This window comes from Penicillium crustosum (genome assembly GCF_028827405.1).
Source record: "Penicillium crustosum strain IBT 35664 chromosome Unknown utg000002l_segment0_segment0, whole genome shotgun sequence".
Classification (NCBI taxonomy): Eukaryota; Fungi; Ascomycota; class Eurotiomycetes; order Eurotiales; family Aspergillaceae; genus Penicillium; species Penicillium crustosum.
In genome coordinates this window covers 4028535-5106211 of record NW_026623123.1, presented here as the reverse complement: position 1 = coordinate 5106211, position 1077677 = coordinate 4028535, and the positions used below count along the sequence as shown (strand labels likewise).

Sequence of the window (1077677 nt, the reverse complement as noted above, 5' to 3'; positions counted from 1 at the left end):
GCTGTGATCGCGCCCAGACAGCTTGCGGGGTATCAAAACCAACTAAACAGCAAAATCAGGAAAAAGGATCAAGACCAATGGGCGATAAAACAGACAAGGAGATCAAGCGAAACTGCAAAAATCAACCGAATCGATAAAAAAGCCCAAAAAACAGGAAAACTACGAGGCTCCCAACGGAACCAAAATACCAACAAGACAACATAAAATCATAGATATGGCCAAAGAAAAAGATGACCTGTTGAGACATGACAAGTAAACAGATATGGGTATAATCTCTCTCCGCCACTCGGAGTCGCGAACAAAGTAACCGGGGAGAAAGACACAGACCCAACAAGAAAGGCTATACACGGAACGCTGACAAAAAGAAGACATCAGAAAGTAAAGCACATCAGACTTGTCATTGCAGGTCATCAGAATCGTACAATCATATCGCCATAACAAACACATCATCATGGGGTTCGTGCCCGACCATTTTGCCCAAGCACACAAACATAAAAAGAAAATCGAGACAGCAGTTGCGAATGGAATCACATACAAAAATTCCTCCCATTTTAGCGAGCCTCTTGGGCAACAGGCAACTCTAGACCTCATGACAAAGTCCAGCATGTTCCCCAAGTCGCCCAAGAGGGTCTCGCTTTAGGTAATCACCATTGTTTTTTTGTTGCACAAGCACCCGGTCCCGAAGAAGAAAGAAAGAAAGAAAGAAAGAAAGAAAAAAAACCCCCGCAACATACCCGAGGCAATCGAAACTTTTGGCAAACAAACAAGGCCAGCCACAAACGGCTATGCAGACACAAAATGGAATCACAACAAAAATATACCTAACCATGAAAAACAGAAACACACAAAAAAAAGGTCAACATCTAACAGGGCGGATAACAAGGTCAGTGGTAGCGAGTAGTCCCGTAGGCTGACTGGCTGTCTCGACGACTAGATCGTTCAGACCGCCCACCATCCCGGGGACGCCGCACCACATCTTCAAGTTCCCGACGGCTGGAGCCGCCTGCGTAATCAGAGCTGGTACCGTTCACATGCTGCTTGGGTGGCCGTGGGCCGCCGATGTTCAACCGAACGGCCCCGGTATCCCCGGCACGAATGTTAATAGATTTTCCTGCAACTGCTTCAGATGTAAATCCAATTTGGAATCCGTTCAACGTGAGGGTCATGTTCTTGTCTTCCTCCTTCCGTGAGGGTGTGGCACTGCCGCGGCTCGACCGACTATTCTGGCTGCCGCTCTCGCTCCCGTTGCCGTTGCGGTGAGACGCTTTGGCAGGGAGCAAGGCCTCTGTGGAGAGAGGCAGCGCAGCTGTTGAGGTTCGGCCGGATCGGGCTGCTTGGTAGTTCTCAGCTTCGCGCTCACGGTCTTCGAGGTCGCCGCCGGCGCTGGATGGTTCTTCGTAGTAGTACTCGGTTGGCCTCCGCCGCCGAGAGCTCGCCACGGCCACCTGAGCAGACCGTCGATCATCCTGGTAGGATGTTGATCGTCGGTGATCTCGTAGGCTATGGGTTCTCTCTGGCAACGGGGCGTCCCTTGACATTCGACGATGGGAGCGATCCTGAATCACTGGCAAGGCAGCTGCAAGTTCCGGCATTTCCATGCGGTCTATATCTCGGTCTATGTCTCTACCTCCTCTGTCCATGCCTCTGGATGGGCGACGTTGAGAGGGGACCATACCGGCAGAGGGATGCATTTTCCGTGGTGGCTCTGACCGCTCTGGTCGCTTAGCCTGGTGGATTTGCGGCCTGGGCTTGGGCTTTGCTCCTGGGGGTGGCATCCGATAGTAGTCTTCATCCTGTTCCTGGTGTCTTGTAGGAGGACGTTCACGGACTTCACGGATTTCCCGGGAGGAATAGTGTTCCATAGGCTCTTCATCATACCATGGTGCATACGACCCAGAGTCCATGGGTGGGGGGTTGGGGGCAGTATAGATAGATGAGGACCGACGGCGTGATGGCTCCCGGGACCGAGACCGCTCTCGTGGATACTCCGATGGGGGATAGTCCGAGGCTGATGGGGCGTAGTAGGAGCTTTGTCCGTATGGAGATGACGAGTATTGGTGCATGTACGCTGAACTGGCTGGTGGAGGGCCATGATCGTATCCGTGCTGGGGGTACATTGGAGACGGCATTCCTGAACTCATTCCATGTGGCATACCGTGGAAACTCATGGGCCGTCCGTCTGGGTGGTAGGTGTGATATGAATTGGAGCGACTGGGTCGGCCAGGGTGACTGACGTGAATGTTCTCTATGACGGCCGGATATCGACCGTTGTGCGGGGAGGATGAGTATTCTGGGACTGGTGGACGTGGCTGGTAGTAGGAATATTCGCTTTGTCGATGCCCAACCGGGGCTGATTGATGGTATTGAGTACCGTAATCGTAGTAAACATCGTGGTGATATTGGCGGGCATGGGAGGATTCTCGACGGGACTTGGACGACGACCGGGGCACGTGAGTGTGATGGGCAGCGCCCGGATAGGCACCAACCATCTTCTCTTCGCGCGAGGGTCGTGTTCGTTCTTTGTCCTTGCGTTCTCTGGTTGAACTTTTCCTTGCGAGGTCGTTACGCTTGGGGGCGTCCAGCTTATGAGGGATCGGAGGACTTTTTCCGCCCGACGGCCCAGATTGGGTGCTATTAACCGTAGCGGCGGTGCGACTAGAATAACCTGAGTCACTGGCGGCGTCGATCAGCGGCTCCTGGAATCTTTCCAACCTGGAGGATATTTTGGCAGCTGTATTGGCAGCAATATTGGCAGAAAGCCTAGTGTCGGGTAGGATGGCGTGGTGTTCTTCGTCGTAATCTTCGACGCAGGCAGGCCGGGGGCCCTTACTGGCCATTATGTGGGCTGCAAGGCAATCGGGTGTCTGAAAAAAATTTAAAAAAACAGGGTTGGTCCCGTTTCCGACAAGGGCGACGTGGGTGGCTCCCACAGGGCTCCAGAGATATTCGACTTACAGCAAGCCACTGCTCCCCTTTCACGATGAGTCAGAATGGATATTATTCTTCCCCTCAACCCCGTAGATCTGACAAAATGGGCTTCCTTTTTTTTTTCTTTCTCTTCTCCCCAGTGCCCAACCCAAGCGGGCCACTCAAACAAGTAAGCGGACCTGCCGATCGCAGCGGGCGATGGCAGGCGACGGGCGATAGGTTCTGTCAAGCGGAGAGAGCGAGATGGTACTTTTCAGATCGCAATGTCTCCATCGAAGTGGGATGTTAGGCTAAGAGTCGGGCGGAAGCGTTGGGTCAAAGAAAGAGAGAAGAAAATAGAAAATGACCTCTCTGGCAGACGATGAGTGGTGGAGCGTACTGCAGCTGCAGAGGTTGGGTTGAGAATTTAGGATCCTCTGCCTGACGGTCTTAGAACCCAGTGGGGGGAGTGGAGTCGATGGGCAGCGATAAAAAAAAACGAAGTGAGGGGTGATCTTGATTGATATCTAAAGGGAAGAGAGAGAGACAGAGAGAGATCTAGAAAAAAAAAAGAGGAGAGGAGTATATGTTGTAGAATAAAAGGAAAGAGAAAAGAGAAAGGAAGAGTAAACACCCGAAGGAACAGGGCACAGGGTTAAGAAAAAAAAAAAAAAAAACGGAAAAGAAGGAAAAGAAAAATCCCAAAAAAGTTTCACGAAGAGGCTCTCGGTACCCAACACAAAAGGGAAAAAAAGAGAAGAAAGTGGGGGACAGCGTCATCAATATTTTTTTATCTATATATCTATATGTCTTTTTATCTATTTAGTTCGAATACCAGAGTTTTATCATATATATATTATTGTATTCCATACTCCGTATAGTATTTAGTATAATATAGTTCATTCGACTACTTCAATGTTCCAGTGTTGTTCCAGTGTTGTATGTATTGTTTTAGGTATGTATTTATTTACTTTTAAGCTCGGGACCCGCTGGAGGGGAAATCCTTGGTTTGACTCCTAGGTATCCATGGTTGTTGGCCTTGACTTTTTTTTACTCTTATCTTTATTTACTTATTTACTTCTTTTTTTACTTCCTTCCCTTATTATTCCCTTTGGATTTCCCGTGTGTGAATGGATTTTGCTAAATATGGAGATTGTACATTCCTATTTCTCCCTAAACTGCATCCCACCCATAACGCCCAACCGGCTTTGCGGCCCAATGATCGCCTCCGCCGTAAAGGGTCTTCCCTGTCAATTAAAAAGGAACAGGTTCCTCTGGCTAAAAATCGGTTATCGCTCGGTTGCCGGGAAACTCGGTTTATCCTTCGCTCCGATCGTTTGATCATTTCATTTCCATTTTCGTGGTCAACATAGGGCCTCAAAAACAATGACAATGTATCCAATACACGGGAAAAAGTCGGTGGGGATGACACCCTGCAATCTAGGCTGCAACTCAGAATTGCTAAGGTAACTCCTACCACACCTGCTACTCACTCATAGTATGTACGATGTAGGCAGATGCCTGTGTGTGTGTGTGTGTGTGTGTGTGTCGACCACCAAGCCTGGCAGAATCGCCACTGTGGAGCGAGTCAGGTTTACTTTTACCATAGAAAAAACCGATGTCAAACGGCACTAGACGTAGAAAAGGGACTGAGCACTGCATGGCATTCGTCGTCAGAGCCCCCCCCTCGTCCATGTGGCAGGATATCTTTGGACGTTGTCTCTTCTCCGCCTGCATACTTTTTCATTCGTGACTCACACTGGTGGGAAACCTGTGACGATCTTGGAATGTGCCATCGGTTCAAGGTCAACATGTACTTGTACAAGTTTTGAAGTACTCCATACAAGGAACCCTATATCGTACTAGTGAGGAACTAAATGGCCGAAACCTTCTCTCGGCAAGCAGAACTGGCTAGATCGGTATGACATGCAGCACGGACGGTCTATCATTGCCATTGTGGATTCCTTCACATCCCTTGCGTCCTTAGATGAAGTTCGTGCAATTCTCACTCCGCACGTGTGGGAATGACAACATTAGAACTAGAAATGACCCAACACAATCTATACAACGTAGCCGATAACATCCTAAATGCTATGGACCCTGGCTGTGTATTCCGAGCTGATCAAAATGTTATATCGGACCGGAGTGGATATCTTCAGGTCGAGGGGCTGAAAGATCTGAAAGATCGAATCAGGAAAAGGGCTCCGCTCCAAATATAACTAAGGATCTCCATGCGGCTCCAGTATTGTCTTTCCACTTCCCTCTACAGTGACACCTTTGATGGGGACAATTTTAGACCTTCGCATCGGCCCCGGGAGTACTAGGAAAATGCTGTGCGCACCGGGAAATGTCTGAATTTGGATCGCATGGCAAAACAGTCAATAAGCTTTCCTCGCATATCAAATTTGTAGTGCGATCACGTTGACATCTGTTGCCAGTGATTTATTAATTTATCTCGGGGAGCGACAAAGAGGTCAAGGGAACCACCCCCTTGCTTCGTTTTGCGAGATGGCATCAGCTCCTCGAGGTCGACGTCTTCACCGCTCTTTCATAATTACAGATAAACGGCGTTCCGACGATGGGTATGAGGGAAATGAGTTCAGCTCTATTCCTTTCTCGGTTCTAAGGGCTTCCACCAGGGTCTTAAGTGGAGGAAGAGAACATTCGGAAACATGATCGAAGGTTCGTGTACATCGTACATCGGTATACATGACTTGCATGTTGATCGCATTGCCCCATTTTTATTTCTAGATGACATGATTCGTTAGTTCCAGATAGCCTTTTTTTCATGACGGCGATGTATACCCTGGGAAGGGCTTCGATACGCGATGGGCAATTAGGATTGTCTGATGTCGTACGAAAGACAACATTCATGTAAGTCAAGTGTTCCCATAGCTATACTTCAAGACCAGCGTGCTACTAATGTTCCACGGAATCTACAGCAGCTTGCTCGATTGGGGATTGTGGCGTCTCTTCAGGGTAATGGGGCAGAGGCGGCTGCCCTTTCGGATTAAGCTCCCCGAACCTCGGCCAGGTGAAAGCAAGTGTGATTTTTTTTCAAAACGAAAAATTTTGTATCAATCATGTCTAACTAACTTGTTAAATATCCACAAAGATAAATCTAATGCAACACTCCAGTCCGTACCAATATTTCGAACCGATAGCCCAATGACACCGGGGGTATCCTTAAGGCAGGTCTAGGTCCTCGGCCTCCTAATTCCTGCGCAGATACAGAGCAATCCATCCAAGGACTCGATATCCCGCAATGATGCCCAGAAGAATTCCAACCCATTTCCCCGTCTGACCAGTGGAATACCCATACGATTCTAGCACTCCGGTGCCCCGAATGAGACATTGATCCTCCAGGTCAGTAGACCACATGCACCGGCAATCGGAACCACACGAGTAATTCCTTTCGGAAAACTCATTGACCATCATACCCTGAAAGACATAAGCCTATAACAAATGCCAAACCAGTTAGTGATCACTCTGACAAGAAATTAAACATCTGATAGCAGTGCATCGGCATACCTGGTAATCGATGTAGTGGAACACATATTTCCAAAACGGATTGAGAATCTTCTGCGTGACCATAAACCCTCCGACACTCATCCAAAGGCCATTTGCAAAGGCGACAAGCGCCAAGGAGATTACAAAATTCGGGAATATGGATGTCACGAGGACCACGAGGGATTCGGCCGCTACAAGGTCGAGGAATATCCACATCACCCAGGTGAAGAATGCTTCTGCCGTTGGTTGGAAATTAGACAGCCAGTATGAGACGATGGAGAAGAGGATGGATATCAAAACTGGACATGTTAGAGAGTAGGCATGTGGCAGGAAGTGATGAGTACATACACAGGTAGGGAAGCCCAATGAGAAAGTTTGAGACCATGAATGGTGTTACACCATATAGTCCGTTGGCTCGCTCTTTGGTGAAAGTTGCCCGGTCTTCCAGGAACGCGGGGACGTATGCCACCGCCATGAAAGACATGAACGCGGAGCCAAAGAACTATATCCCATGTCAGTATTGGTATGCTTTTAATTTTACCTATGTGTAAGACTCACAATGGCATTGATGAACGGCTGTATGTAGTCCTGGGATGGATGGAGACGTAGCCACACTGTGCCCATCATGATAGCCAATCCTATGCCACATTAGTCCCAGTAACCTTTAAAAGAAGCATGGTGATTCTTACCAAGATACATCGCGATCCGGATTCCATAAGCAATGACATCGCGGTAAGATTTGACAAATGAGCGATGTAGCAGAGCTATAGTAATTGAAAACGCTCCCGGTCGAGTGTTTTCTTCCACGGAGTCTTTGTTGGCAAGCTTCTCTGCCGAGTGTACTCGCTCAGATACATCTCTTGTTAGTGATTTTGCCTCATTTGAGTTTGCCCAAGCAGTTTGAATGAGCTCGACTCGGTCCTCTCCCGAGTCCTTCGAGCTGGCAAAATCAGAACTAACAGTATCCAAGATAAATTCAGCAGGGTTTGTTTGCGCTGGGATTGGATGGCCAATGCCACTGAAGTAGCTATCCACAGCTGAGATTGGCCCAAAATAGCATGTTCTTCCTGCCGAGAGAAGCAGCAGCTTATCAAAGAGCTTAAACGTCGTGGTGGATGGTTGGTGGATACTCGCAATGATGAGAAGCTATCATGACTAATGTTAGCAACAACAAAAAACCCATCTGATATGAACGTACATTATTGGCCCGCGCAAGCTCCTTTGCATATGACATAACCTCAAAACTGGCAGTCGAGTCTAGACCGCTTGTGGGCTCATCCAAGAACAAAATCCTTGGATTCGTGATGAGCTGGCTGGCCACACTCACGCGTCGCTTTTGACCACCACTAATACCTTTCCGGATCGGGGTGCCAACCAACGTGTTTGCCTGGTTCTGGATACCGAATGCATCCAAAAGCGTCCGGATCCGGTCCATTCGTTGGCGTTTCGACACAGAGCTTGTAGATAGAAGTGGTAAGTATTAGAATGTATATGAGATTAGACGGCTGTTATTCCAACCCGACATACCTGGGCAACGACAGATCCGCCGCAAACTTCAATGTCTCCTGTACCGTCAACGACCCGATCAACACATCTTCCTGCTCGACGTACGAGGTCACCCGCTGGAAATTCCTCGAGTCCATTTGTGCATCATTCACGTAGTTCTCCCCGCGAACCTTTGCACCAGCTGACGCAGCACGCCGAGCAAGCACGTTGAGTAGTGTTGTCTTGCCGCAGCCTGATGGGCCCATTAGGGCAACGAGCTCCCCTGTATAACGCGCATCAATATGAAAATCTTGATATAGATCATGGACAAGGATAACAAACCATGCTGCACATCACCGCTGATATCATTGATCAGATCGCGGGATTTTTTTGTTTCCTGATCCTTGACGGTAACCGTTAATCCTTGCCACGAGAAATTCCGAACGGTCTCGTTCATCAAGAAGTGCCCGCTGTCATTTCGCTCCAGGTCCGGGGACCTGGGTGCGTTCAAGGATGAGGGATTGCCCATGCTGCAAGATAATGTAGAAGGTTTACAGCAGATACGAGAGAATTGGAATGCAAGCCACGTCCAGGTTCGCAGGCTCAGGTTTTATAATTTCAAACACGCCTATATTACATGTACCCAGACCCACGGACTTACAAATCCCTGTCTAGCGTCGAGACCCGTGGACAAAGGCCTTCTTACGTGTCCGGGGTGGTCCCCGACTAAGGCTGAATATAGGGCTCATCTTTGAGACTTGAGCCCGAGCTGACATAAGATATCTGATGGTCCCCGATTCCCCGAGAGACGCCGTCCTTTACTGGATAACGGGCCGGGAGAAAAGTCATAAGCGTAGATAAAATTCCCCAGATAAAGATTCCACAAACAATAGTGCTTCTGGCATGTGGGGTGCAGCGTAAGGGTTGTAAGATATGTGGACGGGGTCCAAACACCGATCCCCGTCGGGGATCGGCCACTATTCTTTTTCTTAACAATTCCGGCGTTAAAAAAAGCAAATAAAAGAAAAGAAAAGAAAAGAAAAGAAAACATTAAAGGGGAGATCTAAGAAATATTTCGTTAAAAGAAGAAGCAGAATGCCATTTTTATTCGTCCCGCTCTTGGCGCCCAATGCAACTAAATTAAAATCAATGTATACCAAAGACACCAGTCTTTGAGGAATACCGAGTGAAAATACCACACAGAAAAGTAAGCAAAATCGAGCGTATAAGCCAGATTTACATACTAGATTGGATGAGTCAGCGATCGCTTTTTCAACAAGAGTGGGAAAGACTAACCGCTGAACAGGGCTGAGACCAAGAACGCGCATGCCGTTGTTCAGAACTTGGCGGGCCGAGGCATACAATGCCATACGCGCCTGCTTGACATCGGGCTCGCTACCGATCACCTTAAGAACATCGTAGCTAGAGCTCAACATGTGTGTCATACGGAACAGATAGCTGAGAACAGTGATGGGCTCAAGAGTCTTGGCAGTCTGCAGGAGTACGTCGGGCCATTGGGCCAGGAGGCGGACCAGGTCGACAGCGTGCTGCTCGGTCAAAAGATCGAAGTTGGCGTTGACCAACTCGTCAACGTCCAACTCGGACTTGCGGGTCATCGAGCACAGACGAGCGTGAGCGTACTGCAGGTATGGGCCGGTGTCACCCTCGAAGGATGTCATGGCATCCAGGTTGAAGTCATAGCCGTTAATGCTACAAAGGAACATACAGTTAGTAAACTAATAGACGGAAGTAGGAGGGGGAAACACTCTGTACATACCGCTTGCCAGTCATGTCTTGCACCATAACGGAGGTGATACCCAGAATATCAGCAGTCTTTTCAGGATCCTCGACCTGTGAGTACTTGACTTCGTTCTTCTTCATGACCTCGTGCATCTTGTCACCAACATCGTGCAGGATGTCATCCAAGAACTTGACGGTACCCTTACGAGTACTCATACCACGGACCATACCGAAGTTGATGTGCTGGCAACGAGAGGCCAGGTCCTTGTGGCCCATAAGTTCAGTGACCTTGAAGAGCTGAGCCAGGTGGAGATCCTGCTGAGCGGCGACAACGTAGATCATCTTGTCAAAGTGGTACTCGTTATCACGCTCGGTGATGGCACCGATATCGCGGGTCAGGTAGAGAGGAGTGCCATCCTTGCGGACAATGATAGCCTTGCCCAGCTTCTTGGCACCGTGCTTGGTGAAGTCGACGATAACAGCACCCTCAGACTTCTCGGAGACACCGGCCTTCTCCATAAGCTTGTAGGCCTCGCTCATGCTCTCGGACTTGATCTGAGATTCACCGGAGTAAACATCGAAGTCAATGTTGAGACGAGCGTAGGTCTGCTTGTACTTCTCAATACTGAGGTCACGGAACTTGCGCCAGAGAGCAAGAGCCTCCGGGTCACCGTCCTCCATACTCTTGAAGTAGCGACGGGCCTTTTCGTCCTCACTCACGTCCACAAGCTTGGCAAGCTGTGCCTCGAGCTCAGCAACGTCCTCGTTCTTCTCGTTCTTCGCCTTGATCTGCTCCTTCAGCTCCTTGATAGGTCCATCCTGTTCGCTGACATTACGGTTGATCTTGACGTAGACATCGAACAGGTGGTTGATAGGGTCTTTGATAAGAGCTTCCTCACTGCCGAATTCCTTGAAGCCGTTGGCGAGCAGACCATACTGCTTACCCCAGTCACCCAGGTAGTTCATTTTGATGACGTCCCATCCCATAACAGTGTAGATATTGGCGAGGAAACCACCGATGATAGTACTGCGCAGATGACCAGCGTGGAAAGGCTTGGCAATGTTGGGCGACGAGAACTCGATGATGATCTTTTTCTGGCCCTTAGAGGGGTCGGAGGGGTCCTTCTGACCCTGGTTACCATTTGTTCCATAGGCGGCCTTCTCCTTTAGGATACGGCCAAGAACATTGCTGGTCAATGGCTGAGGCTTGCAGAAGAACTGGATGTGAGGACCAAGCTGGGTTGGAGGGTGAATAAGGTCGGAGGCGGGGAACTTGGAGACAAGATCCTTGGCAAGCTCCACGGGGTTTTGCTTAATCTGAAGAGAAGCGACCTAATCATATGCAACAAGATATTGTTAGTCCAGGGACTCATAGTCATGCAGAACATGCGAATTGCGCAAGGCACATGCCGCCACATACCGGCAATGAAAGGTCACCCTTGTCCAAAGTACTGGTCCAGGCAATGCGCGGGTAGATCTTCTGAGCATCGATACCAGAGGATTTGCTCAACTCCTCTGCGATGTGCTGGCGGTAGATATCGATCGGGTTCAGTGTTGGGAAGCAGCCAGCGAACTGAGACTTCTGTGCTGTGGATTGGAGCGACAGAGCCTCAACAGAGGCGGGAAGGGAAGCTGCGGACATGATTGGGAATCCTCGTGTACCGAATGCACGTATCAAAGTCGGAAAAGTCGAAGATTTAGAGGGGCAACGCAACGGAGAAAAAATGGCTGTGAGTCGCCGAGCCCCGCTTAGACAATGACCCATAAAGAGGGGGAAATCTCTCGGGGGATCTTTTTTTTTTTTTTTTGCCTTTTTCTTTTTCTTTTTCCCTTCCCTTTTTGACTCAAGAGGTCTGACTCAAAGAGGGCGGTGAGTCACGTGGCTATTCGGCTCTTATCAATTCTTGTGACGTCACTTTTAAACGTGATCCACTGAAACCCTACTTGAACTATAGGTCTCAACAGGAGAGTTAGATCACTTTGACATGTCGAGATCGGTTACTTGATCCCTGGTGACTCTCAGAAACCAAATACACAGTTTCAACGACAAACTTGAACTTCGACATGCAGACTATCACGCATCTTGGCGAATGATCCAGGACGATCCTAATACAATCGATTACTTGACATTGATCATGTCAATGCCTACGTCTTCAAAGCCTCTCGTTATTGAGAGGACAATTGTGATGAGCCAAAGTGGGAGGATTGTGTGGCTATACTCGACTTCTCTTGGTCTCGACACAAGCTGCAAGTCCAATCACTCTTCGGCGTAGTACAAATTTTCAATGCTGTTTGGAGACAGAGTTCTATGGCTCTTACAATTACGAATTACGAGAGAATATCCACAGACCTTTTGAATATGACTGTGAATATTATTGAAGTGCATTGAATAAATGTCTACTCTAGCAGTTTCATCTCATCTCATAGCAGCGTCTCTATATTTCTTTAGCAAGACAAAGATATAGAGAACTCAGCAAGTGTTTAGATTCTAGAACTAAAATGCAACACAAGACGTACGGCTTTAGTCTTGTAAAATGCCGGGAATTACACAGGCACTTTGGACTTGTCAGAAGTGCGTTAGGGGTGGCGGTACAGAGAGGGTAGGAACACATGGAGTGAAATGTACTGGCGTGAAATCACCTCCAATCCAGATTCTCACTCCTACCTTGCGGCGCGACAACCCCCCACCCATCAATTTCCGTTGTCAGTAGTAATCTATCTTCTTTCTTCCTTCCTTTTACCAACGAAGTACTTACATTCACAGGGATCTAGCAGCCCCGTACAGGGTACGACTCCATGGATTCCCACGAGTGGCTGTTGGCCACAAGCATCGATCCCAATCTGGATCCTCAGCTTGCCCAGTTGATGGAAATTCCGTTGCAAATCAAAGCCGAGCCCGATGAGGCCCAGACTGGCATCGCGACTGCTGTCCCCGATGTGTCTTCGTGGCCGCATGGTGATTGCTGGCAAAGCTCTCGTCCCATCGAGCCTACATTCTGGGCGTAAGTACTCACCCTAACGTGTCAAACACGTCCCAAACATGTGTACCTCATATGTGTACTCCTGGCTAACATAATATCAGTCCCAACGCCAAGCTTTGCGACTGCCCCGAGCACTCTGAAACCACTTGGCCAGCCGAGCATGCTATTCTTGTAAAGCTCTCGAGCGTTTGAGATTTCCAATTTATGCTTATTTGACTGACACATTTACCACTCAGTTCATCCCGGACTGTGCAAAGCGATGCCCTTACTGCCCGTGGAAGACTGACAAGTCGGCAAAGGTTGGAAACCCGGCCCCGATGGTGCGTCGACACATACGCCAGTATCACCTGGTGAGTACTACACACACTGAACACAACATACTTCATGTTAATTCAGCTTAAAAGAAACATGGCAACTACTATCCCGGCATTAGCGTTGAATCGCTACGTGTGTACGTCTATCGGCATTTCCTCCATTCGTGATTCCATGCTAACTCCGATACTACTAGCTCTTTGTATCGGGAATAGTGAGTCTATTCGCGCTTTCTGTTTCTATGGGCTTTACTGACTGTTTATCTTTGTAGCGTCAGTTACGAACTCACCCAAGGCGGTCGTCCTACACTCGAGAATACCGAGCAGGCATAGAAAGTATCATGTGAGAGGCGAAGATGGGATACCTGTACCTAGCCCACTCCTTTGTCGATTCTTTCTTATGTATCTAAACGCCACCAGCTCTGGCCTCCAGTGCCACTTCAGAAAGAAGAGCATGATGTCCAGAGATCACGGGGCTTAGTCGAATTGCAACAAAGCAAAGAAAGCAATGAACACCACAAATGGACTTCAAATCTTTGTCTCCTGATTCACATTCATCAAAGACATCAAAGTTTTGATAATGTGATTGAAACATAATGCCTTTGTTCTCACCAAAAGATGCAAGGTACTATGTCATCGCGGAATAATGTTTTATAGCCGGCTAGTCCCATGCATCTGTTGGGCTTCAATCCCCAGTATCCAGCTCAACGACAAAGCAACATTATCTCGCGACTAAAGACCTCGACGAAGTCACTCTCCGCCGGTGTCGCCATCTTCAAAATATCAGCCCTTGAGCATCTAATAGGCTTCGAGGGCTGATCGGTATGTCATATTACATTACCATCCACCATGGCCATGGTGTGGATGAGAGCATTTTGAACAAATGGGTCAATATCACCTTCAGTAAAAGGGATCTGTTTTACCTTCGCACCGACGGAGCGTTGATTTGCTTCATCATTGAACGTATCCGGGAGAGGAAATGCACCATTACTCTTGAGCCCAAGGATCGAAAATCTCGGTGGTGCATCTCGATACCAGCTTCCAGAGCGCATAAAAGCACAAGAGGAGTTCTCGACGACGCTTTACAACTGGCGGAGTGGTACAAGGTCCAGATCCTGAACGGGAATGCAAGTATCAACCGCGAACTGCTATTTGATCGGAATCCTTATCATGAAGGTAAAGAATGTTGTAGAGAGAATGTGTGCGATCGGATGCTGCACCCGGAGTGGTGGGCTAAAGATACTTCTGGAAATACTGGGGATGCTACTGAAGGTGCTGGTGAAGATACGGGTGAAGGTGCTGGTGGGGATACTAGTAAAGACTCCTAGTGTTTTGGCGAAATGAATACATATACAATCTCCATGTCCTTAGTTTTGCTTCGTAATTCCAGTGATCGTTCAACGTTTGAGAGCTTTAGGAGCCCCCTAGATATTATAAGTAGCTAAGAGTCATTTTCAATGTAGCTGTTGTAGCGGGCAGCATGATATTGCCCCCGCTAGAAGTTATACCTTGTTAATTCGTGGAATCCTTAAACCCGGTATCCAGGTGGGCTAATTGCTAATGAAAATTGCTAAAAATGTTGGCTTCACTTGAGAACAGGTCTAGAAGTTCATCGAAACTCCGTACCGAACCGCGTGTCCATTCAACCCCAGGAAGAGTAACTATAGTGTTATGCTAGGTGAAGCTGTTGGACCGACGTCGAGTGTACACATATAGCGGAAATAAGGGCGGATGGTATAGAGATAAAATTATACAGTCATTAACGTCGATTAGGAATGTAGTATTTATTGATACCGAAATGTAGGGGGTATCCCACGCGTTCGAGCCCGGGGGACATCTTTTAATCCCTTGTAGGCTCGGGTCTATTCACACGTCTAACGACACACTAACCCTAGGTTATACATCAAAACAGAAATGCTGCTTCGCGGCCAGGCAAAGCTATTTTATGCCAAATTCAAATGTATATAAGGCAGAGTCAAGTTCGAAAACACTAACTTTTCGTTGATTCGCAGCGAATCCCTTAGAAGCAGAAGACCTGGTCCTCCAGCTTGCTGACGGGGCGGGCCTTGGTGTATCCAAGAGCCTCGGTGGACTTCTTCATGGCGCTGATCATGGGAGGGGGACCACAGAGGAAGATCTTAACATCGGCAGCGGGGGCAGGCAGGCGCTCCTATAAGAAAGTTTAATTAATACCGAGGTAGCACAATCGAGCACAGCATGCAACTTACCTTAATCATATCGGGAGTCACGAAGCCGACACCGCCGGTCCAGCCCTCGGGAGGGTTGTTGAGAACGTAATAGACGCGGAATCCATCGTCCTCCTTCTCCAACTCCTCGAGCTGGTCCTTGAGCAAGATGTCCTCGGGGTTGACGTTGGCGAAGATCAGGTCAACCTTGGTGGTGTCATTACCACCGTTGCGGGGACGGTTGCGGATGATAGCCTTGATAACCTGCAGCATGGGGGTGATACCAGTGCCACCGGAGATCATACCAATGTGGCGGCACATGTTGGGGGTGTAGACCATGGCGCCCTTGGGACCGCGGACCTTCATGTTGTCGCCAACCTTCAGCTCGGTAAGATACTTGGAGATGTTACCCTGGGGGTAAGCCTTGACGAGCAGATCGAAGTATCCGGCCTCATTGTCGGAGGAGATAGGGGTGTAAGAGCGAACAACCTCCTTGGGCTGGCCGGGGATAGTAGCGGCGAGAGAGATGTGCTGACCGATGGGGAGGCCGAGGATATCGGTGGAACGGGGGAGGGCGAAACGGTAGATGGCGACATTGTGAGAGATCTCGTTCTTCTCCTTAAGGACGAAGTTTTGGAACTCAGTGGGGTTCAAGACCTTGCGAGGTTCTGCGATCAATAGGGTCAGTTCAGCCCTTCAGCTCCTTCACCATGCCGATATTTGAATATAAGGGAATTCACGCACTGTTGCTGAATACCAAGTAACCAGCCAAAATTCCAGCCACGGCGATTGCGTAGGCGATAAACTCGGGCTTAATGGCGTAAACACCCGCGATGAGCAGGGCCGAGGGCGCGAGGGCCGTGCCGATGGTGGCGAGACTTGGGGGAATCAGCCATTGCTATGAAAAGGTGAAGAATAGTAACTCACCTCATTATGACAAAGCTCGGAGACTGTATCAAAAAGAAAAAAAAGAAACAGTTACGATAAAAAGCAGAAGGGAAAAAGAGAAGACCTCGGGAGACAGGGAAGATAAAAAGAGATGAGGGGGGCTAAGTCCGCCCAACGGAATTTCCCACCTTTTGGGGTTACCGTTTCCCCGACTTTTCCATTTACTCCTTCTCGAACTTGGCTTATCGGGGTTATTGGACTTATTGGACATAGTGGGGTTATTGAATTATTATTGACGCTGCTTCTTATCCCTTCTTTTCAAATCCATCAAAATGCGCGAAGTACCAGAAGTTGCAGCAGTCCCAGCAGTCCCAGCCTTTAATCTAACGGAATTGGACCACAAGCTCCTGGCCATGACCGATGAGGAGTTCGTATGCCACGACTGGGAAGACTTAAAAAGTATTATCGGTAAGTGTACCCTTATCTCCAAATCTACCCTAGAAACACTTCCCCTCATACCATATTAGCGCGAAATGATCTCGGCGCACTCAAGCGGAAACCTTCCGATCTCCGCCGATACCTAGCCTGGACACAAGAAACCAAAAGCCAGTATGGCACCATCATGAATTATATTTGCCAGCAGCGATTAAAGTGGCATTTACCGGTAAACACTGCCAGCGGCACTGGCTCCGCGGTTATTCAGCAAAGCGGGACCTTCAAGAACCCGCGTCCCTTTGCCGATCCCGAGGACTACAAGATCCTCCGCAATGACTGGCCCTATGGCCTCACCCCCGGAATTTCACATCTGGTTGTGTGGCTGCGTACTCCCATCCCTGTACAATCTAGTGAGGGCCATTTGACCGAGGAATCTCGTGCAATGATCAACAGTTTTGTTCAAAAGACTTTCGTGGACCGGTTGGCTAAGGACCCTCAGAATTTCTCGGACCCTGGCTCCCATGTGCTGTGGTTTAAGAATTGGGTCGGTTTACAGAGCGTGAGGGCATTGGAGCATGTCCATATCTTGGTCCGTGATGTCCCTGAGGATATATTATTCGAATGGGCAAACGAGTGAGGTTCCTGGGATGGTTCCTGGGATTGTTGATAGACTTTCTTGCCCAAATTGGTCAAGTTTATATTCGCATCTGAAGCATTTCGTTTCCAAATTCTTACATTTGACATTTCATAGCGTCATGGATCAAAAAGGACAAATTAAAATAATTAGAAGAGTTCTCGAAAGCTTAAATAAAACTTTTGGTCGGCCCGCAATGAACACAAGTAGGAGTAGCACACTCGTAGACAACCAATTCTACCATGAAGGTCGTGGTTCGTGGTCACCTTGTGGTCTTTCCCCATACTCGATCTTTACCTGATCCGTGCGATGAATCTTGCCGGCGTCCTTCCCGAGTCGATCCGAATTCAATATGCTTTCCTGGCTACCGCTCCTTGTAATCTCAATATTCGTTGTCATGAGGATATCATCGTCGCGATTGTTGCTTGCCGATTTCTTCGTGGGCCTATCCGTGTAAGACCGCAATTTGCCGCTGTCGTATCGCCCGTGAGAACTCCAGGAGCGTTTGCCTCGGATCATTTCATACATCGGACCCAAGGTTGGGATGCAGGAAGCCATGATGACGATGTTCGACTCGATACTGAGAGATGGGAGTCATATATTAGTCTTATACTTGTGTATAAAGGTTGGAGAAAAGCAGGACTGAAAACATACCTCGTCCAGATAACAAGATCTGCTGTTGCGTCTATTTATGCCGTGTCAGCGGGAGATATCTCACTATATGTACGGGAAAAATAACTTACATGTCGAGTCTGCCGTGTTATATAAACCTGGTAGCTGTAGACACTTGACAATAGCCATTGCACAGGCCCTGTATGGACGATTAGCTACTTTCTCCGGACAATAATATCAATCAACTTACACGGCACCCAACCCCAGAGCCGCGCACAGGGCCATTTTTTTCTTAAGCGACATTTGAAGTCGGAGCAATACCACAGTCGGATAAATCGCAAGATATAGATCGACTATCGCAGACAGAACTGAAAAAGGGTTAGTGGTACGTTTGCGAGAGACATCCAACCCACCAACATACCTCCAGTGAAGATTGCATAGCCCACCAGGATCGTGGTCGAACGACATGTCGCCCCTTCACTTATGAGATGAATCTTCCATAAAGCCTGGGGAGGATCACACATGGTAAAGAGAACAATGATGCAGATGGTCGATGCCGCGAACACGAAGCCTGTCAATATCCACAACCATATTCGGTGGAACCTGCTGGGATTCATGATGCGATTCAGGAGAGCAGCGATTGCGAGTTTCGGGGTGGTGAAAGACATGATTCCTAATGCGAAATTTGCGTAATTAAGGACTAGAATGCGTTCAACCAAGTCCATGCCACCTTTTTCCATTAACACAGAGGTATGGCTCCCGTATCCCATAACGACAACCACCGTGGTGAGAATTGTATAACTGGTGACCATAGCCTATTATAGAATCGGTATCTCGTGTGGATCATAGTCAATTGGAAGGTACGTACCATTGCTGCCACGATAATATAGTCATCGAGTCCAATGTTCTTCAACATCCGGGCTCGGATATAAAGTCGCAGGGATACCATCACTGCACTCACACTGTAGAAGGCCCAGAACACCCCTAGAATGCGCGGGCCCTTTTTCTGGTGTATGTATTCGGCGTCCATGGTTGCCATGATGCCGAGAGCAGTGGCTGCTCTGTTGCATATAATAGACTCGCGACAATATTCTCTATCTTCTGCGGCATCCAGAGGACTGAAAACTGCAGAACAGGTGGAGAATCATCATGAAACCTCAAAAGCCGTCAATAAATTATTTCTTAAAAAAATATACTAAAAAAAACACGTATGTACGTATGTACATACTATTATTACAGTACACGCCGAAGGTGATACAGTAGTTGGGGGGCTAACTTCAGTAGCCTGGCAGGGATCATGTTTAGGTGCGTCGACCAATTCCTTCAATAAGAAAGTACCGATCTTATCTCCTAAGATCGAGAGCGGCTTAACAACAAATATTACCTCACTTTTGGCTACTAGAGACTAGAGCGTTGGTGCGTTTCCGCTATACCCCGAATTTGTATGGAATCCATGGATGCCCTCATTTATATGTACAAAATATAGTACATATCAATCTAAAAGGCCCCAGTCTTGCCAAGTAGAACTCGCGTAATATCTTAGCTTTAGTCGAATTCCTAGGAACTAGTCAATGCGTAAGAATCCTTCGTGGGGCCGATTGTCTGGCACTATGTGGAGCTATCAAAGGCTCCAGAATTAACTCGGTTAGACACAATGGCTCTATGTACTTCGTATTTAATATAAACTTGCCGATTTACCCCGAAAATACCTTATTAAGTAATTAGATAGCCAATTGATATCCCTGTCACTTGGGAATAAATTACAACACTAAACGTGCAGGGATTGTAGTCCTCAGGGGTTTGGGAAATTTGGTGTTGCGTGTTGACACCTGGAATCTAATGTAGCACGAGTCCCTGTCATCGTGGGGATATTCTTTTTAATTTCACCTGTCCCCTGTCCCCTGTCCCCTGTTCTCCTGCATATGCATTGCAGCAAGCACAGTCGATCATGACGTCCTCCAATAGTAATGGAGATTTGAATGGCTCGGTCAATGGCAATGCCACAAATGTAGAGGGTCTTGCTCTCACCTCAAACCTGCCAGATATAGTGCCTGCTCTCCTTCAAACGGTTGCGGGTCATGGCAAAGATCTCCTCGCCCAGGATCCCGAAGCACGGCTTAAGCTACTAGAAGCGGCCCGATCATTGACCTATGCATTGGAAACTCCCCGAGAGGCCATTATTCGACACTGTTGGTCTGAGGTGTGTTATCACATATTATTCCGTGCTTCCGAAAACCAGTTAGGATTATTTGGACTGACAGATGTTGCTTTTTTTTTTTAGTCTACGAGTTACGCAGCCCTGGAGACCGCCGTTGATATAAACCTCTTCTCTGCTCTCGGCACAGATGACAAACCGAAGACTGTCGCAGAGCTTGCTAAGGCAACCAGCGTGGATCCAATCCTGCTCGGTCAGTAATATATTTACACACCACCAAGTACCAATATCTGACAAATTCGTGTAGGGCGATTGATGAAGCATCTCGCTGCAATGGGAACGATAACCGAGACCGGCTACAATGAGTACAGTCCCACTGGGTTCTCAAAGGTTCTCACAGTTGAGAGATATAGCGACGCATTCCCGCTCATGTAGGTTGATAATTGGTACTCCATACCCCGAATCACGACTAACAAGATTAGGACCCATCGCTTCACCAAAGGCATTATGGCTCTCCCAGCCTTCCTCAAGAAGAACAACTACCAAAACCCCACAAGTCCCACTGATACAGCATTCCAGATGGGTTATGACACAGACATGGGGTTCTTCGGACACGTGCAACAAGAACCGCTCACCGCAAAGCAGTTTAACAACCACATGTCAGTCTACGCACAAGGCCGAGTCCGCTGGATGGATCCCGGTTTCTACCCGGTCCAAGAGCAGCTTATAGATGGGATCACCATCGGCGAGGACGATGTCCTGCTCGTTGATATCGGAGGTAGCTTCGGTCATGATCTGTCTGATTTCCGTCGGAAATGGCCTGGCGCCCCCGGTCGTCTGGTGCTGCAGGATCTTCCTGAGGTGGTGGTTTCGGTTAAGGATTTGCATCCCTCTATTGATGTTACTGGTCATGATTTCTTTACCGAACAACCAGTCAAAGGTACGGAAATAGAAGAGTCCCCTATTTCCTTGTGGATTGCAATTTGATTGTCAGTTGCTGGAATATACTAACATTCTATCTGTACAGGAGCCCGCGCGTACTATATGCATTCTGTTCTCCACGACTGGCCCGATGACCTTTGTCGCAAGATTCTCGCTAACACTGTGGCTGCTATGAAGCCCGGCTATAGTAAGTTATTGGTGAATGAAAATGTCATTCCAGACACGGGGGCCTACTGGGAAACAACAAGTTTGGATTTGATCATGATGGAAATTGGATCTGGTGAGCGTACGGAACGACAATGGCATGCATTGCTGGAGTCTGCTGGACTGAAGATTGTCAAGATTTGGACTGCCCAGAGGGGTGTGGAGAGTTTGATTGAATGTGAGCTAGCTTGAACTACAAAAACATGTTGTACAAGTTGCCCAAGCAAATTATACAGTGTTGACAAAATGCCGCTCTGTCAAATATATATATATATATCATGGCACATAACAATGCCATTTATGTAGGTAAATAACTGCCGTCTATAATTAATTGAGGTGTACATATAACTACGCTGCAAGTATTGGAATGAAAATATGCTGTGTAATAAAAAAAAGGGTTCGGTATCAGAATACGCCAGCCAGCTAGTCCATCGAAGCAAATGTTGATTACAATATACAAAGAGCACACCTGGGAAATACGACGATCAGGTCTTCTGCTCCTCCACGAACTTCAAAGCCTCCTCGCGCGAGACAACATCAATAGTACTGGCCTTTTGCCTGAAGCTTACACCATAGCACTTCTCTGCCACGTGGAGCATTTCAGGTCGGAAGGTAGTGCAGATGAACTGCCCGTTGGTCGAATCCGAGATAGACTTGAGCATCTGTGCAACGGCTGTGCGGTACTGGGCATCCAGGTTGGCGTCAATCTCATCGAATAGGTAGAATGGTGCAGGGTCACAAGCCTGGATGGCGAAAACAAGTGCGAGAGCGCAAAGACCTATGGTAAGTTAGTTAGTAACTGCAAGACAAAATGCAGATTCGGACTGGAAATGCTTACTCTTCTGTCCACCACTCAGCTGCTGAATACGCTGCTGATCATCGTGCTTGCTATTGAAGCTCACACTGATGCCGACACCGACGTAGTTTTCGACGCTCTGCCGAGCTTCCTCGTCATCTGAGTCAACATCGTCATCGAGTCGTGTGGCACGGTCTGTCTTCCTTTGAATGATAAGACGACCACGACCGGCGGGAACGAGCTTCTCGAACACGTTGTGGAATTCGCGTGAGACTTGCTTGAAGGTCCGCTCAATAGCCTCATCCTTGCGCTGATCAAGAACAGAAATGAGATCATCGATGGACTTTTGGGACGCATCCAGCTCAGAACGACGTGTAGTAAGAGTCTCACGCTGCTTGGTGAAACTGTTATACTGTTCAAACGCCTTCTTATTAACGTGGGAATATTTCTTAAGGGCCTCATTGGTCTTGTGGAGCTTCTTGACCACAGTGTTGGAGTCAGTGTTTTGGTACTTGGTGAAAGCTTCATCCGGAAGAACACCGAGGGAACGGATGTTAGCAGCACACTCAGCAGCCTGCTTAGTGAGTGCTGCCTTCTTTTGCATGCTCTTCTCCATACGGCGCTGGTGCTTCTCGATAGATCGAGCGAGGTCCTCAATTTCCCGTCTGGTCTCTGAATTACGCTGTTGCAGATCCATCACGCGAGTATTGCCTTCTTCAATTGAGGCGTCAACCTCCTTCAATCGTGCATTGAGCTTCTCCAACTCCTGGCCAATGCGCTTCACTTCACGCTGTGTCTCTTTCAGATTACCCTGAACTTCCTCGTCAGCGATGTCAATGTCTCTGTTGAGTAACTGGTCAAGGCGAGGATTGAGATTCTCTCGAAGCTCAACTTCCAGCACAGATTTGCGTGCCTCGAGCTCGCTACGCTGACCGGAGAGCTCTTGGTATTGACGGCGCAGATCTTGGACTGTGCTGCTCAAAGTCTCTAGTCTAGCTTCCTCTTCACTGGTGAGAGCTTTCTGGAAAGGCGACGCTAGTTCGGTCTGGAACGCATTGACTTGGTCGTTCAGCGCGGCAAGGTTAGACTCAACATTTCGAAGAGCGCGTCGCTTGGCATCAAGAGTATCGTTCTTGTTTTGAAGAAGATCACGCTTGGCCCTCAACTCGTGTCGTAGAGGTCCACTGCTGTTCTGGACCTGATGTCTTTGTTGCTCGAGCTTTTGTAGTTCACCAACAGCCTTGGTGATCAGCTGGTCAAGTTTTTCCAACTCTTTCCGGATTTCGGTACCACGATTTCTCTTGGTCTCATACTCATCTCGCCACTTAGCTAGACTCTTGACAGCCTCCAGTCGCGACTGACGAGAGTCGTGGTATCCACCAGTCAAGGCACCGCGCTTGTCTGATCGATCACCCTCTGGAGTGATGGCATTGACACCATGGCTTCGTGCGTACTGTGACGCAACCTGCAGGTTGGGACAAATGATAGTCTTGCCGAACACGTGCTGGAAAGCTCTCTCATACGCCGGGTCGTACTGCAACTTGTCGATCATGGGTATTGTGTCGCTAGCACGAGGCATGTTCATTGGCCTAGAGCGAAGTCTGTTCAAAGGCATAAATGTTACACGGCCAGCCTTCTCCTTTTGTAGGATCTCAAGAACGGTCGTGGCAGTTTCATCTGTATCAACAACATAGTGGAATAAACTCTGGCCGGCAGTGACTTCGACGGCGGTGCGATATCTATCATTGACATCGAAAAGCTCAGCAAGAGTACCGTAGACTCCTTCGAGGTTGTGCTGGCGCTTGATTCGGCGCACTGCGGCGGTTCCGCGACTAGTGTTGTTATCCATCATTTGCGAGAGATTACGCTCAGCACGGTCAACCTCCTGGGATGCATTCGAAAGGACAGAGTCCAGCTTTGCTTCTTCTCTCCAGAGTTCTCTGCGGAAACATTAATATCTGGCTCTAGCCAATTAATGATTCGAGGGAACTTACTTTCTTTGGTCCATGAGACGGTCTCTTTCATCCTTGGCATCTTGTACTTGTTGGTCCACATTGTGCATTGTGTCGCCACGTCCATCGATTTGCTGCCGCAGGCGTTCAGTTTCCGGCTCTAAAGCAGCAATCTCGCGTTCTAGGTCTTGGATATCTTCTTGTGTCTGAGAGATAACACCCTGGACAGTGTTAATAGAATTATGGCTCTCGCGGACTTCCATATTAAGCCACTTGTCACGCTCAGATTTGTTCTTGAATCGCGAGTTTCGGCCCTGCTTTGCATACAAACGCTGACGCGATGTCTCCGCATCGGTCAACTGTGATTTGACCGCGTCTTCCTGGTCCTTCAAGGCATTGAACCTAGGGAGAATTTCCCGATGTTCAGCTTCACGCTCACTGATAGCGGTCTGAACAGAGTTGAGGTCGGAGTCGTAGCGTGATTTCAGTGCTTGTGCAGCAGCCTGGTTGTCAGAAAGAGACTTGGCCTGCAGTTCATTCTGAGCCAGAGTCTTAGATGCTTCACGTCGTTCGTCCTCCAGTTGAGCCTTGTCAACCTTCAGGAACTCAATCTGCTGCCGGCACTCAGCGATCTCAGCATCGATCTGAGCCATGGCCTTCTCGCCTTCGATGAATTGATCACGATTGTTGTCGGCATCCTCGACGCCGTTCTGTCGTCGCTCTTCGATCTCGTTGAGAACCTTACCGATCTCCTGTTGTTCGAGGGAGTAAATGGTGTACTCTAGACAGCGGCGCTCCTTGTCTTTCTCCTGATAGCTCCGAAGCTCGTCCTTTTCTTCTTCGAGTTCAGCAAGACGTTCGTTGATGTAGTCGAGGAGTTCATCGATTTTGGTGCGCTTGCTGTTGGTCTCATTCATGATTTTCAAAGACTCCGAACGACGAGCTTCGTAGACCTGGGTACCAGCCACCTCTTTAAGCAGAACCAGGCGCTCAGAGTCTTTCATGTTGGTCAACGCAGTCACTCGGCCCTGGGGGACAATGTAGTAAGGGTTCGAGCGGGAGAAACCAGCCGACTCGAGCAGGTTCATGACATCGTTCTTGGTGGCATTCTTGCGGTCGAGAGTGTATTCATCCTTCTTGATACCAATAGTACGACGTAGGACGACCTCGGGCTTGCCGGTGGGGAATCGATCGTCGGAGTTGTCGAAGATAATCTCGACATAGGCGGACATCACAGCCGAACCGGAACCTTCCTGCTTGGGGGTCAACCTATGTAGATTTAAGTGATACCAAGATACATACGTGTAAAAGAGCTTGGCGCTCCTCCCTGCCGAGATGAGTGTAGGCATCGCTGAGGACGAAGCGAATGGCCGCGAAGAAGTTACTCTTCCCGGAACCATTGCGGCCGACAATGACGTTGTGTTTGGGGGAGAATGGCTCGATGACCGTTTGGTCTTTGTAGCTAGATGCCGTGCGGAGTCAATTAAAGGTTCATAAAGTCCTAGGATATGGAGTGGAAATTACCTCTTGAAGCCTTGGATAATGATCTGCTTGACATACATCTTGAGAAGAAACGCGCGACGCGAGGATCAATCAGAGCACCCTCGGCCTAACGCGCCTGGCGCAAGAGTAAAAAGTGAGGATAGAATGCGCCACAAGGATCTCAGGCAGCAGATCTCTCTAGCAATAAACAGACAAACGCCGAGGGGTATCGTGATTGTGTTACAAAGCCTTCGAGATTGACTACGCGAGGAACGAAATTAGCGCGTCTCGTTGGGCGCGGGGTACGGGCGACTAGACGTGCCACCTAGACACAACTCTCTCATTGGATAATATTGCCAGGCAGTAATTTTCCAAGGTTGTATCCTCACTCTCTACATAATCATAAACATACCTAGGTAGTAAAGATACGTAAAGTCTGAGGGCATTCCATTGATATTTGATAAATATATACTCTACTGTAATTCTTATAGTATGAAACTACTTCATTTTTTATATTTAAACTCCACAAAATCATAGTATAAAAACCTAAACAAATCAGTGAAAAAAATCTATATAGGTTAAACTAGGGTCCTATATATATACTCTGAGCTGCCGCCATGCCTACCTCTGTACCCTTCGTAGGGGATTGATATATACATGCAATTAATTGATATTCCTAGTTAGTTATATATAGAAAATTTTGTTACATAAAGCACTAACATGCTTCTAATCGCCTTCCTATGTATCTAAAAGACCATTCAACACACATGACAAGGCCGTGTAAGCGACTGAATATTCTTACATAGTATATAAAAATAAACGTCCACAGGTAACTTGACATCAGTGTGCCAATTGAAAATGGCTTTGAACGGGCGGTGAAAAAGGCGGCCAGGTATTATCCAACGAGAGAGTTGTGTGCGGCTGGCACATTTACTCGCCCGTACGCGGGGTTCTGCCGGGCGGTGACTCTAATCTGAGCCACAGAAAAAAAAAAAACCTTGGGGACCCGACGGACGAATTCAAATTTCTACATTCTCAATTTTGAAGATCCAGAATGGCTTCAAATGAGAATACAGCCCAGGCAACTGGCATTGCAGATGGCCTCGCGCCGTCGCATACCTACGTGCCCAACCAAGGCTATGTGAACCCTGATACTGCAGACTCCGCCGAGGCGGGGCAAGATCTGCTCGATGAGCAGGAGGGGGAGGGGGAGTATGAGGATGACGAGTACTACGACGACATTTTCGACGAGGAATTGGACCGTGAAGATATTCTCTCTTCCGATAACTCCGATCTTACCAAAGCATACAACCGCCAACGCAGAATCAACGACCTCGCTAGCGACTCAAATGTGCCGAGATGGACATACCCCAAAACGAACACCCAGAAGCCCACCGTCAACACCTCCGCGTTTGTCGATGACCAGGTCAAGTCTCTCACTCGCCATGCAGCAAAGATCAAGCTGGACGACCAGCAGGCTGGCATTTCGGGGCGCACCGACAAGGGTGGAGATAAGGCAGACCGAGCCACATCAGAGCAAGTGTTGGATCCCCGTACGCGCATGCTTCTGCTGCAGATGATCAACCGAGGCCTCGTATCAGAAATCCACGGATGTCTGTCAACCGGAAAGGAAGCAAATGTCTACCATGCCATGTCCATTTCGCAGGAAGATGAGGATGCTGCCCCACTCCACCGTGCGATCAAGGTCTACAAGACAAGTATTTTGGTATTCAAGGATCGCGATAAGTACGTGACTGGAGAGTTCCGCTTCCGTCAAGGATACAACAAAAGCAACAACCGCGCAATGGTCAAACTTTGGGCCGAAAAGGAGATGCGAAACCTGCGAAGAATCTATGCCGCCGGTATTCCCTGCCCCGAGCCTATCTTCCTTCGTCTCCACGTCCTTGTTATGGGATTCATTGGTAGCTCAAAGGGTCTGGGCGCACCCCGCCTCAAGGATGTGGACTTCAATGTCCCTGAACCTGAGACTCGTTGGCGCTCATTGTATATCGAATTGTTGGGATATATGCGCGTTATGTATCAGACCTGTCGTTTGGTGCACGCTGATCTGAGCGAGTACAACATTCTGTACCATAAGGAACGCCTGTACATCATTGATGTCAGTCAGAGTGTTGAGCACGACCACCCGCGCAGTCTGGAATTCCTGCGCATGGATATCAAGAACGTCAGCGACTTCTTCCGCCGAAAGAACATTCTCATTCTTCCCGAGCGGACTGTATTCCAGTTCATCATCGCCCCAGAAGGACCCGTTGATGTCACCGCTGGCAATGAAGAGATGACCAGTGCCATCGAAAAGCTCCTCGTTGCCCGTGAAGAGGGTGACGATGAGCAGCAGGAGGCTGAGGATGTCGACACTGCTGTCTTCCGTCAACAATATATTCCCCAGACCCTAGAGCAGGTGTATGATGTCGAGCGTGACGCCGAACGCATTCGCGATGGCCAAGGTGCTGATCTGGTTTACGGAGACCTGTTGGCCGGCAGCAAGAAGGTCACTGCCACTGATGACGTCGAGGAAGATGCTGAGTCTGATGCAAGCGGCGGTGTCTCCGTCTCAGGGTCCGACTCCGACGAAGAAGAAATAGACCCGTTCGCGCCGAAGCCACCACGAGGCAAGCGTTTCGAAGACAAAGACTCCAAGCGCGACCACAAGGCAAAGGTGAAGGAGGAGAAGCGTGAGCAGCGGGCGAACAAGATGCCGAAGCACCTGAAGAAGAAACTTGTTTCTGGATCATCGAGAAAGAAGAAATAAGCTCTTGTAGCTTTCTGACCTTATCTTTCTTTGCATGTGCACGAGTTGCGATTGTTTGCACTCTGTGTCAATCTACCGCTTGGCATGATTTGATGATGAAATGCATATATGGATGGAGCATTGGGCATTTGATACCTTGGTCTATACTTGATAGAAATGGGAAAAAAATAAATAAATATTTGATGCAAGCTCCTCAAGACTCAACCCAAAAATCTCATTGGAGTACATTATCACTGGTCCCTGCCCATTATTTATATAGAAAAGTCACCTGCATAGTTTATATATCGAAATGTACATTGAGTCATCTTCGCTGTTTATCTCCAAGCTACAACACCAACAACCGGGTTAATATATAGCAAAAGACATCCAAAAAAGAGACGAAGCCGCATATACGGTCGACTACTTTCTGTTCATAGTATATGGGGTAAATATACCAGTGATCAAATAAAATCAAGGTAACAACTTATCAGAGCTCTCTTTGGACGTCACCCCAATCCGTCCTCTCGCCATAAATTCCCACAAGTGTCACCAAATAGTGCTTACATCCCGCGAAAAAGCGCAAGAGTATGCATCTAGAGAATGAGCATCGAGCAGAGAACATAAACGAACGAGCATGACGGAAGGTCAGACCTATTGTGTCTTCGTCATTTAAGTCACAATGATACCATAATCGTAATGTAGTAGTTAGAAGCGATCTCAAGATGCCAAGTATCCAATTTCCATCTTAGCTACACATGTAGCGGGAAATTTAGGGCGAGGCCAAGGATGGTAATGGGAATGTGCATTGGATGAGAGAGCAGCGAGAATCGGAGAAATCAAGCGGTGTGCATTTGGGCCACGACCTTGTTCCGTGCCTTGACCCTTGCATAAGCTTCCTCAATGAGGTCTCTCGGGAGGTCAGGGATTTGCTCTCCTTCGGCATTTCCGTCCGGTACCCCCGCCTTGGCACCTCCCGTATACTCATGTACACTATGTTCCTCGACTGCATTCTGCGCCTCAGGCTCATTATCTAGGTGGCCGCCCGAGATGCGCAAGAACTGCACCCGCATTGGTGCTAAGCCAACCCCAGGCCATATGTCAGAGGGGAGAAAATCACCCTGTTCAACGCGGAAAGTATCACGAGCAGCGGCATCTTCATCATGGAGCTGGTCCAGTTTGTGCCGGGTATCTCGGAGCACCTTTTCTACGCGTTGGCGAACATGACGCCGACGTGCTACTTCCAGCATCAGGCTATCGTAAGCATTGAGGAACCCGTCGTACAGGGAGTGCAGATCAGAGAGTTCAACGAGGCCAGAGTTAATGCGGTCGTTTTCCTCATGCCATACGCGCGTGAAATTGTGTGCCTGGGAAATATAACGGGGTAAGCGAGAGGAGGCGAGAGAGGATAGGTGGCTGTGAACTTCGATCGTTGCCTTGGAGATGGACAGCAGGGCATCTCGCTGAGCTTGTACTTGTTCAAATATGGATTCCATCTCATTAATGCGATCCTGGATCTCCATGACAACATCGTCCGCTTCAGGGGCATCTTTGATCAAAACAGCCACCATCTCCTGATACTCGGCGTCAGTCATTGGGTCAAGAGGTGCATTCAAATTGGCGTTGATCTCTGCCCCGATGTTCGGCATTCCGTCATTGCTGCCGTCAACACCAGTTGGCATATCCCCTGTGATGGACCGTGCAACTGCTCCCCCACCATCTGTGTGCTTCACGGCGGTGACACAAAGATCAAAATGTCTGACCAGAGCTTCCAAAAGAATGGCCATTTCTTGAGCATGGGCCTCCAGCGATTGGATCTGGCCCGGCATAGACGACAAAGTGAGAAGGCCGGAATCGGACGCAGACGAGGAGGAAGATGTGATTGATAGTCGGGATGACGCCAACTTAGTGGCTGTATGGTAGTGACGAAGCGACTGCCTGGTGGCTTGAAGTTCGTCATCAAATTCACGATTGGACGTGTCCAATTCGGCACGCGCTGTGTTAGTGCGGTCGATAGATGCTTTTAAGGAGGCATGTAGCTCTTCAACACCCCGCTCATCAACAAAATCATGAAGAGACTTCCGCTCTTCATCGCCAGGCCTGAATGAGGCGTGAACGATAGTTCCGCGGAGCACATCTAACGTGCTTCTGAGCCGAGCATCAGCAGCATCTAAATTTTTTAGTGCCACTGAAAACTCGTCACGGCCTCGGTATGATATTTGTTCGACCTCGGTACGAACATCGTATAAAAGCCGGAGTTGCCCATTAAGGCCTCGGCGTAAGAAGCCTGTCCGGGAGCACAAGACGACACTCTTCTCCAGCGCCGAGTGTGACGCAGTGACTATTTCATTGGCCCGCCAGACGTGAGTAATGGAGGAGAGCGAACGTTTGGCACCCAGCAGATACGATATCAGTGTGTCAACCTGGGGCAGGGACTGCTGGTCCCCTTCGTTCAGTCCAGCCTGCGGACGAATGGATGATGAAGATGACTGTAATGACGCCATTGTGAGAATTTGTGAGAACTTGTGAGAGAATCAATTAACCCTGCCAATGGCGCATTCGGAATAAGATATGACCAGGGTTGAGGACCAGGGTTGAGGAACAGATAAACCTCTCAGGGGCGAGATTGAAATTGACACAGCTACGAGGAAAGGGGGCTGATTGCACCACTTTCACTTCACTAAAACTCAGGGACACTTCAGTATATATGCCTGTATTTACCAAATCAGATTCTTGTAAACTTAAACAAGGCCAGAGGGGGAAATTGGTACTTTGTAGCCCATATACCAGGGAGTTGGGTGTAATGAGGACCCCGGAAGCTCGGTATAATGAGCCGGGGCTGTGCTTTACACGGTAGACCGAAAGTGAAGCACGAGCTCCAGCCCAGAAATGATTTGCAAATAAAGGGATAAAAAATAGCGTCTTACCAGTAGTTCTCGGTCGAGAGCTGATTCCTTGGGTAGCACGTAAATTGTAGACACGGCAAGCGGTTCATAGAAGGTTTAGATAGACCGGAGTAGGGTTTATGGTAGTAACCAACAAAGCTGGGGGCAGTGGGTCTCACAAAGGGTGAGTGTCGGTGTGAGATAGCTGCGGGACTAGTCTCAAAAATCATACAGAAGATAAGATGCCCCGTTTTAGTCCAGTTAAACCCAGTTAAACCCAGAAATAGCGAATCAGCCTGTCGGATGTGTAGGAAGTGATCGATTGAGGTGCGATGGCGTGGAGATGGCGCCATGCGGATCATAGTCACGTGCAGCCTCACCGCCCAGATCACGTATTTGCCGCTCTGCCGCTGTCACGCAATTCCCCGGACTCATCGATGGCGATATCCAAGACACATTCAGATTGTGCAATTTTCTCAGATCCTGAATAATTCTTTGATTTAAAAGCCTCTGTCGATCCCATTTCCTTTTTTTATTAAATTTTATACTTTCCTCTTTATTGTCCAAATTGATTTCAGTCGTCGAGTTCAATAACACTGTTATCTCAATCCTTCTCTCAGGGTACTCATATCGCCCCAATCGATAGCCCTTCACTCCCCTCCCTCTCGAGACTCTTTGTGATCTTGGGGAAATTTTCAAGGACACTCATCGTCACAACATTGATTGATATATTTCCTCTGTGTTTCTTGCTATAAACAATTTCGACTCAGGAAAATAGGAATATTTGCAAATCGACAAATTCTTATCTCGGTACATCAGGCGCGACCGTCACTCGCCCGAGCGGCCGTCCCCTTCCCCTCGCACCGCGCGAGACCGGATCAGTCACCATGGCCAATGCACCAGAACCCTCCTCCGCACAGCGAAGCCTGGTTATCGCGAATTCTGGGGTCAATGCGAACGCCGACTCTAACCGCTCTCTGCAGCACGGAGACACCGACAGCACCACACAAACCCTGGAGGAACTAGCGAGGCAAAATGTGGCTCCGTTCCTCGAAAAATATCAACCACGACAATATGCGCCTTTCCGCTCGCAAGTTTCAAATCGATCAGAGCAAAACCTTGTAAATGCCAGCTACTGCTATCGTCACCAACCGGACTCAAAATGTGGTAGACGCCAAGCTGATGAGCAGTCGATGACCCAGCTACAGTCCGAGCTGAACTTACTTCCTCAAAGTGACCAGCAGGGTATTGCCCATGTGTGGTCGTTGTTCTCCGCTGCTCCAGCGAAACAACGAACTCTCATGCTCCAGGGAATTCTAGCGCAGTCCTGCTTTCCCCAACTATCCTACATCTCTGCCAGTGTTCGCGAACTCATCCGAATCGATTTCCTCGGTGCCCTCCCTCCAGAGCTATCCTTCAAAATTCTCCGTTACCTCGATACGGCCTCGTTGTGCCGAGCTGCACAAGTTTCTCACCGCTGGAGAGCCCTGGCCGATGATGATGTGGTGTGGCACCGGATGTGCGAGCAGCATATCCGCCGAAAGTGTAACAAGTGTGGCTGGGGTCTTCCTCTTCTGGATCGCAAGCGTCTGCGCGAAGCCAAGCGTGAGATTGAATTGCGCGCCACCAACTGGGGCAACAACAAGCCTAAAGTTGGGTCCACTGAAGCCGCAATGGTCGAATCTTGCTCGACGGTGGAACCTGCAGTTAGTGGTAAACGTAAACTGCAATCTGATGATGAAGCCTCCGCCCTTGCAAAGCGCCATTGCGCATCGCCTCCCCAGTCTCCTGAAGAGGACGAGAGTTATTTCAAAACTCGTTACCGTCCGTGGAAGGAGGTTTACCGGGATCGATTTGTTGTCGGTATGAATTGGAAGCACAAGCGCTGCTCGGTCAAAGTTTTCAAGGGCCACAGAGACAGTGTCATGTGTCTGCAGTTCGAGGACAATATCCTGATGACTGGGTCCTACGATGCTACAGTTAAGATTTGGGACACAGATACTGGCGAAGAATTGAGAACTCTTAAAGGCCACGTTGCTGGAGTGCGATGCCTCCAGTTCGATGACACCAAATTGATCACTGGCAGTCTGGATCGCAGCATCAGAGTCTGGAACTGGCGCACAGGCGAATGTATTTCCAAGTACAACGGCCACGCCGAAGCGGTCATTGCCCTCCACTTTGATTCCACCCTTCTTGCATCTGCGTCTGTCGATCGCACTGTCAAAATTTGGAATTTCAAGGACAAGTCTACTTTCGTTCTTCCCCACCCACAGGGAGTTAACGCCGTCAAAATCGACTCGGTTTCGCGCACAGTTTTAACCGCCTGCGACGATGGTGCCGCGCGCCTTTGGGACCTGGACACCAAGACTTGCATCCGAGTCTTCCACAACCACATCGGCGCCGTTCAGCAAGTAATTGCTTTGCCCCGAGAAATTGAACTGGAGAACCACCTCGCCGACTGCGAGAACGACCACGTCAGCACATCTTCTCAAAATGGCGATAACATCATGAGCACGCTTTCTCCTCTTCTTGAGGCCAAGTCTTTGTCTCTCCAGAACTCACCATTCGGCTCCTCTTTTGACCAGGATCAAGGCCGCATCGAACCCCCGCGCTACATCCTCACCAGTGGTGTGGATACAACTATCAGACTGTGGGAAACTAGCACCGGAAGATGCCTTCGTACCTTCTTCGGACATTTGGAAGGTATTTGGGCTCTTTCTGCTGATACCCTGCGGATTGCCTCTGGTGGAATGGATCGCATGGTCAAGATCTGGGATCCTCGCGTTCCTACCGGCCAGGATACCTATGAAGGTCACAGTGCAGCTGTCAACTGCATTGGCCTGAGCGACAGCCGCTTCATCACTGGCGGCGATGACTATCAAGTTCGCATGTACGATTTCCGGGCCCAGAGTGGCTAATTTCTTTTCTTTTCCTTTGTCTATCAAAAGTACCCTTTTTGATTGGATCTTTTCTATTATCACAGGGTGGGGCGCATTATTGCGGCGCTGCCATCTTCTCTGTTTATTTTTATTACTGCATCTCCGGTGGATGGATGGATACCCTGGCGCATTGGAGCACAGTGGCTGTGGCTTAAACAAGGTGATTTAGCCTCACATATGGCCACTCACTGCATTATAGGCGCTACTTTTTGTTTCTACTACATGTTTTTCTGTTCATGTCTGCTTTCGTGTTAATAACATGTTCCCCTGTTTCCATAGGACAATGGATTTGAATGAACATCGAACATTTTCCCATATGATGTGATGGCCTTCTAGTTCCTGTATTGGACGGTGGAAGCCGACTGGACGGCCCACAGAGACGGAGCTGAATTCAACTTCGGCATCAACCTTGGAAGTATACAGTTGGTTGCTTCCATGGTTCAACTGATAATCTTGCAATCCTGGCTCCTATTTCTATCCCGGTTTCAAATTAATAGTCGGCCCCGGACTTTTGGCTTTTTAATATTTACTTATGATTTACGACATAGTATGTTTTCTTCCACCACGCTAACCAAAACTCATGGTAGCTTCTAGACGCTATGTCTTCTTTCGTCGAGCTAATATTGATCACATACAAATTTTGGACTTCTGAATTAGTGGGTAAGGGAGAGAATATCTACACAGAAGACTAAAATGACCACGAAAAAGACGCGACAAGGCCGCATATTCAGCCAACCATTCTTCTAGGACATCAAATTTACTAACAGGGAAACAAAAAACTAAAAAAAAGGATGGATAATCCTACGTAATCTTGTGGTCATTTTTGATGATCCGTGACTGAAGAAGATCCGGACCTGGTGCTACTATTCTCAATTTGGAGCCAATATATTGACTACGTACTATAGAGGACCAGTAGCATGTTCACTGGCCTAAACACGCATATATCTCACCTACAACCCTTTGTTACTCTATTTCCAACTATTGTCACCCTCTGTATCTTATTATAGAAGAAAATTCAACCCACTCGCTCCCTCCAAGCTAAGATAACTATAGTTATTATGACGGACGCTCCATCCGATATGTGATCTGACCGAGTGTGGTCTACTCAAATGGATGACATTTTAGCCGGTTAGTACATAACCTAACCATGCAGAGTAAGACCTCGTTGACACGTAAATCGCCTTAGACCACCCGGAAAAGCTAAATATGGATGCTGAATACACCTCGGCATCTAGCTCTTCCAAATCTAGCTTTGACCTCCCCTCCACACCTAAGACCCAGTCAGTTGCTGTGATTAAACAGCCTCGAAGCGGTTACAAACACTGTTGGGGATGTTGGGCTCATTGGAAGCGACTCCCGACAGGACTGAGATTGCTTCTAGTTATATTCAGCTTAGTCGTCATTTTAGTTGCTACGGGTTGGTTCGGCGGCTCGTATCTGGCAGCTAAGAACCGCATCGAAAAGAAAAGACTGGCAAAGCTTGATGCCGGGAATGCCTTGCACTGGCGTGCCTTGATAATGGCCCTGCCCAGCGAGTCTTCCGTGATCCCTCGGTCTACTGCCATACCGTCTCCTAGTGTTACCATTCCGATTTATGTCTTCACAGATCCTGCACGAAATACATTTTTGACTAAGGTCTGTGTCGTTACGTCCACGAACGGTGTCGTCTCCCTCGCTCCCTCTATGGGCGCGACAAGAAAGATTTGAATTCGAGTGCCACATTGAACCCTGTCTTGGGTCAATTGATGTGATGGATTTGGGGTGAGATTGTGCAGAATCTGAGGTCGGGGTATTCATATGAATGAATGGACGTTGCTATTGAGTGTCGTATTGTTATTGTATGGTCCAAAGCTATTATCTCCTGTTGCTGCAGTTCCACTTTGAGACATGAATGCAATTCCATTGTTCCTGCTATTGAGCCCCCGGTACTATCATCTACAACCCTAATTGACTTACCTTGCATTCATCTCCATATCCATGGACAACCGCTTAGCATTCAAATTGGTATCATCTTATCTTCACTTCTGATTTGGTTCTTGGGGTACAGTTTCAGCCATTCAATGCTTTGATATCGCCATTGCTTGTGCCATCACCACTCCAGCATTCAAAACCATCTTCATACTTCTTCTACGCGCGTCCCCAAGCATCGCAGATTGATACATGCAAGTCAACCCAAGCACAGGAGCGACATTCCGTTTTCGTACCCGGAGAACAAATACGTGGCTTTTAATGCCACACAATCCTCCGTCGATTTAATCTGGCCAGAGTTCGTAAGTATCAACCCCTTGAGACTGTTGCGATTTCGACACCTGTTAAACGAAAATGACCGCAGCTACTTCACAGCTTCTTCGCAGCTTGCAGCCGCGGAAATTCGGCCATTCACTATGGCATATTCTCCCGAGAGACTGGTGCAGGTTCACCAGGCCTTTCAACAAACTACGAGCAACTTCTACATACTTCCGCATCTCGATGGTCCATATCACATGAGAGAACGTGCCGCTACGCGTGCCGACCCAACTGCGGCCTGGCAAGACAGCGACGAAGATGACAGCTTCGCATTTTCAAACAAGCAAATGCTGAACAAGCGCAAGCTATCTCTTTTCTATGCGGGAGATCAAGAGCCTCGATCTGACAAAAGGGCCAGAAGTGAGTCTCCGGTTTCTATGTTCCGTTCCAGACTGAGCCCAGACACGGACGATGAAGACTATTTCTTTCCTTCGACACCATCCCATCATAGTGAGCCCGATAGCTGGGACAGATATTGGGCCGTCAAGCCCGAGACAGAAACACCAAATTCACGATACAGCCTTCGACGCCGCAAGAAGGAATCGTTGTCAGAACCATCACAAAAGAATGATACGACCAAGGCCGAGGCCGAGGCATCAAAGCCGACTGGGGACTTCCTGCCTGCTGGTAACGAACTTCCCTTGAGAGGCTGCGATGCCTGCAAAGAACTAGGCTTGGAATGCTCGCTTGCATATGATCCCGATCCGTTCGCCTATCCTTGCGTAACATGTGAAGTCGATGGTGTCTTTTGCATTGTGAGCCCACCCCCCAAATGGAAGCGATCATGCGAGAGTTGTAAAGGTCGGAGGAAAGAGTCTTGTTCATATCGCTACGCTGATTATGACCATTCCCAACCTTGTCTCCAATGCCTAAACCATGGGTTCGAATGCGTTGCTGGACCAGCCAGATACCCACCTTTTACACTCTTTTCCACAAGCGAACCAAGCGAGCGGAGCAGTTCTCCAAAGATTGATTCTCCAGCTACCTCGAACTCACCCCAAGGAACCCCCGACTCCGACGTTCTTGAGGCATCCAAGCCGAGTGCGCAAATCAGTTCCCCAAAGATCGATCCTCCAGCTACCTCGAGCTCACCACATGGCACCCAAGAGGTCGAGGTCCTCAGAGCACCCACGCCGAGTCAACAACCAAATTCCTCGGTCATCCAACCAAAGATCCAGACTCCAGAGACCAATCCCACAAAGCACAATCCTAGGGAGCTCCCTCCCCTCCATTCACCAACACACAGCCCTCCGTCGTTGAGGGACCGAAACCACACGAGGTGATTGTAATCCCTGATTCAGACGACGACACCCCACACACTCCGAAAAGACCGAGCTCCCCGATTTATATTTCTGATTCCGTTGAGTCACCCACTCACGCCACTGTCTCAAATAACATTGCCTCGCAGTCGGCGAATACCCAGCGAATCTGGACTGAACTTGCTCATCCCGTGGTGTTTCTCGCAAATGAGCAGGACGGATCTCCCACTTGCCACTGGTGCAACAACTTTGCGTATGGCATCAATGGCCTCGGTCCTCGTAACCCAGAGGTCTGGGTCTTTGACGACGGCACGATCGTTGAGCTCCAGGATGGTCATACTGGCGAAGGAAAGGAACAGAGCCGGATGTGTGCCTCCTGTGTATGGGATCGATGCAAAATCATACAATGTTCCCACAATACCCTCGATCTACTACCTTTGTCTTTGTCCTCTAAAAGCGAAGTACGAACTGATGCTTCAGCACTTCTACGCCAAGCAACTGACGCCCTGATTGACCCCAATACTGGAAAGGCTGGTCCCTTTTTCCCAAGTCCCATTTATGAATGGTGCAGTCTATGTCGAGAGCCCGCATTCGCATCTTGCCAGGTGGCTCAGCCAGTCAATGCCTACGCAGAGGTGGTGGACTGTGATGAAGAATGTTGTGGGTGTGGACTGATGCTCTGTGAGCATTGTCTTAACCTCACCAAGCAATTCCAAGGTAACCTCAACGCTGTCGTTGAATGGGGCCGCACCCAGTCTAACCCGGTGTCCTACCGAGCTGATATGGAGTACCTCCTCTCAGGAGCGGAGAATAACACCATGTACAAACTCTACATGGAGGAACGTTGAAGGTTGTTTTTTTTTCCTTTCTTTTATTGTATCTATCTCACCATAGCTAGCAAACAACAGCTAAGTGAAGTTGACATAATGCAACATGGCTTTAGTTTCAATTTAGTTTCTGCAGGGCATGCTAACAAACGGATGTGTTATCAAATCTACATGTATGATTGTTTGGATGGTCTTTGATGAGTCGTGCACGCGCGACAGTGAGGGTATTGTGCTTTATTGTTAACAGGTCAATAATACCACAATAGGATCGCAATAACACCATAATAGGAACAGATTTAATATTCTCACAAACAATTCCAAGTGTATAATAGTGTTATTGACAATTAATCCCATTCACGAGTCTCTCCCATTGTGCGAACTACTACTTACTCTAAATAACTAGTTAGTATAGTACCTTCAAGTATAAGTAAGACCTTCAAAGCTACAACTTTTTAATGTTTCTTCTCTTCCTAAACATCTTTCATATCTTTATTTCATATCTTTTGCTTGTACTCTTACATTCACCTTTTTTCTGTTCATTTTTAAACTTTTCATCTACAAGACGCTGGTCGTCTGTGGATAGCCCTGGGTTTCGTTTCCGCTCCGGAAAAAAAAAATTACCTTCTTTTCTGCCAAATTCGTTCACAACCCCAATCCCCTTGTACTTCCAACTAAACGGAGGTAAGGGTGCTGCTTTGATCCCGTCTTCTATTTTCCCCTGGTTGCCCCGAGCTGCGACACGAGGTGCGCAGCTCATCGCCACGACGTCTTCACCAAAGAGACGAAAAGTTTCCCCAGAGCCCACCAGTCCAGGCCTTCGGGCTCGACGTCACGGCCGCTCCGAACCTCCACACTCTCGCCACACGTCCTCCTCCTCTTCCCGCGGTCAGAGTTCGTCATTGTCTCCGCCTCGCTACGTGCCTGCGCATCTGCAGTTTCAGTCCGGAAGCCCGCCTGGCCGCTCGCTCACCCCCGCGACCGCGACCGCCGGACTCTCCCTCTCCAGCGACCATTCCGATATGCCCTCCGATACTCAAGAGGGTACACCTCCAACCCATGGGCGATCCCCTTCTCCCGGTGAGAAGCGCCCGGCATCTGAGATCACCGACTCCGACCCCGAAGGAGGCGTGAGCACTGTCTGCAACAACGCGCGCACATACATCATCCCCCGCACATGCGACAGCACAAACGATGAACCCACGGATCCCACCACTTCGAACAATGACAAGACCGGGTCAGCATCCTCCTCTAGCGAGGAGTCCAGACCAGCATCGCCCAAATTAGATGACATTCCCACGATCGATGAACAGGTGGCTGAGGTGAATGCGCTGATGACAGCGCCGTTGAAAGATGGACAAAAGGGCTTTGTTGTTTCAATGGCTTGGCTGAAGAAGGTGCTTGCACGCACTACAGCCCATGCTGATCACACTGACAAAGGACCATTGGAAGGTGATGTTGGTCCCGTCAATAATTTGAACATAATGCTTGACACCGACCCGGCCACGCCCAGCTTCAAAGACGAAACCGGTGAAACATTTGTCCCCATGCGTCCTGGCTTGCACGACTCTCTAGATTTCGCCATAATTCCGCAAAATGGCTGGGACCTGATCCAGAAGTGGTACGGCCTCGCCGACCAGTCACCTGTGATCATTCGCTACGCTCACAATACCAGTCAACCCGGTGATCCCGAAAAGATCGAATACGAGACTTATCCCCCGATTTTCACCATTTTCAGGTTGGCCAATCCCGCCGCGGGGACCACCCCAACCATCTTGAGACAAACCATCAAACCATCTGTCAAGATCCTGGCCAGTCGCCAGACGAATTACCAAAAATGGTTGAAGGATGCCAAAGAGCAGACTGGTATTGACATGTCGACCAAGGTTCGAGTTTGGAAAATCCTCCAGCTGCCTCGTAGCACCACTGCATCAGCTTCGGCAACCCCAGCTGCCTCCCGCAGCCAATCGCCAGCTCCTCCCTTGGCTCTGATCTCGAACCCCAACGACAAGCTCATGTTCGATTTGAATGCTTTCCTTGAACTTCAAGAGGGAAGCCACCGGGTGTTGCTTGATAATGTCAAGGATCAAACTCAAAATGCAAATTACAACGGTCGTATGACCTTGGATATGGCTGGTCTCAGCGTGACGAATTGTGTTGTTCTTGAAGAACAGGTCGGCAGCTCCAAAGGCGGAGAATGGGTGTCTGAAGCCTCTGCCAAAACCCTCAAGAGTCTGGGTATCCCTGTTGATCAACCGAAGAACAATGCTGTTGCCAAAGTATCTACCGCTAAAGACGCACCGAAGAGCACACCCAGCGGCAGGACCACCCCCTACCCCGGCACCTGATCCAATTAGGGGGCTCATCTCTCGAGGTCGGAAGGGTCGACAGCTTATCGTTGGATTACAAAACCTTGGCAACACTTGTTACATGAACTCAGCGTTGCAATGTGTGCGAAGTATTGAGGAGTTGTCGTATTACTTCCTTAGTGAGTATACTGATCTTACTGTTGGATACTGCGGATGAGACCTTTCGAAGCTAATCTTAATCTGCAGGTGGAATGTACAAACCAGAGCTGAATCCTGGCAACGTCCTTGGATGCGGCGGCACTATTGCCAAGCAATGGGCCAACTTGCTGCAGGAGCTTTACAAGTCGGACCCTCAGCCAAGGTCTGTTAACCCCTATAGGTTCCGTTCTGCCGCTGGTCGGCAACGTGAAGACTTTGCCGGCTACGAACAGCATGATAGTCAGGAATTTGTGATGTTCCTCCTTGATGCACTGTCGGAAGATCTAAGTCGCATCATTGGTAGCAAGCCAGCCACTGTCATCCCTGACTCCACTGATGAGATGATCCACAATCGCAAGGCTCTTGAGGATTTCGGCAAGAAGTGCTGGGACCTCTATGAGGCCCGCAACGCCTCCGTTATCACTGATCTGTTTGCTGGAATGTACAAGTCAACACTGATTTGCCACAATTGTGAAAAGACCAGCATCATCATGGACCCTTTCACAATGGTCACTGTGCCCATCCCAACGGGCCCAACGCTCATCAACCGAACAATTATCTTCTACCCTCTCGACGGCCCACCTGTGTCTCTGAAAGTCCGGCTCGATGAAAACGATACTTTGAAGACTTGGAAGGACTTTGTCGGCGAAAAGATGGGAATTGACGGGGAACGCATCTTTGCAGCAGAGACATTGCACAATTCCTTCTGGCAAACATTCTGCGACGATGACGATACTTTCGGCAGTCTGCGCATTACCCAAGAAGACACCATTGTGTTTTACGATCTTGGTCCTCTTCCAGCATCTACTGATTCTCCTGACGCTACCGATGATGATGATGCAGTCCTTGTACCCGTTTTCCACCGCAAACTTGTCCCGCGGAAGAACAAAGAGGGCACTCATGAACTTTTCGGAATCCCATCCTTCATACGCCTTTCTAGTGAAGAATCTCGGGACCTTGAGACGATTTACCGCAAGCTTCTGACTCAGGCTAATACTATGACTACACAAGACATCTTTGCTGCCGAAGAAAACAGCCACGACGATAATGCAGCTGACGACTCTGACACCGTGGTCACCAACGAGGATGATGCACGATCGGCAGATTCTCGAATCAAAACATCTTCTGTTGACGGCGAAGACAGCATGGTTGACATTTCCATGCAAGCTGAGCAAGGGCCCACGCCTGCCGAGGGCACTGATGAGTCGGATTCTGACTCTGACTCCGAATCTGTCAAGTCCCCCCAGCATCCTCTTGCTGGCAAGATTCCTGCCAGTTTATTGTCACTCTTCGATGCAACGGTCATGAGCACACCTAGCACTCTTCCTGATGGGCGCAATATTTCCACACTCAAAACCTACCCCTCCATTTCCTCTCGCATCCCACCTCCTCTCACTTCTACTAAGGTTTGTTTATTCCGTCTTGTCCATTCGTATTCAGCTCGCTAATGTTTGCCAGGGATCTGATGCTTCATCTAAAAGCTCCGCAGATGACAATCTCGATGATGACATCGATACAGATGAATCAGATTCGACACAAAACTCAGCATCAGCGCTCGTTCGCCAAGGTGATGCCATTCTGCTTGACTGGACTTCCGATGCCATTGATTCCCTTTTCAGCGGCAAGCCACGCGACCCTGAGGAGCTAAGAGGTCGCCCTACCTTCATGAACATCAAGAACGTCTTTGATCACACCATGGTGGTAAGCCAGAAAAAGCCTAAGCTATCAACTGTATCTCTGGACCAATGCCTGGACGAGTTCAGCAAGGAGGAGATTCTTTCTCGGGCAGACAGCTGGTTTTGTCCTCAGTGCAAGACCCACGTTTCGGCCACTAAGAAGTTCGAGCTGTGGAGAACCCCGGATATTATGGTCGTTCAGCTCAAGCGGTTTAGCCAATTCCGCGGCAGGAACGGACACAAGATCAGCACTCTCATCGACTTCCCCTTTGAGGGACTGGATTTGAGCAGCCGAGTTGAAGGCCCCATGGATGGAAAGAGTGCGGTGTACGATTTGATTGCTGTCGACAACCACATGGGTGGAATGGGTGGTGGCCACTACACTGCCTACATCAAGGACTTTGTGTCTGGTGCCTGGGTCTATTGCAACGGTTCGATACCCCTCCTTTATACACTAATTGGAAGATATCTTACTAATATGAGTTACAGATACCTCTGCGAAGACTGTCACAGACATCCGGTCGATCATCACTCCGGGTGCCTACCTCCTGTTCTACCGCCGTCGCTCCGATCGTGCGTTGGGCAACCAGGAACTGCGGGAGCTGGTTGAGGGCTACCGGAACAGCGAGGCGAGTGCATCCGGCACTTCCTCCCCCTCCCACAGTCCCGGTGGTTCCCAATCACCTTCGAGGGACAGCGGTCGTGTCCTTGGCGGCGCACCCCCCAAGGGGTCGTCTGCCTTGGCCGGAGCAGGAGTGGCACCCCGAGTGAGCCGGGGGCAAGACTCCCTCGGCAATGACCTGTACTCTTCTGCCGAGGAGAGTACTTCAGACTCAGAAGACGGTGGCAGCGAAGGTAAGAAAATCGACTTCGAGCACGAGAACGGGGGATCGCAGGTCGACTCCCTCAGCAAGCTCACGGAACCCTCTTGGTCGTTCGACGCCGCTCACGACATCTCACAGATTACGGGTGGTAACGCTGCCACAGAAGATGGTATCTTTGAGGGTCGATGTCCATGGAGTGATGGCATGGACATCGACCCTCAGTTTCAGCTTGGCCTCACTTCTGGGGGTGAGGGGGAGGATTCCTCCGATGATCTCCCAGTCGTGGAGCTGCGTGTGGGGTCCGAGGATGTCACAATGTCCTCGGACCCATGAATATTATGACTTAAAGAAATAAAAAAAAACCCCCAAATTGGTGGATGGGGGAATGGGGGGTGTTTTTCTACATAGAGGGGGGGGACGGGCAAGGTGGCCCATACAAAATAAAAATTCTGTTTTCTTGTTTTACTTTTTAATCACATTCTCAATGCAATGTAAGAGCGAGGCCAAACTCAAGTCAATGTAAAGATCCAGCGAACTCAAAAAGTAAGACTGCACTCTATCACTTCTTCGCTACTTAACTACCAGCTTTCTCGCCAAGATCTTGTATCTATAACAAACAGGCCGAAAGATCTCATCTCCTTCACAGCAAGTCACACCAAACATGTCTGGACTCTGACTCTACACTCAGTCTTCGTCGATAGCAGCGGCCAGCAATGTGTTTTCATACAAGGCAACCTCATTCTATGTAGCTATGTGGATTTGTTCTTTGTTCTCCGATTCTTGTCCATCTATATTCGTTCAGTTTACCACTAGAGACTGCCCCAAGAGCCATAGCTGTACATGTAGACATATTGTTGTTTCAGGGTTGTTACGACTTGCACACTTCACAAACATTGTTTCAGGTATTAGGCGATATCAGACACCTACTAATTTATCCAGCCATTGCTGTGATCTTCCAGCATAACACCCCACGGAGTGAAATACAATACGTTGTACAGGAGGGCGTGTGCAGCCAAATGAAAGATGAACAAGCACCTATGGCATCCTGAGGATTATTTTATATTGAATCATGTCAAATATCCATGTTTCTAAATGTTCTATATGAACTCTCCTATCAAAATACGTTGTATCCAATGTCACCTAGTAGTCTGGGCTGGGGAACTCTCTTTAATGACACCATATCGGAAGCACAATATAACCAGATGATGTATATGATGTTTATATGAAGATATCGAGGTATATTAGAGAATATGATGTTCTGTGAGGGCCACGTGAGGAAAGTGCCAACCTACAGAGTTCCTTCCATATTAGGGCTGGGTGCGTGCTAATGACTACCTCTGCGCAACTGACTCTCTAATTACCACGATCATCTACTCGACTCGCCCATTATCCATAAATCCACGCACTCATTTCAAGATGAAACGCACCACGCCTTCTCCGAAACGTCGGGGACTCTTCAGTCATGCCCCACGACAACTCAATCCCCAGGTATCTGACCTGTGTCCTGATTTTATCAATGTCAGCCCATCTGGTGCCAGGTCGATGATTGAAAAGATCAACTCCGAGCACGCTGGTAGACACTTGGCTTTCCAAAACACCGGCGATCAACTCGAGCTTTTGAGGCTCGAGACCTTGCGTCTCAAGTTATTGGAGTCTACGAGATCCAAGTCTAGCCCAGAAAGCGATATGGCTCCTCAACGTGTGACCTCCGTCTCAACTGAAGACTTGAGTTCCAATGGAGAACCCGGTCCCACGGTCCCAAACTCAACACGATCCTCGACGCGATCCTCGATGCGATCCCGTCCTGCAGTCTTGAGCGAGAGTGAGATCAGCGTTCTTGATCTTGGCCCCAGTCTACACTCTACCCATCTTTCAGCTCGACCCTCTCGCCGCAACTCATCCTCTTCAAATGCTCATACTGGAACCGGTCTCGCCCGCACCACTGCTCCCAGCTTTGTTCCAGGACCTAGCAGCGACACTTCGGACCAACAAGTTGAATATCATCTCCGAATAGACGAGCTTGAATCTGTTGCTCTCACTTCCGCTAGTGGCTCCGTTAACAACGAGTTCCCTCTCAACCTACGTCAGCGCCGCCAGAACCGAACCAACATCAACCTGCCCAGCCCTCAGGAGTTGCGCCTTAATCGCGCACACCGTGCATTTTCCCCTCAGTGGCCCTCACAGTGTGAGAGATGGATCTCCTAATTCCTTCTCGGACGAACCCATTCGCCGGATTTTCTCGCTCTCTGTTCCGCAATCTCCCCAGTCTCCAGCTCTGCCGCCCCATCCAACTCTACGACGTGCTCAGAGCTCTTTTAGTGGAATGGACCCGGCTTTTTCGGCTATGCGTAATGCAGAGCGGGTAAGACAAAACGCACGCGATGCTGCAGGCCCTCGGAGTGCCGATCGGAAGTGAGACACAGGGTGCGGAAGGATTGAGGTATGCGATATGACGGTGATTTCATGCCACGAGAAAGTTTTATGGACTTTGATTCTTGTTCAGGACACGGTGGAACCATATCTGAAGGATTGAGATACGGAAATCGGTTATGAGTCCTAGGGTGTTGCAAACGTTTGCATCCGAGACTCTCTGCTTCGACCCTCTTGTCATACATGCAACCTTCGGCACATCACCTGTTTATTAACGGATTACTCTCAAATGAAGTTGATTTTCAAGTCCATATTATGTGAAGTAACCTTTTAGTGGATACATTAAGCTTGGTTTGCTCCATATGATAAAAATATCTTAAGGTACTAGACTAGGGCTACCTCGATATATAGCCGTATTGACCGGACCAGTCTTAGATTATCGTTCGGTGACGTTGCGATTATGGGAAACCTGGGGTTCAAGCTGAAACCATCACAGCCATTCGAAATATTCTAATACAAAAATCATCTATCAGCCCGTTTCACAGTTTTCCTTAGTTGTCCTTTCTTTACAGCATCTTGCCCATACTCTATCTATGAATATCGAAGCTCAAGCCTCTTCATGACGTAATCGCCAACACCGCCCTGCACCAGCCACACCACGACTTCCCCCCGCAGATCCCCAGGAACAGCTTCTCCAACTCGGTTTCCGGTATTAGTCGGCCTTATCAAGCCTTCATACCTTCATAATGTGGAACGACGAAGATAACAATCCTTACGGGGCCTTTAACCAACATCAGTCTGGCCTATCTGACTCCCTACATTCAGCCGCACTCTCTCCCCGTAAGATCTCCGTTTGGTTCCTACCCTAACGCTTCTGCCTTTGGAACAGTATCTCACAGTAGCTAGCTCTCTACGAACATGATCCAACCCCACCATCTAGCCGAGACTCCAGCAGCGAGCCTCCCGATTACATCACGCATACCGACGACCTCAGCGATCCCGAAGATGAGGCCGAGTATGGTGCCGCCAGTGAACAATACCCTCGGAAGAGCGTCTATGACAGCCGGATCGAGCAGCTTCTTTATGAAAACCCCGAGATGCCAATCTTGATCACGGATGCCGGGAAAAACCATGAGGGCGGCGGGGGCTTTATTGTATATACAATTCGGACTGCGGTATGAGAATGGTGCCCGACGGAGGACTGTACAATGCTGAGTGTTGATAGGACCTGGAAGTGCGCCGTCGATATTCCGAGTTTGCATCATTGCGACAGACCCTTGTCAATTTGCATCCCACCTTGGTTGTTCCGCCGATCCCCGAGAAGCATAGCATGGCGGATTACGCAGCCAAACCCACCAGGGCCAAAGATGATATGGCCATTATCGATCTCCGAAAGCGCATGCTCAGTGTGTTCCTCAACCGCTGCAGGCGTATGAAGGAGATCCGCGAGGATGGAGTGTGGTGGAGATTCCTTGATCCTAACGTTAGCTGGGTGGGTTTGAATTGGATGTTTCTGATTACGGGGTTATTGGCTAACGTTTGTTCAGAGCGAGGTTTTGAGCTCTCATCCTGCTGCATCGGTCCCAAAGAATAACCTCAAAGCGCCACCTCTTGATCCTGCAAACCCCACACCAGCCCATGGCTGGCTCCCGATTCCGTCTACATCCGCAAAGCTCAAGCCCAGTGCAGGGGCTTCCACAGCTGGCGCAACCGCAGCATCGCCCACGTCGCCGACTGAGCCAGAGCCACCCTCGTTCCCAGGACCTGAGATCCTCGGGCGATTCCCTCCTGAGTCACGCAAGCTGAGCGAGCAAGACTTGGACCCTTACTTTATTAATTTTGAAGCGTCTACGCGGGAGCTAGAACTACTTTTGCAGGGAAGCATTGAGAAGGTTAATCGACGAACTCTCTCACATTTGTCTGGGCTCTCGGCCGACTTGATGGAGCTTGGAGCGCGTTACAATGGATTCTCTCTTTCAGAGCAGTCACCAACAGTGGCTGCCGCCATTGAGCGGATTGGCCAGGCAGCGGATACTTCTTATATTGAAACTGAAGAACTATCATCGGCTTTGAGCGCAAGTTTTGCGGAACCCATGCGGGAGAGTGCTCAGTTTGCTAGTGTGGTTCGCGGAGTTCTACGATACAGAGTGCTCAAGCGGGTACAACAGGAAATGACTCGCGATGAGTTGTCGAAGAAAAAGACCCTACTAGACTCCCTTGAGCGCAGTGAACTCGAAGCCAAGCGCATCGAGCAGTATCTCAACCGCACCGGCCCTCATTCTGGAGGGACGAAGCCTCGTTCTCAGTCAACCTCATCCGCTATCAGCAGCGAAGGGGGCAACGGTCCCGTTATGTCGGCTGACTCGGGATTCCCATCTACTCACGACGATTCCATGGGCTCTCTGCCTGGGTCACAGACCGGAGGACTTAAGAGATCTGACCCGTCAGTACCAGGCTCCCCCGCTCATCGGAAATCATCCAGCGGGACCTTTGTCGCGAACAAAATCTTCGGTCGCATCAGTCATGCTATCCACGGCTTTGCGGATGTAGATCCCGAACGAACCCGTCGGGACCAGATCGGCAAGACGAAAGAAAGTTTGATTCAGGTATGTGAACAATGGACTAGAATTTGTCGATAGTTCCTAAACTAATCCCTAATTCTAGTTGGAGCAAGCCTTGGAAGTGTCCGAAAAGGACGTCAAGGATGCGAGCTCAGGTGTGCTGAATGACCTCAAGCGCTTCCAGAAGGACAAAGAAGCCGACCTGCGACGATACATGGTATGGATTGCCCCCTACATGATTTAAGCCCAATACTAAACATGAGTTTCTAGGTCGCATATGCTCGTTGCCACTTGGACTGGGCTCGGAAGAACCTGGAGACATGGACCGAAGCCAAAGATGAGGTGGACAAGATCGTGGCTCGATAGAATGCCATACATACTTCATCTTCGGTCTGACGGAGCTCGGCGCTGGCGTTCGGCGGATATCTTCTACTTTTACTTTCTTTTTTTTTTTTAAACTTGTCACTACTCTGGAACTCGCTGGAAATGAAAATCTGGTATATCCAATTGTCTGAATCTAGACTATTCTGTATACAAAGTAGTAGCCCTGGAGTAACATGGCTTTGTCTTACACGTCCCTTCGTACCTGCAACCCTACAGGATTACATTGTTGGAAAAGTCTCAAAAAAGACAACAAAATGGCTAGCTCCTTCTATGTGCTTATGATCTGTTTTCATCAACCCTGTAGAAGTGATATGTTTGAAATGTAAATCGCACATTCCCAACGTATTGATCCATCATTTCCTGTGACTTGAAAAGTACGATCGACACTGCAACCGATCGATTTCCAAAACTACAGATATCCCTTGCATTGTGAGGTTCAATAATTTATGTACACAAAGTTACGGTGTGCGACTATTTCGCAGCCTAACATTGGCTGATATGTAGTTGTGTTTAACGGTGATCTATCTTTTGTGCCACGAATCCTTCCAATCCTGCCGCTTCCATCACGCCAAGCCCAAACTATCTGTATCTCTCCTACAGACACCTCGTTCTCTAGGCATTCCGAAAACCCTGCAGGCATGTCCGGTTGTGGGCCCTCTATTGAGTAACCAAGTGGACCTTGTCGCAGTTCCTTGAACCCCTCTGTGTCCATCATCACCAACTGCGCCCAACCAGGGTGGCACGCCGTGCGTCGACCGAAAACGATGTGTGCCTGGATCCATCAAGATGATCGCCAGGGCCGGTCACTTATCACGGTCGATGTCGCCGTCTGGCCATCGCGATGAATTTCGACATCGGTCTTTTTGGAAATTCCCTCGACGCTGGGTAAAGATGCTTTCCTTCCTCGCCTTACTGTGTTTCTTCTCCGTCGCTCTTGGTCTGAGCATCAAAAGAGACCAGAACTTTCAAAATGGTCAGAAACTACAAGATCTTGGAAATGATCAGGCTATAAGCCGCTTTCCTCCTCCTCGTCAGACACAGCAACATACACATGATCCTACTATTCTCCGTGTGGGCGATGAATATTATCATTACCATGTCGGCGAACACATCTTTATCGACACTGCACCTAGTATGGCCGGCCCGTGGAAGCGTGTCGGCAGTGTGCTGGATACCAAGAGTGTGATCCCGAAGGGTGACCGTGCCGCACCATGGGCCCCGACCGTTATCACCGTCGACGGCACATACTATTGCTATTACAGTGTTAGTAAGTCCGGTTGTCGCGACAGTGCTATTGGCGTGGCCACCTCGAACTCTCCCGGTCCGGGCAATTGGGTTGATCACGGCGCTGTTATTGAGACGGGCACAGGCAATGGTTCGGACATTTATCCCTACACCAAGTCAAATGCCATTGACCCTAGCACATTGGTCACTCCTGATGGAAATGCTTATTTGACATTTGGAAGCTACTGGAATGGAATTTTCCAAATTCCGCTGAGCAAGGACCTCCTCTCCCCAGCCAGTACCACCGAACCCGATGCGCGTCAGCTGGCGTGGGAGCCGGAATCCCTCGGCTTGCCGAATCGCTTGGCCAACAACATCTGCGGTGACCCGAGCGGTCCCCATCCCATTGAGGGTGCTTTCATCTCCTATAATGATGGGTGGTACTATCTCTGGGTTAGCCATGGTTTCTGCTGTAATCTAAAGGAAGATAACCTGCCGCCCGCTGGTCAAGAGTAAGTCTTGATGATCAAATGACTTGATGTTTCATACTAACATACATCAGATATTCCATCCGCGTTGGACGCTCTCAGAGTCCCCGTGGGCCATTCGCAGACAAGTCTGGTAAAGATCTTGTCGAAGGCGGCGGCGAACTTGTCTACGGCTCGAACGGAGAGACCTATGCCCCAGGCGGGCAAGCTGTCATCCGTGATGGCGACACTGATGTGCTCTACTACCACTACTGTGCGTTTGCCCCCTAAACCCAAGTACCATTTTCGAACTCCATACTGACCTCATCACAGTGAACACGACCGTTGGCATCGCATTCCAGGTGAGCTCACACTAAACCTATTGGCAGGCTTGTGGAACACGATTGTCGTGGTTCATGCACCCCTGTCGATCCTCCTTTGTTATCCCTTGCACCATACCCACGAACGTCATGAAGATCTAATCTAACACCTTTATCCACAGGATGCCTTCCTTGGATTTAATCCTCTCAAGTATGTTGACGGATGGCCTATCGCTCAGGCCTGAGTTGATGTCATATCCGCAATTCATGCATATCTCCATCTATCCTCGACTTTCCGCTTTTCCGCCCACTATAGATAATCTCGACCAAACCTTGCCGCATTTTGCATCCGCGTTCATCTCATCCCTTTTCTTTCGAGAATGGGTCTCGAATTCTGCAAATTTCTGCGTTCTTGCTTGTCGACATACTTGAAGCAGTCGCATCGTCATCTCTCTCGCATTGATAGACATTTTTTAATCCCTCGCGCGACTCCATTGCTTATACACATTGCCCGTTCCGTTTAAAGCTCGTCTGCATTTCGTGGCGTTCAGGTCTTGGGATATACAACTCTTTGCTCTTGGTATATCTACTCGTTGATGTGTGTGAATTGTAATTTACCTTGCCAATACATATGATTCTGCGAAAGCGAATATAATATCACTGGATTCAGTCATAAACTCGAAATAAACCCGCGCCATTCCAATCTAAGACCAAAGGACATATAGAAAAATAAAACTCATATACTCCAGCCCATACTCATCATCCTATTTCCATCTCACCATAAAGTGTTTCTTATCTTGCCACGCAAGACCCCCTAAGAGCTCCGGCGCCTCTTCCATGGCCTCCATCCATGATTCAACAACCCTCCTAGACGTGAACGGAATCTTTTCAGACTCCTAGGCTCTTTTTGCTGACTGCTTTCCGAGGATGTCGCTGCATCCTCGGTCGCCTTTATCTCTGACTGCTTGGAACTCTCGGGAATATATGACAGTTCAGGCTGCTGTTCTCTCTGATTCTCGGGTACATCTGGTGCCCCGTCCAATACATCCGGCCGATCTTGTTCAAGATTCGTTGGGATTATAACCGATGCTAGCTGATACTCGTTACGATGATACAGGCTCAATGCCCCTGTTTGCGCCTCTGACTGGGATTTCTCGGTACTTTGAGAAACTTCCGACACCTGTGGCTGCTGCGGTTCATGACTGACAAGCGGCTCGGATCTCCCTGGCGGGGTCTCTGGTTGTGCCTGGGGAGGACTCTGAGATAGGTCCGATAGATCTTGTGGTTGATCGTTATGTCGGTCGGGTGAATTTATTATCTCGTCTTGTGCCGATAGCTGCTGTTAATTATTTTCTGGCAACTCTAAAACGCCTTCCGGGGCCTTGTGTTGTGGTTGTTCAGGGACCTCCTGAATCTCATGTATCGCACGATGTGTTTGCTCGTCGAGCTCTTGTTCGCTCTCTGCTGCATCAAGGACGAGGGGAAAGTCAAATAACCACCTAGATAGCATCGGCCTTAACTCCGCTGGCACTGTATGGAGTGTCAAGCGATCGGATGGTCGAAATTGAAGCAGCCCGTCAAGTAGCTTTAGAAAGTGAGACAGCCTGTCATCATTGACTGCCATATCCTTCAGTCGTGGTACTACGGGCAATGTTAGAAGTGTACTTCACTGTATAGTAAGACTAATATGCCGACCTTTGCTTGATGTGCTGTCTTTTGTTGGGGATTTTTCCGCCTCTGAGCCATCTTTAGCTGATGCTATAATATCTGCTGGGTCTGGAGCTTCTGTTTGAGCTATATCTGTGGCTGTCGTCGGGTCCTTCTCCAGTGCAGAATTTTGTTCGGAAATCAATCGCAACTCCTCCAGCTTTGACTCCCATTGCTTTCATGGAATAATCTTCCATTCTGAGATAATCGGGGTTACCGAACCCAGTATTTCCAATTTCGAGAAAATGGCCGCAGCCATTGAAGTTGATATAAGAGTGTTCACTAAATTCGAAGAAGGGACCAATACCTCCAAGCACTAAGCAATGATGTGTCCCATTCGGACCTTCGATGAGAAAGTTGTTGAGTAAATGAATAATCCCGTATCTCCTCGGATCATTTTCCAATTTATAACTCAAATATTGAAGGTTTCGAATTTCCTTCGGCTCCTTGAAGTGCGCGGCTAATATCTTCAAAGCGACCCATCGAGCCATAAGCCCCAGATTGCTTGGAATGAGGATGTTAGTTGCTGTGTAGTATTTCTGAGGAGAAGGAGCACCATACTTGTTATCTGTTGCAAGCCATACTGTCGCAGATTCACCAAAGCCCAACTTATGCTGCACTGTGTACCAGCCATCGTGGAATTTATCCCCGATACTGACTGGGTGAAACCCACCAGGACAATACCTGTCGATGCCTTCCTCTGTTAAAAGAAGAGGATCATTTTTGAAATCGTGTAAGTCAAAGTTGAGGTCTGTGTTGAATTCCATTGAAGAGGTAAGATATATAGACCAGCAAGTCCGATGAAGAGCGAGTGGACGACACCGGAAATATACAGACGGGGTTCTTTCTTTGGTCTTCGACCGATAGCCCTAAGCGGTTCTCTTTGTTGACTTGAGACACCTTTAATTCGATTGAATTGGTCTAGCCATGGTTTTATTTCTATTTTATGTGCACGAAGAATCAAAATGCATAGAAATCTTTAAATCTTTTAAGATATAGATTGTTTGGGGTAAAATACAGGCCATAAAATAATCATCAACTGCACATGTATCATGTGTGGATGAACGCAAGTCCATAATACCTGCAAAACTCCCCCATCCTCAATCCAAAACAATTCCACTTCACCATTTTTGTGTCTCTTTCCAGCCGGAACCCTGACTGCGATTATCCCATCCTGCATCCGAGCGTTCGCGCGAACGGCTTCGACTACGACGCATCTTCTCATTCTCCTCTAATTCAATCTGCCAGCGCTCCTTCTTCTTCTTCTTCTTCTTTTTGTCCCGGTGCACATTTCTATCTTGACTCCAGGTTGGACTGCCACGGCCACGGCGTTCTTCTGCATGTCCCCAAGAGTTAGATCTGGACCTGTTGCGGCTGTTGGCCCGTTCCCTGTGGTTATTTTGCCCCCAGTCGCGGTTCGGACTTGATCGACCTCTTGACTTTCGCTCTGGAGACACATGGTGGTTACGTTTGTCTTTCTTGTGGTAACTTTTCGTAGTATCGTCTCCCCATCCATCGTAGCGATTGTTGTCTTCGTTAGAATGGTTGTTTCGTGAATGACTGTTTCGTTGTGCACCATTGTCACTCTGACCCCAACCACCACGAAGGAACTCCACGTCGTTTCCTGACGCTCGATCTGGAAATGCAGGGCGGCTGTTGTCCCATCGAGAGCTCCTTTCCCGTGGGCTATTGTGGTTTTCTTGGGAGCCTCGCCGTGGGGAACCCGATGCACTATTTCTCTGCTCTCCTTGGTCATTGTTGAAATTGTTGCCCCAGTCGCTGTTGTTGTTGTTCCGGCCAGTATTGTCTTGATTATCCTGTGGGGTTTCCTCATTTCCCCAGCCACTTCCACCATGGTTGCTAGTTTGGTCATTTTGTCCTTCTGTGTTTTTCCACAGATTGTACTGCTCGTCCTCGTGCTCCTGGACTTTGGGAGAGTGGGCATTGGGTGATTTCTGGTGATTCTGGCCTTGTTTCTTGTTTTTCTGCTTGTGCTGGTTTTGGTTCTGCTTGCCCCGTTGCTCATTCTGACTTTTCTGCTGCTCTCTTCCCCGTTGCTGCTTTTGTTTGTTTTGCAGCGCCCGTTGCTTCCTTTGCTGCCGTTTGGATAACGGATTCGGCTGCTGGTTCGCCGTGTGAGGAGGACTATGGGTGCTCACTCGGTTGGGTCCTTGGAAATGTTGGTCAGAATTTGGGTTGCCGGTAAACGTGGGCTGCCGGGGGTGAACATACTGTGGCGGACGCAGGTCATGGGATAATCCTCTGGTCTTTGGGCGAACCCACCCACTAGGGGTAAAGTATGGTCCAAATATAGGGCCTTGGGCTCCATTTGCGGGTTCATAGTTGGCTTGGGCGCGATCTTGGTTTCTTCTGTTGAAGATTTGGCCTTCTTGATGCATTCGGGCCACATGTGATCGATGCCAAATGTAGAACAACCATGCGAAGGCTGGGGTTACCAGCGCTACCGCCAGAAGAACTCCGACTAGGACATTGTCCTTCATGATGTAACGCAGTAGTGGAAGAGTGGCTCAAAACGACGGGTTTAGAGTGCGTGCAGCTGGAGTAAATGCAGCGGAAGATTTGCGTGGTGTCAAATAATGATAGAATAATGTAGAGTGCAAGAGAACGAGGAGAGTGGATGGAGCGAAGAGAAAGAAGAGAATAAAGGTGAGGAGTGATTCAAGGTCTTAAATAGGAGATATCAAGGAAGGTGATGAGAGAGACGAAAGAGGAAAGAGGTGCAGGCGAAGTGAGAAAAGGAAGGAGCAGACGAGATATGTATACTTATGTACTTGGATATATGTATTTATGTAGTTATCTTCTTTTCACTTTCAATCCACAAAAGTATACTCTTGTCATATCTGTTTGGTGGTCTTTTGGTATTCTTTCTAGATGTCTTTTCAGATGTCCTTGGTTTGAGACATGTTGTCCCCCCTCTCGAGATTTATAGGTAGATAGCAGAAGAAAATGAAAAAAATGCTTAACCTGTGAATGAGACTCTTCTATATATAACTTGATTTTGATTACAGCTCACATTTCCAATGCAGCCTGGATTCTCGACAACCAATCCCCATGAACTGATGACGATTTGCCTGCGCCTAAGAGAGATTCAAGTGTTCCCCGGAAGTCATTTGGCTGCACCCGCAGACTCTCTGCTGCCGGGAAGAGTTGCGAGCCTAGACCAGACGAGATGACGATAACACGGAGACCTAGGGTGAAGATCTCAGGCTTTGAGACCCAACCAAGAAGTCCATCTGGCTCCTTCTCAGAGCCAAGCAGAGAACAGAGATATGTTAGCCCGTCAAAGGCCCAGGTAGAAGTTTCATCCAACGAGAGCTTAGTGTATGCCGAGGGAGTCAACCGCAACAGAGCTCGCGACCAAACCTCAACTTCACGCACATCATCGATAAACAGGTTCTGTTTCTCTTCCACGAAAAGGACGGTACTCTCTTGGCGATGCTCTGCGATCTGGTCTGACACAGCGACCAAGTGACTACGTTCGTCAGATCCACTGATCCTGGGCTCTTGACCAGTCAAATATCGGAGAACTCGTTGCCCGAGGAGCGCGGAGTCTGAATAGTTATCGATAATGAAGTCGGCAAGCAGGGCGCTGGCGTTGAGAGGCGCCAGAGCCACATCCGCATCAGGTGAAACGGATGAGCGTGACAAAACCCAAGAGGCAGCTGATGCAGCCACATCACGGATTTCATCATCGTCGTCATTGAGCATATCATACAAGACTAGATAGACATCTAGTAGCATTGCATCCACGCGTGGCTGGGAACCAGGGGATCTAAGAGCCCGTGAAAAGCTGTCAACAGATACGGCTGCAGCAAAACGGGTTGTGAATTCCTAGGAAACGAAAAAAGATTAGATCGATGACTTGATTGTAAGACAAATGCCTCAATAAAACTCACTGTTTCCTCACTCAAGGCAGAGCGAAGCTTGATGGTCCAGCTGTGGACATCCTCTTCAAACGAGGATGAAGGTGACTGATTAACAGATCGCCGGATGGCTAATAGACAGCCTCGAAGTCGGAGCTCAGCGTCCGTTGCCTCTCGGTTCCAGGTTGTGATGTCTGTTTGGGGGCGGAAGCTATTCGCAATAGCATCCCATGGAAGACCGATGCTGGACACAGAATCAAACTCTGACGATAATAAGTTCTCCATAATGGAAGCCAAATTGGATGCGGCCATTGTTTTCACATCAGGTCGACTATCTCCCAAAATCACAGATGAATACAAGTCGGCCAGTGGCTGTCTGTACCTCTCGTCTTCGCCAACTGACTCGTGTAGCTGCTCCAAAATCCAACGAGCGACATCTGCATCGAATTGCGATACTCCACTGAAGAATGCGGGGAGCTGTTCCCACTGCTGGGAAATAAGCAGTTTTAATGTTGTGCACCAGGCAAGCGCTCTTCTAAGAAGGGAAGATGCTCGGCTACTGCTTGAGAGGTTCCATCCCGCCTGAGAGGCGTCAAAGACAAATCTCAAAATACCATCGAGGTCGTGGGCCTTGAACATCTCGTTGATGAAAAAAATAACTTGGCCTATAGATCGGTTAGCAAATATGCTTTCTGTGCCCAGATGAATGCGCACTTACTTTCGCTCTTTGCTTGGATCGCCCGCTCCATCGTGCCATTGAGAATTTCAACAAGCTCGCTTGCCACAGTGGGTGATTTTCCAACACGGAACAGGAATTCTAATACAGTGCGCAACGCCGTGAAAAGTATATCAAGGTTCGCTGCCAATTGATTAGCTCGAGTATTGTTAGGTGTTTTTCAATGCACTCACATATCCAGAAATCATCGGTTGTGAAGGAGTATCGACGAAGGGCATATCGTACACACAAAGCAACGCCATGAACATAGTTTTCAGTGATTTTTGAGGGCACCGTAATGAGAGTGCATAATTCTTCCGGGATTTGCTGTCGGGTGAGCAATGACGCATATACACGGGCTGCATGCTCTCTAACACCCCAGACAGGGCTGCTCAGGTGCTCGCGAACCAATCCGCGTAGCATCTCATCGGTAGGATCATCCAAGCTAGGGACTTTGTCACCAACGAGTTCCAGTGCAGGGAAAACCCGCTCGGTAATAATTTCAGTACCCTCTGCTGCTTCACCCTGCGTCGTTGTAAGAAGACCAGAGAGTAGTTCAAGCAGACCAGGGTACTTGGGGAATGTTATCCGAGATCCTGGCTCTGAGCCCGAGTTTCCTCCAAAGCCAGGCCCAGCACCAGGAATGACGCGGCACATTTTTGTGAGAAGCGCGCGGAAAAGCATCAGTCCTGAATTGCGAAGGGCCCAGATTGGGGACCCTAGGCGTTCGGCGGAGAGCGTCAGTGCTTTCATGATGAATGGCTCAGTATGAAGACCAAGCTTCGCGTTCGTGAAAATATCTTTCAGGCAATTCATTGCATGAACCTGGGGCAGTTCCAAGTACTGTCTCTCTTTGTCGTACTCCACGGAAAGGGATGAGATCTCGTGAAGTTCATTGATGGCCTCGGTGAAGAATGAAGTTCCAGGATCAGAGCCAACAATTCCTGTCACCAATGCAGGCAAGCCAGCGGACCGACGGGTAAGTTGAGATGCCGAGCCAAAGATAGTTGACTTAGCTTCCTGGTACCAGCTCCTAGGAAGTTCTCGGATTGATGGGTCCTTTGAGGAGCTGCATCGTTGACAGCATGTCGCAAATGTCTGTGAGACATTGGAAAATGCACCTCTATGGCGGAGTTCAGCCAGCTGTGTGAAGCTCACGCCTCCAATGTTTGAAAAATCCGCCAAATTGAGTCCGTCGTTGCCGCTTGGTCCGTAACTAGTGTTTAACATAGTAGCATGGAGTAAAAGGCTACTCCGAGTCAGCGATTATTCATAGTTAAGAAATGGGTTGAACTTACGTTGCTTCACGAAGAGACCTCCAGGAATAAGAAAGGGCGTCCTTGGGTCCCACATTCAAATCCTCGGTGGGCTCGTCCGAGTGACCTTCAGGTGAGTCGATACATAGCAAAGGCTTCGACTTGATCCAGATCTTATCGCAAATTGCAACAATGCGGTCATGGACAGATCGCCAAGCAGCGGATCCCGCCCCGTCAGATATCAGGGAGTGGAAGCTTGGCATAAGAACAATATACCTGAAATTTCAATTAGCGTATTACCTCTTGTACGGACCAACACAACATACCTAAGACCAGATGTATATCCATGAAGAGGGGCCTCCCGCATAGTAGAGTTGAAAAGAGTCTTTGAATTTAGGAGACGCTCCTCAAGCTTTTTCAAAATTGTGTCGACCACCGATGCCTTCGTTGTCCACCAACCAGAGATTGGTTGACCAGAGTTGGCTGGCAGGGCTGCGCAAAAGATGATGTGGTATAGACGGGCAACAGTATCCGCGTGATCAGCTCTGCTCGTGTTACTTGCCAGGCTTTCCGCTCGAGTAATTGCATCGGTCAACCGCATGCCGATAGCCGACTGCTGATCTGTCTCATTTTGCAAGCCGTTGAGCAGAATCTCTCGAGGACACAAACTCAAGATCGAAAGTGATGTTTGTCGAACCTCCTCAAATGGATCAAGCAGGAGATCGATCAACAACCGGAGTAGTTGAGCGTCAAACACTTCGACGTTGACCTTCCAAATATTTTCAATCTCTGATTTTTGGAGTTTGACCTCTATCCGTGGATCAAGACCGGAGTCCAACAGGAGTTTCAAAGCTTTGAGGGCAGTGATGTGGCGCGGATATGAGGCTGCCAGACGCAAATCATTGCCCAATAACTTAAGGTACGCCCTCAGGAACTCTGTGGTTTCAGTTTCATTTCTGACCTGGCCTTGAGCTGGCTTGTTGGCTGATTTCTCAATCTTTAAGGCAACGTCTTCATCTTTGACAATGCCACCCCTTAGACGAACAAAGAACTTGCGTGTCAGACTCAAAATTTCGCCTCGAGTATATGCGTCAGATTCAGCATGCATTGAGGGTAGTCCTCGAAGGATAGCCTTGGTTGCCCGGACCGTAAAGGGCTTTACTGTTGAAAATGCCGTGATCAACAACGAGAGAGCTGCTATACGGATATTGGCCTCGCGGTGCAGGAGAAAGTTGCCGATCACGTCGCTCTTCATGATCAATGCCTCATTTTCGTCAAGTTTCATTTTGCCGACATTAAAAATATCTGCGCATATTAGAGAATTGCCAATAAGTCCAGATTGACAACGCTACTCACAATCTTCATGAACCAAGTTGATTTTCTTGCCAATCTGCAGAGCAGCAAAAAGAACCATATACTCTTCCTCAGGCGCATCGGTCATATCACCTTTCAGAAGGCTTTCGACTGGGAGAGTTTTAAGGAAGACCTTAAATCCCTTGGGGTCAATGGCAAATAGAGGCTGCATCAGCCTATTGGACAGGTCTTCCAAAGTTTCTATGTTTTGCAAGACCATGCGTCTCACTGGCATTACCCACATCGCCGACAGTTTTTCTGGTGAGCTGTCGGGCTTCATCTTCTGGATCAAAATTGCTAGTAAGTTTCCAGCTGGCAAAGCCATTGTCTTGTTGTTGGTTTGGATCAGAAGTCCCAGAACAAAAATCCTTGCTGCTAGTTCATCGGACAGGTTGCCAGATGCAGTGTCAAAGGCGGGCCCCGATTCGCCCAGAGAAAGAGTGTCATGATCGTTGGCGAAGAGAGTTGCCCATTTATCTGTGTTCTTCAAAAGCCACTGGCGAATCAATGGGATAAACTCGCTGGGTAACAGGGCATCCTTTCTAATGAATGTCTCCAAAAACACCAAGCACCCCTTCAGTCGTGATTGAGGCTCCCCAAGCACAATGCTAGGAATTAAAGCATCAATAATTGAAGTTTGAAGGGCTGCTCTTGTCGTTCCTTGGTGACTTTTGGCTAAGATGGCAGTGATTGAAGCGAGAAGTTGCTTGACAGGCTTTGGTTTGGCATCTTCATATCGGGTCAAACAAATATCAAATATTGACAGCCATGCCTCTTGTGAGAAAATCAACCCTTGAGTCGCATCACATTGTGACTTTGTGGCAGCATCAATAAAAGCAGAGGCAGCATTGCATGCCTCTGAGAAATGAGGTGGCGAGATAGATGCTGTCGATAGCGTCTGTACCAACGACTGCCACACCCGGTTCACCTTTCTTTTGCGTAACAATATTAGAACAAATTGGTTCCTTTGAATTCGAACATATACTTCACTTACTCAGTGTCTTGGCATGTCCGTGTGAATTTCACCAATGGGCCTTTAGCGATATCTCGGAGAGTTTTCTCCGAGAACAATTGCACTTTCTGCGCAAGGTCCTCCATTTCGGTTGATACAACACGTTAGACCTGACGTGAATTCAACAGTCAGAGCCCCAATTATACAAGCCCCGGTATCTTGGATAACGGTTTCCGCGAAAGATCTCCCCGACGATTAATTTTTATGCTCCCCGCGATGCCTCAGGCTGCCAAGTGATAAAAGTGGGATTCCGTATCGGGTAAAGCGTATACCCATCGGCCAAACTCTTCTCCGTTAGATCGCCGGAGGTCACGGGACCGAAGTTTTTGCTGTTCCGATGCCAGTGGAGCTGCGAACACAGGGTCATCACTTCTTCTCCAGTCATCCGCCCCTGCCTTCCAAGGTTCTTCTTAGGTTCTTGTAATTTTATCTTCTATCCTCTATCTTCCTATACATCTCTTCACAATGTCCATCTGGGACTCCCTCAGCGGCCGCAAGCAAACCGGGCCTGATGCCTTCGACCCTTCAAGCGCGCCAGATGCTACATCCTTCCTCTCCGAGGTCGCTATTCCCGATCCCTCTCGCCTTCACCCCCTGGCTGGTCTGAACCAGGATACCCTCGACTACCTCTCCCTTGACGACTCTGCCCTTGACGAACTCCCCGGCTCCAGATCAGTGTTGCCATCCCGTGGATGGTCAGACGACCTTTGTTATGGTGCCGGCACTACCTATCTCGTTGCACTCGCTACTGGAGGCGCATGGGGACTTGCAGAAGGATTGAAAAAGACACCAGCTACAGCAGCACCGAAAATCCGTCTTAACGCTGTACTCAACTCAGTTACCCGTCGCGGTCCGTTCCTCGGAAACTCGGCTGGTGTTGTGGCTATGGTTTACAACGGATTCAACTCCGGTCTCGGATACGTGCGAGGCAAGCACGACGCGTCTAACAGCATTGTGGCCGGCGCATTGAGCGGCATGGTTTTCAAGAGCACACGCGGACTTAAGCCTATGATGATCTCTGGCGGCATTGTGGCTTCCATTGCCGGTGCCTGGGCTGTATGTATATTGTTGTGATGTGCTGGGTGACATTTTGCTAACTGCGACTCTACAGGTGACGCGAAAGGCCTTCTTCTAAATTGCTAGCATGGCCAGTATTATCCTCCTCCGCTTCTCGGTTATCCGATACTCCATACCCTCCACGCCACCCTTAAACGACATTGGCGGTTGACGATTAGCCGCCTCGCTTTGTCTTTCCACCTGCGATGTATTACAACTATTTTTTTTATTCCCCCTGCGGGTCTCTTCACTCCGGCGCTTCAAGCTTCATGTTTCGCATTTATGCGTGGGTTGGGAATGGGATGTGCAACTGGGTTTGTACTTTGTATTTCTTCTGTGTACATAGAAAAGTCTCTTGCATACCTGCGATTCATTGGCTATGGCGCTTGCAAGTGTCTGTCAGTAACGTATCTTAATGCTGCTAGTGACTTCCAATAGACAATTTCTCATACTTCCTGGCCCAGACTGATAAGTGAAGTTCACATTCGTACTGACATTCTAGCTGCGAAATGAACCAATATTCGGTGTGTTTTGAGAGTGGCCCCAATGCCGCAAACGAGCTGTGAGGATGGTTCTCGGGCTAACGGGTCTTCGACAGCTGCCCTACCTAGGTAAACATCCAGGCATGCGGTCTTCCTGTATCTGTCTGACTCCGTCATATATCGTCTGACCTGCACTTTTCAGATTCTATGCCGTCTATAGCTAAGCCCCAAGGAATAGACTTGCCACATAGTCTTCCATCAAAATGCCATGCTACAAGCCAGCTTCAATGAAACTAGCACTACGCATGGGCTAGAGAGCAAACAAAAAAGAGGAATAAAAAAGAGGAATAAAAAAGAGACCCTCCATTCTTGATATCCATCTGATCTCTTCACCAAGGCAGTGAAACTTGATAACAAAGTGGACATGGGAATAAGACAGACAGCAATGGAAGTTGAACCATGAACCATAAAATGGAAGGAAGAACCTTGGAGAAAAAAAAGCATCCTCGGAAAATCCATCAGGTACAGAGAGCTATCTCTGTTTTAAAGGTTCCGGAAATTGGGTTGGAGATGAGAACAGAGTTCCGGAAGGTCCATGTGGGTAACCCCAGGAAGGACAGTCCGTCTCCGCAGAGGTCAGAGTAGGAGTGTCCCAGCCCTGTTATCTCCCCCGACATGCTTCGTGCCATAACCTACCCTAAGACCTCACAGAGACCAACGAGTCAAAAAATGGGATCCAAAAGGGAAGGCACCTGTTTGGGAAGGTACATGGGTCATCACATCAAATGCCCTTTCCTGATTTACCTCCCAATCACCACATTCAACAAGCTCTGCCTAATTCAACAATAGTGAATTTGCACACCTGGGGGAATCATCAGCAGAAATCCATCAATGTTATACATTTGATACAGACTATAGTCTACCTGACACCCCCTGTCCATTCCCATCCGGAAACTATGGCCAAGTCCAGTGTGAGGGCGAGGTATTCGCTCCATCTGCTCGAAATAAGAAAAGTGCAATGGTATCTGGATTCTCTTTATGGCTGCTCTACATTTGGAAGTTTTGATTAGTTTTAACTACATAGTAAAAAGTTAATAAATCCTCAGAGGAGGAATGTATAGCATTTGTGTTGTAAACGTGTTGTAAATACTAAGCTTTAAATCCGTCCATCTCCCTATAAATACGCCCAAATTCAGGTGTATTTACTAGCATAAGAACACCATGCTCTTTTTTAATATATTTCTAAAATCGTTGCCGCCAAACTTTAGTGATCATGGGGCATCTATAGGGGTCGGGGATTGCCGACGCGCGGTCAACGGGGAATAAATTTTGTCCCCCGGGCCAGAGCTTTCACCCTCCTCCAGATCCTTGCCAATGCCAGATATATCGTCAACTAGGACAAAATTCCCAAAACCACACACCAAGACCTTCACTGGATGTTGGACTTGTCGAGAGCGTCGAGTCAAGTGCGACGAAAAGCACCCTCACTGTCGGCGGTGCCAGCGGAGTGGTTGGGAGTGCAAAGGGTATGATTTGCGCCTAGAATGGTCTCAAGTCCCCGGGAGTCGGCCTCATAGGCGTCAATTTCGACCCCTAGCACCGGATGTGGACCATGAGTTGTCATCTGCCGCTGTGACTGCGCTGCTGGTTGAGTTGGATGGGTATTCAGGGGACGGCTGTGCCGAAAAACGAGGGCCATTCTCGGTCTTCTCTGTTTCTTCCTGCCCTGAGACTCCAGATGCAGAATCTGTTGATCTACCCAACCTGAAAGATGCACTTTCAACCCAAAATGTGGAAGATACGCAGCATACCTCGTCGGACTTAAGTAGCCCACCGGTTGATGACAGAGATAGCGAGTTGGCTTCACCGAGACCAACATGGGATGGATTACCATATCTTACTTTACCCTCTGCGTCTGAATCCAACGAGAAATCATGCACAGCATTGCCAGAGCCTGATTATCGGGCTGATGTCATCTCTATTGACGAAACTACTCATGCCGTTAATCACAAAAATACCGAAAACAGGCTGTCCGAACTGAGTGATTACGGCAGACCAGTATCAAATATTCACAACAATGAGACCGAAATCTCCCTTTGGAATTCCATGAGTCCATTGATTCTCCCCAGGCCAGAAACAGAGCTAGTCCATCACTGGGTTGTTTTTCTCAGTGGAAACATGCTCCTAATCGACACCCCGGACAATCCCTGCCGGACAGTGTTCCTGCCTCTGGCTCTGAAAGGCCTCGATGCCTCTCCAACAGAGCCGAACATCCATCTCTCAATCTTCCACGCTATTTGTGCCTCCTCCGCCTTCAGTCTTGCTCACCTCCGCCACGATTCGCGGTACCACTCCATCGCCGTCCACCATGACCAGCAAGCTCTGCGTCATTTACGAGGAAGCCTGCAGCGGGCTCGCTGCCTAGATGAGCCTACATTGGTTGCAGTCCTCGCCTGCATTACCGCAGAAGCTATGTCTGGTCGCCGCAGCCGATGGAGAGCACACGTTTCTGGATGCCTTGGTCTCCTGCAAAACGAGGTCCATGGCGACTGGATCCGAAGTCCAACTGCTGCTAGATTGCTCCAAAGTTACTTGTCCCTTTCGTCACTATGCAGTCTTCTTATACCAGAACAGCTCATGTCGCTCCTGAATGGCCCCTCCGATTTCCTTCACTACCTAGAGCGATCGCATGGAGTCACAACACCACTGGTCCAATATCTCGCTCAAATTAGTACACTTGTTGAATCCAAGACACAGCTGTCTGTCGAAGAACTAGACCGACTTGAACTCGAACTCTACTTGAACTTTCCATCCCCGTCCAACCCAAACGCCCCGGGTTCGATCATCGTGCAACACGCTCTGAACTCATTCTACTACGCGACGATTGTATACTTCCGCCGCAGCTTACGTGGCGCAATGCTACATGATGTACAGGATCTGATTGAGAAAGCAATCCACGAGCTTGAATCTGTTGATGTGCTCACGCGTGACCGGGGTGGCTGTTCCTATAACTGGGCAAGTTTTGTAATTGCAGCTGACTGCGAGCGGCCTGATCTGCAAGGTCGCATGTTGGCATTATTTGACCGGAAAGGTCGGCACGGGATCCAAAACATCAACATATTATGTGAAATCGTTCAAGCCCTGTGGAACCGGCGGACAGCGGCTGGACCGCATGTCGATATACAGTGGCAGGATATTGCAAGGGAAGCTGATTTTGACTTCATGCTTGTTTGAATATATGGATAAAAACATACAGGAAACAACCTTCTATGGTATCTTTCACCGGGGCAACAGTTTTTCTTCGTTAAACCATTACTAATGCCCCATCGCACATATTAAGACGTTACACCGTCTATAAATACTCGGGGGCCCACAGAACAAGCCATGTGGAGTCCAAAGTGGGTACTCGAACCCTTTCCCCACAGAGCAGATGTCTAGTCTACGAGTATGAACTTCCATCGCTACTTCAAATTTTTACAGGTAAAAGTTACCAAAAAGATCATGTGAATTAACCCCCGCAGACTAACACTCATTGAGACCGGTATTACACCATAAACCATGTCCTCTTCAAAGAATAGCTAGTGCATTAGGAGGACTCGCAACAGCACCCGGAAAATTCAACGGCGACGAAGTAAGCAAGAAAGAATACTGCCTACTATCCCTACAAGCATAAGCCAACGCTTTCAAATCCCAAAGTTCCCCAAGCGGAATACCCAACAAACTAAGACACCACTGATGCAACACAAGCTCATGGGTAGGCTGTTCAACACCATCGATGACAGGCGGCATAGCCTCAATAGCCGTATTATCACTAGCAACAGCAGCAAAATGTCGATCCCAAAGCCACCGCGCCATTTCCTTACTCCCCTCCAATCCACACATCTTGCCACTGCTCATCGCAGCGCCCTGCTCAACACCGGTCATTTGACCCAACGTCTCTGTTACGCCGAATCGGATGAGCAGGATATCTCCTGGTCGGAAGGTTAGTCCCTGCCAAGCAGCTACTGCTTCTAGCTCGGTGGTCCCGATTCGGAAACCGGAGAATTCGCCGTAGTTTATTCCGTGGTTTTGCGCGTAACTTTTGAAGTCGATTAGTACGCCTCGGCCTGTCACACAGCCGCGTTGGTGCCAGTCTGGTTTTTCTCCGTTAGCCTTTTTCAGTGTTGGGTTTGAGTTTTATTGGATTTTTTCCTTACGGTCTAATGTTGGAAGGTGTTGGGTAGAGTTGGGGGTTTGAAATGCGTCGATTGTTGGTTTTGCTCCGTTGTAGGTGAGACCGGTTGGGAGGTGCATGAAGTGAGCTGAATTGAGTGTTATTCTTTTTTTCTTATTCCAGAAGCTAGAGAGTTATTGGACGCACCGGAACTATCCCATTGACTGCTAGCTTGAGTATTGAACTCAATCTGCAATTGATTAGCTCTGGTGGAACACAGAGCGACCAGGAAACCCCAATACCTCATCGTCAAACCCATAGTGGCTGCCAGACTCTGGGTCTTCCAGTTTGATGACATTGTGACAGAGGCTTTTTCGAAAGAACCCTGGGATTTTGATACTTCCGATGGGCCAACTAGTGGTATTAGGGATCATATTCTGGAGATGCATAGTGAAAGGCACTTCACTTTAGAGAAATAGACACGCCTTGGCGAACCTCTGCGACAGCATCCTTGACGACGTCTGGGGTAAGTAGATTCAAGGTACCCATGATATCTTTCTCATCGTCTTTGTCGAAGACGCCCCATGCACAGCCTTGTGGCATCCCCTTGACAGGAGGAAGGTCGTCAAAGCTCGGGAGAGATGTCATAGTATATAACATACTCTGGTTTAAATTGGGAAACCCTGTGCCAATCTGGGCCGTCAATTTCCCCCTATCCGGGAGGTTTCGTCCGAAAGAGATGAAACAAAATCTCGATTGTTTTGATTATATCTGTCAGATCCGGGTGGCCTTTGGTTTTGCTTTTAAGCGCCTAGCGTTCGGCGTTCGGCGTCAGCGTCCTACATGAGAGATTGAATGCAACATTTGCCCTGAAAGTGCTACGTAGCTCTTCATCTTATCATTCTAAAATGCAGATTCGAGGTTACAAATGAGGCTGTTCCTGTCTGACCACAAGTAGCGCAGGTCCCAAAGCCAGCCTTACACAATATTGGAACAAGACGCGCCCGGTGGCGATGATGACCGAGAACTTTAAGAGGAAGTGGAGCGCCGGGTTTGCCATGTTACTTACACTAGATGGACACAGCCCGTGGGAGGACGAGTTGGAACCAGCTTGTGCGAGGATAGGCCCATAATCAATATATGAGGTCTGCAATGTGAGTTATTGTGATCGATGTGCGGAGTTAAATTCTAGATTAATCTATCTACTGGTCTGGTGCAGCTATCTGCAGATACCCGACTTCGAGAAGCATCCATGGATGATCTACGCAAATGAACAATGTAAGTTCGCAGATATGGTGTAATCACCTGGCAAATGAGAAGGATGCCCCCCAAAGCCAGCTCTTAATAATGCCCGTTGATAATAATTCGAATCCTATCATTTTCGGTCTAAAACTCAGGATTCAGCATATAAAGCCCCACCACGGTCGGATCCTGGTCGGCGGGTTCATATGTGCCGATCCCTTCCCAGCCACTTTATTCAGCCAGCAAATGGGCATGGTACTAGGGTGCACGACGCGGCGCTGACCGACGAGTTTATTGGTAAGTCTTTGTTTCATAGTTTGCTCCTGATACCGTAATTGACCTTTGTCTCAATAGTGGAAAGGGTGGAGGGATTTCCAATCCCAATATCCCGAGAGAAAATAACCCCGCTAACCTTGGAACTGGCCATACAGCCCCTCCAATTAATTGAACGTATGCACATTATGCCCCTTGCCATTCGACGCCTCTCCCGCAGCAGCCGCAAAGATAGGCCTAGCGACAGTATGCGGCTGATTTTTCCGGGGAATGGGTTCTAACGGGATGGATTGGGGGCCACGTCAACTCTCAAGAATGGGGCATGAGTTGGCTTATCGGTTGGTATTGGACGAGTCGGGATTTGATGATCACTGTGCTCTACCGGAGGGAGTGTCGTCATACCGTCAGCAGCCATGCCAAGGCGGAGGAGCTTCGATTTTTGGGTTCGAGTGGCGAGCCACGGCGATAGCTAAAATTAGTTATTACCAGTGGCGCACAGGACGCGTTTGGCCCCTACATGACTGCAGGTAAAGCGATTCCGGGCCTAGCCGCCAAACTATCCCAAAAGCCGAGAGCAAGGGTTGAATATTGAGGTATGTGGGAAAAAGGATGGAGTGTACAGCGTACAATGTAGAAAAGCGTAGAAACGATACTCAGTTGGGCGAGATATTATAAGGTATAAATCTACAATATATATATATAAATATGTACCTGAGTCCTTGGGAGGCCCACAGAAAAGTGCAGATGATAGGCATACAACATTCCCCATTTGGAACTACACTCGGAGCAAACAACTACGGGGATCACAGTATTAACCTGGGATTAAATGATAAATGCCAATATCCGGTCACATTAATCACATCATTTTTCAAATTGTATAGAAGGCAAGAATGTGAGATAATATAAACATTCATCATCTAATCCATCCAATATATCCAAATCAGTAGGATAATATTTAAATTGCCAGTATAAACTCAAGTAAACACTGCGGGGAACACATGGTGGGCTAACCATATTAGGATCGTCAGCTGACTAGTTTGTCCGATTAATCTCGTCCTCATTTTCTTTTTTTTTTAATTTTTTTAATTTTACTTTTTCTTGTTTTTTTTTATTTCGCTGCATCGCCCAGCCATGGCGCTTTTCCTTCCTTTCTAATTGTATTTACTCGTCCTTCATTTCCCCCCTTTATCTTCTTTTCCCCCTTTATAACATATGCGGCTTTGAACTTTCCGCTATACCTAGAGAGGTGTGACCCTTAAACGGGTCTTCCCACGCTAAGGCCATTTAGGCCTGGAGGCTTAGTTTGGGGGTTCCCAAGTCTTATCTTTGGCCGTTAAATCTTGTGACTCCGACCCCCCCACCCCCCGGAGGAACTCAACGTTCCCGGCCTTCCAAGGTTCCGTTTGCGGCCGAGTCATCCTCTCCCCCCCAACACCTTTTCGATTCCAATGATACACGAGTCCGGTCTATCGACCATGTCAACAATGTTTCAAGATGCAAGCGACAATGAATATACAAAAAAAGAGGATGCAGAGAGCCGTCTTTCGGTAGACGAGCTCGTACCTTCCATACTTAATCCCGAGTCGCCACTGCCGTCTCTCCAGATTCGCACCGATCTACCCAGTATTCAACCATCCAGCTCGCGCGATTCCGATCCTTATGCTTCGACTAGTTTGTCCGGAAGTTATCCACGCCGTACCCCGAGTCTTCGTGCCCTCATCGCTCCACCTATATACAGTGCAGGTTCCTTATCACCAGCATCCATCATGTCCTCGCCTCAATTGAATGCGATGGGTGACATAACTCCATTGCCGTCGCCAATTGGAGGGGCCTCGCCGTGGCGGAAAGCCGACCTGCCGTCATTATCTCGTTCATCATCGGTGGCGTCGCGCAGCGGTTCCAGCCTTCGCCTGAGCGATTCATCACAGATGCTTGGGCCACCCGTCATGCCCCGTTCGCGCGCCAAACCATACACTGGGATTGATGGCCAAGGGGAAGAGTCATCCATGAGCAATTGGCGTCGTCGCGACTCGTCCTCAAAGCATTCTCATTCTCGGAACCGCAGTCTCAGTGACTATGCGCCACCCGGCCGCGTCTCTGTTGCTCCCCGTCCGATTGCTGTGTCAGGGAACACCGGGCTTGGCATTGCCTCGTCGTCGAGCATAGATTCAAAGTCCAATGGACTTCATCGCGAGCAGTATCTCGCTGTCCATCGAGGTATCGCATTGCCGACCGTTCGTCCTCCCAGCCCGCCTCGCAGCAGTGGCAGTGGATATAGTGACAATGAACCCGTCATCCGTCACCCTGCCCCGCTATCCACGCCCCAGGAGATATATTCTGTCCGGTCGGTCCGCACAGAGCAGGCCCGTATTTACCAGAAAGTCCGGACATTGGGCCAGGGCACGTTCAGTCAGGTCAGTCTGGCGGCACGTGTAGAACCTATCCCCGACATGCCTTTGTCGCCGGATGGGGATGGAGCTGGCGCGTTCCACGGTTTTGTCAACAACCAAAAGCTCGTCGCTGTCAAAATCATCGAGCATGGACCCGCCGGTGGTGCAGATGAGGGCCGGCTGGAGGTGTCGCTCAAGCGCGAAGTAGAAATCCTGAAGTCGGTGAACCATCCGTCTCTCGTCCAACTGAAAGCATTCGGCAGCGATGAAAAGCGTGCTCTGTTGGTTTTGGATTATTGTCCTGGTGGGGATTTGTTCGAGTTTGCAACGTCAGGAGCTCCTCGTATGTCTGCGGATTTGATCCGACGTATTTTTGCCGAATTGGTGGACGCTGTGCGTTATCTGCATGCTCATTACATCGTTCACCGGGACATCAAGTTAGAAAGTGAGCCAGCGTTGTTTGGCAAAATACTGCAGACCTTATACTGACCATGTCTAGATGTTCTGCTTACCATGCCCGCTCATGTTATGGACGACGTGCAAGACTGGCGTACCTACGACCGCGCCGTGGTCACCCTCAGCGATCTCGGACTGTCTCGGCGCATCCCTGAACCGCCCGAGAGCCCGCTCCTGCATACCCGATGTGGCAGCGAAGACTACGCAGCCCCCGAGATCCTGATGGGCCAGGCTTATGATGGCCGTGCCACCGATGCTTGGGCACTCGGTGTTTTACTCTATGCCATTATGGAGAATCGGTTACCCTTCGATGTTCTGCCTGGCACTCGAGGAGATCCCGCCAAACTTCGTGCCCGCACTCCGCATCGTATCGCACGTTGTGAATGGGCTTGGTATAGATATGCCGACGAAGAAGAGGAATGGGATCCCGAGAAAGGTAAAGGACTTGAAGGGGCCCGTGACTGTGTAGAAGGCCTTCTCAAGCGCAACACGAAGCGTAAAACCCTTGATGATATTGCCGCTATTGATTGGGTGCGTGATGCTATCGATGTGCCTGGTGGTCTGAAACGAGGCGACAAAGAAGTGCCATAGAGCCGGTCTCCGATGTGCCTTGTTGTCCCGTATATTGTCCTTCTTTTTCTTCCCTTTTTTTTCACCTGTCCGACGTTCATTCTCCTCTTCCCTTTCTTGACTCACATACCTTTTCTTCTACTCCTTTTTTTATTCATTCTTATTATTCACGAGACACGATGACTACATGAGTCATTATGTGGATTGAATGCTATGTTTTTATGGCTAGACCGGTTTTTATACCCTTTTTTATATACAACTACATATGTACCTCCAAGAGGTAAGACACGGAAATAAATACAAGATACAGTTCCCTTCTGTCCCCTGCTGCAGACATCCCAACTGGCGATGGTCACGATGTCATGACTCGTGACCGAATTAGTCAAAAAATATCCTCTTGGCCTCCGCATCCATGTTACACAGGGAGAGCTAGAAAGATAGATGTAGTCACACACCCTCCAACAATCACTTTGACTGGCATGGGAGCTGCGTGACCTTCTATCGGAACACACTGTTTCCGTACCTTAGGCGGGTCTTTTGCTTCTAAGTCAAGCATGTTCATACGTGTGACGAATGACAATAGCAATCAGATCACATAATTCATGGGTGACTCAGTATGAATAAGCCAGAGCTGTGGTTCGTGACTTGACCGCTATCAAGGGGCCTACTAAGCTATTGACAGGCCGGCATCTAGGCAACTTGATGCCTACCACATGGGGCTAACAGGGCATTGAACAAATGCACTAACAATGGGATTCAAGCCGATGTCATGTCTCAGTTTCAATGTAGACAGTTATATGGCGTCAAACGGAAATACAGCACTTTCCCAGTAGAGCATAACAAAACCCAAGGTTCCTGTTTAAGGCCTAGGGGGCCATACTCCTAGTTTGACAGTTTGCCAAGTCGGTCTCTGAATCAGTTTGTCCAAATAACATTTTCCTCCGACAGTGAATTAATACTCTCTCTTGTGATGCCCATTGACATGAAAGAATGGGGATTTCTTGAACCCACCTTGCAGACTTCCTAAAGTTGTTATGATCTTCGGCAACTTTGACCGATAAAAAAATAGCGCTACGGTTAGTTCCCCGGCACCCCATCAGGTCAAGATACCAGACCCCGCAGACGAATTTGCATACAGAGAAACACGCTCTTTGTTGCCTCTTCTGTCGCAGACTCTACTTGACTGGACTCGCGCCCTCGACACCTTCGAAATGAACAACATGCAATACCTCGATAACGATACCGTTCATCAATTATTGATAAACCTCACCAAGGACGAGGCTATCAGTTTCCGAAATACTATCGAGCAAACGTTAGCGGAATTCTCTACCGGTGGCGAGCGTCAGTACCAGCCCAATCCCAGTGCCGTAACCCGCCCCAATGGCTCACGGGCTCTCTTTCGGCCTTTTACTTCGAACCAATGTTTCGGCGCCAAGCTCGTGGTCACTCCTCCTCCTCGCCCCGATGGGAAGAAAGATTCTCTGCATGGTATCCTGATCCTGACGGATGGTCTGGGAAATCCTACTGGTGTGATAGGTGCAGAGGAAGTGACGGGCTACCGAACCTCCATGAACGCCATGGTGCCATTCTCTTGGAGGAAGAATGTCGACAATATTGTCATTTTCGGTGGTGGTATGCAGGCCTTGTGGCACACTCGTCTCATCCTCACTCTGAGAGGTTCTGAGGTCAAGAGCATTACCTTTGTGAATCCCTCCAAGGATCGGGTAGACGCACTCATTGCAACCGTGTCTAAGGAGAATGAGGCTCGCTGGAAGTCAAACTGCTCTTTCCATTTTATTCATACCTCTGCCCCGGATTTTCATCAACAAGTCGAAACTCGTCTAAGCGACATTGACTGCGTTTTCTGCACTACCCCATCTAAAATCCCACTTTTCCCTGCTAGTTATCTGACCAAGCGGGAGAGTAGCAGTCGTCAACCTTTCATTTCGGCCGTCGGATCCTGGCAATCCGACATGATTGAGCTGGATCCTGCATTGCTGCATCATGCTATCGCCGTAGATGGGGGGTATAATCCTGTCACTGGCGAGGCCCAGGGAGTGGTGCTAGTCGATGACCGGGATTACGCTCTTCTCGATTCCGGTGAGGTGGTTCAAAGCAAGTGCACAGCCGAGCAGATGGTCGAACTTGGACAGATTATTGCTCTGAGGAGCGCGAAGCTTCAAAGTGTCCACCCCAAACAAGTTGAGCAGACGAATCGGTTTATCTCGGAAGGGTTTGTTGTCTACAAAAGCGTCGGCGTCAGCCTTACAGATTTGACGGCGGCAAATGCCATATTGGCCCTGAGGGAGAAGAAGAATGATCACCATTTGTGAAGTAGCTAGAGCATTACAATCACGATAACCTAATCATCCCAATGGACTGCATTTTCCGAGGTTAAACTTTGAATGTCACTAGCAATAGGGGGAGGTCCTTTACATGTACCTCTGAAACAGCCAAATGACTTCTCTATGAATCTCTCGTACGATAGGAGAGCCCTTAGACCATACTCTTCGTCGGTGGTGATTGGGGTCAGTACCGTCTTGGATGTAACTCGAGTCAGCTGAATACCAGATATTATGGGTCATCATGGCATTGGAGACCCATTCCACATCATACATCTCAATGGAATCTGCTGTATTTTACCGAGTATCCCGGAACTGTTCAGGTGTTTTTTTGAGACTCCCCGACCTGGAACCTGGACTCAGCCCTGGAGGGAATATTAAATTATGTAAGCTACTGGGTCTCCCTGAAGGTGCCGGGCTGGGGGCCGCCCGGGATGGGGCTGTGCCTCGTACTCGGACTCCAGCCTATCAAAACCCAGCGGAGCTGAATTCGATGGAGAATCCGCGTGATAAGAGTGGTTGCTAAGCGTATTTGGCGTGAAGAACCTGCATAACTCCTGCATCCTTGCCTTTTGCTTTCTGCCTTACATCAAATGTACGAGGTGCAAGGATTGGGGCTCTTGAGTTTTAAGTATGGGATAGCCGTATTGGATCCAAGCACTCCATCCATTCCACAGACTGAGTTGGAATATACACCATGGCCTTTGGGCGTTCGAGTCGCTCAAGGAGACCATCATCTCCAACACCCCCGCCAAAACCACCACGGCCGAATCAGCGAGAGAGCGCAATAGGGGTACCGCAGAACTATGTCCACCCTCCGTATGCGGCGCCAGCGGGGGCATATTCAGTGAACACATTTCATACAGCTGCAGTCCCATATAATCAAAATCAAAATATGGCGATGTCCATGGTTCATCTACAACCTCAGCCAGCACCGCATCCAGTTCATCCTTTCCCAGGAACTGTTCTAAGCAGTCCGTCATGGATACCCCAGCCACCGAGACCCTCAAAATGGACCTCATGTACGAATCTGAACCAATCAATGACCAGTTTAGTATCGCATACAGTCGAAAAAACCAATGCCACGATTCTTGATCTTGAGCATTTGGTCCGCCAAAGTTTGGGTGGAGGTGCGAACGTTACGGAGGCCACATCGCGGTTATTAGATCAAGTCATAACCTCGATCGACCTGGGGTCATTTTGTGGGAGAGAAAATGAACTGAGTAAGTGCCATAGTTCCGATCATATATGAAAATATACTCATTAGAGATAATAGTTGCCGCTTGTACAATTCCTCCCCAGTCAGGTGAGAAGAAAGATCGCCGATCACAGCGAAAAGGGAAGAAACCAACCGGATCTGTGGATTACTTCTCCAAGGTGTATCTATATGCCAATTCCCGATTACCACCGCATTTACCAGCACTAAAATTGTAAGATCCTCCACACCCAGGTACTATTTGACCCAACTAGCTAATCTCCCATTAAGCTATCCTCCAACATATCCCCTCCTCCAACTCGCAGCCAAGTACTCACGCCGCGTCTACGACAAACCTTCAGGCCGTGAACGACATTCATACGTCGACTCAGATTGGATACATGGTACCAAAGCCATGGTAGTCAAATCACTACCGATCGATGACATGAACACGATCGTCTTCGCCATACGTGGCACGCAGAGTTTCATAGACTGGGCCGTGAATGTCCGGGCAGCACCAACCTCTCCAACGGGCTTTCTAGACGACCCGTCCAATTCCTGTCACTCAGGATTCTTATCCGTAGCCCGGAAAATGGTCTCTCCCGTTGCAGCCCGACTGCGTAATCTTCTCGAAGAAGATCCCACACGAATGTCCTATTCACTAGTCTTCACGGGCCATTCCGCAGGCGGTGCCGTCGCCAGCTTACTATATCTACATCTCCTATCCGAGTCTCCAGTCGTGCAATCCGAGCTCACCCATCTCCGCGGCTGCTTTAAGCACATCCACTGTGTTACATTCGGTGCTCCGCCTCTATCTCTTCGTCCGTTACAGCCCTCTCCTACTGCTCGGGGATCAAAATCCATGTTCTTCGCTTTTATCAACGAAGGTGACCCGGTCTCGCGTGCGGACAAGAACTATTTTCTCTCGTTGCTAGATCTGTATGTTTCACCCGCTCCGGGATCACTACTAGCCTTGTACGACAGGAAGAAGAAATCCGCTCCTATATACTGGAGGATTCCCTCATCTGATCTGTCGCTCGCTGGTCGGCTTGTTCTTCTTCGTCCGCGAGACCAGCCGAATAGCCGCCCTGTGTTTGTAGCGCCGCCGGTCCCTGGTGGACCGCCTGCACTGCCACCGAGGGAAAATGTGGATGCTTGTGGGATTACAGATACCGAGCTTCGAGGTGTGGTCTTTGGGGACCCTGTGATGCATTTTATGGACTTGTATTCCCGTCGTATTGATGCCTTGGCTAGAGGTGCCTTGAGCAGGCAATCATGATGGATCGTAATATGTATTAGGGCGTACTGTACGGAGACTTTGCATCCATTAGCGAGCTATTGAGATACCCAATACCCATTTACTGTTTTGATATTTGCGGAAGATCTCTTCGCTCGCTGTATTATTGGCAATTGCTATCCTTTGAGGCAATGCTCTGTGTATGCCTTTGTTGAACTGGTGTCTCGGTAATAATAGAGACCAGCTCAAAGCGACACGTTAAAAGAAACAAAGAAAGGGACTAAAGACTAAGATCTTCAAAGATCAATGGATTGTTGGTAGTCTCTACCTCCACAAATATATAACTATCTACTCAGCTCCTAAATATATATCGCCAAGATCGTAGGCCGACCTTAAAACCAACGCAACAGAATCCTCAAATTTACTACACAGTATCTATATCCATTCCATCTACTTAAACTAGTGAAAAGAACCCTCAACATGTGCGTGCAAAACTATGACATGTGGACAATGTGCAACTGCATCCATTTCGGACGAATTGAACGTTGTGGAGAGTTTGGCATGCCGTTTTCCCAACGAGAACGATGTACAGGACGTGTTCTACGAGCTCTTAATGTCGGCATTATTGGAATTCCCGAAGACCGACTTCATAAAAAGGCAGGAATGTGCTCGAGGTGCTCGGAGAAATTGAACCGAGAGATGTGGGCGCTTCGTTGGGAATGGACGTCTCGCCAGAGTGAAGAGTGGGCGGCGAAGGAGGCAAGCGGGATTGAATAGCGATACAAAATATGACAAATTGAAAGGTAAGATGTTGTCTTCTTGTTTAAGTCAAACTTCAATTACTACGTTTCTAAACGATTTTACAAAATGTGTTATGGCTGCTCAAAGTAGTGCTGAATGTGGAAGACCCAATGGTTTATCACAATGGTTCCTTCTTTGCAGGAGATGGGCTCTGTGGATTCCTAAACACATTGTTCGGATCAATTTGCTCTTTGATCTGCTGTAGTCGGGGGAGATTGGTACCCCAGTATGCCTCGGCGGCGTTGGGCATAAGAGGATCAACGTAACCCGGGTAGGCATTATAGGGAAGCACGTCATTGGTGACGATCTTGTTAAGTCCATCGAGAAAGTTGATCTGGGGCTGGGAGATATTTCCCACTAAATTGATTGTGTAGGACTGTAACCAGATGAGGACGTCACGGTGGGCGTAAGATGTAGCATTAGTTGAAATGTCATTGGTGTAACCTCCCTGGAAATCGAACAACAAGAACCAGCCCAAAGTACCCTTGTCGACAGTACCAATGTAGTCAAACATTTTGTCGATAGTCTCCGGGGCCATCAGGGTTTGGGGAGTCCAAGAAGTAGATTTTGCGTAGAAATTTGTTGGGATTCCAGCCGCCAGCCCCAAAATAGCATCTTGTGCCCAGTGGGCGACAAGACCTAACCAGTTATCAAAAACCAATGCACTGCCATTTGCACCGGGGAACTTGCTGCCAAGGTTTAACTTATCATACTCTTCCTTGGTGCCGAAGAAGGTACCACTGATTGCCATACTCTTCTCAAGCACAGTGAGCGTAGACGCCATCTTTCGAGTCAGCTTCGGATCTGACACGAAGGCCTGCCAGCTCTTAAAAAGGGCCGCCTGCTGCTTGAGATCGCCAAACTCTATGCTGTATTCATACTGCACCGCAGTACCAGGTTCAGGCTCAGTTCGGACCTTGAACTCTGTGACGATACCGTAGCCGGAGGCAGCACCTTTGATGGCCCAAAAGAGATCCTGGTTGTCCCTGTCTGAGGCTCTAACAATGCTCGAGTTCGCAAGAACCACCTCAACCTCCAGTACATGGTCAAGTGCGGCACCAAATTGACGCGAAGTCGGCCCAAGACCACCAATTGTGAAATGTCCCCCTGAACCGACCTGAGGGCAAATTCCGTGAGACATAGCCCGTCCTCCGGCGTGATACAGCCGCTGTGTCACGTCACTTAGCAAACTCCCCGCCCCAATTGTCGCTTGCCAGGATGCATTGTCCATGGAGAATTGTTGGAGATGCTTCAAGTCAATCGCAACAGCACCGTCTGTTCCTCCACGGCCTGCCACGAATCTCATGTTAGTCTTCAGGTTAAACTCCTTTGAGTTAGGGGTTATCTCAGAATCTCACCGTAATTGCCATAGCTGTGCCCTCCACTTTTGGCTTGGACTGGATATTCGTTCTCTGCGGCACATTGGACAATAGCAGCCACCTGCTGAGAAGAACTGTGGTCCATGAGCAACGGACATAATGAATCATTTTCTATAAAGACACTCACGTTGGAAAGGCCACTGCTGCTGGAGTAACGGGAATGTTCAGATTGTAGCGATTCACAATGTGGTCATAGAACAGATCACCGGCTAGGGCAAAACTCCCCCCCGCCTGTCAGGGCATTCTTGAAGCATGACCTCAATGCCTCATTGGGGCTAGCAAGAGCCACCGATCTGGTCCCCACTACCAAAAAAAGCAGGTTTAGAAACATGGTGAGTATCTGCAGAGTGTGCCTTCGGCCGCTTTGGATGTGGAAGGTAGATAAAAAAAGAAGAGAGGAAGGAGCTGAGAGGCAGATATCTAAACCAGGGGACCACGTCACGTAGTCCAAACAGAATTCATGCTTCAAGTGAGAATATCATGTCAGATATGACTGAGTGATTCGGTTTCAAGGCCGAAGAACTTTCGTTTGCCTTCATGAACTGAGCGGGTGATATTGAGATGTTTCGAGGTTCAACACATCTACAAACAAAGGTTCAGTAGGGGAGGGTACACAATATTCGTGACTTGTTGGTCTAATTAAAAACCAAGAGCTGCTCCAAGTCAAACCAAATATACAAGGGGCTTGGTCAGGTTTGTATCGAAAACCGCCTCGGCATAGACATCGTGGGCTCAATGATGAAGGCACCCTCCTTATACAGCAAGTTTCCCCTACCCTATACAATTTCATACCTGGATAGAAGCCAAACCCCAAAACCCAAGTCAAATATTAATCCTCGTCAAGCAAAATCCATCCTCTACCATTAATTTTGTGCCTAGCAACTTAGGTTTGACATGCGAACTGCATAACTATGTAAGGCATGTACCAGTCTACTCTACTACCAGCGATATTAGCGGGAATAGCCCGATCCCACACAATGTGTTTGGTTGAAGAATCTAAAATTATACCGAAAGAAATACTATTTATCAAGATCACCATGTCCGACGACTCTGACTCCAGGCCCTGGAAAACTCCTGCTTCTCTTTCACCCCCAAGCCAACCCGCTTAACCCGACCTAGACGAGCTAGCGACTCCCCCACACTATCAAGCAGCGCCTTCTCGCTGGGCGAGGCTTGTTCTTCTTGCCCGTTTTGGTCCAGTGTGTCGAGGTAATTCGTACTATAGGTCGACTTGCGAGTTGAATCAGTGGCATTTTGGCTATTTGTAATGCACTCCGCGATGCGCACTCTGATACAGTGGGTCGGTTTGCTAAGTAGCGTCCACAGCAAGCTCATATAACTACCGGGGAGCGGGGTCACGATATCCATAGGTGTATAGCGCAGACTGACGGGGAAGATCTTGGTCTTGGGGGGCACGCTGAGAAGGGAGTTGCTCAGGGTCAAGATGCCGCGACCATTGGTGGTGGTACACTCCGGGAACAAGACGATTGGCCTGCTGGGGTACTGCTCGACGAGGGTCGAGACATCCACCATCTGGGCACCAGGGGCCGGCTGCGTAGCGGGGGAAGCAAAGGCTCGCAGAATGGCTTGGAGCAGAGAGATGCGCTCGACCTGGCGCGTGTTGGGGTAAGACGCTGTGAAGATCGGGTCGAAGATAGCTGCCAGGTAGACGGCATCAATGGGCGATGTGAAGGACGAGGCGATGACCGAGCCGGGCTGTGGTAGACGCGCTTGCTGTTGCTTCAAAGACCTGTGTGGAAATTGTTAGTTGTCAGCGGAACAGGCTATAGTTCCAATAGTACTGCACGAACCCTTTGCGCACTCCATCGACTTGGAGATCAATCCACCAGATGCTAGGAACTCCAAGGATACACCATAGAGCAGCCTTCTTGCCCAGCGATCCAATGGGAAGCCATTGTAAGATCAAAAAATAGCTAAGAGTGACGAAGATGAAGAGTGGGAGGCGGAAGCAGAAGAGAAAAATACGGAGAGGAGCTTGGAGGCCGAGTCGTTCAACAGGGATTGGGAGGAAGGGCGCAATTCCCGAGCCTATGGCACGTCAGCATAAGTATCCTTGGAGGGGCTGGTCATCATAGCGGAAATTCACCTCGATCCCGGAACTGAGAGTATCTCTCCATCTCGTGTTATGACAGCTATAGACAGAATGAGCTGGGGTATGGGCTCAATCTTCAACAAGCCATGCGCTAAGGAAGTGTTAATTTGGGAATGTCTTGGCAGCACAAGTTGCGACTCGAACTTGGGGCCAATTCTGACAGTGAAATTCGGTTGACCACCTGGTGATCTTCACATGCGAAAGGAGCTGCCACGTGATATATGCCTAAGGCACCCAGGCACATTTTCCTGGGGTATTAGAGTTGCAGGCGACTGCGGTGCAGATCGATGGACGCTCGGATATTAAGTTCTGTATTATTGGGTTGATCGTTTTCAAGCATAGATCTATATAATATAAGAGATACGAAAAAAAAGACACGTTCTAAGTGCGCACAGAAGCTATGAGTAGTATACAAGATCTCTAAGATCACGCCCTGTCATCCCCATCATAATCTTCCACCACAAAGTCCGGTGTCGGAGGACTTGGAGGCAGATTAAAAGACCAGATTGCTACTCCTACCAAACAGAAGAGGGTACTGGTCATCATCCACGCGAGGCCAATCCAGAACCCACCGAGACGCAGTCCAATCTGGAAGACGGTGGTGATGGATAAACTCGCAACCACATTTCCCAATGACTGGATAATCTCAATTGCAGTAAACAAGCGAGCGGTCTCATCACGTTCAACCAAAGTGGTAACGATAGAACGACAAAGGAAAACAAAGCCTGATCCGGATGTCTGAATGATCATGCTGGGAATTAGGGTCGCAATCGTAGGGGAGAGACCGATTCCGAGGGTTCCAACTGTAAGACAGAATATACTGCGGCGCGCGAGCCAAAGGTCTTTTTCAGTCGATGAAAGTCGGGGGTTCAGGACTCGGCTTTTGAGGAAAGGTAGGCCGAAGAGGAACAATGGGATTGACACCGTCGGGCGAGCAGATACCAGGAAGTTGGCTTGTGCCAGTGTCCATGAATAACGTGTCGATATATATTGGGTCAAAAACCAGGACGAGCCTCGGCTCAGGCGGTAGACCAGGAATGCAGTGAGAAGAAGGAGCACTGGTTTTCGGTTGAGGATGAACCGGTAGGGTTTAAGGTAGAAGCGGTAGTTTGCGCGGAACTTTGCCAGGATAGATTGGTGGGAGTAGGATTGGATGCTCCAAGATGGCGGTTCGTTCTCATGGTCGCCATTCATGTCGGGTTCTGTGCGATATGGTTCGGGTCCATTGAGATTATGTAAAGAAGTCTTTCGTTCGGGGTCATCCGTTAGATCTGACATCTCAACATGAGTTGGTTCGGCTTTCCGGGGAGGCAGTGCATGCTTCGTTTCCGGTAGCGCCAAAATGAGCATCATGCCGGCCATTACAATTGCGAATCCAGTCACCAATGGTATCCAGGGATCCAAGGTCATCAGATAAGAACTAAGAGCGCTCGAAGCGAAATCGGCGCCCATCGAGACGATGGCAAATTGAAAGAAGATGCCCGCTCTGTGCCACTCGATTAGCATCTATAAGGCTCATGTCCGAATTGGAGGAGTAACATACCTCTCGGCCTCAGTGGTTACATCGGCCATCATAGTCCAGATAATCGCAAACGAGACGACTGGACCACCACCAAACACCCACGTCAAGGCAGTAAACCAAAGCGCACGCAGGGGGAAGATATCCGAGAACCATAAAATAACAATTGTAAGGATAGAATTCAACGCAAACCCGGGAAGGGACAAAGCGAGTGTAGATTTGCGGCCACGACGGTCTGCCAGCAGACCATAGGGAATCGCCAAAAGAGCGCCTGCGAAACAATCAGACAATGGACTAGCCCTGTACATTTAAACCAACTTACTCAGCGATCCATCAAAGAACATATGGTACCCCTTCACAGCCGCCAGTTCAGCCTGCACCTCGCCGATCTTACACATGGCCTCCGGCACTTGTCCATCCGCACCGATCTTCGTCGGATCCACACCTAGGAAATACTGGCGACAGGCGATCGACTCCATGATCCGGACCATGGGGCCCTCGAGGAAAGCGAAGCCGATCTCAACCGCGAGGACCATGGCGAATAGGGTCGCCTTGAGGCGAAAGCTAATGGCGCTAGCGGAAACATTGGCTTTTACTGGACGGCTGCCTATACTGGGCTTGCTATGAACATGACGGTGGGCTGGGCCAGGGTCGCTCAGAATTGGGGAGTCGAGGAACGGGGCATCCTCGCGGTCCTCGCGGTCGAGGGACTCATGACGTATCGGGGCCATCTTGGCCAGTCATACCGTCAAGGCAGGGTATATATATAAAAGAAGGTAGTCGGATCGAAATGTATAAATGAGGGTCGGTATCAGATCATTGTCAGAATTAAGTTAGAAAGAGTGTGAGAAATGCTGTCTTACGTGTCTGGAGGACAAGTTGCCAATCGTCGCAAGCCAATCCGGCACGATGTCTTGGCGACTGGTAGTTTGTCGTCCAGGGGCTTAGTGGCCAACTAGTGCGTGTCCACTTTACTATTCTTATTCATTACTTTGCATATCAAATCCTTAGTATGTTTTTGATAGATTATTCAGGAATAAAATAAAGTACAAGATACTGATGCCTACTCCGTAGGTATAACCCCTTTATATGCAAAAAAATAAACACCCCCTTTCTTAATTATCATATCCTGCCTCTTCAAATAAGCTTCCCCGAACTTGTACTACCGCCGACAGTTCCAGGAGGAATTCGTAAAGAATCACCACATTCGTCAGTACATGACCAAGAGTTGCGACTGGAGCATCCTTAATATCTTCTGAGCCCGAGGTTTCCTCGTCGGCAGATGGAGACTGTGGATCTGCGGGTGCGGGCGGGAACGGCATGGAAAGGCGCTGGCGAAGAGCCTCAGCGGCCACGGCTCGGGCGTTCGAGGATCCGCGCGAGTCCGGAGGAATAGAGGATTCATCACGATCCCGACTAGAGAGCATAGTCGGCGAATTGGCCGGGTACGGAGATCGGCCACGGGAAGCTAGGGTAGAGGCATCCGGAGAACCCGGGTATGACGGGCGCGAGCGATTTCTTGATGCTGGATGCTCTGAGGGCTCTCGTGATCGGTCTGGCGTCTGTGGACGATCGTCCTGGTGCAATAATTCCCGCCGGGCAGCGATAAGTACATTGAAGTCCGGGAGTTCTTGTTGCCACTGTCGGACCTGGTTCACGAGTTGTTGGAGCGCTAAAGTCAAAGTAGGAGCAGCTGTGGGGGGCCAAGTTGGTGCCTGGTAGGCCCGAAGAACGTCTTCAAATCCATCGTCGGTTTCTTCGGAGGATGGTGCCTCGTATTGGTTGGGATCAACCAACACCCACCCGTCCAAGGAAAAGAGATGCGAGGATGCCAGGCTCATGAACACTCCTGTTAATGCTAGATTGATGATGACACTGTTGGTAAAGAAAGATTCAAGACACCCGAAAAGGGCCTGCACTATGGGATCATCTTGCTGGAGCTGTAATGGTAGTGGTAGGGTCTCCTCGTCTTCGTCCATCGAAGAGACGGGCAGACACAGGCGGGATTCAAGGACACATGTCGCATCTGCAACATAGTTGTCATACGACTCATTCAGTGTAGGGTCGTCGACGAGGGACGTTCCCATGACCAGAAGTTGCTCTAGCTCGGCATTCAAAGCGCCAACGGGGCGTTGGTTTGCAGGCTGGGTAGGAATGGTATGGATCAGCGCCCGTGCAAATAGATGGTGTCTTTGAAGAACGGTGTTTAGAAGGCGTAGTGTAGCTAACACCGTCTGGCAATTCGATGACTGAAGTCCCAGTAGGGCCAAATCGCGGAGATTGAATAGCGACGGCGATGGTTGAGCCGCTTCAGAGGCCAACGCAGCTAGCACATTGAGGGACTTCCGTCGGCTTGCGGACATGTCCATTTGCTCCTCAGGTTGAGGGGAAGACGCTAGTAAGAAATGTAAGATCCGATGGACCAATTCCCCTTGATCTATCGAGTCGAGAATGCGGCACATGTAGGTCAGCACCGCTGCTGTCGAGCCACCAGCTACATCTGATGATTCTAACAACGAAGGATACCTGTAAGAGTCAGCGATGACTCCATTCCAGAGGGAGAAGAGGAACGAGTGTATACTCACAAAAGTTGCTCCAGAAACAGCACCTGGAAATGGTCTAATAAGGTGTCGTTCACTTCAGCCGATTTGCAGTGGTCGATTGTATCCTGCCAAAACAACAGATAGGACATGAATGCATCCATTGTTTGATCTAGGGTTGGCTGCAAAGCGGTCTCATGTTTGGCATGATCAGACAAAACAACAATGTGAGGGAGATTATCGTCCTCGGTGGTGGGAGCAAACGACAAGCTTTGTTCGATTAGTATGCTGTCTCACGGCGATCAAAGAACCAAACTTACTGTCCCAGCTGGCTGTACAGTGCACCTAGTCCGGTGGCCATGAGCGTAGCCAGATCACTCTCGATCAGCCACTTCTCTAGGTTTTTAGACCGCGATGCGGTTTCAATGAGGTAGAGCAATCCCGTTCGAGCAAAGTCACCAGCACGTCCTTCGTGATGAACATAGTCCACCAGCAGGTAGAACAGAGGGAACTCGTCCTTCCGTGTAGCTCCTGCAAATTCCGTCCCACTTGGGGCCTGGGAATCACTATCCTGGGCAACAGGTGTTACCCGAGGCACAAACCACGCGGGCAGGATACCAGGCTGCAGACGAATGTTGTTGGCAATCCCAAACAGCAATTCAACAAGTCGGCCCTCGATCTCATCCGAAGTCTTCTCGGCACGGCGGACGAGATCCACCATCGCACGGGCGAACAATCGGTTGTCGACAACCCCATCCACCTCGGCATCGATCAGCGTATCGAAGAATACCGTGGCTGATCGGACGACCCCTTCATCGTGAAAGGAGAGGGCAAGCTTGGTCACTGTCACAAAGACCTGGGAAGATGCTGCATAGACGACACAGGGGTGCGGTGCGGGCCCGCGGGCTTCCTCGCTCAGAATCGAATTGAGTCGTTCAACGTATGTCCGCGCATGCGCAACCGATTGTTCGCCAGAAGGAGTATTTGTGGAACGCCATATTTGCTATCAATTGGGTTAGTTGGTGGCCTCATAGTAACGGACGTAGTGGGCGGTACCTGGAGGGCATTGCAGGCGCGTTTAAAGGCAGTCAGCCGTTCCGTGGGTGAGGTGGCCTTGGAGGGTTTGTTGGACAGCGCGCGCGAGCCGCCGATAAGACGAGACCACTATATTCCATCAGTAGACATTCATAAAGAAGAAAGGGACACGTACAAAGTCCATTCTGTGAGGACAGCATGATCTCACAGGGTGAAAGTGACGGGGGGGGTCGAGGATGAGTGGAGACAGTGTTTATCGCGCTGATCGCCGCTTTACAACTACAGACCATCAGCTTCCAAGATTATTTATACTACATGCACATTCAATATTTATACAATTACAGTCATACACACTCAATTTCCAACAAAGAAAGATGCCAGTCCAGGTCCTGTTCGTTGAATAAAAAGACCGTGCGCATATGGGGGCTCGAGTCATTCGAGCCCAAAAACCCAAAGATATTCACAGATAAATGCGCTCCCAGATCTGCCTCCCACTATTTAAACGCCTAAAAGAAAACAAAAAAGAACCTCCATAAATTTATGCGCCTGATACCCATTCCATCTAGCCGTCGTCAAATCATTTACGGGTCAACCTCAATCACTCTCATCCTTTGGTCGCCGCCCGCCACGCTTACGGCGACCCTCATTTTGATCGCTGCCGTCGTCTTCGTGTTTCCGGCTAGCGGGTTGATCAGGAACCTTAGCGATGATGTCGGCCAAGAAGTCGAGCACTTCATCCTTGGCGACGGCCTGTTTGAGATGCGAGGCTGTGACGCGCTTTGAGTTGCGATCTTTGGCTTCTTGTGCCGCCTTAGTGACGAGAGAGATCATGAAGAGTTCGAGAGCCTTGGCTATAAGGAAAAGTCTGGTCAGTATCTTTTGCAAGGCATAGGGAATATGCGCGAAGGGAAGCGCAAAGACTGTACTTACACACAGCAATCGGTGTCACCTGAGCAACCTTGCCGACATCCTCATCGGCCTGCATGATGCGCTTAATGCGCGCCACGGGAAACTTGGTCTTTACTTCAATCCCCGCACTTGGAGGAGCCGGCGGCATCTCTTCCTCCATCTCCGGCGCAGCGGCGGGGACTGGTGCCATTGCGATCGGCTCTGGCATTGGTTGGATTATTTCGGGCATGGGTTGAATTGCTTCGGGCATAGGTTCAGGGATGGGGGCGTGGTCGGACTGAGCAAGACGGCTTGAACGACGGGCCATGTCCGAGTCTGGCTGATATGGTGGCACGTACTGCTGAGACACGCGACTTGGATTTGGGAGGTGGTATGGTTGGTATGGGTTGAAGAAAGACGATGGGTAAGATGTAATTGGACTTGCAATCGCGTGTTGTTGAGGAGGAGGAAGTGATAGATCAGGAGAGCGAGGCCGATAATTGTCCTCTGTCATGGTTTAAAAAGAAAAAAAAAATTAAAAAAAATTATAGTGGAATCGCGAAAAAAAGTAGGTGGCCCAAGCTCCCTGGAGAGGAGAATCCAACGACCGAGTCGGGCGCCGCTGTCCTTTTTAAATTCCGTCGTGGTTTTTTTGGTAATGTTTTTACCGAGTTGGTCTGTTTTGGTCTGTTTTTTTCGAATGAAAATCAACATTTTTGGCCCTTTTTCATCTTCTTCCCTTTGTTATATCTCACTTTCCCTCTTCATTTTTTCAAATTCTTGGTTTTTTAATTTTTAATTTCTATTTCATCGTTTTTTTATCCTCCCTTGTTCGAGTTACTTTGTACTCTCCACTTCTTCTCTTTGTCAGATTCACCTTCTCAAATATATTATTGCATTGTCCATATATCGTAGGTGACTCCTTTCTTTACCCCCCCTCCCTCTAGGCACCCGTAGAATAAATACCAAAATACCCGATGACGATAGAATCCAAAAACGTCGAGTTGAAACAGATGAAACCATCAGAGTATCGCTGTTCTTCTATGAACGCCAAAAATAACTTGATCTAATCTGAGGGTCTCATCACGTCTACAATGCACCTTGTTTGTGTGCTCCACGTCATCTCTTAGTTCCCGGCGTCTCTTACTTCGCTCTGACATGTAACTTCGGCGAAATAGTTTTTCCGACCAAATTCAAGCATCACCCTCTACACTTCTTACCAGGCATTGAAGTCATGTCACTGAAGCTATCTGTCTAGTCAGGGTCATTTAATATCTCCAGCCATCCCCAGTCATGGCGGTGGCGGATATACCCGGTCTCATGGACATTGCCAGGTATGCAGTACTGGCATGCCGATCAAAAATTCGCCATGATGCTAATGATTCTGCAGTACCCTGACCCAAGATGAGATCCCATTCAAACTACGATGTGCCATCTGCAATAAGCTGGCAGTGAGCGCATTTCGTCTCCCCTGTTGTGACCAGTCCATCTGTGAGACCTGTATGTTGAAATGTTTCGTACCTGTCGCAAATGGTAGCTAATCTGATCTCTGTTCTAGGCCAAGCTTCCCTTTCCGACACATGTCCTGTCTGCACACATACACCCGTCTCTCCTGATCTCTGCAAACCCAACAAGGCTCTGCGGACCACTCTCAAGGCTTTCCTGCGCACCGAAGAAAAGAAGCGGGAAAAAGACCGCCAATCTGCTGCGCCTCCAACACCATCCAATGTCACGCCTGCGGATACAAACATACCTGCCCAGGATGCAGCCCCTGATCAAAATGGGGCTGAGCTAGTAACAGCTGTGGAGACCAAGACCCCTGCATCTCCGCATCCTGCGGAGCCTACTGAGTCAAAGCCTCAAGAGCTGGGACTAGACACCTCGGCCCCAGACACGGTTGGAGAGAGCATTCCAGAGCCAAGTGCCCTAGATTCGGCCGATCAGCCAGCTCAGGTAATTTTCCACTGCTATTCCACACTCTACTTTTCTAAACTGACCCTATATGTATAGCCCGAGGCAACTGCTGATCAACTCAACGGCACCGAAGCGGCCCTTGAGTCCACGACTGAAGATGCCGCAGTCAACGAAACTCCCCTAAATGGAGAATCTGCTCCTCCTCTCGAGGAGGCTCCTGAAGAATCCGCTGCCAACTCGATGGCTCCAAACATGGCCGGAAACTTCCCTGCGATGGGCTGGAACGGAAACGCCATGAACCCCTTCATGGCTGGCATGTTCAATTACTCGAACACGATGGGTAAGTTCAACGTTACCAAAATGTGACATTTCAATCTGGCTAATCTCTTTCCACAGGTATGCCCATGGGGATGGACCCGATGGCAAATCAGGGGATGTACGGAATGAACATGACTGGCATGGGCATGAACACTGGGATGAACTACAACGGGGGCATGTATGGATCGTTAGGATGGGACGCATCCCAACAGAACAACAATATGTGGCAAGGCGGCCAAAATAAATTCAATCCAAATGCTTTCGCAAATGGCACGGGCCCTCCTTATGGAGGAGCATTTGGCGGGTCTAATATGTCTGCTTACCCTTCTCATTCAGACTATCAGTCCGGTTACTATGGTGGTTATGGTCGTGGTGGATACCGAGGTCGCGGCCGTGGCCAGTTTGGCTCCGGTCGAGGTGGCTTTGGACCCATGCAAGGCCATTACCGTCAGGGTGCTAACTCAGGCTATCCCAACCAGAATCCAAACATGGCTAATGGTCCCAACGGTACTCCAATGGATGCTCAAGGTAATATCCAAACAAATGAGGCTCAAGAATCCGGAGAAGCTGCACCGGATATGCCAGGTAATCCAGATGATATCCCAACAGGGGCCACAGACCAACCCCAGGGAATCCCCACCATTGACAGCCTTGATAATCCTGTACCAACTGGGCCCGGATACGGTCATATGAGTAATGGGTATGGCCAATACAGGTATGGCCGGTATGGACAAGAACGCGGGCCAGGCGTCGAAGGCGCTCCAGCTGCTCCACGTGCCATGCGGCAGGGGCTACCCAACACCAGTGTACTACGACAGCGTGGCTTCCAGGCTCAGGGCCAAGCCAGTATTTCTTGGTGAGACCTTCCTCTTTTGTCATTGTCTTGGCAATCTAAATTCTAACTGCCAGCAGTGAACCCACTGAGGACAATCGCACAAGAGCTACATCCGACGCGCCGTCCCAACGTGAGCAATCTCGATCTCGCTCTCGATCTCCCTCACAGAATCCAGCTTCTCGCCCCCGTTCACCATCTATTCATGGTACTGAAGATGACCGTGACAGTCGGCGTGGAACAGAAACTAAACGCCTAGATCGGGTTGATGAGCTACAATCTGGTGCTCGTCACTCTCGCTCTCCATCCCGCACATCCTCTCGTCCATCTTCACGACGCCGGCATCACGACAGTGATCGGGAGCGAGATAGAAGAACCAGCCATCGCTCACATCGCTCCCGTCGTCACCGCAGCCGTAGCCGCAGCTCAAGTCGAAACGGCGACGTCCGTCCGTCTAGTCGCCTAGAAAAGATCGCGGAGAAAGACGGGTCAAATGGCAGGACCAAAGCGTCCTCTGAAGCCCCAGAATCACGCGATCTAGCAAGCCGAATCAGCAGTACCTACCGCTCTACCAAGGACAGGGGCAGCCGCCGCGAAGACGACAGATCACGAGAACAAGACCGAGATCTTCGCCGCCGAGATCGTGACCGAGACCGCGACCGCCGTGGCAGAGACCGGGATTCCGATCGCGAACGTCGCCGCGATGGCGACCGCGATAAAGACAGGACTTCAGAGCGCGACCGAGATAGACCAAGGGAGCGTGATCGTGATCGTGATCGTGATCGTGAGCGTGATCGCAAACGCTCTCGCCGCGATCGATCCCCATCTGCTGCCACTGGCGACCATCCCCAAGCCCGTCGTGTGAAACGTGGTGATGAGGACCGTAGTCGGGACACGAACGGAGCCTCGACCAAAAGAGCCGAGCCTGATAAGGACCCTTACACTCTTGAGCGCGAGGCACGCAATAAGGAGCGCCTCGAGCGTGAACAGCAGCACCGCGAAAAGGCCAAGTCTGGCCGCCGCCGTGATAGCCGGCAGGACCGTGTGGTGGCGGGCCGTCGCATCAACTACAAGTATGAAGATGAACTCTGAGCTTGGAGTTTGCTTCTTTCCCTTCCGTACAAAATCATGGGAACATGGCGTCAGGGGTTTCTTTTTCACTTTTCTTGCATGTTGTTATTTCCCTTGAGTTGGGATCTGAGCCTGCTCAACAGTAGATATGGGATTTGTGTAGGCTATTTGAAATGGCTTTTTATGGATAGAGACAATGGACCTCCAAATGATGAAAATGACTTTTCTATTCTTATTTCAATGACTTGGTGCGATAGTTCCTTCAAGGATGAAAATGAATTTCTTTTTGCTAGTAATAATGTTGATAGTCATTCCCCCCCCCTAATGCCCTAAGCTGCTCAGTGAGCAACCTGATCGCTCACCCCGTTGCTCTCTCCTGGCCCCTCGGTCTTGCCTTCTAGCTTTCGTCTACTCCGATGGTAACCGCACTGCGTACTGGTGTTCCTGGGAGTTCCGGTCTGGAGATAACCTATGCCCACGTCGCTACAGTGACTTCCTATCCTCTTAGAACTTTCTATCGATTGACTCGATTACTTCAGCTTGCATAAGAAATTCAGCACTAATTCTGTCTCACCCGACTGTTCAGGTGACATGGCTGCCCGAAATGCGGAGCGTCAATCGAAGCACGGTCAAACAGACCGACGGACGGCTTTATCATCGACTCGAAGCTTTGAAGCACAGAGATTTTTAGTCTTCTATCCGTTGAGACTAGGATGGCCTGACCTGGCTGAGAGTGAGACCCGAATTCGAGGGGAACGATATTCAGCCAGCCACGGGTAGTTGCTGGCTGTTCATTAATTATACATGCAAATGGTAAAATAAGTACAAAATTGACCAAGCAGTACTGATAGTACGATGGTTCCTAGTGGACAACCTATAATGCAAGCAACAAGCCAGCTCCCAGGAGACCGGGGAGAAGATGGTTCGGGTTGCTGGTGGGCAACGCTGCCATTCCCTGAGATGAAGTGCTCGACGCGCTACCGCTATTAGCAGCTCCAGTCGCAGTACTAGTATCAGTGACATAGACTGTGGTTCCAGTGGGCTCGGATCCCGAAGAGCCCGACGACGCCACGGTTGCACTAGGATCAAGACCCGTCGCGGAGGTGACTGCAGAGGGCATCAGAGTCGCACCGGGCACCGCATCTGTTCCCGTGCCAATCTCGTGAATATCATCATCTCCCCCATCGTAATTGGTGTTTGCGAGAGAAATCTCGTTATTGGCGAGATCGTAGACCACATAAGCGCTACGCAAGAACGTGTCGCCCATAAGACTCACTCCGGGCTCGCCATAGACAATTCCGAAGAGACAGGTGTCTTTCGGGAAACCGTCGTAGGAGGTATTTTCCCAAACCAGGCGGCTGATGGGGATCGTGACTTTGGCACCCGAGAAGCTAAAGGTCACATTGTAATCTGCCGTGTACATATCGCAGGGAGCATAGGCGCCACCAACGGTCGATGAATAACCACCACCGATCTCCTTGTAAATAGGGTCCACTACTTCTTTGGGCAAAACAATGAAAGGGCTTCCGTTATCCAGGGTGACGGCCAAGGGAAGACCCGTTGCAAATTCCTTGCTGCCCTTCGTGGTCTTCACAGAGATATCTGTCAAGGCGATAGACAAAGAATAGTACTTCTCGTATATCGGTATAATGGGCACAGTTTGAAGCTCGCCTTGATATCTGGCTTTGTTGACACCTCCGAAAAGAAGGTTTCCAGTGCCATCGAATTTATTCAACCACAGGCTGTAGGCAGTCGACTTGATAGCACCACTTTTAACGAGCGCTTCCGGAAGGTTGGCGTATTCTTTGCCGAAATGAGTGGCGGCATCAGTATTTGCTGCATATCCGATTCCCAAAATGCCATCTGTACAGTCGCCGAAGGCCCCCGTTAGCTAGATGAAATCTTCTTTCCTTTTTGGGTGGATCAAAGGAATACATACGGGGATTGAGACTTTGTTCTGCCACTGCAAACTCCATATCTTTCACCTTGGCATCTCCGATCACCAGTGTGTCAGTGGCGTAATGACCTGCAGCCAAAAATCCACTAACGTAGGTAGCGTTCATCTCATAATCTAGCATTTTGAAGGTAGAGGAGTCTTTCAAATTGAACACGCCGGTCGAGGAACAGGGATCATCATCCCCCTCGCAGTAGGTAGAATTTGGGGTGTTAACCCAGATATCACTGCTGCCGGTATCGAGACTGAGCGAGACATTCTGGGGTGGAGTGCCGACGGTGATGTTCACCATATAATACATATTTTGCTGTTGGGAAAATATCAGTACATGACCCTAGTAATAATTCTGCATTGTGATTTTCATTCCCCCTCTCTTGTATCGTAGGTTGAGATGACAGAGATTGGATGGGAAAGAGAAACTCATACCACATTGTATAATGCCGTGCTAGCAACTTTGGAACTGCGCTTCTGTAACGGTTCAGGTCGATCACTGCGGGCGATCGGCAGCGAGAAGACCGCAGGATCATCCCGTTTGTGCAGAGTGATAGCATTGGCCCATGGCAAAGCCAAGGCGATCGACAGGATGGAGATCCCCCACATGGCCACAACGGATGTTGATCGTTGAATCCTCTGGATGCTGGTATAAATTGCAGCAAAGGAACACAGCAAAAGAAGAATATTGTAGGATGAAAGGTTTCTAATCTATAAAAGTGAAAAGGGGCGACCAGGCAGTCTTTCTACACTATTGCCTGAGCCCACTCTCGCTTGCATCTTTTACTACTCCGTAATGATCCTGATCTAACTCGGGAATCCTTTAGTGGCTTCTAGGCAGGTTACCGGCGTGGCGATAGCCAGTTACCGCACACCCCTCACGCTAGGGTCCGCCGAACAGCCTCTTGTTTTTCGCGCTAAGCTCGAAGTTCATCGGACATTGGTCCTGGATGGAGTTTGGTGGCACGCATGGAGTCGGCCACTTTAGCAAAATAGGGCTTAGGTACAGAACTGGAAATTAGCCAAGCAAATATGCACCTATCAATGACGGGCACTACGGACTAATGAAAAGAATATCGCTTTGTCGGGGGCCCCGGATGAAAGCCGGATGTAAAAAAAGTGTTTTGGCCCCAATAGACACGTTCTGCGGCTCGTTCCGCTTGACAGTTTGTTATTGTAATTTGCCGCAGAGTCCGGATTCTGCAAAAGATCAAGTGTACCAGTTTACCTTTACTTCTGTAGTTATTTTCTTTCTTATATATAATAGTACTCTGGTGGAGCAAAGTTATATTCGATCTGTGGAAGTATCTCGAGTGATATCCTGGCTAGACTTCGCCATAAACCGCAAAACCCATAAACCGCCCCACCCCAAACCGCAATTGGGGCGGGTTTTGGGGCGAGGTCTATAAACCGCAATGGTTTATGGGTTTTTACTTTCAAACCGCAATGGTTCTTGGGGCCCCAAGTGGTTTATTAATTATAGGCCTAGTAATTTTGGTAAATCTTATACATATGTAAGTCTAAATATATCATTATTTTGGTAGTAAATTAAGGTCATAGGTAATAAAAATATTATCAGTACTGGTGGATTACAATACGGTAATTAATTATAATGAATTTTATGCAAAATTATGCAAAAATGGGGTTTAAATGGTTTTTTTGGGGCCCCAATAGAACCCATCAAAAACCGCAGTGCGGTTGCGGTTTAGCTGATTCCAAACCGCACCCAACGCGGTTTGGGGGTTGGGGCGAGGGTTTGGCCCCAATTGCGGTTTATGGCGAAGTCTAATCCTGGCAGCTTTTTACGTACAGGGTACGCCCCACCGCTTGGCGATAGGGCCGACGACTCAGATATTGGGGAAAAGCCCTGGAGGGGGCCGTGGGCCTTAAACCAGCGTCCGTGACCATTTTCGGCAGCTGATTTACTCTCAATTAGCGTTGGGGGTGTAACATGGTCTATCATTACGATATATCTACTGTATATATATATCATGGTGTTCTGGACTGCCCAGGTGCTTAATTCTAATTACTAAAGTTTTAGTAGAACCGAAAACGATTGACAAAGAGTAGTTCAAACCACGTAACAACATATTATCAACCTTTATGCTAGTAGCTCACTGTTGGTGATTGAACCTAAGCCCAAAAGGCTACCATTAAGGGGAGAGGACAGTAGTATAAACGGCTATCAATGCCCAGGTGGATACAACTCTAGGATTGATGTACATAGTTTACTTGTTCGAATCTTTCAAAGCTACTAGTTATAGAGTTTGTGAATACATGTCTCGTTTAAGAATAACTACCGATGATTAAACGTAGCAAGCCGATTGCTATATGATTTTGTTAGCAAATATAGTGTACTAGTGATGTCTTATTGTATTCATTGGCACATAGCCTTTCTCGTCAAGGAGTTGTCGAGGAGTTTTATCAGGGCTTTTCTGTCTTTTCATTCTAATTCGTATGGAATGTCGGTTTCAGCCTACAAGATCCAATATGAGATGGTCCTATACACTACTATAGAGTAGCTTAGAGTACTAGCCATTCTCGCCATTCAATGAACACAATATCCTATTTTGATTTCAATGGACAAATGTATTGACAATTCCGCTAAAAAGAAACAAAAAAAAAAAAAACCTATCCACACACAGCACCGCCTCGTATACGTCAAACACCCGTATGATTCCAATCCGGAGCATAATCTCCCAACAATGAATGTACCTAGATAATATTTGACCAAGCAGTCTCCCAGAGACCGAAATTAGACCAAATTATTTAGTTCAGCTTGCTCTTCAATGCCTCAATCTCAGCAGTGAGTGTTTGCATTTGCTGTGCCTGAGTTGCAATCGTCCTCGTCTGTTCGGCAATCAGGTTCTTAATCTCTTCGATGTCGTTCTTAGGGATGGAAGTAGTGGGCGAAGGGGCCTCGCTAGCGGGTGATGGGACAGTAGAGGACTAGAATAATTAGTAGCTGATACAAATTGATAAATGTGAACAAGGATCGGGAAACTTACAACCAAGGTGGGTTGAGGCTTTGTCTCAACCTGCTTTGTCTCGGCCTGCTTTGTCTCGGCCTGCTTTGTCTCAACCTCCTTGGGCCTCAACGGGCTGCTGACACGGGGCGACGCAGACTCGGCAGCGGCAGGGCGAGTGGGACGCTCAACCGGCTTGGGAACTTCCTCGAAGCTGGAGTCATCGTCATCTGAGACGGTAGCCTCCTCTTCACCATCGGCAAACTTGTTCACCATGGCGGCCATTGAAGCGCCTTGTTCTTTCATAGACGGGGCGGGGCGCGCAGCGGGAGTAGGTTGAGAGACGGGCTCGGGGGCGGCTTTAGGGGAAGCAGGCTCAGGAGCCTTGGGGGTCTCGGCGGGCTTAGGCGCAGGGGCATCCATGGAGCCTGTAGGCTTTTCCTCCACTCCCGACACCTCCTTGATGCCTTCGCCATCGAACAGGCTGGCCATAGAGATCTTGGGAGGAAGCGCCTCCTTGCCACCCAGCCATTCGGACGAAGACATGGCAGGGGTCACTCCAACCGTGGGCGGGTAGATGTCGTCCTGGAAGGTCTCGGATCGGCGGGGGACGATGAATGAGACAGGTTCGATGTATTGATCGTTGACAGTCTTGTAGGCGCGAGCGACTTCGTTGTCATGCATGTTCACGCCACGCTTGGGCATGAAGGCAACTCCTCGCTGGGGGTCGGCAGACTTGTGCTCAGAGAGGAACTCGAACTTGTCGTTCTCAAGCTCGAAGTATCGGATGTTTCCGTCACTGTTGGTTATTAGAAAATTGCGAAGACGTAAGGGCTCAATCATGGACACTCACCCTCGTCCGGCCAAATACAGCATGTTAGTTCCATCATCCCAGAAAGGCATGCAAACGCCAGAAATGGAATCCAAGGTCTTGAAACCGTTGATGGGTTCCCGCACGGCACGGATATCCCAGAGCGCCAGCTGGCGGTCGCTCATCTTGGAGAAACCGGTAGTCGCAATGCGATCACGCTCTCCCAGCCACACAGCCCGGCTGTTCTTGGCACCGGTGTGGCCATTGGTCTCGTGAGCGGGACGTTCCTGTCGCACGTCCCAGATGCGGAGCTTCTTGTCACGCGAGGTGGTGACCAACAAGGAGCCGTTGGCACTCCACGACTGCGATTGCACAATATCGCCAATGTTCAGCGTGAGCTTCGGTGCACCGGCTTCAATATCCCAGATCTTCACGGTATAATCGCCCGAGGCCGTGGCCAGCACGTTTTCTGCCGCGGGGTTGAAGAGCACGTGGCCAATCTTCCTGCAGGGAGGGGTAAGCATGAGGCGATAACAGGTTTGATCAAAGATCCGTACTTAGGATGGCCACTCAATTTGCCAATAGGCGCGAGATCCTGGATGTCATCGGCATCGGCCTCAGGTCGAACGGTGAAGTTCTCCGGAACCCGCCAGAGGAAAACCTGGAATCAGTCAGTCGCAATGCTGATAGCTGTTGTTGGTCTCACTATACCTTGCCGTCATCGGATCCCGAGGCAATCAGGTCGTCATTGAAAGGATTCCTGCAGGGGTTCAGTTCGTTGCGGCGCGGGCGTTGTATATTTGAATTCCTTACCAGTCGGTGTCCAAAACGACTGCAGTGTGGCCTCGGCACAATGGGATGCGGTCAGGGAGCTTGCCCCGTTCCTCGAGAGGAATAATCGCAAAAGCGCCGCCACCACCCGCTTCCCAATTGACCGCAATGTGTTTCGGGTTGACCTAGATGCACCGTAAGACCGGGTTCGCCAGTGAAACATCAGGGGTGATGCGGAAGGCGAAACACACCTTAAGAAGGTTGGTATCCCAGGCGTTTCGGGAGACTCGAAGGTTATCGTAACATTGATCCTGTGGAAGTCAGAATAGGAGATCGGGGAATAATAGGAGGTAGCCTTTACCTTTCTCGTGGATCGCCCGAAGACGTGGCCTGTAACGGTCAGCGGGGAGGCGCATTTCGGATTCTAGAGGTAACTCACGATATTTGGAGGAACGAACAAAACGCCCGGACATGATTACCAAGTATTCAAACGAAAATGTTGAGCAAACAAAAAGTAGAGCAAGGGAAAAGGAGTAAGTGAAAGAGATGTTGGAGAAGCTCAAGCAACGGGGCTACTGGGGCTGCCGCTGTTTCGGGAATCCGAGTGGAGGCAAAAGGCGCCCCACGAATTGCCAACTAATTTTGGAACAGCTTCAAAAGGAGTTGACAAAGAACAGTAGTAGAGGTGTTTAGGGCAATGTACTATCTAATCTTTTGTGAGTTCTTGTTTCATTTTGAACATTGAAGCCTTTCATCTTTGGCTTTGGAACGATCACGTGTTATTTTGAATACCGTTTCTTTGGTAATACCAATACAACCCAGTTGATGGCGTTGCCGGATTTGGATTAGCGTAGCACCCCTGCCTGAGTCAGCAATTCTTTGTTTACTTTGCATTTCGTCCCTCCAGAAACCAGTTTGCGCTCATTTGATGCTCATACTTCCAAGGTTACTGCCCAGACCATCTATTGGTATGCCTTCTACCTTCTGATTTCATCTCAACCCGCTAATTCGAAGCCTCAGCGGCCAACACAGACAGTGGCTGGACGTGAGCTCCTCCTTCTCGCCCGGATACTCTATTCGCCGGTAACCTGGCGGTCAACAAATCCCAATATGGAGGGTGAAAACATAGTGAATACCCCACTTTGTGTTACACTAGAGGATATGGGCGCATAACTGACCATCTTCAGACCAGAACCAGGTCGTCTACTCGGACGCGCCTACCACAGGCCGGCCTACGGGAGGCCACCTCCGCGACGACCAACTCGCGCTCCGGCATCATGGCGCCGGGTACAATTGCAAACAAGGCTATGAGCATGTCGCGTATGGAAGACCCTCACTCGTTGGCGCAACATAAACTGACAGCGCCGGAAGCAACCCGCCCGAAAACCGCAAACCCAGAAACAAAGAGACCTGGATCCGTCACCCGACAGCCTAGTATTACGACCAGAGCGCATAGCCGGGGCAACTCGTATTCATCTTCCACCATATCCCGGCCGACTGCACCTGCATCTCGCGCAGCCAATGGCACCTTTTCCTCAACCGTCGGCCCCGGCACACGCCCAGCATCGGCCATGTCCCGGCATCAATCATCCTTTAACGGCCGCAGACCCGTTGGCGCATCGATTCCGCGCGCAGCGAGCGCATTGGATACCCATATGGAAGATGTCTCTCCCAGTGTGCTAGGAAAACGAAAGGGTATGTCACCATTTCCTTTATCCCCCAGCCGTCTCCCTTCTTGTCCCGTTGGAACCGTGCCCCCAGGATTGGACGAAGGTTGGAATGGGGTTGGTGAATTGGCAGCGCTCTCTCTGTCGGAGAAACCTGTCTCTTTTCCAAGTCCTTCCAACCAAGCAACTATCCCCGTGTTGCCCAGTACCCCATTCCGGAATGTTTCCACTGTTACCACCCCAAAGTCACTTGGATACGTCCAACCCTCCTCTTCCTCGTCTTTTTCACCACCCCTATCGCACTCTCCAGGACCCCATCACATTCCCAGGGGCGTATTGTCAAGAAATCCTCCCACCCCGCGTTTTTGACCAAAGGTTCTTCGATCAGAAGTTTTGACAATATCACAGGCCCGGAATGGGATCAAGCCTCTCGCGAAAAGAGCATGGAGGGATTGATGCAGACTTTTATGGCCCAGGTAAACCAACAAGGTCAAGCAAGCTCTGGTCTCAAGGAGACGGTTGAACTGTACAAGTCAAGAAGTAAGTTTAGTCGGATAAGGGCTATATTGAAGCCAGTCTAACCATTTCGTCCAGTCAACGAGCTCGAAGCCTCTCGGGATGAGGTGAAAGAACTCAATATTACCCAGCGCGTGGAATTAGATTCGCTGCGGAACCAGCTACGTACGGCAGAGCAGGCGCGTAAAGAGGACAAGCGAGACTATGAAATCGCCATGGATGATCTTTGCCAGCGCCAGCGCATTGAATTGGATTCGGTCCAACAGCAAAACAGAAAAGAAATTGCCGCAATCACTGACCGACACCAAGAGGAGGTTCGCGACCTGAAGCGACGATTCGATCGTGAGATTGAAGACGAAAAAGCAGCACGACTAACTGCGCTCGGGAAGCTCACTTCCCAATCTGCACTTGATACCCAGAAGTCCCAAATCGAATTGGAAAAGAAGGACCGCGAAATTGCGACATTGCATGATGGGCTACAGACCCTGAAGGCGGAACTCGATCGTGAACGAAGAAATGTGCACGAACTCAAACTCAATTTGGATACTACAAGCAGCAACAGTGTTACACTGGAATCATCAGTTCGTGCTCTTAAGGCACGCATTGAGTTCCTTGAAAGTGGACGGGAGGAACAGTCCAAATCTTTTGAGCGGTGCAACCAGCAGATGATGGATGCATTTGCCGAGACAGAGGCAATAAAGGAGAAGCTGCGCAGGGAAGAAACACTCCGGCGCAAACTTCATAACCAAGTGCAAGAGCTCAAAGGCAATATCCGCGTGTTTTGCCGAGTTCGCCCCTCACTTAAGAGTGAACCTGCCTCCGATCTCACTCTCATGCAGTATCCCGATGAAACCGACGACGGGAAGGAGATTAATATCCTTGGCCCTGAAGAGAGGAGCAGCCTTGGAACAGTTAGCCGGAAGAACAACACTTTCTCATTTGATCGTGTATTCAATCCATCCACCCAGAACGCCGAGGTTTTTGATGAGATTAGCCAGCTTGTTCAGAGCGCACTGGATGGCTACAATGTTTGCATTTTCTGTTATGGCCAAACTGGTAGTGGCAAGACGCATACAATGTCATCGGCCGACGGCATGATCCCTCGTGCTGTTCACCAGATTTACGAGACCGCGCAAGGTCTCGAAGAGAAGGGTTGGCGGTACTCAATGGCCGGTAACTTTATCGAAGTTTACAACGAAAATCTCAATGATCTTTTGGGCAACCCGGATGAATTGGATAAGAAGAAGCATGAGATTCGCCATGACATGCAGCGGGGCAAGACTACTATCACCGATATTACAACTGTCAATCTGGACTCTCCCGAGATGGTTGAGACTATTCTCAAGAATGCGGATGCCAACCGCTCGGTAGCAGCGACCAAGGCCAACGAGCGCTCCTCGCGGTCTCACTCTGTCTTCATTCTCAAGCTCACCGGCCAGAACCACATCACTGGAGAACGCAGCGAAGGCACGCTGAACCTCGTTGACTTGGCAGGAAGCGAACGTCTGAGCCACAGTGGGGCGACTGGCGAGCGTCTGAAAGAGACTCAAAACATCAACCGTAGTCTTAGCTCTCTAGGCGATGTGATTTCTGCTCTCGGCCAAGGGAAAGAGGGAGGTCACATCCCATACCGGAACAGCAAGGTATGTTTCTTACACAGTTATTTCTTCGTTAGGTACTAACTCACTTCCCAGCTCACCTACTTGCTCCAATTCTCCTTGGGTGGAAACTCTAAGACTCTCATGTTCGTTATGGTCAGTCCTCTCCAGGCGCACATGTCGGAGACCTTGACTAGCTTGAAGTTCGCCACCAAAGTACACAACACCCACATTGGCACCGCAAAGCGACAGGCGCGTGTTCGTGACGCCTGATTATGATGACACATGATACCTCTTTCCCATTCTTGAATATATTTTGTTGGTTTTCTCTATTGGGGTAGGGGTCTTTAACGATCCTGTCCTCTACCCTGGCGTCTTGGTTGGACTATTGATGTTTTCCTTCTTTGGCAAGCCTTTGGAGATACTCGGTTCCTGCCTTAGCGTGTGATTTACTGTATGGACAATGATACATTTGGTTTAATCAATGCACAGTAGCCGCTCTCAACGTTTATCTGTTTGGCTTATATTGCGAGAGATATGCTAGTCTTCCTTCTCAATGAATTTACGGATATCCAATATAGTCCGTTTCCTTCTCTCAATCCAAGGGAAATGACCACATTCGCCGTAGGTAATCACTCGGGCATTTCGAATATCCTTTGCTGTCCGTTCTGCAATCCCTATTCCACAGATCATATCTTCACGGCCAAATATGATGAGTGTTTCTGCCTGTACATCACCAAGCCTCTCCACCATTTGCATTGGCTCCCGTAATTCATTGTCACATCGACCCTGGGCTTGGTAGCACCAAACTAACAAGTTGTGATCCCCAATATCATGCAGAAGCTCTGGTACGTACTGCTTCGGGTCAAAGAAATACAAAGGCCACATGCCTCGCACCGACTCTGTAAATTCCTCGTCGGATCCAGTCTGTCGATCCATCACACTGTCCCAAGCATCCTGGTACCGAGAATCTATGCGCGTCGCTTCGAGCTGCAACAATCTCTTGTCCTGGAATCCCACTAGCTGGTGGTCGAGGAGAACGAGTTTGCTAACACGACTGGGATACATTTCTGCGTACCCTAACGCAATTGCTCCGCCGTTCGAGTGGCCTAGTAAAACTGGATATCGTTCCAGATGCAGGTGCTGACGGAGATCCTCCAAGTCTGATGCAAGATCGGGCATACTGCTCATTTGTGATGCTAGTGGTCTTGATGATCCACCCGTTCCACGAGAATGGAAGAATATGACAATATAACCGGTGGTATTTGGGGTACTGGTGTGGTCTTCAGGTCTCCATAACCCTTGCAGTCCATTTTCAAGATATCGAGATCCTAAGCCCCAGCCAGGGGGTTGAACAACAACTACATTGTGTGGATCTTCGTTTTCGGTGGATGGACGATGCACGACATATTCAAATATCAAACCTTTTCCTGGAACATTGAAGGCGTGGATTCCTGAGTTGAGTACTTCCGACATTTGGAAAGATGTGAGAAGTAGAATCAATATCCGAAAGCTATGCCAGGTACATCTGTAATCGAACCCCAATTTTATTCCATTTAGTATCAAATTGTGACGTCATTCGGAATAGTACTACTATGTTGTAAAAGCAGAAGTATACTGATGAAGAATAGAATTTGCACCTAGAGTTGACCAAAGTATCTGTCGGCCTTCTGCTTTACCTGTTGGGCCTTCTGTTGAATAGCAATGGCGTCCAAAGTCCCTTCCTCGCAGATATACGCATCTATGAGTCTAGCCGGAACCCATTCGAAGTATATATTCTTAACTTCGACTGCATAGTTGATGTTGTCTCGATCGGCCTCGATTCCCTCAGTAAGAATCTTGACTCCTTTGATGCCGCCGTCAACCCAGCAGCCCACCATCTCTTTAGGATCATTCTCTTCATGGCTATGATCGCTCTCGGCGCCAGGCTCAGCCACCTTCTCCAGCTCACTGACAACCAAGACTTTAGCGGCAGGACAAACATGTCTTGCACTCAGAATAGCTGGCAAAGATCCGGTTTTATTGCTCACTGAGCCTGAATCCGAGATCCTGTCTGATCCAAGCAGGACGAAATCCACTCCCTTGCTGGCGAGAGCGGCGGATGCATCGGAGTACACAGTTATTTGTAGGTGTCGATCGGAGGTCGGGGGAAATCTTGACTGAAAGGCAGAGAGGATGGAAGACGCCATACTGACTCCTTCGCATAGCGGTCGAGATTCTAATATCCTAAGCTCCAGATTAGGAATTGGAAGGGATGCGAAGGCCTCCAGAATGCTATCCCGGATGGTAGAGCTCGCGGAGAAGGTGAGGATGACGAGAGAGGGCGCAGGCCATGAGATTGCTGTAGGCAGAAAGTTGCATTCGAGGTAGCTGGCAAAGGAGCGTTTGATACGGGTGGGCATATCCTTGCGCTTGACCAAATGATGGTCTAGCAAAGCCAACAAGCGCTCCAATTTGATATTGCGGTCGAGAATGTCGTGTACGATCCCTTCCATGTCGGCCAGCAATCCCAGAAATGCATTCAAGGTGGCAGCACCCATGCTTTCTCGTCCATTTTTCCACAAATGCCATGCAGCCATGCGAGCAGTTTCCCACCACTTTGTGTCAATGTCCTCCTTCATCTGCGCAATAACGTCCCGGAAGGCTCTCAGCGCAATCGAGGTCAACTCGTGTGATCCACTCTGGTGATCTGCCTTCAGTTTTCCCAGACCCGCTGTGAGTGCCTTACTAGCACCCTCGTTCATGTCGCTTTCAAACCAGACTCGTCGCAGGCTTTCTTTCAGACGTGGTACGCCACCGAATTTCTCATTATCTTGAATTGTATCGGGACTGTACCACTCCCAGCTTTTATGCTCCCAGTCAATTTGGATACCCTCTTCCCCGCGGCCACCTTCACAGGAGTCCTTGAGTCGGAATAGGAATGGGAAAATAGTCCATTGTCGACCGACAGATGGATCACTGAAGGTGTATGGTTTTCCCTTTCGCCAAAGATCGATATCTCGTGGGGTGAGAGTTGTCTCCTCTTTCAATTCGCGCCATGCTGCTGTTTCTGGTGTTTCATGACTCTCTATACTGCCTGAGATGGGAGCGAGGTGGTTCCTTAAGAAGTCAGTCAATCTGGGCGCGGGGCTGTTGACAGTGAAGCGGGGTTCTTGGGTACATACTGGTATGTGCTGACTTTCTCACTTCGCCGAAATAGAGCAATTTTGGTTACTCCTGCATCTGAATAGACAAATGAGGATACTACTGATCTCTGCTTGAGCTCGGGGTTGCTCTGGCTCATCTTGCTCTTGTTGGGAAGTATAGGAATAGTTTGGGAGAAGATAAACATAAGCTCAAAGTTCAGGCCTCGGGACATCCGCAACGCCTCGTCACCATCGCATCATCGCATCATTGCATTATCGCATTAGCAAGCACTCATTTACTGGCAATTCTTCTCATGTAAACTTTGTTTCTTTCTTGAAATTCTTACCAGAATATTCTGAAGGAGCTAATTCTCCTCCAACTACCAATGACGTCATCAGTGGTATATTCTACGAATATCAAACATTGAATTGATACAATGCTCCAAGATGCCCATTCTCACAGGGTCATGTATCTGCCGGAATATCGAGTACGAGCTAAATCTCGCTTCTATTCATGACGCGAGAACATCTCTCTGCCATTGCCGCAACTGCAAGGTATATACTCAAAGATAAACGGGAACTGTTGTTTCACTAATTCTGAAATCATTGTACAGAAAGCTTTTGGAACCAATTATGGACTGACAGCCAAAGTCCCAAAGGACACTTTTAATCTTACCAAAGGTATACCAAAAGAACATGTCGCAGATAACGGATCTGGAGCTGTGATTCATCGAGAATTTTGTCAAAACTGCGGTAGCTTCATCCTGGAATATGGAGTATGTGAGCCTTATATAATAGGTACGGGATTTCTCTAACACAGAAATCAGGATGCTGCCAAGGACCATTTTCGCTACGTCTGTGTCGGATCCTTAGACGACCCGGAAGCATTACCTCCCAAGGGGGAGTTCTTCTGCAAGGCTCGGGCGAGCTGGATGCCGGAGATTCCGAGTAAGTTTGGTCTGCTGGCCTCCTGACTCTTTCTTTCAGCTCTGACAAATATACGTAGATGTATTCCACAAGCAGGCGGTAATTGAGTAAGGAGTAACGAAATGGATGAATGTTTGCTCGGTTTTTTTAAATACCTCGCTTGTCTATATATATATGCACATATAGTCTCAATGTATATCATATACCATCCACTGTCATGCTTTTCACAACCATATCCGGCGCTAACAATTTATCTCGAATAGAGACCCCATTCAAGAAGTCATTACTATCCACCCGGCGATATCCGTCTTCTAGCGTCTTCTCAATACCTGCCCGTAGGTGGCGCTCAGCCAACCGGCTCCTTGCTTCTAGCGGATCAGAGTCGACGAAGACACGATAGTCGACGAGCCCAGCAAGCTCACGCCAGCCGGGATCGTCAAGAAGTAGGTAGTTACCCTCGATGATAATGATCTCTGCATCTGGCGTAATGGAAATCCCATTCTCGACGGGATCTTTCGCCTTGTGGTCGAATGTCGGTGCGCCAATAACATCCTCTGGCAACCATGTTCCAGAATAAGGAGCTGCTAGTGGTGTCTCGTCGGCCCAGGTGCGGAGCCGAGAGATAAAATCTACAAAGCGGCTCACGTCGAATGTCCATGGAGCCCCACGACGGATGTGTGCCTCTCTGGGGTTAGGCAGCTGATCCAAGGCTGCCCGCGAAAGATGAAAGCCATCCATGGAGAGCAGGGCAGCGCGGGAAGTTGAGCTCTGATTCAACTGTTGCACCACTGCCTCTGCTGTGGTAGTCTTCCCTGAACCAGGGATGCCTGCGATGGCAACTAGGTAGCGTGGTTTGTGATGAGCTTCGGCCTGATTGCGGATAGTATCCGCCAGTCGCCGGTACTCGGATTCCATCTGTAAACCAAAGTTAGATTGGCTAGTATGAAGCCCTAGATGGGGTTTTACCTTGAATCAATCACACATGGATATATCTTATAGTGACGCAAATTGAAGTAGATACCTCAATCACGGCTGGTGACAATCAACGGATCATGCTGCGAAAATGGCGAAGAGCAGATTTAGCAGCTATCCAGGTATATTTCAACTGGTTTGATAGAAATACAAGGCCAAGTTATGTATGGGTTGGTGGAGCGGGTGTCGGGTCACAGTGTTCCGAAGCAACACAGTGGCCCTCGGTGTTGTGCCGCTGGTTTGTAGTTGTGTCGACTCGGAATTCCTCCACTATTGGGATCTCCGCAAGTGCTTTTTTGGGGTAAGGCAATAAAAAGGGGGGAAACATGGAGGTTGATGCACATGTGGATTTTGATGGCAAAATCATATCGGGGCACAATTCTCCGGCGTTACACCGACTTACACTCCATGGGCTTCAAAAGGACATCATTTGATTTTTGGTAAATAAGACTGGAATTCAAATCAACTCTTGAAATGTGAGTTTACAAAGAGGAAAAAAAAAGGCAAGAATGCAAGAATGTTAAAATTCCGGGCAAAATTCCGGGCAAAAACATGTAGGGCTTTCTTTGATAGCCTTGAGACGCTAGACCGCGACCACAATGAAACCGAAAAGAACAACAACACCCGAACCATCATTTATATATATTCCCAAAAATGGGAATGAGAGCACCGAAAAAAAAATCCTAGTCACACCGTCGTGCCTTTAGCCAAAACCGTTTCCACTTCACGGACAGTTGGCTTCCGATGACTCTTCTGTTTCTTCTGTTCGGGGTCCACATAGAAGCACAAGAGCTGCTGTGACCAACAATGAGAACACTGAGGTCGTGTATGATCACAAGCAGTCCGTTGTTCACGACAGGCTTTACAGTCCCCCGGATTTAGCTGGTAGGGCTTTTGCAAATCTGGGGAAGCTTCAAATGCCGTACCCCGCCATCCAGACCATAGCCACTGGGAGATGCGACCGCAAAGTCCACCCTTCATCTGCCCATATATAGGAGGATCATGGAGAATATGTTTTGGAGGGATCTGTTCTCTGTATATTTTATCAGCCATGACCAAAACCTTGTAACCACCCCAAAGGCTCTAACCGCTGGCCCTGACTCGGCATTATGGAAGTCCACGTTCTCCTTTTACTATAACTGTCAACGAGAGTATTGATTCATGGCAGAAGTGAAGGTGATAAACTAGAATCCAAAAAAAAAGCCCGCACACAAGAAATGTACCCAAGGCCAAGGCAATGCATACGCCGTTAGGCCCTCGGGCCCCTGCATCAAATAAACAAATACCGCACTTCGGGCATATGTCATATCAGGCAGCTGTAGATGCAAGTCATGGGGTCAGGGGGTCAGGGGGAAATAGCACATTCCTAGGGGGTTTTTTCTCAAGACTTTCGGATTCGATCATGTTATCTCCAGAGTAACGCCAGGCGATATTTGATATTCGGAGTTGTACACTTCGGAATCACGTTCCACGAGACGCTGTGGATATCGGGGTTAGTGTAAGCCGTTGAAACGTCATAATAACTTCAGACCAGAAAGCATGTGAGGCAACAAAAGAAATGTTAAGATGAACTTTTAAGGTTGTTCACAATAATTAACCAACATGGTTCGAATAAGCGAGGCCATCAAAGATGATCACCGGAGACTAGAATCTTATTACAACATCATCGTCAACTCCGAAGATGAAGACGAGCAAACCAGATTTCAAAACCAGTTTACCTGGGAACTGGCGCGACACGCCGTCGCTGAGGAGCTAGTAGTGTTCCCTGCATTGGAAAAAGTTCGATCTGACGGCAAGGAGAAGATAGATGATGATCGACGTGAGCATTCAGCGGTAAGTGTTAACATCTTAAATAGAGAGCGATGCTAATATATTATAGCTCAAAGAAATGCTCTACGTTTTCCAGAACCTGAACTCTTCCGATCCCCGTTTCTTCCCTACAGTTACGATGCTGATGGAAGGTCTTGCCCGGCATATGCGCGACGAAGAGGCGAATGACCTGGTCATATTGGAGGAGACCCTCACTTCTGATGAGAGCGAGAAGCTGGGTGAATCCCTTAGTCGCACCAAGATGTTCGTACCTTCTCGCTCGCATTCATATGACCTCGACAACCCGCGCTTTGAGACTGCAGCCGACCTAATCACGGCTCCTCTGGATCGTCTTCAAGATTTGTTCCGAAAGTGGCCGGAGGAGGAAAGCATGCTGACTGCGCCATTGGAGTAGATAAAAAGGAAAGAATTACAGAAATACAGAGATTTTTTTTTTTGGCCTACGATGGAGCCAACTTGTAGCTTGCGGAAGATACAAATCCGTGAACATAATTGAATTCCTCTCCTGGATAATGATTTAACCTCTTTGCCTAGTCACTTTCACTTAAAGTGTTGTCCTGAGATTTGCGATCAGCCCTAGATGAATTATTGTTAGTAATTAGTGCAATAATTATACGCCAAGGTCTCTCACTTTTCCTGGTCTTTACTCTGGTCCGGAGCCTCATCAAGGTAATGCCGAGGTGTATCCCCGTCAAGCTCATCATTGAGAAGGTCTAAAGCATTACGCTTGGCCTTTTTGGATACTTTGGAACTGGTGATAACACTGGAAATTATTAATAACAGGTACAAGATGAAAATGAGAACATCTAGCTCACGCTGTATAGCCACGCCTCGAGCTTACTTCGTCTTCAACAGATAAATCGACATCTTTGGCTTCTCCCAGGCTTGACATCATGTGTTTAGGTCTTGATTGAGTTGCAAAGCCCTGCAAAGATGAAAGTAAGGTTTTAGGTATTGTAAAGCTGGTAGCTATTATTAAAACGTACGAAGGCGAAGCAATAGCGGCAGAGAAGCCCGGGTTTATAACGTCACACCACCATCACGATTGCGAAATAGATGCTGAAAGCACCGGAAATACCCCGGGAGAACAGTTCTAATTACCAATAATGTTTCCAAGATTCTTATCCAGATTATTAAGGGACCACTAAGAGTATATTACCTTCATGTAGGTAGGTACCTGGGCACCTAGATAGAAACGTCTTGAAGATGGTATTTAGTTCCAATAAAATTGCCATTGAGCAACAGCTGTCTATTGTACAAAAGGAAAACGTGATCCGACAAAAGGGCATGTTCGTTAGATGTTGTTGTATCTGCCTTGTCCGGTATATTCGGTAGGTCCGCCATGATTCAACATTTCTAGATCGGGGTCTCCTTGGGTTTTGCGATAGCCCGCGAGAATCTTGCTCGGATGGAAGAAGTTGAAAAGCAGACAGCAAACGAACATCAAGGCCGCATCAAATACGTATATGAATGCCTCTTTGCTTTGAAGGAATCCGTTACTGCCCTGGACATATTCTGCCACTCTGTAGATCGATCGGATGAGGACCAAGACACTGGCGGTATAGAGGACCTTCATGTAGCGGTTCCAGGGAATTCGAGTGTCGCCCGCAGCGTGCATGGGCGTGGCTAGCATGCGGCGGTGGAAAACCACAGAAACAACGATAAAGAACCCGAAGAATAAGATTTGAACGAAAAGTCCGACGACAATCATGTTGTTTCCAAGTTTTACTTTCGACTGGTCCTTCGCGGTAGCGAGCATTCCACCTCCTATAGGAAAGGTGCAACGTTAGTGGCGATTCATGCTGTAGTTAATCGAAGTAACGTACCTCCGCTCTGGATGAAAAATGACAAGACATCACCCGTCACAAATATCTTGGTCAACCATGATGGCCTGACCAGTGAACACGAGGCCCCGTTCAGCAAACGAATGATACGACCGAGAATCATGTATATAGAAGCCGCAAAGAATGCGGGTGCTAACAGGAGCATCAAGCTCTGTGCAATATATGGCTTGGTGGTGAAATTCGGGGCTTCCTCTGCGCTGGCATATCTCGCTAAGTAACCCAACGCCTCGACTGAAAATAGTTCACACTTATTAGCATAGTTTCAAAGGGGGATAGAGAAAATGTAGAAAGAAGACACACATGCACCACCGATAACAAATGGTATGAAGTACCAGGTTCGGTTCCGGCCTAATTGCCAGATGTGTATGACAGTAGTGAGTCCAAAGACTGCTGCAAAGGCGATAGCAGAACCAACAGACGGGTTGTAATGGTACAATTTGAACTCGGACATGACGAGCTAGCGTAAACCGCAGGATGGCTGGTCTTGAAACGTCGGGATTCGAGAAAGATAGGTAGCGCTCTTTGAATATGGAAAGGAGTGAAAAGTCGTAGGATTCAAGAAAGACAGGCAACGTTGAATGAGGACGGAAATGAGTGAAAAGTCCTCTGTAACAGGATTCAGTGAAGAGACTCAGCTCATCTTATGAAAAGGAACTCGCTATTTAAACATCTTTTCATCTTGGCCGATCATTAATATTAGTATGCACGTTGTGCTGATATTTTTCTGCCTTGCCCCATAATAACGGGTCCCTTTTTGTTGACAATAGTTGAAAAGTGAAAAAAACTAGTTCATTTGGGTATAAGATACGAATTATCCGAGAATAACTAAACAAGGTCAAGCTTCGTGCAGTTTAGTTTCTCTTTGTTCTGATCCACCCAAGCAGTTCCTTGTTTCTTGTCCAATCAGAGGTGTTATAGATCTCCCGAAATGGGAAACATAACGAGTACGAGATAGAACTAGCAGGTTGTGGTTTGTGACTAGTACAACGTTATTTGCCAAGATCACTTTGTTATGATCTATGATCTTAATGGATGGTATTTTTCTCCACGGTGTTTCTAATAATAAAGCGAGGAACGAAATACGAAGAGAGCAGCTCATCTGCAAGGCTATGTCGGGAGAGAAGACTCGGTTGCAAGAAGAAGATTTCCCAAGTTCTTTCTGGTTTATACGTACGAGACCTTGTTATATTATCTGCACTAAAACAGGACCTTTCCACAGAATGCTTTCAACTGCGTTGTCGAGGGGATCAGTGCACCGAGCAGATCTTGAAGACAGGGAGTCCCATCAGGACTGAGGATGAGTAGAGCAATAGAACAATGTGAAGTTTGCCACTGTTTCATTTCAAGTAATAGCTGCTAGTATCTCAAGCATCGGATATGCAGGAATGTTCATATTCTTCAAATTTGAGCCTTCCAAGGACCCACGGGGGCGTGGGTGGGCCACACCAAGGGTACATAAAACACAACATAAGGATAATATTGACTATCAAGCTAGCTCAAGGATAAAAAAAAACCTATACAACTAGATCTGACATAAAACTGGGTTAGCCGATCTGCCACTAAGATTAATTCTAAATATACGACATGCGACATGGAAGTTTACATCGCAGCTTAAATAGACACCGCACATGAATATTCCCTGCTTCGTCCTCGATAGCGCTTATTGAGATTGATACTAAGTGATGGGTTTTTATTCGCATTATATATATCCTCTGTATTTTCCCTAACTACTCTGAGGCTTTGACTATGCTGTGCGTATGTACCTTTTGTATGGAACAGCCATACAAAAGATCCTTAATGCTTACTATCCCGATACTGAATAAGCGTTAATGGAGGATGGCCACAATCATCACCATCTATACTCCGTATTCTTAGAATATATACAAACAAAGCAATATCTATAATTTCCCGTAAATTATGTTGTAATCTGTGTTGTGGCGACATTCCTCGGGATGATCGGGAATGTGATATCTTTTGAATGTCCACCGATTTTAATATTAATCTGGCTGAGTCCAATTATCACAAGCAAAGCCGATAATTTGAAAAATAGCCAGTCTACACAGTCTAGACAATCCAAACAATCTTGGACAGTGTCCTGGACAGTCTAGACCTAAGCGCTAAACGGCCAAGAAGGCTAAAGTGGAGAGAGCGGCAACTCCGACTCCGATCATAACATTTGTCCCATTTGGATCTCTCATTTTGCTTCTCATTTGGACTCTGGTATGTGATGATGAAGAGAATCCGAGATGATGATAGATTTGGAAGATGTAATTATCCTCCTCTCTCTCTTTCTCCCTTTTCTTCGTAATGCCAATATTCGCTCTGTTTCACCATTTGTTTGGGGTTACCCCTCGCAGTGGACTCTAGAGGTTTCAGGTTGACACACACCCCCTACAAATTAACGATTAACCGCCGTGACAGCGACCAGTCGATCCTTTTTTCTGTTGCTTGGCTCGTCGGTTTAAAGAATGGATCATCATGAGTGGACTGGGACTCCTGGCATAAAGCGCCACGGGGTTTCTTGACACCGGAGTTGCAGCCTATTACAGACATCTACTTCACCCTAGTCAAAGGTCCCAGGTACTGCTGCGTTGTTACTGGATGGAAAAAATTGATCTCCAGTCTTTTAGCATAAAACAATTTAGGATGGTGCGGCTGGTGAAAGGTATTTGGGTCAAATACTTCCCACCTTCGATACGTTGGACACGCTCACATTCTTTTCTCCTTGTTGACAATCTGGGATTGTCAGTCTTTCTTTTAGTTGTTTTTTTCAGTCTTTTTATCTGCACTCTCACTCTCTTTCTTTTTCATATTTTACTTTTTGCATTATCCCATAAGCAATCTGGTCTTGTTATACATCTCCAGACAAGATGGTTTCTTCAACACGTTCATTGAGCGCTGGATCGCTGATGCTCGCTTTGTTATGTTCCCCCGTGGCCGCCACAACATACTCCCTGGTGGAGAATTGGCAAGGGAAGAACTTCCTGGATTATTTCAATTTCCACGTTGGTTCTGACCCGACCAACGGCTTCGTTAACTATCTCGACAAGGAGACCGCCGAAAGTTCAGGCCTCGTCAAGGTCACCGACAGTGGCAGTGTGTATCTGGGTGTCGACCATGCGACTAAGCTGGACGCCAATGGCAAGAAGGGCCGTGATTCGGTTCGTATCGGCAGCAAGAAATACTACGACCAGTCTCTCGTCATCGCCGATATCGCCCACATGCCTGGTAGCACTTGCGGTACCTGGCCCGCCTTCTGGTCCGTCGGAAAGAATTGGCCTGCGGACGGCGAGATTGATATCATCGAAGGTGTCAACATGGCCGATCACAACGAAATTGTCATGCACACAGCCGGCACTTGCAGTTTGACAGATACGGATATGACCGGTTCCGTCAACGCCACAGGTTGTGGTGAGGATCTGGGCACTGTCGGATGTAAAATCGAGGGCCACGAGGGCAGCTACGGTACATCTTTCAACAAACAACAAGGTGGTGTGTATACACTGCAGTGGACCGACGAGTTCCTCAAGATTTGGTTCTTCCCTCGAAGCTCGATCCCGGCCTCGATCACCAGCGGCAAGCCTGATGTAACGGAATTCGGTACGCCAATGGCCCTGGTGCAGGAATCGTGCGACGTTGCCAGCGCCTTCAAGGCCCAGTCGTTTGTTTTCGATGTCACCTTCTGTGGAGACTGGGCAGGTGGAGTGTACGGTGATTCTGGTTGCCCCATGACCGGCAGCGATTCCTTCCAGAGCTGCCACAACTACGTCGCCAACAACCCAGCTCAGTTTAAGGAGACTTACTGGGAAATCAACTCTGTCAAGATCTATCAGGCTGGTGTGAAGGGAATTGCCTCCGTTTCATCATCCGAGTCCGAGCCGGCTACGACTGCTGCTCCCGTGGTTTCGAAGGCAACTGCTGAGACCCACGCCACTCACCCTGCTACTACTGCTACTGCTGTGCACTCGGTTGCTTCCAAGGTGGATCAAACCGCCGGAGCAGTTCAGCAACTGACCACTGCCAAAAGCTCCGCTACTGAAGCTGTCGAGCAGCCTTCTAGCAAGAAGACTAGCACTGTCACCTCTATAGTCACTGCAACTGAGACCGTCTGCCCCGAGGACGAAAAGTCCTCCGCTATTGCCGCGCACTCCTCCGTGCCAGCCACAGCCACCGCTCCAGCTGTGCAATCTGTCCAAGTCCCCCACGGCAAAGATCCGGAGGCACACACTTCTGCCTCCCCTGTGGTCCCCTCCAGTGTCGTATCCGTCCCAGCTGGCCATGGTCACACCCACGTTCACACCCACTCGAGGCATGCATCCATTTCTGCCACCACTCCCGCTACAACCGAACCCACCTCCGGCGCCTCTGAGAGCTTCGGTGAATCACGGGCCGCCTCTACGGCCCCCTCTGCCGTTGTCTCCGACGTTCCTTACGAGGCCTCCAAGGCCCTGACCCCTGCCACTGCCGATTCATCCGCGCAGCAGGCTACCTCGGCTACATCTGCCTTCTATGTTCCTACCGGATCTGCATCTGGAGCCAGCCCTGTCTTTACCGGTGCCGCTGATCGATTGTCCATGAGCATCTCGGCTCTCTTCCTTGGAGTCATTGCTGCCTTCTTGGCTTAAATATCTGTGATAGATTGCGTTTGAAACTGGTCCAGATTTGGCGGTGGATATTATTTGGTTAATTGTACAGTAGGCCCTAGCGATGGCCGTAGAATACTTGGTTTTGTTTGGATTCGGTCTGTATTCAGTCTGTGTTTTGCCTCGATGCACGCAAAAGGAAGCGTAACTAGCTAATGAAGAATTATTTTCTCGAAATATTACTGATATTTTCCCTCTACTCTATATATACAAACGCCATTGATCTCCAAACTCCACGCTTTCCCGCCCAAATTCGAATACTTCACTCGCTAGGTCGTCCACCTCGCCAACCAATCCTGAACATAGTATCTCAGGATTCCATCTTCAATGATTCTCAATCGATCATTTCGCAAAGTCACACTGCTCCTTTCTGCTTTCTCTGTAACAAACCTTTTAGGCCCATTCTGCTTCAAAGATGATTTCTCCCCATGCATCGTCTCATAATGATGAATGAGCTTGACCGCCGGATTGACAAGTTCCTCCCCCTCGTCTCACTCTGACGAAGTCTCAGCAACCACTCTTCAAAAGACACGACATCGAATCGGAAACCACAATTCTTCAAAGTATGCAGCAAAGACGACCAGGTGAATTCGCGAGAATTACACAAATTGAAAATCGAGTCATCAACATACTCCACCGAAGCCGAGCTGGACGCCGGACTTTCGCCAAACACACTCGGCGTAGCACAAGTCTCGGCTAGTTCAAGAATAGTAGACGCAAGTTTATCCACCGGAAGCCAAGAACACGTCTGCGATAGCTCGGGCAGTGCACCCAATGTCAGCGCCGACCGGATCATTAATGGCAGAGCTTCGGAGTCATTCCAAAGGCCCTTCCTCGAGTGACCTGAGACTTGGCCAATTCGGAGAGAATAGGCCCTTGCTCCACTGCGTCGCGCATTACTCACAATCCGCTCCCCGACTAACTTGGATTTTCCGTATCCCATGAACGCGCTGTCCAAGTCAACTGGTTCTTCGAGGATCTCGGCTGCTCGAGATCCGAGCGCGGTGGATACCGACGAGCAGAACATCACCATGGCAGGCTCGGGTCTATGTACTGACAGGGATAATTGGATCAGATTGTTTAGTCCCTTGATGTGTGGCTCGAATCCGGTTAGGGGGAGATTGAAGTTGACGGGCCATGCCGTGTGAATGATGAGCGAGACTGATTCGAGCATGTGTGTAATTGTGCTTTCGTCTAGAGATAGACCGAAACCGGGCTGGTCGAGACGGCTGTTGAAGGCGACGATCTTTGTTTTCTGTTCAGGGGATATAAAAAGATCTTTGTGGTTTAGAGTGTGGAGTATTGCTTCCAGTGGTGATTCTCGTCGTGTGAGACAGTACACTGTGGAGATTGAGTCGTCATTGAGTAGCTCGTACAGCACATGGGCTCCAATTGACCCGGTGGTTCCTGTTAAAATCTTGGCGATGTCAGCTTCTGGTTCTAACCTCCGACAGTAAGAGAGTCACTCACCACACTATTCGGCCTAGAGAAAGCATGCGGTTGGGGAATATGCCTCTCAAACACGGAGTACTTCTCGATCAATTCAGTCATCAGAGCGACATCACTCTTGGCAGATTCCAATGCCTCCCCTTTTTGTAAAGCACAGATATGCCAAGCCAATTGTGATATACAGCCTGCTTCAAATATGACATTTGGACTAGGAGCCTGGCTCGTCTCAAATTTGAAATGCTGAAGAATGAGACGCCGGAAGTGGATTGCCTTCAGACTATCAACACCCTCAGAGAAGAAATTGGCGTCGACACCAGAGACAGATATTCCAAGTTCTTGCTGTGCTATTTGAAGAAGAACGCGCTCTGTCTCGACAATGTCAAGCTGAAGATTGCCATGGGTCTGTTCCTTCTCAGTGTAAAGGCTTTCGATAAGGTCACTATATTCTTGATATACTTGTGCCCGGATCATGGACCCCTTATCTGTTCGAGAAAACTTGGCGTCGTGTGGCAATATAGCAACCAAATTGCGGGAGATTTGAGAGAAAGCCTCTGCCTGAGAATTGGCTTCTTGGATAGTCGGCCAAATTGCATTGAGATATTTTTCGTCCGAGAGACGGTTGGCTTCAGGTTCCTCTGCTCGCAAAATCAATAGTCCTGGAGCAGCTTTGCCTACCCCGACTACAACTGCATCATGAATAAATGGATGTTGTTTAATGTAACCTTCAATCGGGAGAGGTAAAACCTTTTCACCATTCACCAGGTTGATTCGATCGTCCAATCGTGAAATATATTTCCACCTTCCAGCAATTGTAGGATGAGGGGTGAACACATCTTTTGAATGGAAGGATCCTGGCGGCTCGTTTGAATTCGAGGTTGTTAATGCTGGATGACCAGCGAGATAAACGCACTCGAAAAGCGCTTCTGATTCAGAGATTGGCTTCATCCAGACATATGATCGGATATTGTCAAAGAATTTCATATAGTTCCAATAAGGGTCACCTTTTGGTCTTGAGATTGATTCTGCAACAAGGCCAGCCTCAGTGCTGAAATTTGTTAGTCTTTGCATCGCTGTAAGTATTTGTAGAATATTACTTACAGGCCGAATGAACCTCCAAAGTGTACACCTTCGCTGACTAGACGATCGCCTAACTCATCCGGACAGGGTGCACCTCCATAGGTAACCAACTTGCATTGTCTTAGTGCTGTGATACCGCGGGGATCATCAACCAAAATTTGGAGCATATAAGGAACCGCTGCCACAGACTCTGGTCTGGCTTCTTCGAGGGCCGTAGCGACAAATTCTGCGGTCAAAGGCAGCGCAGCATTCCACATATAGGCTGTCTTTCTCATCCACATTGCCTGCAATGCGGTGGACAGTCCATGGAGGTGATACCATGGCAGGGTATTGAAAGAAGTAAACCCAGGACCTCTCAGCGGGTGAGTCATGATCGCTTTGTGTGTGAGGAAGAGCGGTTTCGGGGTGCCTGTTGATCCCGAGGAATGAAGGATCAAGGCGGCCTTTTCAGGGTTTCGGTTCCGTTGGAGAACGAGTGATGGCGATTGGAGTTTGTTGTATAAAGAGCATGAGAGTATTGGGCGGCATGTCACTAGCCTCCGGCGAAGAATCTCGCCCAATGTTGAGCGGATATTAGGGGATTGGCCATATATTATTGATTCGCAGTTCACTGTTTCTAGCAATGATATGCAAGCTTCACCCGAGAGTCTTGGTGAGAGCATCATGACGGTATAGCCCAGTCGACTTAGGGCAAAGAAGGTGATCACCATGTTAAGGTCGGACAACGTAAGAAGTGCCACGATGGATGGAGTTTGCGTTGACTAAACATTTATTTGTTAGCAGTGTTAAGATTATAGGGGACTTTATGACCAACCTGTTGGAATCCATCATCCATGAGCATGACGGCAGCTTGGTCTATCATAGAATCCAATTGCTTCCCGGTGTAGTATTCATAGCAAGCTGCATCGTTGTCGAAACGGGGATAGGCAAGAATAGGATATTGAACGACATCAGCGGCTCGTAAGCGAATCAAATCGTCGAGAACTTGAAGCGATCCAAACTCCTGTACTAATGGGTTGATAGTAGTGGAGGGACCAGCCTGTGCTGCCTGGCTTCCACGTTGGATGCCCATGATGAGTACAGAACTATTCCAGAATGAAGGGAAAGGTGCCACAGCAGCTTGGTGATTCCAGTGCGATATTGAGGACCAAGCCGTATTTAAGTGACTGTTGTATATTTATATCGGTTCATTGACCCGTATTTCCAGATTGGCGTATATTGACTGCATCCGGGCATCATTCGGGATGCCCGGCAAAAAGAAAGTCCTTCTGCATCGGGAAAAGGATATACATATTACACGGGATCAACCCAATAGCAAACAGATAGGATCAGCTACCATGCTGTGATAGCTATGCAGATGCCAACACAAGTCATCAAGGCGCATATCGAATAGTTGGGATTTGAGGAAATACTATCTCGGGAATAATCATATTCACACTCCATGTACAACAGTACAATTTCAATGCACAAGGAGTGGCTTGCTGAGCGACTTGTTTGTGTCACCACCAAACACTCAGCTTGAAATCAGAAATTTCATTCGTTGAGATTTAACAGTGGCGTTCCGTGAACGTCGAGATTGGTCTACTCCGTCCACTGTGGCTCAGGCTACTAACTAGCTACCTCGCTAGTGGCTAAATTCCAAGGTTTGGAGAATAACCCCCATGTCTAGTATTAACCAAGTGCATGCATTGTGCATTCTCTTTTAATATCGGAGTCAAATTTCTATCGCCACCAGCGGCAATCGTCACACCACAGAGCTGCCCGAGACACATCCGCCTCAGCTGGGATGAAAATCCCGTCGGAAAAGTCCGAAAGAATTTCTACCTGTCACCGGGCAGAAATGGATCTTTTCCATAGAGGGTCTAGGTGATAATTAGTGGCAAAATCACATGAATGCATATTACCAATTCTGGGTCCTATGTTGGGACTCTGAAACCCACTGTAAAAGTCAGTGTAACTAAAGACGGTGGTGAGCACCAGTCTTCGGTCTGGAATAGCTTGGGTGTCATCAATGAAGGCTACACAAAACGCTGTGTTCAGATATACCCCGTTGAAGTGTTTAAATATATTCCAACGTTGTTGTTTAACTACTTACTTCGTTATAGCGTACACTTGCTCTTCTACCGGTGCTAAATCGGACTGAGACCATTCCAGACAGCTAAGGAGTGAAGGGCCAGGCTCATGTCTCACTTGAAAGCGTATGTTGTAGAAGATGTCGCCTTCCACCCCTGGCTAAGGGGATGGATGGGATGACACTGAGGAGTGAGGCAACGAGGAGCTACCACCTTGAAAGATGGGTAAACTAATGAATAATCAAATTCATTCAGGTCCATGTCAAACATAATTCAGGTGTTTTCTAGCAATCTTCGAAGTCATCTCCAGGGCTGGTATGGGGACCCCACTGCAATACTTGGATCGGGAGCGGGCCGGGAGAACCAGCTGGGAAGCCAGGAGTGCCCTGTGGAGTTTCTGATCTATATCTGGTATCTGGTATTAAGGGTATAAGCGTTCTCAGGACCCATTGCTGGATTCTTCTTAAGAATGTGGACCCACTCGATCGGTCTATGTTGATCATTACAACTTTATTTTTATATATTTTCTTGTCTCGCCTTGGTAGGTCTTACAATAGAGACCTAGACATAACATTCCAGGTACCGGGAATGATACTGTGGCGTTCCGTTAGAAGATGCACCCGATGGTCTGGTTCAGCATACTGATTCCACAAATTCCTGTTAATTTCTTCATTTAGATCGAACATTCTGGAGATCTAAAATACTTGGATCGTAGGGAACCAACCCCGGGGGTATGTGTGTAGGCATCAAGCATGACTGTAACTCATTAATATTAAGAACAAGTCTAAGATTCTAGACAGGGATTTGTAAAAGGATATTGCAAGACATTGGTTCAATTTTGTCATCAACTATCATTCCTTTGTATCGGTTGAATGTGCCTAGAGTTCCAACCATGGTCTTAAAAATGCAGAATAACACTGACTGAAACAAAATGCGCTGATCTCCAAGCCACACCAATACCTAGATGGATCCCTTCTCTGGCTTCTCTTCCAACAATTCCATAACCCGTAGCCAGGACCGACTAGCCCGGGCAGCATGCTCCATCGGCACGGCCGGGTTATCTTCCCCGGTGGATCTCGAGAAGACCTCCATACTGACCCACCCGGTATAACCCAAACCGTTAATGCAGGCATCCGTCACCTCGCGAATCGGAAGGTATCCGCCCCGATCCTCTTCACACGGAAACAGACGTGCATTCCGGGACCAGGCTAGCAGAGTGGGAAGGCCTGGTGCGTGAAGAAAGGGCGTTTGTGGGTCGACCCGCTCGCCGTCGGCAAGTTGAACCATCAACACTCGGTCCGGATCAATCTCCCGTACAAGCCGGTCCATCGACTCCCGCAGATCTCGGTCTGCGCTTGGGCCAAGTCGCCCTGTTGCGGCCATGGGATCGGCCCACAATCGCGCTGCTATGTTGAATGTATCAAGACAGATGCCGAGATTGGGTCTGTTGGCCCGCTTGATCACATCCCAGGAGTCTTCCCAGGTGTTGATGTATGTTCCCCATGCCAGGGCTTCGTACGCGATGCGTACGGGGAATGCTACATCTGCAGCCTCGGCCAGATCGGCCGCGAGACGCTCCCGGTCGGAGGTTATCTCCGAGGCGTCGAGGAAAGATGATGGGATGAGGATGAAGATTGAATCGCCAAGAATCTTGCATAATTGCACCCAATGCTTGAGTTCGTCGATGCGTTCCGCATGCCGTTCTGGATCAATGAGGCCTTCGTAGTGTCGGAAAGGTTGGAGAGCTATAACCTGCAGATCACGCTCAGCAGATAGACCTCGGATAGCATGTGCTGCGTCAATCTCGTAGTCTCGATCAGTGCGGGGTGCGCTGTCAGCTGCATGGGCGTGAAGGGTCTTGGCGAGTTGCGCTATATCATCATGAAAGAGTTCGAGTCCTTTTTGGCCATTTAGAGCGACAGCGTCCAGTTTGGCGATGATGGGATGTAAATTCGCAACTCCGAGACTGACTGTTGCAATAGCCGGTTTCCATCGAGAGTCAGAGTCCACTTCGGACTTGAGGGCATTTGGAAGAGAATGCATCACTAGAATAGTTTTGGGGATTGATCTGGGATTAGCAGCAACTGGTGATCTCTATCACAATTTTTATAGCATGAATCACAATCTCACATCAATATGAGATTTCTGCTTCCGTGCCGATCCTGTATGTTTTCTTTTTCTTTTCTTTTTTTGTTAAAAAAAGGAATTCAAATCGGGAAAGTGAGTACAGAAACTACACCACTCACAGATGGTCCGAATTCAAATCGTACACCGTAGGGCAAGCATGTACATCCTTGATCACCTCAATCGGGCCAACTTATTTTTCAAATGCGGAATATTCAAACGACGGGCCGAGAATGATTGAATAGTGGGGTATCTAGAAACGATATGCCCCGGGTTTCAGCTGCTTTCGGGGTCAGCTTACCTATATTGCATTCGTATGTTGTAGGAGTGGATTGAACCCCGATGGAAACAAGGGTCTTTTAATTTATTTGACTTGTCCGATGTCACTGTTACCGAGGGGGGCACCAGAGACTATAAGATGCAATCGAGATCCAGCCAAATTGTTCCCTCATCCTAGCTTGTGCTACTCGAAGCAGACAATTCCACTGAGTATCGTGCTTTCTTTTTCTTGAACAGCCATAATGACGATCACCACACCATTTCATTGTTTGGTCAAGCGTCTTGGCCAGATGGCCTCGAAAGAAGCCTCGGATCCATCTCCACAAGCCCACTTCGAGCTATTGCGAATGATCGACCAGCTCAGGTCTGCAGTAGAAACGCCGACAGAAACTGTGCTGCGTTTGATTTACCAGGTCAGCCGTTCCACGAATCTAAACCGAGTTTGTATTCTGACTGGATACTCTAGCCTCCTCAAAATGCCGCGTTGCGCGTTGTCATTGATTTGGGTATTTTTGCCATGCTTGTGGAGAAGCGACATAGAGAGATGGGACTGTCAGCCACCCAGCTGGCAGACTATACGGGCGCCGAGAAAGATCTAATTGGTACCTTTGCCTGCAATGACAATAGTTCGTCACACATTATGGATCGCCTAACTTTTTAAATAGTGCGATTGATGCGTGTTATGGCTTCTCTTGGGCTGTGCGTCACACCAACCCCCGAGGTCTATGTTGCCAACGAGAAGACGGTGGCACTGACTCAGCCGATTGGGAGAGATGGGATCCCATGCATGTATGTTGGTTATGGTGGCTTGGACCTCTGCATCTCTTCGTGTCGTTACTCACTGACCATTCGTTTAGTTATGATCTTACATTTCCGACGTTGAGCAAGTTACCGGAGTACCTGCGCTTCCACGGTTATGCCAATCCCCAGGATTATACTCAGTCGCCTATGCAATGGGCCGTTGGACAGAGTCAGTTTGAGTGGCTTTCGAGTAATGCGGAGCAGCAGGAGCTCTTCAACTCGTACATGGCTAGCCGTCGTGAGGGTAGACCCATGTGGTATGATATATACCCTGTGGAGCGATTATTTGGCGATGCTGTGCCATACAAAGATACAGTCTTCCTGGTGGATATCGGCGGCAACCAGGGGCATGATCTAGGTAAATTCCGCCGGGAATATGGTCATCTTCCGGGCAGAATGGTGCTGCAGGATTTGCCAAGGGTGGTTGAAAGAGTTGATGGAGAGAGTGCGGGAGTCGAGGTCATGGGATACAATTTCATGGATCCTCAACCCGTCAAGGGTGCCCGTGCCTACTACTTTCGTTCCATTTTCCATGACTGGGACGACCAAATCAGTCGAAAGATCCTTCGAAATACGGTCTCAGCGATGGCGCCGGACTATTCTCGAATTCTCATTGTGGATTTCGTTCTGCCAGACACCAACACACCCCTGATGCAAGCTTCCCTGGATATTCAGATGATGAGTATAGGGGCGGGTGTCGAACGGTCTGAACGTCAGTGGAGAGATCTATTGCATAGTGCCGGGTTGGAGATCACGGGGATTTGGAATCAGAGCCCGGCGATGGAGTCGGTGATTGAAGCAGTTCCGATGTTGAAATAGAACAGATAAATTTGAGATTGGGTATTTGAATTTCAGCACAAGGATGAAACACAAAATAGAGCGTTTGATCAGAGAAGAGTGAGAGAAAAGAAATTTTAAAAAAAAACAGGTAAAACGATGTCTATTTGTCTTTTGGAAAGAGCCCAACAAGACTCAACGACTCAGGTATGTAGCGCCTGAACGGGCTGCGTCTTCAACAACCACTGTCCCTCTAAAATACAAACCGTGTGAGTCCAATTGCTTCTCAAATGTAGCCCTGTATCTATCATTCTTCATCAATCCTCCTGCCAACACCAACACAGAGGTCTCACATGGCTGATAACCAGTGGCTTGAGGCTTCACCAAGCGACCAAGAGTCCCGCTAACAAGTAAAGCTACCTGAGAGCTCACGATAGCTGATGCGGTCTTATTTTTGTCCATTAAGTCGAGAACAACCGGCGCAATACTAGCAATGCGTGCCTTCACACCCTGGGAGTGGTTCTGGGCCAGAATATTGTTCAACATGTCGATACTGGCACTCTCGGAGATTTGACACCCCAGTTTCGCCGCAACCTCTTTAGAAAGTTCATCACCTCCAATTTTGTCGAGCCCCAACGTGATATCCTCGAAGACTCCTAGCGTATGTTGGATGGCTTTCATACCAATTGCGTAGCCACCGCCCTGATCGCCGAGCATGTGACCCCAACCCCCAGAACGCGCTGAACGAGCGTATCTTTGCTCATCCTCAGCCCATTTATATCGCATTGCAACACTCCCCGTGCCTGCAATCACCACCAGGACGGAGGGTGTACCGAGGGATTGTGGAACACCCGCAGTCAACAGATCTACGTCGTTAGTTAATTGGAAGTCCTGTTCTTGGGTGATTCCAAACGCTTGTCTCAGCTTGGGTGCTAGCACTCCATCCAGCCCTGCCCGGTCTATACCAGCTAGTCCAATCCAGACAGAGCTGAACGATGTCTGGAGACTTTCCCTCCGCGAAGGCTCTGTTTGTTCCACGTCGCTTCGCAAGGCATCTTTTAAAGCAGCCTTAGCAGCTTCAAGTAACGTGGCAATGACAGAGTCTATATTTCCAATGCTGTCGGTTCTGGATAATTGTTAGCCTCACGATAACACACAGGATAAAGCTAGAACGAGAAAAGGTCATACAGATTACATGGACCAGCAGAGCCCCGACCCACGACCTTGGTGCCATCGGCTACAGCAGCAGCGCACTTAGTACCACCGCCATCAATGCACAAGGCAAACTTTTGCGTGGCGGTACTTGTGGGCTTCTGTTGGATGGGCTTAGAGATGGCAGCTAGCGCGTTGGCCAACACTCCACCCGCAGCATCAAAGTATCCCTGACAAGTCTCAACTGACTCCTCGCTCTCTGCGACCAAAATGGCCAGTTTGACACTGGAATTGCATCTTGCAAGTAGAGTGTCCAACTCAGCGTCGGATGAGGACTGACACTTTCCACTCAACCTCCGCAGAATATTACGGGATCTTTGCTCGAGTTTCAAATTTGAGGCCACGAGATCAACCATCTTGAACCTGAACATTAGCTAGAGTACAACAGTTAGGGGAAATTACGGCCATACCATGTTTCCGTACGTCTTTCCTGTGCGAATCATAGTACCGGTACTTAGCATATTCAACACTAGCTTCGTGACAGTACCGGCCTTGAGGCGGGTGCTACCAGTGACAACTTCAGGTCCAGACACAGGTGAAATAACAAAGTCCACATTCCCTGAAAGACCAATCGCCGAAGGAACTGTACAAACAACCGCGATTGTCACGCAGCCGAGACGTTTAGCGAAAGCAAGACAACCAAGCACATAAGGCGTGCGGCCCGAGCTTGCAATTCCAATGATACTATCAAGGTCTGGATTCAGATTGAGAGATTTCATCTCATCCTCGCCGGCTTTCTCATCATCCTCGGCTCCCTCCTGAGCCTCTCGGATTGCGGCATCTCCACCAGCAATCAGACCAACGAACTGCCCGCGCGGGGCGGCGAAAGTCGGGGGAATTTCTGAAGCATCCAAGATTCCAAGCCTAGAATTTCGTTTAATTTTTGTTTTAACGAATTGATCAATGTTCACATTACTGACCTTCCACTGGTGCCAGCGCCGACATAAATCACCCGGCCGCCTTGTCGAACTCGCGGGGTCAATGCGTCAATGGCTCCTGCAATAACAGGCAAGCAAGGAACGACACTCTCGGGGACTTTTTGATCGTCGGCATTGATCACAGTGCACATATCAAGTGTCGACATGCGATCAATATGGACGGTTCGGGGATTGACCCCCTCCGTTTGGAGTTGAGATAGACTCCCGAGATCCATTATGCACGGTGTTCTAGGTGGTCACTTGGAAAGACGACAAGCTTACCGCCGTTTCGTGTCAGTGTTTTTAATGTATTTTCTTCACTAATCACGAATCAGAATATGCGGGAAATAGCGATAAGGGGGCTTTTTAGACGATTAGGGGGACGAAGCTAAATCCATTTCCAGTTGACGCTATGCAGGCCAAGTGCCTAATATCGCCCCATTTCCCGAGGCCGATACTGTTGAGGGAAACTAACGAATACCTGTACGTAAGTCTTCTAGAAATGCCTAGCGGTCTGAATATATGGGGGCCGTTACAAGGTAGAGTTGCAATGAAGTGATATTGACTGCGTGGGATTGGACCGGCTAGCAAGCGACCGGAGTGGATTTTCACTTCTTCTCCAGACTTTTCCCAGAATGGAGTCGGATGGAGCCGATCTGAAGGGAGAGTGGAGTTTGTGTCTGTCGGGATTCGTCGGCGGAGACAGGAGAGGGTCGTGTGATAAGGAATTGCACTGTGCCATTCAACCTAAACACAATGGGATTGCTCCACTTTTGCTACTACTTCACAGAAGTTACCCTGGAGATACCCACGCGATATGCATAGAATAACACCCTGCTCTCGTGTGCAACCCCAACCCCGTATCGCGTGGGGCCTCAGACTCGATACGCTGGCCCACAATAATCCGGCATGGGGGAATATCGGCAGTGCTAGAAGGTTCTAACATAAGACTCCGGTCATTTCCCCGGGACTTTTGGCTTCAAACATCCACAAGATGTCGAATGAAACAGTTGAAGAAGGGCATGTCGCCACAGGGATTGAACAAAATGAGAACCGCTCTACCTTGTACAAGATCTGGACGGATTCTTGGTTCCAGATCATCTTGATTAGTTTCATCTGCTTTTGCTGTCCAGGAGTGAGCTTGAAGAGAATCCTATTGTAAAATATAGGTGAACTGGTGAACTAACAATAGTAATAGATGTACAATGCCCTCAGTGGTCTTGGAGGTTCCGGTCAAGTTGACCAGACCGTCGCTGCCAATGCGAGTGTAGCCCTTCTGGCTTGTACTGCGGGAACAGCTCTTTTCATTGTCGGCCCTATCTTCGATCGTGTTGGACCCAGAGTTTGTCTCTTGCTCGGAGGATGGACATACGCATTATACTCCGGTAGTCTTCTGTGTTTCAATGGTATGTTCAGCTGCCAACCCACAGTATGTCATATATGCAGCTAATGTGTACTCCAACAGCAACCGGCAACGGCGGATTCGTGATTGCCTTAGGTGCCATTCTCGGCGTGGGTGCATCGTTCTTATGGGTGGCACAGGGTGCGATCATGACGACCTATGTGCCCGAGTCACAGAAGGGTCGCGCAATCGCAGCCTTCTGGATTATCTTCAATCTCGGCGGTGGTGTTGGATCTCTCGCTAGTTTCGGCCTCAACTTTAAATCGAAGAGTGGAACTGTCAGCGACGCAACATACATTGCCTTGCTTACCATCATGGCTTTCGGATGGGTGCTAGGAGTGCTAATTTGCCCGCCATCGTATGTTAGAGTTGCCCAGATGCAAGTCACACCGGAGAATGAGAAGAACTTCCGTCAGATTATTCGCCATTCCCTGCAGACTATCTGCAACTGGCGAGTGCTGTGCATGCTGCCACTCTTCTTCTCGGCCAATGTCTTCTACTCTTACCAGCAAAATGCTGTGAACGGTATGAACTTCAATATCCGGACGCGTTCGCTCAACGGTTCGCTTTATTGGATTGCGCAGATGTTGGGTGGCCTTGTCATGGGTCTCATTCTCGATATCCCCGGTGTTAGCCGACCAAATCGCGCTCGCATCGCGTGGCTATTCTTGTTCGTCACTGGAATGGCCATCTGGGGTGGTGGTTATAAGTTCCAAGTGTGGTCTGACCTCCGTCTGGAGCAGGGCCTTAAACAGGATATCGATTACACAGATTCTGATATCTCAGTGGGCCCGATGTTCCTCTACATCTTCTATGGCGCCTATGATGCGTTGTGGCAATCATTCTGCTACTGGCTCGTGGGTGCCCAGTCTAATTCCCCGGCCGCGGCGGCCGTTCTGGTTGGAGCATACAAGACCTTCCAGAGCACTGGTGGTGCAATGGCGTGGCGTATCAATGCCATGGAGAAACCCGCGATGACCCAATTCGCTATGAACTGGGGACTTTGCATGGGCTCGCTGGTTATTGCTATCCCAACCGTCCTGGCTATCACTTTGACCAGTGATAAAGAAACACCAGCAGTCCATGAGAAGGACTTCCCAGAGACGGAGGAGTCCCGGGAGGTAGTAAAGTCTTGATTTTTTGTATATCAACTTCTGGCCAGGGAACAGTGCGGAAAATTTGCCGTCGAAGAAAGATATATGTAAAGTAGAAGACTATAGTAACTTCGGAAGATTGACACTGCAGATCAGCTTGTTCGGATTGAGCCACGATTCGGATGATCGGAGATCACGATTAGGGATACATGATTAGGAATATATACACGCCATGTCCCAACCGAAAATTCAAGATCATTTTGTGTTGATACATTCCGTCGCCCGGCGGTTCAGAGTCCTTCGAGTCACCTTACTTAATGCACTTCTTCAGCACAGCCGTTTCCAGCAGCAACTTAGTGTACTGACGGTGTGCCCAAGCGATTTTCTCATCCATGGGCGCACCTTCCGCCTTTCCAAGACCCTGGTAGAAACAGCTCTTCAGACTGAATTCGGCCACGCCTTGGTCCCGCTTGATCACAGCAGCGATTTCGAAGAGGCCGTCGGAGGGACGGACTTCACGGATGCGTGGGGAGTCACCACAGCGAACAACAATACGGTCTTCGGTCTTCTCGACGACTTCAAAGTGATCGGTGACGATGGTTCCTACTTCGTATTTGTTCGAGAGGAGATCGGATCGGTCCCAGAGGTGGTCGGCAGTCTCGGGGCCACGGTACTTTCGTTCAAGAATGGCTCGTTGGGGAATATATCCTGGAGAGAAAACGAAGTTAGGGAATGCTGCATTGTGACGAGGCTGGTTTCCCCAGAGTAGGACTTACCCATGCCACCCCAAACACCGGCACAGAACGCTTCCACCAATTTGCCCTTCTCTTCGATCAATGAGGGCTGGATCTTGTCTAGGGGAATGCGACGAACGCAGAGATCGTGAAGAGTTGGGTTGTTGCTCGGGTTGAACTTCTTGAAAAAGGCCGATTGGAAGATGGGATCGGAGCTGTCCATGGTCTCGAAAATGTCATTACGCGTGGCACCCCAGAAGACACCGACCGAGGCAATGCTGCCCGCGACGGTTGTCTTGACCAATTTGCTGAAAATACCCATGGTTGAGGAGAGAAAGGGAGGGGTTGGAAGTATGTGAGGAGTAACAAGAGGGGAGCGAGTGCTTGGGAGCGACAGCTCTCGGGGAAAGCTCCGACTGCCAAGACCAAGGCCTTCATATCCACTCCGCATTTCACCAACTTCAGCTATCCCACGCGACCTTGTTGCACACTTCCTTTAAACAATACAGATCTCTATTTTTCTTCCTATTTAGAGGCAATTCAAATTTATTTTTGGTACCGATTTCGAAGATTATAGAAGTTGTTTCTGTTAACATCTGCGTGAACAAAGCCAAGTAGGTGTAAATGGCACACCCGACTGAGGTTTGGCTCCGGAACTCTATATACCAGGACTGAGCTTCAATAGGCCACAAGCTGTACTTGATGAGGTACCTAGGTACTGCTCGATACTAGAACCCATGAAGCTGTACTCTTACTGCCAATTTTGGAAGGAAGGCGTGTACTTGCCGAGACTGCAATTGAGGTGTCTCTTGGTCTAGAAACCAGCATATGGTTGTGTCTCTTAGAATATCTTGTAATAGGATGGAGTCGAAAAAAGGCAAAGAGACAGTCGAAAGACTCTATATAGAGGCTCATACAATCAAACCTCGGTGATCAAGATAAGGAGTACATAATCGTAGAAAAGTATTCATATATGTATCCAACCTTGGACAAGCTACTCGGAAGGATTGTTCAGAAAGTTCTCAATTGGCCAATTCAACTAGTTATCCCAAGTTGTTGACAAGGTAGCTCTTCCTTTCACGCCTCTCTTTATTTTTCTTCCTTCTCACATCAAAACACGAGATCAACCATTATCCATCGCCCATCGGATCGAGAGCAATCATCCAGTTCATATCTATTCCATTTTGTTACCTTCTCGCATAAAAATACGAGATCATTCATCATCTAGTTGATCTCATCCAAAACATCGTATGAGTCGTCCCAAACTCATGTGCAATCATGGATAAGTAGGCTACTCTCGGCTGCTACGTAACATGAGAGCTACACTAACATATTCAGCCATGCGGCTCTGCCGCCTTACTCTGCGACTAACAACCCTGTTACCTTACCTCCACCCTACACGGGAACAGATGAGCGTACCCCAGGCCCATGGTCTGTCCACGTGAAGACCTTGCCATGGCTCGCTGCCCGAAAAGGCAGCTTCATCAAATCGGACTTCCATAAATTTCTTCCGACTATGGAACCTCGCCGCGAGCCTACCTTACGGCCTGACAACGTGTGAGATGCTGGCAACTTCAACAGGCTTTTTGGATCCAATATTGCGAATGCGGAAGCAATTTATATGCAGATGGTTGGACGATGGGCCGAGCAGGAATGCACCCACTGTCAACAAGAAGAGGGGCCGTTCCCTCATTGCGTTGTCATCGATACCCTCGGTTGGCCAAAAAAGTGTGCTAACTGCCACTGGGGCGGTAATTCTCGTCAATGCTCCGACTTCATTGAACGCCCTGACCAATACTCACGGCCCATCATCCCACACGCCAGCTTTCGTCAGCCAGCACCCTCTGTGCATGATCGAGACTTAGCTCGGCGGCTCGTAAACGACCATCAGAACCCCCCTTCAGGAGTTGAATACTCTGCGCTCCATCATCGTTGATCTTACCTCTGCCATTTCGTATGCTGATCAGGCTACACACGATAACCTTGAGGCGTGGAGAAGTTCACGTGGAATGGCCCAGGAACTACGATCTCGCCTAAATCAGGGGGATCATATTCGCACCTCAGATGTTCGACGGGTCCGGGCGCAGATTCTAGCTGGGGTCGGTCGAGGTCATACCGTTCAATTCGCTGGACAGGCAGTTGCACGGCACATCCAGGATCTCCAAAGCGCAGTTGATGCTCTTGTTCACCGATATAGCGAGTAGGAGCGGTATCGCTTGCTCTTGTTTACTTCATTTTCATCTTCTTCTTGTCTCATTTGTACTTACGCCGTGACCAGGGTGACCTGGTCTTCGGTCTTCCAGAGTTCTGAACTCCAATACCGGTGTTTACGATAGCTACAAATGAAGTTATTCTATCAATTCTCAATAATAATCACTTTTTCGGCTATAACATATAGAAGAAAAGATATATCTAAAAGAGAGAGATGAAAAGACATCCAAAAAGAACATGCTGCATATAAAATTCCAGATATTATCTTGAGCAAGGTCCTCATCGGTGACTTACTATTGTGCATTGTGCGTTCATATAACTGGCCTGATGCTACCATCTTTCACTGGGGTTAAAGAATGGCGAATCAAAATCCGAAATTTCTGATTGGCTGTCCATGTAGTCTGTACGGGGTACTCAGATACACTCAAATATTTGCCCTAAGTCAAAAATGGCGGATATAGGTCTCCGTATGTCCATAGATTAGGCATCCCGATGCCGACCCGTGGACCCGGCCTTGGTAGTACAGGTCCCGGTAATTCCAATTGAAGCCGGAAAATTCAACCACATGGAGTGGAGATCCATGGATCACCATACAAATTCCAAGGTTCTCAACCAGATTTATATCGACCACGGTTACAAATTCTCAAATTGTCAACCTCTCAACCTCTCAACTTCACAACCAGAGCTCGTCTACCCATATGTTTTAAAACGGTGGATACTCGCCTCAATTTTCTCTGAACTACGAACCACTAAATATCTCAAATATGAAAACCAGTCAATGTTCTCCCCACAAACAGTTCCCCATATTCACGGGGGTTATTCCAAATGCGTCTAACAGTGGCAGAATATGTCGAAACCCTGGAACCCTGGAAGCCCCACGTGCACGCCCAAACTTCGATACTGGGCTCTAATTCGCACTTCACATGCAGGGGCGAGACATAACCTTGGAATGAACCCAAACTTGTGAACAGATGATCGGCAATATCGTGCATTTTACAATTTTGCGACTGTTTCTACCGTTGGACATGACCCATGTGTACCACCGGTAGACCCCAGGGCACCCTAACTGAGGCCTCAATCCGGACAATTGATTGACATGAAACATCAAAATCAAGCTTATCATCGAGGGCTTGGATATCGCGAGCCCTTGGAGAATAGATCTAGCCGATGACGAGCTCCAGCGATCGCCATACTCAACCAGTCAACGGCTGTTCTCAAGATAAGGAACAAAAGCATCCAGGAATAGACCCACTGTATACAGAGGCAAGCGGTAGTTGTTCGCTCTGGAGAATCGATGATGTGCTACAGCTGACGAAAGATATAAAAACCCCTCAATGCCTCTGTTCAATTCTTCTCATCAAGCAGATCTGGTATCCTTCTTGTATACCAACATTATTTTCATTTCATACAAGCCTCCCTCGCTGTGCGAGCTTCATTGACCAACAATCTTTCATTTCTTCAATATCTCCAATACTTCCTTTCAATCCTTTTGCAAGATGAAGACCTCATTTGCCGCTCTTGCTCTCGCTCTCTCCGGCTCTGCCGTGGGTGCCCCGTTCTCTAACAGCACTCACATTGCATCCAACTCTTCTGCTGTGTCGACCAAGACGCCTCTCCCCGGCCTTTTGCTGCCTCCAGCACTGCCACTCCATCTTCTGGATCTAGCCATTTGGCTTCGGAGTCTATCCCTAGCGGCAGTGGGGTGAAGCGCGGAGAGGCCATCTCCATCCCGACGGACCTTCCGTCGCTGGCTTCTGATGCCCAGTCAGTGGCTGCAGCCCTGGCTTCTCTCGGTTCTGGCGCCCAGAAGCGCGGCGAGTCTTTGTCGATCCCCACGGACCTTCCGTCCCTGTTGGAAGATGCCCAGTCTATCGGCAGCGCTATCGCTTCTGCGGGGGCCCAGAAACGCGGCGAGTCGCTTTCCATTCCTACCGATATCCCCTCGTTGGTTTCCGATGCTCAATCGGTCGCGGCTGCGCTTGCCTCCGCTGGAGCCCAGAAGCGTGGCGAGTCTCTCTCGATTCCTACAGATCTTCCTTCCCTGCTGGAAGATGCCCAATCTATTGGTAGTGCTATCGCCTCTGCTGGTGTGCAGAAGCGCGGCGAAGCTCTCTCAATTCCCACCGATGTTCCCTCCCTGCTGGAAGATGCCCAATCCATTGGCAGTGCTATCGCCTCTGCTGGTGTTCAGAAGCGCGCCGCCGAGACCCTTCCTCTCTTGACCCCCACTGGTACTCCCACCCCTACCGCTCCCTTTGGAACTGGCTTCCCTAAGCCTTTCAGCGGTCTTTTCGCATCCCCTTCTGTGACTGCTTCTTCTTCCGGTATTGCATCACCATCTACCCTCCTCTGATCTGAATGCTGGTCATTTCATTTCAGTGCCTTCCAGCTATGTGAGTAGTAGAACTTGACCGTTGTTCTGTTTGAAACTATTGGTCATTCCTAGACATTGTTCCGAATCATCGCTCTTGAATTGTCGCTCGTTAATCGTCACTCGTTTCACTTGGGCATAAATGGTTGTTTTGATGTTTTGATGTTACTGCTAGATCGCAACCAGAATGTATTATCAGACGATCAATTGAAATCTCACTAGAATTTGTGATCACATGACATACGTCTAGATTCGTAGGATTCTCAGGTTAATAATAAACACAATAATATAGATGTTTTAGTTTGAACGGAATACGGGATAGGTACTCCACATCGCGTGTTGTTTGAAGTCGATCGGGGTCTTGTTCAGGATTGCTCCGCCCCACGTGCGGGTACCGGCACAGAGAGCACAGCCACAACAAAATCGATTCTCCCTCTTTTCCTTCGTCATGTCCCAGATCCATCTCTTGTTCTTGGCTTTGGCCTGGTCGATCTTTTTATCCGGTTTTTCGGGCTTTCCTAGTGGTCTCTTTTCGCTTTGTCTCCGTAACCTTCTCTCTATCCCCTTTGTCAGAACCATGGCCCGTCGTGTATGCATCAGAGTCTTATTGAGTGCTTGAAACTTGATTTGGCAATGCGCCTCGATTGTATCAAATACATTGTCCGCCTTCGGGACCTCATCCAGCATGTCCGGTAGTGTTGGGGTAGGGCGCTGGGCCCGACTTACTGGTAAGTGGTGATTCTCGTCTGACATCCCTTCCCCCTTTTCCCATTGCCGCTTCATCCTCGCGAAGTATACGAGTATACGCTAATCGAGATGTGAATTAGGTCGTTTGCCACAATTCCGCCGTCAGCCTCGAGGTTGGCGCCCTGTGGCTCTGCGCCCGCCATACCTGATCTCTCTGATATGTTTGATGTTAACAATGCTCCTGACTCTGGAAGGGTTGCGGCAGTATAGCGATCGCAACGGGGGATTGGTCTTTTTTGACTATACGGAAGATGTCAACGACGTACAATCTTTTGCCTACAATTACCTCCCTATCATCATCTCCCTCGTCCTCGTCTTAGTTTGGACCGTGACCGATTTCGATGTCCTCCGCCTGGAACCATATTTTCAGTTGTCCCGACCCGAGGGAGCGCCGGCGACAGTTCTTTTCATCAACTACAACTTCGGTCAAACCGTTCTCACCCCAATCAATGCCGTAATCCGCGGTCACTGGGTAGTGTTCTGGGTTTCCTTTGTCACACTCTCAATCCGAATGATTCTTCCCGCTCTACAGAGCACGGTATTTGAGCTACGCGAGGTGACAGTAGTCGACGACAGCATTATAAAAAGCTGGGCCGACCTGGTGGATTTGGACACACAAGCGAACATGATCTCATTGCAAGCCGATGTTTTTCACGACGTGTTTTCCTCAACTGAGCTATTATCCCGGTCCCGATCCACCAGGTACGCCGTGGCGCCCGTGGAAATACCCGATAGTGAGCAAGACGACAGCATAGTGTGGACTGTTGACCAGACGATATATTGGGCACACCTTTCATGCGAGAATGTTTTTGTTGGGGAAACGCTCACCGTTGCTATCAATGATCCTGACGGGGTAGATCCTACAGTTTCGTGGAACGCCAGTAGTATTGATTTGGATGATGCATATGGGGGCGCCAACAAATGTGTCCTTGACTTCCAATACGAAAGTGTCTTCTTCCCTGGCAGCGATTACCTCCAAATACGGTATTGGGAGCCGATGATCAGTTCTGCGGCCAGAGAAGGATTTCCGGACCAAACCCAGGCCTTCACGGAAGTCGGCTGCGATCCATATGATCTATATGGTATGCTCATCGGAGTCAATATTACCAACCCAAGCGCGACTTCGACCTCGACCTCAACCGAGTACTCCGCGTCTGGTACAGCTTTTGCCTGTGATATCGTTTATCACAAAGCGGAGGCTCGCGTGACTATGCACTCCAACAGCTCCATAATAGCTATCAAAGTCGATCGAGCCACAACCCGCGAGCTCACAAAAGCCGAGTTCAATATTGATCATTTTCAAGCTCTGCTCTCTCAGCGCGCTCCGTTTACCAGTGACATGCTCTTCATCCATGAAAATGCTACCACGGGGGCTCGCACAGTGACTGAACTCCCTATCATCAGCCAGGACTTAGGAGATATCCAGCCTCTGCTGGTGCTCGACACATCGACCGTCATGACAGAGGCTGAATTCGAATCCAAGATTTCTCGGGACGTCAAGCAGACTTTCGTACTCACCCTCGGTCGCATGTTTGATCCTGATAGTGCACCTAAGGATCTGCCCGCCGAACGCGCGTCGAACAAAGTTGCTATCGCTACCGTTAACTTTGCCGCCCTTTGCTCTGAGCTCATTCTTGCCCTAGCCACTTTGACTACAGTATACCTCCTTTACATGTATAACTCGCGTGAACTGTTTCTCCAAAGTGACCCAGGGTCCATTGGTGCCATGTGCAGTATTGTTGCCGATATCTTTCACCCATCCAACGTCCTCAGTGAGCCAGTGGCGGAATTTCATCAATTTTCCACTCGGCAACTTCGCCGTATCTTCAAAAATGCACGGTGTTATTGGCGACCAGGCCCTGATGGCAACAGGCTGGATATTGTTGCTGACGATGGTTTGTACCACCCCCTCCGTTGGAATGCTACTCATCCTCTAGGATTATGACTGACTGTATTATCAGGATCACCTGTCCAGCTCGGCGAGAACCTCAAAACCCGTGTTGATCCGATGCCTCACTTCCTCGTAATTCCTTTCTTTCTTATTGAATTCTTGGCGCTCGCTGGTGTCATTATCGTCATCGTACTAGTGGTCTCATCTTTGGTTAGAAATGGCTGCTTCCGCGACATGGACCAATCCGGCTCGAGCTTGTCCCAGGTTATCCTTTCCTTCCTACCCTCTGTCGTCGCATCGTCTGTCGGAGCTCTATGTACCTCCATTCACCGAAACCTCAGCGTTTTGGAGCCTTGGGTTCACCTGCAGCGCGGCAACGCCTTGGCAAGGACGTCATTGTCATTGAACTACTCGTCCCAAAGTCCACTCGCCATTTTCTTCAAGGCAGTTCGCAACCGGCAACCTTTGCTGTGTCTTGTATCAATTGCGTGCGTCGCGAACATGGCTTTGACTGTCGTTGCGGGTGCACTTTTCACTCAAGAACTGACAAGCTCAACATTGGAGACCCACGATTTGTCAATGAACTATAGCCAGTCTATATTTTGGCAGACCGACTTCGCTGCAGAGTTCACTGAGTATGATTTGATTCAGAGCAGCATCAGCAGCGGATCCCCTATGCTCTCTTGGACTGGCTCAGATCAGTCTTTTGTCCCATTACACGTCAGCGATCGCAACCCAGATGTGACTTACAGCGCCTCAACACTTGGGGTTGGAGCTGAACTGAAGTGTCAGGCCCTTTCATCGAAAAATCTTGTCTACGATAACGTTAATGGTCAACAATATTGGCGCTATACACTATTTGACGATTCCTCCATGGAATGCATGGCACGCATGCCACCCTTAAAAAGCAAACAGGAAGGAATTTCGCTATCTATTCACTTTCTGTCCCCAGATGACACTGAGGAATCGGACATCTGCCAGACCGCGACTGTTCTAGTTGTCGGCCGTTGGGATTATTTGCCGAACACCCCAGTCACCGATGACAATTCAATTGCATTGCACTGTGAACCCCAGGTGAAGTTGCAAAACTATTCTATCACTTTCGACCGAAAGGGACAGATTGCTTGGTATGACGCTATTCCCAAAACATCCATCACCCATGGAACCATGTACGACAATGCGACCGTTAGTCTCGGTCAGTTCAACAAGGTCTTTGCGGCTATTCCTAGCAGCTTTGTGGGCAATACTTCTATGCAGAACGGAACTTACAACATTTCTTCCTATGATTGGGCAGGCTTCCTTGTTGCCCGTCTCTATGAACATGTGGAGCCCGACTTTGACGCCCTGGACCCCGTTCTTTTGGCCAACATGACTGCCACTGTATATCGATTGGTCTACAGTACCTATTTCTCAATTTGGCGCGATATCTATCTTGAACCTCTACCTCACCCGGTCCCGGCCACAGATGCCACCGTTACCCGCGTTACCTGGCGCATGGTTCAGTCGGCTCCGTCACTTGCCATCGCTCTAGGCATCATTGTATTTGACACGATAGTTGTCCTTTTGGTGTTTGGAACACGACGCGGCCGGTTCCGCGGACCCCGGATGCCGCGCTCCATTGGAGCAATCATTCCCTGGATTTCGCACAGCCAAATGCTTCATGATTTCACCCATACACACGCCTGGAGCAGTGCAAAACGGCATGCTCATCTCGTATCCTTGAACAAACGCTATGGCTTCCGCATGTTCCTGGGTGCCGATAACCGCTGGCGGTTCGCTGTTGAGCAGGAAGCAGAGAACGTTAAACCTGCCGATTCCCCCGACGGCGCCCCAGAAGTTGAAGTGGACAAGACTACCACAATTGAGCTACAGGAGATCCGCAGTTCACCCTCTCCTCTTCTCCTTCCCCCTTCTCCTCCTGATCCCCCTCCACCTCCTCCTCCACCTTCATCTCCACCACCACCTCCTCCACCTTCATCTCCACCACCTCCTCCTCCATCTTCATCCCCACCTCCACATCCACCACCTCCTCCTCCTCCAACCTGATGACAGTACCTCTATGTGCTACGAATTTTCTTCTGATTTCCATGCGTTATATTGTGTTTTGAGGGTATATATTCATTTGAACATGGGCGTTTTTGACTTCGATAACCCCCCTGAGATAGACGGTTGGACAGGCAAGCTGGCCCTTACTTTGTTCACTTTCATTTGGACGTCATGAGCGGGGACGTCACATTGGTACATTGTAAAAAATACCCGAGCCCATGTGTGTGTTCGCTGCAGCGCCTTTTTCACATATTTTGTATTCGGGCTTTGTTTGGAGGTTGCCAATGTGAACAGGCAGTGTTTCGTGTTCCACGTGCATGGGAAAGATCCTTTGACAGGCAAGAAATTTACATTCAGATATATCACGATACTCCGAACACCGCATGAGTCCTACTTCCTCTATAATCGACGCCGAGCAAGGCCGAACGAGACGACAAGGGTATAGTATATTTCGCTACGCACGGCATCCTCAGCGTAGGAAGTGGAGGACTGATCATAGTCTCGGGTACGCTGGACTACCACGGATGATTCAAATAACGTCGATATGGTTTTGGTGGGACTTTTGAAATACATACACCCTTCATTTTATGTAGCTTCTATAGCAAGCTGTACATTATCGAGTTGAAGCCAAATCAAATATCATATTTTTCGTTTTACCTCGCAGCCCTGAGTCGACCATCAACCGCCCGAAGAAGAACGTAGAGAGTCTCCAAATAGGGAGCTTGGATGCCGAGTTCTCGAGATTTCCGCACTGGGAAGCCCAAGATAACATCAATCTCCATTGGCCGTCCACTTTTACAATCTGTCTGCATGCTGCTCCCAATTCCAGGCATGGCATTGATCTTGTCCATAAGCTGATCAATCAGACCATCCTTCAACGGAACACCACAGGCACGGGCGATGTTAATGACCTCCTGCATCAACTGGCGTGTAAAAGGCATTGCATCCTCTGATGACTTCAACCACGACTGTGTATCAACCATAGTGAGTGTGGTCAATGAGTTCCATGCTACGTTCCAGACGACCTTCTCCCATCGCTGAATCTGCATATCCTCAAGGACCTGGAACCGGGTCTTGCCATTGCGGAGAAGATCGGCAAATGTTTCGAGTCGTTTTTGCTCGACTTGGTTTTCGACTTGAGGGTTGGGAAATAAGCCGATTTGCATGTCTTCGGATTTGGTATGTGCGACAATTCCAGGGCTTATCTGCGTGGCTCCTACCCATGTCTGGGGAAGTTAGATGACACTGGAGAAATTGTAGAATTGACAATCGAAATTGAACCCACCACACAAGTTATGATCGAGTTTTCAGGAAATTGCTTTCGGAATGGCTCCTCGTTGCCGACCCCATTCTGAATGATGACAATAGTAGTCTTGCTGTCGATGGCTGGCTGTAGTTTGGCTACTACCTCATCCTGGTCGATTGCCTTATGAGCGCACACAATGTAGTCCACTGGTGAAATGTCCGCAACGGATTTTACCACTTGTTGTCTTGTTAACTAAATGCTTTGCTTTGGGTTGTGGATAGCTCACATACCTCGGTGTGGATAGAAAGTATGCTGGCCGTGATTCTCACTATTGATGGTAATTCCCTTTGGAGTTCAGCTACCAATATTGGCATAGACTAATGAGCAGTAAGATACTCACATTTGCTTTAACAGCCTCATAATTCGAACGTGCCACGACCGTTAGGCGTACACGATCGGAGCGACTCAGGATGAAGGCATAGAAGGAGCCAATCCTATAGAAGTTAGTATAATATCGTTTTTGTGAAATAGGCTTGACTCACGCTCCCAGCCCATATACGAGGATGTCAATTTGATCCGACATTTTGTGGTGGTCAAATACGCATATCCAATACACAGAATAAATGGTATTCCGTTTGAGAGTCGACTTCCAAGGTTCCCCGCATCGGAGGATGGCCGCGTGGGGGTGGGCTGTTCACGGAGAAATGGTGGAGAATTGGGATGATGTACTATTCTTGGCAGTTTATATTCAAGCAAAAGAGCAAAAGAAGTTGGTAAGGCAATGATTCAATTTATAGTTTCACGCTGCCTATCAAGTGCTTCTCCAATCGACTAGTATTCACCATTTCGGGTCTCAACTCTTCGAGACTGCTAACTCCTAGAAAGACCATGTTTGTTTCGATCTCCTGTCGTAGGATCTCAATCATTCGTCGTACTCCATTCTCCCCATATCCGGACAAGCTGAACAAAAAGGGTCTGCCCAATCCAACAGCTGTCGCCCCGAGCGCAATAGCTTTGAGTACGTCGGTTCCTCGGCGAATACCACCATCAATAAAGATCTGCATATTGCTCTCAATCAAGTGAGGCGCGAACTTTCGAATCTCCAACAGAGTCAGAAGTGGTGATTGTGCCCTTTTTATATAAGTGAGTATATATCTCGCGTGGAGAATGGGACATAGTTTGGAGGTATCGTACGTGTCTTGTGAGCGTCCCCCGTGATTTGAGAGTACAATGCCTTGCGCACCATGTTGATAAGCAAGCACAGCGTCCTCCACACATTGGATTCCCTTGACGACAATAGGAAGATCTGTTAGTTGGCGAAGCCATGTCAGAATCTCCCAGTCGATAAATGGAGATATTGAGCTAGCCATGATCTTCGCTACACCCTTTCCTTCCCCAGTATGATGGGTAGCCTAAGACACATTAGTAAATGAAGTGAAAATACAACGATATATACCCAGGCAGACTACATACCGTGACCGTCAAGTTGAGCCGTTCGTCCATTTCGCGTTTCCCCACCACAGGCGAGTCGACCGTAATCCAAATAGCACTAGCACCAGCTCTTTCAGCTCGCCGTATAGTCTCAATAGATTTCTGAATGTCTTTGCTCACGTATAGCTGTTGGAAAATAGGCTGATTTGGAGAGGTACGACTCTTCACCACTTGTTCAATGGGCATGCTGGATCCGTTTGCGAGAACTTGGACTAGTCCTTCCTTACCAGCTGCAGCTGCTAGTGCACACTCGCCGTTTGGATGAGCGAGTTTTGCAAGACCAACTGGAGAGACATATATCGGGAGCGTGGTGGAGTGTTCTAAGATTGTAGTGGTTGTATCTACAGCAAGAACCTTTCGTAGGATACGTGGACGGAGGGAAATCTTTTGATATGCCAGAGCATTATTTCGTTTGCTGATCTCATCATCAGCGCCAGACGAGTAATATGCCCATGTCGTGGCACGCAGCCTTTGATGAGCAACCTTTTCAAAATCATGTAGATTGATCAGACTTTGCAATGGCGGCGGACTGCCATCGTCCAGCTTTGGCTGCTTCTCATCCATCATGTTCGGTTCATCTGCTCGCTTTTCCAATTCGGCGGGATCGACATAACCTTGTAGCGCAGTTTCAGGAAGTGCTTCGCTCAACAACTCCAGCGAGTGAACAGAGTCGAAATCTTCAGTCGCGTCTTTACCTGCACATCTCAAAATCACGGTCGCACCCCCTGGGTGGGAGTCCAAAAATTCTACCGAAGTCAGCTTAAGATCGAAGTCGCTGCGGGTACTGCGAGTCTCCTACCTGTAACATCGTAGACAGCCCCATGGATCGCGACCCAACACGATTCCTGATTGTTATGTCGGTTGATTTCCTGGCGAGTGAGCTTCATGCTGAATTATTAATCTGAATAGCCAACTGCAGCTGGCAGATTCTCATCATAAATGATGACCCCCGTTCTTCCGTGTATAAGCCCGGTGACGATCCCGGGATCCATCCGGGCGTGGGGGTTCACAGCTCCATCCGCAGATCTCGAGACGGGGCAATTTCTCCCGCGGGGGGGGGTTGATCCACTGCCTCCCTGGTGAGGATTTTGGAATTCGATGGAGGCAACCCACGCTCTCGACTTATAGACGAAGTGCTCAACTTGATATTGTATTTTTGAGAACCGCTGTGTGGACTCTTCAAAGAAAATTGAGAATTTATATGGCAGCTTTCGGTATACATCAACACGTCTACTCATTATATGGACCATGATTGGATAAATCCCCTTACTTGGAGTCATCGTTAACGCATGCGTTATGGCTCTCAATAGCAATTAAATTACCCCGGCCATACCAATTGTGAAAATGAAAATTAAATTAACCTAGACCATCTGAAATTTACTATTCATCAAAGGTACCGGCGAATGAGGTCGTTTATTGCAAGGCCAGCCCTGTTGTATGGTTCCCTCCACGTTGAGTGACACATCCATTGGCATGTTGAAAATGTTGGCGTTTGTGATAGATCGCACCGGTTTGAGCTAGCTTTCACGGCGTCTCAGCTTGTTACCCATTAAATCGACTTTTTGTCCCGTCGGGCATCCCTTCCCGCGCTGATCTCTCTGTTCCATACACAACGTGGCATTCTTTTGCTCCGGGCGATTAAGCCGGAATTGCGTTGACCAACACGGGACCCACGATGAAAGCGTTTCGGACCAGGCTGTGTTGGAATGCTCGTAACAGATTTCACTATTAGCCAAGAGGTATTTGTCTGCGCATGAAGGTTTAATATCGCCTTCTTTGCCATTTCGTCGGCCGCCTCATTGCCTGACACTTTGGAATGACTCGGGCTCAAGTGAAGCCCGATATGGACACCCAGACTATGAATGGTCTTTAAGTGGCGACTAATGGCATCCAATTGGCTTGTCACATTGCCTTCGGGGTTGTAGGCCAGGTCAGCTGTAGCACACCTATGCCCCGTGGATTGCCCATGATTCGTTTGGATCGAGGTAATGGTTGGCAGAAGTTTCCACCCTTAGCCTGAATTTCTGTTCTAAAGTTGGTCTCGCGGCTACTCCTGTTGTGAGAAGCGATTTGGTGCACGAGCGAGTCATTGTTGGGTTAGATGTAGGCTATCCGAGTTCGCCTGGCTTTTTCGTTTTTCTCGTTCCAATAATTAGAAGACAAACATAAGTAACTTAATATTCAACTGTCAGCTTGAAAGTGCTTGAAAGTGCTTGACTGGTTGTGATGATCTTTTCTAGAACCCGTACTCGTGGTGCGGTGCAGACCAGGAGGATATCGAGGATATATGGATGTTGACAAAGTTGGTTTGTGTCATTGAGCCATTTTCAAACATGTCAGCTACTCGACTGTGGGAGAAATGGCCATTCTCGTGATGTGATAGAAGTGACATTGCTGCATGTAGTGAGAGGAAGGTTGATGTCGTGCCCAGGCATGTAATTTTAAGAGCGACAGCAGGCAGTACAGCTATGGAAGGTACACCGAAAGGGGAAAGTGCACTTGACGATATACACAAGTTGGTCTTGGGAGTTGATTGACGATCACATTACTGAATTTATAATTGAGCTGTATGTCCTTTTTGATTTCAATTTCATATTTCTTGAAGTATCTTCAGATCTTATGATAGCCCACCTTCCTTGCCCCGCATGAAATGGCAGTTTTCCCACCAATAAACACATCAAAGTAGAAGATGCTTATATACTGAACCGTTACCCCCTCGATGTGACGTGGGGGATCTGACGGCAATCAGCTTAACCGCCCGGACTTCCCCGAAACCCCCGCGTGGGATGCGTTTATGTGGGGTTAGGCCACGAACCTCCTTCAAATATAACTTGGTCGCATCCCAAATTATATTGCTCTAGCTCCGGCATTATACAATATCCGATAGCTTCATTCCGTATCTCACAATGGCCAAGATCAAGTCTATCGAATACTTCCGCGTCAAGCCCCGCTGGCTGTTTGTTAAAGTCACCGATGAAGAGGGGCGCTTCGGTTGGGGAGAGGGTACACTAGAAGGGCATTCTCTTGCAGTCGAGGGGGCACTCGATGAAATTATCACTCGTATCGTGGGATACGAAGCGGAGTATGCTTGAATCTATCGTTTTGTACCATGACCAAAAGGCTAACCGCCCCTGACAGCGATATTCAACACATTTGGCAGACAGTATGGCGGCTTGGATTCTACAGGGGCGGACCGGTATTCATGTCGGCTCTTTCGGGGATCGACATCGCTTTGTGGGATCTGAAGGGTCGAAAGCTGGGTGTTCCGGTTCACGAGCTCCTGGGCGGAAAGGTGCGCCAGAAGGTGCAAGTTTATGCCTGGATTGGAGGTGACCGACCAAGCGATGTTGAGGCTGCAGCGTGAGTTCCCAAAAAGAGAGCAGAGTAAAAGAAATCAGGATCCTAACAACCTCTGTCAACAGGAAAGAACGAATCGCTCAAGGCCTCAAGTGCATTAAGATGAATGCCACTGAAGATGTCAACTGGCTCGACTCACCTGCTGTGCTACAGTCCTGCGTAGAACGATTGAAGCAGGTGAAGGCTCTGGGTCTCGATGCCGGTCTGGACTTCCACGGTCGCTTGCACAGACCTATGGCTAAACAGTTGGCCAAGGCGCTGGAACCGTACCATCCTCTATTCATTGAAGAGCCTCTACTGTGCGAGCATCCCGAGGCGATCAAACAACTTTCCGAGCAGACTACAATTCCTATCGCATTTGGCGAGCGCTTATACTCCAGATGGGATATTAAGAGGTTCCTAGAAGATTCATCGGTAGATGTCCTACAACCTGATATTGCCCACGCAGGCGGTATCTCCGAAACTCTGCGTATCGCAAACATGGCCGAAGCCTACGATGTCGCTATCGCACCTCATTGTCCTCTGGGTCCGATCGCCTTAGCAGCCTCCCTACAAGTCGCCGTATCGATCCCCAATTTTGTCATCCAAGAGATGTCGCTGGGCATGCACTACAATGTTGAAGCCGGAGATATCGATCTGAACAGCTACCTGGTGGATAAGACCGTCTTTGACATCAAGGAGGGATATGTGGCTGCCCCCTCCAAGCCCGGCCTGGGAATTGATATTGACGAAGACCTGGTACGGAAAATCAGCAAGGAGACAGAGCCTTGGCAACCTAAGGAGTTCTACGGACCAGACGGCTCTATTCGAGAGTGGTAATAATGTATCATACGGATATTCCTGCTATAGATAAGTGTTCAAGTGTTCAACATGCGACGCATTCACCAAAGCGGAGACGAAGCAAGCTCGCGATTCAGATCACTAAGAGATATTAGGAGTTTCGCATTTCGATTTTCTTTCTCTTCTTCTTATTTACTTTCAGGTTCCAAATAGTAATATTAAATGGTAATTTAGGCATTATAATGGCCGGCCCTTGATCCGTATGACATGTACGTTTCGTCATCTCGACATGTAACACACCCGCGCAAGAAGTTCCCGCAACAACACGACAGGTTTAGAAAATGATGATGATAGTGGTCAAGAGCTAGATAATTTATTCTTCTAATGGAAGACCCCCGACCTCAAATAATCCGGTGCCTGCCAAATATATCCTCTTCGCTGTGTATTCAACAGCTATATAGGCAAAGATACCAGCACATAATGATCCTGCAAGCTTTCCTAGCATTTACAACGCTGGGACTGGCCGCCGAGTATCCCGTTGTCTCCTTGTTCATCCCCAATGCCGACCCTCAATCGTTGTTGGGTGAAGTTCTGGCAGCGGTTCGTATCAATGGGAACAATCCGCGAATGTCCAACTAACTCTAAATAGCAATCGGCAACAACTACATACAGCATCAATTGCCCGGCCGGAAAAACCAATAGCACAGAATGCGGTATGGGCCCTGGCCTATTTCTGACCGCAGCCCCAACAAGTGTCGAATATTTAATCAGTGCCGAATCCGACAACTTGTGCGTTTTCTCGACTCTCGCCCATTTTTGCGAGATGCAATGGCTTACTCTTTAATTCAACAGATATAACCACGTCGTCTGCGATGTGACCGATCTCCCAACAGGCGTTTATACCTGTACAGACACTGTCACCAGGAAAGGGGCCGCTACGCCCGGAACTAGCACTTCAACCATCGCTTGGGACCAGTTATCCCTGTTGCCGGTCACCATAACTTCCACTGCCGACGTGGTCGCAGCGACAGCAAACGGGACCTCTCTAGGTACTACCCAAGTTGTGTCCGGTGGTGAGGCATCACCCGTTGCTGCCACCGCCACGACTACCCCCGCGGCGGGTGCTACAGTCGCCACTACCGGCGTTTCAGGCGTAGCTCAAAGGTCAACATCTACTGGTCTTCTACTAGCTTCTGTCGTAGTTCAAGCTCTGACATCATTGCTGTAGTGATTGTACTTGATCCTCCATTTACCTGGAATTCGCTGTCTTTTAATATTTCTGACATTCATGGGAGAGATTGTTACAAAATATAGTTTAATAAAGCTTAATGTTAATTTAGACTTGAGGGACATTCCAAAGACCTGTACACCTACTACATAATCGGTTTGAGCACATGGTAAACCTATAACCTGCAAAAACTTTGGAACTTACATCCTCCTGGGACAAGTACGACTATGTTTAAATTCACAAACCCTAAACCCTGTCGATAATATATTGGGTGAACTACATCTCAACCCTTATAAGGTTACTACTCAACCCACTCTACAGGCTGTGGAGGGACAATAACCATGATCACAGGCGAAACTGCAAAGCCCCAGATACGAATCATCTTCGCCGACAAGCGGTAGCCCATGAGTTCCAGCTGATGGTGGACGCGGGACAGCACTCCCATACTGCGTACAGGTGCAGGGTCCAGATGGACAATACCCATAGTTGCAGCAAAAGGAACACAACCCAACGTAGTTATTGGGTCCTGTTCCTGCAATGCAGGTCCTACCCCCACCTCCGCCACCTCCACCGCCGCCGCCGCCTCCATTGCTACCACCTCCGCCATTTCCACCTCCCCCACTACCACCACCACCGCCAGTTGGGGTTGAACCTGGTGCAGTCTGAGTAACTGTAACAGTAACCACGACAGTTGACAGAGCGCTAGAACATTGACCAGGACGTGTTGTACTCGGGGGAGGACTTGGCAACGTTGTGCTAGTGCTTGAAGATGAAGGAGATGGAGGTACTGTACCTAATGAGGGGCTCGGTTGACATGACTGTACACGCAGGCCTTGTTTAAAGGCAGAGAGCCCATCTTGCAGGAGAGGATCGTTGAATCCTGCTGGAAGGGTCCCGACTACACACCAGTTACTAACGGGATCATACACAGTGATCATATCTTTACTTACCATAGGCGTTGAAGTTGTACAAACCACATACGCAGCCGTTGATAATCTCCTTCAAACTGGTCCCTGATAGAATAGTCTGCCCATCTCGAATAACCGCGAAGCTTTGTGAGCCAACTCCCATTGGCACCTCCTTTGCACTTGCACCTGCTGGTGCCTCGTAATTATAGACAGTCCCGCCACTGTTGACCTGGACTGTGGCTGGAGATGTAAGTAATGAGACAACGAAGACAGAATCTGCCATGGATTCCCATCCATCTGGACGACCCATGAAATAGTTTCCACTCCCATTGTTTGCTGGTACCATGCAGGTATCTGTAGAGTCGCAGTTCACCCCACGTGGTGCAGGTCGATACCAGTAGACTAACTCATCAGACGAGATGTGATTGTTGGGAGAAGAATCGCCTGCTTTGAATGCAGCGATGTATGGTTTTGAAATGTCCAGCCATCCATCGTGAGGCCTATAGTCATCCGTTAGTTGGGTTGGTGAAATGGACATTTTGTCTTTCCAAGAGCGGTTTGGATATTCTCACATGTCGTTAACCCATTTCGAGGCCCCGTCGTCAGTATGTGGTGAGTTCAAAGGGCCGATATAATGAGACTCTCCGTAGTCATTCCATGTCACAATCTCGATAAATCGCGGTTTCAACGCAAGGATCTCATTCCATCTGTTAAACCACAGGAGATCAGATGGGAAGTTCCAATTCTTGCTGTAAGAAACTTCAGGTCCAAAATGGGTGAAAAACCACGGCGATACAGCTGCTTTGCCATCAGAACCTTGATTTAAATATCAATAGGAATGATAACACCAACGGGCAATATAGGCCTTTCCACCAAGGGCGTTGACATATACTCGATCCCCATCAGCCACTGTAACGTTATGACCAGGAGTTGGTGCTTTGTTATCTCCGTTATTTGGCCACGCCATCCAATTCAACAGGCCATCAACCGGCGAAATATCCGTCCCCGTAGCGGGGTGGAAGTTAGGTGCGAAAAAGATTGACCTTCCAACTGCGGCTCGCAAAGCTGCAACATCCATTCCGTCCCCGGCGAATGACGAAACAAACACCTTGTTATCGACGAGAAGTTGTGCAGGCTTGCTAGCATACTGGGCAACCTTCTGGCCAACTGCGGTAGCCTGATCGATATGCCACCAGTTGAAATCGAATGAGAGAAAGACCTTCATGTCATTGTTGGCGGCTGATTCGTATGCCAGTTGGAGTTGTTGGTCAGTATATGGGTCTACACCAATGTTCAGAGCGAATGCATCAATCCCCAGAGACTTGGCACGCTTCATGTCATCATCATAATCCAAGGCACTCTTTCGGTTGCTGGTGATTCCGATCTTGAGATTTTAAGTATATGACAAGCATAAAGGAGGGATTCCAGGGCATGTTTACCATAAAGTGTGCAAAGACCAATCGCTCTGTCGATGGCTGTCTTTTGACATGACGTAGGCCATGATTCCCAGTAGATACTGCATGAACTATCGTAGATAGCAATGCAGTCACGCCTGAAATGAATGCTATCTTCCTCATGGTTTGTAACTTCTGCTAGTTTTTTTGAATTCTTATTCATGGCATCGGCATTTGTTTTGTGCAAGTCTCACACTCTTAAATATATCTTTGATTCACCAGATGACTCGGCACTTTTCGCAGCTGACTTACGAAATTTAATCATCAGGACAATGAGTGTGATGTTTGTTATTTATCTCTCCGAACCCAATCAACGCTTTACTTTCAAGGAGCCATGTGGTTGGTATAAAGCTTTTGATGGGTAAAATCCTAGATTTCATGCTTTGATAACCTCACGATCGGGTGATTACGCCTTTTCCTTTTCATTTAGGTACAGGGTGGCTGCCGGATATTTCTATGGGTAGTAGTGGTTGTCTTTGTATATATATATGTGCCGATGACCATACAAAAATAAGTAGCAACATCATCCGTAATGGTAGAAGGTGTAGAGCAACCAGGCCAGTATGCTCTAACACGAACATAGTAAAATACCGGAATACATGCACAAGATCCCCTAACCCTTACCTCATCGGCATTATATCAGTAACCTCCCGAATGTAACCCACGGACTAAACAATTACTTTTTGGGGATGGTTGTATAGATCACAAAAAGCGGGGCTAGATGCAAGCATATTCTATTATTCTAAATGCCGAAAGCCAAATTGTTAAATGATGAAATGGGAATGGGACAGGAGACTTATGTTCTTGTTTACATGCATACAAATATCCCCTTTTCGGAGAAAATCGCTAGCAATAAAATCCCATGCAGCACCTGATTACTAAATTGTACGACTATGAGGGTTCTTCTAATTAGGGTTTGGTAGCTCCATCGGGAAGTACCTAGGTATGGTAGATGGGAAACTCAATTGATATCAAAGTGATACGACCTATATATTTACATATTGAGAAACCATCAGCAGACTATTGTAGTATTTTGTAGTATTTGCGGGGGTTACATCCGTAAAAAGATTGTAACTCCAAAAGCCACATGGTCTTGTCACAATACCACCTACTTCAGGTAGTTCCCTCTATAATGGAAGTGTGTGCAACTTCAAGTTGCATCATTTCCTGCTGACAGGCACTGAAACGATCCTGAAACCTCGGGACCAATTCCTTGGATGATGTCGAGTTGGTAGAGATAGGCACGTGGCTCTTCTTCTCCCACTTCCTGAACCGGTATGAAGCCCATCCCAAGCTGGGTGGTGCTCGAAAGGTATTCGGACAGAGGCATCAACTGCGTCATTGTGTATCAGGCACATTCTCAAAGCATACTAAGTAATTCGTCACGAGCGGGCACATACTATGCCCTGTTGCCGAAATGCTTAGCATTGCTGTTATTGGTCACATCAAAGGTGGATCTTTTTACCTTTTTTTACCTTTTGATGCCTGAGACATCGGGCCACAATCACAAGTTCCCACCTGGTAGTTATTTTGATCACACAACCTAACCTTAGAAGCGATTCGATCCTTACATGAATGTCGCATATCTCAAATCCTTTCAGAAATAATCATCATGCATGCATCTTTTCCTTTTGAACATCTCATTTTTCAATGCCCAAATTTTGTGGGAATGGCGCGATTTTTAGTGTCTTGGCAGTACAAATTCCAAAAATAGTTGGTACCCGCTAGTTGCTCATATTTTGTAGATGAAAAATCAAAATGAAAACAGAAACGAGGCGCGGTCACGGTTATGAATCTATGAGAGGCAGTGCAGAATATGCAGGCAAGAGATCGCGTGATATATGGACTACGTAGTATTTTCGAGCCTCTCAAACTTCAACGACATAACACCGTACTGGGGATGGTCTTACTTCCACTGGCTATAATACTTACTTCCACTGGCTATAATATGTGTGCATGTCATTGAACATCACTGAAACTTGAGTTGAGTACTAACCCGAAATAAACGTATATTGAAGCGTAAAATCAGCCTTGTGGCGCGCCGCGCGGCATGTGCGTGTGCAGTTCAACTAAAGCTTCTCCACCCGCCGTCCACTGGCTGATTCCACAACGCTTAGCACCAAAATAAGGCATTAAACCATAGCAGATAGCATAATTAGAGACTAGATTGATAGGGATATTGTTTTACCCGTCAGTCTAAATATACCGCGTGGCTTTTTTTTTTCTTGCGAATCTATCAAATCCTAAAGCCAGCCTTATATTAGCATTCTGATCCTCCTTTTGGGATTCTTCTCCTTTTTTTCTCCAATCCAATTACTGTATTGCAAATCATGAAGCTTTTAATATTCGCACTGTGCACAGTTCTGTGCTCTCGCGTGCTCGGTCATCCCTATGCCTCGGAAACAACGTGGATTCCAGCCACAACGACATCCGTAGAGGAGTTATGGGAAGTCCCAGAGCCGACCGAGGTAGCCCATCTCTACGGTAAACGTGGATATAGCGAGATCCTCCAAGCCAGAGACACCACTGCGACAACCGACTCTACTACATCCACTGACACCACAACTGATACAACTACATCGGAGTCAACAACATCTACGACCACAACCTCCACTTCGGAAACCTCTACCTCTACCTCTTCCACATCTACCTCTTCCACATCAACAACCTCCACATCAACAACCTCCACATCGACAGCCTCCACATCCACATCCACAACCTCTACATCTACCAGCTCGACTACTAGCTCGACTACTACCAGCTCCTCAACGACAACTACTAGCGCCACAACGACAACAAGTAGTGCAACTGCAACTGCAACCAGCAGTTCCACCGCGGCGCTAGATGGTGAGTCGCCAAACCCATGAGGCCTAGAATTTCCATCATACTAACAATACCCAGAATGGAATCGTAAGGGCAACATAGCAGCAATTGTATTCGGCTGTTGCATGATCTCGCTATTTGGCGGCCTCAGCCTGCTCTACTGCTTACGCAATAAAGCGAGGGCACGGCGAATTGCAGCCAGAAAAGAGCTGGAGGCCAGTCCATCATACTCGAAGATACCCCTTGTGGCCGCGAAACACAATTCCGCCACTAACCTTGAACTTAACCGCTCCTCCATGATGTTCACCAACAAGCCAGAGACGGAATACTTCCCAGCACAAGACGCCCCATCAGTTTCAAATCATCACAGTCACAGTCACAGTCACGCTACCTCCACAACATCTCAGACTACGGCGGGTCAATCATCTACTAGAGAACACATGCCGCGAGCATACAGCAATGATCAGCATACGCCTTTGGTTTGAGTTGTTTAATTTGATTGAATATTCGAGTGTTCGCATTGCTTTGGGGGTTGGGGTGTTTTTGGTTGAATATATTCGAAACGTTAGCATTTATAGAGTTATAAAAATAAGATATGAATTCCACTTATTTTTACCTGAATAACCGGTGTAGTAATATTAACAGCAAATACCCAAAGATTAAAAAAATAGCAGCTGTAATCGATGCGCTAGAAGAGTTGAAATTAAGAATTATATCATCTACAAGATCGCACGTAAGGTGCTGGGATGGAGAGTCCCCGCTTGATAGGGCCCCACTGTCCATTGGGTCTAAAATGAGCCACGCGTTCGGGATCTTATTAGAGGATGAATACTTCAGGATCGTTTGCTTGGGGCGTCATTCCTGGAAAGTTGCTCGTTTTCCCTTCCATTTTGTACCCGCCAGAGCGAAGGGCAGATACAAAAGCGGACGTCGAATTTGTAAAACTAATCTTTTATTAAAAGAGGCAGGACGGTTTAAAGCTGCTTTATCGTGATAGTCCGAACAAACCGCCCTTCCACTATTTGAGTTCTGCTTCGATGATGCTTTGTCCATCGCCAGGCGGTGCCCAGAAGTTGATAACCTGGAAACCAGCTCCTTCTAGCAAGCGAGTCCAATGAGACTTAGATCGCTCCATGCTGTTACAGAAGATCATCATTTCCCAATCCCACATCGCCGGCAACATGGCACCATCGCGATCTGCCAGCACAAACTCTTCAATGATCAGTTTCGAGTAGCCTTGCCTCATTGCACCAGCCAGTTGGGTAAGAATGACATGATTTTCCTCGTCAGACCAGTCATGAAGAATGAATTTCATATAATAAATCCGAGCGCCTGAAAGAAATGTCAATGATTACCAAAATGAAGTAGCAGCGGAAGAAACTCACCATGAATCGGCTGCGGTTTGAACAGGTCAAATGCTTGTTTTTCAATACGACCCACATCTACAGTGCTCTCTTCCAAAACATGCGGCAGATCTTCGAGTACCAAACGCCCTAGTACATCAGGGTACCGTGCCAAAAATGCCGCGAGGTCATGGCCTCGACCCCCTGCGACATCAACCATAAGCGTCTCCCCGCGTCGGGATTAGCATCACATAGAAGACGTTCTTCCACCGGGAACCATTCAAGCCAACTGGGTCGTGCCCCACGGTCACCCTCCATGAAGGTATTGCAAGAATCCAGGTTCTCTGGATTTTGGGGCAACCAAGTCCAAATGGACTCATCAATCTTCTCAGCGAATTGTAGTGGGCCTGTAGTGGTACCCTCTGGGTTTCGGTGGTCCTGGCGGCGGAGGAACTCGGGGACTTTGGCAAGAGTAGGCATCCCAACGTCGAATATAAACTTGATCACCGAAATACTGAGTCGGTCAGTCAACTGCCGTGTCATAGTAGTCGCGATATAGACGCGCGTGTCGCATTCGCCAACATAGTCAATTCCAACTAAGATACGCAAGACTCGTTCTATCCGAGAGGTTTTATCGTCAGTTATCCATACAATGCCGAGCAGGCAATAGATAAGAGCTTACCAACTAGGATTGGACTGGCGTTTTTCACAGCTGCCAGATCATTAAGTGACACCGGCCCATTACGCTCCGTCAGCGTGGTAAATATATCCAAGTCGATGGCAATGCGCACACACATGGTGTGAGTAGGCTAGACTAAGTTAGGACCAATATAGTCACCTTGGATAGTCTAATAATTACAGAATATGCCAAATGGTAGACAGAATCCTGCGGTTTCTGTAATGTATTCACCAGTCTCTGCGCTGCCTTTAGCGCGGCGACGCGATCTGTCTCCTCGCGCTGGCTTCGGAAAGCCCCAAGTGACTCCGTCACCTGGTTCTGTAGCTGATCAATTGCCTCGTTGGATACAGTGGTTACCATCTTGTGTATTCTGAATAGGGATACACGTATGTGTGTGTAAAGGGGGTGACCGGGGTAGTTGCGATTAGAAACAAGGTGTAGAAGAACTGCCGAGAGCAAAATTCGAGGCAGTGAAATTGACGGCAATAATGCTAGATTACCTGGCCCTTCATTTTGTCTTGCATTCCCCCCTTTTTGGATGTCTTCGCTAGTCGTCCGCTAAAAGCGAGAAAGTGGATAAACCATGCTATGGTGTGTTTGGTCGACTCATAATATTGCGATTTCTGGCCCCAACCCTCCTGACAAGGATAATGAAAAATAGTGAAAGACGGCGTCTGGACGGTTGTTTCAACCCCAAAGGATTATAAAACGTGACGCTCACAGATTTCCCACATGAAATTTATCTTCCAAGTAAGGCATTATTCAGTCATAACCCTATAGAAACATTGAGTGCATCTTCACCTTTGTAGGCAGAAGTTCACACGTGGTAATAAAGAAAATGCATTGTTCACCAACGGCCCTGGATCTATGATGCTCGGACTCCGGCTCGTGGCAGGCGAAATGATGAAAGTGGAGAGCGCTATACCTAGCTAGTTGACTTCCGGACGCGGACCGCGCTACCAAGATCCTCGGTTCTTGTTATGAGCCAATAGGAATTTCTCACAGACTCAACTGCGGAGCGACATACATATTAGTGACAGGGATGGAGTTTTCAGTATGTCTCAATACCCTGTCGTGCGCCAAAGCAGAATTTTACGAATATACCCGTTCACAAATAAGGGGTGCTTTGCAACCATCATGGTCGGCGTTTGAGGGTTCTCTTCCCCTTTAAGGCCTTCAGGTGGTGATAGCACTGACCGAAAATTCGAGATAATACAATGAACGAGCATGGCGTCAATATCACAGCAGTGTCATGGTGCTTGGGTGGTGTTGCCCTAGCGGTTGTCGGTGTGCGATTGTACACCCGTGTGGTAGCGCTGCGACGTGCTGGTTGGGATGACTTCTTCATTGCTTTGTCATTAGCAAATGCCCTTGTATGCTCGTCTTTGGTTCAAGTTGGTGTTTCTTACGGACTGGGACGCCATTTGGGCGACATTCCAAATGCGTATCAACAACTTCAGGCAATTAAGTATACAGTTATAGCACCCAACTTCTCTGTTGTCAGCACCACAACTGGTAAGGTGAGTGTGACTATCTTCCTGCTCCGGCTCATGGGACAATCTGCATCTGCACCGCGGCGATGGTTCCTATACATAATGATGGCGGTGTCAATAGCGTGGAATGTGTTGGCCATTGTGGTCATCATTGGATTTTGCCGACCTCCAGAGCGTATCTGGAACCCAAAGGTGGATGGCTCCTGCTTCAGTCTCAACTTTCAATTGGTTGCCGGGACATCCCAGGCGGCCTTTAATGCATTCAATGATCTGGCCCTCGCTGTTTTCCCGGCTTATATTTTTTGGCATGTCCAACTCGCCTCTAAGATGAAAGTTGCAATCATCTCTGTCATGGGAGCTGGTATCTTGTATCTCACTCTTCTCATCACCCGTCAGAGACGTTGGGCTAACTGAAAAGTGCGGCGGCGGCCACGCTGGTCAAATGCATTCTGCTGAAGAACCTCCCTGCCCATGCCGACATCACCTGTGAGTGATCCTCAACTCTTGTGTATTACTGCACCCACCTTCTAACTGCATATAGGGTCATGGGCTGACATCACTATGTGGTACACGTAAGTTGTACATTATAATCATCTGCGCATCATTGCCTACTCTCCGACAGTCCTACTCAGTGGTCCTGCAGCGCTCCCGCAAAAATTCGGTCTACGCGCGCACAGAGTCTGCCCCTCGACAGAGGCCAATCCCCCTTGTCCGTCGTGCCCCAGATGCTTCGTTATTTGTCACCCGCACCGAGCTGCAAGTAGACCCAGAGGACAGCCGTCATTCTAGCCAGGAGAAGAGATTGGAGCAAGTGGGAATACAGAAGACCACAGAGGTTCATGTGTTTCAGGAACCTCGGCGGGAGAACGAGGGGAATCCACATTTCCCACAGTTGAATCCCTTTCGAGGCGTTTGAAAAAAGACCACATGCAGGAAATTATCCTACACGGTGTACCTACATAACCGAATTTGCGACCTATGCGGCATAGCCGATAAGTCAGCAGCATACGTAAGTCAGCAGTGAGGAACACTCCTTGCGCTATTCACATTCAAACGGAAGATTGAGGAGTTATCGGCATGAAATCAGTGCCGATAATACAGCCAATGTATTCGCACTCCACCTTATCCGCTCTCAATACTATGTGCTATCATATAAATGGCGGAAAAGGTCCCAAATGCGGGGTTTCGCTCAGTAGGATTGGAGAATGAGGGGACAAAAAGAGAGAAAAGATTATAAATATACCGTGACGTGGTATCTTCACTCTTTATTTATTTTTGCTAGATTAAAGCATTATTTGTCACAATGTCATCAAAAACGACTCGAGTGGCAGTCACTCAAGCCGAACCAGAGTGGCTAGATCTAAGCGCTGGAGTGGTAAAGACCTGCAACCTCATCGCAGAGGCTGCCCAAAATGGAGCTAAATTGATTGCCTTTCCAGAATGCTGGGTTCCTGGATACCCATGTTGGATCTGGTAAATTCAGTCGAAACTTTTACAATGATCCTTAATAACGAGTAACTCGCCACAGGAGCCGGTTTCTCGATGTCGAGCTAAATGTGGCATACATCAAGAACTCGATTACCCTCAATTCCCCAGATATGAACCGAATTCAGGCATGTGCGAAGAACCACTCGATTGCGGTCTCACTGGGCTTTTCGGAGAATGACAGCAACTCTATCTATATCGCCCAAGTAATGATTGGCGGCGACGGAGAGATCAAGTCACACCGCCGAAAGATGAAGCCTACCCACATGGAGCGTACCATTTTTGGAGATTCCTCCGGAGAATGTTTCTCCAGTGTTGTGGAGCTGCCCTTCGGGCGTGTTGGGGCGCTCTCTTGCTGGGAGCACATCCAGCCGCTGCTGAAATATTTCATGATATCTCAAAGAGAAGATATCCACGTTTCTGCATGGCCTAGCTTGACTCCTCATACTGGAAAGACTGATCTCTGGTCTATGTCCGCTGAAGGTAATCAATACATAATGTGCTCCCAATTCGCACGCTGACTTACTTTTTAGGCTGTCACAGTTTGTCACAGACATACGCCGCGGAGTCGCAGAGCTTCGTTCTCCATTGCACAGCCGTAATGGGTGAAAACGGGGTAAATGCATTGAACACGAGTGGGGGAGTCTTGATGTCTTCTCCGGGAGGAGGTAGCTCTGCGGTCTTCGGTCCTGATGGGAGGAGGTTGACTGAACCTCTTGATAGCACCACCGAGGGCATAATCTATGCAGAACTTGACATGAACCAAATTGTGGCGACCAAGATTTTTGCAGATGCCACGGGTCACTACAGCCGCCCGGATCTTATGTCGCTTAATGTGTGCAACAAAGTGAAAAAGATGGTTCAGGTTGATACGGAGACAGCTGTGACGACTGCGGAGTAGTCATGATATATGTATAATGCTATGAATCACCCGGGAAATTCATTACAGAGTTCAAATTTCTGTATAACCAAGGCCAGGATGTTAATGTATTGCTCTAGGGCGTGTATATGGTAAAGCATAGCCATCCCGAGCAGGAGTAGAATTTTCCCCAACACTGCTTTATTCTACACGGCACCTTTTTTTAATCTCGGTCGTCCTTATTCGGCTTGGGCATAGAATTATGTCAAGTTAGAGAGAGAAACCGACGGGGAAATCTCAATTGGAGTTCAATTAATGGCATGCCAATATCCGCAGGAGTTCGAGGGTGTAACTCTTTCACGGTCATTTATTTGTATTTGAAACGACCATGAGATCAGGATGGGCAACAATTTGGAACCCAGCTTTGCTTCTCTCGAGTTTTCTTCGGTTCTGTTTCCTCGTCACCACAGCCAATGGACTCCTTCGTGACACTAGGATTATCAAGGTAGCTCTCGCGGAACACTCCGATGGATAGAATGTTTAGCCTAAAGTCGCCTTGTTGAGCCCCAAAGAAACTGCAGAATTAGTACCCATTTTCTGGTCTCCCTTGGTATGAAACTCACCTCCGAATCATGACCCGAAACCTCCTTATGTGCGACAAGTCCAATGGCCTGGCATCTTCTACAGGCTTCCCCCGATACGTCGGTTTCAGATCCTTCCATGACAGACGCACTTCCCGCCCTGTCTCACTGGCACAAAAATCATATTCCCAGACAAGAACACTTTGTTCACGACCATCTGGCCTCCGTTGTGGGATTTCGTCTGTAAGGGAGAAAGTGTATCGATTTCCGTCTAACGGAACAATGTGTAGCTCAACACCGTCGTGTCCGGTGAGGTCCCATACTTGTTCGTTTCCGACCGTGCGTTGTGAGGCAAAACCGGCGTCACCAAGTGTTTCAATGTCGAGATTGCCGTGAAAAAGCACCCCTTCCACCGTACGCTCGAGATTTGACACAGACGACCCACCACGGACGCGGTCGTCAGAGGCGGTCCAGAGATTGAGGTCCCAATCAGGACCGAAAATTATTTGCTTATTAGTAGAGTATTCCATTGTAAAGGGGAAGTTTGTTGACAGTCGAGGCCAGTCGACGTGTGTTAGACTGTGGGATTGTCGCAAACTGCGATCTGCCCAGGTGCAATCCGATCGATCTAGTTACATCGATCGGCTGGTTGATTCGCAGGGTGACGTCATTTGTTGACCGACAACCAAATAGTGAAACCTGAAAAACAAGGCGATGAGTGTCTACTTTGTAACTAGTTAACTATTCTACTAGAGGTTGGAGTTGTGCTCGATCTGATCTGAAAAATAAAATTGGGGTATATTAACTGTTTTCGTCAACTCATATCTATTAAACATCATAACGTTTCTTTTCAACATCATAAACCGGCGAGCATGCCAATTTACTCCTCTCTCGCAGCCATGGACCGTATACCTTGAACAGAACAGGAATAGGGATCATCACAACTGCGATACATCCAAGCATTGTGCCCGCCCATTGGACTCCGAGGTTCTCCATCATTTGCCGGGAGAAAAGAGGGAACGCGCAGCCAATAGCTGATCGTAGGATGGTGTTCGCGGCAATAGTGGATGCAGCCCTGTCAATTGGGTTAGTCACTTGGTTTCACAGGAGAGAGGACAAGGTAACATACAACGAAGGATAACAGTCAACGATATAATTGAAACATTGCAAGAAGATCAAAAGATCCCCGCTCCAGTGAGGAGCCCTGAAGCTATAGGAGCCATCCAGTGGATGGATGAAGTGTATCCGGTCCAGCCGAACCTGTCAGGTATTAGCTCGGAACGCCAAAAATTGACGTTTCAAGGAGGGTACTCACCAAAACATTCCCCCTGCAAAAAACACAGCTCCTATAATCGCTGGCCCAAGGCGCCATTCGGGGATAGGCTTATCACCGTTTGCTGCCAGCTTCGCCTTATATGAGCCCTGTATGAAGAGGATATAAACGCCACCAAGAAGTTCGCCGATAATGAGACCGATAAACGCAAGTCCACCGACACCCATACTCATTCCGTAGACGCCTTGGAAGACAACAGGGTATGCTCCTAGCAGAGCATATATGAGGCCATAGACGAAGGAGATGTACAATGAAACCAAAAGCAGTATGGGCTCTCTAACCAACATCACAAGGGGTCGGGCAAAGTTGTTCCGCAGAAGCTCCGCGAGATCCACTTCCACTTCATCTTGCTTTGCATGGATGCCCCAATTACGAGTCTGTCGGCGTAGGGTAGCTGCCTTGCGGACGAGGATGACTGGAGCATAAGTCTCCTCGAGGAAGGCAAAGACGAGAACGAATCCTAGGAATACCATGATTGCAGAGATATACATGATCCAACGCCAACCCAGAGAACTCATTGCAATGAAGCCGCCCACAAACGGTGCCGAAAAGGGTCCGATGAACACCGCCATGCAGAAAATTGACATGACGACACCCCGTTGTGTATTGTTGAACAAGTCTGCGAACACAGCGGGAACAACTGAAATTGGACTGGCCGAGAATAGACCAGCAAAGAAACGACAGATCATGATGGTTTGTATATCTTTGGCAACTGCACATGCAACGGTGAAGATAGCACATCCGAAAAGTCCGAGAGATAGTGGCCAACGCCTGCCGATCAGCTCTGATCCTGGTGCCCAGATGGTTGGCCCGGCTGCGAATCCAAGGACATAGAGTGTCACTCCAAGTGAGCCAACTTCGGTGCTTGTGTTGAATTCCTTGCTGAAGCCAGAGATAGCTGCCGAGAAGACAGCGCTGGTAAACGATCCGGCGAAGGTACCATAGCATAGGATGCAAACTAGCATTATTCTGTTGGGATATTAGCAAGTGTATTTTGGCATTGACGGGGAAGAAGGATAGTGGACATACCGCCTAGGTGTAGACCAGTTGTATGGATGTAACGGATCATTGGCTCCATCAAACTCCACGACGTAGTCTTCAGAGTCCGGGAGTAGAGGTGGATAGTCTTTGTTGGCACCCATAGGAAGCCATCTGTCACGGGGAGTAGGCCCTCTCGTAGAGCCTACTGTTGTTTTCTGTTGCAGTCGATAGGTGTTGATACGGGTAAGTTCGAGAGAGTTGATTTGTTCAATTGTGTCGTCGGATTCATTGCTGCGAGAGTCGATAGGGGAGTCAATATCTAGCTCATACTTGTCTGGGTGTTGGTTGAGATGCTCCATTGTATGCTGTCATATCAAGGTTGGGGATTAGACTAAATCTTTGTGTGGAATTATATAAATCTCTAGTCGAGGAAGGCAACGTAGTATATATCCCCGTTTGTGTCGGCCCATTGATCACATTTTTTCTTCCTAGTCTTCTCGGTCTTCGGCCCAATCCTTGATCCATTGTAAAACGGGCCCTGATTACGGCAAAGCGACTTCAACTAGGGCAAAAAAACACCTTTAGAAGATCCATACTTTTCCGCTGTGGCTTAAAGTGCTTTAAATATCCACTATCCAGTCACAGTGCCCTGACAATGCAAGTAAGTGACCAGTTAGAAATCATGTCTTGCTCGGCTAGGATCGGAGGTGTGGCTGGCAGCCGCTGTGGAGTGGTCTGCCGAGGACAACCGTCCATAACCGTTATCAATTTTGTCTCGGGCAACGAAAACTCTTCAATATCATCTTGTTTGCAGGCTGAAAATAATCAACAATGACACCATGTCTACATTGTAGACTGCTCTTGGACCGGTCCCGACTCGCCACGTGAAACTGGTTGTCGTGTTTCCCGTGCCGAAGCCGTCGCGGGCGGAGATCGGGATTCGGGACCCAGTTCCACTATATAACGGGATACACTCACTATGCATATGATAAACAACCTTAGAATTGTTGCGATGGATTTATCGCTGGCTTCACAACCATAACTGGCGGTCTTACCACAAGATCCATATATGATTTCGGACTACAGAACCTCATCTTTCCCGTAACTACTCCATATCGATATCAGTCACCCCCAATACTGCCTATTCGGGAAGCGTGAACAGCTTTAGATTTACAGTTTGTTCATGTCCCTAAACCTGGTAGGGTGATGCGTTTTGCTTGAGTGGACATTTCTGCCAGGCCAGCAGGCTGTCATCATAGGACTGAATCGTGGTTGTCCCGCGCAGATATTTCCAGACCTCGAGGAAATCCATTTCCTTGTATGACAGCTATACCCCATCAGAATAGTTCAAATTGCCAATACTATTATATGAACAAAAGCCGTTTATTTTCTTATATTACGTAAAGAGTGCTATACTGGAAAATTCCAACCTTGGCAGGTAGGTGTCTGTCTATCTGTGTTACCCCTCACCACTACGTTAGATTGACGGGTACTAACAGGGTCTGAATAGAGGATGCATATACACTGCAATTAATACGAAGTGCATATATGAGATAAAGCGGAGACCGTCGACGTAGGACTATAATGGAATCATATTGGAGTAGAAATAATTTTCTGGGGAGGGGGTTATGATGCCATGCAATCGGTCCCCACATGGCTGATAGGACTTTGATTTCCAGTCTTGCATATGTGCGAAGGAAACCTTGAAAAGCATGCAGGGGCCGGTAACTCTGCATTGGCCAAATGTTCTATGTGAATTAGCATTCCAAGGAACGTTATGCTACATAGATATAAAGTGATAAATTATAGTACTGGGTCTCAGTTAATTTTATATCAACCTCATTTGAAACTCTTGCTTTTCAATTGTATGCCCCCACTTTACCCCACTCCGAGGGTTCTCCCATGTTACAATATGTGATATCTGTACGAACTGGGACCAAGTAAATCAGTTGTTGCGATGGAGTCAAGTGTCGAGGAGCTGTTGAAAGGACTTTTAGTCTTGGCCTGTTACAAGGGGATTCTGGATTCACCCAGACCCCGGGGAGAACGCAGGTGAAGCGCGGAACTCACGGAGCGGGTATATTGCGTTACCCACTCAATCCTTCAGCGCATCGGATCGTGAGAAATTACAACGGTGGATTTGTAAGCTTAAGAACCCCCCATCTTTGCGGCTTGCTGTGGATTCGCAGGTTTTCAGCGACCTTTTAATTGAGAATATTCAACCTACGTTTCGAAATCTCTCCTTTCATCAGCACAGAATCGAACGTGATTTCTCTCCCTCTGGTCTGGGCAATATCCACCAAAATAAGTTCTGTGCACCATTCTCATTTCAATCAGCCAACTTTTGCAAGATGGCCCGCATTCTGATAACGGGTTCTACGGATGGCTTTGGCCTTGAGGCTGCCCGTCAGCTGGTTCAGCGTAACCACACCGTCTACCTTCATGCGCGTACCCAAGAGCGCGCAGATGAGGTCAAAGCAAAATGCCCTGGAGCTGCTGGCGTACTGGTTGCAGACTTGACAAGCGTGACAGAGACACGCAAACTTGCCGAGGAAGCAAATGCGATTGGTGTCTTCGACTCCGTCATTCTTAATGCCGGATTGCTTTACGGCCCTTTCCGCAAGACACCTGATACTGGCGTGCCAGCCTTGGTCTTCGTCAACGTCATTGCACCCTATATCCTCTCTTGTCTCCTTAAACAACCTAAGCGTCTTACCTTTATCGCTTCTGTCTTGCATCGACAAGCCAACACCGACGTGAAGGATATCTTCTGGCTTGAGCGTGGGGAAAAGGATTTCCAGGATTTCCCAGCATACTGCGACTCGAAGCTTCATGTTATGCTTCTTGCTAATGCGGTGGCAAGGCGGTTTAATGGCACTTCAGTCACGTCTGTGCATCCTGGATGGGTGGCTACCAAACTTGGAGGTCAAGGCGCTACCGACAAGCTAGAGGATGGCGTGGAGACATATGTCATGCTGGCTGAAGGCGATTATGATCAAACTCTCACTGGTGTATACTTTGAACCCAAAAGGAAGATTGGTGAACCTCTTCCAGTGACAGCAGATGAGAGTTTACAGGAGGTCGTCGTTAAAGCTTGTGAGGATATCACCGGTCTTAAGCTAGCAGCTTGAGATTAGGATGTCGGCACCCATTCATAATCGGGTAGCTTCAATTCATGAAATTATGGTGTCCTTCATAATAAATAGTTGAGATCACATTGATGGACTGGGAATATCTAAAAAGAAGACTACTCAAAAGACTTGACAAGGCCGTAAATGCGGCCGACTATTCTTGTATGGTATCGAGTGAAAGCTCCAGTGGATAGAAACACTATATCGAGTCGGTGCGTTGCCTGCAATCTTCCGACACAGGTATCGCGAGACGTTTATTTCTTCACTTCTCGCAAGCCAAATTCATTATAATACAATGTCTAGTCGCTCAGCGCTAGATAACCAAAACTCCAAATCCAAGAATAAACAAAAGCCAAGAAAATATATGCTCACACGTGACAGCATGATCAACCACCAAGTATCATGAAAGACATGAGTCCAATCCAGCCAACCACGAAAACTGCGGTCACGATGCCAGCGCCTGCCTTGTCAGCGGTTGTTACCGTTGTCGTTTGAGTAGTAGCAGTAGTATCGCTTTCGCCTGCTGTTGGGTTGCTAGTACTGTTTCCACCAGTTGTCGAAGTCACTGGAGCAGTGTTATTAAAATTGATCAAATTTGACGTGAACACCTTTGTCGCGCTGATCTGTTCTTCCATTCCCATCCACCCATCCCATTTAGACTTGTACCACCGGACACCACATGTGCCATTGTTGTGGCCAGTGCATGACGCAGCAGCTGCCTGGGCCGATGTTTGGAGCTTCGCGATAATGCTGTCAAATGTTGATGGAACGAGCACGGCAGTCAATGACAACCAGGTGGAAGTCAGTCCTTTGAAGAGGATCTCGTTGTTATTGCAGTTTTCTGCAGGCTCGCAGTAATAGTCCTCAATAATTCCACCGGTGAGGAAAAAGTTCTTGAATGTCGCGTTTACTAGACCATTTACTGCCGTCAGCCATTCAGACTGGGTAGTCCCGTTTGTCTGGAAGGAGGGGTTAGCTTTGACACAACAAAGAAAATGTGAAACTCGAAATCGGGAGTACTCACGTAGTTGTACATATACGCTGCCCCCATCAGGTAAGTGCCATAGTTGTACGTCCATTGGGCATTTCCCTGGGTCGCACAATCATTTTCAACGTTGGTGGAATCAGCAACATTCCATGTTGAATTGCTAAGCAAAGGCGATGAGACAGACCAATCCCAAATCTTGTTAGCCCACGTGAGATAGATTTCATCGCCGGTGTATCGGGCTAGACGCGCAGATAATTGGAATAGCCCTCCATTAGAAATAGAATTCTTCATTCCGTAGCCAGACTGGTAGGGCCAGATTTGCCACCGTAGACCACCGCCACAAGAGGTTGTGTCCCATCTTTTAATCTGAGTATTGAAGACACCTTGGGCTAGAGAGAGCCAAGAGAATCCAGTCGAGCGATCCGGGAATGCGTACTCAGCGGCCGTCATGGCTGCTAGGCCCCAGAACATTTGGTCATCGTTTCCCTGGGAGATAACCGGTATTAGATATGAACTTTATCACTGGTTGTTCAGATTATCACGGTGCTAACCAGGTAAGAACTGTAGTTGCTTGGCATATAGTCCCCGTCTGTGCCTGATTGCCATTGCAATCCAACACTTAGTTCGTCGTTGTATGTTGTGTCGCCAGTAAAGTGCCAGTATTCTAAGAGAGCCATGAAGAGTGGAGCTCCCTCCCACCATTTGTCTGGAAAGGCTCCAGGGATTTGACCGGTCTCGTTGCCGTAATAGTATTTCATCATAGCGTAAGCCGTCGTACTCGCAGCATCTTTGATCGACTCTGTTATAAACTCAAACGTTAGCTTCTCGTTCCTCTTGGTAATTGACATGAAGGGAGGATCTAGACTCCGCCACGTACGTTCATCGGTAATATCCAAGTCGATTGCGCGTGCTACGCTCGAAAGGAGAAGTGCACCAACGGCACCTCTCAATGGCGACCACCCCCCGAGAAAGTGCATCTTATCAAGGTGATATTTGAGAAACCATGTAAATTTTAAGCAATGAGAGATATCAGAGAATACGTGTAGGCTGATGTTGAAGAGAAGTCACTGAGGCATTAAGGAATGAAAGAAAATAATTTCCCCCGGGAAATGGAGACCAGGAAATCTCATTTTCATCATATCGTTTTTAAATATAGAAGGGCATGCGTAATCCTCGGCGCTAGCGTCGTCAACTCATTTCATTGTGGAGTGTAAGCCCAATTGTGGGGCCAAGTGCCAAGCTTTTACAAGCTTTCTTCATTTTGATTGAAGGATCGTAGATATTATGCAGAGTATAGAGTAGATCTTGGCCGTCCCGACCCTTCCTTCGATGTTCAATCTATTTAACTTCATTTTTGGTCTGATCGCTCATTTCCTTTTGGCGGGTTTGAGACATCATGAGAAGAATTTTCGGATTTTTTCTCGTGCTTGTGGGCAAGATCCCTTCTCCATTGGTACCCCCGGTAGTAAACAATCCATAGAGCAGGACTTCCCAATACCCAAAGACCAGTGATAAATGTAGCTGTCCATCCAATACCAATAGATTTTATTAAAGGCGAGGCAATAGCCGTGGCTCCAGCGCCCATAAGGCAGCGAAATAAATTGTTCGCTGCCGCAGCAGTGGCGGCACTTTGGTAATTGATATCGACAACCAAAGTAGTCAAAGTGTTGAATGCACTTGTAGTTGTAACACCGGTGAAGAACAACATCACAAGGGGGCCAGCCAGGGAAGTTCGATACTGCATCACCCAACCGTAAGCTAAGATGCAAAGACTTGCCATATAGATTAGTGGAAGAGTAATCGCCAGGCGTGCTCGCTCGATATCGAACTTTTCAATTTCCTGCTGTCGGTTCTTGTGAATGGTCATTCCCTGCAAACGTGCCTCGCGGCGGAAGTTCCAGTCCAAGAGTCGGCCAACTACCCAGCGCGAGCTTATGCTTCCAAGACCCATGGGAAGATAGCATAGTCCAATTTCGATAGAGTTGAACCCAAATCGACTCGCCAACTCGGTCGATAAAGTGCTAATAACGGCCATGTACCCTGCGTACAGAAATGACCCGTATAATAGGACCAACCCCATTTCTTTTTGTGTGGCTATCAAGAGAGCTGAAATTGGGTTTGGCCGCTTCTTCAGTTCCTGAATGGTGGAGTGATCGGCGGTCCCTTGTTCGTCGTCGAATCGTGATGTTCGTACGAATAATGTCCAGAGGGGGCGATTCCACGAGGCAGGTGGTACCGACCCGTTTCCCACGACAGCTCGACATGTCTCGGGAAAAACAATAAGGATCACCACAAAGCAAACACCCGATAGAATGACCAAAAACCAAAATATCGATCGCCACCCCAGGAAATGATCTAGCAGCCCACCAATAACGGGGCCAAGTGTCGGTCCTAGTGCCATCCCAATTCCAGCGTATCCAATGTACTTTCCTCGCTCGGCGCGAGTTGAGAGATCGGCTATCACAGCGGTCCCTAATGCGATCGTGCCACTGCTGCCCGAGGACTGCATACAGCGCAAAATCATTAGTGCCGTATAGTTGTTTTGCAAAGCGAGACCAATATTCGCTCCAAGATAAATAACAAATGCAATGATATATGCAGGACGGCGTCCATAGCTATCTGAAAAGCTACCAATGAAGGAAGGTGCGAGTCCTTGGAATATCTACAAATAATCAGTTTGATATTCTCTATGCTTGGGTCGGTGGACATTACCAGGTATGTTGTGATGGTCAAGTTTATCAGCGACACAGAAACATTCATGTCATTTGCCAGGGATGGGAGGGCCGGCAGGTAAATACTGCTGGACAGAGGTGAAAATAGGGCCGCAAAAGATCCCGCCATCATAACGAAAGTCTTTTCGCCATTTGGCATCACACTGTGAAGGGGGACCTGTTCATCGTTGATCGTTTGTTTTTCCTGATCAAGTTCTGGTGTTTCGGATTGACTCGGGTTAGAGTGTTGGGGTTTCTCTGCTTTGGCTGCATGCTGTACCTCACACAAGGGCGATAGACGCGGCTCGGTCGCACAAGGACCGGATGGGTGCACAGGCTGCATGGCCGAGAAGTCTAGATTGTAATGTCATTTTTCAGGAACCCCCAAGTAATATGTATTTTCTTCATTGCGATTGCGCTTTATTTCAAGCTCAATTTTTCCTCCTCCTTATCTTTTGCCTAGCGTTAGCGGACCGTTACCGGGATTGTCGGAGAACGGTAGACAACCTTGGAACATTGGAAGTGGGTGCCTGAGCGCCTGGATCTCAGTGGAGCCTTGGCGGTCGGACCTTCAATGTGATCACGTGATAAGTTTACTGGTATGTTGGTGCCTTAGGCAGAGATTTATGTAGGACAATGCTGATAGAAAATTTTATCTTAGGCAGCTTCCGAGGTTAAGCTAGATGGTCAATTTCAATGCTTGTAGTGAAGAGAGATGTGTTTTGGATGGTATTTGTGAAATATGAGGACCATCATAAGTGCATCTCTAGACAAACCCGTCTATGCGGTTCCCCAAATTAGCAATGATTGTGTCAGCTATCTATAAAATATATCCACATATCCATACACCCTAACCCTAGCTTGAAATAATACATCTTTCTTTCCTTTTTTTGATTACATATATGTATGTAGGTAATATTAAAATAGATGGAGGGCGGTGAGTAATATACCATTGAAGGGGTGTTAGGCAAGGTTCAGGGTTTCCTTGGTCTCCAAGCCTTGACGTCAAAAGACAACATTGAAGGCATTGAAACACTGTGTATAGATTTTTAAACTGGAGTTGTGCAATGGTTGCCATTCGAAGGATTGTAATATTGACTGCAGGCCTCTTTGGTGGTCTAATGCTAGCGTCCCCTTCCCATTCAATGTCACATTCGCCGATAATCGCCTTGGAATATTCTCAGTATCAGGGAATCACACTGTCCAATGGTGTTGATCAATACCTCGGGATGAGATACGCAAAGGCACCACTAGGTGGCTTACGATTCCGAGGCCCCAGAGATCCAGAAGATACTGTAAGGGTTTCGGATGCATCATCGGTAAGACTGCTATCCACCCTGGCTGCAATGCACTGAACTGATTTGGATAGTTCGGACCCCTTTGCGTGGGAGTGGGAGAGTCGACAAATGATTTCTTCGCAGAGGACTGTTTATTTATCAATGTCTGGCGGCCAACGAATGCCAGTGCAGATTCCAACCTCCCTGTCTGGCTGTTCATTCAAGGGGGTGGATACGCCAACAATTCGAATGGCAACTATAACGGCAGCGAAGTCGTTCAGCAATCCGGTCACAACATTATCTTTGTCAACTTCAATTACCGCGTCGGTGTCCTTGGATTCCTTGCCAGTGAGCACGTGCGAAAAAATGGAGATCTCAATGCTGGACTACTCGATCAGCGGAAGGCACTCTATTGGGTTCAGAAACACATTCGCAACTTCGGAGGCAACCCAAACCATGTAGTCATCCACGGTGACTCTGCAGGTGCAGGCTCAGTGGCCTATCATCTCACCGCGTATGATCAGCGCAATACAACCCTTTTCATCGGCGCAGTGGCAGAGTCGCCATTCTGGCCTACTCAAAGAACAGTCGCACAGATGGAGTTCCAGTACGACCGATTCGTGAAGGATGTTAGCTGTCACAAGGAAAAGGACTCCTTGGCATGCTTGCGCTCTGTGGATATCAAAACGATCCAAAAGTACAATGTTGACAAGCCGTTCCCAGCGGGGAGTCCCACTCCAATCCCTCGTTGGTACTTTCTTCCTGTTGTGGACGGAGACTTGGTCCGGGACCACTTTTACAATTTGTTCAGTGAAGGAAAGTTTATTCATGTTCCCTTGTTAGTTGGGGATGAGACAAATGAGGGCACCGATTTTGCATACAATGCAAGCACCAAGTCCGAAGTGGCCCAGTTCATGAAGAACAATTATCCCGGACTCTCTCGTAACCAACTCGATGCCATCAACAAGGCATACGAGGATGTAGAGCCCCTCCCTAAACACGCGGCTTATTTTGCATCGGCTGCGGGGGCTTATGGAGATTCAACCTTCACTTGCCCAGGGAACTTCATGACTGCAGCGACGGCTGCATCGTTCTCGTCTCACCGCGTCTGGAATTATCGGTACAATGTCCGCGACCCCACAAAAATTGCAAATGGGATGGGCGTTTCTCATATATTGGATTTGCCTGCCATTTTTGGGATAGGAGGAACCAATGAGCCAACCTATTCATATGCCAGCTCTAACGCAAAGATCGTCCCCATCACCATGAACTACTACTTGAGCTTTATCAGAGTCTTAGACCCCAACATTTACCGGTACAAAGACGCTCCTGAATGGCAACCATGGGGCCCAGGGGCTGGGCAGCGACTCAGACTCCAGACAAATTCGACAGAGATGGAAGCTATTCCCAGCTTGGAGATTGAGCATTGCTCAATGTGGAAGAGTTTCGCAGCAGATATGCAGCAATGAATGATACGGTGCCCGAAGGATTCGTGCCACTTCTCATGCCAGCCTTGAGAGTCCCCTATCATATGAAAATCAGCATTGATACAAAGTAATACAAAGTCATTGCAGGCAGATATGTTACTATGCCCATTCTTTCGATTTCCATCGACATTTCCAGTTACCGACTTTCTTGCGAATTGTGAGAACAAACTCTTTTTCTCCTTTGTGGTCTACTGTGATTTTTAGGCATAATCCTGGAGGCTTCCAGGATCTGTGGAAGGTCTTTTCTTTATTTTCTTCACCTTTTATTGCTTATTGCACACGTTTTGATTTGCATGCCTTGAGGGTCTTTGTCCACCAAGAAATGGTCAGCCCAATGGAGATTCCCAGTGCCAAGTCAAGCAACTCGGGTTGTCTCAGCTCGTTAATCTAGTACTAGAGATAAAGAAACAATATTACAGCATATAAAACATGAGGAGTAGGAAACGATGAAATGGAGGATCAACCCCCATATTTCTGCATGATAGCTCTGAATGATGGGTCTTATAAGACCTGCGTTGCAGTCAGACGCTGCTCTGGAAAGTATTGAAACACTCTGTACTTCAGAGAGGCCACATGCTGTCGCTCGATTGGATCAGCATCGGGGCGACAGTATGCAATTATTGAGGCGACATCATGATTCCTAAGAGTTGACTTCTTTTGGTTTCGGCCCGACCTATTGCCGACCCCGCATTTCCTGGGTCACCCAATCAGATGAAGCCGATCGCCTTGGGCCTCCACCTGGGCAGCTCTGGAAGGCTCCTTCCGATCCACACCCATCCATGAGTGTATCGCTTCCAAGGTTCTCAGTGGTGAACCTAAAGAAATCAGCCCAATTCCTCCTTCCCAACGATTACGTCACTCGGATAATGAGTTATACGGCCTACTAGCATCTCACGACTTGGTCATGTGGGAGCCCCTCCCATTGCATCCATTTTGGCCCAATAGTTCAAATGAACCAAACCTTCCATCTCCGAGCCACAAGTCCACAAAGACAGTATGACCTAGTCGTTCATTCAAATCAACATGGAGACTCGGCTTCACGTCGATGGCGCCCACTGGGAGGAGTAGCGCTTTGTTCATTCCTAGTCAATATTACCATTTGCAACCTTCGCAATGAGAAGGTCCAGTATGTTCGCCGAGTGCGAGTCGGCCAGACGACCACACCACCAGAATTTTGCTCGGATGACAGGGATTATAGGTTATCCCGGGATTAAAGCCCCTTTGCCGTTCTGATTTGCACGCCGCGTGGAATTGGAGCTACAACATGATCAAGTGACCGAGAAAGCCCAGGATTCACCAGTTGGTCTTACTCCAGTGTCCTGATCCCGAAGTCAGTTGCATCAGATAAACCTCGGCCTCAGGCTCCCCAGGCCTCGACCATAGCTATTACTTTTTCTCATCCGCTCACACCTTCCGATATAATCCTTGATCCTTGCTAGGATTTGCCGGGAGCACTACATCGAGCAGGGAATCTCCGATAGGCATGTCGACTAAGATTCCAGATCATCGGAAGCTTTAAATAGAAAGGAGCTCGTTGTTGAGAATTTGCATTGAGAAAACCACCATCTCGAAATGAATGTCATCGCTAAGTTCCCTCGGGTGGATGGTTGAGTATTCTACCTGTGCCGTGTAAGATCTCTGCATGTATTTATAGTGCAATCATGCCCTTTCTTTGCATTCCGGCTGATTCCGCGAACACGGTCAGTCGACCAAAGTTCCAAGGTTGTCTAAGTGAGGGGTAATAAAGCCACCTGGGCACATACCTGGAGGTTTCGGGAATCCGGGGAAGCTCTTTTCTCCACCCTCTCCACGTTCTCCACCTTTCGTCATTCTTCACTCTTCCATGACATGTACATACTCACGCAATGAAGCCAGGCTCACTAGCTTATCTTCCTTCCCTCCCAGTTGAGCTGGTCGAGTTGATTGCAGACTTACTCGATGCAGATGGCTTATTAGCCCTACGTTTAGTCTGTCGTGGGCTTCAGAGGAAAACGTTTCATCACTTTGCGCAGCGGTTCTTTTCATCCATCAAGACCGACCTCTCTGGAGAAAGTCTGCGCCGTATCAACGCTCTGTCGCAGAATGTTGCATTACGTCCTTACGTCAACGGGTTGGCCTTCATGCTTCAAAATGGGGTCGGTCGCGGCTTGGTTTGGGACCGACATCCATGGGGTCCTATCTCCGCTCCTCTAGAGGTTGAAGCGATTCGGTCTCTGCGTGATAATCTGGTCCAGAACTTGACTAATTGTCGATCATTCTTTATTTTTTGTCGATATCCAGAGGGTCATCCGGATATGAGCCACGTCACTATCACGGACGCTGTCGCTGTGTTCTTTGCCCTTGTCGTCGATGCTCGTCTGCCAGTTTCCTCGTTCCATCTTATATATGCCAACAAATACTCGCGCACCTTGATCATGGACATGCGTCGTCTCCCCAAGCTTCTCTATCGCCAACCCGAGTTCAAGATTGTGTGGGCCAATCTACAGAAGCTATCGTTGGAACAATATCTCACGTTGGATAACTTCGGCTTCCTGCTTGAGCTCGTTCTTAGCGCTCCGAATCTTCAGACCCTCCTATTAAACGTCGGCTCCCACGACTTGGCATCTGAGTTCGTGCATGAATTAGCTGAGAGTGCCAGTTTTTCTCAACTACGCGAACTCGGCTTGTTCCGAACGTCTATGCGGGGTCCCGATCTCCATAAATTACTCGCCAATATCCGCCCAAACTTGATTTCACTTACATTATATCATGTTTCTCTAGCGCCAGGAAGTGACTGGGCTCCTTTTCTCGAGGAGTTAAGTCAGGGGTTTCTGGCTCTGCAAAGTATCTCGCTATATTGTCTGTGGGCCAGTACGCCTGTTAAAGATCTCTTAACCTTTCCCGACATTCCAAAGACAGCTTCATTATGCACTTCGAAGGGCCACCATCTCAACTTATTTTACTCCGAAGATCTCAAAGCTCCCACTATCCTTGGGATCGATTATTCTGGGTCGAGGATTTCACATGTGTTAAATTTATTACAGATAAAGACTGAAAGTACTTTAGGGAAGGTCGTTTCCATATGACGTTTGTACATTTTACATTGTGGCGCATGTTTTCTCTTTATTTTTTTTTCTACTCTTTTTCTTTTAGGAATACCTCAGGACTTTGACAAATATCTGCTTATAGGGTTCTGTGTTGACATATCTACATAATTTTTTCAAGTCTTATATAGTAAGACTTTCTTTCCGTATAAAACTGATAATCTCTCTCCTTCTAGACTCAGTAATAGAATATTTGAATAGTGCATTTTGCAGCCCTCGTTAATATCTACCCGTCGCACCCTATTAAAGGCAAAAGAGCGCTGCCGCTGTTACGTTGTCATTTCTAGGTTAAGGCTGATTTATCGAGGTGATATTAAAGTGTGTCAGCCTCGAACCAAGACTCCAACGATGGAAGAAGATAGGGCGTCTGGATTGGATGAAATGTGAAATTGCAGCGTTCTTTGCCCAACCGAATTTGGTCTGAGAGTCTGGGAAAAGTCAAGGAGCTGGCCAGTCCAAGCAGATCTATCCTGCTTTTCCCTTTGCGCCCCGGACGACCGGGCGATGTTATCGCTCTAAAGTACAGCTGTCTTCCCTTGGCTGTCTCTCTCTCCCTATCTCCTTTTTTTAAAGCAAGTAAATGGCATCTACAGGCTAAGTTCACATATTTGATGTGGCACAGTGGTGCGTTCGGCGTACTATAAGCCCTGAACAACAATAGGTATCATAACCATAGTATTCATCAACATAATATACTGGAATAGGAAACGAACTATCAATCCTGTCTAGCAGGGTCCTGGGTAGGCTTGTTAAGCAGGTACTCATCAATCTCTGTCATGATTTCAGGAGTCAACATCGGCAAAAGCTTCAGGCTTTGTACGTTGTCGACGATCTGCTCTGGTCTCGAAGCACCCGTGATCACCGATGCGACATTCTCGTTCTTCAGACACCATGCCAGTGCCAGCTGCGAGAGCTTGACGCCCAGCCTATCCGCTAATTCCTATTGAGGGTCAGTCACATTCTTGATCCGAGTGGTTTGATGATGGGTATACCTTAAGTCCGGTAATCTTGCGAATGTTCCTGGCCCATTCCTCGTTCTCCCAGTCATTCCGGACACTGCTCGCAAACTTGTCGTTGCTCTCGGCAAATCGTGAGCCTGCCGGGGGTGCTGCAATCGCATCGTTGTACTTGCCACTCAGCAGACCCATCTTCAACGGAGAGAAAGTGGTGAGACCAATCCCGCACCGCGAGTAAATCCGCTGGAACTGTCCCTCAACCCTCTCGCGATCCAACATATTATACAGAGGCTGCTCAACAATAGGCGCGATGAGACCCAGGGACTTGGCTATCCCGCAAGCTTCGGTGATCTCATCTGCAGACCATTCAGAAGTTCCCCAGTAGAATGCCCAGCCCTTTTCAATAACGTGGTTAAAGGCGCGGACGGTCTCTTCCATGGGTGTCAGACGATCCGGGCGATGGGCGTAAATGATATCAACGTATTCGAGCTGCAGTCGCTCCAGAGAAGCCTGAGCACCCTCAACAATGTGTTTCCGTGATAGTCCGTGGTTATTGACCAGGATTTCGCCATTTGCAAGACCCCAGTTTAGCTTAGTAGTGATGACTAGATCGCTGCGCTTCCAGCCGAACTTTTTAATGGCTTGTCCCATTACGACTTCAGATTGACCATCGGCATAACTGCAACTGTGAGCTTATGGGCTTTTAGTATATGTGCTCATCGCTTACCTTTCTGCTGTGTCGAAAAGATTGATACCGCAGTCATAAGCCTGCTTCATGCAGTCAAAAGCAGTCTCTAGAATGTCAAGTTAGTAATAAATTGCGCCCTTGGACTGAATGCCACTCGTACGGTTTTCCACATGGCCTCCGAACCTATACGATTTGCCCAGGTTAGAAATTTTCATCCATCTTTTTCGGGTGACATAGAAAGGCCTCTCACGTTAACCATCCTCCCAATCCTAGGGCAGATACATGCAGGCCGGAATTTCCCAGACGGCGATATTGCATGTCTTTGTTCTTGTTGGGCCACGCCATGGCTTGAGTGTCCAGTCAGTTGCTGGAAAGAAAGAAAGGGGGAGAAATCTATCACGAATTGTAGCTAGAGAAATTGAAATAGAGGGGGATCAAATTAATTTGTACTGCGACTTGCTGCCCAGGTGTTTACCTACTTCAGCACAAACTTGGTTGTGATCCACGATTGGCTGAATAAAATCCGGACTGGGGCCAATCATCATTTGGAGGGTGGAGACGGATCGGAGGCATTCTCGGGATCCAGACGATGTGGGTCTTGTCTCTATGGCGTGCCCTGTCAACAGTATAACGCAATTTATTATCAATCCCCCCTTTTAATGTTTCACTTGAATAACGGCTTTAGATTCGGCATGGTTTTGTGTACCTGAGGACGCATAATTTACCCCACGTATACCTTCAGCATGTCTGCCAGATCACCGGCGACCAAAACCGCCTGCGATGGCTGTAAGATTCGAAAGGTGAGGATCGCGATAGAATCAGCGCTCACTAGAATGTAGGATGTGGTGTTAATTGAAAAGTTGAAGATCCGATGCAAAGATGGCTATCCATGTCATGGTTGCCGGAATTCTCGCATCAAGTGTACATATCTTCGAGCCCAGCAGCCCCGCGGTCCGCAACGCCTGCGTTCCACAACCCAGTATCTGATCGATCAAGTCCAGCGCGGAGCCGCAGCTCAGTCTAGCCAGAATACGAGTCACTTCAGGGAGCTGCAGGGGGCGGACGTCCCAACTCAATTTCCAGCGGGCGGGCGATCCAGTGATCGCCAATCAGAGAGGTGCGTATTCAAATGTCAAACATTAACATGTTCCTTCCTTATTTTGGCCATTATTGAACAGTTTATCATTTACATGCCGAATCCCAACGGATGTCATTGCCTACCCCCTCTATATCTATCATGTGCGCATGTATCCCGTGTGGCCAATTGTTGATGCCAAAAATGTAATATCTATTCTCCAACAAGTCACCGGGGACGTCGACATTGAGACATATGCGTTGGCGACAGCTGTTGCAGCCGCAACAATTGCCCAACTGAGACTCGAGCAGACCTTCTCGCATGGTAAACCGATCACCGCCGATACATTCGCAGCTGAAAGCATGAGAGCCCGAAGGTTGGGTGAATACACGTCTGCAGTGAGTTTGAATAAGGTGCGAACGTCATTTTTTCTGCATATATACCATGAAAGCAAACATGCAGGTGGAAGCGAATCGCTACTTTTCCTGAGAGAGGCCATATCTCTCGCCCAGATGATGTGTTTGCATCGCGAAACAGCATATATTGGACTACCACAAGATGAGCAGCAGATTCGCCGACGAGTGTTGTGGCTGCTATTTATCACAGAGAGGTAAAGTTCTTCCCACTTTCTTGCCAAAGGATTCAGACTCTAATATTGAAATAGGGGTGTCTGCATTCTTCACAAATTTCCTGTTGTGCTTAAGACTAATATTTCAACACCCGAGCTGGATCTCGACGGCGAACCCCAAGTTTTACCTGCGTTTTTAAAGCTTCTAAATTTGTTCTGCCTCTTTGAACAGTCCAGGATGTTCGATTTCATAGAAGACGACAATTTTGGGATATGTTCAATCCCTGACGAGATGAGAAATCTGGACACGAGATCTTTTAAAATGTTGCATGATGGGCTACAAGATGGGTCAACTTTAATGGATCACATATCGGACGTACAGAAAGCAGACCTGTGCGTCACTAGGCATTGGATGCGCATGATCCTATGGAAAGTCTCAGCAAAACACCACCAATTCTTTCCTTCTCAATGCGCTGACTCTCCGTCGTTTCCCATCCTGGTTGCAAAAGAACTTCTGGACATCGTATCTAAGCTACCTCAAGCTGCAATTAAAGCCCATGGGCTTGGTATGGTACGTTCCTAGAAGGATGTTCTTAGATGTATATTACTGACGAGAGACGCAGGAGTTGAAGTTGTATGGGATTGCCAATTCACTGGCTGATGCGGTGATTAATATGGCCATGCTACCCAGGGCTTCGTTCTGGAATGACGATAGTCGCCCATGCAACATCTTGGCTCGACTTCACTCATTTTTATCCGCCTTCCATGGCGGTGAGAATAAGGAACTAGTTGATGTGTTGTATAAAAAAATGACCGAAGCGCAATATAAAGCCGATCTCGCAATGTCGTCTGCAGTACGCGCGGCGGTGAACAGTAGACATTTCATTGAAACACCTACATCCGAGAATCAACTAGTCCAGGAAGAACCTCCACTTCCAGGACCCGACCACATCATTACAATTCCAAGTTGGCGCGAAAGCGGGGAGCTGAATCCTGCAATCCACCCCACTGGCACGGATTGGTGGGTGCCTAGCAATCTTAATTCACTGGAAGAGCAAGCCGATTACCCGATTTGTCTAGACGATATGCTAGCCTGTGGGTTTGCGGAATCGTGTTTCTCTTCGGCAAATAATGGCTACCCTGCATTCGGTTACGATCCACAGTTTACCGGAGGTATGTAGATCCACTAGAATTGGATGATACGACGAGGAGCCACTCGGGGCACCATTCATTATCACCATCGATGGCCCCTCTTCCGTCGAGAATCTGATTGGAAGTTTTGTGACCCAGAGTAAGCCCCGCCAACTCCCGTCTGAAAGCTTTTTTCGCTAATGAGATGGCAGCCCAGAACTTTCCTAAAGGATTCGAAGTTGGACGTGTTTGATACCAGACTATGTCTTGCATTCGGTCTTGCATATTTGCGTTGCGCTCAAATGTATATATCCAACCTAAATATATGTGTACTTAATCCAAACATAAAACCGAATGACCTAGTATGAAAAGCGGAAATCTAGCCGTTTGTTGCCCTCCTTTTCTCTGGCAACTTGATCGGCTTGGTACAGCTCTTGCTCCTCGGGTGACATAGCATTCCACTTCTTCTCCTTTTGGCGGTTCAGATAGCGCAGAAGCTCACGCTGGAGGACGAAGACAACCAGCGCTAACACACATATCGAAATGAGAACTTTGTTTCCGGTGTGATAGTACGGAGAATCACTGCTGCGGTAGATTTCTGTACGTAGATTAGCAATAGATCGGGATGAAATAAAATCGGGGTAATAGATGCTCAAAAACTCACGGGACGAAATCACGGATCCAATCTGCACGATGACATTGTACGTTGCTGCGGTGAGGGCTCTCTTCTTGACATCAAACGTGTTCTCGGAAATCCATGCCGACACGATCGGGTGGAAATACGGATATCCCGAGATAAGGGTGGTAATCGTGAAGCGTGGCCAGTTGTACCCGCCGTTCGGCAGGGCGATCAACGCTGCCAGCAGAGGCAGAGACCACAGCTCGCCGAAGAGGCAGTGGAAGGTACGCTCTTTGAAAATCTCGCTGCTCTTACAGAGGGCAAGCATGAGGATGATCTGTAGTGCGGCCGAGGGGATCGAAAGCATGTTCGAATCAAAGGTTGAAAATCCAAGGCGTTTGAGGGTCAGGGAGAGGTAGGCCTGGACCGGGCCTTGCGGAATGTATGCAATGAGGCCGATCAAGTAGAGTCCCCACATCGACTTGTCGCTCCATGCGTCGAGGAGATCATGCAAAGTGGCGTGTTCTTGGATATTAGTGAGTCCCTTCGAGGGGTCGTCGCGGAGGAGACGCTGTTGGGAGTTAGACAATTCATGGGCCTTTAAGACGGGGAAAGACACGTACGTTAACCATGATCACCTCCTGGCGTTCCGTGTACCAGGGGGTGCGGATGAGAAAGCTTTTGGTGTTTGTTGAAGAGCTGGGCAGATAGAGCAAGGCCTGCAAAATGTCAGAATGCATATTTCCAGTGAGGTTATAGAGTTAAATCGTACCACAACACCGATCATGAAAGTGAGCAGCCCCTCGATCAGGAACAACCAGAACCAGCCGGTCTTTCCCTGAACTCCTCGCATTTGGAGAATTCCTGCTGCGAGAAGGGAAGATATAATGCGGGCAACCTATGGTAAAAGCAAATAATGATTAGTTCGAGTAGATTTGCAACTGCTACAGAAATGTAGAGATGGGAACATACATTGAGTGTCGACCAAAAGAATGCCAGGCGCACAGAGAGTTCGCGTGTTTTGTAGAAATAAGTCGCAAACAAGATCGTTCCCGGAATGAAACCACCTTCGAAGGCGCCGATCAGAGCGCGGGTGATGTAAAACGTAGCACGATTTGTGATCCAGGCTTGCGTCCATGACACCAAACTCCAACCGATCATCATGAGAGGCAAGATTCGATTGAACCCATAGCGCTTGATGAGGAGCTGCACCGGAATTTCTGTCGATAGGAATGCAAGCAACTGGATAGTCGTGCCCTTTAAAATGAAATATTAGTATGCGTCGTGCCACTTTGTTTTGAACCTTCTCACATTGTTGTAGTCGTTGGTTGTCATTCCCAAATCAACGAGGAAGTTGTCCGTGACGGCATTCGATAGATTTCCACGGTCTAGTTGGAGACCAAAAAACTGGTTCTACTTAGCATTGATCTTCATAAACCGGAGAAAAGGAAACATACCATAAGACAAATGAACGACAACAGCATCAAGTCCGTCTTGAATACAACGCTTCTCTCCTCTTTGGCGGTCCAAGTAGCGGACGGGTCAAATCGATGGTATCCTTCATAGGACTCATGGGGAGCAGTAACACTGGCAAGGCTGCCCTGTATGATGTCTGTTGGGGCTTTGGGGTTGTTGTTTTCCTCGTCGCTAGATTTGGTTTTGCCTATGGGGCCATGACCAATCTCGGCCATGATTGTTCTTGCAGGACTTGTAGATTTTATACACTTGGGGAGACCCTATGAACGCAAAAAAGTAGAATTTGAATAGCAACGGTGAAAAAATTATATAGCATGGGGATTTCTATGGTTATATAGTCATGGGTTATCTAGTCCTTGTAGCCAGTGTTGGATGATTGTCAGAAACACGCGCATTTTTTTTTATATGCCTAGTCCTGCTAACCGTGAATACTTCAAATCTAGAAGGGATTGCAGAAGATAGAGTGTAAAGCACATCATCGACTAGGCAAATCTGGGACAAATAATAACGGTTATTTCCAGCGAACGGCGGTTTCTATTCCTTAGCGTCAATCCCGAACTAAAAGATTCCAAGGTTGTTCCTGATATTTTCTATATTTCTCCCCTGAGCCACGAATCAGTTATAATACTCATACTGTTCAGCTTCCTACGATCGAATCTCCAAAACTCCAATGAATTTTCCCAGGCGCTATATCAACATTAAAAAAATACTGTTGTGGTTAGTCTTAAAATATTTCATCACATTGGCATATTAGCACGCCATAGTCACAGCTCCGAAATTGTCGCCGACACCCCACCGAAAATAGCGCCGTTTAACTTTTGCCTAGCGTGGTACATCTGAGGTATGAAATGCCTCGGCTTTAAAGCTTCATGGAAGTCGCTATTTTGTCATCTCGAATTTATCCGATCGTTGAATTAAAAAGGGGTAAAATGCCAGCTATCGCCGCCAACGCCAACGCCATGTCTACATTTAAGGGAGGCAACGAGGAGGCACAACCTCGCATCTCGCAACCCCTTGAATATTCAGGCAGTTTGGACTCATATTCCCATAATGACCTAACGCCTGTTATTGGCACAGAATACAAAGGACTGCAAATCGCAGATATTCTGAAATTGGAGCAATGTGACCAGTTTATTAAAGACCTTGCCGTGACCAGTATGTTAAATTTCCATGTTCTTGTAGCATGTTTCTAACAATTAAACAGTATCGAGACGAGGTGTGGTCTTCCTGCGTGACCAAGATTTGACGCCACAGCAGATGCAGGCATTCGGGGAGAAATTGAGTGTGATAGCAGGATGCGTGAGTTCCTTTCACGGCTAAGCCATGCTCTTTTCCTAGGGATTGCTAGACTGACTTGATGATAGCCAGAATCTTCGGGCTTACACGTTCATCCCTTGACGGAAAGTGGAAGCGAGCTTGGCGACCAAATCAGTGTTATTAGCAGCGAGAAGCAGAAGAAGGGTGGCGGTCTCACCCATCAACTCAGCGATACAAGCCGATTTGCTTCAGTGGGATGGCATTCCGATATTAGCTTTGAGCGTGTGCCATCTGACTACGCGATGCTCAAGATCCACACTCTCCCAGAGACGGGAGGAGATACATTATGGGCATCGGGGTACGAAGTGTACGACCGTCTCTCGCCAGAGATGGCAAGATTCTTAGAGGGCTTGACAGCCACACACGATGCGACATTCTTCCACGACGAGGCACGACGGCTGGGAAATCCCTTGCGAAAGGGAATCCGTGGCTCGCCTCTCAACCAGGGCGAAGAGCTCAGGGCAACACATCCTGTCATCAGAACTAACCGTATGTGGCTCTGCATCCCTCTTCTAATTTAGATTACTAACACTTCCCAATAGCGGTGACTGGCTGGAAATCCGTTTATGTGAACAAAGGATTCACTAAGCGAATTCAAGGCGTGACCAAAGAAGAATCGGATCTATTGCTGGAGTATTTGTTCAATGTAAGTTGAGAAACCTTGCTCTATGACCTCACTACCTAGGTATTCAGGATGGCTGACAGAAAGTAGTTGGTGACTCAAAACCACGACGCCCAGGTTCGTTTCAGGTGGAGTCGGAATGATTTGGCGATCTGGGACAACCGTTCTACATGGCACTGCGCCACATACGACTATGCAGAGGCTCGAGCTGGTGACCGGGTATGCAGTCTGGGAGAAGCACCTTATTTGGACCCTCAGTCGAAGTCTAGGAGATCTGATCTGGGGAAGGCTTGAGAGGGCATTGGGAGACAAGGAATATACATGTATTAATGAGAACGAAGACAGCAAATCTGCTCAACGGCAAATGCCCTGGTTTTACACGAATGAAAATGCGTCATTGAATCCACGAATGCCACATATTCGAGGATAGCTTCAGCCATAGTAAAATAATCCCCTTTATAATACATGTATAAATAATTGACATATAACTAACTAGTTATTTAAACCTGAGAAAGCCGGGGAGGTGATTCTTTCTTTACACTGCGATTACCACTGTATTTAATGAACATTGTTTTCAATATTTGCAAGGTTTTATATAGCAAGTAAGCTACAACCTTCTTCATTTGCAAGCAAGACGTTGACTCTTAATACAAATTCACATCCTAAGCCCTGACAGTCACTTTCTCCACATTTCTTCCTGTGATTTCGATCAGAGTATTCTTGATATCTCCTTCAAATGCAACAGTCAACCGCAGTTGTTCTTTCGGCCAAAGAGTTACATAGTTGTCAGACCAATAAAGCGGTGCAATCTCCGCGTTTTCGGAGGTATTTATAGCATTCAGACGAATGAAAACTGCAGGTCCTACAGATTGGTTTTCGAGCACGACCTCGGCATGAGTCAAACCATCGTCTGTTGGCGACTCCACGCTGTGCAGTGAAGCCTTCAAAGTAGCCGGTTTCAGTGTCTCCAGCTTGGTGTATTTGGTAAACTTCGTAACTGGTGTGGTGTACCAGTTAGACTTTGGCCAGTTCAAGACATCGGTGGTAGGAGAGAGCCAGTAAACATTGCGGCTAAGGACAGCTTGAGATTTTGAATCGCTGAGCGTAAGACGAAGGAAGCCGATATCTTTGACTTTCTTAATTCCGGCAAGCGAAGCTACCACCTTTGAGGAATGGGGCGTTGTATTGCTCTCCACTGTGGCCCCGGATATTTCTTTGCCATCTGCATCAATGAAGTCTACCATGATTTGCCGGTTTCCGCTCTTGTCAAGCGAGTGGTTAATGAGCCAAATTTCATGGCTCTCATAATCATAAGCCACATGTTCCGTGCGTGCTCCAACCTTGGTGCCGAAGTAGGCTGCCATAGGGCTGAGATAGTAATCAAACAACTGCCAATGCAGGTTTGGCCAGGCACTATTTAACATCCAATAAATAGCTCCTGTGGCAGGTCGAGTGGCATTTTGCTTTGCTCCGTAAGCTTCAAACTGGACTCGGGTGGCCTCATAATCTGCCATCTGACTTTTGATGATGTAGTCTTCCAGGCTAGTAGGCTTTCCGTATCGGGCAAAGAGAGCCTTGTTGTAGAGCTTCCGGTCGTAGAACTGCGAATCATAGCGGGACATATGATATTGGTCTGCATTTGGTTCTTTCCAGAGAGTTTCCAGCTCGTCATCAGTCATGAACTTTTTCAGGCTGCCCATCTCGGGGGTTCCAACTCCGGCGCCCAATTCAGATCCAAAGCCAAATGCTGCTCCTTCTTTGTCATTGTACCAGTAATTCGGGGGTACCCAGTCGTATGGGCCGTCCATCTTCATTCCAGATGGTCCAAGGGCTTCGGGGTAGCCACGCTTGCTGGCTGATGCAATGATTGGGTTGGGCCAATCCATAACTTTTAGGGCATCTAGATAGGTCTCGGCGGCCTGCTCATTTGGCCAGAAATCTGAGCCCACCAAAAATCCAAGCATTGAAGCATGGCTTTGCATCATCTCTGCCTCGTGCAACATTGCTGCTTTCGCAACCGGGTAGTCTGCTTTTCCCCATTTGACACCGTCGGCCTCGTCATTGTACTATGTTTTCTTTTTGTCAGTGGTCTGGCGTCTCAGGTAGAGGGTTGAAAAGACTTACCGACCATCCCTCCCATTTATCACAGCATTCCCATCCCGCCAGGACCATCATCCCCATTTTATCTGCGAGGTCATAAAGTTCGGGGTGCTCCTGTTTTCCCTCCAAGCGCACAGTATTGAGCCCCATGTCCAGCATGTAGGCGAAAATCTTCTGTACCCGGTCAATATCGAATCGCAAAAAGATATCCGGCCCATATCCAGCTCCGATGACCTGGAAAGGCTCGCCATTGACATAGAATTCGGTATCATTGTGGTTGTTCAACTTCGATGACACATGGCGAATTCCGAATTGTTGAGGGATTGAACTATCTGACACCAACTTCTCGGGTTTCTGGATGATGGCGCTAGCCTGTACTGTGTATAAAGGCTGTTCACCCCAAATGGCAGGCCACCAAATATCAGGGTCCTCGATTGGCACACTTATAGACACCGTCTTTTTTTCGTTCGACCTTAGATCAAATGTCTCGCTAATCTGCACAGTTGCGGAGCCATCTGGCCCTTTGATAGTGCCTTTAATCGTCACCTGATGGCCAATTGATTCGTGGTTGGTCAAATCAGTTCGAAGGGTGACCTTCACCGGCTCAGAGGTAGAGTGAGTAAAATCGGTGAGGACGCGGAATGGCGACATCGAGACCGCACCAGTCTGAGAAACCTCCACATTTCGCCAAACGCCGGTGCCATTATCGGCTGGGTATGGATTCCAGTCCACAAACCCCTGGGCAAAATCACGAAGGTAGTTCGTTGGGTACGCGCGAATGAGTAGACAATTGGCTCCATCCTCAACATGCTCGGTCATGTTGTACTGGTGGCCGCCATAGGTGCCTTGCTGTTGGTCACTTGATGCAATGAGCACTCCGTTCAGATAGACGTCTGCCTTGGATGTGATACCGTGTGTCTTTAGGGTAAAATATTGTCCCGTGGATGGGTTCAATGTAAACTCTTCTCGGTAAAGCCATGGTGCATCGAACATGGAGGGATCAGCGGCGGATTCCATGTTGTCCGAGTAGAACAAGTCTGTCTCGTTGTATACCCCATTTTCAATAAGGCCAGCCATGACAGTGCCACGAGCACCAACCCGATACCATGATGAGACATCTTTCCCTGGTGCGGAGAGTACATCCATCCCACCTGATACTTTGGTCGACGATTGGAGGTACCATCCTGGGATAGTAGCAATATCACCAGCAGAGGCGACAAGGGGTTTGGAGTCGGTAGCCGCTACACAAGCACCGGCACTGATGGCCAGTGTTATGCACAGTTTGCTCATATTCTTGAGCATGATCATTTCGTCTGCTCTGGTCCTTCAGAGGCCAACAGTGATGCTGAGCTCGTATTGGAAGAATGCATGCGACTGCTTGTTCATTTAAAATATGAAAACCCACGAAGTGGCGTTGAGAGCAAAGTAACACTGCATCACGCGATGGAAGGTTTATACGACCGTAGGATTATAGGTTGTTTTGTTTGTTTGGATTATGTTCTCCGACGACTTTCTGGGCTAGGACTAGTTGATACGGGCATTTCGGCAAACATGCAATATTTCCCGGTTCTGCGTAGGATCACCAGGGGTACTTCCTAACAGAGTTTCTGAGAAACTTCAGCGTCCGAGTTGTGAGAGTGACCGGGGTTCACTTCTGTTCCGATGAGAGAGAACAACCTGACCATATTCCTATTCGGGCCATACCTATTTATCAGACTCTTCTATTTCTTAGTCCTCTTGAGGTTACTTTGAGGGCATTGCATCCTGCCGTGCAGATCTCTTGGTTATATCGAATCCAAGGTCTGAAATAAAAAGGGATCTTGTTCCTAGAATATCCGCGCCCCCTAGCAATGTGGAAATGATTTCGCGATGGTTTATGCCTGGTGAATCAGGCCAAGATTTTAGGCCTCAGAGTGTTGAGGCATCAAGGAGGCACCAGGGCACCAAGTAATTCAGGCAGTAAGGCATCAAGGCTCCGATCACTTGTCACATCTAGCAAATACTCTTCCAAGGTACTTATTGTAGTCCTCGGAAGTCTCACATGATTCTACTCCTTTTAAAAAATTTGACTGCCTATTTACTGGCTCAGAAAATCTTTCTTACAACATACATAGCCTCCCTTAGGGGCTCCCCTGCGGTATGCCTATTTTTCGGGAACTCGTAGGTTCTAACCCCTACGTTGTATGACAACTCCTTTAACATGGGTTGCGTTTTTTTTTTTTTTTTTACAACAAGGACATGGTACTCTTCTAGATAAGAGAAAAGTAACAATGTAATTGTACTCTTCTAATTCACGCGTGCAAGGACAGGCGACAGGGCGTGGGCCCCTACCGGACAGGGGTACAGGTTACAACACCGGAATGCGTCAATTGTTGCATCGCGTTCGTTTGCGGCCCTACACTGCCCTGTCTACACCCCTTATCCACTGTCTCCTCTAATCAATCATACGCCCCGGTGATTCGTCAGCTTCCCTCGGTTCCAAGGTTGATCAAATTGATCTGTTTGACAGCTGCTCTGGAATGTCACGGCGATCCCTTATCGTGGAGCACCAACATGGAAACCATGGAAATGAAAGGCTGCGCGTTGCAATCTTGTCATCTTCTCATCCAACCTTGGGTAGAACTCCATTGTAATTGTGGGTTTCACGCTTGATGCAGTCAAAAATGGCAAGTACTTTGGTGCAATTCCCCCTCCAGGAGGTGCAAATGGTCCGGGGAACCACGCCTTGTTACCATGCCAGTGCTCCTACGCGGTTGGAATGTGGTTGTCCAATCCACACACACACACACATATACATCCCCCTCTAACTTCTATGTTGGGGAGTCTTATGTTGGCTCGGTGGCTTTTCTTCATCTCTCTATATCCTCATCTCGCCAACGATTGAGGGCCAGCTATACCATTCAACCTTACGAATTCTTAAGCCTCATAGTTGTGTTGATAGGCAATTGACTCCGATACTTTCAACAACTCCACTGGTTTTTGGGGACGTGTCGCTGCCCACCTCCGAGAGCGTCCTTAGAAGATTCAAGCTTAGCTATTCTTCTTTGAACTAAGCTTGAAGGAATTTACTGTTGCACTTTCATCTCAGGTCAATCGGTACATCAGCTGTCATGCGCGTTTTCAATTATGCATCACAACCTTCATGGATGGGTTTGCTGGCCACAGCTCTTCTGAGTACTTCAACTGTGCAAGCGATAGAGCTGGACCTTGAGGATGGAGGTAGGTATTCTTCTCTCATCTGTCTATGGTCAACGACTAATTCAAAATCAAAAGCTTCTATTAAGAAAGCAGCCAAACTGGTCGCCAGCAACATGATGAGCTACTACACTGGTATGAATCCTGGTGACAACCCAGGTAATTTGCCGGATCCATACTACTGGTGGGAGGCGGGTGCCATGTTCAACACCCTTATCGATTACTGGTTCTACACAGGCGATGATACTTGGAACAACATCACGACTCAAGGCTTGCTCTGGCAGGCTGGAGAGAACAAAGCATTCATGCCAGCCAACCAGAGCAAAACCGAAGGAAATGACGACCAAGTCTTTTGGGCCTTCGCTGCTATGACTGCAGCAGAGCGAAACTTCCCAAACCCTCCAGAAGGCCAACCCCAATGGCTTGAAATGGCCCAGGCCGTCTTCAATACTCAAGCTCCCCGGTGGGATACTTCTTCGTGTGGTGGTGGCCTGCGCTGGCAGATTTTCACGTGGAACAATGGCTACAATTATAAAAACACCATCTCCACTGGCGGATTCTTCAATCTTGCTTCTCGCCTGGCAAAGTACACCAAGAATCAAACGTACCACGATTGGGCTGAGAAGGCCTGGGACTGGACTGCCGAAGTTGGATTCATGACCCCCGAGTATCGCTTCTTCGATGGAGCTAGTGACCTCACTGAGTGCAAGCCCATCAACCAGATTGAATGGACTTACAATGCTGGAGTATTCTTGCTTGGGGCAGCTAATATGTATAACTTGGTGAGTGCACTCCATCTTTTGATGTCTTCCGAGGCTTCGAAACATAATCTAACACTAAACAGACCGAAGAACCCAAATGGAAGGAGCGCACCGAGAAGATCATTAATTCATCAAGTGTTTTCTTTTCGCACGACCCACCCAACGTTATGTACGAGCGAGCCTGTGAGAGCGTCAATACTTGCATGGTCGACCAGCGTTCTTTCAAAGGATATCTTTCCCGCTGGATGGCTCAAACTGCTCAGATGGCCCCTTTCGCATACGACACAATCATGACACGGCTAAAAGCCTCTGCACAGGCAGCTGCCAAGACTTGTACCGGTGGTATCAACAAGAATGTGTGTGGTCTCAAGTGGACAGAGCAAAAGTGGGATAAGACAAAAGACTTTGGTCAGCAGATGGCAGCCCTTGAAGTCATTCAAGCGAATCTGATCACACACGTCGCAGCCCCGGTCACCAAAGACGATGGTGGGACGAGTAAAGGCAATCCGAATGCTGGTACTAAGCCCGAAAAGAAAATCCCGCCCGGTCTCGACTACGAGATAACTTCAGGCGACAGGGCTGGTGCAGGCATTTTGACCGTGCTATTCATGATTGGCCTCGGCGGTTCCACTGGATGGCTCATTTGGGAGTGAACTTGATTTCTTTCCTTCGGTGTTTTTCTTCTTTACTTATTTTCTTTTTCTTTTCTTTTCTTTTTTTTTTTTTTTTTTTTCTTCTCCTTTTTTCTGGCCCTCTGTCGCCTTTGCGACTCTCTTATTCTCTTATATTAATTTCTAGACGTGATTAGTGACTTTTTTGTGAATAATCTTTTGGAATATGACATATCATTCTCGCTCTAAAATGTCTTGCTTTATCTCTCCGGATTCCCGCGATTCCTTGATCCTGCTCGCCCGATGCAAAGCGGGAATGCCGGCGGTTAGGATGCATATGCATGCCCGCATACAGATGTACCTACTCCTCAGTCAAGCCAAGCCATTTACGATGAGGCCAGCAAAAAGAGGGGTTGCATACGTTGCAATCACAGTGTATTCTGTATTTCCCCGGCTTGTTGCTATCACGGTGTATTTTCTATTTCCCGAGCTTCCTGCCGGGGAGTGATTTCGACTTTCTCTTCTGAATTCTTTTATATAGTGTGCACGAACGACTCTTCGGACAAAACATTGCATTCTTGAGCTTTCGCAATACAGATCATCACAACATGGGCTCCATCATGGATTATTCTCAAGTCGAGATTCCCACACACTGTAAAGCGGGGGTGGTGGTCAACGAAGGCCCCAATTTCCATGTCGAGGTACAGATGGTTCCTGTGCCACAACCAGGTAGGCCCCCAATCTTCATTGGGTTGACAAATATTCCAGTGCACACAATTTGGCGTCCACTAATGCTCTTATATAGGCCCCGACGATGTTTTAATCAAGCTCAACTACACTGGACTTTGCTCGTCCGACATCCATATGATGCAAGGAGACATAGGTCTCCCGTTCATGTCAGCGTTTGGTGTGCGATCGCCGGGACATGAAGGTGCGGGTGTAGTGGTCAAAGTTGGAGCCAACGTCAAGACTTTCAAGTTAGGCGATAGAGCCGGAATCAAACCGATGATGGATACATGCGGGTCCTGTGCACTTTGCTGGGATGACAAGGAGACGTACTGCAAGGGCGCAATTCTCACTGGTCTACAGACGGCAGGTAAGGCTAACTTGAAAAATCATTTCCAATGGTCCGGATTGCGGCTTATTATATCAGGTACTTACCAGCAATACTTGGTATCACCGGCACGATATACATCGCCAATTCCAGATGGGGTCCCCGATGAAATTGCTGGCCCAATTATGTGTAGTGCCAGCACTATGTACCGATCTCTGATTGAGTCTAACCTTCGATCCGGGGCTTGGGTTGTTTTCCCCGGCGGTGGTGGTGGTGTGGGAATTCAAGGTGTACAGCTGGCTAAAGGCATGGGAATGCGTCCGATTGTGGTAGACACGGGAGCATCCAAACAGAAATTGGCGCTGGAGATGGGTGCAGAGGCTTTTGTGGATTTCAAAGAAGTTGCCGATCCCGCCAAAGCTGTGATGGAAATTGCGGACGGCGTTGGGGCTCATGGGGTGTTTGTGACAGCCCCTGCTGCTTATAGAACAGCAGTTTCATTTATCGGAGACCGGATTGGAGGCATTGTGATGTGCATCGGTCTTCCTCCTTCAGGGTCGATGACGATAGGAGCCGACCCCTGTCAGTATATCTTCAAAAATCTTACCATCAAGGGCACCCTGGTTGGTAGCCGGAGTGATACTGCCATGGCATTGGATTTCGCACGGCGAGGGGCTCTAAGGCAAATTTGTGAAGTCTACCCGATAAATCGCATGCCCGAGGCTGTGGAACAACTACGGAAGGGGGAGGTGGCCGGACGGATTGTGATCAATTTCAACTGGGAGGAGTAGACGGGTGGAAATATATATCCGTGCGGATTTTCTTCCATTGAACTGCTCTGCAAATCATATGCTGTTTCATTCATCCACCATTATTTAGGGAACTTGGTTTCATTTTAAACTACTCCATACAAACAACACACTTCAATTAACCATAGAATAGTCCCAAAAAAAAGATATACAAACAGAAAATGTTCACACTCGGAATTGGTAAGTAAAAGCAAAAGCGCAAAAAAATTGGACTCGCAGGGAATCGAACCCCGGACCACTCCCATGCTAAGGGAGTATTATACCACTAAACCACAAGCCCAGTTCGATGGATGATGCAGCCTATTAATGCTACATAAGTCTAAAACAAGTGTCCAGCGCATTTTAGCAACATATTCGAGGTCGATATTCCAGTAATCTTTCAAAGGACTATATCTATAATAAATAATGTTAAATTTTTGAGAGTTGTGACTGTGCCTGAACGCTTAAATGGGATAATGGCGGGCCGCTCCGGATATTCCGAACCCGGGATACGACTAGAGTAGTAAAATACATAGACGCGTTGATATGACGTGACAGTTAATTGTAGCGAAAGTATTGTCAATCTCTTCGGAACAAGGTTTCTGTTCAGGATATGTTTCCGGTTCGACTTTCTTTCCCCAACTTTACTAGATGGGGATCGGCACGCGCACAATGCGGAGAAGCCGGGGAATACCCCAAGTAGTAGATGTAATAAGCCATTGCAAGTCCTCACCGGCTTTGTATGCCGATCAGCACCATTAAAGGCTAGATACGTGACGCTGTGGCACTGAACGCATTCCAATTGACTTAATTTGAGTTTGGCGCCATCCATCCAGTACTGTTCCCATGGACCGAGAATTAGCCGGCACCCACTGCCGTCTGAGGGGGAAGTCTTATTTAAGGGGGAATATTTATTTGAAAGGATCGTTTCCTAAGTGCAAGACAGCAAAACTGTCTAATACTCTCCTTAGAAATGCGGGTGCCGTTCATTTCCATTGCTGCTTTGGCTGTAGCCACACAGGCACAGGAAGTATACGTGACAACAACCGGTTACTCCGCTCGACCACAATGTACACAGTCGAATGTGACCCCGAAGTATCACTTCCAGCCCTTCTCTTACACTTTGAATGAGACAGTTCGGTAAGAAATACCTGGAGATAGTTACTCTATCGCTTGCTAATTAGAGTATGAGATATGCAACCTCGGTTCCTTCCCCGACGACAACAAGGAAATATGCCGCGCCTTATACAGACGTAGTCAAGCAGTTAACCACCAGCTGGTCGACCTCAACGTGGGGCAGTTGGGTTCCAGATCAAACCAGTATCAGTGCAACTGACACGAAGGACCCGTATGGACAAGCTGCCTGGTCCTCGATGTGGCTACAGGCAGATCTTCACAACTATGTATGTCGTGTGGCCCGGGATTTTTCTCTCATTTAAAATGGAGGTGATGCTTACTCCGTTAGACCACCACTGGGTTGTTCTCGACAACTGTTAGTCCCACACCTGTGCCTAGCAGTGAGTTAGTCTTGCCACCGCGTGACTATTTTGGTCCCACAGACTGCTATAATTTCCCCAAAGACTTTGTGTTTGGTGTTGCAGGGAGTGCAGCCCAGATCGAAGGCGCGATTGGGTTGGATGGCCGAGGACCTTCGTTGTTGGAGAAATTGGTATCCGACAGCAAGCCGAAGGACTATGTCACCAACGAAAACTATTTCTTGTATAAGCAAGATATACAGCGACTAGCTGCGATGGGTGTGGAGTATTACAGCTTTACAATTCCATGGACGCGGATTTTGCCTTTTGCTCTGCCAGGAACACCTGTTAATCAACAGGCCATTGATCATTATAATGACTTGATTGATACAGTCCTCGATGCAGGAATGACGGTAAATAATCCCAGACGTCTCGGTATATTCCTCTAAAGTCTAATATTCTAATCATCATTGCAGCCGGTGGTTACAATGCTTCATTTCGACAGCCCGTTGATGTTTGTCGCTAGCGATAATATTACGAAACAACCAGATATTGGCTACAACAATGCCGGGTATCAAAATGAAACGTTTGTCGACGCATTTGTCAACTATGGAAAGGTATAATTTCTGGTCCACAAGCCATCAATATTCACGCAAGTTTGACGTGGCTAACTCTCCAGATTCTTCTTTCTCATTATGCAGACCGAGTCCCAATATGGGTGACCTTTAATGAACCCCTGCTCTATGCATTCAATTTCAAAGGAGTGGACCATGTTGTCAAAGCACATGCCCAGGTCTATCACTTCTACCATGATACGTTGAATGCTACAGGGAAGATTGGCATAAAGTTCAACGACAACTTTGGAGTGCCTAAAGATCCGAAAAACTCTAGCCATGTTCTGGCAGCTGATCGCTTCCAAGAAATGCAACTGGGTATCTTCGCAAACCCGATCTTCTTGGGTAAACAATACCCAAAATCCGTGTTAGACACACTTCCTGGAGCCAAGCCCTTGAGCAAATCCGAACTGAACCACATCCACAACACATCCGACTTCTTTGGGATCGATCCGTATACCGCTACAGTAGTATCACCAGCCAATGAAGGCATCGAGGCTTGCGCTGCCAACCAATCAAGCTCGAATGAACTTTTCCCATATTGCGTCAAGCAAGAAACAAAGAATGTTTATGGATGGAACATTGGATATCGCTCCGAATCCTACGTGTACATCACACCAACATATTTCCGAGAGTATCTCTTCTACCTGTGGAATACTTTCCGAAGCCCAATTCTGGTGTCAGAGTTTGGGTTTCCGGTACACGCAGAAGCGGAATCGGAGGAGCTCTCTGATCAGCTTTTTGATTCTCCACGCAGCGTCTATTATCTTTCCTTCATGTCTGAAATTCTCAAGTCAATATATGAAGATGGTGTGCATGTTATGGGAGCCCTTGCTTGGAGCTTCGTTGACAATTGGGAATTTGGAGATTACACGCAGCAATTCGGTATTCAGGCAGTCAATCGCACGACCCAGCAGCGATACTACAAGAAGAGCTTCTTTGACTTGGTTGATTTTGTGAAAACTCGACAGCCGAACAAAGACTGAGGTGGCTAGTGGTGAATTTCAGGGCTAGAGTGATAAATTTAGGATCGACTCGATGAACAAGCAAATTGAATCGCATTTCTCACAATAGCCGTATGTAGTTATATGAAAAGAAATCCCTAGTAGCACACAGGTCCTCCTCTGTGAGATATGAAGTAATCCATTCTTTTGTGTGATTATTCGTTGTGGGGCTCTTCCCTGGTATGGTATTCTAGGCAAAGTGTCGAAATGAGCTCTACCAGATCACCAAGGGATCTCTTTGCCATCATATTGGTTTGGACCCTCTCGCGTCTCCCATCCAGGGACATGTATGTTAAAAAATTTCCTGTTCTGCTCTGGCGTTGCCTTTTGTATGATATCCAGGACCTTCTCCGCGCCTACTTCAACTGGAAGATCAGCTCGACAGCCACCAAGGTCAGTGCGAAGCCACTTTTGATGTTAGTAAATTGGTGAAATTTGCGATCAACAAATGACATGAAAGGCTTGACTTACCCCAGGACTGATTGCAAGAAAGGTGAAGCCATCACTCGCATATTGCTGGGCATATTGCACAGTGAGCATGTTTAATGCGGCCTTCGAGATCTTGTATGCCGGCGACAACAAGGGCCGAAACGCATCAGCCATAGCCATAGAGCCTAGAGTGGTCGATCTTTTGTTTGGGTCAGCTTCGTATAGTAGTATAAAGAGGCTCGTGTCATTTCTTTCCAGTATTCTTACATGTTGATTACCATTTTCTTCTCGCCTTTGCGCAAAAGTGGCAGGAAAGCGCGCGATACAAGGTGTGGCGCAGTGACATTGACATTGAAGGTCTCGTTTAGATTGTCCCTATAAAATTAGTATCATAGCAAGATTTCCGACAATAGATTCAACTTACATTCCTTCCAATCCTTTTGGGGACCAGTCACTCACTCCCGCGTTGTTGACTAAATAGTCAAGCCCCTTCCCTTTCAGTTGGCGCTCTACTGCCGCGACCCCATCTTTTACACTAGATTCATCAGTGACATCTAATTTGACAATCTGCACTCGCAACGCTGAGGTATCTGCAATTTCCTTCAATCGAGCAGAATTGTCCTGGCGCGTGGTGGCGATGATTGTCCCCACCTCAGTTTTGGGCAATGTTGCTAGACGGGTGACCAGCGCTAACCCGAGCCCTCGGGAAGCGCCAGTCACTAGATACGACGCCATAGATTAGGAGGGTAATTTCCAGAGAAAGTTGACTGGCAGGTATAGGATGGGAGGTTTGAAGTGCAATGATTACGTAGAAAGTATGATGGAGAACCCGAGTGACTCTCAGATAAACAGAACTTGCGGGGGTGCCAGGTACATACATGTATTTAAATACTTAAATTACCTACATAGGTATACATGCATGGATATACATATATATCTCTATTAATTTCCGATCGGATATAACTTCTAGGAATTTTTATATGTACATAGGTTACTAGATATCGAGGTAGACTTCGGTTACCTTAGACTTGTTGCATAAAATCCGGAGATATTTAATTTGTAGTATCAGCGTTTGATATATGAAGAGGAATGTCTGCTTTTGGTGTGCTCAAGGACATTTCCCTTAGATTTACATTGTTTATTAGCTGCAAGAAGGACTAGTGTTATGGAGGGCTATAAATATATATATTGTGCTTTGAGACATCGATGTTTCCCACAGTGACTATTTCTACAGTTCTGTGGAACTTAATGCAAAGCAAATTACTAGGACCACCGTTTTATTTTCAGTATAGGAAAAGAAAACCAATCTGTTAACAATGGGGGAACAAAAGTCAACTGCAAGTGACAATCCCATCTCAATGCCAGGGACGATCACGTGCAACTTACGTCACCGAATTAAGGTCCCTATCAGGTCGTCCACTTGTTCTTCTTTCTTTTCCCCTCACAAGCCATTGGTTTTGCTAATTTTCGCAGAGGGGTGGATCTTCAGGTGCATTGACACCATGGCCGACTCCTTCACCCTGCCTTTGCGCCCCATCCCTGAGAAGCGTGATCGCCCAGATACACTACCTGTGGAGATCGCGCAAATCAACAATCAGTGGGGCTCTTTTCGCGAGGTGAACGAAGATGTTCTTCGAAACAAGATTGCTGAGGAGGAAGAAAAAGATGGGTTGGACGAGGCAGATGAGAGTGACCAAGATGCGAGCGATCTTGACTCGACAGAGCGCTTGGAGCAACTGTACAAGCGGCGCGCCGAGATCACCCAGTTCGCCATGTGAGTCTAATGGTATTGAAGCCATGCCCTCAGCGCGAGAACTGACGATTTTTCAGGCAAGCTCACATGGAAACCATGTTCGCCCTCGACTTCGTCTCCCTTATGCTCTCCAAGCAAGCCCCGCGTCAGGCCGAAACCTCCATGTCTGCCTTCCTCAAGCAAGTCGCACCCCTCGGTTCGCTAAATGCCGAGGTCGTGAACCCTCCCCCGAAACCGGAATCTAAAGCCAAGGACATATCAGCAGTATCAAGAGGATGGCGGATCCAAAATTTCAATGCGGCTGCAAACAAGCTTCTGCAGGCCGCCTCCAGACTTGAGACCGAAGTCGCGTCGGAGACTCGATACTGGAACGAGGTGCTGGCTGTTAAGGATAAAGGGTGGAAAGTTTCCCGTCTCCCAAGCGAAAAGCAATCGCTTGGTGTGCAATATGGGTTCCTTGAAGGTGAGCGCATACCGGCGTGACATCGATATAATATGAAGCGCCTGCTGACCACAACCAAATACAGCCACGCCAGTTTTCCGCGACCGCGGCCTTGCTTCCTTACGCCGAGCCGAGGATGGAGCTTTGCTATTGGACGAAGGATTGATCCCATCTAAAGCCCGCTTTGTCAGAGTACGAGTGATACAAAATGGTCGGCTTTCGGGAAGCTCTAAACCGACCCGTTCTACCTTCAATGGCAACGAAACCATTGAGGATCGGATTTTGCAAGCTCGTGATACTGTTTATGAAGAGGAGCTCTTCCATGAGCTAGTCCGAGAAGCTCGAGCGATCGCGAGCTTTGGCGTGACGACACGTCAGAATCTCATTCAAATTCCTGCCTCCGATGATCTCGAAATTTTACTGGACTTGGTTGATACTGATGAAGATACCCCGGAACCCGAAAATGATATCTCACAGCAAGGAACTTCTCTTGCAGAGGGTCTGGCACATACGATCCGGATATTGTTGGCGTACGCCCACCGTCAAAACTTGCGTCGTCGGACTCTGCTTCCGCTGCCTCTGACCCCGAAAACGCGACCTGTTCCTGAGCATCAACTTATTCGGCCAGCTCTAGCTTACATCAAGCATATGTCTCATGTACGCTGGCTTCAGTCCTTACTGAAGGATCTCTTCGGTGTTTTGCAATCGGCAGGGTTGAAACCACCAGCGTACACCTCAAGAGTCTTTTCAGCAGCAAGAAGGAGACAAACCTCTTCTGCCCCAGCAGTAGAGACCCTCGTTGATCAGTTCCTTACCCCCTTGCTGTCTACATTCAACGGCAAAATCTTGACCCCTCGGGGTTCTTTCTCAATCGCCATTCACACCAATCTTTCCTCACCACCCTTCGGCACCAGCTTTGAGGTGTCATTCAATATGCCCAAGTTCCTGGACCTTGAGTCTCCCGGTAAACTTTCTCATAGGGAAGAAGTAGAAGCCGCCATTACCCATCTCTTGTTGCTTGATGTTGTTTTCACTGTCTCGTCCAACAACAACCTACCACAACCCGGAAGTGACAAAGACCAAGCAAAAAGCACCTGGGAAGCGATTTACCCTGAACATGGTGAGCTTCTGATCCCTTCAAAATCAGAAAAACGAAAAAAGATGAAGATTGCTCTCTCCCGTGATGAACTGTCTGTCGAGGTCTATGCCGTGCGCTGTATTGACGGAACTGGGCGCGGGCATTGGGAATTGCCTGCTTACCATTCAATCCCGCATACCTGGAAACCATCCCCTATTGCCGGATCACCCAAGCAGTCCTCTTTGATGGATTATGTGTCAACCAATGTGTTACGTTCGTGACCCACAGAGAGCGTAGATTGCTATCGGGCCGAACCACTCCACCCTAGCCCGCCTTGAGCCGATAATCGTCTCCCGATCTTCAATAACAGGGCTTGTGGTTTAGTGGTATAATACTCCCTTAGCATGGGAGTGGTCCGGGGTTCGATTCCCCGCGAGTCCAACTTTTTGTCTCTGAATATTTTTTTCCTGAAGCAAAATATCATCATAGCTCGCGAGGTGAAGTGGGTCGAGGCAAATTTTTTTTTTTCATTGCCGTCTTTTGCAAAAACCAATAATAGACAGACACTTCAATACCCTGTACAAATTATGGCCAGAAAAGGCTGAATTGAAATGCAATTCCATTTAAAAAAATCTCTTATAACTTCGAACTTAGCGCCTTCACGGCCCTTGGGACTGTGAGCGTCTCTTGGAGTCTCTTTTCGCTCAGTCCATATGCGACTGGGAGCCAATCACTGACATCCTTGCCTAAAATCATCGAAGCCAACGCCTCGCCACTCATTAGGCTGTTCGCCATGCCATATCCATTGAACGCAGCGGCAATCCATTCCCCGTCACCTTCCCGCCCTGTTAGCTTCGGTGACAATCGTCCGACCATTGGCAGACCATCAGAGGAATAGCCCATAATTCCACTCCACGAACTGATCAGACGCCAATCGGATCTGTCATTTTTGCCAAAGAATCGTGGGAGGACGACTTCCAAATGTTCAACAGAGTGGTCGGCCACAGAAGTGTCATCTGCAGATACCGACTCCTCCAAACGCGCATTCTCACCGCCGAAGTAGAAATAGCCGGTCTTAGCACTCTGCCCTAAGTAATACAATCCATATCCAAGACGTTGGGTTTCAGGATCATAGGATGGAGGATAGTGGAAGCCCCAGGATACAGCCGTGCCTTGATTTGACACAGCATGCTTTGGATCTTGAACTGTCATCGTGCCTTTGAAAGGATGGACAAGCCCTCGCAGGTGAGGAAGGAGATGTCCGCTGTACCCATTGGTGCAATGAACTACAGTCTGTGCTCGTAGTGGACCGCGAGACGTGCGCAGTGTATACGGATAAATATTCGTCACGGACGAGGCAGATGTTGAAATGTGCTCAACAGACTCAACCGGTGTGTGTGTCTCAATTGTCAGGCGACTTGGGTATTTTTCTAAGAGTGCCTCAAATACTTTTGTGACAAGACGATATGGCCAGACTGTTCCAGCAGGAAGCAGTGCTCCTCCAGATGCTCCATGGATTCCATACTCCTAAACGGAAAAGATCAGAATGCCATCTTCTGACCACATAGGCGATACGACTCACCTTGAGGACAGCATCCGCATCCAGAATTGTATACAGCCCCTTCTTAGAAGGATGATCCACTTCCAAGCGTGCGATACTTTTCTTGAAGTCGTCAAACTTCCCTTGACTCAAAAAGACTCGTAGTTTCTGCAGACGTTGCATCTCACTCAACTCTACGGCGTCATATTCTTCAATCAATTCCTGCATCTTCTCCAGATTGCGGAATGTGAAGTCCACAATCTTGCCCGCCGTTTCGACTCCATGAGTCTCTGCAAGATTCATATACTGCTCTCCGGCATTCGCAGCCATCTGGCCACCATTGCGCCCAGTCGCACCTGAACAGAGGGCACGGGCTTCCAAAACGGTTACTGTGGCGGTAGGGTGTCGTTCCAAGAGGGATCTAGCTACCGATAGACCCGTGATACCGGACCCAATGATTACGAAATCTCGGTCAGTTGGCAATTTTGACGATTGGACGTTGGCGAGAGCATGTGGAATGTGCTGCCAGTAGGCCTCGGTGGGATTGGGTCGAGGCAGGCCTGGGTCAGCTGTGACGAGGCTGAAGACTGTACTATGTTAACTTTTCAATTATACTGCGGGAGAGTCAAGCACGATATCAAACCAGCCAACTTTATGAATGGGGGTCGATTGTATTACCTGAATCATTCGGCGCCATCGCAGACGATGTAAAAGGCCCGGGTTTTGATAATTCGGGCTAATAGCGAGAAACTGCAGTAAATTCTTCACTCAAAAATAGGTAATCCTATTTCGCTTTTGAGAAATAGGAGCTGGCATGGAGTAAATATATTGATGTAGACATCGTGCGGGGTTTATCTTATCTCAAAAGGATAGGACTGCCCAAGTGGGAATAGAGTGAATTTTCTCTGGTATCCCGATGTCGGAATGATAGCATTGAAGTCTTCGTTGTTATACTATTTACACTGCTTGTTCCAACCCAGTTTAATATTTCCCAGGCCTCTGTACAACATACTCATATAGGGTTGCGGGTTTTCCTATCCAATTTATCATGGGGGGTGGCGTAAAGATGTTAGGAGACTTGCCAGGTAGAGCTATTTTCTATTTTTGAGGCGTTATGGTATGGCATACTTGGCATCAAGATCTACGATTTCGAGCTTTACTAGTCTTTTCTTTTGGATGCGGTCCTTGCCAGTCGGTCCTAGGGACGACGGGATAACGGATAACCCCAAGTATCTTGGCAGATCCTGATATGCAACTCCACGTGAGGCATGTAAATGGCGCAACTGCATTCCGGATAGCATTCCATACCAACTAGCTAAGCTTAGAATAAAAATGTGAATTGCTTGTTTTATGACCGCATGTCTTCAATGTCGAGGGATGACCTTGCTATAATAGTTCAATCATTCCCACTTCACCTTTTAACTTCATCCTTTCGTTATATCTTGAATATTTCATTTGCCTCACAATGAAGCTTTCTTCTATTTTCCTTACAGTCTTTGCACTGGCCACAACTGGCCTTGCAGCGAAGACATGTACTCCTAGCTTTGATTATTGCTCCGATGTCCTGATTAAGGACAAAGGTAATCTATTCCCTGTCACTTATATGCTGTACCAGGCTAATCGAAGACATAATAGGGTTCACCGAGGACGATCTGAAGGAGGTTTTGAAGGGGTCCGATCTAGAGAATGAGGACCTTAAGAATGTGCTATTCCATTGCAAGAATCCTGGAGATGTTGGCCACCCCAAGCTCTGCTCGAGCGGGTGCACAAACCCAGCGACAGAGGGTAGTCACTCATGCTCAGCGTAAGTTATAGTATTGCCATCAACTTACAATTCGCAGCTGACAATGCAGCAGCTAAATCATGCTGGTTGTGAGAGGACACTAGTTGCGCAATTATATTTGGTAGTAAAGCTTCGGCTATAAATGGATTCGAAGGCATTCACAGCCAGAATATGATTCATACTACAACATATGTATTCACTCATAGTACCCGCCACAGCGTAAAGACACATGTCAGAAGGAGTCAATTCAAAAATGGAGCTCCACACTACTGCTGACAATGAAACAAATAATATTGTTAGTAGGTAACACTCACCGCATATTTTTGGTCAATTGGATCAGAAATATACGCAAAGGCTGGTTTGCTTTGCGCTAAATATCAACCCATCACTAGGTTTGAACACCCTTTCCAAGCAGTCATCAAATGAGTTCGTCGGGATCGATATTGTGGGCAAGTGGTCAATACTATACACAAGGTGCCGAAGAAGCCGATTGCTGAGATCTCAGGGCAGCAATAAGACAAGATATCCGCATAGGCATCAGCCCATTCCGCTATGACAGCATTACGCTGATACTGTATCCACGCCGGATCAAATCCAAGGATAGTGTTTTTTGTCCTCAGTTCTGCTGTTGTCCATGTATTCGACGATAGTAAAATCATTTGTACTGTGACAGTGGCGCCCAGAGCTTTCAGCTAAGTAAGTACCTTTTAGGCGGGATCGAAGGGGTCTGTGGAACACTGCAAACAAGGATTAAACAAGGAGCTGCAGGCCCAGCGTGTTAGCGCCATAAACGTGGCCCCAGGCCATATGTTGTATGGACAGATGCAAGTGGCACCGTAAAAGTCCTCGAACTGGTGTGGCACTCCACTACAGATCAGATGCTTCCGAGCGAGGCAAGTAAGTTCCACATGAGCAATATTAGTATGTGAAACCGTGTGACAATATGTGTGGCATCACTTGTTTGGCGCAATTCTTATGCACCGATGTTGTGTAAATGAACCGGTCAGACCATGTTTGGCAAGGGCCCACGGGTGGCTTGTACACCAATGATAATTTGCTGCAGGGTTAAGCCATCGTGAAACAGCAAAATAATGAATATGATGATGTTGATGACTATAATGGAGAATGACAATAACAAGAATCAGCTCTGGAGGAAAGGGAGAAGATGTCATATTGGGGGCCAAACAAAACCAAACAAGTCAAACAGGGTTAGTGACGTCAGACAACCCTCACCGCCTACACTAAACCCAAATTGACCAAGCGGTGACATGCGTCTTGCAGTCAAATTGTAAAGGAACGCAGGTACCATCAAGGTATGGGAAAAGGTCAGACCACTTGAATTTTAGGGGAGAAAATATATACAAGCCTAGAATAATCCAGTCTAGTTTATCATTTCCCTCATTTTCTCAAGAATTCCTTATGCCTCTTAATTTCAACATATTACTTTAGCTTCAAGTTGTTTCGACTGTGACGCAAAGCACCCACCTTCTGCCCAATTTCTCTCACCGGATTGGGTTTGACCCCTCCACACCCCACCCATTCATAACGGGAGCTTTACAACGCCTTATCAGCTTCTCTTTTTTTTTGACTTGTTTTCTTCTCATTCACTTTTTTTGTTTCATTCTCTTGATTAGCGACCTGTATCTCAGGTCGAAGCCTTCAATTCGATATGGAGCCCATCAAGATTGCCACTCAGCCGGCTAAGAGACGCCGCATCGGTGTTCTCACCTCCGGTGGTGATGCTCCCGGTATGAACGGTGCTGTGCGGGCCGTTGTCCGTATGGCAATCCACTGCGACTGCGAAGCCTACGCCATTTTCGAAGGATACGAAGGACTGGTCAATGGCGGCAACATGATCCGTCAACTACACTGGGAGGATGTTCGTGGGTGGTTGTCCCGCGGTGGTACCCTGATCGGCTCTGCCCGCAGCTTGGCATTCCGTGAGCGTGTTGGCCGCATGAAGGCAGCGAAGAACATGGTTCTGAAGGGTATCGATGCGCTGGTTGTCTGCGGTGGTGACGGTAGTTTGACCGGTGCCGATGTCTTCCGTGCCGAATGGCCTAGCTTATTGGCAGACCTCATTGCCTCCGGGGAGTTGTCCCCTGAGCAGGTAGAGCCCTACAAGGTGTTGAACATTGTGGGCCTGGTAGGTTCCATTGACAATGACATGTCTGGAACAGATGCCACCATCGGTTGTTATTCATCCCTGACCCGTATTTGTGACGCCGTCGACGACGTTTTCGATACTGCATTCTCCCACCAGCGTGGTTTCGTCATTGAGGTGATGGGTCGACACTGTGGATGGCTTGCCTTGATGTCTGCCATCAGTACTGGTGCAGACTGGATGTTCCTCCCCGAGATGCCCCCCAAGGACGGTTGGGAAGATGAGATGTGCTCCGTGATCACCAAGGTGGGAATTACTCCAACGTTCTTCAATAACATCCTTTTGCTAACTTATGGCGTTTGATAGAACCGAACCGAACGCGGCAAGCGCCGTACGATCGTTATTGTCGCCGAGGGAGCCCAGGATCGCCAATTGAACAAGGTCTCGAGCTCGAAGATTAAGGATATTCTTACAGACCGGCTGGGATTGGACACTCGAGTCACCATTCTAGGCCACACCCAGCGAGGTGGTGCGGCATGTGCTTATGACCGCTGGCTGTCAACTCTGCAGGGTGTGGAGGCTGTTCGTGCCGTGCTAGAAATGTCACCCGACTCCCCTTCACCAGTTATCACCATCCGTGAGAACAAGATCATGCGCACCCCTCTGATGGAAGCAGTTCAAGCAACGAAAGATGTGTCTGCCAAGATTGACAAAAAGGACTTCGATGAGGCCATGAAGCTCCGTGATCCTGAATTCAAGGAGTACTACAACGCATATTTGACCACGGCGACCCAGGTCGACCCAAAGAAGATTCTCCCAGAGGGAAAGGTATGCACCTAATTCCTCGGACCATCTGGGTTGATAAGCCTCCGCAGACTTCCCATATGCTTACCATTTTACAGAGAATGCGAATTGCCATTATTAACGTCGGTGCCCCGGCTGGTGGTATGAACCAAGCAACCCGTGCCGCCGTTGCATACTCCCTGACCCGTGGCCACACCCCACTGGCCATTCATAACGGTTTCCCCGGATTGTGCCGTCACCACGACGATAAGCCAATTAGCTCTGTCCGCGAGGTTACTTGGCTGGAAGCTGATAGCTGGGTCAACGAGGGTGGTTCAGACATTGGTACTAACCGTAGCCTGCCATCTGCCGATATGGAGAACACTGCCAAGTGCTTTGAGCTGTACAAGTTTGACGCCTTGTTTGTTGTTGGTGGTTTCGAGGCTTTCACAGCCGTCAGCGAGCTGCGCCAAGCTCGTGCGAAGTATGATGCGTTCAAGATTCCGCTCATCGTGCTCCCAGCTACCATTTCTAACAACGTCCCGGGTACTGAATACTCCTTGGGAAGTGACACCTGCCTCAACACCCTGATCGACTTCTGTGATGCGATTCGTCAATCCGCTTCCTCTTCTCGCCGCCGAGTATTCGTCATCGAGACCCAAGGTGGAAAATCTGGATATATTGCGACCACAGCTGGCCTCGCCGTGGGTGCAGTGGCAGTGTACATTCCCGAGGAAGGTGTTGATATCAAGATGCTCTCGCGCGATATCGACTTCCTGCGTGACAACTTTATCCGCGACAAAGGAGCTAACCGTGCAGGTAAGATCATTCTGCGTAACGAATGTGCCTCCGGCACATACACTACCCAGGTGATCGCCGACATGATTAAGGAAGAGGCAAAGGGCCGATTCGAGTCTCGTGCCGCTGTTCCTGGTCACTTCCAACAAGGTGGAAAGCCTTCGCCAATGGATCGTGTCCGTGCTATGCGTATGGCCATCAGGTGCATGGAGCACATCGAAGGGTATGCCGGCAAGAGCAGCGATGAAATCGCTGCAGACCCTCTCTCCTCTGCTGTGATTGGCGTCAAGGGCTCACGTGTACTATTCTCCCCCATGGGTGGTGAAACTGGACTGGAAGCTACCGAGACTGATTGGGTGCGCCGTCGCCCCAAGTCTGAGTTCTGGCTCGAACTGCAGGATGTTGTCAATGTTCTTTCTGGACGCACCCACGCTAGCACCAACGAAACCTGGTCCTGCTATGAGAGTACGTAAACCGACTGCGACCCTACTGATTTGCTTGTTCAACCCCCATCCAATTCGTTTCGTCGCTGCTCGTTTTGCTCTTTGGCCTCTTGAGGATTTGCTCCCCCGTACCGTGATTATTTCTGAAGCCACTTCATTACGAATGTTAACGATTACCCTTGTTTCCTACTTTTCAGAACCCTCGACAGTCCGATCCGTTCCCTCGGTTCCCAGCTCCCCTTGAAAGGATTTCCACCCAAGGACTTCAACTTCTTTCCAACCAACCATGGAATCCACGCCAATGATGCACCCGGGATACGCTTGAATGTTTCTTCCAAATACTGGCCGGCGAGCTATCCGCTAACTTGTGATGTTGAGGGCGATCGTACTGAACGTCCGTTACGCTTTGTACGATGCTATGCAACAAGTCCTCCAGACCCAAGGATGGTTTACGTGACATTTATGCCTTGGAGTTTGGGGAATTATGCTTTTTTGTTTGATGGGTTTCTATCTCTCCTGAAGACCCTTGGTCTACGACATAAAGTGCGTTGTAGATAGAACCATCAATTTGAATCTTGAAATTATTTCAAATGAAGTAAGAATGCCGCCGGCGTTTGCTATCGTGAGTAAGAAAGAGGCAATCCAGAAACAGTATAGTAGAATGGCTGAGGTAATGTCAGTAGTAGCACTGACCCCGAAATCACGCAGAATGAAACCCGGACAGATGCATCATTCCAGGGTTTAGATGTAGAGTTCAATGACTACGGGTGTACCGTCTTCTCCAGCTCATCGAGTAGCTCCACCGTCTCAGCGGGGCTTGCAATCCAGGCAGTTGTGGAAGCAAGGCGGGCCTAATTAGAAAAGATGTTAGTCTGACCAGCAGCTAAAAAGAGATAATTTTCCCACCTTAAAGTCATTGGCTCCAGCCGACAAGAACTGATCGCCAACATGCAGTGTTTTAGCTGGATCGATTCCACCAAAGTATCGCTGACAGGCGCGCACACCCCATGATTTGTCACCAATATCCACGAAAACATCATTTCCACCATTGAAAGCACAAAACGGCAATCGTGCCCCAACAGCCGAACGCTGCACTGTGTTCTGCACAACCAGAACAGTCTCTTCCAACTGCTCACGACTGATTCGAACCCCGTTTACTGGGTAAACACCAACCGCCCGATCCTTACGAAGAATAGCAGCAGGTAGATTGAGATTCTCTGCACAAGCGCGTAGAGCCGACTCGGCAATATCAAGAAGCTCGGTAATATCATCATCACTCCAAGACTGCATCTCGTCCAGCAACCATTCGCGCCGCGGCACGTAGACGAGTCTGGCGTCCGAGGTTGGGTCGAAGCGGAATAAGAAATTACTCTCGCCACCCATGACAATCAGTCCTTGTTTCTGATCGGGAGTGAGAGTAGTTGAGTTGTGCATCGCATCGAGCAGACCCTGAAGACGCTCGTAATACTTCGGGGCGTCAGTGTATCCGGCCGCTGTGACGATGCCGACCTTACGATCCTGTTCGAGGAGTCGTAGGATCCGGGGGATGACGGGGTTGTCAGATGTGAGACAGGCGCCGTCATCATAAAGTGTTACATCTCCATCGAAGGTGACTAGGTTCACGTCGCTAGAGCGAACAAGACCTATCACCTGGGCGGAGTTCAAGATCAGTCTGATATCGTTGAATGAAGGGGCCACGAAGCGTCGGCGGCTGATGAATCGTTGCTGGTCTTGGTATTTGAATGCATCTTCTAGATACAGCTTTGTGAAAAATGTGCCGATGGATGGCACGAGGAGGTTCAGTTTCGATTTGCCGGGGGCATTGCGTTCGTGGTGTTGGACTTCAGATAGTGATTAGGGACCATTTCCCTTAATTTTTTTTCTTGATTTCTATTAATGCCACTTACTGTGATCGAACATCAAATTCTCTACATCACGCATAATCTCTGCATAGCGATGGTGGGTGTCGGCCGCGACGGTCTTGAGTACCTCACCGTTTTCCTTGTAAATTGCGGTGGGCTGGGAATGCAGGACAAATGGGACGGCCAGTAGACCCTACAAGGATTAGAAGCCTCCAATATGACATGACCGGGCGACGTACTTTGATCCATTCGATCTGCACATTGTTAGGCAGATTCTTTTACTCTTTAGATATGTAATAATGACTTACTAGTTGATCCCGACGATGGGTCTATACTGTGGAGTTAGTGAGGGGTAGAGAGAGACACGAGTTCTGGAGGTCGCCGTACCTTGAGGGCATCTAGGAGATGTTAGCAGGGGTATATTAAATGAGATCAAAAGAGGCGTAGATGACGTACACTCTACTCTGTATCGCGTTGTCATGATTCGATGAATTGGGGGAAGAAAGAAGGTGCCTTACCCAGGTGTTGATCGGAGCTCGGGGATCTGCTTAGCTGATGCACGTCCCCCCTTTTATTCGGTGACTCACGCGGAGCTCGGAGTGATACACCAAGAGTCATAAGCAGCCAATCTCGGAGTTGACGATTATTCTATTGGTCAATTTAAGCTAATTCATCATGGCTGAAAATCTAGTTGGGCCTTATCCTCGTACCGAATGACTGCACCTAGACCCCTGCTCGTAACGCCTTCGATCACTATTGGTCCCCCCCCAAAGTGCCTCAAACACGAAATAATGTGGCCTAAACAAGGCATCGATAATTCGAAAGCCTTTTGCGATGACTCCGAATCCCGAAACAAGCCTCTCAACACTGCCACGATGTTTGGCCAAGTCAGACGTGGGCGGCAGAAAAGCTTGATTGGAAATGGTACCAAAGAATGTAGACAACGAGAAGTATAAGTATTTGCGATGGCGACCACATTTTTTATGTTCAGAAACAACAACATCATTGAATATCAAAAGATTCACCCAGTGGAAAAACCAACAGCAAATTCAAAACATCCATCAAAAGCATGCTCGCTGTATCTACTACACAGTCCACTCCAGCAACCATGAACCAGTCTGAACAATACGATGCTCCACCAACATATTCCCCATCATCGGAAAACAATTCCTTCCTCGATGAAAAAACTGAAAACCCCATGATCCTCCCGCCTGCACAAAACGAGCCTGGGCTGGCAGTTGCATCTGCCCTCAGCCGAGGCCTGCAAGTACCATCTAGATCCGGAGCCTGCACATCCGGCTTCGAGTATCCAGACGAACTAGCTCATTACGACATCTCCAAAGAGCACTGGGAACAGTTCACACAAGTAATCTGCGACGAGGCCAAGCTTTCACGTCGCCAATGGACCACCGTGGTTGGCAAAGGCCTGGGCATAATGGCAGTGGGCGGGGTGATGGTCGGCATTCTGGGCGCAATCCCTGCGATCTTCGTTGCCCGTCTCACGAAAAATAGAAAAGAACAACGAAATCTGATCGCGTCACTGGCTGGAGATCGTGATGGACAGCTTTCTCGTCATATCGCGCATTGGAACGAGACGGTCTTTCGGCCTAGGGGTGTTTTGATTCGGGTCGATTTGCCTGATGAATATTTGAATGATGTTGGAAAGATGGATATTCGTACAGGTGGTGGGACGGCATGGTCTCCTAAAAAGACGGTGTCTCTGGATGAGACTGCGCTCAAGGTGGCGCTCAAGGCGAGAATTGTGATTATTCCTTTGGATGAGTCGATAGTAACGAAGGATTCCGCAAGTTCGGAGCATCGTGATTGATGGGGAAGGAAGTTGGGGAAAAAAGGATATGGATGTCTATTAATGTATTTTCAGCGATGGTAGTAAACGGTCATGAACAGGTTATTATAATTCAAAGGGGTTCATTCATCATGATAATATCATTATTTAAAAAGAAGCCCTTCCTCGTAAACTAGCTAGTGGACATGGGAAATATCCAAATCATAATATAAAAAAAGATAGTAGGCCATGTTGACATTCAAACGTGGCCTTCTCTATCCTGCCGCTCAACATGTTGAGCTGTTCCGTGCGTCTGCACCGCCATCTCCATCTTCTCATCAATAACTTGGTCACGCTCATCGGCATCCCGGTTACCATACCGACCAATCTTGTACCATGGCAACGCAAAGAGACGATCCATACTCTCCAGCGAGCGGCCAGCCGTCTCGGGAATACTGAACCAGACCCAGACACCACCGATAATAGTAATGGCAGCGAAGCACCAGAAGGTACCCTTGGGGTCAATTCCACCCTTTGCGACGGGGAGAAGCATATTGGGAACTGCGCGCGCATTACCATACTGGTTGGCAAAGTGGAGAGTCATAGCCATAGAAGTGCAAAGAGCACGAATGCGGAGCGGGAAGAGCTCTGCAGTCAGAAGATATTGCATCGAGTTCCACCCAAGAGCCCATCCAAATCCAGAGACGTAGATCATTGCAATGGCTCCCTCGCTAGCAGCCTTCTTGCTATCTGGTACAGTGTAGCTGTCGTCAACGCCCATCAGGGGGACGGAGGTCAGGAAGCCGGCGATGTAGATCATGGCAATTCCTTGCAGGGTGATACCAAGAAGGAGAGCGCGCTTGCGTCCAATGACATCGACTAAGAAGAGAGCACAGAGAATTGCGGCAACCAATTTAACGATTCCGAACACGGCTGTAACCAGTAGAGACTCGTTGTTGCCTGTAACTCCGAGCAATTTGAACAAATCAGGGGCGTAGACAGTGATACTGCCGGCACCGGACCACTGTGAAAGGAGTTGGGCCATGAATGTGAGGTAGACTCGGTAGAGGTTTGATGGGACCAGGAAGGTTTCCTTGATGATGCCCATCGGGCCAGCTCCCATTGTAGCTTCCATCTCAGCTGCGTGTGTCGTTTGAATAGTGGAAATCTCCCGGACAACATATTCATCGTCGGTTGGTAGGCCGCGGATTTTGGAGAGATTGGAGATAGCCTTTTCGAGCTGGCCACACTTGACTAGGTATCTGGGTGATTCGTACTGAAGGAAGGAGAGGAGGAAGATGATCCCGGCAAACATAATATGCAGACTGGTGGGGACGAGCTATTTTCGAGTTAGTATTGGTAATATAAGTGGTTCGGGGTGGATTACACATACCCATCGGTTGTGAGTGGTGTCGCCGAGATTGAGCTCGCAGCCATAGTTGGCGAAATATGCAAGCACAATGCCCAAATAGACAAAGCCTGTGAAGACACAGGTACAGAGACCACGGATAGAAGCGGGGGCCTTTTGCTTTTGTTAGTTTATGTTTGAATATGACTTGGATCACGACCAACTCACGATTTCAGCAAGATATACAGGGGCAACGACGACTGTCTGGCCCACACCGAGTCCAGCAATAAAGCGACCAGCATAGACAGCACCCAGACTACCACTGTTACCCATGAAGATCGCCATTCCCAAGATCCATAGGACGCAAAGTTGGCGAGTTGCCCAGATACGACCGATGCGATCACAAACTAAGAAAGCACTGTAGAAGAACAAATACTGGGTTAGCGACGAGGGGTTCGATATGAGATTCGATCTAATAGAGCTCCAGGTAAAACTTACAAAAGAGCTCCTCCAACAGATCCAATCTGGACCATTGCGGTGACATTTCCTTTGATGTTGGTCTGTTCCACCTCGCTGTACGTATCATACTTGATATAATGTTGAAAGTCTTTAGAATTGAAGGCGCCTGAGATCAAACCCTCATCGACACCTCGGGCAGCGCCCATCAGGCCAAATGAGATGACCGCAAACCATAATCGCCAGTTGAAGACCTCCTTAGGCTCGCCTAGGTCTTTAAGGCGGAAGATATTGACTGGTTTCTTTGCTCCGCCGGCCATGGTGGGCAACACTCAAGTATATGATTGAATGCGGGGGTAATGTTCAAGGCGAAGCCGGGGTAGTAGAAGAAGACAAAGAAAGGGCAAATGGGAGCCAGAGCAAGTGGTCTTTTATAGGTATGGGATCCTCGTCCAGGGACATGCGGGGAAAAATCTGGGGGCGAGGGAGGGAGGGACCGGAAATTCCAACCCGAGAAAATCGTGTCACCGATTCATGAAATCCCTGTAGTCAAAATGAGCTGTGGATCGGTGAGACACCGCACACATGATACACCTGGTACACCGGGACAGGTTTAGGCTAAGACACCGGGAACAGTGCCAAGAGAGCTTGCGTCTCGAGGACCAATCCCGCTCAACTCTCATTCGATCAAGTTGCCGTCTTTGGCTTTTCGGGACTTTTTGATAGGGAATGGACCGAGTTTCCGATATTCACCACATGGTCACCAATTTGGAATTAAATATGCAGCCTTACATGAGCACTGCATGGTCACTGCATCTCACATTTCTCTTTTGTGTCATCTCTTCATTCTCAGCCGTTCTTGACATTCTACTCCGTACGAAAATACTGGAGTACGTGAAATTTCTTGGAAGACATCATTTCCCCCATAAAACCTTAACAATAAGTTTCGGACAACGTCCGAAAAAAAATGTGGAAAATGCGTGTGTGCGTGCCGCATGTGGCTTACAAGGATGGGGTTCCACTGGGGGAGATGTTAGCTTCTTTGATCGCGGGGGCAAAAACTGGAGAAAGACCCCATATATGACTGATATGAAGCCGCTGATTGGTCCCCAGACCAACGCAACTCTCCGCTCTCTGGAAAGGGAAGGCGTACCATTGCTTGGCGTGGGGTGCGCTTGGACAAGCCGATCACTTGGGCTCTACGGAGTATTTCCCATGTGCTTGGGGAAAAGACCATGCCGACAATGTCGGCAAATTTTAAGTCTCGGCGAGGTACCGGCTTCTGTAATTTCCTGGCGACAAGGTTCATTATTAATCTTTGCCAACCCCCGATCCTAGGAAGTAAGACTCATCTCTAGGACGTTTAGTCCGTTCTTCGGCGTTTATTATCGTAATATCACCCTGATCCTTGCAGGGTGCATCACTTGATATCAGGAGCACGTTTCGAAGTCACTTCTTTCGTGGCTATAAAATGTGGTATTTGAGCCGAATCATGGTGAGACCTAGAGAGTGATGTCCAAAGCATACGCAGTAGTTTATCGCAGAATTCTACATATTCCTATCACAGCTATACGCGTATAAAGTCAATAGAGCTCTGGGATGACCCATGTCTTTGCCCGAGAATCGGAGGTTTAGAAAGGTAATACGAATCAATTGAATGTTCGAGACCAAAGGCTAGTGTACCATGGTGCGGAGTAGTTAGTCCATGAGATTGGAAAATGAGATACAAGACAAAAGTGATTGGTTGAGCTACGCCGAGCGAGCATCGCTATGGTCGCCAGCGGAACCCAGGATTGCGCCAGTCCAGATCCTGAATTTGTTGCTGGGAAAGCCCAGCCAAGGCACCGTGGACATCGACTCGCGCACGGCGCCGATTGTCCCATTTGATATAAGCCCATAGGCCGGCGCCAAGAAGGAGAGTGGTGCTCGAAGTTGCCAAGTTGAGCCCATTACCAATCGGATAGTTGGGTCCATCAAAAGGCAAGAATGACCAGGTGCTGATGAGCCCACCAATATTTCCGAACATCACTGTCGTCCCAATAGCCGATGATCTTGCGGTGTCGGAGATGACATTCGCCGATGCGTTTGCAGTACACAGGGCGCCAAAGGCGAAGGCCCCACAGGCGATAATAAAGGTGGCCCCATATCGGACCATGCTGTCTTCGGTAGCCAAGAACATTATATAACCTGGATAAATCCCGATGATTAGTTTGGAACAAGCTATACCTTGCAACCCTTATATTTTGGGAGGCTGCTCAAGGAGTTGAGACTTACCAGTCATCATTAACGGCGCGCTGATAATGAAGAAAATGAGGCGATGGTCGAATCGCCAACTGAGGTAGGGGAATAGCACGGTGAAAAATGCGCCGACAACATAAGGAGGCACAGTGTGCAGCTGTTGAGAGACCACGCTGGCATTGGGATAGATGGTTTTGACAATTGTGGGCGCAAAGAATCCAAGACCCTGAACGGTAATGTTGTTCAACATGAAGATTATACCGGTTACGAGCGTCACTGGGCTGAAGATACCACGGAGTGTCTTGGTTACATCAAGCTTGTCAAGGACCTCCGTGACGCCAACACGTTCCGATTTGACGCGGGCAATGGCTAGATCCTTCTCCTCCTGGGAGAGCCATCTGGCTGTCGCAGGTCGGTCTGTCAACGTCAAGAATGCGATGAGAGCAATTCCAATCGTGATGATCCCTTCAATTGCGAAGATCATACGCCAGCTGTGAAGAGAACCGACGTGATCGAGCATGAGAATGCCCGAGGCTAGAAGGCCACCGAACGCTCCAGCGAGGGGAGCCATGACGATATACAACGACAGGCGGAAGGCAAGTTCGCTTCGTCGATACCAACGAGAGAGATAATACGCAATTCCAGGCATGAGTCCGGCCTCAAACGCGCTAGGGAATTGTCAGCGTTGTTGAGTTTGCAAAGTCTAGGACACATACCCCAAAAGGAAGCGGACGCCAGATGCAGTTGACATATCATGGACAAAAGCCGTGGCGACCGAACAGATGCCGAATCCCAATGTGATTGCTGGAAGCCACCATCCAGGCCCGACCCATTTACATACGAGATTACTGGGGATCTCAAAAATAATATATGCGACAAAGAATATCGAGAGCACGGCGTTGTAATCATAGCCTACAAGACCAAGATCCTTGTCGAAGCCGGCCAATTTAGCGTTACCTATGTCAAGAAAGAAGGGGTTAGTACTAGAACTGGAAATAGAAATTCGGGAAGGATAGGGGTGGCTTGTCACATACCAACATTGGCTCGATCGATGAAACAAAAGAGGTACATAACTGCGACTGTTGGGACAATATAAAGGTCAATTTTGAGTCGCAATCGTGATTCGGCGGCCTTGTCAAATTCAACCAGGGGCTGGCCATGTTCATCTGTCGCGAGTTGACCCCTTTCCGCTGCTTCATGGGTGACTTCCCCCATAATATGCTCTTTATGGTCTGAAATGACCTTTTCATCACCGATGGGCGTGGTGCCTCTTTCGGTGTCGGTCATGTTGGAGTGCCGGACAGTACGTTGAGCTCTGAAGGGATAAGGGGGCGGTCTGGGGGTTTCAGATAACAGGGATCAAGGAAGACCTCGAGAGCATAGCCCAGGCGGGACCAGGTATTTTATAGCTCAATTAGAAGCCCGATCGGAAGATCTCAACGGTAAATCTGGGGTTGTGGGGGATCACGGATTTAGTCCCGAACTGATGTCCGGCTTTTCCAGCAGCTGAAATCTCAATCTGCCGTTGCCAAGGAAAGCTCACTTGGTCTGACACTGTCAATAGAGTCAAAAATGCCTTAGCATTCGGAGCTAATAGTGGGAGAGCCAAGTAATTATTATAGAGGTCCAATCATAATAATTCTTGACAAGCCTAGGTGTCGGACCTCTAAAGTTTAGACGACGATTGCCACTTGGGTTTCCCCAGAAGATTTCCCCAGACTTGTGGATCTCCCCGACCTGGCTCTTTGGTCCTGTGGGGATCTCCACAATTTACATACAACATAGGTACCTACAGCCTGGGCACTGTGGGTGCAAGAAATGCCGACACCCTCATCCGACTATGTCTGGGCGTCATGACGACCAACCACAACCGCAGAATCTGTCAGGCCTTCGTGATTCTCCAAGACGCCAAGTCTTCCAAGAAACACGGGTTACAACAGCATGGGCAACATAAGTGAAATCAGCCGATCGGAAGTTATCCCGAAATTGACCCGAAAATGTTTTCATCGGATCAGTTGAAACTATTGTCAGCAGTGTACACAGCAGTCCGACGTAGTAAATGACGCATGACGTCTTGACTTGAAACGAGCGTCAAGAGATGTCGGATTGGTCTGTATTGTAAATGTAGGGGTCCAATCAGTGGTATTCAACTCTCTGTATTTCTGTATCGGCTCTTGGTACAATTTATATGGAGCCATGATTACATAACATTAATTACAAAAATGTGTAGGATTAATAAATCCCCCCGGTATGCCGGTCGTCATGCTCCGACACACCCCCTCAGCTATCCCAGTATGGGATTGCTGGACTTGTTAGATCGGCATATTGATCTCCATGGTTTAATTGACTAGGCCATTAGATAGCCTATGTCCACCATCCTGAGCATCCTTAGGAAGCTCTCATGCTTCTGGCGAGATAGCATCTTTGTGAGTCCATCTGCGACCATGCTCGCCGTCGGCACCCATCGCACCATTATGCGTCCTTCTCTAACCTCTTGCCGAAGCCAATGATGATGAATATCGACATTCCGAAGCTTCGTTTCGAAGGCAGTGTCCTCACTAGTAAGTAGGCTGATCGTTCTCTCGTTGTCGCAGTCGATCGTCATATTGTAGGAGGGTTCAAAACCGAGGCTTTTTAGTAGTCGACGCCACCATTGAAGTTGCTTCCCTGTCTCTGATAGGCCTAGCAGCTCTGCTTCAGTGGTTGACGTTGTCACGGTGGGTTGCTTGCTCGCTTTCCAGTCAACTGGTCCACCATAAGCTTGACAGATGTAGCCTACAGAGCTCTTTCGATCTGGGTGATCTCCGTATGAAGCATCGCTTGCGAACTGTATGGAATCGATTCCAGTGCTTACTGCGTCTGCACTATATTCAATAGCTAGGTTCCGGGTAGTATATAGGTAACTGATGACCCGGTCAGCTGCTTAGTGGTGCTGGGGCCCTGGATTCGTCAAGAACTGAGCTAGTCGAGCGGTAGCCTTTGCAGCATCTGGCCTAGTGATAGTGGTGGCATAGCCTGCGGATCCAACCTTCTTTTGATAGAGAAGGATCTCCTTCGGGGTAGCTACGCCTTGGTAAGGCGTCAATTCGTCAACTGGTAGTGGCGTATAGACAGGTAGTCGATCTGTCAAATTATAGCGGGTAGCAATGCTTGTTATATAGCTATCTTAACATAGCCAGAGCTTCTTCTGCTTCCTATCGCGAATGATTCGGATATTAAGAAACCATAATACTTCTCCATGATCTGTCAGCTCCCAGTAGGCTTCTAGATCTCGCTCCAATTGCATAGCTCTTGCCTTAGCATTTGCATAGCTAGCAATTAAGATATCATCCACATAGAAGAAGACTATTAGCCCTTCTCCGACGAAGACACAAGGGTCTTCTGGTGCTTATTACAGACCTAGTTTTCGGAGTACACTAGCTGCTTCTTGTTGCCAAAGACGTAGCGAGATCCGTAAGCCGTACAATGCTCGACGAAGCTTCCAGCATTTACCTAGGGACTGGAACCCTTCTGGCATCTGCGTATACGTCGGTTTCTCTTAGCTTAGCTTACTATTCAGAAATGCAGTGACAGCATCTCGCTAACGGAGGTCTAGGTCAAAGGCAGCGACTAGTGTAAAGATCATTCTTGCTGTTCTTACTACTAGCGTAGCAGCTCTCTTTTCTTCATAGGTAATCATCTCAAGATCCCCACGAACACAGATTCGAGCCTTCGATTTCAAAAGGTAACCGTCCTAGTCGAATTTGTATACAAAAACCCATAGTAAGGGAAGGATTTGTATCCCTCGATCCTTTAGCTTTTCAATAACTTCGAATATCTCTTTTTCAGATAGAGAGTGGATCTCTTTCTTCATTACTGCGAGAAAACCTTGCTGAAAAGGATGATTTATAACATCCTTCCAGTACTTAGGTGGTGGTAGGAGATCATCTCGATAGCGGCGAGCGTTTGGTTTCTCGGCGTATAGACCAGCTGCAAATGCATATAGTAGAGCCGGTAGCTCTTCTTCGTCAATACCCTATACTATAGTGGTTGCATATGCAAAATCGTCATCTTGTTTTGCTTTACGTATTCGACGTCCACTTAGTATATTGCTAGCATCTATATTGCTGGAGATCTCTCTGCTTAGTGCTAGCAGTTCTGCCTGGAGCTGTCTTTCTAGCTCATTTTCCACCTCTCTATTGGGTTCTTCATTAGGTTCTCCATTGGCTTCTTCATTGGCTTCTTCATAGGCTTCTTCATAGGCCTAATCTTCACTGAGCAGTTGATCATCTAGATCATACATATCCACCCCCTAATCAGGGCCAGTTTCCACCCCTTGCTGTAAGCCAGTTTCTTCATTTGGTAGGGTTAATGGTAATAGATCTTAATCCTTCTGTATGTCCTAGATCTCACCGGCTTCTTTTCTGACCGAGGTCAGAAGTATAGGTGGTAGGCTTATTGGGGTAGGCATTAATGCCTACCTGCTCACCCCCTAAAGTAGGGTAATCTCTCAGTAGTCAACCTCACTTAGCTAAATATCTTATGAAGTATCTGGTAGAGTATCTGGTAGAGCATCTAAAAGAGCATCTAGAAGAGTATCTAGTAGAGCATCTAGAAGAGCATCTGGTAGAGCATCGTCGGTTTCATCTTATCGGTTTTGATGCTCACTTTCCGGCGTACTAGTTGCTTCCTGGCTAGCGATCTGATAGTTAATGATTTGCGCCACTTCGTCGGGCGTAATCTCTTCTGGCTCTCTTACTAATAGTAGTGGAATAGGCTGAGATTTCTTATAGTCCGGCGAGTATTTACGTGCTTCATCAATGACTGCATCTCGTATATACCTCACTTTCCCACTGTGTGGAAACCAGATTTTATAGATATTAGATGCCAAGTATCCGACTAGGAAGCCGACCTCTGCTCTTGGATTCATCTTATCTGACTGAACCTACTTCTCAATACGACAGTACGCCAAGCTTCCATATAATCTAACATTTGCTAGATTGATCTTTGGGGCTGTTGGAGCAAATTCTCTTCTTACTTCTTCCCATAGTATTAACCACTTATTCTCAGAAGCAATGTATATAGGGGTGCGATTCAATAACCACACTACAGCGCTTACGAATTCAGGCCATAGGTCTTTCGGAAGCTTACCTTCAAGAGAGAGCATACGCATACGGGTAATAATCATCCCGCCAGATCTCTCGGCATACCCATTCATCTCTGAGTGGCCGGGTGGAGTATAATATATCAAGATACCATCGCTTATCAAACTATGCTCCGCTGTTTTGCCTGCTGCAGCTTCATTGTTATAGTGAAATGCCTTAATAGGTAGATTCCACTGATTCCTTACTAGCTATACGAACTAGTTGATCGCCAGCTGGCATTCAGGCTTCACTTCATGTGTCATTATCCAATGGAATCGTACTCCTTCCATATAGAAATAAGATATCCATCGGTGTCTATTATATGCTAGCGGCAGTTGTATAAGATCAAAGTGGATCCTTCCAAATCGTCCAAAAGTACGTCCTACTGGCCGGCGAGAGATCTATTTTAGTACTCTCCCAATATGACAGGTTTAGCATAATGAAGCTTCTTCTTGCTCTGCTTCCTGGAGGACTATACCATCTACCATAGTAGCAAGCTTAGCTACGGCACGGGGCTCAATATAAGCAAGTCTTCGGTGCCAGACGTCGGGGGATGCCTCTGATTTCTGCGGCTTTACTAACGTTCTTAATACTCTTAGTACCGGTACTAGTGAGCTTACGCTTACAGCATATGCTTGTTGCGGTAGAACCTCTCCTGGTTCATCGAAAATCCAGAGGTTAAACTGGTCCCATAGATGTACATTAACAACAGGTAGATCCTTTAGATCTCGGATACAGTTTGTACGTTAACACCAGGTGCCCCCCTTCTTCTTTAGCATCGCGTACGACACTAGATTTGTATGGAAGCTAGGCGAGTAGAGAGCATCACTCAATATGATTTCCATTCTCCCTTTCTGTGGATGCTTGCCGACTAGTCGAACTTTGCCTCTCCCTAGCACCTACGTAGTACTGTCACCAGTTGTCAAATCTATGACTTCCGGCGTAAAATCAATAAACAGTACTCTGTTATTGCATACATATAAACTGGACCCAGTGTCAAGAATCCATCGATTGCGGAGAGAGAGCTCGCCAGTCTTTACAGCTGAGAGTACATACTTACCAATCTGTATAGCTTCACTTAGTAGCTTGCCTTGGTGCTTGCCCTAGGGCTTGCCCTGAGGCTTGCTCTGAGGCCTACTCTGAGGCCTGCCCTGTTACTTACTCTGGTAGGTAGTAGCGAAGCTAACGTGGTTTGCAGATTCATAATACTTTGATTTAGCTTCATTGACAGCTTTGTCGACCCATTGCTTCCACCCTAGATCATTTGCTAGCTTCTTTCTAGCTCTCTCTAGCTTCCCTTCGTCTAGGGTATATCCTTCTGGGCGTATAGCTTCATTTATGAGCCAGCAGTTGGCCACCTTGTGGTATAGATGACCATTGCCATATAGACATTTTCTCTTCTCGAATGGAAGCTTCTCTTACTTCGCTTCCGGCTTTGCTTCTCGATGACCTTGCCAGGTTGAAAAAGCACTTTTTGGAGCATTAGTTGAGGTCACAGTTTTGACGCCTATCTCCCGATTCATTGCACGGAATGATTCAAGAAGATCTCGAGTGTCATATTTCTTCTTATCCATAACAATCTCTTAGTATTTTCCTTACCACCAGATTGGCAGTACCTCTTTAACTGCATATAGGAAGTCTCGATTGGAATCTACATCGCTAATACCGAGGCTAATAGCTTGCTCTCTTAGTGAATTCCACTTTTGAAGCCACTGCTCAATATCACCGGTTGGTTTCTGCATAGCAAAGACCTTCCAATTCATACGGATTTCTTCTTCGTACGCCGTTAACCGAGCAAATCTAGTCTTTAGGTATACAAGCCTCTCATACGGAGTACGATATGTGATCAGAGCAAGGTGATGCATTGGGTCGAGGTAGGTAAGGATATACTCGTTGACATCACTTAGTCCTTTTGCTTACTTCTCCCACTTCGTGTACTTCATTTTATACACGTCCATTCGATCTCGCCAAATCCTTCGATCCTTATCATCGCCGTCCTCTGGGTATTCCGGTTCCACCGGTTCTTAGAGAGGTATAGATCTTATTGCTTGGGATTCGGTTGTCGTCGGGGGATCTGGGTTGCAAAGGTCCCATACGTTCTTTTGCATGGCATATAGCTGCACTTTTGCAAACCAAGTGAGCCACTGCGGCGAGTCCTTCAGTTTTTCGCCCTTCATGGCGGAGAGAATTGATGCTGCCTCCATTGCTGGATTCAGGGGTAGCTGGGAATAGCTTCACAATTGCTAATTCAGGGGTAGCTAGGAGGTTTCAAGGGGTAGAAAGCAGGCTTCTAGTAGTGTACTAGATACTATATCTCAAATAGTAATGCTTTCTTCGATGCGAACCGGGCTCATAACTGTCGGATTGGTCTGTATTGTAAATGTAGGGGTCCAATCAGTGGTATTCAACTCTCTGTATTTCTGTATCGGCTCTTGGTACAATTTATATGGAGCCATGATTACATAACATTAATTACAAAAATGTGTAGGATTAATAAATCCCCCGGTATGCCGGTCGTCATGCTCCGACAAGAGATTGGTGCCTTGTTTATAAGGCGCAAATATGTTAAAAACCCCAACTAACTAACTATAGTTAATAGTGGGAATTCCAAAATGATTGTCTTTAAAAGATGGCTCCAGACATCGTTTCAACTTATCAGTGAGGAAGAATAGATTTGATCTTTGATGTACGCAGCCATGGAATATATAGGATGCAATGTTCGGGGCGATGTGATGACACATTACCCACGTGACTCGGATATAGACGGATAATTTTCTCGGATTAAACGGATGAACTGCACTGACAGGAGTTCTGAGATTGATACGTATTTATCCATGTCTGAAGTGTCGGATAAAGCTCAACCGGGTTGGCGAATCCCTCGTGCATGCCAGGAATGTCGCAAACGTAAAATTAAATGCAATGGCCTGACCCCGTGAGATCCTCCAGTCTACGTTTGGATAGTGAATTCATTGGACTAATATAACATCAGGTGTAAAACTTGCCAATTGCGCAATACACCCTGTATATACAGAGACTACATTCGCCATCGGCGAAAGAAGCATGAGCATGATGAAGTCGACGAGAGGAATTCAACTCGTCAGGGCTCTCCGAGCGGAGTCCCGCCATCGGGGCAGCGCACAGCCTCCGTGATGAATGACTTCCCAAATAGTGTGTCTGCAACACATACGGCATCGCCCTCATGTCGGATGCAGCTATACTATGGCCCCACCTCTCATTTCTCTCTCATGCAGCATATCTACCGAGATCTCGTCTCCAATCCTACCTCCCACCCCGAACCCTCTGGCGGGGTTGAGGAAGCTGGAGCTGGCCTGGACTTGTTTAGCTTCCGTCGCATTTTTTCGGAACCCCAGACTTTCATGAGAGTAACAAGTCTCCTGGTAAAGGAGATCTATCTATGGTGTTCCTACCGTACGACCTGGCTAGGCTTTTTCTGTCGCGATTTTTATCCAGCCTTTATCATCTGATACCACTTCGCCCCAAGATATATTATGAGCAATGCCTGGACCGACTCTACAATTCTTCGCCCGCCGACCATCTAGATATTTTCACCCATGCGATCATTCTCCTTGCCATGGCAAGCGCTTCACTCGGCACGAAACATTTTGCCTGGGGTGATGTGCTGTTCGAACGTGTCAAAACTTCGTTGGCCGCGTTTGATGACGTGGTGAATCTTCAGACTATCCAAATTTCGTTGCTCATGATAAGTCCTTATCTTCTTACTTTGTTGTATGCAGACTGACATAGATTTTACGCCAATTACCAAAACGAGCAAGGTCGGCCCAACTCAACGTTCTTGCATTTGGGTTCTGCTGCTCGCAAAGCCTTATCAGCAGGTCTTCATAAGGATGTTCCACATGATGTTGATCAAACCCCGGAAAACATTGAAGAACGACGGGTAACCTTCTGGTCTCTTTACATCTATGAAACGTACACTACCACTCTCAGTCTGATCTTCGATAAACTCACTAACATCATATATATAGCTGGTTCTGCTTTCATGTGGGACGTCCTAACTCCATCTCCCTTAAAGATGCTGCAATCGAGTATCCGCAGGATCCATTTATTCGGTTGTTGGTGCAGCTTTGCAAAAGCATTACTCGATCGGTTAATGAGATATACGGCCAGCGGCATGAGTCTCTTTTGCACATGTGGAGAGTCGCTCGATCTATTGCGAACGATATACGTGGTAATGAAGCACATTTACAACAAGCTTTGGGCCTTGGGCTTGATGACAGCATCCAGGCGGGATCACTTGGGGTTCGACAAATTATCTTCATCACCCGTAAGTCACAGTTAAGTCATTGCCTAACCCCACTCTAATCAGAGCTAGTATATCATCATACCCTGCTCCTCACGTTCCGCCCATTCTTGATATTTCGCGGCCACTGGCAGCGCGAGAGGAATATCGCGCTCAACCAGTCTACCACCAATGTCCCAAATCGCCCCAGAGAAACGCCTTCTTGGCTGAACGAGGCCTGCAATCATGCCATAACTGCCGCCCAAAGAACAATCCATCACTTATGTGAAGCTTCAAGAGTCAATAATCTTGTTCTGGTAAATATACCACATGTTGTCATGAAAGGCATCCACTAACCATCTCACAGGAATTGCGATACCATGGGTATTTTTTTGGCAATTCTGTATTTACTCTTATTTACGAGTTCATTCACAACCCAAGTGTTGCGCCTCTCTATCTGCCTTGGGTTTATGCTTCGTTGCAAACATTGTCAACCATGCGAGCTGGGGACCCGATCGCAAGCTCAATTTCAGCCATGCAGACCGTGCTTCGCAACATCAATCCATCATACGAATGGGTACCTCCATTAGCAACAATTGGGAATGACTTTGCGTCCCCAGGAGGGGTATCCGTACAGCAAGGCCTCACTCCCGACCGCAGCCATCAATCACAGCTCAACAACCCTGCAATTCCTCAGAACCCTTCACTAGAAATGCGGTCTAGCATACCGACATCTCTCTGGAACTTTCCACAGGCGGAAAACCTGGAAAACCCAGAAACTGGAGGCTCTGCGGGCTCCGGTGATGACTTGCTTGATTTCACTCAGTCTGACATGGGCTGGAATTTCGATTTCTCTACCATGGACCTGGACGCGTTCTTTTCGGTTTATCAGTCGAATGATGCTTCGGTTTCTTGATGGGAGCCTTGCACTAACCAATTTTATAATCTATAATACAACTTCTTTATATTGCATCCATTTTTACTTCACCAAGGGGTCGTCTACCGACTTAAATCCGTGAAAGTGGATATATATCCGACAGGTGGATCTCATCGAGGCTCTGGAAGGTACAGAAATAGACCCCTGGCGAATGAACGATCGCTTAGGACCGAGTGGGTCTTTTATATGTCCGTACGTATATTTCCGAGCAACTCATCACTGCAATATCTCGCTAACAGGATATGATTTGCAGCTGTTTTTACCTGTTTGAAGCCATGTCCCTTATCAGTAAGCTCCACCCAGCGATACATACGTGATATGATCTATAAGCCATGACCCACTCCGGCAATATGGATTTAAAAATATGTAGATGCGACAACGTATCTGCAATATAAGAGTTCTGCTGCCCCTCAACCATGGTTTTTGCTTTCCAGCTCTCCGGAACCGGTACCATCACCAGTAGTCATTCTTTTTCGTTCCAGGAATATACGCCTCCGTCATGGAAACTCCATCATCCGGCACAGTAACCCCGGTCGATCTTGAAAGCGGCGACGACCAGATTCGCAAAAGACTGACAGTCACCTTCCGCGATCTGAACGTTCGAGTGACTGCACCAGATGCTGCTTTAGGAAGCACTTTATGGTCAGAGGTCGACCCGCGACAGGTCGGGGCTCTGCTGAAGCGCGGCGACCGTCCAAAAAGGGTAAACATATTTAACCATCAACATGCAGCTATCATATACTAACTTACCTTCTAGACCATCCTCAAAGATGTTGCAGGTCAGGTGAAGCCTGGAGAAATGGTAGGCTCTCATGGCTCAAAAACCCAGAGTATTGTAACTAACCAATATAGCTTCTTGTGCTGGGACGTCCAGGTTCCGGATGCACTTCTCTCCTTCGAGTCCTCTCGAATGATCGGGATAGCTTTGATGAAGTCACCGGCGAAACCAACTACGGAAGCATGGATCACAAGACTGCCAAAGGTTTCCGTCAGCAGATCATGTTCAACAATGAAGGCATGTAATTCTAACATGGGATCTATTGAGGTCAATGCTAACTGCATGATATCAGATGATGTTCACTTCCCAACCCTGACAGTCAACCGTACAATGAAATTTGCTCTTCGAAACAAGGTTCCCAACGAGCGACCAGAGCATCTAAGAAACCGCAAGGACTTCGTCCAGAACCACCGTGATGAGATCCTGGGTTCACTTGGAATTGGACACACGAAGAAGAACTTGGTAGGAAACGAGTACATCCGAGGCGTGTCAGGAGGTGAACGGAAGCGCGTTTCTCTTGCTGAGGTCCTGGCCGGACAAAGTCCAGTCCAAATGTGGGACAATCCCACTCGGGGCTTGGACTCGAAGTCAGCTGTGGAATTTGCTCGAATGCTCCGACGTGAAGCGGACCGAAACGACAAAACAATCATTACAACCACGTACCAAGCTGGCAACGGTATTTATGACCAGTTCGACAAGGTCCTTGTTCTCGCTGAAGGTCGTGTCACTTACTATGGCCTTCGTCGTACTGCAAGAAAATACTTTGAAGACCTTGGATTCGTCTGCCCCAAGGGTGCCAATGTCGCAGACTTTCTTACTTCAGTCACTGTCCTTACCGAACGAACAATCCGACCCGGCTGGGAAGAAAAGGTGCCCAATACACCCGAGGACTTCGAAAACTGCTACAAAAACAGCGTTATCTGTAAAGATCAAATGGACTCTATCGTGGACCCTGAGAAGCTGAGCTACGAAACTGAAGACCTTAAGCTGGCAGTATCTAGCGAAAAGCGCAAACAACATATTCCTCGGAATAGCAGTGTTTATACAGCGAACCTCTGGGATCAGATTGCCGCCTGTGCTCTCCGCCAGTTCCAGGTTATCTGGGGTGATAAGCTCTCGCTATTTGTGAAGGTCGTGTCGGCTTTACTCCAGGCCCTGGTCTGTGGAAGTCTGTTCTATAACTTGCCAGAGGTAATCAAAAAGCCCTCCACCCGAGACGATGTAGGGAGACCAAGCTAACAATTCAAACTACAAGGATTCGAGCTCAATCTTCTTACGCCCTGGTGTTTGTTTTTTCCCGGTTTTATATTTCCTCCTTGAAAGTCTGTCCGAAACAACTGCATCTTTTATGGGCCGGCCAATTCTTTCTCGTCAGAAGCGATTCGGATTTTACCGACCTACAGCCTTTGCCATCGCCAACGCTATCACTGATATCCCAGTTGTAATGTTCCAAGTGACCTGCTTCTCGATTATCCTTTACTTCATGGCTGCTCTTCAAATGGATGCAGGGAAGTTCTTCACCTTTTGGATCATCGTTATTGCGCAGACATTGTGTTTTGTGCAACTATTCCGAGCTGTTGGCGCCGTATGCAAACAGTTTGGAAATGCATCCAAAATATCCGGCTTGCTGTCCACTGTCTTCTTTGTCTACGGAGGTGCGTATTTGAACATAGCCATTGATACGAAGAATTCCAAACAACTAACAGATAACAGGTTATCTTATCCCATTCCACAAGATGCACGTGTGGTTCCGCTGGATCTTTTACCTCAACCCAGGAGCATATGCCTTCGAAGCACTCATGGCCAATGAGTTTGTCGGACGAAAATTCACATGCATAGAACCCGACTATGTTCCATACGGCGCCGGATACTCCAACTCAGTATCTGCCCACCGTGGATGTTCAGTCCTTGGAAGCGACGATAAAGGCATTATTGATGGAGCAAAATACATTGAAGAGCAATATAGTTATTCAGTCCATCACATCTGGAGAAGCTTTGGTATCCTCATTGGATTTTGGATTTTCTTCATCTGCCTGACTTCTTTCGGCCTTGAACTCCGGAACAGCCAAAGTGGATCGTCTGTCCTGCTTTACAAGCGCGGCAGCGAGAAAACTCGTGCAAAGGAAGAGAGTGAGAAGTCACAGTTTCCAAAGCAGGCAGACGCCGCCGCACTTTTGGGCTCAGTCAAGCAATCGACTTTCACATGGAAAGACCTTGACTACCATGTACCTTTCCACGGTGAGAAGAAGCAACTTCTGAACAAGGTGTTTGGATTTGTCCAACCCGGAAACCTGGTTGCCCTCATGGGAGCTTCGGGGGCCGGAAAAACAACATTGTTGGATGTGCTTGCTCAGCGCAAGGATAGCGGAGAAATTTATGGATCAGTCTTGATTGATGGCCGCCCGGTTGGAATCAGTTTCCAGAGAACTACTGGTTACTGCGAACAGATGGATGTGCATCTTGAGACAGCGACGGTCAAGGAAGCGTTGGACTTTTCGGCGGTTCTTCGTCAGCCATCGACGGTTCCACATGAAGAAAAACTTGCCTACGTCGAACATATTATTGACCTCTTGGAGTTGCGTGACATCAGCGAAGCACTTATCGGAGGTATGTTTGCTTGGTTTCGATCCCACTGGACAGCGATACTAATAGCCCACAGTGCCTGGAGCGGGACTTAGCATTGAGCAGCGCAAACGCGTGACCCTGGGCGTTGAGCTCGTTGCCAAGCCTACATTGTTGTTTTTGGATGAACCTACTTCCGGTCTTGATGGGCAAAGTGCGTTCAACATCGTGCGTTTCCTTCGCAAACTGGTCGATGGCGGCCAAGCTGTGTTGGTAAGTTCTCAAAGGATTACAATATTTTAACGTCGTACTAAATTTGTTAGTGTACAATTCATCAACCATCTGCGGTGCTATTCGACGCATTTGACGGTCTTCTCTTGCTAGCCAAGGGCGGAAAAATGACATATTTCGGAGAAAGTGAGTATTTACTCTTTAGATAATTGGTCAAGATTAACCACTAATGATTGGTTTGTGATTACAGCTGGCAAGGACTCGACCAAAATCTTGGACTACTTCGCTCGCAACGGAGCGCCATGCCCCCCGGATGCCAACCCCGCAGAGCACATCATTGATGTTGTTCAAGGAGGAGGTACTACAGACCAAAAGGATTGGGTCGAAATCTGGAGTCAGTCAGAAGAGCGCAAGCAAGCACTCTCCCAACTGGATGCACTCAACGAATCCAGCAAAAACGATTCCGATTATGTTGAAGATACTGCTGACTATGCGACCTCGCACTGGTTCCAATTCAAGACAGTTTCTAAGCGCCTCAGCATTCATATCTGGCGCTCACCAGTACGTTGTTACAACGAGATACAAAATCAATTTGTAAAAGCTTACACTCTCCTAGGACTACATGTGGAACAAGATCATTCTGCATATTTTCGCGGCACTTTTCAGTGGATTCACCTTCTGGAAGATCGGCAACGGCACTTTCGACCTTCAGTTGAGACTCTTTGCGATTTTCAATTTTATCTTCGTCGCGCCCGGCTGTATTAACCAGATGCAGCCGTTCTTCTTGCATAGTCGTGATATCTTTGAGACCCGAGAGAAAAAGGTGAGCAACCCAATGGGATTATATGACATGCAAATATCGCTAAGACCGATTTCTCTATAGTCCAAAACCTATCACTGGAGCGCCTTCATTGGAGCGCAAACTCTGACGGAGCTTCCATACCTTGTCATCTGCGCCACACTTTACTTTGCATGCTGGTACTTCACAGCAGGGCTTCCGATCGAGGCCAGTGTTTCCGGGCATGTCTATCTTCAGATGATTTGTAAGTTACACTAAGTCTTGAAGGTTGATCCAAGTATCTAACATCAAGATAGTCTATGAACTCCTATACACATCCATTGGCCAGGCAATTGCAGCATACGCACCGAACGAATATTTTGCGGCTGTGATGAACCCCGTCTTGATCGGTGCCGGCCTGGTCAGTTTCTGTGGCGTGGTGGTTCCATACTCCCTCATGCAGCCATTCTGGCGATACTGGATGTACTACCTGGACCCCTTCAACTACCTGGTTGGTGGCCTATTTGGCGAAGTGATCTGGGATGTCAAGGTCAAGTGTGCACCATCGGAATTTGTGCAGTTCACCGCACCGTCCGGTCAGACCTGCGGTCAATACATGGCCGATTTCCTCGCCACGCAGACTGGATACCTAGCTGATGGGAACTCGACTGGGACATGTTCATTCTGTCCGTACTCCGAGGGTTCTGATTACGCGAAAACGTTCAATCTTAAAGAGAAATACTATTCGTGGAGGGATGTGAGTATACCTTTGTTTGGTTTGGCCTAGGCTACGATGCTAATTGTTTATTTTTAGACGGGTATCACTGCCCTGTTCTGCATCTCATCATATGCCTTGGTGTTCTTTATGATGAAACTCAGGAGCAAGAAGACGAAGAGTGCCCGTTCAGAATGAGCAATCGTGACCAATCCGACCGTAAGCGCTTGCCTAAGCTAACATTGGCATCATTCATATACATTTCCAACAGCATGGCCCATTTCGTATGCTTCTCTAAAGCATCCCTTTCGGCATTTATTATTTTTGTTTCAGCTGCCATAGACACTATGTTTCTCCAGGATCTCATTAGATAGTTCTCCCTATTTGCTCTCTTTCATAACCTCCTATCCAGTCTATTAATTATATTGTGCTCTGTTTACTTCTACCTGGGTGTTAATATATACTAAACTCTTGGCCATGTAATAATTCAATAGTTCAACTTGACGCAGGGAGTGACCGGGGTGTGATCTACCAATTGAGTTTCTGTTCTTCCGTTTTTGGATTTGGGCCGAGCCGTTGCGATTGAGCCGGACTCCGAGGTCCCCCCGAGGCCCCCCCAGCCCTCCCTTGATCACAGGGAGATCGACAAACACGTGCATGTAGAAAGACTAGATCTGAAAATATAAAAAGATCTAAGCAACCCCTGATTCTACCCTTCGTCAACGCCCTTACACTCTTTGAACATGCGGTTCGACATTCTTGCGCTCTTCCCTCTGGCTGCCAGCGCAGTCAACATCATCTCCTCCAACGATGATGGCTGGGCGGAAGCAAACATTCGCGCTCTATTCGATTCTCTAGGAGCGGCGGATCATTCAGTTGTGGTGTCTGCGCCCGCTGAGAACCAGAGTGGAAAGGGTATGTTGTGCCTTCCCCTATACTTTCCGCTCTTTTACTGACGCGCGTCACTACAGGTTCGAAGGAAGGAGAGCCAACTGTCTTGGATGAGCCATGCGAGTTCAACAGTTGCCCATCTGGCAGCCCGGCGGTTGGATTTAATGCCTCACAGGTCAGTATTGTGTGCCTGGTGTTACCAGAATAGCAGACTAATGGTATAAATAGCCCCGACTAGGTTATGTCAATAGCTACCCGGTGACATCCATTCAATACGGCATCAATACGAGTGGCCCGAAATTCTTCAACGGCGCCCCAGATTTGGCCGTGACAGGTCCCAATGTCGGCAGTAACATTGGCCTCACAGTCTTCATCTCCGGAACCGTGGGCGCAGCCACATACGCTGCTAAGAATGATATCCCTGCTATCGCCTTCTCCGGTGCTAGTGGCTCCTCTACTTCATGGGATAGTTCGCGGCCCCACTACAGTGAGGTCTATGCGGATTTGGCAACCAACTTGACAAATCACGTGGTTGCTGCTGGAAAACCATACCTACCAAAGGATACCTGGCTGAACGTCAACTTTGGAAAGGTTTCAGACGAATGCGCAAGTCCGGCCGATTTCTCGTTCGTCCTTTCCCGCATCCACACCGCAGTTCCACTAGTTAGTGGGGATGATGTGACCACATGTGGGGACGAGGCGAGATTACCAACTGAATTGAAAGTATCGCTAGCGTCTGGATGCTATGCAAGTGTCTCAGTTGGTGTTGCAGACTCGAAGAGGGATGCGTCCGCTGACATACAGGGGGTTGTTTTGAAGAAGCTGGGCAATTTGTTGACTTGTCTACCCTGATTGGTGTAGAAAAACGCGAATGCCAAGGACGGTGCAGATCATCCATGGATGTTCCTGATTATCACCACGTGTTCTATTTGATCATGTTATGTTGCATGAGTGAATATATTAATAATCCCTGCCAGGGGTGCATATAAGAGCCACTACTGTATATTAAAACCTAGACTAGCTTCAATTAAGCAAATTGAGCATAGATAAAGGATTCACAAGCAGAGAAAATGCCTCAGCTTACAAGGAGCTCGTTTCGCATCGGAGAAACACAACGAGACGGCGAATCACCGGGTTTGACGATCGCACGCGTAAAAAGCAATCTAATCTATAATCAGAGTTTCACACCGAACTCTCCTATCATCCACTATACTTCATTGGGACTGAAGACCGTTTCCACCGGGCTTAAATTGGCCAAAGGAAGCGGGTCTAACGACAATGTTCCCAAGGTAGCCAACGGAGCCATGCCGATCGATTCTGATGAATACCACTGCCTATGTTGTATTCCGTACTTCGTTCATCTACAAAATATAAATATCCCGAAGAAATCCCGTTTCTCAATAGAACAAGGTCACCACAACATACACCTAATTTCCATTCCAACATGATTCCTCAGCTAATTGCTGCGCTGACTGCTCTCACGGTGCTGCCCGTGACGGCTAACCCGGTTGAGCTGTCGCGTCGAGGAACAATTGGACACAGCGACCTTGTTGGACTTCCCCAAACCGTTCCAGCCGGTGCTGTTGGCGACCGCTATTTGGCCTACCAGCCCAAGCTGAAGGTTGTCAATGGCTGCGTGCCCTTCCCAGCCGTGGATGTCAACGGGAACACGAAGTAAGTGGGAGAACTGTCTTTGTCAAGGATTTTTAAGACTCTCATATCTAATACCTGTGGTGCAGTGCCGGTCTCAAGCCAACTGGAAGTTCCAATGGTGGATGCAGTTCAAGCACAGGACAAATCTACGGTGAGTTTCTTCGGAAGTTAGTCATTCAATAGACTTGGAACATAGTGACTAACGGCCTTCCTTTGCAATCTACAGTGAGAAGCGGTACTTCCGGAGGCAAGAATGCCTTGATGTATTCTTGGTATTTCCCCAAGGATGAGCCGTCGACTGATCTCGGACATCGCCACGATTGGGAGGGAGTTATTATCTGGCTTTCCGATGCCACAAGTACCGATGCCTCGAACATCGTGGCCGTTTGCCCGTCCGCACATGGTGGCTGGGATTGCAGTACAGACGGCTTCACACTTGATGGCACCTCATCTCTGATCAAGTATGAGTCCGTCTGGCCTGTGAATCATTCTTGCGGCTTAACAACTGCCATCGGTGGCACACAGCCGTTGGTTGCCTGGGAGTCAATGTCAGGTAAGTTGCCCAGCTATATTCCCAAGGTCTAGGAGCTAGCAAGCTAACGTGGAACATTCAGCTGTCGAGCAAAATGCTTTGGATACAACCGACTTTGGATCTGGAAATGTTCCTTTCAACGAGGGCAATTTTGCGAACAACCTCGCAAAGGCAACGTACTGAGTTCATAGTCAGACATCGCCCACTGGACCCCATGAGGCCAAGAAAGAGCCGTTTGAATGGCTTGCTGTCGCCTGCTTAGCATATATTATTTTATTTGTTTAATGCGATCAGACTACTATAATACGCTGATGAGTGTTTAAAATTGATACATCCATCTTTGCACAATATACTGCTGAATTCCTTCCTCCATCTGGCCTGTGGTGCATTGTCGGAGCTCGACAACATGGCTATCATGCCGCGTGCCATCTGGATATCTCTGATGATGTACCCTTGGCCTCACTAGTCAACATGAATTCCCCAAGGTATTTTAGGACCGCGCGGGTATCTCCTACATTCCAAAAACCGAGGATGTAGGACCATGGAACAAGGGAGAACCATGCCGTCAGTACTCGCAAGTCTGAACCTAGTAGCGCCTGTCTTGGAGTAATCAAACGGAACTTTCTAGCAATCCACGAATGCCGAGACAAGACCAAAAAACACATCCTGAGCGCAAGAAGTCCCATCAGCCCAGCATTATAGCCTAGGGCCAGCGCAGTTGGTATACTCCACTCGTTCTCGATGTAGTACCCGCGCAGGTGAATTACGAGCCAACTATGCCAATAGACAACAAACCAGACGGCTAAGCGTAGCGAAGCTCTGAATTCTGGAGTGCTCTCAGGCATTCTCGGATGGGATGATATTCAAGCGAGAACCGATACACAAAAGGAGAACTGCGCAATACACGCAGCAGCATCGTCTTCGGGTCTCCACGTATCGGATTTGAAGCCGCCGTGTTGTACGAAGCATACCCAGCAGGAAATCAGAGCATAAAGAACTGCAGCCCAAGTATTCAAATCCATCTCATGTGGAATTTCAGCCTTAGCAGTCTCAAATTGATGGGTACGGAATTTAAGCCGATTGCGAAACTCGATGAGGTAGTGAGCAATATCTGCTTCCTCCATCGCGGACCAACAGTAAGTGGCTGCTAGACTCTCCGTCGCTTCATTGAATTCTTGCCTAAAAATACCAGGCTCGTCTCCGAACATGCTATATCGCGCAATATTGAGAGGTGAGTCGACGATTCCTTTGCATTAGTCAAGGTGTCTTGCATGATCTCTTTCAGCAATCTTGATATGCATTCCATTTTATCGTTTTGCAGCTCGTCAGCCTCGCCCAGGTTGTTCCGGCAGGGCAGTTCTCTTTTAACAGAGTGGTCCTCTATTGGCAGAGGAGGGAGTTGTGAGAACCTGTCTAATGACATGGCAAAGGTCCAGGGTTCTTTTCAGATGACTCGTAGCAGGTGCCGACCCTCGTTAGGGCAGAAGCCGTCCACAAAGGTAATTATCCAGGCCCAGAAGGCTCCTGGTCCAAAAAGTCCAGACACATTCGAATAATCAAAGCTAACTGGTTCAAAGCGGATAAAAATGGTCCGTGATGAGGCTGAGTTACAATTCGAAATTGGGATTGTGATATGTTGATTCTACAAGGCGAAGGCCAGGGAGGGAGGGAGTGGAGAAAAGAGATGAGGTCCCAGAACTATTGACTATCCACTGCTGTGGCCTAATCAGCGAGGCAACCACCCCGATCGCGACTGCCTGACTCCCGAGTACCTATGTAGACACGCATCTCAACACGAGGATCGCCAAGGAAGGCATCTAGAAACCCCAGAAGCAAGTAACATAGCTGTGGTAAACCTTCGCAGTTTCTAGTTAACTTTGAAGGGAACAATCGACTGCTGTATACCATGACTAGAACAAGCGACCCAGTGATATACAATGAATTCTATACATATATATGACTATATTCAGGCCACATTTTAACTAAAACACATGTGAGATGTCTCACGAGGCTGACATCGATATCAATCATCACACTTCATCAATAACACTCCTTTCCTGCTCATACTTTGAATCCATCGTCCAGCGACGGTTTCCCATGAGACTTATGCCAAATTAATTCAAGCAGCAGTTGAAACACACTGAGAATAATACGGGTTCGCCGAAGAACAGGTTGCTGGTGATGCACATGCAGTTGGTCCTGTCCAACCAGTTCCTCCACACTGTCCGTAGAGGGTTTGGGTTGCTCCGCCCCCACCAGCCGCGGCGGTGGTGGGAGTGGTGGAAGGGGTGGCGGTAGCGGGCTTCCTGATCGCACTGGTTTTACTGATAGTAGTGGTAGGGCTGGTAGCTCTTGTGGTAGTCACCAATGTCGTGGTGGCAGCCTTGGAGGATGAGGTTGTAGTAGTGCCGCTAGCAGCAGCTGTTCCTGTCCCTGTCACTGGTGTACCCGACGCGGTGCTTGCTGAAGTAGTTTGCGTGATTGAGACAGCACCACTGTAAAGAGTTGGCCCAGGGACAACCTGATAATGCGACATTAGCAAGGGAGTGGAATCGGGTGAGATGTCAGCGAATCCTGACGACTAATCACTTACATAGGTTGACAGAGATGTGTAGATGTTCACGACAATACCAGGATCCGTTGGACTGTACAGCTCTGTACCCAACACACCTGCTGGTTGCTTTGATCCGGAGCCAGTGATTTGAAGGTTGAAGCATTGAGGATAATTCTGGGCCCCACCTTCAGTGCCTGCACTGTGGAGTGCGATCCTTGATAGCAAAGCAAGATTAGCCAAACTCTCTCGTGGAATCAGAGAGATTTACATACAGTTCATGTCTCAAGACATAATTCCCAGGTGCGATGTCGGGAGGAATCTCGACCATCCATCCCGAATTCTGGGCTACGAGCTGATCATCGCCCCAAGTGCCGGGAACGGTTTTGTCGTCAACTAGTCCAACACCGTCAATCTTGAAAAACTTGAGAGTGGTTTTGTCCACAGTTTCACAGCCAGTTGAGCCACAACTAGCGAGGTAATCAATGACCGGCCCATGATGCGAGTCTGGCCAGTCAGTCCACTGAAGAAAGACTCGGTCGCCGGCAGCGACTACCGCATGCCCTTTGGCATTAGTAGCATTTAGATGACAGATGATATCTGAGGTTGTGTACGCATCTGGTTTTGAAATGTTAGAAAAGAAATTGTGTTTGGCCAAAGAGGACGACAATGATATAACATACCCGGAGCAATGAAACCATTGCCAGTGTTTGGGGTACCCCAAGCTACCACAGCCGGAGGCGATTCCATGTACGGATAGCTGTTTATGTCCCATCCATTAAAGGAGACACCGTTAATAACGATGTTGGTGACGTGACCATGGGCCGCAGCGAGGGACGCAAACAGAGCGGGGCCGAGGAGGCTATACATTGCGATTGTATTTGAAGAAGCAATTGAATAAGCTTGAATCTCAAAGAAATGGATAATAGATATGTTGAGTGCGAAGTAGGTAGCAAAAGTCAGACTCTGCCTGTGTTTGCCCTTTGTGCTGGAACTGCGCAACGGCCATATTTATAGTGATCGAGAGCAGTATTACGGATTTTCATGTGATCCGCTTTCCTGGTTGATATCCCAAGGGTGTCTCGGATTGAGAATTGCAATTACAAGGGATGAAACCAATTGGAAACATTATGCGCGAAGCTAGCACAACTGAAATACTCATTCTGCACGGAGACCGACAAGCCACGGGGTAATTCTGTAGGAAGTCACAACGCCACCAGGGGAGGTCGCGCTGATTTCGTGTCATGGTAGCTTAAGATCTAAATGCATCAAGCAGAAAGGAATCATGGAAATTAATGAAGGGTCAGGCATACGTAGTTATAATGCAAACCTGACACACTAGCCTATCTGGAGTGTCAGTAGGCGCCCTTAGCCCCGTTTAGGAATTGCGCCGTTGAAAGAAGATAGGGTATTTTTATTCAAGCCCTGTTACTCCGATATACGTTCAAATTCTTTATTTTTTATTTAATATTTCGTGGCTTTAAAAATGGATGCCAAAGAAAAAGATCATGGATGCGAGATAGCTTGACAGCAACGGTAATACATGAGCTGCACATTTCTACCGGGTGGGGTCCCAATCAACAAACTTGAGCCAAGCTCTTTTCACTTGGGCGAGCTCGGCAGATATTCAGCATAAATATAAGCTTTTGACGTATGCTATATAATTTCGCAGACTGCGGTGCTCAAGTTCTAGGTCCCGGTGCAGGTGGCTGATTTGAGATCTCGTCCACAGAACTCGTGTTTAGTTTACCTGCATAATCAACTACAGCCCCGCAAAGCCCATAAAGCCCATGGCCCAGCCTAATCCAACCCGCAAATGGGATGGGCTTTAGGCCCTACCTTCGAGCCCACCGGTGGGCTATGGGCCTAAGGAGAAGCCCACTGCGGGTCCATGGGCCCCCAACTGGGCCCCGTACAGTACAAATATGCCGAGAATTAAGAGGTTGAACCCCCTTTTAGGGATTTTAAAATTATCTGTCACCTTATACAAAAAGAATTATTTTATTGGTTTTGATAAGTTAGAATCAATTACCAGTTATCTCTCGATATCACGTATAAAAACGCGAGAATGCGCATTCTTTGGGTAATTATAAATTACAAAAGTTAACTTAGAAAGTAGTAGTACTCCTACTCATATCCTAAATATATATCAAACAGTAAAACAACCTTTTTTACAGTATCTCGACATCGAGTAATCGGATTCCCTTTAAAATATATACTTTCATAGTTGAATTTTATACGACCAGTAAAAGGGTTAGAATATAATATTGTATAGCGATTACAAGATGCCGGTCGAACCCCTTTTAATGGGCTTTAATAGGGGCCTTATGGGCCCCCATTGCTATGGGTTGGGTGAGGCTTTGCGGAACGATATAATCAACCACTTAACCTAACGGATCTTGAAATAGCATACGCCGAGACCATCGTAAGTGTTATTCGTTATTCGTGCGATAATGTGCAATCCATGTACGCAGAATGCGATTTTGAGAAGAACAAAACATTTGAGGATATAATTGGAAAAAGCGTAAAAGGTAAACGACAAGAACAATGCCAACACAATTATCTTGCGTATTTAGTAGACATAGCGGAAGTTCAAGTTCTCCCGGTCTGTCTTGTCTTCGAAAGCATGAATGAGGGTTGGATCAGCGGCACTGAGACCTGCCTCAGCCAACAGCTTATCCTTCTTGGCGTTCTCACGCTTGAGATGGAAGCGGAGGTAGACAACGGCGAAAACCATACAAGCATAGCAAGCCAGATGGACACTCCAAGCAATGTGGTATCGTGGGGCATCTGTGTCAAGGAACACTTGAGGACCTTTTATTTGTTAGTTGGGGACTGAAATTATCCATGAAGAACACAAGGTACTTACCAATTGCGTTACCAGCAGCCCATGACACGAAAGTTGCAGCCACTACCGTGGACTTCTTGGTTTGACCACCAATATTTCGCGACACCATAGATAGAGTAAGAGTTTGGGCCGACCAGAATGACAGAGTGATGTAGTAGCTGATAAGAAGGCCAACCTTGGTGGGCAAGGTGGTGTTTTCCACCGTCATAAGGACAATAGTTCCGATGAAAGACCTGCCAACTGTTAGTCTGACCTCGCCGAAAATTGAGCAAGGAGAGATACTTACGGAATAATGAAGCACAGCATTACGATAGTGTTCTGTTTGAACTTATTCACCAGCCATGCGGATGACAACAGAACAACGATAATGTAAGCACCCAGCACCATAGCAAGCAGCTGAGTTTGCAATACAGTAAAGTCGAAGCTCGAGACAACGATACCGAAGAATGCGCCTAGACCGCTGGTAGGGAGAGTGGTGAACATCTGAACAGCACAATAACACCACATCTGCGGATCACGGAAAGCCTCCCACATCTGGTATGCATGGAACTTTCTGTTCTGAATACCAGTCTGATTGGAACGCAGACGTTCGACCATGAGACGTTTGTCTTCCTCGGTGAAACACTTTGCACGCATAGGGGAGTCAGGCATATACCAAATGACAAAGACTCCCCAAAGAACGGAGATACATCCATATGTCAGGAAGAGTGCTTGCCAAGACTTGAGTACCTTGTCTGCTCCGATGAGGGTGAAACAGTATGCCAATAGGCCACCGACAATCTGCTGCGCACCATTCATCATGTACCTATTTCGCCATTAGACCAACGTGAATTCGCTTTCGGGGGGAGTATCCACATACCAGTATGTCACCGTAGCCGCTTGTTCCTCTCGCTTGTACCACATCGAGGAAAGAGTCACGAAAATGGGCTGACAGCAAGCCTCAAAGATACCCAGAAGGGTACGAACAACGACTAAGCCAGTGAAGTTCTTGCAGGCTGCATGGAGTGCCAGGATCATACCCCATAGGACGATGTTGATGCCCAAGTACTTGCCGAGTGGGACTCTTTGGATGATCCAGTTCGTAGGATATTCAACGATGAGAACAGCGATGTAAATACACGTAGTCAACCAAGAGTACTATGGATAGGAATAAATTTAGCATATTGATGGAAAAGAAAGCTCAACATGGATTGCATACCTTTTGCCCATCGTTGAGATTCGCATCATCCTTGATCCCCATAATAGCCGAGAACGACATAGTTCCCTTGTCCAGGGCCTGTAGGAAATATGTGCAAATCATAATAACAAGGACACGGCGATCGATCAGGCCTTTCAGCCGCTTGTTAGTGGCCTCGTCGATTTCCACCTGACTGTGGGCGGCATATGCTTGGATCTCCTTGTCCACACGGGTGATATCCATGTTGTCCTTGACGAGGTCATCGGGCTCTGAAAGAACTTTTTCGACATGGGAGATGTCTTGCTTGTTCTCGTACTCCCCCATGTCAATTTTTGGTTGCTGCTTATGCGCTACCTCGATTCCCTCAACAGGGGCCGTCTCAATCCCCTGCTGGGGGTCGTGTTTGCTGTCGGCCATGACGAAATGAAAACAGTAGGTGCAAGAATGCAGTTCACCAGGGGACACAGGTGACAGGAAAGCGAGACATTCTCCAGGACTTATAATGCCCCACGTCTTTCCTGTCAGGGCCGTGCATGATCCCAAATAGGAGTAGCCCTAACCACATGTAAGATTATTAACCGGCTGAAAGAGTCATGTGGGGTTCCAATAACTTGATCTATAATATTAACCGGAAGTCAAATTAAGTCAAATCGAGTTAAACCAAGTCAAGAAGTCACCTCCGTCTCCTTTGTTTCCCCGGTTTTCTTGGCAAAGGAGGAGATAGCGCGCTAGTCTCTCCCCACGCTGGGGAATCCGGGGATCTGCTACCCCGGCGGCCGAAAAGTAGCCCGCTAATTGCGGTGGGTCAGAATAAATACACTTCCAAGGTATTTTGGTGGTTTGTAACTCGGTGTTCTCTCACCCGAATAACGCTTGGTCCCCGCGGAGAGACTTCGTGGCGTCTGACTTAGGAGCTCATTAGTGGAAGAACTTATACCAAGACTTGGGAGCTTAGGACGTCCTGGGACAACATATTATTTTCCTTCCCGGACAAAAAGTCGCGGAAAATATTATTCGTCCAAAACACAATCTCCAGTCTCTCAGCATCACACAATGTCATCCCCTAAGCCCACGGGCCCCGAAATTCACAGCGCCATCAACCTGTTAATTGACAATTTGGTCAACATCAAAGACGAGACTGGAAGATTCCTGCTACCACTTCCTGATGGACGCATTATTGATACCAAGTCGTGGCAGGGCTGGGAATGGACACACGGCATTGGACTGTACGGCGTGTGGAAGTACTACGAGCTGACGGGCGACGAGAGATTGTTGAAGATCATTGAGGATTGGTTTGCAGCACGATTTGCTGAGGGTGGCACCACCAAGAATATCAACACCATGGCCGTCTTTTTGACTCTCGCCTACGTTTATGAGAAGACCGGCAATGCCATCTACCTGCCGTGGCTCGACGCATGGGCTGAATGGGCAATGCATGAACTCCCCCGCACCCGCTACGGTGGCATGCAGCATATGACTTATATCACAGAGAACTACCAGCAACTCTGGGATGATACTTTGATGATGACTGTTATGCCACTGGCGAAGATCGGAAAGCTTCTGAACCGACCCCAATATATCGAAGAGGCGAAAAAGCAATTCCTTACACACATCAAATATCTTTTCGACACAAAGACTGGCCTCTGGTTCCATGGCTGGACATTTGAAGATGGCGGGCACAATTTTGCAGATGCGCGCTGGGCTCGTGGCAATAGCTGGGTCACAATTGTGATTCCCGAGATCATCGAGTTACTTGATCTCCAGCCAAATGACCCTATTCGTCTTCACTTGATCGATACCCTTGAGGCACAATGTGAGGCCTTGCAGCGTCTTCAATCGTCATCCGGCGCATGGCACACTCTCCTTGACCACCCCGACTCGTATTTGGAAGCCTCTGCGACCGCTGGATTTGCCTACGGTATTCTCAAGGCCGTTAGGAAACGTTATATCAGTGCCCAGTACCGCCCAGTTGCTGAAAAGGCAATCGCTGCGGTTATCGGATACGTGGATGACAAAGGAGAATTGCAGAATACCAGCTTTGGTACGGGGATGGGTGACTGTCTTGACTTTTACAAAGAGATTCCGTTGACCTCGATGCCTTATGGCCAGGCTATGGCCATTATGGCTCTGGGCGAAGCATTGCGTGATCTGTTGTGAAGAATTCACGTTTAATGACTGAAATGGCAATGGCATGTGGCATGACCCGAATCATAGAGCTGTACATAGGCACGTTCCCTGCATGAACGGACTTGCTAGATAATAGAATGGACAAATCATGAAATGTGACTCTTCGTTTGATCACTCCACTGGCCAACGACCCTGAACTTTCTTTCCCAACCCGGCTCTTTCCACTACCTCCTTGCTTCTTCTTTGGGCTTCCTGCACAATTTCCTTCTCGTCCATCGTCATGAGCTCACCATTCTTGACGACAACCTTCCCGTTGACCACAACAACATCGACATCTCGCCCAATTGTAGTATAAACAACTGCGCTGACTGGATTAAACCAAGGCTGGGTGTGGATCCCTCGAACATCGATAGCCACAAAGTCAGCCTTCTTGCCAATTTCCAGGCTGCCGATCTGGTTATCCAAGCCCAGCGCTTTGGCCCCATTTATTGTAGCCATCTCCAGCACGCTTTCGGCCGGGACTACCGTGGGGTCTTGAGAGATACCCTTGTGAATAATGGCAGCGAGTTTCATCTCTTGCAAGAGATCACAGGTGTTGTTGCACGGGGCGCCATCGGTACCCAGGCCAATATTGACTCCGACATTTTGGAGATCTGGCACTCTGCAAATTCCGGACGCAAGCTAGACATCATCAGGTCATTAAGTCCTGTGGATACTGAATCAACCTAGCGATACAACTTACCTTCGCATTGGATGTTGGACAATGTGCGACATGCGTTCCCGAAGAAGAAAGAAGTCTTCATGATATTATTAGCATCCGTTGGGTGAAATCAGATATATTCGATATCTCACTCAATGTCCGAGTCGTCCAGATGAACCATATGAACGAGGACCGTGGTGTTGCTCAGCAGGCCAACTGATTTACAATATGACATCGGGGTGTGCGAGACTGAAGCAAAAAAATCGCGATCGGCCTTGACCTCAGCACAATGCATGGTAATAGGTATACCCTTCTCTTTGGAAATGGCGGTCATTTCCTTATAAAGCGCGTCCGATACTCTAATTCATCATTAGCAAGTGACCCCCAATGGCAGTCTTGTCTCCTACCCTCCGGGAGTCCTGGCACCAAACCAGACTCTGATTCTATCGTCGGCTGCACCATTCCACTTCTCCCACATCTTCACAGTTCCAAGTAATGAGGTTTCACGGTTCTCAACAAGACCAGGATGCATAGCCCAAGCGTCGTCTTTGGCGTATTTTGCAATGTCCATGACAATCTTGCCTAGACAGCCGCGGATGCCACTCTCTTCAACGGCACGACATAGCCCGTCAAAGCCATATCGATCCGCAAACTGCATTCATGTCAGTGTTTGGGTAGCCAAAATTATCCTCAGGCTACATTACCATGCTCTCCAAAAAACACGTGGTTCCTGATTTAAGCATCTCTCCGATACTCAGCCGCGCTGCTGCGTATCCGTCCTCGGCTGTAAAGTTACCCTGGAGAACCCAGATCCTCTCGCATAGCCATGACACCAGCTCTAGATCATCGGCCGTACCTCGCAGTAAGGTCTGTGCTGTGTGCATGTGGGTCGAGATTAACCCTGGGATGACAATCCGACCGGAGAGATCATACTCTTCGTCGGCTGCATGCTTTTCCTTGAGGATAGCTGTCTTGCCAATATCCACAATAACATCGCCGACTACACGAATTGCTCCGTCCGTAATTATACGGCGTGAAGTATCCACGGTCACCACAGTGGCATGAGTGTACAACATAGCTAATCGTCTGATGGGTTTAAAAACAAATGTTAGTTTGTTTCAAAGAGGTTCCTGGTCGAAATTCCCAAAATTAATCCAGTTTAGCCCAGAATAACCCCCAGGCATTTATATCGTCAAATTCGATCTCCCCCGCAAAACCAACGGAGGCGCCGAGGCGGAGTCTGCCGATGTACGAAAAGATCCGCATTCAGGGGCGTGATAAGATAACACATGAATCTCAGAATTGACACATTTCTCATCACATGGGGAGAACTCCGAGATTGTCGAGTATAGTGAAATAATGTTGTGGTACATGTTACAATGTTAGCCTTTGAAGCGAGGTATTCCAATTTTGTTTGTCTCAGTATTCAAATAAACTAGACACTAAAATAGAAACTAGAAACTCTTCTTCAGCCACTGAGTCTGCGAATTGCAGTACCCGAGCAGACCCTCAAGACCCCATTCCACACCCATACCACTCTGCTTGTGGCCACCAAAGGGTGCATTCGGCGCCACATCAAAGTGGCTATTTACCCACACAACGCCAGATTGGAGTTGATCTGCCATCCGAGTTGCGCGTTCGAAATCCTTACTCCAGACAGAAGCGCCTAATCCAGTCTCCAAGGCATTCGCACGCTTAAGAACCTCGTCCTCATCAGACCATTTCAGGACAGGTAGGATGGGAGCAAATGGCTCTTCCTGTACCACGCGTGATGTCTCGGGGGGATTGTCGATGATAGTCGGGTGAATGTAGTACCCAGAAGAGTTCTCGATCGAGCCTCCGAGTGCAGCTTTCAGGTTTTCAGTACCAATGCTGCTGAACAAGTCCTTGGCCTTCTCATATTGCATTTGATTTTGAACAGGTCCAAAGAAGGTATCCGCCTCGGTGCCATCGCCTACCTTCAGGGTCTTCACAAATGCGACTAACTTTTCCAAGAACTCGTCATAAATCTTCTCGTGGACATAAAGTCGCTTGATCATCATGCAGATCTGTGAGCTGCAGAGATAAGAAAGGGTTCCAATCTTGGGGATAATAGCATCGATGTCAACGTCGTCGCAGATAATCGCCGGGTCATTGCCACCCAGCTCCAGTGTAACGCGCTTGAGAGTCGTGGCACATGCGGCCATAACCCGCTTTCCAGTGGCGATCGACCCAGTAAAGCTGATCTTCTCGATTCCAGGGTGAGCAGTGAACAACGGGCCGAGGGACTCCTCGCCGCTCAGACATTGAACCACGCCAGGAGGGAAAAACTTGGTGGCAAGCTCAACCAGCTTCAAGTCGCAATAAGGTGTGAAGGGGGATGGCTTCACAATAATGGTGTTTCCGGTGTATAGAGCAGGGGCGATTTTGCCAACAGCCAACAGGACGGGGAAGTTCCAGGGGACAATAGCGCCCACCACGCCGATGGGTGTATGGCGTTGAACGATCTTCCGATCTTCGGTTTCCTCGATGATATTGTCGGTAATCTCAATAGCTGTAATACCACGAATCCATACACCTGCCAGACCCACCTCCACAGATGATTGAGTCAATGGTTTTCCTTGTTCCATTGTGAGGGTCTTCGCAAATCCGTCGGCATTAGCGTCAATGGCATCAGCCCAGGCATGCAGAGCTTTACGGCGCTCTTCAAAGGAGGTCTTGGACCAACCCTTGAACGCATCTTTAGCCGCGTTTACGGCCTTGTCAAGATCCTCCTGGGTCGAAACCGGCACGGGTGGATTAGGCTGGGTGTTGGCAGGGTTGATCCCATGCCGGGTCTCCGTTGTCGTGGTCAATTGATTATTGATCACATTTCGGAATGTCTATTTCAGCAAAGATCAGTTGTGGCATCGATGTCGTATATCTTTTAGAAACCCACAGTAAAATCCAATGTTTGGGCGTCGATAGTCATTTTGAGCAGCTTCAACTTTCAATACAAGGGGACTGGGGTGAGGGGTACGGGAAAGAGCGGTTTTAAATGAAACCTCTCGCACAATCTGGGCTGATACGATTGATTAGCCACGTATTTTCGCGGGTCTTGGATGTACCCAAAAGTTGCAATTGGTCCAAACGTCCCCGAAGTAGCCTGTCAGGGCCAAGCCTATTGCATCCGTATGCAGACGTCGCTGCATTTATTTGCCCTCTTGTTCTCTCAAAATGGCATTTCATTAGACGATCTCTGTAGTGCATTTCCCTTTCTGGTCGTGACATGTTGATCTTGTCTCAAACGTTGTGTCTTGGCATGGTGCGGGGTACTGGGATTACCCTCGGTTTCCACACGAAACTCCAATAGACGAACACCCTAGAAAGCAGTTGGCGTGAGCCTTCGACATCCTATAGGTTATGGGATACGAGCTAAGCCCCTTCATGGCTGGGTCGTCCATCAGATAAGTCCACATCTCGCCATCTGGGGTTCTAGAGTGGTCTCAAGCTGACATTGATGAAATAATGAAAAGTCTCGTAGTCATCATGCGCTTGTTAGGTACTCCGTACATAGTAACAGAGTACTGAGCCTTGGGAGGTAAGCAACTCATAGGTCAGAGCCACCTGAGGTATATAGAAGAGCATAGAGGTATGCTAGACTTGAATTCCGCATAGTTTTACTATATCGATATCAGTTGTATGTATTGCAACAATTCCTGTAAGTTAACCTAAGTAGATAACGAAGATGTTGGTGAAATATGAATCCACACCGCATTTAGGTGACTCAGCCATATTTCCCCTACCGGGTGGGTCTTTCCTATTTTAGCCGCCGGCTTCCTACTTTGGTAATATATGGGCGCTTAATCAGGCTCATTGGTCAGACTAAATTATGTATTCATGGATATATTTAACATGGGAAGACACCTCATGTAAAGCATCTCTTCGACATCTCTGCGGACATGATGTTCTAGTTGGAGGTGAATACATAGTCTTCATAGATCATGATCTGTTACCTACTGAACAACAAAGGGATAATCGAGGACTTTAGACAGGATCACGCCCAGGCACAACCATGTTCCTTTGTCACATTAATTCAATCCATGGATAGTTATACCAATATTGGTACATCGCACATGGGCAGCATATTCATCGGTGGGTACATCACCGTCACACGGCTCCATCAATGACGACATTCTCCATATATAATCTCCTTGCATGTAAATTTCTGAAATAGGGCCGATGCCCTAGCCCTGACCCAGCGACAAGTATTTAAGAGCACTCAGGGGAATTACAATTGAACAGATCCAACCACCTCGGAGTCCTAGGAATTCACCACAATCTTTTTTCAACCTTTTTGGCCTACTATCACTCAGTTCACGCGGGTATAGAGGAATCCATTTATTCCTCTCCCCATTGATCTTTGTGCTTAACAAATAGCGACCGCTGTTACTAAAACAACAAAAAATAGATCATCATTTTACAGACTAACTCGTTGCCGCTGAATGAACAATATTCCCAGGCACGGGTGGCTGATAGAAACACATGGGCAGCTCCCGCCGCCACCCATCGCCCCCCACTTGGGGGGAATGCTCCGACTGGTCCAGGTAACTATCGACCCCTGAAATATGCGCATGCCCTTGCTACCCCCTTCCCCAAACACAACGTCTATGATGATCGACCTTCCCTTTCTGCAAAGAATTTGTTGAATCTGTGTCTATCTACATTGTTTCATATTGGTCTCTGAGTTACTGAAATTATTATTTCTATGATTTCTAATTTGTCATACCACATTTCCACATTTCCACGATTTATAGCTAATTGATCGTTCTGATTAGATGCAACTATCCACAAATAGGAAACCTGGGATATATATAAGGACAGTCACTGGTATATCTAGCTTAGGTTTTTCCGATCAATTAAATTTATACATTATGTTTACCACTGTTTACATGATTTTCACTTTGATACCATGAATAGAGGTGCTACGTTGGTGCTGAAGCATTCAACGCTCTACCCTGTGACTGTTCCTCGATAGCTCGAAAGAACTTATGTCACTCGCAATCAGCCTGTTGGGTAACATCCATAGATATATTGTGGAAGTTGAAAGGGTGTGTAAAATTATATATTATACGCTTATCGCGGACGGATCATGTTTTTGAAAAAGTATAGTGTCACTAAGAAACGAAGATCCGTATCTACCATTGTCCTTCAGTTACGCTCTGTCTGAACGTAGAACGCGTAGATAGATGAGCTTCAATGCTGTCCACGGGTCCATGGGTGCATAATGTACCTCCCATGAGAAGAATGGGTTAGCGCACAGACCACCCGTAGAATATTCTGTGACATCATCCCAAGTCTCATTTGGCAACACCACGGTCTACAAACTTGCAACTTACATCTCATCATGTCAAAATCATGTTCATCCTGCCATCATGGAGACGTAGTCTCAAAATATATCCCTGTTTAATTTTATGATCTACATGGACAACCTACCAATAATCCGTGTTGTTATTTTAGGTAGAATCTTGTCTTCTGGCCTGTGCGAGTTGACTGGAGATACCCCGAGAAGATCGTCTTTCGGATGACGCGCCGGCTGAGCGCCTCTTCGTCAACCTCTCCCAGGCGTTATCTTCGAAGGCGACATGGTGCTTGGCATACGTTTTGTTCGACATCAAAGTGAACATAGAAACCACGATACAGGGCTATCTCTCGAGCTTATTTAAAGACCCTGATCTCCCCCAACTGTGCAAATACAAATCAACTTACTACAATCTTGTATACAATATACATTCTATATCAAACTCTATACCAACTTCATAAATCTACCACAATGTTTCACCGACGTCACCCTGCTACCACAACTACTCGCACCACCAAGCCTACGCTGATGACCAAACTCAAGGGGCGAAACGCGAAGTCGCGCACTGTCAAAACTACGACGACAACACACCAGAATCCCGTTCACGGCCATCATCATACTGGTCGCACTGGTCCCACTGGTCGTACTGGTCCTACCGGTCGTACTGGGGGCCGCTTTGGTCATAGGAACGCCTATGGAACCTCTACTCATACTCGCCATCAGCGCAAAACCACCCTTGGCGACAAGGTCTCCGGCGCTATATTGAAGTTGAAAGGAAGTTTGACACACTGCCCTGCAGTCAAGGTAAGGACCGAGTGATTTTGCTTTTAACTTGGACTCGAGCTAACATTTTAAACCTAGGCTGCTGGAACCCGCCGCATGCACGGCACTGATGGACGTGGAAACCACGCACACCGTGTCTACTGATTGATACCCTGTATACTATCACGAGTTACGAATGATGGATCAAGCTTTCGGATTTTGTTTTTGTGGTTTTTTTTTTTTTTGGAGATACGCTGATTTGTAACTGTACTATAAGAGCCAGAGCGTTCAATTCCATTTATTGAATATCCCCAGACTGACCCCACGTTCGTACTATCAAATGTAGAAGTTGATGTTGCTTTATGTTGTACGTGTTTATGCACACACACGGAATAGTGGATATGGTCCCACAAGAGATATATGGTCATACCTACGCAGAGAATTAGGTTAGACCCAGAAATTGGAGAGGCAAAGATAATGGAGACAAATAAAAACAGAAATCGCAATGATAAAGGCTATTTCTCCAACTCTTGGAATACCGGGCCGGTGCGATAACGTCGGTGCGCAGATGCCCCACCAAATTTTTACATAAGTGCGGGACTCCCCGATTACTCACTTGGACAGTACAACACCTTTTTCAGTCATATCTATACAATGCCGTCCATTCAAGAGAGCAAATTGGCCTTCATTGGCGGTGGCAACATGGCCTCCGCCATCATTGGTGGTCTGCTGAGCAAAGGCGTCAGCAAGCAGAATATCTGCGTCTCCGAGCCTTGGGATGTCAACCGCGAGAAGATCGCCGCACTCGGAGTGCGCACCACCACCTCCAATGTTGAGGCTGGAGGTGATGCCGATTTGGTCATCATTGCGGTCAAGCCCCAAGTTACCAAGGGTGTGTGCCAGGAGCTCGGTGGTGCCTGGTCGCCGCGCGCGACTTTGCCCGTTGTCGTTAGCATTGCCGCGGGCATTACTCTTGACAGCTTGAAGGAATGGTTGACGACTAGCGATAGCCGTACGGCCCACACCGTGCGCGTGATGCCCAATACTCCTGCCTTGGTTGGTGAGGGTGCTTCGGGTGCTTTTTCTAGCACGGATGTCACCCCCGCTGAGAAGGAGCTTGTCAATGCTATGCTCGGAAGTGTTAGCAAGGCTACCGAGTGGGTGGACCGCGAAGATCTTCTCGATGTCGTCACTGGATTGTCGGGTAAGTCTCCTGCATCAAAAGCCATATGGTATGTCATCAACGCGTATCAATCTAACTTGATTAGGATCTGGACCTGCCTACTTCTTTGCCATGGTTGAGCACCTGATTGCAAGTGCAACTGCTCTCGGCCTCCCCGAAGAACAGGCCACTCGTTTGGCTACACAGACATGTCTTGGTGCTGGCAAGATGTTGGTTGAGAGCTCTGACAGCCCTTCTCAACTGCGGAAGAATGTGACTAGCCCCAATGGCACCACGTACGCTGCTCTCCAGACATTTGAGTCTCTCAACTTTAAAGAGATCGTCGACAAGTCTGTCCAGGCTGCCACTACTCGGTCTGCTGAGCTTGGAAACCCCTCGGCCAAGCCATAGAGAGGGCAAGATAACGCAATAAAATGAATAGCTGGAATCTATGTAACGATATCCAAGATACTCATGTGAAATGGAAAAAATAAACAAAATCCAATGAACCCCTATTTAGATGATCTAATAGTATATTCCTAAATGTCGGAGTCACGACTCCGACCTGACATGGTCCGTGCGTATCGCCTTCCTAAACTTGGAACAGCTCGACAGTCGAGCTTCTCCTCAGTCCATAGGCATACTATGTATGTACAATAATGGTTTCTTTTTGGCCCTGGAAGGTGAGATAAATGTAGTCGATTGTTTCGCTTCACTACCGCTAACATTGTCAGGGCAATGACACCTCCGCGGCTTCTTTTGAGAAGACCCTATCCACGCTGTCGACTAAGATAGCCCAGGCCACCACGCGACTCGACCAGCAACGTCAGTCTTCCCGGCGAATCAAGGCTCTCTGGACCCTCTACTCGACATTCGCCTATCTGTTTTACTCCATCATTCTCGCCCTCGTACTAGGATGGGAGAGCTGGGGAATCAAGGAATATGCAGCCATCGCAGGCGGGCCGGTCCTGTAAGTTTGTCTTTAATCTGCACGTTCCCACTTTGCTGACATGCAGCTCTTGTTCCTCCAGTATCTACGGTGTGCGCACGCTTAGCTCCAGAATCTTTGACTACCGAATTACCCGCATCCAACGCCGCCTGGACGATTTCCATAAACAGCGCGAGGAGACCATCGAAAAGCTCAAGGTCGCAACCAAGTACAACTCCACCCAGCAACTGCTAGAGAAGTACGGCGGTGAGTCTCCGAAGCCCTCCCCGGGTCCAAAGGGACAAACCGAGAAAGGGAAGCCTGCCCAGCAGCCACAGAATGTCCCCCGTACTGGTCTCCCGCCGCCGCCCACTGCCAATATTCGCCGTCCTCCCTCTGTATCGCAAAACCAGAACGAACCGCCATCCCCCGATTATCCCTCTCCTCCTCTCGAGTTAATACAGGGTGGACCGCAAACCCCACAGCAGCCCTCTTTCCCACCTCCTTTCACTCCCCAACCACCCGCCGATCAACCCAGCTTTGCACCGAACGCATTCCCCCAGAACGGAGAATCCATCGAACAACCACGTTGGTACGACCGTATCTTGGATGTTCTGCTCGGAGAAGATGAAACCCAACCGCGCAACCGGATGGTCATGATCTGCAGCGCATGTCGGCTCGTCAATGGCCAGGCTCCCCCTGGGATCAAGACACTGGAAGAGCTGGGCCGCTGGCGGTGTGGCAGCTGTGGAGCTTGGAACGGCGTGGAAAGCGAGGCAACAAAGATGCTCAACAATTTACGTCAAGATGCCGTGCCAGCCGAGGGAGCTTGGGAGCCCGTGTCGAAGGCTGAGGCCGATACCCAGTCCTCCGAGAGTACGGAAGAGGGTGTGATGGTGACTTCAAGTGAGGAGGAACAAGTGAACTCCATTGGATCTGATGCGGAGGATCAGACAGAAGAGGAACCTAAGCCCGCCCCTGTGCGGCGATCCAAGCGTAGTGCAAAGGGAGGTAAGGCACGGGAGTAGACCATCTTTCGCTACTTTATCTATTTGGAAATTCCAATTAGCTACATTTCCTTTCGATGTCACCAACGACAGTCTAAATCCAAAATTTCTTACATGGTATCTAGCTAAATAAAATCAAAAATTTCAAGCCAAAATCAGGAGATCATTTACAGTACGCCAATTCCCAAAGTCATTGGCTTCGAGCTCATGTAGTGTTCAAACCAGCGGGTGCAACGTCAAGTGCTCAATAGCAACATTGGCAACCTTAACCTCAGCCTCTTCGGCAGAAGCACAACCCTCTACCAGCGCGATTTCAGTCTGATTGACCACCGCCGAGCACCGATACGTAGCTGTGCCTTTAGATTCGACCCTCTTCCTCTTGAAGACCAAGGTCCCAGCCCCCTTTACCATGTTCTGCGCAATGTTCCGCGGATGAACAACATTAACCCCGTCGCCAATAACACGCTGGATGTACCACACCAGCCCGATACGTTCGACGAAAGCGTGACACACATCTAGATTGCCCCCACAGTCGATAAACATCGCCCCAAGGACACTCTCGACGATGTCCGACAGGAATTTATCCGCACGAAGACGGGCGAACAACTCCCACGGATACTGGCTTCCGTGTTCCAGGGCATCGCGGATCTCAACATAGAGACCTTGGTACCGCTTGAGACAAGCTTCCCGGGCGGCTTTGATGTTAGGGCCATGTGAGCGGAGGAATCGCCATAGGTGGATCTGGTCATAGTGTGGGACAAAGTTGACTTCGCCGTTGGTGAATTGGGTAGTGTGTGAGGGTTCGTCCGGGGCGCATAGCTCCATGCACAAGAAGGCGAGGAGGTTGGCGTTCACAACGGAATGCTTGAGCAATGTCATTGGTCCCTGGTCCATTTCTACAGGATGGGCTGCTATCACAGCCATGACGACCATGTCGAGGACAGCATCGCCGAGGAACTCCAGACGTTGGTAGGATTGTGTTGATGTATCGTACTCGCAGGATGCGTGAGTGAGCGCCTCTGTTAGGAGAGCAGGATCTTGGAAAGTGTATCCAATCAGGCCGGCCAATCGATGGTGGTTGATTAGATTGCTCACACCTTTACCTGGTGGGAGGATGAGGGGTGAGATATCATTCGTGAAGAGGTCGATCTCCGGTAAGAAGCGATGCAGACAGGCTTGCGCTTTGCGGATTCCACCGTCTATATAGGCTGCCCCAATGAGAGATTCCACAACGTCCGCTAGGACCTTGATTGAGATGTTCCTCTTGGCTGCCGATGGTTCCAATTTGTTCCTGATCAACGGTGCAGTCCATCTCCGGGGGGTGAATCGGCTCGTTAGGATAAAGCGGTCAATGCCAGTGTCTAGAGCTGCACGAGCTAGTCGAGTGTTCTGAATGAGTTTGTCACGGCTCTCCGAGAGGTAGCCCTCGTGCCACTTGGTATTCCGGAAAAAGAGCTGGCAACTGACGGTGAATTTGAGAACAGAGTCACCAAAGAACTCATATCTCTGATAGTTGGTACTAGCCTGTGCAATTGGAGTGCTGATAGCCGTAATAACGTGGTCGATGTTATTGATCCCGACTCCTTTCAAAATGGTATCGTTCAATCGATGTGCAACCAAAGATGCCTCCAGTCGATCCAAAATGGCAGAGATAAAAAGTCCAAAGAGACCCTGTTTTGCTGGAAGCTTGTCGATGACGCAAGCTACAGCAGGCAGAGCGTAAGATTTCTTTGGTGCATCTGTCTCTCCATCACCGGTAACATTCATAGCTCGCACTTGGAGGAGATTTCGGCGACGGGGGAGTGACGAACATTCCACTTCAATAGGCGACGTCTTTGTCACCTGGGCAGGAACTATCCATTTGTTGAATGCCCGTGGCTCGCTGAACTTGGACTGGTCGCGAATGATACCCATAGGCGAGGTAGTTGGATCCCTCGAATAGACTTCCAGCGCAGGCTCTTTCCCTTCATACATCGCAAGCCATTGCCCCAAGCGCTCGTGTGAGATATCGGGGATGAAGAGAGCCACGAAGTCGCGGTCGTCTCCCCGCTGGCGTGAGCTGGGAGCTTGCAGATAGAGTGATGTGATCCTTCTCATTTGATCTAGTGTCTCGGCTGTCATCTCAAATGTCGATATTTGCGGATCAAAATGGAGTTCCAATGAGGCTTCGGGGTTCCAGTAGAGAGGAATGGGGTGCGGTGTCGGAGTCAATCTTGGCAAAATTAAGCAGATAGCCAGATCTTCGTCGACAGAACCATTGTCATAGATTTTCAACCGTGTCTGGCACAGCTGGCCCGAAGCCCAAGCTTGTGCAAGGTCTACATAAGGGTCATACTGCTCTGCAGCCTGCACAATAGATGGGAGAGTCACCTGGTCCGAGAATCTCAACTCTGGTTTTCGGGTTAATGGTAAGAGGTTATCGTTCACCAACCCATACGAATACAAAGCTTTGTAGGCTTGGAATGCGGTCTCTTTTCTGGCTGCTCGCTCTGTCCGCCACCAGGCTTTCCCGTTTGTACGTCGAACCGTCGGGTGCACAGAATTCGGCAATGTGACCGTACCCAAAAGCAATCCTGCGCTGTTTTCTTGGAAGGAAAACATTGGTCGGTTGTCGGAATACTCGTCAACTGGTAAGACAGCGCAAAAGTGATGCAAATGCTGCACTGCATCGTCCGCCGTCAATAGGGCACTGCAAATCAACGATTAGTAAATATCAAGCAAATTTCTGGGTTGCCATTACCTCGTCTTTTCCACCCAAAGCCTCGCCTCCACATGCTCCTCGGCGGCCTCAAGTTCAAAGGCTTCCCGACGCTGTCGCTCATCATCCTGATATGCTTTAATCATAGCTTGCTCTAGTTCCTGCCATTTGTGAAGACTTAACAGCTCATCCTCATTTGAGATCATGATAGCATATGTAGATTCTCTATGACGAGCACGCCCACGCCTCTGGACAAAGGACTTGAGGTTCGCAGGCCTATCGTAACAAATAACCAAATTGCATGCGCTTACGTCAATCCCTTCTTCGAGAACATCAGTAGCGACAATGAGGTTTTTACGACCGGCTTTGAATTCATCAAGAGTATCTCGCTGCATATCTCGATGAAGTAGGTCACCGAGACAGCCCTTGCGGGTTCTATCGCTCGACCAACCAACATAAGAGGCACACTGGAAGCGATCTCTAGTCTTGGGATGAAGCGATAAAATGCGAGCTAAGACACTGACAGTTGCTCTCTGTTTGGCGAAGAGTAGCCCGGAAAACCCAGGCCTGTCCGTTTTTTCGAGGAAGTTGAGAAGCATTTCAAGCTTAATGGATACGTGAGTACTCTCCTCGGCTGAAACTGGTGCAGGCATTGCAAGGAGCAGTTCCAACAGGTAAATTCTCTCCATTCGGTCCAAATGTGACATCTCACTAGCATCTTGAATTGAACGCTGAAGTTGGTCAATCGAAGCGCTGATGAAGAAGTCGGCAGCCCAACCTCCCAGCTCCTCATAAATGTGACGGGTGCGCGCCTGGAAGTTCTTCAGTTGCTCGCTACAGAAGGTTTTACCTGAAGTGAGAGCCTTCGTAAGCTCCACAGTCTGATTCTTTGACCGTAATGATTCGATCCACGGATCGTCTTCTATGTTATAGGCCTTGCAACATTCTACCAGTGATGGAAGTAGTCGGCTTCCAAAGCCATACTGTGCGTCGTCAAAAGGTATGTAATTAACACGTTCTAAGTGAGGGCGATGGGTATTTTCCAAGAGCTCCGTGCGATGGACACGTGGGGTCTTGCATACTGCGTTCAAGTTGGATTCGATTATTCTGGGCAAGATTGTTAGTTGCCGGAGATACTCATTAGCATAAGCTAGGTGGACTAACTCAAGCTCGTTTTGGCTCGACCGGACCACTGGGCTAGCGGTGAGTCCTAAGATCCGAGGTACAGCATTTGGGCCTGACCTCAGCAAGGTAGGATGATAGTGATTTTGCATAATCTTGTTGGCCGGATGGCGTCTAGTGCAATGGTGAGCTGTATTATATGGTATATTAGTCTGGACTCTGCGGTGCCTTGAAATGTGTCACATACCCTCATCAAAGATAAGGAGTGCAAGTCGGGACATGCGAACAAAACCATGGCCCAAAGCATCAGCAAGGACAGCATATGTCGAAACAACAACACGGACGTCCTTGAGAACTTTGTCCCAGACACCCTGTTCAGTCCATCGATCAACATTGTCCAGACCAGTTAAAACTTTAGTTTTCACTGAGAGGATTTGGCTAGTGATAACTTCATGTTGTTGAAGACTTAATGCCACAGTTGGAGCAAGAAACCAGATAAGCTGAGATAGATGTGAGCCGAAGATAAGTATAAGAATTAACATGTTTATTCACCTTGTTCGGAGAGCCACAGTTCTCGAGCTCATGTATGATTCGAAGAATGGCACTGCAAGAAAAATGTCAGAAAAATGTGCCGATAAAGGGAATATCACATTCAAACATGCATATGAGTCTTTCCACTCCCTGTATCCATCTAGTAATAGTCAGCATCGTATAAAGGTCTCATTAAAAATAAATAAGAAAAAAAAAACATACCGCGACAATAATATTCTCCTTGCGGCTAGCCTCTAACATTTCGAGCTGGTACCCACGAGACCGGTAGGCAGCACCATCACTACTCAGACCCGTGGAAACCATGATGAGTAACAAGTCTCCAATGAGACTTTAAAAATAGGATGCCAAGTGTAAGAAAAAAGAAAAAGAAAAGAGAAGGGAGATGAGAGGAATCAAGCGATACCCAGGAAGCTGTTTGTTGGAGGGGGAGCTACGGCATCCCGCAGCGGCCATCACGCAGCTTTGGTCCAATGACCGTCGGCCTGGCCGATTCCCTTTTGGGCGTTGTATACTTACTTCCCTTGAGAACCCTTCTGAACCCTTGAGAACATCAGACTGAGTCTGAATTTCTACATCACGTTCATTCCATCTCTCTTTTTTTCTCCATCTCTTCTCATCTCCCCACTAATACCAGTCATCATCTTCAACGTCCCACTTTCTCTTCTATATTTCCATTACTTTTCCTCCGCTGTCTCTCAAACCTACTCTTCTTCAACCTGCTTATCAATTCACGCCAGACATTTACCTGTTGTGACCTCCCCATCCATCTCTCTTTCAGAAACTGAAACATCTGAGCGAGCACCTTTAAGTCCAAGCCACCGGTCAACTAACATCCGTGGTGGTTCCACCTATCTTCCCCCAAGCTTCCGAGCTGGCGTGCCCTTCCACGAGAAACTTTGAAGACTGGCTGAGGGACTTATCGCAGTGGCGTGAGATGTGTCAGAGGTGGATCGAACAGGAGTGGGAGAATAAATGCAATGACCCAGCTGAATGGAAAGAGGGCGATGTCCCTGGATTCAACCCAGGCATCGTGTCAAGCCAGAAACACCTAGCCTCCCTCCGTGACTGGAAAATTATGAATCCCCTTGACTGCACCTCAATTGAAGCACAAGAGACTGTGGGCATCAGCTGGTGCAACTGGAACCCCAAGAACGTCCGGCTGTCGGATGCAGGTGTCATCTATGCCCTTTTGACCTTGCCTACAGATTATCGCATCCGGTACCTGACCTACGACTTTGATCAGCGAGGGGATGTACGTAAAGAACGAGTCCCCAAAGCACCCACTGTGGGCTTTTACCAAAATAATCAGCGGACACTTGCCACATGGAAAGGTGTCTACGTTTTCACAGGGGGGTACAATGATGCCGGATGGTTGCTGGCCGACAATTACCCGGATGGACCACCATTTTTCCAAGCTGGTTTGGTGGTCCTATCGTCTCATGTGAAAATTTTCAATGCCCTCAATGTCCAGTTGACCGAGTACCAACCAAAAAAGTTAATCGTCCACGATCCTAATTCGATGGAGAATCCATGGAAACATGCCTATCAGCGGTACGGGATTTTACTCAGGGGCTGCAACGATGTTTCGGGATATTGTCTTGTACTCGCAGGGAAGAGCGTATCTGGGTATCAAAAGATAGGTCTTCTCTTTGGATTTCATGCCCCTATTGGTCCTGGCGCCGACGCCACCGACGCAAATTAAGCAATTCAACAGGACCAATGGCTCCACACGGCTTGAAAGAACAAGTTGGCCCCTGATGTGGAGTTTAAAAGGCAACCCAATGATTTCATTAACTTCATTGGGATCAAGTGGGAGCATGTGCCAATTCGGAAAAACACGACTGAAGCAATCACTACCTGGCGCAAGCGCAGAAGGTCAAACAGCTGTAATGAAACTCAAGATCCCCTCTTGTTCTCATCACACTCATCATCAGCTGGGAGTGAAACTGTAAATGAGCGAAGACCGGACCGAGAACTTGGCGATCTCACTATGGTTTCTTTCAAGCGTCTTTGGGCTGGGCTAGCGGCCATTGAATCGTCTCCCAGGTACTGGGAGCTATTTACCGCAGTTGGTACAATGGAGACCATGCATCAAAGGTGGCGTCACTACCGTCTGGCTGTGGAAGTGGTCAAACGCAATATCTCACCATCTGAGGGCACTGTTATCCGAGATCTTATGCAAACCCTGAGTCCAAGGCTTGCATCTTTGCTTCTAGGTATTGAGGTAGAGGAAGATCGCATTGCACTTGAAAATGATTTCAGCTACAATTCGGCCATGACCTTGTTTCAACAGCAGGCTGATGTACTTGAGGAGGGCCCCGTTAAACAGGCCTATGCGGACTTTTACTCCTACTTTCAAGCAGCTGCCTGCCGCCGCCCTAACATCGTATAGCCGTTCATCAAGCTAGAGCAGTAAGAGGAAAGTCACAGTGGGCTTCCCGGTTAAGGACCTTAATAGTACAGCGAGGTCCGAGGGATGAACTTCTGGCCGTCGTAAGCAAGTTTCCTACGTGTTATGCAGCATGGTCTGATTGTGAGTGGAACAAGGACGAGGGGAACATCGAAAAACGATATTTTCCAATGCAGACAAAGTCAGAAGTGCAAGTGAACACTTTACAAACCCTTAGTGCTTTGAAGCATCCAATAATTTGTCATGCTAGTGTATTGTTTTGTAGCATATCGTTGAATGCAATCCCTTTCACTAGTTACAATCTATCTGTAACTATTGGGACCCCCACAATCGAATTGTTTCTAGTATCCCATATATTTGCAGATTGCTTGCTGTTGAGAAATCGCTATGCACGGGAATAAACAAGCGATTATCCTGTTGGTGCAGCGGGCACCGTAGCTAAAAAGTACATGTGATATTGTTCTTCTCTAATTCCGAATCAATTTCCGCAAAAGAATTCCGATTTTGTTCCGATGGCTGGCCATGTTGCGATCCCTGTAAATATTCCGAACTTAGCTTCTAGAGATAATTCCTAGCACAGAGGCCTACAGGTTTGTATTTATTTGCATGCTGGGAATCCCCCTTTTGACAAATTTGGGAGAAATATATCGACTAAAATGACTGTATTACTGAGATTTATCTCATCGACGCCTTCGTCAATTGCAAACATCAATCCAGTGCTTGGCGGGTGTATACTTCTGCTGCTACTTGTTAGTTATCACAGATGATGTGCCTAGATAGTTTCAAAACACTGATGATTCCAGAGCGTTGGCTACTCGGCCGGATGGATCATCTATAATCTTTATTTCCATCCTTTGGCATCTTTTCCGGGCCCCAAAGCAAATGCAGCCACATCGCTCCCTTTCTTTCGATCTGTATTGGGCGGCAGCCTCCCAATGGACGCAAAAAAGCTACATGAAAAGTACGGTGACGCAGTCCGCATCGCTCCAAATGAGGTGACTTTCACGGACCCGGAAGCATGGAAAGAAATATTTGCGATTCGCCCCGGCAAACCCCAGCGCCCAAAGGACCAACGTCATGTATCCGTCGGCCCAAACCACATCCCTAGCATTCTTCGAACCGATGATCAAACTCACGCTCGTTATCGACGTTCGCTGTCTCATGGGTTCTCGGAAGGCAGTCTTCAGCGCCAGGAAGTTATTGTCAAGGGCTATGTTGACCTGTTGGTTCAACGGCTGCACGGACTCGCTAAGTCCGGCAGTACCATTGTCGACATGACATGTTGGTATAACTATACTACATTCGATATTATAGGGGATCTAGCATTTGGGGAATCATTCGGGTGCCTCCAAAATTCTCAATATCATTTTTGGGTTTCGGTCATCTTCAGCCATTTCCGCACGGCTGCATGGGCGAACGTATTGCGGCGTGTCCCAGCTGGAAACCTCCTCATGAAATGGATCATTCCAAAAGAGGTTCAAGAGCAGAAGAAACATCAGAATGAGATGACAAAGGAGAAAGTAAAGGCGCGCATGGGTAATGGTGACAACGGGCGCCCGGACTTCCTCAGCAACGTGTTGAAGCAACCACTTGAGAAGGGGATGAGCGAAGATGAGCTTGTAAGCAACTCTTATGTGCTCATCATTGCAGGATCGGAAACCACTGCCACTTTGTTGTCCGGTGTGACTTACTATATACTTACTGTTCCTGGCGTTCTCGACAAACTCAAAGCAGAGATCAGGGGTGCATTCACTTCAGAGGACCAGATCACCTGGTCTGCTGTCAATAAGCTCAAATATACCCTCGCTGTTTTGAACGAAGGTCTTCGTATGTACCCCCCCTGTCCCGTATGGGTTCCCACGAATGGTCCAGGGCAAAGGGGATTTCATCTGCGGGAGATGGGTTCCCGGGGGAGTAAGTTAAATATTGAGGCAATGACGCTATATTCAAAGGCTGACAGAGTTCAGACGGCTGTCGGAGTACCGATACTGGCCACCCACCGTTCCGCAGCGAACTTCAAGAGACCCGACTCCTTCATCCCAGAGAGGTTTATGGGGGCCTCCGAATTTGAATCCGACAATAGAAATGCAGTCCAAGCATTCAGCGTGGGGCCACGCAACTGTCTCGGTCGCAAGTACGTTTAATCTCAGGAAGTGCAAGATATCTAGTTACTGATCTCAGTTAGTCTCGCGTACGCGGAGATGCGATTGATCCTGGCCCGAATTATTTGGAACTTTGATATGGAAATTTCTCCCGATTCTGAACAATGGATCAAGCAGTCCTCATTTGTAGTTTGGGAGAAAGGTAGTTTGAACGTTAAATTGACCCCGGCACCTCATACTATTGGAATAAAATGATACTGTTCGAGTCATCATAAGTTAGCATTGATCAGAATGGTGATCGAATCCAAAGTTTCTTCACTTCCGTTTTTGTTGACTCAGTAATCACGCAGTATAATAGAGATCGGAAGCTCGATATCAAGTTGCTATTTGCTGTCATCTTTACCGTAGGGATAGAGTCACACATTCACCAGGAGTCTGACCTAATTTATTAATATTGCTGAAACCACAAATCCATGTATTCATAGCATTATCATCCATAATATTCGTCTCGGGCTTAATCATAATCATATCTATACCATGCAAAATTTCGCAATTCTTTTAGCAAATTAACTGTCTAGACCTTCAGAAAGGGCCAAAAATATCATTTTCCCGATTTAACTTGCCGATCAGATACATTCAACCACACAGACAAGTTGCTTTCTAGATTGCACAGTCCTGGTGGTCGGAATTGACTACAGGCTATGTCTCGGAATTATGAAAGCCTACCAAATAAGTCTCATTAAAGAAAATGCGGGGACGCGGGGTACTAAGATTAACTTTCCTGGTTCAAATAAAGTTCCCAGATTCATTGATCCACTCGATAAAAGGATGTCTTCCCCAGTTGACAGGAGTATGAACTACTATTCAGATATTACAAGTGAATAATAATTGCTCTCTGATGCATGAATACTGCAATGGCCGATCGAAATTTTGCAAATCTCTCCCGAGCCCAAAATCATGTCAATGTATACAGTATTGTCGTCATTGGCTTCATCACCCTCAGCTCGGCGGCCTATGGCTACGCGGCTGCCAATATTGCCACAACCCTAACCCAGCCGTCCTTTCAAGAAGACATGGGACTTGTGAACAACCCGAACGCTAGTGCTATTACAGGAACAATCAATGGTGAGCAGTTTAGCAGTAGCAGAGGACGTGAATGGATATGCGTCAGTAGCTAACATGACCGTTTAGGTATATACCAAGCAGGTGCCGTGTTTGGAGCCTTCTTGGCAGGATGGATGAGCGATAGATTTGGCCGAAAGCTCACTGCGGCAGTGGGAAACGCAATTATCATCGTTTCTGGAGCTTTGCTCACAGGTTCAGTCAATCCGTCTATGTTCATTGTCTTCCGGCTTTTCAACGGATTAGGGTATGAGATTCAGCGCCACATATTTCGCTCTTCAAGGCTGATTATTTGAATCTAGATCATTCATTATCCAAAACAGTGTTCCAGTTTGGATTGCCGAGCTTGCACCACCCAGAATCCGTGGTGCTGTTTCTGATGCCCATGCTCTTCTGATGCTATTTGGATATTGTATTGCAAGTTTTGTGGGGTTAGGATTCTATTTTGTCCCAGGAGAGAACCAATGGAGAGGGATTGTTGGAATTCAAATGGTACTTCCGACAATCGTTCTGTGTGGGATTTACTGGATGCCCGAGTCGCCTCGCTATTTGCTTTCCCGTGATCGAACTGAGGAGGCGTGGGAGGTTGTAAAGCGTCTCCACGCCGACAAAAATGATCTTGATACCCATGAGTTTGCGACTAGGGAGTTCTATCAGATGAGGAAGCAGATCGAGCTGGATATTCGCTTCCGGACCTCGTATTGGGGTATTTTCACGAACACGTCCCTACGCAAGCGAGCTATCATGACGATCTTTTTGGAGTTTAGTATTTACAGTTGTGGCGTTTTAGTAATTCTGAGTGAGTCAAATACCCGGTCTGAAACATTCTGACTAACGCTTTATCCAGATTATGGATCTGTGGTATGGGCAAGCCTTGGCTTCGACACAGTCCAGATTCTGGGCTTTCAAGTCGGATTCCAATCCATTGGATTTGTCACTAACGCTCTTTCCATGCTATGGGTGGACCGTGTGCCCCGACATTGGTTCATTTCTTTCGGACTTGCAGTCTGTGCAGTCCTCATGGCAATCGAAGCCGCTCTTCAACGTTTCTACCTAGGGAGTACAAACCGTGGTGGACTCATCGCGAGCGCCACCATTATCATGCTATTCCAAGCTACCTTTTGTGCGTTCTTGGATGGGCCAACTTATTTCTATATCACTGAGATATGGCCGAGCTACGCCCGCTCTCAGGGTCTGGCGCTTGCCATGTGCACATTTGCTTTGACTAACCTGATGTGGCTTGAGGCTGCGCCATATGCCTTCGAGGCTATTGGTTGGAAGTTCTACACCATTTTTATAGTCGTGCCCGCTATCGCGGCTGTCATAATCATCTTCACCTACCATGACACTAGGCATAAGCCGCTAGAAGAGATTGCGGCCTTGTTTGGGGATGCAAATCAAGTGGCGGTGTATCAACAAGAGTTGGATAGAAAAGAAATCCCTATGGAGGATATGGAAGTTGAGCCCCGAAAGGAGACTGCTGAGATTCAGGAAGTGGAGAACGTGGTGGCTATGCGAACGTGACGGGATCATACAAATATATCACGAAACCCTCAGGCATTCATAAACAAACTTCAAATAAGTCTGTCAACTTTCCAATATTTCTTCCGAATAATCGGTTCTGCTTCAAACTCTATCCAGAAACTAATTAGTAAAAGAGCGAACGCCTAGTTTAAAGCGTTCTTGCTATCTGCTCTTAATTATCTGCTGGATGAAATAGGCCACATAATGACCAAGAAACAACATCATATTTTTTATCCATGCGTTGCTTGTGATTTATTTACCAATTGGCTTTTTTTTGCCCTTATTGTTCTTTTCACGAATCAAGAGGTGCGGTTTTCCAAAGACGACTCTCGGGGTTACCATATTCGGGTGCATTCCGCGGAATTGGAGGAATATCGGAATTTGATTTCAGTCAGGGAAACTTTTGATCGGTAATACATACTTCAAAATTAAGGATTATTAGGAGTTTTGAATCTGGTAAAGGTCCCCGAACTCGGAAATGATGATGTCGCTAAGTGTTATCTATTCCGGGGCACGAGCGACACGCACAATGAGTTGCTTAATTTATAATTTATGATTTGTACTTACAAGAGCCTATTTTCACATCTTTTTGGTAAGTTAGCCAGAGAAGTCTCGACACCATGCCTCGCATCTTCCGTTCCCAAACCCGGGTACGAATCCCAACCCACCTCAGTGTGACCGAAGCAACGCTGCTGAACAGCTCAACCGCCATATCTCCGACCAAAATCATCTTTGAGGAAGCCATCAGCGGTAGGACGGTTTCATACGGCGAATTCACTGCCCTGGTCAAGAGTGGGGCGGCCTGGCTACGGCAAGCTCTTGCACTTAAGCCTGGACAAGTCGTAAGCGTGATATCGCCCAGCTGCATCGATTATATCATCGCCGTGCACTCTGTATGGTGGGCTGGCGGTGCTGTTTCTTTGATAAATGATTCTCTGTCGCCAACCGAAATTGCATATGGTATTCAGCTTGTCAAGCCAGACTACATTGTTGTGGGCAGTTCCGCTTCTAGCAAACTTGTTAAGAGCCTCGGTCTGAGCAGCCCAGCGAGCTCAGCTATCAAGATCATTGGACTTGGGGAAGCTCATCCCCAATGGTCCAGTTGGCCAAAACAGGCTGTTGGCCAAGGGAAATTTCCGGAGATCGAGGCTCACTCGTTCGCAAGTGGCGACAACCGACAAGTACCTGCAGCAATTATTCTGTCCAGCGGAACCACTGGCCATCCCAAGGCTGTTGTTCTCTCCCATTACAACCTCATCGCTGTGAACTACCAATTGCGTGCGGACAACCCTGACAACTGGAGGAGTGACATGCGCGAGGTTTTCTTCCCGCCCTTATCTCATGTCTATGCACTATATGTCGCCATTACAGGAGCTCCTTGGCTAGGCTATTACGTATGTCTAATGCCACGGTTTGAATTGGAAACATATTGTCGCCTTCTGTCGGAGCGAAAGGCAACACTGGCTAGATTGGTTCCTCCTGTTGCGAAAATGCTTGCCGAAAGCCCGGTCACCCGTCGATACACATACCCGGCTTTAGAGTATTTTACATGCTCAGCTGCTCCCATAAGTGTAAGTATTCTACTGTTGTGGCGTTGATGTCGAGTAACTGACAGCCGTGTAGGAGAAAACTGCCGGGGATCTGAGAACAGTATTCCCCGGAGTGAAACTATGCCAAAGTAAGTGCATCCACAAATTCATTTGAAATACGCCTTGACCTGGCAGCAAACGCTAATCGGGTTGCAGCGTATGGCTGCACTGAGGCCTCGGGTGCATGCGTACAATCCGGCACTCGCGACAAAGACATGCCGTTAAATGCGACGGGGAAGCTCATTACCAACGCCGAGATAAGGTTCATTGATTCTACTGGTAATGATGTCGATAATGGCGCACCAGGAGAGATCACCTTGCGGGGCCCGCATATTATGATGTGAGAATTCTGTTAAAATTATCCTGGGATCAATTCTGACAACCACTCACCAGGGGGTATTTGGGAGACCCCAAAGCCACAAGAGAGCATATGCTAGATGGTGGCTGGTACAAGACAGGGGACATAGGGTACTTAGATGCACAAGGCTTTCTCTTTGTCAGCGGTCGTATAAAAGACATCATCAAGTCAAACGGGTACTACAGCAAATATCTTCTCTCATATCTATGCCACAACCGAAGCTGACTCTATCTCAATAGATTCCAGGTTTCACCTCTTGAGCTCGAAGAGATACTCGTCCACCATCCACTTGTCAAAGAGGCGGCCGTACACGGTGTGTGGAGTGAACGCGACGCAACCGACCTCCTACGCGCGTATATCGTATCGGAGAAGCCGCTGGCGAAGACTGGGCGAGATATGGAAGAGGCCGCGCGATCTGTGACTGAGTTTGTAGCGAGCCAGGTAGCTGGCTATAAGCAGTTGAAGGGAGGGGTGATTTTTGTCGATTCGTTGCCTAAGAGCCCGACTGGAAAGCTGCTCAGACGGCTTCTCAAAGATATAGATGATACTGGATGTATCCCACTGCAGTCAAAGCTATAGACCAATAGTCAATACAGCATTTTGCTCCCTTGAACATACTTTCATATATGAGTTGCAGTACTCTAATCTAATGAGACAATTTCCTCAGCGTTATATATCCATCGCTATAGAGTAGGTACTGTATTCGGTAGCAAGCTGTCTAGGCTCTCATAACTCTTTTGCAGGCAATCAAAAAGGTCGTGTCCGCGGGTATTTTCCTCGCTGGAAGCCGAAGTACTACTTTTCCTTCTTATCCGACGTGGTCCTTGTGGACGGGTGCCTTCCAACCCATCTAAATGGCTACTACTACCAGAGCCACCGCATGATAAGATTACGGCGGTAGATTGAGCTGGCCCGTCTCCGTGGTGGAATAATGCCTCATCAAGTGTCTCAACTGCATTCCTTGCAGAGACACAATGGTCAGACAGATCGACTAACACCTGATAAGCCGACACTACAGAAGCAGAGGCTGATTCCGTTCCGCCCGTATCGGTTGACTCATCGATGACTTTAATCAGGTATAGGATGCATTGGACGAGAGTTGTGGTGATAGCGTGCCCGATTGGTAATAGGCCTTCATGATGAAGTGTGCTGAAATCGATTATTGTTTCGATGATTTTCCTTGAAATTGCTGTGCCGTCATCGTGCGGGGATTTCCTGTCCAGGCATGTACACTTCGAAGCAGGATTTCGTCGAATAAATAGTCGGAGAGTATTGATACGCTGGTTTTTATTTCAAAGGTCAGTCAGTACCTTGGGGGTAATCGGGATAGAAATACCGAGTAAAGGGGAATGTCATACCATCAGAACAACCAGTTGTCGCTGCATTGCAGTTTCCTGCAGTATCTCTAGGTCTCTGCTCAGGCTTGACGGACTTTCCCAAACGAGTTCAGCCGGGAGCTGTTGTTGAAGAATGCGAAGCTGGGTATCCAAGGCTTCTGTCGTTTGCCACTGACAGACAGGTTCAGATCTATCAGTAGCTAAGTTGTTCCAAATACAAGCCCAAATGCGCCCCAGATGGGCTAGAGCTTCCAAGTACGTGGCTTCCTGATGAAATATTTTCTCCATCGGCCCACTTTGCTCGTCAGGTTCGTTCGAGCAACTGATACATATGACAGCAGAGAAACTTTTGAATTGACCATTCCGCGCTGGTCTCGGTGCATCAATTTCCTCGTCTCTGATGAGGTAAGGTACTCCACCAAGGCATGCGAGGTTACGATCCAGGATGTAGATTGTCCACCACAGATTTTGGTCATAGGAGTCGCTTCCTTCGCTTCCTTCTCTGGGAGACGGTAATCGGTGATGAAGTTTAAGGGACATTGCTAGTCGAACAGTGACAGCAATAGACTGCAGGGCAAGATCCAGAAAGTCCATATGCAGAAAGTATATGGTAATCAGGGTATGGCATCGAAGAGCTTCCAGATTTGAAGAAAATTTGTCAGCCATTTGTATTAAGCTGCGAGCATGGTTTGCAAAAATCGTAGCCCGAGAGTTGGAAGACGAGCTGTTAATCCCAGTCACCTCAGCAATAGAGATGATGATGCACAACAACGCAACTGTTGGTGCGGCGACGTAGTGAACATCAATTCCGCAAGCAGATGGAGAATATCCCAAGTCTTCAATAATTTTATGTATGCGAGACCTGGCTCTTTGAAGCTGAATGGCAGGATAGTGCCTACCCACATTCTCAGAGTAAATGTCTAGTAATTCTTGAATTTTGGGGAAAGCAGGCAACTCAATGAAATAGGTTTCTCCGCAATTGTACAAGCCTTCCCCGTTCTCGGATCCTGTGTTCTCTCCGGGGTTAAACAAAGCTCGTGCTTCTGAGATTTGGGATCGTAAAGAGATGGGGTTGGGATCCTTTCCAACACATTTGTACAGACTATTCCTAACACATGGCCTAGGAGATGGATTCGCATGTACCGGCGGGTGAAGTAACGGTTCCGGTTCTCGCACTTCAGCAGTTTCCAGAATCGCTGGCCTAAATGATCATTAGGCGTCTTGTCCACTGGGACTGGGAGGTGATAACTACGGTGCTCTATAGCCGGATTCTTGGCTAGGAGAATTTCTTCTTCCATCTGGTATTGTCACTTTCGCAACCCGATGTCGCCCTCTCAAAGTAGTTTTCTTTGAACGGCGTTTCCCGGTATTGTACGTGCATGTGAGGTCTCGATCTTCACAACTGAGACAGGGATCATGACCAGAACACTGCAATCTGAATTAGAAGAATCCGATTTGCTAATTGATTTAAATCATACCTTGCTTTTCCGGCGTTGGCACGCCTGGCTGCAGATGCCCGTTGGTTACTGTTGGAGAATCCGAAGGGGGAAGGGGGTAGCTTACCATGCGCGAGAGATATATTTGTCCCTTCGGGGCCTTTTCGGGGGATTAGAGTCTTGAGGACTCATGGCGTGTCATGCTCAATAGGAGTGAGAATAACGAGCAAAGGATTTGCCCAGGGTCAACGGTTACATAGCAGACCGCCCTATTGGCCCAATCCAGGATGATCCCCCGCTTTCTCCCCCGGCAACGCAAATCGGTAAATCAGGTCGGAATTACAGAGCTTCCATTCAGATTCCCCCAATCTTGAGGTGAAAGAGCATTTTTATCTCAAAAATGTCGAGTGTTAATTTTCCCAGACAGAGAAGCTCAACTGCTAGCCATGGTGATCGTGTCAGCAAGAACCGCAGGCATAGAAACAATTCCCCTGTACTGGGCAGACGGGATTCGAGTATAATGAAACTTCGCGATCGCCTACAGTCTATTAGGCGCTCTTCTCTCGATATGCGTGCTGAATTACCCCGTCATGCAGTTCCCTCGGGCGTAGACGCACACCATGAGTGTCAGCCTCCAGCGTCAATGGAGAGTGAAGTTGTTCTCAACCTCCACGTCATGGAAAGTGAAATGGGGTTGCGACCAGCAGGACTCGCCAGAAGATCGTCTCAGTCCAGCTCTGATCACACTTCCACTCACGGAACTCCACGGAACGAGCTTGAGGATCCTTTGGAAGAAACAGACAATTCTCCACTAACAGTGGATAACAACGGTCAATTAAGGTACTTCGGTTATTCTTCTTACATGAGAATGGTCTCTATTCTTCCTCAAGCAAAAACAAAATCCTCCCCGGGACAAAGGGTCCCATGTTCACCAAGCGATAACGCTATCGACATCGATGGAGAGGCAATGGCCGATAGCCCCCAAACCCAAACTCGCTTGATTGAGTTGTTCTTCAATTACCAGAATGCCGCAATACCCATTATCGACGAGGAGGCCTTCCGAGAAGGGTATATTTTAGGGGAACGGTCAGATTACTTCTCACGGTTTCTTCTATACTCGCTACTTCTGAGATCGCTGAATTTCGATGATGATCTACTCCACCGAGAAACCTTGGCAACTATTTACACCCGCCGAGCGAAAGCTGAACTGCTATTTGAGATGGAGAATCCGACTCTTGCCACAATTCCGGGCTTGTGCCTATTTGGCTACTATTTGGCAGGATTGGGAAGTGACAGGGCGTGCTGGATTTACCCAGGTTTGTTATCCCAATGCAGCCACAGCACATATCTGGTCTATGCTTGCTGATTATTTGTAGGCATAGCGTACCGCTTAGTGTTCGATTTTGGTTTACATGAAGACTGCAAGAACCTGGTAACTGCTGGGCTGCTGACTGAGGTTGATCAACGCGTCCGGCAGGCGACACTCTACGGATGTTACGTTCTTGACAAGCAAGTTCCCTCTCGCGCTATTTCTGCCCGGGGGTACTAACAACTTTGAAGATTATACAGCTCATTTCAGGGCCGGCCAACCGCCATTCGTTTGGACGACCTCAACATCACCAGACTCTCCGCGCAAACTCTGGGCACACGTAACCAACTCGTGGCGACATGGGTCGAGCTAGCATCTCTACTAAATGATGTCCTATCTGTAATTAACGGCCCCCCTCAGAGGATATACCAAGACTCCTCTGTGACCAAACTATCTGAAGTGAGCCGAAAACTTCTCGCATGGTTTTTGAATCTTCCTCAAGAGCTGCAGTGGGATTCAAATGGCTCAATATCCCCGAGCGTCTGTGCTCTTCATCTCCAATTTCTATCTACAACAATCCTCCTCAACCGCCCATTTGCAACTTATATATTCAACCGCGGTCCCAAATCAGCGCCCCGACACCGATGCCTAGAAGGGCAGACGACCAAAATTTCACAGCAAATCTGCACAGCGAATGCAGTCCGGGTGTCAAAGCTACTCCTGGCTTATAGGCAACATCATGGTGCTTCTAAAATCTTCTCCACCATCAACCCTACCTGTCTCTCAGCTGCCGTTGCTTTGATATCTGATATCGTGAGTGCAGAGCCGAACGAAGATAAAGAAACAGAGAGGAAATGGCTAGCTGCTATCATGGAGACATTGGAAGAGATTATACCGTGGTATCCAGTAGCGGAACGAAGTCGCAACACCCTGGCCGCCATAATGAACACTTGCGGGCTATCGGATATTGTTAAACAGCTTGCGAAAAGGTCAGGAAGTGTCCCAATAGCAATGCTACCAAGTCATGCTCCAATGGACATTTCAGCGACCAACTGGAACGCCGATTCTGATTTCGCATTTGATCTCGAGTTCCCATTCGATTCGGTATATGACGTTCACAACATCAGCCTCACAGGTTTCTATGCGCAACCCTCACAGATAATGGATTTTGGGAACTGGGAGACTGAAGATCCACTTTATGGACTCAATCTATGATGCTCAAGGATTAAGTTTAGATAATATATTGATGAAAATGAAGCAAAAAATTCCGGATGTTACACTGGATAATACAAGAATAGTCAGCCGCTTATGCGACCTTGCCGTGTATCTTTCGGTGATCCTTTCAGATATGATTATACGTGTATGTTCAGTGGGTAAAGAGAAGCATAAACTAGGCTAAGGATCATTTGTACAGCCTTTTTATATGGATAATGATGAAGATTTGATCAATCATAACATTCTGGATGTAAACATTGATATGTAAAATCACGCTATCAACTCATGCATCTAAACCTACAGCTTCGCCAGCTTTTTCTGCTGTTTCGCAATCATATCCATGAGGATCTCCTCACTTCCTCCAGAAACGACCAGAACACGGACATCTCGACTAATCTGCTCGACTCTCCCACCAAGTCCACCCCTAGAGTATCCCAACCCACCAAAGACCTGCTGTGCTTCGCGAGAGATGCTCTCGAGATTATGTGCAGCCTGGAATTTAAGCAGTGCAGTCCACGGCGAGAAGGCAAGGGCCGCAGTGCGTGTCGATCGGTGTACGATATCTTCCATCAAACAATGGACAGGTTCAATTAGCCCCGCCATCTTACTGAACTTGAGCCTAACTGCCTGGTTCTCGAACAATTTCTTGCCGAAGGTCTCGCGTCGTAGCGCATGTCGGTAGCTGTCTTCCAGAGCGACACGACCCAGACGCAGTGCAGTAATTCCAACCCACAAGCGCTCGTGGGTAAAAGCTGTTTTCCCTTAATCAGTACTCTCCGAGTCGTCATTTACTAGGGATTTGTGAACGTACTGGACATGATAATCTCAAACCCTTGGTTTTCCTTGCCGAGGATATTCTCTACAGGAACCACAACGTCCTGCAGGTCAATGAACGTCGAGCCGCTGCTGCTGACACCCGAGTTGTACATCTTCTTTCCTGTGATTCCCGGCATCTTCATATCGAGGATGAAAACAGTGATACCTTTAGCACCTGGCGAACCGGTTCGAGCAGCACAGAGAGCGTGTGTAGCCAACTGCCCCTGCGTGATCCACTTCTTCTCTCCGTTAATAACCCAGCTTTTGCCATCCTTGGACTTTTCCGCCGTGGTGGTCAGACCAGCCACATCCGAGCCGGCTACAGTTAAACAACATTAGCCTCTCGCACAGTTTCCTATTCCCTATTTGGCTCACCATCTGGCTCCGTCACCATGAGACAGTGCTTCTGCTGTCCTCGCAACAACGGCGACAAGTACTTCTGCTTCTGCTCAAATGTACCATAAGAGGCGATGGGTGCACCGCCAGTAGTAGCTCCGCCATTGATTCCCCAGACAACACCCAAGTATCCGCAGCGGGCGATCTCGTCGATGAGCTATCAGATTTCATTTCGTGTCAGTGCTTCGTTGCAATATTGAACATACGGTGTGTTCTCAAAACACTCACAATAGCATCATGGAACTCGTCCCACTCTAGAAGATACTGTCAGCGGTGTTTGTCCAGTGGCTTCGTCTTAAACATACCGTCAGCCGGAATCCCCGCAGGCAATGTCAACCCTTCAAGACAATCCTTCGGAAGTGGGAACACTGCAGCAGCCAAGAAGCCTAGCTGCGCGTGACGTTGGAAGGCCTCATCAGGCACATATCCTTGTTCTTCCCACTCTCCTGCATTGGGTGTGACCTCGCTGTCGATATACTCTCGGATAAAGCGCTGCAGCTTTCGGTGGGAATCCTTGTAGTATGGGTGAGCTGTATCCTTGTGCCAGGATGGATCAGCAAAGGGAATGTTAGAAGTTAGAGCGGATGAAGTCATTTTGTGTAGAGATGGTATTCTAACAAAGTTGTTGAGGAATTAGAGAAGGTATCATTAGTAGCAGTCTATTGTATTTAAGTCTTCAATTGACTCTAGCGAGATTCGAGTGCCGTGCCGCATATCGCTCTTCATTGTTTTCCATACTTTAGAACTCATTATTTCCGATAGGCCGAAAAGTTTAGGCTCGTGAGCCGTGACAGCATTCTAGACTAATTATTCCGAAGTAAATTCCGACGTGCTCGATAATTCCGCGGAATTTGATGCCACCGTCCAGAGTGACAAGGCCATGGCACAGAAAAGGCGCCAATAAGTTCTGTGCCAAAGAAACAAATTTTTAATTCACAAGAGAACAGAAAAGGTCAAGAATCATTAGTATGGCTCAACGACTGCAACAAATCTCCAAACAGTTGGCTCATGACAACCAACCACGTGACCCTTCCAGGTAGATGCATTTTAGTCTTTTCAGAAGGAAACGAGTTCATAACTTGCTTAGGATTGATGGACAAGTCGTTTTGATCATGGGAGGCGCGCAAGGTCTGTTGGGCTCTATGAACTATTCGCATGCCTCACTAACCTTCCACAGGTATTGGGCGGGCGGCAGCAACACTTCTCGCGTCTAAAGGAGGTAAAATCGTACTTGCGGATGTAGACGAGACGAAAGCCAATGAGGTCATCAAGGAACTGCGACTTGCAGGACACGAGGCAACATGTGTTGTGGGAGACGCTCTGGACGAAGCATTCCCGGCAAAAGCAGTAGAGGCAGCGTTGAAGGCATTCGGGAAGGTCAACTGTCTAATCAACAATGCTGGTACACAACAATCACCATATCTATATGTCCAATACTGATCTTTTCAGGGTTCTGTTATGACAGCGCCATTCACAAGATGAGCGACGAAAAATGGGACATGATCATGAAAATCCACAACTATGTTCCTTTTCGGATGATCCGCGCCTTGTCCGCGCACTGGATGGATCCTCAAACTGCTGATATGCTCAAGACTGTCATCAATGTATCTTCGACATCAGGACTGCACGGCCAAATGGGTCAGATTAACTATTCGACGGCGAAGTCCGGGATTTTGGGACTTACCAAGACTGTCGCCGCGGAGTGGGCTAGGTATGTGTAGACGGCTTCTGTGCTAGAATGGCCTCGCTAACATGGTGAAGATACAATGTCCGTTGCAACGCCGTCGCTTATGGCTGGATGGATACGCGGTTAACCAAGCCCCCTCAGAGGAGAAGGTTATGCTTGCTGGGCAGAATATCGTCACGGGCATCCCTGCGAACGCGCGCAAGTTCAGGGACACGTCGGATATTCCTCTTGGGCGGCCGGGTACTGTTGATGATGCGGCCAATGTTATGCTGTTTTTGGCTAGTCCCATGTCATCCTATGTCACGGCGACTTGTATTGAATGTACAGGAGGTAGATATATGTAAGTTACAAGAAAATACATCTACACTTCTATAACACCCGAGATAAAGTGACATTACTTTCCTATCTCTACTATAGAACACAAAACCAAATGCAATCAAGCGAATGTAAAGAGGAAGGTGATCCACAGCTGTTGTTTTCCTCATTGGAATACGCGTTGTTGGGGTAATCTTGGCGTGCGCTCCCTTTTTGGAACGAACGTCTTTTTGGGACTTTTGCTTCATATGAAGGACGAAGATAGGATGGAAGGTAATCCATACTTTACAGGCCTGCTTATTGTAAATTTAATATTACTTTCCAAATAAAGGTCTTTCGGAAAATTTTACTTGTAGATACCACATCAATGATCGAATATATATAGTTGGGTGAAAGACGCTTTTCTCATAACTCCAAATCTAGCAAGCCCTTGCATTAGACAATAACTCCAAACAAATCTCCCGAACCAATATCCGAAATCATGTCGCAAGCTCTTGATTTGTCCCTGTTGAAAGGGTCTCCCGAGGAAAGAGATGCGGTTTCGGCAGCCCTACTAGACACACTCAAAACGCGTGGAGTGGCCAAACTAAAGAACCACGGGCTTCCAGAAGATCTGATTGCCAAAATGTTTGACCATGTAAGCAATTAACTTAACCTTGGAAACCAAAGACTGTACCTCCACTAACTATATTTGCAAGACCCGTCGATTCTTCTCTCTTTCACTAGGGGATAAGATGACTGCCAAACATCCACCCGAGGCAAACCCCAACCGTGGATACAGTTATGTTGGCCAGGAATCAATCTCTTCCATTAGTGGCTACGAGAAAGGTCTGGCTCAAGGGAAGTCTGTTCGGGATATCAAGGTGAGCGCTTCCTGCGCAATCCGCCATGAACATCCATCCTAATGAGGACAGGAAACTCTCGATATGGGCTCCCCACACGACAACCTTGTGGACAACATCTGGGTTGCCGACGAGAAACTTCCCGGCTTCCGTAAATTTATGGAAGATTTCTATGAAAGCTGCTTCAAGGTCGAGTTGGAGATTCTCGACGCGTTGGCCAAGGCCCTTGATATCTCAGCATCAGAGCTCAAACTGCTACACAACAAGGCCGAAAATGAGTTCCGTCTGCTTCACTATCCAGCTGTGCCAGCATCCACCCTAGAAGATGGAACCGCCACGCGCATTGCAGAGCACACTGACTTTGGCACGATTACCATGCTGTTTCAAGATTCCACTGGTGGTTTGCAGGTCGAAGATCAACAAAATCTGGGAACTTTCCACGATGTTGTGTCAGGGGGAAAGTCGGAGATTATTCTGAACATCGGTGACTCTCTTCAGCGCCTGACCAATGATACATTCATGGCTGCATGCCACCGGGTAACTTATCCACCCACCATCAAAGTGGGTTCTGATGTGATGATCCCCGAGCGCTATTCTGTTGCCTATTTTGCGAAGCCGAACCGTATCGCTTCCTTGTTTCCACTGAAGAAGTTCATCACGCCTTCTACTCCGTGCAAATATGAGGACATTACAGCCTGGGACTACAACAATCTGCGAATCGCCAAGTTATTCTCCTAAGCAGCCGTCTGGTTATAATATGGCGTCTAGTTATACATGTATTTATGTGCTTAGGTTACTCTTCAGATTGAATAACTTTTATCGAACCTGAATCATAGGTATGTAGGGAATTTTTCAGAACAATTTCTTCCTTTTCGAGTAAATACACTATTGCGCCTTAGACATCTACATAGTCTAGCCTTTGAGGCGGGTATTGTTATTTGACGTCTACAATGTTTACTTGGAGCTCAAAATGACGTTGGAAGATTAAGAACACGACTCGATAACCATCCATGAGAAGAGGGGTAATGACCCAATAGAGCAAGAAGTTCCGAGGCCTTGACCTTTGGACTTTCAGATATAACCATTGAGTGTTGCGACCTGGAGGATTCTACCTAGACGTAAGTATAAACCGTTGTAGAATAATTGGTTATAATGCTTACTAGGTATCGAATATAAAGCTCGATAACCGCCAGGTACATAGTTGATGTCTACGATATCGATATCGGAATCACATTCCCATTTAGGGTTTGTCCCAACGAAGACTAAGAGTCCTTTATCAGAACCGCAACTTCCCCGAGGCACAACATCCCTCAATATGCGAGGAATTGTACAGTTAACATTTATTAATGACAAAGAGGATATTCAATGGCTGAATTCAGGAAATGCGGCCAGGCACCGCCACCCGATCTTCACAGGTCTGCCTTCGATTCCAACTCTAATCGGCTAATTCTGACGATATTTGGCAGATGTCGAACGCCGAGATATGACCCTTGAGATCATCTCTTCTGTACCCGACCAGAATCCCGACCAGGCAATTGTTGATCTAGAAAGGTTCGACTCGGATATCAGTTGCTCAAACCCATCCTCGCTATTTCGGGGACCTTTTGGTGCTTTCAGATGCCCACAACCGCCGCAGCTTGAACCATCACCTTCCAATACAGATGAGCTGCCTCCATCCTTCCTTGACTGGTTCGAGCAGCTTGAGGAGCTGCCAATAGAGGAAGATTTTAATCAGTCAGTGTTCAGTCTGGACGCCCTAGATGCTCTGAATACAGACTACGGTGAGAGCTTGATCTCAGAAGAGCCCAGTCTAGAGCCACCTCAGAGCATTGGGGCGAATTTCCACGAGCTGAGTCTACCAGCAGAGCTCAATCCCTATGTATCCGTAGGTAATGTTGAGGGCTGGAGTCTGTTATCTCATTACAAAGACCGAATCGTCCCTTTAATTTCTCCTTTACGCCGTGGAAAGGAGACACCTTGGATGAGTCTGGTAATACCATGCGCGATGGGCACTGTGGCAGAACTGGTGCTTAATGGGTCTTCCAACCATGCACGGCTTGCTCTATTAAATGCTGTATGGAGCACAAGTGCCTTTCACTTGGGGAATAATTCAGTGGCTTGCCTTGAGTATTGGAAAGCCTCGGGGGGATTTACTTGACACGCGCTCAATACCACTTCCAAAGATGTATGGAAGAAAGCTGTATCTCAGCAACAAAGATGAGCAAATATAAGGAGATTCTGATGGCAATGCTCAGTCTTTCAAACGCGTTTGTACGACTTCGGTACAGATCTGCTGTACACAGCTAACATTCTCCCTCATACAGATGATAAAAGGCGACCCGGAAATGCGACGCGCCTATCTCGTCCAAACAGAAAAACTCATTTGTGTCAAGGGACTCAGCCAACCGGCGCTGTCAGCCAACAAAAGAGCATTGCACCACTGTTATGCCTATATGCGAATTATGGCCGAGACAACCTGCATTGCTGATAGATTGACCGTGATTCCCTCCGGGACAAGCGATACCTTGAGCGACAACACAATATATGGAGGTGACTTCCGTGTCTATCCCAATCTGATATTCTCGACAACCACAATGAGCATGGAAAAAGACCCAGGCATGGCACAACGTGATCTCCACCTCGCGATACCCGGCCGATGGAGCTCAACATTATTTCCCACACTATACGGAATCGATGAAATATTTCTCATGCTACTGTCCCAAGTGATCCGCCTTGCCAACGAGCGAGATTTTTCAATGATGTCTGCTGCAGCAGAAAGTCGACTCAGCCTGAAGGAATTTTGGACTCGAGCAAAGGGTCTGGAAAATGCTATCGATCATTTGCTATCCACTACAAACCCAAGCTGTGTTCAACCTTACGATGAAACCCTCTCAATAGTCATGACTGCAACAGCTCAAGCAATGTACACGGCATTATCAATTTTCTTCCATCGCCGAATATACGAAATTGATCCTATAATGCTCCAGGGCAAGGTCGCTGCAATTCGGGGCTACCTAATCCAAATTCAACAGGAGGAAAGCCATCAGAAGGATAGTAGCAATGCTGCGCTGATCTGGCCAGCTTTTATCACTGCTTGTGAGGCTGTTAGTCCTGAATTACAGGTGTTCTTTTCGTCATGGTTTGATAATTGTGCTCGGACGACAGCGTTGGTTCATGCATCAGTTGCTCAACAGATATTTGAGACAATATGGACCAAAAGACGCGATGTGAGCTTGTGTGGAGGAACATTTAGCTGGCCAGATATTTTACGGGATGGGGATATCAAGTTTATGTGTATATGATGTGTTACTGTTACCAGTACTTATGTTGTTTCTGTCGATAGACTGTGTATTAAAGAGCCTAGCAACAAAACATCTCTGGCCATCGCGGTTGAGGCAATCTGCCTTCGATGAGTTTCTCTCGTCAATGATCCAGTGGATTGTGAAGCAATATTTTCTAACAAGTTTTCCATTCCGATATAGCCTAGCTAGACCCGCAGGCTGAGCTCCACAGAATGACGTAGGAGGGTTGGCAATAGCTTTTTCAATGAAAGTTGATGTAATTGATAGGAACAAGGGCATCATACTGGGCAAGCGGGTCGAATAAAGTGAGGAGAGAAGAATAGGAAGTGCAAACTGTGTGGGTATATATAATTTCTTTCCAACGTTCTCGTGATTTCCTTTTTAGGATATAATACCTGAATTATTAGGCATCAAACTGAAAAAAAGCGGCAAGGCCTGAGCACTAAAACGGAAAGGGAAAGCGAACCAGTCACAGAGGAAATCATGTACACATAGGTATGTACTACCCGACCACTGGTTATTTATTGAGTTTAATATACGGAACAAAAGAGGGGAGAAAGAAACAAAGAGGGGAGAAACTCTCGGGGGAAGGGATACATATATGAAGTGTCTGTATGGAGTACGTCTACTTTGTGTAGCCCCCTTGCCAACGCCTATAGCTATGCAGAATGTTGAAACTATATGCTTTAAACGTTGTATGGTTTATAATTTATATGGACATGCCATACAGAGTATACCTAATTTCAAGATTTCTAGGGGGTTGTTGTTAAGTACGGAGCATATAGGAGGTACAATAATCGGGTCGTCGAACGCGGCCACCAGGCGGTGTCCGGGTTCCCGGGCGTAATCTCAACCCGGGCGTAATCTCACTTTTCTCCATTCCACCTTCTTCATTAATTCACTACACCCCCAATTCTCTATATTATGTCTCAAGAATTAGAAGCCCGCATCTCTAATGCCTTATCAGCATGCTCTGCTACCCAGAAACCTAACGTTTCAGCGATCGCCCGAGAATTTGGCATTACGTCTAGTATACTGAGGGGCCGCCTCAAAGGTCATAAGTCTAGAAACGATCGTATCCCAACCAACAAAGCATTAGACCCCGAGCAAGAGAAGGCATTAATTCTATGGATTGATACCTTGGACCAGGCCTATTCTCCCCCGACCGCAGGGCAAATTCAGGCTGCTGCTCTACAAATTGTTCGACGTTATGAACCCGCCCGCACGCTCGGAAAAAACTGGGTGTACGACTTTATCGCCCGTCTACCTTCACGCTTTGAGACTATTAAGCAAAAGCCGATGGAAAAGGCACGATATGAAGTCTGTGAACCTGGTTATATTGTTTCTTGGTACGATCGCCTACAAATTACGCTCAAAACCTACGGAATTGCACAGAAGAATCTATACAATTTCGACGAAACTGGGTTTCGAATTGGCGAAGGTAAGGCCCAGAACGTTGTTTCAGCCCGGGGAAATTCCAAAAATAATACCGGCGGACAAGCTGAATCCCTTACTGGTATCGAATGCGTCTCGGCCGATGGTTGGGTTATGCCACCGTGGTTTTTAGTTAAGGGTCAATTCCATATGGAGAGTTGGTTTATCAATACTAACTTACCCGACGACTATACTATATGGCCAACCCTAAACGGCTGGACCGATGAGATTATTAGTTTTGCCTGGATTCAGGTCTTCGACGAATTCACATCTTTCCGTGTTAAAAAAGGGGAATATCGTCTTCTTTTAATGGATAATCATAGTTTACACTTGACCTATGATTTTATTGAATTTTGTTGGAGAAAACGAATTATCCCCTATTGTTTTATCCCACACACAATACATGGCTGCCAACCGCTCGATGATACACCATTTCAAGTGCTTAAGCATTATTATAAGAAGTATAATAATGAGGAAGCCTTTTGGGGTGGTGATGCGCGGTCAAAGGCAAATTTCTTCGCGGGAATCTACGATGTCCGGACGTCGGCACTTACAACGCGTACTATTCGATATGGATTCCGCGAAACTGGTATTTGGCCTATGGATTCTAATAAAGGCCTCACCAAACTTGGTATTTCGACTGAGGATAATGATCTACCTATGATACCCGGTTTTATTATTTATGATATTGCTTCCGGAACTACACCACCACTATTATCAAGCTCACTGCCTAATACCCCGCCCGAGACAGTACGAAAATTGAGAAAGGCAAGCACTAAGGTTATAAAGCATATTCAAAATGACTCGACAATCTCCCCGAAGGTGCGACAAAGCCTCTCTCAGATACTAGCGGGTGGCCTCGTTCTCGCTAAGGTCGGGGCTCAGTTTGCGGAAGACAACGTGCGAATTCTACGGCGCAAGAAGCGGTCTAATACAGCTAAGACTAAACGAAGGCTTCCGGAAATGGGCCCTCGTTTGGTTAAGGATTGTAAAAAGCACATAAATGATCGGGTTGATAAGGAAAGGCTACAATCATTCAATCGTTCGAAGAAAGCCTGGCGGGATGCAGCTATTTTAAAAGCAATTGCCGACGGAGAAATCGAGGATATAGGGCAAATTGGGTCAGATCATGATGAAGAGAGGCCTCGGGAATGGATTGATGATCTTTATTGTATTGATTTAGAAGGCGATGCTATTTAAATTCAATGAATTATTTGGTGGAATGGAGAAAAGTGAGATTACGCCCGGGTTGAGATTACGCCCGGGAACCCGGACACCGCCTGGTGGCCGCGTTCGACGACCCGATTATATGATTACAACCTTGGAAAGTACTAGACCACCAAGACTGGCCCAGGCTCACTATGATTAGTCAGATGTTAGGGCCAGACCCCTGCAATTAACGTATCCTACAATTCAACAATTTTTTTCATATACCCCGAATAAGAACATCTAGAAATGGCTATTTTGTCAGCGCATGATATATTGGAGAGTCGAAGACCGGAATCTATCGCGTCTCGGCGTATTCCGCCAACGAATCATTAATGATATTTGTAAGAGCTCCCCGTTATGGCTTTCCCCGCACGCCCCGGATTTTTCTCTGCATGGCCAATGATAATGTAAAGAAATCTAAGGTCGCGTCATATTCTTATATTTTTTCCGTTTAAGCTAGCATATCGTGGAAACCTGCCCCAAAATATAGAAGCTGTTTAATATGCGACCGGTCATTGGATCCACACGGTGTACCACGCGGTGTACCATTTAAACTGCGGGGGTGTCCTCTTCTCCCGTTTCTTCCTCTTCATATTCCCCGTTTCATTTTCCATAACAATTTCATCATGAGTGAATGTCCTGTTGCACATAAGAAGAGCAATGTTGCTGGAGGTGGCACCCGGTATGATCCCTAACTTTCTTGTCTCGGCAAATTCCAGATAACTACCTACCCCTTTTGGTTCCAAATACTGATTTTATGCTCCAGCAACACTGACTGGTGGCCTAATGCCTTGAAGCTGGGTATTCTTCGCCAGCATACTGATGCCACAAACCCTCAAAGCAAGGACTTTGATTATGCCGCGGCTTTTAAGACCCTCGATTACTGGGGCCTCAAGAAGGACCTCCACGCCCTTATGACTGACTCTCAAGAGTTCTGGCCTGCCGACTTTGGTCATTATGGTGGTCTCTTCATCCGCATGGCCTGGCATAGCGCTGGAACATACAGAGTTTTCGATGGACGCGGTGGTGGTGGCCAGGGCCAGCAGCGTTTTGCACCATTGAACTCTTGGCCCGATAATGTCTCCCTTGGTAGGTTTCCATCGACAAATGAGCTGATATTTATATCATACTGACATTATCTTCTAATTTCAGATAAGGCCCGCCGACTACTTTGGCCCATCAAGCAGAAGGTGAGTCCTATTCACTTACACGCTTACATAATGTTTTCCATACTAATTCTGGTACTTAGTACGGCAGCAAAATCTCGTGGGCAGATCTTCTGCTTCTAACGGGCAATGTTGCCCTAGAATCTATGGGTTTCAAGACATTCGGATTTGCTGGAGGTCGTCCCGACGTCTGGGAAGCTGATGAGTCGGTGTACTGGGGAAGTGAGAACGTTTGGTTTACTAATGCGGCTCGTTATGAGGCCGAGACCGCGGAGGAGAAGGCTAAGCAGAGCGATATTAAGACTCGAGACCTCGAAGACCCGCTGGCCGCGGTCGTCATGGGTTTGATCTATGTCAACCCTGAAGGTCCTGATGGAAACCCCGACCCTGTCGCTGCTGCCAGAGATATCCGTATTACCTTCGCTCGTATGGCTATGAATGACGAAGAGACCGTCGCCTTGATTGCTGGAGGTCACACCTTCGGAAAAACACACGGTGCTGCCCCCCTCCCGGTAATGTTGGAGAGGAGCCCGAAGCTGCTGGCATTGAGTCACAGGGCCTAGGATGGCACAACAAGCACGGCTCTGGAGTAGGCCCTCATGCTATTACCAGTGGTTTGGAGGTGACCTGGACCAGTACTCCTACTAAATGGAGCAACACCTTCTTGGAATATCTGTTCAAGTTCGATTGGGAGTTGACCAAGAGTCCCGCTGGTGCTAACCAGTGGGTCGCCAAGAATGCGGACGATATCGTCCCCGATGCCTTTGACTCAAGCAAGAAACACAAGCCTCAGATGCTGACCACCGATCTCTCTCTGCGTTTTGATCCCGCTTACGAGAAGATCTCCCGTCGTTTCCTTGAACACCCTGATGAGTTTGCCGATGCATTTGCCCGTGCGTGGTTCAAGCTGCTGCACCGTGACATGGGTCCTCGCGCTCGCTGGCTGGGTCCTGAGATCCCTAAGGAGGTCTCTCTGTGGGAGGATCCCATTCCTGCTCCCACATACGCTCTGATCGACACTGGCGACATCATCGCTCTCAAGAACGAGATTCTCTCATCCGGCATTGAGCCCACCAAGTTGATTGCCACTGCCTGGGCATCTGCTTCTACCTTCCGTGGTGGTGACAAGCGTGGAGGCGCCAACGGTGCCCACATCCGTCTTGCTCCCCAGAAGGATTGGGATGTCAACAACCCAGCCCAGTTGCAAGAAGTCCTCAGCTTGTTGGAGAACATCCAGAGTCGCTTCAACAGTGCCCAGAACGGCGAAAAGCGCGTCTCGGTAGCTGATCTAATTGTGCTTGCTGGATCTGCCGCCCTTGAAAGGTCCGCGGGTATCCCCGTTCCCTTCACCCCTGGCCGCAACGATGCCACCCAGGAGCAAACGGATGTCGACTCATTCGGCTGGCTCCGGCCCTTCGCCGACGGTTTCCGCAACTACGGCAACTCGACTCGTCGTGTCCGCACCGAGCAGCTCCTCGTCGACAAAGCACAGCAGCTGACCCTCTCCGCTCCTGAATTGACCGTCCTAGTCGGTGGTCTGCGTTCTCTGAACGCTAACTGGGACGGATCCAAGCACGGTGTCTTCACCTCCCGCCCTGGCCAGCTGAGCAACGACTTCTTCGTCAACTTGCTCGATATGAACACTGTCTGGAAGCCAACTAGCGATGACAGCGAGCTGTTTGAAGGTTTCGACCGCAAGACTGGTGCCAAGAAGTGGTCTGCTACCCGTGTTGACCTGATCTTCGGTCACCATTCTGAGCTCCGTGCTCTTTCTGAGCTGTATGGCAGCTCCGATGCCCAGGATAAGTTTAAGAAAGACTTTGTTGCTGCCTGGGACAAGGTTATGAATTTGGACCGTTATGATATCCCCTGTTTCCCTGCTACTGGCCGTCCTCGCCTGTGAATAATTTGTCGATTACTATATCATATTCTCTAGTGTTATTTAGCTGGATTATGAATCAAGATTGTAGCTTCATTATGATACCATCATTCGAATACTCAATGCATTGGCTAATCTGGCACGTAGTATGTCCCCCTAGTCTGCATATAAAACGAAAAAAATTATTTAACCTTAGTATTACTGGCGGAGTAGTAGATTATAATAAACCTAATTTTTAGTAATAAAATAATCAACTGGCAGTAGCTATAAATACTTATAAGAATATAGATATCTACTCCGTACTCCGTAGTGTTGATAGCGATGAATTATGGGGGAAAGCTCTGAGGTTCATGCGGAGAAATCTTGAAATCGAGATAATTTCATTTCGACCAGGTGTGTCTTTGGCATGCACTGCCTACCTACTCAACTAGGATGCGTTGGCAGCCAATAGTGTTCAGCCAGGGGCTGTTCTCCTGGCTTCTTCGGTTCTTTTAGTCCAAGGAACTGAAATATAAATAGTGGTCCATGGATCTTCACATTCATGACTCGCTTTCACTATCCAAGGCCTGCTCGAAAATATGACACGCAATTCAATAAACATCGAATTGCTTCAAGCAGAAGTTGACGAAAATGATCAGAGTTTCTTTTGCCTCCTAGTCAACGGTCGGAACATAAAATATGTCAGTATAAACCCTGGTCTCTATAGTGCTGACGATATGTGTTTCGGCCCTTCACTGGTTTCACTTCTACCTACTCTATCCGCTGGAGATTGGAATGATGGACTGATGGCCATAAATGAAACCGAGATGTGTTTCTGAAAGAGCTTGAACATTTACCAAGTTCCATAGAGGATTTATCGTGTCGAGAGGGAGGGCTCCTTTGAACAGCTTTTGCTGCCTATTGTCCGAGCGGTCCGCGGTCTAAATGGACAGAGTGATGTGAGAAGACTACTTTGTGCGTGGTTCCCCAGCTCGCCTACTCTTTGAAAAGTAATTGTATTGATTTGCTATCTCTCCACCACGCCGTTGGTTCCCGCAGGAGTGACCCCATTTTCGTTTAACGTTCGTTGTACTCCCAATTTTATAGGTAGGGATCCGTAGGGCTAGGTGGAGATTCAGGACTGCCAATAAAATAAACCATATATGCCTTCAAGAATGCAAGGGCTTTAAATTAGATGCGACTGAGCGTTGCATCTACTTTCTACGGTAGCATTTAGCTGAAATTTTGGATAAGCGGTACGTGCCACGGTTCACCGTGAATCTATACATAAATTTTTCTTGTACTTGAAGACGGAGTACTCCGTCCTTCGTACTTCGTGGAGAAGGTTTCATATGCAGTACTACGCTTTGACCCCTCTAGAGCTCTTCCAACGCCTGGGTAGGTGACAAGCCTCAGGCAGCATCAACGTCAACCTTTGGAATCCCCATTATCTTCCTTCTCTTTATGACCTACCCCATATATCTTCAGCTCGATCATGAGTTCATTATTTGCAATACCTGAATTCATCTATGTGAGGCCTGGGTTCCTATTACGGCGCGCCACTAGCGAAAAAAAATGTGATCAGTGCACAAATTCTGGTTGGGTTTCTTTGTTTGAGATCCCGAGAATCCCTGTTTGGCGCGCCGATAGCCTCTCGACATTCGACCCTTCGTTTGCTGTGTCCAATGAACTCTTCAACCAATATGATTAAGGGGAGGGGCAACTGCGATTCTCATATTTCCAGCGATCATTACCACCAATGGCCGATTTGGAATCCCCATTCGATCATTGATTGTCTATTGAACCGGAATATCTGGCCTAGATCCCCGTGTGCTAGCATCATAGAGCGCATTTACCGCATTTTCTCTCATTTATGCGACGGGGCATGACTCGGCAGTGGCACGATCCACCCTTGACACCAACAGTCAACCTTATCCTGTCCCATCCCGTGCACTAAGATGAGGCGACTAAGGCGAGTCACCATGGTATCTATCAGCCAAGTGGGACCTGCGTCCTAGCTGTGATCAATATATCCTTCTCTTCTCCCACCGGTTGATTTATTCGCGTCGTCCAGCTCATTCACACCCAATGGACAACCCGATGACCAACCTCTCTCCGGAGGCGAGTCGCCTTCTCATTTCCAATCTGGGGACCGTCGAGATAGTGTCCATGTTCGCAATCTCATCGTGGAACGCAGTTGAAGTTATGATTGCCACACTTGAGAAGTTCAAAAAGTATCGTGGGCTATACTTCTGGAGCATGCAAATTGCCGCCTGGGGAATCTTGTTACATTCCGTACCAGGTCAAATTCGCTATGTCAACCTAGCCTCTAGCCTTTCTGTGTCAGTCCCGTTTGTCATTGGCTGGATGTGCATGGTAACTGGACAAGCGGTAATGCTATGGTCAAGACTGCACCTGATTGTGTCTGATGTCCGCCATGTTCGATGGGTCCTATGGCTCATCATAGCCAATGTTTTCGTTCTCCACATTCCCATGGCAGTCCTATTCTTTCTCGGTGATCATAATATACCACTCGGCCGCACAGCATACATCTACGACCGTTTCCAGGCAGTGGGATTCGTCGGCCAAGACACATTAATGTGTGCCATCTACGTCCGCGAATCACTCCGAGCGCTCAAGCCCGTCTTCGAATCCAAAGGTCCCCAAGGGCGAAGAATCATCTACCGAATCTTCTTCGTCAATGTCATCGGCATCTTACTCAACGTATTAATCATTTTCGCCGAATTCCATAAGCACTACTTCGTCACCTGCACAAGGACAGTCATCTACAGCATCAAGCTGAAACTCGAATTCCTCGCCCTAACGCAGCTCCGAGACCTGACACGCACTTACTCGTGCACTTTGTGCCAAGGGGCTCATGGAAATGTGAGTAGTTCAGCCGACATCAATATCTTCGACATGCTCGCAGCTAGTTCCCCATCGCAGGATACCGAGGCGCAAACTACCTCCGATTCTACAAATACTATGTCCCCAACGCCTCATTCCGCACGCACCGGGACCTTCGATTTCCACGAGGCAATGCGCCAGACAATGTCGACTGTGAACTCTGATGAGTCACAGGAAGGTGCTCGGACTCGGATGCACTCGTCTGATACGCATTCTACAGTTGAAATGACCTTACTAGAGCGCCCGAAGTAACACCAGATGTTGGTGATTTACGGGGGACATAATTTTGCGCATTGTACACACTACAAGATGAACTTCGACTGGGGATAGTCGAACCATCACTGGGCGGCCACTTTTTTTTTTGCATTATACCCTTGTCGCCATCAAAATGTTTGTTGTTTTATGTTTTATTATACTTTAATTGGTATTAAAATTTTTGTGTTGTAATAATGTTGACGGTAACATTGCCGCCTCGGGAAGTGATCGGCTCCCGGATTCCAGGGTGAGTTAGTCACCCCGCCGCCCTAAGCTGCCCACTGAGCGACCCTGAGCTGCTCAGTGAGCAACCTGATCGCTCACCCCGGTGCTCTCCCTTCACCCTCCGTCTTGCCTTCTAGCTTTCGCCTGCTCCGATGGTAACCGCACTGCCTACCGGTGTTCCTGGGAGTTCTGGTCTGGAGATGACGTATTCCCACGTCGCTACAGTGACTTGCTGTCCTCTTCGAACTTTCCATCGGTTGACTCGATCCCTTCGGTTTGCATGAGATATTCAGTACCACCTCACCTCTACACCCTCTCATACGTTCTCTCGCTAACGCTGCCGACACCACCCAGCAAACGATCCACAAAAATTCACCGTTGTCCTCGTTCCTCCATTTACTGTGCCAATTTGATCCCAGGAACAACATTCGCACCAGCCTTCGGGCAACCTCTTTTTGTGTGGTATACCTAGGTCTCGAACAACTCGCCGCGCCGTGTGACGCAAGTCGACGACATCGGCTGACGGATCTAGTTTAGTTTCGGGCTAGATATCTGCCACTGTGAATGAATTAAGCTAGCATTCCTAGGAACCCTTTCCTATAACTGATCCCTCGCACCTAGAAATGGCTCTGCGATTGGCTGCAGCGAATACTGGGGCCTTGTCGATAGATCCAGAATCTATGCCGATTCTGTCAACAATTCGCTGCTCTATCTCACGGGCTGATTGAAACGATGAATCGAAACAAATAAATAGTCCCAACTATCCCTCCTTTGCAGCGTTTGTTTGAAATATCATCGAACGTGAATTTTACTGCCTCCTGCTTTGATTCCCATTCATTCAGAACCTCTTGAATCTACCTACCATGGTAACGCTGAACCATCAACGATTTTGGCAGCCATTACCAAGAGCTTCAGTGAGACGCTCTTCAACCGGCTCAGAAACCCAGACTACCGATGTAGTGAGGCAATCGGACGCCCCAGAAGAAAGAAATGAAGCAGACTACACCCTGGGGTGTAATGTGCCACAAGAAGAACGCAGTACATTGAGTCTCGGTAAGACATATTTTAAACACCCTCCTCCCATGCCCCTTGGAATTAATACGGTCTCTCCAATCCTAGAACCCGGCGAGCCCCCTCGAGCCAATTCGCCTGAACTCTATCTCAATGATGCAGCATCAGCCGCTGGAAATTATCCTGACTACCCCGAGGAAGTCGCTCTTTATCCTTCCTCCCGAGATACTGCCTCCGTGACTGGCTTAGAAGGCCCTGGTACGACGAGAGTCTTCGATGTCTTTGAGGACGATGGCACCAGACAAAGCGATGGGGGGTATTACAGAGATTGTAATCCAAACGAAAGGAAGCGAGCTTTGGAATATTCAAAAACATCCTCTCCGAAACGATGCCGGCACCGGACTTCTACGGTCACAAATGCGAACAAGCCGCGAGGAAGACGAGCACATAAACCAGGAGCCGGAAATTCGCCAAGCGAAATCACAGAGGGCGATTCCGCGGGCAATCTTGCAGGCCTAAGGAATGCGATCGGATATTTGAAGCGCGCTTACAGTGTAGTCACTGCTGAGGCCAAATTTTCTGACGACCTCACGGGTGCAGGAATTCTCAAAGAGAATCTTGCAGTGCTTCAGCTTGCAACAAAAACGCTACAACACGCATACGGCATCATCGCAACAAGCACCACAGCAATGGAAAATTCAGTGCGAGAGGCTACGACTGTAAAACCACGGCCAGGTTTTACCCGCAGGAAGTGGACCCCCGAAGATGGGCGTCGACTCTTGAGGTTGAAAGACTCTCAAAAGCTGTCATGGAGTAGTATTCGCGATTCGTTCCCCGAAAGAACTATGAATGCACTCAGGAGCCAATACTCTCGGGAGACTTCCAAGCATTTGGAAGCTTTTTCGAGTAAGGAGAGCCAATCGGTCAGCGCTGGTCGGCAACCAAAGTACACATCAAAGATCCGAAGAAGCCCTAGGCTAGGCAAACCTCACCAGGTCAAAAGTATGAGGAGCGAAGTCGAGCACCACCGAAGGTATCCCTCGCGTGCAAGGAATCATTGCGGTGATAATGCATTGAAGTTGGATTCCATTGATCCCCGACTCCGTGACCTCGGTAATGCCTAAGTCCGCCCCACTGTATTTTTTTCTGGTGGTAAGACCGGCATAGGATGTTTGGACAGCAATATATCTTCTGCAAATGCGAATTACGGTCAATGCTACAATGTGATTAGAGCAGAAGGTTCTGTTTCCGGAGTTCTTTATGTAGATACCGAGCCTATATTCAACGAGTTGAGACTTCTTGCACCGATTACATGATACGGTTTTTTGGTGCAGTAGAAGTCCGTATAGGGACCTGCTAGAGCTTACGTAGTGTAGAGACTGGTATGATCTCTTCAATATGCACAACAAATATAGGTCAAAATCTTCTACCTTCCAAAATTGGCGCTAGAGACTTATACCTACGAACTGATTTTGGAAGGCGATTGACTACAAAGAATTATGCAGCAAACGAAATGTATATGCATTGAAAGGTGACATTCGAGCTGGCCGTGAACCTCTCACGTGTTTTTATTAGCTTCCAATAATAGCAGATATCGTCAACTATCTCTACCGAGATGTAACGCGCAGAATGAAAGGTTGTTTGCGATCCTGGGAACACTTAGCCTCCTGGGAGTGCTAATAGTCGCTGTCAGGGATATACTTTAAGCATAAAGGATGCATGGAGATGATCTGCGGGACCCACATTGTGCATATGGGTTCCCCTGAACGCGAGGAAGCCTGTATCTAGAGTCAGCTATAATTGTTCACCATATTGGTTATTCATGACAAGACACTTCCATCTATACGTATACGAGAGACCCTCGCAGTCGCTCTCAGGAACACAGTCCAAGTCTCCCAGAAGCTGATCAAATGCATCCACGCTTTCACTTCGTAAGACTCCTTGAGTTCCGGGTTCTTCCTAACCCAATTTGAAATAATGCTCATGAGAAGCTTATCTGCGGTTATTTAAAATAATGCCTCTCATGGTAGAAGTGTTTCAGAATATACATATCAAGAATCTATGGAGTAGGTTCATATTTAGGTTTTTATTAATCCTTCAGCAGAGACATGGGCCTGTGCTCCCCTTGAGGACTTTGCCCCTGATATTTAATGGCTAGCTCGTCCATCTTCATTTGAATCGGCTCAGGGTGATTTGACTCCTTGTTCTGTGAGCGTCCAATAAACTTGAATTAACGAGTGAAAACAAGAGGAGCAGCTTACTATTTGTTCTGTAGATAGAGGCCACTCTTTGGCGTTCGAAGTCAACGTGTATAGTTGGCCTGTCTTCTTCATTCGGAGAACGAAGTGGATGTCGGCATCACATTCTGTACAATACTCGAAAATCTTCTTTAATAGTGTCTCCCTCCTTCTCAGACTTTTTTGATTTCCCCTTCTGGCATGAGATGTTTTGAACTTGCTGTTGGCGATATTTGTAGGCAATGATATGTTTACCACCGGAGAGGGTTCCATTTGAATTCTATCCGCTGGCATCGGTCAGGCTGTAAATACTTTTTGTTACCTAGGATATGATTTAATATAAGGTGCATAATGTCTCTCCGGCTCAACTAACAACGACAATGACATTTATTAGAATTGATTTGTGTTGATAGATGGATCCTGTGGTAAAGCAACTTAAGCTGTCATGTCTTCAACGCCCATGACTTCCGACTTGACCAAGCAAGTACCCGTTGAATTTGAACTTCATTTAGCAAAAATCACTTAAACGAGGGCCATAAAACCATACTATTATCACTTTAAGGGTTTATATTAGCTCAGATTGAAGATAGGAAGTGACAGAAAGGCAAAGATCGAGCCCCATTTGAGGTCAACCATCACCTGCTCTCATGTTCGGTAGATAACGTTCAAATAGCACTTGTATGTACAGTACCATAAGGACGTGTAAATAATCTTCTAGATTGAGCTGATATCCAGGGTCCTGTTCTCTATAGAGATATGACTGCTTGTATGTAATGCCATGTGCCTGTGCTATTGCTATCCATGTCACCATGTGTCCTCTTGGGTAGACTCTAGAAAATTGGTCTGAAGAGCCACATTAGAATACTCAGGATTAATAATCACCTATTGCTACTAGAGCATTCTGCAAAAATACCATCTTGGAAATCATGATTGTAGCCCCTTCACTGTGATTCACAAGTTTAATTCCGCTGGTCTTGCCTTGAATAGATTGCATGTCAGAAAATTATTCCGCAGTGACAGCAGATTCTATTAAATGACAGTTATTCAAGTGGCAAGCCACTATTTGAGATAGATAACGCCAAACTTGAGTTTCTATAACCTCTCACCAGAGGTAAGCGAAGTGGGATGGAATGGTTTGACGCGTCAAACTTTTAGCACAGCCTAGGCTGCACTGTATTCAGAATGTACTGGAAATCCGGTATCGATTGTCATTTGTGTATCGTGATTTCCACTCTCGTGCGCATTACTGGCATAGCCACAGCGCTGGTAAGCTCAGCCACAATTATATAGATTACCCCCCTCGTCTGTAATGGGAAAACCCGTATCGCTGTGTTCGATACACAATTTCGGTACCAACTTCAGCCTGGTTCATACCATATTGCAACGTTGAACGTGGCCACACTACACATTACGATTGCCTCTGAAAATGGGGTCTAATTTCGTAGCAAACCACTATGCCTCTGGACTGTACTTTGGATGAGACGTTATGACCTACGCCAATGCCTCTGTTGCCGCCCGCATTTTATTTTCATGTATTCTATCCAGAGCGAACCGTTCCTAGGGATGCCCATCAGAATTGGTCATGAATTCGTATACTTAGTTCGTCTGTCAATCTAGTGTATGTCTCTCTATGTTATCTCCAAAAGAGAAATGATGTTCATCGTGAATCAGCAAGTCACCTCGTCTTTTCGAGTTATCTTTTACTACAAGTTAATTTTCCACTGCGCTGTAAATACCAATCTTGTCCCGGCCCATTGCATCACCAACTCCAAACCCTTGGTGTACAACTTTCGAGAACATTCCCATCATTCCAAGGGGCAAATCAAGGTGTGTAATATTGCCATGCCACATCAATTCTGGCGACCTGACTGGCATCTGGCCGAGCTTTCCATACATCTTTAGCCCAGTCAGATGGGGCTATTGGTCTTGTAAGTCGTCCGTTTGCTTCTAATTTAGTGCTGTTGAGAAATCGGAAGCTTCATTTAAACATGTTCTTCGAGATTTATTCGATGTGTCACTAGGGATTGAATAAACGGGGGAGGTGGACAAGGGGCTATTCAAAACCGTTGAAGTTGGGGGTGTTGAAGAGCGTTAGAAGAGACATATCCCCAATTTTCCCGAGGCCCCCAGAATCGAACGCCTCTCTGGCCCTCCCGAGAGGCACTAAAGGCGAGGGGAGCGTTGAAAGTTGAGGGACACATCAATGACGACTTTGGCATCTTCCTTGTGGCGTTGAACTAGGATTGCTTGGATTTGGGGGTAACCAAACCTTTGAGAATTCAGATAAGTGCGGTCAAAGTTGCACTCGCTTAAACAGGAACGAGCTACTAACTGCGACGTTTGCTGTGGCTAATTCGGTTCTTTGACCAACCGGCAGATTGCTATCCTAAAGGATCGCCACCACCAACAGGTGGTTAAGCCTCGGTTGTCTCAACCATGTTGTGTAAACTTCTGTTCTGGATCACGTCAACGCATTAAAGGTGCCAGCACTATCTTCAGTCTTGTCCAAGGCTTAATTCTGCTAATTCTACGTCGGAGAGACCCGGTGATATAGTACCTCAACGGCAATTATCTCACCCCACGGTCCCCTCGCCATCATAACATTCTCAACTATATTAATCAAGTTCTCAAATCGGTCATGGTTCATGCCCTTGTGGACCATCCAAGGTGATTCCGCCACTCGGTTCCTTGCGTAGAGTAGGTTTTGATGTATAGTGCGGTTCAGCCTATTTTGCGTAGCGTACTTCAACTGCATCGAGGAATGCTGCAGCCCTTGAAAAGAGAGTCAATTTGTGGACACTTAAGAGTTCAAGTTCATCTCGATCAGTTTGAACAAAGCCAAATCTGCAACACAAGCCCATAGCGTGATTCTGTTACCTAGCCTTCTCGCTTCCCCTAATCCACAGCCACTTAATGATTTTCACGTCATATAAATCATCGAGATTTGACCTTCATGGAAAGGTTATCAATCCAGAGAACGATCATCACGGCCACTTCCTCAACGCCTCAACAGTACCTGATTGGACCACAGGCGGCGAATTAGTTTCTGTTGTCATATATAAAACGTCCATTCTCTTCTGTCTTTGTCTTGCTTTGTTTTTCTGTCACCTGATACACAAAAACCAGCAGCTCTTGGCCCGTTTAGCTTGGGTAAGGTTCGAGAGCTCCTATCACTCATTTTATTAAGTGGAGTCCCAGCCATTTTCCTAACATCTCGCAATGTGTCTTCTGTCTCTTCCACCTGAATTGATCTTGCTCGTTGCAGGCAATTTGGATTCGCCGAAAGACTTTCTCGGCTTCCTCCTAACTAGCCCAAAATGTTACAATCTCCTGATCAATGAGCTTTATCAAAAGAATGTCCGCTCTGATGGTGGATCAGCCCTTTTGTGGTACGCGAGTCGTGGGGCCGAACTTGGAGTCCGGAATATGCTGCGTGCGGGTGCGAATGTGAATCTTCGATCACCGAATCGGGCACAGTTGACAGCTCTTCTGGAAGCTGTGAAGCACAAGCATACCAGTGTTGTACAAATCCTTCTAGAGAGTGGGGCTTTGCCAGATGCGGCCGACGCCCGATCCAGAAGACCCTTGGCTTTGGCGACAAATGGTCGTAGCGACGTGGCGATCACTAAGTTGCTCTTAGAAAACGGTGCCAGGGCCGATTCTGCTGTGTTTGACAAGCATGCTCCTTTATTTGAGGCTGTCCGGTCAAGCCAGGAATCCAAAGTAGCATTACTCTTGAAACATGGGGCTGACACATACGTCTTGGACTGTCGAACCGGGATGAATCTCGTGTATATCGCGGCTTCTAAGAAGGCTACTTCCGGAATTATAAATATTCTTATAGATTCGGGTATCCAAATAGAGTCTCAAGATGATATGGGAAGAACGCCACTTCAAGTCGCAGCTGAAAATTCATGCACACGTGCTGTGCGCCTGCTGTTACACCTTGGCGCCAATCCGAACTTTAAGAATATGAACCAGTATCGGGAAGGATGGAGTGCACTTTTCTACGCTGCAACAAATCCCAACAGTCCCGGTAATGGCAATAAAAGTATCATCCGAGCACTGTTCATACATGGGGCTGAGATTGATACTGAAAATCACGCTTATAAGACGCCTCTACTCTATGCCATCTCTCAAAGTGCTATTAAACAAGCGCAAGCTCTTGTTGAATGTGGTGCCAATATCATGGCTAGAGATTCCAATGGAGAAACGGTCCTCCATTTGGCTGCATCATTATCAAGCTGCTCTCCTAGTTTGATGGATTGGCTTGTCGAAAACGGAGCTGATGCAAATTGGGCCGGCGGCCAGCGTAATGAGACTCCAATTTTCTACGCTATCAGGAATTTTTATATCCGATAAGGGGTGGAATGTATCCAAGCCCTTCTTTCGCTTGGAGCCGATGTTCAATTTCGAAACATCGATGGGCTGACACCTCTTTCCCTTGCTGTGCGCATGGGATCTGTTGAGTCAACACGGATTTTACTCGAACATGGGGCCTTTCCTAATTCGAGAGACAAAATGGCAAATCCCCTCTGCATTATGCTGCCGAAACACGGAATGCGCACAAAATCCTCAAACTTCTCATTCAAAGCGGGGCTGATGTGAACTCTCGGGATATGCTTGGGCTCACGCCATTGCACAAGATTGTCGCCAAAGAGGAGACGTGGGAAGCAGCTGGGGAGTTGTTAAAGGCCGGGGCTGACCGATGCGCCATATCTAATGATGGAAAGTTCCCTCATGACATGGTTCCTGATGGCCCTTGGGCGGAAACGAAACGTTCCTTGATCCGTTTTTACATGGCCTGACTAACATTACCATGCTCAGTCACCTTTAGAAAAGCTCTTAATTATTTTCTATGTGCATAACCATTGCAGGCAAATTTGAGAGCCCCAATCTCCCCATGATAATGATCACCATATAGACTACCTTGGAAACATCTTGGTGGACACTGCGTACTCTAGTCGCTTGACACCTTTTTTTGACGTAAAAGCAGCTCCACGTACATTGACATCAAATCAGAAATCCGAAAGCCTGCGTGACATACTGCATGCGGTGCTGCAAAATTTCAAGGCCATTAGCCTTATGGAAGGCAGACCATCGTACACACTACAAACATGCCTAGTCCTGACTTTCTTCTGAGTGCATTAGTCATGTGGTTTGTCATTATTCTTGGGGTACAGTGTCTTGGGGAATCCGATGTCAACTATAGTTGTTCTTCGTATTTATTATTCATCTCAAGATACTGTCCATCTCTACGTGAGGCCCACAGTTGGCTCTTTTTTTCCTAAGACATTTTGCAATATTAGTGATAGATGACAGAAATAGACGGATACGACAATGTATGGTAAATCTGACATATGTAAATTCTCTAACTAACTAAAATGACAAGATCCGCTCTTTTCCAATCTCGGCGGACATAGCTGATTAAGCAATGTATGTATTTTTGTATGGTACCGTTATCATGACGGTCCATTGATTTTCCGGTTTGTAAAGACCTGGTAATTTCAGCATGCATAAATGCATAGTACTTGACACACCCCCCAGTTCTTGAAGCTATTCAAAGCTCTCAAGGACTGCCTTTCTTCCAACTGTTTCGCAGCTGCTTCGCAACCGCTTCGCAAATGATTCGCAAGTGATTCCAACTTACCTCACCTGTCTCCTCACTGATCTCGGCTCAAATCGTCGATTTATGCAGTTTCCGCAAAACAGCCTCTGTTCTCAGAGGTCATGTGACGAATCATGTGACCTACGTCCCTCATTCCAACCAACTCTCTGAAGTGTCCCTGCTTCTGCTTCGTCAGAGCTTTGGTGACCCCATCTGCTGGCATCGCAGCAGTTGGTACCCAGTCCACATATACTCGACCTGCGCTAACTTCTTGCTTCATCCAGCATCGATTGATGTCAACATGCCGGAGCTTCGTATGCATCGCGGCCCCTTCCTTCGTCAATAAATCGACAGTTTGCTGGTTGTCACACATGATGGATAGTGGGTGATCTGGTTCGAAGCCTAGTGCATTAAGCACTCGTCGCCACCACTGTACGGTTTTTCCTGCCTCTGCTAAAGCTAGTAGTTCGGCCTCGGTAGTCGATGTGGTGACAGTCTTCTGCTTAGTGGCCTTCCAATCGATTGGGCCACCATATAACTTGCAGATATACCCTTCGGAGCTCTTTCGATCTTTATGGTCTCCGAACGACGCATCGCTTGCAAATTCAACCGATTTCGCCGCCATCGTCAGGGTCGTATCTCGATTTCTAGGTTGTTTGTTTGGTGTTCTGATGCTGTTTGGTGTTCTGATGCCGTATTCAATGGCCCAAAAGCGTGTCTCATAGAGATACTGTATGATGCGATCGACTGCATCTATATGCTTTGGTCCTGGATTTGTAAGGAATTCAGCCACTTTGGAGGTTGCTTTTGCAGCATCTACCCGGGTAATGGTGGTGGCATACTGCGCAGATCCAACCTTGGCCTGGAAACCATGAATCTGTTGCGGTGATGCCACCCCATCATAGGGTACTAGAGGCTCAATGCTCAGTGGGGACCCTATTTTTCTCTCTGTGACGAGATTGTATTTGTGTGCCATGCTCTCGATGTAGCTATCTTGGCATAACCAGAGCTTCTTCTGCTCTCTATCACGTATAATACGTATATTTAAGAACCAGCTTGCATCCAGTTCTCGAAGCTCCTATTGCTTCTTTAGATTTTGATCTAGTAAAGCGGCTTCTTTAGCCTGTTTGGGGTGATTGACGATGATGATATCGTCCACGTAGAAAAAGACAATAATGCCTTTGGTTGTAAAGATGCATGGATCTTCTTCCACTGGGGTAAGGCCTAGTTTTACTAGCACCTTTGTAGCTTCTTGCTGCCAAAGCCTTGGTGACATACGCAATCCGTAGAGGGCTCTATACAGGAGCCAGCACTGATTTAGTGCTTCGAAGCCTGGTGGACACTTGGTATAAACCTCGCTTTCTAGCATTGAATTCAGGAATGCGGTAACCACATCTCTCTGAATCATATCTAGATCAAAGGCGGCAACTAGTGCGAATACTGCTCTCGCTGTTTTGACAGCTAGTGTAGCAGCTCTCTTTTCTTCAGTTAACATCCACTATAGATCTCCTCTCACGCAGATTCTTGCTTTGAACTTCTCGAGTATACCATCTGCATCAAATTTGTATGTAAATACCCACTTCAATAGCAAGATCTGGGTGCTCTTTTTGTTCGGTAATGCAACCTGAGAGAAGGTCTCTTTAGCCTTTAAGGTCTCAATTTCAAACTCCGCAGCTGCCTTCAATTGCGTGGCAAAGGGATGGATTTTTAGCCGCTTCCAGTTCTCTGGTGGTGGAGGCATCTGATCTCTATGCAGTCTGTTTTGCATATTGAGCTTCTTCGTAATACCTGTTGTAAAGGCATATAGAAGGCTTAGTGGCTCGGCTAGCTGTTTCTCGTCTAGCGATAGATATGTAGTGTAGTCTGGATCTACCTTTGGCTTCCGTATTCTGGGGCCTGAGATAATATTAGATTCATCAATTGACGCAGAGATCTCTCTAGTAGGCCGATCTTCTGGCTCTGGAGTAGGCGTATACTGCATCTCTTGTTGCAATTGACGCTCTATCTCTACTTTATCTTTATTATATTGATCTCCCTCTCCCCCTTCAGCTTCGATCGACTGTATGATATTGATCGGATCTGGCGAAGATAGCGAGGTAGGAGATCTCTTATATAGCGTACTCTCAATCGTAGCAATCGACGATAGTGCTCTTTGTGGTGAGGCTCTCTGTGGTAACATAGGGAAGCTCCCAGGGATCTGTTCTTGATCCCTTACCTCTATTATTGAGATATGTTCTACCACTGAAGTAGGGCCTGCTATTGAAGCCGGTGTTAAAGGTAAAACAGGTGTTTCCTTTAAAGGGGGGACCCTTGGTGTCTCCTCCCTACTATCTAGAGTTTGAGCTTGCTCCACAACTCTAGATTCCTGGATTTCTTCATTTACCGCCTCTGGTGCAGTACCTTGTTCTCGGTTTTCGACGTCATCATTGAGAGTTATGCGAGCAATTGACATCGGTATACGCATCTCTATGCTTAATTCTGACTGCGCTTCTTCTATTGAGAGCACTTGGGGCCAGTTCTTAGCGCTTAGTCCATTTGTCATAGTACTAATTGCATCTTCTTCTTGCGGTAAAGGCTTCGTTTTAGAGTACTGTCTCGATTCATCGAATACAGTATCTCTTACAACTTCAACTCTGCCTATGCCTGCTCGCCCTTTGTATGGAAACCAGATCTTGTATAGGCTCTTTGAAACATAGCCTATAAGATAGCCGATCTCTGCTCTCGGAGCCATCTTGTTAGATTGTACTCTCTTCAGAAGCCTTAAGTACGTTAAGCACCCATATAGCCTCATATTCGATAGGTTGACAATTTGATCTTTTAAGCCATCTGGAGCCGCATAGCGCATCAATTCCTTCCATGGTATAATCCACTTGCCATCCATCTTTGTAGGGGTACGATTCATTATATATGCAGATGCATATATCGTCTCTGGCTATAGATTGTGGGGTAGGTTCGTACCATTGAGCAATGCTCTGCCGTTCCTTACTATCATGCCTCCAGATCTCTCTGCTGGTCTATTCATCTCTGGCAAGCCAGGTGGTGCATGCTCAATGGTACACCCTTCGTCTTCAATCATAGATTCAACCTCATTGCCGGCGCTTCTCTCATTATCATAATGAAATACCCTGATCTCGATTTTCAACCAGTTTCGGATCAATGCTAAGAATTTACGAACTGCCATCTGATACTCGCTCTTCTTTATATGGGTAAATACGAAGTGACACCTTATTCTATCGAGATAGAAGTGCGTCATCCATATATGACCGTTGTAGGCAGGCTGGTTTTGTACTAGATCGAAGTGTACTCTCCCTAATATACCATATGCCTGGCCTATCTTCCGGCGAGAGATTTGCCTAGGTGCATCTGCCAATTGACAAGCTTCACATACCTACATTTCTTTGCCTGGGTTGCTTGCAATAGTGATTCCTTCAGTCATCTCTGCCAGTTTGACAATTCGCGCCTTGCCAATGTGGCCTAATCGACGATGCCAGAGCTCAATTGAAGCCTCAGATTTTGGCTCCTGATTGGATTTCTTAGTGGCAAACGTCATTTCAGGCTTCAAATCTGATGCCTTTTAGGTTATAAAACCCCTTGTCTGGGTGAGCTATGATAGCTTCTGATCGTGGTAGATCTTATAGATCTGACGATGGCCATCAATTGTCTCAATGCAGTTTGCTCTGAGATTCATTAATAGGCCCCCCTTCATCATCAATCCATGAGATATCAGATTACTATGGAAGTTTGGCGAGTACCTAGTTTGAAATAGGTTCATCTTAACGGCGCTTCCAGTGGTAGGGTTTACACCATAGATGACCACAGTGCCTATACCGGCCACCTTCGTCTCTGTATCTCCCACTTTGACGTTGCTCTGTACGCTTTTAAAGGTGCTAAACAAGCTCCGATTGTTGTATACGTGGATTTGAGTACCTGTATCAACTACCCATCTGTCTTCTGTAGGTGTAGTTGTGGCTTCAAAATCCTTGATTTTTGTTGACATAACGGTGTCAATTTTGACTGCGTTGGTTGTCAAGAAGCCAAAGGCTTCATCGTCGAGGGTTGTATTCGCTTGCTCTTTAGCAAGGGTCCCCCTTGGCCTTCTGCATATGCAGCTCGCTTCTTGTCGACAATTGCCTTCCATCTAGGATTAGCCTTCATGGCCTTCTCCCACTTCTGTTTCAATGCCGGTGAGGGCTGGTAATTAGCAGGCCTTCTATCTTCATAGATTTCCCAGCAGGCCCAAGGCATATGAACTCTCGATTTTACCCTGCCACATGGACATGGCCTTCTTTCTAGGCCATCATTCCTTGCCTCTATAGGCTTTGCTTCTTCATTGCCTTGCTATGTCGAGAAAGCAGCCTTTGAGATGCCTCTTTGCGCAGCCGGCCTGCCATGGGTAATCTTCCAGTGGGCTTTGTACCGAGTCATGATTTCGAAGAAAGGGATATCCTGATTATCCTGTACTCTGAGAGCCCATGTTTCATAGAATCCAGGCGACATTATAGAGATTGCTTCAAGGAATTGATTCGTGGCATCCTCTGCTTCTGGCATCCTTGCCTTCTTACACGATTGGTAAAGCGATTCCCAGTTTAGAAGCCATTTCTCGATGTCGGTGTTCCGATCTAGGCCTCTATCTAGGTTCCGCCACTGTTGACGGAGCTTAGTTTTGTATGTAGGATCGCTCTCTGGTGCAAATCGTTTGTGGAGATTGAGCATCAGCTCCAAAGGTGATAGTATATCAATGATAAAGGGCTGGTAGGGAGTATCAACTGACTGCCTAATTGCCACCGCCACTAGATCTAATGCCTGTAGTTTCGACTGATAGGCTCTGTTCTCTGCATCCCAATCTGCTTTTAGGGATAGCCTCACATTGAACCAGTGTTCTGGGTATTCTTTTATGGCATCTTTGACAGAGATGATCTCTTCAGGTGGTTCCAATTTAGGACGTTCTTCCTCCTTAAGAGACGGATTGCATTGATCCCATACTTTATATGCAACTGCAATTGCTTTAATATATGAGAGCCATGCATCCCATGATTCTGTATCCTTCAAAATGACGCGGGAGGAGGCCGCGGAGAGGCTTGACATGATATTCATTATTGTCGATTTTCGTCGATGAATCTGATCTTCTTCGAAGGAGATAGGGGTGCTTCGACGATTCAGGGGTTGACCGTTGTCAAAACCACTGTGAATCGGCGACAGCTAGGTAAAAGATGGTCTATATGTTGTAGACAGATCTTAATTGGAACGAAGCCGGGCTCATAACTGACAGAAATAGACGGATACGACAATGTATGGTAAATCTGACATATGTAAATTCTCTAACTAACTAAAATGACAAGATCCGCTCTTTTCCAATCTCGGCGGACATAGCTGATTAAGCAATGTATGTATTTTTGTATGGTACCGTTATCATGACGGTCCATTGATTTTCCGGTTTGTAAAGACCTGGTAATTTCAGCATGCATAAATGCATAGTACTTGACAATAGACACTGTCAAAAATGCGTGGTCGAGGGTCCAATTATGTACTTGAAGCTTGGGTGCGTGGACGCCGACCGAAAGCTACACATTTATTTTCTTTTTAGAGGCTAATGCCGAAGCTGGAGACTTCTGGGAATGGGTATTGGTTTTCTTGGGAGCACGCGTTCGGTTCCCAGAGGGCATGTCAATGGTTTCCAGGAATGGTCGGTGGTGTTCCCAGGAGACAATGGGATCCTAGGAGGAGCACAATAGTCTCCTGGGGCCACTATCTGGCGTCCTGGAACAATGCAGTAACATCCTGGGACTATATAGTGGCACCCTGGGGCTGGTGGACTTCTAAATAACTATGCTGAGATCATATATGCTCTGAGTTTGGGAGATAAGATCATAACAGAGCGCTCTTACATACCATTCTGGGTTGACACCCTACTGCAATCACAAATTGCCTCTCGTTTCGCTATGGTGAAGTGGGCTATCTGGAAACACAACTGTAATTTTTCTTATGGCACATGTGCTGGAATTACGGTGCCCATACTCACATTTTTACGTCCAACTCTTCGTCTCTATTCTTCAAGCTACCTGTCATGGTGTATCTAGTACCTTACAGGGCTATCCACAGAAAGCGCCGTTATCAAGAGCCCAATTGGTTCGCTCGAGTAGCGTCTATCAACAGCTCCGAGGTATGCACCCTAAATACGCTTTAGACTGAAATTTAAAATACATCAATTGGGGTCTACGCGCACGAGAAACATTGATTGAAAGCACATGTGCATTCTCAGATCGTTTTGCGCTGGTCATCAGTTCCTAGTTTTCTAGTCCATAAACCAAAAATATCCAATCATTGGCCTCCTAGAGGTGCCCCTTTCCATGAAACCGATGTGGCTCCTTCGGCATAGCCATCCCAGTCTTTGAGGACGCCAACGATCCCTTCTCGGACTTTGCCAAGGGCCTCTTCAAAAAGGGTCAAGCGCGTGATCTGGTTGTTCTGCTGCTGTTTCAGGTACTCTCTTTCCCGAAACAGCTGGGTGTTAGTGATACGCAGCTCGTTGTTATCCGCTGCAAGACTTTGGTCGGCATGGTGCTTGGAAATGCATGACTCCCACAGGCGCCGATAGAGCCCCACAAGACGCGCTGCTTGGATAGCGAGCTTCGGGTCTTCTTGCTCCATTCGCTCTAGGGTTTCAATGGCAGGTTGGAAAGCCTCTGCCGCCAGGGCGCGCTTCTCGCTTTCGGACGCGGAGGATATGAATGGCTATAGTGTTCAGTGGGTTTCTCCGTAATCATATGCCGCAACTTACAAGATGACCGGTTTCACACTGCGAGCTTCCTGTTGCTCCATTTTCATTCGTACTTGGCTGTGCAAGGTTAGAGGCTTGTATCTCGTTTGTATCTGGGGACTTGTCAGAGGTGTCCATGATCGATGCTTGGATGCGAGATCTGAATCTATATCTCGAAGAACAACGCCTTCTTTATAGGCTCACATCGTCGTACAAAATTAATTTATGGACCCTTTCTTGAAGCAACGATACTTTTCAATTCCGTTGATTGTGCATCGCACCTCGCTTTTGTTGCCATACTGTGTCGGTCGTGATACGGGCACACCACTCCGTTTGTGTAAACCATAGAAGATAGAAGGCGCTCGGGTCGTCGGATATGCGTATCTGATAATGTTGTCATGTCATACCAACGGGGGTTTGAACATTGTTGAGTTAGCCATCATTAAAAGGCAAGTCTGGGTACGTGTACAATACCACCCTCATCATGTGAACCACCCCGACTTATCTTGAGTATTCCGGTTCCGAAGAGAAAAAAGAATCCATTCACTGCCCTCAATTTTGATCTCAATAGGATAGGCTGGAAGTGGGCTAGACTGGTCGCCAAGCTTGACTGCTACGGGGCTGCAAGAAGGAGATTACACCAATTCCCGGTTTTGCTACCCAACCTAGCAGAGAGGATGAAGAGCTACTTTCTTCTTATAACACCATCCCCTCAGTTTTTCGACTCGATACTCTACCTTAGAACGATGCAGTGAGTATCAAAACGTAAATTATTGAGGACATTGCCCCAACTATCGAGTCGGAGAAAGGTATTTGGTGGTTTATATTGTAGATATAAAGCTATCTGAAGATCCAGAAGCCCTGCATACTAGCGTTCTTTACCTCTCGCACTCAGCCGCAATGGCCCACGTCGCACGCAAAAGGACGCGCCAGAGCGCTGGCGATGTTTCAGAGGCAACACCTTTGCTAGAAAGGTCGGCGAGAAAGACAGAGGGGGGTTTCAATCAGCACCCTGAAGGCACAACGAGCACCAGACGATTCCGGACTCAGCCATCTTTGGAGAAGAAAACCACCCTCCGACTACGACTCCGACAGGAGTACTTTGATCCTGGGTCCGAAGAGGCTTGGTGGACGTCTCTTTCAACGCCCAATCCAAATGGCGAGGGGCGAGGACACAAGCAGCTAGAGGAGAACGCCGACAGAGAACAAGCTCGACTCGGCTGGATGCAGCGACTGCGCCCTAAACCTCATCGACGACTCTCTTAGACAGAACGGTTGAATATGGAGACTATATTTCTTGATATGGTGAATTGAGTAAGAAGGATGCTATGTACGGAGCCAAAATGTCTACTATGAGCTATAGTGTACTGAAGCGGACCAGATCTGCCTGAAAATGAGATACAGTATGCAAGTCCGATGATGATTCTACTTCGCATGCACTTTTTTAGATTCTGCCAATTTCTGTAGAGCCTGAAAAAGTGACGTCGTAGAAGCCAAGAATGACTGACAGTTGGTTATGTTCAGATGGTGATGTAGAGCGGGAAGTCTGCTACAAAGGAATTCAACAGTCTATACTGGCTCCTTGCTGAGACATTCGTCCGTTCAATGCACAAATAGCTAAGCTGCCAGCGAATTGCCGATCCAAGCTCGATTGTGGTCGCGAAGGGTGGTTGGGGGATCGTTGGAGGGGTCATATGCAGCTATCCTATCGCTTTTTTGTGGATGATTCATGACGTATGCTGTTAGTAGGTGCTCCGAGTTCGTCAAGCGATATGGGGAAGAAAATAAGAAAATGACCGGATCTGCTTTGACTGAGAACGAGCTGCATGTGAATGGTTGTGCAATGTTTCGACTGTGCGGTCAGGCCTTTGATGGCCCTCTGCTTTATATAGGCAGACCAACAGCCAAATCTTATCTCGTACATAGACCTGGCCAGGAACCACGGGTGAACCTCACGAACCTCAAGGAGGTTCACCCACCCGGAGGTTAAGGTTCCATGACCTAGAACCTCCGGGCGGTTCTATCTTGGACCGAACCTCATGGAGGTTACCCGCGGGTGAACCTGAGGTTCAACAAGCATGACAAATAGGTAAAAAACGTGACTTAGGGTCAACTACATAAATTATGTAGAAATAGGCTGTATTCTCTCGTAATTATAAAACAACACTTCATTAATATATGCCCTTACAGGAGGATTTAGTGCATATTATAGGTTCACTGGCTCAGCGTCGAATTAGGGTTTCAACTTTCAATCATCAATGGTTTATATTATATCTATAGTTCAGTGTCGGGTTATAGTTCTCAAGAGTCAAGATTTAAGTAATCAAGCTATATACCCATCTAGTAGTCTCGACTTCTTCCTTATTCTACCGGATGTACGATGCTGCGTATCAGGGAAGTCAGGTAAGGGTGATGCCCTATTCTTATCTAGATCCGCAAATTCATCGGCATCAGATTCTTCCTCATCGTCAGAATTAACCGCAGGCCGCTTTCCAGCGGCGACTACTGAGAGTAGCGGTGCGTCCGGGGTTGCATCAAGACATATCTCGACATCCTCCTTATCATCACTAATAGCCTCGAAAGTATATATCTGGACATCAAGTGCTTCGGTCGAAGCGGCTATCTCATAGTCTAAAAGATACTCTTAGAGAATCAGCCGCTGCTCCTCCTTGATATCGAATCTTGTTATACACATATATAACATAATATCGCGAACAGTCTCTAGGTTTAACGACCCCCGGCGGTAGTGGTATATATCGCGGGCAGAGTTAAAAAGACGCTCAACTCCGGCACCAGTCGCTGGAATTGACATGATATCACGGGCAATACTTATAAGAATAGGGAATTCCCTCTGATGATCTTTCCAGAAGATCCGAATAGATCCTTTAATAGTTTCTAATTAGGTAAGGTTAGTTATATGATTTATAAAGTAGGCTTACTTACTTACTACTCTAGAGATATTTGGTGAGCTCGTCGTACTGCGGAGCAGTTAATCGTTGTGAAGAATCGCCGTTAAGAGCCTTCTTAAGCTCCGATTCAGTTATAAATAACTAGCTATTAGATTGTATCATCTCTAATAGTATACGTTGGCTGTATCTCTCAAAAAAAGACTAAAGACTCTCGCGGTATTCTTTTCTATAGTCCTTTCCTATCTTAGGATCTAGGTCCCAATCACTTATTAAAAAGAACTCTATCTTACTCGACGGCGCTAAGATCGTCCCAATTGTATAGAGATTACCTTCGATACCATCTATCTCGCTATAGTATTTCTTTAGTTTCTCTTTCGCAGTATCGAGGGAGGAAAGCATTAGCTGTTTCTAGGGAACCTTCTTTCGACGAAGCTGACCTATTAATCTTTCAAGATAATCAAAGAGCTTATTGTAAATCCTAAAGACAAGGTGGATACTCGAGTCTTTAGTACGACAAACTAGCGTAGTAAGCGTAAAAAAGGGCTAAAGAATATAAAGTAAATAGTCAATCTATCGCTACCCCTCTGCACTTAATATAAAATAGTGTTAATCATAGTCGGAACAGAACTTGTTAAATGCGATATAAAGCCTCTTCGCCCGTCAGAGTATTAGAAATGTCGAATTCTACCGTATACAAACATCTTAGATTAGAAGAAGCCGGAGCGTATTACTAGGCTAGGTATTTAAGAAGGCTTCCTTACGTTAAGGGCTTCCGTTAATATAAACCGTAAGACCTCGGACCTATTAGAAATCAGAATAGTTAGTGTTATTAAATCATAATTCATGATTTCTAAATAGAAGCATACCTTATTCAGAGTATCGGCGATCTCATATTTCTGCTAGCGCGTACGAAGTAAACGTACACGATCATCAGACCATTCTATCTCGGCGTTATTATTTTTTGGCGAAGCCTTAATTTTACTAAGTAAATCAACTAGACTTAATTGAATAACATACGCAAGGTAAGGCACTTAGACAATCGTAGAATCCGTCTCCATATATAGTAGACTGCGACATCGCCCGTCCATGGGCACCTAGGAGGTGCCCAAGGCCCGTCCACGGTGGGCCTTGGGCTATTTGGATTTTCGAGTGCCCGTCCATAACGCCCAAGGCCCACGGGCATGCCCACGGCGGGCATGCCCACGATGCCCACCATTGCATAAAGTCACCCAAAATGGACGTATAACTCGCTGACTTTGCATAATAAATAACTGTTATTTACACCTGTTTTGCCAACTCCATGTAAAATGGCAGTTTTAATCTACAACATCTATAAATTTTACTGAAATATCTATGTATATGAGAAACTAGTATATATATGATACGAATTGGAATAAAATTTTAATCGAAATACATCATATTGTGTGGTATTTTTATTAACTTATCAAATCATACTGTAACAGCTTGAAGATATATATTTAAGTCAGTGGTACATGCCTGGCATTTTCTATAAGTAAAATACTACTTATGGATTCTACTTTATCTCTCACTCTAGTATATTTCTCATAGGTAGATCGAAAGATAATTAGTATAATTCTTATTTTATAAGCTTATATCACTAAATTCTGTCAATTATATCACTCAAAGACTTGTGTTATTATTCTGGGAGTTTTAAATCCTTCGATTGTAACTCAAGATGGGCGTTTAGGTATGTTCCCATGGGCGTGCCCACGGGCGTGCCCACGGGCATGCCCATGGACAAAGACACTTATAGCCAATCAGCTTATAATATATAGTGGGTCTACACTCAATTTACGATCTATCAGATCTATACAAAGCACCCCTTTTACTAGTAATCCTCGTTTCACACGGTCGCAAGTTACCTATTGTAAGTTCAGATCACTCACTCTCCTATAGTCGTTATATTATCCCTTACATCACATTAACCATGTCCCAACCTAGTGCCTATACCGCAGGGCCTTCTTCACTTCCTCCGAGCTCCCAACCAGACCTCTCCTACGTCGCCGATATATTTGATCCTAACCTTAATCCAAATATTGATCCCAGTCTCTTCAACAGCCAACAGACTTCTATCTCACTGATAGAGTCCGAGTTCACTCAACCGGCTATTCTTGATTGCTCTCTCAAACGCGTCGGCCCCGATCGGAGAAAGCAGTTTATCCTCTACGACGCGATGAACAACGCGTCCAAAGTAAAGTTTATCGAGTGGTGGCGTACCACAGTACGCGGCAGCAGTACTGAGACACAACAAAGGCTACGATAGGATGCAAAACACATATTAGATGTCTGGGAGAACTTCGACCAGGTAATGAATTCCCAATTCTTTCCAGTGTTGCTCGCGACATTCTCTCTATTCCTGCAACAGGCGCTAGAGTTGAACGTCTTTTCAATTTAGCACGGGATGTCTGCCACTACCGACGTGGGCGGCTGAGTACGAAGACAGTCCAGGATATCATAATGTTCCGGTATAAAACCCAGTTCGACATTGAAATAGAAGAACTACCCGATGAGGATACGTCCTTGGATTCAATGCAAGAAGCAGACGAACAGAGAGAGGCTAAGCTTACCACTGACATGCCTGAACCAATCAGCGATAGTGAGGATTCCGAGGATAATGATCCTGTTGGACTGATCGAGTATGAGTTTATGATGGAGAGTCAGCTTCCTCGTCCTTCTATAGTGCTAAGTACGCGGAAGCGACAGAGAAGTGAGCTAGTCGACAGCGAAGATAAGAGCAGTCCTCATCTCCCTCATTATGGAGATAAGGGTAGCACTCAAAAGCGCCCTGGTTTAAGAGAAGCAAGGAAGCGTGGCAAACCTAATAATGATCAATTTGTATCGTATTAGTGTAAATATATGAATATAATGAATGCCTAAGTCATTATGCAAAGGCTTCCAAGGCTTATTTCTGACCCCGGTCAAAAAAGTGACAATGTGTCAAGTTGTTGTATAAAGGCTTCTAAAGCTCATTTCTGACCTCGGTCAGAAAATTGACAGTAGTATCAAGTCATTGTACATGTAATCGAATTACTCAAAAATACAGAGAAAAAAATGCACAAATAATGCAGGTCACGAGGTCAAGAAATTCTGCTTACTAAAAAGGCCCATGGGCGCCCACGGTGTCCATGGACAATGGGCCCTAAGGGTAGGGCCCGTCCATGGGCGTATGGATAGTGCCCATCGCCCGCTTACATAAGGCCCGTGGGCACTGCCCACCCGCCCGTCCATGGGCGATGTCGCAGTCTAATATATAGCTTCTTGATTGAATCATTCACTACTGCGATAAGTATCTTATTGTTAGACGCATTATCAATTGTCACCGCCAGCACTCGGTCAGCGATTTAGTGCTTTTGTAGGATCTAGATAACTACGTCCCCGAGGTTCACGCTAGTATAAGATCCAGAAATTAGCTTAAACCTAAGTAGGACCTCACGATACTCCTATTCCTAGTCTAGAAAGTATCCTATAATAGCTATAAATACGTACTTGAATGGTAAAGTCCAGCAGTCAAGCGCAATCGATATTTTTGTACTAGATAGCAGCTATTGTAGTATCTCTTATTAATACTCTATAACGAAACCCCGGAGGCGGTCGCGAATCACCTTTCTTAATGAAACGCTCGGTAGTATAGGTACTAGCCGTGCGTAGGAAATAAGATTATAGAATTCTTAGTACTCGACGAAGAGAAAGGGTAAATATAATACAGTGATTAGGTTTAGAATCTTCTATTCCTATATTTGTTAGGTAAAAAGAGGCGCTAGTTTTCTCTCGGCCTAAAATATAGTGAATTTATTATTAGTATTGATATTGAGTATAGGCTATTTCGAACATACTGTAACGGGCCAGAGCCCGGCTTGGATCACGTGAGGCACGTGCCCATAACATACATAAACCCCCCATCGCCAGTAGATAGTTACCTTTTCTCTAAGATTGATGTAAACAGCATGTTGGCCTAGCCTAATTGAATCAATAAAGCTTCAGCCCTTCACATACATCAATCTTCCGATTCTTATCGTTAAACCATCGGACCCCAACGGAAAAGCCCTAGAAGCGACAATCCCTAGGCATAGCAGAAGAATTACCCCTGAATCACCCCCGATTCAGCGACGAAGCACCAACAGAATACCAGTAACCATGGAACCTCAGGCTCAGCAGAGTACACCCCCACAGTGGGTGGAAGCTATAATGCAACAGATGATGAGGAATCAACAAGCCCATGGCGAAGCAATGGAGCAGTTCACTACCTCCCAACAGCGGATGGTGACTGCACAAGAGCAGCACGCGGCAACCCAGGAACGACTCTCCGCCGCACAAGGAGAGCGAATCCGCCGCCTCGAAGAGATGATAGCACAACAAGGCATCAGCAATCAAACCGATGAGATCACTAGCGAAACGGTCACGGAACAAGTACGAACCGCCACCGAAACACCGTCGAGTATCGGAGAGCCCTACCGCCGACCAAGAGCGAGACTCCCCGACCCAGTGTTATTCGCGGGAAGTGTAAATGACTGGCCTACATGGCGCATCACGATGGAAAACAAACTGGCAGTCGATGGCGAAGCTATTGGTGCCACACACGAACAATTTATGTACGTATTCTCCCGGCTAGAGAAGCTCGCCTGGAAGAACACCGGGACGTATGTGAAACACCGACGAAACGACGGCACCCCGGAAGAGCTCCTAGATTACCTAGAAAAGATCTATGGTGACCCAAACGCACAAGCACGGGCTGCCCGACGCCTTCACCAGATCAATCAATCTGAAGGTATGGCTTTCTCGAAATTCCTACCACGGCTAGAAAAGGAGTTCGCCGACGCTGGAGCACTAGAATGGCCCGACGAAGCTAAGCGACAGATCTTGCTCGGTTCCCTAAATCGAACTATGAGCAATTCGCTGATGAATCGTGGTATACCCGCCACCTTCCAAGGCTTAATCTCCCGTCTTCACGAAATTAGCACAGATATGGACGCGTTGAACATAAGTAAACCGCCCACTCGCCGCTCTACGAAATCTGTAGATGAAATGGATTGGACCCCGACGGTATCGGTAAACCGCGTCGATCCGCACGCGAATCACCGACGAATCAGTCGCGAACGCCACGAACGACCAAAGAGAGCACAATGGGTTAGTGAAGAAGAGATAAGCAGCCGCCGGGAAGAAGGCCGCTGCCTACGTTGTGGAAAGCCCGGCTGCTGGATTTCGGAGTGCCCGCTCTTACCAGCAAGACGCCCAGAGCAGAAAAACCGCGTGGCGGCAAGCAAGCCGAAAAGGAAGGAGGATCGCGACAGTAGCGAAAAGCCGCCGAAACATAAACGAACCGCCCGTATCAAGAAATCGCGAGCAGTAGTCGAGGAAGATACCGAACCTAGTTCGACAGAAGAGAGCGTACAGACCAATAGTGAGTCGGAAAACGAGTAGCTCCTGTTCTTAGCCGCGAGCAGGAGCGAAAGGGGGTCGAGAAACTAGACAGAAGCGAGGAACCACCGTTCCTAGTTGACGTTAGAGTGAATGGAATCCAGTTTGCAGAAGCACTAGTCGATCATGGCTGTCTAAGCTACGCAACAGTAAATGGAGCACTCGCTAAATCTCTCGACCTTCCGCGCATACAGATTCGTCCCCGACAGCTAGACGGAGTGGTAGCGAATCAGGGCCGAATCACCCACGTCACGTATTTCAATGCGGATATCCACGGCCACCAGAACGGTACGATCTTTGCGTATATCATTGAGGACCAGATAGACGAAATCATTCTTGGCCTCCCGTGGATCAAGGACGTCGATGGAATATACTCGCCGAACAAAGGATATATGGACATTTTCTCTAAAACCAGAGAGAAAACCAGATGCTGGAATCGAAAGAATAGGACCATCGGACCGGTCGGTACAAAAGCACTACGTGTTAACCGCGCTTCAGCCAAGTCGATTCGGCAGCTATTCGATAGCACCCCTCGACCGGATCGCCTACAGATTGGGAAAGTCACGCTAGACGATATCGACAAAGCACTACGACCTAAGAAGCATGTCGATTTGAAGGAAAAGCTACCGAAACGGTACTGGCAATGGCTGGATGTCTTTAGCCAACAGTTAGCTGATAAGCTACCACCACATCGACCTGGAATCGACCATAAGATACCACTGAATCGCGACCGAAATGGTAACGAAGAACACCCGCCTTACGGTCCACTATACGGAATGAATAAAGAGGAGCTTTTATACCTACGAAAAACGTTGACAGATCTACTGGATAAGAACTTCATCCGTGTTAGCAAGTCACCCGCAGCCGCCCCAGTACTCCTAGTGAGGAAACCGGGCGGGGGAGTTCGATTCTGTGTCGATTATAGGGGGTTAAACGACCTAAGCGTAAAAGATCGCTATCCACTACCCCTTATCCGAGAAACCCTACGGAATATGGCGAAAGCGAAGTGGTTTACGAAACTGGATATCATCGCAGCGTTTCACAAAGTACGGGTAGCACCAGGAGAGGAATGGAAGACAGCGTTTCGTACCCGATACGGCCTCTTTGAGTGGAATGTTACGCCTTTTGGCCTCACCGGAGCGCCAGCGACATTCCAACGGTTCATCAACCAAACCCTACAAGAGTACCTCGACGACTTTGTATCAGCGTATGTCGACGACATCATCATTTACTCTAGCGGTTCGATAGAGGATCACCGCCGAAAAGTACACGAAGTGCTACGGAAGCTTAAGGACGCGGGGTTGCAATGCGACATTGGAAAGTCGGAGTTCGAACAGAGCTCTGTTAAATACCTTGGATTCATTATCCGTGCAGGCGAGGGAATTCACGTGGACCCGAAGAAAGTGGAAGCAATACGTGCGTGGGAAGCCCCGAAATCAGTACGCGATGTGCGCGGATTCCTCGGATTCGCCAACTTCTATAGATCGTTTATACCCCGATTCGCTGCCTTATCGGCACCGTTGACCCGGCTCACGAAGAAGGACGTGGTGTTCCAATGGGATGAAGCTTGCCAGCAGTCCTTCACAGAACTTAAGGACCTCTTTATTAATGCCCCAATCCTAGCACACTTCGAAGAAGAAAGAGAGACGGTAGTAGAAACCGATGCATCCGGATGGGCTACGGGAGCTGTACTATCTCAACGACAAGACGACGGCCAGTTGGCCCCCTGTGCCTATATCTCGCAGAAATTGACCCCAGCAGAGTCGAACTACGAGATCCACGACAAGGAGTTGCTAGCGATCATACGCGCACTACGGGAATGGAGGCCTGAGTTGAAGATGGTCCCACGATTCACTATCGTAACAGACCATAAAAACCTACGATACTTCAACAAAGCGCAGCACCTTAGTGAACGGCAGATGAGATGGGCAGGCTTAATGGCAGAATTCGACTTCACGTTACACTATCGGCCTGGGAAGCTCGCAGTGCTTCCCGATGCACTCTCACGACGGGGCCAAGATATGCCACAGGATGCTACTGACGAACGACTATCGAATCGGTTCCGAACCCTCTTCGAAAAGGTCTCGGTTCGACTGAGCAGACCAAGACAAGCAGTCACCGATGCCTCAGAGGAAGAAGCGCGATTAGACTTCAATACCCCAGTTTCCCTCTTTGAAGAACCCGAGTTACAGGAGGAATGGAAGAAGGGCAGGGCGACAGATGGCACATATCAGCTATACTCCCAAGCTCTACAGCAGGGAGACCGCCGAATCGCCGCCGAAACGGGCGTGAAGACTAGCCTATCGGAATGTCACCTCGATGAACGAGGGCTACTATGTTTCCGCCAGCGATTATGGATCCCAGACAGCGAGCCATTACGCACAGGGATCATCCAGAAGATTCACGATTCTCATATCACCGGGCACCCAGGACGAGATGCCACATACTCGATACTATCTCGACGGTTCTTCTGGCCCGGCGCAGCCAAAGATGTACGACGATTCCTACGAAACTGTACGGTATGTGGAAGGAGCACAGTCTGGCGCGATACGAAACACGGGTTGTTAAAACCGTTACCGATTCCCCAACGAATCTGGGCCGAAATAGCAATGGATTTCATCACAGACCTACCCCCGTCGAAGGAAAACGGAGCCACGAATCTATTGGTTATAACGGATAGGTTGACAAAAGGGGTCATCTTAATTGGTATGACAGAAATCACGGCAGGACGGGTGGCGGAAGTCTTCTTAACGCATTTCTATATGCACCACGGACTCCCGCTAACGATCACGAGCGACCGAGGCTCGCAATTCGTAGGTGGGTTCTGGCGAATCGTCTGCGAGAAACTATCGATTCAGCGACGATTATCTACCGCCTTCCACCCCCAATCAGATGGAGCAACAGAGCGAGCGAACCAAGAGGTCGAACGGATCATGCGAACGTTCATTGCCTACGCTCAGGACGACTGGATGGGGCTACTACCAATAGTAGCCATCGCGATTAACAACCGAGACGCCTCCTCAACAGGTTTATCCCCGTTCTTCTTTACCCATGGGTATCATATCGACCCCCTAGGAATCGAAGACAGTAGTACGAACGCTCTCGGAACAATGATGACTCAGCCCGCACGCGCTGGCGAAACGTTCGTGAATCGACTACGAGAAGCCACCGATTGGGCACAGTCAGCGATTGCAGTAGCGCAGGAGAAGCAGCAGGAACATGCAAACCGATCTCGGCAAGCAGCACCTACCTACCATGTAGGAGATCGGGTATGGTTGAACCTACGAAACGTGCGCTCTCAGCGCCCGTCGAAGAAACTAGACTGGATTCATGCACAATACCAAGTTGAAGAGGTGCCTACGTCCCACACTGTGCGCCTCAATGTGCCTTCTGGCATACACCCAGTCTTCCACGTAGAGTTGATTCGACCTGCCGCAACGGACCCGTTTCCGTCACAAATCGTGGACGATTCGCAGCCACCCCCAGTTCTAGTCGATGGCGAGCTGGAGTACGAAGTTGAAGAAATATTGTCGACACGGGAGAAACGAGTTGGTAGGGGAATACAGACTGAGGTTCTGGTGAAATGGGTGGGATATGCAGAAACGACATGGGAGAGGTTGGATCTGGTTGAGAGCTGCTCAGCACTTGATGACTACGAACGACGATACGGGCCCGTTCCGAGGCCCTCTCGGCACCGTTTCAACGCCGACGGCGACATCATCGTGCCTATTGTGAGGATCAATCTAAAGGGGGGGTACTGTAACGGGCCAGAGCCCGGCTTGGATCACGTGAGGCACGTGCCCATAACATACATAAACCCCCATCGCCAGTAGATAGTTACCTTTTCTCTAAGATTGATGTAAACAGCATGTTGGCCTAGCCTAATTGAATCAATAAAGCTTCAGCCCTTCACACATACCGCGTCGCTAAGTAGTTACTAGATATTACCCTTCTTCGTAATTCGCTGTCGACACCTTAGCCCATCAAGATACTTCTATATCGATAAGTTTCCAGTATAATTTGTAGCTGGATACGTAAGAACTGTACGGTACCGATTATATATAACGCTAGGCTTTCTATCTTTAGTATATGCAACTTGTTAAAACCCAGTCCAGCAGTCTACGCGACGGCTGACCTCCTAGTTTAGCCGCTTCTTCTTACCAAAATCAGTTTGAAGCCACTACTTAACGAATTCCGCGGATATATCGGTAGTAAAGACGATATACTCGTTAATACTATCTGGCTTAATTCGCGTAAGGGTGTCTAGGGCCTAAGGTCCTACACAAGATCGGACTTAGTTGTCTAGAAGGTCTGAAAGGTCTAGAACTGAATCAAACTGGCTTTCGCGTTAGTATAGCGTATCGTCAGGGGTAAGGTACTATAGCGCGTCTAGCGGTAACCCTTCGAAGCTAGATAATACGTAGCCGTAGCCGTCGGTAATCTGAGACATAATAACTTTAGTAAACCAGTACAACTTAGGGAAGATAATAAGGAACTTACTAGTTATTCTGTAGAAGTTACGGGGTCTTCTTAGGGCATCTGTTTATCCCTATTCTATAATACTTAAATTGATATATCAACTTTTATAAAGCCCTATCTATATCTGATTCGCTAGTATAGTAGATCACTATAGAAACGAACCTCAATAAACCTCAACGAACCTCAATAAACCTCAACGAACCTCAATAAACCTCAACGAACCTCAATAAACCTTAATAAACCTCAACGAACCTCAACGAACCTCAATAAACCTCAACGAACCTCAACGAGAACCTCAATATAGGAAAAATAGAATATCTAAGTCTAACAATTAGGACATTTAATCCGGATTCACGGTATATCTAGACCAATTAATATGAATTCTAAAAGACAAAGTAATAGAAGAAGATATAATAGTTTGAATGATATTAAAATAAGGGGAATTAAACTGCATCTTTATAGTTTTCTTAAAGAACTGTAGTTCTACTAATAAAGATACACATACTTTACAGTGTCTGCGATATATATATCTACAACTTTACATGCTATTTTATCGATGACCTCTATTGACCACCCACCACGTCGATATCATCGGATATTACCTATAATTTATAGGTGACCACGCCTCCTATTTACTTTTCAATGACTATATCTTTATAATTCATTATATTGATAGAGTATTCAGTGGAAAGTCTATAGTTTAACGGAACAGCTGTAAAAAACAGAGATAAATCATCAATTTTATCCAGCCAAAAGAGGAAAGGCGTCAAGAAATTATGTATATGTAGGTTCATGCGGGTCGATGGAGGTTGAACCTCAAAGAACCTCTGGAGGTTAATGGGCGGTTGGAGGTTAGTAAGGTTGGAACCTCACCTCAAGAGGTGAGGTTCGAGGTTCCGGGGTAGGGACCCATGCGGAGGTTCAAAGCCAGGTCTACCGGCGTTGAGCAGTGCGAGGATGGAGTAAAGTGGGTTCAGCTGGAGCCTTTTGTGCCATTCGAATCAAGGAAGCAAATTGCTTCCTCTCAAGTACCCGGAAAGGGAGGTTCAGACTGGTAAGACATTCAATCTGCTCTCTTTCCCATTCATCATTCGAGAATTTTGAGTTATAAGATAACTCCAGTGCCTAATATATAATATGTTAGTTATCTTGAAGGGTATAATAATATAAGACTTACCGGTATATGCTGCATGGTCTCCTTAATCGACTGTTGTGTAGCCTTGCTTTTACCACCCTTTTGGCATTTGCCTGAGGCTAGATGCCGCTTAAGTGTATTGGTGCCGCTTTGCTTTGGACTTGGATGAGGCAATGTAACCCCACACGTCCGACACATAACCAAAGGTTCGCCTGTAATATGATGTGCTACCTAGTCGAAGTTCTCCCAGACATCTGATATATGTTTTGCATCCCATCGTAGCCTTTATTGTGTCTCAGTACTGCTGCCGCGTACTGTGGTACGCCACCACTCGATAAACTTTACTTTGGACGCGTTGTTCATCGCGTCGTAGAGGATAAACTGCTTTCTCCGATCGGGGCCGACGCGTTTGAGAGAGCAATCAAGAATAGCCGGTTGAGTGAACTCGGACTCTATCAGTGAGATAGAAGTCTGTTAGCTGTTGAAGAGACTGGGATCAATATTTGGATCAAGGTTAGGATCAAATATATCGGCGACGTAGGAGAGGTCTAGTTAGGAGCTCGGAGGAAGTGAAGAAGGCCCTGCGGTATAGGCACTAGGTTGGGATATGGTTAATGTGATGTAAGGGATAATATAACGACTATAGGAGAGTGAGTGATCTGAACTTACAATAGGTAACTTGCGACCGTGTGAAACGAGGATTACTAGTAAAAGGGGTGCTTTGTATAGATCTGATAGATCGTAAATTGAGTGTAGACCCACTATATATTATAAGCTGATTAGCTATAAGTGTCTTTGTCCATAGGCACGCCCGTGGGCACGCCCATGGGAACATACCTAAACGCCCATCTAGACCTTGCCAACTCCCATGGGACTAGAAAAATTTTGGTCCCATATCCTGGTCCCATCACTCCCATGGGACTAGCCAAAATTTTGGTCCCATTACCATAGTGGTCCCATGGGAGTCCCATGGGAGTGATGGGACTCCCATATGGTCCCATGGCATACATATTTTTGCCAAGCATTTCCTATTTTGGTTGCACAAAAATGCTAACTCAGCAGATAAAATACTGTTTTTTACAGGTGTATCAACATTCTCACTTCAAGTTTGTAGCAATCTAACTTTTTTATATGGCATACTATTAAAAATAGAAGATGAATATCTCAGCCATATATTTAAATATTATATTCAAGCAAAAGTAAGCTCAAATATGTAAAATTAGGTGTAGGAGATCAAGAAGAAGTTGTTGACTTAGTATCATGGTCAGTCAGTAGAGATATATATATTCACATACATGCTATACTCTCCAGTTTCAACTAAGCTCTACACATATTAAAAATTATACCAAAATATAATAAATCCTTTTTTTTTACAGCATTAGATACTATAGATAGGTCTTTATTTCATCCTTTTATTTCAAAACTACTCTTAATATCATATTATTGGTATAGAAATCAATGTCTGGACTGCGACATCGCCTATGGACGGGCGGGTGGGCACTGCCCACGGGCCTTAAGGCCTTTTTAGTAACTAAGTAGAATTCCTTGACCTCGTGACCTACATTATTTGTATATTTTTTCTTTATATTTTTAAGTAATTTAATTATATGTACATAGTAGTAGCATTAGCATATAGTAGGTTTAGAAGTATAATGATTTGACACTACTGCCAATTTTCTGACCGAGGTCAGAAAAATGAGCTTTAGAAGCCTTTATACAATGACTTGATACGACTATCAATTTTCTGACCGAGGTCAGAAAAATGGCAGTAGAAGATACAATGATTTGATACGACTGTCAGTTTTTTGACTGGGGTCAGAAAATTGAGCTTTGGAAGCCTTTATACAAGAAATTCCATCAAAATGCTAGGGGATCGGGTTGACCCTCAAAACTGACTATACCCCTGACTTGATGGGACTCCCATGGGACTCCCACGGGACTCCCGCGGGACTCCTATGGGACACCCGTGGGACCCCCACTATTATAAAGCTTGCTTAACCAATCGGGGAGCTGTAAATAGAAGGTCTTACTATCTTATGATCTATCTTCGCGCTAGTTATTACTCGGCCTACTATAGAGTACTCAAGGTATAGAGGATAGATGCGATCGTTAATCAGAAGATTTTTGAGAGGTAAGTCAAGATTATTCTATCCTTATTATACTCCTAAGTCCCTCCCCTCTTTACCCCAGTCCTCTACGATATAATGATTATTGGAATATCATGTCTCAATACGATCTTTATGCTGAGGCTAGCCCTTCGTCCCAGATTGCCTCCTCGCAAATTGGGATACCTCCACCATCTTCACTCTATAATCTTGATTTGATAGATGAACCCCTTACACCAGACCATTCGATTAGCCAGCAGCCGATTTATAGCGTACCACCATCCTCAGTCGTTCAGTCCGAAATTGAATCAACACCTCTTCCACCTAGTCTTCGTCGAATCGGTCCACGAAATCAAAAGTTCTGGGTTCTCTGGACTATGGAGAATAAGGCAGAGTTTATTGAATGGTGGAGGAATACAACTGGTGCTCATCCATACCCTCCACTCTATAAAGTGAACTTCGAAGCACGATATACATCTTCTGCTTGGGATCAGTTTGACCAGGTAGCACACTATCAAACTGGAAAACCAATGGCACTCTGTCGGAGATGTGGAAAGGTGCTATCGCACCCATCATCAACCTTGAATGGGTCGAAATCCCTAACTGCGCACTTGAGTAGCCGCGCATGCAAAACTGGCGCACAAAAGGACTCAACCCAACAGGATATACAACAATCGTTTGAACTTTCGGTAAGACTAGGGTCTTATAAATAATCTATCTAAGGCTAACTTCTATATCATTCTTAGTCAAACCGTGTATCTACTCGAAAGGCCTTTAATCTACAAAGATTTGAGAGAGCCCAGGTAAAATTTATCGCAAACTCTCGCCTTCCATTTCAAATCCTCCGGCACCAAGAATTCCAAGATCTTATAGCAGAGGCACAGCTTTCACCACAACCTTTGAGCCTTCTTTCACCGAAAACTGCGCGGCGTCGACTCCAATCGATTGTCCAGGCAGAACAGCAAAAGCTACTCTCCCACCTCCCCGCTGGGGCAAAGCTCTCGATTGCTCTTGACTGCTGGACCTCACCATTCCAACAAGCGTTTATGGCGATCACAGGGTATTTTGTGGATATCGATTGGGTATATCATGAGATACTTCTAGGCTTTATGCCGGTTCATGGCCAGCATACCGGCGCTCACTTGGCAGAGGTTCTCCTCGGTGTTCTTTCTGACCATGGGATCGTTGATAGGGTGATTGCAATTACTACTGATAATGCGTCAAACAACAAAACCATGGTTGAAAGTCTTTGTGAATCGATCCGACAGATAGATCTCCCGGATTCCACTGAGATTATACGGGTTCCATGCCTTGCCCATGTGATTCAGCTGAGTCTAAAAGATCTTCTTGGCTTGATGAAGGCCAATCCAAAGAATGATAAAACCGCGACCGTATGGTCAGAAGAAAATGGGAGCATCCTTCAGCAAGCAAAGCTACAGAAGGGAATTATTTATACACTTGCAAAGGTATATATCTAACCTCTATAAAGGTATCTTATATTAATCATGATTATAGGTTCGCGCTTTTGCTGTATTCATCAATGCTAGCCCACAGCGACGGGAGGCCTTTCTGAATCTCCAGAGCGACGGAATAAAGCTGGCTCCAATCCAAGATGTCCGCACTCGGTGGAATTCCACATATCTTATGCTCCAGCGTGCCAAGCGCCTTCAGACAATATTCCAGCGGTATTGTACAGAGCACCAGCGCCCTGAGTTCCACATCAGTAAAGGGGAGTGGCGCCAAATCGATTACCTACTCTGTATCACAAAGCCTTTCTACAAGTGGACGGTCGGTCTATCAAAGATCAAGACAACAACCATTCACAATGTTTTTATGGTATATAACCGGCTATTCACACATTTTGAACAATCCCAGGCCCGACTTCGTCGTAAGAAGGTGCCCTGGAAGAAGGCTATGCTAGCGGCTCTTGAAGCTGGAAGGGAAAAGCTTTCGGTATACTACCAATTAACAGAGGAAGCCCATGGTAGCTTATACGCCATAGGTACCATTCTTGCTCCCCAGTATAAGCTCAAGTTTTTTGAAGGCCCAGAATGGTTAGGTCAGGTTCAGCTCAATGATACTATTTCCTCTTGGCATGATATATACAAGTCTTCGCTTTATAGCCATCTTGAAGACTATTCGAAACATCAGCCAGAAAGGGAAGTACCACCCACAGCGATACCTTCGGCACATTATACAGAGGATGAAATGGCAAGCCTTCTCGCTGAGGATCAGCCACCGCCCCCACTACCATCAAAAGCCACTGGTTGGGAAGAAGAACTTAAGGGATATCTCAATCTTGGTAAGTTTATACTATCCTTTTACTATTTTACGAACCACGTTACTAACTCTCTATAGAATGGAGCGCAACGAATCCATGCCATTTCTGGAGGGAGAATGCGCGTAACTTTCCGACACTCGCAGGACTTGCACGGGACGTCTTTTCGATCCCAGCCACAGGCGCAGGTGTTGAGCGTCTCTTTAGTACTGCTCGCGATATTTGCCATTACCGACGGGGCTCTTTAAATGAATCGACGATTCAAGATCTAATGATGCTCCGTTGTTTATCAAGGTTTGACATTAGAGATGAAGAAACTGAGGATACTGTTCAACCTGAATCCGTTCTTAACCAAGACGAAAGAACAGAGATTGACGAACAAAGGGAGGTAGGACTTCCTGACTATACGCCAGAGCCAATCAGTGATGGTGAAGATGGCGAAGACAGTGTAGACGATGAAGCCGACAACGTTAATCCAGACAATATGGATACCGCCACAGAAGAGGCAGAGCCAGATCATTCTATACGCCACCAATTACCAGTGATTCCGTTCAGTCAACAACGTCCCCAAAGAGAACGCAAGCGACGAAGAGATGATGATTTGTATACTTATACATAATAGAGATAGATTAGTATAGAATTTTTTAACAGCTGTTAAAATATCAAATTCTACTGTCTATCAGAAATTGCGCTCTAGATATAGCACTGCAAATCTACTATTTTTGTCCTAATACCAAGCCCAAAGTATTATTATCTCTATTCTTTGAGTAATTAAAATACCCAAAAAAACAGTGGCATTCTTCATAAGTTATGCAGGTCACATTTTTCTACATGTTTGCACTGTTTACAGTCCCATGGGAGTCCCATCAAAGTCCCATGGGAGCGGACTGGACTGCTTAGTCCCATTCTTGGCACTCCCATGGGACTTGATGGGACTCCCATATGGTCCCATGGGATAGTCCCATGGGACCACTCCCATGGGAGTTGGCAAGGTCTACGCCCATCTTGAGTTACAATCGAAGGATTTAAAACTCCTAGAATAATAACACAAGTCTTTAAGTGATATAATTGACAGAATTTAGTGATATAAGCTTATAAAATAAGAATTATACTAATTATCTTTCGATCTACCTATAAGAAATATACTAGAGTAAGAGATAAAGTAGAATCCATAAGTAGTATTTTACTTATGGAAAATGCTAGGCATGTACCACTGACTTGAATATATATCTTCAAGCTGTTACAGTATGATTTGATAAGTTAATAAAAATACCACACAATATGATGTATTTCGATTAAAATTTTATTCCAATTCGTATCATATATATACTAGTTTCTCATATACATAGATATTTCAGTAAAATTTATAGATGTTGTAGATTAAAACTGCCATTTTACATGGAGTTGGCAAAACAGGTGTAAATAACAGTTATTTATTATGCAAAGTCAGCGAGTTATACGTCCATTTTGGGTGACTTTATGCAATGGTGGGCATCGTGGGCATGCCCGCCGTGGACGGGCCTTGGGCACCTCCTAGGTGCCCATGGACGGGCGATGTCGCAGTCTAATCATGATGTCCGTTGACCTTTACACGCGAAGCCAAGGTACGAGAACCGCGATATTGTTATAATACTGTACTGTATCATAGCGTCTACTTCCTGCCTTCCCAAGGTTCCGAATATGACGAAGTCTTTGACATCATGATAGCATCTCCATTGAATCATCTTTACCTTCGGCTATTAATTACAGTCTATAAATTGTCTTGTAAGTGATTACAGGTAAATATTTAAACAGCAATTAAGTACCTAGGCACTACATCAAATTTTCACTTTCATGTTACCCATCATACCTCCACGACTTCGGGAATATACAGCATTTAGTCAGCAACTTGTAATCTCACCATGTCGAAACTCTTTGAACCACTCAACATTGTGCACAAAGATTTAAAGCACCGCATCGTCATGGCACCCCTTACCCGGTTCCGTGCGAGTGACGACCATATTCAACTCCCCATGACAGTTGAATACTACTCTCAGCGTGCTTCCGTCCCGGGAACCTTGATTATCACAGAAGCCACAATCATCTCACCAAGCCACGGCGGTGTCCCCAATGCCCCGGGCATCTGGAACGACGCTCAAATTGAAGCCTGGAAGAAAGTAGTGGATGCCGTGCACGCGAGAGGGTGCTTCATCAACTGCCAGCTCTGGGCACCCGGTCGGGCGGCTGATAAAGCCACACTCTTGAAAGAAGCTGGGCATGGGCTTCTGTCGGCCAGTCCAGTCTCTTTGACAGATTGTGCCTGTCAGCCCCAAGCCATGTCGGAAAGTCAGATCCAGGACGCCGTCCAGGATTATGCGCAAGCGGCGCGGAATGCGATGAAAGCGGGGTTTGATGGGGTTGAGATCCACGGGGCTAATGGCTATTTGCTAGACCAGTTTTTGCAGAATACCTCTAACCAGAGGAAGGATGCTTATGGTGGAAGCGTGGAGAATCGCGCACGGTTTCCCTTAGCTGTTGCCGAGGGGGTCGTTCGGGCGATTGGGCCAGATAAAATTGGGTACCGTATTAGCCCTTGGAGCTCGTTCCAGGGCATGCGGATGGGCCATCCAATTCCTCAGTTTTCTTATCTGGTTGAGAACCTGAAGACTCTGAAGTTGGGGTATCTCCATGTCATTGAATCGAGGGTGCACAACAATGTTGATGTCGAAAAGACGGAGGGAATCGAGTTTGCGTTGGATATCTGGGGAAAGACTTCTCCTGTGTTGGTTGCTGGCGGATTTACGCCGAAGTCTGCGAAGTATGCAGTCGATCAAGAGTATCCGAACAACGACATCGGTGTTGTCTTTGGAAGATCTTTTCTCGCGAACCCGGATTTGCCATTTCGGATTGAGCATGATCTTGACCTCACTAAATACGATCGATCGTCGTTTTATGCCCCAAAGCAGGCTGAAGGGTACACCGATTACCCGTTCAGCAAAGAGTTTTTGGTTTCTGTGTCAGGATAGGCATGCTATTCAAGGAATGACCGACGATGAGACTGGGATAGCCGTTCAATTTGTGCAGAATAGAAAAAGAGGGTTCGACTGTATATCCTTCAAATCAGCGCTATCCAACCCCTAGCAGACCAATCAGCCACAATATCAAGCTCCTCAGTCACCAACACAATATGTCAGAAATATGGTGAATTTGCATGCGGATTTCTGGGTATTCACCCAGAGTATCTTACGACATCAATATCAGGTACCTCTCATAAAAGTGTGTCGGAACGTGGTCGTTACAGTACGAACTAGTACGGGCATAGCCAACTGAGTACTTGAGAATGTGATTTTGAAAATAAGGCTATAAGAGAATGCCCTGAAACGGAGGAACGTAGTGAAAGGGTTTACAACCGTGGGCCTGCCCTGAAACGAACGAAGTGATGAGAGGAGGGGGAAACTAGGCCTCGCCAAACGCGGGTTCGGGGCGGGTTTTTGGAAAATCTGTTGGTTTATTAAGTGATGCTTCAATGCTCATATTATTGAGGGGAGTTGATTGTGTGTTATGTTGCATGTATTGTGTAAGATACAAGTAGACTGAGAAGTCAAGTATATGAGTATGCATGTGATCCCAACCTCATTATTATCCATGCAACCAGGGTATCTCAACAAAATCTTCTTGCGTACCCAAATTACCCGTTTGTACCCATGGAAATGTGAGAGTCGGGAAGCACACCGCGTTCCTATTGGACGACTAACTCCTTATATACAGCTGACTACGTCGGGCGCTAAACCCAAAAGGGGAGAGGGAGAATCCTAACACCCCTCGAACCGACACAGGAAGCAAAAGGACAGAAGCAAAACATCCCAAACCAGAACACAGCCAATTCGATATGTCCATTCAGAAGACCCCAATCTGGCCCCCGAATCTCTTGAACGATTCCTCAGCCAGTGGCTTCGTGAAACCGTCAGCTGCCATATCCCTCGTGCCGATTGGAGTCGGGTTGATGATACCCCTGGCAGCAATGTCGCGGACGTAATGATATCGAATATCAACGTGCTTGGAACGCCTAGAAATGAATGACGTTCGAACAAGATCATGGGCACCCTTGTTGTCCATGTAAAATGTAATGGGCTCGGCGTCTGCCGCATATAAACCCATGTCGGCCACCAACCTAGTGAGCCACTCGACCTCTCTCGCAGCGTCGGAGACCGCCATATACTCGGCTTTGTTAGAGCTCAAAGCCACAGAAGCCTGGAGGTGTGATCGCCAAGATACCGGGCCGCCAGCTAGAAGCATAACGTACCCACTACAAGAACGGCGTCCCGGTGTAAGGGGACCGCCCCAGTCTGCATCGGTGTACAGTACTGGTGGAGGCAACATTCCGCTGCCTGGTCTGAAGACTATCCCAAGTTGTTTGGAGCCTTTCAGATATCGAAGAACCCTCCGTTGTGTGGATAGAGTCTTCTGTGTTGGTACAGTGTTGAAGTGGGCCAACAATGTTGGAACTCTTGCGATTTCAGGTCGCGTATGGGATGCAAGCCACTGCAATGACCCCGTTACGCTCTGATATTGTCTCTTGTCAATACTCAGGTCATGCAAATCGTCAATGACCAGACCCGGTTCAATCGGAGTGGCAACAGGATAGCAATCCGGCATTCCTGCATCGTCCAAAAGCTTGTCAATGAAGTCAGGCTGCGATAGCTTAATGCCTGCTTCTGTCTGTTCAACGCGAAGCCCAAGGTAGTGCTCCATTTGGCCAAGGTCCTTAATAGGGAACTGTTTTCCCATTTCGGAGAGGATCCATTGTATCTCGGTGCGGTTGGCACCGATGATTCCGAAATCGTCGACATGTGCAGTGACATATAGATTCGGTTTCGTCTTGTGAAGAAATAGCCCTGCATCGTAAGGGCTGATTCGGAAGCCAATTGCTTCCAGTTTCTCCCGGAGGGTGTCGTACCAAATCCGGGCTGCAGGTATAAGGCCATAGAGGGCCTGTTTGAGCTTGCAGACAAGAGTGCCTCTCTCGCCCTGCTCGAATCCATACGGTTGGCGCATGTAAACTGAATTTGGTAGCTTCCCATTCAGGAAAGCTGTGATAGCATCAGCTTGAGCTATATGCCATCCATAATGTGCGGCGGCAGCGAATAACACCAATTTTGTTGATGCCATGACAAAAGGTGCTGCTGTTTCGCCCCATAGGGATTGATGTCCGTTGGAAATATTTCCACGGATCACCCACCGCGCTTTATATCGCGTGGTGCCGTCGACTGCCTGCTTCTTCGCGAATCCCCACTTGCCAGGGATAGGACGTAGCCCAATTGGGACGTCCCCAGTGCGATTCAATTCCCACGTGTTCCGTTTGTGCAGGTCGTCAACTTCATTGCGACATGCTGCGTCCCAAAGGACCCGATCGACGCTTTCCATAGCTTCCTTGAAGCTTCTTGGCACATCCGCTGCCGACTGAGATGTTTTGGTCATGGCTGCGAAGACTTTGACTTCTTTCGCAGGTCGTACCCAATTATCATCGGTGATTGGGTCCGTAAGCTCCTCGGAGCTCGTTGAATCAGGCGTTTGTTTAGTCACTTGCTCCCCCCTTGGAACGGGGTTTGTCTGGCTGCGCCTGTCGGCCGAATGTCTCCAGTGTTGAAGAGGCGGCCAGTCTCTGGATCCCACACGGTGTAGATCGAGGCACCATTGTATCCGACAACGCGTCCTATTTTCCCTCGAGGTTCTAGCTTTCCGGTCGGTTCGCTCGTGCCATGGAGGTGGTAAAAAATGCTCGAACCGAAAGGAAGCAGGTAACTCAAATCAGCAGGGATTTTAGAGATCGCTTCGATCGGGATCCTGGTGTCCTGTGGCTGGATGCTCTCATCGATCGTCGTTCCACCAGGTGTGGGGTTATTTTAGAGAGGAGTGCTCGTCGGGGATATATTGGCAAGGAAAACTGCAGCGACTAGCGCGTGAAACCAGAAGGTCATTGGGAGACCTGATGCTATCCACATCGCGCGCGCCTTCTCTAATACCACTCGATTGGCCCGTTCTGCGGTACCATTCTGCCACGCAGAATAAGGGTTCGATGGCTCCCACTGGCATCCCCACTCTGTCATCATTGATTGTAATTCTCCGGATCCGAATTCGTTGTCAGATCGCAGAAAAGCAGGTGTTTTGAATCCGAGATTGTTGATGTGCTGACGCCAATACCGCAGACGTGCAGCAATTTCGCGTCGGTCTCGAGAGATCAGACTGTAAATCCATCGGAATCGCGTCGCATCGTCCGTGATCAGGAGAAAATATTTATAGCCATGCCGGGACTGCAGATTTGCCGCTTGAGAAGCGTCATCATCATCAGAGAAAACGTCCCCGCCACCCACGATGTCAACGTGGATGCGCATCAATGGCCGTGTGGCTCTCGAGGCCTGCCGACGACTGTATCGTCGGGTTATGTTCGCTTGGAGGCATACCTGGCAAGGCGGTTGGGCCTTGTCGCCTGTGATTTTCACTCCACTGCCTGGACGGTTGGCAAGGTAGAGTACATCTCGGTAATTGAGATGTGCAAGCGTGACATGCCATTCCCAAAGAGTCGTAGGGAAAGCAGATTTGATATCGATCGAGGCTTTTGAAACATGCTCATCTCCACTAGATGGCTTAGCCTTAATGTTGCTCTTTGCATTAGAGCTGAAATAAGCGACTAGCTGCTGTTCGCCAGCTATCGGAATGGGTTCATCAGAGGTCAATCGTGAATTAGCAGGAGTTGCTATTATAACGAAGGCCTGACTAGAGACCTCAAATGGTTCATCAGCGGTGAATGTGTAAACATCGCTTGAGTTTCGAACGGCAAAGAATCGCTGGTTCGATGGATCCTCCAAGACGTAGTGGAATGGAGGTGTTGATCTCTTGTGAAATAAATCCCTGATCATGCAGAAGCGCCTCTGACACAAGGTTGGAATCCGCTCCAGGATATGGCGGACGTCTTTCAGAGTGACAGTTAGGTCATTTAGCTTCATATTGACTGTTCCTGTTGAGTATCGCGGTGGTCAAAGCTTATGGCGGGACTAGCGATGGACATTTAAATAGATGGGATTCCCACTTTTGATAGTAACCTTAACAAGAACATTACAACTACCTATCTCAACAGGGTGGACCTGATTCACTGGGTGGAGATTCTTCGGCAACAAGATACGATGCTTAGATATGGATTGACTCGAGGCTTCTCTTGTGTTAACTTCCAATAAATGTGCTGAATTGACGTCATGAATTTCATTATTTAGACATGTGCTTTTTATTACTTATGATTCAAAAGAAACAAATTCTAAGCTACTATAGTTCAAAATTCATCAAAAGTAGCTGTCGGGACATAATATCCCGTTCTTGGTGTACGCGTTCTTGCGCGGAGCTGCGGCTCCGGTGTTGTGACCGCCGAGTGTCCGTGCATGGGATTAAGGGGTAGTTATCTTGGAACCTGACCTGACTTGGAAACATACATACAACACATCTATCTTACATGAATCAATTGACCTTTGCTTTGGAAGCATAACCACTGTCCACTTAACTGTGTACACAGTACCTAGTAGACTGCGACATCGCCCATGGACGGGCGGGTGGGCAGTGCCCACGGGCCTTATGTAAGCGGGCGATGGGCACTATCCATACGCCCATAGACGGGCCCTACCCTTAGGGCCCATTGTCCATGGACACCGTGGGCGCCCATGGGCCTTTTTAGTAAGCAGAATTTCTTGACCTCGTGACCTGCATTATTTGTGCATTTTTTTCTCTGTATTTTTGAGTAATTCGATTACATGTACAATGACTTGATACTACTGTCAATTTTCTGACCGAGGTCAGAAATGAGCTTTAGAAGCCTTTATACAACAACTTGACACATTGTCACTTTTTTGACCGGGGTCAGAAATGAGCCTTAGAAGCCTTTGCATAATAACTTAGGCATTCATTATATTTATACATTCACACTAATACGATACAAATTGATCATCATTGGGTTTGCCACGCTTCCTTGCTTCTCTTAAACTAGGGCGCTTTTAAGTGCTACCCTTATCTCCATAATGAGGGAGATAAGGACTGCTCTCATCTTCGCTATCGACTAGCTCACTTCTCTGTCGCTTCCGCGTACTTAGTACTATAGAAGGACGAGGAAGCTTACTCTCTATTATAAACTCATACTCGATCAGTCTAACAGGATCATTATCCTCGGAATCCTCACCATCGCTGATTGGTTCAGGCATATCAGTGGTAAGCTCAGCCTCTCTCTGTTCGTCTGCTTCTTGCATTGAATCTAAGGACGTATCCTCATCGGGTAGTTCTTCTATTTCAATGTCGAACTGGGTTTTATACCGGAACATCATGATATCCTGGACTGTCTTCGCACTCAGCCGCCTACGTCGGTAGTGGCAGACATCCCGTACTGAATTGAAAAGACGTTCAACTCCAGCGCCTGTTGCAGGAATAGAGAGAATGTCGCGAGCAACACTAGAAAGAATTGGGAATTCATTCTTATATTCCTTCCAGAATTGTAAAGGATCGACCTTTCTCCTTACTATTATAGGTATTAGTATTCCTGCTCGTAATAACAGTGAATATAACGTACGCTTTTCAAGGTATCTAGCAAGTTCGTGCTCCGACGTTAATAGATCAGAGTGGATATAAGGCAGAAGGTTAAGGAGGGCGTCTAGGTTACTTATACTAGCTAAGTGACGCTTAGGGGGTTGCTCTTCTCGTAGGGACCGTATCTAAGTGTGTCTTTAGGCGTAAGGAGCTATAAACTGGCGAAGCGTTTCCTTATACTAATCACTCCAGTTTATATCGTTCTCCGATATACCCCACGCCTTACTTAAGAAGAAGTGAAGCTTATACTGGGGTACAAGAATTGTTCCAATCGCGTAGAGACTACTATAGATCTCTTTCGTCTTTATATAGTAAGAGGTAAGCTTTGCTATCCCAGTATTAAGGGCTTATAGCATCGCCTTCTTCTAAGGTATGGTTTTCGGAGTGAGCCGTACAATCGATTCCTCGAAGTACTCAAAGAGGGCGTTATAAATACCAAAAATATAATGTACTGTTATCTCTTTGGTCTTTGAAAGCACTGTAGTAAAGCGATAGAACGGCTCTGTGATATACAGGAGGTAGTCGACCTACCGCTATTCTGCCTTACTGAGTTTATATTTCTAAGTCCCAATATTATCACAGTATTCATCGTAGGGCTTGCTGAGGCGTTTCGCACGACGAAGCATTAAGAAGGTAGAATTCCAGCGGGTACGGACATCTTAGATAGGCGCAAGTTTTGCTCTATTAGTCTAGAGACGGAAGAAATCATCGCGACGTTGGGGGCTTACATTAATGAACACAGCAAGCCCTCGAATCTAGATAGTTATTAGATATATTAAGTGATAAATAAAGTGATACACTTACCTTGATAAGGGTTTATACAATAACTTGTTCACTCTATGAAGCACGGAGCGATCGAGCTTGGGCTTGGGCTTGGATATCTGAAACATTCCGATCTGTGATATCGTTCTGGGGATCGGCCTTCACCGATCTAAGTAGCTCGCGAAGGCTTAGCTAGATAACATATATAAGACAAGGGATTCGAACAACCACCGGGCTATTCGGTAGTTCAAGGGAGTTAGACTGCGACAACGCCCGTTTTTGTGGAGACATTTTTAGCGTCGCCAAGACATATGCGGGCACTCTTGGCACGGTGGGTACTGCCAAGAACTAGTTATGTACATAAAATCACCGAATAGGGTAATTTTTGCATTATTTTTGCATAAGGATGGGCGATGGGCGTCGAATTTCAAAAGGCCCACGGGCCGTGGACACTTTCTAGTGCCCATGGACGGGCGATGTCGCAGTCTAAAGGGAGTCAATAGAGTCTTAAACTACCTGTACTAAAGTTGTGTTATTTAACGCGTTATCTAATATAATCGCTAATATACGATCAGTAATATTAAGCTTCTTAAAGATCTCCATAAGTACTTCACTTAGATTCACACCAGAATGCGCCCCATTAAGTGGTTCGAAACTAAGTAGGAGCTTACGGTAATTCCAGTCTCGGTCGATAAAGTACCCTATGATTGCTATAAATGTCTACTGAAAAGGCGATATCCAGCAGTCGAGGGCAATTGAGAGCTTCGCATCTTGTGGTAAGGTAGCGAGAATTGAATGTTGCTCCTCGTCGACCAATTTCTTAAGCCGGCGTTGAGCAGTGCGAGGATAGAGTAAAGTGGGTTCAGCTGGAGCCTTTTGTGCCATTCGAATTAAGGAAGCAAATTGCTTCCTCTTAAGTATCCGGAAAGGGAGGTTCAGACTGGTAAGACATTCAATCTACTCTCTTTCCCATTCATCATTCGAGAATTTTGAGTTATAAGATAACTCCAGTGCCTAATATATAATATATTAGTTATCTTGAAGGGTATAATCATATAAGACTTACCGGTATATACTGCATAGTCTCCTTAATCGACTGTTATATAGCCTTGCTTTTACCACCCTTTTGGCATTTGCCTGAGGCTAGATGCCGCTTGAGTGTATTGGTGCCGCTTTGCTTTGTACTTGGATGAGGCAATGTAACCCCACACGTCCGATATATAACCAAAGGTTCGCCTGTAATATGATGTGCTACCTAGTCGAAGTTCTCCCAGACATCTGATATGTGTTTTGCATCCTATCGTAGCCTTTGTTGTGTCTCAGTACTGCTGCCGCGTACTGTGGTACGCCACAACTCGATAAACTTTACTTTAGACGCGTTGTTTATCGCGTCGTAGAGGATAAACTGCTTTCTCCGATCGGGGCCGACGCGTTTGAGAGAGCAATTAGGCCTTGACAAGTCCCGCCGATTTGGTCCCGCCTTGGCGCCAAGTGGGCGCCAAGCCGCTAGTCTCAGTGCTGCCTTGGCATTATTATGCTGATCATCGTCCTATTTAGGTAATTTCCTAGCCTAAATAGGTATGGTCGCAGCACCACAGCACCAGAATTTATTTAGTACTGCGGGGCCGGGACCAAAAATCGGCTGGTGCTGCGGGACTTGTCAAGGCCTAAGAGCAATCAAGAATAGCCGGTTGAGTGAACTCGGACTCTATCAGTGAGATAGAAGTCTGTTGGCTGTTAAAGAGACTGGGATCAATATTTGGATCAAGGTTAGGATCAAATATATCGGCGACGTAGGAGAGGTCTGGTTGGGAGCTCGGAGGAAGTGAAGAAGGCCCTGCGGTATAGGTACTAGGTTGGGACATGGTTAATATGATGTAAGGGATAATATAACGACTATAGGAGAGTGAGTGATCTGAACTTACAATAGGTAACTTGCGACCGTGTGAAACGAGGATTACTAGTAAAAGGGGTGCTTTGTATAGATCTGATAGATCGTAAATTGAGTGTAGACCCACTATATATTATAAGCTGATTAGCTATAAGTATCTTTGTCCATAGGCACGCCCGTGGGCACGCCCATAGGAACATACCTAAACGCCCATCTTGAGTTACAATCGAAGGATTTAAAACTCCCAGAATAATAACACAAGTCTTTGAGTGATATAATTGACAGAATTTAGTGATATAAGCTTATAAAATAAGAATTATACTAATTATCTTTCGATCTACCTATAAGAAATATACCAGAGTAAGAGATAAAGTAGAATCTATAAGTAGTATTTTACTTATAGAAAATGCCAGGCATGTACCACTAACTTAAATATATATCTTTAAGCTGTTACAGTATGATTTGATAAGTTAATAAAAATACCACACAACATGATATATTTCGATTAAAATTTTATTCCAATTCGTATCATATATATACTAGTTTCTTATATATATAGATATTTCAGTAAAATTTATAGATGTTGTAGATTAAAACTGCCATTTTATATGGAGTTGGCAAAACAGGTGTAAATAACAGTTATTTATTATGCAAAGTCAGCGAGTTATACGTCCATTTTGGGTGACTTTATGCAATGGTGGGCATCGTGGGCATACCCGCCGTGGGCATGCCCGTGGGCCTTGGGCGTTATGGACGGGCACTCGAAAATCCAAATAGCCCAAGGCCCACCGTGGACGGGCCTTGGGCACCTCCTAGGTGCCCATGGACGGGCGATGTCGCAGTCTAGTAGACAATCGGCCTAAAACATGGTATAGCTATTGTCTATTATCAATATATATATTTGGGGGTAGATATTTTATCTTATCAGATTATATTTCTTATATTAAATCGGTACCAAAATAAATTACCAAAAATATATAGACTGACTAATCATATATTATATATCAGTTATATATTTTGATAGGTATAAACGGGTAATTTAGGTACCTACGAAGATTTTCTAAAAACCCATAGGCGGGTTTATGAAATATAAAACCCGCGATGGGTTACCTATGGGCGGGTTAGAAAAATGAAAACCCGCCCCGAACCCGCGTTTGGCGAGGCCTAATTATAACGTAGCTGATCATGTGATTTTGGGTTACAGTACGATTCGGGATTTTGAAATTGGTTAAATTAAAACAGAGACTAGCGTGTTTCAGGATTGAGTTCAGGAAAGAATCAAACAGAGTCAAATGGTGAAACTGATTTCGAGCGCGTCTGTATCTGCCCAAAACAGACACCCTTCAGGTTTTCGGTTTCTACTGTACCAAGAGAAAAAGGTTCGAGATCTTTTAGAGTGGTTGATACTACCTTCGATATATATATTCAGCTATGGTTGTGTGCCGAGTGGGAACTAACCCCGGACCGACGATAGACCCACCTACGGGAGGGCCTAGACTGCGGCACGATCCACAATATCCGCGGATATCCACAATCCATATCCGCAAACTGCGGATACAGTCAAACCTCCATATAACGAATTAATTTTGGGAATCAAATTATTCGTTATAACCAGGGATCCGTTATATAGAATATACCATATATTAAATACTAAAATATGAACGAATGTCTCCCTGCTGGCGATTCTGGGCGATGCCCCCCTGGATCTCCATCCTAAGCTTATTCAGAGTATGAATTAGCTTAATATCACCCTCCTCCTGTTGCTCCTGATAGAGCTGTAGCAGTTGCACGGCTTCAAGTGCACTAGCCGATAACACTTTAGGCATAACCTCAGGATCCTCTTCTTCCTCTTCATCATCAGGCGCCTGGAATTGAGCGAGGATTTGTAGGTCAATAGACTCGGAGCTATCGGTAACAATCTCCTCTTCAGGATTAAGAAAGTGCTGAATATCCATAGGGTTCTCGATAGCAGAGATAAATGAGAGCCTTTGTAAACCAGCCTCAATATCTAAGATCGTAGTATCCTCGGCTTGTATAGGAATCTCAGTACCACGAAGTGATAATCCTTTATTGAAACAATTACTAATGGTAGTAATCTTCAAATGAAACTCCTATGTAGCAATACCCTACCGGATCGCTTAGAGTATATCAACTGTAGATAACGGGTCCCGTCCAGCTTTATATTCATGAAGCATATACCGCACCCAGTCTCTTCGCCAATAGTGCTTCCACGTACGAATAATACCCTAATTAAACGGTTGATATTCGCTAGTTGAATTTGGCGGAAGCTAGATAATCAGGGTATTTTATAACGGTAAGGTTGAATTGATCTTATTGACTGCGTATATATAGGCCGAAAAATTGTCTAATAAAAGAACAACCTTACGGCCAGCCATCCGAAGATCAAACTACCGAAGCTATTCTTCTATAATTGAGCTCACTATCTAGGCCTTCTTATTAGCACGCCAATAAACCCCGAGGTTCTGGATATTGATATTGGTACGACGGAAGGCGTGAGGTTTCTGAGCTTATCCAATAAACCAGAGAGGCACTTTATCGGAGCCATCCATATTACAACAAAGATGGATTGTAACCCGGGCTTTCTCCCGCTTCCGGCCTGGGATTGTACGTGTAGATAGACTACGATCCGGGGTTAGCTTCCAAAGAAGCCCAGTCTCATCGCAATTATATATATCCCTTGGTTTGTAGTGGGCGATAGCTTGTCGGATAGACTACATTTCAGCGGGTGCTGAGACTGAGCTATTTAGCTCGCCATATTGTATACGGTGCGCGATCCCTCGGCGGGATTGAAATCCTTGAAGCCAGCTATTGCTAAATGAAGGCATTGGTAGCCCTTAGTATTGGGGTATATTCATCTAGAAAAACTCTGCTTTCTCGCGGATCGTATATAACGAAATAGTGATTGTAGCCTCTACACGTTGGATCCACTGGAAGAGGGCGTCTTCGAGCTCTGGCCAGAACTCCTGTCGGAAGCGTTTCTGGCTCTGGGTACGATTGATTGGGTTGTCAAGGTGGGTATATTTCGCAGAGAGGATTTCGGAGACCGAGGATGTTGAGATAACCTGCTGGTATTTGGCTTCGAACCAGCGCTTAAGCTCGATATTTGGAAAGGTAGGAAAGGCGCGCCGGTGCGCTCGTAGGGCTTGCTTTTGCTCGATAGAAATTGCTACACGGCGAGGCATATTGAATCTCGGAAACGATGACAAAGTGAGGTGCGCACAGGCCAGGTCGGCTGGGTATAACGGATTTTAGTATGGGGGGGTAGCGAGAATTAACGAAGTTCGTAGAAAGGAGGTTATTCGTTATATATATGGGAAATCAATTTTGGGAAAATTTTTAATCCGTTATATAGAGGAATCCGTAATATAGAGGTTCGTTATATGGAGGGTTGACTGTATGGATATTTTTTGATATTGTCAAGTACTATGCATTTATGCATGCTGAAATTACCAGGTCTTTACAAACCGGAAAATCAATGGACCGTCATGATAACGGTACCATACAAAAATACATACATTGCTTAATCAGCTATGTCCGCCGAGATTGGAAAAGAGCGGATCTTGTCATTTTAGTTAGAGAATTTACATATGTCAGATTTACCATACATTGTCGTATCCGTCTATTTCTGTCAGATATCCAAGATCCGCAGCCTTGCGGATTTGGATATAGACCTCATGTCCATTGGATATTTGCGGATATCCAATGGATATCAAACAATACAAACATGCCTAGACTCGTGACCTCGAGCGGTGTGCATTAATTTTATGTTTTCCTCTGTATTTTTCGTGTAATAGTATGTTATGTCAAATAATCAAAATCTGGATCTTTTGGGGGTTGTATGAATTTAAATCTTCTTATTCATTCATATATACTATTTATAGATCTAACTATGAAGGGCTACGGTCGAATTGAGTCAATTAAACGGCGCCTATATGCTGTTTAGCTAAAGTTTAGGAGTTTTACTATATAGGAACTCCACGATAGTGTTATATATTCTTAAAGTTGTAGGGTAGTGAGTGGCGGTAGTTCCTGGGCCCCAGCGCCTATTCTCTGACCTCGGTCAGAAATCCTCTTATAGCAGGTGTCTCTCCCTCTTTTATGACCGTGTTCAGAAACTTAGGCTGGGGGGAGACTGGCAGCGTGCACGGGTAAAGCCCGAGCTCTAATACTGGCACTATCCTATTATACTAACTGGAAGCCATCTGGTAGCCTTAGCTGTTTTCGAATCCGCCCTAAACGGCCTGGCATGCTCCTATCCACCGGTATCTCTGGAAGCTCATCATCCTCTTCAACAGCGTCGTATAGTCGGTTTTGAGGTTGTTTTCCTTTTGCCCGTCTACGTCGCTCGGCACTATCATCATCCGAGTCATTACTACCGCTCTCAGTATACTGGGTAGCCTCGAGTCTAGTCTCTTGATCCTCCTCCTCGTTATCACTGATAGGCTCCAAGACCTTAAGCTGTAGTAATGATCTCCGGGTTTGATCTAGCAAAGCAGCTTCACCTTAGGATAGATACTCTTTGATAATCCCTAGCTCCTTATATCGAAGATCAAAGTTGGTAGCAAACTGATACAGTATCAGGCCACGGATTGTACTCGGCTTCAATTAACCACGACGGTAATAACAGATATCACGAGCACAATTGAATAGTCGTTCAACACCAGCACTACTAGCAGGGATAGATAGAATGTCCCTTACCATCCTTACCAGGGTCGGGAAGCTCTGCTCATATTCCTTCCAGAAAAGTCGAGGTTTTTGTCGCTCAGTTCCACGAGTAAGATATCGTGCAATCTCGTTGTTATCTAGTTTTGCAAGCTCTTCCAATGGCTAGTTTTGCGATGTATAAGCAGCATCAAGATCACAGTTATCATTCTCATCAATAGCTACTCCAGAAGTCTCCAGTGCCGCTAGGTCATTGGCATCATAGGTAAGCATCTTCCTATATCGATCAAACTTTCGGTTTAGGACCTCTTGATAACGATTCACATAATTAATATCGCCCTGCCAATCAGTCGAGGAAAAGTACCGGACCTTCTTTAATAGAGAGAAGATTGTTGCTAGAGCGTAGATGTCACTATAAGGCTCGTATTCGGTGGCAGTGTAGTACTTGGAGAGCTTTTTCTTTGCTGTTTGGAGTGCCCGCAACATCCGTTTCTTCCAGATTACACCTTTATTCTTAAGCTTCGCCTCGGCTGTATCGAGATAGGAGAAAAGCTTATTATAGATACTGTAGATATTGTGTGCGGTAATATCCTTAGTCTTTGACAGCATCATTATAAAATCAAAGAAGGGCTTTATCAGAAGAAGAAGATATTCGACTTAACGCTACTCTTCTTGATCGAGCTTGAAATAAAGATATTGATAATTAGTATAATACTGATTATAGAATGTCTGGAGCTTCTTAGCCCGGTTGAGTATTAGAAATGTTGAGTTCTATCGTATCCGAATATCTTGGATTGGAATCAATACAGGCTCCGGCTGTAGGGCTATAAATGCCTCCCGACGTTATAGGCTTATATTAATAAAGACTGCTAGTCCTCGGATCTTCCATACTTTTATTAGTCTAGCCATTATAAGGATCTAGGGGTAGAAGATATACCTTTTTCAATATATCTGTGATCTAGATACCGCCGGAGATATTGCGCTTATTCTGGAAGGAGTGGGTTTTTTCGTTAGACTACTCTAACTCGATCTCCTTATTACTTAGCACTGCCTTAAGCTTCCTAAGAAGCTCATTGAGACTCAGTTGGATTATATACGCGATATATGGGACGCGGAAGATCGAGATATCTGATAAATACTAAGACTGAAGGTTCTCCTAGATACTCTGCATTAAAGTATTATTGTTAGTTGCGTTATCTGTGGTCACTGATAGGATACGATCCGAGATACCATATTCTGTTAGGATCTGGGTCACGGTTTTACTGAGATTTTTACTAGTATAGGAGCCATAGAGAGGCTCAAAGCCTAGAAGAACCTCACAGTAATCCTAGTTATAATCGATAAAGTAACCAGTGATAGCTATAAAGGCCTACTGGAAAGGAGAAGTCCAGCAATCCAAGGCTATCGATAGCCGGCACCCCTCTAGAAGTCTCTGTAGAATCCCCTTCTGGTTATTCTGGACTGTGATATCGAGATAACGTCGAATGGTTCGTACTAATAGAATCGTAAGTTTAGTGGATGATTGCTGAGCAACCTCTAATATACGGTGGAATTGGGGGTGTTCGATCACTCGAAAGGGCAGATGTATAGTTGAAATGAATCTCAGAATAGTATCGGAGAGACAGTCTTAGGTGAATGATATACTAGTGGTACCTAGCTAGATTGTAGTACTTAATATTAGCTGCTAAATTATAAAGGACTTGCCTACTGTAGTAATACCAGTTAAGTAACCCGGTTAATATACCATTCTTTTAATAAGCTGGTCGATTCTCGGGCCACTTTTCTTTGAATATACTCCAGTTTTGAGGTACGCTGTTATAGGCGAAGAACCAGCACGCCGGAATCTTAGATGGCCAATTGTATAGAGGCATGCCTTACACATAACCTTCGGCTTTCCATTTTTGTCATTCGCAACCTGGTAGAAGCTGTCCCAGATATCCGATTTGCTTTTTGATTCCCATCGAATTGTGTTCTTTACATCAGACTGAGATCCATACTCAGTTATAAGCCACCAACTAACGAATTTATTCCGTAAGTCCTCTATATCATCACACATAGAATCAGATGGATATAAAACCCAGTGCTTTTGAAGGGGAGGTCCGACGCGAGTAAGGGATAAGGGCGCAAAGGTTGAACGAGTTGAACGAGTCGGCGATATCGATAGGACCGGTGTTTGGATACCCAAAAAATCAGAGAAGTTGTCAGGATAAATCCGATCAGAAGCTAAATCTATATCCGAATTGGTGAATGAGAACTGTGATTGAGACATTGAGAAGTTAACAATTATAACATATAATATAGTAGGGTGCTTAAAAGAATAGAGAGGCTTACATTTGAACTTAGACCTCATTAAAAACATTTAGAGGGCCGGCATCTCCCGCCCTCCGCCCGACCCTCGCGGGCGGAGGGCGGATACTTGCTTGCCCTCGCCCGACCCTCCGCCCTCTGAGGGCCGCTCGAGGGCGGCCCTCATCGGCCCGCATAACTAGCCTCTTGTAATTGCTGTAATATGACCTTCTACGCATCGTATAAAGATCAAAATTAGACTATAGATTCGAGTAGACTGCGACATCGCCCATGGACGGGCGGGTGGGCAGTGCCCACGGGCCTTATGTAAGCGGGCGATGGGCACTATCAATACGCCCATGGACGGGCCCTACCCTTAGGGCCCATTGTCCATGGACACCGTAGGCGCCCGTGGGCCTTTTTAGTAAGCAAAATTAGCGTAACACGTGATTTTAATTGACAGATTTCAAAATATTTCAACTAAATTTATATTTTTTATATATTTACAATCATAATTCCGGATTTTTAATAAGATATATATAAATATATATACTATAATTTACTATATATCTAATTTTTATATATATTTAAGACAACTTTATATAATAGTAGGCATCGTGGGCATGCCCGCCGTGGGCATGCCCGTGGGCCTTAGGCGTTATGGACGGGCACTCGAAAATCCAAATAGCCCAAGGCCCACCGTGGACGGGCGATGGGCACCTCCTAGGTGCCCATGGACGGGCGATGTCGCAGTCTACTAACGACCAGTGATCCCATGACCACCAACCCAAGCAAAGATTGTTTAGAGAGCTGGACACGTCCAAATCGTGTCGGCTATATGTACGAGTAGACCTGGCTTTGAACCTCCGCATGGGTCCCTACCCCGGAACCTCGAACCTCACCTCTTGAGGTGAGGTTCCAACCTTACTAACCTCCAACCGCCCATTAACCTCCAGAGGTTCTTTGAGGTTCAACCTCCATCGACCCGCATGAACCTGCATATACATAATTTCTTGACGCCTTTCCTCTTTTGGCTAGATAAAATTGATGATTCATCTCTGTTTTTTACAGCTGTTCCGTTAAACTATAGACTTTCCACTGAATACTCTATCAATATAATGAATTATAAAGATATAGTCATTGAAAAGTAAATAGGAGGCGTGGTCACCTATAAATTATAGGTAATATCCGATGATATCGACGTAGTGGGTGGTCAATAGAGGTCATCGATAAAATAGCATGTAAAGTTGTAGATATATATATCGCAGACACTGTAAAGTATGTGTATCTTTATTAGTAGAACTACAGTTCTTTAAGAAAACTATAAAGATACAGTTTAATTCCCCCTTATTTTAATATCATTCAAACCATTATATCTTCTTCTATTACTTTGTCTTTTAGAATTCATATTAATTGGTCTAGATATACCGTGAATCCGGATTAAATGTCCCAATTGTTAGACTTAGATATTCTATTTTTCCTATATTGAGGTTCTCGTTAAGGTTCGTTGAGGTTCATTGAGGTTCGTTAAGGTTCGTTGAGGTTTATTAAGGTTTATTGAGGTTCGTTGAGGTTTATTGAGGTTCGTTAAGGTTTATTGAGGTTCGTTGAGGTTTATTAAGGTTCGTTTCTATAGTAATCTACTATACTAGCGAATCAGATATAGATAGGGCTTTATAAAAGTTGATATATCAATTTAAGTATTATAGAATAGGGATAAACAGATGCCCTAAGAAGACCCCGTAACTTCTACAGAATAACTAGTAAGTTCCTTATTATCTTCCCTAAGTTGTACTGGTTTACTAAAGTTATCATGTCTCAGATTACCGACGGCTACGGCTACGTATCATCTAGCTTCGAAGGGTTACCGCTAGACGCGCTACAGTACCTTACCCCTGACGATACGCTATACCAACGCGAAAGCCAGTTTGATTCAGTTCTGGACCTTCCAGACCTTCTAGACAACCAAGTCCGATCTCGTGCAGGACCTCGGGCCCTAGACACCCTTACGCGAATCAAGCCAGATAGTATTAACGAGTATATCGTCTTTACTACCGACATGTCCGCGGAATTCGTTAAGTGGTGGCTTCAAACTGATTTTGGTAAGAAGAAGCGGCTAAACTGGGAGGTCAGCCGTCGCGCAGACTGCTGGACTGGGTTTCAACAAGTTGCACATACTAAAGATGGAAAGCCTGGCGTTATGTGCAATCGGTGCCGTACAGTTCTTACGCATCCAGCTACAAATCATACTGGAAACTCATCGATGCAGAAGCATCTTGATAGGCCAAGGTGTCGACAGCGAATTACGAAGAAGGGTAATATCCAGCAACTACTTAGCGACGCGGTATGTTCGAAATAGCCTATACTCAATATCAATACTAATAATAAATTCACTATATTTTAGGCCGAGAGAAGACCAGCGCCTCTCTTTACCCAACAAACATAGGAACAGAAGATTCTAAACCTAATCACTGTATCACATTTACCCTTTCTCTTCGTCGAGCACCAAGAATTCCATGATCTCATTTCCTACGCACGGCTAGCACCTACACTACCGAGCGTTCCATTAAGAAAGGTGATTCGCGACCGCCTCCGGGGTTTCGTTACAGAGTATCAACAAGAGACACTACAACAGCTGCCATCTGGTGCAAAAATGTCGATTGCGCTTGACTGCTGGACTTCACCATTCAAGCACGCATTTATGGCTATCACAGGATACTTTCTAGACCAGGAATGGGAGTATCGTGAGGTCCTACTTGGGTTTGAGCCAATTTCTGGATCTCATACTGGCGTGAACCTCGGGGACGTAGTTATCCAGATCCTACAAAAGCACCAAATCGCTGACCGAGTGCTGGCGGTGACAACTGATAATGCGTCTAACAATAAGACACTTATCGCAGCAGTGAATGATTCAATCAAGAAGCTACATATGGAGACGGATTCTACGATTGTCCAAGTGCCTTGCCTTGCGCATGTTATTCAATTAAGTCTAGTTGATTTACTTGGTAAAATCAAGGCTTCGCCAAAGAATGATAACGCCGAGATAGAATGGTCTGATGATCGTGTACGTTTACTTCGTACGCGCCAGCAGAAACATGAGATCGCCGATACTCTGAATAAGGTATGCTTCTATTTAGAAATCATGAATTATGATTCAATAACACTAACTATTCTGATTCCTAATAGGTCCGAGGTCTTGCGGTTTATATCAACGGAAGCCCTCAACGTAAGGAAGCCTTCCTAAATACCCAGCCTAGTAATACGCTCCGGCTTCTTCTAATCTAAGATGTTCGTACACGGTGGAATTCGACATTTCTAATGCTCCGACGGGCGAAGAGGCTTTATATCGCATTCAACAAGTTCTGTTCCGACTATGATCAACACCATTTTACATTAAGTATAGAGGGGTGGCGATAGATTGACTATTTACTTTGCATTCTTTAGCCCTTTTTCACGCTCACTACGCTAGTTTGTCGTACTAAAGACTCGAGTATCCACCTTGTCTTTAGGATTTACAATAAGCTCTTCGATCATCTTGAAAGATCAATAGGTCAGCTTCGTCGAAAGAAGGTTCCCTAGAAACAGCTAATGCTTTCCTCCCTCGATGCTGCGAAAGAGAAACTGAAGAAATACTACGGCGAGACAGATGGTATCGAAGGCAATCTCTATGCAATTGGGACGATCTTAGCGCCGTCGAGCAAGATAGAGTTCTTTTCAACAAGTGATTGGGACCCAGATCCTAAGACAGGAAAGGACTATAGAAAAGAATACCGCGAGAGTCTTCAGTCTTTTTTTGAGAGATACAGCTAACGTATACCATCAGAGATGATGCAATCTGATAGCCAGTTATTCACAACTGAATCGGAGCTTGAGAAGGCTCTTAACGGCGATTCTTCACAACGATTAACTGCTCCGCAGTACGACGAGCTCACCAAATATCTCCAGAGTGGTAAGTAAGTAAGCCTACTTTATAAATCATATAACTAACCTTACCTAATTAGAAACTATTAAAGGATCTATTCGGATCTTCTGGAAAGATCATCAGAGGGAATTCCCTATTCTTGCAAGCATTGCCCGTGATATCATGTCAATTCCAGCGACTGGTGCCGGAGTTGAGCGTCTTTTTAACTCTGCCCGCGATATATACCACTACCGCCGGGGGTCGTTAAACCCAGAGACTGTTCGCGATATTATGTTATACATGTGTACAATAAGATTCGATATCAAGGAGGAGCAGCGGCTGATTCTCCAAGAGTATCTTTTAGACCATGAGATAGCCGCTTCGACCGAAGCACTTAATGTCCAGACACATGCTTTCGAGGCTATTAGTGATGATGAGGAGGATGTCGAGATACGTCTTGATGCAACCCCGGACGCACCGCTACTCTCAGTAGTCGCCGCTGGAAAGCGGCCTGCGGTTAATTCTGACGATGAGGAAGAATCTGATGCCGATGAATTTGCGGATCTAGATAAGAATAGGGCATCACCCTTACCTGACTTCCCTGATACGCAGCATCGTGCATCCGGTAGAATAAGGAAGAAGTCGAGACTACTAGATGGGTATATAGCTTGATTACTTGAATCTTGACTCTTGAGAACTATAACCCGACACTGAACTATAGATATAATATAAACCATTGATGATTGAAAGTTGAAACCCTAATTCGACGCTGAGCCAGTGAACCCATAATATGCACTAAATCCTCCTGTAAGGGCATACATTAATGAAGTGTTGTTTTATAATTACGAGAGAATACAGCCTATTTCTACATAATTTATGTAGTTGACCCTAAGTCACGTTTTTTACCTATTTGTCATGCTTGTTGAACCTCAGGTTCACCCGCGGGTAACCTCCATGAGGTTCGGTCCAAGATAGAACCGCCCGGAGGTTCTAGGTCATGGAACCTTAACCTCCGGGTGGGTGAACCTCCTTGAGGTTCGTGAGGTTCACCCGTGGTTCCTGGCCAGGTCTATTAGTGATGATGAGGAGGATGTCGAGATATATCTTAATGTAACCCCGGACGCACCGCTACTCTCAGTAGTCGCCGCTGGAAAGCGGCCTGCGGTTAATTCTAACGATAAGGAAGAATCTGATGCCGATGAATTTGCGGATCTAGATAAGAATAGGGCATCACCCTTACCTGACTTCCCTGATACGCAGCATCGTACATCCGGTAGAATAAGGAAGAAGTCGAGACTACTAGATGGGTATATAGCTTGATTACTTGAATCTTGACTCTTAAGAACTATAACCCGACACTGAACTATAGATATAATATAAACCATTGATGATTGAAAGTTGAAACCCTAATTCGACGCTGAGCCAGTGAACCTATAATATGCACTAAATCCTCCTGTAAGGGCATATATTAATGAAGTGTTGTTTTATAATTACGAGAGAATACAGCCTATTTCTACATAATTTATGTAGTTGACCCTAAGTCACGTTTTTTACCTATTTGTCATGCTTGTTGAACCTCAGGTTCACCCGCGGGTAACCTCCATGAGGTTCGGTCCAAGATAGAACCGCCCGGAGGTTCTAGGTCATGGAACCTTAACCTCCGGGTGGGTGAACCTCCTTGAGGTTCGTGAGGTTCACCCGTGGTTCCTGGCCAGGTCTATTTGGGGCCGTGTTTTCCGTAATGTCTTCACGTGCCCACGATTCATGCAAAACCCTATTATCCATGAATGCGTGTCGAATCCGTTGCAGTATGTACTAGTACTTTAACAAGGCATGAGGCCATTTGCACAGCATTTGAAATGTGTTTTTAAATACATGGAAAATAGTCTAGAGTGAGTAAGAGCGTCCTGCAGATTCAGCAGTTCCTATAACTAGTTAAGATTCAGCGAGATGTAATCAACTAGTTAGGTGTTGTATGAACCATCGGCACTAGGAAAACTTCGATGCCACTTTCACTTACAATACGAAGTATCCACTCTTAACAGTTTCGACGCCCCGGCCGCCGGGCAACAGCAGAAGACATTCGAAGACGCACCCAACAACTTAGCTCTGTCAATCATTTCCTATATCGAAATTGAATATTTCAGGGCAATGGAAATAACCAGTGTTATATCCATAACATGACTTGCGCTTTACTGGGCTATCCGGAGAAAATTACCGAGTTCGTGATGATTGGAAGATCCAAGCCACCGAATTTACAGCAGTTGAATCATAGATCAACCAACTCTTGAGAATTCATAGAACGGCCAGAATAGAACCATTTACCTGATGATCGTACGAAATGATTCAGTCGTAACAACCGTGATACTACGTTCCCAGCACCCGAGCAAACTGATGTCTAAATCGTATACCTGTGCGTAGACTGCGACATCGCCCGTCCATGGGCACCTAGGAGGTGCCCATCGCCCGTCCACGGTGGGCCTTGGGCTATTTGGATTTTCGAGTGCCCGTCCATAACGCCCAAGGCCCACGGGCATGCCCACGGCGGGCATGCCCACGATGCCCACCATTATATAAAGTTGTCTTAAATATATATAAAAATTAGATATATAGTAAATTATAGTATATATATTTATATATATCTTATTAAAAATCCGGAATTATGATTGTAAATATATAAAAAATATAAATTTAGTTGAAATATTTTGAAATCTGTCAATTAAAATCACGTGTTGCGCTAATTTTGCTTACTAAAAAGGCCCACGGGCGCCCACGGTGTCCATGGACAATGGGCCCTAAGGGTAGGGCCCGTCCATGGGCGTATTGATAACGTATTCGGTAAGCGAGTGGGCCATGTAAGCCAGTGGGCCACCCCGAAACACCATACTAAAGGCGATTTTATATCTCAACAACAACGCATTGATACTACTTAAAGCTTATAGAGAACGTTGGTAACTAGATTACTAGCTATATTCCGAACTTTTTGGGAGATTCAAATGATTATTCATTGATTTTACCAAAAATACAACGTATTTTTGATCATTTTATAAAAAAAAACATATAACTCAATTCGTACTTATTTAGAATTTCTAAAACTTTATGAATGTATTAGGATCTTTATTTTAAGACCATAATGTCATAAGAATATAATACATTTTGTGGCCGTCGAGATATCAAGTATCTATAAAACGCCTTTAGTATGGTGTTTCGGGGTGGCCCACTGGCTTCCATGGCCCACTCGCTTACCGAATACGTTAGTGCCCATCGCCCGCTTACATAAGGCCCGTGGGCACTACCCACCCGCCCGTCCATGGGCGATGTCGCAGTCTACCTGTGCGTGAAATAATAATTCAAATGGCATTTGAAGGACGGCGTGTGGGATGCCAAGAAGACTCCACAATCTGACCTTCCCAGTGATTGGGTGAGGCTTCGCGTAAAGAGATTCACAATTCAAATCACACGGTCTTGACACACTACGCGCAATTACAGTGGTGTTCCATGAGTATTTGACCTTGGGTACTTCGGGTTAGACCTGGCATTACACCGCCCACAGGTGCAGTACCTCCGCACCTGCACCTGCACCTCAGGAGGTTCAGGTGCGGACCTTCGCACCTGACCCGCACCTAAGGGTCGACAGGTTCGGTGCAGGGTTACCCTCATCAACCCGCATATACATAAATTTCTGACACCTTACCCCTTTTGGCTGGATAAAATGGATGATTCATCTCTGTTTTTTACACCTGTTCCGTCAGCCTGAAGCCATATCAGTGAATACTCTATCAACATAAGGATTTATGAACAAATACTTATATAAAAGTAAACAGTAGGTATTGTTACCTATAAACTCTAAATAAATACAAAGAAATTCGACGTTGGAAGTGGTCAATAAGGGTTATTGACAAAACAGCATATAAAGTTGCAGATATATATATCGAGTATACTGTTTACCTTATATATCTTCAAAGGCATAACTACAGTTTTGTGTAAAGAACTTCAAGATATTGTCAAAATCACCTTATTTTGATATTATTGTAACCGTCAAATCTTCTTCTATTATATTGTCTTAGAGAATTAAGAATATCTAACACAGATATATTATAAATTGAGTTCAAACTTCCCAGTTATTAGACTTAGCTGTTCTGATTATAATATTTTCTCAACCTAAGGGTTACTTTGAGGTGTAGTGAGGTTTATTCAGGTTTACCCCTGAGGTATAGCGAGGTATACCGAGGTACGATAAGGTTTAATTAGGTTTATCCCTCAGGTGCGGTAAGGTATACTGAGGTGCGGTAGGGTTACTATACAAATTACCCACTGAACTAGCCAATAGGATCTACTTATAGATACTTAAGATAATAGATCAATTCTAGCATCTTAAATAGGGTCAAACAGAGGCCCTAAGAAGATCATATATCTTTTTATATAAAGCAATCAGTATATTTTTTATCTTCTTCTTCTCTAGTATTTAGCTAACTGAACCTACTATATCTCAGCTCTCAGACATCTACCTATCGTCTCACTTTGATAGTCAAGACGGGGTACTATATAACGCGTTACACTTCCTCCTCCCCGAAGACTCCCTCTCCCAACGCGAAAGCCAGAGCCAGAGCCGGAGCTAATACCAATCCGAAAGCCAGTTTAGATCAGTTCCAGACCTTCTTAGCCCTCAGTCACACATTTCACTACTCGCTCCAGACACCCTTACGCGAATTAAGCCTAACCGTATCAACGAGTTCATTATCTATACACCAGAAATAACAAAGGAGTTCGTAGATTGGTAGCTTAAGACTGGCTATAGTAGGTCGAAGCAAAATCTCAATTAGGATATAAGTCCTACTAAACGTCGTACAGATTGCTGGAAAGGGTTCCAACAAGTTGCAAATACTAAAGATAGAAAGCCAGGCGTTATATACAAACGTTATCGCACAGTTCTCGCGTATCCAACTACGAATCATATAGGGATATCAACAATGCAGAAGCACCTTAATAGTCCAAGATATAGACAACGAGTACCGAAGCAGGCACTCTAGGGAACTAGTAGTATCCACTAGCTACTTAGTGACACAGTATGTTTACCTATATTTCTTATTGAATATTAAGACGAATCCTTAATTAACTATATTTTAGGCTGAGAGAAGACCAGTACCTACCTTTACATAGCAAATATAGGAGCAGAAGCTACTTAATCTAATCACTGTATCATATTTACCCTTCCTCTTTATCGAGCATCAAGAATTCCACGACCTTATCTCTTACGCCCAACTAGCATCTATACTACTAAGCATCCTATTAAGAAAGGTTATTCGTAAGCGTCTCCGAGAGTTCGTCAAAGAGTCTCAACAAAAGACTCTATAACAGCTCCTACCTAGTACAAAGATATCGATTGCCCTTGACTGTTAGACTTCGCCATTTAAACATACCTTCATAGCTATCACAGGATACTTTTTAGACTAGGAATAGGAGTATCGTAAGGTACTCCTTAGCTTTAAGCCAATTTCTGGTACTTATTCTAGCGTTAACCTTAGTAAAGTTGTTATTCGAATTCTATAACAGCATTAGATCATTTACCGTATACTAGCGGTAACAACTAATAATACGTCTAATAATAAGACACTTATCATAGCGGTAAATAAGTCAATCAAGGATCTACAGTCAGACCCGGAGATAGATTCGACAATTGTTCAAGTGCCTTGTCTTGCCTATATCATTCAACTGAGTCTACTTGATTTACTTAGTAAGATCAAGGCTTCGCCGAGGAATAATAATGCTGAGTCAGAATTACCTAACGATCGGTTACGTCAACTCCGCTCGCGCCAACAGAAGCATAAGATCGCTGATACATTAAACAAGGTATACTTCTATTTATAAACTATAAATAATACTAAATATTACTTATAGGTCCGAGGTCTTATAGTTTTTATCAACGGGAGCCCTCAACGCAAAGAAAACTTCTTAAACCTCTAGTCCAATACTCAGTTACAGCTCCTCCTAATCCAGGATATTCGTATACGATAGAACTCGACGTTCCTAATGCTCCGGCGGGCAAGAAGACTTTATACTACGTACAATTCGTACTATACGGACTTTAATCAACCCTATTTCGTATTAAATTCAGAGGGGTGGCGACAGATTGACTATCTACTTTGTATCCTCCAGCCTTTTTTTACATTCACTATATTAGTATATCGTACTAAAGACTCGAGTATCTACCTTATCTTTAGGATCTACAATAAGCTCTTTGATCATCTTAAAAGGTCAATATCTCAACTTCAGCGGAAGAAGGTTCACTAGAAACAAATGATACTCTCTTCCCTTAAAGCTGCAAAAGAGAAATTGATCAAATACTATAGTATGACTGATAGTATTGAGGGTGATCTCTACACAATTGGGACAATCCTAGTACCGTCGAACAAAATGCAATTCTTTTTAACAAGTGATTGGGACCTAGATCCAGAGACTGGAAAGGACTACAGAAAGGAATACTATAAGAGTCTCCAGTCACTTTTAGAGAGGTATCGCCAACATATACCGTCAGATATAGTTTAGTCTAATAGCTATTTAATAACAACCGAGTTAGAGCTTGAGAGGGTATATAGGCGTGATCTTTCAAAGGGATCAACTAGTCCGCAATATAACGAGCTCACTAAATATCTCCAGAGTGGTAAGTTAGCACTAAGTCTATATGATTATAAAACTAATATTCTTAGATACTATCGATGGTTCAGCTAGACTCTTCTGGAAGAATCATCAAAGAGAGTTCCCTATTCTTACCCGTATTGCCCGTAATATCATGTTAATTCTAGCGACTAGTACTGGAGTTGAACGTCTTTTTAACTCTACCCGAGATATATGCCACTACCGCCGGGGTTCATTAAACCCAGAGACTATTCGCGATATCATATTGTATATATATACAACAAGATTTGACTTGAAGGAGGAGCAGCGGCTAATTCTGCAAGAGTATCTTATAGATCATGAAATAGCAGCTTCAGCTGAAGCACTTGACATCCAGACACACTCCTTCGACGCTATCAGTGATGATAAGGAAGATATTAAGGTACATTATGATATACCACTACTCTTAGCAGTTGCTGCCGGGAAGCGCCCTATGGTCTTTTCTGGTGATAAGGAGGAATCTGAAGGCGATGAACTTCCAGAGATAGATAAGGGCAGGGTCTCCGTGTCGCCTGACCTACCTGATACACAGCATCGTGTATCAGGTAGGATGCGGAAGAAATCGAGACTACTGGATGGGTATATAACTTAATAGTTTAACTCTTGAGAACATACTGTATAATAGATATTATCACTGCAAATGTGAGAATTGAAGCCCTATTCAAACATGAAACTATGACCTATGATATGCACTCAATCCTCTTGTAAGGCTATACAGTAATAAATCTTTAGCTTACAATTACAAAAGAATACAGCCCAATTCTACATAATTTATGCAATTACCCCCAAGTCACGTTTCTAGCATATTAGTCATAGTTTTCGCACCTCAGGGGCACCTCAGGGTTACCCTCATGAGGTGCGGTGCTCAACCTACCGCACCTGAGGGTCGGAATCTTTGAACCTACACCGCCCAAATGGAGGTGCAGGTGCAGGGTCGGTAGGGTTACCCGAGGTGCAGTGCCAGGTCTACTTCGGGTCCCACCTTAGGATCTGACCGCCATTCTAGACCGCCTACTGTATTAGTATATTAAATCTCGCGCGTCCTAAACACGCTAGCATATGCGCTGTATATTAACGCGTTTTGAAGAGATTTTCGCACTGTTTTCTTATTCTATATACTAAAACATGCCTCCTATACGTGGGAAAAGAGGCCCAGAGCTTGACTGTCTTACTAGAGCTAAGATCTGTGAACTGCATAGTACCAATGGTTGGGGTGCAACAACTATAAAAAAGAAGCGATTTCCAGATATTCCAAGCTCAACTATTCAGTATACTCTTACTCAAGAGTCAAAGCGTCAAAAGCAACAGTCTTTAGTAGACTGCGACAACGCCCGTTTTTGTGGAGACATTTTTAGCGTCGCCAAGACATATGCGGGCACTCTTGGCACGGTGGGTACTGCCAAGAACTAGTTATGTACATAAAATCACCGAATAGGGTAATTTTTGCATTATTTTTGCATAAGGATGGGCGATGGGCGTCGAATTTCAAAAGGCCCACGGGCCGTGGACACTTTCTAGTGCCCATGGACGGGCGATGTCGCAGTCTAGTCTTTAGCACGCTCAGGGGGGCCAAGGAAGCTTACTGAAGACGACCGTGACTATATATATGAGACTATACAACAAAACCCGTCAATCTTAGTCGCAGACCTACTCGCAGAGGTCGATTATAAGGTTAAACGTACCTCAATTTGGCGGCTGACCTATGAAATAGGCCTTCGAAAGTGGCGGAAAATGCAACGGCCTACTTTAACACCTCTATCTGCTGAAAAACGCCTTACTTAGGCGCGAAGATATGAGCACTTCACTTCTGAGGATTGGGCCCGTGTGTATTGGTCTGATGAGTGTACTATTGAACGTGGTATCGGTTAGGGTCGAGAATGGTCATTTACCCGTCCAAAGGACCAGCTTTGGGAGCACGAAGAAGAGGGCTATCAAGTCCAAATGATACCAACCCGTGGAAAACAGATTAAACAGATGTTTTGGGCTGCCTTTTCTGGTCTTCCGCGACGCTCTAGTTTAATTCCATTATTTGGTGATCCTCAGTCTCGCCGCGGTGGTGTTTCATCTCGGACTATTGAAGAGCTTTACCGGCGTGTTCTTCCAACACTTCTTAATAGTATTGATCAAGATGCTATTTTTCAACAAGATAACGCACCGGTACACACTGCCTATATCATTCAGGGGACTCTTAATGAGCTTGGATGTGATATTATGGAGTGGCCTCCCTATTCGCCCGATTTGAATCCAATTGAGAACCTATGGGCGCTCCTAAAGGCCGAAATACTGAAGCGACACCCTGAGCTAATACAGCTCCCAAATAACGAAACTACGCTTGATCTACTAGTCGACGCTGCCCAGGAAGCTTAGGAGGGGCTAGATATTGAGATGTTTAAGCATCTATCTGATACTATGCCTCATAGAGTTGCTGATGTTATTAAATATGAAGGTTGGCATACTAGCTATTAAATTGGATTGAATTTTCGAGGTTTCTGCCTGGCAATATTAAAAGTGGGCCTACAAAGTGGGCCCACGGCCGAAGTACCCAAGGTCAAATACTCATGGAACACCACTGTACTGCGGGGGTCGGGCAACCGATATTCATGTCCTATAAACGCGATTAGAATTTGGGAAGAAGGATAACCGCACAGCCCCCCAGTCCGCATCCCGCTCCTACGCTCAAGCTTGGGAGCTCTATGAATCTCAGGTAGGGGGATGAAAGTGAACAACTTAAGGTAGCGCTCCACAGTATCATCAGGGGTGCGGACGAAGAACTGGAAAATAATTAGCTCTAGACGAAACAGAAGCTTCATGGAACGAGTAAACTAACCTGGTAAAGCTCGAAAGTGGTAGTCATGCTCTTGTCGAGCCAAATTGCATTACCAGCGGACTTTCCGAACTTCTCTCCAGACGAGGCTGTCAAGAGAGGCGTTGTAAAGCCAATGGGTCGGTCCAGTTCCGAGTCCAAAGGATTACGTTTTTGCTCATCGGCAGTGTTACGGCTAATTGACTTGACGGCATCCATACCGAACAGGATGTTTCCATACTGATCAGATCCACCCACTTACACTTGAGTACCCTTCTGGAACAGGTTCCACCAGTCCCAGCCTTGGAGAAGAGGGTAGGAGAACTCAGCAAAAGACATGCCATCGCCCTGGTTCATCCGATTCTTGACACTGAATATAATTGTTAGTTCAACTGAACAGCCAAATTGCATTGATAAGACTCACGTGTCTCGGCCAAGCATAGGTCCCAGCCTAGTGAAGGCGCCTAGATCGCGCAGGACCTCAATGAAAGGCATTGAATTCCACCAAGTGTTATTGTTGACCAACGCTCGTCTCCAGATAGCCTGTTTCTGATAACCGTGTCTCCTGCCGTACTGCTCAATGCTAGTGCCCAGCTTCTTCAATTGCATGTGCATGCTAGCCATGTTTGCCTTGCGAATCGAGGTATGAACTTTTTCGCGGCCCTTTAGTCGACCTGTGGGGTCACCAACTCGAGATGTAGCGCCACCCAACTATTTTGTGTCAGTCAGCCATTTCAAGAGACTCTCAGGCCCAAAGAAACTCACCAAAAAGGTGACAGGCAAGCCCCAAACATATCCCCAAGCCAGGACCATAAACGGCAACATATGTCCCACGTGCATAGATGGCGCCGTAGGGTCAATTCCGACGTAGATACCGACCCTCTTCTCGGTGAACACCTGATGAAGCAAATCGCGTTCTCTGGAAAGATCAGAAATGGACAATTAGTACTTGTTTTCCAATTAACTCATGCAGAAGAGGACCCCGAATAAATTCCAGCTCACAACATACCCAACAACATCATGAATCAACCCGCGTTCTTCCAGATGAGCCGCGAAGCTCTTCCTCTTGCCCTCGTTAATCTCCTCCGCATGCCGAGCCCACTCATCTTTGCCATCCTGAACGCGCTTCAGCCATTGTTGCGTGATTAGCCTCTTCTGCTGCGGTGTACACTGGGATTGTTGAAAAAACAGAGCCGGGCGACGGGTCTCGCAACGGAGCGGATTTGTTTGCGATGCTGCGGCGAAGCTACGTGCTCCGTATGACGCGGTTCGAGGTAGGGGCGCGTTGCGACAAGTCGCGCGAACAAGAGGCGTTGACCGAGGTCGCATGGGACCGATTGATGTGAAATGGGTAAGGAGGGAGGGCGTTCCAGTGGAAAATTGGAGGAATGAGTCGCGGAGACCAAAAATGGCCGGCGATCAGGCCAGCTCCGAGATTGTCGCGATAAGCGGATCATCGTTAATCCATGGGATAGTTTAAGTGCGAGGCTAGCATAGAATGTCTACGGAACTGTACTTGATCAGAGCTATCTTGTAAACTTGAAATATCTCTCCGATAGCTTTATAGTTTATTAATTTATTGATACAAATTCCATGCTGACTGCCGTCATTTTCTCATTCTGCAACTTGCAATAACCGCAGGACCAAGAGAATTCCCAGTGGGTCCATGTTTTCAGATCCCGAAGCTCCGCTCCGCCGAAGTAACAACGAAAAGCAAAAGCTCCGGAGTAACTTACGTTTTGATGTTCCGCACAGGTTAGTCCAATTGCGCTATATTTGGAGAATAAAGAACTAATTTAAAGTTTTCAAAACCCGAACGCCGAGAAGAAAAGGCGAATGGTTCCAGCGGTGACAGGTTAATATCTATTTTCAACACAGAGTAGATAAAAACATCCAACTGGGGAAGAGTGGACATGACGGGCGTGTAATTTGATTGGAATAGATTTTACATATTAAAATTGCCATATCATTTAGTACTAAATAATATAGAGGCTCTTCTAGATCACCTTCTCTCCTTTTTCTAACAATGTATCATTGTCATAACGCCATACTCCTGACGTCATGAGCCTAGGATAAGCCATGGATGGTTATGGTCAGGATGAACCGGGATTGATCAGCATTGAAATGTGTCCGAGAACGGTCTCTCATCTGCCCGAGAACAGCCTAGACCACCTGTACTCCCTATCTTCGACGTAATAATCGGTAGATCGCCTACGTCAATTCGCGGGCATTTATAGAAGACCTCATATGCCCCTCCGAGTCCCACCTCAACTCATCACAACTGCCAATTTCTCTACACATCCTCTCTCTCTCCAAAATCCAACCAAATTACAATTGAATTGTCGTACAAAACAATGGTCCCCTCAACCATGAAGCAATGGGTAGTCGAGAACAAGGACAATGGCTTCGACGGCCTTGCCTTCAAGGACGCGCCCCTCCCAACTATCGGTGAATCAGAGGTGCTGGTCAAGCTTCAGGCTGCCTCGCTCAACTACCGAGACTTAATCATTCCCTTGGTAAGAATACCAGCACGATAGAGCAACCCAGTTTGACAGTTAACTAATTGCACCACACCACAACACAGGGTAAATATCCCTTCCCTTCTGGTTTCCCTGTGGTCCCGGGCTCCGACGGCGCTGGCGAGGTCATTGAGGTCGGCTCCAAGGTCACCGAGTTCAAGAAGGGCGACAAAGTTGCGACGCTCTTCAACCAGGGTCACCAATATGGCCCGATCGATATTCCCGCGACACAGACCGGACTAGGCGGCGTAATCGACGGCACCATTCGCGAATACGGCGCTTTCGCCGAGAAGGGTCTTGTCAAGGCTGCGAAGAACCTCTCACCAGTTGAGAATAGTACTCTGACATGCGCGGCTCTGACAAGCTGGAATGCGCTGTACGACCTAAGGCCGTTGAAGCCTGGCCAGGTCGTTCTAGTCCAGGGAACTGGCGGTGTGAGCATCTTCGCTCTTCAGGTAAGTGATTGCTTCGCCCATGGTAGCTAACGGCCAGTTATCAATGAGCAGCTTGGCTAATCAATATCCGTGAGGGTTAGTTTGCCAAAGCTGCGGGTGCGATCGTGATCGCCACGACCTCATCCGACGAGAAAGCTAAGAAACTCAAGCAACTGGGTGCGGATCACATAATCAACTATAGGACCGACCCGAACTGGGGCGAGACTGCTCGCGCGTTGACCCCGGATGGTGCCGGCGTGGACCACATCATCGAAGTCGGTGGAAGTGGCACCCTGAAGCAAAGCTTCAAGGCCATCAAATTCGAGGGAGTGATCAGTGTGATTGGATTCTTGGGTGGTGTCAGTCCTGCTGATCAGCCTAGCGTTCTAGATACTCTGAGCAACATCTGCACGGTTCGCGGTGTTTATGTTGGGAGCAAGGCGCTGATGCGGGATATGATTCGCGCGATCGAAGCCAATGATATTCACCCTGTTGTGGACCATAAGGTCTTTTCTCTGGCTGAAACCCGGGATGCGTATGAACACATGGTAAGTGAAGTGAACTGTTCCCTCCTGGGTGTAAAAGGATATCTGTACTAACTGGGAAATAGTGGGCTCAAAAGCACTTTGGCAAGGTGGCTGTCAGGATTCACTAGAAATCAAGTAGGAAGTGCAAAAGGAATACTCAGCTACAAAAGCAATGCTACAGATACTCCATCTCCGTGCATGGAACAAAGAAGATCGAACATCGTAAGGTAGATAGTAGATAGGATGCAGTGTAGCGCACAGAAGCCGAAGAGTCAAAGACGTTGAGGAAGGTTCCCCGCTGCTTCCCTCAGCACATCACAAGATCCCCGGGCCCTCTCCCTCTTCATCTTTTGTCATTCGTCCAAAGTTCACAGCTATCGGGTCCGGCCTGGTCGATTTCTCAACTCGACGCTCGCTAATCGGCTAGCTACAGCTTAATCTAATCCCTGCACCCGAGAGAGCTGGGAGCTTACCCCTCCCATCCGATCATGCATGAGCAAATTGACAGAAATACCTCCAATCTCCCCATAATCGGACCTGGCGATTCTACGAAACATCAGAGCCCGCACTTTGCTCGCCCGGTCCAGATGGTTCTTTTCGCCCGTGTGACGTGCTACCCTCCACTGGGTCAAGTAACCAGCATTCCCAGAGTCCAAAAGAAGTTGCGGTCGGAGAAGGACCATGGCGATACGGTGAGTACTAATCAGCTGTCTTGGGTACAATAATACAATAAACAAAGATCGAGTATCAAAGGCTGGACTAGGTGCGCTTCACCGTCACCATCGAATCAAGCACATCTCTACCAGATCAACCCTGGGAAGCTCAAATCTGGCATAACATCTCCGATCCAGACTGGACGGCGCTGCCACTGCACGAAACCAAACAGTCAGCCGCGCCTTTGCTTAGTGGAAACGCCACAGAATATAGGTATTATCGCCACATATTCGCAGGACAGATTCAACTCCCTTCAGTCGGTGGGCATGCACAATTCACGGTGCGCTTTCGCACAAGCCCCGAAACCGATTGGCAATGGGTAAACCCTCATCATTCGGTCGGTGATGGGGAAATCGTATACACTGCCCGCGAATCCGGAATCAAGAAAGCGCTATCACCTTATTTCCCCTCTCAGGTTCGGAAAGAAGAGCTCGCAAAATATATCACCAACCTTTCGCAAGATATCCAAGTCGAGTCACGGACCAGCGAGGCCCCCGGTTCTCTACTATGGTCAATATCAGGAAATGTGTCTGCAGCAGCAAATGGAGCATCCGGAATCAGTACTCTTCTTCTCGGTACCCCTTCTTCAATAATGAGGAACTTTTCCTTGGTGCGGGTTTGGAGTCCGTGGCTGGGGCCACGACATGGTAGAGACTGGTTTGATTTGACGGAAGATGCGATACTATGCTCTTTCCTGCGCAAAGATGGTCTGAATCTCGTTTTGCTAGCCATTTCAGGTATCAACGATGTCTTGACGGTTTTTCAGTCTGGCGATAATGGCGAGGTCGTGATCAAGGCCAGGAACGATAACACGAAATCCGCCCAATTCAATGTCTTGGCTGCTGTTGCGGAAGACTTTGAAGTCGCTATATCTGCTTTAATCTATGAGTCGCGGAAGGTGGTCAAGCCATTCTCAGACTCTTCAATGGATGATTGGGAAGAGACGTCTCCGATATCTCCTCTCGATGATGATATTGTCTTTGTTGAGAAAGACCCGAAAATACAATGGCTGGCTGAGTGGTTTGATGACTTGACATTTTGTACTTGGAATAGCCTGGGGCAGGATCTAACGGAGGAAAAACTTCTCCAATCCTTGGAATCTTTGAAGTCTCACGGCATCAGCATCTCGAATCTGATTATCGACGACAACTGGCAGAGTCTCGACAACGAAGGCGAGTCCCAATTCAGAAGACGGTGGCAGCGGTTCGAGGCAAACGAAAAAGCCTTCCCAGGAGGTCTTAAACGAACCGTTGACGAAATCCGCCAGAAAAACCCTAATATTCAGCATGTGGCAGTTTGGCATGCCTTGTTCGGGTATTGGGGTGGAATCAGTCCTGATGGCGACCTCGCTCGAAAGTACAAGACCAAGGAAGTACAAGTCAAAGATCCCAGCTCCAATAGCCCAATTGCACAAAATATTCCCGAGGGCAAGATTCTTGCCATAGATCCCGATGATATCCAGCGATTCTACGAGGAATTCTATAGTTACCTCAACACCGTCGGAGTTGATTCGGTCAAAACGGACGCCCAATTCTTCCTCGACCTCCTCGAGAACTACGGCATCTGGGCGTTGGAAGACTTCATATGTGCACCTGGCTACCTGTTTAGAAGAAGTTACGCGCTTCAACATCAACCTGCTGTGGGGTTGTCGGCGGTGTTCCTCGAGCAGATGCCGGGATATATTTTAGCGGTTGTAGCAGCAGTCGTGGGTCTTACACAGAACTACCCGCCAGCCCGGTGGAGACATAGGGCTGATCAATCGGCACAGTTAAATTGTTACCCCGGATTTTCGCGCAGGAGTTCTAGCGAAGTATTTTCTGAATTCCAGCGGCCACCAGCTCTTTCCGTCCTAGCTCATTCCGCTTCTTACTTCTAGGGTTCGAAAGTCCATAGCTAGAAACCAATTTCAAGCTTGGCTGTTTGATGAAAGACCAGCATTTACTAGACTTATTGTTCTTGATCATGCTGGCTGAACTCCACTAACGCCCTGCTATGGAACGAGGTGGATGACTGCTAGTTCTTGTTTTGTTGGCCTTGCTTTTCAACCACATAGCCTCGGAGCTGGATACAAAAAGCAACAAGTTCTGCCGAGCATGACAACGTTGGCAAAGTGGTTGGCCGACATCAAATTGATGATAATTGAGGGTCATTGGGCAAATCGTCAACTCAAACGAATGTGACCCCTCTGGCCGTGGCTATTGCCACTCGCATTGATTATTGAAACCTTTTCGTGCCGTTAGCTTGCTTCTATATGCAACTTTTGACCATAAATTCAATCGGCCCCTTGGGAATAAAAAGGTCGTCGCAGCTTATGAGGAAACCAGACATATTTTGATCACAATGTATCATTAGGAAGATATTCACGGGTTGAGTTTGTGGTATAGTTAATTGATAATCCGTGATGTCCTACCCTATATGTTGGTAACCCAGGCGATCGTGGATGAGTACACCCACCGGACTCAGTCAGTTGAAAGGCCACTGGAGAATGAAGTCTTAATTTTGTCGAATCCAATATTCAGCGACAACTATATGGTTTCAGGAGGTTAAAAAAGCGAAGCGAGACTTGCTTGGAAACATTGAAACCTTTCCCCCGTCTGGTGGAAAAAAAATCCCCCTGGAGGGAGAATCAGAGCCTCTTTTAGAAATTCTGAAGTCACTATTATATGCACGTCGGAGACCAAAAGAAAATTACCGCTGTTCTGGCCGACGCCGTCAAACTTCGAAAATTCTGACGTGATAGAATCATTGCTTGCGCAGAGAACGAATTTTCCAGTGCACTGGGTCGGCGGAAAACCGCGTTCAAGCCTATGGATGGCAGGCCATCGCGGAGACATTCGATACATCAATCTGCTGCTTGATTACATGACTTTGACCAAGCGGTTCCTCCTGTAGCCGCCTTTTCGAATCAGATGGTATTACCCAAAATCCAATGAAGAAAACCCGACCTGGCCCATCTTCCTAATAAGTCCATTTTGAGTTATGTTTATACTCAAAAACGAAATAGCGCTGCCCTCGGAGAAAAGCGTAATGTGTTTGACAATTAAAGATTACCTGTGATCGTGCGATAGGAAAGGGTATTACCCATTTGGAAATTTTGCCCACTTGTGATGAGGCAATTTCCAATAAATTCAGTTGAATTCTGGGTCGTTCGATACGAAGAAAGCAAGATGAGAAGGAAAGGAAAGAAGTTTGGGAGAAGGCTGAGATCCCCATCTTCCTCTACGACTTAAAAGGCCTCAGGCCAATTTACCCAGTTTTTTCTTCCAATGTCGACCTCTTCTGCTCCCAGTCCCTAAACTGTCACACCACCATAGACCTCGTCACAACCAGTGCATGGGAAGGCAAAGCCCAACCGCACCCCCCAACCGCGCTAACTATGGTTAAGCAAAATTCCCACCGTACCGCACTAAAAAAACGCATGGTCAGACTGCGGTCAACCGCAGAGAGACCGCAAATACATAACTAGCCTAATTAAGCTATCGTCAGGCGCACAAAATTGCTGAAAAGCTCAGTTATCTTGAGTTCATAAAGAATCCAGATCTAGGATTACATGTTTATCAGCTTTTATACTATCCAAGTGTCGTGGTCTGCATAAAATATGTATAATTCATGGGGTCTTGGCTGTTTGGCCCGTTTGCCCAACCGCGGTCTACCCGCTGTTGACCATGTGCGGTTTCTGGATGTGGCCTGAGCGACCGCATATAGGAAAATCCCAAACCTCAACCGCGTTTTCGCGGTTACCTAAACGCACCGCAGCGGTCATAACCGCGGTTGATGCGGAGCTCTACCAACCACTCTTATTGAATTTTGAACATTTCTGGGTTGGCGGTTATTTGTATTAGACAGGATGTGAATCTGAGCTCGGTCATCATTCGTAAAGGATCCAAAATATTTTGCAACCTGCAAATTGGCATATCCGAAAGACAGCAGCCGGGCATTAGGTGAATTGGGCATAGATTGGAGCGAATGCGTATGGGCTTTGAGGGCGTGCACAATCCTATAGGATTGAATATAATGGTGCTATAGAAAGCTATATATTAGTGTTTTATATAGAAAGAATCGTTCCTGAATGAGATAGAAAACTTGGAAAATACATGTTCTTTATTCAGAAGGCGTCTCATTATATGCCTTCCACTCCATGACTCTCCGCTTCACGGCCTTTGATAGAGAGCAACACATCGCTCAATATCCAGACAGTTCCGCGATCTGTTGCCAAGATAATAGATCACTTTGTGGATGCCGCATACAGAATTATGTGCTCGTTTAACCGCTGAGACAATGTGCTAGATTTGATCAACGATGGCTTCAAAAATCGTTATCTTATAAAAGATGCGCTGATACGTGGAGGGATGCGGTATGCTGTTCCCTCACTGGGAGATGAACCAACCTCGTTTTACATCAAACCAAATAGAGTAGCCAACAAGTCATGAAAAATGTGAATAGGCTCCAGTCCATGCCTTCCCCCGAGTTGTGATTTGATAGTATTGCCGAGCGCCTGGGATCAACTCAAAGCCTTACTATAGTGGTACCACAAAAGTCTGTGAGTCTTTGACCAGCTGAGGAAAGAAGCACTTACTCACTGTATTGATACTTTTTGTAGTGTTGCCTTCGGGCTCATTCGCCTTGAAAAAGGTCATACGAAGAGGCCCCAGGCTTGAAACGATAGAAAAGACGCAGAATTCCAAGCTAACCGGCAAGTGTTAGCTGTGCTTCACTAGATCAGACGAATGATCTCACTTTATCCATATTAGCAATGGGGCCATCGTATCTAATCAATCATCAGCTCTTTCCCCTCAGAAAATGGATTGGACATAGGTCGGTTTCAAGACCCCCTCTCCCCAAAGGGAAAGCTCACATGTCATGTCATGCCCAACAGCGAGAGCCTTGAGATTCGTGCATTTGATAATAACCACTGGTACAGCTCTATCACAATTCACGTTAATTCTATTCTTCATCCTAAAAACATAACAACTTGATTCAACTTACAGGGCAATCGACCCACAAAAAGCACAACCAATCAGCCTTTTTTGGAGAGGAGCATCCCGCGTCCATACGACAATGGTCGCATTACCTGCAAGGTGAACATAGAGTAGAATTGATAGCACTGCAATCCATCAGTTGAACAAATCCTGCTGATAGAAAATATTAGATAGTACCCACCTCCACCAGCCACTCCTATCTTTGGTAACAGTCGAGAAGGGATGCAGGTCGTTTCTAACAGCACGATCCAAGCAAGTGATACCACCGATCCGAATGCCGTCAGCAGTATTGAACATACTCTGAAAGTTGTGATCTCTACCGCCCGGTGTAGTAATATTGCCGCCGAGATTTTGCAGACGGCTGTCGAGATGTTTCCCCAGACAAGAGAGTACATCATTTCGGAATTTGCATTTCCGTATTCTTCCTGGCCCAGTAGAATTTTGTGCCGTCCATATCCTGCGCTAATGATATTTGTGATTTTAGCACAGTAAACTATTGCCGCAATCTTGTATTTGAGGTCAGATATCTTATGCTGCAAATTACATGAGCGGAGCACTCACTGCAGATGCTAGGATGGTAACATCCTCCACGTAGATATATCTTTCTTTGACCCCTCTGGAAATCCGTAAAGCTATAACAACAAGTGCGATACCTGCTGTGATCCACAGGAGTATTAAGGTCCGAGTACCGCGTTCATCAGATGCGCGGTCAGTGAAGTTTGTCATTTTTCAGATGGAAACAATTGCAAATTGTGTGAAAACCAGAGTCGATGAGAATTGGATGTATCATCTACCAGTATATGCAGAATGAAGCCATATGAATGTATGAATGAAAATGAAAGAAAATTTTGGAGAATGAGCTTGCTCACAAGTGTTCATGCCTTAAGTAGGCCTCTAAGCTCCGGCTAGCTTGGACCCCTCGGCAGCGGCGGTCGAAGTAACAGTGGTGATCAACTATAGCATCTCAGCGTTGATCACTACCGTCTGGGTCCCGCCTTGATGTAGCCACACATTATTCGACGGGGCTATATATTACTCTACACGCCCGATCCCCATCCATAATGAATGAATATTAGAATACGGTATACGATCGATGGCCAAGTAGCCCAGGTAGCCCAAGTAGCCCAAGTAGCCCGTGCATACATTCTAGACCTGAATATTGGAGCCCCTGATTTTGTCATTCTGATACTCGCTTCAGAGAGGTCATAAATATGTCCATGTGGCTGTCTTGCGGGCCATATGATCTCCACAATGTGTATCCACAAGATAGTAGTGGCTGGCCAAGAAGAGTAAGTGCACCCTACTCGACTACAGGTAATATGCGGATGAGTTGCTAATTAACAAGTAAGTGATTGCCCAATAAGATATCACTCGTCGCTCCACAGGTAGGACTTTGTGTCCCTTGATCGGAGAATGTATCTTCAAAACTGTATACGTTGTTGCTTTGTGACATGCCTCAGGTGCGTACGATACAACAGGTGTTGAGAAGCCTGCCGTTTCTCCACCACCGTCAAACCGAGGTCCGGGGGTGTACTCGAAGTGCATGCTTCTTGGTAGTTTGATTGTTCTTATAGAAGAAGGTGCAACGCTTACTATTCTTCTAGACTCTAGGGTCTAGCTGCTCATATGCCTATCTCTCTTTATGACGACAGAGAACTGAAGGACTGGCGCAGTAAGCAAAAGCGCTAACGTCGCAATGTGCAAAATTGATGAACCCTCTAGCATCACTATTGAAACCTCGGGGATGAGACAGGAGTCTTGGCACAGTTGTGCGAAGTATAGTGTTGGGGGCGATTGGGACTTCACTTCTGGTTGGTCGTTCATCTTAGAGAATCAGTGTCTCGTGTTTCAAGATCTTAGCAGTTGACCAAGAAAAAAACGTTGATGCAAGGCTAGAAAGGTTTTGTGTTGAATTTTCGACCTCGTAGCGTCAAGGTAGTCAGGTAGTTGGCTTGATACTACCACTAGTAACTGTAGAATTTTGATCATTGGTTTCTGTCAAGAGATTTTTCTCTCAGCGCTTCCAGACTTTCGTTCTTCCGATGCTGCATTTGCGCCTAGTGAGGCTAATGAAAAAGCTACATAGTAACATTGGCCTGCAAATGTCCTTATCTCTCAACCCGCGCCCAGGAGCGATCTTTCTCGACGGCTCAACTATGAAATAACTCAGAGCTACCAGCCAGACGTGGGACTCAAAGCCGAGTCTGCCGCATTTATACAATTTGTCTGTGTCAACTTGCGTTTACATTTATGAAAACACAGGTTGCGATGCGCTTTCTGATCCGCAAAAGAGAAATCTTCGACTACTGTTTCGATTTTACTCACTATACATAGTTGATATTGTGGTCCCTATCTTCCGACCAAGAGAGATGATGGTCACCTTGTGGGTTTTTCAAAGCTTCCCTCATTTCCTAATCCATGAGCCTAGGTGTCGAGTAGAGACTCCCACTGAGGTGGTCTAGGGATTGAGAGATTGGCGCAAATTCGTATGCAAGTCTGGTAGGCGTGAACCGTAAAATATCGTCGTACTTCATCCAACGAGAATACTAAATCAGAACTAGGTTAGACCAGAGTACATTATAGTGAATTCGGGTGAGGCAGACCGATGCGATCTGCATTCCAAGCCACAGGCACCTGTGTACTCTAAGGAGCATTGTGGAAGGATCCTCAATCAATGGCCTGTCCTCTGCCATGGCTGTCGCGTCGAAAAACATGGCAGGGTAGTAAAGTCGGCTCCAAGTGTGGCCTCTAATTAAAAGGTCCTCCGGCAGCTGCTGTGGGGTGGTGCCATCAATGCGGGGGAATGATTTGCCTTTGATCGTTGAAATATTGACGTTGGGCTGAAACAGACTGTTCAGGTAGTTGGCAAGTATCGACCATGGGACCAGCCGCTCAAGTCGCTGGATGACTGCTGGGTGGAGCGTAAGGCACCACAGGAAGGCCATAGAGACATGCACAGCAGGCTGCAAGTTCCAGTCATCAGGCTGGTTGAGGATGATGGCCAAAGTATGAAAAGCGAATGAGCTTGCACTGAATGCGTATTGAGATGATAAATCGGTACTGACATGGCTGTTTGGGTCGACGTGTGCTTTAGACGCCCACTGTTTTGCGAGAGCATAGGCATCTCCAAGCGTAGTATTGTCGGTTGAATTGAACTCCGTGGCAATGAAACCATCTTTGTTGCCATATTGAAGTATTGCACCGATGTTACAGCATGTAACAAAGATGCCTTGTTGTGCTTCTTGACCTAAACGGCCGACGTCTTGGCGCAGATTCGTAAGGAAGATCCTCGACCGAAGAGCGAACTGCTCAACTGGCAAGTCCAAGATACGGGCACCATGAGCAGCCATAAAAGAATTGACCAAGATGTTCCTATCACCCGGTGCCCCAGGAATAGAATGGACCAGCTGTTTCATGCTTGCCCACGCGTCTGAGAATGGGCGCGCGATTATCAGTGCTTTGGTGTAATAGAAAAATTGCTGCAATGTATCCGGGCGCGAGATCACAGCGAGGTGATTTTGAATCCTACCAGCTTCAGGACACTGATCTGTAGCGTGGTTATACCAAAATCTCGATACCTCTGCCCATGTTCTTTGATCCGCTCCATCTGTGTCCTCCACCGCCATACGATACCGCGCTAGATCGCCCAGGCATTCGGTCCAGATCTCCCTGAAAGGCGATATCCTCTCCAAAAGAAGTGTCACCATCAGATATGATAGACGTGTGAAATTTAGCAAATGTTCTTGCACGTCGAGCGAGTGAGCACGATGTTTTCGTAGCAGTTCCAGGTAACGATAGATCCCGTAACTCCACATACGGGCGGGCATGTTGTGCTTTTCAGCCAGGTTTCCTATGGTCGCGATGGCTGCTAGATCTTGTGAAACCACAAAAAAGTCGTAATGTTTCTCAAGGAGCTCTTGGTGTAACGAGGTGATGGTATTCCACTGATCATGCGATAACATCGTGTTTTCGTTCATCTGTGAGACATCTTCAATCTTTTCGGTGCAACTCTTCTCCACTTTGCCCAGCTCTGCGTAGATATTTCTCATTTTTTCTTTCATCTCATCAATCACACTCTCGGTAAGTATACAGTTGGTCATTGCGAATTTGCTCTCGTCTTGCGCCAGTGATGTCCGGACCTGATGCTGCGTTGTACCCCGACTCGCAATTCATGGGCCTTTTGGAAACGCTAGAAAATGGATTGTCCACAGTAATGTGACTTGACAGGGTTATTTTCAAATACAAACCAGAATTATGGTGAATGGAAACGACGAAATAAAGAAGATCCTGGTGGGCACCTGGGTAAATTGATAGCGGAAAGTCAAAACGCCCTATGAAGCCTGGGCTGTTCTGAAGTCTTTGGTCTTCTTGGGTGGTCATGAATACGTCTCATCAACGAAGATCCAATTCAAATTGATCGTATTGGTTTGGCTAGACTGCGACAACGCCCGTTTTTGTGGAGACATTTTTAGCGTCGCCAAGACATATGCGGGCACTCTTGGCACGGTGGGTACTGCCAAGAACTAGTTATGTACATAAAATCGCCGAATAGGGTAATTTTTGCATTATTTTTGCATAAGGATGGGCGATGGGCGTCGAATTTCAAAAGGCCCACGGGCCGTGGACACTTTCTAGTGCCCATGGACGGGTGATGTCGCAGTCTAGGTTTGGCAGTAGCACCAGCCTGACTTGCACTGCCAGTCTGAACCCCGTCCGTATGCTTACGCATCTGGTCCAACTGAAAATATGACATGTCAAAAGCGGACGCTCGGGCGTCATGTTTTTAACCTGAGTTGGCCAATCATTTTGGATCGGGGTTTTCAGCTCAGGGGCACGTATTTAAAATGGAGTCTTGCAATGTGGGCCAATTGAAGAGCCCAAAGTGCCCGAACAGATTTGGTCGAAGTGCACAAATAGTAATAGACGACGCATTGTTTAATGCTTGCACAGCCCCTGCCTATTATCTTTCGACTATTATCGATGATAATCCCTGCTTCTCGGTTGACAATAGTACTATTTAAAATACAACTATCTTCTAAAAGCTGTTCTTTAGCATGCCTAATCTAATCAACCCTTTGTACCGGCCAGCCAAAATGTTCTCCATAAAGATTACATAAATGAAGAATTTCTTATATCGCAGATTCTGAACTATGCACCTTCTCTGTACTGTAAACGCTCTCAGGCGCATTCCACAGTCTCGTAAGCCACCTACGAGCGTTACTCTATCGCTTATTTGAAGCGGTTGGGAAAGCTCAGCAACATGGTTATAAAGATGTGCTTCGCCAGGCTGTTATATTCTTCATAGTGAGGCTGCCACCTCGGCGAGATGATCTCCCAGTCAACCAAGGTACTGCTCATACACTCTAGATGCGCTGAAAGCTCAAATCCATGGCTAATCGCTTGATCGATCTTTTGAAGACCAAGCACGTGTAATGTAAACCACAGTCTTATATGGTGTGCCGGACGGGTCTTTTCCACGCCCCAGTCTCAGGGGTTGGGAAGCCCTTCTTGGCGTTCCACGTCCAAACTTTCCAACTATTGAGATTGGTGACGAAAGAAGACGGCGCCGCAGCCATGGCTTTGAGATAGCCATTTATGAGCATCCCAGGCGATACTATCTGCGAAGCAGATTTCCTTGTTCTTTGGTCGATGAGTCACAGAGAAAGCGACCGAGCCACTGTGGGCTGCATCTATTGTTGTAGTTCAGAGGTTTTTTGTGTCTGATCTGCACCAACCTTATATCACAACATCTATATGCAGCCACATCTTCCGATATTGCACTGTACATGCGAGCTCGTTTGAAGCCATCATACTTCCAGTATCGGTAGTATCACAGCTTGCCATAAGTAGAAATGGTTTTCGATGATTTTAAAGGTCGTCATCGATGGTTGTCTTCAGTAGTGAGAGATCCATTCGGAACTTGCAACCAACTTTGATTTCGCCTTCTTGGCCCGAAATGCTAATGATTCAAAGGGCCTTTTGAATGCACAAATGAGCCTGTTCCGAGATATAGACGGCCCCATTCGAACGCTCTTCAACATTGAGAATTTGATCTCGCGCAACTTTCATCGCAGTGAGTTTGGCCATAGAAGCACCGGAGACAAAATGCCCAACCGCTGATGACGGTAGGCCGAATATCCCTGCAATCCGCTAAGTCAAGCCGCTCTCAATGGTACACACCCTGGCGCCTGCCTCCCAGCTTCACCGAAGGGATTGTGGGCCGTGGTCAAACCATATTCAAGCTTGGAAAGTGGCGATACTGGCGACGGAATAGAGGAGAGGAATCTTGGATGGCTGACTGCGATTCGGTAGAAGATTTCTCTGGCATCTTTCATCACTTCTTCAATACATATGGAAGCACCAGGAACAGATAGCTTCAGCAATTCATTACATTTTTCCAGATTGGGCTGACGGATGAGGGTTGTCTCCGAGGCAGTTGTACTGAGGTGGTGGAGTAGTAGTAGGTCATGCGAATGCTTCTTTGGACCAAAAGTCATTATTTTCTGAGATCATCACCAAGGAGTGTTTATCTAACTCGTGGAATTTTGTTCTGTAACCGTGAACAGAAGAAGTTCGGCTGGTGAAATCGTTTAATCTGAACGGATGCATTTTCTATCGCTTCCTCTGCTATCTCATATAAGTGCGGAGAAACGGCAAGTAGATCGACTAGTTCCACAGATCGCAGTATCTCAATGACCGAACTTGGCCAGTCAAAATGCGCAGTTCATGAGCTTCAATCAATCATCATCATACTTCATTACATAGCGATAGTGTTTAAATCTACAACTAGGACCCCCATGTCAAAGTTCTGCCAAGTAGTATTTCTTAGTTCATAATGGCACATTTCATTTGTGACTAAAAATAATTCTACTTGACTGATCTTTCGATACCTTCAAGAGGTTTTTCATGTGCTTCAATTGTAAAATTTTGAAAATGACTCATCACCGCTCCTAAAGCTATCATCGATAAAATTACTCCTCACACCAGTACAGAATACTATGGCATAGACCGGTGAGCAATATTATTTGGTTTCCAAAACGACTGTCATAATAGCTTGTTGAGCAAATCATAGGCTATGTTAATGTTCCAATTGACCTTCGTCTGGGCTTTTTTGGACAACTTGGCCCATTTCGTAGCTTGTCGTGAAGAATCGAGATTGAGGGTTCTTTCATTCGTAAAAGGACTAAACTGGATTGCTCAGCATTTTCATTAAATGCTTTTTTATAGGTAAGAAAATCATAGAAAGAGGGAAAATAATATGTTTACGTAATTGAATAAATACCCTCTCAGATTGTTGCAGCCTAATTTGTGAGGTTCGTACCAGAAACTAATTTCATACAGTACTTTTCGAAATCAGCTATACCTCCAGACTCTTTCTTCTTGATTCGGAGAAACCAATCCCGACGCGCGCTAGGCCGGGTGAGGTCACCGCCTCAGAATTTTGGCAAAACTGTCATTGTAATATTTGTATGGTCAGCAATGAGTCATCGTCACAGTACCGTATATTATATAGAACCACTTGGAATCGCTTGGTGGATCTCGTGATCTTGCCAGATCGCTAGCTAGCTTCCCCTCTCCCGTTTGCTATATTATGCCTACTACCACCTATTCTTTCTATATGCAGCGAACGGTGGTCTTTACTCGCTAGTTATAGTGCAATAGCCTCTGCTTACTTCACAGAGGAACTAAACCTGGCTGGGAAAGATGTTTTCGTCTATCTTATGAGTTCTGCTATCTAGTGCACTTCTCGTTCGTTACTAGCGTCAATCCTAATATAGTTCTCCTATCTTCACTTTTTTACAAGAATCGTGATAATTGTGAGAGTTGAACTAATATCGCCTCGATAATGCAACCTAGTTGACAGACCACGAATCATAGGAAGACTACTCGTATTACGTCCTAACGCCTAACTATTGTGGCAGCCCCTTCTGTAACGGATAAAGGATCCTTACAACATGAAAACAGAATTGTCACTTAACCTTATCGGCTGGGCCACGAGAGTGGAGCACCACTGATTCGTTGCTGACCCCATGTGATCAAAGCGGGGTATAGTGATTAGGCCTTGACAAGTCCCGCAGCACCAGCCGATTTTTGGTCCCGGCCCCGCAGCACTAAATAAATTCTGGTGCTGTGGTGCTGCGACTAGGCTTCCGCAGAACCCAACCGGACCCGGACCCAACCCGGACCCAACCCGGGTTTGGGTTGGGTCCGGGTCCAAAATCTCAACCCAGCGCTGGGTTCTGGGTTACTACCCTCAACCCGGACCCATACTGGGGCCCCAATTGGGTTACAAATAAGACAAATATACCAAGGAATCCTCACTGTATAATTTATACAATCTCTTATTGTAATTTTGGGTATTTCTCTTGCATCTTATCTATATCAAGAGTATGTAGATTTAGGGTAGGAAGATAATATTTTAGCTAACTAGTGATACTGGAAATTATCATCATCTCGCTGTTTACGCTTCCGTCCTGATAATCGGAGCTGCGTACCATTATCCGGTAGCTTAGGCTCAATCATATCATCTTCAATATCCTCTATCGCCTTATTCTCCTTATCCCCTTTATCTAGCTCTTCAGTATCACTAATTGGGTCTACTTCAACCCCATCAGGTCTCTTATCCTTCTCTTCCTTCGCCACTTCAATTTCGTCTTGTGTAAAAAACTCTTCAAGTCGCTTAGCCTCTTGCTCCTTAAGATCGAATCTTGAAGTACAAAGGAACATCATAAGCTCTTAGATTGTTTCGGACTTTATTCTTCCCCGGCGGTAATAATAGATATCTCGAGCGGTATTAAATAGTCGTTCAACACCAGCGCCTGTTGCTGGTATTGAGAGAATATCCCTTATAAGAGCTGCAATAGCTGGAAAGCGGTGTTGATTCTCTCTCTAGAAACCAAAAGGCGCAATTTCAATCGTATCTATTAACTAGTTAGTAAAATATTAATATTATTTAGGTTTAATATACTACTATCGAGATATTATATTATCTCATCTATGACTCCCGACAGCTGTCTTCTATTACTATTTAACATCTTATCAAGCTTCGAACTTGGTCGAGGTTGATTATAAGAAGGTTGCGAGTCTTATATATGAGAAAGCCGATCTTGATATGGTACGAGAGCTTTTTGGAATGCCTAGCGATATTTATCGCGCCACTCTTGATCCCAGTCATCAGTTTGAAAGAATTGAAACTTATTCACAGGCGCAAGCATGGTACATATCGCAAAGATATACCCTCGGATATAATCAGTCTGAGAGTAATATTCGTCAAGCTTTAGTCGACTAGCTTCGAGCGCATTAAGTATCTATTTCTTCTATAGAATACGCTTCCGTCTGAGCTGCTTTATTGACTGTTTAAGATGCTCAAAAAGCCGGTTGTATATCTTAAAAGTATAATATACAGTAATATCCCGAGTCTTTAAGAGTTATAGAGTATAATCAAAGAATAGCTCCGTAATATAAAGAAGATAGTCAATTTGACGCTACTCTTCGGTATCTAGTAGCAGATCAAGACGAGCATACTCTTCACAAAAAGGGCCAAAAACAGACCGTAGTCTCTTCGCGCGGCGAAGCATTAGGAATGTTGAATTCCACCGGGTCTTTATATCTTAGATTGGGGCAATCTTGACTTTTTGGGGCTGGAGATTGTAAAAACTCTCCCGGCGCTGGGGACTAGCGTTTATATATATTGCAAGGTAACGAATCTTATTCAGCGTAGAAGAAATCCCTCGCTACTATTATTGTGCATTCTACTGGGCTATTTTAGACTGTTAATCAGTCCACTTTGTCTCTATAGTCTCATTTTCTGGAACTGCCTTGATGTGTCTAAGAAGCTGGTTCAGGCTAAGTTGGATAACATAGGCAAGATAAGGAATTCGAATAACAATAACACTATCCGGTAAAACCTATTGAAGGGATTCTATAAGAGTTTTGTTGTTTGATGCATTGTCTGTTGTCAGCCCAAATACCCTATCTTCGATTCTATGTTCTGTGAGGGTCTCTATCAGCGCACTACTTAGGTTTACACCAGTATGCGCCCTATAAATAGGCTTGAAGTCTAGTAGCACCTCTCGATATACCCAGTCGCTATCAATGAAATAGCCAGTGATTGCCATAAACGCCTGTAAGAAGGGAGAGGTCCAGCAATCAAGGGCAATAGATATCTTTGAGTGAGATAGAAGCATCTGAAGTATACTCTGTTGCCGACTCTTAACTGTGCTTGATAGCTGACGACGAATTGTATCAGCAGAGGGGATAAACGGGGTAGATAGAGAGGTACGAGCCATTTGAATTAGGCTCTGAAACGTTGGGTGCTCGATAAGTTGAAATGGGAGTCGATTAAGAGATAAGAAGGATAAAATCTCTTCCTCCCAGGCCTCTTGTGAGAAAGGAGCCTCGGTCGGAGTATCATCCTAAAAAAATTTAGTAAGGAGAATAAAAGATTAAGTTATAATAGAACATACAGCTTTGCTGAGGAATCTTGTAATCTCTAGCTTTGATCTACCCTTAGCCTTTCGATACCCTACGCTCTTGATATGTTTTGACATTGTTGATATGCTATGATATTGTGCTTTCCGGTCGCCCGTTGGATAAGGATGGATAGTATAAGGATGCTCAAGAATCTAGCCGCAATTCTTATATATAACCTTTAGTGCCCCATCGATACTATTTGCAACCTGGTTAAACCTACCCCAAATATCAGACTGGTGGTTTGAGTCCCAATAGATCTTACTCTTCCTTCTAAAATCAGTCTGTAACCACCAGTCGACCCATTCGGTATAAGTCATTTTGTTATAAAGAACAAATGCCTTTCTCCGATCGGGACTAACACGTAGAAGTGAGGTAGGAGGTATAAGGGGAATAATCGGACGAAGGAATTCGGAGTTAATAGAGTCGAGATCGAACGTCTGCTGGCTAGTAGATGGTTTAGGGGTACCAAGTCGGTTTGAAGGGGTAAGATAACCAAGATTGTCTATATCTCCATCATAAATCGAGGATATTAAATTAGATTGCTGGCTCTGGGATATAATAGGCGAAATAAATAAATGATCAATTACGAGGGGAAGAATAAGAGAAGGGATTTACTTACAAAGGGCAGAAGACGTATTACCCTAGCTGTAAATAGAGAGCTAAACGATCAAGTCGTCGTTTATCAAAAGTACCTACTTCACTAGCATTTAATTGGTATATATTATAGGTTTAAGTGGGTTAGAGCCAGCATAACCCAGCAAAACCCAGCCAAAACCCAGCTAAACCCAGCCAAACCCAGCCAAACCCAGCCAAACCCAGCTAAACCCAGCCAAACCCAGCAAAACCCAGCAAAACCCAGCAAAACCCAGCAAAACCCAGCAAAACCCAGCAAAACCCAGCAAAACCCAGCAAAACCCAGCAAAACCCAGCAAAACCCAGCAAAACCCAGCAAATATAACGGGCTAATACCGGTACTAAGGCTTAGGCTCTACCCGCGCTTACTGCTAGATCCCCTCAGCTAGAGTTTCTAACCGCGGTCAGAAACTAGGAGTATTAGTACTCGGGCTCTACCCGCGCTCACTGTAAGATCCCCTCAGCTAGAGTTTCTGACCGCGGTTAGAAAGTATAGTAGAATAAGGCTTTAATCGTATAATTAATTTTCTGACCGCGGTCAGAGATAGTAGTAGTCGAAAGGAGATCTCAACGTGTAAGGATAGAGTGACTACTTTACACTGTATTCAAAATATATTTCTACAACTTCAACCATATCAGCAAACCTAAATTATCAAATACCACTACAACCATGATTATCTTTAATTTTTATTGGTAATAAACTAATATCTGGCCAATATAAAATGATATAAGTGTCTATTTAGTTTAGTCATATAAAGTTGATGTCGAATAAGTGAGTTCATATAGGTTCGATCTAAAACACAAAAAAATACGAAGATTACATATTGATTATTTAGCAACTTTATGAACGCCAAGAGTTTGTTTTTATGCAAAGTTGGGTTTTACTGGGGCCCCATTGGGGGCCCAGCGCTGGGTCCGGGTTGGGTCCGGGTTCGCTGACTTCGACCCGGACCCAGGCTGGGTCCGGGTCCGGGTCCGATATCTCGACCCAAACCCGGGTTGTGCGATAGACTAGTCAGGACAAGGGATACGGAGGATGTCACAAGCTGTAAGTGAAGATTTAACTTTAGTAGGAGTAATAGCCTTATGATAGCGAGACACTAACAATTTGTGGTGCTTGAATATTCTCAACAGCAAGAAATGATTACATTTGGTTCACAGTGGTATCTACGCAGTGATAGTAGCAATGATTGGAGGTGGATGCGTGATACCCCGCACGTGTTGATTGATTCAGCCTCAGCGACTAAGGTGATCATCCATCAACAAGCGAAGCAGAGTCCGCTCTCGTCTGATATAACACTCTAACGAAAAAAAAAAAAAAAACGATGGCTAGTAAAAGGTCGCACGTCTTCCGGGTGACCGGCCTATCTAGGAAACTACTCGATGAAGAACTCAAGACCGCATTACACGACGCGCTCAACGACAACTTCGCGGACGACGAGAGATCGCATATCAAAGCTAAGATCACGATCGTGCCTTCATACTATAAAAGTGACACAGAGAGGGTGGCGCTGGTACAATTTCGCGGTAGGGTGCCTCAGTTCCTCCGTAAGCTGAGGGTTGACCCGCTTAGAGACTGGTAGGTTGAGAGGGGAGGCGATGACATCAACCTTGACTACCACTTCTTTGGATTTACCCAGCTTTACGCGCCAGACAAGAATGAGCCTATGATTGCCGAGTAAGGACCTATGCCGTTATCCACACCTAGACTGCGACATCGCCCATGGACGGGCGGGTGGGCAGTGCCCACGGGCCTTATGTAAGCGGGCGATGGGCACTATCAATACGCCCATGGACGGGCCCTACCCTTAGGGCCCATTGTCCATGGACACCGTGGGCGCCCGTGGGCCTTTTTAGTAAGCAAAATTAGCGCAACACGTGATTTTAATTGACAGATTTCAAAATATTTCAACTAAATTTATATTTTTTATATATTTACAATCATAATTCCGGATTTTTAATAAGATATATATAAATATATATACTATAATTTACTATATATCTAATTTTTATATATATTTAAGACAACTTTATATAATGGTGGGCATCGTGGGCATGCCCGCCGTGGGCATGCCCGTGGGCCTTGGGCGTTATGGACGGGCACTCGAAAATCCAAATAGCCCAAGGCCCACCGTGGACGGGCGATGGGCACCTCCTAGGTGCCCATGGACGGGCGATGTCGCAGTCTATCCACACCTAGAAGATTAACACTAACTGACCATACCACATAGTATCATTACCATTGCCGGACTAGATAGACATACGTATGGATCATGGCAAGGAAGAGGAAATCTTGGTCGGATGTGGCTCCAGGACTTCATATCGAAGGATCTACCGCAGTGCCGCACCATGATCTACAGGTACAACTCCAAGCTATCGAGCCACGGAGTCGATACGATCCTCGATTACGGGCGGGAGCTGATAGAGGAGATCAAGAAAATTCGGAACACAAAGGAGGTAGGAGAGACACTATCTGACTTGTCTACTAATAGCAAGTTTGGCTGATTGTTCCACTAGCTCTAGCAGAGACCTTTGATATTCATCGCACACAGTTTTGGAGGCATAATCATGGCTCATGTAGGATGACTATCTACCTTTGGGGTTTCATATATGATATGCTAACATTAACTTCTAGTGCCTGGTGAGGGCCATTCAGACCATGGAAAAGACCACCCGGCGATCACATCGCTACATCGAGCCACGTACGGCATGATCCTCTTTGCCATCCCATATAAAGGATTGGTGATAGACGATATCTAGCAGATACTAGCCGGGGATCACAGCCATCCGCGAGGGCAGTTACTACAGCAGATCTCTAGTAAATCCGACTTACTGATCCACCAGCTAGCGGATTTCAAAAACTTGATCAGAGATCGAAGAGTGGTCAGCTTCTATGAGACAGAGCAGACGAGGCGGTTGGCATTAGTGAGTGTTGGTCTTTGCCTGAAACAGGCCATGGTTTATATATACTGACGATCGCAATAGGACTCGGAAAGCGGGCGGTAGAAACGCACCGGGGATTTTGTGACGACGATTAGCGCAGACTCGGCTCTTCTGCAGCTCCCCGATCATGTAGAGGACAAGGTGCCGCTACACGCAGACCACTCAGAGGTGGTCAAATTCGACACGCGTAACGCGGCCGGATATCGAATAGCGCTCGATAAGCTACGGCAGTTCTCAAAAGAGGCGCCATCGGTGGTGGCGGCTCGGTTCAGTGGGTGACTTGATCCAGGGTCTGTTTGCGGGCTAATAGGAACTGTATTCAGCGCAAACGCGTCCGAAGCCCCAGCCGTGCTCCACAGTACCTTTCAAGAAAGACCCGATGTTTATAGGCCGTGAGGCTGTCATCAGCGCTATCAAGGAAAGACACAAGGCGATCGGTCAGCGACATGAGCGGGTGGCATTGGTGGGGTTGGCCGGCGTTAGGTGAGCTGTCTCCATAATGTAGCGTGTTGAATAACAACTAATAGAACTACCATTCAGAAAAACCCAGACAGCCATCGAGTATTCCTATCGTGTGCGAGAATCCACACCGGACATGTGGGTGTTTTGGATCCACGCCAGCAATGCGGCGCGGCTGGAACAAGGCTATCAGCAGATTGCCGCAGCTGAGGTTCCGGGGCGGGATGATCCAAAGATGAACATCCTCCAGCTCGTGTATCAGTGGTTGTGTGATGCACGCAATGGGCGCTGGCTGATGGTGTTAGACAATGCGGATGACGATGGTATCTTTTTCAGTGACAATACATTCAACGAACGAGGGCCGCTGGTGAGCTTCCTGCCCCAGGCGGCCCATGGATCAATCCTGATCACATCGCGAAATGGGCTTGCGGCACGGAATCTGGTGGGGAGCGATCGTCATGTGATCACAGTTCAGCCAATGAATGAGGACGAGTCCCTCACCCTTTTACGGGCAAGGGTTCCGGCCTCTCAATCAGGAGAGTCTGGAGAGTCTGGAGAGGATGAGAAGGCACTGGTCCTGGCCCTGGAATATATTCCACTGGCAGTCACTCAGGCGGGGGCCTATATTGCGAATCGATCATCTCGGGTCACGGACCGTGACCTCTGCATAGCCCACAAAGCCCATAGCCCAGCCCAACCCAACCCACCAAATGGGCTGGGTTAGGCCTTGACAAGTCCCGCCGATTTGGTCCCGCCTTGGCGCCAAGTGGGCGCCAAGCCGCTAGTCTCAGTGCTGCCTTGGCATTATTATGCTGATCATCGTCCTATTTAGGTAATTTCCTAGCCTAAATAGGTATGGTCGCAGCACCACAGCACCAGAATTTATTTAGTGCTGCGGGGCCGGGACCAAAAATCGGCTGGTGCTGCGGGACTTGTCAAGGCCTACCCATTCATAACCCATCAAAACCCAAGAGAACCCCATTTATAACCCATCGAAACCCCAAAGAACCCATTTATAACCCATTGAAACCCAAGAAGACCCATTCATAACCCACTCCCCCAGAAGATCCCTCAAAAATGTTTCATTTACCCTCCCAGAAGAGCTTTTCTAACCGCGGTCAGAGATAATAATATATACACCTACACCCCCCTAGAAGGGCTTTTCTGACCGCGGTCAGAGATAATAATATGTATATCTACCCCCCCAGAAGGGCTTTTCTGACCGCGGTCAGAGATAATAATATGTATATCTACCCCCCCAGAAGGGCTTTTCTGACCGCGGTCAGAAATAATGACATATACACCTACCTCCCAGAAGTGATTTTCTGACCGCGGTCAGAAATAATAACATATACACCTGCCTCCCAGAAGTGATTTTCCGACCGCGGTCAGAAAATATAAGAGAAGAGAAATATAGCTTTAATATAATATCAATTGTATATAAAATCAAATAAGAATAAGATATTTCTATTTACATTCATAGTTACCCTATAATATATATATACTCCCCTCTACCACAAATATATATTTTCAATAGTCCACAGTCAACAAATGCTTAAATTAATAGAACACCACTATACTACGATTAATGTGAATTTTTATCAGTAATCAATATAATCCAAAGCCTATTAGCTTCAAATTCAGGGTAATTACATAAATTTTCCAACTTAATATTGTGATAATATAGCAATATTTGATGAACAAACCAGAACAGCTGTAAAAAACAGTAATTTATTTGAATGACTTAGCATTGTTATGAACGCCAAGACCTGTCTTTTATGCAAAAATGGGTTCAAATGGGTTATTATTGGGTTATTGGGTTTAACCCATTGGGTTTTGGGTTGGGTTGGGTTATAGAGGGCGGAACCCAAAACCCAATGGGTTGGGTTTTGGGTCAGAGGTTCCGACCCAAAATGGGTTCTGCCGAAGTCTACTTAGGGATAGATTTCTGGCTTCGAACAAGATTGTGAAGAATTGATCTTGGTGCCGATGTAGAAGACTCTTGCGGGCCCTTAGCCTTAGTACTAGAAAGACGTTCTTGGATTGGAGTAAGTGCATCCTGGAATGCTACTCGATACTGATCCCGTAGCTCTTTAGCGTCGGACCAATCATCAGAAAAAAAGAACTGGAATCGATTATCCGGCGACAGCATAGTACAAACTGCATAGATATGCCCTCGTATTTTATCAGTCTCCCTGTAGTAGTCGCGTAATTTTGACCAGCTAGCATCGAGAGAAGCAAGCATCTGCTGCTTCCATACAACTCGCTTTCGTTTCAATTGTCTTTTTGATCGTTCAATATGCTCAAATAGCAAATTGTAGATCTCAAAGACAAGATGTGATGTTACATCTCGTGTCTTCGAGAGAGCAAGTGTATAATCAAAGAATGGCTTTGTAAGACAAAGAAGATAGTCAATCTGACGCCATTGATCATCATCTAGTGCGAAGTCTTGCTCATTGAACTGATCACAGAATTGTATAATAAAGACACGGAGTCTTTTGGCTCGTCGGAGCATAAGATATGTTGAATTCCACCGAGTTTTCACATCCTGGAGAAGCATGATCCCCTGCCCTGAAGGTTGAAGTGCGATAAATGAACATCGGCGCTGAGGACTAGCGCGGATGTATACAGCAAGTGCTCGTATTCTTTTCAAAGTATGCGAGATATCCCGTTTTTTTGTATTCGCCCTTGCGAGAGTGACTTGTTGCTCAGTCCATTTGGTCTCCGTAGTCTCATTCTGAGGGACTGCTTTGAGACGGTCGAGTAGCTGGTTCAAACTCAATTGGATCACATGCGCAAGACAGGGGATGCGGATAATGTCGATATCCCGTGTATTAGATAAAGATTGTTGCAGTGCATCAACCAGAGTTTTATTATTCGACGCATTATCAGTGGTTAATGCAAATATCCGATTCTCAATTTCATGCTGAGTAACCGTCTGTATAACAGCTGTACTTAGGTTTACACCGGAATGTGTTCCATGAAGGGGTTTGAAACCGAGTAACACCTCGCGGTAGACCCAGTCAGCATCGATAAAATAGCCGGTAATAGCCATAAATGCCTGCCCAAATGGAGATGTCCAACAATCAAGTGCAATCGAGATCCTTGCATACTCCGGTAGCATCCTGAGTATATTCTTTTGCCGCTCTTTGACACGAAGAGACAGTCGACGTTGAATTGTAGTAGCGCATGGTATATCCAAAGGCCTTGGGGCTAACTGTGATTGCGAAATCAGAAAACGAAAGGATGGGTTTTCGACAAGTCGGAATGGGAGTCGGTTGATAGTAATAAATTGTAGGAGTTGACTTTGTAATTTTTAATCAATATGGATCGCGAGAGAGTCTCCAGTTCTGGGATCGGTAAAGCCTAAAATAAAGAACCTTGGGAGATTCCAAGTTGTTCGGGTTACGTTAAAAATGTTGTTACGGCCGACTTAAATTCATCCGATCTCGGTAGAGAACATAGAGCATTGAAGGACTGATCTCGGGAGGTTTCCAAAAGGCACTATATATGGTAGTTCCATTCCCGGGAAAGCGAAAAAGAGCAGCTTCCCACTGAAGCTTTAGGCTTTGTGTTGACGCCGGTGGGTGTCCGGTTTGTCAGGTTCCCAGCATTGCCACGGCACCTCTAGATCAGTATCCGTGACCAGGGGACCTACCAACGTGTCAATCCCGGAACAGCGTTCTGTTCTCGATCAGGTTTCTAAAGGTACAAGGCACGCGATGTTGTCTACTGTAACTATACATGAGCTTTACGGTAGGACGGACCTTGCCTACTCAGACGTGGATGATCTGTACTTGCTTTTTCATTGCATTGCCGACGAGTATTTGACAAATAGACCGTTTGAACGCACGGTGCCTGCTTCATCTGGTAGAAGATCCTACGATCCTGTCGATAAATATCCCAATATTGAGGACATAAGGCAAACCGAAACCATGGATATGTATGGGGTATAGCTTTCTGGTGCTGTTTCGACCTTGAGGGGCTAGAGTGAACGAAAGAATACTCCTGTTTTCTTTGTTTGGGCTGTTTTCTCGGAACTCGGAACTTTTTCTTGGCATCGTTTCTCCAGGCTTGATATATGTATATTATCATTTTATTTAACGATCCAGAAGTCAATTGACATGCAGAAGATAATGTTCAATACTCCAATATTGCTTCAAATAGTTGGAATAGGGTTGAAACTTTGTTTGAGTATAACAATATTCCTTGATCAGATAAGATTCATTTCATAAACGAGATTTGGATATATACATATATACAGTATCAACTTATTTATTAACTACCAATTTCCTTCGCCACGGGTTAATTTTTACCGATATTGAGATCTTTTCCTACGGAGACATTGCCGGACCCCGAGTTCTGAACTCGTTGGCCGCGAAATATAGACTGCGTAGCTAGAGAGCTGCCCATTGAACTCTCAGAAGTATGCCGACCGTGGGCTCCACTCGTGGTTAGACCTGGCTTTGAACCTCCGCATGGGTCCCTACCCCGGAACCTCGAACCTCACCTCTTGAGGTGAGGTTCCAACCTTACTAACCTCCAACCGCCCATTAACCTCCAGAGGTTCTTTGAGGTTCAACCTCCATCGACCCGCATGAACCTGCATATACATAATTTCTTGACGCCTTTCCTCTTTTGGCTGGATAAAATTGATGATTCATCTCTGTTTTTTACAGCTGTTCCGTTAAACTATAGACTTTCCACTGAATACTCTATCAATATAATGAATTATAAAGATATAGTCATTGAAAAGTAAATAGGAGGCGTGGTCACCTATAAATTATAGGTAATATCCGATGATATCGACGTGGTGGGTGGTCAATAGAGGTCATCGATAAAATAGCATGTAAAGTTGTAGATATATATATCGCAGACACTGTAAAGTATGTGTATCTTTATTAGTAGAACTACAGTTCTTTAAGAAAACTATAAAGATGCAGTTTAATTCCCCTCATTTTAATATCATTCAAACCATTATATCTTCTTCTATTACTTTGTCTTTTAGAATTCATGTTAATTGGTCTAGATATACCGTGAATCCGGATTAAATGTCCCAATTGTTAGACTTAGACATTCTATTTTTCCTACATTGAGGTTCTCGTTGAGGTTCGTTGAGGTTCATTGAGGTTCGTTGAGGTTCGTTGAGGTTTATTGAGGTTTATTGAGGTTCGTTGAGGTTTATTGAGGTTCGTTGAGGTTTATTGAGGTTCGTTTCTATAGTGATCCACTATACTAGCGAATCAGATATAGATAGGGCTTTATAAAAGTTGATATATCAATTTAAGCATTATGGAACAGGGATAAACAGATGCCCCAAGAAGACCCCGTAACTTCTACAGAATAACTAGTGAGTTCCTTATTATCTTCCCTAAGTTGTACTGGTTTACTAAAGTTATCATGTCTCAGATTACCGACGGCTACGGCTACGCATCATCTAGCTTCGAAGGGTTACCGCTAGACGCGCTACAGTACCTTACCCCTGACGATACGCTATACCAACGCGAAAGCCAGTTTGATTCAGTTCTGGACCTTCCAGACCTTCTAGACAACCAAGTCCGATCTCGTGCAGGACCTCGGGCCCTAGACACCCTTACGCGAATCAAGCCAGATAGTATTAACGAGTATATCGTCTTTACTACCGACATGTCCGCGGAATTCGTTAAGTGGTGGCTTCAAACTGATTTTGGTAAGAAGAAGCGGCTAAACTGGGAGGTCAGCCGTCGCGCAGACTGCTGGACTGGGTTTCAACAAGTTGCACATACTAAAGATGGAAAGCCTGGCGTTATGTGCAATCGGTGCCGTACAGTTCTTACGCATCCAGCTACAAATCATACTGGAAACTCATCGATGCAGAAGCATCTTGATGGGCCAAGGTGTCGACAGCGAATTACGAAGAAGGGTAATATCCAGCAACTACTTAGCGACGCGGTATGTTCGAAATAGCCTATACTCAATATCAATACTAATAATAAATTCACTATATTTTAGGCCGAGAGAAGACCAGCGCCTCTCTTTACCCAACAAACATAGGAACAGAAGATTCTAAACCTAATCACTGTATCACATTTACCCTTTCTCTTCGTCGAGCACCAAGAATTCCATGATCTCATTTCCTACGCACGGCTAGCACCTACACTACCGAGCGTTCCATCAAGAAAGGTGATTCGCGACCGCCTCCGGGGTTTCGTTACAGAGTATCAACAAGAGACACTACAACAGCTGCCATCTGGTGCAAAAATGTCGATTGCGCTTGACTGCTGGACTTCACCATTCAAGCACGCATTTATGGCTATCACAGGATACTTTCTAGACCAGGAATGGGAGTATCGTGAGGTCCTACTTGGGTTTGAGCCAATTTCTGGATCTCATACTGGCGTGAACCTCGGGGACGTAGTTATCCAGATCCTACAAAAGCACCAAATCGCTGACCGAGTGCTGGCGGTGACAACTGATAATGCGTCTAACAATAAGACACTTATCGCAGCAGTGAATGATTCAATCAAGAAGCTACATATGGAGACGGATTCTACGATTGTCCAAGTGCCTTACCTTGCGCATGTTATTCAATTAAGTCTAGTTGATTTACTTGGTAAAATCAAGGCTTCGCCAAAGAATGATAACGCCGAGATAGAATGGTCTGATGATCGTGTACGTTTACTTCGTACGCGCCAGCAGAAACATGAGATCGCCGATACTCTGAACAAGGTATACTTCTATTTAGAAATCATGAATTATGATTCAATAACACTAACTATTCTGATTCCTAATAGGTCCGAGGTCTTGCGGTTTATATCAACGGAAGCCCTCAACGTAAGGAAGCCTTCCTAAATACCCAGCCTAGTAATACGCTCCGGCTTCTTCTAATCCAAGATGTTCGTACACGGTGGAATTCGACATTTCTAATGCTCCGACGGGCGAAGAGGCTTCATATCGCATTCAACAAGTTCTGTTCCGACTATGATCAACACCATTTTACATTAAGTGCAGAGGGGTGGCGACAGATTGACTATTTACTTTGCATTCTTCAGCCCTTTTTCACGCTCACTACGCTAGTTTGTCGTACTAAAGACTCGAGTATCCACCTTATCTTTAGGATTTACAATAAGCTCTTCGATCATCTTGAAAGATCAATAGGTCAGCTTCGTCGAAAGAAGGTTCCCTAGAAACAGCTAATGCTTTCCTCCCTCGATGCTGCGAAAGAGAAACTGAAGAAATACTACGGCGAGACAGATGGTATCGAAGGCAATCTCTATGCAATTGGGACGATCTTAGCGCCGTCGAGCAAGATAGAGTTCTTTTCAACAAGTAATTGGGACCCAGATCCTAAGACAGGAAAGGACTATAGAAAAGAATACCGCGAGAGTCTTCAGTCTTTTTTTGAGAGATACAGCCAACGTATACCATCAGAGATGATGCAATCTGATAGCCAGTTATTCACAACTGAATCGGAGCTTGAGAAGGCTCTTAACGGCGATTCTTCACAACGATTAACTGCTCCGCAGTACGACGAGCTCACCAAATATCTCCAGAGTGGTAAGTAAGTAAGCCTACTTTATAAATCATATAACTAACCTTACCTAATTAGAAACTATTAAAGGATCTATTCGGATCTTCTGGAAAGATCATCAGAGGGAATTCCCTATTCTTGCAAGCATTGCCCGTGATATCATGTCAATTCCAGCGACTGGTGCCGGAGTTGAGCGTCTTTTTAACTCTGCCCGCGATATATGCCACTACCGCCGGGGGTCGTTAAACCCAGAGACTGTTCGCGATATTATGTTATACATGTGTACAACAAGATTCGATATCAAGGAGGAGCAGCGGCTGATTCTCCAAGAGTATCTTTTAGACCATAAGATAGCCGCTTCGACCGAAGCACTTAATGTCCAGACACATGCTTTCGAGGCTATTAGTGATGATGAGGAGGATGTCGAGATACGTCTTGATGCAACCCCGGACGCACCGCTACTCTCAGTAGTCGCCGCTGGAAAGCGGCCTGCGGTTAATTCTGACGATGAGGAAGAATCTGATGCCGATGAATTTGCGGATCTAGATAAGAATAGGGCATCACCCTTACCTGACTTCCCTGATACGCAGCATCGTGCATCCGGTAGAATAAGGAAGAAGTCGAGACTACTAGATGGGTATATAGCTTGATTACTTGAATCTTGACTCTTGAGAACTATAACCCGACACTGAACTATAGATATAATATAAACCATTGATGATTGAAAGTTGAAACCCTAATTCGACGCTGAGCCAGTGAACCCATAATATGCACTAAATCCTCCTGTAAGGGCATACATTAATGAAGTGTTGTTTTATAATTACGAGAGAATACAGCCTATTTCTACATAATTTATGTAGTTGACCCCAAGTCACGTTTTTTACCTATTTGTCATGCTTGTTGAACCTCAGGTTCACCCGCGGGTAACCTCCATGAGGTTCGGTCCAAGATAGAACCGCCCGGAGGTTCTAGGTCATGGAACCTTAACCTCCGGGTGGGTGAACCTCCTTGAGGTTCGTGAGGTTCACCCGTGGTTCCTGGCCAGGTCTACTCGTGGTGGAAGGCTGCGGCAGGCTCACATATGAAAGAAGCTCCTTGGCGCACCCTGCAGCCGCAGCCGCAGCATAATACTGCCATGTGTCGTTCTTGTGAGAGTCAGCATAGTCAGAGACGCCCCTGATAGCGATGCATAATTACCCCGTCGCTATACCCTCCGCTTCCATTTCGAAGCACAAGATATCGCCAACCACCCTCCGATCTACTTTTGCTGCATTTAACGCGCTCCTCATAACTTGATCTCCAGGGGAAATAAGTCCACAATGAATTTTGGGGATCGGCTTCCGATTCTGACGATGGACCAGTTTCGTTATGTCACAGAGCTAACAGGTGGCTTAGTGAGAAACATGACGATATTCCGACTGGAAAAGCTCATCCGCCTCAATGGGCCGTTAGTAGGAATCTCGAAGATTGTCACTTTTCTTAAACATAAATGACATGAACTCGGGAATCTTGCTCGGCGAGATACGTTGATCTGACCGCATAATATTCACAGCACTTCTCAAAATCTTAGATAGCGACCAAAGAAATCCTTTCAGAACGATGTCATCGTCCGTGCTCTTAGCCAAGTCGTATTGGACCACGCCGCCATGCTGGGCCATCTGACATACTGACAACAACGTCACCTAAGCGAATATCATCCTTTGCGTTTGGTACGCCTCCCCCGATCCCGATCATCAAGCGAACTCGTGACAGGGCGCAGTATCTGCAGTTACCAGGCAACCAAGCCACAACAGAACGGAGCGGCGACCAAGACCAGGCAGACGCGGAGGAGGGGGTCACACGTATACAGCATTAGGACTGGTACAGGCGAGGTAGTGAATCATCGAATCGAGGATGGAAGCCATCGGGGGAAGCATATAAGCAGGACAATGGGGGGCATTCGCAGAACGAGTGCATAAATTATGTAGGTTGAGTGATCCCTTTGTGAAGGAATCATTTGTATCGCGTCGCTCGGAAGCATGATGTTTCAAAGTCGGTCAATCCCATAGCGCCACTACGTAAGAACGCCGAATTGTCATGATCCCAAAACTTGATAGAGGGCAAACGGGGGTTCAACCGCGGCATGCGACCGAAAAGAAAATGGGGTGGGTGGGGCAGACGGCGATTCTGGCGGAACGAAATTGCAGAGGCGCAGCGATAAGTGCAAGACAGAGAGGGAGGAGGGATGGAAAAGTGAGAGAGGGGGAGGACAAGCAGCGAAGACGGGTCTTTCAAGTTGGGAGCATTGACATTACGTGACGGCGAAATGAGGCGCTAAACCCAAGAGGCAAAAATAACCGGATACAGTAATTCACAAGTCCTCCGTTTACGATTTAAAAGCAAAGACGTCAAAAAAGAAAAAAAAAAAAGATCGTCCCATGAAGGCTCGGCCGGACGGAAAAGGCAATTAAAAGGTCCGACGTGAACACGAAAAACACCTCAACTGCTGTAGCAATCGCGTGGAAGGAGGGGCAGAGATACTATACTACATGTATGGCATTTTCGTGTAAAATACGTCAGGCCGGGTCACCTGACACCTCGACACACCCACCTTTGAAAACCATCACCCTTTGGTGTTGAGGGTATTGACCATCAGTCATTAGTGGTCTTTCAGAGGTCTATTCCCATTGATGAGTTTGAAATATGGAAGCCATCAGAGCCCTAACCAGTCTAGAACCACGTAAAGGCGATGCGTCTCGCTTACATCTCAATGTTCAACATGTATGACGCCAAGATGATTCACAATCTAAACTCACCCCTTCGCTTTCAAGATTTGGCCGAGATACAATCATGGTGATGTAAACACGGTGACATACGAATGATGTCAGGAAACCTGAAGACGCCTCGTAAGACAAATATATAACCCTCCTTCATATGCTTTAAACGAGAAGACGCTTCGCCGAAGACCAATAATCAAAACGAAAATAAATCATAACATTCGGAAAATTAATTTGTGCAGAAATTCTTGGTGGACAGACACAATGTCTACCTCGATCACCACCGACGTTAGCAACTATGGGGCCCAGGGATATGGCGACCTAAGCCATAGTATGAAAGCCTTAACCTGGCAAGGAAAGAATTCGGTTAAAGTTGGTCAGTCATGTTGCCCATCACAACCTTCATATCAATCTCTCGAAATAATTAGACTTTTTTTCTTATACAGTCTGTTAGTGGAGACGGCTCGCCCGACGATCATCGATGAAGGCGATGTCATACTTAAGGTGACGGGCAGCACTATTTGCGGGAGTGACTTACACCTGTTCCACGGTATGTAGGGACTTCTTAACAGTTAATGAAATATTACTGGGTCTGATCATGCGATATCCGCTATCAATTTATAGAGGCCATCCCGGATCTCCAGAAAGGTGATATCCTCGGCCACGAGTTCTGCGGTATCATTGCAAGCGTGGGTCCGGCAGTCAAAAATGTTAAAGTTGGCGACCGCGTGGTAGCATCCTTTCAAATTGCCTGTGGGCAGTGCTATTATTGCAAAAAGAATTTGTCGTCAATGTGTGAGCGGACGAATTCGAGCGAGGATGCCAGTCAGCTATATGGACGTCGAACAGCTGGTAAGTTTCCTCTTTAAACGGCTGTGCTGATGCTAGAGAGGCTATTATACTAAGGCCCGTCTTAGGCATGTTTGGATACTCCCACTTCACAGGGGGATTTGCTGGTGGGCAAGCGGAATATGTTCGCGTCCCTTATGGTGACGTGAATCTCCTTCAGCTGCCTGACGACGTCCCTGATGAAAAAGGTCTCTATCTTTCCGATGTGCTAGCAACATCTTGGAACGCCGTTGTTGATACTGGTGTTGAGGAGGGTGAAACTGTTGCAATCTGGGGAGCTGGCCCAATTGGACAAATGGCAGCTGAATTTAGCTTCTTTAACGGTGCCAATAGGGTTATACTTATTGACGGCGGCCATGGAAAATGGCGGTTAGACTTCGTCAAGAAGCTTCTACCTAAACTCGAGACAATCGAGTATACGAATCTCCCAAAGGGCGAGTCTGTTACCTCAACTCTGAAGAAAATGTGCGACGGCCGTGGGCCTGATGTAGCGATTGAGTGCGCAGCTGGTGAGTATACGAAAGGATGGGCTCATTACTTTGAGAGATTGCTAGGGATGGAAACGGACACGTCTGAGCTCATTAACGAGATGATTACCTCTGTCCGAGGGTTCGGGCGCTGTGGTATCACGGGCGTATATGCCGGTTATGTATGTGGCACCTTTCCTATGGTAAAACAATTTCCTAACGTGGTAATGCAGTGTAATCACTTCAATGTCGGATCTTTGATGGAGACCGGGATCCGTCTCATTGGCAATGGACAAGCCCCTGTGCAAAAATACTGGAAAGACCTCTTGAAGTATGCTCAGCAGGAAAAGATCCATCCCCTGCATATGGTCACCCACCGGTTCAAGCTCGAGGATATGGAGACGGTCTACGATTTGTTCAACAAGCGTGACCCAGGTATGCAGAAGGTTTTTGTCCAGACAAAGTTTTCCGCCCCTCCAGCCCGTGGGTCACCTTTGTTAACAGAACTTTGAGCTTCACTACGTTGGATAAAAGTTTTACTGCCAAGTTCTAACGTTTCATATGCGGTTAGTCGCTCAAAAAAATTGTGAAAAATATGCTTAAAAACCATATTGCAGTAAAAAATGGAGATATTTTGAAAATGCTCAACTGAAATTGAGGGAGCGTGCTACATGCAGTACTTTTCGAAATCAGCTATACCTCCAAACTCTTGCTTCTTGATTTGGGGAAATTAGCTCCGACATGCGCTAATCCAAATTAGGTCACCGCCTCATAAATCTGGCAAAACTGTCATCGTAATAACTGACTGGCTAGCAATGAGTCATCGTCACAGTACCGTATATTACATAGAACCACTTGGAATCGTTTGGTACAGTGGTGTAATATTAGTATTTGACCTCGAGTACATCAGCCCTGGGCCCACTTTTTAATACTGCCGGCAGAAACCTCCGAAATTTATAATGCAATTAATAGCTAGTATGCCACCCTTCATACTTAATAACATCAGCCACCCTATGAGGCATAGTCTCAGAGAGATGTTCAAATATCTCAATATTAAGACTTTCCCATGCTTCCTGTGCAGCTTCTAATAGGATATCTAATGTAGATTCATTATTAGGTAGATGCTTTAGCTCAGGATTAGACTGCGACATCGCCCATGGACGGGCGGGTGGGCAGTGCCCACGGGCCTTATGTAAGCGGGCGATGGGCACTATCCATACGCCCATGGACGGGCCCTACCCTTAGGGCCCATTGTCCATGGACACCGTGGGCGCCCATGGGCCTTTTTAGTAAGCAGAATTTCTTGACCTCGTGACCTGCATTATTTGTGCATTTTTTCTCTGTATTTTTGAGTAATTCGATTACATGTACAATGACTTGATACTACTGTCAATTTTCTGACCGAGGTCAGAAATAGACCTTGCCAACTCCCATGGGAGTGGTCCCATGGGACTATCCCATGGGACCATATGGGAGTCCCATCAAGTCCCATGGGAGTGCCAAGAATGGGACTAAGCAGTCCAGTCCGCTCCCATGGGACTTTGATGGGACTCCCATGGGACTGTAAACAGTGCAAACATGTAGAAAAATGTGACCTGCATAACTTATGAAGAATGCCACTGTTTTTTTGGGTATTTTAATTACTCAAAGAATAGAGATAATAATACTTTGGGCTTGGTATTAGGACAAAAATAGTAGATTTGCAGTGCTATATCTAGAGCGCAATTTCTGATAGACAGTAGAATTTGATATTTTAACAGCTGTTAAAAAATTCTATACTAATCTATCTCTATTATGTATAAGTATACAAATCATCATCTCTTCGTCGCTTGCGTTCTCTTTGGGGACGTTGTTGACTGAACGGAATCACTGGTAATTGGTGGCGTATAGAATGATCTGGCTCTGCCTCTTCTGTGGCGGTATCCATATTGTCTGGATTAACGTTGTCGGCTTCATCGTCTACACTGTCTTCGCCATCTTCACCATCACTGATTGGCTCTGGCGTATAGTCAGGAAGTCCTACCTCCCTTTGTTCGTCAATCTCTGTTCTTTCGTCTTGGTTAAGAACGGATTCAGGTTGAACAGTATCCTCAGTTTCTTCATCTCTAATGTCAAACCTTGATAAACAACGGAGCATCATTAGATCTTGAATCGTCGATTCATTTAAAGAGCCCCGTCGGTAATGGCAAATATCGCGAGCAGTACTAAAGAGACGCTCAACACCTGCGCCTGTGGCTGGGATCGAAAAGACGTCCCGTGCAAGTCCTGCGAGTGTCGGAAAGTTACGCGCATTCTCCCTCCAGAAATGGCATGGATTCGTTGCGCTCCATTCTATAGAGAGTTAGTAACGTGGTTCGTAAAATAGTAAAAGGATAGTATAAACTTACCAAGATTGAGATATCCCTTAAGTTCTTCTTCCCAACCAGTGGCTTTTGATGGTAGTGGGGGCGGTGGCTGATCCTCAGCGAGAAGGCTTGCCATTTCATCCTCTGTATAATGTGCCGAAGGTATCGCTGTGGGTGGTACTTCCCTTTCTGGCTGATGTTTCGAATAGTCTTCAAGATGGCTATAAAGCGAAGACTTGTATATATCATGCCAAGAGGAAATAGTATCATTGAGCTGAACCTGACCTAACCATTCTGGGCCTTCAAAAAACTTGAGCTTATACTGGGGAGCAAGAATGGTACCTATGGCGTATAAGCTACCATGGGCTTCCTCTGTTAATTGGTAGTATACCGAAAGCTTTTCCCTTCCAGCTTCAAGAGCCGCTAGCATAGCCTTCTTCCAGGGCACCTTCTTACGACGAAGTCGGGCCTGGGATTGTTCAAAATGTGTGAATAGCCGGTTATATACCATAAAAACATTGTGAATGGTTGTTGTCTTGATCTTTGATAGACCGACCGTCCACTTGTAGAAAGGCTTTGTGATACAGAGTAGGTAATCGATTTGGCGCCACTCCCCTTTACTGATGTGGAACTCAGGGCGCTGGTGCTCTGTACAATACCGCTGGAATATTGTCTGAAGGCGCTTGGCACGCTGGAGCATAAGATATGTGGAATTCCACCGAGTGCGGACATCTTGGATTGGAGCCAGCTTTATTCCGTCGCTCTGGAGATTCAGAAAGGCCTCCCGTCGCTGTGGGCTAGCATTGATGAATACAGCAAAAGCGCGAACCTATAATCATGATTAATATAAGATACCTTTATAGAGGTTAGATATATACCTTTGCAAGTGTATAAATAATTCCCTTCTGTAGCTTTGCTTGCTGAAGGATGCTCCCATTTTCTTCTGACCATACGGTCGCGGTTTTATCATTCTTTGGATTGGCCTTCATCAAGCCAAGAAGATCTTTTAGACTCAGCTGAATCACATGGGCAAGGCATGGAACCCGTATAATCTCAGTGGAATCCGGGAGATCTATCTGTCGGATCGATTCACAAAGACTTTCAACCATGGTTTTGTTGTTTGACGCATTATCAGTAGTAATTGCAATCACCCTATCAACGATCCCATGGTCAGAAAGAACACCGAGGAGAACCTCTGCCAAGTGAGCGCCGGTATGCTGGCCATGAACCGGCATAAAGCCTAGAAGTATCTCATGATATACCCAATCGATATCCACAAAATACCCTGTGATCGCCATAAACGCTTGTTGGAATGGTGAGGTCCAGCAGTCAAGAGCAATCGAGAGCTTTGCCCCAGCGGGGAGGTGGGAGAGTAGCTTTTGCTGTTCTGCCTGGACAATCGATTGGAGTCGACGCCGCGCAGTTTTCGGTGAAAGAAGGCTCAAAGGTTGTGGTGAAAGCTGTGCCTCTGCTATAAGATCTTGGAATTCTTGGTGCCGGAGGATTTGAAATGGAAGGCGAGAGTTTGCGATAAATTTTACCTGGGCTCTCTCAAATCTTTGTAGATTAAAGGCCTTTCGAGTAGATACACGGTTTGACTAAGAATGATATAGAAGTTAGCCTTAGATAGATTATTTATAAGACCCTAGTCTTACCGAAAGTTCAAACGATTGTTGTATATCCTGTTGGGTTGAGTCCTTTTGTGCGCCAGTTTTGCATGCGCGGCTACTCAAGTGCGCAGTTAGGGATTTCGACCCATTCAAGGTTGATGATGGGTGCGATAGCACCTTTCCACATCTCCGACAGAGTGCCATTGGTTTTCCAGTTTGATAGTGTGCTACCTGGTCAAACTGATCCCAAGCAGAAGATGTATATCGTGCTTCGAAGTTCACTTTATAGAGTGGAGGGTATGGATGAGCACCAGTTGTATTCCTCCACCATTCAATAAACTCTGCCTTATTCTCCATAGTCCAGAGAACCCAGAACTTTTGATTTCGTGGACCGATTCGACGAAGACTAGGTGGAAGAGGTGTTGATTCAATTTCGGACTGAACGACTGAGGATGGTGGTACGCTATAAATCGGCTGCTGGCTAATCGAATGGTCTGGTGTAAGGGGTTCATCTATCAAATCAAGATTATAGAGTGAAGATGGTGGAGGTATCCCAATTTGCGAGGAGGCAATCTGGGACGAAGGGCTAGCCTCAGCATAAAGATCGTATTGAGACATGATATTCCAATAATCATTATATCGTAGAGGACTGGGGTAAAGAGGGGAGGGACTTAGGAGTATAATAAGGATAGAATAATCTTGACTTACCTCTCAAAAATCTTCTGATTAACGATCGCATCTATCCTCTATACCTTGAGTACTCTATAGTAGGCCGAGTAATAACTAGCGCGAAGATAGATCATAAGATAGTAAGACCTTCTATTTACAGCTCCCCGATTGGTTAAGCAAGCTTTATAATAGTGGGGGTCCCACGGGTGTCCCATAGGAGTCCCGCGGGAGTCCCGTGGGAGTCCCATGGGAGTCCCATCAAGTCAGGGGTATAGTCAGTTTTGAGGGTCAACCCGATCCCCTAGCATTTTGATGGAATTTCTTGTATAAAGGCTTCCAAAGCTCAATTTTCTGACCCCAGTCAAAAAACTGACAGTCGTATCAAATCATTGTATCTTCTACTGCCATTTTTCTGACCTCGGTCAGAAAATTGATAGTCGTATCAAGTCATTGTATAAAGGCTTCTAAAGCTCATTTTTCTGACCTCGGTCAGAAAATTGGCAGTAGTGTCAAATCATTATACTTCTAAACCTACTATATGCTAATGCTACTACTATGTACATATAATTAAATTACTTAAAAATATAAAGAAAAAATATACAAATAATGTAGGTCACGAGGTCAAGGAATTCTACTTAGTTACTAAAAAGGCCTTAAGGCCCGTGGGCAGTGCCCACCCGCCCGTCCATAGGCGATGTCGCAGTCCAGACATTGATTTCTATACCAATAATATGATATTAAGAGTAGTTTTGAAATAAAAGGATGAAATAAAGACCTATCTATAGTATCTAATGCTGTAAAAAAAAAGGATTTATTATATTTTGGTATAATTTTTAATATGTGTAGAGCTTAGTTGAAACTGGAGAGTATAGCATGTATGTGAATATATATATCTCTACTGACTGACCATGATACTAAGTCAACAACTTCTTCTTGATCTCCTACACCTAATTTTACATATTTGAGCTTACTTTTGCTTGAATATAATATTTAAATATATGGCTGAGATATTCATCTTCTATTTTTAATAGTATGCCATATAAAAAAGTTAGATTGCTACAAACTTGAAGTGAGAATGTTGATACACCTGTAAAAAACAGTATTTTATCTGCTGAGTTAGCATTTTTGTGCAACCAAAATAGGAAATGCTTGGCAAAAATATGTATGCCATGGGACCATATGGGAGTCCCATCACTCCCATGGGACTCCCATGGGACCACTATGGTAATGGGACCAAAATTTTGGCTAGTCCCATGGGAGTGATGGGACCAGGATATGGGACCAAAATTTTTCTAGTCCCATGGGAGTTGGCAAGGTCTAGTCAGAAATGAGTAGGCCTTGACAAGTCCCGCAGCACCAGCCGATTTTTGGTCCCGGCCCCGCAGCACTAAATAAATTCTGGTGCTGTGGTGCTGCGACCATACCTATTTAGGCTAGGAAATTACCTAAATAGGACGATGATCAGCATAATAATGCCAAGGCAGCACTGAGACTAGCGGCTTGGCGCCCACTTGGCGCCAAGGCGGGACCAAATCGGCGGGACTTGTCAAGGCCTAGGTAGGATAACATCCTCTCTGCTTCGACCTTGACTAATTTTCAGGTAGAACGCATTGCACTCCTTATTCATATTCTATGCGAACTGCGTCTCAGCCACGGAATCACAGCACAGAAACTGAAAGTTGCACAGCAACCCAGTAGACGGCTCATTGAACCGATAGAACGATTACGACTTTTAGATGAGATATACGCTGTTAGAGACGCGGAGGAAAAGTTTCTAGAGGGATTAAGAGGTAGGTTACCTGCAATTAACCACCAATTAGGGCTAATTATATCTCAAGATAGGAAAACAAGAATCCCAATTTCGAAGGCAAACTTACCCGACCTCCTTGATACCGTGAGCAAACAACTCAATGAGAGCAATAGATACTTTTCAGTCGCTGGGAGGACTTCTTCTAAGCGGAAAACTCCGGGATTGTCAATGAGTGACAGGAACTCTCAGACGTGGCCCGCGACAAACATGAACAACCAACCTTGGACCACGGGTTCTTTTTCTCATCAAGGATCTCACTTCTATCCCAACGCTCCTTCATCGTCATTGATTCCGCTCCAGGGTATTCCGTGTCCAGCTCCCACGACAGTGCACGTTCTCCAAGACTGCCATTGGTCATTACCCGAGACTCTTGGTGACTTGGCAGACCTGGTGCAAATGTGAACCATTGATTTACCTTCACACGATGTAAGTTGAAGATTACGTGGGGCCTCCCAAGTCTAAAACAGCGCCTGAAATTGTACGAGTACTAATGGGGTAGAAATATTCCAAAGTAGCAGCTCATGTTGACCCGCCCAAGGGGAAAACCAACCGTCACAAGCACAGTCAAACCTCGCATCGCCCCAAAGCTTTCCTGTGCTTACTCCAGATATAGCCGCAATATATACCACTCGTCGTAATCTGGCCATCTCAAAGTATAATTTCAAGCCCACATGGTGAAGATGGCTCTTCTTATGGAGATTGTCGCAGCCGGGTTGTGGAAGGGGTAATCTGCCGCTACGTGAATTGAGGCGTAAATCAGGTCATAGCAATTTCCAGTAAAATACACCGAGTCTTGTCTTACTACTGTACTGTAAGTTACAAGAACTCAAGCGGAAAGCGGTCTGAAAGGCAAGGGTTTGCTTCATATCCAATCAAAATTCATGACACTCGGATTTATTCTCCGGAAATCAAGTCATGAGAGTGTGCAGGTATAGCTGATTTCGAATACTACTGTACCTTTGTTATTCTGTTTATCTTAAAACAAAATCCCAGACAGGAACTCATAGAGAGGCTTCTTCGCTGGACCGAGCATTTCCTCAGGATCTTTCGCATAGCTTGCGTACTGAGTAGAAAAGCTCAAAATAAAATTACCCTTCCTACATTATACTTCGTACAGGCGTGATTTATTTTTCGGCCTAACAGCCCATCTATTCGTATATGTGAGAGCGCCATCAGCTCAGAGACTGGATACGCAGTTTCGTTTATTTTGATCGTTTCTTTTTGGGAATTGGCATGTCTAACCAAAGCAGGCAGATAGAGAGGGATATCCAGAGGGATTTAGTCGGCCCTAGCAGACTAGTTCAACCGACCCGCTACACTAGGTGTCAAGAGAAAAACGCGTTGCTTGCTATATTTGAAGCAATGCGACGATGTGGTGCACTCGTACAGCCATGACTTCAGAGGAATTTTTTTATGATCGGAAACTAAATAATTGACAAGACCAGACAGACCTAAGAATGGCTGACTTCAGCCTCTGCAGTTCGAGCGATACACCACCGCGCGTAATTTAAACCTCACGCAGAGACAGGTTCAAGTCTTGACCAACGACCTTGCCGCCTTCCAGTTGTACCTGTTCGATAGGTTGAAACACGATAAAGACACGTAAAACACCAGAATTGTCTTTCTTTTCAGTCGTATTCCGCCAAGCATGAGCCGTACCTCGTTGAACAAATACATCGCCTTTTTTCAGCAATTTTCTCTCACCGGAATCAAGAACTAGTTCTGTCGTGCCATTAATTACGACACCATAGTCGAGGGTCGCTGTTCGGTGCATTGGAACCCCTGAACCTGGAGGTACCTCAATAATTGTACAGGAGGTGCCGGTTGGCGGATTCAAAGGCGATGGATCCGAGAGCTTCGAGCGATAGTGCTTAATGTCGAGGTTGGCTTTGGGCTCTGGGGTTGCAGACGTTGGAGGGGAAAGCCCTTGCACAGGAAATGTATTGGTATTGAAGGCCAGAGCATAGTCTGACGTTGTAGGCTTGCCAGGGGGAACCGGGAACCCAGTAAATGATACCTGCTCCCCAACCGCGTCACTAAAGATAGCTCGGCCGCTTGTAGAATCATGGGTTGTTATGATCCGACGAAGCGGCTCGGGCTGTCTTTGTTCGACTGACATGTTGAGATCAATGTCAAGAAAGAAGAGGGCGAATACCTAGAATATCATTCGGCGCTCGATACATTAAGACTGAGAGATATTGCAATTGATCCCAGAAACGCTCCCCACTTATATTATTGGCTTGTATTAGGCATATTACTCAAATTTAGATCATCATGGAGTCAGCAATGAGTCACTGTTTGTCTTGTCATATGATGAAGATATCATTATGACGTTCAATTCATCATTGATCTCTTTACCAAGGCCTGAGGACCCAAGGAATGGTTTTTTCCACATGCTAGACACGTTCTTATTGAAAGGACCATCTTAAGAGATAATCGTGGCATCATTCAAACTATTAATAAGTGAGCATTGCACGGCATTGAGATTGCATGGGAGCTCGCGTGTTCAGCAAAGTTGTGGAGACAGTCTTACCGTACTGTGTCACTTGGACATCGGAATGGGAATGAAAAGTCATACTATGCTAGATTCTCTGGAGGTTGACTTGTTTGCATTACTATAAGAGGATAAAAATTCTAGTTCCTTGGTTTGCTAATACAGTCACGAGGAGGACAAGCGGCAAAGACGGGTCTTCCTATGTCGAGGACATTGAAGGGAGGCTACGTGACGGTGTATTGGGGAGCTAAACCCAAAGCGGCAAAATTAACTGGATACAGTAATTCACACGTCCGCTGTTTACATCATCAATTGAGTTGAGCGTGATTGAGTTTTCAAACATCAAACGCCACAAAACTAGAGTTATAAGACACGGGAATCAATCATGGACTGGACAGCATCGACCACGCTAGATTTCAAATCGACGTATTCCCATTTCCCCCTTTGTGGCCCTTGCTCAAAATTTCCAAACTAAGCTTCATATCCCAGCCGGTTGGATGGATCCCCGGAGGAAGAAGCTGCGAGGGATTTCCCTCCGGCACTCGATCTTTGAGGCTGGGGAAATTTTCACGTATGGTATTAGCCACTAGCTGCGGGGAAATGAGCCCGGATATCAAAAGAACCCGCTGGTTTGCGGCTGCTGGGTTGGTGAGGGCATCGACATGGCTCTGTGCCACATCCCGAACATCAACCTAGCAATCAATTAGCTTTATTGGCCTAGGGGAGTCCTACGGTATCTCGTACAAAGTGATAGAAAGGGAATTCGACTCCGTCGATGGTTTTGTGAGTTCTATCAATGAAGCTGGCGATAGCGAAATGGTTGGTTTCATTGATGGAGCCTGCTCCTTCGATAGGATGGATCATCGGTCCAGTAATGATATCTGGGTTGATAACAGTCAAGTCAAAGGGAACTTTGTTTTGCTTGAAGAATTCCCATGCTGCGGTTTCGGCTCTGGTTTTCGAAACATTGTATCCGAGAACGGGGTCATTTCGTTCAACAGCCTGCTCAGCTGTGACCTGTCATTGTGTAAGAAGTTAGGACCTGTGGTATATACAAAATGCAAAATGGGTTGCTTACTGGGTTCCAATCTTTCTCGGTGTAAGGTTTGCCCTCTTTAGTCATGTCCTCGAATGAGCTCAGCACGGCAACCGCACTGCCAAGAAGCACGAATCGTTTCAGAGTGGAGCCACCATACTTTTGAGTAGCTTTCAGTATCTCCGTTGTGCTTGTGACTTTAGCGTTATCCAGGTTTAAGATATGCGGATGGAGGCTCACCCTTTTTCAGCGGGCTCAATCATCTCCTTGCGGATATCGGAGACTTTGAACTTTAATGGCGATGCGGTATGGATCACATAGTCGAATGGCGCTTTCGCCTTTGAAAAGATGTCATCAAACGGTGTCTCGGACGTAAAGTCTGACACGATCGCAAATTCAATGTTGTTCTTCCATGTAGGATGGGTTGCGATGATGGCGTCCCCCTTGGACGGAGACCGAACAGTCGCTGTCACGAAATAGCCTTCCTGCTTGAGAATTAGCAGTCAATTGACAATGAAATACGCTGGATCTATTAATATGAGTCCTTACATCAATTAAAATGGACAAGATATGGGAGGCAACAAATCCGTTAGCTCCCGTCAACAGGACATGCTTTCCCTTGCCTGGCTGTGACATTTCGAAAGCTCGACTGAGATACTGAGTATTGTAAGTGGTGATAGACGGTAGAAGACAGAAGACAGAAGATAATCTACATACAACGTGTGAAATAGATAGGTCGGGCGAACTTGTACGTTATAATCTCCGGGGCTTCGAGACCGAGCATGCGTTCATAGTTGACGTCAGAGCCAACCTTAAAAGACGTAAGAACAAAACCCAGAAATCAATCAATTTATTCTTTGGATCATTACGAATCTCTGATGAAGCTACCGTCCGCACTAGTTTCGAACACGACCTGGCATGTGGCACATGTCCCTTCCGTTCCCAGCCGGCAGGTTTTCGAGACACGCCTCAAAGACACAGAAATGAATTTCTACATCGATCGATTAATTTCGGACTTCTACCTTAGCCTATTTTCTGGCCATACTTCGAAGCACTTGTGGTGTGCCAATTCGTGTATTGCATTCTTTCGTGATGAAGGTCTGGTCCTTGGAATCTGTCCACGACAAAAAGCAGCAAAAGCTTGAGACTGTCCACGACAGTAGTTGAGAACCGCTGTAGCCATGATTGCCTAATGTTGCACAGTCGACTAGAAATCCTTTCTCAATTGTTCCAAAGGCGGAAGAACGCCCTCGCATTCGAGGATTTTGAATGTCTCCTCCAACTCGTCCCACGTATCGGCATACCCAGTCCAACCCAGCTTCCTAGCCTTACTCATACTTCCCACACAACTCCAGTCCCTACCAAGAGTCATCGTCAAAAATTTCCAGGTGGCCTTGTCCCATGCGTGTTGATCGAGGTTGTAACGTTCACGGAGTGTAGCCCAGGCCTTGTTCACATCCTCTCGTTTCGCCCACTTCTCAGGGTCAACCTGAAGGAACAATGTGGGGGAATCGTTGGAAACCGAGTCTGTGGAGAGACCCAGCGCGGAAGCAGATGCCTTCAGAGGCGGCTTGTTTTTGAAACGAATCGTCGACGACTCGTAGCCTTTGAAGCCTTTGGTATCCGGAGTGCCTCCGTTCGGGAACATTGGATCAGGAATACGACAGCCAAACCGGGCGGCCATACGTGGCCACAGGTTCTGGAAAGATTCCGTATCTCCATTCATTACGTTGAAGATCTGATTTCCGGCCCCCTGTGCGGTGGCTGCCCACAGACAGAATTTGGCATGGAGATTGGCCGATGTCCAACAATTGAAGGCGAAGTAATTGGCCTTGCTGCCAATGAATGGAAGCTCGGATCCCGGAAGAGCTTTGTTGACAGCACAGTACAGCCCCAGGGCCGTGGCTTCGTTCATAAAGTTGCCACGAGCATATCCCAGTACGTCTTCTGGGAGTGTGGCAACCCATTCCCAGCCGCCTTTCTTAGCCGCGTTTGCTAGGACACGTTGTTGGGGATAATAGAAGATCGGCGGCCAAGATACACCACCTGCATCGTTTTCTAAAAGGGGGTCGTCCTCCAGTAGAGGTTGCTTTCCCGGCCCGATATGTACACCGTACTGCTTGAACCCGCAGGTGAGAATGAAACGTTTGATCTTCCGAGCCGTGCCGTTGAGCTCCAGTGCTTCCAAGAAGTTGTAAAGTAGAGCTTCATTCACTCGTGACTGCTCATCCTGGTCGTCCGAAGCCAAGTAGGCGCAAAAATAAATATACTCGGCGGACACACCCTCGAAAGACTTGGCCATATCTTGCGCCGAGCTTTGCAGGTCCAGGGTGACATGTTGGACTTTCGAATCTTTGTAACCCGGGTTTCCACGCGAGAAAGAATAGATTTTGTCGTAAGATCCATCTTTTAACAGGTGATGCACAATCGCACTCCCGGTGATTCCTGCAAAACGATAAATGAATGGGTGGTGGCAAACTTCACAATGGAATTACTTACCAGTAGCACCGGTAACAATAGCTGAAGGCATGATAATGTCGATTTTGGCTTGCTGCAGTAATATTTGAAAAGCGGTTTGTCAAAATTCGTGGTGCTTTCAGCAGGGTATGCAAGTTAGATGAACATTCGGGATCTGGGGCTCGGGATCTGATGTCTTCAACGACGTCATTATACTACATGCGAAAAGAAAAAGTGACCTCGTAATGCCACTGAAGTCATTCTGAGTGACCAAAATTGTCCAACCTAATCTATTAGATGAACCATTCAACTTGACTGAACTGGAAAAATGCACAATTTCACGCGCTCAAGGGTTGGCTGGGGTTGGCTGGGAATAGTAGGGCGTAGGGCGTGAAGCGTGAGGTCTGAGTCCCACCCGTTTCGGCGGAATGTTCAACGACAAGCCCCTCGGAGACTTTCGTGATTGTTATTCAACAGAGGCGTTGGATCGAGCCCCGGACGTCATTTCTGTCAAAGTTTGAAAGTAGAATTACCAATATAGACATTCCAAGTATTCATATAAGACATAAAATCGGGGGAAGGATTCCTGTTCCCATCACAATACACGTGTATCTATTGATTTGATCATAGTCATCGATCTCAAAATGTCCTCGTGAGTGTGATCTACAAATCCCACAGATGCGGGAGAATGCTAACGCTCAAAGTCCCCAAGAAAAATACCTCGCTGCAATTGAGGCCAACCGGAAAGTCAACCCGGAGACTATCGAAGACCTCTTCAGTCAACTTCCATCTCTTAAGCCAGATTAGACTGCGACATCGCCCGTCCATGGGCACCTAGGAGGTGCCCATCGCCCGTCCACGGTGGGCCTTGGGCTATTTGGATTTTCGAGTGCCCGTCCATAACGCCCAAGGCCCACGGGCATGCCCACGGCGGGCATGCCCACGATGCCCACCATTATATAAAGTTGTCTTAAATATATATAAAAATTAGATATATAGTAAATTATAGTATATATATTTATATATATCTTATTAAAAATCCGGAATTATGATTGTAAATATATAAAAAATATAAATTTAGTTGAAATATTTTGAAATCTGTCAATTAAAATCACGTGTTGCGCTAATTTTGCTTACTAAAAAGGCCCACGGGCGCCCACGGTGTCCATGGACAATGGGCCCTAAGGGTAGGGCCCGTCCATGGGCGTATTGATAGTGCCCATCGCCCGCTTACATAAGGCCCGTGGGCACTGCCCACCCGCCCGTCCATGGGCGATGTCGCAGTCTAAGCCAGATCAATTGCTTGGTGAATGGAATGGAGGGTACTTTGACACTGGACACCCGGTCGCCACCCAGCTGGAGGAGATCAAGTGGGTCGGAAAGTCATTCAAAACTCTGGAAGATGTTGATCCTGTGATCGTTGAGCGGGATGGCAAACGAGTTAGCTAAAATTTATGAATATTATTAAGGCGTAACAGCATAAATATACTTACAGTCGATCTTATTAGTAATACCTCTACTTCTATATTTACTAGAGAGATCATATAATCTAAAGGATAAATAGCTAAAGCTTTATAATCAGGGAAATAGAATGTCACGGGTCAGACCCGCCCTCATTATATGGCTCTGCCATATAGTTCTTTCACCGCATACGCCATTCTTCACCGCCTTTTCTGTTATTTCTGCTATTCAGCTTGTTCCACTCTTTCTCTTCCTTCTAAGCTTGTAAACAGCATGCAGGCATCGTCTAGTTGAATCAATTTGACCATAGCCCTTCACAGAACTGTATAGAAAGCTTATTTGAAATTTCTACCTATTTCAACCCAACTGGCCTAGTTTATAGGTTATAAAAATATTGATTGAAAGTTAGTTGAAATAGTAGAGGGTAGTTTATTGTTATAGAAATCTATAATTCTGTAGTCTCAGTATCAAGAAATATGTAGAACGGTAAAAGCAATTTAGGTTGTTTTGAGAGGCTTACTATACCTTGGCTGGTCCGTTCTGCCGAGTGGCTGGATGTTGGTTGCCAGGGAAATAAGGTGCGTAGTGACGTCAAATTTTGGCAATCGGCTGAGAACAATCTTGTAAGAGCGGGGTGAAAAAATTCTCGCTGGTAGACGTGGGGGGTGGGAGGGTATAAGCGAATGCACGGACATCAGAGCAAGTGGAGACAAACAAACCAATAACATCTAATGAACACCATCCTCACCTTTTTGCTAGGGTGGTGATCAATTAAACAATATGATTTCCTCGAGCAAGTAAAACACTTACCCTGCCGTCAACAACTTGACTTCCCACTGACTCAACGTTTTTCAAGTTCCTCGTGTGCAATGGTCAACACAAGTCCACCATTAACTAACCCACCCGATTTCCGCAATAACATTTTTTGAAGGGCATCCGTTTCCACACTCTACTACATCTACTATAACGAGAGCTCAAACACGTTGAATCGGCCTCGAACGCCGTAGAAATTGAGCGGCTTCTCAATTCTTCAACACCGCCGCACTATATTGCGTTTGCCTGTCTTGTTCTGGTCTAAACCCAGCTCGCTGTTTTCAGGGTTACCTACGATATGCTGAGTTATGGAGCTATATTCAATCATCGCTCCTAGGATCATGCGAATGGCCTCTGGGAGCTAAATGTCCTCCAGGACCTGTTGTCAGGGATATACATGAAGTATACAGGATGTTTGGAGAAATGATCTGCGGGACCCACATGGTGCATCTGGGTTCCCCTGAACGCGAGGAAGCTACCTTTCTTTTGCTTCCTCGCGCTACGTAATGTGAGGGTCTCACGTATACGTGAGCTCTGATTTGTTGATACGCGATACCGTCAGTGCGGCTGCGGATGTAGGCAATCCGTTGCTCTTCATTCGGGTATTGAGCGGCGCTGTTCATCAGCTTATCCTGCACCTTGTCTCTCCAGCTATCAAATGCGCCGCGATCTCCTGAGAATACAGGTGCGTCGGGAAACTTTGGATTATTGAACCGCTCCGGACTGTTGTACGGCAAGTGAGAGCTTTCTCGTCGGGGAACACGACTGTTGTTGTTTCTTCCCGGAACCGGCATCGATTGTCTCGCTGTATTCATCACCGTGAGGATTGACTGGTCTCGTTCTCGGCAAGCTCCGTCCAGCTTCAAAGTCAATTCCTCGACTCGCTTCTCTGCCAAATCTCTTTGCACAGTCATACGGTCTCTCTCACGTCGCAGTTCTCGGTTGTCTTCGCCTAAACGTATGACTTCTTCACGAATCACATCATCGGTCACTTGGTTCGTATTCATTTTGGCTTGTTTGTCCATGGCGAGCATAACATCCCACCAAATCTCGAAATGGTGTCGCAATCGTGCTAATTGCTGTGCTCTGTCTAGAACACTAGACCTTGCCAACTCCCATGGGACTAGAAAAATTTTGGTCCCATATCCTGGTCCCATCACTCCCATGGGACTAGCCAAAATTTTGGTCCCATTACCATAGTGGTCCCATGGGAGTCCCATGGGAGTGATGGGACTCCCATATGGTCCCATGGCATACATATTTTTGCCAAGCATTTCCTATTTTGGTTGCACAAAAATGCTAACTCAGCAGATAAAATACTGTTTTTTACAGGTGTATCAACATTCTCACTTCAAGTTTATAGCAATCTAACTTTTTTATATGGCATACTATTAAAAATAGAAGATGAATATCTCAGCCATATATTTAAATATTATATTCAAGCAAAAGTAAGCCCAAATATATAAAATTAGGTATAGGAGATCAAGAAGAAGTTGTTGACTTAGTATCATGGTCAGTCAGTAGAGATATATATATTCACATACATGCTATACTCTCCAGTTTCAACTAAGCTCTACACATATTAAAAATTATACCAAAATATAATAAATCCTTTTTTTTTACAGTATTAGATACTATAGATAGGTCTTTATTTCATCCTTTTATTTCAAAACTACTCTTAATATCATATTATTGGTATAGAAATCAATGTCTAGACTGCGACATCGCCCATGGACGGGCGGGTGGGCACTGCCTACGGGCCTTAAGGCCTTTTTAGTAACTAAGTAGAATTCCTTAACCTCGTAACCTATATTATTTGTATATTTTTTCTTTATATTTTTAAGTAATTTAATTATATATACATAGTAGTAGCATTAGCATATAGTAGGTTTAGAAGTATAATGATTTGACATTACTGCCAATTTTCTAACCGAGGTCAGAAAAATGAGCTTTAGAAGCCTTTATATAATAACTTGATACGACTATCAATTTTCTGACCTCGGTCAGAAAAATGGCAGTAGAAGATACAATGATTTGATACGACTGTCAGTTTTTTGACTGGGGTCAGAAAATTAAGCTTTAGAAGCCTTTATACAAGAAATTCCATCAAAATGCTAGGGGATCGGGTTAACCCTCAAAACTGACTATACCCCTGACTTAATAGGACTCCTATAGGACTCCCACGGGACTCCCGCGGGACTCCTATAGGACACCCGTAGGACCCCCACTATTATAAAGCTTGCTTAACCAATCGGGGAGCTGTAAATAGAAGGTCTTACTATCTTATAATCTATCTTCGCGCTAGTTATTACTCGGCCTACTATAGAGTACTTAAGGTATAGAGGATAGATGCGATCGTTAATCAGAAGATTTTTAAGAGGTAAGTTAAGATTATTCTATCCTTATTATACTCCTAAGTCCCTCCCCTCTTTACCCCAGTCCTCTACAATATAATGATTATTGGAATATCATATCTCAATACGATCTTTATGCTGAGGCTAGCCCTTCGTCCCAGATTGCCTCCTCGCAAATTGGGATACCTCCACTATCTTCACTCTATAATCTTGATTTGATAGATGAACCCCTTACACCAGACCATTCGATTAGCCAGCAGCCGATTTATAGCGTACCACCATCCTCAGTTATTCAGTCCGAAATTGAATCAACACCTCTTCTACCTAGTCTTCGTCGAATCGGTCTACGAAATCAAAAGTTCTAGGTTCTCTGGACTATAGAGAATAAGGCAGAGTTTATTAAATAGTAGAGGAATATAACTAGTGCTTATCCATACCCTCTACTCTATAAAGTGAACTTCGAAGCACGATATACATCTTCTGCTTGGGATTAGTTTGACCAGGTAGCACACTATCAAACTGGAAAACCAATAGCACTCTATCGGAGATATAGAAAGGTGCTATCGTATCTATTATCAACCTTAAATAGGTCGAAATCCCTAACTGCGCACTTAAGTAGCCGCATATACAAAACTAACGCACAAAAGGACTCAACCCAACAGGATATACAACAATCGTTTAAACTTTCGGTAAGACTAGGGTCTTATAAATAATCTATCTAAGGCTAACTTCTATATCATTCTTAGTCAAACCGTATATCTACTCGAAAGGCCTTTAATCTACAAAGATTTAAGAGAGCCTAGGTAAAATTTATCGCAAACTCTCGCCTTCCATTTCAAATCCTCCGGCACCAAGAATTCCAAGATCTTATAGCAGAGGCACAGCTTTTACCACAACCTTTAAACCTTCTTTCACCGAAAACTACGCGGCGTCAACTCTAATCGATTGTCCAGGCAGAACAGCAAAAGCTACTCTCCTACCTCCCCGCTAGGGTAAAGCTCTCGATTACTCTTAACTACTAGACCTCACTATTCCAACAAGCGTTTATAGCGATCACAGGGTATTTTATAGATATCGATTGGGTATATCATAAGATACTTCTAGGCTTTATACCGGTTTATAGCCAGTATACCGGCGCTCACTTAGCAGAGGTTCTCCTCGGTATTCTTTCTGACTATAGGATCGTTAATAGGGTAATTGCAATTACTACTAATAATACGTCAAACAACAAAACTATAGTTGAAAGTCTTTATAAATCAATCCGACAGATAGATCTCCCGGATTCCACTAAGATTATACGGGTTCTATACCTTACCTATATGATTCAGCTAAGTCTAAAAGATCTTCTTAGCTTAATAAAGGCCAATCTAAAGAATGATAAAACCGCGACCGTATAGTCAGAAGAAAATAGGGGCATCCTTCAGCAAGCAAAGCTACAGAAGGGAATTATTTATATACTTACAAAGGTATATATCTAACCTCTATAAAGATATCTTATATTAATCATGATTATAGGTTCGCGCTTTTGCTATATTCATCAATACTAGCCCACAGCGACGGGAGGCCTTTCTGAATCTCTAAAGCGACGGAATAAAGCTGGCTCCAATCTAAGATATCCGCACTCGGTAGAATTCCACATATCTTATACTCTAGCGTGCCAAGCGCCTTCAGACAATATTCCAGCGGTATTGTACAGAGCACTAGCGCCCTAAGTTCCACATTAGTAAAGGGGAGTGGCGCCAAATCGATTACCTACTCTATATCACAAAGCCTTTCTACAAGTGGACGGTCGGTCTATTAAAGATCAAGACAACAACCATTTACAATATTTTTATAGTATATAACCGGCTATTCATACATTTTAAACAATCCTAGGCCCGACTTCGTCGTAAGAAGGTACCCTAAAAGAAGGCTATACTAGCGGCTCTTAAAGCTGGAAGGGAAAAGCTTTCGGTATACTACCAATTAACAGAGGAAGCCCATAGTAGCTTATACACTATAGGTACCATTCTTACTCCCCAGTATAAGCTTAAGTTTTTTGAAGGCCCAGAATGGTTAGGTCAGGTTCAGCTTAATAATACTATTTCCTCTTAGTATAATATATACAAGTCTTCGCTTTATAGCCATCTTAAAAACTATTCGAAACATCAGCCAGAAAGGGAAGTACCACCCACAGCGATACCTTCGGCATATTATACAGAGGATGAAATAGTAAGCCTTCTCGCTAAGGATCAGCTACCGCCCCCACTACCATCAAAAGCTACTAGTTAGGAAGAAGAACTTAAGGGATATCTCAATCTTAGTAAGTTTATACTATCCTTTTACAATTTTACGAACTACGTTACTAACTCTCTATAGAATGGAGCGCAACGAATCTATACCATTTCTGGAGGGAGAATGCGCGTAACTTTCCGATACTCGCAGGACTTGCACGGGACGTCTTTTCGATCCCAGCTATAGGCGTAGATATTAAGCGTCTCTTTAGTACTGCTCGCGATATTTGCTATTACCGACGGGGCTCTTTAAATAAATCGACGATTCAAGATCTAATGATACTCCGTTGTTTATTAAGGTTTAACATTAGAGATAAAGAAACTAAGGATACTATTTAACCTGAATCCGTTCTTAACCAAGACGAAAGAACAGAGATTGACGAATAAAGGGAGGCAGGACTTCCTGACTATACGCCAGAGCCAATCAGTAATGGTGAAGATAGCGAAGACAGTATAGACGATAAAGCCGACAACGTTAATCCAGACAATATAGATACCGCCATAGAAGAGGCAGAGCCAGATCATTCTATACGCCACCAATTACTAGTGATTCCGTTCAGTTAACAACATCCCCAAAGAGAACGCAAGCGACGAAGAGATAATGATTTGTATACTTATACATAATAGAGATAGATTAGTATAGAATTTTTTAACAGCTGTTAAAATATCAAATTCTACTGTCTATCAGAAATTGCGCTCTAGATATAGCACTGCAAATCTACTATTTTTATCCTAATACCAAGCCCAAAGTATTATTATCTCTATTCTTTAAGTAATTAAAATACCCAAAAAAACAGTGGCATTCTTCATAAGTTATACAGGTCACATTTTTCTATATGTTTGCACTATTTATAGTCCCATGGGAGTCCCATCAAAGTCCCATGGGAGCGGACTGGACCGCTTAGTCCCATTCTTGGCACTCCCATGGGACTTGATGGGACTCCTATATGGTCCCATGGGATAGTCCCATGGGACCACTCCCATGGGAGTTGGCAAGGTCTAATCAGCAGAGGGGATAAACGGGGTAGATAGAGAGGTACGAGCCATTTGAATTAGGCTCTGAAACGTTGGGTGCTCGATAAGTTGAAATGGGAGTCGATTAAGAGATAAGAAGGATAAAATCTCTTCCTCCCAAGCCTCTTATAAGAAAGGAGCCTCGGTCGGAGTATCATCCTAAAAAAATTTAGTAAGGAGAATAAAAGATTAAGTTATAATAGAACATATAGCTTTGCTGAGGAATCTTGTGATCTCTAGCTTTGATCCACCCTTAGCCTTTCGACACCCTACACTCTTAATATATTTTGACATTGTTGATATGCTATGATATTGTGCTTTCCGGTCGCCCGTTAGATAAGGATAGATAGTGTAAGGATACTCAAGAATCTGGCCGCAATTCTTACACATAACCTTTAGTGCCCTATCGATACTATTTGCAACCTAGTTAAACCTACCCCAAACATCAGACTGGTGGTTTGAGTCCTAATAGATCTTGCTCTTCCTTCCAAAATCAGTCTGTAACCACCAGTCGACCTATTCGGTATAAGTCATTTTGTCATAAAGAACAAATACCTTTCTCCGATCGGGACCAACATGTAGAAGTGAGGTAGGAGGTATAAGGGGAATAATCGGACGAAGGAATTCGGAGTCAATAGAGTCGAGATCGAACGTCTGCTGGCTAGTGGATGGTTCAGGGGTACCAAGTCGGTTTGAAGGGGTAAGATAACTAAGATTGTCTATATCTCCATCATAAATCGAGGATATCAAATTAGATTGCTGGCTCTGGGATATAATAGGCGAAATAAATAAATAATCAATTACGAGGGGAAGAATAAGAGAAGGGATTTACTTATAAAGGGCAGAAGACGTATTACCCTAGCTATAAATAGAGAGCTAAACGATTAAGTCGTCGTTTATCAAAAGTACCTACTTCACTAGCATTTAATTGGTATATATTATAGGTTTAAGTGGGTTAGAGCCAGCATAACCCAGCAAAACCCAGCTAAAACCCAGCCAAACCCAGCCAAACCCAGCCAAACCCAGCCAAACCCAGCCAAACCCAGCAAAACCCAGCAAAACCCAGCAAAACCCAGCAAAACCCAGCAATTATAACGGGCTAATGCCGGTACTAAGGCTCAGGCTCTACCCGCGCTTACTGCTAGATCCCCTCAGCCAGAGTTTCTAACCGCGGTCAGAAACTAGGAGTATTAGTACTCGGGCTCTACCCGCGCTCACTGTAAGATCCCCTCAGCTAGAGTTTCTGACCGCGGTTAGAAAGTATAGTAGAATAAGGCTTTAATCATATAATTAATTTTCTGACCGCGGTCAGAGATAGTAGTAGTCGAAAGGAGATCTCAACGTGTAAGGATAGAGTGACTACTTTACACTATATTCAAAATATATTTCTACAACTTCAACCATATCAGCAAACCTAAATTATCAAATACCACTACAACCATGATTATCTTTAATTTTTATTGGTAATAAACTAATATCTGGCCAATATAAAATGATATAAGTGTCTATTTAGTTTAGTCATATAAAGTTGATGTCGAATAAGTGAGTTTATATAGGTTCGATCTAAAACACAAAAAAATACGAAGATTACATGTTGATTATTTAGCAACTTTATGAACGCCAAGAGTTTGTTTTTATGCAAAGTTGGGTTTTACTGGGGCCCCATTGGGGGCCTAGCGCTGGGTCCGGGTTGGGTCCGGGTTCGCTGACTTCGACCCGGACCCAGGCTGGGTCCGGGTCCGGGTCCGATATCTCGACCCAAACCCGGGTTGTGCGATAGACTATCAGCAACTGTCATTTGCTGGAGAACGCCAGGACAAACGACATCTGCCATAGCGGCGTTTCGTTATCGGCTCTTTTGAGCTGCTTCGATAGTGTCGGAGCCCAAGAAGGTCGAATTCTCATCATGACGACTAATCACCCTGACAAACTTGACGCTGCTTTGACTCGCCCTAGTCGTGTGGATAAAATGTTTAACTTTGGGTATGCGGATAAAAGCAGTATTGAAGCATTTTTTGTCTCATCTACAAACCATTCATTGAACTGGAGTTCACCAGTGTGTCATACATTACGACTCGCAAATTGGAAAATCAGCTAGCTGGAGCCATGAAAACCCAGAAGATCCTGGACCTGTCCATTGATTTTGCTGAATTGGTTCCAGCTGAGCAATTCACAGCAGCTGAAATCCAGAGCTACCTCCTAGGTTTCAAGGATGAACCGGAAGTGGCTGTTAAAAGGGGCGGCCGAATGGGTAAAAGATACGATGGGGGTGAAATCGTGCAGTAGTAATTCATGAGTGCGGATTTTTATAGAAATGCGACAACTGGTTGGCTGGCCCACACAGTCACCATTCCGACACAAACCCTTGCCCTTCCTAATTTCACTGTTCAGTCTTAGAAGCAAAGGGCACGGTTATCCCCAGACTCACGTTGGTATGATTATGAGAGTCAGGCCATTGACAGCGGAACATATGTAACTATGTGGATGATTGCGAGCAATTGATTTGTCTCGCCTAAATGTACGGATGTAGCTACATAGAGTCAGATCATGACAATATTGTCTAGGACCTTCCACAAATCAGTTTCCGTATTACAATAAAATTCTTCTGTCTTTCCCATGTCCTAATTTTCACTCTCAAAATTTCAGAAGAAACAAATGAATAAATGCCTTTTCAAGCCGGACTTCAAGACAAAATGCTGCGATCATGATCATGAGCTTCATTGAGGCCTCAATCTTGATAACTTCCATGATGCAAATAATCCAAATTCCTGGCCTGGTTCTTCTAAGCACGTTCGCACAGGTCTTTTACAGTAGACTACTTAAGCTTTGACCCAAACAACACTGGTGATCGTAAGGAGTTTGTCATTCGGAGTGCTGGTAGATGGAGTGCTGGTAGATGGAGTGCTGGTAGATGGAGTGCTGGTAGATGGAGTGCCGGTAGATGAGTAGGAGGGCGAATTCGTTTTGTCCTTTTTCTCAATTGTAACACACCAACTACCAGTCTTCAATCCATCATTGAGTACACATGACGCTTGGTTCCCAGTTTTATTGGTAAAGGTGACCCGTCCTGTGTGATTCACCTGGATCCAAGCAACAGGCGAGCCGTCTTCTGTACCGCATATGTTGACATTGAGCATATTCAATTCGGGACTATTGCCCTTGACGACCTCACTTAGCACTATGAATCGGAGGGGAAGAAGGTGGTTGAGGAAGAGTAGGTTCTGAATGGGGGAACTGCGGTAAATCAAAGGGAGCCATTGTCTAAAGAAAGGCAAAGGCAAAGAAAGCGATGCATTGAGGTGGGCCGAAAAGGGCTAAAGGGGATTTTGGGGGAAGTTGTCTTTTTTTTCGTGATGCGCGACGTGACGCGCCGCATTTCATCCCCTCCAACCCTTTTCACTTCTACTTAACGGCTCACCCTTGTTAAAGTGAGATATCCACGGTCGATATACATTTGTTCTTTCTGCTCAACTTGTTTCTAGGCATTTTTCAGCACTTTATGACTCTCTGCGCGCTCTGAACGCGTAAAATTGCCATTGCGGGGGCGGTTTTTAATGTCAACACCGCCAAATTCCAGCATCTAGTCGAGTATACCACCATACCTCACGCTTCGCTTCAGGGTATATCATGAATAAAACACATCGGAGCTTCCACCTATTCTGATTGACACACCGGACACTCGAATTTGGGTCGAAGAAGTCGGCTAGAGGGGTGAACGGCTCTCGGCAGTGAGATATGTAGCAACAAGGCCGACTGAAGAATTGAAGATTGCCTATTCTTCATGATTTCCCGATACTGGCGAGGCTCTCATATCATACAGCCTTGGGGGTGCCACACGAAGAGACAGTAACATTGACTCTTTACTCTCTACTCCGTGTTCCGTACTCCGTGGCCCTAGTTCAGATGCGAACATGCCAAGATAATGTGGGAATGATGCCACGGAACTAATGGTAATTTATGCTAGAGAAACTAGATTGACCAGGGTCCAGTACAAGTAGGGTATTGTAAGGGGGACTGAAAGTTTGATATAAACCTGCTCACAGCCCTGGGGACTATAAAGCGGTCCTTCTCTTGTAGCATGTGTAAAGTTGTTGTTATATTATGGAGTTGTGTGGGTCACAATCCAGTAATATAGATACAGGTCTAACCCTAATGCATAAGTAGTGCGTATCAGGATGACAGAACAATACCATCAAAACAGGTGCTCCAACACCTTCCAAGGTTCCAACGAGGCTGGACTTTTCTCCGTCCTCAACTCCCCTCTGAACCACCGCAACATCCAACCTTAGAAAGTCGACCCATCATGTCGCTATTTCGAAAGCCGATGAAGCAATACTCCTGGCTTCCAGACTCCATTCAGGACGTCTATGAGTGGCTCCATTACTGTGAGCCCACCTGGGGCTACACAATCTACCGGACAACCTACACTCCCCAATCCAATGCCGCTTTCCCGCGTATGGTCGACCTCACCACGAAGCACATGAAGAATGGATTCTACTGGGAATACGAATCTTCCCTTAGCTGGAGACCAAGGGCAAAGGAGTTCATCAAAACGCCCTGGGATGAAATCTGGCCCAATTACCAGCCACGAGTCATTCAAGATGCTTCCCAGTTCGACGGAGCATCGATCGACCAACTCCGCGAGCATTTCAGGGCCGACGCAATTAAGCGTGATGTGCTCGATATGTTTCCTAGCTATCGCATGTTTATTGTTATTGACGAAGAAAGTTTTCAAACGTTACAGGACGCTCCCTTTCCAGGGGACATGAACTACAAAGAGAGGAGGCGTCATTACGTGAAACTCGGCGAGGCGTTGGAGGTAGATCCACATGAGGATTTTCCAGGGCATATGAAGTGTTCCCTGCCCTCGTTGTGGGAGGTGTGGACGGATATGTATGACGGGGGTTATATGAAGGACTGTGGTGCGATGATACCCGACGATTCTGATGTTTTGTGAATTTGTCATGCCATGTGGGACTGAGTACAACAGAAAAAAGACCCAAAATTCAATAGCTGCGTATTGTCGGTTCTGCAACTGAAATGGTCTACTGAATTGAACCGCCTGGGCACTCACCGACCCTACCATTGAAGCCTTGGAACCCGATTTGAAAGTTCTCTTGTATGAACTATATACATCTATCTATCAATTCACATGGTTGCTCAGCTTCAATCCAGATCATCCATGTCAATCTTCATATCCGTCGCATCCGCCTTCATCTTATCCAGAGTCTCGATAGTAGGTGCGACATTGGATCCCGTCCTCACTGCCCACAGTCGTCTCATGTCAGCTATGCTGCTAAGGGCCCAATTGGTATTCGTTGTTCCAATATGCTGAAGCCGGTCTCGGAACCATTGATCCCACCAATCCTGGGCATAGACTGCATCATTTCCATCGGCGGTCCACTGCTGGTCTACTAGGCCCCACTCCCTGCGGATTTCATTTGAAGTGGCAACCATACGAGGACGTACTCGAGGATCATTCAGATAATTCATGACAGTGATGACAGATCTGATGCTTTGTAGGGCTTCGTTCGGATTATCGAGCTCCATTTGAGTGGTCATGTTCGCATATCTTGTGGCATCACGCCACATCTAGAAAATGAATCAGTAAAAGAAGCCCCCACGATTGAGCCAGGATACGGGGTTTCAAGGTCTTACCCGACTTTTGATCAAATTTAGGCCCTGAAGGAGAACCATGAAATTTTGTTCATTTGATCTGCTTCCAAGAGCATTCATGACTCTTACGAGCGGGGTTGACGATGCCTCCCCACCTGCCATTGGAGGTGCAACACGCAGCATAGGCGTGTTGAGGGCTTCCAGGAATGGACGAGGTAGGGCAGAGTTTCTGGGTTGTCCTCCAGTTGACAACCTTCCTGCGTAACCGTTTCTGAGGAACCCTTGAATCGTGTTCAGTTCAATGTAATATTCCGCTGCATTCGGTCAGTCAAATCACAACAAGGCAATGAAGAAATGAGAGATGTCAAAAAGCTGGAGAGAACCCAGCCATATTCAAAGCCATAAAGGGAATATTACCTGAATAGGGTCGCCTGCCCCTCGCAGTGGTGATCCTTTGACTCCCAAGGGTTGTATCCAGACATTCAGCCTCGCCTCGATATTCATATGCATGGTTCCAAATGGGGTGGCCTACGGCCCATTCACCACTGCTTCTATACTGTGATTTCCGTGATTTAGTCAGGAGTCAAATCGAAGGGGGGTCTCTTAACATACCGAGAAAGATTCCCAGTTAAGGGAACCCCCATTGCGGAAAGGTACTCTGGAGGGCCGGGGACCCGCTCTCTTTTCCAAACTCCGTGCCTCGAGGTTGCCTCCGTCATCATCGTCGTCTGAATCCTCATCACTACAGTCTTCTTGTCCGTCTGGACAGCAGGATCGATATGCGTATTCGCAGCTGATCTCACTGTCTTCACCTCCAATCTTGTCGTCGAATATGTCCATGTTGCAGACTATCAAGGCGGAATAATCGACCATTCCATCTTCCTTCCATTCGGGGTTCTTCTTCAGCCATGACTGGATTTTATCGACCGCAAAATTCTTGTAGACAGAAGCAACGTTCTTGTCCCAAATTTCGATGGCTGCTTGGCCTGCCACAAGCGTGAAGCCGATATCGAGCATCAGACCGCGCATAGACTCATACGGCCTGGTATCAAAACGACGGTGTAAGACCGATGTGTGGTTGTATTCCCCAGAGGAGAGGCCCACAAATTCCATGCTTTCCAAATCGCGCTTGAAGTTGTAGGCATCGCTGCCGCAGTCTGGGTTTTTCATGAATGCTTTCACGTTAGACTCAAGGCGGCTTTCAGAATCAGTGTAGGATCGCTTCGTCTTCGTGACATAGTTCGCGCTACAGCACATGGACTTTCCACCGTCACCTTTGCAGCCGTCTCGGTGTTGATCCATGGCGACGCGGACCTTGTCACTGGGACAGCCGCTGTAGCAGTAATCTTTGACAACACCATCGGCAAGCGCCAAACCAATGTCGTCTCTCCATTCGCAGTCGTCCCATTTGGTCTTGTCGTCGTCATCGCAGCAGTACTTTCGCGTCTCCCAGGAAGTACCTTCATTGCCGTTCCAGGTATATTTGACGCTTTTCGCGTTGCAGTAGTTTCCACCACTGCCAGTCGTTGAGTTCAGGAAATATTCCATGTTGCTTGGGCACTCTCCGCTATCACAACCCGGCGCACTGCCAGCCCAGTCACACTGAGAGTAAAGCTTCATGCTGTTTGTGTCGGTTGTACAACATGCAGCCTGGTAGTCGTTGTCGTTGTTGCTGCAATGCTGGAAATTCGACCCAACTTCCACGTACCCTGACGGGCAGTCTGATTTGCAGTGACCGTTGTTATGCGTATACCAACCACACTTGGGCTGCTCAGAGTCGGGCGGACAGCAGAAGGTATGCTGTCCATCACCACCACATCCGGTGTTATCCCACATCCTCTCGTCCCCGCGAGCACCCTTGTCAGTGCGAGCAACAGTTGTCCATCCACTGGGACAGCTCTCAAAGCAATTGGTCCATCGACATTGGAGATGAGTCTTCTGGACTTCCATTGAGTCCTTCGTCTTGTCAAAGGCTAGTGAGGTGACTTTTCGGCCGGTCTTTTTTGCCAACGCAGTGGAAAAGTTGCCAGATGGGTGATCGTGAGAAACTGCCCAAACCATGACACCACCAAGACACTGGGATTTCGCAAAGTCGGTTTTCATCTCGAGGGTTTCCTCGTCGTCGTATGTGAGCCACTGATTGGTGTCAAACTTGAGTATCTTGACGGCAGCATCTTTGTCGAGTTTTGATGTGAGTTTTTTCTCGCTCATGATATCCTTGACTTCAGAGTTGAGTAGGATGCTAACTTCATCACTGCAGGGACCTGGGTTACCACCCGAGACGAAGGGGCATCCAGGGTCCATGCAGGCAGGGTCCGAAGCAGAGAAAACACGAGCGTGGAATGCCAATCCAAGAACCACCTTGTCGGAGGGGACGTCGTTACGCCAGATGAGGTCCATGGCATTTTTGATCTCGGTCAGATTGGTGTGCGAGTTGAGAACAGGATCAAGCCATTGGTTTCCCAAATCCCATTTTCCGTGAAGATCGTAGGACATTATGTTGAAAAAGTCGACATGTTTGTGTAAGTTTTCGAGATCAAAGTGTTGCAGATACCAGTATGAGGCAGGCAAGGTTATGCTAACCCCATCACGGCCACCTGTTCCTTTAAGAGACTTCTTGAGGTTGGCGAGGAATTTGGGGAGGTTTTTGAAGTCCTCTTCACGTCCACCGCGATCATCTGCAGTTGGATATTCCCAATCAAGATCAACGCCATCAAAGTTGTAATCAGTCATGAATGTCTGTCTTCAAAGAGGCAATGAACTTCTTCTGGTTTGCTTCTGAGCGTGCAATATCGGAGAAGACCGTTCGAGTTGGACCAGGATCATTGAAAGTCCATCCTCCAATGGCAATGAAGACTTTGAGATCAGGGTCGGCCTTCTTGAGATCGGTCAATCTCTTCATGAGCTTTTTCTCAGACTCGCTGGGAGCCAGGACCGCGAAGGATTCGGGGTCAACTGAAGCAAAAGCATAGTTGAGATGAGTGTATACTCCAACTGGGATCTGATCAGGATAGAAGACGTTGCATGGGCGATTAACGCTCCAGCTTTCGTAGTATCCAACAACTCGGTTCAAGCTGTCTTTGTTTGGGCATGAGGGACGCTTGACTTTCTTGGTGCCGCAAAAGTCCTTGGTGGTTCCACAGAAACCGAACTTGGAGCAGCAGACATTCAAGGGACATTTCTTAGACTCGGCATAATCGCCGTATTTTCCGGGATCGCACTCGGACTTTCTCTCGCAGTTCGCAACACAGTCGTCACCACAGACTAGAAATGAAGTGTTAGAGATTGAAGTTAAAAAAATTGGGCGAGATCAAATCTTACAGTCAGGTCCTAAACCGCAGAATCCAAATTTGTTGCAACATCCCTGAGCACAGGGTTTTGAAGCAGAGCACTCTGGTTCAAAATCACAGCTAGCGACACAATCGGCACCGGAGAAGTCATCGGTTATTCCGCAGTAGCCGAATTTGTTGCAGCAGCCAGTGGCACAAGGAGCGAGAGCACTGCAGCCTGCGGCTTGGGCATTCTGGCACAACAAGAAGAGACAAGTTAGGCCAAAAAGCCAGAGAAGGCTCCGATTGAAATGGAAGGCCCCCATTGTGCTTCACAAATCTTTCTCGCAGGGTGCGATCTCGTTTTCTATTACTTCTACTAAATTTTCTTCTATCATCCGGTATCCCGTACTCAGATGCTACTGGACGTAGCCAAGGCCCTCCTCCGTGTTAGCGTGAGGGATTAATCTCCTCAATTCTGATCCGGTGCTTGATAGTTCAAACTATTTACTCCGTAGCTGTGGAAAATTCTCCCTGCATGCATTTCTCAAGCGTAAAAACAATGAAGAACTATAGTGAGGCCCCATCGAGGCTGTTGTAGTACGGAGTAGAGTGGTATTCTTGGCGCAGTTCGCGATAGGGCTTGGTGGGCCTCTTGGCGCTCTTGGCGTTTACCCTTACCGGCTGATCCGCGACAGATGTCAGTACTATATCGCGGTTGATAGAATTCGGAAAAGCTTGCTTGAACTTGGCGAAGATAGGCACGCCAGCATTGGTCTCATATCCTGCAAGTATGAAGCTCAAAACGAAGGTCTCTCGTGTCTGTCTCTGCACCGCTATAACTGGTAGCCCCCGGTGGATAATGGTATTGTCAAACGCTAGCTTCGACTAGCACAATACATTGTATCTGGCCCCCGATGGAGGCTCATTTCGCTTCTTCGCTGGAGCGTGCAGTAGCTTCGGGAAGAGGCTGAGACATCAATATGGCCAAGCCGGGTAGCGCATGCCAGAATCCAAAAATGGGTAACATGCGATCTCCTGGTTGGTTCAACGTGAAGAGGACCCTGAGTATAGAGCCTCTTAGTATCAACGGAAACTTCCGGCCCATCGCTTAGCGAAATTTGGTGGAAGAAATGTCGGGTTGCATCAAGTAGCGTGGATGGAATTGGGTCGCGAGCTCCGGCCGAGGCGAGACGGATTTATGGTTAAGTATTCCCCTGGTGTTGGGAGGCCTTTCATCTATGCCGCGAGGTTTGAATGAAGATGAGACTGAGTGGTAGATCACGGTTTTCCGATCAAGGCTTGTTGCCGCTGATCGCGGCACTGGCCCTGACGATCTTCTGGGTTCCAGTGTGGGCCGATAATACTCAAACTCACCACAATCATCTTCATCATAGTCATCTCCATCACAAGCGTGGCAATGCGAGCGCAACCGGTCATGGCGATGCGCGCGAAATGGTACAAAATGCACTCGCGGTTTTAAAAGAAGTCAACAAAGATCGAACGGAGAATCCCAATTTTAACAAAGATACCTTTTCTGAGCCCCGCAAGGGCACAAGGGCGACTGCTAAGCCTTTGGACTACAGCCCCGAGTCTGTGAATATTGCCCGTCTTCAGACCAGAGATTCTTCTTCGAATAAAACGAGCGGAAACAGTCCTTACGTGATTCCACCTGAGCTGGCTAAGGCTGCTCGCATTGTCGCTGAGTCCACCGTCAACAAACCAACAGGCAATCAGCCTCAGGTTGCAGCGAATATTCGAGAGAAGTACGGCAAAGGCCGCAGACATACCAATACCCCAGCACAGGCCCTGCTCAGACCAAATGGACTCTATGGTTACAGTGCATTTGAAAGTGGTGATGAGACTGGCCACATAGGTGACAACAAGACTGCCAAAGCGACGCTCAACAAGCGTGATGCTGCTTCTGAGTACTGGATGGCCACAGTGGACCAGACCGGTCAAAGTCCATTCGCACCCAGCGGCTACAAGGTAAATTTCCCATTCAACATCATCCCCCCTTTCTGCACTTTCACTTCGTTTGTCTCGCTGATCATGCTGTATTAATCTTGTGTGACCTGTGGCCCTCTTTCATCTTTCCCTTGCTTCTTTGAACTAAGAACCGCTCCTGATCAATGTTCTCTAGGTTTGGAGAAATGTCAAAGACTATGGCGCTGTTGGTGACGGAGTCACAGACGACACAGCGGCCATCAACCGTGCTATTTCCGAGGGAGGTAGATGTGGCCCTGACTGCGGCTCTAGTACTATCTATCCTGCTACAGTTTGGTTCCCCAAAGGCACCTACCTTGTCAGCTCTCCGTTGATTCAATACTATAATACGGAGTTCCTGGGAGACGTGAGTACTACAATCTAGCAGGTCAAACGAAAGCTCCCACTAACTTACTAAAAGCCGATCAATGTGCCAACTATCCTGGCAGCCTCTAGCTTCGTCGGTCTGGGTGTCATCACTTCCGATGTCTATGTCAGTGATGACGAGCAATGGTATGTCAATCAAAACAATTTCCTGCGCAGTGTGAGGAATTTCAAAATCGACATTCGCCAAACGGATACCTCGGCCTATATCTGTGCCATTCACTGGCAGGTTGCTCAGGGAACCTCTCTAGAGAACATCGAGTTCTACATGGTATATAACTCGGATGTTCCCAGCAATACACAGCAGGGAATCTATATGGAGAACGGCTCGGGTGGTTTCCTCGCAGACCTCACATTTGTGGGAGGCAACTTTGGGTAAGCCACATACCAGAATCATCTGGATTTCTTTTCTTGGATGCCTTCTAATGTGATGAATGACAGTGCATACTTTGGCAACCAACAATTTACTTCAAGTCAACTCGTCTTTGTTCAGTGCAACACAGCCCTTCAGGTTCACTGGGATTGGGCATGGACTATGCAGGACTATGTCATTGAGTCGTGTACGAACGGTTTGACTATCGTCGGCGGGGTATGTTTTATTATTCCGAACATGAACTATTGGTCAAACATGAAGCTTACTTGAATTAGGGTGGCGGCGCCCTGGGTACCGGTCAAGGTGTTGGATCTCTCGTTTTGGCTGATGCCATCATTGCAAACACGGCAAATGGTATCATCACCTCTCTCTATGCCGAAAACTCGACCTCCCTGCTTTTGAAAAATGTGGGCTTTTTCAATGTCAAAACGGCCATCACAGATGACGTCAAAAACCAAGTTCTCCTAGCAGGAGGTGATGAGGTTCTCAAGGATGCCTGGGGATTCGGTAGGGTCACCGACGCTGAAGGCACAGGATCTTTTGTGTCCGGTGCAGACATCACTACCGGATCCATGAGCAAGAAGCTGCTTGGAACCCAAGCTTACGTCAAGTCCAATCTCTTTACCCGCCGATGACCTCAATACGAGGACATTAAGGCAAGTGATATTATCAACGTTCGGACTTTCGGCGCAAAGGGTGATGGCAGCACTGATGACACCGTCATTCTCAACTCTGTTCTTTCCTACGCCGCCAACATTTCTTCGGTTGTCTACTTCCCCTTCGGATTATACATGATTCAGGATACACTGAAGGTTCCTGTCGGCTCCCGCATCATCGGACAAGCTTGGTCTCAAATCATGGCAACAGGAAAGAAGTTCGAGGATGTTGACAATCCGTATGTGGCCGTCCAGGTGGGAGTTGAGGGCGATGTTGGTATTGTTGAGATTCAAGACATGCTTTTCACTGTTTCGGGCCCCACTGCCGGAGCAATTCTCGTGCAGTGGAACGTCGCAGAGTCTGTCCAAGGATCTGCTGCGATGTGGGACTCTCATATTCGCATTGGCGGAGCCATTGGATCCAAGCTACAAAAGGCTCAATGTCCCAAACAGTCAGGCAAAGTCAAGCCTGGTTGTATTGCGGCATCTCTTCTCCTTCATCTCACACCTTCTTCAAACGCCTATCTGGAGAACATCTGGGTTTGGGTCGCTGATCACGATATGGATGTGACCACCCAGGATCAAATTGATGTATATGCAGGACGTGGTATTCTGATTGAGAGTAAGCTCGCGTGGCTGTACGGTACGGCCTCGGAGCATTGCACACTCTACCAGTATCAACTTTCTGGTGCAAGCAACATCCTTATGGGGATGATTCAAACAGAATCACCATACTACCAACCTGTTCCCCTGGCTCCCAGTCCATTCACACCGGGCTCATTCCCTAATGACCCATTGTTCAAGAATTGTGACTCAACCACTGCTGCATGTGCATTCTCTTGGGCCGTACGTATCATTGATTCAACTTCTATCTGGGTTTTGGGCAGCGGTCTGTACAGCTGGTACTCAGATTATTCTCAGAAATGTCTCGATACAAACGATTGCCAGCAACGCGGGTTTGAGATTGAGCAAAGTCATGATCTTTGGATTTACAATCTCTGTACCAGGGCAATTGTGGAAATGGTCACCCCCTTCCAAGGTGTTCCGACATACGCCAAGGACAACGTCAACGGGCTTCTTTCTTCGATTCTCGTCTGGATCGGTGGTTTGGATATGACTATTGGCCAGAGGAAATTCGACGGCTTTTCTATCTACAGCTCTGACAGCCTGGAGAAGATCGATCTTCCGGACACTTGCAAAACTTCATTGGCAGCAAATATCAAGTGTGAGACATACCTTGAGAACATGATGTCTCGCAAATGGCATGGCTCGTTGAACAATGATACCCTGACGGACCTTGTCTGTGACACTAGCTGTGGCGAGAGCCTGAGTGAGTGGTTCGGGGCTGTGCAAAATAACTGCGGCGGATATAACATCAGCGGCTCTCCTCCGGAGCTATATGGTGGCCGTATCTGGGCCGGTTACAATGAAACTTGCAGCAAAGATAAAGCCACAGGCAAATACTGCAATGGTATGTTACAGACTTCTCCCCACGGTGCATGTAACTAACTCTTTCTCTGCAAGACGTCATCAGTGATTTTACTTTGGTTCAAAGCACCGCAGATATGCCTGAAAGCGAAGCTTGCTCTTACTGCTACACAACTCGTCTCCAGATGATGCAACAGACGCCTTACTCGATGTACGACGACTACTACCAAGAAGTTCTGGTAGAACTGAACAAACGATGCGGCCTCTCCGGACCTACCGACATCCTTGAAATCCCCTGGGCGACCATCGAGGAGGAAGACGAGTTCTGTGTCTCGGATAATTACTACACAACAGTCAAAGGTGACAACTGCACATCCATCGCAGCGGCAAACAAGGTCTCATCCGCGTCACTTTACACGGGTAACCAAGAGAAAATTGTGGATTGCTTCTCCATCAAAGCAGGCCTCAAGCTTTGTCTTCCTTTAACTTGCGAAGATACATACTCACTCGAGCCAACAAACAATTGTACCGCGATCGAGTACGCCTACTCGCTTTCAACCGGGGATCTCCGCAAATACAACCCGTGGATCTCCTTCGACTGTGACAATCTGCAAATTGCCAGCAAGATTTACGGCAATAATCTTTGTCTGTCGGCGCCCGGTGGTGCGCACTCCAATGCAACAGCCGGTACAGGTTCAACTACTCCCGGCAAATCAAACGGATATAGCGAGGCCTGGGCTGCCCCGCCGACAAACGCGACTATGGCCGAGGGAACAACCCTCAATTGTGGAAGATGGCATGAGGCTGCTGCCAATGAGACCTGTGTTGGAATCTGTGCCCAAGAAAGTATCACACATGCTTTGTTCGTGGCCGTCAACCCGTCACTGGATGATGCTCGATGCTCGCAGACGTTACAGACGGGCAAGACTTGCTGTTCTGGTCCGTTGTATTTGTGGAATGATGCGGAAACTTCTTCCAGCAGTAGTGCCAGCGAATCAGCTTCAACGTCAGCTGTTTAGCTGAGACTCAAGTCGAACTCTAGTATATAATTTGTGAACAAATTCATCCATTTCTTCAGTTCGTGATTATCGGAAGACTAAGCATGTACGACGATATTGTATGTATTGCGGGAGATGAGCAGAGGAAGCAGCCCTGGGAGAGAGAGAGAGAGACAGAGACAGAGAAGCTGTCACTCTGCCACTCTGTCACTCTGCCACTCTGTCACTCTGCCACTCTGTCACTCTGCCACTCTGTCACTCTGCCACTCTGTCACTCTGCCACTCTGTCACTCTGCCACTATCTACTGCGCCGGAGTCTGACCAATCAGGCAGCCACACCTGGGCAAGCTCCGACAGTGATGCATAATGCACCACCTTAGAACGCAATGTTGGCAGCAACACGAGGTATGCTCGTGGCCATGTGGCCGCAGACATCAATTGCTATTATAATTCATTCCGCCAACCTTTGAAGTGTCTTTATCTTCCCAGGTTCAAAGTCAAAGCCCTTGGAATTGAAATTGAAATTGCGGGTTCTAGGGGTACATTCCGCCCTGGGGGAGCCCTAAAAGTTGGGGGAAGAGGCCCCGCAAATTAGGCGGCAACTAGGATTAAGGGGTGGGTGCAGAGTCGTGCCTTAACTCTTAGGGTTGACTTGAGTAACCCATTAATCTCACAGCTCAGCGGAAATCAATGTACTCTGTGCTTCGAATTCTGGAGTGTAAACCCGCCTTCATGCGGATTCGTGGAAATTAAGGGTTCCTGGGAACCATGAGGCCATTCCTGGGATAGGAAGTCCGTCTCCAGGAGTATCTGTCAGAGATCGAGCATATATAGTAGCTTGGGTGTTTGGTCGCTGACCAAACATTGTGCCTTTTTGGCCTGTTAGCCTAGTGGTAAAACCCAAGCAACCGCATCCCTGACAGTATCCAGTGGAGTTCCTGGGCGCCAATAAGTTCCCAGGAGCGCATGCTGCCCTCCTGGGATGAGAAAGTTCTACGTAACCATTTCAAACTCGTAGATCGGTCCAATGCATTTTTCATCAATTTTATTCACAGATCAACTATAGAAGTTGCAATTCCATTCTATATGTGTGACTGAAGTCAAAGGTGGGTTTCGCCATAAGTGCTTTGAGGTTTGATATTGTCAGAGATTGGCATGAAGTATACAGGATGTTTGGAGAAATGATCTGCGGGACCCACATGGTGCACATGGGTTCCCCTGAACGCGAGGAAGCTCGTTCCTTTTGCTTCCTCGCGCTACGTCTTGTATCTAGAGTCGACTATAGCTTTCTTTAATATTGGTTATTCATCTACGAAACTCAGTCCCCATCTACGTATACGTGAGACCCTCACATTACGTAGCGCCAACCCTGATAACCGACGACAACAAAGACAACCGACGACAACAAAGACAACCGACGACAACAAAGACAACCGACGACAACAAAGACAACCGACGACAACAAAGACAACCGACGACAACAAAGACAACCGACGACAACAAAGACAACCGACGACAACAAAGACAACCGACGACAACAAAGACAAAATGACGCCCAAATCCAACGAACCCACTAGCGCTCGAGGGCCTGAGGATATGGAACGGAAAGGACGAACAAGAAGAGAAACCGTAATAGACTGCGACATCGCCCGTCCATGGGCACCTAGGAGGTGCCCAAGGCCCGTCCACGGTGGGCCTTGGGCTATTTGGATTTTCGAGTGCCCGTCCATAACGCCCAAGGCCCACGGGCATGCCCACGGCGGGCATGCCCACGATGCCCACTATTGCATAAAGTCACCCAAAATGGACGTATAACTCGCTGACTTTGCATAATAAATAACTGTTATTTACACCTGTTTTGCCAACTCCATGTAAAATGGCAGTTTTAATCTACAACATCTATAAATTTTACTGAAATATCTATGTATATGAGAAACTAGTATATATATGATACGAATTGGAATAAAATTTTAATCGAAATACATCATATTGTGTGGTATTTTTATTAACTTATCAAATCATACTGTAACAGCTTGAAGATATATATTCAAGTCAGTGGTACATACCTAGCATTTTCTATAAGTAAAATACTACTTATAGATTCTACTTTATCTCTTACTCTGGTATATTTCTTATAGGTAGATCGAAAGATAATTAGTATAATTCTTATTTTATAAGCTTATATCACTAAATTCTGTCAATTATATCACTCAAAGACTTGTATTATTATTCTGGGAGTTTTAAATCCTTCGATTGTAACTCAAGATGGGCGTTTAGGTATGTTCCCATAGGCGTGCCCACGGGCGTGCCCATAGACAAAGACACTTATAGCTAATCAGCTTATAATATATAGTGGGTCTACACTCAATTTACGATCTATCAGATCTATAGAAAGCACCCCTTTTACTAGTAATCCTCATTTCACACGGTCGCAAGTTACCTATTATAAGTTCAGATCACTCACTCTCCTATAGTCGTTATATTATCCCTTACATCACATTAACCATGTCCCAACCTAGTGCCTATACCGTAGGCCTTCTTCACTTCCTCCGAGCTCCCAACCAGACCTCTCCTACATCGCCGATATATTTAATCCTAACCTTAATCCAAATATTGATCCCAGTCTCTTCAACAGCTAACAGACTTCTATCTCACTAATAGAGTCCGAGTTCACTCAACCGGCTATTCTTGATTGCTCTCTCAAACGCGTCGGCCCCGATCGGAGAAAGCAGTTTATCCTCTACGACGCGATAAACAACGCGTCCAAAGTAAAGTTTATCGAGTAGTAGCGTACCACAGTACGCGGCAGCAGTACTGAGACACAACAAAGGCTACGATAGGATGCAAAACACATATCAGATGTCTAGGAGAACTTCGACCAGGTAGCACATCATATTACAGGCGAACCTTTGGTCATATATCGGACGTATAGGGTTACATTGCCTCATCCAAGTACAAAGCAAAGCGGCACCAATACACTCAAGCGGCATCTAGCCTCAGGCAAATACCAAAAGGGTAGTAAAAGCAAGGCTACACAACAGTCGATTAAGGAGACCATACAGCATATACCGGTAAGTCTTATATTATTATACCCTTCAAGATAACTAACATATTACATATTAGGCACTAGAGTTATCTTATAACTCAAAATTCTCGAATAATAAATGGGAAAGAGAGCAGATTGAATGTCTTACCAGTCTGAACCTCCCTTTCCGGGTACTTGAGAGGAAGCAATTTGCTTCCTTGATTCGAATAGCACAAAAGGCTCCAGCTAAACCCACTTTACTCCATCCTCGCACTACTCAACGCCGGCTCAAGAAATTGGTCGACGAGGAGCAACATTCAATTCTCGCTACCTTACCACAAGATGCGAAGCTCTCAATTGCCCTCGACTACTGGACATCGCCTTTTCAGCAGGCATTCATAGCAATCACAGGGTACTTTATCGACCGAGACTGGAATTACCGTAAGCTCCTACTTGGTTTCGAACCACTTAATAGGGCGCATTCTGGTGTGAATCTAAGTGAAGTACTTATAGAGATCTTTAAGAAGCTTGATATTACTGATCGTGTATTAGCGATTACATCAGATAACGCGTCAAATAACACAACTTTAGTACAGGCAGTTCAAGACTCTATTGACTCCCTTAAACTACCGAATAGCCCGGTAGTTGTTCGAATCCCTTATCTTACATATGTTATCCAGCTAAGCCTTCGCGAGCTACTTGGATCGGTGAAGGCCGATCCCCAGAACGATACCACAGATCGGAATGTTTCAGATATCCAAGCCTAAGCCCAAGCTCGATCGCTCCGTGCTTCACAGAGTAAACAAGTCATTATACAAACCCTTATTAAGGTAAGTGTATCACTTTGTTTATCACTTAATATATCTAATAACTATCTAGATTCGAGGGCTTGCTGTATTCATTAATGCAAGCCCCCAACGTCGCGATGATTTCTTCCGTCTCTAGACCAATAGAGCAAAACTTACGCCTATCCAAGATATCCGCACCCGCTGGAATTCTACCTTCTTGATACTTCGTCGTGCGAAACGCCTCAGCAAGCCCTGCGATAAATACTGTGATAACATTGGGACTCAGAAATACAAACTCAGTAAGGCAGAATGGCGGCAGGTCGACTACCTCCTATATATCACAGAGCCGTTCTATCGCTTTACCACAGTACTTTCAAAGACCAAAGAGATAACAGTACATCATATTTTTGGTATTTATAACGCCCTCTTTGAGCACTTCGAGGAATCGATTGCACGGCTCACTCCGAAAACCATACCTTAGAAGAAGGCGATGCTATAAGCCCTCAATACTAGGATAGCAAAGCTTACCTCTTACTACACAAAGACGAAAGAGATCTATAGTAGTCTCTACGCGATTGGAACAATTCTTACACCCCAGCATAAGCTTCACTTCTTCTCAAGTAAGGCGTAGGGTATATCGGAGAACGACACAAACTGGAGTGATCAGTATAAGGAAACGCTTCGCCAGTTCATAGCTCCTTACGCCCAAAGACACACTCAGATACGGTCCCTACGAGAAGAGCAACCCCCTAAGCGTCACTCAGCCAGTACAAGTGACCTAGACGCCCTCCTTAACCTTCTGCCTCACATCCACTCTAATCTATCAACGTCGGAGCACGAACTTACTAGATACCTTGAAAAGCGTACGTTATATTCACTGTTATTACGAGCAGGAATACTAATACCTATAATAGCAAGGAGAAAGGTCGATCCTTTACAATTCTAGAAGGAATATAAGAATAAATTCTCAATTCTTTCCAGTATTACTCGCGACATTCTCTCTATTCCTGCAACAGGCGCTGGAGTTAAACGTCTTTTCAATTCAGCACGGGATATCTGCCACTACCGACGTAGGCGGCTGAGTACGAAGACAGTCCAGGATATTATAATATTCCGGTATAAAACCCAGTTCGACATTGAAATAGAAGAACTACCCGATAAGGATACGTCCTTAGATTCAATGCAAGAAGCAGACGAACAGAGAGAGGCTGAGCTTACCACTGACATACCTGAACCAATCAGCGATAGTAAGGATTCCGAGGATAATGATCCTGTTGGACTGATCGAGTATGAGTTTATAATGGAGAGTCAGCTTCCTCGTCCTTCTATAGTACTAAGTACGCGGAAGCGACAGAGAAGTGAGCTAGTCGACAGCCAAGATAAGAGCAGTCCTCATCTCCCTTATTATAGAGATAAGGGTAGCACTTAAAAGCGCCCTAGTTTAAGAGAAGCAAGGAAGCGTGGAAAACCCAATGATGATCAATTTGTATCGTATTAGTATGAATGTATAAATATAATGAATGCCTAAGTCATTATGCAAAGGCTTCCAAGGCTCATTTCTGACCCCGGTCAAAAAAGTGACAATGTGTCAAGTTGTTATATAAAGGCTTCTAAAGCTCATTTCTGACCTCGGTCAGAAAATTGACAGTAGTATCAAGTCATTGTACATGTAATCGAATTACTCAAAAATACAGAGAAAAAATGCACAAATAATACAGGTCACGAGGTCAAGAAATTCTGCTTACTAAAAAGGCCCATAGGCGCCCACGGTGTCCATGGACAATGGGCCCTAAGGGTAGGGCCCGTCCATGGGCGTATGGATAGTGCCCATCGCCCGCTTACATAAGGCCCGTGGGCACTGCCCACCCGCCCGTCCATGGGCGATGTCGCAGTCTAAACCGTAATGGCACACGAAGCCACCGTCATCGAAGATAACGGATCTGATGACGACGATTACCAGCCTAGTAATGAAGGCGATAGGACAGTAATGCCCGAGAATGCGGGCGCGACCCCGATGATTGATGCGTTTGACTATATGAGCCCGAATCACCCGTTACGTCCTGCTCGAGCAATCTGTGTTCTATAGACCTTGCCAACTCCCATGGGAGTGGTCCCATGGGAGTGCCAAGAATGGGACTAAGCGGTCCAGTCCGCTCCCATGGGACTTTGATGGGACTCCCATGGGACTATAAACAGTGCAAACATATAGAAAAATGTGACCTGCATAACTTATGAAGAATGCCACTGTTTTTTTGGGTATTTTAATTACTCAAAGAATAGAGATAATAATACTTTGGGCTTGGTATTAGGACAAAAATAGTAGATTTGCAGTGCTATATCTAGAGCGCAATTTCTGATAGACAGTAGAATTTGATATTTTAACAGCTGTTAAAAAATTCTATACTAATCTATCTCTATTATATATAAGTATACAAATCATCATCTCTTCGTCGCTTGCGTTCTCTTTGGGGACGTTGTTGACTGAACGGAATCACTGGTAATTAGTAGCGTATAGAATGATCTGGCTCTGCCTCTTCTGTGGCGGTATCCATATTGTCTAGATTAACGTTGTCGGCTTCATCGTCTACACTGTCTTCGCCATCTTCACTATTACTGATTGGCTCTAGCGTATAGTCAGGAAGTCCTGCCTCCCTTTGTTCGTCAATCTCTGTTCTTTCGTCTTAGTTAAGAACGGATTCAGGTTGAACAGTATCCTCAGTTTCTTTATCTCTAATATCAAACCTTAATAAACAACGGAGTATCATTAGATCTTAAATCGTCGATTCATTTAAAGAGCCCCGTCGGTAATAGCAAATATCGCGAGTAGTACTAAAGAGACGCTCAACACCTGCGCCTATGGCTGGGATCGAAAAGACGTCCCGTATAAGTCCTACGAGTATCGGAAAGTTACGCGCATTCTCCCTCCAGAAATAGCATAGATTCGTTACGCTCCATTCTATAGAGAGTTAGTAACATAGTTCGTAAAATTGTAAAAGGATAGTATAAACTTACCAAGATTGAGATATCCCTTAAGTTCTTCTTCCCAACCAGTAGCTTTTGATAGTAGTAGGGGCGGTAGCTAATCCTCAGCGAGAAGGCTTACCATTTCATCCTCTATATAATATACCGAAGGTATCGCTATAGGTAGTACTTCCCTTTCTAGCTGATATTTCGAATAGTCTTTAAGATAGCTATAAAGCGAAGACTTATATATATCATACCAAAAGGAAATAGTATTATTAAGCTGAACCTAACCTAACCATTCTAGGCCTTCAAAAAACTTAAGCTTATACTAGGGAGCAAGAATGGTACCTATAGCGTATAAGCTACTATAGGCTTCCTCTGTTAATTGGTAGTATACCGAAAGCTTTTCCCTTCCAGCTTCAAGAGCCGCTAGTATAGCCTTCTTCCAGGGCACCTTCTTACGACGAAGTCGGGCCTAGGATTATTCAAAATATATAAATAGCCGGTTATATACTATAAAAACATTGTGAATAGTTGTTGTCTTGATCTTTGATAGACCGACCGTCCACTTATAGAAAGGCTTTGTGATACAGAGTAGGTAATCGATTTGGCGCTACTCCCCTTTACTAATATAGAACTTAGGGCGCTAGTACTCTGTACAATACCGCTAGAATATTGTCTGAAGACGCTTAGCACGCTAGAGTATAAGATATATAGAATTCCACCGAGTACGGACATCTTAGATTAGAGCCAGCTTTATTCCGTCGCTCTAGAGATTTAGAAAGGCCTCCCGTCGCTATAGGCTAGTATTAATAAATACAGCAAAAGCGCGAACCTATAATCATAATTAATATAAGATACCTTTATAGAGGTTAGATATATACCTTTGCAAGTATATAAATAATTCCCTTCTATAGCTTTGCTTACTAAAGGATACCCCCATTTTCTTCTGACTATACAGTCGCGGTTTTATCATTCTTTAGATTGGCCTTCATTAAGCCAAGAAGATCTTTTAGACTCAGCTAAATCATATAGGCAAGGCATAGAACCCGTATAATCTCAGTAGAATCCGGGAGATCTATCTATCAGATCGATTCACAAAGACTTTCAACTATAGTTTTATTGTTTAACGCATTATTAGTAGTAATTGCAATCACCCTATCAACGATCCTATAGTCAGAAAGAATACCGAGGAGAACCTCTACCAAGTAAGCGCCGGTATACTAGCTATAAACCGGCATAAAGCCTAGAAGTATCTCATAATATACCCAATCGATATCCACAAAATACCCTATGATCGCTATAAACGCTTGTTAGAATAGTAAGGTCTAGCAGTTAAGAGCAATCGAGAGCTTTGCCCCAGCGGGGAGGTAGGAGAGTAGCTTTTACTATTCTACCTAGACAATCGATTAGAGTCGACGCCGCGCAGTTTTCGGTAAAAGAAGGCTCAAAGGTTGTGGTAAAAACTATGCCTCTGCTATAAGATCTTAGAATTCTTAGTACCGGAGGATTTGAAATAGAAGGCGAGAGTTTACGATAAATTTTACCTAGGCTCTCTCAAATCTTTATAGATTAAAGGCCTTTCGAGTAGATACACGGTTTAACTAAGAATAATATAGAAGTTAGCCTTAGATAGATTATTTATAAGACCCTAGTCTTACCGAAAGTTTAAACGATTGTTGTATATCCTGTTGGGTTGAGTCCTTTTGTGCGTTAGTTTTGTATATGCGGCTACTTAAGTGCGCAGTTAGGGATTTCGACCTATTTAAGGTTGATAATAGATACGATAGCACCTTTCTATATCTCCGATAGAGTGCTATTGGTTTTCCAGTTTGATAGTGTGCTACCTGGTCAAACTAATCCCAAGCAGAAGATGTATATCGTGCTTCGAAGTTCACTTTATAGAGTAGAGGGTATGGATAAGCACTAGTTATATTCCTCTACTATTTAATAAACTCTGCCTTATTCTCTATAGTCCAGAGAACCTAGAACTTTTGATTTCGTAGACCGATTCGACGAAGACTAGGTAGAAGAGGTGTTGATTCAATTTCGGACTGAATAACTGAGGATGGTGGTACGCTATAAATCGGCTGCTGGCTAATCGAATGGTCTGGTGTAAGGGGTTCATCTATCAAATCAAGATTATAGAGTGAAGATAGTGGAGGTATCCTAATTTGCGAGGAGGCAATCTAGGACGAAAGGCTAGCCTCAGTATAAAGATCGTATTAAGACATAATATTCTAATAATCATTATATCGTAGAGGACTGGGGTAAAGAGGGGAGGGACTTAGGAGTATAATAAAGATAGAATAATCTTGACTTACCTCTCAAAAATCTTCTGATTAACGATCGCATCTATCCTCTATACCTTAAGTACTCTATAGTAGGCCGAGTAATAACTAGCGCGAAGATAGATCATAAGATAGTAAGACCTTCTATTTACAGCTCCCCGATTGGTTAAGCAAGCTTTATAATAGTGGGGGTCCCACGGGTGTCCCATAAGAGTCCCGCGGGAGTCCCGTGGGAGTCCTATAGGAGTCCCATCAAGTCAGGGGTATAGTCAGTTTTGAGGGTCAACCCGATCCCCTAGTATTTTGATGGAATTTCTTGTATAAAGGCTTCCAAAGCTCAATTTTCTGACCCTAGTCAAAAAACTGACAGTCGTATCAAATCATTGTATCTTCTACTGCCATTTTTCTGACCGAGGTCAGAAAATTGATAGTCGTATCAAGTCATTATATAAAGGCTTCTAAAGCTCATTTTTCTGACCTCGGTCAGAAAATTGGCAGTAGTATTAAATCATTATACTTCTAAACCTACTATATGCTAATACTACTACTATATACATATAATTAAATTACTTAAAAATATAAAGAAAAAATATACAAATAATATAGGTCACGAGGTTAAGGAATTCTACTTAGTTACTAAAAAGGCCTTAAGGCCCGTAGGCAGTGCCTACCCGCCCGTCTATAGGCGATGTCGCAGTCCAGACATTGATTTCTATACCAATAATATGATATTAAGAGTAGTTTTGAAATAAAAGGATAAAATAAAGACCTATCTATAGTATCTAATACTGTAAAAAAAAAGGATTTATTATATTTTGGTATAATTTTTAATATGTGTAGAGCTTAGTTGAAACTGGAGAGTATAGCATATATATGAATATATATATCTCTACTGACTGACTATAATACTAAGTCAACAACTTCTTCTTGATCTCCTACACCTAATTTTACATATTTGGGCTTACTTTTGCTTAAATATAATATTTAAATATATGGCTGAGATATTTATCTTCTATTTTTAATAGTATGCCATATAAAAAAGTTAGATTGCTACAAACTTGAAGTGAGAATATTGATATACCTATAAAAAACAGTATTTTATCTGCTGAGTTAGCATTTTTGTGCAACCAAAATAGGAAATGCTTGGCAAAAATATATATGCCATGGGACCATATGGGAGTCCCATCACTCCCATGGGACTCCCATGGGACCACTATGGTAATGGGACTAAAATTTTGGCTAGTCCCATGGGAGTGATGGGACCAGGATATGGGACCAAAATTTTTCTAGTCCCATGGGAGTTGGCAAGGTCTACTGCTGATACAATTCGTCGTCGGCTATCAAGCATAGTTAAGAGTCGGTAACAGAGTGTGCTTCAGATGCTTTCATCTTACTCAAAGATATCTATTGCCCTTGATTGCTGGACCTCTCCCTTCTTACAGGCGTTTATAGCAATCACTGGCTATTTCATTGATAGCGACTGGGTATATCGAGAGGTACTACTAGACTTTAAGCCTATTTATGGGGCGCATACTAGTGCAAACCTAAGTAGTGCGCTGATAGAGACCCTCACAGAACATAGAATCGAAGATAGGGTGTTTAGGCTGACAACAGACAATATATTAAACAACAAAACTCTTATAGAATCCCTTCAACAGGTTTTACCGGATGGTGTTATTGTTATTCGAATTCCTTGTCTTGCCTATATTATCCAACTTAGCCTGAACTAGCTTCTTGGATATATTAAGGCAGTTCTAGAAAATGAGACTACAGAGACAAAGTGGACTGATCAATAGTCTAAAATGGCCCAGCAGAATGCACAACAATAGCAGCGAGGGATTTCTTCTACGCTGAATAAGATTCGTTACCTTGTAATATATATAAACGCTAGTCCCTAGCGCCGGGAGAGTTTTTACAATCTCCAGCCCCAAAAAGTCAAGATTGCCCCAATCTAAGATGTAAAGACCCGGTGGAATTCAACATTCCTAATGCTTCGCCGCGCGAAGAGACTACGGTCTGTTTTTGGCCCTTTTTGTGAAGAGTATACTCGTCTTGATCTGCTACCAGATACCGAAGAGTAGCGTCAAATTGACTATCTTCTTTATATCACGGAGCCATTCTTTGATTATACTCTACAACTCTCAAAGACTCGGGATATTACTGTATATTATACTTTTAAGATATATAACCGGCTTTTTGAGCATCTTGAACAGTCAATGAAGCAGCTCAGACGGAAGCGTGTTCTATGGAAGAAACAGATGCTTGATGCGCTCGAAGCTAGTCGACTAAAGCTTGACGAATATTACTCTTAGACTGATTATATCCGAGGGTATATCTTTACGATATATACCATGCTTGCGCCTGTAAATAAGTTTCAATTCTTTTAAACTGATGACTGGGATTAAGAGTAGCGCGATAAATATCGCTAGGCATTCCAAAAAGCTCTCGTACTATATCAAGATCGGCTTTCTTATATATAAGACTCGCAATCTTCTTATAATTAACCTCGACTAAGTTCGAAGCTTGATAAGATATTGAATAGTAATAGAAGATAGCTGTCGGGAGTTACAGATGAGATAACACAATATCTCGATAGTGGTATGTTAAACCTAAATAATATTAATATTTTACTAACTAGTTAATAGATACGATTGAAATTGCGCCTCTTGGTTTCTGGAGAGAGAATCAACACCGCTTTCCAGCTATTGCAGCTCTTGTAAGGGATATTCTCTCAATACTAGTAACAGGCGCTGGTGTTGAACGACTATTTAATACCGCTCGAGATATCTGTCATTACCGCCGGGGAAGAATAAAGTCCGAAATAATCTAAGAGCTTATGATGTTCCTTTGTACTTCAAGATTCGATCTTAAGGAGTAAGAGGCTAAGCGACTTGAAGAGTTTTTTACATAAGACGAAATTGAAGTGGCGAAGGAAGAGAAGGATAAGAGACCCGATAGGGTTGAAGTAGACCCAATTAGTGATACTGAAGAGCTAGATAAAGGGGATAAGGAGAATAAGGCGATAGAGGATATTGAAGATGATATGATTGAGCCTAAGCTACCGGATAATGGTACGCAGCTCCGATTATCAGGACGGAAGCGTAAACAGCGAGATGATGATAATTTCCAGTATCACTAGTTAGCTAAAATATTATCTTCCTACCCTAAATCTACATACTCTTGATATAGATAAGATACAAGAGAAATACCCAAAATTACAATAAGAGATTGTATAAATTATGCAGTGAGGATTCCTTGGTATATTTGTCTTATTTGTAACCCAATTGGGGCCCCAGTATGGGTCCGGGTTGAGGGTAGTAACCCAGAACCCAGCGCTGGGTTGAGATTTTGGACCCGGACCCAACCCAAACCCGGGTTGGGTCCGGGTTGGGTCCGGGTCCGGTTGGGTTCTGCGGAAGCCTAGTCCTGACATCACGTGCAGCAATTTGAAATTAAGCCTACCTTGGTTTAGCCCCAAGCTGGCTGTTTTAGACTTAGCGCCTCATGGGACGACTCTGGTACGTCAGACTAGGCCTTGACAAGTCCCGCAGCACCGGTGCTGCAGCACCAGTGCTGCGGCAGCACTAGGCCTTTGGTTCGGTGCTGCAGCACCAAGGCTTGGCAGCACCAGATACTTGGTTCGGTGCTGCAGTGCTGCAGCGGGAGTGCTGCAGCACTGTAAACAGTGCAAACACGACTAACCTCGTGATATGCATAAGTTATGTAGAAAAGCCAGTAATTTTGGGGTATTTTATTTACAATAAATCTGGAAATCTGGAAAAGATCATTATTATATTTGTTCGATTATTTGCGCTTTATTTGGTCCTCTTAGTATATACATATTCATCATCATCTCTCCGACGCTTCCGTTCCCTATGTGGACGCTGGCTATCGCTTTGTACAATTCTAACTATTGGGTGATGATTTAGAAGTTCAACTGAGTCAATCTCTTGATCCAGAGTCTCCTGATCCAGAGGTAGGTCTGGGTCCTGGAGACCAGGTGAAGCATTATGATCATAGGCGTCCATATTATCGGCTTCAGATACGTATTCGGTTTCAGAATCAAGTAGACTGCGACATCGCCCATGGACGGGCGGGTGGGCAGTGCCCACGGGCCTTATGTAAGCGGGCGATGGGCACTATCAATACGCCCATGGACGGGCCCTACCCTTAGGGCCCATTGTCCATGGACACCGTGGGCGCCCGTGGGCCTTTTTAGTAAGCAAAATTAGCGCAACACGTGATTTTAATTGACAGATTTCAAAATATTTCAACTAAATTTATATTTTTTATATATTTACAATCATAATTCCGGATTTTAATAAGATATATATAAATATATATACTATAATTTACTATATATCTAATTTTTATATATATTTAAGACAACTTTATATAATGGTGGGCATCGTGGGCATGCCCGCCGTGGGCATGCCCGTGGGCCTTGGGCGTTATAGACGGGCACTCGAAAATCCAAATAGCCCAAGGCCCACCGTGGACGGGCGATGGGCACCTCCTAGGTGCCCATGGACGGGCGATGTCGCAGTCTAGAATCAAGTTCCTCATCATCGCTGATACCAGCCATATCATAATCAGATAGTTGGGCCTCTGCCTCCTCATCAGCCTCCATCCTCTCACCTGGGTCCTGACTTTCTGTAGATAGCTGGCCTTGAGCGTGGTTTGCATCAAAACGCGTCATACAGCGGAGCATTATTAGATCTTAAATGGTCGTTGCATTGAGAGATCCACGTCTGTAATGGTAGACATCCTGTGCCGAGCTGAATAACCGTTCAACTCCTACGCCAGTAGCAGGAACAGAGAAGATGTCCCGGGCTAGCGCCGTAAGGGTTGGGAACTGGGTCTCATATTGTCTCCAGAATTGACATAGGTCATCATCATCAGTTCCTTACGAAGTTAGTATATATTATAGTTTCAAGTTCTATAGTATACATATGAAGATTGAGATAACCTGTTAACTCTTCTCGCCACCCAACCTTCTCTTGGATAGCTGATCTCGGTCGGGTCTGTGCAAGTAGACTAGACATACTCCTAGTTCATTGTGGAGCCTTACCTTTATCCACTGATTGAGTTGTAGGCTGGCGCTGATAGTATCGCTCAAGGTAGGAATGTAGAGACCTTTCGTATACTGTATACCAGTCCGCATCATCACCAGCCCAGTCTGCTCCCTTAAAGTAGTCAAGCTTATATATAGGGGTAAGGATCGTCCCTATTGTATAAAGATGCCTATAAGCCTTCTCAGTATCCTTATAGTAAGTTGCAAGCTTCTGTTCTCCAGCCTTTAAAGCACAAAGTATCGCCTTTTTCTAAGGAACCTTCTTCCGGTATAGGCGCTTCTAGGAGTCTTTAAAATGTCCAAACAGTCTGTTATATACCTCGAACACGCAATAAATAGTGACATCCTTAACCTTAGATAGTCCGACTGTCTATATATAAAAAGGTTTTATAATATAAAGTAGGTATTCAACCTGCCGCTACTCTTATACACTTAGCTGGAACCGAAGCTGGTTATATAGAGTATAGTACCTATTAAATATAGCGGACAGACGATTTGCGCGCTGAAGCATTAGGTATATTGAATTCTAGCGGGTACGTATATCTTATATTGGTACGAGCTTCGGCTCAGTGTCTTATAGTATTAGAAAGAACTCCCGTCGTTAGGGACTAGCGTTGATATAGACTATAAAAGCACGGATCTAGAAATAGTATAAGTATGCTTTAATAAAGATTTTGAATAACTAACCTTTACAAGTATATAGATGATTTCTTTCTCAGATTTGGCCTTTTGAAGAGCCGACTTGTTCTCTTCCTCCGACCAGATAGTATCGGCGGTATTATTATTTGGGTTGGCTTTTATCAATCTAAGGAGGTCCTTTAAGCTGAGCTGAATTATATAGGCAAGGCATAGAATTCGTACAACTCGTGTGCTATCTGGGAGATTGAGCTATTCGATCGACTGGTAAAGGCTCTCTATAAGCGTTTTATTGTTAGAGGCGTTATCGGTAGTTACCGTAAGCACTCTATCAATAATATTATACTACTGTAGTACATCCTATAGTATCTCACTCAGGTAACTACCAGTATGCTGACTATATACTGGCTCAAAGCCTAGTAGTATCTTATGATAATTCTAGCTAGAATCCACAAAATAGCCAGTAATTGCTATAAACGCTTATTGAAAAGGTAAAGTCCAGCAGTCAAGTGCTATTGAAAGCTTAGCATTCTTTGGTAAAAGAGAAAGGGCCTTTTGATGATCCCCCTTAACTATCATTTGTAGGCGACGCCGTACTGTCTTAGGAGTCAAGATTGGAGGTATATCTTTTAAGAGGCGAGCAAATCGAACAAATTCAAATATTTCCGGCCTTTCGAGGAACTGGAAGGGGAGCTGATATATTGTAATTAAATTGATTTGAATTCGTTCCCAATCCTTAGTATTAAAAGTGGTCTTCTGCTCCGAAGGACACTCGGACTAAGATATATTAAATTAGTATATAGTTCGTTTTAAGATATAATAGTATATATTACCGCAAACTATAGCGATTGCCTTAATATCTACTGAAGAGAAGAACTCCTTCCACCCTACTGACAGGTCTTGCTCTTACGGTGCTTTTTTAATAAGTGAAGACCTCTAGACTGTAATAGATAAGGAATCGCCTTTCCACATCGTCGACAAAGTACTATCGGCTATCCAGTCTGATAGTATACGACCTAGTCGAAGTGCTCCCAATATAGTGATATATAATTCGCTTCAAAGTTCACTTTACGTCGTGAAGTATTTGGTTAGGCGTGTATAGTGTGTCGCTACCACTCAATAAATTGTGTTTTGTTCATCTTCGTATAGCATACCCAAAGCTTCTTGGCTCCAGGGCCAATTCGTTCGAGGGTTGTTAGAGCAGTGATAGTATGTAGAGTCTGGAACTCTAGAATACTAAGGATTGAGGGGGCTTCGGGATTTGGTGTTTATTGGCTGATTGACTGGTCAGGAGTAAGGGGATTATATATTAAATCGTATAAAAGAAAGTCGCAGTCGGTAAGGCGGTCTAGATATCCAATTTGCGATAAAGATACCTACGAAGAAGGGCCAGCCTCAGCGTACTGTCCAAAATGTAACATATTGAAGGTTAAGGGCAAATAGTATATATAGGTATATAGTATAAGGTAAAGGGGAAAACAGAAGCACAAATAGCCTACCTAGACAAAATCTACGACCGACATAACTAACAATAAATAGGGAGGGTATCTACTATATTAGTATAGTGGTAGATAGATCATAAAGCCGAATATAGATCTCGATATCTATTGGCTATTCACCTCCGACTCCCATAATAGCCCCACCGTAGTGCTATAGCACTCCCGCAGTACTCCCGCAGCACTCCCACAGTACTCCCGCAGCACTACGATATAGTGCTATGATATAATATATTTCGGGGTCTACATTATCCCCTTATTCTATATAGCTGCCTAAAGTCCTATATTCTGACCTCGGTCAGAAAATAGACAGTATATTAAGTTAGTATACAAAGCCTTCTACACCCTATATTTCTGACCTCGGTCAGAAAATAGATAGTTATGTCAAATCATTATACAAAGCCTTCTACGCCTCATATTTCTGACCGAGGTCAGAAAATAGACAGTATATCAAGTTATTATACAAAGCCTATATAGTATATTAATTATAAAGATCAAAATAAGATATAAGGTAATTCATCCGGTCGCAGCACTATACTATTTAAAAAAAGGGTGAAATATAGGCTTTTACTGTAGAAAAATAAAATCGAAACTACAAGGTACAAACTAGAAGGTATATATATAGAGTTAATATATATATCCACATACAATACCAGTACATTCTCTTCCAGATAATATCAACCACTAATTCTATACTGTTTTGGGCTGATTTTACTTTGAATCTACATTTGTATAGGACTTGAAGCTTTTAATCTATTTCTTGAACGTGAGTTGATACGAATCTTAGCAGTGAGTGACCATAACTAGACTGCGACAACGCCCGTTTTTGTGGAGACATTTTTAGCGTCGCCAAGACATATGCGGGCACTCTTGGCACGGTGGGTACTGCCAAGAACTAGTTATGTACATAAAATCGCCGAATAGGGTAATTTTTGCATTATTTTTGCATAAGGATGGGCGATGGGCGTCGAATTTCAAAAGGCCCACGGGCCGTGGACACTTTCTAGTGCCCATGGACGGGCGATGTCGCAGTCTAACCATAACTACCTCCCAATGCCAATACATGTGTAAAAAACAGTAATTTATCAAAATAAGTCAGCATTTTATCCATCCATTTTGGGTAATGCTTGGCAGAATTATGCTAGCGCAGCACTAAAACTGGTGCTGCGACGGTGCTGCAGCACTTAGTGCCGCAGCACCATACAACAGCACCAAAATTGGCTTAGTCCCGCAGCACCTCGCAGCACCATATCGCAGCACCAAAATTGCCTTGGTGCTGCGGGACTTGTCAAGGCCTACATACCACCGGAGCCTAGGTCTTTTCACACAGCAATCTCTAGAGGTGCTTGCATCTTTCACCACACTCGAGCTTCGAGGAACGCCGTCAGAAGCACGTCGTCAATTTAACGCGGTTAACCCCATCGGCCCCAACGCACTCTAGGCTCGGTTGAACGTTCATGTGCGCATGCGTGGACATTTTAGTGATTATAAACATCCTCATTAGAGGAAATCCATCAGCTCAGCTATTCTGGGGGATGTTGAAAATCCATGTTTATGCACCCCCTGTTTACCCTTCCACGAGTTTTTGACACAAAGTGAATTGGTGGTGGTATTTTTACGAAGACCAGGAGCCATGGTATACTCTGACACTATACGAGGCACCCTTCTTAGAGAGCTGTGTGTCATCGGGATTTTGTGTATATTTTGAAATCATGTGGAAGCTTGGGCCGATTCCTGACGTTGAGGCTGTGCAAAACGTTTATAAAGCCGGTCAAAATTTAACTAACTGTGTTGGTTGGATGGCACGGTGTGTGAATGAATAAGATGGTTGGAATGGCGACACTAATCGCTGTAATGGCCATGATTAAATCGCAGCTTTTAAGACAAGCCTGTGACTGTTGCGTTCTTGACCTGTATCAATTGCATCTTTTGCACGCTCAAACCTCCCATCATCACTTTACTTTGAACAACGGGATCTTTCAAATCAACTAAGGCGTGTATGTTAGATTTTCGTAGATACCAAAAGCAGGTGATATTTCAAATCAGTCTTGTTGAGTGTTGAGATCAGCTAGTCAAAAGTCGTTTGTTCTGCGGTTTTCTTGGAGGATTGGTATTGTGCCCACAAACCAAGAAAAGCGGTCTAACGTGCTGAATTCTAAATGCCTGGCTACACGAAGCCTCTTGAAACGTCGTATGATACGGTATTGAGCCCAATGTGTACATTACCTTACTTCTGCGGTTAGTTTCTTTGCTCTTACGTAATCGTGGCTGTGGCGATGCAAAATTGTATCGATCTGTAAAATGTATCGTAAGTTATATTCGGTTTGCTGTATTGGGGTTTCCACAAATATCCAAGTGCAATTGCATACAGTGTCATTTCTCCTTTTAATTGGTATCATCTCTGAGGAATTCTGGGCATACTGTAGACCCCTAGTTCATGTCATGACTTTTCTGATCGAAGGGTTTGGGCTTGTTGGAGGGGGAGATGGTCGACTAGAGAGCAAGAAAAGGACAACCTAGAATGTCTTTACTCCGCGGGCGTTTCAATTGGGTAGAATCTGAAAAAAGGTGCTAAACCCCATGCATTATACTGCCACTTGATCATCTTCTACGCCCTGGTTTGTAGAGAAATTATCGGATGTACATTGTGAATAGAACAGAAAAGGTATATGAAGCAATTATGCTATGGCGCCATTTCCCAGTAAAGCATACTCGAAGGCTTTTTTTTCTTCGATCCCGAGAAAACCTAGAAACCCGCCTGAATACGTTGGGCTTCTGTAAAGTAGCGAACATGGTGGACATCTTCCGCATGGCGTTTGAGCGCTTTATGTCCACTCAACACAAGCTGGCAATATCTGTCAGGACAGGTTATGAGCTCAGTTGGCTTGTATTTCCGAAGATGCTTTTCGAAATGTTCTCGAGCTTTTCGGGATGAGGCAAAGTAGCACTGGTACTGCGGTTCAAAAATGCAGAAAAGGCAATGTCGATTGGTGAGCGAGATGGGACAGCCTCGGGGTTCTGGTGATGAAGAGGACTCTGTTTCCGCCGAAGGCAGTTCTTTTGGTAGCGAAACTATGTTGCTGCCGATGGCATATTCGGTTTGTCTCTCAGGGTTAAATCTTTCGGGTGGTACTTTCCGAACATGGCCAAGCTCAATCAGAGCATTGACCAGAGTGACTCGCTGTGCCATATCATTTTTCTCTGAAAGATCTTGCATGGATATTTGCATCAATTCCGCTACCTGACGACGCTCATCCAAACGATGAACGATCTTCTCGGGCGCATAAGCCTGCTTGTCAATATCCAAAAGCGAGGGATCGAGCTGTCTGTTGATCTCAAGAGTATCGATCGTGGAAAAGAATTCACCACGAGCTCCTTCAAATGTGTCTTTCTTCAATTTTGCCTTGGCACATCGCAATGCAGCTTCCGTCTTGGCTTTGAGCTCTCCAATTTTGGTGCCAGCCGCGTTCTTCATAGATCCATACATCTCTTTGGCTTCTTTGGCAAGAGAATCGCGCATTTCTTGCAGGCCAACTATCTCAGGGTGAGTTGAAAGTGAAGCTCGCGTAGTGGCAGGCAAATCGTCGTAATGAGAAGGAGCTCGAGGGTCGATATAGCGGCTTTGGTGACTCAGAATGTTCATCAATGCGTCCTCCGAAGGTATCCCAAGAAATGCGGCTTGAACATGGGACTGGACACGCTGATTCATATATGTCTGAAAGGTGCTAGCATATACATGGCCCATCACCTGTTGGAGCAAAGGAAGAGGTGCAGTTTCTGAACAGAGTGCCTGCGTCAGCTTTGGAAGTACAATTTATGTTGTATGGGAACTTACTTTCAACAGCCTCACCGGTGCCACGCCGGAGATCGTAAGGTTTCATAGCACGGGGCATGCCCACTGCGAGACTCAACCTTTCAAGATAATATAGATACGTGTGGTATTTGAGGGGTTTGATCTCATGGGTGCTGATACCACAATGGGTCGATATTGGCTGACGGCAGATAGGCAAATTGAGCTTTTCTTTCACAAACCTCAACTGCAAGGAGTGGCGCGGCGATTCTACCCGGGAGGCAAAAATGTCCTCGATCGAGCGAATTTTGCTCTCGAACGCTCCATCGAGGAAGGCCATAGCGACCACAAGCATGGCAATGTCAAAGAATGGCTGTTTCACTTCAGACATTAAGAATATTTTCCTTCACCATGCGATCAGCCTCGCATAGGAAAGGCAGGGTACCTAATGGATCTTCACTCACTTTTTTGGTCTTTTATCATGGCCCTTGGTATGTTTTAAATCAACTTCCATCACGAGATGATCACGGATACCACCAGGATTCGGTAGAAGTATCAGGCTTATCTGGCCGTAGCAAAGTGTTTTTAGATCCTCGTCTCTGAGATCCCATTCATCCATTTTATCGGTTTCAGTAGCGTCAACCTCACTCACACTTCCAAAGAAGCGCTGGACATTAGTCTGCTCGTTCTTTTCAACATACACCAATGCCCCCGGTCGGCTTGCAGTATAAGCCGACACGAGTAAGACGAAAGCGAGCTGGATGATTTGCCGGCCGTCCGGATATGGCGTAGTATCTTTCGTCCAGTGGTAATGAAGCACAATGTACAAATCATCGACGTTCATGACGGGCTTTTCCTCAACAGACCTATCCAGATTGAAACGTTCAACTAGGTCTTTGTTCATGTACTATCACCCTTCTGTCAGAAAATAAAAAGAGCAGAGAGCAAGAAAAACCCACATCATTGATATCCTGGCAGCTTTTCGCGTGGAGGCTACGCCCCACCGCTTTGCGATAGAGCTGGCACCATAACCGCCAGTTCTCGTGCAGGCTGCTGAACTATTTTATTTTAGAGTTGTGCAGTATCCACTCAAGAAATATCATCACATCCTCTTTCCTTGCTGCGTGGAGAGACTTCAAGTACTCCTTTTTCCCTAGAAAGTCACAATGCCTGGGCTTTGATCAGCGCGATATTCCGGGATATGATAAGAAAAGACGCCTACTTAATCCATCTTCTCTTGATGTATTCAATGTTGTTCTTCGTGGATACAGCATGTCGCTTTTGAATTATGCTCTTCTCTAGTTGTCGGCGGCGCTGAACATAATACTCCGGGCTAGGTACTATCTTTGCCTTCATGCGGGAAGCGTAAGAGTCTGAAACAGTCATGGCTTCAGGTAGCAATAAGCCTAGCAGATGCCAGAGAATAGTGGCACACTTCAGGAAACTGAATGGGAAAGAAGCTGGTTGGTATGGCGATAATGACAGTTGCCCAGAAGGAAGGTTGGAGAGATACAATGTAGAAAAGACTGTTGCTGGTGAGTTGGACTGTAGAAAGGCTACGAGATGATGGGGAGGGGGGGGCGACCATTTAAATATTGAGAACCGGTCTTGATGGCTCCGCAAGACAGACGATTTATCATCTTTGTCTGGAGCGGCTACAAACGGACTGAAGGATACTGAGCATCACGTCATCACTGATCAATTGCCCTGAGCATACTGAGTGAAGGGTGAGCAGATCACTGAGCAGCCCTGAGTGCTCAGTGATCAAAAGTACATTATGCACACGTGATGTTATGATGACTAAGATTTTGGTAAAAAGGGAGCTTAAACCGGCGTCCAAGGTAGCCATTTACGGCAGCCGATTTACCGTCAATTAGCGTTGTGGTGAAAATTTTGTACGCATTCATATATAATCGATTGAATTGCTGCCCAACCTCCATTTTTTTCGAACGACCCGTAGAATATACAGACACGATATCACTTAGTTGCAGGATAAAAAGAGCGAGATGAATGTGAATGTGAAATGTCAGATTCGATATGTATTTTCCCAATTTCCAGGATAAAAGTACAAGATGCGCCAACCTACAAGCCTAACACGTGTCCCGGGGGTCTGCTTCCGCATGTGGTAAACAGTCCGCGGTAACGTGCAGATATAACAAAGAAACTCGACATCTCCATCTGAGCTATGACCGCCTCATGAATTTTTGGTGGGATTAGCTGAAAGAAGGGGAAAATGATGTCAATGCTCAAAGTCCAGAACATAAGCACAAGAAGTGGATAATAAATTAAAACAAATTGAATTGCGGGATGAGGTGACAGGTATGGCTGAATGCCTAAACGGGCACGGATAGCTGGTTCTCTTTGTTTTTGATCCATCAAACCGTTGAGTGAGAGGTGAGCCATCCGCTGTTCTCCTATTTGTCAGTCTTGTGGGCAGTTTCAGCTCGAGTCACTGAGTTTATTGGTCTAGATAACATGCCCTTTTGCCGAATAGAGAAGACTCAGTGGGCGGCATTAATCCCCGTAAACACCTTTCCGTGACCCCGATGAGTTCAGTTGAGTGGAAATTGCAGCACTCTCCACACAAATCCACTGAAGAATCAGCTGAGCATTGCAGGTATGCTACATATGAGCCACATTACAATGCTACGTGGAATACTTCCCCTGTTCTTTCGACATGACTTGGAAATGGCTGTATTTAGCTTCTGACACTCGCTAGTTGAACAACATTATATTGACACGATCTCACTTTCCCATCTAAAGAAGATACCGGAAACTCTCGATCTCACGATCAGTCTTGTTCGATAGTTCATCCTGCAACTCAGCGCCTACGGTGATCTGCTCAGCTGAACCGTACAACTTGTCTCGTCGACGATTCTCCCACGTGTAGTAGGAGTATAAGCATAGAAGGAAGAAAAGGCTCAGAATTAAACCTGACATAGAAGCCTTGATACCAGTCTATAGTAAAGAGCCATGGCGTCAGTTTTGTATTTTGCGACAAACACCCCAATCGGAATAAAATGGCCACTTACTGGGTACGATGGCTCCTCCGAAGCGAGGAAAAATTGAGGGCCCACGATATTTCCAACGCAGTATGCGATGAAAAGTAGCGAACTCACGACACTCTTCTTCGAAAATCCAGCGACATTCGATGTAACGATACTCAACGAGATGGGAAGGTTGATCGCATAGACGACAGCTAACGTCAATCCAACCATTCGCCCGGCTTGGTCGTCGGGATTAAGCTTCCAGATGAGGATCAATCCCACAATAGAAATAATAGTATTGAGGCACATTCCTAATATACGGGAAGATGGAATGAAAGTCGCGGTGATGGAGGTAATCAGCAAAAACACGATCTGGGCGGCACCCTGAGGCATTTGCATAATAAGGGCCTTGAGATCAGTGAAGCCGAACCCGGCGGTGATAATCGACGTAAACTGGAACAGCATTAGCTTTGAACTCTAGGGACAAGAAGGGAAATACCCACGCTAGTAAGACCACCATTGGCCAGGTTCGACGCGAAAGAGTTGAGAACCAAAAGCCATGTCTGGGGATCTTTTATGGCTTGAACAGCCTGTGACCACTTGAACACACCGGTATCCATGACTCCGGTTTTGTTCTTCAGAGTGCGCTGCACAGCAATAGCACGCTCATTGGGTTTCAGAAATATAGCCTTGGCAGGCGAGTCCGGCAGCAAGACGAACAATACAAGACCATAAGTCGAAGTGAGGGCGCCGAGAATAAGGAACAAGAGTTTCCAGTGGGCAATGACTGTCGTGTTAATAGTGCCGATACCGTAGGCAATCACACCACCAATGAGTACAGCAATACAGTTTCCGAAGAACCAGGCAGATTGTCTAAAGCTTGTTAGTGAGTCCTTGGTCCACCTCGATTTGGAAAGCTTACCGTAGAGGTTGTTCCTTACGTTTATAAAACATTCCCGTGAGCAACGTGAAGCCCGGTGCAATCGCCGCCTCACCTACTCCTAAGAAGAAACGGACGGTCATAAGCCCACTCCAATTAGAGCAAGCAGCATGGCACATCAGGATCCCGCCCCAAAGGAAACTTTTCTTGTCAGTCTCATCGTCGGCGGTATGAATTCTTCAGTGGGGAAAACATACACTGAGACTGAAATGTATTTCCCAATAGGAAGTCGGACAATAATATATGAACTGGGCCTATTGTCGGATTAGTATTGGCGATGAGAGGTAGAGAGAGGTAGAGGAGATTTGAATACATACCAACTCCAGGCAAAGTAACCAAAATAGAAGATCGCAGATGCCCATGAATATTCTGATCCTTTCAAGTTCTATAACTTTCCATCAGCATACCTCCGTCGATGAACAGTTGTATGGGAGGAAATACCAAATCTTCTCGTAAATTGAATAGTGTGGCCTGACTTAGAGCAAGCTTGTCGAGGAATTGGAGGAAATATGCGATTCCCATTAACGGGACCAGACTAGATTGGATCAGATACATGCACACATAAGTATAACCAGCGGGAATACTCACATAAGATCCAGCTTCCACAACACCTTTCGTTCCTCTTTAGTCGTTGGTTGGATAGCGAGTACTTGGCCAAGATCGAGGTCCCGGCCAAGTGACTCACCTCCTTCCTTCATATCCTTCTCATCTAGGTTGATCTCGTAGGTTTGCATCGCGAAAATTAAACAAAAGCAATTCGACTACATGAGGCACACCCATTGCCTTCTTATTCAAAATCCCCTCACACAGCCGGTATCGCTCTCAACTTCCTCGCCACAAAATCTGCCCAACAAAGTTCGCTTGAACTTACTATTCCCAAAGCCCCGGTGGGTTTCCCGCGGTGGGCCCTAAGCCATCATTAAAGGGGAGTCTCAAATCTCTCGACCAATTGAGACAGATAGTTTAGTTTTAAGATTGTTATCAGAATTTCCCCGCGATGCCAATCCGGGAGAACAGGCGAGGCTGCTAATCGCTCGGCACCCCACTTCCCATAAATCGGGTGTCCGTCAATTAAAACCTGGGGATTGTAAGTCAGCACGAGCCGGTCTAGGGGGGACATCCACTTCCCCCGCAGCGGATGCTAACCACGGCAATTGAGTGCGCCGTCGATCGTCGGCATCTGACATAGATACCTGGTTATCTATGAACACGAGGCTGCTGAGATGCGCTACAAAGGCCGCGCTCTTCCGCAACAATTGCTAATCGTCATTATACTGATAGGGAAACCTGCTCATGTGTTGTCAATGACGATGTGTCATGCACTAACATTTCAATTTCAAAGGTCTCACACAAAATGCGAGAGCACGCTAAACTAAGCCTAGTATTCACAACTCCAAGCCTTTCTCAAAATCTGATTGGATGGCAGTGGCGAAACTCTCATCGACTAATGTCCGGCACGCCACCACGGCCATTCCCGCTGCACAGTGCAAACTACGCTTGAACCCATCTTCAGATCCAGCCCCGGCAGTAAATTGTGGTGTGTGGTTGACACCATCGGCATGAATATAGAATCCACCGTGGAAGCCAGGTACTTCATATGAGACGTTGCCTATATCGGAGTGAATATTCAGCTTCTGGCTACACTGTAATGATTCCAATACTCACCCATATCGGTTGACCCTCCGCTAAGACCTCCTACCTGCCCCACGGCATCGAAGATAGTATTGTGGCCCATAGCGTTCATAGCAGAGACGTAACTATCACAGATAGGCTTATTGATCTTCATATCCTTATACGCGGCCTCCCTAGACAATGGGTTAGCGAAGTGTAATCAATAGAACACTCCCAATTATTATACCATTTGAATTCCACCGTACAGCCAGTCGCAATCGCAGCAGCCTCAAAACATTTGAGCACTTTCTCCGTCAATGGTTTCAATGTCTTCACGGTCTCAGATCGCATATAGTATTCAACCGTCGTAGAGGCAGGAATAACATTCGGTCTCTCTCCACCTCGAGAAATAACCCCATGAATCTTCTGCGTAGGCAAGATCTGCTGTCGCAACATTGAAATGTTCACATACGCAGACACCACAGCATCTAGAGCATTGACGCCCTCCCACGGCGCAGCCGACGCATGCGCCGGTTTGCCAGTGAATGTCACCTGAACTTTGTCGTTGGCGAGATACATCCCCGTGCACGAACTGGAACTAATAAGATCCGGGGCGCCGGAAAGTACCGGAAATGGATGGACCATGAAGCATGCGTCCACGTCTTTGTATGCGCCCGCGTCAATGAGCAAGAGCTTTCCACCACCGCCCTCCTCGGCAGGTGTCCCCAGCAACCGAACCGAATAGCCAAGTCCATCCGAGTACAGAGTAGCCATTGCCTCACATGTAGCAAGGAAGGCTGCGATAGAACTCGTAGCGATCAGATTGTGGCCACATGCATGTCCCATGCCGGGAAGGGCATCGTATTCTGCGTTGAACGCCACGATACGTCCGCCCTCGCCGCGGGTATAAATCACCTCGAGCGCAGTCTCAACTCCATAGGCCTTTCTATTAACCTGGTATCCAGCATCGAGTGACTCGAAGAATTCGCAGATATTGTCGCGGGCGTTGTACTCCTTGAATGCCAGCTCGGGATTCGACCAGATCTATTGAACGTTAATAAAGTATGTCATGGTGTGCTTGCCGAATATCATACACACCTTCTGGTTGATCTCACTGAGCTTAGATTCATACTTATCTAAGACCCCACAAACATTGTGGATGATCTCTGCTTGTCCCTGTACTGGCAACATTTTGTTCAATCGCGAAAGAATTGGAATTGTCCACGAATTCCGGGACTGGGCAACGCAACCTTAAAAGGCAAAGAGGCAAGAAAGACCAGCCAAAAAAGGAACCCCGTGCCGAATATCATCTCCGAAGATAAGACGTCAAGACACATCCCAAGTGGGGTGGAGCGGGGGTTGTTTAAAAGGATTCCGCAGTGGAGAAGCAAAGCACGTCCATCCATCCCATTCTATTATGCAATCTACACTTCACCCACTAATCTCCAGAATAACCAGACCCAGTAAACAGACTTGCAGAATGGGCCTGGATAGGTCTCTGGTCCAAAAAGATACGCATTTCAACGATCTGCAGATCCGACTCATCACGACCTTCCAGATCGAGGATATTGAATTCTCGGACTCGAACTGCGAACTGGTCAGGGTCCTCTTTAAATGTTGTTTCGGATGTTGCTTCGAACATAACTGTGCGTTTCACCTGAATGTTCCCTGCTAGGGGTGCATAGAGCTGTCCCTTTTGTGCGGCTTCTTCGTTTGGAGCGGTCCTGTTATACGATGTTTGCACAGGGCCTATGTCCCTCCCAAGGTCTATATCCCAGGCGAGATGGATATGGTGGTGGAATTTGCAGATGTGATGGCTGCGTACTTCCATGAGAGGGACTGCTTGGCTTGCGGCTGTTGGTGGATCGCTACCGATGAGGATGGGAGCGCTGGGTGTGAAGAAAGGGCTAATGGGATTTTCGGCGGGAGTGAGGGAGTCTAGTGCTGGTAGGAATCTCTGGAGGAATTTAAGACCTGGTGAGGCTGTGGTAGGAATAGCCTCATAGGAGCCATGGTGGATTGAGACGTTGCTTTCCATGCTGCATCTACTACGAGAGAAACACTTTTAGATCTAAATATGTTCCAGGTGATTTTGGTATCTGATGATATGTCATGGCGACGTAATATTGTCATTGAAAGAGTTACATCATGAGGCTGATAATCAACAAATCGTCGGTGTCCATAGACGACATTAAATTAGTATTGCCAACGTAAATCTGGCACACGTGAACAATGCAGTCCAATGGTGGATCTGGTGGAATTTTGCAGTGGTTTGGTTGAACCACATAGTATATTGTACAGGCAGCAGGAATTGACAGTAAGGCTGGTCGAATCTCGTGCTGGGATGCAGGGATCGGTGGGCATCAGATTATTGATGCGCCGAAAGAGCTGCGCAGATTTTTCATTGCGCGAGCGAGGTGAACCAAGGGATTCCCGTTCCAATAGGCGGGATTATGGGTTGTTGTTGTTATTTTTTTTGCCAACGTGAGGCGATTTCCCTGTGAGCAGATGAAGCAGCAAAATTGCGTCCATACTCATGAAAATCCGCGACATCTGTGGTAAGCAGAAAGCCGGTTGGGAGAGTGAACAGCCAAAGTTTGATTGGTTGTGCTCGTGGAAATTATTTAGACCGTTGGTCTAAGTGATAGAAAAATTCAAAACCACCAGTCTGGTCTCAAGATGGATGCGTGCTGTCGTCGGTCGACTGTGTAGATGGACGAATCCTGCGCTCAGAACTGGGCAAACTCTCCATAGACAACGTATTCCACCCTCTTCGGACTCCCGGTCGCAATTCCCGCGGGGCCGCATGAGTGATATCAGATGTAATCTGGGAAGGATCCACGAAGCCAGGATATTCTTCGTGTTCGGACGAAGTGGGTTGCGATCTATGAGTTTGCACAAGGTCGACAAGCTTTCCGAGCACACCGAACTCGAGCTTCAACTTTATACTGTAGGCCATAGCCTTCAACGTGGTCTGCAGCGAGTAAAGTCCAATGTACTCCACAAGGAGTAAACAAATATCAAGCAATATGATGACAAAATTGATAGTCAGCAACTCATACATGATTCTGGATCGTCGTCGGTCCTTGTCTGGCATCATTCTGAGCAGCTTCACGGTTTCGACGATGTAGATTCCCGAGATGAGAATCTCTTGGGCACAGAACCAGGCCAATTGCATTCGCTCCATCACATTGTATCCGACAATCATTGACGGATCTCCGACGAACGCGGTACAGAAAGTAAGAACAGTCGTTGGGATCAAGAGAATGATCGCGTCGATGATAATCAGCCACAGAACAAATCGAAGCACCTTATTGTTGTTGACCACCAAATGAAGACGAGAGTATAGAACCAGCGATTGGCCCGGGACCATGATGTAGAAGCCAATAGTGGAGATGGTTAAAGAGAGCCATAATGGCGCTAGAGTAAAAAACCCCAGCAGGTAGCCAATGGCGTGAGGGACTACTCCGAGGGTTACCGAGAGCAGAAGCGTCCAAAAATAAAGTCCTCGATAACGGGTGAATGTTAAAAATAGCAATATTAACAATTCAATGGCGTTGTATAATGCAATGGAGGTGAAAACAATCATCAATGTCCGCACTGCCACATTATTGTCACGGTAGCCGTGTATCCCGTCGGGAGATTGGGATAGGTTTGTCATGGCGACTTGAACCAGCCTGGCTGGGATATAAATTCAATGTTGATATTTGAAAGACCGTAGGGAGGATATTTCATGCCCCGCTTAGTGAGAACCCAGGTACTCCGTACACTTTGCTTGAAATGTACGAGCTCCGTAGCCATCATAGTTGTGCTAGTCCGAGCAAATCATTTGCGCTAACCGAAGTTATGTTGATCCAAAGGTATCGAGGTTTGGGGCTCGCTATTCGGACAAAAACGGGGGAGGATTTCGGGAGTGGATTGAGATCGGTGGGAGGATCTGATCGCAAGTTCGTTTGCCGAAGAATGCGGATGTAACTTTGGAGGAGGTTTTGAGGACGACGATGAGATCAAGGACTCAAGGCAGGGAGCGAAGCCAAGTGAGCGTCCAACAATGCAGTTATATTGTACAGTGAAATGGAATGGTTGAGTCAAGGAGAAAAGAAAAGTCCAGGGCCATCCCCGGTCTATTTGCCCCCATGCCAAGCTAAGCCGAGAAAGGGAACCCTTGGAACCGCCACACGTGAACTTTGCACTTTTTTTTCGGTTCTTTTCTGTCTTTTTCCAATTTTCGAGGAAATAATAGGATCTACGCTAATAGAATCGGTTGATCTTTCCCCATTCAAATTTCCACTTTTTATTCTCATATAGAATTTTGACTCAATTGCCCAACTTTCAAGTGGTGGTTAGAGTGGACAGTGGCTACTGGCTAAAGTGGCTGAGTGGTTATAGTACCCAGATACAAGCTGCAACCGTCTATATTTTCCCACATTCACATCCATAGATCTTTGTAAGAAACAAAAGATGCCCAGGTGCTCGGATGTTTCAATTACCGATGAATCTTCACAGTTTTACGCTAACCTCCGCGGGGGGGAATGTGTTCTCATCTCCAATTGGCCAGTTCTGTTGCGGAGAATCCAGACCCCAAAACAACCTTGGAACTTGGGGGAACCGTGCGTTTGCGTTCATGGTCTCGTGACCTTGACTTCCCAAATATCCGCTATCCCCTTGAATAGGCATGAAAATATGTCCCAACATACAAGTACTTCATACTCCGTATGCATACTTGATATACGAGTGTTCGGTCCGTGCCCCAAGATCTTCCCGTTGCAAATTAGCCGCACAAGCCATACTTCTGAACAAGCGACTAATCACTCCAGAGCATATCATAGTCGTGGTCAAGAATCCGGGGAGTGCTAGTGGGTTGTGGTGAAAATGACAGCCGAGCAATAGTGCTGTTACAACCTGAAACATCCATCCATTCCATCCATACTCCGTAGATATTTTCGACCTGTCATCTTTCTGCACTGCACTCGGCTCTGGAGAGAAACCTCCTAACTTTAGAAAATTGATTTCCTGCACTAGTCCTCTCGGGTAGCACTGTGGACCCCATATCGGCCCGGATCTTATTGTTTTTAATTTTCAGATTCCTCGCGACACTATCGAGAATATTTCAGCGAAGGGGAACTGGAAATTATTGCAATGGGGCTTGTTGTGGGCAAAAGTTAAAAGGTACAAGACTCTATGAGAGCAAACATTATAAATTTGGTCCCGGTGATTACCACTCGAGTCATGGTGGGTGAAAAAAAGAGACTTCACACAAATCCTCTTATGGGTACTGGCGTGAGACTAATGAACTAGGCTCAATTTATACTTACATGGGCAGTCCTTGCAACTTTGCCCTAATTAAACATCATCCCTAGCTGCAATAATCTATTCAACCGTGTCATGAGTAAATAGACACGGTATTCTATGAATTTTATTGCAGGCAAATCAGCGCGATCCCCCCCCCGGCGTTGCCACGCATGAAGGATCCCTGGTGGGGTGTACATTCCCTGACGACCCCACCTATCATTTGATCTCTACATGTCGGCAGCCCGCCATTTTAGGTGTTTGGCTTATTTTCAATGCACTGGGCAAAGAGGGGTATTCAGCTGGTGGGGGGACATATCCCTCATAAGAGAAAGAAAATACATACATACCTAACGCGTTGCCCCTGCAAGATCTTTGCAAATTGCTTCTGACGCTATAAGACTATATTGAACATGGAATCTACACAAGGCAATTTCGACTTTGTCATCGTAGGAGGTAATCATACACCGGACACACATGTTGTCTCTTATACTCATCACTTAAACAGGTGGTCCAGCTGGTTGTGCCCTCGCAGCGGGACTCGCCAAGTCAGCCCAAAGACCTCAAGTCCTACTTCTTGAAGCAGGTGGGCGCAATGATGATAGATCTTTGCGAGTGGATGGAAAGCGCTGGACGACGTTCATGGAAGGGGGCCTGAATTGGGGTTACAAGACCACACCTCAGGAACATTGCAATGGGCGGGAGCTCGACTACTCCCGTGGAAAGGGTCTAGGAGGTGGTTCGGCAATCAACTTCGGGGTCTACACTGTAGGCGCGCGGGACGACTACAATGAGTGGGCCTCTGTGGTAGACGACGATACCTTTGGGTGGAAGGAAATGCAGACCCGCTTCAAGAATTTGGAGACTTTCAATGGTGGTGTCACACTATCGAAGGATCAGAAATATGCCAATCCCATTGCTTCCGACCATGGCAATTCGGGTGCCCTGCGTGTCGGGTATGCAGAGGATTGGGAAAGGGACTTGTCGCTCTCCCTGGATGCATTTGAAGCGGCCGGGCATAAGCTCAACCTGGATCACAACTCGGGTAACCCCCTCGGCATGGCTGCCACTATCAACTCCGCAAGCAAGGGAAAACGCACCACAGCTGTTGACTTGCTTTCGAGTGCTCCTGATAATCTTGTGATTGTCACAGACAGCCCAGTACAGCGGATCTTGTTGCAGGGCAAAAAGGCTGTTGGAGTAGAGGCTCAGGGCAAGCAGTGTATGTCTCATTATGAACTTTTACCATTCACCTCATCTGACGTTCATTACAGACTTCGCTTCTCGGGATGTGATTCTCTCTGCAGGTGCACTTGACACCCCAAAAATCCTAATGCATTCTGGAATCGGACCAGCTGCAGAGCTTGAGAAATTCAACATCCCAGTAGTCAACGATCTCCCCGCTGTTGGCCAGGGTCTCCGAGACCACTACTTTGTTCCTCTGATTTTTGCCCGTAACCCTGAGACAAATGACCGCAATTCGTTCTTCCAAGACCCCGCCGCCATGGAAGCTGCAATGAAACAGTGGGAAGATAACAACACCGGTCTCTGGACCCGGTACGGCTGCCAGGTCGGCTGTGGTTGGTTTAAATCAGACCGCATCACCTCTTCGCCCGAATTCAAGGCACTTCCAGCATCCGTACAGGAATTCATGAACCGCGAAACCATCCCCCACTACGAGATGATCACTCACCTTCCCATTCATTTCATGTTGCCCGATATGTTCAAAGATTACAGCTATCTCGGTCTCGCGGCGTTCATGATGAACGAACAATCTCGCGGCGAAGTACGCCTGCAGTCCTCCGACCCTGAGGTCCCGCTACTATTTAACCCGCGATTCCTGGAGGATCCCTTCGATCGTCGCGCATGTATCGAGATCTACCGACACCTACTGGAAGTTAGTAGACACGAGTCGTTTGCGAAGGACACTGTCTCCACGCTCATCGGGCCCGCGTCTGATTCTGACGAGGACATCCTCCAGTTCTGGAAGGATTTCCTTTCTTCTAGCTGGCACATGACCGGCACTGTCAAGATGGGCAATGCTGATGCTAGTGATGCCGCCGTTGACACACATTTCCGCGTGCGGGGAGTGGAGAACCTCCGCGTTGCTGATATGAGTGTTGTTCCCGTTCTCACCAACAACCACACACAGGCTACAGCTTATGTGACCGGTGCTACTTGTGCTGATGTTCTTATCAAGGAATATGGTCTTGGCCAGTGAATTATAAATAGTATATCATGGTATTGGTGGGTCAAGGTTGTTCGATAATCTCCATCTGCGTTGATAGCTCAAGTCCAGCGTAATTAGGCAATCTTCAAATGGATGAGAACGACAATTTTTCCCAATATATTGTTCAGACTGGACGACTTTCAAGTAGTAAAAGTATACAGGGACTATGTATTGGCTACGGCGAATACTATCACATTATCCCTCTTTATCACATAAATGTTTTGTTTCTAAACCTATCCTGCTGAATAAAAATGCATGCACACCCTGTTTTTGTGCTCCATTACATAGATTCTCAGCATCACGTATAAGTGAACAACTTCACTTGAAGTGACCCGACTTTGTTTTAGCCTGTGAGAATGGACATGTAGCCACACCTCTCGCTTTGATCACATCAATATCTGATCTCATCTCCTCCGCTCCATGCTCCTTCTGTGGCTCCGGCCCGATCGTCATCAAGTCGTATCCTCCTGGTTGATATCGCTCTCCTCGCGACCCGGGCACCTTGCCTCCCAATGCTCTAACCAACAATGCGCCGAGTCCCCATTTTGACCAGAAAGTCGGTTGGACGTACCATGGCTGCAGGGTTTTCCTTTGGAAATTATATAGACGCGTTTCTTGGTTTGGCATGTCGTGCACTAGTTTAACAGCACTGGATGAAGACCGTGGAAGTGCAAGATATCGGAGGAATACTTTCCGTGCTTCTCGGATAAATGTTAATAGGAACCAGAGGACTGGGCCAGGAGATTCAAGACTGCACCCGTTAGTAAAGGAAAGGGTTTCCATAGTTGAATGAGAAACAAAACCTACCAAAGGCTCGTTCTCATGACATCGTCCAAGTCATTACCCAGCATCTTTCGTACAGTCGTTCTTATGAAACCAGGAAGCGACGACAATGCTGAATCAACGTAAATTCGAACATATTGGTCGTTCGTTGCCGTGGGCTTTGCCACTTCTTCCTCATATCGGACTGTCCACTCTATCAATTCAATCGCAAAGTGCAGACCATTTTTCCATCCATCGCTTTTTGAAGGAAGCGGATCAAAGGGGATTCCCATGTCTTCTCCCAGGTTCTTGTGAAAGATACCGAGAGCACATTTTTCAACGTCAGTAAGCTTACGCCATTCTTCTCTTTCAACAACAGTCACGATCTCGGCAAGACCGTCACCCAGAGTATGGAGGAGATCATTATCCGTTATTTTGCTAGCACGACGGTAACGAGCATGACTAACAAACCCCCAAGTCAGCCAAAAGTAAAGGACACTTATGCTCACCCTGGAGTAAAGGCAAGATAATTTCCGTGGTGCATCCAACATACAGATAATTCATTCTAGCCACGGCTGATGCATAACGATCAGAATCCCGAGGTTTGGACTGCACCTCTCGCAAGAGGATTTCCGTATCAACAGCACGCTTGCCCGAATTTCGCTTGTTGTTTTGGCCTGTAACCGCGAAGAGTTTAGACATAGTCGGGATACCTCCAGCCTAAAATGACACGTGAGTTTAGTGGCATTCCCGATGGTGTTGTTGAACCGAACACAAGTTTCTATCGTACCTTCAATAGAGCCATTTTGCGAGCTTTAGAAAACGCATGTGGAAACTCGAGCTCTTGCAATTGGTTCAATATATCATGTGCTTCTTTGACTGTCATTTCTGGCAGGTCTTTCCTGCCAGATGCGAATGGGGCCTCAATCTTCACCATGCGGCTGTATCGAAGAAGTCGAACCAGTGCTATATAGCTAGTAAAGACAATGGCAATCGTCAGCCGATGTTTGCTCCATAATTCACAGAGCAAGCCAGTGGCGTCCGACATTCTGTCAACGGGAATTTGAAGCATTCGTTCTGTGTCACAACATGGTAAGCATTCGGCGCTAAATTGAGGTCTCGCATTTGCCAGCTTGCCGTCTGAATCTTGTATCTGTGAGTTGTATGAGGCTTATAGATTCCCTCGCCCTGCGATTCTAGATGAAGAAATGTCTTAAGATTATAGAGGATTTTTGAGACATCTTATATATGGCAAGGAAGAACAATTCTAGTTGCCGAGGCACCTGGTTACAGTGGATCACTAACCCAACAAAAACTCATGGTGAAATTTAGGAATGTGAGATATTAATGAACGACATATTGTTGGGCTTGCAATTCTCAAACGAAATATGCTTAAAACGTTGGAAACTTCTGGTGGGACCTCGGAGGTTGATCACGGTGATAATGTAATCAATTAGGGCTCTGGGCAGATACAGGTGAAAAAGATGGGCCCTGTCTACATGGTTGAAATAAATGAGTTGAATATCATCATTTGCTATGCCTTCATTGCCAAACTCGACGGTATGATGGACGCTAATAAATTACATTAGACCTTATTTCCTTGGTTTCTAAACCTACTACCGATCTCCATCTTTGATCAAGATGTATTAAATGTCATTTAAGATAAATTTCGCATCAAGGCTGAGTGAAAGGCAGTTTCAACATCGGATCGTCGGAAACCGGGTGCTCGTCCTAAGATAGCCACCCCGCGAAGGAGTGCTAGCATTCTTTTTCAGTAACAGGCTTCGACGTGATATCAGTTCGAAAGCTCACCTATCAAGAAGGATTCAAGGTCGAGTACCCAACACTCTGGTTGCCGAGGTAATGCTGCCACTATCATATATGTGTACCGTGAGTTCAAGTGTTTCTGGTAAAGGGAGACCAACTTACCAGTCTGGATTTCGGAAGATGATATATGTTGAGTGTCCAATAAACCAGATTCAAGCTCAGAATTACCAGGACTCGGTGCTAGATTATGCACTGTGGGAAATGAACCAGGTCCGTCCAAGTCCACGCCTTTCTCTCTAAGATATCCTTCCACGTCGGGACAATCAAACCACTGCCCACCGAACCCACAAAGCTCAAGATTACTCTGAGCCTGTTGGGCAGAATTCGAATCACCGAGAATCCCGGGCATGGGTAGAGTACCGAGTATTCTTCGAGGGAGCCTCATCTTCGGTGGGTAGATGGGATTCCCATTTTTGTCTTTCGTCGCATAATGTGTTCCAGCTCCTCCAATACCATAAAATGGTAGTGCAGAAATCTCCAATGAACTACCTCGTTCAGAACTGACCAGATCCCTAAAGTAAGGGTACATCTTTGCCCGATCCCTGAAACAGGGGACGAGTCTAAATACTCGGAAGACTTCAAGCGGATCAGAGCGTGCATCACTAAATATTCGAAAGGCATGCTCTAGGCTGGATCGTTTGAGTCTTCGGGTGAAGGAACTTTCCAGAGATGAATAGGAATCAGGAACATTGGCTCCACCAAATCGGTCGATTCTTTGCACAATGGGTTGGTCATAATCTAATCTCCTCTGTTCCTGCATGACAGGTGGAGATAGACAAAGAAATATCTCTCTGGTTTCTTGGTGCGGGCTGACCTCGGTTTCCGGGGGCGTTTCAATGCATGTGGAGCTTCGTTCGGCAATAGAGTAGTGACCCGAAATAGTATCATTGGTGAAATGCTCATCATACTGGATGTTCTTGGATGGCTGCGGGATGGACTTTTTGCAATTTTCCCTCAATGAAATCTCGTTGATACTAGTTTCCTGAACAACGTCCTCAGATGAACTAGTAAGAAGACTCAGGATACTGTCAAAATCCCTGAGAAGTTCGCAATGGCTATCTTGAAGACTAGATTGAAGACTTATTCTGTAGTCCGCAAGCAGATCTGCAATTTTTTTCATCTTATGTTCGAGAAAAACCACTTGCTTCTGGGATTGTTGTAGACTTGCTTCTTTCTTCAGTCTATAGGTTTTCTGAGCACGGCGGATTTGGCTTCGCCGATCCTGCGCGGGGAGTCAGAATGTATACTCTCCACTGTTTTCTTATTAATTGCATGGAAACCAAATACCTCAGAGAGTACAGCTTCCCCGGGCGCATCGAGCCTGCGCCTACCCGCACTCCTTGGTGGACGCTTTTGAGGCTTAGTTGCCGAGTCCGACATGTTGATTCATCCGATATAGGTGTGCGCTGGATCAAGCTAAATGGTATTCTATGCTTAGTTCCAAAATCTTTGTATAGGCAGGCATTGGACAATGAAGTGAGCATATTCTCGGTCTCCATATGTGGAAAGCCCTGGAGGCGAAGTGGTGATAATGTAATCTGCCTCGGTCCCCACAATATACTATGGATAGTTGAGTAGTTGGGATGGATACACCAATTGGGTGAGAATGTTGGGCCGGTTCAATGAAATAGTCAATGTCTCTCTCTAATTGTTGATTGAATGAATATTCAAAAAAAGAAAGGGAAAAAATATTGTCACGACCTCGACGGACAAAGGAGATTCCCAGTTTTTTTTTTCCTCCCGAGGTATTTCCGATGCAACGTGACATTTCGAACTGTTGTCTTATACAACAGATGTATAGTTACAGACTGATAAGCACATGTACATAGGTAAGTCTGAGCGCTTCGCCTTAAAGGACTGTTTCAGGCAGGTTTTATTTCAATGGGTTAGTTAAAACAATGCCTGAGGACACCGAATGCAACTAGGATACTGCGAAGTACAGCCCAGCCCACCCAAAGCCGCTAGCACGGAGCACCTCAAAAGCCCCAGATCGGACTTGAATTTACTCACAAGCTTGGCACTGGGCAATATAATAAAATTCCTCTTAAAAGAAGTGGCATAGGGACCTCCCACCAGGCGGCGAAAGCCCGCTGGGTTCTGTATGTCCACAGTTTGTGATTAGTCCGATTGAGCAAGAAAACAGATGAATTGAGTTGAAAATTGAGTTGAAGTATGAGACGAACGAAGTAATAATGGACTCCCCCTCAATCTACCACAATGGAGGTAAAAAAATCTCAAAACACCACCGAAGAACGAAGCCGAAATCAAGAGTATGGAATCACTCACTGCGCCACACACCATTACGCAAAAGGGGAACATGACATAATAGTAAAGACAAAGGGCACAGGAGATCCAGAAGAACAGGCGAGATAGAACAAATGTTAAGTGTCGTAGAACGTAACGTAACACCGAAGCTGAATAAAGAACGAAGGCAAAAGACACAGATGCGGGTATCGAAAGGTGATCGCAAAACGTTGGCAATCAATATGGCGATGAAAACGGCATTAATTGACCATGGGAAGACCGTGCGAAACTTCCTGCTTGTTCACACCATCATTTCCATCCTGGTTATCATCCGTGCGCACCCGCTTATTCTGTTGGAAGCTGTTGTTGTTGAGGAAGGTGGCGTCATCTGGGTGCTTACGCATGCCAAGTGTCGCAGCAGCGATACGGTTCAGGGAGTTCATGTCATCAGAGACGGAACCGGGGTGTTGTCCCTGGGGACCCGGGGTGGGCACCGAGCCGGAGGGGCTGGAGTTCTGGACTCCGGCAGAGGCAAGCGCCATCTCGGTGGTGCGAGGCTGGCTCAAATCAATATTGGCAGGCAGCTCGGGGACTTCACCCTGGGCTTCAAGGAGACGAGATTGCAAGTTGATAATGTATTCGCGCAGCTGGTAGTTCTCGCCGACCAGAGACTTGACCTGGTCCTTCAGGGGGTCGATATTCTTCACCTCTTCCTCAAGCTTGCGGATGTAGGTTTCCTTGCGCTGGCGGAATGCGCGCTTTTATGGTTATCAGCGAAGTACTTTGTGTACGGTATCAAAAAAAAGACATACCTGAGCAGCACGGTTCTGGGCAGCGCGCTTGGAAGTCGAAAGCTCACGCTTTCCGTAGCTCTTGGAGCCACCGTCAGATGGGGGAGAACCCTGGGGTTGAGTGGGGGTTTGGGGCGCGCCGAGCATGGCTCCCGAGATGGCGGGGTCAATGTTTGGCTGGTCACGGGGGCTAGCATTGTTGGGCTGCAAGTGCTGTTGTTGGCCCGGAGCACCCTGGGGGCGACCGCCGAGGTGGTGTTGAGCAGCTAGCAGCTGGTCATGAAGGACTATAGAATCATGTTAGCAATGGGGAACAATCACGTGCGACGCGCACCCTAATTTGCCCAAGTGAGATGAGAGGAGATCGGGGGGTGGTAGATTCCAGTTGTTCTGAAACCCACAGATCCACAAAGCCCTCAAATGTAATGGCTCTAAACTAGTCACGTACCCTGGTCTGCGTGATCCTATGGTGAAATGTTAGTATACGGATCATCAATAACAGAATGAACGATATAGATGACGCGGCAAAGCTCGAGAGACACACGACGCGTCGTGGTGACATCGAGTCTCGTTCCTCGACATCGCGACATAAGCATCGCGCCATAAGCGTCGCGACAATGTCCAAGGTATCGAGGGAATAGTCGTCGTGGGACCTTTATAGATCTGATGACAAACACGCGTTCAAGATGATCTGCTTACCTGAGCAGAGGTCTGCATGCTTGGATGCGGCGCTGGCGCCAGTGCAGGTTGCATTGATTTAGGATAAAGGGGATTGGTGGTGAAATGGAGCAGTGACTTTGCACAGAACTCTTAGGTCGACAACAATTGAGAGCAAAGAGGGCTACTTTGCTGATATCAAAATACAGTTAAAATGAGGTAAGCAGTTACAGATCCGATGCTGTAAGCAAGTTGATGGCGGGCCCTGGAGGAGGAGGAGGATTACTTAAGGATTCTGAGTCAGAGGATTTGGGGGCCTGCGGGCGATCGTCGATTTATGTAAGGTGTTGGTAAGCGAAGTGTTTGCATCAGGCAAGCGGTGAGTCTGATGGTGGGTTCTTCCCCCGGAGTTTATCACTACACTTTTTGCTATAAAACTGGCTTTGATACCACATTTACAAAACGTGATTGGGTTTAACGACGATCTCATGATGGCTAGTCGTATCCCTCCAATCGAATTATGTCGTCGTGCATATGAACATGTCTACGAGGAGGCTCATTGCTGACTATATTCCGCCCGCATCCGGTCTCGGAACGCGTTTACATATTCCCGAACGAGTCAGCATGACATCATTATCAATGCTTATCCCGACATCGCTGCCTGAGGCACAAAACCAACTAGACAATCATTCAATTCAATTGGGGACAACTCAAAGCGTAAATCGAACCAATTCGGTGATTATTATGTACCTGGACATCGCGTAGTAAGTTAAACTTCTACAATCTCATAATCTCGTATCTACCCCCAGAAAGCACAGTCAGCCCCTCACATCCCCGGCACCCTGCCCCTACATTCTAGCTCTGCGCAACTCTGAAGCACTACTGTTGCTTCTTCACGCTACCGTTGGTAGGCTGTGCCTGTATAATTCCAGCTCCAATCTTCGCTGACTCCATCCAACCTCGCTGGTGCATCCAGAAACGGGTTGCGGGGTCGGCGCCGTGCAAAGACGCACGCCGAGCATCATTTTCAAGAGAGGTGCGTGAGATATCAGTTAACTGAGCCACAGACGTGATTTCGTCCTCGTCCTTTTCCTCATCCGCCTCGGCATTGGTTGTCGACTCAAGATAGCGCTTGCGCATGAGGTAACGGTCAGTGCGCTCCTTGCGGGAATTGGGAGGCTCAATTCTGGCCATACCAGCCCGCACAGCATACCGCACAATAAGATACAGATGTTCCGAAAAGAAGATTGTCAAAAGCAGAGCCCAGCCTTTGATATCTGTCGGCTCGCCGTTGGGCCCGTGCTGTGCGTTGCCACTGAACATGTAGACCAGGGAGGCGCTCGTGATACTTCCGACCCAGGAGAGGAATCCCAGGCTATCGAGCCAGGGTCCAATGGTGTCAGTCCGCAATGGCACAGGTCTGCGGAACTCCATGCAAATCTTGAAGAAGTCTGATCGCAACTCGACCCAGTTGTTCACAAAGAAGGAGAGGGGGACAAGCGGCCATGTGGGTGAGAAGAGGGCCAAGTATCCAAATTGAATACACATCTCACGTAGATCATCAGTCACATCGTACTCGGACAGCTCAAGCTCGTTACGCACACGCGTGAGGAACTGCACTTCCTCGGCCGGATCATCGAAGGACACGGCGGGTCTTTCGGGTGATTCCTTGTCGCCATTTCGGTCAAGCTTACCATTGCGCTCCTTGTTGTACTTTTTATATTTGCGGAGTGCATGCTGTTTGATATAGGGCACGATAGTCTCCATGGCGAAGCCAACGATCTGGGCTGTGACAGTGAAGTAAACAACCTGGTTTCGCAGGCGAGCTGGATCGATTTGGAAATGCGATCGCTTTGAGGTGGCATGTTCCTTTGACACAAAAGGTCGGACTGTCAAGCGGAAGACATCGAGGTAGGGGACAATTCGGCTAGCAAATGGCACGTAGACAAAGGCCGTCAGGAAAATTGGCATATAAGACGTGATGAAGTTGATAACAAAGACCTTCTGGGTCAATGCAGCATCGTACGCATCATTTGTCTCATGGTTCTCGTAGTCGTTAAGCTTCGTTGCGATAGACGTCAAAATAGCGCTCATGGTTGGCACAAGGGCCGATACAAGGATGGTTGGGATGAAGATCTGAAGGGTAAGCTTTAGTAACAAGAGATAGGGAGGATCATCATACCAAGTATGTCTTCAACGGACCATTGTAGAGCTCCGAGATGAAGATCTCAATGGCAAAGCAAGTCGCAATGATAGCACCCAAAGCAATTGCTGCAACCAAGGCGAACGGGATTTGAAGCAGCTGCCGTTGCATGCGCTTAGTTGCCGGGAAGACACCGCGCATTTCCCCGGTACCCTCATCGCAGACCTCCTTTTCCGCCTTGAACTCTCGTCGCTTAGTCCGAACAGCCGAGACATTCTTGGTCTGCCACCTGCAGCTCAAATCAAGCTCCTGGCGCTTCCAGTATTCCACAAAGATAATACACCAAAGACAATTAACGATAGTATAAATAATCGAATATCCGCCGAGCAGGAACCAACAAGAGAATCCAAAGACAGCCGGGAAAATCAAAAACCGGAAGTATGACTGCAGGAACGCGAAGTAAAATCCAACCTGCCATCTATGTTAGCCAGGCCAAAAAAAACAACAACAACCACAACTGCACATACACTTTCTCCAAACTTGTTCCGGATCTGATCCAAGTCATCATCGGAGAGGAAAGTCTTCGAGCTCCAGTCTCGTATCCACTTTTTATTTGTATCAACATCATGAAGAGGGAATATAGCAGTGACGTTCTTCCATTCGCCATGATTGGGGGTGATAGCGGCACCACCCTCTTCCTTGGGAAGTGTAATCATCTGGTTGATCACCCGCAGGCGCTCAGCCTCGGTCTGGGGTTCAGTCGAATTGGAAGGTGTGGGCTCAGCATTGCGAATTCCATACAGCCAGTCGCGTACTCTGTGGAAATACAAAATCAAAATTAGCACATTGACACAGAACAATTATCCCTCATCACTCACCGCGACCGATAGACCGCCCGTTTCAGCCGCTTTTCCGAAGCTTTCACAAAAACGAGCAAAGACGACTCATCGCCTTGTCGCACCTCGACCTGAAGACCAACTTGGGCCAGTGCTTGAAGCAGTTTTTCTAGCTGCTCAATTGCCTGCGATCGGTCTGAAATTATTAGACTGTGTCCCCGCGCCACATCCTAGAGCCACATCCTATAGCTCTCTTTTACTCACCTACATCTCCGAAGCTGTAACGGATAACATAGTCCACATGGAGATTATACTCCTGGACATTATCTGGAATTGTCGTCATCACTGGGGGTGTTGAAAGAAGAAAGAATGTGGAACAGGCAAATCGAGGGGATCTGCGGGTCAATGCCGTCACCTGGCGCTAAAGTGCTTACGACGCAACTAGGATGCTTGTTTTATAATATTCAATTACATTGAGATTGGAACCCTTGGATTTGAATATATTTCATTTTGATTTCATAAATACACACACACACACACACACACACATATATATATATATATATATATAATTGAGCCATATGTAGCTGTGACCATAGATATTTGCTAAACATACATGTATAGCAGCCCACTTTCACCCTAAATCTGCAATAAGCTATACTTTGAATGTAAATAAATCACTCTGAAGCAATCGACCTGAATGCCTGTTGTAGTATTATACAAAAACAATCTCCTAGTCCTATCCCACCCGACACCAACCCATGCATCCCTCTACGCATCCTGCGCCAAACGAGTCAACGCATCCCCTTCAACCATCATCTTCATCCACTCATCCATACCGCGCGCACCAACCTGCTCATAGAACCTAATACTAGGCTCATTCCAGGTGAGCACACTCCACTCCAACCGCCGACCTGACACCTCAAGCACCTGCTTAGCAAGGTACTTAAGCAACTTGAAGCCGTACCCATGACCCCGCGCGCTTGGTTGCACATATAGATCCTCGAGGTAGATACCAGGGGCAGATCTCCAGGTGGAGTAGTTGTAGAAGTACAGGGCCATGCCGACGGGGATTGGGTTGGGAGTGTCGGCGGTAGGCGGCGGGGTAATGAGAGCTGTGTAGACGGCGCCGCGTTTGGGCGGGGTATCGGGGAAGGAGAGGGTTGCTAGGAGGGATTCTTCGGTGGCTTCGACTTCATGGAGGGCTTTCTCGTAGTCGGCTAGTTCGCAGATGAATTGGAGGATGAGGGGAACATCTATTTAGTGTTAGTTGGGGTGTGTCTGTGCTACGCGCGAAGCTCGGTGGTCAATGCACTTGCCCTCGGGGGTTGCAAGACGAATGGTGGGTTGATCGGCCATGGTGTTAGAGAGAGGACGTATGTAATCCATGACAAAGTACAGAACTTCAGAGGATTTTTTTAGTTTCTTGGGCTTTTGTACTTGCTAGTATATGCGCGCCCTTCAAGACAACCCCGAGATTTTACTATGCCGGATTAGGCAATATTACCGATTTTCTTTAGATGTTGAAGTCAACTTTATTTTATATGGATTTTTCAACTTGCCTCGAGTGATAAAGCCTTATATCTCGATTATTTCTTGACAGGTTAAGGGATATCCATGGATAAGACAAGGTGTTTTTTTTTTTTTTTACTTTGATAGAGGAACACATTATTATCTCTACAGAATGATATTGTACAGAGCAACGGACTTAGATATGCAATCCACGCCCATGGGTATAAACGCCAATTATTTGGACATGATGGCCGACATCCACTTTTGCTCATCGGTTCTATGTTCGTTAGTGACCATTGATAGAAAGAAGGTTCAGTAGGAAACTCACCGATCGAAATGGAGCAACATTCCTAGAACGGGGATCAGCTGCTTCTGGTAGTTCTTATCCCTCTGTTCCAAAAATTGGAGAAGGACATTCTTCAAGTACATGTAGTCAATGGATGCATTGCTGGGTGGGCCGAGGGGAGTCTCGCTCTTGCCAGGGGATACGACGGCCCGGCGGGATCCTGAATCCATCGATGACCGCGAGGATTGTCGACCGGACGGGGAGCCACGCAGGCGGACGTCCTCTCCGAGGGTCTTGTGGGATTTTCGAAGCTTCTCTAGTCGGTTGTTTGTCTCTTCCACTGAACGACGAAGCTCTGCCTTTTCCTTCTCGAGGTCACGAACTTGCTTCTCACTTTCGTCGAGGGCATCACGTAGACCAGCCATGGCCTGTCGAATCTCTGCCACTTCCTGTGATGACTTTTCGGATACTGACTCGAGCTCATCGCGACGGCGGCGCCAGTCCTTTTGGGACTGTTCAAGCTCTTCCTTGTCCTGTTCTGCCGTGCGCAGGGCGCGCTCGGCTTCACGGACCTTGCCTTTAAGCTCTTCCATCTCACGAGCACGGCGACGGCCTTGGGTGCTGGCCTCATCTTCGGCACGATCTCGCTCTTCAATAGCAGCCTCCATACGTTCCTTGAAGTCTCGCACCTTGGCCTCCGAACGACCCTCGATATCATTGAGCAAACGGCGCATAGTCTCGCCTTCGCGAGTTCGCTCGCTTAGCAGACGGTGAGCGTCAGCCAATTCTTCATCCAAGCTCTCACATCGCTCACGGGCCTCCTTCATTTGCATTGCAACTTCCGTGGTCTGGTCACGCATACTATTCAAAAGACTCTGGGCGCTGCTGTGCTGTGCTGTCTTTAGCTTGATCTCATCTCGAAGGCCTCCGAGTTCTTTGTTCAATTGGGAAATCTGTTCGTCCATCTCCCGCACCTTAGCGCGAGTGCTCTTTAACCCATCTTGGGCCTTGGAGAGGTCGCCTGCAGTCTTGTCTCTGGCGTTGATGGCATCTTGCTTTTTGCTCTCGGCAGAACGCAGATTAGATTGGACAACAGTAAGGTTTTCCTCCGCCTTCAATCGGCTGTCGGTCTCCTGTCGGATCTTCTTATTGAGAGTACCCACTTCTGCGTCACGCTCTGAGATCTTTGACTTAAAGGCCTTAAGCTCAGCACGCAGATCCTCATGCTTGCCCTCAAGGGCCTTCAAGTCGGAATTCTTGCTGCTAAGAGTTTCTTTTAGGGCCTTCAACTCAGAAGACTCAGCACGTAGGCTGCGCAGCTCGGGTTGAACCTTCTGCAGAGTTTCACGAAGGTCTGTAAGGTCTTTGAATCGAGTGGCAGCCAACTGCTGGGCGGCGGAAAGATCTGTCTCCAAGGTAGCGGAGCGGACCTTGAGGTTATCGAATTCCTCTTTGAGTGACGCGTGCACCTTCTCCGAGTCAGCTGAGGTCGAAGCGTTGCTAGTGCGGAGTTCCGCCAATTCCTTCTCCAGCTTGCTGATGGTATCTTCAAGAGAGGTTTTTTCTGCTGAAAGCTCCTTGATCTTGTCCATGGCTGTCACATGCTCCTGGCCGATGTTGACAAGGTCATCGCGCAGGGACTCAATCTCCTCCTTCAAATTGTCCTCGCCTTTCAGCTTAGAACTAAGACGGTCAATGGCGGCCTCCTTTTCGGACAATTGCTGGGTGAGGGATTCGATCTTTTCCTTGAGTTCATCCAGCTCTTTGTTAGCTGGGGCAGGCACCTCTGCGGGCGATTCCTCTGCAGGAGCTATATCAGCCGGCTTAGAAACTTCCTCTACCTTGCCACCCTTCTTCTTCTTTTTGTTCTTCTTCTTCCCTCCGCTGCTGCCACCAGCAGTAGATTGAGCAGGCTGTGTCTCTCCTTCCGTGGGGGCAGGAGCAGGAGTAGGGACAGTAGAAGCGGATTCTTCCTTGGCCGGTGCCAGGGTCTTCACAACATCTTTGAAGTCGGCCAACTGCCCAGCGAAGACTTTCTCCTTAGCAGACACCCACGCCGTGTTCTCTTTCAAGCTCTCATCCACAAACTCGAAAATGTCTTGTAGTTTAGCAGTATGTTCGCACCTCTCGTCGATTTCAGTCTTCAGTTCCGACACGGTAGATTCGCTTTCCTTAAGCTGAGATCGGAGGCCATCAACCAAACCCTGGAGCACAACAAGCTTTTTCCCGTCGGCTTTCTTCTCCTCCTTAGTCGTTTCCAACTGAGCAGCGAGGTCCGAATCAGGCTCGGCTCTTTCAGAGGCCTGTTTCTGGAGCTTTTCGATTTCCTCGCTCTTCTCCTTGAGCCGTGATTTAAGCTTATCAACTTCGGACGTGGTTGATTTGAGAGAGGATTCCGCAGTTGCTAGCTTCGCCTTCAGGTCATCGACATCGGCCTTCTTGGAGGTTTGCAGAGTCTCAATCTCAGCATCCAGGTTGTCCTTAGTTTCGCGCAGCTCGACGAGCTCTCGGGTGGCTGTCTCCAAATTCTGCACCATGCCTTCCGTCGACTCGCGGGTGACAGACATATCGCGCTTGAGGTTTTCGACCTCGGTTTTGAGGTTCTCAACTTCTTCTTGCTTCTCCTTCAGTTCCCCTTCCAATCGGGGAACTTCTTTATCAAACGAAAAGAACTCTTCACTGGCATGTTCCCCGGCGCCGTCTGTGCCCTTAGTTGTCTCAGTCTTAGGCTTCTCATTTTTGAGGCCTGTAACCTCATCCAAAGCCTCCTTGGTGGCCTGCTGTGCTGCTTCGAACTTCTTTCTGAAGTCTTCTCTTTCTTCGGTGACGCGCTTCAGCTCTTCCATGACCATGTCGCTTTTCAAGGTTGATTGGTTGAGGTATTCTGTGAAAGCCTTGGGTTCGCTGATTGAAGTGAGCGGGGTATTCTCGCGCAGGGCAGCTTCGAAGGGTTCAATAGATAGGACGCGCGAGTGAGCGGTGCGATAAGCCTTGAGCAATTCTAATACGCTCAGTCAGTCTTGCGCTACAGTCTGATTATGTAGATGCATACCATGGTATCGGGACTCTAGCTTATCAAGTCGTCGGAGTTTCGCGCGAACATCAGGTGGAAGAACAGCCGGAGTCTCCTTAGCCTCTGTCTCTTGCCCTGTCTCGTTCTCGGACTTCTCCGCCGGTTTGCCTTCGGCCATCTCGCTACCTCCCTCGTTGGAGGCGCTTACTTCCGAAGCAGCCTCTGGTGTATCTGCTCGGGGGGTACCAGATCTGCTGGATTCATCATCACCGATAGTGAATTCAGCCTCAAACTCCTTGGGGTCGGGCCCTCGAATGGGGGTACCGGTATTGCGTCGCGGACGGGAGGGCTGGTTGCGTCCGGGTGGACGGCGAGCGGAGTTGGAGCGTTCGATATTCTCTTGGGCGGACTTTTGACGTGCTTGTTCCTCTGCAATGCGAGAGTCGATGGCGTCGCGGAGCCGCTGTGACAGGTGTTAGCTAGAGAGGCGCATCATCAAAAGGGCGAATAGGTGTGTACCTGAAACATTGCCGCGGTTCTGAGAACCCAGACGACAATAGAATGTAGAAACTCAAGACCAGTTGCAAAGGTGTTTACCAAAAACAAAAAGAATAGCAATGGGCCGCAAAGGGAAGTGAGGGGGAGCATTGGTTTCCAAGGTTGCGTGGCCAAGGCGGAACTGCCATGTGGAAGGGTCGGTTTCGGCTGTTCTTTGACAAGTTGGAGACTTCCAAAAGATTGCATTCATACTCATAGTATTATCTAGGATTATTATATTTTATTCGTTAGTTATTTATATTTTTAGTATAATTCAATCTAATATATTTAATGTAGATTGCGATTTTTGTTATTTATTTTAGTTGGATTGGTCTTTGAAAATGCAACGTCACATATTTAGTCAGTTATATATTTTCCGTACTTTACCATCAATAATGAATGTGCGTTCGATGATTGCTGAATTTGCAGACCTCAAGGATAATCTGTATCCCTTATATTTTCTCTTACTTTATTTATTACATATATTAAATTGAATCTGTGTTGCTACCTATGTGTACTAAGGCGTGGAAGATTGTAAACAATTACATCACTGTGGATTGCGCCTATGATAACCGGGATATTTCGGTGGAATCACAGCATCATACTTTATAGGATCATGGAATGATAGAATATTATATTATTATTATAATAATAAAATATTGGGTTGAATATAGAACAATAAAATAGTATAATAATACATATGTACTGTAATAGTTGGATGATAATCTCACTCCGCCTGCTTCTAAAATGTAAAGTTGCAGGTGACTTGGAACTCATCCACCTATCCCTCCCGAGGTCTATCCAACCTACACCTACCGATTACAGTGATGCTTTCAATCTTCAGGCCTAATGGGCCCACGGTTGGGTTCAAGTCTGCGTTGGTCTAAGTCAATCTGAGTTAGTCTCAACCTTAGACCTGGAACACAAAGCGGAGCTCTCCAATCTTGCATGTGGTTAACATGGCTGGCCTGGCCCCGTCCCTCGCCCGCCTAACAGCTGCAACTTCAACCTCCATTAATACCCTCGCTTCTGGCGCCTATCTCTCCTCCCCACCGTCCCCTCCAGCTTCCTCAATCATGGCGGGGTGGATCGGATGGGTGTTTACCCTTGTATTTCACACCCTCCCAGGCGTTCTCTACTCGATAATCACATTCTCGACGATTACACTGCCTACATGGCTCTTCACGCTCTTCTCTATGAGCTTGACCTTCACCATGAATTTTACCACCATGTAGGTCTTATTCTTGCTCTTACCTGAATTTTTGACTCTCGCTGATTAGCTATGACCCTTAGAATGTTAATCGTCCTTGCCTTGGTATCGACCGTTAGCTGGTTCATCCGTTACCGGTACCTGAATATGTATAGTCGCCTACCCCCAGAGCCTCAACGCAAAGAAGCCCAGATCGATTTGTTCCCCGATATCCAGGAAGGGGATTCAAAACCAGGGCTTGCCAATTATCTCGATGAATTCCTCAGTGCTATCAAAGTCTTTGGTTACCTCGAACGGCCCGTCTTCCACGAGTTGACCCGAACGATGCAGACCAGGAAGCTGATTGCGGGAGAGACGCTCATGCTGGAGGAGGAGAAGGGCTTCTGCATGGTGGTGGATGGGCTGGTCCAGATCTTTGTGAAATCAGCACGCGAAGGGAAATCAGGCTCGCAAGAGAATCTCCACATGGACGATGCTTCCTCTGACGAGGAGGACCGCCACATTCACGGCAAACAGGGCTATCAGCTCCTCACGGAGGTCAAGAACGGCGCCTCGATGTCGTCTTTGTTCTCTATTCTCCAGCTGTTTACCGAAGATATTGAGCTTCGTAACTCGCGAAGTCACAGCTCCAGTATATCCAGTCCTAGTCTTGGCCAGACTCATGTGCCTGATACCTTCGCTCTCAGTCCCGGGTCCACCGTGAGAGATGCCGCGAAATTGAACTCTGCAGCGCGTGGATCAAGCGATACATTGCCACCAGTGCCTCCGCTGAACCTCGGAGAGAGCCACGCCATGCCCCGACAGGACGCCGACCAGAGCCCGCAGTCGGAGACTAAGCAAAATGCCCAGAAAAAACGCCGCAAGTCGGTACACCCAGATATTGTGGCCCGGGCTACAGTCGACACGACGATTGCTATTATCCCAGCGAGCGCATTCCGCCGCCTGACCAGAGTCTACCCACGGGCAACGTCGCACATTGTCCAGGTTATCTTGACACGTCTCCAGCGGGTCACATTTGCCACGGCGCATTCTTATCTAGGCCTGACTAGCGAGGTTTTGGGCATAGAACGGCAAATGACTAAATTCACCTCTTGGGACCTTCCAAATAACCTTCGAGGAAGTGCTTTGGATCGTCTGAAGGACAAATTCACGCGAGAGCGAGAGCGACTAGGACCGGAGGAAGTTGGAAAAGGTATTGCTCTTCACAATCCTTCTGTCAGCCGCAGAGGACGCTCGAGCAGTACTCTCAGAAAAGAAGCCTTTTTACAAGCAAAGGTGGCCAGTGAGCGCTCTCTCACACCTTTAAGCCCACAAAAGCCACCACAGGTATTTGTTGACAGGGACTCGGCAGGTGTCAGCCCCGGTGATCTGCTATCGACAATACAACTGTCCCGGTTTGGACCGCGACATGATCATTTGGCACCTCGCCTCCAGACCCCTCTTACTGAGCGGGAGCAACCTCAGTTTGTATCCACTGCCGCAATGAATGGCCTGCCTTCAACCTTCCCGCGAAATGAGTCAGTTGACGAGGACGCTATCTTCCGCGAGTCGATCTTGGACTGTATTATGAAAAGCATTGGGCTTACCGAAGGCACACGCGACAATCTGCGCAAGAGCAGCTACTCTGGCGATGCATCGCCGAGACTTCTCTCCTACGACAACCGCCGCCAAAAGGCAGTGTTCTCCAATGCTTTTGGCTTCATGGATCCCTACGAAGGGTCTGGTGACGCCGAATCTGAATCCATGATGTCCTCCATGTCAGTGACGAGCGCAGGGGGGACATCACCTTTCGTCAACTTACGTGAAGACCTCCGCCATGACATCGAAGTAGTCTACTTTCCGCAAGGCTCAGTTCTGGTGGAACAGGGTGAGCGCCATCCAGGTCTCTACTACGTCATTGACGGATTCTTGGACGTGGGTATTCCGGCGAATGAACGCGACGACACCCTTATTGGATCCTCTCATGGATCTGCCTCGCAAGCGCAAGAGGAGTTGTTCCCGAATCTGAGACGAACAACGACAGCTTCCTCGCGCGCCCGTGGCGCAGCAGGCGGAAATGACCCTCGACGGAAGACCCAGTCCCGCAAATCCCTATATCTGATCAAACCTGGTGGCATTCAAGGATATGTAGGCGCTCTTGCGTCGTACCGCTCGTACACCGATGTTGTGGCCAAGACGGATGTTTACGTTGGATTCCTTCCCCGTGCTTCCCTTGAGAGAATCGCAGATAGACACCCAGCCGCATTATTAACACTAGCAAAGCGGTTGACAAGACTGCTGCCCCGTTTGCTGCTCCACATTGATTTCGCGCTGGAATGGGTGCAGGTCAGCGCAGGACAGGTAATTTATCACCAAGGAGATGAAAGCGACGCTATTTATCTTGTTCTGAACGGTCGTTTGAGGTCTGTCCTTGAGGGACAAAACGGCAAGATAACTGTCATTGGCGAACACGGTCAGGGTGAGAGTGTTGGTGAACTCGAGGTCATGACTGAATCTACAAGACCGTCTACCTTGCATGCTATCCGCGAAACAGAATTAGCCAAGTTCCCCCGGTCTCTTTTCAACAGTCTCGCGCAGGAACATCCTGGAATTACTATCCAGGTCTCTAAACTTATTGCCCAGCGAATGCGTGATTTAGTCGAACGTCCGCTGTCTGAAAAGGGGATCGAACAAGGACATGCTGGCGGTGTTCAGACTGCAACCTCAACAGTCAATCTTCGCACTGTGGCAATTCTTCCGGTCATGGCTGGCGTTCCTGTCGTGGAATTTGGGCATAGACTCTTGCAAGCGTTGCACCAAATTGGTGTGACCAGAGGTGTCACATCACTCAACCAAGCGACGATTTTGAACCACTTGGGTCGCCATGCCTTCAGTAAGATGGGGAAGCTCAAGCTTTCCCAATACCTGGCTGACCTTGAGGAGAAATTTGGAATGGTCTTGTACATCGCTGACACCAACGTGAACGCACCGTGGACTCAGACTTGCATTGCACAAGCTGACTCTATTCTGTTGGTGGGCCTCGCAGAGTCTTCGCCCAGAATTGGTGAATATGAGCGGTTCCTGCTGGGTATGAAGACCACTGCTCGCAAAGAACTGGTTCTTTTGCACGCGGAACGATACTGTTCACCTGGACTCACCCGAGAATGGCTTAAGAACCGGGTGTGGATCAACGGCGGCCACCACCACATTCAAATGGCTTTCCGCTCGACCACCGAGCCTTCGCATCCGCCAAGTAAAAAGTTCGGCACTGTGCTGAAGCAGCGCGTGCAAATTCTGCAAGCCGAAATCCAAAAGTATACGTCCCGGCGTGCACAACAAACCCCTCTTTATTCCCCGCAAACCCCTTTCAAGGGTGACTTCCATCGGCTGGCTCGGCGTTTGTGCGGCAAGTCTGTTGGTCTTGTACTGGGCGGAGGTGGAGCGCGTGGCATTTCGCAAGTTGGCGTTATTAAAGCGCTCGAGGAGGCCGGAATCCCAATTGATATCATCGGTGGTACATCAATCGGTTCTTTCATTGGAGCTCTGTACGCGCGTGACGCTGATGTTGTGCCCATGTACGGGCGAGCCAAGAAGTTCTCCGGGCGCATGGGCAGTATGTGGCGGTTTGCATTGGACCTTACCTATCCCACTGTTTCATACACCACGGGCCATGAGTTCAACCGCGGAATCTTCAAGACCTTCGGAGACAGCCAAATCGAAGATTTCTGGTTGGAGTTCTACTGCAACACAACCAACATCAGCCGATCCCGGATTGAGTATCACTCGTCTGGTTATGTCTGGCGGTATGTTCGGGCCTCCATGTCGTTGGCCGGCCTGATGCCTCCTATCTGTGACGAAGGAAGTATGCTCTTGGACGGTGGCTATATTGACAATCTCACTGTGGCACACATGAAAAGTCTTGGAGCAGATGTCATCTTCGCGATTGATGTTGGGTCTATCGACGACACCACACCCCAGGGATTCGGAGACTCACTGTCAGGATTCTGGTCAGTGTTCAACCGCTGGAACCCCTTCTCCTCACTCCCGAACCCACCTACACTATCTGAAATACAAGCACGACTGGCCTATGTCTCATCGTTCGACAACCTCGAGCGCGCAAAGAGTACGCCTGGCTGTCTATACATGCGTCCTCCTATCGACCCATACGGCACCCTAGATTTCGGCAAATTCGACGAGATCTACAAAGTCGGCTACGCATATGGAAAGGAGTTCCTTGACCGTTTGAAGAGCGAGGGTTCGCTACCTATCCCGGAGGAAACCGAGGAAAAGCGCAGGCTACAACGGACGATGGCTCCTCGCCGAGCTAGTATCTAATCGTTGCAATATTATCCTGGAACCCAGCCCGGCATGGCATTTCGAGTCCAATGGGGCAACGACTTGATCTTTTGGTATGTGGCGTTCAACATTGCATACGATTTGCTCTGCTTGGTGCTGGCACCTTTTCTTGCGCGAGATACCGATTGACTGGCTTCTTTTATTGAACCGGTACATTCAATGCATACTGTAAATAGCCAGATAGGAAATAGAAGTACAGCTTTGCTGGCAGTCATATGACATTTACTTCTGACGGCCTTAGTTAAGCTTTGCGAATCAGGCCGCTTAGTGCGTACGTAGCCATGCAATCCATAGATCTTGTACATGCTAATTGAAGATTGAAAAGGTATTACCATGTCGAACACCCAAAGGTTTCGACCACAATATGAAGTAATTATTAATCAATTAAGGTATTAAGAAAAAAGAGCATATTGAAAAGAGGTATCCCCGAATTTGCGATGGATGTACACAGTACTGTCCATCAAATATCAACTTCACCCTGCTCCCATCTTGGCTCATAGTAACATATGTTCAATCCCGCCACTGTCGAATTTCAGGTTCATCAAGATAAAATGAATGAAAAGAATACGTAGTGAAAATAAAGGTCCAAAGCGGGTCCCTGAACAGCCCAGTAAGGTGATATATCCACAATCATCGACCACGTCGAGAGATAGTAGATGTATATTTGTCCAGGGAGGTATCCGATACACCAATTAGACAGTTCCAGCAGGAGCTGCAGGAGCATCAAGGGGTGGACGAGTCCCAGTATTGACTTTATCCTCCTCGGTGTGTTGGACAGTGGTGTTTTCCCTGCGATAGGCCCAGAGGGCGGCGACTTCAAGGAAAATACCGAAGAAGGTAAAGATACTGCGATGATATTAGTTTTCAGCAGTTAACGGCAGTTACGAGAATACAGGTGACATACAAAACTAGGAAGATGAAAGCCTCATTGGCCCTCTTGCGCTTGCAGTTGAGGCCTGCGGGGATAGCGAAGTAGCATCGCCTCGTGCTGTAGTCTTGTGCGGAGAAAATAAAGGCAGTCAACCAGCTATAATGGGTATTAGAGGCTTCGATGTAGAAAATATGGTGGAAAGTTAACATACAGGTAGGAGAAGACAACGTCGATGGCGAGCACGAATCTGCCCAACGACGAGGGCAAGAATGGTGAAATGAAAGCCGGGAGGAAGAAGACGACTGAGAGGACAGCCTACGCTTTTGGTTAGAATATATGGCTCTGTGATGATCGGTTAATCGAAGAAAGCACAATAACATACAATGACTTCTTGGTAGATGGTATGTTGGCCACGGGGACCGTGGTTGATAAAGAACGAGGTCAGGCCCATGACAATGACAGCACTACTCCACTGCATAACGCGAGTGGCCAGCTGCAAGGGACGAGCAAGGTTTGTGGAGAAGAATACCATTGTGTGCAGTAAACGAACTATGAAGTATACAAAACGTGAAAGGGGCGTAATAAGGCCGAGTGTGACACGTCTATGAGATAATAGAGAACTAGATAGAGAATATACAAGCAAGAAAAAAAAATCAACTTCCACGGCAGAAGAGCAGGGAGCAGGATTTTATATCTCGGAAACGATCATCCCAACATCACTGGTTCCATCGAAGTACCAGTAACCAAACAAACGAACAAGACTGACGCCAAGTATAGATGCAACATCCATCACCAGGGTTAGGGCCAATAAGGATGAAAAGCAAGAATTCACCAGGTGCGTCATGATGGCCTCTGCATGAAGTCAGAAGCAACCAACCATATCTAGGCCAGATCCCAAGTTGGCACTGTTTAGATTTTGCAATTGTACATGGTTGTTTACTTTTTAATCTGTGTAGCTATTCAAACTGTATCGTATAGAAAGTTTAACTTCTGGTTTATACGAAGTCAATGGATGATTGACAATCCATGTTTTGGTACGCCAGGAGAAAGCTCAAGTCGATTCCACGGTCTACACGAAGAAAATGAATAACGTCAAACAAACGAAAAGCCCAGTCGGCAGCTTGCGGAAGATAATCCAACGTCTGGTTAACCTCGTGATGTGATGGTTACCAAGTGCCAATCAGAGCGATGATGGGGTGGGTATATTGCACCACTGGTGCATAACCACCAGAATAACAAGATTCCACTCTGCAGCATCACCCCATAGCGGAGTTCTCCCTACATGAGTCGTGATCGACAGTGACCTCAGTCTTATTAAGTTTTGTTCGATGGACTTGGCCTTATCTAGGTCTAGGGATAGTGGCATCCTTTTACTCACTTAGACTTGGATTAGCGAGCTTTATGATATTCAAGACACAACTAGTTTTATTGTTTAGTGATGGCTGGAAATGGTAAGCGATTCCAGTGATGGTCACACCAAAGTGTTGTGGAACTAGTGTAATAGATCATATTCGTCCGTACAACATTGTTGTCCTCGACTGATCATGTTGTGCATGGACTTGTCTACAAGAATGCTCAGATACAGCCGGGAACGAAAGAGCAGAGGTTTTCAGGTTTTTATTGGTCAGTGGAAGCGTAGGCCATTTAATTTGGTGCATGTTGGCTACAGCTGGCATCGACTCTAAACAGGCATAAGGTGAATTACCCCGGAGGTCATGCATGGAGATGTCTTAGACCCTCAGCCTTATACACGGCTCATTGATAGAAGCAAGGAGCATGTCTTACTCCAAGGAATAAATATTGGAGCTATTCATACGGAGGGCTGAACATGTCATATTTCGCTTACTACCGGACTCAACAATAACATCTTTTAAGTATCAAATAAACATGTCCTATACCACGCCGGATAAGCAGAACCATTCGACTCCAGTGCGCCCAAGCGGTGTTTTCAGAACTCGCTTTTTTACCCTCACCATGTAGCATTACCAAGTTCATGCTCCTTGATGTATTCGCTGCCCTTCTCCAGATACTCTTGCCGCGTGACCGAGGATCGGCCTAGGTCACCACCAGAAGCCCACTGTGCTGCACCTTTCCAAGCATCGAAGACAGGATCCGATGCCTTGCGTACATTTAGTGTAGCGTCGATGGGCAGGAATCCGCGGACTTCCTTACGGAAGCGTTCATCGAAACCGGTGAACAACGTATTTCCTCCAGTCAAGAACACATCCTTCAAAAGAAGAGACTGGTCTGCTGGGTTCGAATAGCGTTGGTTAATGATATCGGCCGCGATCTCGATCAGACCAGCCTGGTCGAGGCCAGCAATGGACGGCTTGAACACAACCTCGGGCACACGGATGCGCTCGACGTTCAGGTGGAGCTGGTGTGCCTCCCGCTGGCTTTCTGGGTCGAAAGGCCAGGGCCCCCGCAGGAAGGCGTGCACAAGACTCTTTGTCCAGTCGGACTGTGCGGCGAAGGTGTTGTGCTCGTTGAATTCGGGATCGTACTCCAGGAGCTCCTTTTCTACAGAGTTGAGCATTTCGTTAAGATCCTCCTCCTCTTCATCGTCACTGCCCTCGCCGACAGCTACGGTGCGGTAAACACCCCAGTCCTCGTCATTGGCACCGAAGTCATCATCATCTCCGCCCCGGCGGCGTTTCTTAGGACCGTCGGATGCTAGGTTGGCGAGCGTCTTCATACGCATCTGACTGGCCAGCGATTTGCGATTTCCAAGATCAGCCGTGAAGCGGTCACGGTCTTTGATTCTTTGTAGAATGTTCTGAAAAAGATTAGCACGGGAATTTAGAATGTCTTGTCTGGCTAGCATACCTGGCGATTGTTGCGGCGCTTTGCAATCCAGTTCTCGAAATCGTTCTCACGAGTCTCACGGTCTAGACGCTCCTCTTCCTCAACACGAGCCTTTTCGCGCTCCTTCTCTTCTTTGGCACGTAGTCTGGCATCAACATTGGACTTCATCAGACGTTGGTGACGCTTTTCCTTTAAACCGGCCTCATCCAGTTGGTCGTCTGGAATATCGAGCATAGGGAATGTCATTTCCTCAGGCTGCTCTTCGGTCTCTTCAATACCCAGATCCTTGTTGCGTGAGCGTTTGATGGATTTCTCTAGCTCGCGAATCAATTTTTCAAGCGCAGCCTCGTCTTTCAAATCCTCGGCTTCCAGAATCCGACGAATCTCCTTCTTAGTCTCGTTGGCTAGATTATTTTGCAGGTCTTTCCAGTACTCCAGCTCTTGTTCCTTCTTCACTAGCTTCTCCAGTCGCATCCTTGCGGCCTGTTCTTGAAGGCGGCGACCGCTCTCCTTCTTGCGCTCCGCAATCCGCGCGAGCTCTTCTTCAGTCTTCTCCTGAATAATATGCTCCGTGAACGGGTACTGAATGACGCGGTCACGGTCCTCGAGTCCTGTCCAGTCGAGGAACCCGCTCAACTCGCGATCGTAGTCTTGTGAAACGTAACAGTGCTTATGAACCATTTCCTCCATCTGTGCGTCCGTCAAACGAGTTGGGAAGGTCGGGTACTTCAGCTTCATGAGCTTCATGAGGTATTCGGCGTTCTGCAGGCCACCCCAGTTGAGACGAGTACTGTTGGAGAACATCGGTTTCGAGTTCATGACCGGAATGACATGAGTGGATGTATGCGATGAATCCACAATCAAACCGTCCGTTCCACCGTTATAGCGATAGGAGAAAAGGGAATCGACACCATAGGCCACTGACGGCGCAGAGTAGCATTCGAAGAGAATCTCGTTCATCACTGAGCGAGTGTCAGCAAACACCATACTGGGCCTGGAACCGCCAGATACTCACTCTTCCTTGAATATGCCATATTGGCGATTGGCTCCGTCATCAAGATTGGGCGACCGACGCCCCCATTTTCACCCTCCACGCCCAGCTTGAGGAACAAATAGTCCAACACGCCTTCCATGACATCCCAGTTACCGACAACACTAGAACCAGGGTCAAAACCATTGCGCAGCTGTCCTCTCGTAGTCGCATCGACGTAGGCATCGTATCCGATAAATTGGCACTGGCGATTCAGCTTGCGATCACGGTATCGGCTCATGACGGGAGGTATGGCGAATCGGGGGTTTTTGTCAAAAGACCAACCGGCCTTAACAAGGTGGGAGCCTGCGCATGAACCACATGTATTAGGAGAGTTGAATCGCAAACTATCTGGAATTCCTTACCATTGTCAATGACGATAGCACTGGTGTCGGGATGGGCCTGGCTTTGCTGATATCCCTCGGGTTGCGGAGGGTGGTAGCCCTTGAATGGGAAGTCTTGTACACCGTGGAGTTGTGGAGGAGGCTTCTCGGTTCGTTTCTCAGCCGCATTGGATGCAATGCGAGCTGGTAGGAGGGTCTTCACGGAGGTAATCGTCATGGCGGGCTGCGCTCCGGAAACCAGGAGCTATTGGGATCGGAGATCGTAGATGGCGAGTAGAGCTCACTGCATGGGAAATGAGGTCGGGATAGGAGGGAACCAATGAACCCGTGGAAAGGGCAGCGGATTGACAAAGAGGCAAACGACACAAACGCGGTTGATGAGGTTTGGCGGAGTTGGACCGCCAAGAATGGAGGCTATCACTATCGCTCATACGGAGTACAGGGATGCAACGATTAACTAGTTACAACCATCTACATATGCCTATTACTGATTTAAGAAGTTGGTATCATTGACTAATTGCAGGCTCATCCACACATTTCTTCGTAATAGGATATTGTTCATCCTTAGGATGGTTCTTGGAGGTTCTCCGTGGCTATCAGGTATTAGTAGAGAATTTCTGAGGTTGATAGTGGAGTAATTATACCTTCGAGGTGGAAAAGAACATTAGACTGGTAGTTCTTAAACATCTGCGCCACAAGCTCGACATTCATGTTCTGGATGTTGACTTCCTGTGATCGAGAGTTAATACTATGATCATATCAATGAAGGAGGCTCGAACCAACCTGGAGTCCTTTGTTCATGACCATAATGGCTTCATTGAGCTTCTCCTATGCAAAAAATTAGCAAAGTATATCTCCCAGATGTGGTTCAATAATGACATACAACGTTGGAGATGATGCGAGAAAGCAGCACTGTCTGCTGATGCTCGTGTGGGCTTTCCTATGGATATATAAGCATCTGGGATCCTGCAGAACGTACTAGATATAATCTATGGAAGAGAAGCCGCATACCATTGTGGAGTATTGAGAAATGTCCTGTTGGTGTTCAACGTGAAGGTGTTTGTTTGGACTTAATCGGGATGAGATCACGTGCTGCTATACAGACTTCGCGGGCCGGGGATACTACGTGCATTGCTTTCTACGTTGGACCTAACCTGTCCGTTTGTGATCCGTCTCTAAATGCCCTATATCATATAAACAAGCGCTCCCAACTCAGGAATCTAATATTCTTTGATTATTCCATCTCCCTGTGTTCGCACTTTCATCCATCTACACCGGCAAGCTTCGCAAGAGCTGCTCCCGCCTCAACCTCCCAATTGACCAAACCGGTGGCCTGAATCATATTCAATACGATGCCTCCACCAACCCCCGCCAATGACGAAGCTCACCAGCAGCTGTTGAACACACTCGACATCTCACATGTCCCCAAGCCCTTCCGCAACCCTCACTGGAAACCATCCCAGCGGCGCAACAAGAATCTCAAGCAGATTATCTCAGAAGCCTCCCGAAAGGAGGCGTCAGTGCTGGCAACCCAAGCGAACTCCGCCGCAACTACCCCGGGTGCCTCGGACGCTGTCACCGATGGCACACAAACCCCCGCGGAAGGGGCTGCACCAACCCTGTCCCAAGCCACTCAAAACCTCTCCACCCTCGTCTTGGAGAAGAACGCCCGGGCAACATTCCCAAGCGGGCCCGCCGTCACCTACACGAACATTGAATCGGCGCCATCGTTTAACCCTGCCTACCATCATCACTACTGTGACATCACTGGCCTGGACGGACCGTACACCGACCCCAAGACCCGATTGCGGTATCACGACAAGGAGATCTTCAAGGTGATTCGGACTCTGGCACAGGGTGTTCCCGAAAATTACCTGGAAGCGCGCGGCGCGCATACCATTCTGAAGTAAAAGGTGTGGCGCGAGGCCCTGCTTTATTCACTTCCTAAACGAACGATCATGCAAGAATGGGTATGTCATACGAGAACGAATTCAGATAGTAAGAATTCTGCTAATCAATTCAACTAGACACAAATACGAATCGCCAAGAAGCGTTATGTACGACCAACACAGTCAAGCCCTTTCCACCCCACCATGCCCCTTTCGAGACAGGCTCAAGAAAACGCTCCGGCTTATTCGTGATCAATGAGTCGATCTTCGCCTTGTGCATAAGCACTCGACTATTACCGACACCCCATGGGACAGGGTACCAGTTACAGAATCCGAAGAGACTGTCGTCGCGGCGTGGCATGTACAAAATACATGTAAAGGAAGATTCTGCAATAGCGGGTAGCAGTATGCATGAGCTATGCTCAATATTGTGGTTCAATCGGTATATCTCAATACCAGTAGAATTAGAACTGATAGTTGAGATCGACAAAATCTATGCAATTGGAACGATCACATCATTAATGACCTTGTTCAAATGCCAATAAATTGGAGAAGACTCTGTAAAGGAAAAGGACAAGTGGGATCAGCGCGCGCTATAAGCACTTTCGAGTCACCGCCTACCATTCCCGACTTGGCGCCGATTAGATGGCAGAATTGTGGCTTTCAAGTTGTTTTCTGTTTACGTGCCTTTGGGACTTTCTGTTACCTATTGGTCTGTATCGAGGATTTTCCAAGTCGTGATGATACTGTCGCAACAACAGACTAGCCATTACCCACTTCAAAGAACGCCATATCTCCGCTTTGTTCCTGCCGCATCTGCCTGGCCTCTTGCCCTACGGATTCCACAACCTCCAAAGACTTGTCTCTCAGACCGCAGTGATAAGTGTCGCGTGCGCTAAAACACTACATCGAGAATATTTGTGTAATTTTCGGTCCCACATATTATCATCGACAGTCGAACCTGAAATAGACAAAGATGCCTAGCATGTGGTTAACAGAGAACCAGAGTCAGTCGCATTCATTCTACAAGCTGCGCTGTACACTGCCGTGACAGTGTATGCATAACAATTGTTGAACATAGGCTAATATATATAACAGAGATCGGAGTGGTCTTCTGCTCAGCCGGTACGAGATCGATGTTCCCGAAGCACCAATAACTTCGACCGAGAACTAACCAATTTTACCGCTGTTTAGGAGGCTTGTTCCTGTTTGGAGGAGTGATGATGTTCTTTGACCGGTCATTGTATGTCAATACTGATGCGTCGCCTTTTTTTGAAGGTGGAATAAATGCTAATACCTGTTTAATAGACTTGCTATGGGAAATGTACGCCATATGCTCCAACAAAACTGTTATACTTAACTAACAGTACCAGATCCTCTTTCTTATCGGATTGACCCTGATTATTGGTGTCCAAAAAACTGTGGTCTTCTTCACGCGCCCGCAAAAGCTCAAGGGTACTGCCGCTTTCGCCGCTGGTATCCTCCTTATTCTCTTCCGCTGGCCTTTGACTGGGTTCTTGATTGAACTCTACGGCTTGTTCATCCTATTTGGCGACTTCCTTGTCACAATCGGTCAATTTGCGGGCAACATCCCCGTGGTTGGACCGTATATCCAGCGTGGGCTCGAGGTGCTTGCTGGTGGGAGGAGCAATGCCGAGCTTCCTGTATAAGTATAACACAGGCAGGGACTTGGCGACGATGTTACCCCATTGTATCCCAAAATACGAATATGTGGACTTGATTGTGTACACTTGCGGGATATCGGATGCCTATCGCTATGTTTGGAGATGTCCAAGTACGCTGTGCTATACATGTGACACGGGATGATACGATCCACCTACGGCCTTCAGGTTTATGTAATTAATAATGACCCTTATTGATCTTCCAGCGTTAACTTCAACAGCTGGTAATCAATTAATATGCATGTTAGAATAGACAAATTACATTGTGCATCATACAATCTGGTTCTTATCCTCATACTGTGCATTGGGAACCATGTCCAGATCGACATGGGCCCATGGAGGCAAAGAGATCCAGTCAAGTCAGAAAAAGAAGCATAAGCGAAACAGCACGCTGGGCTCAACAGAGAAATAATCGAATGCTCCTTTATTTCCTATTCTTCACAAACCCCTCAACTCATCACATCATTTAGTTATCATTGCATATTTTCCAATTTACCGGGGGTTGTTGAGGTAGTCGACGAGGTTCTCGACAACGGTCGCGGCGTTGGTGGTCTGAACGGCCTCGCTGTGGTGGGCAATGATGGTGCAAGAGGAGGCACGGGCAACAATGACACCCTCCTTACCCTATATCACAGACCAAAATAGATTAGCATAGATCCCGATGTTATGTTATAATAAAATTCCCGAGGTGTTTAGGGGTCGAGTGGAACGGGTATTTTTACCTTCTTGCCGTATACACTGCGCTCGTCAGCACGGATGGTGACGAACTTCTCACCGCAGACGGAGAAGCCGTTAGCGAAAGCCTGGTCGGAAGAAGTGTAGGCGGTGATCAGTGAGTTAATCTCCTCCTGGGAGAGCTATATTTTGATAAACCAAAGTTAGCGACAGTGTCCACGTCTGTGACCCCACCCCGCACGAGGGAAAACAACAGGCGAGCTTACCGCGAAGCCGGGCGAGGCAGCCTCGACACCGGAGAAGTCAGCGGCGAGAATACCAGCCTTGTCGAATTGACCCGAGCCCATCAGGCTGTAAGAACGAATGTTGTCAGCATATGTATAGCATAAATACAGTGGGATGTTTTGATTTCGAGGGTAACAATTGAGGGGCATATCAGGGGTCGAGGAGGGACGGTGATATGATGTACCTGGAGTCGACATAGCCTAATTTAAACAGAATCTTTTGTTAGCCGACTCGAAGACGCAAGGGTTGAACTGTCAGTTTGCAGTGTGCAGCAGTTCAAGGTGATTCATACTTTGCCAGATTGCTGAGTGCTCGCCCATGATGACTGTAAAGTAGCTGAGAGAATAACGCTGGAGATGGTTGAGTTAGAGGTCAGAGAAGAAAAGAAAGCAGAAATTTCAGCGCACACCTTTTGAATATACAGAAAAAGGAGAGCTGGGAGAAGAAGGGGAGTTAGTGGGGGGGGAGGAAGTTGTGGCGGTCGGGAGAGGACCCCGCCATATGACGATCCCACCGTTTGCAACTGCCTTGGGATAACAAGCTTACATTATGTTGTGGTGTATTTATTTATCTGTCGATTTGGAATATACTATTCATTTTCTCTACACTAAGTAGGTTATTATACTATCTGTGTATGTGTGTAGGTGCGTTTTTATGTTGTAGCTGGATGATATCTAATATTCTCCAACTAGCGGTGGGAGATCCTGTAATATACAAAGTAGCTTAACAAATAAGAACAACTTTTTGGATGTGTCTATTCAAATGAGACATGTCAAGAGTTATGTATGTCATACATATAACATCCCGCTACCAGTCCAGTCAGCCCAGTCCGCTCAGTCACTTCATGTACCGTCGATCATCACGGTTACTGCCTTGATGCCTTGATGCCTTGATTCCTTGATATCTTGCTGACTAAGTACATTGGTGCCTGACTGCCTTAGTGCCTTAGTGCCTAAACCTCAGACCTTCAAGGGGTCCACTACCCTAATTCTGATTTGACCGCCATTTCCGAGATTCATCTTGCGTTTCAGCTAGTGTCTGGTCTACACCTTGGGACACAGACATACCATTGGAACCAGAGATACGCTTGGCATCACATCGCATTGGCGACTCATAATGCGAAGTCGGAGAATTCACGATGTGACCATTGAATCATGTGGATATCCATTCGATCCGAGCTGAATCCTCCCCCTTATTCAAGGGTAAAACGCACGATACAACGCCTTGTCTCAGTTTTGACCAGGTGAAACACGCCTCCTGCATGGCTTGGCCCGATCCAACGTGGTAGCGAGCTAATCAACCTGCGACCGCGGCGCTCATTCGTCCCGCGGGAAATAAGCATCTCATACAGCTTTGCTATTAGCGCTGAGACGCCCCTCAAATTCCAAAACAGAATTTGGTGAGTGTTTGGGGTCAATTCTCATGTTTTGTTGGTACGCGCCAACAGGCTTAGTCTGGGACTGAACCTCTAGCAGAGTTCGGATGGAGATGTTGAAATTAATTTGCCGTCTCATTTACACGGTCCGTTTATTTGATCCACTCAATCTATCGTTTACTTTTCATTAATATACTGGGCGAAACCCTGATGTCTCGCTATTTCTTTGGTTTCTCTTCGATTTTTGCTGGCCTTCTGGAAGGCCCATCTCTTCTTTTTACAATTTGGCATCTCATTTTAATATCATTTTCTTACTTTTTGTTTTTCTCTTCTTACACTCATTTTCTATCGCATATGGGCTGGTTTCCAATATACTAGTACAAGATGGCAAGAGGTGTGACCACAGTGCAATCTCGCACGCAAGCCACTAAGGATACCATCTCATTTCCTGTTTTAACCTATTCCGATGCCTTGCCACGAAACGATCTTCGCTCTCTTGAAGGCTCACAGCATCCAGCTCAACCTGCCATGATTGGACAGTGGGATTTCAGCCAGCCCTCTACGGGAGATGGGTGGTTCAGAAAGCCACCCCCGGCCGAAGGTGCAACTTTCGACTTTAGCATAACCGCACCACCGGATGAGGCCATTCAAACCACCCGGTCAGGCCGTACCCAGACCGAAGAACACATGATAGGCATTGCGCTGGGTAGTCCCGGTCTGTTGACCAAAGACGAGCCTCTACCACCACCTAGATTTGATACATCCGTTTTTGCAGAACGAGATTCAGCCCATAAGCCAAGCAAGTGGAAGAAAATTGGCGGATTCTTCAAGGCGAAGAATGCGCTTACATCGCTTCCTGATAGCGCACAAGAAAGCGAAGTCAAACCACAAAGCAACAACTATAAACTACCAGAGAAACCGCAGAAAGCACGACTGAGAAAGAACTCGACGGAGGAGTGGCCGAAAATTGAGATCGATCCCAGAAATATGCCTGGCCGAAGCATTCAAGCTCCCCAGCGGAGTCGGACCCTTTCACTCGGCAACAAGCCACCAAAGGTTGAAGCAAGTACCCAACGCCTCTTACTGAGTGTCGACATCCCAGATGTTCAGATGGAGCGTTACAGTGTCATGTTCAGTGACGTCGTCAATAAGAACCAAAAACCCTCACTGCTGGCCAGAAGGGCCAGGACATTGGAAAATCTTCGCGTGCCAGATGCAAATGTATGGATTTTCGTCGATCAGAAACCAGCATAAGACTAATCGATGCACTAATATAGGGCTTCCTAAAATCACCTACACCGCCCCCAATGCCCCAACGCCGGGCAACTTCACCAGCGCAATCAAGCTTCACCTTATTTCCATCTTCACAGCCTTCGAAAGCGGCCCAGGTACTCGGCACACATAATTTTTCCCGTGGACCGAACCCACTGGTTAGGGCAAACACACTCCCTGCCGAAAGCCCATCGAAGATGCCTGCGCCACAGATCCATCATGGTTCAAATATGGGCAGTCTCTCATCGTTCGAGTCACCGGTCATTCCGAAGCTTTTCTCTGAACGTTCCAATACCCCTCGGTCTTCTAATAGCTATGACAAGCCTCTTCCTGCCATCAGGCCGGAGCCACAGATTACATCTTCTCCACTACAGAAAAGTGCTCAGCCAGAGAAGAAGACTCCATCCCCGCAAAAGACCAGGCAACAACAGGGCGTCCAATCGCACAATATTGTTGCAACAAAGCCGGTTGCTCAACCCCGGATTCATCCACAACCGAGAAAGGGTTCGCTGCCGCGACCCATAATAAAACAGCCTCAGGTTACTTCACCACAACATAAGACCACACAGAATCAGCCGAATAAGACATCGAGCCACCGCAGAACCAACGATTCGGCACGCCCACATCTCAGAGTTCAAACCGAAGGCCACTCACAAGCATCAACAAAGGACATGCTATCCCCCAGTACATCTCGAAGCTCACCTTCAGCACTGAACGCGACGCAGAGCAAGATTGACCGAATCATGTCCCCATCATCAGCCTCAACTGGCCCTAGATCCGCCGTATCCCCAGCAGATTCCACGCGCATGCCATTCGCCGATGCCGTTGAGACCATTGAGACCGCTGAAGAGGAGTTTGAAACAGAGCCTCGGCGTCCTACCCCAAGGATTGAGGTCTCAACAGCACGCTCTGTCTCTGTCTCCCGGGCAAAGAGGCAGGTTCTGGTTCCCATCGGCATGAGAGTTGATCATTTGGATCCAGAGGAGCGGGTTGTTCACAGAAGACCTATGACACCGCAGATTACAGATGCTCACCGTGGGCACCGACCCGGTGTCTCACAGGAGTTGCAGATAGAGTGTCTGTGACATTCTACGCCATTCGCTTTCTTTCTTTCTTTCTTTCCTTCTTTAGCTTTTTGTTTCATACCTGATTCCCCTTTGCTATCTTCCGTACCTTCTTCCATATGCATCCTTCCTTCTCTGCATATGGTCTTCATATTTTCTACAGCATCTTAATCCATGATCCGCTTTTTGTTTCTTTGTCTACTACATCTCACATGCACTTGTTGTTGTAAGTATGCACTAGATAAAATGGCTCTTCCAAATATTATGCAAGGACACTCAAATCACAGCTCCAAATAATCCAATACCACACCGTGGACTTTTGTCTACCTTGGGGCTACCCATGTCCCTTTGAGATATGAGCCACTGGGGTGCATGCACCTTTGTTTGTCTCAGGTCCGACCTGCAATGCCAAGACATCTAAACATTTGAAGAGAACAGAAAAGCTCGTCCCATATTTTGCCAGAGAACCGACGAAATGGATACTCCGAAACTGGCCTCCGCCTATACACCGGCACAATTGACCAAATATCTGAACTACATCGCTCTACCAGATCAATATGTACAATACATCAACCAGCCAGAATCATTCCTCAAAACCGAAGAAGCATTGAAAGATCTCTTCCAGTGCTAGATCACCCGATTCCCATACGACAACCTGACATGTCACTATTCCGCTACCCAACTAGCAGATATCCAACCCGAGAAGGTCTACACCACAAAGTCATCGGAGGAAGCGAGAGCAACCCCTGGTCCTGTCGAGGAGGCTACTATCTGGAGATAGGCATTCTCTTCAGCCACATTCTGCGCGGCCTAGGATTCCCAGTACACACGATGAGTGGTCGGTCGGAGCCGGGATCGGATAGATGGTATACCGCAATGGGAATTCAGGGGATGGTAAGAGGATCACCCGAGATTACAAAACCAGTGACCACACAATTATGCATTATATCACCAAATCAAGACGACTAAACGGTGAAACTAGGGCACACATCGTCAACATCGTCCGTCTAAGCAGCGGCGTACAGTATCGTCTGGACGTAGCGTTCGGTGGAGACGGGCCAACAAGTCCTCTGCTGCTGATCTCGGGGCAGGTAACGAAGAACCTGGGCTCGCAGGAACTGCGACTGATTTACGACAATATACTGAAGCAAACGCGCAAAGAGCAGAAAGTATGGATATACCATTATCGCAATGCTGCGGATAAGCTGTGGAATTCCTACTATTCGTTTGCGGAACTGGAGTTTTGTTCAGCATGATTTCGAAGTGATGAATCGCTTCACAAGTTGGGAGACCGTGGAAAAACACAATTTCGTTGTTGTCAAGTTCATTCGAAATGGGGAGACGGCAGGATTGCCTTTATTGAAGAGTGAGATGTTGGAGAACACGAATGATGTTTTTGTTGTTGGGAAGATTATGATGGTTAACGGTGTCGTCAAGTTGAATATGGGTGGAAGGACAAGGGTCATTGATTCATTTGAAACCTAGGAGGGGAGGTTTGAAGCGCTGAAGAAGTGGTTTTCCATTTATTTGTGAAGACTGGAGCTATGTATTTACGTCAATATACCAGCCAATGGTTTAAGCACCTGCGTTTAGTCCTTGGTAGGAACGCTCGACTCTTCCACAGTCTGCGTCTCGATGGTCTCGATGCCAGTATCCAAATTAACCTCAACGTTGGAGACAGCCCATGCCATGCCAACGTACGAGTCACTGATGACCTTGATATTCACCCGAGCTGTGCTGGTGCTAGTGGAATCCGCGAGGATGCCCTCGGGGAATTTAACATTAGACCGAACAGTCAACAGGCCGCCCTTGTTATCGTTGACAGATCCTCCGCGACTGGAACCCGCACCGTTGTTGCCCTTGCCCTTGCCCCTATCGTTGTCATTGCCATTCCCATTGCCATTACGCTTGGATACTGGTGGCCACGACACACGCTTGAGGCCAAGCAGTTCACCATCCATGCCATTCGGTAGAGCACTGCAAACAATCAAGAAGAAACCCTCGGTCTGTGGCTTGGGGAACCGAGGGGCATAGACCTTGCATTCGGCAGTTGTGGGCTGGTTACGCCGGGTCAGAGACACGGCGATGCCCTTAGCAGAGATACTCGCAACCGAGACCGACAGGTGGGGCAGCTGGGACGTAATGCGAGTAAAATTGAATGGAAGGTTTAACTTCTTGACAAGGGCAGCAACTGCACCAGCAGGCTGCGAGGAGAGCGATACAAGAGTTCCCGGGAGACCACTGGGTGATTTCTCGGTCGGAACGCCTGGTAGAATCGACAACGGGTGGTCTTCAGGCCAGCGCGCCGACTTGATGCATTGGAGAAGAGTCATCAACATCTGACACGCAGGAAGATACCCAAGTTCAGCCATGACATCAATTGAGGCCTGGATGATACGAATGCCTTGATCGAGCACAGACGTCTGATCACCAACATAATCAGTGATCGGAAGATCGATCCGCGACATGTAGGCCTGAAGGAGGAGGAACGCCTTGGTATGTGGGTCCCAGAGGGGCGCATCGCCCATACAGTCAATAGACAGTGGCAAGTTCTGGGCTAACTCTGCATTTATCAGATCTTCATTGTGTCTAACAGGAAGCTCGTCGAATTCGGTTGCAGAACACATCCAGCTCAGGACATCTTGGAAAGTCGGATCACGCTTGGCATGGGACACGAGGTACCGGATCGTCTTGTGCGATAGGTAGTAATAACTCATGATCTTGCCGAAGGGAGTGGAGTCGACCTCTCCAGTAGCTGAGTCTACGAGAACACAGGACGATTCTGCGAGGTCGTTGAGCGACTTTCCAACCAATTCAACCATGAAATCTTGAGCTGTGGCCTGAGCTGCCATGGTGTTTTGTTCCTCTGCAGAGATCTCGAGACCATAGTACGAGGGGTTCTTGTGCAACCGACGGAAGAAGAATGTCCAGGTCAGGTAGTCCAGTGCATCTTGTTGCGTCCCAATGGTTCCAGCAGATACCTCAGCACCGAGATGGTTGTCGAGAACCTTGTGCAGGGTAGACTCGACGGGGAAACCGGTGTGGAGGAAGTGCTTGTAGAAAGCCTTCTTTGAGTCCTGCGTGAAGATGCGCGCAATACCAGAGGTGTCGAACTGCGGGCGACCGGCACGACCGAGCATTTGCAGAACATCAGTCAAGTCCATGTCCCGATAACCTTCAATCTTAGCGTCGAAGAACTGTGTGCCTTTGACAACGACAAGATGCGCCGGAAGGTTAACACCCCAGGCAAGAGTACTAGTTGCCACAAGAACTTGGATCTTATTGTTGGCAAAGAGTTCTTCTGCCAGTTGGCGATCCGATTCCACCAAACCAGCATGATGCAAGCCAATACCAAAGTTGAGGGCTTCTCTTAAAGCATCATCTTTCACTCGCGCGAGGTTCAACTCCAGATCATCTTCAGACATTCGCACAAACCGACGAGGATTGTCCTCCATACCGCAGTAGTTGATTAAATCCTTAGCAGTCAGACGAGTTTGTCGGCGAGAAGCAACAAAGACGATGACTGGCTTCTCTGGTGAGTGGTTCTTGATCGCGAGGAAAGTTGGGCGATTCATTGACTGCATCAAGGGACAGAAACCACGTTGTTCAGGGAACCCATCGATGAAAATCTCGAGGGGAACCGGGCGAACTGAATGACGGAAGTTATACAGACCTTCTTTGACACCAAGCCAGTTGGCTAGATCAGAAGCATTGGCACAGGCGGTGGACATGCCCATCAGTCGAACAGATCCTTTGGATTGGGAAGCGATATAGTTCATTCGGGAAACAATGATTTCCAAGATAGGACCTCGATCACCACCGAGCAAGTGAATCTCGTCAATAATGACGAGGCTCACTTTCCTGACGTAGTCACGGGTCTGCCAACTACGTGAGATACCGTCCCATTTCTCAGGTGTGGTGATAATAATATCGGCATCCCGAATCGTACGCGTGTCAGGTGTATTGTCACCGGTCAACTCAACAAGCTTCAGACCCATCTGCCTGGTGAGACGCTTACGCCAATCTTGGACTCGTTCACGGACCAAGGCCTTCATGGGTGCAATGTAGACAACCTTGGAGCCAGGCTTCTCGCGGAAAGCCCACCACATTGCCAGCTCAGCTGCAACAGTCTTTCCACTACCAGTTGGAGAACCAAGGAGAACGTTGGCTGGTGTATGGTAAAGGAGATGGAAGATCTGTGTCTGCATAGGGTTGAAGAATTGGAAGCGTTGCCCATACACTTCCTCAAGAATGGGATTCTTAAGAGCCGATATAGGAAGTGGCTGGAGATTGAGTAGATCAGTATATACGCTTTCAGTGTCCGGCCGAATGAGGTGCTGGAAAGAAACCGGGCTAACGGTTTCAGCACCCAGCCAGCGATCAGAGATCACACGGATGTAGATTTGGCTGGGAAGGGGATCAGACAGCGGAATAGTGAAATTGAGCTCATGATCAGCATAAAGCTTCTTCCGGCTTAGGATGAAGTACTCGTGATGATAGATTTCCGATGTCTCCGAGTTCTCGACCCAGACCCAGAAGGATTCGGATGCTCCGTGGTGACGATCATTCCAGGTGAACTCGGGGTAGATGGAAAGAAGAATACGAAGCACATCGCGGTTAAGCGGCGCAATCTCGGTCTCAACACTCAGAGTTGGGAAATTGTCCAGGAGCTTGGACAATGTGTTGCCCATGCGATGGTTATGAACAAGTTGACCAATCTCCGCAGGCTCCATTTCTTTCATCGACTCGATGGAAGTAGTTGGAAGCTTTTCATCAAGGTTACGTAGGATCGGCTGAGGTAAGTCAAATTGACGGAAAGGGTGGTCAAAGGGCCAGATCTGTTTCTCGATGGACTTGCAAAGAGACAACAGAACCTGGCATTGATAGCCCCAGCGACGATTTAACGCAATCATAAAGAGAGCACGGCAGATACGTGCCGCGTTCTGGGCAACATATCCAGTATCAGAGGCTAAAGCAAAGTCCTCAATCTTGGCGCGAGAGATATAGGCTTGCAATAAGAGGTTTGTCTTTGCGTGTGGCGTGTCATTTCCTCCGGCAACTTCAGTCTGTGCAACTTCGTCGCGGAGTCGCTGAAGCTCTTTCGACTCGCTGTCTCTGGATTGGATGTTGTCGAATTCTCCACTCATACTGATCATTTTGAGTACATCTGCCTCACCAGAGCGGGGACGCATCATGTCGTTGAAAATCTCGACACTGGTTTGCAGTACATAGTATTGACTTGCGATGCGACCGACATCCTTGGCTTTGAGATCTTCAGTCTTGTCGTTGAAGATGATCATCTGACTCTTTTGTAGCACCCGTGCTGCTTGCAAGATCAACTGCCGCCGCCTTTGGACCAGCATTGGATCATCGCGTAACTCAGCAAACTCGATGCCGTAGTTTCTCGGCTCACGTTTCATGCGCACATAGAGGTAGGAGTAACCAAGCCATTGCACAGCCTCTGGAACAGATGTGACTGTTCCAAGCGAGATTTCAGCATTCAAGTTATCCACAAGTCGACTAGAGAAGCGCGACTCAATGGGCTGCTGTGCAGTGACTGCAGATAGGTAGTGGCTCAACTTGTCATGAGTAGTACAGATAAATCCAATACCGGTGTCCTGGAATTGTGGACGACCTGCACGACCAAAGATTTGCATGACATCGAGAATACTCAGATCAATGAATTTACCCTCTTGGGGGTTATACAACTGAGTGCCTTTGATAACAACCGCGGCTGCGGGAAGGTTGACACCCCACGCCAAAGTGGCAGTACAGCAAAGTACCTTGATTAGACCTTCTGAAAACATTCGCTCCATCAGATTGCGGTCACTTCGAGTCATTCCGGCATGATGGGTACCAAATCCGCTAGCGAATAGGTCACGCAGTTCGCGCGCACGTGCGTGCTTCATATCACGAAGGGCATTGGAATAATTTTCGTGATCATGGCAGCTGAATAAATCCTCTCGGCCCTCCTCTGCAGCTAGCTGCATAAGCATCCTGGCAGTCATTACGGTATCTTTGCGTGAGTGGACGAAAACCATGACTTGGTGGCCTCTCTCCATCATGTCGCGAACCTTTTCGTAGGCGACAGAGTCAATGTTGTCACGAGATTGTTTGGAGCCGGGCTTTCCTTTGACACCAATGAAGTGTTGTTCAAGAGGTACTGGTCGGAAAGATTGATCGAAGAAGAACATGCCGGCCATTTTGTTCACTTTCAAGAAGTCGGCTACATCAGTATAGTTCGGAAGGGTGGCGGATAGGCCAACAATACGAATCAGGGACTGTGTGCTTTCGACCTGACGTTGGGTTCGAGCGACCAAGGATTCGATGACCGCTCCTCGCTCATCGTGCAACATGTGGACTTCATCGATAATGAGAAGGCGGACCTTTTGAACAAGCTCTGTGTCTCCAGTGCTTTTCCGCGTTACAACATCCCATTTCTCAGGGGTGGTAACGATGATCTGGGTTTCAACGATCTCTCGCTTGGTTAACTGCATATCACCAGTCAGTTCGCGGACCTTGATCCCCAACCAGGCTAAACGTTTCCCGAGTTTCTCCGTCACTTCAGCAGCCAAAGCCTTCATGGGGGCAACATAGACAATCTTAAAATCGTCAACCTGGACAGTGAATTCAGTCGCTTCTGGATTTTCCAACGGATTGGGAGATGTGTTCTTTCCCACAGCGTTGAGAACAGTCAACATGGCGGCATCCGTTTTACCCGCACCAGTCGGCGCGCAAATAAGCATGTTTTCGCTGGTTTTGTATGCAACGTCGTAGAGCAAGCTTTGCATACGATTGAGAGATTTGTAGCCCTTGAAGGTACCCCGACAGAGGCCATCCATTTCAGCGATCTCCACAAGTTTCCGGCCCTTTCCAAGTGTTCCGACCTTCGACGCCGGGATCGCGAATTCAGTGTACTTCGGTTCCTCAATCTGCTCGCTACCCAGAGGCAGTCCATATTTCTTTCCATTGGCAGAAAGTGTATTTCCAGAGGTGTGTTGCTTGAAAACATGGGGGTAGGAAGGCTCCGATCGGGTTTGGGCTGGCATCAACGCTGCGCTCTTATGTTCGAAGTCGCGCTGTTGCAGAGCATGTTCTCTCTCTGCTCGTGTTTGGAGTCTACCTGCCATGAGCCCATCTGTCTGAGATTCCAAGCGGGGTCCCTTGTCCGACAAAATTTCTCCTCGGTGTGCAATAAGCTCAATAACCAGATCCAGGTCATCGAACCCAACAACCTCGGCCAAAGACATTTGCAGCTCCTCATCATTGCTGTCAGCAGCCAGGGTGGCAATGACTTGCTGAGCAAGCTCTGTTGCATCCATAGTTGAGCTTCGCATGGCCAAATCCTGGCACTTATCTTCTAGCCAAACCCGATTGTATGAGGACCCTGTTGTGAGATAGAGTCCGTCGGATCCATCCAAGTCATCCAGATCGTCGGAGGTTTCATCGTCCGAGCTGATGATATCCCACACATCATCATTTGTTCCTGGGGACGAATAGTCGTCGTCAATGTCCAGATCAATATCACTTCCATAGCTGATCGATTCATGAGGAGGGTCTTGGGGGAGCTTCAGATCGGCAATAGCCTGGCGCATTGCTGCTAGTTGTGATAGCCATTGCGACTCGGTAGCTGCGATGCTTTCCATATTGACCTAGTTATCAAGAAGTCAAGAAGCGATAAGCCAAGCAACAAAGAATGTATGGAATGAGGGGATAAGCTGAGACCGAGCCAAAAGTAGTTATAGGGCCGGCCCGCAGGGCTCAGTCGGTCGCATGACAAGAGCGGTGTACTTTTCATGCCTCAGGCCACAATGCAGAGGGTCCAGTGCATCATTGCTATCGGCAACTCAGGAGCCTGTTTTAGGCTTAACACTTGTCATTCTGCTTCACAACTTCAGTTAATCATACAGCTTACCTCCTACGATAAAGAAATTGCCCGGCTCTTTGACACCAGAGCACTTCCTTGATCAGCACTTACTACGAGCCAACGCCCCACTACCCCCGAGACCTACTTGCCTCCTTGTCCTTGTGCGAACAACCACGCTGTCACCATGAAGATTCTTTATATGGGCGTATGTTTGGTTGCAGCTTAGATTTAGCATGATATATGTCTAGATACGGTACTTATCTATATGTCTTGCAGGTTTTCCGGAACGACACCCAGCCAGCTCTTCAGCTATGCGGGGAAAAGGACCTCAGCAGGTAGTTTCACATGCGCGCTCTGCAACTGACTGGAACGTTTCGCTAATTATTACTAGCTTTTCGCGCTTCACTCGTCAGAAGTATGCACACCCACCCTCTCTCAGTCCGACACGGCTAGGTCACTAACCACCAAGCGCTTCACAGCTACGATGAATTCTTGATGCTCTTCACCCGAACGGTCGCCGAGAGGACAAAGCCAGGCCAACGGCAGGATATTGAAGAGAAGGCTTACACATTCCACGCTTACGGACGGACAGAGGGTGTTTCCGGTGTTATTGTTACAGATGGGGACTACCCTGCCCTAGTGGCCCACCAGCTTTTGGGGAAGATTGTGGACGAGTTCCTTGCCAAATACCCACGCACTGCCTTCTCTGATCCCTCTTTGCGTGAGAATGCGTGCCCCCTGCCGCAGCTCAAGGAATATATCGTCAAGTACCAGGATCCGGGCCAGGCTGATAGCATCATGAAGATCCAGCAGGAGCTTGACGAAACCAAGATTGTCCTTCACAAGACGGTATGCTCATATGTCCTTATTAGGTGATTCTATGTGTTGACCATTTCCAGATCGAAAGTGTTCTAGAGCGCGGTGAGAAGATTGACTCCCTAGTTCAGAAGAGTGATGGACTGTCAGCCCAGAGCAAGATGTTCTATACCCAGGTATGCAAATCGAACTTTCCCTTCGCCTGAATTTACTAACACCACGAAACCCAGGCCAAGAAGCAAAACTCTTGCTGTGTTCTGATGTGAACGGGGATTAGCGGTACATGGTGTAATCGATTATGACTCCTTGTTCTTGGATTTGATTTATTCGTGTAATCAGACGCTGAAACGATGCATTTCTTTGCTATTGTATTTGCTCCTATTTTTCGATGCTTATATATTTGTACCTAGTTCTCTCAATTAGGAGGATGTCTAACTGTTTTATGAAGCCTTTTGCCACATATGAACAGGGAACGTTTCTGGGTAATCTCTAATAGATGGGCTACTAAAAGCTATTGCAACGGCAAAAGGTCATGGGGTATGAGAAATAACAAACTCAGGTAGACTCCAATCGAGTATGGAGTATGCAGGGCTAAGCCTAAGACTCTGGGAGCACTTCTCTACCTAGGCAAGGCTGGGGCCCACCCGCTTGAAATCTAGAGAGGTGTATGGCGGTGATCAATGTCGAGGTTCTTCTCCTCTTGAGCAATGTGACCAGGGACCTGGTCGCACTTCCTTCTAGAGGACTTTCTTCATTAATGCAGTTCCATTGCCAGAGAATTCCCTGTCTTCAAACTACACCCCGTAGTGGCTCAACTGGCAGCGGACGAAACTCAAATTATCCCTAATTACCATCTGCCCCTCGCGTGACAACATGGGTAAAAACATGCCCCGGAGGCGAGCACTTTCAACTCGATCCATTGGAACATGTTCTGCTTGGAGGCAGCCAAATCCGTAGACAATACCGTCCCGGCAAATATCTTTGTAATCGTCCGCAGGTGGGCATGGCGACAATTTACTAAGGTATATCACAATTAGTGCATTGGCTTCATCGTATCCAAACAACAATTGGACGTGTCCCCGTGTAAATGAGTGTCCAGGAGATCACTTAGACTGATTTGGGTCTGACGAAATGGGAATGGAAGGGGATGTAGAACATGCCTGACGAGGTTGACCATAATAGAGGAGAGGCAGAGGAAGCGTGTAGAAATACGGAGATAGTTCATATTTTCAAGTTTGTGGATTTGTCTTTACAATTTGTGTCGCGCCTTTCTTTTCGAGACTTTTTGAGAAACGATCCGATTTCTAGGCATTGCTTCCAAGGTTTCATGCATCTCTTGTGTCCATATATGGCCCAGGTAGGGGATATACTTCCATCAGAGTGAGCACTGAATCAGAAAAGGATTTAAGAAGTTCCACAGAAAATTTAGTAGGCATTCACCATGTATAATTATACGGAGCAGAAAGTACGAGGATGATGAAAAACCGGTCACTGATCTCTGAGAGAAAAGCCAGCTCTATACTGTAGCTAGTATCAATAGGTCATAGATGGATAGGTAGCAAACATATGTAGTCGGCATGCAAAAAGAAACATCCGTATGCTATCTATAAATGGTATAGTAGGACCATGAAGTGCATGGTGATGCTGGTTGAGGGGTTGCAGAAAGAAGATTTGGGGCATGGCCCACGAGAGATACCTGTTAAGTTAACTACTTCAACAGGCCACGCTGTGTAACCAAATAGTTTCATATATATATCTCTCTCAATTTATATATCTTGATACCTAATATATAATTTGGGGATCAGGATAAAAGCATTTCGAGTGCCACTCAACCTAACAAAACCCATTACCTCCTACCCAAGGTAAATACGGCTACGAGTCGAGGCTTACGAGAGTAGACACGCCCACTCACGGGAGATTAATCGCGCATATCGAATACTAAATCCATTACAAGTTAGCAGGGATCTGAAAAAAGTAGACAAACATGTTCATTTGCAACCCTAAGACGTGAAAAGATAAATCTCACACTTTATTGCCTCGTCTGCCGATGAAAGCTTGTGGTTCTGTTGTATAGCATCCTCGGATGTTACAGGTGATTGGTGAATTTGGTATAGCCTAGCTTAACTGGGTTAGCTTTATGACCCATATTTGACCAACCTTAAAATATGCCAAGTATTTAGACGTGGGGTTTCTGGCTTCGACCTCTCATTCTCGTATGCTTTTTCAAAAACCTCCCCTTCCCTCTTCACTCGAACATTTCAATGAAGATTGTCATTGTTGGCGCCGGGATCGCCGGATGTGCAGCTTACCTGGAGCTGCAAAAGCACCTCCCGCGGCCTACCAAATCCGATGAACCTCATGAGATCACTATCTACGAGGCATACAATACAAAATTGAGCATCACAGCTGATGAAAGAACAGAGGAACACACACATTCCTCTACATTACTTGTTGGGGGTGGACTAGGCGTTGCACCCAATGGCTTGAACGTATTGAAACGCCTTGATGAAGAGCTGCTGAAGGACGTTGTGCGTGGGGGCTACGTTACAACAATTTCCAACATGAAAAATAAAAATGGCTGGCCCCTTTTTTCGATGAAAAGTGCTTCTTCGGATGAGAACAACAACAGTAATAAGAACAGATCCCCCCCACATGCTCGCGACTAGTCGCCACTCGCTTTGGACTGCTTTGCGGGGACGAATTCCAGACCACCATATCATCCACAAAAGAATATCCCAAGTTCTTGTCCGACCGGATGGAAGGAACTTGATTCACTTTGTCGATAACACCCCTCCAGTGGAGGCGGATCTGGTTATCGGTGCGGACGGTGTCCGAGGTATTGCTAAGCGAGCACTTTTCCCAGATGCCGAAGAGGATCCATATCCCCCGAACTATGAGTAAGTGAACACTGAAGATTTCTTCATCCCGTCGTGAACCATATTTTGTGTGGTCTCATGATTAACCGTGCGATAGAGGTCTCGTCGGGGTTGGGGGCTTCATCCCTGCCGCAGATGTAAAAGACATCGTCGAACCGGGGTCCATGAATTTTGTATTTGGTGGAAATGGGTTCTTCGGATACTTCTTTTCGGAAAGCTCCATGTCTGCTGCTAACCGGGACTCGCCTTATCACGTCTCTGATCCAGGAGACTCCCTTGCTTGGTGGTCAACCTATGAGATCAAAGAATGCCCTGATTTGAAAACACTCGACATGGACGACGTGACTCGGCAGCTGCGTGAGAGATATGCGAATTGGAAGGAGCCTGTTGTGAAAAAAGTGATTCAGTCCCTTCGGGTTAAAAACATGTATCCAACATGGACTTTACCTACACTTCCAACGTGGGAGCGAGATGGTGTCGTGCTCGTTGGAGACGCAGCACATGCGCTTCCTTCAAGCTCTGGCCAAGGCTCTTCTCAAGCACTAGAGGATGTTGAAGCCCTTGCTTTGCTTTTGGCCCATCACCTCCATATGGGCAATGCACGCCTAGATGAGGTAGCACCAAAGGCCCAGAAGAATGCGATCAAGGCAGCCGCTTCACAGTATGTGAACTTGCGTCAGCCGCACGTGAACGCAATATTGGAATCTGCACAGAAGATTCAGAACAGTAAGCGTGAAATGGGCATACTAAAGGAGTATTTTATGTATGGGGTGATGAAAATAATGGGTCAGAGATTTTCTGGTAACTTCTGAGGTTATAGCAGCGGTGTTGACTAACATATGCCACAGGACTCTTCCCTGGTCTTATGAGCAATCAGATTCGCATAGTGACGGAATATAACATTGCAGATGATGTTGCGCGAATAATTGCCAGTGATAACTGAAGGCAACCATGGTCGTCTCTGCGGTTTGCACTGAGATATGCAAAACAGCACGACATTGCCACATGTTGGTTGGAGGCTAGGCAGGGGCTCGTCCATTCCAGGGGGTCGTTCAATAAGGCCTTTCAGACTCCGTTTCTTTTGAAAATATTTAACTTGATAACACATGAGATGTTATCTTTCGATAGTAATTTCAGCCTTGAGATGATGTTTACAACAGCCACCCATGGCGTGACACCGACACAAGTACGTTCGATCCATATAGGGTCTTTTCAGTTCTAAAGGCTGTCGGCATTTCTTTCCTCTCGAGATAGGGAGGCACCGCCAATCTCCGGCGCCCGGAAAATGTAACGGGTATCTCTTGTGTATTTGTTCCATTCGTTGAAAGCATATTGGCCCATGATAAGACCAAGCTTTTCGCCATAGCCCAGTGTGATGTTGCGCTCGGGGGTTTCAGTCGGACACGTCAGCATTGAAAGGATTCCTCGAATACGCCTCGTGGCTTCGAGAATGGAGCACAACATGGGCATCTAACTTAGTAGAATTCAATCTAAATCCCTTTTCGATTATCCGTTAGACTCCGATTTGTGTACGGAGTACGGAGTATGCACTATACCATACGCCCAATAAACAATTGATACTTCAAAAACGGAATTTAATTTCGACACTTCAGGACAACCCGAGATTTACGGACCTAAACCCCACTTCTGTCACTTTTGAATGTTGGAAAGTCAAGGCGTGCTTATCTGGGCCCATGGAGTTAGCGTGTAGCTAGTTCTGCCCGGAGACCTAGAACATGTGAGCAGTTTTCAAGCAAGGAACATTGAGATAGCGAATCGGACCCGCAGAATAGGGGGAAGATCAAGTGTTGCAGTCGCCAAGAGTAGCGTCTCAGCTAAGCTCAAACAATACCCCTGAGATTTCATCCTGATTGGCCACGATTACCCATATCAAGATCAAAGTTCAAAATACAAAGTCTTATCTTCACCCTGCCGTCTGATCGCATGTAAAGAGGCCACCCAAATACAGCACGAGCCACTGAGGAACCCGTCTCAACGCCCTGCTTATCACAAACAAAATGCAAGTCAACTCGTATATCCCGGCTGGGGTATATAAATTACCATTCGCCGTCGATCAGTTTTCTTGCTTAGTGTATTGGTGTAGAATCCAGAAACATGACTGCAATGGACTCAGACATCGAGAAGAAAGCAGCCACGGCCGTGGAGCCAGCTGAAAGTCTCCCTTCAGCTCATGATGATGTGGTGGTTGGTCAAATCAACCCGCTGAAGCGGAATCTGAAGAACCGTCATATGCAGATGATTGCTCTTGGTATGCGTCCTTCAACAATTCTTCTTTTGCTTCTGATACTAATTTCACCAAGGTGGTGCTATTGGAGCTGGTCTTTTCGTTAGTACGGGATCTGCTCTCCGCACAGGAGGACCTGGATCTTTGTTACTATGCTATTTGATCGTTGGAGGAATGCTTCTTCTTACAATTCAAGCTCTGGGTGAATTGGCCGTGCTATATCCCGTGAATGGAGCCTTTTTCACATACTGTGTCCGGTTCATTAGTCCATCCTGGTGAGTTTCTCGTGTTCATGTGCTAAATTTATGATGAACGAGAGCTAACCACTCATCTCATGGTAGGGGATTTGCGGTCGGCTGGGACTACGCTATTGGATGGCTTATCATCCTTCCCTTCGAGCTCACGGCTGCAAGTTTAACAATCCAGTACTGGAGTGAAACTTTGAACAGTGGCATTTGGGTGGCAGTGTTTCTAGTCGTTCTGACAGCCATCCAGTTCTTTGGTGTTCGAGGCTATGGAGAAGGTGATACAGAAATAATATATCTTTTTGCGATAAATTGATACTAACGTCGGCCTGTAGTCGAATTTGTTCTAGGAATGATCAAGGTCACCGCTGTAATTGGCTTCATCATCCTTGGAATCGTGATTGATTGCGGTGGAGCTCCGAATGGAGGTTACATAGGAGCTCGTTACTGGCATGACCCTGGTCCATTCACGGACTTTAAGGGGTTCTGTTCGGTCTTTGTGACAGCAGCCTTTGCATTCGGTGGCACAGAAATGGCCGGTCTTGCTGCTGCGGAGGCGGCAAACCCTGCCAAGTCCATCCCCAAAGCTTCCAAGCAGGTCTTCTGGCGTATCATGGTCTTCTATGTCCTAGGAACCTTTATTGTTGGTTTGATTGTGCCTTCCAACGCTGACTGGCTTCTTGGAGCATCTGGCGCCAATACCAAGGCTTCTCCATTTGTCGTATCAATCCAGAATGCCGGTATCTCTGGACTGCCCTCTGTCATGAATGCAATCATCACTATTTCGGTCATTAGTGTGGCCAACTCCGCCACATACGGCTCAAGTCGCACTATCCAGGCCCTGGCTTCACGAGGAATGGCACCGAAATTCATGGCATATATTGACAAAGCGGGTCGGCCTCTTTACTGTATTATTTTGCAGATTGCTTTTGGTTTGCTCGCCTTCATCAATGAGGCACCGTCTGGAAGTACTATCTTCGACTGGCTTCTTGCCTTGTCTGGTATTTCTGACTTTTTCATCTGGGGAAGTATTTGCCTTGCCCATATCCGCTTCCGTTCCGCCTGGAAACACAACGGACGCACCGTAAAGGAGCTTACCTTTGCCGCTCCCTTTGGTGTGATTGGAAGCTATATCGGTCTTGGTCTCAACATCTTGTGCCTCATCGCCGAATTTTATGTCTCCGTGGCTACAAAAAACGCAGAGGACTTTTTCATGAACTATATTGCTGCACCGATTGTGATACTCCTATTCGTCATCTGGCTTGTTTACACCAAGTTGAACAAAGACCCCAGTCTCGACCGCGGAGGCTGGTTCATCCCAGTTGAGAAGATCGACATCCACAGCTTTATGAGGGACTCGGCTCTTGATGTGGACCTTCCACCAAGAGTTGAGTATCCCACTTGGGGTGCTTGGTTCAAAGCTGCCCCTTTGCGTCTACTCCGCTCAATATTTTGAGAAATTAAATGCCATTTATATAGTTCATAATTGGAATTACACCTGTCCAACGAGGTGAAATCAGAGCTTTATATATCCCAAGCTTGAAATATAAACCCTGCAGATTGTCGTAGTTTCGCATATATACGTACCACTATGTACTAGATTTTAGGCTGAGGTTGCGCTTTTTGCAACCGAGGTGCCGCCGCTTTATGAGGGCGTTCAGGAAGGTAGTAGTCACTGTCTATCTGTATTTTGAAGGTAGAGGCATCTCGTAATTTATACTCAATATTAAACACGGCAGCAGCTGAGTATATATACAAAGATTTTCAAGAGGCAACCTGAACCCCCTGCGGATTATGGAAGATGTCCTTTGGATCTAAGTCTCCCTTGAGCTCTTCCAATCTTGGAAGGTTGCTACGCCAGTACGCACGCTGGGCATCGGGCAACTTAGGATCCGGACATCCGAGATATGCGTGTTCCGCACTTTCTGGCACTGCCTGAGCCAGAATATCATAAAGACCATCGGTAAAATCATACGTGGTCTGTGAGATTGGACCAAGCAGGTTGGCTACAAAGATTTGAACCCAGAAAAGCACATCGCGGTGTCCATAGGCTGTGGCATCTTTGGGCACAGCGTTGATAGCCCCGCCCTCTAGGCTGAGCGTAACAAACCAAGTCAAAGTGCCAGCATTGGTTTTGTGGATATAATCAAACAAGCTGTCGATAGCGGAGCCGGGAATCAGCGTACTGGGGGTGAATCCGAGGGACTTGGCGTAGAACCAGGTCGAGGAGTCTCCGACTAGTCTCAGAATAGTATCTTCCAGTCCATGGCCGATCATCCCCAGCCAATCGGTCAGAACTAGCACAGTGCCAGGCTCGCTCGTTGGGAACTTCTTCTCCAGGTCGAGCTGGTCGTACTCCTCTTTTGAGCCGAAGAAAATACCTTCGAGGATGATCTGGCCGTCAAAGATGATCAAATTAGAGTAGAACTTCCACGTGAGGTTCTTCTGAGCTATATATGCCTGCCAATCTTTGACAAGCTTTGCCTTCTCGGCAGGAGTTCCCAGATTGAACGTGAACGAATATTGAACGGCCAGGCCAGGTGCCTCCTCCGTGCGCACTTTGAACTCCGTAACAACCCCAAAGCTAGCAGCAGCACCTTTGATAGCAAAAAAAACATCCTGGTTCTGAGTGTCTGATGCGCGCACAATACTCGAGTTTGCCAAAACCACTTCGACTTCCTCCACATGGTCAAGCGCTAGACCCCACTGGCGCGCTGTTGGACCCAATCCGCCCACCGTTAGATGTCCACCTGTCCGAATAGTAGGACAAATGCCGTGTGACATTGCTCTATTGCCAGCGTTGTAAATCTCGGTGTCGAGGTCACCTAAAGTTGTTCCAGGGCCGATGGTGGCGACAAATGTTGACTCGTCCATGGAGAATTGCGAGAAGTGCTTCATGTCGACTACGATGGCACCGTTTTGTCCTCCAAGACCTAGAATAATGTACAAATTAGTTGACTGAATGGCTGGGCAGCAGAACTGCCATCATCACTAGTCATACCAAAGTTGCCAAAGCTATGACCTCCACTGCGAGCCTGCACCTTGTAGTCATAATCGGAGGCACATTTAACTACCGCAGCCACTTCGTCCGCTGATTGAGGGTATGTGACTGCCGCCGGGGTGACCGGAATATTCAAGTTATACAGATCGACGGCGGTAGTCTGGTAAAGAGGTGCATCTTGGAATGCGACATGAGCAGCAACACCCCCGACGGCAGATGTGAGACAGTCACGTCCAGCGGTAATGCTGGTGGTATTGCCCATAATAAAAACGGCCGAGCAACACACTGGGTACGTGAGATATCGAGGGGAAAGAAAAGGAGACGATGTCACGCACAAATGAGCTGAAAGCAAGCCCCTTTTATGTTGTCAGCCAGAATGGGTCCCGAGGTCATCCCTTCACCCACATTTTAGTACCAGTCTGCACTGCATATTTGTCAGGTGCCCCCCCGTACAGAGTAAAATCTGTGTAGATCGTGCTGATTAGTTTGGGCTAGTAATAAGTAGATGCATCCAAGAGTGTAATTGGGAATCAGCTCAGCCACATTAACAGAACCTAAGAATTCCTACTGTGGGGCGAGTACTATGCACGATATGACCTGTAAGCCGCCTTTGAACAGATTTTGTAAACTCATTTAAATAATAGCCTCCCAACTTGCTCGTTTCACCTGATTTGTACTCCGTACTATGTCAGGATTTCCCACCGTTCATATGTTTACTGTGTGTGATGCTTAACTGCCTAGGCCCCGGCCCTGGGGAATGTTATTGATTATGTAATATACAGGGGCCCACGGGGCTACGGGTGCTCCCGAGGCCTCAACCAAGATTGGAATAACGATGAGCACAAACCTTGGAAGTTGAAATCCATCAAGCATGGCCTGAACCCTGATATGCATTAATAGAAAATTCAGACTGAAATATGCAGCATAAAAATGCATGCTATCAATCAGTGATATGTGATATGTGATTCGCCAGCTAAAATGACAAAAACTAGAATTTCCCCGGGTCAACGGACATGCTTATAAGCTACTCCTCCTCTTTCCCCCCTCCTTAGTAGTAACAACAAGACCTACAGTCCATTAATTGACTCATGAGGGTTTTTTTTCGTGTATGTAGATAGGTTAAAAAAAGCATCACATGTTACACATGTACGTATAGTTAATTACAACATATTGACTTGATATGTGCGGTCAACTCCGAAGGAATTCAGGCAACATCATTCATAGTTCGGAGAATGCTCGGCCTAGCTGTCCATGTAACAAGGGGCTAGTGTGCCTAACATATTTATCCAACGAATAGAACTTTGCTCCACGATCCGCCTAGTGACAGAACCTCAGTAATCATCAGCATTTGTGAACGTATGTACTCGATTTATAAAAAGCAACTCGAGCTCATATCTTAACCCCCAAATGCATTAAATGAAACCCAGTCAATAAATTAACAGTTGTGGAATAACCTTTTTATACGATTCCTTCAAATATGAAACAGGGTTCAATATGAAATTTCTCCGACAATAACAGCCAATAATATGAAAGTCCCTAGTCCATCGCCGGTAATCTGATGTAGGGCTACCGCAAGCAATCACAGGATTTGCCGGAACATGGATGTTGGAGGATGGACAACGTCCGCCCTGCAACCTTATCAGAATTGCCATGAATCTTAGCCGCGACCACAAACCGCGAATATAGGGACCTGTAGACATGTGAATATGTGAACATGAAATTTAAAATGTTGAAATTGCCTCTGCCGTTAGAAAGAAAATGCAAGTCGCAATATTTGGCTATAAAACTCTCGAGGCTGAAACTTTATAACCTACATATGTACCTAGGCAAGGACTGCATGCTATTGTTGTACGGATCTCAGATCTGAATTGAGTTCAAAGCGTCCGTTCCTTGTAGATCGTTGACTGCTAAGGTCGCCTTGGCGACCCGTTCCCCACGGCTATGCGGCTCGGGGCGAGGCCTACGATCTTGTGGAGTCCAGGCTGACGGGAAACCTACGGAGAACGAAGCAACAGTTCCTAGTTTGTTTGTAAGCCTTTTTTTTTTTTTTTTTTTAATTAAATATTGTGTTAATTAAATTTTAATTAAACTATTAATTATCTAAATAATATGTTGAATACAACCGCTCAACTTTCTGTTATTTTTCACAAAGCGTGCACCACAATGCAACCTCACGGAAACCCCACTACAATTATGTAGCCGTCTTGCAATCAAAGTGCATAGTCCTATTTGCTAACCTTTGGAAGAACAGGCTTCGCAGCGGGTGGATTGATCCAGAAGACGGGATAACGACGTTGAATGTTGTTAAGGATCAGAGCCACAACCAGGATCATAGTTGACGAAAGCAAGACAACTGGCAGGTAGTACCAAGATAGTGCCCACACAGCTTCGTCCACTGCTGGAAGGAGAGCTGTGGCGCCGGCGGGAGGGTGAGTTGTCTCGGTAATCTGCATAACAACAATGGCAACCGCGGATGAAAGGGAAGCAGCGAGCCAGCGCAAAGAGTTGAATTTTTCTTCGTTTGGCATTAAACTAAAGAGTTTCGTGATGCAGATGCCAACCAGAGCACTCAAAAAATGACCACCGATCAGTGCACGTGGTTGTGCTAGAGGGGCTTCAATCGAACCATATACGAGGACTGCTGATGCTCCCTACTTGTGGGTGAGTATTTGACAAGGACGCGCAGAAAAGGGGATACACACATAAGAAGCAACGAGACCGGGCACGCCACGTTCAATGAAATAGGAAGAATAGTTGAATATGGCCTGTACCACGCATAGACCACAGAACGCGGCTATGAACGACCAGAAGTGAACAAGATATTTGGCGGGAGGCTTTGGTGCATTCTCACGATAGCCAAGCCAGTGGCTGACGGACTGGGGGAGGCGACCCAATAAGTCTTTCTCGGAGATCATTATTAGCCGTTAGGGAATGAGATTGATAAAGAATCAAAGTTTGGGAGGAAGATCAAATGTAAAATTAGAAAAGATCCCGATAGAAAAGAAATAATGAGTCACAACGCCCATAATATCATGGGATGCTTAGTCCGCGGAAAACTCCTAGGGTTAGAAATCCAACTAGGTGACCGGGATTTGGAAACCAAAAAAATCCGTCTCTATCAAATCCCGCGTAAATACAAGCGAAGTGACAAAATTGGAGATCAATAATATGGCCCGACGGCTAGTTCCGATTGTCCCACTAATGCACGGGCGGCCCCTGTAATTATGCCAAATTGGGGATATGCCAGGGGATCCTCGCAGTTTTCTGGCAGACATTTTAGCGCCTTGGCACGCAGTAATCGATGTTGCCAATCTATATCATCGCTTGAAAGGAGGTATATGGAAAGCCATGGCTTATACATGTCCTACGGGATGCAATGCAACATGCCATCGTGTGTAGGTTCGGTTGTTATATATGTGTTCATAAGAGCCTCCGAGGTATATTGTTGGAAGGTCACGTGACCACCATTGTTTGCTCCCAGTACATTAGTCTTAGCATCTGTAGATAGTTTCCTCTCTCTCTCTCTCTCCTAGAGAATAGCGCAATACAGTGATTTTACCAGCGTACTTACTAGTCCCTGGCCTTCTCTGTAACATATATATTTTGTCTTATTCATTTGAAGCATGAGAAAAGGCGTTCATGCTTTCTCCTCAACAACATTTGTAAAACCCATCTTATTGTCCATGATAGACGCCTCTCTTATAACATTAACAAGGAACTCCACATTTCCCATCAGCTTTATTGAAGCCTGACCAGGAGACAACTGTGTATGTTCTGCTAATGCTGGCAAATGGGTTGGGGCCAGAAGAAGCCCAGCTACCGTGAGCACCGGAAAGGCCCTGCTACGTTTCGACAAGCCGATGGCGGATATTAGTTTTGTCAAATTGGTGTGATTTTATGTGTCGGAAATATTGGATCTTTAGTGATTGTGTTTCTTTTTTCCTTCATCTAACGCTTACCTTAGTGCCTTGTGGGAATGCCCACTGAGGGCCTGGTAAGCAAATAAGAAAAGTTCACATTTTTTTGGCTTTTGAATTATCACAAGGCTTGAAAAGAAGACTTATAATTGAAACTGGACGGAAATGTTTCTATTTTAAAAGAAGATGACTCGAATCAATGTTCGACCTTGTAACCAACTGGTGGGTGAGATACTACCAGCTAGCCAGTTTGGAGTGAATCACTTAGGCTATCCCACAACACAATTCGAAACCGAGAGAACAGGTCGCCGAGAATAATTAGCCAAAGCAATATGCGTCATGCAAAATCCCAGTGAATTTTCGTATGGGAACCAACGCAAGTACTTTGTCCCTATTTTGATAGGCTATCCGTTGATAGCCTATGTATAGCCTGTGGCCGGACAAGTGTAGATCCCCGACAATGACGTCGGGGATCCTGTAGGCTACACATAATTAACTCTTCCATGTGAGCCGAAGTGAAACTTCCGTGTACTACAGTGTACTACCTGCTATCTGACGGTCCCCTATATAAACTCGAAGGAGTTTCCTGTGTCCTCATCACCACAATTAGACAAAATCCAAGTTCCGAAGATTCCGTCTAGAGCAAGCCATATTCCAGCATGCAAGAACCAACCTACGACCCCAGGTAAGTAGAGCCCCGAGCCAGGTTGCCGGTTAGAAATTAATTAAACACACAGCCGCCCGATGCCCTCGTTAGAGATTGCCTATTCGTACAAGCTGGTCGGTATCCCGAACAAGACAATTGTCGCCCTGCGCGTCGAATTCCCACCCAATGGATCAACTCCCCCGCATCGCCACGGTGGCGCGAACGTTGGCGTCTATGTCCTCAAAGGGACAGTCCTCAATAAAATGAACGAAGATCCCATGAAAACGATCGAAGAGGGCGGAACCTGGTTTGAAGCACCTGGGTGCCATCATCGCATCAGCGATAATGCGAGCAAGACCGAGCCGGCGACGCTTATTGCTACCATGATCACGGACACTGAAGCATTTGAGAGGGATGGAATGGGGGCTCTGATCCAGATTGATGAGCAGTACCAGAAATGAGCATAGCGGAGAATTGAGGCCATTGATAGCACACAGTCAAACCACAAATTTCACCACATAATCAGCGACTGAAAATCCGTAGGAATGTTATCATTAAAGGGTAAGCCCCCATGGGACGAATCTATTGTAAAATAAAAGAACCCGGTTCAGCTAGAGTGGGAGCATCCGCATCAAAAAAGGCACAGAAGTCAAAGTTGCCGTCGGGTAACATGTCCAATGCTGCGAAGTCAGGTGCAATTGGGTCCGGAAGGGGCAAGTCAATGGCGGCCACACTAGCGGGGGGATCTTTTGCGAGGGATAACAATTCTCGGGCGATAATTCCAATCTCACGATAGGTCCGTTTGCCTAGCGTCCAATGCTCACTTAGACGCTTCAAAGTACCCATAGTCAACCTAATCTTCTCCCGGCTCTTAGCTCGTCGGTCCCCAGAAAAGATAAATCTGCAAGCCGATAGATGCGCAATGGTCACGTTGGCAATCATGCAAATAATGAAGGGAGAGTGGTTCTTCATATCAGTTGGCAGAGTCAATAGTTCATCAATGCTATTGATAGCCTGTGTGCATTTGAGAGTATGCAGGTCACGTTCCTTCGCGTTGTTGCATTTCAGCTTTTCTGACGGGGCCAATGGAGCACAGCGCGACACGGATTCGATTGCGCTGTGAGTCAACGCTGACAGCGGCCGATGAATTCCAACGGTATATCTAGACTTGGGTTAGACACATGAACAACAGCCAAGGAAGTTGGAGATCTCACGTGTGCATAATGAAGAATGCTTTGAACATCACCTCATCAAATGATCCATCAGGACGAATTAATTGCCTCTTTTCCGGAGAAAGAAGAGAGCACCACGCTCGGATACTAGTATCAGAGCTAGCAGCCAGTGTAGTGTATATTTGATCATCTGTATTGTTGCCTGGGGATAAGGCCCGATCAATTCCGTGGGTCAAGCCAATAAGCTCCGCGTAGGAGGAAAAATTAGTTTCATCTTCGCCGAGGAATTCTCTATTCTCATAATCTTCTAGGGAGCGTGGTGTTGGGATGACCTAGTCAGAAGGTCAACTCGACTCTTTTAAAAGAAATGAAGTGATTGCCTTACCCCTTTTTCATACTGTTCTTCTTCACAAGGAAGGTCGGTAGTGATTTCAATACCACTTGTTCGGAACGGGTACGTATGGGTAGATCCTATGATCATCAGAAATGCAACACGGGGGCAATAATCAGTTTAGTGGGGCATACCGGCAATGTGGGCATCGGTGATATAAATCACCCACCAAGTGCGGCGCCAACTTTCTTCTAGTATAGAATCGCCTTCTGCATAGTTTCGAGCGAATTCCTTTTTGTTCATCCCAAGGGCTACCGCCATGCGAATTGCTTCGTCAAGGAGCTCAACGCCACTTTCCGGTTCATTGCACCAGTAGACGGCGATAGAGTAAAGTAGAAGAGCTTGAATGTCAAAGGGCGTAAGAGGCCGGGTTGATGACTTAATTTCGATCACTGAGTCTTGGGCACGTTGGGCGCACGATTCTAATAATTGCGACGGGCAGGAAATATCGAAAATAGATCCGATATAACACATCACTCGAAGGAGAGGTTGGATGTTCGCCTCGTTGAGACGAGTCTTCAAGACTTGAAAAGGCAAGGCGCAAGGGTGGGCCGCATGAAAGAACTCGTAATACAAGCTCAGAAATGAGGAAGCCGAGGTGGAATGTGATTCAATTTCCCCGTTGGTAGCGACGGAAGAGGAAGAACCGACAGTGGAAGTTTGCACCGATGAGCCAATGGAGTTCTCATGGACATCTCCGACAGGTGACAGGGTGACTTTCACCGATTTTGGATTTCCACGTCGCCGTGATACAGGATAAGTACATTGCACTGTATTTGTGGCGCAGCGTGAGCAGACGGGCTTACGGCCGTCGCAGCGGGTGTGTTTGTAACGACATTGTGCGCACGAAAGAGAATTCCGTGTCCCACGCTTGTCGGATTTGGGTTTGGTCCTGGCTGGTGGGGTATCTGACATGGCTCTTGAGGATGTGATAATAATGTGGCGAGGAAGGAAACAAGAGTCACGTCCCGTGGATTGCTCCCCGTCTATCTCAGATTAGTCATGGATTACTACAGCCCCGGGGCCGACCTTGGGAGGTCACTTCCAGGGCTTTCGGGGCCCGGGGTGTGTGGATCTGGGCATTGGGTATCGGTTTATGAGAATAAACATCCCCAAATAAATTTGATTCGCAAGCTCTTTGCTAAAATTCTGTCTTCCACCCGCACCACCGCAAAAGATAATTGATATTGGTGTGTTCGATACCTCACTGACTCTGTTTTGGCCACGCCGTATATCCTCAACAATTTGTGGAAAGAACAATCATGCTTTTACGGGTGGGGGAGTGTCGTCTGTTTCCCCCTGAGAATCAGATCGCTATGCCAACCTTGGAATTCCCGAGTCCGTAACCTCAACGAGAACATGCGATCAATCTCCATCGGTGTCCGCCCTTTCATCTCTGGGATAGCCAGCCACACTACAACGGCTGCAACAGCGGCGAATCCTGCCATCACGAACCCTGTTTTCGCTCTCAAGTTTCCTTGGTCTGCGTTGTAGATATACGGCAAGATGATGGCGAATACTGCAGTTCCGACACCGCTCGTAAACCACCCAATACCTTGAGTCTTGGCTCGGAGTTGCAGCGAGGACGCCTCGGCGGCAACGACATGAGATGCAGGCCATGATCCAAGGCCAGAGACCATAGTAATAACCATCATGCTAACTGCTGTATACCTAGTGCCAAGTTAGCGCCTCATCCTAGAGGTCCGATATAGTGTCTTACCATATCATCACAGTTCCCTTGAAGATCCCTGCGATTCCTATCGCCAACCATAGAACCATAACAATACCCAGAGTAAGTAGAATAAGAAATCTTCTGCCAAAGGCATTGAGTGCCCACAGACTTATAACATTCGCAACGAGGCCCAGTCCAATACCCAAGATCAAGAATACCAAGCTATTAGATGAACTCATGCCCACGATCTGCATAAAGTACGAAGCATTTGCCAGCAGCTGAAGTCCGAACATCTGAGGTATCACGTTTGCAAAAGCCACAATCAAAGTTCTGCGCATGTTGACTCCTCGGAAGCAGTCCACATATGTATGGGTTGTGCTCTCCTCATCCTCTGCTGAAATTGACGACTGTAACTCATCGATTACAGATTGCGAGTTCACAAGATTCGTATCAAGCTTGTTTTGCGCCTCGAGAGCCTTGTCCGTTTTTCCCTTCCTCAGTAACCAGGTTGGACTCTCTGGTAAAAATATTGCTAGAACGAACGGGACAGCTGAGAATGGCCATTGCGACGCAAAGCAAATCCGATATGATTGTGCGCCTGTATGCTTGAGCGAAGTATAAACCACGATAGACCCAACCAGTTGTCCGAGAAGCGTGAAGATTGGATAGAATGCGATGATCGGTCCTCGGAGAACAACAGGGAGTACCTCGGACATGTACGTCTGTGTAACACAGAGAAGAATTCCAATGCAGATCCCCTGGAACAGTTTACCGGCGAAGAATACCCCTCGGCGAGTTTCCATTCCGTCTGGTAGATCGGAGATGTAACATATCGCGACCGCAATGGTGGATAGGAAACTGCCTAAAGCGAGCGTAATCCGACGCCCACGACGATCTTGATAGTAACCACCGAGGATGGAGCCGAACATCAAGCCGATGCAACTAGAGACGTTCCAAAGGGAAAGCCACATCGAAGGGATGATATACTTTCCATTGAGTTCCTGGCCGAAAACAAGTCTCTCAAGCGTCAGCAGCGATGCATTCTAACATTTTGGGGCGATTGTTGTTTACTGAAATTGGGGCATAGCAGCCACTGTCCCTACAATAACAAGGTCATATCCATAAAGAAGAATTGCCGAACTTAGCGCGAGACAATATCCCACGATTCTGGGGAATACTTTGATCGATTGCCAGAGTGGTGTGTGTGATGTCTTTCCATTTGTCTCAATCCCATTCGTGTGATCAACGGCATTCATGCCACCCTCATCGGACTCCTTAGTAGATTGTGCTTCTGTGAGAATCATAATATAAAGATTATTAGAGACGACGACAAGGGGGGTAGCAAAGGGGATGAAATGAGAATTTCTTTGTCTTAAATCTGATATAGAATGACCTCTACAAAAATGGCAGAACAAAGAAACCCGTATACCAACCTTAAAAAAGGGGGCGAGCAAGGTATTTTAAATGTAGAATCTATCCATAGCGTATGCAATATGTAAACAACGGGACGATGTCCTCAAATAGAACTTCTTGTTTTTGGATATTTTCTCAGCACTGACCTGTAATGTGTCACTAACAAGGATAGCCGGGTGGTTTCCTGATTCTAATTTGGCTACAAGACGTTCCCCGCACGGTTGCCAAGTGATCGTCGCGCAAAAGAAGGCTATCGCTTCGAGGTAGCTGGGGTAATCCATGGCTTCCCGCTACTCTACGATCATGTGGTTGACTCGCGTATCCGGCACATATACAAACAGCTAAAATAGACCAGTATGGCACCCACTCGCGACACTGGATGCGTTTTCAGGGATCACTTCCGTTTTCTATTGATATTGAAGGTGATACTGTCTCTGAGGAAATCTTGAGGGAATGAGCATTGCAAGTTCAGGATCGTGACTATGTCGCTAGGAGACCGAACGGACTGGTTAAATGGAAGTATTGAGAAGAAGCCGAGTCCTGCATCATGCCTTATACCGTTTGGTCCTGTAAAAACACCCCAGAATCAGTTAGGGCTGCCTACCCTCGCCTGGCCTGGATATGCAGACCGCTATAGAACGCAATCTCCGTTGATCGCTATGATCCAAAATTCGCCTGGTTTACCTGTGCCTGATACATTACTCGCTTTAATTCCAGGGAATATGACAGATCCTACAGTATCCTTTCTGGCCCCCAGCCCTTTACATCTCTCAGCAAGCTTGATGTTGTCAGTTTGAAATAAGAATAGGATATGGTGGGTTACGCGTATTGAAAAATGTAAGCATGCCAGCCTACTATCAACAGAGAAGTTGGCAGTCCATTGCCTGGATATATTTACCCTTATCAGTTATCTCTCTTTATTACAATCTACTCGGAAGGAAGTAGCTGGAAGCGCGCCTCCGAGAAGGAAAGATGTGAAGTATTTCATTTGGGTTGTCTATTTTGCCTTGCTCTGACCTGTCGCAGTTGAGAGTTCAATCGATGCGGACCCTGATCGTGCCTCCTTCATTTTCTCCAAGTTCCTCAGGTGTTGTTTCAATGCAATAATCTCACGTTCCAACTCAGCTGACGAAGCGAGCCGATATTTGAGCTTTAAAATTGCAGCTGAAATCAAGAGCAGCGCGAGAGACGTGAGGTACGCCCACTGACCAACCTGGCTCGGAGTCTCCTCCGATGGTCCGTCATTGTATATTTGGATCTCTATCCAAACGACAAAGGCAACGATGGTAAAAGGACTGAATATCATGCTGAATAGTATGCCAAAAAGAATTGTGGCGTCAACAAGCATATGGAGAAACGACTTTAGGAACCGACGGCTGAGTATCTGTCGCATTCGGTGCCTGACAGAGGTCTTAATGTTTGTCGGTCCTGAGTCTTCTTCGTTGTTATCCAAGTTTGTTGGTAACTTCATAGCATCGCAAACTTCGTCTTTGAAGCTTTTCCAAATAGTCTTCCGTTCTTTCCAGATAACCATGATCTGCGCCGATGGGATCCGTGATCGATAAGGTAGGAATCGGTAAGTTAGGAGGAGGCAATTTAGAATCAGACAGAGAATGATCAGACTGTAGATGTATCGATGCGAGTAAATGACCTTTTTCCAGAAGTTATGGGAGGTAGCGATGTGGAAGTCTCCATCCGCGGTGGCTGAATGCAATGAGCTTGGCTTTCGTAAAATTTGAGTTGTATTAAAACAGGGATTGAAGCAGATATCTCCTAGTTGGTTCCATCGTGATACGTTCGAAAATGTAGCCCACACACTGTCGTTCCATGTCGATGTTCTCCATGAAGCTTGCCAGCCGTCATTTGATGTGTCGCTGTAAGGCGCGAGATCAGGAAAGCAAAACATGTACTGGGGTGAGATTTTGGGTACTTTTGCAGCATAGATGAGGGCACATATAGAGCCAGCCAGCATGAGGGCATGCCAAAGGTAGAAGAGCAGGTTTCGTGCTCGATCATGGGTTAGGATGCGGGACCAGCATTGGAGAGGCAGAAATACGAGATAGCCAGTGACAACGATGGCAAGAACAGCATCCGAGTCGAGCTCAAGTGATGCGGGTGAGACCATAACATGGTTTGTTTCGGTGACCAGGGAAGGGAATTCATTTCGTAGGCTGGAGTTGGCAGACACGTACGGAATATCGACAGGTCCAGGGTCTTGGGGCGCCTGGTAACTAGAAACCATAATGAAGGCTTGGATTGCCGCGGTTCCTGCATATGCCGCTGCAGTTCCTAAAAATACATTCATGACCCATCCTGTCCATCTAGTGACACAGGTTGCTAGCAGAAGCGCGTAGAAGAGATATCGCGGACATGAGTTGTATATCGTACTGATTGGATAGAAACAGAGGGTCTCCTGAGCAACAAACAAGGGACTTGTGTTGTAATCCATTGGAGGAAGAGTTGTGGAGAGAGTTGAGGCTCACTTTCTGGTTTTAATTTCCTTTTCTGTCAGGCTGCCATTTTCTTTTTTTTATTCGACTTTTCTCCGGTTAACATTGACGTCATACATTTTCCAATCCTCACTCCAGCGCATTTTGCCTTGCAAATATTGTATTAAAATAACAATAGAAATAGAAAATAATCCCTACAATGGAAATGCCATAGAAATACTAAATATAAATCTCAATGTAGAAGGGGAAAAAAGAATTAGAGGGGAAATATTACGAGGGGATGAATTACATAGCCGGTATACTTCTATATAGAGTAGAAAATACATGAGTTCTAATAACTGGTCAATTTATGCCACAACAGGGAGATTTCAGAATCAAACAGTCATCCTATGTATTCCAAAATTATCATACTCCTTCATTATCTATACAAATCCACAGTTCCAAAATCCGCGTACCAGTGCTCCGATTAGAAATATGACCACGACCCCGCCGATACAATCATTCATTGCTTCCGGTCCCTGACCTCATCCACGATATACATTACAAGTCTCGTAATGGGACCACCCCGACGCTTCGGTCTTTGGGTGCGTCTCTTTTCACGCGTTTGTCCTTGCAGATGCCCACCCTCTAGCTCCACTGTACCTTCATCACTGTAGACACTTGGCTGCTGCGTGTAGTCTGCGGTGGGTCGAACTTGAAGTGTAAGACCAATGCCCAAGCACACAAAAACAACCACAATCTCTTCTAGGACAGACATCACAAGTTGAATTGTGACATTCCCTGACACCATATTGAATTCGCTCTTGTGACCAAAGGAATAGACGAAAGAGTAGACTAGTCGCACGAGGATCAAGGGGAGAGAGATTCCCACGGCGAGGAGCAGACGATGTTCCCCATCCTCGATGCTTTGATTCCGTTGCAAGACCAGAAGGAACAGTCCGAACACGCCGATCCAGGTAACAAGGTAAAGGACCAGCCCAACCTTTGACTCTGTGGTGACAAGGCCCTGGCCAATATTGGAGTTCGTAGTTGCGCCGACGATGCTCAAAATCACCGCAACTAACGAAATTATGCTAATAATTCGGAATATAATCTGAGGGAGAGGATGGCAGGTCTTTCGCATAATGGAGTCATTTCTAAGAAATGTCGTTAGTTGCAAATCATCGAGTTAATTGTGAAAGGTATTGCTTACGCTCGTGATAAAAGACCAATACAAGCCAAGATTAATGGCGATAATCCGAGTGATGTACAAACAGCCCATGCAATGTATAGATTGACATTGGAAGGATAGTGAATAGTGGCCAAATAGCATCCTGAGCCAATGATGCGGGCAAGACAAAAGAGGATGAAAAAGAACCACCCTGAGCTCTTGCCAAATCCGTGGTGGAATGCCATCCAGAGAGCAAGGAATAGGGTTGGAGAGTAAACAATGATCTCTAGGATCGAGATCCCATGCCGATAATCGATGGCCATGATCGCAAATGAGCGTGGATCTGGAGTGTTGAAATCAAGAGGAAAACAGAAAATTGATTGATGCTTGTGTTATCCTCAATCCATGGGACTCCCGTCTGCTATTTAACTCTTCTGATACCATCTCAGCTCGCGATGTTTTCCTATTTATTCATAAGGCAGTGCAATTAATTTCGTTATCACAGCCTCCCGCCCTATTCGAATAGGGTAAGCGTTGCGGATATTCCACTCTGATAGATTATTGGCCAATCGTATTTGCTTGAAGCACATCTTGCATACTGGATTCGGCTTAGCGCATCGGGTAGCCCTGCTTAAGCTTCCTGGCTAAGCCTCTCTGGATGCCACAACCCCATTGCTTAGTGAAGATTTTGACAATCTGACTGTATCACATCTCCGTGCGGCTGTAGAAATCTCACTGCGAAAAGGATCCGCCAAATGCGAAGATTTCGACTTTCTTGGCGGCCCACATATACTTCTTCCCACAGGATTTCCTTGGCGGCCTCTTCTTCTCCAGCATCCTAGCGCTGTCGCTTGTCATCATGGTACGAGGGCATCATCGATTCATCTTTCAAAAGGACCATGATCGCGTTCATAGTCGATGTAGTATATAATGGTATTTCGTTTATCCCAGCCGGCCTGAGAATTAGCGCGACATTTGACTATGGTCGCAGTGTCTCTATCATAGTCAAGATGAGGCGATGTTCTAGCCCGCTTGGCAACCTTTTTTTAACATTGCGGGTCAGCGCCAGATGCTGTCTTTAGACTATCTAGTTGCTCTCAGCCCTGAGATAAGAACGAGGTTGGAACCTTTGGGTTCTGACGTGGCATGCATGTCCCACATTGTTAGGGGTGCAGCGAGTAATTGCGAGTTTCTCATGTGTTGGGGTAATGATGGTCTCAGATACATATAACAGGAGAATGATCTCGTTGACATGGCGATAGCCTCGATCCCGTTGGAGAAATGGTTTCTCATATGATCAACGCGGAAGACGACCGATTTGCATAGCTCTCAAATCTGGCCGTGATGCCCGCATGTCGATGAAAAGACAAGTCCATGTAGTTAATCAACACGAAAGAGTTTTGTGGTGCTTGGCAACACTCTGTGTTTGTGGGGCCAGAGGGAGTTGGCAACAACTCTCGCGCAGCCAGGCTCATTGCTTGCAAGGCTAAAATCCATCCCAAGACTCTTTGGCGTGACAGTTAGGTTTCCACATAGACTTGCCACTTTTTTATGTCAGCAAAATATTGACGATATTGAAGCTGTACAACTTTCCTGTATAGGCAATTTCTTTGTCAGAGATGGATGGGTTCGGTGGGCCGTGCACTGTACTGCATATGCACGACCAAAGCACGGATGCTGAGCAACAGTCAGGATAATGTCTTCAAGATAGAAGAGACGTCAACTATATAAATTCGTATGTCTGATGTGCAATAGCCAAGCCTACTTGGCCCTCCCCCCACACACATCAACCCTGAACGTATCCAAAACCTTCAATATAACCTTCCGGCCTCCGCTTTTTTCTCCTTATTCACTCTTACTCTTTTTGTAATGGGGCAAGAAATCACTCCATGCCGCGCGCTAGTCGTGGAACAGTTTTTGATCGTACGTTCCATTATGCCGTTCAATTCTCGACTTGGAACTCGCTACCACCTTTCAACAGAGAAATTGGGATCTAGCCTGATTAGAATCGCTCAGTGGGTAACGCCTTCGGGTTATTTACGGACTGTTTGGCTTGGGCGAGATACCCAATGAATTGAATATAAAATTACATGGAATCTCACCGTCTCGACGGCCAACCTCCGAAGAAATTGTGAAAGTTCTTCAACCTTGGGGACCCGCAAATATTCGTTTCAAAGCCCAGCGGATGCGCCATGGTGATAGCGTACATGTCCTTCTGCAAATCCATTATAGATCTAACCTATAAGACAACGAGACACTGAAAGCATCGATAAAGAAGAGACGTAATATACTAATAGTTTCTACCTCGCAAAAGATAATACAGGCCTAATAATTAACTGACCTGAGAAAGCTCCAAGTTCCCAGCATTATCTAGCATGTTTTGCCCACTTTTTTCACAAACAAGCAATCATCGTTCAAGCAGCCTAGTCCCCGTGGATATTTCCCCGCTTCCTGGCTATACGGTAGAACGGCCGTTGATCGACATCCCAGAAAGATTAAGATCACCGCTTTTTTGCTCTTTTTGCGCTCATCGCCGGAATATATCGTATTTCTACCCTTTATCGTATTCGCGTCGTATATATCTGCCGAGGCCATATTCTGTATATATTATCACGCCTAAGTTGAGGGAGGTATAAATATGCGCTCGGTTTCTTGATTTGGGTAGCTTTTTATTGCCAGGTCCATCGAATCCATTGTTGATCTTCGTTGCAGTTTTATTACGGTTCAGCATATCGATCATGCTATTGTCCATCCTGGCGCTAGTTGGAATTTTGGGGCCTATTGGCTCATTGGCAACCGATCCCGGTCCAGCAGCTTGTTCCAATATAACCTCGCAGCTAGGATCGTCCAAAGTCATCACCAGCAAACTTAGCTTGAAGTATGTCTCTAGTACCGAGTATTGGAGCACGCCCCAGGATGCGTACAAACCATCCTGTGTTGTCTATCCTTCATCCTCGGAGGATGTTTCTGTGACGCTTCGGGCCATTCGAGCAGCCGGCAGCCGATTTGCGGTCAAAGGAGGAGGGCACAATCCTAACATGTTCTTTTCGTCAACTGACAAGGGCGTGCTCATTAATTTGAGTAACCTCTCCGCAAAGTCATATGATCCAGACACAACGTTAGCAACATACGGACCAGGTGGTGTATTTGGCGACATATACGACTACTTCGTGGACTATAACCGCACGGTGGTTGGAGCCCGACTCTCCGGGGTAGGAACCGGTCTCGCTCTGGGTGGTGGCATGAGCTATCTTTCTCCTCAATATGGCATGGCCTGTGATTCATTCCGGGAGCTGGAAATAGTTCTTCCTGATGGTCAAATTGTGATAGCATCCAACACTTCCAACCCCGACTTGTTCTTTGCTTCGCGTGGTGGCGGAGGAAATGCATATGGTGTTGTTACCAAGTATACGGTCCAGAGTCGCCCTATTGGCCAATTCTTCGCGGGAAATATCATCTACGCCTTTCCTCAGAAGGACGTTATCGTTGAAGCAATTGGAAATTTCATCCGATACAATACAGACCCCAAAGCCAGCATTATCGGTACTTACGAGAAGCTGCCCACCCCGGATTTGAATCTGAACTTGGACGAGGCCATTATAATGTTTCTAGTCTATGATGGCCCTGACCCAGGTGATGCGTTCGCAAACTTCACAAAGGTCCCCCATCTCCTCGACACTACTGGCCTCAAGACCTACCCTGAGGTGGCCGACATGCCACTTCCAATCGCCACCGAGGCTTCTCGTGGAAACAACATCTTCCGTGTTGGAGTCCATCGTGCGGATAATGATGAGTACAAGAATGCCCTAGATGTGTGGCGCAACTGGGGGAGTCGAATAAAGGCAAATACCTACTCCTTTCGCTCGATTTTCAGCCGGTCCCCAAAAGCTTGACAGACGCGAGTAAGGCGCAGGGTGGAAATGCAATGGATATGCCCGATGGCCCATGGTTCTGGTTGAATTATTTGATCACAACGTTGCCGGGAATGAGCCAGCCAGACTATGATGCCATTCAATCCAGCTTCTGTGATATGGTTGCGTCGACAGCAAACGCCGAAGGTCTTCCGTTGTTCATCAATGATGCGCACTATGACCAACATCCTTTATCAACCTTCTCTACATATGGGAAGCTACAAGAGATTAAGAAGAAGTATGACCCAGAAAACTTCTTTACTGCCAAAACGGGGGGTTGGTCATTTGACTAGAGGCAGTGGGCTATACACATGTCTAGTTACCACCATGCCATGTCACTGCGCTAGGGATGACGGAGCTGGTAAATATATACTTCGAGTTTCTAAATTATTTTTCAGAACCATCGATTGGTGTGATTTTGGTGTAATTTCAAGCTTCAAATTCAAGGTAGAATATTCGACGGAATTGATCAAATAAACTGCAAAGTTGCGATGTCAATCTCACCCTGGTCTCATTCCCTCACCTCGGCGGAAATCAGCAGAAAATTTGGACGGTGTCCATCAGTGTTGCCTTCTGATTGACCTGCGACATTCTCCTTTGAACGGCACCACTCCTTCAATCCGGTCAACACAAATCCATTTTCAAGCAAAGCTGTGACATAAGTCTGAACAGTGCGATGATATTTTCTCACTCCCTCTACTCCCAGCCAGGTAGACAAGCGCAGGCCCTCGCTGGTGTAAGAATTCAATGGCCACACTTTCCGGTCTTCACCTGCTTCCCGAATCATCTTATAGGCCGGTTCTGGATGGACTGGGGCAGTTAAAATAGGGTGTTCAACAGAGAAGATGAATCTTCCCCTTCGCCCATGGGTACTGCCCTTTTTCAGACAGCTGTGTATTTCACGAAAGAGTCGTACGATATCCTCAACGTAGTGAAACGCCAGGGAACTATAAACCAAATCGTATAGTCCTTGTTCATGGCACTGACTCAGGTTTATAGTCTCCAGATCATCAATTTCGAAGATGACTTCTGTAGTCGGGGCTGGTACAACCAGGTGATTGATCTCAGCCTCGAACTCCTTTGCTCGGTTGATCATATTTTGGGAAAGATCGACTCCTTTCACGTAACCAGCGCCTTTCTCGCGAGCCCAGCGGATGAACCAGCCGTAGCCACACCCTAGGTCGAGAATCCGAGATCCTTTCAGAGGGTTTTCTAATAACCCTACGGGGGATGACTTGGGGTTGAGGATCATCTCCTCCAGGATGGGCCATTCTGGTATGGCCGGCAGACCATGCTGGGATCGAGGTAGGTCTCCGTACGCAGAGAAGAACTCTGGGTTGTCGTAAATATTTTGGGATTCGACAGACATTGTTACTAGGTTAAGGCTGGCACATCACTAACGACAAGTAATTAAGTATCACTTTGTGGCCCGACTCTGGAGGATAAATGATGGGAAGAAAAAGAAACACTCGAATGAACGAAGAAATACTTGGTCCTATGGTATGATAAAAAAAACTATGCAGATAAGTGAAGAGCTAGCGGGATAACCCGCTTTGTATATTTCTCAATCCGGTCCCCGCTCTATTTTGACATGCCAAGCATATTTAATTCCTGAGTAATTTAATTATGCATCTAGTTCTCTTTCTTGCTTCTACTAATGTACTGTTTGGAACTCTTCCAGATACCCCTCGCACCGATCACAATATCCTGGCGTCCGTCGTAAAGTGGGAAAATCACAACCGCTCCAAAGGCAGCGAACTGCCAGATGATGGCGACAACTACCCACCCTGCGAAGAATGATCTGGTGAAGATATAATCGCGATACAGTGGAAGCGGCCAAGCAACAAATGTGATCAGCACAATAGCCCCGAACATGTACCAAGCAATCTTGAGCCATCTGTACAGCTCTTTCAACGTTTCGTCGTCGAATGGGTGCTGAATGTCATCCAAGCTGATTGCCACGGAAGATGGCGATGAAGTCTGCTTCGTAGTATTCTTTTCGCTTATTTCACCAATCTGCTCTGGGTCGTTGTTGATACTTTCTGGTTGACTATCGACAACCGGTGTGACAGATCCATCGACACCCTTTAGATCACTTGCGTGGACTTTCTCGCTGCTCTCGTTCAAAGTGCTTGTGTCTGAGGGCGACTGGATTTCTGCTTGGTCTGCAAGCTCAATTCGGAGGAACACCCTCCAGTCAAACTTATAAGGCTTATAGAGTGACAGGACAACGGAATAGAGAGCCGGTGTAAAGAAGGAAGCGATCGCTGCATATAGTGCCGGATAGGGATTTGAAGTGGTGGTGATGTCGATGTGGCCGTACATATATTTGGTTGTTGCCAACCATACAGCGAGACCTGAAAAGAAGCCAAGCACGGGGGAGATAATTGCAGCTATCCGGGTCTGCCGAGACCAAAACAAAGTGAGGATCATAGGAATGATTCCTGGGCAAGAGATGATAGGTCTCAGGTACCCGATCCATGTCATGTTTGCTCCTCCATAGTTGAGAGCGATGGAAATGCCGGTGATAAAAACACCGTGGATAACCACAGTCAAGTGACTCACTCCCACGATTTGCTTGTCAGTAGCTTTGGGGTTGAGGTATGTCTTATAGATATCATAAGACAAGATGCTACTGACAGCAATCATTGAGGAGGAAACGGTACTTGTCAGAGCCATGAACAAAAGGAAGAAGAACCCAATGATTCCTTTGTCTCCGATGAGTGCTTTGATTGTATATGGCATCACCATACCCGAGCTGACTTCAGTGGCCGTAAGCAGACCAGGGTAGGTCGGAAAGATTGGTGTGTCATGAATTGCCCTGGTCGCTAAACCGATAACTGTGCCCAGACCCCAGGGGATACCGAAAACAGCTAATGCAGCGATGTTGTATCCTGGAACTGTGGCCTTGACCTCTGTCGCAAAGGACTTTTGCCAAAATGCGGTATCCTGCCGACATGTTAGCTTTGCAAAAAGCATTGAGACGCCTTGCAACGTCCCTTCATGGATTTGACTTACCATAACGACAAGCGCCAGGTTTCCGAACTTCAGAATCAACCCCCAAATAATGGCATCCTTGGACTTGAATGTAAGAAGTGAACCTTGATAGTTGTTGGGAATGTAATTATCCGCAGCTGTTGCGATAACCTTATCGTATAAACCACCCAGTCCACCGACAGCAGAGTTTGTCAAAACGGCAATCGTGAAATAGATGATGAGAATGAGTGCAATCGCTGTGTGCAAGAAGTCCGTCAAGAATGTGGCCTTCAAGCCACCCACAGCTGTATAGAGGACAACTATAAAGAGGTTAGCTCATGATTCCCGTTATATTTTTAAGAATAGATGGAACGAACCTCCGAGGGGAACAAGGATAGTTGCTGCCACATAGTGCATGCCAGAAACACCATGAATGAGCTGAGATCCCGTCATAATCATCGAGGCGCAGCCGAAGACGTTGTTGACGAGGTTGAGCACGATGAACACGAGATGTCCAATTTTGCCATAGCGCATCCGAACGACTTCAAGGGATGTATGAGCATAAGGAACACGAATCTTGGCCATAACCCCGAGTGCTGCCATCAGTGCAATCTGGAAGCATAGACCAGATCCCCACCACTATAGCCCGTCAGTTGTGCAACGTCATTTGATGGAATAAAGAAACATACCAAAGGCACTGCGAGACCATACCGATATGTCATAGCCGCACACAAAACTGTCTCGTTGATCCACATCCAGGAACTAAAGACTGCGGATGCACACAATCCCCTCCCTACAGAGCGATTGGCGACCATGAACATTTCCGATTTTCCAGAATCTTCAGCAAGATACGCTTTCTGCACCTTCACGGCAATCAAAATGACTCCACAGAAGACCACACTGAGGCCAATGAGAAGGCCATAGGCCGCCCCCTGAGGGATCAAGGCCAGCTTGGACGTATCTACCGTGTTAGACATGTCTGGGCAAAGTAAAGCCAAGTCCAAATGTGCAGGGCCGAGAAATATTTATTGTCTGCGAGCTCCATCATATCTTCAATGCCAAGCCTGGTCACCGTAGATATGTAGCCAATTAGTCTTCTCTGAAGGATTGTGGAGCAATCAGAGTTACCATGAGGGCGATAGAGGGCGACAGATCTCACGTCGTCCATGTCCGCAATTGCGTTATACGAAATGAGTGGAAGAGACGCAACTAAAGAGTCTAGACACATTGTAATTGGAAGATTGAAACAAAGCTAATAGGCTCTACATGTGGTAATTGCCGAAGATATGGGATTGTGACGGAGATTGTGGTTGGGATTGCGTGCCTCGACTCCCCGATTGCGATAAAACGACGTGGAATCGCGAACGACAAGGGTCACTGCGTACCCCACATACGAGGCTAATTTATCGGCCGATATGGGATTCAAAATATTGATCGTAAATGTCGAATGTCGAATATCAATCACGAATGGTAGATAAACCTCCGAGGACAGTGGTGCGATGGTGATGGCGCTTACTGTATACTTCCGCCCACTAGGTATACAAAGCGGTTTCCGTTGTGCAAAACTCAGCACTTGAACCTCAGTACCTATTCGAATTCACCCCAAATCCGAACAATTATAGTTCAAAATGAGTGAAGGCACACCAACCTCTAGCAAAAAGCAGATCATCCTCAATGCGTTCGTCATGAATACTCCGGGCCATTTGGCACCTGGCCTATGGAAGCACCCCAGAAACAAGACCGACCAGTACAAATCACTCTCATTCTGGACCGAGCTAGCTCGGTTGCTTGACAAAGCTGGTTTCCATGCCATGTTCATTGCAGACACCCTGGGCGCGTACGATGTGTACAAGGGCCCTAGCAATGTTGTGCCCGCGCTGGCATCAGGTGCACAATTTCCCGTCAATGACCCACTGTACCTTGTTCCTGCTATGTCCGCTGTTACAAAGAACCTCATTTTCGGAGTGACTGCCAGTGTTACATACGAGGCACCGTACTCGCTTGCACGCCGACTCTCTACCGTGGATCACCTCAGTGAGGGTCGTGTAGCATGGAATATTGTCACATCGTACCTGGACAGCGCAGCCCGAAACCACGGCTTGGATGAGCAGATTCCTCATGATGAGCGATACGCAAGAGCAGACGAATACCTCGAGGTGCTCTACAAGCTCTGGGAAGGAAGCTTCCGAGACGATGCCGTCCTTGCCGACCGACAGCTCGGAACGTACATTGCTAGCGATGCCGTGCGAGAGATAAATCACAAGGGGAAATACTTTAGTGTTCCTGGGCCTCACTTCTGTGAGCCGTCGCCACAGCGTACCCCATTCCTGTTCCAAGCTGGAGTCTCTGAGGCCGGTGGTCAATTCGGTGGAAAGCACGGCGAGGCAATCTTCATCGGTGGGCAGACTCCCGAAGGCACTCGCTTGACGGTGGATAATGTACGAAAGGTTGCTAAAGAGCAAGGTCGTGATCCCAATCATATCAAAGTCATCGTGGGTATCAACGTAATTGTCGCAGCGACAGATGAAGAAGCAAAGGCGAAGCGGGAGGAGTATCTCCAATATGCCGATGACGAAGGTGCACTAGCTTTGTTCGGTGGATGGACCGGAATCGACCTGTCAAGTTATGCTGATGATGAGGATTTCCGATTCAGCGAGTCCCCACGGGTCCAGTCCATTGTTCGGAGATGGTCCGCTACTGTGCCGGGTACGGATAGCTTACCATGGACCAAACGGAGAATTGTAGAGTACATCAGTGTTGGTGGACTACAGCCCAAGGTTGTTGGCAGTCCCACAACGGTTGCAGATGAGTTGGAAAAATGGGTAGAGATCTCCGATGTGGATGGTTTCAATCTTGCGCATATTGTGAATCCCGGGACTTTTGAAGATATTATTGAGTTCTTACTGCCTGAACTTCGACGGAGAGGTCTTTTCCGAGAGGAAATTGAGAAAGAAGGTGCTACAGCTCGTGAGGTATTTATTGGATCGCAGCGTTTGCCAGAGGATCATCCTGGAAGCAAGTACAAGTGGCGGGCCGGGGAGACCATTCCCCAGTATCAGACTACAGAGAACTAGGTATTATATGTATATATAACCTTAGAATCATCTGAATAATACATTTCTGCAACCAACGGGAATAAGTTTAATTCTACCCGGAGCATCCGCACCATTACAAATCAATCCACTGTATAAATATCAACTTGACCTGTTTGATTCCCACCATTGAGTCCCATATTTCAAAATGAAGGAAGCTGTTATTGACAAGACAATTTCGGCCATCATCCGGGATGTTGATATCCCCACTCCCGAACCTGGCCAGGTCCTCATCCGGGTAGTGGTGTCGGGTACCAACCCAAAGGACTGGAAACTCCCCAAATGGCAACCAGACAGTGTCATTAACCAGGGAGACGATATCGCAGGGTACGTGGAAGCAGTGGGAGAAGGCGTCCAGAACTTCCGCAAGGGAGACAAAGTGGCCGCGTTCCACCAGATGGGCAGCCCGCATGGAAGTTATGGTGAATACGCCATTGCATGGGAATACACGACATTCCATCTCACCGAGAAGACGAGCTTCGAGGGTATGTATTCTCTCATCCTAGTAACCACAAAATGCAACTAACTTATCTACCAGAGGCTGCTACTATCCCCCTTGCTGCGATGACTGCCGCATTGGGCCTATATCAAGTGCTGAGATTGCCTCTGCCCTGGGCTCCCGCCGATAAGCCAACTCCTCTGGTTGTGTACGGCGGTGCCTCGGCGGTTGGCGCATTTGCGATCAAGTTCGCTCAACTATCAAATATCCACCCCATCATCGCCGTCGCAGGCAAAGGCGCTCCCTTTGTCGAGACATTGATCAGCAGGGAAAAGGGGGACACGATTATTGATTATCGTAAAGGCGATGATGCTGTCTACGCAGGGATTAAGGCTATCGGCAAGGAGACACCCATTCACCATGCCTACGATGCTGTGACCGAAAAGGGAAGCTATGTGACACTCGGTGCTGCCCTCGATGCACCTGGAAAGATCACTGTCATTCTACCTGCGGAAGCTGATAAGGTGAAAGAGCAAATTAGTATCCATCGGACTATGGTTGGGACTGTTCATATGCCTCCTGCTGAGGGACAGGCTCTTGGTGATAAGGAATTCGCGGCTGCTTTCTTCCAATTCATTGGTCGAGGTCTCGCACAGGGTTGGTTCTCGGGCCACCCGTATGAAGTGAGAAAAGGTGGACTGGGAGGTATTGAGGGCGCATTGAAAGATCTGCAGGCCGGCAAGGCATCTGCAGTGAAATATGTGGTTAAAATTGCCGAGACTGAGGGGGTCCAGCCGTAGTTATATCGGAGAAAACGATCTGGAGTTAATCTATGAATACCTTGGCAGTGATCCTATGAATGCATACCAAGCCAGATCGGGAAGTATAGATCGGGATATATAGATCGGGATCGAAATGACATCACTGATAAATTCTCAAAGTCGCGCGACGTGAACCTACTGCATCGATCCCAATTACCAACACCAAACACCTTTTCATTCGAAAATGGCAAAAAGAACGCTTGACGCATTCTTCAAACCATCAACCACCACCCCAAAACGTCCCAAAACCGAGCCCATCGAGTCCAACACCGTAATCCCAACTCCAAAACCAAACAAAATCATAACCGAAGACACCGAACCCCCAAGCCAACACCCAAGCTACCCAATCCCAATCGCCCAACTTCCCTCCCACGTCGAAGTAGGTCTACAACACGCAACACCAGCAACCGCACCGCGTGAAATAAACAACCAACCACACCTGGACCTCCTCCACTTCCAGCCATACATCCCCCGCCCAACAGCGAACGAACTATTCAAATTCCTGCGTCGCGAACTCCCCTTCTACCGCGTGCAGTACACAGCACGACGAGGCGACATCGAAACGCAAATCAACACACCACGATGGACAACCGTCTTCGGAGTCGATGAGACATCAACATTCATCCAAGAACAAGACAACAATCCCAACAGTCTTGTTCTACTAGAAACCAAGACCAAGACCCCAATCCCGAAAACAAAGTACCAGTGCACGCCACGCCCAATCCCAGCATGTCTCGATCTCCTACGGAGACAGGTTGAAGCCGCGAATGCGACGGCAAACACAAATGTAGATACCAAGACCCCCGGCTATAATTTCTGCCTGGTGAATTACTACGCCAGCGGAGAAGACAGTATCGCATTCCACTCCGATGACGAGCGCTTCCTCGGACCCGAGCCGAATATCGCATCACTGTCGCTGGGCGGTGAGCGGGATTTTCTAATGAAGCATAAGCCTTTCGTGCCCGGAGGAATTTTGAACCAGACGGTGGATGGGTGCGTGGCTGGTACTCCACATGCAATCTCCGGGCTGGGTGGCACTAGTGCGACGCGGGCGAGTTGTACGGTTTCGGGTGGGACGTCGAATTCGAATACCGTTTCTTCTCCTGGATCCAGGCCTGCTGGTACGGTGCCACTACAGCAAATCAAGATGAGTCTTGGGTCAGGCGATATGGTTGTTATGCGCGGGGCGACCCAGTCGAATTGGTTGCATAGTATTCCTAAGCGGAAGGGGAAGGCTGGGCAGGCGACGAGGGGACGGATTAACATCACCTTTCGCCGGGCTGTTGTTCCTGGCGGGACCAATAATTATTACCATTATAATGTTGGTAGTGGGGGGATGTATCGGTGGGATGAGGTAGCGAGGGAGATGGTTCTGCAGGATAGCAAGGAATAGATAGCTACGGGATAGCGAGTAGTTACCCGGTGTGTGATTGAGCATGGAAAAGATTTGAATAAAATAAAATATACATGTGCCGTAGCACGAAAAGAATTGTCTCATGCCCGTGAGTTGGATGTGCAACTCGAGGCGAGAGGGATGATATCACTGCGATACCCATTTCGGCACATTTCAGTCTTTGTACATTTGCTTCTGACAGATAAAAAAAAATTGACATCGAAGCAAGTCATCATATGGCATTGGCACTGCGTCTTCCCAGTAACCATGGTATTTCTCCCCTAGGGAGTTCCGGCAAGTGCCGGGTAATAAAGAAACGTATTCTGGTGGAAATACAAGAGCTATCGGCCCTTGTGAGTTTAAGAGGGATGACTTGAAATGATCAGTAGTTAAAGATGACTTCTTCGCCGTAGACATCTGCGTAGCATTGGAACAAATCAGGGCAGCTGCAATCAAACATGTTAGCGGGGTAATAAATTAATACATTTGCGGGACAACTTACAAGACAGGGTCCTTGCCGAAAATGATGTGCCATGAATACTCCATGATGTTGGAGGTAGCCTCGTCCGGCAGGTCATTATTCATCACCCAGTCATACATGCGCTGGTAATCGCTATGGGGGCGCTGGAGAATCTGCTCTCGGGAAACGGCGAACTGGGAGCAGCACGGGGCGGCGATTTCGCGAGGCACCGGCTCACCGGGGAACAGCTCTTTCCAGGCAGCAGCGTAGTGTGCCTCGCCCTGGCTTTCGGGATTCGGGGGTTGACGGAATGGTTGGATAGCAGAGGGACATCCTGGACTTAATTGGCAACGCAAGTTGACGAAGCCTGCCTGTTGCACAAATTCCTTCTGCAATGCGCGCACCGAGTCCACATTGCTGTAATCCATGGTGTCGATGTGCCAGCCGGCGATTACACCGTCGCGGTGACTGTGTAGGAAGACCACGACGTCAGGAAGGTCGTCGTAGTGGTCGATCAGGTATTGGAGATAGGGGAGAGCCTCACGGCCCTTGTTCTTCGGGGTGTGCGTCGGGGCATTGATATCGTCGACGGTGTAAATAACGCTGCGCCATCTAGAAATATTCAATTAGGCTGTCTTCTGCTGGAAACACAATCGAGCCACACTCACTCTGCCAGTTCTGCTCCAACCCAAGCGGTATCGTCCTCCTTGCGTTTGGCCATCACAATAGCACCCTGGTTGGGGACCACGATCTCGGTGGTCTGGTAGACCAGAGCGGGCTTATTATCCGATGCAACCCGCCATTTCCGTTGCGATCCCGTATCAGATTGGGGTTTTGGTCGGAGAGATGTGCGGAAAGATCCGGTATCGAAGTGCCATATATCCTGAAGTGATTCACCTTTGCTCTTCAAACTACGGTTGACCAGGACGAGAGTGAGGATAATTAGTGCGGCAGCGGCACTAACACGGATTGACAACCTCATCGCATAACGTGGTTATCGAAATCGAGGGAAAGGGTATTAGGGGGGGGATGGCAGTGTGAGAGGAGAAAGATGAGAAGAGGACAGTGTCTCAGAACGCGCAATCTTAGTGAAGTAATAAGCACCGACCCATGTGGAGGTCGGGGGAACAAACTTCACTCGCGTACTCTGAACGCGAGATGACGAAAGTGCCGAGTCAAGGGATGAAGGAAGGACTTCGAGAAGGAATGGAATCAATTGAGATAGGTGAGATAGGTAAGGTCCTGCCTCCAAGAAGAGAAATGGTTAAGAATCCAAAAAAAAAAAAAAAAAAAAAAAAAAAAAAGGAAATTGGCGCTTTCCTCATTTGGGAGAGGGGAGTGCTTTCTGGTTCTCCAGGGCTGTTTCTGATCCATTTTCTGGCCGTTTGGGGCGATTTGATTGGAGCGGTTGATTATTCTCGGCCTATCTCCTTGAGTTTATTTTGTTAATTTTAATTTTAATTTTGTAATTTTATAAATTTTAAATTAATTTCGACTTAAAATTAATTATTTCAGGGGTACATAATGCTTGCTTGGTGTGGTACGGAGTATGGAGAGTACCCTAGGTACATAGGTACGTACGGAGTAGATAGACCCTTAACCAACCCTGAAACCAATGTCTCCATAGGACCCTATATATGACACACATACCGTGCAAGGGGATACTTCCCGTGTTTTAACTAACTGCAGATCAATTTTTCAATATATACAACACCCAAAAAATTAAAAAATGAGAAAAGGTATAACCGATACCAAATACTAAAATATCCCCAGGCTACATAATAACCAAGACATCAGCCGCGCGGCGGTAAAATATTCACATCAAAATACTCCGAATCAGGTGCAACCCGACCAACCACACACCGCATACTAGGCAACACAGCTAACGCTTCCCTCTCAACCGCCCAGTGATATTTCGCTAGATGCGCCATGAAGATATCTAGATTTCCATATACCTGAGTTGACCCCTGTGCCATCGCACAACAAAAGACACAGCAAAATATGCCGCGGGGAGCATTAGAATTAAAATGCAACGCCGAGTCCCGCTTACAGGGCACGTGGGACTTCGCCAAGAACTCAAATCGATATCGGACACCGCTAACTTTGTGCGTACGCACGCTTCCCTCGAATAGCGGGTTGTGGCTGGAACTCTTCGGGCTCATGGGTGCTTCAAAAGCGCACTTCCTGCACCGCAACCATGACTGTTGCGTAAAATATCCCGTGCCGGGCTCGGAGTAGATTTTGAATCCTCGGAATCCCGTGTGTACTTTCCACGCCCCTTTGCAGAAACCAAGGTAGTTGTTCGTTTCGCTAGGTGGCCAAAGAGGTCGGATTGCTTGGGTTGGCCGGTCCGTGCTACTTCGGGTGGAAGGGTTTGACGGGGTGGAGTCTGTGGAGGCGGTTGAGGCTGCGGAGAGAGAATCGTGCCGGAATTTCGTGGGTGCGGAGATGGGCGAGAGGTGGTGGGTTTCCTTTTTGATTGGACCATATCTGATGGCGTCTTCGTCGTCAGAGTCTATAAGGCTTTCGTGCTTCCATGGGTTCCCCATTAAGACGTCATGTGGTATCGAGGTTGGTCGCGACTTGGGTATACTCGGCGTGGCTGGTCTAACATCGAATTCTGGAATCGGCTCCGATGTCGACGGCGAAACTGGGGTGTATGCGGGCTCGGGTGCTGACGATGGAAACGATAGTGTTTTTTCGCGACCTTGACGGGGATGGAACAAGTCGCCCATACTACTCACAACTGAGCCAAAGCCTGATGACCGTCTGGGAGGCTTTGGACTCGAAGTCCCATACTCTTTTGATGTTCCCAGTGTGTCCGTTGGTGAGGCGCACGTATCCTCCGGTAGGATCTGGCCTGGTGAATAACTGGCTGGTGAGGCAGGATATCTGCCGGAGAGGTACGCCATCGACGACCCGTGAGGTGGCCAATACCTCTCCGGGCCATTAGAGGAATATCGACGGCCATACGAATTCACCGTGTCATAATTTGAATCGATGGACATGTAAACGGATGGCGGAACAGGCGACGGCCTCGAGAGACGTTCGTACAAGTCCCCCAAAATGACCAGCGTGCGAACGCGACCCTGATCGGACTCTATCTGCAACGCCATCAGATCCGGAGTGGTCCCCTGCTCCTGCGCCTCTCGGAGGTGTCTCAGCAACGCCCCCTGTAGTGTGATGATGATGTCCTTCATATGCTCACGAGCGATCGAGTCACCTCGCTCGTATCGATAGCCAAGCTCTTGATTGTGCAGATCAAACCGATTTTGAATCTCGGTTCGGCCACGTGCAAGCGATCGTTCTAGTTCCCGGGTGGCCTGGCGCTCGTGATATTTCTTTCTAATGGCAGTAAACATACTCGCTCCATCGCTGTAGGCGGAGACGACTGTTGCCGATTAGGGGTTGTTAATCTCAGCTATTGATAAAAGGGAGGAGATAATCTTACTGGCTGCCACACATGCTACGACCGCGATCACCTCCACCCCCGACATGGTGGGTCAGATAGGATTTCGGATATACGGAGAGGGGTTGGATATGAGTACTGCGATTCGTTTTGGGATCAGAAGATACAGTAGTATGTAATAATATAAAAAGTCTGATATTCTTTGAATACAAAACGAAAAGCTTGGAGGAGACAAGAAAGGAAAGAAGAAATGCCTAGCAAAGGGACGTAGTTGGCAAAAAGAAAAAGAAAGAAAAGCATTCTTGGCCTAGAGGGCTGAGGCATGGGCTCGATTGGAATCGACAGGTCCTCCTGATAGCAAAAGCACAGTCCACCTAGGCAGTTCTCTTTGCCCAATGGGAACAGGAAATTCTCCGGTATAGGCGAAATGAGGGGGTTCGACCTCGGAGGTAAGAAGCGAGCAAGTCCGATCTGCATAATCACCCGGGTGAACTACATAATTTTGTTGCCTATGAATATGGTGATATAGTAAAAAGATCCATAAAAGATGTACATGTTCACAAAGTACACCATATAGAAGCATAAACATGCAAATCAGTGGGACATCTACGATCATCGGATCCACCATCTCCACACCCGATGCCCAAAGACGATCGTTTTGAGTGACGTACGATGCTGATTGCATGTGGCGCATAATATCCTTCCTTATTGAACAAACAAGTACTTTCATTCATGCATAGCTGACCAAAAATCAAGGCACCAAGATCCCCCAACCAACCAAAGCCCTAACTACCTTATTCTAACCCGTACATCCATAGATAATCAAAATAGTCAAACAAAAGTACAAACGCAACGCTAGCCCAAATGCAAATTGAAGTCAAAAAAAAAAAAAACGAAAAACGAAAAACGAAAAAAAAATCAAAGAACCAATCCCAGACAATGATCAACAACAGCGCCCCTTGTTGCGTGACGCACGCATAACCCGCTCCTCCTCAGCATCATCGACATTAACACCAGGTGCCCCCAAACCCATCCAACTCCGCCTCTTATCACCATGGCCGAGCCGGAAACTTCCCGTACCCTCCACAACCCCAGGATTAAAGGGTCCGACAACTCCATTCGCCATGGGCATACCGGCAATCGACATGGCCAGCTCGGTATCGCGCCGGTTCCGCTGTTCAACTAGCTTACGCGTGATAACGCGGAAAACCTCATCGATTCCCTCACCATCCCGCGCGCTGATCTCATGACAGCAATCCCACCCAATCTCCTGTCCCCAGAATGCCGAACTGCGCTTCGAATCTGGACTCTGCAGGGCAGCGGCGCTGGCGCTGGCGTTCGATGTGCTGCCACCACTGCCTCCAAAGACAGATGTTCCAAAACCTAGCCCGCCCATGCTGGCTGTTGCGGTTGGTGGTGGGGTTGAGACTTGGGTTGGATAGAGTTGTTCGGCGACATAGTCGATCGTGTGTTCGAAGGGGACACAGCGGCGGGAGGGGTCTTCAGCGACAATGTCGGACTTTGTACCTACGACATGGATTATGAGGGAGTCTGTGCCATCGTCGTTAGGGGTGATGTTCTTGCGGAGTTCGCGTAGCCAACCGGCCATTTCTTGAAAACTGTTTTGGTCGGTGATCTGTGGCAGCCAGTTAGTATTAGTGATTATGCAGGTTTGATTATGTTGTAGATTGCGCTTGTATGGACAACAGATACAAACGCAAGCAAGAAGAATGAGGGGAAATGGTGTGGAAGTGGATGCACTGACATCATAGCACAGGAGCACTGCTTGGGCTCCTCTGTAATAAAGTCTCGACATGCTGCGAAACCTCTCTTGTCCAGCTGTGTCCCATATCTGCAATCTGACTATTGTATCGGAGGTGGAATCGAGGACGCGCTTTGTCACGAACGACGCGCCGATGGTTGAAGCCGCTGCGGGGTTGAAGGTGTTTTTACAGTATCTCTCCACGAGCGCAGTCTTTCCCACCCCTTTTTGCGACCAAAGTTAGTATAGTGTTTAGTCGAGTTTTAATCATGAGGATATAAATTGGAAATTGGGTACTCCATAGACATACCCTGTGCTCCGAGCACAACGATCTTAGCTTCAAGGCTTGAACTCATGTTTCCCCGAGGTTGAGGAAGCGGGGGTCAAAATTTGGTATTCGCATGATATATTAACAGCCAAACTCTTTGCCAACTGACGCGAAACAAAGCGATCAGATCAAAGGGACATTTGAAAGGGAAATGAAAGAAAAGAAAAGTTGGAGATGTTCCGGGCGGTATCAGCCGATGGCTTCTTTCTTCACGAGGTCACCTGCACGTGTCTTGGATAGTAAAATAAGAAACAAAAGAAAGGGAGAGAAAGGGTTCGACTTCTATAAACCTGACTAGTTTCTCTTACATGTTGATTACCGGAGATTTAAGCCATATATGTAAGCGGACAGAGGACAACATCGTATTCTAAACTGTCAGCCTACTAATTAAATGTTTTTAAATGGTCTATCGATTGATTTGCTATGGGGGTAATCATACTCGTGATTATACTCGTGATTATACCCGGGATTATACCCGGGATTATAGTTTGGATTCGAGGACTATGAATGGTTCCCTTGCTCTAGGATCTATCAGCCTCATGCAAGGCAGCACTCGCATGAGTCACTATTAAACTCAACCCCGGAGCGGCAGGTCGGACGTTAGCACATGTAGGGATATTTTTACAACTAAAATATAAGGACTTATAAAAATGGCGCCTAACATGATCATTTTTAGCGCTAGAAACGGCCGTTTTTCCACCCATAATAAAGGTCGGCTATTTCAGATGGTGACTGGGGTTTGCATTAACATGGCCACTTGATAGATGTCGGTGTACCAGACTGCCTTCAGCACCCCATGATAGAAATTGGGTGGTCCACTCAATTCTCGAAACTCCCCCTTGGTCAAATCGAAAAACCATCCATGTTCGGTTCCGAATCCGGGTGCCACCACATCGGTAGTACCATTATAGTATTGGAATAATGTTTCGCAAAACGATTCAAAAAGTCGGCAGAGGACTTGCCTTCTAGTCGTAGGATATGATTGCATACTTCGCTTTCTAAGATAACGAATCAGGATCGGCGCCCTCGGTCATAGACTCGTCTTCCGAGTCGTGAGGAACCCCATCGTCTACATGCCCTTGAGTTGGTTTTGGAGTGTTTCACGCCCGGGCGTTGGTTAATGACTTTTTGTTCGGACATCGTAGATGCTGCGGCAATGTCCTTGGTTCTCAATTCCTACTGTCCTTCGTTGGAGTCTTGCTGTGCTGAGAAAAATAAGGATGCTGTGACGGCACGATAATACAAATGTAAGGGCACGTACACCCTAGGCATCCATGAGCTTGGCCCTATGTATGAGATGACCTCGGGAGCTTTCCAACCCCCATACCCACTCAGGCTCTGCTTTGTTCGGCGTTCCATGAAATTGGATAGGGAAGAATATCACAAGAGTGGATCTTTGCTGGCAAGAGTGACCAATATACTCTGTCTACCTAGAGAAAGGCCCAGAGGTCTACATATATATTATATGTACCTTAGGTATAAATTACTACATTGGCCATCTAATGTTTTACACAATATGCAGGGTGCTTTGTCCTACCTACGCGCAGCTACTTTCTAACGTTTTAACAGCTCTACGGGATTTGGTATCAGGATTCCCTTAACAGAGGAAGTCGTTTTATAGGGTCCTTGGTTGCAATTCTGTACTTGAATTTTAACTTTTTGCTTTGGTGGTAAAGCTTTAGCTACTTGACAGAAAATAGACGGGTACGACAATGTATGGTAAATCTGACATATGTAAATTCTCTAACTAACTAAAATGACAAGATCCGCTCTTTTCCAATCTCGGCGGACATAGCTGATTAAGCAATGTATGTATTTTTGTATGGTACCGTTATCATGACGGTCCATTGATTTTCCGGTTTGTAAAGACCTGGTAATTTCAGCATGCATAAATGCATAGTACTTGACACTACTAACTAACCTTGGAAGCTAGAGGGACCCAGGCCTGGAGCCCTGGAGCCCTGTAGCTCTCCAGCTATGAGCTTAGTCATCCTGCTTGGTCATTGTATCTTTTGGCCCCCAGGTCTTTCTTCTGTCTCTAGCTCCTGAATTTTTCAGTCCATCAAGTGTTTCATCTTCAAAATGCCATCATGACATAGAAATCTCAATATGTCCACAAACAAGCGCAAGCGTGCTCGAAAAGCTTGCAATCCGTGCCACCAGCGCAAGCGAAAATGCGATGGCGAGCATCCATGTGGAATGTGCTCCACCTACCAGTATCAATGCAGGTACGACGACAATATCACCGGGACTGTGGACCCCCCAGTGGCCAAGCGCACAATTCTCGAGGGACGTAAGAAACAGATTCAACCCCCGTAGAAAATAAAGGCAGCCCGTCCACTGCCAAGAGCCCTGGCATCTTCGAGGAACGCAAGTCCAGGTACACCGGCGCATCGGCAGCTATGGCCTTCCCGCATATATTAGGCCTAGCTCTCGGGTCTGACAACCCTCCCAAGATCAATTCAACTGCTTACAACTTTGGCATCCGCCCGGAAGAGGCTTCCAATACCTATGGTTTGCTAGGCAGCCTGATCTCCGAGGACAACCTCGCCTTCTACTCGGACGTGTACTTCTCTGCAATGGGCTCTATTCTAGATGTCATTGACCCTAGTGTCTATTCTCAGCGGTGTCGCGAGTATTATCATGGGCCTGGCAGTCCGCCGGTCGCCTTTGGTGCTATAGCCGCGGGTATTGCTGCAGTCGGATCCTTCCTCTCTTCAGTCAGGTACCCCCGCGAGTCGGACCTACTACAGTACGCGAAAGCCATTCTCGATGATCCGGCATCGATACGGATGCTAAGCGTCGACCATATTATCGCGTGGGGTATGCGGCTATTCTATCTCCGAGCCACAACCCGGCCGAGTAGTGCCTGGGTTGCTTCCTGTACGCTTATGCACCACTGCGAAGTCGTTGGGCTGCATAAGGAAGAAAATATTCAACGCATGGCGTCTGTTACTAGCGCGTCTCGTACCGCTAGTACCGCTACTCTTAGCTATAGTGCGGACCGGCTGAGGCGTATCTTCTGGATCCTGTGGGCCGCACACCAGATACTGTCCTACGAGTGCGATCGGTCGGCAGTAATATTCACAGCCGTAACTACGCAGGCGATCATTGCGACCCCAGGATCCGTTGCCGACCAGTTTGTGCAAATCATCCAGATCATCCCGTCGCCGAACTCTCCGTTCCAACTTGACTCTCAGCCTCTATCTCCAAGGGAGGAGCTCTACGAGCGTCTTACCGCATTAAGCAAACTACATTTCACGCATCCCTTCTTAGTCGCCACTAAGGCGGACCTCGCATTCTGTTTCTATCGACGTATCTACCAGTTAAAGGCCGGTATCACTGATGAAACCATCCAGGTTGTCATTGAGAGCGGTAGGGATGGACTAGAGGCAGCTGAGCAGCTGGCCAGCCAAGGCCGTCTACTATGGAATGTTATCGGCAGTGTCTTCCAATATGCTTGTATCTTGTTAGCCATCGACACCCCAGCCTCGTCCGCTCACATTCCCGCTGCTTTTAAGGGGCTGGAGAATCTTGTTAGGTCAACGGACACAGCACTCACCCGACAGGCACTTTCTATAGCACGGCATCTTCTCGGTCTTAATATAGCGAAGAAACGAAAGGAACTTTCGCAGCTAGAAGCTGTCGAGGCAGAATACGAAGTCTTTCAAACACCACCGGAACCCAACCCCAATGCCGCTGTGCCAGATCTTGTTGGCTGGGGGGTGGACTGGGACCAGTTTCTCGTGGAGCCATATCTGTCGATGTTTCCCGAAATTCAGATGTAAATTAGCAGCAGAAGTCACACTTCAAGGAATCTAATGAAACATTATAGCATTAATGAGATCTAAACCAGCGTTTCCTGCGTATCGATATTTTCTTCCACCCTTTCTATCTTGATATGAAACCGTTCCGCAAAACAGAAAAGCAGGGCAACAACTACACCTAACCCGGCGAGCCCAACACCCATGCAAAACGCCCCTCGGTAGCCCTGCAAGACATTCTTCCCTTGACCATTGACCTGGCTCTCAACAGTACCAGCAAAGCCAAGCCCAATGGAGATGGAATAGTTGACGAACATGGTCACCAGCGACGCAGCCAGACCCTGATGCTGGCGCGGCATGGCTCGACTCAGGATAATCGTGGCAGCGGGAAACGAAGAGTCCATGCCCCATGGTAGGACAATGATCCCCACGAACGTCTGCGCCCAGTAGATCTGGCCCACGGGCATCGTCGCGAAGATGACACCCCCGATGAGGAAGAAGGTCATGGAGATCAGCATGACTGTCGACGCGCGGAAGTTGTTTAGAAGTAGGCCCGTGGCGCCCGCAGCAAATAGCCCGCTTATGGCGATGGGCGTCATTTGTGCAGATGCGAGAAGGGGCGTTTTCTCCCTGAGGACCTCGAGGAGGTTCAGCGTGTAGAAGACGAAAATACCAAAGCTGGACCAGCCGGCGCTGATGCAAGCCAGAGTGAAGAGGGAATCAATACGCAACACGCCGAAGGGAATCAACGGGTGGCTTGCTTTCTTCTCGATCAGGACGAAGACAATAAAGACAAGGATGCTGATGGCCATGATGGAGTAGGTATATGGTGTCGTCCAGCCGACCACGGGGCCTTGGTTCCAGGCAAAGTTGAAAAGCACGAGGGCGGCTACACCGGTGACCGAGCCCCCGACATCGACACGCTTCCAGAAATTGGAGTTTTCAGACTCTGGGGTTCTCGGGGCTGGGGTTGCGGGAATGGCGAAGACGCCCAAGACAGCCAGCAAGAGGCACGCAAAGCAAAGGACCCAATACGACCAAGGCCACCAGAGTCTCTGGGAAATTAGGCTGGAGAAGACGGCACCAAGCAAAAAGCCGCCAGGAGCAGTGGCTCCAAACAGGCAGAAGATCATGTTTTGACGAAGGCCCGGGTCGTAGCAGCGACTGACAATAGCAATGGCGTTGGGCAGTAGGAAAGCCGGGCCGATTCCCTGCATCGTACGGGAAAAGATGAAAAATCTGGGGCCGCTATACACAGCAACACCCGCGAGACAAGACCATAAGGCAAACCAAACATAACCGCCTACGAAGAACGGCTTGTGCCCGAAGACATCACCGAAGCGGCCTGCAATGAGGATGAAGGTGCCGACGGTGAGAGAGTATCCAGAGGAGAACCAGCTCAGCTTCCCAGGCTGATTGTCAATGCTAAAGGAGCGTCCGATGATGTGTTGAGGGACGATGCTGATGGCAAGACCGGCTTGAGTGAGAAGCTGTGAGGAACAGATGATGGCGACAAAGAGCACCTCCCTGGGGAGGGACTTGGGACGTTCCACTTCGGAATCATCCTCACTGTACTGACAGTCTTCACGGACCTCATGGTCTACATGGTCTTCAAGGTCTTCACTCGGGGCTTCAGGTTCATTAGATAACGCCTGTGATGGTTTTTTAGAAGACATTTTTACTGTGAAATGATGTTCGTTGAAAATCACGGGCCTGGGGAACGAGTCCTAGTAAACTCGTTGTAGAAAAGGCAGAGATGGGGTTTGCGAACGGAGTATGTTTGATCGAGAGGCTATGCTCGAGTCAACTCTGTCCACTCCGATTCATTTAGACCACACTCGACCGTCTGACACTAGGGGAAATGGGTGGGAAGATTCCCCGGCTGTTTCTTTCATTCAACAACTTAACGCCGCTCGGGGTGGACATCGTGCGGCTATTGCGGGGTTACGATGCTGAGCGTGGCCATTGCGGAGTTTCAGGTTGCAGTGCGGCTGCTGCGGCGGAGATCATCAAGCTGGAATTACTATAAATTAATCATGATTCAGCTGCACTTGAGTCTTGGTTCATTCAATCCAATCCAAATCAATTCACACACATCACTCAAGCAAAATGTCATACGCTAAGGATCAGCCCGCCGGCTTCACCAACGCCATTGAAAGAGTCGCCATTGTCGGTGTATGTAAACCCACCCTTCCTCCCCAAGTATAATACAGTATGAGACTAACACACTTACTAGGCTGGAGGTACTGTTGGCTCTGTTCTCGCTGCCGCCCTCCTGAAAACTGGAAAACACACTGTCACTGCCCTCTCGCGCAAAGACAGCTCCAACAAACTCCCCGAGGGCGTCGTTGTCGCCCCCGTCGACTACAGCGATGAGGCCTCTATTATCGATGCCCTCAAGGGCCAACAGTTCTTTATTATTACTGTCTCCCCCACTGCGCCCCGCGACACGCACAGCAAGCTTGTCCAGGCGGCCGCCAAGGCAGGGGTCCCCTACGTCATGCCTAACGGATACGCAGGCGACATTGAGCATGTCAAGTTCGGCCAGGATGTCATGCTTGGACCCGTGGCCCAGGCCAACCGAGACGAGATTGAGAAGCTTGGTATGAAGTGGATCACCGTATGCTGTGGGTTCTGGTACGACTACAGCTTAGCGGGCGGGTCGGCGCGCTTCGGGTTCGACTTTGATACGAAAGAATTGACGATCTACGGCGATGGCAACACCAAGACTTCAGTCTCGACTCTGGCCCAGGTCGGACGCGCTGTTGCTACTATGCTAAGCCTGAAGCTGCTTCCGGATGACGAAAACGACAAGAGCCTAACTCTCTCGAGCTGGCTCAATAAGCCCGTCTACCTCAAGAGCTTTGTCGTCAGCCAGAACGAGATGTTTGAGAGTGTCAAGCGCGTGACTGGCACGACGGACGCCGACTGGACGATTACCCAAGAGGATACCCATAAGCGATACGCCGATGGTCTGGGGATGGTCAAGACTGGCAACATGGCTGGGTTTGCTAAGCTGCTCTACGCGCGAGCGTTCTTCCCGGAGGATGCCGGTAACCACTCTGACAAGGCACAGAACGAGCTGTTAGGCTTGCCGGAGGAGAAGTTGGACGAGGCTACCCAGGTTGGGATCGATATGGTCAAGGCTCTGCAAAGCCGTGTGGAGCGCATGGCTTCATAGAGATGTACATTCTTAGAATTTGAAATCATTTCCGTGTTTGAATCCAGGTTTATGTTAGCTTAAATCAAGTAGATCTGACCTAATACGGAATGTGTAAATTGGTAGTTATCTTTCCCAAGCCGAGATAGAGTCCGGGTGAATATTCACCTGTTGGGCTATATAATGGATGGATTTGTCGTTGGAGCAGTGGAATGTAGCCTCTTTATAGTCAACTGAAATGAAATACTGCCTCATTTGTAAATTGGCTAATTAAATCTCCTCGTGGAATTTTGGATGTGAAATTTTATACCAGTGGGATAAATGGGAAATACTTAGTTTGCCATGCGGTCTCCGTATACTTAGTCGTCCCGGGGAGTAAATCTTTGAGGGTTACTCGTATTATCATTTAATCTTTTATGTCAGGGGGCACAATGCAGATATATAATGACTCATTTTACTGAGGGCTAAGCTGGAACCATCCAACTGGAACCATCCAAACTAACCGCAATTTACAGGTGCTCATTTTACAACTAGAATATGAGGACCTGTAGGATTGACGCCAAAAGCAACCGCTTTTGAGGCCAGAAATGGCTGCCTTTCCACCCGTAACTTTGGACGTCCAGCCGCCCCTTGCCCGCCCACTGCCCTATAATACTACTATTCTGCACCCGCCTAGCACTTTTAGTCATACCCCGGTCCTAGGTACCTAATATTAACGCTCTCGAGCTCACCTACACCCAGGAACGGGTGTAAGTGAATGGTTAGTCACAGTTACTTCCTTTAATAAAACCTCGCAAACTGTGCGAATTATGCAAACACATATAGACCAGTTGGCGAACCCTTGATTTTGCACCGTGGAATAGACCGGGAAAGATGTTGATTGTTCGACAGTTCATGATTCATGAACAATGGACCAATTAAAGGCCTGTCCAGTTTGCCCAGATGCACAGCCTCACCTGGGTTCAATACGAGGTCGATGAGAATCCCTCATTGGTGTGTGGCTGATGTGACGTCGCTGATGCAGGGGGCCAGACACAACACACCTCACACCTCTCCGATGACTATTAATACGCCCATCCATCATGATTCGTTCTCGAATAATGGGGTTGGCTTCTAAGCTCTGCAATAATCTCCCACCATGCTCCCATCTTCCGCATCTCATCGAGTCAACCTCGACGGAGGGACTAATAATGTCCACCCCGGGAGCTTCTCTTTGGTTGGGTATAATTTGCGGGGACAGCAGTAAGATTGGCATGAGGCTAAGCTGACTGGAATTCGCAGATCCCGCACACGCCCGCAGTTCAACGGCATCGATATAATCCGCGAAGCCGACGAGTTTGCCATGATACATGGACTCAACAAGGATCAGGTCTTGATCAAAAAAGGTGCTCTGGTTTACCATGATCCGGATAATGGCGCAGGAGTGGAGGGGTTGACTCCAGATGAGCTTGCGGCTTTGTCTGATAAATCAAGAGAGAAAGTGAATATCTTCAAGGTTAAGGGGTGGACTTCATATACGTGCTACATGGCAATAGCTCTCTAGTCGGTCGCCCTTACACATTCCTTCGTTTATATAGATTTTGTCCGGTCAAGCTAACAGCACAGTGCATCCCTTCAATACTCCAGCTGGCGACTTCTGGAACAGCATTACCACTCAACGTTTTCTCGATGGCTCAATTTGTAAGTCAGCTAAGATTCAAATTCCACGAACTCTCTAAGACCGGTTACAGTGCACCATGGCTTGGGAGTGCGTTGTTTGGCTGTATCATCAGTGTACCCTTGAACGGACGCGTCGGTCGCCGTGGCTCAATTTTCACTGCGACTCTCTTGGCCCTCTTATCTACACTGGTGAGGGTCGTCTTGCGGAGTTGGGAACTTTCATACACTATTTTTGCGGCCCACCTTATAGCTGGTACGGCAATGGGCATCCTGCGATGCACCTGCCCACTTTACCTCGCTGAAACAAGCTTCACGTCCACTCGGGGGTCCAGAATAGCAATTTGGCAGGTGTATGTATTCCCTCTGTGAATGATACCCAAAATCGGAATCAACTAATCCATTATGGTCAGCTCCATCACCACTGTTGCTGTTTATATACTCGCCGAAAAGCAGGCTATGATCTTGCTGGGCGTGAGGGATGTGGGACTTGTTTTCACCTCCATCTCCGGGGTCACTTTATTGTGTCTGATCACGGCAAATAAGTTGCCGGAGTCGCCTTATTGGTGTATATTGAACGGAAAGATGCAGGATGCCCTGGACTCGTTATGTCACTTTCGGAAAGCGGGAATTGTGGCGGCTCGAGACCTTCATCAAATCCATTCGAGTCTCAGTGAACTGAGCAGCACCCAGAACTTCCGGGAAGATTTTTCCTTCTTGCAGGCATTGAAGCACCCCCAATTCAAGAGAGCAGCCCTCGCATCAATCCCGATGATACTCACTCTCAATATGTCTGCTGTTCAAGTTGCCCATGCTGATTTTTGGTACGAAACGCTGCCAATGCTCGACCGTATTAATTTTGAGCCCATTATTGCAATATTCCCAGTGATATTTGTTTGGTTGCTCGCCGTAAAGGTAGACAAAATTGGCCGTCGTCGATCTGCGATGGCATTGATTCTTCTCATGTTGCTCTCCATGCAGATTCCAGTGGTGGAGCTCACAGGAGATCCCGCCTCGATGGTTTCATTTGTGAGCCAGATACTGCTGATCGCACTTTACCAGACTGTTGAGCTTGTGTTCAGTGTTTACACAGCAGAGGTCTTTCCGTGGGAATACAATGGTATGGTCTCCAACTTGCCTTGCGGCTCAAATGATACTAACAGCAGCGGCGCAGATTTGGGCATGGCGATCACAACGTCATTGGGTCATGGAAGCATTATAGCAGTGACGTTGGGTCTATCAACACCTTCTTTACATGGCTTCTTTTCTTCAACAACATATCGTTCGTCAGTTCTCCCTCTTAATTCTATTTCATTCTCCAGTTCTATCATATTGACAAGTGTGCGATTTATTCTAGGATGTGGCTCCTTCTATCCCTTTTGTCGGTAACTCTTCTAATGAAGGAAACCAAAAATGTCCCGATCGAAGATATCAGCCATGTATTCGATCTTTCAACAAAGAATCTCATCCTCTGGCGTGCGAAGACACGTTTCCGAGGGAAAGATATCGATCTTGAACCATTGGAGTCTCAGCCAGGCGCGATTCGTCTTGAGTGAGACTCTCCCAGCACCTCGGATGTCGATTTGTTCGGAACTGCGAACTTTTTGCTGTTTCATATCTCATTGGAGGATTTTGTATAAAATTATGATGTGCTTCGTCATAATATGGCTGCTTAGATATGGCTGTTTAGAAATTTATGTCAACTTGTGACTCTTTTTTTCATCGCGGAGATTTATCGTGGAGAGTACTGAGGTACCTTTCCCATACGAGAGCGTCCATGGTTCTTCATTCCCATAGTGCTCCCAAGGTTTGTATTGACTTCAAAGCTATATATTCGAAGCCCAAACATTATAAAATTCATCTTAGAACAAAATGAGTTAGCAAACAAATACCAGCTTCCCTTCCCAGATGCGACAAAACGCGCAGCAATAGGGCAATTTAACGGGCCAATATCCCAGAAAAAAGGAGCAAAGAACGTAGTTCAGTCAAAAACTGAAGATAATGCGTTGCTCACACTCTGCCAAATGTTGACATGAGCCGAATTCCTCTGATCTGCAGGTTCATTGAGATTGCATTTCGCACCATGAGAACGAAGGAGGCGAATCTTGTTTCGATCTCCCAGCTTGACTGCATCAAAAAGAGGCGTGTTTCCATTGTGGTCAATTCGATTGACGTCGATATTTGCGCTAATCAGATCTTCAATGAGTTGTGAACTGATCCTGTTTGAAGCGACTGCGAGGTGCAATAGGGTGCGACCAGTCTCGTTCTGGCAATTTATGTCGGCACCCCTCTCCAACAACTTGAGTGCCTTTTCTTCTTGTTTCAGAAAGACTGCGTACCACAATGGAGTACGGCCTTTCGTGTCCTTCCTCTCCGTCGAGGCACCCGTATCGAGTATCGCCTCAATCGCCTTCACTGACCCAAATCTTCTAATCGCTAAATGCAACACAGTATCGCCATCATTGTTTTGCGCGTTGAGGTCTATATGGCTCTGCTGAAGAATTTGTAATTTCCTTAAAAAATCATCAAGATCGCTTTGCCAGGTCGCCAGGTGTAGTGCGTTCTCGTGCTGGGGCTCTGTAACACTGTTCACATTTGCGCCGTATTCGAGCAGTACCTTAACACACTCGACGCTTCCATGCTCTGCGGCAAAGTGGAGAGCATTGTATCCTTCGTGTAGTACATTTGGATTTCCGTTCTGATCTAGAATAGACACCACTTGTTCCGTGCTGGCAGATTTGGTCTTTGTGGACTTGAGCACATGCCAAAGCTCATAGGAATAGAAACTCTAATGAGGATCATATCAGAAAGATTCTACATAAGACAAGGGTCTTCATAGTTACCATTTCTTCCCCGATCTTTGGTTGTGCTTGATAGTTCGGATTTCTGGACCGATCTCCAGGGGCCGCCTGGTCCCGCGAAGTGTGCAGCGGCGCATTTGGGACGCTGCTACCTTCAGCTGCACATATGATAGACGACGTTGCTATTTCTGGGGCCTCATATGTAGAAGAATAATTATGTACGTCATCATTCTCTCCGAAAACGGTCCAGTTGGTGATCAAATCGACAGAAGCTTTTGGACGGTCCTCAGGCAAGGGTGCCAGTAAAGAAATGATAATATGTTGGGCTTGATCGCTCACTGCATGATCGATCAATGGAGAAATTGGAAAGGTAGCAAATCCTTTGGTGTAGTCACCAAGAAAACTGTATTCAAGGAATGGCTCCTCCTTCGTTAGCAGGAAGTACAACAGACACCCAAGGGACCACATATCGACGGCATTGGTGTAGGTTGAATATTCTTGAGTGTCATCGACTAGACCCCAAGCTTCGGGAGCCATATAGCCTCGCGTCCCTCTCCCTTCCGTTCGCAGCTCAGTTTGCCCTTTGGCAGCCCACTTGCTGATATCAAAGTCCGCGAGTTTGACTCTGACCGGATCCTTCTGCACAACGAGTACATTCTTGAAAATTGAATGAGAATTTATGGTGTCAAAAATTCAGCAGATCCACTCACCTCAGGCTTGATATCTCGGTGAGCAATCCCCATGTCATGTAGCAGTACCAAGCCTTCAAGCAACTGCTCACATATAGACCGAGATTTCGCTTCGGAAAGTGGATGGGGGAAACACTTCTTAATGTCTCCAAAAACGCAGTATTCCATAGCTAGATAGACATAATTATCTGCCGTATACCACCCGTGGAACTGAACAAAAAGCGACTTCTTTTCAAGTCTGAGCAAGGAATTAGCGGAATGACGATCACGGGGCTCTCACAACAGGAGGTTCCTCAAGCCGCGATACATACTCCATAATCCTCGAAACTTGGCCGAGGACATCTAGCTCCGATATGTTGCTTTTGGATAGCTTATCTTTGGAGACACTTTTCACAACCCGGAAGTCACCCTTTGGCGACTCGTACAGGTGGACCCCCTCCTTGAATTCGAGGGTCCGATTCCATATCGTGACCTGTTTTGTTTGCTTGTCTGGATTCTGTGGATCGGGTTGCAATCTGATTTCACGATTGCGATGGGCAGAGAGAACAATCACGTTCAGCTCAAGTGTTTTGACGAGCTCTTCATCTTTCATAGTGACTTCTAAAGCTCGACAAACTATCCGTTGTGGCCAAATGTGATGGTAAGCTTAGAAAAGGGAAGCCGGATTTGGATGGGAGATGCACAGCCTTCCGGTACTTTCAGGCGATGTGACGAGTCGTTTTACTTGCGCATTATGCAGGGCTCAGCCTCATCTATAGGATTATATTTGATCCGCTGTTGATGCCTGGAACCCCCCCGTCCGCCACTTACGGCCCGACCCCCGCCCCCGTATTTCCCCCGCTGTGACTTCTAAACCGGCTCTACACTATGGCAGAACTTGGACTGGCAGTATTTGCAACACTGGATCTTTGTTTTAAGTTAGACCTCGATTTCCTGGCTGTTGAACAAAACACTGACTAGCATACTTCAATTTCCACCCAGGTATGGTAAACAGCTTGTGGAATTCTGCCGCGAGCAGCGTCGCTTGGAGCGCGATATCGAAAATATCTCGTTGGTCATAGAAAGTGTTTGGATCAAGACACAGTTTCAGTTAGACTCATTGAAACGTTTATGGCAGTCGGATACTATCGAACCTGTCCTCCAGGACCATTACGCCAAGGTTATTGAAACTCTCCAGGTGATATTACTTGCGGCTGTCAGCAAATTTTCAGAAGTCTATATTCGCAATATTTCTGCCGCTTCTTTTCCTAAAAAGGCACGGGCGATTTATTTGAAAAAGGACCTTCAAAAGGTGGTCAACGACCTGGAAGAGTGGCAACGCCGCTTTGATCCCTCATGGTATCTCATATCTCGCATCGCGGAGCCAAAAGTGGACCTGGAGCTGGAGAGGTCAACGCAAGCAAGTGATCCCCACACATTAAGACTCTCAAAAATCAGACATGCAATACAGCAGTCATCGTCAGAGTCAAGTGGGAGCTCAACCTCTATTTTCGTCAATTCAGATACAATTGGATCAAGTCTAGAAAGCATCCCTAGAACAACCGCTTACCTATCAAGTTTCACGATTGATGGTCGACTGGCTCTATTAGACAGCGCAAACTTTGCCGGTGATGCACCTTCTCCGGTGAAAAAAACACACATTCGTGACATGGCGAGACTATTGCTGAATGTCGATCCGATGTCATTTGGCCTCCTCAAATGTGAAGGCGTGGTAGAGAGGAGCTCATCTCAAGATTTTCAATTTCAATTCATTTTCGAGGTACCTCAGGGCTTAACATCACCGAAGTCCCTGAGGAATATTATTTTGGAGAAGCCCCAATGCTCTCTCAGTAAGCGGGTTCAGCTTGCTCTACAACTCGCCCGTTCGGTAATGTTCGTTCATACGACCGGTTTCGTGCACAAAAATATCCGACCAGAGACAATTATCGTCTTTACTCAGGAAGGTCAAGATTTAGGACCATCGTTCTTGATTGGATTTGAGCAGATTCGACGTGCAGATTCCCACACCAACCGCCTAGGTGATCTGAATTGGGAACGAAATATTTATCGTCACCCCGTCAGACAAGGACTCCGGCTAGAGGAAACTTTTACGATGCAGCATGACATTTACAGTCTGGGTGTATGCTTGCTGGAACTTGCATTGTGGCACTCCTTTGTGCATATTGAGAACGGCACTACCACTCCTTGGGAAGAGCTTGATATTGCAAGGTACTTCGGCGAAAAGGATGCCCGTACGAGGGGGTTCGCTGTCAAGCACCAACTAGTTGCATTGGTAAAAGATCGACTGCCTAGCCTAGTGGGAGACCGATACACCGATGTGGTTCTCGCTTGTTTACGCTGCCTAGACCATGGCGATGACAATATCTTCACATCGCGCGACGCTGGAATCAAGGACAAGGATGGGATGATAGTTGGGGTTCGTTATATTGAAAATGTGAGTTCTTGTTTCGCTGAATGTTCTACAAAGGATTTCTGACTGGTATGACAGATTCTCTCTCAGCTTGAGGATTTACACGTTTGAGAAATCGTAATCTTCCTCTTTTTATATGGGTATCTATAATTCGTCGTGACCCACCGAGGCTCCCGCATCTGGAATTGCTTCAGCACCCTTGATCTTCAGGATGATTCGTCAATAAGTAATTTGCAATCCGTTCGACCCTTCCAAGACAATATGGAGATGTTTATCCGCATTGGGATGTACACCTCAAAATGGTATGGAGCCCTGAACCTTCACAATTGCTATTCGATCGAGTCATTAGCGATCCCGCCCACCGTTTGGATTATATTTAGGCCAAAGATGATAGAGCCCGTTGCCAGAATACAGTACCAAAAAATCCACGGATCAATAGAGCGATCTGCCTCAGGATATTCCAAGATTTCCCTGCCACTCATTCACATGAACTGAGACTTTCCGGGGCAGCAAGATACATGCTATGTGCAGAGTGTAGTCGTTATTATTCCAGAGCTAGGGCCTGCGCCAAGCGATGGATAAAGCTCTTATAGGCTCGAGCCAATAGAGTTGAAATGACCACGCAAATTCAAGACGGGTGCACTTCTGTCCTATCGAGGAATTATTAGTCAAATAATATGTCCTACAACGCTGGTTCAAGCGAATCCGTTCTACCAGTATCTCCATCCTACTATCCAATCTATAACAAGACCTTATGAGCGACAAGAAGCGACAACGGCACTTCAATCAAGAGTATATAAAACGCGATTTAGATATCAAGGATACGAGATCATTATCACCGACGTCAGAGGCCTAATATTATGAAGTTTGACGGCGTATTGGGGCGCTAAGCCCAAAGAGACAGAACTAACCCATCCAGTAATTTACAGGTCTGCCGTCTACAAGGAGAAAAAAGTAAATATGATGTGTTGATTCCCTAGAATCGTACCATGCTAAACGCATGTACATAAAGCTGAGAATTCTCATGCCCGACCGAACCATTTTTGGAGGTCGTCATAAAAAGAAAAACAATAGCACTGCGCTTTGAATGCAGACAGGATCATCTGGCATCAGGACCAGGCTGTCATCCTCCAGGCCAGAAACAATGGGTATATAATGTCAAAAGAAATAAGCAAATAAAAAGGAAAACAGAAGAAAAATGCGAATCTGGCGTTTACCCGTCCATTGGACAGAGGCAACAGCACAGCCATAACATTAAGTAACGGCAGCGCACAGCGCTGTCACGCCGGCAACTTGAAACACAAGTGCTTAGCAGAGCTCACAGAAAGCCTAGCTCTCATGAGAGGTTCTTGGAGTTCTCGTTCTCCTCGTGGATATCCTTCCCATCACTAGAGGTGCTGCGAGGGGAACCCTTCTCACCGGCGTTCTCCATATCACCCTGGCGGCGGCTAGACTCGAAGCCATACTCAGCAGCCTTCGCCTCAATCTCGTCATCGGTGAGCCTAGGTAGCTCTTTGGCAGCCTTGACATAGCTCATGTTCTCGCAGAAGCCCTTAGCGAAGATGAGATCAATCTCCTCCAGACTACGACCAGCGGTCTCGGGGTAGAAGAGGATCATGGGGGGAATGAAGATGAAGTTCATCACGGCGAAGAACAAGTAGGTACCCCAGGAGATACTGTCAATCATAACCGGAGTGATCATCACGACAGTGAAGTTGAACAGCCAGTTGGAGCAGGTGGAGACGGCGTTGGCCTTAGCACGAGTGCGGAGAGGGGAGATCTCGGCGGGGTACAACCAGGGGAGGGGCAGGATGGAGGCACCGAAGAAGGACATGTAGAGGAACAAACCAAAGACGGCACCCTTGGAAGGTCCGGTCTCATCGGGGATCAAACAAGCGAAGACAATGATCATAGAAACCATTTGACCTGTCATACCACCAATAAAGAGCTTGCGGCGACCAATCTTCTCAATGAAGAACCAGGAGAAGGTGGCGAAGATAGCGTAGACAATCATGTTGATACCACCAATAAGCATGGACATGAACTCAGTCTGACCGAGAGACTTCTTCAGGAGGACAGGCAGGTAGTAAATCACAGCATTGCAACCAGACAGCTGCTGGGCGATTTGAGACGAAGAACCGATAAGCATGCGGCGCAGATGCTGGGTCTTACCACCAGTGAGGAGATCAGAGTAACCAGCACCAGCAGCAACACCAGCAGCCTCGATAGACTCGATGACGAGCTGCTTCTGAATCTGGGTCTCGTGGGAATCGACTTCGTAACCACCGAGAGCGGCGAGCACATACTCACCCTCGTGCACCTTACCCTTGGAGATGAGGTAGCGAGGCGAGTCAGGCAAGTAGTACATGCCAATGATAATGATAAGACCGAAGAAGATCTGGAAACCAATGGGGAAACGCCAGACGAGGTCATCGGGACCGTAGGAGGCACCGAAGTCAATCCAGTAAGCGATCATTGTACCAATGGCGATGATACCACCCTCGATACAGATGAGAAGACCACGGTTGGAGGAACGCGAGCACTCGGCCTGGTAGGTAGGGATAGTCGAAGTGTTCATTCCGTTTCCGATACCAGTGATGATACGGCCGACGATGAACTGAGCGGTAGCTCCATGGCCCTTGATGGCACAGATCTGAATAATAACACCAATGATCATGACATAGGCACCGTGCATAATCATGAGACGACGACCAAGCTTGTCGCCAGCGAACAAGGCGTACATGGCACCAACCAGACAACCCAACTCGTAGACGGCAGTCACCAAGGCCTGCATGGTGGAATCGCCATGGGTGAGAGGCATGAACCTGCCGAAGGCATCGGAATCAATAATTCCAGACATGACACCCTCTTGTGGATTGTTAGTATAATGGTTGGTTTGTATGATAGATCAACGTATACTCACGATCGTAACCGAAGAGCAGGAAACCCATAGTGGCGATGGTCGACACCGTCAAACCCAAGGGCCTGCCGGACATGCCAGCATATTTCGGCGCCATGATGAAGAATAGAAGTAGATAACTAAGATAACCAATCTATACAAGTCCGAAAGATGATGGACTAGTTCCCAGTGTAAACACGTGTATGGGTGGGATGATTTGGAATGGAGATATAGAGAGACACGCGGAGAAACGAGAAACCCCGGGGGGAGGGAATAGGGAGATATTTGAATGTCTTCTCCAACGGAATTTGACGAAAGTGGCAAGGAGATTCATCGTGGGGCATATAATATTTCTTTCCCCCGTGTCTACTCCATAGTCCCCGAAAGTCTCATGAAAATAAAATAAAATAAAAAATGTAAATAATACGAAAAGCCACTACGGTAGTAATTGTGGTTCAACGAATCATAGTTGTTAGGAAGCGGATCCCATTAACCGGATGCATCAATAATGGCGGGTTAAGCATTTTTTGGGGGATCCACCCGGTAGTTTGCGTCCCTGATGACATCACAATATGGATTTTTGATTTTTTATTCATTTTTATATTTTTTGGGGGCTTATTTTTTGGATGATTATCATCATTGGCCTTTCAATCATTTGGTGGAGATGCCCTAATCCTTCGGTGTGGTGTTTGGATCCGCACCGACTGACCAAACATAAAGAATCGTCAAGCATTCGGAGAAAGAATTCTGGGTCATGTTGAAATGAAAACTGTGCCTGGTCCGTCTATTGTTCGGCTCAGGAAATAATAAACAGCGAGATTGCCCCATAGCGGTAAGGGGAATTACAAGCCCTACCAATAATAGGCTTATACCGTTAAGGAAGGGTTGCCGATATCAAATAGTGCATCATCGAGATTGCGCACGCACACGGGAAGATGGTAAGTGCGACTATGAGGGTCCCTGCCATACAACAGTGTACGAAGTACACGGACGTTGTACTCGATCTCAATGCAACTCGGAGTCCAAGCGCCAAGCCACTCCCGTCCTTCTCGGCGCTGGTTGCAAAACGGGACTCGGGAAGCCGTCCCCAATCCCGAAGAAATTCGGCGATAATGAGAAATGTTGATGCCGTAAAGGGACTAGCGTCACACTAAAATGATCGGACAGGGATCATCATGGTGGCCTACTCGATACAGAATGTGCACAACAATCCTCCTTGCCTTAATAATATCTTTTAATATTATTATATGTAATGACATTTCTTTCCTGCTTTAGAGATTCCTATTTGGGTTATAAGTAACACAATATAAGGCTGGAAGGTTATATAATGTCGTACAATGTTGTACTTGGATCCCGAAACCAATATCTGGAACAACAAACAATTTACGGAGTACGGAATTATGCGAGCCAAGAGCCAAGGCGCCTAGGGCTCGGCAAGGCTTTTTTCCTCTTGACCGTTGCTTCTTTTCAGCCTGGAGTAAATGGATGACACATGAATTGGGTGACAACTTATAAATTTTTTTAAATTTTTCTTGTACCACTCAAATAATGACCCACGTCATGTCTCAAAAAGATACGGGATAATCCATCAAATCCCCTCAAAGAGTACCTCCGGCGGAAAAGTATCGGCTAGTATCCGCAATGATGTCGTTGAACCAATTCCTGGCATATTCGAAGTTTTCTCGAACTGCAACTAAGTGGGTACTGGCGCAACAGAAAGGCAACCACAATATGAAAATAAAGAATTTAACAGGACATGGTTAGAGGTTCAATCTTTGTGTCGCGGATGCGAATGCACTGGACTCAGATTGGAATAATTCTTGACCGTTGAAGCGTACCAGGGTGAAACTAGTTCTGTTCGTGGCACGTCCGCGTGTCCTCCTTCACCATTCAGGAGATTGAAGAGACTATCGATGGGTCTCCTTCGGCTAGTAATGCGTCCCTGGGAACCGCCTTCCTGTCTCGTCTGTACTTTGTAGGTCCATCTTTATCTTACATCGCAGCCCATCGAGATTCGCCGGCAGATGAGGGGTTGATTGGGTTGATTGGATAATAGAACGGCCGGGCATCAAACGATGTCACAGTGCATATGCATTTAAACGGAGCACATTAGAAAGATAGACCCCTCTTCCTGGAAGACTGGAGTCGAGATTTCAGAGCCTCCGACGGGCTGTCAGTACAGCCGACCTATGGATGAATCCTTGATGGTTGGTATTGAATTTATTAGTGCCACATATTTTTCATAGGTGATCCAAACGATATCCATTTATGAATCTTAAATACCGTTTTGATTGAACTACAAGCATTAGTGGCGACCGCTTTGCGCCCCGGTTCGATCTACCTGCACTTCCATGGACCGATGGAAAGATTCCGCGCCACACTCACATGGTACAACTCGTGGAGGGTTTATTTTGCCGAACCCCTTCCCCGTACAACGTCAGCGGCACCCACGAGGCAAGAAGGGGGGTTGTGGCCACCACAGTGGCGGAAGATGGAGAAATGGCGGAGGTGTGGGAGGGTGGAGATTCGGAGGCGCCGGCAATGCTAGGAAGGGGGAGAAATGACTGAACGTGCCCGATGATAGATTAACGCCGATAACAAAGTGATCTGTGCGCCTCAGGCGTATTGCCAACATGCCCGGCTTTATTTTGCAGTCTCCTTGAACCTCAAGCTCAAAACCAGGTTTCAAAGAAGCTTTGTAGGCGATCGACAGTGGCGCTGTCAGCCAAGGCCGTGGTAGGATCCTCCCTCGCCCACTGATCTACACTATTTTATAATGTGAGTGATGCTATTCAATTAGCTTGAACGCCTGTTTGATGATGATAAAAACCTTAGAGCCCGCCCATACTTCAACACAATGGTGTTATGATATGATGTGATTTATACTTTGATGACGTAGTTCACGTGATGAGTCATGTGACAGAATGATACTGATATTGATGCCTCAGGTTATTGAATATTATCTAAGGTGTCTCCGACATTCCAACGAGGGAATGTAGGGCTGTCAACAGCGATCTGTTCCATTGCGGTGCTTACATACCTATGGTCCACAGGTGCTCTAGACGTCTAGGTAGAGATTTGAGAGTACCGTTCTAATTTATAACACCAAGGCTCATATTATTGTATGAACCCTAGTATTGAAGATATTTATGCCTGAGGTATTAGGCAGTTAACAGTGAGTGCCTGCCTCGGGATCATAGCTTGCAGCCAACGATGGTCACTCGTTCCCTTCCCGCTTGCATAATTATGTATTTTTCCCCTGCAGGTAAGGCTGTTTCTTCTCTGAATTTCTCTGAATGCAGTATATAGCATAACAAAACAAGGGAAACCTGGGAACAGTGTTTGTGAAGGGAATACCCGAGCATGGATTAGATAGTGGGCATCCATGTATAATACGTCACTTACTACTGGCTGAATAGAATATAGAGAACGTGACCAAGAGGCTCCACGACGATCCTGACCCCCCAATCACTTAGATCCTTTGGGTTTTGGACTTGATCGTAGAATTGCAACATCAAATTAATATACGGACTTAAGGGACATTTGAACTCTCATCCGACAAGACCACTCTCATCCGACGAGTCGGCCGAGAAGCTCCCCGCAAGTTTCTCCCCCGGACTCATTTATCCCGAGGATCCACTAGATCTTTTTCCCTTTAATTACTTCCTTTCTCTCACTCTTCTACAAACTATACTCTCATATCCTTTTCAACATGAGTGCAGGCAAGCTTACCGGCGCACAGGTCGCCGAGCACAACTCCAAAGACTCGTGCTGGGTCATCGTACATGGCAAAGCCTACGACGTAACCGAATTCCTCCCGGGTATGTGATTCCTCGCTGCCGCTCTCTCCTCAAATGCACACTAACATTTCTCAGAACACCCCGGTGGTCAGAAGATCATTCTGAAGTATGCAGGCAAAGACGCGACCGAAGAGTTCGAACCAATTCACCCACCCGACACCCTGGACAAGTTCCTGGACCAGTCGAAACACTTGGGAACAGTAGACATGGCAACCGTCGAGCAGGAAGAAAAAGCTTTCGACCCAGAGGAGGCCGACCGCCTAGAGCGCATTTCCCGCATGCCTTCCCTCGAAGCATGCTACAACCTGATGGACTTTGAGGCTGTGGCCCGCCAAGTCATGAAGAAGACCGCATGGGCATACTACTCCAGCGGAGCGGATGATGAAATTGTAAGCTAGATACTCCTAGGCACCAAACGCACCAATGCTAACTCATAACCAGACAATGCGCGAGAACCACGCAGCCTTCCACAAAATCTGGTTCCGGCCACGAATTCTGGTCGATGTCGAGCACATCGACATGAGCACAACAATGCTGGGCACAAAATCCTCAATCCCATTCTACGTGACTGCCACAGCACTCGGCAAACTGGGCCACCCAGAAGGCGAAGTTGTGCTCACAAAAGCCTCCCACCGACACGACGTAGTACAAATGATCCCCACGCTAGCCTCATGCTCCTTCGACGAAATCCTCGACGCCAGACAAGGCGACCAGGTGCAATGGCTCCAACTATACGTGAACAAAGACCGCGAAATCACACGCAAGATCGTCGAGCACGCCGAAAAGCGTGGCTGCAAGGGTCTCTTCATCACCGTCGACGCGCCCCAGCTCGGCCGCCGCGAGAAGGACATGCGCTCCAAGTTCTCCGATCCCGGCTCGAACGTCCAGTCCGGCGGCGATAACATCGACCGCACCCAGGGTGCTGCCCGCGCCATCTCCTCCTTCATCGACCCCGCTCTCTCATGGAAGGACATCCCCTGGTTCAAGTCCATCACACGCATGCCGATCGTTCTGAAGGGTGTGCAGTGTGTTGAGGACGTCCTGCGTGCCGTCGAGGCAGGCTGCGACGGCGTCGTGCTATCCAACCACGGTGGACGGCAGCTCGAGACCGCGCGGTCCGGTATTGAGGTTTTGGCCGAGGTCATGCCTGCGCTCCGCGAGCGCGGCTGGGAAAAGCGCATTGAAGTGTTCGTTGACGGCGGTGTGCGTCGCGCAACTGATATCCTCAAGGCGCTTTGCCTGGGCGCGACTGGCGTCGGTATTGGACGGCCATTCCTGTATGCCATGTCTGCCTATGGGCTTGATGGCGTTGACCGGGCTATGCAGCTGCTGAAGGACGAGATGGAAATGAACATGCGGTTGATTGGAGCTACGAGTGTCGCGGATCTCAATCCCAGTCTGATTGATACCCGTGGGTTGTTGGGTGGTCACTCTGGGGCTGTGCCATCTGATACCCTTGGCCTTCGTGCTTATGATCCGTTGGTGACGCCGGCGTTTATCGAGAAGCCGAAGCTGTAGCTTTCTTTGTCGAGTTAGTGCTTGCTGGGCTTGTTCGCGTCGGTCTGCAGGATGGTATCGTCTGGACATGTAACCATTGAGTTCATATATATCTCTATACCCATGCAATGTGTACAAATTATTTATCTTGGAGAAATTTGTATTTCTTAGGTTGTAGAATCTTAATGGTTGATGCCAAGATCCCAAAGATATATTTTGAAAGCGAGGCACTAACCCCACACAAATAAGAAGTCTGGAATTTCCATTTAACACCATTATAGTATAATTTCCTCTCTGCTAACATCCATGGATTATCCAAATGCACAAGTAATTCGTGAATGTTTAAAGCCCAATGAACTTCTGTTGCCTCGGAACTCGGCCAATCTCATCCACTCCCGGCGTTAGGTCAGTATACATAGATAACTACTAGGATTAGAAAACGCCAGCATATATATTATACAATTATCATTTTTGTAATATGAGACACAAGGTGGACGTTGAGAACCAACCTTGGATTCGCTTAGACTGGGATCAAACGATGTGAATACCCGAAAGCGAGAGGCCATTTCTGGCGTAGTTGAACCGCTCAGCTTCTATGTACAGTTGCGGCTCACCAAACGCAAACCGACGAAACATGCGTAGTATTATAAACAGGAAGCAAAAAAGCAAACGCTATGCGTATTGGTGGAAGATCAAAGATTAAAAACCCTCGGTGCGTTACCCAGACGGCCAGTATCACGATACATGCAAGCAGCGTTGACCATCCACCCACCGTTAAGATTCTCCCCACCCCAGATATGAGCCCAAACCACACCTAGGATGCCATATCCCACAACCCGTGCGGCATCCACCCAGGCAGACAGATCGAACAGATCGCGCAGGAACCCGGCTAGCGAAGCAAGGCGGCTCAAACGCGCACGCGAGCGGCGCGTGGCACATAATCTTTCCCAGGCGCGCTGGGCCTCGTCCCAGAAGATGGGTTCCTGGCCTGCGGATTCATGGACGTGGCCGAAGACGTGGAGGGCAGGACGGACGCGCCATGATTCTGCTAGCAGATTGGGACAGCCTGTGGAATATACGGGGGACAGGTCGAGATGGGATTGGGGTGGAGTGTGAGTGACGAGGATGTCTGTTTCTGGGGGGACGGTGCCAGACCAGGCGTCGTGCTGTGGAGGGTATGTGAAGGCGTGCTCGGGGCCGAAGGGGACGATGGCTGGGACTTGGGGCGCGCCGTAGATTGTGAGGGAGCGCGAGCGGGAGCTGGTGAGGGGGTTGTGGATGAGGGCGTCGAGGTGTCGGGGAACGAAAGGGTCACCGCTGAATGTTGGAGGTAATGGATGTCACCCCAGTCGATGCGGGAGGCGCTGTTCAGCTCGTGGAGCGAGTGTATGGATGCAGTTGAGGAAACTGCTGCGAAGGAATCCCCCGTAGAAGCTGGGTCTTTGCGGTCCTCATCCAGGCGTGACCGCACGTCGAAGTAGCTATCATGGTTGCCTCCGATGGCGACTTTGTATGGGTGGGGAAGGCTGCGGAGCCAGTCAACAGCGGCTTGAATATCGCGCGCGGAGCCGTCGTTGCAGAGGTCGCCTGCGTGGATGAGAAGGTCTCCGTCGGGTACGTCTGGCCATTCGAGGGTGTGAGTATCGGAGATGCAGACTACTCGGATTGGTTGAGTGCCTGGCGGAGGGAGTCGAGGAGGTCCACGCAGACGGAGTAAGATCTGGTGCACAGGATAGAGTAAGGCCACCAGTGGAGAGGCTAGGAAGTAGTCGGGAATCGGGCGACGGTTGAAGGGGCTTGTCATGGTGGCAGGGAAGCCAGAGGCTAGAGTCTTAAGAGGTCAAGAGGTCAAGAGGTGAATCCACCGAGATAAAGTCAGGTACCCAGTTACCCCAAGCGGGGATCGTGACATCAGGACTGCAGTCGATCTTCTTTTATTTCTTTGCGGATTTGATCGAAATTTGATAGAATAGTTGATGGAAGATAGTTTATGATATGATAGATAAGGTTAAGGTAGATACATACATATATAGCATAGAAGAGTTAAAACATCTGTATTTAACACATAGTCATCATAGTCAACATCATAGAATGTACTATCTCACCTGACATGTACTTCTTACTTGCTATGTTTCTTCTAGTTAATCAATGTACCACCTTCATCTGAGACTTTTTTCTTTTCTTTACATCTATTATTTATTATCCCAATATATTCAGTATATCAGTATATTCAGTTCTTATAGGTTATTTATTGTCTATACTCAATGCGTCGATATTTGCCACCACGACGCTGTGGCTGCTTGCGGAAAACCATCCCATCTCAACTATTTCCCTTTTCTCCGAAGTGATCTATCTTTCTCGATTTTATAAAACTTGAACTTTGCGATCGGATCGTCGCTCTGGCCCATCTTCTTTTTGGGTTGTGCCTTACCCGCTATTTTTCTCAATCTTTGACATCTTCATTTCCCCCCCTCCAACTTATTCCCAGTTATTTGGATTCTTCACAATTTCACCTGGGCAGTACTATATTCCCCCCCGATTACTCGTGTCTTTACTGTGGTGGTAGAGGCCCCCCTCCAACATCCACCGCCTCTAAGTTCCGCTTGAGCCAACCAAAAGCCAGTGTGCCCCGCCTCTCAGCTTGACCTCCCAAATCTCCACACCATGGAGGGAGTCGATCTTACCAAGGCGATGCTCAACAAGGGCAAACAGATGGCAAACGTTGCTGCTTCAGCTGCCAATGGCAGCGGCGGAAAGAAGAGGAGAAAGGGTACCGACTTGAAGCCCATCGTCACCAATGAAGGGAACCCTGCGCCCGGCGCTACAGAATCGTATGTCTTCAAACGTTTCTGTTGAACATGGTTACTAATTTCACATGGAATAGAACCGGCGCTGCTCAGTCAAACTCCAACGCACCCGCATCGCGCTCATCATCCTCATCGTCTGGCGAAGAACTCGAGGCTACCGCAGAAGAGGAGGACTCCGAAGATTACTGCAAAGGTGGATACCACCCCGTCGCGGTCGGCGAAGCATACAACAATGGTCGCTATATTGTCGTGCGCAAGCTTGGATGGGGTCATTTCTCCACGGTCTGGCTGTCACGGGACACAACCACCAACAAGCACGTTGCGCTGAAGGTGGTTCGATCCGCCGCACACTACACCGAAACCGCGATCGACGAAATCAAGCTCCTCAACAAAATCGTCCAAGCGAAACCCTCTCACCCTGGTCGGAAGCATGTGGTTAGTCTGTTGGACTCGTTTGAGCACAAAGGGCCGAATGGTATCCATGTTTGTATGGTCTTTGAGGTCCTGGGCGAGAACCTGTTGGGTTTGATCAAGCGGTGGAACCACCGCGGTATTCCCATGCCGCTAGTCAAGCAGATTGCGAAGCAAGTACTACTGGGCTTGGATTATCTCCACCGCGAGTGTGGGATCATTCACACGGATCTGAAGCCGGAGAATGTCCTGATCGAGATTGGAGATGTGGAGCAGATCGTCAAGGCGCATGTCAAGGAAGAAGCCAATAAAGAGGCCAAGGAGAAAGAGGATAACCGAAATGGACGGAGACGGCGACGCACACTGATCACAGGGAGCCAGCCGCTCCCTAGTCCGCTCAACACCAGCTTCAATAGCTTCGACTTCAAACATAGCTCTTCTAACTCACACAGCAGCCTCAGCCAGATGGTCAATGAACCTGGAGGTCGGTCCCCCCTGATGCACCTATGACATGACCGTGCGCGAACCGAAACTGACCTAGCATCTACTGCAGATATGCCCTCTATGAGAGAACTGCTTGGGGTAAAGGAAGAAGATGTGAAGCAGAACCAGCGGGAGAAAACTGCGTACGTTATTACATTGTTATTACATTTCGTCTGAATTGCTTTGATTGATGAGAACCTGGTCTAACGATATAAATATAGTGATCTTTTGGAGCGAGAGGTGTCTGGAATTTCTCTCGATAAAGGCTCTTCGAGCAAATCACCAGAGGAAGAACTTGACGTCAATATTATTTCGGTCAAGATTGCAGACTTAGGCAATGCTTGTTGGGTCGGTCACCATTTCACCAACGACATTCAAACTCGTCAATACCGCTCGCCCGAAGTCATACTGGGCTCTAAGTGGGGTGCTAGCACTGATGTGTGGAGTATGGCATGCATGGTAAGTGACTGATCATCAATCAGAGCCGAAGCCGAACGAAATACTAACTGTTTAGGTTTTCGAACTCATCACTGGAGACTACCTCTTCGACCCCCAATCAGGGACCAAATATGGCAAGGACGATGATCACATTGCCCAAATCATTGAACTACTTGGTCCCTTCCCCAAGTCACTCTGCATGTCCGGCAAATGGTCCCAGGAAATCTTCAACCGTAAGGGTGAACTGCGCAATATCCACCGACTCCGTCACTGGGCCCTGCCCGACGTCCTGCGAGAAAAGTACCACTACTCCATGGAGGAGAGCATGCGTATTAGCGAACTACTACTGCCCATGCTTGATCTGTCACCCGAGAAGAGGGCGAACGCTGGTGGTATGGCCGCTCATGACTGGATAAAGGAAACACCTGGTATGGATGGGGTCGATCTGGGTATTGCCCCTGGCACCCGGGGGAGGGTATTGAAGGCTGGGCCACCGAGGTCAAAAAGCGTTGAAGGTGACCTTTGTGACCCCCCCTCTTTGTTCTCTTTCCTCAACCTAGATGGGGCTATCCCCTGGGTTTTCATTGCAGACATGCCCTTATGGCGATGATGTGAGTTAACGATCTTTTTTCTCTTTCCATTTACGGATTGATGCTGGTTGGTTTGTGTCTTTATTTCTTCTTTCTTCAAAGCTTTCTTTCGTCCTATGCTGGTAGTTGGTTGGATGGGGTGTTTTTCGAGATGCTCGTATGCTCATGCCTCGCCTTTCCCCCCTTGCACGTCTGTCTACCTTTGTGCCTGGTGCTTTTCCATCTCATATCTCTCCGATAGACTCGTCTTTATATTTTCCATTGATCATATTTGTGATGGGTCTTTAGTCTCCCGTGTCATCCCCTTCCCACTCATCTGCGAAGTCCTTTCCGTCTTCTAGATTCCCTCCACCAGACAGACAAGTTATGACAATTTGCTATGTATGGATTCAGTCTCCGTACCATTTCTTGAATCATTGTTAACACTCTGATACAATGCAAGGACATTGGAACCCAATACATGATGATGTTTGTAAACGTCTATACGACAGTAGATGAGTGTTCAACTTCCCCATTCTTATGGCTGTTCATCCGTTCCCTCGCTCGGCAGCTCGCTTGGAAACCATCCATATCGAGAAAAATCAACATACATCTCGCCCATGCTGTCTGTAGTAACCTCTACACCTTCTTGGGCGAGAGCTTCGGCCTGACGCTCCGCACTGCCGGGTCCACTACTATAGTTGTTAGCCGTGAACACGTATAAAAGTCCCTTTCAAGACTGGATCATATCGTCTAGTTTGAACAACTTGACATGATATGGGAGTTTGGAATAGGTAGTCTAGAAACGCACCGATGCGAGATCATCCCTTTCGAATTAATCACTCGCTGCCACGGGACGGTGTTCGAATTGAAGTGCGAGCCAGACTCGGGCGACGGAAGTACCTTGAGACAGACCCCGACCTGGCGGGGACGCTGAGCTATTACCAAAAGGAAGTAATTAGTATGTCTACAGCAATCATATAATTGCATCCATACGTTCACCGAGGAGGCGCGCGATATGACCGTAGGAAGTGACTTTGCCTAGGGGGACTTCTTGGATGGCCTCGTAGACTGCGTTGGCCCACCATTCTGCTTCTTCGGAGCGTGGCATTGTGCAGATCTCCAAATAATTTCAGCAACAAAATTCGAGGTCTCCCTTTACATTGCCGAGTCCATACTCAAATAACATTCACGCCTTAACACAAAGCGCTAGGCGGCATACAGTTCGGGAAAACATTCCTCCGGATCATTAAATCACTGAGCTCAACCTGCATCTCTACATTTCACATTTCTCACATACAACATACCAAAATCATGCCTGGCTCACTCGCAGACTACCTGGCAAAGAATTACCTGACTGCCGACCCAGCCACCGAGCGGCCAAAGAAGAAGCGCAAGAAGACCAAAGCCATCGATACTGTAGGCTCCGGCCTCATCATTGCCGACGATGATCCGCCAGACATTCGCTCATTAGGAAATACGGGCGAAGACGATGAGGACAGACCTTATTTCGACACATCCGCAAAAACTACAGAGTTCCGCCGCGCAAAGAAGTCAAGCTGGAAGACGATCGGAGGACCCACGCCTGGCCAAGGCGGAAGTGAACAAGAAGCTGCCGACGCAATTCTAGCCGATGCAGCGGCCGAACGCGCCGCCCAGCAAGACCCAGACGATGAAGATGCGCTTGTGATAGAGGATGAAGACGATGGTGCGGGTCGCATGGAGTCCGGAGCACGAGGGGGCCTCCAAACGGCGGCCCAAACCGCAGCGATGGTGAAAGCCCAAGAAAAGCGGCGCAAAGCTGAAGAAGCACTGTACCGCGATCCCTCAGTAGTGAACCAAAAGAGCCAAGAAACAATCTACCGAGACGCATCCGGCCGAATCATCAACGTGGCCATGAAACGCGCCGAAGCCAGGCGCGCAGAAGAAGAAAAGCGCGAGAAAGAAGAACAGGCCCGCGAGGCGCTGATGGGAGATGTGCAGCGACGGCAGCGCGAGGAGCGGCGACGGGATCTACAAGATATCAAGGCCATGCCGCTTGCACGGACGATCGAAGACGAGGAAATGAATGAAGATATGAAGGCCCGCGATCGGTGGAATGATCCCGCCGCGGAGTTCCTCACGGCCAAGCGTGATGCGGGAGCCAGTGTTACAGGGCGGCCGCTGTATCGTGGTTCCTTCCAGCCTAATCGATATGGGATCCGGCCAGGGCATCGCTGGGATGGGGTGGATCGGGGCAACGGGTTTGAAAAGGACTGGTTTACATCGCGGAACAAGAAAAGCCGATTTGAAGCTCTGGAATACCAGTGGCAGATGGATGAGTAGATGGCTTCTCATGTTATCTGTCTTATGCCTTCCATCTTGTTTAATACCCATAGTGGGTGCTGGTCGCCCAATGCATCAAACGATCTTGCTCCGATATTTGATTCGAGTCCGTCCATTTCTGTAGTCAACGTGTAAACTGTACCATAGAATGAGCACGATCAAATAAAAAATACGAGTAAAAACAATGGAGTATACCTATGTAGTCCCTCTCGGAGATAAAGAGCGTTAATGCCAAGGTTGCTACGGGAGTCTGGATGTTTACCCCAAACAAAAAACTTCCCGCCTTTTTAACCCTCACCATCATCCCGCTACAGATCTATATTTCGGTCGACCTAAAGATGGAAAAACGCACGGGAGAGAGTCCAATGGACTTTGAATGGCAAACTCGAGCCCCCGGCGACGTGACCTCGCCCTTCTACCAGCTTGGGGCGCAGCATGAGAAGAAACGTCCGTATCCCAGTCTGAACGAGGACAGCTGTAATCTCAAGCTCTCTGACACTCGCACAGGCACATACAGCGCATTCGAATCCCCCCAGAAGCAAGCGCTACCCTCTCTCCGCGAACCAAACTCTCAACCATTCCTCTTTTCACAGCCCCGACAACAACCCGCACCACTATCGCCGAAGGCTAAATTTGGCCAACCTGCTTTCCAGACGCCACGGAAATTCGATGTGGATTTCTCATCAGGCGCCGAGAATATGTCGTCACCGGAATATGCTGACAATGAGGACACGCCGGAGCAGCCGTACAAGTCAGGGAAGGGAACTTCGTCACTATTCAACTTTCATGGCCGGAATCCGCAGAGCCCAGGGCGAGGTGAAATCCCTCGGCTGACCCATCACTCCAACGCAGCCTTGCACCGGATACAAAAGAAACGACGGAGAGACAAGGAACTCGGCCGACAAATACGGGTCGACAGCGATGACGATAGCGACCAAGACCGCCCCAGCAGCAGGGAACAAAAGTCGATGAAAGCCATGAAGCAAGGAAAGGGACAGAAGTTCGACCAGGGTCGCTCACAAGTGTCATCCTGGTCTGAGTTCTTCAGCATGCTGGAGGCACACCCGAATGTCCCCGCCATCCTGTCATGGTGGGCCCAACTGGTGGTCAACTTGTCGCTGTTCTCTCTGGCCGTCTATGTCGTCTTCGGATTTGTGTCGGCCATCCGTGGCGAGTTCGAACAGGCTGCGCAAGAAATGTCCGATACTATCTTGGCCGACATGGCGGTCTGCACGAAAAGCTATATTGACAACGACTGCGGACGATCGACTCGCGCGCCAGCCCTGGAAACTATATGCGAGAACTGGGAACGATGCATGAATCGTGACCCGGCGAAGGTTGGTCGCGCCAAGGTCTCGGCGCATACAATGGCTATTATCATAAACAGTTTCATTGACCCCATCAGCTGGAAGGCGATTGTGAGTTTCCCTGTGCCTCCGATTTTGGATATCTATTGACTTTATATACTAGCTTTTCTTCCTTGCAACCATATCCACCGTCACCGTTGTTAGCAACTGGTCATTCCGATCATTTAGACACCGTCTCCAGCAACAGCACTACGCGCAACACCCACCCCCACCCCAATCCATGCACCCCCAGCTGCAGCATAACCCCTCATTCGGGTACTACGGGCAGCAAGACCCTCGGCAAACCCAAGGCGTCGCTTACAATGAGAAACAAGACCAGCCCCTGATGCTCGAGAATACACGGGCGATGGACTTTGTCACGGAACGCTCTCGTGAGCGCGAGCAGCACCTCCGGACACCGAGCCCAACCAAGCGCAGGTTTGCTTAAACCACTGTTTTTATTTTGAGGCCTAGGTCTGGTCGGCGTACTTGTTTTACAGCGGATGGGTTGGCAGCATAACCAGCGGGGATGGGATCATATTCGGGATTGGGGTTTTGAATTGGTCCGATACTGGTGTTTTATTTCATACCATCGTCATGGTGCTTTCTTTTCTTGTATTTGTTTCTAGTTGATTTAATCCTGGGGGCTATATCGGCTTCTCTGCTGTCTCTACCTTTGGTGCGGACTAGGTACTGGTTTTTACCTAGGCCGGTATAGATCTCATATTCCTATGGCATTTTCTTTTCTTCCTCTTTTTTCTCATCTGTTTTAAGAGTACGAGATGTTAATAATGAAGTAATAATTGTATACATCAAAACAACGCATGTAAATTTGATCGGGTTCGCCGCTGCCGCGTCGGCGAAATCCGCCGGTGGCCGAGAATTCTGGTGGCCGAGATGCTCGGCCATCGTTCTTTGCCACAGAGCCAGCAAGTATGACTCTAGTGGACTTCTTCAGATAATTCTTAAGGGGAATTTTCGCTTGCTGATCCTATCAATCAGTTCGGCCTTATCCCGAAAGCGACCCGATTCCGATTTTCATACAGCCCTCGGCGAATTTCTTTCTAATTCAACTGCACGTTAGACAACATGCATCATGATAATGGCCGAGCTCAGGAAAATTTCCCAGATACAAATTGGTACTTTATCCACTATGAAGTAGTTAAAAGGAGCTGTATCCATAGAATTGAAGCTTCATATAGATAGTTCCAACAACAAATTTCCTTTTCTGTCTTGTACCTATTACTTATTACCTATTGTGTAGCATAAAATAATGCACCACGAATCAGCACTCGACCCAACCACCCGCCCAGAGGGAGGGCTCATTGGCAACCTTGTTGTAGCAGGCAGCTTCAGCGCTATAATGGGTGGACTCGGCCTAATGAACAGCATCGGCATCTACCAAGCTTGGATCTCAACACACCAACTCTCAGACATCAGCGAAGGGCAAATTGGCTGGATCTTCGGAATATACAACTTCCTTGTATTCTTCTGCGGGATCCAGATCGGGCCTATTTTCGATATCAAAGGGCCGCGGCTGCTCATGTGGATCGGGTCAAGTCTGCTCGTATTAACCTTCATCCTCATGGGATTCTGCCAGGAGTACTGGCACTTCCTCATTGTGATTGGCATCCTGGGAGGGATGGGTACATCTTTCATATTCATTGTACCCGTCGCGAGCATTGGACACTTCTTCATCAAACGCCGAGGTGCAGCAACAGGTCTTGCATTGGCCGGGGGTAGTATCGGCGGCGTGATCTTCCCTTTGGTATTGCTGTACCTTGCGCCACAGATTGGATTCGCCTGGGCTAGTCGGGTCATCGGCCTGATCACATTGATACTTTTAATCCCAGGCTGCCTTCTAGTCCGAGCGAACTTCCCTCCCAAGGCCCCTTCGCGTCCGTCGCTTAAGGTATTCCTTCCCGATCTCACGATTCTCAAAGACCCTGTCCTCGCTCTGACGACGATGGGGGTATTCTTCATTGAATGGGGCTTCTTTATTCCACTCGAATACATTGCCTCGTATTCAATTGCGAGTGGGATCTCTCCCGATCTATCGTATTTGATGGTCGTCTTTTTGAACGCCGGTTCTTTCCCCGGTCGTTGGTTGCCGGGCATCATAGCTGATCGCATTGGTCGGTTCAACACATTGATCCTGACAAACATTCTTTGTTTAATTTCTGTCCTTGGCATTTGGATGCCCGCTGACGGAAATCTTGCTGCTACGGTTATATTCTCTATTGTATTCGGATTCGCCAGTGGGAGCAATATCAGCCTTGTGCCAGTCTGTGTGGGAGAGCTGTGTCCCGTCGAGAGTTATGGGAGATATTACACCACCGTTTACACCATTGTCGCTTTTGGGTAGGTTCTTCTCCCTTTGTATTGAGTCATTTCATCAGAACATGTGGCTGACATATCCTTAGGGCATTGACTGGCGTCCCGATTGCTGGAGAGATTATTAGTGTCTGCAAGGGACAGTACTGGGGATTGATTGCGTTTGCTGGATGTGCATATGCGGCTGGATTGAGCTGCTTTATTGCTGTAAAACTGCTACAAATCAAAAGAGGCAAATCGCTGGAAAAAGTTGAGGCACCAGGTGCTTAGCTCTGACATGCCCATGACGAAATGAAGCAACAAAGAAGCATCCCTGGCGGCTATAGACGAAAAATAATAGGTAGATAGAACAATAAAATTAATTCAATGCCAAGTATGAAAAATCGTTCTTGCTTTCGTCGGTTCTTTCTGTAGAAAATACATGTAGGGCTAAATGACTAGTTTCGCCTCGGCCTGTATAGAATCCGAAGAAGTTACCAGCCAACAATTTTACGTATTATCCAGATGATTAAACACATATGGAATATTTGAGGTAATGTGTCATTGAGGCCAATCTTGCCTGGATTTAGGCACATGGGCAATAGGGAAGAGAGGGATGCATTTTCTTTCATACTGACGCAATTTGCCATTCGCCATTTCTGCAGCTATGTATAACTGTCAATTTCGTCTTTGGATTCTGCTTCTTTCAACATAAAATCCCAGTACTTTCGTCTGGATTTAGTGAATGACTCATCATTCGTTCTTTGTTGAAGATATATAAAATTCCAGTTGGGTAACAGGATGGGTGCAATCACTGACGAAAAGCGAAACCTCATAATCGTCTCAAATCGCCTTCCATTGTCTGTGAAACAGGTTGATGGAACCTATCAGTCATCTCTTTCGAGTGGTGGTCTCGTCACCTCCCTCTCTGGGTTAACCAAGTCTACCAAGTTCCAATGGTTTGGCTGGCCAGGAATCGAGGTTAAAGACCCAAAGGACCGAGAGGATGTGCAAAAGAGTCTGGAAGCACATAATGCCATACCCATATTCCTGGATAGCTCCCTGGCCCATGAACACTATAACGGGTTCTCGAGTAAGCTCCCGTGCCCTAACATCGTGATCCACGCTGACCGCCAGACCGTATCCTCTGGCCTGTTCTCCATTATCAGTCCGGTGTAGTTTTCGACGAGACTCCATGGCAAGCATATAGGCGGGTAAATGAGTTGTTCGCAGATGCGATTGCCGAAACTGCCGATAGTGGATCGTTGATCTGGGTTCATGATTATCATCTCATGCTTTTGCCCGAGCTTCTTCGCGACCGACTCAAACAACAAGGCAAATCCTGTGCCATTGGCTTCTCACTCCATACGCCCTTTCCTGCAGGAGACTTTTGGAGGAACCTTCCTGTGCGAAAGCATCTCATTGAGGGCATGTTGTCCAGTGATTTGATTGGGTTCCACACGGACGAGTATAAGCAAAACTTCATCGACACCTGTGCCAGTCTCCTGTGAGCATTAGCCCTAATTCCCTTTCCCCACAAGCTTAAAAAGTATCAACTAACACCCACCCCAGTAACGCACGCACCGAAATTCCCAACCAAATCCAGTATAAAAACCGCCTGGTATGCATAAACAAGTTCATTGTCGGCATCGATCCCGAAAAGTTTACCGACTCATTGCAAAAGCCTGATGTCCAAGAGCGTATTCGAAGCTTGAAAGAGCGCTACAAAGGCGTCAAGGTAATTGTTGGCGTCGACCGACTGGACCATATCAAAGGCCTCACGCAAAAACTCAAGGGATTCGACGCTTTTCTCGATGATCACCCAGAGCTGCAAAACAAGGTTGTTCTCATCCAAGTCGCCGTCCCAAGCCGCGAAGACGTAAAGGAATATCAGGATCTCGAAACGGAACTGTGTACTATAGCCGGGAAAATCAACGGAAAACATGGTAGGTTCTCATCGCAAATATTGGGAGTATACTAACTTAGCCAGCCACCCCCGAGGGCACTCCGCTACTGTATATGCATCGCTCCGTTCCATTCAATGAATTGACTGCTTTGTACTCGGTAGCAGATGTTTGTCTTCTAACCTCCACTCGCGATGGAATGAATCTCGTGGCCTTCGAGTATGTGGCCTGCCAGGAAGAGCGTCATGGTGTCCTCGTTCTCTCCGAATTTGCCGGCGCGGCTTCTTTCATGACGAATGGTAGTATCCCGTTCCATCCTGCGAACAAGACGGAGATGTCTGAGGCAATTTTCAATGCGTTGAATCTGGACCCTGCCCAACGAAAGGCCAAATACGAGTATCTCCGAGGCTTTGTCAATGCCAACACAAGGTTCGAAAGGCTTTCCTAGTTTATTATTGTCAGTTGCTGACCTTAACAGTGCAAAATGGGGCGAGACCTTCATCGAAAAACTATCCCTGCGTTGTAAACGACCCGGGGAGTCATGCTGATCGTTGTTGATCATGATGTATAGCGATATTCAATCCTTGCGGATCCTTGTCTGTCAGTAGCAAGCCGCTTGTTGATATCATAGGGAATGAATTGACGTCCTGTTTTGCCCACGGATCCTGAGTGTTAGCGACTTGGTTGAGTATTGGATTTCTTAGCTCGAATCTTTTTTTTTGCTTAGTCGTCGATGGCTGCTTTTGCTGAGTCGGCGGTAGTCATTTTTCTTAGTCGTCAGTTAATTTTAGACTCGTCCTGTGGTTATTGGACCGTCTACTTAGCTACTTCGTTTCGTTGAGATCGACATCAAACTAATTGCCGGAAATTTCGAGGCGGTGGCCCCAAAGCGGTTTTGAGATAGCCCTTGGTACCTGGGCCGCAAACCTCGATCTCAACATAAAATGTAACCAGCTTTATCTCGCGCACCGCGTTGATTCCCGTTGTGATACTTCGTACAAATTTAGACCATTACCATAGGTATAAATTCACCAAATTTAATGATAGTAGCCACACTGTAGCGACCAGGGTGAGTTGTGTCACCTCATGAGCCTTAAATTCTTTCAAGACATGAGTACATCATACCCCAGATTTAAGTCTAGCCAATCAGCGACCGATCCGAGCACGGACCTCGCTACTATCCGCCAATCAGCGTTGAGTATGAAGTATAACGTAGGTAGGCACTATACAATTTTGTTAAGTCTTGTTTTTCCCTTCCCTCTTCCATATCCTCTTTTAATTTGCCGCAGAGTATTCATATTTCTACACTTGTTCTTTGCATTCTTGCTTGGACTTGACCTCGCTTACCCCAATGCACGTTTATACTTTCTCGTTTTCCACATTGCAGGCTTGGCTTGGTCGTGTACCTTGGTGAGTCTCGAGATCATTTGTACTGATCAAAGGCCTTTGTGATTCAATTGTCTCGCTGCCTAGGCGACATGCTTCGTTTACTTCGCTTAGTCGTCGACGCACGTTTGCTGACTCGTCGCGCATTTTCCACAGGGATTCCACCAATGTTTTTCATTTCTTCTTTTTCTTTCCACTGGCAATCATGTCTACTTTACCCTCTTCTTGGTGAGTTGTATCTTTTCTCCTTTCCTATCCTCCTCATTGCTGAACCTTTCTGCTGCGCCGGTTGGTATGTGCTCCGTCGGCGTCATCATCACTTCCTCTTTGTTTCAATGATGACAATGATATACGAGGGCACATTCATCGTTACCTTTTCCTTCAGGTATTGTGGAAGCTCTTCCTTACTGATGCCTCGTTTGGCTAGTACATTCGCCTTTAATTGCGTTGGCACTGCCCCATACACCACATCCAAGGTAAAGTGTATGTCCCCTCCCCCCTGCACTACCCTCCTTGCCATGACTACTATGTCTTGGTCATGGGTCTCATGTTATTTTGGTGCTGCAATGATGATGTTTAAACATCTTCCTTTCTCTGAAAATTGATGAAAACACTATATCTGAACCACCATTTGAGACCCATTGCCTCCTTTGCAAAATCATGATTGACGTCTATGAATACCAGCTTGGTATACTCTCTGGTCGTTTGTGAAGTCTTACCTGCTAATAGACTCATCTCTCTCTAGTCTTAGCCTGCACTTATGGGCCGTCCATATGACACTGGTGACCCTTAGTACCTGTTCTCGTGCCTTGGTTCAGCCCTATCTGGCACTTTGGAGGTAAAGTGCATCTTCTACCCCGATATGCCCTTTCCGTGACTACTCTGTGTGTTCATGGGTTCCCTGTTCTTTTGGTGTTGCAATGATGAGTCTGAATCTCAGTTCCTTGATCAGAGCCCTGACGAAAAAGCATAACTATATCTGAGCCACCATTTGAAACACATTACCTTGTTTACGAAATTGTCATTGGCATATCTGAGGTTCATTTGCTAATCAAATCATCCTTTCCTAGTCTCTCTTACCCTTTGGACTGCCAATGTGGCAATGGTGGCAGCCAATACCTACTCCGATAGCTTGGCTTAGCCCTATCTAGCGTTTTCGAGGTAAAGTGCATCTTCTACCCCGATATACCCTTTCCATGACTACTCTGTGTTCATGGGTTTCCTGTTCTTTTGGTGTTGCAATGATGATCCTGAATCTCAGTTCCTTGGTCAGAACCCTGACGAAAGCACAACTATCTGAGCCACCGTTTGCAACTTGCTGCATTTGCGAAATCGTCACTGGCATCTATGGTGCCTACTTGATATACTCATTGCTCGTTTTTGAAGTCTCACCTGCTCATAAACTTGTATCTCTCTAGTCTCATTCTGCAATTATAGCCTGTCAAAATGACGCTCATTACGACCATTACCTGTTCTTACTCCAATGTTCCTGATCCACCGTTTGAACCTGTTCGCTTCTTTGACAGAGCCGCCGCTGTCATTTCCCTGCTCGGTATACCTACTTATGGGATCGTGAATTCCTTTCTGCATTCTACTCTCAATTCGGCGATGATGAAATGGGTTATCTATGTCTGCACCCCGGCTCAGCTTTTGGTATAGTATCTGTTCTTTTCTTTCAAAAAAAAAAAAAAAAAAAAAAAAAAAAAGAGCCGGCTGAAGAAAAGAAATCCCTATACCTGAGCCAACATTTGATTGCAATTTTTCATTTAGACCCCCATTTGAAGTGCTGGATCACGTCTTGCTAATATCATTCCATCTTCCTAGCTCAACTCACTCCCCCTGCCATCCCCCTTACGGGCTTTCGATCCGCAATGTTGAAAATGCTATACCTGAGCTTCAGAGAAAGACATATCTACTACGATCAAAAAGGAGGGTTCCGACGAGACCAATCCACATGCATGAGCCTATACGCGATGTCTTTGACCTTTTTGGCAGACCCGCTGTTGTGATTTCTCATTGCTCGATATACGTGCTCATTTTTAATATGGCACTTGCTGATGGAATTGTAAGTCTATTTCCGCGTTCTGTTACTCTCAATTCGGCGATGATGAAATGGGTTATCTATACCTGCACCCCTCGGCTCTGTGTAGTATCTGTTCTTTTCAGTCAAAAAAAAAAAAAAAAAAAAAAAGGCTCGGTGAAGAAAAGAAACCCCTATGTCTGAGCCTACATTTAATTGTGGCTTTTCTATTTGAACCCTTATTTCAATTGCTGGGTTACGTCTCGCTAATACCATTGCATCTTTCTAGCTCAGCCACCCAGCCCTCCCTCCTAATTCGCCATTGAGCCTTTGGCCTGGAAATGGTACAAAGTATTATATCTGAACCTTGTCTTGTCAAGCACGTGCCCTTTGTGGCAACCAAAAAAAGGCAAGCTTTATGTCGGAGCTTACACTCGATGCCTTTGCTTTGGTCATATTTGATTGAAAACTCTCTTTTTGGAACTCTTACATCTTTCTGGGTTGTATTTTACTAATGCCATGTTTCCTTTCTAGCTCAATCACCCTCCAATTTTCCTTTTGGGCTTCCAATATGCCAATAATGGAAATATTTATACCTCAGCCTCGAGTATTAGCGCTTTGTGGCCAGAAAGAAGAGAGCCCCGAAGAAAGAAAACCACATATCTGAGCCCACGCTCAAGGCCACTGCATGATTTATTCATATTCGAGTCTCCCATGTCCAGTACGTGGATCTTGATTTACCAATCCTACGTGCCTTTCAGCGTTCTGTTTGCATTTTGACCAAGTGAGTTCTCGTTTCCTTGCTACTATGGGTTCTCATTTGGCCAACTTCATTCCAATCCTCTTGTTGCCCATCAACGATGTGCTTGACGCCATGATGAACGAAAAAAGAGCTCTCAACTGAATATCCTTGATGAGTACATAGTTTGAATTCTGATGCATCATCTAAAGATCCTACCTTTGTGAATTGTCCTCACTATGGATCTATTCTTGATACTGACTACCTTCATTAATTCCCAGAGTCTAGCCTTCTGGGGTTGTCACCTTTCCCCTGTCGGTGATTTGCTTGATGCCAATGATGGAAAAAGAGAGCTAACTGAAAATCTTTGACGACCAAGCTACACTTGTCTGAGGCACATTTTAAGCACTTCACCTTTGCCCATGTCATTTGATGATCGACCTAGTGCTCACTCCGCTGACCCTTTTCTTATAGTTGACTTGTTTTCATGTTGCAAACCTTGCCGGTACATGTGAGTCCCTAACGTGAATTTGCGCGTTGCCAATGATGAATAAAGAGAGCTGCTGAACATGTCTGATGACCAAGATAACTACACTCTGAGGCACATTTTGAGCGCTTTCCCTTTGCCCATATCACTTGCTATTGTTGCTACTCTGCTTAACGCTCTCTTGGCTAACTATTTTCTTACACTTAATTTGCTTTTATATTGCGAACATTACCGGCGTATGTAAGTTCCCACTGAGTATCCGAACGAGCCACTAATTGTGGGATTGCTTATTCCTTACCTTTCTTATACCGTTACCTCTTCTCTTCTTGATGCTCCTATCGCTAATTTCCAGATATCAATTTTCTTGATTGTGGTATATCTCCTACCCCTTTGTTCGAGAGGAAGTTGCCTAGTGGCAATGACGAAAAAAGTCTTGTGGTCTGAACTTCATTGAAGAAAAACCTCGGTATTCTGAGCCACCACCATTTGTTATGGCTTGTTCCTTTCCTATACCCCTACGGTCACTGTTCTCGATGCTCCTGTCGCTAAGTTCCAGACTGGAATTTCCTAGATTGTGAGTATATCTCCTAACAATTTGCTTGAGGGCAACTTACTAGTGGCGATGATGAAAAAAGTCTCATATCTGAACTTCATTGAAGATAAGCGCCGGGCCACTGAGTCACCACTATTTGTTATTGCTTGTTCTTTACATTTCTTATACCTCCACTGCTTCTGATGCTATTGTCGCTAATATCTGGACTGGAACTCCCTAAATTGTTAGTCTATCTCCTACCCTTCTGTTTAAGGGTAATTTGCTTGGTGGCAACGATGAGATATCTTCTCTGGTGAAGTACTTCGCTGGTTGAACTTCATTGATAAAAAGCAAATACTATGAGCCACTATTCCACCCACTACTATTGATGTGTTGCCCTTTGTCTTACCCTTGAACATTCCTGCTTATTACTATCGGTGAGTTTGAAGATTCCGTCTTGTGTGACTAAGTATGTTCCTCCTCTTCCACAGTGATTTGCTTGATGCCAATGATGAAAGAGCGAGACGAACTGAACCCTTATTGATGGAATATATTAACGCCAGTCTGAGGCAACATTCAAGCAATCCTTCGCTTTCCCCGCTGCTATTGTGTCAAATTTTGAGAGTTCCTTCTAAATTCCTGTTTCTTTTCTAGGGTTCCCATATCCCCAGAAGGGCAGCCTGTGAGACGACGATAACCTGCGAAATTGTGTATCCCTAGCCGAATTTGGTTGATCAGACATCATTCAACATTGTCTCAATGCTCTTGAGTTTAAATAGTACGAAAATATGATCTATATCACAACATAAATGATACCATCTTTCCAAAGTTGCGGTACCTTTCCCCCGCCTAAATAGCCCCACACGATCGTCCATGACGCCGCTCCCGTCTCTTATCACGACATCGGCACATGAGGAGATTTCTGATTGGCTACAACCATGTCCAGGGGAGCTTTTCTGTGAAAAAAAAAAAAACAGAACAGTTTCTGTTTCTCCGATTTGAATGATTTGAGACCTGTCTTCTATTTGTTTTTATGCAGCCTTTCTAGATATGGCGGACAAAACAGATTTCAGCGTAACATACAGGGGACCTATACAGGATGGCGCTACGAAAAGCGTCCGATCGGAGGAGATTCCCCGATCGGATGAAGAGATTGCGACAGATCCTATGTCTGCACCGTTGAAGCGGCAGCTCAAGTCTAGGCATCTACAGATGATCGCTATTGGAGGTGAGTCTGGGCTCACATTGTTTTATGTACTTGGTGTTGACCAAAGTATTCGCAGGCATCATCGGTCCTGGTCTGCTGGTAAGCTCCGGCAATGCGTTGCATGAGGGTGGGCCCGCAGGGGCTTTGATCAGTTTCTCGCTGGTCGGCATTATCGTCTTCTTCGTCATGTAAGGAGGTCATTTTCTGGTCTCAAGCATGATTCTAATAGCTATAGGCAATCGCTGGGTGAAATGGCCACTCTGCTCCCTGTAACTGGATCCTTCACCGAGTACGCGGAGCGCTTTATTGACGACTCTCTGGCATTTGCGCTGGGATGGGCGTATTGGTACTTATGGGTGACCGTACGACATACATCAGGAATTCGAAGATTATGAAGAATGTCTAGCTGACAAGCCGCTCCAGGTTTTGGCAAATGAATACAACGCGATATCTCTAGTTATTGGGTACTGGACAGACGCTGTTCCTCAATGGGGCTGGATCTTGATCTTCTGGGTGATGTTCCTTACCTTGTCAAATCTGGGGATTTTGGCCTACGGTGAGATGGAATTTTGGCTATCTCTGTAAGTCTCCATGTGTTGTGTTGGTTGAAGTATCGACCTGGCTAATAGATTGCAGTATTAAGGTGTTGGCGTTGATTGTCTTTTTCATTCTCGCAATTATCATCAGCGCAGGTGGCATTGGACCGCGCGCTACTGGGTTTAAATATTGGCATTCCCCGGGGCATTTGCAGATTCAATCAATGGCGTGGCGAAAACCTTTGTTGTTGCCGGCACATTGTATGCTGGGACTGAAATGTATGTTCCCCAGTATCGAAGGTGTGGGGGATGGTAAATACTGACGGTCGAATTAGGGTTGGCATCACTGCCGGAGAATCGGCTAATCCTCAAAAGGCAGTACCCAGGGCTATCAAGCAGGTCTTTTGGCGTATCCTAATTTTCTACGTTGGTAAGTTCACATTGAATATCAGACCAAGGCATTACTAAACTATATTCAGGGACTATCTTCTTCATTGGAATGCTCATTCCATGGAATGACAAGAGATTGTTGGGCACAACGTCAAAGACAGCCAGCTCTCCATTGACAATCTCGCTGGAGGATGCTGGGATTCTCCCAGCTGCCCACCTCATTAATGCTCTCATTGTGATCAGTGTCATATCCGCAGGAAATAGCTCGCTTTATGTGGCATCTAGAACACTACTTTTCATGTCCCGCAACGGAAAAGCCCCCAAGTTCATTGGCCGGACAAATCGTCTCGGAGTCCCATGGGTGGGTTTGGTATTCACCAACGTCTTCGCATGCATTGTGTTTTTGGAGCAGTCCTCTAGTGCTGGAAGGGTTTACTCGGCATTGATCACCCTTTCGGGGGGTATGTTTCCCCTCCCGAACCGTTCCTAGAAACACCGTTGTTCCATGCTAACGAAGTACAGTTGCTACCTTCATTGTTTGGTCGGTAATCGGAGTTGCGCATATTCGATTCCGGAAAGCCCTGGTCGCGCAAGGCCAAGACCCATCAAAGCTCCCATTCCAAGCTCTCTTCTACCCATGGGGCACCTACCTCTCGTTGGCAGCAAATGTGTTCCTCATTTTCTTCCAGGGGTACACTTGCTTCCTCAATCCTTTTAGCTCGACTGACTTTGTGATTAACTATATCCTGATCCCTGTTTTTGTCTTGTTTGTGATTGTGTACAAGTTCTGGAACAAAACACATGTTGTCCGACTGGAGGATATGGACATCTGGACTGGGCGAAGGGAGCACATTGATTTGGATGAGCCCGAATCACCCAAGCAGGCCGCTACGTGGTGGTCCCGCATTTATTCCGTTGTTATAGGGTAGACCAATGACCCTCCGTCTTATACTATACCCATCCATACCATACACACAATTTGAAGCTATCTTTCAGTTGCATGCAGCTCTGTGAAGTACCATGCAGATTAGCGTGTCACGCAATTGGATTTAATCTACCGTGCAAAGAGTAACCGCCGAATATGGCTTTGTGCGACTGACGACTGAGGACTGATGACGGATAACCAAGAGACAAAACATGCGATATCATCGGCATGCAGCGGACCAGATATCATAGTTTAAGAGATCAGCACGGAAACCGTCGGAGCGCGGGGACCATAAGGAAAATCAATATATGCAAAGGGTAATTGTGTGAAACCTCTTATCTCGACAAGCCAATGGTTTGGGTTTTGTTCACAGTTTGATGAATGCAATACCCTCGGAAGTCACCGTTTACTCGCTCGAATTTCAGCTGCCAAAACCAAGACATCTAACCCCACATGACCCGCTGAGTAATGGGCCATTAGATCAACATCGTGTCCGACGGTTGACGTCGTGATTGGCCTGACTGAGAGAGAGACACCGCTCATCCCAGGCGCATAGGTTTAAAACAGAAAGCCCCATCCCAAATGACCCCGCCTGTCGATCACTTTCTCGGATAAGGCAAGTTTCCAGGGTTCCGGAGTTCTAGCACCACTCAATTCTTCACGCTGTCCCCAATTGACCAATCGAGACTATCTTGTACCTCGCTTTGACTTCTATACTTCGAAATTGCCGGTCGGTGAAGGTTCCTTATTCGGCATGGTGGTTGTTCATTAATCATTTGGACTTGCAGCATACCATTGCCAATTAAGCACCAAGACGGTTGGATGCACAGAATGTAACATCGCATTGATAGCGAGTAGATTCTCTTCATAGTCCGGAAATACCTCCGGCAAGGTGTATTTAAACACTCACCTTTCCCAGAAACATTGAGGTCTACAAGTCAAGAAATATACATAGTCAGCCAAGTACTCAAATCTTCCGGTCAATTCTCTCGCCAAAATGCAGTACACCAAGGTAATATATTCTATCATATCGAAAGCATCAACTATCAGCCGTTAACACAAACCTCAGATCCTGGCTGTGGCCACCCTCTTCATCTCCAGTGCCTTTGCTGCCCCGCTAGACGTTGAAGCTCGCGCATGTGCCGCGACTTGCGGTACAGTCTGCTACACTAGCAGTGCCATCAGCGCCGCCCAGGAAGCGGGATACGATCTCTACAGCACGAATGACGATGTCTCCAACTACCCGCACGAGTACCACAACTATGAAGGGTTCGACTTCCCCGTTTCGGGAACCTACTACGAATTCCCCATTCTCAGGAGTGGCAAGGTCTATACTGGTAGCTCCCCTGGTGCGGACCGTGTTATTTTCAACGACGATGACCAGCTCGCTGGCGTTATTACTCACACTGGTGCTAGTGGCAACAACTTTGTGGGATGTACCTAAATGATGAATTTGAATTGGACGTGATATATATATTTGAAAACATAGAGTGTTTCGCGTGTTCAAAATACACATATAGGTATTTGAATGTAGGAGATCACCTTATCATGTAGACAGAGGACTTGAACTGTCAACATGCCGTAATGATTTCCATTGCTTTTGGTGTCTAGAGGCAAACAACAATCGACACCCGCACATTTGCGAGAATGTGGGATCTTGTCGTCGTCGGGGTTTGATACCTAGGAGCGGTAGGGGAAATATGTAAACAAATAGAGGCCCCAGTACACATTGTGGTGATATAAAATTTGGGTTAGTCGCGTTTGTTTGTTGTCGGAACCCGGCCGGTGCACATTAGCTCCTCGCAAGACTCGACGACATTTGTAGAGTTGACTGGTATTTGATACTTGATGGATAAACATGGGCTACACAGCTACCAGGGGAGAGATTTTAGGGGACAGGAAAGGAGAGAAGAGGGTGAAAAGTGTGAAGGATGTTGTGTCACTCAGCAGTGCGGGGTAGTCTGGGCGCTCTGTACCCTCGACATACAACATAGAAAGACAGCAATTGATATTATTATTCCTTATGTGTGAAGAGTATTACAAAAGAAACAGCTACTGGTTCGGATAGTTTCCATTTCTATCATCATATGTCACCACGACAACTGTAGTCCGTAGGATCAAATATATGACAGTATTCTCGTAAAAAAAAAAAAAAGATTTAACAGGATTATAATGCCATCGGGGATGGTGATAATGAATAGGTCACGCAAGAATTCCAACATAAGGGTGGAATAACCATAGAGAGTAGCTAGACAGTTAGATGTAGTTATGTAGGCAAATCAGATCTACCCGTAGACTTTGGAAATGGTTACATAATTTTCGGCCTTAGAAATGGCCGAGGCCGATGATCACATAATATTTTAGAAACCCAACATCGGACCAAAACCCGGACGAACTAAATCTGACAATAGGTTACAAATCTCGTCATTTTTCATCCACAATTGATAATGCCAATTATAGAGAGAATGTATGAATCAAACAGAACTCTTGGGATATATAAGATCAAACCCCGCCACTGTAAATATGATCATTATCAACAAAGTCCAGCTTCAATCACAATCACAATCAAATCGCAATGTCATCCACAATCAAGCCCATTCAGCTCTACGGCTCCCTGCTTGGCCCCAATCCCCTGAAGGTGGGGATTGTCCTCACACTTCTGGAACTACCATATGAAATCATCCAAGTCCCCTTCTCCAAAGTCAAAGAACCCGAGTACGAAGCAATCAATCCAAATGGACGCCTACCTTCGATCCACGACCCAAACACCAACCTAACCATTTGGGAGAGCGGTGCTATTATCGAGTACCTCATTGAGCGCTACGACACCAATGAACCCCGTAAGCTCAGCTTTGCACCACGCAGCGCAGAAGCAGAGCTTGCACGCTCGTTCCTCCACCTCCAGGCCACCGGCCAAGGGCCGTACTACGGACAAGCGTATTGGTTCAAGAAGCTCCACTCCGAGAGAATCCCTAGCGCCGTCGAGCGCTATGTCAACGAAGCCAAACGCGTGACCGGCGTGCTTGACAAGTGGTTGGCCAAGCAGAAGGAGGCCAACGCCAACAATCTTGGAGATGGTCCCTGGTTGGTCGGCAACAAGTTGTCGTACGCTGATCTGGCATTCATCCCTTGGCAACAAACAGCACACACGGTATATGCCGATGAAGGGTTCAACGTTGATGAGTTCCCAAATGAGAAGGAGTGGTTTGAGCGCATGACCTCGAAGAAGCCCATCAAGGATATTCTGGATTCCGTGGCTGAGCAGAGGGCCAATTTGGCGCCACACTGATGAATTGGGAGTTCTGTGGACATCTAATTTGAGTATAAGTTATAGCTATCAATATCACGACGGGGCAATGCAAAGAAAAGCAAATACGATATTTTCGGTTAATACAACAATGTTCCAATTTCCAGTATCCTTGATTTGTATTTCTTTCTTTCTTTCTTTTTCTTGAATCAGGCTCGGAGTAATGTGTGACTAGCACCCATGGATATGCGCACAAACAGAAAAAATCATCATCCCAAACTCATCAGCAGATTGTAACCACCGCTCAATCTTCTCCCGCCGAGATTCTGTACCAGTCTCAGCAGACTTCCACAGCTCTGATATCTCGAGCATCCCATCCTCCCAGCGAGACAAATGCCGGTTGTATTCTCTTTCCCAAAGGGCACGGTCTGAGGCTTCCCAGAGTATTTTGCTTTCTGGGGCCAAGGTCCCTCTTAGTTCTTCGGCAACAAAGTTCGGCAGTCCAAGTTCGGAATTGTAGACATTGCTGAGGAGATACATGGTAAAGAGGGTGCGACGTTTGGCAGAAGCAACTATCCATGACTCCCAGCTCGGGCGGGTCTGGGATTCCTCTGCTCTGCATGTGAGACCTGCTTTGGCGGATCGGAAAGCAATTTCTTGCATTTGTAACTGCATATACTCATCGAACTGGCTGGGTTCTCTGACAGTGTGTGTTCGATGAAAGAAATGGATCGTCATGAAGTAGATGAGATACGCTTGGAACGAGCACAGGTTTTTAAAATCGCTTTGAGAGGTATCCTGTGTCGTATTAGGCTTACATCTAACGAGTAGTAAGCTGCCAACATACCTGATTTTCAATCTTTTTCATCTCGTCTCCTATCGTCCTCAGAAGCAAGGGTTCACAACCAGGAATCCTAGTCAACCATGTCCGAACCAGGGTGAAACAGTAAGCCAAGACAGGTGGACAAGTCGCTTTCTGTTGCATAGAATGAACAAAGGGCGGTGGAATTGAGTGGATTAGATTTCTAATGTACGATTTCAACACACAGGTGAGATAATGTATGGTGTGAACATTCAACTGCTTGGGCTCCTGGCCTGTCGAGCTTGAGATGTAGGGGCGTAGCCAGCGATCGCGAATTTCCTCTGCATCAATCATGGGAACCAGGTCAATTTCTTGAAAGTCCAGGACATGTGGATGAACTAGTCCACTATCTGCGATAGTAGAGTGATCCGGGGTATGAGATGCATTTCCGGTGGTTTGAGCCAGAAGATGGGCTAATGTAGAATCCGGCGAAATTGCATCAGGAACGTTGCTGAGAGGGCTGGCATCCACAATAGCATATTGATCCTCTGTATTAGTGCCACTCTGCGATCTGACCTGTGCTGGATATTCACAGCTCGTGCCTCGATCTTTGCATCGCTTGCATTTCGGCTTTCCGAGATCACATGCAGTTTTGCCTTCTACACATTTTCGACATGCCTTTCTTCGTGAATTGCGAGGGATTCGTGATGAAGCAGGAGTTGATGGTACGGATCTAGCTGAGATGTCCATTTTGAAGATGGATGGAGTCTTGGGAGACTTCGGAATTCCGTAAATATTTTCGGAGTTCCGTTGCCAAGGTATGAAGTCATCCCACTTAGAAACCTAAGGTAGGTAAATTTGCACTCGTTTATGTACAAATGTTGTCTGAACAACATGTAATATCTTCATTTCTGCTATCCGTGTACTTCAAACGTTTGCGGTATTATACTAAGCTCAGGTGGAAGTCCCCAGGTCTTTTCTCTGTTACCTAATGCTTCTTGGTTTCATGGCTTAAACTCTTATAGTTCACTACATAAAACTTCAATACATGTTCAAAAAAGGTAACTAGGGAAAATAACCAGGTGACTTGATTGAAGGCGTTGACTGACCTTAAAAGATGTGGCGAACTTAATGGCCCATCCCGAAGATCATTGCGGAATTCCGAAGCATGTCCAGACTCCCCGCAAATATAAAATCCCCTGCCGATCTCATCTTACAACACGCCTTCAACCAAAGCAACAACTACAATTACAACTCCAACCACAATTCGATAACCATGTCGCAAGTCTACACAACTGACCACTCAACCTCAGTCCTCCGCACGCACAGCTGGCGCACAGTCTCCAACTCCGCACCATACCTCCTCCCACACCTAAAACCAGAAATGAAAATCCTGGATGTAGGCTGTGGCCCTGGCTCAATCACGATTTCTCTCGCAAAGCACGTTCCATCTGGACATGTTACAGGTGTGGAATACGTGCCTGATCCACTAGAAGGCGCCCGTGCCCTTGCGCAAGCCGAAGGCGTGTCAAACATCACCTTCCAAGAAGGAAACATCCACACCCTGCCATTCGAGGACAATACCTTTGATGTGGTACATGCGCACCAGGTCTTGCAGCACGTTGCTGATCCAGTTGATGCGCTAAAGGAAATGCGGAGAGTCGCTAAGGATGGCGGCATTGTTGCATGTCGTGAGTCGGCGGAGCTGAGCTGGTATCCAGAGTCTGTGGGGATCGCTAAGTGGCGCGAGGTTACGGAGCGCATTCAGCTTGCTAAAGGTGGCAATCCGCATCCTGGGAAGATGATTCATGTTTGGGCGCGGGAGGCTGGGTTTGATAGTGAAAGTGTCAAGAGAAGTGCGGGGGCTTGGTGTTTTGGGAGTGACGAGGAGAGGGCGTATTGGGGTGGATCTATGGAGGATAGGGCTAGATCTTCTGGGTTTGCGAAGAATGTTGTTGAGGAGGGCTTTGCAGAGCCAGCGGACTTGGAAGTTATTGCGAGGGGGTGGAGGCAGTTTGTGGAAGATGAAGATGCCTGGTTTGGTTTGTTGCATGGGGAAGTATTGTGCTGGAAGTAAACTGGAACAAGTGTTGTCTTTAAACGTGGTTCGGCATCTCAATGGAATGATGATAGAAAAATATCTTGATGCGATGCTAAGGAATGGCAAATGTAATGATGTAAACCCTTCGCAAAATGCAACCCTCAACCCTAGCAAAAAATAATGTGCACCTTAAAACAACGATCGATTGATGAGAGACCTTCAAGCAACAGCCCATAAGTGATGGCAATCACCAACCGCCGTCACTGTGATCAGACTGAGCCTCTTCTTCATCGCGACGGCCCTGTTCATAAGCCTCTTCGAGATCTGACTTGTCGGAATCCTCGCCTAAAAAGAATCGATTAGTATGTGTAAAAACAAGGCAGTTTAATCGAAGCAAAAACGGGAACATACCGAGCTCATGAGCAATCAAAGCACCACCAAGACCGCCGACAGCCAAACCAGCGGCACCAGCTGCAAGATACTTCCCAGCGTTGCTGCTCTTCTTCTCAGGCTCGGGCTGCTGGTAGTAGTCCTGGCTAGGGCCACGATTATCGTAAGGTACAGGCGGAGGGCCCGGGGGAGGCGCATAGTAGCCACCCTGCGGCTCGGGGGGAGGAACGCTGCGAGAGCCATCATTGTATCCAGAGTAGCCAGGCTGCTGGTAAGGCGCCTCCCACTGGGAGCGACCAGTGGCCTGTTCTATGTAAAATGCGCGACGGGCACTGGGCTCCCATTCCTGGACCCAGCCCTGGGGCAGAGGAGGTGGGGGGGCCAGGAGGGGGACGGGCTAGAGGCGGAGGTGCACTGTATGGGCCACGATCATATGCTGGGCGACCGCCGTCGTAGGGGGGACGGTCATATCCATCTTGAGGAGGGCGCGCATAAGGGTCAGCAGGTGGGCGCCCGTATGGGTCGTATGGTGGGCGATCTGGGGGAGGGCGAGCGTAAGGGTCGCCGTAAGGTGGAGCGTACGACATAATGAGGGTTGATATGGGGAGGTGAAAGAAGAGAAAATGGATATTAATTGAGAAAGAGGGGAGTGAGGGCTTTTATGGGAAAGCGCAAAGAACACCGTTGTAGACCATGACCTTCCGCCCAGAACCGAAAGAGACAACTCCACAATCTGTCCAACAGAATTATGCCCCCACTTCTAAGGAGTTACATGTTAGCGCCCAAGTTTACGGCCCCCAGGGAGTACGTCTACTCCGATTAGGCAGATGCAATATAAAATGCTCCATGAGCCCCTGGAGTGGGCAGGATGGTCAGATTGACAATCCCATCGCCTTGCAGGGCTAGTCAGCCAAATGACCAATTCGATTTCAGCATGCAAACTGACCCCCTGTTCACTGTTAGTGTGTTACAATAAACCAAAAATATACGAAGTACTCTGTACGAAGTAGAGGGGTTGCATTACAGATCAGCTCCACACGGGAGACTATTTGTTTCCACGGTTGGACCTCGCACCGTCTAAAAAGGGGTCCATATATTGGTAACGATATATATGGAGTACAACTTAAAGGGAAAGGAAAAAAAAAAGAATAGGGGGAATATGGGCAGTGGAGAGTTCCCCTCTATAGGGGCATCAAGGATTGCGGGATAAAATCAACTCGCGTGCTACCGCCGAGCCATGATGTGGCTCGTGTCAGGGAAACACAGCCACTGACTGTCACACACGTGGCTGGTGGATATAGGGATTGGGGCTTGGCACATTTAGTACTCTATGGGGAGTGGTGTGCTCCGACAAAACTAGTCGCAATTGGTTTCAAAGATATTGTAACGCCAAATCAGCATGTGGCTAAGGCGGGTAGGATTGGGATCAAGGGTGCTATTTAGCAGGTTGATATGAAGCGCTTGCAACGTCGTACTCCGTACTCCAGTACAAAAAATGTGTTCAACACTGTACGCCAAGGTTTTACCCTGAAACAGGCGACAAGAACGATCCGCGACCTGTCAAGTAGCAACGACAACAGCTTTGAATTTTCCTTTTGTTTTCTTTTTATATTCCATTTAGGGATGGTTAATAAATCCATATTGACTCAATTCCCCCGCCTCTAGAACTGTAAACTCACTGTTTCGACGTTTCTTCCGAGCCATGCATGTGCATCCCGCGTATACATACCGCTGTACCTACATACGCCCTAGGATCCGACCGCGGACTTTGGCTGAAATAATGTTCGGAACAAAAGCGGCCTGGGCCCAACCCGCGCGGGGCCATACGGGACCGCGACGATGGTCCACATGAGGCTTTTCCCCGTGATCCATCATTGCTAGAGCGATTAATGTTTAGAAGATTCCCAAATATACCAGCCAGCAATACGTGGAGGACATTTGATATACCAAATGTATTATTCCTGATCGCGCTACGTGTATGACTACATATTTGCCTGCTAGAAAGCAATAACAGATTGTTCGATGGAAGTGTCGTATTATATAGTAGTGTAGTTATGGATGGCGCTCTAGCGCTAGCAATCAAACCTTGCAAGGAACGTTGGAAACCGATCGACGCACAGACCTTTGACAGCGGAAACAATTCACGCTGAACATCCCATCACCGAAGGTTCAGAACTATGCCCCTGAGCCAGCGATAACACTTGATTCCGTGCTGGGCGGGTAGAAGAACGCAGATAGGCTGAGGGAATGGTTAGCACATTGAAGCAACATAGAGGACAGGGATAAACTCACGCAATGATGATATAGGCTGCAATTAGAAGGACACCCTCCAGGTAGTTGCTTCGGCCGTCCAGGACGAGGAAGTTGACAACGAAGGTGGTCACAAAGAGACAAATAGTCTCGAAGAGCGTGAAATACAGAGACATGTCCTTGTCCATACACCAGCCCAGGATGACGACCAAGGGTGTGACGAAAATTGCTATTGGAATGGTCAGAATGTGCGAATGTAGGCATATCATCAGGAATGGATGGAATCTTACCAATTTGAATACTACTACCAACAGACACACCGATCGACAGGTCCATCTTGTTCTTAGTGGCGACACTGACGGCAGTGACGTGTTCAGCTGCATTTCCGACAATGGGCAGGATAATGAGACCAATGAAAGCTTCGCTGACGCTTGAGCTTGCGATCATCTCGGGAATAGCGTCAACCAAGAATTCAGCGCAAACTGCTACCAAAGCAGTGGACAGCAGGAGCATGACAACAGCAGCGGTACGTGACATCTCGGGTTCCGGGGCTTGAGAAGCTGTCTCCGGACCCACGGCGTCATTTTGATCGGTTAGACGAGAAGCACCACGGGCAAACTGCACTGCGTTTCCGGCCAGCGGAGGACGGCTCATGTGCGCGGGGAGCGAGTTGCTGCGAGAGATTCCTGGCCGCGAGGCAGCGGCTCCAATACTCGGTGAAACCGCGGGTGATTGGGAGCTGAAAACAGTGTTTGAAAGCAGAGATGGGATAGGCCCGAAAGGAGAACGGCGTTTGCGGGGATCATCTGCTGCGCCTTCACAGCCAGCGACGTTAGGGCTGGATGGGAATCCCTTGAGGGCTGGACGTTGACCGGACGAGGGACCGCTGTCCTCGGGTGCCACGATTTGAGCCTTCTTTTCTTCTTTCTGGGCCTTGCGTCTCTTGTGGTCGCGTTTCTTCGACTTCTTACTAGCTTTGCTGTCCATACGGCTCAGAGCCAAACCAAAGTCACGAGAACGGATTTCGGAAGAGGGTTGAACGTCGTCGTCGGCATCGTAACGAATTTCGTCGCTAAGCTCAATGGAGTGCTCATTGCTGCCAATGGAATTCGAGATGGAACCCTGATTTTCATTGGAGGTCGATGCCATAGGCTTTTTCTGGAAGGAGTTACGAGAGGTTGTCCCTCTTGAGCTTGTACTTAACTTTCGGTGTCTGCGATACTTCATTGCTCTTTTGATCCGTTTGGCGGTAGTCCAGGAAGTCGTAGTGTCATCCGACTCATCACTGGAGCTAGATGAAGAGTCCGAAGAGCTGTTCATAAATTCTGCCAAAACACCAGGTTTGGATTCCTCATCGATGATGGCCTGTGGAATACTGGCGTAGAGATATGAGTGTGTTCTGAGCTGGAAGATGATGTACAGAATATACACCAACAGAAGAACGACACTGGTACCACGGCTAACTTTGAGTGTCTCGCGATCGGCATTTGTGCTATCCGACCACGAGGCGTGGAAAGCAGTTGGCAAGAGGAGACTGACCACACTCAAACTGAGCAGACAAGCGCTCATCTGAGTGACGGTACTGTTGTAAATCTGTTCTCGGAAGCGAAGGCCACCAGCGAGGAACGCCATGCCCATAATCAACAACAGATTGGCGAGAATGGAGCCGAGGAGAGAAGCCTGAACGATGCGAATCTCATTCTTAACCAGAGCAATGATGAAGATGATCAATTCGACTGCGTTTCCGAAAGTGACGTTGATCAGGGCTCCGATGGTGTCGCCAAGACGACTGGCGACACTCTCCGTGGCATGGCTGAGCAGTCCAGCCAAGGGAATGATGGCCACTGCATTCATCGCGAAGATGATGGCTGGGTTGAGACCTGCAGCCTCACAGGCAATACCCACCGGTACGAAGATCAGCAGGACATTGATCCAGCTGTGGCAGATAGCATCTGCAGTATGGTGGTAGAAACGACCGGAGCCATTTCGCATACGGATCAGAAGACCCGGCTTTGAGTTGTTTTCCGTGTCGGACCCCGGAGTGGGGTCCTCCACTGGCACATTCACTTGTCCATGTTGAGAGGGTTTTTCGGTAGTAACAGGATCGGCGGCCTGTTGAGAGGGAGTCTGATCTGGCAGGCCGCTAGAAGACGCGTGAGCTTTCGCCCACGAGTGAATCCGGTCTGCAGAAAGGAACATTGTTAGCCAGATACGAAAAAGTGGAGATAAGATCTCGGGATAGCTATAGCTATAGCTTTGAGCCCTCCCTGGATAATACTTACGCATGTATTTCAGAGGAAAAAGACGGATGAAAGAAGGCAACAAGCCTTTGATGATAAGACAGTAGATGAAAACAGAAAAAAAAGTAAAGTCGACAGTTGACGCGCGAGTTTTTCAGTCACTTAAGGGGGAATCTGGGAATCTTGGAACGGGACCAGGCTTATTTAGGTAAAGCCTTGGCAGCTTGGCATGATGATTTTCCAACGCCACTTTTTTTCCTGTCTTTTTTTGGTCTCAGCCCTGGAGATCCTGATTACCAAGGAATGTTGGAGATAATCTTGGACCTACGAATGCATTCTCAACCTCGCGTTGCCTTTCGTCACCATACACTATATCCCTAGCATGATGTCAATCCTCACATGCTCTAGGGGCTACTTCGTATATTGGGCCTTAATATGTGACGCGTTCTCCACGAATCTCCCTATAAGGATGCCAAGGGTAAAAGACGGGAAGACTGGGTCCATTACTTAGCAGGTCAACCTTATTGGTGAATCATTGTTTCGATCGACCATCCAGCTCCCATATTTGGGTGTCATTATTATTGGCATGGGGTCTTGTTTTCGCTTATTTTCGTGGGTGAGTGTCGCACAGGCGCTTTCAAGACACTACATCGATGTACGATGTGTGTTGTATGTGTGTGCTGTCGTACTCCACTGGTGACTAGGAATGAGGTCATTTGTATGTATTTTCGGAACGGCTTCACACATATCCGACTGTCCTACGCGATACAACACATCCAATTGTAGGTCTGCTGCGCCTCTCTCTGTTATCGTTGTGGAGTTTCAGCCCCACAGCTCCATATCCGCACTTGTGGCTGTGTCACTTGCTATTGCCACAATCTGCATCATTGGATGTTACAGGTGTTTTCTCGAATTAACTCAGTGATTATTATTGATACTGATGGCCTGCATTTGCTAAAATGAGCTAACTCTTGGCATCATGAACACGAAACCTTGGGAACACAATGCATACAATGCAAATGCAAAGGCAGTCTTAGGTGCGTCCATCTACATCGATCTCCATCTCAAGAAGATGAACGTGGTTGCATCATTGCTTTTGGAGGTCGTCGGCGGCTGAGGGTCAGATGGCAGTGCCTAGTCCTGGCAATAAAGAAATTCCATTACCGCAAATCCATCTTGGATCTGTGGGAAATATCTACTTCGCCGTCTGACAGCATGGCATTTTCAGAATGTCTGTCCACAGCGCGCCAAAAGCACTCCCAACCCCCAGCAGGGCCAGCCTAAACCGGCCATCCCCTAAACAAGCATCAATGCCATGTATCAAACTGGCAAACTTGAAATTGACGGATGTTGAAAAAGGAATGGTTACATGAGAAACTCGTACATGCAATATGCAATGGGGCATGCAAGATCCCGATGAGCCCAATCCGCGAACCAATCAAAAGCACCCGCAGGGGGCAATTAGGAAGCTTGATGGTCTGCACAACAAACTTCACGCTGATCATTTCTATTCAGAGAATGACCTTGCATGGGGTAAGCTGTCAGCCGAGGACTTGATCGGGATAACACATCTTTTTCGACCACTCCTATACCATTTGTCCGTGGCTACTGTGAAGGGCCAATTTCTTAGTATCCCTCATATGGAGGATCTAGCATTCTCCGCATTTGTGTCATTTGAGGTGCTTGGGGATGTTATGAGTTTTAGTCTACAGATTTGACTCAGTGCCTCCCATTTCAGGCCCCTTCTTGGCGTGTCTCATGTACAGACTGAGGGTCTGTCAGAAAGCGTCAGGCTGGTGCTACACATATCTGTATTTTTAACCAGACCTTTCTGTCTCAATTGTGAATATTGGTGACATAAATACATTCTCAACTAGATGCATACATCTGCCTAAACGTCTACAAGAGTTTGTACTTAGTAGCCGCAGCGATACAAATGACCATGAATGCCGCAAAAGAACCGAGGATACCAAAAAACCACGCCAGCCCATGAGTATCCTCGCCCGGGACAGGCACATTCATTCCCCACAAGCCCGTAACCAAGTGACAGGGCACGAAGATCGTAGCCAGGAGAGTAACCTTACTCAAGCCCGAGTTGATAGTCAGACTCAATCGGAGATTTGTAGCGCTCATCTGGGCTAAATAATTCGCCTGGGACCGACCAATAATCTCATCGATGTGCCCAAGTGTCGACAGTGTTGTGACCAAATGGTCCTGAACATCGCCGAGATACAGAAGTAGGTCACCGTCAGGGAAAACAGGGTGCTTGTCGGGAGATTGGCAACGCTTCACGAATCCGTTTAACACGTCGACCTTCCCATTGAGGCATCGTATTATGTGGGTGATCTTCTTGCGGAGGACGTCGACCTGCGGAATAAGAGCTTGAGCGTCGTCGATACGACTGATGAACACTTGATCCTCGATTGCTTCGGACTCGCGCTCCGCGTCCCGAACAAATGGCTCGAAGCTGTCGATGATATCATCTCTAGAGATAAATTAGCCGAAAATTCATAAAGGTTGGCGAGTAGGAATATGATTAAACACACATCATTGCATAGCAGACCCAGTCACTAGTCAATATAGTAGGATCGTGCATTCTGCGAATGCGCTCTCGCGCCCGAGCTACATGCCCACAACCACTAGGCGAGAAGGTGACGACGCCATATTGGAAGACAAGAATGTATAATGCAGCCGAGATAGGAATCCCTGTTCGCTCGGTTTTGACCTTGTTGGCTACGAGTGTCTGGAACGAGATCAGGTAGTAGTTCTTGTAGACGTCGACTTTCTCTCGAGGCTCACGGATGGCAATATCCTCTGCCGTCAGGGGATGGATAGACAAGGCTTGGGAAACAGCATTGACATCTTGTTCAGTGGCGTCGCGGATGTCGATCCACCAGATTGGCTGGTTTGGATCTGGACGACTTTTATGCTTCTCCTGGAAGATATGATCGATGTTCCCGCTCGGGAAAAGACCATCCCAATTGGACGAGGCGGTCGCCTGTCGAGTTTTCGACGAGAAGAAGCTGAACCGATCCGGCAGCGGCTGGTCGATTTCCAGCTTCTCTTCTTGGTTGGCCCGCATCTTACTGGTTGTGTACCAGAACAGAGGTGGGTGAGATGGTTGATACCCTAAGCGGTTGATCTGATGCCATCAGATATTGATCGGGGTGTTTGTTCTTTGGGGAGTGCTGCTCCGTATTCTAGAAAAATCGAACTTCCATGGATAAAGACGACGAGTCTGTTCAGCCCATGATATTTCCTCGAATTGGACTCTCGAGGATATGGGATTGGATAGGGGAAATTTCTATCGAAGGTGTTCATAGGTGGAGGAGACAACCAGGGGAAAGAGGAAGGACCACGCGTACCAGCCCTACCCGATAGCCGCATGCACGAGACCTCGGAATGAGTCAAATATGGAAATGCCCAGGTGCCAAGTTAGTATGATGTACTCGGTATGGAGTATACCAATGTACACATCCAATCATTTTGGGATAAATGGAGGACCTTGTGGCTTTCGATACCGGAACAGTTCCGAAATTGCTGGGCATTTACGTTATACATCCGTTCTAGTTAGGTCTATTTTACTTAATATGTCAGATTGAAAAACAATATGCTTCTACCCTAGAATGATATGATCATGATCTTCATACATTATAGTTCTCAAGACCCCAGATACCTGTGAATCGAAAACATGAAAAACCCAAACTCCTTTTGTACCATCACCAAGATATAACCCAGAACGCCTTTGAAATAGTGTGCTCGCTGCACAGCGCCATCAATCCGAGACAAAGAGAAGCGTCAATGCATTTTCGTAGACCTGGAGGCGGGGGTTGATATTACACGCAGATGGCATCTGACACGTTAGTGATTGAACGTAACCGAGCACATTGAATATGGTCATACCATGCTCCGATCGTCATTCAATCTTTGATCTCCGACTGCCGAGACTCCTCTCTTTCACAGTCAAGGCTGTACGACTTTCGCAATCGTGGATATACCAGCCCAAAGAATACGACGACCGCTAACAAAATAACAAATGTAGGTAGAAACATGAAAATAAAGAGGAAGATGCTCAATCCGAGGGTGAAATTCTGGCCACGAGCAAACCGACGGGCCATGATCTCGAGTATCGAGTGCATACGGGAGCCAAACCGCTAGGGTTGTGAATGATTGGTTCAGTCAATTCAAGAAAGAAGAGAGATTTGAGTGGAAATGATCTCATGGCGATCGGCCCCGGTCGCGCATCCGTTACCCCATATATACTTCTAGGTAGGTATTTACAGCGATGGAAGCGCCGGATATGCACCATCTCCCCAACATTGTGGCCCATGGCACCGTCTCCAGCAAAAGGCTGTGTATTCCATTGTCCGTGCTTGTGAATGTTGATGCCTATACCGAGTACCATTGCCGTCATGGATTCAAGTTTTCCTAACCTCCACCTGGGCACTCTTGGCACCAATATTATTAAGATACGTTGGAAACTTTCACCGTAAATGGTTGATCTCCAATAAAATATGGGTTTCCGTAAAATCATCGAAAATCACCGAAAATTACGGATTTGTGCCGAGACTTGGCGTCAATTTGTAGGCAACAGCATTTTGCTCAACATTTTCTCTCCTGCCAAGGAGCGTAGAATCCTTTCATACACAGAGTACGGAGTATTCCGTGCATACTCCGCACTCTATCTATACTATTGAGGCAGTAAATATCCCGGCAATTCATTTTGGATTCAGGGAATAGTCCTTTCACCGATTCAATTACCCCGAAGCTTTTGCAGTGTTCAGCCCTAGCCAATTCCCACCAATCCAACAACTACACGCGCCCGTAGTGGATCCAGCCCTGTACGATCATCCCTTGTAGGAACACTCCGTTGGGTCAGCTGGCACCGTGCAGGTGTTTGATCCGCTCATTCGAGTATTTCCTCGCAAACTTTACTCTTTACAAATCGAAATTCGCTTGACAAACATGTAAGGGGGGGGACACGGGAGAGAAATGGCGATCGGAACCTGCGTGTCATTGGATGGCGAACCATACCCTAGAATAAAATCTCCCCTATAGGGCTGAAGCTTGACTTGCGGGGCTGATTCGCGTTCCCTGAAGAGCATAGCTGTAGGACTTGGATGGGAACTAGGGAATACGATTGTGTAATTCAATAAATATCGACTACATAATTATGCACCTGGGCATTGTAATCGTATTGAGGAAGTTTCAGGTTGCAGTTGAAAGGGTAGAGCTGTGTAATCGGCAGTCCTCCAAGGGTAAAGATGATACATACCGTATATCCGTAGCCCCCCTGTGGAGTGGAACCAGGATAGAATGAAATCGAACACTTAATATAGTACCTAGGTAATAATGTAATAATCGTGGCCTTGGAAGGCAATCTTCCCCCACATTTTTCCCTTTCAACCTTTCACAGATGTAACGTGTTTAATCACTTTAACTACTTTAACCACACCCATTCGACTGCGCGCTCTTCCCAGGCCAGACCTAGCTTCCCAACATGTCTTGGCTTGCGGGGTATGGCAATAGCGATGAAGATGATAACGACAACCTAGGCGTGGATTGGGTACTACAATATGAGTTTGGAGACATTGGTAAATAACGTGCTTGCATGGTATATCCTTGGCCTTCTGCATATACTGACGATCACCAGATCAAGCGCAAGCTATTACAGAGTTTCGAACCCTTATCCATGACCTAGGCGAGGCTGGTCTTCGGGTGCAGGTTCGTCACGGCCACGGTGAAGCGCTATTAGTTTGCATTCGGGTTCCGCGGGATCATCTCGGGAATTTAGTACACCAGTCAAGGTAAGTGAGAAGGGGATATTGAACATCAGATAATTTTATCTTTTGACAGTCAATTAACACCTCGCAGAATTAAGGATTGGCTATTCGGGATTACCCATACCTTACCGGATGGCGACGAAACAGCTATCGCCGACGCCGAAACACCATCCGAAGAGATCCGGTCGGTATACCACGCCGTCACCTGGCAAAAGAAAATAGGAGGCGCAGGCATCACGCCAGGTTTTGGAAAATGGAAGAACATCACCGCCTCTTTCCCATTACATGATCAGGAGGCCTGTGCGCAAATGTTGCGTCAGTGGAATCGAAAAACGGTATTGACCACTAGCGATCTGGATGCGATTCGAGCTTTATTTGGCGAAAAGGTATTGTTCCAGCTCGATCTTGGGTCGACTATATTGGGATATTGTGAGCTAACCTTGGTGTAGGTCGCTTTCTACTACGCTTTTATTCATTGCTATTCGTTATTCCTCGTGGTGCCTGCCGGATTGGGCATTCTTGGATGGCTATATCTAGGTCCATATTCCATCGTATATGGAACTGTACTTTGCGCCTGGTGCATTGTATTCGTCGAGTACTGGAAGATTCGAGAGGCCGATTTAAGTCAGAGGTGGGATGTCAAGGGCGTTGGGCGACTGAAGGTGAATCGCAAGCAGTATGTCTGGGAGAAAGAGGTCACGGACCCAATCAGTGGTCAGGTGAAATATGTCTTCCCCGGCTGGAAGCAGTTCACACGCCAGTTACTTTTGGTTCCTTTTGCTTCTGTCGCGAGTGTCGCCCTTGGAGCGTTGATTGTCGCGTCCTTCGCATCGGAGGTGTTCATATCCGAGGTATACGATGGTCCATTCAAAGAGTATCTGGAATTCGTACCGACTGTCCTATTTTCGCTATCATTGCCCGCCATAACCTCGTTTCTCACAAGAATCGCAACCCGCTTGACCGACTATGAGAACTACAGAACGCAAGATCAATATGATCTTGCACAGACACAAAAGGAATTCGTCATGAATTTTATTACCTCTTTCCTCCCTACAATATTGACCGCCTATGTCTATGTCCCCTTCGGCAAACAAATCGTCCCACACCTTGACATTCTCCGAAGAACGGGGTTCAGGGCCGACTTGGTAACCGGGCAGAAGGAATTCGAGGTTGATACAAGTCGATTCCAGCAAGAGGTGATATATCTTTCCATGACGGCTCAAGTACTTAGCTTCGGTGAGGAGGTCGTCCTACCATATGTGAAGCATGTCTTGAGGCAGAAATGGCAAAACTATCGGGACGGCAAGGCGAAATACAACCGCACGCGGAAACATTCCACAGCGACCGGCCTGTACTTGATAGACTCGCCAGAGGAAGTGTCATTTATGACAAGACTGCGTAGCGAGGCTGGCGCAGAGGAATACCATGTGGAGGAGGACATCATGGAGATGTGTGTACAGTTTGGCTATCTCGCATTATTTGGAGTTGCTTGGCCACTGGTGCCTCTCGGCTTCCTGCTGAATAACTGGCTGGAGCTGCGAGGCGACTTCTTCAAGCTCACGCTTGAGTGCCAACGACCACCACCAATCCGGTCGGACTCGATCGGCCCATGTCTACTGGGGCTGGATTTCTTAGCTTGGCTAGGGACGCTATCTACAGCAGCCATTGTGCATGTCTATCGGGGTCCTATTTCCGAGGTACGGCTCTCCTCGCTTCTGTTGACGTTGTTCATTGCCGAGCAGGTCTACCTGGGAATGCGATTCACTGCCTCTACAGCCCTCGAGAAGATCTTTTCGGACACGATTCGAAGGGAAGAGGCCGGTAGGTATGCAGTGCGCAAAAATTATCTTGCTGCTAGTCTGGCGAGAAACTCCTCCCCCAGTTCTGGCTCCCAGGGCTCGCCGAACGGTCGGCCCCGTCACCGGGTGCGTTTCAACGAACGAGTCAATGTATACAGTTCGAACGAGCAAGACCCACCGATCGACGGTACTCCCTCTCCGACCAAAGAGGAGCCAGGGAATGATGTGCTTCGGGGATCCGACCGTGAGGCACAGTTCTGGAGCGCGCACTCAGGGGACATGGCAGACGCAGGCGTCAAGCTAATTCGCGCATTAAGCACACCCAAAGCAGGGGATGAAGGTAAAGCTTCTAAAGAGGCATAGATATTCTCAGCTCTATGTATTTTTAGACCGTATTTTCAGTTTCTATTACATTGCTGCCTGGAATTTTCTATGTATAGACCGCCCGCTGGATTAGCCGTAACACCGAGATGCAAAGCATTGATAGTTGAAAAATCATACCTGTGGGGACTCATTTCCACTAGTCAATTATTTCACTAGTACCAAGTATGTATGTAGTACATAGTAGAAACATTGAATATTACACCCTAGACGTACACGGACAATGGTCTGCAAAAGCATATTCTCAGCCCTATAGGGCTATGCCAAGGCGGGCCAATCCACCCAAATTTGAAGGTCCGGGGATTCCCTAGTTTTACCCGCTTGCGTGTCTTTTTCTCTTTTCTTCTTTTATCACTTGGCTCTTTGTCTCTTTCACTCTTTAGCTCATACCCTATCCTACTCTTACTCCTTGCTTTCACTTTAATATCCATCCAACTCTCTGAACCTGGTTGTACAGAGCATCGGCATGGATAGCCCTGTGTGAGCTTCTCCTTCCTACAGTCACCCGCATACGACTTTTACGATGGTGACCCCTACCAACTCCTCTGACACTCTAATCACTCCTCTATCCCCCGCCCACGTCTCACAATCAACTCACAAGCCCACAACGATGGTCATGGAAATGGACTTACTACCACCGGCTGAGTCCCCACCATCCGTGGTCCCGAAACTTCTCCGTGAAGCCAGTGACATCACATGGCAAGAATCCTTAGAATCAAAAAAAGGCCAGGTTGTGCTAGTCCGGCGAGGCGGTCGATTCCGCCTACTACACCAACAGCAATTCAAAAACAGCTTACTCGCCAGTGTCGGGTACCTCGAGCTAGCCAACGCCGCTGACTTCGCTGCGAACGTCTGGAACCAGATCCCCGTTCCGAAGTTTGCCGCTGTGCTTATGGGAATTGGTGGAACACTGGCCTTGGGAATGGTACTGGTTGCTATTCATGACTTTCGGTTGAGCTGGACAAATGTCAAGCTACTGCGAGCAGAGCGGGATCATCTGCAGCGTCTGCGGCAATACCACGGCAAGAATGCAGAGCTCACCCGGCTTATTGACAGCCGACTGGGGGTGGGACTGCGTGAAATTGGCACCGAAGTGATCGACCGGATCGTCATGGATGTGTTGATGGGATTCGGTTCGTTGTTGGTCGGGGTTGGCACTTTGATGGCTATTGGCGGTGCAAACCCTCGCGTCTTCAAAGCCAGTAATCTGCTCTCTGGGTATATTGGGAATGGTCTCGCTGCAGTGTTTGGCCTTGTAAATGCCATCTGGTCTGGCTATCTCCTTCACCGATTCCATTCGCACGACAGCGCTACTTTTTCCCGCGAGCCCAGCGATGATATCCGTCGCCGCCTACATGCTCGGTTCCGTCGCTTCCAGTGGCATGCTGGTATTAATGGGTTGAATGGTCTTGTTGCCGGTGCTGCTTCGATGGTTACTGCCGAGCGTTGGTGGGGGTACATTGTCCTGATTCCTTGCATTATTTCTTTAATACTATGCAACTATTTCTGGCGGAAAAAGCTGGGTTATGATCGTCCACTACTGGGGCATACATCACCAACGGAAATACAAGTGACCTCACTAATCGAAGACCTGCAATATGTGATTGTAATGCAGCGCGCTCTCGCCGATCTTGAACATTCCCTACCACAGGCCATTGTTCAACCCAAGTCCTTGGACTCAATCCTTCGCTTCATTATCCGTGAAAACATGTTCGAAACATACTGCGAGTTCCTTGCCCGTGACAAAACCACCCGTGATCTTCTTGTCGCATTTCCAACTCTAAACACTTCTCCTGACCAAATCACGGTCTCCTTCGACGCCCTCCTTCGCCTCCCCTCCGAGCACCTAGATCTCATTCTAGAACACGCAAAGCGATTCCTTCGAACAACTGGTGTTCGTGTCTTCACATATCGTGAACGCCACCTGCTCGAACTTGTTGGTCACGCCGTCTATCAGGATCACAAAAAACAACAAAGCCTACACAAGACGGCACGATAGAGCAAACTTAATATCTTTGATGTCCGATTCTATCCCTATCTCATGACCTCCCTCGGTGCTCATGAGGTTGAAGCAAATGGCTGGCGGCTGGCCGCCGGTTGGGCTTCATTTTGTTGCATATTGGCATTGCGCTGCAGGATTTCTTTCATTATTACCCTAGAAATGCTAGACTGGAGTCTTTAGCATACAGTAGTATTTTCGTTCCTAATATATTGGAGATTGATTGTGATAAACTTCATATTTGTATCATCATTGCCTCGATGATCCTCCACTACACACAATCCCCCCCAGATATTGGCAAAGACAACTAGAACGGTGCCTTATTGTGTTGAAATCATTCCTACAATAGCTACTTACCAGCCAAGCAACCCCTATAGCCATCAGCCTCCAGGTAGGTATAAAGTCTCTCTTCCTTTTTCTGGACTTCTCTCTTTCGTTCCTCGTCATATCACAGGGAGAGTTGATGTCGTCCCACCATTACGTCTAACCATGGCTGTTGTAGTGCTCGATGGCTGGCCAAAACTGTTCGATGTTCATTTATTAAAACTATGCATACGAAAACAGCAAAGCTCGGCTACTCAGCACAAGGACATAGCAACAACATGATTTAAATACACGACTTAGTAGTCTGGATGAAAAAGCAAAATTCAACCGAAATCTATTACCTAGCAAACCGGATGATAAAAGAAAATAACAAAGCAAAACAAGCGAGTAGTGGCTAGTTACCATATCAATCGGAGGAGGAAAGAAAATATTGTGCCAGGCTTACTCTCGCCGAATAAGAATGTCAGTATTGCCTTCCTGCTCTATTACTCTCGCAGTCCAAATATTACCCAGGATGAAGGGAGTCCAAAAGAATGACCGAATTGTGAAGCTGCTAATACTGTGCTGGCTTCTGAGGAATTTGCCCCCTTTTTGAAATCCTCTCTTTAGTGAAAAGAACAGCATGTAGAAAATGTGGCGCGATTTCGTGAGTTGTGACGGTTGGTTTTGCGAGGATGACTCTGATTTTGATCAATATTAGGACATATAGTATATAAAATTAAGGTTCCTTTCCCGTAAGAGAAATCCAGGGGGTTTCCCGAATATAATGCCACTTTCCTTAAATAGGAACGCTTGGTCACAAAGTTCATGGATGCTAGCCGATGTTGCATACGGGGTACTCACAATCATAGACAGTAATGAATATGTTCTGTATTCCTTTTTGTTGTGAAAATACATCCAGTGAGTGAGTCTCATGCAGCGTAAATAATTGGGCTGTCTGTGAATCAATACGTTGGCTCCGTACTAACAGTCACAGAGGAGTCAATCTCCGATCAAAACAGCACCATATACCAAAGACCGCAACCCGGTCAAACGTTTAAAGAATCAGGGTGAGATCAAACTACGGCAGAGCTTGATGAAGAGGATGAAAACGACAGCCATGTTCGTTATGCAAAGCCTATATACAGCGCAACATATGAAGAGCACAAGCACTGGTTCTGGGTAGATCTGAGACGGACAAAGCTTTTGAGACAGCATCACATACATATCGCGCAAACCGAGTAATCAACCCTAGCTTACTACCGACAAAGTATAAATCACCCTCGGGTGAATCTGTAACTCTGACGTTACCGGTGAAAGTTATAGAGTCACGGCCACGATGATCGAGAAATACGATTGGACATTATCCAGAAGAGCGAAAGCAACAACAGGGACCCTTGACAGGATTAGACAGGGGAAAGGTTCGTCCGTTGTGGTGCTCGGAGTGTCACTTCCCACAAATCGCCAATCTGAAGGTGCGCCATTGTACTTCGTGATCCTGTACGTTCCAGGTCGGACATTAGGCGAGGGCCCAATACCTCTCAGCGGCTTAGTTCGATTCGCTTTAGTATGGTGGTTCCGGTTGGCACGGGGAATACCCAAAGGCTGTTAGGAAACAGACTAATTAAATTCGAAGTCTTGGATGTACCTCTCATTACCGCTGGACGGGTATTCCATTTCGATCACTAACGTAAAGTTCGATAAACGCTTACCTATCTCGTTCGACGGTTAAGACTCCACTTTGGAATCATGATCTCTCGAACGCCTCCATTGCTACCGACCAACAAAAGGTTCATTTCGTGGAGCAAATCGTTCCAACATTCACTCCACCCGGATTCGATACCGAAAGATGGAAGACTGTCGGAGTTGTGCCCTCAGCCCTTACAAGTGAGAATTCTTTTAAGGAAGAAGTGAGAATTGCTAAAGGGAGAAGTGAAACTTGTTGAGGTGAGGAGTAAGAATTGTCGAAAGTATCAACCAAGGCGTCACTAGAACTAAGGCCTCCACCTGTCCTATGCACACACCATCGGCATTCGCTACTCATTACGCCCTGCTCACTCACAGTATTAAGCCCCTGACGAAGGATGTCTCATTCCCCGATTCGTCTTCGTGATGACTTTGTCTTTTGGTGGCCTTGAATAGGCCAGCGTCACTTTACAGATGATAGGTTATCGTTTGACTAGATGATGAATCGATCACTATCTTTAAATGTATTTCTGCCGAGTGTTGGTTGGTGCTACCTTAGTCTTTCTATGAAAAATTCCCAACATCAAGGAGAGAGGTATAATTCGATAAACAAAAATTTCGAATCAATACCGCCCTAAATGATTGAATCAGTAAGGAGGTTGCCATTAAATCTCCCTTTATTTCATCGAGTCAACAAAAAATCAAATTCAATCAAGCCGATCCCGACTTTTGTTCATAGGGTTTGCGATGATTGAGGATGGTGTGCTCCATGTCGACGTACCTAATTCCTCTGCCATGCTGTGTCGCTTCATTGATGAATCGCGTTCTGAGGTTGTCGGTCGCGCACCTGCTGGCATAAGTTGTCAAGATTAGGTAGCTGGTGCAGCTTCATTATTATAACCCGAATCTATCGGCTAGTGTGAGGATAATCATAAAACTAAAGGCGAAGAGATAACCAATGAGACCTGTGATAATGCTAAGCCGGAGAATAGTGATAATTCTAATCCTCTTCCGCTGCTACTTATTAAGACCATAAGTAATAGTCAATACTAGCGTGTAAATCTAGATATATATATGTAATAATTAGGGGTAATTCGTAGCCTTCAAAAGCGTATAAAGTAGCGTTAAAGTTGAGATATATATCATTAAGCATATAATAAGTAGAAGGTTAATATTGGACTAAGCATTATATATTCGATCCTATATATAGTCAGTACTATCCAATAGAAACCACGCGATCCTAACAAAATCTCATCAACACATGGCAATAAACAGCCTAGAAACTGAACAGTCCGCTGCGGGCCTTGCCGTATGGATAAACCACCAGTGCGGAAATGAATAAACCAATTGTAATACCAATAGCCACTTGGATCATACCAAAACCTAGACTAAACACGGAATTACCGGACTGCAAGCCAGCCCCGGGTGCTGAACTAGGAGCAGCATGAGAGCCGACGCTTTGACGAATTTCATCCGCGGACTGTACCCCCGAGATTAAAGACCCTGTAGCAGCAAGTCCAGATGGAACTAGAATGAAAATGCCAGGCAGAATAGCGGTCGCAGCATGGCCATGCCAGAGCCGACTGTACATATTTCCCATAATGCCAATGACAAAGGCGCCGACTGTATTCGCGACCTGGGAGTTTGACCCCAGTTTCTTTGTGCTGAAGTAGTTGCTAATGTAGCCCGATAATGCGATAATACTCATCGGTGGGAGCTGTTTCCATTTCCCTTGGTTTATGATCAAAAGCCAGACTGTCATGATCGCAACGAATGGGAACCGTTGAACATATGGATTTTTAAAGGCACCCTTCTCTGGACAGGAGGTATCAGATACCGCATTGTTGTCTATCAGCCCGTAGATGGTTGTGCCGACGGTAATTCCATATCCAATGAACAAGGAGAAGAGGAGAGCGTATACCATTCGAATCGAGCCGGCGATGATCTGATGGGACTGAAGTTCCAGGCTACTACAAAGAACAAGAAATCCCGGCAATATCAATGCAATTGACGATTGCGCGATGGCGGAAAAGCAAAATAGGTACTGTGGCTTGCCATCCACAACTCCAAGGGCAATGCTGCCGAAGGCTCGAGCCAAGAAGGACGTCACCACTGTTGATGTCACTTCAAAGACATTGGAATACAACACCGAACGAGGCGCGGCGACATGTTGCATTAAACCCACAAGTAACCCATTGAGAAAAATGATTGGCATATCAATCGGCCTGGCACTGAAAGCGAAAGGTCCCACAGTCGCAGTGGCCAACCCATACACCAAGACAATGATGATCTTGTGATACTGAGGTTTTTTCTTGATGACTGAATCAAGCTCCTGAATTGCTTCTTCAATGCCAATCACATCATGGATCACATTCTTGTAGATCAAATGCGTGTCCGATAGGCGAGCCAAATCAATTCCTTGGGCTACACGAACCAACTTCACCTCGGTGGTGCGGGTAGAAGGGTCGTCGAATGACATGAGCATGCAACCTGGCAGGTACAGGAATTGACTGTCAACCTCTAACACCTTTGAGGTCATCTGCATGTATTCTTCAAGTCTGTGCGTGGGGGCACCGAATAACATCAATGCTCTGCAGAGCTGCATGATATACCGCTGCCGACAGATGATCTCTGCAATGTGCACGGTTACTCGAATTTCATCCTCAAGGCGCATATTACGACCTCCACCGCCACCACCACCTCCCTGATTATCACGGCGTTTCGAAGCTTGTGACAGGATCTCGCTTGAAACAGGAGTGCTTGCACCACTGAAACTCTCCGCACTCCCACCAATCAAGGTTGACGTCGACGTATTTTGGGGCTTTTTGTACCATTTCAGTGGCTTTTGCTTCTTTCCTGTTGGTGTTGGGGCCCCAGTGGGGGCTGATTCTGCGCTGCGGGACGAGTCAGTTGATGTTCGAGACTGGCCTCCAGCATCTTGTTGCTGACCACCTTGTAATTTGATCAAGTGCGACAGGATCCCACCGCCGCCAGTGCGATATCTCAAGTCCGCATCTGGCCCTGTCTCGGTTTCTTCATCTTTAAACTCATTCCCAGCGTGAGGATAAGGCTTGCCGCGACCTTTGCGGCGTTTTTGGGAATGGTCTTGGGTCAAATCTCGCACCAGACGGTGAGCTTCGGAGCTGGTTCCCTTCTGGTCCCGGTGCTTCGCCTCCACACTTTTATGTTTGTCATCTGTCATGTCAGAGTGGGCAACTGCACCGCCGGTCGCCCAGTCTGCGTGATACTTTCCGGATGTCAAGTCATCTCCTTCGGCTTGTGGGCGACCCATGCGGTCGCCGAATTCCGACGCTTTCTGTCTCCAATTCTTGGCCACGGCTCGCCATTTCTCCCGTGTGGATTGCTGCTGGGGAGTCTCAGGCTCCTTCTCGTCCTCTTTCTCCTCTCCCTTCTTCTCCTCTTCCTGTGGCTTGTTCTGGTCTATCCTTTCGACGCCTGACCCGCCGTCCGTCTCACCGGGTTGTGGCTCGCGATCTTTCAGTGGCGTATCGGCAATATCCTCAGTCTCATGGGAGTATGGCATTGTCGGTCGATGGGGTAGCGCTTGACTGTGAGCATGATCCCATTCTTCCCGGAGGCCTCTTGGCGGAGGATCATGCCGAGCCCCCTGCATGAAACCCGCGTTTGATCGAAATCGAACATGGAGTGGTGGCTCCTCATCTTGCGGGCTGGTTTGAGGTGCATCCTGCCAAACTTCGGACGAGCTTGTATTCTCTGGATCCGAGTCATCATTGAAAGTGCTGATGGATGCTTCCGACATGAAGGCGATACGTAATTTTCAATCCTTCGCCAACATCTGGCCTCCGATTATTTGAAATTAAGGGAGTTTTTAGATTATTAATCTTCTTTTGATGAAGAATTTTGAACCGCACAAGGTCTTTCGCCGAATGTCTTCGGGACTTCGGTGCCAAATTGGGCTATCATAATTGCTAGATGAGCTCACAGAGACGTGATTGGGGTATACGTGTGAACCACGGTCGGTAATCAGCAAAGAATTCATTTTCGCGCACATCAGCAATGTAAGAAATCATCAAGTCGACAGGATTCTAAGTCCTTTCCGCCAGTCATGAGGTATTGTTTGCGGGTGTCGCCTCATCGGAAATCTATCCCACGCAAATCTCGGACTTTGTAGATTTCGCGCCACCCAACATTGTTATCAATATCATCCTATGATTTCTATAGAAACATGCCTTAGTAATTGGCGATTCTCTGTCTCCGACAGCTCCACTATGGTTCCTTCAACATTTCACCAATAACCTGTCATTTTCGCATGTCAGGCTCGAATATATATTCGCAAGAATGGCCAGGTGACAATGCCAAATCTAAACCCAAGAAAAATTCTTCGGTTGCGGGTTTGCTTCAGCTAAACATAGAATATAACACTATTGTAAGGAGGAAGAAAGTTGAAGGTATTTGTAAAGCGTGGATTGCTATAGTTGTAAACGAATATATACAAGTAGAATCTACCTTCCAAAGTAACGCGCATGGAGATGAAGCTTGGCAGATAAGATCAACAGGCACGGTGCACACCAATTATGAAGAAATAATAACCTTAGCACCTACAACACAAATCATATAGGTGAGGAGACATACTTCATACTGCATAGCTGTCGTTGGTATGGAAGTCTATATGAACACCTGCGGACCTTCCAAGGACCTAATGCAAGGGATGTCGTGAGGAAACTTGATTTTTCCGACGATTGGCCGATTACCACGTGTCTCGAATCGAGAGCATTGGAAGCATGTCAAGTAACACGTACACAAACGACGACTTTGTATTTCCGATTGCAAGCGTATTAGCTGGGCGTGAAGAGCGCAGGAATCAATATATAGATATAACCTGGAAACACATATTTTGACAGATGAAAGGAAACAAGGAACAGATGGTGAGATGCGAGGATATTTAACAGAGCCTAATCCTTTCTTGCTGAACAGCGTAAGAGTACTCAGCTCAGGATGAACGCAGAATTAACATCATGGGGAATAGCCACGTAAAACCTAACTGAGGATCTTCAGAGTACTCGGGTTATATAGGATAAGGATTGTGTAGCCCATTATACTGCAAACCTGAAATTCCCTCAAACCAGTAGAGTGCACTAAAAAGGAAGCTATAGCAACGGCATAAGTTTGCTATAGTTTGCCCAGAAGGTTGCGAATCCCGAATCTTGCAAGGGGCGTCGATCATCCATGACCCTTTCAGCCGGACCATTCAAGGTGCACCAACAAAAGCTATACACATTCTTCATCCAAAGTGTGTGCTTATGTGCATTCCAAGATGGTCTGAATGGTATGTAATTGTCGGAAAAACTGACACATGACAACGGCGTGATTTTTTATTAGTATTCATTGATTTACTTCCTTGTTCTTCTCTCACTCCTTTCTATCTACTTCGAGATTGAGGTTGTGGCTTGTGGTCGATTGAATATGAGGGGTGTCTCTTCTTTGGCTGCAGTGGCAGTTGTTGTGTCTACAGTATCAGGTGCTATTGTGCCTCTGCACTTGTTGCGACCGGCCTCATCGCATGGACTTTTATCCACAACTGGTGATGAAGAACGGTCAAATAATGACCACCCCCTTTATTGGGCTATTATGTCTGCTTTGGCAGGGCTTACTGGTCCACCACCTACCGCGACAGTCCACCACGATTTGAGTAGCACGACTTCGTCAGTTGCAGTAAATACTCTCTCCACAGCCGCGGAATCTCCATCGAACGGTGTCGGTGTTTCAATGGCAACTCATTCACCAGAAGTGGCTAGTTCCTCCTCAAAGATGGCACACGCTACTACAATGGTAACCAGCACCAATTCAGCGGCCACGAATACTTTCACAACAAGTACATTGCATTCAACTCCATTGCCAAAGACCCATACTCAATCCACGGGAGCCAGTCCTCCAACTCAGTCGTATGTGTCATTCAAAGTCTTCATAGGATCCTTGAATGCTAACAAACTTGTCTAGTCCAATCCCTCAAAAAGGCAACTCGCATGCGACAAAAACCTGTGCTGCCCCTACCAACAAATCGCCAGAGACCTACTGGCTTGATGAGCAGGATCACAACCAATACGGAGCAGGATTTGCCCCCTACGCTAAATCGTCCCTCTACCCAGTGTACCGCAACGTGATGGATTACTCAGTCGTCAACGATGGCAGTGGTAATCAAACCCCGAAACTACAGCAGGCCATAGACGATGATGGCGTAGGGGGCAGCCGAAAGGGCCACGGTGTCACGCGGTACCCTGCTCAGGTCTACCTTCCAGGCGGCGTGTATCAGCTTGAAACCACTCTGAATCTGACTGTGGGTACGATAATTGTGGGCAATCCGTTGAATCCTCCCATCATCAAGGCTGGTCCAGGATTCCGCGGCGACTATCTCATCATGGGGTACGATTCACACAATGGCAACCCAGAAACTAGCTTTGCAACTCTTGTCAAGAACGTGATCTTGGATACGACGGCCCTCCAGCCAGATCGCCATGTCACTGCTCTTCAATGGGGAGTTGCCCAAGGGTCGGGTTTGACAAATGTGAAGATTCGTATGCCAAATGACTCCACGGGTCACACTGGAATTGATATCAATGCCGGGTCAACAATTGCCGTGACGGATGTGGTAAGTATCTAGAGAACCCCAAGAAAAAGAAGAACAAAAAAACCTAACAAAGTGTAGCATATTACTGGTGGGGCTATCGGGATCAAAAACTCCAACCAACAAGTCAACTTCAAGAACATCTATTTTGAGTCTTGTAGAACAGGTTTCAGCGCGGCAGGTGGCTGGACGGTGCTGCTGCAACAAGCAACCTTTGATAAATGTGGCACTGGTATCGATATGACGGGGAATGGATTGGGTAGCCTAGTGCTTCTGGACTCCACTTCCACCAACTCAGGAACGGTAGTCAGATTCTATGATTCGTCCCATGATTCTGGAAACCGAAATAGCCAGTTCCTCATTCAGAACCTAAAGCATGATACTTCGAACGCTATTGCGGTGGATGCTCAGGGGAATGTGGTATTGGCCGCTACCTCTCATGTTGATACCTGGGTCTGGGGTACTGTCGCCCCAGAGACCTACCAGACTGGGGTAGGCTGGGACACAAAGCGCCCTGCCCCTTTGCTGGTAAATGACAAATTCTTTACCAAAGCCCAGCCCACCTATCAAGATTACAGCACAGGTGATATTGTCAATGTGAAGACCGTATCTGGACATACAGTGAAAGGTGACGGTAAGACCGACGACACCAACAGTCTCAACGCTATCTTGGCTGAAAATGCCGCTTCGTGCAAGATTACATACATCCCCTTCGGTGTATACCGAGTCTCAGACACCATCTTCGTTCCAGTGGGAACCCGCATTGTTGGAGAAGCATGGTCTGTCATTTCTGCATATGGCGACAAATTCAAGGATTCCGACAATCCGAGACCTGTCGTTCAGCTTGGCAATACCGGGGACATTGGCGTGATTGAAATTCAGGACATGCGATTCTCTGTCGGCGAGATCCTGCCGGGGGCCAAGATCATTGAAATCAATGCTGCAGGTGATCAGCCCGGTGACATCGGTCTTTGGAACACCATGGCGATGGTAGGCGGGACCGCTGACACCAGTATCTCCGGTGCTTGCACGTCGCAAGACCCAAAGGACTGTATGGCTGCGTTTATGGTAATGCACCTGACCCGGAGCTCATCCGCATATATTGAGAACTTCTGGGGATGGACTGCCGATCACAACCTTGATAGCGAGTCGCTTCTCACTATTATTTCAACTGGCCGCGGAATCTTGGTCGAGTCCACCAAGGGCACTTGGCTGACAGGAACTGGTTCCGAGCATCACTGGCTGTACAACTATAACTTCCACAACGCCGAGAACGTCTTTGCGGGTCTTCTACAAACGGAAACACCATATATGCAAGGACAGGGCGAATACCAGGCGGCACCAGCACCATGGACGGCTGTCGCCAAATATGGTGACCCTGATTTCTCGTGGTGTGCTGCAGAAGACCAAAAGTGTCGCACTGCGCTAGCTACAAATGTCGACGGTGGATCTAACATCGCACTGTACAACTCGGCTGCCTGGGCCTTCTTCGATGGGTACTGGAATGGTTTGTATAACGAGCCTTGCAATGGGAACTGCCAAACCAACATGATGCGGGTCACGAATGAGCCTCAGAATCTGGTCTGGTACTCGATCAGCACGCGCATGACGGATGTGATGGTGCTCGATGGGAAGAGCAACCCCCGTGAAGCGGACTATAAAGGTGGGTGGGAAGCCATCATCCAGGTTTATGGTCAGTTTACAGCGTGATATTCGTCGTGTTATGTTTATTGCATTATAATCATCATCACTGGACATATGCATTTTGTTAGTAATTTAAATAATAGATAATCATTAATGAAAAGGGGTATGAACAATAATTCCAACCTCGTACAGAGGAGTACCATTATCCACCAAAATAGTTCTAGCATTTTTCCTAGTTTCTTTTTTTAGCATGTCGCCACTCCGTGGCTTTTGTTTCTGCGCCTCCTTTGCTATCCCTTTGCAATAAGAAAAAAAGGCACTCAACCCTGCTATATGACGCGTCATGAAAGCTCTTGGCCATCCCCCAGCCTAATGCCACAGGGATCAATATACTTCGAAATTGCGAGTGGCTCTTTGTTCCTATTTAGGCTATAATGTGTATAATGACGAGCGCCGAGACCTGCTTATCCAAGGCAAGAGCCGATCCACTAGGCCCAGATAGGAGTACAACATATACCGGTAAGTCTCCCTTTCATACCGTTTGTATTACTTTAGTGGGGCGGAATTTGAAATAATACATTCAAGCTAATTATGTCTTCTCTATTTTGCGACACTGATACTTCCAAGGTTGACAGTGTAAAGGAACGTTGACCAATGAGAAGGCATGTAGTACTACTCCAAGGTGGAGAAAGGAGTCCCAGAGAACCTACATCTTGGATCCATACTTAGCGCTTTCTTATCTCTGGTTAACACCGAACGACTTTAATATAATTGCCTCCATGATTTTCTCCTAGATAAATTTTGGCCTCATGAATAATTGACAGGTCTGATATTGTATCCTGGTAAATTTAAAGCTCGCCGATTTTAAAGATAGCTAAGATTATAATGCGCTTTCAAAAAGTTCAGGCCTTTTTTGTTGTGCAATCAATCAATGCACCTCGGTTAGCCATTTCAACAGATCTATCCAATCCTATATAGGTAGCTTGGTACGCCAATTAAGCATTACATTTTTGAGTGCTATTCGACCGATCCACTCACTTTTGGCAGAACGGCCGTCGAATTTTGATTGAATTTCCGAGTTTTCAATGGATTCTGGATCAAACCCTATAACACGATGGTTAAATCAACGGCAACACGTCTAGTTTCGGCGATGCTTTCCACAATGTCAATAGCACAAACGATCAAGACGTAGGAGTGGTGAAAGCATGAAGTTAAACGGACAAGAGAAGATTTGCAGCCAGTGGTTAAACAATCGATTGTCTTAGAAGAATAATGAATTTATTAATTTATTTATTCTCTATTTGGACGTAGTGAAAGAAGTAGGGTTTATATGCCCTGGAGAAATTATCTGAAGAAGGCTCAGTCTACTGGCAAATATGTATATATATACATGTTCCTATGTACTAGTTCCATGACAAGATTGAGATGAATTTGGTTCCCGCTGGCTCCATATCTAGTGGCTCAAAGTTCGGCACGACATATGCAGTTCCGTGAAAACATACATGACACAATCTGTGCCCACTAGAAATAGTAAGGTTTTGGTAGTAGGAGTGTATTCGTATGAAAATTTCATAACTAAGTCTACTATCTCAGTAAGAGGGCGAATAGAATGGAATAGAGAGTAGATGAACGAAAAGAATGCGCTCCTGAGGGATTTGTGACAGCTGTGCAGCGCACCACCTGGCACAAAGCGCATAGTCTTATTCCGGGTTGTGTGGCTAATTGTCTGCCATCAGATGTCGTTGGTTTAGATAGGCACGACATCAACCCAGAAGCGAGTGTCGTCGCTCTGGTACTTGTCGTCACTCTCGATCTGCTGTTGAATCCAAGACACGCCATTGATGTACGCTGTCGATAAAGTCAGTAAAAAGATTCGTGGACGAGGGGATCATATCAGATGAAACCCACTTTGGATATCAGCTGTTCCCGGGTTATTAACACCCGATTCTCCATTGCGGTGACCACTGAACCAAACTTCATATCCGAAGTGGTTCTCACCGTCGTGGCGAGCTTGAATGTCCTTTTTCAGGTCCGAACTAGCACTCGAGCATTAGCTTAATATACCTCGGCCTATCCCCTATACCAAAGCTTACTTGAGAACAGCACCATTAGAGACCTGGGCTACGGTCTGACCCAGGAATTCAGAGGCAGAATTTCTCAGCATATACCAGTTCTGCTTGAATACGCCGAAATTTGTGCCATCGCCTGTCTTTCCATCACCTATAAGTACGGATGTTAGCATCACTACTAGTTTCGCTGGCCAACTCTTGGACATACCATAAGTGTAGTCTGTGGTCATGGTGTTGCTAGTAGTTGTAAGCTAGGTTATTAGGAAAGGATACCAAGCAAATAGACTCACGTCTCCAACATGGCAATGGCCATATCGCGAGTGTTGCCACCGGCATCCAAGATCGCCTTCTTACGAGCCCCAATCCCAGGACTGGTATAGCTGCCTCGATCGGCCGCGGAAACGACCACAGCCATAAGAGCCACAGAGCCAAAAAGAGAGAGAAGCTGCATCTTTTACCAAGTCAAAGAAGAATGAATTATTTGCTGCTCAATTTGGTTGGTAGGTTTGCGATGCTCTGAAAACTTCGAGACTAACAGCTTCCTCTTATAATGGTGATTCGATACTCCAGACACTATGCATAATGCAATATCTAAGACAACAGGACCATATGATAGAATTTCTGTACCCTCCTCCCGTGTGAAATTTGGAAGGGATCATCTTCCTCATGTCTCACTTACAGTATACTCGGGATTCAACCCTTCCCTCCCTCCCGTTTGTTCCGTGCGTATCTTTCTACATTAAACTGATGTAGTTTCAGGTGCAATAATAGTCTCGAAATTCGAACAACTGCCCAAAGGAGACGAAAATACTCTCACAGTTGGAAAGGGAAGTAACTAACAAGAGTCAAAGATGGACTTAAGGAAGACGTTTATCAGACTATATAGATAATTGATAAGGGCAAGGCGTTAGACTAAATGGTATCATTTGGAATTGTTTTCTTTAGTTGGTAATGCATTGTAGATCTGCTCTTTAACGGCACATTGGTGGCACTCTGGCAGAGTCTCTTCGGAACTACAGTACCGGTTTCAATCGGACCTCCGCCTGCTGTCAGCTCAAGTGGGAAATTCCACAGAATAAACAGAGGCCACAGCGTGAAATTACCGGCTAGTCAACATTGCAGGTGATGTAGCCGGTATCCTAATAGGTTGTGTCGAATACTAAGCTAAAAACAAGGTGGAGACAGGGTATTATAACAAGATTATATGACGACTGGTACCAGGCATACTGCACAAAAGTGGATAATACAGAGAGTCATTGACATCTCATTGGTCAGATTAGGTATAGGATCAAACGGAAAGGCGTTGCCTTAGCGTATAGCCCAACCAGGGATATAAATTGCAGAACTGAAAAAACGAATACGGGTGGGTCTACCAATACCAACCGAGCAGCAGGCTTGAACCACAATGTTGCATATAGCGCATGTATTTGCCATTAATGCCATACACTTGTCATACAGCCAGATTCCTGTCAGGTTATACAAAAGCACGCTGCGGCGAAAAGCCACACACCCGGCATGCCGAATAAAACTTTATAGACGTATTTCACCACCTTAGTTCAACTACCTCCATGCCATCAATTCGCTCTTAATTTTCTAACAGCTAAATATAATAATAGGGTAGGAGCTTATTAGCTACTTGGACTTTCAAGAACCAAGGAATCTCTTGGATTTGTGAAGTGACACGCCGTTTCGAAGTCCTAAAGTCGACTCTCCTCCGCCAACACAGAGCACCCCTAGCCGCGCGATTTTCCATGATAATCACTCTAAGTTGATATAAATTAAAGAGGTATCTCTCCAAAAATTTATTCTCTCTTTAGTTTCTCGCGGAGTAGCCCCCGCGCTTCTACCGTAGGAGAAATGGTAGACCTTTTATTATTAAAATAGTAGAACTATTCTTGAAAGATGATGGTCAATTAGGTGCGCGTGAACTATGACCAGGGCTAATCAGAAGTGGACAATCGCCGCTTTGGTTTCGATATACTCCATACAAAGTTTGCAACGGACCTTCCGTCTTCCTTTTGGAAAAGTATGCAAGCGAGGCAATAGACATCAAGCTAGGTTGTAAATGCCTCGTGATTTTTCATTTTAAGCATCTCCCATTTACGTATCGCGGCTATCATTGGGCCGAGTTGGTTTCCAAGTGACACCTTGAACAGTGTATCCACTCTGTTATAACAAAGGATGGCCTGTTACTCTACTTTGTAGGCCAAGCGCTATTTGGTGTCTCCTAGCAGGACATGGCTATAAAGCAGATGGCCCCCCAAGGCTTCACTCTTGCTTCGTGCATACATTCATTCTTTCTCATTCAAACTTCTAGGCTCGTGCTTGATATCCATTCTTTTACCTCTATTCCATCGCATTCTTCGCCATCAGGCTTGATATTCTGTTTCACACTTCACAATGAAGTTCGCTCAAATTGTTCTGGCTGCCAGTGCCGCAACTGTGGCCTACGCATACCCCAGAGGAAGAGATGTTGATCCTACCAAGAAGAGCGCTGATGTCCAGAAGCGTGCCAATGGGTTTTCTTGGTTAGGCGTGAGCGAGTCCGGTGCCGAATTCGGCACTAACATTCCCGGTACTCTAGGAAACGATTACGCCTGGCCCGAGACTTCCCAGGTTAAGATCTTGAGAGATCAGGGCATGAATATCTTCCGTGTACCCTTCTTGATGGAGCGTATGGTGCCTACTAGCCTTACCGGTCCCCTGGATGCCACTTACCTGGCTGGCCTTACCTCCGTACGTGATGTGTCTATCGTGGCTATTGATCCTCTCCTAAATTCTAACAATTCCGTTTGGTAGACTGTCAAGTTCATTACCGATAGCGGTGCATACGCTGTCCTGGATCCCCACAATTACGGAAGATAGTAAGTGTACTAAAACCAGAATTATCTACCGTTATTAGCAGGATACTAATGCTCTATATATAGCGATGGCAATATCATCACCTCAACTTCCGATTTCGCGGCCTTCTGGAAGGCCCTAGCTACCAAGTTCGCCTCTAACGACAAGGTTATCTTCGACACTAGTAAGCGATCACCCCGTGGTAAATCTTACGCCATTGATCTATCCACTAACATTATCCCCCCAGACAACGAGTACCATGATATCGACCAGACCATCGTCCTAAATATGAACCAGGCCGCTATTAACGCTATCCGTGCCGCTGGCGCCACTAGCCAGTATATATTCGTCGAAGGTAACGGCTATACTGGCGCCTGGTCCTGGTCCACTACCAATGACAACCTTAAGGCCCTTACCGACTCCTCGGATAAGATTATCTACGAGATGCACCAGTACCTCGACAGCGACAGCTCCGGTACCTCCGAGTCCTGCGTCAGTACCACTATCGGCAAGGAGCGCCTCCAGTCCGCCACCGCCTGGTTACGGGACAACAAGAAGAAGGGTTTCCTCGGCGAGTTCGCCGGTGGTGTCAATGCCAACTGCGAGGCCGCCGTCGAAGGCATGCTCTCCTACATGTCCGAGAACACCGACGTCTGGACGGGTGCCGAGTGGTGGGCCGCCGGACCCAGGTGGGGATCTTACATGTACAGCTTGGAGCCCAGCACGGGCCCTGCTTACTCTACCTACCTTCCTATTCTCAAGAAGTACTTCGTCTCTTCTTAATCCAGCTCCATCAAGACTACCGCCACTGACAGCTCACCTATCAATCCTTTCACTGGGGTACCTTCTGCCTGCCCTTGTGCTAGCCCCTTTACTGGGCCCGTTGCTATGCACTATTAGGAGTGCAGTGACCTCAATTGGATTGATTCCACGTTCTGAGCTTGGTAGCGCCTGCCTTGAGATAAAACCTTACTACCACCCTTGTGTCAATCAACAGTTGATCTCGCGTTGAGAAGCTGAGATGGAGGTTTCATTGATAGGTAGTTTGGTGTGAGCGCTTTTTTCAGGGTTGACCGTTGACTGTTATCTACACTGTTACTTCACTTTTTCTTTCTTGATTTTACTCGATTACGTTGTGCACGTTGAGTACCAATATTTTACAAATATTTTGTGTTATCCCTCCCAGGGCTTGATGTAGTTGTAGAACCGATCTCCAACTGTCGGGACCATGCGAGTTTTAAAGCACAGTTGGCCTATGAATATGAGCACTTGGCAATCAATCTAGGTTGCGTTGCATAATATGTTCAGTTCAGCGATGCAGACATAGCGACAGGCTGCAAAGGGATCTTAGAAAGATTAATTCCATCCATTCGGCTTTCGAGGACTTCATATGGTTTTTCTAGATTTCAGTAACGTTCTTCTCACTTGGCAAGGTGATATCAAGCTCGGTATGTCTGTGTCTTGCCCGCTCAATCTGAACTTCACTAATTCATGAGAAGCAAATATTGGCGAGTGCTTATTGAACGAAAGCTACTCCGATACGATTCGAAAGGATATTCAAGACGTTGAGCTCATTGTAGAATTTCTAAACGATCTGACTCTGCACTCCTTGAGTCAAGCCATGACCTTGATACATTCATTTTTGCAGATAACCAAGGAAGATACAACCGCCGAGAAACTGGTGGAAGCCAGTATCTCGAACCCTTATTTTGTCTCCGTGGCATCGCTGATTTAATGGAAAGCACGGATTTCTGCATCTTGCCAACTCTAGGCTGGCTGTTCTGGGAATATCGCGGGAATTATATTTGGCTAACTTTTACGGAGACCCGCCATGAAATGCGCGGCTCTATTGCAGTATCGTCATGAAATATGGCCCACCGAAGGCATACATTTTCGTGTCCACCAGGTTCAGATACCTGCATTTGATTCAGTCAAGAATAGACTAGCCACAGATCCTCGGCGGGACCAGAGATACCGTAGGTGACATTAGAAGCCCCGACAAAAGCGTTGTGCCGGTAACGCACATTCTACCGTTATACAACTAACTTCGGTTGTATCATTGTATTGCTACCGAACTTTGATTTCCCGAGACCCCTGGATGCCCAGGTGGGTAGGACAGCTGACTAATAAAGATCTTCCTCCAAGCCACACGGGGGCTCATTATTTGTTGGGATCGGGGTCTCCGGTGGTATTTTGGGTATTTTGCTGCCTTGATCCCAACAACTCGATTCGCCAAAATAATGCGACGATACAAAATTTCTACCGGCTGTGCTGCACTGCCCCCGACCAAGGCGAATCAAGCTCATGCGTGAACGTGCATTAGATCTTGCAGGTATTTTCTGGGGGGGACTAGGGTATTGAAACAGCCCCATAATTGCGCCCTCATTACGAAGTGGACCCTGACGTGACGATGTCATTGCCCCAACCCGTTGGGGCAACGAGATGCAGTTTTATAACACGGTACATAGCCCCTCTAACCCTGAATGGACCCTACGATCGACACGAGAATGGCTCCTCACAGGGCTGAGGTCATCTCGCCACTGCCACCTTGGCTGCCTAACATGCATACGCAATCAAAACCCGATGTTTCTATCTATAGGAAACTAGTTCCCATTTACCAAATACATATATATACATAAAGAGTAGTTTTCCCCCGGATTTTCTGCGTATATCATTTCAATCCAAAAGGCCAATTATTTAAAATCTAACTTACTCACGCAATCAATCCTTTTCTCTACATCAAAATGAAGTTCACTCTGATCTCCTCCGCTCTCTTCCTGGCCACTGCTGCCATGGCCTCCCCAGATGGCCTTGATATAAACTCTATCGTCTCCGACGTCGAAGGCATCTACTCAACTGCCGTCGACGGCGGCCAATCCATCGGATCCGACATCGCCTCAAAGGCCACATCTTTCGCCGAAGCCGCGAGTACCGGCGGAGCCGCTGCCGTCTCATCCATCGAAAGCGAGGCTTCTGCCGCTGCCAGTGAAGCCCGCTCTATCGGCTCTGACATTACTAGCCGGGTTGTTACTGCGGTTTCTGCTCAGACTACTCTGACCGACTCCGCCGGCTCAACCACCGCTACCGAGTCGGCTACCATAACCAGCACAATCTCCACCGGGTCTCCTTCCAGCTCTTCCGAGTCTTCCGCCTCTTCCGGTTCATCCTCCACCTCCTCCGGCTCATCCTCCACCTCTGACAATGGCGCCTTCGCCCGTCCCACTGCTGTCGGCGCTGTTGCTGCGGGCATGGCCGGTGTCCTTGGTCTCATGGTTGCACTGTAAAGTGTTGATATCTTGCTCCGTTGACTCTGGGTTTGATTTCAGTCATTATATCCACTCCGTCCTTTCTTCGCTACTTCTTTGAAACATTTGTTCGTCGCGTTCTCGCATCTGGGAAAAGAGGTCTACTACCGGCGTTCTTTTCAAACTGTACATATTGATCGGTTTTATAACCTACATTTTGGTCGACCATTTCGACATTCAACCTGCTGATAGTCTCACGACTAAATATGCATGTTCTAGAACATATTTTCATGGCCAATTGACCACTGTTTATTACATGTCTCACGCTAGCCTTTTCTAAGGTATCCAGATTAAATAAAAACATGACGTAAGGGCCCATTTAAATCGATATCAGGAGCGAATAAAAAGGTTCCATTGAGCAATAATAGTAACAAAGCTACCAATTACAGATTCGGCTTTGTACAGGTTACAAATGGCGAGAACACTAAAAAAGACAGAACCACACGCCTTTCCACGTCAGTAGTGAGGAGCAGAAAAGCCAGAATTCCATGTCGCTAGCTCACTCCTCCATGTTAGAGAGCATTACATAGTCAATATACCCTTGATCCTTCGGTCTCTCTGGCAGTGCAGCTACCAAGAGGCCATCAGCACTAGGATCTGATGGTAGCATATTGTGAGAATCCACGTAACTCACGAACTGGTAACCTGGGTGTAGGAAACTTTCCCATAGCGAGATAGGCATTGATAGAAGACACAAATAACGCCCTTGAAGGTCAAAAATACCTTCGATGGTCACATTCATATCGGGATCCATTTTTGAAAGCGACGCCTGCCACCGTTTGATCTAACGGCGAACTGTCTTGCCAAGAATAGATACGGAAATAAGGACACGACCCGTAGGTATTTGTGCCTTGCCTGTCGGTCTTTGTCTCCCCCACTCGTAATTAGCTCGATGTTGGAGGGTGATAGTTGTTTTTCGACAGTCTATACATTCAGGAGTATAACGCAGCTTAGTACTTGGGTCATTCGCCTGGGTACAGAGAGCTTCGTAGAGTTATATAACAGTAACCGGAGTTGGTAACGCAGTGTGTATGAGTTCTGTCAGACGGGTCGTGAAGTTGTTGTTAACATCCATCGTAAGTGGGACCGTTCTGATCAGCAATCTCGTTGCCTGTTGAGAACAGGTACTCAGCGAAACGTTTATTGTACTGCAATCTCATTTGTAGGCTGTGACATGGCTCTAAAAAGCTTCCAGAGTAGGAGGTATCGATTGGAACGAGAATATCAGCCTTCGTGCGAAGGCTGATGGAAGACTAAGGAATTCTAACGGTATCAGGGCTGCGGGTTCCACTGAGAGTCGAGTTGAGCGATGCTGGATGAGCAATGGATGAGTTTTATTAGGGTCCTTGCCAGATTTCATACCTCCATTCTGTTTCAGATACACCATAGCCGATATAGTGTATCAAAAATAAACCGGGATAGCCATAGGGGGGTGTCTAATTTATATTCCTCGCAGAGTTTAAAAAAAATTTCGTTTATCGCTTCCAATGCCTCGTTCCCAGGGGTTGAGGGTATAAGCAAATTGCCTATCTCGAATCCATATTTTGTCCGAAATATCTCCAGAAGTGCAGCTTGAGGTTTGGCCAAGTCCAGGTCATCATTGCTCCATCGTAGACCAAGAATAACGCGATTGGAATAGGGGATCACCCTGGGCCTACTATTTCTGACTCCCTGGCTCAAGGTTTTGATGACGCATTCAAAATCATTCCCCCCCCCAATGAGTGGTTGGGTGACTTGGAGAGGGCTGCGTCTATTTAGACATCCTGGAATCTGAATATGGACGACAGGGGATTGGAAATGAATACAATGGTGGAAACGATAACATGATGATTGCACCAGAAATTTGAAAACGCTGAATGGTGAATATGACGTAGAAAATACACCTTCCTCCTTTGTCTGAAGACTAAATCCTCACCATGCCATTACACTCTTATCAAAACACAATATTAGCTCAAAATAACTCCGTGTTGTTTGTGTCAAAACCAATCGGCCTACATGAATCGGGACAAGCTGGAAAATAAGCAGCATCTATTGAGGCACATGAATATATGTACCGCGGGCAACGATCGAGAGAAGAATGATCATTCTTCCTTATGATCGAAAGATGCGGGTGTCTCGGTAGGGAGCGGATGGGGAACTGGGAAAACAATGATATTGTCCGAAGCAGTAGAAAAACTCTCGTCGACAGTCATCTGGGGGCCAATGTACCATCGCCGTGCGAAAAGGAAATAATATGCCATACATCCGAACCAAACAAAGCCGTTGATTACTATGGTGTAGTTCATGTTCGATGCTACGGGTAGTTAAATTGTTAGCGGTCGTATCAAGCGACCTTGCAGTGTTCAAATACATACGAGTTGTGTTGGGACCCTCAGTTGGAAACACAGACAAGGTCACGCCAAAAATAAGATAGACAACGGCTACCCAGGCAATATGCCTGCTCAAGCGGCCGGTATAGAATTCCCCGGGGGTGAACCGGTCCTGGCCCCAGACCAAGCGGCAGAAGATTGGAGTGCCCCATGATAGGTAGTTGCTTGCTACAAATAGCGAGAACAGGGCATTGGCGGCTGCGGAGTTGATCAGACACAGTAGGCCCAACACAATAGAGACAACTACTAAGCCACAGATCATGCGCACTGGTTGGTACTGGATTCGCGTACTGACGTGGCGGAAGAATCTAGAGAATGGCAGTGCGCCGTCGCGCGAAAAGGCCCATGCTTGGCGAGAAGCAGCGACAATCAAGCTGAGGCCGATAAGGAACTGAATGACGCAAAGCACAGCCATGAAACCCAAAGCGCCGTCTCTGCCTAATGCATCATAGTATATTTGGGCCATTGGCTGACCGAATTTGGTGTTGATTGTCGCGCTTACATCCGGGTTCATAGTAGCAGCGATGACGGATAGCACCAGGAAGCCAAGCACAAATGCAGAGCCCGCCGACCAGACGATTCCAAGAGGAACAGCCTTGGATGCATGCATAGCTTCTTCGCTCATGTGCACACAAGAGTCAAAGGAGCCAATTGACCAGATCGGAGCGAGCCATGCCAACATAAATGCCCATCCAGTCGGCCATGTGGTCTCATTGTCGATGTGGCCATACACATAATTGCCAGCGTTGAGGGACCCACCACGCGTCACTTTTCCAACTGGCAAGGCAATTACGGTCGCAACCACGAGGGCAATGTTGATATAGATGCAAAATGTCTGGATTTTTGGCATTAGGCGTCCACTGAAGGAGCCGCATAGCCCGTGGAAGAAAATCAGGCCGACGTAAACAGCATAGATAACGCCGCGCGAGGCGGACCATCCATCTCCCCGTGATATTGAGACACAGGAGAGGATCATGAGTGCGAGGGTGTCTACACAATAAGAGTAAGTGATACGAGTGATCGCAATGGGTACGGATGATCATCCTCACAATCCACCGAACACATGCCACCGATCAAGCCCAATGTGTTGCTATATCCGATCAAGAAGCTCAATGGTCTCTTCCACTTCGGTCCGGCGAAATAATGTGTCCACCAATATAGCCCTCCGGCCGTCGGCATGGCAGACGCGAGATCAGCCTAGATGATATCAGTGCGATAGTTCCAGATAACCCCAACTAAGATTTCTACCATTGCCAGCCCAACCAATAAAATGAATATGCTCGCCGTGAACCATCCCTGTTGCATAATCCCAATCAACCAACAGCACAATCAGACTCAAGGGAGTTCAACCCCTACCCAGACCATCCCGACCGGACCCGCGGGGAGAGAGAACGAGAGCGTCGACGCGATTGAGGGCACCAAGCCCATGATACTGAATGCGATTGCGAAAACTTGCGTGGTAGAATACTGCCGACGAAGTTCCTGTTTGTAGCCCATCCGTGCTAGAAAAGACATCAGCGACCAGTCCTCACCAAAAAAAAAAAAGGCACACTCTTATACCCAGCAGCTGCACATCCCCGACATCTGCCATCCCGTCGGTCGCGACCGGGGCGAGCGCTTCGGGGTCGACGGGTTGTGAGTCCATCATAAACACCTCGCCTCAGATTGTAGCTGTTCGGACGGACATGGGAGGGACGGACAACTCAAATGCCAAATCAATTCGGGGTCAAGTCAAGCGATGAAATAAGACTGACCAACCATCGGTGGTGGACTCCAATAATGGCGGTTTCCTGCAGGAAACAGGATGTGACATGATTACGCCCCTGCGTTTGAATTTCAGAGGCATGTGAGACATTGTCCACTTCAAATCTCGCGACTATTGAGAATGTTAGCGCTGTGACAGCGGGTGATCTGCACCAACTCCGAGACAGTCACAACTCCACCGCAACCCATTAGGTTACACGAGCTGAATACAGAGTACATCGTGCACACCAGCCAACTTAAGTGCGAATAAGTGTTTGGTATGCTTCAAATTCGTCTGCACTTATTGACATCGATTAAATATTCTCGGCCTCATTGCCAGTTTAAAATATTAACCCAGATATTATTATCGAGGGGTTTCTCCACTATATACAATAGGGAAATTTGTTCAGCGAACTCAAGTCGCATCGGTTATGGTCGTCGAGGCGAAGCAATCAACGGGTTTCCATCAAGCAGCACTTCGGACCATGCAATAACATTAAACATGCTCATCGAAGGGAACATCTCTTCTGCCATTTAGGGGGGAGCGACATTGGCAGTGATGGTATGCTCAGAACCAATCAAGGACTCCTTCCTGGCTACCTCTTCCTCGTTATAATCCTGACCGGGGTTGATCCTCTCCCAGCGCACGAGACACAGGAGTTGATAGAAACCGGATGCAAGAAGGGATCCAAGCAAAGGACCGAGCCAATAGATCCAGTGGTATCCCGGGAACGAGCGGTTGATCACATCCGGTCCGAGGGAACGAGCTGGGTTGAGAGACCCTCCGGTATAGTAGTCACCTAGTGTGAAGGGTCAGCATAACACGTGAAGGAATCCGATATATGACCGTACGTACCAATCAGTTCTGCGACAAAGAAGGCCAGACCGATTCCTACTGGAGCCAAATAGGTGGACTTGTGCTTCACCACCGCCAACATGATAATGACAAACACAAGCTGCGCCGTCAAGAACATCTCAATGAAGAGTCCTTGTACAATTGATGCACCACCACCAAGTCGTGTCGCGCAGTTTAGCGGGCCCGGGAACAGGGCACTCACCACGCCTGCCGCCGCAATTCCAGCGACAAGTTGCGCAGGGAATACACACAACCCCCCGAAGAGGGGGCATGCCACCAGTCAGGCAGAGGGCAAGAGTAACCTAGTGAATGTCAGCTACAAATATTCCCTTTCCTATGTGGTGATGTCCATACCGCCGGATTGAAAAGACCACCCGTGACTCGGTAGAACGCCCAGACATTGACCGTCAAAGCGAATCCAAAAGAAAGTGCGGAATACATCAAGTTGGAAGTATTTGGCGGGGAGCCAGGTGGCGGCATGGGGGTATTGGACACCTGTGTACCCGCGAAAGAAAAGAAGAGAAACAGGAAAGTCCCCACAAACTCGCCCATCAGACAGAGCAAGTTATACTGTAGCTTGTCTGGGAGCCGCAGCATAAGCAGCTGGTTTCCCTGCGACCCCCCGAGCGTCGAGGCATCAGACGAGCGCTTCTTGAACAGCATCGCGAGGGATGAGGGAGCTGGAATAAAGAGAACTGATTAAAATCGGATGAAGTCAGTGTTGGACAAGTATCTCGTCGGAATGAGAACATTGCAGCCTCTTCTATCATCCGTCTTTTTTTACATGCTACAATCGTCGCATATCACAGACGTCACTACTCAATACAGACAGTGTTGCGACTGGTCCATGTATGATCGATTAGCCCTTGACTCAACCATAATTCAACTTATTTTAGGGCAGTAGTCCATTTTACCAGTGAATAAATGGGCTCATATGTAATTTTTCCCGTATAGAGTGGGATAGTAAAGTTAAGATTCTGGGGTTGGCTGGTGGAGTCAATAGCCGTTGGATGGGGAGCATCCTGACGTCTGCAAACGGTTGTGAAAGTTGAACGTCTAGACCTCCACACACGTCATCCTCCCCAGATTGTCCAATGGTCTATATATATCTAGGTAAGTATCGATCTTCTCCATGTGTTTCCAGAACCCTGTGATTGGGCCAGCGACGAACATTGAGATCTAGACCCAAAAGATCTCGCATGAACGCCTTTAGGGTTTGACGGCTCGGACTTTACCGTTGCTATATATTAGAGTTCTCGCAGATTAGGTTTGCTGATATAGTGAATCGCTTCGAAGCTGGTGAAGGACCGGACTATGATAGGATCTTGGCGCCAAATAATGGAGATGATGAATCTTGGATTCAGTCATTCGCAGCGCCAGAACGGTTAAAGTGGCATTGCTCAATTAGTACAGAGATCGAAGTATACAGAAATATGTTGTATTTTCTGTCATGACTCCCGAGGTCACCTGCGCAGCTCCAGGGCTGGCATATTTTAGGAAGCCTCCGGAGTACCTAAATGGGTCCACGGGTCATCAAATCGAGTTTACCTAATTGAACGGCAGCAACCGGGCCGTTTGGTCCCGATGACATTCTCGCGTGTGGCCTGATTCTGTGTGGCGGCTTTGTATGCGGGATGTATAATAACAGAAATACACCAATTTTTATGTAATTTTGTGTAATTTTGTAACACACGACCAAACGGACCAAACTTGGCACAATACACACATTAGTAGTACTGTACATAGTTATGCAGTGGACTCTGAGAGACTGGCGGTCACATGATTTTCGGTGGAACATAGTTCATCCAAGATAAGGCCCATATGGAAAAAGAAAACCTTATCAACATGGATGTTTGTCTCTATTTCTCCATTTTAGGGAGGTTGCATTTGAGCCTTATCTTGGACGAACTATATCCATCATATGTATGCATGTACCTAGGTACTCTATCTTGGAAGATCTTTGTGATTACAAGCGAGGCATGGTCCGCCTCATCCAATCGGAAATTGATAACACCAGAGCTTTCCAAGGTTACACATGTATGAACGCAGAGAGCTGATATCGTCTCCGGGGCTCGATTTCTTTTTTCCTATGAGCTTGAATGACGACCCCAGTTTTGAGGGAAGATAAAGATATAGATCGAGACTGGGGGTGGGGCATATTCCAGTCTATCATGCATCGTAGATATCTAAGATATCTACATACCCTATTCAAATGGCCTTCCACGTGGAATTTAGGAATATAAAACAGGCGACAGAACTTTATGTACCAGTTACACGTTGCAAGTTGCAATTTGCGAAAACAGACCGAGTTAATCCCTTTGTGCGCTGGATCCCCCTCTCCGCGGAGTGCTCCGCGGAGATATCTTCACTTCGGCCCTGAAAATATTTACAGATCACGCCAGATACCTTCCGATTTTTTCTAAATCCCGTCTCTTACGTGTAAACGATCCGGTTACGGTGGAGATAAATAGCTGGATAACCAACCAAATACAACTGATTTCTTATTACTCACATATTCCGATTTGCTGTTTATATTTAAACCCCTGCACCGGTCCCTGAATAGTGCAGATATCAAACGTTTCCTATACTCAATCACCCCAATATCATAGATCCATTCATCATGGGTTCCAATCCGGGAATGACTCCAGACCAAATCGCGCTCATTAAAGCGACAATTCCGGTTCTCGTCGAACATGGCAACACCATCACGACTGTCTTCTATCGCAACATGCTCGAAGCCCACCCGGAGCTGAACACTGTGTTCAACACTGCCAACCAGGTCAACGGCCATCAACCTCGTGCGTTGGCAGGTGCACTCTACGCATATGCATCGCATATCGATGACCTTGGCGCGCTAAGCTCAGCGGTTGAGTTGATTTGCAACAAGCATGCTTCTTTGTATATCAAGCCCGAGCATTACCAGATCGTTGGCAAGTACCTCCTCGAGGCCATGGGCGAGGTGCTCGGCGAGGAATTGACCCCAGAAATCCACGATGCATGGGGCGCAGCCTACTGGCAACTCGCGGATATCATGATCGGCCGCGAAAAGCAGCTTTATGAACACGCCGAGGGCTGGACCGACTGGAGAGAATTCAAGATTGTGAATAAAGTCCAGGAATCCGAGGAAATCACATCCTTCTATCTCGCCCCGGTCGATGAAAAGCCACTACCGGCCTTCCAGCCCGGCCAGTACATTTCCGTCCAAACCTACGTTCCAGCTCTCAAGTACCCACAGGCTAGACAGTACTCTCTCAGCGACCAGCCCAAGCCCGACTACTATCGCATCAGTGTGAAGAGAGAACTGGGTCTCAGCCCTGCCGCTCCAGGTGCTGCCGCCCATCCGGGTTACATCTCCAATGTGCTGCACGATACATTCAACATTGGCGACAAACTCAATGTTTCTCACCCCTACGGCGACTTTTTCCTTACCCCGGCCGACTCGGAAACCGGCAATCCGATCGTGTTAATCTCCGCTGGCGTTGGGCTAACGCCACTGACGTCGATTTTGAACACGTTGATTTCCAAATCGCCCACAACACGCAATGTGCATTTCATTCATGGCGCACGTTCGTCGGGCGCGCGGGCTTTCAAGAAGCACGTCTCCGAGCTTCCAAAGCAATTCCCTTCCATTAGAACGACATTCTTCACTAGCCACCCATCCGAGGGAGAGACGGAAGGTGTCGATTATGACCATGTCGGGCGGGTAGACTTGACCAAGTTGGAGGACCAGGACTTGTTCCTTGATGATGCAAAGACGGATTATTATATCTGTGGACCCGGACAGTTCATGACTGATATCGAGTCAGGTCTCAAGGCCAAGGGTGTGGGGGCCGATCGCATCAAGATGGAATTGTTCGGAACTGGAGGTATTCCCCATTGAGTTCGGAGTGTGATTGAGTGAATCTCTTTTGGGTTAATTTGTCCGTTCCGGGTTTGGCGTTTAGAATTACATCTCATCTCTTGCTATTTCGAATTACGATTGACGAATGATAGAACCTTGAAGCCTCAAGATCCCTGCCCATAAGACCCCTGTCCAATTTTAGGTCATCCATCTGCTGAGCAAGCAATGTATTTTGAATGGGGGCAACTACACCCATTTAGGTAGAACGTACTTGAATTTTCCGATAGCCGTGAAAACGTGGCGCAAGGGGGTGGTGTATTAGCAATCTTCATTTTTTAAAAAGCAATGGATCGACATCCATGGATTCATAGAGAAACAAGTACAGGGGTCATTGCATTCGGTTATTGCTGTCATAGACCGAATACAGATCTCCATTTATAAGCATGCGATTATGAAATGCAGGACATAAAGGCTCAAAAAATCCCCGGGTAAAGTGTACGGATCATCGAAAATCTTCCCAATTACAGCCTATTACCCGAGCTACCCTTCCAATATATTCCCCCAATATCAATATGGGTGCCAAAATTGGTGTCTTCCCTGCCTCTGGGGCCCTTGGATCAAGCATTGTGAACCACCTGGTGAAGCTAGTCCCAAAATATGACCTAATTTTGAGTGCCCGACACCCCGAGAAACTGCACGATCTCAAGCAAGCTGGCGCTACGGTGCGCAGAGCCGACTATGATGAGCCATCAACGTTAGACACAGCCTTCGAGGGCGTGGATGTTTTGATGCTCGTTTCATATGCGTCATTCGAGATAGATCACAGGGTTAAGGCAAGAAAACTCAAGTTATATTACCCGACCTAAGTTTTTAGTCTAACAACCATAAGCAGGCACACCGTCTTGCTATAGATGCAGCCATCAAGAGCGGCGTCAAGCACATCTTCTACTCTTCTCTTGGATTCGGCGGTGATCTAACCAACCAGACCATTGCTCATGTGATGGGCGCCCACATCGAAACAGAGAAATACCTCTTTTCCCTGCAAGACAAGATATCTTACACCATAGTTCGGGAGGGTCTTTACACTGAATCCTTCCCGATCTATACCGCGTACTTTGATCCGCAGAATCCAACCGACGACGTGACGATCCCTCACTCAGGTGCAGGCCCAGGTGTGGCGTGGGTCAAGCGCGATGAGCTGGGCGAGGCAACCGCTAAGTTGATTGCCTCGTATGTTAATAACCCCACTGGCTTCGAGTATGTGAACAAAGCTCTTCTGCTCTCTGGGTCTCGGGAGATCTCCCTTGCGGAGACGGTTGAGATTATCGGTCGGGCGATTGGGAAACCGCTTAAGATTCGTGAGATCTCCGTCGATGAGTATGTCAATCTTCCTCAGATTGGCGATAAGAATACATACAAAGGGGTTAATCTGTCGAGAGAGTGGGCTACAGCCTGGGAGGCTATCAGACAGGGTGAGACTGCAGTTGTGTCTCCGACTCTTGGCAAGATCTTAGGGCGTGAACCGGAGAGTTATGAAACTACTATCAAGGCATTGATTGGATGACTTTTCGCAGGCCGCCCCAATTTGAATGTCTATATACAAGAAACTAGATAGATTGTTTTCATGGGATATAGAATCAACTTTAGCGAAGCTTCAGCTGCTTTACATTCGCTATTTATGATGTATACAACATATATTATTAATGGGATGACCCAGTAGTTAAAAAGACGTATGTTAACACCAAAAGCACAGGAAACCCATCAGGCTATTCTATCAGATCGACGGAGGGTCAAACCCGGGTAGATATTTAGGGGGAGTAGTTCTTCAGCTCCTTGACATAGAGCTTCTCACTGCGGTACTCAGCGTTGTGAGCAGCGTACCAGAAGATCTCCTTAATCTCGTTCTCGCCGTAGCCGTCAATGGCGAACCAAGGCTTGCCGCCATGGGTGAACAGACCCTGCTCGTTGACACCAAATCCAGTGATGTTGCCACCCTCAGGGACAGCACCGGAGTGAGGCAGGGTCAGACCGACGGGCGAGACAGAGTCCTCGACAATGTAGAGGTTCTGGAAAGCGGTGGGAACACCGTTCTTGGCAGTGTATGAGACAAGGCCGTTGGGGCTGCCGCCACGGACTAGAAAAAGAACTAATATTAGGGGCTAGATCGAGATCATCAAAGGGTGGATGCTTACGGATCAGAATCTCATGGTCGGTGGTGTTGGCATTGATGTAAGCGTTCTGGCCATCGGTCAGGACGGTCTTGCCGCCCTCGGCAACGAGAGTGAAGGCGTTGGGAAGGCTGGCAGCGCTGATGGCACCAGCGAAGGCAGTGATGGTGGCGAGAGAGAACTTCATTTTGATTGTGAATTGGACTTGTAGAGTAAATTCGGTGATACATTTAAGGAGAGGAACTTGGGACTCTTATATACCCCAGAGGCATAGACATATTTTGTACATACGATTTCGAACTCAGACCTGCCTCGGTTTGTTGAGGTCATAAAACCGGGGACGATTCTATTTTTATTTAGAGTGGCTACTCTAAATTACTATATCAGTTCAATTGGGCGACGATCATTTCGCAATACTGAAACATGTCTAGGATTCCCTCATAACAGGATTTTTACTCCAGATGTCGACAGATGTCGCCGCGATAGCGAAATGCATGGTTTGTTCAAATATTGAATTGTTGATGAACCTAACTTACTAGGCTACAGAGTTTGAGGTTGGACAATATCATAATATCGATCGACTGTCCCTAAAAGCTAATTGTGAGACCTTTAATGTCACTCAAAGCACCTACAAGCCTAGCATCTCCGGCTAAAATCCGAGTATGTACGTATTTTCTTTCTGAGCGGTGAAAGTGAGTCCACCAAGCCCCTGTCGATCCTCCGGTTTGGTGGAGAGAGGTCGGGTCATTATTACCTTTTCCATCCCATTTCATCCTATGCACACTCCTTTCGGTAGTTCCATACGGTAGTAGTTCTAATTTCCCAATTCTCAGACCGACTATTTTTGGCTTCGGTTGTTGCTTGTTTCTCATTCATCAGGTCCAATCCTGGCTGTAGAGTCCTGGCTGTAGAGTATCGACCTGAAGGTTGCTTGGAGAAAAGCGTGGATCTACTCAGTACATTATGGCTGATATAAGATCAGCCTAAAAAGTAGCGTTGTTTGACGTTGCCACCATGCTCCAAGTGATTTCCTTTTCAGATGCTTATTGGAAGCCATTGATACATACTCCGTATGTCGGGCCGGACCCCACATGGGAGGCTTTTCTTGATTCAAACTCTAATAATACGGGGAAGCAACATCTATATTCCACCAGCTAAGGTATGTACACTTGACAGATATATGCCACCGTCTTAAATCGAACAGTTTATCACAATGAATACAAAACCCAGCATAACAAAGCCTTCATCCGCAAGTTAATCTAGCAACATGGTAGTGAATTCACACCCCAAAACTTACTTACGCAGGCAAAAGTTATTTTAGCCATCAACGGCAGACTTTATATCTAGCACCCTAGCGATCAGTTCCTCTTGAAATACTAGCTATATATGGGCAACCGCTGGAGGGCAACCAGTTACGTTTCTGCAGAGTGTAAGTAAAGCAATTTATGTATGTGTATGTCATCCGAAAAGTTGAAGTGGCTTACAGCAAGCCTGAATTGTTCGGTTACAGGCGACTAAGGGGGCATTAGAGCCAGTCCTATAGCTATTAGTGTGGCTAGTTTAATGCCTAAGGCACCCAATTCATGTAGAGCTATGTCACGTGACATAACCCAAAAAGTCAAACCGTGCACGTTAGTCACCTGACTAGTTGAAAATATAAATGTAACATTCAACCGTGATGAGAATAGGACATGCAGATTTAGTCACCTAGGTACGGAGTGTATCCATAGATATTTGCATAGTAAATTTCCGCAGTTTTGAGAAGCTGACCTGGCGTCCTGACCATGTGACCCGTACTAAATCTATCCCTTCGGTTTTTCGTATTGCTTCGCTTATGCTCCACAATCATACGATTCATATCGACGCTAGGGAAATTATCGTCAACTATTGCAAATCGACCCCTATCAATTAACCTAGCAATGGTGTATAGAGGTGCATCTTTGTCTTGAATTACATAGGTGAAATTTTGCACGTAGGCATAGCTGCAAAAGCAACGTCTGTATAAACTGCGAATTTAGCCGAGCATGACCCCAGCCTGCATGACCCCAGCCTGCATTCCAGACACGATCCTCATTCTCCCTATATGTACGCCATAACAGGATCATCCCTAGTTTATCTGAATGTCTTCACCCGGCTACTTCGTGCTAATGGGGGTTTTCACGGTCGGATAACCAATGTTCACATTCGATTCTTTCCATAGAAGTACTCGAGCTTGATGGGGCAGAGCTTACCCATAGACGTCGGCAGCAGCAAGCTATCAGCCACTCATATTGTTGTTCTGGAGACTTGTAGTCACAATTGCATTGGCCTTTTGATCAACCCCGCGGGTTTGATCGAATATGCGCCCACTGTACACTCACCTTGCAAGAAGACAATTTAATTTACGCAAGATAATCGGAAATCTTATTCCAGATATATATCAGATCCTAGTGCGACGCCTCAATCACACAATGTGCGTCATTGAGAATACCTATAATCGTTTCAACCTCGGTCCATCCTATCCCTCTCGGTCGAGCGGTACGTCGCTTAATGGGGTTGATAATTTACAAAAGATAGGGTGGAAGGACAACACATTGTACGGAGTACGGAGTACACTGATACGTATTGTGAATCGCAAATTCCAAAGTGGATCACGTACTTCGATGGGACCCGCAAGTGGAGGACTTCCAAGGTTGTCAACCGTATGATGTGTGGATCTGATTTGGGAGCTACCTACACCCGAGCATAAGCTGTGCGCGGTTCAGCGGGAGCAAGTTTCATTAATCGGATGCAATTTTCCTCCGTAATTGCTAGTAATATTCACGAGTAACTAAGGGCTAAATTTTCTCCCAATGAACGCAACCGAGCAACAACGCTCTGGTAAAATAATAGTGTGGCCTAGCGCGAGAGCCGCATAAACAAACCGTGTATACTTCACAGTTGGCAAAAAAGCGGGAATCATTTTACTGCTATTGGCTATCCATTTTCAGGGCCTGGAAGTCATATCTCAAATATCCGGTCCTATATCCCAGAATTTCACACCACAGACCAGTGATTTTAAAGTGTAATCAACCTAGTCTAGTCTCGAAGCGAAAGTGGACAAAACAGACTTCTTGGCGCGGAAAAGCCGTCTTCGGTTCCATCAGCGTGAAGCGTGGCATCAACGATACGAAGACGGCAAAGTTTTTATCCTTATGTGCACTCACTCTTCCCGAACAGCCCTATTCTAGTCAAAAGCCATCTTAGCCACCGATGAAGATCCAGCCACAGGAAATCAAGATCCATAAACGATAATCGGGACCGGAATCGAGTCAAGATCCGTGTATTCCGTGCAGATGACAGGTCTAGCGCCCGTTATTGTTCCACTGGGTCAAGGCGCCGGGTGGACTGACCCTCATCTTCCTCATCTTGGAACAGGCCGTGACACAGGGGTAACGGGTCGCCTGCAGGGTACTGGTTTAGTGTTGGTCTAGATGACTTGGTACAGGTATGAAATGGTACAATCTTTTAAGGTTGTGATAGATCTGAGATGTTAAGGGGAGATGCTGGTCATTAGCCACAAAGTCTAACAATGCATATCATTATTTGCAATTGTCGAGAAACCTGTATTCTCAAAGACTTCCCCTTTCAACCTCGAAAGAAGAAAATGTACAATCGGATTGCCCACAGCATCGGGGAGTATCAGGAGACGAACCCTCATGCCATGAATGCGGGACTGTTGACCGGAGTCCAAACTGGAGAAACGGACTCCGTATGCAATCATCTAGATATGAAATCTCGGGTTGTCACAGGAGCGAGTTTTCTCGTATGGACTCGGTGGACTTCGGGCTCGAGGGTAGGGCGAAGGACAGGAAGGAGATTATCCGAGTCACCCCACTGATCCAAAGTGCAAGTGGAGTCGTTTTGGGAAGAAATTTGAATAAGCGGGATTTATCTGCTTCGCTACTGGACAACACGGAGGCCCGAGGCGGCATTACGGACTAACTCCACGTCTAATTCTCATACAACATACTTTCTTTGTTAACCGACCAATCTAAAGCCAACTTGTTTGATACATCTACGGAGTAGATCTGACATGTTTGTTTTAAATGTGCTTTCACTAGGTGTAAAATCGGAAAAAATTTAGCGCTGGTTTTCAGTGAGACTGACAAAAGTACTAGGCTGATACCGGAATACACCTCGTAGACATTCCCATAAGCGGCAGTGCAGAAATTGGCAGAACTGCCGAATATACATGACCTTTCCAAGGAAAATTATGGAAGTATAAAAGTATTGAGTATGTATATTGTATTCTTTATTGTAGATGTATCACAGTGGTTCAATTGGGTGATTATCGCCAGCTTTGACGTGTTAATATTCATCATTATTACTATCATATCAACTTACTTCGGCGTCAGATATGATATCTGGATATTTCCTTAGCTCTTATAGGACTCTCTGCACCGAGTAATGACGTACAGTTTAGTCGCATATGCCAAGAGATCCATCTTCCAAGAAACGGATTGCCTGACAGGGTGAGCGACAGGTGATCGTCAAAGTATAAGTGGTGAGGCAAGCAATCAGCAGTATACTCCATGAAGAAACAGGGTATGACTTTTACAGGGGGTAAAGAATGTAAAGACATTTTCGTACAATTAACATGTATGTTTCTGTACAGGGGGATTTGTGGCCCACATTGATATTGTTGACGTTGCCGCTTTTACAGAGACAGGCTGTGTATACCGCAGTGTAGCTACATTCGGGTTTACATTCTGATCATCTGGTTCGTCACCAATAGAGGAACCTTATCCAGTCAAGTGTCTATGACGGAATAATGATTCTTTTCATATATGAAAGCACCTATGCGACTAGTTATAAAAATCTGGTATGAAGGATTATATAAATTGACAAGCATAGTTACCACGTGTACAACAAGTGTTGAGGAGAGTTGACTCGGCAAGACATGATTGGCTTCACCCGTAAACCTACTAACTACATATGTACATAGGTAGTAAATACTCCGTACGGAGGATACGGAGTAGCCAGGTCTCAAGTCTACCACCTGCACATGTGTTCATACATCAAAGCAGCAGGAGAAAATATACAAATGTCAAAACCAAAAAAAGGAGGTACAAAGGTACATAAATTACATTAAATACATTAAAACATGTAAATTACAGAAATTACATAAAACACCGGCTCCGAGGCTCGGCCGGCGGAACCTTGGAAATGGCCCAGCCCACTGGTTCCCGCGACATCCACTTTTAACTTCAACGGTTTCACACGTTACTGACTCGTCGGAGCCGGCCGTTAAAACAACACTTTGGGGGGTTAACTCGGGTTGATTTCACCGAAAAGCAATGCAAGCGAATGACTAGGCGGAGGCTAGACCATTTTCGATAGCGTCTTTTCAAGACCTGACATCACAGGTCAATTTCGGTACACAGGTGTAATCGTCTGTTCCGGATCACCTTCGTACCCCTGTTTTTTTTTCGGGGCACGCTCTGGGTTTATATAAATGCCCCGCGGCCGATACCCATATGCTGTTCCATAAGATCTTCAGTTCTGATTTATTTATAAATCTTCCCTTCGCCACCCTTTCCTTATAGTAATTCTTCCAACTTACTATATATCCCCAATTCTGTCATCGCCTTCGAGGCCAACGTATGATCCAAGATGTGTATCATGGCTTGCAACCGATCCAATGAGATCCCCAATCTCTCTATAGACCAGGGGACCTACCTCAGCCAACACCTGAGTCCCCAGTCTCGCCCCGCCGACTTCTTCGAAAGGCCCGACCCTCTCGCTGCCAACTGGAGCTATGACAACGCCATTGACCTCTTCTCCATCAACCCCACCGATATGGAGCCCGTCTCATTCGACTTTGCCGACAGTCTCACGAATCTCGAGTCCAAGGATCTCTTCAATGACCCGTTTGCTAGCTCTGGGATCAGTGGTTTCAGCATGCCCGAGGATGCAGCCTCACTATCATCGGTACGACCCTCAACCTCCCATCATCTTGACACAAAAGCTAATCTTCCCCAAGGAATTCGAAAGTGACGATCAAACATGGCCCTCTGCTCCTACCCGGCAATCTATCGATTCGAACGCGTTCGAGACCCAGTCCGCAAACCAACCTTCAAACTACAACTCTTCTCAACCTCAACCACAGAGCAAAACTCGCTCATCTTCGACAAGATGGTCATCCAGTCCAGAGATGAAGGAAGAAGAGATTGCTACCCCTCAACCCTCCAAACCCACCACCTCCACATCCCGCAAGACCCGCAGTTTTTCCCGAGATTCCAACCGCTCCTCAACGGGCGGCCAAGACCCTCAAATGCGGAATGCTGCTAAGCGAGCCGCCCATAACATCATCGAGAAGCGCTACCGCACCAACATGAACGCCAAATTTGTTTCCCTCGAGCAGGCCATCTCGCCCTCGGGTGTTCAAAAACATGCCAAGGTTGGCGCGGGGTCGCTCAAAAAGTCTGAGATTCTGACTAATGCCCTTACCTACATCGATGGCATTCAGCAGGAAAACCAGGCCCTGCACAAGGAGCTCGCACTGCTCAAGCAAAACTTGCTACCGGGCGGAATCTGGCGACACAGCAAAAACCCTCGACTATGATCAGGTGCACACTGATCATGCCACTGCCGCTTCAAGTATCTTTCTTGTTCTCATGACCACGACCAGCGTTGTATTCTTAGAGTAGCCGGACAACGTGGTCCCGGTCGGCGTTCGTTCTTTTTTCCTTTGTTTCCCATTTATTTTTGTTTGGACTGGTGGAGGCGTTCGGATCAAGTGTTATTTGGGCTCGAATGGGACCCTCTCTCATCTCAGATATGATTTGATTTTCCGGTCGAGGCGACCACAAAAGTGTTTTGTGACTTGTGATTCCCCTACATGAACGGGAATACCTCATGGATAGTATCCTAAAACATTAATATAATTGCCAAGACTCGGATGATTCATTTTGCTCAAAAAACATTCTCGTTTCTTTATTGTGTGCGGTATGGCCTGATGGTTCCCAATGTGGAAATAGTTGCGGTTTGGTGGGCCCATCCTGGTATATATACCCCAATGTACTCTGTAAGTGTTGTTCCATTGTCTGTGATCTATCTGCTGTACTGACTGGTCACTCTCGGTTAGCAATATGAATTCTTTCAAACTCAATGCTGAATGCGTTTCGTATCACAACCTTGGTTCGGCTTTCATATCGCCTTCGACACGGCCTCGACCGGGTGAAAGCAGCGTCTTGAATGATAACCAAACCTCTTCAACTTCTGGATTTATAGTCAACGGACACGATCAGTCGAAAAAGCAAGTTGAATAGAGCTAGTAGCTCATCGAGAGACGGACTAGGCCCCCAGCCCTTGCTTAGGAGGAGGAGATGGAATAAGCGAAATTAGCAAAGGGGGTTGCCTATAATTCCGAGCAGGGCTATTGAGGGGCACAGCGATGTTGCCTATCTGGTTGGTCAAAGAGCTGACATCGCTAATCACGGCAGGTAGGTAGGGACCAGAATGTTTCTAGAAGCCACCCATCCGACCATGTGACCCTATCAGGAGGGTATCCAGGCCCAATACCCTCTGCTGGGACTAGGCTGCTGTATCGTGGCTGAATGTAGCTGCAATCCATCGCCTTCCTGCCAGCAGACGACTATATACTTCTGATGAACTGATTTTGGGGATATGCAATTGATCACGGACACACCATGGCGATAATAAAACTGAACCGTTTCGGGTTTCACGGAGCTGTTTCTCAACCGTGCGCCCTACGATCTGTCCTTCATTGGCCTACATCGCCGTGTCTCGGTGCTTGCATCTCCTTATCCTTCCCTTTGTGGGGTTGAGCTGGGCGAGTTTAGCTTTGCGGTCCGATGGATGGCGAGGACCCTACGGCGGTGCCCAACTGAGGAGATTCAACAACTTTAGCCAAGGTCCTTGGTTCTCATTACGAATCAATAACTGAAGAAGTGGACCTCGGTGGTAGAGTTCCCGAGATGAAGCTCAAAGCTCCTGCTCCAGTGGTGTAAAGTGCAACCAGAATCTGTCGTGTCGGGTTTCCCTTTCCGGTGGGAATACTGTTATGAATCAGGTTTGGTCCTCCCACCTGACCCCAGCTGCGGATCATCTCCTAATGACTCAGAAACGGTTCTCTCAAATCTACATTTATATCAAAACCTTCAAGGTTGGAATGGCTTCCGTTGAATAAGCCATGGTTATCGCGCATCTGTGGAGTTGACTCCACATTGATACTGTTTAATATCTCATATGAAATGCAGATATGCAGCTCTACCGTTACTATTATGGTGTCTATTTACACAATAAAGCATGTTTGATCTCGGAATTGAGCCGCACTCTACGGAGTAAACCTCTAATCGTTGATGCTTATCGGCCACGCATGGACTTGCCGTTTTGGGTCAGCCGACGCCACTACTCATTGCTCTGTGATGTTGATATACCATGCCATTGATTTTTATGTTGGGAAGATAATTAGGAGGTCATCCTTGTATATTTATTGTTGACATTGGTAGTTCTTTTGAACTTCAAAGGATATCCTTGAAGAAAGGAAGCTGCTGATTTACACTGGTCGGACCTTGGGGGCTATGAAACATACGTGACGATTTATGGTATGTACATGCGAACAGGCTGCAAAATATATATGATATTTACTTTAGACAACATGAATTCAATGCCAATTGTACCCCAGTTCTTATCTGTGGAGTGCATTTGTGGATACATCTATAAACGCGATGACGGCCCACTGGAGGGAGGTCCTCCCGAGGTGACTCCCCGCAAAAACCCAAGAAAATTCGGATTTCTATTATCAACATCTCTCCAGTCCATGACCAATCCTTCTGATTCACCCAAAACCTAGTATCAGGCCCACCGTGTCATTGGCTACTCTTAATTGGTCTCCAGCTTTATCTAAGTATTTTTGAACAGAGTTAATCCGTGAGGGGTCTCAACGCGGACCGAAAACGCCAGACGCCAGATTGAAGCTTTATAGAAACCACCATCTCCCTCCTATATTTCTCATTGACCTTCAGTCAGAAAATGGGCGCATTTCCCTCCTGTCTGCCCACTGAGTTGATATACATTGCCTCCGGCTGAATTACCACGGCATGGATTTGGAGTCCAATTCGCTCCCTCTCAAGCCACCGCTGACGGATCAGAACGTGCAAGATGTACAAGATGCGCAGGATCTCGCTGCCCTGGGCCACTCCCAGGCCCTGACGCGAAAATTTGATATTTGGAGTATGCTGGCGCTCGCCTTTTGTGTACTTGGTATGTTTGCGCTTTTTGCCACCCGATGAAACCCGAAAGTGTGCTGACATGGCCAAGGAACCTACTCGACCTTCGCCCAGGATCTCAGCAGTGGTCTGACCAATGGTGGTGCTATAACTATCCTCTGGGGTCTAGTGCTGGTCACAGCATGCAACCTCTGTGTTGCGCTCTCGCTGGGCGAGTTGACTAGCAGCATGCCCACCGCCCTTGGTCAGGCATACTGGGTATATCGACTATGGAATACACCATTGGGTCGATTCGTCTCATATATGTGTGCATGGATCAATACATTTGGATGGTGGACCTTGACTGCATCGCAGGTTGCCTTCATGACTGAATTCCTGCTGGGCATGAAGACCATGTTTGATCCCGAGTGGGATGGAGTCAACAAGGGCTGGCTGAATTTTGTTGTATATATCGGGGTGGTCTTCGTGCTAACCCTTATCAACGTCGTCAGCTGCCGCAAGGAGAAGATCCTGCCCTGGCTTAACAACTTTGTTGGAGTGTGGTTCTTCGGCCTGTTTATTGTTCTCTCTCTTGTGCTACTTATCTCGGTCGGAACCAAGAGTGATCTGTCGTTCCAGCCCGCTTCATTCGCGTTTGGTGCTTGGAAGAATGAGACCGGTTGGGGCGACGGTGTGGTTTGGTTCACCGGGCTGGTACAAGCAGCGTACGGGTTGACCGCGTTCGATTCGGTCATTCATATGGTGGAGGAAATCCCTGCACCTCGGAAGAATGCTCCACGAGTTATTTGGATGGCCGTTTTGTTCGGTGCCGTGACTGGGTTCATTTTCATGGTGGTCTGTCTGTTCTGCATCCAGAATGTGGACCGTGTCGTCAACGCCGATCTCCCCTTCATGGAGCTTATGATCGAGACTGTTGGAGTTAAGGGAGCCGCAGTACTGATTGCACTGTTCATTTTCAACGGTGTAGGCCAGGGAATCAGTATCCTTACTACTGCCTCCCGTCTGACCTGGGGCTTTGCCCGTGACGGTGGTGTGCCTTTCAGCGTGTACTTCAGCCACATCGACCCTGTGTGGCAAGTCCCTGCCCGCGCTCTCTGGGGCCAGGGCATCATCATCGGGATCGTCGGCATCCTATACCTATTCGCCAACACCGTGCTCGAGGCGATTCTCAGTGTCAGCACCATCGCCCTGACTGTCTCGTACGCCATGCCTATTCTCGCCTTGCTCATCACCGGCCGTGAGAAATTGCCCCCGGGTCCATTCAAGCTCGGTCGCATTGGTCCGTGGTTGAACTGGGTTAGCATCATCTATTGTATCATCACTACCATTTTCTTCCTGTTCCCTGGGAGCCCTAACCCGGCGCCCAGCGATATGAACTTCGCTATTGCCGTCTTTGGTGTTATGTTGGTCATCGCTGTTGCATTCTGGTTCATTCAAGGCAACCGAACATACCTCCAGACTGAAGATGCCATTGCCTCAATGGTCTACGCCCACCATCTGGAAATGAATCAGCTCGGTGTTGATGACCCTGTCCCGGCTGTTCAAGCCCCGGTCATCGTTGACAAATAAGTGTTATCTTGAGATTTCACCTTTTGTTTATAAAGCCCTATTGATTTTGGACGTGTGTGTGTAAAACAGAGATGTACATACCTAGGTAGTATATACACATATGGACTAATGCATGACCATAACCCGGTTGGATTTTGTATATCTGGACCCAAGTTGACGTACTTCCTCATAGAAACTGCAAGATTATTGAAATCATTGGCTCTACTAGATACCCCGAGGAGATTCTAGGTAGAATCTATCTTATTTTAGTTCTTTATCTTCATTAAACAAATAGGAAGACGTAAATTCGGCAAAGTCACGGGATAGCTAGGACGGAGTACCGGCGGAACATGATCCATTTTGTTCCCAAGGTTGCAACCCGGGAGAACCTGCCAAGAAGCCAAGAAGCCAAGAAGCTAAGAAGTCAACATTTTAATATAGCCCGGACTACGGAGTATGCACAATCGCGAGACAATAATTGCCAACGGGAACTATCATTTCGACCCGATAGGTGTCACAAACACAAGCGTACTGAGTACTCTGGACATCCCGTCACCTGCGCACTTCGCATTTATGCTCAGCCTTTTTTTTACCCAAGGTTGAGATATCACATCAAAATAATGAAGGGAGATCAAGATCATCAGCCACAACTGTCTCCCCTGCCTATGTAACTTATGATTCTGGCAACATTGGAATTTTGTATTAGCCCCAGCCTCCGACGCACTCCGGCGCACTCCGGCGCATATCAATGCAAACAGAACCGATAGTCATTCGGGTTGCAACAGTGTTGCAGTTCATTTCAGCGCCACAGCAGCCTAGTGCTCATCCTTGCAAGACTGTCTTAATTTTTATGAGATAGCCTAATTGGCTGTCAGCTGGTGCAACAGTGCATGATCGCCATCCCAACTTCCCCCTCGAGAAGCTTGGCAGGGGAAGAATGATTTTGGTCATTGAACAACTCATCCAGCTGATTCACATCGATTAGATCTGGTCACAGATGAACTGTGGGCTTCATATAAATCAGAACTGGAGCTGATCTGATTTTAGGGTCAAATTGTCCAGCCACCCGGCAATACAAGCCCCCTGACCCTGACGCCCCTCACATTGTTTCCTTCGAAGTGGGTCAGCCCCTGCCGATCATAAACGGACCCCGACGGACGCGCCCATTACATATCACAATGGGATAGAGAGTTTATCTCCATACCGATCACATCACTAACAATCCGCCGTTCCTCGGCTTGGGAAAGGTCATTAATTGCGACGCGAGTATGGGGCTATGTAGCCTGATCCTGAAGACGCAATCCCCGGCGTTGCCATTATTATTGATTTAGAACAGTCTCACCAAACGGACATCCACCAAGGGCCCACTGGAACAGTGGAAATAACAGCGATGCCAAGGGAATGACGTGAAACTTCGATTAAAGCACTCCGTGCTTGTTGTCTTATTCTGGTTAATCCTGAACTTCTTCAATACACATTCTTTGTCGCCCTATCATTCCCCCCCCACCAATGCAACCATAATAAACACCAATTATTCACGATATTTACCCCTCCTTTATATTTGATAGCCTTCTGTCGAACTATTTATACTTCCTGCATTCGCTGTGCAGAGGCCCCGATCAGTGTCTGACAGGGTGTCTTCATATCGCTCATTTCTATCATGATTGCATCTCTATTTAACCGTGGAGCATTGTCGCTCGCGGTCTTGTCGCTTCTTGCATCTTCTGCTGCAGCTGATGCATTTGAGAGTTTGTCTGCTGTTCCTCAGGGTGAGTAATTTGTATTCTAAACTAAACCGACAGAATTGAGACGCTGACCTACCATAGGATGGAGATATTCTCGCACACCGAGTGCTGATCAGCCCTTGAAGCTACAGATTGCTCTGGCACAGGGAGATGCTGCCGGATTCGAACAGGCTGTGATGGAAATGTCAACCCCCGATCACCCCAGCTACGGGAACCACTTCAACACTCACGAGGAAATGAAGCGGATGCTGCAGCCCAGCGCAGAGTCCACAGACTCAATCCGTGACTGGCTCGAAGCTGCTGGTATTACCAAGATCGAACAGGATGCCGACTGGATGACCTTCTACACTACCGTGGAGACGGCAAACAAGCTGCTGGCAGCTAATTTCCAGTTCTACTCCAACAGTGTCAAGCAAATTGAGCGTCTTCGCACGCTCGAGTACTCCGTCCCGGAGGCTCTGGTGTCACACATCAACATGATTCAGCCAACCACCCGTTTTGGCCAGCTGCGCGCCCAACGGGCCATATTGCACACCCAGGTCAAGGAAAACGACGAGGCTTTCCGCTTGAATGCCATGTCCGCTAAGCCGGACTGCAACAGCGTCATCACTCCCCAGTGTCTCAAGGATCTGTACAATATCGGTGACTACGAGGCTTCCGCCACCAGTGGGAACAAGGTCGCATTTGCCAGTTACCTGGAGGAGTATGCACGATACTCCGATCTGGAACTCTTTGAGAAGAATGTCGCGCCCTTTGCCAAGGGCCAGAACTTCTCCGTCGTTCAGTATAACGGCGGTGGCAACGATCAACACTCCAGCGGTAGCAGCAGCGAGGCAAACCTCGACCTGCAGTACATTGTTGGAGTCAGCTCTCCTGTTCCCGTTACAGAGTTCAGCACTGGTGGCCGCGGTGAACTTGTTCCAGATCTCGACCAGCCCGATCCCAATGATAACAACAACGAGCCATACCTCGAATTCCTCCAGAACGTGCTCAAGATGCACAAGAAGGACCTTCCCCATGTGATTTCCACCTCTTACGGCGAGGACGAGCAGGTATGATACGCACCCCCTATTTTTCGTGATTTTTCATCAGTCTCTAATATCAATCTCCAGAGCGTTCCCGAGAAGTACGCCCGTACCGTTTGCAACTTGTACTCACAGCTCGGCAGCCGTGGTGTCTCCGTTATTTTCTCATCTGGCGACTCCGGCGTTGGTGCCGCATGCCAGACGAACGATGGCCGAAACGCGACCCGCTTCCCACCCCAGTTCCCCGCTGCCTGCCCGTGGGTGACATCTGTCGGCGCCACAACCCACACCGCGCCCGAGAGGGCCGTGTACTTCTCGTCCGGCGGCTTCTCCGATCTCTGGGATCGCCCCAAGTGGCAAGACGATGCCGTGAGTGAGTACCTCGACAAGCTGGGTGACCGCTGGTCCGGCCTTTTCAACCCCAACGGCCGTGCCTTCCCCGATGTCACCGCCCAAGGCCAGAACTACGCCATCTACGATAAGGGCTCGCTGTCCAGCGTCGACGGCACATCCTGCTCAGCCCCTGCCTTTGCCGGAGTCATCGCTCTCCTCAATGACGCCCGCCAAAAGGCCAAGAAGGCACCTCTGGGCTTCCTCAACCCCTGGCTGTACTCGACTGGCCGCGCCGGCCTCAACGACATTGTCCACGGTGGCAGCACGGGCTGCGATGGCAATGGCCGCTTCAGCGGCCCCGAAAACGGTGGCCCGTCGATTCCAGGTGCCAGCTGGAACGCTACCAAGGGCTGGGACCCTGTTTCCGGTCTTGGATCGCCCAACTTCGGTACCCTGCGCAAGCTTGCGATCGCTGAGTAGGTTGCAAGTCTTGTTTGTTGATATGATGCACAGTCTGTTCAGATTATGATTGATTCCGACCGGTTGGAAACTTCTGGTATTGCGTACATGCTAGCCACACACACATAGATTCTTTCCTATATTTGCAAATATAATAATCTTGTGACTGGTTTGATTTCTTGGCGCTTGTGCTATATTTTTCTTTTCTCATCACGATTCCCTGTTTATTCAAAATATATTTGACTCATTTATGTCTATCTACTACGCGCTCTCTCCGATTCGCGAACGAATGGATAGCATCGTTGGCCGTAAAACAGGATCTTGGATGTAAATAGATTAGTTGCAGACCTGTTAGATGTGCTCCTTATTCCTTGAACACAGGCTCGGACTTCTCAATATCCTCCTTGCTCAAACACCACTTATCCTGCAACGCAGGATCAAGGCTTAAAGCATAGACATCCTTGGGCCACCATTCGCCCCAACTAGTCAAGAAGATTTGTTCCGGATCAGCAGGGAGATTATCGACCGTGACCGCGCGGAGGATGTTCTGGGCACCTATTGATCATTAGATATCGTCTTCGATGCAAAATTCAAATCCCGAAGATCCTCACCTTCTGGCACCGTCTTGGCATCAGGCATATCCATGGATAATCCTAAGCTTGAATGCTGGGCAAGCTTGGTGTTGGGAATGAGACCTGGTGAGACAGCCACGACTTTGCAATTTGGGAGGCTACGACGCCAGTAGTGCGCACCCAGAAGTTGGGTAAATTTCGATGCACTGTACACTACTTTTGCGTTCGCGCCGGAGTTTGCTTTTAGGTCGACATCAAGGGTCCCTGATATGAGGTCAGCGTTGTGAAAAATTTCGCCTTTAGCGACACGATTGAAAAGTCAGAACTAGACTTACTTGGGTCGCTTCCTCTCACACCACGAATTGCACCCGAAGATACAATGACAACACGCGATTGCGAGGCAGACAGGGTCTCAGCGAAATGATGAGTCAGATAATGCTGGGCTGAGTTGGTATCCATGAATTATTAGCTCCAGTCTCCTAGCCTCTTCTCTTTAGTAGCCGACGGATCAAATTCTGACATACCCAGATGATTTACCACGTACGATTCGCACCATTGAGAGCCATGAGGTCCTGGTCCATCGGCGCTAGCAACAAGACCAGCAATGAGGAAAAGATAGTCCAACGGCCTTTGGCCCAATTCCGAGAGTGCTTGCTTGGCAAAGGACTGGACACTCTTAAGATCCAAAAGATCCAGGGGCAAGACAGAGACGCTGTGCTTTGAAGTGTCGAATTTTAAAGCATCATACGCAATACGCGTCTTTTCTGTATCACGAACGCCCAGGATGAAGCTATACGGCTGTGTCTGCTGGAGTAACTGTTTGATTGCTTCGAATCCCTATAAACATGTTAGCTGGAGTCTGGATATTCCAAGGAATGTGGCTTCACCAAGCCTGACGAGGTGCCTGTCGCGATGACAGTTTTTGCGATTGAGGACATTTTCAGATGTTGTATCTTGATATTTGTCCTACAAAGTAACAGGGATGGGGTCGGTAGAGGGCAGAGCAACAGAAGCCGATTTTGCAACCCAATGACGTCATGGGGGACTATCATTTTCTACACTCGACTATACAATAAATAACCACCGGAGTACAGAGAATCCATTAAGCATACCGAATCATGGGTGTTCATTAAGAAAATATTATGTTCAAAGGATGCGAAGTAAGAAAACACGGTCGCTCTTCCGCTAGAAGAAAAGAAATATGATCAAAACAGCCATTTTGAATCTTCCCCGAAACACCAAGCATTCGTGGATGGACTTAAGAAATAACAGCCATCAAAGCAGATCCAAAAAGGAGTGCAATCAATCCAACACCAGACTTGGAGACCGGCTGGTTCGCAATAGCGGCGTTTGTGGAAGTCGAGGTAGTAGACGATTGTGTGCTAGTACCGGTGCCTGAGGAAGTGGACTTGGAGCCGGTGGCCGTGGCAGTGGCGGTCGCATTGAGAGCGGCGTTGCAGAAGACGTCGTGGTAGTTGCCGCTCTTGCTGGTGAGGCAGGACTGGAGCTTGTTGACATCCTGGCCCTGGGCAAGACAGTAGATGCCGCAGTCGTTGTCGTACTTGGAAACCTTCGCGTCCTTGCAGCAATCATCCATCACATCGGTAATGTTCCCACTAATAACAGCCGCACAGGCTGCATCTGTTGTAGGGATTTCCCAAACACTGCCACCGCAGGCAGTGCTGGTTGCGCTCACGGACGAGGTGGTGGAAGTAGTGGTAGACATTTTGAATTGTGAGGGTTCGTGAATGGATTTGAGAGACGAGAATAGTTTGAAAGGGGGAAAAGAGGAAGAAAGAAAATGAAAACAAACGAGTGAGAATGGTCAGTATATCCAAAACATAAGGGTGCCTTCCCTTGAATGTGACTGGTGCATCGTCAACCTTGGCCCCCGGTTTCTATACATAGAAATGGGCTGAAAACTTTGATTTGGGCTCTTTTTACTTGGCATTAGTCTTATTTTCCAATATAGGGATATATATATGTGATCAGGTGCATGCGATAAATATTATGCATGTCCAAATTGGCATACACGTAAGGAGTGAAGAGGTCAAAGGTTATATTATAGTACTCTATATTATGGTACTCCGTACGGAGTACAGAGTACAAGAACTAAACATATGTGATCCAGGTATTTCATATGTCGACCTATTGTCGATCTTGTCCCGACAGAACTGTTCAGCCTGTTGACCGTCATTTACCCCATGTTCAAGGCAGCTTACCTCTGTCTAATCCCTCGGGCTAGACGCAATATCCTCGTGCTTTGACACCTCGATGTTGCTCTCATCCATACCAGCCTCAGTGTGCTTCTCGTCGGCGGGCTCCGCGCCAACGAGGGCAAGAAGGCCTATTTCACGTTCGATTCGTTGCTTGCGTCCACTATCGGCAGCGGCCAACCCGACCGATCCGAACAATTCGTCCATCTCCTCAAGAGTGCGACCTTTGGTTTCGGGCACAAGGAAGATGACATAGAGCACAGCAACGGTCGTGATGCATCCGAAGAAGATAAATGCTCCAAAGTTGCTTTTTTGCAGGAAAGGAGATGTAGCAGTACCGACTGCGAAGTTGTTCAACTGCAGAGTACCCAGTTAGAGGATCTCCAATGAATCCAACAGTCTATCTCGCGACTTACCCAGTTACTGCTACCACCAATACTGACACCCTTGGCACGCATGCTGAGCGGGAATACCTCGGAAGTAACAATCCACGCAACAGGTCCTACAGTGGAACAATGGTCAGCAGATGTTCTCCCCGCAAGGAATTTTGCACGTACCCCATGAGTAGGCGAAATTGATGATGAAAATCCAAACAAAGACAATAGCCACCCAGCCAGCGGCGGTGTGCTCTTCGAAACTACCCTGATACGCGCCAATGATACCCGCGACAATGAAATGACAGGATGCCATTCCAATGGCGCCAGCAATCAAGATCTTCTTTCGTCCAATCTTGTCAACCCACAGGACGGCGGGAATAGTGAAGACAAACTCGAAAATTCCAACAACACCGGTGGCAAGTAGTGAGATTGTGTTACCGCCTAGGTGCATCTCCTTGAAGATGAATGGTCTGTCGAAGTGTCAGCAGGTGAGCTCATCAAGCACATGGGATCAAACCGTGGATCTTCCATATCAGCCGCTACCAGGCTGCATCTGCGGGAACTTACGCATAGTAGTTAATTGCGTTAATGCCTAAGTAATAATGTCAGTCATGAATTCAACGTTTGAGATTTCACATATCCTACCATTCCATTGTTGGAAAACCATTATCATGCACTATTATACATTAGCAATATTCGTGGAGTATCACATACTTCAAACGTACCGCCGTTGCCGTGCGCTTAAATAGAGACTTGTCGGTGATCAATGACATGTAATCATGTAGTCCGATCTTGAAGCGGCTGGAAAACGAGTCATCCTGCCAGTCGGGATACTTCTCGGCAGCCGTCTCTCGTTCAAAGAGGTACAAACTCTTGATTTCAAGGAACTCAATGCGAACAAGCAAATCATCCGGAGGTGCGTTACGCAAGCGGGCCAGCGTTTGTAGGCATTCTTCCTCGCGGCCGGTGTTCATCAGATGACGGGGGGACTGTGGCATGAACATCATCATGCCCACAGCCAAGGTCACCGCGGGCAGGATTTGAATACAGACTGGGATCAGCCATGCAGCATCCGATTGTGTTGCCCCAGTTCCGCCAATATAGTTTGTTCCATAGCCAATCTACACACGTCAGGGTTGAGAGATTCCACGAGAATGGAGGCGACGTACCCAGAAGCTGACCATAATTCCAAAGGTAATGGCAAGTTGCTGCACAGCGACGAGCGAGCCACGAATCTCCGGTGGTGCCTTTCGTCTTCGTTAGCCTTTTTCCTTTTTAGAAGTCATTCCCGTTGCATTCACTTACCAACTCTGCATTATACAACGGCACAACCATACTCAGACTACCAACACCCAGACCAGTCACGAATCGACCTCCAAAGACAAAGTCTTTGTTCTCCGTACAGGCTTGAACAATAACACCAACGCAGAACACCACAACAGCAACCAAAACAGTCAGGCGACGACCGAGCGCATCGGCAAGATATCCGTTTGCCAATGTCCCCACCCAAGCACCAAGTTCGAGGATGGACGTGAGCATTCCTTGCTTAATACCCGTTTCTTTCGCATAATCTTGAGTCTATGTGACAAAGTCCGTTAGCAGTGCAAAGCGGTGGGTTCAACGGGCCAGAGACATACCGCTGCCTGGAACGCCGGCATTGTCAGAACCTGAGCAAACATTCCCTGGTTGTCTGGATAATCGCCGTCAGATTATATTCACGGAGCATTGCTATAGCTTCGTTGACTTACATCCATAAACCAGACCTCCTAGTGACGCGAAAAGTCCGATACATGTTGTCTTTTTGTTACTGAGCAGGCCCTTGAACCCATTTTTGCCTGAAAGCTCAGCACGTTTGGCCGAGATGGCCGTCTCCCCCGCGAGAGGAGCCACCATTGTGTATTACGACAAAGACGGACAAGGACAAGTGATGCAAAAAAAAAAAATTCGAGTTCCTGTGTGAGCGAAAATAAAATCAGAATGGCAAATGTTAGGAGAAATGCTTGCATGCTCCTTACGTCTCGACAGGGGATCTGCGAGTATTTATTCCCTGGGGTACGGATAATGAGCCCAAAACGACCAGTTTACCCCGGGAACTTAGCCCCATGGGGGTGCATGGAGTATGTGATCAAGTTTGAAACCCGAAAACATGAGGTAATCGGCCCAATCAGCCCATTGTGACCAAGCTTCGTGGCGCCTGGTCCTCCCTTCTCTTCAAGCCGTGTGGGCATGTCAAATCGGCCGCGAGACGGGAAAGGGTCGACTAGCGTGGCTCTGCAAGACCGTCAGTGGCTGCAATAGCATTAGGCCGTGCGTGATGTCGAGCAGAATTTAGCCGGCGCTCTTAGCCAAAGACCTCGAACTGGCTGGATAAAATGGAAGCAGAAGTCCACGGTATAGCAACCTAACACATTCCCCACTAGAATTCTATGGTCTCATCCAGTGAGTTTGTGAGTCGGCATCTACCGCGAAGGGATTCGGACCAGCTCCACCAGATGGGGACATTCCGGGGACCCCGCGCATTTCAAAATCTGGAGATTCATCAAAACTCTCACCGTTCAACTCTTATTTTTGGTCTACTGAAAGTTTTATACAATATACTTCCTCATATCATGATACCGCAAAGGCGAAATTTCCAGAAAATTCCCGAGGCAAAGGCTGCATCATTTGAGCTGAAGTCAACTTCCCCACATCCGAACTCGTTCCCGAACCGGTTGAATTAGATTTGATTTAACCGGTTTAACCCCTATCCCCATATCCATTCACTGCAACCCTACCGTTTGATTTCTGTATGAATCGGCTTCGGGCGGATGGTTGTACTGCCGACCACCATCTACCGAACGTAGGAACCCCAGAATTAGCCTGCAATGGTATATGCATTGATGCATACTGGCACATGGATAAAAGGGAAGTTTATACATCCATGAATATATTATGCCTTTCTCTAGTTCCCCGGAATTGATCCAAAATACCATGTTAGGAAATGTCTCGGCTTCTTGCCGGAGATAGATCGGTCCTTTGTGAACCGTGAGAGGCCTAGGTCTTGGCTCAATAACACCCGAAAGCTAGCTGTATATTCAAGGCCGTCTAGATGCTTGGATTGACGGCTTTCCCATGGTATCCACTTCGGTCTTGTGGCTAACTCCGGCGATATTAAGCGTTTGGCCTCGGCCCGTCTAGTCTAGAAAGCCCGGTTCCATTTGGTTCCCCGATGTAGGTCTATATCAAAGGTTATACGGAAAGGTCGTTTTGTACATTCTCAGCCGTTACCGCCTATATTCTAGCTAAAACACCAATAAGCGGGAAATATCTATAAAATGACATCTAAAAAAACACGCCATATACAAGGCCTACCCGTGGACTGTTCTTGTGGGTCATTAGAGTGGAATAGTATCTTTTAGTTCGCAATTATCGTACACATTCTCCAAATCTTTTCCTCTGAGCTGGACTCTTCACAAAAGAATTGCTAGAGATTGCTAGCGCGCATACCTCTTAGTTTATATGTATAAATCCCAAACAAGTGCTGCGGCGTTCACCAGCCCCATACAAACTTCAAATATCGCAACCCGAGTCCAAGCACCGCCATTCCGATAAAATACAAAACCGGCAAAAAGACGACCAGGCAGCGAAGCAACCATAATCGGAATATTGCGCTGGTAGCTCGCAATGGCGTAAATTGTCCCCGTCGAAAGAGACGTCACGCTGCGGGATTTTGCGATAAGCATTTAACACTAAGTTAAGATATCCATAGCTCACCCAATGCATCGAACTGTATGGCTAGGAACTCCAGCTAGAGGAGAGTCGGGAAGGTTCGACGCGGCAGAAGGGTATGCCAAGGTGTAGACGGCATTGGCCAGGAGGAAGGCGCCTTGAGCGCCGAATACGATGCTTAGCACGCCAGGTGTGCGGAGACCGATGTTTTGCATTGCCATAATCCTTGTTGTGTTTTGGTTTGGGTAAATTAAATTATCTTCCAAATCAAAATTATCTTGGGTGTTGCGAGTGGAGAGGTTTTACGTTTCGCTCTCCGGTTTTCTCCGGCTGAACTTCCCCTTGACTCAATATGTTGCTATGTCATGTGGTAGGTTATGTGGCTTGTGAAAACTTTTCTAGACTTTAGGTAAGTGTTTATTTAAATTAGCCTATATCTGAGGGAAATGCACATTCGGCAACTTACACACATTCGGCGGGTTGGTCGTTCCGAAAAGTCTGGGTTCGACAAAGACTTACATATATATTTTTGCCAATATACCGCCCTAAGATTGAAGTGTTACGATCCTCACGACTCATATTAGAAATTTACTCACGTGCACAAGTGAATTAGTGAATGATTCATTAAAAACCACAGAAAGTTCAAGCTGGTCATAGGGGCTGTTCGGTGGCGGCTTGGAGGTAAACCCAGCCCCCTTTTGGCCAGGCAGGCCATGCGGTTAACGAAAAAAGAAAAGAAAATGGAGTTTTGTACAATGTCAGGCTTGAGGAAAGCCCACTGGCCTAAATAAATATCAAAATGGAAGAGTCTATGCTATCAGTGTGATATATTGCTGAAGATAGATATATCATTTACTGCCACGAAGCTATCTATATAGCTTAATGAAAACAATATTACTGATTGAAAGTTGCCAAGTTCATATCATCCTTAGCACGCGGTGACCCCGTCTCTTGTATCACTTCATCAAAATCATAGTACATATATAGTAGTGATATCACCTTGCCCACCATATAGATTTCAGTTTTCGACTCGCTATAGTTTAAGCCGTGGTGTATATTGCTCTAGTGAAGATCAACCCAAGATATAAGAAAGAAAGATCAAATCAATGTCATACTGGAAGGAATGGGAACAGATGATATTCCAATCTTCTGGGTACTCTTAAACTTAAGGGTCTGTTGGGAGCAACAGTCACCTGACCGTTTTGTTCCCCTCCGTTGATATATCATCCTCTTCCTGAATACAGTTCTGGTCTTCCATCGTACGTTTTATCAATAATCCCAAATCCCAAGAAACGGTATCAATTGAGAGTCTCGGAGCAACGACCGACCTCACCCTCAATTTCTGTCTATTTCTTCAGCCTATCGACGACTACTCACTATGACTTCACTCCTCAGGTGGGCTAGGACAGCTATAAAAGGAGGTCCCTCGCCAGTACTTCAGTTTCCAACAAGTGGGTTTGAAGTAATCAATCCCTCACAAATTCTAGAAGAAGAGCGCTTTGAAGAGTTCAAGAAAGGGAAATACTATCCCATCAATATTGGTGATATCTTAGCATCCAAATACCAGGTTGTCGGCAAGCTGGGCTTCGGAACCACGTCCACAGTATGGCTGGCTCGTGAGCACGAGTAAGCCGAGTTCCATTGCCGAAACAATGAATTCCCACTGGGCTCAGATTTAAGAATACATATCCAAATATTCATTCAATGCTATTCTGAAATTTCCGGTGGTATTGCATCAGTTTCCGAAGAAAGGGAAAGGTGCCTCGTTAATTTAGTTGAAAATCACATATAGGACAGCTCATTCAATCCGACGCATGATGATATGGACTATGCAGACGACCTAAGTATCGAGTTAGCGAACGTCTTGTCTGTAAAATAGGGATGGGCTCACCATCATCATGATCATGTCTATGAGAACACCCAATGAAAGGGACCACCCATGTAGATCGATAACAATAGCAGATGATGAATCCCAAAATTGATACACTTGAGCTCTACCGAAAATACACCCAGAAACAGCAAGATAACCTCCAAAGGTGACTGATCACGATATTTTCCTCCACCGAGTCTGAGCTTCGACTGCTTTTTCAAGGCGCACATTGAAGTAACTTCGGACCAACTCCTTTAGCTTTGCCTGGATACAAACCAACCGCATCTGGGTATCAATCATCGGATCCTGGCTATCACTCGTAATTGGCGCTGCATCGAGTAGTCGAGTCTCCAGAACAGCACAGGATTGACGATGAGCCTCAGTCCGTTTGCGCAGATATGAGCTCCACATATCGGATGCCTGATCCATGTCCCAATGAAAGATACAGGGAAAGATTCGAAGCGAGTTGGCATGAGAATTCGCGAACCGGAGCCCTTTCCACTTATGCTCATGGCAGATCATGACAGCTTCGTCCAGGAGCGCAGCTCCAACGCCGTAGCCACGGAAACCTTTTTGTACTGTCCATGCACGGATAAAAGCATCGTAGGTTTCGCCCGTTGGGAGAGTCGTCCCGTTGGCTTTTGGATGGGGCTGGATGCCGATGTATACGATGCTCACAACAAGTGTGCCGACAATGCAGCCCCCGAATCGGTGAACAAGTACAAACGTAACTCCGCTATCCGTGTTGAATACGGGGTCTTCCTGGGTCGTGGTAGGGTCGACTTCTTTGCAAGGATCGAGCCCGTACAACCAGTTCAGCGTTCCAACTTTCTGAGCCTTCTTCTCATATTCCCCAGCCAAGCGTGCAACAATGCCCAAAGTGGCCGATACTGTGGTTACACAGATAACGGCAATATAGGGCCAGCCAGATGGGTCATGATAAACGGCACCGACGCTGTAAACAAAACCCACGGCTACCAGCGTTAGAGTGATCGGGTGGAGGATGAGGGACTTGACGGCGAGGCGGCGCTGCTCAGTGACTGAGACGGCGATGAGCTTCAGTACGGACGCGATTTCAAAGTCTTCAGTCGCTAGATCTGTTGGTTGTCCTGGAGACCCGATGGGTTTGAACGTGTCCTGATTGGTACTTAGGCTGGTGTGGCGGGCCTTTTTCTCTTCAAGGGTGTCGTTTGGGTTTGTGATATTCGCATTGTCTCTTGGACATGGGGAGGTGACCATGCGGGCCATGGTAAACTGTCTCTGATAAAGTATTGGCAAGCGATAAGTAGAGCTTGGAAGGTTTGTGAAAACAACGTGAGATGCACATGTTTGTAGTGGCAACGGGCAACGTTTCACAGGGAAGCAAACAACATTGATCGAGAAAGATCGTTATCAAGGCTGCTATATGAATACAAAGTGCCACAATAAGTACTGGAAGATCAATTGCTATCTATAGAGTAATTTAGTAATTTCTACTCAGTACGATCCTCTCACATCATTAAGAGTACTACCAAGGCTCTCCAGTTCTGGCCTGTACCTGCATAGACCAATCTGAGGGTTAAATAACGAACTTTACCTCGAAGACTGTCTCACAATGTTCCAGTCAGGTATGACCCTGGCCACTGCATCCACATAGATAATCTACACCGTATGTACTACCATCCAACTACAGTCTTACAACCACGTGGAAAGCCACTAGCAATCTTATTATATTATTCTTTCTGCGCAACGAACCCACATATCCTGGTCGTGGACATTCTGGTCCACAAAAAAAGATGGTGTTGAGATGAAGGGACATGGACACAAATCAGAGTAAAGAGCATTAAACAGACTTTTCTCGAATTAGAGGATGCTGCGGATTAGAACTCTTCTCAATGTAGATAGTTCCTCAAATCGACGGACCTTCCGATTCACAAGAGAGAGACTTACCGAGAGGGCCACATGGAAATGCATGGTCTAATGTGACATTGATTGGTTAACACAAAGAAGAGGAAGTATGAAAAGAAATTTGAAATTTTAGAGTGACTGCACACTTTGGCGAATTCGGCGTGCCTAGTACGCCACCCAATAATGGAATCTTGTGAAGTGGTAGGGACCATTGTACTTAAGTGAGGCTCGATTATAGAGGGTTTCAAAGCCATTGTTATAGCCATGAAACCGTGAAGGTCTTGTGAAAGCTTTAGGGGACGCCGTAAGCGTTAGGCGCAGTATTGAAGTATGCCTTGATTGATGCATGGATGGTAGCGTGAAGATGGGGAATAGGAATACGATACTCTTCAGTCCACTCGGAAGGGGACGGATTCTGGGCACCTAGCCCAGCGTATGCGTCGGTAAGAAGCTCAGAGGGCTGAGGTCGTGGGTATCGAGACCGTACATAAGAGTGGCGCACCTTGATGTGAAGTTAGCCTCACCAGTAAGGACTATAACGGTCTCGTAGAGCCTAGCATAGACCAAGCTGCCACTACAAGACCCTTAAAAGGAACTTGGATGATAGAAATCCGTATAGCAATCTGTCTCATATATGTGGTTGTGCAGAGCCGGGTCGATCTGGATGAGGGGAGGATGAGATGCCAATGGAATTGGGTAGGTAAAGCCTTGGATTGAAGCGGGATGTGCTGAGATGCGATATATAGGTGGTGAATGGGGGATATGAGACAGCGAGCTGCTGGAAGGTAAGAAGCTAATGAATGGTAAATGGAAATAGAGGATATCAATGAAGAGAGCAAATGAGAGCTTGGAATCTAACAAAAGAGGACTACTGAGAGGACTACTGAGAGAACTACGATAAAATTCTTAGTTAAATGTGAGAAGAATTCAAGGGCTATTTGAGAGAGAGCTAAAAGCCACCAAAGATGGCTAACAGCCCCCCAAACCCAGCAAAACGCCCATGGAAGATCTAAGGGCCCATCTCTTGAAGTGGGATTTCATCTCCGGCGTATGCATACTGGGTTTGGGGGGGCGGGTCCACCTCTCCACAAAGCACCTCCAGGCTCTGACGCCTGGTCTCCGGAATTAAGAAGGTGGTTGCGAAACCGCAAAGCATAAACCCGGAGAAGATTACCATAACATGATTGAGCCAGGGCGCATCACCAGGTGTCTTTGCACCATGGTAAACAAGAGGAAGAAAGACACACTGCGCGATAAGGGCTCCAATCATACCGACGGCTGCACTGATTCCATGGGCGGTACCACGATAGCGGGTTGGGAAGCACTCGCCGGGCAAGATGAAAATGGTTGCATAGGGTCCGAAATTGAAACAAAATTGTGTCAAAGCGTAAAGGGCTAGTAGGCTACTGTCATTCAGGTCCAGGTTAGCAAGGCCAATAACGGCGAAAAGGGCAGAGAGCATAAGGAATCCCAGAAGCTGAATACGCTTGCGTCCGATTTTGTCAACGGTAGCGATGGTAACCAAATATCCGGGGATGGAACCACCGCAGATCAGGGTGAGGTTTCTGACAGCATCTCGGTACAAAATTTCGTAAATATTGTTAGCATTAGTCCAATTAATAGCACCGATGGTAATGGAGTTATTCAGATCAAGACCATAAAATGCTGATTCAACGTTAGCTCCTGTGCAATATTGAGGACTTCCGTTTACCTCTGAAGACTTACCAATGCCAAGGAAAAGCCAGGAGGCTGTTGTACCAAGGAGAACCTTCCCATGCTTCCACTGGGAGTAGTGACTGTAGAAATCGGACCAGCTAGCCTTGGGACCAAAGTCGGGGATACCAATCTGTACAGGAGGGGTGTAAAGTGGCTCCCTTATGCCGGTCTCGTTCCGTTTTCTCAGGTACGCACGAACATCCTTATCGGCCTTAATTATATCGCGAGTGACATCAAAGCTAAAACGCGGTGTCTCCGGAATCGCCAGACGGTAAAAGAGGGCAAAACAGGCGGGAATAGCCCCTAGTCCGATGGTAAAACGCCACATCTTGTCTACAGCGAGCTGGCAAGCGTCGGTGCAGTGAGAAATATCCTTGGCACTTTCCAGGGATTGCTTGAAACCAACGGTGACAACGAGGGCGACTATGACGGCTGCAAATTGGCCAAAACCCTGTATAGCCAAGACGGCACCCATCGTGGCACCACGCCACTTGGTAGTAGCAAATCTGTCTAGTCAGCTGCTGTCTCTTTGTGAAAATGGAAACAGGAAGACTTACTCAGAAGTAATCAAGGAAGTAACAGGATAGTTGCCGCCAATTCCAACACCCATGACCACTCGCCAGAAGATCAAAAGACCACTCATAGTAAGGGAACGAGAGGAAGAGGACACAACTTGACCCAGAGTAGTGAAAATAATGACCACCAGTCCATAGCCGTACACGCGTCTGCGGCCAATACGGTCTGCGAGCCAACCGAAGAGGGGATGTCCGATCGCAGCACCAGAAAGAGTAGCGACCTTGATAGCAGCTTCAATACTGAAAGGAACTTTACCAGAACCAGAGTCTTTCCCCTGCCAATAGACAATGCCGAGCATGGTGACCGCCATATTGATGGCGAAAATTTCATAAGCACTAGTGAAGAGCCCAAGTCCGGCGATGATAACGGTGTGAATATGTGGCCAGCTAAAGGGAGCTTCATCTAGCTTAGCAAGGGCGCGACGACGACGCTCATGTGGGTTGCGACGGGACTGGAAATCGGGATCCATTGTAGCGCGCGCTCTTATGGCGAAGAACGCCTGCCGATGAGGGTTGAGAGGAGCCATTGAACTAGGTCGATGGCAGAAGATGAACGATGAGAAACAAAAACAGAGAAGGTTGCAGCAGGGAGAGAAAGAAGAGAGAAAGAAAGAGGGACAGGAAGAAGTCGATAAATAGGTAGTGGACCAGAGAGCGATGCATCCCACACGGTTAGGTCCCGGGTACATTGATCTTTTCACCAGCTATGTCTATAAGAGTGAAAGTACTTGGGCTGTGCGCCATATTGATAGGGCTAACAGGTACCTTTCAGAAGGCGCGTGTATCTCAATAAGTCAATAAAAGCACTGCGACAAACGCGTACTAGAGAATTAAGGATACTCTTGAGTGACATGCTGTTAGCAAAAGGTTTTGCGGGTGGAAGAGGTACCTCTTGAGGAAGAAGAATCTTAGAGCTGGACTTGCACAACCACGCGCACAACCACGTGCACTTAGACCCTTTCGCCTGAAAGTTCCCTCCCTAGCGTATCACTTCCAACATTAAGACTGCCATAGTATGGGGCATATACACCTCACCTGAATGGACCTTGCACCTGTATGTGTGCTCAAGCAACCTTTACAGTCAAATCAAACAAGTTTTATACATGAGCATGAATAACTATGTCAATATCAATGTCAATATATGTGGTTAGATGGGAGTACTCAATTATAAAATATACTAATATTAAACTATACTACAGGGAAAATCCGAGGTAGTACACTGGCAGTCTTCATGGGCTGTCCCTACCTATTCGCTGTCTAATCACTTTTAGTTGATCCTGCTTTATACCCCCCGCTTCACCCTCCACCGCATGATGAAGGCTGCGAAAGGATAAAAGGCCAAGGATACTGCAATCCAAATGAACAGAACAGCAAAGTCCAATCCAATGCGCGAATGGATATCGAAAACGATGGTTCGCATAGCATCAACAACTAGAAACGTAAGTTTAACCATCACCAACAGAGCACCGTGACACGATGAGGGTGAAACTTACTTCGATGTAACGGCCATGCATACCCCCATCTATAGAAGTTCGGGGCTAAATCAATGGCATAGAATCCTGTCGCAACATTCGTAATAACCCAGAAGATAAGGAATAAGGCGCTCCATGGGAACCCAAGAATCATTGCCATGTTCTCACAGGGGAACCCCAAAGCAGCCATGCCAACCCAGTTCAACATCCAAAACACGACAAATGAGCCACGACCATAGGCATTGGGATTATTTGCGGGCAGAATATCTGACGCAGAGTCGTTGCTGAATGGGATCTTGAAAGTCAGAGACACGAGTGAGTAGCACAGCGAGAGGAAAAAGTAGGCCACGATGCTCGAGAGAATGCGCCAAATGAGCCAATGCGGCACTTTCAGCGGCGGGTGACCATCGGGTTTCATGAATTGGGCATGAATAGGCATCATAAATGGGAAATTGAAGAACGCAATAATAATCAGATAGATCAAACCGATGGTCACGGCAGGCGAAGCGACAGCTGGGGCAAAAGGACGTAGATCGACGGTCGTGAACCCAATGCCCGGGTTAATTGCCTGTGGGGGCACAGATGACAGGTTGCTGACGGATGAGGTCAGAGAACGGACCCATTGCGTGCCAAACTCTGCTAGAACCATGTTTTGTAGTATGGCCAGGTCGGGTAGGATATAGGTGAAGTATGTTGCTTCATCACGCGCGGAGAGGATGACTGTCTCGATGGCACCGCTCGGATCGTAGGCCGCATTGCCCTTGGAGACTGCATCCCGCAGCAGCGTTGTTGCATTGGGCTGGACTATCACGGCGGCATAGGCACGTTCATCGTAAATTGCCTGGCGCACGGCCGAAGGATCATAGTTGAAGTCGGCAGGGGATTTGATAGTGTAGCCGAGGTGGAAGCCGTCAGACTGCAGAATTCTGTTGGTGGCATCCGTAGCTGCTGAACCAACTATGGTGTCGTTGGAGCGATATGGATCAACTTGGCCGTCGAAATTGACAACCCATACCTTCAACGCTGGGTACTTGGCCTCGGTGCCATATTGGGCTCCCCAGAAGAGAGATAGCACACCATACACGAAGACACATAACATTAATACTGATGATCTCTGTTAGTTTTCTCTTTCATTCCGCGAGTTCCCAAATTTTGGATGTTTGCTTACAAGTGCGAGCCCATTGGTAGAATACCCGCTGTCGAACCTCCTTGAGAGAGGGATCAAAGAACGATACAGGCGCGGTTGGGCTGGTCCCATCGCCCAATGACTCGACTTTTACTGTCATAATTGAACAGATTGTAGAGAATGTGTGACTACGGGAAATTGCGATTAGATCATATTAAAAGTTTAACAACTTCACGAGGAATGCTGCGCAGGTGCTCATCCGCTTGCGGCATTGTAGATTCCCTCGGGGTTTATCCATTTTTGGAAAGTACCTTAACTCCGAAAATGAGATGATCTAATGACTTCTGGAAAACAAAAGCCATAGTTATATATACTAAGGTAAGTCTGCAGAGTTTTATCAGCAAGATAAAAGTTGTAGCCGCGCTCTAAGTAACTATACCTACCGCACAAGAGTGCTGCAGGAATTTAGTCCCTTGTAAACATGATATCCTAGACGTTAACCATAAAGCTGGATCTGTCGTGACCTGTGTGCGTCGTATTCTAATATTGAGAGCAATCTTCCCAATGAAGTGTTTCATCATTAGTTTAATTAACTTGGCGCGTCGCGCGGAAATTGATACCTGGTGTATCAGGCTACCCGCCATTGCGCGTCCTAGTTTCACCCCCCGGTCACTTGATCCATGTAGTCAGCTTGCGGGGGGCAACGTATGCAAAGTAAAAGTTCGTCGCTGTAAAGTGAGTGAGATAGTGCACCGATTTTGTGACAACTCAATTTCACAAATTTATCAAATTAATTTCGCAATATTTGCGTCGCATCGGCCTTCGACACAAGCCACCTGATCGCAGATACCAAAGCACAACCACAGACCAGCGATTGCCGTGAATTGGAACGCCATCGACGAGTAAATAGCAGGAAAATACTTCAAGGTTGGAAATATTGATGATCGTAAACTCATTTCATTTAATCTAAGGGTATCATTAAAAAGTCTATACATATCCTGTTCCACCGAGGGATCCCAATCGATCTTCCAATGGGCTCCAGAATAAATTGCGCATAGGATCTAGGAGCCCGCTCGCGATCCTTCACTGTTTCAAACAGTGACATTCGAGAAAAAGAGAGTTGAAAATGTTCAGGCGCAGGTGACCTGGTATGAACCGTAGCGGCGTCTTGTTCCAGCTATGTGGCAGGTTTGGGTGGCATTGGCTTGGCTGGCAATGTCGGAGAGTTCGTTCTGATCGCACATGGTGTTATCGAACAACTCGATGCGGCAGCCTTCGGCGACAGAGTTCAGGGTGTAGGCAGAGGCAACGCTGTGGAGATCGGCGCGACAGCCTGTGCTGCCAGATCCGACGTGAGGGTCACCGATAGTTCCGTTACATGAGGGTGACGGGAAAAGGGTGAAGGACCATTGAACCTCGCGGCTGATGAGGGGGAATGCGGAGGAGAAGTTGAAGAATAGAGTGACGGCCAGGAGGCAGAGGCGAAGAGTAGAGACCATGGTGCCTTGGGAACGAATGTAGATTGTGGGTGCGTTTGATTGAGAGGGCGAAACAACTGCAGAAGCTCAAGTAGAAGAGAGCAGGGTGGGTGGTCTTGTTCTTAAAAGTTCAGGGTCTAGAAAGACTGACAGGGGAAATGTCCACAATTTATTATGGACCCACCAGGATTTAATTACGAATTTCCTTTTTTCAAGGAGACGAAATATTCATATTCAAGGCATCCCACGCCATACAGAGAGTCGATACTTTGACTTCGGCTGAACCCAGCCATGCATATTAATAAATCAGGAATTCATACTCCGTCCGCGTACATGCACTCCGTACTCCATACACAATGTGGAAACCCCCCGACAACGGGTTTTCATTCCTGATGATATCATCCCGGGTCGATTATCATTTAGTCCTATTCGGGTTACTGTGGGGGGGCTGGGACACCCATCTTACGCAGATGCGTACGTACTCTTCTCCAAGGATTCAGATTCAGGCAATCTTACTGCATACCAGATTTCTCTGTTGATATTCGTTCTATTTTGATCACACTGCAAGTATAAAAACATGGCTGGATATCCAAAAATAAGGTGGCACAGGTGGCAACCATGCGGACCTTTCAGCCGACCGTTGTACTAAGCCGACCAAAATAGGGTAAAACAATAAAAATATGAAATTTCTTATCGGATCGGCAGAGAAACCTTCGAATCTTCCAAGGTTCTTTTTGACATGGCCATGGTTCTGTGTCGTTTAATCTCACCTTTCATATATTTACTATTCTAATAACATTAGGTAACTTGTAGGATATTTCAACTGAAACATAGCATATCAGAAATGCTGTATACTCCAAACGTAAATTTACTAACCCACAACTTTTGGCTGGCTTTTCACTACGGAGTATTAGTGACTGGATATGAAGTCCGATCGGCATCCTTCAGCTTGGACTCTAACTGTTTAGACTCCTTTAGCTTTCAGGGTCTGATCACCAACGCCTCCACTCATGTCGCAATCTATTTTACTCACAACCCTGTCAAATCAAACAGATAAGGAGGGAAAAAAAATCTAAATGGAATATTCATTCTTTTGACGGAGTACTCGAGTCTTTATTACTCCTTTTACTAATCACACATGGCGCTAAATTTCTCTGGGGGATAGGGGATATAGAATCTGGGGGTGAAATGTGGAATATGGGACATGCTCACAGAACACTGGATAACCCGCCCATATGAACAAAGGAAATACTATTGAATAGCATCTTGCCCGTTAATGGTATAAGCAACCTTACTCGAACTACTCCGTAGGGAGAGATGCGACTTTGATCGTCGTAGCAGGGCAGTTCATGATACTTATCCAATGAGAATTCGAGGAAATGGACCCACTTTCACGTGTCACAAATGTATTCTTATCAGATGTCGTTTGGAGGCTCCTCCAAGATTTGTCCTTCCCTCCAATCACGGAGCCTCTTATAAATGGACAATCGAGTCGCGGAGAATGTTCTCGGTACTCTGGGCGCAGTGAGTTCCATTTTCCCGATTAGTAGACCAAACTAACTATTCTTTCTAGGTTTGCTGGTCTATCCAAGTATGTGGTTGCTATATACCAGCTATCCTTGGACTCACGCTAATCCCTTTGTATAGCTCCTTCCCCAAATAATCATCAATTATAGGAGACATGACACTGAAGGGCTACAAGGGTCAATGATGCTCCTGTGGGCCGTCGCAGGGGTTCCCCTTGGGGTGTACAACATTGTCGAAGAATTCAACATTGCCCTAAGGATTCAGCCCCAAATTCTGACAACACTCAGTCTCCTTACTTGGGCACAGTGTCTCTACTATGGAAAGGTAAAAATCTCTTCTTCTATCCCACATGATCCTTGTGATACTCACGCAAACTCAGAAATACCGAATCATGAAGTGCTGTGTCGCCGTCACCTCGCTTCTGCTGTTGTTAGGCGGCATTGAAGCTGGACTTATATTTGCCTTGCGGGCTGCAAAGAGCCGAGGACTGGAATGGCCTCTTATCGTGATGGCAGTTCTAAGTGCGGGTTTACTTGCAGCAGGCGTACTGAGACATTACTGGGATATTTATGTCCACCGGACTGTTCGAGGAATCAGCTTCATATTTGTTGGAATTGATGCTGCTGGTGACTTGTTTTCGCTCGTCTCTGTCTGTAAGTCAACTTGGTCATCAGGTAGAGATGGTCAATGGCTAATATGCAAGCAGTATTTGGATCAACTATTGATGTTCTTGGGATAATTATCTACGGAACTGAACTGACCCTTTGGGTGGGTATATTTATCTGCGGCGGTGTGTTCAACCTCCGGCCCTGGATTAAAGAGCGCTCCGAGCAGCGAGATGGTAATCTCCAGGACCCAGTGTCTCTACATCCAATGCCATCGTCGACTTCTGTGTTCAGGACCGCATCCGGATCTGAAGTGATGGGAAGGAGGCCGTGGCAGAGTTCATGAAGAATCAGCTATTCATCATTTAATAATCTGATATCAAATTAGGGCTACTTATTTATACATCAAACGGTCATGTTTTTTTGTTGATGCTGTCGTGATGGCCACCACCTTTGTCTGATGTGGCCCCAAGCAGTTTGACGTCTACGAAGTGGTATAGTTTCGTAGAACTTGAAATATGAGATGATGTTGAGTTCCACAAGTGGAGCTAGATGGAGCTAGAAATTATGGAGACCATAAATGAGGGGCTGTTGCATAGATTCAGTTTCAACTTTATCTTAGAGGGAATGCGGCTAAAAAGAGTTCCGACGCATCCCGGACCCGCTTGATTTCTCGGGATACATTCGCTCTGTATCCATGAGATTCAGCCAGAGGGTATTTCTAAAGGCACACCAGGACGAATATTCACTTCGGTTTACTATTATGTGGAGATCTCTTCGTTTCTTGCATGGCTGTGCCAAGAATACTCACTGTCATATTTCAGGCTAGTTACACTATCTTACTCCTCAAGGTCTGTCCCCCGTACCTATGCGTGCACATTCTGGGCTGGTAAACAGCAGTCTCCCTTGCCTACAGTTTCGACTTGCTTCCCTTCGGGCGTCTCCCGATATCAACATCAGACCACCAAGGAAAGCTGGGCGGTGCATCACCCTCAAGAGTTGCATTGAAATTTGGTTTTCGTTTCTCGAAGAATGCTTTGATGCCTTCCTTTGAGTCCCTATAACATGGTCAGTATTGCTTCTTGTCTTGTGAATTTTTCGAAGAATGCTTGATGAAACGAGTTGAAGAAAGCATACCTCCCACTAAACATATGGTATAACACCGCCGAGTCAACTAGGTGAGTCTCTTCGGCGCTCCCTGGGTTCCGCCACATGAGTTCTCGCGAAAGATATGAGGCCATGGGGCTAACATTCTCCGCAATTTCCGTGGCAAGCTCCAATGCACGTGCGACTACCTGGTTTGGATCAGGGTATGTCTCCTGGAACAACGTCCCAAAATGCGGCGATGTGGGCGGGAAGATTCCGCCAGTTGTAAGCAAGTAAAGAGCATTGGAGTAGCCAATCAACCGCGGGAGAAAGAATGAAGAGCTTGATTCCATCGTCAGACCCCGTCGTGGGAAGACAAACCCGTACTTAGATTTCTGGCAGCCAATACGTATGGCAGCCGGCAGAGACATCGTCATACCCAAGCCAACAGCGGAGCCCTGCATAGCGGCTATAGTAGGCTTGCGACAGCGGTGAATGGCTAAGGCGAGACGGCCACCGCTATTGATATCGGCATTAGCGGAGCTGGTACATAACCTCTCAGCTGAAACTTCGTTATCTTACCTATCACGGTGATCCCTGTTTCTTTCCTTCTCCATTCCACTGAACCCTCGCTCAAGATCTGCACCAGCACAAAACATTTTGCCAGCACCGGTAAGCACCACAACTTTGACGCGTTCATCGACATCAAACATAGGGTATATCTTCTCAAACACATGCATCATCTCAAGAGTGAATGAATTGTGCTTTTCCGGTCGGTTCAGTGTCACCACAACAACAGGGGTAGCTTCAGCAGCCCCAGCCGGGTGGTGGGAAACTTTGACATCGGTCAATGGAAGAGCCTCGTAAGACTTGGGAATGTCGATAGTGTCTGGGTCAAAAATCATTGTGGTCGTTGGGGATGAACTGGATTGCAGTTTACTTCGTTACTTGCTGAGATATGTTGATGACTTATATGTCAGTCCACGCCTCGGCTTTTCAGCTGGGTATACAGGCTCGATCAATAATCATGAAGCCTAGGCAATAATCATGAAACTCTTGGAAATTGGGCCGCGGTTGGCATATTCTTTGCCGGGGGGGTTAGGATTACATTATCTCGGAATATATTGAAAGCTAGGAGTAACATGTGTCCTGGGGGATTAAGGACTAATCACTGGACTCATCCTCGATGTACATACAGACCAAAGCAGTATGACCACAATCGGTGATTTTCGTAATAATTCCTAGCTCTTCTTTATCACAGAAGGATGCCTGAGCCATCCTCGGGTTACTTCAGCCTCACCCCCATTTTGGGGTCTGTTCTCAGTCCTTCTTCGCGTCTCTTTCCAGAATAGGCCTGTTTCCGGTGGGAGTATAGACTACCGGAGGTGAGAGGGGAATGATATGATAGCTTCCAAAATAGACTTTGCTTAGATACATATATTGCATCAAATTCATCGTGTCATATGTCTAGCAAATGCCACAGCCATATACTCCGTGGCATGATCTGGCGGAAAAACAGCCGATAGATAGGCAGTCCAGCCAGGAATATCGTTGCAAAACGTATACGCTCTCACAGTTTCACACCATTCAGGCTGCCAGCCTGCAAGCTCCCAATCCAACACTGCAGTGACATGGCCATGATCGTCAACCAGTATATTTCTCGGTGCCAGATCACCGTGCGTGAAAACCATGTTATCCTCCGGCTGTTTAATGGCTGTAGTATTTCGCACGGAATCTGGGACTGCGGTGGTCAATCTCGAAAATAGGTACTCATCGAGGTGGATTGAATGTCGAGTATATATATTTTTATGACTGAAAGCTCCGGACTGTTCGTACTTTAGTCCCCGTAGTTGCTGTATATATCCGTGGAGTTCCTGTGCGACAGACACTTTTTGTGATGGAATCATGCTAGACCAAGCATCCTGCAGCGTTTGACCTTCGATATAGTCCATTAAGATAGATTTAACGCCACCACCGTGGATTTGGATCTCGTGAACACGGGGAATCGGGATGGTCGTGTTTTCGGCAATATAGCGCATATTCTCGGCTTCAAGCTCTATATTTTGGGAGCGTCCATATTTAAGCAACCTGTTCTCGGCGACTCGTATAATCTTCCGAAGACTGGGTTCCTGTCGCTCTAAGTACCTCCACTAATTAATATGATAAAATCATCTGTGTTCACTTTTAAACATACTAACCCTCGCCAGAGACGTCCATCACGTCCACGTAGACGGCCTGTTTGAGACCCGTCACTGGGAACATGAGCCTGGAAACAGATTATCAGAAAGCGAGGCGATACTCGATCCACGACCAATCACGTGCCTGGGAGTGGTCGAATATGCAGTTGGCTGAATATAGTAACTTTGGAATTTGGACACAGTCCGTAGTCTCAAAGCCAACGGTTCTGCTAGGTGGAGAGCGCGGGATCGAGGAGGACCATGTGGAGCAAGACAATAATTACGAATGATAGATGCTACACTGCGTTGAGATAAGAGCACCATGTATTTTTCTACTCTATGTGGCGTGAATAGTCATGATCAGGAAAGCCTAGGTATATAGGCTACCCCTCATCTATCTGGTAGACAAGAATATTTAAACGAAGACCTTGGCCTCGCCAGCCTTCAGCTTGCCAGCATCAACAAGGCGCTGAGCCTCACCAGACCAAGCAGTCTTGACGGCAGCGCCATCAGTGCCGGCGATGGTGAGCTTCTCAGCCAGAGCGGCGAGCTCATCGACATCAATCTTGCCCATGATGAGGTCGACATCGGTGAGGACACCGTCGATATCAGCGGCAGTGGGCTCACCGGCGGCGAAGTAGTTGACCTCTTTGACGGAACCCTTGAGGATACGCTTGTTCTTCTTGGAAGCGTTCTTAGCAGCCTCCTTGGCCTTCTTGTTCTTCTCACGTTCAGCCTTGGCGGCCTCCTCGGCGTCCTTCTTGCGCTGCTCCTCAGCGGCCTTAGCATTCTCCTTCTCCTCCTTGAGACGGCGCATCTCCTCCTCCTTGGCAAGGCGCTTAGCGTCCTTACCGGCACGAGCCTGCTGGCGGAACTTCTTAATACGCTCATCGGAAGCGAGACACTCGTCAACGAGCTCACGCAGACGGACGGTGTCCTCAGTCTTGCGCTTGCGGCGGGCGTTGGCGTTCTTCTTCTCGACATGACGCTTCTGGTCACGGCTCTCTCCATCATCAGGCACATCCTCATCGAGGTACTCGAAAGTCCTCCAGCTGTCAACGTTGTACCAGAAGTTGTAGAAAGTCTCGACGTGCTCCTGGGTGCTGTTCTCGTCTCCGAGTGTGGGCACAGGCTGCTTGTTGGAGAAGCGGCCCTCGGCAACGAAAACAGGGCCCCAGGCCTTGTAGAACTTGCTACCAGTGAGCTTCTTAGTGGGGGGCTCAACGTCAGCGTTCTCATCCACGGAATCGAACTGGCGACGACGAGTGGGGTCGAGAAGCAGATCGGTGGCCTTCTGGATACACTTGAAGAAGCTGTCGTTCTCGTCGGTGTTACCCTGGGCGGCCTTCTTGTCAGGGTGGTGACGCAGGACCTTCTTGCGGTGAGCCCGCTTGATCTGCTCGGGGGTTGCGCGCCAGCGGTACTTTTTCAAACCCAAAACGGCGTAGTGATCCTGGCCCTGCTAGGAGTTAGAAAATAACCAACCAAGATAGATATGATATTACTGACCTTCCAGTCCTTGGCCTCACGGGCAAGCATCATGGGGTCCTCATCTTCAGAGATATCATCATCCTCCTCAGTCTCAGTCTTCTTGACGTTGTTCTGGGCCTGGAGGCGCTCATCCTCGGAGAAGGTACGGTTGTGACGGGACTAAAAGGCGATTAATTTTGACTCAAACAGAAAGTTTCGTGAATTTGGAGAACTTACTCGGCGAGCGTGAGCCAGGAAGTGCGGGCCAACGGGCTCCACGTTGCGCTTGGAGGCACCGGACAGAGCACCGACAATCTTGAAATCCTTCTCACCAGCCCAGCCCTGAGGCAAGGTAGGGAGGGAAATGTCAACAACTTGAGCAGCAGCCATTGTATAATGGTATTGGTGATGGTACCAAGTTGTGTGTGGAGAGCGTTGGGTCCCGCGATGGAATTTTTTGCATACCTTTTTTTCTGCCCCCAATATCCGCCCCTCCGGCCAATCACAGGACATATGGTCTGGAGTATCGAGATTGGCGATGGCGCCAGGCCTTACTTCTTCTGTTGACTTGTACATTCAAATTTTCTGGTCTGGTTGATCTGCATTCTTGTTCAGGCAATTGTAACTCCCACATCGCACCTGCTGTACTGCCTATAACCTCATCTAATCTCCTTGTCCGTGCCGATCATCCGCGGTGACGATTTGCAACCTGTGCTTCTCGACCTGTTCCTTCATACACTCACGTTTATACTTCTCTGTGATATTCACATTCCGCTTTTCACTATGACCACCTCCACTGCTGCTGCCGCTAAGAGTGCCTATCGGCAACTTCTCCGGTCTACCCGGGTTGTCTTCCACAGTTCGTTTGACAAACACACCCGCCACCGAGGCATCTGTTTCATTCATACTGACCTCCGTTATAGACGATCTCCCAGTCCTCCTTGCTGCACGCCAAGAAGCGCGCCAGAACTTCGAAAAGAACCGTCGCCCGGCCGTCGATACCGGAATGCAAATCAACCATGCGATCGAGGTTGCGAACATCCTGCGCCACAACATCGTCCAAGGCTCGAGAGACCAGGGAGATGAAGCTGCTAAGTGGGGTATGTGTTTCATGAATCTCGCAATTCCACTCCATGGCTTGGGCGTCGTAGTGCTCGTACAAACTGTTTACTAACGACCGATTGTTTCTATAGAACTCAATATCCACGACCAGATCGAACGCGGTGACAACGACTCTATCAAAGTTGGTGATAAGGATGTGAAGATTCACAAGGCTTGCTCGTCATGATGGGATATTGTTTTACCTACTACGATGCTCAGTTGAATCTGGGCGCACTCTCCGAGTCCACTCAAAGTCCAAAAACGACGCTGACAATAACGTCGAAGCCAGTCTGTGAACCTATGTCGAACTGACAGCACATGACAGTAAAATAAGCTACGGCAGTGACCGGACATGTATTATAAGATACCCGACTCTTTTATTAATTGGCGTCTTCGGGGTATTTTCGATTGAAGTACATAGATCTGCATAGAATAACCCAATCCTTGATAACGCCCGCTCCGAACCCTAAGTTACATGCAACCTCGATTTGATTTAATGGTATCTCCGTACAGATTTTGTTCAATCGCCATTCATGCTGGCGTACTGGACCTCACCCGATCCAGGCGGCGGTGCAACAACATGAGGCTGGGCTTTCTCCTGGCCAGCACCCTCACCCGCAGAGGTTATAGCTCGTCGGTCTGCTTGCTTGCCCTTGCCAACAGATCCCACCGTCTGGCGACCCTCGCGAGCATTTTGCATTCTCTCTTCACGGTCCAGGTTATCCAATGGCTTCGGCTTTCCCCAGCGAACACGAAGAGGGCAGCCCTGGATGATGGCCTTGCCTTGGCAGTGGTTTGCGGCGGTTTCGGCGTCCGCACGGTTGACGTAGTTGATGAAAGCACAGTGAGAGCGGTGGGAGCAAATAAGTGACCGGAGCTGGCCGAATTTGCTGAAAAATGTGCGGAGTGCATGTTCGGGGAGATCATCTTCCACGCCTGTGATGAACAAGGAAGTAACGTTGGGATCCGCAGGGGGAAGAATATCCGCAGCCGAGGGCGGCAACTGAGTGGTACTGGGGAATGGGCGACCACCACGACCACCGCCTCGTCCTCCCCGGCCTGGAAGGCGGTTTCCGACACGGCTTTCACTAGTGCGAACTGGACCAGGCCCATTTCCATAGCGGCTGTTTGTCCGTGGTTGATCCGTCGCCGTATCTTCCTCTACTTTCTCTTCCTCGGCAGATGCTTCGATTCGCCGGGGCTTGCGGTAATATGGTTCGCTGTTTGCAAGGCGTCGCAAAAGTTCCCGGGCCTTGTCGTCTGTCTTCTCATATTCTTCGATGGCACCGCGTCCCTCTTCGATTTCCTTCTCGTTGTTCTGCGCATAATACTCGCGATTGATGGAGCTTTCCGGTCCTGGGGCGACCATTTTGAGAGCGGCATCACGGACGGCAAGGGGAAGACCGAACGACAAATCTAGCATGCAGCATTGACAGCAGTTCTTCAGGCGCGCGCATGTGAGGCAGATGATGGATCGCTTTTGGCGGGAGGTCCGATCGGCCTTCCATCGGAATATAGTGAAAGGGCGCGTACACTAAGTCGTTAGTTAGTTAGTGATCATGAACTAGCTTCGAGGGAGTCCAAAAAAAGAGACTCACAATCTTGCATTCTGCGCCATGATCTTCCTTGATCATCTGCACGTAGGGATTTTCGGGAAGACAGTTCTCACAAACAGAGGGGAAGTCTGTCGACTCCCAACCGGATCGGTTCAAGTCATGCTTAATTTGAGGAGGCATCTCGGATGGTATGTGGTTAGTTAATCCCAGAAGTGAGAGCTTCCAAGATTGGATTATCAAGATCGATGGAAAGTGGCGTGTGGCACAGTGTGGCTAGTGAGTCACGTGAACATGATCCCTCAGGTCACCTTTTTTTCCACCGGGTGGCCAGTGTCCGACTCAGCCACAGGCCGGAAGGTGGTGTCCCGCGAGAAAAAAAGAGTGTGGCCACTCCCCAAATTGCACCCCCCAGAGGACAAAGCTCGGTCTAGTCGTTCGGAGGAACCCCCTGATTGGCTCTCCACTTTGGATTGCCAAAAAGTTGCTTGGGATTCGACTCTTATTTATTTCCCCTTTCTTTTACTTCTCCAAGTCGCTATCCATTCCCTTCAATTGTACTCTCTTGCTTCGCTTCTCTTGTGATATTTCCAGTCTCGGTTCACCTTGTCTTTCTTTCTTGGAAAATCTTGGAAATTGACACCTGTTTGACTCTTTTACAATCTACCCCTTTTTAATACTTACGACTCGCTTCTTCACCATGGCTCCCTCTGCATTGGAACGTGAGGATAAGGCGCGTGATGCCGCCTTCAACAAAGCTCTGCACGGCAAGTCTGCCAAGGCTCAGGGTGGCCTCGCTGCCATGCGCGGAAAGGACGCCGCCGCCCAGAAGGCCGCCATCGACGAGTACTTCAAGCACTGGGACAACCAAAATGCCGCTGATGAGACACCCGAGATCCGTGAGGTATGGCACTGCGCATCCAACACAATTGATTCCTATCACTAACAATTCCTGCGTGATAGGCCCGCAAGGCTGAATATGCTACCTTGACCCGACAGTATGTTCAGAAACAACCCCCATTGACGCTCCTTATACTGATGATTCTTTACAGCTACTACAACCTGGCCACCGACTTCTACGAGTACGGATGGGGTTCTTCCTTCCACTTCTGCCGCTTCGCCTACGGTGAGCCTTTCCACCAGGCCATTGCCCGCCACGAGCACTACCTTGCCCTCCAGGCTGGTATTACGGAGAATATGAAGGTTCTGGATGTTGGCTGTGGTGTCGGTGGTCCTGCCCGCGAGATGGTCAAGTTCACCGGTGCTCACGTCACCGGTCTGAACAACAACGACTACCAGATCGACCGCGCTACCCACTACGCGCACAAGCAAGGTCTCTCGGACAAGATGGCCTTCGTTAAGGGCGATTTCATGCAGATGAGCTTCCCCGATAACAGTTTTGATGCCGTGTACGCTATTGAAGCCACCGTTCACGCCCCCGAGCTGGTTGGTGTTTACAGCGAGATTTTCCGTGTCCTAAAGCCCGGTGGTACCTTCGCTGTGTACGAGTGGCTTATGACCGACGATTATAACAACGATGATGCCGAGCACCGTCGCATCCGTCTCGGTATTGAGCAGGGTGACGGTATCTCTAACATGGTCCGTATCTCCGAGGGTCTCGAGGCTATGAAGAACGCTGGATTTGAGCTCAAGCACCACGAGGATCTCGCTGCTCGCCCCGACCCTATCCCCTGGTACTACCCGCTGGCGGGCTCCTTCAAGCACATGGGTTCGCCCTGGGACTTCTTCACTATTGCTCGCATGACCTGGTGGGGCCGTGGCCTTGCCCACCGCTTCGTCGGTGCCGGCGAGTCCATCGGTCTTTTCCCCAAGGGTTCCCAGAAGACCGCCGACAGCCTGGCCCTGGCTGCTGACTGTCTTGTCGAAGGTGCTCAGAAGAACCTCTTCACCCCCATGTACCTCATGGTCGGCAAGAAGCCCGAGTAAATCTCGAACAACGACGGTGTTTGCGGTCTTTCTGTGTAAAAAATATTACCCCTGGCGTGCACGTTCTCCCCTGGTGCTCATCTTATTTCATTTCATGTTCTTTACGTTACCCTCCGCGTGTCACCAGGGGGCTTTTCTTGGCTCAAACCTGACCCAATGTCGGCAGAGAACGAGCTGCGTGCCGCTTTCTCCTATTCATGGTTTCATTAATTTTTTTTTCTTTCTCTTGTTTCTTTTACCTGTCAAGATAACAATGTAATAGTCATTGAGCCAAGAATAACGAGCAAAAGATCGGTATTGTTTTATGTTTGTTTTATCCCTATGTATTCGCATCGCACCTACCCTTAGAGCTAGATATGGTACATGTCTTTGGTTGATGTGTTTGGGCCACAGCCGAATCGGCTGCCAGGCTATAGCAGAGCTACCTTATGGGCTATTATGATCCGCAAGGGAAACCATTAGAAACATGCATCCTCTGTCATATTATAGGTATCCCGAGACTGGAGGAACAAATTTCCGTGGGTGTCCATCCATGTAAACATTAGTATCATATAGCTCCCTGGCACCATACGCACATAGCAGCTCTACCATAGCTGCACTACTTGGATAGGAACTATAGAAAGCCCACCACAAAATTGACTTTGATGAATAGCATGAGGTTCCCCCAACAGTGAGATTCGGATTTGCTCCCCGACGAAGCAGTAGTTCCGCCACTTCAACGTTGCCTTGCCAGACAGCCATATGGAGAGGTGTCTGGCCCATCACGGACTCATTCACATCTAGGCCCGTGGCAATCATCTTTTCGATGAATGAGCAGTTCATTGATCTGGTCGCATGAAGCATTGATGTTTCCTTCTTCCAATGTGAAGCAAGAGGATCTGCCCCGTGATCAAGCAAAAGCTCAGCCATTTCATAATGTTTCAGCTTCATAGCCTTCGCCAGAGGTGAGAGCGGTTTCCCTGAGTGGTGGGTTTTTGAGCCATCGAAATTGCACGCATAGTCATTAGGATTGGCACCGCAGTCAAGAAGTATCTTGATAGTATTGTAGTGGCAGTGTGATATAGCCCAGAACAAGATTGACTGATTTCGCGATGCTAGTTTCGGATCTGCGCCCTTCTCGAGAAGTAACCGCACAAGATCATCCCTACTAAACGGCCGAAGCATACTGTGTCCCCGAACAGCAAGCCAGAGAGGGGTGATTCCAAACTCTGGATCGGCATAGTTGGGGTTAGCACCATTCTCCAACAACAATGACACAATCTCGTTGCTAGGAGAGCGGCTAGAGCGTCTCGAGTAGTTTATATTCGATACGGGAACGCCAAAGTCGGCAACAGCGAGGCAAAGTGGTGTTTGAGCAATCCTGGATCGAGTCCCGTGTGCTTCAGTATCGGCACCTTCATCCAGGAGGATCTTCATAACTCGCTTGAGCCGGAGTAGAGTTGCAAGATAGAGTGGTGTCTGATTCTGCGAGTTCCCCACGTTGATTCCGGCGCCTAGCTCCAACAGCTTCTTTACTTCTTCGGGTGCTCGAGCTTCTATTACTGCAAGACAGAGCGGCGTGTTGCCCCCGCGAAATCTTGTATCAACATGAACACCCAATCGAACCATCTCTTCAACCAAGGGTGAGCAACCAGTAGCAGCCCCTAGGTAAAGAAGCATAGGGCCATACTTCTCCATGGTGTGTGGATCCTCCAGTGCCATAGCCAGTTTGGGAAGATCGGAAGCTAGAGACCTAGCAGGCTTGCCGCCACAGTTACAGAAACCAGTTCTCTCAAGAATACCACTGCGACTCAGCAAAAACAGGGCACACTCTATATGACCGTTTGCCACTATGGCAGGCACAATCAGCGCTATTTTGTGCATGTATTGTTTGCAAGTGAGATTCTCATACTCTCCCGTAGCAAGAGTGTAATCCACGCATGGGATATGGCCACCTTCAGCAGCCAGACGGAGAGTGGCTTTGCGTGATGGCTCGTCATTTATCAAATTAGCGAAAGTGGTTTCCCACATAATCTCTGGACGGAGACCTCTTCGTACGAGGTCTTTCATCATATTCAAATGGCCATTCCTTGCGGCCTGGCCAAGAAGCTGTGCATCACAGCGATGGTGGGCACATTCCCCATGAATATCAGCGCCAGATTGAAGAAGTGTATTGATCATAGAGACATGACCCCCCTGAACTGCCCAGCAAAGTGGAGAATGGAAGATTTGACAATCTCGTGTTGGAAACCTCAAATCTCTCATTATATCTGACGAGTCTACTGCCAGAGACCTTTGAACGACAGTGTCATAGCCTTTAAAGGCGCCGAATGCCAATGATGTTTGGCCACAATATTGTGCATTGAACTTGTACAAGCGGGTTTCCAACTGTTCATATAGCCATTTGTTCGTTTGTGAAAGCGAATTTAAGTCTTTTTGGGTTGCGATAGAAACATCATTGTTGCTCGATTCAGTTGCGGCGAATTCGGAGAACAGGGAGTCGATTATAAGCAGCACGATCTCAACAGGTAGATCTAGGAGCGAAATCATATTGTAAAGTGGATAGACGTATATGATCTAGTATAAGAATTCTCGTGTGTCGAGCATACAAGAACTCTAAGGTGTTAACCGACTGAACACTTTCGGGAGGGTTGAACTGGCTGGGGCTGCAGCTCGGGCACCCATGGCCGATCCTTACCTAATGTGATATCACATCCTGAGGCCCTAGAGTATCGAGTATCTGGGTATAGATTGGGGGCTGTGTAGAAACTTGTGAAAATGAAGGGTAACATGATCAGATGCCAAAGGAGGGTGGGCGGGGGTAGTCGGGGTAGTCAGATGGCGCTTTGTGGAAAGCACCTGGCGGGCTACATGACTTACCGGAACTTATGGGCAAAGACTGCATCTGAGGCAGTTTTACCCAGTCCAGGATCAGGGATATCTTTACTATTCCGATCCCTCCCTCGAATTGTTACGCAGTTTCTCCATTCTAGGCACAGACTGGTCTCGGTGAGAGGATCGAAAGGAAAGGCCCGACCCGCCCCCAACTTTAATCGCCAAGCCTCGAAACCCATGATCTAGCCCTACCAGGTCTACGGTGTTTAATTTTTAACGGGTTTCTTATAACGGTCTATGAGAACGTTATGAGACCGTTGTGGGTTATATCGGGTGCAATTTCGCGATCCAAGCACATGCGCGCATTTCACTGTCTTCTGTTGTCCAATCATGTAGAGGGGGGAACTCGAGAATAATTTAGTAAAGCCTAATACACATTATTTTCCCTTTCACCTTGCTCCCACGGATTGAACTGAGCCACCATCTAGCACGCTCGGGATGCTTTATACCAGGCGAAACGAAAGGCCGGAACCGGAATATGGCCAAGGCGCTTATGCCGGACGAGATAGAGAATACAACAGAGGAACCGACAAAAGGACTCAATCTAGTTGCTCAGCCCCCTTCATATTAATTCACATCTTGGTTTTCTATCATGAAATGTATACCAAGTCCACCCTAGCCCTCATGCTCATGCCCCTCCCGCTGCTGCTAGCCGCCCTCTCTGTCGGCAATATCTATAACCGTCGTAGCGTCGGTTGCAGCTTTGCCGCGGACCCCACCTGGGCAGTTTAGGTGACTCGGGCGATAGCTTTATCGGCATCTAATGAAATCTGTAGTGTCTACAAAGTAACTGCATCCGGCCCGATTGATTCTTCGCAAATAGACCGATAAAACCGACACTTCCACAGCGTAGTATGGTCATGCCCATTGGCCCCTCACGTTATATGTCTACTCTCATTTATTCTATCTATATTGTGGACAGCATCGTTGAAAATGCATATCTCAACCCCCAAATAACGGTCACGTTGTATAGTTCATCAACGCTATACCTGCTTCTTTGCACCATATCGTCATGCGACTCTACACACATGTATGACCCCATCGCCATTCATCACTTTCAGTAATCCATCAATCCACCTTTATCTCCTTCGTTTATCTAAACTTGCACTAATACCAGTGGGGGCGGTGGATGCAGGAGCTGCGTGATTCGGGAAGGAGCTTAGGTTTGTTTTCCTTCCTCCTTTGTTTGATCGTAACTAAATTAGCAACTAAGAACCTTAGAGGGGCTGCAGTTGCCATTCATGAACTAAAAAAGGCCTAGTTTTAGCTAGGCTTGAGACAAACAGGCATAACACAAACTTTAATCCAACCTTAAATCTATATGCTATGCAGTATACGGAGTACTCCGTCCATATGTATAAGTGTATTTAGATAGTCGACCGGAATACTTGATGAATCTATGTAGTTATTCTAAATGATACCACATAGAAGTGGGTGGGTGGACACTGGAGATTAAGGGTTAAGTTTCCAAATGAGAAGCCAAGAAAAGGTAAGCATATGTCCATCTCGGCACTTGAAGCTTTTATACGAAATAATATATGAATTAATCTATTACTATGAACACATTGGTAAAAGCAGCCCAGTGTATGGTCAGCCGAGTGTTGTACCTGACCCCAGTGACCCCCGTGGTTAACCAGTTAGGGCACGGACAATAACAACGTGCAACGCAAGGACCACCTGCGGGAAGGTACTCGGTCCACTATCTGCTATTCGCCCAATTAAACCACCAGGTGACTTTTATTCACTTCAAGGTCATTTCGGTTGAAGCCTGGACTCTTCGGGATAAACGCCCTGGAGGCTTGAACCCCGTGAAAATGCAGCCAGTTAGCCCTGCATCGATCACAACGTGGTATCGGCTAGAAGTGCCGTGTAACATAGCGCATTCTTCCAGCCGATGAGGAGAATGTCATGCCTCCAAGGCTGGCTCGAGTATAAGATCGCGTGTCGCCCGACCAATCTACCCCTCTGTTACCTTTCTCGTCGCAGCTTCTACTACCGCGATTCCAGACATGTTCACTAAACAAACTCTTCTCGCGTTCGTCGGGGCCCTGGCCCTGGCCGCGGCCAAGACGACCACTGAGAAGACCCCAACTCAAGCTGAGATCGATGCAGCCCGTGATACGGTCCTTCCTTACTCCCCTGTGTCAAATGTCAAGGGGTTGGCCTTCGATCGTTTCGTGAACATCTGGCTAGAGAACACAGTGGGTTTCCCCCTTGCATAAATAATAATAATGGCCACGTGCTCACTCTTTTGCAGGATTACGAAACCGCTGCTTCAGATGAGAACTTGGCTAAGCTGGCTAAGGAGGGTATCCTCCTGACCAACTACTTTGCCGTCACTCACCCTTCGGAGCCCAACTACTGTGCTTCTGCCGGGGGGACACTTTCGGCATGGACAGTGATGACTTCCTGCAGATCCCCGCCAATGTCTCAACTATTGCCGATCTGTTTGACACCAAGCACATCGCTTGGGGTGAGTACCAAGAGGACATGCCCTATGCCGGCTACCAGGGCATGCGGTACCCCCTCAGCGGCCCGAACCAGTACGTGCGCAAGCACAACCCGCTAGTTCTGTACGATTCGGTTACCGACGATGCCGTGCGCCCACGCCAAATCAAGAATTTCACCACTTTCTACGAGGACCTAAAACACCACAGCCTTCCCCAACACATGTTCATCACACCGAACATGACCAACGATGCCCACGACACCGACATCACTGTGGCCGGCGACTGGGTCGATCGCTTCCTGCCTCCCCTGCTGAAGAACGAGCACTTCAACAAGGATAGCCTAGTGTTGCTCACCTTTGATGAGGGTGGTAACTACTCCCACCCCAACCGGGTCTTCAGTTTCCTGGTTGGAGGTGCTATCCCCAAGCACCTGAAGGGTACCACCGACGACACTTTCTACACCCACTACTCAATCATCGCCTCCCTGTCTGCTAACTGGGGTCTGCCCTCCCTTGGCCGCTGGGATTGTGGCGCCAATCTGTTGAATATAGTCGCTGAGAAGACCGGCTATGTCAACTGGGAAGTTGATACCAGCAATGCCTACATCAACCAGACCTACCCTGGCCCTCTGTCTACCGATAACTATTCCTCCAAGTGGCCCGTTCCTGACACCAAGGGCAAGTGCTCTGCTGGTCATGGTATCGCAGAGGTTGTGAAGAAGACCTACCACGGTCTTCAACCTACCTACGACTACACCAGCCCTGTGCCGTACAACGCGGCCAGTGGAAACAACGTCGGCATCAAGTACCACCGTACTCTGGTATGACCCCTTTGTCCTTCCCTTTGACAGTTTGATGCTAATGATTTATAGAAGAACGGTAAGACCGAGTCTGGTATCACCGGGTAAACTAGCGATCTATATATGTAAATACGATGCACTACGGCAGGTGCGCTTGTCTATAAAAAGTTTATTGAATGATATCTTGTTCTACCCCGTTAAAAAGGGTTCTCGGGTTTTATTGCAATCATTGCGGATATTCCGGATGATTTGAGCCTACAATCCACACAGACTATATAAACTAATGAGTGTGGGTGTCCCCAGTTTACCTATACCCCACCAAATGTGTATCCCCGCAATCAAACTATATATTGCTCCACAACAATGTTCAGACTTTCGGAAAATGAAATTTAAGGTAGATAAATCTCCAATAAAACGAGTACATTTGTGTAGAAGAAACGTTATATATGAACTCCGTTTTCTCCTTCTCCCTTTCGGATATCATTTTGGTTGCGAATCCTTCAAACATCTGCAGTTCAAGCACATCTGACACACTACAGATGATGTTACGCTGAGGATGCCCTCGTTTTGTTCTTGTATTTCTTCAGCTCCGAGAGAGATATTTGCAAACTGAGATTCACGTAGAGCTGGTAGGACATTCCCGTAGCTATCCTAAAATGCGAATTTCCCTCCCTGGGTATTGGAATAGTGTGTATATATATATATATGTAGTTTACCTGGGATTTGGTACATTGAAATACTCCTCGCCCTATTGTGTAGAATGGAATGCTAGCTGCATCCAATTTCTGTTCACTCACAACCGCGCTTGTAAACATTAACGATGCAGCTCGAAATACTCAGATTGATAGGTGTGGCTTCTAGACGTCAACGGGGATCGATATTCCCCAAACCAATCAGCGAGAGTAGGATTGCTTTCCAACCTTCCAAGGAACCTTATCACTCAGACCACAAAGAAGTTTTGCGGAGAGTTCAGCCATCCCGCATGGCAACAACCTGCTTTCCAAGGCTCCCACAAGGAACACAAGGAACTCGAGGGGGACGCCAAGACCCTAGAAGCGCCACATACTATGGCGGCTGTATGACGTTTTGAGAGTTTTGTTTTGACTTTGATGGCTTTGCCGTGATCTACAAGCCGTATCCCGCGAAGTATCGGCTCCTCTTATACGATAAGTCGGGAACCATCTTAAGCGACAACCACAAACGGATGCCCGGGGGCCAACTACATACTCATATCGAACAGGGCATCATCGCGGACAGAGCGCATGTTCCTATTCGGGAAGGCATCGAGGATTGTCGTGGCCATACGCACAACTCAAGGAATTGTTTTATTGGTTCAGGGAAATTAATATTCCAAGGTTTGTAGGCCTGCGCTACCACGTCTATCAATCTAGTTTTGGTTTTTTTTCCGCAAGCAGAGTAAGCCCAATCTTAGATCGGAGGTGAATTGTCCGACAATGCCCGCTCGAGTCTAGGAAATTGCCTTTTCAGTGTTTTAGCCGGGATCTTGTGTGGGCCCGTGTGAATATTTTTTTTTTTCATCCAATTTTTTTTTATAATGTATGTACTCGACACTCCCGCCAAGATATAAATGGCCAAGCTATGAATCTCAAATGCTTCGCCTTCATAAACTTTCTTGGTATTTTCTTGGTATTTTCATGGAATTCTGGATACAAAATTCTTGGAAGGCTTGGTTGATGAGCCAAGTAGTGGTAAGCAAATATCCCCACCTTGGAAGAGTGCTTACCTGTGAAAATCATCGGGATCAACTCTCTTGGAAAAGATGATCTTTTCCTAATGCGGATATGCCTTAGTAAACGGATCCACTTGGACTTTTGGGTACTTTGTATGGAGTATGAGGTACAGTACACTCGGCCTTTGGGATTTCTTTTTGACATTAAAAACGCATGTGTCAGTATCCGAATCATTCCCGAATGGTTACTTCGGGAAGGGCTTTTTCGGCCATATTCCGAAAAAAAGTATATACTAGATGACACTTTCTGTATAAGAAACCCTCAAATATCAAGCAGATATGGAGGTTGACCTTACGGGTTAGACCTGACGCAAGCCGTTGATTCATATCCCACAGATCTCATTCATGGATGTCGCTTTGGCTCGTGATCCCGATGATCATTGCTCAAGACGGCATCCCACACAAATCCCCGAGGAAATTAATGTACCTAGGTACTTTGTACGGCTGAACCGTCGCCGTAACCGGCCGGTGCATCGGGCATGGCGAAGTTCGGAAGGAAAAAGGCAACTTTCACGAGAACTTTCCTAGGCTTGAACACCAATCGGCACCGAGGCTTGCTCAAAAAGAATAAAAAGAATAAAAAGAAGGGGAAAAAAAGGAAAAAAGGGAAAAAGATGAAAAAAATAATAAAAAATAATAACCAATGGAGTACCAATTGTGGACGAACCTTGGACCATACAGAATCTTCGGCCCCTGACCCCACCCCCAATTTCCAATTCCCCATGGTTGCAGGGTTACTTACTCTCTACCTCCGTACTCCGGATAAGATTCCTTTTCCGGCTATACGTCGCCCGCACCGGCAACCTCCAGACGCCTCCAGGCGCCCCCAGGAATTAATGTGATCCACCCCCCACAAAAGCCACGAGAGAATTTTTTTTTTTTTAAAAAAAAGATTGAAAGCCCCTACGTAGCGAGTATACGCGACTTTGAAGTACATACAACGTTGTTTGAACTAGCGCAGTTTGATATATTACGAAAACCCAAAACGGTAAACCTAAGCCGCCTGGTACACTTGGCAAACCTGCGAGATGTTTGTTGGGACCTGCCATCCCTGTTGACAGACTTCAGCGCTCTTCATATGACTTTTGCAGGGTATATTCTCTGGAGTATATATACCCTGGTTTGTTAGCATTGAATAGATCGTGATTCTTCCTCTGCTTTCTCTTCTCCTCAGTAGTAGTCTCTACAACAACGACTTTCTCGTCGCATCCCCGCAACCCCACTAATATGGCTTTTGACCCTCCTTGACCCTCTTTGGTACCCACGGCGGGTCGCGAGACTTGCCTATCCAATGTGGTAGCGCCGCCGATGTCACTCCAAAACCTTTCTCCTCTTGGCATTAAGCCAATCGACAATGAGGAATGCATATAAGGGACGAAAATGTCCCCCCAAGTGTCTGAGCTTTCTTTTCTTTTTCCCCATGTCCTTTGGTCTTTTCCTCTCTGCATCTAATAGAGGCCGTTCATAATGTGGACCACAACCTCCGGCTTACGGGGCAAGAAGCTCCATCTTGCCATCACTTTTACATCCGTTGTTGGATTCTCACTCTTCGGTTATGATCAGGGTTTGATGTCCGGTATCATCTCTGGTGACCAATTCACTAAGGAATTCCCTCCTCTCTATGGTGACTCCGAGCACGTCGCCGTCCTGCGTGGTGCGGTCACCTCCTGTTACGAGCTTGGTTGTTTCTTCGGTGCCATCTTCACCATGATGTACGGTCAACGTATTGGCCGCACTCCTCTTCTCGTGGCCGGTGGCCTGCTCATGATCCTCGGTACTGTTATCTCTACTGCTGCGTTCGGTCCCCACTGGGGACTGGGTCAGTTCGTCATTGGACGTGTCATTTCCGGCCTTGGAAACGGCATGGATACCGCTACTATCCCCGTCTGGCAGTCTGAGTGCTCACGTGCTCACAACCGTGGCTTCCTCGTTTGCTTCGAGGGTGCTATCATCGCTGTCGGTACCTTCATCGCTTACTGGCTTGACTTTGGTCTCTCTTATGTCAACTCTTCTGTTCAATGGCGGTTCCCCGTCGCCTTCCAGATCCTGTTCGCTATCCTGGTTACTGCCGGTGCTCTCATGCTCCCCGAGTCACCTCGTTGGTTCGTTATGCAGGGTCATGACCAGGAAGCCCTTCAGGTTCTCGCTCAGCTCAACGATAGTTCTGTCGACGCTGACGATGTACTTGCCGATTTCAACCTTATGAAGGCCGATCTTAAGGCTATGCAAACCATCGAGGCTGGTAGCAGCTGGGGTATCCTCTTTACTGGTGGTAAGACTCAGAACTTCCAGCGTATGATGATCGGTTGCTCTGGCCAGTTCTTCCAGCAATTCACTGGTTGTAACGCCGCTATCTACTACTCCACCCTACTGTTCCAGCAGAACTTGCATATGGAGGGCAAGCTCCCCCTGGTTCTAGGAGGTGTCTTTGCCACGGTTTACGCCCTTGCTACTATTCCCTCCTTCTTCATGATTGAGAAGGTCGGTCGCCGTAACCTCTTCTTGATTGGTTTCCTCGGCCAGGGTCTCAGTTTCATCATTACTATGGGCTGTCTCATCGACTCCAACACGCAGAATGCTAAGGGTGCTATCGTCGGTATCTTCCTTTTCATCTGCTTCTTCGCATTTACTACGCTGCCTCTGCCTTGGATCTACCCCCCGGAGATCAACCCCCTCCGCACCCGTACCAAGGCCGCCTCCGCCTCTACCTGTGTGAACTGGATCACCAACTTCGCCGTCGTCATGTTCACTCCCGTGTTCTCCAACCAGTCTGACTGGGGTATCTACCTCTTCTTCGCGCTTGTCAACTTCATCGCTATCCCATTCGCCTGGTTCTTCTACTGTGAGACCGCTGGTCGTGATCTCGAGGAGGTTGACATCATCTTCGCTAAGGCCCACGTCGAAGGCAAGTGGCCCTACCAGGTCGCTCAGCAGATGCCCAAGCTCTCCATTGCCGAGATTACCCAGATGCAGAACGATCTGGGTCTCGACACCCCTGAGCTCCAGGTCAACTCCGCAGCCGAGAAGGCCGAGACTGCCATGAGCAGCAGCAGTGAGACCAAGCAGGACCTGTAAATGCCCCACCCATTGGTTGACCTCGGTTGATGTCGGCCGAGTGACGGTTCGCGGCGCGAATCAAATTAATCATTTGTTTTGGACCTCATATTATCATGTGACCATAGAATCTCTATACCCCCCCCTGTCTAACAGGAAAGCAGACAGACTAGTATGTGGATAGTCTGCATTGCCATCTGTTTTTATTTTCTCTATATTCTATTTGATCTAAATACATACTTTCTACTCCTATCAATTCTTCCCATCTAAACATTCTTGTAATGGATCTCAACACATGATGCATCTACTACAGATGCTCCCTCTTGTTCGATTCTACAGCCCTACGATTAGATCAAGGCACAGTAATATCTTGGTGGGGATAGAAGTACAGAATGCTTGGTAATATCATCTAGATGTGTAATCTGTTCGTATGCTGAGATATCGGTGCTTGGACAAATTAACGAAGGCATTCCCTTTGGATTCCACCTTCATTGTGTACGGTGCACACCGTGTTTGTCTGTGTTGTAGCTCATAATTGCCGATGACCTTTGAAGTCCACTGCAGACCGAACATCGATTGGAGGAAAAATCTAGGTAGGAGTATCCGTATCCGTATCTCAAACTGAGACAAATTTACATGTGCTTCGGCATAAATTCCAGATCCGATGTTGCACCCCATATGGGGTACTCCGTACGGAGTAGATAAAACGGTATTGGGAACCCGAACCCGGGCAGCCGAGGCATTCCGACGACACCCTCAGACACATGCTAAAAGCCATACTCGCCATAACTTCTCAGTTTGAGCATAAAGGAATTAAATATTATTTTAGCAAAAATTTAATCTTAATACACAAAAAAACTTAAAAAGTAATTCGTCAATGGCCTAGCCAGCCGCAAACGTACTCTTTTTTCTTAACGCTTCCCCAAACTTCCACAAAAACACTGGCGCCGGTACCCCAATAACAATAGCCACGAACGCCAGCAAACTGTTCCCCCACCCATAGTTCAAAGCACTATACATGTACGGTGCGAAAAGCGGGAACCCAAATCCAGCCAACGAGCGCAGGAATGCACCAGCAGCAAGCGCACTAGCCGCAAACCGTGTATATGTATCAACCATATAAGTCTGGATACACTGGAAGGCAATAATATTGCCAGTACCAAACAGGACAGCACCGATGTTTGGCGCGATCCAATGGCAGTGGTACTGAGCGGTCCAGCCATAGATGAACAAGCCCGCGGGAATAAAGAAGGCGCCGACGAAGAGCAGTGGGACGCGGAACTCCGGTTTTCCCACACCGCCATTGCGCGCCTTGAGACGGCGATAGATGCGGTCGTTGAGCGGGGCGCAGATTTGCGAGCCTAGCCAAAAGCCCAGTCCGAGAGAGATGTAGTTCAGACCGCCGATACCGGTCGATTCGTTGTAGTAATTTGGGCTTGTCCAGAGGGTGGGGAATGTGGAGAGGACGAGGTACATGATTCCATAGATGTAGGCCATGAATAGGGCGAGGACTTGGACGATTGGCTGGGTGAAGAGGAGGCGGAAGGGACGGATGAGTGAGCTGCGCAGAACTTCGGGTAGGGTCTTATTTTGGCGCTCTGCTTCTGTTTGGTAGGAATCGTCGCCTGTTTCTTTGCGCAGGCGGACGGCGCGGTCGAGGAGGATTTTCGGGCCGTAGCTCTCGCGTAGGAAGAAGAGGCCCATGAGTTGGATTAGGCCATCGGTTATTGAGGTCGCATAGAACACCCATCGCCAGGTTGTGTTTTCGGCGATGAAGCCTCCTGCGATGGGGCCGAGGGCTGGGCCCAGGAGTGGTGCAAGACTATAGATGGCGATTCCCTTTCCGCGCTCTTCGGGCCGGAAACAATCCGAGAGGACTCCGCCGCCAATCTAGATGTCGTTAGATATAAGCTTTTCTCGGGAGGAGTTCTGAGGGCTTGGCTTACTGCTAGCGGGGCACTGCCACCTAGTCCAGCGAAGAATCGGCAGACAATCATTTGGACTTTTGTTTGCGATACGGCACACCCGATGTTAAAAACCAGGAAGAAGAGGTTCGCGAGCTGCAAAACAATGGTTCGGCCGTAGATCTCTGAAAGTGGGCCGAGGAATAAAGGGCCAACAGCGTAGGCTAGAACGAAGATCGAGAGCATAAGTTGCGAGACTACCTCATCCGTGACTTTCATATCTGCTGCCAGTGACGGCAGCGCCGGTGCAACCATTGATGAAGAGACCGGCGAAATGAATGTGAATAGTGATACAGTGATGGTAGCAGCCCATTTCTTTTTGTTGCTCCAGTTTTTCGGGTTTTCCGGGTCTTCAGGGCCGTCCCAGTTTACCTAAACAATTTAGTACCCAGTACAGATTTGGGAACCTGGAGTAACCTACCAGTTTTGGGTCGTGACGAGACCGGTTCGACTTCGCCGTCCTCGATTTCTCAAGGTCGGGCTGTGCAGCATCGGCCTTTTCTAGATCCAAATCGCGCTCGTTCACAATTCCGTTTCGCACTTCCTGGATAGTATCGGGCTTCTGCTCGTTTTCAATGCCTGATTCACCAAAGTCGGACCCATCGTCGCTGTGATATACAGACTGATCATTGAGATGACGTCCCGAATAAACTCTATCCACCTGAGTCATTCCTGGATTTGACAAAGACCGCAGCCTAGTCCTTAGAGAACCAGCCAAGCTCTGAGATCGTGACTGTGTTCTTGATGCATGAAACTCGGAATCGGTACTGGATATTGATGTCGACCGTGATCTGGTCGAGCCAGATTCTTTAAAATCTGACATTATGCTCATCTGTAGAACCAATCGACAATAATTAGGAAACAGAATATAAAATTATGCCTGTAAAGCCAACTAAATGTGCACGCGACACCTGAGTCACTAGGAAAGAACGAACCAGACTACAACAATGGGGAACGTTTATATATCAAATCAACAGCCACGAATAAAAAAAAATAAAAACTTTAGGCCGTCGGCATATTCCCAACCGTTCGAACGGCGATAAAGCACAAGGGAGCTTAACACCGCCAGAAAAGAACCCACAGTCTCTCCAATTTGCAATGATGAGCATAGTGATTGGGTAGTAATTAAAGCTTGACAGTGGCAAGACTCCATTTGCCCCTCTATTTCTCCCAAATTTTCTTGCATACCGGCGGCTGGACCCGTCTTCAGTTGTCATTAGGGCTGTGTCCACGCGAAGAGAACCCTGAACCGCCATCTTTGTGGCTTGATTTGAATCCTCAGGTGTCAGTTTTCGGGTCTTCGGCACACAGGTCACGTGAAGTGACTGATCGCCAACATGATATACCATATTTAGAGGCCGCTTGGTGGGTTCTCCCGGTTCAGGGATGTTTTTGATTGGCTGACACTTTGGTTTATGTCGGTTGCATAGTATCCCGGAATTATGCAGCCTTAACTCGAGGATTTGCTGACATTCTTTGATATTTAAAGTCCATGGGTGGTTTCTTCGGATGTCCGATCATTTTCGGGGCTCCGATTTACGTTGAGTTTAGTCTAGACCGCCAGTTTATAGTGGTGACTGATGCCCAATTCTTGTTTTGATATCTATTTTCCCGAGAGGAATAAATATACAAAACCAAACCAAAAGAGCTATAGTAATACCCAACAGCTCTAGTCTATGTGATACCCTATTTGACTTGCTGCAATAGCCCACTGTGTTTATCTACACATCAAAGTGATGGCGATCAATGAACCTTGAATAGTGTTCTGATAAAACAGAAAGTCTAGGGGCTTTCTAGATAGATACGATACTGTGGTGATGGATGATTTGTTGCCGAATGAAATTTGAGGTATAAGATCAAAGTACTTTTGAAGGGATTAAAAAGACACAAAGATCATCAAGCCGGTGTTTTGTCGCCTCTCTTAGATATTTCAAAGTACATTGGCCGAGCCAAGATTACCCCACACTTTCTTATCTCTTCCCAGAGATACGATTGGTGCCGATATTCCCTAATGTCCTGCCTCCTTCTGATCTCCCGGAAACAAAGATGCCGCCAGATCGACGAGTGCAGCGAATTTTCCGAGTAAGAACTGGCTGTTTGACCTGCAGGCGTCGCAAGAAGAAATGTGACGAGACACATCCAATCTGTGCTGGCTGTCGGCGGAATGACCTGAGTTGCCAGTGGCCCCCGGATGTACTTGGCAAGAGAGACAGCCTTGAGGACGAAGCTCAAGTACCTGCGATAGAGGAGTGCCGACCGAATATATTCGATGCCACTGAGGGGCTCGATGGAATGTCGATGCCTAGGAGTCCCTCATCGCAACGAGCGCCATCTGTTTCATCGAGTGCAGGGCATTCGGTGACTACTGGAGACCAGCCTGAAGACACGATGCTGCATGAGGAAATCCATAATCAACGTCGACTATCAACAGCTACCGGGGGTTCCCCTACCAGTGACGCTCTTGTCACCTCTGTTCCAGTGGGAAACGCGTTTCCGCGAAGCCTATCTATGTTGCCTGGCTATGATGCCGAGTCTTATCAGCTTCTCAGTCATTATCTGGCCACAACAGCCGACTGTATGGCAAATGGCTCTACGCCTGTTAACCCCTTTCTGGTACAGATTGTACCCCTGGCATTTTCTAGCGACTTGTTGTTGCAGCTGGTAATCACTCAAAGCGCCGCTCACCGCGCGTTTCGGTCACGGGATGAATCAGACACAATTGCCCACAGTCACTACACAAAAGCCCTCCAGCATTTCCGCCGTGGAGTAACGGACTTTATTGACGGGAAAGAATCGAACCCTCTCATGCTCCTAGTGGGGGCGCTTCTCATGTGTTTTACTGAGGTGGGAAATCCACAATTCAGAAATAATGTGTTCCATAATCTAATAAAAGCAGACAGCAAAGGGTGATATGAACGGGACAATATTCGACCATCTATCCGCCGCGAACTCTCTGTTGGTCAAATTGCTTGCCCAGAGCGACTCGGCAGTTCCACGAGACCTGAAAGATTTCGTCATCGAATACTACACCTACACTGCGACCGTCAGCATGATCTCAATCGATGCTCGCTTTAGTGGGCAGCTTTTCTTAAACTTGGATCTTGAACAACGGTCGCGCGAATTACTTCGGACCCAGTACGTGGGTAATTTGTGCGGTTGCTGGCTGGAATTATTGTTGCTGATCCCCTGCATTTTCGATCTCGGCCGACAGTGGATCATGGGCGATACCCAGGCAGCCGTTCCAACGGCTGATGATATTGCCATGTTTGCGTCCATACAAGCCCAGGTTATACGCTGGTCGCCCTACCCTAACGTTGGGGCGGAGGTCCGTCTGGCTGGGCTAATTTTCCAAGAAGCCATACTCATCTATCTATACACCTCCCTAGGTGGTTTTCAATATACCAGGGATGGAATGTATAAAGGCATGGTGGAAAACGCAGTGACAGAAGCCATGTCATACCTGGATGAGCTGTCGCCTAGTGCGCGCATCAACTCTGGCCTCTGTTGGCCGATCGCTCTGGTGGGCTCATGTCTTCTCAACCCCGACCAGCAGGACTGCCTACGAGGACGGCTGAATGCCATGATCGAGAAATTTGGTCTTGGAAATATGCATCGAACACTTCTACTCCTTGAAGCAATGTGGCGATCACCTATATCCGAGGCGGGGCCATGGAATATTTGTCGAGCAATGCAGGAAAACCAAATATGGATCTCATTTGCGTGATGTTGATCGTCATTCTGTTACTCATATTATGTACAAACTAGCAAATTCCCCACCCATTCATGCAGCTAAGTTCTTCGGTGCTTCAGTCGCCGGACCCTCAGGCGTAACATATGCCTTTGTCAAGCCACCATCAACGACAAAGTCAGTAGCATTCACGAAACTGCTCTCATCGCTAGCAAGGAAGATAACCGCATGGGCCTGTTCAATCGCCTCGCCAAACCGACCGCTAGGGAAATGCACCTCACGACGGAAGCGCTTTTCCTTATCATCACCAAGCCAATCCTGCAACAGAGGAGTACTATCTGAATGTCAGTTCCATCCAAAGTTTAAATGGGGGAAAGGGCAAAATATCGACATACTTGAGAGGCGCAGGACACAGCGAGTTGAATCGGAACCCTTCACGGGCATGGACAATACCCAGCTCCCGGGTCATTGCCAGCACAGCACCCTTGCTAGCGGTATACGCTAACTGCGGAGTGGCAGCGCCGACCAGAGCAACCATACTAGCAGTGTTGATCACGCTAGCGCGCTTCTTGCCATGCCTCCGGAATGCGCGCACAGCATGCTTTGAGCCGTACCACACACCCTTCACATTGATATTCATTGTGCGGTCCCAGATATCCTCGGGACACTCTTCCGAATCTCCATCCTTGGGGTGCATGATTCCAGCATTATTGAAGATGATATCCAGTCCACCCCAGGCATCGAGATGAGCGACCGCTGCTTCAACTTGGGATTCGTTTGAGACATCGACGACTTTGGTTTCGACTTTTCCGGTGCGGGTTGAGGCAGGCACGACACTTTCCACCTTGGATAGGGCTTTGTTGAGGCCTGCGTCACTGATGTCGGCCATTAGGACCGAGGCGCCTTCGCGGAGCATAAGGATTGTGGTTTCGAGGCCAATACCTCTGCTATTTGTTAGTTGTGCCTTCTATTGTTTGGTTTGTCATAGGTGGATAGAGGTACATACCCAGCTGCACCGGTGACAATAGCATTCTTGCCTTCAAGACGGCCGACCATTTTGATATTGTGTATGCGTGATATTATATGATAAAAGGGGCTGAGGAGAATGGGAGAGTGTGCTGCAACGGTTTGAGCGGTTGACAAGAATGAATAAGAAAAAAAGACTGCATAGGGCAGGGCCTTGGTAAAGGCCTGAATTTATACCATTTCCAATCTCTAATCTCCAATCTCCAATCTACACTGTACAGTCTCCGTATCGGACCAGCTCCCACCGATTTCCAACCCACATGATAAATTAGACCCAACCACGCGACTCACCGCGCTATAACCCCCCTTTCCCTTTTTCTCATTTCGATCCACAAAAAAAGGTGGTATGAGTTCAAAGCTCTATCGCGCTTCTACTACCCCGCTGGCGCGGTGAGCTCAACACGCGGGGCATGAGGGGTAGCTGTTAGGTAGATCTTCAACTATTCAGGTGCACGAGGCAGAGTCCGATCGTATCGTTGACTATCTTTGGTGGGGTATCGGGCTTAAGGCAGCGCGGTCCGGGACCGCGCTATAGTGGGGCTATTTGGATGAGCTTCATGCAATATAATGAGTAATTCAGATCTCCATAGATATTCAAGAGCTCATATGTATCTCAATTACAAATTTCAAGGGGCTATAATTGATCCTTGTCTTAACGGCTCTAAGTTAAAGTTGTAGGAGACAGGCTCAGATTGAGGAATAGTTGAATAAAACCAATGATATTGAAATTTCTTGAATTGTTCTAGTTTATATCACTATTTAATCATCTTAATAACTGTCTACTCATGCCGAGCCATCCTTGATGTGGAAACTCTTCAGCTTCACGAATCCATCGTATCCACGCGGGCCAAGGGTGCAACCCAAACCCGAGGTCTTCCAGCCTGTCCAAGCAAGGTCCTAATGTCCAATATTAGCATTATTGAACCAATAATAAGTCGGTTAAAAAGTTGGAAAGATGTCTTACCGGGCTTGGATAGTCACAGCGATTAATGAACACCGTACCGGCCTCAATGCGATCGATCAACTCCTCTCCGCGAGTGATATCTTTCGTCCAGACGCTCGCCGTCAGGCCATAATCGCTGTCATTCATCAATGTAATAGCTTCATCATCACTGGAGACCTTCATGATTGGCATCACAGGACCGAAAGTCTCCTCCTTCATTGTAGCCATGGTGTGGTTGACATTGGTCAAAACAACCGGAGAGACAAAGTTGCCCTTTTGGATCTGAGGATTGCTCGCCACATCGAAGCTTAGGTTCTGGGGAGTAGAGTTGACGGCTCCTTTAGCAATTGCATCCTGCACATGAGCAGTGATCTTCTCCATGGCCTGCGTTGAGATGACAGGGCCTGTAGTTGTGCTTGAATCCTGCGGATCACCGAGTTTATACCTGATTCGAATGTCAGAGAGATATACACTTTTGAATGTGATCATACTCACGATTTCAGCTCCTCCTGCACAGCGCAAACAAAGTCCTCGTAAATCTTCTCATGCACGTATACCCGCTCAATGGAACAGCAACTCTGTCCGGAATTGAAAACAGCTCCGTCCACAAGCTGCTCTGCAACGTGCTTCACGTCGGCATCTGAACGAACATATGCGGGGTCATTTCCACCAAGCTCGAGGTTGACGGGCTTGATGTGTCGGGCGGTTGCCTCCCTAAGTCTAATTCCACCTGCAGTTGATCCAGTAAATGAGACAGACTGGATCTCAGGGATCTGTGCCACCTGATCCAAAACATCCAGGTTTCCAATATGAATGACCTGAAGGACCTGAGGGGGAAGTCCTGCCTCAGTAAAGATCTCGAGTAGTCTGTTTCCAAATAGCGGGGTCTGCGGCGAAGGGCGCAATATAACACTATTACCAGCAAGAAGTGCCGGGACAAGAGCATTGACAGTAGTCAGGTAAGGATACTATCATATCGATGAGCAAGTCTGTGGATACTTCGATAAGAGTGTTTACTCACATTCCAAGCACCCGCAATAAGCACTGGTCCCACGGGAACACGCTTGACTGTTCGCCGGAAGCCGGCTTCTGGCCGACCAGGGAGATCGGACAGGCTCTCTTCAGCAATATCCATCAAGTACTCGGCGCGCAAACGCATAGTGTTGATCTCTGATGCACAGTACCGGATGGGTCGCCCCATTTGCGCAGTCAGTTCTTTGGCCAGATCATCGCGGCGTTGTTCAATAATGTCCAATGCTTGTTTCACAATTCTTTTCCGGTCCTCCAGAGAGGTTGTTTTGTAAGACTCAAAGGCTTGCTTTGAGGCAGCAGCAACCTTGATAGCTTCTTCGAGTGAAGTGCCAGGCTGGTCAAAAATGACCTCGTGGGTCGAGGGGCAGATGGTACGAATTTGGTTTGACATAGTGTAGGTTGTGTATCTGGTCTGGAAAAAAGAGTGGAATTCCGAAGGTGGGCGAGGAGGGACACTTTATAGCGCGGAGTCGGTGGCGCGGTTGCAGATCTGACACCTTATCTTCCTTTTTTTATTATTTTTTTAATTCTACATTCTACATACATGTTGTACTATTATTCTTTTGTATCTCAATCTTGTAACAATAACACTTTATTCTGTATCTGCTTAAACTATTTGGTCTTCGCATCGACTATGAATCTTGCAATTGCCTTCGCTATCAACCACCCATCATGGGATTCACCCATTCGGGATAACCCATCCTTATACAGTTCATCGCCAAATATCCCGTTATCGTGTCTGGCTTCAAGCAGACATGACATGATACCTTCATTGTATTCCGGATGTCCCTGTACCGACAGCACTTGTTTGGGCAAGTAAAGACCTTGAACTTCACATTTTGGACTTGTAGCGATATTCACGCAATCGATCGGAGTATCAAAGACAATATCCCGGTGCATTTGTTGAATACTCTGTATTTAATCAGAATTCTGCTCGATTGGGCTTGGTCGGGTGTTTCTTCACTTACCAATGTATCCTTTCCAAACAGTTTCTTCCCTGCCTCAGTCAGAGCAAGCTTCTCGACAGAAATCTCCCATCCAGCTTCATTTCTGCCAACTCGAGCTCCCAGCGCCCGAGCAAGAATCTGATGTCCGAAGCAAATCCCAACCACGGGCTTCTTGTGTGTCAAAACAGTCTCACGAATGTTGCTTGTGAGGTCACAAATCCACTGGTCTTCAGCCCAGGCATCATGTTCTACCCAGAATTATTAGTTCAAATGTTACTCCATCCGGGTATTGAAATTCATGGTAACGTACTGCTTCCAGTCAGAAGAACGGCATCGACCTTCTCTAGATCAAGAAATCGGCTATTGTCCACCATCTGGTGTTCACTAAATTCCACTGTGATGTCTTTGAATTTCTCAGATATTTCCAAGTCCTTAAAGGCTTGCCTCAAAAGGGCTTGGAATATCGTGAAGTAGTCGCCATACTTTGTGAGAACAGGCTGGATGGGCGTGTCACACACGAGAATGGCGACGTGAATGTGAATAGAGAGTGCCATACTGGATACGTGTACTTTCAATTTAGATTCTCAATGAATAATGAACCCATTTAATGCAATTTAATCTCAAGTCCGACTCTCCAGTTTTGTGTCACAATCAGTTCGACAGGATAACAGGATAAGCGCGCTATCTACAACCCCACAGCGCGGACCGCGGAGCAAGTCCGTGATAGTCATAGCTCCATGGTATCCATTGTTTTTGCGTGTACGGGGTACTTCGCAAAGAAATTGCTATCGTCTGCACCGCGCGGGACTATTTGCGGCCTGAGAGATGCGCGGCACTCATTTTGACCACATGTTGGACCCGCAACCTTACAATCCACTATTCGCGCAATTGTATAAAGCCACAGGGGCCGGCGAAATATGTCTCTTTCAATTGAAACCCCAACTGTTGGACTTCGTTAGTTAGTCCTGCTGCAATTGTTGAAATTTTCTCAGAATGACCACACCCACCATGATCACTGTCGAATCACTCCCCACCCTTCTCGCCGATGACATTAAAGTCAAGGTCGCAGGTATCGACAGCGATGGAGTGCTTCGTGGTAAGGTTATGGCCAAGGAGAAGTTCCTTGGGATTGCGGAAAAGGGATTCGGCTTCAGCTCAGCTCTTTTCGGTTGGGATATGCACGATATGCTATGGACAACCGATGCACGGGTCGCGCCCCCAGAATCAGGATACGCAGACTTCCTGGCTGTTCCAGATCTGAACTCGTTCCGCCGTCTCCCATGGGAAGAAAACATCCCTTTCTTTCTAGTACGATTCCTTGATGATGCACGCCCAGTTTCTGCAGATGGGAGGAGTATGTTGAGGAGTCTGTGCGATAAGCTTGCGGGAGAGGGGTTTCATGCTTTAGCTGGAGGTAAGTTACAGAGAAATCTGGCGAAGGGATCTGAAGAGCTGACACTAGACAGTCGAACTTGAATTTATGAATTTCCAGACTCCCTCCGAAGACGGATATGGCAGTGCAGGCTCCCAGCATCCCAACCTTGCTACTTTCCTAGAGAAAAATGCCCCTAGTGCCCTGCGACCAATTACAGCTGGCATGTTCTGCTATAGCTCAACGCGACCGGTTGTCAACAAGAAGTACTTCTACGATATTTTCAATACCAGTGCGGAGATCAACTGCGGAATTGAAGGATGGCACACTGAGGGCGGGCCCGGTGTGTATGAAGCCGTATGTCATCCATCCCAGTCGTTCCATGAACTACTCTGATACTTTACACAGGCCTTGAAGGTTTCCGAGATTAGCGCAATGGCAGACAAAGTGGCATTGTTCAAGTAAGAGCTCCGAATACAGCAAATCATCAGTTGCTTCCAGAGCTAACAAGTCGGCAGGCTCTTAACCAAATCCCTGGGGGTTGACCACAGCATTACGCCATGCTTCATGGCTAAGCCCATGCAAGGCATGCCAGGCAGCTCCGGACACATCCACATCTCACTTGCTGACAATGATGGGAAGAACCTGTTTGCAAGAGAGACACCTGAGGCAAACCCTCAATGGTCCGACATCGCACACCTTTCCGAAACAGGACGTCATTTCCTCGCTGGGCTTCTGGAAGCTCTACCAGATATCATGCCATTGTTTGCACCGACTGTGAACTCATATAAGCGCCTTGTTGAAAACTATTGGGCGCCAGTGCACATTAGCTGGGGACTCGAGGACCGGATTGCCTCAATCCGTCTTATCACACCACCAGTATGCAAGCCAGGTGCCACACGCTTTGAAGTCCGCATTCCTGGAGCTGATCTGCATCCCCATTATGCGCTGAGTGTCATCCTTGCAGCGGGCTGGAGGGGTGTACAGAAGAAACTCGAGATCAAGGTCCCACCGATGTCTGCGCGCGCCCCAGGGGACCGTCCAGAGCTTCTGCCCAATACTCTGGACAAGGCTTTGGACCGCTTCTCTGCTCCAGGGAGCATTGCGCGGGAGCTTCTGAGTTCAGAGTTTGTAGACTTCTTCACAGCCACAAGACAGCATGAATTGGGTCTTTGGAGAGAAGCCGTGACTGATTGGTAAGTCGGAAATATTGTGCTACCGATGAATGAAATACTAACTCGATTATAGGGAGTTGAAGCGATATATTGAAATAGTATAAATTTGTAAATTATTGCTGAGCGTTGAGAAGCAAATTGATTTTATGACCAGGTATTCATTCATTCATATACCAGATCTGTATCCCCGACTTTTCTTCAAACAAGCAAAATTTTGCTCTTATTATACCTCTTTTATCGAAATCAGTTAAAGTTTATTGGTTTATTAAACAAAGAGGAGACATGGGGTCTGTGTAGTTCATGGTGAACCAGTTTGGATATTTGCCATATATATATATATATAGATAGATACTCTCCAGATAAATCTCTCATCTACCTAAACCCCTCCATATGATGCGCCATACAGCAACTACTTCTCTCTCTCTCCCTCCCTCCCTCTATATCTGTGATTGAGACACAAGTCGAAAAAATGGCCGCCAGTATGAAACTAGGCCCCCGGGTCCCCACGTCCGCTTATGGTATCACAACCAATGAAGTTTTTCGTATTTGTGCATGTTTCTGCAAGTAATAGGCTTGTATCGAATAAGATTTAAACACATCGGGAACTACTAAGACTACTCTGTCGCCTCTTTTCGTTTAAATAATCCTCATCAACATACAATGCATTCAATCTCTCATATCCAGGGTCCAAGATACAAGAATGCGCTAAGGCATTTAGGTTTCCGGGTGCCTTTAGGCCGCCCACGTGATGATCGGCAGAAACACCGGGGCTCGTTCGGGGGGTTGATAGCCCCAGCCTGGACCGTCATATGTACTCATGTGTATGTACATAGCAATCACCAATTAATAAAGGCATTCTGTTCGCAAAGCCAGCGCGATGGCTTCGAACCTTCCTCTCCCTATCCCGCCGCGCACTCCCACTCCTCCAGCGGACGACGAACATGCCTCCCAGATCAACTCAGGGATACCGATCGATCGCAATTCCCTATCGCCGCTTAAAGCTTCCTTTCCGAAAGGTATCATGGATGCTGAAAGCAGAGATACTTTGAGCCCCACGAAGTCCTCGTTTAATCTGGCAACCTCGCCTGAATATGCAGAGACACCGATGGAGAATGGCTTGGGCGACACATCCCCCGCCGGGCCATTCAATTTCAACACTACTGTTATGGCGAAGAGCCCAGTGATCAAATCGGTGGGTTGAATCTCGCGGATGACCTGTGATGGTGGTGGTGCTAACTTATTCTCTTGTGTTTTAGAACATGGGACAACGTCGTGGCCACAAGTACAAACACAGTAGCATCTCGCACCAGATCTTCCTCGAGCCTCCTCCTCGCGCGCCCCTAGCCCTTCCGAACTCCCTACCCATGCCAACACTGAAAGAATGCCGATCTAGCATGTCGAAGGATCAAAAGACCCGCTTCTGGTGGAGTCTATGCCACATGTTCGTTGCGGCGTACACACTCTGGACCGCACATGGGTCCCTCGCCATGACAGCGTTGTCGCATCTGATTCTGTTTGATTCACTCGGGGCTCTCCTGTGTGTTGCAGTTGATGTTCTGGGTAATTTTGAAGTTTGGAAAAGATCGACTATCCGCCACCCGTTCGGTCTTGAACGTGCAGAAGTTCTAGCCGGATTCGCGATGGCTGTGCTTCTTTTGTTTATGGGAATGGATCTTATCTCCCACAATATACAACATTTCCTCGAAAAGTCTGGCCATGAGCCTCATCATCAGCATGATCATGATCGGGTTTCTCTAGGTAGTGTGGACGTGACTGCAGTTCTAGCCATTTCATCGACGCTTGTGTCGGCAATTGGTCTCAAGAACCATGCTCGAATTGGGAAGGCTATGCGATTTGGGTATATCCAATCCCTTCCATCGGTCTTGAGCAACCCCTCCCACTTCCTCACCCTCTCTTGTTCAACTCTGCTGCTGCTTTTACCTCTGGTCTCAATTCGGATATATGATTGGCTCGATAAGCTCTTGTCTGGCACCATTGCCTTCTCAATGTGCTTCCTAGGAACTCGCTTGGTGAAGACTCTAGGTTCTATGCTTCTCATGTCCTACTCCGGTCAAGGAGTTTCTGATGTCATGAAGGATATTGAAGCCGATGCTGCTGTGTTCGGGATTGATGACGCCCGATTTTGGCAGGTCCATTATGGGCTATGTATGGCAAACCTCAAGCTCCGAGTCAGCGGCTCTGAGGATAATCTTGCCCGGTTACGGGAGAAGATAACCAGCTTGATTCGCAACAGGCTGGGCGGGGGGTATGGCACCGGTGGCCAAAAATGGGAGGTATCTTTGCAATTCACGATTGAGCGTGCATGATCTCTTCAATTTCGATAGCTGGTGTCTGATCCGTTCAGCTGTGCATATACTACGGGATACCCCTGTATATTAGGAACGTTTGCTTCATAGCCAACATAGATGCTTCCAAGTTCGAAAATCACTGTTCGGGGTATTTCACTCACGAATGTGCAGTAGCACGTAAGTACCAATACGTAAACCTCATAATATTATTCTCAGGCGCAGTTTGCACATCCTCCACATTATATTCATGGCAAGCAACCGAGTGGCATATCATCCAAGCACGACTTACTCCCAGCGTCTTTCCAGCCGGAAGACTAAAGAGGCAGAAATCACAGCGATGCACATGATGAAGCCCAAGAAGTATGAAAGTAGCATCCGCGGTAGCAGAGGCCGGGGAATGTATGATTTGTTCGAGGTCAACATCACCGCTGCAGATATTGACCTAGTATAGTCCGGGTGGTAGATAGGATAAGTAGACGAAAGCAACGTCAAATTCTGCCCCAAGGAGGTAAAGGTTCTACGTTCATTTGCTGATTGCTTGTTAGACCATGTACTTCTAAGAACCATGTACTTCTAAGAAGCCCCCTCCCCCTCTTCTTTCCTTCCATCACATATAGGCTTGAGACGAAGTTAGAAATACAATATCTGCTTTGGGGATGGATTATAGATGAGCTTCTGTAACAGATCAGCAAATGACTGATGGTTCTGGGCATTAGGAAACATTATGCTATCAAGTATACTATCATGGGGAATATAGCCCAGGAAGTACTCGGTGATACTACGGAGATATCCGTGAATCAAAACCAACTAAGAATACATAAGAGAAAATAGACGATAAAAGAATGTAGGTATCCATCGCCAATCCAAGGTCTCCATATCCCCGACAGTCATCATTACAGAAAGCCAGATTTCCACCTTCTAGGGGAAACCTGGACAAGCCAGCTTGAAGGAGACAAAGCCAGGCTCGAGGATATCAGGGAGACACTGGCCCTCGGAGAAGGGTCCGTGTTGGAAAGGCAGGAAGTGCACAGGCTCGCCAGAGCAGCCGTCGTTGTTCCAGACGATCACACCGTGGCAGGAGCTGGTGTCCTTGGTGTCCATGCGTGCGTGGAAGGAATAGTTGTTGATACTCCAGTCACGGTTGACGGTGGTCTTGTCACAAGTCGCGGGAGTAACGCTCACATCGACAGAGAACTTGGGCTCGCCAAGTGCGGGATGGCCAACGTCACATTTCTCCCAGGACTGGAAGCTGACGCTAGCCACAGGGAAGCCGGCGTAGACAGTCATAGCAAAGGTAGCCGCGGTGGCAAGGGTCTGTGGTGTGTTAGCCGAGTGTATACATCGGAGTGCGTATCATTCAAGGGTGGAATTACCTTAGAGAAGTGCATCTTGATCAAGGAATGTGGTTGTTTGGCAAAGAAAGTAAGTTTCCGGATAGGAAAGGCGTCAAAGAGAGTGTCGATGGTGTGAGAATATTTAGGTTGAGGAATCTGACGGGGAACTGCCTCTCATGGCGTTTTAAGTAGTAGCTCCCAAGAAGCAATGGCACGCGACGATCGTGGTTGGGTAAACATTGTCTTCACACGACCTTTTCAGACATGTGGAATGTAGGGATTAAATTGAGTATTTAGTATTCTGCAGCAAAGATGCAAAGGCACTGGAGGGAAGGGAAAAGGGGTTGGAATGAGTATGGGAAGATCAAACCAGTCTTGGCAGGTAAATGTTGATCTCTCACAAGAATGAAGTACAGGTTTTACCAACTCTCCAGTTTACTTGTAGCTTGAATTCTAGCAAGCCTTGCCTGATTGTATATGATTGTCAATTGGGCTTGACTGGAGGTGGTCTGTCTAGCAAACCAGTTGTATAATTCCCAACTCAAGCGTTTGGTATAAGCATCAGGTGCGAAGAATCTGAGCCATAAGAGAACAAAACCGAAATATGACCATCAAATCAAGCTATTACATGTATATATATTTCTAGAGTACCGTCACCGAGAATCATACTCCACCCCTCCCATCAACAAGAAACTATCCACGGAAATGCAAGGCATGATCACATTGGTCTTGTGTGAGCACCAGGCTATTTCTATCGCGCTAATAATTCCAGGAGCCATCAAATAAATGCTCTTGGTTTGAATTTTTTTGTAGGAAACTTGTCAGCTACTCCATTTTACGTGAGTGGTCGTGATGGTCGTGATGGTCGTGGTGGTCGAGGTCGAGGTCGAGGTCGAGGTCGAGGTTGAGGTTGAGGTTGAGGTTGGTTGGTAGTAAATATAGAGCCCTGGTACTAGGAGGATGCAGAGCAAAAGAGCTTCCGCCCATAGCTTCAAATTCCCTTGGATTGACACTACTTATTATGTGACTAGAAAATAGCCATGCAGTTAGGCGGACTAGACACTCCCCGGGTGCAGTTCAACGGACTACTCGAGATAAAGAAACTCCAACGACCCAAACGCTTGCACGTCGCAGCCAACACTTCCAAATCAAACATTTCCCCAATAGGAATACCCCAACCAGCTAGAAGATGGTGATGCAAATCAAACTCTGGGTTCAGAGCCGGGTAAACCTCGAAGCTAACAGCATCGGACGCAACAGCCGCAAAATGATTATCCCATATAAAGCGCAGCACCCGCTCACTCTGTTCGATTCCAGCATGTTGCGGCATACCTTGTTGACTGTAAGCCACTCGATCTTCGGCCGACATGCGCTCCCACGTCCCAGGCAAGCCAACCCGCAAGAAAAAGATATCGCCCTTCTGGAATTTGATATTGCATTCGCGCGCGATCTCCTGCACTTCATCTAGTGAGATCATCTGTCGGCTTAGCGCGTTTACACTGATGCCCTTCTTCTCCGCATAGGAGACGTAGTCGATTAGCACGCCGCGCCCAGCAATGCCCTTCTTTGCCCAAAATCCGATGCCAATCCGCGACGAGTTCTCGTCTAAAATTTCCTCTGCGGTCGTGCCGCCATAGAAAAGACGTCGGTCTTGGTCTTCTGGTGTTGGCGCTGGCGCATTATGGTGTCGGAGGCCGTCCCACTGGGATGATTGTTGTGGGTTGAAGTGGTACTCGTCGTCGAAAGCGACGCCCTCGGCGACCCATTTGACGCGGTGCTCGAATGGCTTGCGCCCGAATCCTGGATTTTCGAGTCGTGAGTCTTGTGGTTTTTTATTTTATTTTATTCAACGGCCAGGTGCCCTTGTTTTACCTGGTGGGCTCAAATTTTCCATGTTCCAGTTTAAGCATACTCGCTCGCCGGTCTGGATTTGTGTTCGGGTAGCTTGAGCAACTACCTTAGGCGTTAGAAGGCGGAGCATTCCCAGTCCTTCTTCTTCTGACTTTGCGGCTCCCGGCCAGAACCGACGCTTGTCGGGGAGATCATCAAATGTCTCTGGGAGATTGGGAATGCCGGACATGGTTTGGGGTGGAAGGAGGGGATCGGGGAAGTAGATTAGTGAACGACTTCAGGACTTCAAATAGCATAAGCCAATCTTCGTAGTGAAATCGGCCACACATGCTAGACCAGTTATAGATACCCCTCATTTCGGAGGAAGTCCGGTCCCTTGACGTGGGTATGACCCCCGCAATCAAAGCTCCTTGCCAATTTAGTCGAACCAAGCAGAACAAGGCCTAAATGCCTGAGCCTCTTCAGAATATGACCATTTTGCGACGGTCCCAGCTCCAGTGTCACGCCCTATGTGTCGGCTAGTGTCGGTATTTCAGGAATCCAGACCTTTTTGTCATTCCACTCCTGCGTACCATGTTGGGACGCCTAATGAGGTAATTGAAACCATGTGTGGAAGGCACCACGTCTCCACCTACGAGTATAACCCCCCTCGTCCCGCTGGTCCCGCTGGTCCCACTGGATGAATCTACATTTGTACTGCAGCTAAACAACCTTCAAATCGTGATCGAATCAAAGTCAGATCTCCTGTTCTACCCGAGGAGGTTATACTATGTAGTGAAAAGTCCATTGTTGTATGCATATATAGAAGCTACAGAACGCAGAAAGTAAAGTACAGGGTGGTCGCCAGAAGAGCAGAGTATAGCAGGCAAGAAAAATTACATGTCATCCAGGTCGTCACTAGCGTTCGAGCCGCCTTTTCGCATATCCGACATTTCATACTCTTCCTTTCGGCTCGAAGATCCAGCACGCTCCCCGGCCGACATAGCAATCGCCTGGCGGCCAGTGTCGGAGGATTCTAGGAACTCGCGCAGGCGGCGCTTGCCTTCTTCCAGAGCTTGGTGGGAGGCTGCCTCGGTCATCTTTAGCATGGGACCCCACAGGTTGAGCTGGAAGGTGATGTATGCGCCAATGGCAAACGCAAATAGCAGGATAAAGTAAGCCGGGTTGCGCAGGACTAGAGATTACGTCAGTAGTCAGTATATGCGAAAGTGAAGGATTCATCAATGAAAACCTACCAGCCCAGATTTCGTTCCAGCCTAGAGCCAGCAACAAACCGTAGAAATACAAGGGGACCTGGGTCATACCGCCGATGGCGCTCCGCTTGGCCTCGACGTAGACACCGTCCGCGGCCTTCTTAAATCGCACAGTGAGCTCTTGGCGCTTCGTGTCGCTAAGAATTGTCATCTCTTCTTCCAAACTCTTGCCCTCATGTTCGTCCACACCCCCAATGGGAGCCAGATCTTCCTCATCCGCAGGTGTCGCGGTGCTTGGAGTGTGCCCAATCCATCGGTCAAGCGGAGGTGGGGCGGTAGTCCTTTCCAGGCGGAAACGAGATAGAAGAGGAATCACAGTCAGGGTAGACTCGCGCGCGCGGGTGTAAATGCCCTCGATGTCATCAGTTGGGCGCCAGATGCGTGGCACGCCGGCTTCGTCATAGCGGAACTTGTCCTCGAAGTTCTCCCGAAGCTTGAGGAGCAAGTTGCCCTCAATCATCTCCTCCTCAATCTTGGCCCGGAGAACACCCCAAGACTTACGGCGCAGTCGCCAAAGGCCGACATCGACTTCATCAATACTAGCATCGAAGCTACTCGCACGGTCCGTGAATCTCCGCTCGGCGTCTAGGACAGTTTCTTCAAACAAGTTCCAGATCCGATCCCAGAAGTCTTTCTCTGTAGGCTTCTCCCCGTTCTCGGGGGCACCGCCGCCAGCTCTTCCAGATCCAAGAGCATTAAATTCAAGGCCCACAGATTCACCCAGACGAGATTGAACCCACCGCTCGACGCGGGTGGCCAGACGTCTCATTTCATCACGGCGCAGTCGGGCGCTGACCTCATCCAATTCTTTCTTATATAAAGATAGTTCTTGCTTGTAGTTGCTCCAAGAGGCTCCATCCACCAATGTGGAGCGAGCGACTTCCTCGAACTTCTCCAACGAAGACTGGGCCTCCTTGGTGACGATTTCGGCGAAGTCGTAGCTACCGCCCTTCTTCTGGCCGTCTTTCACAGCAGCACTAACGGAATCACTGAAGTCGCTAATCCCAGACTTGTGAGCTGCCGACAGTTGGCCGTGGAAAAGTGCCTTGAGGCGGGTATCGACCTTGCCCTGAAGCTCAGCGCTTTTCCGTTGGTAAACACCCTTGTGGTATCGGCTAGCTTCTGTCTCAAAATTCTTTAGGGTCTTGACGCGCGCAGCACGCATGGCAGCACCAAGTCCCCCTAGGACCTCAGGCGCGCCAACACGCACGGACTCGGCCTGCTTATCCTCGAATGCGACGATTGCCTCATCGAAGCCGATCATTACCTCGCGCAAAATTTCGTCACAACGGAATTGCGCAAGCAGCTCCTGCTGTGTGGGCAAATCCAAGTCTTTATTGTTGACGATCTGATCCCAAATTCCCTCTGCATAGTGCGAGAATCCGTCGGCCGGGATGCGGCGGTGGTACTCGGGGAGGAAGACTCCTCCTTCGGAGAACTCGCCCTTCAAGGCATCCCTCTTTGGGTCTCGGTGACCTTCCCGGAAACGCAGGCCAAGCTTCTTTGCTTCCGTCACAAACTGGTCAGGTTGATAACTCTTGTGCGGCAGTCCGTAGAATTGGAAATCAAAGTAATCGTGAATTGTCGACTTCTCCAAGCCCGCAGGTTTTGATATAGTATCCCAGAGGCGGGAGAGGTCTTCCAGTAATGTCTTCTGCAGGTTCTTGAGTGGCGTGGTACCGATGAAATCACGAATGACGAAGAATAGGAGGGACCGGTGGGTAGTACTGTAGAGATATAAGCACCCAAAACGCATAGAGAAGACAATGATCAGAAGGATACATACTGTTTATCCTTGAGGAACAGTTGCAGATTCACTTCGAATACGGTCTTCAACAACCCCATATTGGCTCCTTGGTATAATCCCACCTGGTGTTCCCAGATGTTGACAATAAGGACCTCACTCGTCGCAAGCGCAAAGAGCGCACTCTTGCGCTCGAAGTCTTGATCCTCGCCTCTCTCGCGACCGTCAGTTCCCTCCACATCCATGACCAAGATGTTATCAGCCATGCGCTCCACCGCGTCAGCTTCGCCCTGCTTCTTGTTTTTCGACAGCCAGATACCCTTGGTTGTTTGCCTTCTCTCTAGTTCCGACATCACGGAGAACTCGGTACCGAACAGATGATTGAGTAGTGTGGACTTTCCGGTGGATTGCGAACCAAACACGGAGATGAGATGGTAATTGAAACCAGCCGACGTGACATTCTCAAGGGACAGGTATTTGGACAGGTTGGGACTATAGTGATGCGATTAGCATCTAAGCCTCATAATTAGATGAACCATAACAGAGGGAGGTGGGCATACTTGAACTCCTTATTCCCATCAATCACCTGCACGCCGTGCTCATACGAGGCAGTATCGCCTTCGGCGCCGATCGAAGCAAAGTGGCCATTTGAGAGAATCGACGGCGCAGTTGGACTCCTTTCCAACCCCGAGGGGCGTCGTTCAGCCATATTTATCTTCGTGTGCTCTGTGTATGTTGGTTGAGGGGAGGTGTTGAGGTGGCAAGAGCGGGTTGAAATAGGAAAGATATGCTAGGATCTAGAGGACCATGCAACTGGAAAAAAGCAACCTTGGAACAGACTAATCAAACGGGAAAATAGGAAGGATTAAGGGATCACCAGGTCGTTTCACGGGTTCATCGAGATGATCAGTCCCGAGGTCGATTGCTGGGGAAAACAGTCTTACATAAACCCCTTTAACCCCCGGGGCCGGCAACGTCACTTCTAGACCAATCTGGACCTGATTTATTGATTTATTGATTTCTCGATTTCGTTTTAATCTATTCTATTTCATTTTACAGAATATTAAGATCTCATTTCTTTTGACCCAATACATATATTGTCATTCTATCTTACAGCATATACAGATTCCAGACAGTTAAGTAAAGCCACAGGGGTATCTAAGTTCATGGTGGGGGCACACCATCTGACCAGTTCAGATTCCAGCCCTGATCAAGTCCGAGGTCAACACTATGATTTGGCCACATATACTGCCCAAAATCATCGAACAGTCCACTAAACGCGTTGAGCTCCAGGCCAACATATGGGTTTGTCACTGTTTCACTCCTCGAAACCCATGACTCGTCTGGATATCCAGACGCCATCGTGGGTGTGAGGGGAGCACCGTTCAAGACATCAGTGTTTGCAGTTGGTGCACCTTCAGGGTCAGACATTGGCGGCGTATAGAGCTCACCAGGACATTGTCCCGGGCAAGGAGCCTCCGTCCCCATTGTGCCTAATACTACCGATGTCTGCTCCTTGCTTTTGGGGGGACCCGTAGAGAACTTCGCTCCTGCACCGACCGTAATAGTACCAAAATAGGGCACTGTAATTTTGCAACTCGAGATGCTGCTCCAATCGCGCTCGAAATTCTTGGTGTCATGGATGGCGCCAAGGATGTTCGCAGACTCGGCAGCAACTGAGCCTCCTAGTTCTGTTGCCGCCTGGCGAAGGATCCCAACAACCTTCTTTACCATATCCCAGTCTTTTTCGTCTTGCTCTTTATTTTGATCTGGGATCTCATCGGAATAGCCTTGCAGGTGAATTATCAAAAGAAGACATAGCGTGAAGGCCATAAAGTCGATCATTTTGCACAAATAGGGCTTGATGTTGGATCGAAGGACGTTGTATAGCACGAGTCCTTCTCTTGCCGATTGAATGGCGGTCGTGTGGCAGGGACGGAACTGAGACTCATGGGGAGATTGCAGCATCAGGGGTAGATGGAGAAAAGCACGCAATAGCTTGAACATGAACTGCAACGGGATCCTCTCCATATAATGTTCCCGTTGCTCGCCCTGACAAGGCTCTGCGGCTTGGAAGTGACTTGGCATAGATTCCCAAGAATCCTGCAGCTCTTGGTCCAATTTTAATGTTGCTGCGAGGGTCATCTTAGAAGAGTCTTGGTTTCGGTCAACCATATGCCCCGTGATGATGCCAATGCGTAGCAGATATTGTTCGGGGGCAGATAAGGTTGAATTGAGACGTTGCTGCGTCTGTGGTAAAAAGAATTGATCGCTGATACCATAAGGCAGGCCAAGAATCAAACTCAGGAATCGATCCGATGTTGCCAGGGAACACCAGATTTTCAAGCGCCTTTCATAAAAAGAGTCGCCTGGCCTTGGAACCTTGGTGGACAGGTGCATTCCAGCTAAATGGGCAAACTCGATCGCCCGACGCATCACCAGCCAAGCTTTCCGGAGCCGGCCATCAGTCAAGTGAATCCTGTGGAGCAACATCTGACATTCTATACCGGGCAAGGTAGCCGCGAAGTTGTCATCGCGGACGATTAACCGGTCCACCATCTCAATGCATCGATCAGCGAACTTTTGAGGTTCCAAGGGAACGGTTAAAGCACCAAAGTCAAATTCAGACGGGGCATGACTTGCACTAATACATAGACACAGGAGTGCCTTAGCGACTTCGGCGGGAGCCACTAGATTATCGCAACAATTGTCATTAAAAACGAGTCTGTCGCCATGTCGATCGAACACCTCTGGGAGATGGTCTTGCCACACGAACCAATGGAGGGACGCGTTGATTATCTTATCCATATCCTCTGCGGGAGGAAGGAGAGACAGGAGTTCTGCACGCACTGCTTCGGCCTTTGGCGACATGTCTTGAACACCAGCGAATTTATCATTGTTCGACGAGTCCTCTTGGCGGCTCACGAAGTAGTTGTCAAACAGTTGGAGTATCGGTGCATTGCAAATCTGGCCACTGGATGGGCCTAGTTCGTCTGGCTCGGTAGCTAGTGACCTTGAATGGGCTCTTATATCGTCCGCTGGGTAATAATATCAGTCACGCTACATCAATCCACACACATTTGAATGACACCAACAATTATTTATCCCATGGCGCTCACAAGGCGGAGTGCTAGAGTCCCGTTGATCTAGGCGCTTGGTCAGGCCTTCTACAAGAGTCTCCAGGTGCGCGACTCGCTCGCGAAGACTGTATGGTTGTTCACCAATTTGGGAGTTCCGGTGGTAGCCGGATGATGGAGGGGTAATGACCGCATGTTCTTGATCAACACATTTCATGCCTCTGGACCGACACTCATTACAGACTTCTGGGCGGTCGGGGTGGAATGTGCATCGAATCTTGCGCCGCCGACCTATAATTGAACGCTATTAGCGCGGTCATATCAGACATTCTCCGGCGCATACACTCTGTGCAACTTCTAGTCCCCTTTCTCATCCGTTTTCGCGCCGGCTCTTGGTCCGTCCAGGATTCCATCTTAACCTGTACAACAAAAGGGCGATTATAAGATAATATGTCGATGTTGTGTTGCTAAAGATGCTGATCAGGTCAGTGACCGGTGTAGGTCGTGTAGCATCGTCGTCCTTTAGGGAGTTGTCAGAAGTAAGACAAGACGACAGAGAAAGGGGCCCAACAGCACTGAAGACCCGACGCACCCCTGGAGCTCAAATCTTACCTACGTAATCTTAAACAAAAGAACAAAAAAGAAGTCCACAGTCGTTGAATAGTTCTCATACATGTTCGTCCGTCAAGTTTGTCCGAACTCGTGCGAGATTTCGACCGGGCCAATCAAATGCAATACGCTAAGTCCGTTAAGTCCGTCTATCATACGAGGTAGACCTACTCCTAACTAGTCATTAATCTATGTATGTAACTATCCACAGCCACGTTGAGGGTTTCTCACAATGTCTGTCATTTATTTATATATGATCTCTTCTTTAATTACCTCATGTACCCCACCTCTATTCCCTCCGCCTTGTTCAGCCTACCAAGCACCGAGAGGCTGCAAGTATTGAATCATATCCGCTGCCTGTAGTTTATGATAGTTCTGCCCGGGGTGATAATGATTCCACCAAATACAGGAGGTGCCATTCTCATTGAAACAAGTGGCATTCGGAAATCCATATGCCTGAGGATCGTCCAGGATCTTTGGCATAAAGGACCAGGTGTCGTACAGAACGATAGTAGTCTAAGGATAGGTTAGTTTTATGAAAACAACGTAAGAGATGAAAACGTACATCATTGTGACTCAACTTGAAGTCATTGATCATTGATTGAAGACCGTCATTGTAAGCCTTCACCCACGTAGCGTATGTTTTGATGGCTTCCGGTCCCTCTTTGATGACCATAGGACTCCGATCTGTAGGCGGCACATTGAGGAAAAGGAACTTCCGTCCGCCAGACGCATATAACTTTTCAATGAGGAATCTATACTGAGTCATCAATGTTGGCACAAGTACACTAGGTTGAGTATTTTGATGGCCCCAGCCGATGCTACAAATTGAAAACATTAGACCATAACAGGTAACGGTGTATTAAGGCACGATACTCATTGATCCCAATCCAGAATCCAAACACTGCATTATCCGAAGACCACGGTGCAGATATAGGCTTCTTGCTATATGCTAACTCGAAGTCCCGGACTTGTGAGGTCACATCCTTGACCTTGGTGTCGACAATAGAGTTGTCGATTGTAGCTCCTCCGACGGCGAAGTTGTAGCTGAGTACCGGCGAGGCATTATATACAGTGGTCAGGTATCCGACCCAATTGATACCGCCGCTCGTTGTGCCAGTCCCTATTTGGTATTATGAGTATATCAATCCTACTTACTCAGGTGAATAGCACTTGCCTAGTGCCGGGTTTCCCATCGGGTTTGTGGTAGATGGCTGTGTACCATCAACAGTGAACTCGGTCTGGGTGTAGGAATCTCCGCTGTGCGAATGATTAATCTTCTCTCCAATCAATTAATACAACAATGATATCTTACAACGTGAAAAGATAAGTGGGTGCATCTTGAGTTTCCAAGGGTACTGCAGCAATTGTTCCACTGCCAGCCATAGGACCAAGATCATCTCGATGCTTCATGATAGTTTAGTATATGTACAGTGTCAAATACTTTCGCAATATTCAAAGAAAAGAACAAATTCTAGGAAAGCCCGCTACGACTTGTCCTTATATATTTGGTTGGCCCGCGTTTCCATTGCTCCGGTATTGTTTGTGGAGCTTTCCAATATATTTAACATTTAATATAGTTATCCTTTCGTTACGTTACTTTATTTCTCCATTTCTCTGGGTGCTTGAGGTTACTACAATGTAGTAATCCATGGATGACACCTGGGCAGCACTAGATAATGAAACTGAACTGCATAAGCGAACATGAGTTGATACCGTATCAGTGGATTGATTGTTCCAAGGTTGTATGAACTCCGATGATCTAGAAGGCCTAGTGATAAGAAATTATGACTTTGTGAAACTAATGATCCAATGAGAGATCTCAACAACGTTACTCGGTACGCTTATAATCACTGTAATGCACACCCTAGAATTGACCAGAAAGTTCCGATTCAAGGTGCAAATCTTAGTGATTTGGTAAAACTGTCCACGGCCTAGCCATAGAAATATTTCAAGGCTGTAAAGGTTAGTCCCAACTACTGAAGTAGAGATCCTGAATGCTTGATGTGCGGAGCACGATGTATACTTCTTAGTGCTATACCCCCGCACCTTGTATCGGAGGAGAGAAGTCCGTGATGCTAGACTATTGTCCCGCTATTTCGAAGCGAAGGGTTATTGACGCCACTAAGCGTATGGAGAGCTAAGGGTAAAAATGCGTATTTTATTATGATAGCTTAGCATTGAACGAATCTTGGCAGAAGCATGCTAGCGTAGCACCACATAGTAAGGTTGCTGCCAGGTGTTGCAGGCCAAGGGTGCCACAGCGCCGGACATCAGCACCCAAATCCTTGTACTGCGGCCCTAGAGCACGTGTCTAAGCCCAGCTCTATATAGTATCGATAGTAGCGCATGGATCGAATTACCTCACTTCTAAGCAAGTTGAGAATAGTGGAATACAAATGAAAGCCAGGGAGCAAAATCTCGCCTGCACATTGACTTGGAACTTGGACTGAAATTATATATGAGCCTAGGAAGAATTTGGTCTGAATACATTTTCACGGGAGTGGAGAAATGGAAGAAAATCTGACTACATCCCCAAGACAGTAGAGGTACATGAACAAGATTCAAGCGAAAACTCCGGTTTACCCCCGGATCCCTCGTGCTGATCGATGATTCCCGCGCTGTGGAATAAAAGGTGCCAAAACAAAACAAGATGTTAAAGAAAAGGGGTTCATAATACAAGGGTCAGACAGTTCGTCTGTCTGACCATGGGTGTGAGCGGACCATTTACTCGACGACACGGGTAATCAGACCAGTGGCGACGGTACGGCCACCCTCACGGATGTTGAAGCGCTGACCGGGCTCGGCAGCAACAGGGTGGTGGGTCTTGAGGATCATCTCAACGTTGTCACCGGGTTGGACACGTTTGGCCATGTCGCCATCGGGGAAGCTCAGATCACCAGCCTCATCTAGAACATAGTTAGTATCCCGTATATTTATACCAAATCAGTGGAAATTGAACCTACCAGCAGTACGGATGTAGACCTGGGGGCGGTAGTTGGCACCGAAACCAGTACGGCGACCACCCTCAGCCTCGGTCAAAACGTACATGGACACGAGGAACTTGTTGTTGGCCTTAGTGCTGTTAGGGGCAGCAACGACCATACCGCGGCGGATGTCCTCACGGCGGACACCACGGAGCAGGAGACCGGAGTTGTCACCAGCACGGGACTCGTCACAGGACTTCTTGAAGGTCTCGATATCGGTAACCTTAGTCTTGATGGGGTTGCCAGAGTCGGTGGCACCGACAATTTCAACCTCAGTATCCTTCTTCAGGAGACCACGCTCCACACGGCCAGAGACAACGGTACCACGGCCAGGGATGGAGAAGACTTCCTCAACGGACATGAGGAAAGGCTTATCCAAGTCACGCTCGGGGGTAGGAATCCAGGTATCGACGGCCTTCATGAGCTTCTCAATCTGCTCAGTACCAATGTCGGCGCGGCGGTCCTCAAGGGCGCAGAGGGCAGAGCCGAAGATGATAGGAGTCTCCTCACCCTCGAATCCGTAAGAGGAGAGCAGCTCACGCATCTCGAGCTCGACGAGCTCAAGCATCTCAGGGTCCTCGACAGCGTCGACCTTGTTAACGAACACGACAATCTTCTGAACACCAACCTGACGGGCAAGGAGCAAGTGCTCACGGGTCTGGGGCCTGTTGCGTGATTCGCGTCAGCACACTCTTCAAACTAGCTTTCTCGACCGGGGACCGTACATCTGACCATCGGAGGCAGCAACAACGACAATGGCACCATCCATGTTGGCAGCACCAGTAATCATGTTCTTAATGTAATCAGCGTGACCGGGGCAGTCGACGTGGGCATAGTGACGGTCCTCAGTTGCGAACTCAATGTGGGCAGTCGAGATGGTAATACCACGCTTGCGCTCCTCAGGGGCCTTGTCAATGGAGGCATAGTCGAGGAAGTTGGCAAGACCCTTAGAGGCCTGGTACTTGGTGATGGCGGCAGTCAGGGTGGTCTATGAATGGACGGGTTAAATTTCATGTTCGGATGGCGGAGATGTCGGAACAAGTCGCGAATAGCTTACCTTGCCGTGATCGACGTGACCAATGGTGCCTGGAATAACCTTTTAGCATGGAGTTGAATTACGCGCCAGCGTCAGGACCTTACCAATGTTCACGTGAGGCTTGTTACGCTCGAAAGCAGTAGCCAATCCACGGCCGGCCACCTTGTTGCTGAAGACATGGTGGACGGGGTTGACGGTAGTCGGACGCAGCAGGGAGGACCGGCTAGTGCGCGCCAAAAGGTTCAATGAACGGGAGATGGTCGACATCTTGGTTCAATCGAAACAAAAACGATGGAACAAGAAGAAAGAGGAAAGATTAAAGGGATGAAGTAAGGATGGGAGAGAAGAAGCCCAGATCAACACCAAATTTTCTAGTAAGATGGCTTCCGGGATGGACAGGTGGATCCTCAGGGCGGCTTAGTAATCAACCAATCACAGGCCTCCAATTGCGGGCAGAGTCGGTGTTGAACATGGGGATAATGAACCATCAATTTCATAAATCCTTCTGTGACAACTTGGTGTGATTTGGCTCGATGTGGAGGGTTCCAACCGGTTTAACTCTCCAGGGCTACTTGCAAGGTACATATGTAGTATATATGTACGAGTGACATCGGGTATCATGATATACAGACCCAACACAATTCAAATTCTTGGATAGTCTTAACAGTAATAACAAACAGCACTACACAACCGACGCCGTGTTGTACAGTTCAATGCCATATAATATACATGTAACCAATGATCTCCCCTAGGTATTCTTCTGTGCAGTAATCTTGAGTTGCTTCCCCGGTTCTCCCTCCATTGCCTTGGTTTGAGTTCCGCCGGCCTCTCTAATTGTATCCAAAACACTCTGCATGACCTGTTTGATTTCATCGACTGTAGGATTGCGCTTGCGCCTTTTGGTGGTCAACAGAACTTCCACTCTACGGCCTTTCTCCAAAAAGTTCGAGAGTTGCTTCAGGCGGTGCGACAGGTCATGCGCATCGATTGCCCAGTTCAGCTCAATTTGTTTGAATACAACCTTGGATTCGCGAGCTGCCTTTGCTTTGGCCTTTTCACGTGCTCGCACTTCTTTCTTATTGTAGATCTTGCAAACCGGCGGATTCTCATGGTCTCCCTCTTGCACCTGAAGAAGGTAGAACTCGGTGTGGTCAAAGCTCTCCAAGACATCCTCAAGTCTGGTCGGAGGGTCGAGGTCCCCTTCGTCGTTCACAACTTGGACAAATGACGCACGGATAGCTTCGTTCATCGGGGGCTTTTCAACGGGTGGTCGGTATCCCCGAAGCTCTAGGCAACGAGATTGTTGAAAAAATCGATTCTGGGGGACATTCTGAAGAGGTCTGAATGTAAGGATGCTGACTCTGGAGGTGCGAACGGGTGCGATGAAGATCTGGCGTAGGGCCTGGGCGGATGATATGAGACCGCGCGTGTGGTTCATCTTGTCGGCTGGTAGCGGGAAACGTAGCAAGAGCCGTAGAAAAGTGACGATCTCTCCAGTGAGGAGAAATATAGTGTTTTGCAACGATAATACACAGAGGGGGTTGATTGAACAGTCGACGAGCCGCTTAATATGGGGAAGTCAAATACGACATAATGCAAACATGACAAACATTCGTAAACCAACGGCATTTGGCCGGCCCCGGAGGATTACCTACATACCAAGGTTAGATGCTTCCGGCCATAACGATACATATGTATCTATCGAATAGGGTGGCCTCTGTACAATGAGGACATACACCATCTGGCGCATAGTCTAAACTAGCTGCCTTCCAAGGTTAGTACATGGAAGATGGAGGTTTCTTCCTCGGTTTTGGAGTCGGGACATAGTGGGTAGTACATACTAATAAACTAATGCAAGCTGTACTCTCTGTATTCCATAGGAAGATGAGTACACGCCAATCTTGCTTTGTGTATTTTGTGCACACAACATTTGATTTTTCAGATCTACCTACGTGCTTCATAGTTTACACTGTTAACTTGATTGGATTGCAAGTCTGCTTGCTCTAACTTCTCTCGTAGAGACTTGAATAATTCTATTTTGCTTTATTTAAGTAGCAAAGGTCTATTTTACACTTGTTAGAAGAGAACATGTTTTGATCTTACGTATATCATTCGTAGTGTGCATAACCCTGGGAACCTCTCCGTTTGCGAGAGGTATGTACTTGTTACTAAATCAGTACCCCCATGCATTGAACGCCACCTGCGCCACAACCATGAAACCCTGAATCTCCTTTCTCTCCTGACAATTTCCTCTCTTTACACCCATCCACTTTTTTTCTTCCTTTACTGGCTTGGTGTTTTTGGAGGACATCGGCTCAATGGTTGCTTATCTGTTTCTTTCTTCCTCTTAACCCCATACAATCGTTCAACTGTTATTGCGCCAGCGACAAACGCCACCTGTCACTGTACCCTTATAATTCGACAACTGCTCGAATGTCGACTGGAGTCGACAACCACAACCATAACAGCAAATCTGACTACATAGATTCAGCCATTCGCCGCCGCTCTATTTCCCACAGCGACGGATCTGCTATCTCGCGGTCTATTAAGTTCGGTCAATCCCCCGACAAACAACTCGTCAACATGGCACAGACCCAGAGATCACGTTACTTGAAGACGGGGGCAATCATTGCCTTCATCTTTATGGTCTTGGTGTGGCTCTCCCCGTCCCAGCCAAGCGCTTCAAATCTTACCAACGGTTGGTTTTCCCCTTGCGCGCGGTGCCGTTCGTAGAACTGATTATTTGGCAGAGCAACCACCTTCAAACAATGGCGCTTCCACTTCGAGAACATGCACTAAGCCATTTGATTCGTCCAAGCCTCTTATTCAGTACGCTCTTATGATCGATGCCGGCAGTACTGGGTCCCGGATTCATGTATACCGATTCAACAATTGCGGCCCTACCCCAGAACTTGAGAACGAGGTGTTCGAACAAACGAAAAAGAAGGACGGTGGCTCCTCCGGTCTCAGCTCTTTTAGAGAGGATGCCGAGGGTGCAGCTCTGAGTCTGGACCCTCTTATGGATGTTGCTGTGAAGTCGGTTCCCGAGGAGTACAGATCGTGCTCTCCGATTGCCGTCAAGGCCACCGCCGGACTTCGTCTCCTGGGTCCTGAAATGAGCGACAAGATTTTGGAGGCCGTTCGACACCGCCTGGAGACCGCCTATCCCTTCCCTGTTGTCTCCAAGGAGAAGGGCGGTGTCCAGATCATGGATGGTTCCGACGAAGGTGTCTACGCTTGGATTACGACCAACTATTTGTTGGGCAAGATCGGTGGCCCGGATGAGACTCCTACGGCCGCTGTCTTTGATCTGGGTGGCGGTTCCACACAAATTGTCTTCCAGCCTACCTTTGAGCAGAGCAAGGCTGGTGGTATGCCGGAGCACCTCGCCGCCGGTGACCACAAGTATGACCTCAAGTTCGGTGGCCGTCAATTCGAGCTGTACCAGCACTCTCATCTAGGATACGGTCTCATGTCTGCCCGTGAGCATATGCACACCGTGGTCTTGGAGGCGATGCTAGCTCAGAGCCCCAATGACCTGTCCTGGGTTCAGCAGCCTATCTCTAACCCCTGCATTGGCCCTGGAATGGAGAGAGTCGTTAAACTCAAATTCCCCGCTGGTCATCCTCTGGGGCCGGAAGTCGAAGTGACCATGGTCGGCCCAAAGGACAAGTCTATGGCCCCCCAGTGCCGTGCTATCGCCGAGAAGATCCTGAAGAAGAACGGCGACTGTAAGCTTGCACCCTGCTCCTTCAACGGTGTGCACCAGCCCTCTCTCGCGAAGACTTTCGCCCGAGAGGACTTGTACATCTTCTCTTATTTCTTCGACCGCACGGCTCCTCTTGGCATGCCGGAGTCTTTCACTCTGGATGAGCTTAACCAGCTGACCTCCACCGTTTGTGCCGGAGAGAGCGAATGGAAGGGCTTCGAGAATGTTAAGTTCGAAAACGAGGAGAATGCTCTTGTGCAGCTTCGGGGTCGTCCCGAGTGGTGTATGGACCTTAGCTTTATGATGGGCTTGCTCCACACTGGCTACGAAATACCCTTGTCTCGCGAGCTCAGGATCGCGAAGAAGATCAAGAATAACGAGCTGGGCTGGTGTCTTGGTGCGAGGTTAGTTCACTCTTTCCCATGGTTTTTTTTTTTTTTAATCAGTATACTGACCTGTTACAGCTTGCCTCTTCTGAGCCAAGAATCCGGCTGGACTTGCCGCATTAAGGAAGTGGTTTAAGAAAATGAGACGCTCGAACGGTGAAACGCAAAATTATCACTTTTTTTAATAATGTCATTCGATCATAGTGCATGATGGGTTCATGCATATATAGAGATCCGCGGATATGCTCGTGTTTTGTTTTACTATTTTCTTTTCTTCCATATCCGTTATCTAGATTTGATTTCTGATGACTTGCATACATAGGGAATGAATGTATGAGAGTCTTTGTGCATGCGATTGGTTTGGAGCCACTTCTGTAGAGAGGGAAAAAAAGGAAAGCATTAGACGCTAAATGATAACACGGATCCCACGATATGCAAATGTCAAGCCAGTAACCTTGGAAATCGCCATTGGATCAAGACCACATATCTCAATCAAAAGAAATGTCATAAATAATGCAACCCACTGAATAATCAAGTGTCTACTAAGCCATCTCCTCGATAGACGGCTTGTCCGTATTCGACTTTTTACTCTTCCCTCCCATAAGCTTCCCAATGATATCCGAGTCGTTCATCTCCCGAGGGGTCTTCCCAGCCCTAGTGGCACCCTCCGACCCTTCGTCGTCACTCTCCTCGCCACTTGAAGAATCCCCATCGCGCTTCTCTTCCAAAACCCCAAGACCAAGATCCTGAAATTCGTTAGCAAACTCCCATCCCGATCATTAAGCACTATCAACAAACTTACCATCTCAATATACTGCTCCCCATTCTCATCTGCATTGTCGAGAACAAGATCCCCAGCCTTCCCAGCTTCAATCTGCCTCTGCAAATCCTCATTTGCATCCTTCATCTTTGGCAAGAAAGCGTTGAGCCGTGACAAAATTCCCGAATCGCCTTTCATGCGATATATGCGGGGTTTCGGGCGGCCAGCGATGTGAGGTAGCGAGGAGGATGAATCAGGGGCATGCGTGTGGGTGGTGGACTCTCCGGTGTTATTCATTTCTTCATCGGAGTGTTGTTCGTCCTCCCTTTCGCTCTCGCTGTCATCCTCCGAAGATGAGCCTGAGGAGGAGGTTGGGTCAGAGTCGGATGATTGAACAGAGTTGGCGCGCTGTGTACGGGGAGCAGTGCGGTCTGCTAGGTTTGTAGTTTGTGGAGAGGCACTGCTTTCAGCAGCCTCGGATCTTGTCGTTGCTTTTGGCATATTTGTGGTGTTTGGTGGTATGCGGTTTTCTGGGAGTCGCAGAGATTTCTGGGAGGTTGCGATGCGTTGGTGAGGGATTGGAGCGTTGGAGGGCGTGCTGACAAAATATTTCGAGATCTTTTATGTGGCTAAATGTGATCTCAGTGCCCGGGTTTTGTCTGTGTTACTGGAAAAATGAAAGTTAAGGAGTCTGGTTAGAGGTCGGGCATTTTCAACTTTTTTGGGTGGAGAACTGATAACGGATAAGCTTATCGGCTATCGAGGCATGTGCCCAGGTGATCTACGTCAGCATCGAGATGCTTTCAAAACGACGTTTAGATAGAATTGAGAATACAAATCGTAGATGGCAGTGATATTCAAATGGTTAGGATCACTCTAGTCATACATGTTATTATTACAGGGTAGTATTAAAAAAGGCAAGCCGTTAAAAGGCCTCCCCGATCTTGTTATACATGGCAAAAGACCTGCGTAAAAATCATCGACTCCGGTTCCTTCTGCGACTACGGCTTCGTCGCCGACTTGGGCTTCTTCGTCTGCTAGGACTCCTTCGGCGACTGGGGCTTCGTCGACGAGGTCGACGGTCATCTGCGTCCTTTTCCTTTTCCTTTTCCTTTTCTTTTTCTTTCTCCTTTTTTTCTGTGCCAACCTCAAGATCCCCTTCTTTTGCTTGAGCCAGATCCTTGTCCCGTTCAGATACAGGTTTGTAACGGTCAATGTCGGCTAGCCGGGGTCGCTGTTCTCGCTCTCGCTCTGGAGATCGGACCCGGCGGCGGGGTGACTTGCTTCGGTTGCTCGTGGAGGGCACGTAACGATCAATATCTAGAGTAGGAGAAGGCGAGCGACGCCGAGACCTAGATCGCCGTCTATTAGATCGAGAACGTGACCGAGGACGGTCACGGGCGCGAGGGCGCGAGCGTGAGCGGCTGCGAGAACGTCGACGTATGGGTGAACGAGAGCGGCTGCGAGAACGTCGGCGTATGGGTGAGCGAGAGGGCCGACTGCGCCGAGGGCGATAATTGTCATGATCTCGGTCTCGGTTGCGGCTGCGGTCCCGGTCACGGTCCCGGTCTTTGGACCGCGATCGATCACGTATTCTATCTCTATCTCGGCCAATACTGCGGTCCCGGTCACGCCGGCCGGCGGATCGACTGCGGCTGCGACGGCTTGGCCTGTAGCTTCCACCACCTCGGTCATCCCGGAAGTCACGGTAGCCACGTCGCGCATCCATATCACGATCTCGAGACCTCACAGAAGTATCCCGAGATCGCTCACGTCGACGATCTGTGTCATAACGGGATGTGCGGCGCCGCCGCGAGCGACTACGGCTTCGATCCCGAGTCAAATGTCGAGGCCGATCTCCCCGGTCTGCAAGAGAACCACGCCTCGCGCCAGCATCTCGGCTGGCCGCTCTGGTAGATGTATTGGAAAACCTGGAATCATTGGCGTTCTTGGCCGGTCCTAATGTTGACGCTGGCGGTTTCAGTCCATTTTCAATAGCCTCGGCTTCTTCAAAGTCAAACTCGGGCTTCTGCCGAGCCTTGGCTGCGAGTTCTTCGCCTTCTTTCAAGAGCATTTGCAAAGCAGCCTCCTCAAGTGACTTCTCATCAACAAGGGGCGCTAGCACAGGAGTGGGAGCATTCGACGTAGACGACTTGTCGTGTTTTGAATCCCGGGGCCGGGGGGATAAGCCACGGTCAGAGCGATAGGCCGGAGAGCGGTCACGGAAACGATCTCTATCTCGGGTTCGACTGCGGTCACGGTCCCAGCCTCGGTATCGCTCCCTGTCTTCTCGCCTTCGTCGCTCATACCTTTCATCTCGCTCTCGTTCTCGCTGCTCGTCGAGTATCCGTTGCTCTTCGCGTTGGCGTTCACGATCGGCGCGCCTCTGTTCATCAATTTCCTTTCTCCGGGCCCGGTCTTCGTCGTCTTTCTGGCGTTCAAGTTCGCGTTTCTTTTTGCGTTCTTCATCCCTGATGCGTTTTTCCTCTTCCTCAATCTCTCTCTGTTTGCGCTCCTCTTCGCGCCACACCTTTTCCCGCTCCTCCCGCTGGGCGCTGACGTATGCTTCGTAATCTGCATCGGTTTTGTTCCCTAGCTCGAGTTCACGGGCGGCGACTTCCTCTCCAACGTCCTGGCATCGGATCTCACGAACAGATGCGAGGATAAAATCCAGGTGTTTGGATGCTAATTGGTCGATGGAGTCCTCCACGCTCTTGTAGACATCACCACGGTCCACCGCACCCTCGATTAGTGTCGCTGCTTTTCCTCTCTCGCGGGACAGCAGTGCGGGCTCGCGATCGATCTCCGATTCTGCAAGTGCGACCAACTTGTTGGTAAAATCAGTTCGAAGTTCCTGTTCGAATAGGATTAGCAGAGCGCAGGAGAACATGTAAATAATTTCTCATACTCCATCATTGAAGTCAGCCCATATTTGTTTGCGAACACTATCAAAGCCACCTTTCTTCTTGAATGAATGTAGGAGTTTGTCAATGGCTGCATGTTGCGCGGCAGACAAGGGCAGGTCATCGGTCTTGAACTTCTTGCGCTTCACGCTCTCAATATCAATAGACCGTTTAGCGGTAGAATGGACATCCTCTATCTCCTGAGGATTGACCATTGTCTCATCAGAAGCCATAGTAACACGACTGCCGTGGACAACCTTGGAAGAGAGTGATTCAAAGTCGCGCGAGCGATAAGCGATAACAGCAGTGCTCGGAAGAATAGTTGTTCCGTGATTGGGAACTGCGGCCCGCTGATTTGCTTCAACCTCGTCTCTCCTGTGCTATTGCGACGGCAGCATTCAACTCCACCTCCATTTACCCCGGCCGCTGTGGTGTTGAATTAACCAATCCACCCATCCGCCTTTTGATCCTTTTTCTCGGATCCCCTTCCGCACTCGAATTACAACCATAACCCCGCGCCCAACCGCGATCATGGTTCACAAAGTACTCTTCTGGAGTGGCTTCGGTACGTGACGGGTTCTCCCCTAGGCTCTCAATTCATTACAAGAATGTCCTGCTTAGTAGCATGGTTTTTTAATTTATTCTATGGCGATTGGAACTAACCGCGTTGATTCCACAGGCATTGCCGTCCGCCTCTGGCAACTCGGTATCGAGATGCGTCCGATCCTCGCCAAGGAATCCCTCTGGGTCTACCCTCTTTTCGCCGGTGTTGGTGGAAGCTTTGGCTACTGGCTCCAGGGTGTTGAGAGCAGACAATTGAAGATGCTTGCACAGCGCCGCGAGGCTATTCTCGAGAAGCGTCGGCGGCGAGATGAGAAGCCTGAGGGCGGTGTCCTGGCTGCTGCGTCATAAAGCAAAGAGCTATTATGATTGAGATGGTCGTTGTGTGTATGCGTTTTTCTATTTGTACCAAAATTCAACCGGTTTGATATCAGCATTCGGGTCTGCACATTTAGTGGACAATCCTTCTTAAGGTTGCCACAGATGAATTGGCATTTCTTATGTTTTTGTTCTGTTCTTCAAAATTCTGGATAAGAGTAGTCTCCAATTTGCCCAACTCTTTTTTTAATTTTACGGGGTATAAATCCCGAAGTAGAACGTTTCCAGGGTTGATATCGACCCATCCATCCCGGTCTGAGGCGTCATGAGTCAGCAAGGAGTGGGTGCCCGGCGGGCAGGCTCCCCGGGGTCGAGTACATCATCAACTCCGCTCCGTAGACACCTACTTATACTGCGCTCGTCATTCATTAGTTTATTTCTGTTTGCTCCCTCTGTAAATTAGCCGAGCTCCCCGGTCCTCCTCGGGTCTTTTGTTTCTCTTTATCGCGATGCTTATTGCCTGTCTTTGAGGAAGAGTCCGATGCCGAGACTGCGTGGCATAGATGGATAACCGCGGCTCCTTTTTCTTCTTCCTGTTGGTGTTCTACCTTCTCCTCAGTTCTCAGTCTCGACCGCCATTGATCGATGAAGATCGGGCACGGCAACGTGAGCTTGACCATGAGCGACAGGTCCTCCGGCTGTTAAATGGGTCAAAATACGGCGATTTCGATCCGCCCGCCGATCGATGGCTTCCTTTTTCGGGCCTGAGAGAGAATGACAGCTATGCTTGGGATCTTTTCCCGCAGGTCAAAGGCCTGGCTCGCCACCAATTGCAATCATCGGTCTCAAATGCTGGATTAGAACCCCCGGCTGGTCTAGAAGACCCCACCGTCTCGCCGACGTTGAACTTGACCAAACTCCTGCTTCCAGTATATCGCAACTCAACTGGAAAGCTTCGGGGAGACTGGGTCCGGCAAACTGAAGGTGCCGATCGCCGTGAGCCTCTGAACACGACAGCCATCGCTGAAGAACACGAGTACTTCACTCATGAATTCAGCCATAATATCACCGGCAATGGGGGCACCTTTTACTTCGATCTTGAAGAGGGAGGTGGCGAAGAGCTTCAGATGGGAGATGGACTTTTGAGAGAGATGCGCGCCAGTTTGACAGTCGAGAGCGAGGACTTCTGGGGAAGTACCTGGTACATCTCGTTGTTTGGTGTACACTTCCCGGACACCGGAAGTATCATTTTGACTACTTCTAGTGAGAAATTCGGTGGTATCTTCTCGTTGCCACATTTTATGCTTTCTTCTGACTCTTACGAACTGTCCCATGAGCTGCTTCTCAAGTCGCTGTCGGACACCATTTCGGACAAGCAAAATCGACCCCCAACACTGTTCCCCTGGTCCTCTTTGGCAGGAACAGAGCAAATGGAGTTCCCTGCGCCCAAATGTGAACATATCGTCTACTTGCAACAACATCCAGTCATGATCGGAGATGCCGCTGCTGACCGATTGTTATTGGAGCGTATGGAGCAAGAGCTCAGATATCCGATGGGAGCCCCAATCCCAGATCCCCCTCTTATGGTTATGTCTGCCGTTGTCTTCTCCCCAGACTGCGGGTACATACTTCAAACAAAAGGAACCCCTGAGTTCCCTCCTTCTGATTCACTATATGTCACTGGGCCCAAACATGAGGAGTACAGTAAATATGCAGCTCGTCTCATTTTCGTGGTTTCTGGCGTTTTTGTTGCACAGATCACTCTGCTTCTCCGACAGATCAAAGAGGCTTCCACTCCTTCTACTCGGAGTCGGATAAGCTTCTATACCATCGCATTGATGGCGCTGGGCGATGCATTTGTTTTGACATTCATTGTTTTGGAACTATATGCGGCAGTGTCTTTCTTGGTTCTGACCACTGCATCATTTTTAGCGTTCCTGTCGGTGAGTTATATTGGAATGAAGTTCATGATGGAAATATGGGCAGTGCAAGAGCCAGAAAGAAGAGAGCAGGATCGTCCGCCCAATCCATCACCTCCGACTACTCGCGCGGAAACTTTGCCTTTGCCTGCCACTGCTCCGGCGGTGCAAGACTCGGGTGCAACCCCAATCATCTTGTCGCCCGACCAAGATCCCCCCGACGATGAGATGGATTCACCGCCGCCACCCACCCGAACCGCTCCTCCAACTCCAAGGCAAATCCGCAGTGACGTAGGGACAATGTATGCACGGTTCTATCTTGTGCTGTTTAGCATGCTCATCCTGTCAATCTGGGCTTTCCTCCTGCCGAGACGCCTTGGCTCGATCTACACCCGCTTCTTGGCAGCAGTCTATCTCTCCTTCTGGGTTCCACAGATTTACCGCAACGTGATGCGAAATTGCCGCAAGGCTCTTCGATGGGACTTTGTTGCCGGCCAAAGTGTTCTCCGGCTCTTCCCGTTCCTGTACTTCCTCACAGCACGTGGAAATGTGTTGTTTATCCGCCCTGACTACACGAGCGCATTCATCATGACTGGATGGGTATGGATCCAAGCATGGATCCTGGTCAGCCAGGACGTTCTCGGACCACGCTTCTTTGTGCCTCGTGGCTGGGCCCCGCATGCATACGATTACCATCCCATGCTTCGCGATTTATCCGGAGCGGACGAGGATCTCGAATCCGGTGGTGGCGTTTTGTCTATCGCATCCCTGCGAGGCGATGAGCGAGACCTGGTCAGTGACTCCAAGGATGATGACAAGCAGTGGAAAGACCGCAAGAAGGCCATATTCGATTGCGCTATCTGCATGCAGGATATCGAGGTGCCTGTCCTTCCCGCACCTTCTGCCTCAGGTGGAAGTAGCGTTGCCGATGGGGCCTCAAGCATCTTGAGTCGCCGGCTGTACATGGTCACTCCTTGTCGTCATATCTTCCACACTGCATGTTTGGAAAGCTGGATGAGACTTCGTCTCCAGTGCCCGATCTGTCGTGAATCCATACCTCCTGTATAGCTTATGTTATAATGTTTTTATACATGATATCATTCACCTGCACACAGACCTGCTGCATTCCATTGTTGAGACTTGCGTGATCTAACTCTGAATACACATCCACCTGGATATATGGACCATGATTTCTCTACAGGAAAATGAAAGAACAATCCATTCACAAATATAGAAATCTTGTTGAACAGTATTATCGATCTGCTTACGGATCGACGTATCTAAACGCTTTAGTTGAAGGAAATCGGTCACCATTGGGCATACATGACAATATAACATCACACTTAAAGAAAAAGGCATTCACTACGCAGAGGCAGGCTTTATAAACCACGAATCACGACCAGTCTTTACACTCCACAAATCTAAGCATCGATAGTCGCTTTGTAGGCAGCCTCATCAAGCAAGGCATCGAGCTCAGCAGCATCAGCGACCTCAATCTCAGCGATCCAGCCCTCACCCTCGGGGCTCTCGTTGATGGTCTTAGCCTTATCCTCAAGGACGCTGTTACCCTTGATAACCTTGCCAGCGACGGGGGAGAGGACATCGGAGGCAGACTTGACGGACTCGACAGCGCCGACGGGCTCGCCGGCGACGATCTCGAGGTCGACCTCGGGAAGCTCTACGTAGACGACATCACCCAAGGAGTGGGCGGCGTATTCGGTGATACCGATCTTGGCTATAGAGGGTGTGTTAGTTACATCGTTGCTCCACATCCTGTATACTATGGAAGACCATATACAGCTGGGACTTCGGTTCAATAGGTCGAAGAGGTGTATGGAACCAATTGATCGGGGGTAGTAGGGAACTAACCAGTCTTGCCGCCATCGGCCAGCTCAATCCATTCGTGGGACTCTGTGTACTTCTTCAGTTGGGCTATAATTGCGAATTGGTGCGCCGTTAGTAAAATGCGACATCATTGAGCTCCAGGAAGCATGTTTGAGGGATTGTCATGCTTCAATGCAGTCCAAGTGTCTTATTTATCACCCTGGACAGCATTTAACAGCACCGGGGGGTTCACGGTACTCACAGAGAGGGCTCTGAGAGAAGCTCCTGGTTCCCCGCGGGAAACGGAAAGCAGGCGCAACCTGGCAGGCGGAAGCAAGAGGCTTCTGGGTAAGGACCCGGGAAGCGAAGGGGCGGATTGCGCGAGCGACGGAGGACATTTTTGGGGTATAGAGGAAAGGAATTGAAAGCGTGGAAAGTGAAATGAGAAGAGGGGAGAGTTTAAGTAGAAGGGAAAGAAGGTTGATGCCCTTCTCCGGCGGAGTTTCGTTGACGGCATTTCCCCGATAACGAAATGCCAAGACCGCGATAAGCAACGCGCTAACCTCGTCGGATTTTGCTGGCTTCAAATGGTCATCGCTCCATTTCTGTCTCTAGTACCCCCCACCCCTCGATGCCATGTTGTACGAGCTAATTGCCATTGTATGTTTTGATCTTATTGGAATTGTCATAATGACTCTAAATGATATGTCTGGATTTGCTAACCGCTCTGCGAACAGGTCCGCCCGGGCAGCCTCAACGAGGTGCGAGAGTACGTCTAAACCAACACCATCGCCGCAATCTCCATATGCGAACCTATCGAATACTAACATGCATACTTGACTGCAGAATCGCCCGTAATGCCGGTACCCAAGTCATCCGCTCCGGCGGCGTCGTTCGCGGCTACACCAACTGGGGCGCCTTCCGTCTACCCAGAGTCACTACGAAACATCAGGCCCGATACACCGAAGGTCACCACTTTATCATGCGCTTCGACTCCTCCGGCTCTGTTCAGGCTTCTATCCGCCGCACTCTCGGTCTCGACCCGCGTATGATCAACTTCTCCGTAGTCAAGCTTGGCGACAAGCTTGAGGAGATCAAGGACATCGATGGCAAGGTCCAGTGGAACAACGTTTCCACCATCACCGAGCAAATCTGATTGACGCAATTTTCTTTGACGGAAGTTTGGTTGATTGTTGATACCAGATTTAGGAGCGTGGATTTGGATTTCAGCACTTTTCTTTTTTGTTCTTTGTATTATTATGGCACGGGCATTGGGAACTGCCACTCGAACCTATCAGCACAATCGGCGCATATTGTACAAAATACCAGTTTGATCTACAAGTCTATTTTGTGGCTGTTACTACATTTCGTGTTTCCTCTACTCCTCAGTCCTCCATAAACGATGGCAATGGTGAGCACGACAAGCAGACCATGCATCTAATAGGAAGGGTCAATATATACCTCCTTATTTTATTTATAAAGAGATCGGTATGCCACATCCTCTGAACCCTACAACCATTATTCGATTTATGTAAACCTGAGAAGCGAAGTGCTCCTGCCGAAATGCACTTACTTCGATCAATCCTAAACGCTAAATTTGGATTGAACATCCTATAGATACATAGAAAACCGATTCGTATAGGAGTCATACAATCACCTTGTTCAAAACTCGGACATTTAGAACATTCATCTATATATTGTAGGGTCATGTGAGTCAAATTGACAAGCCGAGGCACCGGCTAGTCCCGTCTCTTTAATCCGGGGTACGTACCAATCCCCATACATCCATTATCAACCCAATTACCTCTACCTACGTGCTCCTCACGATACAATCCTACAGGGTTGCTATTATATAACAGGAGACTGTACTGATACTGGTTCATTAACCCCACTCTCACCCACCACAATCCCGGGGACGATCACCATCGGATCCAGGGCCAGTATTGTTGACCGGACAGGTACCATCAGCCCGCAAAACAATTCTCGTTGTCGACACAAGTAACTGACTATTTTGCGCAGACTGTACTCACGGGGGAGAAAGGCTTAAATCAAACCGCCTCTCGCCTCTTTTGCACTATGTCTCCGCAACGCGGGGCCCCGGACAACAGCAGCGAGCTGATATCCCCGCATTCTTTTGTTGAGTTGATGTCGCTGCAGCAACTCGAGGATGCCTTTGTCTCGTATCCCGATTCCACTGAACCAGAAAAGATTGAGCGGTTCCGCTCGCTAGCAATACCTTACAATCCTGGGCAGGGAGCGCGCTCCTTCGGCGGACATGTCTACGCCCAATCAGCCTATGCAGCGTCAAAGACCGTCGGTCAGGGGTTAGTGATTCACGTAAGGTCTTATACATCAATTTTCTTTAAAGACACTCAAACTGACGTACCGACAGGATATGACGGGCACATTCATCCTAGGAGGGCGACTCGACACGCCATACGTGTACACAGTGCGACATATCCGCGATGGATTCATGTACAGTACACGAGCCGTCGACGCACGGCAAGCAGGAAGAATCTGCTTCTCATGCATATGCTCCTTCAAACGCGATGAGAAGCAGCGTCTCTTTCAGCACCAGCCGACATCAGCACAAACGCGCTTCGACTCAATCCTCTCGGCAAAACGACCAGAAGACCAGTCTCCGAGTCCCAGTGTGGACGCAGAATGGTGGATCGAGGCGGTGCAGCGGGGAAATATCACCGAGCACAATTTTCCCGGTCTGGACGTGCGCAAGACCGATATGAAAGGTTATAACCGCGCCGAGGATGTCAAGCAACATCCTGAGCGATATCGCCAGCTAACGCAGTATCGGCTCAAAGGCTCACCAGACGAGGATCCTGCTGCCAGTTTGGCACAGATTCGGGAGAGGGAAGAGAACGGGGAATATGATAATTTATATGCGTGTGCGCATATGTATTCCAGTGACAAGAACTCGCTTCTTTTGATTCCGCGCGCATTGGGGATCAAGAACTGGACTGAGATGGCGAGTCTTACGCTTACTGTTATTGTCCATCAGCATGGAGAAGCTCTGCGGATGGTTGATTGGGAGGGTATTGGCGATAGCGATATTGGCGGCGCGAGTGAGTTGCCTATGAAGTGGTTCGTACAGGAGGGGTGGACACCTCGGACTACGGAGAATAGGGGGACACATGAGAGTCATATTTGGAGCCCTGATGGGACGTTGCTGGCGACTTCTTTGCAGGATAGCATGTTGCGCTTGAAGAAGTTGGGGGTTGCAAATTTGTGATTTGTAAAGGCCCCTCATATATTTATATATATAGCTTAAACTAGAAGGTTATACAGATGGGGCCATGCCAGCAAGATTAATTACCGGGAATACTCTAGCGATACTTATACCTCTTTGTCGATTATGTTCAGAAACTGAAATCGCAGTGGCGCGAATAGCTGCAACATTTGTGCAGCTTACTAAATATATTGAGCATCGAGTCCACCCGTCCATGGTGTCAAGACACAGTCAGCATACCACTAAACCCCACGAAATCAATGAAAGATATGCCATGCAACACTCACAAGAAGAATAGTATTAGAATAGGGTATGAGCTAAAACAAAGAAAAGAAAATCAAATATCCTCCCCGGATATGTTAGCGTGCTTGAAGTACTTCATGCCCACCCATGCGACAACAACCCAAACCCAAGACATAACAGCCGTAAGAATAATAAGTGCGGGATAATATCCGACAATTGGCAAGGTAGGATCATCCTCCAACTCAGGCGGCGCATAGGGCGTCTCCCCAACATCCCAAGCCCAGCTCCAAACCTCAAAGCAGCTCCCAATGCCCACAACAAAGACCAACCACGTCACAATCAGTATAATCCAGCCCCACCACTCCGTCTCGGAGTAGTCTATGTCCACATCGGGGCTGCTCTTCATCTCAACCGGGTGTGTGACCAGGGGCGAGGACTTGTGCCGGTGGACGGGTAGGTATGCCGGTTCGGGTTGAGGTTGGAGTGAATAGAAAGAACCTGAGCTAGAGGATGGTGGAGAGATGTGTAAACCGGCAGAGATGATTTTGGGGCTTGTGCTCGTGCCGGCCGCCGTGGAGGTTGAATTCGAGTGGAGGGGAGGGAAGGAGACAAGGTCCTCGTCGTCGGTGGCTTGTTCCTGGAGATTATGCTGTGCGAGGCCCTGGCGTCGGCGACTTATTGAGGGTCGGATGGATATCTGGGTGTTTGCCGCGCGAAACCAGGTCGGCTGTTGGGTATCGTCGCGGTCATCGTCAAGGGCCACACTCTCGCGCGGCGAGTATTGCGTGATTTCATTATTAGAGGGGGTTTGATCTTTTGGTTGTATAGCCGCTTGTAGGTCGGCGGCGGGGAGTCGGCTGGGTTCTGCGCGGAGGGCTTCGAGGGCTTCGGCGGCTTTTGCGGTGGCTCTTTTGTCACGCGATTCGAGCCTGGTGCCTAGCAATGCCGTTTTTCGAAGGGAGCCACGCCGGCGGCGCGTTCGATGTTGCGCGAGAGCGGCAGACATTGCCCGGCTGCTGGTAGTCCCTCCCTTGCCTGTGCTCTGCGGAATACCGGAGTGGAGGCCTTCGTCGCCATCGTGGTCCATGTCTGGGTGGTGTCGGTCTAGGGAGGTGTGTGCTGTCCGGCTTACGCGAAGGAAGGAAAGTCTGGAGAGGAGGGAGCTTGAATCGCTTCGTTTGTGGCTGCTACTTGCGCTGCCTGATAGCGTGCGAGGAGATAGTTCGTGGTCCGCCAAGCCCGCTGTCATTGTCCATTGGTGCAAGTGGAACCGGGAGCTGGCCAGCTCAACCTCGCGTTGGTGGGGACTGTTTTCGATTCTTCGTTTATTAGTTTCTTCGTTTGATCGTTTGAAGTTTTTGTTTCTGCAAAGAGATATGTTGTAAAGGAGCGTCGTTGTGTCCTGCAAAATCAGGGACTAACAATAGCAATGCAGGCCACTGGCCAAGCTTTTATCACGTGGTTGGAACGTGAATGACCTGAAAATGAGGTTTAAAAGGGCGCAAACTGAACGTCCCAGACCCATTTCGCAATCTCCTCAATTCCTTCCCCTTGTTATGACCAAATCCCCTTCTCTGGGGGGTTGTGGAGACCGCAGAAATAGAAGATCAAAAGGGATGGTCAGTGGATCCCCAGAGACTCTAACTTGCTCACCCGTGTCACTTTCCCGTATCTCAATATGCTGAGACATCTGGGCTTGTCCACTGGTGTGGTCCCACTCGTACTTATCAATGGTGATTAGTGGTCGGGCTCTGTTTGCCTTGATGGCAATGGCGACATTGGTATTACCCCTGCTGGGGTCAAGCCATATATCAATATCTCTCTGCAACCTTCTTCTAGTTTCCGAGATAGCGACTTCCACGACCACCGTAGGCCGCCTTCTAGTACCAGGAGGGGAGGGTCTGGGGCCCAATCCCCAGTCTGGCTGCTTTGAACCGCCATTGATATCGATGTTCACTTCATCATAGGAAAAAAAAGCCCTCTTAAGCCCCATTGGTTCAAGTGCACTAACAATGGCATCATGAAAAGCCTGAACCACTTGGTGATGTTCATGGGTGACCATTTTGGCGATCAAAGTGTTTGTTTCGGGGTTGAAAGTACAGCGGATGCCACGAATACCATGGATTGGTGTCGTGTTAGGATTAACGAAATCGTCGTGGAAAGTGCTCTCGTCAATAAAAAGACAAGGTACTCGCTAAGGTCTACCGAAAGGCGAAGACGTTCACGCTCAACGCTAAGTATTTGGGAAAAGTGTTCCTTCCCTTGATATACATACCGTCTAACAGATGGAGGTAGGCCCTCTGAGTCGTAGTCACTTCCAGATTGGTTGAATTGGGACATCCTTGACTATCTGTATTTGTTAATACTTAGAAGACAAGAGATATAAGGATTATCATAGAAGATCAAGTGGCGTCACGCGCTCAAGTAGCTTTGAATTGTGTTTCTGATACATATGAAATACTAGCAGCTGCAAGTATGACGTCCACAATAAGAAAAGGGTATATATATCCATGGATGTATGTAATAAACTTATTATGAGATGCTAGAGACTATGTACCTTCGACGCCTTTGATGATCTCCTTTTTCCAAGTCTCCTGTGTTAGAGTAAATATCAGGATGTCCCCCATAGGTATTTTTCTAGCTACGTGATTAGCAAATGACCCCAGCCCTGATGGGTATGAAAACCCAGAGAAACAGAAAAGGTGAGAACATGTACATTGTCTATTCCATCTCAAATATGCCACACATATCTCATCGTCACACTGCATACATATGTAGCGAGAAAAGGGTTGTGGTTTACCAACCAACTAACGCTACAATGGATAATGATTGACTTAAATGTCCCCCGGAGCATAGCACAACATGTTCAGTTTCACCTGCCAGCCTATGGGCAGAGAATACCATGCAATCCGCCGTATGCTCTGTACATAATACATGGTATATATATATATATATATATATAAAATAAACAAAGAAAGTGTTATCAGCAATGATTTTAAGAAATGGAAAGCCAGAATGCAGCAAAAAAGATGGGGGAAAAAAAGGCAAATTGGTATCTGGGCTAGAACGCCAGCAAGGCAGAGATACTTAGAAATAAGATCAATGATATCGTGTGCTCCAAGGAAATTCATCACAGCATATACGGATACTCGTGGGAAAGTGCCCAGACCAATGTGTCAACCGAGAAATCCATGGCAACCCATGAAAAGCATCTTTTGAGTGGAAATGAGTATCAAACAAGGAAAGTAAATCTGATACAACACATGTACTCGAATGATAAAACAGCTAGAGAAATGAAATGAACAAAATGGCAACAGTCCAAATACGCGGGTGAAGAGTGGGGAGATCGCTTTTATTTGGGGGCATGACAGAGCCAAAAGTCCAAGGAACCCTTGATAGTAAGGCACGCTTAAAGAAAAAAAGAAGGGGGCAAAAAGAAGCAAAAATAAATAAAAAAGACCGAAGCAACGTAGTGGACTTGGGGTATGGGGTGCGCAACACACAAATTCCGTTTCAGACAAAAGCAACTTGCTCGCTTGAAAATCCACTCAATTTAAGTAAAAGAAAGAAAATATCAACGGTGATGGGGAATTGTAGAAGGGTGCTATGGAAAGAAACACAGAAGGGACGTTAAATAAACTTAGTTCTGTGAGCAAATGCCGGAAGTGTCGTGTGTGAGCAGACCGACTGGAGACTTGTCACAAACCGAGCTACGCCTGGTAGCCTCCGTTGAAGTTGTTGGGCTGGTCCCAGTTGCCGGACGGGGACATGGGCTGGCCACGGCCGTAACCCCCGGCATTACCTGCCTGGGCGTAGCCCTGGCCAGCCATAGCAGGCCCATTGAAGTTGTTGGGTTGTTGATCCCAGCCTCGACCAGCAGGGGCAGGACCTATTCTACCAGTAAGCGAGAGCTAAGACATAACAGATGGGTATTGGGCTCACCTTGATTCATGGGGTTTGCGGGACCACCGTATTGGGGGAAGAAACCGGCAGGGCTGTTGTTGAAGGGGGCGGCGTTGCCCTGTTGAGGAGAGAAGTTGTCGAACTGGCCGGTAGGAGGGCGATCCTTACCCCACTGCGGTAGTCAGTAAATATAACCCGGGAATCCCAGAACTAGCAATAACTTACACTACACTTCAGAGGACGGCCATTGACGTTGTAACCGTTCAGTTGGCAGATTGCAGAGGCCGCATTTTCATGCGAATCCATCTTCACAAATGCAAAGCCACGATCAGCCTGGAGGCGGGTTTCAAGGACATAGCCAAAGTTCTGGAACAGGGGAACCAAATCATTCTGGGTGGTATAAGGGGTGAGGTTGCCCACGTAGCAAGTAGTCTGCCACTGGGGGGTCTGCTGAGCAACCATATCGTAGCTCTGAATGCCGTGGGTTGGGAAGTGGTGGTGTCCGAAAGGAGTAGTAGGCGTCATACCCATAGCAACCAGGGCTTGCTGCTGAGAGATTGAAGGCTGACCCTTCTGGTTAGCCCAGTTGCATCGGATAGCACGAGAGCCGAGCCATTCGCCATCCATCGAGTTGAGGGCCTTATCCGCCTCTGCGCGATCACGGAAAGCAACAAAGCCGTATCCACGGGAGCGACCAGTCTTCATATCCCACATCACACGTGCTTCAGATACTGATCCGAAAGCAGAGAATGCTTGAGTCAGTACCTCGTCGTTGACTTCATTACTCAAGTCGCCAACGAAGATATGGAAGTGGTTAGAAGTATCCTCCTTGCTGGTGCTGTTGGACTGGTACGCCCAGTTCACACGGATTTCCTGAGGCAATTAGAGACAGCCACGAAGTGCCACGAACAAAAGGAAACCTACAGACTGGTGGATTCGGCGACCATTCAGGGTTTGCATAGCCCTCTCAGCCGCACCTGGGTCATCAAACTCAACGAAACCGTAGTTGTGGCCCTTAGTGGTGAATTGCCCCTGGAGTAAGTAAAACAGTAAGCTACCAATGTTTTATCAAGGATAGAAACGAGGAGTAGTGATTATCACAGATCGCGGCTCAGAGACCATCACTAGCAACACAGGGGGAAGCGGGGGCCGATATGCAGGGGGGGGAGGTGCCTGTCAGAAGAACTTACATTCTTGTCGGGAATGATCTTCACGCTGACCACGTGGCCAGTTGTCTCAAAGATCTGCTTGAGGATGTCCTCAGTGACCCTCGGATCCAGCCCACCCACATACAGGGCTCTCTTGTTTGGTTCAGGAGCCGCTCGGCGGACATATCCACCAGCGCTTGTGGGGGACATCATAGCAACTCCGGACATGGGCGAGGTTATGGCCGTAGGGATCGGATTGGTATTCTGGGGAATTATCACCGGAGGGCGCGGGGGCGGGGGCATGTGGGACTGGTTGCCCTGGCCATTGCCCTGAGGAGCATCGTACTGTTGGGGTTGACCGACAGCGGGCTGAGGCGCCGGGGGAAGAGAAGAGGGAGTTGAGGCTTGTGCGTTCTCCGCCATTATGATTGCTTTTGAAAAGATACGGATATATTCCCAAGGCGATCAGAGGAAGCGAGTGATGTGGAAGTTGGACGGGGTTAAATGTTAAATTGGCAGAGCCCAGTGTTAGGTGATCTGTCAAATTCGGAATTTGAGACAATGCAAAGCGTCGCTGAAAGCCACAATCGCAAATAAGACTGGGAAAATATACGTGGTATAGGAGGCCGCGGGGGACCAGGGTGGAGGAAGTCCAATAAGAAAGACCCTAAGATGGGGAAACAAAGAGCACCGGGTATAAACAGTGCTGATAAAAGAGACACCGAAATGGAACCTGGGTGGGGGGTTTGTTTGTTTGGTTTTTTTTTTTGGTTTTGGACTTTTTTTCGATCAAGCTCCGGTAGAATAAAGGAGATGTTTTTGTGGCCTGACAAAGCTGCGGTCGGAGATTGAAATACAAAGCGCGTTGGGGGAGGTAGAAAGCCCAACAAAAAGAGGCTGAGAAAACTCAAAGAAAAACCAAAGCATGCAAGTCCCTTTGGAAAAGCAAAACAGGAAAGAAAAGAGAAAAGGAAAAAGGGAAGAAAGAGAAGAAGTGATAGAGAAAAAAAAGAACTGGAGAACAGCAAAGTAAAGGGAGGAAGAAGTTAACCGCTAGGGGTGGGGGGAGGACACTTTACCCCAATGGGTTTAGTCCGCCTTTCTCTTACATCCCAAATTCTTTAACTCTTCTCTCTCTCCTTCTACAACTTACTTATATCTTCGACTTGGGAGATTTGAACTCATTAAACGGATTAAACGGATTTTCAAACCATCTCATACCCTTCATCTTTCCAATTATGGCTAGCTATTCAACTAGTTATTCAAACCCGGACTCACTTACAGAGCTCTCAAGCATAATAGAGCGGACGGTAAGCGCTGGCTCTGGAACAACACTCTTGGCATAACCTCTGACAGCTTAGCTTATTGATACTGGTCGTTTGTTCCGCAAATCTGGCTCTATGCCATCGAGATCTCACTTACAACGATCCATTCCCTTGTATCATGATAGTTTCCAAAATGCCCTGGACAATCTATCCGAGCAAATTGTAAGTACCACTCAACGATCTCAAATACATCAAATAGCTCTATATTTGCTTTTTTTCCATCTTTTTTTTCCCGGGATTTCTTTTCTGACGCTCTGTAGTTCATCGCGAAAGCCTTTTTGGAAAGGGACTATGAGGCTCTTAAGGCCACTAGTGCTGCTCCCCAGCCCATCGAAGATGTGGCAATGAGTGATGCGAACCAACAGGTTGAACCTGAAATTCAACCTCCTCCGATTGAGAAAGTCGAAATGGACCCAGAGCTTGAAGCTATGCCTAAAACAGAGGAAGATATCCCTGCAAACCAATTAGCTCCGGCAGAGATCAAGCCCGACACCCAATCGGGCGATGATGTAGTTGTCAAAAAAGAAGGCGACAATGCCCTTCCCGATCAGTCATTCCCTGGACCCAATGAGGATCTCACTTTTGATTCAGTTCTCAACGACACTGGGGGCACAAACGACTTTGGTCTTAGCTTAGACTTCAACGATGATGACATGGGCAATCAAGCTTTCCTATCCGGGTCGAATTTCACAGCTTCTGGCGCTACTGGTGATGGGGGCAAATTAAACACAACTCAACCCCTGGGAAATACTTCGGATGTCCCTCCTGGTGGTGGTGCATTTGACATGGAATTACAGAAAGCAGAAGGGGATGACGGCAATTTCCTACAGGGCAATTCCGGTGAGGATTTCATGGGGCCCGCTGAATCAAACTTCGACGATTTGTTCATGGACACTGATAACTTCGGAGAGAATGGTGGGGACTTCAATCAGCTGGAGGGGGACAGCCTGATGAATGTTAATGAGCTGGATGATAATTGGTTCAATTGATGGAAATAAAGGGAGCTACATCGGTGGGGTCTATACAGTCTAGATGAGAGTAATAGCTAGTGGGTGAAATTAAGGGGAGTTGGGGGAAAAGGTATCCTATGCTCTGCATGCGTTCGCATTTTGGCAGTGGTACTAAGCAAAGATCTAATCCATGAATGGCATATGCCCTGATTCTCCGACTGGAAGCATATTTGTGAACTTCACAAATCTCTAATTCTTTTTTTTTTTTAACACAGGGTTAAGGCTCCTCCTGACCGGGTAGGTGCTGTGGAACATCAAATGATGAATACAGCATTTACTACCTAGCCAATAGCTTCGAAGTCGAGAAGTATGGCCAATAAAGAATCAATGTCTTTGGACCTTTTAAGAAATAAGTTTTGGCACCTGGCCAAATTCGGAGTAACTCCAGAGAAGATAGTGAAGCCACTGCAAGCCAAGCCCACAGCTCTTAGACAGCCTCCACCGAAAGCGTGAACCCTTTTAGTTACACAGCTCGTTGTGCGACAGGGTCATAGCGCCAACACATTTGAATCCCAACTATATTTCTCTGTAATTAGAAGATTCTCCTTATTAGTAGCTGCTGGGGTGAGGCGGATTTACATGTAGTATGTTAGATTTTATAAGAGGGCCTGATTAGGTAGTATATTATCCAGTGCGACGGGTAGTTTATTAAGTCCGGTGACGTAAGTTCAGATCGGCGCTCGTGGAGAAGCAAATCAGGGCAGGGAAGTCCCGAAGGCGATCACCCCAGAGACAATAACAGCACGAGGGCTTGTTTCCCGAAATAGATCTGCGGTATACGATTTGTATGTACGGAGTACAAAGTGGAGAGTCTAGACATAAGGTGGCTGATGAGCTCACTGTAGGGAGATAGCGATGACGTCACGTCGATAGTATCTAGTATAATAGTCCGATGTGCCTACGATATATACAGCTCATAGGTGATGGTGACGAACTAGAACTGATCACCATCTTTGTCAGGGGCTCTCTTCCGACCATTCATATTCCACCTGAGCCGCGTGTACTTGCAGTCAACCTTGATAATCAAGCCCTACAATGGGTCACTGTAGCCATCTATGGAGTATCTGAGCCATAAAGAAGGTATAAGTTATAATACATGAGAAGATGGGAAGTAACATAAGGTTTTAAGTCGCGCATTTTGTATTGTTTCCAACCATGGCTGGTGTAAAGACCCTGTAAAGACCCCAAATGTATCAAATAAGGTCATGCAAAAGAGAGTACGCAATTTAAAGGTCCAATCCCCCGCATCTAAGCCTACCTAGGTAATCCAACTGGATTCAATCTACTAGATTAGGAAGGCCAAGATACTCAAGAGCTGGGCGTTAGCACTGCCCTATGCCGTGAAGCCGTGAAGCCGTTTGTATAGGCCGTGAGATCCGAGGCTTTGAAAACTCTAGACCCTAGTGGAATGTTTCTCCACAATTATTAGAAATGCCGAGCCAAACCCGTAAACCATAGAGGGTAGAGGACGTATGGCCCGGATCGCCGGATATGAGAATCCCCCCCAGGGCTCCTCTCTCTTCCCCCGGCTTTAATGGTGTTGTCATCGAGTTGACACTTTTTCTTTTTTCTTTTTTTGCTTTTTTTGCTCTTTATGTTCTTTTTTTTCCCTCCTTTTCCGTGGATCAGTGTTCTTTTTAGTTTAAGTAGCTCGCCTTCTTAACTATATTCACGGATCTTTTTAAATCACCTGCGACGCCACATTACGCCTTGCCAGCGGAGTCACAAATAATAGAGATCAAGGAAAAAAAAGGGAAAAAGGGAAAAGGGACCACAATTCCGAGCCTAGCAGCCAATCCGACACGTCGAAATAGAGATCTGCAAGATGATCAGAGTGGAGGACTGCTTATGAAGTCAAGCACCCCCGAGAATTCCATCTTCCTACAAAGATCAGTCTCCTTGCGTGAAGGGAGTCAAGGGATCAAAAAAAAAAGAAAAAGAAAAACATCGTCTCACAACATTAAAGATCGAAGGTATGTTGAGTCTGTCCTACACATTCCCTGCACTTTGTATTCCTTTGCTTGTTAGAAGACCATTCTTGTCTTTCCCCAATTTAGCGACATAGGCATATCTAAGGGATATACACAATTTGGGAACTTCTTCGTGATGATCAGTAGATCAAGTCTAATACGATGATGGGTGCTAATATTCTCCCTCTGCCGGCGCAGTTATCTTCGCGGTCGGCCTCTAGCAACCCCACCCCGCACTCGGAGTTCACAGGGCCTCCGTCCCTAGGAGTATCAATTTCCAATCTCATCACACGGTCGGCTCGTCGCCATACAGTGTGCATCGAAAATCAGAACCCTAAACGGAGTCATCGGGACTCAATCTTCAAAAAGCTGGCGGGTCCACGTGAAAACGCAAAGCGATTCCTTCGCTTGCGGTCCTCTGGAGTTCAGGCGCCTTTGCAACGTCCTTCCCGTGGTGTACGACCTGTTTCGGAGATTATATTGTCGCCGATATCGGTTGACCTAGAGGACGAGATGCGATCGGATTCCTCATCTACCGAGGTGCTGCCTCGCCCAGTATCTGAACATCATACTGTGACTACCGATTCTACCATTCCATTTACTCCCTTGCGAAATGAGAAGATTGTAGCCACTGGGAGTGGTATTTCCGTCGGTATTGCCCTCACAGAACCCGTCCTTTACTTGCAGGGCTATGACCAGCAAGATCCAAGCAGTAAAAAGTCCGCAATTCTGCGGGGACAGATGCATTTGAAGGTTACCAAATGTGTCAAGATCAAGAAGATCTCAGTCTGCTTCCGCGGTCATGCCCAGACCGATTGGCCAGATGGTATGAATCTGCTGCATAACATTATACTTCAACAAGAGCTGACATTGTTCAGGCATCCCACCTAAGAAGATCCATTTCCATGACAAGAAGGATCTCGTCACACACGGTGTGGTTTATTTCAATCACGGTGATACCGCGCTTATGCAGAATGACTATGGCGCGCATTACTATCAGCACGCCAAACCGATATCATCCGTGCCGGGAAAGGAGGGAGTGACGATGACAACTCGAGAACTATTCTCCAATCGCAATTCCTCCGCCACACTTGCCGTACCAACCTCCCGAGAAACCAAACGTCTTTCACTGCAATCCAACCGCGGGCATTCGCGCAGCTTCAGCAAGAATGAACCCCCGACCTCCCAACCCCAGCCCCAGCGAAATTACCGCATGTTCCCCGTAGGCGATTACTTGTACAGCTTCGAGTTCCCAATTGATGGATCGTTACCGGAGACGATCAAAACAGATTTGGGGTCTGTGAAATACGACATAGAAGCAATGGTGGAACGGTCAGGCGCATTCCGACCCAATCTCCTAGGCGCCATGGAAGTCCCCGTGATTCGTACCCCTGCCGAGGGTTCATTGGAGCAAGTTGAGCCCATTGCGATTTCACGGAACTGGGAAGACCAGCTTCACTACGACATCGTCATATCGGGAAAGTCCTTCCCGCTGGGATCGCAGATACCGATTGCCTTCAAGTTGACCCCTCTAGCGAAAGTAGAGTGCCACAGAATCAAAGTCTTTGTGACGGAGAATATCCAGCATTGGACAGCGGATAAGAGCGTGCACAGGTTGCAACCAGCGAAGAAGGTGTTGCTTTTCGAAAAACGAGCAGACTCGTCCAGTGTGAGCACGTATCCCGGCAGCTCCATGCGTGTCACCGCAGGCGGCGGCATCGACTGGGACCACCGCGCTGCTGCCGCAAGGGGACAGGAGATTGTGGATCGGAATCGGACGAATCTGCTAGGAAATCTGTCCAATGATTCTGGTGTCGGGCCAACTGAGATGGAATTCAACGTGCAACTGCCAAGTTGCCACGAAATGAAGGGCCGGGATGAGGGTCAGCGGCTGCATTTCGATACCACATACGAGAACATTCAGATCAACCACTGGATCAAAGTATGTCAAACATCTACCCTCTTTCTTGACATAATGATACTAACCGATCCATGCAGATTGTCCTTCGTCTATCCAAGGTTGACGAAAGAGACCCCACCAAACGAAGACACTTTGAAATCTCCATTGATTCGCCATTCCACATCCTTTCTTGCAAGGCCACCCAGGCCAATATATACCTACCCGCCTACACAACTCCAGCCGAAGAACCCCTCCCCCCAGCCCAAGAATTCGAATGCGGATGTCCCGGCGCACCCATCGCACCCCGAGAGCAGATAATTGCCCCAGCGACGTCCGATCGTGAAGACAGCATCCCTGCACTGGGACCGGTGGCCCGCCGCGGCTCAACTGGCCACACCTTCTCCCGCAGCTTCACAAACGGCTCCGGCGGCCTCGCCCGCCCTCCACAAGCACACCTCGCAACACCACCAAACGAACGCAACATACCCACTCCACCTCGTCCAATGCATCTGCTCCGTGCGCCGTCCTACGCGCCCCCCGCTTTCGAGGACGTCCCTCCCGCGCCACCGCTTATCACCCCACCTCCAGAATATAATACCATTGTCGGAGACGACCGAGAGGCCGTTCTCGAAGATTATTTCTCCCGTTTATCGTTCTACGAAGAGAACGAGGACGATGACCGCGGTCGTGGTCGCGTTGATGTACCCCTCACTCCGGGTGGACGCGTCAACCGCAGCATGGACGTGCCCCGGGAATGGGTGCGACTCGAGGACTATTTCCAGTAATACCGCACCTCCTTCAATTTTTTTCTTTCTTTTTCGAGGAAAAAAAACAGCTGTTACGAGGTCTGAATCATGAATTTACGCTATTGTTTATATCGGGATTGGTGTCGGGCACATGTTTTTCGGCGATGCGGTCCTTTAAATCTGGGTCTGGCTCTATCTCTATTTCTTCTTATTCTTATTCTTCTCTTTTGGACTGTATTTGAACCTATCTTATTTCCGTTCTACAGCACTTTGTTTATGATTAATGCAGGACTGGTTATACTTTTTCATGGTTGATATTGGACTTCGTTTTTCCTACGTTGGGGACAAAAGGCGAAATAGGTCATTTACTCAGATATCTTATATGGATACATTTAGTAGACTGAACTATGATCCTCAAGTATCAGAACCATGCAAAAATATCCTACATCTATTGAGTACATACGTAGTATCCTAAACACCTCCAGGGCTGGTCCTGCCCAGGGTGGAGATAAGAACTGATGTGTCAGCGATAAGCAACCAACCTTGGAAGGTTGGAGGTTGGAACGCATCCAACTGCCTTCCCGGGTTTAGCTCTCCCCACATCCCCAAAGTCGTTTGCTTCTCGAACTGTCACGACTCTTTTTATTTCTCCCCTTCAATTACTTGAAGCCTACCTTAGCGTACTTCGGGACTTTCGAAACGGACTACGCCGATTGGCTCACGCTTAGTGGCATAGGTGAGTTAGCATATGTGCTATAGACGGACCAAAGCCAAACAAAGAGCAATTCTGACTACTTTACTGAGCAAAAAGCAGCTTTGATCCATTCTCAACAACTACATTCTTCAAGTCTTCGACATACCGGAGCGTAAAGTGGCTTGTTGTTGCGATATCTGATCCTTGTACCTGGAGATTTACACATACAGACTCCGCAAGCTTTCATTATGGCTATTGAGGTCGTGCCTCTTACTGAGGCAGATATCCCCGGTGCTATTGAAGTGATTCAGCAGGCATTTGCAGATGATCCCTATTTCAAGTGGGTCTTTGATTCATCCAAGGTACCTACCAAAAAAAGAAACAAGGCTCCCATCTTCTCTTACTCACCAGACTAACACACATCTCTCCCGTGACGCGGTCAATTTGACCGGCAGTTACGTCTCCTGAGAGATAACTCCATGTATAGTTCAACAAGCAAAGGAATTATGATTCCCTCGCAGCACGTTGCCATTGGGGAATTAAGAATGCACTATTCCACGTCGCAAAAGAAACCCAAGACCCCGACTCCAAATCCCACAGCACCCCACTAACCCCGACCCCAATTCTCGGCGTCTCCTGCTGGCTAGCCCCTCACCCGCCCACGCAACCGGAGAGCTGGTACTCCTGGTTCCAATCATGGACCCTATCCTTCAACCAGATGCTCAATAACATCCGCTACTTTGGCCGCGGCGGGCTACGTACGAACAGGTACTGGATCTGGAAACAGCGGCAGGCCGAGGCGCAGGCTGCTATCTGGGATGATCCACGCGGGTACTATTTCTGCAATATCGTTGCTGTTAGCCCTGAGGCTCAGGGGAAAGGTATTGGGAAGTTGTTGTTTGAGGCTGTTACGAAAAAGGCAGATGATGAGGGGGTCAAGTGTTATCTCGAGAGCTCGAAGAGTGTGCCCAATGTGGCGATCTATGAGCGCATGGGCTTTCACATGAGTAAGGAGATGGAGTGTCGGGATGGGGTGGATGCTTGCATGGTATGTACATTGTACCTGTTTTATAGTGTTTGGTCCTGGGGCTGGGATTCGTCTGGGCTGTTGCTGACTTTGATTGTTGGTAGTTGTACTGCATGGTCCGGGATCCGAGGAAGGAATAATCCTATTGCTTTTGCTTTTATGACTTAGCTTGAATGCTTGAGTCATATTATAGTTTTGGCTCGTAGCCGAATTAGCAGTATGCTCATGGATCCCTCCGTAATGAGATTTGAACAAAGACGACCCGATGTCCTTTAATTTATGGGTTTCACTTATCTAGCAATGAACTAAATCTTTCCTGGTAATCCTAGCTCCGGTCCCGTTGTAAACCAGCCCCAACAATCTGGCCCACCCATCTCCCAATCCACCAACGGGGCAAGATGGTTCGAATCTGATCGAACAATCGAATCTAATATTTGCGGCAATGCAGTGCCATAGGGATCTGCAGAATACGCATCCACACGAGTCCATCCGTTTGCAACGATCTAACCGGGGGAATGATCTATCAACCCTTCAATCAGATCATTCCCTACAGCTAGGATACTTGCATGTTGATCTGTTTATGTTGCTGCACCTAGACTAGAGGGGCAGTAGTCTCTGAATCCACATTTTAAGCTTGTCCAGTTATATTCATGCTAGCATGCCGAAATCCTAACGGCCTGGTTTCCCGGCAAATATCTGATCATCCTAGATTCTGGATTGTGTTTCAGATCCAGTCTGGTTTCAACATTGCACGTACTGGTCGGACTCTTGCGTGTTGGAAATCCCCTCGTTATGCTAAGGCTGAGGTTTGATAAAAAATTTGATCTCCAGTTAAGGATTTTAGGACGACACTTTTGATTAACTCGGATATATTCATTACCTGGGCTATTTGTTTGGGCTGTGTGTACTCCTTCTAGGGCATACCTAGGCACTGGATAAACTGACTTTTCTTGTTCAGTGCGCACTACTTTGATCATTACCATGTTTCTCCTTCTGCTACGAAAGCTATGGACCCGACGACCAATATCAGACACGGAGAAATCTCCCACTTCCTCAACTACGCCTCAAGAACTTAAATCCCAAGAGAACGGACCACATATGTCTGATATAATCACGACTACCACACCACATCACGACGAAACAGATCAGATCGTCAACCAATTAGCCACTCTTGCAGCTACCGTAAGCAGCACATCAAGCGACAGCGCCCAATCGTCGATTACTGCCCCCATAGCAGAGTCCCAATTGGCAGCACCCGAACCTAAACTAGAACAACCAGAAGAAGAAGAAACATTCTACCACCTTCGCAGTCTGATAACAGTCTCCTGCTTGCCACAGCATACACCAGGCCATACACCGACCCCCTCAGCCTCAACACTAAGCTCTAAATCAGGGGAACGCAAAAGTCAAAGATTTGATCGGAAGAGAGCCTCCTCAATTCTGAGTATACATCTTGGTGATCTACCGAGTTTGCCCTTTTCCTCGAAAAGAAAAGTCCTGCGCAAGCCTTGCCCCAGGTACAGTCCTCTTCCTCCGCCATTCGTGCAAAAGAAGCTTGCTATTCGGCCTGAAGTGCGTTTCTAGGGGCTCGGATTGAGTAAAGGGTTAATTGATTGGGCTGTTTTGTATGCAGGTTGGAATTTTATTTTATTTGTGCTCTTGCTCTATGATATCCAAGGTGCGGATATTGTCTATTGTCTATCATCTGGCATACCATGTTTTATGTACTGCCATTGGCTTGTTTATTTCAAAGTTGTTATCAATCCCTAGTAATACATATGAAACTCGTCTTATTCTTCTACCGCCTTTACACTTATATTGTACCTCGGTATCCATGATGATCTATATGTCAGAGAATTTTTGCAACTTACGATGTGGTAACGCCCTATGACCTTGCCGATCTATAATCCAGCCACACATATTCTCCACAGCGCAGCCTTACTCTCTATTTCATTTACTGCGGTTTAGCAAAGAAGAAGTAACGGATACGTGTATCGCCTCTAAGCGGGTCATCTGCAGGTCATCCCGGCGGCCGCTAAGCTTAGAAACTTGTTAGCCCACGCTAACACATAAAACACATGACATGCTCACGCATACCTTAAACCCCCTGCATGAAAGTGAAGCCGAACTCCACTTTCGCGGAGCTAACTCGGAGAAAGGGGATCGCCGGGTTGTGAAGGCTAACGGCTCGGCGTTTATTTCCGATCAATGGCATCCCGGAACTTACCCTGGGTCATGGGATCTCTTTTTATATTAAACTTGATTCAGTGGATGGGTGTAGGAGACAGCCCCTAATAAAGCATAGATAGTTATATCCATAACAACATGATTGGCTGCCTAGAAAGCCTGTCAAATAGGAACCCTTCCAGCTGTAGCCTTTTTTATATATCCTCTTAGTCTTACGTACCTACATACATATGCAGTGGACTTGTACAAACCGTTCACTGTGTATTAGCGGGATAGACACGACCGTGAAATGTGGGGCGAAAATTCGTTCGAAGTTCGCATCATGTGTATACAGCCTGCATGATGTCGATCGGTTTTGATATAATGTAATGATCTACGGACTGCAGATTACCTCCTGGCTTCTATGCGTGATGCACGGATACATACATAGTGGGATATAACGTTGCAGACGGGCTCATGTCCATTCTAGACGAGACAATTGATCAGTGATATCTTGGTCCGGCAGCGGGAAAACCTGAAACAAGACGTTTCAGCTAGTTTAGATTGGTAAAAGTGCCGGAATTTTCCCCCACTACCGAAAAATCCATTTGTTCAATTATATTAACGACCTCGAGGTTACGTATGTCGGGCACGAGCCTCCTAGAAGGGGCGGGTATGTAACCGGTTGTGGCTTCGGCTCTCCACCCTAAAATACGATTTGCGCACAAACCGTTGTAAACGCTGTTGATGATAAATGAACCTTTTTTATATGTGTTAGCTATATTATGTCTGTTGTTAGACTTAGCCATACTTATTGAAGTTTCTGGGGTTGATATTAGCTAACGAAGTTGATATCGGAAGGTCCCTTCCAAGGTTGTCTATGGAGTCAGTGAAAACACGTGGCATGTGAATTAGGGGCTGCGGTGGGGATTACTTAGATAGGCTAGAGACGTTGGGTCCAGGGCTTTTTGGTAACCAATCGCCAATTCCAAGGTATTGACCCTTCAAGGGTATCCTCTTGTTGGATTTCGCTTGCCGTGACCTAGTAGTCTCATTGAAGAAAACGACAAGATTATGGAAGGGAAAACTACAAAACCAACAGCCCCCACCGGAGGAAATTAGATTGTTTCGTTGAAAAGAAACGATCCAATTAAAAATATTCAGCGATAACACCTGACCCGTTATATCGACGAATCGCATGGTTTCCAGCCCAATTGATTTCATCGTCATAACCAGTAAGCTAAGAACAAATGGATGAAGTAGGAACATGTGTGCACAACCTGTTATAACATTCTAACTGGATATTGATGTCCAGGTATACCGAATCGACAGGGGTTCTAGAGGGCACTGAGCTATACAGGTCTAGATGCGCAATTTTTGCCTTACAAGGGTGAGACCCCTGTAGGTGGCTCAATTGTGGAAATGATACTCCGTAGTTATGTTGCCAGTATCACAATCATGGCTATGAAGTTTCTCGTCCGTACTTACCCGCACCGCGGTCGTTCAACTATTAAGCCATGGTAATCAGTTGATGTTTACTTCGTAGTATTTATTAACATGTGAAAAGAACAAGCCACATTAGCTCGACAAAAACGGCTTTGAATATGACAGTTTAGACATTAATTCATGTAGCATGTAGTTACCGTGTTCAACATACCTTCAGTCTGTAATTAGAGAGAGGGGGAGAGAGCTATGGTATCAATAATTATAGGCACGGTCACCAGAAAACACCCCCCTCGACAAAAACAGGAAAATAAATAGGAGGTGCATTGTATACAAATCACCTCAATCTAACTTCCATAGATCATTGTCCGTGCCACTTGCCCGATTCAGCCGTCGGCATGGTTTCCATAATCTTCAGAGTAGCATAGGCTTTCGGTAAGTGTGTGAAGGACGGACGTTGTACTCATCCCGATATGTACCGTGATATCAATATCACGGCCTATTATTGAACGGGTTCTGCGATATAGTTTACAATAAGCGCCCGACACGGCACACAAGCTCATTCACAACCAACAACTAGGCTCCTTTCCGTGATAATTGACGAAAGCCAAGCATAATTAATATATATAGAGAGAGCAACGCCATGGCCTAGCATTATATTAAACACAATCCAGATGGAGGAACGCGCAGTCTTAGCGTGGAAAAAAAGGGTGGGAAAAAAAAAGGAAAAGGAAACTCTAATAATCGGTTCATTTCCGGAAAATCCTCGAAGTCGCGTAAATTAAAAAAAACGATATCGCGAAATACAACCTGGATTGTATGCATATGTATGTGAAATGGACTGAGCACACTTTCACCTCATATTCACGGTGTACCCTGATGAATCTAAATCGTACTCTTGTGTATTGTATTTCAAATAATCGCGAGCGATCCATGGAACCATATTTCCTAATGTGGCCTTCCGTCGCTATTCCGCTAATTCAGCTATACGGGCGCGTGGGCCGCCGGTCCCTCCAATACTCCAGGGCTGTTTCGGAAGGCCATCTATCAGCCGTGGATCCACTACCTCGGGTTCTTCGGGTACCAAAGCCCAAACTTTTTATGTATCCATGGATGTATTTCCCACGAGAAGGAACCAATGGCTTCCTCGGGGTTTAAAGTCTAGCTTATTGCATAAATTTTAACCCCTCTATTTTATATTTGACCGTTGCCGTCCCTAAGTCCCTTGCAGAAGTTACACGTGGCATCCGTGGACTTGTATAATTCGAAGGGGAAATATAACGGGGAAGTTGCAAGGTAAAGGGTGAGGTAAAATTGACGCATATGTTGCAGATGTAAAGAGTAAGCTAACTTGGGTACAGAACTCAAATAGCTAGAACGAGACTCTATTCCTTGCAGGGGGGGGTGCACTGTATCCAATCTCTACTTCTGCAATCGGCAACCCCGGAGCAGAGATTGCGTGGTCTTCGCTCTGTGTTGGGAATTCATAATTCCATGAATTATACCCTGTAGTCTTCCTCAACAGATGACAATAAAATGCATTCTAGCCCTCCATATCTCCGTGCGTCCTATCATAAAAAGCACGGACTCGATCGGGGAGAACATCCAACCGTTGTGAACGGACCAGCCGAAGCCGCACAAGGAAGACATTCCGTAGGTGATGACCCTACTGCAGGACCTACATGAGTCCTGCATTCGATGCCTCGTTGTGGGACATAGGTTCATAAATATCTCTCACTTGTTTGTTGTCACAGGGTATTTTTATTTCCATTCTGGGGCGGTTACGGTTACCTTTCCGCACTGTGTCAGGGCAACCCCCCCTCTTTCCCCCCTGGCCCAGGCATGGCGGGATGTGATGGCAGAGACAACAACCACGTTGCGCATGTGGCCCTTGAGGAGCTAGACTGAATGGACTGGATTGCCTATCTGTAAGAAGTTGGGTCCGAACGTTGTTGGGAACCAGTCAGCGAAGTCGAAGAAATCATATCCGTTCCGTGTGCATGAGCATTCTACAGGCATGTGATTTTGGGACTATGTCGAAAATTAAGTGAGTAATTGTACAATATGATACATATATATGTGATTTTTTTTTACCTCGTCCTTGGGGAGCAAAGAACTCCCAGGTTATAACAAAATGAACCAAAGCAGATAGATTGGGCTTTGAAGTGAACCCTAGGGCTCGGAAGTGAGAGGCCGAGAAGTCAGAAGGTTGACTGGTCTAAGTCTCATATATGCAAACCACCAAACGCCCAAACAAGGTACCAGACGCTAGAAGAGACAATAAGAACCAAAAATAATAATAATAAAATAATACAATGAGACTGGAAAATAACGAATAAAAACAAACGCTTGTAAAGCCAATAAACATTAAGACAAAGCACCCAAAGCACCCAATAATCCGAGGTGTCGGAAAACGCGTCACAAAGCAAAGTTTAAATAGTCACGGTTTGCCCCACAAATTCAAATAGAAGCAGAATTTTAGAAATTTGTCGATCATAGTCACGTAAAAATGGTTGAAATGTTTTCAGAGAGCCGCGTTTTTCAGTGGAGCTTTCCCCGAATAGTTCCTGGATGGAGCCGTCCACGCCAAGAACCACAGATAGGAGAAAGCGGGATGGGGTTTCGAAAAATGCCCTTGACCGAGTTTCAGATGTGAAAATTTTGCTTTGAGTACCCGGGGGACCAAAGTATCGGGGGAAAAAAGGTAAAAAGGGTAGGTAATTATCGAGCAGACGAGCAAAGTATACATTTACCCACTACCACAATGAAGCGGTCGTGTGGGCTGTCGTTGCAAGTGCTATTGTCTTTTGTCCCCTCCATTTCGGTGCGGAGGAAATGGGCGGCGGGATTGGAGCAAGTGGAATATATGTAAAAGTTCTTGAAAAAGTTGCACATTTCGATCCCATCGGGGGTTTGTGGAATTGGCTGCGATGGCGAGAGGGGAGTATAACCCGTGAAGATAAAATTTCGACCGTGTGACAGAGATTGGAGTGTGATGGATGAGATATTAGATATTCAAGTAAGGAATTAGGAAAATATAGATGGAGGCTCGACCAGATATAAGAGTAGTTTGCTTTGGAGGGTGGATGTCATGATGCCTAATAGCATGGGGATAGATAAAACAAAAGAAAAAGAAAAAAAGATAAAAAAGATAAAAAGATAAAACATAAAAGATTTAAACATTAAAAAAAATTAATTAAATTAAACCAAATTCAAGAAGAAAATTTACTTCCTGATGAATGGGTAAAGATGCAGTATACAGTACTGCACGGCATCATCCCCCACCATCCCCACCCACCCCTTAAAAACCCTTGTCATGAAAGCGGGTCCTGCATAAAGAAAGGCTTTAATTTCTATGACCGTTGAGAGGTATTTTTTTAGGGTTTCTTTTTAGGATTTTTTAATTTATTTATTCCAACTTTTTTTTTAATTTTAAATGTTTGGGGGCAAAGACCTCGGGACGGACATCACAAAACATCGGGTAGATGGGAGATCGACACGGTTCCTCGCAGCCGTTGATGCTTCTTAAATTCACACGTGGCGCTAGTCGGGATCTTCATGCATAAGGCAAATACCTTCGGCAATCTCTTAAATCTCGTGTGAGAATTTAAGCCAAATTGTCACCTTGGCACTGCTTGTTCTCTTTTTCTTTTTTGTCTAAGAGTCAGGCGAACACGGAGGATTTCTCTTGTTGGTAGGGAGTCTGGTGATGATAGTTGTAACCTTGTGCAAGATTGGGTCCGTTAGAAAACCGGAGGAAGGACGTGTTGGGCAGTCGGAGCCGGTGACAGGGTCCAATAATCAATCGGAAGGATTTTTTTTTTTTCCTTCATTTTTTAATTTTTTAATTTTTTTTATAAAAGAGGAGATCATGTTTGAGCCTCGGTGCCACATAACAATCGACCTTGACAGATAACTCCAAGCCAAGACCTATCCAGATGTAAAGGTTATATAATGTACAATTTATGATTCTAAAGTGAAACATACGATTATTCGAGAAGCACACTATGATTCGATTATACGACTATTATGCCGCATAGAACAGAGACTTTGCAGAGGGAGACTACAAACTGTTCTAGGCCACAGATTGACAAACCAAGGTCGTTCAAGGTAGTAGTGTTGATGGCGGTAGACTAAAAGATCGGAGAGCTTGTCGCCGATCTGTGGTATATGGAAAAGGACTTTCCGTCGCACTGGTGCCATCTCTATGCCGCTAATCGAAAAGTAAAAAAGGGGGGGGTTAAACAGGTTTGGAGGTTTTTGTTTTGACTTCAGGGTTGAAGACCCTGGAAGCTATGCCCTATATATGAAACTTGATGCAATGGAGACCGTTTATGTTTACCCTTTTCGAACATTTGGAAGCCGATCATCAGGCAATCTACATTACAAATACTCATTATCTATCCGTGACAAAATGGGCCATCCGCCGAGACAAACCACCCATTCTGCAGGATTGCATCGTCGTACCCGTTCAGTAGAGACAATTTGCCTAACTAGGCAGCTGGTCTGGTGAACAATTGAGAGGGCCGGATCTACGAGCAGTAGATTGTATGTCAGGAGGCCCTGGATTGGCAAACCCCGGTCGTAAAACAGGTGATAGTGCGACAATGCCCCAGTTGCAGGGTCTTGTGGAGACAAGAGGTCAGTCCACATACAAAAGTCTAAATCCATGGACAATACAATCCTAGTACAATATATACAACTCGGATTACTCTGTACAGAAGTAAAGGGAACAAAGGGGAAAAAAAGAAAGGTGAATTGCAGCCTAAGATAACTAAAACTAACCTCAGCTAGCCCCCAAAACTTTAGACTGCAGTCCAATAATAATGGTCAGCATGGCACCATATGGGGCATTATCCTGGCATTATCCTGGCATTATCCTAGTCTTCATCGCATCTCAAGTCCATCGGGTTGTGGAGACCGGAAAAAGTAGACATAATAGCTTGCCGCAGTATCCGGTATGGTATCCGGTACTCCGTATAGCCTCAACGTTGTCTAGTCATATATTTCTAAATCGGGGTTGAACGGTGAATGGTATGTTGTGTGCCTTGACCCCTTAATATGTACCTAGGTAATGTATCATTGCCATAGCGCGTTATGGTTCCGGGGTTCGGCTTGGGCCGAGTTCGGACCCGAGTCACATGAGATCTCTTCTTTGAGCCATTCCCCTTTTGATCTAGTGTTTCCGATCGATACCCGAATGACTAAGACCCCTAAGAGCAACTCTGGAGACCCCCGCCTACACTTCCTAGCAACAACGCTAAACCTACAAAGGCGATTTCAATCCCGTGATCTTGAAAGAGAAAACTGAGACACTCCCCCTCGCGTTAACGATTCACACTGGGGCGATCCAACCCTTCAAAACTCGCTATCAGAGGCTATCAGCCGATTGAAACAGTGCAGCTGGGGTGCAGAAAGAGCCACGTTTGTTATTGGGGACCGAAATACATACCGTCATCTCCTCCACCATCTCACCCCGTCGTTGTGGAGACCAGCCGTCCACTCTCGACATTCGTGACCCGCCACTGCAAACTCCAATTGTTTGTTGTTGCACTGCTCAACATCCCAGTGACCAGATATCATGGGGTTCGGTCAGTTCGACACGATATGCGAGAAGGCGCCCGTGCCTTTGTGCTCCTTGGTGGGCCCGGCGTCGACAATCTCCGGGTCAACAGGCATCATATCCAACTGCTATGCGCGAAATATTGAGGTTGCAAATACCATCATCTTCGAGGGTGCCGCATCCTTTATGCATATCATGGCGCTTAGCATGACAGTGATCATGATCTTGCATGTTCGGTCCAAGTTTACTGCCGTCGGTTCGTCTGGCTGCCTATTTGCTGACAACTTGGCGCAAACTGGCTAACCTTTTCACTATAGGCCGTAAAGAGATCATCACTTTCTTCTATATCTACCTAGCTCTGACACTTTTCTCTCTTCTCATTGATGCAGGTGTCGTTCCTCCAGGGAGCGGCCCGTTCCCGTACTTCGTGGCTGTTCAGAACGGCTTGATTTCCGCGCTATGCACCTGTCTTCTCGTCAACGGATTCGTCGGCTTCCAGCTGTACGAAGATGGAACAGCCCTCTCTGTGTGGTTGATCCGGGTCCCTTCCGCAGCAATGTTCGCTCTTTCGTTCGTGATATCGCTGGCGACTTTCAAGTCGTGGGGTTCAATGGGGCCCCAGAATACGACGGGCTTGTTCGTGGTGCTATACCTCCTGAACGCCATCTCCATAGCTGTGTACTTGGCCATGCAATTTCTCCTAGTCTCGAACACATTGGATGATCGCTGGCCATTAGGTCATATCTCCTTTGGTGTGTTGGTCTTCATCATTGGCCAGGTCCTCTTGTATCAATTCAGCGACGTTATCTGCAACAACGTTCAGCATTACCTGGATGGCCTTTTCTTTGCTACATTCTGCAATCTCCTCGCTGTCATGATGATATACAAGGTAAGTTCATGTTTTATGTTTGTGCCGTTGATCTTGCTAACTTTTTTTTTCTTCCAAGTTTTGGGACTCAATTACCAAAGAGGATCTGGAGTTCTCAGTCGGCGTCAAGCCAAACACTTGGGAAGTCAAGGAACCGCTATTTGAGGAAGAGCGCCGAGCTACGGTCTACCACGACAATAACTCCGAGTATGCGGGCAGCATGTACCACCATCGCTCTTCGGCGTACGGTCATCATAATTATTGACCATGTTTCTTTCTTCTCATTTCCTTCATTCCAGCGCTGTATATGTGACTATCGATTTCATGATATCTTGTTTATCTCTTCATGGATATTCAAATGCTTCCACCACATTAGCGCGTTAAAGCATCCTTTGAGGCATGGATATAAGTTACCTCATCACGTCATAATCGCATTAATTATTCATTATCGACAGGAGTACAATAATTGGATAATTGGGAGATCCTTCGCTTTTTGCTCTTCCGAGCTCTTCCGATCAAAGTTTGGCATAAGAGAGGACTCTACCTAAGTGGTGCCATTTACCGCTAGTGGGATCGAAAGGATTCCGTATTGAACTCAATTTGCATATTAGATAGTATCTCGGTCACACATACTCCGTACTCCGTACATATTGCGCTCTAAAGTTAGGTTCTGGGAGACAAAATGTTAATCCTGTTGTATGTCTCAGACTTCGCCTGCTCCGTTTCAGTGCCAAGTTCATTTCGGAAGGTGGCGTCCGTCGTCTTGGTCGAGGCGCTAGACCTAGATACAGGCCATACAACAAGAGTCTATACGGAGTAGGATAATGTGAAATAAAAAATAAAAGATTTGAAAGTGTTACCATGCATTATAGTGCATCCTTCCGTGACATTTTGCAGCGCTGCAAAACGGCCCGAGCAAGTTCTGAATAACTCGGGGCCACGTCACCCCAGTTCAAGGATGTGATTGCTATTCCGTGGGCAGACGGTCGTTGAGAGTGAAACAAGTGGTATAGATCAGCACTGCCGCGTTCCACAACGAATCAAGAGCCCACTGAGACGACTTCGGGCATGACGGCATAGAAAGCGAATACGGGGACACCTCGTTCTGGACGTTGCGGGACGATCAAGGCCCGTTGGGGTTTTCCTTGCGTCCGGAGAATAAATCTCGATACCATGGTAATCAGGATTTCAGGCATACTATTCGCTGGGCGCTAGGGTGCAGTGCATGCGACCGAAGTCTAAGTAAGTGGCCTGCCGATCAGGAGAGGGGTCTCATGGGTAGAGTTCTTGTAGAACGTTCTAAAGCGGTAATAAAAACAGGGAGTAATTGTGGAGCGGCATATCCGAATCGAGCTTTGCGATCTCAGTCAACGACGACAACGTCATCACCATCCATGAAGTCCCCATCTGTTTTGGCTTTTGTGTCCCGTGTTGCCTGTGGTTGTTTGACATCGTCTTTCTTGGCCGGATCGGTGGACGAATCATACCAGCCCTTGTCTATTGACTTGACTAAGACTGCGCACGCTTCACTTAGCATTTCGAAAAATGCAGGATTCTCTTTGGACAGAAACATGGTGACATGTGCGTTAGTTTCGTCAGTAGCCTGGTCGTTAACTGCCCTGGTCCACAAAAGTCCTGGACTGTGGGATTCCTCGCCACGTTCCACCTCCGCTGGCAATGCACAGAATGTCCTATTCTTCGACCTGATGATTTTTTGACTAAAGGACGTTTTGTTTGCTGATGTATTTTCCACCAGACTCGTCGCACCTTTTCCAAGGCATGTGTAAAAGTTCATACACCCAATTCCACGCTCCTCCTTAACATTCGACAATCGTACAAGACGCTGGTGCAATTCAGACGTACGCGCGAGACAACCGACAAATTCAAGGTGTGATGATACCCATCCAAGCCCGTCAGTGAGCTTCTGGCGTTGCGTATACATGGCTGCACCACCAGCAGCAACAGCACCAGCCGCGCCGGCGAACATAGCATACTTACCCCATCGTTGCCAGGAAGGTGTCGCGGCGGCGTCGGGTGTGGACTGCGACACTTTGGGTGGCTCATGCAGGGATGCATGGGTGGTCCCCTGGTTTGATGCACTGCCCTTTCCACCATAACCAAATAATCCTGCAACCTCTGAGAACGTGTTGTACGCGGTTGCAGCATTGTGGTAGTGTCCTTCTGCGCCGTATGACACGACTCCTGGTGCTATTCCCAAAAATGGGGTATCAAATGCAAGTACGCCTTGTATATGAGGGAACATGAAAGTACCCGGTTCCACGATAGATTCGGGGTCGTCTGTGAACCCAGACTGTATATTTGAGGTCGGATTTCGAGTAATTGGTTGTTCCGCTGCCAACATAAGGAGAGCCTCCGCTGCTACTATTCCTCCCATTGAGTGGCCGATAAGAACAACATGGACAGAGGGGTCAACGGTAGGCGATGTGGTATGGTTGGCGACTTCGAGATCAATAACAGTATCTTGTAGCCTGCAAATAATAAGTACCGTCAGTCAGCAACACTTTTATCCATTCACGTAAGTGACTAAATAGAATCTTACCAATCTCGTAATCTCGCCACGCATTTTTTCAAGTCACCTTTAGTTTCATACTTGGGGTAGACAGCAGTGACGACCTCGACCGCAGGAAGTGCTCTGCCGGCGAGGACCCGCAAATGCTCAGGGAACGTGCCAAAAGTGTCATCGCCGCCCTATAATCGGAGCTGGTCAGTCAACGTAGTTTCTAGGACAGAAATGAATCTCTTTGAGCTAGAATCTGTAATTCTTTGCGGGGTGGCCAGGTCTTGAGCAAGCAGGCATTTGGCGTACCTTGAAGCCATGAATAAAAACGAGTAGCAGGGTTTTCCTCATTTTGAGATTCTCAGGCAGCCATGTTCATAAAATAAACATAGGCAGTAATTCGACCAAGTGGAGGAAGCCGAGACTCTCCTGAGGTCTGTTGATTTTAAATACGTCATGGTGGTAATCACATGACCGAGTGATATATACAGACATTAGAAACCATTCGAAGGTAAGGATTCTGTGAATATATTGTGGATTTTACTCTAGCTGATGGGTATGTCCACCAAATTGAACTGACTCTGGTATTCATTTGACTCATGGATGCTGCAAATTAGATATCCCAAAACACCACACTGACCCAAACGCTTGCATTCTAACTTATAAACTCCAATTTGACCCGGATATCCAGCATATTTGTCTCATCCCCAACGCCACATAAAGACAATGCTTTCAAGTTCGTGGCTGAACCTCAGAGTTAACCCCAAGAATGATTGGCTGAACGGTTTAGTGTGAAACGGCACACTCGGTAACATGACCAGACCGCAAGCTTTCCATCCCACTGTTGGTGTTTCCAATAGCATTGCCAGTTACCGAAGAGGCGCAAGGTTCCTTTGTATTCGGTGGTGGGATAGTTTTCCCCGGAGCGGTGCTAACAAGTCCCTTGGATACAGCAAAGCAGGAGGAGCGGTCGTGATTGAGATTCTCGCCATAGAATTCATCAAGAATTGGATGAAGCATAACAGTCTGCTTGTGAATGGTGACAACTGAGTTGGTTGGGACTGAAACCCAATTGTCTGTGTATAAAATTAGTATATATGTTCATAGGTATGGAGGGAGAGAGAGAGAGAGAGAGAGGCAAAGGGTTCTCACGTCGTTCAAAGGTGATAGGCTCACTAGCCACGAGGACAATATCGGCACCCTTATCGTGTCGCTCCATCTTGAAGTGTCCTTTCGTTTCACCTTCCTTCCACTTGGTACCAGAAGAGAAATACAAGCTGGCAGGCTCGTCCGTTTTGCTGCTGATGTACCGAGTGCAAACAACAGTATGGCCATCTGTCACAGCAAAGTTCAACAAACTCCGAGTCTCAACCCCGGTGACATTATATTTCTCTGGAATTTCTTTGACCATTTCATTGATTCTGGCAATGGTCTTCATCAAAACACGACGTAGAAGAGCTTGTCCGAATCCCTCGGGACCAGGGTCTGAGCTTGGATCGACTCCTTCTTTTTCTAGAAGGTCAAGGAACAGGGCAAATGCCCACTCACTGTCGGTGCCACCTTTTACACCTAGGTACCATTTATCGGAGAGTGAGCTCCCCAGCGTACGCTTGATGTAGCTCCACCCGCCGATACCACCATTGTGCATCCACATTAGAGACTGGTGCTGGAACGGGTGGCAATTGTTTTCGGCAAGAGCTCCCTCGGTTGTTGCCCGCACATGCGCAAAAATCAGATCTGAGCATGTCTTTGCAGCGAGTCGCTCTAGATTCTCACAATTCCAGGCAGGCAGTGTTGAAGTAAAGATGCAAGGTTCTGGTCCAAGCTTGGGATCTGTGTAGAAGCCCACGCCAAACCCATCACCGTTGACAGGGCGGCGATTGTCCTTGTTATTACATGTTAGTGGGTTGTGATGCGTTGACCACGTGGGCCTGACCCGGTGAGATGGGATGACCTACCAGTCTTAGACGTGAATCATATGATTGAGTAAGGATTGAATGACTTGGCTCGGTTATCAGTTTGCTGAGACGAATCTCATTTCGCCCTTTGTATATCTTACCGAGATATTAGCTTTGGGCCCAATGCTTGGAGGGATGGACCTTACCAGGAATCGACACATGTTTGATATGGATCAAATGCAATTGGAATGATACTGAATCGAATGCCACTTCCAACTTCCAAGTTCACTAATAGCTTCAGGATGTACACCAAACTTGTAGTTCGAACAAAGGTTCAAAGGATGTATGGGGGTTGGGACAGTTGAAGAGTCACCGCCTGTTGGGAACCGGTGAGTTGTCCAAACGTCAACCACGGTGTTGCAGCCCAACAATGATATATTCGAGCTGTAATTCTCCCACGGATTACAAGAAGGGAAGATTGTTTTTATCAAAATCAACACAAAAGAGTAGTCACTTCCCTTGCACAGCACGTCATGTTTCACGTGACTGGGAATTACGGGAAGCTACGCGGCTACTTGCGCAAGTCACGGGGGCTGTTAGTTATGCTTGATGTCACATGTGCAGTGGTCCGGTCATCTACGAGGACATCACTTTTATTTTCATTTCTATTGAATGCTACCACAACAATAATGAGTGGGAGGATACTCTCCCATCGGCTAGGACCGCTACTGCGGAACGGTCACCTAACTCGCCATATTCACAATGCAGGCTCGAGGACCGGCGGCCTGCTACGCGCAGATGGTGGCGCTGCCCTCAGAGGGCGCGCATGGCCAGTGGGCGCAAATGCCATCCACAATGTCCCTGCCGTTCGATCAATTTCATTTGCTCGAATGCTTCCGAAGCTGGCATTGAAGCTTGTCAGGGTTCCGGCTATGTTCGGCGGTGCAACAATCGCGGGTCTAGCTTATTTCCAATACCAAGCAACTCGTATGTCTCTCGTGAATGAAGCTCGCTACAGGCGGGATATCAAGCTAATTTAATATTGCAGAGGCCGGTAACTATGCGATGGATGTCTTCAGGCAAGCCTCAGAGACCGCGGGGAACACAGCTTCGACCTTGTTCCAAGGACTTCAAGACATGGCAGATCAGACACAACGCGGGTGGAATAAGACGACCGAGGACATCGAAATACCTGACTGGCTGCAGAAGGTCTTACGTCTCGACGAGGAGTCTGAGTCTCGAAAGGGCGAGTCATCTGGCGGTGGAGGAGGCAAAGAGCCGAAACAAAGTCGGGCTGGTACTGCTGCCGCTGCTGCTGCTACTACTACGGCGTTTGGATACGACCAATCCAGAGAGGAAGATTTACGGCCGGGGAGGGATGCTGCGGAGGATGACCAAATGATGCTGCTCACACGCAAAATGATCGAAATCCGAAATATTCTCCAGACCATCGGCCAGTCCGGCACGCTCACTCTCCCGTCGATCGTCGTGATTGGATCCCAATCGTCGGGCAAAAGCTCGGTTCTTGAGGCTATCGTCGGCCATGAGTTCCTGCCCAAGGGCTCGAACATGGTGACTCGGCGGCCAATCGAGCTCACGTTGGTCAACACCCCTAACGCCCAGGCAGAATACGGTGAATTCCCGGCCCTAGGTCTCGGAAAGATCACGGATTTTTCTCAAGTTCAGCGCACACTCACAGATCTGAACCTTGCCGTTCCTGAAAAGGATTGTGTGTCAGATGATCCCATTCAGCTTACGATATATTCCCCCAACGTTCCGGATCTATCTTTGATCGACCTGCCAGGATATATCCAGGTTGCGGGCCGAGATCAGCCCCCAGAGCTCAAGCAAAAGATCGCCGATCTTTGCGATAAATACATTCAGCCACCAAATGTCATTTTGGCGATCTCGGCTGCCGACGTTGACTTGGCAAACTCAACAGCACTTCGAGCCAGTCGTCGAGTAGACCCTAGGGGTGAGCGGACTATTGGTGTGATTACGAAGATGGACCTTGTCAGCCCCGAACGTGGCCACGATGTCCTTTCCGATAAAAAATACCCCCTTCGGTTGGGCTACGTGGGTGTTGTTACCCGAATTCCTCAGACAACAGCTCTCTTTTCTAGAGGCTCTGGAAATATTACCAGCGCCATTCTCAAGAATGAACAGGCCTACTTCTCTGCGCATCAGAATGAATTCGGTCCCCACTCTGATGTCTCAGTTGGTGTCTCGACACTGCGAAAAACGCTAATGCAGGTTCTTGAGCAGACCATGTCATCTAGCCTAGCTGGAACCAGAGATGCCATCAGTCAAGAGCTTGAAGAAGCAACATATGAGTTCAAGGTTCAATATAATGACCGACCTTTGAGCGCGGAGTCCCACTTGGCCGAGAGCCTCGATGCTTTCAAGCACTCCTTCAAGGCATTCGCGGAGAGCTTCGGGCGACCGCAGGTTCGGGAGATGCTCAAAGCAGAATTGGACCAGCGGGTCATGGACATTCTGGCGCAACGCTACTGGAACAAGCCAGTCGATGACTTGGATCCTCCACTGCTGGAATTAGATCCCCTCAAGGATCTCCCTAAAGCTGATCCTGAGTCGCTATATTGGCACCGGAAGCTTGATGCTTCTACCTCGTCGTTAACAAAGCTTGGAATTGGTCGGTTGGCTACGACTGTTGTCGCCAATGCTCTCAACAACCATGTGGACTCTCTTCTAGCCTCGTCTACGTTCGCCTCTCACCCTGGTGCTCACAAACAGATAATTGATGCATGCACCAGCATCCTCAATGACAAATTCTTCAGCACTAGTGATCAGGTGGAAAATTGCATCAAGCCATATAAGTTTGAGATCGAGATCGAAGACCCTGAATGGGCTAAAGGCAGAGACAATGTGGGCAAGGTTCTCAAGGAAGAGCTTAAGGCGTGCGAGTCGGCCATGAAGCATGTGGAAGAGACAGTTGGAAAGCGAAAACTTAAAGACGTTATCTCGTTTATCGACAGAGTGCGAAAGGGCGATGTAGTATTAGAGGGCAACGGTGAAGGTGGCGCGGGCGGTTTCAGTGCCGCCTTGTTGGAGCGAGGTTGGTATTTCCCTCTTTCTTCTATTTACAGGCACTAACATATATTATCTAGGACGAGAAGGCCTCTTCCTTCGAGACCGAGCGGATATTATCAAGATGAGACTGCTCGCCGTCCGGTCCAAGCAATGCGCAACACAAAAGAACAAGTACTACTGCCCAGAGGTCTTCCTGGATGTCGTGGCAGATAAACTCACCTCCACCGCCGTTCTATTCCTCAACGTCGAGCTCTTATCTGAGTTCTACTATAATTTCCCTCGTGAGCTTGATTCAAGACTTGGACGACACCTTTCAGACGCCGAGGTCGAGCGGTTTGCCCGCGAGGATCCCCGCATCCGCCGTCACCTGGACGTCATCCGCAAGAAGGAGCTGCTGGAGCTGGCTCTGCAGAAGATCGAGGGCATCCGACAGCTTGACGGCCGTGTCAGGAAACCAGAGCGTGCGCCTCCTGGAAAGGAAACGCGAAGCCGTTGGAACCTTTTCTAGAATATCTGATGTTTAGGCTTTCTGACCCTTCCCCCTTACTATCTGTACCAACCCCTCGTTTTTTTCCCTTCTCAACCTGGAGTTTCGATACCTCTGCTAGTGTTCTCATCACTCTCTTTATCATGTTTAGCCATCTTCTCCCCTTACCTTTTTCCTCTTAAGATAGTATGTATCTCTAGATGTTTCAAAGTCAATGTACATAGTTCTAGGCCGTTCATCACAAACTCAAGATAATGCATTCCCTGCATTATCTCTTCTCCATTCTTGATCTGTAGAAATTCCAGCTCCCCCGGACTTTGGCTGGCAAGTACCCGGCCTACATATGAACGTACGAGGATTCCTACCAAAGGGCCATATTACACGAGCCCCATGTACTCCATGGACAGTGCATCTTGTCCCCAGTCGGTGATTATTTGCTTGGTCTCCTCCAGACCATGAAGAATACGGGCCAGGCCGTTACCATAGCGATTCCAAAGATAGTATCTGCCATTTGATTCAAACAAGAGGCCGTTGGTGTCTTGGGATACAACACCGGTACCCAATATGTGAGGCCACAAGTATCAGTCATGCGTTTTTGAGCACCGTATTCTCTCTCCCATTCATTATATTTAAGCTTTGCTGGCTCACTCGAGAATCCAAGAGGGTCAGTCGGGGCCCACTGTTTTCGTTAGCCATAATTTTCATAGAAGGGGGATGATATATACTTACCCGTGCTGGTTTCGTGCCGTCCATAGGCTCTGCCCACCAAGTTGGACTTCCTGGTGGAGGGTCGGCTTTTTCGAGAAATACAGTGGCACTAGACCAGCAAGCCTTCTGGATGGGCGAGTAGGCTTCCTATTAGGTTAACATGGTTCATATCAAGCATATTCGGATCAGCTTTACCGGATAATTGATTTCTTTGGAGTTGGGTAGTTTTGACTTTTTTGAAGCCATTTTCCTATACTGTCAGGAATGAAGAATAATATACCTAGGTAGGCAGGCTTTTTATGGCGTGAGAACAACCGTAGACCTCGGGAGATATTTTGGGCTATGTAAGAAAGGCAACAAAGAAACAATGTAAGTTTATAAAAGGAATAGGATGGTTTGTATTTTGCTTATTCTTTGAGAGTGCCCCTGTTATTGTTCGACTATCTCTATTTATGGTCAGGTGAATCTATTATGGTACGCCTTTGATAATCCATACTATTTTGTGCACTGACGGGTCTTTCGTGACAACTAATATCATGTCCTTGACAAAGGCGCGAGTCCCCAACATGGGATTATTATTTAAACGGTAGATTGCCCACAAAGCTCCAGGGCTACCTAGGACAATAGCACAATAGAACAATCGCAATGTCAATAGCCCCGACCTCTTCCACCGAGGCATATTTGCCGGCTTGTAATGGTCAAGTGAACTTGAGACAAGCATGTACTTGGAGCCTAACACGAGTAAGTTGCTACAACTGTGCATTGAAAGATAACCAAAGCTGACTATCCCCAGATCAAAGTTTTCATGATCAAGGTTATAGACAATCATTCTACCTATGGAGTGAAACGGACGGTCGTACCAGAATTGAAACGACTACGCACCGATATTCTCGATCTCGGGTAAGTTGGATGTCCGCTAGACTTTGTATTCTGTTAACTAATGGATTCTTACAGCGAAAATGGGAGCAGGTATCAGTCCGAGCCCCTCTACCCCCAGGCAATTTCGAGGACGGTTAACCCAGCAGCGGCCAATGAGGATGAACCATACTTCTTGTTGGATGAATTGACATATGGAGGTGTTTCATATTGGAACTCCTTTGACCTTCTAGGTAGGTTCATTTCCCTTACTGGACCAGCACCCCGAGGTGCCACACAGGACAATTTCTACTTACCTCTGACACTAATGTACATCAATTAGTGTCGTAAAATAGCTCCGATGCCCCCGTGGGTGTATTCGTGCATCTGGGCAGAGCAAACGGATATGTAGAGCCACTTCCACCTAGGAGGATCGCTCGCGGGGTATCGCAATCCAGAAGGGCAAGGCAACCGCTGGGTCAAAATTCTGCAACGAGCTCGTTTCGATGTTCTTCGTGATCAAAGAATTGACACAGCGGGAATAAAATTCGAGCTTACAGTTTTAAGGGGTCGAGGAGGTCATCCTATTCCTTTTGGAAACTGTGCAGAAACCTATCCTCTCGCGAATGTCCTACGGTGAGTCCATACCTTTGAGCTCCTTTGTGTTCCATGCTAACGAATTAGGAACCGTGCCTCTGGTGAGGAGGTGTATGGCTTTGCGGTGATGCTTAGCAAGCTACCCAAAGATGGCCCATGTAGCCACTCGCAGGCATTGGATGCAATGACTAAACCTTGCGCTAATTGTCAACAGGTGATAACCACATGGGGTGGAAAAGTAGAGAACTTCATCACAGATGATATGCCAGAGAGAGGTACCATTTCAACTTTTGGGGTGCAATCGCCTACATCACCTTTGGACCCAAGAGCATCTACATCGAAAATCGATTTACCAGCCCATCCGAAGCGGGCTGCTCCAGCAGACGATACCGATGAACCTGCGGCGAAAAGGGCTAGAGGTCCGGCACCTGAGGTTCCTAACAAGCCATCTCATTTAGACAAGGGAAAAGGCAAACGGAAATAAGATGTTGGGATATATAAGATTTTAAAGGCACTCGTTTTTTAGAGAGGGAGAGATATATATATATATATATATAAATGTATATATAGGTAAACTTTGTGAAGCTTTGATATTAAAACTATTAAATGCGACTATCTACATGAATCAATAGTGTTCTTAATATCCTTAGTTGATTTCAATCATCGAGCCTTTATAGTACTATTTTTACCATATTCTCTCCCTTCCCTTCACCATCCACAACGCCTTTCAAATGGACAATAGGCTCCCAGAGATACCTCCACATACAGTTCTATGTAATTAGACCCCCAAGAGACCTTTACCAACCAGATCTCTTTGCGCAAATCTCGTTGCCAGAGTATGGTGGGCTTCGTATGAACATGCTTTACAATTTGGTTGCCAAGTCCTCGGATGAGGCGGCGGCATTCTTTTACCAGATGATGTATCGGAGCCATCCTGACTTGGAGAGGGTTTCTATCGAGTGTGATCCAGATACCCAGATGGACAGGGAACCATACTACCTCGAAGCGACGATGTCGGCCAATGCGTGGACGGATATCGTGCTCGATACGTGGAACTCGCCGTATCTTGAACCTCATCTTTGGCCGCAATTTGGTGAGGATACTTGGATGTGGGATTTGGTACGAGGACTTCAATCGTCGATGGGAGATATCGATCTTGATGTGGTCTATGTATTGAGAAAACATAGGGAGGTGCGGAGTTGGGAAGTGTGCGTGCAGAGCGTGAGAACGCACACACCGGACGGGGGTGGATACCCCCTTCTGAACGAGGATGGAGATCTGTGATGTTGATCCGGAGAATAGAGAAAGGAATGTCGTCCAGCGACCAAGATATGGAATCCAAACATGCAGTGTGATAGCGCTACACTATCCAAGGGAGAAAAAACACTTCATAGTTGCAAATGACAGATTCAATACAACAATCCCAGACCCAGTCTATATATTCCTATAGCGTACAGTACAGTCTTAAAAACCGGAAGAGAAATAAAGAAGACGCGAATTAATGCTTTTGTCTCTGGCCGGAACCAAATGCAGCACCAAAAGTGTGTCAAAAGAGGAAAGACGGGAAATGGATATGTCTATCACGGTCACAAGTGCAAAGAAAGATAAAGACAAGGATAGTGGGGGATGGCATAAGGGGGGGCGTAGCGGGATACATTGCACAGTCAATGTGCCAGGAAAGGCATTTAATAACCAAAAGAAAAATGTAGTATGGCTGGCAATATTACAGAAGATCATCGAAACCGGTTGGAGATGTTTACTCCCGGGAGACATCACGACCAAAGAGACGAGCCTTGACCCAGTCAACACAGACAAGGACACGGTTGCGAGCTGGATGATATGTTAGTGGTGAATCTCAAATCAGTGTTGGATAGAACGTGAAACTTACTGCTGAAGCACATGCTCAGGTAGGCACTGCGCCAGAACAAGTAGGTCATAGTACCACCGCTGGCGATGTTGCCGCTCAGCCAGCTGATATCGGCGACGGCACGCTCCTTACCGATGTAGGCCAAGGAGCCCTGGTGCGAGTACTGGAAGGGACCGATCTGCTTGTTGCGGCGGAGCTGCTTCTGGCGCTCACGAATCTCGTCGAAGATCTGGTTGCGCTCCTCGGCGCCCTTGGCCTGGGACTGACGCTCTGAGAGGGTCTCCAACTCTTTCTCGAGAGCCTCGGTCTTGGCCATGGTGTTGAAGAGGCGGCCCAAGAAGGCACCCTCCTGACCAGCAACCTGAGCGGTCGGGGCGTAGTTGGCAATGGCGCAGTCACCGACAGCCCAGACGTTCTCGGTACCGTTCACGACAAGGTATTCGTTGACAGCGAGACCGCGGCGGGACTCGGCCTGAGCGGGGATCTGGGACATGAGGTCGCGGACGACACTGCGGACAGCGTTACCGGTGGCCCAGACGAGAAGACCGTAGGGGATGGTCTCAAGCTCCTTGGATCCATCGGGCTTGGTCACCTCGGCCTGGATGTACTTGTCGGTAACCTTCTTGACCATGGTCTTGGCGCGGATGGAGATCTCCTCCTCCTTGAAGGTCGATTCGGTGTAGTCAATCAGTTGCTTTGAGAACATGGGCAGAACGTTGGGGAGAGCCTCGACGAGAGTGACGTGGAAGTTGTCCTTAATTTCGGGAATCCACTTCTTCAAGTCATCGTTGAAGAAGTCCTTCAGTTCACCGGCGAATTCAACACCAGTGGGGCCACCGCCCACCACAACCATGTGCAGCAGACGCTTGACCTCTTCCTCGGTTTGATCCTTGAAACAGGCAGTCTCGATACAGTCCATAATACGCTTGCGGATGTTCTGGGCGTCACCGACTTCCTTCAGGAAGCAGGAGTTCTCACGAACACCGGGAATACCTACACGTCACAAAATTAGTCCAAAAATGCATCGTTCCAGATGCGAGAGAGGATCCTACCAAAAGTCGCGTTCTCGGCACCAACACCGATCACAAGCATGTCGAAGGGAACCTCGGTGTGCGAGATATCACCCTTAATTTCCGAATCATCACTGATATACACAATCCGCTTCTCGTAGTCGATCTTGGTGGCCTCGGCCTCGTAGAACTGGACACTGGCCTTCTTGTGGCGCAGGATATTTCGGATAGGCTCCATGATCGAGCGGTGCTCGATCAAACCGGTGGTACATGAGGGCAGCAAGGGGGTGAAAAGGAAGTAGTTACGGGGGGAGACGACGATAACGTTGTAGTTCTCGGTGTCAAGCTTTTTTAGGAGGGAAACGGAGCCCCAGCCAGTTCCTGAACGAACATAGTCGCGTTAGCGACACTTCGGCTTAGACCGTAGGGGATCAACAATCGCGACCGACACATACCGAGAATGACCAGAGTCTTCTTTGATGGGTCAGGCGGGGCCTGGTCCGGGGGTTGACGGAGTTCGAAGATGCTGTATGCGACAGTACCGGTCAGACCGATGGCAGAGAGCCAGGTCAACCGCCATGCCCAACGCAGAGCTCTGAAACGCTTCTTGGGCTTCGGGGCAGGCGAAGGAGCAGCATCAGCGTAGCCACGACGAGCGATACGCGAGACAGACTGGGAAACCTTGGTAGACCGCATGGGCTTTGCGCGAAGGGCCAGCTGCGATGTCGACATCGACCTGCGCGTCATCGACGATAGCTGCATGATGGACGGAGCCATCTTGCGAATTGCTAGCGTGGTGCCAGCCATTGTGAGAGGGCGCACCAAAGGTAGCAAAGGGAATGCAAATAGGATGAAATGTCAAGGGTGACTGAATAATTTAAAAAGGAAAAAAAAAAGATTTGATAAGCTCCATCATTGCGTTGCTGCTTTGGGCGAATCGGTGTACCCGGACCAAAGGGGGTGGCCATGTATACAGTACTTGGCTGATTGCGTGCTTCATGCAGTAAATCTAGGTACTGTGTACATTTATCACTTTTTTTCACCTACTAATTCAATTATTTCAATTACTTGATTAGTATATATATATATATACTACTCTCACCTTTTAAACTAATAACATATATAACATGTATAATATATAAAAACTTGACTATATAATAACTGCCTAATTGGTTAATATCACAAGCCAAAAGAAAAAAAAAAAAAAAAAAAAAAAGGGAAAAAAAGAGGAGACAAGAAAATTGGAGAACTGAGGGGACAAGCAATCTCCCGGTGAGGAGAAATTAACCGGGGAACTTCAAACTCGGTCTATCGGTCAATGTTTTGGGGTAAAATTGTGCAACTCTGAGATTATCTTCAATGATCTTTGAATTGATATTCGAATCCTACAACAATAACCCATACCTTACAATGTTCCCCCTTTCTTCCCCGCCCCCCCAATTCCCAAGACTTACGGCATTCTCCGACTCTCAACCGGTATTACCCGCATATCTATTCCGCATAATTTGTCTCTCTCTATACGGAGTACGGAGTAGCCACTTCTGAATGAATATGGTAATCTCTGACGTTATCCGCGCTAAAGCTATCTAATGGCAAAATCCGGGGAAGTTCGAAGCTCCACTCTCATCGCTGGTCCGGTTTCTTCCATCTAACCTTAGAAATCCCGATGGGTCTGACTACTTTGTATACAGGAAACGTCGGCCAAAATCGGCCGGTCATCGTTGGAGCTTAATTGTACTCGTGATGTGATCAATCGGAAGGACTCCCGGTCTTTATCGTCTCCATTCGGGATTCGATATCAGCTCCGATATGACGCATCACAGAAAGAAAATCGGCTCGGGGATTAGTAGCTAGAAGTCTCGGTGCTTCAAATGTGTGAGTATAAGTGAGGCTAAGAAAAGTATGAGGTGATGTCAGCATCATATATCCTGTTCAAAGTGTAAGCTACATAATATGCCCAGGTGATAAGTTCACCCAGCAGTTCCTTTTCATTGGTCAATTGAGTGTTTGCACCAATATGTTTGTTTCTGCTCATATCACCCAAAGGGTCCACGAGGGCCGTCCTTTGATTCCAAGGCATATAAAAGGATGCCATATGACCTCAGATCCCCAGAGTGTCAAGATAATGTGTATTACGCATAACCTAGGATATCAACCGAGACATCATGGTCTGATGTGACAGACCCTTAGATATGAAGACCAATGCTAAATTTGTGATAAGAACAGGACAATATCATGTCTAAACCTACACGGGATATCGTCCGTGAGATCCGACGTCGGCATGAACACAAGACCAGCAACCCAATGACCAAAAAGTTGACTGGATGTAATATGATATGCGTAGTGCAATATACAATCCAACGGGGATCCCAAGCTCTTTTATATATGAAGACAAATCCGCGGCCCCCGACCCAAGCCAGAAAAAGAACACAATACATCCAGCATTACAAGCCTAGGAACAGCAGAACCTAGATGCAACATTGAACAAAGTCTAGACGTATCTACGAGTGATAGCCTGGACGGATTTCAAACATGACGGCGTTAGTAAATGGCCGTCTATCCGCCCACAGAGTATGCAAGTAAGCAGTGCTGGGAGCCTGTAACTGCAGAGACTGTCTATTATTGAGTAGACTGAAACCCTGCTTGACGAGTGTACCTGTGTGTTCTCATGCGGGTACAAGCATAAAGTCCCCCTTCTGCTGATTATTTGCTCCGCCTTTGGTTGTCTACGCGTCCATCTGGATTGCATCTGGGTTGGTTGGGTATGTCGGTGTCTCCGTGTCGGACGAGGTATCGTATTTTCATCGAAGAGTATTGAAGGGATAGGGATGCAGGATGCGGCTCAGATTGGTGTATGAAATATCTTGCGTTGTACTTCCCTTCCCCCCCCCCAATCGGCCCTGTCTAGTCAGATTTGACATCGCCTTGGATCTTCATGGGGTCCGTTTGCCGGTGTTACGGGAGGAACTATACATATAGCCGCACTGCGACATCAGAATGTAGCCAGTCAGTTCATAAGATATTTCGGAGCCGGGAAATGTGAGTTTCCATTATAGCTATGGCGAGGCCGAATCGTGATGTTAGGAAGGTGCTTCTTTGTCTTCGTGTCTGTATCTCTGGGTAGAATATAGATGTAGACCCAGGTAGTATGTTATTGGGATTTCGCCTTATCTGTTGGATTGTTTCTGCCATGCTTGCTTCCATCAGCGTTAACCGTTTGGGTCTGCGGGTGCATGGGATGCATTTATTTGATGGTGGAATATTGTTGACTCGAGTCTGTCGACAGGGAGCCTTCGCTGGTTTGAAGACACAAGATATAGAATTAAAATACCAATCAAGATCAAGAGTTGACATCAACGAGTATGATCAAATATTCCATTTTACAGACTAGTGATCTGCACTGTCTGGGTTTAATGAGTCTGATGACTGGGTGGGGAGTAGATATCAGATAGAAATTGAGGCGAGCATCGCTTGAATTATCAAGGCAGACTCCATCAAGCTTTCAGACCCAATAATGGCATTGTAGAGAACTACTGCTCACCCACGAAGCCCTGGTTTCTTGGTTGATTATTCTCGAGTCAACTGCAAGGCTCAATTTGTGCTGTGGCGCTGTGATGCAAACAATGTAGAAGATAACTTTCGTTATCGCAGTTTGCCTCGAAGGAACTGGTCTCCACGTGCTGTCAACAGAGAGAGACACGCATATTCAAAAACGAATACATCGGTTGGGCTGACGTTAATCAGATTCCTCGCATTTTTGAAGCAAGGCTAGACCACATGAGAATAGCCTTGTATTAGTTAGTCGACGGCGTATTGTGGTAATCGGAAACGAGGAATCAATCCACAGTATGTCATGGTGTGCATCCCATTCAGGCCAGTCGATTCCACTCCAGGCAAACGAAAAGAATACCAAGGCAAAGCTGTGAGCGGCCCGTCATCAGCAGCTCACAACCCCGCCAAAGTCCAAGGAATGCTCCGACCAGCAAAACCCTGGTCGGGTTCAGAAATAGCACGATTGAATAAACCCGTCACCGCAGAAAGTTCGACGGCGAACAAAGAAACCTTGGAAGTTTGATTAGATTTGCCCTCAACCCGCGATTACCGAAGAGAAGAAAAGGTGAGTAGAACAGGATCAGAGAGCGGTTACGCCAAAAGCACAAACCCGCCACTGCCCTGTGTTCCCTGGTTATGGCCATGACCATGTCTCAATAATCTGCCTGGAGCCCTTGGAAGGAGGCGTCGTCAGCCACCAACCCCGGGAGGTCAAAGATTTAATTCCAAGTGGTATACTTTGTAGATTTGGAGACACAGTGAATGATGATGATGGAGCGAATTCGAATGCGATTGGTTCTAGGTCTTTGGATCTTCACGGTTAATTCTCGTCATTTACCTCGGAAAGTTGAATCTGCAAAGGATACTCGAAACACGGTGATTCGATCTGTGAGATGTCGATGACTGTGACATATGTGCTGTTCATCCACGGCGCTGTGCAGGCGAGGGTAGTCCGATCCACATAAAATCCAAAAAAGTGACAATGTGAGGTTTCCCAAGGTTACTTTTGCCGTACATCCGTACTCTTCTTTTTTTTTTTTTTTTTTTTTCTTTTCTGAAGTTTCATGTTGGCACTGGTATTATTGGATATTTGTATTTCACATCTACAATATACAAGAGCGTACAGTGTTACTGGCTGAAGATTGGAAATAAGCCCAGCTCGGGACTGTACCTGGCATTGCAACACGTCTTGGACCGGGGAAGACGAGCCATTTCCCATAGGACGGCTTACTTCAGTTGAAACACTTTGGTTATTTTATTTTAGTTAGTCTCATTTCCCTCGAAAAAAAACTCCGAAAAAAAGTGAAAACAAGAAGTGGCTCCCGGATGTAGACGGGATATCATTGATGTGATCTTGGGTACGAAGTACTCCGTACACTTTGTACTATACTCCATACTCCATAGTAAGAAAGGGTGTAAGTCAGATTCTGTACGCGTTGACTGCTCCACCACTCACAGCAACAAAGCTAAGTGGTAGTTTTTAAGGCAGAATAATTTCCAAGGTTATTTCATAATTTATTTCCTGGATCGGATGCCGGGAAGTGTAGACTGGTGTTCCGACTGGGATCGTCGAGTCGTGACCGCTACGCATGTATTATTATTATCGGAGCTCTAGACTCTCGAGACCAATGCTTTCCTCTACCTTGGTATGTACCTGGTATTATTATTAAGCATCGAAAACTACCTAGGTACTAATCTTAGACGTTCAAGGCGACCCCCTGAGACAAAGCTACGTAATAGATCCTATGTCTCCCCACACTTTATACTGACATGTGCACCGAGTCCGGAGTACATTGTAATGATTCTGGAATCTGATTACGTTGTATGATGGTAGAGAGTCGACTCAACTGGAACAGACACCGGATTTTAGTTTCTACACCGTCAGTACGCAGTACCGCATTGATCGTTGATCACGACCATCCATAAGCCACCGAGCGGGGGGGGCAAGAGTATCGATTACCCCGAGCAGGGCTCCGTTGAGTCAACGCGCGGTAGATGTTGAAATCCGTCAAAGTCAAATCACGAAAGCAAACAGTCTTTTGATGTACACTCCAAAAATGTCAAGATTCAAGACCCTCTTAGTCTCAGCGCCCAGCGCCGAAACCAGCGCTTTGTGATGTGCTCGGGGCGCCTCGCACAATCTAGACAAATTCCGAGATAAGTGCTAGCTAGGGTCAAGCAAAAGGCCAAAAAGTTAAAAAATAAAATAAAAAATAAAAGAAAACATAATGATGGATTATTGCCCCTCAGCTTGCTCTGTCTTTGAAACCTTTTGAGCATGTGGGTTGTGTGGGCTCGTCCAACCCCTCCACGAAGACGGAGTACCTCTGACATTCGGCCCCTCTAGGGGGGCGCTGAAGTCTGGAATCGGAGATCAGCCTCAAAAGACATCAACTGATGGCTCAAGATGACTTCGTTCTGTCACACGGCCCCGTGTGCCCGAGCCCATTTGCATCTGCCCTTGACAAAGTGTGCGCTTCCGGTCGAGGTCAAGGTCAGGTTGCTGCAGTTTGTCGGTGACTGCTCGGGAGAGAGAAGGCAACCCTATAGGTGGCGTGCAGTTGGGTAAAATGGATCTGATCATCGTGAGACTGCAGCGCTAGAAATATCCATGGATCTGGGTGCCAAGCGGTCTCACCCACAGAACAACTTCAAAGGGCATACCTAGGTACTGTACTCCGTATATCACATACAATATACTCCGTTTAGAATGTTGTACTCCGGACTCCGACGTCATAGAGAAACTATCTAATATTAACATTTTTACTCCGTAGTGACAATCTATACGATGTAATTGACGCCCAAAGGACCGGATCTGCAATTTCGAGTCCCCAATTTAATTTCGTTAACTTCCACCTGGGTGTTGGGTCTAGTAAGAATTAACCCCGAGGCAAAACAAAGAGGATCCTTCCATCCTCGACCGGTTCAAGTGGCGATCCCCTTTAGAGATGTTTGCATGCCGTCTCCTTCATCCCGGGAGTGGATCGAAAGACGCTAGGAAGAGGAAATTAATTGCAGCAGCCTTATGCTATTGAAACCGAAAACAAAATGTATGTTGTATAGTAGCCCCGGGCGCATCAAACCGCAGATAATCCGCAATGACATAGATAATTGTAACCCACACATTACAAGGTTGCGAGAGCGGAGAAAATCCCAGATAGTACATGCATTGATAGCAAAACCAGAATACTACCTGTGATGTTATGTGATATCGAGGCAATGACCTAGGATTTCTATGTTGTATACTGTTTAGTATCTACGTTGCCCTCAGTACTTTGTAGGGACCCGCAAGGATGGGAAACATGCAAGGAGCCTTGCCGGGTAAGAGGCACAGCAAGGTGATTGAATACGGCATTGAGAGAGATCCTGAGTATTTTTTATTTTGCTTTCGCAAAGTGTAGATTTGGAGGGGGGTGGTTTTTTTTGGCCTTGCGACTGACGCATCAGATAGGTTACCTAAAAGTAAGAAAGAAAAATTAAATTGAAATTAAATGCCACAATATTTCCAAGCAATTTAAAATTGTAGAGGAACTTGATGCCGGGCGCGGAGGGCTTGTACCGAAATCCAAGCCCCGCCGTGGTAATGATGAAGGTGTCAGGATATTAACGCGTAATAGAGCCACAAAGGGCACATCCTGTGGTAGTCACTGAGTACGGAGTAAGCGGGTTATCTGTTTTGCATCATTCTACTATAGTAGAAACTACCCTGTATAGGGAGATTATACAACATAATACAATATAGGACTACAACGTAAGTTGGTGTGATCGACTTCAGCTTTGCTAACTTAGATCAGCCACCTGGGCACCCCGACCATAGATTCTAGATTTCGTTCTCGTACGGAGCATCTGCCCGTAATTAAGACATGTACCGGAAACTTTGGATCTTTAGTCCCAATCAAGAGGCAATATCGATGTGTGGTTCTGTGGAAAGTGCTGCGCACAAGTGCGGAGATGTTCCCAAGTGCCCCATGACTGTACATGGACTGGTACGTGATGGCGGTACTTCGGACATAAGGTCGAGGATGTGAGCTCGGATGATTTCCATGATAGGATGGGGTTCCGTGTGCATCAGGTCGACACACAGATGTCAGTAGACGATGCACCTTGGAATTTATGACTCTGCGGAAGAGACTATCATGATCATAGCGGTCGCAATCAACTGCATGCGCCAAGGTTTGAAGGTACAACTTGTCTAAGAGTGACCATTGGCAGGGGGTGATACTTCCAGACCTGATCTTTTCCAAGGGAGGGTCTTTTTTTTTCCCATAGAAAAAAAAAAGCAATTAAATATTCATATATTTCCCCCCACACCTTCTGTACAGAAATTAGAGACAAAAAAAAGGTCGGTAAAAGCCTGGCGGTGCCCAGGTGAACTCTGCAGGTAGTACTGTGCCGAGGAATCTCACCCGCGAAAGGCGATAGGTAACTTGTGGAGCTGTCGGGAATTGTGCACAAGTCGAAATGAAGTGCCGCAACCGGGATGGCAAGTTAAAGAGTTCATTTTAGAAAACTCCTTTTTTTTTTATTTCTGACCCACCAAGAGAAGATAAAAGCGAATGTAGATCAAGGGGCGGAAACAAAAGGGCAAAGCTCCGAGTCAAACACCTTTGATGCTGACTTCCAAGGCTGGGCTTCTCTTTTGTTCTCTGTATGACTGTGACAAGTGAACACACCCTTGGCCCAAAATAGTAAAAGACGGGTCACTCTTGTAATTCGCCAATCAGTAGTCGCCTTTACACCAAAGCGACATTGGTTTTTTTTTTTTTTAAACCATCAACAGCATGGATCGTCTGACAAGATGGGCCACTATGACACAGTGGACTTTTCCTTGTTCAAATCCACCTTCTCTGTCTGGGGGTTCTAGAAACGAAACATCTTCCGTGGCGGTGGCTCAGAAACCAAGAAAGTGGAGAGAGAGAGAGCAATTTCTTTCTTTTCTTTTCTTTTGTAATTTCGCCCGATCAACTATTTCCTTTTTATGAAGGTCCACGATTTGGTGACCCGGCGCCTGGTTCTCAGCTTGACCGTGGGTTTGCCACTAAAATAGCACACTTGGATCGTCCCTAGTCAAGTTTGGAGGTTACCCAAGTTGCCTGGTTTCGGATGTGAACTGGTGATGTGATAAACCCAAGTGTCTCTTGTGACAGTCCGATGATCTTTCAGGGATGAAGTTCAATACGTTGGATGCTTTTGCATGCGTCTAAAGGGAGATGTCCACTGAATGGTGTGTGCTCCGTGCGTGCTTACTGTTAAAGAGTGTGGACATACCCCAAGGGACTACTCCGTAGTACTCCGTACTTCCTCTATGCCATGGTACCGGGATGTCACTCAATTCCGTAATTCTTTTTACAGAATAGTTTGCGAGGGGTGTGCCCATTTCTAGGCACAGTCTCGGTTTTTTCTCCAAGGGATGACCGTTGAGGCGGCACGAGTGACCGATGGATTCCAATTCCTCCAGCCAATCTAGGCCCGTTGCACTGAGATTTCTCTAGCCTACTGCACTAGATCACAAGTGCAACTATATGCCACCTTACGTGAGGCTTGTCACGTCTAGATAGGTCACAGTATTTTGAGTGAAACAGCCAATTCTACTCACTTGGGGCCAACAACAGTGTATGGAGTACTCCGTATATGCCACTCATGTGCCCATCTAGGCTCGGCTTAACACAGGGGCGTTTGGACGGGACATAAATACCGATGTACCAGTACTTTTCTACCAAAGTAGGTATGTGGTAACCAACTGTAGGAGGCAGCAAAAATACCTTGGGGAAGCCCAGTGCATAAAAGCCGGACGAATCAGAGGATAGGATTCCGGCCCTCCCCCGAGGCTCCTGAACTATCAAATTGGTCCATCACTGGGATATACTGTACGAAGTACGGAGTAATTATGATGAGATACCCCCTGAATCATAAACAGGAAAGTCGTCCGGAACAGTGGGCTGCAGGGGAGACGCGGGATGAGACCAAGATTTTCGAACACGAAAAGACGCGAACATACGAAGTACTAAATAATTAGTTATCTCCGAACCCGTCCATATAAACCCATAATAGAATGAACCAATGAACCAATGACCTGTTGGCAGCGGCTAACAAGTCGGGGAGTACGCGAGCACAGGTGTGATGAGCTGGAAGCAAGCAGACGAAAGCCCATGGACCGTGGACCGGTCGTACACGGGATAAATTAACATAAAATAAAATAGGAAAAAAGAAAAAGAAAAAGAGAGAGAGAGAAAAGAGAAATTTGGCCTGAGACTTTTAGTGGACCATTCCTAGGTAGTACTACAGTATACGTGTAAATTTGACATATTCTCGTCTCTAATTGGTCCAATTCCCAGTAATTTTGCCTTCTTACATAAGAATGCACCATTCTTACCGAGACTCCCGATCTTCCCTTTGGTCTTTGGTTTCTCTTGGGTTTCTCTTTGGTCTCTCTCTCTCGCCTAAACCAAGTAATTGATCTTCCATTCTCTTATTATTGGTTTCCTTTTTTTTTTTTGGCTCTCTCTTTTTTATTTTTTATTTTTTATTTTCTTTATACTTTTATTTTCTTGGTTCATTCCTTTGCCTTTCCCAGTATGGAGTGCTATGTACGGAGTACACCCAGCCACTGTGCTCAAACCTCCCTAGGCCCCGCGCTTCCCGGCAACCCCCCTTTAGCCCTTTTTTTTCTTTGCAGGACGGAGGCGTACCTACATGCTTGCACACCCTCACAGCCCTTCACCTCGCATAACACGGGTTTGTAATTTATTGACGCTAAACCTGACTTATTATTGGATCTGATATGGGTCTCAGGATTGAACCTCCCTTCTCTCTCTTTTGATTTCAACTTGATTTGGGTTTTACTTTTCCTTTTGAGCAAATTCTTTTGGGGTTACTTTTTATTTTATTTTATTTTATTTTCGCTTTCACTAGTCCCACGCTATGCTCGGTCAACTTCATTTTACTGCAAATGTGAGGCCGGGACCAGGTAAACATTCTGTGACTTGCCCTTTTTAGTTGCATCCACTTGTTGACCACCCCCGTGGCTCTGACATCAACCGGTATTTCCACTTTGATTATTTTGTTACCTTGTTACCTTGTTACCTTATTGGATTATTGGATTATTAGATTATTAATTTTTTTTTTTTTTCCAAATCGAGATAGACTAAACCCGGACCCAAACGAGCCCAGAAAGGAGGATCAACCTGGACCTGCGTCCGGGTCAAACTCTGTGTATGGCCACTATCGCTTTCTCCGGATGGGGTGGACTGTGGACTTGGTTAATGGAGATGATGCCTTGACTACATTTATTATTTTATTTTATTATTATTTTTTGCATTTTCTTGTATTTTTTTTTTCTTTCCTCATCTCTGAGTGGAGCAGCCGGATCTCTGTGGTTTATCACTACTTTCCTTATATGGGCCTATCGTGGCTACTCTATATACATCATTCAAACTCCCTGTGAAAGGTCTATATTCACTTTTCCCTCACTTGGAATAAAACATCTCTACCCTTTCCTCCTTGATTGCATTCCAATTGGGCAGGAACCTCACCACTTATTGTCTATTGCTTGGCTCTATTTGCACCTTTTAATAGAGAGAACATGGGTCACTGAAACTCCTCGGTTCTCTCCGCCGACGCCTTTATTTGCTTTGATCAAAAAAAAAAGAAAAGAAATAAAACTCCATGTGTCGACCTTTCTGTCCATCACTCACTCTTTCCCTATGTCTTCCACTGCGGACTTCCATTCCTCCTTTTCGACACTGGGAGTTCCAACTATCGACCTGACTGAGGATCAACCGTTGAAGGCCGTTGAGAGCCAAACATCGGGATCCTCTCGGACTGTTCCCATTCGGAACGGTCTACCAACCCCACCTCACGATATGACAGGCCTCACCTACAATGCCATGCCACCTATCGCATATGGGGGGAAACCGAATGGGATGCCCTCTCACCTCTACAGCCATTCGCGCCCTCAGTTCGATTCCATTTCCTCATCCATGATGGCCATGAAACCGCAAACCCACCCGATCAAAGAAGCCTGCGCAACGGAACCAACTGCTCAAAAGAAGTCAAATGGTGCAACTGGGTCGCAACTTCGCATTCCTTCATCCATCAATAACAGCAAGGGCAGCCTGGCCGAGTTTGCAGCTCAGGTGAGAATTCCCTATACTAGAAGTGATGTCATGGCACGAGCTAACGTTTCATGTTTCGTTAAAATAGATGACTTGCCTCTTCTGGTTCGAAAAGACCTCAAAATTGCAAGCCATCGAGGAACGCCAACACCCCGTTCCTTCCCTGGTCGCTGAAGCCGTACCCACCGTCGGATTTCAGAAATGGGTTGCCACGATTCTCTCCACTACGCAAGTCAGCCAGAACGTTATCCTACTGGCCCTTCTGTTTATCTACCGCCTGAAAAAGTTCAACTCCGGGGTCAAGGGCAAGAAAGGCAGCGAGTTTCGGTTAATGACGGTTGCGTTGATGCTCGGCAATAAATGTGAGTGTTCTCATCGGATTCACCGCCCTTGGACTTGATTGGACAAAATAGCTGACTCATCAACAGACCTCGACGATAACACTTACACCAATAAGACATGGGCTGAGGTATCGGGTATTGCGGTGCACGAGATTCACATTATGGAGGTCGAGTTCTTGAGCAACATTCGCTACGATCTTTTCTCCTCTGAGGACGAATGGTCCCGGTGGCACACCAAACTGGGACTCTTCGGTGACTATTTCAACCAGGCCTCGATGCTACCCGTCGAGTCAGCCGCCATGCTCCGTGTTTCGCCTCCCCGCGTGCAATCACTGTCGCCATCGTCCAAGTTGCCGTCGCCTAGCACCGATGCCTTCCGACCCCAGTCGCAGCCCAATTGGTATATGCCACCTAATGGATTGCCATACTCGCTGCCGTCACAACACATAGGCGGTGAGACTGCGACGGGAGGCTCTCGGAAACGCAGCCGCGACGAGAGTGATGAGCTTCATCCGACCAAGCGGCTTGCGCTGTCTTCCGCCACATCTGCACCTTCGATGACGGTCCCGGTGACTGCCATGAACACGGTGCCCACCTTGCCACCTGTCTTGACTCCGACTTCTGCCCCGGTGGCACCCATGAACGTTTCTCGTCTTCCGCCTCCTCACCATCCGACTTCCCTTCCGACTTCCTATCCCGCGCCTCAGACGCTTCCTCCTACAGCACCTTCCCACCTTCCAGCTATTATGCCTCCTATCTACAATCGGCCTGCGAATTGGCAGCAGATCCCTCCTCTCTCCGTGCCCCCGATGCCATCTAGCGTGTACACCACCCCTTCACTCCCAGAGCTAGGCCGGCACCACCAGAGCCCATTTGGCGTGTCTTCTGCCACTGTCTCGCCGGCCGGTTCAGCCTATTCCGTCCACACCCCGCAGACACATCTCTCTCCTTCCTTCTTCCTCGCCAACCGCAACTCGCCTTACCGGCCCGTGCGTTCCGTTAACACTTTGCTGATTCCACCGCCGTCGAGCTCTCTGCAGCAGCAGCGCAATGTTCCGTTTGACCATATGCACTACCAGCCGCTTGGAAAGGGTAACACTTCTCGCAAGACCGGCCTGCTGCCCTACATCCAACCTGAGGCGTGGAGCCAAGCTCCCTACCTACACCCTATCTACCCACCCACCGGTTACTCCGGTTGAAGCATTCTGTACCCGTGTTTTTACTACTCTCATCTCTTGAGTTTTATGACTTCACCGCGCCACGACCCGTCACACGAGAAGAAAATTATCTCATTCGCTGTACACCTTACTACACTTTACTATCCCCTTCTCTTGCTTGTCTTCCTTTCCCAACTGCACAGACTTCCTCTTTTTTTTTCACGATTGTATCTGGCATATCTTCGGCGCTCCATTTTAGAAGGAAATCGGGTTTCGCCTCCCCGCGGACGAGATCAACCTCGGGGATGGCATCTACGGCGTTATTATTGACTTTAATCTCGCCCATGTCCGTCGAATGTGCCTCAAAAACACATCGGCAGTGTACTGTTCCTATTGCATTTTGCATACATACGGCGTTTTACTTCAGCAGACTCAGCATTAGCTCTGCAGCATATGAATTCAGATTTACCAACTGGTAATCTTTCCCTCAAAACACCGATTTTTTCATTTTATAATATTAGAATTGTAGTGGAGGGTAGCAACAGTTCCAAGGGTTCGAGTTTGAAGACATGCAGTAACCCAATTACCCGGCAATGCTAAATTACACCAATAAAAATATCAAAAAATAGAATATAGCAAATCCATGCTTGATTCATCCATCAAAATGACTAATATCCTTACAAACAAGCCGAAGGAGCAACTTAGTCTTCAGTGCTCAGGTTGACCTTGGTATCATTCTGTAGTTAGGGCCATCCCGGAGACGGATCAAACATAACCCGCCCCGACAGAGATCTCGAAACTCACCACCGAACCCGTGAATCCAATACCGCCGAGCCCATAACCACAATCACACACCATGTCTCCCCGGCTGATGGGGCTGCCCACGCAGCTGGCACAATTCTCTGCCCGATCCTTCCAACAGGCCTCCCCACTCGCCTTCCTCCTCCCACAATCCCAGCAAACCCGCAATGCTTCCATCCTAGCCTCCCTCGCCGACAACCCGACTGCCTACAACAAGCGCATCCGTCGAGGCCGTGGTCCCGCTTCTGGCAAGGGTAAGACCTCTGGTCGTGGTCACAAGGGTCAAGGTCAGCACGGCAAAGTCCCAGCGGGCTTCAATGGTGGTCAGACCAAGGATATTATCGTGCACGGCGAGCGCGGCGGCGTCAACATGTAAGTGGTTCTCCCTTGAAAAAAAAAAACAACCACCCCAACGCCCCCAAAGCCACATCTCTAATCAATACTTTTTCTCCATATCCAGTTTCTCCGTCGACATGGCAACCGTCAACCTCGACCGTGTCCAATATTGGATCGACCAAGGCCGCCTCAACCCCAAACACCCGATCACACTAAAAGAGCTCTACAAAAGCGGGTGCATCAGCCGACCCATCGATGGCCTCAAGATCCTCGGCGACGGCGCCGAAAGCCTGAAACAACCAATTCACGTCGTTGCCTCGCGCGTCTCCGCATCCGCCATCGCGGCTATTGAGGGTGCCGGCGGCTCAGTGACTACCCGCTACTACACGCGGCCGTCCATCCGCCGTATCCTGGACGGCGAAACGCACAGCTTCCTGTCTACTGCGTGGGCGCGCGAGAGTGGCTCCGAGCAGCTCTACAAACTCGCTGGGGTTCGGCCTACGGCATCCTGGATGAAGTGGAGGACCGTGGTCAACAACCGGCAATTGAAGTTCCGTCTGCCGGATCCGACGAAGCGTAAGGATATTGAGTATTACCGTGATCCTGCGCATCGGGGATATCTTTCGCATTTGCTTAAGCCGCTTGAGGGACCCAGTTTGTTCTTCCGCTCTTCTGAGGAGAGAAAGTCTACTGCTGGTGTTAAGAAGGAGAAGGTTCTGCCTGAGAATAGGCTTTGGTAGATTTGAGAGGATTTGGAGAGCGTCTCATATTTGATCTCCGGTTCTCGGTTTGTTTTGGCACTGTTTTTTTATGGCTGGTTTGGACTGGTCTGCTGTATATGTATAAATATGTTCTGTTGGATATGTTAGGCTTTGCAATTAGATGCCTCTCGGCCTTTTTTTCTTTTCTATTCTCCTAAGAGATCTTCACAACCATCTCGAGGTTTACGCATTCATTACATGCATACATACATGGAAAAGTAGTTTGTTCGTTTTATGCTTTGAACCACCTTTAGGGACTCGACGTCAGACCTTTAAAAAGCCCGACATGTCTATATTATGTATTTATTCTGATCCCTACAACAAAAAGGGATTTAGATGTTCCACCCAATTCTTGAGCTACCCCATAAGGGAATAGTAATTGGTTGAAACAGAGATAATATGCGGTGATCTATATGGATGTATATGTCCTTCTACATATCAAACGTACCGAAAAGCACATCCTAAGAAGATATCGAAATTTTATCTGAAACAAAATGTGCCTAGTATCACTTTGAGCCAGACAGGTTATACGAGCGATTAATCTTGTGAATTGCAAAATGGAATACATAGCCTAATTTTGTACTATAATCAAGACAGGCCAACCACCCGGACAGATGTCTCATCAAATTGAGTAGACAAGAGAAAGCGAGATCGGTAAGCAGGAATCAGAGATCAGAGATCCGCAAATATAAAATTACACTAGTAAAAGCAAGTGATCAAGCTAAGTTAACCACATAAAGCAAAGAACCGAAGAGACAAATGCTCATGCAACATTCGAGTAAATGGCAATAAAAGATGAAACGCCATGTCTGCCGTAAGAGTAAATCATAATCGTCCGTCTCGTGATGTCAAATCCTAAGCCAGAACCCAACCAAACAAACCTAAAACCAAAAGGCAAAAATCAAGAATGCGCCGCGAGGGGATATTGTGAATAGATTGTGGAAAAACACAAAAGAGAAAAGGCACATACACGCTGATAGTCTTGTGCCGAAGCAAAGCGAGAAAAGCAATAAGACAAAGTAAAGCAAACGGGGTATCATAGTGATTTTAAAGGCTCCCGAGGGCATCGGCGCTTGTTGAATCTTCGGCGCCGGAAAAGAGTGCCATCACATCGTAGGAAATTTGACGTTAAAAAGTTGCACCTGTCCCATCTGCCTTGGAATTTGGGTATAAGGGCAGGCGGGCTATGAGGTTGCTAATCGCCGAATGGAAGAAAAAAACGAGCTTTGCTCATAGTCTCCACACAGTGTCGGGCGAGGGTTCAGCTGCCTCATGAACCTCTCGTAGCCAGGGCGAAGATAGGACACTGCGGATACTCAAACGCTTGTTGGGGTCCATTTCAAGACACCTGCGGATCAGGTCGAGGGCGTGCTGGCGATCTTGGCGAAGGGGGCCGTCCACAGTGTCAGCCAATACGGCATTGCAATCCCAGGTGCCGCTGAGGATATTTGCTTGTATGCGAGGAGCAAAAGAGTCCTGGAAAGGCCGTGAGCCGACAATGATGGTATAGATGATAACGCCAAAGGCCCAGACATCAACTGAAGGGTGAATGACACCGTTTGTTGATTGAAGCAGTTCGGGCGATGCGTATTCCAGACTACCCGCAACACTGGTACTGGATCCTGCAGGGCCCATTTGTTGAGGCGGGGGTCGGTCAGCGGCATCCTCATAGGGATCGGGAGAGTCGCCACCGTTGTCGATGGACATCCATTCCGCCATTCCGAAATCACACAGTACCAACGTCGAAGATGTCGTGCCGTCAGCAGACTCAATAGGATCGAGCAAGCAGTTCTCTAGTTTGATATCTCGATGAACCACATGGGCGTCTTCGTGCAGATAACGGATTGCACAAGCTAGTTGGTATGCATATTTCTTCGCTGATTGCGAATCTAGACCGGACCGATTTTGGCGGACTAGGTCGAAGAGAGTGCCACCAATAGCAAGTTTGGTGAAGCAAAACGTGGCGTAATCTGTTTCGTACACGGCATCGAGCGTCAATACATGTGGGTGGCTGAGATACCGCCAGACCCGCACTTCGTGGTCAAACTCGGCTTGCACTTGGTCATTTTCGTGTTCGCTTCGCCCTGTAATCTGCTTTTTCACGATCTTCACGGCAAGTCTTTTGGTTTCGCCGTGCTTTTCGGCCTTATATGCCTCTTTTACCGCACTAAACCCCCCAAAACCGATTTGCTTCCCCAGAACATAGTCGTCTCCAACCATCTGGCCTTCGTCATCGGGCTGCGGAGCAGGCTCTTCAACATTGTTCCACATGGAAAGAAACATACTGGCGGGCGACTTGCCGCTCGAGTTAGTCGATCGTCGAGAACTGTGCCGGGTGGAGTTCCGAAGACTGCTGCTGCGATCAAGAGTAGAGCTGCGCTTGCTGCCGAAGGGTGTTGCGATCCCTCCAGACCAAGAGCTGCTACGGTCTTCAGGCGATGCAAAGGATTGAGTTGGTGACGGCACGCAAAATGGCGACAGCAACGTGTGGCTGGAATAATCGGGAGGAGTCCGTACCTCGTCTGTGACCGGAGATACTGTCGACTGCGATGTCAGGGAAGTCGGACGACCGAGTTCTGGGCTTGCGGTCGAGCCATTCTCAAATCTTGCAAAGGGCTGGGCTCGGGATTCTCCGGTCGGGAAACTCCGATCCAGAGATCGTTTGGGGCTCCAGCTCGGGGACTCGCGGTTCCGTTCGAGATGCTCATCATCTTGTGAAAGAGCATTCCGGAGCCCAGAGCTACGGGACTCGAATTTTTGCGGTGGACGGTTTTTCACATCTCCCATCGACAGTGGCTCTTCCAGTGGAATTTGGTTACCGGAGTCCACAGAGACCTTCGGGTTGAAAGAGATCGAAGGTCGACGAGTGTGCAGATAGCTGTCGTAGTTGTCGAGGGGGGACCCCTGCATGCCATCAGGCTTGTGCGGGAAGTTGTCGGCATCGACTGCGTGATGCTGCTCATCGTGGCGAGGGACGGAGATGGGAGGGGTCGCTGAGTGTAGATCATTTATCAAACTGCGGTCTTCATCAGTATCGTGGCGACGCGCATAATCATGAGATTGATTGGTGTGATCGCTCTCGATACCATCGCCCACTGTTGTCGCTTTCCTCCCAGCGTTTTCATTTTCCCATTTGGGCTTGTTCCGTTCATGAAAGTTCGTTTCAATCCTTAAACCAGCCAATCCACTTGCCAATCCGGCCCTCTCGTTATGTTCCATGCCCTAACGAGACGCAGAAGGCAGAAATTGTCGTATTATCAGCCGTGATGGGCTTGCAGTAGGGTTATATAACCCCCTGCTTGGCTTTTTTGTTCGATATGCTTCCCGATAGCGGTCGTTGAGGATGTTATTGTGGGGTGATGGCGTTAAAAGTGGAGACAGAACGTTTGAGATAGTGAAGTAAAGTAAGTCGTAATCGAGAAGGGGTTGAACTTGATTCTGCAAAACAAAAATCGAGATGAAACACGGTGGGTACAAAGATAGGTAGTCGGGGAGGATTAGAAAATGAGGTATTGGTCAAGTAGTCTGGTACTGGGAGGGGAAGGAAACCGGGGAAACTCGGATGATGACGAGAATACTCAAAATCACATGACTAAATAGCAGCCCTGGCCCTAATTTTCCTAGTTGGTCATACAGCATGGAATAGGGCCCCTTTGGAGAATTATGTAATTATTACATATGTATCACTTTGATTGTTTCTCCACAGTGTTTTGTGTCGTCTATACTCCGTACGGAGTTTCGAGTGCTGAAAGAGAAATTATCTATACTCTAACAGCCTGGAAACCAAAAAAATCCCAATATACTTATATATTTATTATAACAGAGTAGACAACGGCCAGTATAAGAAGCCCTAACTAGTCGGTCATTATTACCCGCATATGGGTTCAGGGGTCGAGTCATGGTTTTAACCGCGCGCAAGGGGCGCTTGTTTGGGGATACCTCCTTTTGGCTTTTGGAGGTGTGAAAGGAGTTACTATTCAGACTCGACGTCGCCTTGGCTGACATCTCTTTGTTCCCTTCTTGTTCTCCTTCTGTTTTTCGCCTTGTCGCTCTGGCAGTAATTTCTTTCTCCTTGTGTCGACCTCCGTGCTGGACCGAAGTGCAGACCAGCCCCCACCATTCTCATTCAAGGCACTGTCTCTCATTCACACCAATTCACCAAGTGCCCGCGACCCCCGGTCGGCTTTTTATTATTATTGTCTAGCATTCGTGTATTACTTGAATACAGGAGATTTGGAGGCTTGCGCATTGATTTTGTCCCGCGCTTGTCTTCTAACATTCATATTCTTCGATCGCTAGTCACTCCTTGCGCTCACGACTTGTTTCAATCCCATTTCTCTTGATACCACACTCATTTACACTGCAACATGACTAGGCCTCAGATGATCCGAGCTGGTAGGTCAAATGTTTCTGGCGTGAGGCCAATTGGCTCGAATTTGCAGGTGTTGACCGCCACCTCTAGATACCTTGGACCTTCAAGATCACGATACCCCTTCCGCCAAAGATCATACCAAACAACCCGAACATCCAGATCCTCTTGGGAGCGGCCGGCCTGCTCCCCATCAAGAACTTTCTATTCACCATGCCGAACAAGATTTGCAAGCGGAGGTAAACGGCGGACCTGACAAAAATCACGAATACCGCGGTGACAAGGAAGTGTATCGAGAACCAGATGACGAGGAGGACGATGAGGATGAAAATCAATACGACCATGAAGATGGCGACCTAGCAGACGGCGAAAGCGACGATATGATGGACGATGATATGATGGATAAAATCTCTAGTTCGCCCTCTATCGATGATGGTATGGACTCTCAGGGATTATGCACATGAACCGGACGTTAGCTGATGTTATACAGAGGATATCGATTTTGAGTTTGTATATGCGCTTCATAACTTCGTCGCAACGGTCGATGGGCAAGCAAATGCTGCAAAGGGTGATACTATGGTTCTTCTCGATGACAGCAACAGCTACTGGTGGCTTGTGCGCGTGGTGAAAGACGGTAGCATTGGTTACCTTCCTGCGGAACACATCGAAACACCAACGGAAAGGCTTGCCAGATTGAATAAACACAGAAACGTGGATCTGTCTGCGACCATGTTGGGTGACAATAATGAAAAGTCGAAGAATCCTCTGAAAAAGGCTATGCGCCGTCGGAATGCGAAGACCGTCAACTTCGGCGCCCCGACGTACATCGACGCCTCCGACGTCGACTACTCAACGGATGATGATTCCGAACACGGTGACTTTTTCAACGATGATGAGACTCTGGACGGAGAAGAGGAAGATGGGCAAGAGCAAGCTGAGGATATTGTCGTGGAACCTCTTAGGCCCAAAGCCCAGAAAGAAACCCCCACAGAGCATGCCGATGCAAACGTCTCAGAGAAGCAAGATTTGCAGCGTTCGAGCTCCGACAGACGCCCGTCTAGTGAAGAATTCTTTGAGGCCGAAGGTAAACACACTCAACTAAAATGCTCTCAGATCGTATTTGGAACTCACTTTTACAAAGCAGAACCCACCGTCAGTAGATCCAGAAATGGCACTGTACGGAACACCGATTCCTTCTTCAAAGACGACACGGCCGAGCCCAAGAAGATTTCTCTCACACCAAATCTCCTGCGCGATATTCGCGATGAAAGCAGTACAAACACCTTGGCTGAGTGGAAAGAGGTATGTTTCCCATCGTGGGTTTATCCGAAAATCGGTTGGCTAACATTTTGGTGAAGCCTCGTGGGAGCTTTGAATCGATCGAGAAGGGCTCTAACTCACAGGATAAAATCAAAGAGAAAGAAGAGAAGAAGCGAAAAGACAAGAAACCCGGGATGCTCAGCGGGTTGTTCAAGCGCAAGAAGAGCAAAGATGACATTGATGATCCAGAAAGATCTTCTGCAGACTCGGCATCCCGCACATCACCCCAACCCAAGACTTCGTTGGAGTCTGTCTCATCAAAGTCTTTGTCCCCCGAACAACAGAGGCCCTCCAAGCCCCAGAAAAGCTCGAACAACAAGCTACACAAGCAGCCCCCAGGAATCATGAAGGTTGATCCAGTCCTTGATCCTACGATGGCCGAGTTCGCCAGGGGCAACGAGGCCATTAACCAGAGTCAAGGCAACAAAAGCATTCGACAGGTGCCACTGCAAGAAGAAAGAGAAAGCAGCTACGAAGACTGTGACATTGTGTTACAATCGCCTATCAGCCAATCGAGTCCTTCCAAGGACCCCTTTGCTACTCCGCGTGAATCCATGGATCCCCTGGAATCGCCTGTTGACCGACCATCTAGTGAAGCTCAATGGAGAGGACCCGATGCCCCAGGCCACACGACGACTGGACCCGCGCCCGTTACATCTCCACCCCAGAAATCTGTCCCTACGCTGGTGGCTGGAGATGAGTCGGAGTCGCCTGTCAATGTTTCTCCTGTGGAGGCTTATTCCCCAATGAGCGCTCGCGGCTCAACGAATAATGCCTCTCCTCGAGAAGTACGCTCTCTCTCGCCACCATCCCCACCATCATCACCTGGACAGGACGTTAATTACCTCAAGGGTAGCACGGCTGCCCCCGCCTCGGTCGACACCCTTTCTGTGGACACCCCAACGTGGAGCGACTCCAGTCTACGATCATACATGGACGAAGAAAACGACATTCGCGACTTGTTTATCATTGTCCATGACAAATCAAATGTACCTCCCGCTGGCCCTGACCACCCAATCACAGGTCGTCTCTTCAAAGAGGAAAGCAAGAGACTCAAGGAGATGAACAATCAGCTTGACGATATGCTTGTGAAGTGGATGTCACAGCGGACTAACAGCTCGACCTCGACCCGTGGCATTTAGAGTCCAGTGTAACCAAGTGTGCATGAATCTTTTGAAACTAAAACCATGTATTGATAGGCGGACCGCCTTGCATGGCAATGAAGGCCATGATGTTTTTGAATGTGCTGGGCGCATCACTTTTGGCCGACCATTATTCTTTCCTTTCACCTTTTTTCTTTTCCCTTTCCGGATTGTGTCTTGATGCCACAGCTTGGCGCAAATTCTTGTTCTGCATTTTTCCATCGCCCTGAGGAGCGATGTGACCCCGAACGTCTAACGGCCAGCTCTATTACACCATGCTTTCCATCTTTTTCTTCGATTTTCACCGGAATACCCCGACTCATCCGTGTTCAGCTTTGTTTCTTTCACATCTTGTCATTCCAGGTCAAACTGGCGTATCTCAATACAATATCAGTTGCCGAACATATTTTCCTAAATATAAAAAATAAAAGAAATATGTATTAGAAGGTACATCCCTTCACTTTATGCAGAGAAGCAAGTGATCAATATCTGATTGGAAAGTGCATTCCAAACCTGGGAAGATCCGGAAGATCCACCTGGGCAGGGTCGTGTGGGCAGGTCAGCCGCACCATGTATAGGCCCCCTACAAGTCATCTGTCTGACATACCTTAGCTACATATAGCTACGTAAACCCCTTTTCGTGTTCCTGTTCTTGATACAAGTTTTCTTTGACGTATTCCATCATGGCAGATCCATATACTTACAACCCCCACTCAACGCCTACGCCGAGCGGGGTTGGCTACTATCCCCCAGAGGATCAGCCGCAATACCCGGCATATGACCACCAGCAGCCATACGGGAACCAAGATCCATACAGGAACCAAGAGCCCTACCATAACTCTGGATCGGAGCAATACAACCCCGGATCAGAGCCTTACCAACCCAGTCCAAATGAAAACCAACCCTATGCTCCACAACAAAGTTCATACCACCTCGCACCCGAGCCATATGGATCCTCCACCGAGAGAAGTTATACGCCGACAGGGCAGCCCGACTACCCTGGGCCAGTGACTCCGGCAGGATACCAACATGTGCAAGACAGAATCCCCGGAAACGCGGGATACTAGTGAGTAGACGGTACATACCCAACTATGAGAACCAACGCTAACACTGAACCCTAGCAACGACCATCCAGCCGGCCAGCCACGGTACACACCCCCCCGCAAGTCCCCACCCTCCCGCTGTGTATGTATCCGAGCCAGAAGATGCACAGCGCAGTGGTGAACAGCGCTCCGATACAGACACCGACACTGATCGGGGTATGGATCGTGGGTTTGGAGGCTCGCTCGCTGGCGGCGTGGCGGGCTATTACCTTGGCCATAAGAAAGAACATGGCTTGCTGGGTGCGATTGGTGGTGCTCTGCTCGGGAACTTCATAGAGGACAAAGTGAAGGATCATAACAAGCATGACGATAATAGTGAACATGGCCATGAGCACAGTGACCATCATCGCCGTCGCCGCCATCATCACCATCACCACCACCACCACGGTCATCGGAGCCATTCGAGCCATTCGAGACATAGTAGTGATAGCGGCCATAGCGGTCACAGCGGGCACTCTCATAGTTCTCGTCATACCAGCCATTCGAGGCACCGCCATGAGGACGAATACTGAGTGGATCTTGACGTCGGACAGTGTTATTTTGCCTAGGGGTTCTTTCGTTGTCCTCTTTCTCTTATCATGCTTCAATTCCAGTTTTGTGTCATGGAATATGGGTTACGGATGTGATTCCCTTTGTTCGAAACTTTGTCTCGGTTTAGAGACATGACTTCATCTTGATGTATGTCTTTTCCTTCATTTTCTTTTGTCTCAGGAAGTCTCTGGTTGATGAGTACCTTGTATACTCTCCCGCGAAGGCTCTGTTCTGAAATGTACGACATGAATCCATACCTTCCTGGTATGTAGTTAATGATCTTTATCGAATTAAACGATTATGTGTAATGAACGAATGAATTTTTGATTACATTGACTTGCAAACGAAACCTTTATTCGGGTGATCAATCCATCTTCCGGTCGGCTGGAGGTGGTGAGAGCTTTGGCTCGTGGTCATTTAATCCAATATATATATCCAGGAGATTTCTTAAGATCGGCTTGATAGCCCGTGAATGTCACTTGATCTTATAGAGGTACGATACAGTTCTTGCATCTAGTATCGTCCACACCAACCTCTTTCCCTTTCAACGTTGGATTTTCTTTCTCTTCTCTTTCGTTGTGTGCTATCTTCTTTGATGGTGAAAACAGCTATGGGCGGGTCGGAGAGTCCACATCTCAAATATCTAATTTCTTGGTTGCAGGTGCGGAGACACGACCAGAGACTTTTCGGGCGTGCCGGCGTGGAGATATTCTGCAACTTTGATCCTTGTGAAAATATGTAGAAAATGGTTATTGTAAGTGAAAATAGAGTTAATAGCCACTTTTAGGCTCCTAAGATTAATTTTCATTCTGTTGCAAAGAGAATAGTAGTATATTTTTAGTATATTTTTAGTATTCCGTAGTGTATGAAGAATCAACCTTGGAATGCTTCAGAAGATTTAGGCAACTACATACTCTACTTATGAGGTTATATGCGCCAAGAAATATACTTAATGTAAAGTGGTACGCTAGTCTAGATTAAGTCCATATATTGCGGGTAACTCCGAAATGTGGATTTCTTATAACAATCTCTATTATTAGTGTCTGGATCTGGATGTTTCTACCAAGCAACTTGCCAAACATCTCAATTAACATTAAATTCATGTGATAGCATGTGAAATATGTAGATCAGAACAAAAAAAGAATTAGTCTGAAACAAAAATCGATCTCCAATTAACTTCGTTCTGTGCTAGTGGGCGGGTGCACGGGACGTCCGGCGAGCTAATGCTACTGAGGATCTCATCCTTAACAACAAAGAAGCCGAGTTTGTTCGTAGGAGATTGTCTATGGAATTGCCAAGCTATGGCAATACCAATCCTCGCTGGTGAATTGTGATCACCTTAAGATGGTGGAAACTCTCCAAATTCTATAATCTGGAATCTCTTCAAGAGACAATACCACCATCAAGGGTCTCGTACGCAGTGTTAGTGGCTTTTTAAGCCTCTCCTCATCGGAAGAATTATCAATATAGAAGAAGTGGAGGACGAAACCCTAACATTTCGTCTCTCTATGCCTTTTGCAAAGGCCTATGGTACCTGGATCACATATTGCATGAAAGAGCTTATTATACTTCATAAACATCATCACACAATCAAGAGCCCTATATGTGCTTCCTATTTCCCACTCTATTCCATGAATGTGTAATTAGTGATATAGACTCCCAAAACAGGGTTCTGGCCTTAGGTACAGACAACTCTGGCTTTGTGCCGTATACCCTGAGCCAAACGTGTCCAGGGTGCTGTGGAAGAAAGACACTATGTTAAAGTCAAATAGTGGGGTGGCGGGAAAGACGATACTGCATGACGCGGCCATGCTCCGCTAGTTGAGCGGCTCATCTAATAGTCGCGAGATCGCCAAATCGCCCAGTCGCGCGAGTCGCACTTTTGGGAGCCCATCGATCAGACTTTTATATGTATAATGAGCCAGGAATTGAATCCTTTATTGAATTAGCCACTGGATGCTCTTTAAGAGTCACCTCTCTTGGCCATCAACCTCTAGCACAATATTTTGGTAGAAAGGAAACCAGGAAAGACTCTCGGTGTGGATATCCGCAAATTGAGGCCTAACAATAAGATGTTCCGTTTCTTCCTGTCGATCAAATTCATAGGGTCCCTTTTTTTTTCAAACGCCCCATGGGTCTCTACTTCATTTGTGAGACATAATAATGTCTAGATCCCTTTTTCAACAAGCATAATTACCTACAGCTTATTTTGCAACGAACGAGCCTTCAAACTAAGGCGTTCTAAAGTCTCTGGTTGTTCCCAGAGAGCTCTGATAGTCCTGTAGTGGAAAGGCTCACTCTAAAGCTACATTAATAACCACTTACTATCATCACCTCTAGATTTGATCATAGACATAGTTCCCAACAATCTCTACAACCGTACCGCACAAGACAAACCGACTGGAGCCTCATAATAAACACCCGTTTTTTTAAAAAAAAAAATTTAAATTTTTTTAGGCTTGATATTTCTATAGATTTCCTTGGAAGGCTCCGGTAAAATCCTATGAAACAGCCGGACAACATTTTACCGTGGCATCCTGTGCGGCGTGTTCTATCCAACCAATGGAAATATAGTGCTAGCGAAATTGCCTATCTTTTGTCTCAGACATTCTTTTTTGAGGTTAATATATCCATATATAGAAATGAGCAATATGGAGAAGATCTACTCCCCTAATCAATCGGAGCGATATAAAACCTACGTTTTCTTCGCGCAAAGGAATTCGAAAATCCGCTTGAATACTCCGCCAGCTAGCCTTGTATATCTTCCAAGATGTTTCTAACAGAAATGTTGTTTTTTGCACTAGCGATGGGCAGTGCGCTTGCTACAGCTGTCACCCCGTGTCCGGAACCAGCCCTTCGCAAAGAGTGGCGACAACTCTCTGTCCAGGAGCGGAGCGGTTATGCGAAAGCTGTCCATTGCCTGGCTACCACGCCTTCACGTTTGGGTCTGAACTCGACACTTTACGATGACTTTGCCTATGTTCACAATAAGCTGAACAGTCAAAGTACGTGCACCTCCGTTCTTATGCTTCACGCAATTACTGACTGACATCTGGATTTAGTTCATTTCGTGGCATCTTTTCTCCCATGGCATCGTTACTATGTTCACGTATACGAACAAGCCCTCAAGGAATGCGGTTACAATGGTAGCATGGCGTGAGTGGTCTTCCAATGTTCACCTCTATACTATATCTGTCACTGACTGACTTCATCTGCAGCTACTGGGACTGGACACTGGATTCCAGTGACCCTGCGCATTCTACCATATGGGATGCCCACACGGGCGTAGGAGGCAATGGTGATCCAAAGCATACAAACTTGGTAGGAAAGGACAAATATGAGTGCGTGGTGGATGGTCCTTTCAAAAACTTGCGTCCGGCATATCTTCAGGATAGTCACGCACCTCATTGTCTATCCCGCAGTTTTAACAACGGCACTGAATATATTGGTAACATGCTGGGACCCCAATATACCCCCGCTGTTATCAAAACAATCTCCAAGCTGCGAGACTTTAATTCATACCGAGTCGCTCTTGAATCAGGTCCTCATGGTGCCGTCCATTCTGCTATTGGGGGAGATATGTCCCCCGCGACATCACCGAATGGTAAGACTCGAACCTGACAACTTTTCAACAATTACTCACCACTGACTTTATTTTTTTTTCTTGCATATATTTAGACCCCATTTTCTTTATGCACCATACACAAATCGATCGTCTTTGGTGGCTTTGGCAGCAAGAAATGCCGTCTAACCGCACCTACGACTACAGCGGTATCAGGACTCAAGACAATTCCGATGGCAAAACCCCACCACCAGCCACCTTGAATGATCTTCTTCCAATGCTTGGGATGGCAAAGGACCTCCCTGTCAAACAGCTTATGAAGACACAGACTTCACTTCTCTGCTACCGGTATTGAAAGTAGGCAGCGCGTGATAGGTCTCGGAGGAGCTATCAAGAGACAGATCAATACGACTGTATTGGCCATCGGAGAGAGACCGAAGAAAAGAAGAGAGGGAGGGAGAAGGAGAGAGAGCAAACTATCTCTACAGTCATTGACTCTAGGGCTAGCAAACAGGGCCTTGTGATTTCGGTCTCAGCATCCCCAGGCTTTATCACCCAATCAAGATCCATCGATCTCTGAAAACACATTTTTTTTCTTTTATACAACTATTTTCAATTCATTCCAGGGAAATCCACGTGGCCTAGTCTAGTTATAGGAGTAACTAGGAATAACATTATCGTGACACTGTGTTTATGTTCTGGCTCTACTTTTAATACAAATCTCCATATGCACCTATTTCTAGATGTTGAAGGTGTTACGAGCAACCAAATATCTCTGTTGAAAAGATTTGTTACAGTACACAGTATATATCGGTGTCGAAAGCGGTCTATAATTCAGGCATATTAAGGCATCAACCCTACAAAATCAGGCATTTGACCTATGCCAACATCCTAGGCTGAGAAGACTGAAAACTGACTGTTCCGCAATGGCTATGGCGTGGAGCAATTCGTACTCGAGAAAAAACTTTCAAACCTGGGCTTGCATCCTAGAATCCCGTGGTCGGTCCATATATGTCCAGGACATAGAGTGAATTATGTATCGTGCATGAGATGTCTCCACTGTAAATGCGGGGACCGGATATGTACTAGCGCGTTTTGGGCCTAGAGGGGGAAACACTCGAATGCGCATTCTTGAAATCTTTTACCCTCACTCAAACAAGTCATACGAAATGGCCGCAAATACAGATGAACGGGATGAAACACGGGATATAATTGCACAGCAACTTTCTCCCACTCCCTTCGCATGCTCCTCGCTCACGCGCCTGTCTGGAGGCACAGCCAACTTTGTCTACCGAGGTACCCTTTCCTCAACTGGCCAATCTGTCGTCATCAAACACACGAAAGATCACTCGGCTTCGAACCCGGATTTTAAAATCGATGTCACAAGATGCGTTAGTCGCTGTCCATTGAACGGTCCTGCTTTGAACTATACTGATATCAAATTAGCACTTCGAGGAAGCTATCCTTCAAGCTCTCGATGGAATGGCAGTGTATACAAATGGCAAAATAACAGTTAAACCACCGCGCTTATTGGACTTCAATCGGGAAACGAATACCCAGGTTTTCGAAGACCTTCCAAATTCAATCGACCTAAAGAGCTTCCTGCTCTCGAAGGTTTCTCATGACTTGTCCGAATCCTCGGGGCGAGCCTTGGGCACAGCCCTTGGATCCTGGCTGAGATCGTTTCACCGTTGGACGGCCGAGGAACAGCAAATCGAAACTAAAAAATTGCTTGGCGAGAACAAAGTCATGAAAGATTTGAAATTCTGGGTGAACTACACTCTACTGCTGGACACCATTGGAAATTTCCCCGATATTCTAGAGGGAAGTCGTGACATTCTCGAGAAGGTTCGTGACCTTGCTGCAGCAGAGCTTGAGCAACAGAGCCACGATAATGGATATGGAGTTATTCACGGTGACTTTTGGACTGGAAAGTATGCTCTCTTGGATCTAGACTCCATGAACTGAGCCAGGTTACTGACGTGATTTCTAGTGTTCTTCTTCCAAATGTTCCTCTCACTGATCAATCTCCGACAACTATGTTCATTGTCGATTGGGAATTGTCGCAGATTGGAAGCCGCGCACTAGACTTGGGTCAAATGATTGCTGAGCTGTATGAAACAAAGCTGTTCAAAAATGTGGACGGTGGAGTGTGGATTATTCAAGGGTTCTTGGAGGGATATGGGCCCCTTGAAGATGAAATGGCATTCAGAACTGCGATCCACGTTGGTGTGCACCTGGTTTGCTGGGGAAGTAGAGTCCCTGGATGGGGCACACAAAAGCAAGTTGAAGAGGTGGTGAAGTTGGGAAGAGATTTGATCGTCCACGGCTGGAGAAAGGATAAGGCCTGGTTTGCGGAAGGCACTCTTAGTTGTCTGTTCAAGGGTTGATTCTTTTCAAGGTTATATTAGCATATTACGTATTTACAAATTGCCAGAAGAGGACGCGGAGCTGCTATACAACTGATTCCTCGGCGATCAAACGTTGCTCGTGTTCGGTATCAATAACGTCGCCCCAGAAAATGCCGTGTGATCCGATGGGTACTCTGGAATTTCTTCGCTACTCTATGAACTAAATAACTTAAGGATCGATACAAGGATTCATACTATAAACATTTGAAGGATACAGAACGGAACGAAAGAATTGACACTGATTTTCCAAGTTTTGAATTGTTTTTGGTATTTTGGGTTTGTTTACGGTATTGATGATACATCCAACTTTCCCCGCCAAATATTGCCACTTATGCTCCACGGACCGCAACGCTGTTCGCTCTTCAACACCCAAGTAGGGAGTTGATGCAGCCTGTGGAGCGCAATTACTTCTTCTTTTCCATGACATCGACAAAGACATGTCCCAGGGGACCGCTCTCAGAACTCCATCCTCCATGCTGGATGGTGTACTTGTCGCTCTTGTCCAACACCTCAACCAAGTTGGCGTGTTCTCCACCACGGTTTTCCCAGTGGAGCTCGCAGATCTTGTCATTGTCATGAAATAAGTCCAGACGGCCCTCACTGCCGCGACGGCTGCTAGCGCCGATCTCGCCAACGCCATCGGGGGAGATCTTGATTTCATCGATCTCCTCTTCAGTGAGCGACTTGCGGCGGCCGCTGGGGTCGGCGAACTCGCCGCTGCCGAGTGTTAGTAGAAGCATTGTAATTTCCTGGGATTATAAATACCCTTCAATGACAGTGTTCTGCACTAAGATCTCGCCATCTTTGATGTGGTCCCGAATGTGGAACGAGACCCACTGGGAATTGTACTTGTCCATATTGTCCATATTGGAAATCTGTGAAGTAGTTGTGTAGTTGTGTAGTTGTGATAACTGATGAAGTGTAGAAGTGAAACTCCTGGAATTCAGAAATGTCAATTCTTCATCTATATATATATATTACCCCAGAATGCGGGGAATGTGGTGATGTAATTCATTTTACACATGTTGACGGGTTGTCCACGAATGGTACGACCGCTGACAACCATTGTCCAATGACCTACCCGAACCAAAGAACCTTCCTGGTCTTTTGCGGGGAGTTACGTGCCTATCAATTCGTCTTATTGCATCACTTCGAGGCCGCGTGATTTGTAGTGTGGAGTGGCCTGATAATTGGGCAATGGACCGCATGACAATGAACCTACATGACTGAGAGGGGTCGTACCACCTCACCTGAGCATTGAATGGTTCCAAGACAATAAGGATGGCAAGGCAACAAGACTGATATAGAATAAGAGAGATGGGTCCACTAGCTTTGTCAAGTGTACGAAATCAACTGGAATTGGAACACGATAATTTGAGGTAGATCAAACACAAAGCGCCAACTAATTTGTGCCACGAAGACCGCCTTTGTTCATTTCCCAAAATAGACTAAGAAAGTCTCACGGAGGAATGGCCGCCAGTGACTTCAAACCCCTCAATACAGCAAAATTGTCTTAGCATCACTTGGTTATGTATACTCGTGCTTCGACTGTGTTCATTATCGCGCCGTGATGTCACAAGCATACCAAGACGCCTGGGCTGACACTTAATCCCCATCTTACTTATGACTGGCGGTTCTGGCAACAGTACTATAAGGTAATTCATCATTAGCATTGAAACTCGATGGACATGATATCTGAGTGACAGTGCCTAGCTTTGATATCGCACCGGCCGTTCAAGCATCCTGAAGCTATATTATCAACCCCCACACCAATCGAGAAGATCAATGTCCAATATTTAGGGACTACATCTATATAGTCACTTCCTCAGTCAGTTGCCAGTTTATAACCACGTCCCTTCATCTTGGTGGATCCTAGTGAATCCAGTATTGGTGCCACTAATGTCTTCGTCTACGTATTAGAACAAATTGTTATTATCTTTGTCAAAGGTTATTAATCGTTCGAAGGTCATACATAGAAAAGTCTCTGGCATAAAGTATGCCTTTTTTAACTACCTTTGTATATATCTAAAAAGAATATCCGAAAAGACACGACAAGGTCGCATAAGCGACCGACAATTCTTGTATATCTTGCTCTACAGGGGCACCATATTTCCAACACATCTATGAGCTCAAAGACCTCTTCATCCAGTGATAGACACGCCATCGAAGCGTTTTCCAGGTCGAAACTGGGTTGTTCTACCCAACAGATGCTGAGGCATGTATAGTACGTATTATATGTCTACGCATGTTCTGCAGCTAACGAGTCATCGTGTTTGGTGGGATATAAGCGCAGTTTATATAGATGGACTTGTGATTAATTCACGTTGTGATGAGATGCACAATTAAGTGAATCACTAGACTAGTAAATTGATGAACGCCCGCTATAAATCCGGGGTCGATCGGGCAGTGGATAAGCCTCAATCGCGAGGCTCTTCTACAGTTACCGGTGAGTACACTACCAATTTCCCTTAGATAGTAAAAATTATTAATAGATATTATTTCTGCGAAAAGTTTCAGGGGGCTAATAGGGCCATTGGGTAAAATAATATGGGGGCCAAGGGGGCCAGAGGCAGTGTTGATTGCAATAGGAGCGCAGCTCTGCTCAAGTCATAACCCCCTCTTCCACACTCATTCATCTTTCAACCAACTCCGCTGTTTATTCCCTTCATTCTAAGCCTTTTAAAAAAAATGTCTATCCATTTCCCTACGGAATTCGATGACGAATATTGGACAACATCAAAATGGCTGCGAGTGGCGTGTATAGCCGCCAGCTTCCCCTCACCCCTCTACTTGGTGAGCGTAGGAGCATCGTGGGGGTTTTTCCTGCTTGTGGTAATGACCTCTTTTCGAATTGGCTGAAATTCTTGACCAGCTAATATTATGTAGAACTTCTTCCCATTGGTTTGGGCCTCAGTTCATCTTGTCCTGCTCCGCAGAGGAGTCATCTTTCATCCGCTGTTCAATGCCTCTCTTGATATTCTCTCAATCGCAGTCTATCTTCGCATTGTGCTCTTTTTAGGTCCCGGATTGGGCGAATATATCTACAAGATCATCACGGGTCCTTTTATGCTGGGAGCTATGTACGGTCGCCACATCCTCCTGATTTGATTACGCCTCTGCTTACTGATTATATGCAGATACTGTTTCGGTGTATTATGCCTCCGCGAAGTAATGCGGTTCCGGCGATCTGTGCGCGGCTATGTCCAGGGCGGTATTATTCTTGCCTAGTCAAGTGAGGCGACAAATTGTTCGGTGGGAATTGCAATCATGGGATGATTGCTGTTGAGGTCGATTTGCGAATTTATTTCTTAAGATTCTTGATTGGCGATGTTACATATATCATGATACCACGGTTGCTCAAAATAGTCTGGTATAAATCATTAAAAGAAATGTAAAATTTAAGATGGAGTCATATGTCTAGCACCAAGAGAAATATAATCGTCAACAGTAGCTCCAACCACCGGAGAAAACAAATACAAATAGTCACCAACAAGTTTTGCTGTCACAGGTATCTTGGTAAGCTCAAAGCGTCACTTAGATCTGCAAAGCAGCGACGACGATGGCGCCGAGAACAACTGCGACACCGGAGACGGTAGAACGTCCAGCAGCGTTGAAAGGGACAGGGCTGGGTGTAGCAGTGACCCAGGTACCGGTGGTAGAACCAGCGGTAGTGATAGGAGTAACATGGTGCAGGGAAGAAGTCTTAGCACCAGCAGAAGTAGCAGCGGCGCAGACCGAGGTAGCAGTGCAGACAGTCTTGGTGCGAGTAACAGTCACGGTAATTGCAGAGGAAGCTCTGGCGGAAGAGGAGCGTCCAGCAGCGACACTGGAAGGACTAGGGCTGCCAGAAGAGACAGGGGACACGGGGGAGACACCAACAGCAGAGGACGAAGGGGCACTGGTGACAGCAGGGGCGACCCAGGGAGCAGTGGTGGCAGCCGCCAAGGTGGGAATGGAAGATCCAATCACAGAGGTAGCAGCAGGGATGGTGGAAGCTGCGGAGGACGAGATGGATCCATCTTGGCAATCAGCCTCACCCAGAACAGCTAGGCATAGGTTGATAGGAATGTTGATCAGGCCACCGTTGGAGTCAGAGCTCTGGTTGCAGTGGGCCTCGCCGAGGACAGCCAGGCAGACGTTGATCGGAACGTTGATCAAGGACTCGCTGTCGCTGCTGGCAGAAGTGGCCTGGTCACACTTGGCCTGGCCAAGAGCAGCCACACAGGCGTTAACGGGGACGTTGATGAGGCCGTTGGTGGTGCTCTGCTGCTTGCACTCGGCATCTCCAAGGATGCCAGCACAGAGACCGACGGGGAGGCTGATCAAGCTCTCAGTGGCCTGGACACCCTATGCACAGACATAGAATATTAGCTTCATATCCAGGGATAATCCGAAATAGTGGAGGTTCCACTTACGGAGCAAGAGGCGGCAAGGGCCATAAGGGAAGTGATAATAGATTGCTTCATATTGTCGGAATAAACGTGGAAATTATACGTTAAGTATTAAGAGAAAGTAGCGTGATTGATAATTGATCAAAGTGATAAAAGAACGGACGCTGATAGCAGCAAAAAAGAGTGGACGCGAGAGAACTCACAAAGAGAGTAGCAACTTGAGCAGATGAAGGTATGATAAAAGGAAGATCACCCAGAGGTGGGCAAAGGGCCTTATACATGCTAAAATACCAGCCAGAGCACGCCCATTTTTAGTCAGGAGGGAAGTGTCGATCTGCACGGCAAAACACTGGCAAGCTGAAAAAAAATGGACCTCGACCAAGACTAGAGTTGGCCATTAGTTGTCCATAGGTCTCTCATTGGTGTGCCCCTATTATATGGGGTGTTCGCACGCTGCCGTGTATAAGGCTAACCTGTAACTAATCGTAACTAATCTCATAACAACATGCCCTAACCTGATAATACCCCGATGATCAAACTCTATATGCACTAGCTCCACTATAGTTCCTTTTCCGAGCCGCGCTGCTCTTTCCATTCCTTTGATCTTTCGCTTACACCTGACTCGACTAGGATCACATTATGCTTTGACTGTACGTAGTGGGGAGGAATAGACCTAGAATACGGAGTATCGACGGTAGCTAGACTTATAAGCAGCCTCATAAGACCTTGAGGAGAAATTATTCCAAGGTTGGAACTTTACATATTTCGCTCCAGGAGGAGGGATTGGTGTCTCTTTTGTATATATTGGCACTTAGCGTTCGTAGGCACAATTCTCGCGGACAACCCTGCCGGCGGGGGAGGGGGGGTTGCGCTTGAGCTTAGGGTATATTTTCATCTTATCAATCACCTTTGCGGTGGCACTAAAGGTCCGAAGGCTCTTAAGAAGACCTATCAGACTTTATTTGGTCAATTTAAGGCATTTCCTAAGGGCTACTTTGTACATAGTTAGAATATCTTAAGGGAATATAACGCCGCAGGATTCGCTAATCGGGAGTGGATCAACTGATGGTGGTTCTTCCTACGTCATGTCCACACTTGTCCTTCTCTACAATGCTGTATATGTTGTATGGATTTTTATTGAACCTGTTGTATCGTTGTATATTCTTCTTTTTCTGAAGCTCATTTTTGCTTATTGATATGGGCTTCAGGTGTGTCATTTCGACTTCCAAGTTATCCATTTATAGGGTGATGTAAAATCTCGGGCGAGACTGGGAGTAATACATTCATAGATATAAAATATTTGACTAATTAATCACTATAATAGCCATTATGACCGACGGAGTACGGAGTACGGAGTACAACATAATCCTTGTGTTACCTAAATGCAGTACCCTGCATTTCCAACCCCGGTGAAGCCCTGATACGCCCATTTATGCTTATCGCATGAGTCATCCGATCTGCCCCGATGAACTCGATAAGGCGATTCAGCTCTCGTGACACTTCAGAATGACCCCTAGGGTTGTTCTCTCCAGTTCTTGCTTTTGTTCACTTACTTATTGCTTTCTCTTTCCAGATCTGCTCGCTCTATTAACTCTATTAGACTTAGAGTATACATCCTCTCTTATCTTGTTCGCCTCGGATTCGCTTATCGCCCTTACCCCATACTTTGATGTCCACGATCCTACACGCACTACTTAAGGCCTGTACCAAGCCACTATATCTATCAAAGATACTCCCATCGATAGACCATGTCTCTTCCGTTATTACAGAACCTCCTTTTTGGGACCCTTCCTGATCACTGTGAACCGACCTCCCCCTTCCTGACCGCTGTCTCCTCGCATCTCCACATCTGCATCCCCACTCCTCTCGCCGCGATCTCGTCCGTTCTTGGGACCCTCAGCATAGTCTCGTGGCTCTTCGCACAACTACCCCAGATTTATAAGAACTTCCAAGTGCAATCGACCTCAGGCTTATCGATATTTTTCTTGGTAATCTGGTGTCTTGGTGATGCAAGCAATCTCGTTGGGGCGCTATACACACGGCAGGCAGGGTGGCAGGTCGTAATTGCCAGTTACTATGTTTTTGTTGATATCACTCTGGTATTCCAGTTCTTCTGGTACACTCATTACAAAGCTCGCCAAAATGATTCGTACAGCAGCCCGTCACACTCGCATGACTCGGCTCCCCGAGACATCATTCAAGGCGTGCCTCCTCCAGGCGACTCAGACCATCAAACCCCGGCCCCCGTTAACATGGATAACAAGCACTCCGAGGCTAAGGATGTGAGTTTCCACGCCGGGTCAGTTGTTAACTCGACCCGTGGGCAAGCAGCTTCATATTCAAACGAGAAACTGAGCTCCTCGCGTCGATCCGTGAGGATGGGAAGCAGCGCACAGAGCCCGCCATTCGCACTACCCCGGACTATGCTCATGGCATCACTCCTCTGTGCCGTACTCGTCAACGCTGCTCCTACCGATAAGCCTCATCCACCCATTTCCGAGGCACCGCGGGAGGCCGTCTTCGAGGTCATCGGCCGCGTCTTCTCCTGGATGTCAACAATCCTGTATCTCGGCTCGCGCCCTCCGCAGCTATACAAGAACTATCAGCGCAAGAGCACCGAAGGCCTCTCCCCACTACTCTTCATGGCCGCATTCTGTGGGAACCTGTTCTACTCCAGCTCGTTACTCACAAACCCGAATGCTTGGTCTGATTTCTCTCCATACGGTGGCGGCGGCTGGGCCGATAGCCATGGCAATGACCGTTTGGAATGGATCGGACGCGCTACCCCGTTCTTCCTGGGTGCCTTTGGTGTATTGGGACTGGACGGGTTCATGGGGGTTCAGTTTCTTATGTATGGCGATGGTCCAGAGCATGAAGATGACGAAAGTTTCATCAGCGGCGAGGGGGATGACCCAAAGCGCGGTCGCGGTCGCTGGAGACATGTTCACGGCTGGATGCGCGGCTGGATCCCCTCTTCTTCACCTCGGAGGGAGTCACGGGAATCTTCGGTCCCGCAAGAGGGGCGAGCTCTGTTAGGCACAGAGCGCGGCCAATACGGCACTGTTTGATCGTGGCTGTTTATATGCGTCTCTCTTATTCTGTTTTTGTTTCTTGCCCACGTCTCTTGCGTCGGGTAGGTATGATATATATGATGTGATGAACTTCAGAGCTTTATTTTTGTCTTTTAGCATTTCTTTTGTCTTTTGTCATTCAGGTGCATTGTGTGTCATTATGTCATTGGGTACATTAAGGGTTTGCGTTCATTCGCTCTCTACCCGACCTGTTCTGTTTTCTGGGCGTTTTGGGGCTGGGTGGCATATATAGGGACAAACAGGCTGTCACCAAGGTTCGGTTGACAGCCTTTGATTCTGAGATGTCCTTTTTTTTTTCTTGTACAACGCGTTGTCTGAAATTCTCGGCATGTCTTGGATTTCTCGGTTACCGATGGGCCATAGCGCTTACAAGAATAAACCAAGCTATTGAAAGACCCATGCCATTTTAGGGAACACAAATTATAGCGCCGATCGGAAAGGGCATAAAACCGTAGCTAGACAGTCCGAGTCCTGGTTCGCTCCATTCAATTTCCTGTTTGAGGGAGCAATAATATGGCATCCAGCAATAGGGACATGCCAAGCCCTAAGTGGAAGAACAACAACCTCCAATCCCTCCATTCTAAGCGCTCATTTGACGTGTACTTGATCCCTAAATTAGGCCAGGCACGCTCATGCAGGAACCAATTGCTTTGTCTTAAACGAGACAATTGTCGCTTCAAATTGCCAGCTTATTATCCCCGGAGTGGAGCGCTACGCCACATGTCATGGCAACAAAGGTTTTGACCATAGCGCATCTTACTTTCCAACACTAGGAGCCTTGGGAGTCTTGGGGTAGATTGCAATGTAGAGAGGCTCCAGAATAAAAGCCCGCGATATCCTCATTTTTGGTAATCTCATTTGCTCATCCAAATTTACGGTTTCTTTTGACCCTTCGTGGTGTTTACTCACCTGTCCATTCGTTTAAATCCACTAGATTCTATACAAAAATGATCGCCCTAAGCCATTTAATGTGGCTTTCCCACATTCTTCCGGCCGTTGCACTCACTATCACCGTGCCTGCTCCAACGACTCCCTCTTCGGCTCCGCTCTCGGGTTGTAGTTCTGAGAACTTGATTAAGGATGTGGGTTTTGAGAGTATTGATCTCGACGATAGTGTGTGGACTGTCCTGCCGCCAAACGGCGGTGCCGCCCTTGATGGATACCTGTTCGTGTTCGCCCAACCATGTATACAGGCACAAGTTTCCTGTAGAGTACGAACTAACTCGCGTTTTGTGATAGGCATCTGGGTGCCGAAGCTATCCAATCGCAGACCCTGTTGACCCAGACGGTTACCGGCACCATTGCAGAAGAGAGTTATACTGTCTCTTTCGATCTCCGCCAGACAGCTGACTCAGGTGTTGACAGTCCAACTTGTGCAGTGAATCTCCTACTCAATGGTGCAGATGTTGGCACTAGCACTCTGACAGCTGGTTCCTGGAAGACCATCTCCAAACAATGGACAGCTGTTAGCTCAGAAGTCGACATGTTCATCCTAATTGATTGCCCCAATGTGACGATATCGGGCGCGACAGTGGATGTGACCAACATCTCGTTCGAAAAAAGCTGTGGTTCATCCACCTCAACCAGCATCTCGGTCCCTATCAAGACACCATCGGGCTCACCTGAGGCTACTAGCGCTCCGCTCGCTTCTTCTGTCTCCCCGCCTGGCCATCCCAGCTCTGAAGGATTGGGATCTTCATCGCACGTCTCCTTGGTCTCACCAAGTAGCACCGTAGACCGTATCACCTTCACAACTACTATCACCGGGCCGGCAAACCCCTCCTCCAGCAGTGCCATTGAGTCCTCAGCCTCAACCCCTGAGGCACCAGCATCTTCCGAGTCCACCGCGCTAACAACCCCTGCCTCCATGGAGCCCACTAGCTCCTCCCCAGCTGGAACCCCTACGCCGGATATGACTACCTCTACTATCTTCACCACCCGCACTGCTACTATCACAGCCTGTCCCTCGACTGTCACTAATTGCCCAGCTACCGACAAGACAACTCATATTACAACCGAAACTATCGTCATCTCAACCACCGTCTGCCCTGTTGAGGATGCAACCACCACTGCCGAGGGGTCCAGCCCTACCGGCCCATCTGGAAACGGCAACGACTATACAATCTCAACAATCCTTTCAACCAGAACCGTAACTCTAACCCAGTGCCCGGCAACAGTGACCGATTGCCCAGCCCACGACCAGACGACACACACCACGACAGAGACTGTCGTTGCCGGTACCACTTCGGTCCCCATCAACACCGCCATTACCACCACGGCACCCAGCGCAGTGCACACATCATCTATTCCAGTGCAAACAACGGCTATTGTCATTAGCACCGAGACAAACATCCCGACTGCGTACTCTGTTATCACCGTCACAGGCACCACTACTACCAATGGAGGGGTTGTTGGTGAGACTGGTGTTTCTCGCGTTGGTGGAAATGCATCTGGTTCAGGAGTATCGGCGGGCGAGGGCGAGAGTGAAAGTGAAGGCTCGACCAGCTCTAGCTCTAGCCCTAGCGTCTCCGCTGGTAACAACGCCAGCCACATCTCCAGCCTGCCCAGCATCACACGCACACGCATCAGCTCAGCTACACCTTCAAGCCTCGTCGGCATCCACTCAGCCACGGCCAAAGTTTCCTCCGTCACAGCCTCCTCTCCTACTAATGCAAGTGCAGGTGCAGGCACAGGCATAGGCATAGGTTCGGGTTCTACCACCGAAGGCAGCAACTCAGCAAGTGCATCACCTGTGTTCAATGGTGCTTCGTCCTCCACTGTCCCTGGCATCCTGTCTGCTCTTGGTGCTATTGCCGCTCTCGCGCTTTTCCTCTGAGTATACATATATCTTTCTCTTTACATGTTCCATATGGATTATAATGGATTTTGGTATGTTGTCGAGGATCGAGTCTAAACCACATAATACGTCCAGTAAAGCTTCTGTGTTTGCCCTCAAACTCCCATTTAATAGTAGATTTATGTTTTGTTTTGCAACATGTTTGAAATATTTGAAATACTTGCAGATTAATGACATTCCTCTTCTTATACTAAAGGCGTTTTTATGCGCCTGTCCAATTGGTAATTGGTTGCCTCTCAGTATTCTGTTCATTGGCGGGCTTGTCACGGCCCATTTAGAGGCAGTGTATTGAACCCTCCAACTTGCGAATCTTATTTTTTTTTATTCTTTCCTACGTTTGTAATTCAGACATGACCTGGACACCTGACGTAAAAGCACAAACGCTCAGCTGGGGGGGTAGCATAGTAGAATACCAATCACATTAACAGACCAGCCACCTATATACTTCAACTATACAATATAGGCATATGTAAGAATAACCCGAAACAGAAATTGCGAGAACCAAGAGATGATAGACCTCGATAATGACAAATGACATAGTGTCCCCGAGGTCATTAGTCGATTAATCTTGTACAACATATGTATTTGTGCCTCTTATTCGCCTCCCCCGCCCCCAGAAAACAAGGAGGGGTGCTTTGCCGCCGAGTTTTCCGATTTCTCCCTTAGTTTACGGGATTTGAGGGGGAAATTACAGTTTGGGGTTTTTCCTATGTTGTATTTGAATCATATAGTGCAGCTAGGACATATGGAGATGTTCTGTTTCAGGGAAAAAGCTGCCGAATGTAGCCGGTCGGGCATCGTTGGTCCTGTTATCCGGTTTTTTTCCTTCTTTTTTTTTGTGTGTTCTGTAGGCTGAGCTTTTAGCGCATTTATTATCTATATCATAATCATCGCATCCGTAGTGCAAGGTATGTAGGCAGGTACTATATGTACATTTAGGTCGTGGTACCTTGAAACAATCGGAAGAACTGCATCGAAAATGGAGCATGGCAAGGCACGAGGTCCGAGGGACTTTGTGATTTTCTAGAATGTATTAGTACGCACGGTCTTCGGTGCCTGTTGTATTTAAGTATTTTAAGTATTTAAAGATTAATAATGTCTTTCTAGACCCCTCTCAGGGAAAAAAGGCTCAATATATATGCGGGACTTTTTTTTGGTAGAAGATGTATGCGCCTTTTAAGCAGATAGGCACATAAATATAGAAGGGCTGTCAGCTCAGATAAATACCTGTCAAGACACTTGTTTTTGCCTCCAAGAGCATGTACATGGACGGAGCACTTTATGTACACCTGGCCATGCATCATCACGCTACTCCGTATTAGGATGCAGGCTGCAGGGATCAACACCCATGTCCTTGAGGGTGGAGTTGTCTACGGTGAGTCAGAGCCCCGGTGCCTCCCTAGGTGGCCAGTTAAACTGTGTCTGACATGTCAGAGGGACTAAAGAAAAGAGGTAGGGAGAATGCTAGATGGAGTGGTTGTCAGATGGATGGTCTCGGTTGCCCTTGCTTGGTTGTACGGGGTAATGGGCGTGTGTGATTGCATATCGAGGGATACTAAGAGGAAATGACCCGACGACAGCTGTAAGGATGTTAGTTTGTTGGTTATAGCGCCTATTTTGTATATACTCCATACCCTGTAGCTGTACTCCGTACATAATTTGGAGTACGTTTGTTGGGGAGTGGGTATGGAAGAACACTTCCGCAGGTAGTACGTAGGGGGGGTTTTGTAGACTGAGCAACGGAGGGAATGCGGCATTCGATGTTTACAATGTATTTCTGTTTTATGTAGATATAATAATGGTACTCCGTAGTCATTTAATAATATAGGACATTTAATTACTACATTTCACTATTCAATCTTTTTAAAACGTACTCTTGGAATTGAAATATAACTGGGCTTACTAAGAGCCCTGGCCCGGAAGGTCTTTTTTTAGTTTTTTTTAGGTTTTTCTTTTTTTTTTTTTTTTGCTAAAGCTGAATACAATACCAGAGAAAACCAGTGAGAACCAGTGACACGGGGGTTGCATCACCGGGTTTGCCTTAAGGGTCTAGGGCCCTTTTTCTTTACTACGATGGACAACCTTACAGTGCAATTACAGTACAATTACACTGCATATAGTACAATATCTGCACTGTGCACGTTCCAAGCTATCAGGGAAACACCGGATAGAATTTTATAGTGAACAAGAAAAAGAAAGAAAAAAAAAAAGAGTAAGGTGAGAATCAAGGAAGTCCAATAAGAATTGAGTATAATACATATTTACATTATTTCTACATTGTAGGAGCCTATTAACTAAGTAGTTAATTTATTTGATACGTAGTACAAGTACTAGAGACACAATGTGCGAAACACTTTTTTTTCTTTAAATTTAGAATTTCCATATGTGGACCGAGTGACTCCTTCCCTGTATCACAAATACAGGTAAAATTACCGGGGCAACCCAACGGCCTTTTCCCACACAACGCCCCTATACACTTTTCTTCTCTTCATCCTTCTTCTCAACCTCTTTTCTGTATCAACCTTCTCCCGTGTCAACGAGCTTTTCACTAAGTGTCGTTGATCACCTCATTCTGTGAGGTTTGCGTCTACGTGTGGGGAAATTTTTTTTCTTCCACCGGTGCTCTTCATTCTCCCAGCGCGTTCAGTTCACTCTACGTGGGCTCTTCCGCTTCGCTTCGACCTGGTTATTCGCCTCTCAAAGCACTTTTGAATTGACTGGGTTGTGATCTATCACCTTCCCTCCCAGGCTGCGTCATTTCGACACTCCAAGAGAGGATTGTGTATTGTTCACCCGTTCATTACGCTCCTTCCAATTCTCATTTACCCTCATTTGTCCGTTGGATCATTGAACGCACCTCAATGTCATTCAATTAGAGACTGCCTCACAGGAATACGATAGAGCGATCCGCTTGCGAGCACCGCTCTTCTCTTCCCTCCCCCCCAGGATCAGGATCTGGTGGAGTAGACGGTTCGTCTCCTTGTTTCTTTAACTCTTGTCTCTCGGTCCATCTGGCTTTTGCCTATCCCGGAGGCCTTGTGTGCTGATTCCTCGCCTTTTCTGGCAATAGAATACGTCTAGCTCTCCGTCCTGAACTGGTTACTGCGCCTCCCCTTCTCAAGATGCCGTCCTTCTTCGTCCCAGGCCACCACGGCCTGCCTACGCCTCCCCATGTCAACGGTGGTCGTATGGAAGACCCATCATTCTACCCAGTTGGTCACGCAGGGTTTCCCTCCTCGCTACCACCAAAGCGGCAATGAGTTCATCGAACAGTACTCGCAGTCCCTGTGCTACGCCAAACCCACTTCGATGAATCTCCACCCCCAGTCCGCCCATCTGATGAACACTGCTCGCGATCATCACATGATGAACCAGCAGCCCATGTTCAACCCCATGGTTGGCACTGGATTGCCCTCAATCCGCAGCAACGTCCAACTTCCGCCCATGGATGCTACGATTCCGCCTCAATACCGTCGACAGGAAGCCGCCCCAATGCAACAGCAGCCCGAACAACCCCGTAAGGAGGAAAAGGCAACTGGAGGTGTTGCAGCTCACCTAGATTATGAGATGGATCGCATGTCCGACTTTGTGGCAGAGATGGCTCAGGGAATGTATGATTTGTTCGAGACCAACATCACCATCGCAGATATTGACCTTGTGCGAAGCATCTACCCAGGATCTTCGGTTCCCCCCCCAGTTTCGGAAATACGTCTTTCAGATTTTGTCCTCGACACGCCTCCCAAGTTCTACCATTCTGCTCGGTCTGTTCTACCTGGCCAGCCGTGTGCGCCTGTTGTCATCCAAACGCGCCTTCACCAAGACAGACAGTAGCCAGGTCTATCGCATGTTGACTGTGGCTCTTCTGTTGGGCAGCAAATTCCTCGATGACAATACCTTCCAGAATAAATCCTGGGCCGAGGTTAGCAACATCCCCGTTGCTGAGTTGAACCACATGGAATTGGAATGGCTTTTCGCGTTCGACTGGAAGATTCACGACCGCATCTACGACAAGCAGGATGGTTTCGCCTCGTGGCGCGCGCACTGGGATACCTGGCGGGCCAAGGCAACGGCTCGGGTTCAAGAGTCCCGCCAGACTCTGGCGCCTCTCGAGACCAACGTGACCCGCGGCCAGGCTGTCACCAAGCCCCTTATGTCCCCCGAAGGCCCCATCCCGCCGCAGTACCAGCGCAGCTCGCAAATTGAGAACTCCTGGCTCAACCCGACCGCGTCCGAATACTCGCCTCCCTCTACCCTTTCCAGCGGCCCCACTACCCCTGACTACTACTCAGTTGGCCCTTGGGGTTACGCCAACCCGCCTCCGCCTCCGCCCTACTCGCGAGGCTGGAACGCACCCTCACAGTACATGGCTCACCCTGCACCTCGATCCCAGCCCCCGTCCTACCACCACACTCCGGCGTACGGCCTGCCATTCGCACAGAGTCTTTGGACGGGTCATGGTTCGTCGTGCGGATGCACCTACTGTGCTAAGCATCTCGAGCACTACATGTGCAACAATGCATTCCCCTCTATGCAGCAGCCGATGATCGCAACCTAGTTGACGATATTTGGCATGTTCTGCTCACGACCCCGGATGGAACAGACGGTGTCAGCGGTTCAAGACCACAAGTCTTGATGCCTCTTTGAATTTCTTACTGCAACTCTAGACTTCTTTCAACCTTCGTTTGGGCGATTCGCATGGGATTCATTTCGATGCCGTTTCTTCTGATTGAATTGATTTCATCCTTGCGCGCCTTCGACCTTTTTGCCTCCTTTTGCTTTCACCTGCTTCTGAGCAATTGGCCTACCGCGTCTCCAAAAAGTACTTCTGTTCTGCGTCCGCTGGTTCTCGTTTGGCAAGGCGAAAAAAAATTCACAAAATGGAAAAAAAAAGGAAAAAAAACGCTCCCACAGCGAACATTGGCATGCTCCCGGCAAGCCCACGATGCAAAATCTCGACTTCACTTGTTATATTGATATGACTTCGATTTCATCGAGTCCTATATTGAATCTCATTGTTGGGTCTTTGATCTTTCACTCCCAAGGTTGCCGGCTCCGCAGTCACGACTATCACGAATCCCCAAAATTTGACTTCTTTGTTTATTACCCACGACTTCGGTTTATATCCTTGGTCCTTTTGTTTTATGCTTGGCATTTGTGTCTCGCGGTGATTACCCATAGAGTGCTTCCTTTCTTCTTTTCACTTCCATTTCATCTCGGTACATTATTCCCATTCGCCACGCTATATGCAGTGCCCGACGTTAATCTTTTTTTTTTTTTTTTTCAATTCTCATCTCAAATCTTCAATTACTCATTCACTTTTTTTTTTTTTTTTTTTCGATTCCTTCGATTTGGTTTTATCTTCCTCTGATCAAACTTTTTTCTCCAATCAATGAGATCAACAATTCAAGGAACCTTTCCAACCTTCTTAGCCGCATGATATAATTCATCGCTCCCACCTCTCTCTCGTCACCTGTGACACAAATGGCAAACGATTGGTCTTGGGGCCCCTTCTCTCCGTGGCATCTTCGCATGTATCCGGGAGATATCGATACCCTCGATGCATCTTCTGTCTAATCTCAAGAGTCCAGCCAATCCCCGTGACTGGTCCTGACCTTTTATGTAGTCTATCTGAATTTGGCTTGCTCTTTTGGTTTGCTTCCATATATCTGCATTTCACCATTCGGCGCTGCCGGCGAGCCAGGGCCGTCACATTTCCCGTCTCCATTGGTCATGCGTTGACCTGGATACTGGCGTCCGTGGTTGTGGCTATGGCTATGACTATTGACGCCCAGTTCTTTGAAGATATATCACTGAATTAGTGGCAAACCGTTGTCCTTGTCAGGGCTACACACCTTTGGTGTTTTGTCCTAAGACTTGTATCAATATCTCCCTCGTATCTTCTGTTTTGAGTAGTATCACCTATTAAAGTAGTAAGCCTCTGCTCTCTGTCTACTGCTAGTTTCAGCGACGTCTTGGGTTACTTGGCGGTTCCCTTTTGGATAGTTAATAAACCATAATTCAGATCTCGTAATAATTTTTGTAATAGAATTGGATTCTAGCCTGAAATAAGAGATAGATAAAAATGCAGTTGTACTAGGGGGTAATCAAAATTCATCCAGACAGTCGTCGCGGGTCGTAATAGTAGATGCAGAGAAGAAAGAAACAAGAACTAGCAAAGGAGAATGAGAAGTATGCAGAGGTATAAAGTAGTCAAGGCATCAAAGAAAGAAACCGGAACAGTATTAGTAGACGCTCCCTTGGATACTCTGGTCTTGCTTTTGTTGCTCTTCTAAGGATAGTTCCTCGATGTGGAGATGAGATGGGGAATCTGTTGACGAACTTTCTTGTCCTCCCATGTGTGTTTCGGAGTGGGTGGATGACTCATCTCCGTCACCTAGGATATTAGCCATGCGGTGTTCGGATTGGTCGGTAGAAGAAGAAACATGGTGGTGGTGATGATAGTGGTGGTGGTTATGGGGATGGTGCAGGCGAGTTTTCTTTAATTTCTCAGTGCGATTGCCACTCATCTCATCATCGCCGTCATCTTCATGCCCCTGAGAGGGAACTGGCTGTTGGGTTTGCTCGCTGGACGGAAATTCGAAGTGATGCTGGTTCGCATGGGATAAACTGCCAGTGGCGAGGCCAGGAGAGCGTGGTGCAGTGTGACGGTGGTGAGCGTGGTCGTCGCCTTCGTCGTCGGACGGGGCGAGGCTGTTCGCTCCGCTCATCGAGCCCCCACCGTCACGGCCGCCAAGGTGGAGGAGGGCGTACTTTAGATGCGCTGATGATGAAGATGTAGCTGTTGGTAGGTGGGGGAGATGGTCTTCACTATTTCGGTTCAGCCCGTGGAAGTTCGGTCGTTTTGGATGCAATGGATTCACGTTTGGCCGGGCTTCTGAGCTAGAATCATATTGCTTTGTGGTGTCCCCATTGTCATCGTCGCGAGGTTTGTGCTGCGGGTTGGAGACGTGCCTAGTGCTAGGTTTGTGGTTGGTATCATTCTGCGCCGAACTGTCTTCCGAGGACGATACTACATCGTCGATGGATATAGATTTGTGAAGTTTGGAGCCAAAATTGCCTACATGGTCATCGGCATGCTTTGGCTGAGCGTAGCCATGCTCGTGACGCATGGAATTCAGTAGACTCGCTCGCAACGACTGTTTCCCCTCTGCAGTCATGCCATGGGTACAGCCGTCGGGGCAGCCGCCCCACTTGCGTCGGATTGGGATATGGTCTGTGAGGCTATGACCAGCAGACGGGGCGGGCGCAGGGACTTGCTCTTTGGATGCATTTTCACGCTCTCGATCTTTCCGTAGGTCTGACCAGGTCCGAAGCTTGTTCTGAAGTGTGTATTTGCCGTTTTCTGGGTTGTGGGTTAAAATCAGGAACTCGCAATGATTGATGTTACGAAGGTCCTCAAAATATTCCACACTCCAGTGATACCACTTCATGAGAAATACTCGTGCCATGAGACCATGCGTAACCAGAACGCACACATTTGCAAAGTCATCCTCACCAAACTGGCGCCAGAGGGACTCGTTAAATCCACTCACTCGATCATAGGCATCTGCTGCGGATTCACCATTGGGAATCCGGTAGAAGAAATGACCATAGTCTGCCCGCTCCATCCACATGCGCTCCATCTCTGTGGAACATGGCTGGAAATTACCAAAATCTTGTTCCCGCAGCCGGGGTTCTTCATAAACTTTGATTGTGTGTCGTGAGAAGGGCGAAGGAGAGGGTGTATCGGAGGTTAGAGATTGAATAATTCCCTCAGTAGTCTCTCTTGTCCGCCGATAGGGGGAAGTAAAGAAGTGAAGTTTATCATCGGGTTGAAGGAGGTCACGTAGTCGATGGCCTGCATCTTGCGCTTGTCGATATCCTTCAGCAGTGAGCTTCACACGGTGGTCTGGAATAGTTTGATGAATGTCGCGGTTTTTGTTGCCTTCTGACTGTGCATGGCGGACTAAAATGATCATCTGTAAGTAGTAGAATGGTCAGCTTAAGCCAATATACATCTCAATCACCCAGAAATGAAGACTTACCCGTGGTTTCCCCATGGTGGAAGGGTCATGGGGAATGTAATGAGTTTCGAATGCGGGGGAGGGGCTAGTAGAAGTATCCTATTCGCAGCAAAAAGGACAACGACGGGGAAAAAAGAGAAAAGAAAAAAAGAACCGAAATATCCGTCTATCTAAAGCGGAAAACAGTCTGGAAGAAAGAAGTTCAAAAAGCAAAAGAAAAAGTTCATTCCAGTCGGAGATACAACTGACCCGCACGGGCCAACGGGGGTGATCCATTCAGCGAGCCTCTTTTACGCAACTTCCGAATAGCATCAACCCGCCATGGCCGACTTGTTGGAGCTACTTGCTCCACATCTAGATCCAACTCAATCGCATGATGTAACTACTGACAAGTATCTCACTCGCCTCTCAACCTTGTCACTCGAAGCTCTCCAAACCACAGAACCCCCATCGCTCGCCCAATCCTCCCACTCAACCCTTCTGTCCCTTCAAGCCCTATCGAACCGTTCGCACCGAGCATTTGTCACCTCTGCCGATAATTTGTCCACGCTGTGTACCTCTGTCCCACAGTTGACCCGCGAGGCGCAACAGCTACGCGATGCTATCCCTAAACTCGACGAGGAGGCCGTTGGGTTCTCCACCAAATACAGTAAAATCACAGACAATGCCGCACTAGAGCGACGGAAGAAAGCGATGCAGCTCTCTCGCAATGTCGATCGATTGTCGGATATCTTGGAACTCCCAAGTCTACTGTCCAAAGCCGTCTCCGCGGCCTCGGTCAACTCCGGTACCGGTGTCTCCTCTACAACTTACTCCTCTGCACTCGACCTACATGCACATATCAAGCGACTACAAACATTATACCCCGAATCATCATTGATTCAAGATGTTGCATCCCAGGCGGAGGATGCTATGAAGGACATGACAAGTAATCTGATCACGGGGCTTCGAACCCAGAACCTGCGGCTAGCAGCTGGTATCCGAACCGTGGGTTGGCTGCGGCGAGTAGCCCCGGATCTAGATATGATTCAGAGTGATGGGGCAGTCGGGACAGGAGAAGGCGCTTTTGGGGCCATCTTCCTGGTCTGCAGACTAGCGCATTTGGTATCAACACTTGAAGCCCTGGATCCTCTCCGCGAACTCGCGGACCAAGAAACCCAACGGAGACTCGGTGGCAAGGACAAGTCAGATACGACATCGTGGTCTGGTGGTCAGCAGACTGACCGCTACCTAAAAAGATACATTGAGATTTTCCGCGAGCAGAGCTTTGCAATTGTCTCGCTATACAAGAATATTTTTAACTCTGAGCAATCTGAATCGGAGTTTGCCATCTCAGGATTACGAGGTGCAGACGCCCACTCCAAGGCCAAGTCAAAGCCAGCACACTCAGATGACCCCTTGCAACGTCTCCCTCCGGCTTTGGCTACTTTCCCCATGCACCTCGTGCAATTGCTCACAGACACAATGCGCTCCTATCTTCCTAACGTCCGAGATCGGAGTTCAAGGGAAAGTCTTCTCACCCAGCTCTTGTACTGTGCCGCAAGTCTTGGTCGCCTTGGCGGTGACTTTGGCATGATTTTGACCGAGTTGGGCGAGGAGGAAGATACTGAAGATATGGCCTACGAATGGGAGGAGGTCATGCGCAAACACCGAGCTTTGGCAGGGCGTCTAGAGCAATTGACCAGTCGGGTGCCGGTAAATTAACATTCATATACCCAAGCGGAAGTACAATGCCTCTTCGAGATGGTGATAGCACCTGGCGGAGTCTGTGTATAATAGAGCATTATGAAGCGCTCTCATTTTCTGAACCTTCTCAGCGGACTGTCTAATTGATACCACCCGCCATACAAATACATTGATATATTGCATACCTCATTTGCCTCGAATGTTTCATCTATGCTAGCAGTACTTCCTCGCCGACTTGCCTACACACAGCGATATGTGTGCTTCTGTGCTTTGCTATCTGGATTCCAGTGAATTCTTATACTCTGCTGTTCGTCTTTGCATCTTTGACATCTATTTCCTGTGGGATGTTGTCGGTCATTATCACGTTGTGGTGGCAGAGGTGGTCTTGATCAGTAGCCTTCGAACTATGCGCCGATTTTTCTTGCCCTGATCATCCCCACTGCTGTTGCTGGGGCTATCTCTCACTGTAGTTGCCACCTCCAGATAGATAAATACACAGGTATACATGGCATGTATATTCATATGTAGCGCAGTTAGTTTGTTGTGAGAGCGTGAGATCGTGGGGGCGAGAGTATTTCTGGTCATGGTTTGCATGGCATTCTGAATCACACCGTGTGGGTTCGTTCAAGATATCCTCCCACAGACTATTGGAACAACAGAGGGACAGTAACTAGCGAAGAGGTTGGAGTCATCAAATTGTCTACTCCGTGCAAGGTAGCATCGGGCTAACAGTAGCGTTGCCCACAATTGGTTAGGCCTCCAGGGTCCATTTGCCGAGTGACTCACAAAGCTATTAAGGAGCCTTGCGAAGCTAGAATGCAAACCTATATAAAGTGAACATCTGGAATCTGTACGGAGTATAAGTATTCTAATTGAGACTCTACAATTGGTCTGAGTTGTGTGAAAATGGTTGTCCACTATAACCCGCTCACTAAAGAGCCCTATCTCCAACTCCCAGCACCATGCGCAAACATCATCATCACTCCATACCGTGAACACCAGATTGAGGAGACATCTGCTGTCATGACCGAGATACTCAATGATTCACGCGTGTACTCCTGGCTAATAGGGCCACCCTACCCTTTTCTGCCTGAGCACGGCGTGGACTGGGTCAAAATGAAAATAGCCGAGAATGAAAATATCCTGTCTACTCTGCAAAAAGAATTCGAAACATCGCAAAGTCAGCAGGGCGGTGGTTCAAATGGCAAAGAGGAACCAGAGTTCTTTGATAAATGTCCTTTCATTTGCATACGCGAAGTAACAGAAAGAGATTCTGCGACCGGCGCACCGCTTCGAGATGTCATGATAGGAGACATCTCATTCACGCGGTATGCTTTCTATGAGTTGCTACCTGATAGCCCAGAGCTTGCGCTGGCACAGAAGCAAAATAACGATTTGCCTGCGGGGCACAAGGATATCGTCTGGGGTATAGGATGTATGGACACCCCAATGCAACTCGAGCTCAATTGCTAACAGTGTTGACAGACTATCTTTCTCCCACTCAACACAGCCGAGGAGTCATGAGTGTTGCTGTTCGAACTCTCATTCAAGACTGGGGTATCCCTCGGATGAACCTTCATCTTCTTAAAAGCAGCTTTTTTGTTGGGAATACAGGGAGCTCGAGAGTACTTGAGAAGAACAACTTTGTGGAGATTGGTACATTCAAGGACTGGACTCCGGCAAGCCCAAACAAAGGACGAGGGAAGATGTCGATTGTTGTGGTGGAGTGGAAGGGGCTTTTGTAGATACTATCAAGCAATATCGGAACTTAGAATGCGTTGTTCAAGGCTCACCTCAGTTGTGCCATATTATAATTGTCGGGTTATACTCTGTACCAATTACAGAGTAATGGGACTAATGAAAAGTCGCCAAGTATTGCAAACTCAATAAATATGCATGGAGTTCGATGATCTTGCCGATCTCAATATCACGCAGCCAACCTCCCTATATCAGTGGAGAAACCAAGTGGTTCTATAGCGGATCTATTTCTTTCCGATGGAAGTACACACTCCGTGCTCCATATTTGTTGTATGGTACAATTCAGGGACAGAACACGGGAGAGAAGGGGCATTCATCGCAATCAATCCTGCACATGTAGGCCAGTTGACGTATCCAGTTGATGCATAAATGATCACATCGGTTAGCGTTAAGGTACTTGAGAGCAAATAGTGACCAAACCTGTAGGGCTTAAAAGCTAAATCTATTCCCTGGAGATTTGCAATTGGTCACGCAACTATCCGATCTCAGCTCTCGGCTTTTGTGAAGGAAATCATCTTCTGCAAGCCTGCCAAAGTGTGGGTCTCGAATATCATGGCCGAACAAATTCATACTTATGCCCTATCACCTGCATGTGTGATGCATAATTGATTGCTTTATATTACTCATTTACTCCTCTAGCTTCATCTTCGCCCGGATTGAGATGAAATTCAAATAAGGAGAAGTGAAATAATACGAATCAATGATTGCTGACAAGGGAATCACAAATTGCCGGGTTGGTAAAATGTGTATTATAATAACACGAGCCAGGAGGTTTTCTTGGCTGTCGGGAAGATTATTGAGCAAATCGATACTCCGTATGGAGTACTAGGTGCGAAGTATGGGGTACAGGGTACGAGGTTGTTTCTCATTTTCCTAAATAGGAAGTTATGCGGATCTGCCTGCATCTGCCTGCATATTTCTGTGGCTGATACGAGCTCAGCTCACACAGCTGACTTCTTCAGGTGCCCCATATTTCTCGTGTTGTTTGAATTGAATTAATTAAAATGGGCTATCCAATAAGCAATGATTGGAGTCAATTGTGTCTAGAGCATTCCGAGCTCAAATTGTCAATAAATACGACGTTTCATCACGTATCATTCACCTCCATCTTACTCAGGACCCTACGGTACCCCGTTAGGGTAATGGTAAGGGTATTCAGATGAGTTGTGCGAGGGATGGAGATGGATTGCGAAACTTTCAACACATTGTAGGCCATTCCATTCGACTCTGTACTACCCTGGGAGTATGATACGTTGAAGTTTCAGAAATGCCAGCCTAAAAATTGGGTAATGATACCCGGCCAGAGTAGCAAGGGGAAAAATACCGCCGATTGGAATGGAGCGAGCTCAAAGAGGCGCGTGGCTAACCCTATCAAGGGAAACAACCGGCCCTGTTTGCATAGCTTAGGTGCATGATTTGAATAGCGCTGTAGATCGCGAGATCTGAAGGTCAATCCTCCTTGGCATTTTGAAGTATATTAATCAGTCCGTGTCCTTTTTTCAGTCAGCACACAGGCATAGTTTATCAGGACATTTTTTTCCCATTCACCATGCATTTTTCAACTATAAGTGTGCTTCTTTCAGTTGCTCTAGCAGAAGCCGCGCCCTTCGTCACTCCTATCGGACATAAGACAAATAAGGTTAGCCCTAATACCCCATGTTTCGACTCCCCAGAGTTTAGAACATTCGATTCTCATACTTCTTAGGAGCCAGATTACCCAGAAAGATGCTATCCCGACCCCTGTAAAGGGGTGACCTACGTGAACTCTACTGCTGTTTGCGGTGACCCACGACTTGGTCCCAAGGACCTTCCTGCCTTTTCCCTCTCTCCAATGAGCTCGAGACATACTCCCGCTTCGGCGAGCTCTGTCCATTCGAGTTCCTAGAGAAATGGACCGTGAACGCTTCCGACCCAACGGCTTATTGGATCTATCCAGACTTCGACGGATTCGCCACAACATCCGAGAACGTGTCGATTCTAGGGAATATCACACTCAACGTGGGCCAGAAACTTGATAGGTTTGGATCTGAATATGGAAAGTTCCTAGCACCTCTTGGAGCCCCATATATTGAGCGATCCCTGCCACCATCCAATCTTTTCGCACCACCCGACAGCAACTTCCCATACAACTACCATGTGTACGAGGTGACCAAGGCATTTGATATTCTCCTGGGACCCATTGCGGGTTGGTTTGAGCAACCCGGATTTGGATCGCAGCTTTTGGCCCAGTCCAGTGTGCTAGATTTGTTGGAAGGGGGATTCTTGAAAAGACTGGAATTGAAAGACTATGATGAAGCCGATGAATTCTCTGCGGGTTATCAACCTGCTCCCGAGAAAACTTCCACCTAAGTACGTCTCAGGCATGGAATGGACAAGATGGAGGGTTATTTTCAGGACATCAAGTTCTCTTTCTCGCAGTATATGCTAGTTATAATTCCTTTTAATAACAAAATGCAATGTCACTAATAGCTTTTGAGAATTCATGCCTTATAACTATATGAAGAAAACGGAACCAGGCGAAAGCTCTAGCGTTCTAGAAGTACGTGGGCAGAAATCATGTACGAAAAAAACCCCATAAAAAACCATGGTACTTAGCTTTATCAAGCGCATAATAGCAATACAAGATTAGGATAAAATGTTTAGATATAATGGAAAGGCTTTCGAATATATTCCAATCGCCTAGCTCCTAATCTCATATCGGAATGGCATTACTGACTTTCCGATTTACTTTGACAGGGAATCCCAGCATGCTATTACTTGTTAGTCTGTATATCAAGCAGTAGCAGGGCAGCAAGACATACTCCTTTCCGGCTTGAGTGCAACCACAACCACAGAAGATCGATAGGGGATAGCAGAAGACCTAAAAAAAAAGTTGTCATGAGCCTGGAGTAAAGCAAGAGAGTCTTCATGCTGTCACCCAGGAAGATATTATATATACTTACTGCTGTTACAATAGTAGAGAGAAACCCTGTTCATTTCGTCAGGCATGGGCTCATTTCCCAGCGATTCAGACTACAAAAAACCGAACTTACCAAGTGTCGGGCCAACCACCTTGCAGTTACATGGGTTCTGATCAGTGCCACATTGGAAGCAGATAGGGAAGATCGGAAAGAAAGGGACGTCACACATCGTGTCGAATTTGGCTGAGCTGCTGGGGTTTGAACTAAAATATGTAGAGAAATGTCCCAGACAGATTATCTCGAAGAAAGAAGCTTCCCCGGACGGGATATTCACCGCCCAGTTACGTTGTAGTCGTGAGTTTGGGATTCTATCATGATGACGCAGATGAGATCAAGATTCATCGATCATCCTGTTTTAGGTAGTAGTGGAAAACTTTAGTTCATGTTGGGGTAATAGAAATGATCTTCATAGTGAGAACAAAGATAACAAGATTGTTATACAACATACATACATACATACACCTAGGTACGTTATACATATGTTGTATATTAAAACAATCTGATTAACTAAATCTGGTTAACTAGATCTGATTTTGGGCTAAAATTAACCTCAAAAATGCCACCAGGATCGGGCCGGGGCCTCCCGATAATAAAATTGACTCAGCAAGTGGTCAAGCCCTCCAGGGCTGGGGCTTGGAAGCCACATTCAGACTCAGCCACGATGCGTGTCATTTCCCCTCGAATCAAACGTCACTTTCGACTTTAAATTACCCATTAAAAACACAAAGAGGTCTCAAACCCCCCAGGTCTCAGGTTCACATATTCAGCCTTACCCCCCGCTGGAATTTCAACATTCCTGTTGTGCAAGAAATATCCAGGTCCACTCCAGGCAGCAACTATTTACAACAAGACACTTATTCTTGGCATATAGTCCATTGCTTTTTTGTCAGCCCCGTTTTCTTCCCCTGATTCTACCTTAATAGTCGGATCTTCGCCTCATCTTCCCCAAATTTGAAAATCTCGACTCACTAGACACCACCCTCCGATACCCCGATAAAGAAACCCCACCATGGGCGCCCGCAATCTCCTGCCCCTCATCCTGCTCCTCGTCTTTGTTGGTATCGTTGCCGCGGTCGGATTCATCGTCTACAGCATCGTACAGGATGTAGGCAGAAACACGCGCGAAAAGATGGAGCGCAAGAATATTGCCTTTACCAGGGACGGCATGAAAGTGCAAGTGAAGGAGGTCAAAGACGAGGCCTACAAGGACCGGACTCAGAGGTGTGTTTTTTTTCCCGCCCTAACTTGTTAGCGCCGACTGACCCGATGTTTTCCCCATAACTTAGCGTCCTCTACAACATGTGGAACCACACTTCCTTCCCCGCTTACAAGAGCCGACTGTGGGATATGGCTGGCGCGTCTTCGTCGGAGCAGAAGGATGCCGAGAAACGCAAGTAGTATGTCGGACCTGCATCCTTTTTTGATTATCATTCTGGTTCGACGGTCCTGACTCGTTCTGCCTCAGGCTTTGCAATGAACACATCACCGCTTGTGGTTTACACTGGACATATTTTATGCCTGTGTCCTCATTTCATATCACGTTCCATCGCATGTCCTAGTCCCTGGCAAAGGGCTGGTCCCCAAAACTGCGTTCACTCCTGCTTCGGATCTTCTTTGATATTTTCACATTCTTGTTTATACCTATTTTTTTATTGTCTCGGCAAAGGCTTTATATGAATGACGGCCATCCATTTCAAACCTGCGACCACTATGCGTCGTACATTCCAAATTCTGTTTCGTCAATCGACCCCGGAGCTCTAAACTCGACTCTGCTTTGAGATCGCGTCTGGTTTAAACGTTTAGTGTACTACATACCGATAAATCATGATTTGAGTTGCTGTTAATGACCAGATTGGATTCTCATGGCCCACTAGATAGTGCAGTAGGCATCGTTTCAATCCGTCGAACTGATATCGGGAGATCCGCATTTCTAGCCATGGACGAGACTGTCCATTGCATTGTCTTGCACGCACTTGATATTATTTTTAGTAACCGAGCTGACACTTGGATGGATATAGGGAGTGATTGACTTTATACGTAAATCCATCGACGATGTCCACTGCCACATCCCGAGGTCCTCACCAAGAACTCGTAATTTATAAAATATTCAAAATGAATAGATCTCTTTGATTTAATGCGTTATCCTTTAGTACAGATTAACTATAAGAACTAGAAGTTATCTTTATGTAAAACCTAAATAAAGCTATTAAACATAGCGTAATTTAAAAGTCAGGTTTTTGGCTATGTTTGCACTTTTTACAGTCCCATGGGAGAGTCCCGCCCAGGAACCCGACATTTGGCGGCTCTGCCATGTCAAATCTGAATTGGGCTTAGTTGCTTTTCTTTTACTCCAGCTTGGCACCCTCTATCAGTCTGTCACCTTTCTTCACGTTTCCTTCATTCCTTTTCATCACTGGCATCAAGTCTGTCTTGCCTTTCATCGTCACCTCTTCTTCCAGTTTGATCAGCCCTTCGTTTTCTTGTCTGCATCATACCGCCAGCATGTCAACCTTGAACAAGCCTGCTGAGCCCCCCATGATCCCCGAAAGAATATTGTCTCTCATGGCGCCTTCTCGTCAGTCAGCGCTACGGACTCACAAGCAAAGGTCTGTGAGTGCAGCATCCCGCCTTTCTAAGATGTCAGTTGGGTCGACAACATCCGATATTCTTGACATGAAACTCGCGGCAATGGAAAGTGAACTTGAGTACATGCGATGTGTCCGAGACGGCCTCAATGAAGCAAGACAGACTGAAAAGATCTCCCACGACGCCTTTCAGCGAGAAATCCAACCTTTCTTGAAGTCCTTCCGTTCGTCGTCATCAGCCATTCAATTGCTGAAGGCACAACGTCCATTGATTATCGAAGACATTAATGAAGAAGTTTCAGCGAAACGTCAGAGGATTGAAGGACCGGTTGACCAAAGCCTGCTCGAGCATGCTTACCGCGACGCTATAATCTCCCGTGTGCTGGGTGCAAGTGCAAAACAGAAGGGTCCCAAGTTTGATCAATCTGCGTTCAAGAAGGAGGTTTATGCATACTACGGTATCAATGAGCATTGTCACCCTGGCTTTGGGTGGTGTCATGTGTTGGGCACTGTACTTCCCCAAAATAATATCAAAGCTGCCCATCTTGTACCCAAATCTATGACATCCAAGGAAGTTTCCCACCTATTCGGAGTCAGTGCTGGAGTTCTTGATGACCCCCGCAATGGTAAGAATGTTCTCGTTGTGGCCAAGGAAATGACTGACTTATACAAATTAGGCATCACACTGGCAGACAATATTGAGCTACTTTTCGACCAAGGTACCATCGCGATTGTACCTATGCCTGGCCCAATGGAAAGTCCAACTCAATGGAGGTGTGTTGTCTTGGACGATTCAAAGAAGGAGAACATCATCGGTACCTTGGGTGGATCCTATATGAAACTGAAGGTCAGTATTGCAAAAGCTAGAGTTGAATATTATATTAATGATGTAATAGGATATTGACAACAAGGCATTGACGTTCGTTTCCGACAACCGTCCTCGCCGACGGTATTTGTACTTCTGTTTTATTATTGCGTATCTGAATGCAAAGAGCCGAGGAGCCAGTGACGCCGTTGCGAAAAAGGTTGAAGCCACGCGTTTTTGGCCCTCCGCCGGTGAGTACCTTAATCGGTCAACACTGGTTACATTAGACCGTTGTGTTTCAGGATCGGAACTCCCTAAATCCCTTGTTCAAGACCAGACATTTGACTCCGGTGATACTTCCACTCGTGACGCTGACGCTGGAACTGTGCTTGGAGCTGATGTTCGTGACGCAATTCTTGCCATGGGGAATCTCTAAATCATTGCTATGCTGCAGCCCTGGAGGACAAGCCACGGATGAGTCAAATTTGCTTTTTTCTTTTCTTTATTTTTACTTTCGCTTTTGCTTTTGTTCAGCAGCGACTATGATTATTGTATTCTTATTTCTCTATGGATGGATGTTTTCACTCCCTGTCAAAGGTTACTTCTAGAAATGTCGTTTTCACCGTGTAGCCTTTTTGTAGCCTGTATTAACGTCATCCTCGATTATTACTAAGCAATATAGTCATTATCACAACAAGCCCCCGCCATTGATCCAGCTGATAGACCCAGCTGTTTGATTTCGGCGACTGAAATGGCAATTGAATCAATAGCTGGTATCAAAACGGCCAGAATTTCCGCAATCACATGGGCGAAATCACTAAGTAGGGGCTTGGTTCAACCCCGCAATATGGTCTCACGAGTAAACCGGGCGAAAAGGGAGGGGACTTGAATTCAGCTGAAAGGGAGCCATTTTTGACCTCAAAAGCAGTCATTTTCGGCGTCAATTCCACGGGTCCTCATATTCTATTTGTAAAAGAACAAACTTATCTCACATTCTTCCAGTTGATATTTTTCTTACTGAGCGATTCAAAGATCGAGACTGCACAAGTAGCCCCAGTCATATTGTTCTAAAACCCAGCAGACTGATCAGTGTTATCGATAAAACCACAGGACGAACCCGAAGTTGCGAATTGGCGGTTGGGGTTAGTGGGACCCGGGTGCTCGGCGAACTACAAAGTAGGGTCAACAGTCAGTTATCTGCAATATAGTCAAGTTGAGACCAAAGGATGACCCACATATGAATCAAAGAAGGCGCAATTGTTTGCCAGCTCCACCAGAGTGGCGCTCTTCTTTTGGTTCAAGGGCTTGATCACGAATGACGAATCTCCAGGGGTAGCATTGTGCCTCTCCGATTGGCGCTCGATAAAACCACCCATGTTGGGGACATCTTCATTTGTCGGGTTCCACTGGCGGAAGATTTCGTAGGTGACTCCACCAAAGTTGTGGTCCGGGTGTTCTAGTGGCACTTCGGTTGCATACGGCTCGGCGCAGATTGTTAGTGGCTCCCCGTGGACTGTCCAATTGGGGTTTGTGTAGTCATTGCAATAGGTGAGATTGCGCAAATTGTCAATTTCAGTATGTAAATCCCAATAGCCGGGGATGACTGGCCAGAGCCATCAGAATAGCGAAGCCTCAGTGGAGAACCATAGTTACTATTACTCAATGCGAGACTATAAGACCCTTCGTAAACATGTGGTAAAAGAGAAAGAGTATAGAAGAAGTGAAAAAAAAATATGTTTATAACTATCTTCTTGCCATCTCTAATCTTCTACAGATAGATACCTGTACCATGGACACCTGCGGCCTGCCACAGAGTGCCTTGGAGGTGAAGGTCATGCTCAACAGGGTATGACTGTATCAGTGCTCCTCGCGGATTCAACATCCACACAGCAATAAAACTTATCACCGAACTGGGTATCTAGGTAATACAACCCTTGTTTATTTGGATTAAGATGACGCCCAAGAGGAACCGTGATGTGATATACCTGGTAAGTCATGTTAGAGAAAACAGAAGTACCCACAGCCCACGTGGAGGCTGTTAGAGAATCCTTTCTAGACGAATGTGACCAAATCTAAGCGAAATTGGGACTAAAATGTCTAGCAAATATTCCTCGAGGTTAATCCCTCTTAGGGCAATGGATATACGGCGTAGTTTATATTGGCACGTGAGCCGTGCGGAGTCCGTGGACAAAGACTCTGGATTAGAAATAACAATTTCTGATTGGTCTCCGACTTCAAGTTAAGCTGCGGGAGTCCCTCTCAGAGACCCACATAGACCCACACTGAAGCTGACCCTCCTCGAATCAGCATTGCACGTGCCCTGTCGCCAAGCACGTTGTCTTCTTGGGTCACTCGATAGGCTGTTGAGCAGTGGGACCTGATCACTTTCTTTATCAATATGTAAGGATGTAGGCATGGGAAGAACTCATGACCGCACCGCGTGCTCTAACTGGCTAATCTCGCATCCCTAGTTTTCACTTAAACATTCCCAAAGTCCCCATTCAAGGGATACTGCAAGGTTTCATTTCAGTCCTCAATCCCTCCGATCTCACTTATGTCAATCGATTCCTTGACCGGCCTGATGTCGAGTTATATGCCCCTCTCCGATCGCAGTCCTTCTTCGGAGGATGAAAAGGACGTTCGTTCTCAACTTCGACCGGATGTCGAGGCTGGGAAAAACACAAACAGTCACAATGACTCGGAGCGAAAGTCTTCCCGCTTCATTGACGGTCGCACCGTGTCCGATGCCATCATCGGTCTTTCCGACGGCATGACTGTGCCTTTCGCCCTAACTGCTGGACTATCTGCATTGGGTGATACCAAAATCGTTGTTTTCGGTGGACTCGCAGAACTCATCGCAGGAGCTATATCGATGGGACTCGGTGGGTATCTAGGTGCTAAAAGCGAGGAGTAAGTCTACCTAGATCCTGGATCCTACTACTCATGAAATTCCGCTAGAAGAGATCCTAGAGGTTCGATAACTGACATGTTTGTAGGGAGTCATATAAAGCCACATTAAAAGAGACTCGAACACAGACTATGACGGACCCCGCATCTGTGTCTGACACCATCTCCGACATTTTCGAGCCCTACGAGTTGCCTTTTGAACTGGTCGCACAACTCAAAAATCATCTATCTAACTCTCCTATGCTTCCATCTTTCCTCATGAACTTCCACCACACTCTGCCCGAACCCTCAGGCTCACGAGCTATCATTTGTGCTTTCACAATCGCCCTAGGGTACTTTGTCGGTGGATTTATTCCTCTCATACCATACTTTTTCGTTGGACCCCATGAAGCCTTCGTCGCCCTACGGTGGTCCATTGCTACCATGGTCATTGCGCTGTTTATCTTCGGATATGTAAAGACGTGCTTTGTCAGTGGCTGGCGTGGTCGTCGGAATATCCGCAAGGGTGTCATTGGAGGTATACAAATGGTACTGGTTGGCGGTATCGCCGCTGGTTCTGCAATGGGGCTGGTGAAGGGCTTCCAGATGCTGGCTGATGCCCATGAAGACCACCATTAGCATGACTGAATGGCCACTGAGGCCTCTTTACTTTTCACGGTGTTGGCGCTGGGCAGCTTTTTAATTTTCTCGGTTTATGGCGATACATCGGATGGCGTCTGGGTTTACTTCTTGATTTGCGAACTGCAAACTAAAATCGAATCAGGGATTTGATTCGCCTATCTAATGGCTGCTTTCCTCTCAGTCAAAGATTCTAGCAACAATACAGCGGTTATTAAAGCAGAGATATTGTTTCACTACGAGATCGTTAGTCCTAAGATCACCAAAATGCCTCCCTGCATAACACAAAGGTTATCAACCATCAGAAAGCAGAGCTTCGCATATATTTCTGCTATGGTGGCATGCCGAAAAAGCCAAGTCGCTGAGCCCTTTTGCGGTGGCTATGCCTTTGGACAAGGCGCATTCATCAACGTGACACTCTTCGGCGCCTTCTCCACGTACTCCCCCAAGCGCCTTTGCATAATCAACTACATAACAGGTGGTCAATCAGGCATAACAAGGCATAATATATACTGCAGCAATAATTATAGACTCGGTCTAGTGGCTCCTACGATTCCGACTTCTTCGGGTACCTGATGCAATAGCATGGAAATATCAATTGTTTCGAAATAGAATGCACAAGACCTTAATAAATATCAGGGTAACCTGATCACACATAAGGGAGGAGAACACCCTATGCCAGCCCTTCCTGCTTCCCATGAAGCAAATCTTTCTGCTTCTTGTACCTCGTATCTTTACTGTTCACTATCGCTTCTTTTTCCAATGCCTCTAGAAGATCTAGGACGTAGTCTTGGCAGTTCCAACCTCGAATCTCATTGTGGACAGTGACTTGGCTAGCGACAGTCTTGATGGAGTTTAGTTCGGCGGCGTCCACGTCATATAGGGGAAGCAACTCCACTAGTCTTTCCGATCGTCGAACATCTCTTGTTTCCAGTTCATAGCGGAATCTGCCATCCGAGCCCGCTACCTGGAGGAAAATTTTGTCTTCTTCTCGGGGTGCATCGATGAAAATACCCCAGTGCTTGTAAACGCCGTCGCTGATGCTGATGGCGACATAAATTGAAACTGCCGACGACATATTGAATGCAATGAATGGCCAAGTAATTCTGGGGGTTTTTAGAAACTTGCACAAAGGCAGTGTTCCTCGGCAGTGCTCACTCTAATATGATAAGGTTAGTGATTATGAGCTTTTGAACTGGAGTGAAAAAGAAGATAATGTTGCAGTCACAATATATATCTCACAATATATAATCCTAGGATAAGCGCCGAACATGATGCACAAACCTCTAGTATTCTCTTTTTTAGTCTTGGTCACTATGTCATATCCAATGAATGGCGAGAGAAGCGCTTAGCTGAATAATCAGTGTTTCTTCCAGTTCACGAATACCAGCGCATGTACGGAGTAGTGAGCCTATACTTGGCATAGCACACGACTACGAGAATATAGACTCTCTGAATCTTTGCAACTTCCTTATGTCTCGAAGAATGATGTAAAAATAGGTAAAATGCACGATGTAGTCAATGTTCCCCACTGACCGCATTGGGTTTGCGGGGATGTAATATGATAGCCTGGTAGGATCGACGACGCAGAAACGTCGATCGCGGTATTTCGTATCAAATAAGCACGGGGGTGTCAAACGGAAATTAAAAGCCATCAACATATGTCTGAAATATAAGCCTGTGCAATGCCAAGGGCTCATCCACATATCTTGACAACGAAGCGATGAGTTAGGTGACCTCACCGAGTATTCATCGAAGAAGTAGCATCATAGGGATATCTTACATTCTTGGCCTGCACCAACATCCCTATGAGGCTTAGTAGCAAGGCGAACAAGACCTCCTTTCCAAGGTTCCAAGGTTACAGCTTGACTTCATATATGTGGCGCAGTTACTACACATCAGCCTTGCATCACTTCTAAGCCTGACAACCCACTCTAGGCAGCCACCCCCAGATACGAATACGAACACGTCGCTGTTCAATGGAAAAATGAATACATCGTAAACTACAATATCGTAATAATAAGCCTCGGGATACCTACAGTTTACAGAGTAACAGCTGCCTATATTATAAAATGCCTAGGGAGCTTTGACGCTGGATTGGAGATGAAGTCAAGATGTGATTGGCTACGGTCGCGCGACACTTGAATTCTGAAACGCATGTGCACCAGAGTCAAGGGGTGGAAAGCATATTCAACCTTAGCTGTGCCGTCTTTTGTTGTGCAATTTCTTTTTACGGCAAAGACGTTGTACTCCATACACTGGTTGTTGTCTAAATGAGGAGGCTGGTATCCCCTATGGAGTAGAGGGGCTATCCGTTATCCCCTGGCGGTAGGGCATTATTACATGATAGGCTGCACATCCTCATATACGCGCTGGCCCCATGTAAGACGGCCCCAATAGTGTCAGACTTATGTGTTTCTTCTAGGTAACAGGGTTAGCTTGTCAAACCGGGGCTCTCGAGTGTCCATCGTGTGTGGCTCAACTGCATAACCGGGGGCTGAGTCTCCTTGATGCCAATGCATACTACAATATACGGAGTATAGCATCTACGGATAGCGGAGTAAACGTTGGCTGTTGCCGACAGCCTTAATACGAGGAGGTACAACATAGCTATTCCTGTAGCTAGCGCTGTACGGAGTAGCTAGTGTTGTTTTAAATCACCAGGACGACAGTTGAGCAAGATGCTAAAAGCGTGCATAAGCGAAATTAGATAGTTTTAATGGGGTATAATACCGAAACAGCACTATGGGGGCAAGGGAGAAGGAACCAATCAAAATCCTACGATGGATCTTATATGGAAAATTTGCGAAAATTTGCGTCCCAGCTGTAATTTTGGAACCTCGGGACCGTCTTTAGCAATACTACTACATATGTACGGTGTACTCCGTACGCCGTACATATGTATAATTTATACATAATTTAATTGAGGTTTTAAGGTATCCAAAGTCGTTAGGTGAATTCAATATAGCGTGATGTTATACCAATATATCGCATATAAGTTAATACAAATTGTAGACAAAGATTCTCGGGAGTCTCGGAGTCATCTGCATAAGAAGAATAACATGTCGGACCATAGGCATAACAAAGTCCGAGATATGCCCAGAAATGTGATCTCCGTTGCTTCCGTGGCTTCCGAGTTAAATTCTCAGACCGGATGTCCAGGACTGTATGCATTATTAAATACTGCCGAGGGCTCCGGTCAGAATTGGAATAGAAATGAAATGAAATGGATACCTAGAAATAGTTATATCGAATATCGAATATACTTCAATTTGTCTTCGTACCTGAAAAATGGAAAAAGATTAAAAAAAATGTACTAAACTAAAACCGACTAGTGACGCCATAGACAGGTCAAATAATACATAATCCCGTACTCCGTACTGAGTACTACAGCACGGATGTAATCATACCGGGAAAAATTACAAAAACTTAGATATGGGTCAATACCCAAAAAATACCAATACAATACTTCAAGTTCCCATGGATGAAATCCAGCTCTTTTCCTCCCTCTTCCCATCTCTCTTCTTTAATTCTTAATATCTCCGTTTCAGGGCTTCAAGTGGTTTCCTTGGTTTTCTCGAGTTCTGTTTATCCTGGGTCTTATAGGTTGTGCCCTTTTCTCCTTGCATCCCGACCCTTGTCAACGTGACCTCCTGAGTTCCCTGGGACTCACGCCCCTCGGCCCTATCCTTCGCCTTCCTATCGGCCCAACTCAACTTTTTATGAGCCTCTCTTCTGGCCAACGATAAACCTCTTTTCCGTTACGCGACCTCCTTCCGTCTCGTCCCGCGGCATTCCTTGAAGTCTCAACCATCCCTTTTCCAAACTGATCCGGACTCTCCTACAGGAGAGTCGCCGCGAATATGAGCGCTTCCTATCCGTCATGGAAAGATCGCACCCAGAATCAGTTTGGAAAGCTTCAGATCCAAGTGCCATGGCGCTCATTCCAGCTCTTGGTGCCACATCGCATGCGTCGCAAGCTCCGGTCCAAACTCCGGAGCCGCCTCTCGCCCACCTCGTCCATATCGAGGCTGCAAACCTCATTCTCGCCTGTGGACACCCTTAGATCCTTACAGACACACCGATGGACGTTGTATGACTTCCAATACTTGTTGCTCCTCATCATCGGCTTTTTCTCCTTGACGATCATCCAGTCTCCTGGTCCACTGGGAAAGACCGCGATCGCCACCGGACTCTTGTGCTCCCTCCTCATGCCAATCACCCGGCAATTCTTTTTGCCTTTCCTCCCCGTTGCTGGATGGCTTATCTTCTTCTATGGATGCCAGTAAGTTTTGCTTCCTGTTAGGTTTCCTGCAGATGCGCCTGCCATGGCCTCATGGCATGAGCAGGATGTGCGGGGGTTTGAACATTGCTGACGTGTGTTTTTCTAGATTCGTTCCAAGCGATTGGCGGCCTGCCATTTGGGTCCGAGTGCTACCAGCCATGGAAAACATCCTGTACGGTGCCAACATCAGCAACATTCTATCCGCCCATCAAAATGTGGTGCTTGACATTCTGGCATGGATTCCTTACGGACTCTGCCACTACGGAGCGCCATTCGTCGTTTCACTGATCCTTTTCTTCTTCGGCCCACCCGGAACTACCCCTCTGTATGCCCGGACTCTCGGATACATCAGCATGATCGCCGTCTTCATTCAGCTGGCTTTCCCCTGCTCACCACCCTGGTATGAAAATCTGTACGGGTTGGCCCCAGCCGACTACTCTATGCAGGGAAACCCGGCTGGTCTTGCTCGGATTGACAAGCTGCTGGGTATTGATCTTTACACTTCGGGCTTCAAACAGTCCCCTGTTGTTTTCGGTGCATTCCCTTCGCTCCATGCTGCGGACTCCACCCTGGCAGCACTGTTCATGAGCCACGTCTTCCCGCGGTTGAAGCCCCTCTGGGTTACCTACACTCTGTGGATGTGGTGGGCTACCATGTATCTTTCCCACCACTACGCAGTCGATCTGGTCTGCGGTGGTCTACTTGCCACGGTCGCCTTCTACTTTGCCAAGACCCGGTTCCTTCCCCGAGTACAGGCCGACAAGATGTTCCGCTGGGACTACGACTACGTCGAGATCGGTGACTCTTCTCGCGACTTCGGGTATGATCTCGCCAGCTTGGATGGTGATTTCAACTTGGACAGCGACGAGTGGACCGTGGGCTCTTCTTCGTCTGTTTCCTCGGGCTCTCTGAGCCCCGTGGACGATCATTACACCTGGGAAAGCGAGACTCTCACCTCGAATCACGACATCGAGGCTGGACGCTAATCCTTGAGCTTCACTGGCACATGTCGCTTGGCGCTGTGCATTCTTGCATCTTCTGCTTTTGAATCGGCGTTATGTTTGACGACAATGTTTGGGAACATTATCTGCATTGAGCAATCTTCAACACCCTAAGGTTTTTAATAAAACCTCAGTTCGTACGGTACTTCCGCCTCGAGCTGATGGTACTCTTCACCTTCTGGCTGTACATGCCTCACCACCCCACTTTGGGCTGGTAACTCCGTCTATAATATTAATACCGGTGGCGGAAGGGAACAGGCCTCGTTCACCTGCCTGCATTCGCCAATCCCCCGCCCAGCCACCGTTGGCAACCTTCGCTTGTACACATTCTCGGACGCTCTCGAGCGATCCTTTATTTTTCTGACCCATGTCTTTCGCTACGACTTTATGAACTGGGCGAGCCACATTTTTTGCTTTCGGCTCGTCTAGATGAACAAATATTTTTACCATTCGTGTCGCTCGCTCATCATAGGCGCCTGGGAACTCGAACCTGTTTTTTTTCTGGTGATATGAAAAGTTTCGGCGCTTTTTGCTGCACCACCACTCGCTGTGCACTTGAAGGATTTTTGAATACTGGCTGTTTTTATGACATTTTGCATCGGCACATGAAAGGGGGGTTTTCAAAAAGATTGTCTCGATCTACCCTCCGTTTGTGTCTACGTCGCCTGGCAGGTGATTAACTGGCGTCGACAGAGTGGATACTTGTCGTGTTAATTCAACATGACAAGATCCGAGGAAAGGGACACTGAAAACTGGAGCTCTCGTTTTTAGAGCTCAAGTAACCATGGCAGCTAGGGTGAACGGGATTTTGGTACTTTTGACGGATGCCATCTCCCTACCCTCGAGCTTCGCCCATTCTCTTCGCTTCTGGCTATCAAAGTTGAAGCAGATCCGACAACCTAATGCATTTGCGCCTCCCGCAACACCTCCTCGTTGGGTCGTGTGCATGCCTCTTATCGTTACTTTGGGGGAGGAGTGAGATCCTGTTGGGTATTGCTAGCATTATTTTTAATCACTAGCGTATGAATGAATCATTGTACATTATTTACATTTCTTGGTTTTTGTCATTGTACATAGTAAACGTATCTGGTATACAACATTTAACTTAGCCTCTATTCGAACCTTCATCCCCAAGTCTAACATGAGCACTGGCAACCCCGCCAATCCACGGGTGTGATAAGGACTATCCACACAGTGGACGGGACATGGCGTGGTCCTTGCTTCTCGCATGGGCCAATAGTCCAGCTCTGTCGATCACACGGGATCAGCTGATGCTAGCTTGCATACGTCCCTATTTTATGGCTAGGTATGAAGCAGTATCCGCGCTGATCCGCGATACGAAGAGGTGGCTAGAATTTTATGTATTCCGTATGGACCTTGTTAACATGCTTTGTTTGGGTATTTCAGTATTATAAACTATAACCGGGCCAATACATGTTGTCATAGAAAGGAATGAGTTCATATAAGGGTTTATCATAACGAAATGTACAAAAATGCTGGCTCATAAGCAAAAACCCCCATCCGTCTAGAAAAAAAAATCCCAGATGTCTAAAAGCGAGGTATATGTGTATCAAAATGCCAGCCAAATCAAAGAACAATTATTCAGAACAGTCATAAAGGACCCTCCCAATTCGATCTATTCATCGTCGAAGATTTGTACACGATCCGCATACTCGCGGATTTTGGAGACGAAAGTCTCTTCGATTAAATCGCCTTTGCCGCCAGCGACACGGAGAAGAAGGTCATTGAGAGAGGCACGGCCTAGGATATCCACGTGGTCGCCTATACGAAGTTAGTCGCCTGTCACATGTCGGAAAAAGTAGATAAGGGAGTAAAGAAGCACATACCAGTGTTGGGACCACCGCGCGGGGAGAAACGATCCGGCTCGTGTGGCATCTCAAAGACCTTGATCTTTGTGCCGGCTGGGTTATAACGCTTCATGCGCCAACCTTTGGCGCACATGTAGCCTGTACTAAGCAGATTCACGGTGCCGTCGCCCTCACCCATTAAAACGCCGTGGTCGACGCCCTCGTTGTTTGTGAGGGTGGTGTCCATGCTGACCTTGAGGTTGACCAGTGGGTCGGGCTCTTCCTGGTAGAAGTAGCTGCGCTCTGTGGGTTTGCCCACGCCATAGAAGCAATATATCTTCATATCTGGGGCGAGGGGTAGACGCGATTCTAGAGGGTTGAGCCAGGTGCGCGGGTCTTTCTCGTTGGCTTCGACTTCTCGTTTCGTGTGGGCGATACCGTGGGAGTAGCTATTCAGGACTTGATTCCGGTACCAATCCTCGCCCTGGTCCAGGAGGTACTGAAGGCTCTCTGTCGTAGTGAGATTGTGCCGGGTCAAGGATGAGTTGTTCTCCTGGAAACGAAGCAGGTTGCCAAAAGTCAGGGGCTGACCTGGTTGGTCATCCGGCGCCCAGGTTGAGTTTCCCCATATGGCCTCGCCACCTTTTGGTAGCATGCTGGAGATACCAGGCATCGCGCGGAAGATCTCCGCGCGTTCCCCTTTCGATAGGAACTTTTCCAGTCCATACACAGCAAAGGCGTTCAGCTGCGCTGTATCCCGCATTTCGCCGGACAAAACGGCAGTCAATCCCTTGACGGCGCCAAGCATGCAGCCGCTGATGTTGACCCACGAGTCGATATGTTTGTTAACCCAGTCTTTACCACCATTTCCATGCTCCTCACTCTCTACCCACTTGAAGAAATACAACACCACCTGAGATCCCATGCTGTGTGATGCCAATGTGATCTTCTCGCCCTGTACCTGAACTGCGGTCTCGATGTAGGACTTGAGTCGAGTGAAATATTTATCACGAACTTCGAGATTGAGATATGAGAGTCGCCAGTCGTATGCAGCCGTAAACGCATTGGTCGGATCATAGCCGATGGTAGCCAGGTTCTCGAGGATTTTATTCCATATCCAATACCCGGTGATAAAGAAATCCGTGGCATCGAATCCTTGCGCCGCACGGAGCTTAATGCCAGGTGGGTCCAGGCCTGTATCCTGATCGAGCATAACATGGTTCTTCCACTCAGCTTTATCCATGACCAAAGCTCTCATCATGCTCCAGCTGCCCCATAATCGTCGGCGGAAGTATTGTCGCGAGCTTTCCCCCGTACCCCAACTCTCTAAGCCAGTCGAGATAACTCCGGGGATCATCACAACGGGGTGTTTGGCCTCTACGCCCATTGAGCGAAGATGCAGCCCAACAGCAAAGGAATCATAGCTGACGGTATCGCGTTCATGTTGCTATGTCCCAGTTGGAAGTTAGTCGGATGGTAACCAGATGTAGAGATAAGAGTACTCCCTTGGAAATCACGTACCGAGAATTCTTTCACATCACTTAAAATTCCCTGTGGGATGGCCTCAATCCATGAGTCGAGATTCAGGTCCATGAGGGAATCCAGGCTTATCACCTCCTGCTGGTTCGCGAAGAACAAGGCGACAAAGATCCCGAAGATCCCGCCCAGCATGAAGATGAAACCATTGCGACGTTTGCTCCGGGGCTTAATAACAAGCTGTGTGACTTTTGTATCAACAAACTCCGCATGAAGTTGTTCTTTCTCAGGCTTTGTAGGCTTTGTAGGCTTTGTAGGCTTTGTAGTGTTAGAGGGCGGGACCTCGTCCTTGCCCGTGCGGCGGCGGAGCATGGCGACCAACCCCAAGGGAGGCAGAAGAAGGAGAGGACCTGGTCGGTTTGCCTGGAGGACTAATGTCAAGAATAAAACCAACAAATTGGAAGCCAAAAAGTAAGAAACAAGAAGAGGAAGGGGATAAAAAACACGGGAGTGCATAAAGTCCGCGAACGGGCGGATCGGCATCACATGGCAGAGTTGACTTTCCTCCCCGACACATCCCACCCCCTCACCGTCAACTCCAACCATCGGCCCACTTCGATGACATCGCTGTAATGAGCAATGCTCCTGATCTTCGCTACGTGCGATATGAAAACTCGCGCGAAAATGAATATGTCGCCGCAATGCGCCAGCTGATCTCCAAAGATCTGTCCGAACCTTACAGCATCTACGTCTACCGCTACTTCCTATACCAATGGGGTGACCTGTGTTTCCTCGCGATGGATGATAAGGACGAGATGGTCGGGGTCGTGGTATCGAAGCTAGAACCACACCGCGACGGCCCGCTGAGGGGTTATATCGCCATGCTGGCCGTGCGCGAAGAGTACCGTGGCCGCGGAATTGCAACCAAGCTAGTGCGCATGGCTATCGATGCTATGATCGAGCGGGATGCAGATGAGGTAAGTCTACTTGGCGGGGATGGCTGTTGATCCCCAAACGGGGTGATCTTGAGGGTATGGTAGCTGACTCGTACGTGTGTTTGGGCAGATTGTCCTCGAAACCGAAATCACCAATACCGGCGCGATGAAACTGTACGAGCGATTGGGCTTCCTTCGTAGCAAACAGCTCCACCGATATTATTTGAATGGCAACTCGGCCTACCGGCTTGTGCTTTATCTCAAAGAAGGTGTTGGCGCGATTCGGACAGCACCTGTTGATCCCTATGGTCTTCCACCACCAGTACCTGGTCTACCTGACGCGTGTGGAGGACATTCTCATGCGAATATGGGGTCATTGATTTGATCTTTTTGGTTGTTAGCAACGCTATGAAGTTTTCCTCGTTGCTCTGTCAAGCTGTGTTGGCATGACATGTCATGATAATGTATGAGAAATGACCCAGAATAGATATACCTCACAGGAGCTGGTGTCCTTACGGAACTTGCATTGTATAGAAAGATTAGAAAAGCAAATTTTTTATATTTAATTTAGGATCAAGCCAAAAGATATTTGTGCAGATCCCGTTCCTTTTCTCTTATTTCATATCCCTTCGTTCCTAAATCATACACGCTATATAGTGCTGCTTCCGAGACTCTTTTTGGCCAATGAAGAAAACAAAGGGTGATCACATGCATAAACCTGCAGGCTTCAAAGCCATAAAGAAATGAGCCCCTTAGGCATCTCAATACCATAATTATCTGTTCCTTTTCCCCCTTTTGTAAACAAAATGCTTTTATACATCACTCCTCCATAACTCTTTGCTCATCACCATGTCCCGCCCCGGTGATTTCGATCACCTCTCCCGCACTAAGGTCTCTTCTGACAAGACTTTGCCTTTCCAGCTGTGGGTAATTGATGAGACGATTACCGAGGAATACTAGACAATGACCCAAGACGAGGCTGATGATAGTTTCGGCCTTCCACTTGCAACTATCAAGTTCCCTTGTCATAGTGCCGCTGACATTACCAAGAAGGGGTTCATGCGGATTTATATCCAAATCCCTATCACTGGAGCCGTCGCTTGCAGCCCTCGAGTCTGAGCACCTCAGGTTGTTACGCAGCGGAAGCACATAGAACTAGAAGCGCTCAAGAGTCTTACAGGATAGAAGTGTAAAGTGGTCTCCGAACTTCTTGGATGCCACGAAGGACAGCAGAGTGACGAAGGCTGCGTTCCGGGCAGTTACATTGACTATATCGTGTGAGATTCGATTGATTCGAAGGATTTCTGGGAGCGTGACCTCAAATACCGTGACGAAGTTCGCCAATTTCGCGCCGTGTATGAGTATGTCTATTACATCCCTTCTAACTATATATAGTGAGCTGTTCTTACGCATCCTGGGGCTTGTGTTTCAGATTTGGCGGTGTAAAATACGCAAACCCACTTTTCCACGTGAAACCGGACAAGAATACTCGGCCGCTTATGCGGCCTTGTCGTACTACAAGCACTGTTCTTAATTTTGCTAATTGGATAGCAGTTACTTTAGCTAAAGGTTTGTGTAAAATGAGGGGGAAGGAATGGCCCTGTACAAATATCATTTGGCTTGATCCTGAATTAGATATAAAGCATTTACTTTGCTAGCTCAAGCTATGCTCCAGGGCTGCTGCCTTAGCTATTATCGTGACCATCCTGTGATCTCTCTTCGAATATCTTCATCAGCACATTGTATAGCCGTTCGGCCCCTGGCATCTTTGACATTGAGATCCGCTCCTTCCCCAAGAAGATAATGAATGACATCGATTTTGCGAAGGAACACTGCCTTGTGAAGAGGAGTTTCTCCCATAAAGAAATACATGTCCCAAGAAGGCTGATGGTCTTGATACATGATACCATTAATCGGTGCGCCCTTAGAAATGAGGAGCTCCAGGACCTCCACTGCATCGGAGTCGCGAACAACTGCGTGGTGCAAAACCTGCCCTGTTGTAACATCGCCGCCACGATTGAGCAGAAGAGTGACGATTGGCAAAGAGGCGTGTTCAACAGCGTAGGACAGTGGCGTAAAATCAATGTTGCATCGACGGTTAGGATCAGCTCCGTGATCAAGGAGCCATGTTGTCATTTCAGGATCATCCAAGGCATTACTATCATATCGGGGGTTACAAGAAGGCAACTTTAGACATTGGCAGTTTGACTCACCTGAGAATCGGGGGATCCATTGCGCCCATCGGATGGTTGATATCCCACCCATTTTCAAACAAGATTTCCAGGATATCCTTTGCATTTACTTTTGTCTTGATAGCCTCATGTATATATGCTGGGAACAAGGGCACTTTATGACGGAGCAGCTCTTCGACAAGACAGGTTCTTCCCAGCTTGATGGCTCGGATCATCACTTCTGACAGATTGACTGTATTGGGATCATGTAAGCTATCACCAATAGAGCTGCTATTCAAAGTACTCTGAAATCTTTCAAGGTCGCCTTGGATACAAAAACGTTCCAAGTCTTGGAGTGCTTGGATAGGTGCATGTGATAGGACTGGGGGAGGTGTGATACTAGCTTTAGGGTAAGTTTGACAGGCAGAGTTTTCAATCATCATAAATTGAGCGTATTATTCACCATGAGTAGAAGCTATTAGAATAATAAATTGAGGGGAAGAAAGGGCTTGAGCTGAGAGCCTATGCAAGCTATACATTGCACACCGCTATAATGACTGTACGGAGTAGCCCAGACTAAAACCAAAGTGTTATTAGAAATATAAATAATAAAGCCAGCGTCACATTTCCCTTTGCATGAAGTTCGGATCTCCACATGTTTTTATCTCGGTATCCCGGTGGAGTTACGGAGTTATGTGAGGCTATCTGATTGTGAAATTGTGGATCCCGTGTCTTTCTTATATATAACTTGTGCCGAGGTCCCTCGTGTATATTTTAGATTCCAAAATATCCCATTCCCCATGGATTCAACAGCACTCAGACCCCTTCAAGGTCTGCCTGGGATAACAAAAGCAAATAAACAAGGCCGTCGACCCGGCAAAATAGCCTGCACAGCATGCCACGCCCGCAAAAAGCGATGCGACATCTCTCCGCCATATCACCAGTGCACGCACTGTCGCAAAGAAGATCAATGCTGCATCCCGCGAGATCCAATTGACAGGTATGTAAAACGATGAAAATAACGATACTACCAAGACTTACAAGAAACCGTTGGAAGACCTACTCGACGACGAATGTCCAATCGCAACCAGAACAGCCAGAAAGCTAGTAATAACCACGAAACCCGATTTCACGTCAATGGCTTTCTGCCAAGGGGAATCGATCACGAAATACCTCGGTGGAGTGCCGTGTATTCGTCCTATTCGGAGATGCGTCGGCTACTGCCTCCTCTCACTTCCACTTCCCCGTCCCCTTCGCCCGAGATGGAAGAGGACATTACACACAATCAAGCTACATCAGAGGAGAGAAAGCGGAATGCGTCTTCGTCAGGGATGGGATCTCCAAGGCGCTTCCAGTCTGATGTTCTATACAGAGATTGTGCGGAGCCGACTTCTTCTATAAAGGGGATCTGCATACCTGCTTCTCGGTCTCTATCTCGGTCTCCGTCTCCGGCGCCTGTAGACAAAAGGGTTGGGTCCGAGAAGGCGTTAGCCCGCGAAGCCGAGATGCATGGGAATCCTGCTTCAATGAGGGAAGTGAGAGTCCCAAATCGTGGGCACTCTGGCTCTGCCTATGATGTTTTCATGAATGATCTCGATGCATTGCTTAGATTTTGATGGTGCTTTAACTTAGACCGAAAGAGGAAGATGTATTCGCTCACGATTAGATGAATATATATATTTAGAAGCTGTTATTCTGGACATTGCAGTTCTATGATTCTATATTTTCAGATAATGTACAAGTATAAGATACAAGGAGACGGGCAAGTAGGCAGACTAGAGTACATAACACAAACACCGGCCAAAACAAGCCCGCCAGATGGGATATTCATGCAACACGCTAGCGTCAAAAAAAAGGTAGAAGAATCGAAGAATGCGCGAACGATGCAAACAGGGGAAGGATTGGGAGATTATTGGTTTTTATCTTTCTCTTGCTCTCGGTCTTTGTCTTTGCGGACGATGGGAACTTGAATGGCGTTCTGCATCTTCCAAGTCAGAGGCCGCGGCACACCACGCCATTCCTTATCCAAGATAGATGCTGCATCCAGCATAATCGGAGAAGGATGCTGGGGGGCGTAGCGGGTTGCACCAAGGATGAGATCCCGCTTAATGAGGGCATTGGCAAGGCGGATTTGGAGGTCACGCTTTTCACCTCTCGGCTTCCATCCGATGAGGTAGAGAATAGGATTGTGGCGGAACTCGGAGGGGATTTCGTCTAGGATGGAGTCTGGAAGCCTATAGCTTTCATGGTGCATGTCGATACCGATAATGACCTTGCCCGCGTCGGAACCCCACAAATCTTTGTCGAGTCTCGTGGGTTTACCAAAAGACGCATTGCGACATAAGGAAGTCAAGACAGCCTGTTTCATCTTGTAGGTTACGGATCGCTTCATGCAAGAATACCGCCATATGACGAGGCAGATATTGTACTGGCGGTGCCTGAATGCGGCCAAAAACAAATCCTCCCAATTCTGCGAGGTTACCTCGAACAAAGGGTGCTCGAAAAACCGGAGGGTATACTGCAAAGCGAGGTGGATGTTCGCGCCCAGGGCTTGCACAATATGGCTGAGCGGATAACTGTCAACGGTGAGGTTATTGTCGATGCAGATTTCCATGAGCTGGTCTATGGAATCGAAATCCTTCAATCGAGCGAGCACACTGAACATCTGGCCAACCACGGAAGGACTGAACCAATTTGCACCCCATGTATTGGTCATGAGGCCAATAAAGGAGCCTATATCCTTTCCACTGTCCAAATGCACTAAAAGCGAATCTTGGATTGTTTCCTGGAGTGCGCTGTGGATGGTGGAAAGGTTAGACATGTGACCACGCTGGACCATATGCTCAATGAGTTGGGCTTTTTCGCTAGGGTCAACTAGGGCACTGAGCAAAGCGAGCCATGTTTCTGGGTTCGGACGCATGTGTAACCGAGGCATCGTCCGCACGAAATGGCGGAAGACAGCCACATCCTGACGCCGCGCAGCAGCCCGCAGAAGGATGTTATATGTATCAGTGGTAGCCACATGCTCTGTGCATGAACACAAGGCCCGGGCAGTTTCAAGGAACTCGTGTCGACATAGGAATTCCAGAGCACTATTTAAGGCCGCAGTCGAGATGTAATTGGAGTATGTCTCTTCCATGAATAGCGCCTTCAGATGTAGTTTAATCCGGACTACGTGCGGAAGCTTTGATAGAGACATGGCCTTCTCATCGAGCGTCGGGTGCCTCGCAGATGTGACATCCTCGACGTGCTCGTTGAACTCCTTCACCGTGGCAATAACCGGACGAGGTAGTAGGATCTCGTCTAAATTCGAGCTGCTGTCGGACGATTCACCGAAATGCCAATTTCCACGAATCAACGGCACAGGCAGTTTCGAACGCTGCATTGCGCCTCGAGAAATGCACATCGGAACTGGTGGTTTGTGAATATCAACAAGGGGATCTCCCATAGCTTGTAGGTTCTGTGCACGGGTAAAATGCCCTTCCACCAGCGCCATAATATGGTCTGTGGCACTCAAAACGACTCGACGGAGTAATCCTTTGCTCTGACTTGCAGGTAGGATGTGCACACGACATCCATTATGGAGCGGGATGTACCAAATGTTATCTTTCAAGGTATAACGAGTCACACCAGAAAACAGAGCGAGGGTCTCCTCTGGTACAAGTATCTCCTTCTTGTTCAGACTCTTCTTGGAATTTTTCCGGACATCGTGTTGCACTTGGTCCAGAATCTCCCTAGTATCAAACCAAGCATTGTCGAAGAGCTTTGCTGAACGAGATTGATATTTTTTCTTCATATATTCGCGAAACCGCAACTTCTTCCGATCTCGAATCGATGTATTTCGTAAAAAGAGTTGTCGCTGCGTAGGAGACGAAGGTTTGGCGTTCAGGGGTTTATTGTGCAGTCGACCTTTCTGTATTCTCTTCGCTCTCGTCAACGCGAAGCCACGTAGTGGTTGTTGGGAAGTGGCGTGTTCGACATCTGCGAGGGAATTGACAGATTGCTTCTGACCCGTGGAGGGCCGACCTCCGCCACTTCCATTCAAACCATCGTCACCAATTTCCTCGCCTTTGCCTAGTTTGTGATGCTCTCCAACCACCACAGGGGGCGATTGCGGATTGGGATTGTCGGGAGACCGAGAGGAAGACTCAGAGGAAATCCATTGGCGCGAGCGTCGAGAAAGCGAAGGAGAGGGGCGGACTGCTGCGCGAAATTGGGCACCGGGAGTATCACCTATCCTCGCAGGAGCATCAATCGGTTTCAGGGAAGATATCCGTCGACGTTGCAAAGCAGGCGCAGCCCAGCGGGGATAGAGAAACAGAAGAGGCTCATCGGGGCCAGTCGCGACAGTGTCCAAGACGGCAGACAGACGCCTCCTTAGACACGGGCAGCCACGCAAGAGCATAAGGGACGATGCTCTAATGGCACCGGAGACATGAATGGAAAGGAGACAAGAGTTGAGCGCGTTGCTGTTTGAGGTGTTTTTCGATGGGCCTTTTTGCCCCGAAAATTGCTGGCCGCGGAACGGGTAGGCGGTGGCCGGAGCTTGGCTCTGCCGGATGAGCTGCTATACTTCGCCATTCTCTAGTTATATTCTCCACAATGATAATATGATAATATCTATTTCGCCTTTACAAAGGTGAATTTAATACATTAATAAATGTGACCTTCACGGTCAATCTCAGCAGCCTTGGGAATTCCCCTGAAAATCCGCCTCATCGACCTCGCACGTTCCTCCAAGACCGGCCGCTTAGCCATTAATGTATCCTGCTTGGCTACCGGAGTCAAGTCTAATAATCCCGTTCCCGACTCTCCATGGTCATCTTTAAAGATGTCCGGTCCAGTAACATGATGCTTGCAAGATTCCACGGCACGGGCGAGATTGTCTTTCTTGCGTTGGACTGCATCGGCGTCTTTATTGGAATCGGTGGGAGTTTTGGACAGCTCCCGAATGACATTAGAAAGATATGTTACGAATTGCCAGCGGGAGGTCTGGAATAGGAACATGGGCATTATGTCTGGTATCTGGTATCCGCCAAAGTAGAGTTAGCCCGGCCTCAGCATATAGATTAGGAAAACTTGTCCGGCTCACCTTGTCGTTCAGATAATAGAGCTCTTCGCCTCCTTGCTCAATAAATTTCTTCAATGCATCGATCTTCTCTCGATCAATGGAAGCTAACTTCAAAGCATGCATCAAACTGGGTATATCCCCAATTTCATCGACATGTGGCTCCTCATCAACCGTTATGCTCGGATGATTCAAGAAGCCGGATTCCACCCGGGACAGTCCCGCAGTACTCTGCTCCCGACCTCTGGCCTTGGAAGAATGAATAGTAAAATAGTCTTCAGTGAGCATATGAGATTTCTCAAAGTCCGGGCGACCAAGGTTCCGCCGTGCAAGGGCCTTAGTCCGTAGTCTCACCCACCGTCTTCTCCGAACAAACGAATGAAACCACGGCTGCGTACCATGCCACGAAGACGAGGAAAATGAAAAAGAGTACTGCCACCCTTGCTCATCGGTATCACCAGACATGTCAACATACCATGTCTTCCACGTCCATTCCCAGCTCGGATCAGGCAGCTGGGCATTCGTGATATCAACAGGACTGGCCCTGCGGTCCTGGGTCATCCAGGGACTGGGATCGAGGTTCAAAAGCGAGCTGTGCGAGTAACGTGGGACACCAAAAATGAACCAGCCCCGCTGGTTCTCGTAGAGAATGTCCATTTCCGAGCGCGATCTGGAGTCCTCCCGGCCGTTGGTTTGGTCTCCTGTTCCGTTCACCTGGCCGCTGCTGCTCCCATTATTAGTCGAGACTCGCGACGGAGCAAAGTCGGCGGTTTCAACATCTCTGCCCCCACTGCCTTCTCCGGCGGAGCTGGCTGAGATCGAGCCTCCGCGCACTTGGGACGATTCTCGGCTGAACGAGTCGTTTGTGTCGGGCGCGATACCAAGTCTGTCAGGTTGCCATTTTGCGTATTTCCGCTTTGTGAGCTGGCTTTGGACGGATGCACGGCTCAGGTGCTTCGTCAGGGTTCCCTGCTGATTGAGGGTGGATGTGCGCCGTGTAGCTCCTTCGCCGGTGGGTTGCTGTGGGACGGTATTATCCACAAGGGAAATCGAAGGCGAATTCTCCATGGGATGTGTGTGGGTATATTAAGGGATATTCTGGATAGTGTTGACGAACCCCAATGGCTCCTTAGCCTTATAGAATAGAGTATCACTGAGTATGCTGCACTCGCATGATCTCAAAGGGGTCGTATCACAGTGAAATGAGAGATAGAGTGATATAAGATGGAAGCGTAGAGCTGTAGGATATTTTGACAAAAGAAATAAACATAAGAGAACAAGTATAATAGAGAGCGTAAAGAGGAAAAAAAATAAACCTTTGAAAAGCAAGTCAATGCAACATCGATGACATCGTTTGCGGGGATGAATGCCAAGCCCATTTCTCCTGCAAATCGCGGGAACAGAAAAAACATCAACAACCACAATAGCCCACCATGGCAGCACCACACTATCGAAAAGTCGAGCTCCAATCTCCAGCAGACTTCACCTACCTCTACGCCAACACAGTCGCGCTATCGCGCCGAAAACTCGACCTCTACTTCCCCCTTCCGCAACAGACAATGACACCCCCGATCCGATGCGCGAACGCGTCCGGGAGCTAATCGACGAGGTGAGACCCCGCGAACAACATGTACATATATATATCTACACACCTCCAGACTCTAACCTCAAATAGTACATAAACGAAACCTTCGAATCCGCCTCAACGTCAATCAGCATCAACGGCATAGACTCCACCTCTCCACAATTCCCATTCCCGGCAGCATTCACCGCGCCAACAGAACAAGTCGAGTACGAGGCATACGATACAGAACTTGCGTCGCGTGTGACATCACTGTACGCGCAGCTGGAGTCGCTCAATACGACTGTTGCACAACAGAGACGGGATGCGCCGCGGCGTGCGGCGAAGGAATATGCCGCGCAGTTGAAAAAGATGATTGAAGAGGAGGAAGAGGAATATGAAAATGAAAATGAAGATGAGGTTGAAAATGGAGGAAAAGACGCCGATAATGATACAGAAATGGGCGAATCTGCGAATCTGCAACCCCAATCGAATAATGAAAACGAGAATACAACAGCTGGCCAAGAGACGGATGGTATGGATGTTGATTCTACCCCGAATGGAACTGGGTTGGTGCGCTCGCGGCGACCCCGTGGAAATCTCGACCCGGCGTGGACGTTGCGGGTTGCGCTCGGGACGGAGGAGGAGCAGGAGAGGTGGAAGAGTGGGGATATTGCCAATGTCTATGAGGATGCTTTGCGGATGCTGTTGCGGTTGCAGGGCGAGGGCAATGCTAATACAGAGGCTGGTGCGGAGGGTAATGCGTTGGCAACGACAGTTGGCAAGGCTGAGAGGGCTGGGCGTGCTGCTGAAGTGGTGGAGAATATGAATAAGTGAGAGCTTCTGAGGACTTTGGTGTGATTAGCGTTATATTCTCTATTGTGTGTTTTTTGTTTCTTAATGTTTGGGTGCTATTGCAATGCTGGGGGCGTTTCGGGGCTCTAGGCTTGCCCAAGGGATCATGATACCATGTCTTGTTTATTGTTGATGACTCTGTCGAGTCGACATTCGATTATCTTTCATTTCTTCAGACTAAACTCTGTTATCTTTATAGCGCACGCAAACATCGTTACTTTTCTACTGCTACTCACATACCACACAATATAAGCAACATAGACCCAAGTTGTGTCCTAGGCATGACATCTACCATTTCAATATGTACTACCAACAAAGAAACAACCAAGATAAACACCATCTTCACACCAGCTCGCTTTTAAATTTCATCACGTCCTGTCCCCTCTATGTTGAGAGCAGTGGCAGCACACGCTGCTTATCTTGATAGGCAAAAGCAAAAACAGAAGCAAGCTCTCCATGATATCTAGATCGGAACAAAAAAAGCAAAAACGCAAACAGCGAATGTAGAGAAAGGAGTCCACAGGCTGTGGATGGATCGGCGAAGAGGTGTTGAAACTACCAGAGAGAGATTCCGGTTCTGGGGGCGATTGGGGTGATGTTGGGGGTTATCGGAAACCCCCAGGTAATATTTTTTGAGGTTTTCGGGTTGATCGGGGTTGAAAAGAGTCCTCCAACATTCCTATCTGGGTGTCTGTTTTCAGTCGCCATGTAAAAGGATATCGTCGATCGGCTTGTTGGAGCTCCGCAAAGAGGACAAAGGAAAAGTCCTCAAGCCTAAGCACTAGTCTGAGCACCCTCCTGGCCCTCAGCATCCTTCTTCTCATTTCCGGTGTCCTCGTTCTGAACAACAGGCTCAGCAGCCGCCTTAGGGGCCTCCTCCTTAGGGGTAGCCCACTTAGGAGGACGAGCCCACTCAGCCTCCTTCCAGGGGCCGAAGTCGGAGAGCTCACAGCCACCGGCGCACTTGCAAGAGCCGCCGAATTCAACGGGCAAGTTCTCAGCGGGGACCTGGGCCAGAAGCTCCTTCTGGTATCCGCTGCCGAGAACGTGGATCTTGCTGACGGTGACGGGGTCAAGGAAGCCCTTGATGGCACCGAAGACGGTGCTGAAGCCCCACGGCGCGTTGATCAGGTAAAGCTTGCCCAGGCGTTCGGGGTAGTGGTTCTGCGAGATGTCGGAGGCCTGCTTGACGTACCCGTAGACGGATGGCACACTGGTGATGCCCACACCCTTCAGGTCCATAACGGTGCAGCAGGTCTCGAGGAGCTTGCCGGCCTTGCGCGAGCAAGCGGGCAGACGTGGGTCAGCCAGCTTCTCGTACTCAGACACCAAGTTCTGCAGCATGCGGTCGGCAGTGGTGATCTTGTACATCTGGTTCAGGTCGATCTTGCCCAGCTTCTCGATGTAGACAGGGCGGCCATCCTATTTGTTTGCGGAAGGATGTCAGTATTGCATCTGGAGACACGCGTATAGAAGTCACGGAAAACCAACCTTGTCGGTCTTGTGGTAGTACTGAGGGTAGAACTTGAAGACCTCCTCCTTCTCGGGGTAGTCGAAGTTGCGGGCGAGATCATCAGTGCCGAACTCCTTGCGCCACTTCTCACTTGCAATGAACCTGGGATATCATATTAGACTATAAGGCCTCGATAAAAGCTGAAAGCAAAAAAAGCCCGGAATAGAAAGCTTTCTGCCAACTCCTTAAACAAAAACATTCATGCCCTCCGGCGAGAATCGAGGAACGTACATAGTCTTGGCGGCCTCGACATCAAACTTGCGGGCGCGCAGGAACCGCAGGAGGGTCAGCGTATCCAAACGCTCAGTGTATCCGAGCTTTTCAAGCTCAGCGCGGAGCTGGTGCACCTTTGCATCCTGTTCGGGGGAGGTGTGGCCGGGGTGACCAGGCTGCGCTTCCGGAGCGGTGGTAGGGAAGTCGTACTGGTCGTACTTGGGGTCGGTAGGCAACTGGGATTCTGTGGCCGCCATTGTGATGGATGGGAGGTATATGGTCGAGGGGGAAGAGGAGAGTTGTTGTTCTGGAAAAAGGGCGGGAGGCGGAGGAGGGGGACTGGCGTAAGTGGCCACTTTAAGGTGAAAAAAAGGTCGGAGAGATCTTTGGGGATCGTCCAATGTTATTTTTTTATTGTTGAACCATAACAATAATAACATTCTGTCAAATCAGCTTTTAAAGATTTACAGGGGCTAGGCTACCGTCAATTTGCAAGTTGATGCTATATTGAGTTGTCATTAGGATCCAAAGGATCGACTATCTTGTATGTAGCATATAAAGGATGTATAGCACTTCCTATCTGGGTTTCCGACTCCAAATCTGTACAATTCTTTCTATTCGTTTTGAATATCCTCCTACATGTCCCAATAACCCTGGGCATACACATTAAGGAGAATTCACTCGAGAGAAAAAGGGGCAAGCGAGGGGCAAACGTGGCGGTGTCGAGGTGTCAGTGACGAATCCACTCTGCATGTCAGTGGACACCAGCATTTGACATATTTTGGCCTACGAGAGAAGACAATAGATATATCGGCATAGTTCACAGGTCCCGAAATGAATTGTAATATGCATAGGCACTCTGCAAAGAAATAAACCATTCACAACATAACATACGGGTATTCAATTCAAAACAGTTCAACATTCAGCACACATCGCAAACAGGCATTATTATACACAGCGCACGGAGACCGGAGAGGCCTGGGCGGTGATGGAAACACAGAGCAGAAAGACATGCCGGGGGATTATAGGACTCAGAGGCCCAATGAAACCGGAAAAAAAAAACAATTGGTAACAACTATGCGCTGGGTATAGACATTGAAAGGATGGGGAGACATTGGATAAGGCAAGGTATAATAGGAAAGGTGGCGGAAAGGACACAAAGGGATATACCAAAAATCACAGGATCATTGACATCCCCCGTACCAGCGGGGAAAGGGTCTTGATCATTCTCCATTAAGAGTATGTTCGTGTGTCAGCAACATTCACAACGGGCATTCGCCCGAACTGCATAGATGGGGAAAGCAGTCGTTGCATAGAGCAGTCATCCAAACCATTGTGTGGGATAGAAAGGCATGACATATATTGGAGTCCATCATCATCGCAAGATTAAGCGCCCGGGGCACTGTCGATCGTCGGGTAAAAAGAAAGAAAAAAAAAAGAGGACCTGACCAGGCAGAGCGTGTGGGGAGGCTATTCGACCTCTTCTCGAGCTCATCATTCATTAAAGGGTGGCAGACTTGAGGAAGCCTGGGGTATATAGCGCCTTTACCACCCCTTCTTTCGTGCAAATCGTTTGTTTAGGAGTGTAAGCACCTTGGTGACATTGAACTGGACATATTCCAGATCGAGATCCTCAAGGTTGTCCTTCTGCATCTCCAGGAGATCGTCCAGCTTGAGATCAAGCTCTAGTAATCCACGGGCTCGTCCTAAGCAATGCGTTAGTAATGATGTTCCTTTATCCCCGAGGATTAAATCTAAGAACTTACCCTTATAGTGCAGACTGATGACGAAGGTGCCTGGTAAGGGACTCTTGAACATAAAGTAGATGTTCGCCCGTCGGTTTTCTGGCACATTACTGCGTCGGATGACACCTTCTTTCTCCAGCTGCTGATGCGTGAACTTGTACGGGCCAAGTTCCTGGTTCTTTGGCGTCTTGCCAACGCGGGTTTTGCCCTCGGCCTGGCTACGCACGTTATGGAGGTAAGACTTGTATGTCTCCAGCTGACCGACCAAGTAGGCATTGTGGTCGCGGATAGTCGCGAAAACTTCCTCAAGCTTCCGTGTCTCCTCCAAAACCTTTTCCTTGAGGGATCCCAGGTGCACCAGCTCCTGCTCCACTTCATCACGAAGCAGACTGAACTCGTCGGAGCGGTCAATCACACCCATGTCTTGCAGTTGGCTAAGGAGTTCCATGGTTCGGATGCCCTTGCGCACCATCACGGCGTCGTTTTTCAAGGTTGCTGCAGCCTCAGCAATACGGTCGAGGCGTAGAGGTCGGCGTGCAACTGAGGTGTTCTGGGGCAGGGATCGTAGGATCTGGACGAAGGTGGACTTGGCCTCCATGAAGAACACTTCTTCCTGGGTAATATCGAGAGCAGCGGTCAAATCATCAAGAGCGGTCTCCCATTTACTGAACAAAGGCACGGTGATGGTTCGGTTCTCCTTGCGGGGAACCTGAGGGGGAGCACCACCCAATTCCTGGAGCAGGACAGACAGATGCGAGTATTGATCTTGGGCAAGCGCTGAACTGTGTTTCTCCAGAAGACCGTGCATGACGTACATTTCATTGAGAGTGATCTGGAGCTCAAGGTCCCGTTTCGACAAGGCCACGTAGTTGTCCATTTCAAGACTCTCATAGAAATCCTGGACTTCACACAAATCAAGTAGGAACTTGTTGACCCGTTTTTTGTTCTGCTGAATGAAGGGCTGCAGGCTGGCCATGTAAGGCTCCTTGGCGTAGGAAGGTTTGTTCGCCAGGTTCTGAATCATCTTGGCGATTAGCGTCAGGGTACGGCGAGGCTTATCCGTGGGCGTAGCATCGATCAGCATGTATGAGCGAGGTGTAACGATTGCCGGGTTGATGAAGCGTAGGAAGAAGAAACCACCAATCAGAGTGCAGATGGTTTGGTCCTGGGCATCGGGATACTTTCTGCGTGACAGACTGCGAATCTGCTTACAGATCCATCTAATACCATACGGAGCCTCGTCTACCGACTCGATGATGGTTGTGATGAATCCGTTCGCGATATCCGTCAACATCTTCAAACGTGGAGCAATGATGGCTTGCACCTGCGCATTGTCGGCCGCATCTTCGGCAGTCACAGATCGAGCCAGGTAATCCGGAAGAGAGCCGGTCTCTTCTTCGATCTGCTTAATCATGCTTTCGTAAACCTTCAAGGGGTTGATCTCCAGATCCACGTCCCGCAACTCAATCAGAGCGTTGATCTGGTCTGCCAGTACCTGCTTCAAATAACTCTGGCCGGGACCACGGCGTGTATATGTGGTCATCATGCGAGAAACTGGGGTGTTTTGGCGCAACAGGGACGAGTACTCCGGTGTGTTATCGAACTGGTAGGTGAGAACGGACTGGAACATAGTAAGTAGAAGATGCTCTTCACGACTCTCGTATTGGTTTCCGTAGATGGTGAACATGACGGTCTGGAGGAGAGAATCGATCTCGGCCATGGAAACGAGTCGGCAGAGGTGGGCGATGTGGCGGGGTTCTGATTGCAGGAGGAAAAGGAGATTGCCGTACTTCTGGGTTCGTTCATCGTTTGGGAAAAACCCTTCCTGCGGGTCTGCGGTATCGTCGAGATGGCTGGCGACTTCATTTTGCTAGACAGAAAGATCCCAGGTCAGCCAATGTGTTGATTTGCAGTCGAAATCGAACCCTTACTTCTTCCAACGCCATTCGATTCTGAATGAGCAATGCAATTCGGGAGTCCAGATATCGCACATCCTTTTCTAACACGAAGTTCTTTTTCGATTGTGATGAAATCCTCGATTTCAAATCCCGGAGGTGCTTTTGTGCTGTCGGAGGATTAGCGCGACCATTGGGGATAAGCCAGAATTGGACGTACCTTGTGCCAAATCATCGGAAATTTCTAAGTCTCGATCCTTCGCGGACATGGACAGGTATAAGGCCGTGACTGACATCCGCTTGGATTGGCGGAGCGACCGAGTATCGTGCGACGACATTGTGTTTTGTCGTGCCACGGGCTGAAACGAGGAGGAAGAGGAGGAAGACGCTCGTGACTGTCTGGATGCAGGTTGGAGCATCGTCGCAACGGACATTGTGGAATTTGAAGTGACGGGTTGTCAAAAGTTGGCTCTTGCGATGCCAATGTACTCTCAAGATTAGAGAACGGGAGGCCCCTAAGGGAAAAGAGGTAACACCCGTACCGAGGGAGGGGGGTTGGGTTACCACGGTACTGCGAATTAAAGGAAGAAAAGAATCATCAAAAAGAGTCAAAAAGAGTCAAAAGAGAGGGGGGGAAGGGTTAAGGGTCAAGCAAGTAAAGAGGGGAGTTATTTATTTCGTTAGTTTGCTGTTAGGGCGGTTCTGGGGAACAATGATGTGGATGTGGATTTTATTCCTTTTTTTTTTTACTTTCCTTTTTATCTTTTTATTATCTTTTTATTATTATTCTTTATTATACCTATTATATTATATTATGTTATATTATATTTTTACTGAACAAATATAATAAGTATAATATCCTTTCTCTCTTATAAAAAAAAATAGGAATGATACGTATCTTATTATGCAAGGGGACAACAGAACTCTTTTTTTTTTTACCCCTGGCCCAATGCACTTCGCCACTATTAGAACACTCCTTTCTAGAGATTATTATGGATTGGTACGGAGTACGAAGATCTCGATTAACATCCTGGTCGGGTTTGGCCAATGCGTGCTCCGTAATGGGCTCCACGTCCTTCGGACTGTGCACTATATTTTTATTAAGTACATCCAAAGTACATAAGTACATATAAGAAAACATCTTGACGTCAGATCTCTTTTTATTTTATTATATATATATATTTTTCCTTATAAAAAAACGGTTATGAGAAAAAGTAAAACTAAAACGAACACATACACAAATAAAAATGTATTACAGAAAGGTGACACGGTTTCATGTCTGCAGGGGGGTGGGTAGGGCTAATCGGTACCTGCGTCTATATAGTAAGAGACTTGGACCCGTTCAGGTTAAGCCCACGAGACCTCCATGTGGATGTCTCGGGAATGTTGTGTACTTGTACGGAGTATTAGATGCCGGATATACGGAGTACATATTTGTAAATTTTATCAACCAAAATGGGAATCATATAGATGAATATGGATACAATATTCGCGTTGAACTACTCGACATAGTAACCTGGTTTCAGGTTGATTCGGACCTACGGAGGTAAAATAGTGATTTCCCATACCAAATAATTTGGCCTCTCCAAGGCTCCAGGGTTGGCTTATCAATTAATTACGCGTATTCAGTCTTCGAACGTATTTAATATTTAGTTTACCTATGAGGTTAGTACTTATGTACATGTTCAGAATTCCGTACTTCTGGCCTCATTCTTGCAAGAATCATACCACTGAAAAGTACATGGTACAATATACGGAGTAGTGTGCATGAGTATGGATTTGTCTCAGTCTATAGCGGAGTCCTCGGCTACATCCGACATGGGAGTACTCCGTACGGAGGACGGATGTATTTCGTATGCACCTTTTTTTTTTATAGTAATCTATTCTTATTCAATAAAAAAATCAATTTTATATTTTCCTATCTGCTCTCCATAGATGTGTCCTGAATTGAACCAGTGGGCTGGTCTTGCAGTACCAGTGGACCGGGACAACCCCTGGAAAACCAAACTTTGAGTCCAAGGTTCGTAAGTAACAGGATTAATAAAAGTAATATATACATAGTATAATGTTAATATCAAAGATCCTGAAAGCAAACTATGCGGGGGTGCACTGAACCCTCTTTGCTTTTTTCTTCCCAAAATCCCTCGACACAGACGTTAAAAGGTAGCAGATGCATTCCTGGTCTATGCTTTTTTTTTTTTTTGCTCAGGGGTAATTGAACAGGAAAAGTGGAGTCAGTGGGGGAGAGTGCGATTCTCTCGAACTTCCCCTTATCAATACATACATACAGAAGGTAGGATGTACATACTCCGTAGTTTACTCCACATGTACATGTAGAATGCATATATACATACATATGTATGTAGTATGTAGTATGCACATGCATTTTAAGATTACAACCAAAACATGGCTACACGGCTACATGGCTCGAAATATCCATTTCAATCCAGCCGATCATTCACACGGGCCAATATGCATCCCATCCCGTCCGTTATGAAACACGCCAAAGCTCTGTAGATCACTAGCCAGCCCCTGATATGTATCATTCTTCGTTACTTGCATATAAAATCCAAGTGCAATATACGGAGCACGGAGTACGGAGTTTGTCGTACTAGACATCCGGGCCGTTTGAGCGCCCCGGGCTTCCGCTAATTCGCGCCTGGATAGGAACCTTGGAATCCTTCCGATTACGTAGCAATCCATGTTCATCACCTGCTATCGTTGCGATATAGTAGGGATCGGCAATGGCTGCATGTACCCTTTCTATGGCGTATGGAGTATATTCTATATATACGGAGTACTAAATTCATGAATTACTACCCGTCCGTACTCCGCACGCGTATAATTATCTCCAATTTACAGTTGTCTTACTCTCTTACTCCCTGAACTTATAAAAGCGGATATGCTCGCACCATTATACCTCTTTGGGGCCTATTGAAGAACATCCCACTAAAGTGCATAAAAGTACGGAGTATCCCATGTTGCGATCCGTGGAACTGTGCATTTATTGATATTTTCTTTTCTTTTCTTTTTTTTTTTATAGCGGGGAATGGTCAATGCGGAGGGGGTGATGATGTCGTTGACTCTTACCCCATACGGAGTACAACATACCTATCTAGACCCTATACCGTTTAGATCACGAGAACTATGTTGTACATTACAACAATACAGTAGTGGATGGATCTTCTCCATATCCTTGACTGGTTATCTATCCTATAATACCATGTAATGTATGTAATGTATACTAATACCTGGGAATTCAGGCCACCAATCTCATGTGGGCTCACTGAAACACTGTCTCATTTTTAATTTTTACTATCATCGATGAGGAAAAAGAATAAACTTTAATCTGATCTACAAGAATATACACACTTTACATCTCATTGCCGAGAAGAACCTGATATTCTATAAATGTACATAACAAGAAGTAGAATCCCAGAGCCCCAACTGACGCACGGGTATCGCTATGCTAACTAAACAAAGAAACGAAAAAGAAAAGAAAACCAACCAAAACCCCATTCGTAAATGCTTTTTGTGACTCCGGACCAGCCGTCTATTGGCGGAACGTAAGAGACTTGCCGGGGGTTTCCCGCTTGGTCTTCCGCGCGCCTGAGGGGGCTTCCATCGCTTTGGTGTACGGGTTGAAAGCCTTTTTGCGAGGGTGCGCGACTGTGGCAGCAGATGGTGCGTTGAGGACGGCATCGGCAGTACCATAGTCGAAGGGAGCCTCGCTCTCGGACTTGGAGTCGGATTTCGCTTTCTTAGCTTTCTTCTCCTTGCGGGACTTTTTGCTCTTCTTCTGCGTGGAGTCGGGGTCATTGCTTGTGTCGTCGAGGTCGGCTGCGATGGAGAGGGCTTGCTCAGGGTTGTTGACTGGGGTGACCTTTCGCTTGCGCGGACCGCCGAGGTCTTTGACAGTGAAGTACTTCTTCTCCTCTGGCTCTTGGGGAGCTGGAGTAGGTGTGGGCTTGGGGACAGGAGCGGGTTGATTTGCGGTGCCGAGGTGGTCACGGGTTTCGGAGACGGTCATCGGCATGGGTGGCAAGGGAAGAGAACGGCGCAGAGCTTCGGCGCTGGCGGCAAGCGCATATGCTGGAGGAGCGGGTGATTCCCTGGCTTCCAAAACGTTGCCCCAAAATTGAGACGTTTCGTAGCGTTCAGCAATGGGGAAATTGACGGCTTCCGTAATGGTAGACTCTAGAACCTTTGCGAGGTGTTTCGGGGGTGCCACATCGCGCCATTCCGGACCATCAAGACCGGCAAGCTTGGCTTGCTTGATAACCTCCAACAGGTCGTGTGACCGTTCCTTCGTAATGGGAGTCATGGGTGATAGGGTTCGGAATAGTGATCCCATATCAAGCGGCATCATTGTGGCAAGCTTGAAAAGCATGTGCTTGGGGAAAACGCACTGCCAACCTTCGTCCTCCGCGCGCGCTACTTCATCGCGCCATTGGTGAACAGCCTTGAAGACAGCGAATTGCTCCTTGGGAAGGTTGCCAGAATTGCGCCACAACAGATCGTACCAGCCTCCAGGGCCGTATCCATTGACGGCATCGTAAACAGGACGCTCATAGCGTTGAAGGGCTTCATGTTTAGACCGCTCGTTAACGTAATCAATGTGGCTTGCCTCTTCAGTGGAGTTGTCGATCAGGTCGTTTCGTAGGCGGTCGTAGATGTAAAGAAGATAATGCGTATCGGATCGTGCATAGTCGAACATGGCCGGTGGAAGTGGGCGAGCCCGCCAATCAGCCGTCTGATACCGTTTATCAGCTTCGAAGTTGACGAACTTGCTGAGCAGGAACTTCAAGCTTCGCTTCGGGAAACCCAGTGCAGATGCAGCGTGGAAAGTATCGAACATCCCAACCACATACAGACCCAAGTCACGTTGCAACCAGATGATATCCATGGTGGAACCGTGCAGGACCTTCAATATCTTCGGATCCGCAAAAACCTCGTTCAGCATCTGCAACTCTTCTCTCCAGGGTTGCAAGGTATCCACAACCCAATCCTTGTCGCGGGTGCTGATTTGCATCAAAGAGACAAGACCGTGGTAGGAGTGCACGTCGTGGTGCTCCAAATCGATAGCGATTTCCTTCGCGTTCTTGAGCTCCTTCAACATTTCCTTGACTCCATCCAAAGTATCGACGAAAGTAGCCGTGGTGCTCTCGAAAGGCAAATACTCAACGGGAGGGGAGATCTGGTAGACTGGCTTCGGGTACTCCGAAGCAAGAATCTCCGTCTCGTAGGGGTGAGGATAACCAATTCCACCTTCCATCTTCTTGGTCTTCAAGCATTTCTCCAACGGAACAATCGCATGGGGCTTGGTCTTGAGAAGAGGTTTGAAGGGGCCCATATCAGTGTTATCCGGTTTGCGATTGAACAGCAATTGAGGCTTGGGGATCTTGGAGGGACCATAGTCGTAAATATTTGGGAAGTTGGGCGCTTTCTTGATCGGTGCTTGTTCTTCCTGCGAAGGACTGAGCTTCTTAATCACACCAGTGAATTCATCCAAGCAGGCATCGGCCTTTTCCAAGAGCGAGTCAATCACATCCACCACGCCACGCCAATTGTCCTCGACGGAATCCTCATCGTGAAGGGCTGGTCCTGTCACATCGGTGCCGGCGGTGGCAGCTTTGATAACGGCGGAGGTCAGCGCAATGATGCGCGCGCTCTGTTCATCTAGCGACTCGGAAAACTCTGCGCTGGAGGTGCGATGGAAGTTCAGGTCTTCCGATGAGAGCTGTCCGACAGTTCGAGTCACCTGCACCAGAGCAGAGGTTAACTTGTCCTGGAACGGGGCAAATTCTGCAGAGTCCATGATGACTAGCAGAACTCCAGTTCACTGGATCTGGCCAAAGGAAAAATGAGGAAAAGAAACGCGGAATAGCAGTGACATGTAGATCCAAGATCCTAGAAAAAAAAGTCGCGGCGAGAAAATGACAATGGAGAAATGGTAGGCCCGCCCTGACCGCCTTCCCTGCGTGGCGATATTTGTATGAACTTCCGCCGATCTTCGAGTCGTCACCGCATTCTTTCCTCTCATATCCCCAAAATACTCAAATTTCGACTAGCAAGAAGAGTACAAGGTCTGCGGGATATTATTTGATAAATAATCTCCTATTACGCCCAACATGGCAGCTTCTATCGCCCCCGAATGTAACGATATCAAAGAGTGAGTCTTAGTTGAGCATACCTAGCTTCCACATGTTAACCAAAAGCTAATATATCTACTAGGAAATATGACACTTGTTTCCTCAAGTGGTATAGCGAGAGTATGCATTTATGCTCTTCGATCATTGGCATAAACAACAGCATCTAATTCTAGAACAGAGTATCTGCGTGGCAACACTTCATCCAATGACTGCGAAGCCTTATTTAAGAACTACAAAGGGTGTTTGAACGTGAGTCCTGCCGTGCAGAATATCTTCTATTATATCTCCATATATGTCGAGTCGTTCAATATGTCTGACAGAGGTACCGTAATGCTTGCAGAAAGTTCTCAAGGAACGAGGCATTGATGCCATGGTGGATGATGCCCGAAAGAGCGGCAGCAGTGAAACAGACGCAGAGTTCCTCAGGAAATCATGAAGGGTGACATCTGGCTCCTCTCCGGATCCCTCTTACTCTTGGGGGATTGTAGGAGCAATCTAGCTCTGGCGCCATTTGTTCTTTTCAGCGATGACATGCATTTTCCATGTATACTATGTAATTTCGTGGACAGGAGTTCAACGGCGTGGCCTTTTGGATGAGCATTTTGTGTACATAACATATCTCACCTCTTAACTAAATATACTGATATCTTAATCCTGCTCCTAGGGTGTCTTTATCTATCCTACTTTATTCTGGCAAGGAAAATATTAAGAATATTAGCTTAGGATAAGAACATTATCGGCATTATGTACAAGAGGAGTTCGTGGATGGACATCAGCGATGACCCCGTCTCCGAAGATCACCCTGGCCGTAATTCGCCGGGACCTTGGCTATTGGGTGACTCAAGGATCCAATACCTCCACTCATAGAGCCAGAGCCACTGCTTCCACTACTGCCTTTCTTGGGCTGTGTGAGCAATGACCACACCTCTGCCATACCAGCCCGACGGGCAGGTAGCATGCTGTATTGCATGCTATAGAGATTTCGGCGGTGGATGGGTGGCACAAAGCGGCCGGTCATAAGGCAGAAGATAACGCGAGGCGCGAGGTAGTGCTTCCGGAGCCGGTGGCCCAGCTGGAAGTACTGGTCGAACATGGCACGCAGGGGGAGGGGAATGGACTAGAATCTGTGTCAGTTTTTCTGACGCAATGTTTTGAGCTGATATGGAGACATACCTCGAGGTGGATGTAAGAAACCAGCGCAGACGAGTTCGTTTCCTTTGGGCTTTTGTCTGGTTCATTCCGAAGCTCGAATCGGATACCCCCTGGTAGCCGTCGCGAGTCTTTCACGCGGAGCATCAATGCGAAGAGCGGGAAATGGTTTAAGAATGCGAGGCAGGTGTCAAGCGCTGCCTTCATTGATATAATTAACATCCGGGCCGAGGCAAAGGTTAGGTAGAACACCACAACTGTAGGGAGTAGGAAGAATAGGACTGTGAAAAGGATTGTGCCAAGGAGGAGTTGGTCGAGGTCGTAGTCACATGAATCGATTCGGTTGCGGAGTACGTTGCGTTTCTTTCCACGGAAAAGATGGAAAAGAGAAGTGATAATGGTGAGTTGCCAATTGAAGATACGGGCAGAGGCAATGTAGAAGGAGTAAATGTGGACCGTCAGGATCGAAAGAAGGTCGGAGAAGAGAGCGATGGGCATGCTAGCCCCCGCAAAGCTTGAACATCCAACAATGTAGATGACAGCAGGAAGGTAAGGTTGAAGGTTGGCAATGCAAGCCGCCCAGTTTTCAATGACCCATAGGAACAAGTCACCCAGGAACGCCGCAAGCTCATTGTTCAGTTTCAAGCCAGCTGGCCAATCCATTAACCACGAAATGGTGCGCTGTAACCCCTCCACTGTCCAGCCAGTCAAGACAGTGTTGATTTGCGAAGCGACCCAGTTCGCGTTGTCAATAATGTAGGACCCCAATGCAATCCCAATGATCACATCATTGGCGACAAGCCATAGACTGTTATAGAACCGAATATAGTCTGGATGACTGGTTGTGACACTCTCCCAGTTATCCTTTCTTTGCCGAAGCTTAACATATTGAATCGGCCAGTAACAAAATTGCTGCAACCTTATATCAACCTGTTGTGCCGTTGCTGAGATATCCTTGAGAGCAGCAGCATCAGGCCGAGCACGCCACTCAAGAACCCGCAAGACAATTTCTGCCACAGACCGGTGGCATACAAGCCCGACAACAAAGATGCGGGTGACGACGGGCCAAAGCCATTGCCAAAAGACGTGAGAAATGCAAAGGACAATAAAACCCCACAGGGTTGTCGCCGATTCCACGACACGTTCTCCGACGCTCATACTTCTCTTCGCACGAATTCCAATCAAATGGCTATTTTTGTGCATGAGCTGCCCCATCTCATATGCACAATTGACTTGGTTGATAATGAGCGGGAGGGCTTGCTCCTTCTGTGATGGGATGTGTTTGACGACCGTATGAAGCTTGAGCTTCTCAACCAACAACTTTGGCCCAGCTTTGTCCCCCTCTTCCTCCGATTCGATCTTATCTGATGATGGGCCCCATATTTCTGTCTTTGTCGATTTATCACCCAAGGCCAGCGAAATTGGATCGAGCGACATATATTCCATGCGTGTTGGGTGCGGGCGGTGGTACATGATAACCTGGACAGACAGGTTTGCCTCTGGAGGGCAGAAGATGCGAGGAGCTTTCGTGGATGCAATTGTAGTCACATCAAGGTGGGACGGGTTGAAAGACGTTGGAGACTCGGGAGAGTTGGTCGAGCCGAGGACATGCATCTGAGAGCGTCCACATAGAGTGAAGATGCGCACAATCGGGTGAGGGCTGTTTCGAAAGAGAATGCCCGCCCGGAGAGCATTGTCAACATTCCTAGGCTATCCAATCACAAGCATGATCAGTTTATATCGAACGAGTATACAAGGCAATTGCAGCCACCTACCTCGACATCTTCCAGCACTGTGAGCACAAACAAATCAAGCTCCGAGTTCCGCCATCCGACAATTACACCCGGGGACGAGGATCGTGGGAGGTCATATGGCCAAAATACCCGTAACAGTCCATCGCTCATGAGCATATTGTCATCCTCCACCTGAGTCTCAGAACGAACCTCGACGGCGCAATTGTTCGCGCGCGGAGACGCCGAGATTGACGTGGCGCGGATGCTATATATCCCCCAAAGCCGTCAGCAAATATTCCTTAAGCTAGCACCAATTTCTTTGATCTTTCAATCGTTGTCCAAAGCTTTGGTTGTTCCGGTGTTGCTCACCAATTGGCCCTCCTTGGCTGCGAGGTGATTAATCGGCAGGACGAGGAGGAAAAAGAAGACGGAAAGAAACAAAAATCCCTTCGCAGTTCGTGTCTAAAATAAAACAAATTAGCGGAGTTGCAAATATAATGTGGGATGGCACCAAGCTGATAAAGTCGCAAGCGGAGGGGGAGCCAAGGACCGATGGCCGATGGCCGATGGAAGACATACCACGACACCGTGATCCCAGGCGAAGATGGCCAATTCGTATAGACGGGTTACTAAGTCCCACCTGGCGGTAATATAGCCCGCGACGAAGATTCCAAGAGTGAGGACGGAAAAGGGGTGCATGAATCGATGTGGTTCAGGCCGTCCGCGTTTAGCTTGCGCGCATAGCTAGATGAGGTGGTCGAGGGTGGTTTAGAAGCACAGCGATAGGACAAGTCCAGGATTAGAAGTTTTTCTTGTAAGCTTGAGCCTCGAAGGAATGAATTGAAGATAATAAAAAGAACGACGACTTGGATTTGGGAATAAAGTTGCTTCGTCACATCCCGCGTTGATCATCTAGACCGACCTACACGTGACTGGCCTTTATATTAACGGAGTATACGTGCCACTACGTACCACTACGTCGGCAACCTGCTACTTTATAGGAGAGCTACAAGGAAAATCTAGAAGGGATTATAGTAGAAAATATAATTCTAGTTCATCTTTACATGTAAAAAGATGAGTACACAACAATGCCTTTTCAAACCCATGCCTTCCATGAACGCCAAACCCATGAACAGCTCACATCCTTAAAGAGCCTTGATACCCTGGAATACTTTATTTGCTTGTAATTTTTCATCAGCCTGAGCCAGATCACGCATGACCTGTCTCTTCTGCTCTGCCGTCATCTCTTTGCCCTCAGTTGCCGCCTTCCATTTCAGTAGCATTCCCTTGAGGAGCGCATTGCCCTCTTCCACCTCTTCCGGGGAGTATTTGTCAAGCGAGGGCGCAGAAAGCTGTGCCTGCCCACCTTCAGGTGTTGCCGAGGTGAAATCTTCAAGTTCCTCAGCCTTCTGACGGGCCATGTTGACAACCTTATCCGGGAAGCGCACGAGCTCGGCGACATGAATACCGAAAGACTGATCACAGATTCCTGGCTCCACACGGTACAGAAGGGTGACCTGGCGCTTTTTCTTTTCTTCAGTTTCAGCTTCACTCTCGCCCTCATTGCCGTTTCCAATAAAGGCCACGACGTGCAGGTTCTTGACGGCCTTTTCATATCGGTCTGCCAAGGCAGTGAGCTCGTGGAAGTGAGTTGCGAACAGGCCAAAGCAACGGATCTCAGTGACAATATGTTCTGAGATAGCCCAGGCCAGGCCGAAGCCGTCGTAAGTGCTAGTTCCACGACCGAGTTCATCGATGATAATCAGGGACTCCGAGGTGGCGGACTTGAGGATGTTGGATGTTTCGAGCATTTCCGCCATGAAAGTCGATACACCCTTGAGCTGCGAGTCGCTGGCTCCAACTCGAGCAAGAATGCAGTCGAAAATGGTCAGCTCGGCCTCGGTACAAGGGACGAAGCAGCCAGTCTGTGCCATGAGTGCAATCACACCAATCTGTCGGATGTATGTAGATTTACCGCCCATGTTGGGACCAGTGATGATGAGGAAAGATGATTCATCGCGAATCAGGGAAACATCATTCGTAATAAATGAGATATCGTCCTGCATCTCCATGCAAGGGTGCCGAGCTTCCTTCAGAACGGTGTTTCCAGTTCCCCGGGGGTGCATCTTTGGGCGAACGTATCCGGAAGGCGCATGCATCGAAGCATGGGCAAAGCTTACAATGACATCGAGGTGTGCCAGTACTCCAGCGAGTTGCTCCAACACAGGGCAATATGAAGCGGCAACGTTGACGACCTCGTTAACAAGACCGGTTTGGGTTCGGTTGTAGTTCGAGGACAGTTGGTCATGCTCTCGGCGAAGGGACTGCATGTTGGATGTGGTGAAGTATACGCCGTTCTTCTGCGTCGAACACTCCTGGTACTCTTTCTTGTTGCGAATGCAGCCCGCCTCATTTCGAGTGAGACGGAAGCACCAACCGTGCACACGGTGATTCTCCATAAAGAGCTTTTTCTCCATGTCTTGATTCAAATCTTTGGAAACTCGGCGGTGTTCCATATCCATGTCGTATCGCAGCTTGTCCAGCTTCTTTCTGATGATTCGCAAACCGTCATCGAACTCAGGTTTGATAATGAATTCGTGATTCTCCAAGGCAGCAAGATCCACTGTTGTTTCAACCATCTCCTCGAGCATGGCCAAACTGTCAGAATAGCCACGAAGCTTAGACGTGTATTCCGTCTCTAGAGGGGTCTGATACTGCTCGTCTATCACATCGCCTAGCGTGCTCACAAATCCAGGCAGACGAATGGAAACCTGGTATGCACGGACAACATCTTCCAAATTGGCCTGCTTCCGTTGGAAACGTTTAGCCAACCGGTAAAGATCCGGAATGGAGCGTAAATGTTCCTCTTGCATAGTCTGACGCAGCTCAGTGTTAACAACAAATGCCTCCACCAACTGCTGTCGTTGCTCAATCGCAGCCAGATCCATCAGAGGCTGCTTTAACCATTGAGCTAGCAAGCGACTCCCAACAGGTGTCTTGCAGTGATTCAGCAAACCGAACAAGCTCATACTCTTAGCCCCGTCCCGCGGACCAGGCATAAGATTTAGCGCCCGGAGCGCCGAGGCATCAAGCTTCATATACTGCGACAGGTCATGCTGGTAGAGCTGGTACTGGCCGAAGTTCGTAGGATCGGTCAAGACATTAAGATACTTGATCAGCGCCGACGCAGACCCCATAGCCAGTTTGAGTTCCGTCTGAGGCAGTGTACCGGCAGACCGCTCATCCCTCAACAATCTAGTAAGATCCTGCTCAATATCCTTAACACCGAAGTCGGCAACAGGTCTCTCGGAGATAGCAATCCCACAGCTATCGGCGATAGCCCGGATCTTCGCCAACTCGACGTCCTTGCGAGCCACGTCCATGGTTACAAGACACTCCTTCACACCGAGCTGAATAACTAACGACTCGAAATTGGAGTAGATATCGTTATCGAGGAATTCACTCACGCCCAGCTCGCGCACGCTCGCATCAGCAAAGCATACGCCGACATTCCGGGCCTCGGCTGCGCGAGCAGAGATCTTCACGGCAAGAATGATAGGCGAGGAATCCATTGACAGCGCGCCCACGCTGCCGAGCTCTTCTTCCACGTCCTGCAGGTTACCGGGACTGGCTTGTTTAGCCAGTTTCCAGTTGCTCTTGCCCGAGCCCGCAGAGGCAAAAATCTCGACACGCTTGTTCAGGCGGAAGAGGGCTTCACGGAGGAAGTTTCGGAAGACTGTGACGCTCATTGTGACCGAGGGGAGACCGCCTGTTTCGCTGCGGCCAAGGTTGCGCAGCACGGAGGTTGTTTTGTAGACGGTGCGTGCGATGAATTCGGCATCGGAGCCGTGCGAGGAGTACCAGTCGCCTCGGTCGAATACGCGGATGGTTTCATTATTATCGGGTGTAGGGAGGCCGCGGTAGAAGCCAATGAAGCCGACTTCGTCGTCGACCTGTATCGATTCAGTGTTTGAGTTAGTAGATGTTGTATTGGTGAATTTAGGGAATATTCAATAGATCAATCCATACCTTCAAGTCAGGTCGGGAAGACATGGTGTCGGTTGATGTGAAAAGAAATGCAGCAAAGGACAATGCAAATGCTGGTATCAAGGTGGTTTTGACGAGTCCAATTCGACGCGCTGCCAGAACTCGCGTGGTCCGTGCACGCGTCGCGCGTTAAGTGGGTGGGACCTACTCCGTACACCGTATTGCCAGGGGTTTAAAGAGCTTTCTTCAAACCCCAATTTTGGTGGGTATTTTTTTGGTTATACATAGGAAAAGTAATTTATATGCTTGATGCATCATATTGTCTTTTTATTTTTCTAGCCGTAAAATGGGGTAAAAGACATATAAAAAGACACCTAGGAAGACCACTAAAGAAACGAAAGAAAAAAACATTACAAGGGGAATCCGTATATACGTTTGACTCTTCTTGTAGTAATGATATTATGATTGGGTGTCCGAGGACCTAATTGCTAAGTACTACCTAAGGTAGTGGTTAATGTTAATAGACATATGATAAAGTACAGGGTATCGAGCGCTGATGCAAAACCGCGAGCAGACCGGCTCTGCGGATGTGAGGTATCCAACAATGAAAAACAAAGGAGTAAACCAAAAGAAAAGAAAGAAAAAAAAAACGTAAATCACAAGAGAGTAGTCTGCACACAAGACGCAGACTTCTCCCAGTCAGCCTTCAACTGGGCGGCTCTCGCCCCGATATCTTTGGCAGAGACATCTTTGCAAGACTTCAGCACGACCGACTTCATCTGGCCTACAGTAACCATACTGATCCAGTCACCAGCCACCTTTGTATCCGACAGAATCTCAAGACACATCTCCACCTCCTCACGAGGGATCTCGCTGCGGACCGAGTCACGGACATGTTCGACCATCACATCGAGCTTGAAGGGCTTGCGTTGGGCTGCAAGCATGGCTTTGATGCCATTTCCCACATACCCTGCGGGACGCAACAGGGCCAGGATCCCGGCTACTTCCTCCACCCGATCGGCGGCTGCACGTCGCACGAGTTCCTTCTTAGCAGGCGGGGGAGGGAGCTTGGACTGGCGTAGCTCCTTATTCTTAATTCGATCGAGCAGACTCTGGCGGCGGCTGACCGTTGCCGTCCGCTCCAGGGGAGTTGTCTCTGCTGACTCTGAGCGCATTCTCTCGGCTTTCAAGCGGAGCAGACCACCCTTCAGATCCTGGAGTCGTTGCTGACCTTTCTGGAAAACAGTGAAAGGGGTAAGAGACTCGTGGATTGTGGAGAGACCGAGAGACTCGATGAACAGAGTTGCTTGAGCCTCCTCACTAGCATCCCGAAGGGCCTCTGGAGCCTTTTCCCACAGCAAGTCCAAGGCTTCTTCGAAAGAGTCTTGCAAAGCTGGAGGCTGCACATTGACCTGCACGGTGCGCTCCATGCAAATTTTGCCGAGTCCATAATTCGCTAGACGATATGAAATGTGTTTCGCTTTCGAACTCTGCTCCCAAACCCAAACAAGACGCTGCAAGTCCTTCATCTGCACCTTGCGCTTATTCCAGAGGCGGGTCACGCTGCCAAGGAATTCTCGGAGGTCCGCAGGGGTACTTGCGCCATTGTGGGCCATGTGAATGGAGAAAGCCTGAACAAAGGAGGAGTGAAGGTTGAGAATATCGTTGAAGAATGCAGGCCGCTCGATAGCTGGGGTTTCCTCGTGCACTGGAATAACCTTCTCGAAGTTCAGGGTTCGTTGCTTCGAAGGGGTTGCGGGTGTCGAGGGCGCTTTCTTGACAGGGGCAACCCGTCGACTCGGGGTCCGACTCGGGGTCTTCGCGGGTGAAGCTTTCTTGGGAGAGGCATAGTGGCCGCTGCGTGGTGAGGAAACAGATAATTCGTTGAGCCGCAAAGTTTTCGAGGGCGTGCCTTCCTCTTCAATTGGCGCCTGTCTGCTACCGTTGTCGAAGTTTTCGAGTTCCTGGAGTTTGCGTTTTTTGGAAGGCGAGACTGGAAGAGATGCTATCTTCTTTGCAGGTAGCTGCGGAGTAATGCCGGCTTTGGTTGCCCGAGTGAAGGCTTGAATGGCTGGCTGAGCAACGCAGCTTGACCGGGAGGTGCGCGGCATCGCGACTGCTGAAAATTTTTTGCTGGTCGAGGGAGGATAAATGAAGAAAGGGCGATGGATATAACTGTATTATAATAGACAAGGTAAGAGATACCGAGATATTAGAAGAAAAAAAACAAGACGTGGGAAAGTGCACAAAGTGGAAAGTGGAAAGTGGGAGGAGATGTCAGAGAAGGTACAAAGGAGAGACGCGTTGAAGGGCGCGTTGAAAAAAACCACACTAGCCGTTTCGGGTTAAATAGAAACGCGTGAGCGGGAACTATATGAACTTCAATTTAAATATGGAATATAAGGATACTCGTCTGAAAAGGAAGAGAGCAGTCTTGATATAATAAATTCTAGAAAAAGAATTGAGTATAAAATACAAGAAAGCTCCATGGCCAGGCATTCTCGTCGCTACGGTAATACTCCGGCATTGGAATGTCAGTGTGTCCAAGCTCAGCGCCTAGACATTTCTTCGCTCCGATGCATGGCAGAAAATCAATTCCAAATTGGTCTCTACTATCGAGAAAGGACTGGATGACAATACTCGGTTTCATGACGCGCCCTGGACAGACCAACACCGTATGCATTGCATACCGGGCATACAATGAACTCGAGCTACACTGGCATTTACAACAAGAAACACGCATAAGTTTCATAGACCTGGAATTCTTCGTGATATTCTCAAACCGACCAGCGCCGTAATAAAATAATAGCATTAAATCGTCGAGGCTCAAGGGCGAAAAAGAAGCTTATTTCTTGCCACCCAACCAGCCAGAGACAGCATTCTTCGCTTCAGCCGCTTTTTGCTCGACTTCGCGATCGATCTCGTCAACACTTTTGTTGATCTTATCCCGATTGGCATTGAACTTGTTCTTTGCTTCCTCGCGAAGCTCATCAAGCCTTTCCTTGCCGTCCTGGGCTAACTCGGGGATGCGCTTGCCTTCAGCGCGGGCTCTGGCGATCTAGGATTGGGATGGTTAGTATAATATGTCACAGTATCTCTAATTGTGGTTGTATCGGGTATCTAGGACAAATGCTTGTGTAACACCATGCATAGAATAGAACTTACAGCATCATCGATATTAGCACCGGCTTCCTTGCCGACGTCTGTGCCAAACTTCTCGGCGTTGTTTGTACCTGGGAGCTTCTCGCGTGCCTTTTCGGCATCGACTAGAGTGGAGGAAAGTCAGCTCAATGTCCCGGCAATTCAATAGCATTGTAGAAATTTGTCAGACAGGGTACGTACTTCTCAGTTGGTGCTTTGCTGCTGAAGGATCGCCGCCGGCAGAGTACAAGTAGTAACCGCCTGCGCCCGCCGCAGCGAGACCCAGAAACAATGGAACCCGGCTCTTCGACATAATGTGTAGTGGAGTGTTGGGAGGGGAATATGTAGAGGGTGTAATTGAAGTAAATTCTGGGGTTGACAGGTTGGAGTATCCTTGGTTTTATAGGTAGCTCTCAAGACCGGGGAAACGAGTCGACTATGACGTCTTGTTCCCAGTCCTTGTCCGCACGTACTAGAACTTGCCTCTGTCGTTTATTTTCTTTCTTTCTTTCTCTTTTTTCCCCCTCTCAGATGCAGTTTTACTCTTGATATATTAATTGACCTCTGGATCTTGTACACTAATTATTCTAATCCCTCAATACCTCTCAAATGCCTACAATATTTTCCCAACTTTGTAGAAACGTACAGGGTTACAAGTGGGGATGAACCAAGGCCCAGTCCCGGAGAGCTAAACTTCCCGTCGACGTCACCTGCAAGTCATTGCCTCATTCCCTATCCGGTTCTGGGGTCTTCTCACTAACCACATCTGGGTGGGTGTAGAAGAGCAGAATTTTTAGAGCTACCATGTACAATCCATACAATATGGTAATGTTTCCGATCTTCTACTCCACACCCTTACAATCAAGCCCCAGATGTCACAAGCCTGATGCTCCATTCTCGAACCCCTTAGTGTATGTGTGCATGATCGGCGTGATCATTTAAAGGGTTCCTTTGCGTGGATTTGTACGTGAATTGTGGCTAGAAGAAAAGTAGCATTCATGCATTCCAGTCATATTCAGATCATAAAAGATATCAAACGTTCCCATAGTTATAGTCCGTTAAAGCGTCAGACAGTCAACCCCCCAAAAATATAGTAAGACACAAAACGAAATGAGCAGGTAGAGAGAAGGAAGGGACTCGGGATGGGAGAGATGAAGAGCCCACAGAGAGAGCAAGCGAAATGCAACACTCAGCAACACTCAGTCACACCGTGGACCACGACCAAAAATGAAAGAGGAACCAAATGATCGATAGGGTATCGTCATGCACATGACTCCATTCATACAAAACTTCCCATGCGAACGCCAGGACATGCATCTCAGGACTAAGAACTCATCCGAAAAAGATTGCCATCCAGAACTGTCCAAAAAAAAAAAAAAAAAGATCATAGACACAAATGTAAGACCCCCGAACACAAGTGAAAGAAAGATGGGCTAGATTTCCCGGTCGTGTATCAGTTGTCGTCAAAGTCATCAGTTCATCAAGGGTCTCGCTATAACAAAACGGGAAATATGAGAATCCCCGAAATATATAAATAAATAAAAAAAGAGTTGGAAAAGCCAAAAAAGGCCAATGGGCTGAATGTTGGAAGTAGGGCGGGCGGAAAGAGTAGTTGTAAATTGGGAGTAGGAGAGAGACGGAAGGTGGAATGCCAAGTATATGATGATCACTCTCCAGCTAGTTGCAGGAAGCGAAGATGACTTTCATATGTAAAATGGTGTAGAATGGTATAAAACGGGAGGGCTTTGTCCTGACAATTTACAGGAATAGCTTGGCTGCTCCTTTGTTCTCGCTTGTGGCGACGGCGACAAGAGCTTCCAGGCGGCCCATGCCGGAATTTCGGGCAGGAGAGTCTGAGAAGACGTCGGGCCTGGGCTCCCGGTCGTTGTGGGCTTCATAACCGTCTGCGTGGGAGGATTGGCGGCCACAGATCTATGACGGCGTTAGTAACCAGGGCGATAGCCGTCCGTTCGAACAGGAGTTCTTACCTGTGGAGGGTGCTCGGAAGGTAGTGAGGAATCCTGAGATTCAATATACCCGCTGCTGTGCACAATCGCGGGATGATACTCAAGCGATGCAGTGGATGGGGTATGTACACCCTCACTGCTACTGGAATCCTCGGGGGAGGTTCGCGTGCGGCTGCCCGTTGAAAGGCTTGGGCGATGTCCCCGATACTCTTCAGGGCTTTTTTCGGCCATTGGGCCAAATGAAGGCTGGTAAGACGACGAGGGGCGGGAAGAGACATTTTGGAGTTCCGCGAGCGTTTGTTGACCCCATTGAGAAGCGGATGCAGTGGATGGGCGTCGGTCTCGGATATCCAATCCGGTTAGGTTATGATGCAAAGACATATCCCAGGACACATGGCCGCGTCGGTGACCAGGGCCGGAGATTGGGGGTGGTGGACGGTGGGCTGGCTGTGTGTAATTGAATCCAGACCCAAAGGCAGGGTTAGGTGGTGGACGATGGTGGCCATCAAGCTGCATTGGGCTGCCTTTCCTGGTGGGTGGGGTCATCGGCCGTTGGACTACTTTGTCGAAACTCTCAATTCCGGGAAGTCGGGGCGGATGCTCGGCCGAACCGTTGACGCCGAATGAGGCCGGTACATTGTCTGGTGTATGGTATTGGTTTAGGCCACTGGTTGCAGGCCGTGGAAACCCTGTGTACGACGAAGGATGCCAAGTTCTCCTCCGCATTTCTGCCTCAGCCGCGCTTAGGGTGCCCTCGTCACGAGATACAGAGTAATGTGTGCTAGTGGGGCTTGCAAATACACCAGCCGCGTTTGGATAAGGTGCGCCGGCGGGGGTGTGATATGCCGGAGGATATGCATTGCCGTGCTGTGCGATGAAAGGATTGCTGCTCGTCGGCACTGAAAGACGACGGGCAGCTGTCTTGCCTTCCCAGAACCCATGTGCTGTACCAGACATGGGCGAAGCAAATTGGGGGCTTCCGCCAGTAGCAGCAAACATATTGGAGGGGGTGTATGGTGATCCAGCTGTCGAGGGACCAGGAGCGCCACGGATCTGGGCCGGGGGTGTGCTCGGAGGTTCTCCCATGGAATCCATAGCCAGTCGGGATCGAGCTGCGGGGTCGTTGGCCATGATCAAAGGCGGGGGGCGCCGGCGAAGTTCCGGAGGTTGGCTGAATGTTGAGGCGGTGGACGCAATACTCGAGGTTGACAAATTCCTGCTATGACCTCGGGTATGACCACTGACACTGCCTCCGGTGCCTGCCCGCGCCCGACCTGGTGGCCGCACTCGATCTGTACGGACCTGGCGCTGGAACCGTGTGCCCGTGGCCGCTAGCGAATCCCCGGGAATCTCCTCATTGACATGGACTGTTTGAGCATGCTGGCGGAGGTTGTCGAGTCGAGAAAACCGGCGAGAGCAGTGGCACTGGAAGGGGCGTTCACCAGTATGTTTTCGAATATGGCGAGCCAGATGTTCGCTCCGGGTGAAGCTCAGATTGCAAGGAGGGAAAGAGGTGCAGAAGAACCGTTGACCTTTCTTCTTTTTCGAGGGCGGTGCGTTACTTCCTTGGTTCTGATCATGATCGGAATCGTCTTGTTCTCCCTCGGAGTCGTGCATGTGTTCGTCAGACGTTGACGGGGTTCGAGCGTGGGTCAAGGTTGTGCGGGATGAAGCGTCGCTACCGCGGCTGTGATGTGAAACTCCATCCGGAAACTGCTCGGTCGAAGAAGCGTCCGGTGTTACCGTCACGCCATTTGGGTTCGCACGGGGTGTAGCTTCTCCATCCATCGCGTGGTCTTCAGGGGCCGAGTTGTTGACAGGGAGAAAGGAAGCCATATCGACGTAAGCGGGTGGGAGGCGGAAGTGATGTCAGGTCTTCGGAGAGCCAAATGCGAATGTTCCTGACCACCAGTCGCAAATCCGACAATCCGATCGGAATAATCACCCCAGGACCAGTTGGGATTCTATATGTCTCTATGTCGAGTCGTAAAAACCGCAGCGCTACGGAGAAATCGGAGATCAAGACGCGGAGTCTGGTCGGATTGACTGTGAACATTTGCGCAAACTCAGTAACCTGAACACTACTTGAGTGGGCCAAGAAAAAAGAGCGAGAGAGAGAGAGAGAGAGAGAGAAGAGACCAAAAGAGATTCGGAGAAGATTCCACACGTACGATTTGAAAGTGCGCTTACTCTGGAAGAGAAAGAAGAGAAAGAGGGGCGGAAATAGAATGTGTGTATTAGGATCCGAAACGCAAGGGCGGGGAGAAGAGGTCAAGAATGTAAGAAATAAGAGAAAAGGGAAGGTCGTTAGCTGATCGCGATCATCTCTTGGAAAGATTTCCAGAAAGAAAAAAGAAATAGAGATCCGATCAGCCGGGTAGGAGAAAAATGAACCAAAAAGGAAAAAAAAAGGGTTGAGTATATAAGGGTATATACTAATAAGAAGAATATAAAAAAAGAAAACAGAAAATGGTGACGATGAGAAGAAGAAGAGGCTTATCGGGGAAGCGAGGGGCAAAAAAAAAGAGTCAAGAGAGTAAAGAGGAAAAAGACAGGAACTCAACAGGAACTCAAAGACCTTCCGGGGCTACCGATGCGAATCATTAAGTGTTTCACCAGATATCCGCGTGTCTCCATTTTATTCAAAAGGCACCAGGCACCTCCATGATTCATTAGTGACTTGAACTACTTGAACTTATTGGAGCTACTTTGAAGCTACTTGGGACATTGACTTGGGGAGATTCAAGTCTAGACCTACTGCTTCCCTCGATCTTTAGAGGAATGTATTATACAAAAGTAGGTTAAACCATCGAAATGAAGGGTTCTTGACGTTAACCATCTTTCCCAGACCCTGGAAATAGGCACTGCCAAGCCTCAAGAAGTTTGGTTCTTGGGGAGAAGAAAAAGGTCGAGACTCTTTTGGTGGAGATCTTAGGGTTAACCTCGAATATACTCCTCCATTCTCCCCCTAAGCCCCCTCAACCATATCCCCCCCTTGCATCGCGTGGATGTATCGCACCTCGTCATACTCTTAGAAGAATGGTTACGCGGTAGGGGAAAGGGTTCCGAATGGTCCGTCCCGATACGAAGTCTTTATACAATATGAATCCTTTTGCTCGAGCCTTCTTATGGAGGATCTTACATTGGCTCACGCCCATAGTTAATTTTAGATTACACCTACATGTACGGAGTACTGCGTACATAGACTGCGGGGGTGTTGATAAGAGATAGATCTCATTTTCATCTTATACAGACCCCGGGAGTATACATTCTACAATATACATTCTAGAACATACATTCTAGAACATACCTCTTTCAATACATCTGACTCCATGAAAATAATATGAAAAGAACTCGTCATTTGGATGATCCGACAGCTCCGTTGAAACCGCATTCAGGCCACCTGAAACTTTCACCCCCTGGGACTAAGCCCGTTGGCCCATCGTGCCTGCGTCGCTGCTAAACTTTCCCCCACTTTCACTCGAGTCTGCAAACGGCAACTCCCAACCTTGGGAAGGCCAATGCTGTACAACATCCTCAGATCCCTGGTTCTCATGTACTTTAATGTACTCTATTCGTTTTGACTTGGACCTTGGGGTCAAATACCTCATCGGATGTGACGCCACGGCCGATGTAGATGATGTGCTTATTTCCTGGAGTTGGACCTATTTTGTACTCTGTAGCAAATCAAAAATTCCTGACCATGTACTGTACCGCATTGGCCCCAGATCGGCCCCATGGAGGATTGGTTATGATCCAGCAAACGCGATTGGCGGGAACCAAAGGAGGCGAGATACACTACTCTTTCCATGGAAGACATGGTTCCCCTCCTTGACCAAGTGCGGCATATTATTCTACATTACGTATATATAGTTTGCAGGATATGATTCGGCGAGATGAACAAATACTATAGGTGAAATAGGTGAAGATGGGGCTCCTGCCGCTAATCCGAATGATCGACAGTTTAGTTAACCGTCGCGGGAAAAGTCCTGTACGGAGTACAGCGGAGAAATACTATCTACCCACGTTGAATATCCATATAAATACACCGAGGGGGTCAAAGAAAACCCATCGATCGTCGCTACATCCCACGAGAAGAGGGGAAAATCCCAGACCCCGGGTACCTGTAGGTACATCTGCAGGGCTGGCAATGAGGCGCACGGCCAAGTAGAACCAGGTACCAAGCTGCAGGGCTTATCGATAAACCTGAATTACAGCCCCCCTGGGCTGTCCGGATCGGTGGATATGCTGACGTCTTTGACTTGTGAGATCTCCAGGGCTACGGCTAAAACTTCCACTCCTTCCACCTCTTCCAAGGATCATCGATTTTTGTCTTTTTTGGGTGGCGGTACTTTGTACTCCGCACATTTCCAGTTGTTATTGTTGTTGTTGTTGCCGTTGTTGTTTTTCGCCCCTGGAGAGGCGATCCGTTTGCCTTTCCAGCGGTCTGCTTATCTGACTGGTCATTGACCGTTTACTGATCAGTCCAATCATAGGCCATGCTCTGCATCTCATACCAGGTCCATCCATGTAATTTGTACCTGATTATGTGTCGGGGTGCGTACCTGGGTGGCCACGTAGGAGCCGCCTTGTAATATGACCACAATAAGTATTAGCAAAAAAAAAATATTACTATATTAATAGATTATATTATTGTATCATTTTGGTTATCTCATAGTATATACCACCTGCAGTATCTACTTCGTATATAGTGAGATAACTAGATAGTATGCACTAACAACACATCATCCAGCATCCAAAGCACCAATAAACCTTATCCTCCCCTCCCAGCCTTGGAGACACCGATACACACACATAGTACATACAATAAGTACCAGGAGGCTGAGAGTTCCAATTCACATGTGAATTCCAGACCGGACGAAACGGACAAAGCGCACCTATCTCTGTATTCTCTAATCCATACCCATGCCATTCCCCCAATCTAATTGGACCCCAACCCCCCTCCTTAGCAACTGACATGCATCTGTCCCCCTCTGCATCCAGGGCATTGAGTCAACATGCAGTGCACACACCAGCTCCCAGCCACTTTCAGAACTGCCTAGAGATCCCCACCACCATGGTACACAGCGTGGGAGTCATCTGACTCCTCTGAACACCCACCGCGTTCAGGTACTTGTACGACATACTTGCAGAGGTAGATCTACCCGATTATCTGTGTCATATCTTACGGAGTATTTGTGTATGTATGTGCATTTATGCGTGGGGATTATTTTCCGATGTTCGGAGGTTTTTGGTTTGGATTCTGTACGAGCTGACGGATTAGGTCCCGATAACCTGGTGTTGAGATAGTCGGCCCAAGGTACTCCGTACACACGGATTTGTTCCTGGTCAGGTACGCTAGTTCGCGCCTTGGCTTTGGGGCGCGGCTGGGTGCTGGTACCTGGGACTTGCGTGTCCGGGTGTTGGGTGTTTATTGCTTCCAAGGGTCTGTTGCCCATGGTGCGACAACAAGGTTCGGATATTTATAGTAGTGGTGTAATTTAACAGTTAGGCGGATATGGACTATGTTATGAAATAGCTGGCATTATTCTAGGGTTGAGTACATATGGATGTTCAGGGTGAATAGCAAATCAAATGTCTAGAACGTGTGGCTTGTAGAGGAATAATCACGAATTCCCTTTGGAGCAACCACTACTGGTGGAAACTCCAAGTCGACATATATGATGTTGATGGTTTATTTACGTCGAGAATAGCGTATGTTGAGAGGTTCTATTAGTTCATTTTCCAAGATCATCCCCGGGGCCGTCCACATTCAAATGTTGGAGGCTCAAATAAGCATATTCATGTGTATGTAATGATAGGACAATTTAAGGACTAGAAGCTTCCGTTTGTTTGTCTCTTTCCAAGCTTCTCTTCATCTTCTACTCTCCAACTGACTCACTCTCTTGCTCTTTCCTACCTCTATTGCCCCTCCCCATTCTCACTATCATCTCCCTCATCTCCCTCATCTCCCTCCTCTCCCTCCTCCTCCTTCTCAGATCTTTCTACGTCTTCCCTCCCTCCCTTTCCCCAAAGCTTATAACTTCATTTAGACGCTTAGCGTGTATGCTGGTATTGCTCTGGCACATCCTGAGCGCGCCCCTGGACATCAAAACAATATCTAAGGCATGGCCCAACTGCTGTGCTAAACACCTTATCCGTGGCAACTGCAACGCAAGGATCGGCATAGAGACCAGTATCCTGAAGTCAAGGTCGAATGTCGAATGCTCAAAACAAACTTTCTCTAGCAGCTTTGTCCTAGCAGTTTACCCCACGAAAGAGACGAGCCAAGATCCAAGCGGGTAGGCACATGAACAGTGAGTCACGTATTTCTTTTTTTTTTTTTTTTTTCTTTTTTTCACTCGTGATGATTGACTCGTGATGATTGCAGTTATTTTAACCATCAACTCCCGATTAGATCCACCGTTTGTAGGCAACAGCAAAAACAAAGGATCCTTCGATTTAGTTGCCTCAACCGTGAACCACACTGCCTCTTCGCCTTATCTTCTCTCATATTATGTTTCTTGTCTTCATGCTCCTCGTTCCAGACTTAGGACGGAATATTTGAGTCACAATGAAAACCGGGATGTGTTGTCGGGGTAGATACAAGTTCGCCTTTCAGCAAGTCCAGCAGTTTGATATCGACCTTATGTGTGGTATTGGTGATTGGCAGTCCCTTCTCGAGCAATTTGAAAGCCTGATACATGCCAAGCCAGCCTGTCTCCATCTGACCTTTGTCACTCTCGACCGGGAGACTCGACTCTGCATACAACCGTCCTTGACCTTCGAAGCTACGTCTACGCGATTGGTACCCTAACTTTAAACCAGAATATTGGATACAGTGTGAGATCATGCCCAGACTACCTCTGGCATTTCGAAGGACAACCCATACTCGCGGCAATATCGAGCCCGCAAAACAACAATCCTTGTCTGGCAAGAAGACGACGATGAACCCGGTGCTCAGTATACGCCAGAATCTTGGAGAAGAAAAACATATCGCGGCTGATTACTCAATTCCTAACCGTCACCACGCATCCGGTTCTATCGAACGCCATGTTCCCTCGGGAAGGTACGAAGGCCTCCTTGGCTATCAGCGCTGTGTTTTCAATGTTTGACTTTCGGAATTCGTCCACCAACAATCATCGTCACCATGCCATTCATTGACGACCTTCCCATCATGACCGAAGGCAACATGACGGTTCTTCAGGCGATGCCCACCGATATCACGTACATCATCTTCGATCGACTCTCGCTCGAAATCGAGACCCTGCTGGTGTTACCTCGTGCTAGCATCGCATAGCAGAGAAGGCTCATCGGCACTTGTGCTAGTCTCGATGTCGGCATCCCGGACAATGCTGTTATTCAAATTCGCCATACCACCCATGATCCCCTTTGATTGATACACTAGTATACAACTATCACATAATAGAGCCCCCAGATGTGAGAGAACCTTTTGCCAAGAAATTTTGCAATTGACCCTCAAACTGTCTCATCTATCGCTTCCCCCGCAAACGAATTTGGAGATGTGAGGTCGCCTCTTTTGCAAAGCTCCAACCTAGAATTGGAGCGATAGAGCCTCTAAGAGCTCTTGACCTGGAACTCTACTCTTCGACACTATTCTCTCCAGTGCTTTGCCGTCGGGTGGACATTCTCGGATATATTGTGAATGGCTGCAGGATGTGTCCGTATGCTGAAATCATCGCTAGCACCGACACTATTATTATAGTGTAGCCAGTGGGAAAAGGAAGAAAGAGAGATAGGGAGAGAAAAGGGAAAAGAACCAACAAACCAACAAGTATCAAAACAGACTGAACTGAACCGAAAAGCGTGCCTAAATGAAGTCCGAAACAAGCGGAAGGGCTCGAAAACGAAACCAAAAAAATTGAGGAGGCTTCAAAGAGAAACCAAGAGCCGAGTCGACGAGGCTGGAAAAAGAAAGACATAGAGCCTGGAGGATTCTGAGCAGCACGGAACCTAGCTGGAAGGTTCCAAACGAAGGGATTACCAAGTTTAAACTTCCCTCAGAAGATTGGAGTCATGATCTCTCCACGCATCGCAGATTTACCCCGTGGTCATCTGAGAAACTTGCACGGTCATCGTTGCCACTCACGAGAGAATGCTCGGTTTTTCTTCTGAATGACTTGAAAAATAAGAACTTCGAGCCTGGAGGGTTCTGAACCACATCCAAAAAAGCGCTTCTCTAAAACGAATCCAAAAAAAGTCGTAGGGGTGGGTCATACGGTGTTTGGCTACAACTTCAATCCCAATAATACTGTTTCTGGGGAGCCTGTCCGATGATACGACAAGGTGGATTTAGTAAGTTTCATGAATATTATTCTAGAGACGTTTCTAACATATATTTCTACAGATTACTCCTTCGAACGCATTGCCTTGTATGATTTAAACCGACAATTGAACACCACTAGGTGGTCTATATAGTCACACGAATCCTCGACTTGCGACTTTCAGAAGGACTCCTTCCCATCTCTTGGATTGCTGCATGGAGGCTCATATATAGGCTTATCTGTTCTGATACTCACTGAACCGATAGATCTTCAAATTTCAGGAAGCACTCATCTTCCAATCCGAATTTTCAATTCCCTCGTTCAACTTGGAAGGAAACAGAAGACTGGAAAAGCGGCCACAAAGAGTAAAAGAGCGGAAGAATATCTGCAAGTTAAACGAACACTCGCTTCCTCCAATCAAAGGGCCGACTCTTGATCAGATGCTCAAGACATGGTGTGCCCAAAGGTCGACATGGGAGCGGAATGTGTCTATGCATATATATGCATAGAGATTTAAGTGTTGATATATACTACTATCAGATAATGCACTCGCCCCCGTTTTTCTTGCTGGTGTCAGGGGGCTCCACTCCGGGATATGCAAATTTAACAGACATCCTGACACGACCAAAGATGAGGAACTGTTTGAATGCCTGATGCCTGGTTGTTCAGTTCCTCTAGCTGATACTACGCCTCATTTGTTATGTCAACGAAAAGAAGGCTCCTTTGCTTTCTCTTCCTCATTCTTTGGTAGCATCCCTAACAAAAAGGTTCTCTCAATGATGGGCATTATGGCCTGCAGTACACGGGTCCACCTCCCCATGACTTGTTGTCCCCAAGCGGCAATAACCACTAATTGGGCCAAAAAAAAAGCCACAGGTCTTACGTGTGCTGATGCAAAAACAAAGAAAAGCAATCCCTCTTGCTGGGGAAATCGTTCAATAAGAAGAATCTATGCCAGTATCCGTCGCAAGGACAGGAGTCTTCTGATGGTGTCGATTGGGGTTGACACCGGCAACCACTTGCCAAAAAGATGACCGCCCCACAGAAGTCAGGACTATCGGAGTGAGGGCGAAATTACCGCTATTTCATATCGTCTCTGAGGGATATAATCGTGCGGCACTGTGTTGTGACGCTCGGGATGCATTGGGCCAATGTATCAGCCGTCGAACTTCGATAGGCGTCTCTATAGTCACTCAAATCCCTATTTCGTCCCACTTGAGATCATACTGACTGAAAATGCGAACGGTCGCATCGAGTAGTGAAAGTTGACACTGTTGGGGTGGGGGTGATGTTGCTGTTATTTTGCATCATTTCCGAAGGATATAATCTGGCAGCGCTATCTTCTATCCCTTATGCTGGAGCAGAGCTGATACAACCATGCATGATCTGCTTTGGGGGTCATTCGTGGATATCAGAAACTCCGCTGACAACAAAATGCATTTTCGAACTTGATGATTTGCAACTGCCTGTGCGATTGAGTACCAAGTTGAGCGATGGAATTCGCAAGGATTAATCAACATGTCTGCCAACCACAGGTCGTCATTCACCGGAAATCGGACTGTGCTGGACTTTGCAAAAAAATAAAATGAAAATGAAAATAAAAAAGAACGGATGATGATGGGACACTCATCTTATCTGATTCTGCGACTGAGATGAAATGTTGGAAAGTGCGAGATGATCCAGCAATCTCGTAGCAATGTCAGGTGGGCCTCCCTCGGTGACCGCAGGATCTCTCAACCGACAGCGAATATTGCTTGGAGCATGACATATTCTATGGAATGACGGAAAGCCAGCCAATCTGTACAGATCCTCACGCGAGTGGGTTCTCTGTTACATTTGCTGCTTGGAAGGTTACGCCATTCTTCCTTTGATGCTTGTGGCTTGCAGTTATCTAGTGATAGCTTGCTGTACACTTCAAGTTCCTCAAATATTCGCTGCTTCTCGAACCGCTTCCATTCTCGAGAGTTACCCTATTTCGTCCGCAGGCTTCCACTTCGGGGTACGAGCAGTGGAACTAGGAAGAAGTATTTGATTACACCGAGAAGAACGGGTGAACACGAATGGTCTTGGTGCAGCAAACAGAAATTAGCGAGGTCCGCTATTCGTATGCTATGTTTTACTGATGCTCATACTTATGGGAACATGGAAAGCGAGACAGAATTGGGATTGCGACAAATGTACGCATTCTGTGGTAAAGGCCATACATACAACAAAAATGATAAACCCTAGAAGAGGAACAATATGCCCACATGCGGTTCAGATTTCTGGCACTCATTTCGACCGAGTCATTTGGTGATGAGGCGCAGCATGTCGAGACTATCTCTTCCCGACAACAAAGACGGATCATGGCTATAAAAAGTTCGACAGCAGGATCCGGACAGCTACACCAATGTGGAACATGCTTGTCGTTTGACTTTGTGGGCAACTCTCTTTATTCTCTGGTGGAAAGAAGAGTATAGGTTTCTTCTACGTTTAGTTTCCATAATGTCAATTTCTCTATTTAATTACTCATTTTGTTGACTCCTACGGTAGAATTCAAGTGTAGCCCGTACCTATGCACGGAGTACTTGGTTTCCGCTACCACTTCTTGGTCTTCCCTTTCTGCTTTAGTGCTCTGGCCTTACCGCCTTTTGCTCACTGAGTACACCCGAGGGCCCTGATCCACTTAGTGAGAACTGAGCAAAACGCGGGAGCAGCTGAGTGAAGCAGTACGCTCACCTCAATAAAATACAGTTGCTCACCAGAACTCTTGGCTGTTGATTTATGTACGGAGTAGCTATAGGATCTTAGCATATTTATATTTTTTATATTTATCACTCAATTGGGGACGTACCTAGGGGCTTGGCTTTTCTAGTACACGTGCCAAGCGCCTAAAACATACTCCAGGGCTGTACAGAGGTACCCCTATATAACTAGTAGACGCTTGGCACGGGTATAACCCAAAATTGGGTTGAGTTAGGTTGGGGAAGCCTAGTTGCGGCCCGTCGCCCTCCGAAACCATAGGCCAATAACGAAAATACTTTGGTACCCCACTACCCTAATTTGGCAGTCATGTACTCCATACAGAGTACTCCGTACAGCTGAAGGCCCTTGCATTCAATACTTTGCATATTTCTTGGGGATCATTGGGGATCGTTGGCATATGTGGTTACTTCAAGGCGTCCACTGACCTATTTTAGAAAATTCCCAGACCGACTCTACTACTACTCCGTACGGTACATATCACATTCAAAACATATAAATACTCCCCTGAACACCTCTATTTAGACTGGTATTGCAACCCATCCATCTTCCACAAACATCGAAAACCCCTCATTCAACTAGCAAATATGAAAGTCTTCACACCAATCTTCGTGTTAATGGCATTCGCTACCTCCCAGGCAATTGCTGCACCTTCAGGTAAGCCCCTGTCTTACTTTCAATCCCACCTCTTATAAGGCTAATTGAATCAATTACAGCCGAGAGTGCAGACCTAGAGACGCGCGCCGACTATTGCGTTAAGATTAGTGTATGCCATGGCTACAACTACGAGGGCGGCTGCTATAGTGAATGCAATAGGCCCGGTCAGGGTTACAGTATCAAACAGGAGTATCGGAAAAATGCCGGCTCGTTCAAAATTGGGACCAAGGGCTATAACTGCCAGATTGGATCGTGAGTTACCCCCTAGGTCGGCTAAACATAGAAGCTAATATATGTCAAGATCCAATCAGGGTACGGACCCAGTGGATTACCCTGGAATCAAGAGACTCAAGGATGGATGGATCAATAACATTGAAGGATATCAATGCAACAAACTCAAATGATTGATACTACTTAGGGGCTTGGAGGTTACGTCAACTGGCGAGGAATTGTGTGCCGTACAGTGACGTAGGTCGCATGGCTTCTGCTCTGGGTTACAGAAGCCAACACAACATAGTGGTAACTTCAATATAACTTCTCTAAACAGATACCCATATTATTCAAGATCTATATATGTGTGCGTTGTTAGGTATAGAGGCTGTACAAGTCTTATACCATAAACCAAAAAGAATTGGCTCCAGATCTCGCCCAGAAAATTAGGATATATCAAGTTCGGTGTAGTATACCACTCTAGATAGATGATGCCATACAATTATATTTCTCATTAGAGTTGTACTTAGTCTCTTGCGACTGACCTCATCTACCTCGTATCGAATCTCGAATCTCCTTGTAAAGACTCGGTGGAATGTACATCATGCTTGCAGTAGCCACATGATCACCGTCCCAGAGGACCAACAATTGAGCTCACCATCACAGCAGCTTCTCGCTCCCAGTTTCCAACCACCACCGTGTCAGTTCCGGGTCGGCCCTTTTCAGCCAACAGGCTGGTAGCAGACACCTGCGACGCACGGAGCACACACTCTTTGATTTCGATTCTTAGTCGATCACGGTTGGATCGCAGTGTGCGAGAAGAGACACCACCTCGGCTGACGATTTCCTGGACACGCGGGGCAAGAGACGAGGCGAGGGAGCGCCAATAGTAGGAAGGAAGTGATGAGGTGTCTAGAGCCTGGAGAAGAGGCTGCAGGAGATTAGATTTGTTTGAGGCCGCTGTTTGGGATTCGGTGGCGGGTTCGTCGGTTGTGGTAGTAGAGACCAAGAGAGGGTGTGGTGGTGGGCGGAGGTTTCTGAGAATGTTCTCTAGTGCGACTATATCTTGGCATCGTGCGGAGGTGTCGATGAGGGTTCGGTCCATGGTTGGGAGTTGAGTAAGAGCCCGGGCGAGGGAATTTACAGAGGTCATGATCGCTGTGTGCATGAACCCTTGTAATGTTGACAATAGGAGTTCGGGCTTGTAGTCGGCTGCAGTGATTTCGCCTTTTGGCGGAGGCGAAAGAAGATATAGAGCTGTGGCGGCGGTTGCTAGCCGTGCTCGCGCATCGCGGGCTTGCTTATAACCAGACGGCATGGATGACTGGCCGTTGGCGCTTGCCGAGTTCGAGGACAAAGAGAATCTGTTGATAGTCTGTTGTGCTCTTGACTTGACCATGTTTTCTGCGGGGATGACAAATTCTCCGCGTAGAGTGCGAATGACTTTCACCCGATCCAAACCGTAGCCTTCCTCGCCCTGTGTAGTGGCTGAAAGCATTTCTCGCAGATTCAAAATCGTGTACGCTGCTCGTTCCAGGGCACGGAAGCCATCTTTTCCGGTTGACGGCGAAGCTGTCCCATCCGGTCCTGCTGAAGGTGTCGGCCCTGTTGCGCCTCGGCCTGTGATTTCAGAAACCTGGCTCTCCAGCTGCCTGCCCAGGGTTAGGCAGCGCGCAACAGCCCTTGCTAGGCGGACAGTTGCAAGCGAGTTTTCAGCAGCAATACGGGCTTCGTCGGCTGCTTCCCATTTTTGTATAACCTCCTTTTGGAGGCGCTCGTACCCTTGAGTGACAGAAGCAATCTGTGTCCCTGATTCTTTCAAGATATTATCGGCAGCAGCAGTTTGGCTTTGGGTGTGTGAAAGCAATGGGAGTGCTGATCTTGTTGTCAATGCATGGATATGTGTGTCAATCTCCTGAAGATCAAAGAGCACCCGTGACAATGGTGTTGACAAATCCAACGGGGTATCTGTTGCATTGTTTGTGCTTGTCACCAATGTATTGGCGAATGAAAATGGGGAGAAGTCTGGGTCTAAGAAGGCCTCATAGTCTATGTATGACGGATCTCCTTCCGCCATGATGGGTCTAGACGCGTCCAATGTCTATTTCAATGGGGTTGCATAGAAGAAAAGAGCAATGAAGTAACTGAGGAACACCTTTTGAGCTAGCCAATCAGGAACATGTGGAGTTCAGAAATAATATGTCTCCAATGCGGCTCTCAATGTTTTGACATCAGACGACTTGGTCATTGGAGGAGAGAGGGATATTGGCCTGGAGATAGGAAGCCCACATGGCTGATAACGGGGTCACGTGTTGTTGCTTAGTCATTTTATACATCCACCTGCGCATCCATCTATTCTGTCGAGATTTACGGAGTAGATGATGACGCCTTTACTGAATGTGGATGGTAATATAAGTCATATAATATAGATGATCAAGAATAATCTTTTATACCCAACTCATGAAATAATACATATAATGTGGCGATACAGATACAGACAGATTCTATAGATTTGGGGGTAGAGAACCTCGGACACCTTGACCAATCCTATAATCTTGTGCCTCCGGAGTCAATACGTACATTTACTCCGTACGGAGTACAATATATTAGATAAACGATTTCCACTTCAAATTCAAATTCTCAATGCATTCAAATGCATTGGCTGCCAGCGCCTTCCAACGACAGAGCGGGGTTCCACATAGATAAGAGTTCGGAGTTAAGTCCGAGAACCAGACCTCATGAATATAAACTCTCAACATTCAAAGGTCCAATTCGTGAAATAGTACTTTAAATCAAGACAATTCAGACAATTTTTCACTATGTCGACATCTATAACGACAACACAGCAGGAGCAGTCCATTCGTGTGACCAACGAAGATCAACTACCTCCACTACCACCAGCGGCAAACGATGCATCATTCCAGGGTCTGGCTCGTGGAGGCCGAAATGGCACCCTAAAACTCCGTGGTATTCCCACTTTCTCAGACCTGACCGAGAAGCGTAAGTGGATGAAGGAGCACATGGCTGCTGCATTCCGGTACTTTGGCAAGCTAGGGTATGGGGAGGGTGTCTCCGGGCACATTTCGATGCGAGGTAAGTGTGACGCTCTCTCTTTTCAATGAAATATGCGTTATAGATGGGCAAGAGTATTCTGACGACTTGCAGACCCGATCCTCAAAGATCATTTCTGGATGAACCCGTTCGCAAAGCATTTCTCGACTATCAAGGCTTCGGATCTTGTTCTTCTGGATGCTGATGGATTTGTCGTCGATGGTGGAGCTCAACTGCCAGTTAATGAAGCTGGGTTCCTGATTCATTCTGAGATTCACAAAGCACGCCCAGATGTTACGGCTGCAGCCCACACCCATGGTATTCATGGAAAGACATGGAGTTCATTTGGAAAGCCAATTGAGATGCTTACACAAGGTTAGTTGCTTTTTATTTCTCTTGAGGTGGTATTGGGGATTGGAATTCGTGCTAACAGGGTCTATAAAGATGCATGCAATTTCTTTGGCAGAGTCGGTGTTTACGAAGACCATGGCGGCATTGTTCTGTCGGCAGAGGAAGGGAAGGCGATTGCAAAGGCATTGGGCAAGGAAAATATTGCATGTATCTTGCAAAACCATGGGTGAGTCGATTTTCGCCATTGTTTCTTCTGTATGCGTCTAGTTCTATCCGGCTAATTCGACTTTACTTATGTGCAGCCTCCTGACTGTCGGCCGGACTGTTGACGAAGCAGCTATCCTCTACTCTATGCTGGAGAACGCTTGCCAGTCACAGCTTCTTGCTGAAGCAGCAGCAGCCAATGGTCTTCCAAAGAAGATAATCAAGGATGATGCAGCCAAGTTCACCGCCGATGCTGCCCAGAATCCTGTAAGTGAAATGAATATATAAACCCAAGTGCTTGAGAGCATGTACACTGACAACCTTTAGCACAACTTCTATACTGAGTTCCAGCCTGAGTTTGATTTGCTCGTCGAAGAGACCAACGGAAGGTTCCTTCAGTAAAGAGTCAATAATATACATGCCAGTTCCAATTCGTTTCAAAGCTCTTTTAAATATGTAGCATATGTATTCTCCAAGCCTAAGACAGGAAGTACTCCAACCGAAAGAGGAGGTTCAGAATTACTTTTCACTTTGCAAAGCTGCCCGCAGGGGTTGCCATTCTAAAAGGTAGTAGTGCAATGTAGGCTGGCCATCATCCGCGATCTATCTATATATGCGCACCACAGCAGCTGGATGTGCTTTGGGCGTCTTTCAGATGGCTATCTAGATGACTATGGAGCCGGGAAGGCAGCATAGGAAATCGGGAGAAAATCATCAACTACAATTTCTGTCTAGGGTAGGTTTTAATGAAGGGCCCCGTAGAAGCTGTGTTGCCATCATACTTTACTCTAGATAGCACGTAGATACTTTCTTCATAACAGATAGCACAAGTTTTCACTCAGTTGCAATTGACGTTTGTTGAGATGGATGCCAGTCTTAGGTACAACGAGAGACAATGTCTCTTTTCAAGAAGTAGAGATTATAAACGATTTTTGTTTTCATATAGCTCGTCAGATTGTCAGGTCAGATCGAGAAAAAAAAAGATACAAATCTAGCACGTATTAATGTAAACAGGTATCGAACAAAATGAATATGGAAATCAATTCCTTCAGAACAAACGCCATCTATACAGATGCAACTGCCGCAAGGGTATACAAAATGGAAAAGATGCATCAAATAGCCCATGGTAGGCTGGGGCGTGAGAAGAGAAAAAACGGTATAATAGGGGAGCAAAAAGGCGTTCATAGCCCCAACGGGGAACATCAACGATGGGGCGAGGGGGCAAGGGGGCGAGCTAGCGCGGATTCATACAGCATGCTCGCCGGTGTGCTTCATATCATCCATTTCATATTCTTGCAAGCTGCGTTCTCGACCGCGGCCGCGGCCAAAGCTCGACTCCTGCTGACCATCGCCGGCAGATGCTTGTGAGGACGGGCCAGCTTGAGTGCTATCACGATGTCCACCAAACTTGATAGGCTCGAGTTCGCGTCTTTGGCATGCCCACATGCCGAGGAATGTCATCATGGCTGCACTGGAGAATTGAAGTCCCCACCAAAGTAGATTTGAAGGGAGGGAGTGTGTGTACAAAGTGGTGGCGATGAGGTGGAGGAAATGGATCGTCAGAGCGAAATCCGGGACGAGCTTTGAGCGGGATACGAAAACAAGTAGGAAAATGACGCTGAGTACTCCCGAGTGGAGATTATAGTTAGCCAGCTGATCGGAATACTGCTCGTAATGTCGAACTAGTGGACAACTCACCTAATAAAGCAATTCAACATCCACACCAATCCCAACATCCATCCAATGGTCGTATCACCGCGCAGAGAGTCCCAGCCAAAGACCAGGTCTAGCGAGAACGGTGCGCCATAAACGATGGTCGTGAACAAGATGAGGACCGTGGCGCAGGCATAGTATGCGAGCTGCAGCAAGAGGATCTTGCGGACGATCTTCAGCGGAGGGAGTTCAGTGCGCGACCGCGCTGGCGGACGTCGGCGCGCGGACATCAACTAAATAGACAATGGGGGTTGTTGTCACCCTCGTGAATTCCGTTCAAGGTCGAGGTGTCAAGGTGGTCGGATTGAGCTCGGCGCCCGAGGCGAGGGTACAATGGTGGAGGCGAAGGGAAGGGAACATGCAATGCTATTCGGGACGCCGATCCAAGTGCAATTTAGAGACAAAAAGTATCCGCTGCCAAATGTTTCAAAATTATATGTAAATTCCAGAACGTGGAGGTGCAAAAGTGAAAAAGGGTCCGGAGATGGCGATCGCCTGCCTGGGATCAACAGTCTTGGCGGTCACAGGCCCGACCCGCCAACAACTGGACATCTGCCGTCACTGACACCTTTTGGCTGCACAACTTGCTACAAGCGACAGCATACTCTATTAATTTGAGCTCGACGAGCCAATTCCTCACCCGCCCCCTCCTCGACATAATCATCTCTCCAAAATGGGCTGGAATCCTTGGTCTTCCGGCGATTCAAACAAGAACGCAGCCTCCGACGGCGGCCGCATTGCCCCGGACCGAACGAGTCGCGCACGCTGCTGGGAGGGCCGCGATTCATTCTTCGCCTGCCTTGACAAGAACGATATCCTGGATGGCATTAAAGATGATAAGAAGGCGCGACAGAAGTGCGCGAACGAGGTCGCGGAGTTTGAGGCGGCATGTTCACAAAGCTGGGTACGTACGGTTGGATTTATCTTTGATTGTCTGCTCAGAATTGCCAGTTTTTGGTGTTTTCTAGCTTGCCCTACGTTATATCTATTCATTCGCAGATTGTTGACTCGAGATTCTTGGCGTCTACTAGGTGAAATACTTCAAGGAAAAGCGTGTGATGGAGTTCAACCGGGACAAGACGATTGAGCGCATTCAAAAGGAAGATGCGGCCAAGGTGAAGGAGCTGAAAGAGAAAGGCTGGACTTCGAAATAAGAAGCTAGGGGGACTTTGTCGGCGACTTTTGTACAATATGTAGCATATCCTCTCTTATCACGTACCTTCATGACCACTCCATTCTAAAGGTACATTGCTGGAAGCTGCAAGCCTTGGATAGCTTGCTTGCTCAGTCTTACTATGTATGCCTTGTATAACCTAAGCTTTAAGATCGAAGGCTCACCACCGTCGACAGCAATGCGTTGGGTTGGGTAAGACTACGTACTCGTGGATGTTTTGGATAACTTCTGCCATATCTTGCGATATATGAAACAGAATTTGGAAAACGACTACTGGTCTATCGCCACCTATAAGGATTACAGTACTATTACATAAAATATGTAAATGCCCGCAAATCTGTTCAAAATACGAAACCGTCTCGACTTTTCTAAAGCCTGGCCGAGTTGCCAAGGTAAGATTATATGATATCACCCTCTGGCCGAGGGAATATGTACGTACACGTTGATGCCAAAAGGAGAGATGTTCACAAGCAATAATAACCCAAAATATGTATCTAGGGAACATCCATATTATGTCCAAAGGGGCAAATAAACCAGTAATCACAATGAGCAAGAGTCCAATGGTTGAAACGACATGCCAACTCCATCCTAGGTACCGCATTGCCCTAATATCTCCTAATATCTTACTGCATCTGTGACACATGAGAAAGAAAGAGGAAAAGGAAAGAAAAGCAAACGCCTAGTGTTGCGAGAACTGGTTTTTGGCCAGCCAGAAAAAAAAAAAAAGCAACCGAAGCAGAGCACTAAAATCCACCAGGTAGGGATGTAAGAACGCCAAGCTCCGAAAATGAACAATGACAAAAAGAACCTTAAGTTCGAATGAGGATGATAGGTAGTAAGAGAGTCGTGAAATCATTGCTTCCATTTAGCGAGGTGCTGCATCAGGTTCTGTACCTGGGGACCGACGGGTCCCTGGCCCTGCTGCGGTTGTCCACCTAGTCCTTTGGCCAGCAGCGAGAGTAGGTTTGGATCGGTGATGACTGGTGCATTTACAGGCTGGAGGTTGAAGGGTGGATGGGGGAGGGGCTGTTGTTGGGTATTTTGCATAGGCGGGGGCCGATGCGCATTGGTCAGGAGACTAGCGAGGTCGGCGGGAGGTGGGTTTGGTGAGGAAAAGGGCGACTGAGTAGCAGACACGGGCTGCGAATGGGGAGGTCGCTGGAGCGCCGACAAGAGGGTTGAAAGGCTAGGACCATCCAATGAACCAATAAGGTTCGCAATATTGGGTGGGTTTGAAAGCGCAGGCAAGCCAGGTGGAGGAACCGCCATAGGCTGTACTGGAGGGACGATGAAACCAGGATTCGGTGCAAATGCGGTTGGGGCCGCTCCTCGCTGCATCGCTTGGGACTGGTGGCTCAGGAGCTCAGCAGACATATTAGGCTCGAGCTCAGGGTAATCTGTGTGTAGAGAAAACAAACGGATTAGCAGGGCGTTGACGGAGAAGTGGACGCATAATACGCTTACCAAGGAAGCGAACGTTATCCAATCCAGCGGTTCGATCAAATAGCTGCAGAGGAATCTTCCGAGAGACTTGGTTCGGACGAGAGAGGCGGACGACGGCAAGAACACCTTCAATAAACTGACGATGCACAGCAGCACCAAGAGGAATCCGTGGACCAAGCACCAGGACATCCACTCGCAATCCACGGTTGCGGAAAGCATTCTCTACGTGAAGAACGAAGTTCCTTCACAATGTTAGTAGCTGTGCCGAAACATATCTTAAGATATTCAACCCACCTGTCAAGTTCCTCCAGCACGAGGATCTGCACATCTGGTACATCTCGCTGAGCTCGTCGAGGCACAGGCAAATCCGCTTCCCCTTCATAGATACCGCGCGGTCTTGGGCTGATGCTCCGGTAACGTCGGTCTCTGGAATAAGGAGAGCGAGGAGAACGCGGAGAACGGGAGCGCCTTCGCTCGCGGCGATCGAATCTTTCTGGCGTTCTGTCGCGCGACCGATATCCATCTCTAGATCCCCGAAACGGTCGCGGGGAAGGTGATCGTGGCGGGCGATAATCGTCGCGTCTGCTGCGGTGAGAAGGTTCATCCCGGAAATCGCTAAATGGAAGCCGACTTGGTTCATAGGGCTTAGACCGGTCGTATCGATCGACCGGGGCCCGGGGGTTGGTTCGCCCAGGACCGGCACGGCTGAACTCAGGTGACCGAGAACGACGTGGCGGCGGTGCACGGGAAGTTTCAGGCGCTTGAGCGGGTCGGGTCGATCGCTGAGGCTTTGAAATTTCAAGATCTGGAGACGGTTAGGTATTTCTTTGCGAGAAAGATAGCTTCATGGATTCAGGTACTCACGTATCTTCCTGCCCCGCACGACAGCTCCCTGTTCGACTCCAAGAGCCGCATGACAGGAACTCGCCTCCAGAAACTGTATGAAGCCGTACGCTTGCTTGATCGATATCTGAGCTAGTTTGCCGTACTTATGGAAGATATGGAACATGTCTCGCTTGGTGACTCTCTCAGTAGGGAGATTGCCTGCACATCGTAAAATTGTTAGATCGAGTTAGAGGAGATATATGTGGGAATAAAACTGACCAACAAACAACCTGGAGCCGATTGGGAACCGATCCCAAAGACCTTCCGTCACATAGATCCGCTCATCGTGCAGAAACTCATCATATTTCTTTTGGACCTCTGGACCCCAAGGCGTATCATCGTCAGAAAGCTTGATGGGCCGACCCTGCTTGTCAACACGGACTTTCTTGGATGCTACAGAAATCTCTTGCAAGGAGCCCTGAGATTCGGCACCAGTAGATGGGGTTTGCGGGAATGTGCCAATCGGAGGAGGTGGATTGTTGACGGTTGAGGCCCCTCCAGAAGCACTGTTAAATGGTTGGGACTGGTCTTGGGGTTGAATATTACTAGGTTGGGGGGAGTAGGCAGGCGACGCAGTAGCAGCAGCATCATGGGCAGGCGGCAGTTGGTGATATGTCACCTCGCCATTTGGGATATAATGGGCCTGGATAGAATCGTGGCTTTGGGCTTGAGGGTGGGCAGGGATGCCCTGGGATTTGAGGGACTCGCCCGCGGGTGCTTGGTGGATAGACGAGTTATCAGCGGAAGGAACGGCGGGAATGGTTGCACCAGGGTTGGGCTGGGAAAGATTGTCGAGCAGTTGCTGGAAATTGACACCATCCGCGCTATGCCCCACGCTCTCCTTCTCATCAATTAGGCGATCCGGCATCCTTGACTGCTCCGGGTCATAGGCATGATCTACTTCATTCCCAGTGGCAAAGCCTTGGGATACCGGAGCAACCGGAGCAGCATGGGGATAAGTGGAATCGGGGTGAAAGAAACCTGAGCTCGGATGACCGGCGTTTTCGGACCCCGACGCTGGGTTGGGAGGGTAATATGCAGAAGCAATCATTTCATTTTGCATCGCACGATTCGGTTGCGAGCCATGAAAACTATCAGCATCTTGGGTCTGTCTCGATCCCTCTCCATCGTTTAACCCTCCGTGCAACCATCCATCGTGTGTTTGCGGGACCTGCTTATACACCGAGCGTTCATAGGTGGAGGTATCGTTGAAGACGGGGTCCATTTGGTTCTCTAAGACTGGGATATTGGATGGCTCCGGAATGTGTAGAGGTCGAGGGCTTTCCGGGGTCAGAGTCTTTCCGCGAAAGTGAAGCGCTTCATCTGGGGGACTGGGCGTCATGTAGACTTCGAGGAGCAGGAGGTTTCATCTACGGAGAAAAAGTCTCGGGGAGGGTCCTGGGAATTTTCGCAATCGCAAGCTAAGGTGGGGCGAGAAAAAGATGGGTCGGATTTCTCAGACCTCACCCAAGAGGGAAAGGGGAAGAGTAGAAAGGAAGAAAATAGGCGATGAAGAGAAGGGAATAGGAAATAGAGTGGGGGGTTCTAGTGAGAAGTGGGAATAAGGGAAAAAAAAGTTTGTCAGGTGAGCAGTTGGAGGCGTTGAGATTCTGAATTTGGAGATGTCCACTGCAGTATCACGAGGATAAAGATAATTATTTTTAAAAATTCAAATTTGTTTTTGGTTTTAAGATAAATTCAAGGAGAAAGAAGATATTTCTAAGGTAAATTGTGTAAAAGAGTAATGGTTGATGTAACCATATATCACCATATAGCACAAATCACTACAACATGGAGAGTATACTATCACTACATCATATTCTAACTACTCTAACTATATATACTCAATTACCTTAATCACTCTAAATCACTATCCCAGTCAAATAAAAAGCTTCCGTTACGTACGCTAAGCGGGGCTAGACCTGGCGAGAAACGGCATTCCATTTCTTAGAAGTTTTAATTAGTCACACTCCACCTCTCCAGGCTTTCTTCTCGTATACCGGCATCTCATGTATTGCCAATGGCGTATACAAAGCCTTCGGGCACTACCCTTGAGACTATCCTTGAGAAGATTCGCATCTCAGGCTGACCAAGATGTACAAACAGCAAGAGATTGGCTCAAAACCCTCAATTCCAAGACCATCCCCCCCAACATCTGTGAGGTCTCCTTCAGTCGATCTAGCGGTCCGGGCGGGCAAAATGTGAACAAGTCAGTGTCCCCACTTGAAGATCAATAGTACTGAATGTTGGCTAATCTAGAGAGGGAAAATAGGGTCAACTCCAAGGCCACCTTGAAAGTCCCATTGGACGCATTGCTGCCTTTGGTTCCCCGTCTGATACACCATTCACTACGCGCTTCCCGATATGCCACTGAAAGAACCCAATGTCTAGTCATTCAGTCGGACGAGGAGCGGAAACAGTCTAACAATGTGGAATCCTGCTATGACAAGCTCTATCAGCTATTGCAGAGCTCGGCTAAGGAGGTGATCCCTGGGGAAACATCCCAAGCGCAAAGAAATCGCGTGCAAAAGTTGTATGTTTACTCTTTCCATGGAAGCACTGAGCAAATCTAACGGGGAAAAAACACAGACAAAAGGCTCAAAATGAGGGTCGGATTAAAGACAAGAAACAGCACAGCGACAAGAAAAGTAGTCGCCGGGGAAGCAAATACGATGATTGATAATGACCATGCAAACCACCTGATAGCATAGGGACAAGTTCGCCAGTGGACCCTGAATTTTGATAATATCCGATCAACGCCTAAGTGCTAAGTACAAATACTTGGGTATGCTATATGTATGCTACTCCTGTGCCGCGCGCTCCGCATTGCGGACGGTAGCCGCAATAACCTTCTGCAATGAAGGATCCAGGCCCTCTGTTGCCTGAACAGGTTGAAGCCAGTTGATCACTTGGCGTGCGAGATCCTTGCCCATGGGATACTCTCTGAGGCGGGCAAGAGAGCTACCAAGCGCCCGTGGGAATTCGGCCGATGTGGGGGGATTCCAGCGGTCGGGAACTTGATGTAGCAAATCTGCGTCCGTGGGCTGGAAGGCTTGTTGGCGCGCATCGTCTCAACCACATGTTCCAAAATCTTGCGAAGACAAGGCGCATCCTGGAATTCCCATGCCATATCAAAGTACTCCTGACCGAACCGATCATCGTTGTCGAAATGCTTTGTGGCGGTATCAAAGATGGCGAGCGGGATGGCACCACTCAGAGCAGGCGTGGAGTTCAGGTTTTGCAGTGCAACCTGGTCTACTTCTCCGTCCGCTCCTGTGCTTGGGTTTATGTCCTCGGCTGTGAGTGATGGGAGTGCGATCATGTCGGCATCGGTGTCATCGACTTCTGCTTCTTGAATCGGCTTGGGCTTCTGGCTCTCCTCGTCAAGACCGAGAATCCGTTGGCGAGCGACCAGCTTTGCGATGTAAATCAATTCCAGCTTTGCATATTGAATCCAAATCGTCCTCGCGCTCTTGCAGAACCGTAGACCGCGCTGCATGTAACTCCGAGCCTGTGTCATATCTCCGTGGTCATCGAGGACGTGCTTAGCGGCATAAACCCATAAGTCGGCGCTGGTAGGGTGTAGTCGCAGAGCATCGGTGAAAATCATGAGGAGCTTTTTGTGTGCCTTTTGTTTGCGAGCATATTCGATGTACTGGACCCAGAGGTTGATATCGCCGTGGAACTTGCGTGTAGCTCGGTCGAGAACGAAGAAAATGCGTCGCTGGCCATTGAATCCTGCCGACCGAATCCCAAGTCGCTTCACCCGCTTCTTTCGTAGCACATCGAGGTTCATTTCGTATTCAGCATAGCGCACAAAATCCACCGGTTGCGCACCGCGTGCGTTGAGTTTGTGCTCGAAATCAGATCTTTTTTTGACGATAGAGGAAATTTCATCCTGTTATCTTGATCAGCTGTCATTCTGATGGAATAACTTTGCTTTTCGGCTTACCTTGGTGAAAATCTTCTTGCGCTCATATTCCTTGAGCTCAGGCACTGACTTCTCGAGGAAGAAACGAGCCTTATCTGTTGCGGCGGACATGATTGCTGGTCACTGCAGAGGTTAAAAAAAAAGTCGGCATCCCGCATTGAAAAAACACCGATCCAGCCCCAGGGTGCGCTTAACCGCATTGGGTTAGCGTACAGGGCACTCAGAAGCACCGAGGGATCCGGATGTTGTTTTCATCTTCCTCAGGGGCCATTTGCTCGTGACATCTTGTTCAAGTCGTTTTCCCTTTCGTTCTTTTTCTTGACACTCCTTTCTTTCTCAATTTTTGAATTTTTTTATCATATCGGTGCAGAGATTGTCTTTACCTCTGCGCCGCCATGGCTCCCCGATACAAGGACGGAGATGCCGTGGTCGCCGTAAGTTCTAAGGCGCTCTACAATGGGGATCTAGAAACGCCACTAACTTGACATTTTTGCAGATCAACGGCAAATGGGTCGCATGGACTCACACGGTTTTCGCATATGCTGCGTTCATCAGCGCGCTGATTGTCGGCGTTGCTTTGCACTATCACAAGATCGTTCAAAATGAACATTACGGCTACCCAATTGAATGGTTCCCCTCCGTGTCTGCGACCATCGGTGACCGATATCCCGAACGATCCTTCTTCCAGGTCTTCATTGCGATTACCTCTGGTCCTCGCTTTGCCCTCGTCTTCCTGTGGTACATCCTCACTTCGCGTCCGAACTCGACCTTACCCAAGTTGGTTGCCGGCGTGGGCATCTTCCGGACGTTGACATGCGGTGGTTGGACCTATGTCACATCTACCGATGACCACGACTGGCATGACATCTTCATGATCTCGTACTTGGTGGCCACTTTGCCGTGGACCCTAGGTTGCCTTGCGCTTAGCCCGAACAACCGCCGTGCCGTCAAGTACCGTAAAATTATGGCTAGCTTGTTCTTTGGAACATTGGTTCCGTTGATCTACTATTTCATTCAACACAAGGTCCACAAGGTTCCTGGTGGTGAGTACTTGCATTTGTGAGCATCCAACTGAGGTTACCGCATGCTAATCAGTCAAATCTTTAGCCTACACCAAATATGCCTTCTTTGAATGGTCCCTAATCCTGTTCGATGTCGGTTTTGATGCTGTCACAGCTCTTGACTTTGAGAGCTTCGAACTGGTGGTGAGGGATGTTAAGGGTGTTAGCAGAGGGTATGTACCGTGGCTTCCAAAATGACACTGCCCACATCAAATGTATAGTGCCAAAGGCTATATTGGTTTTGAACAAAGAAACCATTTTCTAAGTTTGTCCTCATTAGGCAATTGAAAACGACTGCAGATTCTGTTTTGGAAAAAGAGTGTGTTCAATCCCATAACCAACTACAACCATCCCAGAAATTAACCACGTACGTAGGAAGGGCAAGCCTGTGGGCAACACCTTTGGCGAGGGCTTCTTCTGGACCGAGATCATTGATGCTGCCGCGGATGTGTACAATGGGGTAAATTATACCAGTCAATCATTGGCCTCTTGCGTTACTAACGATGGGCTGTAGTTCGTTTTCTGGACCATAGTGACCGCCCTGCCTGTCCTTGTCTGGTGTAAGTAACATATATTCCCTGGTACTGATGGACTTGTCTGATCTTAATAGATTTCCCTCTTTGGCACATGGGTATTTCCGGCTACGAGGTTGCCATTGTTTGCTGCACGTCCCCATTGCTCTACGTTATCCCATCCCTGCGATATGCAGCCGTGAGGAATCTTCGCCTTCTTCACCTGCTCTCACTCGTTGGTCTTCTCGGATACAAGTTCCAGGATCCTGCCAACCGTCTCTTTGTGACTGGGTTTGCTCTTGCTACCACTTGCGCAGCATGGACCGCTAGCTTCTTTTCCGAAAGGGCCAACACTCCTCGTCTCGAGGCACGTATCATGGCTTGGGGAATTGGTTTAATTATGTCCGTTGTTGCCAAGTTCGCATGCAAGACCAACAACCCACTTTGGCCAATTGTTCACGCCGAGAATGGTGGCTGGAACAAACTCGGAATCTTCATCGCTCTGTTCGCTGTTTTGAGGTCCCAGAGAGGTTCAAACACGAGCGGCGGTGATTACTTGCCAGCAGGTGGCAAGAAGGGCTCGTCCATTCTTGCTGGTGTTGGATTTGGCGCTCTGATGTTCGCCATCGTGTCGCTTTTGACAGACTCAAGTACCATGATCTCGTGGGTCTGGGACGGATACCCGGTGCGCGGACCGCTTGCAGCTCCTCACGGTGCTCTGACGATCTTCGCAATGGGGGCAGGCCTTGTGTACGGCATCTTCCACCCTAGAATCGCTGGAAGCTGGACTGCCTTCGGTGTCGGTTCCATTGGTGCTGCTCTTCTTACTTGCTACCACCACTGGACTGGGTTCTATGGCGCCCTCATTCTTGCGTTCTATGTCATGGCCGTTGCTCCGGTTCTGATTGCGTCCAGCGTTCGCCACTCTCCTGCGAGCACTTTCGGCATCGGCTTCATCGTCTATGTGGCCCTTTTGCTCTTCCACGTTTGGGTTGTCGCCTATGCCTTCGTGCCAGGTGGCCCATTCCTTCGTGAACACACTGACTGGCTCATGACTACTACAATGGTTTCCATTGGTGCGGGTGTTTTCTCTGCAGCGACCTCAAACTCGACTCGCTCCCGCAAGGCTCACAAGCCCGCCAACCCCAACAGCAGGAAACAGCGGTCGTACTATATCTACGTCCTGGCTGTGCTGCAACTGCTTTCCGTGTCCATCGCCTACCTCCGCTTCCCGACCAATGACTACACACCTCATCACAAGGAGGACAAGGTTGTGACCGCTGGTATCTGGACTGTCCACTTCGGCCTCGATAACAACATGTGGTCATCCGAGCGCCGCATGCGCGATGTCATTAGTGAGCTTGAGTTGGATGTTATTGGTTTCCTCGAATCCGACAACCAGCGTATCATCATGGGCAACAGGGACGTCACCCAGTTCATCGCCGAGGACCTTGGCTACTATACTGACTTCGGCCCCGGTCCCAACAAGCATACCTGGGGCTCTGCCTTGCTGTCCAAGTTCCCCATCGTCAACTCTACGCACCACCTTCTCCCTTCGCCTGTGGGTGAGTTGGCACCCGCAATCCACGCCACACTCGACATGTATGGCGAGATGGTTGACGTTGTTGTGTTCCACTCCGGACAGGAAGAGGACCCCGAGGACCGCCGCTTGCAGAGTGAGTATCTGTCAAAGCTGATGGGCGACTCCCCACGTCCTCTGATCCTATTGAGTTACCTTGTCACCAAGCCACTCGAGGGTAACTACAACACCTACGTGAGCGAGCGTAGCCAAATGAAGGATATTGATCCTACCGATTGGGATAGATGGTGCGAGTACCTTCTCTTCAAGAAGTTGCACCGCACTGGCTACGCCAGAATCAGTCGTGATACCATCACGGATACGGAGATCCAGGTAAGTAATGCTATTGTTTCTAATTCTTCTCTCACGCGGTCTTATTTTCTGACTATTTCGTGACATAGGTTGGAAAGTTCGTCATTGGCGAGCCCGAACCCGAAAATGAGATGCGTATCCCAGAGGAGATGGTCCCCGTTGGCCGCCGCTTCCCTGCCATGTTCTACGGCCAGGGTGTGCGCGGACACCGCTACCACGTCTTCGACGAGCCCAGGTACTGGCAGTAGACGGTCTACCTGAGTGGGAAGCGTATACACGCTTCATTGCGCAATTTTTTCCTTGGGTCTACAATATCATGACATAATTAAGGACCACATAAGGCAGACGTCCCACTATCCTTGGGGGCTGCCAATATACCTAGAGTAACTGAATGATGAGAGAGTATTTTTTGTTGATAGTTTTCCTATTCTCCCAGTGTTTCCTTCTGACTCATGCTCTTTCTACGTACTCGTACATTGCATGAGCCGACGGACTGGATGTTAACGTATTGCATCCCACATTTGTATATGAAAGATCCTTTAATTGTGTGTTCCTTTATTCTCTTTTCAAAGAATACCTGGTCATGTGTATATTCTTCTGAATTCTCTTTCAGTAGTACCGAGACAATTTCTTCCTCTCTGCCTTGATAATTTTGCGAATTTGGAAATCCAAAGTTATGTGAGAACAAACACTGAATATTGACCAGGAATTTTTAGCAGTCTCAACTAGAATGTAGGAATCTTAGCAGGAACCGGATCGATAGGTTCATGAGACACCATCCCCAACACTAGAATCTTTCTCTTTGTGTCATTATGCTGAAAAATTACAAACTATCCTAAACCTAACGGCCTGGCTTGTACGCTAGCGCTTTCATGCCTATCTGGATACTGACCGAGATATATATCCTTTGTCGTACGCTGAGAGGCGTCCGCTAATAATAGCCCTGACCATGTCAAAGACGGTTTGAATCTGACCTAATTAATCATATCACTCCCAATTGGTAGGAGTTACCGCGAATTCTTTTTCTTTCTCGTATTGATCTTGCCCTTCAGTATTTGCTACAGAGTTTTCGAGTCTTCGGCACAGAGCAATGGCAGCATAGCAGCATGTCTTCCCAGGTGCATTCCAGCAGCTATGTTGATCATTCGATTCGATTTAGTAGATCTCTTTTCATGGCCGCACAGATTCATCGATCCTGAAAGCTCTTTGTTCGTTCTGGTCGGCTTCTGGTGTCAGACCCAGACAACGGGGAAATAAGTTTCACGTTGCTTTAGAAGAAACTTCATGATGGGAAATGAGGGGGCCAATTGCTGAATCCGGACACAGACCAAATTTAATCTCATCTGGCCAGCTTTTGCTTTTCGATGGAAATGGCTGGTTTATAGCCCCCATTTGGAAGTAGTGGAAGCCCTAACCTGCCGGCGCCTCTTTGCAATTGCCCCTTTCCCAGTGTTTCCAGGAAGACATGCTTAACTTTCTACATATGTAGGATACTACTTGGGTTTCAAATACAAAAATTCGGATCTCTCTCTTGAAGTAAACAGAAGTAAACATGATGGGTGCGGATTCTCGGAATGATCAGCAATACTAGCTCAAACCTCATTATCTAGCTCGAAAACGAGATATTCTGGTTCTGGGATGGATTTTCTTTGATGTGATTATTTATTAAATTAAACATCGATTTTTGGTACTACATTACTTCCTGTGGTTTCTGTCCTTGTTCATTGTTTTTCATGCGACGTTGGAAGCCTGATGATACTCTTGTTTCTTTTTTTCAGCTGCCCGGCTTCGGTTGCTTGAATTACCTGGGTGGTCTGTTCCATTGAGTTCTTTTTGTTACATTCTCACGAGCTAGAGTTGATCTTCTGCATGCGGTCCCTCAAAACTTTCATTCGAAGTGAACGGAATATTCACAGTGTGAAAATGGTTGCCAATATTATAAACTTGCTGCATTACAGCTATCATCAACCTTGGTTGATTTGGGCCAAAGTTACTTACAATTGCGTGAAGTGGAACTTCGTATCAAGATTGACAAGATTGACCAGAAACGCTCTTTGTCAAAAGGCCCTCGGTGCATCTGCAATAAGCTGGGCGCAGACAAAGAAGAGGGCTCGAAAATATATTTTTAACTCTCTTTGTATTGGTAAATATCTGCATCTTTCTCTGTTGCTCTCTGTTCATGCTTTGCTTACTGGCACGAATAAGTGATCCGTCTCGGTCTTCTATTAATATAGAGCCAGCAGGTCCAGATTTATACTCAACCACGAACACCACCACGATTTTCTTGACTTGAATCTTCTGTCATCAGATCAATCACTATAATTTATAGCAGCAACAACTGATAATAAGTATGGTCCCGGTGGTATCATTTTACACATTCTCTGGCTAACAAATCAAATCAGATTGAGACCATCGAGCAACTCGAAAAGATGGTCACAACTCGAGGAACGGCTGGGGGCACTCGGTCAAAGGTCCAGCTTCTACCTGTTAAACCTTCCAATGCCGCAAAGGCCGCCAAAGCCGCCAGAATAAAAACCGAAAAGGATGAAAAGAAGGCTGCGGCGGATGCAGCGAAGCGGCTAAAGGATGCGGAGAAGGCCGCAGCAAAGGCCGATAAGGACGCAAATAAGGCTGCAGCAAAGGCTGCGAAGGCCGCCAATACCAAAAACAGCACAAAGGGCACGAAACGCACAATTGTTGCGAATACTAAAGCTCCCAAAGCTGCCAAAGCTCCCAAAGCTGCCAAAGCTCCCAAAGCTGTCAAAGCTCCCAAAGCTCCCAAAGCCCCCAAAGCTGCCAAAGCTGCCAAAGCTGCCAAAGCCACTAAAGCCACCAAAATCACCAAAACCACCAAGAACACAAAGGCCACAAAGGGTAGAGCTAGAGCACCTGCCATGAAGGCTTCAACAGATCAATCGGATGATGAGGACGAAGACGAAGAAAGCGAAGAAAGTGGAGAATACTACGATGAGCCACGCGCCAAGAGGCGCAAGGTTGAGACTCTGGCTTCTCCCGATCTTTCTGTGCCAATCGGCCCACCCAGAGTAAACCATCCGGTTCTACAAATCGGGGATTGGAAGTACATGAGGAAAACCGACATCCCAGAAGGCGTGGAGAACGATCTTAACAGACCTTTACCCTACGTCTATATTGGAGGCGCTGCACCACATCCTCGTTGGGTGGTCACTCGAACCGAAAGGCTAAAAGTCCCATCCAAACTACATGTCTCAAATTCCAAGTCGAGTATCACGAGAGACTTCGGAGGTTTACAATGGACGTTTGAAGAAGGAGACTTCAAGAAATGGACCGGGCTAGGATACCCGGCTCTTTTCGAACTTGCGTATTTGTGTCTCGAATATACGCTCAGTGATACGGAGATCCGGGAGCAGATCTATGAATCCCTAGTCCAGGGCCCCTTGCCCGAGGCCGTGGCCGTTGGTTACAATTGGTACCCAGCTCTACCACCAATTCCCCCCACAAGGCACTTTGCGACAGGATCCTCCCAGCAATCTAGTCGGAGACCAAGTGACTCGGGCTTTTACTTCAGTAACTTTGATCGTCCAAATATGGCAGTCCAACCACGAAATAATCGCATGGCACAACCGTACCTGCCTCACGTGCCTCCCATTGTCTCCAATCACCCGAGATTAGAGGAATGGCCAACTGGCCCGCGCTCTGCAAGTCCGGACCCGGAGAGCGAACGGGGCAGCAAAGAAAGTCAGTCAGGCGGGTCCAGAAAGTCGTCTATGTCGGAGGACGCTTACCCGGAGCGAATTACAGAGGGCACTTACTCGGAACTGATAACCACCAAATCTCTGAAAACCGACCAGAGTGGCAAGAAAGACAGCGAACAGGACAGCGAACAGGACAGCGAACAGGACAGCGAACAGGACAGCGAGCGGAAGAGCGAAGAAAGTCAGTCGGTGGATTCCAGAAGGTCGTCTGTGACCCGGGAGTCCGACCTAGAACTAAATCCAGAGGGTGTTTATTCGGAACCGACAACCCCTGTACCTCTTGGAAATGATGGCAAATTTGCACCAAATGGTGAGTTCAAATGTGCTTAGTTCGCCATAATTTTCCCATTCTCTGCATGCTTCTTTTTCTTTCACTATATACATTCAAAGTGATCAGATGATTTGATATGGGTGGATGTACCAATGGACCCTTTTAATGGAGTGCTAGTGCATCAACCATACTGTGAGACAAAAGGAGCTACCTAGAAGCATTCCTACCTAACTCGCCTGGGACGAGATTTATGATTGGTTGTCAAGTTTCTGGGGAAGAGGAACACCGATCCCTTCAATATTACATGTTGCATATGAATACCTATTCGGGCAATACACTAACCGGTGGGCTATAGATGCAGTCTCAGAAGATGGTTCGATCTTTGGCGGCGCCGATGACGATCAGGTTGAGCCCAACTCAGCCCGGGGCTCTCGAGAGCAATCACCTAGTAGTAGCGTTTTCTCGGGCTCCGGCTCTGGCAACGAGGTCAGCGCTTCTTCCAATACCAGTGAGCGTAGCAAGTCCAATGCCGCTGACGACAATAGCGCTCAACCGACGAATAGCCTGTCCCCAGTATCCCATGATGGGCTCTTCAGCCCTGAACAGATCGAGAGATATTACAGAAAGAAGCAAATAAATTGTGAGTCTATCTATTTGTTTATTACTCACCCCAGTCAATGATGCTAATGTTTGGTTCAAGTTGAAAGCTTAGGCGGTGTTGAACATCACAAAGGGTCAGAAGGAAAGCGCCAAGCACAGCTATCACCAAGTCCTCTTCGGGGGCGCCGGAGACATTAGAAGACGCACAGAAAGAATTGGAAATGGGAGAGCTCAAAACGGGAGGGGTTGCAGAGTCAAGTAAACGAATGCGGATGGAGTCACCATCACCACCATCACCACCAGCGACTCGAAAGAAGACAGCGACTGAGATCATGATGAACAAACTTTGGTCGTTCGCACGAGCAGGAAAAGAAAAACGAGATGAAATGCGAGCAACTGCAGCGGAGAAAATATCAGATAAACCCCCGGTGGCACTGTTGAAGAAGACGACAGAAAATCAGGCGGGTGCAAGATCACAGGCGGATGCACCTAGTCCTGAGATTCCGCCTAATCTGCAAGATAAGTTCCTGGAACAGGCCAAGGCATATCTCAAGGACCCAATCCAGAGGGCGAGACATTTCCCTGACCCTCCTGCTGTTCGTCGAGCCAGAGTGTGGGCAGGGGAGGAATTGGTGGACCATGAGATCAAACCCACAGTCGACGCTACGCTACCACCTTGGGCTGAAAGACATCGGCCTTTCAGTCAATGGCATAATTCGGTAAGTGCCTCATCCATTGAATCTTTTGAGAACCATGCCGATCATAATCAATTAGATTGGGATGACTCCTGTGCCTGCGGCACGCACGAACGTCTCGAGATCGAAAAGACGGAGTAAGGGACAAGGTAAAAGAAGGCCAAGACCAGCACCTGCAAAAGAGCAGTCAGTCAGTTCAGCCCGGTGGTCGTCGTTTAGATAAGTCTATTGTGTACCTACCTCCATAGTTTCGTAGTTGGAGTTTGGGATGTTCCCATGGTTGGCGAGCCGTTTAACTGGAGTTATATATATTTGGAGTTTAGGGTGTCTATGTCTTATCATTTCAATTTGTTGGTTTTTGGGGGGGGATACTTTTATTTGACCTTCATTATTCTCTAGTTGAGCATTCATTATATTCTTACGGCACTGGATTGGAGTGAAGCATATATGTTGTTCATTGTAACTAGATGTATATTCAAGTCTTTTTGTAGAACATGGCATCATCACAAGGCAACGCTTGGTTGCGCGGTGCTCAGATAAATGGTAGTAGCCAAATTAAAAGTCAAGAGACATGCACAGCTTGGTAAGTGAAAGAAATTTTAAAGGTGTTGAGCGAAGGACTCGATGTATACAATAGGTCCTATAGCATTGCTAGACGTCACGTGCAAACCGAACAAACAGCTCACCCGCCGTCTGGTATCTCTCGTCCTTGTTCGCGAATGTCGGATCAATTTGACACTCTGGGATAATGGATCAATCTTGGAACTGACTAAATACCTCGAGGCATACAGCTGCATTGATTGTGACCGATCTGTCGCCGCATCGCTGATCCAGAACAATCGCGGCTGCTAGGTTTGCCGTGAATAACGGCAGACTCTCAAGATGTTCACTTTCACTCCCCTCCTTGGCGCTCAGTCGTCATCTTCGAGGGCATCGCAATCTATCCTGGAGCTTGATGGAGGCATCAAGATCCTAGTGGACGTTGGCTGGGATGATAAGTTTAATACCCTTGATTTAGCGGAACTTGAGAAGTGAGCATGCGATTAACGCCTTTCGTTTGAATTCAGACGAGCTAATATTACTACTAGGCATATTCCCACACTTTCCCTCATTCTCTTGACACACGCGACGCCCGCCCATATTGGCGCCCTAGTTCATTGCTGCCGAACATTCCCCCTCTTCACGCAAATCCCAATCTATGCAACGAATCCCGTTATCGCTTTCGGCCGTACGCTCTTACAAGACCTTTATGCCTCTGCTCCGCTTGCTGCCACATTTCTACCGAAGGCTTCTGTTTCAGAGCCGGGCGCATCGTCAGCAGGATCTGCGACTGTGTCGGGCGGAGATACCGAAGACGCTGGCAGCACAAGCCGAATACTTCTTCAATCGCCGACAGCGGAGGAAATTTCTCGGTACTTCTCTCTCATTCAGCCACTCAAATATTCCCAACCGCACCAACCTCTCCCATCGCCTTTCTCCCCGCCGCTGAACGGGCTTACTCTCACAGCCTACAATGCCGGTCACACCGTCGGTGGAACAATATGGCATATTCAACATGGGTTGGAATCCATTGTTTACGCAATGGATTGGAACCAAGCTCGCGAGAGCGTAGTCGCGGGTGCTGCGTGGTTCGGTGGTTCTGGTGCCAGTGGAACGGAAGTCATTGAACAGTTGCGAAAACCCACGGCCTTGATCTGCAGTACAACTGGAGGCGATAAGCTGGCACCTTCCGGGGGTCGGAAAAAGCGGGATGATCTCCTCCTCGACATGATCCGAAGTAGCCTCGCGAAAGGTGGAACGGTTCTCATCCCTACAGACACAAGTGCACGAGTTCTTGAATTGGCCTACTCACTAGAACATTCTTGGCGCGATGCCGCAAGTGGTGACAAAGAGGATGTTCTTCAAGGGGCTGGGTTGTATCTGGCTGGCAAGAAGGTTACCAACACGATCCGACTCGCTCGAAGCATGCTGGAGTGGATGGACGAGAACATTGTCCGCGAATTTGAAGCGGCAGAAAGCACAGATGTCACGAACGGACAAAGGACGGGTGGACAGGACAAGAGCTCTACCAAGGGTGGGGGGCCATTCAGTTTCAAACATCTCAAGATCATTGAGCGTAAGAAGCGACTTGAGAAGCTGCTGGCAGAACCCGGACCCAAAGTGATCCTCGCATCCGATACATCACTAGACTGGGGTTTCTCAAAGGATGCGCTTCGACAGGTGGCCGAAGGACCGAACAATCTGTTGTTGCTGACAGAGTCATTCCGCAAGGATATAAAGACTGAAGACTCGAAACCATCACAGAGTCCGACAACAATTGGAAGCATGATTTGGGAATGGTACGAGGAACGAAGAGATGGTGTGGCTCTAGAGAAAGGATCAGATGGCGAACACATCGAACAAGTCCACAGCGGTGGACGAGAATTGTCTTGGACAGATGTGCAGCGAGCCCCTCTCGATACCGGGGAGCAGTTAGTATACCAGCAGTACCTCGCAACTAAGCGTCAACTTCAAGATACCTCTCAAACACTTGGCCAAGAAACTCTTGAAACTGCCGCGGATGCCCTCGATGATGGATCGAGCTCTACCTCTTCCGAGGACTCGGATCCCGAACACCAGGGTCGCGCGCTGAACTTTTCAGCCTCACTTGCACATGCCACTCGAAGCAAACTTGCCGTTAGCGACGAAGATTTGGGCATCAACATCCTTCTTCGTCGAAAGAATGTTTATGATTATGACGTGCGCGGCAAGAAGGGCCGCGAGCGCATGTTCCCTTACGTGGCACCGAGAAAGAAGGGAGATGAATATGGAGAATTCATTCGCCCAGAGGAGTATCTCCGAGCCGAAGAACGCGAAGAGATTGATATGCAACAACGGCGCACCGATGCCGAGACTAAACTTGGTCAAAAGCGACGATGGGATGATACCACCGGCCCCCATGGACGCAAGTTGTCTGGCGGCGCAGCCGGACGGAAGCGGCCTCAAATTGATGGCAAGAAGATCGATGATGATGATCTCAGCCTTGCCTCCGATGGTGAAGACGCCGATTTAGCTGCGGAGTCTGAAGATGAAGCAGACGGCCAGTCGTTCGAAGGCCCTGCGAAGGTTATCTATCATACGCAAACCATAACTATCAACGCTAGGATTGCCTTCATCGACTTCATGGGCTTGCATGACAAGCGCAGCTTGGAGATGTTAATCCCACTGATCCAACCTCAAAAATTGATCCTGGTTGGTGGCATGAAAGAGGAAACGTCAGCATTGGCAGCCGAATGCCAGAAACTGCTGACAGCCAAGCTCGGCGCTACGGTTTCTGACCCTGCGTTTGACTCGGCTGCCATTATCTTCACTCCGGCAAACGGTGAAGTCATCGATGCAAGTGTCGATACAAATGCCTGGATGGTCAAGCTGAGCAATACGCTCGTTCGACGCTTGAATTGGCAGCATGTCCGCAGCCTTGGTGTTGTTGCTCTTACGGCACAGTTGCGAGGACCAGAGCCTGCCGACATCGGGGAAATAGAAACCTCAGGCAAGAAGGTCAAGCAGCTGAAAGACGAAGCCGCCTCTTCTGCTGTTGCCCCAACATTGGAACAAGCAGACACAAAAATAATCGACAAGGTGGAGGTATATCCTTTACTCGACACTCTCCCAGCTAGCATGGCCGCAGGAACCAGATCTATGGCTCGCCCTCTTCATGTTGGTGATTTGCGATTGGCCGATCTTCGCAAACTGATGCAATCTGCTGGCCACACTGCCGAGTTCCGAGGCGAGGGAACACTTCTCATTGATAAGTGCGTCGCTGTGCGCAAATCGGGAACGGGCAAGATCGAAGTTGAAGCAACGGCGCAATCTTCGCTGGCTCGGCCTGGTGGCCGTGGAATAGGTAGCTTCCTTGCTGTCAAAAGGAAAATCTACGAGGGCCTAGCTGTTGTTGCAGGCAGCTAAGGCTATACAGATGGCATGTATTTCTATCTTTTCCTGGTGTATAATTTCATGATCAACAAAGCATTCATAGCCCCCTTTTTCTTATCAACACCAAGAGATTTATAATGAAGGAAGTTTTCTTCCAATAGTTTGCCCAAGTTTATGCCACATGTAGTATTCTATGCAAAAACAACATTATCATCGACGCACAATTTTAACCCGAAATCAACACAACCCATTTCTAAATGCCCAAAACTTCAAACAAGCAGAACGTAGTCTATATCTAATCCGTAATCTAAAAAATGAAACCACATATCAACGTGGTGTAAGAGACGAATATGCCATCTAAACAGTGATCTCGCCTGACTCTTCGGAATCATTGCCATCGTCCTCGGTGGGAATTTCACGTATGATATCATTGGTTTGAGGACCAGTGTATTTTCTGCAGAACGAAAGTAGAACATGTCAGTATCCACTTGAATCATGTTAGAAGTGTGGGTTAATCTTGGGTGTCTCTTACCCTCGAGCTTCAACCCACCACCACACCAAAGCAAAAGCGGCAATAAAGCCGCCAACACAGATGGCGTAGTTCCTAGACAGGACATGTTAGCATGCTTTTTCATGTCTGGACATCAATCGGGCTCAAGCGCCTTACATATTCGCGGGTGTCACAGGAAGCTGTGGCGGGAAGAAGAGGATTGTACTGATAAACAAGACCCAAACAATAGCAATGTAGTTAATAGGAGTACCCCATTTGCCGAGAGTAAAGGGGCCTTCAATGAATTTGACTTTCGATTTATAGAGCTGGTGGGCGAGAATGACAGACACATAAGACAGGTCTAGTGCCGGGGCAGTGATGTTGAAGATAGCGGTTGCTGTTTGCGTAGAGCCAATGGCGATGCAGTTCAGACATATGCTGAAGATAACCACGAACCACACTGCATTGACAGGGGTATGAGTGCGAGTATTAACCTTGGAAAGGAACCTATAATGTATCAGTGCTGAACTTGAATCAGGTGCAATGGTTGGAAGCATCCTACTTTGAAAATGGAAGCGCATCGTCTCGAGCAAAGGCGTAGGCCATTCTTGTATCTGCCAGCATGGCCGAACAACCTGTGAAGAATTGGACCAAAATGGCAAATGCCCACATGATTGTGCCACCTCGTTTGCCACCGGCATTGAGGAAGATTTGGGCTGCAGGAAGACCGGTAGGGGAGGCTAAGATCCCTTCGAAATCGGTCAGACAGAAGCACATTGAGACGGTTAGGAGCCAGCCAAGTGCACCGGATACTAGGACGGCTGTTTGGATAGCAACTGGTCCTCGCACGGCGGCATCATGGGTTTCTTCAGACATGCTGCAATGAAGGTGAAAGGTTAGAATGTAAAATGTAACTTAGAAGAAATGGATATCGGGGTCGCATACTGTGTCGTCCCATCGTAGTCGGTCATTGTCCAGGCAACAGATAGGAAGCCCAGGAAAAAGGAAAAGACTTTTGAGCCCCATCCTGAGCCATCAGTGAAATGGCCGAAGACCCAGGAGGCCGGCTGCAGGTCAGGTGTAAGGGTAATCAGCACAATGCAGATACAGATAGTCGCCCCAACTGTGAACTCATTAGTACAAGGTCGACAACAAAGTTCTCCTGATACACACTGTTAATGGGAGCAAACCAAAGAATAATTCGATGCAAGGATTTCGTAGTCAATGAACAGATCACCCCAAGAATGCATAGAATTGCGATTGATACTAGAACGGTCTCCAGCGCCGTCCTTGAATGATATCAGCTTAGAGAACATAACAACTGGTGCTTGTTAACTTACGGTGCATACGAATACTTGCCATCGACAAGATCCGAATTCATACTGACACATGCCAGCAGCATCTGACTGACCGTGTATGCCACACTGGAGACTCCTGCTGTCTGTCCGAGGAGATTACACCAACCCTGGATCCAGGAGAAAATGGGGACCTGATCGGGAGGTACGACGTGCTTTGTAACAAAGTACATCCCTCCAGCCGTTGGATATGCCGATACTAACTCTGCTACAGAGCTTCCAATGCACATAGCCATGCATGAACCGATCAACCAGCACCATACAGCTGTGGCCGGGCCACCAGCCGCTAATGGTGAACCAAACGTCGCCGGGACGGAGCCGAGGACTCCCAGAATGGAAATAGCATATGAGACGGTCGACCATTTGGAGAACTCTCGTCGTAACTCCTAGTCCGAGTAGATCGTTATCAGATTGTGCCCCACTATGATCGTCACAATGCGTTGGGCGCCAATACCTGCTTATAGCCGATGCGAGCGAGCAAGAGCTCATCATCATCATGAATAGTCGCCATTGGAGGTTGAAGAAGAGCCGGTGTATCTACTCTTTCTCCCTTTGACTTGCGATCCGGGTCTGGTTTTACGGTCAGGTCCATGATAAGGAGTATGTGACCAATGTATATGCAAGGAGCTTTAGGGGGGAAGATAAGGGGGAAAAAGAAAAGAGAAATCTCCGAACTTACAGGAGTCCTGTATTATATCTACGGTGTACGGAGTTGGGGCAGTCGGCTCAGGCTAGACGGGAGCCATGAAAGCCGAAAAGAGACGGTGAGATGAGCACACCAGGGGGGGAAATATATGCCCTAAGGACCTTGAGCCGGAGCTAGGATTAGAAGTCTGACGTGATTGGAGAGAATATGATAAGGTGGAAAATGGACTTGGAAAATGATGGCCAAGTCATGTAATGACGAATTGCTTTGCCCAACTAAGGTGCTGACATGAGGACAAAGCCCTGGATAGTAGGGGATGTTGACATGTGTGCCAACAATGTATTTGGAGTGATCAGAGGGTGGGATGGTCTCCGGCTAGTTTACCTCTCAAACACGGAGTTATGCAGAGTGGGTGACGAATAGCAGGTCGTACTACATTTTATCAAGAAAGGACAAGTTGGCAAGTTGATAACGCAATCACAAAACCATTTGAGCATGCTGTCTTCTATAATAATAGTAACATTTAAGGAAGAGGAAGAGGTAGATGATGAGGAAGAAGTACAGAACGAGGACAGCGGGCCCACGTGAAGAACCTCGGAAGTACGTAAATCCGAGTGGGTTTAGGTGGTCAATCCGGTATATCGTCAACAAAGAGTCTCTTGTGATTCGTGATTCCCTTATTCTGTTCCCGTGATGATTTGTTGAGACTGTGTATCTTTTCTCTCCATTTCTCAATCCCATCCTTGTGTGACCTCTCTCGCCTTTTTCACACCCCGCGGCATGATCCACCATGGCCGACCCTTCAATGTATAACACCATGGGTCAGGGATCTAGCGAAGATCCCTCCAATCCACAATACATGGCTCAGGCTCCCTCTCAGCAATATCCAGCAGGGTATCCTCCAGGCGCCGCGCCTCCACAGCCAGGAGCGCCTTACGCCAACCCAGCGCCAAATCAGTGGGCCGCCTACGGCTCACCACAACAACCGGGTTTGGCGAGTCCCGGAATCGCATACAATGCACCACAGCAGCCAATGGGTGCAGCAGGAGATCCCAGTATGGCAGGTCTAGCCTCTCAGATGACTGGTTTGGGAATTGCAGCAGATGCGGGGGCTAGGACACACCGGAAGAAGCACCGTCATGCTCACCACGATATTGGGGGTAGTGCAGCACCCCCCCGCGCAAGGATTCAACGCTGGCATGGATCAGGGGGGCTTGCAGCAACCGCAGCAGCAACAGCAACAATCGCAGTTCCTGAACACGGGTTTGAACCAACATGCTGACCGACCGGTTTCCCCGGCGGTGGGGTTGGTATCTGGGCAGTCTGTCGCCGCGATACCTGGAATGCAGAGCGGTGCAGGTTCTGTCCCTACTTCAGGCCGAATTGACCCAGAGCATATCCCCAGCATCCCACGATCGCGCGACCTGCCCGCTCAGTACTATTTCAATCATGTCTACCCGACAATGGACCAACACCTCCCCCCACCAGCGGCGATCCCGTTCGTGGCTCAGGACCAAGGCAACTCCTCTCCTAAATATGCTCGTTTAACACTCAATAACATCCCCTCCGCCTCTGACTTCCTTACCTCAACTGGCTTGCCATTGGGCATGATCCTGCAGCCCCTCGCGCCTCTGGATCCCGGCGAACAACCGATCCCCGTGCTGGACTTCGGGGATGTTGGTCCCCCGCGATGCCGACGATGCCGAACATATATCAACCCATTTATGTCCTTCCGATCTGGCGGCAGCAAGTTCGTCTGTAATATGTGCACGTTCCCGAACGATACGCCTCCCGAATACTTTGCGCCGCTGGACCCATCAGGTGCGCGTGTGGATCGCATGCAGCGCCCTGAATTGCTAATGGGAACTGTGGAGTTCACGGTCCCGAAGGAATACTGGAACAAGGAGCCGGTGGGCCTTCAAACCCTCTTTTTGATCGATGTCAGCCGGGAGTCGGTTCATCGGGGATTCCTCAAGGGTGTTTGTGCAGGCATCAAGGATGCTCTATACGGTGATGATGAACCATCAGAGGGCGCCGAAGGCGATGAATCATCACGGAAATTGCCCGCTGGAGCGAAGGTCGGCATTGTTACGTATGATAAGGAGGTGCACTTCTACAACCTGAGCGTATGTGTCCCTCATTATGCTATGCTTTCGTCTATTAACACGTCCACAGGCGTCATTGGATCAAGCACAAATGATGGTTATGACTGATTTGGAGGAGCCATTTGTTCCGTTGAGCGAAGGTCTCTTTGTAGACCCATATGAATCGAAGTATGAGATCCCTTATTCTTGTCTACTACAGGTCACTAACTATGTTTAGGTCTGTGATCACTTCTCTTCTCAGTCGGATACCCAAAATCTTCTCTTCTATCAAAAACCCCGAGTCGGCTTTGCTGCCGACATTGAACTCGGCGCTCTCCGCACTGCAGGCTACAGGTGGCAAGATCGTCTGCGCGGTGGCTAGCCTGCCTACCTGCGGTCCGGGACACCTGGCAATCCGAGAAGATCCTAAACTTGCTGGGACGGATGCGGAACGGAAACTTTTCACCACAGAAAACCCAGCCTGGAAGAAGACGGCTAGCAAGTTAGCTGAAGCTGGCGTGGGCTTGGATCTGTTCATGGCAGCCCCTGGTGGCACATACCTCGACGTGGCAACAATTGGTATGTTGAAAGCGTCATTGCGCCCCATACAGAGCATCGGCTAACATAATTTATAGGACATGTCTCTAGTCTCACCGGAGGCGAGACATTCTTTTACCCTAATTTCCATGCTCCACGCGATCTCCTCAAGCTACGGAAGGAAATCGCTCATGCCGTCACTCGTGAGACGGGATATCAAACCCTGATGAAAGTCCGATGTTCCAATGGACTTCAAGTGTCCGCCTACCACGGAAACTTTGTCCAGCATACACTCGGCGCTGATCTGGAGATTGCCGGCGTCGATGCCGACAAGGCTATCGGTGTTCTCTTCAGCTACGATGGCAAACTCGATCCCAAGCTGGATGCCCATTTCCAGGCCGCTTTGCTTTACACTTCCGCAGATGGTCAACGTCGTGTTCGATGTATCAACGTTGTGGCGGCGGTGAATGAAGGAGGCATGGAGACAATGAAGTTTGTCGACCAGGATGCTGTGGTCTCGGTTATTGCCAAAGAGGGTATGTTGGACAACCTACCAGAAGACGTTCACTATGTATACTGATACTATTATAGCTGCCTCGAAAACTCTCGATAAGAGCCTCAAGGACATCCGATCCAATATCTCAGAGAAGACAATCGATATCTTCAGCGGATACCGCAAGATCTTCTCCGGCTCGCACCCACCCGGCCAGCTAGTTCTACCCGAGAATCTGAAGGAGTTCTCGATGTACATGCTCAGCTTGGTCAAGTCGAGAGCGTTCAAAGCTGGGCCCGAGTCATCAGACCGACGGGTGCATGACATGCGCCTGATCCGAGCAATGGGCTGCACAGAGATGGCCTTGTACCTCTACCCTCGCATTATCCCCGTGCACAACATGCAGCCGGAGGATGGGTTTGCGAACGAGCACGGACAGCTCCAAATCCCGCCCTCCCTGCGAGCCAGCTTCTCTCGTATTGAAGATGGTGGTGTCTACCTCGTGGACAACGGCCAGGCAATTATCCTCTGGCTGCACGCGCAGGTCTCACCCAATTTACTGGAAGACCTATTCGGACCGGGCCATGACTCCCTCCAAGGCCTGAACCCCAACACTTCGTCCCTGCCTGTGCTCGAGACTCACCTGAACGCACAGGTGCGTAATCTGCTGCAGTACCTGTCGACGGTGCGCGGGTCCAAGTCCGTAACGATCCAACTGGCTCGGCAAGGCATGGATGGGGCGGAGTACGAGTTCGCCCGACTCCTGCTGGAGGACCGAAATAACGAGGCCCAGAGCTATGTGGACTGGCTGGTGCACATCCACCGTCAGATTAACTTGGAGTTGGCTGGTCACCGGAAGAAAGAGGACGGCAGCGAGGGCGCATTGGCTAGTTTGTCGGCCATGCGCGCTCCGTATTGGTAGATGCCTGATCCGGGATCCTCCGTCCAACCCCTCCCTTTCAGGCACCGTTCCCTACCGGTTGGTTCCCCTGGCGATCTAGACTGCAGGTAAGCTGCAAAGAATGAAAGCGGAGAGGGCTTCATTGGTGGGGCGTTGATGGGGGTCGGGGTCCAGCTACCTAGTCCCACCCAGACTAGGAAGGTCCACCGGTGACTGTGACACTGACTTCAGTGGCTTACAGAGGCACAGCGATGGGAGTGAAGTAGCATCCAACCTCAAGTGTGAAGTTAAGAAAAACAAAAAACAGAATAATTGCGAGACATCGGAGAACCCATTTGTGTATACCAGGGGTAGTTTTTTTTTTTTTATTATTATTGAGAGTTCTTAGTGTCACAATCTCTGTGCACATGGTAAATACCATTCTACAGCTATTGCCAAAGGCCTTTCTTTTCAAGGTGGTTTTAGTCGGACTTTGTCAGGTCAAAGCCAGTGCTCCCGAATCTAGACGACCGGAGCCCTAATATAGAATCATTTAGGGTAACATTATTCTATCAACTGAAAAAATAGTAAACAGAATACTCTGTGTACAATGCAGAACATGATTTTTGCCCAAAAGAATCCAGACTCGATCGCCAGGCACGCTCATTTGTGCAGGGCCCAGATCAACGTCAGAGGCGCCTAGCGGGGTGTTGCTAAATATGTCATTGGTTTAGGGTCTCGGGGTCTTTGACACCAAGTCCAACACTACATTCTAGGTAGTCTAGGCGATATTGTACATAGTATTTTCATGTAAGAGGGTCTGAGAACTGAGTGGAGTTGTTAGCTTTCACCTACCTAGTCTGGATAAGTTTTCTATAGAAATTATCAACATACAAAGTACATGGAGCCAGGCCGGTCGGATTGGTAATTGCAGTAACTGCAGTAATAATCTGGAGGAAATATCATTATTGGCTCGACTGATATTCCTTTAGAATACTGCGTACTCCGTATATTGTACAATATAATTGCCTTGGTAATATCCTACTTGCCTCATCATGTTAAAGTTCAGTATACACCTTAACTTCTCTCCTCGGCACTCATTAGTTTGCCAACCTTAGAATATTTGCCGCAATCTTTGCTAGACTTTAAAATTCTAGATTCTGCATTTTTTTGGGATTCTACAATAATTTCCCCGAGTGTCATCCGAGGAAGGGAAAGGGATAGAAATCTCGTGGTGGCCAACACATCCATAGAATGAGCTCCAAACCCCCAGTGGTTCCTGGCGAAAAATGGGAGGTAAGTGGCTGAGCAGCCATACTTCCGAGCTTCTCCCATGTTCTTTGCCATTGAGTTTTGCTGGTTCAGAAATTTTAAGCCGATTCCTGCCATCTGGTTGGAGAACCCGCGGAGGCGGCCGGATGGTTATGACGTGGGGTTCAAGGGGTTGTGGGCACTATTGCCACGCTGTCAGTTGGGGCATTTAGGCGATCAGTGGGGCAATTTTCTAGGTGGTAACTCGTATAAACACGCAGAAATCCCTATACCGACACGCTTAAACTATGGTCTGCATACAAATATAGTATAGAGTAACTAACTATACGATGTGCAGGTAGCGGTGATGCCCTAACTGGTAGCAATGCAGATGATGCAGATACGCAGAACAATGTAGGATATGTAGGATATGTAGTATATATCTTACACATCTCATATATACTATTGCAGTTTGATTCTACCCAATTGTTCACCGGTCCGGGTTTTCTCTAGGGCTCGATAGAAACTCCAATAAGCCCTGGGGGGCGAGACGCTCTCTGAATTGGTTCCACTCTTTCTCGAATTTCGTTTTTATTTTATTTTATATTTAATTTATTTAATTCTTTTTTAATTTTTCTTCTTTCGCCTTTTCGCCTTTTGCCTTTGGATCGACCCACATTTCCCTGAACCGATCCATGGCTCGAAGCAGGGGTGGCTTCACACGTTTTCTTTCAGTGCCTGGATGGATCTCTCAGGGTCCGTCAGGGTCTATATCCATCTCTTTCAAAAAATCTATATAAACCCCCTCGTTCACCCCGGAAATTTCTATTCTTCATCACACTCACTACAAAGTACAATCAGTACATTCCTTCTTTATATTCATTCTCTTCAGTCTCGAGATTGACTCTCGTTACACTCTTTACATCTGTCGACCAGATTCAAAATCACAATCCAACTATATCATTCTCTATAACATCTCACCTGTCAAAATGATGTTCACCAAGACTCTCGGCCTTGCCGCTCTCTTCTCCACCATTGCCTCGGCTCTGCCCCAGGACATGGTCCGCCGCTCAGGCATGGTCCGCCGTGACGGCGGCGGTGTCACGATCACCAACAACCTCGCCCAGGACGTCTACGCCTGGTCCGTTGCCGGCGACGTCGGCCCCATGCAGACTATCACTAGCGGGGGTGGCACCTACTCCGAGACCTGGCGCACCAACCCCAACGGTGGTGGCATCTCTATCAAGCTGGCCCTCGATCCCGAGCAGAACGACGTTCTCCAGTTCGAGTACACCGAGGCCGGTGACACCATCTTCTGGGATATGTCTTGCATCGATATGCAGGCTGGCAACAACAAGTTCACGGACTTTGGCTTCTCTGTCATCCCTTCTGGTGAAAGTTCCACTTGCCCCACGGCCATTTGCAAGGCTGGTGACACTGCTTGCTCTGCCGCTTACCTCAAGCCCACTGATGACCATGCCACCCACGGCTGCCCCATCGACACTGCTCTTGACTTGACTCTTGGCCTGTCCTAGATTTGTCCAATGTCGTCCAGTGCTTTTTTGTTTTGCCGGTTGAACCGTGCATCCTTTCTTTTTTTTATACCTCTTCACGCACATCGCATCTAGCCCTAGCCGGCAGATGATTTTTTTCTTTCTTTTACATATTACCCTAGACGGTGATGACCTTTTGAGATGAGATTGGTGATTTTTTTTCTTGTTATGCAACATGTTCGGTTGATTCGACATGTCTTCTCCCCATCTACAGCAGGTTGATTCCCGCTGGGGCAGGATGTCTCGTCACGAGCTATGATTTCTTACGGTTTTATAGAAATACCCCCCACACTTGGATTGGATATGGAAAAATGGGAGTTATATGGTGGGGGGGATAGAAATAGACTTGCGAATAGACAGATGATTATTAGATCTTGAAGATTTACACGAAATATACGATCTTTACTTCCAAAGCTTTCCCAAATCTAGTATTACATTTGACTTGAAAACCCCCATTTGACTCCGGCTCTCCGGCAAAAAGTAAAAGGTGGCCTAAACTTGAAAATTCTTGGGAGGCAAAAAACCCCCAAGACCCACGAGCACACGAGCAAAGGCACAAACCGGTAAAATCCCCGAATCCACAGACGATCACATACTTTCTACACCAACATACTTTGTAGGAAGAGAGAATAGTGGAACCAGGAAGATTCTGCCTAACACACCGAGAACAAGTATAATCACGCTCTAGAACAAGTGATAGACAGGGACCCTTAACAGGCCCCAGCACACAAATCTCCCATTCGCAGATCTGACTCCACTTCTCAAGCCCGTTGTATAGAATGTCGATCCTCCGCCAGTCGGATGAGCGGATGGCGTTCAAAATCTCCACTGAGGGGTCGAGTGGCTTCGATATTTTCGATTGAAAGATTTACGACTCATAGCCTCGACCTGATTTGCTGAATCCTTCTTCGTTGAAAGGGCCGAGGCGGGATTAATTTGGCATTTGATCTTCGCATTTCCACTCTTTGAACAACGCTTGACGGTGTTGTCATTACAAAGTACTCAAAGTTTTAGTGTGTGCGCTTTTTCATATTTCGTCATAGGGCTATATAGATTGCTCCATCGTATGTTGTACAATGCAGGTACACGTGGTATGGAATCCTGGGGGACAGGTACATAACCCATAACCAATAACCCACCGACAGGTACATAACTCAAAGTGCCGAGTTACCCATTCACGGCTAGCAGACTCTGTCTGTCAGGACTGTTCCTATTAAGAGGCGATATTGATTGCCTGGGTGAACCATTCGTCATCGACCGTGGAACATTTCGGTTAAATGTGGGAAGAACTAATGGGGATGAACCGGAAGTTCAAAGAAGCTGATTATTAAGGTTATTCCATCCAATGGGGATATCCATCGATGCTTAAAGTTTTTTCCACTCTTTTGCCATTTAGTCGTTCCAAAGGGCTTTTCTCCGTCACATGCCAAGACCGGGTTTTACTCGGCACATGGCTTAATTCTTGGTTGCGCAGTCTAGAACCATCGTTAAAGAGTGGAGATTAATCCTTGTCAACTCTATTCTCCTCTATTCTCATTGAACAGGACGGAGTAGAGTGTATTTAGCATTGACGGATTTAATGTTGCCTATTATGGCTTGTCCTGTTGGGTAGACCGGATGCTCTCGGGTAAAATTGTGACTCACGGGCTTCACCGTCAAGCACCAACTGGGCAGGTCATATTTGAAACTGCTTTAAGTTTTCATATTTGTCAACAATGTGCTTCTCTTTGCGGTGTGGAATGTACATATCGCAGTCCTTGGTGCCCAATGATTTCTAAGGTTGGATATAGGATCACGTGAACATATGTCAGTAGCCTCCATAGTCGAATAGCCAGTGTTATTTCTATTCAAACGGGATGCCTCGGCATCCAAAGTAGTGAATAGCATAGAGTTTCTTTATTGCCATTGCTTTTGGTGTAATGGTTGGAAGCCAAGGCATCTAGGCCTCAAAATTTGGAGGCATCAATTTAAGTTTCATTGTTGCCGATCTTAGGAAAGAATATGGCCTCTTGGATCTAGAGACAACCAGAATAAGATTTAAAAGCATATCCATGGTTTATATTCATGACATGCCTGAGGACAGTCAAAGCACCAGCCGAGGTGTTCACCTTCGGAGGGAATGGTTCGCTCCCCGAAATTCAGGTGTTGTGTCCAAAATAGCATAAAGCATAAAATGCAGCCTTTGTATGGACTATCCATAAATCGGAGCTATCAGTATATTGTGTGATACTATGTGAAAGGGCACTAGGGAACAAAGGAAGGAACGAGCCATCAACATACTCAGTGTAGCGGCCTCGGGCATCAACTATGACCTGAGGCTCTAACATTTTTGTTCTATGGAGGATAGGAAGAAAGGACGAAGAAGGAAAAAAAAAGGGATAAATACAAGAATGACCGGAGTCAAACCAAGGCAGTCCAGGTAGTGGAGGATCTTCGGCACTCCAACGTAGTACAGTATGTAGGTAGATAGCACACATACGAGAGCCACTAAGCCACCTGCTATTGGGGATATTAGTATTAGGTTGTTCTTTCCTTCTTTCGCACTTTACAAAGTTTGTTTGTTTATACACAAAGATATATACAGAGACACAGTGCTCACTATGTCCATCTCAGAGTGTGTACATGTCCAGGTGATATACGATAGATGTAGTCTTCACCCTTTGGATTATCTTCTTAAGACTTCCATTATCAGAATGGTTTAATGTACCACAAATATCTGAAAAATAAAATAAACTCCAAGTGGAAGGGTATCTGAACTAAATAACAGACAAGATTCACAAATAAAATAATAGCCCAGATCTATCTAGCTTTCCTCTGAGCCCGCCACTCCCTCCACCGCTCCATAAATCTATGCGATCTCATAGCCTTGATAAACGCATAAGCAACAACCCGATATATGATCGTGCAAACACCCAACGCCATGATATTCATCGGCCCACTCTTATCCAGATTGTAGAGCTTAAGCACCTGCTCGCCAGAATCAACAGGACAACTCCCATTAGCAAGCCTCTGAGCATCAGAGCAATGAAACACCTGACCATGCATTGAATAAGGCGCGAGATTAGCAATGGCATACTTAATCGGCGAGAGATGGTTCAACGCCTGTAGCACATTGTTGACATTCAGACTCATGACGCCGCCGAGGATGGTCGAGATGGAAAGTAGGATGGACGTCACATTGACGGCGAAGCCAACGTGCGAGAACAGCGTGCAGAACATTATACCCACAGACTCGCCGCAGCTGATTATGCAGAAACAGTTGAATGCACTGATGAGGAACATCGTTACGGTGCGTTGTAGGTTGTCTGCGAAAGCGGCTAACGCGCCGAAGACTAATGATGAGATTATTTCGAAGGGGATTTCGATTGCGGTGTAGCTGAGGAGGAATGTTGATGCCGTGTAGCAGTTGTCTGCTTCTTCGCGGTAGAAGACGTCACGTTCGCTGGGGTAAATTGCGATATTTTGGAGCATGCCTATTTAGGAGATTAGCATATTTATATAAAAAGGATATCCCAGCGAAGAGAACCAGGAAAGAATGGAGTAAGCTTACCAACAAAGTACAACGCTGCAAACTCTTGAATGAACCCCATACGTGATTGTACGGCTGCATAATCATTCTTCAGCGGCGCAAAGAAAAGTGCCATAATAATCGCGATCCCTGGAATCTGCATCGACCGCGCCATAACCAGCGGCGGCTGGCGCCAGAAATTGATTACGGAGCGGTGCAATACCAGTGGGAAAGTCACTCGGAATGGAAGCATCTGGCGCTTAAGGCTTCCCAGCTCTGCAGGCGTGGCAATCTGCGATGTCTGTCGGTCTAGTCCTAGCTCGAGAGGGCTATCTTGCCAGCAGGAAATGAGGCCCTTCACGCGCTCACGCGTGACGAGTTCACGGTCTGCTTGTTGGAGATCAACCGTGATGAGATCCAGGACAAAGTCTGCTGGGTTGGTTGTGCGCGGACATTCATGGCCCTGCTTGGCGAAGTGTTCGAGCATTCTCGTCCCAGGACCAGCGTAGACGGGGTAGCCACCACGGGCTAGGAGAAGGACTTGGGAGAAGTGGGTGAAGAGGTCTGAGCGGGATTGGTGGAGGGTAAGGATTAGAGTGCGGCCTTCGGCGGCGAGGCTGTGAAGCAATTCGATTATGGACATTGCTGTGAAGGCGTCGAGGCCGGAGGTTGGTTCGTCGAGGAGGAGGACCTTAGGGTCTGTGAGGATTTGGATTGCGATTGTTACGCGCCGCTTCTCGCCGCCGCTGATGCCTTTGATGAGGTCACTGCCGATGAGGTTGTCGGCACATTCCTTTAGTCCCATTTTAAAGAGGATCTCCTCTGCGCGTCGGTTCTTCTCTTCCCGTGTCATCCAGGTTGGGAGGCGTAGACCTGCGGCGAATCGTAGACTCTCGCGGACGGTTAGTGAGGGCATCAGTGCATCGTCATCTTGTGTTACGAAGGATGTCACTGAGCGGATCACACTCTCTGATGGTACGGCGCCGTTGTATAGCATGTTGCCATGGACGCGGTATTGTGTCCCCACGGAACCGTGCAATCTGTGGGCCATGGAGTTGAGCAGCGAAGTTTTACCGCTTCCAGATGGGCCCATGATAATGTTCAGCTCTCCCGGCTGAAACTCAGCGGTAATGGGTCTCAGGATCTGTAAGATGTTCGCGGTTTCCCAGGGGTGTGGTCTCTTTCGAATATCCAAACCATACTTGTCAAGCGATATTGCCACTTTGCGCGCCTCTTCTGTTGGGCGGATAGCGAGCTTAGACTTTCCACTAGTTGGGTCTCCTTCACTTCTTCGTGCTTGAGCAACATCTATGGCGAAGCGGTTGTATTGGAGTAACAGACCAGCAAAGAGATAGTGGCCAACGGCAAACGCAACTAACACCACAATAGGCCGCCAGATCCAGTGGGACGGCATTCCTAGGCTTTCCATGATATAGCGCCCAGTGTATTGCTTGCAGGCCGGGTCTAGAGGGTCATCGGAATATGGACAGGCATATAAATGCCCTAGTTCTGACCCATTAGGTCCGATAAACTCGTTGGCACATAAAGCCCCAAAAATGTAGAAGGTGTAGGCACACCACTTCAACCACCTCACATAGACTGGGATCTGGTTAGACTGGACAAAGTATCCACACGCAAAGGATTGCAGAGTGAAGGATAGGTTTGCCACCAGACTAGCTCCAGGGAAACTCCGCGCTACACCAATGGCCACTGCAGCAAATGTTACGGCAATGTAGTGCGTGAGCAGGGAAAGGACGAAGAAGATAAAAAACTGTCCCGCATCCAGACGATACCCCACCATGAAGTAGAATATGATAGAGAAAACCAACGGCACGGGAAGGTCCTCCAATGGTAGCCGAGCTGCTCGTCGACTGAGAAGGAAAGCCGGCACACTAACCACCCCCTCGTTGCGTTCACGGTCAAACAGGCGGATATCAATAGTCAGCCGATAAGTCTCATATAGCAAAATGAGATAGCCGTTTAGACTACTAGCAGTGTATAGACTGCCCTCCCGCGAGCGAATCCCTGCCTGACTTTCGTCAAGCTGCAGGAAGATCCAACCATTGATGACAGCCATTCCAACGGCTTCAAGAAGACTACCAGCGACACCCATCGGGTCACGAATGGTAGTCTTGAAAGTGCGAGACGTCAAAACGCGGAACTGCCGACGAAATGAGACCTGCTTCACAGCTCTAGTCTCCAAGCTACCGACCTCAGGTTTGGGTGCCTCCGTCTCTGTAGCTACAGTCTGCTTCGACCGCCATACCTCCCTAAGCCGCTCAACACGAAGATTCGAGGCAGCCTCAAGCGCCTCCGTCCGATTATCAATCGCAGCAAGGTCAATCAAGAACTCCGCCGGGTTGACGAACGGCGGAAGGACATGTCCACACTCCTCGAAGTGCGCCAAGGACCCTTCCACCGAGCCACTGTAAACCGCGGCTCCCCTTGCCAATAGCACAAGGTTATCAAAAAGACTCCAGATCTCAGAGCGCGGCGCATGGATCGAGACAACAACCGTCCTCCCATCCAGCGCAAGACGCTTTAGTGTCCTGATAATCTGGAATGCACTGGTAGCATCCAAGCCGGTGGTAGGCTCATCGCAGAAGAGCACAGATGGATTCGCCAGGAGCTGCACGCCGATACTGGTGCGTCTTTTCTCGCCACCACTGCAGCCCTTATGGGCTGTCGTGCCGATGCGTGTGTCGGCACACTCTTTTAGGCCTAGTTCGAGGATGACCTGTTCCACGATTGCATGGCGCTCCGCTGGAGTTGTTGGTGGTGGGAGGCGGAGGTCTGCAGAGTAGCGCAGGGTTTCGCGGACTGTTAGCGTTGGGATTAGGACATCCTCCTGCATGACGTAGGCACTGCGGATGCGCGAGATGTCGGGGTTGTCGTTAAAAGTCGTGGTTCCGCATGTGTTTGCTCGGGAGAGACTCATTCGGTTGGCCATTAGGTTGAGGAGGGATGTCTTGCCTGAGCCACTACTTCCGATAATGGCCGTCAAGCTTCCACTTGGCATATAAGTGGATACATTATCCAGGACTGTCTTGCTGGTTTTTGAGGGCCTTTGGCCTCGCAAGCGCTGCCAGATCTGTGATGGTGAAGTCTCCCATATTGGTGGGGTGGTGTTGACTTCGAGGGATAGGTTACGGACTTTGATGCATACTGGATTTACTGCGCGCAGAGTGAGGTTGTATGCAGTGTCTCGCACATCTGCGGGGAGACCCGTTTGCTTTGCGCTCAATTCGGTGATGATCTCGTCTTTTTCCATGGTGGATTTTGCCGGCGTAGCGAGATTGGGTGGGCACGAGTCATGTAGAAGGTCATCTCCCCCGTCCAAGTAAGACTTCCCTGTTCGGATATGCTATGCAGGTGGACTCGAGTCAACAAGGATGGGGTGGATGGGGTGGGATGACTGCAGGATGACGATCCCCGGATTTTGCCAAAAGAAAATCAAATTCTGGTACGGCTCGAGCCTGCAAAGGCTAATTGGACATCAGATCCTTGTAATTCACCTGGAACAATCCGAGCAAATTAATTCTCCTTACCTCTCTCGGACTTACCCCGGACTATACTTAGCCTCCGACGTTTTTTAATGCGATTGGTCTGTCACCCCGCAGCAACGTGGTCCTTGCCTAAGCGAGGAGCTGTCGGACGTGGGGGCCACCTGTTATAGGTGCATCACACGAGTTACATAGTATACATAAAATGTTGTAAAATTGAACAGGTTGATATTTAAATAATATGTACAAAAGACACCTAAGAACACAGATATATTTAAGACGAGGGTCCTCTTAGAAGTCCTAACTTCTCGTGTTTATAACCCCGGATATATAGTCTGCGTAAGAGTACTAATCTGACTGCATTATAGTCAAGGATGTTCCTAGAACAGCCAGTAAAAGAACAAAGAAATACAGTAAGGAGATGCAAGAGATCTAAGTCTAGACTCTGTGATCCGCCCTGATACACTTGAAAGAAATAGACAAATCCGATACTGTACAAGGATGAAGACCCAATTCCTATTCGGCCACGCAAGAAACCCGAAGGGAAATCTGAATATATACAATCACCTAAAATCAAATAACAAGACCAGACCTGGCCTGGCCACATTCCTCCAAGCACAAGAACGCCTCCATCAACTCATGAGATCATCCAACCTCTCGACATCACTCATCCACGGAAATAACACCAACTCGACCTTTTTTTTTTTTTTTGAATAGGGAGCCTTTTTGGAAGGAACGACTTGGCGCATATATCGGGCTATGCAATGCAGCCAGAGAATAATGTCTTTGACATTGACAGTCTGCGACGCACCGACGCTCGCAAACCGAAAAAATAAAGAAAAAAGAAAAACACCAAACGCAAACATAATAATAGTACTCCCGGCCTCCGAGATGCAAAAACATATGCATCATCATCATCACAGTCACAGTAACAATCAAATCAAAACGCCACATGGTACAGCCCCGTCTGAGGGGTGATCATCGTGTCCCGGTATAGGACAAAAGGAGGATCCCCTTTCCAAGACGGGAATAATCAACAAGGAGAGAACAATGAAATAAACAAGGTAAAGTAAATAAAAAATCACAGGGTATCAGAAGGGTAAAGAGCAAAAGAGCTGGAAGAGAAGAAGGCATGGGAGAGGACGATTCAAGTAATCAAGAAATCCATGTTCATATCACGGATGATCTTTTCCCAGTCCCAACTATCCTGCATCCGGGTATCCATAATCTCCCAAACCCGCGTAACAACCTTGAAAGCAGGCTCGATGTTTCGCAGGTTCGAGTAGGATTTGAGATTCTCGAAGCCCTGCGTGATGCGTTGGCGCTGCTCGGCCAAGAACGCAGAACAACCCAGCAGGAACAGTGGCATCAGCACGATACTGAAAGCGGATGCATCCTGTGGCAGCTGGTCCAGGTAGTCCAGCCCATCATTGACGACCTGTGCGATTTTATCGCTCGGTCGCGAGGGCCGGATCGTCCGGTATAGGTATACCCAGGTTGACTGGCGGTATAGCTGGGCCAGACACCAGTTCGGGGTGTCGGGCTCGTGCGAGGTCTCCCAAGTGCGGATAGCCATATCAACGGAGACTGCTTCGCTCAGTGTCTGGTAGTCCACTGCTGGCTCATAGCCTTCGTTGAAGCGTTCGCGGATACGGTCGCGGAGCTGGGTTATCTGCGAGATGTAGTTGAAGAGACCATCGAACACGCCGAGGAACATCCCCGCTGATACACCGGGTACGCAATCGGGCATGTGCAGGTCGTTTTGCAAGAGATTGGGGCGGCGGTCAAGCGAGGTAAGGGAGTTTGAGACGTCGTGGTACTGGAAGAACTCGACGATGAACTGGCGGAATTTTTCATTCCGTGGCTGCTGTGACAGTAGCAGATACCGAGCGGCATCCATGTGTGGTCGGTATTCGCCGTTTGTCTCGCCTTCGCAGATGGTGTTTAAGCTGAGGGCGATGGTGGATGCGATGATCGGGTCCTCAACTAACAACCGGTCATCCTCGTCGGGGCTCTTGGCTGATGATGACGCATTGATATTATCTTTCAGATCTTGGATAGCGTGATGGAAATGGAAGTATTTTCGCTCTCTCAGCTTTGGTTCGGGATCCAAACCTGAGAGATGCGATCCGGACAAGCACATTAGCGAGTGCATCAGCCCCCTGTGTTGTGTCGCCATCGGCAGAAGAATCTCCTTGAAGGGATTTGAATCATCGTTGATGAGTGTCAGCACGCGACTGAAACCGTACACAAAGTGGTCTAAAAAGCGACGGTCGACATCCGTTTCGATGCCGTCGATGAGGAGGGGTAAGCTGCGCGGGATGGCTGTAAGAGACTGGGATCGAGCTACAGAAAAAAACGAAGTTAGTGCATCATAAACAGTCTAAATCAAAACGTAGAATGCACCTACCATCAGCCATTCGCTGTCTTCCACTCTTCCAAATCTCCTTGAGTGGGTAGCCTTCGCAAACGACCGCATTCTTCTGGCAGTTTTGGCAACTATCCCCTGTTAGACCCCAAAAAAACAACAACAACTCAGTAGTCGCAACACAATAACTCACGAAGGCTTCGTCTCATCACACTTCTTCTTTCTCCTCCGACAGGTTATACAACCAGTCTTGGAGCGACCTTTAGTGACCTTGGCCTGACCTCCGGGAGCTGGCAGCGGATGTTTGCGTGGGCGACCACGTTTCCGTGGAACAGGAGCGGGAGCGCCCGACTCCACATCCGCCTGTTTGATACTCAACAAGTCATCATCGAGTTCTTCCAGTTCTTCCACTTTAGGCATCTCCATAATATCATTCAATTGCGCTGCGTCGAAATGCGAATATCCCTTCACTTGTTCATAGTCTTGGCACTCTTGGTCGACCGACGGCGATTTGTCGCCATTCCAATCCAGTGAATCGACTGAAGCATCATCGGTGCTAACACCGGTGCTGGCGCTGGATGTGCTGCCTCGGATGACGGAGCCCCGGATACCTAATGCAGGTATGGGAATATCCGATCGGTGAGTCTCCCTCTCTTGAATGTCAGAGTCATTCAAATCCGGATGGGTAAAATATGAGGTATGCATGGACAACATTGAAGAAGGGCATCCGATAAGAGCCCGGATGCACTGCTGACGAGAGGGGGGAAGGCGGGCTGTCGGGTATAAATGGAGGGGGAGGTACTAAAAGTACGGGAAAATGTGCTTGGTCCGCCACAGTGCGTGTGATCAGAGAATACACTTTTTCCGTAGGAAATTCAAACAAAATAGTAGCTGAGTAAAGAGGCGGGGAAAAAAACCAGTCCAATATGAAGGATATTAAGGACATTAATATATACAATGAGTAGCCTACTACGGAGTACCTAGTGTAGGTACTTAGGGTAGGGTATAAAGGCTTGGGTGAATCTAATGCGTAATAAAAACACAGACTACCTTAGTTTCTAGCTATGAACGCATTAGCCTGTAAAATTATAATTAAGTTAATTACTCAAGCCATTAAAAATTAAATGAAATAAATCAAAATCCCTAAATATATTTAATAAATGTTCTATAAATTCTATAAATTCTACGTACTACTTATTCCTTTTTCTCTTATAAACTTTCTATGCGGGGGAGGCTGCCAAGCATGTTGGATCTGATGCCCTGATTTGCAGTGAAGAAGCCCCCCAAAAAAAGCAAATTGACCAGGGCATCGTTATGGGGTTTTGGGTTTTATTTGCTTTTTTGGGCAAATTTTTTCATTTCATTTCATTTTTTTATTTTATATATATATATTTTTAGGAAATGACCCATTGCCTTAGGATCGGCCTCTAATCCATATCCATCAAGTCCTCAATATGATTTTGGACCAAAGCTCCTACTGTCTTGCGTAGTCTAGTAGTCTACGGAGTACTCCGTACTCCGTACATATGACCTTACTAAAACAACGTGGGTGATTCGTCACGAGTCCCATATGTACTCCAGACGTAAAACCTGTAAGACATTCCCCCTTGATCCGTTGGCTTGAAGCCAAGACAAATAACCCCGGATGTGATCATGCCTGGTCCGCGGAAGGTTTAGGTAGAATGATGTGTACATGATGAGTACTAATAGAAATTAGTTGGTGATATTACTTTTTCACGAACCATTCAGCTGGTGTACAAGCCACTCCCCGCACTATCGAAGCTTTCTTTCTTTTTTTCCCATCTTTGCTTTTTCTTTTGGAGAGAAGCGCGCTGACCCCGGTGAAACCGATGGGGAGATCATCTACAATATATTCTGGACAATCCCCATCATTTGGTTCTAAGCGCCCCCTGATCCCCGATAATTTTGAAATTTTCATTTATTTTCGTTTATTATTCCCCCTTTGTGTAACGCCAACAAATCTGGGGTAAAGAGTGGGCCAGATCTTCTGAGTGCGACCAGCACGGACATCCGCTGCAGGGAATTGACAAGGATCGGAATTCGTAACCCATCATTTCGCCTATTGAATATAGGCAATGTTCTGTGGAGGATCCTTCAGTATTCTTCATTCGCTCCTTTGTTACTATTTGTGGCTACTGCCATTTTCATCGTTGTCTTCACTTTCTGTAACCTGTGACAGCCCAAAGGGGTGGAATGTGGCGAGGGTCACCAAAAGTACAGACTGCGCAAGGCCCCCGTGGATCTGCCGGGAGACTAACAAGGAAATACACTCGGTTGGAGTTAATAACGGGCTAATGTTGTGGCCCTCTTTTTTTTCCTCCTTACCCTTTTAACCATTTTGACCCATCACCTGAGACGCGGCAGAGAGTTAGATGATTTTCATGTCCCTGCTAGTGTCTTGGTACGAGTCGCTTCCACTGTGTTTCATATGGAGTTTATGCACTAGGGTTAAGCTAGCTATGTATGTGAGTGTATTAAAAAAAAATTTTCATTCTTTTTTTTTCTTTTGGGGTTTCAATTTTCTAATGCTCAATGAGATCGACTATGCAAGTCCATTGATCTGACGGGGTGGAACCAACAATATGGGCCAATAACTCGATGACGGGGCATGTGGCGCTTACGAGTCAGGCAATGTACATGGACGATCTAGCGTAGAAATATGGAGAACGCGAAGTCCCTTTTCTTTTTGTCGCAATATCCCTGTCCTTGCTCCGTACTCCGTACGGGGCACTATTGTTTCTCTTTCTTTCTTTCTTTCTTTCTTTCTCTACTCCGTATACGGTTTATACAATAAAGTATCCGCATCCAAGGTTCAAGGCGGGTCAACGGTTGTTCCCGCCGTGGGGCCGTATAAGACAAAAAAGGAGTTCTTTACTTTCAATTTATATAGTCTCGTTCCTGGTAAGGAGTAAGGGGTACGAGACAATGAGGGATATGTACGGAATACCTACGGGGTAACTTTGAGGGAGAGTACGAAGTAACCAAAAAGCTTCCTGGTTCGGATAATTAGGACAGGGCCGTATGACCATCCAGGGCGTAAACCAATATGGCAACTAAGCCGAGGCTGAGGTCTGGACCATCTTCTTTCCGTACTTTTCTCTCTCGCTCAGTCTCTCTCTCTTTCTCTTTTCGCTTGATCTTTGACCTCCTCCCCCCGTACATATGTGGAGTGAAGCTATTGCCTAATCAGGCTACCCCCACTCATCCTCGGGCGTTCTCCGAAGGCTTGCACGCCAACAGTGGATATGGACACGAGGAGAAATTGTTTAACCGGTGTTCGCCGCATGAGGGAAATCCCGCCAGGCACCCACCGGAACTACTGCACGACCACTCCTGGTCCTGGTGATGATGCTGAACATACCAATCAAATACAATCGAATGAATTGCCGCAGTCTTGCGCAGGACACTAGTCAGATCATCGAAAAAAAAGTTTCGCGGCTTCCACCTTCCTATTGGATGCACATAGGCTCCATTCAACTCGTCCAACCCATGTCTCCAATTAAACTATTCGGAATAAGCAGTTGGTGGTTTTCCAACATACTTTGTATAAGCGACGGGAAAAAAATTGACCTCTGTTTCGCTCCACTTAGTGTCGGTTCTGTTCGGTCTCTTTCAGCCCCAAATGCCCCCAACTAGGAACAATCGGAATTTCGTTGATGTTGGTCACGAGCTCTTATTATTCTCGGGCTGTGTTTGGGATTTAGTGGGGAACTATCGAAATCTGAAACATGTCTCTTTCGAGATAATAACTATGACGCACGGTATGGAGTATGCGAAATAGGAAAGACTCAGCTACATACTATGTTGTATACTGTACGGAGTAGCTGGTCGAGCAAAACTCGGGCAAGCCTGACAAACCAGGCAACCGATACTACCTAGGCAACTACATAACAATCCCTATATGCTTCCTTGACCTTCTCACGGCCACTGAATCAGGAGATTATCTGAACAGCCCCATTCAACTTAGGTAAGAGAAATCAAAGGTATCACTTCTGCCGAGACAAGCGATGGATAGACTTGGTTCTCGTATGACACGGGTTAAAACGTATGTGATCGGCATCAAGATCAGTGGTGGATCGTGGATAAAACAATCTCGAGAAAGTGATATTCATGAGGTCCCTCTTTCTTTCCAGATCCGCCCGAACCTTCTAAAAGAAGACCAATCAAGGACCGGCCTATTTCGCTTATTTTTATCGTGAGAGTTGAGAAACTGCACATCTCAATGTTTCCGGTTATCGAATTCCGGACATAGGGCTGACGAATTCCTTTGGCTTAATTGGCTACACCCACTCTGCGTTTACCAATTCTTGAAACGATGCCAGATCTCGGAGATATTGTCATGGTCTGCGCAGAATCTATCCATCCCCTGTGCGAGAGCGACTAGTGGGAAGTCTTGTTGCTTGATGCTCATGAGACATATATCCCCCATCTGCTCTGGGTGGTCTCAGAATCTCAGGTTGTTCATATATCTGTCCAACCTAGCAGCTCAAAGAGAAGCACTGCTGTTCTTCTTTACGTCACCTAGGATGTCGTCGGAAGCTTTCATTCTATCAAGGAGATTGTCTCGCATATTCTCGGGGTATACAATCATACCAGATGGGAGGAATAGGCTTACATTGAGATTAGGGTGCATGAACATAACAGTCAAGACGCACAAAATCCAGTCGCAGTCCGAACATGTTCTCTCAGTGTATTGAATGAGCCACACAATCCACCCTCAGGACCGCATTCTGATAGATCTCTCAGTCACTAAGAAGCATCCCTTGGTAGCAAGAGACACAAAGCTCAGAATAACTAATAGTTTATGGAACTTGATATAGTGTCTACACTACCTCGATAAAATATAGCAAATTCCATAGAATCAGATATCTCGGAATGAATGTATATCGCCATTCTTGGATGTACTTGTTTTATATGGCCGGTAGCTTGAATACCTTTGTACGGGCTTATTAGGGCTATGTAGAACCATATTGTGGGTGTGAGCTCTCCGAATTACTCTTCAAAGCTCTGCAAGGGCCGAAATATTCCTCGGTTTTCGAGCTTCTCATATCCTGACGAAAAAACTGACCTTGGCTCTCTCGGTATGATCACGACAGCTCTGTATAGCGTCGGCACTCTAACAGATAGCAGTATATTTTGAACGTCAATTTTTCTTGAAATTAAGATAACGAGACGTAAACAAAATGTATACCTATGTTACAAGGAAATAGTATGAGGTCGCTATTCTTGGGCTTTTCCTTCACGATCACGTCGTATTCGACCAGACGGGCAGAAATTGTTTTAGTTAGTTCTCATGTGAACCAGGCCACCTATTTCCCCGTTCTCTCAAAGTTACCTTCGATACATCAACTTTAAGTGTAGCCTCGTATCCGGGGAGACTGAATCGATGTATACTTTGTTGGTCGCCCAAAATAAGTATGGAATCCAGAATTGTCCAGTATTGACTCAGTCTCTGTTTCAAAGTAAACCCTAAGTGCAGTGATCGACTGTCACTCCCATAGTCATCCATGGATATACCGCGCACTATGATCTAACACAAGACAATGCCATTATAAACCAAAATAATCGCTTCTGTTTGGAAACCATAGCTGAAACAGAACTGACACGGAATAAACCTTCATTCACCAAGCGAATATCTATAATATTTTTAGAACCAGGCATACAGACATATCGCGGAAGCTGATTTGAATAATTATTAGTCCAGAACGCGTGAGTAATGCTATCAGAGAATCAAAACATTGAGTAACAGGAGCACGAAATTCGTTTACTAGGTAGATATTTCAATTGATTTTAATTCGACGGTGACGCCTAGTATTGCAGCGATGGACGGATGGATCATGCACACACTTCACTAGTTCAACGGAGAACGTAGCCTGGATACACCGTTCAATACCTAACCGGTTCAAATTGGACAAGGGTATACTCGACGATCACTATGGAGCCCTTTCCGGCGTTGGGCTACCATGATATCCAGGGCTCTTCTGTTGCGTTGTGAACATATATGCCTTGCCTAGTTTCATGAGCTTGATATAACCCTCACATATCTCCCACCAGTAGTCTGCAGAATAAAATATTTTGAGACTGAATTTTAAGCAAATTATAGTCCTGCGGAATTGAGTTTTGCACTGCAGACTCTTTCGAAGGATTCGTACCATCGAGTTGACAGATCAGAAATTCATATCTCCTCGGAACTAAGGTGTTCATGAGATAGTCGTTCGGCAATGCTGACTTTGCATGACCAATATGCACATACTCGGCCCGGGAAAGGCTCTGGAGGGAAGCTCTCAACGATTCTATTTGGGTTATTTTGAGGCTAATGTTATACCTCGCACCGGATGAACGGCCTACGAGTCTCTTCCGGCGTACGCCATGGGAGATCTGCAAGAATACCTGGCTTTCAATAAAGTCTCCCAACAAAGTCAAACGAACGGCCAATAATATTTCGTCGGAGATGACAATTCTTGTTCCCACGAAGGGCATCCCAGATCACGGGGTTAGTTCGGGCCAGGGAATAACAAGCAACGTGAGAGACTATGACGGTGGGATTTAAACAAATCTTTCTTAGATAAATCTTTGGTGGTTTAATAAAATGATTCAAACAGAGAAACAGCATGATCCACGAAGCGAGACAGCCATTTGTAAGACTGCCCAGGGGTCGGGAATGTCAGAAGATCGTTAAAAGGGAATCATCATCACACCTCGCTTGGGACGGACACTCTGGTCAACAAAGTACAATACCCATATCCATCGGGGTCGACATCACAATTACTGGTCTTGGGTATCGTTTTATCATTCCCATTGCCCAGGTACACCTGAAAGAGGTGAGGTTCTAGGTATTAGCCCTGGCTAGTGGGAGTCGGAGGAGCCAAGGCTGAAGCAACATAGCTTGATGATCCTTCACGCCTACTAGCAAGAAGAGCCAGTATGTAGAGCTGCGCTACATATACACACGTAGTAGCATGTGGCGTGAAAGCAATGAGTACTGGCGATACATTTCAAACCAGTTCTAAGATGCCTACAACATTTTTTCTACACAGTGATGCATACGAAGAGCACAGTACAATTCTCATAGGATAGAAGCAAGTCAATTGACAAGACACAAGTAGCCCATTTAAAAAATAAAAGCCGTATCCCAACCATGTAGACCGATCCCAATGCAAGAGGTTCAATTGAACCGTAGCCACGACCCTATCACATGAAAAAAAAGGAAAAAAAAAAAAAAAAATAAGGAAATCGAACTACCCCGACCCATGCAAGATGCTAATAATGACAAATACAAATTTAAAACAAAGGATATCACTGAAACAGCAAGACTCCCCTGGAGCCACGGCTAGTAAAGAAACATGGACATGAAGAAAAAGCGTGAGGTTAAGCTGAGCATCAACCATGTGAATGGGCTCAGGTGTGAGATGTATTTTTTTTTCTTTGTTTTCATCGGTTGAGTGGATGCATCAAATAACCGCTTGATCAAATGCTTCATGCAATGAAGGCGCGGTCCAGCTGGCGCAGCGCCCTTGTATCCTCGCCTCCGAATCCGATCTTCTCATTGGGGATATCCCGTGGTCCCTCGGCGAAAGAGCTCTGTGCGGAGGTTCCGTTTGAGCTCTGTGCGGGCCCACCGGGAGAGGCAGTTGAGGAAAGAGGAGCCAGCGCTGCACCGTTCATTAATGAGTTGATGCCGGGAACTGCATTTCCAGCACCCGAGGGATCAGAAGACTTCGGTGACACGGCAATAGGGTTCAGAGAGGGCAACGCGGCAGGATGCTCTTGCTTCACTAAGTGAGGACTGTGGGCATGTCCATTTGACTGCCCCAGCGACTGGACTGGTGCGCGTGGCGATGCCACGCGAGGATCAACTAGCGCATTTCCATAGACCGGTGGGGTGCGTTGCTCTTGGGCGTGGGCGTGGGCCTGAGCTTGAGCCTGAGCCTGGTGAGCGTGGGCCTGAGCTTGGGCGTGTGCGTGGGCATGGGCCTGAGCTTGCTCGTGTATCGACCGCGGCGACCGGTTCATGTAGCCTGGTTGTTGTTGTTGTGGTGGCGGTCCAGCTGGAGGTAAGGTTGATTCCATATGAGGTGGACGATCATATGGGCCCGTCATCCCGTGTGGAGGTGGTGGGAGTCCACCGCTATGTTGATGGGGTGGAGGCTGATGATGTGGCGGGCCATAATGAGGATGTCCATTGGCACCTACTGGGGGAGATATGAAGGACCAGGGCCATATTGAACCGAGACAGTCGGTGGTGTGGCTAGAGGGGTGGGTGGCCAAGCATAGGCAGGCGGGTATGGCTGTGTATGAGTGACGCGTGGGTATGCGCCGAGGGGATGAGGAGTAATAGGGTAAGCAGCGCCAGCCATAGGTCCACGGGTAACGACAGGGAGATTTTGCTGATCATTAACTGTCGACTCGGGGTAGAGACCTTTCTGGGGTCGAACATGACGCAGCGCAGGATCGGAAGTTGGTTGTTGTAGGTTGGCGGCAGAAGGGTGGGATCGTGAATAGTAGCTGATCAGATGCAAGTGTTGACCGTTGGATGTCGTGATACTGAAAGACTGCTTCATCAAACCATCTGGTTTGTAACGATATCCATCGGGTCCCTCGTCTGTTCCATCGGCGCGCTCATCGTCACTTCCCCGACTCTCAGGTGTCTTGCCTCCTCGGGACGCAGAGCCCTGAGAGACACTGCCACCTCCGCGCTTGCCTTCCATTTCGCGATAAGTCAAAAAGCTACCAGATACACGGCTGGCACTCCATGACTTCCCGTCGGTCCATCGCCGCATACCGGCTTCTCGCTCGTCCCATACAAATACCGAACCGGAACGTATCGATTGTCGCTCTTTCTCTGATAATCGTCTTTGCACGCGAGGTAGAAGGCCGATTCGGCAAGCCTCGAAAAGAATAATAGCGTCCGCAGGTGTGCGGACGTGTCCGTAGTACGTCTCCATCCAAGCTCTCGAGTCAACCGACGACCCCGGTTGATTTGGTCTGATTGCCAGGTTGAAGGATAGAAGGGTTTTTAAGGGTAGAGGGAGTACGAAAGGTCTCTGACAGAGGGAAGAGTTAGATCTAAGGGAAAAGAAAAGAGGCACAAGTGGAGAGGAAGAAAATAGGGTTCAGGTCCAAATATAAAAGGAACCAGGATCCGAGTCAGTATGGGGTAGCCTGTAGACCGGTGTGGGTGGGTAAAGGCCGAGCTTTTACGTCACCCAAGGCGGTTAGACCAGGTCTTTTTCTTTTTTCTTTTTTTCTTTCTCTTTTTTGCCTTTTTTTTATCTGATTCAAGACTTTGTCCCAAAATGGAAGATCAAAAGAGAACTGTAAGACTGATGTGGAGCAAGTGGGCTTGAAGGCGTAGGAATGCCGAACAGACAAGGGAGAGAGCCAAGGCTGGAAAAACACAAAGAGACAGAGAGATAGTGGGGGACCTACTTTATGACTCCACAAAGTTTTTGAAGGAATGGCTTAGCTGTTCTTGTCTCGGGAACTTTTTTGAAATAAAAAATAGAGAGAGAAAGAGGGGAAGCTGGAAGCTGGAAGAAGAAGGGGAAAAGAAAAGAAGGGGAAAAAAGAGGGAAAAATCTTTATGGCCCCAAAGCTTTATAAGAAACAATGAAGAAATCATAAAAAAGAAGGTTAAATAAGGGAAGCGGAGAGAAGAAGAGCGGGCCAAGCGATCCAAGCGAAAAGATCGAACGGAACTTGTTAAACGCCGAGGTTCCAAGGATGAAGAGAAGAATTATTAATTTATTTTACTCTAATTACTTTATTTTTTAATTTATTTGGCTTATCCAGTTTATCTTAGATTCGGTAATACTCCGTACACATGGGAATAATGAATCTCTTTGAAATCTAAACTATTTATGCATGGGAACCTTGGAAAAGGAGATGAGTCCCGACATGGGGCTGAAGTGGCACAGCTATACGGAGTATGTACATGTACTCCGTACAAAGGCTTCAATATTGTGTAGCCTAGGTAATTTATGTGTAGTGTAAATGTGAATGTAAATGTGTTAAAAAGTATAATTATATAATCACGTCATTGATATTTAAAGTGATTCGACAGACCTAATAATTACTATAGAATTGAAATTTATATTTAATTCTCCTGTTACGGGGACTGAAACAGCATTTTTTATTTTTTATTTTTATTTTTTTGGTGTTGACTTAATTCCATGGCAATTCTTGGCTCGGCTTTACGGGGTTTGGAAAACCTTGGAAGGCAGTAAGGTTAATTTGGCCCCCTTCAAAGGCCCCATTCCTGATAGATTAAACTAAAATGGATAGAGAAAAAGGATAGAACAAAGGATCAACATTAATAATAGATAGAGTACAATGTAACTATTCCGTACTCTGTATGGTAATAATGCATAAATAAAAATAAATACTACATGCCAAAAAAAAAAAAAAGGTTTACACATAAAATGGTCTGTGTCAGAAAAGTGGCGCTCTGGTCGCAAAAAAGGTTAGTGCGGAACTCTTAAGCTTAATCCAACACGAGGAGGCCGGCGCTGAACTTTATGCTCGCTTACAGAGGTCATATCCACCCCTCCTCCACTTCGATTTATTTTCATTCTTGGCAAAGGGGGGAAACCTCATCAACTATGTATATTGTACGGAGTAGTGGAGCTTTGATTGTCCTTCAGATAAACCTAAATCGTGCACAACGTCGTTAAATATATATGTATTACATTCCGGACTTCCAATCAGACTCGGTAAGCTTAATTCCAATAGTTGCCGTTCTTAGACAAAAGTGTCGCCTAGTATATAGTATTTTTTTTTTTTTTAACCTACCAGAGAAGAGAAACAAGGAGAAACAAACCCACTTGACTATCGGGCTTTAGCACCCAATGCAACCGGGGATCCCCCCATTGATTAATAATAGCAAAAACAGGGTTTGGGCGGTCCTGTCCGATGTGGCTTAATCCAGTACCCTATCCCTATCCCTTGGCGGAAAGTCACATACGAGTCATATCCAAACAAGGTTGATCTTAGCGAATCTAGCCAAGTATTTTAATTTATATCCGATATCCGATATCCCATAGGCTAAAAATGATAGAATCCATAAAAAGAAGCCACTGTGGCCATATCCTCGTGACTCGTATTCGTATTGGGTCCAGTGACGCGGTGTATTTTGATTTTAACTGCGCTGACCACAAAGCTTGACAAAATCCTAGTCCAGATTAAAGCAATAATGCGAAGAAGAGAAGATGTGAAAAATAAATGGATGCAATTTATTGTATATGGAGTATAGTGGACCAGACAAGAAATCTCTAGGTTTCAAGCCTGTTGATCCCATGTATGTATGTGCATTGCGCGCGTAAAATAATAAGCCACGTAACAGGATCTTTATGGGAAAATACACGACGGGTTGACGACTGGCTATACTGACTACGGGCTATGTATTCATAGAAAGTGCACTGCTTCGCATCTGACTGGTATCACTCGTGTCCGACTTAAGATAGCAATAAATAATGGCTTGAAACTAACATGATTCGGTAAACTACCAAGCGGTCGGCCAAATCATGATTCGACTGAATCAGATCCGCTGACACCTTGACTCAGCGATAAGGTTAACTAGTCCGAGTCTGCGCTCCGTGCCGTTCATGTTCACCGTGCAGCTAGTTATGTAGCCTTGTATTTAATTAGTCTTGCAGGTGGGTAGGGCCTCACATTCTAGACCCAATATTGGACCCCTGTACATCGCATAAGGCGTGAAAGATACCAGAAACGTTCGGAAACGGCCGCCACATTTGTATTCTGGTCATCCATGAACATTTGAACTTGTGCCATAACTCTATTTTGGTTTAATATGTCACGCACAGGTCGAATAAACGCAAGCCAGTGAAAGCGTATCGCCAACAAAGTCCCCGTTGCACAAGGATTACTCTATTAGGGTTCGGGAGAGCTGGTTAAGCTTGGCAGCTGATTGTCTCCTTGGCTTCAGCCCTGATTCGGATTTGGGAGTTTAGAAGGCTAGGGGCCCATGTGTTTCTGTTCCAACAAAAGAGCATGGCACGAGTTGATCATGGTGTCAGCGTACTTCATACATACATTGTATTGTCTGCATTACATGTCTCACATGGCGCCGTCCTGTGTGACTAGAACATCGCCGTCTTGACCCGGTCTTCCATCTACCACGTCTACGGAGTGTGCAATGTCGCACCGCTTCCTTGTTCTAGGTTTAATGGAATAAGAAACAAGGCTTGGGTGACCAATATATGAAAGAGATAGTGTAGTGCGTATGATTTAACATGTAAGCTATAAGGGTTAGTGGACCGGTACTCCGTACAATTATGCTGTGTCCTTGTGCTGCCACAGCCAAAATGGCTCAACGGTTGATGATAGGCTCTGGGCAATAATCGAGGTTAAATGACAAGGCCCAAGTTACAATCAGACTGGTGCAGCTGATTATTACAATGTCGAGAAAGGAAGCTGGAATCGCTACATTTTCGCCTTAACTTTGACTCTGCCTTGGTTATCTTCTAACCAGCATGATAAAAACAAGCATAACCAACAGCACGAGTCATCACATATATTATTCCCTTAGCTGAAGCATACAACAACGTATAATGTATGAATTTGCTTTAATGTTCGTGTAGAAGCTCAGGCCCCGACCGAATTTTTTTTAATTTTAAAGATCGCCTGAATCCACCCTCAATAGCCGTGATCCCGTAAGTCTTGCTACATTAGGATAGTCTGGTGTCTCTCATTTCCCCTAGGCAGAAAATCATCTCCAGTTTATTATCGGATATACATCGCTCCCTAGCTTATCCACACCTAAAAGCATAGTAACACATGTGCGAATACGAAGGTTGCTAATCAAAGAGACCTCCAACAAAGAAAAACAAATATCATAGATTGCGTATGCTCCCAAAGGCTATCCGATTATCCGAAGACTCCTTTTATCTGAGTGGATCGAGCTCCACATCTCGCTAACTATGTATATCTCACCTGCTGACAGAGTGCCCTTGCGGGATAAACCGACTGTTTCGCCGACCGTGGTTCATGTGGGCCTTCTGCAACTGTATTCGTTAGCCTGCTAATCTATTATTAATGGGCTCGGATTACATTCGGATTGTGGGATATACGTCGTAGCTGAGGTGTTAACTCCGATACGGAGTACACAGCATTTGCTTTCATGAATAATCTCCGATTGATGGTCCGAGACGGGCGGCCTGACCTTGGAACGTTATAACCGAGAGCCCCAAGTCAGCCAAGGTATTTTAGGCTTTTTTTTATTCCTCCAGTCAGAGACCAGACAATCGGATAGTCCAAGGCAACCGACGCTAAAACAGCCATCGCAGAATGGAAAATGACGTGCGATTATCTGTTTTCTTGTACGGAGTATTGTCATGCATTCGTTGCAACCCTGGAATTAAAGATTGCCAAGAATTAATTTTGTGAAACGTCACACGAGCTTATCTCCACTAGCATAATTAAGGTATCCATTGTCTAGATGAATAGGGAATGTGCTGGAGTGATTTAAGGCCTGGAATTAGTACTTTTATTTTTATTTTTACCTGTATTTTTCATTTCATTTCATTTAGTTTTTGTTTATAGTATTATGGTTATGTTTCATTGCATGGGGTCAAAGGGTTTCATTTCATTCTGGTCCAATGTTTGTATGTAATATTAACTTTTTTTTACTAACATATTCAGCATATCATACTCCATAGTCCAACAAAAGGCAATGCACCGACAAATGCTGGTGCCTACCCCAAAATGGCAAGAAACTACCTGGGTAAATCTTGGGGCCAAGACCCCAAGAATTGTAAATGCCAAGAGGATGCCAATCTTGAGTTGGCTAGACTCATGGCTGGTCTGGAGGGGGGGCAATGTCATCAAAGCCTAAAATCCAGTTTCCCCCTTGTGAACCATGGAAACTGTGGCTGCAAGTTTATGGTTAACGTTTATTCCGTACCTTTATTTTACTTAGCTTTACTTTACTTTACCTAGCCAAGGTTCGAACTTGCTTTGACCCCCGTCGTACATGGACATAAACCATGTGGCGGAATGCATTATGTATTTCCTCGGGGGGTTTTTGAAGCCGAATACGAAGGTTGATCTTGAATATTAATATTAATATTGTCTTAGCCTTGGAGTGTAATTTTGACATACTAAGTAGTAATCATCCTGGATTATCAATTACGGATCAATTACCCTACCCGTGCATACTAAAATAATTGCATTTTACTGCGTAATTATATTACGATCGCAAATCACATATTCAGTCCGTACTCCGTATGTAGGCTATCTGTAATGTGATACGTCAGGCAGGGATACCTTACTGCATGACTCGTACAGAGTACAAGGCGCGCACTGCCCAAACTTCTTTTTGCTTATGCTTAACCCTGGTAAGGTTGGGGCCCCTTGGCCTGCTGATCCTGGCCCCCTTATTGGCATAAAAGTAGTGCTCGTTTTGTCAAACTCAAATATATTAATTCAAGGCTGTGCGTTACCATTATTATTTATTCGATGAGGCTGTGAGGCTGTACTCCGTACTCATCTTTCCAATTACAATTCTAATCCAATGTTGATCTTTTTCTTTTCTTTACTTTTTTTTTTTTTTCATTAACTATACAATCATAGCCTCTCGGTAAAATAATCATCCATAAGGACAAGTGGCAACGTAAAATCTATAAATCTAAACTGAAACTAGAATGCTCGGCACAAATAAGCGAGACCCGAGACAAAGTAACTCATGAGCCAAAATGCACCAAATCCACTCAGGGGACCACGTTCTCTCCGTTGGACTTCGCCGGATGCCGAGGCTTGTCCTTGAAGTCCGTTGCCGTTGATATCCGTCTCGCTGTCCTGTTTCCTAATTAGGTTACTGATATGTATCTACTTTTCCAGCAATCATCGGCCGATGTATTCCCGCCAAGGGCTAGTGCCCCCCGACGCCCCATTTTTTTACATTCGGTCTGTGGGACGCCTCGTTTCCAGACTATAGTGCTTGGCTTTGCTTGGGGGTCCGGACCTCCGGTGCATAAATCAGGGATAAAATGTGCTCGTACGGAATATTTAAAAAATGCTATGTTGTACTCTGTATACGCCAATTGTATGCATGTACAAAAACGTCCTCCGTCAAGTTACTCTTATCTTGAAACGATCGTCTACGTCTGGCGCTCTACTAATGCAACAAGATCTGTGCCTTAATTTTATTCCTTCGGCCAAATTAAACTCAAGCACCCATTCCTTTTGTCTGTGCGGTACTTAGTGCTTGTTAACCTTGTTTATTTTCCACTCTAGTTCGTCAAATGTCTTACTCCTGGTTCCTTCGATGTTCAGCCCTGTCCACGAATCTCTGTCAAAATATGGAGTACGGAGTAAGCATACGTGGATCCGCCACTGTGGCCAGACTGCTGTCATCATGTCTCCATATGGCATAATGATGTCCTCTTCTTGTGCTTGGTATAAGGGCACTGGACTCTGGCATTCCTTCGGATCTTCAGTGTTTCACTTTCTAGCTTCTTCGGCCGGTTGTCTAGGATGATCACTTGGCTGAGTCGTGGGACAGGGGGCAGATTCAATAATGTGAAAAAGGAATAAATACCCACAACCCCAGTCGTCTTCTTTTTCTGCCGATTATCCGATCATTTGAGCTCTGTGAGGTCACAATTTAAAATTAGAATCTCTAGCAAACAAGATACGCAACATCGGCATAGAAAGGTGGGTAAATCCCGAGGTCAATAAGCTCTACGGAGATACTCCGCATAGCTTCTAATTAATATCCGACGGTTTACGGAGTATGAAAATGAGATTTTAATCATTGCCTCTCCTTACTTTCCCTCGTTATATTAATCACATGGGAACTAACTATCCATGTAACTATGTAGTATGAGGTTTGATTCATGTTACTTTGGGGGCCTAATAATGGTGTGGGGGTTAAAAAGAGAATAATATACTCCGTACAAAGTAAGCTGAGCCGGGCACTACCGGTTACTACCTGCAAGCGCTGTTTTGCTTTTTTGCTTTTTGTTTTTGGCTTCATATGGTAAATTAAAAAGGTTATATTATGGCTAATCATATTGGGATATATGATCCGACGGAGGCTCCATTATGCGGATGTCTGCGGATACGTTCCCCCTGCTTTGACTCTATTCGGGAATCAATCGGCGAGTTTACTCGTGGCGCCGTTCGGGAACATACAGAACATACAATATAATATAGTACAACCCATTTGGTACTTCGTATTTCGTATCTTTACTGTCAATGGAGCAAAACCAGGCTCAGTTCTAGGTTACACAGTGGATCAACTCATGTCGCTTTAGGTTGGGTTGTTTTCAAATTTTCTTTCTTATCTATTTAATTTTCATGCATATTATATTACAGATCTATCATACACTAGCCAGATTGATACCTCTGATAAGTCTCAGCAATCAGCTCGACCGAAGTATCGCGGGAAGGATACGATATCCCGAACGCTGGAGACACCAGTCAAATATCCCAGGAATCGATCGAATCCAAGCCCAAAGCCTCCATGGGGAGCAGAGCCCCAGCGTCTGAGGTCAGCATACCATTGGAGGTGGCTCAGGTCCTCATCCGGGGTGAGATGAGGGTACAGTGACTCGCCTGAAGCTGGATCACCAGACTCGGGAATCTGCCGGGCCTTGATTAAACCGTGCTCACGCATGTTCTGGATGAGGTCGGGCAGACGATGCTCGCGCAGGGAACCCCCGGCGACTTCGCTGACTTCGGGGAGGAGCAGGTCGAAACATGCTACTGTCTCCCCGGGCGTGTTGCTGTCGTCGGTGACCTGCGAAGGGGCCATGTAGAACGGCTTGACGGATTTCGGGTAGTCCGTCACAAAGACAGGACGTCCTTGGTGGAGCACCTCGACGATATACTTTTCATGCTCCAGTTGTAGACCTCCATTCCATGTTGGGGGGTGCTCAAATGATGCTCCGTCTTCAGTGGCAGCACGCTGGAGCATCTCCACGGCTTGGGTGTATGTAATGCGATGCCATTTTGGCCCATCCATTAGATCGGTCCATCTTTGCCTTAGAGAACCCGTCTCCTCGGCGCTAGTATCCTGGCCCGGTTCCCCAGACCTCTTTGCCGACAAGATCTCTTGGCCCACAGGAGTATTATATAGACGACGCGTCAGATCGCGTAGTAAATGTTCCACTAGGCCAGTAAGCGAGTCAAGGTCGGACATGAAATTGACCTCGGCTTCGAGCATGTAGAACTCGCTGAGGTGGCGCGGTGTATCGCTCTTCTCCGCCCGGAACACGGGTGTCAATGTCCAGACGTTGCCCAGCTCTGCCGCGTAAGCTTCAAGGTGAAGTTGCGACGATACCGTGAGGTATTTTGGCGCTCGGAAGAAATGATCGTTCTCGGTGCTGGGTGTAGCAGCACCGCGTGGTGCCAACGTGAACGTCTCGCCTGCACCTTCGCAATCCGAGGAGGTTATAAGGGGAGGCTGAACTTGGGTGAAAGCTCCGTCGGGATGAGAGTGGAAGACATTGCTCAGTTGGAACATGCACTCGGATCGGAAGCGCGAAAGGAGAGAATTGAAGGGTGTCCGAATGCGAAGGTGTGGAATCTGGCGCAGGAAGTCGGGGCTGTGGTACTTCTTCTGGATCGGAAATGTCTGCAACCATAGAAATCATGGTTAGTGTGAATTCTGACGACAGCTGGGGGAAAGCTGTTGGGCTCACCTCTGGGTCCGATGCGCCCACAACCTTGACTTCGGTTGTTTGGAGCTCATGAGTTTGCTCTTTGCCCGGTGGGCAAGCTTTCCATATGCCCGATATTTCGATCGCAGTTCCGGTTGACAGACTAGAGAAGAGGCGCTCAAATTAGTCTTTGTTGACAAACAGGTCGAGAATCACAGCTCGCGCGCGGCCGAACGTACTCTGCTGCTTGCGCGGGTTTCAGAATTGCCTGCAGTGGCTCTACAGTCGAGCCATCAGATATTTCTGCGAACGCAAAACGTTTCTGTTTCCGTACAGACCGAATGAACCCGTTCACTTTGATTTCTTGGTCCTCGAAACTGCTGACTCCACCGTTCTTGCTGGCTTGGAGGATTTGTGCGCATCGCACGACAGAACGGGAATTAATTGAGCTGTGGGTAAGTCTGCCCACAGATGTGGCAAAGGTTCGCCGCCATATCTGCATGCTGGAGGTGTGGGTTGGGTGATCGGTGAGTTCGGAGGTGCCAGAAAACTTATCGGCGTTGATGTCGGTCCGATTAGCATTTCGCCATGTTTAACCGGCCCTGTCCTGGTCTTTGAATTTTCTAACACCAAAATATAAATATTACTATAACGAATAATGAGCTAGTTATTAGATCTTTTCTAGGCTTTTTCCTAACTAAGGAGCTATTTAGAGTGAGGAAAGCTTTGGTTAAGGCGAGCATATATATTTTCTATATATATAGATTGGAAAGTGATACCCTTGAGCTTGTAATTGACCTTCAACCCCTATGATAATGCGAGACAATTGAAATGTGACTCGACCATCGCGGTCTTCTGCGATGTTAACTTTACCTTTGTCGAGGAGCATCTCGATCACAGTGTGTCCGTTTACAGCCAAGAATGGTATCCAGCCATAGTTATCTTTCGAGCCGATATCGGGCACCCCCATGTCAAGGAGTATAGTCAGTATAGCCTCGTTGTTGACTCAAATAGCAAGATTTAAAATGACCGTACCTTAATCCGACTCTCTCCTTTCAGTAGGTACTAAGGAATGCGTATAGAGAACCCCATCTCGCAGTTCTCTGATGTAGCATAAAAAAGTCTGGTTTAACCCAAGTCAGCCTACCTTTACGCTTGCGAGTCCGACACAAAGGATGAAGTGGGAAACATCAATTGGTCCCTAGAGGCCGATGGGGCCATTCCAACGGCTTAGGTGCCAAACCTGTCCAAGTAGCTGGTTTTTTGGGTCTTGGATTTCTCCTTTTCTTCCCATCTCCATTGGCTAGAACAAGTGCAGTGGTAAGTTATGGTAAGTTATCTGCGTGGTCTTCTCTTGGCTATCGGTAGAATATCATATGCTCTTGATTCTGAGAACAAAATATGTCCCAACTTTCCCCTTTCCACCGTCTTGTTGCCATCTTCGTCTCTGTGTCGATTTGAAAACCCCTTCTTTCTGGAAATCTGCTCGATATTTGAAATGGACTCTAAGATATAGCTATAATTCATGTATGTTGTAGCCCTCAGATTGTCTCTTTATACAAATTCCCTCATACACCGTGGCACGTGCTTTTAGACCAACCATATCACCGGTAGAGTCTACTCCGGACCCATCACTCTGAATATGATCAACATCAGATATATTGGGAAGAAAACTATATCGTAGAAGTAAATAAAGCCTACAGCCTCTAGGAACCCCACGGAATGACATAAGTGCGATGGGGGAGCGACAAGTATAAATTGTGACAATAATCCGTCGGATACAATTCACTATTCTCTCAGCCATTCTACTATTCTCCCAATCATTCTACTATTCTCTCAACCAATTTACGATTTATCACCATGGTCGCCACATTTATCGACATCAATCCCCGGACGCCACTGTTGAAGCAGCTGGAGGAGCAACCGGAAGCTGGATCCTGCGTGCTTGTCAATACGTTCCATATTCCAGCCGGCAAAATGGAGGAAGCCTTTGCTGCATGGAAGATCGATGCCGAAATGGCAAAGAAACAGCCTGGATTTATTTCCACCCAACTTCACCGCGGTGTCAATGGAAGCGACATGATGCTGAACTATGCAATCTGGGAGTCTACCGCTGCGTTGAAGGCATACTACGATCTGCCCGAGTTCAAGGAATCGCTCAAGAACTACCCTGATGGAACCGAGAGTCGAATTGTCCTCTACCGCAAGCAAAACATTGACGGTATTTGTCTTTCCTAGGCATACAAGACCCAAACGCTTAGCGGGTCGTTGGTTGATCCTTCTGTGAACCAATCACTACGCATACTTGCAACTGATCGGGATACTGGTCTAGTTGAGGGGCGTCCTTTTTGTCTTCATCTTCATCTCGTCACCTTCATCTTGATTTGGCATCGAAATGATATGGAGGATTCTTGTGGCGAAGAAACAAATTTCTTTTTTTTTTTTCTTTCTGTGTTTGTATTTACTGTTGAGACGGTCACCTGCCTTGGTGCCTAGTTTGTCGTGCTTCACCTAGCTATTTAGCTAGAGTCCTGTTTGTCTATAGAGAATCAATCTTTCTTCTCTTCTCCTTTTTAGTAGCCAGACCATCTACTTTATGCTTTTTGTCTAGCATTGTGCATAGATATAGAGAATCAGTTTCTTCGCCAAATGTCCACTGCTATGAAAAAATGGTTGTATAAATATAGACATATTAATATAGAGCTGGTTATAGAAGCCCTATATAGCTAAGGCAGTCCAGAGGCTATACTTTCTACTATAGTGAACTTATAACAAGTGACACTCGAATTAAAGTATAGGCGCGAAGAGAGACTTTACTTAATAGGGTTAGACCAGTGAGTGAAATCGTTGTGCTAATAATATCCTAGTTACTTGTTAGAAACCATTGGCTGTATTAGTTATAGCACTGGATGTTATGTTGGTAGTAAATTTTTCTTTCGGAGGAGCATTTATATCCAAATGACTGTGTCTGAGTACAATCTCACTACTGGTATATTATCAAGTGCTGTACAACAGTTTAATATATAACGGGTCAGTCCTATCGATCTATGTATACAGTTTGTCTTTCAAGATAGCCCAAGTCGTGCACTTGAAATGGATATCAAACAAAATAATACAGTTAAGGCCAATTGAAAAGTGGACATAAACACTGTGTGGGATACATATTTTGAGGACTCGAAACATCCATGATTAAAACAAAGAGTGGAATTTCAACACTACCGAGAGTAAATGACACCACAAGAGTCCCAATTAAGCTAAACTGCAGCTAAAGGAATGACTGGGTCATTAGATGACCCTGAAACATACACACACACACACACAAAAAAAAAAAAAAAAAAAGAATTGGACGTGCCTTGCCTCACTGCGAAGACCGTAGTTCATAGATTGATCTTTCCTCTTCAATCATATCAATCGCATCCATGAGGTCACCATGCGCCATAGTCGCATACACAGTCATCCTCGTCCGTCCGCCCGCCTGTTCACACCCGTAGCCTATGTCGACAAGAGCAGAGGCACATCGTTCGATTGCCGCATCCTCAGCCTCAATGGCACTGGTATCAAGTACCTTAGAGATTTCAGCCATCGTCACATGTTCCCGCGGGAAGCTTCCGGGGATCTGCTCGTGAGAAGAGGCGCCATTTCGTTCTCGCCTAGATAGACGCGCCCATGTGTCTGTTTCTGCAGGACCACGCGATCTATCCCCAAGACGACGCATACTTGCGGAATGCTTGAGGGGATTGTGCTGGTCGGTCTCCGCAGCATGCCGACGGTTTGGTTGATGAGTTTTGTGCTCAGTGACTCGAGGCCTCCATTTGGGCGCAATTTGGGGGCCATTGAGATCCACCACTGGGCGCACAGCCTCCTTGGAACCGGAAGAATGGCCAAGTTGATCCCGAATTGCTTTGCTATGATCGGAAGGTGTTTCGGCATCAATGGCCGATGATATATTGGCGGCCGCATCCATATGAGAAGCTGGTTGAGGTCGACTAAACGTATTCGGCGTAGGATACAAGGGTAAACCGTGAGTGGAAGGTCCTTCACGGTGCTTTGGGTTGTTTGGTGATTGGCCATGCCAATCACCAGTTACAGGTGCTGTTCCGCTGCGTTCCTGCCGGTTTGCAAGTCGTTGGGCCTCCCATTGAGACACAGGTGGGAAACAAGACTCCATATGCAAATCCGAGGAAACCCCCCGACCACTCAGTGGATCGTTATACTGTGCACTCGTCTCGGGTAAAAGCGAGGGAAAACGTGCACTGAATGCAGGGTCCTCACTTGGAGAATCAAGTAGTGCGGACGACTCTGTCCGAGCTTGACCAGGATCAACACTCTGCGTGAGATCTACGAAACTAACAGACTTTCTCCGATTGTCCGCCTTGCCAGTCTTGGATGAACTATTTTGTTGCCTGACACCAAGCGGGGACCAAACGGCATCGCTCGTCTCAGTCTGAGGGCGGTCTGTCTGAGTGTCGTGTGTGGTTATACCGGTATTGGGTGAGATCTGCGCCGGACGCACACTTTCGATGGGGGGATGATACATAGGCTCAAGGTTTATCGAATGTCCGTCAATTACGGCACCTTGCAATGCTTCCATCGCAGCGAAAGCTGGATAATCTGAGGGGAAATGAACGTAACCAAAGCCTGCATGTCTTCCTGACTCGGCATCTAGCGGAAGATCCACCTTCACAAGGAAACCCTTGGCAGCAAAAACATCCTGTATCATCTTGTCGGTAACTTTGAAACCAACATTTCCAATGAACAGGGATTTAGTTGCTGGACTTTTTTTCGATTCCGCAGACTTCACTTGTGATGTATGTGTAGCATTCAACGGGGCATCGAACGTAGGGGGAGGAGGCCGAGGCGCAGGCGCAGGTGGTCCTTGTGGCCAGTAAGTGAAATTCGGTAGAGGACAGGGAGGCGGGGGTGCATTGTAGGTTTGGAATGGATTCCAGAATGGTGCAGGCCACGAGGGAGGTGCCCAATGATTTGATTGAGCGGGTGTAGGTTGACCATGACGACTTTGGAAGGGAGGTTCTCCTGTTTGTGTGGTATTAGATGGGGTCGATTGGCCTGGGCCTGCTGTTGATTTCTCATTTGTGGCTGTACTTGAAGGATTCGCGTTCCAGGTCTGGGAATACATAGTGCCCGGTGCCGTAGATCCATTGTTTGCAGCAGTGTTAAAGAATGGCCCGGATGCTCCAGGATTTGGCATCTCGGAAGTCGAGGTCGATGTAGGGGCTGTAGTTGACGTAGGGGCTGTTGATGTAGCGCGTCCGAACTCGCTTTCAAACGCGGCAAATAATGTTCTTCCGACCTCGTTGAGTTCGGAGGCCATCATACGAAAACCATCAGCGGCATTCTCAGCGACAGGCCTTCCTGCTTGGAATGCATCTTCTGCCATTTGCCTTCCACCATCTGGGAGATTGTTAAAAGCGGTTCTTAAGTGAGCTTCAACCGTGGCAAGTAATGTCCGCAGTGACGCTTCCACGTTCACAGGCAGAGATTTCTGTGCAGTCTCAAATTGTTTCTGAGCATTCTGTAGTTGTCGCTGTAGGTCAGGAATTTTTGATCTCCATTCAGATTGTACCATAGTAGCTCCGTTGATCAGCTGCTCTAGAACCTGTGCCGCTAGAATCTCAACGGGATGAGGGGATCGCTCTGAGTTTGTGTTGGCTGATGGCTCAGTAGTCGGTGACGAATTAGGTTGAGGCACTCGAGTCTCCGGGGACTCAGCAGCATTAAGCATCTCTGCTAGCTCAGCCTCAAATGCTTCCATAAGAGGCCGAGGCTCATTTCCAGAGACCGATGGCGAGGTAGTAATATGAGGAGCTGGGACTTCATGTTGCTCTTCGAGTACAATGGCCTTGGAAGTAACTTGCGTGCCATTCTTTTTAGCATCCAAGTCCTGTTTCGGAACGTTGTCTTCAAACTGCTTCCACAACTCGGTCACAGAGTTTGATCGGCGAATATCAAATATGTGCATCGGACTGATGTCACCGGGAGAGAGTTCGACAGACTCGAGCTGTGTATTAATGTCGAGGGGCTCCTCGAGGCGCTGAGAGAGCTCGAGAGCAGATCCAACCTAAGGAAGAGGGTGAGATTTTGATTTGAGGATAGAGAACCGACAAGCCGTTGTGAACTCACGGTGATTATTTCGTCATCATCATCGTCATCCATGTATGTCAACCTTGCGCGGGGGTGGTTAGAGGCTAAATCATCGTAATCTGTAGCAGAGATCTGCACCACTCCTGCAGGGGCACGAGAATCCGCAAGCTGCTCGGGTTGGCTCTGAGTGGATACCCGAAGGTTTCTGATTTGGAAGGGCTTCAACATCGTGGAGAAGATGCCCCGTGAGCCCTGCGGATCAGGGACACGAATAGGTGGGGCGGTGTTACAGAATCGAAAAGCAGAGAACGTGAAACTAGAGTTGATAGAGTTGATAGAGTTGATAAAGTTGATAGAGTTGATAGAGATATGAAATGGTTTGGAATTATGATGCCTTTGGGGCTAGTTTGGAGACGGGAGGTGTATAAACGGGAAAAAAGATCACGAGTTTCATATGTTGCTGCCTGTGGCAACACTTCCAAATTATTATTTTTTTTTTTCAAGTTTGGATTTTCCTGCAAGGAATGGGGCAAACAAATTCAAGAAACTTAGGAAATCCAACGGATTTATCCCTAAAGTACATGGGATATGTTTCAGGCAACAGGATAAAGAGAGAGAGAGGCCATGAGAACATGAAGCTCTCTGGTGGATCCCCCGCTCCAATCACGTGTCATTAGCTTTTCGCCTCGAATCCAAGGCGTCAACTCTGAATACCGGACATGTGAATGGATCCAATGGACAATGAATAATACTAATTGAGAATTATGTCCTCATAACATCTCTCAATGCCCGCGCGACCGTGTTCAGTCTTTTCATCTACCTACATCTCTCATTTCTACGATAATACCAATGGCTGGTCCATTAGAGACGATACATCGCATGAACGCCCCCGAAACCTAGCATTCCGACAACTTCGATATCACGTCGCGCCGCTCGAATACACATAAAAACCAATGGCGGCCCCGAAGTCTGCGCCATTGCAGACTCCAGCCAATCGCAACGTGAACAACGTCGTGCTAGGCGATCTCTTGTTCAAGCCATGGAACCAATCTATCTACCCTGAAGACCTCGTCGCCAAGGATGCCGATCGACTGTATGTCTGTCGCTGGTGCTTTCGATACTCGTGTGATGTGGATATATTTGAGGAACACAAACGCGCCTGCGAGCATCGCATAACCCCTCCAGGCACGAAAGTCTACGACCATGGCGGGTATGCAGTGTGGGAGGTTGATGGACAAAACCACAAACTTTTCGGACAGAATCTGTCCCTTTTCGCGAAACTTTTCCTCGACCACAAGACAGTCTTTTTCGATGTCGCAACCTTCCTGTACTACATCCTTACTTTCACCGACCCGGATGACTCTGACAGCTACTACGTGCTCGGCTTCTTTTCAAAAGAGAAACTCTCATGGGACGCGAATAACCTTGCCTGCATTCTGATATTCCCGCCTTACCAACACAAGCAGCTTGGGAAGTTGTTGATGGGGGTCAGCTACAAGCTCAGCGGGTGGGACTCCAATGGTGGGTGCATCGGTGGACCAGAGAAACCACTGAGTGAGCTGGGCCACAAAAGCTATGTCCGTTTTTGGGCCGAACGGATTTCCCGATTCTTGCTCCGAGGCAAACCTAGCGGCAGCTCCCTTGATGCCGACCAACAGAAGCCCAGCTCAACCCCCAAAGGCTCCCGCAAAAGACACATGCGCGAGACCATTACCGTTGAGGAACTCGGCCTGGGAACTGGTATGTTGACTGAGGATGTGATCACTGCACTCAAGAGCATGGGACTTTTTGAACCCCAGGCCACCCCAAAGAAACGTAAATCTACCCGTACAGCTGCGGAAGAAACTACTACACCACCCGGTCAGATGGTCACCATTTGCAAATCTGATGTGTGGGAGTGGGCTCAAGCACATCATCTCTCCCTGGACGACCCAGTCAGGGAAGAAGGCTTTGAGGGACTTTGGCCCCCTGACAATGTGTCTGATGGGGATGGCCAAAGCGTTGCCTCAGAAGAACGCTGATCCTCCCAATGAGATAGCTTCCCTGTTTATGTACGATAGCGCTGATTACTTTATTTCCCTTCTAATGACGACAATGAGAAGCAACGTGAAGTTTGTGCATTTTTGAATAGATTGGCTCTTGGCCCCTAACTTTGTGAGGGAATCAAGTCTTTAACCCTTTTAAACTTTACATGAACCGCCTGACTTCGTAAATGAGAAAGTGCATTACTCTTCCTGACCACCGGGGCCACCGGCACCGGCTTTGCTCATCTGCCGAGCCTTCAGTAGCTCATCGCACAGAAGGAGGTTAGAGGCGATGCCTGTGCTGGAAGCGATGCAGTTGCGCAGAACACGGAAAGAATCGAAGACACCCTCTTGGACGGGATCCATGGGTTCGCCAGTGACCAGATCCAAACCGACAGTGTTGCCATCAGTGGCCTCATCGTGAAGAGCAGCCAGCGAATCCTGGATATCGTGGCCTGAGTTGGCAGCAAGAGTCTTGGGGATAATCAGAAGGGCATCAGCGAAAGCACCAACACCCCACTTGGCCTTACCCTTAACGGTCTTGGTGAAGGCCTGGGACTGCAAGTGTACGGCACATGCAACTTGGAATGCACCAGCTCCGGGAATGACACACCCATCAACAATGGTGTTGTAGACAGAGCGCAAACCATCACGAACGGCATCCTTAACCTGGGTGATGGTGTGTCCATTAGGACCCTTAATGAGGATAGTCACAGACTTAGGATCCTTGACCTCTTCAACGAAAGTGAACTTCTCCTCGCCAAGCTGGTGCTCGTAGACCAGACCAGCCCACCCAAGAACCTCCGGAGACAAATCCTCGACACTGTTCTGAGCAGTTCCACCGCAAACTAGCTGAAGACGCTCCATGTTTCTGCGCTTGGCTCTGCGAAGAGCGAAAATGCCATTCTTAACAAGAACATCCAAGCTGAGGGGATCGATACCCTTCTGGTTGATGACAACGAATCCCTTGTTGGGGTCGTTTCCACAAACCTCCTTCTTGAGATCCACAATCTTCTGCAGCTTCGCATCCACAAACTTGCGCTCACTCTCAACCAGCTTATCTCTCTGCTCGGCGTTGGAGTAGTAGAATCCGGAGTTAATTTCGGATTTCTCGTACTCCAGACTGACGTTCAATGTCAGAATGAAAGCGTTCTCCACCCGCTTGGGCATGTCGGGGTGTCTGGCACCGTGGTCCAAGGCGAGACCACGAATAAGCTGGGTATCCGATGACGACCGGTGCTGCATCGTCATAATCTCAACCATGTGCAAATCAGGCTTCTCAGGGGCTCTGTGGATGGCGAGCACGGCATCGACGATGTCGGGGGTAAGCTTCTCGGCGAGAGCACCGTTGAGCTTGGTGGAGAGGGAGGTACGGGCGACAGAAAGCAATAGCTCTCGGTCAATAGGACGCTCGAGCTTGAAGTTTTCAAGGAACTGTGGGTAATATGTTAGACCCATCTCGAGAATCGACTTTCAATCACCATTACATACTTTCAAGGCCTCCGTCTTGGCAATCTCGTAGCCATCAGTGATGACACGGGGGTGCAGACCCTCCGAGATGTGACGCTCTGCCTGCTTCAAAAGCTCTCCCACCAGCAAAACAACAGATGTTGTTCCATCACCGGTGATATCATCTTGTGCGGTCGCAGCGCGAGCGATCATAACCTTTCAATTTCGTCAGCAAAGTGTAGGAGACTCTCGAGGCGATTTCGTCTTACAGCCGTGGGGTTTTGGATTTGCTGTTAAATGTTAGCTTAGAAGCTCCAAGTGCTGTGATTCTGAGGGCAGAACAAACCATCTCCCGCAACAAAACGTTTCCATCTTTGGTCAATTTGATCTATCATAGCAAGCTTGTATCAGAAAAGGAATGTTTCGTGCCGTTCGAGAGGAATCGGGGATTGCATACTGCGCCTGCACCATCAACCAGCCTAAGTTTTGTCAGCTCCATTGCCTTTGTATGTGAGGTGTGTTCGTAGAAAACTTACATCTTCAAGGTTCCCGAAGGACCCAGGTTAGACTTGAGAACATCTTGAAGACCTTCACCGGCACCGATGTTCACCTTCAAGGCCTCTCCTCTCCGCTGCGTGAAATGTTAGTGTGCGGGCACATCATTGAGGGGCCATCTGGGAATATTTTCCATACCCTCGACTCCGCCTTGGGGTTAAGTAGTTGAGTTGCAGACATCTCCCAGGTAATGAATGACAGGGTATCACGTCCAATAACTCAAAAATATTAAATTAGGGGATGGTAGAGCGCTTGTTCCACGTTAGGTCCGCGGCCAAAAAGCCCACATTCGAGCATCCATATGGTCACGTGATTATATCAGCGGGACGGGTAAACGTCTGCTCCGATACCTACCGTCATACCTCCGGTTCGGTGCCTTAGGATTCGCACTAGCGGCGAGAAAAAAAAATTGTCCATTTCCAGCCGTCGCCAACCTCACCAGCAACCCATCAAATTGAACATTGCGAGGTTTTCTGGCCGGTGTTGCAAGTTTTTCTCATTATCTTGTGATTGACCTTGTATTGGCCCTAACACGATGGCCGATTTCCTACTTTTCGAGGGCCCTATGGGTTACTCGCTTTTCAAGGTCACTCACCAAGGTGACTCTGTCGGCAATGCCTTGAAGGAAGTCCAGGAGGGTGTCAATGACCTCGCCAAGTTCGGCAAGATGGTCGAGCTTTCCAGCTTCCTGCCTTTCGAGTACGCTTTATCTGTCTAAATGAAAAGGTTTTAATTTTTCATCGTCCACTAACAATGTGTAGGAACAACAAGCAGGCTCTTGGAGAAATCAATGACATCTCCGAAGGTGTCGCATCCGAGACTCTAGTTTCTTTCCTTGAATTGAACCTCCCCAAGCCGAACAAGAAGAAGAAGGTCGTCCTGGGTCTTGCCGACAAGGCTCTGGCAGGAAGCATCAAGTCCGCTTTCTCATTCGTGGACTGTGAGACTGGTGATACCAGTGAGGTCGTCCAGGATCTTCTCCGTGGTATCCGTCTCCACGCTGGCAAGCTCCTCAAGCAGCTGCGCGATGGTGACATGGACACTGCCCAGCTCGGTCTCGGTCACGCTTACTCCCGTGCTAAGGTAAAGTTCTCCGTCCAGCGTGACGACAACCACATTATCCAGGCTATCGCCATTCTGGATCAGCTCGACAAGGCCATCAACACCTTCTCCATGAGAGTTCGCGAATGGTACTCGTGGCACTTCCCCGAGCTCGTCAAGATTGTCTCCGACAACCAGCGCTACGCCGAGCTCGCCCTTTTCATTAAGGACAAGCAAGCCCTGACCAGCGACCGTCTGCACGACATTGCCGCCCTTGTCGAGGATGATGAGGCTGTTGCCCAGAGCATTATTGATGCTGCTAAGACCAGTATGGGTCAAGAGATCTCCGAGTCTGACATGGAGAACGTTGTCGCTTTCGCCGAGCGCGTTGTTAAGCTCGCCAAGTACCGCAAGTCTCTCTACGCTTACCTTGTTGCCAAGATGAGCGTCGTCGCCCCTAACCTTGCCGCCCTGATCGGTGAAGTCGTCGGTGCCCGCTTGATCTCCCACGCCGGTAGCTTGACCAACCTCTCCAAGTACCCCGCCTCTACCGTTCAGATTCTCGGTGCTGAGAAGGCCCTTTTCCGTGCCTTGAAGACCAAGGGAAACACCCCCAAGTATGGTCTGCTGTACCACTCTTCCTTCATCGGTCGTGCTGGCCCCAAGAACAAGGGCAGAATCTCCCGTTTCCTCGCCAACAAGTGTTCCATTGCTTCCCGCATTGACAACTTCTCCGAGGAGCCCAACACCAAGTTCGGTGAGGCCCTGAAGAGCCAGGTAGAGGAGCGCTTGGAATTCTACTCCTCCGGCGCCGCCCCTACTAAGAACGAGGTCGCCATGGTATGTTGAGCTCTAGTTACCCCACTGAATGGAAACACAAGTGCTAATAATTTACAGAAAAACGCCATGGATGCCGTGCTCGCTGACCTTGATGTCGATGCTGACCAGAGCGATGCCGAGATGGAGGACGCCGAAGTCGCCAAGGCCAAGGAGGAGAAGAAGGAGAAGAAGGAGAAGAAAGAAAAGAAGGAGAAGAAGGAAAAGAAGGAGAAGAGAAAGTCCGTGGGTGGTGAGGGCGAGTCCGACAAGAAGAAGAAGCGCAAGCACGATACGGATGCCGAGCCCTCCAAGAAGAAGCAAAAGGCCTAGATGTGCAAAATGTTTGGACTTGGGAGTCTTCATCATGGCGTTAGGTTTTGCTTTTGTCTTCATGACTCGATTGGTACGGCTTGCAGGTATTTGTAAATTATTACCAGGCCTTTTGCCTCAGCAGCTCTGACTATCGCTGCTCTGATATTTTTCAATTAAGTGTTTTAAGTTGTTCATATGAATACTAGTAGGCTACTGTGCGTGTACGGAGTAAAGGCATAAAGGCAGATTCAAAGAAACCCTATTTTTATTCCTTGCAGAAGTGAAAGACAAAAGAGACTAAAAATACTCCCTTGATTTATATCGTATGCGCGGCCAATTTAGTGGCGATCATTGTACCCCACAGTCTGATTCAATGCCGAATGTCCAAGACCAAAACCCCTCTCAGCCCTGACCTCCATGGGCTCTGCAGAATGAAGACCTTCGTTTCCTGAGAACAACTTGGTGGTGGATACCCTATTTATTTACAAATGAGATCCATCGGGTTGCTCGGTGACGTCCCCACTACGTCCGTTTTCAGTATGATGCCGACAGGCTTACCTTCATCTTTCTCTCCCAAGCGCAAACGAGAGCCCTCAGAATCAGACTGCTATAGCCCCTCGGCATCACCCACATCGATAGCCTCCATCGAGAGCTTTGAAGAGGTTTCACTTCGGGACGAGGACGAGCTGGAAAGCTACAGTCCTCGCGCTGCAGTTGCTGGACGATTCGGAGAGTTAGCCATCCGTGGCGACCTTCGTTCGGACCCTAAAACCTTGACTGTCAACTCACAGCGAGGATCTTTGGATCTACCGGCACTGGAAGCATGCAAACCTGACAGCGAAGAGCTCAAGAACATGCCTGAAGCCCTACCGGCCACTAGCAGCGAGCTCGGTGACCGCCAAGCGCTACAATGCGAGCCGCCCGCAACACAGGATCCGAGTCCCTTGCCCAATTCTCCATCAAAGAAGAAATCTGCAACTTTTTCTCGCAAGCATTTGAATCCCTCGTCACCATCCAAACGCAAGCAACGACTATCCCCTCCTCTCGCGGACACTCCGTCTGAAGAAAACCCGCTTGTATGGCATGATTCGGAAATAACAGGCCACAATCCATCCGACCCTACGGATGATGGATATGGAATTAACGGTATAGGCTTCAAGCCCACCGCCTCAATTGCGTGGGAACGATCGCAGAAGCGACAAAAGCAAGTGGCAGAATGGAAGAATCGCGAAGCCCGGGAGGCTCGTGAAAGGCGGCGCGAAAGAAGGAGGGATGGCGTTGAGCTAGACAACTTGCGCGGCATGAACGAAGGTGCAATTCAGAAGCGAGTGAAATTCAATTTCTAGCGGGGCAAGCATGGCTGCGTGTTGCGCGGCCACATTTTGGATATCTTTACTTCGGCGTTTGTCTCTTCGGGCGCAGGCATATGGGTGGGGGGGGTTTACTTCTCTTTTTTTTCTTTCACATAAGTGGGAGTATCCAACGATGATTGGTTGGACAATATGAACTTTGCAGAGGGCTATGATACACAGAGATGACTTATGACATGACATCGACCACCACTTGACCTTGATCTATTGATCGGAATATACAGTTTTCGAAACACCACATGAACTCCACGACTCCTTTTCGTGAATCAACAGTACTACCAGAATTTGTAGTTGGAGGGATTGGTCCAACTCTTCCTCTGCCTTTCCTCCTCAGCAAGATGCGCGCGCAATGCCGCTTCCTCCTCTGCCGCATCCTTCTCGCGTTGTTTCTTGGCTTTCAATTGGTTCATCAGATCGAGGGCTTCTGCCATGCCACTCAATTCGTTATTTCGTCGCCAGCGGCAGTATTCATATGAGGCTAATGAAGTGACCGCAAACATGCCAACAGCCCAGTTTCCAGCAGACCATAGATAGTACCGTCCTACATGCGTATATTAGCCCCGTGATTCCAGTGCTCCAATACTGAAAGAGTGCAGCTATACCTTTGAGCACACCTCGTAGACCACCAACTCCAAACCCGACTCCAATGCCAGTCAACAAGGATTCCCGAGCACACGGTCTTTTGTGCAGGGTGGTCATTTCGGAGACCGGGAATGTTCCAATAATCTCGGAGTATGACACATCCTTAGGGTTCTTGCCTCGGGGCTTATAGGTTGCTTTGGCGAGCGCGTTCGCGGGTTCTTCAGGGTTTCCGAAGGCATCCCATAGCTTTCCAGTTTGTGACTGAGACGGATTGTGTTTCGGTTTCTGCGAATCGACTAGGCCGTTGGGGGTTTGTGTGTTGCTGCCAGCCTCCGGAAGAGAGCTGGGGTCTTGTGAGTCTTCCGCCATAGTTGTGTAGAGTAAATTGCTTCTAGATTACCACTGCTGTCTTCATCCGCTATCGAAGAAGATCATCAATATCGGAGTAATAAATACCCAGATTCCACCCCAAAGTGGATAGTTATTCCGGAAGGCTGACTAACACCTTTGACGCGCATGGCGGTACGCGAACGCGTCGGGACCATCGAAATCGATTTGATTAGAGCAGATCGTAGGCCATTCCTGGACCCTCCTAGAGGCACAATTAGCCCCAGAACCAGATCTCATTATATTTGCGCCCATCTACTCTTTCTTCTTTTTCTTGTTTCGTCTGACATTTACCAAGTGCGCATTCCATGCTCCACACTGCTCCCGCTCTTTGAAAGAGGTACTTTAACACAAGCCCAGCCGGGCGAAGCGTCGCAATGCCTCCAAGAAAGCCCAGCAAGTATGGGAACAAGTTCCGATCTAGCGCTGCATCCTCGAATCCTCGACGCTCCAAAACGGTCCAATTCAACTCCTTACGATCGACCGAGGCAACCTCCCAAGATGAGAAATTTGAGGCCATTCGGTTGGCCAACAGCATCGATGAGACTCTCGGCTTCCCACGATTCGAGTCTGGCGAGACAAGGGCCGGATGGCTGGTCAACATGCATAGCACATCAATTGAGGACTCGGATGTGCCTGGAGGTCGTGCCGGCGTGGATTATTACTTCCTGCAGGACGACGGAGGAAGTTTCAAAGCAACTGTGGAATACGATCCATATTTCTTGATTGCAGTCAAAAAGGGCTACGAGATGGATGTAGAAGAGTGGTGTCGCCGAACGTTTGAGGGCATGATCAAAAAATTCAAGCGACTTGAGAAAGAAGATCTCAACCTCCCAAATCACCTTCTCGGCTACCGGAAGACCTACATCAAGCTCAGCTTCGCCAACGTGAGCAACCTTTTGGAGGTTAGGAGGACCCTCCTACCCCTCGCAGAGAAAAACAAGAAAAATGAGAGCGCGATGGACGCATACGTTGAGATGACTAGGTTTGTTCTGTATTACATGATTCGATTTGAACATTAGCTAATTCATGGTTCTCATAGTGCGACTGCTGGAATCGACCTTTTTGACGACGAAATAATTAATGAGCAACGACCTAATGGCAACCTACAAGCGAGTGATTTTATTGTTGATATTCGAGAATACGACGTGCCATACCATGTCCGGGTCTGCATTGACAAAGGTTAGCATTTTCTGTGTCTCTCGGCGAGGCCTAATAGCTGATATATTGCAGACATTCGGATTGGAAAGTGGTACAATGTCGAGGCAGACCATGGCGCAATATCGCTGACCTGTCTGGAAGACCGGCTTCAGCGTGCCGATCCTGTCGTTCTCGCTTTTGATATCGAGTGTACGAAGTTACCGCTGAAATTTCCCGACGCCACGATGGATCAGATTATGATGATTTCATACATGATTGATGGGCAAGGGTTCCTAATTACCAACAGAGAGATTGTGTCAGAAGACATTCATGACTTCGAATATACTCCCAAACCAGAGTACAATGGACCTTTCATTATTTTCAATGAACCCAATGAAAGAGCAGTCCTTGAGCGATTTTTCGAGCATATCAAAATTTCCAAGCCTACTGTTATTGCGACATACAACGGTGACTTCTTCGATTGGCCGTTTGTGGAGACAAGAGCCAGTATTCTGGGACTTGACATGTATATGGAGATCGGCTTCCGGAAAAACAGCGAGGACATCTACCAAGCCGACAACTGTGTGCATATGGATTGTTTCGCCTGGGTCAACCGTGACAGTTACCTTCCTCAAGGAAGTCGTGGTTTGAAAGCCGTGACTGTTGCAAAGCTCGGTTACGATCCGGACGAACTCGACCCAGAGCTTATGACACCGTATGCGAGCGAAAGGCCACAGACCTTAGCCGAATACTCAGTTTCCGATGCTGTTGCAACTTATTACCTGTACATGAAATATGTCCACCCGTTCATCTTCTCGCTCTGCACGATCATTCCCCTTAATGCCGACGAAACTTTGCGGAAGGGAACTGGAACTTTGTGTGAGATGCTTCTCATGGTTCAAGCCTACCAGCATGAGATTGTCTTGCCCAATAAACACAAGAATCCCCCAGAAGCTTTCTATGAAGGTCATCTTCTTGAGTCAGAGACCTACGTTGGCGGCCACGTTGAAAGTATTGAAGCTGGTGTGTTCCGAAGTGATATCCCTACTCATTTCACCGTCGATCCTACTGCGATTGATGAGCTTCTCAAGGATCTCGATCATGCCCTCAAGTTCAGTATTGAGGTTGAAGAGAAGAAATCCATGGATGATGTCGTGAACTATGATGAGGTTAGGGCACAGATTGTGGAGCGTTTGCTCGATCTTAAGAACAATCCAGTCCGGAACGAGGTGCCTTTCATTTACCATTTGGATGTCGCCTCCATGTATCCCAACATCATGATCACCAACCGATTGCAACCAGACTCGTTGATTGATGAGTCGAATTGCGCCGCCTGCGACTTCAACCGACCTGGAAAAACCTGTGATAGACGCATGCCTTGGGCATGGCGAGGTGAATTCTTGCCTGCCAAACGTGATGAATACAACATGATCCGACGTGCCACAGCAAATGAACGTTTCCCAGGCCGGTATCCAAAGTCTCCAATGAGGTCCTTCAGCGAACTCAGCATTGAAGAGCAAGCTGGGGTGGTCAAGAAACGACTGCAGGATTACAGCAAGAAGATTTATCACAAGATTCACGACAGCAAGACGATGGAGCGGGAGGCTATCATTTGCCAAAGAGAAAACCCGTTCTATGTCGATACTGTGAGAGACTTCCGTGACCGACGATACGATTTCAAGGGCAAGCAAAAATCCTGGAAGAACAAAGCCGATAGTTTGCAGTCGTCGGGCGGTTCAGCCGCTGAAATCGAGGAAGCGAAGAAGATGATTATTCTATACGATTCTCTTCAGCTTGCACACAAGGTCATTCTCAACAGTTTCTACGGATATGTGATGCGAAAGGGTTCTCGGTGGTATTCCATGGAGATGGCCGGTGTCACTTGTCTGACAGGTGCTCACATTATTCAGATGGCAAGAGAGCTTGTCGAACGCATCGGTCGTCCCCTAGAATTAGATACTGACGGTATCTGGTGTATGCTTCCGGGAGGATTTCCCGATAACTTCTCCTTCACTCTGAAGAACGGGAAGAAACTGGGTATCTCATACCCTTGTGTCATGCTCAACCACCTCGTCCATGCGAGATACACCAACCACCAGTACCAGGCGCTTGTCGATCCGAAAACTTTCAAGTACGAGACTCACAGCGAAAATTCCATTTTCTTCGAAGTGGATGGACCGTACCGGGCAATGATTTTACCGACGTCGAAGGAGGAAGACAAGAACCTGAAGAAACGATATGCAGTCTTCAATCACGATGGCTCTTTAGCTGAACTCAAGGGATTCGAAGTTAAGCGAAGAGGAGAGCTGAAGTTGATTAAGATCTTCCAGACGCAGCTTTTCAAATTCTTCCTAGAGGGCTCTAATCTTGCCGAGACCTACGCCGCTGTGGCCCGTGTTGCTGACCGGTGGTTGGACGTTCTATACGAGCACGGAACGACATTGGCCGACGAGGAGCTGATCGATCTCATTTCGGAAAATCGAAGCATGTCAAAAACCCTAGAAGAGTACGGTTCCCAAAAATCCACATCCATCACGACGGCAAAACGCTTGGCGGAGTTCTTGGGTGAACAGATGATCAAGGACAAAGGCCTTAACTGCAAATACATCATCTCATCACGCCCACGGAATACACCTGTCACTGAAAGAGCCATTCCTGTGGCTATCTTTTCAGCGGAAGAGAACATCAAGCGATTCTTTTTGCGCAAGTGGCTAAAAGAAGATCCTGGCGATATGGATCCCCGAACTGTGATCGATTGGGACTATTACCTCGAGCGTTTGGGATCCGTGATCCAGAAGTTGATTACCATTCCAGCTGCGCTTCAGAAGCTTCGAAACCCAGTGCCTCGGGTTGCCCACCCCGATTGGTTGCAACGTCGTATCAATACGAAGGATGACAGGTTCAAGCAGAAGAAGATGACTGATCTATTCACTAAGTCCGAGAAGACGCCACTTTTATCGACAAACGCAAATATCCTAGAGCATCGGGTTCAGCATGCTGGTGATCTAGATGAAGCAATTTCGGGCTCGACTCAAAAATCGAAATCACCCAACAACAAGGTTTCGCAGAAGAGAAAGCACCCAGAAAATGCTTCGAAAACAGCTCTTGACCCCTTCGCTAGCTTGCCAGCAGTTATGCCATCGATGTCAGAAAACTACGAAGGCTTCCTCAAGTATCAGAAGCAAAAATGGAAGATTCAAAAACAAGCACGGGTTCGCCGTCGTCAGCTGTTTGGCGAACGAACCAACGTTGCCTCAGATTCTTTGAGTAACTTCTTCCGCAATCAAGCTCAAATGCTGTACATCAGCACATGGCAGGTCCTGCAGCTTTGCGATACGGGCGTTCCGGGAGTTGTGCGAGCTTTTGTACTGATTGACCAAAAGATCCACGCCCTCAGTATTAGAGTTCCACGGCAATTCTTCTTGAACTTGAAGCGAGACTCTTTGCCGGACATTGACGTTCCAGACTGTGAAGTTGAGAAGGTCAACCATACCCTACCCAACGGGCATCCCTCGGTTTACTTGTTCAAGATGTCTTTGTCAGAAGAGAAATATCTAGAAGAAGCCGACAAGATGGATATTCTCTTCCAGCACCCTAGCGTTGAGGGTGTTTACGAGGGGAACATCCCGCTAAGCACCCGAGCAGTGCTCAAGCTCGGAAGCCATTGTACCTTTGATGAGCAGCAACGTGGTGTCCTAGGTGACGGCTTGGACAAGGGCTTTGACCTTTCAACGTTACTTCACACATCTTCTGAGCAGCCTTATCTGATGGACTCGTCATTAGTGTACCACTACCTATATCACATTGTCTCTGGAGATAGGCAAGTCTTCGCAATATTCTCGACATCCAAGAATGAGGCGCACATTATCGTTCTCAACCGCACAAGAGATGTGCAGGGTCTTCCCAACGTCGATAAGATCTACACTGAGCTTCTCACACGTAAGATGCAAGCCGCATCGGGTGATGAGTCGCAGCATGCGTTCGATTACCAGGACAAGATTCATTTCAAAACCACCCAGGTGATGACGCGAAGGAAGGCTCATCTTGAGGTTGGTGATCTGATCAGAAAGATTCGAAATGAAGAGGCTCAGCCTGCTGTTCTTGTCATTCAATCACAACAAAAAGACCGCCTGTGTCATGACATTCCGATCTTGAAGGAGTATCCAGTATTATCTGTGAAGCCCGAAGCATCGGATATGGAACTTCCTCCACTAGGTTGGCAGGCATTCGTTGCAAGACGTCTAGTCACACGCTATCTATACTTGTCTTCTTGGATTCAGCACTTGACCATGCTCGCGCGGTTCGGTGATGTTCCGCTTTGCAATCTAGAAAGTGAGGATCCTCGATACCTCATCGATATCTCGTACGCCAGACGCCTTCAACAAAACAATGTTGTGCTCTGGTGGTCATCTGGCCCGCGTCCTGATCACGCGGGCTATGAAAGGGATGACATCTTGGGCGCCTTGGACAAGGTCAACATGCCATCTGTCAATGTACCGGGTGCTTACTCCACAGTGTGCATTGAACTCGAGGTTCGCAATCTATCGATCAATACAATTCTAACATCTTCTATCATCAATGAAATGGACGGCAGTGATACGCTACTGGCTCCTTCTGGGGACGGCGAAGATACCGGTGTTTTCTATTCAGAGAAAGCATTTGCCTCTGCCGGTGTTGTCGTTCTCCGAGAGATGGTAAAACACTGGTGGACAGAGGCCTGTGCAGGGAACAACATGGCCGATATCATGGTCCAGCATCTGATCCGATGGGTGGAAAGCCCTGTGTCTTGTCTCTACGATCGGTCTCTGCACAATTACGTGCGATTACTGTCACGGAAGTCATTCCAGAGATTGATGGCAGAGTTCAGACGTGTTGGCTCGCATGTCATCTTTGCCAGCCCTACACGCCTCCTGCTTCAAACTACCAAGACCGAGGTTGGCAACGCCTACGCCTACAGTCAGTATGTCCTTAAATCAATTCGTGCCAACCCTTCATTCCACTTTATCGATCTAGAGATCAAGGAGTACTGGGACTATCTCGTTTGGTACGATGAATACAACTACGGAGGCAAGGGCTGTCGAGAGGTCACCGAAGCGGATGAACAAGATCTTGAAACAGCGATGCACTGGCAACTCAGCCGGTTTCTACCAATGCCCATGCAGACTATCTTCCACGACTGGATTGTCGAGTACATCGAACTGATGCACGGCTTGAAACGGCCGGAACCCCAAGACGGGGATCTGTCTTCAACTCCTCGGCCAACACAGATTCCCATTGGACAGACAAACGAAGCAGACGACGATGAGATAACTGCTATTCTCTCCGATCGATTCTCCAAGCCATTGAAGAAGCAAATCTCGGGATTGATCCGCAGACAACGCGACGAGATGCTTCATCCCGAGCTTGCCTCCGACTATGCCTTCCCCGTTTTGCCAGGAGTGCTAGTCGGTCCCAAGGACAAACGCAACCCGTCTTTGGAGTTGACGAAACTGCTGATGCAGGTTCTGAGTTTGTCCAAGACAACAACCCTGGAATCTCGGTTGCTGCGACGCGAGCTTCTTGCCCTGTTCGAGGTCCGAGAGTTCAGCAAGGAGGGCCGATTCGAGAACCCTAGTGCTAGCTTGAAGCTCCCGGAAATGTCCTGCAACTCCTGCTGTCTTATCCGAGATCTTGATCTCTGCCGTGACGAAGATGTGCTGCCTGATGCCAGCGCAGAAGCCAGCAAATCTACTCAGCCCTGGCGATGTCCCTTCTGTCATGCTGAGTACGACCGTTTGGCGACTGAAGAATTCCTCATTGGTCAAGTCCATGGGTTTGTTGTTGAATGGCAGACACAGGATATCAAGTGCTCCAAGTGCAGTAGTCTAAAGATCAGTGATTTCATGGAGCACTGTTCTTGCAGTGGTGCATGGACTGCGACAGTTGATCGAAAGGAGATCGAGAAGAAACTACAAGTGTTGGAGAGTGTGGCCAAATTCCACAAGCTACAACTATTGGAGCATATTGTCGGGGAAGTGTTGGAACGGTTTTGAATGTACTACTTGTTTGAATTTTTGTTTTTCTTTGTTTCGTCTTTGTTTTTGCATTGGGTTGGCGCTGAGTCGGGCAAATGTAAATAGTCAACTGGGCAGAAATGCCTCTCCAATAATCACGTCGTTGTTTATTTTTAAACCTCGGCTTTTATAATTTCCTATTTTCTTCCAAGATCCTATATTTTAATTTCTAGAATTTAAACTGTCTACTGGTTTCATCTGACGTTTCAGCCCTTCCCAGTAGCCCCGCCAGTGATTCCCCACGATCTTCGACTTCAAACCCCCCGCAGCCTTCGGAAATCATCAGAAACCCTTGGCAATACCATAAGCCATATAGCTGTCCACGGGTAATCAGCCCTTGTCGCCCAACTGTGAGTATTTTCTGCGCACTCACTCCTGGGTCTTCGCGCTAGACGACTGTGCCACTTGACCGCAAGGCTGACTTTGACTCGCGCAGGTACATAAGGACAGGCGTATATATAGCGCAACCCTCGAGTCGAAACCCCTCTAGCACTGCGCTCAGTCCTTCACCTCGTCCTCTGCATCACACGAATTCCCCATTCCCCCATAATTCGCGTCGCGCATCCCCCACTTGGTTTTATTCGCAATGGCGGCACAACCCCCGAGCGGTCAGAAGCCGAAGGTTCAACCGTGCCGATACAAGACCGGAAAGACACTGGGCGCTGGTTCGTACTCTGTTGTGAAGGAATGTGTGCACATCGATACCGGTCGCTATTATGCGGCGAAGGTCATCAACAAGCGTCTCATGTCCGGGCGAGAGCATATGGTGTGTGCTGGGAGAACCACAACTACGGGAGATAAGAGCATGGCTGACCTCTTCTGAAATATATAGGTCCGCAATGAGATCGCGGTATTGAAGAAGGTGTCGCTGGGCCACCAGAATATCCTCACGCTGGTCGACTACTTTGAGACCATGAACAACTGTGTGTTTCCCTCCTCCGTGATAGCTACAAGCGCGACCCCACTGACGAATGATGCTGTATAGTATATCTTGTCACCGATCTCGCGCTGGGCGGAGAACTCTTTGACCGCATCTGTCGTAAAGGCAGCTACTATGAGTCTGATGCTGCAGACTTGATTCGCGCAGTGCTCTCTGCCGTGGCCTATCTGCACGACCATGGAATCGTGCACCGCGATCTGAAGCCGGAGAACCTCCTTTTCCGCACGCCAGAAGACAATGCCGATCTATTAATTGCCGACTTCGGATTGTCGAGGATCATGGACGAAGAGCAGTTCCACGTCCTGACCACAACCTGCGGAACGCCAGGATACATGGCACCGGAGATCTTCAAAAGAGCGGCCACGGCAAGCCAGTGTAAGTTCAACTCATTGGCGATGGTTTCATCTTTTACTGACAACATCCCCTTCCAGCGATATCTGGGCCATTGGCGTAATCACCTACTTCCTGCTATGCGGATACACGCCCTTCGACCGGGACTCCAATCTCGAAGAGATGCAAGCTATCCTAGCAGCAGACTACTCCTTCACGCCGGTCGAGTACTGGCGCGGTGTATCGCAGGAAGCGCGCAACTTCATCAGCAGCTGTCTGACAGTCAACCCGCAGTCGCGGATGACAGCCCACGAGGCTCTCCAGCACCCGTGGGTTAATCTGGCCTCCGACAGCGGAAAGGTCGGCTCGGGCGAAGATCTGCTGCCAACGGTTAAGAAGAACTTCAATGCGCGTCGCACGCTGCATCGTGCTATCGACACTGTGCGGGCTATCAACAAGCTCCGCGAGGGAGGAGGTTTCACAATGGATGGCGCTTTGAGCGTTGATCCTAAGCCTGAGCGTGTTAATGGTGATGAGATTATCGAGGAGAAGCATCATGCTCCTCCGCCTGCGCCGGTTAATGCTGGTGGTCCGACTCAGATGCAGATTGATAGTCGTGGTAATGCGCGTGGGCAGACTGAGGAGCAGATCCGGGCACAGGAGCGGAGGGTCAAGGAGATGGTTGCTGGTTTATGGAGTCGTACTCCGCGTTAGGAGGCGTGAATATGTATCCTTCGCTTTTGTGTATGGTTGTTTCGTCCATGGGAATGTTCATATTCGGATTTGGGAGAATCACTGGCTGCTCTTCTCTGGTCTGGGAGACTTTTTGCTTTACTTGGATCCTTTTCTATGTGTCTACATATCACACCATTATCAAATACAATGAATTATGCCAGTGTGTTTATAATTAATAATTCTCGGATGATGTCTCAGTTTGAAATGCCTGTCACTATCTTTATAGGGCTGGGATGCCATATCAAATTCTCATCATGACTGCGGACGTAAGAACTATTGTCATCCCTTATTAATGCCCACGCCGAAAAGCTGTGAACGGAAAACCCACGAAAGAAACTAAAGGAGCAGGATCATCATAGTCATTACAATCATCAGTCCCACTTCAAGCGTTGGGATGTGGGACGAAAAGGAAAGCGATCTAGAAATGAATACGGATCAATCCGTGCCTTCCAGGATTTCCTCCCCATCATCCAGAGAGAGAACCCACCCTCGCCATTCCTGCCATTCCGCATAACTGGCGCTTGCCTTGAGACCCTGGTATCTGACAGTACGGAAATCCGAGACCTGATCCCAGGGCTTAGTGGCGCTGGAGTTCCCACCAGCTGCACCACGTAGCAGTCTCCGTGCAGTACTGCCACCACCATCCCAGCCCGCCTTGCGCATCAAGCTTTCCACGGTCTCTTCTTTGGTCCAGCCCTGCTCGACAGCAACGTCAGGGAGATAAGTGGCGCCATAGCGACGGCCACGGTGGATGAAGGAGATCCGCAGCCCGTGAGTACCCAGAGACCAGTCCAGGGCATTTGTACACGGCTCGAAAGACCCAAGGAGGGTGAGGGAGCATGATAGGGAGGGGAGAAGGGATTTGGGAATGGGCTCAAAACGGGTGTCATCGAAAGCCCTAAAGCAAGATCACATGTAAGTCAGTGTGATATATAGATAGGAATATACCTTTGTTTGTAGCGTAATGAGAGAGAGGGGTATTCAATGGGAACCACGTACGAGGTCAAAGCGTAGGACTTTAACCCCGCTGCAAGTTCCTGCCCCTCGAATGTGCCTATACACCCGCGTAGAGACTTGTGTCCACTTCGTGACAGGGTATTCCATGTTACGAACAAGGGATATCGCTGATCAGACGATCTCAGCTGAGGGGTTTCGGAAACCGCACTTGGCGTGGTGATATTGGTTGAGCTTGACTGTAGCGAGTTGGATGAAGTATTGGATGCGGATGACGAAGATGTGGCTGCGCTGGAAGAGGCGGAGAATTGGCTTTGAAGACGGCTGATTCTGGGCAGTTGCAGCTTCTTGGGCTGACTACTTGACTGGGTCGATTGGTTGCTATCGTCATCTTCGTCCGGTTCATTCACGGACTGCTGGTGGTCTGTATCTTCCACTTCGAGTTGCTCTTCAAGACTCGACAACTTCTTAGTTTGCTCGTGCTGTTCCCATAGGGCCTCGACGGCTGCCAGAGTGGGGGGCTCGCGATCCTCGAATGAAGCGAGCAGAGACTCAAAGCAATAGTAGCATTGTGCGGTGTTCGCCATGTCAGGCAAAATCCTGTTCTCTCTTGGTTCACCAGTGACTTCTTCAAGTACTGCACTGGTTCTGGTTCTGTAATCAAAGACAAGTTGGGGGAAGTATGTGCCCAGGTGGTCTCCGCAATGGTCCGGGGTGATAAGATACTGCGTCCTTATCGATGCTGTAACTCCAATGAGCCAATTTTAGAGGTTGTAGGAGAGTACAAAGCAGTGCAGTAACAAAATTTCAAGAGCAAGAGACAGAAAAGAAAAAGGCAGAAACAAATCAAGATGAAGACAAAAGGAAGAGACCTTGGGAGCGAGAGAGAGAACCAGGGAAGAGGTATCCGTTGCTCACGTGGGGCCCAGTAGTCTAGACTGAGGTAAAGTAAAGCATTATTACCATATAACGTCATGGTCGAGCTAACCCAATCGGGAAGTATGGCTTTACTTTCCAGTCGCGCTCCTCCTGTTACCTTTCCTTCACCTCTATCAATTGCTTTCTTTTTATGTTTCTCTACTCATCGATTTTAAAATGGCCACTCATCAACTTCAACCACCCCAAAACCTGCGGTTGAACCTCCGGATTTACCAGGATAACGGTTCTCTCCTGGCTGGTAAAGTCACGATAGCCTCATAGGAACCAGTGCGACAACTGACAGCCTTGTTATAGCCCTGGAAATTCCAACTGACGGACAAGACCAATACATTTCTCCCGAAATGCTTTATCGATACTGCTCCTTAAATATACCTTTTTCCCGACGAGAACGAGTGGGCAATTTACAAATTGCAGGCGAACGGCACAACAGACGCTGCACTCCGGCCTAACAGTCGGGCTTCAGTCGGTCCCGGCAACTACATAGTCCTTGACACAGGTATGTTTGATACGTCTAGCATAATTGTGGTTTCCAAGGCTGATAATCGCATAGATGAAAACCCCACTACTGTCGACTTAACCACTGACTGTGCTCCACGCCGCGTCAGAACCCGTGACATTAGTTCCCAATCCCAGGGTCAGAATGAACGAGAACGCTTGGTAAAGTCGACATAGAAATGGCCAGAAGCATATAATGATAGGGCTAATCATTTATATAGCAAAGGTCGTTTCGCGACAGCCTCCGCAACAGAGACAGATGTTGTGCAATTACCGGGCCATCTGCTCTAGTCAACCACAAGCACCCTTTCCAAGGTATTGAGGCTACGCATGTCTTCCCTGTAAGCATGCTGGAGGGATGGAGACGAGACGGATACCGGCGCTATATCACGGACATTCGCCCCAATAGTGAGATTAGAGAATCTAGCCTCTATTCTGCTCAGAATGGGCTTCTCCTCCGCGCGGATATTCACTCATTCTTCGATGCTTTCCAAATTGGAATTGATCCCGATGTAAGACCCTCTCTATGGAGATCTGCTATTTCGCCAATATTTACTAATGGGTCATAAACATAGGCTGATTACAAGATAATTGTATTCGGAAAGGATACTGCAGGAATGGGCGGCACTCGTCTCCAAAACTCTGCCAGAAGCGGAAACCAGCGTGTGAGCCCTGATCTCCTTCGTTGGCACCTGCGGATGTGCCTGTACAATAACCTAAAGGCCAATACCGAACCAAGGACGATGTGGGAGGAGGATCTTGAGGAAGATCCAATGGGCAGCATTCTCCTGCAGCCAGATGCGGCTGAAAGAATGGAAGTTGAGCTTTTCACTCGCCTTGGAGGACTGGTAGCATGATGCATTTAAAACTAGGCAATTGTTGGAGTAGAAATCTTGAACAGACAATGAATCTCTACGGCTATGTTCCCGTTGAAGCATGAATACTTACCAACTCCATACAACCATAGATGCCTACCCTTTCTCTACCATTTGTCTAGATTCCTAAATATAAGGAACAAGAATAGTCGGCTATTCATGCGACTTTATGGTAGCCTTTTTGAAAGCTCTTTGAGATGTACCCCCAGATATTCTGTCTTTTTTTAAAACTCATTTCCCCGCTTATCGGTGTTGCAGGTAGAATATGGGCAGTGAGAACGGCCTGCAATGTACCTTTTATGTTTAACATTTGAGCCAAAACAAGCCACTATATTGCTATGATGTTCGGGTGTGCTATTCGGCGACATCCCCAGGTATAGGGCCAAAATCAGGCAAGACTAACTAGCAAAGGCAATTAACGGCTACACAACGATATTACCTAGGTAGGAGAGAGAATAGAAAGCAGATGAGAAGAAAATAGTCCTTGGATTCTATAGATCCTTGTGTTGAGAACAGATTGTAGAATGTACATAGGACGCCCAATTAACGTTGAACTTTTCCCCTTAGAAATTCATGTGAGCCCGCTGTTGAATAAGTGCGAGGCCCAACCGCCAAAAATAACATTGCTCGTTTCACATGCAAAAAAGCATTTCCCATATCCCAATGACCCGCGTCAGGTTGAAAAAGCAGTCCGGTAATTAACCCCTAAAAACGCACCCATGTATTTTTTCTTTTCTTATACGAAATGATGTTGAACTCGTGGGATCCTGAATTCAGGATCCCTCTTTATTTTTCCGTAACTCATATGAGGACCTCAATATCCCATTTAAACGGGGAGAGGGAAGGTGCTGGCCCACTCAGCAATCTCCTTGCGGAGAGCAAGGATCTCAGGAACGCTGTCATCAGCAACCTTGGCCTTGAAGTCCTTGAGCTTGTTGGCCTCCTTGGGAAGCTCGCTCTGGATCTTCTTGCAGAGGGCGATGGACTGGTCAATGTAGCGGGCAATGCGCTTGAAGTCCTCGGAGCCCATACCACGGGAAGACATGGCGGGGGCACCAATGCGGATACCGCAAGGAGTGAGGGCCGACTTGTCACCGGGGATGGAGTTCTTGTTGCAGGCAATGTTGATCTGCTCGAGAACGGCCTCAACACGAGCACCATCGAGGTTGTTGGCGCGGAGGTCGACGAGGACCATGTGGCTGTCAGTGCCGTCCGAGACGAGCTTGTGGCCAAGAACCTTGAACTCCTCCTCGAGAGCCTTGGCGTTCTTGATGACCTGCTCCTGGTACTGCTTGAACTCAGGGGTGTCGACCTGCTTGAGAGCAACAGCCAGAGCAGTGATGGTGTGGTTGTGGGGACCACCCTGGTGGCCAGGGAAGACGGAGAAGTTGATAGGGTTCTCAAGGTCGTAAAGGACTTCCTTTCCGGCCTTATCGGTGCTGCGGACACCCTTGCGGAAGAAGATCATGGCACCACGGGGACCACGGAGAGACTTGTGGGTGGTGGTGGTCACAACATCGGCGTACTCGAAGGGAGAGGGAATGACACCAGCGGCGATCAGGCCAGAGATGTGAGCCATATCGACGATGAGGTAGGCGCCAACCTTATCGGCAATTTGGCGCATGCGCTTGTAGTCAATCAGACGGCAGTAGGCAGAGGTACCAGCGACCAGACACTTGGGGCGGTACATCTCGGCGTTACGCTCGAGAGTGTCGTAGTCGATGATACCGGTCTCAAGGTCAACACGGTAAGGGAAGGTCTCGAAGTAGGTGGAAACGGCAGAGATCTTGCGGGCGGGGGTCTGGTAGCCGTGACTCAAGTGACCACCGTGGGGGAGATCCAAGCCCATCAGGCGGTCGTGGGGACGCATGAGAGCCTGGTAGACCTGGAGGTTGGCGGGGCTACCAGAAAGGCACTGAACGTTGACGCCCCACTTGGCGGGGTCGAGGTTGAAGGCCTTGAGAGCACGCTGCTGGCAGGTGATCTCAATGGCGTCGATGTGCTGGTTGCCACCGTAGTAACGAGCACCGGGGTAACCCTCGGAGTACTTGTTGCACATGGGCGAACCAAGAGCATCGAAGACAGCACGAGAAGTGAAGTTCTCGGAGGCAATCAGGACGATTGACTCACGCTGACGCTGGATTTCCTTCTCCTGTACGAATAGACGAATTAGCACAGCTGAACTTTCTGGTGGGGACAATGCATTCAACTGCATGTCCCAATTGTATAGTTTCGACGTACCATGATGGAGGCAACCTCTGGGTCACTAGACACCAGGGAGTTGTGCATTTGCTGTAATCGATGAGTCAATGATCTATATGCTAGAGATGAGGGTAGATGTGTTACTCACGTCCCGGTGGGACTCGGAAAGAGCGTAAGACATGATGAAGGATGGTAATCTGCCTGGGAATAAACAGAAAAATTTGGATATGGAGGAGGGGAGATGAAGAGAAGGGGAAAAATTAAATGGGAGTGGTGGGGGAAGGGATCTGCCTGTTGCCTCAGGCGCTGAACTTTAACACACCGAACGATATCGGAGAGAGCTGGCCGGATTAGGGTTTTAGGTTATTAAATTTGTAACTGCGGCAAATTGATACAACTGGAGGTTCAAAACAACCTTGGAATCCCTGAATTGGCAAATCCCTTGGAACATTCGAGAAAAGATAGAAAAGAGAGAAAGAGGGAATAGATTATGAATTGTTTGAGTTGCCACAGCTAATGAAATGACGGTATGCCTTTTGCTGTCTTGAAATGATCACTAAAAAAAAAAACACCAGGGTATTTCCTTATGATAAACGCCAGATGAATTGAATTGAAAAGCATGCAGCACCTGGTTGGCTTGAGAATTCCCATTCTGAACCGGGATTTTCGAAGTTCAAGCTCCATGCTTCCAGGGTCCTCATGCTTCCACGGTCCTCGTATTGTCCTCATGTAGCGTTCCTGCTCGACTCCCAAAGTCAGAAATGACAGAGCGCAAACGTTTCACACGATCCTCCAGTTCTGAAATCTCCCTTTGTTGGTCATTAACAGACCGATGCACATCCGGTAGCCCTTCCACGACTGTACGAGCCTTCTGGATTCGAATCCTGACAGAGCTGGTTTCGGTAGGGAGGTTTTTCACATCGAGCGGTGGATGAGCGCTTGAACCAAGGACTGATACTTCTGGTACAGCATGTGAAGAGGTGGTGTTGCCATTGTGTCCACCATTAGGGATGTTTGAAGGTGTCTGTTGGGTCTGCGCCTGGGAAGCTCCTGGGACCCCTGTTGTATCCCCGGGCGCGTCCGATGGACCTGTTTGCTGACCCTTTAAAGAGAGCAAGCGAGAAATAATCCCATGCAATGGTGGGATTATCTCAAAGGTCTGTGGCGAAGGGAAAGGTACTGTTTGAGGCGCTGGTGTTGGCGCGTCTTTAAAGGGCGTCTCGGGCACAGGGGATTTCAGCAGCGGGGTGCCCACTGGCGGGGATAGAGAAGCCATTGTCGGGAATGTTGACTAAAAGGATCCCGAGGGAAGATATCCAAAGGGCGAGTAGATCCCGGCTGGGGTAAGTTTTTAGGGAAGAGTCGGAAGACACCCTGTAGATTCGGCCGCAACACATGATTATCTCAGCAAATACGCTCCTGGCACCCGGTGACGGTGACGTCGGGGCCCATGCCCCTCCTTCACCGGCGGCCTTTTTTTCTTCGTTGGTGGTCTGATTCCCCTTTCGATCTCTTCTCCTGTAAACATCTGTTTAAAGGTAAGCAGCTTTGTCGGTTTACTGTTGAATTTTTCTTGGTTTAGCAATTGACCTGTGTTCATATAATTCTAGGTGTGATTCAAATCACGATAACAAACCCCACTATGGCTGACCAAAAAGTTGCCTTGAGTATGATTGACTGCCACCCAGGTCCTCAAAAGATATGCAGGCTAATACAAGCCTTATAGTTGTGATTGATGGCTGGGGTATTGCAGGCCCCGACTCCCCACCCCAGGGAGATGCCATCGCCGCGGCCGATACCCCACACATGTCCGGCTTCGCTGAGCCCAACTCCAAGACTGCCCAGGGCTTCGCCGAGTTGGATGCCTCCTCGCTCGCTGTTGGTCTGCCCGAGGGTCTGATGGGCAACAGTGAGGTCGGTCACCTGAACATTGGTGCTGGTCGTGTTGTCTGGCAGGACAGTGTTCGCATTGACCAGACCCTCAAGAAGGGTGAGATGGGCAAGGTCCCCAGTGTTGTCAAGTCTTTCACCCGTGCAAAGGAGGGTAATGGACGTCTCCATCTTCTGGGCTTGGTCTCTGATGGTGGTGTTCACTCCAACATCACTCATTTGTTCGCCTTGCTCCAGGTCGCCAAGGACATGCAGGTCCCCGAGGTCTTCATCCACTTCTTCGCTGATGGACGTGATACCGACCCCAAGAGCGCCGACAAGTTCATGAAGCAGGTGCTTGATAAGACCCAGGAGATTGGTATCGGCGCGATTGCCACTGTCGTGGGCCGCTACTACATCATGGACCGCGATAAGCGCTGGGAGCGTGTTGAGGTTGGCCTCAAGGGCTTGGTCACTGGCGAGGGCGAGGACAGCTCGGACCCGCTGCAGACCATCAAGGAGCGATACGAGAAGAATGAGAACGATGAGTTCCTGAAGCCCATCATTGTTGGCGGCAAGGAGCGCCGTGTCCAAGGTACGTGTGGTCCAAGCCCAAAAGACAATGTCATGACAGCTAATTGAGCCTGTATAGATGACGATACCCTCTTCTTCTTCAACTACCGCTCGGATCGTGTCCGTGAAATCACCCAGCTGCTGGGCGACCACGACCGTTCCCCGCGTCCCGACTTCCCTTACCCCAAGAACATCTCCCTCACCACCATGACCCAGTACAAGACTGACTACACCTTCGATGTTGCTTTCCCCCCTCAGCACATGGGTAACGTGCTGGCCGAATGGCTTGCCAAGAAGAACCTCCAGCAATGCCACATTGCTGAGACTGAGAAGTACGCTCACGTCACCTTCTTCTTTAACGGTGGTATCGAGAAGGATTTCCCTGGCGAAACCCGCGATATGATCCCTTCGCCCCGTGTTGCTACCTACGATCTTGACCCAAAGATGAGTGCAGCTGCTGTCGGTACCAAGATGGCTGAGCGCCTTGGCGAGAAGAAGTTCGACTTTGTCATGAACAACTTCGCCCCTCCCGACATGGTTGGCCACACCGGCGTGTACGAGGCCGCCATCCAGGGTGTTGCTGCCACTGACAAGGCCATTGGCGAGATTTATGAGGCTTGCAAGAAGAACAACTACGTTCTGTTCATTACCGCCGATCACGGGTAAGTTATCCTGCGAAACAGGAACACATTTCATCTAGAGGATTGCTAGTTAACCCACATTTGCAGAAACGCCGAGGAGATGCTCAACGAGAAGGGCACCCCCCAAGACCTCCCACACCCTTAACAAGGTTCCCTTCGTTATGGCTAACGCCCCTGAGGGCTGGAGCCTCAAGAAGGGCGGTGTCTTGGGTGATGTTGCGCCTACCGTTCTCGCCGCCATGGGCGTTGAGCAGCCCGAGGAGATGACCGGTGCCAACCTGCTGGTCAAGTCCTAGATAGAGTCTTTCGTATATAAATGTTTGATTATGAATCAATGAATAGAATTTTGTCAATATACACATGATCCTTCCTTTCACTTTTATAGTATCAAAGTCATCCGTCTTCTAGCTGCTTTGGGATACTTTCAAAGCCTTCTATATTTGATGCATATACGTCCTTGATGGGAAGGTATTATTCAAAGATCGAAGGCATAAAGCAACATTAAGAAAAGACTTGGAAGCCCAATTGACCACTTTTGATAGCGTTGCATTAAAATTTCGAGGGTATATCTTTAAACTGATCCATGCGCTGTTCTGGTGTCAGGCACCTGCACAGATCATACATTTCCTCCAAGCTACCCCAACTCAATTGGGATTTTATCAATGCTCAAGCATTCTTCGAGATATCGTGCCGCCAAAAGAGGGTTCACAGATGCATAATGCATGCACTGAATCACAGTGAACCAGTTGAGGGTTGGTCCCATCCGACGTCAGCTTCATAGCTCGCACGCCACCTATTACATCTCCGGGTGATATATCCTTCTTCGCCTGCGGGTTCGGAGAGCTTTCGAGTTTATGCGGAGGCTGAAGCGGCAGCAGCCTGCTGTTGGACCTGGCTTTGGAGTTGGATGAGCTGGGTGAGGGGTTAGTATGCATATATGGTGGGGGTGGTGTTGTAGTTGGATGAGGGCGGTTTACCTCTGAGCGCATCTTCTCGCTCTTTTCTTGTGTCGCCTCAATCTCGCCTTCAATTCGCTTGCTGTAGGTTCTCAGTCAGCACATATTTTCGTTGGTTCACAGTGGTCAAGACAATAGCACTAACATCTCCTTCTCAATGAACTCCAACCGACCGTTGACGGCCATAGTGGCTTCAGTCTTATCCTGCTTCAGCAACACCGGGCCAACGAGCTTGTAAATGTTTGATTCATCGTCCAGCTGGGCGAACTCGGTCTGTACACCTTCGTTCTCTTGCTGCTGCGATTCGAGTTTCTGGCGGGCGTCGACCAGAACCTCAAGCTCTGGAAGTGCGAGAAAGATCAGTAGCTATTGCTATGATTAATTATATATCTAGACATACCGGTCTGCAGTCCCTGGAACTCTTCCGAGAGTGCTTGAAGCTGTTTCTGGGGGTCCATGGTGAACTTGGAGGTGAAGTGGGAGGAGGGAAAATCAATGGCTCCCGCCCGTAAACAACTTCCACTCTCACTTTCCCCTCCAATTCCCATCAACCCTCGGTTCTAGGGCTGTTTTTTACCTCTTTTCTTCTACAACCAAAGAATCTTCAAGTTTTCTCTTCTACCAACTCGTTGCCTATCCCTCCAGCCTTGGCCCATTGCCCCCCAACCCTTGCTCCCCTCTCCCCGCTTTATCACATCTGCCTCCGCGGTCGACTTGCTCCTTCTACCCTAGACAGCACACGAATTGCCCATCATGAGTAATACCGATTTTCTGGGGCGGGCGATCGATACGGTCAAGAAGGCGATCGAGAATGACAACGATGGCGAGTACGAAAAGGCTTATCAGATGTACTACTCCGCACTCGAGTTGTTCATGCTGGCCTTGAAATGGGAGAAGAACCCGAAATCAAAGGAGATGATCCGCTCAAAGGCCGGCGAGTATATGGATCGCGCTGAGAAGCTTAAGAATCACCTGGCCGAGGATCGGAAAAAACCAAGTGCGGTTGGCGCAAATGGAAAGGTGGCGCAAGGCAGTGGGAAGGGAGGGTATGTACTCGAGTTCTTTTGACAAGAGCTTCTCGCTCTAGCAACCCCCATATGTGTGCTAGACAGTGTTAGCGAGTGAGCTATTGTTCTGTGTTATCCCCGCTAACAACACTGGATCGCACAGAAAGGAAGATGACGATAACGGCGAAGATGCAGAAGCGAAAAAGCTTCGATCGGCGCTTCAAGGAGCTATTCTGTCAGACAAGCCGAACGTGAAGTGGGAGGATGTTGCTGGCCTGGAGAACGCAAAGGAAGCATTGAAGGAAGCTGTCATTCTTCCCATCAAGTTCCCTCATCTGTTCACTGGCAAGCGCCAACCCTGGAAGGGTATCTTGCTCTACGGTCCTCCAGGAACGGGAAAATCTTATCTTGCCAAAGCCGTGGCAACGGAGGCAAACAGCACATTCTTCAGTGTCAGCAGTAGTGACCTGGTTTCGAAGTGGATGGGTGAGAGTGAAAGGTAGGGCAATGTCTTCATCTACAGGAGCTTCGAGAGCTGCGTACTAATTTGCGTCTAGACTCGTGAAGCAGTTGTTTAACATGGCTCGTGAGAATAAGCCTGCCATTATCTTCATCGACGAGGTCGATGCGCTGTGCGGACCCCGTGGTGAAGGAGAGTCCGAGGCCTCACGACGTATCAAAACCGAATTACTTGTACAGATGGACGGTGTCGGCAAAGACTCGAAGGGTGTTCTGATTCTGGGCGCAACCAACATTCCCTGGCAACTGGATGCTGCTATTCGACGACGATTCCAGCGAAGAGTACACATCAGTCTTCCTGATTTCAATGCACGAATGAAGATGTTCATGCTAGCCGTGGGCTCAACGCCATGCCAGATGACCCAGACCGACTATCGCCAATTGGCCGAACTAAGCGAGGGATACTCCGGTAGTGATATTAGTATTTGCGTGCAGGATGCACTGATGCAGCCAATCCGCAAGATTCAAGGAGCAACACATTATAAGAAGGTATGTATACTCAGTCCTCGCCATTCCAATCCACAGCGACTAACTCGGCTCTGTTACAGGTACTCGACGAGGGTGCAGAGAAACTCACGCCTTGCTCACCTGGGGATGCGGGCGCAATGGAAATGAGCTGGCTCGACGTCGATGCGGATAAGCTTCTGGAGCCAGCTCTCACTCTAAAGGATTTCATCAAGGCAGTGAAGAACTCTCGGCCAACCGTTAGCGGTGAGGATCTCACAAGGAACGCTGAATGGACTCAAGAATTCGGTAGTGAAGGCGCATGATCGTATCTTCCGAACTGATCGATATTCTTCACATCATGGCCTCCGAAATGTGAATCTTTCTATCTCAGTTGATCGACAGTATAAAATCCCGGCTCCTTGGCTTGTTCCAGGGAGGACGAGAGCTGAATATCTCATGCCCTTGCTCATAGTCTCTATTTCCCCCTATGCTTTATCTATGTCCATGTCAATGCTTGCTTCATTTCGGATTCCTGTGGTTTTTGGTGGGTGTCTCCGAAGAGTTTGGTGTTTAGAAGCGTTTCTCAATTACTCTTGGCAATGGCCGGCGTTGGCTGAGCAAATATTTTCATGTGTCTATCCTCGCGAGTGTCTCCGTTATCGGAAAGCGTGAGTAGCTGCATACATGCTGCTTTGAAGACTACTAGCACAAACTTGTATGGTTTTCGCCGTAGCTTGTAGGTATAATTAATGCCAATCAAGGCTCAATTTCTGTACTGACAGATGCTACGTAAATTAATAATTGTTCTTGACTCATAAAATTCCTCGCTAGGATGACACTATGCACAACGATTTGAACAAACTGACACAAAGCCAGCCCTAGAACGCCTCGATAAAAATGAAGGTAGACATAAAAACACGAAACAAGTTGGGGGGAAAAAAGCTAGTATACTTGCAAGACATGTCGGGGGAATCTCTCATGACAGAAGGTCGACGCTGGAAGAACAAGAGACAAAATCACGAATGACATAAAACACAGCTCCGATCCATCTACTGGCCAAGCAAGCTCTTGTTCGAGCTATCACGACGCTTAAGCATTTCAGTCTTAGCACGCTTCAAGCCCTCGCCCAGTTTCTTCGTCCGCTTCCAATCACTGCTCATCTTTTGCATGCGAACAGCGGCCCTCACAAGAGATATGGCGGATTTTAATTTATGACGGGGAGTGCGGACAGGAGCTCGGTCACGGGCCTGCACACCCATCTCGGAAATCATACGGAGATCGGCATCGTTGCTGTTGGTAACGTGTTAGCTATATTGCAAGTAGTATTAGATAGAAATGGGGGTACGAACCATGCAACTCGGACACGTTCACCAAGTTCCATCAACCCCTTGCTCCAGGCAAGATCACGGCGGAACTTTTCTTCACGCTGTAGGCGAGCGCGAAGCCAGATGATTTCCTTGCCCAGACCTCGGATCTCTTTTTCATGTTTGGTCTTGTTGGTTGACTTGGAAAGGGAGGTTTTCTCGAGGATTTCGTCGTGGCGTCTTTGTAACATATCGAGATTTTTGGTTACTGCTTCAGCCTCGCGTTTGTGGGCATCTCGTTCTTCGCGAATCCGGCGCACATGTGACTTCAATTCGTTCAGGCGTGCTTCTCGTTCGGAGAGTTTTAGGGCCAGTGATTCGGCTTCGAGGGTCGAGGACCTAAGAAGCTCATGGAAGTCCTTTTGGTCCTCTTCTTTCATCGCGGCATGTTCTAGCTCTCGGTTCTTCGTGTTCACCTTCTGGAGGGACCGGTGTGCTTCAGCCACTTGTTTTCGTAGACTGCGTAGCTCTTCATGAAGCTTGTTTGATGGAGAACTTTGTGGGGAGTGGGACTCGAATTTGTTCATCATCGCATCATGAAGATCCTTTTCCAATTCCTCAACTCGGGACTTGTAGCTTTGCGCAGAAGACTTCTGCTTGGATTCACGCTGGAGGAGAATCTTTTCGCGTTTCCTAGCCTCCTCCAGGCTGTGTCGAAGTAAAGACAAGTCACCATGTGTGCCAGATTGTTCATTCTCTGTTACAGGCTGCTGTTGTTGCTCAAGAAGAGCTTCCAGTTCTTGGGCGCGACGCTCCAGGCGCTGTACCTTTGTCTTAGCTGAAGTGAGTTCTCGATCTCGGTTACCCGAGCCAGCAAGCAATTTGTCTTGAAGGCGGTCGATTTCAGCCGAAAGACGACCCTCCTCTGCTACAAACCGCTCACTTTCTGAGACAAGCTGGTCCTCAAGGGATGCTTTGGCCTCTCGCAGTACTTTGAGTTCGTTGTCAAGCCTTGTTACAGTCTTGCGTAGTTCAAGTTTGTCGCGGTCAAACCGGGTGGTGTCATCTGTATTCTGGACTCGGTCGAGTTGAGCTTGGAGCTCATTGCGTTCAACCTCAATCTCCTGCGCCGAAGTTTTCAGGTCAAATATCTCCACATGGGCATTTGCAAGCTGATCACGGAGCTTCTGTCTTTCGGCGATGGACTTTTCCAGGTTTTTGTCCAGGTCAGATGTCCCATTTTGTCGACCTTTAGCAAGTTCTTGCTCGTCCGCCAAACTCGACTGTAAAACGATCACCTCATCTTCCAGAGCTCGCACCTTGTCTGCAAGTGCTTGCTCTTCGCGTCTAGATACCCGAGCATCCTGCTTCGCCGTAAGAAGCTCGTCTCGTTTTTCATCAAGGTCGCGTCTTGTCTTATCGAGGTCGTCTTTCAGATCTTGGATTTGGCGATTCAGCATAGACTTTTCTTGCGCATGGCGCTTTTTCTCGCTATCAATGGTCTCTTGGAGCCTAGACTCCTTCCCAGAGTATGTGCTACCGGCTTCCTGAAGTGTGTCGATGGTGCGCTTCAAATCCGCCGCTTGGCCTTCTGCCCATGCTTTCTCTGATTGCAGAGTCCGCTTGCTGCTTTCCCAGCGGCTTTGATCGACGGCAAATCGGCCTTCCTTCTCCTCAATCTCGTGGTGAAGGTTTTCGATCTCCTCTTGCAGCCGTTCAAGCTCCGCTTTGTGCTGCCAGCGGATGTTGTGCCCTTCATCCTGAGCGCGAGATGTGGCATCTTCAACCGCTTTTTGAAGTTCGCGGATTCTGGATTGTGCACGGTCAAGTTCGATTTGTAGTCCTCCCGATTCATCGGTCAACGCATTATGGCGAGTTTGAAGAAGTTCCTTTTCATCCGTTCCGCGCTGGAGTTCGTCCAAGGCCTCCTGCAGTCGAGCTGAAGTAGTTTTCAGGTCCTGTCGGGCTTGATCGCGATCACGCCTGGCCACATCGAGGTCCTCAACCAGTTGGTGGGCGTTGTCTTCTAGGCCATGTTGGATAGTTTGATAACGCTCTTCGAGGAGAGTCGCATGGTTGGTTTTACTCTCCAATTCTGTCCTCAGAGCATCGTTCTCCTGTTGCAGCTCACGTATCTCTTCTTCGAGCTTTTCGGTCCTGTCCTCCATTTGCCGGCTCAGTCCTTTGGTGGTAAAAGATTTGTTCGACATTTCGTCCTGCAACTCTCTCAAATCCTCCTCGGCGCGGTCCTTCTCTTCAATAGCCTGCCTTGCCGCATCCACTGACTCTCTGGTTTCGGACTTGGCCCGGGCAAGACTATCATGGAGCTCTTGCATCTGCTCCTTAGCACGATCTAGCTCAAGCTGAAGCTCTGAAGCTGCGCCATTCTCCTCGGCATTACGTTTCAGATCCTCCAGCTCCTCTTCACGTTCCTCGAGCAGCCGGTCTTTCTCTCTCGAGCTTGCTTCTAAATCCTCAATATCGTCGCGAAGCTTATCGGTCTCTTGCGATTGGGTATCTTTGATGTGCCTCAGCTCGTCGCGCGCTTCTCGGAGTTCGAGGTCACGCGATTCAAGCTCCTCGCGCATGATATCCATTTCACGTTGTACCGTCTGATCCGCTTGCTCCCTCCATGATTTCTCCTTTAGTTCCACAAGCTGTAGCTGGTAGTCCTCAAGGTCTTTCTCTGCTTGCTGTAAGCTCTTTTTGTATCGGGCAATATCGCGTTGCATCGTTAATCGCAAGACCTTGAGCTCTCTGTTCTCTTTGAGGGCTTCGTTATTGTATTCCGGGCCAGCCTTTTGCAGTTGTTCTTCCATAAAGTGAATCCTCAGCTTCAAACTGAAATTGACTTTGCTGAGTTGATCAATGGCCTGTTTGCGTCAGCATCAACTTGCAGATAGTTGGGTCCGAAACATAATGGTTGGGATATGTATCATACCATAGCTTGGTCCTTGAGCGACAAATTATTCCCTCCATCACCAAGGGCCCCCCCATTGCGTCCTGAAAATGCGGGCAACGGTGTACTTTGCGCACTACTGCTTGCAGCGTGTGGAACTGGAGTTGGCTCTTCCATTGTCCGATCCTCCTCGTATATGTCAGACATGTCCATAGCAGGCAAGCCGGGTGTGTGGGCGTTGCTGCGACGGGTCTCTCGTTGATATCCCGGGGTTTTCGGACCGTCTGTTCCTCGGGCCGCGGACATATTCCTCAAGAGATTGCTTTTCGTCGCGCTCTTCATTAACGGGGTAAACTCCCCCTTCTCGGGGGCTGTTGCTGGAAGATGTCGTAACGCGCTTCTTGTTGACTTGGAAGCACCACCCGCGCGCGGAGTGACGCGTTTGTCGAACCCTTTGATCACATCGTTGTCCTTAGATGGTGTTTGGAACGAATTTTCAAGGGAATCAAGTGCAGACAAGTGATGTCGCCCCGCGCTGCGAAACCCCGTTGTAAGGTAAGTCGCGTTGCCGTCGTATTCGGTGCGCGGCGTGTCGATGTAGGGGAAGGCCATGTTTGAACAGGGGGAGGTGGGCCAAAACCTTTCAGCGCGTGACCATCACCGTCAATAAGGGCAGGAGCGAAGTTTAGACTGAAAGTTCACGCTTGACAATCAGACGTGTTTTGGGCGAGTTATCCCCGGCTGTGTTGGGTTTAGCGTGGAGACCTCTGTTGATTTCTAACCTTATTGGGATTAGCGTGCAGATCACGGGATGTGAATTTCGCCGCTTTTACTTTTTTCCAGCAGAAGAATGCATGAGGTCATTGATCTTTGACAGCACAAGATCAGTCATGACTTCTGAGGAGGATATCGCATGGTTCCAATCAACCTTCCGTCCTATCCCAAAACCAGAGCTTCCCGACGACGCTGTCGAATACTCAATTTATCACATCCCGCCCTCCCCCCACCCCCGCCGTTATCGATGAAGCTGCCGAGACCCGGGCACGATTGCTTGAGGTGCAACGTACAGCAGCGGATTTAACCAAAGACTTGCTCAAGGATTACATCTGGCAGCGTGAGGCCTTTAAATTGGAGATTACAAAAGAAGATGGTACAGAGCTCTTGTTCTTGAGACCTACCTAAAAAAAAGTTAAGGCTAATTGTCGCGGGGTTTAGGAATCACCTCACTACAGGGTCGCACCACCTTCGGTGACTCTATCGAAGATGAATGGGTCATCGTATACTTCCTCCGTGAACTGACCAAGCGACACAAAGATATTTGGGTCAAAGTGGCGGACAGCGATGGCGAGTTTCTTCTCATTGAAGCTGCAGGAACGCTCCCAGCATGGATAGAGCCAGATGTCGCAGACAACAGGGTGAGTTACGGCCAGTTAGTTCACACCGGTTTGTTAGAGACATCATACTAACCAGCCAATCAATGGAATAGGTGTGGATCAATCAAGGAGAGCTCCGAATCATCAAACCCAAGCAAGAGACGAAGAGACAGGTCACCGAGAAAGTCTCACTCCCAGAGGCACGAAAGATTATTCAGAACGAACCCAGTCGCCTTCTTCGCTCGACAATAATTCAAGAGGAGGCCTTTTACCGTCTACGCAAGTACCCTCAGCAGATCAGCGAAAACCTTCACTCCGCCATCATCACAATTCCTCGCAAGGCTGCATTCCTCTTACACCAAAAGCCAGCCTATATCTCACCTGCTGTAGAGGCGTTCTATGTTCGTGATCCGATCGCCCTGCGACCACTACGAGCTAAGGATGCGTCCGACCTTGTTTTCAAGCCGGACGACTTAGTCGACGTTAGTGTTCGGTTTACCCGTGTCGGATATGCGCAACTCAAGAGCCAGGAATTTCCTGTGCCAAGTACCTGGGCGGGAAAGCTGCCCTCCACTGAAGATCGCAAAGCATATGAGCGAGCGGAAGCAGGAATGAAACTTGCGTGTGGATTCGAGATGCTGCTATACGATCCCCAAAATCAAGACAAGCCTGCGGTCAGGGAAATGAAGTTCTTGCTGGAGGATGTGGAGACGGGTGATGAACCCCTTCCCACAGATAAAGAAATTCAAGAAACCTGGGACAAGCGAGAGGACGATGAAAAATGGCTCGATATCAACTATGAAGATCTAGAGACAGAGCTCAAAGGAAGGGGTGAAGGAAAAGGAGAAGATGCTGGCAAATTCGGCGACTCTGGCGCTCAAGAAAATCTTCAACGTATTGTGGCTCGCTTTGAAGAGTTCCTGAATGATAACTCAGCGGGCTTCGATGGTGCCGATTTCATTGATGACTTTGAGTCGGATTCTGATGTCGATGAAGATGATGATGACGAAGAAGTTGACAGTGAAGGCGAGGATAAGGATGCATCATTCAACGAAGAGGAATTTTCCAGGATGATGAAAGAGATGATGGGCATGCCCTCTGGATCCGATTCCATCCGCAAACGAGTGCAAGACCTCGACTCGGACGGGGAAGACGACACGGAGCAGATCAAGGAGCTTTCCCGGCGAATGGAGGCGGAATTGCAAGGGACGGGTATACTCGATCTCAACCGGCGCCCGCAAGAATTGTCCTCTGACGAGGCAAGTGCATCCAAAGGAAAGGCTGCTAAGATCTCCAGTGAAGATGACGAGGATGAGAACATCAACATCAACCTCGCTAAGAATTTGCTGGAGAGTCTTCAGGGCCAAGCTGGAGCCTCTGGTCCGGCCGGCAATATGCTGTCAATGATGAACATGCGCATGCCTAAGTATGATCGTCCTTGAAGAGGACAGGACATACTCGAACTATGTGTGGGTAATCATTCGACATGTCTGAGGACAGATCCTGAATCGGCAATGGAAATCAGCAATGGATTTAATACCAGCCCCATGCGATTGACTGAATAAATGTCTTGTGTCGCTAGACAAGACGATCTCTCGACCCTTTCAAAGATAAAGGGTTATTCCTATGATATCGCCTTCCACACCTGCCCAGGGGGATAGTGGGGCTGATAACGCGGTCAAGCCAGCATCTTGCAAGTGAATGCCCGATGTCCCTCGGGCAGTTAGGGGGTGATCATACGTCAAACTTGACAATTCCGCCCAGGGCGGCTAAATGGGGCTTTACTGTCTCACAATCTTGATATGTCTCCTTTAGGCCAAGTATTTATATACCCCTTTCAAGATGTAGTTTGTGGAAATAAATCAAATGGCTGGTAGACCCCTCTCATCTTCCGGTCAAATGCCATACGACAGTTTAAGCTTACACTAAACAGCAAGTCTAAAACTAGTCATAAAACTTGTTTTTCACTAAACCTGTTCCACTTCCCCTAGAATATACGGGTTCAACGGGACGGTCCCTACGGAGTAGTGGACGTACTAGTTGCCTAAATAACTTGCTAGTGCTAGTGGGGCTAGTTAGTAGGGGCAATCCATCATCAAGGCATACAGCTGCACAACACGCATACATGATACATAATCAACCCGATACGCCACGTAGACTAGCATACCCGCAGGGTGGCAACAGCCAGAGGCGAGTACCCATATATATTAGCGATTAATTGTCCGATGGAGCAACGGACTGTCGAAGCGAGTGCCCGACTGACTTGATCTTGTGACCTCGCCTCAATTAAGACTATGCAGTCATAGACTCCAATCATATGGAATGTTGTACTCCGTATCCGTATAATGTTGTAGGTTGTAACTAGGTTGTAGGTTGTAGGTACATAGTAAGGTTGCATATAAAACCGCTGATCAGCAATCTAGTACTTTGGGAATTCCACGTGGCGAAATTGGCTAGATCGCCCATGTCTTGGATCGGCCCAAGTGTCCCAGGTTTAGCTTACCGATTGTTCCTGGCCTCGGGGACAATATAAGGATGTCTCAATAGCCGATCCACTTTCTGCACGAGAACCACATTGGCGTTTACGTACATAAACCACCTTCCCGAAATAATCAGATTTGGGTAATAAATTGCAACTCCAATATACTCCAATATAGTACTCCGCATACTCCGTATACTCCGTCTAAAGCCCCGGGTCTAACCCCCATATAATCTATATTGTCTCACGTGTAGAACATTGTGGAACACTGAATAGTGTTTTAATGAATAGTGTTTTAACGTGAGTCTAGTAAATTCATATGTAACTTCCAAGATTTATTAGGTAAAGTGGACCTATGGACGGAATTCAATACTCCGTATTGAGAAACCGGCAATCCATCAGAAGGCCGACCTCGGGAACCGTTAAAGTGTCGTGTGCCTATTTGGCGAAAATAATCAGGGATCCGCTCGTGTTTAGTGGATTCAAGTGGTTTAGTGGGTTTGCCGCTCTTTTTTCTTTCTTTCTTTTTTTTTTTTTTTTAGTAAATATTATGTTAAATCCCTCACTGCCAATTTTAAATTGGATCGAAAATCAACTATATCCTCGGCGTGATAGGGTGAGAATAACATTGAAGGAATACTGAGACGGGGTATATATTATGAAAGTAGATGACAGGACTTTGAAGGCTGCTACACAGGGTACACTAGTGTACTTAGTGTACAACTAGTGGTAGAAGGCTGCCTGATTGTAAAGTACTTTGTATACCTCCGGACGGAGGTCACCTGGCCTGGCTATATCGGCAAGGATCTAGGATTTTGGAATCCCGGCTCAATGCCGGGGCAACTGCTATTTCGGAGTGTTAAGGTCTGTTTCATCTTTTTGGAAATATAGCCTGTATATCCTCGGAGTAGGATCGGAGGTGGTATATTAGCCGCATCCGTTTGTCATCTGGACGGGACGGATGAAAGGCTGATTTAAATGGAAGTTAACTCTGGAAAATAACTCCGAAGATGATCCTCATCCGGGTGAAGGGGGATATATATTGGAGATTCTTGGATCATTTGAAGTATAAGTTTCCAGTTCAAAGTATATCTTATTTAATTATATCATTCAAAAAACTAAAAACGAGAACGTACCGGCGAAAAGTAAAGAGGAACATCAAGTATGATCCCACGACTCCCGGAGGCTTGTCGGGAAATCCCATAGAGTTTAGATCCCTGTTGGACACGCTAACCTGGGAATATTTCCCCCGATTCCCACTTTTCCCACGGAGCTGTTTGGTGTCCCACTTGGGGAAAGATGAACATCTTTGGGTCCCAAGATCGTCCAGAAGCGAGGGAGTATGTTGTATACCCGAACTCCTAAGAAATCTATATACATCTACCTAGGTAATATCTGGGGTTCAGCAAATCGGAGGACAGGGAATTCTTCCCTTCACCTCCTTACCGGTCCCCCCTAACACGGAGTTATCTCCAGATTACTCCCCGAGGAAATCCACCGGGCTGATGGCTGGAATAGAGACGGCTGTCGACTGATCTGACACATGCTGATTTTCGAGTGACATCAAAAGAAAAAGAAAAAAATATAAAAAGCAAAAAAAAAAAAAAAAAGGACATGCCTAAAGTGGGACCGGTGAATCCCTGACGATTTGTCTAATATTTGATAGATCATAATACCTTCAAATTGAATCCATATGGATCCCATGTACGTATCAAGATCAAGATCATAGATGGAATTAATACTATTATCGAATTATCTGCACGATCATTGGTACCACAAATTTTCCCACAATGGAGCCCTTGTTTGCAGCCACCTTATCCACTTGTACGCAACGGTCCAAAGACAGACGAGAACGGCCCCTCGGGTCAAGACGCTAGGCAAAGCACGGAAACCCATGAATATTAATGGTCGGCCCGATTTTAGAATGACTTTCACATGCAGCAATCCAGGAGAAGAGCATGAAAGAATGTGATCGGAAGGCATCCGGAAGGGTGGTGTAACTATATAGGTAAAGGTGTAGAAAGTACGATGAGACGATAGATTACATTTTAAACAAAAGCAAAAGAAAAAGAAACAATGATAAATGATAAATGATAAAAAGAGTTATAGAGTTATAAAGGTAATTAAAAGAAGAAAAATAAAAGAGCAGAGTTAAGAGAAGTGGATTCCCCAGTGGAGAAGTTCTATTCTTCCATCGACCTTCCATTTGAGAGAAGAGAGAGTGTAGAGAGTGTAACTCCCGGTCTTCCACCGAAACCCCCCCAGAGAGGCCAGGGCCTTAGCCCCTTCGATTATTATTGCTTGTCTTCTTATTTATCACATTACAAACTCCACTACTCTACCTTTCTCTCTCTCTTTTAATATCTCTCTCACCTCTTTACCCTTCATTTCCTTTTACTCTTTTTTTGTTTTTAACCTTCTTTTCCCTGGAACCTGGTCACTGTGTGGACCCGCATACCAGCCTTTCGTCATTATCCAGTCACAGCATGCCTTGGGACAATGGACTAAAGATGCTGGTTATTGCTTGATCAGGTCCACCATGGATTTCATTGTGAGTAAATAATGTATACAATATACTAGGATGAGCTTGAACTGACTCTCTCAGCTCTCTTTGACGCACTTCTGCGAGGTGCATGGTCCCACCTCTATTATTTGCTCACAGGTTCTACCTTTTTCATGCCCGCAATGTCACTCCGAACCCGAATCTCCCCAGGGTACTCCAGCTTCCCATGAGTCTCGCTTCGATCACGAGTCTCGATCTCAGAAATCCGTCGACCCGAAGTCCCCCAGAATTGAAGATCACCCGTACTTCCTCAAAGGACATCCGACCTCACCCGAAGATAAATCCAATCGAGGTGGCGCAAATGGCGACACCTGCGCCAGTTGCAGTTTGTCTCTGCCAGAAAATGTCAGCAAACAGCTACCTCCCGGTGCGCCTGGAAGTCGGGACGCCAAAGGCAATTCCACTAGCCCCGTACTACGCTCGCGCGAGCTAGTTTACTCATGTGGCAACAACCATTCAGAGGTGGACGATGAGACCGACTATCACACCCATGCTTCTCCTCCCGACTCACTTCACTCTGCTTCAGTGGCCTCCGATGCTTCATGTCACACACACATTCACACCTACCTCTCTCAGCGCGGTCCGCCTAACCCCGCTGATTATGCACTCCTCCGACGCTCCTCTATTCGCACCCTAAGCTGTGAGCTCCTACCCCGGGGACTTTCTTCCGGCCCCATCTGCTTCGGTGACGGAGTCGCTGGTTACACAATCGCCTACATTTTCCGCCTGCCCGACCCCATGGCCCGCGGCAAGCGACGCAGTTATGCGCTGGTCGCATTGGCGGGGCGCGATGCCGGAAGAGCATTCCGCGCATGTCCCATCATCTGGCGCGCATTCGGTCGCATCGCAACCAGCATTGTTCACGCTGCTGAACGCTTCCAGGAAGACGAGAAGACTCGCGACGAGCAGAACAACCCGGGAAGACAGCCTGGCCGTCAGTACCCTCCCGTTTCATCCTTCCTCACCGGCCGGGGTATGGACCCGGCAGGCCGCCGTGCAGCTGGTCAGATTCGTGCCCGTAATTTGGCCGAAATCGTCGGCAATGAATACATCTTTACCGAATTACATGCTCATTTCGTCGCACTTCTGCAACAGCTTGGCTCGATGTTTGGCGGAATTCCTCTCAATGAGGAACGTTTTGTCTGCAGCACTGTCGGCGACGAAGAAAGTGCCAGTCCTTCTCAGCCAGTTCTAGTCTCCAAGGCAAGACAGCCTAAGGATGACCAGAAGTATGATGGTAATGACATCGACATGTCGAACCTTGAAATTTCCGCGGGACCAAAGGCGATTCCTATTGCGCCTCGCCGGCCCGTGATGGCTTGAAATATTCTTTTCATCATTTGCATGAACCTCTTATTGAGATACCCGCCTGCTTTGTTCTTTTTTTTCAGGCACCTTCAACTTTGACCTTGTTTTATTCTCTTGTTTTTTGGTGCTTTTTTCTTGCGTTTTTATCCGGGCTGGCAAGGTGTTTCGACCGATTTCTGCATTGCTCATTTGGCATACGGATTCGGCTTTTTTTTGTTTTTTTTTTGCGATATGGGCATGGGCATAGACAATGGCGTCTGATAAACACGGAACGGAGTTTCTTGTTTTACCAGCCTTGGTTTCAGTTTCAGTTTCAGTTTTTTTCTTGAAGTGATATGCTTCTTCTCTTGGGTATCTCGTTCGATCTTCACAGAGTTCAACGATTCAAGCACATCTGTTTAGCGGGTTTCCGCTCTTGGGGACTAGTGCTAGGTTATGATTGAGATGGCACGATCGCATGAGACATTCAAGAGATATGTATTCTATGTATTATTTGAACACGAATGAATCCACGGCCATTGGCCATTTTTTCGGAGACTCAAGTGTGATTGTATGCCCATTTGTATTATAGTCCGGAAAAATTACGGGTAAAAGTACCCTTTTAGGTTAATCCGACCACGGCCACAATCAAACCTTGGAAAATCCCACCAAAAAGAACAGCAGAGACAAAAGACCCGCATCACCTCCCACCTTCCTCCAGCAATATCAAAATGGTCGCCTTCGATAAGTGTGAGACCCGGCCGGCCCATATTGAGGCCATCCTCAATGGCCTCGACCGGTACAACCCCGAGACCACCACCGTCTTCCAGGACTATGTCTCCCAGCAGTGCGAGGACCGGACATTCGACTGCTACGCCAACTTGGCCCTGCTGAAGCTGTGAGTTAGAACCCCTTTTTTCATGGATTGCATTGCGAAAATCATATTTGAGAAGCTCTACTATGATGAGTATCTTTTAAGCGTTTCCTATTACCTGACATCCCCATAATACACTTGGGCATGTTGAAATTCTGTGAAGATACTGAACGGAAAGAACCCATGCATTGGTTGAAATCAACAGCATGACATCCTTCTCACAAACACCTTAAATCATCGTAACATCCTCGAATCCAAGCTGACAACAACCCTCTTCAAAAAACCCAGCTTCCAGTTCAACCCCCACCTTATCCAACCCGATACCGTGACCAACATCCTGGCCAAGGCCCTGACTGTGTTCCCCTCGCCCGCCTTCTCGCTCTGCCTCGCCCTGCTCCCAACAAACACCCAGCCCTTCCCCACCACCACCGAGGCCCAAACCGCCTCGCAGACCTCCGATTTCGTCGAGTCCGTGCAGAAGCTCACCCGCCTGTCCACTCTTCTCGAGTCCGCCCAGTACGCCCAGTTCTGGTCCACCCTGAACTCGGATGATCTGTACGCAGACCTGACCGCCGACGTGGCTGGCTTCGAGGAGCTCGTCCGCATCCGCATCGCCGTCGAGGTCGGCAACACCTTCCGCTCCATCACCGCCGAGAACCTCGAGTCCTGGCTCGATGTCCGCAGCCGTGACGCACTCGACAAGTTCGTCGTCGATGTCTGTGGCTGGAAGGTTGATGGCGCCGTCATCCGCGTGCCTACCAACAAGGAGAACGAGGCCCGCTCCGAGGTCAAGAGCGAGCACGTCGGCATCGAGCAGTTCGGTCGTGTCATCCGTCGTGGCTTTGAATTGCCCGCATAAGCGCTTACTGCGGAAGCTCTCTCTTTATTCTTGATTTTTTTTCTGCGTCGATTCGAAAATGTTTCACTTCTTTCCTCTTTTTCGTATCACCTTTTTTTAAAATCTTCAAAAAGCTGTGCGAGGGAAAATTTGATTTCCATCCATGACATGAGTTCATGAATCCCACCCCCGATCAAGTGACGAACAGACGATAGATTTCGCATGGAGGAGGGGCTCGGAGATGAGTCGGGACCTGGCGCATCTGGCGTTTTTTTTCTTTTTTTCCATTTCTCTTGTCTGTATTGGATTCTTTTTTTTACTTATCCATGCAAATATTTGCACTGGATAATATGAGGAAGAGAGAGAGATGTCATGTCCATATCATAACATAACTTCAGCCGGGCCTCCATGTAGGGCCGGCTTTGCTGCCAATATCAAAAATTATACAGAGCCAGCTTCAGATGTAGATGCAATGGGGATATAGCACGACATGGTATTATTACAAATGATACAAGCTCAAATAACATCATTCAAAATATCTAGCTTCCACAAAGTATACCCAGCTGGATCCCAATATAGATGGACTAATAGGAAGAACCGGCCTAGTTAAAGCACAGCACCTCCAGACGCCGCAACCGACTTTTCACTGTCGGCAACAATAACCTGGCCGTTAATCACCACTGCCAGATCCAAAGCTAGGAAAACAGCAACTTCCCCCAGTGCAGCACTGCGGTTATAATACTCTGATCCCCACCTAGTCCAAAGCGCTGATAGATGAGATCCGACTCATTCGGAATCTCCTCAGCGGTCTTTTCGAGGTGATATTCCACACCTTCTTCAGCAAGTCTAAAAGTAGCAATATGCCTGTAGTGGAAGTACCGGGCGCAACAGCATTCACGCGGATATTGCTAGAGGATAGTTGAACAACACCGCTTCGCACGAGACCTTTGCAACCGTTCTTCGCTGCCGTGTATGCCATATCTGTAAATTCCCCCATCTAGGGTTGCGCACTATGAGGTGATCACTATGTTTCCCTTTGGTTTTGGTTTGTTGGAGGATGTCGTGCTTCTGGCTTGGGAGCCGTATTTTAGGGCTAGGAAGGTGCTTGTTTGCATGAGCTTCAAGGGAAGAGACGATACTGTGGTTATTTATACAGAGGTCGTGCATCTTAGCATATTAATTTAGATTACACAATCTTGTCCATTGTTGTTGACCATATATATAGCTGTACCGGGTTGCACATATATCAGTTTATAGTTTCGGCTGAAGACGGTCCACAATTATATATCAAGGACATTCCGTGTAACACACGTCCATAACATAGACCAGCTGGATTATGTCTAAGGCTGCAAGGTGAAACAAACCTATAGCAGTCTAGGACATCCCAAGGAAAGACAAGATGATGTGCGCATTTGAGGGCAATATAGGTCAATCCTTCTCAGAAAGAATGGCCCCTACCTACTTACTTAGCTAAATAGATACGGGCTTTCAGTTGTCATCGCGCGAACCCGGTTTCAACAGACTTAGGGTAGTTTGACTCGTGAAACAATTATCTGTATTAAATGTGATAATAAAAGTCACTAGTATACCTCGGCAATATATCGCAATATATCCAAAATGCTAATGCAGACCAAAAATATTTATATAGCTAGAAAATGCTTGACTTTCCTAGTAACATTGCTATGTACAAGCTAGGGTAGGCAAGATACTCTCATCTAATGCAAAATGTCTACACCTATCTCAACTCCTCCCACTGCACACCAGCCCATTCCTCCCGCCACCCAGTAACGCCCAACTCCTGCGGCGTACAGTTGTTACCACAAACCCCCATGATGATAGTGCCCCACTCCATGCCCGCATCATCCTTGCCAAGTCCAACACCAGGACGTCCCTCTTCAAGCATAGTAATAGCATGCGGAACAATCTGGAACTCGAACACACGCTGACTTCCACAGTACTCACAAGGCGGGATACTTCCCGCACCGAGTGTGGTGACCTTGGCATTAGAAGCATTGTGAGAATGCAGTCGGGCACCGACTTCATCACTAGTCGAGTACAGAAGTGGTGTACCGCGGAACTCATACCGCAGCACCTGCTCCGGGTTGTGCTCGAGACGCATCGAGAACTTCATAAAGTCCTTGTCGAGCTCGGATTCGAAAGTATCCTTGAGCTCGGCGCCGCCAGCGCCTTCTTCCTCCATTGGCTCGATCTGCACATTATCTGGCACTTCGGGTGAAGACGGCCGCGAGAGAGTCTCGTATTCTGCGTCTAGGTAGAAATTCTTGTATGGTGCAGGGAATGCGGACTGCGCGGGCCACGGCACCGGTGTGCTTGATTCAGGTGTTTTCTTTGTCGCGGCTGAAGGGGCCGGCGAGGAGATGCGCACTTTGTCGGCGAAAGATGAGGCAAGGGTGCTTGCAGATACGGCGGGCTTCTCAGCTGTAGGTGCTGTTGCCTGGACCGGTGTTGCGAAGGGGTTGCTTCCTGCGGGCGTTGGGCCCGAAGCGGAGGAGAAGGGATTCTGGTTCGAGGAGATGTTGCTTGTCAGGTTTGTTGCGCCGAACAGGCTCGCTCCCAGGTCCTGCTTGGGTTGTTCTGGTGCGACAGGCTGGGTTTCCTCCGTTTTCGCTTCAACCTGTTTGTTTTGTCCACCGACGGCAACCTTGCGCGCTGCGCGGAATGCTCTGATACTGCCTGGCTTGCGGTTGCAGGGTTTTCTGGGGCAGCCAAATAGGTATAGGCGTCGTTCGTCGGTGGGGAAGTGATCGGGCAGGTCGCCATGCAATTCGAGGAGGAGGAGCATGGGGCTGTTGCAGACTTTGCAATTGGCGAAATCGCCAGGTGCCGGGGAGGCTTCATCGAGCCATTTCTAAACAAAAAAGTTGTTAGTTGGAGTTAATTATCGAGTGATTCTTCGCAGGAATAGAACATACCGGCCAGCCTCCAAGATGGCTGATTACATCCTCAATAACATCCTCAGCGGCATAGCCTAGAAGCACACCGGTATCAGTGAAATCTTCATCGAGACTCGAGTCACTGTCATAGGGATCCATTTTGAATTGATTCGGAGTTAAGTGAATCAAATCTGTGATGCCCCTCAAAAAAGATAAGCGATATGGAAATGCGCCAGTCCTAAATAAGACTAGCGTGGTATTGATTACCAAGTCCAAGTTACAAGGGCTCATCGCATCACCTCCCTTTGACACTTCAACTCCATCCATGGGTGTCGATTTAATCTACATTAAACTCTGGTTAATCAGGATTTGCTATTAAACTACCAATTAGCTCTGTCATCTTCTAGTACAGTCATAACCATGCGGGCGTCTATGCCGCGGCATCTCCCTTTCTTCCTATACTCCATCCTAGCCATCTTACTCGTCTCGTTTGGCAATGCAGCAGAACAAGAGCAACTGCGAGGATCCGCTAGTACTGCCCCCAAGCGGGTGGCAATAATCGGTATGCATCTCTCTAAAGAACACAGTTCCATACGGGGCTGATATTCCTCATAGGCGCGGGAGCCGGAGGCTCGTTTGCTGCGTATCAACTGCGCAAGCTCGCAGATGAAGGCAACATACCTGTCGATATCACAGTCTATGAGCGTGAATCATATATCGGCGGCCGCTCAACAACAGTCAATGTATTCAACGACCCAGCGTACCCTATTGAACTGGGCGCTTCCATCTTTGTCCAGGTCAATTACAACCTGGTCAACGCTTCCCGTGACCTTGGTCTGACGGTCAGTAGTGCTGACTATGCACGACCCAAGGAGGCCGAGGAGAGCATCGGAATCTGGGATGGGAGCCAGTTTGTTTTCACGTTGAAGAATTCGTATAGCTGGTGGAATATCGGCCGGCTCTTCTGGCGGTACGGACTGGCGCCACTGCGTACCCAGAATCTGATGAAGAGTGTTGTTGGCAGGTTTCTTCGCCTTTATGAAGAGCCCTTATTCCCTTTCAGCTCTCTTACTGAAGCGGCTGTTGCGGCTGACTTGATCAATGCTACTGTGTCTCCGGGCGATGTGTTTCTCCAGACAAATAGCATCGACTCGTTGTTTGCAAGGGAGATTATTCAAGCAAGTACTCGAGTGAACTATGGGCAGAATCTACGGCTGATCCATGGCTTGGAATCTATCGTCTGTATGGCTACGGATGGAGCGGTTTCTATCGAGGGCGGAAATTGGCTCATTTTCGATGGTGCGCTGAGAGCCTCCGGAGCGAATATCAAAGTGAATACCACTGCCACTAAGATTTCGCGCAATGATGATGGGACTGTGAGGGTCTCCTCAAAGCTGAACACCGCTACCGACTCAGAGCATGAAATATTCGATGAAGTTGTCATTGCCGGTCCTTTGCAGTACTCAGGTATTTCCGTCTCCCCTCCCCTGGAGTACACCCCGGATGAGATTCCATATGTGAATCTGCACGTTACGCTATTTGCATCCCCACACCGCATCTCACCAAAGTATTTTGGCCTGAAGGATTCGAATGCTCGAGCGCCTGAGACTATTCTGACCACTCTGCCCGAGGGCCTTGATCTGGGTTCCAACCCAGATGGTGTTGGGCCCAGCGGCTTCTGGAGTATTAGTACACTCCGAACAGTGAAATCGGAAGAAGATAAACAGCAACATTACGTTTACAAAATCTTCTCGCCAGAGCGGCCCACAGCTGAATTCATTACCCAGATTCTGGGGCTGGAGAGTGAGACTGTGGGGAGCAATACAACCATTGGAGACCTTTCGATAGGTGATATCAGCTGGTTCCATGAGAAGCTATGGAACCCATATCCTCTTTTGTATCCGCGAGTGACATTTGAAGAGACTCTTCTGGCTCCGGGTGTGTGGTACACAGGTGGCATCGAGAGCTTTATCTCGACAATGGAGACCAGTGCGCTGATGGGCCGGAACGTGGCAACTCTTATGTTCCAGTCGTGGCAGAAGCAAGGAGATCAGACAGATGGTGGTGCCTCGTCTTGGGATAAAGAGCTCTAAGCCTGCTTATGTTTTATCTTGGCTTGCCAATCTCCCTCCCAAGGTCAAACCAAAAGCATTATACATTGAAAGTCCCTATCTTGTTTTTGGCCTTACATTTGTTAATTGCACCCCATCTTATATGGCGCGATATAAGAGTAAAATTCCATATACAGACTAGTAATTCCATATACAGACTAGTACATTGGTACATTTGTATATGCTAGTACAAGTGAAGACATTCGGATGACCGCCGCATTAGGGTCTTTAGTTCAGGGACCCGACGGCCCTAGCCTCAAACAAAGGGCCCCGGGGACCCCCAGGGCAGCTTTGGATTGTCGGACTAATTCAAACACACCAATCGCGTGCGCGAATAAAACCTGAAACTGAGCCTCCTGCCGGGTACTTGAGACTCTCCGGGGGGTCCTTGTGGAGAGTGGAGACAATCCATGAGGCTCAGAACGGAAGCTGAATACAATTGTATTCTTCGTAGGATTTACCACCATACAAGTTTTGCCTAATGGTGAGCCTATCTGCTAGGAACCAACCCAGGGCGAATTATTCTCCCAAAGTTAATCCAAAATTCACCCAATGTCTACCTCGGTCTGCTTGCTCTACGTAATCGCCAGCTGTTTATTGTTTCACGAGCATGTCGGTCTAAAACTACTTAAAATATTCTTTCCTAGAGGCGGGCATTTAGATCTTTTATGCATGCAAACTGCTGTTGCATTTGACTTAATGTATATATTCAAGAGGTGGGAGCTAGTAGTCCGCCTCGCTCTCGCTGCCAGGATATGCCTTCTTTCTCAGCTTCCATAGTGACTTTTCTCGTCGTGCAGCAGCTTCACGCTGATGACGACTGTTATCTTCCACAACAGTCATCCAAGGCACATTGCTTGCCCGGCGGACTCTCTCTCGCAGCAATGCAAGCGTCCGATTATGCTCAGCCGGATCGAGTTCGTGTGCCTGTTCAATGCCAGAGTCTCCAGCTTTCCTCGACCCAGATGTTGATTCCTGGTAACGCCGCTCTGCCGCACGAGCGGCGTAGTATTCTTCACTGATAGCCCAATTCGGGTTATCAAGCTGGCCGCGGACCAGTACAATGCCATGGCCTTGCTCGATGGCTTTTTCTAGGTGAGATGAGGGAATAGGAGTGGAGAGCTCAAGCTTGCGCGAAGTGGTATCAATCGAACGGACCAAAGCCAGACCAAGACAGTTTGACGCTTTAGGATCCAATGGGGTGCAACTGCCGGAACCAACAAAGAGGTAAGGAAGGTCTTCGGATGTTCGTACAACGCTGTCAGCGATGGAAATATCAGCTGGATTACCTGCGCCTGGGTTTGCTGAATCCATGTCAATGTCTTCATGGTCTTCGTTATTCGGGGGCTCTGATGTTGCCATCCCATTCATGATAGCTTTCGGCGATTCCACTGCCACGACTCCTACGATAGAGCCTTCAAGCGTTTCGTGCAGTAAATCGGGGTTGATCTGGGATCCCATTACCATGAGGCCCAGGATACCTTGGCGTGCGCCAGCATAGTCCACAGTAATAGGCCTCGTGCGAGATAGCGGTACATCTGACCAAAGGGAAGTGCTGAGATCATTTGGATGAGACATATGGAAGTATGACTGGATTTGCATCGCTCGCAATTGAGCGCTTGATCGGCTCACAAAATCAGTGGGCTGGGAGGGGAGGATTGTCAAGGGGACTCGAGCCTCACGGGCAGCCAGATCTAACGGATCCACAACTTCTGATGGGCCCTTTTCACTCATATATACCACATCAGAGAGACCGAGAGATCTGACCAGCCAAGTTGCAACCTCCAACCCTTGCCCAAAGATCCAACCAGGGTAATTGATGATCAGAGGGCATTGGGGATGGTTCTCTAGTAACGAGCGGTATTGATCCATAAGATCCATGACCGCCAGTGCATAATGATCAGGGTCTTCTTTTGGCGATGTTGCGCCGATATGATGCGCCCGCACTATTTCACCGTCACGGGAATCATCCAATGATGGGTGGGTGAAAGGCGGACCGAAGAATGGAGAACGCAAGCGTGCAAGATAAACTTGACCCATAGGGGCAAACTCGGGCTGGCCTGGGTCTAGATCCAGGAAAGCAACTCCATCGGTATTAGTATATCCATTCTCTGTCTCGGGTGTTGGACTGAGAACGTGATTCAACAAATAACGACTAAAGGTAGACTTTCCGGATGACTTGGGGCCACATATTAGAACCCGAAGTTGTCCTTCACGTTGTGAGAGAGATTTCATTGATGCACTCCATTTCTTGTCAAGGTGAAGTGGTCGGATATGTCTATTTAAGGAATCATCGGCCGATGTATACAACTGTCAAGTCAATTAGCTTTGAACACATCTCGAGCCGGTGTAGGGTATGGTAACATACCACTGAAAAAGTCCGCTTCGAGTCTTTTGCGGCCCCTTTTAGGGTGATTTTATCTGCAGCGGTGTTCTCGCCAGCCCAGATCCTTTGATACAAAGGTGAGAGGTCACGGAGCCGGGAAATACCGCTGGTGCAGGACTTGATCTCCACTTCTGCGTCGCCATCAATTCCGGCAACACATTTGATGACTGGCAAAGAGTGGGTTGAAGGAGCATAAACCCTATGCAGTTGTGAGGACGGATGCAATTTTGCGCCCATCAGACTGACAACACCTCTTTTGACCCAAAGATCATAACGGCCCAACAACGCCAGGTTCTGAATTAGGTCAGCACCCACCCCAAATGGCTGGAAGGGTTCGTCCATACCGTCCGTTCCTTGATGCGAATGCAAAGTGTGCTCTCATCACTGTAGACTATGTTGCTCTTGTTCAACCGAGCCTTGGACAGAGGGAAATTCTGGAGCTCTGCTGGTGTTTCTGCGGGCGATTCATAGCCATCGGCATCACCCACAACAGACGCAACATCATCCTCGTCCATCTCCCCCGCATCCTCGACTTGGTCTTTTCCAGACTGGTTGTCTTCGGTGTGCTTCAAAGTATCCTCCACCTCGGGCTTCAATTCCGATTTTTGAGGCCGGCTTACTCTTACTGGGCGTTCCGGGGTTGTCTGTGCGGGCAATGGCCCATCTTGTTTCTTTGCTGCCTTTGTCCGTGTACCACGATGCTCTTCATTGGTCTCAGTCGCCCCAGGTCCGTCGAGAGACTGCCGTGACTTTTTCGAGGGCGGCTCGCTCTCGACAACAGGTTGTGATGCATCCTTTGGTACATTTGCGCTCTGTGCTTGCTGTTGTCGAGCTCTGCGCGCTGCCAAAGCAGCGACAGCGCTAACAGGGCCTAGAGGAACGACATGTGAGCTTCAAATTGGTGTCGTAGAGCATGGATAGAGGGCTTACCAGCTGATTGCTGTTTTTCAGCCTTTCGCTTCACCATGATAATATAAAATTCAAGCGCACGAGCTTTGAGCTTGTGTTAGAAAGGAAATCGACCTCGATAATGCGATCCAAAGCCGATAAGCAAAAAAAGTTGACTGGTGGTCCGTGCTCCCGCGGAGCAGAAAAAAAAGATCGTTGAACTTGAGCATCTTCACTCAACGTCGATCCAATTCATTTTGCGAGATCGACTTTGCTGGAACTTTGCATATATATCCTGTGCATTACCCCATTATCCAGTTCCATTCATATTGTTGATCTCGGGTGTGCCAAACGCCGCGCATCCTTGCGAAATCATTTTAGTCCCGACCTCGAGTTTGCCCTACACATTGAATAGCCGCCATGGCCTCATCCGACAGCGATAGCAGCTCGAGCAGATCGACCTCGCCCGAGCTTACGACTGAAAAGGAGAAAAAAATGACCCAGCACTTGAAGACACAGGAATCAAGTGAAGATGAAACCTCGGACTCGGGTTCAGACTCGGATAGCAACTCCGACGATTCGAGCGAAATGAAGCCCAGCTCCAGCTCAGGCAAGAAGTAAGTGATTATCGCACTACCAGCTCTGACGGTAACTAATCCATGCGCCCGTAGGGTCGTAATCTCCGGTCCTCAGCCATACAAACCACCAGCAGGCTTCAAGTCCGCAAAGAAGCAGGCCCCACCATCCTCCAAAGCATCCTCCCTTCTCTCCAACCTCAACGGCAAACAAGTCCTTCACCTCACAGCGCCAGCCTCTCTACCTTTGTCCCAGATCAAAGAGGTGTGCATGGCCAAGATCATGCAGGGTGAGCCGATCATCTCTCATGACGGTGTGAACTATGGTATCCCAGTCGAGGCTCTTTCCGAGGCCGATCCCGCCACTAAATCGCTACTTCTTTTCGACGAGAAGACACAAACATATTGCACAGCAGCCCAAAGCATCCCAAGTTACCACGTTCAAGAAATGATCGGTCTCCCGAGCACATCGAAAAACACCGATGCTGTAGTGGAAGAAATGCGCAAATATGTCAAGCCAGCTCGGCCGCAGCCGAAGAACTTGAAGATGCGCTTCCGGCCTGTCGGGACAACCAGTGCACCCCCAGAGACTCTTGGGTCTAGCTCGGAATCCGAGGCCGAGGCACCTTCGTTCAAGGTTCCCAAGGGAGAGGAACGGAAGAGGAAGCTTGATCACGATGAGGCTGAGGACGAAACTCCCCAAGCGGCTGCGCTTCCTCGGAAGAAGTCAAAGAAGCACTCACAAGAAAAGGAGGAGGATGATAGCCTGAGCCGGAAGAAGTCCAAGAAGTCCCACAAGGACAAGGAGGAGAAGAAGCGGAAGAAGTCCGAAAAAGCATGATTTGGCGTTAAGTGTTTTTTTAATCTTTTTGAAAATAGCTTTGTTTTAACGACGTCCCCAATACTATGTACAACTTACAATCTTATCTTTTACCTTGGATCTGGTAGCTCATATAACCGGCTGCAATTTGAACAATGTTACATGAGTTTGGCATTTTTTCCATTCCTTATATTTTTTTGGACAAGTCATAAGAGAAATAATTACTATAGTCCAATAAGCTCTTCCTTAGATGCCACTCTAACCTAGGGTTCGCTCAACACAAACAGGCTTCAACTTCAATTTAGCCAATCCCCAAATGCCTTAGCCTTGGAACTATCGCTAAGACCAACCGTTTTTGCTTTTTTGGATGGGAATCTCAACAAAAGTGACTAAATTACAAGATCAAGTCAAGTTTAGAAAAAGATTAGAAAACACTAGCTTAATATCTAGGTACAGGCATAGAAAGATAGAACCTACAACGCCGTATAGATATGGATCTACATTGTTTGCCTCAGGCATAAAGCTGACGTAAGGGCGATGGAGTCATAGATCACATGCATGCGGAGAGAGCCCAGGTGATGTTTCTCCCTTTGTGTATTTTAAGATTTCTAGTTCGTTTGAACACTTGAGATAGCGTTCTGTTCCATTATTTCCATTTCTACTGTCTTTGCAAATAGACCATGGCGCTTGGATGATTTGAAGTGTGGTTTGGCAGCTTCATCCATATCCGGTGTCCAAGCTTCAAAGCGCTTATCGGCCTAGATCCTGGAATCCCGTGCGTTGTTCACCATCCACCCTGCTTATCACGATCTGGCGCCTGACCAAGGGTTTGACGTGACAAAGTCACTTGGCGTTCAGGTTGATGTGTCTTCCCATTTGACTGGTGCATACCCGATCGTCATAGTCCTATCGGTGCCGAGCTGTCACCTGGCTCGAGCTTCTGACTGCCCGACCGGCTTTAGTGATTCAGCACGCCCTAGCATCGTTTACTTCCGTCCTTGACCTACATTTTGCACCGATCATATCGTATCGTTATACCAGAGATAAAGATGAAACCATTAAGAGATGATGCCAAACGTCGGGCAGACCGGCAGTTGAGCGCAAGTATGAAACCTACTTCGTCCAACCGTCCATTTTCAGATCGAGTACCAGACAGATTTAAGGATGGGGATGATGCCCAGTTTGATTTCACAGCTCCGCCGCGAGGTATGGGTTCACGGGACGGCAACGTGCATTATATGCAGCAATCCCTCTTCTCCATGATTGCTGCTGTCGGATCCAAATCAGACTTCCATGCTCGGTTTGATGAATCAAGTGATAGTGACGGAGAGATGGAAGAACACCCGCGGCTTGAACAGACTAGTGCGAAATTAGCATCTAGGACGCCTGTGCCACCCTTGGACTCCCGCCAGCCAAGCAATGTGTCGGAATCAAACACACTCGTTTTGGAAGAAAGAGGACGTCGTCATCAACGAACAAAATCAGACAATAAGCTTTTGCTGAGACTACCCAGGTTAGATTCAGAAGGCGGGGCAAACGAGTCATCAAACCAACCTGACTCGATGCTCAAGGCGCCTCCTCTAAGGCGAACTCGCAGTGCGACACCTCGAGCAGCTCCAGTTCTAAGTCGCATGGTTGAAGCGCAATCCCACTTTGACTTGACACCGGCAACACCATACTTGCCATCCAATCCAAACAAAGTCATGGAAGACCAGCCTGAATCATCTGCGTCCGCTCTTTCTACACGATTGATGAAGATGTTTGGGTTTGCGAAGCCTGAAAAGGGTTCTGGTGGAGTATGCCTGCTCGTTGCTCCAAAGCATGCTTCTTCAAGGCTACATGTATGTGACGGAAGGTCACATCTGCTTTTACGCCTACCTTCCAAAGAAGTCCAACGTGGCGATAAAGTCGGGGTACCTATCCAAACGTGGCCGCAAGAATCCCACGTATCACCGCTATTGGTTTGCTCTAAAGGGCGATGTCCTCTCATACTACGCAGATCCCTCCAATCTCTATTTTCCTAGCGGACATGTCGACCTTCGATATGGAATTTCTGCGTCTCTCGCTGAACGTAAAGACGGCGATGCAAAAGACTTTCAGGTCACCACTGACCAGCGGACGTATTTTTTCAGAGCAGACAGTGCTACCAGTGCAAAGGAATGGGTGAAAGCTCTCCAGAAAGTCATCTTTCGGACACATAACGAAGGTGACAGTGTGAAGGTATCATTCCCAATAGCGAATGTTATTGACCTGGAGGAGAGCCCGATGGCCGATTTTGCGGAGACGTTTAAAATTCGAGTTCTCGACAGCGGCGAAACATATGCAATTGACGAGGTAGGTCGTGGGACGAGACGTTACTATGTTCCTTGCTGATCACTCCACAGTACTTCTTCTCGTTCTTTGATTCGGGCCAGGACGCGTTAAACTACATCAAAGGCCTGGTAAATGCTGCATCGGCTACTACCGCAACGAAAGAGTCGCCGGGTGAACACGACACCCGGCATCAACCTGAATCAAGTCGTACTGCCCATAAAAGACAGTCGGTCAGCAGCGTTCGCGTATCCGATCAAAGGCAAGGAGATTCACCACGAAAGCGAAGCTCTAGTGTAGGAAATGAAAATCAAGGCTCGGCCGACTCATTTGCGGAGCAAGGGACCGGATCGTCACCGATTATACAGTCCATGACAGACACCACTGAATCGGCCAGTCAAATACTGCACAGAAGCGACGTCTTTCAATCGCCCACTATGCACACACTGCAAAGACGCACATTGGATGTGGGAGAAAACGTTCGACGACATTCTGATGATACAACTCCCTCTGCATCCGCGCGGCTGGACCTAGATGCAGCGGCAGGCTCTCCATCTAGAACACTAGGTGGCAATGAAACTACAGACGACGCGCGATATGCCACCGGTCATTCTAATCTTCAATCTTCAAGGCCGAGCTCGGTCACTCATCTGAACGAATTCGTCAAAGCCGGCGCATATCCCCTTCAACGCGCCGCTGGTTTTGCAGAATACTTGAAGAGCCGCTCGAAACAGATGAGTACACTGTTAGCAACAGAGTCAATGGGCTATATAGAAAAAGTCTCTGGCATGTGGATTGGTGGGCAGAAGCATTATGGAGAGCGAGAAGGGCCATTGCTCGAAGACCAGAACGTTGACCCCGAGGACAACGAAGGTTCATTCAATTATGGGGATCGCTTTCGTGCACACTTTGCTCTCCCATCTAGCGAAAAGCTGCAGGCGACGTATTACGCCTACTTGCATCGTGTACTCCCTCTCTACGGCAAAATCTATATAAGTCAGAAGAAACTTTGTTTCCGCAGCCTTATTCCTGGTACTCGGACCAAAATGATTTTACCGTTCAAGGACATTGAGAACGTTGAAAAAGAGAAAGGCTTCCGCTTTGGATACCATGGACTCGTTGTCATTATCCGTGGTCATGAAGAGCTTTTCTTTGAGTTCAACGCCTCAGATTCACGAGATGACTGTGCAGTCACACTGCATCAAAATCTGGAGTCCGTGAAATTCCTAGTGGAATCTGGCTTGCTAGCGGATGAAGAGCGAGATGAAGTTGAAGCAGCCAAGGCTGAGCACCGCATGCTCCAGGAAGCAAGACTGGACAGCCCCGAGGAACACGATGAACGTCCGAGCTTCACTGAGGATTCATCGGAGATACATCCGTTCTTTGACGACCCTCGCGCTTCTATTATCAACTTCAAACCACCCGAGCCTCTAAGGATTACCTGTCTAACCATCGGCTCCCGGGGCGATGTACAGCCGTACATTGCGCTTTGCAAAGGACTGCTTGCTGAGGGCCACAAACCGAAGATTGCAACTCATGCTGAGTTCGAACCCTGGATCAGAAAACACGGGATCGACTTTGCCCCCGTTGATGGTGATCCCGCGGAGCTAATGCGAATCTGCGTAGAGAACGGGATGTTTACGTATTCCTTCCTCAGGGAGGCTTCATTGAAGTTCAGAGGATGGATCGATGATCTTTTATCGTCGGCTTGGATTGGTTGTCAGGGTAGTGACCTTCTGATCGAGTCACCGAGCGCTATGGCTGGAGTCCACATTGCAGAAGCTTTAAGGATTCCGTACTTCCGCGGGTTCACCATGCCATGGACAAGAACGCGGGCCTATCCTCATGCTTTCGCAGTGCCGGAGAATCGCATGGGTGGAGCATATAACTATATCACATACGTCATGTTCGACAACATCTTTTGGAAGGCCATCGCGGGGCAAGTGAACCGCTGGCGAAACAACGAGTTGGGATTGAAAGCCACAACATTGGACAAGATGCAGCAAAACAAAGTCCCGTTCCTTTACAATTACTCGCCCTCCGTGGTGGCCCCGCCTCTCGATTACCCGGATTGGATTCGCATTACCGGATATTGGTTTTTGAATGAGGGCACCGATTGGACTCCCCCAATCGAACTATCAAACTTCATTGCGCAGGCTAGAGCGGATGGCAAGAAGCTCGTGTACATCGGGTTCGGATCCATTGTGGTCTCGGATCCTGCTGCCCTGACACGGACTGTCATCGAATCAGTCCAGAAAGCAGATGTCCGATGCATTCTCTCAAAGGGCTGGTCCGATAGGCTTGGTGACCCATCTAGCACGAAGACCGAAATACCTCTACCACCAGAGATTCATCAAATCCAGTCTGCACCCCACGACTGGCTTTTCTCTCAGATCGATGCTGCAGCCCACCACGGTGGAGCAGGAACCACCGGCGCGAGTCTTCGAGCCGGTGTCCCCACCATCGTCAAGCCATTCTTCGGAGACCAATTCTTCTTCGGCTCCCGGGTGGAGGATTTAGGCGTTGGCATCTGCATGAAGAAACTGAACGTCAGTGTCTTCTCACGGGCTCTCTGGGAGGTGACACACAGCGAACGCATGATTGTCAAGGCACGGAATCTGGGCATTCAGATCCGCAATGTGAGTTGTTCCAAGATTATTTAGGATAAGTGGATGGAGAGCTAACTTGTTTATTCCCCATTTAGGAAGACGGTGTGGCCACTGCAATCCAGGCCCTCTATCGCGATCTTGAATACGCTAAGACCTTGGCTCAACAAAAGTCGCTTGCCTCGTCCACCCCATTCTCTCCTACACCTACAGCTAAGACCTCTCCAGATGGAGGCGATGACGACCTTGATGATATTGAAGAGTGGACCTTTATCGGTGATGAAACTGGCTTCGACATCTCGAAGCGGATGCGTGAGCGAGCTGCTTCAGATGCCGACAGGCTAGGTTCCAACATGTTCCAATGATTTTGGGAGTTCTATTTGTTTCTTTTCTTTTTCTTTTCTTTCCTTTGGCGATCTTCTGTTGCGTTCCAAGGTTGTTCACGAATCATGACATGCGTCTCTTTTCTTTCCGTTTTATATGCATAGGGCATTTTGGTTTAGAGCGTATTCATCTAATATTCATTACTTCAGTTTAATGTTTCTCTATGCGTTATGATTTCCTTATTTCTTTTCCCTTTGACATTTAACCTAGAAGAGAATAGACCATTCATAATCGATGACATTGGTAACCTTTTTATAATATCCCATAAATACCTTCAAAAACATTCAGCCACCAGGGCGCTTCTTATTTTTTCGTTTCCTCTTCACCCTTGCCATCCGCCTTCTCTTTACGCCTTTCTACAACATCCCAGTTGTACACACGCGCCGTGGCAACCTCCAATGTCTGCAAATAGTCAGCGTTAGCAAAAGCGCCAATATCCCAACCTCCTACACATGTGTCTCTAATCAGAATAAACGTACCGTAATCTGCTCGCGCAAGAATTCCAGATCCTCCTCGCAATTCTGCAAGCTTGACTCCGCAGCATTGAGCTTCTCATCCAGCATGGTCTCCGCCTCGTCGAGTGGGTATGCCAACATGACATTCGCCCCGAGCCAGAGGTAGACCTCTTCGGCATCGGCAGGGGAGATCGCAGCCCGGGCGTAGAGGGTATCATTGAGTTCGAAGTTAGTCTCGAGGTCTGAGTCAGGGTTGGACTAAACAAGTAAGTTGTGTTAGCGAATTGATATTCCCCGATTTTAGTTTCAGTTGTCTTCTTTTTCTCCAATAGACGCTTCATGAATCATATTTTCTCTCCGAATTGCGTATTACAAATATAGTCATGGACGCCCGCCGGGGGGGGGATATCTACCTCCTTGCGCAGCTGCAGGAACCGCACCATCTCCAGCGTCTTCTTGATATCGGGGATCTTCTCCCGCAGACCCTGGCCGCGGCGCTGGGTGTTCACCTCCATGAACTGGTACTTGGAGATCATCTCCTGGAAGGAGCGGAGGGTAGGCTCGACTTCCTCGCGGGAGGAGACGTAGTCGCTGACATTGTCGATGAAGGGTGCGACGGGGATCCCGCGCGGGTTGGTTTGTGTTGTTACCGTGCTGTGGGTGGAGGGGTTAGTTTCCTGGTTTCTGTGGATGCGGGCATGGGATTGAGGTTGGGGGATTGAAGCTAGAAGGGGATTTATGTAAAGAGATAGAATGGGAATTGGAATTTACCTCTTCTTTGAGTCTGCCATGGTCGCAAAGATGTGTGAGAGAGAGAATGAGAAGAAGATATGACGATGTGGGGAGGAGCTTAACTGCCACTTTTTTGGGGTTCCGCTTTATCTCTCCCCTGCGATGAACCAAACCTCAATGCATTCGATTTGATTCGCCCTTAATTTCGTTGGATTTCATTAGATTTGTATCAGAATGGTCCTCCTTCTTACAACGGATCGCATCCTCGCTGCGTTCGAAGCTATTCCAGCTTCGCGCCACGAGGAGCTAGACCTGCCTACCACGCTCGAAGCACAAGGTCCAATAGCCCACGAGCAACTGATCCGGCTTGCCAAATACCTTCAAACAGACCCAGAATACAAAGAGCATGCCTCTCATACCCCAACGGTCCTTAGCTCCCTCCTCCGCGGCACGAAAGTCTACGTCCCTCCACCACCAAAGAAGCCAGAGCCCGTACGTGGTCTATACACAAACCCATCCCTGCCCTTCCTTTCCTTTCCCCAAATACATAAAGACGATATCATACCAGATCCTAACATTCTATAAAAAAATATAGAGCGCCGAATATCTCGCCTCAAAAGCCCGCCTCCTCGCCGCAATAGAACAAGAATCCTACAACCGCCTCTTAAACCCAAACTACCAACCAAACGCCGACCACGCGGATCCACACACGTCACCCTACACAAGCGATGGCCGAATAGAAGAAGACACGCTCACAATCTCGCTTGTTTCTAGCGTCTTCATCTCGGTGCTTGTGACCGGATTCAGCGTGTACGCGGCGCTCACTCGGTTCCCGACGCCCCAGATCCTATCAAGCGAGGCGGTTAAAGTTCTTCTTGGGCTATTTGCGGCGCTAAGTGTTGCTGTTGCGGAGTCATTTTTATATTGGACGTATATTGGCAAGGTGGATCGGGCGAGGGTTAAGGAGAGGAGGGTTAGGGAAAGAAAGGTTGTTATTGGGGCTGTTGGGGACGAGGACAAGGGTGTGGATGAGGGTGTTGAGGTTGGGACGGAGAAGGAGGAGATATGGGGGAAGGGGGTTAATGGAGGTGTTAGGAGGAGGGTTAGGGAGAAGTGGGAGAAGGGGAGGGACGGGGAGGATGTTAAGAGTCTTTGATATATATGGATTTGTATAGTATTCAATAATAATGACTACATGTATTTTTAAGACTGGGGTGGATTCGATTGATTGTTTTTGGTATTTTATCCCTAAAGCTACAATGCGCTGTCATTAATCTAACGGGTATGGATGCTGTGTGATCATTAGTGCTCATCAGAGGGTTCAATCTCACAGGTCGAGATCGAGATTTAAAGTGGCAGAGATGTATAAAAAAGAGCAAGGCGAACTGCCGAGATGTCAACTTGTCTCAAGTGTGGACAAAAGAAAGAAAGAAGAAGAAGAAGAAGAAGAAGAAGAAGAAGAGGAGAGCAGGAAATATTTCAAACCCGTTTCTCAAGAAGCAGCTTGCCATGCGGCGACTGGCTATCGAAACCCTGTTCACGGCTGAAGATACGCTCACCACGCAACCAGGTCTCGCGCACCATGCCGCGCAGAGTACGACCCTGGTACGGGGAGCACTTATTGCGGAAGAGCATGGTGCTTGGCTCGACAGTCCATTCGGCAGAGTCATCGAAAACACAAATATCAGCATCAAAGCCGACAACCAGGTCACCCTTGTGCGACTGCAAGCCAACCTGGGCAGCAGTGTTTGCACAGCAGAGACGGACGACGTCCTGGAGGGCATTCTTCGTGTTTTCGTCTTCTGGCGAAGAGGTCAGGCCCTTGCGACGGCTGAGGTCTGTCCAGAGGATGGGCAGGCCTAGTCCAACAGAAGAAATGCCACCCCATGCAGAGAAGAAGTTACCACTCTCCTCTTCCTTGCCGCCGGTGCAGTGGCCGGGGATATGGCCTGGGAGCATCTTCAGGTCTGGTGTGCAGGGGGAGTGGTCGGAGACGACGGTCTTGATGACGCCGTCGTCAGTGTGTTTCTCCAGCTCTTCCCACAGACTATCTTGGTTCAGCTTGGAGCGGATAGGCGGGCAGCACTTGTGGCGGGTGTCGCCGTCGCGTACTTCCTCGGCTGCCAGGGAGAGATAGTGGAAGCATGTTTCGGCGGTAATCTTAACGCCATTGGCGCGGGCTTCCCGCAACAACGGGATAGCTTCCATCGCAGAGAGGTGAACGATGTGCAGAGGCAGATTGGGAGCAAGATGAGCCAAAGATAGAATACTTTCGACGGCGCAGGTCTCGAATGAGGAGGGTCTTGAGGCCAGGAAAGTTGCATACGCCTCAAGGGGGCCGACAGGGTCTGCAGGTGCATCAGATACCTGAACTTCGTCACCCACAGATGCGGTAATAGGAGGCACCATCTCGGCGTGGAACATGAGAGTTGTTGGCTCATCGGCCAGCTCTGCCATGACCTTTTTGATATCCTCTCTGCCGACAGCGGGGAACTCATCCACCTATTAAAACGTATCAATACTAATTCGAGAACTCCCGGTGTTGATATTATTCACTTACACCACTGTCAATCAGGAAACCCTTGAAGCCGCGGACACCCTCTTGGACAAGAGCCTTGAGCTCGCCCGCATTGCCGGGAATGATACCGCCATAGAAGCCGACATCAACCCAGCACTTGCCCTGGGCAGCCTGGATCTTCTGTTTCAGCCCATTCACGGTGGTAGTGGGCGGGATAGCATTTAGAGGCATATCAATGACGGTAGTCACACCACCAAAGGCAGCGGCTTGAGTGCCTGTATAGAAGCCCTCCCATTCTGTGCGGCCGGGCTCGTTCAGATGAACGTGCGCATCAACCAAGCCGGGCAGCAAAACATGGGGGAATAGTCGGTGTAGGGAGTATCGACGGGGAACTCCGACGCTGGAATCACGGAATCAAAGATGGCGGTGATTTTACCGGTTGTCCGTGAAATCACGATAGTGGCAGAGGTCAAACGGCCGGAGATAACGGCGCGTGATGAAGCCACAACGGCAATAGAGGGGGAGGTTAGTTGCCATGACTCTTGTGTATTCTATACTTCAGACTCGAAACGCAACGAAATATAAGAAAGCTAAACAGATAGGACGAAGAAGATAAGAGGGGCAAAAGCCCAAAGATAAGGGGATTGGGGAGATATAAATACGCCACTCGCTCAGAAGAAAAAAAGAGTTCGGGTCCACCTTGGGGTAAATGAGAATTCACTTTTAGCAAAAGGAAAAGAAAGATCCAGGGATATCATGGGAATACCCACAGGCCCACTGCCGAGCCATTATTCCAGGACAGTGGCCATTTCTTGCCAACGGTCCAGACACCGTACAGATGCAGAATGGCCTTCAACCTTACCATGTTAGGGATGGATTGGGAGATAATGTTCCCCTCTGCTTTCTCTGTGTCTGGATACTAGCATATACCAACATATTGAGGTATAGCTGTATATTGATCATTCAGCAAGGCAGAGAGGGAGCCTTGGAACAGCCGTCGGGTACCTCCGATATGAAATTCGCGGGCAATTCCCGCTTATCGCTTTATCAGCTTACTCGATGGAAACTGTCTTCTCCCGAGGTGGCCTGGGCACCTTCGGGCCTTCATTCTTTTTACTCGATCAAAACTGTTTCCGGTGGGGGAAATTCTCTGTCTCGGAGAGGGTTGACAATGTTGGCTCGTGACCATCTCCTGCTTTTCCCGAGCCAGTTTTCATTGAACAATTTTGCCATTGTTCCATCCCCCGATGGCGAATAATGGCGAGAATGTGAATGTTGGAAGGGATATTAAAGAGAATATAAAAGTAAGAGAATGAGCAAGAGAACAGATCTGATCTTTTGGGAACCCCCCGTTTTCATTTGTCCCCCAAACCTTCAGGGATTCTTCCAAGACTTATGCCTGCTTGAATTTCGCCATTGTATCACTGGTCCGTGATTAGGAGTATAATCCACCTAGCAGATGCTTAATGTGACGTTCCGCTGTTTGCCAAAGAGGAATCTTAATATGCAAAGGTAGATATTTAATCCGATGTGCTGTATGTCGGCCAAGGTTATGGTCTTGGTGCCTTCGTGATACCCCTAAGATACATACATACCTACATGTACATATACACCTACGTCGTATAACTACAGTAAAAGTTCCCAGGGAGATTAGAACAAGAAGTTTCATTCATTCGCTATCTCAGCAGATGGTAGCAGATTCCTCCTTTTTTTTTTTTGTGATTTTCTGTGATTTTCTGGGTAAATTCATCTCGAGTAGGGAGGAAAGAACAGCCATCCGCGCGCGAAAACATCAAAGAAAAAGCAAATCATCCGGTGTTCTCACCGGGAAACAAACTCCAGAGACAACCTACCCCTAAAGAAACCCAACCCACAACGCCGCTTCATAAGGAAGTATGGGGCCACTTAGAGGGTTTCATCTTCTTTTTCGTCCTCTCGGATATCTTGCAGATCACTGAGGTCGAACGGGTCAGCCTTGCCGACGATTACGTCGTCGTAGTACAATGGGGTTTCCGGAACGGAAAGAGCGTCAGGCAGAACGCCAGCAAGAATGCCAGGAGAAGCCTCAGAAGAAGCGCCGGGAAGTACGTCAGGAACGGGAAGGCTGTCACGAGAAGTGCCAGGAGAAGCGTCTGGAACATCAGGAAGACCATCAAACGCATCGTTGTTCTCGCCTACATAAATGACGGTACACACGCTGTCATCATCACTTTCGTCGTCTTTAGCGTCAACAAACGACAACTTGTCATTGAAAAAGGTAATCATTTCCTTAGTGAACGTGACACCTGTCAGGAAGCCTTTAATCTGGTTCATGACTTCCAGGCTGTGAACTTCAATCTTGCCGCCAGGGACTTCCGGAACCATTTCGTTGGGCAATAACGCGCGAACAGCTTCACTGCTGGGATCGGTCTCGCCAGGCACCACATCAAACTTCTCCATCGCCATGGGAGAGTAATGCATAATGTTCATCCAGGTCAAGATGTGTCCTACACCACGAGTGACCATGCAAGTCGACTTTGTGTTTTCGCCGGAGGAGTACGTGTTGCAACCATGAAGGTGTTCAAGGCCAGGCACACGTGTGCCAAGCGGCTTACTACTGAGGGTCCAGCCACGGGAACGGTATTTCATGAACCAGGCGAATGATGTCGGGTCCTTCGTGTCACCAGTCTTGCTCTTCGTGGTAGCAATCGCCTCGGGGTTGATCAGGGAGAGGGAGGAGATATGGGGCGACCAGAAACTCCCTAGAGGCCATGTCAGTAAGCAACCCCTAACTATACTATATGTTGTACAGTCAGATACTCACATTGATTCTTCAGGTAAGTCATGGCAGCATGGCCGCCCTCAGAAATGCCAATGATGTCGATTTTGGCGCCGACTTCGAAGTTCCCGCGCATCAAGACTTGATGGAAGATATTCTCGACATGCTCACCGATGGAGCCCTTGCTGATCACATTACGATCATCCAGTTGACGTTTGCGTTCCACCGCAGAGCTGCGGTGCTGACTATGGGCACTGTCGGCAGTCATGGGGAACCAACCTGAATTGTACCAGACGGTCTGGCCGGTGTTCGCAAGGATAAGAGCATTGGGCGAATCTTTAGCATTCTCACCAAGCAAACCCTTGGCAAAGCCCAGGATCGAACCGAAAGAAATGCCGTCGTCGCAAGCGTCACGGTACGAGAAGACACCCAGGTCTTCAATGATCTCGCCGAAGAAAACAACAACTCGAGGTGCAGTGGTCACATTGCCAGACACCATGATGGGGACCTGTTGCTTGCTGCCCTTGGGAATTTTCATAAAATGCATTCCCATTCCCAGGAGCCGGTCGATAATGCAGGTACGGATCGCCTCTGTGAAGTTGTTAGCACAAAATGATTCATGAAAACCATCGCCTACGGTGGAAATGGACCCGAGGATTGACTAACTATGGAGGGCCTCAATGTGGACCTTGTTAATGCGGTCACTTCGGTTGACCTTGTAACGAGGGCCCTGGTCAGGGGCGGCGATGTACCGGATCTTGTCATCTTCGGTGAGGACAAATCTGTGTCATTCCATGGACTATTAGACCACAAGGCTGAGATCTCACGTGGAAAACTACGGAAAAACTCACCCAAGCCCAAGCAGGTCCTCTGCGCAGACGGTGTCATCGGGGAGCAGGTCTCCCGGAATGCGGTTCATTGTGGCGAGGCTTCAAATCAACGTATGATATTGATTTGAGAAGAAAGTCAAAGAGACAAGAGTGGAAGATGAGTGATGGGTAAAGGGAGGAGGAAGAAGAAAAAGAAAGGAAGAGGGGAGTATCACACGAGCAAAACCGGAAGGCACCGCGGTTTCTCAACGCGATTTTACGACGGGGCAACAGTCAGCGACGATTTGATTATGGCAGGCATCGACAAGCTGCCCAGCTGCTAATCTGCTCAATGACCGACGATGATGCGACCCTGAACAGGCTACGCCAAGGAGTCTTGCTGCTGGTATTGAATATCTATGACTGGAATCTTCTTGATAGACGCCGTCGAGTTGATATGATGAGATTACCGGTCAAGCATGGATCAGAATAGCTAGGCCGGTCTGCAACTGATCGCCATGATGATGGAAGCAAACAACCCAATTGAGATGAGCCCAACACCAAACAAAGAAACCCTGATCTCACGACATCAGCAAACGAGGACCAAGCCCAAAACGATGCCTGGACTGTCAATACGAACACGCCGAGAGCAGTGGAGTTTGGTCGGAGGAACTAAAACGACAAAGAAAGACTTGATTTCTCTGCAAATGAAAACTGCATACTGTACATGCCTCCACCCAATGGAAGCAAAGAAGAAAACGCCATCGTGCAAACAATTCAACCAGATGTGTCCATATATTACAGATCACCGATACAATTACCAACTGGCCTTCCTCACACCGGGGAGTTCACCAGCGAGGGCCTGCATACGGAATTGGTACTATAGAAGAAGACAGTGTTAGCGACATGATATCAAAAGCCTCGGGCAAGATGTGGCCATTGGCCGGAGTTTTTGACTCACTCGGTTGATTCTGAAGTCGCGGAAAACACTGCGAGCGGTGCCTGATGCCACACAACGGTTCTTGATCTGTGTGGGGCGAGTGTATGCGTGCATCTGCGACAATTGGAGCTGAGCCTGCGCGCGGACACGGCCAGAGAGAGAGGTGTTGCGGATCATGTAGCGGAGAGCTTGTCTGCGAAGGAAGACTGAGTCAGAATTTATGTCTCAATTCCCAGATTTCCCCAGCTCAGGATATCCATCCTCGGTCAAGCTAGAGCATCTAAGAGAAGGACAGAGTTCATACCGTTCGGGCTCAGTCTGCTCGAAGGCCATGCGCTTGTTGTTGTCTCGAATCAAGCGGGTATTGACAAATCCAGAAAGATCAAGCTTCTTGGGCCGGAAAAGGCCTGCCATTTTGGTCATTTTGGCGTGTTTAATTGGGGGTAATTGCGGAGTTGAGGTCGGAAAATGATTGTCCTTCGGCCAGGCGGAGTTGGTGAAAACTGGCTGCCCGATCGGGTTTAGCGTGTTGGATGCAAGATTTCACGCTGAGCGGCATTAAAGCCCTACGCTACTACTGGTATTTTGATGGATAGCTGTTACAATCAAAATTTAATGATATGGAATTGAAAGCAAAGGCCAATTTTGACTTATTGCACGGTCGCAAAGACGTAGAAGTCTAGCCCTAAGTGGAATAGTGTAACAATAAGCAGATATGAAGTATAGAGCCCACAAACCCTATAGCTTTACCTATAATACAACAAGCTCCGGAATATTCGGCTTAAGTTACTTTCCTTACTCTGACTGATCCAGTATCATCCAACGAAAGGGACACTACGAAAGGAAAAAGGGCCTTGCTCAGAATGGTACTGGTACAGCTTGTGAATTGATCCAAGTCAACCCCATCGAGGTGGGTATACTCTATATGCTTGGACAGGGGTAAACTACCCGCAGAGTAATCACAAAAAATGCAAGGCGGCCATTGATGACCTGGGCCATCTCCGTCCACCCACACATCGCGACGGTTCGTCCCGCTCCTCTTCAACGAACAAATGGGATCTCAAAATGCATTCATTGTCGACCCAATTTAGTGGTCAGCCTTGCCAGCGGGCTTAGCGTTGGGGTTGCGGGGGTCGTTCTGGTACTGAGCGGCTGTACGGATATGAAGGTTAGTTGTTTATGCTTGCAGGCGCTCATCGGAATGTCGGTTTGTGGATAGTGTCGCATATGACCCCAAAACTCGTCGATGATTTATGTGTAGCTGCGCGGAATGGACTCACTGTTGGACAGAGCGTTCTGGAGAGAGTTGACACCGTAGAGCACAATGAGGCCTGGAGAGGAGAATCGTCAGAGTAATGTTCCATCAACAACCGCTCCGAGAGTGCGGTATTCCGAATTGACAATCCATGTGTTCCGGATTGTCAGGGCATTTCGGTATTTAAAGGGTATGCGTACCGGCAGCGAAGAAGGGGGCCATAGGCTTGGCTGTAAGTGAACATATGCGTCAGTCGTTGGTCCTCATATCCTTCACGGACATGTCGTAATTGAGGTTCAAAAAACACGTACACAGAGCGCCGGGGAACTTCTTTCCGAGGAGAGACATTGTGACAGGTGAATCGAATGCGGAGAGAATTCGGCGTTCGGGAGAGTGGTGAGGCAGGAGGACGGAAGAGGAGAAGTGAGGTTTGGGAGGTTTGCCCGGTCCCGAGGCCACGCCGCCTTAAAGGCGGTGTCATGCCGCTTTTACAGCCCGATCTATCCCGACCATTGTAAACAATCACCTCCAAATCAAAGCTTCAAATCACACACTATGGCAGCTTCATTGTCTTCCTCGGTTACCTCGTTACAGTCCTCTCTCCAGATTTTGGACAACTCTATATCCACCCTTGATGCGGGCGTGAACGATTTCCCTCGTCTATGTAAAGTCCTCCAAACAACGCGAGTATGTTCTTCCAAAGCTTTATTCCAGGAAAGGAACAAGAAGATATGAATCTAACCATTTATCTTTGAATAGCACTTTGAGCTCCTCCCTGAGCCTACATTGCGCGAGGCGCAGCAATCCCTCCTTGACGAAATCACCCCCAGCATCGCTCATCTCCTCACACTATCATCGAACCACGTCGAAAAGCTTGCGCGCCGCGAACAAGGCCTCAAGGCGAAATGCGACCTGCAAGAAGGTCGACTCTCGTCCACACCCGAGGGCCGGTCATCAGCTACTCGGAGCCAACCCCAAGGCAGTTCATTGCGGGGTCGTTTGGCGGGGTCCGGCGCTGCCTCGTCGGGCAATGCAGCAGCAACCAAGGCAGCGGAGCTGAGGAGACTCGTCCAGAAGAAAGAACGGCTCAAGTTTGCAGTTGATCGATTGGAGTTGCAGAGCACGCAGAAGCAAAGGCAGTTGCGAAAGAGTATGGCTGCGCAGTGAATGTAGCGGTCACTTTGCAAGATAAGAATATCTGCTATTACGAGAAATGACTAGCCTGCTAGGAACTTTTGGTTCTAACAGAACTGTTGTCTGATCTCTACTCAAGTCGTTCTTGACTATGTGTGCTTCGCCAATTCTGGCTAGAAAAACACCAACCCTAAAGCCAGCGACTATCTTTCCCAGGGCATTTGTCTCTCACACCCGATGGATTTTTAAACACCCTGTGTTAATTGCAGGGCTCCACTCAGGAAAGATCTCCGGTGACCACCAGCGTTTCTTCGGCCTGACACAGTCCCCCTAGGTCGTGGCAAGACCATACTTCATCACAACCGACCTAGTGGGGTCCCCAACGGCCGCCATCAGGACTATCTAATGGGAGAAAAGGAGGATTTACTCATGTTAAATGACGCCTCGGATACTGTAACAACAATAAAAATACATATCAAACATTGATTAGAGTGAGGATGCTATATTTACATATGTAGAAGTGCGAGAATAATATCCTAGTGTACAAACAAGATCCAGTCCCCAATCCCAATGCCAAATGCTGCCAGTTAGTAGTATAGTACATGTTTTCGAACCTCCAAATTCACAAAAGAATTGCGCCAAATCAAAGCCACTTATTCGTCGGCAGAACGCTTGTTGGAAGCCTGACGAACCTTCTTTTATCATTATGCTTCTTCCAACTGGGGATATGCTGACCCCTCTTCTTGACAGGGATATCAGGTATATCCGAATCATGAACCCCATATTCTTCATCTTCCTCTTCTCCTTCATTCTCAAAGTCACCCTCCTCCTCAGCGTCACGCATAGCACCCTTGGTCGCCGCACGGCGAGCCAGGCGCTCCTTCTTACCCTCACCATGCTTATCGCCAAGGTTCAGGTTGCGCGGAACGCGGGTCTTGGCTCCCAGAGCCCACAGGTCACCCCAATGAGACTTGCGAGCGTCGCGGTAGGCCTGTCGGCTGTAGGAGCGCGGGACGGTCCAGCGCTCGATTTTGCCGGCGGGTGTGCAGAGATCGAAGATCACATGGCCGCGGCGTTTCATGGGTGGGTAGATGGCACGGGGGAGGGACAGAGCGTTGAAGGCTGTCTTGTTGGGGATATCAGACTCCTCGGGGTCCTCGAATCCCTCAAACGCGGCATCTGTGGCCTCAGGACCTTGGTGAATTGCTTGCTCCTGTCGTAGATCTACGCCGCGCTGCACAGCGAGGTAGCTGAATTTGAGATCTTCGTGGTTCCGGTCTTTCGCTCCCATGATGCGCTGCAGGAATGGAGGGCGAATGTATCGCTGCTCGAAATGGCAGTAGTCCCTACGGCCCTTGGTAGCACCTGAAGCATTGTGCATTGGGCAGGTTGAGTGGTTGGTGCAGGGAGCGATGATCATTCCACGCTCCTTCTCAATAACCTCGCGTTGGTCGGGGTCTTCGAGGAAGTTGTCGTATTCGGTAGAGCCGGGGCTTGCGATATGGCGTTTCAAGAGCATTTCACGAGCTCCAGAGATAGCCTCGAAGCCCTTCTGGCGGCCCTTCTCGAGGAGAATGAGAATACCCCCGTTGGGGTTCAAAAGAGACCACAGGTTCTCCACGTACTGTTTACGCTCATATTCTTCTTCAAGACCGAGAAGAGAGTGCGGTGCAATGATGACATCGTACTGCTTGCGCTTAGGGGCATCCCGCGAGTCATCAATTGTAGGCTTCTCGCGCACATGGACATAATCAGGTAGCCGTGGAAGGAAGGTAGTGTTGTCCAGCATGATAGCAGCGCGCATCCGAAGGGCATCGGAGCCTGTCAGCACAGTTGATCTCCCAAAGGGGATGGGGGCTCCCGCGGGGTGATCTGGCACCATGAGCTCCCATTCTGCGCGGATGACATCTCTCCAGGCCAGGATGCCGGCACCACCACCGCTGGCATCAAGAACGTTTGGCCCACCCTCTTGTGCGATGAGACGGCGGATCCAATCGACACCCAATCGCTTGCGAATCTCAACCATAACACTAAGTGTCGATGCGTAGATTCCAGGGTACAAGGCTGCCAAGTAAGCGTTGGCCTCCATTTCTCTCATTTGACGCTGCGAAGCCTGAAGAGCGACAGGAAGCTGGGGTAATTGGGCACGCGGAGGCGCTGTTGTACTCGAATGGGGCAAACCTGGCCCTCCAAACAGGCGCCGAGCAGTCTCGGAAATGTGCTTGTTGGAGAATTCTGACAGAATAACCGATATGGGGCCGGTGACGGTGTCCTTAGGTAGATGGATAGTTGAAGGATCAGTTCCGAATTTGCCTTCCAGAGTGAGCGGATGCATTCTTGGAGCCGAGTCGGGAACTGCTTCGTTCTCGAATTCCTCAAGCATAAGTTCGCCGCCCAACTGCTCTGCCACTTCTCTAGTCCGTTGCATGGCAATTGTTTCCCGCTCTTCTAGGGAAACATCCATATCATAGACGAGTGGAACATCTTCCTCCGCGGCGCTTCCTTCTAGATCGACTTCCTCCCATCCTCCTTCTCCATCTTCGCGGAGCAAGCTCAGATCTTCCTCTTCCTCCTCAACCATTGACTCAACTTCCTGCCGAATGATTGGTTCTCCATAGAGGCGGGCGTAGATTTGAAGCTCGGCATCATCCAACAACCCTTCTGGAAGCTCATCTCCAAAGCGCTGTTTAATCTTGTGTACCCATGACTCTGCGGTGTGTTCGTCTCGCTCACGGATCAGGTCGGTGAGCTCGTCTCCTTCGCCTTCCTCGCCCATAATTTCCAGCTCTTGAAGTATCTGTACCATTTCCGCCTCATTTTCACCGATTCGATCGATCAAGGTATTGATATCATCCGGTTCGATGGATTGGCTGGCTTGAGGTGGCAAGTCGGCGCTTGCTGGGCCTGACACGAACCTTCGCTGAGGGTGATATTGTGACGCCGCATACTCGGATGTATTTCTTCGGCGCGCAAGGCCGCTGGAAGCGACCAAAGGCGACGCTTTTTGCACAAGACTGCGTTGCTGTGTAGGTGTCAAATGGTTGGCATGTCCGCGGAGCTGTCGCGATCCAGATGGGCAGGCAAAAGTGCGAAATAGTTCGCGCGATTGTGACCGCCTCGCGCCCGATGCTGAAGACCTGGACAACATTTTCCAGATCTTGTCGACAGTCCCTTTCGAGAGGTTGAGGGAGAAAGAAAAATGGCCGAGCCCAGAAAATTGATGCCAAGACAACCATGCGCGCCCATCACAAACTGCGGGCCTCTGATTGGCTGGTCCGTCGTTGTTCCCTTGGGTCGGTTTTAGCTCGGTGTCAAAAGATCTATAACATCTATGTTTTGCGGTTGGTAGGAATATCCATAGATGTGTAGATTGCAGAACATATGCTAATTGCTTTTGTTATATTATATATTATACACCCGTTTGACATATTTCTAGCCTCAAGTAGCTTCAAGATGGCCGATTAATACATATCTCAAATGACAACCTATTCAATACTACTTCTAAAGGCCCTACCTACCCCTACCTCAGAGTACCGAATCACATCAAGTATTGCATTAGGCAGCTGTTCATAATTCAAATGCAGTAGGGTATTAATCAAGTCATTAGGCCTCGCTCTCCGTATCTTCTTCGCCCATGAGCACCCGCAGCGCAGCAACGCAACGCATCACCTCATGCTCAAGGGCCGATAATTTCGCCATGACTGCCATCAGGCTGGGATCTTGGCTCTCTACCCGGACCTTCTCCTTGACACGAACTTCTTCTCCCTGCCATTGAAAAAGGCTACCGGCCTCATCATGGGTTGGCGCTCGCGAGCCGAATATCCGATCTCGTAGAGAGAACCCGGTCAGGGAGATATCCGAGGAAAAAGCGGTTGGTGTGTGATTAAAGGCAGTAGGCTCTAGAGTCCGAAGAAGAAGAACTAGGGCGGAGTCTGTGATAGAGAGATGGAATGAGAGGTGCGGCGGAAGCGGAGGGTCAAACATCTGTGCAGGATACATATCAGCAAAATATTGCAGGACCTTTGTCAAAGAAATCGAACATACATTTTCGGTAGCAGAGGTATCCCACCACTTGCCTCGCGTCTCGTCGCTTTCTCCTTTTAACATCTGTCGCGCCTCGCTGATCGTCTCGAGCAAGAGGTGAAGTTGGCTGAAAATGAAGCCTGCGTTGAGAGGATCGCCAGTCCATGTGCTCACATCCACAATATCCAGGCTCTGAGCCACAAGATCTCGAACCGACACCAGTTGTCGAAGAACCAGTTCCGGAGCTCCAGGGGACTGTGATAGGTTCAGTCGGGTGCTGGGGGCACCCCTAGGGGGCGGGAGCGATGCAAGACGAAGTTGAACATCCTGGAGAGGGATTAGTTGCATATTCATTGGTCTTCGGGAAATACTCGGGATACATACGCCCTTCACAACCTTGGTGCCGACTCTAGTCACGAAGCCCTTCACACTTTCCGACCGCAGCGAGGATAGTACCAAGGTTGATCCCGGTTCCTGGGGAGCTAGGAGGGCAGCGCATTCTTGGAGACCTTCCTTCAATGAGGCAAGTGAATCTTGCAACGAATGCAAGAGCCACTCTAGCTCTCGGGCCTAAGATAAAATGTTGGCATTATACTAGAGAAGCTCCACACTCCTTAAGGATCATAGCTACAGCCCACCAGATCTCCGCGTAGAGATCGCCTGCTTTAAGGGTCCATATATGTTTTACATACCAGCGCAGTGTCCGCCTCACGGTTGATCTGCTCTGCGGGCAGTGGGGGGTATGCCCAGGTCGCCATTACAACGTTGTACGGGGTGGGAGGTTCGCAGTGGTGTGTGTATCCTCGGTCGAGTCTGGGGATCAGGTTGGGCAAACAAGGTTTTTTTTCCGGTAAGATGCAAAACTGGATAGGACCCAAAACGTTAATATGTGATAGTCCACGTCACTTTTCTTCCATAGGACCAATGTTGTTGCGACAGGTGCAACGTCGTTTGATTTGGGCGTGCACCTTGACTTCGTCATGGACCGCTGAGACTAACCCGATATGGTATAGCGCCTAAAGTAGAGTGTACGCTAACTACGAACAGCTAGCCGATCAGGTGCAACCATGACGTTATGATCGTCGATACTCTTAAGTTTTGTAGAAAAGAAGAAGAGAGGAGGATGATGCTCACTCGTCATTATATCACACTGGCCAATGGTCCCGGATACCCCGGCTGCTCTTGCATCCTTATACCAGCTAGCGTTTTCCACTTCAAATTCTGACCCCTTCTTTTTCATCTCTTGACACTTTCCTTGTGCAACCCATTCCCTTTCAAGATACGAGACAATCAACCTCGAGAAAAAAGCCCCTCAGTTAAATTTTAGTGTGTGACCTACAACAAGCACCAAACAAAATGGGTCTCAGCAGTAAGCCTACCGGTCCCTGATCAACGTATCTATAGCACCTTTATCTGACTATCATCTATAGGAGCAACATTAGGCTTCACGGGCCTGTTTTTCATGGCAGCGTCGATTTTACTGATCTTCCTCACTTTGTTGGGAGGTGCACGTAACAGCAATCCGTTGAACCGAATTTACTTCCTCGAGGCGGACACGGGAAATATCCCAGGAGCATCGTCAACCTCGCGTTGGACATTCTGGAACCTCTGCGGAGTGAAGGACGGCAAGAATGACTGCGGAGATACCCATGTGGATTTCCCATTCGATCCCCCAAGCCACCGTAACTTCGACACCACCGATAATATCCCTAGTCAGTTTATCGGGTAGGTCACCAACTGATATATCACCATTTTCCGAGTCGCGCTAACCATACCTGTGCTATAGAACGAACCACTACTTCTTGATGTCACGGTTCATGTTCCCCTTCATCATCATCGGTCTGTTCTTCGCCGTGTGCTCTTTCTTCACTGGCATGCTGGCCATCTGCACCCGCGTTGCCAGCTACCTCTCCGGTTTCCTGGCCTGGATCGCTCTCACTTTCCAGATCATCACGACCTGTCTCATGACGTATGTATCTCTACAATTGGAACTAGGGTTATTCCAGAAACAAAATGCTAACTATATTTTATAGTGCTGTCTTTGTCCAGGGCCGTCACGCGTTCAACAGTAACGGCCAACACTCATCCCTCGGTGTAAAGGCATTCGCCTTTATGTGGACCGCATCTGTCTGCCAGTTCCTTTCGTGCTTGTTGTACTGCCTCGGTGGTGCCGTTGGCCGGAAAGATACTAGCAGTGGATACAGTGGACGCAAGGAGCGCCGCCGTGGTTTCTTCTCCTCGCAGCGCTCAAACAGCGTGAAAAGTCAGAAGAAGGAAGCCACAAACTACGCTTAAATGGATGTATCGTGGCTTTGAGAAGCCTGGTTCCTCATTTAGACAAGAACAAGCCGGAGCACCCGAAAATGTCGACATGAACATGGCGATCTCCGGACTATCCTACACACGACTTTGTCTTCCTGCATTGATATCCCCTTTGAGAGTTTATTCTTTCTTCAGGAGGCCGCTTGTTACAACTGGATCTTGTCGAGCTGCATCTGAATAACCCGGATGCAGCTTGAAAGATCAAACTACTCACACTCGCTTGATGCTATTACGAACCCCTCACGATCTTTACTCATCTAATCAATCTACGGCCTTCCTGCGTAAGGTGGTAATTGTGCATTCTTCGTGCAATACTATCCGTGCCTTAGGTCCGGTTATGTCTCTAAGGCACAAGCGTCTTTGGTGATTTGTTGATGATTCCCATGATTTAAAAATTCTCGGATTTGAAGATCATGCAGGAATTTGTGCTTTTGAGTTGCGAACCTATTTAATCTAGTTGTAATATAAATTCTACTACCGTTATCTGATTCTTGGAATGTAAATTGTATACAGCCATGTACGTTGAACTCACAGGTAACCACGGTTTGGAGCATCGGGATTTCCAATGAATATATAGCCCCCGGAGAGCAGAAGGCCAAGCGTAGATCAATACGTCGGAAGGGCTAGTAGAATGAAGTTGGCCAGAAAAGAGAACCAGTATCGATTGGCTGCACATAACTGAGTCTATTTGAGAACTAATAAAGGGAAAGACTCCATGACGATAACTGCAGTATAAATCGTGGACAAAAAGAAAAATCACAACCTCTATCAGTCATGCATGCATCATCACACCATAAACGAAATCCAAGTTTTTTTATATTTTTATTTCACAATGGAAAAAAAAACTTAAGCGGAGCCGTTGACGGCGCCACGGACAGCGTTCTGGGAGCCGACCTCACGGACAGCGATCTGCAGACCGAGATCGGGGTTGACGTGGACCATGACCTCGATCTTGCTGCCAGCCTTGACGCCCTTGACGGCGAGCTCAGCAACGGGCTTCTCGGTCTTCCAGACAATCTCGCGGGTCTCCTCATCCTCCTCATCCTCGGAATCGAAGTCAGAGTCATCCTCGTCTTGGGCGGGCTTGTCCTCCTTAGCCTTGGGCTCGGGCTTGGTGACCTTGATCTCACGGGCACCCTCACACACGCGGACCAGGACATCACCACCCTCCTTGGGGGCGAAGTACTGAGCGATGCGGCGGGCGGGGAGGGCGGTCTCGGCGCCGAGGAGGGGTTGGAAGGTAGTCTCGGTCTGGGAGGTGAACTCAACGCCAATAGCCTTGGTCAGGTGGGGGGCGACGGTGACCATAGGGTGGATGGACTGCTCAATGTCCTCGTGCTCGAACTCCTGGACCAGGGAAGCCTGGAAGGCGGCACCACGGGCAGACAGCTCGGAGGGGTTAACGGCAGTGACAGAGGTGGCGGGAGCCAGGATCTTGGTCTTCTCAGGGAAGATGTTGCTAGCCAGGTTGGCGAGCTTGGGGGTGTGGGAAACACCACCAGAGAAGATAACCTCATCGATATCAAGGACATCGAGCTCGGCCTTCTTAACAACCTGCTCGATCAGAGCAGTGAACTGGCTGAAGACCTTACCAGCGAGAAGCTCGAAACGGGTACGGTTAATGGTGGAACCGTAGTCAACACCGTCAACCAGGGACTCAATGCTCAGCTGAGCGTTGCTGCTCAGGCTGAGGGCCTTGCGGGTGGCCTCACACTCGAGCTTCAACTTAGCCAGACCACGAGCATTCTCGCGGGGGTCGGTCTTGTGCTTCTTCATGAACTCCTTGGCGAAGTGATCAATGATGATCTTATCCAGGGAGGCACCGCCAAGCTCGTAGTCGTGGGCGGTGGCGAGGATAGTGTACATGCCACCGCGGCAGGCAACAACGGCAACATCGGAGCGGGTGCCACCGAAGTCAGCAACGACAACCAGCTTGTCGGTAACAGTCGCCTCGGGGCGGGCATCGTAAGCCATAACAGCGGCAACGGGCTCGTGGATCAGCTGGAGAACGTCGAGACCAGCAGCCTTGGCGGAGGCAACAAGAGCCTCACGCTGGGCATCGGTGAAATCGGTGGGGATGGTGATAACGGCGGCGTTGACATCCTTACCGAGGTAGTCGGAAGCGGAGCGTCTCAGACGCTGGAAGTGACGGGTGGTGATCTCGGAAACGGTGACAGTGTTGGGGGTCTCGCTCTCGGTGTCGCGGATGGTGAAAGCGACAGTCGAGTCCTGTTGCTGGGGGTGGGCGGATTGGTGGCAGGGAGTAGGGTCGATGGACTTGAATTCCTTGCCGACGAAATCGCGGAAGTATGCAACAGTGTTGGCCGAGTTGCGAACGAGCTGGGCCTTGGCTTGTGTGCCGTGGTACTCCTCTCCGTCGATGTAAGAAAGGATGGAAGGAATTTGACGATCTGAGTGTGTTAATTTGAGTTCTCAAATCGTGGGGCTTCATTGTTCTTACCTCCTTCCTCGTTGGCAATAACCTCAGCTTTGCCCTCCTATAAAATTGTCAGTCACCGTTCTTTAACCCAAAGAATGAATACCAGGACGTACAGAGGAGATGCGAGCAATTGAACTGCATGAGTTACCAAAGGAGATACCGATAGCAAAGCGCTCCGCCTCAGCGGGGGCACCGTTGGCAGCGTCACCCATGTCGAAGTTGTAAATATGTACTTTTTTTGAATTAAAAGAATATGGATCTCACGTTACGGCGTGAAAGTAGATTCGGGGGTATCGGAGGTAACTGGTGGAAATCTCGATTGAGGGGGAATGATCGAAAAAGATTTTTGAAGATTTTCGTCTGCCGCAAATGTGGCTAGTGCTTATCGATAGTGGTTGTGGCGATTTCGAAATGGCACCGCCACACATCTTCATATGCTGAGGGTTTTCCATGATGGATATAGCCCTGATCTTAGAAATACCGGTCACAGGTAATCGTAAATCGGTATCAGTCCAGAGTAATTAACTTGTTCGTATCCTCAAGGTCGGTCCCAAGTCAAGTGCTAGGATGGAGCATAGTCAAGTCTACATTTAATGAAGTCACGTGGTGATAAGAAATGTGGTTTTCTTTTGCAGAATCAATGCGCAAAAGCAGTCCTGCAGACAATCTCTCTGCATGAAAGAAATCCAGCAATACAGCATTGAACCTCTTCCCTCAGAGTCTCCTACAATTAGGCTATCTTCAGAATACAGCCTATCCAGTCCGGCATCATGAGCGCCCCGGTTGTCTTATTACCTAGCGACGAGGTACCTCAAGACCACCTTCCTACCAACAACTCCAACCCTCTACGACTCGGCCCCGGCCTCCGCATTCTATCACAGCCCTCTTCAAAGGGATCGAATCATGTTTTAACAGCAACACAAGCTGGTTTGCTGACGACCGATGCGAAACGAAACACTGTCTCGCTTCTTTCTTTCCCGAACCGCCGATACATCCCCACCGTCAATGACTTTGTCATTGCTCAGATCCACCACTCCAGCGTCGATTTCTTCCACTGCATGGTAACCCCACATACAGCCCATGCACTTCTGGGTCAGCTGTCCTTTGAGGGCGCATCCAAGAAGACAAGGCCAATGCTGAAGCAAGGCGAGCTGGTGTATGCCCGAGTACAGTCCGTGGGAGTCGGCGCCGGCGCCGAAGTTGAACTCACTTGTGTCAACCCGGCAACTGGCAAAGCTGATGGAGGATTGGGACCCTTGACAGGTGGAATGATATTTGATGTTTCGACTGGTATGGCGGCCCGATTGATTCGGGCAAGCTCTTCTTCTGCCGAGAACACAGATGCCATTGAAGGGTTGGTTGTTCTTTCTGAACTTGGAAAGAAGCTGGAGAGCTTGGGAGGATTTGAGATTGCAGTTGGCCGCAATGGAAAGGTGTGGGTGGACTGCTCCAACGCCGCAGAAAGTGCTGTCAAGGTCACTATCGCAATTGGGCGCTGTCTACAGGAGACAGATCAGCAAAATCTTCACACTCATGATCAAAAGAAACTAGTGACGAAAATCCTACGGGATATGAAGCTTGTGTCGTGACTGTGTCCGTAGGACCAGAAGTATGGGGTTTATGACTTGCAGTTGAGTTTTTATGTTCTTTGTACTAGCATGTACACTATTAATGCAATCATGAGCATGATACCTATCAGAACAACGTTGAGTAAATGCCAAACACCTGAATACATTTGTTATGCAGTGTTGTATGGGATGTATGAGTCACTCTGTAGTAAGTTGTATAGTGGGAATTGCGTGGAATCCTTCAATAATCCCGATCTGCACATTTAGAATAGATTGTCTTGGTGCCTTGAATAATTTTTATCTTCTTTTTTTTTTTTTACAATACTGTTTCTATTATGCTCTATCAAAATATAGATGATCTACTACATACAATAGCCATTGAGATCGACTCGATTGGCCCCACATAGGCGGTCAACTAGACGGTGAACCCCAATTGCCGGATTGTTACGCATTCGTGGGCTGTAAATTTTGAGGAACCTCGGTCTCTCCTTTTCTACGTATAGTCTACTCTTTCCCCTCCCTACTCATTGTCGTAGGTTATTGCCATGGGGAATACATCGTCTCAGCCTGAACCATTCCCTGAAATCCCAGAGAATTTCGGAGATATCAGTTAGTTAAACACTTGGTTTTCGCGCAATTTAATACTAACATCTGCAATCTGGCAGTTCCCGAAACTCCGAATTCTTCTATGGTCGATGGGACGAAGAAAAAGGGAAAGAAACGTCGCTCCTCAGCATCTAAGGCTTTGTCGCCGGCAACTACGGAAGCCAATGGCGCAAAGCCCTCCGCAGAAATAGACTCCAACATGTCGAATCCTTCAAAGCGAAAGCGCGAGTCTGAACCCGAGCAGTCTGAACCCGTGCGCAAGCAAAAATCCAAGAAGAATCGCAAATCAGACAAAATTGTTGCCGAGTCAGCTTCGTCAGAAAACAACTCACCTCCCTCTGCAATTCCGGTTCAAATTCCCCCCACTCCCAACCAGTCCACTCCGTCAAAGCCTAAGCCCAAGTCCTCGGCGAAGAAGTCTCGCAGGAAAAATGGCGAAGAATTGGAAAGCCACGCTTCGTCCATTCCTCAACCTACTTCCGACTTAGCGGCTACAGAAAAACCGCCCGCTGTAAACCAGCTAGCTGTCACAAAGAAAACCCCAGCTCCTGACTCACCAAACCCCGAGGGTAGCACCACATCAGGAGGCAGGGCTAAGGGGGTTAGAGGCTCGCGCACCAGGGAAAAAGACAATTTGAAAATTGGCTTCTATACGCCGGAAGAAGTGCAAAAAATCGAAGCATACAAACTCAATTTTTGCACCATGCATGGCATTGCCAGCGCCAAATTTGACGAGATGGTTCAACACTCCGAGCGTGGCGCAACCGGCGAATTTCCAGCCCCCTCGGATGTTATCTCAAAAAGCGACTTCTGGGACGAGATCTACGCTCTTGTTCCAGACCGTGATCGGCGATCTGTGTACAGATTCATGCGCCGACACTTCCAAGCTTCGGCTCAAAAGGCGCACGATTGGTCGAAGGAACAAGAGGAAGAGCTTATTGAGCTTCACGCCAAACACGGCCCGAAATGGACTTACATTGGTAAGCTCATTGGGCGCAGTGATGACGATGTCACTCAACGCTGGAAGAATAAGCTCGAGCACCAGGGAACCATGAACCAAGGCGCATGGTCGGAGGAGGAAACCGGGATTTTCCTCAACGCTGTGGAATCAACGTGGAACACCATGAAGCCAATGCTTGCCGATAAATCAAGCAAGGACATGTACGAGCTGGACGAGCGGCTCATTGTATGGGGTAACATCAGCAAGGCGATGGGTCATATGCGATCTCGACAACAATGCGCAGACAAATGGCGCAAGATCGTGAAGCAGGTCATGACCATGCGGGCCAATGGTCACCCAGGCGCAGTTTTCGATCCCAAACTTGCTGCTAAGAAAAGTGCCCACTGGAATTTGAGACTGGAGGCGCAAAGGAAAAGCTCTCAATTCGTGAATGAAGATTCTGATCACGACGAAGCTACGAAAACTACTAAACGGACCCTAGAGCCCAATGGTGAGGTAGCACCATCCCCCACTGCCAATGCCAATGTCGAGTCCGACCATGATGCGCAGTCCGAGGAGGGCGAGCCCGACTTGCCCGAGCCTCCCAAAAAGGCTAAGAAGTCAAAATCCAAGCGGAAGCACAACGAAGACCCCGCCTCCAGTCCTGCCAAGGAAGCCCCGTCGTCTCCCGCCAATTCTATAAAGAGCAAAGAGGAGAGGAAGCGCGAGAAGAAGGAGCGACGAGAGAAGGAGAAGCAAGGGCAGATTGAGCAAGAAGCCCAGGAAGACAAGGCCGCACGCAAAGAGCGCAAGCGCAAGAGAAAGGAGGAGAAGAAGCGAAAGAGACTAGAGGAAGAGGAGGCCAACAAGCCATCTAGCAGCGGTGCCGAGGCCCCTGAGCCCCCCGAAAAGAAGGGAAAGTCCAAGAAGGAGAAGCAAGCTTCTAGTGACAGCCCTGCCCCTTTGGCTGAACCTTTTCGTCCTGTTATCGAAGAGACCCCACCCCCCGCACCACCTGCTTCTCACGGATCTGCCACTGAAAATGATGCTATCGTCGATGAATCTGACTCGGACGGTGGGGATGACGACAGCAGCGTAACCAACGTCAAGTACGAGACTGACTCGGACGAGCTGTGAAACCTCATGAAACAAAGAGTTTCCCTTTGCTGTTACTTACTTTCTACATTTTATTATACCCTTGTTTGCTAAGATGTCAATTCTTATGTATGAGAGCGAGCAGTAAAAGAAAATTTCCATGAAAATACAAAGATCCACAATTCAATCCGATAAATGCAACAAGTGTAATCATAAATGCAATCGCTATCTTTTAATAAACCCCACAGGGTCAACTATAATTCATCTTTGCGGTCTTCACCAGTCTGCACAAACTCAACCCCAGCAGCAGCCTGCTCGCCAGCAACGCGACTCGCCAAGGCCGCAATCTCATCATCATAGACCGTCCATTCGGGAACTTGCCTCCTAGCCCTATCCAATTTAGGCTCCTTGGTAAGTGGATTATTACAAAGATCAATAGTCTTCGCCCCATCCAAATCCTCATCGGAACACCAAGTCTCACACCAAAGCCACTCCTGTGGCAGACTATGAATGGGAATGTGATGCTGCATGTGGTTTGGCAGATCCTGGTCGAGATTGCTGAGACTGTTCGGATCCGACGAGAGCATCTGGTATTGGCCGCGCAGACGGTCGCCGGCAGCAAGCGCGCGGAAGCGCTTCAAATCGACGACATACAGCGCTGAGATGTGGTACGGCTTGCCACGGAGGAAGGTGGACCAGTAGCCCTGTTTCCAGAATCGGAAGCCTTCCATTTCGGTTCGAGAGTCGCCCATTGGTGTGAACCCATAGGGCGCTTCTTGGAGATCGTGAGTGACTAGCTCATACATGTCTGTGCGCACAATCTGATCTGCATCGACGAAGATGACTTTATCCAGGGAAAGGGGGAAGAGCACGTCCAGGAACAGCATCTTGTACCCCCAGATCTCGCGTTGCTTTTCTTTCTGCGCGCGCAGCCAGTGTGGCCATTTGTATGTTACCATCTCGTAGGAGAAGCCATATTCGCGAGCGAGGGAAGGGAGGAAGGCGCGGAAAGAGGGGGAGAGGAATTGTTCGATGAACCAGAATTTGACGGTGTGTTTGGTGTGTCGCATCACGGAGACCATCATGATGTTCAACATGCGCTCGTAGAGGTGTCCACTTGCTACTGAGAAGATGTTGATATCGGCATGTTGCTCGCCTCCACTCTTGGACCCGACACCAACGCTGGAGAGGACACCGGATGCAAAGTTGAGTCCTTTGGCAAAATAGTCCATCTTTGAGCCTGACTGAACTCCTGTCTCGAGAACATCTTCCTCCTCATGGCCTGGCTTTCGTGACAATCGAGGGAACAGCGTCCGGCCATGGAAGGAGAGCAGAGCAACCTCATTGTTCTCGTCACCGGTCTGGGGGCGGTATCCTAGACCACCGACGCTATCGATCTTGAAAATCTTCTCACTACGGCCGGGCTTCAAGTTGATTTGCCACAAGCCTGGCTGGGCCTTGAACTGGAAGTATCCCAGGTTAGCCATGATGATGGTGTCGGCGAAATAATGGTTGGTATCGGTGCCCAAGGTAAGCTGGACACCTCTGGGGGCAGACTTCGTTGTAAGATCACGAGAGTGGCCCTCAATTAGAATGTGCTCAAGAGCGTAGATAGCGTCAACGTCAGTGCCAGACTTGACCGAGCTTAACTTAATGTTATCCAGGTCATAGACTGATTCACTGGGTGCTACGAGCCAAGATGACGGCACGTCCATCCCCAGAGTCAGCAGTGCCTCGACTGGCACGCCAGTGAAGGACGCTTGAGGCCGGGCCAGAGCTCCCTCGTCCGTGAAAGATGGCTCTGATTCCAAGACATAGCGGTAGAATCGCTTGACCGGCAGCTCCTTGAGCTCTTCCTTCGGGTTCAAGAAAATCTTCAACTGAACGCCGGATAGCTCAGAGAGAACCTTCAGAATCGGCAACCACCGCTGAGCAACCTCAGATGCCGGGTCAAGGCTAACACCAACGTGGATCGTGGGATCATCTGAGTTAGAAACTGTGATTACAGAGTGATCCGTCCTCCATTTACCGGACACGTCCACTCTGAAATCGGGAGTGTTTTCGAATATACCCTCAGGGACATCCGAGATGGTGGAAAGTGCCACAAGCGAGGTCAATTTGGCAAAATCGAGCGGACTTGAGATCTTATCGGCGAATCCAAGTTCGTCAACAGCCGCCGCAACGGAATCGAGGCGCTTCACCCGTTCGTAGGCAATCAGTTGGCCTATCTCTTCCACACTTAGCGGATGTTCCTTCTCAATAGGGGCGACTGCCCTTCCATTGACAACGAGTCCCTCAGTGCCAGGGCTGAATCCAAGTTCTCTGGCCAGAGCTTGGTGTAAGGCTTGAAGGGCAGAGATATCTTGGGATTCAGTCTCGAGGACTTCGGTATCAAGATCACCAGATGCAATGTTAGCTAGTACTTGGTCGATAGCTTGTCCCTTCGCAAGCGCGAGATAAAGAGAGGCGAGATTCTTAGGAACATCATCGACATCCGATGCCGCATTGTGCAGAACCAGAATCTCTACGCCACCATTCTCCTTTCGAAGATTGAGGGCTTCGGTCAGTAGTTTTATGCCTGCCTCTGACTCGAAATCGGCCACAATTATCACATGAGCGCTCTTCAGAGCTGCTTTATCTGAGACGATGTGAGGAATCTTATTCAATACATCTTCATCCGATGGAAGGATGTTGGCGATGTCCACAATTTGCACACTCTTAGGATCCTCGGGCATGAGGAAAGTATTGCGTCTCTCAAATGCGCGTGCCAAGAAGAACTCCGGAAGCCATGCGTCCTCTTCGAAAATTCCCTCTACAATGCCTTGCTGGACCAACTTCAAGTCCCTGCTGATCTGCATGCTCATTCCCTGCATCCAGTTGCCTTCTCGGGGGACAGGGATACCGTTCACCAGGAATTGAGGTGCGTCACTGGTAAGACTCAACCGACGCTGGTAAGCAGCCGTTTGGGACACTAGAGCGTTATATTTCTCGCTCTTCAAGACTTCATCAAGAGACAGAGCTTCGTGACCGTCAACGAGATCGCGTTCTTTAGTCGCAGACTGGAAGCACGATTTGTCTGGGAAGCTCATTTTGCCTTTCGAGGCATACTCTTCGAAATATTGCACAAGAGACTCCATGCCATAGGCATCAAAAAGGTAATGCGCTACCTTCAGATGCGCAATGGACTCTGGTGACGAGGTGGTAGGTACGAAGCCGAATCTCACAGGAATTCCTCGCTTGATGAAGGCTTGCAGGTTTCCAGCAACAAGCATTATATGTTCTGGGTTAGATAAGTCCACAGACACAACGACATTATGCAGATCCCGGCTCACCGGGGGCAATTGTCCCGGGTAAGAACCGGCGAGGTACTAGAATTATGTTAGAATGTATCCAGTCTAGTAGCCATACGGAATAAGTACGAACCGCCTCCAGTTCACCAGGCCAAGAGTCGTATCTAGAGTCCTTTTCCAGATTGTTCATCCAAATAATGACTTGATTCCCTTCCAAATCATCACGGAAGTCATACCGTTGCTCCTCGGCACCAGCTTGGGCTTCAGTGAGGAGTCGGTGTGATAGTAACTTCACGACATCATCCGCAGAGAGACCTAGACCGCGGAATTTCTCAATTAATTTCCTCTCGCGACGCAGATGTTCTAGAAGTGAGAATGCGTCAATCTGCTGTGTGTCCATTTGTACACCGTTGATCCACATGGCATTGTAACCACCAGGAAGCATTTTTAACCGGTTATGGCGGATCTCTTGTGCCATTTCCCCACTGGAATTGTGGGCAGCTACTATCGATGAATATTTGGGGAAATTTTGTGACATCTTGATCAATGTCCCCAAAGGATCAGCGCTGTCCATAACGTAACTCACAGAGTTCAATCCTAGACGAGTTACTTCGGAAGAAGACAGAGGCCGGAGGTCATTGGGACCATCTTCCTTGGTCTCATCTGGGTCAGTTGAACGACTTTTGGCATCCTTTTCTTCGAGCTGCTCCGCATCACGGTCGTCAATAACAATGTAGTCCGTTCGCTTCAAAGCAAGTTCCACGCCGTATCCAGACACAAACAAGGGATGGGGAGTCCAGTGTTGGGGAGATCGATAGCGTACACGGTACGAGATCTGTCCCTGTTTCGCCATGTCGCTCAGAGTTTCGTGGAAATCTCTAAACATTGGAGAGGTAACATCTGCGTACAGAACAGCTGGAGGGAGTGATGCATCGCCCAGGATGCGATCAAATGGTAGCTCTCTAGGGTCCCTGATGCACAAATTCGATGTCAGCTATTAGAGTTCATACCCCATGAACAAAGATCTACCCACAATTCTCCCACAACATCCTGCTGTGCGCGTTCCATGGCAGAGGAGCAATACTGTTTTCCCTCCGAGTGAACCCATACAGGACATGCCGCATCTTGGGCCACCATCAAGGACTGCTGAACCGAGGTGTTATAGAACTGGAAGTGCGCCTCAATACGAGGCGCTGATGATCGAACCGAAAGCGACAATTTGAACGAGGAAAGACTCTCCGGAGTCCGTATATGGCCATCATCCTTCACAACTGTCAAGAAACGGTCGTATAGCTCCTTCTCGGTTGTGAGGTCCTCAAACGTCCCGTCGGCGATGCGATCCAACAAAGGGAAATAGGAAGTGGAGTTTTCTTCGGCGGCAGACTCCCTATATTAAATTCATTAGCCATTCTCCAATTGACAGACCTGTTCTAGGCGAGAGATCACTCAATGTGCAACGTACAGGAGCTCGACGAGGTATGGGGCCGAGTCAAAGGAGGCTTGGAGCGCCACGTTCACAGCTGGGCTAGCATTGGCAATCCAGCCTGGTAGCAGAGCTCCGACGGCAGCGTACCATCGCCAGGAAAGGCGAGGTCCCGTAGAGACCCTCATTATAACGTAATGCAGTGTGGGAGGTCGGTTGTGTGTATCTGTTGTATGGTATAGTGGATAGCCTCGTATCGGGCAAGTCGTATGTGATGAAGTGTTGGTTTCTTAATTAGCAAACATGCAGATTAATCCATTTACAAACATCACGAGCCAAATGAGCTAAAGCTCTCAACAAACACGGTAGTGAGATCGAGGATGAATCGGCTGATCTGGACACTTGGAGGAGGGTTTCGCTATCTCTTATCGCAGCTTCTACGGCAGACTGAGCGGCAACTGGCGCAATCGCCGAGGTATAGTTGTCGACTGCTCTACTCCATGTGTTGTATTGCATTGGCTACAGTTATGGGATTCTATATATATGTATTTGTATTTACTGGACGAGAAATTAGAACAATGATGATAAAGATAAGAATAAATTTGGGTTTAAATCCAGTGAGCTGGACGCTATCATAAAGACATTAAATCGTAAATCAACACCCCCATATGCTTTCCCCCCGAACACCATTTTTTTTGTTCCGAACTAAAGTAAGTCACATAAATGCAGCCCGGCTGGCTCTGCGCAACAGAGGCCTGACATTGGCAAAGCTGGAAGCAAGTGCTCCCTCTAGATTTTGTGCTCGCAGGGGGACGGCTGCAGCGAGGATGAGAGAAGAGTAAGGGATGGCCGAGTCGAGAGTAAAGAAATCAAGGGAAATGTGAGGAGTATGTTCAGTCCCCTCTTAGCTTTAGAGTTTTTTTGGGTTTTCCTTTCCGTTTGTGGATTTGCTTTTTGTTTTTGTTGTAAGAGAGGTTGCAGAGAAGTTGCGATTAAATGGCTTGGCCAATGCTTTGGTCCGCCTCAGCGGCGTCGACTGCCTTGCGAGCTTGGGCTTCATCAATCAAACGCCGGCGCTTGTCGTCGGTCAAATCGAAAGAGATCGTTGCGTTGAACTTTGCTGATGTCTTGGTGCTCTTGGTGCTCTTGGTGCTGCTAGACCGACTGTTGAATTCTTTGCAAGACTGCATCTTCCTCAGACTGCGCTCAAATTCTCTCTGCTGCTCCCTCCGCTCCCTCTGCTGCTCCTTCCTCGGGTCCTTCTTCTTGCCCCATGTTGACAAGGAGGCAAATCGTTCCAGCAACGAACCATGCTTGCTAGTGCCTGTGTTCGGTTCTGGGAAATGGGGAAGAGGCTTTTCGCTGTCCGAAGACTGGGAGATAGTAGGACAAGGACCAAAGTCGGGACCAAAGCTGATGCCTGAGTCGGTACGGCGCTGCACGCCTGACTTGCTAATCTGACCAGGCTCGTTGATCAAAGTACACTCGTCGATCATCTCGAGGGTAGCGTTCAAGTATCGGTCAACCACATCATACAATGCAGGCCATCCATTGTCGTCACCGGGTCGAGCGCCTTGCTTCATGATAGGCTCCAGGATTGAAGGATCAGACTCGAAGGTGGTAATGAATTTGAAGAAGGTGTCGCGATGATTTCCAAGGATGGCTGTCGATAACTGCTGTGTTGGGGTGGAGCTGTCCCGGTGAAGAGGCGGCAGTAGAGTGTTAAGAAGAGCGAGGCAGTTGGCTTTGTCGAATGGCTCAAGCATCATCTGATTGACAAGAACCTGAGAAATAAATGTTAGCCATGGAACTCGTTATTTCAATCTCGGGATAAACCTTACCCAGCGACGCAGGCCGACATAGACCTGAGTGTACAGAAAATCAATCATGCGTGCCTTGTTGCTGATATCTTTGTACCAGACCATCACGTTGGGGAATTTGCGAGCCACTTCCGAGTGCTGAGGGTCACTCGCATCCTGGGCAGTAATGTTGAGTCGGTTGAAGGCAGCATCAATTTCCTTTTTCCAGCGACCTTGGAGATCTCTAAGGTAATCAAGAGCGGTTAAAGCCTGGGCAAAGTCGACATCGGACAGCTCCAGACAAAAACAGCGGCGCACAAAGTTGATAATGAAGCTCGGAGGGAGCGAGCAAGGCTGAGAAGACAATTCGGCGACAGTCTTGGACAAACAAGCACGGAATTCGGCATTGGTGTCGTAAGAAGGAGCATCGAAATCAGACTTGGAGTTACGAGAGTTTTTGGACAAAACGGAATTGCGGGAGAAGATGGAGGATGATCGAGGAAATGAAGGCGCCATTGTGCTTTTTGATGGATGGCAATTGAGTTCGTATGCAGCACGAAGAGAGATTTCGTAGTTGTCGGCGTAACGCAAGCAATGATCGAAGATCCACGTCAATGCTGACCCATCGGGTGCATTCAGTGTCTCATGATGGGGGGGCTGAAGACATGCTATGAATACTTGAAGGACTGGAATGTCGGGACTGTTGTCGGGACAAGAGGGAGAGTGCGTAATAAAGATAAGTTGTAAAGGGAATTGTAAAGAGAGTTGTGATGAGAAGAAAAGAGCGCAAGGCCAGTGGCTAAAGGGCAGTAGTTATGGTCGACCCGAAGAACCGGATTAGCCGTGGCGGCTGGGATAGCTCAAAACCCGTCAAGGGGGTAGCTGGAGACCTGATAGGCCCAAATAGGAATAAAGGACTGATGGAGGGAGGGACCCGGTTGGTCGGATCAGCGCTAGAGTACCGAAGACTTGAGTCACTCCAGGAGGCCAACAAAGAAAAAAAGCTTTCGCGGTTGGCGAGTACTTTGTTCTCTAAGATATCCCTTGAGAAGCAAAACCAATCAAGATGCGGGATCTCTCGGATCTCCTGCACGCCAGATCTGATGTATGCAAAAACACGCAAAAAGCGGCTTCAATGGCTAGCTTCCGAGCGCTGAAACGTGAGACACGTCTTAACCCCTTCCAACGATCGAGTAGGGAACGTAAGACGAATAAAGGGCCAAAGTGGTTGGGGTATGAGACCAAGCGAATGTAGAGTATATTGAAGGAGAGTTGAGGAGGAAGAGTTCGAAATGAATCCGCCGAGGGGAAGAGTCCCATACAAAAAGGCGCGCGCCGTTACCCAAGGCTGGACCATTCTACAAAGTGGAGACGGACTCGACCGCAAAAATCCGCGAGACAAAAAAATCCGAGTACGATTTTATTTTAAATTATTTTAAATTGTTTTTTAATTGTTTTTTGGGGTGGTAAAATCAATATTTAATTAATTTAATTACCTAGGTAAGTCAAACCCCTCCTTTATCCGAGTCCAGATCCATGGATTCTGCTTTTTAAGGCTACTCCACCTGTACCGACCCGCTGGAAGATGTCATTAGCCCCGATTTGCGTGAATTCCCATTGGTTTGGAACGCTTCAGAGACAGCCGTTGGTGCTAGGTGTATTCCCACTCCACTAGCCTACGTTTAACACCTTTCCCCTTCAGGTAGGTTCTAAGCCAAAGAGACTAGCTCACATTTATGATTGGGTTATCATCCCCGTGCCTTTCCGGCTTGAGACAACTAAAGCTGTCTTGCATTCAAGGCTCGCTCCAGTGCATGCGGAACTTTAACATCGTGACCGGGAACTAGGGGAGCCGTTACGCCTACCAAATTTTTTGGCTCTGTCAGATTCATCAGCGCATCGTATGTTGTAATACTTTTATGCATAATAGGACTGGTCAATTTAAAAGGCAAACTTCTCGGGTATTTGCCTCCGCCTCAGCTATCTAGGTATTGCGCTCAGCTTATGTCTACAATGCACAGCGTACAACACGTACGCAGATTTTTCCAGATTGTGGCTCATCTTGTGGCCACGTACTTTTGTTCGCCCCCGGATAAAAATCTAAAAACAACATACATAAATACATTTAACTAGGTATCTATTATTGTACCATGTGAGCCAGTCTCCCACACTGTCTGTCTATTTCAAGAAACGACCCTCCCATTAATAATTCTTAGATCCGATTACGATTGTGTTGGCTCCAAGGTTCGATCGCTTGTGGGGTCATGAACATGGTACATACGCAATACCCACAACGTGCACGGAGTATACAACATACTGTGCATGTACATATTATTATGTTCGTACATTTCTGCGGCGATGAACCCGCCTGTGACTGTTGCCTTGGGTCCACCCAAAAACGGAGCCGTTGCGTTGGAGCAGTCACACGGAACGAGAACCCAAATTGATATACAAAGTACGATCCAGGCAACAAGCTGTGATACTCTTCAGGGCTTCGAAAAGGTTGATCACTCATTTGCAGATCAATAAATAACCGTAGTTGTAGACATTATCCATGGATACATTTCATATCTCCCATGGTAACTTGGACACTATACCGCGGTTGACTGTCCAGTCAGCCGGGCCCGCCTTCGGTGCCCCTGGTGCCCTGGTGCCTGAGGCGTTGTAACTGCCTCAGGCATTATTGTTTGTTTGTTTCCTACCGATGAGCGGTCTACTTTCCAACCTTCAGGGTTTACACCCCAGAAAGATTAGGTACATCCACTCCATCCTTAATTTGATACCTAGGATACTTAAAATTGGGGATCGAAGATCAAACATGTGCATATCCGGACTTTCCGTGCTCAATACAAGCGAAACAAAACAACATGACACAGCCCAGGTGATCCACAAGTCCCCCAATTTCGGGACCTTCCCAAACTAGTTTGGCGGGCATCACCTGACCAGCTTTCAGCTTGAGGCGTATGTCGATCTATCAAGCCCGGACAAATATCGGGCACCACACCTACTTCACAAACCAGGTATTCATCTCAACACACCCCCTTAGGCTGGAAATCTACGTATTTACCAATGCCATACTCTACAAATACACTTGCACCCACCCCCTGATTCTCAGTATCATCTTCCACAACTGTCGTCTTCGAGTCCTATAATTGAGATGCCTTCCATCGGTAGCAGTAGCACTATAGGCCCGGCCGAAGTTTCCAACCCGGAGGATGGGTATCGTGGTTCAGATAATAGCACTTAGATAGGGGGTGGCCTAGGGTATCACAGTATATAAAACCGTCGGTGCTAGACATAATCCTTTTTTCTACTCGGCGAGGTGAGTTTTGGCTATTTTACTCCTTGGTGGTACGTTCTGTAACTTGGTTTTGTTGAATTTATACTAGTTAGTACGATTGTTGCTGGCTGCTAAGTATAAAATTCCGCCCTCTACGTTTAGACCTTGCCAACTCCCATCATTTAGTCCCATGGCAATTATCTTGTCGAGGGCGATGTCGCATCGCTTACACCACTATCGATGGCGGCATCTCGCAATCTGCGATGTCTCCGTCCCATGCCACATGGGCCCCTCACCAGATGGGAAGCACCACCCCAAGGTCGTGTCCCACTGCCTCGGCTGTAACGAGGCTTCAAAAAAGCCCTTCCAAAGCGCTTTCTGAGTCCAGTACTGCCGCAAGCACCACCAACAAGCCCGTTACTACGCTGATCACTACCCATTCGAGCTACTCCTTGGCTCTCTGTCTCGCATGGAGGAGTGGGACGTCGTTGAAAGCCTCGAGATTAAACCCCGCCGCCTTGAAATACTGCGAATCGAGGAGGGAAAACAGGCTGATCCTAAACCTATAGAATCAACGCCATTATAGGCATATCTACCTTCACCACAAAGAAGGTGATCAAAGGGTAAAAGATATTTATCCATATGGAGGGAAATCTGTACACTGGAAAAGTACCAAACTGATATTCGCTCATAAAGCACAAACAGGTTGTCCGTTGTATAATCACCTGGAAGACAACCAAAGAGAATAGAATAAGAAGAAATCAGGAAAAATTATGAAGGCCACCATAGAGATGTCGTATTCGTCATTCGAGTCAAAAGTTGACTGGCCATAGCCATCTGAGCCACAAGGTCAGATGCCACATCTAAGAAAGGGTAGGGGCTGGTGGTTTCTTTCTCTATGTTCTTGAGACGTTTGCTGATGGTGGTCTGTTCTGTGTCACCTTGAGCGCGGATCACATTCTGGTAGCCATCACATTTGAAATCAACCATGTAATTGTCCTCCCCTAGTTGGTACAGTTGGATGTCAATGAAGACCCAGACGCCGTGAGAAATACTCGGCAGACCGTTCTGTTGTGTGCGGTAGGTTGGTTTGACCGCCAATAAGAACCTGGCCAAAATTCAATCCGAGGAGACATCGCGGATCGAAGCATGGACCCGGAAGACGGGATCCTGCTTCACGGCGGAAAAAAACCGAAATGTTCTACATCACTAGGGAAAGGAAGGAATAAGGACAAGGCCAGCTCGTCATGGATTGCAAAGTCATCGAGCCATCCGCGGCTGCAAAGCTCCTGGGCGTGATCTTTAGCCATGAGCTCTAATGGAAAGAACATGTACAACAGGCTATCAAGCGAGCTAGGAAAATCAACATTACCCTAGGAGGACTACGACAGCTACACCCAGAACAGATACGACAACTCTACGAAGCGGGTGTTACACCGACCCTCAACTATGCATCGATGGTATGACACCCACTGTGAGGCAAAACCCATAGACCGATAGTCTGTGCATTTTGCAGAGCTATTAGGGGTTTTATTTTCCATGTTTAATCAACAATGTCTCCCTTCAGTGGCGGAGATTAACTGGCTCCCGTAGTAGAAGTGTAACTATCCCAAGAGACAGCATATCAGCGTTGCACGCCGTGCAGAATCCAGAGACCAAGTCGGGTCAACAGATCATCTATGCCATTCTACAAGCGCCCAAGAACGCCAAGTCATACGACATTACGATTCGCCTACAATGGTTAACGGGGCATCGTGATGCAGCCAGCAATGACGAAGCAGATCAATTGGCCTATTTCCCCAAGAAGTACCGCCCCTTCGGTCCACAAGAATCAAACAATTCGAACCCCTACGCTGTTTACAGTGAAACTCTTTCAGTAATCAGTATGAACATCAGGCAATACTTTGATAACTCCTCACCTTGCTGTACTTGAAGAATCTAGCAATTCATTCTCATTGATAACACCACCTAGTCAGTGGACCCTGGCGAGAAGTCAGATTTGATGATCGGGTTGCTGATATAGGGCGGGGTCCTGCTCTTATCTTTAACCAACCACGTGCGACGCCATTGAGTGGAATATTTACCAGGATCATCAGGGAGAAGACCGCTGAGCCCCAAACCAGTCTACGCGGCCCTTCGCCCGAAACTCTCAACGCTGCGGCTATACAACGTATACAACATAGTGGCGCTCGTCCTCCAAATCAAATAAGCCCGTGAATGGCCCAAACCCAATAAATGGGATAGTAAGCGTGAAGTCGCTTGTGATAGCTTCAGCTTCTGTCTGGTCACCAGAGTGCGTGGCGTCCGGCATGACAGCGGAGTCCGATGCCATCTACGGAATATTTGATTTCCAAAACCCGAGCTTCGACGGTGGTTGGTGCGTCAGTCCTCTTCCTGTGCTTTAATGCATTCATTAGCGCTGTTTTTTATTTGCTGCCCTCCCACTGGCTATCAATCGCCCTCTGTCGAAGCTTGGCTTTCTCCACCCCGCTGTGGGTGTTTCTTATATACATAACCCTAATTTTCAGAAGTGTCTGTCAATACCACGGGGGTAGCCGCAAATCACTACACACCCTCAGCTAGAGAGACAAACAGGGTCATTTCGTCCCCATTAATGGCAGCTGCTCGCCCCCCTAGTATTGCGATGGATGGGCAACATGAATCTGCCGGCGACCAAGCAGAGGAATCCAAGGGTCCCGCGCAGGTTGAGGTGCCGCTAGAGGGCAAATCAGAGGAAAACCCTTTAAGTTCCCAGAAGTCAGTTGCCTCGGTTGAGCCCGAATATCCTGGGCCCGCCCAGGTCGCTCTCATCATGGCCTGTATTCTGTGCGCCATCTTTATCATGTCGCTCGTGAGTTCTTGTTTCCGTCTCGTGGATAGAGAAGCCACCCTTCTGGCGCTAAGTATTTAAATCAAAAAAAAAAAAAAACCTCGCTAACCCTATGTAACAACAAAGGACCGCACGATCATCTCAACTGCAATACCCCAGATCACTAACGAGTTCAACAGCCTGGACGATATCGGGTGGTACGGCAGTGCGTTCATGGTCACTGCATGCTGTTTCCAGCTCCTATGGGGCAAGGTCTACGGCTTCTACCCAGCCAAGTATGTCTTCCTAGCGCTAGTGCTTCTGTTCGAAGTCGGGTCAGTGATCTGCGCCGCGGCACCTAACTCGCTCGCCTTCATCATAGGGCGGGCGATCGCGGGTATGGGTAGCGCGGGAATCATGTCTGGGGCGATCGTGCTAATGATGTCAGCGGTGCCGCTACATAAGCGGCCGCTGTACAACGGCTTCTTCAGTGCGGTGCTAGGCATCTCCTCTGTGATCGGCCCTTTGCTAGGCGGTGCTTTCACTAGCAATGTTAGCTGGCGCTGGTGCTTCTATATCAACCTACCAATTGGGGGCGCCGCCATGCTTGTCATTCTGCTAGCGCTGAAGCCAGCGCCTGCCATGAACCCCGGATTGACGCTCCGGCAAAAGCTCTCTAAGCTCGACCTCCTAGGCGAGCTCTTCCTCTTCTCGGCGCTAATCTGCCTTCTACTAGCCCTACAGTGGGGTGGTAGCACGTATGCCTGGGGCAACTGGCGTATCATCCTGCTGTTCGTCGTATTCGGTATCTGCCTGATTACCTAGATGATTGTCCAGATACTTACTCCCGCGACGGCGACAATTCAGCTACGAGTAATCCGCAACCGTAGTGTTGTGGCAGCGATGTGGTTCATGTTCTGCCTAGCCTCAACCATGCTAATGCTGCTGTACTACCTGCCTATCTGGCTGCAGGCAATTAAGAACCGAACCGCGGTGCAGTCCGGTATCGACACCCTACCGCTAGTCCTCTCCCTGGTCGCCGGCAGTACTATGTCCGGCCAGGTAGTCGGTCGGCTCGGCTACTACACCCCCTTCACCATAGCATCATCGTGCCTAATGCCTATCGGTGCTGGACTTATCTCTACCTGGCGCGTTAACACGAGCTCTGGCATGTGGATCGGCTACCAGATCATCCTAGGCTTTGGCATCGGCCTAGGAATGCAGCACGCCGCTATCGCCGTCCAGACTGTCCTTGAGCCCCGCGATATACCCGTCGGTGTCTCCCTCGTCTTCTTTTGTCAGCAGTTAGGCGGTGCCATTTTCGTCTCCGTTGGCGAGAATATCTTCAGCCAGAAGCTCCTTGCCGGCCTAACCCGCGCCATTGACGACTTCGACCCCGAAACCATCGTCAACACCGGTGCCACCAACCTTCGCAGCATCGTCCCCCCCAAGGACCTTCATGCCGTTCTAGTTGAGTATAACGTCGCACTGCACTGGGTATTCATCGTCGGTACCATCACGGCCGCCCTCTCTGCATTAGGTGCGTTTGCCCTCGAGTGGAAGAGTGTCAAGGGAAAGCGGGGCGGCCCTGGCGACGAAGAGGAATAAGCAGCTCGGGGATTATAGTAGGTTTGGGGGCAGAAGATATACTCAATTCTGGAGACGGAAGGAGGGGTGTGCTTCGGTCAGTTGATTTTGCGTGGAATGGTGGAGCGTCAAAGTGTTTGGCATAGGATGGATTCTGGTGTCACCGTAGGGGAATCGGGCTGCTTGGAGGTATAGTTATTGAGAGTTGATTTTTAGGTGGAGATAGATACGAAGGTGTTAAAGTCGGTCACATATAGGTTGCCTATCATAACATAATTCATTCAGTTGCTTTGAACTTGTCAATTTTTCATGGTCTTGATATACATAAAAGTTCGAGCTTAATATACATAATACATGGATCTTTAGAGACGTTAAATGTGTGTCTCATCAAAAAGTCTTTAGTGATCCATTGTTAAGTATTTCTTCCTTTATTTCTGGTTGCATACAGTATACAATTCACATATTGTAATATCAATAGTGCCGAGATAGATTCGCTTGCCAATAAGTGGCGCATAAGCAACAGTCAGGTATCTAGGTAAGTTTCTATCGATGATATCTTTCACTTCACAATAAGCTCCTTGGCTCACCCCAGCCGGGTAACCTAGTCAGATCCTTAGCCACTTCCTGGTGCGGAACTGTTGAAAAATCTCCAGACTTGGCACCAGGTCTCCATTTCCACTGCTGCGCAATTTCAGGGTCCAGCGTGCCTTCCATCATTTCAACGATGTACTTTCCTAATATCGGCAGGAATTTGAATCCATGTGCCGACCCTCCAACGGCAATCTTCAAGTTTTTGTGGGTTGGATGAGGTGTGATCAGGAAATGATAATCTGGCATATCACCATCCCTTGAGAATTATCAGAAAGGCGTTCATGGGTGTCCACTAATGAGCTAGGGACTTACCAGCAAATCCGAGTTTCAATCCATTCTCGAGATGCTAGCTCAGGTACACACCCTGCCATCCATTTGCGAAGATGAGCCTCGATTTCGGCAGGTATTCCATCCTCGGGATTATCCGAACGATAACGCGGAAGGGAAGACCCATTAAAGGACTTCGCATAATTAGTGACGAAATGAACTGCTCCGATCTTCATAATACCGTCTTCTTGGGGAGGGAAAAGAAGTCCTGGTAATTGTTAGCACTTGGTGGGAGTAGAACTAGTAAGATCCACTTACCTCCTTCTAAATGATCGAGGATAGGCATGCTTCTGTACTTCTCGACCTCATCAGGAGTCAACTGAATATGGCCCACAGTATGACCGTGAGCCACAATCTGGCCTTGCAGATTTAACAGGCTTCCAGCTGCCGCTCCGGCCGCAAGCACAATCTTACTTCCAAAGTATGCCGTACCATTAGCACACTTTACTCCGATGCATGCTTGATGTTCATCGTAAAGAAGCTGCGACGCATGCCCCGCACTCCCCGAGACATATTTCACCCCGGCTGCCATGGCCTCTCTTGCCATTCTGATAATGCCCTCCCTAGCATTAACCCAGGCTGCATTAGGACTCCAATATGAGTTCCACCCCTGGAGGTCGCCATCTATAGCGGGCCATTGCTGATGAACCTCCTGAGTCGAAAGCAATCGTGGTGGCTCAACTCCGTTGGCCTCGGCGCTTTTAATCGAACCATCGATAAAGGCTTGGGAACGATCACTCGTCCCAATGATCCAACCACAAGGGTTGTAAAGTCCAGCAAACAATCCATCTGGATCGGACCATATATCCCGTGCATCAGATGCAAGCCTGGTGTATAGATCTTGAGGATATTCGGTGCGAACCACTTTGTTGATATCATTCCCGGCTGCCTCTGCTGAAGGCACGGGGAAACGATCAAGGACTACAACGTTGGTATATCCTTTCTTTGCCAAGTGGTAGGCTGTGGTCGTGCCAAAAGTACCACCTCCGATAATGATAATCGGCTCGGAGAGTTGAGAGGAAACCATTGCGAGAGAGATTTCGATTTTTGTTGTGACAATGACTGGTGGGCAAAACTACATTTCTGCGGATATCTTGAGCTTATTATACTTCATCGCTTCGCCTTTTGGGGGGGGCTATGCCACACTATCAAACCGTGCTATGTTGGAATCAAATTGAAGGCAGGTCGATGCGCTGCGACCTAGGTTAATTGGGATCGAGCATTTCAGTGTTTGCCTAATCTGTCCTAGTCAAGATTCTAGCCTTAAGTTAGACTATGTACAGATAAAGTTTCTAGCGTACCTTTGAACCTTGGATTGGAATGGGGAAAACCTTAGATACCTACTGCCCCCACTTTACAGATAACACTTCCTTGTGATCCAATTAGAGTGCTTGATCTAGCTGGGGGAGAATAAGAAGATTGGGGTAAACGGCGTATCGACCTGCCTTATGTTAGAGTTATCTTGGCATTATCTATTAAACACACAGTAGAGTGTTTCCTAATGTACAACATAGCGAATTCTTATCAAGCCGTCCGTAGTGAATATAAGGGTATGGTCCCTCGCTCTTACTAACCCTCCCCCCACCGTTATCACAGTTATAAGTGTATTCAACTGCGCATCTTACAAGATACATACACATCGACTTGCCCTAAACAATGTCGCAGTTGAAGGACATGATAAAGGATACTCTTTCCAACGCCCGATCACTGGACGATGGAAACAGCGATGATAACCTAGGAGAAGTTGTTCTGCTGCAGAACAATGCTGGGTTCCACCGAACATTTACATCTAGACAAATCCATGTATGTACTCCAATACCGTCATATTTCCGATTGAATCAAATTGATCCCAGAACATGGTCTAACCGGTAACAGGTCATTTCTCTTGGAGGTCAAATTGGAGCTGGTCTTTTTATTTCGAGTGGCGCGAACCTACGCGATGGTGGTCCAGGTTCTCTTTTTCTCGGCTTCGCAGTCGTATGCTCATGTGTATGGGCAGTCCTTCAGACAGTCAGTGAGATGACTATCAGCTTTCCTACTTCTGGTAATTTTATCGACTATGCCGATCGTTTTGTTGACCCAGCTGTGGCCTTCGCGGCTGGTTTTTCGATGTGGATCGGCTGGACAGCCATTATCGCTTCAGAGGCGACTTTCTTCTCAGTTATAGTGAACTACTGGGCAAAGGAGTCTGTTCCTGAAGTTGTTTGGTGTATGTGCTTTGCGTGAAGTCTTTTTATTCTTGATATGACCTTTAAAAGATTCTATCTGCTAACTTTTAATCTATAGTGACGATCTTTCTTATTATAATGTTTATCATGTTTAGTCTGCCAAATACTGTTTTTGGATGGTTTGAGTACTTTACGTCTATCCTGAAGATCTTTGCTCTGATCCTGTTTATCGTTGTCGGCATCGCCCTCATTTTCGGTGCTGGTCCACATGGTAGCCTACATCATGGTCAGGTATGGCAAGACGAAGCCTTTTTAAATGGGTTCAAGGGGTTCGGAAACAGTGTTCTACTCGCTATTCTCGCAATTGGAGGTTCGTGTTTGTCTGAACTAGAATGTTTAGATCTCCTGGAGATGCTAATGGTCTATTTAGACAACACATTTACTGGATTCCTTGCTGGAGAGTCTAAGAGCCCCCGATTTTCTGTCTCCCATGCAGTATTCCTAATCCCAATCCGAGTCTCAATTTTCTATTTGGGTTCTATGGTCTTGATTGGAATCCTGGTTTCTCCTCACAACACCAATCTACTAGGGAGCAGTGGTATCGCCGCATCGCCATTTATCATCGCTATTGAACAGGCTGGAATCAAGGGTCTTCCAGACTTGCTTAATGTGATCATCCTATTTGCAGTGGCAGCTATTGCTGCCGAGAGCTTTTTCATCGCCTCACGAATTCTCCAATCAATGGCTCATCAAGGATTGATCTCGCCCTATTTGGCAAAGGTTGATTCACAAGGGCGCCCTCGAGTATCTCTCGCAATCACAGGTGCTCTCTGTATTATTCTGACATACATCAACCTCAGCGGAGAAGGTATAACTGTGTTTAACTGGCTGGCTCAGATTGCTAGCACGGGATACTTCATGGTGTGGTTTGTTATATCCATTACCTCATTTCGCTTTCGGGCGGCTCTCAAGGCTCAGAATGACCCGCTCTTCGCGCAAACATACGCTTGGAAATGCAGTATCTGGCCATTTCCTCCGATGTGGCTGTTTACGTGCTGTTGCTTTTATATCGCATGTTCTCTATACCTTGCTTTGTACCCAATTGTAAGCTCCACTGTCCACCCGCTGGCTGTCCAGTCTCGAAGTACTAAATATAGCTTTTTATAGGGATCAAATATTCCAACCGCATACTACTTCTTTCAGTATATGTTTGGTCTGATTTTGATTGTGTTCAGCACCATCGCCTATAAGCTCATTTATCGAACCAAACTCCGAGATCCTCGAACAGTGGACCTACAAACAGGAAGAAGAACCCTTGATACAGAGGAGATTTTGGAGTTGGATAATTATGAGCAGATGCCCTTGTGGAGGAAATTTGTCACTTTCGTACAGTTGTGGTAGTTCAACCCGGCAAAGCAAGAAGACACAATGGATGAGGTCCTCCACGGTGCGAGTTTTTGGTAAATTGCCTTGAAAAAGAAAGTCATCAAATAGATTTATCTAGTTCTGTTATCTCTCGCATAACCTCATTTGTACAGTCTCCACCAGCACACCTCTGTCCCCTCGCCGACTTTCTACCGCCTATTAAATCTCCCATCATCACCTAGCCAATATCAATAATAAATAGAGCATAGACCAACGGAGAGAAAAGTCAAAACATTTCTTCATTCTATGAAAATTAGATATATGAAAAGCCACAGCCAGACGGTATTGGTGAGTTATATCTCGCTCGACTGTACTGGCGCATCCACCTGCCATTTCATTTTTTGAGACGACATAGAATGGGTGTAACCGACCCAGACAATGGTCAACAAAATCGCGAGTCGTTTTGCGCTGGACGCATTTTCCCGCTTAGATATACTGTGAACAATGCCGGCTATCTTCCTCGATTCCTGCCCATTACGGAATCCGATCCTGAAGACTGGTGGAAAAGCTGGGAGGTTAAAGCGAAGGGCGTGTTCCTGCTCACTCGACAGATGCTGCCGATAATGCTAAGAGATCAACAGTCAGATCGTACCATTGTCACTCTGGCCAGTACAAGTGCGCACGGTGTTTCGTCTGGTGAGAGCTCTTATTAAATGACTAAGCTTGTTAATTTGCGTTTCAGTGAGTTCATTGGGCATGAGTATGGGAGCGAGGGGGTCTTGGCCTATTCTGTGAATCCAGGTGCAGTGGCAACCGAGATGGGAGCGAAGGTAGCACTGGATACTGGGGCACGTGAGTTTGAGTGATTCCTTGTGACAACTATGTTGAATATAGAAGAAACTAATATTCATTTACACTAAATTACACTGAATTACACTGAAAAGTTCTTGTTGACTCTGCCAGCGTTTGTGCAGATAAAATCCTTATTTAGATAGTGAGAAGCGGGACTGGCTGCAGGGGCGATATCTCAGCTCTTTGGAATATGGAAGTTGTTTTTCAGAGGAAAGAGAAAATCACTTGAGAACGATTTCTTAAAGGTTCGGATGGCAATCGGTTAAGACTGATACAAGAACTCCATTTGTCGACACTCTTCTGTTTACACGTAGCATTAACATTAACTAAGTAAATGGCATCATCCATCCTAGCTGTGAAATCACATGTGTCCAAGTAGCCGCATGCCGTGATGAGACCATGGTCTCGTCAGAGCTCAGATCTCTTTTCTTCCATATCGCTTCAACTGCAGCCATAGTAGAAGGAACATTACTAATAGGCTTATTATACTTGAGAACAGTGAAGAACTTGAGAATTTTCACCCGGTCATCTTCCAGAACAAAACAGCTAGCGATAAAAAGCACCCACATTGGATAAGGAAGAAAACCAAGCTGCGCCCCATGTGCCTCGTGAATCTGCTCAAGGGCATTGATAATCCTAGGGAGATGAATGCTTTGGATAATCTCACTCTGATAAGATTCACCTTTAATTGCATGGTATAGGTAGATCCAAGTCGCCTCTTCAAATGCGGTAGAGTGTAGCTCCATTAGTTGGTTGCTGTTTGAATCTTCGGTGGATTTAATACAACGAAGCCGCTGCTGTATAGTTTCGAATATTTGCCTTGTGTTGGTGTCGTGATCATCAAAACAGTTACCTAGTACACGTTGTCTCCTGGCATGATCACTTATACAGAAAATGATATCCAACAATTCAGGAGACAACCCCATACACGGGTTCACTTCCATGCGTCCACGGCCCGCAAGAAAGGGAAACACGGAAGGTACTTCGGTTGACCACTGGATGCCGTCAAGGGAATCTTCCCCCTCATCTGAGATATTCAGGCAAGTGCCGAGGAAAGTATTCTTCTCAATGAAAAACGTATAAACCAGTTCAAGAACCTCTTTGCTGAAGATTTCCCGCCTCGGCATAGATGAGCAGTTAGCCGTGTAGAATTTCATAATTCTAATAGCACCTTTCATGTGGTACGTCCACTCCACGACACTTCCGCTGGCAATCTCTAGGAGACAATGAAACATCACGAGTAGAAGGAGACTATCTCGCTCGCTTCGGGTGCGGGCTGGAAAGACTGTAGGTGGCTGGTCGTCGTGGTCTTCGGGTAACATGCCACGAAGGTGTTTGAGAGAGCTGACTTTGTGTTGAAGGATCATTTGGTCGTATTTATATATATCTCGACTATCACACTGGTTGCGGAGGGAGTGCGCGGCCCATGCGATGGCAATATGCAAGAGGCCGTCTGATTGGAAACACATTGGAAGTAGAACCGATCGCCATGGGTTTTCGGAGTCTGTTAAAGATCGGCGGATGGTGCAGATGTTACTGACTTCGAAATGGTTAGCATAGCGATGCACACCCGCGAGTACTCTAAGGCAATAGTAGCAGGAAACCAACAATAGTGAAAGAGAAGATTATCAGACTCCTCGAGAGAAGGGTGGTGACACATAATGAGGGGAGGGGTGTTCATTGGGACAAGATGTGCGGCACTCATTTCTCGATCCAGATCATAAATCTGTATCGCCGGTCGCTTATCTGGGCAGCCCTCGTAGAGCGAGCGGATATCATCCGATGTCGTAGTAAGCCAATACCGAGAGGCATGGGATTTCACAGGAAGAAAGTAATGCTCGACTGACGACTTGGTCTTCGTCTTTATGAACCGATCTTTCATGCCGGATCTACCAAAAGCAATACCCATTAATTGGGCTTCATCTTCCCACAGCAGACGGATGCCATAGCGACACTCTTGTCCACGTTGGAGACACCACTTGCAGGATGGTTTGTCTTCTGTGTCCCAGATTTAGCTCTTTCTCTAGGATATCCATTTATAAATATTTCTGTGAGACGTACCTGTACATCGTCGGCGTCGTTCTACGGTCAGTCAGCGATAAGAAGCTCGATGACCTCGATGACCTCGATGACAAACGATTCGATCTAGATAGACTACTTACTTTTACAGTTCCAGCATCCTGATCGTGTTCGTCGGATGTTGGGGTTTGAAGGTTTCTCCATTGCAGTTTCAATTCACAGGTGCTTAATGTCAGAGGGAATGAAAGGGAGTTTCGGAATTGTCCCGTCTTGCCTTTCAAATAAATGAGGGGAGAGCCTTATCATCCCCACAGTTTCGGAGGCGTCCACGGGTTCCCTGTCCCTGATAAGAGCGTAAGAGCGAGTGAATCAGGTTTTAAGAAGTCCCAACGTTGTACTCCATGCTATTTGAAGCTATAAATACATGTATATACTCTGTACCCTGGATCCGATTGTCTCCTGGGGTATTTGCAATATAGTAGGAACTTCCTATTCACATCGATATTTTCTACTTTAAACTATATTGTACAAACAAACCACTTAACATAGCTCATAATGTGTGCATCAAGCGTCTAAATGTCTTGCTTTCTTTTTAATAGAAGATAGATAGGGCAGGGCGCGCCAGCCTTCTGTAGCTTTGCTGAAGGGGATCGCTTGAGTGTTCTCTTTTACTTGCATAATTGAATAAATAGGCCAAGCTATTGGTGTCGAATTGCTGAGGGGGGTTTTAGGTATCCTATAGTTTGCCGATCTATGATGTAGATATAGTAGCTTCCCGATTAGGAAGGCTCGCACCTGCAGATGGCCCCGGGGGGTAAACAAATGATGACATAAGCGAGTCATATCGGCCCCGCCTGGCAGAAAAAGGCAGACGATAAGATGCACAGCTTCCATGCTTTTACTTGGCTCTGCAACTTTTCATTCGTGCAAGGCACATATCAGCCATGACAAAGGGATCATTGGAGAGCAAACTCCAATTTGAGAAAAAGAACAAAGACCTCATCCGACTCCCAAAATGTGAGCCTTCCCACCCAAACGCCTGGGGTCAAATGGCCAATGCTACGAACTAAAGATCACAAACGCTGACTTTTGGATAACAGATGCCAAAGTCGAGAAGCGCCCTATACCTCATGCCCCAGTCGCCTCCCCGTATGCCGGCGCATCGGTGCCTAAGATCGTCTATGTCTCCAAGTCCACACCGTTCATGAGCGCTATCAAGCGTGTCCAGAAGCTCCTCCTGCAGGCCGAGAAGCGTGCCACCGCAAACATCAACCTTGAAGATACGCGCAAGAACGAGAAACAGATACTCGATGAGCTGTCTAAGGTGTCGGAGAAGCGAGAGGAAGTCTTTGTGAAAGCGACAGGACGGGCCATCGAGAAGGCGCTCAACGTAGCCAAATGGTTCGAGGAAAAGGGAACCGAGTATACAGTCCGTGTCAATACCGGGAGTGTGGTTGTCGTGGATGATATCGTCGAGGACGAAGAAATGAAAGCAAAAGAGGAACAGAAACGACAACGACAGGAAGAGCAAACCCCAGCCGACCAGGGAGATGCGGCTTCTAAGCCGGAATCTAAGTCGGCCGCAAAGAAGAGGAAACGCCAGGCCGCCGCGGTGGAAGACGACGCTGAGCTGCCCGAGAGTCGGACGAGGTGGATTAAAATGGTTGAGGTCGCCGTCAGCCTAAAGTGAATTCGCCTACGATCATTGCGACAAACCCCCCTACGATCGTCGATTATCCGATTGCACGATCATCGTCTACCAATTTGAGAAGTTTGACTGCAAACCCCACACCCATGGCTGGGGATTACTCATTGTCACGAGGCTGTGGCCACGCCCAGGATTGCCAGCTAGGACATTGAGTGTACGCACATCCTGCTGAGTGATTTCGATCCAAAGGGACACTTACGGTGACTATACACTCCAGCTTAGAAGACATTTTATCCTGAATTCACGTTCTGGGATATTTCTGGTGGAAGCAGTCAAACCCCCAAGCCCCAATTCGAGGGCTTCCTCTTACTCTTACCACCCTTGATCACTTTCATATCCCAAGTGCCAAATACTCTCTGCAGGTACAATATGGAAATTACACAGGCCCGAAAGGCAAGGCCCTTAGGCAGGATCAGGAAAGGAACAATTCGTCTGTCCTTAGGTTATTAGCCTAGCACAAAATCATGTACATCGAGATTGCCCTTAAGAAATAAACTCTGATTTACCCAGAGCACATGCTCCACCCAGCCTCGAAATCAACCCAACGCGCTGTAGATGCGGGACAGACTTGTATGAAACACGAAAGAGAGAGAGAGAGAGAGAGAGAGAGAGAGGACTATCTGAGAACAGTACTACTCCAATCAAAAAAGAGGTTTAAAAGAGGGGGCCTGGATCATCGAATCTGCCAGCGAGAAACAAATGGCATGAATAAAAACGAAATAGTACGAATAAAAACTCCTTGATACGCTCACAAAGTCCTGTGTTGACATGACATGATGAATGATAATGCCTGAAACCCCTCCATCGAACGAAACGTTTCAAAGAGAGGCTGCAAGTCATGAACGTATCCTGATTTTCCCCATCATGTACAGACAAAAGAGAAAGAGAGGTGTCGACTCCCAAGAGGGCGACAGGCTAATAGTAACATAGTAGGAGGTAGAAGAAGAAGAACGAAGAGAAAGGAGATGGCAGGAAAGAGGGGGAGGAACGGACGTCGAACAAGGCGACCAAGGAGATCCCTAAGTGATCTCGAAAAAGTCATCAAAAAGGTCGTGAGATAAAAGAGACAGTGTGGGCTAAAGGGAAGAAGCTCCGAATATGAAAACAAGAAAATGGTCCTAAACCGAGAGCAGAACCAGCACATTCATCACCAGAAAGTCGTGACTGGCGAGCGAAAACTGAATTCCGATGAGAAAGATAGGAGACAAAAGGCAAATAATGCGAAGGGCCTATGCAATAGAAATAACCGTCAAAAGAACAAAGAGCCCCCAGAAGTAGCACGCGAGGGCAAGCTGGTTTATTTGTCCATCTTTTGCCAACCGTTGAGATAGGCCATCAGGCCTACTCCCAATAAGACCACGCCAAACATGGAAGCGTAAGGACTTGCTTCTTCCACATAGTTGCATCGATGGCGTTGTGTTGCAAATGCTGTGGCTGCAGCATCCATGTCCTTGTTCTGCGAGGTAACTGGATCGAAGCCCTGCATCGATGGAGTCTTCGTCTTAGAATCCGTTAGAGTATCATCGCTCGTAAGCGACTGTGCGGCCAAGTCATTGCTTGGCTCGCGGTCATGTATATCGGTTTTCTTATCAAGCACCGTGGCTGATGCTTTCTGAGCGCGTTCCAGGCGCAAGGTTTCGATCATTTCGTTCAATGACTTGCGAGACTCTGTGGTCTCATCTTCAGCCTTCTCGGCGCGATCTTTGAAGGATGCCATTTGCTTTCGCATCTCTGCCATCTCCTCCATCATACTTTCCAAGCGAGTTTGAAGCTCAGCACTCTTGTCTTCCACGGGGGCGTCTGCCTGGCTGTCGTCGGGAGTGGGAGTCTCCGAAGGATGGATCCCGTTGACCTGCACGGTTGTTTCTGTAACGTCTTGCTCCTTCTTTCCATCTACACCACTCTCCGAAGGTGGAAGAATGCCGTTCTCGGCTTTGGATTTTTCAACATCCAATGACCGCATCTCCAATTCATTGACTTTGTCTTCTGCCAATTTGCGAGCAGCCTGTTCTTGGAACAGCAGGTTTTCTAGTTCCTTGACACGTGTTCCATGGGTTTCAATCTCTCGCTTGGCAGACGATAGCGCCTCAATGAGATTCAAGATTTGACTGGAATCGCGGGAGACAGGGGAACCTGTTCCGCTCTTCGGCTTTTCCGTATCGCTGCGCTTCAGCGGCGAGAACGATTCAGAGGCACTTCGTGACAACGCATCGGGTTTCTCTGGCAGAGGCTGTTGAGGTGGAGGAGCGGGGGGGATCGGAGAATCTTGAAAAGGAGTCGACTCGAGGCATTTTGGGCCGGCCATTCATTTGGCGATGGGCATTATTCTCCAAAGGAGATGGCTTAACAAGCTTTTCTTTCTCTGCATAGCCTGGTTTCATGATCGTCGTCAAAAATTCATCTGCATGAGAAAGATCTGTTGTTTGTTGTTTTGCGGATTTGAGTTCGCCCTAGAACACGTCAGCAATATGTGGTATTAAGATAAATTGTGATTCGTACCGTGAGCCGCTTGACGACCTGTTCTATAGAGATTGGCGAGTTCCAGTAGTTCATTTGTCGTTGTTGATGTAAAGCATTGACCTGATTGCTGGTAACACTATGGGTACTTCTGCTACTCGCGTTGCTACCGGCTCGACCGCGCATATGAGAAAGCGGTTGACTCAAGGGAGAAGGGAGAAGGCCGCCCCCGGAGGCAGGATCCAAGTCCCCGAAGTTCAGATCAAGGATACTAGGGGCAGTGCTATAGGTTCCGGCATGTTCAACCTTTGATGAGACTTTGTGATGGACGATAGTGGATTGATCCTCGCTGACAATATCAATACCCAGCTCTAGGGTATCGCTTTCTCTCAACTCGTGCGGCTCTGACTCACGGTTCTCAGGGGACAGCCGGTGACCGTTCACAAATGTGCCGTTTGAGGATTTGACGTCTCGGATCCAGATTTTGCCAGACTTGTCGGCCCATACCTCAGCATGCTGCCGAGAGAGAACTTTGGAGTCAAAGAATCCATTGAGAGGCGTGGGCACTGTTTTGGCGTTTGTTTGTCGCCCGATTCGTAGGACCTCGGGGTAGTATGGCACATTGATCTGTTTCCTGTCAAAGGTGCCATTCATTGGCAACAGAATCAAAATTGCTGTGCTCTCCGACGGCGGGCCGGTTGGCGCACGGATGCCATTCTGCTGTGACGACTGAGGCATCTGTTGCGATGGGACGATGTTCGAAGGCTGATGCATTGCGGACATTGTCGATGACGCACTTGGGCCCGACGAGAAGGCAGGCACTGCCTGAGATCGCGCGTTCGTTACCCCTGATACCGGCTCGGATTTCGAGCTAGGCCAGATATTCTTCGAATACTTCTTTTTTGATGACCAATTCTCTGATTCGCTGGCGGAGTTCGGCGCGGCATGGGTATCTTGGGAAGGGGCCGACACAGTAGATGTGGAGGAGGTCGAAGAGTTCGACCCCAGAGAGGAAGAGGAGTTTGAACGTTGAACGTGTTTCCGTGGCATGAACATCCGTGACACGTCGTCGGCATTCACTGAAGACAGAGCTCCTTCTCCTCCGTCACTAGAGCTGTACCATCCCAAGCGAGACCCCGATTCGACACTAGGTGGAGATGCCACAGCAGTCATGGAGAAGGATGTGAATGGTTCAAGGTAATGGAATATCTAGACGGAGCACGGAGCGCGTCCACGGTTCCGAATTGTAAAAGGGGCCGTATTCTGGTGCAGTTTGAAGGGCGAAAAGGAGACCTTTAGTTATGTTTCGTTTATGGCTGAGGGTTGGGGATATTGAATGCGCGCAAGGGTGATTGGAGCTTTAGTCGCCTGACTAAAATGAAGACGGTCGCGTTAGTGCTGTTTGGGGGGAGAGACAAATAAATTGGCTCCTAGGTCGAGGTCTTGCCTCGACCCCACAAAAAATAGTTGTATATTTGGAGTAGAGTGTGAACTCACTTCTGAATTGTGAGCTGAGAGATATTTAGGACTGAATAAAATAGGTGCTTCAAGACCAAGGAGTTGTGTGGAGGTCGGAAATCGTGAGCGACCGGTCTCACGCCAGGGCAATGATAGAAGCACAAGACGGGACTGCCGCCTCGGCGCAGGCTTCAGGCAGCCCTTTAAAAGATGTAACGGAAAAGAAATCAGAGATCGAGGATAGTTGCCATGAGGGAACCCAGGCAAGAGCGCAAGATGGCCAGTTCCCTACTCCCTTGACGCTGGCCAGGCGAAATAGGTCACGTGTTGTTTCGGCACGTGTGTAATTTAAAGCCCGTTTGTGATCACGTGACCAAGGCGGAGAAGCATCAAGCCGGGGGAGGAAAAAGAGCTCGTTCCTTGACTATCACATCAGGATTTCTCATTCAGCTCAGAGCTGTTGACCGTTTTTTAATTTTAATTTACAAGCTTCTTTATAACTTTCCATAATGCCTGTCGTTGCTGGTCCTCCCGCTCAAGCGGGCCCAGGGGGTGCTCCTTCAACTTTTGACAAGAGTATGTCATCTACAACCCAGTGATATAGATCACACTCTGCTTGGTGTTCTTATCAGGGTGCGCTATATATGTTGAACACAATGTGCTGACAATTTCTTAGTGAAAATGGGTTGCATGATGGGTTCCAGTACGTGATCGCAAAACTACCAAACCTTGTTCATCAAGAGCCTTTAGCTAACATAGCTCCCCTCTCAGCTGTTGGTGGCATCATGGGCTTCATTATCGGTTTGTTCCACTCATTTCCCAAATGAAGAAGTGCTGTATAAGCTAAATAGGAGCAGGAACTGTGACCATCTTCCAGTATGGCGCTGGGCCTAACGGTGTCATGCGGACTCTGGGCAAGTACATGCTGGGTTCAGGTGCCACTTTCGGGTATGGTTGACTCTTAACAACTTTGACTTAGCATCCCTGGCTGATCAATTTCTCTTCAAATAGACTCTTCATGTCCATCGGTAGTGTCATTCGCTCCGAAGGACCTCAAAACGATGCCTGGCTCCGTGCTCGAGGACCCCCGATGATGCTCCCCCGACAGAGCCCCCTCCGGCCTATGCGCCAGTAAACACAATCTTCTCCCAGTCTCAAGACTATTCGGGAAACATGCGACATGACCACTCCCTGGCGACGTCCCTTGTACGATATAATCTCTATGGTTGAGAGATACTTTTTCTGGTGGTTTGAAGAGACAGGGCAACTACCCAAATATGGCTGTGACGGAAAGGTTCATGGGTACTTGCTACTTCAGCACGCAATGTACATAATCTAGCAGTACCCAGAACATGGATGTTGAAGTCCAATTGTCTCAATTGTTCCAACCATGTTAGGCGTTATTGTGAAAATATATCCTTTCTTTTGGCTTCCACAATCCAATCATATCATTGGAAAGGAAACTCCCCACCAGAGCTGTGGTAACGAAGCCAATCATATAACTCTCAATGGGGAAGCCTCAAAGGGATATCAATCTACCAGGTCAAAGATCCCTATGTATGACCCGGTCTAACTACCCTTGTTGAGGTTCAAAGTAAGGGCAAGAAATCTGGTTGATCCTGAATCTGACCATTTTGATCACCAAACTTCTAATAAAGCCACAGTCCGCTTTCATATTAGATGGTTGAACTGACATCTATTTTGTTTCAGACCTGGCTTAGAAGTTGCGGGGCCCCTCAAATGTAACCCCGGGGCCACCTACCCAGAATAAACAGTTCAAACCTATAAGTCCTTGATCCTCGTCTATAGCGACATGTCATTGTTTTCTATCATGGCTTGATCATAGTCACCAAGCTATTGAAAACGTCTACTCTTAATTTTTATTTTTATTTTTATTTTATGTTAGAGTCATCTCTGGTCTCCGGTTGCAACTAGCCATCAAACCAAGCAGAAAATTGTGCCAGTGATTCATTTCTGTTTGTTTCCGTTTGTCCGGCGAATCCCGAAATCAGATGCAGATATCAATGTTGGACTGCTGTTCCAGCCGATCTCGGGGACTTTAAGAGACTTAATCCCAGGTTATTCAAGCTGGGAACCATACTATTGGCTTGGTATGTGCAGGTATGCAGGTAAGTAGAACTTTGTATATATAGAGGTAGGCTGTGCCCGGGTGAAGGATCGATATCAGAGTATGGGTAATGGAGGCAATTAGATGTCACAAGTACGGTCGCAGTATAAGAATGAGATGAGAATGCTCCGTAGATATTACAGTGTCATAATCAGAATCAGGTTTGCTACCTTATTCCTTGTGCTCAAACGAGTCACCGAAAATACTGTCAGCCCCTTATATGCTCACTGCACGGAGGACAAAGTAAGTAGCAAGGCATGTCTACATTCCAATCAATGCACTGAGGAACATCAAACCTACGGTGTAAGCAGGTGGATTCTAGTTCGATCTGCAGATTTCCCAGATTACCCAATAATGAAAGATTTTTGCCCCCCTAGGCCTACGATCACGGCCTAGTTTTCTTTAGATAGGCGGCGCTAGGACATCCTCCCCCCAGCCACCCTGTCCCAGGCAACTTTGAATAACAATTGCACATGATGGGTATTTTTATAGCGATCCAATGGGGAGTTGCTTAGTCTGACACTTGAGTTGAATATAAGAATGCGGCTCAAATTTGAGGAATATATAAGGAACCACCTCTGCTAGGGCCTCCGCTAGGGGTGTTTGTCAACTGAGCCTCTGTCCCACCTCCTATCATGTCTACTCTGCTAGCATCTCGGACCCTTCATTATAGCTGTACTTTGATAGCAAGTCTCTACATTGTGATATGCATTTTATTTAATCGCGCTCCGGTAAAGAAAAGAAAGACTCGCTCCAAGCGTCGCAGTCGACCCCGAGTGATCTTGTCTGTCTTGATTGTTTTCACATATGTCAGTCAAACGGTTTTGAAAATCGCCACCGATGACTTGGACAGTTCCCAGCCGTTCCTGGTGCATATGACCTCTCAAGCAGTTGTATGGATTGCACTCTGGTTGCGACAAAATCCTTCCAACTACGAAGTGGCTGGAGCGTCGTTTGTCACCGCTGGTTTTGAAGTTCCACTCCTTGCGCTGTCCTTGTGTCCCAAGCCGAGAGAATGGGTACCAATCACGCAGATCGCCATATCAGCGGCCCGACTTGCCTTGCTTGTCTTTGTGACGACTGCCATTCTAGTTGAGACTAGACAGAGGAAGAAAAAGACCTCTGAGGAGTCGCGCCCTTTTCTAAATGGTAATCATACAAGATATGGCGCGGCGAATGGCAACGACTCGGATAATAGCAGTGTGGACTCCAAGAGCGAGAGCGAGTCAGACACCGCCAAAAATAAGAACGATGCAGCTACGCGCAGGAAAAGGCTCCGCAATGAGAAGTTGCAGTCGATTGGGGGCTGGTGGGATTATTTGAAAGGTTTCTCGATCTTTCTGCCCTATTTGGTCCCCAAAAACAATCGCAAAGTGCAGCTTTGTATTGCTACCAGCATCTTCTGTCTAGTATGCCACCGAGCCCTGAATATTCTCATTCCTCAGCAACTAGCGGATGTCACTGATAGCATCTTTGCCCACAAAGCCCCATATGCTTCACTAGGAAAATGGGCGCTGCTGCAGCTGATCCGTGGCGGAGCTGGGCTAGGATTGATTGAGTCCCTTGTCAAGATCCCGATCAGGCAGTTCTCTTATCGTCAGATTACCAATGCTGCCTTCAGCCATGTGATGAATCTATCAATGGATTTCCATATTGAAAATGACTCGGCAGAAGTTATGAAGTCCATCGACCAAGGTGGAGCGCTGAACAATCTGTTAGAAGTTGCCCTTCTAGATATCCTCCCGACTGTGGCTGATTTGGGTATTGCATGTGTTGTTTTCTATTTGAAGTTCAATGTCTACGCGTCCCTTCTGGTGGTTATAGTATCCATTGCTTATGTTGCGGCAGAGGTATTTACCTCTAATTGGAATATGGACGCCAGGCGTGAAGTTACACAGACGCAGAGAAACGAAACTCGTATTATGCATCAGGCCGTTCAAGGCTGGCAAACTGTCACATACTTTAACCAGTTCTCGTATGAGAGATCTCGCTTTGGAGAAGCAGTTGACCTATGCCTAACGGCCAGCGCCCGTTTCGGTCGACGTCGAGCAATTGGGAAGTCACTCCTGGATTTGCTTAAGCCCATTTGCTTCGTTGGTCTCTCCTCACTTATCGTACACGAGATCTCTGTGGGGCGTTCCTCTACGGGAGACTTTGTTTTCTTTATTCAGTATTGGTCTTCGCTCATCTCTCCTTTGGCCTATCTTTCCGCACAATATCGCTGGCTTGTTTCCGATCTAGTTGATGCTGAACGGCTACTCTTCCTATTCCAATCCAAGCCCAGCGTCAACGAGAAGGAGTGGGCTATGCCACTGAAACCTGGCGATGGCCGTGTTTCATTCCACCATGTTGATTTTGCCTATGATTCTCGGTTAAAGACCCTCAAAGACGTGGATATTTCTATCGAACCCGGTACAACGGTTGCACTGGTCGGTATGACTGGTTCAGGAAAGACAACCATCCTTAGACTTCTTCTCCGACTTTACGACGTTACTTCTGGCCAAATCGAGATTGACGGCCAAGATATCCGTGATATAACCCTCAGCTCGCTACGTCAAACTATCGGTGTCGTCCCACAAGATCCTGTCTTATTTAACGCATCTATCATTGAGAATTTGCGGTATGCCCGGCCCTCGGCCTCGGATGAAGAAGTGCACGAAGCATGTCGCGCGGCAGCTATTCACGAGAAAATCCTCACTTTCGTAGACGGATACAATACCACAGTCGGAGAGCAGGGTGTCAAGTTGTCCGGCGGCGAACTACAGCGAATAGCCATTGCCCGGGTTTTCCTGAAGAAGTCACCGATTCTCCTACTAGATGAAGCAACGAGCGCCGTAGATTCAAACACGGAATCGGATATCCAGGTTGCGTTGGACCGGTTGAGAGCCAAGCGGACTACATTTGTCATTGCGCATCGACTTTCAACTATTTCCAGCGCTGATCGGATCCTTGTTGTGCATGAGGGTCAAATTGTCGAGAGCGGGTCACATCAGGAGCTGCTGAAGAAGGAGGGTGGAAGATATCAGAACCTCTGGCAGAATCAGTTCGGGGGTATCCAAGGTGGAAAACCTGCGCTGTAGGAGAGAAAACTGAAATGATTGGAAATTGCAAGGCTAGGAAGATAATTTAAAATATGTAACTAATGAAATTGACAATTTGATATGTTTGAGCGTTAATTCTGTATACAGTTTTTACCCTGAGATCCACCATGTATGGATTCATTTGGTCGAAGGCGACGGGTTGGTCCTCTGTGCTAGATAAGTCTAACTATACTTAGAAACTTACACGTGTATCCAAACACGACTGTGATATATATTAGCTTCTGCTGCAGCTAAGAGCATCGCATTTCGCGAACTAATGAATTGGTGACAGATACCGATATATATCTTACCCAGCTTTTAGAGTACTAGTTTCAAAAACCACTATTTCCGAGGCATGGATTTATATAAGAGTACTCAAGTGGATACTAGCAGTATCCATGAAAACATTTTATCAACAACCGAGAATGAATGCGACTACACAATTGGATTATTCCAAGACAAGACCTTCGCCTTCATATTCGTTGCCTTATTTGTCAGGCACCAACACACCAGATCACCAACTAACCGCTGTCTATTCGCCCTTGTTTTGGGCTCCGGACATGCAATCTCATTGAACAAAAACGTGATATTAAATCACAAAGCCAGCGAGGAAAGAAGTGAGCCACCCCTTTTTGCTTGGTTTTCATTGCCCCCTTCCTTTTTTTTCTGTCCAAATGACCTTAGACGGACGAGTGCGGGCTATAGAGTGGATAATGATCATCTTAAAATTTTCATGTTGATCGACACGACAGTATACTCTGTAGCTTGTCGTATTTCTTATGTTGCATTATTGAGGTCGTGTTCGAAGTGGGTACGGGACATAGGGCTTTGCGAGCCCAAAGAGTCCAGAGCCCCTCGAAAAGACCCCTCTTACAACAATGACATGTTCATGCCAACACACCGAATGTGTCCACTACGATGTATACATAAGACTGATAAGAATACAAACGAGTGAATAACATGGATGACTCACCGTTCCTCACCGTTCCTCCCCAGACGACGCTACGGAGTAAATATTCCCAACACAGTAGGCCCGAGCGATGATCGTTCGTTTTCCGTTCCTGAATCGAACCACGGAAGCGATCTACGAAGCCTTATGGAGTATAGAAAGAAAAAGCCTTTTTTCTCAATAGCGTGGGAACTGGGGCAAATTGAGGTAAATTTCAATATCGGCTAACGGGGGGGAACTACCGGAATCACTTTTCAAGGCAAGTAAGATGTAAGATCAAGATCCAAGCCAAATACTTCACGAACTGTCTGTTATTGTTATGTTTAAGATTCCACCGAATCACAGATCGTTGTTCCTGCGCATGATGCCAGGGGCCCCGGAACAGACGGAAGTCCCCGCGAGGGAGTGAGCACTTGCAGTAGTGTGTGATGCCCAGCGAGAATCGTCATTCTATCACTGTAGGGGTAATAAGACCAAATTACCAAAACAGCATGACAGCATAACACCCAAAGTGGGTAAAATTGGCCAGTTCAAGCAAAGTACGGAGTACAGAGTAAGCAAAGGCGCTTTTTTGAGACAAAAACGGGTTCGCAATTGTTGAATAAGGAAATTTTCAAGACGGGGTTAGGCTGAGATAGGCTAGGATTGGGAAATGCCGAAATTACACCATATGGAGTATACCTAGGCGAAGAATTTCTCGTATTAAGTGCACCTAGGGGACACGGGGCTATGGGGCCAAGTGAAGGCGAATCCTCGGGATTTCCCTGAAATTACGAGATCTACAAGTGAGATGGCAATTAACTATACGAATAATCACCGACTTAACCCCTGGCGTCAAGAGTCTGTGCGGAAGACCCTTTGGCTTTTAGGGCTTTGAATATCATAGTTCGGTCTGAGATGGAGCCCAATCTTCCAAGGTTGGATAGCGCCAGGGTCCGCGTGTTCAAGGGGCCAATAGGATGATCCTATTTCTATTTGAAAATCAATAATAATATAAGAAAACAAGGGAAAAAAATACAGAAGCGCCACAAGACTTCTTTGATGGACGAATAGTTCTTTTTCCCCAGGTTCGAGACGTGCTCGTGCCTGTGTGTTATTTAGCTTGCATTGCCACCTGGTAAAATTTCCCTTTCCCTTTTTTCCTTAGGCGCATTAGAGATTTCTCGCATATACACACTCATTTCACCCAGTCACTCCTTTTATACTGTTTGAGCAGCGCTCTCTTCAATCATTATATTCGATTTTTTTTTGACGCTCACTCTTTTGCGATCAAATCTGAAACATATCTCGTCTCCAAGTACTCATACTTCGAGCCGCACCAACGTTTCACAACAAACATTGAAGCCAATTCAATCACCTTGATCCCTCTTCCTTTTCCATATTGAACTTCACTTCGATTCAATTCACAAAATGAAGTTTACTACTGTCATCGCCTCTCTCTGCCTGGTCGCGGCTCCATTTGTCGCCGCAGAGGAGACCACTACCTCAACTGCAACCACGACCATCACCAAGACTCTGGTTCGTGTCAATTCGGTGACCCCGACTCCTAGTTCCAGCGTGAGCTCCAGCGCGGGCTCTAGCACGAGCAACTTGACCACCATGTCTGTTTCGACATCGACTCCTCTGTCTCGCGCCACCTCCACTACTTCTACTGCTGCCGCAGCTGCTACCTCCACCGGCGCAGCGACCAACATTGGCGCTGGCATGCCAGCTGCCTTGGCCGCTGCCGGTTATATCGTTGTGATGGTGGGCCAGGCCCTATAATCACACTCGCGATGTCGCGACTTCTCGACAAGAAGCCTTCACGCAGGCAACGATCATGAATTGGGACCATTGGCCAATACTGCGCTCAATTCATACTGCATGGCTGCTGCCTTGTTGACTACCGTTCATCTCCAGCAGAGCCGGGATCTTATTTTCTTATTTTCTATTTCTTCTTATACCTTTTAACATTTTCATTCCTCTCGGTTGGCTGAAGACCCCATTTTTGGAGAGGAAACGGTTTAACGCTTTTTCAAATACCCCCATTTCTTTTTTTTTTTTTTTCATTTCTTTATGACTTTTTGGACCGATATGAGTTGATGCTGTTGTTATTCTCTTCTTCGAACCCTGTTCATTTCAATTCGTTTGTCCATATACGTTGTCGTGGGTGACTTACTAGTCGAACTGGTCTGGTTGATATCCAGGACTTGCATGAGTTGGCTTTGAGTCATCCACAGAATATAGACACTTTATTTCTTCTCTCCTTTGATACCAATTGCAACACTAAACACTAGTAATAGCAACGTAGTAAAAAGAATAGAGAAGATCATGCCGATCCAACATTCCAGTGGAGAAGCCGTGAGCTCCGGGGTCAACTGATATGCCCGTGCACGTGTGATCTGATCTTATCTTTTGATCGCCATTCCAACCGGGCGTGCAGGTGGTGAGGTCGTCTTCTGGCCGTCTTCTGGTCGTCTTCTTTTCAAAAATATATGAGAGCTCTCAATTGATCCCAGATCCTAAACCCTTATCTCCCCAATCGCGCCATCTTAGCGCGTTTGTTGACACCCGCAGCGCTCCATCGTGGGTCTCCACAACGCGTCGCGCAACTCCTCCACTCGAACATCACATAAAACCGTTTTTGAATATAAACCCAATGAGCCAGGCCGACAATCACAAGAGACTCGTCTGAACCCGCGAACCGAAATCGCAATGGACAGCGAGATCCCCCTCCCACCGCCGCGGCGAATCCGGCACCGCTCGCCCGCGAACGCGAACCCGTCAGCAACAGGTATAGCGGTCTCCTCGTTCCAGCGCGCGCGGCGACTGTCGCGTTTCGATGACCGCTCTAGTCAGCCATCCAGTGATCCTGCGCTCTTCTCCAGTGATGATATACCAGCTTCTGGGCTGGAGAACTACCATGCGCCGTTATCAGGCGCGGGTCGCAAACGGCGGTATCGCGGGACTTGGTGGGGGGAACAGGTGCTAGACCCCAAGCGCAAACGGGCGGAATTTAAGGACAAGAGGAATGTTGATAGTGGTGTTTGGATGGGGAGTGATGAGTCTGGTGCTGAGTCGCTTTTGCCGTCAGAGGATGGCTCGGCGTGGGGGGAAGACCTACGCAAGTCTGTGCTTGATCCTAGAAAACCTGGAAATTCTGCACCTTTCATCGTTGAGACAGAGAACATGCCTACGCAGAATCGTGTTGTGTTTAAAAGCCCCGAAGAATCCGATGCTCATCGGTTTGCGCGGCAGGTTGTCGGCGATTGTCTTGATAAGGGACATGAGAGCATTGATCTAGGGTATGTGTTAATTTCCCTTTCGTCTGACGTTGTAGTCTCATCTGATATCCCCTTTGCCCGATTTCCAAGCCAATGATCCTAATAGCTCTTTTCTACACAGCGACTTCCATCTGGAAACCATACCATCTGGTCTCCTACGGCCTCTACAGCACCTAACGAAGCTTCCGTCTGTCAAGGAAGCCCCAGTCTCGGAGAACGTCTTCACGTCTTTGCAGCCATTCCTCAGCATATATCTCCCCAACAACTCCCTGTCAGCCTTGCACAACGATCTCTTCGAGCTCACCAACCTCAAAGTCCTCAGCCTGCGAAACAACAAACTGACTGAAATCCCATCTACAATCCGCAGATTGACAGCACTGGAGGTATTAAACCTTTCCGTCAACCAGTTGACCTACCTTCCCTGGGAGCTCCTCAGCCTCATGCAACAAGGCGAACTAAAACACCTAACCGTCCGCCCGAACCCATTCCTCCCAATCGAAAAAGCGCAGATCGCAGAATGGCACAACACACCAACCAATCAAAAGGAAACAAAGAACGACGAGGCTTCACATTCATCTCCTCCACTCCAATTCGAAGATCAGGAATCTTCTCTCGGAACGGGCTGGTCCCCTCTCCACATCGCAACAGGCCCAATCACCTACATGGACATGGAGGGCAATCCCATGGGAGACAGCCCATCCCGCAACAGACCTATTCTCACAGCATCAGGGCCAACATCTCCTGTAAACAACGCCCCGTCACTGCGCGAAGTCGCGCTCCGCGCTGTGAGCAAGCTCCCCTACCTGGAGCAAACCACCGACGAAGAGCTAGCCGAGTATCCTGCGATGATTGTGCCATTGCTGCGACAAGCGAGGGAAGTCCGCGCTGCGGGTGGACAGCCCTGCTCCGTGTGCCACCGAGAGTACGTGATTCCCCGCACTGAGTGGATGGAGTGGTGGGACTTTACCCCGTGTGAGAATGGGATGAAGATGCCGCGTTGTCCCGGTGAGATGCTGAGGCCTTTGCCGTTCCGGCGGTTTGGTTGTAGCTTGTCGTGTGTGCCGCGGTCATGTTGAATACTGCGTTGAAGTTCGCTTCTTTGGGTGAATGGTTGATGGGTTGCTTTTTTTTTTTTTTTTTCGGGATTCACTTTGTATGTATTTGGTTTAGATGTTTATACGGATTGTGGTGCTGGGGTCTTGTATTTTAGTTACTCTGTAGAAATTATGACAATTTGGGTATGTTTACTACTTCTGTTCATAAAGGTTGTACTCCGTAAATGTACTGAGATGACTTGGATAATAAGTTGAATTGATGATCTTTGTCAACCTTGCACCGGAGGTAACTTTAAGTCCTGTTTCTACCCCAATAAGAGACCAGAAATCCTCGGGGAAATGCAACCATACCCCCGGGGGCCATCGAGGCTGAGACGCATAGACTACTTTAACTCCATCACCGTAGCCTTAAGTCCGAGGCATGCAGTAGCAAGACCGAAATATAAAAGAGCCGTGCTATTCTCACATTATATCATTATATCACTCTAAACTTCTTGCAAATCAACACCACGACACAGATCGAAACTTCACCACTATCATCCAATATTCAACAGCCACCCCAAACCACCATGTCTACACAAGCACCAGCCATGACTACACAAACACCAACCTTCACCAAACCCAACCGCCCCCTAACCTGGTTAATAACAGGCTGTTCTTCAGGCCTCGGCCTCTCGCTCGCACGCGCTGCCCAATCAAACGGCCACACTGTACTCGCAACATCACGACAACCCTCTCGCACCCCGGATCTAGTATCAGAGATAACCCAAAACGGAGGCGAATGGCACACACTAGATGTGGACAACCCAATTGCTGCATCCGAGCTGGTATCTAAGCTTGAGTCTGCAGGACACAAGATCGATGTGCTGGTCAATAATGCCGGATACGCGATCCTCGGTGCAGTGGAGCAGTTCTCGGACGAGGAACTGCGGGCCCAGATGGAGACTGTGTATTTTGGACCGAGTCGACTGATCAAAGCTGTTGTGCCTGGGATGAGGGAGAGGCGGTTTGGAGTTGTTGTTAATGTTAGTTCTGGGGCTGGGTTGGAGGGGAGGGAGAGTATGGGTGCTTATGCGGCGGCGAAGGCTGCTATGGATGGTATGTTTCTCATTTTTCTCTTCTTGATATCTTGGCTATGTATTGATGTGTATTTCCGCAGGTTTATGTAAAGTGCTCGCCAAAGAAGTCGCGCCCTTCAATGTCCGTCTTCTGACGGTATGGCTGGGAGTGTTTAACACCCAGTTCGGGACTGGTTGTCGTTCTCCTGTTAGCCCTTTGCCGGTAGACTATGCTGGATCTGTGGCTGCGCAGATGTTGGATGTTTTACTGACTGGTAAGCTTGTTGCTGATGGCGACAAGGATAAGGCTGCCAAGGCGATGTATGAAGTTATCGTTGGCGAGGGCATTGGTACTGGGCGTGAGAATGAGGGGTTCTTGCCTTTGGGTCGGGATATGATTCCTCGCGTTGAATTAGTGCGTGATCGACTGGTTCATGCACTTGATGTGTTTGGGGATATTGCTAGGAATGTCTATGTTGAAAAGGAATGAGGTCGAGTGTTGGTTCTGCATGTAGTCTGAACAGCTTCGATTATTACCCATTATAAGTGCAGTTGCAGGAACAGTGTGTACAGTGCCAGCCTATCAGATAAAAAGATGGTCACGGCATAGCAGTAGTGTTGATAACAACCAAGTGTCAATGGAATCCATTCAGATATCCATCCTACCAAAATAACATAAGAACATATAAAATTTGAACGATTGACCCGCGGTATATCCCAGCCGCTTCAACAATGCTTGTAGGCACTTTGTAACCGCCCAGCACGCCAAACTGTTCTCACCCAACGCCAAGCATATTCAAATCATAAGAAACTCCAAACGACCGCTAATACAGCATGATTCAATACAAAGAGAGCAAATCCCGCAGGATGGAGAGGGGAATGGTTAAAAAAAGGAAATCGAAAAGAGTGAGAGAATATAGATGTTAGCGATTACGGTCCGCGCGAGCCTGGTGCCATATGGTATCGCCGCTCAGAGCAGAAAAGCTAAGCGTAGCCAGGTTTCGCCAGCTTGACTGTGGGGCAGAATTTGCATGGTCGTCATGGAGACCTGCATTTTGTTCCGTATCTGAGGTATCGTCATTGGCGCCTTCAATAAGTACTGGAGCGGAAGATGCGCTGCCCCGAGAGATCGACAGGGCGGAGTGAACGTCATCATTGGACTGCTCACGATGACCCCGAGAATCACTGGATTGACAATGGGCCAACGAGCGGACAACATCGCCTTTACAGATTGGACAAGTTCGTCGACGAGTAGTCAACCAGGGGGTACTGAGGAAACATGTTAGTAAAATTTCAGAACAAAGACCAAATTCTTTAATGCCACTTACATGCATTCCACATGGAATTCATGACCACATGGTAGGCTCATGACCCGACTCTGACCATCAATGTATTCCTCAAGGCATACGACACACTCCACCTGTCTTCCTGTGTACTTGCGTCGCCATAAGGTAGATCCGTTTTGGATGTTGCACTTCTCTTCCTTGGGCATGGTAGATGAGTCTAGCACGGTGCCCGAAAATGTTTGTGAACGGGATCTGTTTGATCGGGATGCGCTTGGCCGGCTTTCATTGCCAAGAAGTGGGGAAGTCGGGGAGAGAGGACCGGGACTAGGGGGTCGTGTTGAGTTGGAAGACGAGGAAGATGTGGTAGCAATTGTGTGGTAGGTTCGGACAGGAAGTCGTTCGATAACCGACTTCGGGGCACGCCAGCGACGGCGGCGGATTCGAGACCGGAGCACCAGAAGAGCATAAACCACAGTCAGCGTGAGCAAAGGACTGACGACAAGGACCAATAAAGTGTCGAAAAAGGGGCTGGTTGACATGCTGGTGGGAGTCATGGTAACCCAAAGACCTTCGTGCTCAGAAGACTCTGCGCTTAGACGGCTTGATGTATGAGGGCTATTCTCCATCTTCTGGCTTGCTGTGTTGCTTTTCTGAAGTGAAGGCGACGAAGAAGGCTGAGGGTCTTGCTGAGTATCATCTCCCCATCCGAAGTGACTCGAGAACCAGCTCTTTGTAGAAGATCCAGGCTTCCCATGAGTTCCGATAGATTCTTTCTCAGACCCCTTGAGGCGCGTGTCATGAGAACCAGCACTGGATTTGTCGATGCTCTGGTATTCTCCACTTCCTGGTGTGATGCTACCACCCTGAAGGCCATTGGGCGAGGAAGTAACATCTTTATCTGCGCTGGCAGTCTTGGAGGTATCCTTGCCAGGTACAGAGGTGCTAGCTGTCGGAGGTGTGTTACTCTTAGGAGGCATCAAGTCGGGATCTCTCCAGTCCTGAACCCCGATGACAAAGTCATCATCCTCAAAAGTTTCAGGGGACATGTCGGCCGTGTGGCTGTCGAATGCATCGTCCACCTTGGCCCCGCCACGGTGATTGAGATCAGCTGCTCTCCTCCAAGCGCTCGAAGGGGCCTCTTTTCCATCCCGTGAGCCTAGGTTGATCCAGTCAATGTTGCCGCTGCTGGGAGGACGTCGGCTGTCTTCCAAATGCCGCGAACCTCCGTTCTTATCGCACAATCCCAGGAATGCACCAATTGAACGGAAAAATCCGCCTTTCGAGTGAGATGAGGGCACCGGTCTCTCCTTAGCTGTCGAATGGCTGCTCGCAGTTGGACTTGGAATACTTGTTGGTGCTGTAGTAGTTGCCACTCGTTCTTTTTCGGCATCAGCCTGCTTTGCTTGTGATGATTTTAATACATCGGCCAAATTGGCAGTTCCACTGGCATGTCCAGGGACTAATGACGATAAAAGATGAGCAGTAGTGTGAGATGTGAACAATGCCGGAATCGTGACGTTCGATGTATCGCCTCGTGCGTACATAGTGACCAAGTTGCCACCTCGAGTATCGTCGCCGACAATCAAAGCAACCCCTCCTCGTCGTTGCGCCCACTTGGCCTTCTCCAAAAACCCGCAGCCACCCCGACTCAACAGTACCACCTTACCCTGGATTTCGGCAGTTTCCTGTAGTGATTGGATGTCGGCATGCGCAGGGGGCTTGTTTTGGACGTAATCCCCATGCTTCTGGCTCATCCCTGGGCTAGAAGCACCGGATTCAGGAAGTGGATGATGTAGATGATCATCGGTGCCATCGTTCGTCAAGGGCGGGGTGATTGAATCATCTCTATTGTTCTGAGGTGCAGTATCGGCCTGCGACACCGACCGCGGGCGGTTCAACGATTGATCATTCACTATACTACCCCCGGAGATGCCAGAACTCTGCTCCGCGCTCCTGGGGGTTTTGTCTTGTTTCTTATGATTGGTGCCCTCACCCCAGCCGGGAATATCGGAGCAGCCCAGTTCTCCTTCCACACCACCAGCTAATCCTCCCTCACCAAACCCACTTCCAACCCACAACTGACCACTGAGGCCTTTGGTTGGCAGCAGTGGACCAAATGCCGCTGGCCGGGCGAGGAAGAAGGTCGAGTTATCGTCGGTGAGACTGATAATAGCCGACGGAGGGAAAAGGGACGATGGTACGTTGAAAGAAAATAAAGCGCGCAACCCCGTTGTCTGATCAGCGAGCGTACTGGGAGTTGCTACATCGGGCGATGTGAGCGCGGAAAAGAAGGTGAGGAGGATCGGAAAGAAGATAAGGCAGAAGAGGACGATGAGCAGGCGTGGCGGTCGCATGTCTTTGATAGATGGATTTAACCACTTTAATCGAAGGGTAACTTGGTTGGAGGTATCTAATCACAGTAAAATGGGGTAGATCGAGTGAATGATTGACGATGCCAGCGGCTCCGCTGTACCACAGTACTTAGGGTGGACTCTTTATGACCAATCCAACAGTTGGCGCCAAGCTAGCAGGCGGCCACTCATCGAGCGCAATGAGCAGCACTACGGCTGGTTGAAGAAAGTCGACAGATTAAAGCCAACGCGAATGCAAGGCAACTCAAGTCAAAGGCAACAACGAGTCAAGATAGGGAGGCAGAGGGATTTCAAGTGAAGTCAGGTGGAGAAGGGGAAGTGAACTCATGATGTGGATTATCTAACCCCGGGTCGGTGACGGCATGCCCGCCGTGTCATGTGTTTGAAGCCTGAGGCATAATTTAGGCCTTTGTGCCTCGAATCACATGACTCTCCGAATTAAGTATAATATACAATATTGGAAGGAAACGACCTTGGAATAGTAGTAATATTCGACCTTGATGCTATCTTGGCTGATCTAACCACTTTGCTTATTTTTATTTATAGCACCAGGTGCTTTCAAGATCGAAAGATACAGCAGATGTTAAAGAGACTCCAAAAAGTATTGTGAGAGAAAATTGTCGATTTAAAAGAACTGAGACAAATTCTGCAATTTGTACAATGGCACAAGATGGCATAGTACATATTTTGCTTGCTCCTCTTTTGGATCTCGCAATAACAGATATATGTTGTAGATGTGATATAGATTGAACCTCTTCCAAGGTTCTCGGCCCAGAGCTACCACTGCTGATCATGCCATCATTGCTAGGCAACTACGTAATCCACCGCTTTTTTTATTTTTTTTTATTTGAATCGCATTGTCAATACATGCATATCTATATAATAAACTGTACGTTGTATGTTGTAGTAGCTGATCGAATCATCTAACATATTCTACGATATTTAATTTAATAATAAGGCACACCCGTGAGATATTTTTGGACGGCGATCGATAAATCTGGACCCACTTACCATATATGGTTTAGCATGGAAACCTTGGAAACCGCCTCTGAGATATCTATGACGTATATGGCCCAAAACGAGACTAGCGTATACTGGAGAAATCATTCTAGAAAGTCATTGTCTACCTGATATATGTCTACTATGCATTCTGTAAGAGTAAGAGAGTACAAATAACGTCACAAACTCTTCTAATGAAGCCATAAAATGAATTAGTAGCTAAGCTTCCATTGCCCATGGTATAACAATGCCAAACTTGAAGAATGATGGGCACGAAATTGTCAACCCCACTTAATATGAAATCCCAGTCGGCGTGTGGCCGTGCGGATCTACAAGGTATCCTTGCAAGATTTAGCTCAGTGGCGTGCTTGGTCTTGTAGATCCGGGACATGACGATTGATGACATTGATAGCTCCTCATTTTCAGCCAAGATCATTCATCTGTATGTGTAAACCCGTTTGGGACGTCATGACAGCTGTGAACGGGACAGCCAAAGGGTTCTGATCCATGTTTCACCCGTAATTGTAGTCGTGGAACCCCCGCGTTATGGCGTCACTTAGACTCCGCAAGTAGAGATCTACTTGTGATCTGATCAAGACAAGCAAAGACAGTAAAGCATATAAACTCGCTACTGGAAGCACTTTGTACTTCCCTTTTTCCATCATCAAAAAACAATCTAGCTCAAACAACCCATTCAAACTTCAAATAGTCTTTCCAAATCATTTACCTCGCTATCCACAGCATATTACCATACATCATGTCGAGCATTATTCACAAAGTCAAGGATGCCGTGACCGGTCATCACCACGATGAATCCAAGACATCCAGCAGCAAGGTTGATGGTTTGTTGTTCCTGAATAAGGAGATATTGCACTAGGATGCTAACAATTCTATTCATATAGATGCCCGCGATACCTACGGATCTTCACAAAACACCACGGACAATGCCTCTAGCAAACACACGTCTAGTGGCGCAGGCTCCAATACCTATGGCTCCGGCTCTGGAGCCGGCTATGATAATGCAAACACCACCGGTTCTGGAGGCTATGGCAGTGGTACTGGCACCGGTGGCTTAAATTCAGGCTCCGGCTATGGGACAGGTACCTCCACCGGTGCTGGAGCTGGAGGCTACGGCACTGGTGCTAGCACTGGCCACAGTGGCCATGGCTCTAGCACCATTCATGACTCCCGCAAGGGCCCAATTGATGCCAGCTCCGGAACATCTGGAAACTACGGCAGCAAATCTGATACCTACGGATCCAACACTGCTGGCGGATATGGCTCATCCAACACTGGCTCCAGCACCACCAATGCTGGACCCCATGACTCTAAGATAGCCAACAAGCTTGATCCTCGTGTCGATAGCGATCTTGGTAAGTTTTAAAGCTTGCTATTTACTAGCTACTTCGAATCCCTATAATACCAGGGTCGGACATCTAACATGATATACCATTACAGACAACCGAGGAAAGCACGCTGGAACTACAGGATCCAGCAACACCTACGGCAGCAACACTGGCCGCTCTACCGGAGAGACCGGCTATGGCTCCAGCAACACTGGCCACTCCTCGGGACAGACCGGCTATGGCTCCAGTGACACCTACGGCAGCAACACTGGCCACTCTTCTGCTGGAAAGACTGGATATGGCTCCAGCAACACTGGTCACTCTTCTGGACAGGCCGGTTATGGCTCCAGTGACACCTACGGCAGCAACACTGGCCACTCTTCTGCTGGACAGACTGGCTATGGCTCCAGCGATACCTATGGCGGCACCACTGGACAGGCTGGCCACACCAACCCTTTGACTGGCGGCACCTCTGGTCACTCTTCTGGACAGACTGGCTATGGCTCCAGTGATACCTACGGTAGCACTACCGGTCATGGCTCCAGCAACCCCCTGACTGGTGGCACCACCGGTCACTCCACTGGACAATCCGGATATGGCTCGAGCAAGCCTCTCTCTGGTAGCGACAACTATGGTAGCTCCACCAGCCACTCCACTGGACAAACTGGCTACGGTTCCAGCAACCCTGTGTCTGGAAGCACCGGCCACTCCACTGGACAGTCCACCTATGGTTCAAGCAAGCCTCTGTCTGGTAGCGACAACTATGGTAGTACCACCGGTCAGTCTGGCTATGGCTCGAGCAACACTGCGTCTGGTAGCGACAACTACGGTAGTAACGCTGGCCGTTCCACTGGACAGTCTGGCTATGGCGCCAATGACTCTTATGGAGCTGGCGGTGGCACCGGCTATAGCGACCAAACCTCGAAGACTGGAAAGACCACTGGTCCCCACGGGTCTGATCTGTTGAACAAGCTTGACCCCAGAGTTGATGAGAACGCGGCGTTTGGCAGCCAGCGCAACTACTAGGCTATTTATGAGTGATGTGATGAACTTCTTCTAGGCTGTATTCCTAGTGTTCTTTAGTATTTTATGAGAATGACCTAACAATATCAATATCCTTTTGCGTTTTTATCTCATCGAATGAATCTTAATTTAAGTTAGCTACGGCAAAGAAATATTTGGCCAAACCAAAAAGTCTCTGACTCATGCATCACTCGTATTTATATAGTTCTCTTTGCTCACAAATTTCTTTCTGTTCACACGTGACCACCGTTACCCTCATTTGCTGAAACAGAACTACATAGGTAGTATACATTGTCAAAGTCATATGTCGAATGATATGAGCGAGATACTCGGTGCTCCTCCTACATCCTTCCCTCGGGTGTGGTATAATTTGTTATAGGGCAACGGCCAGAAGGGAGGGAATGCCTCAAAGGAGACATCAGCTGAGGCAATACTACGATGTCTTATATATAATGGCTTTTATATGGTTTCTAACCTAGCTGAATTCTCAGATTATTCAGATCCTGTAGTCTAGCATGGTCAAGGAAATGGGGTGATAAATAAGCTAGAAATAAGAAGAACCAAACTTAGTCCTGCCATAATTCCCACCAGGACTGCTTCTAGTGAGTGCGCTGTACCCACTCCACTAAAGTGAGCCGAGCAAGAGCATTCTAAACATTATACTACAAGGGAGACCAGCACACATCACCACCCATTGCCACAAGATATTGCGCTTGATACCGAAGCGAGAAGAAAACAAGGGTTAAAAGAAGTTCATAGACCCGAGGCCGGGTACACTGTCTTGTATGAAGTAGAATAATAGAGGAATCGTCACAAATATCAAAGGGTAGTGAAGCATCCCCAAGGGAACAAAAATCAACAACGCAGAGCCATCAATGTATGGTTGATCAAGTCAATCGCCAAGACGCCATGTAGAATTGTTCGTCGGGTATGCGGATGCATATTACAGAAAGGGTAATATTAGGACAAGAGAAAGAAAGATTGCCATGAAGGTCACCACACACGAAGGTATCATGAATTTCGGAGCTGAGTTGGAATTAGCAGGACACGAGGTTTACATGATGGTCATTCAATGCGGCACAGGCAAGCACAGTCCGGTGGGGATGGAAAGCAGTGCTGGCAATGGGCGAGGATCGGTTGTGATGAAGGAAGCTCGAGTATGGCTCGAACGTAGAAAGATAGGTGCCATCCACGTTGAAAGTTTTGACTTCGTGGCGATTTGTACCCCTGGGTCATATTAGTTTTGAAGAAACAAAAACCAAAAAATTACCGGAGAGGTAACGTACATGCTGAAGACAGGCGCGTGCTCGTGAACACTCAACGTCCGCAGGGTGTCTTTGGTAGCATAGATGGTGGAGATCGGGCTATCCATGCGAAGATCCCAAAGTCGGACCTCGCCATTACGGCCACCTGATATTAATTCTCGTAAACCACCACGCTGCATATGGACATTTGTAATCCATTGCTTGTGCTCACGCCAAACTTTGACCATTGATGTAGTTGGCTTCAACCGTTGATCAAAGACTCGGACAGCACCATCACCGAAACCGGCAACGAATATGTTACCCGCTACTTGGTCAGATGTCAATGATGTGATGCAGGAACCCGATCGTGCTGGAATGTCCTGTTATTGAGCTTTTGTGAGTAACGTGACATGTTTGTAAGACCAGACATTCAAGACTTACGTTTGTGCACACCTCAGTAGCAGCATTCCAGACACGGATAACCTTGACATCACCTGCAACTAAAGCTTTACCCTGACCTTGCTGCCAATCAAGCACAAGGCCTGCGTTGCGATTGCTTGGAATAAGTTCGGGGAGGGCTCTGAAGGCTGTGACCACTTCAATATTCTTATTAGTCTCGTAATGGCGGAAAAGCTTGATCACACCGTCAGAAGATCCAGTCATAAGTAGTGCCTGGTCGTCCTCATTGATGTATCGAACTTCGTTGATCTTTGACCCGACCGGGTTGCCATTTGAGAATTGATTGAGGCGCTTGTGGCTTTGCCAGTCCCAAATGCTATATGAAACCAATTGTTAGAAGAACATACAAAATACAAAAAAAAGCGACTTGTTTGTACTCACGAAATTGTATCCCGGTCATCCGCGACAGCAAGGTGATCCTCGAATTGATGGAAGCACATCTTGTGGGGCTGGCTACCATTCGATAGTAAAGCAACCGAGTTATCCCAACGGCTCGCTCCAGCTTTTCCTTTGAGGGGTTGGGTCTCGGCAATGATCTTTTCGTTGCGGCCGCGTCTCCAGAGGCGCTGGTTGTAGTCAGAGCTACCGGGCTCATCCGGCTCGTTGGGTTTCATCTGGGGCTCCCGGAAATACTTAGAAATGGTGAGTAAATGTAGGTAATAATAGTTGTGGGACTCGGTGGATTCAAAATCCGGAATTACCTCAGTGGACCAGTCTAGGAATCTACTTTTCAGGGGAATAACCGGCACGACATCAAAGCCCTTGGGTTCGAATCCCCGGGATGTGGGAATCGGAGCCTGGTGGTATGCCGTTGCGGGAGCAACATGATCATTTACTTCCGGGGGTCGGGTCCATTCAGGAGGGGCCCGGCCGCGTGGGGTAATTGTCATGCGGCTGGTTGAAGGCGAAGGAGGGTTTGAATTATCTGAGGATGGGTCTCCAGTTGCTGAATTGCCAAAAGCAAGGTTCTTCAGGGAAGCAGCGACACTAGCAGTTCGTCTAAAACCCAGGGAAAGATAGCCTTCTTGTTTCGAGGCTGCTGCTCCAGACATGGGAGGTGTTGAAGGTGGCGGAGTTTTCTTTGCCTCAATTCGTTCGCGAGGTTGGAATTTCGTCAAGCCTGTTATTTCTAGAATCTCGTTCTGAAGCTTGTTAGTGAGTGGCGCCATTGGAGAGTCCAATAAGGCAAGGTGGACGTAATCAACGATAACGGCGGCATCCTGGGCGATGTCAGGATGAGGATCTACCGAGAGAGCCAGGAGCTGCTTCCAGATAGTTCCGAAAGTCGTATTGCGAGACAGCTGGGGCATTTTCGCATGGGAAACTAGTGCACTAGTCTGTCTTTCGGAGCGGTTAGTGGAGGTTTCGCTCTCCCAGCGATGAATCAGAGATCGCTTTTCTTCCTCAAGCTCCTCAAATGCTGCGACCAAAAATTTGTTTTGGTGGCGTCTGACGAATGTTGAGAAGAACACTATAAGCTCCTTCCTGACAACCACACTTCCATCGGCAGACATGGGCAAGACTGCCAGTGCTAATGTCTCCTCGATTTGTGCAACTTGGTCTGTCAGATCTGGAATTCCCAAGAATGTAGTCACCGCGTGAAGCATCGCAGCGCGAACTTCGGGGACGGGGTCGAAATTCAACTCGCAGAGCCTAGCGGGGGCCGCACATCGAATGCCCATCCACTTTGCTTCGGGGAAATCGCACCAGAGCATACTGAGACACAGACAAGACCATTGCCGCAGCAGGGGGTTTTCCACATCACCGAGATGCCTGAGACACGAATCAAATAACTCGCCAGACAGGCAGACGTTCTGTCCCTGCGGGTAGTTTTTGCAGAAGATCGAGACTATGAAAGCACACATGGCCCTGTGTTCACTGGCATTTCCCACAGGAATGGGCGAAGAAGGGTTCAGAATAGAGATAAAGTAGTGGATGCCGTTGTCTTTGAGTAGATCATTTTGTACAGTGTGGTCGACTGCCATGATTCTCGCCCAGATGAAAACCATCACGGGCTTCAATTCTTGAGCTGCTGATTGCAGCAACTTGACAACATAGGGGAAGATGCCAATGCTGAGTGCAAGGTGGACAGCCCATGGGCCGAGGTCCAAAAATTTGCTGAGAAGAATCAAGGCCCGCAAGCGGTGTGCCTGACTCAAGAGGACTTGGAGGACAATAGGAAGCTGATCTGGTGGATTCTTCTCCGTGGGACCGGATGAGAGATACACCTCAAAAGCAGTGAGTTGCTCAGCGAAGAAAGTTGAGTGCTGGTACTCGTACTGCCGGCGCCCTTCTTCTTGATCAATGAGAGCAGGTAGTTGAGATAACACCATCTCGACGGCAAGGTCCCAGCTTTTCCATAGAGGGTGATGGTGTGTGTCTGGCAATTCGGGCGAAGATATCGGATGACATTTGTAGGTGCGCATGATGCGTTCGCTGAGCAAAAAGTTGCGGAAAAGAGCGGCGACCATTAGATCCTGTCGGAAGAGCTTCTTGAACAAAGCCCGAGGTAAGGTGTTCCATGCAATCGTATCGGTAATTGCGGTGAAGATCCAGTTCAGTTCTCCAAGAGGGCTTCGACGATCTTGAAGTCGACCGGGAACTCGGAAGTCGTCAATGGAAATGTTTGTTCGTAAAGGGTTCTGCAAGATGAAAAAGCGCAATGCGATTTCAATCGGTGTTGTCAAGCAACAGGTGAATAGGTCTGCAGGTAGGTCGGGATTGGTCGGAAGCGACTCCGTCTTCTGGCACGCGGCTAGGAGGATGCAGTCACCATAATTCTGAATGACGGCATTCGGGTCTCGTTTCTTGGTTTCAATGTTCTCTTTCTCATGCTTCTCCACAAAAGTGTGGAAATTTTGGACAATGTTGCCTGCATGTGAAACATCAAAGACAAAAAGACTAGGTCCAGCTAGCCAAGACTGCAGATCATACAGTGGAACAGGGATATACTGGGTATAATTCTTGTTGAATACCCAGATTTCACCCGACTGCGTTGGCAATGGC

At 47.7% G+C, this 1077677-nt stretch overlaps 401 protein-coding genes across 401 annotated transcripts in view; 204 read left to right on the top strand and 197 right to left on the bottom strand.

The window, feature by feature from the left end:
* Positions 1 to 451: 451 nt before the first annotated feature.
* Positions 452 to 640, top strand: N7487_005436 (uncharacterized protein; the record flags this gene model as incomplete). The annotated part of the gene is made up of 1 exon (XM_056873183.1): positions 452 to 640. The coding sequence occupies one exon, from the start codon at positions 452 to 454 to the stop codon at positions 638 to 640; it is 189 nt and encodes a 62-aa protein (XP_056730903.1).
* A 244-nt stretch (positions 641 to 884) lies between these two features.
* On the bottom strand, positions 885 to 2837 carry N7487_005435 (uncharacterized protein; the record flags this gene model as incomplete). The annotated part of the gene is made up of 1 exon (XM_056873182.1): positions 885 to 2837. The coding sequence occupies one exon, from the start codon at positions 2835 to 2837 to the stop codon at positions 885 to 887; it is 1953 nt and encodes a 650-aa protein (XP_056730902.1).
* A 3283-nt stretch (positions 2838 to 6120) lies between these two features.
* On the bottom strand, positions 6121 to 8431 carry N7487_005434 (putative ABC transporter; the record flags this gene model as incomplete). The annotated part of the gene is made up of 8 exons (XM_056873181.1): positions 6121 to 6363; positions 6439 to 6716; positions 6766 to 6919; positions 6976 to 7055; positions 7107 to 7563; positions 7616 to 7874; positions 7945 to 8185; positions 8245 to 8431. 8 exons carry the CDS (start codon positions 8429 to 8431, stop codon positions 6121 to 6123), a joined length of 1899 nt encoding a protein of 632 aa, XP_056730901.1.
* Positions 8432 to 9138: 707 nt separating this feature from the next.
* On the bottom strand, positions 9139 to 11284 carry N7487_005433 (arginine--tRNA ligase; the record flags this gene model as incomplete). Its single annotated transcript, XM_056873180.1, has 4 exons — positions 9139 to 9145; positions 9199 to 9612; positions 9680 to 10974; positions 11063 to 11284. The coding sequence occupies 4 exons, from the start codon at positions 11282 to 11284 to the stop codon at positions 9139 to 9141; spliced, it is 1938 nt and encodes a 645-aa protein (XP_056730900.1).
* A 1154-nt stretch (positions 11285 to 12438) lies between these two features.
* Positions 12439 to 13267, top strand: N7487_005432 (uncharacterized protein; the record flags this gene model as incomplete). The annotated part of the gene is made up of 5 exons (XM_056873179.1): positions 12439 to 12644; positions 12725 to 12794; positions 12860 to 12973; positions 13028 to 13101; positions 13207 to 13267. 5 exons carry the CDS (start codon positions 12439 to 12441, stop codon positions 13265 to 13267), a joined length of 525 nt encoding a protein of 174 aa, XP_056730899.1.
* Positions 13268 to 13758: 491 nt separating this feature from the next.
* On the top strand, positions 13759 to 14262 carry N7487_005431 (uncharacterized protein; the record flags this gene model as incomplete). The annotated part of the gene is made up of 1 exon (XM_056873178.1): positions 13759 to 14262. The coding sequence occupies one exon, from the start codon at positions 13759 to 13761 to the stop codon at positions 14260 to 14262; it is 504 nt and encodes a 167-aa protein (XP_056730898.1).
* A 692-nt stretch (positions 14263 to 14954) lies between these two features.
* On the bottom strand, positions 14955 to 16052 carry N7487_005430 (cytochrome b5 reductase family protein; the record flags this gene model as incomplete). Its single annotated transcript, XM_056873177.1, has 4 exons — positions 14955 to 15104; positions 15163 to 15788; positions 15865 to 15998; positions 16048 to 16052. 4 exons carry the CDS (start codon positions 16050 to 16052, stop codon positions 14955 to 14957), a joined length of 915 nt encoding a protein of 304 aa, XP_056730897.1.
* Positions 16053 to 16340: 288 nt separating this feature from the next.
* N7487_005429 (GIG1 family protein) lies at positions 16341 to 17080 on the top strand (the record flags this gene model as incomplete). Its single annotated transcript, XM_056873176.1, has 2 exons — positions 16341 to 16476; positions 16536 to 17080. 2 exons carry the CDS (start codon positions 16341 to 16343, stop codon positions 17078 to 17080), a joined length of 681 nt encoding a protein of 226 aa, XP_056730896.1.
* Positions 17081 to 17314: 234 nt separating this feature from the next.
* Positions 17315 to 18749, bottom strand: N7487_005428 (uncharacterized protein; the record flags this gene model as incomplete). Its single annotated transcript, XM_056873175.1, has 6 exons — positions 17315 to 17657; positions 17732 to 17762; positions 17821 to 17888; positions 17940 to 18057; positions 18111 to 18504; positions 18558 to 18749. Coding segments are annotated over 6 exons (1146 nt in total), but the record flags the coding sequence as incomplete, so codon positions are not given.
* An 888-nt stretch (positions 18750 to 19637) lies between these two features.
* N7487_005427 (uncharacterized protein) lies at positions 19638 to 21182 on the top strand (the record flags this gene model as incomplete). The annotated part of the gene is made up of 5 exons (XM_056873174.1): positions 19638 to 19889; positions 19971 to 20097; positions 20152 to 20275; positions 20327 to 20784; positions 20872 to 21182. The coding sequence occupies 5 exons, from the start codon at positions 19638 to 19640 to the stop codon at positions 21180 to 21182; spliced, it is 1272 nt and encodes a 423-aa protein (XP_056730894.1).
* A 293-nt stretch (positions 21183 to 21475) lies between these two features.
* Positions 21476 to 25373, bottom strand: N7487_005426 (chromosome segregation protein SMC; the record flags this gene model as incomplete). Its single annotated transcript, XM_056873173.1, has 5 exons — positions 25263 to 25373; positions 25041 to 25200; positions 23781 to 24991; positions 21829 to 23726; positions 21476 to 21768 (listed from the first exon to the last, which is right to left on the bottom strand). Exons 1-5 carry the CDS (start codon positions 25298 to 25300, stop codon positions 21476 to 21478), a joined length of 3600 nt encoding a protein of 1199 aa, XP_056730893.1. The 5' UTR covers positions 25301 to 25373.
* A 901-nt stretch (positions 25374 to 26274) lies between these two features.
* Positions 26275 to 27990, top strand: N7487_005425 (serine/threonine-protein kinase RIO1; the record flags this gene model as incomplete). Its single annotated transcript, XM_056873172.1, has 1 exon — positions 26275 to 27990. One exon carries the CDS (start codon positions 26275 to 26277, stop codon positions 27988 to 27990), a length of 1716 nt encoding a protein of 571 aa, XP_056730892.1.
* Positions 27991 to 28805: 815 nt separating this feature from the next.
* On the bottom strand, positions 28806 to 30470 carry N7487_005424 (autophagy-related protein 17; the record flags this gene model as incomplete). The annotated part of the gene is made up of 1 exon (XM_056873171.1): positions 28806 to 30470. The coding sequence occupies one exon, from the start codon at positions 30468 to 30470 to the stop codon at positions 28806 to 28808; it is 1665 nt and encodes a 554-aa protein (XP_056730891.1).
* A 1268-nt stretch (positions 30471 to 31738) lies between these two features.
* Positions 31739 to 33769, top strand: N7487_005423 (F-box/WD repeat-containing protein; the record flags this gene model as incomplete). The annotated part of the gene is made up of 1 exon (XM_056873170.1): positions 31739 to 33769. The coding sequence occupies one exon, from the start codon at positions 31739 to 31741 to the stop codon at positions 33767 to 33769; it is 2031 nt and encodes a 676-aa protein (XP_056730890.1).
* A 1227-nt stretch (positions 33770 to 34996) lies between these two features.
* Positions 34997 to 35497, top strand: N7487_005422 (uncharacterized protein; the record flags this gene model as incomplete). The annotated part of the gene is made up of 1 exon (XM_056873169.1): positions 34997 to 35497. The coding sequence occupies one exon, from the start codon at positions 34997 to 34999 to the stop codon at positions 35495 to 35497; it is 501 nt and encodes a 166-aa protein (XP_056730889.1).
* A 677-nt stretch (positions 35498 to 36174) lies between these two features.
* Positions 36175 to 43499, top strand: N7487_005421 (Peptidase C19 ubiquitin carboxyl-terminal hydrolase 2; the record flags this gene model as incomplete). The annotated part of the gene is given in 7 exon segments (XM_056873168.1): positions 36175 to 37233; positions 37290 to 38155; positions 38725 to 40438; positions 40455 to 40647; positions 40715 to 42072; positions 42125 to 42773; positions 42832 to 43499. The coding sequence occupies 7 exon segments, from the start codon at positions 36175 to 36177 to the stop codon at positions 43497 to 43499; spliced, it is 6507 nt and encodes a 2168-aa protein (XP_056730888.1).
* A 1083-nt stretch (positions 43500 to 44582) lies between these two features.
* Positions 44583 to 45582, top strand: N7487_005420 (uncharacterized protein; the record flags this gene model as incomplete). The annotated part of the gene is made up of 2 exons (XM_056873167.1): positions 44583 to 45351; positions 45440 to 45582. The coding sequence occupies 2 exons, from the start codon at positions 44583 to 44585 to the stop codon at positions 45580 to 45582; spliced, it is 912 nt and encodes a 303-aa protein (XP_056730887.1).
* A 700-nt stretch (positions 45583 to 46282) lies between these two features.
* N7487_005419 (PX and BAR domain-containing protein) lies at positions 46283 to 48463 on the top strand (the record flags this gene model as incomplete). Its single annotated transcript, XM_056873166.1, has 6 exons — positions 46283 to 46376; positions 46443 to 46711; positions 46762 to 47028; positions 47084 to 48142; positions 48201 to 48314; positions 48368 to 48463. 6 exons carry the CDS (start codon positions 46283 to 46285, stop codon positions 48461 to 48463), a joined length of 1899 nt encoding a protein of 632 aa, XP_056730886.1.
* Positions 48464 to 49267: 804 nt separating this feature from the next.
* Positions 49268 to 50737, top strand: N7487_005418 (putative endo-arabinanase; the record flags this gene model as incomplete). Its single annotated transcript, XM_056873165.1, has 4 exons — positions 49268 to 50217; positions 50268 to 50446; positions 50506 to 50534; positions 50675 to 50737. The coding sequence occupies 4 exons, from the start codon at positions 49268 to 49270 to the stop codon at positions 50735 to 50737; spliced, it is 1221 nt and encodes a 406-aa protein (XP_056730885.1).
* A 569-nt stretch (positions 50738 to 51306) lies between these two features.
* On the bottom strand, positions 51307 to 52966 carry N7487_005417 (uncharacterized protein; the record flags this gene model as incomplete). Its single annotated transcript, XM_056873164.1, has 4 exons — positions 51307 to 51828; positions 51898 to 52133; positions 52188 to 52311; positions 52367 to 52966. 4 exons carry the CDS (start codon positions 52964 to 52966, stop codon positions 51307 to 51309), a joined length of 1482 nt encoding a protein of 493 aa, XP_056730884.1.
* A 354-nt stretch (positions 52967 to 53320) lies between these two features.
* N7487_005416 (uncharacterized protein) lies at positions 53321 to 54700 on the bottom strand (the record flags this gene model as incomplete). Its single annotated transcript, XM_056873163.1, has 1 exon — positions 53321 to 54700. The coding sequence occupies one exon, from the start codon at positions 54698 to 54700 to the stop codon at positions 53321 to 53323; it is 1380 nt and encodes a 459-aa protein (XP_056730883.1).
* Positions 54701 to 55229: 529 nt separating this feature from the next.
* Positions 55230 to 60505, bottom strand: N7487_005415 (uncharacterized protein; the record flags this gene model as incomplete). Its single annotated transcript, XM_056873162.1, has 8 exons — positions 55230 to 56051; positions 56117 to 56748; positions 56802 to 56942; positions 56993 to 58047; positions 58097 to 58330; positions 58381 to 59359; positions 59411 to 60339; positions 60402 to 60505. 8 exons carry the CDS (start codon positions 60503 to 60505, stop codon positions 55230 to 55232), a joined length of 4896 nt encoding a protein of 1631 aa, XP_056730882.1.
* Positions 60506 to 60884: 379 nt separating this feature from the next.
* N7487_005414 (protein transporter TIM23) lies at positions 60885 to 61554 on the top strand (the record flags this gene model as incomplete). Its single annotated transcript, XM_056873161.1, has 2 exons — positions 60885 to 61475; positions 61531 to 61554. The coding sequence occupies 2 exons, from the start codon at positions 60885 to 60887 to the stop codon at positions 61552 to 61554; spliced, it is 615 nt and encodes a 204-aa protein (XP_056730881.1).
* A 1777-nt stretch (positions 61555 to 63331) lies between these two features.
* Positions 63332 to 65191, top strand: N7487_005413 (Zn(II)2Cys6 transcription factor; the record flags this gene model as incomplete). Its single annotated transcript, XM_056873160.1, has 1 exon — positions 63332 to 65191. The coding sequence occupies one exon, from the start codon at positions 63332 to 63334 to the stop codon at positions 65189 to 65191; it is 1860 nt and encodes a 619-aa protein (XP_056730880.1).
* A 333-nt stretch (positions 65192 to 65524) lies between these two features.
* N7487_005412 (uncharacterized protein) lies at positions 65525 to 66758 on the bottom strand (the record flags this gene model as incomplete). The annotated part of the gene is made up of 5 exons (XM_056873159.1): positions 65525 to 66090; positions 66154 to 66258; positions 66318 to 66360; positions 66413 to 66524; positions 66577 to 66758. 5 exons carry the CDS (start codon positions 66756 to 66758, stop codon positions 65525 to 65527), a joined length of 1008 nt encoding a protein of 335 aa, XP_056730879.1.
* A 2315-nt stretch (positions 66759 to 69073) lies between these two features.
* Positions 69074 to 71062, top strand: N7487_005411 (putative protein kinase; the record flags this gene model as incomplete). Its single annotated transcript, XM_056873158.1, has 2 exons — positions 69074 to 70460; positions 70515 to 71062. 2 exons carry the CDS (start codon positions 69074 to 69076, stop codon positions 71060 to 71062), a joined length of 1935 nt encoding a protein of 644 aa, XP_056730878.1.
* Positions 71063 to 72252: 1190 nt separating this feature from the next.
* Positions 72253 to 73374, top strand: N7487_005410 (uncharacterized protein; the record flags this gene model as incomplete). The annotated part of the gene is made up of 1 exon (XM_056873157.1): positions 72253 to 73374. The coding sequence occupies one exon, from the start codon at positions 72253 to 72255 to the stop codon at positions 73372 to 73374; it is 1122 nt and encodes a 373-aa protein (XP_056730877.1).
* A 1051-nt stretch (positions 73375 to 74425) lies between these two features.
* Positions 74426 to 75857, top strand: N7487_005409 (lipase family protein; the record flags this gene model as incomplete). Its single annotated transcript, XM_056873156.1, has 3 exons — positions 74426 to 74606; positions 74660 to 74813; positions 74870 to 75857. 3 exons carry the CDS (start codon positions 74426 to 74428, stop codon positions 75855 to 75857), a joined length of 1323 nt encoding a protein of 440 aa, XP_056730876.1.
* A 438-nt stretch (positions 75858 to 76295) lies between these two features.
* N7487_005408 (uncharacterized protein) lies at positions 76296 to 76592 on the top strand (the record flags this gene model as incomplete). Its single annotated transcript, XM_056873155.1, has 1 exon — positions 76296 to 76592. The coding sequence occupies one exon, from the start codon at positions 76296 to 76298 to the stop codon at positions 76590 to 76592; it is 297 nt and encodes a 98-aa protein (XP_056730875.1).
* Positions 76593 to 76734: 142 nt separating this feature from the next.
* Positions 76735 to 78326, bottom strand: N7487_005407 (FAD-binding oxidoreductase; the record flags this gene model as incomplete). Its single annotated transcript, XM_056873154.1, has 3 exons — positions 76735 to 77906; positions 77975 to 78141; positions 78202 to 78326. 3 exons carry the CDS (start codon positions 78324 to 78326, stop codon positions 76735 to 76737), a joined length of 1464 nt encoding a protein of 487 aa, XP_056730874.1.
* A 701-nt stretch (positions 78327 to 79027) lies between these two features.
* On the bottom strand, positions 79028 to 80133 carry N7487_005406 (lysophosphatidic acid acyltransferase LOA1; the record flags this gene model as incomplete). Its single annotated transcript, XM_056873153.1, has 3 exons — positions 79028 to 79745; positions 79807 to 80044; positions 80103 to 80133. 3 exons carry the CDS (start codon positions 80131 to 80133, stop codon positions 79028 to 79030), a joined length of 987 nt encoding a protein of 328 aa, XP_056730873.1.
* Positions 80134 to 80534: 401 nt separating this feature from the next.
* On the bottom strand, positions 80535 to 82358 carry N7487_005405 (putative MFS transporter; the record flags this gene model as incomplete). Its single annotated transcript, XM_056873152.1, has 3 exons — positions 80535 to 81594; positions 81652 to 81898; positions 81950 to 82358. 3 exons carry the CDS (start codon positions 82356 to 82358, stop codon positions 80535 to 80537), a joined length of 1716 nt encoding a protein of 571 aa, XP_056730872.1.
* A 384-nt stretch (positions 82359 to 82742) lies between these two features.
* N7487_005404 (uncharacterized protein) lies at positions 82743 to 85386 on the bottom strand (the record flags this gene model as incomplete). The annotated part of the gene is made up of 5 exons (XM_056873151.1): positions 82743 to 84153; positions 84213 to 84437; positions 84488 to 85170; positions 85224 to 85331; positions 85378 to 85386. 5 exons carry the CDS (start codon positions 85384 to 85386, stop codon positions 82743 to 82745), a joined length of 2436 nt encoding a protein of 811 aa, XP_056730871.1.
* Positions 85387 to 85796: 410 nt separating this feature from the next.
* nctA (negative cofactor 2 transcription regulator complex subunit BUR6) lies at positions 85797 to 86604 on the bottom strand (the record flags this gene model as incomplete). The annotated part of the gene is made up of 2 exons (XM_056873150.1): positions 85797 to 86053; positions 86133 to 86604. 2 exons carry the CDS (start codon positions 86602 to 86604, stop codon positions 85797 to 85799), a joined length of 729 nt encoding a protein of 242 aa, XP_056730870.1.
* A 779-nt stretch (positions 86605 to 87383) lies between these two features.
* On the top strand, positions 87384 to 90246 carry N7487_005402 (RING finger protein; the record flags this gene model as incomplete). The annotated part of the gene is made up of 6 exons (XM_056873149.1): positions 87384 to 87424; positions 87481 to 87590; positions 87649 to 88043; positions 88101 to 88344; positions 88401 to 89178; positions 89235 to 90246. 6 exons carry the CDS (start codon positions 87384 to 87386, stop codon positions 90244 to 90246), a joined length of 2580 nt encoding a protein of 859 aa, XP_056730869.1.
* Positions 90247 to 91099: 853 nt separating this feature from the next.
* On the bottom strand, positions 91100 to 92779 carry N7487_005401 (pepsin-like aspartic protease; the record flags this gene model as incomplete). Its single annotated transcript, XM_056873148.1, has 3 exons — positions 91100 to 92088; positions 92165 to 92486; positions 92606 to 92779. 3 exons carry the CDS (start codon positions 92777 to 92779, stop codon positions 91100 to 91102), a joined length of 1485 nt encoding a protein of 494 aa, XP_056730868.1.
* A 2160-nt stretch (positions 92780 to 94939) lies between these two features.
* N7487_005400 (coronin) lies at positions 94940 to 97191 on the bottom strand (the record flags this gene model as incomplete). Its single annotated transcript, XM_056873147.1, has 9 exons — positions 94940 to 95119; positions 95179 to 95935; positions 95990 to 96451; positions 96505 to 96608; positions 96659 to 96707; positions 96761 to 96903; positions 96970 to 97029; positions 97080 to 97108; positions 97158 to 97191. The coding sequence occupies 9 exons, from the start codon at positions 97189 to 97191 to the stop codon at positions 94940 to 94942; spliced, it is 1818 nt and encodes a 605-aa protein (XP_056730867.1).
* Positions 97192 to 97828: 637 nt separating this feature from the next.
* On the top strand, positions 97829 to 100772 carry N7487_005399 (putative kinesin family protein (KlpA); the record flags this gene model as incomplete). The annotated part of the gene is made up of 6 exons (XM_056873146.1): positions 97829 to 97846; positions 97906 to 98413; positions 98480 to 98502; positions 98556 to 98925; positions 98980 to 100544; positions 100596 to 100772. The coding sequence occupies 6 exons, from the start codon at positions 97829 to 97831 to the stop codon at positions 100770 to 100772; spliced, it is 2661 nt and encodes an 886-aa protein (XP_056730866.1).
* A 267-nt stretch (positions 100773 to 101039) lies between these two features.
* N7487_005398 (alpha/beta fold hydrolase) lies at positions 101040 to 101975 on the bottom strand (the record flags this gene model as incomplete). The annotated part of the gene is made up of 1 exon (XM_056873145.1): positions 101040 to 101975. The coding sequence occupies one exon, from the start codon at positions 101973 to 101975 to the stop codon at positions 101040 to 101042; it is 936 nt and encodes a 311-aa protein (XP_056730865.1).
* Positions 101976 to 102139: 164 nt separating this feature from the next.
* Positions 102140 to 103830, bottom strand: N7487_005397 (translation initiation factor eIF-2B subunit family protein; the record flags this gene model as incomplete). The annotated part of the gene is made up of 2 exons (XM_056873144.1): positions 102140 to 103598; positions 103664 to 103830. The coding sequence occupies 2 exons, from the start codon at positions 103828 to 103830 to the stop codon at positions 102140 to 102142; spliced, it is 1626 nt and encodes a 541-aa protein (XP_056730864.1).
* Positions 103831 to 104071: 241 nt separating this feature from the next.
* N7487_005396 (GFA family protein) lies at positions 104072 to 104598 on the top strand (the record flags this gene model as incomplete). Its single annotated transcript, XM_056873143.1, has 3 exons — positions 104072 to 104179; positions 104239 to 104400; positions 104452 to 104598. 3 exons carry the CDS (start codon positions 104072 to 104074, stop codon positions 104596 to 104598), a joined length of 417 nt encoding a protein of 138 aa, XP_056730863.1.
* Positions 104599 to 104749: 151 nt separating this feature from the next.
* Positions 104750 to 105466, bottom strand: N7487_005395 (phosphoribulokinase/uridine kinase family protein; the record flags this gene model as incomplete). The annotated part of the gene is made up of 1 exon (XM_056873142.1): positions 104750 to 105466. The coding sequence occupies one exon, from the start codon at positions 105464 to 105466 to the stop codon at positions 104750 to 104752; it is 717 nt and encodes a 238-aa protein (XP_056730862.1).
* Positions 105467 to 107125: 1659 nt separating this feature from the next.
* N7487_005394 (uncharacterized protein) lies at positions 107126 to 107747 on the top strand (the record flags this gene model as incomplete). Its single annotated transcript, XM_056873141.1, has 2 exons — positions 107126 to 107356; positions 107403 to 107747. 2 exons carry the CDS (start codon positions 107126 to 107128, stop codon positions 107745 to 107747), a joined length of 576 nt encoding a protein of 191 aa, XP_056730861.1.
* A 136-nt stretch (positions 107748 to 107883) lies between these two features.
* Positions 107884 to 108245, bottom strand: N7487_005393 (uncharacterized protein; the record flags this gene model as incomplete). The annotated part of the gene is made up of 3 exons (XM_056873140.1): positions 107884 to 107929; positions 107985 to 108116; positions 108169 to 108245. 3 exons carry the CDS (start codon positions 108243 to 108245, stop codon positions 107884 to 107886), a joined length of 255 nt encoding a protein of 84 aa, XP_056730860.1.
* Positions 108246 to 108647: 402 nt separating this feature from the next.
* On the bottom strand, positions 108648 to 109648 carry N7487_005392 (RTA1 domain-containing protein; the record flags this gene model as incomplete). The annotated part of the gene is made up of 3 exons (XM_056873139.1): positions 108648 to 109120; positions 109180 to 109428; positions 109498 to 109648. The coding sequence occupies 3 exons, from the start codon at positions 109646 to 109648 to the stop codon at positions 108648 to 108650; spliced, it is 873 nt and encodes a 290-aa protein (XP_056730859.1).
* A 2419-nt stretch (positions 109649 to 112067) lies between these two features.
* eng2 (putative GPI anchored endo-1,3(4)-beta-glucanase) lies at positions 112068 to 113822 on the top strand (the record flags this gene model as incomplete). The annotated part of the gene is made up of 1 exon (XM_056873138.1): positions 112068 to 113822. The coding sequence occupies one exon, from the start codon at positions 112068 to 112070 to the stop codon at positions 113820 to 113822; it is 1755 nt and encodes a 584-aa protein (XP_056730858.1).
* Positions 113823 to 114249: 427 nt separating this feature from the next.
* Positions 114250 to 117438, bottom strand: N7487_005390 (uncharacterized protein; the record flags this gene model as incomplete). The annotated part of the gene is made up of 4 exons (XM_056873137.1): positions 114250 to 115257; positions 115311 to 116334; positions 116388 to 117127; positions 117181 to 117438. The coding sequence occupies 4 exons, from the start codon at positions 117436 to 117438 to the stop codon at positions 114250 to 114252; spliced, it is 3030 nt and encodes a 1009-aa protein (XP_056730857.1).
* Positions 117439 to 119398: 1960 nt separating this feature from the next.
* N7487_005389 (sugar phosphate isomerase/epimerase family protein) lies at positions 119399 to 120481 on the bottom strand (the record flags this gene model as incomplete). The annotated part of the gene is made up of 1 exon (XM_056873136.1): positions 119399 to 120481. The coding sequence occupies one exon, from the start codon at positions 120479 to 120481 to the stop codon at positions 119399 to 119401; it is 1083 nt and encodes a 360-aa protein (XP_056730856.1).
* Positions 120482 to 120736: 255 nt separating this feature from the next.
* Positions 120737 to 121082, bottom strand: N7487_005388 (uncharacterized protein; the record flags this gene model as incomplete). Its single annotated transcript, XM_056873135.1, has 3 exons — positions 120737 to 120815; positions 120864 to 120973; positions 121041 to 121082. 3 exons carry the CDS (start codon positions 121080 to 121082, stop codon positions 120737 to 120739), a joined length of 231 nt encoding a protein of 76 aa, XP_056730855.1.
* Position 121083: 1 nt separating this feature from the next.
* N7487_005387 (uncharacterized protein) lies at positions 121084 to 122461 on the top strand (the record flags this gene model as incomplete). The annotated part of the gene is made up of 4 exons (XM_056873134.1): positions 121084 to 121254; positions 121308 to 121443; positions 121507 to 121630; positions 121699 to 122461. The coding sequence occupies 4 exons, from the start codon at positions 121084 to 121086 to the stop codon at positions 122459 to 122461; spliced, it is 1194 nt and encodes a 397-aa protein (XP_056730854.1).
* A 153-nt stretch (positions 122462 to 122614) lies between these two features.
* Positions 122615 to 124715, bottom strand: N7487_005386 (putative glucokinase regulator family protein; the record flags this gene model as incomplete). Its single annotated transcript, XM_056873133.1, has 4 exons — positions 122615 to 123545; positions 123608 to 123987; positions 124042 to 124495; positions 124552 to 124715. The coding sequence occupies 4 exons, from the start codon at positions 124713 to 124715 to the stop codon at positions 122615 to 122617; spliced, it is 1929 nt and encodes a 642-aa protein (XP_056730853.1).
* An 827-nt stretch (positions 124716 to 125542) lies between these two features.
* On the top strand, positions 125543 to 127086 carry N7487_005385 (putative MFS transporter; the record flags this gene model as incomplete). The annotated part of the gene is made up of 3 exons (XM_056873132.1): positions 125543 to 125683; positions 125747 to 125954; positions 126014 to 127086. The coding sequence occupies 3 exons, from the start codon at positions 125543 to 125545 to the stop codon at positions 127084 to 127086; spliced, it is 1422 nt and encodes a 473-aa protein (XP_056730852.1).
* A 268-nt stretch (positions 127087 to 127354) lies between these two features.
* On the bottom strand, positions 127355 to 128110 carry N7487_005384 (uncharacterized protein; the record flags this gene model as incomplete). The annotated part of the gene is made up of 2 exons (XM_056873131.1): positions 127821 to 128110; positions 127355 to 127752 (listed from the first exon to the last, which is right to left on the bottom strand). The coding sequence occupies exons 1-2, from the start codon at positions 128098 to 128100 to the stop codon at positions 127355 to 127357; spliced, it is 678 nt and encodes a 225-aa protein (XP_056730851.1). The 5' UTR covers positions 128101 to 128110.
* Positions 128111 to 129056: 946 nt separating this feature from the next.
* Positions 129057 to 129982, top strand: N7487_005383 (DUF3716 domain-containing protein; the record flags this gene model as incomplete). The annotated part of the gene is made up of 4 exons (XM_056873130.1): positions 129057 to 129064; positions 129117 to 129335; positions 129360 to 129624; positions 129683 to 129982. The coding sequence occupies 4 exons, from the start codon at positions 129057 to 129059 to the stop codon at positions 129980 to 129982; spliced, it is 792 nt and encodes a 263-aa protein (XP_056730850.1).
* Positions 129983 to 131485: 1503 nt separating this feature from the next.
* On the top strand, positions 131486 to 132342 carry N7487_005382 (uncharacterized protein; the record flags this gene model as incomplete). The annotated part of the gene is made up of 2 exons (XM_056873129.1): positions 131486 to 131586; positions 131655 to 132342. The coding sequence occupies 2 exons, from the start codon at positions 131486 to 131488 to the stop codon at positions 132340 to 132342; spliced, it is 789 nt and encodes a 262-aa protein (XP_056730849.1).
* A 703-nt stretch (positions 132343 to 133045) lies between these two features.
* On the top strand, positions 133046 to 137044 carry N7487_005381 (DUF3433 domain-containing protein; the record flags this gene model as incomplete). Its single annotated transcript, XM_056873128.1, has 3 exons — positions 133046 to 133088; positions 133188 to 135002; positions 135069 to 137044. 3 exons carry the CDS (start codon positions 133046 to 133048, stop codon positions 137042 to 137044), a joined length of 3834 nt encoding a protein of 1277 aa, XP_056730848.1.
* A 653-nt stretch (positions 137045 to 137697) lies between these two features.
* Positions 137698 to 138873, bottom strand: N7487_005380 (ketopantoate reductase family protein; the record flags this gene model as incomplete). The annotated part of the gene is made up of 5 exons (XM_056873127.1): positions 137698 to 138270; positions 138330 to 138526; positions 138581 to 138635; positions 138691 to 138784; positions 138833 to 138873. The coding sequence occupies 5 exons, from the start codon at positions 138871 to 138873 to the stop codon at positions 137698 to 137700; spliced, it is 960 nt and encodes a 319-aa protein (XP_056730847.1).
* A 208-nt stretch (positions 138874 to 139081) lies between these two features.
* Positions 139082 to 140668, bottom strand: N7487_005379 (FMN-dependent alpha-hydroxy acid dehydrogenase; the record flags this gene model as incomplete). Its single annotated transcript, XM_056873126.1, has 4 exons — positions 139082 to 139421; positions 139485 to 139702; positions 139764 to 140527; positions 140581 to 140668. 4 exons carry the CDS (start codon positions 140666 to 140668, stop codon positions 139082 to 139084), a joined length of 1410 nt encoding a protein of 469 aa, XP_056730846.1.
* Positions 140669 to 142687: 2019 nt separating this feature from the next.
* N7487_005378 (mandelate racemase/muconate lactonizing enzyme family protein) lies at positions 142688 to 143957 on the top strand (the record flags this gene model as incomplete). Its single annotated transcript, XM_056873125.1, has 3 exons — positions 142688 to 142863; positions 142920 to 143141; positions 143204 to 143957. 3 exons carry the CDS (start codon positions 142688 to 142690, stop codon positions 143955 to 143957), a joined length of 1152 nt encoding a protein of 383 aa, XP_056730845.1.
* A 441-nt stretch (positions 143958 to 144398) lies between these two features.
* N7487_005377 (uncharacterized protein) lies at positions 144399 to 145146 on the top strand (the record flags this gene model as incomplete). The annotated part of the gene is made up of 3 exons (XM_056873124.1): positions 144399 to 144518; positions 144568 to 144707; positions 144771 to 145146. 3 exons carry the CDS (start codon positions 144399 to 144401, stop codon positions 145144 to 145146), a joined length of 636 nt encoding a protein of 211 aa, XP_056730844.1.
* A 301-nt stretch (positions 145147 to 145447) lies between these two features.
* N7487_005376 (glycoside hydrolase family 71 protein) lies at positions 145448 to 147631 on the bottom strand (the record flags this gene model as incomplete). The annotated part of the gene is made up of 6 exons (XM_056873123.1): positions 145448 to 145592; positions 145654 to 146044; positions 146097 to 146554; positions 146627 to 146852; positions 146907 to 147438; positions 147494 to 147631. 6 exons carry the CDS (start codon positions 147629 to 147631, stop codon positions 145448 to 145450), a joined length of 1890 nt encoding a protein of 629 aa, XP_056730843.1.
* Positions 147632 to 148658: 1027 nt separating this feature from the next.
* On the bottom strand, positions 148659 to 148850 carry N7487_005375 (uncharacterized protein; the record flags this gene model as incomplete). Its single annotated transcript, XM_056873122.1, has 1 exon — positions 148659 to 148850. One exon carries the CDS (start codon positions 148848 to 148850, stop codon positions 148659 to 148661), a length of 192 nt encoding a protein of 63 aa, XP_056730842.1.
* Positions 148851 to 149838: 988 nt separating this feature from the next.
* On the top strand, positions 149839 to 150816 carry N7487_005374 (uncharacterized protein; the record flags this gene model as incomplete). The annotated part of the gene is made up of 2 exons (XM_056873121.1): positions 149839 to 150355; positions 150410 to 150816. 2 exons carry the CDS (start codon positions 149839 to 149841, stop codon positions 150814 to 150816), a joined length of 924 nt encoding a protein of 307 aa, XP_056730841.1.
* Positions 150817 to 151349: 533 nt separating this feature from the next.
* N7487_005373 (uncharacterized protein) lies at positions 151350 to 152713 on the bottom strand (the record flags this gene model as incomplete). Its single annotated transcript, XM_056873120.1, has 5 exons — positions 151350 to 151663; positions 151717 to 151878; positions 151935 to 152291; positions 152357 to 152483; positions 152534 to 152713. The coding sequence occupies 5 exons, from the start codon at positions 152711 to 152713 to the stop codon at positions 151350 to 151352; spliced, it is 1140 nt and encodes a 379-aa protein (XP_056730840.1).
* Positions 152714 to 153570: 857 nt separating this feature from the next.
* On the top strand, positions 153571 to 154260 carry N7487_005372 (uncharacterized protein; the record flags this gene model as incomplete). The annotated part of the gene is made up of 1 exon (XM_056873119.1): positions 153571 to 154260. The coding sequence occupies one exon, from the start codon at positions 153571 to 153573 to the stop codon at positions 154258 to 154260; it is 690 nt and encodes a 229-aa protein (XP_056730839.1).
* Positions 154261 to 155149: 889 nt separating this feature from the next.
* Positions 155150 to 156232, top strand: N7487_005371 (carbon-nitrogen hydrolase family protein; the record flags this gene model as incomplete). The annotated part of the gene is made up of 3 exons (XM_056873118.1): positions 155150 to 155319; positions 155375 to 155814; positions 155865 to 156232. The coding sequence occupies 3 exons, from the start codon at positions 155150 to 155152 to the stop codon at positions 156230 to 156232; spliced, it is 978 nt and encodes a 325-aa protein (XP_056730838.1).
* Positions 156233 to 156584: 352 nt separating this feature from the next.
* Positions 156585 to 157301, bottom strand: N7487_005370 (CIA30 family protein; the record flags this gene model as incomplete). Its single annotated transcript, XM_056873117.1, has 2 exons — positions 156585 to 156765; positions 156814 to 157301. The coding sequence occupies 2 exons, from the start codon at positions 157299 to 157301 to the stop codon at positions 156585 to 156587; spliced, it is 669 nt and encodes a 222-aa protein (XP_056730837.1).
* Positions 157302 to 157599: 298 nt separating this feature from the next.
* On the bottom strand, positions 157600 to 159444 carry N7487_005369 (MFS transporter; the record flags this gene model as incomplete). The annotated part of the gene is made up of 4 exons (XM_056873116.1): positions 157600 to 157846; positions 157901 to 157981; positions 158087 to 159073; positions 159134 to 159444. The coding sequence occupies 4 exons, from the start codon at positions 159442 to 159444 to the stop codon at positions 157600 to 157602; spliced, it is 1626 nt and encodes a 541-aa protein (XP_056730836.1).
* A 1992-nt stretch (positions 159445 to 161436) lies between these two features.
* Positions 161437 to 162216, top strand: N7487_005368 (uncharacterized protein; the record flags this gene model as incomplete). The annotated part of the gene is made up of 1 exon (XM_056873115.1): positions 161437 to 162216. One exon carries the CDS (start codon positions 161437 to 161439, stop codon positions 162214 to 162216), a length of 780 nt encoding a protein of 259 aa, XP_056730835.1.
* A 386-nt stretch (positions 162217 to 162602) lies between these two features.
* On the bottom strand, positions 162603 to 164181 carry N7487_005367 (glycoside hydrolase family 76 protein; the record flags this gene model as incomplete). The annotated part of the gene is made up of 4 exons (XM_056873114.1): positions 162603 to 163175; positions 163241 to 163690; positions 163756 to 164003; positions 164082 to 164181. The coding sequence occupies 4 exons, from the start codon at positions 164179 to 164181 to the stop codon at positions 162603 to 162605; spliced, it is 1371 nt and encodes a 456-aa protein (XP_056730834.1).
* Positions 164182 to 164552: 371 nt separating this feature from the next.
* On the bottom strand, positions 164553 to 166258 carry N7487_005366 (uncharacterized protein; the record flags this gene model as incomplete). Its single annotated transcript, XM_056873113.1, has 2 exons — positions 164553 to 165866; positions 165917 to 166258. The coding sequence occupies 2 exons, from the start codon at positions 166256 to 166258 to the stop codon at positions 164553 to 164555; spliced, it is 1656 nt and encodes a 551-aa protein (XP_056730833.1).
* An 802-nt stretch (positions 166259 to 167060) lies between these two features.
* On the top strand, positions 167061 to 168661 carry N7487_005365 (putative carboxylesterase; the record flags this gene model as incomplete). The annotated part of the gene is made up of 2 exons (XM_056873112.1): positions 167061 to 167234; positions 167285 to 168661. 2 exons carry the CDS (start codon positions 167061 to 167063, stop codon positions 168659 to 168661), a joined length of 1551 nt encoding a protein of 516 aa, XP_056730832.1.
* Positions 168662 to 170544: 1883 nt separating this feature from the next.
* On the top strand, positions 170545 to 171452 carry N7487_005364 (uncharacterized protein; the record flags this gene model as incomplete). Its single annotated transcript, XM_056873111.1, has 2 exons — positions 170545 to 171353; positions 171440 to 171452. 2 exons carry the CDS (start codon positions 170545 to 170547, stop codon positions 171450 to 171452), a joined length of 822 nt encoding a protein of 273 aa, XP_056730831.1.
* A 1025-nt stretch (positions 171453 to 172477) lies between these two features.
* On the bottom strand, positions 172478 to 173751 carry N7487_005363 (uncharacterized protein; the record flags this gene model as incomplete). Its single annotated transcript, XM_056873110.1, has 5 exons — positions 172478 to 172702; positions 172755 to 173397; positions 173446 to 173512; positions 173567 to 173589; positions 173657 to 173751. The coding sequence occupies 5 exons, from the start codon at positions 173749 to 173751 to the stop codon at positions 172478 to 172480; spliced, it is 1053 nt and encodes a 350-aa protein (XP_056730830.1).
* A 900-nt stretch (positions 173752 to 174651) lies between these two features.
* N7487_005362 (fungal specific transcription factor domain-containing protein) lies at positions 174652 to 176230 on the top strand (the record flags this gene model as incomplete). Its single annotated transcript, XM_056873109.1, has 3 exons — positions 174652 to 175091; positions 175146 to 175620; positions 175673 to 176230. 3 exons carry the CDS (start codon positions 174652 to 174654, stop codon positions 176228 to 176230), a joined length of 1473 nt encoding a protein of 490 aa, XP_056730829.1.
* A 309-nt stretch (positions 176231 to 176539) lies between these two features.
* Positions 176540 to 178490, bottom strand: N7487_005361 (putative MFS transporter; the record flags this gene model as incomplete). Its single annotated transcript, XM_056873108.1, has 7 exons — positions 176540 to 176778; positions 176845 to 177370; positions 177423 to 177518; positions 177572 to 177697; positions 177772 to 178056; positions 178111 to 178206; positions 178257 to 178490. The coding sequence occupies 7 exons, from the start codon at positions 178488 to 178490 to the stop codon at positions 176540 to 176542; spliced, it is 1602 nt and encodes a 533-aa protein (XP_056730828.1).
* A 714-nt stretch (positions 178491 to 179204) lies between these two features.
* On the top strand, positions 179205 to 180508 carry N7487_005360 (TauD/TfdA dioxygenase family protein; the record flags this gene model as incomplete). The annotated part of the gene is made up of 5 exons (XM_056873107.1): positions 179205 to 179430; positions 179480 to 179574; positions 179640 to 180081; positions 180135 to 180238; positions 180305 to 180508. 5 exons carry the CDS (start codon positions 179205 to 179207, stop codon positions 180506 to 180508), a joined length of 1071 nt encoding a protein of 356 aa, XP_056730827.1.
* Positions 180509 to 180876: 368 nt separating this feature from the next.
* On the bottom strand, positions 180877 to 183622 carry N7487_005359 (putative glycosyl hydrolase; the record flags this gene model as incomplete). Its single annotated transcript, XM_056873106.1, has 2 exons — positions 180877 to 182280; positions 182339 to 183622. The coding sequence occupies 2 exons, from the start codon at positions 183620 to 183622 to the stop codon at positions 180877 to 180879; spliced, it is 2688 nt and encodes an 895-aa protein (XP_056730826.1).
* A 1802-nt stretch (positions 183623 to 185424) lies between these two features.
* N7487_005358 (glycoside hydrolase family 76 protein) lies at positions 185425 to 186923 on the top strand (the record flags this gene model as incomplete). The annotated part of the gene is made up of 3 exons (XM_056873105.1): positions 185425 to 185533; positions 185588 to 186291; positions 186354 to 186923. 3 exons carry the CDS (start codon positions 185425 to 185427, stop codon positions 186921 to 186923), a joined length of 1383 nt encoding a protein of 460 aa, XP_056730825.1.
* A 566-nt stretch (positions 186924 to 187489) lies between these two features.
* N7487_005357 (zinc-dependent alcohol dehydrogenase) lies at positions 187490 to 188726 on the top strand (the record flags this gene model as incomplete). Its single annotated transcript, XM_056873104.1, has 3 exons — positions 187490 to 187610; positions 187687 to 187977; positions 188035 to 188726. 3 exons carry the CDS (start codon positions 187490 to 187492, stop codon positions 188724 to 188726), a joined length of 1104 nt encoding a protein of 367 aa, XP_056730824.1.
* A 970-nt stretch (positions 188727 to 189696) lies between these two features.
* On the top strand, positions 189697 to 191798 carry N7487_005356 (glycoside hydrolase family 1 protein; the record flags this gene model as incomplete). The annotated part of the gene is made up of 5 exons (XM_056873103.1): positions 189697 to 189863; positions 189910 to 190126; positions 190189 to 190611; positions 190675 to 190815; positions 190878 to 191798. 5 exons carry the CDS (start codon positions 189697 to 189699, stop codon positions 191796 to 191798), a joined length of 1869 nt encoding a protein of 622 aa, XP_056730823.1.
* A 240-nt stretch (positions 191799 to 192038) lies between these two features.
* On the bottom strand, positions 192039 to 192980 carry N7487_005355 (SDR family oxidoreductase; the record flags this gene model as incomplete). The annotated part of the gene is made up of 4 exons (XM_056873102.1): positions 192039 to 192224; positions 192288 to 192444; positions 192513 to 192620; positions 192670 to 192980. 4 exons carry the CDS (start codon positions 192978 to 192980, stop codon positions 192039 to 192041), a joined length of 762 nt encoding a protein of 253 aa, XP_056730822.1.
* Positions 192981 to 193410: 430 nt separating this feature from the next.
* Positions 193411 to 195799, top strand: N7487_005354 (mediator of RNA polymerase II transcription subunit 17; the record flags this gene model as incomplete). Its single annotated transcript, XM_056873101.1, has 4 exons — positions 193411 to 193463; positions 193657 to 194019; positions 194076 to 194461; positions 194526 to 195799. 4 exons carry the CDS (start codon positions 193411 to 193413, stop codon positions 195797 to 195799), a joined length of 2076 nt encoding a protein of 691 aa, XP_056730821.1.
* Positions 195800 to 196154: 355 nt separating this feature from the next.
* On the bottom strand, positions 196155 to 197794 carry N7487_005353 (NAD(P)/FAD-dependent oxidoreductase; the record flags this gene model as incomplete). Its single annotated transcript, XM_056873100.1, has 3 exons — positions 196155 to 197045; positions 197101 to 197645; positions 197737 to 197794. Coding segments are annotated over 3 exons (1494 nt in total), but the record flags the coding sequence as incomplete, so codon positions are not given.
* A 729-nt stretch (positions 197795 to 198523) lies between these two features.
* On the top strand, positions 198524 to 198918 carry N7487_005352 (uncharacterized protein; the record flags this gene model as incomplete). Its single annotated transcript, XM_056873099.1, has 3 exons — positions 198524 to 198638; positions 198694 to 198862; positions 198915 to 198918. 3 exons carry the CDS (start codon positions 198524 to 198526, stop codon positions 198916 to 198918), a joined length of 288 nt encoding a protein of 95 aa, XP_056730819.1.
* Positions 198919 to 200510: 1592 nt separating this feature from the next.
* Positions 200511 to 203547, top strand: N7487_005351 (ATP-dependent 6-phosphofructokinase; the record flags this gene model as incomplete). Its single annotated transcript, XM_056873098.1, has 4 exons — positions 200511 to 201251; positions 201312 to 201773; positions 201848 to 202991; positions 203167 to 203547. The coding sequence occupies 4 exons, from the start codon at positions 200511 to 200513 to the stop codon at positions 203211 to 203213; spliced, it is 2394 nt and encodes a 797-aa protein (XP_056730818.1). The 3' UTR covers positions 203214 to 203547.
* Positions 203548 to 203730: 183 nt separating this feature from the next.
* Positions 203731 to 205312, bottom strand: isn1 (IMP 5'-nucleotidase ISN1; the record flags this gene model as incomplete). The annotated part of the gene is made up of 7 exons (XM_056873097.1): positions 203731 to 203820; positions 203876 to 204810; positions 204877 to 205024; positions 205071 to 205085; positions 205140 to 205160; positions 205219 to 205229; positions 205288 to 205312. 7 exons carry the CDS (start codon positions 205310 to 205312, stop codon positions 203731 to 203733), a joined length of 1245 nt encoding a protein of 414 aa, XP_056730817.1.
* Positions 205313 to 205900: 588 nt separating this feature from the next.
* On the top strand, positions 205901 to 206659 carry N7487_005349 (uncharacterized protein; the record flags this gene model as incomplete). Its single annotated transcript, XM_056873096.1, has 1 exon — positions 205901 to 206659. The coding sequence occupies one exon, from the start codon at positions 205901 to 205903 to the stop codon at positions 206657 to 206659; it is 759 nt and encodes a 252-aa protein (XP_056730816.1).
* A 217-nt stretch (positions 206660 to 206876) lies between these two features.
* On the bottom strand, positions 206877 to 208741 carry N7487_005348 (putative MFS quinate transporter; the record flags this gene model as incomplete). Its single annotated transcript, XM_056873095.1, has 4 exons — positions 206877 to 207956; positions 208011 to 208139; positions 208194 to 208383; positions 208464 to 208741. 4 exons carry the CDS (start codon positions 208739 to 208741, stop codon positions 206877 to 206879), a joined length of 1677 nt encoding a protein of 558 aa, XP_056730815.1.
* A 1448-nt stretch (positions 208742 to 210189) lies between these two features.
* N7487_005347 (putative MFS transporter) lies at positions 210190 to 211946 on the bottom strand (the record flags this gene model as incomplete). The annotated part of the gene is made up of 4 exons (XM_056873094.1): positions 210190 to 210608; positions 210696 to 211327; positions 211376 to 211616; positions 211694 to 211946. 4 exons carry the CDS (start codon positions 211944 to 211946, stop codon positions 210190 to 210192), a joined length of 1545 nt encoding a protein of 514 aa, XP_056730814.1.
* A 1060-nt stretch (positions 211947 to 213006) lies between these two features.
* N7487_005346 (Ty1/Copia family ribonuclease HI) lies at positions 213007 to 213945 on the bottom strand (the record flags this gene model as incomplete). Its single annotated transcript, XM_056873093.1, has 3 exons — positions 213007 to 213562; positions 213617 to 213782; positions 213831 to 213945. 3 exons carry the CDS (start codon positions 213943 to 213945, stop codon positions 213007 to 213009), a joined length of 837 nt encoding a protein of 278 aa, XP_056730813.1.
* Positions 213946 to 220536: 6591 nt separating this feature from the next.
* On the top strand, positions 220537 to 220956 carry N7487_005345 (uncharacterized protein; the record flags this gene model as incomplete). The annotated part of the gene is made up of 1 exon (XM_056873092.1): positions 220537 to 220956. One exon carries the CDS (start codon positions 220537 to 220539, stop codon positions 220954 to 220956), a length of 420 nt encoding a protein of 139 aa, XP_056730812.1.
* A 520-nt stretch (positions 220957 to 221476) lies between these two features.
* N7487_005344 (putative ABC multidrug transporter) lies at positions 221477 to 226239 on the top strand (the record flags this gene model as incomplete). Its single annotated transcript, XM_056873091.1, has 13 exons — positions 221477 to 221680; positions 221735 to 221779; positions 221830 to 221992; positions 222048 to 222946; positions 223011 to 223410; positions 223469 to 224362; positions 224415 to 224590; positions 224641 to 224734; positions 224799 to 225109; positions 225165 to 225371; positions 225432 to 225591; positions 225644 to 226083; positions 226141 to 226239. 13 exons carry the CDS (start codon positions 221477 to 221479, stop codon positions 226237 to 226239), a joined length of 4092 nt encoding a protein of 1363 aa, XP_056730811.1.
* A 545-nt stretch (positions 226240 to 226784) lies between these two features.
* On the top strand, positions 226785 to 227784 carry N7487_005343 (5'/3'-nucleotidase SurE; the record flags this gene model as incomplete). The annotated part of the gene is made up of 3 exons (XM_056873090.1): positions 226785 to 226956; positions 227013 to 227107; positions 227161 to 227784. 3 exons carry the CDS (start codon positions 226785 to 226787, stop codon positions 227782 to 227784), a joined length of 891 nt encoding a protein of 296 aa, XP_056730810.1.
* Positions 227785 to 228376: 592 nt separating this feature from the next.
* On the top strand, positions 228377 to 229300 carry N7487_005342 (NPP1 family protein; the record flags this gene model as incomplete). Its single annotated transcript, XM_056873089.1, has 4 exons — positions 228377 to 228606; positions 228672 to 228736; positions 228812 to 229138; positions 229200 to 229300. 4 exons carry the CDS (start codon positions 228377 to 228379, stop codon positions 229298 to 229300), a joined length of 723 nt encoding a protein of 240 aa, XP_056730809.1.
* Positions 229301 to 229980: 680 nt separating this feature from the next.
* N7487_005341 (uncharacterized protein) lies at positions 229981 to 230325 on the bottom strand (the record flags this gene model as incomplete). The annotated part of the gene is made up of 1 exon (XM_056873088.1): positions 229981 to 230325. The coding sequence occupies one exon, from the start codon at positions 230323 to 230325 to the stop codon at positions 229981 to 229983; it is 345 nt and encodes a 114-aa protein (XP_056730808.1).
* Positions 230326 to 231236: 911 nt separating this feature from the next.
* N7487_005340 (putative endo-1,4-beta-glucanase) lies at positions 231237 to 232538 on the bottom strand (the record flags this gene model as incomplete). Its single annotated transcript, XM_056873087.1, has 4 exons — positions 231237 to 231638; positions 231711 to 231885; positions 231944 to 232286; positions 232352 to 232538. The coding sequence occupies 4 exons, from the start codon at positions 232536 to 232538 to the stop codon at positions 231237 to 231239; spliced, it is 1107 nt and encodes a 368-aa protein (XP_056730807.1).
* Positions 232539 to 234240: 1702 nt separating this feature from the next.
* On the bottom strand, positions 234241 to 236110 carry N7487_005339 (uncharacterized protein; the record flags this gene model as incomplete). The annotated part of the gene is made up of 5 exons (XM_056873086.1): positions 234241 to 234482; positions 234538 to 234749; positions 234803 to 235321; positions 235376 to 235653; positions 235715 to 236110. 5 exons carry the CDS (start codon positions 236108 to 236110, stop codon positions 234241 to 234243), a joined length of 1647 nt encoding a protein of 548 aa, XP_056730806.1.
* Positions 236111 to 236746: 636 nt separating this feature from the next.
* On the top strand, positions 236747 to 237850 carry N7487_005338 (glycoside hydrolase family 88/105 protein; the record flags this gene model as incomplete). The annotated part of the gene is made up of 1 exon (XM_056873085.1): positions 236747 to 237850. The coding sequence occupies one exon, from the start codon at positions 236747 to 236749 to the stop codon at positions 237848 to 237850; it is 1104 nt and encodes a 367-aa protein (XP_056730805.1).
* Positions 237851 to 237991: 141 nt separating this feature from the next.
* On the bottom strand, positions 237992 to 239596 carry N7487_005337 (amidohydrolase; the record flags this gene model as incomplete). The annotated part of the gene is made up of 5 exons (XM_056873084.1): positions 237992 to 238501; positions 238563 to 238617; positions 238673 to 238879; positions 238928 to 239172; positions 239225 to 239596. The coding sequence occupies 5 exons, from the start codon at positions 239594 to 239596 to the stop codon at positions 237992 to 237994; spliced, it is 1389 nt and encodes a 462-aa protein (XP_056730804.1).
* Positions 239597 to 239974: 378 nt separating this feature from the next.
* N7487_005336 (aldehyde dehydrogenase family protein) lies at positions 239975 to 241470 on the bottom strand (the record flags this gene model as incomplete). The annotated part of the gene is made up of 2 exons (XM_056873083.1): positions 239975 to 241381; positions 241438 to 241470. 2 exons carry the CDS (start codon positions 241468 to 241470, stop codon positions 239975 to 239977), a joined length of 1440 nt encoding a protein of 479 aa, XP_056730803.1.
* Positions 241471 to 244311: 2841 nt separating this feature from the next.
* Positions 244312 to 244767, top strand: N7487_005335 (uncharacterized protein; the record flags this gene model as incomplete). Its single annotated transcript, XM_056873082.1, has 2 exons — positions 244312 to 244644; positions 244702 to 244767. The coding sequence occupies 2 exons, from the start codon at positions 244312 to 244314 to the stop codon at positions 244765 to 244767; spliced, it is 399 nt and encodes a 132-aa protein (XP_056730802.1).
* Positions 244768 to 245256: 489 nt separating this feature from the next.
* On the top strand, positions 245257 to 246175 carry N7487_005334 (pyrroline-5-carboxylate reductase family protein; the record flags this gene model as incomplete). The annotated part of the gene is made up of 2 exons (XM_056873081.1): positions 245257 to 245806; positions 245871 to 246175. The coding sequence occupies 2 exons, from the start codon at positions 245257 to 245259 to the stop codon at positions 246173 to 246175; spliced, it is 855 nt and encodes a 284-aa protein (XP_056730801.1).
* A 248-nt stretch (positions 246176 to 246423) lies between these two features.
* Positions 246424 to 247720, top strand: N7487_005333 (uncharacterized protein; the record flags this gene model as incomplete). Its single annotated transcript, XM_056873080.1, has 3 exons — positions 246424 to 246447; positions 246499 to 246734; positions 246796 to 247720. 3 exons carry the CDS (start codon positions 246424 to 246426, stop codon positions 247718 to 247720), a joined length of 1185 nt encoding a protein of 394 aa, XP_056730800.1.
* Positions 247721 to 247915: 195 nt separating this feature from the next.
* On the bottom strand, positions 247916 to 252374 carry N7487_005332 (putative RNA helicase/RNAse III; the record flags this gene model as incomplete). Its single annotated transcript, XM_056873079.1, has 7 exons — positions 247916 to 250388; positions 250440 to 251504; positions 251562 to 251709; positions 251767 to 252019; positions 252072 to 252123; positions 252182 to 252210; positions 252273 to 252374. The coding sequence occupies 7 exons, from the start codon at positions 252372 to 252374 to the stop codon at positions 247916 to 247918; spliced, it is 4122 nt and encodes a 1373-aa protein (XP_056730799.1).
* Positions 252375 to 253005: 631 nt separating this feature from the next.
* Positions 253006 to 254463, top strand: N7487_005331 (uncharacterized protein; the record flags this gene model as incomplete). The annotated part of the gene is made up of 2 exons (XM_056873078.1): positions 253006 to 253622; positions 253845 to 254463. 2 exons carry the CDS (start codon positions 253006 to 253008, stop codon positions 254461 to 254463), a joined length of 1236 nt encoding a protein of 411 aa, XP_056730798.1.
* Positions 254464 to 255416: 953 nt separating this feature from the next.
* On the top strand, positions 255417 to 256838 carry N7487_005330 (cytochrome P450; the record flags this gene model as incomplete). The annotated part of the gene is made up of 4 exons (XM_056873077.1): positions 255417 to 256308; positions 256361 to 256395; positions 256449 to 256615; positions 256667 to 256838. 4 exons carry the CDS (start codon positions 255417 to 255419, stop codon positions 256836 to 256838), a joined length of 1266 nt encoding a protein of 421 aa, XP_056730797.1.
* Positions 256839 to 257497: 659 nt separating this feature from the next.
* Positions 257498 to 259229, top strand: N7487_005329 (uncharacterized protein; the record flags this gene model as incomplete). Its single annotated transcript, XM_056873076.1, has 4 exons — positions 257498 to 257708; positions 257775 to 257952; positions 258008 to 258504; positions 258553 to 259229. 4 exons carry the CDS (start codon positions 257498 to 257500, stop codon positions 259227 to 259229), a joined length of 1563 nt encoding a protein of 520 aa, XP_056730796.1.
* Positions 259230 to 259849: 620 nt separating this feature from the next.
* Positions 259850 to 261755, top strand: N7487_005328 (uncharacterized protein; the record flags this gene model as incomplete). The annotated part of the gene is made up of 5 exons (XM_056873075.1): positions 259850 to 260800; positions 260853 to 260907; positions 260975 to 261158; positions 261212 to 261352; positions 261416 to 261755. 5 exons carry the CDS (start codon positions 259850 to 259852, stop codon positions 261753 to 261755), a joined length of 1671 nt encoding a protein of 556 aa, XP_056730795.1.
* A 104-nt stretch (positions 261756 to 261859) lies between these two features.
* Positions 261860 to 263811, bottom strand: N7487_005327 (fungal specific transcription factor domain-containing protein; the record flags this gene model as incomplete). Its single annotated transcript, XM_056873074.1, has 3 exons — positions 261860 to 262456; positions 262535 to 263633; positions 263657 to 263811. The coding sequence occupies 3 exons, from the start codon at positions 263809 to 263811 to the stop codon at positions 261860 to 261862; spliced, it is 1851 nt and encodes a 616-aa protein (XP_056730794.1).
* A 781-nt stretch (positions 263812 to 264592) lies between these two features.
* On the top strand, positions 264593 to 266473 carry N7487_005326 (fungal specific transcription factor domain-containing protein; the record flags this gene model as incomplete). Its single annotated transcript, XM_056873073.1, has 3 exons — positions 264593 to 265265; positions 265326 to 265491; positions 265573 to 266473. 3 exons carry the CDS (start codon positions 264593 to 264595, stop codon positions 266471 to 266473), a joined length of 1740 nt encoding a protein of 579 aa, XP_056730793.1.
* Positions 266474 to 266770: 297 nt separating this feature from the next.
* On the bottom strand, positions 266771 to 268279 carry N7487_005325 (acyl-CoA dehydrogenase family protein; the record flags this gene model as incomplete). The annotated part of the gene is made up of 5 exons (XM_056873072.1): positions 266771 to 267225; positions 267285 to 267608; positions 267665 to 267842; positions 267914 to 267939; positions 267991 to 268279. The coding sequence occupies 5 exons, from the start codon at positions 268277 to 268279 to the stop codon at positions 266771 to 266773; spliced, it is 1272 nt and encodes a 423-aa protein (XP_056730792.1).
* Positions 268280 to 268797: 518 nt separating this feature from the next.
* N7487_005324 (SDR family NAD(P)-dependent oxidoreductase) lies at positions 268798 to 269716 on the top strand (the record flags this gene model as incomplete). Its single annotated transcript, XM_056873071.1, has 5 exons — positions 268798 to 268813; positions 268863 to 269087; positions 269135 to 269396; positions 269447 to 269453; positions 269516 to 269716. The coding sequence occupies 5 exons, from the start codon at positions 268798 to 268800 to the stop codon at positions 269714 to 269716; spliced, it is 711 nt and encodes a 236-aa protein (XP_056730791.1).
* A 452-nt stretch (positions 269717 to 270168) lies between these two features.
* Positions 270169 to 271267, top strand: N7487_005323 (isopenicillin N synthase family dioxygenase; the record flags this gene model as incomplete). Its single annotated transcript, XM_056873070.1, has 3 exons — positions 270169 to 270324; positions 270386 to 270550; positions 270602 to 271267. The coding sequence occupies 3 exons, from the start codon at positions 270169 to 270171 to the stop codon at positions 271265 to 271267; spliced, it is 987 nt and encodes a 328-aa protein (XP_056730790.1).
* Positions 271268 to 271844: 577 nt separating this feature from the next.
* On the top strand, positions 271845 to 273831 carry N7487_005322 (uncharacterized protein; the record flags this gene model as incomplete). The annotated part of the gene is made up of 3 exons (XM_056873069.1): positions 271845 to 271944; positions 271996 to 272414; positions 272854 to 273831. 3 exons carry the CDS (start codon positions 271845 to 271847, stop codon positions 273829 to 273831), a joined length of 1497 nt encoding a protein of 498 aa, XP_056730789.1.
* Positions 273832 to 274755: 924 nt separating this feature from the next.
* Positions 274756 to 276465, top strand: N7487_005321 (transposase; the record flags this gene model as incomplete). Its single annotated transcript, XM_056873068.1, has 1 exon — positions 274756 to 276465. One exon carries the CDS (start codon positions 274756 to 274758, stop codon positions 276463 to 276465), a length of 1710 nt encoding a protein of 569 aa, XP_056730788.1.
* A 617-nt stretch (positions 276466 to 277082) lies between these two features.
* On the top strand, positions 277083 to 279543 carry cat2 (bifunctional catalase-peroxidase Cat2; the record flags this gene model as incomplete). The annotated part of the gene is given in 5 exon segments (XM_056873067.1): positions 277083 to 277156; positions 277241 to 277563; positions 277627 to 277664; positions 277724 to 278152; positions 278167 to 279543. The coding sequence occupies 5 exon segments, from the start codon at positions 277101 to 277103 to the stop codon at positions 279541 to 279543; spliced, it is 2223 nt and encodes a 740-aa protein (XP_056730787.1). The 5' UTR covers positions 277083 to 277100.
* A 2043-nt stretch (positions 279544 to 281586) lies between these two features.
* Positions 281587 to 282657, top strand: N7487_005319 (uncharacterized protein; the record flags this gene model as incomplete). The annotated part of the gene is made up of 1 exon (XM_056873066.1): positions 281587 to 282657. The coding sequence occupies one exon, from the start codon at positions 281587 to 281589 to the stop codon at positions 282655 to 282657; it is 1071 nt and encodes a 356-aa protein (XP_056730786.1).
* Positions 282658 to 283748: 1091 nt separating this feature from the next.
* Positions 283749 to 285020, top strand: N7487_005318 (SANT/Myb-like DNA-binding domain-containing protein; the record flags this gene model as incomplete). The annotated part of the gene is made up of 1 exon (XM_056873065.1): positions 283749 to 285020. The coding sequence occupies one exon, from the start codon at positions 283749 to 283751 to the stop codon at positions 285018 to 285020; it is 1272 nt and encodes a 423-aa protein (XP_056730785.1).
* Positions 285021 to 287315: 2295 nt separating this feature from the next.
* On the top strand, positions 287316 to 287570 carry N7487_005317 (uncharacterized protein; the record flags this gene model as incomplete). Its single annotated transcript, XM_056873064.1, has 2 exons — positions 287316 to 287399; positions 287424 to 287570. The coding sequence occupies 2 exons, from the start codon at positions 287316 to 287318 to the stop codon at positions 287568 to 287570; spliced, it is 231 nt and encodes a 76-aa protein (XP_056730784.1).
* Positions 287571 to 289352: 1782 nt separating this feature from the next.
* Positions 289353 to 290495, top strand: N7487_005316 (ankyrin repeat domain-containing protein; the record flags this gene model as incomplete). Its single annotated transcript, XM_056873063.1, has 1 exon — positions 289353 to 290495. One exon carries the CDS (start codon positions 289353 to 289355, stop codon positions 290493 to 290495), a length of 1143 nt encoding a protein of 380 aa, XP_056730783.1.
* Positions 290496 to 298059: 7564 nt separating this feature from the next.
* On the bottom strand, positions 298060 to 298560 carry N7487_005315 (uncharacterized protein; the record flags this gene model as incomplete). The annotated part of the gene is made up of 2 exons (XM_056873062.1): positions 298060 to 298447; positions 298520 to 298560. 2 exons carry the CDS (start codon positions 298558 to 298560, stop codon positions 298060 to 298062), a joined length of 429 nt encoding a protein of 142 aa, XP_056730782.1.
* An 838-nt stretch (positions 298561 to 299398) lies between these two features.
* N7487_005314 (uncharacterized protein) lies at positions 299399 to 299764 on the top strand (the record flags this gene model as incomplete). The annotated part of the gene is made up of 1 exon (XM_056873061.1): positions 299399 to 299764. One exon carries the CDS (start codon positions 299399 to 299401, stop codon positions 299762 to 299764), a length of 366 nt encoding a protein of 121 aa, XP_056730781.1.
* Positions 299765 to 318741: 18977 nt separating this feature from the next.
* On the top strand, positions 318742 to 319845 carry N7487_005313 (alkene reductase; the record flags this gene model as incomplete). The annotated part of the gene is made up of 1 exon (XM_056873060.1): positions 318742 to 319845. One exon carries the CDS (start codon positions 318742 to 318744, stop codon positions 319843 to 319845), a length of 1104 nt encoding a protein of 367 aa, XP_056730780.1.
* Positions 319846 to 320716: 871 nt separating this feature from the next.
* N7487_005312 (Ty1/Copia family ribonuclease HI) lies at positions 320717 to 321571 on the bottom strand (the record flags this gene model as incomplete). Its single annotated transcript, XM_056873059.1, has 1 exon — positions 320717 to 321571. The coding sequence occupies one exon, from the start codon at positions 321569 to 321571 to the stop codon at positions 320717 to 320719; it is 855 nt and encodes a 284-aa protein (XP_056730779.1).
* Positions 321572 to 322722: 1151 nt separating this feature from the next.
* Positions 322723 to 323823, bottom strand: N7487_005311 (integrase catalytic domain-containing protein; the record flags this gene model as incomplete). The annotated part of the gene is made up of 1 exon (XM_056873058.1): positions 322723 to 323823. One exon carries the CDS (start codon positions 323821 to 323823, stop codon positions 322723 to 322725), a length of 1101 nt encoding a protein of 366 aa, XP_056730778.1.
* Positions 323824 to 329734: 5911 nt separating this feature from the next.
* Positions 329735 to 330046, bottom strand: N7487_005310 (uncharacterized protein; the record flags this gene model as incomplete). Its single annotated transcript, XM_056873057.1, has 1 exon — positions 329735 to 330046. The coding sequence occupies one exon, from the start codon at positions 330044 to 330046 to the stop codon at positions 329735 to 329737; it is 312 nt and encodes a 103-aa protein (XP_056730777.1).
* A 921-nt stretch (positions 330047 to 330967) lies between these two features.
* N7487_005309 (mariner-Tc1 transposon family protein) lies at positions 330968 to 331294 on the bottom strand (the record flags this gene model as incomplete). The annotated part of the gene is made up of 1 exon (XM_056873056.1): positions 330968 to 331294. The coding sequence occupies one exon, from the start codon at positions 331292 to 331294 to the stop codon at positions 330968 to 330970; it is 327 nt and encodes a 108-aa protein (XP_056730776.1).
* Positions 331295 to 348098: 16804 nt separating this feature from the next.
* Positions 348099 to 349768, bottom strand: N7487_005308 (Tyrosine--tRNA ligase; the record flags this gene model as incomplete). Its single annotated transcript, XM_056873055.1, has 7 exons — positions 348099 to 348241; positions 348311 to 348407; positions 348464 to 348635; positions 348702 to 348809; positions 348864 to 349150; positions 349205 to 349358; positions 349449 to 349768. 7 exons carry the CDS (start codon positions 349766 to 349768, stop codon positions 348099 to 348101), a joined length of 1281 nt encoding a protein of 426 aa, XP_056730775.1.
* Positions 349769 to 350793: 1025 nt separating this feature from the next.
* Positions 350794 to 352047, top strand: N7487_005307 (zinc-dependent alcohol dehydrogenase family protein; the record flags this gene model as incomplete). The annotated part of the gene is made up of 4 exons (XM_056873054.1): positions 350794 to 350955; positions 351024 to 351413; positions 351494 to 351940; positions 352003 to 352047. 4 exons carry the CDS (start codon positions 350794 to 350796, stop codon positions 352045 to 352047), a joined length of 1044 nt encoding a protein of 347 aa, XP_056730774.1.
* Positions 352048 to 352407: 360 nt separating this feature from the next.
* On the top strand, positions 352408 to 354509 carry N7487_005306 (Aldolase-type TIM barrel; the record flags this gene model as incomplete). The annotated part of the gene is made up of 2 exons (XM_056873053.1): positions 352408 to 352611; positions 352683 to 354509. 2 exons carry the CDS (start codon positions 352408 to 352410, stop codon positions 354507 to 354509), a joined length of 2031 nt encoding a protein of 676 aa, XP_056730773.1.
* Positions 354510 to 360158: 5649 nt separating this feature from the next.
* N7487_005305 (uncharacterized protein) lies at positions 360159 to 361712 on the bottom strand (the record flags this gene model as incomplete). Its single annotated transcript, XM_056873052.1, has 1 exon — positions 360159 to 361712. The coding sequence occupies one exon, from the start codon at positions 361710 to 361712 to the stop codon at positions 360159 to 360161; it is 1554 nt and encodes a 517-aa protein (XP_056730772.1).
* Positions 361713 to 370043: 8331 nt separating this feature from the next.
* On the top strand, positions 370044 to 373108 carry N7487_005304 (uncharacterized protein; the record flags this gene model as incomplete). Its single annotated transcript, XM_056873051.1, has 9 exons — positions 370044 to 370266; positions 371000 to 371175; positions 371211 to 371295; positions 371354 to 371460; positions 371482 to 371676; positions 371725 to 371932; positions 371985 to 372144; positions 372202 to 372724; positions 372974 to 373108. The coding sequence occupies 9 exons, from the start codon at positions 370044 to 370046 to the stop codon at positions 373106 to 373108; spliced, it is 1812 nt and encodes a 603-aa protein (XP_056730771.1).
* A 9542-nt stretch (positions 373109 to 382650) lies between these two features.
* Positions 382651 to 384214, top strand: N7487_005303 (zinc-dependent alcohol dehydrogenase; the record flags this gene model as incomplete). The annotated part of the gene is made up of 5 exons (XM_056873050.1): positions 382651 to 382762; positions 382841 to 382936; positions 383011 to 383238; positions 383304 to 383884; positions 383936 to 384214. The coding sequence occupies 5 exons, from the start codon at positions 382651 to 382653 to the stop codon at positions 384212 to 384214; spliced, it is 1296 nt and encodes a 431-aa protein (XP_056730770.1).
* Positions 384215 to 391643: 7429 nt separating this feature from the next.
* On the bottom strand, positions 391644 to 392255 carry N7487_005302 (cupin domain-containing protein; the record flags this gene model as incomplete). Its single annotated transcript, XM_056873049.1, has 1 exon — positions 391644 to 392255. One exon carries the CDS (start codon positions 392253 to 392255, stop codon positions 391644 to 391646), a length of 612 nt encoding a protein of 203 aa, XP_056730769.1.
* Positions 392256 to 393046: 791 nt separating this feature from the next.
* N7487_005301 (NAD dependent epimerase/dehydratase) lies at positions 393047 to 394302 on the bottom strand (the record flags this gene model as incomplete). The annotated part of the gene is made up of 5 exons (XM_056873048.1): positions 393047 to 393322; positions 393363 to 393647; positions 393709 to 393856; positions 393907 to 394151; positions 394216 to 394302. 5 exons carry the CDS (start codon positions 394300 to 394302, stop codon positions 393047 to 393049), a joined length of 1041 nt encoding a protein of 346 aa, XP_056730768.1.
* Positions 394303 to 394873: 571 nt separating this feature from the next.
* N7487_005300 (SDR family oxidoreductase) lies at positions 394874 to 396196 on the bottom strand (the record flags this gene model as incomplete). Its single annotated transcript, XM_056873047.1, has 2 exons — positions 394874 to 396111; positions 396166 to 396196. 2 exons carry the CDS (start codon positions 396194 to 396196, stop codon positions 394874 to 394876), a joined length of 1269 nt encoding a protein of 422 aa, XP_056730767.1.
* Positions 396197 to 398758: 2562 nt separating this feature from the next.
* Positions 398759 to 399422, bottom strand: N7487_005299 (uncharacterized protein; the record flags this gene model as incomplete). Its single annotated transcript, XM_056873046.1, has 2 exons — positions 398759 to 398776; positions 398919 to 399422. 2 exons carry the CDS (start codon positions 399420 to 399422, stop codon positions 398759 to 398761), a joined length of 522 nt encoding a protein of 173 aa, XP_056730766.1.
* Positions 399423 to 405944: 6522 nt separating this feature from the next.
* N7487_005298 (uncharacterized protein) lies at positions 405945 to 406324 on the top strand (the record flags this gene model as incomplete). The annotated part of the gene is made up of 2 exons (XM_056873045.1): positions 405945 to 406021; positions 406096 to 406324. 2 exons carry the CDS (start codon positions 405945 to 405947, stop codon positions 406322 to 406324), a joined length of 306 nt encoding a protein of 101 aa, XP_056730765.1.
* Positions 406325 to 406857: 533 nt separating this feature from the next.
* On the bottom strand, positions 406858 to 407175 carry N7487_005297 (uncharacterized protein; the record flags this gene model as incomplete). The annotated part of the gene is made up of 1 exon (XM_056873044.1): positions 406858 to 407175. The coding sequence occupies one exon, from the start codon at positions 407173 to 407175 to the stop codon at positions 406858 to 406860; it is 318 nt and encodes a 105-aa protein (XP_056730764.1).
* A 1166-nt stretch (positions 407176 to 408341) lies between these two features.
* On the top strand, positions 408342 to 408995 carry N7487_005296 (uncharacterized protein; the record flags this gene model as incomplete). Its single annotated transcript, XM_056873043.1, has 1 exon — positions 408342 to 408995. One exon carries the CDS (start codon positions 408342 to 408344, stop codon positions 408993 to 408995), a length of 654 nt encoding a protein of 217 aa, XP_056730763.1.
* A 209-nt stretch (positions 408996 to 409204) lies between these two features.
* Positions 409205 to 413249, bottom strand: N7487_005295 (uncharacterized protein; the record flags this gene model as incomplete). The annotated part of the gene is given in 6 exon segments (XM_056873042.1): positions 409205 to 409630; positions 409697 to 409935; positions 410072 to 410210; positions 410267 to 412397; positions 412417 to 412918; positions 412976 to 413249. The coding sequence occupies 6 exon segments, from the start codon at positions 413247 to 413249 to the stop codon at positions 409205 to 409207; spliced, it is 3711 nt and encodes a 1236-aa protein (XP_056730762.1).
* Positions 413250 to 414186: 937 nt separating this feature from the next.
* On the top strand, positions 414187 to 418769 carry N7487_005294 (uncharacterized protein; the record flags this gene model as incomplete). The annotated part of the gene is made up of 7 exons (XM_056873041.1): positions 414187 to 414912; positions 415067 to 415276; positions 415331 to 415668; positions 415735 to 415882; positions 415942 to 416271; positions 416314 to 417793; positions 417847 to 418769. The coding sequence occupies 7 exons, from the start codon at positions 414187 to 414189 to the stop codon at positions 418767 to 418769; spliced, it is 4155 nt and encodes a 1384-aa protein (XP_056730761.1).
* Positions 418770 to 437768: 18999 nt separating this feature from the next.
* On the bottom strand, positions 437769 to 439656 carry N7487_005293 (uncharacterized protein; the record flags this gene model as incomplete). The annotated part of the gene is made up of 3 exons (XM_056873040.1): positions 437769 to 438799; positions 438858 to 439216; positions 439277 to 439656. 3 exons carry the CDS (start codon positions 439654 to 439656, stop codon positions 437769 to 437771), a joined length of 1770 nt encoding a protein of 589 aa, XP_056730760.1.
* A 1913-nt stretch (positions 439657 to 441569) lies between these two features.
* Positions 441570 to 443473, bottom strand: N7487_005292 (uncharacterized protein; the record flags this gene model as incomplete). The annotated part of the gene is made up of 8 exons (XM_056873039.1): positions 441570 to 441770; positions 441845 to 442252; positions 442303 to 442672; positions 442722 to 442880; positions 442937 to 442993; positions 443057 to 443124; positions 443181 to 443274; positions 443328 to 443473. 8 exons carry the CDS (start codon positions 443471 to 443473, stop codon positions 441570 to 441572), a joined length of 1503 nt encoding a protein of 500 aa, XP_056730759.1.
* Positions 443474 to 444124: 651 nt separating this feature from the next.
* Positions 444125 to 445541, bottom strand: N7487_005291 (M20 family metallopeptidase; the record flags this gene model as incomplete). The annotated part of the gene is made up of 4 exons (XM_056873038.1): positions 444125 to 444348; positions 444405 to 444544; positions 444598 to 445394; positions 445449 to 445541. The coding sequence occupies 4 exons, from the start codon at positions 445539 to 445541 to the stop codon at positions 444125 to 444127; spliced, it is 1254 nt and encodes a 417-aa protein (XP_056730758.1).
* A 247-nt stretch (positions 445542 to 445788) lies between these two features.
* Positions 445789 to 446388, bottom strand: N7487_005290 (uncharacterized protein; the record flags this gene model as incomplete). Its single annotated transcript, XM_056873037.1, has 1 exon — positions 445789 to 446388. One exon carries the CDS (start codon positions 446386 to 446388, stop codon positions 445789 to 445791), a length of 600 nt encoding a protein of 199 aa, XP_056730757.1.
* A 636-nt stretch (positions 446389 to 447024) lies between these two features.
* On the bottom strand, positions 447025 to 448011 carry N7487_005289 (uncharacterized protein; the record flags this gene model as incomplete). Its single annotated transcript, XM_056873036.1, has 1 exon — positions 447025 to 448011. The coding sequence occupies one exon, from the start codon at positions 448009 to 448011 to the stop codon at positions 447025 to 447027; it is 987 nt and encodes a 328-aa protein (XP_056730756.1).
* A 2041-nt stretch (positions 448012 to 450052) lies between these two features.
* Positions 450053 to 451860, top strand: N7487_005288 (GMC family oxidoreductase; the record flags this gene model as incomplete). The annotated part of the gene is made up of 3 exons (XM_056873035.1): positions 450053 to 450095; positions 450148 to 450861; positions 450914 to 451860. The coding sequence occupies 3 exons, from the start codon at positions 450053 to 450055 to the stop codon at positions 451858 to 451860; spliced, it is 1704 nt and encodes a 567-aa protein (XP_056730755.1).
* Positions 451861 to 452187: 327 nt separating this feature from the next.
* On the bottom strand, positions 452188 to 453679 carry N7487_005287 (uncharacterized protein; the record flags this gene model as incomplete). Its single annotated transcript, XM_056873034.1, has 4 exons — positions 452188 to 452620; positions 452677 to 453093; positions 453185 to 453351; positions 453422 to 453679. 4 exons carry the CDS (start codon positions 453677 to 453679, stop codon positions 452188 to 452190), a joined length of 1275 nt encoding a protein of 424 aa, XP_056730754.1.
* A 3283-nt stretch (positions 453680 to 456962) lies between these two features.
* On the bottom strand, positions 456963 to 458411 carry N7487_005286 (BZIP transcription factor; the record flags this gene model as incomplete). The annotated part of the gene is made up of 4 exons (XM_056873033.1): positions 458193 to 458411; positions 457942 to 457957; positions 457515 to 457780; positions 456963 to 457460 (listed from the first exon to the last, which is right to left on the bottom strand). The coding sequence occupies exons 1-4, from the start codon at positions 458244 to 458246 to the stop codon at positions 456963 to 456965; spliced, it is 834 nt and encodes a 277-aa protein (XP_056730753.1). The 5' UTR covers positions 458247 to 458411.
* Positions 458412 to 459029: 618 nt separating this feature from the next.
* On the bottom strand, positions 459030 to 460244 carry N7487_005285 (anoctamin family protein; the record flags this gene model as incomplete). The annotated part of the gene is made up of 1 exon (XM_056873032.1): positions 459030 to 460244. The coding sequence occupies one exon, from the start codon at positions 460242 to 460244 to the stop codon at positions 459030 to 459032; it is 1215 nt and encodes a 404-aa protein (XP_056730752.1).
* Positions 460245 to 460326: 82 nt separating this feature from the next.
* N7487_005284 (anoctamin family protein) lies at positions 460327 to 461472 on the bottom strand (the record flags this gene model as incomplete). Its single annotated transcript, XM_056873031.1, has 4 exons — positions 460327 to 460764; positions 460821 to 461109; positions 461172 to 461325; positions 461394 to 461472. The coding sequence occupies 4 exons, from the start codon at positions 461470 to 461472 to the stop codon at positions 460327 to 460329; spliced, it is 960 nt and encodes a 319-aa protein (XP_056730751.1).
* Positions 461473 to 461900: 428 nt separating this feature from the next.
* On the bottom strand, positions 461901 to 462488 carry N7487_005283 (GNAT family N-acetyltransferase; the record flags this gene model as incomplete). The annotated part of the gene is made up of 2 exons (XM_056873030.1): positions 461901 to 462385; positions 462467 to 462488. The coding sequence occupies 2 exons, from the start codon at positions 462486 to 462488 to the stop codon at positions 461901 to 461903; spliced, it is 507 nt and encodes a 168-aa protein (XP_056730750.1).
* Positions 462489 to 462875: 387 nt separating this feature from the next.
* N7487_005282 (putative vesicle-mediated transport protein (Imh1)) lies at positions 462876 to 466468 on the bottom strand (the record flags this gene model as incomplete). Its single annotated transcript, XM_056873029.1, has 4 exons — positions 462876 to 462918; positions 462970 to 465928; positions 465980 to 466403; positions 466460 to 466468. The coding sequence occupies 4 exons, from the start codon at positions 466466 to 466468 to the stop codon at positions 462876 to 462878; spliced, it is 3435 nt and encodes a 1144-aa protein (XP_056730749.1).
* Positions 466469 to 467436: 968 nt separating this feature from the next.
* Positions 467437 to 472001, top strand: nte1 (lysophospholipase; the record flags this gene model as incomplete). The annotated part of the gene is made up of 2 exons (XM_056873028.1): positions 467437 to 467708; positions 467771 to 472001. The coding sequence occupies 2 exons, from the start codon at positions 467437 to 467439 to the stop codon at positions 471999 to 472001; spliced, it is 4503 nt and encodes a 1500-aa protein (XP_056730748.1).
* A 713-nt stretch (positions 472002 to 472714) lies between these two features.
* N7487_005280 (MARVEL domain-containing protein) lies at positions 472715 to 473425 on the bottom strand (the record flags this gene model as incomplete). Its single annotated transcript, XM_056873027.1, has 4 exons — positions 472715 to 472868; positions 472927 to 473049; positions 473105 to 473208; positions 473276 to 473425. 4 exons carry the CDS (start codon positions 473423 to 473425, stop codon positions 472715 to 472717), a joined length of 531 nt encoding a protein of 176 aa, XP_056730747.1.
* A 1437-nt stretch (positions 473426 to 474862) lies between these two features.
* On the bottom strand, positions 474863 to 477289 carry N7487_005279 (actin-related protein ARP5; the record flags this gene model as incomplete). The annotated part of the gene is made up of 4 exons (XM_056873026.1): positions 474863 to 475669; positions 475720 to 476660; positions 476714 to 477034; positions 477094 to 477289. 4 exons carry the CDS (start codon positions 477287 to 477289, stop codon positions 474863 to 474865), a joined length of 2265 nt encoding a protein of 754 aa, XP_056730746.1.
* A 282-nt stretch (positions 477290 to 477571) lies between these two features.
* N7487_005278 (DASH complex subunit DAD4) lies at positions 477572 to 478103 on the bottom strand. The gene is made up of 5 exons (XM_056873025.1): positions 478084 to 478103; positions 477956 to 478012; positions 477856 to 477900; positions 477717 to 477801; positions 477572 to 477665 (listed from the first exon to the last, which is right to left on the bottom strand). Exons 1-5 carry the CDS (start codon positions 478084 to 478086, stop codon positions 477637 to 477639), a joined length of 219 nt encoding a protein of 72 aa, XP_056730745.1. The 5' UTR covers positions 478087 to 478103; the 3' UTR covers positions 477572 to 477636.
* Positions 478104 to 478424: 321 nt separating this feature from the next.
* On the top strand, positions 478425 to 478982 carry N7487_005277 (uncharacterized protein; the record flags this gene model as incomplete). Its single annotated transcript, XM_056873024.1, has 1 exon — positions 478425 to 478982. The coding sequence occupies one exon, from the start codon at positions 478425 to 478427 to the stop codon at positions 478980 to 478982; it is 558 nt and encodes a 185-aa protein (XP_056730744.1).
* Positions 478983 to 478989: 7 nt separating this feature from the next.
* N7487_005276 (uncharacterized protein) lies at positions 478990 to 479509 on the top strand. Its single transcript, XM_056873023.1, has 2 exons — positions 478990 to 479042; positions 479100 to 479509. The coding sequence occupies exons 1-2, from the start codon at positions 479031 to 479033 to the stop codon at positions 479211 to 479213; spliced, it is 126 nt and encodes a 41-aa protein (XP_056730743.1). The 5' UTR covers positions 478990 to 479030; the 3' UTR covers positions 479214 to 479509.
* Positions 479510 to 479937: 428 nt separating this feature from the next.
* N7487_005275 (uncharacterized protein) lies at positions 479938 to 480631 on the top strand (the record flags this gene model as incomplete). Its single annotated transcript, XM_056873022.1, has 5 exons — positions 479938 to 479968; positions 480060 to 480086; positions 480156 to 480204; positions 480270 to 480285; positions 480335 to 480631. The coding sequence occupies 5 exons, from the start codon at positions 479938 to 479940 to the stop codon at positions 480629 to 480631; spliced, it is 420 nt and encodes a 139-aa protein (XP_056730742.1).
* Positions 480632 to 481135: 504 nt separating this feature from the next.
* On the bottom strand, positions 481136 to 482463 carry pfy1 (profilin; the record flags this gene model as incomplete). Its single annotated transcript, XM_056873021.1, has 7 exons — positions 481136 to 481267; positions 481366 to 481500; positions 481585 to 481669; positions 481788 to 481803; positions 481896 to 481953; positions 482013 to 482038; positions 482454 to 482463. 7 exons carry the CDS (start codon positions 482461 to 482463, stop codon positions 481136 to 481138), a joined length of 462 nt encoding a protein of 153 aa, XP_056730741.1.
* Positions 482464 to 483362: 899 nt separating this feature from the next.
* Positions 483363 to 485335, top strand: N7487_005273 (uncharacterized protein; the record flags this gene model as incomplete). The annotated part of the gene is made up of 2 exons (XM_056873020.1): positions 483363 to 484199; positions 484256 to 485335. The coding sequence occupies 2 exons, from the start codon at positions 483363 to 483365 to the stop codon at positions 485333 to 485335; spliced, it is 1917 nt and encodes a 638-aa protein (XP_056730740.1).
* A 917-nt stretch (positions 485336 to 486252) lies between these two features.
* On the top strand, positions 486253 to 486799 carry N7487_005272 (Arylamine N-acetyltransferase; the record flags this gene model as incomplete). The annotated part of the gene is made up of 2 exons (XM_056873019.1): positions 486253 to 486405; positions 486485 to 486799. The coding sequence occupies 2 exons, from the start codon at positions 486253 to 486255 to the stop codon at positions 486797 to 486799; spliced, it is 468 nt and encodes a 155-aa protein (XP_056730739.1).
* Positions 486800 to 486903: 104 nt separating this feature from the next.
* Positions 486904 to 492960, bottom strand: N7487_005271 (RNA helicase SLH1; the record flags this gene model as incomplete). Its single annotated transcript, XM_056873018.1, has 1 exon — positions 486904 to 492960. One exon carries the CDS (start codon positions 492958 to 492960, stop codon positions 486904 to 486906), a length of 6057 nt encoding a protein of 2018 aa, XP_056730738.1.
* Positions 492961 to 493232: 272 nt separating this feature from the next.
* N7487_005270 (palmitoyltransferase YKT6) lies at positions 493233 to 494387 on the top strand. Its single transcript, XM_056873017.1, has 6 exons — positions 493233 to 493386; positions 493458 to 493516; positions 493573 to 493596; positions 493661 to 494030; positions 494081 to 494173; positions 494228 to 494387. Exons 1-6 carry the CDS (start codon positions 493366 to 493368, stop codon positions 494261 to 494263), a joined length of 603 nt encoding a protein of 200 aa, XP_056730737.1. The 5' UTR covers positions 493233 to 493365; the 3' UTR covers positions 494264 to 494387.
* Positions 494388 to 496258: 1871 nt separating this feature from the next.
* On the top strand, positions 496259 to 497816 carry N7487_005269 (FAD-dependent oxidoreductase; the record flags this gene model as incomplete). The annotated part of the gene is given in 4 exon segments (XM_056873016.1): positions 496259 to 496625; positions 496639 to 496894; positions 496971 to 497659; positions 497722 to 497816. 4 exon segments carry the CDS (start codon positions 496259 to 496261, stop codon positions 497814 to 497816), a joined length of 1407 nt encoding a protein of 468 aa, XP_056730736.1.
* A 275-nt stretch (positions 497817 to 498091) lies between these two features.
* On the bottom strand, positions 498092 to 498286 carry N7487_005268 (uncharacterized protein; the record flags this gene model as incomplete). Its single annotated transcript, XM_056873015.1, has 1 exon — positions 498092 to 498286. One exon carries the CDS (start codon positions 498284 to 498286, stop codon positions 498092 to 498094), a length of 195 nt encoding a protein of 64 aa, XP_056730735.1.
* Positions 498287 to 498988: 702 nt separating this feature from the next.
* Positions 498989 to 500819, top strand: N7487_005267 (uncharacterized protein; the record flags this gene model as incomplete). Its single annotated transcript, XM_056873014.1, has 4 exons — positions 498989 to 499142; positions 499195 to 499393; positions 499460 to 499641; positions 499699 to 500819. 4 exons carry the CDS (start codon positions 498989 to 498991, stop codon positions 500817 to 500819), a joined length of 1656 nt encoding a protein of 551 aa, XP_056730734.1.
* Positions 500820 to 501127: 308 nt separating this feature from the next.
* Positions 501128 to 502626, bottom strand: N7487_005266 (FAD-binding oxidoreductase; the record flags this gene model as incomplete). Its single annotated transcript, XM_056873013.1, has 2 exons — positions 501128 to 502296; positions 502365 to 502626. The coding sequence occupies 2 exons, from the start codon at positions 502624 to 502626 to the stop codon at positions 501128 to 501130; spliced, it is 1431 nt and encodes a 476-aa protein (XP_056730733.1).
* A 1963-nt stretch (positions 502627 to 504589) lies between these two features.
* N7487_005265 (HPP family protein) lies at positions 504590 to 505279 on the bottom strand (the record flags this gene model as incomplete). Its single annotated transcript, XM_056873012.1, has 2 exons — positions 504590 to 505015; positions 505067 to 505279. 2 exons carry the CDS (start codon positions 505277 to 505279, stop codon positions 504590 to 504592), a joined length of 639 nt encoding a protein of 212 aa, XP_056730732.1.
* A 1661-nt stretch (positions 505280 to 506940) lies between these two features.
* N7487_005264 (cupin domain-containing protein) lies at positions 506941 to 507388 on the top strand (the record flags this gene model as incomplete). The annotated part of the gene is made up of 2 exons (XM_056873011.1): positions 506941 to 506966; positions 507019 to 507388. 2 exons carry the CDS (start codon positions 506941 to 506943, stop codon positions 507386 to 507388), a joined length of 396 nt encoding a protein of 131 aa, XP_056730731.1.
* Positions 507389 to 507509: 121 nt separating this feature from the next.
* Positions 507510 to 511466, bottom strand: N7487_005263 (Major facilitator superfamily domain general substrate transporter; the record flags this gene model as incomplete). The annotated part of the gene is made up of 7 exons (XM_056873010.1): positions 507510 to 508089; positions 508142 to 508431; positions 508485 to 508570; positions 508625 to 509476; positions 509815 to 510161; positions 510211 to 511179; positions 511234 to 511466. 7 exons carry the CDS (start codon positions 511464 to 511466, stop codon positions 507510 to 507512), a joined length of 3357 nt encoding a protein of 1118 aa, XP_056730730.1.
* Positions 511467 to 512572: 1106 nt separating this feature from the next.
* On the bottom strand, positions 512573 to 514024 carry N7487_005262 (uncharacterized protein; the record flags this gene model as incomplete). The annotated part of the gene is made up of 1 exon (XM_056873009.1): positions 512573 to 514024. The coding sequence occupies one exon, from the start codon at positions 514022 to 514024 to the stop codon at positions 512573 to 512575; it is 1452 nt and encodes a 483-aa protein (XP_056730729.1).
* A 503-nt stretch (positions 514025 to 514527) lies between these two features.
* On the bottom strand, positions 514528 to 515498 carry N7487_005261 (uncharacterized protein; the record flags this gene model as incomplete). The annotated part of the gene is made up of 2 exons (XM_056873008.1): positions 514528 to 515161; positions 515218 to 515498. The coding sequence occupies 2 exons, from the start codon at positions 515496 to 515498 to the stop codon at positions 514528 to 514530; spliced, it is 915 nt and encodes a 304-aa protein (XP_056730728.1).
* Positions 515499 to 517913: 2415 nt separating this feature from the next.
* On the top strand, positions 517914 to 519379 carry N7487_005260 (FAD-binding oxidoreductase; the record flags this gene model as incomplete). Its single annotated transcript, XM_056873007.1, has 2 exons — positions 517914 to 518987; positions 519050 to 519379. 2 exons carry the CDS (start codon positions 517914 to 517916, stop codon positions 519377 to 519379), a joined length of 1404 nt encoding a protein of 467 aa, XP_056730727.1.
* A 218-nt stretch (positions 519380 to 519597) lies between these two features.
* Positions 519598 to 520455, bottom strand: N7487_005259 (class I SAM-dependent methyltransferase; the record flags this gene model as incomplete). Its single annotated transcript, XM_056873006.1, has 1 exon — positions 519598 to 520455. One exon carries the CDS (start codon positions 520453 to 520455, stop codon positions 519598 to 519600), a length of 858 nt encoding a protein of 285 aa, XP_056730726.1.
* A 263-nt stretch (positions 520456 to 520718) lies between these two features.
* On the bottom strand, positions 520719 to 523039 carry N7487_005258 (sodium:solute symporter family protein; the record flags this gene model as incomplete). Its single annotated transcript, XM_056873005.1, has 4 exons — positions 520719 to 522035; positions 522105 to 522382; positions 522440 to 522701; positions 522752 to 523039. 4 exons carry the CDS (start codon positions 523037 to 523039, stop codon positions 520719 to 520721), a joined length of 2145 nt encoding a protein of 714 aa, XP_056730725.1.
* Positions 523040 to 523690: 651 nt separating this feature from the next.
* Positions 523691 to 525136, top strand: N7487_005257 (LLM class flavin-dependent oxidoreductase; the record flags this gene model as incomplete). Its single annotated transcript, XM_056873004.1, has 1 exon — positions 523691 to 525136. One exon carries the CDS (start codon positions 523691 to 523693, stop codon positions 525134 to 525136), a length of 1446 nt encoding a protein of 481 aa, XP_056730724.1.
* Positions 525137 to 525302: 166 nt separating this feature from the next.
* Positions 525303 to 526393, top strand: N7487_005256 (zinc-binding alcohol dehydrogenase family protein; the record flags this gene model as incomplete). The annotated part of the gene is made up of 2 exons (XM_056873003.1): positions 525303 to 525639; positions 525693 to 526393. The coding sequence occupies 2 exons, from the start codon at positions 525303 to 525305 to the stop codon at positions 526391 to 526393; spliced, it is 1038 nt and encodes a 345-aa protein (XP_056730723.1).
* A 205-nt stretch (positions 526394 to 526598) lies between these two features.
* N7487_005255 (uncharacterized protein) lies at positions 526599 to 527807 on the top strand (the record flags this gene model as incomplete). The annotated part of the gene is made up of 1 exon (XM_056873002.1): positions 526599 to 527807. The coding sequence occupies one exon, from the start codon at positions 526599 to 526601 to the stop codon at positions 527805 to 527807; it is 1209 nt and encodes a 402-aa protein (XP_056730722.1).
* Positions 527808 to 528167: 360 nt separating this feature from the next.
* On the bottom strand, positions 528168 to 529299 carry N7487_005254 (DUF3431 domain-containing protein). The gene is made up of 3 exons (XM_056873001.1): positions 528936 to 529299; positions 528310 to 528879; positions 528168 to 528253 (listed from the first exon to the last, which is right to left on the bottom strand). The coding sequence occupies exons 1-3, from the start codon at positions 529247 to 529249 to the stop codon at positions 528190 to 528192; spliced, it is 948 nt and encodes a 315-aa protein (XP_056730721.1). The 5' UTR covers positions 529250 to 529299; the 3' UTR covers positions 528168 to 528189.
* Positions 529300 to 530060: 761 nt separating this feature from the next.
* On the bottom strand, positions 530061 to 531764 carry N7487_005253 (uncharacterized protein; the record flags this gene model as incomplete). Its single annotated transcript, XM_056873000.1, has 2 exons — positions 530061 to 531658; positions 531719 to 531764. The coding sequence occupies 2 exons, from the start codon at positions 531762 to 531764 to the stop codon at positions 530061 to 530063; spliced, it is 1644 nt and encodes a 547-aa protein (XP_056730720.1).
* Positions 531765 to 532619: 855 nt separating this feature from the next.
* Positions 532620 to 533794, bottom strand: N7487_005252 (Rab family GTPase; the record flags this gene model as incomplete). The annotated part of the gene is made up of 3 exons (XM_056872999.1): positions 532620 to 533312; positions 533442 to 533662; positions 533749 to 533794. 3 exons carry the CDS (start codon positions 533792 to 533794, stop codon positions 532620 to 532622), a joined length of 960 nt encoding a protein of 319 aa, XP_056730719.1.
* Positions 533795 to 535875: 2081 nt separating this feature from the next.
* On the top strand, positions 535876 to 537554 carry N7487_005251 (uncharacterized protein; the record flags this gene model as incomplete). The annotated part of the gene is made up of 2 exons (XM_056872998.1): positions 535876 to 536059; positions 536086 to 537554. The coding sequence occupies 2 exons, from the start codon at positions 535876 to 535878 to the stop codon at positions 537552 to 537554; spliced, it is 1653 nt and encodes a 550-aa protein (XP_056730718.1).
* Positions 537555 to 537613: 59 nt separating this feature from the next.
* N7487_005250 (MFS transporter) lies at positions 537614 to 539206 on the bottom strand (the record flags this gene model as incomplete). The annotated part of the gene is made up of 1 exon (XM_056872997.1): positions 537614 to 539206. One exon carries the CDS (start codon positions 539204 to 539206, stop codon positions 537614 to 537616), a length of 1593 nt encoding a protein of 530 aa, XP_056730717.1.
* Positions 539207 to 539639: 433 nt separating this feature from the next.
* N7487_005249 (aromatic alcohol reductase) lies at positions 539640 to 540711 on the top strand (the record flags this gene model as incomplete). The annotated part of the gene is made up of 2 exons (XM_056872996.1): positions 539640 to 539705; positions 539767 to 540711. The coding sequence occupies 2 exons, from the start codon at positions 539640 to 539642 to the stop codon at positions 540709 to 540711; spliced, it is 1011 nt and encodes a 336-aa protein (XP_056730716.1).
* A 1117-nt stretch (positions 540712 to 541828) lies between these two features.
* On the top strand, positions 541829 to 543902 carry N7487_005248 (uncharacterized protein; the record flags this gene model as incomplete). Its single annotated transcript, XM_056872995.1, has 5 exons — positions 541829 to 541911; positions 541972 to 542185; positions 542296 to 542699; positions 542760 to 543632; positions 543704 to 543902. The coding sequence occupies 5 exons, from the start codon at positions 541829 to 541831 to the stop codon at positions 543900 to 543902; spliced, it is 1773 nt and encodes a 590-aa protein (XP_056730715.1).
* A 425-nt stretch (positions 543903 to 544327) lies between these two features.
* On the bottom strand, positions 544328 to 546428 carry N7487_005247 (uncharacterized protein; the record flags this gene model as incomplete). Its single annotated transcript, XM_056872994.1, has 4 exons — positions 544328 to 545134; positions 545190 to 545804; positions 545858 to 546074; positions 546148 to 546428. The coding sequence occupies 4 exons, from the start codon at positions 546426 to 546428 to the stop codon at positions 544328 to 544330; spliced, it is 1920 nt and encodes a 639-aa protein (XP_056730714.1).
* Positions 546429 to 546703: 275 nt separating this feature from the next.
* On the top strand, positions 546704 to 548357 carry N7487_005246 (uncharacterized protein; the record flags this gene model as incomplete). Its single annotated transcript, XM_056872993.1, has 3 exons — positions 546704 to 546753; positions 546818 to 548270; positions 548325 to 548357. The coding sequence occupies 3 exons, from the start codon at positions 546704 to 546706 to the stop codon at positions 548355 to 548357; spliced, it is 1536 nt and encodes a 511-aa protein (XP_056730713.1).
* Positions 548358 to 549582: 1225 nt separating this feature from the next.
* Positions 549583 to 551263, bottom strand: N7487_005245 (putative MFS monosaccharide transporter; the record flags this gene model as incomplete). Its single annotated transcript, XM_056872992.1, has 2 exons — positions 549583 to 551114; positions 551170 to 551263. The coding sequence occupies 2 exons, from the start codon at positions 551261 to 551263 to the stop codon at positions 549583 to 549585; spliced, it is 1626 nt and encodes a 541-aa protein (XP_056730712.1).
* Positions 551264 to 554857: 3594 nt separating this feature from the next.
* On the top strand, positions 554858 to 556463 carry N7487_005244 (L-lactate dehydrogenase (cytochrome); the record flags this gene model as incomplete). The annotated part of the gene is made up of 3 exons (XM_056872991.1): positions 554858 to 554966; positions 555021 to 555334; positions 555387 to 556463. 3 exons carry the CDS (start codon positions 554858 to 554860, stop codon positions 556461 to 556463), a joined length of 1500 nt encoding a protein of 499 aa, XP_056730711.1.
* A 671-nt stretch (positions 556464 to 557134) lies between these two features.
* On the bottom strand, positions 557135 to 558246 carry N7487_005243 (metallophosphatase domain-containing protein; the record flags this gene model as incomplete). The annotated part of the gene is made up of 2 exons (XM_056872990.1): positions 557135 to 557702; positions 557747 to 558246. 2 exons carry the CDS (start codon positions 558244 to 558246, stop codon positions 557135 to 557137), a joined length of 1068 nt encoding a protein of 355 aa, XP_056730710.1.
* A 711-nt stretch (positions 558247 to 558957) lies between these two features.
* On the top strand, positions 558958 to 561191 carry N7487_005242 (serine/threonine-protein kinase; the record flags this gene model as incomplete). The annotated part of the gene is made up of 5 exons (XM_056872989.1): positions 558958 to 559273; positions 559327 to 560144; positions 560214 to 560286; positions 560365 to 560602; positions 560658 to 561191. The coding sequence occupies exons 1-5, from the start codon at positions 559107 to 559109 to the stop codon at positions 561189 to 561191; spliced, it is 1830 nt and encodes a 609-aa protein (XP_056730709.1). The 5' UTR covers positions 558958 to 559106.
* A 497-nt stretch (positions 561192 to 561688) lies between these two features.
* Positions 561689 to 562261, bottom strand: N7487_005241 (MGMT family protein; the record flags this gene model as incomplete). The annotated part of the gene is made up of 3 exons (XM_056872988.1): positions 561689 to 561845; positions 561962 to 562088; positions 562147 to 562261. The coding sequence occupies 3 exons, from the start codon at positions 562259 to 562261 to the stop codon at positions 561689 to 561691; spliced, it is 399 nt and encodes a 132-aa protein (XP_056730708.1).
* A 203-nt stretch (positions 562262 to 562464) lies between these two features.
* On the top strand, positions 562465 to 563475 carry cwc26 (putative cell cycle control protein (Cwf26); the record flags this gene model as incomplete). The annotated part of the gene is made up of 1 exon (XM_056872987.1): positions 562465 to 563475. The coding sequence occupies one exon, from the start codon at positions 562465 to 562467 to the stop codon at positions 563473 to 563475; it is 1011 nt and encodes a 336-aa protein (XP_056730707.1).
* A 338-nt stretch (positions 563476 to 563813) lies between these two features.
* N7487_005239 (putative nuclear envelope protein Brr6) lies at positions 563814 to 565269 on the top strand (the record flags this gene model as incomplete). The annotated part of the gene is made up of 3 exons (XM_056872986.1): positions 563814 to 563922; positions 563983 to 564893; positions 564946 to 565269. The coding sequence occupies 3 exons, from the start codon at positions 563814 to 563816 to the stop codon at positions 565267 to 565269; spliced, it is 1344 nt and encodes a 447-aa protein (XP_056730706.1).
* An 825-nt stretch (positions 565270 to 566094) lies between these two features.
* Positions 566095 to 567425, top strand: N7487_005238 (uncharacterized protein; the record flags this gene model as incomplete). Its single annotated transcript, XM_056872985.1, has 2 exons — positions 566095 to 567182; positions 567245 to 567425. 2 exons carry the CDS (start codon positions 566095 to 566097, stop codon positions 567423 to 567425), a joined length of 1269 nt encoding a protein of 422 aa, XP_056730705.1.
* Positions 567426 to 567935: 510 nt separating this feature from the next.
* N7487_005237 (trehalose-6-phosphate synthase) lies at positions 567936 to 569586 on the top strand (the record flags this gene model as incomplete). The annotated part of the gene is made up of 5 exons (XM_056872984.1): positions 567936 to 568227; positions 568272 to 568641; positions 568707 to 569080; positions 569125 to 569467; positions 569517 to 569586. 5 exons carry the CDS (start codon positions 567936 to 567938, stop codon positions 569584 to 569586), a joined length of 1449 nt encoding a protein of 482 aa, XP_056730704.1.
* Positions 569587 to 575252: 5666 nt separating this feature from the next.
* N7487_005236 (amino acid permease) lies at positions 575253 to 577264 on the top strand (the record flags this gene model as incomplete). The annotated part of the gene is made up of 8 exons (XM_056872983.1): positions 575253 to 575430; positions 575486 to 575597; positions 575645 to 575771; positions 575833 to 575990; positions 576046 to 576228; positions 576281 to 576375; positions 576425 to 576796; positions 576858 to 577264. 8 exons carry the CDS (start codon positions 575253 to 575255, stop codon positions 577262 to 577264), a joined length of 1632 nt encoding a protein of 543 aa, XP_056730703.1.
* Positions 577265 to 578257: 993 nt separating this feature from the next.
* On the top strand, positions 578258 to 578704 carry N7487_005235 (extracellular guanyl-specific ribonuclease RntA; the record flags this gene model as incomplete). The annotated part of the gene is made up of 2 exons (XM_056872982.1): positions 578258 to 578272; positions 578330 to 578704. 2 exons carry the CDS (start codon positions 578258 to 578260, stop codon positions 578702 to 578704), a joined length of 390 nt encoding a protein of 129 aa, XP_056730702.1.
* Positions 578705 to 579835: 1131 nt separating this feature from the next.
* Positions 579836 to 580549, top strand: tpcF (glutathione S-transferase tpcF; the record flags this gene model as incomplete). The annotated part of the gene is made up of 1 exon (XM_056872981.1): positions 579836 to 580549. The coding sequence occupies one exon, from the start codon at positions 579836 to 579838 to the stop codon at positions 580547 to 580549; it is 714 nt and encodes a 237-aa protein (XP_056730701.1).
* A 189-nt stretch (positions 580550 to 580738) lies between these two features.
* Positions 580739 to 582059, bottom strand: N7487_005233 (Zn(II)2Cys6 transcription factor domain-containing protein; the record flags this gene model as incomplete). Its single annotated transcript, XM_056872980.1, has 2 exons — positions 580739 to 581305; positions 581355 to 582059. The coding sequence occupies 2 exons, from the start codon at positions 582057 to 582059 to the stop codon at positions 580739 to 580741; spliced, it is 1272 nt and encodes a 423-aa protein (XP_056730700.1).
* Positions 582060 to 582585: 526 nt separating this feature from the next.
* On the top strand, positions 582586 to 583386 carry N7487_005232 (class I SAM-dependent methyltransferase; the record flags this gene model as incomplete). The annotated part of the gene is made up of 1 exon (XM_056872979.1): positions 582586 to 583386. One exon carries the CDS (start codon positions 582586 to 582588, stop codon positions 583384 to 583386), a length of 801 nt encoding a protein of 266 aa, XP_056730699.1.
* Positions 583387 to 583597: 211 nt separating this feature from the next.
* Positions 583598 to 584327, bottom strand: N7487_005231 (WW domain protein; the record flags this gene model as incomplete). The annotated part of the gene is made up of 3 exons (XM_056872978.1): positions 583598 to 583695; positions 583762 to 584049; positions 584093 to 584327. 3 exons carry the CDS (start codon positions 584325 to 584327, stop codon positions 583598 to 583600), a joined length of 621 nt encoding a protein of 206 aa, XP_056730698.1.
* Positions 584328 to 585915: 1588 nt separating this feature from the next.
* N7487_005230 (uncharacterized protein) lies at positions 585916 to 588276 on the bottom strand (the record flags this gene model as incomplete). The annotated part of the gene is made up of 4 exons (XM_056872977.1): positions 585916 to 585979; positions 586033 to 586219; positions 586281 to 588173; positions 588273 to 588276. The coding sequence occupies 4 exons, from the start codon at positions 588274 to 588276 to the stop codon at positions 585916 to 585918; spliced, it is 2148 nt and encodes a 715-aa protein (XP_056730697.1).
* Positions 588277 to 590129: 1853 nt separating this feature from the next.
* N7487_005229 (magnesium transporter CorA family protein) lies at positions 590130 to 591312 on the bottom strand (the record flags this gene model as incomplete). The annotated part of the gene is made up of 2 exons (XM_056872976.1): positions 590130 to 590715; positions 590777 to 591312. 2 exons carry the CDS (start codon positions 591310 to 591312, stop codon positions 590130 to 590132), a joined length of 1122 nt encoding a protein of 373 aa, XP_056730696.1.
* A 2418-nt stretch (positions 591313 to 593730) lies between these two features.
* N7487_005228 (anoctamin family protein) lies at positions 593731 to 596175 on the top strand (the record flags this gene model as incomplete). The annotated part of the gene is made up of 4 exons (XM_056872975.1): positions 593731 to 593824; positions 593884 to 594037; positions 594105 to 594399; positions 594463 to 596175. 4 exons carry the CDS (start codon positions 593731 to 593733, stop codon positions 596173 to 596175), a joined length of 2256 nt encoding a protein of 751 aa, XP_056730695.1.
* A 541-nt stretch (positions 596176 to 596716) lies between these two features.
* Positions 596717 to 598192, top strand: N7487_005227 (uncharacterized protein; the record flags this gene model as incomplete). The annotated part of the gene is made up of 1 exon (XM_056872974.1): positions 596717 to 598192. The coding sequence occupies one exon, from the start codon at positions 596717 to 596719 to the stop codon at positions 598190 to 598192; it is 1476 nt and encodes a 491-aa protein (XP_056730694.1).
* Positions 598193 to 601457: 3265 nt separating this feature from the next.
* N7487_005226 (threonine/serine exporter family protein) lies at positions 601458 to 603962 on the bottom strand (the record flags this gene model as incomplete). The annotated part of the gene is made up of 1 exon (XM_056872973.1): positions 601458 to 603962. The coding sequence occupies one exon, from the start codon at positions 603960 to 603962 to the stop codon at positions 601458 to 601460; it is 2505 nt and encodes an 834-aa protein (XP_056730693.1).
* Positions 603963 to 605626: 1664 nt separating this feature from the next.
* On the top strand, positions 605627 to 608495 carry N7487_005225 (uncharacterized protein; the record flags this gene model as incomplete). The annotated part of the gene is made up of 3 exons (XM_056872972.1): positions 605627 to 606105; positions 606161 to 606809; positions 606867 to 608495. 3 exons carry the CDS (start codon positions 605627 to 605629, stop codon positions 608493 to 608495), a joined length of 2757 nt encoding a protein of 918 aa, XP_056730692.1.
* A 1681-nt stretch (positions 608496 to 610176) lies between these two features.
* N7487_005224 (uncharacterized protein) lies at positions 610177 to 610949 on the bottom strand (the record flags this gene model as incomplete). The annotated part of the gene is made up of 5 exons (XM_056872971.1): positions 610177 to 610277; positions 610338 to 610465; positions 610523 to 610649; positions 610707 to 610735; positions 610789 to 610949. 5 exons carry the CDS (start codon positions 610947 to 610949, stop codon positions 610177 to 610179), a joined length of 546 nt encoding a protein of 181 aa, XP_056730691.1.
* Positions 610950 to 612898: 1949 nt separating this feature from the next.
* Positions 612899 to 614122, top strand: N7487_005223 (glycoside hydrolase family 5 protein; the record flags this gene model as incomplete). Its single annotated transcript, XM_056872970.1, has 4 exons — positions 612899 to 613234; positions 613298 to 613362; positions 613426 to 613523; positions 613587 to 614122. The coding sequence occupies 4 exons, from the start codon at positions 612899 to 612901 to the stop codon at positions 614120 to 614122; spliced, it is 1035 nt and encodes a 344-aa protein (XP_056730690.1).
* Positions 614123 to 616083: 1961 nt separating this feature from the next.
* Positions 616084 to 616623, top strand: N7487_005222 (putative GPI anchored protein; the record flags this gene model as incomplete). Its single annotated transcript, XM_056872969.1, has 1 exon — positions 616084 to 616623. One exon carries the CDS (start codon positions 616084 to 616086, stop codon positions 616621 to 616623), a length of 540 nt encoding a protein of 179 aa, XP_056730689.1.
* Positions 616624 to 617428: 805 nt separating this feature from the next.
* Positions 617429 to 618393, bottom strand: N7487_005221 (uncharacterized protein; the record flags this gene model as incomplete). Its single annotated transcript, XM_056872968.1, has 3 exons — positions 617429 to 617628; positions 617714 to 617886; positions 618059 to 618393. Coding segments are annotated over 3 exons (708 nt in total), but the record flags the coding sequence as incomplete, so codon positions are not given.
* A 332-nt stretch (positions 618394 to 618725) lies between these two features.
* On the bottom strand, positions 618726 to 620661 carry N7487_005220 (putative GABA permease (Uga4); the record flags this gene model as incomplete). Its single annotated transcript, XM_056872967.1, has 6 exons — positions 618726 to 618937; positions 618999 to 620003; positions 620063 to 620210; positions 620262 to 620309; positions 620370 to 620515; positions 620574 to 620661. The coding sequence occupies 6 exons, from the start codon at positions 620659 to 620661 to the stop codon at positions 618726 to 618728; spliced, it is 1647 nt and encodes a 548-aa protein (XP_056730687.1).
* Positions 620662 to 621290: 629 nt separating this feature from the next.
* N7487_005219 (uncharacterized protein) lies at positions 621291 to 622275 on the bottom strand (the record flags this gene model as incomplete). The annotated part of the gene is made up of 4 exons (XM_056872966.1): positions 621291 to 621556; positions 621613 to 621819; positions 621860 to 621914; positions 621967 to 622275. The coding sequence occupies 4 exons, from the start codon at positions 622273 to 622275 to the stop codon at positions 621291 to 621293; spliced, it is 837 nt and encodes a 278-aa protein (XP_056730686.1).
* Positions 622276 to 624232: 1957 nt separating this feature from the next.
* On the top strand, positions 624233 to 625492 carry fhpA (flavohemoprotein; the record flags this gene model as incomplete). The annotated part of the gene is made up of 1 exon (XM_056872965.1): positions 624233 to 625492. The coding sequence occupies one exon, from the start codon at positions 624233 to 624235 to the stop codon at positions 625490 to 625492; it is 1260 nt and encodes a 419-aa protein (XP_056730685.1).
* Positions 625493 to 626025: 533 nt separating this feature from the next.
* On the top strand, positions 626026 to 627017 carry N7487_005217 (uncharacterized protein; the record flags this gene model as incomplete). Its single annotated transcript, XM_056872964.1, has 2 exons — positions 626026 to 626280; positions 626346 to 627017. 2 exons carry the CDS (start codon positions 626026 to 626028, stop codon positions 627015 to 627017), a joined length of 927 nt encoding a protein of 308 aa, XP_056730684.1.
* A 244-nt stretch (positions 627018 to 627261) lies between these two features.
* Positions 627262 to 627835, bottom strand: N7487_005216 (uncharacterized protein; the record flags this gene model as incomplete). The annotated part of the gene is made up of 2 exons (XM_056872963.1): positions 627646 to 627835; positions 627262 to 627587 (listed from the first exon to the last, which is right to left on the bottom strand). The coding sequence occupies exons 1-2, from the start codon at positions 627806 to 627808 to the stop codon at positions 627262 to 627264; spliced, it is 489 nt and encodes a 162-aa protein (XP_056730683.1). The 5' UTR covers positions 627809 to 627835.
* A 5286-nt stretch (positions 627836 to 633121) lies between these two features.
* Positions 633122 to 634207, top strand: N7487_005215 (uncharacterized protein; the record flags this gene model as incomplete). The annotated part of the gene is made up of 2 exons (XM_056872962.1): positions 633122 to 633573; positions 633626 to 634207. Exons 1-2 carry the CDS (start codon positions 633256 to 633258, stop codon positions 634205 to 634207), a joined length of 900 nt encoding a protein of 299 aa, XP_056730682.1. The 5' UTR covers positions 633122 to 633255.
* Positions 634208 to 636707: 2500 nt separating this feature from the next.
* N7487_005214 (putative amino acid permease family protein) lies at positions 636708 to 638405 on the top strand (the record flags this gene model as incomplete). The annotated part of the gene is made up of 2 exons (XM_056872961.1): positions 636708 to 636870; positions 636928 to 638405. 2 exons carry the CDS (start codon positions 636708 to 636710, stop codon positions 638403 to 638405), a joined length of 1641 nt encoding a protein of 546 aa, XP_056730681.1.
* A 1639-nt stretch (positions 638406 to 640044) lies between these two features.
* On the top strand, positions 640045 to 641967 carry N7487_005213 (S53 family peptidase; the record flags this gene model as incomplete). Its single annotated transcript, XM_056872960.1, has 3 exons — positions 640045 to 640153; positions 640211 to 641181; positions 641242 to 641967. The coding sequence occupies 3 exons, from the start codon at positions 640045 to 640047 to the stop codon at positions 641965 to 641967; spliced, it is 1806 nt and encodes a 601-aa protein (XP_056730680.1).
* Positions 641968 to 642310: 343 nt separating this feature from the next.
* On the bottom strand, positions 642311 to 643456 carry N7487_005212 (uncharacterized protein; the record flags this gene model as incomplete). The annotated part of the gene is made up of 5 exons (XM_056872959.1): positions 642311 to 642501; positions 642558 to 642782; positions 642854 to 642961; positions 643043 to 643355; positions 643406 to 643456. The coding sequence occupies 5 exons, from the start codon at positions 643454 to 643456 to the stop codon at positions 642311 to 642313; spliced, it is 888 nt and encodes a 295-aa protein (XP_056730679.1).
* Positions 643457 to 643776: 320 nt separating this feature from the next.
* Positions 643777 to 644244, bottom strand: N7487_005211 (uncharacterized protein; the record flags this gene model as incomplete). The annotated part of the gene is made up of 1 exon (XM_056872958.1): positions 643777 to 644244. One exon carries the CDS (start codon positions 644242 to 644244, stop codon positions 643777 to 643779), a length of 468 nt encoding a protein of 155 aa, XP_056730678.1.
* A 502-nt stretch (positions 644245 to 644746) lies between these two features.
* On the bottom strand, positions 644747 to 647004 carry N7487_005210 (uncharacterized protein; the record flags this gene model as incomplete). Its single annotated transcript, XM_056872957.1, has 10 exons — positions 644747 to 645091; positions 645151 to 645236; positions 645292 to 645581; positions 645679 to 645703; positions 645757 to 645787; positions 645837 to 646232; positions 646281 to 646358; positions 646417 to 646689; positions 646749 to 646801; positions 646860 to 647004. The coding sequence occupies 10 exons, from the start codon at positions 647002 to 647004 to the stop codon at positions 644747 to 644749; spliced, it is 1722 nt and encodes a 573-aa protein (XP_056730677.1).
* A 1601-nt stretch (positions 647005 to 648605) lies between these two features.
* On the bottom strand, positions 648606 to 649034 carry N7487_005209 (uncharacterized protein; the record flags this gene model as incomplete). The annotated part of the gene is made up of 2 exons (XM_056872956.1): positions 648606 to 648810; positions 648865 to 649034. 2 exons carry the CDS (start codon positions 649032 to 649034, stop codon positions 648606 to 648608), a joined length of 375 nt encoding a protein of 124 aa, XP_056730676.1.
* A 1163-nt stretch (positions 649035 to 650197) lies between these two features.
* N7487_005208 (uncharacterized protein) lies at positions 650198 to 650449 on the top strand (the record flags this gene model as incomplete). Its single annotated transcript, XM_056872955.1, has 1 exon — positions 650198 to 650449. One exon carries the CDS (start codon positions 650198 to 650200, stop codon positions 650447 to 650449), a length of 252 nt encoding a protein of 83 aa, XP_056730675.1.
* Positions 650450 to 650863: 414 nt separating this feature from the next.
* Positions 650864 to 651937, bottom strand: N7487_005207 (uncharacterized protein; the record flags this gene model as incomplete). Its single annotated transcript, XM_056872954.1, has 1 exon — positions 650864 to 651937. One exon carries the CDS (start codon positions 651935 to 651937, stop codon positions 650864 to 650866), a length of 1074 nt encoding a protein of 357 aa, XP_056730674.1.
* A 1648-nt stretch (positions 651938 to 653585) lies between these two features.
* phoD (phosphate:H+ symporter) lies at positions 653586 to 655394 on the bottom strand (the record flags this gene model as incomplete). The annotated part of the gene is made up of 3 exons (XM_056872953.1): positions 653586 to 654241; positions 654302 to 654798; positions 654850 to 655394. The coding sequence occupies 3 exons, from the start codon at positions 655392 to 655394 to the stop codon at positions 653586 to 653588; spliced, it is 1698 nt and encodes a 565-aa protein (XP_056730673.1).
* A 755-nt stretch (positions 655395 to 656149) lies between these two features.
* N7487_005205 (SNG1 family protein) lies at positions 656150 to 657625 on the bottom strand (the record flags this gene model as incomplete). Its single annotated transcript, XM_056872952.1, has 3 exons — positions 656150 to 656298; positions 656361 to 657443; positions 657508 to 657625. 3 exons carry the CDS (start codon positions 657623 to 657625, stop codon positions 656150 to 656152), a joined length of 1350 nt encoding a protein of 449 aa, XP_056730672.1.
* Positions 657626 to 658595: 970 nt separating this feature from the next.
* On the bottom strand, positions 658596 to 658964 carry N7487_005204 (uncharacterized protein; the record flags this gene model as incomplete). The annotated part of the gene is made up of 1 exon (XM_056872951.1): positions 658596 to 658964. One exon carries the CDS (start codon positions 658962 to 658964, stop codon positions 658596 to 658598), a length of 369 nt encoding a protein of 122 aa, XP_056730671.1.
* Positions 658965 to 660422: 1458 nt separating this feature from the next.
* On the top strand, positions 660423 to 661421 carry N7487_005203 (PQ-loop repeat-containing protein; the record flags this gene model as incomplete). The annotated part of the gene is made up of 5 exons (XM_056872950.1): positions 660423 to 660467; positions 660517 to 660534; positions 660591 to 660794; positions 660850 to 661123; positions 661177 to 661421. 5 exons carry the CDS (start codon positions 660423 to 660425, stop codon positions 661419 to 661421), a joined length of 786 nt encoding a protein of 261 aa, XP_056730670.1.
* Positions 661422 to 661985: 564 nt separating this feature from the next.
* On the bottom strand, positions 661986 to 663066 carry N7487_005202 (uncharacterized protein; the record flags this gene model as incomplete). Its single annotated transcript, XM_056872949.1, has 3 exons — positions 661986 to 662133; positions 662213 to 662680; positions 662744 to 663066. 3 exons carry the CDS (start codon positions 663064 to 663066, stop codon positions 661986 to 661988), a joined length of 939 nt encoding a protein of 312 aa, XP_056730669.1.
* Positions 663067 to 663612: 546 nt separating this feature from the next.
* Positions 663613 to 664423, bottom strand: N7487_005201 (aminoglycoside phosphotransferase family protein; the record flags this gene model as incomplete). Its single annotated transcript, XM_056872948.1, has 2 exons — positions 663613 to 664298; positions 664360 to 664423. 2 exons carry the CDS (start codon positions 664421 to 664423, stop codon positions 663613 to 663615), a joined length of 750 nt encoding a protein of 249 aa, XP_056730668.1.
* Positions 664424 to 664753: 330 nt separating this feature from the next.
* Positions 664754 to 666269, bottom strand: N7487_005200 (putative ribosome associated DnaJ chaperone Zuotin; the record flags this gene model as incomplete). The annotated part of the gene is made up of 3 exons (XM_056872947.1): positions 666046 to 666269; positions 665848 to 665988; positions 664754 to 665797 (listed from the first exon to the last, which is right to left on the bottom strand). Exons 1-3 carry the CDS (start codon positions 666196 to 666198, stop codon positions 664754 to 664756), a joined length of 1338 nt encoding a protein of 445 aa, XP_056730667.1. The 5' UTR covers positions 666199 to 666269.
* A 322-nt stretch (positions 666270 to 666591) lies between these two features.
* N7487_005199 (LYR motif-containing protein) lies at positions 666592 to 667096 on the top strand (the record flags this gene model as incomplete). The annotated part of the gene is made up of 3 exons (XM_056872946.1): positions 666592 to 666667; positions 666732 to 666908; positions 667002 to 667096. 3 exons carry the CDS (start codon positions 666592 to 666594, stop codon positions 667094 to 667096), a joined length of 348 nt encoding a protein of 115 aa, XP_056730666.1.
* Positions 667097 to 667429: 333 nt separating this feature from the next.
* On the bottom strand, positions 667430 to 668645 carry slt11 (Pre-mRNA-splicing factor ECM2; the record flags this gene model as incomplete). The annotated part of the gene is made up of 2 exons (XM_056872945.1): positions 667430 to 668443; positions 668508 to 668645. The coding sequence occupies 2 exons, from the start codon at positions 668643 to 668645 to the stop codon at positions 667430 to 667432; spliced, it is 1152 nt and encodes a 383-aa protein (XP_056730665.1).
* A 517-nt stretch (positions 668646 to 669162) lies between these two features.
* On the top strand, positions 669163 to 670409 carry erg6 (sterol 24-C-methyltransferase; the record flags this gene model as incomplete). Its single annotated transcript, XM_056872944.1, has 3 exons — positions 669163 to 669366; positions 669426 to 669460; positions 669515 to 670409. The coding sequence occupies 3 exons, from the start codon at positions 669163 to 669165 to the stop codon at positions 670407 to 670409; spliced, it is 1134 nt and encodes a 377-aa protein (XP_056730664.1).
* A 483-nt stretch (positions 670410 to 670892) lies between these two features.
* Positions 670893 to 672938, bottom strand: N7487_005196 (uncharacterized protein; the record flags this gene model as incomplete). The annotated part of the gene is made up of 1 exon (XM_056872943.1): positions 670893 to 672938. One exon carries the CDS (start codon positions 672936 to 672938, stop codon positions 670893 to 670895), a length of 2046 nt encoding a protein of 681 aa, XP_056730663.1.
* Positions 672939 to 675292: 2354 nt separating this feature from the next.
* Positions 675293 to 676640, top strand: N7487_005195 (putative acid phosphatase; the record flags this gene model as incomplete). The annotated part of the gene is made up of 4 exons (XM_056872942.1): positions 675293 to 675484; positions 675541 to 675592; positions 675637 to 676553; positions 676605 to 676640. The coding sequence occupies 4 exons, from the start codon at positions 675293 to 675295 to the stop codon at positions 676638 to 676640; spliced, it is 1197 nt and encodes a 398-aa protein (XP_056730662.1).
* A 3109-nt stretch (positions 676641 to 679749) lies between these two features.
* Positions 679750 to 681357, top strand: N7487_005194 (uncharacterized protein; the record flags this gene model as incomplete). Its single annotated transcript, XM_056872941.1, has 1 exon — positions 679750 to 681357. The coding sequence occupies one exon, from the start codon at positions 679750 to 679752 to the stop codon at positions 681355 to 681357; it is 1608 nt and encodes a 535-aa protein (XP_056730661.1).
* An 861-nt stretch (positions 681358 to 682218) lies between these two features.
* Positions 682219 to 683970, bottom strand: N7487_005193 (MFS transporter; the record flags this gene model as incomplete). The annotated part of the gene is made up of 3 exons (XM_056872940.1): positions 682219 to 683226; positions 683283 to 683672; positions 683722 to 683970. 3 exons carry the CDS (start codon positions 683968 to 683970, stop codon positions 682219 to 682221), a joined length of 1647 nt encoding a protein of 548 aa, XP_056730660.1.
* Positions 683971 to 685346: 1376 nt separating this feature from the next.
* Positions 685347 to 687024, top strand: N7487_005192 (Zn(II)2Cys6 transcription factor; the record flags this gene model as incomplete). Its single annotated transcript, XM_056872939.1, has 2 exons — positions 685347 to 686144; positions 686197 to 687024. 2 exons carry the CDS (start codon positions 685347 to 685349, stop codon positions 687022 to 687024), a joined length of 1626 nt encoding a protein of 541 aa, XP_056730659.1.
* Positions 687025 to 687081: 57 nt separating this feature from the next.
* N7487_005191 (oxidoreductase, short-chain dehydrogenase/reductase family) lies at positions 687082 to 688044 on the bottom strand (the record flags this gene model as incomplete). Its single annotated transcript, XM_056872938.1, has 3 exons — positions 687082 to 687322; positions 687384 to 687932; positions 687995 to 688044. The coding sequence occupies 3 exons, from the start codon at positions 688042 to 688044 to the stop codon at positions 687082 to 687084; spliced, it is 840 nt and encodes a 279-aa protein (XP_056730658.1).
* Positions 688045 to 688797: 753 nt separating this feature from the next.
* Positions 688798 to 690380, bottom strand: N7487_005190 (aldehyde dehydrogenase family protein; the record flags this gene model as incomplete). The annotated part of the gene is made up of 4 exons (XM_056872937.1): positions 688798 to 688911; positions 688979 to 689402; positions 689453 to 689925; positions 689979 to 690380. 4 exons carry the CDS (start codon positions 690378 to 690380, stop codon positions 688798 to 688800), a joined length of 1413 nt encoding a protein of 470 aa, XP_056730657.1.
* Positions 690381 to 690601: 221 nt separating this feature from the next.
* N7487_005189 (type 1 glutamine amidotransferase) lies at positions 690602 to 691502 on the bottom strand (the record flags this gene model as incomplete). The annotated part of the gene is made up of 3 exons (XM_056872936.1): positions 690602 to 690901; positions 690958 to 691184; positions 691247 to 691502. Coding segments are annotated over 3 exons (783 nt in total), but the record flags the coding sequence as incomplete, so codon positions are not given.
* A 378-nt stretch (positions 691503 to 691880) lies between these two features.
* On the top strand, positions 691881 to 693587 carry N7487_005188 (glutamine synthetase family protein; the record flags this gene model as incomplete). Its single annotated transcript, XM_056872935.1, has 5 exons — positions 691881 to 692350; positions 692403 to 692665; positions 692717 to 692769; positions 692827 to 693504; positions 693557 to 693587. The coding sequence occupies exons 1-5, from the start codon at positions 691930 to 691932 to the stop codon at positions 693585 to 693587; spliced, it is 1446 nt and encodes a 481-aa protein (XP_056730655.1). The 5' UTR covers positions 691881 to 691929.
* Positions 693588 to 694360: 773 nt separating this feature from the next.
* Positions 694361 to 695810, top strand: N7487_005187 (cation efflux family protein family; the record flags this gene model as incomplete). The annotated part of the gene is made up of 2 exons (XM_056872934.1): positions 694361 to 694675; positions 694740 to 695810. 2 exons carry the CDS (start codon positions 694361 to 694363, stop codon positions 695808 to 695810), a joined length of 1386 nt encoding a protein of 461 aa, XP_056730654.1.
* Positions 695811 to 695955: 145 nt separating this feature from the next.
* On the top strand, positions 695956 to 696243 carry N7487_005186 (uncharacterized protein; the record flags this gene model as incomplete). Its single annotated transcript, XM_056872933.1, has 2 exons — positions 695956 to 695969; positions 696009 to 696243. 2 exons carry the CDS (start codon positions 695956 to 695958, stop codon positions 696241 to 696243), a joined length of 249 nt encoding a protein of 82 aa, XP_056730653.1.
* Positions 696244 to 696710: 467 nt separating this feature from the next.
* On the bottom strand, positions 696711 to 697180 carry N7487_005185 (uncharacterized protein; the record flags this gene model as incomplete). Its single annotated transcript, XM_056872932.1, has 2 exons — positions 696711 to 697106; positions 697166 to 697180. 2 exons carry the CDS (start codon positions 697178 to 697180, stop codon positions 696711 to 696713), a joined length of 411 nt encoding a protein of 136 aa, XP_056730652.1.
* A 973-nt stretch (positions 697181 to 698153) lies between these two features.
* N7487_005184 (uncharacterized protein) lies at positions 698154 to 699206 on the bottom strand (the record flags this gene model as incomplete). The annotated part of the gene is made up of 2 exons (XM_056872931.1): positions 698154 to 698947; positions 698999 to 699206. The coding sequence occupies 2 exons, from the start codon at positions 699204 to 699206 to the stop codon at positions 698154 to 698156; spliced, it is 1002 nt and encodes a 333-aa protein (XP_056730651.1).
* Positions 699207 to 699852: 646 nt separating this feature from the next.
* sey1 (dynamin-like GTPase SEY1) lies at positions 699853 to 702763 on the bottom strand (the record flags this gene model as incomplete). The annotated part of the gene is made up of 4 exons (XM_056872930.1): positions 702535 to 702763; positions 702017 to 702466; positions 700213 to 701957; positions 699853 to 700151 (listed from the first exon to the last, which is right to left on the bottom strand). Exons 1-4 carry the CDS (start codon positions 702681 to 702683, stop codon positions 699853 to 699855), a joined length of 2643 nt encoding a protein of 880 aa, XP_056730650.1. The 5' UTR covers positions 702684 to 702763.
* A 375-nt stretch (positions 702764 to 703138) lies between these two features.
* N7487_005182 (uncharacterized protein) lies at positions 703139 to 705464 on the bottom strand (the record flags this gene model as incomplete). Its single annotated transcript, XM_056872929.1, has 3 exons — positions 703139 to 705012; positions 705094 to 705342; positions 705395 to 705464. 3 exons carry the CDS (start codon positions 705462 to 705464, stop codon positions 703139 to 703141), a joined length of 2193 nt encoding a protein of 730 aa, XP_056730649.1.
* Positions 705465 to 705972: 508 nt separating this feature from the next.
* On the bottom strand, positions 705973 to 707073 carry N7487_005181 (SGNH/GDSL hydrolase family protein; the record flags this gene model as incomplete). Its single annotated transcript, XM_056872928.1, has 5 exons — positions 705973 to 706176; positions 706226 to 706481; positions 706537 to 706783; positions 706838 to 706920; positions 706976 to 707073. 5 exons carry the CDS (start codon positions 707071 to 707073, stop codon positions 705973 to 705975), a joined length of 888 nt encoding a protein of 295 aa, XP_056730648.1.
* A 1016-nt stretch (positions 707074 to 708089) lies between these two features.
* N7487_005180 (translation elongation factor Tu) lies at positions 708090 to 710009 on the bottom strand. The gene is made up of 5 exons (XM_056872927.1): positions 709788 to 710009; positions 709705 to 709733; positions 709373 to 709635; positions 708627 to 709312; positions 708090 to 708569 (listed from the first exon to the last, which is right to left on the bottom strand). The coding sequence occupies exons 1-5, from the start codon at positions 709948 to 709950 to the stop codon at positions 708388 to 708390; spliced, it is 1323 nt and encodes a 440-aa protein (XP_056730647.1). The 5' UTR covers positions 709951 to 710009; the 3' UTR covers positions 708090 to 708387.
* Positions 710010 to 710431: 422 nt separating this feature from the next.
* N7487_005179 (putative translation initiation factor IF3) lies at positions 710432 to 711121 on the bottom strand (the record flags this gene model as incomplete). The annotated part of the gene is made up of 1 exon (XM_056872926.1): positions 710432 to 711121. One exon carries the CDS (start codon positions 711119 to 711121, stop codon positions 710432 to 710434), a length of 690 nt encoding a protein of 229 aa, XP_056730646.1.
* Positions 711122 to 712116: 995 nt separating this feature from the next.
* On the top strand, positions 712117 to 713914 carry N7487_005178 (guanosine diphosphatase; the record flags this gene model as incomplete). Its single annotated transcript, XM_056872925.1, has 3 exons — positions 712117 to 712381; positions 712434 to 713796; positions 713857 to 713914. 3 exons carry the CDS (start codon positions 712117 to 712119, stop codon positions 713912 to 713914), a joined length of 1686 nt encoding a protein of 561 aa, XP_056730645.1.
* A 361-nt stretch (positions 713915 to 714275) lies between these two features.
* On the bottom strand, positions 714276 to 715039 carry N7487_005177 (NOPCHAP1/New4 family protein; the record flags this gene model as incomplete). Its single annotated transcript, XM_056872924.1, has 2 exons — positions 714276 to 714524; positions 714581 to 715039. 2 exons carry the CDS (start codon positions 715037 to 715039, stop codon positions 714321 to 714323), a joined length of 663 nt encoding a protein of 220 aa, XP_056730644.1. The 3' UTR covers positions 714276 to 714320.
* A 475-nt stretch (positions 715040 to 715514) lies between these two features.
* N7487_005176 (BOD1/SHG1 domain-containing protein) lies at positions 715515 to 717674 on the bottom strand (the record flags this gene model as incomplete). Its single annotated transcript, XM_056872923.1, has 2 exons — positions 715515 to 717392; positions 717447 to 717674. The coding sequence occupies 2 exons, from the start codon at positions 717672 to 717674 to the stop codon at positions 715515 to 715517; spliced, it is 2106 nt and encodes a 701-aa protein (XP_056730643.1).
* A 298-nt stretch (positions 717675 to 717972) lies between these two features.
* Positions 717973 to 718353, top strand: N7487_005175 (putative NADH-ubiquinone oxidoreductase 14 kDa subunit; the record flags this gene model as incomplete). Its single annotated transcript, XM_056872922.1, has 2 exons — positions 717973 to 718006; positions 718121 to 718353. 2 exons carry the CDS (start codon positions 717973 to 717975, stop codon positions 718351 to 718353), a joined length of 267 nt encoding a protein of 88 aa, XP_056730642.1.
* A 530-nt stretch (positions 718354 to 718883) lies between these two features.
* On the top strand, positions 718884 to 721307 carry dscA (ubiquitin-protein ligase dscA; the record flags this gene model as incomplete). The annotated part of the gene is made up of 1 exon (XM_056872921.1): positions 718884 to 721307. One exon carries the CDS (start codon positions 718884 to 718886, stop codon positions 721305 to 721307), a length of 2424 nt encoding a protein of 807 aa, XP_056730641.1.
* A 219-nt stretch (positions 721308 to 721526) lies between these two features.
* N7487_005173 (glycine decarboxylase subunit H) lies at positions 721527 to 722543 on the bottom strand. The gene is made up of 3 exons (XM_056872920.1): positions 722326 to 722543; positions 722109 to 722171; positions 721527 to 721974 (listed from the first exon to the last, which is right to left on the bottom strand). Exons 1-3 carry the CDS (start codon positions 722459 to 722461, stop codon positions 721661 to 721663), a joined length of 513 nt encoding a protein of 170 aa, XP_056730640.1. The 5' UTR covers positions 722462 to 722543; the 3' UTR covers positions 721527 to 721660.
* A 156-nt stretch (positions 722544 to 722699) lies between these two features.
* N7487_005172 (mitochondrial 37S ribosomal protein bS6m) lies at positions 722700 to 723219 on the top strand (the record flags this gene model as incomplete). Its single annotated transcript, XM_056872919.1, has 3 exons — positions 722700 to 722723; positions 722801 to 722832; positions 722910 to 723219. The coding sequence occupies 3 exons, from the start codon at positions 722700 to 722702 to the stop codon at positions 723217 to 723219; spliced, it is 366 nt and encodes a 121-aa protein (XP_056730639.1).
* Positions 723220 to 724139: 920 nt separating this feature from the next.
* Positions 724140 to 725310, top strand: N7487_005171 (acyl-CoA thioesterase; the record flags this gene model as incomplete). Its single annotated transcript, XM_056872918.1, has 2 exons — positions 724140 to 724400; positions 724456 to 725310. 2 exons carry the CDS (start codon positions 724140 to 724142, stop codon positions 725308 to 725310), a joined length of 1116 nt encoding a protein of 371 aa, XP_056730638.1.
* Positions 725311 to 725644: 334 nt separating this feature from the next.
* Positions 725645 to 726799, bottom strand: N7487_005170 (PIG-Y family protein; the record flags this gene model as incomplete). Its single annotated transcript, XM_056872917.1, has 1 exon — positions 725645 to 726799. The coding sequence occupies one exon, from the start codon at positions 726797 to 726799 to the stop codon at positions 725645 to 725647; it is 1155 nt and encodes a 384-aa protein (XP_056730637.1).
* Positions 726800 to 729260: 2461 nt separating this feature from the next.
* Positions 729261 to 731024, bottom strand: N7487_005169 (uncharacterized protein; the record flags this gene model as incomplete). Its single annotated transcript, XM_056872916.1, has 5 exons — positions 729261 to 729439; positions 729493 to 729625; positions 729679 to 730326; positions 730378 to 730485; positions 730644 to 731024. 5 exons carry the CDS (start codon positions 731022 to 731024, stop codon positions 729261 to 729263), a joined length of 1449 nt encoding a protein of 482 aa, XP_056730636.1.
* Positions 731025 to 731818: 794 nt separating this feature from the next.
* N7487_005168 (uncharacterized protein) lies at positions 731819 to 732915 on the top strand (the record flags this gene model as incomplete). Its single annotated transcript, XM_056872915.1, has 3 exons — positions 731819 to 731911; positions 731963 to 732088; positions 732187 to 732915. Exons 1-3 carry the CDS (start codon positions 731840 to 731842, stop codon positions 732913 to 732915), a joined length of 927 nt encoding a protein of 308 aa, XP_056730635.1. The 5' UTR covers positions 731819 to 731839.
* A 2153-nt stretch (positions 732916 to 735068) lies between these two features.
* N7487_005167 (arrestin C-terminal domain-containing protein) lies at positions 735069 to 737591 on the top strand (the record flags this gene model as incomplete). Its single annotated transcript, XM_056872914.1, has 3 exons — positions 735069 to 735732; positions 735785 to 736848; positions 736905 to 737591. 3 exons carry the CDS (start codon positions 735069 to 735071, stop codon positions 737589 to 737591), a joined length of 2415 nt encoding a protein of 804 aa, XP_056730634.1.
* A 903-nt stretch (positions 737592 to 738494) lies between these two features.
* Positions 738495 to 739413, top strand: N7487_005166 (GNAT family N-acetyltransferase; the record flags this gene model as incomplete). Its single annotated transcript, XM_056872913.1, has 3 exons — positions 738495 to 738608; positions 738734 to 739294; positions 739378 to 739413. 3 exons carry the CDS (start codon positions 738495 to 738497, stop codon positions 739411 to 739413), a joined length of 711 nt encoding a protein of 236 aa, XP_056730633.1.
* A 9050-nt stretch (positions 739414 to 748463) lies between these two features.
* Positions 748464 to 749578, top strand: N7487_005165 (chitin synthase export chaperone; the record flags this gene model as incomplete). Its single annotated transcript, XM_056872912.1, has 3 exons — positions 748464 to 748701; positions 748763 to 749334; positions 749393 to 749578. 3 exons carry the CDS (start codon positions 748464 to 748466, stop codon positions 749576 to 749578), a joined length of 996 nt encoding a protein of 331 aa, XP_056730632.1.
* A 1098-nt stretch (positions 749579 to 750676) lies between these two features.
* Positions 750677 to 752182, bottom strand: N7487_005164 (esterase/lipase family protein; the record flags this gene model as incomplete). The annotated part of the gene is made up of 3 exons (XM_056872911.1): positions 750677 to 751802; positions 751874 to 752022; positions 752141 to 752182. The coding sequence occupies 3 exons, from the start codon at positions 752180 to 752182 to the stop codon at positions 750677 to 750679; spliced, it is 1317 nt and encodes a 438-aa protein (XP_056730631.1).
* A 435-nt stretch (positions 752183 to 752617) lies between these two features.
* Positions 752618 to 753950, bottom strand: N7487_005163 (glutamine amidotransferase subunit DUG3; the record flags this gene model as incomplete). Its single annotated transcript, XM_056872910.1, has 4 exons — positions 752618 to 752907; positions 752984 to 753716; positions 753790 to 753885; positions 753936 to 753950. 4 exons carry the CDS (start codon positions 753948 to 753950, stop codon positions 752618 to 752620), a joined length of 1134 nt encoding a protein of 377 aa, XP_056730630.1.
* Positions 753951 to 754390: 440 nt separating this feature from the next.
* Positions 754391 to 757323, top strand: N7487_005162 (dynamin-related GTPase MGM1). Its single transcript, XM_056872909.1, has 3 exons — positions 754391 to 754716; positions 754778 to 756805; positions 756858 to 757323. The coding sequence occupies exons 1-3, from the start codon at positions 754419 to 754421 to the stop codon at positions 757286 to 757288; spliced, it is 2757 nt and encodes a 918-aa protein (XP_056730629.1). The 5' UTR covers positions 754391 to 754418; the 3' UTR covers positions 757289 to 757323.
* Positions 757324 to 757697: 374 nt separating this feature from the next.
* N7487_005161 (uncharacterized protein) lies at positions 757698 to 758221 on the bottom strand (the record flags this gene model as incomplete). The annotated part of the gene is made up of 3 exons (XM_056872908.1): positions 757698 to 757946; positions 757997 to 758122; positions 758171 to 758221. The coding sequence occupies 3 exons, from the start codon at positions 758219 to 758221 to the stop codon at positions 757698 to 757700; spliced, it is 426 nt and encodes a 141-aa protein (XP_056730628.1).
* A 399-nt stretch (positions 758222 to 758620) lies between these two features.
* Positions 758621 to 759911, top strand: N7487_005160 (uncharacterized protein; the record flags this gene model as incomplete). The annotated part of the gene is made up of 5 exons (XM_056872907.1): positions 758621 to 758716; positions 758769 to 758875; positions 758930 to 759084; positions 759289 to 759466; positions 759515 to 759911. The coding sequence occupies 5 exons, from the start codon at positions 758621 to 758623 to the stop codon at positions 759909 to 759911; spliced, it is 933 nt and encodes a 310-aa protein (XP_056730627.1).
* Positions 759912 to 760285: 374 nt separating this feature from the next.
* Positions 760286 to 760711, top strand: N7487_005159 (uncharacterized protein; the record flags this gene model as incomplete). The annotated part of the gene is made up of 1 exon (XM_056872906.1): positions 760286 to 760711. The coding sequence occupies one exon, from the start codon at positions 760286 to 760288 to the stop codon at positions 760709 to 760711; it is 426 nt and encodes a 141-aa protein (XP_056730626.1).
* Positions 760712 to 760986: 275 nt separating this feature from the next.
* On the bottom strand, positions 760987 to 763178 carry N7487_005158 (uncharacterized protein). Its single transcript, XM_056872905.1, has 4 exons — positions 762760 to 763178; positions 762347 to 762685; positions 761316 to 762287; positions 760987 to 761257 (listed from the first exon to the last, which is right to left on the bottom strand). The coding sequence occupies exons 1-4, from the start codon at positions 763109 to 763111 to the stop codon at positions 761184 to 761186; spliced, it is 1737 nt and encodes a 578-aa protein (XP_056730625.1). The 5' UTR covers positions 763112 to 763178; the 3' UTR covers positions 760987 to 761183.
* Positions 763179 to 769751: 6573 nt separating this feature from the next.
* Positions 769752 to 769901, bottom strand: N7487_005157 (uncharacterized protein; the record flags this gene model as incomplete). The annotated part of the gene is made up of 1 exon (XM_056872904.1): positions 769752 to 769901. The coding sequence occupies one exon, from the start codon at positions 769899 to 769901 to the stop codon at positions 769752 to 769754; it is 150 nt and encodes a 49-aa protein (XP_056730624.1).
* Positions 769902 to 773537: 3636 nt separating this feature from the next.
* Positions 773538 to 775510, top strand: N7487_005156 (uncharacterized protein; the record flags this gene model as incomplete). The annotated part of the gene is made up of 3 exons (XM_056872903.1): positions 773538 to 773991; positions 774059 to 774332; positions 774399 to 775510. The coding sequence occupies exons 1-3, from the start codon at positions 773560 to 773562 to the stop codon at positions 775508 to 775510; spliced, it is 1818 nt and encodes a 605-aa protein (XP_056730623.1). The 5' UTR covers positions 773538 to 773559.
* Positions 775511 to 776324: 814 nt separating this feature from the next.
* On the top strand, positions 776325 to 777345 carry N7487_005155 (mitochondrial 54S ribosomal protein uL15m; the record flags this gene model as incomplete). Its single annotated transcript, XM_056872902.1, has 2 exons — positions 776325 to 776641; positions 776730 to 777345. 2 exons carry the CDS (start codon positions 776325 to 776327, stop codon positions 777343 to 777345), a joined length of 933 nt encoding a protein of 310 aa, XP_056730622.1.
* A 1251-nt stretch (positions 777346 to 778596) lies between these two features.
* N7487_005154 (serine/threonine-protein kinase) lies at positions 778597 to 780585 on the bottom strand (the record flags this gene model as incomplete). Its single annotated transcript, XM_056872901.1, has 1 exon — positions 778597 to 780585. One exon carries the CDS (start codon positions 780583 to 780585, stop codon positions 778597 to 778599), a length of 1989 nt encoding a protein of 662 aa, XP_056730621.1.
* Positions 780586 to 781733: 1148 nt separating this feature from the next.
* Positions 781734 to 784197, top strand: N7487_005153 (SH3 domain-containing protein; the record flags this gene model as incomplete). The annotated part of the gene is made up of 5 exons (XM_056872900.1): positions 781734 to 781761; positions 781829 to 782170; positions 782226 to 782819; positions 782880 to 783037; positions 783094 to 784197. The coding sequence occupies 5 exons, from the start codon at positions 781734 to 781736 to the stop codon at positions 784195 to 784197; spliced, it is 2226 nt and encodes a 741-aa protein (XP_056730620.1).
* A 683-nt stretch (positions 784198 to 784880) lies between these two features.
* On the top strand, positions 784881 to 785812 carry N7487_005152 (uncharacterized protein; the record flags this gene model as incomplete). Its single annotated transcript, XM_056872899.1, has 2 exons — positions 784881 to 785263; positions 785341 to 785812. 2 exons carry the CDS (start codon positions 784881 to 784883, stop codon positions 785810 to 785812), a joined length of 855 nt encoding a protein of 284 aa, XP_056730619.1.
* Positions 785813 to 788616: 2804 nt separating this feature from the next.
* On the top strand, positions 788617 to 789748 carry N7487_005151 (tyrosinase family protein; the record flags this gene model as incomplete). The annotated part of the gene is made up of 4 exons (XM_056872898.1): positions 788617 to 788836; positions 788894 to 788987; positions 789050 to 789435; positions 789510 to 789748. The coding sequence occupies 4 exons, from the start codon at positions 788617 to 788619 to the stop codon at positions 789746 to 789748; spliced, it is 939 nt and encodes a 312-aa protein (XP_056730618.1).
* Positions 789749 to 790562: 814 nt separating this feature from the next.
* Positions 790563 to 791783, top strand: N7487_005150 (uncharacterized protein; the record flags this gene model as incomplete). The annotated part of the gene is made up of 3 exons (XM_056872897.1): positions 790563 to 790784; positions 790840 to 791327; positions 791387 to 791783. The coding sequence occupies 3 exons, from the start codon at positions 790563 to 790565 to the stop codon at positions 791781 to 791783; spliced, it is 1107 nt and encodes a 368-aa protein (XP_056730617.1).
* A 425-nt stretch (positions 791784 to 792208) lies between these two features.
* Positions 792209 to 792670, bottom strand: N7487_005149 (aegerolysin family protein; the record flags this gene model as incomplete). Its single annotated transcript, XM_056872896.1, has 2 exons — positions 792209 to 792521; positions 792570 to 792670. 2 exons carry the CDS (start codon positions 792668 to 792670, stop codon positions 792209 to 792211), a joined length of 414 nt encoding a protein of 137 aa, XP_056730616.1.
* A 1822-nt stretch (positions 792671 to 794492) lies between these two features.
* On the top strand, positions 794493 to 794912 carry N7487_005148 (uncharacterized protein; the record flags this gene model as incomplete). Its single annotated transcript, XM_056872895.1, has 2 exons — positions 794493 to 794597; positions 794691 to 794912. The coding sequence occupies 2 exons, from the start codon at positions 794493 to 794495 to the stop codon at positions 794910 to 794912; spliced, it is 327 nt and encodes a 108-aa protein (XP_056730615.1).
* Positions 794913 to 795338: 426 nt separating this feature from the next.
* On the bottom strand, positions 795339 to 796270 carry N7487_005147 (uncharacterized protein; the record flags this gene model as incomplete). The annotated part of the gene is made up of 2 exons (XM_056872894.1): positions 795339 to 796151; positions 796220 to 796270. 2 exons carry the CDS (start codon positions 796268 to 796270, stop codon positions 795339 to 795341), a joined length of 864 nt encoding a protein of 287 aa, XP_056730614.1.
* A 1673-nt stretch (positions 796271 to 797943) lies between these two features.
* N7487_005146 (PQ-loop repeat-containing protein) lies at positions 797944 to 799263 on the top strand (the record flags this gene model as incomplete). Its single annotated transcript, XM_056872893.1, has 1 exon — positions 797944 to 799263. One exon carries the CDS (start codon positions 797944 to 797946, stop codon positions 799261 to 799263), a length of 1320 nt encoding a protein of 439 aa, XP_056730613.1.
* Positions 799264 to 800234: 971 nt separating this feature from the next.
* N7487_005145 (uncharacterized protein) lies at positions 800235 to 802123 on the top strand (the record flags this gene model as incomplete). The annotated part of the gene is made up of 2 exons (XM_056872892.1): positions 800235 to 800452; positions 800527 to 802123. The coding sequence occupies 2 exons, from the start codon at positions 800235 to 800237 to the stop codon at positions 802121 to 802123; spliced, it is 1815 nt and encodes a 604-aa protein (XP_056730612.1).
* Positions 802124 to 805266: 3143 nt separating this feature from the next.
* N7487_005144 (uncharacterized protein) lies at positions 805267 to 806699 on the top strand (the record flags this gene model as incomplete). Its single annotated transcript, XM_056872891.1, is given in 3 exon segments — positions 805267 to 805317; positions 805358 to 805801; positions 805821 to 806699. The coding sequence occupies 3 exon segments, from the start codon at positions 805267 to 805269 to the stop codon at positions 806697 to 806699; spliced, it is 1374 nt and encodes a 457-aa protein (XP_056730611.1).
* A 387-nt stretch (positions 806700 to 807086) lies between these two features.
* N7487_005143 (uncharacterized protein) lies at positions 807087 to 807883 on the top strand (the record flags this gene model as incomplete). The annotated part of the gene is given in 3 exon segments (XM_056872890.1): positions 807087 to 807308; positions 807574 to 807748; positions 807768 to 807883. The coding sequence occupies 3 exon segments, from the start codon at positions 807087 to 807089 to the stop codon at positions 807881 to 807883; spliced, it is 513 nt and encodes a 170-aa protein (XP_056730610.1).
* A 503-nt stretch (positions 807884 to 808386) lies between these two features.
* N7487_005142 (acid phosphatase DET1) lies at positions 808387 to 810204 on the bottom strand (the record flags this gene model as incomplete). Its single annotated transcript, XM_056872889.1, has 2 exons — positions 808387 to 810123; positions 810190 to 810204. 2 exons carry the CDS (start codon positions 810202 to 810204, stop codon positions 808387 to 808389), a joined length of 1752 nt encoding a protein of 583 aa, XP_056730609.1.
* A 285-nt stretch (positions 810205 to 810489) lies between these two features.
* N7487_005141 (Dor1-like family protein) lies at positions 810490 to 811872 on the top strand (the record flags this gene model as incomplete). The annotated part of the gene is made up of 1 exon (XM_056872888.1): positions 810490 to 811872. One exon carries the CDS (start codon positions 810490 to 810492, stop codon positions 811870 to 811872), a length of 1383 nt encoding a protein of 460 aa, XP_056730608.1.
* Positions 811873 to 812760: 888 nt separating this feature from the next.
* On the top strand, positions 812761 to 813610 carry N7487_005140 (GNAT family N-acetyltransferase; the record flags this gene model as incomplete). Its single annotated transcript, XM_056872887.1, has 2 exons — positions 812761 to 813289; positions 813340 to 813610. The coding sequence occupies 2 exons, from the start codon at positions 812761 to 812763 to the stop codon at positions 813597 to 813599; spliced, it is 789 nt and encodes a 262-aa protein (XP_056730607.1). The 3' UTR covers positions 813600 to 813610.
* Positions 813611 to 815161: 1551 nt separating this feature from the next.
* N7487_005139 (TNT domain-containing protein) lies at positions 815162 to 815961 on the top strand (the record flags this gene model as incomplete). Its single annotated transcript, XM_056872886.1, has 3 exons — positions 815162 to 815251; positions 815318 to 815386; positions 815455 to 815961. 3 exons carry the CDS (start codon positions 815162 to 815164, stop codon positions 815959 to 815961), a joined length of 666 nt encoding a protein of 221 aa, XP_056730606.1.
* A 1611-nt stretch (positions 815962 to 817572) lies between these two features.
* Positions 817573 to 817984, top strand: N7487_005138 (uncharacterized protein). Its single transcript, XM_056872885.1, has 2 exons — positions 817573 to 817793; positions 817859 to 817984. Exons 1-2 carry the CDS (start codon positions 817582 to 817584, stop codon positions 817968 to 817970), a joined length of 324 nt encoding a protein of 107 aa, XP_056730605.1. The 5' UTR covers positions 817573 to 817581; the 3' UTR covers positions 817971 to 817984.
* A 1090-nt stretch (positions 817985 to 819074) lies between these two features.
* On the top strand, positions 819075 to 820398 carry N7487_005137 (HNH endonuclease signature motif containing protein; the record flags this gene model as incomplete). The annotated part of the gene is made up of 3 exons (XM_056872884.1): positions 819075 to 819783; positions 819835 to 820004; positions 820054 to 820398. The coding sequence occupies 3 exons, from the start codon at positions 819075 to 819077 to the stop codon at positions 820396 to 820398; spliced, it is 1224 nt and encodes a 407-aa protein (XP_056730604.1).
* A 631-nt stretch (positions 820399 to 821029) lies between these two features.
* Positions 821030 to 821844, bottom strand: N7487_005136 (Phosphoesterase; the record flags this gene model as incomplete). Its single annotated transcript, XM_056872883.1, has 3 exons — positions 821030 to 821131; positions 821198 to 821565; positions 821751 to 821844. 3 exons carry the CDS (start codon positions 821842 to 821844, stop codon positions 821030 to 821032), a joined length of 564 nt encoding a protein of 187 aa, XP_056730603.1.
* Positions 821845 to 822516: 672 nt separating this feature from the next.
* N7487_005135 (VIT1/CCC1 transporter family protein) lies at positions 822517 to 823487 on the top strand (the record flags this gene model as incomplete). The annotated part of the gene is made up of 2 exons (XM_056872882.1): positions 822517 to 822872; positions 822959 to 823487. 2 exons carry the CDS (start codon positions 822517 to 822519, stop codon positions 823485 to 823487), a joined length of 885 nt encoding a protein of 294 aa, XP_056730602.1.
* Positions 823488 to 824160: 673 nt separating this feature from the next.
* Positions 824161 to 824565, bottom strand: N7487_005134 (uncharacterized protein; the record flags this gene model as incomplete). The annotated part of the gene is made up of 1 exon (XM_056872881.1): positions 824161 to 824565. The coding sequence occupies one exon, from the start codon at positions 824563 to 824565 to the stop codon at positions 824161 to 824163; it is 405 nt and encodes a 134-aa protein (XP_056730601.1).
* A 2785-nt stretch (positions 824566 to 827350) lies between these two features.
* N7487_005133 (phosphatase PAP2 family protein) lies at positions 827351 to 828758 on the top strand (the record flags this gene model as incomplete). The annotated part of the gene is made up of 2 exons (XM_056872880.1): positions 827351 to 827772; positions 827879 to 828758. 2 exons carry the CDS (start codon positions 827351 to 827353, stop codon positions 828756 to 828758), a joined length of 1302 nt encoding a protein of 433 aa, XP_056730600.1.
* Positions 828759 to 829557: 799 nt separating this feature from the next.
* N7487_005132 (uncharacterized protein) lies at positions 829558 to 829752 on the top strand (the record flags this gene model as incomplete). The annotated part of the gene is made up of 1 exon (XM_056872879.1): positions 829558 to 829752. The coding sequence occupies one exon, from the start codon at positions 829558 to 829560 to the stop codon at positions 829750 to 829752; it is 195 nt and encodes a 64-aa protein (XP_056730599.1).
* A 657-nt stretch (positions 829753 to 830409) lies between these two features.
* On the bottom strand, positions 830410 to 832429 carry N7487_005131 (phospholipid:diacylglycerol acyltransferase; the record flags this gene model as incomplete). Its single annotated transcript, XM_056872878.1, has 3 exons — positions 830410 to 830555; positions 830621 to 832028; positions 832103 to 832429. 3 exons carry the CDS (start codon positions 832427 to 832429, stop codon positions 830410 to 830412), a joined length of 1881 nt encoding a protein of 626 aa, XP_056730598.1.
* A 182-nt stretch (positions 832430 to 832611) lies between these two features.
* On the top strand, positions 832612 to 833377 carry N7487_005130 (peptide alpha-N-acetyltransferase MAK3; the record flags this gene model as incomplete). Its single annotated transcript, XM_056872877.1, has 2 exons — positions 832612 to 833034; positions 833123 to 833377. Coding segments are annotated over 2 exons (678 nt in total), but the record flags the coding sequence as incomplete, so codon positions are not given.
* Positions 833378 to 833841: 464 nt separating this feature from the next.
* N7487_005129 (uncharacterized protein) lies at positions 833842 to 834111 on the top strand (the record flags this gene model as incomplete). Its single annotated transcript, XM_056872876.1, has 2 exons — positions 833842 to 833919; positions 833953 to 834111. The coding sequence occupies 2 exons, from the start codon at positions 833842 to 833844 to the stop codon at positions 834109 to 834111; spliced, it is 237 nt and encodes a 78-aa protein (XP_056730596.1).
* Positions 834112 to 834684: 573 nt separating this feature from the next.
* On the bottom strand, positions 834685 to 835414 carry N7487_005128 (ankyrin repeat domain-containing protein; the record flags this gene model as incomplete). The annotated part of the gene is made up of 2 exons (XM_056872875.1): positions 834685 to 835150; positions 835206 to 835414. Coding segments are annotated over 2 exons (675 nt in total), but the record flags the coding sequence as incomplete, so codon positions are not given.
* A 1658-nt stretch (positions 835415 to 837072) lies between these two features.
* On the bottom strand, positions 837073 to 839568 carry N7487_005127 (uncharacterized protein; the record flags this gene model as incomplete). Its single annotated transcript, XM_056872874.1, has 1 exon — positions 837073 to 839568. One exon carries the CDS (start codon positions 839566 to 839568, stop codon positions 837073 to 837075), a length of 2496 nt encoding a protein of 831 aa, XP_056730594.1.
* A 248-nt stretch (positions 839569 to 839816) lies between these two features.
* N7487_005126 (uncharacterized protein) lies at positions 839817 to 841299 on the bottom strand (the record flags this gene model as incomplete). Its single annotated transcript, XM_056872873.1, has 2 exons — positions 839817 to 840188; positions 840256 to 841299. The coding sequence occupies 2 exons, from the start codon at positions 841297 to 841299 to the stop codon at positions 839817 to 839819; spliced, it is 1416 nt and encodes a 471-aa protein (XP_056730593.1).
* A 365-nt stretch (positions 841300 to 841664) lies between these two features.
* Positions 841665 to 842629, top strand: N7487_005125 (uncharacterized protein; the record flags this gene model as incomplete). The annotated part of the gene is made up of 2 exons (XM_056872872.1): positions 841665 to 841736; positions 841907 to 842629. 2 exons carry the CDS (start codon positions 841665 to 841667, stop codon positions 842627 to 842629), a joined length of 795 nt encoding a protein of 264 aa, XP_056730592.1.
* Positions 842630 to 843421: 792 nt separating this feature from the next.
* Positions 843422 to 844630, bottom strand: N7487_005124 (SEC14 family lipid-binding protein; the record flags this gene model as incomplete). The annotated part of the gene is made up of 3 exons (XM_056872871.1): positions 843422 to 844069; positions 844139 to 844262; positions 844392 to 844630. 3 exons carry the CDS (start codon positions 844628 to 844630, stop codon positions 843422 to 843424), a joined length of 1011 nt encoding a protein of 336 aa, XP_056730591.1.
* Positions 844631 to 845820: 1190 nt separating this feature from the next.
* Positions 845821 to 848447, bottom strand: N7487_005123 (Ras GTPase activating protein IRA2; the record flags this gene model as incomplete). Its single annotated transcript, XM_056872870.1, has 4 exons — positions 845821 to 846079; positions 846140 to 847988; positions 848050 to 848183; positions 848234 to 848447. 4 exons carry the CDS (start codon positions 848445 to 848447, stop codon positions 845919 to 845921), a joined length of 2358 nt encoding a protein of 785 aa, XP_056730590.1. The 3' UTR covers positions 845821 to 845918.
* A 3119-nt stretch (positions 848448 to 851566) lies between these two features.
* On the bottom strand, positions 851567 to 853831 carry N7487_005122 (exosome nuclease subunit RRP6; the record flags this gene model as incomplete). The annotated part of the gene is made up of 1 exon (XM_056872869.1): positions 851567 to 853831. The coding sequence occupies one exon, from the start codon at positions 853829 to 853831 to the stop codon at positions 851567 to 851569; it is 2265 nt and encodes a 754-aa protein (XP_056730589.1).
* Positions 853832 to 854144: 313 nt separating this feature from the next.
* N7487_005121 (uncharacterized protein) lies at positions 854145 to 854601 on the top strand (the record flags this gene model as incomplete). The annotated part of the gene is made up of 4 exons (XM_056872868.1): positions 854145 to 854185; positions 854248 to 854285; positions 854344 to 854414; positions 854506 to 854601. The coding sequence occupies 4 exons, from the start codon at positions 854145 to 854147 to the stop codon at positions 854599 to 854601; spliced, it is 246 nt and encodes an 81-aa protein (XP_056730588.1).
* A 281-nt stretch (positions 854602 to 854882) lies between these two features.
* Positions 854883 to 857904, bottom strand: N7487_005120 (phosphatidylinositol N-acetylglucosaminyltransferase). Its single transcript, XM_056872867.1, has 5 exons — positions 857627 to 857904; positions 857417 to 857509; positions 857090 to 857239; positions 855339 to 857024; positions 854883 to 855282 (listed from the first exon to the last, which is right to left on the bottom strand). Exons 1-5 carry the CDS (start codon positions 857744 to 857746, stop codon positions 854938 to 854940), a joined length of 2394 nt encoding a protein of 797 aa, XP_056730587.1. The 5' UTR covers positions 857747 to 857904; the 3' UTR covers positions 854883 to 854937.
* Positions 857905 to 858192: 288 nt separating this feature from the next.
* On the bottom strand, positions 858193 to 861100 carry N7487_005119 (mismatch repair ATPase MSH2; the record flags this gene model as incomplete). The annotated part of the gene is made up of 2 exons (XM_056872866.1): positions 858193 to 861000; positions 861077 to 861100. The coding sequence occupies 2 exons, from the start codon at positions 861098 to 861100 to the stop codon at positions 858193 to 858195; spliced, it is 2832 nt and encodes a 943-aa protein (XP_056730586.1).
* Positions 861101 to 861690: 590 nt separating this feature from the next.
* Positions 861691 to 863145, bottom strand: N7487_005118 (DNA replication factor Cdt1 C-terminal domain-containing protein; the record flags this gene model as incomplete). Its single annotated transcript, XM_056872865.1, has 1 exon — positions 861691 to 863145. One exon carries the CDS (start codon positions 863143 to 863145, stop codon positions 861691 to 861693), a length of 1455 nt encoding a protein of 484 aa, XP_056730585.1.
* Positions 863146 to 863879: 734 nt separating this feature from the next.
* N7487_005117 (uncharacterized protein) lies at positions 863880 to 864562 on the bottom strand (the record flags this gene model as incomplete). The annotated part of the gene is made up of 3 exons (XM_056872864.1): positions 864377 to 864562; positions 864200 to 864300; positions 863880 to 864092 (listed from the first exon to the last, which is right to left on the bottom strand). The coding sequence occupies exons 1-3, from the start codon at positions 864486 to 864488 to the stop codon at positions 863880 to 863882; spliced, it is 426 nt and encodes a 141-aa protein (XP_056730584.1). The 5' UTR covers positions 864489 to 864562.
* Positions 864563 to 865773: 1211 nt separating this feature from the next.
* On the bottom strand, positions 865774 to 867978 carry N7487_005116 (C2H2-type zinc finger protein; the record flags this gene model as incomplete). The annotated part of the gene is made up of 2 exons (XM_056872863.1): positions 865774 to 866107; positions 866164 to 867978. 2 exons carry the CDS (start codon positions 867976 to 867978, stop codon positions 865934 to 865936), a joined length of 1989 nt encoding a protein of 662 aa, XP_056730583.1. The 3' UTR covers positions 865774 to 865933.
* A 4738-nt stretch (positions 867979 to 872716) lies between these two features.
* On the top strand, positions 872717 to 873257 carry N7487_005115 (uncharacterized protein; the record flags this gene model as incomplete). The annotated part of the gene is made up of 2 exons (XM_056872862.1): positions 872717 to 872950; positions 872985 to 873257. The coding sequence occupies 2 exons, from the start codon at positions 872717 to 872719 to the stop codon at positions 873255 to 873257; spliced, it is 507 nt and encodes a 168-aa protein (XP_056730582.1).
* Positions 873258 to 873292: 35 nt separating this feature from the next.
* N7487_005114 (uncharacterized protein) lies at positions 873293 to 873538 on the top strand (the record flags this gene model as incomplete). The annotated part of the gene is made up of 2 exons (XM_056872861.1): positions 873293 to 873415; positions 873446 to 873538. 2 exons carry the CDS (start codon positions 873293 to 873295, stop codon positions 873536 to 873538), a joined length of 216 nt encoding a protein of 71 aa, XP_056730581.1.
* Positions 873539 to 877756: 4218 nt separating this feature from the next.
* Positions 877757 to 878230, top strand: N7487_005113 (uncharacterized protein; the record flags this gene model as incomplete). The annotated part of the gene is made up of 3 exons (XM_056872860.1): positions 877757 to 877826; positions 877886 to 878078; positions 878128 to 878230. The coding sequence occupies 3 exons, from the start codon at positions 877757 to 877759 to the stop codon at positions 878228 to 878230; spliced, it is 366 nt and encodes a 121-aa protein (XP_056730580.1).
* A 431-nt stretch (positions 878231 to 878661) lies between these two features.
* N7487_005112 (putative Golgi transport complex component Cog5) lies at positions 878662 to 880113 on the bottom strand (the record flags this gene model as incomplete). The annotated part of the gene is made up of 1 exon (XM_056872859.1): positions 878662 to 880113. One exon carries the CDS (start codon positions 880111 to 880113, stop codon positions 878662 to 878664), a length of 1452 nt encoding a protein of 483 aa, XP_056730579.1.
* Positions 880114 to 880855: 742 nt separating this feature from the next.
* On the top strand, positions 880856 to 882044 carry N7487_005111 (class II aldolase/adducin domain protein; the record flags this gene model as incomplete). Its single annotated transcript, XM_056872858.1, has 5 exons — positions 880856 to 881129; positions 881202 to 881462; positions 881532 to 881664; positions 881741 to 881909; positions 881970 to 882044. The coding sequence occupies 5 exons, from the start codon at positions 880856 to 880858 to the stop codon at positions 882042 to 882044; spliced, it is 912 nt and encodes a 303-aa protein (XP_056730578.1).
* Positions 882045 to 882887: 843 nt separating this feature from the next.
* N7487_005110 (protein SYS1) lies at positions 882888 to 883585 on the bottom strand (the record flags this gene model as incomplete). The annotated part of the gene is made up of 2 exons (XM_056872857.1): positions 882888 to 883260; positions 883341 to 883585. 2 exons carry the CDS (start codon positions 883583 to 883585, stop codon positions 882888 to 882890), a joined length of 618 nt encoding a protein of 205 aa, XP_056730577.1.
* Positions 883586 to 884028: 443 nt separating this feature from the next.
* On the top strand, positions 884029 to 884509 carry N7487_005109 (cytochrome c oxidase subunit 6B family protein; the record flags this gene model as incomplete). The annotated part of the gene is made up of 2 exons (XM_056872856.1): positions 884029 to 884259; positions 884387 to 884509. The coding sequence occupies 2 exons, from the start codon at positions 884029 to 884031 to the stop codon at positions 884507 to 884509; spliced, it is 354 nt and encodes a 117-aa protein (XP_056730576.1).
* An 872-nt stretch (positions 884510 to 885381) lies between these two features.
* N7487_005108 (putative RNA-binding protein (Nab3)) lies at positions 885382 to 888199 on the bottom strand (the record flags this gene model as incomplete). Its single annotated transcript, XM_056872855.1, has 5 exons — positions 885382 to 885926; positions 885994 to 886214; positions 886263 to 886797; positions 886837 to 887016; positions 887077 to 888199. 5 exons carry the CDS (start codon positions 888197 to 888199, stop codon positions 885382 to 885384), a joined length of 2604 nt encoding a protein of 867 aa, XP_056730575.1.
* Positions 888200 to 888866: 667 nt separating this feature from the next.
* Positions 888867 to 889537, top strand: N7487_005107 (peptidyl-tRNA hydrolase domain protein; the record flags this gene model as incomplete). Its single annotated transcript, XM_056872854.1, has 3 exons — positions 888867 to 889066; positions 889130 to 889390; positions 889447 to 889537. 3 exons carry the CDS (start codon positions 888867 to 888869, stop codon positions 889535 to 889537), a joined length of 552 nt encoding a protein of 183 aa, XP_056730574.1.
* A 225-nt stretch (positions 889538 to 889762) lies between these two features.
* On the bottom strand, positions 889763 to 890899 carry N7487_005106 (snoRNA-binding rRNA-processing protein UTP6; the record flags this gene model as incomplete). The annotated part of the gene is made up of 2 exons (XM_056872853.1): positions 889763 to 890755; positions 890810 to 890899. 2 exons carry the CDS (start codon positions 890897 to 890899, stop codon positions 889763 to 889765), a joined length of 1083 nt encoding a protein of 360 aa, XP_056730573.1.
* Positions 890900 to 891057: 158 nt separating this feature from the next.
* N7487_005105 (uncharacterized protein) lies at positions 891058 to 894500 on the top strand (the record flags this gene model as incomplete). Its single annotated transcript, XM_056872852.1, has 8 exons — positions 891058 to 891222; positions 891285 to 891831; positions 891896 to 892022; positions 892130 to 892168; positions 892225 to 892309; positions 892364 to 892409; positions 892460 to 894273; positions 894342 to 894500. The coding sequence occupies exons 1-8, from the start codon at positions 891184 to 891186 to the stop codon at positions 894498 to 894500; spliced, it is 2856 nt and encodes a 951-aa protein (XP_056730572.1). The 5' UTR covers positions 891058 to 891183.
* Positions 894501 to 896681: 2181 nt separating this feature from the next.
* N7487_005104 (uncharacterized protein) lies at positions 896682 to 898316 on the top strand (the record flags this gene model as incomplete). The annotated part of the gene is made up of 1 exon (XM_056872851.1): positions 896682 to 898316. One exon carries the CDS (start codon positions 896682 to 896684, stop codon positions 898314 to 898316), a length of 1635 nt encoding a protein of 544 aa, XP_056730571.1.
* A 762-nt stretch (positions 898317 to 899078) lies between these two features.
* On the top strand, positions 899079 to 899693 carry N7487_005103 (uncharacterized protein; the record flags this gene model as incomplete). The annotated part of the gene is made up of 1 exon (XM_056872850.1): positions 899079 to 899693. One exon carries the CDS (start codon positions 899079 to 899081, stop codon positions 899691 to 899693), a length of 615 nt encoding a protein of 204 aa, XP_056730570.1.
* Positions 899694 to 900278: 585 nt separating this feature from the next.
* Positions 900279 to 903694, top strand: N7487_005102 (cleavage polyadenylation factor subunit CFT2; the record flags this gene model as incomplete). The annotated part of the gene is made up of 3 exons (XM_056872849.1): positions 900279 to 900583; positions 900641 to 903479; positions 903626 to 903694. The coding sequence occupies exons 1-3, from the start codon at positions 900435 to 900437 to the stop codon at positions 903692 to 903694; spliced, it is 3057 nt and encodes a 1018-aa protein (XP_056730569.1). The 5' UTR covers positions 900279 to 900434.
* A 127-nt stretch (positions 903695 to 903821) lies between these two features.
* N7487_005101 (uncharacterized protein) lies at positions 903822 to 905820 on the bottom strand (the record flags this gene model as incomplete). Its single annotated transcript, XM_056872848.1, has 8 exons — positions 903822 to 903918; positions 903997 to 904068; positions 904132 to 904461; positions 904517 to 904831; positions 904900 to 905077; positions 905128 to 905243; positions 905295 to 905695; positions 905764 to 905820. 8 exons carry the CDS (start codon positions 905818 to 905820, stop codon positions 903822 to 903824), a joined length of 1566 nt encoding a protein of 521 aa, XP_056730568.1.
* A 925-nt stretch (positions 905821 to 906745) lies between these two features.
* Positions 906746 to 909991, top strand: N7487_005100 (Sec23/Sec24 family protein; the record flags this gene model as incomplete). Its single annotated transcript, XM_056872847.1, has 6 exons — positions 906746 to 907040; positions 907120 to 908081; positions 908131 to 908228; positions 908278 to 908618; positions 908675 to 909112; positions 909168 to 909991. The coding sequence occupies 6 exons, from the start codon at positions 906746 to 906748 to the stop codon at positions 909989 to 909991; spliced, it is 2958 nt and encodes a 985-aa protein (XP_056730567.1).
* A 2198-nt stretch (positions 909992 to 912189) lies between these two features.
* On the top strand, positions 912190 to 912735 carry N7487_005099 (putative extracellular thaumatin domain protein; the record flags this gene model as incomplete). The annotated part of the gene is made up of 1 exon (XM_056872846.1): positions 912190 to 912735. The coding sequence occupies one exon, from the start codon at positions 912190 to 912192 to the stop codon at positions 912733 to 912735; it is 546 nt and encodes a 181-aa protein (XP_056730566.1).
* Positions 912736 to 915552: 2817 nt separating this feature from the next.
* On the bottom strand, positions 915553 to 919532 carry N7487_005098 (putative ABC efflux transporter; the record flags this gene model as incomplete). Its single annotated transcript, XM_056872845.1, has 2 exons — positions 915553 to 916226; positions 916304 to 919532. 2 exons carry the CDS (start codon positions 919530 to 919532, stop codon positions 915553 to 915555), a joined length of 3903 nt encoding a protein of 1300 aa, XP_056730565.1.
* A 1379-nt stretch (positions 919533 to 920911) lies between these two features.
* N7487_005097 (Zn(II)2Cys6 transcription factor) lies at positions 920912 to 922846 on the bottom strand (the record flags this gene model as incomplete). The annotated part of the gene is made up of 3 exons (XM_056872844.1): positions 920912 to 922110; positions 922175 to 922263; positions 922326 to 922846. The coding sequence occupies 3 exons, from the start codon at positions 922844 to 922846 to the stop codon at positions 920912 to 920914; spliced, it is 1809 nt and encodes a 602-aa protein (XP_056730564.1).
* Positions 922847 to 929629: 6783 nt separating this feature from the next.
* Positions 929630 to 930253, bottom strand: N7487_005096 (uncharacterized protein; the record flags this gene model as incomplete). Its single annotated transcript, XM_056872843.1, has 1 exon — positions 929630 to 930253. One exon carries the CDS (start codon positions 930251 to 930253, stop codon positions 929630 to 929632), a length of 624 nt encoding a protein of 207 aa, XP_056730563.1.
* An 89-nt stretch (positions 930254 to 930342) lies between these two features.
* On the bottom strand, positions 930343 to 931098 carry N7487_005095 (Gti1/Pac2 family protein; the record flags this gene model as incomplete). The annotated part of the gene is made up of 1 exon (XM_056872842.1): positions 930343 to 931098. One exon carries the CDS (start codon positions 931096 to 931098, stop codon positions 930343 to 930345), a length of 756 nt encoding a protein of 251 aa, XP_056730562.1.
* Positions 931099 to 938528: 7430 nt separating this feature from the next.
* N7487_005094 (asparagine--tRNA ligase SLM5) lies at positions 938529 to 940276 on the bottom strand (the record flags this gene model as incomplete). Its single annotated transcript, XM_056872841.1, has 3 exons — positions 938529 to 939749; positions 939817 to 939937; positions 940014 to 940276. 3 exons carry the CDS (start codon positions 940274 to 940276, stop codon positions 938529 to 938531), a joined length of 1605 nt encoding a protein of 534 aa, XP_056730561.1.
* A 1358-nt stretch (positions 940277 to 941634) lies between these two features.
* N7487_005093 (antibiotic biosynthesis monooxygenase family protein) lies at positions 941635 to 942012 on the top strand (the record flags this gene model as incomplete). Its single annotated transcript, XM_056872840.1, has 1 exon — positions 941635 to 942012. The coding sequence occupies one exon, from the start codon at positions 941635 to 941637 to the stop codon at positions 942010 to 942012; it is 378 nt and encodes a 125-aa protein (XP_056730560.1).
* A 1120-nt stretch (positions 942013 to 943132) lies between these two features.
* N7487_005092 (RNA recognition motif domain-containing protein) lies at positions 943133 to 946104 on the bottom strand (the record flags this gene model as incomplete). The annotated part of the gene is made up of 2 exons (XM_056872839.1): positions 943133 to 945853; positions 945916 to 946104. 2 exons carry the CDS (start codon positions 946102 to 946104, stop codon positions 943133 to 943135), a joined length of 2910 nt encoding a protein of 969 aa, XP_056730559.1.
* Positions 946105 to 946829: 725 nt separating this feature from the next.
* On the top strand, positions 946830 to 947897 carry N7487_005091 (putative histone acetyltransferase (MysT1); the record flags this gene model as incomplete). Its single annotated transcript, XM_056872838.1, has 1 exon — positions 946830 to 947897. The coding sequence occupies one exon, from the start codon at positions 946830 to 946832 to the stop codon at positions 947895 to 947897; it is 1068 nt and encodes a 355-aa protein (XP_056730558.1).
* A 204-nt stretch (positions 947898 to 948101) lies between these two features.
* Positions 948102 to 950158, bottom strand: N7487_005090 (chaperonin-containing T-complex subunit CCT6; the record flags this gene model as incomplete). Its single annotated transcript, XM_056872837.1, has 7 exons — positions 950043 to 950158; positions 949886 to 949980; positions 949807 to 949828; positions 949696 to 949737; positions 949619 to 949639; positions 949392 to 949565; positions 948102 to 949334 (listed from the first exon to the last, which is right to left on the bottom strand). The coding sequence occupies exons 1-7, from the start codon at positions 950082 to 950084 to the stop codon at positions 948102 to 948104; spliced, it is 1629 nt and encodes a 542-aa protein (XP_056730557.1). The 5' UTR covers positions 950085 to 950158.
* A 281-nt stretch (positions 950159 to 950439) lies between these two features.
* Positions 950440 to 952094, top strand: sik1 (snoRNP complex protein NOP56; the record flags this gene model as incomplete). Its single annotated transcript, XM_056872836.1, has 3 exons — positions 950440 to 950603; positions 950666 to 951785; positions 951843 to 952094. 3 exons carry the CDS (start codon positions 950440 to 950442, stop codon positions 952092 to 952094), a joined length of 1536 nt encoding a protein of 511 aa, XP_056730556.1.
* Positions 952095 to 952564: 470 nt separating this feature from the next.
* N7487_005088 (uncharacterized protein) lies at positions 952565 to 953422 on the top strand (the record flags this gene model as incomplete). The annotated part of the gene is made up of 1 exon (XM_056872835.1): positions 952565 to 953422. One exon carries the CDS (start codon positions 952565 to 952567, stop codon positions 953420 to 953422), a length of 858 nt encoding a protein of 285 aa, XP_056730555.1.
* Positions 953423 to 953721: 299 nt separating this feature from the next.
* N7487_005087 (uncharacterized protein) lies at positions 953722 to 954397 on the bottom strand (the record flags this gene model as incomplete). The annotated part of the gene is made up of 2 exons (XM_056872834.1): positions 953722 to 953987; positions 954049 to 954397. 2 exons carry the CDS (start codon positions 954395 to 954397, stop codon positions 953722 to 953724), a joined length of 615 nt encoding a protein of 204 aa, XP_056730554.1.
* A 395-nt stretch (positions 954398 to 954792) lies between these two features.
* On the top strand, positions 954793 to 961587 carry N7487_005086 (DNA polymerase epsilon catalytic subunit POL2; the record flags this gene model as incomplete). Its single annotated transcript, XM_056872833.1, has 3 exons — positions 954793 to 955400; positions 955458 to 955597; positions 955649 to 961587. The coding sequence occupies 3 exons, from the start codon at positions 954793 to 954795 to the stop codon at positions 961585 to 961587; spliced, it is 6687 nt and encodes a 2228-aa protein (XP_056730553.1).
* A 607-nt stretch (positions 961588 to 962194) lies between these two features.
* Positions 962195 to 963592, top strand: N7487_005085 (serine/threonine-protein kinase; the record flags this gene model as incomplete). The annotated part of the gene is made up of 4 exons (XM_056872832.1): positions 962195 to 962374; positions 962441 to 962531; positions 962594 to 962927; positions 962980 to 963592. 4 exons carry the CDS (start codon positions 962195 to 962197, stop codon positions 963590 to 963592), a joined length of 1218 nt encoding a protein of 405 aa, XP_056730552.1.
* A 456-nt stretch (positions 963593 to 964048) lies between these two features.
* Positions 964049 to 965154, bottom strand: N7487_005084 (AMMECR1 domain-containing protein; the record flags this gene model as incomplete). The annotated part of the gene is made up of 2 exons (XM_056872831.1): positions 964049 to 964511; positions 964613 to 965154. The coding sequence occupies 2 exons, from the start codon at positions 965152 to 965154 to the stop codon at positions 964049 to 964051; spliced, it is 1005 nt and encodes a 334-aa protein (XP_056730551.1).
* A 508-nt stretch (positions 965155 to 965662) lies between these two features.
* Positions 965663 to 966858, top strand: N7487_005083 (HNH endonuclease signature motif containing protein; the record flags this gene model as incomplete). Its single annotated transcript, XM_056872830.1, has 6 exons — positions 965663 to 965744; positions 965768 to 965898; positions 965921 to 966002; positions 966057 to 966163; positions 966223 to 966513; positions 966577 to 966858. 6 exons carry the CDS (start codon positions 965663 to 965665, stop codon positions 966856 to 966858), a joined length of 975 nt encoding a protein of 324 aa, XP_056730550.1.
* Positions 966859 to 967702: 844 nt separating this feature from the next.
* On the bottom strand, positions 967703 to 969259 carry N7487_005082 (glycine hydroxymethyltransferase SHM2; the record flags this gene model as incomplete). The annotated part of the gene is made up of 3 exons (XM_056872829.1): positions 967703 to 969028; positions 969118 to 969168; positions 969227 to 969259. The coding sequence occupies 3 exons, from the start codon at positions 969257 to 969259 to the stop codon at positions 967703 to 967705; spliced, it is 1410 nt and encodes a 469-aa protein (XP_056730549.1).
* A 516-nt stretch (positions 969260 to 969775) lies between these two features.
* N7487_005081 (mediator of RNA polymerase II transcription subunit 9) lies at positions 969776 to 970354 on the bottom strand (the record flags this gene model as incomplete). Its single annotated transcript, XM_056872828.1, has 1 exon — positions 969776 to 970354. One exon carries the CDS (start codon positions 970352 to 970354, stop codon positions 969776 to 969778), a length of 579 nt encoding a protein of 192 aa, XP_056730548.1.
* Positions 970355 to 970473: 119 nt separating this feature from the next.
* Positions 970474 to 972457, top strand: N7487_005080 (phosphoglycerate mutase, 2,3-bisphosphoglycerate-independent; the record flags this gene model as incomplete). The annotated part of the gene is made up of 5 exons (XM_056872827.1): positions 970474 to 970569; positions 970661 to 970745; positions 970805 to 971542; positions 971600 to 972182; positions 972259 to 972457. 5 exons carry the CDS (start codon positions 970474 to 970476, stop codon positions 972455 to 972457), a joined length of 1701 nt encoding a protein of 566 aa, XP_056730547.1.
* A 556-nt stretch (positions 972458 to 973013) lies between these two features.
* Positions 973014 to 973575, bottom strand: N7487_005079 (tubulin-binding prefolding complex subunit YKE2; the record flags this gene model as incomplete). The annotated part of the gene is made up of 4 exons (XM_056872826.1): positions 973014 to 973073; positions 973139 to 973199; positions 973263 to 973458; positions 973518 to 973575. The coding sequence occupies 4 exons, from the start codon at positions 973573 to 973575 to the stop codon at positions 973014 to 973016; spliced, it is 375 nt and encodes a 124-aa protein (XP_056730546.1).
* An 82-nt stretch (positions 973576 to 973657) lies between these two features.
* N7487_005078 (AAA family ATPase VPS4) lies at positions 973658 to 975426 on the top strand. The gene is made up of 4 exons (XM_056872825.1): positions 973658 to 974163; positions 974288 to 974623; positions 974682 to 975132; positions 975192 to 975426. The coding sequence occupies exons 1-4, from the start codon at positions 973871 to 973873 to the stop codon at positions 975411 to 975413; spliced, it is 1302 nt and encodes a 433-aa protein (XP_056730545.1). The 5' UTR covers positions 973658 to 973870; the 3' UTR covers positions 975414 to 975426.
* A 713-nt stretch (positions 975427 to 976139) lies between these two features.
* N7487_005077 (putative spindle-pole body protein (Pcp1)) lies at positions 976140 to 979905 on the bottom strand (the record flags this gene model as incomplete). Its single annotated transcript, XM_056872824.1, has 3 exons — positions 976140 to 976380; positions 976440 to 979267; positions 979336 to 979905. 3 exons carry the CDS (start codon positions 979903 to 979905, stop codon positions 976140 to 976142), a joined length of 3639 nt encoding a protein of 1212 aa, XP_056730544.1.
* Positions 979906 to 980183: 278 nt separating this feature from the next.
* N7487_005076 (putative regulatory factor Sgt1) lies at positions 980184 to 982108 on the top strand (the record flags this gene model as incomplete). Its single annotated transcript, XM_056872823.1, is given in 4 exon segments — positions 980184 to 980307; positions 980321 to 980443; positions 980509 to 980708; positions 980780 to 982108. The coding sequence occupies 4 exon segments, from the start codon at positions 980184 to 980186 to the stop codon at positions 982106 to 982108; spliced, it is 1776 nt and encodes a 591-aa protein (XP_056730543.1).
* A 3576-nt stretch (positions 982109 to 985684) lies between these two features.
* Positions 985685 to 987031, top strand: N7487_005075 (folliculin domain-containing protein; the record flags this gene model as incomplete). Its single annotated transcript, XM_056872822.1, has 2 exons — positions 985685 to 985696; positions 985751 to 987031. 2 exons carry the CDS (start codon positions 985685 to 985687, stop codon positions 987029 to 987031), a joined length of 1293 nt encoding a protein of 430 aa, XP_056730542.1.
* A 695-nt stretch (positions 987032 to 987726) lies between these two features.
* On the top strand, positions 987727 to 988728 carry N7487_005074 (CSN8/PSMD8/EIF3K family protein; the record flags this gene model as incomplete). The annotated part of the gene is made up of 2 exons (XM_056872821.1): positions 987727 to 987893; positions 988158 to 988728. The coding sequence occupies 2 exons, from the start codon at positions 987727 to 987729 to the stop codon at positions 988726 to 988728; spliced, it is 738 nt and encodes a 245-aa protein (XP_056730541.1).
* A 585-nt stretch (positions 988729 to 989313) lies between these two features.
* On the bottom strand, positions 989314 to 989686 carry N7487_005073 (uncharacterized protein; the record flags this gene model as incomplete). Its single annotated transcript, XM_056872820.1, has 2 exons — positions 989314 to 989474; positions 989587 to 989686. The coding sequence occupies 2 exons, from the start codon at positions 989684 to 989686 to the stop codon at positions 989314 to 989316; spliced, it is 261 nt and encodes an 86-aa protein (XP_056730540.1).
* A 756-nt stretch (positions 989687 to 990442) lies between these two features.
* On the bottom strand, positions 990443 to 991760 carry N7487_005072 (small subunit rRNA maturation protein TSR4; the record flags this gene model as incomplete). The annotated part of the gene is made up of 2 exons (XM_056872819.1): positions 990443 to 991576; positions 991641 to 991760. The coding sequence occupies 2 exons, from the start codon at positions 991758 to 991760 to the stop codon at positions 990443 to 990445; spliced, it is 1254 nt and encodes a 417-aa protein (XP_056730539.1).
* Positions 991761 to 992021: 261 nt separating this feature from the next.
* N7487_005071 (putative prenylcysteine lyase) lies at positions 992022 to 993694 on the top strand (the record flags this gene model as incomplete). The annotated part of the gene is made up of 2 exons (XM_056872818.1): positions 992022 to 992163; positions 992217 to 993694. 2 exons carry the CDS (start codon positions 992022 to 992024, stop codon positions 993692 to 993694), a joined length of 1620 nt encoding a protein of 539 aa, XP_056730538.1.
* A 741-nt stretch (positions 993695 to 994435) lies between these two features.
* On the bottom strand, positions 994436 to 997065 carry grc3 (uncharacterized protein; the record flags this gene model as incomplete). The annotated part of the gene is made up of 4 exons (XM_056872817.1): positions 994436 to 996022; positions 996081 to 996392; positions 996443 to 996969; positions 997029 to 997065. 4 exons carry the CDS (start codon positions 997063 to 997065, stop codon positions 994436 to 994438), a joined length of 2463 nt encoding a protein of 820 aa, XP_056730537.1.
* Positions 997066 to 997406: 341 nt separating this feature from the next.
* Positions 997407 to 998402, top strand: N7487_005069 (DNA-directed RNA polymerase I subunit RPA34; the record flags this gene model as incomplete). Its single annotated transcript, XM_056872816.1, has 2 exons — positions 997407 to 997603; positions 997658 to 998402. 2 exons carry the CDS (start codon positions 997407 to 997409, stop codon positions 998400 to 998402), a joined length of 942 nt encoding a protein of 313 aa, XP_056730536.1.
* A 1028-nt stretch (positions 998403 to 999430) lies between these two features.
* atg26 (uncharacterized protein) lies at positions 999431 to 1003662 on the top strand (the record flags this gene model as incomplete). Its single annotated transcript, XM_056872815.1, has 4 exons — positions 999431 to 1000222; positions 1000269 to 1000715; positions 1000766 to 1003330; positions 1003396 to 1003662. The coding sequence occupies 4 exons, from the start codon at positions 999431 to 999433 to the stop codon at positions 1003660 to 1003662; spliced, it is 4071 nt and encodes a 1356-aa protein (XP_056730535.1).
* Positions 1003663 to 1003984: 322 nt separating this feature from the next.
* Positions 1003985 to 1004927, bottom strand: N7487_005067 (tubulin-binding prefolding complex subunit PAC10; the record flags this gene model as incomplete). Its single annotated transcript, XM_056872814.1, has 4 exons — positions 1003985 to 1004083; positions 1004161 to 1004394; positions 1004550 to 1004790; positions 1004908 to 1004927. The coding sequence occupies 4 exons, from the start codon at positions 1004925 to 1004927 to the stop codon at positions 1003985 to 1003987; spliced, it is 594 nt and encodes a 197-aa protein (XP_056730534.1).
* A 175-nt stretch (positions 1004928 to 1005102) lies between these two features.
* On the top strand, positions 1005103 to 1006024 carry N7487_005066 (TMEM199/VMA12 family protein; the record flags this gene model as incomplete). Its single annotated transcript, XM_056872813.1, has 2 exons — positions 1005103 to 1005360; positions 1005464 to 1006024. The coding sequence occupies 2 exons, from the start codon at positions 1005103 to 1005105 to the stop codon at positions 1006022 to 1006024; spliced, it is 819 nt and encodes a 272-aa protein (XP_056730533.1).
* A 323-nt stretch (positions 1006025 to 1006347) lies between these two features.
* Positions 1006348 to 1008251, bottom strand: N7487_005065 (allantoinase alX; the record flags this gene model as incomplete). Its single annotated transcript, XM_056872812.1, has 3 exons — positions 1006348 to 1007370; positions 1007429 to 1007786; positions 1008157 to 1008251. The coding sequence occupies 3 exons, from the start codon at positions 1008249 to 1008251 to the stop codon at positions 1006348 to 1006350; spliced, it is 1476 nt and encodes a 491-aa protein (XP_056730532.1).
* Positions 1008252 to 1009291: 1040 nt separating this feature from the next.
* N7487_005064 (uncharacterized protein) lies at positions 1009292 to 1011063 on the bottom strand (the record flags this gene model as incomplete). Its single annotated transcript, XM_056872811.1, has 4 exons — positions 1009292 to 1010127; positions 1010190 to 1010735; positions 1010811 to 1010926; positions 1010996 to 1011063. 4 exons carry the CDS (start codon positions 1011061 to 1011063, stop codon positions 1009292 to 1009294), a joined length of 1566 nt encoding a protein of 521 aa, XP_056730531.1.
* Positions 1011064 to 1011770: 707 nt separating this feature from the next.
* On the bottom strand, positions 1011771 to 1012316 carry N7487_005063 (mitochondrial 37S ribosomal protein uS14m; the record flags this gene model as incomplete). The annotated part of the gene is made up of 3 exons (XM_056872810.1): positions 1011771 to 1011833; positions 1011915 to 1012086; positions 1012198 to 1012316. 3 exons carry the CDS (start codon positions 1012314 to 1012316, stop codon positions 1011771 to 1011773), a joined length of 354 nt encoding a protein of 117 aa, XP_056730530.1.
* Positions 1012317 to 1012752: 436 nt separating this feature from the next.
* On the bottom strand, positions 1012753 to 1013569 carry N7487_005062 (F1F0 ATP synthase subunit i). Its single transcript, XM_056872809.1, has 4 exons — positions 1013460 to 1013569; positions 1013349 to 1013378; positions 1013174 to 1013224; positions 1012753 to 1013045 (listed from the first exon to the last, which is right to left on the bottom strand). The coding sequence occupies exons 1-4, from the start codon at positions 1013494 to 1013496 to the stop codon at positions 1012981 to 1012983; spliced, it is 183 nt and encodes a 60-aa protein (XP_056730529.1). The 5' UTR covers positions 1013497 to 1013569; the 3' UTR covers positions 1012753 to 1012980.
* A 115-nt stretch (positions 1013570 to 1013684) lies between these two features.
* Positions 1013685 to 1014360, top strand: N7487_005061 (DASH complex subunit SPC19). The gene is made up of 2 exons (XM_056872808.1): positions 1013685 to 1013835; positions 1013908 to 1014360. The coding sequence occupies exons 1-2, from the start codon at positions 1013704 to 1013706 to the stop codon at positions 1014313 to 1014315; spliced, it is 540 nt and encodes a 179-aa protein (XP_056730528.1). The 5' UTR covers positions 1013685 to 1013703; the 3' UTR covers positions 1014316 to 1014360.
* A 565-nt stretch (positions 1014361 to 1014925) lies between these two features.
* Positions 1014926 to 1017430, bottom strand: N7487_005060 (tRNA methyltransferase RSM22; the record flags this gene model as incomplete). Its single annotated transcript, XM_056872807.1, has 1 exon — positions 1014926 to 1017430. The coding sequence occupies one exon, from the start codon at positions 1017428 to 1017430 to the stop codon at positions 1014926 to 1014928; it is 2505 nt and encodes an 834-aa protein (XP_056730527.1).
* Positions 1017431 to 1017885: 455 nt separating this feature from the next.
* Positions 1017886 to 1019063, bottom strand: N7487_005059 (uncharacterized protein; the record flags this gene model as incomplete). The annotated part of the gene is made up of 4 exons (XM_056872806.1): positions 1017886 to 1018266; positions 1018327 to 1018632; positions 1018690 to 1018875; positions 1018998 to 1019063. 4 exons carry the CDS (start codon positions 1019061 to 1019063, stop codon positions 1017886 to 1017888), a joined length of 939 nt encoding a protein of 312 aa, XP_056730526.1.
* Positions 1019064 to 1019661: 598 nt separating this feature from the next.
* Positions 1019662 to 1020600, top strand: N7487_005058 (SUR7/PalI family protein; the record flags this gene model as incomplete). Its single annotated transcript, XM_056872805.1, has 4 exons — positions 1019662 to 1019674; positions 1019736 to 1020030; positions 1020092 to 1020274; positions 1020339 to 1020600. 4 exons carry the CDS (start codon positions 1019662 to 1019664, stop codon positions 1020598 to 1020600), a joined length of 753 nt encoding a protein of 250 aa, XP_056730525.1.
* An 873-nt stretch (positions 1020601 to 1021473) lies between these two features.
* N7487_005057 (ribosome-associated complex protein SSZ1) lies at positions 1021474 to 1023279 on the bottom strand (the record flags this gene model as incomplete). The annotated part of the gene is made up of 3 exons (XM_056872804.1): positions 1021474 to 1023038; positions 1023089 to 1023125; positions 1023181 to 1023279. The coding sequence occupies 3 exons, from the start codon at positions 1023277 to 1023279 to the stop codon at positions 1021474 to 1021476; spliced, it is 1701 nt and encodes a 566-aa protein (XP_056730524.1).
* A 558-nt stretch (positions 1023280 to 1023837) lies between these two features.
* N7487_005056 (exosome non-catalytic core subunit RRP40) lies at positions 1023838 to 1024656 on the top strand (the record flags this gene model as incomplete). The annotated part of the gene is made up of 1 exon (XM_056872803.1): positions 1023838 to 1024656. The coding sequence occupies one exon, from the start codon at positions 1023838 to 1023840 to the stop codon at positions 1024654 to 1024656; it is 819 nt and encodes a 272-aa protein (XP_056730523.1).
* Positions 1024657 to 1025180: 524 nt separating this feature from the next.
* N7487_005055 (MYB DNA-binding domain protein) lies at positions 1025181 to 1027318 on the top strand (the record flags this gene model as incomplete). The annotated part of the gene is made up of 2 exons (XM_056872802.1): positions 1025181 to 1025244; positions 1025301 to 1027318. 2 exons carry the CDS (start codon positions 1025181 to 1025183, stop codon positions 1027316 to 1027318), a joined length of 2082 nt encoding a protein of 693 aa, XP_056730522.1.
* A 212-nt stretch (positions 1027319 to 1027530) lies between these two features.
* N7487_005054 (putative UDP-glucose:glycoprotein glucosyltransferase) lies at positions 1027531 to 1032177 on the bottom strand (the record flags this gene model as incomplete). The annotated part of the gene is made up of 4 exons (XM_056872801.1): positions 1027531 to 1030644; positions 1030700 to 1031537; positions 1031600 to 1031953; positions 1032029 to 1032177. The coding sequence occupies 4 exons, from the start codon at positions 1032175 to 1032177 to the stop codon at positions 1027531 to 1027533; spliced, it is 4455 nt and encodes a 1484-aa protein (XP_056730521.1).
* Positions 1032178 to 1032981: 804 nt separating this feature from the next.
* On the bottom strand, positions 1032982 to 1034454 carry N7487_005053 (uncharacterized protein; the record flags this gene model as incomplete). The annotated part of the gene is made up of 2 exons (XM_056872800.1): positions 1032982 to 1033773; positions 1033831 to 1034454. Coding segments are annotated over 2 exons (1416 nt in total), but the record flags the coding sequence as incomplete, so codon positions are not given.
* Positions 1034455 to 1038315: 3861 nt separating this feature from the next.
* On the top strand, positions 1038316 to 1039001 carry N7487_005052 (uncharacterized protein; the record flags this gene model as incomplete). The annotated part of the gene is made up of 3 exons (XM_056872799.1): positions 1038316 to 1038363; positions 1038409 to 1038528; positions 1038636 to 1039001. 3 exons carry the CDS (start codon positions 1038316 to 1038318, stop codon positions 1038999 to 1039001), a joined length of 534 nt encoding a protein of 177 aa, XP_056730519.1.
* Positions 1039002 to 1039682: 681 nt separating this feature from the next.
* N7487_005051 (MDR family MFS transporter) lies at positions 1039683 to 1041485 on the top strand (the record flags this gene model as incomplete). The annotated part of the gene is made up of 3 exons (XM_056872798.1): positions 1039683 to 1039919; positions 1040025 to 1040675; positions 1040703 to 1041485. The coding sequence occupies 3 exons, from the start codon at positions 1039683 to 1039685 to the stop codon at positions 1041483 to 1041485; spliced, it is 1671 nt and encodes a 556-aa protein (XP_056730518.1).
* A 543-nt stretch (positions 1041486 to 1042028) lies between these two features.
* Positions 1042029 to 1043409, bottom strand: N7487_005050 (NAD(P)/FAD-dependent oxidoreductase; the record flags this gene model as incomplete). The annotated part of the gene is made up of 3 exons (XM_056872797.1): positions 1042029 to 1042311; positions 1042368 to 1042590; positions 1042641 to 1043409. 3 exons carry the CDS (start codon positions 1043407 to 1043409, stop codon positions 1042029 to 1042031), a joined length of 1275 nt encoding a protein of 424 aa, XP_056730517.1.
* A 629-nt stretch (positions 1043410 to 1044038) lies between these two features.
* N7487_005049 (uncharacterized protein) lies at positions 1044039 to 1045951 on the top strand (the record flags this gene model as incomplete). Its single annotated transcript, XM_056872796.1, has 5 exons — positions 1044039 to 1044185; positions 1044258 to 1044591; positions 1044669 to 1044920; positions 1044981 to 1045654; positions 1045718 to 1045951. 5 exons carry the CDS (start codon positions 1044039 to 1044041, stop codon positions 1045949 to 1045951), a joined length of 1641 nt encoding a protein of 546 aa, XP_056730516.1.
* Positions 1045952 to 1046331: 380 nt separating this feature from the next.
* On the top strand, positions 1046332 to 1046628 carry N7487_005048 (uncharacterized protein; the record flags this gene model as incomplete). Its single annotated transcript, XM_056872795.1, has 1 exon — positions 1046332 to 1046628. The coding sequence occupies one exon, from the start codon at positions 1046332 to 1046334 to the stop codon at positions 1046626 to 1046628; it is 297 nt and encodes a 98-aa protein (XP_056730515.1).
* Positions 1046629 to 1046906, top strand: N7487_005047 (uncharacterized protein; the record flags this gene model as incomplete). The annotated part of the gene is made up of 2 exons (XM_056872794.1): positions 1046629 to 1046767; positions 1046860 to 1046906. The coding sequence occupies 2 exons, from the start codon at positions 1046629 to 1046631 to the stop codon at positions 1046904 to 1046906; spliced, it is 186 nt and encodes a 61-aa protein (XP_056730514.1).
* Positions 1046907 to 1047093: 187 nt separating this feature from the next.
* Positions 1047094 to 1048990, bottom strand: N7487_005046 (Zn(II)2Cys6 transcription factor; the record flags this gene model as incomplete). Its single annotated transcript, XM_056872793.1, has 5 exons — positions 1047094 to 1047620; positions 1047696 to 1048307; positions 1048376 to 1048765; positions 1048829 to 1048849; positions 1048930 to 1048990. The coding sequence occupies 5 exons, from the start codon at positions 1048988 to 1048990 to the stop codon at positions 1047094 to 1047096; spliced, it is 1611 nt and encodes a 536-aa protein (XP_056730513.1).
* A 740-nt stretch (positions 1048991 to 1049730) lies between these two features.
* N7487_005045 (ribonuclease P subunit p20 family protein) lies at positions 1049731 to 1050476 on the top strand (the record flags this gene model as incomplete). The annotated part of the gene is made up of 2 exons (XM_056872792.1): positions 1049731 to 1049803; positions 1049887 to 1050476. The coding sequence occupies 2 exons, from the start codon at positions 1049731 to 1049733 to the stop codon at positions 1050474 to 1050476; spliced, it is 663 nt and encodes a 220-aa protein (XP_056730512.1).
* A 1315-nt stretch (positions 1050477 to 1051791) lies between these two features.
* Positions 1051792 to 1054124, bottom strand: N7487_005044 (uncharacterized protein; the record flags this gene model as incomplete). Its single annotated transcript, XM_056872791.1, has 3 exons — positions 1051792 to 1052724; positions 1052777 to 1052944; positions 1052994 to 1054124. The coding sequence occupies 3 exons, from the start codon at positions 1054122 to 1054124 to the stop codon at positions 1051792 to 1051794; spliced, it is 2232 nt and encodes a 743-aa protein (XP_056730511.1).
* A 794-nt stretch (positions 1054125 to 1054918) lies between these two features.
* On the top strand, positions 1054919 to 1055544 carry N7487_005043 (MGR2/ROMO1 family protein; the record flags this gene model as incomplete). Its single annotated transcript, XM_056872790.1, has 5 exons — positions 1054919 to 1054985; positions 1055086 to 1055112; positions 1055181 to 1055210; positions 1055267 to 1055357; positions 1055421 to 1055544. The coding sequence occupies 5 exons, from the start codon at positions 1054919 to 1054921 to the stop codon at positions 1055542 to 1055544; spliced, it is 339 nt and encodes a 112-aa protein (XP_056730510.1).
* A 1628-nt stretch (positions 1055545 to 1057172) lies between these two features.
* N7487_005042 (ABC transporter ATP-binding protein) lies at positions 1057173 to 1059617 on the top strand (the record flags this gene model as incomplete). The annotated part of the gene is made up of 1 exon (XM_056872789.1): positions 1057173 to 1059617. The coding sequence occupies one exon, from the start codon at positions 1057173 to 1057175 to the stop codon at positions 1059615 to 1059617; it is 2445 nt and encodes an 814-aa protein (XP_056730509.1).
* A 2359-nt stretch (positions 1059618 to 1061976) lies between these two features.
* N7487_005041 (uncharacterized protein) lies at positions 1061977 to 1062330 on the top strand (the record flags this gene model as incomplete). Its single annotated transcript, XM_056872788.1, has 1 exon — positions 1061977 to 1062330. The coding sequence occupies one exon, from the start codon at positions 1061977 to 1061979 to the stop codon at positions 1062328 to 1062330; it is 354 nt and encodes a 117-aa protein (XP_056730508.1).
* A 930-nt stretch (positions 1062331 to 1063260) lies between these two features.
* N7487_005040 (leucine-rich repeat domain-containing protein) lies at positions 1063261 to 1064905 on the top strand (the record flags this gene model as incomplete). Its single annotated transcript, XM_056872787.1, has 2 exons — positions 1063261 to 1063850; positions 1063951 to 1064905. The coding sequence occupies 2 exons, from the start codon at positions 1063261 to 1063263 to the stop codon at positions 1064903 to 1064905; spliced, it is 1545 nt and encodes a 514-aa protein (XP_056730507.1).
* A 548-nt stretch (positions 1064906 to 1065453) lies between these two features.
* On the top strand, positions 1065454 to 1066432 carry N7487_005039 (uncharacterized protein; the record flags this gene model as incomplete). The annotated part of the gene is made up of 2 exons (XM_056872786.1): positions 1065454 to 1065982; positions 1066044 to 1066432. 2 exons carry the CDS (start codon positions 1065454 to 1065456, stop codon positions 1066430 to 1066432), a joined length of 918 nt encoding a protein of 305 aa, XP_056730506.1.
* A 433-nt stretch (positions 1066433 to 1066865) lies between these two features.
* N7487_005038 (PA and RING finger domain protein) lies at positions 1066866 to 1069582 on the bottom strand (the record flags this gene model as incomplete). Its single annotated transcript, XM_056872785.1, has 2 exons — positions 1066866 to 1067211; positions 1067271 to 1069582. The coding sequence occupies 2 exons, from the start codon at positions 1069580 to 1069582 to the stop codon at positions 1066866 to 1066868; spliced, it is 2658 nt and encodes an 885-aa protein (XP_056730505.1).
* A 1774-nt stretch (positions 1069583 to 1071356) lies between these two features.
* On the top strand, positions 1071357 to 1072971 carry N7487_005037 (uncharacterized protein; the record flags this gene model as incomplete). Its single annotated transcript, XM_056872784.1, has 3 exons — positions 1071357 to 1071441; positions 1071502 to 1071972; positions 1072058 to 1072971. The coding sequence occupies 3 exons, from the start codon at positions 1071357 to 1071359 to the stop codon at positions 1072969 to 1072971; spliced, it is 1470 nt and encodes a 489-aa protein (XP_056730504.1).
* Positions 1072972 to 1074005: 1034 nt separating this feature from the next.
* Positions 1074006 to 1077677, bottom strand: part of N7487_005036 (ubiquitin-binding TORC1 subunit KOG1) — a gene marked incomplete at both ends in the record, with an annotated part of 4606 nt that continues 934 nt past the window's right edge. Inside the window, 5 exons of the mRNA XM_056872783.1 lie at positions 1074006 to 1074195; positions 1074255 to 1074592; positions 1074654 to 1074987; positions 1075053 to 1075303; positions 1075373 to 1077677. The exon at positions 1075373 to 1077677 is cut by the window's right edge and continues 413 nt beyond it. Of these exons, the coding sequence (XP_056730503.1) occupies positions 1074006 to 1074195; positions 1074255 to 1074592; positions 1074654 to 1074987; positions 1075053 to 1075303; positions 1075373 to 1077677 (3418 nt within the window). The remainder of the gene's footprint in view (positions 1074196 to 1074254; positions 1074593 to 1074653; positions 1074988 to 1075052; positions 1075304 to 1075372) is intronic.

What these genes read in the sequence shown, in the direction of transcription:
- N7487_005278 (XM_056873025.1), bottom strand. An exon ending in CTCGCATCATCTCCAACGTT is followed by an intron (nt 477,901 to 477,955) that starts GTATGTCATTAT and finishes TTTTTTGCATAG; the next exon opens with GAGAAGCTCAATGAAGCCAT. An exon ending in TGTTCTTTTCCACCTCGAAG is followed by an intron (nt 477,666 to 477,716) that starts GTATAATTACTC and finishes AATACCTGATAG; the next exon opens with CCACGGAGAACCTCCAAGAA.
- N7487_005270 (XM_056873017.1), top strand. Translation starts at nt 493,366, where the DNA reads ATGAAGATTCTTTATATGGGC. An exon ending in TGAAGATTCTTTATATGGGC is followed by an intron (nt 493,387 to 493,457) that starts GTATGTTTGGTT and finishes TATGTCTTGCAG; the next exon opens with GTTTTCCGGAACGACACCCA. An exon ending in GCAAGATGTTCTATACCCAG is followed by an intron (nt 494,174 to 494,227) that starts GTATGCAAATCG and finishes CACGAAACCCAG; the next exon opens with GCCAAGAAGCAAAACTCTTG.
- N7487_005254 (XM_056873001.1), bottom strand. Translation starts at nt 529,249, where the DNA reads ATGAGGTTGTCAATCCGTGTTAGTGCCGCTGCCGCACTAATTATCCTC. An exon ending in GTTGGAGCAGAACTGGCAGA is followed by an intron (nt 528,880 to 528,935) that starts GTGAGTGTGGCT and finishes GAATATTTCTAG; the next exon opens with ATGGCGCAGCGTTATTTACA. An exon ending in TTCGGCAAGGACCCTGTCTT is followed by an intron (nt 528,254 to 528,309) that starts GTAAGTTGTCCC and finishes GTTTGATTGCAG; the next exon opens with CTGCCCTGATTTGTTCCAAT.
- N7487_005180 (XM_056872927.1), bottom strand. Translation starts at nt 709,950, where the DNA reads ATGTCGACCATCTCCCGTTCATTGAACCTTTTGGCGCGCACTAGCCGG. An exon ending in CAAGCCTCACGTGAACATTG is followed by an intron (nt 709,734 to 709,787) that starts GTAAGGTCCTGA and finishes AGGTTATTCCAG; the next exon opens with GCACCATTGGTCACGTCGAT. An exon ending in GTCACGTCGATCACGGCAAG is followed by an intron (nt 709,636 to 709,704) that starts GTAAGCTATTCG and finishes GTCCATTCATAG; the next exon opens with ACCACCCTGACTGCCGCCAT.
- N7487_005173 (XM_056872920.1), bottom strand. Translation starts at nt 722,461, where the DNA reads ATGTCCTCCGTCGCTCGCGCAATCCGCCCCTTCGCTTCCCGGGTCCTT. An exon ending in CTTCTCTCAGAGCCCTCTCT is followed by an intron (nt 722,172 to 722,325) that starts GTGAGTACCGTG and finishes TCGCAATTATAG; the next exon opens with CCCAACTGAAGAAGTACACA. An exon ending in GGCCGATGGCGGCAAGACTG is followed by an intron (nt 721,975 to 722,108) that starts GTTAGTTCCCTA and finishes CACCCTCTATAG; the next exon opens with CCAAGATCGGTATCACCGAA.
- N7487_005162 (XM_056872909.1), top strand. Translation starts at nt 754,419, where the DNA reads ATGAGTGGGAGGATACTCTCCCATCGGCTAGGACCGCTACTGCGGAAC. An exon ending in TTTCCAATACCAAGCAACTC is followed by an intron (nt 754,717 to 754,777) that starts GTATGTCTCTCG and finishes TTAATATTGCAG; the next exon opens with AGGCCGGTAACTATGCGATG. An exon ending in TGCCGCCTTGTTGGAGCGAG is followed by an intron (nt 756,806 to 756,857) that starts GTTGGTATTTCC and finishes TATATTATCTAG; the next exon opens with GACGAGAAGGCCTCTTCCTT.
- N7487_005158 (XM_056872905.1), bottom strand. Translation starts at nt 763,111, where the DNA reads ATGGCTGGCACCACGCTAGCAATTCGCAAGATGGCTCCGTCCATCATG. An exon ending in GAAGACTCTGGTCATTCTCG is followed by an intron (nt 762,686 to 762,759) that starts GTATGTGTCGGT and finishes ATGTTCGTTCAG; the next exon opens with GAACTGGCTGGGGCTCCGTT. An exon ending in TGCCGAGAACGCGACTTTTG is followed by an intron (nt 762,288 to 762,346) that starts GTAGGATCCTCT and finishes TGTGACGTGTAG; the next exon opens with GTATTCCCGGTGTTCGTGAG.
- N7487_005138 (XM_056872885.1), top strand. Translation starts at nt 817,582, where the DNA reads ATGGGCGCCCGCAATCTCCTGCCCCTCATCCTGCTCCTCGTCTTTGTT. An exon ending in TACAAGGACCGGACTCAGAG is followed by an intron (nt 817,794 to 817,858) that starts GTGTGTTTTTTT and finishes CCCATAACTTAG; the next exon opens with CGTCCTCTACAACATGTGGA.
- N7487_005120 (XM_056872867.1), bottom strand. Translation starts at nt 857,746, where the DNA reads ATGCACCCCTTTTCCGTCCTCACTCTTGGAATCTTCGTCGCGGGCTAT. An exon ending in CAGCCAAGGAGGGCCAATTG is followed by an intron (nt 857,240 to 857,416) that starts GTGAGCAACACC and finishes TCTGAGACTCAG; the next exon opens with GTGGAGGATGACAATATGCT. An exon ending in TTTCTTACATCCACCTCGAG is followed by an intron (nt 855,283 to 855,338) that starts GTATGTCTCCAT and finishes CACAGATTCTAG; the next exon opens with TCCATTCCCCTCCCCCTGCG.
- N7487_005078 (XM_056872825.1), top strand. Translation starts at nt 973,871, where the DNA reads ATGAGTAATACCGATTTTCTGGGGCGGGCGATCGATACGGTCAAGAAG. An exon ending in CAAGGCAGTGGGAAGGGAGG is followed by an intron (nt 974,164 to 974,287) that starts GTATGTACTCGA and finishes TGGATCGCACAG; the next exon opens with AAAGGAAGATGACGATAACG. An exon ending in TGGATGGGTGAGAGTGAAAG is followed by an intron (nt 974,624 to 974,681) that starts GTAGGGCAATGT and finishes ATTTGCGTCTAG; the next exon opens with ACTCGTGAAGCAGTTGTTTA.
- N7487_005062 (XM_056872809.1), bottom strand. Translation starts at nt 1,013,496, where the DNA reads ATGTCTCTCCTCGGAAAGAAGTTCCCCGGCGCTCTGT. An exon ending in GAAGTTCCCCGGCGCTCTGT is followed by an intron (nt 1,013,379 to 1,013,459) that starts GTACGTGTTTTT and finishes GTTCACTTACAG; the next exon opens with CCAAGCCTATGGCCCCCTTC. An exon ending in GGCCCCCTTCTTCGCTGCCG is followed by an intron (nt 1,013,225 to 1,013,348) that starts GTACGCATACCC and finishes TCTCCTCTCCAG; the next exon opens with GCCTCATTGTGCTCTACGGT.
- N7487_005061 (XM_056872808.1), top strand. Translation starts at nt 1,013,704, where the DNA reads ATGGCAGCTTCATTGTCTTCCTCGGTTACCTCGTTACAGTCCTCTCTC. An exon ending in AAGTCCTCCAAACAACGCGA is followed by an intron (nt 1,013,836 to 1,013,907) that starts GTATGTTCTTCC and finishes ATCTTTGAATAG; the next exon opens with CACTTTGAGCTCCTCCCTGA.